Below are 1,153,433 nucleotides of genomic sequence, written 5' to 3' on the forward strand. Positions count from 1 at the left end.
CACAGACATACACACATGCATGCACACACGCACACATCATACAAGTCTGGGAAATATAACTTAATTTATTTGTCTATTTGGGGATTCACAGGCCACATTCTTATATTAAAGGCTCCTGGACAGGTGCGGTGGCTCACAACTGTAATCTCAGCACTTTGGGAGGCTGAGGCAGGCAGATCACTTAGGTCAGAAGTTTGAGACCAGCCTGGCCAACATGGTGAAACCTCGTCTCTACTAAAAATACAAAAAAAAAAAAAAAAAAAAAAAAGCCAGGCATGGTGGCACACACCTGTAGTCCCAGCTACTTGGGTGGCTGAGGCAGGAGAATCGCTTGAATCTGGGAGATGGAGGTTGAAGTGAGCTGAGATTGTGCCATTGCACTCCACACTCCAGCCTGGATTACAGAGCAACACGCTGTCAAAAAAAAAAAAAAAAAAAAAAAAAAAAAAAAAGGGCTCCTAGAAGTTCTGCATTAAAGAAAAAATGTTTGCTTCAAAATATGTATTTCTTTCAAACATTTTGTTATTGAATACTTTCTCCTAATAAGACCTGTTAATAATTTTTATACAACTTTGGAAACAGTGAGTTTGTTGTTTGTTTATTGGCTTAGCAACATACTCATGGGCCTTTAGCTTTGCTTCCACATATCAGTGTCTATTAAATTAGCATTAATAGTCAACTCTCAATTGATTTATCATATGGAGAAAGTTTACTTTCTTTTTTTTTTGAGATGGAGTTTCACTCTTGTCACACAGGCTGAAGTGCAATGGCGCCGTCTCAGCTCACTGCAACCTCTGCCTCTCAGATTCAAATGATTCTACCACTTCAGCCTCCCAAGTAGCTGGGATTACAGTCATGCACCACCTAAATTTTGTATTTTTAGTAGAGACAGAGTTTCACCATGTTGGCCAGGCTGGTATCGAACTCCTGACCTCAGGTGATCCACCCACCTTGGCCTCCCAAATTGCTGGGATTACAGGTGTGAGCCACTGCGCCCGGCCAGAGAAAGTTTACTTTCTGATGCCTCTTGTTGCTTAGTCATTAGTTGGTTCCAACAGAGCTGTAGGATGTGATCTCAGGATTGCAGTCAGACTCAGGCAAGACAGGCCCTGCTTTGGACTCATACTTTACAGGGCTCTGCCCTGGCCCTTCTTTGGGTACTTCTGCTTTGCCACGGTAAAGCATCTGTGCAGCCAAGTGAATATGTCCACCTGGAACCTAAGCCTTCTTCTTTAAGCTACATTCTGGGCTCCTGGGGCCCAGAACTCTCAATCCAAACAGCCCTACCTTCAGGTCTATCCTATTGTGCCACCAGTTGAGTACCCTAGGACCAAAGGGAGGCCAAAGGATGGCCATTTGCAGGGGTGTGGACACAACCTGGTTCTGCAGGCTGAAGAACCACACACAGGCATGTGAGGCCCTTTGGTGAGATGCAGTGGGGGTGTGGGATCAGGACCTATACTTACCAGGCCACCTTATTCTAGCACGGGACTCCAAGGAATCTAAAAATTCTTAATTTGAATGTAGCCTTTTAGGAAATTATGTAGGTATATTTGTCAGCATATAGCAATAGAACACATTTTATTTAACAATTCATTGGCTTGGTTTGCAATTTTGAAAATATTTGGGGCTGGGTGCAGTGGCTCATGCCTGTAGTCCCAGCTACTGAAGTGGCTGAGGCAGGAGGATCTCTTGAACCCAGGAGGTGGAAGCTGCAGTGTGAGCCATGATGGAGACCCTGCCAGAAAGAAAAAGGGAAGGAAGGGAGGGAGGGAGGGAAAGAAAAGAAAAAGAAGAAATATTTGGTCATATGGTATATAAGCTTCCATTTTACTCTGCAAATATTAGGGGTGAGATTGGTGCTTGGAGGCTACAAGCAAAAGTCACAATCACAACGGCACTGTGAAGTCTTGGGACCTCAAGGAAAAGTGGCTGCAGGGTGCAACTTGAGGGAGAATCCTGGGTGTCAGTCACAACACAGCCTGATGGAGCCCTAAAGCTTGGCATGAAGCATCAGAGTCTTCAGTCTTTGAATAGATCATACACTGAACAATGAGTACTTCAGCAGGGATCTCTGACCACAGTGGACTGAAGACTAGAGACCCTTACCCCAAGTCCTAGGCACTACAGAAGCCTCCAGAATTCTGTGCTCTTGAAGGCCTGCCAAAACATGACTGATTTTGATTTTTTTCTACAATGGCGAGTGAGAAGCTCAGAAATCAGACTGAATTTTATTTAGAAAATTAAAGTAATAGCACATCTGTTAAGCCCAAGTGTAATGGTATGAGAGTCACAGTAGCCAAATTGTAGTAAGTACAGAATAGTACAAAATGAAGCACAGGATGCCTTGGAAGAGTGAAACAGAGGGAACTCTCTTGGTCTGGAAGTTCAGGGAAGGTTCCTAGAAAGGGAGACATTTAGCTAAAAGGTGGAAAATGAGCAGAGTTTTCAGAGACAGTGTTAACAGTAAGAAAAGAAGAAGAGCATAGCAAATAGGAGAGAAGACCATATGGGGAGGTTGGAGGTGGGAGAGAGCAGGATGAATTAGAACTGAATAGAGGCCTGCAGGCTTTGAGAGTTGAAAGCGAGACAGAGAGTGGATGGATGAGACGAATAGGAATGACACAATGATGCTCTATCGCATCACGGTGCTCTATAAACCGCATCATGAACTTCTCCAGGAAAACAACCAGACCATGATTTTTACCTTCAATGAATGAGTTCATGGTTTAGTGGAGACAAAATTCTAATATGAAAATAATTCAAAGAGGTAAGTGCTGCACTAAAGATCTACTCACTGTTATCTAGGAGCATGGAAAAAGGAGCACTTCAATATTGCTGAGTGAATCAGAGAAGGATTTGCAAGAACTTGAGTGCTTGAGTTGAGCCTGGAAGTTGAGTGGGAGTTTTCCAGGACACAAATGGGTGCTGAAGGAAAGAGAAAGGGAAAGGGAAGAGCAACAGCAAAATCTTAGGGGATAGAAAAATGCAGTATGGATGGAGGCTGAGGTGCATGTCTTACTAAAGAGCTTGGATGTTTTCGTCTGGGTGATGGCAAGTCTTTAAAGACTTTATGAGAAAGATCGTTCCTAGAAAAATGCAGAGGATGAGTTTGAGGGATCTGAAACTGGTGCAGGGGGACATGGTAAAAATTGCCATTATATGGGTGAGAGGTGGGGTCCCTGAACGAGAGAACTGGTGCGGGGGTGCCGTTGGGGAGAAGATGGTCTCAAGAGATGTTTCACCAATGGAAGAAACCAACAGGCTTCCCCAGATCTTTGTGCCTCACTCAGCGTGGCTTCCTACAGCCGGTAAGTTATTAATGGGCCAATCTGTAAGAGAGAAATCTGATTATCCCATTCACACTAACCTATCAATGATAACAGCTCAATGTCCTTTCTCAGAGGATGTTGAATTCAAAACAGTATTTCTGGAATGGGCAAAGAGTGTGTTGAATGATGGAATTTCAGATGCTTTGGTGCTTGAAAGGGAGGTAATTACTGGATGTGGGAAGGGCAGGAAGAAGAGACACTGCTTCCCTTAAATCAGTGCTTCTCGACTAGGGGCAATTTAGTGCCCCAGTGGACATGTGGCAGTCTGGAGGCACTTCAGGCTGCCATAAACTTGGAATGGATGTTCTAGACGTCATTGTCCTTGCAATGCATGGGACAGCTTCCTCACAGCAAAGAATTATCAAGCCCAATATGGCAGTAGTACTGAGGTTGAGAAACCCTGCCCTAAAGTATACTTTGAGTGGCGCTACATGAAGACTTGCCCTATATCTGAGTAATGTAATTATTAGGTTAAACAATCATAACTTGTGGGACAAAACCAGAAAGTAACTTCTGATAAGAACAGATACTACACTTGATCTTAGCCAAAAGGCGGACAAGTGATCAGAAAGTAGCTTCTAATCTGGTCTTCAGCTGTTCCTTTAAAATGATTCTGTGGGGTTTGTTCTTGACCTGTTATTGGCTGAAAACTTGGACAGGCCTCATGAATTTTCTGGTCACTACTACACAATGAAAAAAAAGCCCTACATTCACTTGAAACCACAGAGTACATTCTCAGTTCAGTAATTACATGTCTAGTCTCTTATAATAATAATAAACTTGATTTAAAGCGGAGCCTTTCCCTTCCCCTGGCATGGGGAAGGCTGCACTGGAGGAAGCGGCAGTGGCAGGCCTTTTCTCCCTTTCTGTGCCCAATGCTCCGACTCCTCCCCAGCTTGCCAAGCCTCTGGGGTTGGAGAATGGGGCAGGAGTGGGGGAAAGGGCACCAGGAAAGTTCTTCATAGACTGATAGTGTAGTGAGTTGGTACGGAACTCTGTGCCTGGCAGGTATTTAAAGCTGATTCCATCCTCTTGGATTTTTGGGGGGAACTTTATTACCTAGAGTTCCCTTTTGTGAATGATACACTCTCTCCTAGCTTGGGGCTTCTTGAAAAAAACCATCTGTGGTAAAGAACCAACGGATTTTATTTTTGTTTTGTTTTAATTTCTATTCTGCCATGGATTGATACTTTTGAAAACACACAGTAAAAATGAATTACTGCGAAGATAAAATGAAAAAAAGTAGCACAAAATAGAAGCCTACATTTTAAATCATCACATTGAATAGACATAAAATTACTGTCAAGCTGCTATAAAATTTTCTAAAAGCTTATTTTCGAGGGCGTGCACAGTGGCTCATGCCTGTAATTCCAGCACTTTAGGAGGCCGAGGCGGACAGATCACTTGAGCTCAGAAATTTGAGACCAGCCTGGTCAACATAGCAAAACGCCTGTCTTTACTAAAAATACAAAAATTAGCCAGGTGTGGTAGCCTGTGACTGTGGTCCTAGCTACTCAGGAGGCTGAGGCAGGAGGATCACTTGATTCCCGGAGGTGGAGGCTGCAGTGGGCTAAGATCACACCACTGTACTCCAGCCTGGACGACAGAGTGAGACCCTGTCTCAACCATGACAACAAAGCAAAGCTTACTTCCAATTTCTGTACTATTCCCACCATAGAGCAGTAACAGTCGGTGGACCAGCCCTGAGCCTCACGCCCCACATGAAGAGCACTGATCTGACTCATTGCTCCTTCCCTTGTTTCCTAATGCCTGGGAGATGGTGATATTTGGCTTCTCTCCTCTGAAGCTTGTCTGCTCTCACAGTGACTGAATCTCTCTCTCTCTCTCTCTCTCTCTCTCATTGTCCACTTCTGGTCCATGGAAAACAGTGAGGCATCTTCTGCCCTGATGTGACCTTGGAGCACAGGTTGCCCAATGAGACTTCCTCCCATGGCTCACTGACCAGGTGCTAGCCAGTGGGTGCTCCTCAGGAGTGGTTGGATAGAACAATCGTTCCCTGCAAAGATGTCCATGTCTAGTCCCCAGAACCAATGAACACATGTTGCTTTACATCACAAAAAAGACACTGTGATAGGGACATGATTAAGGGTCTTAAAACAGGGAGATGATCTCAGATTATCCAGGTGGTCCCAAATGTAATTATAAAGGTTCCTCTAAGTAAAAGGCCAGGAGAAATCAGAAAAGAAGATGTGGACAACAGAAGCTGAGGCTGGAAGGAGACACCAAGGAATGCCAGCGGCCTCAGAAGCTGGGCAAGGGAAGGGAGGTGATTCTCCTCTAGAGCTCCCAGAAGGAACACAGCCCTGCTGACGCTGTGATCTTATCTACGGATGAACGGAGACTTTTGACCTCCGGAACTGTTTGTTTTGAGACAGAGTCTTGCTCTATCACCCAGGCTGGAGTGCAGTGGCGCGATCTTGGCTCACTGCAACCTCTGCCTCCCAGGTTCAAGCAAGTTTCCTGCCTCAGCCTCCCGAGTAGCTGGGATTATAGGCGTGCGCCACCACACCTGGCTAATTTTTGTATTTTTAGTAGAGACAGAGTTTCATCATGTTGGCCAGGCTGGTGTTAAACTCCTGACCTCAGGTGATCCGCCTGCCTCAGCCTCCCAAAGTGCTTTGACCTCCAGAACTTGAAGGTGACAAAAATGTGACTCCAGCCTGGGAACAGAGCAAGACACGGTCTCAAAAAAATATAGACAATAAACCCACTAAAATTGTGGCAATTTGTTGTAGCAGTAGTGGGAAACTAATCCAAGCAGGACTAAGACCAAAGTTCACTATAGCCTCAAACTTGAAGGAACGCATAATAACTAATCTCAGTGGTCCTTTAAAGTCCCTCTACTTTGACTTGTTGTAAGTCAGATTTCAGTTTCATTTTTAAACTGCATGGTGCTTGGAACCTTGGCATAACTCTCTCTTAAGCAGCTTCATAGCTCTTTGTGGAAAAAGAAATAAAGCCTCAAACTTAACTGCCAGTCCTTAATGAGCAGTTTACCAATGTTGAACTGAATGAAAAAGCTTCCCAAAATTACAAGCCTCACATCTGCAGTTTTACTTCTATGTCTTTTTTTTTTTTTTACTGATACAGAATATCTGTGCATATTTTGGGGATACATGTGATACTTGCATACATGCATAAAAGTGATGATCAAATCAGGGAAACTGGAATATTGATCACCTCAAGCATTTATCTTTTCTTTTTTGGGGAGCATTTTAATTCTTCTCTTCTAGCTAGTTTGAACTATACAATATGTTATTATTAACTATGGTCACCCTACTGTATTATCAAATACTAGATGTTACTCCTTCTATCTAATTGTATTTTTGTACCTGTTAACCAACCTCACTTTATTCCCCCACCCCCTATTCCTTCCCTAGCCTCTGGTAACCACCAGTCAACTCTCTCTCTCCATGAGATCTACTTTTTTAGCTCCCATTTATGAGTGAGAACATGAATATTTGTCTTTCTGTCCCTGGATTATTGCACTTAATATAATGACCTCCAGCTCCATCTATATTGCTGTAAATGACAGGATTTCATTCTTTTTATGGCCAAATAATATTCCATTGTGTGTATATAGCACATTTTCTTTATCCATTCATCTGTTGTTGGACACTTAGGTTGATTCTATATCTTGGCTATTGCGAATAGTGCTGTGATACACATGAGAGTGCAGATATCTCTTCAATATTTTGACTTCCTTTCTTTTGGAGATATACTCAGCAGTGAGATTGCTGGATGATGTGGTGGTTCTATTTTTAGTCTTTTGAGAAACTTCCGTACTCTTTTCTATAGTTGCTGTACTAATTTACGTTCACACCAACAGTGTGTGAGCCTTCCTCTTTCTCTGCATCTTCACAAGCATCTGTTATTTTTTGTCTTTTTGATAAGCCATTTTAACTTGAGTGAGATGATATTTCATTGTGGTTTTAATTTGTATTTCTCTGGTGATTAGTGGTGTTGAGCACTTTTTCATATATCTGTTGGCTATTTGTATATCTTCTTTTGAGAAATGGTTATTCAGACCTTTTGCACATTTAAATTAAATTAAATTAAATTAATTAGTTAATTTTTTTGGAGACAGAGGGTCTTGTTCTGTCACCAGGCTGTAGTGCAGTGGCATGATCTTGGCTCACTGCAACCCCCACCTCCCTAGTTCAAGGAGTATCTGGGATTACAGGCATGCACCACCACGCCTGGCTACTTTTTAAATATTTTTAGTAGAGATGGGGTTTTGCCATGTTGGCCAGGCTGGTCTGGAACTTCTGCCTTTTGCCCATTTTTAAATCAGATTATTTGTTTTTTAGTGTGTTGTTATTGTTCCTTATATATTCTGGCTATTAGTCTCTTGTCTGATGAAATATTTTCTCTCATTCTGTAGGTCGTGTCTTCATTTTGTTGATTATTTCCTCTGCTGTGTAGAAGTTTCTTAGATTGATACAATCTCATTTGTCTATTTTAGCTTTTGTTGCCTATGCCTTTAAGATCTTATCCAAAAAGTCTTTGCTCTGATCAGTTTCCTGAAACATTTCCCTTATATTACTTTCCAATAGTTTCTTAGTTTCATATTTTAGATTTAAGTCTTTAATCCATTTTTATTTTTATTTTTTTGTACAGTGAGAGATAAGGGTCTAGATTCATTCTTCTGCATATGGTTATTATGTTTTCCCAGCACCATTTATTAAAGAGACTGTCCTTTCTTCAGCATGTGTTCTTGGCACTTTTGTGGAAAATGAGTTGGCTGTTAATGTGTGGATTTATTTTTGGGTTGTCTATTCTGTTCCACTGGTCTATGTGTCTGTTTTTATGCCAGTATCATGCTTTTCTGTTTACTATGGCTTTGTAGTATATTTTGAAGTCAGGTAGTGTGATACCTTCAGCTTTATTCTTGTTGCTCAGGACTGCTTTGGCTATTCAGGGTCTTTTGTGGTTTCAAATGAATTTTAGGACTGTTTTTCTCTATTTCTGTAAAGAATGTCATTGGTATTGCATTGAATCTGCAGATCACTTTGGGTAGTATGGATATTTTAACAATGTTAATTCTTCTAATCCAGGAGCATGGATATTCTATGTCATTCTTTAACATCATTGTTTCTAAGTAAAAGGGATATGCAGTTAGTAATCCCACTTCTTTGATGGTTTTAATTATTTTCTCTGACACTTTTAAAATCCAAATATTGTAAAGTGCCTTGTAGAAATTAGATTTCATGCAAATAATGTCATTTATCTGTCTGTAGGTTTTTGTTAGCAGAAATCTGAAAATGATATATGCAAACCCAAGGTTTTTAGGATAAAGCAACACTCAAAGGAAAATACAGTTTGCTATTGTTTTACTCAACTGACTCTCACAACTCCATAATATAGGATGCTTTATCATTGTGCATAATACATCAAATACAATGGCCTAATGCTAATCTCCTGAAAGCACTTCAGCTATTATAATGGAGATTCCACTTCGTTAAAGTCAGTAAAAGTTCTGTATTTAATAAGGGTAGGCTGAGGTTCAGACAGAAAGAACAGTGAGGGCAAGACTTAAAGTTCACAGCTCTCAGAAATGTTCCTATTCATACTTCATAATGTAGCTATTTGCTGACTAGTTAAAATGTAAAATAGCATATTAAATTCAATAGAATGTCAGAAGTTATTTCTCTGGATTAATTGCCCAGGAAATATCTCCACATAATAGAATGATCATCCTCCTCCATATAACCATTTCTAGTAGTTGCCCACATCAGCACCATATCATATACAGAAAATCAAAGGAACCAAATGAGGAACTAGAGATATGTTACTTGAGAAAATCCATTTTGAAAGGACTGATTTTCTGGCTGAAGCAAATGCTTTATGATAATCACATTTAAAAAATATGTTACGCTTCATTTTTTCGTTTAGACCTCTGCATTCTCATGTAAGTTGAAAAAGATGACAAAGGAACTAAAAAGAGGAGAAATGATTTGCTTTTGAGCTGTCATCGTTCTGGAGTCCCCATCCAAAGAACTCAGTTCATTTTGATTGAATGAGTTAATGGAAATGAATACAGAGAACTGAAGTACAAATTGAAAAAGAGTGTGACTTAATAGGATAAGCAGGGCATTGGGACATGGATCTGATAGCTAATCGTTTTTGGTCACAGACACTATTCTATCTTTTGATGCTGACTTCTAGGTTTTGAATAAAGTGGAATCCATGGAACTCTTTTAACTCAGTGCTCCTGGAAAACATAAGTGAATAAAACTGAAATGCTCTTAAAACATAATAAGGCATAGAAAGTTCAACTATTTTATGTGTATGGTTAAAGCCTGAAAGAAGGCTTTAGCCTTCACAACTGGGAAAAGTAAAAGGAAACCTTGAATCTACTAGTTAAGGTACTGTTTATACTTTGTTTTCAACACTAATCTTTTTTAAAAAAACTTTTAAGTTCAAGAGTACATGTGCAGGTTTGTTACATAGGTAAACTTGTGTCCTGGGAGTTTATTGTACAGCTTATTTCATCACCCAGGTACTAAGCTTAGTACCCATTAGTTATTTTTCCTCATCCTCTCCTTCTTCCCACCTTCCACCCTCTGATAGGCTCCACTGTGTGTTGTTCCCTTCTATGTGTCTATGTGTTCTCATCATTTAGCTCCCACTTATAAGTGGGAATATGCAGTATTTGGTTTTCTGTTTCTCAGTTAGTTTGCTAAAAATAATGGCCTCAATTTCTATCCATGCCCTTGCAAAGGACATGATCTTGTTCTTTATTAAGGCTGCATGGTATTCCATTGTGTATATATACCACATTTTCTTTATCCAGTCCATTATTGATGGGCATTTATATTGATTCCATGTCTTTGCTGTTGTGAATAGTGCTGCAATGAACATACACATGCATGTGTCTTTATAATAGAACAATTTATATTCCTTTGGTTATATACCCAGTAATTGGATTGCTGGGTCGAATGGTATTTCTGTCTTTAGGTCCTTGAGGAATCGCCACACTGTCTTCCACAATGATTGAACTAATATACACTCCTACCAACAATATGTAATGTTCCTTTTTCTCCTCAACCTTGCCAAAATCTGTTATTTTTTGAATTTTTGATAATAGTCATTCTGACTGGTGTGAGATGGTATCTCATTGTGGTCTTGATTTGCATTTCTCTAATGATCAGTGATTTCAACAGTAATTTTTTTACTTGTTTTAGGTAAGGCTTTTTCCCCCTTAATTGCTTGGAAACTTGAAATAATTTATTTTGTATTTAAATGTCTACTTATAGATTTGAGTTTCACACTTTTGTATTGTGGAAATGCAAGTCATCAGTACTTTTCTAGGCTGCCCCTGGAAACCACATTTTACGTAGTCCTTTAAGTTAAAAAAAGTCCTCTTTCTTGTTAGAAGAATAAGCATAACCCTAATTATGGCCCACTGTTATTTCTAGCAATGCACATTGGTATTCATCTTTAAGCTCCACCTATATTAAATGTATTCTCATTTTAGTTGTGTAACAGAAAGAGAAAATGTTAAAGATAATTTTCACTTATGTGTAAAAATGATTCCTGAAATGACAGCTGAATCCTTTCAGAGTACTCAGAGGAGATAAGCCCTGGTATGAATACTTCTGAAATCAGGGCTATGCCTTACCATAGTTTTTCATTTTTAGATGGGTTGTTTTTTATTTTTACATTTAAGATTCCTGACATTGGTGGCAGTGGTGATTCTTTTGTCTCAGTGCTACTTCAAGAGAGAATCCAGTCTCTAACAAGATACTTAAAGCTTAAAAAGAGGTAGACTTGTCCTAAATTCTGTCTTGTCTGGAATAAAGATCAGGTTGTTCAGAAGGTAGCCAGTTCCTCAGAGTTCAGGTAAAGGCCGAAACTGGCCAATATAATCCCAAATCTCCACGAAAATTTTTTTGTAAACTCACTGATTGAGAAAAAAGTCTTCAGAAATGATACATTATGGTTCAGCATTGAAAAGTTATTATGTACAAGGAAAGGCACAGAAACAGAGCAATAGGACATACATTTGATACTGGTGAATCAGATATTCATTGTTGGAACAACAACCTCAATTCTGTACTTTATTTCAAAACCAAGTGCTTTAAGGTACTAAGAAAGGAAGTCTCTACAAGCAAAGGAATGTGTGGTACTTTCCATTCCTGAGATACAGGTAAAAGCGCAGCCTGTTTCAGCTCAACTAAAACCTCTGAAAGCAGAAGAACTTGCCACATCTCTCAGAATAGGTAATAGAACTTTTTAAAGCAAAAAGAGAAGCAGGTGGGATCAATCCATGCCTGGTGTAACTCTATCGTTAAGGCATCAAACATGAATTTATTGCAGACTTTCTGCTTACCTTTGACTAGACACTCCTTAGCATCAAGCGACATGTGATTTCATTGAGGAAGAAAATTAAACTATGAGTTTAGTCAAAGTGGCAGTGCTTGTAAAACCTAGGTGTTTTACAATCTAAGTGGCACCTTAGAGTCCATGGCTTGTTCTGGAATCCTATGTCTAGCACAGCACCATCATCCTGGGGGAGCTCAGTTAGAGGGTATTGACTGGCTGGCAGAATGAATGGCACAGTGCACCCTGGAACTGGGTGCTTTTTACATGGACACTCAGGAAGTTTGCAAAGAACACCTAGGTTTTATTAGCATTGCCACTTTGACTAAACTCATAGTTTTAATTTTTTTTCCCTCAACTCAGGTGGGTTATCTCTGGCTGTATGGATTCCTATTATGCTTGGAGTGTGCTCCCATTATTCCACATACTAACCAAAGAAGACATGTGTGTCACATTGGAAGATACTTTAGTTATGTAGAAGAAAGGAGAGGCAGTAGCTCTACATGTGAATTCTTCTCTGTCTTAGCACCAGCTTTAGAATGGGGTGTAGTAGACAGACTAAGACCACGGACTTTGGAGGAGTCAGGTAGGGACAGGTGGTACCACTGACTTGACAAGTGGCTTTCATGAAGTTGTTATCTAAGTCTCAGTAGCTTCCTCTGTGAAAGGATAATAATAAAGTAGCTCCCACATAATGGGGGTGTGTGCTTAGCACGGTATCTGGCACATAAGTGTCCAATGAATGTTGTAATGATTGTTAAAATAAATACAGAAGGAATCAGTTTTCCTTCTCTAAATTATGGGAGACAAAAATAGATGAAAAGTCACATGAATGAATTTTAGCCACTAGACTGGCTAAAATTATAAAAAACTGGCAACACCAAATGTTGGCGAGCATATGGAGCAACTAGACTCTCCTATATTCATTGTTGCTGGGAGTGAAAAGTGGCACAATTACTTTGGAAAAATTTCTGGAAGGTTCTTGTGAAATTAAATATGTGTCTTTCTGATGACTCAGAAATTGTGGCCAGGCTCACACCTGTAATCCCAGCACTTTGGGAGGTCAGGAGTTCAAGACCAGCCTGGCCAACATGGCAAAACCCCGTCTCTACTAAAAATACAAAAATTAGCCACGCATGGTGGTACATGCCTGTAGTCCCAGCTATTTGGGAGGCTGAGGCAGGAGAATTGCTTGAATCCTGGAGGCAGAGGTTGTAGTGAGCCGAGATCGTGCCACTGTACTCCAGCCTGGGCAACAGAGCGAGACTCTGTCAAAAAAAAAAAAAAAAAAAAAAAAAAAGAAAAAAGAAAAAAAATTGTGTCACTAAGTATTTATCTAAGGGAAATAAATGCATATGCCCCCTCAAAGACTTGTACAAGTATATTCATATCAGCTTTATTTCTAATAGCTGGCTGGATACTGGCAACATCTGAGGTGTTCTTCAAGAGGAGAATAGACCAACTGTGGTGTATCCATACAATGGAATACCACCCAGCAATAAAAAGAATGGACCTCTGGCACCCCCAAAAACATGGATCAATCTCAAAACACCATGCTGAGTAAAGGAAGCTTTACACAAGAAGTATATAATGTGTGATTTTATTTCAATAGTTTTAGAATGGGCAAAATTGATCTATGGTAAAAAAAAAAAATGAAAGCAGTGGTTATATCTGGTGTGGGAGATAGGGATTGACTGGAGAGGGACCTGAGGGAACTTTCTAGAATTATTATAATGTTCTAAACTTTGATAGAAGCTTGGATTAGATAGGTGAGTGCATTTGTCAAAACATAATGAATGACTTAAAATGTGTGCATTTCACTGTATGTAAAATTAATCTCAAAGAGAGGAAAGAGTTATAGACAAATATTGAACTCTAGCTGGTGATATGCATGCTGATGTGTTCAGGAGTTACAGGTACTAATGTCTGCAACCTACTTTGTGATGCATCAGAAATAAGATGAATGGAAGGATGACTAGATGGATGGTAAATATGTTATAAAGAAATTATAGTAAAGTGTAAGGTGCAAATGTAGTAAAATGTAAAAGATCAAAAAAGATCACTAGAGGGATAGATAGATGGATAAATATATTATAAAGCAAATGTAGTAAAATATTAACTGTCAGATTTAGGTGGGAGAATTCAGGGTGCATAGTACAATTCTTCCTATTTTCCTGTATATTTCAAAACTTCTATAGTAAAAAGATGGGGAAATATGGCATATTTGCACTTGTCTAGTGGTGTATTCCTCTTCCTAAAGTTGAGAGGTCAGGTCATGCAACTCCCAGTTAGGCCTGCTCCTCCTCAGTTTTCCTTCTTCCGACACAGTTCTATTCTATTCCCATTTCTTTGTTTTTGGGGTTTGATTTCTAGTTCTTCCTACACATTAGGCAGAACTTGAATGTTCTGTCTTGGCCTCTCTGCTTCTCAGCTGTTATTGATGACAGTTTCTTAGGCCACTCAAATTCCTGTCCTCACCTAATCTCACCTGTGTTTCCTGAAGTCTTCTGAATTCTTCCAGGGATTCGCTGCCTGGGATGGTTCTGCCTCCACAACCCATAGACACCACCTAAGATGGCACATGGAGGGAAGAACGAGGTACTCACCTGGTGGCTTGGTCTATCCAATGCCACTTCTTCATGGATGTATATGTATATGCTTGATAGTGCTGGGTGCTTTTTTTTTTTTTTTTAAACTCTAGGAATTGGAATATTTATCCCACAAGAGATAAGGGCTGTTATATTAACCTTCTATAGTGTCAAGGACAACTGACTCAGAAGCCAGGAGACCTGTTTTTCTTGCCCTGCTCTTCCACTAACTCTAGTCACACAACCCTGGATGAATCATTTGCACTCTAGGCCTTACCCCCTAAATCTGGCAAATGAGAGATTGGAGTAGAGACTGTGTACTGTTTTAGTCTTAAAAATCTGAAGCCAGGTGTTTAGATCAGTTCTGGGTTCAAATCTTGCTTTATTGCTTTTTAATTATTGGTCTCAGCAAAGTTATTCATATTTTTTGAAAACCTAGTTTTTATCTGCAAAATGGGAATAATACTAACAATGTAGTATTTGTGTCTTAGGGTTTTCTTATGGATTATAAGAAACAAAGCATGTAAAAACCTCAGCACAGGCTCTGGCACACAGTGAGTATGCTCCCAATGGTAGCTGCTACCAGTGTTACTAGTATTGCTGCTTCTGCTTCTGCTACGGCTACTCCTACCATGAGAATAAACTGGAAAGGCTATTGTGAATATATTTAGCTGTAGAAGTCCTCCAAGGGCTTCATGTTTCCTTCTCTCTCTTGGAGAGACCTTTATTGTTATTCTTTTTCCATTTAAATAAAGTGAACTTAAGTATTTTCTCTCTGATTTAGAATTGCTTAGATGTATTTTCAGTAACTTTAGAGAGTGTGCTTTTTAAAAAACCATATTGATTTTTCAGGAAGGATTTCATGTTAAAAATAAGGATCCATTTTAATTCCACATTCTTTTCATGATCTTTCATCTTTGAAAGGCAACAATCTTCATATTCTTTGTTCTGCAAATCATAAGGACTAAACTGAAAAATCAATTCTTCCTAAGAAAGGAGAAAAGAACTGTTATTAAGAAGTAAAGAATAGTCTGAGGATGGTGTGAGCAGAAGATCAATGGAACCATCGGAGATGTCGTTAGTTCCTTACTAGAAACTAAACCATCACCTCGGGCTGTTGATGATGAACGTCTAATCCCACTGGAATCAATCCGTGGACATACAGGCAAATACCCATCAGCTTCAGCTCTCAGGATCTCTGCCTTTTTCTTTTCACTCTTAAAAATAAAAACAAAAACAAAAGTCACAACAACTCAGAACATTAATTCCGTTAGATAAATGCAATAATTAAAAAATAATTTTAGCATAAGACACAGGATGCTTTTAGCGATTTAATATCCTCTACTAATTTGAAGCATTTAATTAGAACTTGTAGAAGCCAGAGAGTACAACTTTTAACCCCAAAGTTGAGTTATATTTATAACATAAACAATAACACAGTATTTCAGAATGCTAGGAATCTAGAATCATGATTACACACAAGACAGGAGTATTTGATCAGAAGTCCTGTATGTATATATGTGTATATATATACATATACACATATATACATATATATATAAGTAACCTTTGTCTTGAAGCATCTTGCCATCCCTTTGAGGGTCTTGTGGGAAACATGGCGCAGAGGACATAACCTGCAAATGTACACTTGTTAGCACTGTGGCTCCAAATCCTAATGTAAAACCTTAGAGTGGAGAATTCCTTTGCTGCTACAAGAAGCATCTGTGAAGTGTGTACTAAGGCAGGCAGAAAGACCGCTCTTTCTTTTAAGCTCATTTTAAAATCTCAGGTCTCACCACTAATGGCAAGGAAAGGCCAGTTTAAAGCAAGCCAACTCCTGGGCCCCTACCTAGGTCTTCTCAGGCTGGCACAGAAGTTCCTTGGCTGAGAGAGAGTTTGCATTTCAACTTGGGAGATACCCAGACCCTGAGGCTCCCTGGACACAGGAGATCCAGTTGGGTAGAAAGAAAGCATGGGGAGGAGGAGGAGGTGAAGATGGCACCCAAGAACCTAGCAGCTGCATCCAGGCTGCCAAATCCTTAGTTCCATGCTCCAGTGGATAGGGAATGGTTGCAGCATCTTTTCTGAGGAGACTGAACAAGTGTAAGTTATATTCCTCAGCTGCTCCATCTGTACAATGAGAATAATAATGGTAATTGTCGCATAGAGTTGCAAGAATTACATGAGCTAATTTATATAGTTATTTCTATCTCCTGACATAATTATATCTTCAATAAATGTTAGCAATTATTATTATGCACAATTTCACATAGCATGATTCAGTGCTAGATTATATGAAACAATAAAGGTGATATGAAAGGTGCTGAATTGTGTCAAAGCCACTGCTTAGGTAGAATAAGGAGTTAAAGTCATTTTCAGAAAGAATCTAAATTTTGAAGTTGTTAAAATTAAATATAGTTGTTGATATTAAATGTTGCCTGTGAAAGAAAACATTTCATCTTTTATTCCTTAAGTTAAACAGTACACACTATAAACTCCATACTTTATCCAAATCACCATCACCGTTGGAAAAGTACATTCAGTGGAGAAGTTCATCCTAGCACCATTAAGATTTCCAGGGTTTTGAGCTCCAGAATGTTGTGATAAAGATGCCCTCCCATGCATGCCTGACTCTTCCTCACTGCCACATTGGGCATGTGGCTGGGAAAAGATTCGCTCTTGTCCACTTTAGATCAGGAATGTAACGTGATTACTAATCCCTTTTATTCCAATTTCCTAAAGAACCATGCTATTTCCAGAAATTTTTACCACCAGTTACTCTATGAGAATGAACAGGATAAAATAAATGGGAGAAGCCCACAGTTAAAATGCAAATGTCTGAAGTTTTACAAAGTTAAATGTTCCTCTTGGGGCTAACTATGAAATTCGAATTCCGAGCCTGCAGCAGCAGGAGAGGTGAAACGTGAAGAGAAGGAGACACCTGATAAATACAGAATGAGTGTTTTGTTTGTGGCAGGCATGATGTTCACATAGTCACAAAATTCAAGTGGTCAACACAAAATAATTGTCTTTAAAACAAAGTAATTAGAAAAAATATATATTCTTGCCAATTCAAAGTAGTGCAATCACTGTCAAACAGGGTCCTCCTTCCTCCTCTCCTTGCCTGCTCCCTGGCTGTGATCTAAGTCCATGGGAGGTCTTACCCATCACCCGTAGGGACTTAGATCACCGCCAGGGAGCTGGGGAGGAGAAGAGGAAGGAGAACTCTGTTTGACAATGATGGGGTCTTACCCATCACCCCTAGGGACTTAGATCACAGCCACGGAGCAGGGGAGGAGAAGAGGAAGGAGGACTCTGTTTGACAGTGATGGGGTCTTACCCATCAGTCCCAAGGACTTAGATCTCTTAGGTCTGTGCCTAAGAGAACAGATACCACAGGCGAGCAAGACAGCCCAGATTCTCTCCCCAGACACCAGGGCTGTCTTGCTTCCCTGTGGCATCTGTTCTCTTAGGCACAGACCACACATGGCAAGTTTTCCTCAGAAGCTCAGAATTTTCCTCTCCAGATTTGGTCCTAACCATAGCTCTGGTTGGCACTTGCCATTCTGACGGTCAGCAACATCCTCCCAGGCCCTACTGGTCCATCTGCAGCCTCAGCTATCAGTCTGCTCACATGGAACCAGTCACTCCTTAGTAGCTTTGCTGGCTTTCGATCACTGGCTGCCTTCAATGCCTCTCTGGATTTCTTTGAGGCCTCAAGAATTGAGGTGGGAGAGGGATGTTCATCTCTGACCTAGTTCTGCTTACAGGGCCAGCTGCCAGGGTCCATGCTACTGCAGCTGCATGCTGGTGGGGAGTGCACGGAGGCTGCCTCCTTCCTGAGATCTCTGACGGCAAGCAGGGCACAGTTCCCGTCTGGTCTCAAACCCCCAGTCTACCAAAAATTTTCAACTCCTTCCCCTCTACAGTGGAGAGGGAGCAGGCAAAGAACAGTGTGTGCCCCTAAGGCCTTCATGAAATTATTACGCACCGCAGGACAGCTGCACACCTGAGGGAGCCCTACTCACATCATAGACACCATTGATTTGTACATTTATTCTGATGATTTTCTGGAAAATAGAAGTTACATATCTTGAGGAAGGAGTGCCTTTTTTTTCCCCCCTAAGTCACACAAAGATATCACATAGACAAATGGTAGCCCAGGTGTCCTGGCCAGTATGGAAACCCTTCTCCTCCTCTCCAGGCTCCTCTCCCCAGCCCAGAATCTGCTCTTCATGTGTTGGAAACTTGTCACTTACATCAACACACACCATTTCCCACTCTCTAGATTGTTGTTGAAATGCTGTGCTTGTAGTTCTCTTGGCCTAGTTCTTGGTATTCAAGCAAAGATCTGGAAATCCACCCCATCTGACCACTGCCCCTAAGTATTTCCTTTTACAAATACCTGGCTCTTAAAATGAAAAGTCAGAGCTATCAAGACTCTAATTGGGAACTCAAAGCTGGGAATTTGACTCCATTCATGCTGGGCATGACGTTTCAGCACAGACAAAAGAGATCTTGGTGATGAAAAGATGAGGAACCACCTCATCTTGGCTGATGAGCTCTTGGCTCAGGGGAGATAGATAAAGAAACCAGCATGATTCTCCACACTTGTTGGACGAGCAGAGCAGGGAGAGAGGCACTGAGAGAATCTCCATCTAGGGATAAAGGTAAAGTGCCATTGGCTGGTGGGATGGCAGGAGGGGCGTCCGTTGTGTTAAGTCTCACAAATGTGTTCAGAGTGGACAGATTTGGATCAAGAGTGAAGAACTACCACAATGGTCCTGTCTCAGCTGAAGTTCTGTATAAGCCTATCAAGCCTTGGGACGTGACCATTGGCTTCTGGGAAGCAGCCCTGTAGGAGAAACATGCCGTAGGATGCAGGCTTTTTCTGGGCACAGGTATGAGCTGTGTGAGATTCATGGAGGAACAGCCATTAACAGAGACAGACGGGGCTTGTTACAGCTTCTGAGGCTCACTAAGGGACGCATTAAAAGTGCAAACAGGATAGGGCAGGCAGCAGGCTACTTGCAACCTTTGATCTCCTTCTTACCTATTAGAAACCACATTGCCAGATGCTTCTTTTTCAAACGGGGCGGGGAGGGATGCAATATAATCACCTTTCTACAAAACCTCTGCGAAAGCACCCGAGCTCAGCACTGCTCAGTTTGCAGCCTGGGTTTGTGAAAAGCACAGCCCTGCTCTCTTCATATTTGTTTTTTCTGCTTTGTTCATCACCTCCTACCTTACCACCAACTCACACAGCTAAGCTCCCTCCCCTGGCCATGTCAGCTCCACACCAGCCTGGGAGGAAAGTGAAGTTTCGGAGTTTCATTATTACCTATAAGTCAGAGAACTACAAAAGCCCTGCTGTGCTGCTACTAAGGTTTGCTGTATGTACATAACAGTTTCTTAAGAGGATAAAAATTTAAAAACAAGAAAGGAACAGTAGAAAGGCTATACAATTTTAACTATTCTTTCTACAATTTTGATTTCTCTTAATCTGTGGAAACACAGCACTAATCATATGACTTTAAAGATATGTTTTTTAAAAGAGTAGCTAGGAGGTCGACATTAACCTTCTCTTCTACTTAAAAAAAAAAGGAATAAGAAATGTAAAATGAATCCTTGCAAGTCCAACTTCCACATATTGCTAAAATCTGAGTTGATGTCAATGGAGTCCTTTATGTGAGAGTGAGAGATGCCGTCATTTGGGCTTTATTTTTATTCTGGTGATGTGGCTACTTGCATGGGGGAGAGAGAAGAGAACTGTCATGTGTGCCTAATATGAGTTGAGCTCTGTGCTAGGTGCTCAGTATTTGTCATCTCATTTATTACCCCCAATAGTTTTGTAGAATATGTGTCTGTATCCCCATTTTATAGGTGAGCAGAAGGAGACTCTGAGAAACTATGTAATTGGATTAAGTGAACATAGCTGGTAAGTAGGATCTGAATCAGGACCTTCTAATCTAGGATCTTCTGACTCCAAAGTCCATGATATTTTTATTACATCTATGACCTTGGATGGTCCAAATGGTCTTATCTTGTACTAGATTCCAGTGCATAGAAATATTTTACCATTTCTGCAGAAAAAACTAGTTTCCCCAGTTCTACTTGGTTCACAAAATTCATGCTAGCCCCATTCTATTAAATGCCATTGCCTATCCATCCTCTTAGACCTTCTGACCAACTCCTAATTTTTTAAATGCTAATCTAAGCTTCTGTTTATGGCAAATACAAGTGTTCCCATCAAACAGATTTATGTAATTATCTATAAACATCACCCGAAGAAAGCTATTCACACTTCTTTTTAGGTTTGTTTTTTTCATTGGGTCACTGATGTTTCGATATTAATGGCTAGATTTACTTCAGTAATACTCGTTACACAGTAGAGACACATTTAATTTCTTTAGTCCAACATTTATAATGCTTCCCCCACTACTCACTTCCGAATCTTGTCAATTTTTTTCATGAAGAATGGTCAGCTTTGAATCATTACATCATAAAGGGCACCCACAGTTATATTGCTCAAGGGACAAATGCTGCCCAGGTAAATAAACCATGATATCTTGTATCTTAACATGAGTAACGCTGCTTGTAAATGACAGTACCTCCAGAGATCTTTGTTAAAGTGAATGGTAAACTGTCAGCAATTTTGATGCATGATCTGTACATTTCAAGTTAGTTTATTCATTCATTCTTTTATTCATTCATTTGATTTCAAAAGACAATTGTGGTCTGGAATTTTGGGCAGAACTATAGGAGAAACTTCAGTTAAACAAGCAGGCAAAATATCGGGACTTTTCTAATGAAGTGCATTGACTGTGAAATGGCTGCTTCATTGGGTGGAAAGACAATGCTGCCACTAAGCACTCCCTCTGCATGATTTTTTTTTTTTTTTTTTTTTTTTGAGATGGAGTCTTGCTCTGTCGCCCAGGTTGGAGTGCAGTGGCACAATCTCAGCTCACCGCAACCTCCTCCTCCCAGGTTCAAGCGATTCTTCTGCCTCAACCTCCCAAGTAGCTGGGACAACAGGCACGTGCCACCACGCCCAGCTAATTTGTTTTTTTTTTTTTTTTTTTTTTTTTTAGTAGAGGTGGGGTTTCACCATGTTAGCCACGATGGTCTCCATCTCCTGACCTCGTGATCCTCCCACCTCAGCCTGCCAAAGTGCTGGGATTACAGGCACCCGATCTGCATGATCTTGAAGTGAATGCTTTGGACCAAACTTGAAAAACTCTGTTTTAAGCATTTAGTCTCCAAAGCTGGAGAAGTCCAGAGGCTGGTTTCCCGAGGTCTAGATCCTGCTTCTTCTACTTTCTGTATGACTTTGAGCAAGTTATACAACCAGTCTGTGCTTCAGTTTCCCAAATAAAAAGGAGTTAATCTAATTCATGGAGTGAGAATTAAACGTGTTAATCCATTTAAAGCACTTAAAAGAATGCTTGGCACACAGTTGATGCTCGATAAAAGTTAATTATTGTTAAGAACTGAAAGCAGAATTCATTGAGAATTCTTCAAAACTTCTTTGGACTTCTACTCTGGGACTTATCGGCCTAGAATGAACCCGGGATCAGGCCACATAATGAGGTTCATACCTATTCACAGCTGTGACTCTACTACCATTTGAGTGCTTCTAAAGTTTTGTTTTTCTTTAGTTCAAGTCCATCAGGGAGAGAAGTAAAAAGCGGTGAGGTTACCCTGTGGTGAAATGCTCTTCACTGAGCTGACAGAGACATTTCCCAAATGCATTATTTGGGCAAAGTGAAACATTAAACGAATACGTACAGAACAAGGTACTGCAAAGAGAATCTTGAAACAGAGTGTCAGTTTAACATAATCTGAAGAAGCACATTTTGTCTCTTCACTTTTCAGAGTCTTCTTGTGTTTGTTTTATAAGTCTGGGCATTTCATAGTCCTCATTGGAGAAACGGGGAAAAGTATGTCTACTACATATTCCCAGAAGCAGAAGTCTCCTAGAAACTATCTTTAACACAGAAAAGTATTATATTTAATGCACTGAATGACTACCATATGCTAGGGAGTGAAAAGTACTGTTTTCTGATAAGAAGGCCAATAATCACACAGCTTTTCACAGAGCAGTAAAATATCCATAACAAGGCACTTCATTAAAAAAATGCTAAATACTTACATGGTATGATGGTTAATACTATCAACTTGATTGGATTGAAGGATGCAAAGTATTGATCTTGGGGGTGTCTGTGAGGGTGTTGCCAAAAGAGATTAACGTTTGAGTCGGTGGGCTGGGAAAGGCAGACTCACCCTTCATCTGGGTGGGCACCATCTAGTCAGCTGCCAGCATGCCCAGAATATAAAGCAGGCAGAAAAATATGGAAAGACTAGACTGGCTTAGTCTCCCAACCTACATTTTTTCCCCCATGCTGGGTGCTTCCTGCCCTCAAGCATCAGACTCCAAGTTCTTCAGCTTTGGGACTCGGACTGGTGTCCTTGCTCCTCAGCTTGCAGACAGCCTATTGAGGGACCTTGTGATCGTGTGAGTTAATACCACTTAATAAACTCCCCTTTATATATATATATATATATTTATTTATTTATATATATTTATATATATATCCTATTAGTTCTGTTTCTCTGGATACACATGATCTCTTGCTTTATTTAAGTAATTGACATATAGCTATAGTCCATCTTGAAAACACTGTTGGCATCTACTTTTAACATTATTATTTGTCTTTTTTTCTTGTAACAGGAGGAAAGAGCTTCTGCTGTTCGGTTTCCATAAATGTGAAGCCCTAGAGTAGGGTAAAGTCCCCACTTTGTCTGCATCCTCCCCATTCATACTCCATACTCTGACTCTGTCAGAGAGTACCCTACTCCTACTCTATTAAAGCTCCATCACATGGGGGGTTGCCTCTTTAGCTTCCCCCGTAAGAGGAAATGAAAGCTTAAAAAGAATCCATTATTCTTGGTTTTCCTGTCCATCTACATGGCCCTAGAATTATGGAATCAATAGGTCCTGAATTTGCAATGTTCTGGAAAGAAACTTCTCCTTCTGTCCTCCTACTATTCTCTATCTCCTAAAAAAAAAGGTTAGGGGGTATGGTTGAATTTTTCTAAAAGTCTCTCAGAATACAGGATAGAGTTGAGAGCTGGTAAGGAAACTTATTATTTTTTCTAATGTGCTTTTCAAAATTGTGATAAAATATGGAAAACAAAACAAAACATAATATGTATCATCTTAACCATTGGTAAGTATGCAATTCAATGACATGAAATACATTCACAGTGTAGTCATCACCACTTTCCATGCTTGAAACTATCATCATTCTCAAAGAAAATTCAATATCCATTAAACAATAACTCCCCTTTCTCCTCTTCCTCCTCCAGCCTCTGGCAACCACCATTCTACTTTCTGTCTCTGAATTTGCCTATTCTAGGGGCTTCATATAAGTGGAACCACACAATATTTGCTCTTCTGTGTCTGACTCATTTCACAATCTGTAATGTGTTCAAGGTCCATCTTTGTTGTAGCATGTGTCATAATTTTATTTCTTTTTATGTCTGAATAATATAACATCATGTGTATGGACACATTTTGTTTTTCTATGTATCTGTTGATGGACACTTGTGTTGTTTCCACATTTTAGCTCTTGTGAATCATGCTGCTATGAACATTGTGTGCAACTATTTCCTTGAGACTCTGCTTTCAGTTCTTTTGTATATACACCCTGAAGTGGAATTGCTGAATCATATGGCAATTCTGTATTTAACCTTTTGAGAAACTGCCATACTGTTTTCCACAACACTGCCCTATTTTATAGTCTTACCAGCCATGCATAAGCATGAACATTCCAATTTCTATACAATATTGTCAACACTTGTTATTTTCTTTTTATTATTGTTGTAGCCATCCTAGTAGGTATAAGGTGATATCTCATTATTATTTCTGAGTTTTTAATTTATTTTAAAATTTTATTTTAGGTTCAGGGGTACATAGGCAAGTTTGTTATATAGAAAACTCGTGGCACAGGGGTTTGTTGTGCAGATTATTTCATCACCCAAGTACTGATCCTAGTACTTATTAGTTATTTTTTCTGATCCTCTCCCTCCTCCCACTCTCAATCCTCAAGTAGGCCCCAGTAACTGTTGTTCCTCTCCTAGTATCCATGTGTTCTCATTGTTTAGCTCCCACTTATAAGTGAGAACTTGAGATATTTGGTTTTCTGTTCCTGTGTTAGTTTGCTAAGGATGATGGCCTGCAGCTCCATTCATGTCCCTGCAAAGGATATGATCTTGTTCTTTTTCATGGCTGCATAGTATTCCATGGTGTATATATGCCACATTTTCTTTATGCTGCCTACCATTGATGGGCGTTTAGGTTGATTTCATATCTTTGCTATTGTGAATAGCGCTGCAATGAACATATGTGTGCATGTATCTTTGTGGTAGAATGATTTATATTCCTTTGGGTATATATCCAATAATGAGATTGCTGGGTTGAATGGTAGTTCTGTTTAACTCTTTGAGGAATCGCCAGACTGCTTTCCACAATGAGTGGACTAATTTACACTCCCATCAACAATGTATAAGCATTCCCTTTTCTCCACAACCTCACCAGCATCTATCTTTTGACTTTTTAATAATAGCTATTCTGACTGGTATAAGATGGTATCTCATTGTGGTTTTGATTTACATTTCTCTAGTGATCAGTATTGTGAGCTTTTATTCATATGCTTTTTGGCCACATGTATGTCTTCTTTAGAAAATTATCTGTTCGTGTACTTTGCCCACTTTTTAATTTTTTTTTCTTTGTAAATTTAAGTTCCTTATAGACTCTGGATATTAGACCTTTGTCAGATGCATAGTTTGCAAATATTTTCTCCCATTCTGTAGGCTGTCTGTTTACTCTGATAGTTTCCTTTGCTGTGCAGAAACTCTTTAGTTTAATTAGATCTCATTTGTCAATTTTTGCTTTTGCTGCAATTGCTTTTAGTGTCTTTGACAAAAAATCTTTGCCATTTCCTATGTCCAGAATGGTATTACCTAGGTTATCTTCCAGGGTTTTTATAGTTTTGGGTTTTACATGTAAATCTTTAATGCATCTTGAGTTGATTTTTGTATGTGGTATAAGGAAGGGGTCCAGTTTCAATCTACTGCATAAGGCTAGCCAGTTATCCCAGTACCATTTATTGACTAAGGATTCCCTTCCTCATTGCTTGTTTTCGTCAGTTTTGTTGACCGTCAACTGATCATAGGTGTGTGACCTTATTTCTGGGCTCTGTATTCTTCTGTTCCATTGGTGTATGTATCTGTTTTTGTAGCAGTACCATGCTTTTTTGGTTACTGTAGCCCTATAGTATAATCTGAAGTTTGGTAGTGTGATGTCTCCAGCTTTGTTCTTTTTGCTTAAAATTGCCTTGGCTCTTCAAGGTCTTTTTTTTTTTTTTTGGTTCTATATGAATTTTAAAATAGTTTTTTTTTTTTCTAGCTCTGTGAAGAATGTCATTGGTAGTTTGATAGAAACTGTAAATTGCTTTGAGCAGTATGGCCATTTTAATAATATTGATTCTTCCTCTCCATGAGCATGAAATGTTTTTCTATTTGTTTGTATCATCTTTGATTTCTTTGAGTAGTGTTTTGTAATTCTCATTGCAGAGATCTTTCTGCTCCCTGGTCGGTTGTCTTTCTAGGCATTTTATTCTTTTTTGTGGTACTTATGAATGGGTCCAAATTCCTGATTTGGCTCTTGGCTTGGCTGTTTTTGGTGGGTGGAGAGGTCTGTAGAGGTCTATCAGATCCACTTGGTTCACTGAGTTCAGGTCCTGGATATCTTCATTAATTTTCTGCCTCAATGATCTAATATGTCAGTGGAGTGTTAAAGTCTCCCATTATTATTGTGTGGGAGAGTATGTCTTTTTGTAGGTCTCCAAGTACTTGCTTTAGGAATCTGGGTGCTCTTGTGTTGGGTGTGTATATATTTAGGATAGTTAGGTCTTCTTTTGGAATTGAAACCTTTACCATTATGTAATGAATGCCCTCCTTTGTCTTTTTTTAATTTTTGTCAGTTGTACCATTCAGGACATAGGCATGGGCAAAGACTTCATGTCTAAAACACCAAAAGCAACGGCAGCAAAAGCCAAAATTGACAAATGGGATCTCATTAAACTAAAGAGCTTCTGCACAGCAAAAGAAACTACCATCAGAGTGAACAGGCAACCTACAGAATGGGAGAAAATTTTTGCAATCTACTCATCTGACAAAGGGCTAATATCCAGAACCTACAAAGAACTCAAACAAATTTACAAGAAAAAAACAAACAACCCCATCAAAAAGTGGGCAAAGGATATGAACAGACATTTCTCAAAAGAAGACATTCATACAGCCAACAGACACATGAAAAAATGCTCATCATCACTGGCCATCAGAGAAATGCAAATCAAAACCACAATGAGATACCATCTCACACCAGTTAGAATGGCGATCATTAAAAAGTCAGGAAACAACAGGTGCTGGAGAGGATGTGGAGAAATAGGAACACTTTTGCACTGTTGGTGGGATTGTAAACTAGTTCAACCATTATGGAAAAAAGTATGGCGATTCCTCAAGGATCTAGAACTAGATGTACCATATGACCCAGCCATCCCATTACTGGGTATATACCCAAAGGATTATAAATTATGCTGCTATAAAGACACATGCACTCGTATGTTTATTGCAGCACTATTCACAATAGCAAAGACTTGGAATCAACCCAAATATCCATCACTGACAGATTGGATTAAGAAAATGTGGCACATATACACCATGGAATACTATGCAGCCATCAAAAAGGATGAGTTTGTGTCCTTTGTAGGGACATGGATGCAGCTGGAAACCATCATTCTTAGCAATCTATCACAAGAACAGAAAACCAAACACCGCATGTTCTCACTCATAGGTGGGAACTGAACAATGAGATCACTTGGACTCAGGAAGGGAAACATCACACACAGGGGCCTGTCATGGGGAGGGGGGAGGGGGGAGGAATTGCATTTGGAGTTATACCCGATGTAAATGACAAGTTGATGGGTGCAGCACACCAACAAGGCACAAGTATACACATGTAACAAACCTGCACGTTATGCACATGTACCCTACAACTTAAAGTATAATAATAATAAATAAATTAAAAAAAAAAAGAAAAAAAAAAAAAAAAAGAAAGTCTGTTTTGTCTGAAATTAGGATTGTAACCCTTTCTTTATTCTGATTTCCATTTGCTTGGTAGATTTTCTTCCATCCCTTCATTTTGAACATACGGATGTCACTGCCTGTGAGATGGGTCTTTTGAAAAGTATACCATTGGGTCTTGCTTTTTCATCCAGCTTGCCACTCTGTGCCTTTTAAATGGGGCGTTAGCATGGTTTGGCTGTGTCCCCATCCAAATCTCATCTTGAATTGTAGTTCCTATAATCCCCACATGTCATGGGAGGGACCAGGTGGAGATAATTGAATCTTGGGGGTGGTGTCCTCCATTCTATTCTTGTGATTCTTCCCCCTTCACTAGACACTCATTCTCTCTCCTGCCACCCCGTTAAGAGGTGCCTTCCACTATGATTGTAAGTTTCCTGAGGCCTCCCCAGCCATGCGGGACTGTGAGTAAATTAAACCTCTTTCCTTTATAAATTACTCAGTCTTGGGTTTGTCTTTATTAGCAGCATTAGAATGAACTAATACAGGCATATAGCCTGTTTACATTCAAAGTTAGTATTAATATGTGTGGAGTTGATCCTGTCATTGGGTTGTTAGCTGGTTGTTATAACAATTTGTTTATGTGGTTGCTTTATAGTGTCCTGGTCTGTGTACTTAAGTGTGGTTTTGTATTGGCTGGTAATGGTCTTTCCTTTCCATATTTAGTGCTCCTTTCAAGATTTCTTGCAAGGTGACTCTAGTGGTAACGAACTCCCTCAGCCTTTGTTTGTTTACTTATTTCTCCTTCATAAATGAAGCTTAGTTTGCCTGAATATGAAATTCTTGGTTGAAGATTTTTTTCATTAAGAATGTTAAATATATGCTCCCAATCTTTTCTGGGTTGTAGGGATGGTTTCACTGAGAGGCCCACTATTAGCTCGATGGGGTTCTGTTTGTAGGTGACATGCCCTTTCTCTCTAGCTACCTTGAACATTCTTTCTTTTATTTCAACCTTGGAAAATCTGATGATCATATATCTTGTAGGTGGTTTTATTGTGTACAGTCTTGCAGGGGTTCTCTGCATCTCCTGAATTTGACTCCTGGCCTCTCTAGTGAGGTTGGGAACATTTTAATGGACAATATCCTAAAATATGTTTTCTAAGTTGTTTGCTTTATCCATGTCCCTTTTAGGAATGCCAGTGATTAATAGATTTGGCCTTTTTACATAATCCTATATTTCTTTGAGGTTTTGTTTGTTCCTTTTCATTTGTTTTCCCTTTATTTTTATCTGACTGTCTTATTTCAGAAAGCCAGTCTTCAAGTTCTTAGATTCTTTCTTCAGCTTGGTCTATTCTGCTGTTAATACTTGTGATTGCATTGTGAAATTCTTGTAGTGTGTTTTTCAGCTTTGTCAGATCAGTTAGGCTCTTTTTCATACTATTTTGTCTCTCAACTCTTGTACTGTTTTATTTTGATTCTTAGTTTCCTTGGATTGGGTTTTACTTTTCTCCTGAACCTTGAGGATTTTCATTCCTATCCTTATTCTCAATTCTATTTCTGTCATTTCAGCCAACTGAAAGCCAGCTGGTTAAGAACCCTTGTTGGAGCGCTAGAGCAGTCATTTGCAGGACGTAAGCCATTCTGGATAGTTGAGTTGCTGGAGTTCTTGCATTGGTTCCTTCTAATCTCTGTATGTGGATGTTCCTTTAACTGCAGTGTAGATTGAGTATAGTCAGTAGACTTCTTTTCTGGATGTTTTCACTGGCCTGAGGCTTTGTGCATGTCTTTATTTGTAGCTGACTTCTTATTTTCCCAGGGGGTATGTTAGCAAGATATTTTTGGTGTTGAAGCTTTGGGCTGTGATCCAGTAGGTGCTGCTTAAATGTAGTAGTCAGTTGGTAGGCTCTTGCTCATTGTGTTGCTCCCCTATATTTCCTCACAGTTGCAGTTGTGCTCCGTTTCAATTCTCTGGAAGTGTGGGCTCTTCTCCCACTTGAGTGCTGGCTGTAGATTGCAGCTTGGCACTCCCAGGCTGCCCACCACAGCTCTGGGGTGATCTTGAGGTTTAAGTTTTCTCCCCACCTTGGAGGTAAGAGAGGAAAGGACCTTTGCAGTGCTTGTGGCTGAGGGTCTTTTACTTGTCTCTTAAGGCTTCACCCCAGAAGATGCAGGTCAGCAATTGCTTAGTACAGTCATCCCAGGATGGGTGTCTGTGCTGTGGGCCCAAGCTGGGGGTTCCTTGCCTGGTGATGAACAAGGAGGGTGGATGGGATTCACAGGAGATGGACTAGGGATCTCCTTTCCTTGGGCTGACTGCTGCTTGTCTTTATTGTCTATTTCTTGGGCTTTGCTTCTTTTCGGATGTGGCTCTCCTTATATCCTTATATATTTCAGTGGAATCTGAAACGTATATATCCTGTTGACATTTCAGGTTAATTTTTTGGAGCACTGATACTGTGCTGGGCTCTGTGTGGAAAGATAAGTGAATCTGTTAAAATACTTTTGCTGAGCACCTGTGATATACCAGGTCCTGTCTTAGGTGTGGGAATCCAGGGGTGAACATAACAGACAGTTCCTTCTCCAAAGAGGCTTAAATTATAATGGGAGAAGGTAAACAATGAACATGTAAATGAGATAACCTCAGTTATTGTACAGTCTGTGGAAGATAAAACTAGATAGTGTGGTAGAGGGTTGGTGGGGTTGGAGTTGGAGAGGCTTCAGCTAGCATGCTGGGGCATGAAATTTGAATGATGACGGGGCTGCAGACTCATGAAGATGTATAAGAGAAGTATTCCAAGCAGAAAAACTGCAGGGGGGAACGTGATTTGCATGATCAAGGAACAACAAAAGGGGTGGCTGGTCAGGGTGCAATGAACAAGGCAGAGAGTAGTAGGATAAATATGTAAAGGTGATACATCATATAGAACCTGTGTGAAACGCTAAAGAATTTGTTTTGTTTAAGTGTGAGGAAAAACACACGTTGGAAATATCATTTACTTTGGCTGCTGCACGAGAGAAAGACTTCAGGAGTCAAAAGCCAAAAGGGAGATTATGGGGATGCATCAGATGAGAGACAATGGCAGCAAATGAACTCAGGCGTAACAATTAAGAAGCTGAGAAGTAGTCAGATAGGAAAATATTTGAATGGAGGAATTGACAGGAATTATTTATGGATTAGATATAGAGTTTAAGGGGAAGAAAGGATGAAACTTAGGTTTCCTCTCTCAAAGAACTAAGGGAGAGGTGATGTGGTTTACTAATATGAGGAAAGATTTGTTGGAGAACTTTTGGTTTAGGTGAGGAAAAGGTAAAATCAATAGTTCTGGCCATGTTAAATTTAAGATTTCTATTAGACATCTACGTGAAACTGGTGAGCAAGAAAATTTTGCTAAACCAGATAGATAGTCCAACTTGGAGAGAGAAATTTGGAAATCATCATCATATTGGGGGTGCTGAAATCATAGAGTGGGTGAAATCATTTAGGAGGAGAGTGCTTAGGGAAGATAATAAAATAGGTCTGTGGAAAAAATTCTGAGTCACTTCATCATTTCATAGTTTTAAGAAAAGGATAAGCCAGCAAGGGAGACTGAGAAAAGCAACCACTGAGGTAGGAAGAAAACCAGGTGAGTGTGGGTCACAGAAGTCTAGAAAAGCAAGATTTTCTAGCATCATGGAGTGATCACTATGTCCAATAATCCCACTGTTTAGATGTCAGTCATTTATGGCCTTGATGAAAATCATTTCAGTGGTTCAGTGAGGACAAAGCTGTATGAAAGTGGGTTGAGTAGAGAACAAGAGGCAGAAATGAAAAACAAAACAAAACAAAACAAAAAACAACAAAACAATGAGTGAAGAACTTGCTCCTGAAGTTTTGCTATGAAGAGGAACCAAGAATCAAGGTGGTAATTGTGGAAATAGTTTTTTTTTAAGATGATTTTTTAAAAAAGCCATTACAGTTTTAAGTCATTTTAAGTTTTGTTTTCCAGTAGTTTTTTAAAAAGTCATACTTATATGGCACTAGAAATCACCCAGGAGAGGGAGAGAGAGAGAAAAAAAAAAAAAAAAAAAAAAAAAAAAGAAGACTATGCTGAAGAGAAAGAGAAAAATCTAGAGGGATATTCTGGGGAAGTGCTAAGGAATGAATCCAGGCTATTTTTTCTGCATGTTGGGATTATCTGGCAGAGTTGATGACCCATCTGAGATTTGTGGTCATTTTGGGTATTTTAGAAGTCCAATAACATCCTTCCTTCTCTCCCAAAATTATAGCCAATTGAGAAAAATGCAGATTTATTTTCCTCTGCTATCCTTCTAATCCTTTCAGGAAGATTAAGAAAAATTTTTATTTGTTCAATGTATTTTACAAGTTTCCATCTTTCCTATTGGTGGTCCAGTTCTTTCTGGGTCTTTTTTCCTTTTTCTTTCCATATTCTGTGTGCCAGAGATTCTTAAAAATATGCTCCTTTGTATTTTGCCCTTTAGATTGTCCAATAGTGAGTTCTGAGTTTGTCCAAATTATCTGCTGCTAAAACAAATATTGTCTACCACATTCCTGCATTGGATTATTCCTCTAGGAGCAATACTCCCACCATATCATTATCTGGCTTTTATATTTTTGTCTTTCCTAGCTTCACTTTAGTCTATCTCACCTTTGTTGGTACTTTCCTCAGAGTCATAACTTTATAAATTTTTCAAGCATACGTTTTTAGGGCACTGACTACAAAAAAAAATTTTTTTGCCTGGAAATGCACCTAATAATTCTTCAAGATTTTATCTAATCTTCCAGATTATTCCTTTTAAATTTTGTTTAAATATATGCAAGCATTTCTTTGAGAGCTTCTTAGTCCATTTTATGCTGCTATAACAGAATACCACAGACTAGGTAATTTATAATGAACAGAAATTTATTTGGCTCATGATTCTGGAGGCTGAGAGGTCCAATAGCATGGCACTGGCATCTGGTGAGGGCCTTAGTACCGTATCATCCTATGTAGAAGGTGGAAGGGCAAGAGAGGGGGAGAGTGAGAGAGCATGATGGGACTGAACACGCTTTTATAACCAACATACTTTCAGGATAACTATCCCACTCCTCTGATAATGACTTTAATTCACTAATGAAGGCAGAGCCCTCGTGACCTAATCACCTTTTATTAGGTCCCACCTCCCAACACTGTTGCATTGGAGACTAACTTCCCAACACATAAACTTTGGGGAACTTGTTCAAACCATAGCAGAAATTTTACATTAAAATGAACAAAAACATTCTGTGGTCTAATCTCATACAAAGTTATTATATTTAAAAAAAGAAATAGAATAATGTTATCACATAAAAGAAAATTTATCTCAGAAAGACATGCTCATTAATGGATTAAAACGCTAAACTACCATTTCAAAACAAGCTAAAAGACATTTTTAAATGATACAAGATAGAATCGGAAAGACTCAAGCTGACAGATAATTGAATAAAAATATTATAAATTAAAACAGTGATTGTACGAAGAAAAACATCACTAGAAGCATCATAATATGAATAAACATGAAAAATAATGCCAAAAGAGAAAGTGTAAAAGTTTAAACATTTATAAAAATTCATAAAAAAAGATTTAAGAGAAAAATGACAAATAGTGAAGATGAGTCAAGAAGATCCAACATATGGATAATAGAAGTTTTTGAAGAAAAAATTCCAAAGTAGCAAACAGAATAAATACTAGAAATTATTCTTTAAGGAAACGTTCCTAAAACAATTAAAATGGCAAACTGAAAGAACACACTTAAAATTTGTATGCAGAAAGATCAACACCAAGACACATGCTCCTGGAATTTAAACGAAAGGAAGAATCCTTTATGCATGCAAACAAAACCTATCCAATCAACCAACAAAGTCCAAACATATGAACTACAAGAGAAAGAATATTAAACTTTTAACAGCAGAACTTTATGACAGAAGAAAATTGAGCAGTGTATTTAAGCTACTCAAAGAAAGAAAAAGTGGACAAGGAATTTTGTATCCAGAAAAACTGACTTTCAAGTATAAAAGGCTTAGACAAACACAGCAGTATAAAAAAACACAGGAAATATTGAGTATTTCCTACGGAATCTGGTAGACAGCAAGCTTCAGCCAAACAACACGATTAGGGAAACACTGATATAAATACAAGTGGTAATGATAATTGGTCCTGTTGTTATTCAGAGGACTGTTGTGTTTGTAATATGGACTAAAGTAAATGAGTAGTCATAGGTTATATTAATACTTTTATTTCATGTGTCTGTCCTTGAGAACTAGGAGTCTCAATATGGAAGAAAGAATTTTTAGATGTAACATAGGAGAGGTTAAGTAAAAACCCATAATATTACTTTTGAATTGTGCTTCTTAACATTTCTGTGCCAGGGGTATGATCTTGAAATACCTTTTCCCACTAAAAGACACCAGGAATGATTGAGGAAATAACTGATTCCAGGTCTGGGACAGGAAATGAGTAAGATGAGCCTAGAATATCTTGTTATAACAGTTAGTAAGATGGCTGTCAAACTGGAAGAGGTTCCCATTGGCTAGAGATGGGACAATCTAGCTTTATTAAGGACAGAAAGCTCAATGGATTGAAGCCCATAAAATATGTTTAAATGAATGAGTTCATAATGATATATAATTATTGACAATATTCAGAAGATGACAGGAAATTAATTCATTATCTTGGAACCACCCACCCCATTTTTTAAAAGGAAAGAATAAGCATTTACTATATGAACAATACAAGTGGGTACACTGGGTAACTAAATAGTAGATAAAATAAAACATCTACTTATAAAAAATATTCCAGCTAATAAATAAAGACAAAATGTAGAAATAGAATTTTACTACTCCCAATGAATTCATGGATCTGAATGATGTGCATTAATGGCTGCTGACATCACATGAGAGACACAATAATTGCCTCCAGACTTACCAAAGGGATTTAACCTGAGTCTAATCAAGAGTCTGTTCCCAGCTGCTAATTTGCAGGAAGCACAAAGGACAGAATAATATACTGAACCATGAGTCTGCACCATGAATCTGCAACCAGTGATATCCAGAGTGTGGGAAACCAAGTCAAATGATATATGACATCAAATAGATACAATGTAAGAAAAAGAAAAAGATGGAAGGGAAAATCTGTAGATTAAAAGAGACTTAAAATAGCTAATAAAATATTCAAAATGGGCAAGACTAAACTATTGAGTCCAAAGATACATGCATGCATGGACAATAAAACAAACGAAATAAAAGGCAGCAATTATTATAATATGGAGGTTACCTCTGGAGGGAGGGAGGAAGCTGTGATTGGGATTAGGATATGTGAAGGCTTCTGGAATGGTTGGCAAAGGGCAATTTCTTTTAAAAAATATTTTACTTTTAATTCTTGTGGGTACATAGTAGGTGTATACATTTGTGGAGTACTTGAGATATTTTGATACAGGTATGCAATGTGTAATAATCACATCATGGAAAACGAGGTATCCATTCCTTCTACTATTTATCCTTTGTGTTACAAACCATCCAGTTATACCCTTTTTATTATTTTTAAATGTACACTTTAATTATTATTGACTATAATCCCTCTGTTGTGCTATCAAATACTGGGTCTCTTTCATTCTATGTTTTTTGTTACTCATTAGCCATTCCCACATTTCTACCCCACTCCACTACTACCCTCCTCAGCCTCTGGTAACCATCCTTCTACTCTCTATCTCCATGAGTTCAATTGTTTTGATTTTTAGATCCCACAAATAAGTGAGAACATGCAATGTTTGTCTTTCTGGGGTGGCTTATTTTGGTTACCTTAATGGCCTCCAGCTCCATCCATGTTGTTGCAGATGACAAGATCTCATTTTTTCTTATGGCTGAATGGTACTCCATTGTGTATATGTACCACATTTTCTTTATCCATTCATCTGTTGATGGACACTTAGGTTGCATCCAAATCTTGGCTATTGTGAACAGTGCTGCAACAAACATGGGGGTGCAGATATCCCTTCAATATACTGATTTCCTTTCTTTTGATTATATACCCAGCTATGGGATTGCTGGATCACGTGGTAGCTCTATTTTTAGTTTTTTGAGGAACAAAAAGCCAAAAAAACCCTGTTTTCCAGAGTGGTTATGCTAATTTACATTCCCACCAACAGTGTACGAGGCTTCCCTTTCTCTACATCTTCTCTAGCATTTTTATTGTCTATCTTTTGGATAAAAGCCATTTTAACTGGAGTGAGATGATATGTAGTTTTGATTTGCATTTCTCTGATGGTCAATAATGTTGAGCACCTTTCATATGCCTGTTTGCCATTTGTATGTCTTCTTTTGAGGAATATGTATTTAAATCTTTTGTGTATTTTTAAATTGGATTATTAGACTTTTTTCCCTGCAGAGTTGTTTGAGCTCCTTATATATTCTTGTTATTAATCCCTTGTAAGATGGGTAGTTTGCAAATATTTTCTCCCATTCTGTGGGTTGTCTCTTTACTTTGTTGATTGTTTTCTTTGCTGTGTAGGAGACTTTTAACTTGATGTGATCCCATTTGTCCATTTTTGCTTTAGTTGTCTGTGCTTGTGGGATATTACTCAAGAAATCTTTGCGCATTCCAATGTCCTTGAGAGTTTATCCAATGTTTTATTGTAGTAATTTCATAGGTTGAGGCCTTAGATGTAAGTCTTTAATCCCTTTTGTTTGATTTTTGTATATGGTGAGAGATAGGAGTCTACTTTCATTCTTCTGAATATGGATATCCAGTTTCCCCAGCACCATTTATTGAAGAGATTGTCTTTTCCCCCAGTGTACGTTCTTGGCTCCTTTGTTAAAAATGAGTTCACCATAGATATGTGCATTTGCTTCTGGGTTATCTATTCTATTCCATTGGTCTATGTGTCTGTTTTTATGCCAGCACCATGCTTTGTATATCTCTGTAGTATAATTTGAATCCAATAGTGTAATTCCTCTAGTTTTGTTTTGTTTTGTTTTGTTTGTTTGTTTGTTTCACTCAGGATGGCTTTGGCTATTCTGGGTCTTTTTGGTTCTGTGTAAATTTTACATTTTTTTTCTATTTCTATGAAGAATGTCATTGGCATTTTAATAGGGATTTTATTGAATCTGTAGATTGCTTTGGGCAATAAGGACATTTTAACAATATTTATTCTTCCAACCTATGAACATGGAATAACTTTCTTTTTTTGGTGTCCTCTTCAATTTCTTTCATCAGTATTTTATAGTTTTCATTATAGAGATCTTTCACACCTTTGTGTAATGCCTAGGTATTGCATTTTTATTTGTGGCTATTGTTTTTGATTTCTTTTTCATGTTGTTCACTGTTGGCATATAGAAATGCAAATGATTTTTGTATGTTGATTTTGTATCCTGCACCTTTACTGATTTTATTGATCAGTGCTAACCATTTTTTTTTGTTGAGTCTTTAGGTTTTTTCAAATATAAGATCGTATCATCTGCAAACAAGGATAATTTGACTTCTTCCTTTCCAGTTTGGATGCCTGCTATGTCTTTCTCTTGTCTTATTGCTCTAGCTAGGACTTCCAGTACTATGTTGAATAACAGTGGTTACAGTGGGTATCCTTGTTGTGTTCCAGATCTTAGAGGAAAGGCTTTCAGTTTTTCCCCATTCAGTATGATACTAGCTGTGGGTCTGTCATACATGGCTTTTATTATGTTGAGATATGTTCCTTCTATACAGTTTTATTTTTTTGGCAGTTTTTTTTTCTTTAAATCTTAAAGGGATGTTGGATTTTATCAAATGCCTTTTCAGCATCAATTGAAATGATTATGAAGTTGTCATTCTTCATTCTCTTGGTATAATGTACCCTATTGATTGGTTTGTATATGTTGAACCATTATTGCATTCCTGGGGAGAAATCCCACTTGGTCGTGATGAAAGCTCTATTTAATGCAATGTTGAATTAAGTTTGCTAGTATTTTGTGGAGGAGTTTTACATCAATATTCATCAGCGATATTGGCCAGTAGTTTTCTTTCTTTGATGTGTCTTTGCCTAGTTTTGGTATAAGGGTAATACTGGCCTCATAGAATGAGTTTGGAAGTATTCCCTCCTCTATTTTTTGAAATAATTTGAGTAGGGTTGATATTAGCTTTTTAAACATTTGGTAGAATTCAGCAGTGAACATTAGGTCCTGGGTTGGGTTGGGTTGGGATGGTTCGGGTTGGTTTGGTTTTTTTTTCTTTTGTTTGTTTGTTTTACCGGGAGACTTTTTATTATGGCTTTGATCTCATTACTTGGTTATTGGTCTGTTCAGGTTTTGGATTTCTTCATAGTTCAATCTTGGTAGGTTGTATGTCTCTATGAATTTATCCGTTTCCTCTTGATTTTCCAATTTATTGGCATATAGTTGCTCATAGTAGCCACTAATAATCCTTTGATTTTCTGTGGTACCAATTGTAATTTCTCCTTTTTATGAATCTCTTTTTAAATATTTGCATCTTCTCTATTTTTTTTTTTTTTTTTTTTTGAGACGGATTTTCACCCTGTCACCCAGGCTGGAGTGCAGGGGCACAATCTCCGCCCACTGCAAGCTCCGCCTCCTGGGTTCACGCCATTCTCCCGCCTCGGCCTCCCGAGTAGCTGGAACTACAGGTGCCCGCCACCACGCCCGGCTAATTTTTTGTATTTTTAGTAGAGATGGGTTTTCACCGTGTTAGCCAGTATGGTCTCGATCTCCTGACCTCGTGATCTGCCCGCCTCAGCCTCCCAAGTGCTGGGATTACAGGCTTGAGCCACCGTGCCCAGCCGAGTCTTCTCTATTTTTCTTAGTATGCCTGAAGGTTTGTAAATTTTTTTTTTCAACTTTTCACTGGTTTCAGTCAATATCTTCTTTTTTTATATATATATTTCATTTTCATGTATTTCTGCTTTGATCTTTATTATTTCTTTTCTTCTATTAACTGTGGGTTTGATTTGCACGTGCTTTTCTAATTCCTTAAAATGCATCATTAAGTAATTTATTTGAAGTTTTACTTCTTTTTGATGTTGGCACTTATAGATGTAAATTTTTCTCTTAATACTGCTTTTGCTGTATCCCATAGGCTTTGGTATTTTGTGTCTTCCTTGTCATTTGTTTCAAGGAAGTTTTAAATTTTCTTCTTAATTTCTTCATCGACCCACTGTTCATTCAGGAGTATATGTTTAATTTCTGCATGTTTGTATAATTTCCAAAATTCTTCTCATGTGGCAAGTTCTTGAGCTGTGTCATGGTTGGTTGTAAGAGTGTTTGCTTTATAATATTCACTAAGCTATGTATTTGTTGTGTGCTATTTTCTGTGTCTGTTTTATTTTATAATATAATGGTAAAGGAAATTCCATGTGGCTATGCTTTCTAGAGTCTAACCCACTCTATCAAACTTCACCAGGAGCCTCTGATGCAGGACAGGCAAGCCCCAAATTTGAGGCTTATCAAGTGAGGTTTCTTGGCTTTGCCCATGAAAGAATGTGAGGGTTAGCCAGTGGTGGTAAACAGCAACTTTTGGTGAAGTGACAGTGTATAGCAGCAGCAGAAGCGCTGCTCCTTGTGGAGCAGAGCTATCTCATAGGCAGTAGATACCCAGGGTAGCAGCTCAGAGGCAGCTCTGCACTCATATTTATACCCCCTTTTAATTATATGCAAATTAAGGAGCATTTTATGCAATTGCTGGGATGAGGGTGGTAACTTCCAGGTTGCTGGGCCCTTACCATGGAAAGGAGCAGTAACTTCTGGGTGTTGCCATGGCAATGGGAAACTGACATGGCACAGTGACAGGTATATCTTATGGGGAGGTGCTTCCACCCTGGGTCCGTTTTAGTTAATCTTCAACTTGGTCCAGTGTCTGAGCCCCACCTCCAGAGTCTAGTCCTGTCTCTTACCTCACCTTAATCTCAAAGTGTTACTTTTTCCTCAAAGGCCATTCTTTATTTGTTTTTCAAGATCTCAGCTCAGGCACAAGCCTAATACATCATGGTTTGCTAGGGGACAAGTCCTAATTTTCCTGGAGTGTTCCCTTTCTTTCTTGAAAGTGTCTCTGTTTGGGCAATGAAGTGTATAGTATAGCCACCCTTCTAATAAATAATGCTATCTCCTGAAACTGGATCCTTTCCTTACTCCTTATACGAAAATTAATTCAAGATGGATTAGAGACTTAAATGTTAGACCTAATACCATAAAAACCCTAGAGGAAAACCTAGGTAGTACCATTCAGGACATAGGCATGGGCAAAGACTTCATGTCTAAAACACCAAAAGCAATGGTAGCAAAAGCCAAAATTGACAAATGGGATCTCATTAAACTAAAGAGCTTCTGCACAGCAAAAGAAACTACCATCAGAGTGAACAGGCAACCTACAGAATGGGAGAAAATTTTTGCAATCTACTCATCTGACAAAGGGCTAATATCCAGAACCTACAAAGAACTCAAACAAATTTACAAGAAAAAAACAAACAACCCCATCAAAAAGTGGGCAAAGGATATGAACAGACATTTCTCAAAAGAAGACATTCATACAGCCAACAGACACATGAAAAAATGCTCATCATCACTGGCCATCAGAGAAATGCAAATCAAAACCACAATGAGATACCATCTCACACCAGTTAGAATGGCGATCATTAAAAAGTCAGGAAACAACAGGTGCTGGAGAGGATGTGGAGAAATAGGAACACTTTTGCACTGTTGGTGGGACTGTAAACTAGTTCAACCATTATGGAAAACAGTATGGCGATTCCTCAAGGATCTAGAACTAGATGTACCATATGACCCAGCCATCCCATTACTGGGTATATACCCAAATTATAAATCATGCTGATTTATAAATCATGCTGCTATAAAGACACATGCACATGTATGTTTATTGCGGCACTATTCACAATAGCAAAGACTTGGAATCAACTCAAATGTCCATCAGTGACAGACTGGATTAAGAAAATGTGGCACATATACACCATGGAATACTATGCAGCCATAAAAAAGGATGAGTTTGTGTCCTTTGTGGGGACATGGATGCAGCTGGAAACCATCATTCTTAGCAAACTATCACAAGAACAGAAAACCAAACACCGCATGATCTCACTCATAGGTAGGAACTGAACAATGAGATCACTTGGACTCGGGAAGGGGAACATCACACACTGGGGCCTATCATGGGGAGGGGGGAGGGGGGAGGGATTACATTGGGAGTTATACCTGATGTAAATGACGAGTTGATGGGTGCTGACGAGTTGATGGGTGCAGCACAGCAACATGGCACAAGTATACATATGTAACAAACCTGCACGTTATGCACATGTACCCTAGAACTTAAAGTACAATAATAATAATAAAAAAAATGCTATCTCCTTTCTGTCCAGATTCAGACTTACTGAGATATAGCCCAGAAACCCAACTGATAGAAAGCAAAATTTCAGCTTCATAACTGATACAGCTGGTGGAGAATGAAGCTGTAGGTCTTGTTAACATCTTACCCCCAAATTAGGCAGATGTACCACCTAGACACAAGCAGCACTGAACAGCATACCACCACTGCCCTCCACCCAGTCTGCAGTGGGGCCACCTCATAGAACAGCAGAGGAATGAGTAAGGGAGGGTAGGGGGCAAGAAAGGCCAATACTGTTACTCTGCAGTGCTTCCCCTGCATGGAAACGTGAATCTGTGGAGAAGAGGTTTCCTCTGCAACTGTCACACATTTAAAATGAGGGCAGTTATGTGTATGGTTTTTCTACAGCTCTGTTCCATGGGTCACTTGGGTGCATTGAGCAAGTGCACAGGTTGGTTTAACTTGGACTGGGATTTTGTTAGGTGACTGCTAAGGTCTAATATCAACCAACCATAACCTATAAATTTATTTGTCTCAAACCAATCAACCCTATAAAATATAAACCAAGGCGGGGAGGGGGGAGGAATTCAAACATTGGCCTTTTTTCAAAGTGATAGTGATATTGTGGTTATGTTAAAAAGAGATACTATCTTTAGAGATGTATAAGGAAACAGTTACGAATGAAATGGTAGCATGTCTGGGATTGTCTTTGAAATAATCTAGTGGGTGGCCACATGGTGGCTCACGTCTATAATATCAGCACTTTGTGAGGCTGAGGTGGGGGAATCACTTGAACCCAGGAGTTCGAAACCAGCCTCGGCAACATAGTGAGACCCCCATCTCTACAAAAACAAAAATCTAGTGGGAATGGGACTAGGTAAAACAAGATGGTCTACCTGTTAATAATTGTTGACACACCTTTTATATTTTTAAAAGCAGTCATCCATATTGTCACATTGCTGAAGCACAATAAGGATGGTGAAGGCTAAGAAATACCCTTGGACTGAGTTGCTAGGAAGTCACTAGTGACCCTTAAGAGAGAAGTTTTGTAGATTTTTGAAGAGTCAAGAGAATGGAAGTGTAACCTGTATTTCAAGTCTTGAAGGAGCGAGAAATTAGGAAGTCAAAGAGCAAAGGACATAGAACTGCTGACAATAGAAAAAAATAATGTGCACTGTCTTTCTTCTTTATTTCACAAATGTACACAAAACAAATTTAGAATTCTTTTTAATGGTAGGATCAAATTATACATTATTACAGAGGGAAATACACAATTAGTAAAATGAAGAAATATTTAAATACTAAAAGTACTTCGGAGTTTACTAGGGTTTGAACAATCATTGTTCATTTCTTTAACTTTTCACTTAAAAATAGTTTCACACTTACGAAAAAGTTGTAAAAACAGTACAAAGGATATCTGCAAGCCCTTTGCCCAGATTCCCAAAAGCTTATACCTTACCCAAGGATAGTAAAATTATCAGAATCAAGAAATTAGCATTGATACAGTACTATTAATTAGTGCATATCAAACTTCAGCAAACATTCCATGAATTTCCTTTCTGGTACAAGACCTAACCCAGGATTCCATGATGGATTTAGGTATCATGTATCCTTGGGTCTTTTAATCTGTGCTAGTTCCTTGGTCTTTTTTGTTTATGTGTCTTCCATCAACTTTGACACTTTTTGAAGAGTATTGACTGACCAGTTATTTTGAAGAATGTCACTCAGTTTCAATTTTTCTGATGTTTCTTCATGATTCAAATTAGGTTATGCACCCTTTGGCAAGGAGACCATAAAATTGATATTCAATGCATTACATTGAGAAGCACATGATATCAACTTATTCCATTACTGCCCATAACTTTTAATCACTTAAGAGGATTCTACCATGCTTTTCCAACAGTTATTCTTTTTCCATGGTGATTAATATGCATCTTATGGAAAGATACTTTGTGACTCAGTAAACTATTCTGTATCTCATCAAACTTTCACTCAGAAATTTAAGAATTTATCAATTATTCTTGTCTGAAGAAAAATGATTACTGTGATGTTTGCCAAATTGATTTTCCATTTTCATCATTCCTTTGTCTAACATCTATAAGTTGGAAGCCTACTGTGAGAAGATTTTACTTGTTTATTTATACCATTGTGGGCCCTTGGTTTCTTATTTTAGTTTATGGGTCGTAATCCATTACTATAATTTTTTCTTGTTGTTACTTAAATTTTCTCAAATCTGACCATTGAGAACCCCTCTAAGTTGATTGCTGTGTCCTTTTGACATATTTTAAGTTGTTCCCACTGGAAATAAAGACACGCTAAAAATATTGGCTTAGATGCTGAGAAGATAAAATCCAGAGACTTCTGGAGGCTCATCCCTTCCGCTTTTTCACCAGCTTGGAAAGAAGCTGATTCTTCAGAAGAATAGGCTATCCAGAGGCTGACCTCAGGACAGTTCCCCTTTCTAAGAAGGCCATCTCCTTTCCATGAAGTTCCCACTGTTTTACAGGTGTCTAGAGCTTTCCTGGCCCCTTTCTGTGCTTTGTTAACTACGTAAAGTGGCACAGGCGTGGGGTCCTTCCTCCAGTGTGCTTTCCATGGTATGCCTGGGTATCCACGACTCAAGATTGCCTCACTGCAGGATAGCAAGAGGATGGAGCTCATAACCTCTGATGCTTCTTTGACTGCTTTTTCCTAAAAATCTTATTTTATATTTATATCGTGTGGTGTCCATGTCCTGTTTTCACAACAGATCACAGAACGCAACCCTATCATTTAGATTGTACTCATGTAATAATTTTAAAGAATATTATAATTTTCCCCATGATGAAATTAATTATTGTGAGTACCACATAGACTAATACATACACTCACTCTATGTAAGTTTTTACAAAATTATATGTGTCATTTTATACTGATTTACAGTATTTCTATGTTTTAATGGTGTAAAAATGAACTACTACTTAAACACGATGTTATGAATGATTAGAAAATGGATGAAAGTGACGGTAAGTTAACAATTATTCTAAGTATAATGTACAATGAAAAATTAACAAGTCCAAATTAAGTTTTTAGGGTATTTTACATTAGACTACAGTTATGCATTGCTTAATGACAGAGATATCCTCTTCTGAGAAATGCATCATTAGAAGATTTTGTCATAGTGCAAACATCATAGCGTGTACTTACACAAACCTAGGTGGTACAGCCTGCTACACACACAGGCTGCATAGCTTATTGTTCCTAGGCTACAAACCTGTACAGCATATTAGTGTATCGAATACTGTAGGACACTGGAACACAGTGTAAGTATTTATGTCTTCATCCATATCTAAACATAGAAAAGATACAGTAAAAATACAATATAAAAGATAAAGAAATGGTACACCTGCCTCAGGCACTTGCCATGAAAAGAACTTGCGGAACTCGAAGTTACTCTGGGTGTCAGTGAGTGAGTGGTGAGTGAATGTGGAGGCCTAGGACATTGCTGTCTACTACTGTGGACTTTATAAACACTGTATGCTTAGGCTACACTAAATTTATAAAAATTATTTTTCTTTCTTCAATAACAAGTTAACCTTAACTTATTGTAATGTGTTTTACTTCATACATTTAAAATTTTTTCTAACTTTGACTTTTGCAGTAACACTTAGGTTAGAACACAAACATATTGTATAGCTGTACAGAAATATTATCTTTCTTTATAGCCTTCTTCTATAAACTGTTTTCTATTTTTGAAAATTTTAGGGGTCCAGTGTGACAGTTTGCATTGTAATCCCAGTACTTTGGGAGACCAGTGTGGGAGGATTGCTTGAGCCCAGAAGTTTGAGGCTGCAGTGAGAGCTATGCTTGTACCATTGCACTCCAACTTGGACAAAAACATACTGTAGCCTAGGCCTACACAGGATCGGGATCATCAGTATGACTGTCTTCCACCTCCACACCTTGCCCCACTAGAAGATCTTCAGGGGCAATAGTACACATGGAGCTACCATCTCCTATAATAGCAATGCCTTCTTCTGGAACACACCTGAAGGATCTGCCTGAGGCTGTTTTGCAGTCAACTTTTTAAAAAACAAGTAGACATAGTACACTCTAAAATGATGATAAAAAGTGTTGTCTAATAAATACATAACCCAGTAGCATAGTCATTTATTATCATTATTAAGTGTTATATACTATACACAATTGCATGTGCTATGCTGTCATAGACTGGCAGTGTGGCCCATTGCTGACTGAGACATCATCATGTGGTGCACGACTGTAAGTTCAGGTATGGGCTATAAAGAAGCAAATATCAGTACAAATTTACACATTTTTATGACAAAATATTTGTTCAGTTTAATTGCTTTTAATTTTTTAAGAATTGAGAATGATCATATTTTCTGAGGTCTTCCTTTAATTTTTTGAGTGACTTCTAGACCCTAATGGATATGTTGTGTTACTGCAGGGGTATTCTGTGAGGGTGGAGCTTGAGACTCTTGGCGTTTAAAAGGGGGCAGGGATTTAAGGTGAAAGGAGGCAAAGAGATATGCTAAAAGGGAAAGAGGAAAAAAGGAAAGACAATTCAAGGAGGAAATTTTAACATCTATTCAGAGTCAAAATCATATTTGGCTCTGATTTGGCAGCTGAAAATAGAGAATCTCAATTTTTGATTAAATTATGTAGTATATGCAGTAGGATGGGCTGGTGGGGTGAAGAGTTGATGCTCTGAAATGAGACCAACCTGAGTTTAGTTCCAGTGCCACCACTTATGAGCTGTGTGACATTAGACAAGTTCCTGAACATTCCTGAGGCTTGTGTAAAATGACAATGTTTGTTGTAAAAAACTTAGCACAGTGAGTAGACCATAATAAACCCTCTGTTAAGTGTGAGCTATCACCATTGTCTGAGATCAAACAATGGGGCCGTCATTTAATTATACACTTAATATCAGTCTGAGACTATTAGGATGAAAGTGATGCCAATGAAAATGATCAATAATTTTGCGGTTTTACAGAAACATGGAACAGGCTCCATTTATGTACATAAATGAATCTGAGACATTAAAAACTCCCTGCCTAGGGCATTCTCAAGGATCCTGCCTCTCATATATCATAATTAAATCCATTGTAACCACTGAGCTGAAGCTGTGGACTCATTAGTTCCTGAAAGTTGACATTTAAAAACTGTGGATGGAGCTAATCTGAGGGTGGAAGAACACTGTATGGAGGTAGTACATGACTATTGAGAAAAAGGTGTTACCTTTTCTCACACAAAGTTTGACCACTTGAAGTTCAAATGAATGTGGGTTGATTGAAAATGCCTGGTGGTGTCATTTAGCTGTTTCTTAAAAAGGGGTTTGAAGACTTTAAGCTGTAACATTTGAGCCTGTGGAGCTAAACAGATGCTTTCAGGGACTTGGTGTGAGTAATGTTCTCCTATTATAGCCTGGGTCATAATTCATCAAATATTGCTGTAGTAGCCTGGAAGAGGCAATGTATCTCTTGAGTGTGCACAGGGGATGTATTCTAATGCTGGAAGATCTGGTTCAGTAACCAAAAACATATTTAGAGCTAAAAATGAAAATTCCAATGGGAAATCCCATGATTTAAATAAACGTTTGGGCTGGGCGCAGCGGCCCATGCCTGTAATCTTAGGCTTAGGGAGGCTGAGGTGAGAGAATTGCTTGAGGCCAGGAGTTCAAGATATGCCTGGGCAGCACAGAAAGACCCTATATCTACAAAAATAAAGAAATTATCTGGGCATGTGGTGCCTGCCTGCAGACCCAGCTACTTGGGAGGCTGAGGCGGGAGGATCACTTGAGCCCAGGAGGTCGAGGCTCCAGTGAGCTATGATTGCACAACTGCGTTCCAGCCTGGGTGACAAAGCAAGACCCTGTCTCTAAAATAAATACACAAACAAATAAATTTCTAGAGGATCTGCTTCAAGTTAGCTAATCATCAGGTCCCAAGATGTTGATGCCATTTGTGCTCAGAACAGAACAAAGCTCTCGTGGGAACAGAATTATTACTAATTTTAGTTTTTCAGTATAACCATTAGCATCTTTGCTCCAGTCGTAGAGCAGCCGAGTCCTGGTGATATGGGTTGTTTTTGTGCTGTTGGAGATGACAATGTCACACTTGTTTTAGTGTATTTTTCACATTTTTCCATGAGTTGCCTGAAGTCATTCATTTAGTGGGTTATTGCCTTGGATTGTGTTTAACTGCTCTCAAGACTTCTGGAAATATTTGAAGCACAGGACAGGTGTGGCCAGCCTAGCCACCTTCTTATTCTTATCTCCACAAATGATCAGACTAGCAGTTCAATTAAGAGAAAATGCTTCCTAGCAAACTACTAGCCTGTTTGCTGAATGAGGTACTGTGGCATGGAAAATGGGGCCAGCCCTTGCAGTATTTTAGTTTAATTCACCTGCCTAATATGAAATAAAATCTCCACTTGTCATCATTGGAAAGTAGAGAGAAGAGGGCAAAAGCAGAAAGAAGATGTCGAAAACACACCAATAAGCAAGCCATATTCTCTAACTTCTGACCCAAGGACCATCACTTTGCTAACAAGAATTTTCAATGAATTGCACCAATTCTTCCTTCTTATTCTATTTTCTTGTTTTTTTCTTTCAACTTTTATTTTAGGTTCAGTAGGTACGTGTGCAGGTTTTTTACAAGGGTAAATTGCATGTTACTGGAGTTTGGTGTACAAATGATCCCATCACCCAGGTAGGGAGCATAGTACTGAATAGTTTTTCAACCTTTACTCCCTCTCACCCTCTCATCCTCCCCACTCTAGTAGTCTCAGGTTTCCATTGTTCTCATGTTTATGTCCATGTGTACTCAATATTAGCTCCTACTTATGAGTGAGAACACGTGATATTTAATTTTCTGTTCCTGCCTTAGTTTGCTTATGATAATGGCCTCCAGCTTCATCTATGTTATTGCAAAGGACACAATTTCATTCTTTTTTTATGGTTGCATAGTATTCCATAGTGGGTATATACCATATTTTCTTTATTCAGTCCACCATTGATGAGCATCTAGGTTGATTCTATGTCTTTGCTATTGTGAATAGTGCTGTAATGAAAATTTGTGTGTGTGTGTGTGTGTCTTTTTGGTAGAATGATTTATTTTCCTTTGGCTAAGATTGCAGTGTCAAATGCTAGTTCTGTTTTAAGTTCTTTGAGAAATCTCCAAACTGCTTCCCACAGAGGCTGAACTAATTTACATGACAACCAATAGTGTATAAGTGTTCCCTTTTCTCTGCAACCTTACCAGCACATGTTATTTTTAGACTTTTTATTAATAGCCATTCTAACTGGCATAAGATGGTATTTCATTGTGGTTTTGATTTGCATTTTTCTAATGATTACTGATGTTGAGCTTTTTTCCATGTATTTGTTGGCCACATGAATGTCTTCTTTTGAGAGGTGTCTGTTCATGTCCTTTGCCTATTTTTAAATGAGATCATTTGTTTTTTGATCATTGAATTTTTAAGTTCCTTATAGATTTTGGATATTAGACCTTTGTCAGATGCATAGTTTGTGAATATTTTCTCCCATTCTGTATGTTGTCTGTTTACTCTATTGATAATTTCTTTTGCTGTGCAGAAGCTTTTTAATTTAATTAGTTTCTACTTGTCAGTTTTTGGTTTTGTTGAAAATGCTTTTGTGGACTTAGACATAAATTATTTCCCAAGGTCCATGTCTGGAATGGTATTTTCTAGTTTTTCTACTAGAATTTTAATAGTTTTACATTTTACATTTGAGTGTTTAATCCATCTCGAGTTAATTTTTGTATATGGTGAGAGGTAGGGGTCCAGATTCAATCTTCTGCATATGCCTGCCAAGTTATCCCTGAACAATTTGTTGAATAAATAACAGAAGTCAATTTACCATTGCTTTTTATTGTCAATTTTGTTGAAGATCAGGTGGTTATAGGTGTGGCTTTATATCTGGGTTTTCTATCCTGTTCCATTGGTCTATGTGTCTGTCTTTGTACCAGTACCATGCTGTTTTGGTTACTGTAGCCTTGTAGTATAGTTTGAAATCATGTAGTAAGATGCTGCCAGCGTTGTTCTTTTTGCTTATAATTGCTTTGGCTATTTGGACTCTTTTATGGTTCCATATTAATTTTAGAATCGTTTTTTCTAATTCTGTGAAAAATGACGTTGGTAGATAGGAATAACAATGATTTTGTAAGTTACTTTGGGCTTATGGCCATTTTAACAATATCGATTCCTCTAATCCATGAGCATGTAATGTGTTTTCATTTGTTTGCATTATGTCTGATTTATTTCAACAGCATTTTGTAATTCTCATTGTAGAGATCTTTCACCTCTTTGGATAGCTGTATTCCTAAGTTGTATTAAAACATTGTTTTTCTGGTTATTATATATGGGATTATGTTCTAGATTTGGCTCTCAGCTTGAATATTATTGGTGTATAGAAATGTTACTGAGTTTTGTACATTGATTTTGTAACCTGAACCTTTAGTGAAGTCATTTATCAGTTCTAGGAGCCTTTTGGCAGATTTCTTGAGGGTTTTCTAGGTATAGTATTGCATTGTCAGCAAAGAGAGATAATTTGATTTCTTCTTTTCCTATCTGGATGCTTTTTATTTCTTTCTTTTGCCCGATTGCTCTGGCTAGAACTTTCAGTACTATCTTGAATAGGAATAGTGAGAATAGGCATCCTTGTCTTGTTCCAGTTCTTAAGGGGAATACTTCCAGTTTTTGCCCATTCAGTATGATGTTGGCTATGGGTTTGTCATAGATGGCTCTTATTATTTTGAAGTATGTTTCTCTGATGCCTAGTTTGTTGAGGGTTTTTAACATGAAGGGGTGTTGAATTTTATTGAAAGTCTTTTCTGCATTTATTGATATGATCATATGATTTTTGTTTTTAATTCTCTTCAAGTGGTGAATCACACTGATTGATTTGTGTATGTTGATCTAACCTTGCATCCTGGGGATAAAGCGTACTTGATCATGATGAATTAACTTGTTGATATGCTGCTGGATTCAGTTTGCTAGTATTTTGTTGGGCCAGGTTTTAGTATCAGAATGATGCTGGCCTTGTAGAATGAGTTAGGGAGAAGTCCCCCTCTCCCTGATTTCTTGGAATAATTTTAGTAGGATTTGTACTAGCTCTTTGTTGTATGTCTGGTAGAATTCAGCTGTGAATCTGGCCCAGGAATTTTTTAGCTGTTAGGTTTTTTAAATTACTGATTCAATTTTGGAACTTGTTATTGGTCTGTTCAGGGTTTCAGTTTCTTCCTGGTTTATTCTTGGGAGGTTGTGTGTTTCCAGGAATTTGTCCATTTCTTCTAGGTTTTCTAGTTTATGTGCATAGAGGTGTTAGTAATGGTCTCTGAGGACTTTTTGTTTGGTGGGGTCAGTTGTAATGTCATCTTTGTTGTTTCTGATTGTACTTATTTGGATCTTCTCTTGTTCTTTCTTTGTTAACCTAGCTAGTGGTGTATCATTATTATTTATTATTTGAACAAAACAAACTTTTGGTTTCATTGATCTTTTTAATAGATTTTTGAGTCTCAATTTCATTCAATTCTACTCTGATTTTGGTTATTTCTTTTCTTCTGCTAGCTTTGGGGTTAATTTGCTCTTGTTTTTCTGGTTCCTCTAGATATGATGTTAGGTTGTTAATTTGAGATCTAACTACTTGATGTATGCATTTAGTACTATAAACTTTCCTTTTAACACTGTTTTAATGGTTTTCTAAAGACTTTGGTGTATTGTATCATTGTTTTCATTAGTTTCAAAAAGTTTTTTATTTCTGTCTTAATTTTGTTCGTTACCCAAAAGCTATTCAGGATAAAACTGTTTAATTTCTATATAATTGTATTGTTTTGAGAGATCTTGATATTGATTTCTATTTTTTTTCCACTATCATTTAAGAGGGTGGTTAGTATGATTTCAGTTTTTTAACAATTTATTGAGACTTGCTTTACAGCTGAGCATGTGGTTGATCTTGAGTATGTGCCATATGCAGATAAGAAAAATGTAATTCTGCTGTTGTTTGGTGGAGTATTCGGTAGATGTCTATTAAGTCCAATTAGTCAAGTGTTGAGTTTAAGTCCAGAATATCTTTGTTAGTTTTCTGCCTTGATGATGTGCCTAATGCTGTCAGTGGGGCTGTTGAAGCCTGCCACTATTATCATGTGGCTAAGTTTCTTTTTAAGTCTCTAAGAACTTGTCTTATGAATCTGCGTGCTCCAGTGTTGGGTGCATGTATATTTAGGATAGTTGAGTCTTCCTGTAGGACCATTTATCATTATGTAATGCCTTTCTTTGTCCTTTTTGATCATTTTGGTTTAAGGTCTTTTTGATCTGATATAAGAATAGCAATCCCTGCTCTTTTTTTTGTTTTCTATTTGCATGATAGATCTTTCTCCATCCCTTTGCTTTGAGCCTATGGGTGTTATGTGTGAGATGGATCTCTTGAAGACTGCAGACAGTTGGGTCTTTGTTCTTTATCCAACTTGCTACTCTATGTCTTTTTAATGGGGCATTCAGCCTGTTTACATTCAAGGTTAATATTGATAGATGAGGGTTTCATCTTATCATTATGTTGTTGGCTGGTCGTTAGGTAAACTTGATTGTATAGTTGCTTGCTAGTGTCAGTGGGCTATGTAGTTAAGTGTGCTTTTCTTTTTCACTTAAAAGAAAGTTTTTATTAACAAAAGTTTTTCTGAATCTACTTTTCAACTTTAGTATTAAATAGTCCAAAGGTTTCATTTATGAACACTTATTCCAGTTTAGTCCTCTTAAATACATTTGCTTGCTGTGTATTTATGTTTAACAGGTAAAAGCTATCAATTACCAGCTATTTCAAAAAAGGTAGCTAACTACACTGGAAAATGAAAATTTATAGAATTGTATCATTAGATCAGAGTTTAAAAAATCAAAGGATAAGGATTTGTTTAAAAATTTCTTATCTTTAGGGCATTACACCTTTTTCAGAACAGGTGTAATTTGCAGAAATTATACAAGGTAGATTTTCACCAAATATCAATTATTTAGTGATTTTTTTTAGCTGAAATGTTATTTCACTTGTAAAAACTGTCTCTGGCTACAAAAAAGAATCAGAAAACTTATTAAATTTAACCTGCTTTTACTAATGTCTTAAGAATTCTTAAGCTAAACAATTTTTAAGTAGAAAAATGATTGTTTAAAATAGTTTGTTATGCTATTGCTGTGGTTTATGTATATATATTAACTGGTTTCTTTGATAGGAAACATGACTAGAAGTTTATCACACATTAAGCACAGTAAAATAAAGGCAAGAGCTAATCACCTTGTAGCTAAAATACTCTCTAGGCAACAATTGCAAATGTCAAAGCTATTATTTAGTGGTTGATAATTGCCTGCTACAAAATATAAAACTAGGTACATTTACTGAATGGTTTTTCAATTTGAAGTTGCCCTCTGACATCCCAAATAAGGAATCCCCATAAGTAAAAGCTGCAGTACAATTCACTTAGTGGTTAGTTTCAGGCCAAGCTTCCGCCCACCATTATCCTTGTTCTTCCCCACCACCCACAAATCCTGCAGTGGCACTGTATTATTAAAAACATTAAGTACCTGGGGTTTATGCTTCAGAGCAAGACATCATTTGAGTAACTTCAAATGATATACAGCTCCTTCATGTAAAAAAGATGTTTTTTGGTCACAATTACTTCAAAAAGTGATTATATTCAAATAATCTGACATATCATACCTTAGCAATTACAAAACCATGATTTTAACACATGAAAATTTTTAAGTTAGGCAAATGTGAAATGCTAAAAGATGTGAACAGCTGTTCTTCTATTTAAGTTAGAGCACTGCAAAACCCAGGTAATGACTTTATTTTTTTTTTCAGTAAACATAACCAGCCCATGGTACAGCATGCTAAATCACAAAGTACAAATCCAAGGAAGTTAATACCTTTACTAAGATACAAAACTTTGGCAAATCAATAGTGTACTCTGTAATGAAACCATACTTTTGTTGGAGTCTTATTACTTTAGTGATAATTTTCACTCCAAAAATATTTAAGTACCAAATCAAAACACTGGTTTTGAATGGTGGTTTATAGCACGGCAAGTTATTTTACTCAAAATATATTATAAAACTACACAATTTCTCCTTTTAAGTGAGTTCCCTTGTGCAAGCTGTTGAAGTGTACAGCAGCAGGGCAATGGGCATCTATAGGAGGTAGCTCTGCTCTGTTCTGGGGTTGGTACAAAGTCAGGTGGAGTTCCAATACAGGAAAAGCTTGAAAATTCTACCTTAAGGAGATTCAATATCAATACCAATTTCCAAGGAGTTCTTGTTGAATTTTCACAGAAAGACTGGAACCCTCAAAATCAGATAGTAATTTCAAACAACATTAATTTCAGATGATCCCTTTTATTTAGAGGCCCTGAATCCATTTTGATCAAAAATTACATAGACTTACACCAGCTTATCAAAAAAAAAAACTACATAAAATATAGTTGTATTTTTTAAATAACAAATAAATACACAGTCAGCTTGGAGAGACCTGGGCTACCCAATGTTATCTACCAACTGTCATGATCACTTCTCTGCAAATGCTGGTGCTGCCATTGGAGTCCTTATACTTCCTCTTACTGAGGCTGTCAGTTCCTCAATCTCAGCATTTAATTTATATATTGCCCATTCTATTGCTTCTCGACCTTTACTAGCATTTGAGGATATCATACTTGCCATCAGTTCTTCAAAGTAACTGCTGAGGCTAATTCCTTTCATGGTGATTATGGCTTCTTGAGTCAAAATAGTTTTTTCTGGGTCCTGAGGATATAGTTTGTATATAAGTCTCTCGTCTACTGAAACCATATTTGTAAATGAAATATTAGTAGATTCAAGTTCCATTGTTTTCTCTACAGGATCAACTACAGAATGTTCTTGCATGTACGTTTTCATTCTTGTTGCACCAATAAGAGACTTCACAATGGAAGGCAGTCCCCACTCTGTGCTGAGAAGTCTGTGGCTGTGTAACTTTCCAGAGGGATCTATATGTCTGTCCAACACATCAACTCCAACCACAGTTGGTTCATAGGGTTTGGGTATTTCTGCATTGCAGCTGTTGTAACAGTTTCCCACGGGTGGTCAAAGACGTGCTCCAAAGTCCAGATCTTCATGGTGCCGGTGGCCTGAGTGATGTCTGGGTGGTGCCAGGGACAACAGTGCCATATTTAGCACTTCCTTAAGGACCTTATATAAGGCAGGCCTAGTGGTAAAACATTTCCTTATTATTTGCTTGTTTGAAAAGGATTTTATTTCTCCCTTGCTTATGAAGCTTAGTTTGGCTGGATATGAAGTTCTTGGTTGGAAGTTCTTTGCTTTAAGGACACTGAAAATAGGCCCCCAATCTCTTCTAGCTTGTGAGGTTTCTGCTGAGAGGTCCACTGTTAACCTGATGAGGTTTTCTTTTTAAGTGACTGGCCCCTTTTCTCTACCTTTAAGATTTTTTCCTTTCCTATTGGTCTTGGACAATCTGATGACTGTGTCTTGGAAATGGTCATCCTGTATAGTATCTTGCAGGGGTTTTCTGAATTTTTTGAATTTGCATGTCAACCTCTCTAGCATGATTGGGAAAATTTTTGTAAATTATACACTGAAATATGTTTTCCAAGTTGCTAACTTTCTTTTCTTCTCTTTCAGGAATGTCAATGAGTCATAGGTTTGGTCTCGTTACATAATCCCATATTTCTTGGAGGTTTTGTTCATTTTTAAAAATTCTTTTTTCTATATTTTTGTCTGCTTGCATTGATTTGAAGGAGCAATCTTCAAGCTCTGAGATTTTTTTCCTCAGCTTGGACTATTCTGTTATTAATACTTCCATTGTATTCCAAAATTGCTATAGTGAATTCTTGAATTCTAGAAGTTCAGTTTGAATCTTTCTTAAAATGGTTATATTATCTTTCAATTCACGGATCATTTATGTTGAATATGGTTGATTGACTTCAACTATAAGTTGGAGTTATGGATGTTTTCAGATGGACAAGCCTTAGTATAGCCCTCCTGAGCTGTGTCCTCTAGCCCTAGGTGTCTGGGACCATCCCCACGCCTTTGCCCTCTGGTCCCTCTAGGTTGAGCACTGGCTGTATTGAGGTTGGAGGGTTGAGATGCTCCTAGGTCACTGGCGAAAGTGCTCTGTTGGTGGCTGCTGGCTAAAGTGCTGCATCAGGAATTGCCAGCAAAAGCACTCCAGCAAGACAGCTGGGGGACCATTGGTGAAAGTGCTCTAGTAGAGCAGTGGGGGCCACAAGTGAAAGTGCTATGGTGGGGTGGCAGGGGCCACCAGTAATAGCACAATGGTATTGGTGATTAGCAAAGTGCTCTGGCAGAGCAGGGGAGGCTTTACTGTGTGCCTGATTTCATGGAAGTGGCTAGGCAGGGACCCTGGAAGGGACCAGTGGATGGGTGGGTGTGTGTGTAAATCACAGTTACCCTGGTTCCATGGGAAAGACAGCCCTGCTTGCCAGGTCAAGCAGTTAACAAAGGTCAGAGCCACCTAGAGGAGTATGGAGAGCCTTGTGGTATGTCCGTATTCCTTTGCACCTCTTTGTACACCAAATTCCCCAGGTTCCGTGCAGACAGGATCTCTGTCTCTACTGACTCTCCTGGTAGTTTTCCCTGCCAACTTAAATGCTCCTAGGGGCCATGCGATCTCCTGCAGCTAGGATCCCAGCCATCCATGGTAAGAGTTGGCCACTCTGCAGTTCCCTCACTCACCCCTTCCTTGGGAGCTTTCAGGGACAGGAATGAGACCCAGCACTTGGCAACCTTGTGCAGGGTTCCCAGCTTCCTCCCCCTTCAGCCCCAGTATCTGCATCATTGCTCCATCCACTTTCAGTGCATTCTCTCATAAGATCTGTTTGGAATATGCCATGCTACTCTGGCCTCTCTTAGTCGGAGAAGCTCTTCCTGGCTGGATTTAGTCAGCCACCTTGTCCTTCTCCATTTTTATCCCCATAATATCCTATTTTCTATCTCTCTTTCTTCTGAAGTTTTCTGATGACTGTAAAAGGAATAAAAAGAAAAAGATAATTGGATAGAAACTTAATTTTTTCATCCCCTCCAAAAAAGAGAGGGAAATGCTAACTTTGTAACTTACAGTTTTTCCTCCGATCAGGGAGATCAGGGTTATTACCTTAGGGGAGAGACAAGTGAAGAAGACAAATTCTTGACTTTTAATTTCCAATAGTTTAATAGTTTCTTGATGTCTATGGCAGAGTCAGAGACTTAAATTGGATAAGTTCAGGTTTTTGAAAGAGAAGAGGTATTTTGATTTCCCAAAGCTTAAGAGACTGAAGGATTCAGAGCACAATGTTTATACAATAGACATTAGAATGGGAAGACAGTGTGAAGTGACAGCTAATTCTTCCCCTCAACGGGCCTGGAGGTAGATGCTGATATGGATCTGAGGGAAGTGCCCCACCCTCAGCCTCCACCATGGACCAGCAGCAATAATCATATCCAACCCATGTAGTACTTACTATATGCCAACCAGTATTCCAAGTGGACATATTTTAATCCATGCACTCTTCTCAAAAACCTTATAATGTAGATCCCATTTTGTAGATGAGAAAGCTGAGGCACAAAGGAGTCAAGAGACAGGCCCAAAGTCTCATAGCTAGTAAGTGGCAGAGCCAGTGTTTGCACTCAGGAAGTTTGACTCTAGAGTCCTTGTTTAGCAGTGACCAATCCCTGGGTGAGGTTGAGAGAAGGCTCAGATTGACCTGGAGGGTTCCAAGAGCAGGGGAAGAATTGTGCTTGCTTTATGGGTAAGGCCTGCGGGCGCAGCGAACCTCATGGGCACACTGAAGCAGTAGCAGAGCAGAGAGGACAATGAGGCAAATCTAGGTGAGAAGGGCTCTGGCAATTCTGAGCCTCCTGCAGCTTAGAGAAGAGCCCACAAGAATTTTCAATGTCCCTAGTGGGTTGTGGACGTGGCTGAGAGAGGTTGTGACAAGGGTTTCCAGTCAGGAGCAGCATGGAAAAGCCAGAGGACACGGTGGACCCAAGCACATCGGCAGAGGATGCTATGGAGATAGAGACTATTGACCAAAGACCAGCAGGTGAAAGTGCTGTCATCAGATGCCAGTGGAGAAGCTGCCTCACTTCTCAGCACCATGATGCATGCAGTTCCCACAGAACTGCACTGACATCCCAAAACAATGAAAGGGAAAGCATGAAACCCTGAATTTGTCTAATTTTATCCTTGAAGTGACTGAAGAACCACTAATTTGAATTAATTTAAATTGGGGGTGTTTAACTTTCCTGTTACAGAGAAGACTCAGAGCTTGAGATAGAAGTTAAGCTTGATTACAGAAAAAAGTAAAGGTTCTATTTTTGCACTTCTGGTTATTGGCTTGTGAAAACTGTATTCAGTACATAATTCTACTTAAACCATATAAATTCAGCATGAGAAGCCACCATATGAACTTTCTGTTAAGTTTTCAAATATAAAAGTGCTTGGTAGCTGGCCTGAGGAGATGAGATGGACTCTCAATCCTTTGTTTCATGGTTCTGGTGCAGACACAACTCCTTGAAAAACAATTTCCACTCAATTACATTCACGTTGCCTAGGTTGGAAGCAGTAAAGGGAAATGAAGGACATTTCAGTGCCAATGTTACATTGGTTACTGATACCAAATTATCTCTGGATTAGGAACATCATGGTCCATATTGTGGCAGTAAAAGAACTTCATACCCTAGCTATGGATGAGGCTAATGGGTGGGTTTATAGACCTTGTATTCCCCAGAGTGCCTTATAAATCTGTGAGTTTTTCCCAAGTGCTCCATTTTACATTTGGATCCTTGAAAGAGCTGGAAAATCAGATGAATAAACACGCACACATGCTAAGAGCTACCTGGTTAATTATGCATGGCAGGAACTATACTTGTTCTATTTCTTTTTTCTGTTTATTTCATAAAGTTTTAAAAACATTTTTGTCAGAGAAACACTTTCTGATGCAAAAGGGGCTTCTATTTTTTTGAACAGAGGGGGACAAAAATCCCTCAATAAGAATTTATTGGCCTTGAAAATAAGTTTAAACGGCCAAAGTGGGTTTGCAATCGGCTCCTAAACAAAGAACAAGCAGATTCTTATTGTTGCTGCAATCATTTAATATTTTTTGTGAATCATCAGTGCAAAGAGCTCTATTTCAGACTCACCACATAATTATTTCTTAGTTTCGTTGCTAATAGATAAATATGTTTGAAGTCTTTTCCAACAAAATGTTCTTCACTGAATCCAGGCATGGTGGCTCATGCCTGTATTACCAGCACTTTGGGAGGCTGAGGCAGGAGGATCACTTAAGGCCATGAGTTCAAGACCAGCCTGCCCAACATAGAAAGACCTCAATTCTTTAAAAAAATTTAGTTGGACATGGTGGTGCACACCTGTAGTCTCAGCTACTTGGGAGGCTGAAGTGGGAGGACAGCTTGAGCCTGGGAGTTTGAGGTTATAATGAATTATGACTACACCACTGCACTCCAGCCTGGCAACAGAGCAAGACCTTGTCTCAAAGAAAAATGATCTGCATTGAATTTACTTGCACACTTCTTTGCTAAATCAGCCTGCTGGCTGGGAGCCAGGGGAGGCTCTAAGTTGTTCTATGACTCTATGCTCCCATTTCTTCTTTATTGCTAAAACGAAGATAATATCTGTCGCAGACATGTATCATAGAGATGTTAGGGTAATTTTGAGTTATTACCTGAAAAGCACTTTAAGTAGCTTAGGAGAAAAGAATCGTAAAGTATAAACCAGCATTACTTTCACATTGCCAAGGACAGTTCTCACCACATAACAGGTTGCCCCAAGAACATCCACTTAGGGCAGAAAGTAGCGATTCAGAAGTCTCTAAATGCACCTCACATTTTTCAACATCTCCTCATCCCAACACATGGAGCTGCAGGACCCTCAGCCTGTGCAGGCCCTCAGCCTGTGCCACAGTCTCAGCATTTTAGTTCCCTTGTCTATCAACTCTAAAAACGCCATTCACAGGATTGCCTTAGAGAGTAAGTCATCAGAGTAATTAGAAAGTGCTTTACAAATAAAAAGTGCTATATATAATGAAGAATAATACTCAAGCACATGCATTTTGAATACAGAGATATGCGTATTTGTCTGTTCAACTTTTTATTTGCAGGAAATGAGTATGTTGGCTGAACTAAAGCTGTCTACAGCTTTTAAGACGACAGCTGTGAGATACTTAAAAACATATGCTGCTCCACGTTTTGTCTGCTTGACATTGCCAGATTGAAGATTTAAAATGAGTTTCAAAGAATTTCCATCATATTGCATATTTTGAAAGCTTTTTCATAAAGAACACAATTATTAACTGTCTATTATACTAAGCCATATCTCTGATGGGCCTGCTGTGGTAAATCCCACCAAAAGAATGGTATGTCCAGTGGGTGACCAGAGTTTTCTTGGACATATCAGAACTCTTTCAGTCTACAGCAGGGTTGACTGGAGTCCAAGATTGGCAACAGGCCCCCCCAACAGTAGCACAAATCTGAACATTGTTAGTTTGGTTGACCATGGCTTACTTTCAATCCCTTTATGGTTATAAACACAATAACATGTTCTCCATTATGCTTCTTTTGAATTGGGGGCACACATTGTCTGCATTCTGGATAGCTAGTCAATGCTCGAGCATTATGGTTGCCTGGTAAATCCTGAATAGCAGGCCACCGTTGATGAAGAGCAGACACAAATAAGTATTTTGTCTCTTTCACATTTTCCAAATTCCCCTGAAGTAGAGTTCAATGCCATTATGAAGGTATTTTTGTTCTCCAATTCTGAATTAGGAATATGTATGACACATACTCCTTAGAATTCCAAGAGAGTTTTTTTTGGGGGGGGCGGGGGTTATGTGTTACATGGAGGTTCCCTGACAGCAGATTCTGGGAAGCCAAAGGCCTCCTGGAAGATCCAGGCTATTCCTGCAGATTGCCCTTGTTCGAGAACTGCAGCCCTGAGCCTAGCAGGGTGGTTACTGATTGGTCAGTCATGGAAACATCAAACCAGCAGGGAAGGAAATGGTGAGTGAGTAGGTAGAGGAACAGACAACCCAGGGTGCCAAAGCTAACACCAGGGCATGACCATATGTGAAGATGGGGAGAAGACTCTGGAGAGTGGCGCCATGATTAGGGGGAGGTTTGAGTACAGAATAAGGGTGGTCCAATTAAAGAAAAATATATCAAACACTTGAGAAACGAAGCCAGTTGTGGGAGGGGGAGATGGAAAAGGAATAGGAAGTAGTACAAAATTCAAAAGTAGAATAAAAGAGAGACTTTCCTAGGACCAAGTAAAGCAATGTGCCATGAGTTATGGAAGTCAGTTAGCTCAATCCTCTGCTACTGCTGCTCAGCGAAGAAGGAGGACAAAAACAAAAGCTAGATTCCAGCTCCTGCATCCTTCGTCCATGTAGCAAGGAGGTTCCCCTGAACGGGCTTTAACATTTTGCATTCCCCTGATGTGCATGAGGAAGAGGCAAACCCCCTTGGACTGAGTCTTACATGCCAGTTCTAAGATAAGATGGCTGTGAAATAGTGACTGTCTTTTGTTCCATTAAATATTTTAAACTTGCTGGGTGCAGTAACCCCAGCACTTTGGGAGGCTGAGGCGGGAGGACTGCTTGAGGCCAGGAGTTCAAGATCAGCCTGGGCAACATCGAAAGACCTCATCACTACTGAAAATAAAAATAAAAAAGAAATCAGCCAGGCGTGCTGGCACATGCCAGCTACTCGGGAGGCTGAGGCTGGAGGATCACTTGAGCCTGGCAGACTGAGGCTGCAGTAAGCTATGATGGAGCCACTGTACTCCAGCCAGAACCAAATAGACCCAAGTAGGATTGAGACTAAATGACTATTTAGAGTAACTGTTGTATTATTTTTAAGTTTTAGGCAATACCCTTTTTGAAGATGCCTTAGATTTAGGAATAGAAGTGTAAACATTAATTAAAGTAGATAAAACCAGATAGAGCAACTCTGTTAAAAGGATTTCAAATGGCAAATGAAGACCCATTAAATAACACCTTATATTAATATAACTAGTGAGCACAGAAATCATGCTCGTGTTGGAGCAAAAATGTACAATTTTATTCTGCTATTTCATTTGAAGTTCTGAATCCTTTTCCTAATTTTTAGTGTCTCCCAAGATTCTTGGAGGACAATTTTATTCATCCTCTACCTTCTTTTCCTTTGACCTCTTCCTATTATTCTCCCTAGAATGCTTTGGGTCATAGACAGAGGTGAATGGGAGTAGGGGGAATCAGAATAATATAATAACTTTTTTTGGTGTCTAATTTGGCTTTTAAAAGTTCTTTCCATTTCAAACTTTTTTTTTTTTTAAAGAAACAGTGAAATCCAGCTAGGTAGTAAATGGACAATATTATCTTCTCTTATTCATGCGATAGTCTCTTCATTTTTGGGTTTTATTCCATGAAAAGTTGACATTTTAACATAAAGTGATATTTCCTCCCCCTCCCTGCTGTACAACTGGGAAAAGGCACCCTTTTACAAGTAGTGTGATGTGCAAGATTTTGTGAAAGGAGATTGTATCTAATACAGCCACAAATTTTAGGTATGTATCCATGTCTTTCTAAATCTGTGAGCAGCTAAAAGTAGCAACATTTATGTTTGAAAATCATAAGAAATCAAAATGTAAACATAGAAAGAGTGATTCATAACCATTTCAGTCCTGGGAAGATGGAAATAGTTGCTTCAGCTTGAGAAGACCACCAGAGCAACTCGTTAGGTTCAGTGTAAGCCTGTATCAGTGCTGTCTTTCTTCGGACAAAGATTTAAGGCATGATATGTAGCAAGTTCAGGCTACCTGTTACACAGCCCTCTTGGGTGCAAGAGTTGCATAAGATGAGTTAGTTTTTGTGCCTAATTATTACCATCTTTGTCTCACTGACAGGTAGTAAACTTTATCAACTTGTCCCATGTTCGAATTTTTTATAAAGAGTCAAAAACCTAGTTGAACTTTTATATGAGAAGGAGTTCTGTGGAGCCCACAAGTGGTTCTCCATTGGGAGCTGAAGGCTTCCTCCTCCATCTACAGGGGAGCCTTGTGATGTGGGTCAGGACTATCAGACACATGGATGGATTAGTGAAAGGAGTAATGCAGGGAATGTAACCAAGGTGTCCCAGGCCACGTTTGTCATTAGGGAGTAAGCCATGGTAGCATGAGCCCCCACCTGTCTGACTCTGGTGGCCTCTCAGGGTCACTTGCATTATTTCCGGGTGTCGTTTTTCGGGTGCTTTATGCACATCTATGCACCAGGCTGGCAGCAGTGATTAGTGCATCCTCGATTCAGATTCTATTCTAACTCCCATGTGGTAATGTCACTTGGTGATTTCTCATTGCTGCCATGCCCAGCACAAGAATTCCTGCGACAAGTCTGGGCTGATTCCATGTTTCCAATGCTTCCAGAGTTCAGGTGTTCCTGCCTTCTTTAAGGGGCTGGGAGAACGGCCCTGCTGTCCTGCACTTTATTCCCCGAGCCAAGAGGTGGCTCTGCTACTCTGGAGCTACACTAAATCTCTCAAACGCTTCAGTTTCGGAGTGAGAGACAGAGATGGAGTAGTTACCTTTCCCTTTGCCCCTTCCTCTACGTTTGTCTTCTTAATCCTCCTCCCCTTTCATTACACCCACCCTAGTCTCTCCCAGGTAGAAGACTTAATGCTATGCGTATGCCTGTGAGTGTAGAGACACAGGTGCTGGGGTGGGGACACAGCTTAAGAGAAGGGGGAAGGGAGGTTTGGCTGTCTTCAGTATTTGAGGCTCCACTCAGCCAGGTGAAAATATTGTGAAAATTAATTGGCACATAGTTGGATAGCTGAAGAGAATTGCGGGATTCCATCATTCCCCTCTTTCTCTCGCTGCTTCTCTTATTTTGTCCCTAGTGACCTCTGTGCCAAGATGGGCTTGCAAGGTCCCCTTGCATAGGGTTCCTTAAATTTCTGAAGTGGAGGGAAAAGTCTGGCTGGCAGATTGAGTCATCTCCTCATTGAACCTGAGAAAAGAAGGTCTTTATCTCTTCTGCTCAAGCCCAGGCCTTGAGTGAGAGGAAGGTGTCTGAGGCCCTCACACAGTCAAGGGCAGCCCCACAGGCAGCTGCAGGGACTTGGGTTTTTGAGAAAACAGAGTGGACATTTGCCTTGTGGGTCTCAGCAGCACCTTACCCAGAGGCTGGCAGCTGCAAAAGTGCTCGGGGCACCTTGATGAGCACTGGCAGGTATAAATAATATTTCAGAGAGTATGTTGAGACTACTTAAATAAATAAACTTCTCCAGCATCCAAGCAATGCTCATTTATAGAAAGTCAATAGGCTAATTATCCTTAGCTATTTATAGAAACAAGTCTCCCAAGGACAGAGAGTGACTTGACAACATTTTGTTGCATTATTACATTTACTTAATAATAAAGAAAACAAAATTTCTTTTAAAAATACCTTAGAACTTTAATTGCCCTTCCCTCAATAGGAGAAAAACTGAATGGCTGGAATTAACAGCTCTATCTTACTTCTGTAGAAATATATGGTTGGCGAAGCACTTTCCAATACACAACCTTGTTTAATCTTTTCAACTGTACTGTTTGATGATGAGGAACAGGGCCACTAAGGGCTTTGCCCAGGGTCATACGGCCAGCGGGGAGCAGAGCAGGATCATCAGCTTTCAAATCTTATTTCATGGTTCTTTAGTGCGTCTTAAACTTAGAGTGAACTTGAACAAGGTGAATGCAAAGTCCTTAGCACTTCCAAGGCTATTTCAGCCCCTTCAAAAGTCTTTCCCTTTCTTTGGGAAACCCCTCAACTTTCTTTCTTTCTCTCTCTCTCTCTGTCTCTTTCTTTCTCTCTCTATCTCTCTCCCCTTCTCCCTCTCTCTCTCTCTGTTTTTTTTCTGTGAAAATGTTTGAGAGATTTTTATGATTTTCCTTTTGAGCTCTTTGGCTATGAATACTCATTTTATTTAAAGGTTGACTGAGATGTCTTTCTTAGCAAGCACAGTGAATACTCAGGAATCCTTGCAAGTGAGAAAAATCTATTCTACAAGTTGTTTTCAGATGTAATAAAGACTTTACATATATTACATTCAATAATTAATAGAACATATATAATGTTATGTATGGTAGACATTTTATTAAGCATTTGTTTTGATTTTACAGCTTGCTTTTCATATCTTTTTAGGGATTACATCTGTTCACAGGTCTTTAAAAAGTACATTTTCAGTTTTCCCATCTATAAACTGGATATAATAATAGCACCTACTTCATAAGGTTGTTATGAAGATTAAATCCCTTTTAGTTAATAAACCTAAAGCTCTCAGAGTAGCAGCTAGCACATGGTACTCAATAATCATTAGCTATTATTATTCCTGTTAGTCAAAAGAGCTTTTATTATGCACCTCACCACAGAACAAATTTGTAGGAAGCCAGCAATTCAACCATTGAATCCCAGTATAATCCATCTATTTATGCTAAATATCAAAATATTTTTGGAATATAGCTCTTAGGAATGATATGGTTTAAGAGAACAGACTATATGGTGTAATTTTAGTCAACTATAGCAAAGACATTAATGAGAATGTTTTAGTGAGAAGCAAAAATCAGTTTTTTCCGGTAGAGTAGAATACAATAGAGTAGAATAAAAGAGTATAAAGTGATTACCAGTTAGAATGGCAATCATTAAAAAGTCAGGAAACAACAGGTGCTGGAGAGGATGTGGAGAAATAGGAACACTTTTACACTGTTGGTGGGATTGTAAACTAGTTCAACCATTATGGAAAACAGTATGGCGATTCCTCAAGGATCTAGATCTAGAAGTACCATATGACCCAGCCATCCCATTACTGGGTATATACCCAAAGGATTATAAATCATGCTGCTATAAAGACACATGCACACGTATGTTTATTGTGGCACTATTCACAATAGCAAAGACTTGGAATCAACCCAAATGTCCATCAGTGACAGACTGGATTAAGAAAATGTGGCACATATACACCATGGAATACTATGCAGCCATAAAAAGGATGAATTTGTGTCCTTTGTAGGGACATGGATCCAGCTGGAAACCATCATTCTCAGCAAACTATCACAAGAACAGAAAACCAATCACCGCATGTTCTCACTCATAGGTGGGAACTGAACAATGAGATCACTTGGACTCGGGAAGGGGAACATCACACACCAGGGCCTATTATGGGTAGGGCGGAGGGGGAAGGGATGGCACTGGGAGTTATACCTGATGTAAACGATGAGTTGATGGGTGCTGACGAGTTGATGGGTGCAGCACACCAACATGGCACAAGTATACATATGTAACAAACCTGCATGTTGTGCACATGTACCTAGAACTTAAAGTATAATAATAAAAAAAGAAAAGAAAAAAAAAAAGAGTATGAAGTGATTGAAAGCATTGATATCCTGGCCGGGTGCGGTGGCTCACGCCTGTAATCCCAGCACTTTGGGAGGCCCTGGCAGGTGGATCACGAGGTCAGGAGATCCAGACCATCCTGGCTAACACTGTGAAACCCTGTCTTTACTGAAAATACAAAAAAAAAAAAAAAAAAGAAAAAAAAAAAGAAAAGAAAAGAAAAGAAAAAAAACAACCGGGTGTGGTGGCAGGTGCCTGTAGTCCCAGCTACTCGGGAGACTGAGGCAGGAGAATGGTGTGAACCCGGGAGGCGGAGCTTGCAGTGAGCCGAGATCGCGCCACTGCACTCCCAGTCTGGGCGACAGAGCGAGACTCCGTCTCAAAAAAAAAAAAAAAAAAAAGCACTGATGTTCTGTTTCAAATCTTGACTTTGAGTTTACTGTCTGTGTGATCTTGGTAAGTTACCTGAGCTCTCGAGGCATCTGTTTCTTCATCCATAAAATAGAGGTATTAACAGTGTGTACATGAAGGTCAGAGAAGGATAAAATGAGGTGGTGCTTAGTCCAGTGCCTGGCGCTCACAGTGATGGCCAAAAAATGCTGGCTGTTAGAATCATGATTATGAACTTAGGGCCAGAGTCCAAACAGACTGGTTCTTTCTTTAGTCCAAGCAGTCCTATAGTCACTTACCCTCTTTCTATCTCCCACATACCCATGTTTTGAAACGCTTCAGATTTTTTGCCTATATTGGAATAAAAAAAATTTGCATCTTTCCCTTTTTTTTTTTTTTTTTTTTGAGATTTCAGTACCTCACCAGATGTAAACCTCCATTTGGGAATCACTATACATTCTGCATATTTCTTCCAGTCAAGAAAATGTTGTCAAGTATTGATTTGCTTTCTGTAGTTTTTATTATGAAAAACACACACACGTACTTCTATTTTTGTATGTATATATAGTTTCTCTATTTGAAAATGTAATATTGAATAAATTTTTCTAAAAAAACTTCTACAGCTACATTTTCTCATTCTTCTGTTCAATTTGTCTGTCTGAACTATAGCGTATTAGTGGTAGAAGACAAAGTTCCAAGGATGCTATTCAGTTCAGTTGACCATAGGTTGCAGAAGAACCCATTTTTCAAGGAAATATACTGTTGTCTGTGCACACACACACACGCATGCATTTATATTTACATGTATAACTAATATTGTCATGAGTCACTTGTTTGAACTCTTTTATCAAAAGTAATCTGTTTTTCTTTTAAGAGAAATATTGATCATTAATTTCTATTAAGTATTTTTCTTTTTTCCTTGTGTAACAGCTTTTTATTTCAACCCCAGCTTCTTTTATTTAAATGTGAAATTTGTAAGTCAAATATGGCAAATGGTGCACAATGCAAAATTACCTTTAATTCATTACTTTACAGTTTTATTCATTTCCATAATAGGCTTCATAGTGGGAAAGTATTGACTTTTAAGTCAATTAATTTAGAAATGAATCCTATTTCTAAGACACAGCACTGGCCATAACCTATTCTATGGTTCATCACTTTTAGCTATGAGTGAGCCTCAAAGAGATTTTCTAAGAGCTGAAAATTTGAAAATGGGAGTAAAAAGAAGCAAGTAGATATTTGTGTTGGGCATTTGTACATTACCCCTGGGATGTGAGATAAGACAAGTAAAATTAAATGTTCTAGAAAGAAGGAAAGGCAGAAGTCGTGGCTTCATGCAGTTGAGTGGGTAGAAAATAAAGGAATGTTAGCATTAGAGGCCCAGACAGCATAACTAGATATGGATCACATAGGATGTGAAGATTTTTAACCCATGCGTGTAAGTCATTCCAAAAAACTATTAAAGGATAAAAATGCTTAATTTGTTACCAGAATCCCTCTGTGTTTAAAAATCACATTCACACTAATGTTAAATATAAAAATATCACATATCCTATGTTGATAGGATATGTTCCTGAGCCTTCTCCTCATATATCCCATGCCATAGAAAGGTTATCTGCTCATGAAGTTATCTGTAGATTTTACATTTATTTGCTTTATGTAACACATAGTATTCAAAAAATGAGTTTATACATATATTTATATATGTATAAATATACATATATTTTAATATATGTATAAATATACATATATTTTAATATATGTATAAATATACATATATTTTTATATATACATATATACACACACACATTTTATATATATATGTGTGTGTGTGTGTGTGTGTGTATATGTTTTTTTTTTTTTGAAACAGTCTCGCTCTTGTTGCCCAGGCTGGAGTATAGTGGCACGATCTCAGCTCACCACAACTTCCGCCTCCCGGGTTCAAGCGAGTCTCCTGCTTCAGTCTCCCAAGCAGCTGGGATTATAGGCATGCACCACCACACCCGGCTAATTTTTACATTTTTAGTAGAGACGGGGTTTCACCATGTTGGCCAGGCTGGTCTCAAACTCCTGACCTCAAGTGTTCTGCTCACCTTGGCCTCCCAAAGTGCTGGGATTACAGGCGTGAGCCACTGCGCCTGGCCCAAAATAAATTTTTATAAACAAGATGACTTTTAAACATTAGAGGAGCTCTCATTTTATTTTACGTATGTATTTGAAATGGAAACATTTACATATCAGGGATACAGGTGCGTTTTTGTTACATGAATATATTGCGTACAGGTAAAGTCTGGCCTTCTAGTGTACCCCTCATCCAAATAATGAACAGTGTAGTCAATAGGAAAATTTTCAGCCCCCATTGCTCCTATCCTCCCATGTTTCGGAGTCTCCAGTGTCCATTATTTCACCTGTATGTTCATGTGTTATTGTTTAGCTCCCGTTTATAAGAGAGGACATGTGGTGTTTGACTTGAGGCCATTATTCTCAGTGAAATAGCTTTCATTTTAAAGAACTTGAATAATTATCATTTGATTTGATAATTCTCTAAGCTCAATTATATTAGGTGTTCAAAACAGACAAAGTACAAAGCAAAGACAGAAGAGCTCTGGGAAGAAACAGACAACAAAGATTGTTAAAAATAGTTATAAATGGGGAGGGGAGGGCATACTATACATATATATATGTATGGCTGTAGAGGTATGTCTATATACATACACACATAGTGGTTGACAAAAGGAAGATATCTACGAACACACAAAAAATTCACAACATCAGTTGTATCTAGGAGGAGAACAGGATGAATGAGGGACAGGAATATAGATGACTTTTCACTGTACATTATTTTGTACTACTTGAATTTTGAACCACATGTGTATGTTAACTCTTCTATCCTCTCAAAAGAAAGTGACAAAGACTGTCTTTTGACTTTGTAGCTTTTTGGCTAGATACTGTTTGACTTTGTGAAACACAGATCATTCCTTCATATATCTATAAGTATTTATTGTGTGTCTATCATGTGCCAGCTACTGTTCCAGACCCTTGATTGAGCACAGAAGACCTTTCTGAGGAAGTAACATGTGCACTGGACCAGAGTGTTCTGGGCAGAGGGAACAAACGCAGAACCTTCAGAAAGGAGATGGGTGGAAGGACAAGCCATTTTTGAGTGAATGATCACTGTGTGGGCGGGGGGCATGTTTGTGTGTGTGTGTATGGGCCTGTATAGGAAATAAGGCACCACACTCTCTCTTTGGTTCACTTCAGCGTGACCTACAATCCCTGGAGGATGGCAGCATCAGCATTTCACCAGAATGCCAGGGAGCGTGAAGCCCTAAAACCATTTCTGGGTTATATTATTCATACTCTCAAGGCTTGCCGCTCTGTAAACACCAATAATGCTGGGAAGGGGCATATTAGATATTCCCTCACAGAGACAAGCTCAAGATATTCTTCTCCAATAATCAATGAGAACATTCGAAAAAGAAGAGAAGAAATGAGAACGAGAATTTGGCCTCGTGTTCAGAGTCACCTGTGTGAATACTATCTTTGCAAGGAGGAGAGCATGGGCCTCATAGCTTTGAGGATTTAGAGAGATTTAATAAGACCAGGTGGTCTATAGCAAAATAATGCTAGAGGCAGGGGCAGTAATTTACATGTCCCCCACCCCACGAGTTTTTTTCTTCAGGGAAGGTCATAAATATTTTTCCATTTATCGATAGCAACTTACCACGTATCAAGTACTGTTTTAAGTGCTTTCATATATGGATTCATTTTATCCTCTTAACATCCGTGTTGCTATTTCCATTCCACCGATAATGAAATGGAGTTCCAGAGAGGTTAGATAACTTGACCTTATTTACAAAGTTAGTGGGCTCAGGCCTGGGCTTCAAACCTAGGCAGGCTACTTCCGAGGTCCATGCTCTCCTTGACAATATCAGCAAAAGAATACATCTAAACTGCCATATTTTCCATCTCAGAAGATTACCATTCAGTTTGAATATTGATGTAAATGCCCTCACACAAATAATAATTTAACAATACCGAGTGCCAACATTTAGATTATATGACAGTTAGAAGGGAGATAGAGAAGAAAGTTTATTAGCTTGCATGTTCCACCAGAAGATTTGAATTGGCTTAATTCAATTTTCTAGATAAATTTTAAAAAAGGAATTGATATGGGGTAATATTGCACTCCTCTCTTATTAGATAAATATGTTAATAGAGTGTCTTTTGGATATGAAAGTTTAATAGTTAAAGGATCTGTTAAGCTTATCATAGAGGCACCTTGGAACAGCAAACAAAGGGTGGTAAGCTCAAGGTCCCTATTCAATAACCTCACGTTTATCTGTTCCATGGGACAAATTCTACCTTATTGCACCATTACACTTTATTCAGGCAATATTAGCAAGTACAACGACCTGTAAAGAAAAATTAACTTTCAATAAAGATATCAGGAATGAAGTAAAATATGATGTTAATGCCCTTGCTGCTAGAAACCCTAAAATGTACCACAAAGTTCTAGCAGTAAAATTCCTTTGAAATACATGGTGCTTGGTGACAGGGCTTTTGTGGAAAAATACAATGTGAAAGAATACTCTTCTGCCCTTGCTAGCTGTTTCCCAACCAATTGAAGATGATGTGGTTCCTTCTAAATGCCTGCACAAGATCTAACATTGTATCTGTCATCTCTCATTTAACTATGCAGCATGGAGAAAATGCATAATTTACAAAATCTTTCACTCACATGTCAAGTTGCCCGAGCTGTGTGTATCTAGAGCTGAAGTTTCATTTCTTGCAGAGGCATACTGGCCCATGACTACAGGTCTAGAGATTCTGCTTTTTCTCAGACTCTGCTCCACACCCAGAAACACAGGTTTGCACCTAAAATATCAGAGTGGGATGGGACTTGGCATGAGTCCAGTAGGATGGCAGCAGCATTCAGGCATTAGTTTGGGAGTGTGTGAGTGTGTGCCTGCACATACATGTATGCACCAAGCCCCCCATGTATATGTCTGTACACCCTCACCACCACACCCATGCATTCACACATATACACACTTGGACATATTCACAGAAACACACGTGCACACTCCTCTCCAGAGATGTCATAGTTAAAGGTGGTTTTGTGAACATGGAAGAGGCCCTTGGCAAATTTAGTCCTATTAAAGTCCTGTTGTAAAAAGTAATCCCTGTAAACCCGAGCAGAATATTTGAAAAAGGACTAATCTACTAAAAAGTTTTTTGGACTTAAGGTAAGATCCCAGAATGTATAATTGAAGCACATCATCATTAATGATAGGTAGGTAGTCATAATGCTAATGTCACGCCTCTGTTCAAAATCCTGCATTGTGTCCCTAATCCTCCCATTGTTCAAGGGTCAAAACCAAAATTGACCCTTGAACAATGGGAGGATTAGGGGCATGGATGCACCAGGCAGTGAAAAATTCATGTATAACTTTTGACTTCCCCCAAACCTAACTACTAATAGCCTACTGTTGAGTGGAGCTTCACTGACAGCATAAGCAATTAATGCATATTTTGTATGTGACATGTATTATATACTATATTCCTATAATAAAATAAGCTAGATAAAAGAAAATATCATTAAGAAATCCTAAGGAAGAGAAAATGTATTTACTATTCATTAAGTAGAAGTGAATCATCATAAAGACTTTTATCTTTCTTGTCTTCACATTGAGCAGACTGAGGAGGAGGAGGAGGAAGAAGGGGGTTGGTCTTGCTATCTGAGGGATGGCGGAGGTGGAAGTGGAGGAGGTAGAAGGGGGGCAGCAGAGGCAGGCACAGTTGGTATAACTTTAGGAAAATATGTGGTAATTTATCTGACTTTTTTGCTTTTTCATGTCTCTCAAAATGTTTCTATTTAGTACCAATTCTTCCACCATTTGCTTTAGTTTCAGTGCGCATATACAGAAAGCCCATGTCATAAAAGAAGTCAAAAGCAATCTTGGATAGTCTGAGCCCTTCTCCCAGATTGTCTGATGTCAATTTGTTTTCTGGCACTACTTCTTCCACATCTTCTTCCTCACTGTCTAGCACTGGTTCAGAAGCACTCACCTCCATCAAGTCATCTTCTGTTAATTCCTCTGGCATGGTATCTATTAGCGCTTGAATATTTCCAAGATTCATATCTTGAAACTCTTCACTCCCCAACTTTTTTTTTGCCATATCCACAATCTCTTGAATAATTTCCTCGATTGGCTCTTTTGTAAATTCCGGGAAGTCATGAACAACTTCTGGATACAGTATTCTCTAGCAGGAATTTATTGTTTTAGGCTTGATGGCTTGCATGAGCTTTTCTATGAAAACAGTGGCATCTTCAACGGTGTAATCCTTCCAGACTTTCATGATGTTCTCCCTGTCAGGTTCTCTTCCATAGCACTGACAGTCCTTTCCATAGAGTACCATGTGTAATGAGCCTTAAAGGTCATTATGATCCCTTGATTTAGAAGTTGAATTAGAGACATTGTGTTTGGGGACAAGTAGACCACTTTGACGCTTTTGGCATTGACCTCATGGGGTTCTGGGTGGCCAGGGACATTGTCCAATATCAAAAGAAGCTTCAAAGGCACTTCCTTATTAGTAAGGTACTTCCTGATTTCAGGGACAAAGCATTGATGGAATCAATTCAGAAAAAAGTGTTCTCGCTGTCCAGGCTTATTTGTACAGCCAAAAGACTGGCTGTTGGTGCTTATCTCTTTCCTTCAAGGATCAGGGGCTAACCGCTTTATAGATATGGGCAGTCCTGAGCATAAACCCAAATGCATTTGTATAATACAGTAGAATTAGCCTGTCCCTTTCTGCCTTAAATCCTGGTGCTTACATCTCTTCCTTACTAAGAAATGTCTTTTGTGGCATTTCTCCCCACCAGAACATGGCACGTTCATCTGCATGAAAAACCTGTTCAGGCAGATATCCTTTCTCATCATGATTTTCTTAATGATGTCTGTTACCTCTTGGTTGGCAGAAGCTGCTTCTCCTGTTATCTTGACATTTTTAAAGCCAAAAATCTCTTTCTAAAATTATCAAGTCATCTTTTGCTGGCATTAAATTCTCTAGCTTTGGATTCTTCACTTTCCTTTTGCTTTAAGTTTTCACATAATGACTTTGCTTTTTCTTGAATCACATTGGAGTCTATAGGTATACCTTTATTACAGAAATCCTGCACCCACATAAAAGCTGCATTTTCAATGTGAGATAAAAAGGTATTTTGCAAAACGTGCAAAGTTTCCATGCCTGCTTGCATAGCTGCAGCAATGTGTTCACAGATTTTCTTTCTTTTTTCTTTTTTTACAATGGTACTTATGCTGGATCATTTATCTTGCAATGTTGAGCACCTGCAACTGCAGAACTCAGTGTAGGGTGCATATCAAGCAGATGTAATGGCATGGCTTTTCTCTGCTTCTTGGGAGCACTTCCAGCATCACTAGTGGCACTTTGTATGGGCCTCATGATGTTATTCAAGGTTTATGGTATTGCACTAAACACAATAAAAAATATGCAAGAACTGCATGAGATAACTTTTTACTGAGATATGCAATATTCTAGAGAGCTGAACTGCTTACACGGAGATGATTAGTGTCACATTTTAAGCGTAATACTTGAGCTCACCAATAGCAATAGAAGGTGGCTACAAAATTATTACAGTGTATACTACAGTTAATTTCATGCAGTTATGATATAATGCTGCATCTTTATGTTGGTTTACATTGATCTCAACTGTGAATGGTACCACATAGGGTCTTTGTGTTGTGTGCATACATTCAGATAAATTTTAACTTCCTATAATAAGTATGTGTAAATTTTATGATAGTAAATGATAACATAAGCTAGTATCTACATATATTTTACATATTAATGACATACCTAACATTTTGTTAACTTTTTTTTTTGAGAGCATCTCACTCTGTCACCTAAGCTGGAGTGTAGTGGTGTGATCACAGCTCACTGCAGCCTCGACCTCCTGTGCTCAAGTGATCCTCCTGCCTCAGCCTCCCAAGCAGGTGGGACTACAGGGGTGTACCACCACACCTGGCTAATTTTTAATTTTTTTCTAGATACAGGGCCTCACTATATAGTCCAGGCTGATTTTCAATTTTTTGTGCATATTTCTAGGCTGTGTGGTTTGTCTGCAAGTTTTTTCAATTTGTCTCAAATCTCCAAAATTTGTTTCAATGTTTATTGAAAAAATCCCACATATAATTGGACCTGCAGAGTTCAGACAAATTTTGTTCAAGGGTCAGCTCTACTTCCCATTTCCCCCAGTGTAGAAGCCAAAGTCCTCACAGTGCCTTTCAAGGCTTCCTCCTCCCTCCCTCTTTCTTGAGGCCCTCACTTCAGCTGTTCCCTTGCCTGGAATGCTCATCCCCTGGCTCATTCTCTCCCCATTCAAGTTAACTACAATCTCACTGTCTCAAAGAAGCCCACTTCGTTCTGCTTTTCCACCCTGCTATCCTGATCTCATTTACCCGGTTCCCCCTTTTCTTCATTGTATTTAACACTTCTAACCTATGGTATAATTTACTTATTGATTTTATTTATTGTTTACCATTTAGCTCCTCTTTCTAAAATTTTAAGCTCCACGGGGGCAGGATCTTTGTTTTGCTCACTGATGGGTCCTAAGGGACCAGAAAAAAGTCCTAAGTGAACAGTGGCATTCAGTAAGTATTTGCTGAATGCATGATTGAATTAATTGAACAATCACATTACAGTTATTATCTTTAATCCTTTTAACAATCCTAAGCACTATGATTCCCATTTACTAGGTGAGAAAACTGGAGCTCAGCTAGATTATCTTATCCAAAGCAAAAGGTGTTACCAAGAGCGAATGACAGGATTTATACCCAGGTCTGCCTTTCACCAAAGCCAGTGTGCTTTCTTCAGTGCTGGTCTCACATCTTCTCAAGTAGGATTATCATAGATAAAAACAGATTGAGTTATGTTTTGTCATAACATGACAGAGGAGACCCCATACAAACCAAGGGAAGCCTGTGTTTTTTGTGATTCTGGGCTTGACCATGACCCTTCCTGTAGTTTTGAGGTTTTAGGATAGGGGATTGAGGATCAGAGAGAGTGTGCTATGGTCTGAAGGCTTACGTCTTCCCAAAAATTCATTTGTGGAAATTCTAAGATCCAAAGTATTAAAAGGTGGGGTCTTTGGGAGATGATTAGATCATGGGAGTGGAGCCCTAAGGGATGGGATTGGTGTCCTTCCCTTAAAAGAGACCCATGGAGTGTTCACACCTGCACTCCCAGCACTTTGGGAGGCCAAGGTGGGTGGATCACTTGAGGTCAGGAGTTCAAGACCAGCCTAACTGACATGGTGAAACCTCGTCTCTACTAAAAACACAAAAATTAGCCAGGCATGGTGGTGGGTGCCTGTAATCCCAGCTACTCGGGAGGCTGAGGCAGGGGAATTGCTTGAGCCCAGGAGGCAGAAGTTGCAGTGAGCCAAGATTGCACCACTGCACTCCAGCCTGGGCAACAGAGTGAGACTCTACCAAAACAAAACAAAACAAAACAAAACAAAAAAACCAAAAAAGAACTTACAGAATTTGTTCACTCTTCCACCACATGAAGACACAGCTAGAAGGAACCATCTATGAACCAGAAAGCCCTCACTGGATACTGTAATGAATCTTCCAGCACCTTGTTCTTGAACTTCCCAGCCTCCAGAACTGTGAGAAATAAATTTCTATTGTTTAGAAGCCACTTGGTTTAGGATAGTTTGTTATAGGAGCCTGAAGGCACTAAGATGAAGGAGATGATTCCAGAAGGCTGAATTACACGTTCTTAAATTTACACGTAAAACATACTAATCTAAAGAAGAAGGGAGAGAGTAGACATGGGTCCAAAAGGATCTGCAGTAAGCAATATCGCATTCTGTTTGGTTTTGATTTTTAGGTCCCTATTCAGTAAACATCTCTTAAGATAGTGTCTCTCAAATTGAAGTGTGTTAGAAATTTCCTGGGCATGGCCAAGTACAATGACTCACCCCTGTAATCTCAGCACATTGGGAGGCCAAGGCGGGTGGATCATTTGAGGTCAGGAGTTCAAGACCAGCCTAGCCAACATAGTGAAACCCTATCTCTACTAAAAACACAACAATTAGTCGGGCATGGTGGCTCGCACCTGTAGTCCCAGCAACTGGGGATGCTGAGGCAGGAGAATTGCTTGAGCCTGGGAGATGGAGGTTGCAGTGAGCCAAGATTGTGCCACTGCACTCCAGACTGGGCAACAGAGCGAGACTCTGTCACAAAAAAAAAAAAAAAAAAAAGAAAAGAAAAGAAATTTCCTGGGCAGGATATTAAAAATACAGATTCCTAGGCTCCACTCCAGAAGTGCTGGTTTAGTACTCCTGTGAAGCAGAAGTCTGCATTCTCAAGAAGCTCTTCAGCAGTTTCAAACCAGTGGACCAGAGATTACACCAGAAATCTGCCCCCAAGATTCGCAAGTGAAAAAAAAAGTAAATGACTTTAGGGACTTGTCAATTCCTTAAGATGTTCAATATTTCAGTTTTTATCTTTTTCCTCAATAATGGAGGATTGTGTCATATTAAGACATTGAAATTGGCTTAACTGCTCCCTCTAAGGAACCTTTGTCATTTGGCTGGTTAGTGACTGGAACCTACTGACGGGGTGGCCATTGGAATGCACAGTCCCTGCATGCAACATGCTTTATGGAAATATTTGTTGACTTAAAATCCAAGTGCTTTGCAACTTCTCCTGAAGAGCTCAATAAATGGAATACAGCAATTATTCTCATGACTACAGTTAAGTTTAGTTGTTAACATCCTAAGTACTTATGTCCCTAAGCTGTTCTCCCAAGTTCCACAATTTATGAAGTAACTGGAAAAGTGGAAGTATTGAATCAATGCCTTTCATGGTGTAGAAAATTCTTCCTTTTTCTTGACATCTCTTTCTTGTCACCATGTAGTTGGGAGATGTGCCTCCACAAAGACATGATTAAAGGGAAGCCTACACAATGAGTTTGCTAATAGCATTTTCCCTGTTTACAACTAACTTCTGATTAAAGTCCTACACATGTACTCTCATTGGAGGTAAGAGTATAGCTGGCTGCCTCTTTCAAGTAGAAACTTAGTGATTACAGTTTTGGAAAGACATCCATCTCAAGCTGAGAGCCTCATTTTTTTAAAGTCATGAAATTAAATTTGTCACTTCATGAAGTTTAACTTTTCTTAGGGTTAATTAAATCAACACACATTCATAGAATGCTTTCTTAAATAGGAATCCCAGTGTACCCAATTGCAATGGAAGGACCACCTCCCCCAGCTGGTTGGATGAGCAGTCCATTCTTGGATGGTTTGGCAGCTGTTGCTGAGAATGCTGCCTGGGGACCACCAAGTAAAAGTGAGGAAATACGGTGTTGCTAAAATTATATTTAGTTTAGCCTTATATATTGCTGTGTTAGCTTTCTACAGCTTAGGATATTTTTATCTAAATAAGTTCTTGTTAACTATATTTAGGGTCCTCTCTTCTTTCTTCTGAACTGAAGTTACATGGACAGTCAGGAGCTACCCAACATTTTGGTCAACAATGGACGACATAAGTGGTCCCGTAAGACTGTAATGGAGCTGCAAATTTCCTATTGCTTAGGAATGTTCTATACAGTGAAAGGCTTAGTGACACTATGGCTCAGTGACATCTTAATGTCATAGTGCAATGTATTACTCACCTGTTTGTGGTGATGCTGGTGTAAACAAGCCTACTCTGTTGACAGTTATATAAAAGTATGGCACATTCAATTATGTATAGTATATAATATTAATACTCACATTATATTTATTATTATAATAATAATAAATGACTGTGTTACTGGTTTATGTATTTACTATATTTTTAAATGTCATCTTATAAGGTACTCCTTTTGCCCATTTTAAAAAAGTTAACTGTAAAGCAGCTTCAGGCAGGTCTTCAGGGGGGATTCCAGAAGGCATTGTTATCCTAGGAGATGGCAGCATCTCCATGGGTGTTATCGCCCCTGAAGACCTTCCGGTGATATTGATGATGCTGACCCTGTGTAGGCTTAGGCTACTGTCTGTGTTTGTGTCTTAGTTTAAAATAAAAAAAGTTTAAAAAGTAAAAAACAATTAAAAATAGAAAAAAACATATACGATCAAGATTAAAGAAAGAAAATTTTTGTACAGCTATATGATGTGTTTCAAGAAATGTATTATTACAAAAGAGTAAAAAGATTTTTTTTTAAAAATTAAAAAGTTTATAAAATGAAAATGTTATGGTTGGAGAAAGAAAAAATTTAAAATAAAATTAGCGTAGCCTAAGTGTACAGTATTTATAAAGTCTACAGTGGTGTAATGTCCTAGGCCTTCACGTTTACTCGCCACTTACTCACTGATTCACCCAAAGCAACTTTTCTTGTTGCTCCATTCATGGAACCAGCTCTATCCAAGGTAAGTGACCTAGACAGGTCACTAGACAGTTTTTAATTTTTTATACTGTGTTTTTACTGTACCTTTTCTATGTTTAGATAGATAAATACTTAACGTTATGGTACAATTGCCTACAGTATTCAGCACAGTAACATTCTGTACAGGTTTGTAGCTTAGAAACAATAGGCTATACCATATAGTCTAGGTGCACAGTGGACTATACTCTCTAGGTTTGTGTAAGTACACAGTTTGATGTTAACACAACAATGAAATCATCTAATGACACATTTCTCATAATGTATCCCTATCGTTAGGTGGTATGTGACTGTGTTTACTTTGGTAATCCTGTTGCTTTTGACCCCTTTATCAATTGCCCCAAACTTTTATTATAACATTACTTAAACAACATTTAATAATTCATCTTATTGCTACATTTTATCAAGTTACTTTCCGATTCCTAATTTTATCTTCAAACTGTCTAAATTAAATATAGTAATAACGACAACATGTGCTCCATTAGGGACCTCATCTTGAGGATGATTCTGAGGATCAGAGTGACTTATCTAAGGTCATCTAGCCCACGAGTGGTAAAATCTTGACTAAAAATCCCAGTCCTTTGGCCTTCTAGCTATGGACACGACCTCACATTCCTATGGCTAACAGGAGACATGGGAACTGTTCTCAGCTGTAGAACTGACAACTAACTAGCTAACCCGGGAGGACAATCTATTATCCTGGTCTCTTTAACACAGCATTCTAACCAAGAGAACCAGTCTGTGGGGATTATCCCAGATGATCGGCCCCATTCATCATCATTACTAGAGGGATAATGAAGCAATGCTTCCTTTGTATAGATCTCAATCTAATTACTCCAGCTAGGGAAATTTGTCTATGAATTTCCAAAAGTTTTCATTACCTCTATTTTATTGAAATGTTCAAACATTGGTGATAGGGTTTTGAAATTATTTCCTGTTTTAGAAAAGCATTAGCCCCTCTGAAGCCGTATTTTTACTGTAAGTATGAAATTTCACAGTTTAAGCAAAATAGATATCCTTCTCATTGTTACATGGCACATACTCCAAAACTGACTACACAATCAGGTAAAACAATACTCAGCAAATTCGAAAAACTGAAATCATATCAATCACACTCTTGGACCACAGCACAATAAAAACAGAAATCAATACTAAGAAAATCACTCAAAACCATATAATTACATTGAAATTAAACAACCTGCTCCTGAATGACTTTTGGGTAAACAATGATATTAAGGCAGAAATCAGGAAATTATTTGAAGCTAATGAGAACAAAGATACAACATACCAGAATCTTTGGGATATGGCTAAGACAGTATTAAGAAGGAAGTTTATAGCACTAAAAACCCACGTTGAAAAGTTAGAAATATCACAAATTAACAACCTAACACCACAATTAAAAGAACTAGAGAAGCAAGAGCAAAACAATTCCAAAGCTAGCAGAAGACAAGAAATAACCAAAATCAGAGCTGAACTGAAGAAAATTGAGACATGAAAATCCATACAAAAGAACACGAGTCCAGAATTTGGTTCTTTGAAAAAATTAATAAGATAGACCCCTAGCTAGACTGATAAAGAAGAAAGAGAGAAGATCCAAATACACACAGTTGGAAACGATAAAGGGGATATTTCCACTGATACCACAGAAATTGTTTTAAAAAACAAATTGGAGACTACTATAAATACCTCTATGCACAAAAATTATAAAATCTAGAAGAAATGAATGAATTTCTGGACACATACAACCTCCCAAAACTGAACCAGGAAGAAACTGAATCATTGAATAGAGCAATAATGAGTTTCAAAATTGAATTGGTAATAAAAAGCATACAAACCCAAGAAGGAAAAAAAAGCCTAGGACCAGATGGATTCACAGCCAAATTCTACCAGGATATATAAAGAAGAATTGGTACCATTCCTATGGAAATTATTCCAAAAATTTGAGGAGGAGGGACTCCTTCCTAACTAATTCTATGAGGCTGCATCATCCTAATACCAAAACGTGGCAGAGACACAACTGAAAAATAAAATTTCAGGCCAATATCCTTGATGAACATAGATGCAGGAATCCTCAATAAAATACTAGCAAATTGAGTCCAGCAGCACAGAAAAAAGCTAATTCACCATAATCAAGTAGACTTCATTGCTGGGATGCAAGAGTGGTTCAACATAAGCAAATCAATAAATGTAATTCATCACATAAACAGAACTAAAAAAAACCCCACATGATTATTTCAATAGATGCAGAAAAGGCTTTCAATGAAGTTCAACATCACTTCATGTTAAGAAACCCTCAGTAAACTAGATATTGAAGGAATATACCTCAAAATGATAAGAACCATCTATGACAATCCCACAGCCAATATCAGAATCAGTGGATAAAAGCTGGAAGCATTCTCTTTGAAAACCAGCACAAGACAAGGTTGCTGTCTCTCACCTCCTATTCAACATAGCATTAGAAGTTCTGGCCAGAGCAATCAGGCAATGGAAAGAAATAAAAGGCATCCAAATATGAAGAGAGGAAGTCACGCTATCACTGTTTGCAGTTGACATGATTCTATAACTAGAAAACCCCATAGACTTGGCCCAAAATTTCTTCAGTTGATAAACAACTTCAGCAAACTTTTTAGAATATAAAATAAACAATAAAAAATCACTAGGATTCTTATACACCAACAACAAAAGGCTGAGAGTTATATCAGGAATGCACTCCCATTCACAATGACAACAAAAAGAGTAAAATACCTAGGAATACAGCTAACTAGGGAGTAAAAGATCTCTACAGCAGGAATTATAAAACACTCCTCAAAGAAATCAGAGATGACGCAAACAGAAAATCATTCCAACTCGTGGATATAAAGAATCAATATTAAAATGGCCATAGTGCCCCAAACAAGTTACAGGTTCAATGCTATTTCTATCAAACTACCAATGACATTCTTCATAGAAGTAGAAAAAACTATTTTAAATTTCCTATGGAATTGAAAAAAGAGTTTGGATAGCCAAGGCAATCCTAAGCAAAAAGAACAAAGCTGGAGGCACCACATTAGCCAACTTTAAACTATATTAGGGGGTTACCATAACCAAAAAAGTATGGTACTGCCACAAAAACGGAGACATAGACCAATTGGACCTAGTAGAGAGTTCAGAAATAAGGCCACACACCTACAATGATTTGACCTTCAACAAAGCTGACAAAAACAAGCAATAAGGAAAGGGCTCCCTAGTTCCAAGGTAACTGGATAGCCATCTGCAGAAGACTGAAACTGGACTGTTACCTCATACCACATAAAAAAATCTACTCAAGACGGATTAAAGACTTTTAAATGTACAACCAAAATCTGTAAAAACTCTGGAAGATAACCTAAGAAATATCATTCTGGATATAGGACTTGGCCAAGATTTCGGGATGAAGATGCCAAAAGTAACTGCAACAAAAATAAAAATGGACAAATGGGATCTAATTCAACTAAAGAGTTTCTGCCCAGCAAATGAAACTATCAACAGATAGACAACCTACAGAATGGGAGAAAATATTTACAAACTATGCATCTGACCAAGGTCTAGTATCTAAAATCTTTAAGGAACTTAAACAAATTTACAAGCAAACAAATAATCCCTTTAAAAAATGGGCAAAGGACATACACAGACACTTCTCAAAAGAAGACATACATGCATCCAACAAATATGTGAAAAAGTGTTAAACACCACTAATCACTAGAGAAATGCAAATCAAAACCACAATGAAATACCATGTCATACCAGTCAGAATGACTATTATTAAAAGTAAAAAAATAACACATGCTGGTGAGGTTGCAGAGAAAAGAGAATACTTATACATTGCTGGTGGGAGTGTAAATTAGTTCAACCATTGCAGAAAGCAGTGTGGCTATTCCTCAAAGAACTTAAAGTAGAAGCCAGCAATCCCGTTTGACCCAGCAATCCCGTTATTAGGTATATACCTGAAGGAATCTAAATCATTCTGCCATAAAGACACATGCATGTGTATGTTCATTGCAGCACTATTCACAATAGCAAGACATGGAATCTACCTAAATGCCCATTGACAGTAGAATGAACAAAGAAAATGCATCTATATATGTCATGGAATACTTTGTAGCCATAAAAAGAACAAAATCAAATTCTTTGCAGCAAAATGTATAGAATTAGAGGCCATTATCCTAAGCAAACTAACACAGGAACAGAAAACCAAATACCACATGTTCTCACTGATATGTGGGAAGTAAATAGTGAAAACATATGGCTACTAGGAGGGAAACAACAGACACTGGGTCTACTTGAGGGTTAAGAATGGAGGAGGAAGAAGATCAGAAAAAAATACCTGTTTGGTACTACACTTATTACCTGGGTGACGAAATTATCTGTACACCAAATCCCCATGACACACAGTTTACCTATGTAGCAAACACGAATATGCACCCTGTACCTAAAATAAAAGTTAAAAATAAAAGAATAAATAAAAAATTTCAAACTTTAGTTACTTTCAGACAGAAAGAAAATCACTATTCTTTTCATTTGGTGAAACACTGCAATGGCTTTTTATGTCTCTATTTTATCCAAAAGTACATTGAATTTTTCAAAAAGTACATTTTCCCATATTTCCTAGTACAGAAATATGTAATATAGGTACTGAATACATATAGTGAAAAGGATGCACAACTATTTGCTTTGGTCATTAAGATTTTCACAGAGAGAAGCCAAACTGCAAGGGACTAGCCAAATGTCTACATGTGTTTTGGGGTCAGAGAACCAGGTAGAACCACAGTTGAAAGTTCTATTTGCTAAATAACCTAATGTTTCTCTAATGATGTGTTGTGAAGACCCTTGATAAATTTTGTAAAGAGAAAATCATGACTCTCATGCAAATATAGAATGAACAATTGTCAAAGATTTTATTCAACTCACTAATTAATGAGGAAACTTGAAAGACATTTAAAACTGGTTCCAAGAGCATTTTGAGTTGCTAGGAATTTATAGACAATGCTAAAATAAGATAGAGGGATTAGATACAAAAGTGGTTAATATTCAATAGAACCATAAACCATAACTTCTCTGCTTATCCATTCCAGTAAGCAAAAATCTACAGGTTAACCACTGTCTCTGCAGAATTGTAAAATGGCCTGGGCAATAAAATGCCAACCAAGCTCAGCACTTGACTGAAAAGGTTCCCAGTAGTCCCCTTTTGCCTATTTCCAAGTTTCAGATAATTTTCTGACACCTTGGTGTGATAAAGTTTTCTTATCATCATGAATCTCTTACTTCCAGGTCTACTTCTTGCACTGATCCCTTTCTTCATCCTTTTATTACCCTTTTTCTGTCTTTAATATGTATTTTCCCTTCTAGTTGAAACTACACTTAATTTTTGTCTTGGGTGAAAATGAATTGTGGCATTTAATCTGTGACTTCCCTTTTAGTCAACGAGTACTCTCCTCTTTTGTTTCATCCATCCGTCTGTCCTTCCACCATCCATCCATGCATCCATCTTTCCATCCATTCAATTTTCTATCAATTTTTATTCATTTGTTTTCACATTTATTCAGTAAGTATCTACTGAATCCTGACTACAGGTAAAGAATGTGTTAGGTGGTGTGGAGAATAAATCCTTAACACATAATATTCATACCTTCTCTGAATTCAAGTTTGTAAACTAGTTGGTATGACAAACCATCCATGAAAATTATGAATTTTTTTCACCACTACTAAAATAATAAAATTTATCATTGTCACAGTCCAATAGTTTTTTTGAATACCTACCTGGTCAACCAAGATTGGCCCTCTCCAAAGTGAATTATTATCAATAGAGTTATCCCTCCAGAAGCAGAGTTTGATTGGGAAATTTTTAATTTTGCCCACTGAACCATATGCCAATTCGACAAAAATTTAGAGTCTGTTGTGCCCTGGGAACTGGATGGGCACTGGGAATACAACCTCACGGAACTTTGCTAAAAGACAAGATCTTCCCTGGGAGATGTTATCTTTCTACACTGCTGGTAGTAACTTAAATATTAATGTAGGAGTTTTCAAGAGTAGATTTTTGTTTGGGATAGAGACTGTGAAGGCATTTGAAACTCAAGGGGTAAGAAGAGGAACCCTCTTGAATGAAGGAATGAAGAAAAAGGATGATGGAGTTTCAGTCATTTTAGGAATATATGAGAGAGTTGAGAGAGTTGTGAAGTTGTTTAGTTTTGTATTTTGTTTGTTTGTTTTGGACAGAAGAGGATTGGTTGGTTATTTGTTTGTTGGTTGATTGATTGGTTAAGGAGAGACAGAAAAGAATTGAAGGGAGTAAAGGACATCACAGAAATACCATCTGGGCCCTGATTGGGGGAGTGAGAGTAGAGTAGGTGGAAAAAACAAGTTTTAGAAATGCAGAGGGCTTCATCATCTTAGTACGTAAAGGCACTCAACATGCCACCAAGGTTGCACCGTAAGACACTTAGAAGCCATTCTTGAGAAGCCAAGTAGGTAACCCTAGTTGAATTAAAAATCTAGACAATCATACATCTTTGTCTGTCTAATTAATATGTATATGGCTGCTTTCAGCATTTAGTTATTTGGTTTCACACAGTTTAGTGAACTGAACAGTCCTCTTTAATATGCAGAAGAAATCGTCTGCGTATGTTAAGCATTAAGAGTCTCCATGATGTCCCTGTGTTAAAATGTTCATAATTTCACTCCTGGGGGACAGGGCATGAGGGATTGGCAAGAGGAAGACTGAGAACTAAGGTCACATTAGCGGAGGAAGAGGAGTTTTAGCAATCTTTGTCAGTTTGTTGGCATTGCCTAGAATTAATCCTGTTCTCAGGGAAGAGTCAAAATTGTTATAGGATCCATCCCTTTTATTCACATGTCTTGAAAATAAGATTGAAATAAAAGCTGTTGCTAGGATAATGCTGTGCTAAAGTGGAGGTAATGTTTAACATGTGCTTTTGGAAAACGTAAATAAATTGCCATATTTGCTTTCTTTATCTGTCTCCTCCATTTAAATGTACTTGTGGTAAAGACTTTTGGTCAGGTGAGTTAAAAAACTCAGTAAACTTTAGAGCATGGTTTAGTAGAAAACATATTATAGCTTCTATTTAAGGTATATATTACACAGAATAATCTACAAATACAAAGAAATGTGTATTACTGTAAACATATATGTATACACACTTAACTGTAGTTAAAATTTACATTATACATATACATATATATATATATTTATTTTTCTGTATATGCATAAGACTCAACCCATTGCCATAACTCCCAGAAAAGAGTCCAACTACAGTCATGGCTAATGCCAAGTCCAATAACCATGGGCTCTTTTAAGAGTCCTTGTGAGTGCGAAGGATGTGTCCAACATCAAAAAGTCAGTCTTCTATTCCCATCTTTTTCTTTAACTCACTAGGGGACTTTGAGCAAATTGCTTCCTTGCTCTGGGCATCATTGGTTTTCTCATCATGACATGAAGGGTTAGGACAGGATCACTCAACAGTTTTTCTAGCTTGTGGACTCTAGATCTGACCAAAATTTAAGTTCGTTAGAAACAATGCTTCTGTTTTCCGGGTGACTTTCATTCTGTTCCTTCATTCCAAAGCAACCTTCTGGCTTCCCTTCCTGCCTTAGCTGCCCATCCTTTCTTCTTCCCTTTCTGTTTTCTTCTCTTTCATCTTCTTTCAAGCCTAGTTGGAAGTTGTAGTCCTCATTGATAGAGGGAAGATTCAAACTTCCTCCCCTCACATTTTTGAACTCTTATAAAAAATAATCTGAGACATTATGTGGTAATTTTAGCTTCACAAATGTATGTGCTTGAATGCGTTTATCTGACAATTCTTCTGAGAGAACCATGCTGGCAAAATGGTTGGTCTTGTGAGATGGTTAGATGACAGCCTACGACTCTGCTGGTTGTGCACAGTGCAGTCTCTGAAGACACGATAGTATTGCTCATTTGTTTACTTGGGAGTTTACAAAATCTTCACCTGATTTAGACTTGCACACAGTGTATTATCTAAATGTCTTTATGGTAGGACACTGGGTTTGCCTGAAATATTCACCAATGTGAGGGATGGTTTTGGCCATGTCTGGCAGTGGGGAAGAGTGCAGCCCCGCCTTGTGGTGGCTGGAGCACCATCCAGGGACATGCAAGTGTCTCTGGGAGTTTTTCTAGTCAAGGCACTGCTGTGAACAGTCCTTAAGCTGTGACAGTGACAGGATCACATCTCAGAGGGCAGAAGCTCGAGGCCCTCTGCATGCTGCTAAAACAGTATCAGAATTGAGGTGAAAGGTTTAATTTTAGGCTTTTAAGAGCTAGGCCTTTTTTCTCCACAAAGCCTAAGATCAAATTGTTGCTTATCATCTTCATTTTCCTTGCTGGCAATAAAGTTCTTGACCGTCATTCGTCAAAAATGGATGCAGCAACAGATTTGCAATATAGACTATTTAAACCTGTTTAACACTGAAAGCCTCTCTTTTTACTGACTTCCTATTGTAAGAAATCTTCAATCCACAGGTCATCTGCAGAGATTTTAAATTTAGTTCAGATTTGACAGTTTACAATTGGAAACCTTGAACTTTTAGTTTTGAAAATATCTCTTTCATCAAGGAAGGATTTGTTAAAAAGGTGCTCTTTTATCCTAATAGCCAAACACATGACACAGACACTCAATCCAACCATTATAGTTTGAGCAGGGATGTGAAAATTCTTTTTCATCGAGGGTCACAGAAGAGAAAAATCTATTGAGGGTCACTCAAATGAAAAATAACTTAATGGAGTTAGAACATAAGGATTTATAACAAATAACCATCTGTCACGGTTTTAAATTTAGAACAGGGAACAGGAAATTCTATTCTGGAAGTAAAACATATAATAAATATCTTTCTATCCTATAATTAGCTCACTGAAGGAGTGAGGGCTGAAAGATATGGAGAAAGGAAGATGGAATAAAGGAAAATGGAAAGAGAAAGGGTAGAGTTAGGAGATAAGGGGAGAAGAACCTGAAGAAGGAGGTAGAGAGAAGTAAGCAGGCACAGAATACAGAAATGGGGTCTTTCTGTGGGCCAGCCTAAAGACCCCTCCAAATTTTGATCATCCAGTACCATGTCTTTGGGGAAAGATTAGTTTCCAGCTTTCATTCAAGTCTTCATATTTCATAACTCATAATCTGGACCCAAATCTGCCCTCCAGTTGCTGTTCTGGGCACAGTTCCTTTTCCTCCCTTATGGGTCCACTGCCCTGTGATCTCACTGCTCCCCATGCTGTTGGGCAACTTTTCCTGCCTGCAGCCCCTAGCATTCCCACCAGCCTGCACCTGCCTCAGCTCTACCACCACTTCCCCACTCCAAAAACTGCACCCAGAACTTGCTCCCGGCAATCCTCCTGGATTCTGCTTTTCTAGCTCAGAGAAGGGAGCTGGAGATTCCTCCCTCACTTCTAATTTAAGGCAACAAAAACACAGATGGCTAGAGTCTTCTCTGTAGCCTTCATTTTCTCTCCTCTTTCTCCGTTCCTTCCTCCTTCTTTGATTCTCTTGCTTCTTCTCTTTCTTTCTCCTCTCAGCTTGAAATGGGTAGAAAATTAACAAGTGCAATAACTCCTCCAAATTTTTCTCTCTTTCACTCTTCTTCCCTTCAATGAAGTCACAGCTAAGATGAATATGGAAGGAATGTGAAGGAAAGAGGAAGAGGAGAAGAAAGGTAAAAATAAGACTGATGTCAGGTACTGCAGGAGAAATCCTTTAGAGTGTTTTGTGACCATTCAGAAGTAAAAGAATAAAATTAAAGCTGTTAAAAAGCAGTGGGATCCCTGCCCACTGTTACTTCTTCACCTCACACACTTATTTTTCCCTGTTTGAAAAAATGCAATAACGTATTAACTCTCCATTAACTAGAGTGCTTTATAAATGGTATATGCTGTTCCTTGCTCAAGAGATCTAACCGTAGGTGGGCATGTTAAAAGCTTTACAAGTCTCCTTGTAACAGAGCCTTCCAAGTACCAACTGTAGACCCACCTGTGGTAGGCAGGCTTCTAAGGTGGGGCCCAATAAGCCCTGCTTCCTGGCATTCATGTCCTTGTGTAGTGTAATCGCTTCCTTTCCATTGAGTGTGAGCTGGACGTAGACACTTATTTCTAATGAATAGGATATGGGCAAATATGATGGGAATATGGCAAATCTTCAAGATTAGATTATAAAAGGTGGTGACTTTCATCTTGCTGATATTCTTTTGCTCTCTTTCTCACTTGCTCACTCTAATGAAGGTAGTTACCATGTTATGAGCTGCCTTAGAGAGAGGCCCATGTGGCAAGGAACTAGGATGACCTCCAGCCAACAGCCAGCAAAGAACTAAATCTTGTCAACAACCATTGAGTGAGCTTGGAAGCAGATTCCACCCCAGCCCATTGTCAAGACTCATCTTGAAATGACTGAGGCCTCGGGTAACATCCTGATTGCAGCCTTATGAAAAAACCTGAGCTGAAAACCTAGGTAAGCCATGCCTGGATTCCTGACCAATAGAAACTACAAGATCATAAATATGTACAGCATAAAACTGTTAGTTATGGGTGTACTTTGTTATGTAGCAGTAGATAATTAAGATGTTGCCTTTTAGATGAACTATTCCTTTAGCAGAATCCTTTTTGGCATCTTAATACCCTTAGGTGGAATTCGTGATTTGCTTACCATAACTCACATTTTGCATCTAGAAGATATTTTAGTAAGATTTTTTTGAACTACCTGGGAAGGGGAAAACTGTTTCTCATAAGCACTGGAACACACTCATTGTTTCTTCTCTACCAATCCTTCCTAGACCAGCTTGATCCTATCTTCTCAAAACTTTCCCAAACTCATAGAGCACCCTGATCTGGCTTATATAATTTAGCTGTTGGTTGTATATTTTCCTATATTTTCCCTTTGTTATTGTACATCTGTCAGGCTAAATTGGACTGTCTTATAATGTAGTGGCTATGACCTCATTTGGGTCCCTGAGCCAAACGGGCGTTCAAGAGTAAAAGAATCAAATAGCTTGGCTGGACTCATTATTGAGTTCATGCTCATTTATTTCCTTTTGTTTGGCTATTACTACCTGGTCAGATGAAAGGCAGTAGCAAAACAAGCCAAAGAATTCTATCACTAGAAGTCTCATGAAATTATTCCTCATTTCTGACATCAAGATAATCACAAGAAGTTTTTGTTATGAACTTAAACTCATATGAAATGTAATATAGATTGTTTTCTGGACAATATCAGCTAGCAGCTAACGTTTATGTTCTATTTGCCAAACATTGTCCTAATTGTTTTGCTTACTCAGGTTTCTGAGATTCTGATTAAAAATCTAATGAAATATAAAATAATGTAAGGTTTAAATAATTTTTAAACCTAAAGAGATGAAATAAATGTATGAATCAAAGTCACATTAAGGATTAAGTGACATCCAGCAATTTTTACCAAGTGATTTTAAAATGTGATGTATAGTAAGCTTTCTTTAGTGACACCTTTTGGCCTCAAAGGGAGCTACGCTGTGTTTGTGAAGGGTGGTAGTGGTGACGGTGGTGGTGATGGTGACAATGGTAGCGACGATGGTGATTAGGGTGGTAGAAGGAATGGTGGTGATGGTGGTTGTGGTCATGGTTGTGGTGATGATGGTGGTAGTGGTGGTGATGGTGGTGGTGGTGATGGTGGTAGTGATGGTGATGATTGTGGTGAAGGTGGTGGTGGTAGTGGTGGTGGTGATGGTGTTGGTGGTAGTGGTGGTGGTGATGATGGTAGTGATAGTAGTGGTTGTGGTGAAGGTGGTTGTGGTGATGGCGGTGGTAATGGTGGTAGTGGTGGTGATGGTTGTGGTAGTGGTAGTGATGGTAGTAGTGATTGTGGTGGTGATGGTGGCAGTGGTGGTGGTGATGGTGGTCCTGGTGGTGGTTGTGATGGTCATGGTGATGGTGGTGATGGTGGTGGTGGTTTTGGTGATTATAGTAGTTGTGATGGTGATGGTGGTTGTATTAGCCCATTCTCAAGCTGCTGTAAGGACATACCTGAGACTGGGTAATTTATAAAGAGGTTTAATTGACTCATAGTTCCTCAAGGCTGGGGAGGCCTCAGGAAGCTTGCAATCATGGTGGACAGGGAAGCAAACATGTCCTTCACATGGTGGAAGGTAGGAGAAGTGCAGAGTGAAATGGGGGAAAATCCCCTTATAAAACCATCGGATCTCATGAGAACTCACTCACTATCACAAGAACAGCATGGAGGTAACTGTCCCCATGATTCAATTATCTCCCACTGGGTCCCTGCCACAACACGTGGGGATTTTGGGAATTAGAATTCAAGATGAGATTTGGGTGGGAACACAGCCAAACCATATCATTGGTGGTGGCGATGGCAGTAGTTGTGGTGACAGCGGTGGTGGTGGGGTGGTTATTTGACTCTTTCCAGGTTAATCATCAGATAACTCATAATTACCTACTATGTGCCCAGGTACCCAAATGAAGTCACAGCCAGTACACCATAAGACAGCCTAGTTCAGCCTGACAGATGTGCAGCAATATAGAGAAATGTAGGAAAATAAACAACCAACAGCTGAACTGTGTGGGTGTGATTAGGATGCTCTAGAAGTTTGGGAAGGTTTCTAAGGAGAACATAGGACTAAACTGGTCTGAGAAGGATGGGTATGGAAGAAAGTAAGTGTGTTTCAGAGCTTGGGGGAAACATAACTTCCTTTTCTCAGGTAGTTCAAAAGAATCTTTTTTTTTTTTTTTTTTTTTTTTTTTTTTTTTTTTTTTTTTATACTTGAGGGAGGTGATAAGAGATGAAAAGCAGTTCTCTGCCTTGGCCTGAAGATGTCCCTGGTCCCAGTGAATGGCTATTCAGTGAAGAGGCAAACACTACAGTGAGGCAGAGGAGCTGCCTTATCTTAGGCCATGCCAGTTGATAGGGAGGACTAGGCTCAGGAAGGAGACAAATGTGGCCCTGTTCCTCTGAGTCATAAATGTTGCCAAGGAAAGGCACGTGACTATGATCAAAGCTTGACCTCAATTGGTTCTTTGAGAAGCAAGAAATTCTTCCCCCTGTGTTTCCTACGTTAGCAGAGACGGATGTTACCATGTCCACGTTATTAATAAGAATAACAGTAGGTGCTATAACAATTGAATCCCCAAATTTCAATAACTCGACACAGTGAAAGTTTCTCTTTCACCTAAAAATTCAATGTGGATGTTTCTGGTAGGAAGGCAGCATTCCTCAGCTTGGAAATTTGAGGACCCAGCCCTTGCATCTTGAGCTGCTAATCTCTGTCTCCATTGGCAGAAGGAGAAAGAAAGGGTGAGGTGTCTGCTTTTTGACTTCCTTGGCCCAGAAGGGACATGCATCACTTCTGTTCATACTGTAAGTAAGAAGTAGATATTTGACTCCATCTGGATGCAAGGGAGGGAAAGGATATGTAGTTCCCAAGTGTGTGTGGCAGAAGGGACAGCCTCTTTCCGGCAAAAACTCTACACTATTGAAAGGGGAACATGAACCTTGGCTGGACAGGAATCTTTTTGCCACCTACATGTTATAGATCAGGAATTGCAGTATAGAATTGTGAAAGGGTCAAGATAATATGACTTATTAATGTAAAGTTAGGGATGGAACTCAGCCTCTTTCCCCCCCCCAGAAAATACTTGATGGAACCTTCTCAGTGTTAAACTCCATCTAAAGGGAGAGTGGAGTAAAGAGAGAAAAGAGAGCTTCTGTGGCCATGAACAGATATGAGGAGATAGGCAACCCCTCCCTGGGCACCTCATTTCTCAGGTCTGTCTCCTTAGGCATTGCAAGCAAGTATTCATATACTGAAATGTGCTGCCTGCTGGCTGCCTATGAGGGGAATGATTTCCTGAATGTAGTACATTTTAAATTTTAGTGAACGTCATTTCCTGGAATGTTTGCAAAACGTGCAGCTTCCCAGGTCCCCTCCCAGCAAGTCTGATTCAAACAGCTCTGGGTTAGGGCCCAGAAATCTGTGCTTACAATCAGCACCCCAGTGATTTTTGGGGCAGGTAGTCCTTGCAACACACAGAGAGAGGCATAGACTTGATTAGTATTAAGTTTTATGAGGTTTGCCTAAGCAGGTGTTGCAGAGGTTAACTGTGACCTGCCCTTATTGTCTTGCCCTTGACCCCTGATTACTCATCACCTGCCTACTAACTACCAGCCCCTGCATTTTTTTCTAGAGGTCTTTATATGACCTCTGGAGGCTGCTTTGCCATCCATGTGATAAGCTAGAATTGCCAGAGAATAAACATCATCTGGCAGCAGTTCTTAACTAACACCTTATAAGTGTTGGTGTGTAGATACCCCAGCTCCCTCATCCCTCAGTTGTACCCACTCTCTGCTGTGTGTTTTACACTGACTTCCAGAGTTCCCCACTGGGATCAGGTACCAGGTGCCCACAGTGGTACCTAGCTTGACAATGCACCCTTTATTGGCTCACTTCCCCACCTAACTACCGGGATTCCCTTCACCTCTTAAACTACCTGCTCTTGAATCCTTGTTTCAGGTTGTGCTTCTAGGGGAACCTAAATGAAACCAGTAGAGATGTACATATACTGTATGTCAGAAATTCTTAAAGAATCTTTCCCGTGACTCCTGTATGCAGGTATGAGTTGACTGTGGAAGTGCAAAACACCCTCATTCATGACATTGGTGTCATGAACCTCATTGGCTCTATCTGACTGTCAGTCTAACATGTCTGATTGCTTCTAGCAGCCAGTGTCTAATAAACTGAGCAAAACCCACATGGTACACTCACTGCCATGTGCAGATGGTCTAGCAAGAAAAATATTGTCTTCGTTTCCAAAAGAAACAAATCCCATTCCCACTTTCCCCTGTCAGCTTTGCTCCATGTGGGAGCATCATGCTGTCGATATTTCTCTTGGGTGAGTAGCCTGCAAAGGTTCTCAGCCTTAATGATTACCCCAAAGCAGGAATTGTGACATAAATCTCCATGTGTGGAATATATATCACAGCTTGAGTTAAATGGACCCCAAACATATGGCATTGTTTTTTGCATTTTCTAACACATGGGCAGTTTCTCACATTTTAAATCAACTGAAAATGAGAAGATTATAGGCAAATCTTCTTGGAGGATTAACTACTAGGAAATATACTTGGTTTGAATAAACATTTGGGGTGGGATGGAGGATGAGGTCAGACACTTTCCAAAGACAGATTGTATATTGCAGAAGGTGGGAGCCCAAGGGGGAGCAAGGTGGATGACTCTAGAATAACCTGCATGTCCGGATGGCCTGGTCTTCAGATACTCTCCCCTGAGTCAGATTGCAGCAATGAGCAAGCAGTGTCATGGTGTTTGGCCCTGACGAATAGAGGTTGTACAACCGATGACTTTTTCCTGTGAACGTTACTGATAGGGACCAGTCCCTCCTGGAGTCAATCTTTCCTCCTGTGTCCCAATGTTGCTATCGGTCTGGGCGAATTATAACCTGTACATGGGCAAATTATAACCTGTACATAAGCCTATGTCACTTGCTCAAGGGCTACTAGATAAAGCCATTGGAAACACTGAAGAATATATAGAAGGGCTCTATTCCTTATTGACCAGATTCCATGTAGGATTTGAGTGACGGTTCTATTTTGAGTATCAAGAGTTAAAGATGATGCAAAACCAAGCATTGGACTTGCACTTTCCTTAGAAGAGATCAAGTCTAGTTTTCTCGCAGAAGGCTGCACCAAAAAGGGCAGCGATGTGCCTGTAAGACATCAGTTCTCTGCAGGTAATGATCAATAGGGAAAGGAGAAAAGCAGCTCATTAGGCATTTCTTCCCCAATTGGCTCACTCAGCCTCCTTAGGCCTTCAAAGCCACAGCCGGCCTTATTGTCCTTATTTTCAAAATGGGCCCGCTAGAGCACCAGGCTGCTACCCTCTTGGCTCATGCCAGGCAATGACCCTACTGGCCCCGCAGCTGGCCTCTTGCCTACCCTGAAGACAATGTTCGGTCAGCAGCAGCAGATGCCCAACATATTTGAGGGCCTCCTCTGCCTTTCCCCTCCGTCATGTTTCTTTCCCCCTCAAATTTATTAATGCACATGTAATAAAGGGTCTAACACGGACTTATTTATACCTCTACATTATACCTATACTGATAGTGTATGTCATACTTAATACTAACATACAGTATATGTGCATCTCTACTGGCTTCATTTGGGTTTCTCTAGAAGCACAACCTGAAACAAGGATTCAAGAGCAGGTAGTTTAAGAGGTGAAGGGAGTCCTGGTAGTCAGGTGGGGAAGTGAGCCAATAAAGGGTGCATTATCAAGCTAGGTACCACTGTGGGCACCTGGTACCTAATCCCAGTGGGGAACTCTGGAAGTCAGTGTAAAACACACAGCAGTGAGTGGGTCCAACTGAGGGATGAGGGAGCTGGGGTATCTACATACCAACACTTACAAGGTGTTAGTTAAGAACTGCTGCCAGATGATGTTTATTCTCTGGCAATTCTAGCTTATCACATGGATGGCAAAGCAGCCTCCAGAGGTCACGTAAAGACCTCTGGAAAAAAATGCGATAACATTGCTCAGACCGGGATCATGGGTCTGGAATTTGGGGTGGAGTGGGCTTCCTGCTATAGAAATCAGGCCACTGCACTTACTTTACACTTCTGGGGGAGGAGGGATCTCTTCCAGTCCCTAAGAAAAGAAAATCTTTAAAGCTTCTTACACGCAGGCATGAAACCAGGAAGTCCACCCAGTCCCATCTCCGCATAAATTAGGAACTCTTCCCTCTTCCCACCTTCCTTGTCCCGAGTGGCACTGGCCACTGATCACCCTCTTCAGAGCTGCACCAGACATTCACAGGGAATTGAGGTTCCCTATGCAGAAAGGTTTTCAGACAAAGGACCCAACCCATTTTCTGTCTCCAAATCCTCCTCCCTCTCTCTTTTGTGGTTGCTGCTATAAAATAATGATTCAACAATCAAAGCGCCTCTCATGAGGAGATGGGAGAAGGAAGGGAACGAACGGGGAAGAGGTGCCCTGGGCTGAAAACCTGTAGATTTTTTTCTAAGTGACAAAGGGCAAAGGCCCTTTTTTGAAATTAGGAGAGAGACAGCTGTCTCCTCAATGGAAACTTTGCACATTAAAACCAGCCTTGGGAAAAGGCAACCCCACCAAGGAGGAAGTGCTATGGGGTTTTGAAGCCAGACCAGCTGTGATTTCTGGCTCTAATACTTTCCAGCCGTATCTCTAAGCCTCGATTTCTTCTTCCATCTGTAGAGTGGGCTTAATAATTTTGATTATCTCACAGAGTTGATGTGAAAATTAAAATAACTCGAACAGAATAGGCGATATATACAGGAATTAATGCAAGATTCCTGACATGATGCTTAGAAGTTCATGATGCTTAGGAAGATGAAATTCATTATAGAGATGCCGAACGGGGGTCTAGAGCCTGCTTTTTCGGGGTCTCTCCGGTCCTTCTCCATCCTCTTTATCTCCTGAGCTGCCCCCTCTTCCCCCGCGCCCCGCCCTCCCTGGCTCGCCCGGGCCTAGGGCGCCGCCTGCAGTTGCGCGAGGCCGCCTCTAGATGGAACTTTCTCACCAACGCAAGGCCTGGCCGGAGTAGCTACCCCGGCGCTGGGCGGCTAGGGGCTCCTTTCATTCCGGCGGGTTCGGGGTCTGGGGACCTGGGCGGTAACTAGCGGGGAGGAGCGCTGGACTGTGCACGACGAACCCAGCAGGTTTCCACAGGCGGCATGCGAAGGGAATCCCGAGGTTTCCCTGCAGAACCCGAGCACAGCTCTCCCGGAGTTTCCTGCCCCGCGTCTGCGGCTCCTTGAATCATCTCAATAAAATGACCGTCCCGGTAGCCACACACGCCCCGTCCTGCGCAGTGGCCTCAGCGGACCGCGCTGTGTGGTACCGCGAGCCCTGGGGACTCTGTAGCACGCGTTCCCGAGACCCTCGGGGGCGGGGAGTGGGGAGACAATCGTCCGAGTCGCGGGGCCGGACAAATGGCGGAACCGCCGCGCAGCGCCAGGCAAACTTTGCAGGGGAACCGTGCCGCTTGCGGGCTCTACTTTAAGCATCCCCGAAAAGAAAGCATGTGGCGGGACACTTGTCATGTACCATGTGTTATTCTCGGTGACGCTTTCTGGAGCTGTGCTCACGGGGGACCCGGGCTCGCGGGTGCTGCCCGTTGTGCTCCGGCGGGCGTCGCGCCTTGCCGCGCCGGTCCCGGGCTCGCCAGGCAGCCGGAGCCGCTGGGCTCCTCCACAGCCATATTCCTCCTTCTGCCGCTCCCGCTTCTTCCCACCCTCCCACTCTGTCGTTGGGTCCTCCCTTTTTTCTTGGGGGCGGGGAAGGTGGGGTGATTTTTAAAAATCAGAACTATTGACATTTCTAGTCTCCTTGTCGCTTCGGGCTGAAGCGCGGAGGGGCATCCGCGGGCCGAGGGTCCCCCTCCCTGCCCTCGCCAGGGCCGCTGGGTGACACCGAAATCCTGAGGCTCCCGCCCCTCGGGGGTTCCTCCTCCTGCTTCCCGAGGTGACTGGTTGGCGCGAAGCGATTGGCGATCCCGGGCGCGATCCCGGCCGCGGCTCCCCGCGCCGCGCGGGGTGAATGGCCGCGGGCGGAGGATCGGGAGGCGCCGGGCGCAGACCAATCGCGGCCGCCGGTGGGAGTATTTGTTATTCACATGGAAGAGACTTGGCGCCGGCTCGGCCAGCTCAGCCCCCTCAGCCCGGAGATCAGCCACAAGTGCGGCCGCTGTGCTCGCCTCACGCGGCGGCGGCGGCGGCGGCGGCGCTGACATGGAGCTGCAGGCCCCCGGCGGGCTTCCTCACCGCGCCCTCTGCGGGGAGCAGGGTAAGACTCGCCGCCCGGCAGCAGAAAGCTGCTCCGAGCAAAGCAAGTGCGGAACCACGGGACAAAAAGCCCCCGGCCCCCAAACTTCCCCGAAATGCCCTGCTTGTTGGAAAAGGAGAATCCCCCCGTTTTATTCCCCTTTCCGTTTTCTTCCCTAAAACCGTTCAGCGGACAGCCAGGTGCACCATTCCTTCCCAGATCACTCTAGTGATTTGCTTTTCCTGAGCTCAAGTAGATGGCCCTGCACGCCTGTAGTCTGTGAGAGAACTGGCGGGCGGAGGTGACGGGAATGGGGGGAGAGGGAGAGTGGGCACCAGGGGGCGAGGGGCTGGCCGGGCATTGGAGCTTGATTGGGTGTCTGTTGATTTTACGTTGCAAAGAACAAGGCAGCCACCCCTCTTGTCTACCCGTGATTACATTACAGTAAAGAGGTTCAGAAAAGAGGGAGACTTCACCCGGAACTCCCAAGGCTTGGAGGTGTGATCCCCCAAAAGTTTAGTCGGCGAATGGGAGACTGAAGGGTGACGGGAAAGGGGCAGGCGCGCTCGGCGCTCTGACTGGGCGTGCGGTGGCAGGATTTTAAAGCGCTCTGCCTCGGATCGCCTGCCCCGGGTGACCTCCCAGACCTGCCCTGGTGGAATCCGGACTTGCCCCGCCGATATGACGAGGTACCTTCGTTTCGCGAACCTAACGGGAGGGATTTCCGAAGTTAGCGGCTTCCGGGATGAGTCGGGGTAATACCCCCGCACTCTGAGCGTGGGCTGGATGGATGTCTAACCGGGATCTAGGGAGGATGGGGGTCGCGGGGGAAGCCGGGGGCTTCGGGGTCCTCGACACCCGCATCCCCGCACGGCGCACGCTCTGTCTCGAGTTTGCGTTCTCGAGTTAGCACCGCGAGCTTGGGATTTCCGTGCCCCTCTTTTGTGGCTTTCGGGAAACGCCGGAGTTCCGTGTCCTGTTGGGGGTTGGGGGATGGAGAAAAGGTCTCGGGGATCTTGTTTAAAAAGCAAAAGCTAACTCGCCCCGATAGCTCCTCTGCAGCTCCCGCGGCCGGCGCGTCCCCAGTTTCGGGTGGCCCCGTGCGGGGCCTGGGCGCTAGGGCGGCCAGGTGCGGCGGGGGCGCAGGCTGCACTCCCAGCGCGCGGGGGCACCCGGGCGGCGCCGGAATGCCCCGGGGCGCGGGAAAGGCGAGAGTAGCCTGGCGCTCCCCCCATGGCCCTAGTCTCTATCCACCCCAGAGCCCGGCTTCAACAGCCCAAGGAACTAAGAAGAAAAAGGAATGTGCGCGGGGGAACAGGGGATCCGGGCGGGCTGAGTGGCCGCTGTTATGGTAGAGATAGAAACAGAGGTAGAGATGGACAGACAGCTCAGCCACGCCAAGCGCGAAGCCCATCCGCCCAGCCAGAAAGCTCGGAGATCCCTTGAGCTTCGTACAGTTGGTGAAAATGTAACAGAATCACCAAAAAAGAAAAAAAAAAAAATTCTTTCGTTTGACACGCGCTCCCTTGGTGCACATGAAATGCGGAGGGACACGCGAGTCACCCAGTTGCACAAAACGGCACCCCCGCGGTTCCCCGGGGAATTACTTCTCCCGTGGCCCAAATTGCGAAGCCTGGGGTCAGAGGGTCTCTGCGCACCCTGGATAGCAGGGGTGAAAACAGATCCCCTCGCCGGTTACAGAAATCCTTAAGTCCCCTACGCAAGTCCCGCCCCCGGGAAGGAATGCCTAATTTGCCATTTGGGGGATCCTTTCCCACAAACCTGAAGGTGCGGGAGTCTCTGGAACACCCAAGAATACACTAGAGTCCAGGCTACTACCGCGATTGAATACAAATCCTGCCAACTGACAGAACTGGAAAACAGGGTTGGTGGTGGAGATACAAGAAAAATCATGAACGGGAGAAATGCATTCCTATGATAGCTTGTATTTTACTTGAAAGAAAAATAGAGAAAAAGAGCCACCAGCAGGTAGATCGTGGATAAACAGCTTATTGCACTTGCCTGTAATTTCCATTTTCCGTTATGAAATTGTTTGTCAATAATTGCAAATGGCTACAGAAACCACTTTAGTTTACCTTGGTCACTTGCTTGTGAATAATACCGTGAAAGATCTCTGTAGGAGGCACAGTCAGCTGTGTGCAATTCATTCTCTGGTTCTTGAAAAATGTGTGCCTTGATAATTTTGAAAAGAAAAGCTTTCTCCATCAGGGAAAACGAACCAAGATTTTTTAAAATGCAATTTTCCCATTTTAGAGTCAACTACAGGTTGTACCATGTCTAAGATAGAGAATTCTTGCTTCTGAATAAGGGATATGGGGAGAAATAGATGACGGGAGGCTTTGTAGGAGACAATTGACCCGGAATAAAGAAGAAGATACTGAGAACACAGCTCTCTATACTGTTATTTAGGCTCAATTTGTTCTGTTTGGATTGTGCTAGCTAGTTCTGCCCTATTATGCACCCTTCGAAAGTTATGGCTGCTTGAATAATTCTAAAAACATCTACATCCGAAAGGAATAGAGAAAAGGAAGAGCTGAGCTCCAATGAGTGCAGGGGAAAGTTAGAGGTCTGGAGAGATGTGCTCTTTTCAAAGTTGGCTGAGCAGGTTGAAGCTGCTGCGGGGCTTGTTTAATTGTTATTTATGCAGCAAATAACCCGTCTGACATTCACATTGGCAATTGCGTGCCAATCTTTGTGTATGAATGTTCCATTGTCTTCAGGGCACGATGCACAGCACACTACACACATGTTTTTTTCCTTCCGAGTTTCCTTCCTACCACCTTCCTCAGGTAGTTGGAATGCCCATCATAAAGATGACCTTGCTTTAGTTGGGGGGAGTGGAGTTGCTCTGTCACAGTGTCTTAAAAGAAGAGGCTGCTTGAATTTCTCTCTTCCTGGACCCACAGCCAAGCCCTGTCCACATCTGCATGCTTGTCAAGTTGGCTGGCTTGCGGAGGTTCAGGAAACTTGCTGTTTTCTTGATAGACTCTGACTGGGCGTCCCCAGACTCACAAATGTGGTTCATTCAGTAGGGACGGCCACTTCATGTTGTTCGCAGGAGAGGCTATGAGCTGAGAGTTGGCTGGCTTATTGTTTTCATTTCAAGAGAGGGATCTTGTTTTCTTTCTGCTAGGAATTGGAATTTAGATTTGGGCTTTCTCTCTTTCTTCTTTTTTTCTTTGATTTTCATTTCTACCTGGTACTTTGACAAATTGTGACAAACCCACTCACTGGGAGGGACTCTGAGCATAATATTGCCTCATCCCAGGACACCCTTTCTGAGTGGTGGGCATTGCTGTTGGAGTGATTTGAGAGGTACTATTGAGAGGCTCCTGACTCCTAGCTCCCTGCTCTGGCTTGTTGCATTGCCAGCCTTAACCATTATTAATGGTGATATTTCTTTGGTAAAGAAATTATGGCTCTCCTAGGAATCATTTTGAGAATGCAGATGTTCCATTTGAGGATGACAGTAATGCATCTTCAGGCTTTGATACTTGCTAATGAATCCACTCACTCCCTGGGGAGGGCCAAGGTAATGAAAGAACAAAGACACTGACGGACGGAAGAGACCTAGTTCTGGGGAGGGCAGGGCAGGGCAGGGCAGGGCAGGAGGTGAGCAGAAGTGGGAAAATCTAGGAGAGGCCTCAGAGGAGTATAGATTGTTGGACACATGTGTTGCCAATTTCATACTTTTCCAGGCAGGGTTATGCCTAAAGCTAGAAAGCTGCTGGCTATTTATTGGCTGACTCTTCCAGTGGTCATGACCCAGTGGTAGAAGCATTATATTCTGCCTACAACTTAGGAAGGTTTCCGGTTGTCCTGTTTTCACAACAGGAGATTATCTTGTCACCACTTTCTTCAGAATAGCGATTTACATGCTCAGTGACCATGACCTTTAGTTCTCCAGGTCAGACATGGTACTTCCATTGACTTCTTCTTGCATCCTTTCCAGTTTTCCTTCAAGCTCTGTGCTCTCCATATAGGCTTGTCAGGGTTGACTTTTTTGGACCTGTGACCCTTGTTAAGGTCTGACTAGCCCCAAGTATGATGAGAAAGTGGTTTTCTTAGATCTTCTAAGTACAATACACCAATAACATATTTTAGTTCTAGGACGGATTGTTAAACTAACAGTATCCCTGTGCATTCTTATAGTACTTGGCAGTTTATAAAGTACTTCGACACACATTATATTGTTTGATTTCACAAATTGGGAGATGGGGGAGAATCATTCCCCATTTTAGAAACAAAGAAACTGAGATCTGGTTAAGTGACTTGCTCAGTGCTATACAGTAAGTGCTGGGGGAAGTAAGACTAGAATCAGTGTCTCCTAGGGCTCTAGAACATCCCACTCACAGTCCTCATTATCAAATCAGAGTTAGTTTGAGATCCAGCATGGCCTCCTGCCCCCAGGGGGCATGGAGTAAGGGAAGGAACAAAATGGCAGTCCTGCATTTGAATCCTGGCCTGAGACTTTAGACACGGTCATATAATCTTTCTGTTTTCAGGTTCCTTAGATCTTGAATGGCAGCTGTGATACCAACCTCATAGTTGTATTTTAAGAGGGAAATGAAATAATGTGTCTGCAGCTCCAGGCACACTGCAGGCATTCAGTAAGCGTTGATGTCACCCACTTTCTCTCTTCTTATCTGATACATATTATAAAAAGTAGCTTCTCATTACTTTAAATATGGTCTTTTTGTGTAATAGCTGCGTTATTGGAAAAATAAGGGCACAAATTGAATTCTCTTAAATCAGATTGTTTTTTTAAATGCCTGGGATTTAGCTATTTAAAGGAAACCTGTGGTGAATTCTTTTGTAATGCAAATAATTACTTTCTAATTTATCTGTTTAGTAAGTCGAGCTTCTCCTGTATCAGATTTTTTAAAATATGAGGCTGGCTTGTGTAGAAGAGCTTTCACAATCCTCTCACTGATGGAAAAATCACTCAACTTGCAAACAAAATCAGTTATTGTGTTCAGTTGGCAAAGCCTTGCTCTGATGTTTGAGCATAATCTCATATTCCCTTATTATTAAATAATAGAATCTCGGAATAGGAAGCTGGAAGACACCTTAGAGATCATGTGGTCCATCTCACTCATTTCACAGATGAGGAAATGGAAGCACATAGAGGTGAGGGGACATGTCACCTCTGTGTGCTTGGGAGTGTCACCAGCCAGTGACTGTCAGACAAAGATCCGATTCCAGGCCTCTGTTGCCAGGGGAGAGCTCTGTCTGCCCCATCCTCACTCTGCCCCACCAAGAATCCATAGACATGCATACGTATTGCAGCATGGGAGATGATACAGAAATATGATGCATTTTCAAAAACAACCCGAAGAGCTGCAAGTGTGAGCAGTCGTATGAATTGATGAGAATATTCAGCTTAACCTTTTTGTTAAAGAGCTGAATGGAATGCAGCATAGGAATGCTGCTTTGGCCTTTTTATGAGAAAAAAATTACAATTCTTGGATAATGGTATTCCTCAGCGAGGATTTTACCCTATCATATTTTAATTGTACCTGCTAAATGGCCAAGGAAGATGTGATGGCAGACCCAGAGAGGCCTTGCATGCATTGGTGGGTGTGTTCCCATTGACATCATCAACGTGGCCAGGAGACCTCATTTGGAGCAGAAGTGTTTGGACAAACTGCACTGGATCTTCTCAGCCCTTTGAGAGATTCAGAAATCACCTCCCTGGAAATGCCCCTAGATTGTCCCTTCCTAATTAGTACGTTATTGTTCTTCCAGAGCTAAGCGTCAAAGATGTGCACCTTTCTGAAAGATTGCAGTGGAGGGGCAGGGCTGTTCCCTTCTCTCGTGCTGCCACAGCGAGTCCCTGTAGCACTGGGGGCTTTCTCCAATGACAGACCCACCTTTTGGGACAGATGACTTTGGTGGCACTGCCACTCATCAGCTCACCAGCTCAGGGGTTGGGGCCATATTCAATCCCTCTGAACCTTCTTTTCTCATTTATACAAGAGCTAATGCCTGGTGTATGAAAATTTGTGGAGATACTATGTTAGGTACTTGACACTGGTACAGAGAAGGTGTGTAGAAAATAAAGCAGAATTCTGGGCTCTGGCCAGTGAGGAGCTGTCCTTCTGGCCTTTTAGGAAACAGAGCACATTTAGGGGGCCACAGGCTTAGGGTCCAGCCAGGGTGCCGGCTCCCAGGAGCCTTAGGCCAGACTGCCCATGGAGGGCCCAAGGATGTATGATGTGCCCTGTAAGTAAGGATGGGCAGGCAGGGGAATGCACAGGAAGGTCTATGAGGGTTCATAGTTAAGCCTCCCCAAAGGGTTGCACGGCCCCTCCCTGTGGGCCCAGACATAGTGCTGAGAGGATTTGTCCCGCTCTGAGATTGGTTTCGGGAGTCTAGACCTCACGCCTCCTTGAAACAGTCCAGCACAGGCCAGGCTTCTGCCACATATCAGAGGCAGGTCAGTTTGAGAGAGGAGCTGTTTATACTTTAAATCAAACACAAAACATAAAATAGAGGTATTTGGATCTATAGCTCTGAAAGATTATGATTTCTTTAAAACTCATAGACTCAAACTAGGATGAGTTTGGACTGAAGCTCACAAGAATGGTACAAGAGCAAGATAAGTAATTTAAGACTGTACAATGAAACCTAACTGATGTAGTTTCTCGCAAACTTTCAAATACATTTTTCCTTAGGTTTCTTAAAAGGGGAAACTAAACCTTCTGGCAGTGGAGTCTGATTTTTATGACAGTGTATCAGATTTTGAAATAACTGCAAGATTTAAATGTTTTATAAGTAGCTCTGATTTTATTTTTTAAAGTGACAAACGAAATTCATTAAAAGCTCACCAACTGGGCAAATACAGAAAGAGGTGCTCTGCTCTAGTAGAAAATGAATTACAGACTAAGTTAGCAACAATAACTCCTGTTTACTGAGCCAGATACTATGCTTTCCATGTGTGCTGTGTGGCAGATTCTATCGCCCCTTTAAAGACAAGAAAAGCAAGCTTCAGAGAGGTTACATGCAATTAATTCTATGACCCAGAGATGGAAACTCCAGCAAAAATTCAAGTGAGCTGTTCAATAAATGAAACTGAAAGGAAACCAAAACTGAACCTCTCGTTTTCCATTTCAGTGCATTCAACCACTAAACAAAACTGATTCCTGCCTCACTGCTATTCATCCCCCAACCTTTTTTTAAAAATTAAAGCTCCAAACAAAGCTATGAGATACCAAAGAGAGTAAACAATATTGCAACCACCAATAATTTTAAAAGCGACTCAATTTTATTACTTTCTGGACCATACAGCAACTGGAACTAGGTTAATGCCACATGGATAGGTAAGGATGCATTGTGATGAACAGATGGGCTGTTTGTATGTTCGTCTATAATTGAAAGCCATTTATTGTCATAAGTGTTTTAAGTACTTGGGGGATGGCTTGGTGTAAAGAGGAAAGGCGGGCCTTTGGAGAAAATCAAGACCCATCCACTCTCCCTAGACATTTCTTCTTCACCTTATTTATTCATTTAGTCTGTACTCTGTCAGAACAAGGGTCAGCCCAGCCACGTGGAATTGGTCTCAAATTCTCAACTAGTGATCGGAGTTAATGAGGTTTTACTATCATGTGACTGGTTTTCTTTGTGAAACTGTAAAACACAATCTTACTTCTCTTAATGGGTGGCCAGTGTAATTTATGGCCTATCACTTAAATGGTTTCATCCTGAAAGTCAGGTTGACTTTCTGAGTGTTTCCTTTTGTGGAATGCCCGAGGTCAGGCTGTTATTGAATCACAGATTTTCTGAGGGAAAAGCAGCTGCTAGGAGAATCGAGTGTGAGGGACTAACAGTTAAGTGGTGAGAAAAATCAGAAAGGACGAAGTATTTTTGGGGGCAGCACGTAGGAAATCTAAGGCTTAATATGTGCCAGGAGGCAGTGAATACTTGTCTTAGGCTGCACAGAACTCTCTCAGCCGAGTGGGCCATTGGCTGGCTAGGCTACCAGGTGTTTGCTCAGAAATATGGGGCAGTGGGCTGCTATGAGCCCTCTTTTCTAATCTGAAAGTGCAAAAATTGCAGCTTTCTTCGAAGACGTTTGGGCATATGTTCACTTATCCCCCAGGGAAGCACCATCTTTCCTTTCGAGACAAGAAGGATAAGAAGAAAATTTTATGAACTGGAACTTGAACAAGTGAATGGAAAATACAAGCAGATGTTGGTTGGCTAGGGTACAGGAGAACTGTCCAAATTTCAGGTTTCAAACCCATACATAAATAGGTTAGAAATGAGCATTAGATTAACCATCCTGCCAAAGTAAATTGGTGCTGTTTATTCTCTTAATTAGCTGTGCATTACAAATCTCAGATTCCCTGTGTTAAGTCAGTTCTCATTTTCAGTCACATCTCTTCGAAAGTCATTTGAAAAAAATCTTATGGAATTAAGAGTGAAGGCCTTAGGAAAAAACTTTGTAGATTTGCCTATAGACACTTTCATTCCAAGTTATTTCTAGTCTCGATGAAATAACTGTTTTCCCCACCGAGTCAGACAGAATTAAGCAGCTCTTCATTTGATCACCAACTCTGATTTGCTCCTAGTGATTCTGGGATCAAGGCATGTTTCCCTCAGAACTGTTAATATACCCATTGCTCCCACCCCAACAAATTAACTGGAAACCCTGACAATGGTAATAGGAATATCTTCACATGTCACCTTCCCTGCGTGTTTGATTTTCAAGTCTTTGTTTTCTTACCAGAGAAGAATAAGACAATTTATACGAAATAGCTGACTTTCTATGTTAATTTTTTTCACAAGCTACAAAACTTACACATTTTTTAGCTCTTTGGGTGGATTTCTTTCTCTCACTTTTTGTAATTGAATAATCACTTTTTCCTACTGGGTAATTTGAGGCACTAAAAATAAAAGTCATTAACAGATGACTGGCTTGTTGAATATATCACAGAAAATAATATTTTATTATGATTTTATTGACAAAATTAGAATGCTAAATTCAGATAGCTGCAAAAAACCAAACAACAACAACAACAAAAAACAAAAAAACAAAACAGATTTGAAAATAAATGGTGCCATCAGTTGCAGGATTTTTACCGTCGTGGAAATAAGGTTTATTGAAATAAAATGATAAATAAAAATACTTTCCGGCTTGGGAGAATCAATCTAATTCCTGATACTGTTCTGTTTCCCTTGCTCCAAAAGTGTCATCAATCTCCCTATTTAGATGCAGTGCAGCCAGGTGTTCAGAATCACAGGGGGACAAAAAGAATTAGTTTCTTACTGAATAGGGGATTTTTTTTAAGAGGCTGGCATAAACAGGGCTGCAAAATGTGAAACATGTAGACCCACTGAACTGAACCCCCTTTTTTCCCCTCTTCCCAGGAGTAATTCTGCTACAAGGCTGATTTCAAGGACATGAATTGTTGACCTCATCCCAACATCAGAACCTCAGATGTTCTAATTTTTGCACCATTCCAGGCAAGTTGATCTTATAAGGAAATAAAATTGAACCTTAGGGGTCTGATGGAAACTCACTGTGACATTCAAATCAAGAAAACTTGCTGATGCCCACAGAGCCTTTTCCCCATGGGCCCTGATGGTAGCCTCCAGAAGGTGCAGCCTCAGGTGGTCCCCCTTCTTCTGTGGCAAGAATAAACTTTGGGTCTTGGATTGCAATACCACTTGTGGAGAAAATGGTATGCGAGGGAAAGCGATCAGCCTCTTGCCCTTGTTTCTTCCTCTTGACCGCCAAGTTCTACTGGATCCTCACAATGATGCAAAGAACTCACAGCCAAGAGTATGCCCATTCCATACGGGTGGATGGGGACATTATTTTGGGGGGTCTCTTCCCTGTCCACGCAAAGGGAGAGAGAGGAGTGCCTTGTGGGGAGCTGAAGAAGGAAAAGGGGATTCACAGACTGGAGGCCATGCTTTATGCAATTGACCAGATTAACAAGGACCCTGATCTCCTTTCCAACATCACTCTGGGTGTCCGCATCCTCGACACGTGCTCTAGGGACACCTATGCTTTGGAGCAGTCTCTAACGTTCGTGCAGGCATTAATAGAGAAAGATGCTTCGGATGTGAAGTGTGCTAATGGAGATCCACCCATTTTCACCAAGCCCGACAAGATTTCTGGCGTCATAGGTGCTGCAGCAAGCTCCGTGTCCATCATGGTTGCTAACATTTTAAGACTTTTTAAGGTAGGTAAAGGCATTGTCTTTCTGACCATTGTGAAAGGACAATGAAATGCTATGACTCCAACTGCAGGTTTAAGAAGAAATTGAAGATGGTGAAGGTGCTCATAGACCCTTTCCATGTCACCAGGTTCCTCAAATGGGGCATTCTGTATGGGGCATTCTACATGTGTTGGTTTAGTTCCATTATTTACAATTAACTGGATTAATTTTGACTCTGTTTTTTTTTTTTTTTTTTTTTTTTTTCCTGAACAAAGAGAAAGGTGAAAAGTTCTGTGAAATATTGGGTCTTTGTCATCTTGGGATAACCTCCTTATTAGGCTCATTTTAAATCAAAGCATTTTTAAAGAGAATAATGAACTCTTAGCACATTTATCATGGAAAACATTTCTATGGTATTTGAGCTATTTAATTTACTGGGTGAAACTTCTTTAAGGTGGGATGCTCTGTTATGACAAAAGTTTGTTCATGAAGAAACAGTATTTATTACTAATGTGTAGATGGGAGTGACACTCTGGGAGATGAGATGGCCATAAAATTGTCAGGCTTATTATAACTGCAATAGAACAGAACCTTATTAATTCAGACTGCTCTGATACAGACTTGGAATAATTATATATAATTCTTATTGCATTAAAAGTTCAAATTTAGCAGGATAAATTAGACTTTTTGATTTAGGTTTGGTGATCTATTACCCATATGTTGCATTTATATATTGAATAAAATTGGAAATATGGAATAATATATGTAAAAATACTTTGAAAAGTATAAAGTGCCGTAAAAATAAAGTTATTGTTAACTCACCATTTTCATTAACTTTCTCATTTTATTTATTAATAACCAATATGTAGTCTTTTGTAATAGACATAATTGTTTAATTGAAAATACTTTCACTCTGGTTTCTTACTCAGTGGGACATGAATTTTTTAACTTAATCTGAGTTAATGAGCCTTTGTTTTATATTGTGAAAAATGGTTCCTGGCTGGGTGCAGTGGCTCATGCCTGTAATCCCAGCACTTTGGGAGGCCGAGGTGGGCGGATCATGAGGTCAGGAGATTGAGACCATCCTGGCTAACACGTCGAAACCCTGTCTCTACTAAAAAAATACAAAAAATTAGCCTGGCATGGTGGCACATGCCTGTAGTCCCAGCTACTTGGGAGGCTGAGGGAGGAGGATCGCTTGAACCTGGGAGGTAGAGGTTGCAGTGACCTGAGATCGTGCCACTCCACTCCAGCCTGGGTGACAGAGCAAGATGCCGTCTCAAAAAAAAAAAAAAAAATTCCTATGCACATTAGATTTAGAAATATTAAAAGAGTATGGAGAAATTGGGCAGATGACAGGTATTGTGACAAATGTGAGCAAAGTGATGGGAAATGTCACACAAATGATGAAAGGAATTGAATCAAAGGATTTCTGGCTTGGCAGATATCTTGGAGACACATCTAGTCTGGCCCACTCATGGCACTGGAATCCTCTTTGTAACATCCCCTTGAGTGGCTGTGCAGCCTCTGTATGGATTTCCCTAGTTTAGAAGAGAAAATGCTATGAGGCAACTTAATGGCTATTTTCAGATAGATGAAATTTTCTCAAATAAGGAGGATGCTAAGCAGAAGCTCTCTGTGTCTAAGGAGTACTGAAGAGGCGCAAACAGGCTTCAGGGTGTGCTGGAGACATTTGAGCAGGACATTAAGAAGCACCTCTTGACAGTGAGAAGGACACAATTAAGACATATAGCCAGAGTTGCTTTAGTTCTCCATTTCTAGAAACCTTCAAGGGAAACTAGGCAGTTTTTTTTTTTTACCATTTCTCTTAGAGGGACTCCTTGCTTAGAGGCAAGATGTGGAACCAGAATTCTCCAGGTTTCCTCCCACATCTTGGGATCTAGGATTCCTCCCAGCTACCCCAGTTCTGTGCCATGTGGCATTTTCTGCTCTGGGGTGGTGTCCAGCTCAGACATTTCTGTAACTCTTCTCTCTGATTTGAACTCCCTCCTCACCTGCTCCAAGGCATCTCTTTTCTATTTTTAACTTAGTAGCTGTGGTTCAAAAACATCACTTCTAGAGGAGAGGAAAAGGTTCCTAAGAATCTACTCCTTTTGATTTCCCTCCCCTTATAAACCAATTCGGGTTCCTGCCAATACCATTGTAATTCCTGTGAATCCTGGCTGTTTCCTGTAGCCTGGTGCCCAGCCAAAAGTGGGCAAGGATTTGAGGAGTGTGGTGGAGGAGACAAAGTGTTCATATGACGTTTTCCAAGCTTGTTTGCATTTTTTTTTTGACATAGAATCAGCTTATCTGCAAAATGGGAATAATAAGATTGTTAGATTGTTGGGTATATTTAATGAGAAAATGCAGGAAGGCTTCCATCAGGACCTGGTCATGTCCTTTGGTGTTTTGGGCTATTGAAGGAAACTCCAGGCCACTTGAAGGCAAGAGGGGGTTTTGTTTTTATGCAGGGGGTATCTGGCTTCTCTCTTCTCTATTCTTCCCTCACGGACTGGTTAGTTCTCTTAATTTCTTGGGTAATCCTGGAGGGACCCCATCTGACTGGGTGAGAAGGTAACTACTGACCCTCTGGACAGAGTCCAATGCCCCAGGCCATCTCTTGAGACACAGACCAACACATGAAAGGGCAGCTCTTGACGCCCTTAACTGAAGTGCAGGGAGTGGGTCACTTATCACCAGGAGGGGGCGCTGTTATGGTAGACGTCATGACTAACATGATCAGTTCACTGGCCCAGAGTGAGCATTTAACCTACAGAAGCAAATCTAGTTATTAACCAAGTTATTGGACTTGAAAATTGTCTGTAATTCAAAAGTCCATCAGTGAGAGGATGTAGGTGCCTAACCCATCTTACAGGTGATTCTGGAACCATAAGAATGTGAATTAGATAATAGCAACTTATGCTACTTTACTTTGATTTTTTATGTGACTTTCAGCTAGCACTCTATTTGTAATATTAATTATAAAACAATTGGCACAGAAAATTGTCCACTCTATGTATGGATGACTTCTGTTTATATATATATGATAGTACAGACATGAAATATTACAGTAGTTATCAGAGGAATGATTAGCAGTTAATGCACTGGAGATTGGCATATAGCTCCTTTTTGAAAAACAATACTTTTCTTAAATACTAATTTTCCAAAGGCTATGACTTGAGTAAAAATAAGTTTTATGACAGTTTTCTCAAGCTTAGGCCCTTTCAGGGTAGCGAAAGACCCACAGAATCTAAAAATATGCCCATAAATAATCTAAAAATTAATGTATTGCTAGTTATTCCCAGATAATGGAGTTGAAGAAGGTAGAGCGTCTCCAATGAAGACATGCAATGAACTTTGATCATAAGGAATACAAATGGGGTCTTAATTCATGAACTTACTGACTGTCCTGCTCAACAATAAACATAAACTGGGGTTTTAAGAATCTGGTTGTGATGTGTTTAAAAATTTTATGGAAAATATTTGGGCCAAATTTGGAAGTGATCCCTAAATGTCTGTTTTCTTTTTTTGGACAACTTTGGGAAGGCCATATATTTTATTTGCAGCATCTTCCTGTACTAAAATGTGAAGGAGACAATGTCTTCCACGTAGCCCCATTTACCACTTTCTTCAGTCTTGCTCCTCCTGTGTCAACCTTTCCAGTCCTTGTATTCCCAAGTGTTCTCCTAATCCAAACCTGATGCAAGAGATCTATGTGTTGTCAGCTATCTGCATGTTAGTATGTCTATGTTTAAGTCAGAGGAGGATTTTATTTCCTTCAGGATCACTAATTGTGGAATGAAATGGGATTTGTCTTTGTAAAGGAGATGCCGGCATCAGTTGGGGAGGTTCATTTAGCCCCAGCAGAGACTGCACTTAGTGAAGAGCCACCTCCTCTGCTGGAATACAGGTGGCTCTGCTTATCTGATCTAGAGTGAAGTGGTGTCATCCTATCTTTGTTTCTCTTCTTATCCAAGCTTAGAAGCAAATGAACAAAATGAGCCTCTTTAACTTCAGAAGAGGGTTGAATAAGGGCTTGGAGCTGGATACAACCTGGGAACAAGATGCCATGTGGCATAGGTCCGTAGGATACTGAATGCTTTACTAGATTAGTGATATTCAACCCCGAGTGTATGGTGGGGTTCATACTGCTGTTGCCTTACCCACAAGGGGTATGGGCTGCATTGTTAAAACTACCTGGGAGGCTTTTCGAATGGCAGGATCCAGTGAACGATGTATGCCTCCCAAGCCCCTTTCCGGGAACTATTTTTTATTGAGATGAGTGTCCCATTTCCCTCAGGTGTGTTGGGGGTGGAAACAAATTTGAGAGTTACAGAACAAGAATTTAATGATCTGAACTTTTTAGATGCACTACTGTACCCTAACACACACACACACACACACACGTGCACACACACATCGTATATCAGCTAACATGAGGCAGAGCAGACCTAGGTGATTGCTTCACTCATATAGCATGTTAATGGCTTTAGATAACAGAAGTATCAATTAGGATAATGTGACATGTAACTGCAGAATAGCAGACCCAGGACAGCTCCATCCTATACAGAGGTCTAAATGACACCTCAGGGGCTTTTGTATTGTAGATAACCCAATGAAAAGAGGGGCCCAGGTCCCCATAAGAGATTGTATAGTTTGGAAAGAATTTAAAAAGGAGAGGGTCTTTGGAAATGTTTGAGAAGCCCATAAATTTGTGTTTTATAAAGAGCTCAATTTTTTTCCCCTTTCTAGAACATTTCCACTCCTCTCCTTTAAATTAAAGCAAATCAATTCCTCCAAACACTAATCATATGTCTTACTTTGAGCAAAGATTGAATATTCTAAGTTAAAAATAGCACATTGATGCTGGAGGTAACTCACATTAATGTCCACAAAGATACATTGGGTCATAAGAGGACACTGTCAAATATAATTCCTCTCTCTTTTGTTTTTCTAGTTAATTTTACCTGGGTTGTTAATTTTCTACCCTTAAAGGATAGGGGTTAGATAGTCTGCAGTGTATCCTTCCCAAAGAAATCAAATGAGACTTTTAAATAGAAATCCATTTGTGGGTGGGCTAGATAATTTCACCCTATGTGGAAGTGTGCCGGTTATAAATGGCGAAAATTGATCTTCATGTGAAGTCAATGAAATACTGAGAAGCATCTTGTTTCCCTGGCAGTCTTCGCCTACCCTGCTATGTTTATGAAGATATATTTTCTTCCAAGACACTCTACCAATTGTAGCAACCACTTCCATAAAGCCAAGCAGTTTTTGAGTTATTTATTGCATACAGTGGGTTTTATTTGCTTCAAAACTTTGAAAAGGTAAATCTGCCATATCCGGGCTCATCTAGAGATGAACTCATAAATGAGTGCAGTCAGTAAACTCAGTAGGAGGTAAATTTCATGTTCAATCTCATTTGATGGCAAATAGATAATGAATATTGGGAGGTGAACTTCTTCAGTCAACTCTTTGGTACTGTAGCAAGGTTTCATTTAACTTTGAAAAGAGCTCACTCTCCTTAGATGAGAGATGACTGGTAAGTAGCACTTACACTCCCAGCTACAGAGATCTTTCAAAACGGAGACTTGTTAATGTCTTTCCCCTTCTTAAAACTCTTTAATGGCTAGGGTTTTCCCCAGGATGGAGGTCCACCTCCACTTTGGGGATCTTTTTCTCACTTTCCTTGACTAGATTGTCTCTTTGTTACAAGTAACAAAGAAGCAGCCTGTGCTTCCTCTCCTTAGTGTCTCTCTCACTGTGTTGTGATTGCTTACCTACTTGTCTGCATTCCCCCACTAGACTGTAACTACCATGTGGGCAGGGGCCATGTCTATCTAGTTTGTTGCCATATTCCTAGCGCCTAGCATGGGCCTGTCAGAGAAATAATGAATGAATGAATACATCGAATCTCTCTACTCTCTCCCTCATCCCAATCTCCATGTTAGAAATATGTGTTGAATAGATGGGAAAGAAGTATAATTTTGTTTATTTTTCTTGTATATTCCTTTAGAAAAGAAGGAGGGTGATATGTTTAGGCTTTGTGTCCCCACCCAAATCTCATTTTGAAATGTAATCCATATAATCCCCACATGTCAAAGGAGAGACCAGGTGGAGGTAATTGAATCATGGGGGTGGTTTTCTCCATGCTGTTCTCGTGATAGTGAGTGAGTTCTCATGAGATCTGATGGTTTTATAAGGGGCTCTTCCCACTTGGCACTTCTCCTTCCTGCCACCTTGTGGAGAAGGTGTCTTGCTTCTCCTTTGCCTTCTGCCATAATTATGAGTTTCCTGAGGCCTCCTCAGCCATGCTGAACTGTAAGTCAATTAAACCTCTTTCCTTTATCAATTACCCAGTATCTGGCAGTTCTTTATAGCAGTGTGAAAGCAGACGAATATAGAGGGAGAAGCGGAGAAAGAACGAAACATGATTATATTTTGAGAGTTCCTATTTTCATGTGCTTTCTCTTTTTCCTACAAATTTCTATTTAAATGTATTTTTAACATTAAGAAATTGCATTGTATATTTCAAAATTGTTAAAAGAGTAGATCTTAAATGTTTTCACCATACACCAAAAAAGTGTGAGGGGATGGATTTGTTAATTAGCCAATTTAATCACTCCATATTGTAAACATAAACCATCATATTGTGCCCCATAAATACATATAAATTGTCAATCAAAAATAAAATAAGTAAAATACATGAACACATTCTCATTTTAAAGGTTTAAGCAATAAATAGTATAAAAGGAAAGTCCACTTCCAAATGCATAAATCCGTTAATAACACAGGCACACGTGATTTTGTTAATAGATATGTGACTTATGACTTTCTTTTTCACTTAATATATTTGGGAAAAATTTCCATGTTGGTTAATATAGATGTACTGCAGTAATTCTCAACCCCAGCTGCATGTTAGCATTGCCAGCATAGCTTTTAAAAATTTTGGATGCCCAAACCCTAGCCAGGACCAGTTAAATTGGTTGGGGTAGAGCTCTGCATTGGTATGTTTTAAAAGATCACCAGGTGATTCTGATGTTTGGTCAAGAATGAGAACTGCAAGACTTTATTTTTTTAATAGTTGCTTGGTTTTTAATCATATGGATGGACCATACTTTATTTTATAAATCTCTGGTAAACAAGTTACTTCCCTTTGCTCTCCAAATTTGTTATTTGAAAAACAGTTGAAACAATGCTAGAGCCTCATCCAAATACTATTAGCTCTAGAATGAATTTTGGTGGTATAGGGGCCTTTCTTGGACCAACAAAGGGGCCAGATGAGTGAACTGCCAAAAGCATCTTGCTGTAAGACAGGGTCACAGGACACAGACATTCCAAGCCATGTCTCTTCGAAACATGTAGTAACTTAGAATCAGTATCGTGGTCATGTGCTCAGACAGTTCAGGGAGCACCATGACTCTTGGGCGGAGCACTTTTTAAACTTGGTGAATTTAAATTAAATTTCTTTTCTTTCCCCTAGCCTCAAATGGCCTGAAATCCTGCAGTGAATGCCAAATACATCTTAAGAGCGTACTTAGTGATAAATGCCTATGTTTGGGGTGTTTTAAGTAATGAGGTTGTTTGAAAAGTAGTGAGAAGTCTTTCCATAAGAACGTTTGTGACTGGATGTTATATATTTTGGTTTACAAAATTGTCTGAAAACCTTTCTAGAATAAGTCAGGGTCTATGTAAATAAATCTGCATAAGGAAAGTACTGTGCTCTTTCTACCCATTCACCCTAGAGACCACAGGTTTTTTATATTTTATAGACTTCACTTCATAGTGGTTTTAGGTTCACAGCACAATTGAAGATTGCAGTGGTTTTAACACAGGTGTCTTCTTGGGCTCTTCTGATAGCTTTTTGCAACCAAAGGTAATGTCTTCCTAGGAAGACTTAAAATCTGAAGTCTGTCCTGTGCCCAGTCCAGTGGTTATCACACTGTAGCATGCGAGAAATCACCCAGAATCCTTGTTGAAACACGCATTCCTGAGCCCACCTGCAGGGTTTCTGATTCAGTGGGTCCGGGGAGGCCCAGGGTGGGGGCTGAGAATTGCCATTGCTAATGGTTCCCAGGTGATGCTGATGCTGCTCTTTTGCACATCACACTTTGAGAAGCACTGCTCCATACAAATTGCTTGCTGGCTGACTTAGCAAGTCAAAGTGTGCAAAACAAAAGTGAGATTTAACAATGTTCTGTCTGACAGCAGCTTTCGACACACACCTGGTTGGATTTCTGTTCCTATTGGTCATAATCACAGCAGGTGTTGTGTGGATTTATCTTTAATTGTGTGCGTGTTTGGAAGTTGTGTTCCTTATTAAGTAATGCATAGCTCATGAATAATGATCAGTGCAATGGTCACTTAAACACTATTTCTTAACGTAGGGTCAGGCAGATTACCATTCTACGCATTTTTACTACTTGAGAGCAGACTGATTTAAGAAACTTAGATTGTAAGATACACATTAATTGGGAATTGAGAACAGTAAAAGATGAAGGAGGCTATGATATGTCCCAGCTACCAGCAATTTGTCTTCAGAAACCGTGACAGCTACCTCCTGATTTCCATTATGCAATGCGATTGCAAATAACATTCCACAGCAGTCTTAATCAATAGAGGGTCACAAGAGGCCCTTGTTTCCTTAAAGTGGGAAAAGGGCTTATTTACCCATTTAATTGATATAACACACTTTCTGGCAAAAGACAGAGTCATCTCTTTTAGCTGTAATTGGGGACTTTTTCTATCCCCAAACACTGTCCTCACAACCTGCATCTATACGTCTAATCTTTATGTATCTTGAACACATAAGGAACACCACGCTGGCAAGATGTAGGGGTCTAGGCATAGCATTGTGCACAGCCACTTTTATCTGTTTCTAGAATGAGGCCAGTCTCTGCTGTATTACTTCATTAGGCTCAGCAAGCTAATAAACATGTGTTCTCAATGTTGGCCGTTAGTCTCCCTCTAAGACTCTTCAAGGCTCCCTCTGGGATTAGGGAGGCTGGTTTCCTTGGTGTATAATACAGTCCCAGTTTCAGCGACATCATGGATCTGTCTCTGTATCCCCTGCAGTGCCACTGAGCTCCCTTGGGACATGTGGATGGTGACTTATTCTTGCTCTAGCGTCTTACTCTTGCTTCCTCTCACATGGATTGAGAGTGACCTCTAGCTTCGACTAGTGCTTGTACTATTTCTTTATATGGTGGCAATTCTATTTATTAGTTTTCAGAGTGATTTATCATCTCACCTCAGAGTGTTTGAACTTATATTACTTCTAGAACAAATACCATGCCATACTCATGTAAATTTCTTAGATATTTGTGACTTATAGATATTATGTTTGTTATCAGGAGATGTCTGTTCAAATTATAGATTATTTTAATGTATTTAGTGGTGCTGATGCTCTTGAGTAAAATAGATTAATATGAATTATATGAAATAGGTTGGGCTCTGTAGTCAGACTGCCCAAGTTCAAATTTGGACATAATGCTTGTTAACTGTGTTACCTTAAGCAAGATAGTTAATCTCTCCAAATCTTAAACTTTCTTATCTGTTAAAAAAACAGCAACCCAGGCTGGGAACGATGGCTCACACCTGTAATCCCAGCACTTTGGGAGGCCGAGACGGATGGATCACCAGGTCAGGAGTTCAAGACAAGCCTGACAAACATGGTGAAACCCCATCTCTAATGAAAATACAAAAATTAGCCAGGCGTGGTGGCATGGGCTTGTAATCCCAGCTACTCAGGAGGCTGAGGCAGGAGAATCACTTGAACCTGGGAGACAGGGGTTGCAGTGAGCTGAGATCGCCCCTCTGCACTCCAGCCTGGGTGACAGAGCGAGATTGTCTCAAAAACAAAACAAACAAAAAACCCCAGTTAATAATAGTACCTTTTTCATAAGGTTTTTAATGAAGACAAGTAAGATACATTTCAGAGTCCTAAGCAAAATCCCTGGTCCATAGGAGGCACCACGATGTTTGTTATGATGATGATAATGAGGAGGAAGATATTTATGTCTGCTATTAAGAGGATATTCATTTTGAGTGGTACCTCTCCTACAGTTTCTCAGCCATTTATACTGACTTGCTCTATTTTGTGAACAAAGGCAGATTAGCATTAAAGGTGTAATTGGTCAAGAAACAGAACTGATGGGCCAGGTATGGTTGCACACACTTGTAATCTCAGCACTGTGGGTGGCTGAGGTGGATGGATTACTTGAGCCTAGGAGTTCAAGACCAACTTGGGCATCTGAGACCAGCCTGAGCAACAGGACAAGATCCTGTATCTATAAAAAATACAAAAATTAGCTGGGTGTGGTGGAATTCCCTTGTAGTTCCAGCTACTCTGGAGGCTGAGGTGGGAGAATTACTTGGGCCTGGGTGGTTGAGGCTACAGTGAGCCACGATGATACCACTGCACTCCAGCCTGGGAAACAGAGTGAGACCCTGTCTGACTCACTCACACACACACACACACACACACACACGAAGAAAGAAACAGAACTGGGGCAGGTCTGGATTGGCTCTGGCATAGGGCAAGGCTGTCTAGTTTTCTTGAAGGCTGAACTTGTGACTGGGACTTCATCAGCTTATGTTCCAGCCAGGTGAGCTAAGAAGGTGGTGTACTGCTATCCTTCCAAATCCATGTGTTGGATGGTAAGAGTCCGTTTTATTAAAAAAGTAGAGAACCCAGAGAAACATTGGTTTTCTATTTTTTTAAGTAAAGTTGCACTACATTTTTATGTTTCAGCGCCCAAAGAAAAATACCCTTAGGATTCAATTGTTAAAAAAACAAACAAAAAACCAAAAAAAACAAAAAGGAAGAAAAAGAAAAAATCACCAATTCTGACTCACGTAGGCTACGAGTTTGATGATGGAGTTGTGGTTGAGCATGAGCAGCTGAATGACCCCAGGCATGGGTGGCAGCCCTCAATGCTGTCCTTTGGGTTGGAATTCCCTTTCTTTTCCATGTGTGATAAGGACAGAAACACAGGCCTGCTTCGGACGAAGAATGTTAACTTTTGTTGAGGGAAGATTTTTTTTTCTGCCAGAGATGGCTGACATGACACTAATTCCTATCATCTCTGATACAAATGTCAGAAATGAAAGCCCTAAAGGCTTCAGAAGTACTTGTTCTAGAAGTCACATTCATTTTAGGACAATCAGAAAAACAGTGGAACTAAATGTATTGTATTCTGATTCACACTGTGACCTATCTTGTGCCACCTGTTTAAAATGTGACCAATTCAGTCAAACATATCAATTATGCCTTAGTAAATTCTCATTTTAATCAAATATGAATGTAAAAGGACTTCACAGGGAAAGAAATCAATGCAGAGTTAATGTGGTCAAGTCCTATCCTAGCATTGTGAGACGGTGCTGAACAATGCCTGGTACAGCTTCTAAACCCAGTAAGTGCTAAATATTTTTTTTTTCCCCCATCAAGAGAAGTAGAATAGTGTAAGAGACGCTAGCATTTAACCCACGTGTTCTCCTTCTGTAACTTAGTAATACAGGTAAGCAGGTAATATTCAATCAACCCACCAACAGGTCTATGCAGCATCCCACAGGTATGTGCAGCGTGTTTGACATTGTAGTGGATAATATGAAAGAAAAGAAGACCCTAAGCCATCAATGTTGCTTATACTCTAGTTGAGGGGAAATGACCAAAATCCTGTAAAATAACCACGAGCAATCTAAGACTGTGTCAAAAGGGCTACAGTGTGGTCCTGGGGTTTAAAGGAGAGGCTGACTTCATCCAAGGAAGCTGCAGTTAGCAGCCAAGGTGTCTTAATCAACTCTGTTATAGGCTGTTGCTACAGAATATCTTAGACTGGGTGGCTTAAACAATAGCCTTGTTTCCCCCCTCACATTTCTGGAAGCTGGAATTGAGATCAGGGTACCGGCTTGGTGGGTTCTTGGTGAAGTCCCTCTCCCTGGTTTACAGATGCTGTCTCCTTGTTGCATCCTCACATGGTGCTGAGAGAGACAAGAGAAGCTCTCTCCTGTCTATTCTTACAAGGGCACTTACAAGGGCTCCACGCTTATGAGTTAATTACCTCTTAAAGATGTCATCTTTAAATACCATCACATTAGGGGTTAAGATTTCATCATGAATTCTGGTGGGGGATATACATTCATTCCATAGCACAAGGCTTCATGCAGTAATGTGGGGTTGGGCTGGGCTTAGAGGAATGGGTAGGAGTATGCAAACTGAGGCCGGGAGAGGAGGAAGAGTCTTCCAAGACTGGGAATCCTGTGAACCTTTTACCTGATGCCAGCTCATGTTCAGCTATGTGGGGCTGGAAGTACGTGGAAACCTCTTCCCCTCTCACAGTCTCTCTGCTATGACAAAACTTCAAATGATTATTTTAGGAGTCTCTAGGAGGTTTAAAAATGAGGAAGGTTGGAGTGCTGTGTTCCCAACTTCCATTGGAGACAAAACTGGGGGTCCCAAACTAGTGAACACAGAACACCCAGAGGGCACAATGCTGTACCCTCTTAATCAGCATTGTAGAACAGCTAAACAGGTAATTGCTGTTGAATTTAAGGAAAGTGTTATTAAACCTAGGAGAATCCCTCCCCTGACCCTTTCCCCATCCTTTGCACTCTGGGAATCCATGTAACTTAAGATAAAACATTTTGCTTTATTTTTCATTTGCCACATGAGTATCTTGACTCTTTACACTGTTATTCAATGTAGAGTCACAATCAATTGCTGAGAGAGAAATTAAATGCATTGCCAATGAATTGATTTTATTTGCTTCATTCTAGTAAGAAAAGCCACCATTCTTGAGGGGCTGATGGTTCTTTTCCGTTTTCCTAACCACAGGGAGTAATCATACCTACACTGTCTCTGTTTCAAAAGGTGGTCATAGATCTCAGCAAGGTAAAAATTGGAGATTTGACAATATTCTAACTGTAAAGAGTTTTGATGATTTGGAAATAGGTTTTGTATTGAAAATGGCATAAATGATTATTTTTCTTCTTTATGCTGCCGCACTTTAACTTGTAATTTCTACCCTGGTAACCCCACCTATTTAAATGAGAGCTCAATATGAGATCTTTTGTTGTCTTTGAAACCACTGGTATAAAATTTTAAATTCTTGGATATTTTTCCTCTGCCTGAGAAAGGAAGATACAGGAAATTTCATTTTTTAGTGTGAATAGCTTTATTTCATTTATATTCATGTAGCTCAAGCATCTAGTGAGTTTTGCTGGTATATAAATTAATATTTACAGGTAAAACCTTGCTGAAAATAAAATAGATTAAGTGGAGAATATTTTTCCCACAGCTTTTGTCTCTAACAAAAATGAAAAAACCCAGCACCACTCCTTTACTGAATGCCCCATCTGTTGGCTCCTTGCTGCTCTGAGCCAACATCCTCTTGGGATTGTTTGGGGCCAAGGGTCTGCATGTGAAGCAGGGTAGGTTTAGCACATGCTGGGAGAATAGGGATTTTGATTAAGACTTATATTTACCCTTAACTATTTCTCTGAATTATAGAGAACTAAAATAAAAAAATGTATTTTTGGATTGAAGTTACAGGAAAATTTCAGCCTCTACTGATCAGTGTTATGCATAGTATGTGATAATTTTTTTCAGATATTAAATCACTGATTGATGAATAAATATTTAACACCTTATTTTTAAAAGATGTTATGATGTTTAATAGCATTAATAATTCATTGCAGTTAAGTGGTACAAGTTTAGATTTTGATGTAAAATATCTGCATAAGAATTCCCCCAAAGAATCTATGCCCATCTAGAAAATGGTTTTATGAAAGAAAAGTAGACAGTTTTGCATTGTACTTTGTCTTAAACAACTTAGAATGAAGTTCAGTAGCAGAGTTCCATGGTTTTCAAAGAAAATGAATAATACCCTATGAGTCATGGATATTTGGACATTTTAAAGATGTTTTAGGAAGCTTGGCACAAAATAGTTTTTTTTTTTAAGTGATTATTTTTCCTCATTCTCCAAATGCTTGGAATTATGAAACCTTAGAATTGGAAGAGATTTTTGAGGTTTTCTGTTATGCCTTTCATCCAAACCAAAATCTATTCAAGTAAGACCCTTGATAGGTAGTGGTGATTCAATGCTGTCTTTGTTCTTCGATTTGATTTAAACATCTCTCTGCTCAATTCTCCTGTCTTGTGCATGTCTTTTTCATGAGACAGTCCTTCAGGTGTTTGAAGACCCTGTTCTTCCTGAGCCTTCAGTTCTCCAGGCTAAACATCACCTGCTCCCTATAACAGAAACAGTGCAAGAGGTAATGTTTATTGACAGCTTCCCAAATGCCAGGCACTATGCTAAACACGTAACATGCCTGATCTTATTGGATCCTTACCACAATTCTGTCAGATAGGTATGGTTTTCAGATGAGGAACTGAGGCTTATCTGAGGTTACCTGGAAAGTAAGTGGCCATGTGATATTCAAACCTGTGTGTCTGATGGACTCAAAAGTCCATGCTTTCAACCATTGCTTTTTACTGCCTTTTAGATGGTATGTTTTCAAATTATTTCTGTATGGTTTCCTTTCTCTAAACACAGTCCTGCTGTTAGTTTAACCCCATTCTCAGTTAAAATAATTTTTCCTTGCCATTCTAAAAGACTGCCTTTGAGCAGGAAAATTAAGCCTTTTAATGCAGAGGACTTCAGCTCTGTAAGCCTCATATTCTCAGTATATCGCTGGCTGGAATGGCAGATGGGCTGGCCAGCACATCCATGGTGGGCAGTGGCCTCAGTGCAAGGATGGAGTCTGACTGCCCATGACCCCATGTATCTTCCCTGCTGCCGGAATGATCACATGGCTTCCAGAAACATTGTGTTCCTTTAGCAGCATTGATGGAGCTTCCTATTGTTCCAGATGTTTTCTGAGGAGGATACTGGATAAGAGTTTGTATTATTACAGATGGTCAGAGCAGTTTATGTATCAGGAAGTTTTCCATGGAAGAAAGAATATATTCAAAATTCTATTTTGAAGCTGATGGCAGGATGTGGTGAAATTATTTGGATGTTAGGAAAACACTGTAAATGCCAAAATAAATACTTGTGGTTTGTACTTACTCCTTTCCCAAACTAAAATAGGACCTGTGACAGCATTTCCTGAACACATGGGATCAAACTCTAGATCAAATGATGAGTTGATAAAATGAACATATTCGTATTAAGTTTCTTTCATTTACTTCTCATTTCCATGTCTAGAATCTAGAGTCTAGAATGGTTGGATGGATGTATTAGGACCAGAGTGTGTATGATAATATTAATGTCAGAAAAACAAACTACTCATTTTCACCTCTGTGGGGAGAGACTGGAATTCAAACCATGTCTCCTGTACCTTGGCAGAGTAAGAGTGTTGGGTTCTTTCAGCCACTTTTTGGGGGGTAGACTTGGTCAGCAGCCCGACCCTGTCCCTGTCCCAGCCTCAGAGCCTCCCAGTGAGCTTTCTCTCATCACTACACAGCCCGCCTCCTTCCTCTGTTAACCTGAGCTTTCTCTCATCACTACACAGCCCGCCTCCTTCCTCTGTTAACCTGCCTTGAGATTCCTTTCCAAGGCTCCTGTAGCCTAAAGTATAATGTATTTGACTCTACCTTTACTTTGAAAACACTCTTGATGTTTTGTAGAGTTCTTCCAGGTTTTCCTATTAGATAAAAACAGCTTTTTATACCTTTTGTTTCCATGGTAATGAATTCCAGGACTGCTTTAGAAAACCACTAGCTTTGTGTACCAGTGGAAAGTTGCAGCATTATATACTAACACAATAAACATCAGCCCACCTGTAAGAGGCGTGCAAGCCGGTAGAAACACTGTAGCACCACGGTCATGAAATGATGTGAGCATACTATCTTTTACTGCAATAAGCAGGATTTGGAACATGAGCCCTGCATTGCAGACAAATGGCTTGGGAGCTGTAGCATGAATTCTAGTGTTCACTAATCAGCTCAAGGCAGAAAGAGCCAATTAACTTGAGGCATTAATTTTCAAATTTAACATTATATTGAAACCGTGGAACCCCATTTCCAAATTTTTTGCAATCTTCCTGAGTTTTTACAAGTGCCAGTTCTGCTCTTAGGAAGTCCTCGGCGGGAGGAGAGTCTTCCTTGGGCAATTTACTTTCTGGTATAAGGAAGATTGTTTCCAAAAATTCTGGGAAATCTTCATGGTATTGTCTGCAAATATACCTCTTAAGAATCTCAGGTACAGATCAGAACTCAACAGAAAAATCTATTAGAGTTGGCTCAAGACAGGGCAAACATAAAAAGTAGATATCCTGGGAAAAAATAGAACTGTTTTTATAAAAGGCTATAGGTTTCTGAATATGTGGAAGAAGGAATAATTGGAATTTGTTTTTTGTCAACCCTGACTCTGCCCTCTACAGCCTTCTCTTTGTTATATCGTGAGTTGGGGGAGTGAGAAGCAAGGGAAAAGGCAGAAAGAACATGAGAGGTTGGACAGAAAGATTGGAGGTACATGCCAAGTTGATTGTGCTAATTTGAAAAGAGACAATGAATCAAAGCTCCTTTTTCCCTATTGTAGATTTTAATATTTAAAGTTACCAGTGCCATTACTGATTATATTAAGATGCTTTTATGTTGATCTGATTAAAATTACATGTGAAATAATGAATGACATGTAATGTACAAATACCCTTACATTTGGAATAATGAATGACATGTACAAATACCTTCCCAGATATATATATATATATATATTTAAAGTATAAACATTATAAGCAACTGTAATGGAAAGTTTTTAGAAACATTCTTCTAGGAGATACAAAGTTAAGGGGTCAGAAACACAGAACAGCACGCGGTTTACTACAAGACTGTGGGGCTACCTTCTTGCCTGGAAAGATTCAGGACTCCTATCCCTAATAAAATTAAAGGGAGGTTCAGCTACTCTGGAACTTAGTGTCTGTTTATCTTAGTATTTCTAAGTCAGAAAATGCCTATTTTAAAATAGGTCTTTTTGTCTTTTTATCCTTTTACTCTATAGATAGAGTTTCCCAAGGCCGACTGATTTGTACCCAGCTCATTTAAGTGTTTGGGGCACTGCTCCAAATTGTTGCGTTTCTTTCTTCTGCCTGCCCTAGCTGCATCAGATCATTCTCAAAGCCACCTTAGTTCCTTTTTTTTTTTTTTTTTTTCCCAGCCGATAGGTTGCACACAAAGCATAGCTTTTGGCTTTTTGTAAACAGAATGCAAATGTACCGTTCTCCCCCAGGAGGGAACCTCCGCCATGCTGAAGGTGAGGTGAGACCCTGCGCCTTGATAAGGAGCCCCTTTGGGTGTGCTGGCAGGTCAGCCTGAGGGTTTTGAGAAGAGCCTTCCATGAGTACCAGGGCACACATTCACCAATGCAAGACAAAGCTCTGTGGAAAAGACTGGTGGGTTCATCCCTGTCCCACCCGAGATGTACCCCCAGAACAGCAGAAATGACTGTGCTCCCCGCCTTGTGAAAAGGGTCTAGTTTTAAAGTGACCCTGGCAGAAGAGGGGCAGATGCCTTCATTCCTCCTCTTCAATTTCTCCTTGGACCTTTTCCTGCTGTTCCGTGGGTTCTTTGAACATTTTATAGAATCCAGTTTTGATTTATCTATATTGCTTTAGAGTATATCTTTTGACATAGCTTTTTAAACATGTAGACATACATGATTTATCGTTGCCTACTATTATTGTCATTTTATTAGATCCAGTGAAGTATAGAAACCTAGACACGGGCCAGGCACAGGGGCTCACACCTGTAATCCCAGCATTTCAGGAGACCAAGGTGGGCAGATTGCTTGAGTTCAGGAGTTCAGACCAGCCTAGGCAACATGGCAAGACCTTGTTTCTACAAAAGAAAAAAATTACCTCCCTTTACCCTTACAATTATATGATTGTCTTGAATATTTCTTTTGCATACCTTGAGAACCACATTAGGTAGTGTTATGATTTTATCATCAACTGAATCTAGAAAACTCAAGAGGAGAAGCAAACTCGATTGTATTTATCTATATTTTTGCCATGTTTTTTACTTCCTTCCTAATGTTCCAAGACATTTCTTCTTTTATCTTTTCCTTTTTGTTTAGAGAACTTCCTTTAGTCATTATTTTAGGGCAGGTCTGCTAGTGACAAATCCTCTTCATTTTACTTCATCTGAGATTGTCATCCCTGAAGAATATTTTCTCTGGATATAGAATTTTGGATTGATAGTTCCTTTGTTTCAGCACTTAAAAAATGTTGCACTGCTTCCTACTGACCTCCTTGGTTTCTTCTGCAAAATCCTCTTTCATTCAAATTGTTCTTCCCCTATGGCTTCATGCATCATTTCTCTATGGCTACTCTCAAGACTCTTTCCTTTGTCTTTTTATGTGACTGTGATGCATCTTGGTGTGGATTTCTTTGGGTTTATCCTGTTTGGTGCTCAGATTCTTGATTCTGTCTTCTGCCAACTTTGGAAAGTTTTTAGCCATTATTTCTCAAATACTTTTCTAGCCCCACCCTCTTTTTCCTCTCCTTCTGGGAGTCGGATGACCTACCTTTAACATCTTTTTGTAGTTCAACAGCTCTCCGAGGCTTAGTTCATTTTTTTCTCCAGTCTAATTTATTTTGATTGTTTATGGGTAACTGTTTTATCTATAAGTTCACAGATTTTTTTGGCCTCTGTTCTCTTTATTCTGCTGTTGAACCCATCCATTGAGTTTTTTTTTTTGGTTGTTTGTTTTTTGTTTTTTGATTTTTTTACATTTCATCTATAATATATTTTAGTTACAGAGTTTCTACTTGGTTCTTCTATCTTCTGTTTCTTTGCTGATACTTCTCATTACTTTGCTAGTTCTTTTTAGTTTTTTGTTTCAAGAACATTTGCAGTTGCTCTTTGAAACCAATATCCATCTGGCTGCCAGGAGGAGGGGTCCTGTTACTGTTCTCCATGTGACCTCCACTCCCACCGTCGAAATGGCTTCATTACTGCTGAGTGGTGGCAGGTAAGACCTGATTCTCTACCAGCCTCTTCTGATACCTTTGCTAGCCAAGTTGCCACCCAACAGAGATGAAAGTCCAGCCTCCACACTCAGCCTCTCAGAAACTATCCTGGTGGGGGTGTTGGGGCTCCTCACTACTGTCTAGGTTCCCCACTAGGTCTTTGCTTGTGTGGGTGGGTCCACAGGTTTTGTGTGTGTGTGTGTCTGTGTGTGTGTGTGTGTGTGTGTGGTGTGTTTGGAGTAGAGTGGTTATTATCTAAAAGTTTCCATTTTTTTCTTCAATCTAAAAGGAGCTAGGCTGCCCCTTTCCTGGTTCTTTGGACAAAGAGAGGAGATTTTTTTGCTTATTTTTTTTTGCTCTGTGTGTATTGGTGTTTCCAGATTGCTGGTTTTTCAAGTATAGATGAGGAAATACATGAGGGAAAAACAAATTCAGGAACTTGTTGTCTTGTCATTCCCTGGGTCCTGAGGTCCTTAACCCGCTTGGCAGCTCCCCACCTTTCAATGTCTTCTTACTCTTGTTTTAGATCTAATGCTCAGTTTTTAGCTAGACCTATGGGAGAAACAGGGAAGAGAACGTTCACTCTGCCTTCCTGTCAAAGCCCCTCTTGATCCTTACGTTTGTCTATACCAGATGCTGTTCTTCTTGTTCCACTCTCAAGGTCAGAGAACAGGGTGTGCTTTTGAGAACATCTGGTAATTCTTGTACGAAGCTTAACTTGGAACAGGAACTGTTGCAGGGTAGAACCAGTCTCAAGCACTGGAGAACAGGTGGAATAGGCAGTGAAGTAGCCTAGTCACTTGCTTTGTGGGTAGACCGACCTGGGTTCAAATCCTGCTTCTACCATGTATTTGTTACTTAACCTTGATCAAGTTATTTAATTTCTCTGACCAATATTGTCCCCACCTGTTGTGAGGATTAGAAGAGACATATTTCTGGTGCCTGGAATGTATCAGGCACTATGCAAAATAGCCATTATTGTTACAAAGCAGGTTATAAGTTCTCCAGATATTTTGTCCACAATCTGATCTCTGCTGTGAAAGAAACCAGTGCAAACTCATTTTCTAGGATGCTGTTTTATGTAAACAAGTCATAGTTAAATAATTCCTCCAGAGTGACAAGCCTTTTTATCCCAAATTTTGTATCCAGATAAGAATATCAGTTAGAACAAGTAGCAAGAACAATGATTCATCTGAGAAAGTAGGGTAGAGTATTTTCAAAAGCAATGGGTGGCTTGTTGGTGATGTGTGTTTTGAGACAGGGTCTTACCCTGTCACCCAGGCTGGAGCACAGTAACGTGATCTCAGCTCACTGCAGTCTCCGCCTCCTGGGTCCAAGGGATTCTCATGGCTTAGCCTCCTGAATAATTGGGACCATAGGTATGTGCCACCATGCCCAGCTACTTTTTGTATATTTTTTGCAAAGGTGGGATTTTGCCATGTTGGCCAGGCTGGTCTCAAACTCCTGGCCTCAAGTGATCCACCTGCCTTGGCCTCCCAAAGTGTTGGGATTACAGGCATGAGCCACTGCATGTTGGTGATGTTAATGCTGTAATGAAAACCCTCATTCTCTGTTTAAAATATTTCACCATGTAAGAAGAAAATTAAGGGACAGTGGGGGGCATTTCTCTGCTTCCTAGGGAGCACCGAAGACTACATATTTTAGGGAATGCTGCCGATAATGATTCACTGATTTCAGAGTTTCTTTCAGCTCCTAACTACAAGTCAGGTGAGAGTAGAGAGGGCAGGAGGGAGGGACTTGGTGCTTCTCCCAGGAGGAAGAGTGGACTTCTAGGCTGGAAGGGACAAGGGGGGTATTCCTGACCGAGGGACTGGATTGAATGTTGATGGGCTGTGGATAAAGATCGTCATGCAGGCCATTTGAGCACTGTGGGGCCTGGACCAGTATACTTGCTTGGAATGCTCATAGAAAACCTCAATGTCAGGTTACATTCCCTAGAAGCAGAGCTGAACATAGGAGAATCTTAGCAAAATGAGTTATTAACAAACATTCTGAGGAGAAAGGATGCACTTTCAGGTGAGGTCCATCCTGAGCCTGATCCTGTGGATGCTCTGAAGCATCAATCACAGCAGGATGTGTTCTGCCTTGAGGCAAGAAAGTAGGAATTTTGTATCCTTGCATCAACCAGTCTTGAGCTACAGACAACCTGGTCCTAAGTGATAATTCCCAGGCACACTTGGGCAAGGTGGCTCTATCACCCAAGAGTGGTTCTCTGGAGAAGGTTAGAGGTCTGAGGTTAGCGGTAGCACTGGTGACTGGTGGAAAAGGAATCCTGGGCAGGGCTCAACGGGGTCTACAGCCCCAGGCTTCATCAGTGGTACCATGTGAAAACCACTGGCCTGGGTAACAGGAGGGTTGGCTTGTACTCCTTAATTTTCTTTATGACCTTGAGCAAGTCATTCAGCCTTTCTGCCTTACATGTAAATGACAGGATTGGCATAGGTAGACTTTTAAGGCCTGTTTGACTCAGGTGAGTTTATTGAGAACACTTGGTTTCGTAAGACCAGGGCTTCTTGGCCTATGGTTGGACCATAGAAACCTTCAAGAAGAGCAAAGGAGGGAAGTATGAAGTTACTGCCGCATGGCCAGTGGCCCAGGCAGGTGCCTTTGGGGACCTGGAAGTGAAGAGGCTTCCTTACCTTGGGGGCTAGGGACCAGAATTATACCTTCATGGGCAAATGGTGGAAGGGCTGCGTGGCTTGGTGACCAAGGGAACAGTAAGGAAGACCACATGAAGGACTGAACCTAGAAAGTAGATTCTGGGAAGAGCCAAGCTTGCCTAAGTGGTTACAATGTGATTTACTCTGATGAGAAGTTTGGCTAAATTTGTTCAGCGGCTGGGCACAGTGGTTGACAACTGTAATCTCAGCTATTTGGGAGGCCAAGGTACGGGTAGTACTTGAGCCCAGGAGTTTGAGACCAGCCTGGGCAACATATTGAGACATTGTTTCTACATTTTTTTTTTTTTTTAAAGTTAACTAGGCGTGGTGGCATGCACTTATAGTCCCAGCTACTTGGGAGACTGAGATGGGAGGATCATTTGGGCCTGGGAGGTAGAGGCTATAGTGAACCATGATTGCACCACTGCACTCCAGCTTGGGCAACAGAGTGAGAAAAATAAATAAATAAGTAAATAAATAAATAAAACATTAAAAGAATGTGTTCAGTGTCTGAACTTCAGCTTTTTGTATTCTGTCAACATTTTTTCTTGATTTTCATCCCATCCTTCATTAGACGGAAGGCTTATTAAAGATCCTTTTTTTTTGTAATTTGTTAATGTTATTAGTAATATTTTAAGATAATTCCTTGACTTGATAGTTCTTTTACTATTAATGCAGCTTTTGCCTTGGTCAGTGGAGGAGGCATATGTTTTTGTGTTTTCATATATGTCCATGTGCAGGAACTGGACAGCTCTAGGGACTAGTGTGAGAAGGTAAAGTTGGGAAGACCTTGGCAATGTCAGTCCTGGAGCTCTCCGAAGATAGTGGAGCTCCTCCCTCTACTGCAGACAGTTTCCTTCTCTAGGATAGGGTTTCTGATGAGAATATTTCATTGTTCTCTAACACAAGTGGTCAATGTTTTGCTCAGTTTCTCTTGCTGAAATAGTGGTATTGATTCAGTACATTGGGGCAGAGGGAAGGTTCCACTTTGGTGCAGCAAAAGGAAAGTCTTACCAAGGAGTGAGGTGTTTGTTTGCTGGGTCCTGCCAAGTTCAGGTGTTGCTGAGTGGGCGGAGGAGTCTGTTTGCTCCCAGGTCAGCAGATCCATGGTGGTCTGCTCGGGCTTGTGCCCCTCAGATGCCTTGTCTCCCCAGGGTGGAGCTTTTGGGATGGGTATAGTGGTTCATGGCTGCATCGCTGAATTTGCATAAGGCTAGTGTGGCAATGGACTCTCAAAATATCTGTGGTCATAAATAGGGACTTACTTAAAATTTTAGGCCTAGGCAGGAACATCACTTGAGGCCAGGAGTTTGCGAGCAGTCTGGGCAAACTGTGAGACCCCCACCTCTACAAAAAAATAATAAAAAATTAGCTGGGTTTGGTGGTGCATTCCTGTAGTTCAGTTGATCAGGAGGCTGAGGTGGGAGGACCACTGGAACAGGATTTCAAGGCTACAGTGAGCTAGGATCATGCCACTATACTCCAGCCTAGGTGACAGAGCGAGACCCTGTCTCAAAAATAAAAGGATAAAATATGCATGATTCTAAAACTAGTTTTATTTATAATAAAAAATTAATAATTTTAAGTACCTCAGAAGATTTAGTAAAAATAGGACTTATGGAATAATTTCTGTCATGAAAGATAAAAGTTCTTTACTGTATTTTGGTCTTGAGGTAACTATTTCTGTATTTCAGTCTTGAGGTAACAGCTGACATTCTCAGGATGTGGCTTCCTTCCTTGGCTGAGATGTCACCTGGACAGATACAGATATCACCATTTGCTACTAATGATGATTGATGTTAGTAAAAAAAAGTTCTTCTTTGTCAAGAGGGCACTTGGAAAGCAGACCATAAAGAGCAGTTCTCACCATCAGAAAGCATTTGTTATCACTCATGCTTTGATGTGGCAAACACATTGCAGTTCTTGGCATAATGAGAGGCAGGTTTCAGGAGTTACTGCTGCAACCAACTCTTACCTGCCAAACTATAAAGACAAACTATTTTGAGGATTAAAGGATGGGATCCCTCTGTGCTTTGTGGAAGCAGAGCTGAAAGGTTCATAATGACAGACAGAACCATTAGGAGGCATGAAAGAAAAAGAAGCAGCAAGGCTGAAACTGTTCTGTGCTAGAAAGGAGTTGATGCCCTTTGAACATTGAAGTTCAAATAATGTGCCATACTTTATCTCCAAAGACAACACTACTGACCCACTGTCAGTAGACCATGGGCTGTGGGTTGCTTTCCAGCAGAGAGGATGGATTTTCTTCAGTTCCGTCTGCTCATGCTTGGCAGAGATTTCCTTTGGGACCACTACCAGGCCCCAGCTGGCCCAAGCCTGGAGAAAGGGAGGCTGGATCATCATGGCTGATGCTCACTATGCACCAGTTTCCCTTCTCAGCATTTTACTGGAGTCACCTCAGTTGTCCTTCACAACCAAGCACCCTATGAAATAGCAATGCTTATTATCCTCACCTTACATTGAGGAAACTGAGGCTGAAGGAGGCAAAATAACTTGCCCAAGGCCACACAGCTAGTAAATGGTACAGCTGGGTTTTGAACTCATCAAGTCCGACGCTAGAGCTGAATGAAGCTCTTAAGCATTGTACCCTGCTGTGGTGTAGTTAGCCGTTGGCTACATGGATGCTGGAGTCCAAAGAACATGGACTCAAATCCTGATTCCTCAGCTGGTTACTATGTGAACCTGGGCAAGTAATTCAACACCGTTGGGGCAAGAAAGGGAGTCAGAAGCCTGGGACAAATCACCACACATAAGAAGCACTCAATGCATGCTGGCCACTGTTAGTGTTTTGGTTATTGTTTTGTTTTTATCCTGGAACAGAGTGAAGCTAAGAGGTAGTGATTCTCTCCTTGAGGGTGAATAAGAAGGAATTAACTGGGCATTACCAATGTTGACAATGTAGATTTCTGGGCCCCATTCATGAGAGATGTTAATTCAGTGGCTTTGGGGGGTTGGATGATAAGTGGTTGGACCCAGTCACCTGCATTCTAAAGAAGGGCTTTCGGTGATATGGAGCGGTGGACTTCAGACTGGCCAGAGGTGGCATGTGCAAGGCTTTGGACTTTACCAAAATTCAGAGCTTAATTTTACAGTTGATTTGTTTAGCTATAACTGAGTGACAGAGTGGAACACAGATATTCTGTAGACTATCTCTTAATCATTAAAAAACAAAAACCACAAAAGAAATCACTAAAAGGAATCAATACGTTTTACAGTTCCAGTACTGGTCAATTCAGAATGTGTGCTGCAGCAAACACAGGAGTATCTAACAGACCTGCAGAGGCAGAAGGGATTTGAGAGACCCATGAGCCACGTCCTGGTTTTACAGCTGCTGAAGGTGGGGGTCCCCGGCGGTAGAACGACTCTTAGAAAGCATATGATTAGTTGATGGGAAAGTCTGAAACAGGACTTTGATATTTGGCCACCTGGCCATCTCGACAAGGGACCAAAACTGGAACCCTTTGGGAAGTTCTGTATTCCCTGAATTCGGGGTGACAGCATGAAATAAGGAGGACTCTCACACCTGCTTGTTGCTGCGTGTGCTTTTTCTGTCTGGATGCTTTTCTGCACCATGCTTGCCAGTAACTTCCAGCTGTTCTTTAGGGTCTTTGATAAGTTGCCATTTCAGGGACAGTTTCCCTGCCTGTGTCCTACACTTGCTCCCAACAGAGTTCATTATGCCCCCTTTGGTCACTCCTGAACCTAATGGCATTTTTTGCACTTAGTTGACATTTTTTGCTACTGTCACCTTTCCTCTGATGCACTTAGGTGGTACAAGTAGAGCCACTCTCCTATTTTGCATGCTTGCAGACATCATTGACCATTTATCCATTTATTTATATTCATCCATATGTATACCACAGAGCACCCACTACATATACCAGGTACATTTAGAGAATATAGAGAAAAGTAAAGAATAAATGAGAAAATATACAAAAACTTGATAATTCAAGATACTGATATGGACGATGAAGAAAATTTAAAAAGGGTGTGATGTGACAGATAAATGATATGGTGGGAGAGATCCTTTTTACGGGGTCTCTAGGGAAGCACCCTCTCAAAATGTGTCTCATTTAAGCTGAGACTCAGATGATGAGATGTGGGACCCATGTAAAGAACTAAGAATATTCTAGGTGGGAGGAGGAATATGTGCAAAAGAGTTCAAGTGAGATTGAACTAGGTACCTTTGAAGAGCAGAAGGAAGCTAGTATGGTTAGAATGGAGTGAACAAGAGGAAGACTAGGAGATGGGCAGGGCCACATCTAGGAGGATTACAACCTAGGAGTAATGGGAAGCTGTTAGAGGTGCTTCAACAGGGAAATGGCATAGTGTGGTTTGTATTTTAACAGATCACTCACTTTTAATTACTGAGTCTAGACTTGTCCTCAGACTGTTTTTTTTTTGTTTTTTTTGTTTTTTTTTGAGACAGAGTCTTGCTCTGTCGCCCAGGCTGGACTGCAAGGGTGCGATCTTGGTTCACTGCAACCTCTGCCTCCTGGTTCAGGAAATTCTCCTGCCTCAGCCTCCTGAGTAGCTGGGATTACAGGTGCATGCCACCATGCCCAGCTAATTTTTTGTAGTTTTTGTAGAGATGGGGTTTCACCGTGCTGGCCGGAATCGTCTCAATCTCCTGACCTCGTGATTCACCCCCCTCGGCCTCCCAAAGTGCTGAGATTACAGGCGTGAGCCACCATGCCCAGCCTCAGATTCTTAATACAATGCTCCAGGCAATCTCTACTTATTGATCAATTTGCACTTAAGGCAAGAAAATTTTTAGGCATCCTAGCTAAACTCTTTGAGGGCCAAGTTCATGTTTTAATCACTTTTGTTTGCCTAGCACTTTGTACCTTGCAAAGAGCAGATCCTTGGTGAATATTTATTGTATGAATGAATGGTTTCTGCATTATTTGATCTTTTGGCATAAAAAAGTGGCAAGGCTCTCTCTGCTGGGTGACTTTTTAGCAAGTCCACTGAATGGTAGGTTGTAGCATATTGTGAAAATTGATTGGTTGACACCTCACCTCACCTCTGCTCACATTAAACATTTGTTTTAGTTCTAGAAAATTCAGTTGTAATTAAGCTGGAAGGTAACAGAGTAGGACCTCTCCAAAGCCCCTGAAATGACTGCCTCACTACCTTTTAAGCATCAGGTAGAGAAGGCCTGTTGAACTTTTGCTTCTAGTGTTATGAAGAATGGATATTTGGAGAAACTCGCCCAATTACACACACTGAGAAATGCTGAATGTAATATTAAAAAACCTTTTAAATATGTAGCTAAGCTCATAAAAATTGAATGTAAATCTCTACAGAGGCAAAAATGGAGAGAGAGCTGACACCAGGGTGGTGACTGAGGATCTAAGATATGGGCTGCCTTGGGGGTGTGTGCAGACAACAAACTGAAAGCTTTGGTTTTAATTGCCATACAACAGGGATGAATAGGGGTGCACTGTGGAATGGAAGGTGAGGACTTGGGCACTACAAGGTCAATGGAACTGATTAACTAATTCCTGCAAAAGCCAGGAATCTTGAAGATCTACACCCTCAGTGAAAAGATGGACTAGAGAAATCCATTTGGCAAAGAAAAATTGCTATGAGAAATTGTTCTGGCCTTGGCTGGGGATGGGGAAATGTCTCTCCTGAGAATTCTGAACTCATGAAGGTTTAGGACTTAAACTCACATTATCCACATATGCTGTCCAGGAAAACTGAAGCAAAAGAATTGTTAAGATAATTCCAGTTTGAGAGAGACTCAGGATTCCAGCACAATCGGAAGAGAATCCACTTTGTAGGAATGTTCCCACAGCTGGGGCTACTTAGAATTCTCACAGATTAAAATCAACCACATATGACTTCACAATGAAAAGTTTCCAGTTACACAGAGTAAACAAGCCATCAGTGGAAACAACAAACAGTAGAATTAGACTTCCCAAGAACTTGAATTTAAGAATTATCAGTCAGAATATAAATGAAATGTCCTTAAAATGTTTCTAGAAATAAAAGATGGATTTGAAAACATGAGCAAAAAGATATTAAAAATGACTAGGCAGAATTTGAAAAGGAAACAAAATGAAATTTTGGAAATAAAATTATGTTCAAAACTGACAACTCAAAAAGGAAAAAAAAAAAAAGGTTTTAACATTTGATGTGGTTTGGCTCTGTGTCCCTGCCCAAATCTCATCTCCAATTGTAATCCCCCACCTCTCAGGGGAGGGACCTGGTAGGAGGTGATTGGATCATGGGGGCAGATTTTCCCCATGCTGTTCTTGTGATAGTGAGATCTCACAAGATCTGATGTTTAAAAGTGCGGCACTTCCCCCATCACTCTCCTTCTCCTGCTGCCATGTAAGACGTGCCTTGCTTCTCTTTCGTCTTCTGCCATGATTGTAAGTTTCCTCAGGCTTCCCCAGCCACTTGGAACTGTGAGTCTATTAAACCTCTTTTCTCTATAAATTACCCTCCCTCAGGTAGTTCTTTATAGCAGTGTGAAAACAGACTAATACAACATCCAGATATATTTTTCTGAAAACCACTGATAAGAGTTTGAGTTTATTATACTGTTAAATTACATGCACAGTTTAAAAATCATAAGGATATACCATGATAACTTTCCATAAATTAATGTACTGTGTAACCAGCATTCAGATCAAGGAATAGAACATTACCAGTATCTCATAAACCCCCTTTCCATTCCCTTCATGTAATCTTTTACTCCAAGGTCAACCAGTATTACTCCAAGGTCAACCAGTATTACTCCAAGGTCAACCAGTATCCAAAATAGGGGTGTGACTATTATACAAGTATCCTGAATTCTAATACCATTTTAATTTTGCCTGTTAAAAACAAAAACATTTTATTCATGGATTTATATACTATATAATCTTTTGTATATGACCTTTGTCTCTCAACATATGAAAAAGGATAAATGAACATCATATTTTTCCATATAGTTATACTTTTCTTATTTAATTTAGTATTCTATTGTGTGAATATGCCACAATTTATTCCCTTCTACAGCTGTTGGGCATTTGGGTAATTTTCAGTTTTGGGCTATCGTTTATTCCTGTTGGGTTTATTCCTAGGAGTAGAATTGCTGGTGACAGAGTATGCATGTATTCAGCATTAGTAGAAGTTACCTAATGGTTTCCAATATTTTTCTAAACCAGATGAAATCTTGTGTGGAAGTTCAATAAACAAAACCATATTCAAGACATCAAAACAAAGTAAACATAAAACCTAATGGAGTGGATGGATGGATTAACAATAGATTAGACCTAGTGAAGAAAGAATCAGTGATTTGGAAGATAAATATGAGATATTACCCAGAATGCAGCACAGAAAAAACAAAAGGATGGGAAAGGAGATTAAGAGATAAAGGATAAAATTAGAAGACCCAATTTTTGTGTAATTGAAGAAAGCTCAGTAGAATGGAGTCAGGGAAAGAGAACCTAAAATTAGCCAACTCAGTATTATCCAATAATGTGAGCTACACACATAATTTAAAATTTTCCAGTGTATAATATGTTTTTATTTAACTTGATATATGCAAAGTATTTCAGCAGTTTGATATAAAATTACTGAGGTATTTACATTTGTCATACTAAGTCTTCAAAATCTAGTAGGTAATTTTGTACTTAGACAGCACATCTCAGTAGTTTAGGCTAGCCACATGTCAAGTGCTCGGTAGCCACGTATGGCTAGTGGCTACCATAATAGTGCACATCTAAGGTGCACATCTAGGGTGTATAAGGGAAGGTAAATTGAGGGAAGGTCCAGGTATTTGGAGAAGAGGGCTGTGTCATGAGGGTAGGAGGAATGTGGATAAGTGTATCACCATAGAGACAGCACTGGGCTTTGAGTTTACATACATTCGTATCCCTCAGTACGATTATTATACCCTTCAACATCCAGTGGGTTGCAGAATTGCAGCTGTTGAGTAGCTCAGAACAATAGCAAACAATAGCTTCATACAAGAAGAGAAATCTATCTGTTGAATTTACAGAGGAGATTCAGGACCTCGGAATTTAATTGTCCTCATGCAAATTTGACCAGAAGCCTAAAGTGAGCATGTGTGACATTTACATCAAAGATCACTGTATGTATTAATAGAAGCAGGCTGGTTGGGAGTGGTTTTCATTTCTTTGGCTATAATGATATGAAAACTTGACAATGAATACAAGTAGATTGTTACTTTGGTTTTTATGTCTCAGTTAAAAAATAACACTGTATCCTAGTGTGCTCATATAGCACAAAAGCTATATTATCAGGCTGTAGATCAAATACCATAGAAACTTGACCCAAATGACCTCAGACTTCCTGGGAAATTCTATGTTTGGGTTAGATACGTGACTGTAGTCAGTTGATTCATTTTTTTTTGACAGCTCAAAAACAGCGAAGCAGGGCACTTGGAATCTGTCTAACCTCAGCTGTTTGAAAAATAGTAATAGAATTGAAAATATATTTCTGTCCTTAAAAACACCTCTAAAGCGCTGTATTTGTTTGTGTAATGATAACACTTTTTATGCTGGCTCTGCCGGTCCAAAAATAGGGGTGTGACTATTATGTAAGGGCGAGCATTATGTAAGGTTGTGACCTTTATAATGAAACAATTCTTATTCCCATACTCTAAGTATGAAACTGACTCAGCCAAATAAATGCTGCCATTATTTTTGATTGTGGAGTAATAGTGAAATTATTAGTTTAATCCAATTATCCTCAATACTGAAATATAGCGTTGTATTAGTCTGTTCCCATTGCTATAACAAAATACCTTAGACCAAGTAATTTGTAAATGATAGAAAATTATTTCTCACCGTTTTTGAGATTGGTAAGTCCAGGATCAAGGTGCCAACAGACTTGGTGTCTGGTAAATACTTGCCCTCTGCTCCACAGATGGTGCCTGGTTGCTGCGTCTTCACAGGGTGGAAGGAGCCGAAGTGGGCTAAACTTGTTCCCTCAACCCATTTAAAAGGGCAATAATCCCAGCCATGAAGGTGGGGCCTCCCAGAGTCCTCACCTCTTAATAACATCACCTGGGGGTTAAGTTCTGTGATGGTTAATGCTGAGTGTCAACTTGATTGAAGGATGCAAAGTACTGTTCCTGGGTGTGTCTTTGAGGGTGTTGCCAAAGGAGATTAACATTTGAGTCAGTGGACTGGGAGAGGCAGACCCACCCTCCATCTGGGTGGGCATAATCTAATCAGCTGCTATCACAGCTAGAATAAAGCAGGCAGAAGAATGTGGAATGACTAGACTGGCTGAGTGTTCCCGCCTTCATCTTTCTCCCATGCTGGATGCTTCCTGCCCTCGAACATCGGACTCCAACTTCTTCAGCTTTTGGACTCACACTAGTGGTTTGCCAGGGGCTCTCAGGCTTTCGACCACATGAAGGCTGCACTGTCAGCTTCCCTACTTTTGAGGTTTTGGGACTCAGACTCGCTTCCTTGCTCCTCAGCTTGCAAATGGCTTGTTGTGGGACCTCACCTTGTAGTTGAGTGAGTCAATACTCCTTGATAAACTTCCCTTCATATATACATCTATCCTATTAGCCCTGTCCCTCCAGAGAACCCTAATACAAGTTCCAATATATGCATTCTGGAGGGACATGAAGATTCAGGCCATGACAAGTGTTCTAGAAGGTTCTACCATACTAACTCCAAGATGTTATTTGTATCGGCTTTCAGAAGTTTACAAAACAGTCTCAGTCTAATATACCTATATGGTATTAATTGATCATCAAATTATTAAATTTTCACAAATATGTGAAAGTCTGTCGGTCAGATGTTGAATCTTTTATTTGGGCTCATTTTCTATGAAACCAAAGGGACAGTGCCAGTGTTTCCCTGGTGTCTTGGGGCTGAGCACTGGTGGTGTTGAAGACCATCCAGTGGAAAGAGTAGTAGGCTAGAAGCTGGAGGGGCTGGTTGTGTGACTAGGGAAAGTCACTGGTTACTTTCTGTTAGGGTGCTTTTTCCATAGAAAAAAATTACCGTATATGCTAAGATTGGAAGACATCTTAGAGATTATTTATTCCCATCTCACACCTAAATTATTAGAACTCTTTAAAGCATCTGCAACAAATAATGATCCAGTTTTGGCTTGAATGGGCCACAGGCTACTCCCTTACAACACCACTGCTCCATTGTTTGGTGTTTCACAGGCGTGGAACATTCTTCTTTGCACTGAGCCAAAACCTTTTTAGCCAATGCCCAGCTCATAAGGGGCTTGGGAAGTAAAACATTATTAAATGTGAATTTAAAAAAAAAAGTATGCAAATCTATATCACTGTTTACTGGTGTGGTGTGGACCTAATGAATGGATCTGGTCTGAATAGTAATGCCTAAATTCTTTCTTTCAGCAACTTCCTAAACGGAAAAAACCAACATCTTTGTGATGTGGCCTCATAATCCAGGCATTGAGCTACTGTGGGTTTGTCTTGGTAGGAGAGAAAAGAATTCTGCCTCTCTAGGTTAACTAGGAATGCCCACATTTTTTAAAGCTGGTTTTCAGGCTTATCTTTAGAGTTTAACATTCCAACTCTTAACAGGGTTAGGAATTCTCCCACTTCTACTTAACAGCTTGCTCCCCAGGACATGAGAACCTCCTAGATTTCTCTCATATGGGGTAGTAGGTGAATTATATGTTGTGGGGATGCTGCTGGTCCAAGAGCTCTCATTGAGCCATGGGGTCAGGGATTGGTGGGGCGGGGCTAGTCCCTGATTTGTTGCTTGTTTTTATAGGATATTCATTCATTCTTAATTCACTCACTAGTATTTGCTGAGAATTCCTGGTTAGTGTTTAGCACTTTGTCTCAGGAAGCCCTAAATATCCTCTTCAACATGACATGTTATCACCAGAGGAACTTCAGTGAAGATGGAACTATACCAGGCTAGCTGGGGAGGCCCAGAGGACTGGACCTGGATCTCTGGGATTTCCCCTTGGGTGCATTACAATCCCCAAAGGACCCTGCCCCTTTTCCCCGCCAGCCTTAGTCCCTACATTTGAGGAGGATGCTGGGATCCCCCTGGTTCACTCCACTCCTGCTACCCTGGAAACTCTGATTCTAGCTTTGAAGGTGTGGAATTTAGACTGGAGCAGTGAGGAGAGTGGTAAGTCATGGAGCTGGAGACCAGGCGAGGGCTGCTGGATTCTCAGGGTTTCTGGAATGAATGTCCTTCTGTCACTTTCTTGTTCCTCTTTCACTGAGCAGTCAACCTCTGAGATCTTGGCTGGGTTTCATACTGGACAGTGTATTCTTGACTTTACAAAAGGTGGTGGGGTGTTAACGAGCTTCCTTTCTGATTTAGCACTTGAGTAATTTCTTTTCAGCCACTGCTATGTATCCCTGCTCCTTATCCAGTACGGTTTCCAGGTGGATTTACTTCCTAGCAATCTCAGAGTGCAAACGAAAGGTGTAGTGTCTTGTTCTAGGTGCTAAATCTTGTTGAGGTAGAGAGAAGGGAGAAACCTGAACTATATTTAAACGAATACAGTAAGTCCCTCGGCTCATGATTGGCTGGCCCTCAGTTCTTGTAGCCGTGCAGCAGCACCAAGCAGAACGTCATTTTAGGTATTTATATCCCCGATGTTGAAACAAACACACACTATTAGACATTCCAGAGTAAAGCTCCTGTGGGAAATGGAATTGGGAACTATGTTTCCCCAAGGAAAACTAGACATTCAAGGCAAAAGCTCAACAGGAAAAGAAAGAAATTTGGGCTGCTTATAAACTGGAAAACTCAATGCTGCTCTGTAATGATATGACTGAAAACAAGTGACTGCTATGATTACAGGCAGTGTGAGGTGGAGGAGAGACTGGTAATGCTAGATCACATCAAGTGTACTGAATCAAGTGGTTAGAGGCCTGGAGAAGGCGGCAGATCTGTGAGATCTGAGATGAACGAGCAAGGTGATCATTGTAAATGCTTTCTAAGGACATGTATGGTCTGCCTCCCAAGAGGATCCTGACTTCCTTGAGGGAAGAGGACGGCAGAGACTGGCTCTAGAGTCCCAGGGTTTGGCACAAACTTTGGTTTCAAACTCATTAGCCAAGTTACTCAACATGTTGCTATGTCAGTTTCATCATGGAAAAAAATCACAAAATCTATAAATCTATGAAGGAAACTTTATTTCTTATAAAGGGTTATAGCCTGCAGGCTGGCCGTTTTGCAGGCTGGGAAGTGCAGCCTCTGGCAGAGGCTAATAACAGACACTTTGAGGGAGGAGGGGGTAGAACAGGAATTTGTGCCGAGGTTGGCCAAGTATACATATTCAACAGGTTACAGGAGGAGCTTTGAATATTCATGAAGTGGGAGAGGTACATGTGTGATAAGCAAACACAAATATTACCTGCATCCCATATTCACTTTTGGGTAGAGACTTAACATTTAAGTGTCGTACAATTTGGCCTTATATATCAAAAGGTAAGGCAGAGGACACGAAGGCCCTCAAGTTTACAGCCTCTGTAAACCAGCCAGAATCAGTCCATGGTCCATGGTCTCTTATTAGGAGAAAGTTACTGAACCACAGCTGTCTCTTTTCCAATCAAAGCTGTGGGTATGGCTTGTGGAATGGGCTGGGGGTCAGCATCTGGTGGTGAAAGTGCTACGGTTGTTTCAATAGTGCTTATCTTGAGGCCAGTGCTGGTTTAACTGCTAGAGAAAAAAATCTTGTGGCAGTTGGAACATAATTTATTCTTTAAGTGTAGAGGGTACATGACTTAACCCTTGGCTGGCATGGCCTTAGGTAATCTTTATAATTTGGTATCTTATTGCCACAGAGTCCATTTTGTTAGTCTTAGGATCTCTATGTTAACATTAATGCTGGTCAGTTGTTGTGTCTAAACCACAAAAAGGAGGGGATGTAATGAGACGTATCTGGCTTCCTATCACACCATGGACAGGAACTCAGTTTCTAAGATTTCCCTGGGGTCCCCTTAACCAAGAGGGGGTTTGTTCAGCCAGTTGGGGGCTTAGAATTTTAGTTTTAGTTATCATCTGTGGAATAGTCATTGTAATAACACCTTCCTAGCAGGATTGTGTTGGGGATTGTCAATGGCAGTTGATGTGCTTAGCATGATGGCTGGTATTCCTTAGGTGTTCAGTATCGTTATTATCTATATTTCTCTAGTTCGCGTTGGTACTTAGCTCATTGCCAACATTCAGTAAGTGTTGAATAAGTAAATGAGCATTTATGATTAGTGTTTCGATAAAAATTTCATCTTCACTTCCCTCCCTTGCTGGTTAATATTATTTGATGTATTACTGAGATATATAGAAAACTTGGGAATAAGGGTCCTGAAAATAAGAGTTCTGATGGTTTAAATGTATAGATATTAAATACAAATATTTTCTCTTAACATAATCAGCAATTTAATAAAAATAAAAAAATTCCTCTCCATTTGCTTCATCATTTAGCAAATATAAATTAGTGTGCAGTTAACCATATTTCTCCCCAGGTCTGCTGTTCCTCCTGTGTTTAAAAAAAAGTGGCTGTATCCTCTTAAATATCTAAGCCAGAAATCTGGGGAATCATTGCTGGCTCTTATTTTTCCTTCATTCCTCACACGCATTCATGTTTGTGGTCATACAAGCCATATCCAATTTCACCTTCTGATTAGCCTCTGAACCTGCCTTGTGTGTCTATCTCTGCTATTACTGTCTTAGACCAGCTACTGTCAACTCTTGCCTGCATTAATGACATAGTGCTCTGGCTGATAATTAAGGAAAAGTTTTCTAGGAATGTCCAAGGCAACCAGTGGTTGAATTTCCTGCTGGCAATCTCTTTAGTGTTTTTGCACAGAGGATTTATGAAGGATTTAAGCAGCTTGGATTACTGTGGGTCTGCAGAACACTGGAGGTGCTTGCTTCCTCCCTGGGTGAATTACATATGAGAAGATTGCTGTGGAAGCCTATTGGACATGCATTTGACATGCACGTGCCTGGGAGTTTTCTGAAATTTTCTGTTATGGAGGCATATTAATTCTGAGGAAATAAAACTTCTCATGAGTACAGGAGATGTAGCTGTGGAAAAGTCCAACATAGAAAGATGAGAAAACCATTTTCATATATATCAGAAAAATGTTACTTATTTTATCAAAGTTTATTTAGCAAAGCCCACAAATATCTTGAGGCTAACCTACTCAGGGCAGTTGATAGCCAGGGAATGTCATACAGGAGTATGGAATCAATCCATCAGAATTCAGAGGCTAAACGTTTCCATATTGATTAGGAAAACCCAGATTAAATGGATTAATATACTCAGATCGGCTGTTCTGAGACAGGTCTTCACCGCATTTGGGCAAGCTTATTGATAGGCTTACCAGAATGGTTAGGGAATCCAGCCTGGCAAGGAATCACAAAGCACATTGCTGGACTAGTGTGGCTGCACCTCACCTACAAGAGTTGATCATCCTTTCTGTACGTAGAGGCTGAGGAAGAGCCTGGGATGGACTGCATTTGGGTGGAGAAATACATTCGTCAGGAAATAAAACTGAATAGTTCAAAGACTGGTTCCGGTGCCAGTGTCCTTGATGCTGGTAGCTCAGTTCTCCCATCTATACCTGGCAGGGCTTCCTAGCGGAGTGGAAGGTGGATTGTGGCTCTTTGAGCATCAGGTTAGTCATCCCTATGGGGATGTAGTTGCAAGAGATAATGGTCATATACATTTCTGCTTCTGGTGAAAAAAGAGGAACCTATCCTGTGGATAGCTGCTTGGAAGGAGATGAGGGAAAGAGATGAGAATACAAGGGAATACGTGGAGCCTGGGTGGAGAGAGAGGTGAAGGTCAGAAGGGAAAAAGTCGTGTTTGTGAAAGACAATGTGAAAGTTTGGACACAAACAGAACCACAGGGCCCAGATAACCAATTGTAATATTAGCAAGTGGGGGAGCTTCCAGCTTTCTCTCTCTCCTCTGCCATAGACCCCAGGTGTGGTTTCACACCCTGGACCCTCCTGGTGGCCTCCGCAGAGCGGTAGAGAGTGGCAAACAGTGGTGGAGATGCTGACTCTGATGTCAGTGACCTGGTGGTAGCCCTGTAGATGTGGCAGTGTGCCAGGTCTCTACCTGCCCCACAAGGAGACAACTAGCAAGAAGGCCAAAGTGGAGGAAGATGAGTGGTTGGTTTTGTGGACATGACATAGGATGTCTGATAGTACCCTCAAATTGGTTGGGGAAGGCTTTGAAGAAAGCCCGAGTCCTGGTAATTCAGGCATTAATGGAAATGTGACTACATTTGTTTTCATGGGTTGGTGACTCCTCCCATCTCACTGCCTTGAATGAAAGTTCTATGAGGCCAGAGGTTGTTTTGTTCACTGTTACATTCTTGGCACTTAGTCAGGACTCCATTCATGTAGATTGAATGAATGACTCCATTACCGTTACGAGAAAAATGGCACTTAATCGGGACTGCATTCATATAGATTGAATGAATGACTCCATTACTGTTACTAGAAAAAAATAACATACAGGGCCAGCTGTCTCAGTGGCGTGTCTGTTCTCACTGAAAAAGAAACCAAGGCAAAAGCACCCGGTAAAATAGAATGGCAGGATTTTCTTGTCTCATACAGTCAGGATCAGCACAATTTTGTTTTTCAGCAAACCAACAAATGAAAAAGGCGAAAGCTATTAAAACGAGTGGGTACTGCCTGTGTGACAGCTGTCAGCGTCATCCTCTAGCTCCTGTAACTGGTTCTTGAGGCCCCCACGGCGAAGGGGAATGGAAATGAAGCCATTTGTACCTAAGCTACGTTTGGTGAAGAGTAACAACTTATTGATTCAGGCTGTCCAGGAAGGCCATGTTTCTTCTCCATGCCTTTTCATTTCTCGTCTGGGTTGCATTGAAAACACAAATTGTACTCAAATGTATTAATAGCTTTCTAATGTGAGCTCTCAGTCACAAAGAAATGAAAAGAATTCTTTGAAGCACTAAAAAAGGCCAGGGTTTCGAGCTGGTTTATTTTACCTGATATGTTATAAAAAGAAAAAAAAGAGCAACCCGACAGTAATGTCAAATCGGAGATGCCTCAGTATGGTTTTCTCAATAGAACTGAATAATATATTAGTGAGTGCTTCTAACTAGCAAATGGGATCAGGACCATTGTGGAAATAAAGACAGAAAAGTGCCTTAACAGCTTTAAAATTCACAGATGGCAAATCAAGTAAAAGATCTGTTTATCAACCTCTGAATACTCTGTAAAATGCACATTGGAGGGCTAGGAAGTTTCTAATGGCAACTGCTGTGCTTTGGGAAACCTCGGTGGAACCCTTGGCTCTCTGACATTTAGCTGCTGCAGAATGGGGAAGCTGCTTTCCTGACCACATTGCCTTGGTACAGTAAAGTTGTGAAGCTGTTGTGCTTTGCTGGGAGTATCCGAAGGCAAAAGTTAGAGAGTTAGATATGTATAATAATGCACTGGAGATTGTTAAGCTGTGTGCTGTGTTTCATAAAGTCTTGCACAAACAGCTTGATAAAGAACATTACAGAATATTAAAAGCTGCTTTCTACTGTTTGGGCTCTTTGTGTCTACAGTTCAGTGAATGTTGTGTACATTAACTGCATGGCTTGAATCCTGCTATTTTTATGCCATGAAAATGTAAATTAATTAATGAACTCCACAGTCAATTAGATTCTGTAATACATTTTGACTACAACTCTTACATTTAGCATATTTCATAAACATCTCAATTTGACCTGTCTTTATTTGCATTACATACGTTTATATAACTTTATGAAAATAACATTTAAGAAGTTCTACAATGCAGACATTTCTTTTCTAGTTATGGGGCTTTTCTTTTTCTTATTCTGCCTCTCCCACTCCCTTCTTCTTCCTTCGGTAAACCAATTCATGCAAAGTTCAACCTTTCGAAACTCCCTGCTACTCCCCTACTCCTCCCCCTTTTTGAGATTTTGACAATTGGTTCTTATTTCTTCAATTTTATTTTATTTTTATTTTGAGACAGAGTCTTGCTCTGTCACCCAGGCTAGAGTGCAGTGGCACGATCTTGGATCGCTGCAACCTCTATCTCTTGGGTTCAAGGGATTCTCCTGGCTTAGCCTCCCAAGTAGCTGGGTTTACAGGCTTGTACCACCACCCCTGGCTAATTTTTGTATTTTTAGTAGAAACAGCGTATCACCATGTTGGCCAGGTGAGTCTCAAACTCCTCACCTCAGGTTATCCACCCACCTCAGCCTCCCAAGTTGCTGGGATTACAGGCGTGAGCCACTACACCTGGTCTCAACTTTTAGATTCAGGGTGTATATGTGCAAGTTTGTTACAAGAGTATATTGTGTGATGCTGAAGTTTTGGGTGTGATTGAATCTGTTATCCAGGTAGTGAGCATAGCACCCAATAGGTACTTTTTCAGCCTTATTCCCTCACCCCTTATAGCCCTCAGTGTCTGTTTTCATTTTTACATACATGTGTACCCCATGAAAACCCCAAATTTAATCACCTGGCTTCTTAATGATTTGCTAGCTAATATAAAAATGTAAACATATACTTGATAATATTTACCTATCCATAAATTAAATCATAGTTTCATTTATAATGTGATCTCTGTTAGATATCCAGTATTAATATGGATTCAACCATGTTCTCCTGAAACATAATTCATGGTGAAAACCTGATATGTAGCATATGGCCTTAAAGACAAGACTTAGGTCTGTCTTCCAATTGAATGTGAGGAAATTGTCTACACAGCATAGGCCCCAACACTGGCTTTATCAAGCTAAGAAGACAAATGTATTTGGAAGATGAGGATTCTTGATCCTACTACCTCTGTGAATCACCCTTAGGTCAGAGGGACTTCAAAAGATGTGAATGACTAGTTTTTTAGAGGGTTAGGATGAAACAGGCATATTTGAAGAGGTCCACAATCTTATATAAATGAATAAATGGATATTTTCCTTGTGTGGTGGCAGGCTTTGGAGTTATGTGAACTTGAGTCCAAATTCTGGCTTACCCATCTAGTAGGTTTTGAATGACATTAAGTTTAATGTCATCTTAGTCTCAGAGTCTTTACCAGTAAAATGAGGATCAGTAAAAAGTACCATGTAGGATTATTGTAAGGACTAGTAATATGTACAGTAAGTGCTTAGCTGCCTGACACACAGTAGGTATTCAATAGATGGTAGCTATTAGCAATATTTATTTGTAAATATGTAGAATGCATTAAGAATCTGGAAAGAGTCTGGGTGAGGTGGCTCATGTCTGTAATACCAGCACTTTGGGAGGCTGAGGCAGGCAGATCACTTGAGTCCAGGAGTTCGAGACCACCCTGGCTAATATGGTGAAACCCCGTTTCTACTAAAAATATAGAAATTAGCCATGTGTGGTGGCACACAGGGGTAATCCCAGCTACTTGGGAGGTCAAGGCATGATAATTGCTTGAACCTGGGAGGCAGAGGTCATAGTGAGCAGAGATGGCATCACTACACTGCAGCCTGGGTGACAGAGTAAGACTCTGTCAAAAAAAAAATTCTGAAAAGAAAGTTCTGTTATCGTGGTATATTTATAATATAAGGTGGAACTGATGGTGTTAGGTATAATCACATACACAAGTGTATACATGCACATTCTACATCCAAGTTTGTTTCTGGGGAAGATTCAAGAAGGAATCTTTCAGCAGTGAATTTTGGCTTCTCTGAAGATACAACTCTTTAAAGGCAACATCAGAATAGTTCATTTTCTCCAATAGTTCATACGTAGGTAGAGTATGCTTAACAAGTATATTCTCCTTGCTGATTTGAAACATTAAAGTGTATTCAAGGCCACATTTGGAACAATGGTTTTTCTCACTTATTCTTTAAGGTTATGATAACTTCTTTTCCTTCTTTCTCATGATTTGGGGCATCCACAGAGTGGTGGAGTCATTTTTTGACTTTACTCTGTTGGTACTCACAGAGAAGAATGAATGAAAGTCCCAGAGGGTGACTCTATTTGAGGTTATTCCAAAAGTGGGTAAATTTTTGACAATTCTTACCACCACAATTCTTCCTCTATTTTCAAAGTTAGGAAAATTTTGCATTTTATTGCAACATGAAGAATAACTACAAAAAGCATAGTCCCCTATATGTGTCATGTTAAGTGGCCTAGATCTCTCTGGTTGATCCTTTAATGAGGTCACTGAGTGTGTCATGACTTTCAACCACCAAACATATTTTAGCAAATTCTAACCCTGAATAAAGTTAAAGACCTGTTAGGAAGAAGGCTTAATTGAGAAGGAAGAATGGAAACACGATGGACTTAGAACACAGGTGCATTTGAGCAGCGGCCCCAGATCTGTCACTTACTAGCTGTGTGTGACCTTGGGTAAGTTATTTAGTGCTATTTTATGCTATACTGTACTTCAGAATTGGAATACTACTACTTACAGTAACCTTGGAGTTTTTTATATAGATCAAATAAGACAACTCATGAAGCACTAGTAACAGTATCTAGCACAGAGTAGTTATTTGATAAAAGGTAAGCTTCCTTCCCTTCTCCCTCATGTTATCTATAAAAAGAGACCAGTCACCCTGCCTACTTGTGTGAGAATGAGTGTTTGTATTTGTGAGTATTGTGCTTGTGAGTATCAAATGAAGCAATATGAAAACACTTTGTAAAAAGCACAATATCAACATAAGCAAGGAAAATGACAGATTTTATGATTTTGGATATAATAAAGCTGTGCATCTGTTGAGAAGTTGGTGAAGATTTTAAATTAATTTGACTCCCTTAGAAATTCCTTGGTAACAGAAAGGTGAGTAGTTTTGCACTCCATATGTACAGGATTAAATAGTGTTCCCCAAAATGTATGTCCACGTAGAGTCTGAGAATGTGACTTTATTTTGAAATAGGGTCTTTACATATTCAATTAGATAAGTTAAGGTGAGATCATACCACATTAAGATGGGCCATAATCCAATGACTTGTGTCCTTATAAGAAGAGAAAACACACAGGGGCGAAAGCCATGTGAAGATGGAGGCAGAGATTGGAGTGATACATCCAGGAGGCAAGGATTGCCAGTGACCACCAGACACTGGAAGAGGCAAGGAAGGGCCCTCTCCAGAGCCTGCAGAGAGCATGGGCCTGCTGACGCCTTGCTTGCAGACTTCCAGCCTCCAGGACTGTGAGAGAACAAATTGCTGTTGCTTTAGGCCACACAAGGTCCTTCATTATGGCAGCCGAAGGAAACAAATACACACCATACTTCCCCTGTTTTTATTGGTTAGAAGTTTGTATAATGTAATGTGATGTAAAGATGTTGCTTTAACTTAGACAAAAAGTGTATGAGGTCTTATAACTTTACTGAAATCCTGCCACAAGTAGAAATTAATTCCCACATTATCTACATGTAAGAGTTCCCAAAATACTGGTTTTTCTTTGTTCTTTAAAAAAGATCTAAAGAAGCTGGGATGAACTCAGAGTTAGGGGAAAGCTTTAAGAGTCCAATTAGTCAGCCCCATCCCTTTGCTATACAGGTGAACTTACATAGACCAGAAAAGTTGTGTGTGGGGATGAGCCTGAGGAAACTTGGTAGATTTTTATGACGACATTCTCCTTTTTAAAATTAAAATCATGTTGGGTGTCTTGATTATTGCCACATAACTGTTCTGAAAGTTTTGTTTTACCTCCCAATTTTGGGTTAGTTCATACCAAAGCTTTGTTTCTCTTTAAGAAAAAATATATATGATAAATACTTCTACAAGCAACTTAAAGCACTGCTGGTTATTTGACATACATCCACAAAAAAGCAAAGCTGAAGAGTATTCTAAAAATCAATAGTATAATGAACTGAATAGTATTTTATCTGAAGCCTTTTATGTTTTTCCCTTTAGAGCATCCTTCTGCTTAAAATGGGCATTGCCGTCATCATGTTCCTCTAGCTAACTGAGGTCCTGTATGGTTTTTGGACTGGGGGAAAATGGGATAATGGTTTGTGCTTTTCTAAAAGGAGGCACAATTTGCATCATTTTAAATAACAGTCAGTGTGGTTTCAGACAAGGCTGCCGAAAGGTGAAATGAAAAGAAATCCTGTCCTCATGTGCCCCTGTTCTCTCATGATATAGCACAAACTATGCAGGGAACTGGGGTGGTTGTAATCCTGAAGGGGCAGTCAGCATCCAAGCCAGTGGAACCTGACTTTTATCACGTGCCATCTCTGCAAAGATTTGAAAAGGCCCTTGCTGCTTTTGTCACACAGATGGGTACATCTGTAAAAGAAGGGACTAACTAGTCACAGTGGCTGAAAGGTACTTTGTCTTTTATTTGCAAACTTGCAATAGGACCAACTCTTCGTCTGTGATATATGTTCCTATTATTTGAAAGCAAATTTAATTTCTACTTAATAAGCATTCAATTGGTTGTGTATTAGCAATCATCTTTAAACAGAGTTGACAATCCATTCTCAGAAAGGTGCAGTAGCCCATGCCTGTGATCTCTGCACTTTGGGAGGCTGAGGCAGGAGAATCACTTGAGGTCAGCCTGGGGACAACATAGTGAGACTCCTCTCTCTTAAAAAAAAAAAAAAACCGGATGCAGTGTCTCACGCCTGTAGTCCCAGCACTTTGGGAGGCTGAGGCGGATGGATCACCTGAGGTCAGGAGTTCGAGACCAGCCTGACCTACATGGAGAAACCCCATCTCTACTAAAAATACAAAATTAGCTGGGCATGGTGGAGCATGCCTGTAATCCCAGCTACTCAGGAAGGCTGAGGCAGGAGAATTGCTGAATTGCTTGAACTTGGGGGAGGTGGCGGAGGTTGCCGTGAGCCGAGATTGCACCATTGCACTCCAGCCCGGGCAACAAGGGCAAAACTCCATTTCAAAAAAAAAAAAAAAAAAGAAAAACTAGCTAGGCATGGTGGTGCTTGCCTGTAGTCTCAGCTACTTAGGAAGCTGCGGCAGGAGGGTCACTGAGCCCTGGAATTTGAGGTTACAGTGAGACAGTGAGCTATGATCCTACCACGGCACTCCAGACTTCCGCCTGGGTGACAGAGCAAAACCCTGTCTCTCATTAAAAATAATAATAATAATAATCCTTTCTAAGAAAAAGAGCACTGGACAATACAAGCCAGAGGTCATATTCTGACTTGGCTAATGGACAAACAAAACAAAAAAACCCCACCACAAAACACTTCTCAATGAAAGAAACAATAACAATAGTAGCTAGCATTTATTGAGGGCTTACTACGTATAGGGTGCTTTGTAAGAATTAGCTCATTTGGCCTTCCCAGCAGCTGTGTAAGGAGATGCATCACAATTGCTGTCATTTTCATTTCATACGAAACTGTCGCTCAGGTGAGTTCAGTAACTTGCCTAAGGCCACAGAGCGGATTTGGGATTAAATTCAGTACGCACCTGTGCTCGTGGTGACATAAAGACTTTTGTCTAGTTTGTGTGCATCATATTGTGATTTGTGCCTAGTATTCAATAGCACAGTAAGGAAATTACAGTTTACAATAATTTATTGTAATTTAAAAATAGCTAAAAGAGAAAATTTGTAATGTTCCCAACACAGATAAATGAGGTGATGGATATCCCAGTTACCATGATTTGATCATTATATATTGTATACATGTATCAAAATATTACATGTATTCCCTAGATTTGTACAATTATATCAAAAATACAAGAGTATGAATATTGGTTAAACAAATGAACTATTTGATAATCAAGAATAGAAGAAACTTCATTAGGCCTAGATAAACCAAAAAGGTCTTTTTTTTTTCCCCCACGTCTAGAAAGCAAAAGACATATAGTATGAACATGATTTGGGGTTTGCATTTCAAATGCGTTTTGCTAAAAAAAAGTGACACTGGGTCTACATGAATTATCAGCCAGAGGAGGTAAGTTTATAGAGTATAAGTGTTTCCTTTAGTCACTTTCTGTGCCCCACATCATTTAGTAGTAGATGCCTCTGAGATAAGAACAATGAAGAATAATGTTCTCCCTTCTAACTTACACCTAATCTATACTTGGTTCTCCCTCAGTGTTTGATATTTTGTTCTCACAAATAAACGGGCAATATCAAAGAAATCCCTGGTTTGTTTACCTTTTTATTGTTCACTCCCTTCTCTGAGGGATGTTTTCCCTTTGCTGTTTTACCCTTTTTTTCTGACAGACATGTTTCCTTTCATTGAAAGAGATGAAAGAAACTAGGAATGTTTAGTCACAACAGAACAAAAAAAAAATACACATACAAGTCAATGAATTTTGAGTTGTGAAGCACATTAGGAAAAAGTATTGTTTCTTTGGTCACAACCCTCTCCCTCTTGCTAGGATGTGCATAGAGATAGCTAATTAGCAACTCCTCTGAGATGAAAAGCTTCAAGTATAAACTGAAATGTTGGGCCCTTCCAACTTCTTTGACAATTGTCTATCTGTAGGTTGTCGAGATTTTGTGAAGTATCTTCTTAAAAAGCAATTAACACACATAAAATTAAATAATTTTTACATGTGAGCTTTTAAAAAGTGGATTAGAAGCCCTTTTGGAAATGAGTTAGAAATCTTGAGAATTTGAAACAAAACCAACTATCCAAAAAACCATCCTCAAATCCATATGCTTAAATGTGCTACTGTGGTGCAAATAATATAGAAACAACCTAGACCAATATTAGTGAATTCATAATTACAATAAAATAATTATATAGCTAATAGTTATAGCGTATGTACCATGTATCAAGAACTCTTCGAGATAGCCTCCCTGTAGTCCCAGCTGCATGAGAGGCTGAGGTAGGATGATTGCTTGAGCCCAGAAGTTTGAGACCAACTGGTCTGAGACCAGCCTGGGCAACATAGCGAGACCCAGTCTCAAAAAAAACCACCTCTTATCACTTTAAATGTATTAGCTCATTTAGTCTTCACCAAAACCATATGCTAGCACTCTTATTATCATCTCTGTGTTACAAAATGAGGAAACTGAAGCACAGAGAAGTTAAGTGACTTGTTCAAGATCAAACACCTACAAAGTGAGAGCGTCCAGATTTAAACTCAAGCAGCCTTGTTCAAGGCTCTGCTTTATTGCCTTCAAATTATGAATAAGTTAACAGGTTATTTGGCAAGAGTAGACTTAATTATTAAGGAAGTGTAACAATGTGGAAGCATGTGCAGAATAATGTTATCTAAAGGATACTTGGTTGGTATGGGCGTGTTTTTTTTTTTTTTTTTTTTTTTTTGAGATAGAGTCTTGCTCTGTTGCCCAGGCTGGAGTGCAGTGGTTCAATCTTGGCTCAGTGCAACCTCTGCCTCCCGGGTTCATGTGATTCTCCCACCTTAGCCTCCAAGTAGCTGGGACTGCAGGCATGCGCCGCCACACCCAGCTAATTTTTATATTTTGAGAAGAGATGAAGTTTCACTGTGTTGGCCAGGCTGGTCTCGAACTCCTGACCTCAAGTAATCTGCCCTGCCTCAGTCTCCCCAAGTACTGGGATTATAGGCATGAGCCACTGTGCCCAGCTGGGCATGTGTTCTTATTATATAATGACTATGTAGATAGAGATCAAAAACTATTATGTAATAATGGTAGATATGAGGGTGTAGGAATCCCCCCAAACTTGAATGTCACATTATCTCTTCATAAATAAATTAATGAAAGCACATTAAATTAAAGTACTCATTATCTATGTTTTTATTTTGCTGTTAATACCTGTATCCTTCCCTAATCAAGAGCTTATAATGTAGAGAGAGACTTAAACTTTTTGTTTGTTTTCCATCCATTCATTTATTTATTTGACATTTATTAAATGTTGGTAGTTTACACCAGGCTGTATTTGGGTCCCGGGGAAGACAAAGATGTGTAAGGAAAAACAAATACCTACTTTCAAAGATAAAAACCAGGCATTTTGCGGGAGAGGGGTGGATAGGCAAGTATACAAGTAGCCTCAAAACAATGGCATGAATGCTATGAAGAGAGACGCTCAGAGTTTGGTAGGAGCAGAGGGAAGAGCACCTCACTTTTCTGGATAGACTCATAAAGGAGGCCCAGAGGAGTCACCTGAGTTAAGTCTGGAAGGAAGAGTAGGAAGTGTTCCTGGGAAGATGGTGGGGAAGGCCCTTCTAAGTTGACAGGAGAGGGAGGTGAAAGTACATAGGTCCGGAGGGGATAGAACTGGCCACATTGAGGACTTTAAGTAATTCAACAAGTCTGAAATGTATGATTAGGGTTGCTGAATCTAAAAGGCCTGACTTGACAGGGTAGAATTCTATAAAGTGTGTGGCTTAACTAGTTTTGTTCATTATGAGCTCTAATAATTATTAGCTAATTTTAAACTTAATGATTAGTTAAGGTTTTCCCCCATCCAGGTAGTCATTGATAACAATATCTAGACTCTGGAATTTTTGAAGATGACAAAATTATTTGTTTTGAATGACTGATCCCATGTTCCATAAAGAAAACTATATATAAAACGGTATAAGCATGTGTCGGTATGTTTTTCTCTCTATATCTAAATTAAAATAGTAGTAGAAGATAAACTAATTTAAAGAATAGATAGTATATTTAACATTTTTAGAAATTTATTTTTAATGGACAGAATTTGTACATATGTATCGGGTACAATGAGTGGAGTGAAGGTTGAAGCACCCATGGTGGGAAGGATGGCAAAGAGAAATGGGCAAGGACCAAGCTGCTGTGGGAGTGATCTACAATAAAATCACTATTTGATCCCTATAAATAGCCCGACAAAACTAGAGAAGTCAACGTGAAACTTTATTTTGACATTTTAATATTCTACTTGATATTTCACCTGGAATCTGGGGTGGGGGAAGGAGGATTTAGACACCTGTTTCTAAATCACTATGTGACCTGGAAGTCCCTGAAAAACGTGACTTGACTGGTATTTATTAATCCTTTTGATATAAAGTCTCTTAAAATGATTTTTCTATGTAAGTGTGACTAAGTAATTTATGCTGATTTCCCTGATGTCTTGCCAAAATCGGTCTCATTACTTGGTATTCACATTTTCCATGTCCCATACGATCAGTCCATCAGGAAAGCTAGTTAAATGAGAGTTCAGATGACTTCTTACGGATTAAACATTAAGGGTTTTGTTGGAATGGGGCCATTTTCCAAGTATTATTTATTTTCTTAATTTTAAAAAGTATTTGGTGCTTGAAGAGATATGCCCCAGGATCCACAAGGTACCTTATCCTTTCATTTTTATGCAGAAGGGGCAAATTAATCTTTAGGGTTATTAAAAGTTGAATGGGGGCTTTCTTCAAAATATTCTATTTTATAAGCCTTGGAAGTACAATGGATATTTAGAAGGTAACCTAATCTGACACTCTGATAATAACAATACTCATAATGATAATAGCTAACGTTTACTCTCACCTGTGTATTAGCTTATTTAATTTACACTGCAGTCCTGCAAACATTGTTCTTATTTTACAGATAAAGAAACTAAAGAGAGATTGATGAAGTTATCCAGGGTCATACAGCAAGTCAGTGTCAGAGATGTTTAACCTTGGTTTGTTGGACTCCAACTCTAAAGCCGACATTTTTCTATCATCCTCTACTGTTTTGTTATATGCTTGAGGATGCTGAGGCAGAGAAAAGCTAGTTATTGAAAACATAGGACTAGTTTTGAAAGAGTAGGGGGAAGCTACATCTTTGGACTCACTAATTGGAGGAGCTCAGAGCCTGTGGGTCAGCTGGTGGTAAATCAGGGTCTTGCTTCTCTCTGGATACCCTCTATCACCAGTATGGGTGGTTCATCTTTAAGATAGGGCCTCATGTGTCTTGCTCATGCTTCAAGTATAATTCATGTAATGACAGTGATTGAATGCTAGTGCTCTTGGAATCTTATGTTGTATTTTTGTGTTTGTTTTTGTTTTCTCATGCTCGGATCAATGATGAAAATGTTTCCTGAAAATAGATACTGCAGAAAGAGCTCTTTGGATGGGCTGGAATCTAACTTTTAGAGATGCCAAAGCTTATGAAAGCAGGTTCCTAAACTATGAGAGTATTTTTTTTTCCCATATTTTTCTGCTACTTGCAAGACTCTATAACATTTGAGAAGGTGATTATTAGGATCTGTTCCATAGCCACCGTTCTTGACCCAAAGTATTACCAGTTGCTCAGGAGAAGCTACTACCTCACTCTTTAAGCCTCGTGAAGACTCAAAGCCTCTTGAAATGCCATGAGAGTCTTGCTGCAAATTAGAGTTGATATGAGAATTAACCCACCTCACAATCACTTTGAAGTTTTGTCCTGTGGAGTTGACCTACCTGCTCAGGGATTCACTCTAATAAAGAAAAATAGGTTTTGACCTAATTGGGTCATCCAGCAAATAAATGATATGAAAATTTCAAGCTTCACCACAGCCTGAAACATATGCCTGGGTCAATGGTATAAACTCTGTCTTCCATTGGCCAGCACTTTGATTGGACTTTGATGGGGGTATGCCTTTTACATTCTCATTTATGTTTGAAGGTTGAATGTATGAAGATATTGTATTATCTTGGTGAGAAGAAAAATACTAAAAATACCAACCTGTACTAAAGGCATAAAAACAAATTTGTGTTATGTGTTTACTTTGAGTAAGGCTCAATGTTAGCCACTTAGGAGCATAATTGGACATTCTAATATGGTTTTATCCTTAGAAAATGTGTAATCTATTAGGGAAACAGTGAATACTTATGTAAGTCGTGTGGTAGCTATATGAACAGTAGAGAAAATAAAAGCTATTGTTTCTCTGTGGAGATCACACTGACTTTGGATTTGGAATACTCTGAGAAAGTGGGAAATTGGACCTTAAAAGATGAGTAAAATATAGGCGTGGAGAGGCTTGAAGGTGGGAAACATGAGGTGCCCTTAGGGGAAGGGGATAAATAGGTCTGGCCAGAGCAGGGTCAGAGTATGCATACAGAAAGTGGGAGTGGGTGAAAGCAGAGGTGTGTTCTGGCTGTGCTCCAGTTTGATACCTCTTCTCCAACAAGGCTCTGGGCAGCTTCAAGCATGATTAGACATTTTGTTTTAATAATGTGAAGAATGCGAGGATGGCAGCCCAGTCCTTGTACTTGTGCAGAACATGACCTTCATGTTCAGTGGTACCAGGGGTTCCTTTGCTGTGTGCAACATAAAGTGCTCCCTGACTTGGAGTCATATATTTTTTACATGTCTCAGACTTCTTTCTTTTGTAAGCCCTGATGGGCTCCCTGAGACTCGTGATAAAGCACAAACCTATCGGGTGAAAGAAGATATGTCATAAATTAACACACAGGAGCTCAGAGAGCTTTCTTTGGAACAGTCTAGAATCAGACCACAAATTGCAGTATCTCCCAGAAACAGACATTAGAGTTCAGCTCACTAGAGAAGTCACTTCCTCCACTCACACCCCTGCCTGAGGAATTTTAAACAACGACAAGCTGCAAATGGACTAAAATGTAAATGAAGCTTTAGTATCTGTAACAAACTTTGGTTAGCTATTCAAAATAGTGATGCATAATTTGGTAACATAAAACATATGTTCTTCTTTTATGCATTTGCTCCATTTACTTCCTCCAAGTTTTTATTTGAAAAAGTATTTCACATATATTCTGTGCCCCAGGTAGAATTCCTTAATCAGAATATTGTGCAGATCTCTTCATGTTGAGTTTACTTATGAGGTGGCAATACATTAATGGGAGTAGCAGTTGTTAAACACCATTTTACAAAAAAAGGGGAGAAACGTGTTTCATTAGTTTGCTACCACAAATTGAAACATACATGCAAAACCATGAGTTTTAATAAATGTGACATAAATTAACAGAGCATGGAAGATAGAATGGAAAATCGTGTCCCTAAATCAATTTAATGCAGTAGCAGCCCCAAATAAACAACAGATTGGGCCTCTTCAGCAAAACACCCTAGAAAAACGAAGCTTGTCAGAAATTCTTCACAGTATATTCTTCATCATATTGCGGCAGAGATTATCTGACAGAATTGAGCAAAAAGTCAGTTATGAGAAATTTGTCCTCTTGGTAGCTAATGTTGAAAATATTATTTATATTAACAGGCAAAATAGGCTGGTGGTACACAAGCAATTATCTAAATTTTATGGATGTGGTTCTGCCCATAAATCTATGTAATAATGGCATATCTCTTATGAGACTACATTACCTTTCAGGTTACCATAATTGCATTGAATGAAGAGAATGTCCACTTGAAGATTAAGGCATTAGAGTGATAGTCACTAGTAGATAGACAGGTAAAAAGGTCCTGGTCTTCAGCAACAAAAGAAACTTTCCAATTAGCTATAAATGAATATAATTTGAACACTGACCCCTTTTATATTCATTATATTCTCTGAAACTATTTCATTGCTAGAAGGTTAAGGGATGTGAAATTAAAACACTCTCCTTTTTTATATGATAAAAACAATGTAGGTAGTTAAACTGTCAAATGCACTGAACCCAGAAATAGAGATTCTGATTTTTGTAGAGATGAAATGTAATTTCATTTCAACATTCTTTCAGTGTGACGCTTCTTCTGATACCGCAGAGTTATTTAGTCTTGGCCTTGATGTAAAGAAGTTGGTATTTCTAAAATATAAACTTACATAATTGATTCAGATGAGGAATACAAATCTAGGAATCAGAATGTCATACTTTTCATTTTGTCAAACCTGTTAAATGAGTATTAAATTTAAAATACTGAATAATTTTTTAATCTGTTCATAATCCTTGTTATATCAGATAGGATATTTCAATTATCCTCTCTAAAAATTGGAAAAAAGGAACGTTGTCATAGATTTATATAAACATTCAAAGCTTTTATAGCTCATAAAAATGTTTTACCAGACCACTTGTCTAAAGAATACCCATAGAAGAAAGAAATCAATTCATTCACAGCATGATTTTTTTTTTTACCTCAAGCTAATAGTTAACTAATTATAATGACAATAAGACTGAGTTCAAACAATAATGTCTGAGCTAGATATTTATTAGAAAAAAATAAGCACTGTCTTAGTTTGGTTACTTCAGTATATATAAATATGCGTGGGTTCCATCTTTGCAATTCATAATACTGTGCTTTTTATTTTTATGTAAATATACTTGGGGTAGACTGCATCACTGGCCTTAATTCTCCATCTCTCCCTGTACCACTTCCTTTGCCATTTAACTTTTCCACTGAGGGCAGGACTTTTTTTTTTTTTTTTTTTTTTTAGACAGAGTCTCTCTCTGTCGCCCAGGCTGGAGTGCAATGGCACGATCCTGGCTCACTGCAACCTCCACCTCCTGGGTTCAAGCAATTCTCCTGCCTCAGCCTCCTGAGTAGCTGGGACTACAGGTGTGTGCTACCACACCTGGCTAATTTTTGTATTTTTAGTAGAGATGGGGTGCCATCTCTACTTGGTCAGGCTGGTCTCGAACTCCAAGGGCAGGACATATTAACAATTCTGTCCCTGGGCTCCGCTGTGTGGCTTGCTTTGGCTACTAGAATCAGGTAGAGATGAGGGCATACCAGCTCCGAGCTTAGACCTCAAGAGCCATTGTGTATTTCTAGTGGCAAGCTTCTCTTCCATTGCCATGACAATATATCTGCATAGCCTGCTGGAAGATGAGAGACATGTGGAATAGGGCAGAGGAATCCCAGTTGCCCCAGCCAAGGCCAGCTGATACCAGCTACCTGCTGGCTGACTGCAGACGTGAACAAGTCTGGCCAAGATTAGCAGAGTCATCTAGCCAGCCGTCAGCTGACCCAGGCATAAACAATACATGCTTATTGCTGAATGCTACTGAGGTTTTTGTGGCTCTTTGTTATGCAGTACTATTATGGAAGTAGATATCTGATACATTACTTTTGCGGCTCTACCATCAGAGGTCAAAATGTTGACTTGTATTTTTCCAGCAGTGGGGATGAGTTGCTGTAAGCTGGTTGCTTTCTTTCAAAAGGTTCTCCTAATAGTATAAATTTGAGGGGGCTGATTGGCTCCAGGGGGTCACAGAATAGTTTTAACACTGGAAGGCCCGATAGTTCATGAACCGGACAGAGATGCAGGCTTTGACCTTGACTTCTTTTCACCCGCAGTTATCAATTTTACCTCCTTTCCTTTGTTTCTATTTTTTTTTCTTTTTTAAAATTGTTCAGCAAATATTAACTAAACATTTAATGCCTCCTATGTCAGACAGTCCTTGGACCACATGGACTAGACTGAGGGAGGATTTGCAAAATGTACTTAATTTGAACTAATTAAGAAACAATTTAGGTAAAATATCAATTTGGGGTTATTTGTTGAATATTTAGACATACAGTTCTTCTATCAGGAGAAAGAAAAAGAAACTGGACCTGCTGTTCAGGGCAATGAAACAGAATTCTGCAGATCCTCTATCAAACTGAATATAATGATGCCCATCCCCCTCTGACCAGTCCTAAATAAAGCCACTTCTCTGCACTGGAGATGACTCATTGCATTCACAATAAGGCACTTGAGAATTACTGTTTACAGAAGGCATCACCAGCAGCAGGGTTTAAGAATACCCCACAATGAAAACACAAATACATTTGTAATGATGAGTGATGGAAAAATAGCTCAAACCTGCTTAGGTCTGCAGGTCTTCCTAGCATAATGTGTATACTTGTGTTAGGTGGTAGGGAGGAAATGCCACACTGGAAAGAGAACACTGAGGGTAGATGTTTGACTACAATCCAGATTTCTATAAAAGATACTTCTGAAGCTTCTAACTTTTATGGCAGTTTTGGATTTACGATACAATAGAAGAAGCTAGGCGATGGAAACCATGAGAAAATAAAAGTTCTTTCACTGCTTTGGAGGCTCAGTGTTTATAAGATCATTTAGTACAAGATAAAAGTCACAGGGATAGGAGTGTGGAGAACTGATTGGAGGAGAATTGTTGTCAACTCAGCCCTGGTGGATTGATGGGGGAGGCTCTGCCAGGTCAAGGTGAGTGAATGTCATCAAACTTGTCTGGAGGGTTTGGATTTGACTCCCTGGATAAAGTGAACTACTTGATTTATTAACAAGCTTTGCTTGCTATTTGATAAGCACTGTGCCAGGCTTGGCTGGAGGTGCTCTTGATAGATGGGTTGGGGAGATTAAGCATGGCATAAGAACAAGTTAAAAAAGTTATGTCAAATGTAGTATATGTACAAAGTAACAATCTTATGTACAAAATAATAAAGCACAGATGGCAGTCTATTCATTGAAGATGGCTTTTTTCAAGGTGAGTGTTGGTCTTTTGCACAATGCTTGAGATGGAAGTGACTTGGCTGAGACTATGTGATGAGTGTTCCAGATGGGGCATGGCATCGGCATGGGGTAGGGGTGGAAAGCTTCTTGGAGCTCAAGTAGTCCTTCATCCTAGAAACTGCAGCAAAGCTAAGATCTTCCTGTTCAGTATTTTATTAATGTCTTTAAGAACTTTTCACTGTAATTATTTGAGGCACAGTCATTTAGAACCAATGACACTGGGCTCAGTCACTTACTAGTTATGTGGCTTGGGCCACGTATTGACCTCTGTGTTTCAGTTTTCTCATCTATAAAGTGGAGTTATCAATAATGCTTCTGTCATAAGGTTATTGTGAGGATACAATGAGCCCTCCTGAAATACCCCATGTAGAAGTGCTCAGAAATGATAACTGCTATTGCATGTGAAAGGTAGGAATTTTTTTTAAATTTCTAGAACCTAGCACTGTATTCTTCCACTGTAGGCACTCAGTAAATTTTGTTAGTTGAATGTGTGAAGAGTGGCTGACACCAAGGGGCCAACCACAAAAAAGATTGTTACATGAGATCAAATGAGTTCAGTGGAGGGATAATGAGATCAGAGATAAAAGAGACCTTTGATTTTTTTCAGCCCCATTCTAGTATCATTTTTACAGATGAGAAAACAGGTCTGAGTACATTCAGTCATTTGAACGTGGTGAACAGGATGATGATATAAAGATATTGTATTGGAGAAAAATTATTCTTGGGTGGAAAGATGAAAGGAGTCAAGGAAGTGAGAACAGGAACCATGGGCTCCAAGGTCTATAATGGTAGACCTGACATAGCAGCAGAGGCTGTGATGGAGGGACATGCCCAAAAATCACGCAAAGAGCCAGGAGTTAGTGATTGAGAGGAGAGCAGAGAACACCAAATACATATATGTGACAAAGGAGTTAGTGCCAGTTATGTCCTATTAGCTGGTAGCTTTGGAGGTTATCTGGGTGAACTTCTGTTTGCTATTTGTATGAAAAACCCTGAATTTAATGTTCTGACTTCAGGGATTGGAGACTCACTTAAACTATGCAGACAGACATGCAGTTCTTATTTCAATTTAGATGTTAAAAAACCACTCCTGCTTGCTTTGACATGAGAATTCTTTAAAAAAGTAAATCCTCTCTCAAGATAGTTTGGTTTTGGCACTGGAACAAAAGAAATATACATATAACATCTCAAGGTATGTAGTGTTGGGGTTATCATAACCTAGATGTTTAGATATTAAACGATGTTCTTTTAAACAGCTTGTACTTGTCTTTGTCAGGGACTACCACTTGGAAGAAGGCAGTTCTGAGCTCATTAATAAACACTGTGTTCTTATTGTGTATTCTCAACTAGAGTAGGAGATCTACAGATGTGTATCTTGCTCTCACTGTCTGACTGAGGAGATGGATCCATTGAAGGTAAGAGGGGCCTCACTGAATTGTGCATTTCTTGCTCTCTCTTGGTTGTGCACAACTGTGGAAGCCAACTACAGGTGACTGAGTTCATATAACTCCAACTGCCAGAACTTTAGGGATTCCTTTATTTCTCAGATCCCTCACCTCATGAAACACTTCCCAAAAGGAGTCCCCTTGTCTAAGGTCTTTCAGGCCCACCACAATCCCACAATAATGATGTGCTATGTGTAAAGGGCAAGGAGAACAAAGAAGGCCTAACTAACTTCTGGGGTTCAGAGTAGGCTCCACAGAGCAGGTGCATCCTATTTACACTACTTTTCCCATAAGTAAGAGCTCTTGCATTACAACTGAAAAGCCCTTATCAGGAAATTAATACATTTTATATTCTCTTTGTGTGTACATGTTTTATGCTTTTTTCAGTAAGAATTTAGGCAGGTAACAGATGAAGAGAAATAAACTAAGGAACGGTTTCAAAGATGTGGACAAGGTCAAGAAAAGCTAATGACGGGTGGTGCAAGAGTTGAAGGCAGCTGGGGAGAGACTATCTACTAGGAACTTGGGGAAGGAACCGAGCCATCATCCACCACAGCACAGAAGGGAGGGAGTTTAGAAGATAAATACTCTTGCTTCACTTTCCTCCTGCCTTCTGCTTTCCTGCCACTTGGCCTTCCTGGGATGCCAGAGTGAAGGGATCTCTTAAGGTAGACCGTAAAGGCCAGACTGCTGGGGCAGATTGGACACAAGGTAGAAGGTGTTATCTAAAGAGGCAATGGAGAATATCTAGCACAATACCTGCTACAAGTCTTGGTTTGAATATTCATATGTATCCATGTCTAATCAAAATATAAGGTCATTTTCCCCTCACCACACTAAGATATCAATAGTTAAATATATTTGATTTACAACTGATCTAACTGGTTTTTCTTTCCTAGGTATCTGCCCTAGTTATCTCTTTAGCCATGGTTTATACAATGTCTGTGTCTCTGTTCTTCACATCACCTCCTTCATCTGTCTGTCCTAAAGCTCTTTTTGTTTTATACTGTTATTGCATATTTATCATGATTCTGTATTCTCCATAGTACAAATATATACATAAAGAATTTTGTTTAGCTCTTTCCCCTGTTAAGGCTCAAATCAGTGCATAGTATTAAGTCACAAAATACCCTAGTGAAATAGATAGTAATGCATACTTAAAGAGGATGAGAGACAGGCATTTATTCATATGATTAAGTGGGTAAAATTTTTTGTGTCCAAGTGAAAGATTACTCACACCAAATTGTATTAGATTATTGCTGGGATCACCTGTTTCTTTGATACTACATTGACAGGGATCCTGGATCTCTTCCTTCTTAATCTCCCAAATGCAACAAATTCTCTTAAACAATATTGACACCCGAGCTGATGAACTTGGCTGAGCCCAGTGCTTGGGCGGTCATTTGGGTAAGGAATGAACTTTTTCGTAAAATCCAACTTACCAGTTTTTTCTTTCATAGATTATACTTTGGTGTTGTATCTAAAAATTTGTTGTCAAACTCAAGGTCACCTAAATTTTCTCCTACGTTTTCTTCTAGAAATTTTATAATTTTGCTTTTTATATTTTAGTTTATGGTCTGTTTTGAGTTAATTTTTGTTAAAGGTATAAGGTCTATGTCTAAGTTATTTTTCTTATTTTTGCATATAAACATCCAAATATTCCCATGGCATTTGTTGAAAAGACTGTCTTTCTCCATTGAATTGCCATTGCTTCTATGTCAAAGAGCAGTTGATTATATTTGTTTGGGTCTATTTCTGAGCTCAGTATTCTGTTCCATTTATCTAGTAATATATGTCTATTCTTTTGCTAATACCACATTGCCTTGATTACTGTGCCTTTATAGTAAGTTTTGAAATTGCCTATTATGTGTCCTCCAAGCTTACTTTATAGTATTCTGTTGATTATTCTAGCTTTAAAGCTTAAATGGATAAACTTTAGAATCAGGTAATTTATAAAATAGTGTGCTGGGACTTAGGTTTGGATTGCTTTGAATTTATAGGCCAAGTTGGGAAGAACTGACATCTTAACAATATTGAGTCTCCCTATCCTTGAACATGGAATATCACTTCATTTATTTAGATTTTGTTTTATTTCTTTATCAGTTTTATAGTTTTCCTCTTATAGATCTTATACATTATTTTCTGAGATTTTATACCTGAGTATTTCATTTTTGGGGTGCCATTGCAAATGTATTTTTTCTCATTTCAAATACAAATTGGTCATTTTTGGTATATAGAAAAGCAATTGACTTTGGTATATTAACCTTTTATTCTTCTGTAGTGACCTTGCTATACTCACCAGGAACTTTTTCCCCTATCCTTTGGGATTTTGCAGAGAGAATTGTGAATAAATACAATTTTGTCCTTCCCAATCTGTATACTTTTTATTTCCTTTTCTTGTCTTATTTATTTAATTAGGACTTCCAGTATGATGTTAACTAGGAATGTTGAGAGGGGACGTCTTTGCCTTGTTCATGATCTTAGAGTTACTGGTTTCTCACTATCGAGTCAGGAGGTGTATTGTAGCTGTTCTTTATCAAGTTGAAGAACTTTCCTTGCATTCCTAGTTTGCTGATAATTTTTACTATATACAGATATTGGATTTTGTCAACTGCCTTTTCTGTACCAAGTAATGTAATATTGCTTTTTTTCTTTCTTAACCTGTTGATGTGGTGAATTATATTAATTGGTTTTTAAATATTAAAACAGTCTTGACTAGCTAGAATAAATCTCACTTGGTCATGATGTATAATTATTTTTATATATTGTTGTATTTGATTTGCTAATATGTTGAGGATTTTTACATTTATGTTCATGACAGAGATTGATCTATAGTTTTCCTTTCTTGTAATATTCTTACTGCTTCTGGTGTTAGGGTAATGCTGGGCTCATAGAATTAGTTAGGAATTGTTTCTATTTTCTGTAAGAGAGAGTGGAAATTGTATCATTTTTTCCTTAAATTTTTGGTAGAATTCACCAGTGAAACCATTTGAGCCTGGTGCTTTTGTTCTGGTGGTTGTTAATTATTGATTCATTGGTAGATACGGTCCTTTTCAGAGTATCTGCTTTTCCTTTTGTGACTTTTGGTAGTTCTGTCTTTGGAGAATTGGTTCATTTTGTCTAATTTGTGGGCAGAGAGTTGTTTGTACTATTTCTTTATTATCCTTTTAATGTCCGTGTGATCAGTAGCGATGACCTCACTTTCATTTCTGATATTAGTAATTTGTGTCTTCTATTTTTCTTGGTTAGCCTAACTAGCAGTTTATAAATTTTATTGAGCTTTTCAAAGAGCTGCTTTTGATTTCATTGATTTTTCTCTATTGTTTGCTGTTTAAAACTTTATTGATTTATGTTCTGATTTTTATTATGTTTCTTTTCTTTACTACAGGCTTCCAAATTGTTCTTTTTCTCTAGTTTTTTATGGTGAAAGCTTAGACTATTGATTTTATGGCTTTCTGCTTTTCTAACATATGCATTTAATGCCATCATTTTCCTTTAGATCTACTTTACTGAATACCACAAATTTTGATGCTATATTTTCATTTTTGTTCAGAATATTTTCAATTTCTCTTGAGACTTCTACTTTGAGCCATGTGTCATTTAGAAGTGTTGTTCTTTAATCTTCATTTTTTTTCTATTTTCCAGTTGTCTTTCTGATTTTGATCTATAGTTTACTTCTGCTGTGATCTGAAAACATACTTAGTATGATTTCTATTCTTTTAAATTTGTTAATGTGTTTTTTTGATCCATAATATGTTCTGTCTTGGTTAGCATTCCATGTGAGGTTTAGAAGATGTGCATACATGTTAAGGATTATTATTATTATTATTTGAGACAGAGTCTCGCTGTGTTGCCCAGGCTGGAGTGCAGTGGCACGATCTCTGCTCACTGCAAGCTCCGCCTCCTGGGTTCACGCCATTCTCCTGCCTCAGCCTCCTGAGCAGCTGGGACTACAGGCACCTGCCACTGCGCCTGGCTAATTTTTTGTGTTTTTAGTAGATATGGGGTTTCACAGTGGTCTGGATCTCCTGACCTTGTGATCCGCCCGCCTCGGCCTCCCAAAGTGCTGGGATTACAGGCGTGAGCCACCGCGCCCGGCCTTTGTGGATATTAGGTCTTTGTGGATACTTGTCTACCTTATGTAATGCCTTTATTTATTTTTCCTGAAGTTCAATTTGTCTAAAATTAATATAGCTATTCCAGCTTCCTTTTGGTCAGCATTAGAATGGCATGTGCTCTATCTCTATCCGTTTACTTTTAACATATTTGAACTTTTATTTATTTTTATTTTTCCATAAGTTATAGGAGTACAGGTGGTATTTGGTTACATGAGTAAGTTCTTAAGTGGTGATTTGTGAGATTTTGGTGCATCCATCATCTGAGCAGTATACACTGCACCATATTTGTAGACTTTTATCCCTAGTCCCCCTCCCACTCTTCCCCCCAAGTCCCCAAAGTCCACTGTGTCATTGTTATGCCTTTGTGTCCTCATAGCTTAGCTCCCACGTGTTGGTGAGAACATACGATGTTTGGTTTTCCATTCCTGAGTTACCTCATTTAGAATAATAGTCTCCAGTCTCATCCAAGTTACTGCAAGTGCTGTTATTTATCCCTTTTTATGGCTGCATAGTATTCCGTCATCTATCTATCTATCTATCTATCTATCTATCTATCTATCTATCTACACACACACCACACTTTCTTTATCTACTCGTTGATTTATGGGTATTTGGGTTGGTTCCACAATTTTGCTATTGTGGGTTGTGCCACTGTAAACATGCGTGTGCAAGTATCTTTTTCCAATAATTATTTCCTTTCCTCTGGCTAGATACCCAGTAGTGGGATTGCTGGGTCAAATGGTAGTTCTACTTTAAATTCTTTAAGGAATCTCCACACTGTTTTCCATGGTGGCTATACTAGTTTACATTTCCACCAGCAGTGTAGAAGTGTTCCCTGTTCACTGCATCCATGCCAACATCTACTGGTTTTGAGTTTTTGATTATGGCCATTCTTGCAGAAGTAAGATGATATCACATTGTGGTTTTGGTTTGCGTTTTCCTGATCATTAGTGATGTTGAGCATTTTTAAATGTGTTTGTTGGCCATTGGTATATCTTCTCTTGAGAATTGTCTATTTATGTCCTTAGCCCACTTTTTGATGGGATTGTTTTTTTCTTACTGATTTGTTTGAGTTAGTTGTAGACTTTGGATATTAGTCCTTTGTCAGATGTATAGATTGTGAAGATTTTCTCCCCCTCTGTGGGTTGTCTGTTTACTCTGCTGACAGTTCCTTTTGCCATGCAAAAGCTCTTTACTTTAATTAGGTCCTAGCTATTTATCTTTGTTTTTTATTACATTTGCTTTTGGGTTCTTGGTCATGAAATCCTTGCCTAAGCCAATGTCTAGAAGGGTTTTTCCAATGTTATAATCTAGAATTTTTATAGTTTCAGGTTTTAGGTTTAAGTCCTTAATCCATCTTGAGTTGATTTTTGTATAAGGTGAGAGATGAGGATCCAGTTTCATTCTCCTCCATGTGGCTAGCCAATTATCCAGCATCATTTGTTGAAAAGCGTGTCCTTTCCCACTTGATGTTTTTGTTTGCTTTGTTGAAGATTAGTTGGCTATAAGTATTTGGGTTTCTTTCTGGGTTCTCTATCCTGTTTCACTGGTCTATGTGCCTATTTTTATACCAGTACGATGCTGTTTGGGTGACTATGGCCTTATAGTATAGTTTGAAATTAGGTAGTGTGATGCCTCCAGATTTGCTCTTTTTGCTTAGTCTTGCTTTGGCTATGTGGGCTCTTTTTGGTTCCATATGAATTTTAGAATTGTTTTTCTAATTCTGTGAAGAATGATGGTGGTATTTTGATGGAGATTATGTTGAATGTGTAGCTGGCTTTTGGCAGTATGGTCATTTTCACAATATTGATTCTATCCATCCCATGAGCATGGGATGTGTTTCCATTTGTTTGTGTCATCTATGATTTCTTTCAACAGTGTTTTGTAGTTTTCCTTGTAGAGAGGTCTTTTGATTCCTTGGTTAGGTATATTCCTAAGTATTTTCTTTTTTTGCAGCTATTGTAAAAGGGGTTGAGTTATTTATTTGATAATCTGCTTGGTTGCTGTCGGTGTATAGAAGAGCTACTGATTTTTGTACATTAATCTTGTATGTGGAAACTTTGCTGAATTCTTTGATCAGTTCTAGGAGATTTCTGGAGGAGTTCTTAGGGTTTTCAAGGTAAACGATATCATCAGCAAACAGTGACAGTTTGACTTTCTCTTTACTGATTTGGATGCCATTTATTTATTTTTGTCTGATTGCTCTGACTAGGACTTCCAGTACTATGTTGAGGAGTGGTGGTGAGAGTGGGCATCCTTGTGTTGTTCCAGTTCTTAGAGCGAATGCTTTCAACTTTTCCCCATTCAGTATCATGTTGGCTGTGGGTCTGTCATAGATGGCTTTTATTACATTAAGGTATGTCCCTTGTATGCTGATTTTGCTGAGAGTTTTAATCATAAAGCAATGCTGGATTTTGTCGAATGCTTTTTCTGCATCTATTGAGATGAATGTGTGATTTTTGTTTTTAATTCTGTTTATGTGGTGTATTTATTGACTTGCATATGTTAAACCATCCCTGCATGCCTGGTATGAAACCCACTTGATCATGGTGGGTTATCTTTTTGGTATGTTGTTGGATTCGGTTAGCTAGTATTCTGTTAAGGATTTTAGCATCAATATTCTTCAAAGATATCCGTCTGTAGTTTTCTTTTTTGGTTATGTGCTTTTCTGATTTTGGCATTAGGATGATGCTGGCTTCATAAGATGAATTAAGGAGGAGTTCTTCTTTCTCTATCTTGTGTAATTGTGTCAAAAGGATTGGTAACAATTCTTTTTTGGATGCCTGGTAGAATTCTGCTGTGAATCCGTCTGGTCCTGGACTTTTTTTGTTGGTAATTTTTAAATTACCATTTCAATATCACTGCTTGTTATTGGTCTGTTCAGGGTATCTTATTCTTACTGATTTAAGCTAGAAGGGTTGTATCTTTACAATAATTTGTCCATCTCTTCTAGGTTTTCTAGCTATGTGTGTAAATGTGTCATAGTAGCCTTGAATGATCTTTTGTATTTCAGTGGTGTCAGTTGTAATATCTCCTGTTTTGTTTCTTAGTGAGGTTATTTGGATTTTCTCTCTTCTTTTCTTGGTTGATTTTGCTAATGGTCTATCAATTTTATTTATCTTTTTAAAGAACTAGCTTTTTGTTTCATTTATCATTTTTTTTTGTTTGTTTCAATTTCATGTAGTTCTGCTCTGATCTTTCGTGGAAACTTCCTTTCTTCTGCTGGGTTTGAGTTTGGTTTGTTCTTGTTTCTCTAGCTCCTTGAGGTGTGACCTTAGAATGTCAGTTTGTGCTCTTTCAATCTGTTTGATATAGGTGCTTAGCATTATGAACTTTCCTCTTAGCACCGCCTTTGCTTTATCCCAGAGGTTTTGATAGGTTGTGTCATTATTGTCATGCAGTTTGAAGAATTTTTAAATTTCCATCTTGATTTTGTTTTTGACCCAGTGCTCATTCAGGAACAGGTTATTTAATTTCCATGTATTTGCATGGCTCTGAAGGTTGCTTTTGGAGTTGATTTCCAGTTTTATTCTACTGTGTTCTGAGAGAGTGCTTGATATAATTTCAACTTTCTTAAATTTGTTGAGGCTCATTTTATGGCCTGTCATATGGTCTATCTTGGAGAAAGTTCCATGCGCTATTGAATAGAATATGTATTTTGCAGTTGTTGGATGAAATGTTCTGTATATATCTGTTAGGTCTATTTGTTCCAAGGTATAGTTTAAATCCATTGTTTCTTTGTTGACTTTCTGTGTTGATGACCTGTAGTGCTGTCAGTGGAGTATTGAAGTCTCCACTATTATTGTGTTGCTATCTCATGTCTTAGGTCTATTAGTAATTGTTTTATAAATTTGGGAGCTCCAGTGTCAGGTGCATATGTATTTAGGATTGTGATATTTTCTGTTGGACAAGGCCTTTTACCATTATATAATATCCCTCTTTGTCTCTTCTAGCTGCTGTTGCTGTAAAGTTTGTTTTCTCTGATATAAGAATAGCTACCCTGCTCACTTTTGGTGTCCATTTGCATGAAATGCCTTTTTCTACCCCTATAAGTTTATGTGCGTCTGTATGTGGTAGGTGAGTCTCCTGAAGGCAGTAGATGGTTGGTGAGTTCTTATCCATTCTGTGGTTCTGTATCTTTTAAGTGGAACATTTAGGCCATTTACATTCAATGTAGTATTGAGGTGTGAGGTACCCTTACATTCATCTTGCTCTTTATTGCCTGTATACTTTGATTTTTTTGCTTTTTGTTTTGCTTTTTAACATGTATTTTTGTTTTATAGGTCCTATGTGATTTATGCTTTAAAGAGTTTCTGTTTTGATAGGTTTCCAGGATTTATTTCAAGATTGAGAGTTCCTTTTAGCAGTTCTTGTAGTGATGGCTTGGTAATGGCGAATTCTCTCAGCATTTGTGTGTCTGAAAACAACAGTATCTTTCCTTCATATATGATGCTTAGTTTTGCTGGATACAAAATTCTTGGCTGATAACTGTTTTGTTTGAGGAGGCTGAATCCCTTCTAGCTTGTAGGGTTTCTCCAGAGAAATCTGCTGTTAATCTGATAGGTTTTTCTTTACAGGTTATCTGGTGCTTCTGTCTCACAGCTCTTAAGTTTCTTTTCTTCCTCTTAACTTTGGATAACCTGATGACAATGTGCCTAGGCAAAGATCTTTTTGTGATGAATTTTCCAGGTGTTCTTTGTGCTTCTTGTATTTGGATGTCTAGGTCTCTAGCAAGGCCAAGGAAATTTTCCTCGATTATTCCCCCAAATATGTTTTCCAAGCTTTTAGAATTCTATTCTTCCTCAGGGCCACCAACTATTCTTAAGTTTGGTTGTTTAACATAATCCCAGACTTCTTGGAGGCGTTATTCATATTTTCCTACTCTTTTTCTTTGTCTTTGTTGGATTGCGTTAATTTGAAGACCTTGTCTTGAAGCTCTGAATTTCTTTCTTCTACTTGCTCAATTATATTGCTGAGACTTTCTGGAGCATTTCACATTTCTGAAAGTGTGTCTAAAGTTTCCTGAATTTCTGATTGCTTTTTCTTTAAGCTATCTACTTCCTTGAATAATTTTCCCTTCACTTCTTGTGTCATTTTTTGGATTTCTGGGCATTGGGTTTCGCCTTTCTCTGGTCCCTCCCTGATTAGTTTAATAACTAACATCCTGAGTTCTTTTTCAGGTAAATCAGGGATTTATTCTTGGTTTGGATCCATTGCTGGTGAACTAGTGTGATTTTTTGTGGGTGCTGAAGAGCCTTGTTTTGTCGTATTACCAGGGTTGGTTTTCTGGTTCCTTCTCATTTGGGTGGCCTCTGTCAGAGGGAAGATCTAGGGCTGGAGGCTGTTATTCAGATTCTTTTGTCCCACAGGTGTTCCCTTGATGTAGTACCCTCCCCCTTTTCCTATGGTTGTGGCTTCCTGACAGCTGAACTGCAGTGATTGCTGTCTCTCTTCTGGGTTTAGATACCCAGTGAGACTCCCCGGCTCTGGACTGGTACTGGAGGTTGTCTGCACAGAGCCCTGTGATGCGAACTATCTATGAGTCTCTCAGTCGTGGATACCAGTGCTTGTTCCAGTGGAGGTGGCAGGGGTGTTCAATGGATTCTGAGGGTTCTTAGCTTTGGTGGTTTAATGCTCTGTTTTTGTGCTGATTGGCCTCTTGCCAAGAGGTGGCACTTTCCAGAAAGCATCAGCTGTAGTAGTATGGAGAGGGGCTGTCAGTGGGCAGCGCCCTAGAACTCCCAAGATTATATGCCGTTTGTCTTCTGCTTCCAGGGTGGATAGGGAAGGACCATCAAGTGCAGGCAGGGCTAGGCATGTCTTGAGCTCAGACTCACCTTGGGCAGGTCTCGCTGCAGCTAATGTGGAGGATGGGGATGAGATTTCCAGGTCACTGGAGTTGTGTACCTAGGAGGATTATGGCCGCCTCTCCTGAGTCATGCAGGTTGTCAGGGAAGTGGGGGAAAGCCAGCAGTCACAGACCTCACCCAGCTCCCACGTAAAATGAAGATCTCACTCCCACCATGCCCCCACCCCCAATAGACCCAAGTCTGTTTCCTGGTGGAGGGTGTGATAGGCTTGAAAACTTGCCCTGGGCTACCCACCTCCCAGTTGTGAAAGAAAAGGGCTTGGTTCTTCTCCTGCCTGTGGAGTCTGCACACCAGATTTGCGCCCTCCCCTAAGTTCTGGGCAGGAGGCTTCTCACCCTTCAGATTGTTACAAAGTTCAGCTAGAGATTTTCTTCCTCCTGTGGAGTTTTACCCCCTGCTCCTCTGGTCACTCTCCCAGTGGATCCCTGTGGTGCCAGGCAGGAATGGGCTGCTAGGGGACAAAGCAAGCTCTCAGGGCCTTTCTGCTGCTTCCTCTCCCCTGTATTTCACTTGGCTCTCTAAACTGACACAGCTCCAGGTAAAGTTAGAAACTTCTCCCACAACAGAACTTCAGCTTCTCCAGTGAGGGTCTGGACTGGTACTGGGGGTTGTCTGCATAGAGCCCTGTGAGAGGAGAGTCTCCTTTTCCTACTTCTGCAGTTAGGGCACTCACAGTATTTGGGGTGTCTCCCAGGTCCTGCAGGAGCAGTCCACTTCCTTCAGAGGGTCTGTGGGTCCTCTTGGGATTGCTGGTTTGTTCTTGCAGTCATTCTGGATCTAAAATTCACAGTGTGAGCTTCTGTATGCTGCTCTCTCTGGAGCTGTAATCTAGTCCTGCCTCCCATCTGCCATGATCCCACTTGAGTTTTTAATATTTAGTTTCTTCTAGGCAACATATATTTGGGCCTTGTTTTTTCAATCTACTCTGACAACCTTTTTGTTTACCTTGTGTATTTAAACAATTAAGATTTAAAGTGATTATTGGTATAGTTGTATAAATATCTACCATGTTCATATCTGTTTTATAATTGCACTTGTTTCTTTTTCTTCCAGTATTTTCCTGCCTTCTCTGTTTTTAATTGAGCACTTTATGTGATTTTATTTTATCTCCTTTCCTAGCAATTACATTTCTTAAAATTTTTTTTAATAGTGGTCTGAAGTTTGCAATATAAATTTTTAACTTATCTATATCCAGCTTCTAATAACACTCTACCATTGCATCTTTATATACTTTCTGCGGTACATGTGCAGAATGTGCAGGTTTGTTACATAGGAATACATGTGCCATGGTGGTTTGCTGCACCCGTCAACCCATCATCTGCATTAGGTATTTCTCCTAATGCTATCCCTACCCTAGTCCCCCCATCCCCCAACAGGCCCTGGTGTGTGATGTTCCCCTGCCTGTGTCCATGTGTTCTCATGGTTCAACTCCCACTTATGAGTGAGAACATACAGTGTTTGGTTTTCTGTTTGCTGAGTTGGTTTAGTTTGCTGAGAATGATGGTTTCCAGCTCCATCCATGTCCTGCAAAGGACATTTAACTCATACTTTTTATGGCTCTGTAGTATTCTATGGTGTATATGTGTCACATTTTCTGTATCCAGTCTATCATTGATGGGCATTTGGGTTGGTTCCAAGTCTTTGCTATTGTGAACAGTGCTGCAATAAACATATGTGTGCATGTACATGTGTCTTTATAGTAAAATGATTAATAATCCTTTGGGTATGTACCCAGTAATGGGATTGCTGGGTCAAATGGTATTTCTACTTCTAGATCCTTAAGGAATCACCACACTGACTTCCACAATATTGAACTAATTTACACTCCCACCAACAGCGTAAAAGCATTTGTATTTCTCCACATCCTCTCCAGCATCTGTTGTTTCCTGACTTTTTAGTGATCACTATTCTAACTGGCGTGAGATGGCATCTCATTGTGGTTTTGATTTGCATTTCTGTAATGACCAGTGATGATGAGCTTTTTAAAATATGTTTGTTGGCTGCATAAATGTCTTCTTTTGAGAAGTGTCTGTTCATATCTTTTGCCCACTTTTTGATGGGGTTGTTTTTTTCCTGTAAATTTGTTTAACTTCTTTGTAGATTCTGGATATTAGCTCTTTGTCAGATGGATAGATTGCAAAAATTTTCTGCCATTCTGTAGGTTGCCTGTTCACTCTGCTGTGAAGAAGCTCTTTAGTTTAATTAGATCCCATTTGTCTATTTTGGCTTTTGTTGCCATTGCTTTTGGTGTTTTAGTAATGAAGGCTTTGCCCATGCCTGTGGCCTGAATGGTATTGCCTAGGTTTTCTTCTAGGGTTTTCATGGGTTTAGGTCTTTCATTAAGTTTAGCTTTTGATTTATAGTGAGAGGCTTCCTTTCACTTGAACACTTAGAAGCCATTGTATGGTTACTAATTGGCCTAATTTTAATCTTGTGTCTGAGGGAATAGGAAGGTCTGAGAAGGAGGAGGGAGATGGAGGAATGGCTGATCAGTGGAGCAGTGATGACACACATACAAAACTTATTGATTAAATTTGCCATTTTATATGGGCACAGTTCGTGGTACACCAAAACAATTACAATAATTACATCAAAGCTTACTGTTCACAGATCACCATAAAGGATATAATAATAATGAAAAAGTTTGAAGCGTTGCAAGGATGACCAAAATGTGACACAGAGACACAAGTGAGTACATGCTGCTGGAAAAATGACAGCAATAGACTTGTTTGATGAAAGGTTGCCACAAACCTTAAATTTGTGAAAAATGGAATATCTGTAAAGTGCAATAAAACGTATGCCTGTATAAAAGGATGAGTCGTAAAAATGCTAATTTAAAGTTTGCATATATATTATTAAAACCCAACAGTAACCACAGCAATTGTTAGAACTTATAGAACAAAGTTTTGGTGGGGAAGGAGCAGTATTTTATCACTTAACATTAGTTACAATTGTTGGCATATACATGATAAGAAGCAGACTGGTTTTTGGTCGGTTTCATTATTAAAGCATTATTACTTGTATAAAGTGTGTGTTATATTTGTAAATTCTCTACAGACAGGGTGCCTCCTTTTTGCCTACAGATTGCCCCCACTGTCTACCTTCAGCCACACTGGAAAACCATACTCTAAATCTTCTATGCCCAGACTTTAAAAGGATGTTTTAGAGTTAGTGATTTCCTACTGTTAGTGAAGAAACTTTCAATTTAATTCAACTCATGCTTGCAGATCATAATTCTTAATCCAAACACAAAAGGAGCAAAAAAAGAATCCTTTGATCAGGGTAAAGTATTGTCTGGAAGATTAAAATAAGTTTACACCAGAGGGCACTTGAAGGTGAACCAATACTAGTTTAAACAGGTTATTTAAGAACAAATATTCAGATCCTTTAAAAAAATTTAAACTAGAACAATCCAGGATATTTTCATAAGGGGTCTCCATAAGGATGTGAGAGTGCAAAAAGCTAGCATTTTCGGGTATCTTTTCTTCTCTGTAATATTTTAACTTGTGAGATAAGGTTGAGTTTTTGTTATAAGAAAGCAACATTGTCTCTTATATTTGTTCTAATATTTAAAACACTCATCGTTGCACATACTAGAGAGCTTTGTGTTCAGTCCCATCGCCACCTTTCCTGGCTCCTGGAATGTTTTGTGCATGGGCCAATCTTTGGCTGATGACTCCATCCCAGCACTCATGTGGACCCTGCAACAAGATGAAAACCTGGCAGATTTTGTGTGGCCCTCATTTATCACAACTTCAGAAAGCAGGTTTATTAATCTGAGTTGCTGGGTTCCTGGCTGGCAAAGAAAGGCTCTAAGTGAATTCCTTAATCTTAAGAATTTAATTTATGAGCCTTTTATGTTTTCTAATCTTGAGTGATTTTAGGCCTTGTGCATAAAGAAGAAGGAGAAAAATCACCAGAGAAAAAAAGCAGGAGGTAAAGAGGAATGTTAAGCCCAGATATTTGTTTATATTTATTGCTTCACAGGGGGAAAAGTCCAGGATCTCAGGATTAAAATATCCTGTATTATTTTATATAGCTAGAGCTGAATGTGTGTTTTAAAATCATTCCATTAACCCACTTACAAAGGACTCATTGGTGATGATTTTCATTAGTAGAAATTTTTTCCTTTGGGATAAACCATCATATTTATCTTCCTGATTCTCCCGATACTTTCTAATGTAAATCCTTATTTTATTATCAGGTTTTGAAATTGTCAGAAACTGATGTCAGAGCTCTTGGATCATGTTGCTTCTACTCTCTCATGCCCAGATTTCTCTGATTACCCCACTCCTACCAGTGTAGCCTCTCCTTTCCCTTCACTCCAAAAACACACCTCCCTGAAGTTAGCAGCTTCTTTTGGGATCTCCTTTCACTTTGGCTATATATGGCAGCAAAGAGAATAAAGAAGAGGGAGTAAAGAAGTGGAATAATTCAGTGACAGTGACTCTGATATAAAAGGAAAACAGCTGAACAGTGGCATGAAACCAGTTTAAAAGTATAAGGCAGGCTGTGGGCAATCTCTTAGGAAACAAAGGTGAAGAAAGTAAAAGGCCACGTTTGTGAAATGGCAGCAAGAGAAGACTCTGTCAATAGTGTGAAGAAGTCGCGATGACAAAGCACTGTGTTTGAAAAATTAGGTCAGTATTAGAAAGACAACACGAGGAAGATAACATTTAAAATGAAAGGAAAATGCAGGTTTGGAATGCATGCTGAAGATTTATGATGTGAACTTATCCACTGATGAGTCTGCCAACCCAGGTTGGGATGCTGGATTATCACAACTACTGAGTTGGAAAATATATCATTCCCAAATATTTGAAAGCTTTTGATATATATTTAAGAGGGGTTTTTTTTAGACAGTAAAATGAGTTTAAAAACTAATTTCAATATGTGCTTTATCATCAAAATGTCACCTTTTTAGAGAGGGCATCCCAGTCCACTTTACCAAAAATCATATTTTCCATCATTTTTACTGTTTTAGTTTCACCATAGCATTTAGCACTAGTTGAAACCTGAAAATATATATATATATATATATATATATATATATATATATATATATATCTGTTTACATGTTTATTATCTGCCTCTCCTGCTAGAAAGGAAGCTCCATGAGGGCAGGGGCTTTATGTTTTTCACTGTTACAGCCTCAGGACTTAGAAAAAATCAGATATATAATGGAATATTTGCTGAATAAATGGTAATAATAGTACCTAACATTGATTGAATGCCTAGTATAGCCAATCTCAAACTCATTCAATACTGATATAAATCCTAATAAATAAGTACTGTTATTAATCCCATTTTGCAGATGATAAAACTGAGGTCTGAGAGGTTAAGTAACTTGCCCAAGGTCACCTAGGGATTAGTGGAGCTGAGATAGTAATTTCTAAGAAGAGTTCCTTTTGGGTCAATATGGTTAAGACAGACTTTAAAGGAGAGGTGAAACAAGCTGAGTTTTGAGGTGAGTGTTTTGAAGTGGAGAGAGGACCAGGTACTCTATAATAGTGTGAGGACAAGCTGCTTACGATGGCTGTGAAAGAGGTTTTTATAAAGATTCCCAACAAGGTGTGCTGAGAGATAAGATTGGAACTCTCCAAAGTCTGTGTGTGTGAAGGCCAGTCCAAACTGAGTGAATACATTGTTCAATTTTCAAAAGAATTTAAGAAGTAGTTTACAACACAGATCTTTTCTTAGTCAGATTGAATTGTTCTCCTAATTACAGCGAATTATTGAGATTTTACTGTCTAGTCACAGTTCAGAAAGGACCACAAACATGTAATTTGTAGCCTTTACTTTTAGGGCTAGCTCCAGGCAAAATTATAAAGTAGGCCATGGTAATTGTATTAGTCATTCTTGCACTGCTATAAAGAAATACCTGACTCTGGGTAATTTATAAAGAAAAGAGGTTTAATTGGCTCATGGTTCTGCAGGCTGTACAAGAAGCATGATGTTGGCATCTGCTCAGCTTCTAGGGAGGCTTCAGGAAACTTACAATCATGGTGGAAGGCAAAGGGGGAGCAGGCACATCACATGGCCAGAGCAGGAGCAAGAGAATGAGGGGGGAGTTACTACATCCTTTTAAATGATCAGATCTCAAAAGAACTCACTCATTATCCTGAGGACAGTGTCCAGGGGATGGTGCTAAACCATTCATGAGAAATTCATCCCCAGATCTAATCACCTCCTGCCAGGCCTCACTTCCAACATTGGGGATTACAATTCAACATGAGATTTGGGCAGGGACAATTATCCAAACTATATCATTCATCTTGCTGATATTCTCTGCTCATTCCTCCTCTGCTCCTGTGTCAGTCCAGGTCCCTATGGGAAAGAGCATCTCCCAAAGGGGTGCTTAAACATTTTTTTTATCATTAAAAAATTTCTTTATGATGGAAAATTTTAAACATGTGCAAAAGTAGAGAGAAAATTATAAAGACCCTGAACCCTTTTACTTTGACAATTACCAAATCGTGATCTCTTAGCTTTGACAATTATCAAATCATGACCAAACATGCTTCATTTAAATGTCACTTTGTCCCTAAATATTTCAGGATGTATCTCTAAAAGGTAAAGCCCACTTGGAAAAATAATCACAGTATCATTGTTACACATGGAGAAATAATGATTCGGAAGAAAGTGGTTATGGAAGGGTTTATTAAAGGAATTCAACATAGTATGGTGAAGCACCCATGCCCTAGTTACAGGGGGAACCCCCTACGACCTAGGATTGAAGAAGCTGCTGAAACCCATGGAGGTTGTATTTGTAGGAGAGTTCTGTCAGGCAGGAGCTGTGGCCTTCAGCAGAGAAACAGTCACTGCCAACCCAGCAGGGAAAGAGGGTGTTATACATAACTCAACTTGATTCTGCTCCTACCCTCTCATCCCTGGCAAGTCCTTTGCATTGATTAAACTCAACAAGAAGCCAGAGAGAAGGGCAGGCTGTTATGGTTCCTGCCTGATAACCTTCCTGAGGTCTCACCAGAAACAGATGCCAGGGTTATGCTCCCTGTACAGCCTGCAGAACTGAGAGCCAGTTAAACCTCTTTTCTTTATAAATTACCCAGTCTCAGATATCTCTTTATAGCAATACAAGAACAGCCTACTACAACCCCTATCCCTTTGTTACATACTTTCTTCTGAAGATGTCTTTTCAGGCTTGCATTTCCCACATTGTACCCAGACCCCGGATCTATTTCTTTGGGCCCCACTCATCATCCACATAATTAAATACAATAATCTACTCTGCAAACAGTGATAAGGAGTAGAGTTAGATATCTTGGTAAAGAAAGCCCCTTCCCTTCCAAAGGCATTCCTATTTTCAGCCAACCTTGATGGTACAAAACAAGAGCTATATTTTAATATGCTAACCTTAGACATTGATAAATCATGGCATAGGGAAGCTACTCTGACTGCCTTTCAAACTTGTTTTGCTTTGCTGTGTTCCAATTAGGTTTACAATAATAGATGAGAAAAAGTAGTTCTGGTTCATTTAAGACAAGCTTCCAGTAAAAGGCAGTTTGGAGTTTGCTGTTGGAAGCCAGCAGGGGTTATGAAATCCAGAGCCTAGTTAAATAAGTCCTTTTACTATTAACTCTGTACTCAGACAGTAGGGAGAAACCAGAATGGTTAGTCTAGCAAAAAGAGAGAAGGGGAGATCCTTATAGTTAATACTTGGTTACCCAGGCAACCATTCCCTGACTGCCAGAAAGCCATTCTGAAGTCTTGATTAGATGGAAGAAAAAGGCCTGGGATCTTCCTTTCTGCTGCTTTCTCTTCTGGCCTGGGAACAGAGGAACCGAGAAATAGGAATAAGTGGGAAAAAGCCCTGAACGGAGGTATTGGTGAGAGAGAGGTGGTGGCTGAGGGAGGAAGGCTGTCCTTTCGCTGGTGCCTTCTTGTTGGAGCTGAGGAGGAGGCTGCCCCAAAGGCTTGGAACCTCTTAGTCTTTCCAAACCACAGAACCCACCTGTAGCTCCTGTTCTTTGTGGACTGGCAGGCCCCAGGGCTACAGAATATCTTAGTTCTGGGAAAAAACCAGAGACCTGGAAGCACAGAATTTTCAGAACATAAGAGGATCTTACAAATGCTATACAGTTCAATATTCTATAACTAGAAGAGTTAAAGGACCCATCAAGGATCACACATCTTGACACGTGTGTGAGCAATGAATAATATTGCATTGTATTTAACATCCCTGTGATCAGAATGTGTCTTGCAGTTGATGTGATAAGGAAGTACTGAGTTATAATTTACTTGATAATTTTTTTCTCTCATAGTGGCAGATAAATTAAGGGTACATTGTATAATCAGTGATCCTTAAATCCACTGAAATAGGGTAAACAGTGACAGAATAGTGCGTCTTTCTGCTGATGCACCCTTTAAATCTTGCTTGTCATGAAAGTTGTCTTTATTCATGTCTTACAGAAATTAGTTATTTAATTTAAATTAATAGTTTTTTTTGGTAGAAAAAGTGCATTCTAGTAAAGAATGGTGTATTTTCTTTCAGATATCATCTGTTCATGTTTGGAGTAAGTCTGTTTTGCTTCAGCAGCTCTACTGTACACATGCATGTGCACACATAAACATATGCATGGACACACATGCACTAAAGTAATGCAATTCTCACGTCAGCCGCCTGCAATTGCTTCCCTAGCTAGAGCTGACTGAGACTGAGTGTCAGGGTTTGGTGGTGACTGGATGATGGGAGAATCAATTTGCAGGAGTATAGGCTGGAAATGGGAGGGAAAATCTAGTACTGGAAGAAAGATTCCATCTCTCCAGCTGTTCCAGTAGAGCCTGGACCTCCCTGTCTCAGATCAGCTTCCTCCTTTGTGCTTCTCGTTTTTTCTAAATCTTGATGTTTCCCTCCTCTTTTCCTTCTTTGCTCTTCTCCTCTGAAAGATCAAAGGGCCACACAGGTGGGATTTATCTGATGAAGACAGGAACATTATGTGGTGTTTTGTTTTCCTACCCGAGGTTCATGGTTCTTAAAAATTTGTATGGTCGCATTTCTTCTTTCAATTAAAATTCTTCTTGATGTATGTAAAAATTTTAAGTGTATGATAAAGAATATTTAAGCAACTCAGAACAGTACACAGCAGAAAGTAAAAAGAATGACCTTTAATCCCATCATCTGAAATAACCATCGTCCTTGACTGTCTCCCTCTAATCTGAGAACTGCTTGTTTCTACTAAGAAAAGACAACTCAGGCTCTGCTTTTTGTTGTTTGATCCACTTTTCCATTTCCTGGGAATAGGCTGGGAGCCAGAGAGCTCAGTTGAGGTGGTTGCAGGAGTTAATCTGGATTCTCACCTCTGAGAGAGGTAATGCTAAATGTTCTCTCAGCGGGGGAGGGAGGGTGACCTCTATCCCAGGAGGCATCCCCACGTGCTTCTGATCCTCCCTCAATTCATCCTGTAGCCTAGAGGCTTCTCTTTTACCAGAAAACTGCTTTTTTCTGCTTTTTTCTCCCTAGCATCCTCCCCCACAGCTCCCCAGAAAAGGGAAAAAAGGCCCAGCCTACTAAGTTCGCCTCTTTCCAGATCCATTATTGATGTGAGGGTACAGGATTTTGCAGTTCTGCTTGTGTAACTTGTGAGGTTGTGAGGGATGTGTGTGTGTGTGTGTGTGTGGTGTGTGTGTGTGTGTGATGGAACCTCCTTACACTCTTACACAGGCCACCCTGCTTTGCTCTGGAATCTTCTCTTTTTTTCCTCACCCATTATTTTCTGAGGTAATGGCCTTGGCTTATGGCTTTGTCTTTGCTATTTGTTGGTGAGTTTTTGTTTTAATTTTTATTTGCCAGTTTTTGTTTGTTTTATTAAATTTGGATAGAGGGACATGACATGAGTGAGTTTTTTCTATCCTGCAACCCTGCAAGTCCCATTGGCAGGTTTCCACTCCCAGTTAACGCGAATTTGGTAAGCTCACTAATCAAATACCCTCTTTTTTTGCAAGGAGGGGTTATAAGGACCTGAGAGTGTATATTGGTGGCTAGGGTTTTATCTAAGTAGGTATATATATGCTACCTCTCCTTTTATATGGAATTAGTGTTTTCTTGAAAGAGATGTATGTTAATAGTCTTTAAAATACCATTTTCCAGTTTTTTCATGCTTAGGTAATGCTTTTATAAAACCTCTCTATTAAACGTGTTCTTTTACATTCCATTAGAGTAGTTATTCTTCAGTTTTGCTTTCTACTGTAGAAGTAAAGTCAATTTTCAGAATCGCCTTTTATTTGTGAAAATAAAGTAGGATGCTTCAGTTTTGTGAGCATGTTTTATTGCAATTTATGTCAGTTTTTCAGGGAGGAATTCAACATTTGGATTATTTTGTTTAAATTTTAGAATGCTGTAATTTAATAAAAACCAAGTCTTTGTCTTTGGTTTATTTGCCATTTAAATAACTGTAACTCTTATGAGAAACAGTGTAAAGCTCAGTGGCGCTGTACACATGTACAGCTAGGGAAGAAAAGCCTGTGGCAAAATGACTGTAAATCTGATTTACTAAATGAGGATTATCTTAAGGAGACACACACAATTTAAAAATTACAATTTTTTTTAAAGTTCAATTTTCAGTCCTGTCATTTTTTTTTCTCCCAGAAATTTAAATGGCTTTCTATTGCCATGTATTCATTCTGGCATGTTTGACAACTGTGTTGAAATCATGCTGCAAGCTTTTGTAGAGCTGTTTCAGCAGTGCCATACTTTTAAAGTTAGTAGTTGCCTTGTCCAAAGCTTTGCCAGTGTTTCTTTTCTCCTGACGTTCTATGTAACAATTAATTAGGTCATCTTTAAAAATAGATGCTGGTGGCTAAACTCAACATACGCTCAGTGTTTTCTTTCTATTAATTTTCTGGGCTCACAAGTACTTTACCTTGCATCTTATTATCAAACAGTGACTAAAATGCTTAATTTAGATGAGTAATTTTAGACAAGAAGACCTGTATGTAGATCAGATCTGTTATTATTAGTTCACACACAACAAAAGTGATGTGAAGAATACCCGGGAGAGCTGAAAGCAAAGCCTTCGTTTTCCTTTTCTGTGGCCTGGTCCACTGAGCAGCTGTAAGCTTTTGCACACAGCCTGCTCTTACCAAACCTGAATGCTAGGAGGAATGCATCAGCATAATTTCCATACAGGCTTTCTCCTGGGGAGCGTGCTTCATGGCATGCTGGGGGACCAAGAGGACTTGCTTGGAGAGTTTTGTATGCTGTCACTCCAACTTAAGTTAGGGCCCTCTTAGAGGTGGTGAGGCAGATAGAGACAGAATGAAAACAACTAGTTGCTTATTGCTGCCACCCACAGCTAGGGGGCAGTAAAAAGACCAGGAGAGCATATTCAGCTTTTTTTTTTTTTTTTTGGTATAGATAGATGGTGTGATGATCTTGAATGTTTGTGTCCCCCCATGAATTCACATGTTAGAACCTAATACCCGATGTAATAGTATTAAGAGGTGGAGTCTTTGGGACATGATTAAGTCATGAGGGCTCCACTATCATGAATAAGATTAGTGCCCTTATAAAAGAGGCTCCCTTGCCCCTTTTCCACCATGTGGTGACACTTTAGCAAGGTGCCATCTTTGAAGCACAATCAAGCCCTCACCAGACACTGAATGTACTGGTGCCTTGATCTTGGACATCCCTGCCTTTGAAACTGTGAGAAATAAGTTTCTGTTGTTTATAAATTACCCAGACTAAGGTATTTTTATTATGGTGGCAGTAATGATCGAAGACAAATGGGATGTCATGTCTTCACCCAAATGTCTGGACAACCATTGGATTCCTGAGATTTTTCTGGCTCCACTGACAAGTGAGTGGACGGTGAGGATGTCCTTTGTCTGAACGGGAAAAGGCAATTTGTGGCTGGTCTTTCAGAGTAGGACAGTTCTGAGAGCTATTCCATGTCCTCTCTAGGCTGACAGGCTTTTATCCCTGACCTGGCCTCAATGGTGTACTCTTTTGAGATGGGGTAAGGACATCTCTGAAAACAGCAATTTTAGGGCTATTAGAGCTGACAAAGTCTGGGTTTACTTGTATAAAATCTTTAGTTGCTATCTTGTAATTTTTTTCTATTTATTCTCTTAAATGCCAATAATGTCTGACTTTCAGCCTCCACCCATCTTTGATGGGGTTGTTTGTTTTAATCAGATCTCAGGTACTGAGAGTTAAGTTAATCATTATCCTTAGTTTAGAGCACATTGCCATCATTGATTGGTGCAAAGCCACCTTCTTGTCTTATTTTCTTTCCCTTTCATCTTCCCTGATCACTGCTCCAATTCCCTTCTCTCTCTTAGCATTCACTCTGGTGTCTTCGATGGATTGTTTTATATGTGTGTGTATTCTTGTTAAGTCTGTGGGTATTGTTTTGCATGTGAATGTGTTTTTAATTTTTATCAGTGGTATTGTACTATAAATCTTGCTTTGTTTTCTGCTTTTATCCATGTAGCTATGTTTATCATTAATGCTTGGTTAGGCTGCAGTCACAACCAGCTTAAATTTCTGTGTCAGCAACAATGTATGCTTTTTTCATCCATGATAAAATGGGTTGGCTGTGGCTCTTCAAAATTACAGTATTAGACCATCCACTAAGTCTTGTCATGTTCTCATTAATAAAGGAGAACACCTATTACTATATCATAAATTTGGTTTTAAAAAAATTTTGGTAACTATTTTTCAACATAAATGGTTTTATTTATAATCTTATATATTTTGTGTTATGCATTGAATAACAATTTTTAAAATTTTTTCATTTTAGAATGAGTCCATAGAATTCACCAGTTGCCAGAATGATTCATGGCACCAAAACAAGTTAAGAACCTTCAGTATAGACTGTTAGTCCTTGATTATTTTCGATACATTTGGACTCTTTTTTCCCTCACTTCTCTCCTGTCCTCTTTCGTCCTCTTCTCTCCTCTTTTCCCCTCCCCATCCTCTTTCCTTTCTTTTTCTTTCTCCTCTTTCCTTATGTTTTCTCATTTCCTTGTTCTTTCCCCTCCTTCCCTCCCTCTCTCCCTTCCTCTCTTCCTTCTTTTCCTTGTTAGACCTTTAATCTATAGTTTTTCACCTTTCTTTAATTCATGGAAATTTTCAGGAGTTATTTCCTCAACTACTTTCTTCTATTATCCTCTCCTCTAAGACTCTTGTTAAAAAGATGTGGACACTTGTATACTCCATGGATCTTAACTATTACACTTTATATCTTTTTTCTTTCTCAATGCCTTATGAGATAATTTCTGCATCTGCTCTCAGTCATTCTTTAGTTGTATCCATCCTGCTATTTATTCCATCTAGGAAGTTGTTTCAACTTTATATTCTTCATATCTTGTATTTCTTTTCAGATTTTTATAACTTCTTGTTCCAGCTTCATGTTATCAATAATCTCTCTTCCCTCTTTGATGACATTTATTTTGCTTATTTTAACTTCTTAATTTCTCATTTTCATTAGTTCTGATTTATTGGGTGTAAGTTGTTGCGTGTATTGCCGCTCATCATGACTGCTGCCTTGAACCCTATACCACTTTGTCTGCTTCAGGTATCAGTCATGTAGAGGAATAGCCAAAGCCAGACCCTAGTCTTTGTCATTCCTGGTGAGTTTAAAAAAAGGAGGGTGATGGAGTGCCCCAGGACACAGAGTTCATATCACCAAGGCCTGTACTTGAGGTTAGCATTTGCTGCCTCTTTATAAGAAACTCTGCTCTTGCATAAAATTGTCTATGCCTCTGCTCTGAGCCTGCTCTCTTTTTACACCTTAGTTTGCTACTTGGTTGTCAAGTCCTAAGTTTTGGGCTGTGGAGAGGGACAGTGAGGTGGAGGAACCATATAGAGGTAGGCTAATCTTCTCCCAACACAGCCCAGATTCCAGCTATGCCCCAAATATACCCCATAACTGCTACAAAGGTGGGCTGGTGCTGCTATTCTTCCACCCCAGTGGTAAGAGCGCAAGTGAAGTTGTACAGAGCAAAGAGAACACAACTCATATGAATAGCCCCCGCCTACCCACTCACATACTGCCCTTCTTTCCTCCACACTGGCTGCCATTTTTCTTCCACACTTGCTTATGACCAATCTCTTTCTCCTCAGTTTCTTCATAGTCTTTATCTTAGGTTTCCAGATTTATACCCTTCTCTTTTATTAGTAACCACTGCTAGAATTAGCCACGTCTTACAACAATGGGCTCTGGGGGTTATTAAACATTGAGAGTTATCAAGAGGGCCTCAATTCCAGGTTTTCTACCACTCTCTCTCTTGTGCTGAGCCACAAGGTTAGCCTTCTATTGTTTCCCACGTTAAGATGTTCCTTGATTTTCTTCCATGAGCATAGATCCCTATAGACATTAAATCAAAATCAGCATAAGGAGGACAGGACTGATTTCATTATCTTTCTCTACTTCTTAAATAATGCTGACACGTGCTTCCAGCCTGTTTGTGTGCTTATTTTTATAAACATTATGTTTATTGAGTGGAATTTTAAGGTCTTCACATGGAAAAACTTGTGAATAAAACTTTTGTGAACTGAACTTGCCATTTGGTTCCAGATAAGTTCTTTCTGGGCTTTTCTTTTTGTTTCCTGCATGGTTCAATATGGTTCCAATTACCACATATCCACTTCAGTCCACTTGGTAACTCAGCCTTCCCCTTCTCAAGGCTTGATGGTTTAGAAAGACATTCAGCATGTTTAGAAAGACATTCAGATGGGTGGAGTATGCAATATACCCCTTTGACCTCCCTCATGTATTTGTTCAATGAAGTAAATATTTTGGAAGATATTTTATTTTAAAAGATCGATGACAGTTACATTGGATGAATCAAATAACTGCATTCTATTTCAAGAAAATAAATTTCTCCAAACAACAGAGCTATGACTGTAGAGAGTATAAAAGCACCAGAAATGCTGGGCTGAGTTACATCAGACCAACTGGATGTATCTTGCTCAGTGCTCCAGCTATGGTGGCAAAGATACAGGTGGTACTTTGTGAGTAAGTGTGGGGCGGGCATGCCCTGCTGACAAAGTAAATAGCTCTAATTTCCACCCAGTGACATGCTGGAACCATCATCCTAGATTATAGCTAAGTCCTCCTTGGAACGTACTTATACTTTCAAGTCTGTACCACTTCTTAGAATAAAACGTTTCATGTTTGCCACCTGCTGTATAAAGTGGCACTCCCTTTTATTTATTCTACAGCCACCTTCTTCAGGCTTTCAGGGTTGCCTTTAATTATAATATTCGTGAATTTGGAGAACGAACAGTGTTATTTCCATAACCCCTGTGTCTTTTGTTATATTTTATACATCTTTAAATCAGTATGAACCTTCTTGTGTATAAGACAGTTTGAGTTCAAAAACTGATAGAATAAAGAAATCAGTGTTCATTTAAATTATTTCTACTTTTTAGAAATTTTATTCGGACTCCAGTAGTGCATACATCGTATGTGTTCCTGAAATTAGTTAAAAAAAAAAAAGTATAGTCTATGGGTTGGAAAAAGGAAATAATCAAAATGAATTGATATCTAAGAAATGTCGTTTGTCTGCAAGGTAGATGAACAGTAAAACTCAATTCAACAGACATGCATTGAGAATCTACGATGTTCCAGTTGCTTTTCAAGTTGTGGGGAACAAAGGTTAAATGTGGTTTCTTCCATGCCTAAAGCTATGTTCAGGGACACAGTAGGGGTGGGTTCCTTTACTCTGTGAAAGGGGCAGGACAGGCTTTGTAGAAGAAGAGACATCTGAGAAGGAGGAGTGGGAATTTATAATGGATGGAGTTGGGGAGAGAAAGGACTCCAGTGAGACAGAACATCCCTTACAAAGCTTGGGACTTACAACATCACTTGGTGTTTTAAGCCAGGAAGTACTTTGGAGTAGCTGCCCCATAAGGTGCAGGGATGGAAGTAGCAGGAAGCAGCTGGAGGGAACTGCAGGTGGGGAACAGGGACTGGATCCTGAGCAAGAGAGCTAGGCATGATTATTTTTCTGCCTGAGTTCCAAGGAAAAGTGCCTTTTGCAAAGTTGGAAGGCTGGAGTATCAGAATGACAGGTTTCCTTTAAAGCTTTTCCCCAAACTCGAGGCTGACAAGCACAGTTTTCTTACAGAGGCAGTGATATATAGTGCTACACTGATGCTTTTGATCCTGTTTCTAGAACCCTGCTACTCTCAAGGTGGTTTTCAGCAGGGGCGACTTGACAGCCATCTCATACTCACCACCCCTGCTCCTCACGTCCCCTCACTTGTACCTCTCCTCAACTGGCTTCCCATGTGCCAGTGACCTACCTTGAATGCAAAATCGAGGCCTCTGGTTTTTCTTTTTTTTTTTTTTTTTCTTTTCTTTTTTTTTTTTTGAGACACAGTCTCGCTCTGTCACCCAGGCTGGAGTGCTGTGGCCGGATCTCAGCTCACTGCAAGCTCCGCCTCCCGGGTTCCCGCCATTCTCCTGCCTCAGCCTCCCGAGTAGCCGGGACTGCAGGCGCCCGCCACCTCGCCCGGCTAGTTTTTTTTTTTTGTATTTTTTAGTAGAGACGGGGTTTCACCGTGTTAGCCAGGATGGTCTCGATCTCCTGACCTCGTGATCCGCCCGTCTCTGCCTCCCAAAGTGCTGGGATTACAGGCTTGAGCCACCGCGCCCGGCCTGGTTTTTCTTTATGGATATGCTGGCCTTCACTATCAAATCAATTGTGTTTTGCAAACCTAAAAAAAGGCCAGTATTTATTTACCGCTTACTGTTTATGTTCAGACAATTCAGATATTTGCCATTTCTAATTGAGTCAAGTATGAGCATCTACCTTGTGCCAGGAGCTGTGCTAGGTGCTGGTGACACAAAATGAATTAAAACATTCAGTAGGCCGGGCGCGGTGGCTCAAGCCTGTAATCCCAGCACTTTGGGAGGCCGAGATGGGTGGATCACGAGGTCAGGAGATCGAGACCATCCTGGCTAACATGGTGAAACCCCGTCTCTACTAAGAAATACAAAAAACTAGCCGGGCGAGGTGGCGGGCGCCTGTAGTCCCAGCTACTCGGGAGGCTGAGGCCGGAGAATGGCGTGAACCCGGGAGGTGGAGCTTGCAGTGAGCTGAGATCCGGCCACTGCACTCCAGCCTGGGCTACAGAGCAAGACTCCGTCTCAAAAAAAAAAAAAAAAAAAATTCAGTAAAGGATAAATTGACAGATGGATTGAGAGATTTGATGCTTCTCATAGTTCATAGTCACCAACTTCAAATTGCCTAACTATCCTCTATTTCCCAGTGAACTTGCTCTACCATATCCCATAGTGACTCTTTCAAATCACCACTCTCCCTACCTCCCCTTTCTCAAAAAATGACTTTCTACTACTTCTCAGAGGAAGTGGAAGATATCTGACCCATACCATTACAACCAGACCTTTCAGCCTACAGCCTAATTCATCATGTGTCCCTCCTATCAAGGTTTCAGCTGTGGTCTGGATTTGATCTTCTTCCACATTCTCATACTCCTTGCGCTATCAAATTTTTAAAAATTTTTTTCCCCTTCACTACATTTGTGACTGCCAGGAACACTAGGATTGGACTTGCCCTAGCTTGGTATAGCACTTGGATTAGCTGTAACTTCTTGCCTGCAGAAGTGCTTCTGATGGCCGTGAAATATGCCTTTCCCATGGACTATAAATAAAATGATCTTTACACTTCATTAATGAATCCTTCCTCTCAATGTCCCAAGCAGTCCAAATGCTAAAGATACAGTATTTCACAGCAGGTTGTGTGATCATTTGTGTAATATATCCTTTAAGTAATTGGGTTATGATCTTGTGATTAATGTACCCTGATACTCACATTGAGAAAATGGGAAGGGTGTTAAATACCTTAAGAAAATAAAGAGCTGTAAGAATTTTGTGATTCATGCAAATAAGATTGACGAATTTGTTATTCTACAAATGGAATGCCTGTGATATTGACTGACAAGTAGTTCCAAACTATTAAGAACATAAGTAGTATATAACAGTTGAACTGTAGTCCTATTAAACATGTCTGGAAATTATTTTTATTCATGGTTTTACTTTTTGGTAAATTCTTTTGGTATTTTGTTTTCTCCAAGTGTCATCAGATGCATCTCCAATTTAAAGAAATAATCTCTGTATCATAATACCTACACTCTTTTATAAAGAGAGCTCAAAACAAATTGGCAAAGGAAAAGTCACCTAAGGACACTAGGCTGACCTTCCCCTGGGATCAATTATTGATTACGGTGGAGTTTGAATGTGGAGATAAACTGAAATGAAATAAGCTAGTCTGCTAATCCTCATGGAATTTGCAATCCAGGTTGCGTGTCTTTCAAAGCAGAATGAAGTTGTTAATCAGGTTAGTGACATATTTCCTTTGTCAAAGGTACTCTCAATCAAGCTTATATTTGGATTTTAGGGAAAACCATATCTAGTGTTTCTTTCTAACTTTGCTACCTTCACCTTCTCTGCCCTGTCTTGCCACTTTTGCCTGTTACCACCACCACCATCATTCTGTTTGTCAGTTTGGATTTCTGTATTGTGCCAAGTGCTTTTACCTGCATTGCTGTATACCCTTAGACCAGCTCCTGCAAGGTGGTGATTGCAATGAGGAAAATGAGCTTCAAAGAGGTTAATGAACTTGTTCAACTTTACTCACTAAGTGATAAAACTCACGTGGGAACTGGGACTGACTGACTTAAAACATCTGCTCTGGCCCCTTTCCACTCTGTCTCGCTGTCTCCCCTGTTCCTATAGTTTCTATACTCTTTGTTCACTTTTCCCTAAGGTGACAGGAAGTGAAGGAGAGATAGCAGTTTCCCTATTTCAAGACTAAAAATAAACATGAAAATTCAACAATTGGCAAGTGAGAAATCATAAGTAACTTTAAAGGGGACTAGGAACACCTAATATTAACTTTTTAAAAAAATCTACAGAATTAAAGGCTTTGGAATGCAAGAGAGAAACCTACAGAACCTCAGAATATAGAATATAATCTACATTCAGTAGTTCCAAGAGAAGAGAAGTATAGCATCTAGCTTTCTAACAAGCTCTCAAGGCACATCATATCTCTTCTCTGGATTTGTATTCTGTAAAGTACATGAATGCAGCTTTTTTTCCCTAGGCCTTGTATCATACTGAAGAGAATTTCCTCTGAGATTCTCTGTAAATACACAGGTTCAGCTTTTGATACATCTCTGTGTATTTCTTAAAATCCCAGCAGAAAGCTATAAACTCAGGGGCTCAAGAACTCCGTGAGGACGACGATGATGATGAAAGGCAGAAGTTGCAGTGTGACTGAATAGCATCCCGATCGCCTCCTATGTGAACTGTTGAAAATGTTGTTGATGATCCCCTGGGTTTGATGTGGCTTTTCACAACCATCCATAATTGGGTTTTGGGGTGTTTTTTCTTTTATGACACAAACAGATCTTTGGAAGAAATAAGAGATCCTTGGATAAGAAATAGTAGAAATCTGAGGAAGATCCATGGAAGAGATAAGTTGCTTTTTGCCAATGGGAGATTTGCTGGAGGTGATCACTCTGTATGGTCAAGAACCACAAGAACCTTAGGTGGTTGAGTTTATTGAAGTGTGTGATATGATTTTCTCTGTGGAGGTCAAGACTGGAGAAGGATCTGGAATAGCATAACCTGTGAGGACTAAAAACATACCCTCTAGGCCAGGCAGAGAGACTTTCAGAGTATAGAGTCTCCAATACTGGCCTAAGGAGGCCTGACTTCCCACAGAGTCCTTGTATACCAAGGAGCCAGGTAGCCACACACTTAGCGATGCCAGTATATGTTGTTCCCCAAGGAAGGAAAAGTGCTTCATTTCTGCTAAAACCCGATGTGTATAGCTAAAACCTGTTGTTCTGCTAAAACCCGATGTGTATAGCTAAAACCTGTTGTTCTGCTAAAACCCGATGTGTATAGCTAAAACCTGTTGTTCTGCTAAAACCCGATGTGTATAGCTAAAACCTGATGTTCTGCTAAAAGCCGACGTATATAGCTAAAACCTGATGTTCTGCTAAAAGCCGATGTATATAGCTAAAACCTGATGTTCTGCTAAAACCTGATAGGTACAAACTGCAAAAAACAAAAAAACAACTACCTTCTTAAGACAGCATTTCATAGACTCGCCATGATGGCAATCTTGTTTTTGAGGCAGGGCTTACCTACTTCAGATATAGCTATGTGCTATGTGCTAACATCTGGAAGGTTTCTTTAATTCTGGGCTTTGTGAAGCCAGCGAAAGGGTCAGCTGAGAATGGTGGGCCCACACTGTGTAACAAGACCCATACAGATTCTACTCTCCTTGACCAGAAGGAGGCAGTAGAGCATAGAGGTTAAGGACAGGCCCCTGGAGTGTGGGATTCATTTTGAATCCCATGCCATCACTTTAAGTGGTGTGTTTGGGATGTGACTTTTACAGTCTTTCTGTTTTTTTTTTTTTTTCAGTTGTCCCATCTGTAAAATGGGAATAATAATACTTATGGTCTATTATAGTCGTTGTCGATGAGGTAGGTAGAGTGCTTCGTGTAGCACTGGGCACCACCAACGAGTGCAAAAGAGAGCCAGCGGGGCTCTGATTTACATGAGATCTCTAGACTTCTTCATTCTACGTATCTGCTATTTTGTGTCCTCTGACATACATTTCTTCATCCCCCTACGCTGACCCCGTAACCACTGTTTTGTTCTCTATCTCTGATTTTTTTAGATTCCACGTGTAAGTGAGGTCATGAGATTTTTTTTTTTCCCTCCTGTGTCTACCTTATGTCACTTAGTCCTCTAGTCTCATCCATGTTGTGGCAAGTAGAATCTTGTTCTTTTTAAGGCTCAACAGTATTCCATTGTATATTTGTACCATGGTTTCTTAAGCCATTTGTCCATCAGCTGACACTTAGATTGTTTCCTTGTCTTGGCTATTGGGAATAATGCTGCAATAAACATGGGAGTGCAGATGTCTTTACAAAGTGGTGATTTTATTTCCTTTGGGCATATGCTTAGAAGAGGGATCGTTAAGTCATATAGTAGCTCTATTTTTAGTTTCTTTAGAAACCTCAATATTCTTTTCCGTAATGGCTATACCAGTCTGCATTCCCATCAATAGTGTATGAGTTCTCTTTTTCCACACCTTTGCCAACATTGGTTGTCTTCTGACTTTTTGATAATAACCATTCTAATGAGCGTGAAGTGGTATATCATGGTGGTTTTGATTTTCATTTCTCTGATGACTAATGGTATTAAGTACCTTTTCATCTACCTATTGGCCATTTTTATGTCTTCTTTGGAGAATGTCTATTCAGGTCTTTTTAAAATTGAGTTATTTGTTTTCTACTATTAATATATGAATTCTTTATACATGTTAGATACTAACTCCTTATCAGATATATAGTTTGCAAATATTTTTTCCCAATCTATAGGCTGTCATTTCATTTTGTTGATTGTTTTCTTTGCTATGCAGAAGCTTTTTAGTTCAATGTAGTCTCATTGATTTATTTTTGTTTTTGTGGCCTGAACTTTTCATGTGATATCCAAAAAGTCATCAAGGCCAATGTCCAGGAGCCGTTCCTCTTTCTCTTCTAGAAGTTTTATAGTTTCTGGTCTTATCTTTAGGCCTTTTATTTATTTTGAGTTGATTTTTGTGTGTGGTATAAGATAAAGGTCTAATTTCATTCTTTTACATGTGGAAATCCAGTTTTCCCTGCACCATTTATTGAAGACTCACCTTTCTCCATTGTTTTCCCTTGGTGCCCTTGACAAAAATTACTATGCTGTGTTTGCATTGTCATTTGTCCTAAGTTATTTTTAAATTTTCCTTTTGCTTTCTTCTTTGACCAGTTGGTTGTTTAGGAGCATGTTGTTTAATTTCCACATATTTGTAAATTTTCCAAGATTCTTCCTGTTACTGATTTCTAGGTTCATACCATTGTGGCCTGAAACAATATGAGTGAGTATTCTTAAATTTGTTAAGATTGTTTTGTGACCTAACATATGGTTTATCCTGGAGAATGTTCCATGTGTGTTGGAGAAAAATGTGGATGTATTATGCTGCTGTTGGATAGAAATTTCTGTCTATGTCTCCTAGGCCCATTTGGTCAAAAGTGCTATTCAAGTCCAGTATTTCCTTATTAATTTTTTGCTTGGTTGATCTATCTGTTGTTGAAAGCGGGGTGTTGAAGTCCCCTACTATCATTGTATTGCTATCTGTTTCCCCAGGTCCATTATTTGCTTTATGTATTTAGGTGCTCTGGTGTGGGGTGCATATATATTTACAATAGCCATGTCCTCTTGATGAATTGATCCCTTAAACTTATTTAGTGGAAAAGTTGCTTTCTAATTGGTGGATTGGATTGAGTAGAAGTAGAGATACCTGAACTGACTCTGTTGCACCCATTTAAGAGAGATTCTTTGTAGAATATTTCATGCCTAGTATGGGAAAGGTCAAGGCTTCTCAAACTTTATTGTGCCTACAAATCACTGGGGGCATCTTGTTAAAATACAGAATCTGATTCAGTGGGTCTAGGGTGGGGCCTGAGATTGTATCTTCAACAAGTTTCCAGATGATGCTGGTTCATGGGCAAAGGGGTGGGCCACATTAATGTGTTGAAGAGTTGAGTTCCAAGATGGGCAACAGTAGATACAATATCTCTTCAAACAACAAAGCTTACTGTGTTCTTCTATACTAATTTTTATTTAACTCCTTTTAAAGCTACATTTGAGGCACCAATAATTTTACAAAGCTCTAATATTCTTTCTCTGGGTAAACAACAGAAAAATATATGATAAAGTCTTGACATATAAGTGTAAAATGATTCAGGCATTATAGATAAAAGGAGAAAACAGCAAAATTGGGTTGCATTAGTTAATTCTGAAGAGCTTCTAAAAGGAGGTGTTTTGAACCCAGCTTGAAAGATATGGCAAAAGTGGATTAGAGGATATTAGAAATATACTATGTTAGTATACTCATAAAGGGCAGAAGGTGGAATTAATCTTTAGGGACAGTTGAAGCAAGGTAAGTGGGGGGATAGGAGGGAACTTGTCCAAAGCAGAGACCAAGAGAAAACTGCAGCTTAGTAGTAGTTAGCAGAGAAGTAGCCAGCCAAGCTTGCATAGAGCATTACAAAAGGGTTTAACAATATGTATTAAGAAACAAGGTCCTTTAAGGTAAACTTGAGCTTCCCATTCTCTATCAGTGGGGCCTGTTAGAAAACTCTCATTCACAGCTGTAGGAAGGTAGCATTTTTACTTTCTGTACTTTGGCTGGAACATGTTTACTTTCAGCTTTGCTTGGTTTGGTGGTGGGATTCAGACTTCTTGGAAAACATTGATTAGCTCTCTGAGGCTTTCTGTGACTGCCCAACTTTCATTCATTGGACCATTCATTTGTAAATTCAATATTGTTGAATTGAATGCCTCTATGTCTACTGAACCTCATGCTAAAGGTACGATAATTGCATATCTGCAGTTAAATAGCAACAGCAATAATAGCACACACAAAAATACCATCTAACTCAGGGAGAGATGCTTTCCTAATGCCTACCAAAGAGCTTCCTACACTGCGAATAGACAATGGTTTTAGGTGATTAGTTTCTGTTCCCCTTTTATTTCCTTGAGCAAACTCCTTTTTAAGTTGGAGACCCTTTCTTTGAATTGAAGAGCTGGCAGAGGCCATCTTTTAGGTCATGGAAGATCCTCTCAAGAGGTATGAGACTGTAGAGGTGAGGTGGTGTACAGAGTTACTGTAAGATGAATGACTGCCAAGTTTTAACGAGATTTTTGAGTAAGTGGAGGTGAACAGAGGGATGTTTGTGAAGGGGAGAGGATTAGTAGCCTTAGCTGTGTCCTACTAGAACTGATACTTATCTTTGGTGAAATATCTGGATAACTGAACTAAAATATTCAATTTTGATCTTGCAGGTTAAAACAGGAATTTCAAGAAGACTATATGTCCTGGTTCTCATATTCTTCAGAACTGTCAGTTGGGAAAAAACACTTACATGTGCAAAAGTTGGAATTTGTTGTCCCTGGGTTTCCCTTGTTTCCCTGTTCCTCTGTCTCCTGGAGCTGTGAGACCCCCGCACTGTTTTTTTCTAAGGCTCACTTTTGCTGTGGAGAGCAGTTATGAGTCTCTTCAAGCCATAGCTCTGGGAACCACAGTTTTCAGGAATTGCCATGCAAGGGACCATGGAATGCTACAAGCATCTCCTACACTCTCTTCAGCAACAGAACGCCCTCCACCCCTAATGTGGGTTGTATTTCCTTAGGGTCTGCATGCCTTTTCTGAATCATTCTGAAGGGGAAAATATAACAGGTTGGCTACTCAATGAGACCTATCTATTACAGTTAAAAAGCAATTAAAGCAGAGTAGATTAAATCAATAACTTTTTGAACTTCAAATCTGACTTACAAAATACAGAGTATTTGTCTCCTGGACATACTGTGTCAATATTGGCTGCAGCTCATCTTAGTACCCTCTCAGGGCCCCAGAGAGGCCCAGAGCATCCTCCACCACCAGATTGCTCCCATTTTGCCATAGCCCACTTTGCACCAGAGACCAAAAAAAAAAAAATGTTTCTCAAAGTGAAGTTATCTTACAGATACTGCTTTTGTAAAAGTAGGGTTGCCAGATAAAGTGACGCCAATTAAACTTGAATTTCAGATAAACAATGAATAATCTTTTATTGTAAGTATGTTGCATGCAATATAGAAAACAAAAATACAAACTTATTTATGTTTTTGTTCTGTTTGTTTTGCTGAATCCAGTAATCCTCAGAGCAGGGTTTGTTCTATTTTCTTGATAATTCACTGACTAAATATCCTAGGCATCATTTTCAATACTGTTATGCCACTCTGCTTCAAAGTGTTGAATGGCCCATATTTATTTTCAAAAATAAAGTGAATTATATCTGATTTTGCCTTGAGAAATTAATAATGCTGTTTGACACAATTAGCTACCCCTAGTGTATTACAAAATCAGAGATAGGTATTACAGATGTTCAGTAATATGAAAACTTGATATTATGGAATTGGGTTGCTAAGCTTGACAAAATTGTTAATTTGGATTTAACAGCCAAGCATGAATCTTTAATTGTAGAAGGACTTTAAATACTTTAGTATACTGTGCTTTTTCACAAGACATATATAAGTGCCTTGAAACACTTAATTATTATGCAATTATGCTATCACTTGCATCCTATATAAAGAGAATATGGTTCATAACACTGAGAAACTTGAAAAACTTATTTGTGAATATGACATTATGACTGTGTAAGTGCATAAAAGGGAAATGTTTCTGATCATGATTAGTTTGGGGTTACCATGTTTGCAAGGAGGGATATTTAACTAGAATCAGATTTAACAATTTTCATCAGGCTATTTACAGTTGAGAAAATTAATTAAAATGTCATCTGTTTAATTACCATTTGTTATCCTTAATTAAAATGTTAATTGAGTACATTTGTGTGTGCAACATACTTAATATGTTGACTTTTTGACAAAAGCCATGACAATGTTTTCTACCTTTTACATTCAAATGTTTAATTGTCAACTTCATGTAAAGATGCATATATTAAAGAAACATAAGAGCATAGTTTGAAAGATCATTTTTTTCTGCTAGAACTGTAGATAACAGATCTATAAGAAATTAGCACTTTAATCAGCAGAAAGGAAATCTACCAGAAGTGTGCATTTTAGTCTTGTATTTGCATATGAAAAAGAGGGACAGAAATTAATCAGCTGTAAAATGTCCATCCAGAATGACATTTCTAAGTAAAGACATTGATTATGGGGAGATGCACTTTAAACATGTTCTTGCCTCACTGACAGTGAGAATAGACTAAATGATAATGAAAACCTTTATATTCTTTTATATTGATGTATACTTGACCTTTTCATTTGAGCAACGTTTGAAATAGTGGTTTAAAACAACATATAGAACTATGCTGAAAAATTGGTTTGGATTTTCTTTTAACAATGGTCATGATTTTTCTTTTCACGCAAACCTGTGGTACTGACCTCTTTTTAGTAAATAAACGTATCCTGATTGTGTTTTGAAAAGCAAAGATATCTCATAGATCAGCATAAAAGCAAAATGGTTTCTTTTCAAATAATTTTTGAAGGGTAGTGCTTTCCCAAAACAGCACTGGTTAGCAATAGCATCCGCTGTGCCCTACCAGCCATGCAAGTCATTGGGGATTGAAAAGACACATGGTGGAATAGACATAGCTCTTTGCTCCTACTGAGCTTCGAGTTTAAAGAACTTACTCTTTTCTTTTTCTTCTTGATAAGCCTTATGACTTTAATGTCTAGTGGAATGAGATGAGCCAGTGCTGCTTAAGAAGTAATAATGAGAATAACAAATATGTAGTTTTATTTAGTGCCTACACTGTTCCAAGTGCATGTCTTTTAATCCTCAAAACAATCCTGTATGTGCTATCATTATTCCCATTTTGCAGATGAGGACATGAGGCACAGCCTTCTCAAGGCCACACAGCAAATAAGCAGTGAGGCTGGGAGTTGTACTTGGAACAAGCATGTACTTGGAACAGTGTGGGCACTAAATAAAAGTACGTATTTGTTACTCTCATTATTACTTCTTAAGCAGCACTGACTCATCTCATTCCACTAGACATTAAAGTCATAAAGCTTATCAAGAAGAAAAAGAAAAGAGTAAGTTCTTTAAACTTGAAGCTCAGTAGGGGCAAGTGTGGATATTCCTACTACAGTAGGAAATATACATTACTAGGAAATATCCACCAAGAGCTCGTTCGTTTTGCTGTTTTCCTTCCCTTCCAACAGACTTACCTATTAGAACTGTAGGAAAAAGGCAAAATTAAAGGGGAAGATGCAAAACAGAGCAAAGAGGGCTTGGCTTCAGGAAGCCATGCTTAACCTTAAAGGCCAGCCTGAAAGGGGAGAAGGGGAATGACTTGGACTGTCCCTTTCACTTCACCCCTCTAGGGTTTTCCACTGTGGAAGGATGATTATTGGTTGATTCTCTCCTCAGAGTGGTGGAAAGATGTATGGGCATCTCCTTACTCTCTCTTTTTTTTTGAGACGGAGTCTCGCTATGTCTCCCAGGCTGGAGTGCAGTGGCGCGATCTCGGCTCACTGCAAGCTCCGCCTCCCAAGTTCACGCCATTCTCCTGCCTCAGCCTCCTGAATAGCTGGGACTATAGGCGCCCGCCACCGCACCCGGCTAATTTTTTGTGTTTTTGGTAAAGACGGGGTTTCACCGTGGTCTCGATCTCCTGACCTTGTGATCCGCCCTCCTCGGCCTCCCAAAGTGCTGGGATTACAGGCGTGAGCCACCACGCCCGGCCTCCTTACTCTCAACAGTGGCTTTCAAACGGTTTTTTTTTTTTTTTTTAAATCATGACTACACTAATAAATATATTTTACTTTGCTGTCTATTCTACTAAACATAAGTGCAGGAATTTTTATCTGTTGTCACTAATGTATTCAAGTGTCTAGAGAAGTACTTGGCACATGGTAAATGCTCAATAAATAGTTGTTGAATCAATCTATCTGTCCATCCATCCATCCATCCATCCATCCATCCATCCATCTATCCATGCATCTGTCAAGTCTATCAATCATCTGTCATATATCTATACATTTATCTGGAAAAATATTTCATCAAACATTCTTATACTTACTATTTGTTTACAGTGCATTCTCAAATACTCATAAGAAGAAAAAAATAATTTGAGTACATTTATTGATTGAGAGAACCTTAATAGGTAATTCTTTGCAATACTCAGGGTTATGATCTGCAATTTGAAAAGTACTACTTATCATTGGGAGCAGTTGGCTTTGTGTGTAAATTGGCTTGTGTCATTGGGACTTCTCTTTCTTGCTGTCACAGTGCCTCATTTAGCTTGTGTATTTCCCCAGTCCATGTGCTAGCTTGTGCACTCACATTACCCTAACAAGCTGCATGCCAGTAAAAAAAGTCAGCTAGTATAAGCTGGATATGGTGGCTTATGCTTGTAATCCCAGGACTTTTGGAGGCTGAGGTGAGAGGATCATTTGAAGCCAGGAGTTTGAGACCAGACTGGATGACAAAGTGAGACCCCGTCTCTACAAAATTAAAAAAAAAAAATTACCTGCGCATGGTGGTACATACCTGTAACTTGGGAGGCTGAAGCAGGAGGATTGCTTGAGCCCAGGATGTCCAGGCTGTAGTGAGGTATGATCACACCACTGTACTCAAGGCTGAGTGATAGACCAAGGCCTGGTCTCTTAAAAAACAAACAAACAAAACCAGACAAGTCAACTAATATTAGGAGTTCTTGGCCAGCTTCTGGGAAGTTCTGAAAGCATTTGCTGCACTCCAGTGGGTCCTATTTTTGTGAAGCCCCAGGCTAATGATTAATTGTTGGATAGTGCCATAGTCTAGTCTTGGTCTGTGCCTGAGCTGGTTTGGATGTAGCTCTCCATAAAGGCAGAGGATTGCAAATAGTAACCTGTTTTAAAGTTCTCTCCACAATGAGCATACTTTTCCTCCATACAGATCCTGAAATAAAATTATTAATGGATTTTAACACTTTTAAAGTCTTTTCCTTTTTTTTTATTTTTGAGGTATCTGTACTTAAATTTTATGCTCACTGTAGCTATGAAGAAGGAAGAAGATGAGGTAGAGAAATTGATGGAATTAAGTGTTTTGATAGGTGTGAGAACTGTGAAAGTCTTTCATTTCCTGAGAAAATATGTGAGAGTAAAAAGGATAGTGTATTCAAATGTTACGTTCATTGTGAAGTAGGACTGGGGATACTGTTTCTATTCGTTTTCTAATCTTCACCAATTTTTTGGATTATCTGACTAGAAAAAGCAATATTCTGGCTTAAGTCTTGAGTAAAATTAGGGTAAACTATCTAGAAGAATTAATTGAATATGAATTCTAGCATCTACTCAGGTCTGAGTGCCATAGCTTCGCCAGGGTATCTAGAATGTCATGAGCCAAGATCTGGACCTGGAAACCCCTCAGTTGTGTGGGTGGGATGGGCACTGGGGAGGGCGTAGGTTTACAGAAAGAGATTGGCAGGCTAAGGATGAGAGCCGCAGGGTTGATGAGAAGGCAGCTGGTTGTGGCCTAATATAGCCATTGGCACCATATAGGTGCAGCAAGGTCTAATGAGTAAGGGTTGACAGATTGTGGAAGCTCAGTGATGGTCACATCCAAAGCAGGTAATATTTGGAATTCCAAGGAGCAGACAAAATAACATTGAATTAACATTGCTATCAGCATGCGGACAGTCCCAAATTCTGAGTTGGGAGTGGTAAGAATAATTCAGGGTCCTAATCCTAGAGGATCATACATCATGAGACCAATGATGAAAGTGTAGACAAAAAAAAAAAAAAAAACAAAAACACAACTTACATTATCAACATGGAGTGATAAATGGAGACTTTGTCTCCAGCTCAAGGCACATGCCTGGCTTTCAAAAGTGAGTCACAAGGATGGGTTTAATGACAAACAACAGGAGTAACTTGACACTGACTACCAGAACATGAGGATCATGTTCCTCTTTGCCAAATCAAGATCAGTCCTTGAGAGACAAAATTGGAGGTGACCCTAAAGCTGGGTGGTGTTCAAGGGCTCCAGGTGTTCAGAAAAGGAAATGGAGAGATGGAAATCAGTCAGGGCCCTGGCAGTGGGCCCCTCATACTCCACCCAAGGGCATTTTAAGTGCAGGTAACAGCACCAGAATAAGAAAGGCAGAGCACTTGAAGTTAACACAGAATAAGTCAGAATCACTGAGGCTCATAGTAACCTGGGGTGTGAAATATCTTTTAAATAGTTACATTGTAGTGTAGAAATATTATATTTGCCTTTCAAGACCATTGATAGGGGACAATTGAGAAAATAGAACAGTGTTTCTCAACTGGGAGAGATTTGCTGTTCAGGGCATTTGGCAATGTTTGGAGATATTTTCTGGGTTGTCACAACTGTGGGGTTGGGGACAAGGTTTGCTACTGTCTAATGAATAGAGGCCAGGGATGCCACTAAACCTCTTACAATGCACAGGATGGCCCTTCACATCAAAGAACTAACCAGTCTAAGATGTCAATAGTGCTGAGATTGAGAAAAGCTGAAATAGAGTAAGATTACTGCTGCATAGTCTTGATTGAATATTGAATTTATATGAGCAATGCAATATATTTCTGGGTGCACATAAATTGGTTTTGACTTTGTCGTTGGCAAAACATGACTCGACTAGAGAGTAAATAGCCTAGGCATATGTTGCCCTGGAGATGCAGAGCAACCCAGTCAGCAAGCAGAGTGGAGTTGCCCTGGAAAACATTGATCTATGGGCTGTGAGGGAACCTGTGCTTCTAGCATGAGTGGCACATTGTCTCCAGTTGTGACCTGGCTTCCATGGGATTCTGTGTAAGGTTTATTATATTTACTAGGGATCACTTGGCCTTTCTAGCTACTCTGACTTTTTCACTCTATATAACTTCGGATAGAAAGAGCTTAAAGTTAAGGACTCGTGTATTTCTTTTTTTTTCCATGAATTTCTGCGTACTGCCTGGTCTTGGTCTACTCTGACACAGGCTTTCCATGAGCTACAGAGATCTAGTGCAGACAAAAGAAAGCAATCGTAATGATGTCCTTGCAGCGGAAGGTGCTGATGAGAGGTTGATGATTATCTTGAGGAGGTTTGATGACTAAAAAAGCTGTTTCCAAAGTTTCCAAAGCTGAAACTTAAAGTCTTTGCTCTGGGGTAAGTGAATATTGCTTGAAGAATATATGCCAGGATTATTTTTCAAACAATAGGTCTACTTACTTGATTACCAGGCAGTTTGCTCACTGATCTTTTCTTTCTGAGATTTTTTGCTTTCATGGCTCCATTTTTCAAGATGGTACCACACTAACGTGATTACTGTGAGTTACTGTGACTGTCATAGTTTGCCTCAAGGTTAGATGTACTCAGGTTACATTTTGTTATCTCTTTTCTGTGGTAGGAAGAACTTGAGGCCCTCAATAGGTGTGTGAGGTGTTCCAGATACTGTCAAACTTCATGTACAAATGCAGTGTCCTGGTTCATGGGAGAAGTTTCTGGATAACTTACAATCATGAAACTGTGAGAACACATTGTTCTTTCCACTGTCCACCCTATCTAAGCTGATGGGCTGCAAGTCAGCATGACAAAGTGGTTAGAATTTGTGGCCTCAGAGGTCAGACTTAAGTTGGAGTTCTACCTCTGCCAGTTTTTATTACAGAAGACCTTGATGTGTTGCATATATGTGTCTGCTTACATTTCCTTATCTGTGAAATGAGGAATATTGTTGTGAGGATTAAGTAATATATATGGCTCATTTGACAGAGTGCCAGTGTTAGGACAGAATAAATGTTTTCATTATTATCACTGCTGTTGTTAATTGCATTGGACTCTGTTTTCTTTGTTCTGATTTTCTTTTTGTTTAAGATAGAGAGGGTGAGCTGAAAGTTGGGTTTCAGGTAGGTTGCAATTTTGGGCACTCTTCAGTGCTTTTCCTCACTAAAGAGAGTTGTTTTGTCTCTTTCCTTTGGGTTTTTCCTTTTTCCAAGGTTGCCGCAATATGTGTGTATGTGTGTGTTACAAATACAATTTTTAAAATTTCTAATGACGCAGGTCAAATTTCAAGAGACAAACGCTTTATTAACCCAAATACTACTTATAATGAAATGGAAATGCTGTGATCCCATTAAACTCCAAGTCATTCATATCCTGACCCTGGGATCAGTCAGATGACAGGAACCTCAGCTTGTTTGTGCAAATGAGAAGCCATGAAGAAAATCTGCCTGCCTGGGCTGCATATTCTCCAAGTGAAGGGCTAGAGTGGTATTTCTTGTATGAGGATCATTTGGAGTGCTTGTGAAAATACAGGTTTCTGGACTCTGTGTGGGGAATGGAAAGGTTCTGCAGATTGCTAACTGATTTGATTAAGAGATGATGTGTGTAGGGAATATTCAAGCCTCTGGGTATACAGGCCCAATTATATAAAATTAATAAAAAAATAATATTTCAAAAGAAGAATGCAATGGGTGGGGAGGAGGATTCGATCATATGATTTTCTTGTTTGGAAGAGGTAGATTGAAGACAGGGCTTTGCAGCTGTGCCCTGAACCTTTGAGGACTGTGGAACCTCTCTGGTGCTATGTGTTTTCAACATTCTTTGTGAAGCGAGAATTGGAGGTGCTGCTTGTATACTTTTGATTGGGATTGGAGAACCAGTTTAGAGGAGAGAGAGAGAGAGAGCAAGAAAGTAAATATCTGATTTGTGGCAAACAGGCTGCTGTAATCTTGGCAAGTTGTTAAAAAATTAGGATCTCATTTTTAAAAGGAATGAGCTCAAGCAATTAGTATAAACTCTAAATTGAAACTTTGCTATGGGTTTAGAGTCAGGTAAAAAAAAATTAATTTCTTTTTTACAAAGGACTGTAAATGAAGATTGCCTTTAGGCAAAACTCAGTTATTTAACTTTTTACACAGAAATTTTATTGCATTTTGAATCAAAAAAGAAATTCACCTGGTATTCAAGATTCATAGTTCTGTTTTTATTTTTTTTTATAGCAAAGAAAATTAAATTTTGGAAAGGGACCCAGACAAACTCAAAGATGGTAAAACAATGGAAGAATTTTAAATTTTAACTTTAAGTAGAAAAACAGCATCTCATTGTCACAGCTAAGTAACCTACCTAAGTTTTAAAAAGGAGAAAATTTAATAGGTTAAGAATGAACATTCTTCATTTTATGTTTGATTTACTTGATAAAATCTATTCACATATAGGAAGAGCCAACTGCTATTACCAAATATAAGTAGCAGCTTATTAGTTTCTATTATACGCTATGTGTTGTGTTAGATCTTGGGATTACAGAGTTGGATATGACATAGTTCCTGTCTGTAATGGCCCATAATGTAGTGAGGTGGTGAGAACACGAGCAGATAGTGCCTATGCAACTTAGAGGTATCCACATTACTAGGCATTTATAGCTCCAGTTTGCAAAGTGCCTACTCTGTGGCATTGTGCTAATGACCTGACTATATGGAATGTGTGTGTGTGTGTGTGTGTGTTTATGCATGTGTATGTGTGTAAACTCCAACTCCTAGAACAGTCCTGCTTTTATCTTCATTTTACAGATGAGATAATCAAGGCTTACATAGATTAAGTCATCCAAGATCACATAGCTAGTTTTTAACGGAATTCAGACTTGAACTTGAAGGTCTGAATGACCTTAAAACCTATGCTCTTTGCAGGATAGTGTGACTTTTACCGTTTAATCTAATTCTTGCATACATTCTATCAAGCTAATGTGCAATTATTCATTTTTTTCAGAAATATATGTAAATATCCTTAGATTGAAAATCTTTTAGAAATTGCCTATATCTGATAGGGAATTTTCTCCGAAGTGGAATATTTAAAAAGAGAGCTTGAGCTCTTAGCAATCTCGAGCCCTTCTGCTTGGTATACATTCCTCTCGGAAAAAGAAGTGTAAGTGTCCAAAACATCCTCAGATGCTGACACATCCTCCTTGTTAAGTGAACAATAAATTGACTCTTTGTAGAGATGTCTATTGCCTGTGTACATCCATGTTTATAGAAATAGTGAGTTGAGTTTCAAAGTACAGCACAGATGCTGACACGTTTTTCCAGTCTTGGGTAAGTTTGTAGCTGAGTTTCGGTACTAGGATTTGAAAGATCTGAATCAAAAAATATATCCCTTCAGTGGAAAGAGAGAAGTCTCTGATCTGTCACAACCTACTAAATTTATGTTTTAAATATCTTCACATTTTATGTTATAAAAGTTCTGCTGGTTTGTGCTTTATAACACACAGTTGAACGGTACCATTATGGATGCTAGCTTCCTTCTAGGAGGTAGAATGAATACAACATAATCCATTCTGCCATAACATGAGCTATTAGAAGTGATGCTTCTGGCTATTAGGGATAAATCGTATCTGTGGAATGAGTTAAGAGTTAGACTATTTGTAGTGTATTGGATTTGCCTGTTTCATAACTGCATTCATTAAATTCAAATTTGATGAGAGCTATTCATATTAAATTTGATAACCCCAATTCTAGCAAGTTACACATATTATAAAGTTCCTTTGAAAATTCTATGACATTCATGTTATTTTTGTCCTTTAATAACTAAGCCATTTTAAAATTAGGTGCCCATATGTAGCCATGTGTTACTGAAAATACTTCATAATTTATGACTTGCATTCAATTAGTTCAGAATTCATTGCTCTTGTCTGATTTTATCTTAACGCTTTGGTATTGAAGAATCTAAGATTACTGAATAATATTAGTCTTTCAATTGAATTTGATGAACTTTTTTGGTACTCCTACAATATCCAGAGCATTGTGCAAGATGTAGTTGGTTTGAAGAGGAAAAATAATTCTCAGTTTTTAGAAATTACTGTCTAATGCAATAATAACAGGTAAGATCTATTTGCCAGAAATCAACCTCCTTGGAGTAAGCCAAATGGAGAAAATGACCTATCTTATATTTAAATTTTTATTAAGAATAAGAATAACAATTGTAGATGAATGTAAATATAATCTCTCTGCCCAATTGCATGTAACAGTTTCATGCCTGGTTTATGAAAAAATTTACTCATTAATTCTTAATCTGTCAACTCTGACTTTCTAACTAACCTCTTCTCACCTATGCCCATCCTGAACTACAGAACAATGTTAAATCTGGAGGGAAGGTGGGGAAAGATCAGTTGGAATTAGTAAAATGTCTTTATTATAAAATTTTAAATTTTAGTTCTATTATTTTCAAATATCTATAATAGCTCAAGAAGTACTAAAAATTTGGAACATTTTTAGATTTCTGTACACCTGCTTTAGTGAACAGTGAAAAAAGAGATTTATAAGTAGTTTTATACAATGCTCAGATTTATTTATATGGAAATGGGCATTCTTAGATTTCACAAAATAGTTTCTTTTGAATGGGTTAAATATTTTTTTTCCTGAAAATGTTTTCATCCTAGGATTTACTGAGTAAACTTCCTTTTTGAATGGATGTTAAAAACATAAACCCTGACTCAACCCAAAACTTCTCTAATTCGAAATTAGTAAAGTCTAAATCATTGATCTAAGAAAAATGACAGGTAGTCATGTTTTTATGATTAGAATTATTTAACACATCATTTTTAGTAATGATGTGTTAAACATAAAAATCTTTTTGCCTATATTTTCATCGTGTTAAATTTCTGTTATTCATATGTTTAATACATTTATTAAAATTGTTTATGAAGTTCGCAGAAGTGTTAGCTGTTTTAAACGTCTTTGTGAAAGTTGCAGACTTATATTCAGAGCTCAGGGGGAAGCTAGATGAAATTTTGATAGACTTTTCACTTAGCTAAAATTTTTTTTATGTCCAGAAGATGTATGTCTTGCCTACATTTTATGTTAAGACCTTAATTTTGTTTGTATATAAGGACATGCCTATCAGTTAACAGACGAGGAAATATATGGGCACTGCTCTGCTATTTATAATGTTTTAAAATATTATGGTAGCAAGATGAACAATGTTGCATTTTAATTTTAATTTTTTTCTCTTTAAAATTTGTTTTGCCTTTCCTACAATTCAAATTCTATTAATATTTTGGCCACCCACTATTGATATCAAAATGTTTTAGTTCATGCTTGAAATAATCCCATTTGGTTCTCACACTTTCTTCACTGAATCATTACAGATTTTAAGATAAATCAGGCCCATTGGAATTTATGTAACGGTGATTTAACAAGTTGAGGTGATATTTCATGGAAGTGAGATCTGTAACAAGATGTGACTGTGTTTAAATTGATCTTTGAAGTGTTGAACAACTTTATTGCAGCATAGTAGATATTTTCTCAACTTTTCTTTAGTAATTTTTGCCATTTTTTTCTCAATGAAGGAAACTTTCTGAGCACAAATGTACTTAGCAACAAGTTGTTGATTTGCCTGGAAGTTAAATCTTAATAGAGTGCCTGATAAAGTAGATGATAATAACATGAAATTGTAATGATAGCAGCTAATGCCTAGTCAGTACTTTTATGTACTAGGCTCTGTATTAAATGCTTTACATGTATTATTTAGTCTCATAGTTAGGCCTACTTTTTGGAAGAGGAAGCTAAGGGATAAACCTATGAGGATGAATAGAAATAATATCCAACTCACAGAGATAAATAAGGTGGAAGTAGTGTATACACCCAGAATTTGCCTGGATGACAAAGTTCATGTGCTTAATGAGTGCATCTGTCTCAATAAAGATACCTTTCTTGGCAGCCCGCCTCCTTTAGTCAGCTAGAACTTTTAGGAAGATAATACTTTTTGACTACTTTGTTATTCAGTAGCATACACATTACAGAGACTTAAGGAAAAAAAAAAAAAAACCAAGAAGGGTGAAAAAATGCCAGTTTACCTTGTTATTTGTATTTATTAATTTTTTGTTTGTTTTTTTAGAGACAGGGTTTTGTTGTTGTTGTTGTTGTTTGTTTTCTTTTTTTTTTGAGACAGACTGTCACTTTGTTGCCCATGCTGGAGTGCAATGGTGTGACCTCGGCTCACTGCAATGTCCACCTCCCGGGTTCAAGCGATTCTCCTGCCTTAGCCTCCTAAGTAGCTGGGGTTACAGGCACATGTGCCACCATGCCTGGCTAATTTTTGTATTTGTAGTAGAGATGGGGTTTCACCATGTTGGTCAGACTGGTCTCAAACTCCTGACCTCGTGATCCACCCACCTCGGCCTCCCAAAGTGCTGGGATTACAGGCATGAGCCACTGTACCAGGCCCGAGACAGGGTCTTCTTATGCTGCCCAGGCTGGCCTGCAGTGCCTGTGAACAGGCACAATTATAGTTTGCACTACTGGCTTTGAACTTTTGGGTACAAGCAATCCTCCTGCTTCTTGAGTAGCTGGGACTATTGGCATGTGCCACTGTGCCCAGCTTGTTATTTGCTTTTTAAAATGTTGGTAGAGATTTATGGGACTAATTCAATTTTTGAAACATCCCAGCTATTACTCTACCAAGGGCCTTACTTGGGGAATGTGGGTCTGGGGACTGATCATGCTATATGCCCTGCTTTTGCCAGTGAACATCTAGGACTTCTCTTGTCCATTTATCCACTCCAGCCACAGAAGCATGTCCTAGAGTGCCCAGACCCTTTCATTTTTTGGCATAATCACATCAGCTCTTCCCATGCTTGGAAACCTCTTTCTCAGGTATTTGCAAGGCCAGAAGGCCAGGCTCCCTCCTGTCCTTCAAATCTCAGCTTAAATGCCATGTTCTCAGAAAGTTCCTATCTGACCCTCCAAATAAAGTGAGATTCCTCCTCACTTTCATCTCTCCCACACACTCTTTATTTCCAATGTACTGCTTTCATTAGCTTCTGTCAATTTATTGTCTGTATCACCTACTAGATCCTAAGCTTCTTGAACCATGTCTGTCTTATCATGTCTCTAGCACTGAACAGAATGGCATGTGATAGATACTCAGTAAATATTTGAGAAATGAATGAATAAAAGACTGGATGACTCAGAGAGCTTGGAAAAGGAGAAGAAATAATTAAAAGGAACACAATGCAGTAAAAGTAACTTTCTCGTTATAGCTTAAGCAAAGGAATTGGGATGAGTAGCTGTTATGCCCAGACCCTCTATTCCCCAAAGAAGACCACCAGAGTCCAGAGTCAAAGCCAAGCGTCAAGGATCTTTATGACAAGTTCGAACTTGGTCCCTCCATTACACAGCATACAAGAGGGCCCCGAACAATGCGAGTGTTTGCTTTTTATAGCCCGAAAGTTACAGGGGAACAAAGGAATTCTTTTGGTTCCCGCGCTTTCAGTAAAACTTTGAACGGCTGCCTCCTTATCGGAGACTTTTCCAGGTGGTGTTTGTACTGGGCTCAGGAAGTTTGAGAGACATATGGCGATATGTGGTGGGATGGGAGGATGGGATGTGTTTGTACTGGGCTCAGGAAGTTTGAGAGATATATGGCGATATGTGGTGGGATGGGAGGATGGGATGTGTTTGTATTGGGCTTGTTTGTTTTGAGCCCGGGGCTGAGGAATGTGCCCGGCTCCTCTCATAGCAGGAAGCGAGAGAGGAAAGCATTTTCTGTTAGTATGTGAATCTCAGATTTGCCTGACCGCTTTGAAAGTGAACAAGGGTGTCCCAACTTCATTTTCTGAGAAACAGCTGTGTCCCTGGTCACTTTTTTTTTTCTAACAAAGCAAGACCCTGATTCCAAATCCAGGCCTCAGATTTGCTGTATCCCAGAGAAGGCTGACTGTGGCTTGCATTGATAATGAAGACTGGTCTGTGGTGCATAATGGATTCTAGTTTGTCCCTATTTTTTTTTTTTTCCTTAAGACTGCCAAATTCAAAATAAATGACATGTTTTAAATGACTACTCTTTATTTTGAAAAATGTTATCATTAGAGTTAAAAATTAAGTTTATGCTGTTCAGATTACTCTTTTGCATTCAAGAGTTCAGAGCTGCATAGGTTTAGTGAGGAAAACATAATTAAGCATAAATAACAGATTCCAGGAAACAAAGGATAAAACGAGGGAATGTTAAATTGTAAGAGTAACATAGCAAGAAATAAGAGACATGCAGCAAGTCTGCCACCACAAAATTATAGTAGATGGGTTCAGTGAATTCTGTCTTTAAAGTCTGGTAGAAAAAAACACAGAAATGAGAATTATGGAAAATTGACTGCCTAAAAATATGAAAGTCATATTATTTTAATAAAATAAGAAAATTAGGAACTTGGAACTGTGAGATACACTAAACCAGTGTCCCCACAGGCAGAGAAGAATTGAGACAGTGATGTAAGGAAGCCCTCATTATCTGACAGTCCCTGACCCTGGAATATGGTACTTGCATGTGATTCTACTTAGAATAGGAATAAACTTTTCCAGATAAATAGTTTAAAAAATTGATTGAGGCCTTATATTAAAAATCAAAACAAAATTATGAAACCACTTTCCTCTGAAAACTTTATGTTGTCTGTCCCTTGGTCTAATCATCCCAAAGGTCATATGTCCATGACTTTGCACATGATTCTGGCAAGTTTTTAATACTGCTTCCAATGACTTTCTATAACCCTGGATCTTTTATAAGATTTCCAATTTCATTTTGCGGTTATTTTGCATTTTACTTTTGGCTATTGTAAGCAATCAACAAGAAGTTGATTAAAAAATTTGAACTGGAACAAAAGTGAAGGTTGGGAGGGAGCCTGTTTCAAAGGTCAATGGCTTAGTGAATATTTTCAGTTATGACAACTTGCGTCTCCATGCAACTCCTGCACTAAGGGTTCTTGGCAAACACATGCTCAGACAATTAAGAGCTCTTGTAATTCTGCTCTCAAACAAAAACCTCTTTGTATTAGTCTGTTATCACTGCTACAACGTTATTACCTGAGACTGGGTAATCTATAAAGACAGGAGGTTTAATTGACTCACAGTTCTGCATGGCTGGAAAGACCTCAGGAAACTTAGTCATGGCAGAAGGTGAAGGGAAAGCAAGGCATGTCTTACATGGCAGCAGGAGAAAGCCATCAGATCTCATGAGAACTCCCCCACTATCGTAAAAACGGCATGTGGGAAACTGCCATGATCCCATCACCTTCCACTAGGTCCCTCCCTCACTCTTGGGGATTACAATGCCAGATGAAATTTGGGTGGGCACACAGAGCTAAACCATATAATTCCACCCCGGCTCCTCCCAAATTTCATGCCTTTTTTCACATTTCAAAACCAATAATGCCAGAAATTTCTTCTGCCAGATACACTAAATCATCTTTCTCAAGTTCAAAGTTTCACATATCTGTAGGGCAGGGGAATACTGCCAGTTTCTTTTCAAAAGCATAACATGAGTGACCTGTACTCCAGTTCTCAATAAGTTCCTTATTTCCATCTGAGACCACCTCAGCCTGGACTTCATTGTCCATATCACCATCAGCATTTTGGTCAAAACCATTGAACAAGTCTATAGGAAGTTCTAAACATTTTTCTGTCTCCTGAGCCCTCCAAACTGTTCCAACCTCTGCCTGTTACCCAGATCCAAAGTCACTTCCACATTTTCAGATGATCTTTATAGCAGTGCCCTGCTCCTTGTACCAATTATCTGCATTAGTCTGTTCTCATGATGCTATAAAGATACTACCTGAGACTGGGTAATTTATAAGAAAAAGGTTTAATTGACTCATGGTTCCACATGGCTAGGGAGACCACAGGAAACTTACAATCATGATGCTTCTATGATTGGGAGGGGAAGGAAGGTATGTCATACATGGCAGCAGGAGACAGAGGAGGGGAAACGGTCACTTTTAAACCATTAGATCTCATGAGAACTGTCTATCATGAGAACAGCATGTGAGAAACTGCCCCCATGATTCAATCATCTCCCACCAGGTCTCTCCCTGACACATGGGGATTACAATCCCAGATGAGATTTGGGTGGCGACGTAGAGACAAACCATATCATTCCTCCTGACCTGCCACAAATTCTATTACTGAGAAATGACTCAGAGATTGAATAGCTTCAAAATTATCTTGATTGGCTGCAACAGTGGTCCAAATTCAGAAAATTATGATTTGACCCATGTATTAGTTTTCTAGGAGAAACTGGAAAGAGTAAAGACTCTCTACCATGTCTTTGACTTAAGGGAAAATAACTACATTCATGATTGGGCTGCCAAGGGCAGTCTTTTGGATTGATTTTTCTCATTGGTTTAGCTTTCCATGGTCTGGGAATTAAATCCCCTACTGTGTGCAATTTACACTTATTGAGAAGGGTAGTATCATGGCAAGCTGTTCTGTGGCATGTCTAGATGAGGATGAAAAATGAAATTTTTAGCACTTTTGCACAAGTGTTTGGGAATTTGACTTTTGGCTATTTTGAATATTTAACTTACCTAAGTACATGTATATTTTCAGTATATAATAAAGTGATGATTAAAATTATACAAACAAACAAGAAATTTGGTTTTATGCCCAACAGTTTAGTTTCTCAAAGATATTGAGCACTTTGCCTTGATGTGGGGAAAGCAGTTCAAAGGAAATAAATATCTTTTCATAAAGTAAGGCTATTAGCTAATAGCTTCAGCAAGGAATGGTAAATAAAAGTGTTCAGTCTTATTTATACCTTAACTGAAAGGCTAATAATTTTTTGGTTTATACCTTTGATTTTATAGATTTATTAAAAATGTCAGGATATGAAAATGTTGACTTTAGTTGGGTTTCTGCTATGAAATTCATGATGCATGAAATTTTGACATACTTATAGACATTCCTACACATCATTTATTCGTAGGAAGAAATAATTCCAATTTATCATGTTGGATATGGTGAATAAGGAGTCATTCTGAAGTCATATGATTAATATTGATAATGCAGTTGCCATAGGACCTTAATTCATGTGGTTTTATTTTTTGTCCTGTCAGTTTTCTTCCTTGTTATAATCAAATATTAGCTATTGTTCAGTCCTTTGCTGGGCCTTCTGCTGCAGCAGCTGCCATCCAAAAACTGACTGGAGAAGAACAAATTCAGAAGGTAGTTATAAAGGAAGCAGTGCATATGACAGGGAACATTTTTTTCCTGCTTTTTCCTAGGGAAACTATATAGTATCATAGAAAGAATGTGGTCTTTGGAATCTGACAGATTCTGGCATACACCTTACCTCTTATTCATTAGCTGTATGTAAGCAAAGGACACTAACTTTGAAGTCTCAGTTTTCTTACCTATAAAGTATAGATAATGATATCTGCTTTATAAGATAGTTGCAAAAGTTATAGTATACATAAAAGGGCTTGGAAAGTTTACAGTAATTAGTATTACGATAACTACTACTAATACTTTGCCACTTTGAAAGGAGCCTTCAGATAAATGCAGATCACTTTGGTAAGAGTGAGTGGTAAACCTGGTACTTGGTGGGCAGGTTTCCTAGTGGCTAACTGCCAGGCTGTATGGAAACAGTGGTATAAATGAAACAACTCAGCTTGATGGTCTTGGCATGAGACTTAACCTTCCAGTAGCTCCACTGACATCAGAGTAGTATGATCCTCAAAACTAGATGATTATCAGGATACTTGGAGAAAGTGCCTGGTGTCATCCTCAAACTGGATTAGAATCTCCATATGAGGTTAATAAATCTGATTTTTAAAAAGCCACCTGGGTAATTCTGATACTCAGCTTTGGAAACCACTTCTTAAGATTCAGACCCAGATTTTTCAAACCAACTTTGAGCATCATTGGGTGAGTAGCTTCACATTATTTTTAAGACCCTTTATCTTTTATATTTTTTGATAACTATTACTGTTTTCCACTGTGAACAAAATTAATATAATTCCTTAATATCATCTAAAACCCAGTCTGTATTCACTTTGTATAAATTACCTCAAAAATGTCTTTTTATAGTTGGTTTGTCTGAATCATTATTTAAAAAAAGTCCACACATCACATTTGGCTGATACATTCCTTAAGTCTTTCTTCTTTTTTTTATATCATTGATTTGTTGGAAACACTGTGTCATTTACACTGTAGAATGTTCCAAATTTTGGATTTGACTGTCTTCTCATGGTGTCATTTAACTTGTAGCTCCATCCTTGTATTTTATATAAATTTACATAATTTGACATTGAGGCTTGATTAGATTCAGGTTCAATTTATTTTGGGATTATAATATTTTTAATGTGTTCCAGTTCATTGCAGTAGTTATTTTTTAATGCATATTGTCCCATTTTAGGTCAGTGGGAACTCCTTCATATTGACTGTGGTGTTTTTGACACAACATGGTATCCTTGATAATGTCCTTGCTCTCTGGCACAATAAGCTGTCCCAGGTTCATTTTGCTATGTATCTAGAGGGCTGATTATTAAAAGTACTTTGCTTCATTTCAGTAGGGGAATGGTATTTAGAGACCACAATCTGAGTGCCAGGAGAGCTCCTGGCTACTGCATTGTCCTTGCATTTAGCTTTTTCAGAAGATAGAGCTGGGAAATGCACACTTGAAAATAAAATAAATCATGAGTTTAGACTGACATTTACAACTCAAATTTAAGATTACAGAATTTTTACTGAATTTGCTTGATTTTATACTAGTATCTCTTTAGTCTTATGCTGAAAATGTGAAATCTTTCATCCTAACCTGTACAGTTGTGCTGGCCCTCAGTCTATTTGCTCTTATATCCACTCTTTACCCTGTAATGTAGCGGGGATGACCCCTGAAGTTTTCATTTCTCTGGTTCCCCTGTCAGCTGGCTTATAACTGGTCTTTGTCCTAGTAGGAGATTAGCAGATGGGAAGGAGAGATATTTCAAATTATTTCTTCCCTTCCATCTCTGCCTATGAATCATCTCAGGCAGCAGCTGTGTCTCCCCTGAAGTCTCAGCTCCCACTGTAATGGCTTGTGATGCTTTCAACTTTCATCGGGTGACCCTGGCCCCCCTGGCTCTAGTTGTACTACCTTCTCTCTTTCTCTCTGGTATAGGCATGGTAGTAGCTTCCTTTTGGTACTAATGTCTAGGTTTCCTCACTGTCCTTTGATTTTTAGTTCTTTTGCCACGCATGTAACTAATTCTTTACATTATGAGTCTTTCTGTTTTATTATCTTCCAGTGGTTTCTATTACTTGATTAGACTGATGCAGTAGTATTGCTTAGTCATTTCACATTTTATTTTACCAACAGAATGTTGTGAATCTTTAACTGTTTAGAACTTGTAAACTGAATCCTGACAGTCATTATTATCATGTCATTTATCAATCATCAGTCATCACACTGTGATACCATTTCATACATTTATGCTTTTCCTTTTTTAATTTCAGCTGTTAGATTTTGTCTAGTTGTGCTTCCCCTCTGGCTTCTGAATTTGCCATTCCAACTATCACCCCACTTGAGGCCATTATGACAGCCTCCTTAAATATTGTAATAACTTCACAACTCTTTCTCCACCTCTAGTCCCTCTACTCTACAGTCTATTTTAATATTTGCTGTCAGATTTATTTTTATAAAGTACAGATCCGATAATGTTGCACCATTAGTAAGCGAGAAAACCTGTGGCTCTCCACCACCTACCAAATTCAGCACAAAATTTGTTCTGGCCTTCAACATTCTCCATGAAATATCCCCAAACCTACCTCTATGTTGTGACTCTCTTCATACATACTTCAGCCTATTTATTGACATGCAAAATCCTTGGAAGTCAGGAAGACATCTCTGACTTTGCCATGGAGGATGTGTTGTTTGAAATGTCTTGTGGAGAGACCCAGTCAAATGAGGCTTAAATATAGTAAGCAAATTTGTTTGTCACCATCAGAGAAATGATTCCCTGTGCATTTATTAGAATTATTTTGATTACTCCAAACTCCTGAAAAGGCATATTAAATATTTGATTTTTTACACGTTTATTATCAGTTTTCAGGGTAATAAATTGGTGCCCAGGCAAATTCCAGTGGTGATCAGTGTGTTTTTAGTATTATTATGAATTTGCGAATCTTTGTATATTTTATACATTTGTATTCATTTAAGTTATTCTAGGTGCATGTTGTCCTATCCTAGGTAATGAGTCTGTCTCTTTCAGATTTTAAAACAGAGATTACAGTGAATAAGTCCTTAAAGATAAAATGACATTCATATTTTATAGGCTTGTTTATTCAAGGCTGAGTCCTGGGTCTCTCTGGACTCATTTTAGAAGCAAAATGTTAGTGATTAAAGAAGCTACTTACTCTCAGAGAAGGTCTTTGTTGACTATTTTATTGTCTCTGTGGGCTCACTAGGTTCTTTGTCATAGGCTATATTCATTCATTCATTCATGTTTGTTGGACCTTTTAATGCTAGTTACTCGAAATACGGTAGTAAATAAGATGGATAGGGCCACTGTCTTGCAAAGTTTAAATCCAACAGGAGCTATAGACATTAAACAATAAGTTACAATCCCAATGAAAGCAGATACTGTGAAGGAGAGATTCGGAGTACTATGAAAGCCTGTGTCACAAGGCTTTGACTTGCTGTGGGAGTGGAGCAGGGAAGGCTTTCCTGGGGAAGTGATGTTTAAGAAGAAATCGGAAGGATTAGCAAGAGTTTGGGTGGTGATATATGAGCAGGGAAGATGGCAATTGAGAAGGTCTTAAAGAGAGAAGAAACACAGTCTCTTCAAGGACTGAAAAGCCACTGTGCTGAAGTGTAGAGACCTAGAGGATAACTGAAAGAGATTGGAGAGGCATGCAGAGGCCGGGCCACATGAGGCTTTCTTTGATCATGGTATGGATTGCACAGTTTTTAGAGGGTTGTCGTAATGAGATCTGCACTTGGCCAAGGGTGGGAAATAGATGAGAAGGACACGAGAGTGCCTGCTGAGATGTCACAAGAGATGTGAGTAAGAGCTAATGGGGCACAGGCCTAAAGGTGCCAGTGGAGATAAGATAAGTCAAGATGCTGAGATGTTTTGAAAGTAAACAGAATACAGTGATTGCATGAACATGAGTATTGAGGGATATGGAAGTAGGAAAACATGATACCAAGATTTCAGATAACTTAAGGAGGACTTGGTTTTGAAGGGCATGTGCTGGGGTGGAAGGAGAGACCAGGCGTTAATTATTTTAAAAAATCTTTAGTAAAGAATAACTTACATATAATAATATGCACCTATTGTAAATGAATATTTGATGAGTTTTGACAAATATATAAACCTGTAAATCACAGTCACAATCAAGATACAGCATTTTTCCATTACCTAAAATGTTTCCTTGTGCCGTTTACAGTCCCCTCACCCTGCTCTGGCCCTAGGAAATCACTGATCTGTTTTCTCACTATAGGTTAAATTTGCCTTTTCTGGAATTTCAATAAATAGAATCACGCTGTATGTAATCTTTTGGGATTGGCTTTTATTGCTCAGTATAAAAGTTTTGAGATTCATTCATATTACTGTGTTCATCAGTAGTTTATTTTTATTGCCAAGTTGTATTTTATTCTATTGCTACATCCACAGTTTGTTTATTCCATCACCTATTGATGGATATTTAGGTTGTTTTCAATTTTGGTCTACTATGAATAAAATTGCAGTGAACATTTGAGTACAAGTCTTTGTATGAACATATGTTTTTGTATGTCTTGGGTAAGTATACCTAGTAGTAGAATTGCTGGATTATGTGGTAGATGCATATATTTACATTTTATAAGTATACATACATAGGTACATATGTGAGTGTGTGTATACCCCCCACACACATAAGGGATATATATATCTGCCAAATTATTTCAAAAGTGGTTGTAGCAATTTGCCTTCTCAACAGCAACGTAGGAGAGTTTAAATTGCTTCACATCATTGTCCACACTTGGTATTGTCAGTTTCTACCTTTAGGAATTCTAGTAACTATGTAGTTATATCTCATTAATTTTAATTTTAATTTCTCAAAAGATTAATGTGATTTAGCATCTTTTTATTCATCCATTTGTATATCTTCTCTTCTGAATTTCTGTTCAAGTTTTTTACCCATTTTAAAATTTGGACTGTTTGTATTGTTATGAGTTGTCAGAGATCTTTAAAAATTCTAGGTAAAAGTCTTCAATCAGATATATCTCCCAAATATTTTCTCCTCAATCTGTGACTTGACTTATATTTTATTAATAATGATATGTGAAGAGGTTTCTTATTTTGGTGAATTCCAATTTGTTAATTTACTTTATGAACTGTGCCTTTTGTGTCTTAACATCTTTGTTTACCTCAATTTTGTGAAATATTTCACTTAAGTTTTTCTAATAGTTTTATTAGTATTATTTAAATACATTTAAGGAGTACAGCGCAATTTTGTTACATGGACATATTGTATAGTGGTGAAGTCTTGGTTTTTAGTGTATTCATCACCTGAATAATGTTCATTGTACCCATTAAGTAATTTTTCATCACCCATCCCCTGTTTCTCTCCCCAACCCTTCTAAGTGTACTAGACCTACCGTTCTATACTCTGTGTGTACACATTATTTAACTAATAAGTGGGAGCATAGCATATTTGACTTTCTGTTTCTGAGTAATTTCATTTAAGACAATGGCCTCCAGCTCCATTCATGTTGCTGCAAAAGACATGCTTCATTATTTTTACAGTTGAATGGTATTCTGTTGTCCATATATACCCCATTTCCTTTATCCAGTCATCCATTGATGGACACTTAGGTTGATTCCATATCTTTAGTAAAGATTGTGTGAGTAGTGCTGTGATGAACATATGAGTACAGGTATCTTTTTGATATAGTTATTTCTTTTCCTTTGGGTAGATACCCAGTAGTGGGATTGTTGGATCAAATGATAGTTTTAGTGCTTTGAGAAATCTCTTTACTGTTTTCCATAAAGATTGTAAAAATTTACATTTCTACCAACAGTGTATAAGCATCCCCTTTTCTCTGCATCCTCACCAACATCTGTTTTTTTTTCTTTTTTTTTTTTTTTTTTTTTTTTTTTTACTTTTTAATAGTAGTGGTTCTGACTAGTGTAAGATGATATCTCATTGTGGTTTTAATGTGCATTTCTCTGATGATTAGTGATGTAAAGTATTTTTTCAAATGTCTGTTGGCCATTTGTATATCTTCTTTTGAAAACCATCTTTTGCTCACTTTTTAATAGAGTTATTTGTGTATTTTTTTTAGTTGTTTGAGTTCTGTATACATTCTGGATATTGGTCCCTTGATGGATGTATAGTTTTCCAATATTTTCTCTAATTATGCAGGTTATGTATTCACTCTGTTATTTCTTTTGCTGTGTTAAGGTTTTTTAGTTTAATTAAGTACTAATTTATCTAGTTTTGTTTTGGTTTCTTGTGCTGTTGAGGTCTTAGTCGTGAATTCATTGTCCAGAACAGTTTTGTCCTGAAGAGTTTTCCCTAGGTTTTCTTCTAGGATTTTTGTATCCTTGCATGTATTGCTGCATAGTTTTAGTATTTATGTTTGGGTCAGTTGTCCACTTTGACTAATTTTTATGCATGGTGTGAGAATTAAGTATCTTTTTTCTTCATACAGATATTCAGTTCTAGCACTGAATATTTATTGAGAAGTTATCCTTTCCCCTTTGAATTTTCTTGGCACCTTTATAGAAATTCAACCTACCATTTCTAAACTCTTCACTTTATTCCATTAATCTCTATGTCTAGCTGTATACCAATCCTTTGCTTTGTTGATTACTGTAGTTTTATAGTTTGTTTATGAAATATTTAATGAGTTCTTCAGATTTGTTCTTATTCTTCAAAATTATTGTAGATATTGTAAATTCTTTGCATTTCCATACAAATTTTAGAATCAGCTTGCTAATTTTCAGTGAAATGGACAGTCTTGCGTTTTGCAGACTCTTAGGGGAAAAGCATTGAGCCTTTCACCACGAGGTATGATTTTAGATATATTTTTTTCAATAGATATCCATTATCATGTTGAGGATATTTCTGTATAGTCTTAATAATCTGAGACTTTACTTGTTTATTTATTTTGTGAGTGGATTTGAAATTTTTTTCAAATGCTTTTTCTACATCAGTTAAAATGATTATATGGTTTTGTATTTATTCTGTTAATATGGTGAATTTATTGCGTTCCTTGTTTATTATTTTTTATATACTCCTAAGGTTGATTTCCTAATATTTTGTTAAAGGGTAGGAGTTACATCTGGTTCCAGTTATTTCATTTTGGCCAGAAGCACAAGTCTGTTCAATCAGTTTTGATCATGTTGAATTTAAGGTAAATTTAAAATTTCTAAGTGGAGGTTCATTATCCAATTGGTAGTAGGTTTGCATTTTAGAGAAGTCTGAGTTGATTTCTTCAGAGATAAATTTAGGCATTGTAGTTATACTGATAGTGATCAAAGTCATAAACTTGTTGGACGTTGTCATCTTGTGAGAATGAAAGGGTGCAAAAAAATTGGGGCTCAGGTCAGGCCTCAGGGAGCCTCACTTTTAAATTGTAAGCAAATAAAGATGAACTAGAGGAGATGACAAAGAAGGAATATCTCGATGGGTAGGAGAAAACCAAGAGAGCGTGTTGTAGAAGCCAAGGAAAATAGTGTCAAGATTTTAATGCTGCTGATTCAAGTGACATGAGGACAGAAAATTGACCGTGGGATTTTGTGACATGAAAAGTTTTATGATCTTGCTGAGAGCAGTTTGAATACAGCCCTGGGACAGAAGCCAGTCTCAATGCTGAAACTGAGTGGGAGGTAAGACAACGGAGAGGGTATTTAGTTGAATTTTTAAAGTTTGGTTGTAAAAGGTAGACAAATATTAGCATGACAGCTGGAATTGGATGAGGATTTGAGTAATGGTTTCTTTTATTTTCTTTTTAAAAAATGTTTTCTTTTTAAAGTGGAGAGGCTTGAGTATATACAAATGCCAGTAGGAAGGACCCAGTTGAAAGTATGAGGTTAATGACTTGAAAGAGAGAGGCAATAATCTATAGGGTCAAGCTCAAAAAGGCTGCTGCATGTGCAATTCAGAGCAGAGTTGAGGCTTCACCTTAGATAGCAAAGGTGACGTTTCTTCTTGTAACAGAAAGAAGGAAGGAAGGAAGGCAGGAAGGAAGGGAGGCAGGAAGGAAGGGAGGGAGAGAGGGAGGGAGAGACAAAGGAACAAAGGGTGCCCAGGAAGCCAGGTTTGTCATTCGATGGTGGGAAATTAAGAGCTATCTTTAACTGATGGCTTCTATTTCTTATGGGGAAGAAAAAGACATTTTACAAAATGAAAAATATTTGACCCATATTGAAACAGATCTGAGGAATTTTTGAAGAAAATTTGGTAATGTTTTATTAGAAACCATGAGCAGAATAATAAAGTTGTCTTAGTTCATTTTGTGTTGCTATAAAGGAATACCTGAGGCTAAGAGTAATTTATGAAGAAAAAAGGTTTATTTGGCTCACAGTTCTGATGGCTGGAAAGTTTAAGATTGGGCATCTGCATCTGATGAGGGCCTGAGGCTGCCTCCACTCATGGCTGAAGGCAGAAAGGGAGCTGGAGTGTGCAGAGGTCACACACAGAGAGGAAATGTGAGACAGAGGGAAGGTTCCAGGCTCTTTTAAACAACTAGCTATTGAGGGAACTAACAGAGTGAGAACTCACTCCCCCAACCTTGGAAGGGCATTAATGTATTCAGGAAGGATTCCTCCCAGGACCCAAACACCTCCCATTATGCCCCACCTGCAACATTGGGGATGAAATTTCAACGTGAGGTTTGCAGGGGACAAACATTCAAACCATAGCAGTTGTATAGGCACAGACATGTTTGATTGCAACATCTGGCTGATTACTGGTTTTGAAGGGACTCAGTAACCCTGGTGACTATTATATGGATGAAATGAGACACCCTAAACCAAGGCTATGCCAGTCCAGAATGATGACTTACAGATGATTAATTCAATGGTAACCACTTAGCAGGGATGGAAGGCTGGAGGGAAAACAGTGACTTCTTTGCTTATTCTATCTCCTGCTACAGGGGATTAAAAGTCTTTCTTTTTCTCTTTCCCATCTTTTTCTCCTGTTCCTGAAGTTCAACGTTGACTCAAGCCACACTGCCTTCTCCACTCATCCTCTTACCCTTAGTCCCTAGTCTTACTTCTCTAATGCTGGTTTCTCAACCAGTATATTTAATCTACCCCCGCCCCCCCCCCCACTCTTCTCAGTCCCTCTACTGAAAAGTCTTTTTGTGATGTGTTGAATTTTTTTTAATCTCAGTATTTCTATTTTCTCTTCAGGTGTTTTTCCTCCTGCATTTTTTGAGCTATCTTGAATTCCACTTGTTGTCCTCCTATTTATTTATTTACAAAAGAAAAAGTCTACGTTTGCAGTATTCTCAATCCTAATTTAAGTTAGATTATTTTCTTAAATGCCATCTTAAACTACTTTAAATCTTCTCAATATTTTTCTTAGAATTAAAAATAATTGAAGGGCATCCAAAAAGCAATGTGTGTGTCTCATCAAATTTGAGGTTGAAATGGTATTTTTTTAAAAGACAGAAGTGCCTAAAAGGTTTTGTGGTTTTTTTTTTTTTTTTTTTTTTTTTTTTTAAATAGAAAGTCTAATGATATTTACATACAGTCTCTGGCAAAGTATTATGGAGACATTTACATATTTAGATTATTTAGAAAATTAGAGAGAATTGGAAAGACAATAAATGTCTTCATATATTTAAGTTATGGTCTATGCAAAAGGATTCAGCTACTCATAAAAAAAGAAAAGTATATTTTCATTTAAGCACCGAAAATGTGGGAAGCTTTTGAGAAGCAGTTTTACTAGGTAGACTGTAGATATTAAAAGTCAGGAATCCTGAGTTGTTATACTGTCACTAGTAGGCAGTTAATCAACAATGTCCATGTGTTACCTGCTATGTACAAAGTGCTTTCCTAGGATCTGCTGAAGAATAGCGGTGTATCCCAGCACCTCAGCTCATAAGCCTATTCTCTAAAGTAGGTGTAAGAAATGAATTTGCTCTTCAAAACTGAAGTGAAAGGAACTTTTTTCTTTGATATCAAATAACTCTGACATTGAGCCACATTCACTAGGGTGTCAAAAATTCAGTCATATTCATAGTTTGGAGACCTAGCCTTCAGTTTCCAAGGCCACTAATATGGTTTGGCTCTGTGTCCCCACCCAAATCCCATGTGGAACTGTAGTCCCCATGTGTTGAAGGTGGGACCTGGTAGGAGGTGAGTGGATCATGGGGGTGGTTTCTAATGGTTTAGGACCATCCCCCTAGTGCTGTCTCCTGATAGAATTCTCACAAGATGTGGTTGTTTAAAAGTGTGTGGCATTTCCTCCTTTGCATGCACTCTCTCTCCCTCACCCCTGCTGTGCTTGCTTCCCCTTTGTCTTCTGCTATGATTGTAAGTTTCCTGAGGCCTCCCAGCCATCCTTCCTGTATAGCCCACAGAACTGTGAATCAGTTAAACCAATTTTTCATAAATTACCCAGTCTTAGGTAGTTCTTTAGAGCAGTGTGAGAGTGGACTAATATGGCTACAGAAGAGTTAACCACAGAGATGCTCACTGTAGCCCCTGTGGGCCATCAAAAGGAGAGGGATTCCATTCCTTCTATGGCAAGCATGGGAAATGAGCTTCTTTGAGGGTTCCTGGGTTCTCAGGCACTACCAGGAAAGAAACTGAAGATCTCCCTCATTCCCAAGTCTCTGTGAAGTACTATTCTCTCCCTCCATTTCCATTTGCAATTCCTCCTCCTCAAACCTTGGGAGATGCCCCTCCTCTAGTAATTAAGCTCTATAACCTCTATAGGCCAAGTCTCCTGAAAATGAGCTAATTCTCCAAGACATGCAGGCTTGATTGCTCATGTGGAGGGCACAAAGGAAAAGAAATCTTTTCATCAGTCTCCTAAAGCAGTAACAATCAGACAGAAATGAGTATCTTACTAAATTATCCTGCTGCAAACGAATGCTATGGAAAATGTATTGATGACAAGGTACATTACATCTTTTATTTGGCATTTCATCATGCAAGCTTTGTGAAATTTTTATTTTTCAAAAACTCATCTGTTATTTTCAAATAAGTAAGAAATATATTTTAAAAGCTTTTACTGACTCAACACTTGATATGATATATTCACTGGTCTATAGATTATCATGACACTAAAAATAAACTCCATGCTAACATTTGATGCAAGAACTGAAACATAATACTCTTAAAAATAGAAATTTGGATGCAGAATATTTTTGAAAAGAAATTTCTAATGTTCAGGAGATGTTCACCCTAGGATAAGTGAACATAATGTTCAAGGCATCAACTTCTTCATAAAGTGAATTAGAGGGAGCTTTTATATCTCCTCATGATGACAACATCCAGAGCTACCAAAATAATCTGCAATGAATATGTTTAAATCCCTTTGAGCATGATATGGAAAAATTTCAAAAGGAAACACAGGACTCTTGAGTACACATTCAATGTTTTATACTATATAGCAGAGCTTTTCCAATTTTATTGTGAACACAAATCCCCTGGAGATCTTGCTAAAATTCAAAGTCTCATTCAGTAGGACTGGGGTGGGGCCTGAGATTCTACATTTCTAAGAAGCTCCCAGGTGATGCTGATGCTGTAGATTTGCCGTCAGCACTGAGTAGCCAGATTGTAGAGAAAACTTAGTGCCACAGTTACTGTAGTCAATACTGTTGAATTTATCTTTTACAATGTGAACGTATCTTTTATACCAAAACATATGAGCATATGTTTTCCTCTAGAGGAAATTTGGACCTTAAATTTAATTTTTAGAGAGTCTTCATTTCTGGTGGCCAACTGGCCACTGAGAGGTATAAAAAAGAGAGGGCTAACGAAGGCAGACCAAACACATACATAGATGACAGCTGCATAACTGGAAACTTCATAGTTGGAAAGTATGTGGCACTCACATAATTCTGGAACCCAGCCAATTGGCCAGCTATGACTTGAGGACCCCTGGTGTACCAGATGATCTTCAGTTTATGCTGGGATTGGTGTATGTGACAAGTTTTGGGCAAGTTGTTTTGAGATACCTGTTGAACACTTAAGAGAGAGGTCCAATAAGCAACACATGGTTCTGGAACTCACTGAAGAGATTTAGACTGCATGTATAGGTTTGGAGTGGGTATGAAGTGAAAACAAAAGAGAGTCTAGGCCATATCCTAAATGATACTAACTCATAAAGGATGAAACAGCAGAAGAATAGCCAACAAAGGAGATAGAGATTTAAGAGGAAAATTGGAGAATGAGTGCTCATTTAGGCCAAGTAAGAGAGTGTTGGCATATAGCAAGTGCTAAACAAATTCTTGTTGAAATGAAAAATAAGAACAAGCAAACAGAAAGCAGACTGAACTGGGCTCATGAACACCTTTCACCAAGAATACTGAATTGTTAGCTTTTCCTAAGCTATCTATAGCCTTTCATAGGTTTGTTTCTATCAGGTGCTGTCCCCTCTGCCTGGAACACCTTTCAGTCATCTTCCCTCCCATACCCTCACCTCCCCTCCTCTTCCATTCACTCCTCTTCCCTCCCCTTCCCTTCCCTTTTTTGTTGAGACAGGGTCTCGCTCTGTCACCCAGGCTGGAGTGCAGTGCCACAATCTTGGCTCACTGCAAACTCTGCCTCCTGGGTTCAAATGATTCTCATACCTCAGCCTCTTAAGTAGCTAGGACTACAGGCACATGCCACCATGCCTGGCTAATTTTTGTATTTTTAGTAGAGCTGGGGTTTCACCATGTTGGCCAGGTTGGTCTTGAACTCCTGACCTCAAGTGATGCACCCACCTCAGCCTCCCAAAGTGCTGGGATTACAGGTGTGAGTCACTACACCTGGCCCCATTTCTTGGTTCTTGCCTCTGCTCCCCATCGCCTGTTGTGTTTAGATGTGCTCTCTTTGGAACTTGGGAACTTGGCTAGTCCTTTTTGCACTTACCTTCCCCTGTTGACCTACGTGATTGCATCCAACCTGCCCCAAACTTGTCTCAGACCATTTTTTTGGTACCCAACTGGGCCAGGAGGCCCCCCTCCCCAGAAGGAACTCTAGCAATTGGGGTTGATGAAAACCAAAGGAGGCAGATAATATTTAGCTGATCATAGATGCTAGTATCTCCTATTCACTGTGATACCATATATGGTGATGGCTGCTGATGTCCAAGCTCCAGCCAAGCCATGACTTATGACTCCAAAGGAGTTGCAGATGTGAACAGAAGTGGAAACAGGGAGGAAGCTGAACACCTGTGGGTAAAAAAAGCTACTGAAGAATTAATATCAGATTTAAAAATGGACCCAAAGTAGTGGAGGGCAGAGGTGTTTAAGAAATGAATCCGGGGTCGGACTACCTGGATTTGAATCTTACTCTGTCATTTACAAATTACTTGGTCTTGGGCAAGTTACTTCTCCAGATTATGATTTAGTCATTCATGAAATGAAGCTAGAGCACTAAGCACAGTTCTTGGCCAATATAACATGTTAAATAAATGTTGGCAAAATGAACATGTACATATGTGTATGCACACACACACGCACACATTAGGTGTGCAGATGGACTATGACACATAAAGAGGCTTATAGGGAACAGTAAGCTAGGCTTCTCAAAAATGTTGATAGAATGAAAGGGCTAATCAATTTGTTTAGGGGAAACTTAATGTATTGCCCTTTGGATACTGAGATGATGCCTTCTCAGAGGAACATATCCTTCCATTCTGTAGTATGTAGTGGAATAAAGGACTCTGAGTTGTTCACATCTTTTAATCAACTTTTCCTGTTACCAATGATGGCCATTTATGAAATCAGCTATTTGGTCTTTGGAAATGGAGTGGGTTTTCCCACTGTGTAAATGGAGCTCGAATGAAAACCTTTAACCTCATATGGACCTTCTTCAAACCTACTAAGTTTACTAACTTGGGTAACAGAAAATAAATGAGAATTACCAGTGCTATTAGGTGTTCAGAATCAGTAACTGAATGCTAGTTGGGAGATAATGACTTGAAGACCAAGATTTTGTGAATGTGGATAATCACTAAAAATCCATGAAATTGCCAGCCAGGAAACTTACTTGCACAAACTAATGTTCTTATCAATGTTCTTCTTTATTTGCAAGAGTCAAATCATGTATTATTGGGTGGCAGAATGCCAGTCTAAATTGAATATTTGCCAGCTTAAAGTTTATGACTTCAATTTGTTAGTTATAATTACTGACTTTTTATTTTATAATGTTCTAGTGCTGACATGCTTGGGGGGAAAATTGAACCCCAGCAGTGATTGCACAGTAAGGAAATCATCAGAAGAGGAAAATTAAATGCTAGGTGATAGTTTGAAGTCAGCAGTGATGGGAATGAGTGGATGGGAGAGTTATATTTTTAAGTAACTTAGGAAATGATGCTAAGAAAGTACCATGGCATCATTTTGGTTTTTCTATTATAACAAAATGTAATTTATTATTTTTTGGTACTCATGTAAGAAAATCACTTTATAGAAAACCTTCACTGTCCTAAGCAGCTCATTTCAAAACTTCCCCTACTTTTTGTTTTAAAGAATATTCAGTGATTTCACCTTGAAATTCCAAACTGCTTGAAACCTTTACCAAAAAGATATCAAAGAAACTTGCAGAAATAGTGAAATAGAATAGAATGAAATCAGGGAATGCAATTCTCCGTGTCTCCCTGGGATGCTGCCTCACTGAGCAGAGTTTCCAGAGGTGGACAGATCCATGTATTTCTCTTTCCTCCTATTGAGAGGTGCAGAAAATGTATGTTACCTTGTAAAGAAACAAAGCAAAGCCAAGCCAAGCTATCTTTTAGGATTAGTTCTAACCTGCTTCTCATATAGCTTGAAGTCCTATCCCAAAACCTTCACTTCCTGAGTACAAAGAATAGAGTTTCCTCCAACTTTTCAATCACTTATTTTTTACTTTCCTAAGGAAGGAAGTAAATATTAGAGCTTATAAGTAATATAAGTATACGTTTATTTTTTTTCTGGGCTCTTAAAGTTGCTTCTTAATGTCTTCTGTTTTCATTCATCTGTTTACCTTTCATCTATCCATTCATTTATTTATTCATGCCTTACTCTTACAAGCCTCAGGACTCAGAGATCTGTGAGAATGTAATGCAAGTCCCTGCTGATAAATTATGTAGCATTTTCTTGATAGTCCTGGCATAAGAACCCCAGTTATGCATATAGTATTTGAAAACATTATTTGTAATAAGTATGGGAGATGGTGGTCTATGGTTTAATATTTTTCAGCCTGTGGCAAGTTTCCTAAAATTAAGTACCTGTCAGTAGACTGCCTGTCCTCTTCATTTCTGCAAATTGGGTGGTGTACACATCTGAAGGAGATCTCAAGTGAGAGGCAATCTGTGGCTGGTGTCCAGCGTTCATTCCTTTTTCTTCTTCATTTTTCAATGTGTCAACTTAATGTCACTTCATCAGGGAAGCTTGCCCTGTCCTTTGCTGACCAGGTGAGTGGCCCTGTAACTCTTAGTGGCAGGTACATAGCTTTCACAACAACCATTACAATTGGGGCTAAATGTTTATTTGGTTGATTATTTATTGAATGCTTGCTTTTTCCATTTGACCATATGCTCCATTTATAGTCCTGTCTCCAGGGCCTGTCACCGTGTCTGGCACATAGTGGGAGCTAATTTGTTGAATGAATTAATAAAAAAGTAACTATTAAAAAACATTTAATTTAACTATTAGGATAAGTGTATGTATTGGTTTAGCCTTTTACATTTCTGTGTAATTTTGCATATATACTGATTATTATTTTTTAGAATCACAGAGTACTGAAATATATGGAAATTTAAATAAAACTGTTCAATTTTTTAAAAAGGCAAAATTGAAGATAAGGAGATGCTATAAACCAGAGAAACTATAAAATTAGTTGTAATATTAAAGTCCTCTTTTTAATTTTTTAAGTGACAGTGTCTTTCTCTGTCAGCCAGGCTGGAGTACGGTGGTGCAATTATAACTCATTGTCACCTTGAATTCTTGGGCTCAAGTGAACTTGCAGCCTCGGCCTGCCAAGTAGCTGGGGCTACAAGTGCACCACCATGCCTGGATAATTTTTTAATGTTTTCTAGAGATGGAGGTCTCACTATGTTGCCCAGGATGGTCTCAAACTCCTGGCCTCAGGGATCCCACAGCCTCAGCCTCCCAAAAGGCTGGGATTACAGATGAAAGTCACTGGACCCAAACTAAAGTCCCTTTCTTTGAAAGTGAAGGTTTGAAATCCAACTTGCGAGTAAAACTTTTAGGGTAGTTAGGCTTAGAAATCCCCACACTACTAGTAACTTGATGGATTAGAACAAAAATCCTTTCCCTAAGGAGCTGTTGTGGATTTCTCATTGTAAAATGTAATTAGCAGATGTAAAAAAAGTTTATTAATCTTATAGGGTATAATTATGGTTGCTTATATGTGAATTATTTCATATTCATGGATTGCTTCTCTTTCATTTTAAATAAACAGGTTAGGAAGTCCAAATGCTATTACCAATTTGATTAAAATCATTACATTTCATTCTAAAACATGGTATTAGTTATTTTATTTTCCATAAGAAATCCAAACTTCATTGGCCTAATTTTAGGATTGGGATTTTCAATGCCAAATCAGAATGTCTTAGTGTAGATTTTCTGTCAAAAATATTTGAAAGCATCAAATTATGAAAAAGTAATATAACGTAGAAAACTGAAAATCTGCACAGCTATCCATAAATTTAGTTCATGTGTCCAGTGAGCAATGATTAATGGTGCCTGGGCTAGATAGCTTCTGCTTGGCCTGCCACAACCACTTTCTCTCTTTCGCTGTCTCTTAGCTGCCCTGGAAGATTTCTTTGTGCAGGCAAAGTCAAGTTCTCTTGCTTTCTGGCTTCCAATAGGTTTGGTCAGAGAGAGACTCAGCGAGTGTGTATGAGGGAAAGGTCAGAATGTAATTTCCTTTTGAGGTTGCCAGGGGCTGGCCGTGTCCTTTTAGAGAGGTTACTGCTCCCCTCAAGGTGGCTTCCATTCATGACTCTGTAATTGCTCTCTTTCTTAGAGCTCATGGGTAACAACCGCCATCCTCAACCTCTGACTCCTTCTGGGTTGTGGCTTTCCACTGCCTTCCCTATATGCTGCTCCTGCCTTGAAAATAGTCCCTTTATTTAGTCTCCTTTAGTCATTTGTTTTCTTTGCCTCTATGACTCATACAATACCCTTGAAAAGGCAGTGAGAAAATGTACCCTTTTACAATTCAATGGTCTATTCAAATGAATTATCTGAAATCAACATATGACTTTATAAGTATAATATTTATTTATACTTTCAGGCAGATATAGATACAAAACATACTCTTTATGTTTCGAAGAAAGTGTGTCTCTCATGATTTGCTGCTAAAATTTTAGGTTCACCATTAGTAACAAACCATCTTTGAATTATTCATCTGGCAGTGAGAATGGATTGATCTTGTCTCTCTTCTCTCTGGTTGACTTTGTTGGTGTGCTCTGGATTTGTGAAGAGGAAGGTTCTGGTGAGGGGTGTGGTATTTATCCTGGCCCATAATGGAATTCAACTCATGACCTTAAACCTATTGTGTTACACTCAGCCGTGTTAACTAACCACAAGCCCCTTTGGTGCAGGCATGTGTGTAAAGCTTTGCTTGGTCTTAGTGAGCTCACATTGGGGAGACAGATAAAAATATGGTGCAATATAGTGTACTCCTGGCTCTCTCTGACCCCACGATTTCCCATTTCAATAGACTTCCTCTCCTTTGCTTTTGCTAAGCTCCATTGTGCATCAAAAGCCAAAGGCTCACATCCTCCTCTGAATCAACTATAGGAACTCAACTGAGAAAAAAAGGGCAGAGACTGAATTTCCTATTTGACACCAACTTTACAAACAGGAATCTTATTAACTGTCCACTATGTGGACAGAATTATTCTGAGCCAGTCCTGATTTGGGGAAGGAATACTACTACTTCATGTTTTTGGATGCAAACTTGGGGCAATCATCCATGTCCTTTTTTGTTTCACTCTCTGGCTTTGCATTTCCTTTCTTCTTTTCCCTCTCCTTAGCCTGTTTTCATGAAGGTGGGAGGAGCGTGAAAGCTCAGGGCAATGTTGGGAGAGTTGGGCCAGTGCTGGACATTGACTTCTACCCCTAACTCCTCATTTATATCTAATTTCTGATTATATACTGATGTTTTGCCACAAGCAACTAGTAGTTTTAATACTAAAGAGCAGTCAAGTATAAAAAGACAAAGTTAATGGCTATAATAATTATGCTTTTTCTGACCTGGGTTTTGCAGCAAAAACAAATCTACCCTGAGGCCAGGTGGCAGGAAGCTATCATCCTGATGGCCACTGTTGCTAACCACCATCACTGGAAAAGTGCTCAGGCAAGCACTACCCCCTAAGGGAAGAATGCAGCTTCAAGCTGATCTTTCACTGGAAAAAACCAATGATGTTATTGAGTAGCACAAATAACCCACCCCGCAAACCTTCTCCACCAATTAAGTTCCACGATCAATGGACAAGGTTGTTTGCAGAGAACAAAAACCTTTTCTTGGCAGGGGGGAAAAAAACAGAAAAAAAAAAACAACAAAAAAAACCCTTTTTGGTGGTGAAAACGTATGTGATTCAGGTCTTAAATTGTCTTCTGTTTGCAAACCTGTACTCAGATGTGTGCAAGTTTCTTGCAGAAAGATTGAAATTTCCTAGAATCGGGAGGGGCTTCCTCTAAGCTGTTCTTTAGGTGGCTTTTTGCTAGCCTTGTCAGGGATGTCTTGGCTTCCTTGGGATCTTTAGCAAACTAGTAACTGTGGTGAACAGATGCAAAACTTATGGCATTCTGAATAGACAAGGGAAGTTTCAAGCTTATTGCAATATTTTGATGTGCAAGCAGTGGGAAACCTTAAGGCAGCTGAAGTTGTAACTTCCTTGGGCCACAAAAAGAGTATTTCTGGTATCTAAAAGTCTCTGAGCCCCTTGGAGCCTCAGAAATCCTTTATTTCATCAGTCAGTCATGTACAGTAAGGCTCAGTGAAGGCAACGTGGAGAGACACAGTTGGTTTGGGGGAGATGTAAGCACTTTTTTCCCTGTCTAGAATATCCGTCTTACAGATAAAGATAAGCAAGAAGGGGTAAATGATTAAATAATCTATGATGTTGGCCTTTGATTAGAAATGTAATTTTTGTTCTTCTTTAATGACACACTGAAGTCCATGGACTGTCAATGTGTTTGCCAAGATAGTTATGAAGTTTTCATGGCCATTTTTTTTGGCATTTTGAAAAGCAAAATGGCAGTTGTACACTTCCCTGTGAGGAGACTGCACAGACTACAACTGAAGCGGCACTTCGGTGATTTGAACTGGAATTCTATCACTTCAGCTTGGAAAAAAAAAAAATGTACCTTGTGCTGATCAGAAGTTTTGCAGCTTAACAGATCTTTGATTTAAAAAGAATATGGGAAATGGGTGGTCTTTTAACTTAAATAGTTTTATAGTAAAATCTTTCAGAGTTAGGATACATGGAAGAAAATAATAAAAGGAGTTCTTGATTAATGGATGGATGGGTTCATTTTGCTTTCAATGAATATTTATTGAACACCTACTGTCTCCTAGGAGCTCATCTTACATCTGTAAACAATGCAGAAAATAACCCTGTGGAGTCTACATGTTAGTAGGGGAAACAGAATACACACATTAATGCAGGTTGTGAAAGAGGAAGGAAATAAGTAGTGTGATGAGATCATAATGGAAGGTAAAGAGACAACGCTACATGAGGTGGTCAGGGAAGGTCTGTTGAGCTGAGGCTGAAAGATGAGAAAGGCCAGGAAGGACTTGCTTGGGAAAATGTATGTGGTGATATGTATGAGTGCTGGAGGTGAAACAAAAAGGAAGCCAGTGTGGTTGGATCAGGTGAGTGAGAGGGATAGGTGGTCAGTTGCTAGTTCAAAGGATCCTGTGACAAGAGGTTTGGGCTGTATTCTAAGGGCAATGGGGAAATGATTGAAGGACCCTAAGCAAGATTTTTCTAAGATCTTTTTTTTTTTTTTTTTTTTTTTTGAGATGGAGTTTCGCTCTTGTTGCCCAGGCTGGATTGCAATGGTGTGATTTCGGCTCACTGCAACCTCTGCCTCCTGGGTTCAAGAGATTCTCCTGTCTCAGCCTCCTGAGTAGCTGGGATTACAGGCACCCACCACTACGCCTGGCTAATTTTTGGTATTTTTAGTAGAGACGGGGTTTCACCATGTCGACCAGGCTGGTCTTGAACTCCTGACCTCAGGTGATCTGCCCACCTCAGCCTCCCAAAGTGCTGGGATTACAGGCATGAGCCACTGCACCCAGCTTCTAAGATCTATTTTTGTAAAATATCAGTTTTCTTGCTGGTGTAGCGTAGATTTGAGACGGGCATGAATGGAAGCAGGAAGAAGAATCAAGTGGCTTTAGGAATCCAGATATCACAGTGGCTTGGACTAGGGTGTGACTTTTTCCTCCACCTTTGCTAGGTCATAGCCCAAGATAACTAATGGAGCTTCATGCATTATGTCCAAAGTCTTGCCAGCAAGAAAGAGGGAGGAGCATGAAAAAGGCATGTCTTTTCCCTTTAAGGATCCTTTTCAGAAGCTTCACTTACCATTGCAAGGAAGGCTAGGAAATGTAGTCATGTTCTGGGTGGCTAGGTAAAAATTGGAGGTTTCATCTAGAAGGACAACAGACATTAGAAGACAATAATCTCTGCTAATTTCTATTAATAATATATGTAAATAAATTTCTTTTGAAATGTAATTTTAATCTCCTTGAGCTCTAAGTCAAATTTTTGGAATTTCTTAGAGTTTGCAAGTCCAATATTCACAGAATAGCTAGTTAAATGAAGATCAAGTAATTAGCTTTATTAACAGCTGGGCAAGACCAAATAACTCCCCAGGCACATGACTCTCTGTTAAGAGCTGCACTGGAGATAATTCAGCTTGAACCTGTGCCTCCTACTCTTGCACCGTATCTCAACCTTGGGACCCACTTCTGCCTGCACAGAAGACTTAAAGTTCACTTGCAATGAGTAGCATGGACTTCAAGTATTTCTCAAATGTCTGGTTGCCAGTGGAATACGGAGAGAAGAGGGTGGGCTTCCTTTCCAAGAATTGAGGCCCTGCATGGTCTCTTGACATTATAGAGAAAAGAAGCCTGAGATGTACGTGGACAGGTCAGAGAATAAAAGGAAAGCCTGCTGTCCCCTTTTGCCCAATAAACATAGAATTCTGGCTTCAGTTTCTTTCCCCCCCGTGTTGGGGAAAGTCAGTAAAGGAATGGAGAGTGAGAGACGAAATATTTGTTCTAGAGCTCCCAAAGAGGGTGGGGTTGGGGGGGTAGGAATCTCCTCTTCTGTGGGCTGAAGTGAGAATGTAGTGAGAGAAGAAAAAGGGTTTTTCCTAACCAAAATAATTATTAGAAAAGTGGAACCTAAAACATTTTTTTTTTAAAAAAAGAGGATGATGAGTGTCCTGAGTTGTATAATTAATTGACTCAAATATGCTTTATTTGAGTAATAGAAATATGGCCTTATTTAAGCACATATGATATTTTTATGAAGCCTCAGCACAAAGAAAATAAGCAATGAAGAAAAGCAAAATGACAGATGTTTTCAAATATGCAATAGGATGCTTTAGGGAAATGAAGGAGAATGCCACCTAAGGACAGTGGTAGAGAAGGCTGGAAGGGCAGGTGACTGGAGAAGGGCTAAGAGGTTAGGGTAGGGCTGAGGTTTGGGAGCCACAGCAGTGTTGTCTTCTACAGAGACTTGTCATAGGGGAGTGTTCCTCAGGCTTCTGGCACACCCAGAGGTAATGGAAGAGCAGTTCACAAAAAGACTATTTTAAGTGTGGGCACAGTTAGAAAAAACAAGGGATGATGAAGTGCTCAGGAGCCAACAACAGTGGGGAGACCCTACAGGAGCAATGGTACAAAGTAGTCACTGGAATCTGGCAAAAGCTTTAGCTGTCGGTGAGGGGTTAGGTGGAGAATCACTGAGTCAGTGGAAGAAGAAGCTGGGGGATAAATACTCTAACTTCTTTCTGTCTCCCCTCACCCTCCCAAGTTCTGCTGGTGCCTCCAGGACAAACTCAACTAGACGCCAGAGGTAAGGAATCCCAGTCAGTATGGTCATAGAGAGCAGCCTCCTAGGGTCTTTGGTGGGATAGCGAAGGATCAGGAAGGTCAAATGGAGAATAGCCTGCACAATATTTTGGTGGAATGCAAGGGAGGAAGTGTTGGGGAAGAAGCTGTATTAAATTTCCTGCAGCAGTTTAATAAATTAATTGCCCTCAAACATTCATTGAGCAATTGCTCTGCCTGGTGTTGGGGATACCAAATAAACAGAGACCCTGTTTGGTCTTGAGAGGATCATAAGCCAGCAGAGTCGTGATTCTAATGTTAGATGGTGGAGACTTTGGAAGACAGGAATAGCAAAAGACAGCTCTGCCTGATGGAGTCAGTGAAACTGTCCCCAGAAGGAGATGACTTTTGAGCTGGATATTGAGTTTGTATAGAGGATCATTAGGTAGAGGAGAGTATTAAATCTCCCTGGTATGGAGAAGGGTGCAGATGCTGTGAGAATATGGGGAGAAGGTACAGGTCAGGGGAGGAAGATGAGACAGAATCTGATGATCTTTGCAAACTAGACCGAAGAGTTTGGATTTTATCCTTTACATTGGCAATGGGAGTTAACAGAGGCTTATAAAAGACATTGCTTTTTTTAAAGGATGGGGGAACTGATAATGGGTGCTTTTCCTAGCAACTTCTTTTCTTGGTATGCTTTCCTTCTTTTTCCTCTCATTTTTTTCCTTCACTTCTCTTCACCATTCACCATATTTTTTTCCATTGTTGTGTTTCTGGTAGATGAAACCTCCAAGGTTAAGGGGGTAGTTACAGTGGATTTGATGTAGGGAAAAGAAAAGGAAACATTCCAGGTCTTTAAAAAATTTCTACTTCAGTTGCCAGTAGGGGTTTAATTTGTGGATGGTAGAAATACTGAGGATGCTGGCACAGAAATTAAAATGCTTAATAAACCAATGCTTAGTGGTCTACCACAACAAAATAAAAATGAGATGTGACACATGAAAACTTGAAAACTTGTCTTGAAATACTATTCATATACCCTGATGTGTATTATTGTAGACTGAAAAAATAAAAATACAAGCATATACTCTCACATTACTTTCCCACACATTGATCTGCAAACAGAAAACTCTTCAAGACTTTGGGGAGAAAGTCCATTACTGAATCTAACAACCATCTTCTATCTGCGCTTTTATTTTATATACCCTTTACACCTGTTTAATTAATCCTAAACATGAGGCTGACTGCTAATTAAACAGCCTGGAAGTGACTGACTGAAGGTAGTAATTTGAGATAATTAGTTTTGGTTTCAAACACTCAATTTTCACACTTTCTGCTCATTTTTAGAAAGGGTGGCTCATTATTATAGGCAGGGTGGGAGTTGTGTAAGTAATTTTACTGCTGGACTCTTAGTAGCTGAGGAAGTGGGAGTATCGGTATCCAAATAGGACAAAGAAATGGTATAGTGCTATAGAATTTGTTATAGAATGCTCCCCTATTCCCTTCCCCCCACACAACCCATACTTGCACATACCCAGAATTTATTCTAAAGTGAAAGTCAGATGGCTAACTTACTTTCATTAGAATATAGGAATGCACATGCTTTTGATATTTGGGAAATTTTTACCTAGTAAGACTTAGATCTCACTAAGTTATCTACGGTTTCCTTCCCAGATCCTCTGAAAACAAACAAGAAAAGGTGAAAAAGGGCAAGATTTGGTGTGTGGTTTGAGATTTGGAGGGGTGTCATTGAGAGTAGTTATGTACTATGGAGGCACAAAATCTAACCAGGAGAGGCTGGGTGCGGTGGCTCATGCCTGTAATCCCAGCACTTTGGGAGGCCGAGGCGGGTGGATCACGAGATCGGAGATCGAGACCATCCTGGCTAACATAGTGAAACTCCGTTTCTACTAAAAATACAAAAAATTAGCTGGGTGTGGTGGCGGGCGCCTGCAGTCCCAGCTACTTGGAAGGCTGAGGCAGGAGAATGGCGTGAACCTGGGAGGCAGAGCTTGTGGTGAGCCGAGATTGCGCCACTGCACTCCAGTCTGGGTGACAGAGCGAGGCTCCTTCTCAAAAAAAAAAAAAAAAAAAAAAAAAATCTCTAACCAGGGGAAAAATTTGTCAAGATCAGGCCAGTGTATCTGGCAGAGAAGGCAAAGGGCAGGATGAGATGGGTCAGATGTTTTTCACGGTCCCACAGTGTTAACAAGTAAGTTAACACGGTCCCCACTAGGAGAACAGAACCAGAAAGAATTTGGGGTTAAATGGGCCACGCTATTCTGGGTACTCACTGTTACGGCTAATGTAGGTGGATCCAAGTTACACGGAAGCCGAATGAATATTCAGCACCCTGGACAGCTCCAAGCACATTGCTCTGCTGCTGCTGCTCCCGGGGTGACTTTTATATTTTAGGGACTTCACTGTCATTTCACTGGCCACCAGTATGGAATAGGACTCTCTAGACTTAGGAAGGTTATTTAGATGTTGAGAGCTTTACAAATATATCAAAGGTGGAGTTGAAACGTCTATATAGATTGGGAATCATTTGTCTAGACTGTGGTGGGGACTATTGGATCCCAGAGTGTGCAGCCCTGTGGGGAAAGATGGAACTGCAACCTCTGACATCCTCTGAGCACTGATGTTAGCTGCAGCAAGTGATGTAGCACACTGTTAATTTTTTTATGTACAAGTCAAACCTGCATCTTCAACCAAGCTACCTGAATTAGGGCGTCTTGGAGTCATTTTGACCTCTGAACTTTCACTCATACCACGGCATGGCAGCAGAGGGGTTACTAGACACAACCACATAGCCCACTCTCCTACATTATTGAGAAATGACATAAGATTCCTCGTTTTGAAAAATTTCTGGCAATTCACCCCATTAAAAGAAAATTAGTCTCTTCTTCTAAAGAATGTATGGTCTGGATTCCCTTTTCTGTGATGTTTTGGATGGGGTTAGAAAGATTTTTCTATAAGAGGATATGTGGTTGCTGGCAATTCTCAAATCTTTTTGTGGCACTCTGATTATATCAATAAACAGTCAATAGACTTGTAAAACTATATATTTAAAATAATTTACTAAAAATGTAGTCTTAAGACTGCAATGGCATCAAGAGTAAAAAAATCTCATATTAAATTCCCTGTTAGTTATTGTATAGCATTCATGTCCTATAAAACCAAAGCCAGTTTCAGAGGTGACCTTTTCTGATGCATATACCTTCGTTTTTCTCTTGTTTCTGCACCAGAGCTTATCATGTACAGACTAAAAAAGCAACATCAACAAAAAGCACAAATGTTTTGCTTTGGCTCCAGAAACAATGGAAACTAAAGCAAACTGAAATTCTTTCTCACTGTTTAGAAATATTGTGCATTGAGAGAAAGTAAGCCTATAGATCATTCAAAAATACTTTCTAATTAAATTGGTAGTCATAAAACTGTATTTTGGCTTCAGGCTGATACGTCTAGGTTTCTGGTATAGCCTTGGCTGTTTAGCTCGTATGACAATCCATCATTCTTCAAGATTCTTCTTGGGTTGAAATGACCCATCATTTGTTTTGCAGATACCTCAAATCAGCTATGCATCCACAGCCCCAGAGCTAAGTGATAACACCAGGTATGACTTTTTCTCTCGAGTGGTCCCGCCTGACTCCTACCAAGCCCAAGCCATGGTGGACATCGTGACAGCACTGGGATGGAATTACGTGTCGACACTGGCTTCTGAGGGGAACTATGGTGAGAGCGGTGTGGAGGCCTTCACTCAGATCTCAAGGGAGATTGGTAAGCATATATTTATCAGATGATTGTATTTGGAGGTGACAGGTTGCTGATGCTTGAGCATCTCCAAGTGCTCTCTTATCTGTAGGGAATAATTAGAACTCCTACAAATGCATGAACTAGGCTGTCCACTCTAGAGGGAAGCTGGGTTTATTATAAATGATTTTGTTGTTCATAGGCCTATCAAGGTGACATTTTGGTGCTAATTTAGGAAGTAGGGCTCCTGACTCAAGTGAACATTTTTTAAAGTTGTCTGTTTTGACAAGGGAGTTTGCTGGCACATTAGAGGCACTGTAAATTTGAATAAATGACATAGTATTTGATTGTTCTAGATGGAAGTTTACATTAGCAAGTCATTAAATTAAAAAAAAAAGTCAGTGGAATTTAACATCCAACACTAGAGGGATTAAGTCTAGTAATCATCTTAAAACAATGCTGAAGTAGCCCCCAAGGCTATACTTAAGCAATATTCTTATTGTCATGTTTGACTTTTTGCATTTTTATTCTTAACGAAAACTCTGAAGCTTAGGGTGTGGTGAAGGGCAAGATGTAAAAACTTGTTTACAACAAGGTACTGCTGACCTCCATCCTGGGCTTTTTTTCAAGGTGCTTATTCAAGTGTCTAGGCATTTCACCATCTTGCATATGTACCAATGAGGTTATAAATCCATTCTACTACTTTAAAAACAGAGCAAAACAGAGGAACAACTTAGAGCACAGATCTTAACTGCTGATTTGTCAACAACGTATCTTTGTGAATGAAATATGTTATTGTTACTTAAGTACTATTATTCTTATTAAGAATGAATGAATTTTTCTATAAGTAATAATATTTTGTGGAAAGATTAAAGTGTCCATTGATTGTTTTTCAGTAATTTTGAGCCTGTAGAAAGACATTATGTTGATAAATTTATTGTTTTTCTTAGAGGCCTCGACTCAGAAAAAGATCATGGGAGTGATTTGGGCTTAACCATAATTACCAAGGACAAAAAGTCTGATGTTATTGAAATAGGATTTTCACTTGAGAGACTTGCAGATGACTGCAAGCTTTTCTGTACATAGTAGGGCATAGAAAATTATAATACACAATATTTAGTATCTTTAACATTTGTTCTACATTTGTGCTATTGCAGAAAATGTATAAAAGGCCTGGTCTTGTTGGACAGATTGGGCTAATTGATTTAATTGGACAACTGTTCACACCTGCTGTAAGTGTGCATGATGCCATAATCTTTGCTCTCTGGGAATTTATATCATTATTGCTATAAAACGGATTCAAAACATTCAATTGATCTTTAAATTATGACTAATTATATTACCTTCTTGGATAAAAATCTAAAGTTCATCTTTAGAGGAAATGCCCACTCAAATGAAAACAATAGCTTCTGGAAATAGCATTAATGTATTATTTAAGCAACTGATGTCAGTTCTTACCAGAGTGATAATTCAACAAGAGAAGGAAACTAATAAAGTATGTATTGAAATAAGTTTTCTGCAGTGATCCTGGACATTCTGCAACTTGAGGACACATTTTGTGTGCATGAGATAGATTACTATAAAAAATTCAAAACAGGACATAATCTTCCAATTGTTGCAGAATCTGACAAAATGCATTGTTCTAAAAGTTAAGTGAAACCACAGTTTTATTCTTTTGACTAAAATAAGAAATACTTAGCTTTTATTTTTTAGGGAGCATTGCTATGCTTTGGTAATACTGTCACATAAAAGGATTTAGATGGTGCCATTCATTATTCCTGTTTCTATCATAGTCATTAGCATGGGAGAAAATAATTTTGGTGCCTTGTATATGCTCTTGATTAGAGCAACACATTCCTTCTGTGTTGATCTTTTCAGTATTCTGTGACTTGATTGGTTGTCCATTCTATTTCAGTTCTTACTTATCTGGGGAATGGAGGAGGGATGGATTGTCAATTAATATGCAGAATACTGAAAAGGCCAAATTAGTACCACACTGGAGTATGCCATGGAATATATTAAATATCAAAATCATCCCTCATTTTAATGACAAAGATTTTTATCTAGAACAAAAATAGCTGAAAATTAAACCTTTTATATGACAATGATATTAATGGGAATGGCAAATGGTAGCAACTTAACCCATTCTGAAATTATCTGATGTCTCTAATGAAAATTCATTAGTTCTAAAACATTTGCAGCTCTTACTACAACACTGATGACATCTGTCACCATGTTAGTAGTGTGTTTTTTAAAAAAAACCTCAGTAGCTTGACTGAAGGAGATGTATATATTAATTTAGTTTGGAGTGTCTGCCCATTAATAAAATTGTATATTTCCCCAACTCATAATGTTCTCTGTCCTTTGTTCTGAATTTCTCTTTAGCAACATTGATTACTAAGAAATTTCAGTGTAAATTTAGGCTTCCTCTGTCTTACCTCTCATTAACTCAAGCAGATCATAATGGAGTGATGGTGAAATGAAAATTGGTTTAGTGATAAATTGCTTCTAGAATGGTTTTCATTTTAACAAAATCAGACTTGGGGAAATCTCCTTTGTTAATCTGGGAGAATGAAGTTTATGAGTGTATGGTGGTCATGATCAGACCTCAGTGATGGCTCTTCCCTAGTTGAGATCTTTCTGAAGGGGAGAGGGCCAGGAGACGCTTGATAAAGACAAATAGCCCCTTGATATCCCAGCTGTTGTAGTGTCATCCCAAGGCATCTCTTGACTATAGGATTATTGCTGGAGAAGGAAAAAAACATATTTGGTATCAGCAAATAGCACAGTTTTACTGACTGGAGCATAGTTTGTATAGTGAAGTATGGGAGACAAAATTGGAAGGCTTGACATAGACACATGATTATTTCAAATCATAGGTTGTTTATTTTATCCTTAGTTTTCTAGACAATGGAGGTGTGCTAGGCCATTCTGCATTGCTATAAAGAAATCCCTGAAAGTGAGTAATTTATGAGAAAAGAGGTTTAATTGGCTCATGGTTCTGTGGGCTGTACAGAAAGCATAGTGGCATCCACTTCTGGGGAGGCTTCAGGAGGCTTACAATCATGGCAGAAGGTGAAGCAGGAGCAAAGGAAGGAGGTGCAGCACACTTTTAAATGACCAAATTTTGTGAGAACTCACTATCTTGAAGACAGCACCAGGTGACGAGAGATCCTCCCCATGACCCAAACACCTTCCACCAGGCCCTGCCTCCATCACTGGGGATTACATTTCGACGTGAGATTTGGGTGGGGATAAATATCCAAACTATATCATTCCACCTTGGTTCCTCTCAAATCTCATGTCCTTTTCACATTGCAAAATACAATTATGCCTTCCCAATAGTCCCCACAAATGTCAACTCATTGTAGCATTAACTCAAAAGTCCAGGCTGGGTGTGATGGCTCATGCCTGTAATCCCAGCACTTTGGGAGGCTGAGGTGGAGTTTGGGACCAGCCTGGCCAACATGGTGAAACCCAGTCTCTACTAAAAATTAGCCAGGCATGGAGGCATGTACCTGCTGTCCCAGCTACTTGGGAGGTTGAGGCAGGAGAATTGCTTGAACCTGGGAGGTGGAGGTTGCAGTGAGCTGACATTACACCAATGCACTTCAACCTGGGTTACAGACCAAGACTCCATCTCAAAAAAAAAAAAAAGATATCCGAGTTCAAAGTCTCATCTGAGACAAAGCAAGTCCTTTCCACCTATGAGCCTGTAAAATAAAAAACAAGTTATTTACTCCTAAGATACAATGTGAGTAGAGGCATTGGATAAACATTCCTATTCCAAAAGGAAGAAATTGCCAAAACAAAGGGGCTGCAGGCTCCATGCAAGTTCAAAACTTCAAAACACAGCAGGGAAGTTATTACATCTTAAAGCTCCAAAATGGTTTCCTTTGACTCCATGTCCCACATCCAGGGCACACTGTTGTGAGGGGTGGGCTCCCAAGGCCTTAGGCAGCTCCACCCCTGTGGCTTTTCAAGGTTCAGCCCTTGTGTCTTCTCTCATAAGGTGTTGAGTACCTGCAGCTATTCCAGGCACCAGGTGCAAACTGCTGGTGGATCTACTATTCTGGAGTCTGGAGGATGGCCTCTTTCTAACAGCTCCATTTGGCAGTGCCCCATTGGGGACTCTGTGTGGGGGCTCCAACTCCACATTTCCCCTTGGCAATGCCCTTGTAGAGGTTTTCTGTGAGGGCTCTGCCCCATCAGCAGGCTTCTGCCTGGGTGCCTAGGCTTTTCCATACATCCTCTGAAATGTAGGCAAAGGGTGCCAAGCCTCATCACTCTTGCACTCTGTGCACTTGCAAGCTTAATGCCACATGGAGGCTGCCAAGGTTTATAGTGGCTCATACTCTCCAGAGCACTGGCATGAGCAATATCTGAGGCCCTTTGAGCCAAGGCTAGAGCTGGAGTGGCTGGGATGTGGGTAACAGTGTCCTGAGGCTGCACAGGGCAATGGGGCCCTGGACCTGGCCCATGAAAGGACTCTTCCCTCCTATGCCTCTAGGCTGTGATAGGAGGGACTGCTATGAAGGTCTCTGAAATGCCATGGAGGCCTTTCCCCCATTGTCTTAGATATTAGGACTTGGCTCCTTTTAGTTATGCAAATATCTCTAGCAAGTGGTTGCTCCACAGCCTGCTTGAATTCCTCTCTTGAAAAAGCTTTTTCTTTCTCTGCCCCATGGCTATGGTATAAATTTTCCAAACTTTTATACCCTGCTTCCCTTTTAAATATAAGTTGCAGCTTTAAGTCATTCCTTTGCTCCCACATCTGAATGTAGGTTATTAAAAGCAGCCAGGCCACATTTTGAATGATTTGCTGCATAGAAATTTCTTCTGCTGTATACCCTAGGTCATTATTTTCAAGTTCAAACTTCCACAGAGCCCTAAGGCATGAAGAGAATGCAGCCAAGCTGTTTGCTAAGGCATAACACAGATAACCTTTGCTCCAGAGTACAGTAAGTCCCGCATTTCCATCTGAGACCTCAGCAGCCAGGATTTCACTGTCCATATCACTATTACCATTTTGGTGAAAACCATTTAACTGGTCTCTAACAAGGTACAAACTTTCCCTCATCTTCCTATCTTCTCCTGAGCCCTCCAAACTCTTCCAACCTCTGCCTGTTACCCAGTTTCAAAGTCACTTCCACATTTTCAGGTATCTTTATAGCAATGCCCCACCCCTCAGCACCAATCTTCTGTATTAGGCTGTTCTTGCATTTCTCTAAAGAAACACCCAAGACTGGGTAATTTATGACAAAAGGGGTTTAATTGGCTCATGGTTCTGCAGGCTGTACAGGAAGCTTAGTAGCATCTGCTCCTGGGGAGGCCTTTTGAGATTTACAGTCATCATAGAAGGTAAAGCAGGAGCAAGCACACCACATAATGGAAGCAAGAGCAAGAGACAGTTGGGAATGGGGGAGATGCAACACACATTTCAGCCACCAGATCTTGTGGGAACTCACCATCCTGAAGATAGCACCAAGCCATGAGGGCTCTGCCCCCATGTCCCAGCACCTCCCACCAGGCCCCACCTTCAGCATTGGGGATTACAGTTGCACATGAGCTTTGGGCAGGGACAAATATTCAAATTATATTAGGAGAAAACTGCTGAGGAGAGGGGGATCTATCAGAATGTATATTTAAGGTTGTACTATGAGAAGTAAAAGACAAGGAGACCAGTTCAGGGGCCATTCCAATAAAAATCTTGGCCGGATATAGGGCAGTGATAATAGAAATGGAAGAGGAGACAGACTTGGGGGTCATTTGTGAGGTGAAGTCTAGGGAATTTAGTAACTGATTGGACACAGAGCTTGAAGGTATGAAAGAAGTTAAAGTTGAACTTGAAATTGTATACCTGGGCAACTAGGAAAAGGCAGGTACCATAAACAGAAAAGAGATAGTAAAATGAACACAGTAAACTTTAGGTAATAGCACATAGCTTTGTGGAGAAGAATAGCAAGGAACATTGATCTAGAGCCAAGCAGGAACTGAGATATAGATCAAAGTTCATTCTCATAAAATTGAGGATGGAAAGGTGGTTGCTAAGGTGAGAAGTAAAGGGGAATGAGGATGGACTCATGGGGAGAAGTTTTCATATAAAGGTGTATGATATGGTTTGGCTGTGTCCCCACCCAAATCTCACCTTGAATTATAATAATCCCCATGTGTCAAGGGTGGGGCAAGGTGGAGATCATTGAATCATGGGGGTAGTTTCCCCCATACTGTTCTCATGGTAATGAATGAGTCTCATGAGATCTGATGGTTTAATAAATGAGAGTTCCCCTGCACAAGCATTCTTGCCTGCCACCATGTAAGACGTGACTTTGTCCCTCATTTGCCTTCCACTATGATTGTGAGGCCACCCCCAGCCATGTGGAACTGTGAGTCAGTTAAACCTCTTTCCTTTATAAATTACTCAGTCTTGGGTATGTCTTTATTAGCATTGTGAGAACAGACTTATACAGTGTGGGAATAATGGCCTAGACATTGCAATGGGGAGGTAACAGTATGATGGAGTGTTCTCTTTTCATGGGTTTATGGTCATGGGAGGGCTCTCAGTGTCCTTTAAAGAAGACTTCAATTATTGGAGATGATAAAAGGAGCTCCTCAGAAAAAAAATTTAACAATGTTGAGCAGTGCTTCATAAGAAAACATGAACGTTTGCCAGAATGCATAGCTGAACATGCACAGTAGGGTTGGGGTTAGGGCTAGGGTTCCTACATGAAGTGAGGTCCTTGAAAGGAGGTATTTTATAGTAAAGTATAGTAAACTAGGTGGCTTAAAATAATAGAAATTTATCATCTCACAGTTCTGGACACTAGAAATAAAAAATTAAGGTATCAGCAGGGCCATGCTGCTTCTGAAACTTGTAGGAGAGAATCCCCCCTTGCCTGTGTTAGCTTCTGGTGTTTGCTGACAATCCATGGTATTCCTTGGCTTGTAGATACATCACTACAGTCTCTGCCTCTACCATCACATGACTATCTTCTTCCATCTCGTGTTTGTCTCTGTGTCTTCTCTTCTTATAACAATGCAGACGTATTGGAATAAAGGCCCACCCTACTCCAGTATGACCTCATCTTAACTAACTATATTTGCAATGACCCTCTTTCCAAATAAGGTCACATTCTGAGGTACTGGGGTTAGGATTTCAATGTATTTTTCTTGGGAGATAATTCATTTTTTAACAGAGGGTGAAGGAGGGTATACTCAGAAAGTTAGCTTCCAGTGATAGGGATGGGCCAGGAGGACAACATGTTGGTAATAAGGATGAGAGGGGCTTAAGCAGACAGAATTTAGTTAATGGAGAAGCCTGTAATATAGCGGTTTCACAAGTTCCTTTTGGAATGTTATGGAATTCTACTCTCTCAATACTGACTCTTGGGTAAATGAGGTAACCTAATGGATAATTCAGGGTTCCAGACTGGGGTAAGTGATGGGATCCCAGTGTCTGTCTGGCTTTCCTAGTTGAGAGCTTCCCAATAGGATAACAATAGACACTGCCAACACAGGTGTGTACCTGCTGTTCACCTGCCCTGCTTTGTGTAATTCCAAGAAACTTCTCTTTGATGACACCTGGAAAATTACATAAATCCAGAGAAGTTTTTTCTGGCCTAATTTATTTTTATTTCCCTCTTTAGTCTTTTGGTTTGAGGGAAGAGAATAGCTTAGTTGCTGCTGGTTAAGACCTACATGTTACACAACCCTTAGCTGTTAGGTCCACAGTCATCTATTTCTGTCTTGTTTAAATTCCTTGATATAATGTTTCATTGATATTATAATAAAGGAGTTGATAATATTCATTCATGCTTTTCCATCATAAGCTCTGGGCCTGGTGGCTCATAACTCAATAAATGACTTCCTTTAGTCTTTTGACAGGTTCCTTCTCTTCTTTGTCTTACATTATTATATTATTTTTAAAAGAAGACAGGATAATAAATGTTAATGCTACTGCTATCATTATAAGGGGCAAGGAAGCTAAAGTTTTATCTCTGAAGATAAAAGGAATATGTGAAAACATATCTTTTCACTGTAGATTTGCACAGTATGGTGGCACAGCTTCTTTAATCAGTCATCATGCTTATGAATGGCTTATTGAAGATGACAGGTCTTCAAGTCGTCATTGCATACATTACAGGGGGCAGAATAGACCTGATTCTGTCAAATATTCTACTATATGTGTCTTTCTCCCCTAAATTTGCAAATGCTGGAAGCTTCTGACTATTGTTTGACATGTTCAGAATATTAACGTCTTAGAGTTGGAAGAGACCAGAGAGTTGTTGGGACGGAAGATTCTGTTTGAAATGTTAATGTAATGAACCAATTTAATTAGTTCATTTTTTGTGTATATAAAATGACAGTTGCCAAAAAGTTTGATGGAGTTTTTTTTGTTTTTTTTTTTTTTGGTGAGGGTCAAGCAATAAAATAAGGAAAATTTCATCCCTAGTGTACAATCGAAACGTGTTCACTGATCATATTTTTAACGTATCTTCATACAGTTTTAAAAGAAAGTATTTTCCCCTCTTGGATTATAAACAAGAAACAAGTTTCTGTTAACTGAAATGGATTCACTTTAAGATTAAAACAAAGTATTTTCAATGACAGAAAGAAAAGAATACATAAAGAGCAGTGTTTCCCCTCAGATGTTCATTGCTTTGGAAAAATGACTTCCAGCAGGCAAAAATCAATTTGACAAAAGTATTAATGTTGTAAAATACTATGAATGAAAGGAAACAATTTAATTCAATTGAAAATTTTACTTTATATTCGTACAGCTGAGTTCCATTGATAACACCACATTTTGAGTTACAAATCACATTTAATTAATATTAACACCAGGTAATTGGCAAGAATAACTTCAAAGGAGGGCTGAGAAAATTGCAAATTGGAACTGCAGGTGCAGTGATACTGTAGAAGCTTTATAGGGATCCAAAGGACATGCATATGATTTTAACAATTATTGCAGAACCTGATCAAATAGAGTGTCATTTCAAAGCTGTTCTTCACCCCAGCCATTCCTAATATTTAGGGCCTAGTAACTGCCAAGTAGCAACAGCTGCTGTTAATATGAAACAGCAAACAGCATTCAAATAAGTGCTTTAAAACCTATGATTCTTATGCTGTAGTTAAGTTGTTAGTAAACAATGGCAGTTTGATGCAGTAGAACCAACCTTGCAGTCAGAAGCACTTCTTTAAATCCCTATTTTTCAATTATGAGATTTTGTTAACAAGCTTCTCTGAGGATTTCCTTGTCTGTAAAATGGAGGCCCTTTCTGCTCAGTAATAATCCAATGATAGAATTCTTGTGAATGTTCTTTATGAACTCGAAAGTGCTACTTAATATCAGGTATTACTAGTGAAAGGAATGGGGATAATACAGATTTTCCCCTCAAAGCCATAACAAAGCTGTATATTATCCTAAAGATGGTAGGTATGTTGCCTGGCGTGTAGGATATTTGAAATAGCAGAGTGTTTTTGCTTGATCTTAGCTATATGTGGCTAAGATTCTACATGAAAGACCAGAGAGGAGGATTTCAAGTGACTCCTGACCATCTCCTCTCTCTTTTCTCTCTTCCAGTTCTCAATGCCATCCACCCACTCCTGGGCTAAGTATTCTACCATCCTATTCTTGTCATCCTTGGTTATTGAATATTATTTACCATGTCGCCTAACAGTTGTTTCTGCTTAAATGTGACCATTCAGTTGCCACTTTAAAAGGGTTGAGATTTGAGGACAAGTTTGGGGTATTTTGCCTCATCCTTAGCAATGTGCTTCCAGAGTCCCTGTGCGTAACTCTGTGGTACCACTTGCCACTCTGATTGCAGTGCCGATTTCTCTGTTAATCTCTTCTATCAGGACATGTTTTATCTTAGTGGAAAGATCCCCATTACCCAGTACAGTACCTGGCATGTAACAGGTGCTTCATGAATTTCTGTTGAATGACCATTGTCACCAGATTCATGGTTGTGTTAGTAATGTGAGTCTGCGGGTAAGGTTTGCTCAGCCTCTGGGAAACAAAGGGCAGGGCTACTTCCAAACATGCTTTATAACCTTCAGGGGTTACTGTAATGTTAAGTCACGTTTTTATTGCTGGCAAATACCAAGCCGATAATCTGTAGGTTCATCCCAACTCTAATCTCTTAGGCAGCACTGGGGAGTGGTTAAGAACTTCTCACTGGCTGGGTTTATGTTCTAGATTTGTCATATTGTAGCAAAGGGATCTGGGTAACTTACTTAATCATGTTGTACCCCAATTTATTCATGTGTAGAATGGGGATAACAATTGTACAAGAATTGAGTGAGATACGGAACAATGTGTGGCTCATGGCTAGTGTTCAATAATGGTCAATTTGTTTTTTTTTTTTTTTTGAGACCCAGTCTCACTCTGTCACTCAGGCTGAAGTGCAGTGGCATGATCTCGGCTCACTGCACCCTCTGCCTTCTGGGTTCAAGTGATTCTCCTGCCTCAGTCTCCCAAGTAGCTGGGATTACAGGTGCATGCCCCCACGTCTGACTGGTTTTTATATTTTTAGGAGAGATAGGGTTTCACCATGTTGGCCAGGCTGGTCTTGAACTCCTGACCTCAAGTGATTCATCTGCCTTGGCCTCCCAAAGTTCTGGCATTACAGGCACGAACCACCACGCCCAGCCTCAATTTGTATCTTGTAAGGAGCCCATCTACACCAGCAGGTAGCCTATGAGTGTTCTTACTGCTCTGAATATATGTCCAATTTGCTCAATGAGCAAAAGGCAGCAGAGAGGCTAAGTGCTCAATTAAATGCAGCCCATTCTTGCCATTCCTGAAACTTGCTCCGTACCTTAGCAGTGATAAATCTTATTGTTTCTTCACATGACTAATGTACTACCTAGCATAGTGCTGGCCATAGTTAAATACATGAATTCATGAAATACCAGTCAGAAATGGCTCACCAAATCTGCTTGCTTCTTTTTTATTTTGAATCTTCTTAAGAATGAATCAATTCAGTGAGCATTTATAGTGTAAGCTTTGAGGATACAGAAACAAATCATGGTCTTTGCTTTCCAGCAGGTCACTATGTTTCAGAGGAGGTGGAGATGAAAACAATTACAAATTCATGTGATCTTTGCCTTAATGGAGGCATCATTTAGAGGCATTGCCTCCAAAACACTGCCTGAGAGAGAGCATCCTGCAGTTCATATAATGAAAAGACCTGGCATGAGACAGTGGAACAGGACAGCTTATGGACCCCAAGCTTGAAGGAAGTACACAATGGCATATGAGTTAAATTAATTCTGACAACTTGAGTAGAAACACAGTTTCCTAAGAAAAAGAGTGCAAAAAGTTGAATGTAGAATATTATGCCAACTTTGTAATGTAATAAATATATGAGAAATGTTTAACATGTGTAAAATATCTAGTGTTTGTAGATCATCTGTTGGTATGTAGTAATCATCAGATCATCTGTTGGTATGTAGTAATCATCTGTTGGTGATTACTCTCATGTATCCTCTTACGTGCAATCAGTGTGTGGCTTTACCTGACAGTGTTAGTCCCTGTTTTCCATGATCACCCCTACCCAGCATCACCCATGCCCTTGCAGCGATTTCAGTTTTGTTCAGTTCCTGAGTCTTAGCAGGGCCAACAGCTTCTGCCCAACATCAACCCACAAGTTGCCAGGGTTTGGAATGGTTTTGTCATGAGGGACCCTGTATTTGACTGTCCTGGAGTGAACCCTGAGCCCCTCTCTGTCACTGCAAACTCACAGTGATGTCCCACCAGACATTTGACTTACACTTCAGATCCTTGGAGTTGGACATGTCCCCAAAATCTGGCCTGCTGGTTTTGGACCATGACACACTACCTATTCCTTGTCAACTTTACCTGACTGGGTTGAAGTGTCTCCTCCTCTGCCTTTATTCTCTCACAGCTGGTAAGGTCTGACTATGCATGAAGTCATCGAGCAGAATCCTGGCTATCGTATGGGGCCCTGACCCCCTCTAGCTTGTTGTCTTTATATTTATCATGTTCTTTTAGTGTCATACAAATGAATAAATGTGAATTCCCAAGTGTAAGAGAATTTAGCCTCAAGTGATAGATTGAACCTCTTTCCCAGAGATTCCTGTGCAAATGCTTCAAAAGGGCCAGGAGCTTCACATGAACTGTGTGGTCCCTGTTTTCGGTTGTTTTCCTGCTACCTTACTCCCATTGCCAACTGTATTAGTTTGCTAGGGCTGCTGTAACGAAGTCCCATAAACTGGGTGGCTTGAGCAACAGAAATTTGGCCTCCACAGTTTGGGGGCCAGAAACTTGAGATCAAGGTGTCAGCAGACTTGGATCTTCCTGAGGCTGTGAGAAGGAATCTCTTCCAGCCTCTGTCCTTGCTTCTTATGGTTTGCTGGTGATATTTGGCATTCCTTGGCAAGTAGAAGCATCACTTCAATCTCTGCTTTCCTCTTTACATGGCATCTCCCCAATCATGGCTGCCAGATTGAGCCTGATTAATGAAGTTCTCTCTGACCTAAGCACATATTTGTTCTGGTTCTTTGGGTGAATTTTGGCCCTGGGATTACCCATTTTCTTCTGAGGGATTAGCTTCTGTGATCAGAGCCTTGCCAGCTGGTCTCTGCATGCCTCGCAAGTCATGACAAGAAGTGTGCTTCTCTCCCATGCTTAGCCCCAAAGAAATCACATTCTTTTATTTTCCTTTCCAAAGTCATTTCCTTGTTAAAGCCATTGTGTTTGGAAACTCCAGCACTAGATGAGAGCTTTAAGATGCAATCTGTACTTACTGTGTTGATAGAACGTAATATAAAAACACCCTTCTTCAGAAATGAAGCGACATCAGAATCTATTTATGTCATTTTTTATAGGCCCTAAAAGAGTTGGCCTGGGAATTAGGAGTGTGTTTTCTCAGTTTACTTCATCATGTATCAACTAAGCAACAAATATAGTTTCCTTGAAAATAAATGGCTTCATAATATAATAAAATCAGAAGGCTATCAGATGAATAGTTGATTGAAATAGGTGCCAATTATTTCAGAGGTTACGTCCGTTGATAGAACTTGGCTGCAGTCTCTGTCCTCTAGGATCTGCATGTTTGACAGACTGGGCTGCTTTGCTTTTTTCACTCTTACCTGACCAAAGCCATTTCATGATTCATTGGGGGTCCCACAAGAGGAAGGCAGAGGAATGGAAATAAAGTGAAACTCAAGTCAGCACATTTTGTTTCTTGTTAACAGCTCTGGGAAGAGGTTTGGTTGGGAAAGGAATTTCAAGTAATGATTTAAACATATCTTCTGGCAGTTGTAGCAGTGAGGAAAAAAAATAATGCCTCTTGTACCAGCTCAGATACACATCCAAGGCATTGGTACTTATGGTCATACGACTCTAGAGTTACATTTGCATCGTGAATCATGGCTGACATGTGCATAATGGTCTATTAAGGGAAATAGGGATGTTCAGAGTGCATTGCTAGCCTTGTGTGTTTCATATTGTGGAGGGCAACTACTGTTTTCCCCTTTAAAATGTTGCTTGATGTTAGTGTCAGAGGAAACCCTGTGATAGATGGAATTATTCACTTGAGCTGATATGACATTTTATTTAACAAATATTTGAGCCCCTACTGTGTGTTGGGGCCTTGTTATAGGTGGTAGGGATATGATGCTGAGTGAATCAGACCTGCTTCCAGTCCTCATGCAGTTTCCAGCCAAGCTTACTCTCTTTGCATTTTTCATGTCCTTGTAGTCTCAGATCTCTCTAGGCTACAGGAATTTTGCCTAAGCCTACAGAGTGAGATGCCATGAACAGAGAGTCCATGAAAAGGTGGAGATGGCCTACATCTATATGAATAACTACTTGACCCCTTGGGTGTTCTGGAGATGCTGGAGTTCACTTGAGGTGTCCATGGCATGCTGGGGGTAAGGGTCACACATTTGAATGAGAAAGAACATGTGTGCATGTGTTTTTGTGGGCACACACAGAGGACTAGACCTGGACCGAGGAAGGAGCTAGGCCAGCTTGCCAGGTGCAGTGTTTGGGAGCATTGCCAGATGCCGGTGGCATGAAGAATTTCATTCAGGCTCACAGAGCACAGATCAGAGATGGTGGTCTTGGTGAGGACCTAAACATACTGCCACATGGCAAAAGAGTCACACATACCACGCTGCAACCTGGAATCCCTGCATGTCCTCCATGTTAGTTTGGTTAACATTTTCTTTTCCTTCTTTTCTTTTTTTCTGAGACAGAATCTCACTCTGTCACCCAGGCTGTAGTGCAGCGGCACAACCTTGGCTCACTGAAACATCCGTTTCCTAGATTCAAGCGATTCTCGCACCTCAGCCTCCCAAGTAACTGAGATTACAGTCTTGCACCACCACGTCCAGCTATCTTTTTGTATTATTATTATTATTTTAGTAGAGACAAGATTTCACCATGTTACCCAGGCTTATCTAAACTCCTAGCCTCAAGGGATCCACCCGCCTTGGCCTCCTAAAGTGCTAGGATCATAGGCGTGGGCCACTGTGTCCAGCTAACGTTTTATTTTCCTTCTGTTCTCAGTTTATTTCCAGGAAGCCTTCTCTAATCTTCATCTCCTCCTCTTCCCACCTAAGTTAGATTTCTCTTCTATGTATTCTGTCAATGAAAACAAATCCAGACTTAGATAAGAAGGGATTTTATTCAGAAGACAGACCATTGCCACAGAGAGAATGCTCCGACCTCAGAAATTGACAAGTGTCACAAAATCAAAAAGAAAGAGGCTTCTCTTATATAGGGTAGGGAGAGATAAGCAGAAGCTTGATTAAAATTATAAAAGGGGAGCAAGCAATGGAAGGATGATCAGTGGGCTGGTGGGGGGATGATCAGTGGGGCATGGGGGGATGACCAGTGGGATGGCGGCTGACTGGTGGGATGGTGGTGGTGGTGGGGGGTGATCAGTGGGATGGGGGGATGACCAGTGGGAGGGGGGGATGGTCAGTGGGATGGGAAATGATCAGTGGGATGAGGGGATGACCAGTGGGAGGGGGGATGACCAGTGGGGCAGGGGGGGATGATCAGTGGGATGTTGTGTTGGGGGGTGATCAGTGGGATGGGGGAATGATCAGTGGGATGGTGGAGGGGGGGTCATCAGTGGGACGGGGGAATGATCAGTGAGACAGGATGATGACCAGTGGGATGAGGGGGGTGATCGATGGGATGAGGAATGATCAGTGGGATGGTGGGGGGGTCATCAGTGGAATGATGGAATGACCAGTAGGACAGGGGGTGACCAGTGGGATGTGGGGGGGGGTGGGATGATCAGTCAGTCAGTGAGATGGCGGTTGGGGGGTGACCAGTGGGACGAGGGGATGACCAGTGGGATGGGGGGGTGACCAGTGGGACGGTGACATGACCAGTGGTACGGGTACATGACCAGTGGGACAGGGGATGATCAGTAGGATGGTGTGTGGGGGGGTGATCAGTGGGATGGGGGGATGAACAGTGGGGTCTGACAGGAATTGTCCTGCTGTGGCCAGCTGATTCTCAGTGCAAGCTAAAAAGGGGGCCACGTTCCAGTGTTTAGTACTTGCTCAGGCTTGTGGCCAAGTAGAATTCAGGGACCTGTAGGAAGGAGAGAATCCTGACTAAAGTTCTGTCAAGGCAAAGTAAGAGGGTAAGAGGTGAACCACTGTGAACACCTGGTCAGTTTCTGAGGTCCCATGCAGACATCTTACCACTTTTTAAATTACTCCCTTCTCTTTCTTCAGAGGTGGAGAGCATACCACAGTCCTCTTTCATTAGCACTGTAGCTGTACCGTCTAGAAGATAATCTGAGAGTGCTTGAATGAATGAATAAATGGACATGGCAGGTGAGTGCATGCTGGAGACAGGACATCAGGAAGTAGGTAGCTTGGAGAAAGTCAGATACTGTGGCTAACAGTTCACATAAAAAGTGTTCTGTAGCAGAGGATAGGACCCTGCTCTAGGGTCAGGGCTCAGCATCTCATCCTGTTTAGCAGCAGTTGAGAGATATGGGATCTGGGTTCTGGGGCATGCCTGTGCCTGCAACAGGAGGGCACATGGGAATGAAAGAGAGCCAGGAAACAGAATTAGGGCCAGGTTTCAGTTGTGAAACAGAAGCAGTAGCTTAAGTTGATGATAGGAGGATTGACACCTACGTTGCTAAACTTGAGTCTGAAAACCAGAACCAGATATTAAATCTACCATTCTTAGGTTAAGAACCAGAGATCTGCTAGTCAGACAAATAGAATGGATTCAAAATCAGAAGTAGATAAATCGGATGAATATATTATTCCTCTTTCAATTGGTTTGGAATGTTCCAGGTATGTAACATGAGATGTGAATCATGACTGCAAGATGTCCTAAGGTCTAAAGCTTCTGCTATTGAGTCATGACTCCAGGCCCTGATGAACTTGCTTATTCACCATTCATTCAACATATAATTGGTACCCAAATGAAGTTCCAAGAACTTGTTAGGTGCTGGGAATTTACAGATCTGGTAAAAGCCTTTGAAGGGATTTGGTTTGGAGAGTGGTATGGTATGGTCTAGTTGAGGCTTTAGGAAGATCATGTGCAGAAACTGGATTGCAGGATCAAGATAGAAGCAGAAGATTTGTTAGAAATTTATTGCATGTCTCCAGGCAAGAGCTGGGATTGTCTTGGACTGGAGTGGGAATGAGGGCAGGAAGCAAGCTGGTATTGGCACAAGTGGTCACAAGGTCCCAGGCATGAAGGACGGAAATGACTTGATGCTGTGGGGATCTATGCCATTGAAACAAAACTAATTTAAGACATCTTGGCCAACCACAGTATGTGTCCTGGAGCCCTTAGATTGGGAGGGGCATGTGCAGAATGACTATGTGGCTCCCCAGAAAGAATCCCACAGAGAATGATGCAGAGATGGGACATCAGATGAATTATTTCCTGGCAAAATTCCACTCCAGCTGATACTTATGTGAAAAACAGCTGAAAAGAAAAGTGTCCTCCCCTCCCGCCACCCCGCCCCCACGCCCCCACCAGGTTGTTGTTAAGTTTTTCTTTGACCAAATTCATTTAGAGATTTTATTGCTATTTTTTCCTGCGCACTAGGGGGAACTGAAATTTGGAGTGTTCTTAATAGTTCTAAGTGTTTTCCCCTTAACTCATGTTTCTTGTTGCCTTTTTAACTGTCTTGTGTTTTTATTAATTTATTTTAAGGCTTGTTAATCATCATGTAGTTTTCTGAAAATTTTTGTTCTTTCATCCTACAGCAGTGATTCTGGAAACACTTTGGCGTCCACACAGTCAAGGGTCGTAGGAGTGAGTGATTTGAGATTTTAGTTTCTAAAAATTAAGTTGAGTTCATCTTTCATTTAAAGAATGGAAACTATTATTTGACCAAACTCCTTTTGATTTATAAATTCTAACACAGACCATATTCTGTTCCATGTGGATTATTTGCTTACTAAAGCCTTAATAAAGCTTCAGTGAAGGATGGAGGCTCTCTTGGGTCTTCTTCTTTCTCTGTCCTATTGTCTTCAAATTCAGGATTCTCCTCAGATAATTCACTGAAAGGAGAGGGAACTAATATTTATTAGAACCTACTTGACATGTACCATCTAGTTGAGTTTTTACTATGCTATGATGGTGATATTATCCTTGTTTTATAGATGGGAAAACCAAGGCTCAAAAAAGCATGGAACAGCCCAAGATAACCTAGTCAGTAAGTAGTAGCATGGGCTAAAAACCCAGGGCTTTCTGACTCCAGAGCACATGTCCTTTTTACTACCTCTTGTTATTTCTCTTCTGAGGTTTCAGATTTTGGCTTCTACAATTGTATTTCTCATCCTTGCTTTGTCAATCTGCAGGGAGGACACAGAAACAGTGCTTCTCAAGCATTCTAATTTTGTGCTTTTTCTTCTTCTTCCCCTCACCCACTGTGCTCTTGGGCTGCACCTTATGACCTGAGCGTTTTCTAATGTGCCTGGGTTGACCCTCTTCCATCTGCTGGACATGCTGGATCTGCCTGGAGTAATTTTCATTTAAGACCCAGTATCAATGATACTTCCTTAGTGAAGCCTTCCTGGATTCCCTTAAGTAGTGTTAGATGAGCTCTATTCTGTGATCGCAACATTGTGTGTGTACCTTTAGTAAAGAAAACATTTATTTCACTGTCTCAGACAGGACTCAAATGTATGTAAGCCTATGAGGGAATTTAGAACAGGGAATTCCAGAAACTTAAAACAGTATAGGAGTAAATCGAACTTCTAAGGCAGGGTTAGCTTTACATTTTAAAATGAAGTCTACAGGAATGTATCTTGCTCCAGCTCTGGGCTCTGCTTTCTGGTGTGCTGGCTGTATGCTTGGGTTTTGCCCACATGGTGGGAAGATGGCCACCAGCAGCTGTAGGCTTGCATACTGCCAGCTTAGTAACTGTATTCATTTCCCAGAGCTGCCTTAACAAATCACCACACACTGGGTGGCTCAAAACAACAGAAATTTATTCCCCCACAATTGTGGAGCCAGAAGTCTGAAATCAAGGTGTTGGCAGGGCTGGCTCCTTACAGAGGCTCTGAGGGAGGATCTGCTCCATGCCTCTCTCCTCGCTTTTGGTGGCTGCCAACAATTCTTGGCATTCCTGGCTTGTAGCTGCATAACTCCAGTCTCTGGCTCCATTGTCACATCACCTTTCTCTCTGTGTATTTGTAGTTTCTCCTTTTCTGTCTCTTATAAGGATACTTGTCATTGGAGTTGGGGCTTACTGTATTCTAGGATGATCTTATCTCAAATTCCCTACTACAAATATGTTTGCAAACACTTTGTTCCAGAAAAGATCACATTCTGAGGCTCCAGGTGGACCTATCTTCTGGGGTGATATAATTCAACCCAATACAGCACCTTTAGTGGAAAGGATGTGCTTCACTTCCATTTGTGCTAGCAGAAGTCCAAGGCTTGGCCCCCACTGTACAAGAAGTGACATTTCATCACTCAAGCAATCACTGTGGCCTGGGGAAGGTGCTATTCACTTTGGCCATGCATGGGACATATGCCCATTCCTGGAGCTGGGGAGAGAAAACTGAGGTGAGCTCCACTTGAAATGTATGGTCAAAGCCACAGAGAGGGGTCGTTTCTTAAAGCTAAAGTGCGATGCTCTCCTAGAACAAGAAGAAGAGCTGCCTGGCAGGTGAACCACACAGATGTCCATTGCACATGCTGTATGGTGTCAGTCCATTGACATCTCTGCGTTCCACATCGACTGTAACTTTCTCGGGGGAATTAGCAACCTGGTCTTATTCATCAGTGCCTGGGGCATGAAAGATCTTTATCAACATATGTTTAATTCAGTTACAGTAGCCAAAATTCCCCTGAAAAATAGAATCTAAATGTAACCATGCATCATAATATTTGTCAAAAATAGTTTTGGCCTTCATCTAAATGACAACAAAGCAGTTTCAAGGACGAGAAAAAGCTTCTGTTGGAGCATTCTCCCCAGCTTTGAAAAGACTCTCCATTTTGTGCTGTCTTCACCAGCCCTAGTGTGTTGGCAACCAAAGGAATTAACCCAGGGCCTTCATGGTTATTGAGAGGATCCAAAGAGAGGAAAACAGGACCTGCATGGTTATTGAGAGGAACCACGTCTACCTACACAGTAGTTATCTGTGGCAGAATACAGACTTTACTCACTACCATCACCACCACCAGTTGAGTCCAGTCAGTGAAAATAGCACATATCACATGCCAGCCAAAGAGCTCCCTTAATAGGGCTTCCCAGCAATGGGTCAGTTCTGACCACTAGCTAATTGGATGGAAATCAGAGGAACCCTGGTAAAAAGGAGAGAAATAGACATTTTGTTTTACTGTCATAAACATGGCTGAGTCCTCTATTTTCAAAGAAAATATTTTATTTCTTTTTATGGTTTCTAAATTCCTTTTCATTTCTTCATTAAAAAATGGAATTCCCTGTGTGATAGTCAGGAAGCATGGTAGCCCCCCTTATGTATTCTGTGAATTTGAAGCAGGCAAGGCAGTCTGGGGGAGCCCTATTATTGAGCACTGACTTTTAAAATGTCAGTGTAACTGGCATATGTCACAGGTGAGACTGCATAGTACCACTTCTTTATTTTAAAATTTAAAATTTTCAGATTCTTCTTTTTATTTTATTTATTTCATTTTATTATGGTAAAAAGTCTTAAACATAAGCTCTATTCTCAACAAATTTTTAAGAACATGCTGCATTAGTGTTTACTGTGGGTGCAGTGTTGTACAGTAGATATCTAGAGCTTATTCATCTTGCTTGACTGAAACTTTTTGCCCATTGATTAAATAACTCCCCATTTTTCTCTTTCCATAGTTCCTGGCAACCACCATTCCACATTTTGATTCTATTGACTATTTCTGATACCTCATTTAAATGGAGTCATGCAGTATTTGTCTTTCTGTAACGGGCTGATTTCACTTAGTGTAATGTCCTCAAGGTTCGACTTTTGTTTTCAGAAACTTCTTCATTTTGCCTCTTCCTACTGATTTTATACCTGTGAAGGTCTGGGATTCTCCCACCCCCATCTGGAAGATATCTGTGGTCTCATACTCTTAGTTCTCTAGTCACTTCTAAATATATGAAAAGTCTCATTTCAGTTATTAAAATGTCCAGTTCTGTGTAATAAGACTGAAATTCAGCCAAACTGAAAGTTCTTCCCCTCCCATAGCTTGGGGTTGCTCTAGGCTGGAGCCCTGCAGTGGAGAAGGGCCCAGGGCTGAGGCTGGCTTCTTCTCTGCTGCCCCTTTCTCTCTTTTTCTCCTGCCCCAGCTGCAGGTCCTGTGTTAATGTCCTGTCACAGTTAAGGAAGCACCTAGCAGCAAAGGCATTCCTGGTGTCAGGTGTCATAGTACCTGTCCTTAACTGGAAGTGCTCTCCTTTCCACCCCTATTTATTTTTTCCTTGGAGAAACTTTAGTTTTCTCCCCAACTTTTGGCATCAAGCCCTCCCTGTGGGCCAACATATGCTTCAGGTCTTGATCTCAGCAGCATGAACTTATGAGTTCAGCTTTTCTCTCCCTTGCTGGTAAACAACAAGCTGGAGGTAGGACTTGATTAATGAAGGTGTAACAAGAGCAGAACTCTGGTTTCTTTTATTTATGCTAAAACAGGAGATGTCCCTTGGTCACATTCCATAAGATGCACTGCACCCTGGCTATGGGCATGGCGCTGTGATAGGCACTGGAGAGGACACAACAGTTGCCCTTCAAAGTTTAGAGCCAAGACGAGAAAATAATTGCTAGGTATACAGACATAAGCTATACAGGTGCAGAGGATCAGGTGACTGGTTACAACCAGGGACATTATGGGATGGCTTTATGGAGGGGAAGCTTGAGCGAGGTACTGAAGGAAGGGGAGGTGCATGTAGACAGAGACCAGGGAAAGAGAGAAAGGCATTTAAGACAATGTGTGCTTTATTGAGTTAAAGACTTTCATTGATGACTGCTCAAGATTGCTTCAGAATTTGGATACATAGCTTTCTCAATTATTTAAAAAAATACTGGGCCAGGTGTGGTGGCTCACGCCTGTAATCTCAGCACTTTTGGAGGCCGAGGCAGGCGGATCACGAGGTCAGGAGATCTAGACCATCCTGGCTAATATGGTGAAACCCGGCCTCTACTAAAAATACAAAAAAATTAGATGGATGTGGTGGTGTGTGACTGTGGTCCCAGCTACTTGGGATGCTGAGGCAGGAGAATCGCTCGAACCCAGAAGGTGGAGGTTGCAGTGAGCCGAGATCGTGCCACTACAGTCCAGCCTGGGTAACAGAGCGAGACTCCGTCTCGAAAAACAAAACAAACAAATGAAACAAACAAAAAACTTTGCTTCCTCTGGCATGAATGCCTTTGTTTTCTCCTCCCTTCGATTTTATGATCCAGAGGGCCCACTCTGTTGACAATATGTATGTTTCCAATATTCTTGGTATGCATTGTTTTATCCCACCATATTTTTTTCCTGTTCATGGTGATAGAGAATGGTCACTCTATTCTCACCCTGAAACATTAAGTAGTCTGAATGCCATTGTCATTAGAACTGTGGTCTTTTCTAAAATCAAGCAATGTGAAAAGGATTCCCTATTTAATAAGTGCTGGGAAAACTGGCTAACCATATGTAGAAAGCTGAAACTGGATTCCTTCCTTACACTCTATACAAAAATTAACTCAAGATAGATTAAAGACTTAAATGTAAGACCTAACACCATAAAAACCCTAGAAGAAAACTTAGGCAATACCATTCAGGACATAGGCATGCACAAAGACTTCATGACTAAAACACCAAAAGCAATGGCAACAAAAGCCAAAATAGACAAATGGGATCTAATTAAACTAAAGTGCTGCTGCACGGCAAAATAAACTATCATCAGAATGAACAGCCAATCCACAGAATGGGAGAAAATTTTTGCAATCTACCCATCTGACAAAGGGCTAATATCGAGAATCTACAAAGAACTTAAACAAGTTTGCAAGAAAAAAAAAAAAAACCATCAAAAAGTGGGTAAAGGATATGAGCTGACACTTCTCAAAAGAACACATTTGTGCAGCCAACAGACACATGAAAAAATGCTCATCATCACTGGTCATCAGAGAAATGCAAATCAAAACCACAATGAGATACCATCTCACACCAGTTAGAATGGCGATTATTAAAAAGTCAGGAAACAACAAATGCTGGAGAGGATGTGGAGAAATAGGAATGCCTTTACACTGTTGGTGGGAGTGTAAATTAGTTCAACCATTGTGGAAGACAGTGTGGGGATTCTTCAAAGATCTAGAACTAGAAATACCATTTGACCTAGCAATTCCATTACTGGGTATACACCCAAAGGATTATAAATCATGCTACTACAAAGACACACGCACACGTATGTTTATTGTGGCACCGTTCACAACAGCAAAGACTTGGAACCAACCCAAATATCCATCAATGGCAGACTGGATTAAGAAAATGTGGCAGGTGTACACCATGGAATACTATGCAGGCATAAAAAAGGATGAGTTCATGTCCTTTGCAGGGATGTGGATAAAGTTGGAAACCATCACTCTAAGCAAACTATCACAAGGACAGAAAACCAAACACTGTATATTCTCACTCATAGGTGGGAGTTGAACAGTGAGAACACTTGGACACAGGGCGGGGAACATCACACACCAGGGTCTGTCAGTAGGTGGGGGGTTGGGGGAGTGATCACATTAGGAGAAATACCTAATGTAAATGAGTGCAGCAAACCAACAGGGCACATGTATACCTATGTAACAAACCTGCATGTTGTGCACATGTACCCTAGAACTTAAAGTATTAAAAATCAAAAACAATAACAACAAAAACTGTGGTCTTTCCTTCCACCAGCCCTCAGTAGCAGTGACTCCTGCACTAACACCACCAGTATGAGTGGGTAAGTTAGTGATGGGACAGAAACACTTCTCAAGATCTTCAGGCTTGGCCAAGGTGAGTGAGACTTAGAATCACTGTCTCCCTCAGTGATGATCTGCTCTTCCTTTCTGTAGATGTGACATAATTGTGCCATGGCTTAATTTTATTGACTTATAGAATCTAAGGCTTATTACAACCTCATGTCCCTCATGTTATCGATGGTCTTGTGTCCACAGAGAACTGTAGCATTAATCTCCTCTATAATGAAGGTGCTCTGTGGTTTTATGTGTTATTTATCATAACAAACATGGTTTATAGTGTATTAATATCCTAAGGGATGTTATGTCTACTATGTCTACTCCCACATTTCAGGTACTCAAATGCATAGCTGTTGGAGATAGCAAAAGGACTATATTTTTACTTATTTTTTAAAAATATTCCAATTCCTGTTTTGTGTTTTAAAATTCTAGTATTTGCAAATACCTTGAAGGAACAGCCCAGCCTCGCTCTATTTTTAATATTCTACCAATCCTTTCTCCCTTGGCCACCAACTCTCTTTAGAGGTTGAGAAACATCTTTTTAACTCCTAAAATATCAAAAATATCTTATTAAAACCCTTCCCAAGGAAAAGTAGACCTACTTGCTATTTTTAGGCATCTTCAATGATTTTTAAGCCCCGTATTACATTATGAGATACTAAGTACTTTTTTTTTTCTTTCCCTCACTAAAGGAGCAGAGAAACCACAAATGTATTCTCTAGAAGTTTGTATCTCTGCTAAGGTCTCCAATACATGTATAAAGTACTTGTTCTCATATTTCCAGGTACTATGTGGTCAGGTGTTCAGGTTTCCCATATGAATAGAACATAGCACTGTCTCCCAGGGATTTATAGTCTAGAGGAGGTGTTACTTACAGTGGTTGGTAAATTCTGTATTGAAGCTCTGGGGGGACAAGGATGAAGGTACTTAATTTTGCCCAGAGATATCAGGAAATACTTTCAGATAATAGTGGTGTTTGAGCCGATTTTGGGGGAAAAAGGGAGCAGCATTCTTTTGAGAAAGAGGTGGGTAGCATTTGCAAAAGTTTAGAACCAAGGAAGGGTTATGGCAATTTCAAGGAAGCAGACTTTGTTGTTGTTGTTGTTAGGTAGGATGCAAGGAATATGGGGGCTTAGGAAAGGGATGATGGGGGGACCTTTTTTTTTTTTTTTAAATCAAACTGAGGAGATAGGGCCATTGAAGAATTATATAGAGGGCAGCAGCATGACCAGATTTGTGTTTGAGGGAGTTCCTTCTGATGGTAGGCTGAAAGATGGATGGAGAGATTCAGTCCATCTGTAGGCAGCAGGTTGAGTTAGTAGAGTGTTGCAATAGTCCAAGCAATGAATAACAAGGTCCTAAATAAAGCTGTGGTTGCAAGGATGGAGGTGAGGTGACTAGTAGGAGGACCTTAGGAAGTTGAATCAAACAATTGCAAGCAATGGGGTGTACAGAGTGAGGGAGAGGGAAGAGACAGGGATGGTGCTCAAACTTTTGGCTTTGGCACTTAGGTAAATAATTATATTGTCAACTGAAGTGAGGAAAACAAAAAGAAATGCTTTTTGTTAATATTTGAAGAAATATTATTGAGTACTTTGTTAAGTGCACAAGTGTGATGGTTAATTTTATGTGTCAACTTAGCTAGGCCAAGTTGCACAAGATATGTGGACAAATATTATTTTGGATGTTTCTGTGGTTTTCATCCCATCAGCTGAAGGACTGAACAGAACAGCAGTTTGACCTTCCCCGAGCAAGAGGGAATTCCTCTTAGTTGTGTTTCTGTGGAGAACCCTGGCTAAAGCAACAGGTTTTGAGGCCATGCTGCCTGGGTTCCCATCCTACTCTGGCACTTGCCTGGTGACATCACTGTGTGACAATGTTAGACAAATGATTTCTCCAAGCCCCACCTGTCACATCTGTTAACAAGGTTAACAATGTTCTTGATCTCCTATGGTTTTTGTAATGATTAAAAGAGAAAACCCATGTAAAGTTTTAAGCTTAGGATCCAGCATGCAATAAGCTTTTAAGAAATGTTTGCCATTATTATTATAATCGAGGAAACATTTACACAGTAGTGTTAATGACTAATAACAGCTAAGATTGTTACTTTCCCGGGAGAGATTTATGTCATAACAGGGATCAGAGTTTTCCATTAGAAGAATTAGCCTCTTAACTTAGTGCTTTGCACATTGAACTAATAGGTAAATATTCATTAACTGGTCGAATTTTTTCCTGGTATCATTGAATGGGACTGAGAACTAAAGCAGGTTAAGACAGGAGAAACTGAGGCCCAGAGACATGAATAACTTAATAAAGATCAGAGAGCACGTTGCAAGGAAAGACTAGCACCAGGGACTCAGGTTTCCTTGCTCCTGGTCTATTGGAGCAAGGAAGTCCGCTCCTGAATCCATACAACGTAACCAATCTGTCACACCAGCCCTGGCAGAGTGGACTACATTTTATATCCTCTTTGGCAAAATCCCTAAAGAGCTTATTCCTGAACAGACCAAAATATATAAAGGCATTGTATTTTTTAATTAAATAAAAATGTTTTCAGGATTATCAGCCCATATGAATATGGAATGAAAGAAGGCAAAGAGCAGTATAGTTTGTTCTCTTTGTTTTCTGGTGAGCATCTGCAGGACCAGTGTAGGCTCAGTGTGTACCCACAGACTCTGTTCACTCTCCCCTGAATCCCCTGCCACTAGATTTCCTCTCTACTCACTCTGGTGAAATTACTATTACTTTCTTAGAGGTTCTCTCTCAGAGGCCAAGTCCAAGGCCTTTTCCTGGCCCCCTTCCTTCTTGACCCCTTTGCATCCTCCAGCAATGTTGATACCTTCAGAAATTATCTCCTTTATCAGCACTCAGAATTCCTTCTTCCATGCTTCCCTCTCTGCCCCTTTACCTCCTCCCACTCCTGATGACAAACATTTCTAAAGGAACTGTTCTTGGCAATCTCGCCCAAGCTTTCAGTTTCAATTGTCATATGTATGCTGATGACTCCCCAAATGATATCTTCAGTTCAGATGTCTCATCTGTGCTCCAGACTTACGCTCTCTCATTCATATTCATCTGCTCTCCCTTTTTCCCTCTACCTCCTCCCTCCCCTTCTGGCCCAGTCACAGTCCTAGGTGTGGGGGTTTACCCATGAAGGCCACAATTTCTACCTTCGGGGTCCAGGTTAGTGGGAGAGAGACATGCATTGACTCACCCAATTACAGCACTTCTGACAATTTGAAAAATACAGGGCAAAGATGCACCTAAGGTTCTGTGGGAACACAGGTAAAGTAAGGTTACTAATGTTTCACTCTCTCTGGGTAGGGGTGATGCCAGGTGTGGCTCCATGAAGTTAATATCTGCATTATATTGTGAAGAATGAGAAGGTGTTGGGTAAAAGGGCTCTAGGGACCATCCTGCTCTATTGCACAGGGATGGAGAAAGCAAGCATGTGTTTGCAATGGCAAGCTGTTCAGTGTGACGGGGCACAGGATACATGGAGTTCAGGGTGGAGGCAGGTGGGGGAAATGGAGTATGAGAGAACAGGCTGTTCTGGGCAAAGGCTAGCCCAGAAAGGACCTTTCGTGCTATTCTAGGGATTAACTGTCTGCTAAACATCTCTAATTAGAATCTCATTCCTATATTCTCTGACACTGAAATCTTCTCCCTTAAATATCTCTGTTGACCATATTAAATTTAAGCTAACAAGGGGATACTGAGTGATGAATGTTTTGTTTACAGAATGCATTTATTTTTGGTAAAGGGAAGAAAGGTTGCTTTTGATGGCAAGCAGGAAAGACCCATCCAAAAACTAGCTTAAATAATGAGTGCATTTTTCTTCCTATATAGCAAGAAATCTGGAAGAGTGTTAGCTAGTTACGTCCCTCTGCAAACGAAGGCAGCAAGGATCCAGCTCCTTCCCACTGTTCTCTGCTTCTACCCTTAGCATGTGGCTTTTCTTATCAGTCAGCCCTCATTGTCTCCTGATAGCAGGTCCAGGGATCACAAGTAAATGGTGACATCTATGGAAATACAAACGGAAGTTTGTCTTAAAATACTGAATCTGTCCATTTTTTTTTTAAAGAGTCAAAAAGCCTCCAGAAACTTCCAGGAGACCCTTCCTTATATCTCCTTGGCCAGACTTCAGTCGCATGCCTACTTTGAAATTAGTACTTGGGAAAGAAATGAGATTACAATGACTGAGTCAAACTATACATTCTCAGTGGTGGCAGAATTGCCACTGTGATGACCAAAATTGGTTCTTGGGGACAGGGGATATACTAGTTTCCTGTGCTGCCATTACAGATGACCACAAATCTAGTGGCTTTAAACAAGATAGATTTATTATCTTTCATTTCTGGATGTTAGAAGCCCAGTAATTAAGGGCTGTAATTAAGGTGTGTTAATTATTCAGCATAGCTGTGCTCCTTTCTTAATCTATTTCCCTGTGTTTTCCAGCTTCTAGAAGCTGCCAGCATTCCTTGGCTATGGTCCCCTTCTATCTTCAAAGCCAACAATGATCGAGTCTTTTTTATGATGACATTTCTCATTTATGACTCCTCTGCCTCCCCCTTCCCCATTTAAGGACCCTTGTGGTTACAATGGGCCCACCAGAATCATCTGGGATCATCTTCTTGTCTCAAATTCAGCTGGATAGCTACCTTAATTCCATTTGCAACCTTAATTTTCCTTTGCAGTGTAACCTACCATATTCACAAGTTCCAGAAGTTAGAATGTGGATGTCTTTGTAGGAATGTTTTTCTACGTACCACAGGGACAAAAATAATCTTAGATATTACAATGGTTTATGTTCCTCCAAAGGACATTGTATCTGTGGAATTAAACTTTTACAGGATGGGGAAGGAGGTTTGAGAATACTTAAGGAAAAAAAGTATCTACAAAGTCTCCATTGGGGGCCTTTTTGTTTGATAAACACTGGGCATAACTAACTAAACTGAGATTCACCAGTTGGGCTCTGGCAGGGCCAATGTACCCCGAGACATATGGCCACTGCCAACCAGTAGTCCATGAGGAAGGAAAATGGAGAAACAGCTACTGGGTCTACAATAGGTAGGATTTGCTCTAGGGGAGTTGTTTGAAGCTGAGGCAGGGTAGAGAAAGGGTAATTGGCTGGCATGAACTTTGTCAAGGAAGATGTCCTGCAAAATCCAGATGATTTCTGTAGCTGTTAGCTCTTCCTCACTACTGTTTTCTATTTGTTTTAATTTTATCTTTAAATAAAGGAAATGATGAAATATCTATCCTTAGAAGGCATCAAAGTTTGATTGTCATTAACTTTAAAAAATACATGGCTGGGCATGGTGGCCCACACCTGTAATCCCTTCACTTTGGGAGGCCGAGGTGGGTGAATCATCTGGGGTCAGGAGTTGGAGACCATCCTGGCCAACATGGTGAAACCTTATCTCTATTGAAAATACAAAATTAGCCAGGCATGGTGGTGGGTACCTGTAATCCTATCTACTCAGGAGGCTGAGGCAGGAGAATAACTTGAACCTGGGAGGCAGAGGTTGCAGTGAGCTGAGATCACACCACTGCACTTCAGTCTGGGAGACAGAGCAAGACTCTGTCTCAGGAAAAAAGAAAAAAGGAAAAAACCCATAAAAAAAGCCCACATGTGTATATAAATAAATGACATTGCCTAATACTTCAGTTATGCTTATATATCATGGTTGGATGGCTTGATGTAACAATATCTGGAAGATGAGATCAAAATAATTGATTAGATGATTGTTAAATTGTTAAATTGAAATTTCCTATTTCTTTCATACATCCTTTTCCTTATAGATGAATGTCAATTTTTCTTTCTCACCAACCAATTGTTTATCCAGAAGTTACTATTTGAAATTCCATTACTTAATGAAGTGCTTACAAAGCTTTGGAAAATTACTGCTAATTCTAAAATAATTATACCACGTATCCTTAGTCAAGAAAAATGGGCATTTATGTGTGCTTTGGCAATATTTAGATAGGCTGTTACATCTCTTCCTTTAAAATAGCCCTGATTGCAATGCAAATTGAAAGCTGTGATGCCATCACTGAAAACTGGGATGGGACCATCTTGTCAGGTTGATATCCTCTGTTGACAATGGTTGTTTCTGAGAGCCATGTTGAGTCATCCTTGGATCTTCACATTAAGTGTGGTCTTTTCAACCAAGGCTGTACCGTGCATCATCATATAGTCATCCCCATGACATTTGTACCTTCTCTAACAAGAGTTATTATTACCCTCAGCTACCAAGATAATCTCCACTCCTCTGCCAGGCTTGATACTAAGATTGGAGGAGCTGCTCTGTGAAGATCCAGTTTCATTCTACAAGCATTATTAAATACCAGTTCTATGCCAGGAACTGTGCTAGAGGAGCTAAAAGGGAATGATATATGCTGCTAAGCGGCTATAGTCTAACAAAGTGGATGGATGGTAGGACGGTGGTATGTAAAAAGTGTCATGAAAGCACAGATGGAGGAGTGGAAAGAGGGACCAGGAAAGGCTGCCAGGGGAGGTGACATTTCATCTGGATCTTGTTAGTGCAACCGAAGTAAGAAAATGCTATTTTAAACTATTGCCACGTTCTAAGGAGGGTAGAAAGAATCTGGATATGCCTAGGACTGTAGTTGGTATTTGAATAGACATGGCTATAGCAAAGTCACTATAGATCAGGGTTTCCCAACCTACAGCCTTTTCAACCCCGTGACATTTGAGGCCAGATAATTTGCTGTTGTAGAAGCTGTCCTGTGCATTGTAGGATGTTTACCAGCATCCCTGGCCTCTACTTACTACATGCCAATTTCCAGCACCTCCTCACTGAAACAACCAAAAATGTCTTGAGATATTGTTAAATGTTCCCCAGTGAACAAAATCCCCTCCAGTTGAGAGTCACTACTTCTAAGTAGTAGAAGAATAAGAATATAGAATCTCAAGTGATATTGAAAGGAGGAGAAAGAGGGAGCATGAGAATGAGAAAGAAGAATAAAAGTAAGTTAAGAAGATGGTAAAACTTGCGTTGCCAAAGGGGTTGTTACCTTGCAGAGAGCATAATTAAAAAATGAGCATGTCTACTGGGGCCAGTTGGGTTTGTTTTAATGCAAACTGCCTCTATATCTCATACTCTCATATTCACAGTGGCCCTGTGTGGGTGGTTTTTGTTTTGTTTTGGGTAGGAGTCTTTGTAAGGGGTTTGATTTTCACATATGATATAGGACAGAGAATGTCATCTTCACCCCAGTAGCTAGGCTATAAGTAGAACTTGTGTTAGTAAAGGAGCTAGAAGCACAAGGCTGGAACCAGGTCTGGAAATCACAGCAATTTGGGGGAAGTCCATGAATGCACATGAAGAACAAATGAAGGTTTAGGCTAATACAGTTTAAATGTCAAGGAGGGAAGAGATTCTGGTTGAGATCTGGGTTATGTGGGAAAGAACATTCCAGTTAGAGGAACATTACTTATGAAAAGTCCTGACATTTGCTTGGCTGAATACCAGAGAGAGGGCTAGAGTGAATACCTGGGCTCTCTGAAGACCTCTTGAGGCTCTTATTCCAGCACAGTTGCCCTGCTCAGCACAGATACAGACACATACTCACACAGAGACACATCTGCACACACACTCCATTGAAGACCTGGACTTAGGAAACTAATATGGAAATAGTATGGGACACAGAGTAGTGAAGGCCATAAAGGGAGCACAGCACATACATATGGGGTGCAGGTAGTGGTCGAAAGATTGGACTGGCTCACCCTCCAGCTATTTGCGTGACCCTGGAAGTCATTCCATCTCTCTGGACTTCAGTTTCTTCCTCAATTAATGGTTTTGATTGGCCTAAATTGTCCACTGTTTAACCACAGACAGCTCTAAAATACAGTGAATCTCTGAGAACGATAAGGCATAACTGATGTGACTTCTATTCTCCACTTGGGCAGGCCTTACTTAGAAGGGCATTTGTTTAAAGAGCTTGAGCCAGACCAGCTCAATGGATGCCAAAGTCAGGTTTGGAATGGACACGATGACCAAGCGCAGAGGAAATGACCCTGTTACAACTTGGGACTCTAGTCAGCCACCAGATCCCTGGAGGGTCCCTACCAGTTCTTGCTCTTCAGGGACCCCTTAAAGGGCATTAAGATCTAGGTGTTGTCATTGGAGTAAACTTAAGGAGTAAAAGAGAAGAATGGAGGAAACTTAAGGAATAAAAGAGAAGAATGGAAACCACTTCCACGTCAGGCACTAATCCTCCTGAGCAGCTTCCTGCCTCATCCCAGGCTTGGGGACTCTCTCTGTTCTTTCTGCTTTCCTGGGCTTAAAGCCTCATTCCTTTTAGTAACTATTCATTGCTGATAATGATGAATGAAAACTAGCCTTCTCCCCCAGATACTCTGAGTGTTTTCTGTGCTCTTGAGATGGATCTGAACATGGAACAGAAATAGAGGGCTTCCATTTAATGCATATTACAGCATTAAAAGTCTATTTGCCTCTTTTTTTTCCTTTGTCCTCAGGTTATCCATCCCTGTTTGGGATTCAGGGCTGCCTTCATGAATTTTTTGCTATACTATGTCAAGTTGTTTACCAATTTCTGCTCCTAATGCAGCTGTCAGATGCTCAAACTGTCTATTAGTCGAAGTGGCTCTCTACTGACCACCTTTCTCAAGATTCTGCTTCTTATATACAATGTTTTTGACAAGACTAAGCATATCAAACCATCTTTTAACAATTGTAAAGCCTAATATTGGCCAGCATACAATTCAATTCATTAAACATTGTAGCACTGTCTCTGTGTCAGGCCTTCCGCTGTGTGCTCTTGGGTGGTATGAAGGTGAATAAGGTAGGGAGTCATTCCCCTAACTAATGCTACCATTGTCAGTGAAACTGGTGGGAGCTTGGGAGGCAGGTATCGGTGAGCAGGCTGTTTTGCCTTCTTTCTTTCAGGATCCCAGTGAACATTAGCCCAACCAGGTGGTCAGTGCTGGCCATTCACATGCCTTCCTCTCCTTCCCCCATTAATGGGGAGAATCCCCTTGGCAAGTGGCTCAAAAACAGGTCTGGACTATGGTCATAAATTAGACTCAACAGCTTCTTGGCAGGCTTCATAGGCCACTACTACTCCCTCCACAGTATCCCACTGAAAACCAAAGAAGGTAGATTTATCTCATGGATAATAAGACAAGTGTCCTTATTTATTCCTGATTTCTCTGTTGTCAGATGTACCTCCCCCCACCTCCTGCCCCACGTATACTTTGCCCTGACTAAAAGTTTAAAATTCCAACTAAAACCAATTTATGAATGCATTTATCAAGTAAATATTTTACTATATTTCTATCTAGTTTTTGTAATCACTTCCATTTTACTAAACTATGAATGCAGCCAAATTTTCTGTAGTGGTCCACTAGCTAAGTAATTGTGGGAAATATATAATTATAAAGGACTTAAAGTAATGCTACATTTTGTGGAAAACACTATTTGTTACCTGTGATTAGCTAGGTAACCTATAGATTGAGCTCAAAGCCTCGCCTGGTGAACCTATAAGATCCTGGTTGCCACCATCCCATCTCCCACCTTTACCCCTGAGGTCTTTACGAGGAACTTGACTATGGACAGCATTTTTTAACACAGAAATCTCCGGGAAAATAAAATAAGCCTTTATACAAAATGAGCAGGACTCCTACATAAAATGTGGCTGTCTATAGGAAGGAAACATACCTATAACTCTGAGTGAAATTAATTTCAAGAATACACAAAGGATGAGGCCAGTCTTCTGTTGGAATACTCTGCTTGGGAGACTGCTTGTAAATGAGACACTGATGAACACCTGAGGAGTATCTTAATATCCAAAGTTTTCAATCAAGAGATCAGGGTGAGCCCTAGACAGGGTTTGACTGTATCAGTGAATCCAACTGTGGCAGGGTAAAGGCACTAACTTATCCAAGAGGAGAAGGTGCCAGCAAGAGATATTGTCAGTCTAGCATTTAAAAGGGGGAGTGGTGAGCATGTAGAAGGCAGTTGATCAATATCCAGCACTGTTAGGAGAGAGGGCCGGGAGACTGGATGAAATATTTTGGTCTTACGGGCAAGGCAACTTGTATAATGGGGAAGGATGCTTTGTGTTATCTTGAGAGGCATGTCTGAAAATCATCTTCTCATTTCAAATGATAGTGTGGGTTATTGTGAGCCAGTTCCAAGGTGTCTAGCAAAATTGAGTTGCTGAATGCACAAAGCTGAGAGTCATCACCTAGAACAGGGCAAGTGGGGACATCTCAGAAGTTCTGTCCCCAGAGAAGAAGCAGCACCCTGCCTCATTCTCTTCCAGTACACACATTGTGACCCTCTGCTGTCCTTGTCCTTTGCCTGTATTGCACAATTTCATGCTCAGATGTGATGTGTGAAAGAAAATTGGAAATGTGAAACATTGAGTATGTGGAATTAAATTTTCATGAATGGCAAAAAGGCTGAGTTTTACGTTGAAGTCCCCAGTAGCCACCCCTACCCCAATAATGTTGCCCATATTCTAGATTATAATAAACAGAATACTATTTTATTGCTACCTTCTATTATTTAAAAGTTTAATATTGTTTGGAATATCAGATTAATTCAGGATACTATTGTATTGCCATCTGGGCTTATCAGTAGCAACTACTTCCATTTCCAAGTCTTATTAAACAAAACACATTACAGCAATTTGTATGTGAAACATTCCAGCATTACTAAAACTTCCATAATGCTGAAAACACAAGTTAGATGAAAGCATACTCCTTTGGTTACCTAAGGTTTGATTAATGTTTCAATCTTGTCTGTAGAAGGATTTTCAAGGACAAAAACTCCTTACAAAAACTTCAAACTATTTAAGAGCTAATGACTCATATTCAACAGGACTTTCTGTCTAGTTGGAGGAGCAAAGTCTTATTATATACATAAAAATGTCTGAAGAAAGCTGGTTGCAATCTAGAGGATCCTCTGGGGCTGGGTCTCTCCTCGTGCCCTCCATCTGGTGGCTTGCTCCCACCTCATGATTCGTGAGAACCCGAGTGGCTCATAAAGCTTGAACTCCAAATGACTCATGCTGTTTCTGTTAATTTGATGGGTCAGTTTTAGTTTCACAGACTTTGGGAAAACCAAGCCAATCAGCCTGTGGAATCAGACAAAATAATAATCATTCCCCTGACTAATAAAGGTCCCTATACCATTGGGGAGTAATAAAGGAGTCTTGTGGGTGATGCAGAGAACAGAGCCTATACTTTCATTTTCCTGAAAGAGTAAGTGGAAGCTTCTCAGCTAATAATCCCTGAGCCCCTCTAAAAGTATCTGTCTTCTCAAAGCCTGCACCCATTATAAGCATCCTGAAGGATCATCTTCAGGGTTTCACTGATGGGGCACAGACCATCTGTCTCTGTACTTACTCATCTGCCCACTTTGCAGTCATGGACCATTACTCTGCTCTGATGTTCATGGGTTCAGAGTGACCCGGAGGCACTGGCTTTCCACCCTCCATGCCTTTTGTGTGGCTGATCCTTCCTGGCATTTAAGCAACTTTCTAGGTCCCTCCAGTACTTAGAAGTCTGATCCCTCGCAAAGGTCTGCTCAGTGGGCTGGAATGTGGTGTTTGTTCCTGCCTTCTGGGCAGAGGAAGGCGTTCTTCCTACAGCTGTGGCAGTGATGACTGACTCTCCTTCTCATTTCCCCTTCACTTCTTTCCCCTCCTCTGAGAGTTGTTTCTGTAGAATACTACTCTTTGAAGAAAAAGGGGAAAAGAAAAAGGAAGAGAGGATGGCCTTTTTTGAAGAAAGAAAAAAAAAGGAAGGTGGGCTAGCTTTGCCTCCCCTGGTCCCTTGTCAAAACAAAAAATGTGAACTAGAACAGTGTCTGACCTTATCTTGCCCATCTTCAAGAACTCCCTAAAAATAATGTTTAAGATGTATCATGTGGGTTGGAAAAACACCTACAGCTTTCTCTCCCCAAATTGTATTTTTTACTTGCTTATGAACATCCTTTGTGTTTCTCTGTTTTTAGGTAGCACTGTATTTTCAGTCATTCACTCATTCCATCTTACTGAATTAATATTTTTAAGTGCCCCTGATTTGTGTGTTGTTGAGCCAGATGCTGCAAAAATAAAAGTATTATGTGAGGGTTCAGCATTTAGTGCTGGCAGGATGGGCAAGAAACACACATACAATTCTTATGAAACAGTGGAAGAAAGCATATAACCAGTTTGAGAACAAATGATGCAGATACAAATGCTAAAAAGTTTCAGAGAAGATCAATATAATCTGAAGTGGTTGGGGAAAAAAAATCCACAAACATGGTGAGACTTTGGAGAGCCTCAAAGGCCAGGCTAAAGATCATACTTTATTCTACAGATAATGGGAAACTTTTAGGAAGTATGTTAGCAGTCTCAGAGATCCTATTGGAAGAGGGGAGCACATAACTCTTTGTGGGTATGAAAGAACTGGCTCAGTAAAATGTGAATGAAGAGTTTGTGCAGACAGGGAGAGCTTCTGACACCCTGAAATGCAAGTATGAGGAAAACAAAGGAAGGGAGAATGTTTGCTGAGCTGAGACTACAGGGTAGTTGTGAGAAGTGCAGATTGTACAGGGTGATGTTTGGATGAACCAGGTATTGAGCAGGTGTGCACAGGCAAGGAGGCATGATATATTACACAGAATGGTGGAAGCTAGTTGTCTCTGCCTGAAAACAGCTTAAACCTCACCATGTCTCAGTGGGAAGAAGAGCAGCACTGAAGACAGCTTAAGTAAGAACTGAGCAATGAAAGGGAATGGAGAGAAATTGGAGTTCAGGGGGTAATTTCAGTGGTATTAGTGGCATTCCACATAGCAAAGCTGGGCACGTGGGAGTAGAGAGGGAAAATACTGAAAGCAAAGATGCATATTTCTATTTTTACCATACTGAATTTCAGCTGGGGGTCTGATATTCAGTTTGAAAATCTTGAACGGAGAAGAGGCTTTATTTCTGGCAAAAAACCCCCCAAAATATAGAAAAGATCAACCATGAACCTCAACTATGTCACCGTATTTTTAATCTATTAATTTGGTTTGCATTCAGAGACTACATTATCTTTTGAGTTGCAATGTTTCCTATTATCTCTGAACTGACCTCTACAAATAACAAGAGAAATAGGGGAAACGTCCAAGTTGTCAGGAAGGGTTATTTCCACCTAGCTTTTGATCCAGTCCAGCTAACTAATGAATTCCCCGTCAGGGGCTAATAAAGGAGGCTTGTTGTGAGTAATGCAGAGAACGTAGCTCTAAATGGTCTTAAATTAATGTCTGTTCACCTTCATGCTTGACTTTGAGTCTAATGACATCCACACACAAAGAAGGCAGGGTGAGGTGGTCTTAAATCATTATCTGAAAACCAAGTCTGAAGAAAAAGGTCCAGTTTTAAGCTCATTAAGGGATCCTGCTGAATACTCTAGGATATCAAATTAACCATTTGAAAAAACCTTTTAAAGTTGAGTTGAAAAACTAGGACATTTTTTCAAATCTTTTGAGATTCCGTTTTTGAAGTGAATAAAACTCAGAGCTTTTTAGTTTTTTTTTTTTTTTTTTTTTTTCCCCCAGCCATGATGAAGAGAACATTAAAGGACATTTGCTTAAACTACTTATGTCAAGTCTAAGAAGTTACTTTGGAGAAATAACTTCTTTGGCAGTGATGTTATTTTCTGTGAAATAGTAAGGATTATCTGGAGCCTGGGACTCAGAAAATGCAGTTTGCAGACCCTGATATTTGGACTAGCTAGACAATTTGGAAGGTAAAACCCAGGTACCTATTGTGGTCCATTATTTAATGCCGTTAGAAACTGAAGATGAAATGAACTGTTTCAGAATTTTTCTTGGAAGAATTATAATATTTCCAAAAAGAAAAATTACCTTTCTTCTCTTACCCAGTTTAATGACTAGAGAGTATGGGCTTTGAATTCAGAAAGGGACAGGTTCCAGTCTTACCTTTGTTGTCACCAGTTCTAGAACCCTGGGTTATTTTCCAAGTTTCACCATCTTTAACATGGGAATAATCATAGTCCCTTCAGGACAGAATTATTATGAGAGTTAAACCAATTTATTTATACATATGATGTGCTTGCAAGAATATACATGGTGATAGCTCTTAATTTTCACTAGTAATAAAAGTCAAAATTGAGGAAAATAATCCCTGTGCTAGCTCATTGTTTTCAACAAGCTTCTGAGAGTCATCCTGGTTTATAGTGACTTGAGGGGTCTTTGCTGGGACAAGGTTTAGGAAGTATTATTGGCTGTATTGACGTCTATGCATTATTTCAAAAATAACTCACAGTTTCTGTCATTTTTATTGTTCAAAGATGGTGGTGAACTTTATGTCATCTTCCATTTGATGCTTGTGTTTGTGATATAAGTAAAAATCAACTTCAGAGGTTTTAAAGTGTAGTATTCACTCTTCCAATTATAAATCATGATTTTACTTAGAAAACAACCAAACACAGTGAGGGGCTCAGAATGAGGCTTGTGTATAATGATCCTTATGTAGAAACAAGCATACTTGTTGACAGATACACACACAAGTGAGTGGATGAATTGGCTGTCCAAGTGCATTTTAGAACATTTCAAGTACAAATATCAGGTTTTCTCTATCAGATATCCACTTATTTTAGTGAATGATATTTTTAAAAGACAGAACTTGAAAGCTAAGGTAAATTTAAAAGAAAATGAACTAAATATATCCATCATACTGTTACTGAGATTGGCAATAAATAGTGATGATGAATAATTTTTCAAATTTGATAGGGACCTATTTGTTTTCACATAAGATATTGAAGGGAAAAAGGAAGGAAAAGAATTAACATTTGTCGAACACTTACTAATGTTGGGCATGCTGTTCTACATTTGCTATTTTATGACTTCTCACAAAATCCCTGCCAGTTGTGGGTTATAGTACCCGTTTATCAAATGAGGAAAGTTTGTCTCAGAGAGGTTACAAAACTAGGATCATACACTTAACCAGTGGAATAAACAAATGCCCTTAATCATGACACTATATTGCTGCTTCATTTTTAAAGGAATATTTATCTCCTTTAGTAAAATAAATCAGTGTATAGAATATCACTAACTTTTAGTTCTGAGAGAGGAGCCTTCTGGTGGGAAGAGGTGAATGTCAACAGTTCTCTACTTTCCTCTTGGGGTTCTCTCATCTGTTTTGTCCTAAGTGTACAGTCCTCACCCTGACAGCAAGTCATATTCATGAATCCCTGTCTTTACAAAAGAATTTCCTACCCAGAAAGGGGTTATTTCTTTTAAAAAAAAAATAAAATATTTGTTATTGGCCAGGCACAGTGGGGCTCATGCCTGTAACCCCAGCACTTTGGGAGGCCAAGGCAGGTGGATCACTTGAGGCCAGGAGTCAGAGACTAGCCTGGCCAACATGACAAAACTTCATCTCTACTAAAAATACAAAAAATTAGCTGGACATGGTGGTGCACTCCTGTAATCCCAGCTACTCGGGTAGCTGAGGCACGAGAATTGCTTGAACCCATGGGGTGGAGGTTGTAGTGAGCTGAGAGCATGCCACGGCACTCCTGCCTGGGCAGCAGAGTGAGACTCTGTCTCTAAATAATAAATTAAAAAAAATAAAATATTGGTTATAATGGAGACAACAATGTGTACTGACTGCCTTTGGAAAGAGTGGAGAGAAACTTTGTCTTCCAATGAAAATGGTTCAGTATAACAGAAACCCCAACCTGAGTACCATATATTATGTTTATAATAACATTAAAGACTTTTCATTCATAAAAGCAGGGAAGCCCTATAATTCTGGTGTGATCCTCCTCTCTTTATGTCAGTGTTTTAGTGGGAGCTTTTCTCTGTCCACATACGCTCAAGTATAAAGTGATGCGTCCTGGCATAAATGAAAGCAAGAGATCAGCTGACTGGATTCAGCTAACAGGAGAGCACAAAGAGAAGACAGGCCAGGAAGATAAGGTCTTCTTATCCTCTCAGTAAATATGGGTATTTTATTCCCATATTCCTTCTCATTGTGTGGTGTAACCATCTGTACTCCAAGATTCAGCCTGTCTCCTGCTCTGGGTCCAATCTTGTCTTCAGTAGGGAGTTGGTAAAAACCTTTTTTTTTTTTTTTTTTGAGACGGAGTCTCGCTCTATCGCCCAGGCTGTAGTGCAGTGGCGGGATCTCAGCTCACTGCAAGCTCCGCCTCCCGGGTTTACGCTGCCTCAGCCTCCGGAGTAGCTGGGACTACAGGGGTCCGCCTAATTTTTTGTATTTTTTTTAGTAGAGACGGGGTTTCACCGCATTAGCCAGGACGGTCTCCATCTCCTGACCTTGTGATCCGCCCGTCTCGGCCTCCCAAAGTGCTGGGATTACAGGCTTGAGCCACCGCGCCCGGCCTAAAAAGCTTTAATTGAATACTCCTGTTGCCCTTGCATCAAGGTCTTGAGTCCAGTTCTGACCTTGTGTTCTGGCTCCAGCAAGGCAGCTTTTCTCCTGTTTCTAGGAGGAAATCCTTCTCCATGTGTGCGCCAGTTGTAGTTGAAGGTTTTCCCTCAACCTGACCCTACAGTGACTAACCTGGTTTGTCTAGGACTGTCTTGGGTTTAGCACCAAAAGTCTCATGTCTCAGGATATGTTGCTGTCCCATGCATCCACAGATGGTCAGTTACACTGCAAGCCCCCATTCTGATAATGTGCCTGGAATCCCCTTAGCACTAGGTATGACATTCTTATTGTCTCTTGCTACGTTTGAAACCTTTGAATAAATTGCCAGAATACTCTCTGGCTGTTGATGAGGGAGTTAATAAATTGAATTTGGAATGCTGGCTACAAGTTCCCCTAAATAATGTGATTTTGACAATCAAACCACCCACATCTTTTGAGCACAAATTCTAAATGATTACAATTTTGATTCATAAAAGAGTTTCATTAATACTAGATATTTCAGGAAATTATCCTTGACTAATACAAGGGATGGAAGGAATGGGGGAAAACTCAAAGCTCACCATATCATGGTAAATTGTTTATTTAGTGGGAAAGGATCTGCTCTGTTGTGTGCTTTCACTGGTCTAACGGGATTTGGCACAGTTACCTAAATAGGTGCAATTATAAACCATATCTCCCTTTGCTGTTTTCCCTGAATCACCAGCCACCTTTCCCAGAACTTTGTTAAATTCAAGTTTTACATGCATGATCCTTGGAGTCCTGTTATTTGTAAGTAAAAAATTTAAATAATAATAATAAGACGAATATGAAGATTATTGTAACAATGATTTATCTAACAAGTAAAGGTGGGACCTGACATACTATTCTAAATTGGATTGAGTTTACTTTTGCTATAAAAGAAATGTCAGTTTTATCTAATGACACTTTTAATTGCTTGCATTGAATGCAGGATAATACCCTTTAAAACAAAGGGGAGACATTTAAGCATAATGAGGAACTCTCAAGAGCAGATTACAGAAATAAAGCTTTGCTTTTATCCATCATCTCAGAGAGAGAAATAGACAAACCCAGTAAAGACTGTTTCAGATAGTTTCTGAAATCAAGCTAAATATTGAATGGGCAAAACAAACTTTCACAAAATTAGCTTACAGCAAGGCAAGTCTCCTTTAAGAATTTTAAATAAAGAGTAATTCTTGATTGGGTAGAATTCTGTGTGCTGTTTACATGAACTGTCACATGGCAGGAATCATTTAAAAAAAGAATACGGCAACTGTTACTACCAGATGTGTGGCTTCCTTTGCTACAGGATGATGGGTATATGTTGTAGAAATGCTCATGTGTGATTTGGTTCCTGAGAAACAAGCATTTTTTTTTTTTTTGCTCTAGAAATGGTAGTTTATGATGCTTCCCTCGAAGGGTCTCATGTGAGAACTCTTGGCCACCAGAGGGAGGTGGTCAACAAAGATGAAGGGCAACAGGGCCCTCACACGGGTAGGCTGTTGGTGCTGTGTGGAATGGACAGAGCCTACTTTAGAAAGCCTGTTGGTATTTGGGCCTTTATCACATCGGAGTGCATACTGGTACAAGACACAGCACAGACTGTTGGGGGAGAATCTCAGCTCTGCCACTTAATAGCTAGGCAGTTTTAGGCAAACCACTTGGCCTCTCTGAGCCCTGTTGTTCTCACTTATAAAATAATACCTCATTACGTTGAGTGAAATAAGCCAAGAACAAAACGTTAAACGCCACATGTTCTCACTCATGTGTGGAAGCTAAATAGTTAATCTCATTGAAGAAAAAAGTAGAGCAGAGGCTAGCAAAGGCTGAGAAGGGTAGGAGGAAAGGAGACATAGGGAGAGATTTGTTAAAGCTTACAAAATTACAGCTAGCTAGGAGAAAAAGTTCGTGTTCTCTAGCACTGTAGAATGACTACTCTTAGTAATATACAGTTTCAAATAGAAGCAGGATATTGAATGTTTCCAATACAAAGAAATGATAAATATTCGAGTTGATAGATATGCTAATTACCCAGATCTCATCACTATACATTCTATGTATCACAACATCACTATATAACTCATAAATATGTACAATTATGTGTCAATTAAAACATTTAAAAAACAGAATAAAAAAGAATACCTTTCTCACAGGTTTGATTTGAGCATCAGATGAGATAAGTTTGAGAAAGTACCTTGTAAATTCTTAAATGCTACACAAAGGTTAACTGTTTTCCCATAATGTGGTTTATAATTGCATGCATTTAGGTATTCCATGAGTCACAATGTTACCTTCAAAACCCAAGGCCTGATATCAGTTATTCTGTGACACAGATATTAGTCCTCTCCCCAGGTATAAGCATTATAAAAGGTTAGCACTATATTAAGTAATAGATCTATTGCTCTACTAAATTATTCATGATTATGTGTTCAGTGAGTGATCGGTTTGATTGAAATAATCATCAGGTGTTCTCAGGGCTCTGGAGAAGAAGCTGATAAATGACAAAAGTTTTCTTCAATGTGATGACTTTGCTACCATTAAACCTTAAGAAAAACCAATTAATTGAATCACTGTGGGAAAAAAAGTCATCAAATTCCAGTCTGGAGTGTTAAAAGAATCTGTTTTTTGAAGTAATTATTCTTTTTAATAAATCAAAGCTTTTCGGCAAAAGTTTCAGAATCGTGAATGATTTAATGATTTTCTGAAGATCAGTTTTTGAGTAAGAAAGAGAAAAATTCATTTCTTTTTTAGAGGGAAAGACATGTTAATTTTTTTAAATGAAAGAATGAATAGGTTTGGTTCATTTTGACCAGGAATTTTAGTAGTTGTTGAAAAGGTTTGTGCTGGGAAATGGGTGCTTCTGCCATCTCTGTCCCAGACTTCTCTAGTGGGCTCTGCAACTGTAGTGGTCACAAAAGAATGAGAATTCCACTTGAGCAGTCTGTTGTGATCTTGACTTGCTCACAACTAAATTAAACCACTTTCCACCTCCACCACCACAGCCCCCTGACATCCTCATTTTTGTCAGTAGCCCAACATTCTTATCTTTCATCCTCAAATTATTCAGAGTTGTGCTTGTCTTTTTTTGCTTTCTAGCATTTCTTTTTTAAAAACATTTAATTTATTTTAGGTTTGGGAGTACATGTGAATGTTTGTTACACAGGTAAACATGTGTCATGGGGGTTCATTGTACATACAATTTCATCACCCAGGTATTAAGCCCAGTACCCAGTAGTTATATTTTCTGCACCTGTCCCTCCTCCCACTCTTCCACCTTATGTGGACTCTAGTGTCTGTTGTTCCCTTCTTTGTGTTCATAAATTCTTATCATTTAGCTTCCATTTATAAGGGAAAAGATGTGGTATTTGGTTTTTCATTCTTCCATCAGTTTGCCTAAGGATAATGGCCTCCAGCCATTCCATGTTCCTGCAAAAAACATGATCTAGTTCTTTTTTATGGCTGTGTAGCATTCCATGGTGTATATGTACTACATTTCCTTTATTCAATCTGTCATTGATGGGCATTTAGATTGATTCCATGCCTTTGCTATTGTGAATAGTTCTGCAATGAGCATTTATTATATACAAGTCTTTATAGTAGAATGATTTATATTCCTCTGGGTATTGCTGGGATAGAATGGTAGCTCTACTTTTAGCTCTGAGGGGTAAAAGTAATGGGATTGCTGGTTAGAATGGTAGCACTACTTTTAGCTCTGAGGAATTGCCGTACTGCTTTCCACAATGGTTGAACTAATTTGCACTCCCACCAACAGTGTATAAGTGTTCCCTTTCCTCTGCAACCTTGCCAGCCTCTTATTTTTTGACTTTTTAGTAATAGCCATTCTGACTGGTATGAGATGGTGTCTCACTGTGGTTTTGATTAGTAATTCTCTAATGATCAGGGATACTGAGCTTTTTTTTTTCATATCCTTGTTGGCCACATTTATGTCTTCTTTTGAGAATGGTCTGTTCATGTCATTTGCCCACTTTTCAATGGGGTTGTTCTTCCTCTTATAAATCTGTTTAAGTTCCTTATAGATGTGGGATATTGTCAGATACTAACCTTGAATAGCTAAATACCCCACTTAAAAGGCACAGAGTGGCAAGCTGGATAAAAAGCAAGATCCAGTTGTATACTGTCTTCAAGAAACCCATCTCATGTGTAATGACACTCATAGGCTCAAAATAAAGAGATGGAGGAAAATCTACCAAGCAAATAGAAAACAGAAAGAAAGCAGGGGTTGTAATCTGAATTTCAAACAAAACAGATTTCAAACCAACAAAGATTAAAAAAGGCAAAGAAGTACCTTTACAAAATGGTAAAGGGTTCAATTCAACAAAAAGACCTAACCCAAATATATATGCACTCAACACAGGAGCACCCAGATTCATGAAGCAAGTTTTTAGAGACCCACAGAGACATAGACTTCTGTGCAATAATAGTGGAAGACTTCAACATTTTACTGACAGTATTAGAGAGATCACAAAGGCAGAAAATTAATAAAGATATTCAGGACCTAAACTCAACATTGGACCAAATGTATATGATAGACCTTCACAGAACTTTCCAACTAAAACAGTAGAATATACATTCTTTTCATTGCCAAATGGCACATACTCTAAAATCAACCACATAATTGGACATAAAACAATCCTCAACAATGTAAAAGAACTGAAATCATACCAAACTCTCTCAGACCACAGCACAATAAAAATAGAAAGTCAAGCCTTTGAAAATCACTCAAAGCCATCCAATTAAATGGAATTAAGCAACACGCTCCTGAATGACTTTTGGGTAAATAATGAAATTAAGGCAGAAATCAGGAAGTGCTTTGAAAATAATGAGAACAAACATAAAACATACTGGAATCTCTGGGGCACAGCTAAGGTAGTTTTAAGAGGGAAATTCATAGCATTAAATGCCCACGTCAAAAAGATCTCAAATTAAAAACTTAATTTCACAACTGTAAGAATTAGAGAAAGAATAAATCAACCCCAAAGCTAGCAGAAGATGAGAAATAACAAAAATCAGAACTGAACTGAAGAAAATCGAGACATGAGAAACCATGAGTTTATTTATTTTTTCTTTTTGTTTGTTTTCGAGACAGAGTCTCACTCTGTCACCCAGGTTGGAGTGCAGTGGTGCAATCTCTGCTCTCTGCAATCTCCGCCTCCCTGGTTGAAGTGATCCTATTGCCTCAGCCTCCCATGTACCTGGAATTACAGGTGCCTGCCACCACAAGTGGCTAATTTTTGTATTTTTAGTAGAGACAGTGTTTCACCATGTTGGCTGGGCTGCTCTCAAACTCCTTAAGTGATTTACCCACCTTGGCCTCCCTAAGTGCTGGGATTACAGGCATGAGCCACAGCACCTAGCCTGGCCTAGGAGTTGTTTTTTTGTTGTTGTTGTTTGTTTGTTTTTGATGGAGTCTTGCTCTGTTGTCCAGGCTGGAGTGCAGTGGCACGATCTCAGCTCACTGCAAGCTCCGCCTCCTGGGTTCACACCATTCTTCTGCCTCAGCCTCCCCAGTAGCTGGGACTACAGGTGCCAGCCACCATGCCTGGCTAATTTTTTGTATTTTTTGTATTTTTTTTTTTTTTGTAGAGATGGGTTTTCACTGTGTTACCCAGGATGGTCTTGATCTCCCGACCTTGTGATCCGTCTGCCTCAGTCTCCCAAAGTGCTGGGATTATAGGCATGAGCCGCTGCACCCAGCAAGAGTTGGTTTTGTGAAAAATAAAATAAAATAGGCCACTAGCTAGAGTAATAAAGAAAAAAAAGAAAGAAGATCCAAATAAGCACAATTGGAAATGATGAAGGGAATATTACTACTCACCCCCACAGATATAAAAACAACCATCAGAAACTACTATGAACACCTCTACACACACAAACTACAAAACCTAGAAGAGACGGATAAATTTCTGGACACATACACCATTCCAAGACTGATCTAGGAAGAAAATGATTCCCTGAACAGACCAATAACCAGCTCCAAAATTGAATCAGTAATAAATAGGCTACCAACCAAAAAAAGCCCAGGACCTGATGGATTCACTGCCAAATTCTACCAGATACATAAAGAAAGGTACCACCCATTCCTACAGTATTTCTTATATACAGTGTGTTCACAAGTCCTGACATTTATTTTGCTGAAAATATCTCTGGTTGGACTCTCCCACCCCCATGTCCCCTGAGACCAGCTGAACCCCAGCTTTCATGCTTGCAGTGTCATGATGGCTGTGACTCCTGGAATTCCTCCAATTCCTCCTGAATCTTTCTACAGTACTGCTTTTATTACACCCATTCCTTCTTCTATAAATGGCAGTGACTCCCTATCGCATGCTGTGTCAAGCCAGCTCCTTTCTTGGTGTATCCTTTTTAGTCATGTATGTTTCCCCAGATTTCCTGGGATCCTCCTGCGCACCTGGCTTCACCAGCTTGGCTATCTACCTTTTCCCCACATCATCTCTTTGCCTAAATTCTCTGGGATTAACCTTTCTTCTTCTTTTCTTTCTTTCTCTCTCTCGCTCTTTATTTATTTATTTATTTTTTTGACAGAGTCTCACTCTGTTGCCCAGCCTGGAGTGCAGTGGTGTGATATCGGCTCACTGCAACCTCTGCCTCCTGGGTTCAAGCGATTTTCCAGCTTCAGCCTCCTGAGTAGCTGGGATTACAGGCACATGCCACCACGTCTGGCAGCCTTTCATCTGTAGGGAATTTTGGATGGTCCAGCATCAAGGAGGTCAAGAAGCTGCTTTGAAAATTGAGATTCACCAACTTCAATTTAGGATTCTTTAGTTAATCAGTCTGGGGCTCTCCTATAGTGTGAAAAATCAAGAGCATCCAGTATGGAAGTACAGTAGACTATTTCCATTCTGGTGGGAAAAGTATCCTCCCCAACTTTAGCATCTGCTGGCCTGAATCGAGCAGTGACCAGGTAGACACTGAGATGACAGAAATAAAGTCCTGTCATCAGTAACAATAGCAGAGAGATGTCAGTCAACATCCCAGATGGTAGAGGAAGATCTGAAAACACAGTAGAACTTGAGCTTCTGCAAGCATCAGCAGGGGGAGGAAGGATGTGGGGGAAAGAAAGATAGACGTGGAGATGAGTATTCTGCTGCAGGAGCCCCAAAGCCAGAAATTATTGATTAAATTGATAGCTTGATCTGTGCCCATACACCTACTAACCATGGGAAAATAAGTTGTGTTAATTTTAAAATAATAATGCCCAGTTCATAGAGACACTTGAAAATGTTAATGTATTTTTTTGGTTAAAAATGGTGAGCTATCAGATTAATTCAAACAGCTGAATTTTGTAGTTTATATTAGTTAATAATTGTGTTCCTCTTCAAGATCATTAAAAAAGTGACTGAACTAAATGAGATAACATATGTAAATCACCTAGCACAATTTCTAGTAGCTAGCATAGTCCTTAATAAGCGGGAATACTTTTGCCCCTTCCTTTCTCTGATTTAATTCAATGATTTAAAGAAAATTATTCATGTTTGTAAATAAAATTTAATGTTTCTCTGTGACTATTTTGCTTCAGTTCATGTGAATCTTAAGAGTCCTAAATAAGTAGAAGAAATGATATGGGGACAGAAAGAATAAGTACAGTTGTTTGTTACACCTGTCTCAGGTATACAAGGTAGGTGTGCAACATGGAGGCAGGCAAGTTTCATATGAACATGTTCAGTCCCACTTTCAGGGCCACCCTATCACTATATAACTGGACATATTTGCACAAATGAGTCCCTGTTTGAAAAAGCCACTATGTGGAACCCTGAACTTGCCAAGTAGGCACATTATGGGTGATTATTCTACTACAAAAGATTCTTTGCTCTGAAAGACACAAAATGAGTTGAATTTTTTTTTTTTTTTTTGGCTACATGCATCTGTTGCTTAAACTAAATTCTGTCTAGATGAAAAGTACATTAATATACAGCTGAATAAATCTGCAAAAACTAGGAATTTCTGATGTTGCTATTCTTGTTTATCTTCTGGATTTGGAATTAAAAAAAGACATACCATACTTACAATTCTTAAAGAAACAAATCTTAAGAAGTTCACTAACTCCATATTCTACTGTTATATCATTGGGTTCCCTTTTCTAGCAGGTATTTTGCCTAAATTTTCTGTATTCCATTTACTAAATATATCACTTATTCAAGCAAATTTCATATTATATCTTGTTTCTTACTATCCTATTCATGATACAGTTTTGTATAAACTATCAGTGAAAAAGAATTGTTATTTGAAAACTTTTCCTCTCTCTAACCAAATTATTACATATTGCATGTCTTTTGGAGTGTAGGTACTAGTACTCTTGTTTGTATCATTTTATAAAATAGATACATTAATGTATATATATGTATATATATTGTATGAGTATTTATTTGGCCATGCATTAAAGATTCAAAGCCATACATTAAAGATTTTATCAAGTTTAAATAGTTGCTCTCATAACTTCCAAAAGGATATGTGTTTGTCTAGCTTAACAGTGACATTTTAGAAACTTGTTTGAAAACTTGCCTCTCAATATCATGTAGTTCTCAGAAAGATGAAGTCTTTTGGGACTGAAATTCCCTCGAATTTTTATTCTTTTGTCATGTCTAGTTTTTAAACATCTCTTGAGGATTATGGTAGCTGTAGAAAATGTCCACCACTGACTTTCATGTGGGGCTTAATGTCAGAATATATAACCACTTATCATTGGCTAGGCTGAGGTGTTTCTTCAGTGCTTATTTTAAAAGGTGAATCATCAGCAGGGATATTCCTAATCCATCTTTATGTACACACCAGAAGAGAAGTTGCCAAGGTTTCTATGGCTTGTCAGATGCTTTCAAGAAAGTACAAGTGGCTTTGATTTTCAGGTTTTATTTGGTTACAAAGAGAGAAGGAACATATTTGGTCTCATGGATGGAATAATGCTCCTACAAGATAACTCCGCTGCATTGATGTAGCGTAGTCATGAGTTATCTAGAGACTGTTTGTAATTATGATGAAGGATTATGGTAATGTAAGTGTGAGTCAGTACCTCTTAAAAATCATTTATATGGGCCGGGTGTGGTGGCAACCACCTGTCATCCCAGCACTTTGGGAGGCCAAGGCGGGCCCATCACAAGGTCAGGAGTTTGAGACCAGCCTGACCAACATGGTGAAATCCAGTCTCTACTAAAAATACAAAAATTAGCCTGGCGTGGTGGCATGCACCTGTAATCCCAGCTACTCAGGAGGCTGAGGCAGGAGAATCGCTTGAACCCAGGAGGCGGAGGTTGCAGTGAGCTGAGATTGCGCCACTGCACTGCAGCCTGGGTAACAGAGCAAGACTCCATCTCAAAAAAAAAAAAAAAAAAAAAAAAAAATCATTTATGTGAACCAATCATTTTGAGAAAACATCTACAAAATGATGGAGTTACTCTAATACTTGGGGGTCTCCCACATGTCCAACTTGTCCAATTCTTGCATTTGAATCTGGAATTTTTTTCTCCTCTGCCTATTCATTTTTCAAGATACAAAAATATGTTCTCGCCCCTATAGGATCTTCTTGGCAACCCTAGATTATCCTTTCCTTTTCTGAGTCCTCAGAACACTCTGTCATATCATTAGAGCCCATAGCAGATTGTCTTGAAATCTGTTGCTCACCTGTCTCCCTTATTGCTCTGTGAGGACCTCAAGGTGACACTGTTTCTTCTGTTTCATCTGAGCCCTTGTACCTAGAACAGTGTCTGGCACACAGCAAATGAACTAATGAAAGAGGTCACACACTGACAGTCTGCACAAACCTCCCATTATGTTTAATGAACTGGTAACTACATATTTTTGGAAGAGTTCATAAGTTAATTCAGACAATATTCAGATAAATGTCTCATCCAAATGCCCAGGTTTATCATGGTTGCTAACACGGAGACTCTGCTTGTCACCAAGCCTGTGATGGCAAAAGGCCCTCTCTCACAGCTTTCAACGCCTCCTCCAGCCTTATATAAATGTCTCTAGTCAAAAATTATTGACTGGATCTGCCTCCTATTCTCCATTACTTGCTATTCAGAATGTTATAGAAGAGGTATGTTGTGGTGAAGGAAAACAATTTAAGGAAGGTGGACATTGAGGGCAGGAAATTAGAAACAAAATAACTGAGTTTTTTTTTTTTTTTCCACCAGCCTAAATATGATCCTATTTTAGGGCCTGAGAAAAAAAGGAGGAACTAACATTTATAAATGTTTATCTTTAAAATGGGATTCAAGTGTAACTAGTTATGGGACAAAGTGAGTAACAAGCCATGAAATCTATCCCCATGAAAACTATCTCCTCCAACTCTAACCTGTAACTTTCAAATTCTCCTCCTAATTTGAGATCTAGGAAGTTTTAATAGACCAGGAACTGATTTGTCCAGTTGCTGTTCTCTCCTACCGACCAGGAGTGCGTTGACAAGAACAAAGAGAAACTTTAAAGCTCTCTTGCCCTTCCTGGGGCCAGGCTGTGGGGAGTGCTGATGAATTTAATTTGATGATATTATGCCATGACATTGTGTCAATATGCGATGATGTGTTGTGATGGCACAGCGTCATCACGTGGTGACGCAACATCATGACGTAAGACGTCACAACGCCAGTTAAAGACGTGATTCCAGGAGTGTTTTTAAACTGAGCAACAGATCTACAATTATTTAACTAAAAGCTTGAGATTTTAGGCAGCTGAACTATAAATTACAGGTTAGAAAATGTTTCTTTGCATGAATTATGGTTCATTTTAAATTTGTATATGGCTCCTTCTAGAAATTGTAACCTCTGTTCTTGCAAGGTAGCTTTAGAAATCAAAATATAATTTCATTTAATAGACTGTTTCTATCACAAGTTTTCCCTATATTAGGTTTTTTTGGGGGGATATGAGCTGGTGCTAAATTTAAGCATACTTTCACAATGAGATTTAGAAAATATAATCTTTTAATTTGCGTATTTGTTAAAAATTAGTACCTCATAGAGCTACAGGTAAAATGATTTATAATTGAAATTACATTGTAACTAATATCTTTTATAATAATAATCTTGCACTGAGGTTTTAATAATAGTGATGTGTTAAAAAGGAGAAATGATTTGAAAATACATTTTACTTTGTGTGTGAAATCTTGGGGAAACCTTTATATATTTTGTGCCTCAGTTCTACCATCTTTAAAATGATGAGGATGCTTTTATTTTTCTTGTTTTTATAGGGATATTATATGGACAAACTGTGATGTATGTAAATGTTCTTTGTGTTCTTTGGAACAAATGTTGTTATATAAATCTAGGGTACTATTAAATACCTTCTTCAGAGCTACATAGTCTCTACTCATGAACTTGAAATCCAGTAGGGAAACATTTGTTCAGTTAGAACCAAGATGGGTTTTATGTTCGATTCTTCATCTTAACTTTTCCCTCTGATTGCTTCATTTCTAGATTTACATGTTTAGAAATGAGTTATGCTGAAGTATAGAAGACAGTGGCATAAAAATATTTTTGATATTTAAAGTTTTGGTAATTCTTTCTGTTCTGTAAACATGGATATAAAGGTGTATGTTTTTCACTGGTGAAAAGAACTTTACAATCCACATTAGGGTGAACATAGTTTGAGCAAAAGTTCAAATTTTTTTTTCACTCATACGTAACTTTGTCAGTTCACAATCCAGAGAAAACTGGAAAAGCCTGAAGTGTCACAAAGCTTCTTTACATTTAATTTTCCGTGGTGAAGTGAGGAGATTGCTTTGTTGTTTTAAAATTCACTTCTGCTTTATCACTCCTTCTGCAACTCCAGTAAAAATGTACCAAAATTTCATGTCTCCTGAAAGTGATACATGACTTCTGGATGGAATTTGAAATGGTGGCTGATTACTTTTGAATACTTAAGCTCCACCAGTTGACAGCTCACATCTGCAGAAAAACAATTAGCAAATTTGTGAATTATCATTGGTTTACACATTAAACAAGCAAAGTAATTCTTTATAATGTTAACCAACAGGCTGTGTCTTGATTACAAGATATTGTTGTTCATTAATAAATTGAGCTATTTTTAGATTTTGCCGGTGTATATACATTTTAGTTGCTTGCCTTTCATATCTCAGTCACCATTATATGCCAGTCTCCGGGACCACCTGCATCATCTGTGGGGGGCCCAGTGTTCAAAAATTATTGACACTTTTAAGATATTGACAGTAGATCATTAGCTAAGTGCACATCCCTTCTAAGTACAGGCCCTGAGCAGCTGCTCAGTTTGTACACCCGTGCAGACCTGCCAGGCATGTCATGCATTTGGCAGCTTTGGATTTAATGTGCTTCTATAGTTTATGGCCTGTTTGTGTGATCTCCTGCTCCTTTAAGGTGAGTTTTGGACTACTTACTTACTTTTATCTCTTTCTACATGATAGTTTACTTATAATGCTTATTTTTATCTCTTTCTAGATAATAATTACTTTTTGTTGGCTGGGAATGATCTATGGCCATTTCTTGCTTATCTGTACTCAAGAATAATGTAGAGCAACATATCATCAAAAATTTCCTGAAATAACGTGAATTAATGAAACCTGATTTAAACTTGGGGAATGCCTAGTTCAAATGAAAGCTGAATTAAACAAAATTTTAATAACTTTATTATTTTCAAGTTTGTACAGTGTTCAGTAAGGACTGCGAGCAAGGACATATAACTGTTCAGTCCTACCTGAGCTGAGTTAAAGAATGGATCATTAAGAAATTGGGAAGATTTATTTGTACAGAAATTGTAAGCTACTTATTTTTAATGGTGTTTTTTTTGACTTTGGTTGTAAGGTCAATCTTCCTCCCAGAATCTTGTTTACACTAACAATTTACTTCGCAAACATTTTTCCCCCCTTAGAGATAGCAAACCTTGATCCTATTTTCTTCTGAATTATTGCACATTTCAAATGGTAGAATCTGAGCTAATGAGGCTTTGGTGTTTTTTCCACCTTGATAAGAAGCATATGTGTGTTGTGTGAGTGTGTGTGTGTGTATACGTATTTGGGGATGGGTAGCAGATTGTACTTCACACCGTATCTTGCTGAGACCGTTAGTAATGTGAATAGGTCTTTTGCAATCACCTTTCTTTTAAGCAATTTGTAGATTATGGATTTATTTTCTTTCAGGTTTGCAAGAGACCTCAAAATTCATTCAGACAAAGCCCCCACTAGTGACTTAATTCCCTATACAATATTCTACTAATTGGTTGTTCAGCCTTTGTCCCTCTACCCAACATGGGAGAACTCATATTCTGATAACTTCATACCATATATTTCTTTATCGTGCCAAGTCACAGTCTCCTATATTTGAGCCTGTTAATTCTCATTTGACCTCTTTGGATCCTTCAGAGGAAGACTATTTTCATTCCATAGACTACCTAAAAAATATTTAAAGATAGATGCCATGTCCTTCCTTAGTTTTCTTTTCTGTAGACGAAAGACATCATTTTTAAAAATGTTCTCTTATCTGTCATGGGGAAGTTTCTTCTGGTATAAGAAATTGAATATCCAGTTTATCTATTTCTTTAAGGTTCAACACCAAAATCCATCTGCAGCCTGGAATGAAGTTATCATTGGCAAGGAGAGCAGGCCTATAACCTCACATCTCTGAGAAACTTTTATTTCTATTATTACAGAAATTTCTTGTTTCTATTATTGTACCTAAAGGTGGTATAGCTTATGGGCAGTCATGCCACATTGTTGGTTCATATTGAATTTATTGCCAACCAAAGTTTCTATATTTCTGTCTAGGTAGCTGCCAACTATTATTTTTTTGTTTTAGCATTCTGCACTTGAGAATGATGATTTTTGATCTTATTATTATCTCTGTTAAATTTTGATTTGTTCAACTTGACCCGTATCTATACACTATCATTATCTATTTTGGTTTATACGACCTATTTATTATCCCACTCAATGTTTTGTCTTAACATTTTTAGGACCTTGTTGTCTATCTAAGCCATTGATAATATTTGGGAACAGAAAGAGGTCCAGAACAGAATCCTGTGGCTCAATTCTTTTTCTAGGTTGAGGTGCTTATCTTATTCACTAGCCTTTTGGGTACAAATGTTCAACTAGTTACTCGTTGCCCTAACATCCACTCTACATTTTTCCATCTTTTCTGTTTGGGCATGTTGTTTTCTGTTTTCTGTCAGATGTTTTGCTGTAATGCAATGCGTATTATTGACTGCATTTCATAACCAAACAGACTAATAACCCCCTCAAAGAAAGTTATGAGGTTAATGTACATAATATGATATATTAAGCAGTTTAGTGGAGATAAAATAGGTACCACAAATAATTTCCAAAGTCAGTCATTCACAGGTAGTAAAGTCAACTGTATTTATCTAAATAAGAATAAGGTCTGGATGGATCCCACTAAGTAATTCTCATTTTAGGCCCTCATTATTTTAGTTCTGAGTTAGTTTTTTAATCAGCAGCAAGGCATATCATAACAGTGAACAATAGAAAATTTCAGCAGAGTACTAAGGAAGAAATATAAAGCTGTAGTCAATGTCGAATGCCAGTTAGAAGTAATTAGATATACAAGGGTGAAACTCTTAATAAAGCTAATTTACAAAGCATATGTCTATCTTTTGGGTATTAATATTATCACTGAGATGGGCCAAGTCAGTCTTAGAATCCTGACTCGTATTTAGTAGTACTGTAAACCTATACCAGTTAAGAAGTATCTACTTCTCAGAGTTACTGTAAGGATTAAAAGAGAAATTGTCATTTAATGTCCCTAGCATAGTGTATCAAGTAGTATGAACTTAAAATTAATCCTGTTAATTCAGTAAGCATTAACTGTATGCTGTTATGTATCAGATATTGGGAATGTTTTGTATAATAACCAAGATGCAATGTATACTTTTCCTTTTTTTTTTTTTTTTTTGAGACAGAGTCTCGCTGTCACTCAGGTTAGAGTGCAATGGCGTGGTATCGGCTCATTGCAACCTCTGCCTCCCAGGCTCAAGTGATTCTCCCGCCTTAGCCTCCTGAGTAGCTGGGACTACAGGCTCCCACCACCACGCCTGGCTAATTTTTGTATTTTTGGTGGAGACGGGGTTTTTCCATGTTGGTCAGGCTGGTCTTGAACTCCTGACCTTGTGATCCGCCCGCCATGGTCTCCCAATGTGCTGGGATTACAAGCGTGAACCACCGCATCCAGCTCCTTCTGTTAAATGAAATACACATGCATGCATATAATCAATAGAAGTAAGTCTAAACACACACATATACACACTGCATTGAATCTAGCGTGGACCTCATTAATGAGTTTATCATTTCTCAACCAAAAGAGTTCAAAACTTAGACAGACTGGCCGCAATGCCAGATCAGTGGATTTATTAGGTCATTCCACAGAACCAAGGGATTTCAAAGATGGGGAGACCTTATAAATAACAAAGTCCATTTTGTCTATATCATAGATTAGGAAACTGAAGCCAAGAGATGTTGAATGATTTCCTAAAACCACTTAGTGCATTTTAGAGCTAAAACCATACATTAAATGTGTTTCCTACCATATCACACTCACCAAGTGCCTAAAAAGGAGCATGGAACCCTCAAGCTTGTGATATTGGTGTCACAAATCACAAGGTAGAAAATGGCATTTTAACTTTGCCTGCTGATTTGAGTGTGCAAATTAGTAAAACTTAAGATAACACGTATTGATGGTGAGTATATTTTTTGTACATTGGAAATATTTTATAGTAAATAATAAATTAGTCAAAATCAGTCACCCTTTTTAGGCATAGTTCATCAATATTACGATGTTAATGTTGTTGAAATGACTGAGCACATTCAAATACAGAATCTACAAAGTAACCTATTTGGAAAGGGAATTGCCTATGTAAGGCATAACTTGAGGGAAGATCAAAGGAATCAGTTCCTAAAAATGAGAGGCAAAGTTTTCCTTCACTGAAAAAGTCAGCTAGTTAGTTGTACTGAATCATATCTAATGTTAGGGTGAGAGATAAGGAGATAGAGGTGATGCCTAAAGAGTAGGAATAAAGTAGTGAACATTGCTGTAATGTTGATTTGGAATTCTCTTCCACTTAGTGAAATTCATTGCTAAGGGAAAAGATTCTCCTTCAAGGAAAGGTTGCTTGCAAATTCAAGATCATTTTCTAAATCCCACACTGCTTGTCTATGTGCCAAACTTTCCTAGTTTTATTTTTATTCTTTTTGCCTTAAAAGATACCTCCGAATTCAGGTTCTACAATTCCTGCTTTGTGATGTGTTATTAGTCCCCAGCCCATTTGCTGGGGCCATTGTAAACAAGGGGCTATTAGAGTGGACAGCTGGACAGGGAACAACTACTGATAAGGTTGTTGCCCGTGCATAGAGGGGATAAAGAGAAGGGGCTGAAGTTATATCTATTTGAGCACCAAAATATATTGAAGACGGTGCAAGAGGCAGAGAACTTCAGAGGTCACTGAACTCAGCCCCTTCTATTTTGCAAATGGGAAATGAAGGCCTAGAGAGAGAAAGTAATCTGCCCAACACCAAAGAGCTAATACAAAATTGGGCTTACAACTCGGGTAAATTGATAGCAGATTCCAACTGATTTTTTTTTTCTTATCAAAAATTTTCATGAAACATTTTAACTATACAGAAAAATGCATAAAGTAATATAAGAAACTCATGTGTACCTACTCCCTTTCTCCCCAGGTCACATCTTAACCAATTGCTATATTTTCTTTAGATATTTTAAGAAATAAAATGGGTGTGAAGCCCCATGAATACACATCCCTGATTCCCCTTCTTCACCTTTCCTAAGGCATGTGGGCATGCCACAAACAATATTCAGTATTGTTCAGCATGTTATAAATACTATGTAAATATTAGCAAAATGTATGCGTTGTTTTACAACCTGCCTTTTTTTTTTTTTTTTTCTCAATGTTATGTTTTTGAGATTTCTCTGTGTTGATACATGGAACTCCAGTTTATTCATTTTAACGGTGAGTAGTATTTCTATGCACAAATATATCACAATTTGTTAATTTGTATTTGGATAATTTTTCGGTGTTGGAAATGGTGTCATAGTGAACAAAAAGAATGTATATATAGTTCTTTTTGCACTGGTGTGAGTTTCTTCAGATCTGAGTTTTTCTGCTGGTGGATCATGAAAAGGTTACAGTGAGCTGCTCAGGCCAACACAAACAGGGCCTGGGGCAAGCCTCTGGCAGCCTTATCCACTTAACATGTGGTATTGTGCAAATGCCATCATTTTCTCTTTTTTTAAAACTTTTATTTCAGGTTCGGGGTACATGTGCAGGTTTTTTGCCACAAAGGGAAAAGGTTGTGAAACACCGTGCTGAAGAAGTGGTTCTCAATCTTAACATGTATCAGAATCAACTGGAGGGCTTATTAAAAAGACTGTTGAGTTTCACTCCCTGAATTTCTGATTCTGTACACCCAGAGTGGGGCCCAAGTGTTTGCATTTTAACAAATCCCAAGTGGGGACCACCTTTGAGAGCCACTAAGGCATCTATCTAGGAGTTGACTTGTGGGTTCCAACTGATTATTCAAATACATTTTCATTATTGCAAATATTGTATTATAATTAGTATATCATGTAATAAATCAAGAATGTCATTTAAAAATAGAAGTGATAGGATTCAATAATCTACTAGCTTGGAATTTGCAAGCTTTTGTATGAGAGAAAGATGGAGAGCATTTAATTATGTTCAGAAACAACTTCCCTATAATTGTAAATTCTGTGTTCCTTTTTGAGTGTGCAAACCGGGACAAGGACTTTAAAAAGATAATTATATGAGAAAAGCAGTCCTTCATTCTTTCCCCTCTTATCTTTATGGTGTAATCAATAGGTCTACCACCATTCACCAGGGAAGAAGAAGTAAAAAGGGAAATGTTACAATTAGAACGTCGTCGGCTCTCAGCAAAAGTTGCAGAGTTATCAGAATGTGTCTTTGATGCACACCTCTTTTGGGTCAGTGTGTGTCTATTGAAGTTCACTCTCACTGCCGTCCCTCCCATTGCATGCTTCGGCTTCTCTGGACACCTGTGCCTTCAGAACTTTCCTTCCCCTTTCGTCTCCCCTTCTCAAAGGGCATCTGTTTCTCTCTCCTTGAAAATATGATACTCCATTTATACCTTCAGTAAAAAGAGACCAATGAAATAAAATCTTTTGCAACCAACAATTCAGGTTGGTAGGGAGAATTGGTGCTGAAATGGACCTTCACTCCTACCTCCACCTCTAAAACACACTTGAAATGGATTCGGACCTGGTGTGAAGTAGCACCTCCTCCACGGTTCCAGTCTTGTGAATTGTCTTGGTATCCTCCCTGTCAGAAAATGAGGGCTCCTTATCAGCTCCTGCTGTTCACACATCCCCCATGCACAGTCAGTCCCTGTTGACTTGAATCTATTCACCTTCATCCACCCTGTCTCTGCCTCTGTTCAGATCACTGCACTTCTCATCTGGGTGATTGCAATGGCCTTCTAAATGTGCTCCATTCTTGTTCCCTTCCAGTCCATTCTTCACATAGTGGCCAGACTGACCTTTAAAAAATAAGAGCTAACTATGTCATTCCACTGCTAAAAATCCTCCCTAAGTGGCTTCTCATTGCCCTCAAAGTTAAATCCACATCTTTCAGCCCGACCTGACCTGGCCCTTGCCTGTCTCCAGCATCACTTTACATGGCACCCACCTTGTGCTGCTTTCCACCACGCACACCAGACTCCCCTACTTCTTTTTTCCTAAGGTATTGGATTCTCCTCTGTATCAAGCACAAGCCCTTGTCTTTACTTGACAAATTCTTTCCTCCCTCACTGGTTTGCTCTTCTCCTTGCTAACCTATACCCGTCCTTCAAGTGGAGCTTAAGCATCACTTCCATGGGGCTGTCTTCCGGGACCATTGTACCTCTACCATGCTGGCCTGGCTTTGCTCCCATGTTAAGAACAGCTCTACATCTCCCCTCCTTCTCATGGCTCTCCTAATACTTCTAAGTATTTATTATTTGGTTTCCCTACTGGGCTATGAGCTTAATGAGGATGGGAATCCTTGCCCATTTATTCTTAGCACTGAATCCCCAAGACCTAAGATTGTGCCTAGGGGCCACCTGATAATTGCAATAAATATCTGTGGCTGGTTGATATAAATTATTGACTGCATTTTCACATATAGATTGCACACACATATGTATGCGTTTGAATTTGTCAACATCATTTACTTGTAAACCCGTGTCAGTGTGCATGGTTTATAAACTCAACACGAATAAACTGGAGATCAAATTTGTATGACCTACTTTTACGTTGTTTAACATAGAGCCACCCAGTTTGTCACTGAAGAATATACAGAAATATTTCATTAGCAAATCCTTCTATATATATTATTCTTGCCAGTAATGTTGCTACTCTCTCTGTGTGTGTATGTGTATGTTTGATAGAGAGAGAGACAGAGAGAGAAAGAGAGAGATGGTTTTTCTAGACCTACTAAAATTATTACATTTACAGTGTGCAAGATGAGATTTGAACTTGGAATCTGTCTATTGGTCAGCAGGCTTGAAAAAGAAGATTCAACACTCAAGTCATGAAGTGTCTTTTAAAGAATATAATTTGTGACTCTGTGGGAGAATAAGAATATAATGGTGAGCCTCTAGTTTCTAGGGCTAGAGTAAATAAATTCCTAAGTCTATAGGTTTATTTGAAGCAAATCTAATACGTGAAAACTTAGGGGCTTTTTTTCCATGAGCGATTCAAGAACAAAATCCAGGAGTCTGGATCTATAGCGTCCAACTAATTTTTATTTTAAAAGTATGATTTATCTAAAAATTCATAAAATATAAAATATACATGATAAGTCTAAAATCATGAAACTCTTAAAATAATTCTAATATCATACATTAAATAGTTTATTTATGAAGCATTTTCACAAGGTGAAATCCAAACTGGTCTAACTTCAGATACCAACCTTTGACCTTGGATGGACTCTAGGTTTAAAACCAGCTCTGCTTTGTATTAGTTGTGTGGCTTGGCAAGTTATTTAAACTTTCCTCATCTTAGTTTCCACATCTGGAAGAAGGGCATAGTATGTATCTTATCCAACTGCTGAGAGCTTAAATGACATGAATTCTCCCTCAATACTGCCATGGCCTGTTGAATGGCTTTGCAGCTTCTGTAAACTGTCCTCACCACAATAGCCAAAGTAAGCCTTTAAAAATCTGCCAGATCACCTTATTCCTCTGTTTAAAATCTTTCAGTGACTTCTCATTTTTGTCAGAGTAAAGCCCACCAGGGCCTTTGCAATGTGGTCTCTATAACCTCTCTGATCTCACATCCTATTCTCTCTGCTTCATCTGTCTCAGCTACACCAATCTCCCTGCCATTGCCTGGGCACACCAGGAATGCTCCTGCCATGAGCTCGGGGGTTCATGCTTTCACCTCTTTGAAATCTTTGTTTAGATGGCACCGTTGCAAAGAGGCCTGCTGAATATCCTTTACAAAATTGTAATTCCTTCCCCTCCCCCTCCCGCTTACCATTCTCTCTGTGTTCCTTTTTTTGTCACTTACTATTCGCTCTATTTTTATTGTTCATTTCCCTCAATTAGAATGTAAGCTTCCCAAGGGCAGGAATCATTGTTTGTTCACTGTTATATTTCAGACCCCTAGAACGGTGCCTTGCAAATAGCATTCAATAGATGTTTGTTGAGCAAATGAATTTTAAAAAAAGTAACTTAGTAAAACACCTAGCTATATATTGGCTATCACTAGATATTGAAAAAATGTTGGATAGTTTTATTGTTTATTTAATCAGAGGAAGGTATTTTGCATTGCTTTTTTATTTTTTGTGACAGGGTCTCACTTTGTCACCCAGGCTATGTGTAGTGGTGTGATCACTGCTCACTATAGCCTTAACCTCAACCTCTGGGGCTCACATGATTCTCCTACCTCAGCTGCTCCAGTAGCTGGAACTATGGGTATGAATCACCATGCCTGGCTAAGTGGTTCTGTGTTTTGTAGAGATGAGATTTCACTACGTTGTTCAGGCTGGTCTCAGACTGCTGGGCTCAATCTGATACTCCTTGGGAGTATAAATTCATTTGCAACTTTTTAAAAATAAAAACATCTGAAGCAAATATGACAGAATGTCATTTTAAAATTTTGGGTGGTAGGTATGTAGGTGTTGCTATATTTTCCTTTGTATTGTTTTGTGTACTAAAGAAAAAGATTGAAGAAAAGAATACACTTAAAGCACTTAGCATGTTGTTGCCTGACCCACTGGAAGTGGTCAGTATGTGTTAGCAGTTGCTGCTATAATTGCTATTATGTCTCTATTTAATTACCTCCCTGTAAAATCGTATCGCCCTCAGCCTGCCTGACACCATCCCTGGCTGGACATTCCCTCTAAATTAGCTCTGCTGTCCTGCTTGACATGGAGGGATTTGAAGTTTCAAGCCAAACTTTCGTACTTAAATTCCTTGGTGATTGTTTGCTTTTTTCTTTAGCTAAACTGTAGTTCAAAAGAGTACCTACTGAGAAACATTGTGTGCACAATTTAGGTAAATTGCTAGTAAAAGATTTATTTTAATTACTTTCAATATCTAAATTGTGCCAGAACTTTTAAATAGACTCAATTTCACGTCCCCTGTGGAAAAGTAGATGCATCTTTCTAATCTTGGTTACTCTAGGGCAAGATGTATTAGCCACCCAGATTGATCTTCCTTCTCTGTAGGCAGGTGGAGTAGGGAGAGTGGGCTGTCCACCTGATGGTGGGGAACAGGAAATCTCCAGCCCTTGAGCTTGGTTCTGCTTCGGAGAGAGGGTGAGTGTGTGTGTGTGTGTGTGCTCATGATTTCTGAAGAGAGTTAATTATTCTGGAAACAGTAACTTCCTCTCAGATGCCCTCCTGGGCAGCTGCTGTTGGCAGTATCTGGTGAGCTCTGAGCTTCCAATCCACAGATGCCCCCGCTTCATCGGAGAGCCAGCTCAGTGCTGCTGACGGGGCCCCTTCCTCTGCTTACTTCTCCCTTCTGAGCAAGGGATTAGGCAAGACTTGAGAAAATTAGGTCCTAAGAAGAGGTTTTAAAAATATGGAACTTGTGTGAAAAGGGTAAAACAAATCAAGTCTGTCTTTGGTATTCTCCAGCTCCCCCTTTAGGACTCCTGTCCCCCTAATCTCTAGAAACCTCTTGGCCACTGTTCTTCCAGAAGTCCATTCCCTTACCATGCCCCTGGCTACCCAAGCATCTCCTGCAGGTGACTCCAGAGCCAACTATCTGCAAAGGGTTTTATCTTTAAAATTCTTTTTCCGTTTCTTGTTAAAACCTTATCACCCATTGCACCTCCCCACTTCATCTTAATCAAAACCATGACCCCTTGGCCCTTGCCATTTCTTTGCTCTTCTGTCTAGATATATAACCCATTTCCTTTCTCTCTGGTGCTCTACTTGGCCCAGTTCAAATGCCAACCTGTTGCAATCCTGTTACTTACCCTGCAGACAGGTATTTTTCCCTGTCTCTGCTCTGCAGGCCCTTTGAACTGTTAAAGTATTCCCTGGCAGACAGAAAATGGAAACTTTGAGGCTAACTGAGGCTCTCAAAGTTAAAACAGAACCAGGTGGTCCTAGCTGGGGGAAGGAACGGTAATTGTGTTCTCAGAAAGATGAGTATCACAGGACTGCTCTTTCTACAATCAAGCTAAACCAGTTCCTGTTGTTAGTGCCAGGATGAACGGTGGCCCAATCCCCCTTCCTCTCACCAGAAAGAAACATCTGCCAAGACTCCTGGTTTTGGGTTTGGAAACCAAACAGAACTCAGTCATAGCTCAACCAGTCAGAGCTCCCTTGACTCGACTGGATGAAACAGGCCTCAGCTGTATTGATCAATCAAAACTCAGCTGCACCAGCCAACCAGATCTAAGCTAGTTTCTATCATTCATTTGCATAAACCAACCTGACTGGAAACCTGGGTAGGAGGTTTTGCTGTGAAACACAACACTCTCTTTGTTCTCCAGAACATAACTTCATTTTACACAGTGGGCTGTATCTCTCTGATTTCCAAGCTGTTCACTGGAATAAAGTCCCTTTCCTCCATATTCCTCTAGAGAACTTTTGTTCATAGAACATAATCTCTGTCAGCATATCTCATACATTGTATTATAATTTCCTGTTGGTACATTTATCTTCCTCTTAAATGGTAGAGAATACATTTTGTTAATTTGTGTTTCCCCAAATAGCATAGCGTCTGATCATCGGCACTAAGTGAATGAATGAATTAATGAGTGAATGGAAACTTCCATTTTATCAGTACAAGGAAGACACTGATAAATTTTGAGTTGAGGTGATGATGATTTGTGGGAGCCCATATGTCATATATTTCAACCTTTCTCTGCCTAAACGTTACCCTGCACCGGCATTGTACAGGAAGTAAAACGAAGCACCTCAGCCTCCTCTCTTCTACAGATGCAACCCTGCCCTGAAACCTGCTGATCCCAGCCCACTGTCTACGCCCCATTTTGTTCCCCTGCTTTTGGGACTGGTCCTTGATTCAGAGAACTTAAGAAGAGCCTCATTGCAACTTTATGCTCTGGGTAATTTACCCCCTCCTTGCCTGACCACAGACATGTTAATTACTATCATTTAAAGGAACTACTTTCATTTATTGTTAATCACTATAAAACTCAAATTCAATGTGTTTGCCATTATTTATTTCTCATACATGAATTGAATACCTGCTATCAACCACTATGCTGCATATTGGAGATGCAAGGATTGGACTTACCTGTCAGATTAGTTGTATCTTTTTGCTTTAAACTGGGACATTTTTCTATTCATGTACTGTTTGTTTTTCCCATTTTCTTCCTCATGTAGCATGTTAGACAGCTCGTAGCTTTAAGAAAGAGACATTTTAATTCCCCATCCAAAGGAAAGAAGGTAGGCTTGAAAGGTGAGAAGCAGAATGAGTTTGTGTGGTAACTTGGGACCAAGCTCCCAACACCACTTTTGATCTTCCCATTCTGGGGTTAGAAAACTGGGCCTTGCTTTGGACAATCCTCAGTGGGTTCATCACTGTCTTTATTTACATTATAAATTTGGGTAGCCAGTCTCTCTCTCTTTTTTTTTTTTTCCCACAAGGAATACAGAAGTAACTTGCAGGACAGTTATCTTCTATGTAGCTATAATTCTTCAGTCAGTAGGATTTGGCTACACTAGTTTTACTCTTATAGAGCATGAAATAATTGTGCTTGAGAGAAAATGAGACAATTCTGTAGTTTCACGTTGGTAAGTGAATAGGAAACATAGTCAGTGGAAATTTGGATGGGCATTTGTGGCATCTGAGTGTAAATTCCTTGCTGGGCACTGTCCAGAGTGATGGAGGTCTTCCAGTGCGGTGACCATGAGAATGTGTCTCTCAGATTTCAGAATGTAATAAACGGACAAACCAAACAGCTCTGCTCTGAAATCCATCACCAATGCTGCCCATGAACTCTTCTTGGCAGGTGACTCAGCATGGCAGGGAGACTAAAGCAGCCCATTCGTGGAGATACAGGACTCCTCTATAGTCTTGCAAAATTTGCCTTAGACCTAGACGAGAGTATCCCTCCTCCCCCACCCATCTCCCCTCCTTCCCTCCTTCCCTCTCCCCCTTCCTCCCCTTTCTCCCCTTCTTCCAGTTCTTCCCTCCCTCCCCAACCTCCCTTCCTCCCTTCCCTCTTTTCCCTCCCTTCCCTCCCTTCCCTCCTTTCCCTCCTTTCCCTGCATTTCCCAGCCTCCACTGACTTTCTCCTCATTTCTTCCCACAGGAGTTTCCCCAAATAAATTAGTCTGCTAGGACTACCACAACAAATACCACAGACTCAGTGGCTTAAGGAACTGAAATTTGTTTGCCCAAAACTCTGGATATTAAAAGCCTGAGATCAAGGTGTTGGCTGGGTTGCTTTTTTCTGAGGCCTCCCTCTTTGGCTTTTAGATAGCTCTTTTCTTCCCGTGTCTTTAGTTAGTCTTCTGTCTGTGTCTGTGTCCTAATTTCCTGTTCTTATAAGAGCACCAGTCCTATTGGACTGGGCCCATCATAATGACTGCATTTTAACTTAGAGGTCCTTTAACCTTTCTAAAGACCTTGTCACTAAATGCAGCCACATTCTGAGCTACTGGAGGTTGGGACTTCAACATACAAATGTTTAGTGCATCCCATAACACCTACTAAACTTCTTTCATGTTTAATCCTGTATTAACCTTTACTTTTTAGAGGAAGTGGGCCAATACACCCAGCCTCCCTTATGGGTCCCTCTGATTTCAGATTGCAGTGCTTTGAGTTTGCTAAGCCTCAGACACAACTGTGGGGTGAGGGCTCTCTTTGATCTCCTATCTGTTTTGAAGGATTCCCAAAGTCTTTAGCTTTAACTTTGTCTTTCATACATTTCACTTTATATGCTATAATAAGTTTTGCTATGGTTACCATGATTAAATGAATTTACTATCCACTGTCATTATTTCTAGTTGTTAGTTGGTCAAATATAGCCATTGTTTTATTAGGTTCACACCAAGAAGATAAAGAAATATTTACCACTCCATTTTAGCAGATTATAATATAAAGTTTTGTGTGTCATCCACTGGTGGCAATTTTCTTTTTCCATTTTTACAATGGATTATGTTTATTATTTAAGTTTTATAGGTAGCTTTCTGGCTTCTGAATTTATTTGCTCTTTCTTTTAACTGACAGTCAAGATAAGAATACATATTCTTGTAGGTAAATAAATTTAAAAAATAGTCTTTTTAAGTTCTTTATATGAGTTCACTCAAAGCTTATGATAATGTAATGAGCACATTAATATGACATAAAGAGTTCTTTAAGATCTTAAAATATCTTCTGTGTCAGAGAAAACAATTTTTCTGCCTGGACTGGAATGTCCTTTCACCAAATTTATATCCTATATTTTCTTTAAGGCTAAGTTCAAAGCTCACTTTCTTCACGTTGGTTTCTTACTTTGGTCCATCCTCTCCTCTCGTATTTTTCTATAAATCATGTGTACCATAACTTTCTTACGTAATGTCTTATATTTTTCTTCGGTGGCTTCAGGTGTGTGTACAAACTCTGGTCCCCAGAGCTAGACTATCAATTTCCAGGCATATCTTGGTATGTTATTTAGATGCTAAGGGAAAAAATAAAAGGAGTATAAGATATGGTTCCTGTCAATGGCTCCTTTAATGTTGGAAATTGTAAGCAGCAAATTTTGAGGCTCAACTGACAGAAAACAACATTCAGCATGCAAATCAAGTGCAATTTATAATAAAAATTAGTGATAGATATGTATACTGCCATACGAATTATTTTGCATCTGGTAATAGTCAAAAGTGGTACATGTATTTCATATGTAACTGTAATTGGCATTTCTTTTACATCGTCAAACCATGTTTTCAGTTTTTCTTCATTAATTCTGAGGTATATATTAAAAGCATCCGAGTTGGCAGTTTTTTCCTGATGCTATATATAGTGTAACTAAACACACACACACACACACACACACGGATACGCATGCACGCACATGCACATGTCTGGAATTCAGCATCTGACTAGCTATGACTCCTTGTGATCCTGTGTTCTGCAGGGCTGAGATATCTCCGCTATGGTTTGTGGTTCTGCAGGCTCCTCTTTTCCCCTCTTTGTCCTCTAATTTAAAAGGTCCTCATAGCCCCCACTCCTTGCTCCTTCTATCCTCCTTTGAAATTGCGAGACAGCAAAACTTTGGGGTTTGCAGCCTGGGCTGATGGATGCAGCAGGATGGTAATACTTTGAGAGAAAGGAAGCAGATGAGTGTCCAGAATGCCAGGTAAGTTGTGGCATAAAGTGGGGGCAAGAACAGAGCAAGAGGGACCAGCATGTCACAGTCTTTGGTCAGACAGGAAAGAAGTGAGGTTGGGGGAGGGAGAGGCTCAGACAGGTGAGAGACCTGGGCTCTACCTTGGTGACAGTAGCTTGGAAATTTCCTCCAAGTCTACTGGGCTTGGAGCAAGTCCTGGGAGGCAAATTGAGGATTCCAGAAGCCTTGTGTATTCACCCAAGCAAGGGTTTGTTCTCTGGAATTCATGGACATGGCTTCAGCCTCAGAGATATATGAGTTCCTGGAAGATTTTGGATAGGATTGTATATTTTTTTTTCCTAGTGAGAAGATCTATACCCTTAGCAAAGGGATCTATGATTCAAACATTGGTTAAAAAGCATTTCACCATCATGTAAAATAATTTTCTTAAATCAGTTTTTTGAGCTGATTATGTGGGAGGAAGTGTGGGGCTGAGCAAAGGCACTGAGAGAAGCTGAGTGGTAAGCAGTATTCTGTCTCTCTGGCTCTTATCCTTCTGTTTGTCTATTTTAAATTAAAAGTGAGGAAAATTAAAAGGAAAGGTAAATGTGAGTCATTAAAGAGAATCAGGAGCAAGATTAAGATGACTATAAAACCTGTTTATTTGCTTAGGGTAGGTCATAAATTTGGCTCTAACCAAAAAGAGAAACCTGGTTAATTTCTCTTGCCATAGGATCCAGAAGAAAAGACAGAACAATTGCTTTGGGAAAAGTCTGTCCTTAGTACCAAAACCAGACAGCGCTCTCTCCCCAGAATCATAATGAAGGGCACTCTGTGCAGTGTAACAAGCAGTGTCCTTACAATCTCCTAGCCCCGGACCCATGGTCAAACCCCACAGACTTGGCTCTGTGATTGACCAAACCAAATGGCAACTTTCAAAGTAGCAACTCAATACAAGCAATCCTATTAGGGCCAATACTATGGAGATCCAAGGGTGGGGATCTGCTGCTCTTCCTTGCAGAATGGGTGTTAGAGTTTTGAGTATTTGGGCAATATATATGTGCTCCAGGCAGGCTATCAAATACAAAGGATTCCTTCCACCTAGTTGAGGATACAGATTGGGTAGCCATGAGTTTGCATTAAAATAGGTAGGAATTGAACAATGAGAACACTTCCACACAGGAAGGGGAACATCACACACCGGGGCTTCTTGTGGGGTGGGGGGAGGGGAGAGGGATAGCATTAGGAGATATACCTAATGTAAATGACAAGTTAATGGGTGTGGCACACCAACATGGCACATGTATACATATGTAAAAAACCTGCACGTTGTGCACATGTACCCTAGAACTTAAAGTATGATAATAAAAAAAATTGTGGATTCTGTGTTAATACTCATGTGCCTTAACAATAATGCTGGAGAAAGGGGAGATATCCTTGCAGGAAAACTGAAGAGTTTTTGTTAGGATATGTGCCTGGACAGAAAGATACCCCACTTCCATTAAGAAGGATACAAGGCAGATTTACTAGTTGTATCATAAGCAGATTCCTTAACTCCTCTATACCTCAGTTTTTTTTTTTAATATGGTAGGTATAAGAATTAGAAATGCACTTATATCAATTGAGTGAAATAAAGTGTAGAACACTGGACAACTGATAGTTATGACTTGTTAATCAATTATTCACAAGAAAGCCAACTGGAATTAGCTTAACAAATACACTTGTCCAAATCACAAAGGGCTTCATAATCTTTGATGTGAGTGACATGCAATAATACTGATAAATGTAGAGCAAACCAGTAGTTTGTAATTAAAAGCCCGAATATTGGGGGCAAGTAACAGCGGAAGTCAGAAGAGAGAAATACTTGTCATATTGTCAGGGAACGCTTGGTGGAAGGTGTGACATGTGGAATTAGAAGAGGGAGAGGCTCAAGAGGAGAACAGAGTAAAAAAAGCCGTCTGAGAGGGAAGCAGTATCGGGATGGGAGCCTGGGTGGCTCCTCTATGGGAAGAATTAACTAATGTTTTTAATAGGTCCGTCTAGGCATGATGAAATCTTTGGGGATTAAGAAACATCACAGATTCCCATGATGTCAAAAGACAGCTTGTAAATTACCACACCATTGACTGATTTCTCACACTATGTAGACTCCGATGCTTATCAATGTGCTGAAGGTGGAAGATGGAGAGGAAGCTGCCCCTGCCTTTTAAGGAGCTCAGTGTTTAGTTAGAGATAAAAGCTGAGAAACAAGTAATAACCCTGGGGAGAGTGGAATTGGGAAGGGAGTACTGTAGCTGGGTGCTCCAAGTGGCCAAAGTGGATGTGGGAGAGCAGTCAGTTGAAGTCCAGCCAAGTGTCCAACCAATCAAACAACCCAGTCAATCACTTGGTTAATTTATGCACACTACACAGACCTGAGTAAATGTTTCAGGAAATTGACTGGCTGTTTGAGTGAATCAACCTAATCAAGTGTTTGCTGGCACTGTATAGACCCAGCCTTAACAATGCAAATATCACTGTAATCTCTTGCCTTTGAAATGATTCTGTGGTGTTTTCCAGGGGATCTGGGCTAGTGATCTTGTCACATTTTAACATTCTGCCCCATAGTGGGAAAAGAAGTGTTTTTTATGGAGTATCATTTATTGTCTAAAATACAGCTCTGCAAATATTTTCAAATATTTCCAACATTGGCATTATTTCAGTGATACAAAGATGTATTTGAATCTCTTTTTAAAGGCTAAAGTTCTTTTTCTGGCCATTTACTGGCAACCAATCTAAACTGAGCTGCTTTCGTTTATGACCATGCTCACTTTCCTAGTTTTTAAAAATATTTGCTTTTAAAGCTTTACAGATATTTTTTTTTCATGCCCACCCCAACCAATCACTTTTGAAATGGCTTGAGTGAAAGTTCAGAGTTTTATGAGCTTTCCTACAGTAGTGCTATTTTTGGGAAGGAAAGAATGATATTTAGTTCTTTTCTTTCCCAAAAAACCAATTTTGTCTCCATGATCTACTCTACAGCAATGTTCAGAGTTATTTGAGGGATAAAGTGAGTACAGTTTTGCTTTTATCCCCTGGAGCTTGTACTGGTGAAAACACTGAATTTGTGCAAGGTCAGGGATGTACCTCTGTGACATAGATTGTATAACCAATGTTGTAATCTGACTCTGCAGCCTCTTAGTCTTAACTTTAGTCAACAACAAGCACAAAGATAAACTTTGCCATTTAAGTGTGGGTATGAAGAGGGAAAAGGGAAGGAACAGGGAGAATAAGGTTAGTATAGCAGAGCAGAGCAACTGTGGTTTTTTGTACAGTAGATTAGCTACTTTACCTCTTAAGCTTATTTTGGGCCAGTGTACCTGTAGTACAGATAATGAGGTCTGTAATATGGGCTTTTATCCTACTGTCTATAGTCATTTGATCTGTTCAAGGGTCATAAACTCAAATGCCTATAGTGGTTGGTCCAAGCTACATAAACATATCATAACAGGCCAGCTGTGACACAATAGGGAATAGTATTGCCAATGGCAAACTGGAGACTGTCCATGAATTTGTGTAAGACAATTAAGGCTTTTCTGCACACTGAATTTGGCCACTTAGCATGGTTGGTTTGCAACTCCTAAATTTAAAGTACATAAGAAGAAAATATATTTATACGGAACTGATAGAGATGTGCCAATTAATTATGCAGTGGTATCACTGTGTAGTTTGTCTTGTGTGTCCTTCTCCAATTTGATAAACAGGATAAAGAAACAGTGGATGGGGACATTCCATCTTGGGGGAGATTCAGAATTTTCATTCCTTCAGAAAATTATTCCATTAGAGCATGACAATGAATCTTCCTAGCTTTAACTCTTGTGGTATGTCTTCTGAACAGCATAATTTGTGATGCACAGTTACTGCTTATGGGGAAATAATTGAATAGATTAATAGCGATGTGTTTACACATGAGATTTTTGCTTTCATTATTAATGGAGTCTATTCTTTTTAATGTATGTGTCCAGAATTTATATGAGGGTGATTATTTTCTATACCTCTTAAAACATAGGAGTTGTGATTTAATACTTAGGAAAATCCCTTCTATCTAAAGGTTTGTGGGAGAAGTGTGTATAGTGTTTTGCATAATCAATAGAAAGCCATGATGAGGTACATGAGATTTGGAGACAGAACCCAGCTTCCCAGGTTTGAATTCTGGTTCTAACATACATGATTTCTATAACTTTGAGCAAACTACTTAACCTTATAAATCTTCAGTTTTCTCATCTGTAAAATAAAGTTTTTGTAAGGCTTAAATGAAGTGGTACAGGTAAAATGAACTGATCAATTCATGGTGCATAGGTGCTCAATAAACGTTTAGATATTTCTACTACTTACAATTATAATTAATATTACTACTAGAGATATAGGTGTTCAAATCTGACGTAGGGGCCATGGAGATTATTTAGAGTAAGTCTGAAGAATAATGTAAGGCTTGTAATATACAATGTTAGGAAAAACTTAAAAAAAATTAAAAGTTGAAGATTTTTAGGCTGGAGAAATGAAGCCAAAGAAAGAGAATATTGCTATTCAATCTGATTAAAGCATATGTTACTTAGGTCTATAGACCAAAAAATTAGAAGTTAACATAGAGGAAGATTTTTATAATTTTTAAGTGGAGAAAACATTGTAAATAAAGTTAAAAAAATAAAGCAACAGACCAGGAGACAAAAATCACATCTGAAAAAATTCTTGTCACTATGCTCAAGAAAATATTATTAAAACAAGAACCATGTTTGAAAAAGAAAAAAAAAAAAAAGGAAAGCAACGAAAGGCCTCAGGGTAGTTTCTGGAGAGCCACTGATTAAGTATCTATAGAATGGCCTTTGGGAGAAGTTTTAGATAGAAGCTTTTCTCTCTAGATTGTAAGGCAAAAGATGCTTTTCAAGTCAGCATTTAGTAGAAATAACAACAAAAAGCAAAAATAAAATTTAAAAATAGAAAACTTTTATCCTTCTTATCTTATAGAAAAAAACCACAAGCTCTTAGTCATCCCCTCTTGTACCCAAATCTGGAGGAGATCTATACTGGGGAGAGCTGGAGTTCTGCAAAGGGAATGGATGATTTGAGGGCTAAGTGGTCTTTTATATTTTCTTAAATTTCCTATGTTCATGCATAGTTAAAGGTTTGGGCTATTTATCTCTGGTGGGAATTAAGATTGCTATTGATTTTTTAAGTACCCCAAATTGAGGCAGTAAATGAACCTTTACAAAGTACAGGGCTTCAATTTTCTGTAAGGAGCAGAGCATTGCTAGAAAGATGGTTGGAACAGTCTTCTTTGGTGGTAGACTACACAATTTGTGTGTCCCAGGAGTACGGCCTGACGGGGGTGGGGAGGGATGGGCAAAAAGAGCTCACTCCTCTGAAATGCTGCTAGAGGCCAGTCACTCCACCAGTGAAAGTAAGTTGAATGTGACAGTGTCGTGGAACAGGAGTCCTGAGGGAAATAGTGATGCACAATTACAGGAAATGCTAAAGTAGAAAGTGTGAGAGCGATTGGAGCATGTCTGTGAGGATTAAGTTCCTAGGATAAGCACAGTGGTGTCATCGGGGCTCACAAAGAGAACAAACTGTAGCTCTGAAAAGTGCTGAACCATGAAATATATTTTAAATCTACATTTGGAATAAGAGGAATCACAAAAGAATAGGTTCACTGCTTGGACATGATGGTGTAATAGGATAGATATGGAGAAAAGAAAGACCAATTCACATCTTCATTTACTTCTATATTTTGCTTTCTAGAAGAGCTAATAATCTTCAGATTGGGACAGGGGAAGACAAGAAATATGAATATGAACAACGAATTAATTCCTAAGATAGATGAGGAGAAAATAGAAGGTCTAGGCACTGTCACTGCCCCAGGCACAGATGTAGAACTTCTTAGGTATTAAAGGAATGTGAAGATTTGCCCCTGGAAATGGTGGAGTTCTACAGGAACTTAAGGAGCTTAAGAAGAATCTGAAGATGGAGAGATATTGAGATTTTCAACAATGGTACAAAGATTTTTGGAAGTTCAGAACAACAGTATTGATGTTAGGATACTTTGTAGTGCTTTAGCAGTTAACTGAATGATTTTTTTATGAAATAAGTGAGCTATATGCATATATTACACTAACATAAACATACCTTTGAGAATAAGGTGATCTTATTAATTTGTTGATGTACTGTGTTTTTATTTCAACAGAATATTTCTTAAAAGCTTTAGGGTTTATAACAAACAGAGAGATACAATAAGAATGTGAACTTCATGAGGGCACCATTAGATGGATTTAGGTGGATTTGCAGTGGGAGGAGCAGCCATGCTCAAAAAGGGCCAATCCAGGTGGAGGTCTCTGGAACATTTCAGGGCTCTTCATTGGCTCCATTCTCTTCAGGTCATTGAAAATAAATAGTTTTTAAAAAGTAGTGTAAGTGGAGATATAGAAAAATATGTCAAATTTGCAGATAATGACAAATTAAATATTTCAATATGACATTAACATTTAAAGCCTCTAGATACTGAAACAAGAGGGGAAAAAACAAAAGGAATAAATGTAGTGGAGCTAAGTATAAGATTCAGCATTTATATTTCAAGAAGTGACTTGAACCAATACAGGATGTGGAGGTCTGATCTGACAGTAGTCTACATAAAGAAAACCTGGGGTTTGTGTTGACCACACAGTTGTCTTGATGTGAACTAACTGTGTGGTTCCTCTGCTGAAGAAATTAATCCTATATAATGCAAGTGTAACCTGCATTAACAGAAGAGGATTGTCCATCTCTTAGGAAGTTATAGTCCACTGCTCTTCACTGGTAGACCACATCTTAAAAGTAATATTAATGCTTCAGAGAGGGTCAGCCAAGACAGTCAGTGGGTCTGGAAACCATGTAACATTAGAAGTCTGGGGAAGAAGAAGAGTCAGGGGCATCCTTTCTATCCAAGAATATTTAAAAGGGATGTCATGCAGGAAAAAAGTAGTTTTCCTATTGTGAAGTTGGCAGATATAGGATAAATAGATGCACATTTTAACTAAATAGACACAAGATTCTTTTTATTTTGAACTACTAGTGCTATTCAGCGTGTTATGGGTTTCATTAGGATGTAGTTAATTCCCTGGTTTAGAAATGTTCCAAATAGAATTCATTTAACCGATCCTTAATGAGTACCTATTATGTGTCAGACACTGTTCTAGGTGCTGAGGGTAGACCGAGATGGTGAAGATTAAGAAAAGAATGAGTTGACATAAACGGAGAGTAAACTGATACATATCAATGGCATTTCCCCCATTAGTCCTAGAACTGGGACTTTGGCGCAAAGCTGAGGACCAGAAAATTAAGTGCCCCTTTTTCTAAGTCGAAGGTGCTACTGGCCCCTGGAATAGGGGCCCCTGGAATACTCTCGAAGTACTTATTGAGAGGCACTGGGTAAGAACCAACCTTACCACTAAACCCACCTGCACCAGTCAGTATAAGAAGACTGGGAGGAGTGAACCTTCTGGGGAGTGCTTTTTCAGAGCTGAGCTATCCTCTTTTCTCCCATGAGGGAGAAGACCTCAGGTGTTAGAGCAGCTCCACTTGCAGGCATCTGGGGAGTGGCCAAGGTGCAGGAGCTGTACCAAGGTGTAGGAGCAGGAGTTTGAAGTGCTCAACTTGAGGAAAGGCAGAAGTATCATGGCCACCCCCCTGGAAGGGTAGCAGAGAGGGTGCTGCCTTCAGAAAACCCCACTCCTCACCTGGGCAGATTTCCTAGTCAAGACTATACTGACTCAGCATAAAACCTTGAACACTTTTTATTGCCAGGCACATAAAAAGAATCTCTTGAGTGTTGATAATGGGGGAGGCTGTGTGTATGTTGTATGGTGAGGTTGGGGGGCAGAGGGCATATAAGAACTCTATACTTTTTTCTCAATTGTGCTGTAAAACAAAAACTCTAAAAAAAAAAGTCTATTAAAAATGGAACTTTATCTAACAAGGAGGCTCCCTATCTCTCAGACTGGCAAACTGGATAAAGAGTCAAGACCTATTGGTGTGCTGTATTCAGGAGACCCATCTCAAATGAAAAGACAAACATAGGCCCAAAATAAAGGGATGGAGGAAGATCTACCAAGCAAATGGAAAGCAAAACAAAAACAAAACAAAAAAAACAACAAAACAACAACAACAACAAAAAACCAGGAGTTGCAATCCTGGTCTCTGATAAAACAGACTTTAAACCAACACAGATCAAAAGAGGCAAAGAAGGGCATTACATAATGGTAAAGTGATCCATTCAACATTCAACAAGAAGAGCTAACTATCCTAAATATATATGCACCCAATACAGGAGTACCCAGATTCATAAAGCAAGTCCTTAGAGACCAACAAAGAGACTTAGACTTCCACACTATAATAATGGGAAACTTTAACACTCCACTGTCAATATTAGACAGATCAATGAGACAGAAAATCAACAAGGATATCCAGGACTTGAACTCAGCTTCTTAACCAAGCATACCTAATAGACATCTACAGACCTCTCCACCTCAAATCAACAGAATATACATTCTCAGCACCACATCGCACTTATTCTAAAATTGGCCACATAATTGGAAGTAAAGCTCCTCAGTAAATGCAAAAGAAGAGAAATCACAACAAACTGTCTCTCAGACCACAGTGCAATCAAATTAGAACTCAGGATTAAGAAACTCACTGAAAACCACACAGATACATGGAAACTGGACACCTGCTCCAGAATGACTACTGGGTAAATCATGAAATGAAGGCAGAAATAAAGATGTTCTTTGAAACTAATGAGAACAAAGATACAACGTACCCGAATCTCTAGGACATATTTAAAGCAGTGTGTAGAGGGAAATTTATAGCACTAAATGCCCACAAGAGAAAGCAGGAAAGATCTAAAATTGACACTCTAACATCACAGTTAAAAGAACTAGAGAAGCAAGAGCAAACAAATTCAAAAGCTAGCAGAAGACAAGAAATAACTAAGATCAGAGCAGAACTGAAGGAGATAGAGACACAAGAAAACGCTTCAAAAAAATCAATGAATCCAGGAGCTGGTTTTTTGAAAAGATCACAAAATGGATAGACCGCTAGCAAGACTAATAAAGAAGAAGACAGAGAAGAATCAAGTAGGTGCAATAAAAAATGATAAAGGGGATATCACCACTGATCCCACAGAAATACAAACTACCATCAGAGAATACTATAAACACCTCTATCCAAATAAACTAGAAAATCTAGAAGAAATGGATAAATTCCTGGACACATACACCCTCCCAAGACTAAACCAGGAAGAAGTTGGGTCTCTGAATAGACCAATAACAAGTTCTGAAATTGAGGCAATAATTAATAGCCTACCAACCGAAAAAAAGTCCAGGACCAGACAGATTCACAGCTGAATTCTACCAGAGGTACAAAGAGGAGCTGGTACCACTCCTTCTGAAACTATTCCAATCAATAGAAAAAGAGGGAATCCTCCCTAACTCATTTTATGAGGTCAGCATCATCCTGATACCAAAACCTGGCAGAGACACAACAAAAAAAGAGAATTTTAGGCTGATATCCCTGATGAACATCGATGCGAAAATCCTTAATAAAATACTGGCATTCACAAATCAATAAATATAGTCTATCACATAAACATAACCAATGACAAAAACCACATGATTATCTCAATAGATGCAGAAAAGGCCTTCGACAAAATTATACAGCGTTTTATGCTAAAAACTCTCAATAAACTAGCTATTGAGGTAACATATCTCAAAATAATAAGAGCTATTTATGACAAACCCACAGCCAATATTGTAGTGAATGGGCAAAAACTGGAAGTATTCCCTTTGAAAACTGGCACAAGACAAGGATGATCTCTCTTACCACTCCTATTCAGCATAGTGTTGGAAGTTTCTGGCCAGAGCAATCAGGCAAGAGAAAGAAATAAAGGGTATTCAATTAGGGAAAGAGGAAGTTAAATTGTCTCTGTAGATTGATTTGTGAATGTTGAACCAGCCTTGCATCCCAGGGATGAAGCCAACTTGATCATGGTGGATAAGCTTTTTGATGTGCTGCTGGATTCAGTTTGCCAGTATTTTATTAAGGATTTTTGCATCGATGTTCATTGGGGATATTGGCCTAAAATTCTCTTTTTTTGTTGTGTCTCTATTTGTATATTTAGAAAACCCCATCATCTCAGCCCAAAATATCTTTAAGCTGATACACAACTTCAGCAAAATCTCAGGATACAAAATCAATGTGCAAAAATCACAAGCATTCCTATACACCAATAACAGACGGCCAAATCATGAGTGAACTCCCATTCACAATTGCTTCAAAGAGAATAAAATACCTAGGAATCCAGCTTACAAGGAATGTGAAGGGTCTCTTCAACGAGAATTACCACTGCTCAATGAAATAAGAGAGGACACAAACAAATGCAGGAACATTCCATGCTCATAGATAGGAAGAATCAATATTGTGAAAATGACCATACTGCCCAAGGTAATTTATAGATTCAATGATATACCCATCAAGCTACCACTGACTTTCTTCAGAGAATTGTAAAAAACTACTTTAAATTTCACATGGAACCAAAAAAGAACCTGCATTGCCAAGACAATCCTAAGCAAAAAGAACAAAGCTGGAGGCATCGTGCTACCTGACTTCAAACTGTACTACAAGGCTACAGTAACCAAAACAGCATGGTACTGGTATCAAAACAGATATATAGACCAATGGAACAGAACAGAGGCCTCAGAAATAACACCACACATCTACAACCATCTGATCTGTGACAAACCTGACAAAAACAAGCAATGGGGAAAGGATTCCCTATTTAATAAATGGTGCTGGGAAAACTAGCTAGCCATATGTAGAAAGCTGAAACTGGATTCCTTCCTTACACCTTATACAAAAATTAACTCAAGATGGATTAAAGTCTTAAATGTAAGACCTAAAAACCATAAAAACCCCATAAGAAAACCTAGACAATACCATTCAGGACATAGGCATGGGCAAAGACTTCTCAAACACCAAAAGCAATGGCAACAAAAGCCAAAATTGACAAATGGTATCTAATTAAACTAAAGAGCTTCTGCACAGCAAAAGAAACTATCATCAGAGTGAACAGGCAACCTACAGAATGGGAGAAAATTTTTTCAATACACCCATCTGACAAAGGGCTAATATCCAGAATCTACAAAGAACTTAAACAAATTTACAAGAAAAACAAAACCCATCAAAAATTGGGCAAAGGATATGAACAGACATTTCTCAAAAGAAGACATTTATGCAGTCAACAGACATATAAAAAAAATGCTCATCATCACTGGTCATCAGAGAAAGGCAAATCAAAACCACAATGAGATACCATATCACACCAGTTAGAATGGCAATCATTAAAAAGTCAGGAAACAACAGGTGCTGGAGAGGATGTGGAGAAATAGGAATGCTTTTACACTGTTGGTGGGAGTATAAATTAGTTCAACCATTGTGGAAGAGAGTGTGGCAATTCCTTATGGATCTAGAACTAGAAATACCATTTGACCCAGCAATCCCATTATTGGGTATATACCCAAAGGATTATAAATCATTCTAGTATAAAGACACATGCACATGTATGGTTATTGTGGCACTATTCACAATAGCAAAGACTTGGGACCAACCCAAATGCCCATCAATGATAGACTGGAAAAAGAAAATGTGGCACATATATACCACGGAATACTATGCAGCCATATAAAAGGATGAGTTCATGTCCTTTGCAGGGACGTGGATGGAGCTGGAAACCATGATTCTCAGCAAAATATCACAAGCACAGAAAACCAAACACCACATTTTCTCACTCATAAGTGGGAGTTGAACAATGAGAACACAAGGACACAGGGAGGAGAACATCAGGGAGGAGAACATCACACACCTGGGCCTGTCTGGGGGTAGGGGGTTGGGGGAGGGATAACGTTAGGAGAAATATCTAATATAAATGAGTTGATGGGTGCAGCAAACCAACATGGCACATGTATACCTATGTAACAAACCTGCACGTTGTGCACATGTACCCTAGAACTTAAAGTGTGTACATATAAAAAAAAATCACCTAGAAATGATATGATTCTAATTGTTAAAGTAGCTCTAGCTGCTTCTACTGAGAGCAAGCCTAGCTCCTCTATTTTTCAGAATTGCAAAGATTTAACTAATAGAGACAATAGAGCTTGCTTTTGACCAGCTCCCCTGTGGACTGTCTCTGGACAGGATATTGACTACCAGTGAGTTATATACAACTTGAAAAAAATGTAAATATTGAATATACAGGAAACTCCAAGAAATGTTTGTTCCTGCACCTAGCACAGCACCTGGCACACACGAAGCATCTAGGACGTGTTTGTTCATATGAATACATGAACAAATGGCCTGTTGGACTAAAAGAGAGGCAGCTCCCAATCTCTAAACTAGCACAGAGTGGAGCTAAAACACTGCACTTTGGCAAGGAGGAGGATGGGGGACAATATTGTTGTTTCATAACAGTCAAGCAAAATAGAAAATAGAGTCTCCTCCTTCATGCAGCTTTTCTCCTGGGTATGGTGGCTGGTAATGATGGTCCCCAAGGGTCTAGTGTCTGAGGAAAGAAGAGTAAGAAGTTTTAAGGAGATAATGAAGTGTGTAAAAGGAGAGATTTCACTCCACTCTCTGTCGAAAGACCCTGTAGTCTAACTTGTTCTGGGAACAGAAAGAGCCTAGATTTGAATCAATTTTGAGATGGATATTTTAAAATGAATAGGGCCAAGTCTTAAATGTCAAAGTGGGACTGCTCTTAGGCTCAAGTGGCTGAAAAGCTGTAGAATTTGGCCAAGTTTCTACAAAGGAGCTGATTCCTCTCAAGAAGGGGGAGTTGACATGGCACTATTAGGGGAGTGGCTTTATGTTTATGTCTTCGCAAGTGGAGATTTTTCTATAAAATTATTACATAAAACAACAAAAGCATAGGAGGAAGTGAAGGAAATGAAATAGAATTGGTGAGATGGTATGAAGGGGAGGGCAGTGGAGTGGGAGCGATGAGGCTTTTCTAGGTAGGGTGTGGTGGGATTGCCCCGAGGAGGTGGCCTTGGAGCTGATGTCTGCTTGGAAAGAAGGACCCAGCCATGTGAAAACATGAGTGAGCTCTGCAGGCAAAGGCAACAGCAGGTACTAAAACCAGGAACATGAAGTCCAGTGTGACTCGAAGGAGGGAAGACCTGGTATGTGTTGAGGTCAGGGATCAGTTTCTGGGAGGCTTAGTGGGCTACAGGAAAGTTTGGATTTGATTTTATTCTCAGTGTGAAGTCTCTGGAGGGTTTCAGTCAGAAAAGGGATGTCGTTTCTTATGTAGGCTTTTGAGTGATGCGTGAAGAATGGAGAGGACAGGAGACCCAGTTCCACTGTAACTAGCTCTATTTTCTGACTATCATATTAACATCTCAATTGTTGTTGTCATCATTAATGATGAATACAGAATAGCCCCAGAAAACAGTGGAAACTCCTGATGGTGAATGCTGGACAAGTCTCTTTCTGTCTCCCTTAGCTTCATAGCAATTGTGAAAAATTGCTATTAAAATATTAACAGCTGTCAGGTCCTTAGTGCTCAGTAAGTGCCGTGCCCTGGGCCAGGCATATTAATTAGTCTTACCTTATTTAATCCTAATAAGACTATGCAAGAGCAATGCTGTAGAAGAGGTGGCAGCTGTGAATAGCCAAATACAAGACTTGACAAGCTATCAATTTCGTCAGGCAAATTATTAGCAGTGCAGTGATTTAAAACCAATTCCATATTTGACTAAATTCCATCTTTTAAAAAAAGCAACTTTATTACTTTATTTACAGGCCTAGCCTTGGAGAAAATACTTTAATATCAAAAGGAACATGTGAAATAGTCCTCCCTACATGCAGAGATATTTTGAAGTTACAGGCAGTGTCAGGAATACATTTTGTAAAAATTACTGATCATTTTCTAAAATACCCTTCAGATGGTATGGCTTTTAATATTTAGAAATTTTATGTTACATAGAAAAACTACATTGGAACCCACTATTTATGGAGGGCCTCACTTTAATGAGCAAACAAGATTCCATGGAGCTGTGCAAACACTGAATGAAGGATGAGCATGGATTTGAAATTGGAAATTTTTGTCAGCCAAGGAGATTTTTTAGGGGTTTGTCTCCATGAATTCAGTTTTACAGTTTTTACTTGATGAAATGATCAAAGCCTTTTGGTTCTAAGCTAACATCCCTTTGAAATGTAAAATTAATAGTTTAAAACTTAAAGGAGAAATAATCTTAGTTTTAGGTTTTAGAATATGACTAGCTGTTGTGACTATTTGGAGACAAATTTTCTCCTTTAATACCACTGTCCAGGTTTGAAAATTAACCTCTTTTATGTACACTTGGAAAGTATTTTCAGTGTTTGTCCCTTTTGGATACTGTGTGGTTCTATGAATAACATGAGGGTTGTTGGCACTAATTGATAACAAAGACTTAAAAACAGGTTCTGCCATGATAATAAAGTATAAATAATGGATGAATAAATAACATTTTATAATTGCTTAAATTTTATTCTGAGAGTGGGTGGCATTAATTGATAACAAAGCCTTAAAAATAGGTTTTGCCATAATAATAAACTATAAATAATGGATGAATAAATGACGTTTTATAATTGTTTAAATTTTGTTCTAAATAAAGAAAAAACACCTGTGATAAAAGCAGAGAAAACCTGTTATGAGGAAAACAGTTTGGAAAAACCAAAGTACTACTGAAAACATAAAAGTATCGTTTCAGGGTATTAGAGAGATAAAACACCCTGTAAGTGGAAGTGTGCAGTTACTTCACACCCATGCTAGACCACACAAGACTAAGGGGGTCACAGCTGGGTTTCTAGAAAGTCACCTACTCCAAATTATTATGTTGCTACCGTCAATTGAGCATTTTGCTAGGCATTTAGAAACATGTTCTCATAATACAGATCTTACTCATTTTATAGATGCAGAAGCTGAAGCTTAGAGAAATTAAGTGGGAGAATTGGGTTTTGAACTGAAGTCACTATGCTACACTGCCTTTTAGTTATTGTAAAAAGCTGTAACATTGAGGTGATTGGTGAAACAAAATGTACAGAAAAGTATAATACTCTTGCAGTACAATTAATGAGATTTTTTTTGATTAGTAAAAAGTATTCTCTTTCTGTCTCTGATGTCTTTCTTTCCTGATTCACATGCTTCTTCCTACAAGTCATGATCTTGGAAACTGTGGACCCAACCTATTCTTATTCACCTTTTGGCCTGAAACGAAATCCCTTATTCTCCCTTTGTTCCCCAGCCCATTCCTCCCCCTACCCGCATGCCTCTCCATCTCTCTTTCCTTGCCAGGGTTGGATACATGAGTGGTCTGTGGTGCTTTGGGTAGGGTAAAGAATTATTATAGTCATTAAATTTAAAAAATAATATTTTTTATTATAAGTTGACATTTGCAATTGAAACTGATTTATATATTTAATTGCATCTCCATTTTTAAATGAATTAAGTTTTGGACAAATCCTTCAAACATCTAGAAGATCCTTATAGACCACATTGGAACTATACTTGAAGAACCACTGCTTCCAAGATTACTTACAGTTCAGACAATTACCACACAGTGACCTGTGTTGCCGTAATAAAATTTGTATTGGAAAAAACCATTATCAGTTCAAAGGAAGAAACTAAGTGATGTTATTCTAATAACATCCAAAGGCAGTTTTAACTGTGGCTTACTAGCCTGTTTGGGCTGTGAGCTGGCTAGTTCCTAGCCAGAAAAGTTAGAACTGGTAAGAGCAGTTTTAATATTGTTGTCAATTATTAATCACCTACAACATAGGACTTAGGTTTGGATGACATTTTGTTTCATCAGCATTCAACTCAATTATAAAACTGAAATGTAAGGACACAAATTGTTTAAAAAAAATCCTTTAAAATCAGAGACCTAAAAATTGCTCATATCTTTTCATTGTATTTTGTAGTATCCTTTCTAATCTGAATCTAATCTTGTATTTACTACCTTAAAAATGGTTGGATTCAGTGTAACAAACTTAAAAACTATTATTAGTTGTATGGCTAAGTTAATCTTTTTTTCTAAAAATGTTTTTATGTCAATAGTGAGGTCCCTGTTTTAAAAGACCACGGCAAGTAGATTTTTTAGTGACATCACAGATGTATATTGTATTTTTCTGAATAAAGTCTACTAGGGATATTTAACTTAGGTGTAATTTAACAGAGTTAGAAGATCTACCAGTTTGAGTCATTGATTGATTGAACTGTCCAAACAACTGGATTGACTCACCTTTTTATACCACCTACAGCGACATAGCCGTAATGCTTACATTGAAGAGTAATATATAGTTAACTTGCTGGAAGTTAGTATCATCACTTAGTAGCCACTTTTATTGTTAGAAAAATTACCAAGGAGCGAAAACAACAGTTTAGACTTGGGCTTGTTATATTTCTGAGAAGTTGGTTTCTTTAAAAACATTTTCCCTCTGTAGTACCTTTCTGGCTTCAGTTCCTTAAAGGAAGCAGCTGGGGAGGTGTAGGATAGTAGTGAGGGCAGGATTTCAGCGGAAAACATTCCTGGCCAAATTCCTCTACAGTGTGGAAGCCAAGACTTCAGAGTCTTTCTGTTTCTTTTGGTCTCTGTCTCTCTTCCTCTCTCTTCTTTAAATAATAATTGCTGTATTTGCAATACTTGTGAATGTAAGTGAGTGTAAGTGGCTTTCTCCTGTAGCAGCCTTTTGAAAAATGTGAAGACGTTATTCCTCGTAAGCATTTAAAACTAAAGCTGAAAGAATAGAAAGTGTTGGCAATTGTACATCACACAATCGCTTATCTCCTCTTCAATAATGTAGTGTTCAGCACAGTATCCATTCCCTTAGCGAAGGGAAGCTCTGTGGAACTGCCCTTTCTCCCACTTAAAAAGAGCTTTAGTTTCCTTCCTCTATCTACTCTGAATAGTAATTGGACATTGACATTCTTGTTTCCTGATTTATGATGATGATTAGGGCAACAGAAGAATAATACAAATTTGGCCACTGTCACATAAAATAAAATGAAACATAGTCTGAATAATTACAAGGCTAGATGATGATGGTTCTTCCACCCACCTTCTTAGGAGGGAACCAGTGAGGCAACACATTTGTATTAAATGAATGGGCATTTTTTAGCTTGGTCAAGATGATGATACCATTCACACCTAGTTCCTGCATGAAAATATGAATTCTAATTATCCCTAAATGTGGCTACTGTTTTATCACTAGAGTTATAAACATTTTGTTCTTACTGTCCCTTGCTTGCCAGACTGCCCTAAAAGAAGTGAAATAGTCAGAAAGATAACTCATCAGGGAGGTGATGCTTTGTAAGGGGCTTCCGGCTGCTCTCCTAGGGGAGATGTTTGTTTTCTTTATTTCTGTGCTGGTTCAAGGTGTGAGAGAGAGACAGCTGTGAATGTGAGGGGTCACAGGAAGATGAGAGCAGGGTGAATTCATCAGGGAGCATTACCCCATGTACAACCTCTCTCTGCTCAGGACTGTACCCAGGCATATGACCCACACTGTGTTTTTAGGAAAAGAAGAGTGACTGCTGAAAGTTCTTTTCTAGTATAGCTTCGTGATTACATAATACTAACTTATTAGCCTTTTGAAAATGGAAAAAATCCTTAAAATATTCTTTTTATGGTCTGCATGCTATTCTGATAATGGGCACAATTGCCACATTTGGGCTTCTGTGTGTTTATAATCTTTGCCTCAGAATTTAAGTAGAAACCCTCTTTTCATGTTACACTTAATTAGGTTGGGATCCGTTCTGTAGGAATGAATTTTACTAGCTTTTACTTCTGTTTCTTTTAATGAAAATTCCTTAAATGCAGTTCAGTGTAGAGAAAGGGCAAAAGAGAAAGGAGATAATGTTTGCAGAGAGCTTGCAGTGGTGTAGATAGGCCTTTGTGCTCATTGTGTTTGTTTATAAAGGATCTCATTTAATATCACAAAATATAGGTATTCAGGAAACCAAAGCTCAGACAGACTGGGTGACTTGCTTTGGGTAACATAATTAGCATTCAATAGAGATAAGATTCAAATCCTAAGGATTTTGGCTTCAAAGCTATATCAGATTAGACACACCTTACAGTGAAATTTGTGTGGCAATGGACAATGTTATAGAGTGTGTCCGTGTAATGATTCTTGGTGTTTATAATACTTGTTCAAGCTGGCCAGAGCTGATTTTTACATATCCTGTAAAATGACAGTGTCATGACAAATCAGTGTGTATAATTAGGAAAAGGAAAATGTTAGAAATCTATTTATGCTTTAATAATTAAAAAGGCACTGGTCTCCTGCCAAATTGACATACATTTTGGAATCAGACTGTAAGATAATTGTTTCATGTTGCTTATGATAAATAATGCCATTTAAATGTCTAACCATTTGCTGTAGCACCTGGCTGAGCTCTCAGAACAACACTCCCATTACTTCCTCAGATGGTCTTGAGTCATATATGACAATGGAGAAAGTTTGTTTTGAAGGAGAATGTTATGATGTGACAACCGTGTCTTTAAATATACCAGTTTTAAGCTTCTAAAAGATAACGTTTACAATTCCAAAGCATTATCCTAAATAAGGTAACACATTCATTGTGTAGTTTGATTATCCCATGTGTTTGTATAGTAACTGTGTCTATATTGTAAAAAGGGACTTGAAATGGTTTCTATTTTTTGTTTCTGTATATGTCATCCCTACTTTGATCACTTCCTTAACAATAATAACTCCTCCTCCCACCCGTGTCAACTAGGGATTGTATTTGATTTCAAGTAAAAGAAACTGGTCTACATTGGCTTAACCATATAGGAGTCTGCTTTTCTCACATAACAAAGTGTATAGCTAGACAGTCTGGAACTGATGCAGTGGCTCCAGGATGCCCTCAAAGCTCTAGTGTCATCTGCTTTTCCCTTGTGTCTTCCTTAGTATGCGGCTTTCATTCTTATGGTTGCCTCATGTTACAAGATGACTGATCCACTTCCAACCTGTTGTTCAAGGTAAGAAAAAGAAAATCAGGTGTCAAGCAGGAAGGGGCTGTGTTACCACTGGGAAGGCAAAACTTTCTGGTAATCGTTAGCAGCCTCCTGCATATGTCTTATTGGTCCGAATTGTCATAGTCACCCCTAGCTACAAGGCAGGCTGGCAAAATTAGTAATTTATGTAGGCGCATAGCTACCCAAAAACAATGTGGGGTTCTGTTAGTAGGTAGAACTGGTGAATGTGTATTGGGTAACAAGTTAGCAGTGTCCACCCTCACCCAAACCCCATCCCTGAACTGACTGCTTACACTTGGCTTTGGGACTAGGATGGAAAATGCAGGAGGAAATGAAAAAAAAAAAAAAAAAAAGAGCCCGCTTTAAGATTTTCAGGGGGCTCTTTATTGCTTTCCATTGTGTGTTTTCCTCTTGTCTTTCTTGGTGTTTGCTGTCTCTGCTCCCTCTGACTTTGGCGATCACTTTTCCTTATTATTATTATTTTTTATTACTCACTTGCCGGGTATGTCATTTTCTTAGTGTAACCTTCTCTAACATTCCAGGCAAAGTTAGGCAGCTGCCTTTTATATATGCCCAGCACCTGGACCTTGTTTTTGTGTTTGATTTTTTCTTTTTTGCATATTTATTACAAGTGTACTTATTGGTGTGTGTGTGTGTGCGCGCGCGTGTGTGTGTGTGCGCGCGCGTGTGTGTATTTGTCCAGTGCTTTGCTCTGTTCTTCACTAGGCTATAAATTCCTTGAGGCCAGAGGCCATATTTACTTTGTGTCTGTATATTCCTCCTCTCCCCAGTGTCTAACGTGGTGCCTAGGATAAAGTGGATTCTCAATAAATATTTGAATAAATTAATAATGAATATATTTTGTTGGCTTTTCTTTCTTGTTTTTTCTTTTTTTAAAAAAATGCATTTCTTTTCATCCTCTTACTCTGTTCTCACTTTAAGCATAATTTAAGTATTTTCATTAATATTAATCCATTCATTTACATTTCTTTTTCTCTGTCCCTGCTTTTCTCTCTCTGGATTAATCTTCCCCTCTCTCAGATGAGTATTATCTTTACATTTCCATCCCAGTTTTCCTACTCAGGTTTCAGTTATCACACATCTGACTGCCTACTGCTCTTTAACTGGAATGCCTCTCCATCACCCCACACTCAACAAGTTCCAAATGACATGCATCAGCTTCCCATCTCAATTTTCTAGCCTCTGAGAAAGATGACACCTTCTTCTTTGAAAATGATGACACCTTCTTCTAGCTACTTAAGCTTGAGAACTTGCTGTCATTTGTGACATCATTTATTGATATCACTAAGGGCTATTTCTGCAGCCAATAGCTAGAGCTATTTGCAAATAGCTCTAGCTATTTTGCATTCTTATTGCCATAACCTAGGAGTACAACGTGTAGGGTTGTAGGTGCTGGTACATGTAGGATGGCAAGATCAAGGGTGACAGGAGTCAGCTGACCAATGTTCCCCATCAAGCACTGGACACAGGCTTTGACAATTCACCACCCCAGTACACTCATTTACATACCGTGTTTTGGTGCTCATGACTCATGGAATAATCAATTTAGATAATTTTGGATTACTTTATAGTAAAATTTAAGAGGACTTAGCTACTTAAAATAGGTAGTGAATTTTATGATGGTAGATATGGACAACTTTTGCAGTATTGATGAAAAGATCAGAAAACAGTATTAAAATCTACAGATTATAGTTGCAGTAATAAAGGGTTTGTAAAGACAGATTACATGTTCCCACTCAATCAATCTTATGCAGAAATTAGTGGAATTTTTTTGAAATTAATAGGTATGAAATTTAGGAAAGTTAGCACAATTGCTTCATAGATGATCTCATTAATCAAGATGTGCACTTTTCTTTTATAGAAAATAGTGAATTATCTGAATATATTGAATGAATAAATGAATAAGGCAGTGTCTCTATGATACTAAGATGATTGTTTGAAAAGTGAAAAATTTTAATAAACTTTCAGTATTTATAGTCAGAACTACCAGTTGTAAAAAAACTATGAGCAAAGCCACATTTAATATGAATCTTCTGAAAGCATCTTGTGAATGTATAACTTTTGCATGCCTTTAGATTCGTGACTTATGTAGTATTTCAGAAATTGAAAGAACATATCATACATTACCCTAGTTATTTATTATAAAGAATGCAGGTTTCTTTAGGAAGTTTTTTCTGTTTGGATTGAGAAAGAGCAATAGTTTATGATACAGTTCATTTTTTAGTTTGGTGCATTTGTCAAATTGAAATTTATCTCTGTCACCATGTTCTGTGGGAGAGGTTTTTTGGATAGATACATATTTAGATATATAGGGCACAGAGGCAGTAACATGATTACATTGTTCTTAATTTCCCCGATTTTATATCATTTTTCTTGCTTTGTCATTCAGGCATTAATTTGATTATGGGGATTACACACAGGGAAAATTGTTGTTTTTGGAATGCATAAAGACTTTGTTTCCTCTTAAGTTTACTGCACCTAGTTCTGGTCCTTTTAGTGTATCTAGGATTGGAATGTAGGAATTAGGGCCATGCTTAGATTTCTGCTACAGTCTAACTCCCGTGGGAGGAATAGTGCCTCAAAAAGGAGGTCAGAGACCACGATTCTATTCTCCTTTATTGGTGGATGTATTTCATTTATTATTTTTAGAGATGCTTCTCCTCTGGACATTTTCATGTGTTTTCCAATAGGATAGAATAAATGTTATTTGGGTTTTCATCTATCATAATAGAAAGCTACTGTCATGAAGATAAACTTGAGGTTTGAGAACTAGGGCAGTGTTAAGTCAAATATGCAAGCTTGTTTGTATGGCAAAAACAGTGAATAAAAGATATTTAAGGAATTTAAAAAAATATGCCCAATCTTTTTCTTTGGACCTCATTTTCTCAAATGTCTTAAAGCAAGAGGTTATAATTTAATGTCAGTTCAACTAAAATCATTCAAATTGATTGTCACTATTCAGCAATAAATTAAGTTTTTCCTCTTTCAGCTGGTTGGGCTTATTTCTTTTTCATACATCAACCTTCTGTGTGTTGATATGTCACTCTAATGAAATAGGAAAATCAGTTCTATCAAAAACATACAGTAACAACCAGTCCTGGAGCTAGTAAAGCTCAGGTATTCTGTATATAAGGAACGTTCTCTTAATCATTTTATGGAGATGGAAAATCCAAGGGTAAGCAGCCAGATTAATGTTTTAGATGTAATAGGGTAGTGGTCAGAATTGCAAACAGTGAAAGTACAAATCATGCCTGTTGTTGAATGGCCTGTACCTTATGGTTTAAGGTCAACAGTTGAATACAGAAAATGGCTTTAAAACTACAGTGGCCATTTGTAGGTTAACAGCCTAGTATCCATCCCCTTACCTTTTTCTCTTCCCACTTGAACCTCTATTTTCCCAAACAGACATTCCAGCTCCATCCTGTCGGCATATCAGAAATCTCTGGACACAGTGATTTGGCCTATGTAATGTAATAAGAGGACACATATATTGGAAGACTAGAATGACTCTTCCTCTTTCTTCTTTGGTTCGTGTTCTCTCTCTCTCTCTCCTTCTCCCTCTCCCTCCCTCCCTCCTTCCCTCTTTCTCCTTCTCTCCTTTGCTCTTCTTTCTCCCCTCCCATGTTGGATGTACATGAAGGATGAAGCAGTTCTTGCTACTGGTCAACTGACTTTCCTTCACAGGAAGGCCACACTTAAGTTGAAGTTGACACTCTAAGTGGCAGAAAGAAAGCATCCTAGCCAATTTAGAACCATTCCATTTAAAGACATGTGGCAAAACTAATTTAATTGCCTATAATTTATTTACCATTTAAGAATTTTAAGCCAAATTTTGAATATTATACTCTTAAAATCAATACTAATAATATCTATCAGCTATAGAGTTCTTACTATGTGCTAGGCATTGTCCTAGGTAATTTATATTTATGTTTGTTTAATGTGTACAACCGTATTATGAGTTAAATATTACCATCTCCATTTACAGATGAGGAAACTGAGGCACTGAGAATTTAAGTTACACAAGGCACACAGCTAGCAAGTGGCAGAGTCTGAATTCGGTCCCAAAGGCCATGCTGCTAACCTACTAAGCCCTAATGAGACACTGAATTTGTGGAAGGCTATTCTGAAGATCATTTAGGTCTTCATCCTGAATATCCTAAAAGCAGTCCCTTGAAGACACTTTCACAGATGGAGCTTTTGAGTCCTAGATAAGTTAAGGTCTTGGTCATGGTTATATAATAAATGGGATGAAAAAGGCAGCCGTGGTGTACTGGAAAATAATTTGGATCGGTGAACACAATTTACTCCACTTCTTTGAGGTCAGCAGCCCCTGTTTGCTTCTCTGTCTTCTCAGTATCCCCAGGCATTCTGCCTTTCCATCTTTGACCTTGTCATTATCAATTACCATGTTCTGGGAATCCAGATGGTGCCTTGTCTGATTAGCCTCACTGCACACCAAGAGGAATGATCCTTTACATTTCTGCTGTGGCCCATAACTCACCAAGAGTCTTCTCATCTACAATCTCATTTGGGCCTTTCAGCCACCTTATGAGATGGGCTGATGCACTTTGTCTTAGGTGCTTATCTGTCATTTTGCTTTATGTTAATTTGCATTTGTAAGTGTCTTACCTTATAAGGAAGTGATTCTTCTGTCTTGCATGTTGCTGAACTTGCAGCTGGACTATAAGCTCCATGAAGAGAGGATTTGATTATAGGTTTTATGCTTGACATTCCTTCAATAGAGTTCCCTCTTAGTTCACAGGATTCTCTCAAAAACAAAAACAGCCCCCGAAAAAGAACTCATTAAATTAATACCTGGCTTTCCAGAGTCAATAGGTAAATGTTCAGGAATATTGTCAGCAGGTTATTAATCTGTTAGCAGTTTGACATCTATGGTAAGGTTACTTATACTACAAAACTTGGGAAAGGCTACGCATCAGGGTAACTCTTCATCCCTGCCCACTGCCCCCATCCCCACCAGAGAGCCAGTTAGCCAGGACACTCCTGTTTATAGCATTTCCATAGCAAATGCGGTCCACAGGCACCTGCCTTTCTTTTTCCTTTGTGGATCAGCTAGTGGCCATGGGTCAAGTGTTTACATAGGGGAGAAGGTGGAGGTGAGGTCACTCTGTTGGTCTCCATGCCTCTGCTGTCATGAATCTCTGAGCAAAGGATGACAGTTTATGTTCACTGTAGAAAACCAAACTACAGAAAACAGCACAGAGAAAACTGGATTGGGAAGCCCAGAATGGGCATCACTTGAAATTGGCTGCCTCTCTGCTCCAGCCTGTGAGTCCTTCCACCCATCCTTGATTGAACTAGTTAACTGATCAAGGGATATCAGGGTAACTTTGGGTATCAGGTAAAAGCATTCCTGATTAAAAGTGGTTTCAACCACAAGGATCGTTATCATTTACTTAACAGCAAGTCTAGAAATAAAAGGTCCAGAGTTGGTTCACTGTCTTAGCAATGGCCTCGATGGCCCCAAGCTGTTTCTCATCCCCTCTCTGCCACCCTCCATATGTGAATAGTGTTTCCACTTCTGGCTGTAAGAAGGCTGCAGTGGGACTAAGCAATAAGATGCTAACACACCTTCTAAACCCTTGAGAATATTTTGGATTTGTGATAGAAACAACGGAAATTTTCTCTTTTTTCTTTTTCCTGAAGCAATGATATTATTTTCTCCTTAAATAAGGTGTAAAAGGAATAAAAGGGAAGTGACAAATCTTACAGAATATTTAAAATAGCTTCATGGTAAAATAATTTTGAAGTATTTATTTCCAATTAGCAGGAAACTCCAGTGATTCTGTATGATGAGCCATTAAAGAAGCCAGCAACCCAAGACCATCATAGAAGCTGTGATGTGAACTGAAGGAAAAACATTGCAAGAAAAATAAGCAAACAGTTTCATTATGGCATCCAAGGCAGTAAAAATGCTATTTAAGTAGAGTAGAAGGCCCAAATGCCTGCAATTATGGAGTATTTAAATTTTTTTCACATTGCAAAAAAATTACAATATTTATACTTTTATGGGAAGGAAAATTAGATAAAGCTGTCACATGAGACAAGATACTGAAATCCTAGGAATTAGTGAGCACCCCTGTTCTGAGAGACTTGCTCTTCTTTGTTTCTTATTGCTAGCACAGTGTTGGGCACACGGGGTATACAGAATGAGAAGAAAAGACAGTAAAGGATGTATATAGTAGAACTATGGTAGCGAGTAGAAATCGGTCTTGCCAGAAGGAAACCTAGGCCTGGGTTATTGGAACACAGATGGATTGGCTTCAGGTGGATTTGAGAGGAGTTTCAGGTGTTTGGATCTTTTTTTTTTTCATTTTCTGCAGAGGAAACAGAATTAGCCCAGAATCCAGGTGAGTTGACAGTTAAGCGCAGAGCGCCTCACAGCTAGGATCGCTACACTCACATTTCCTTAGAGCCAGTTTTCTGGTTCAGTCTCTTTGACACCAAGTGTTATTTTTCCTTCAATACTGTTGGTGACAATTAAGTTATGAAATGATTAAGGTCGATTCACAGGTGGCTGATATTAGTATTTGCCAGCTCAAGTAACTCTTCTATAAGCTTTTTGGTATGGAAGGTACAAAGTTAATCCAAATGAGAGGTTGGATTAGTGGGCCGCTGTAGCATTCATGCCCGTTGCATCATCCACTTAAAATGCAGAAGGAAGGCATTCTAGGCTGAGAAGGTAAGAAAGTACTATCTCACAAAGTTTGGGGTATGAAGGAAGTCTTGTAATCTTTCTGTAAGATTTTGATTTTTAAAAATAGTGATATGTGAGTACATATGGTATAAAGCTTTTGTTGGAAATCTGTCTTCAGTAAATCAGAAATGAAAATTTGCTTTAAGTGTTGAACATCACAATCTATTTTCATACTTTAAAAAACTACAACTATTCCTTAGAACACAATAGGTTTTGTCTTTTTCTGTAGAAGTCTTCATTAGGCTTCAGGCACAGAGTAAAGAGGAAGAAGAGAAGGCTATATAAGCAAGTAGTTTAATAAACATTATATATCATGATCACAACTCCACATCCTAAGTGAGATGTATAAATTTAGTAAAAATTGGAAGCACTATATTTGTGAAGGATAACAGCTTAGAACAATTTTAATTTATGTAGTTAAACCTCAAGTTATGCTTTGCATGTGGATTCTCATATTAAATGCATATGTTCAAGTTAGCACAGTGACTTTATTTTACTGAATGTTGACTCCTTTTTCTGGGGCAGCATCTCCCTTTTCACAAAGAATATGTGAAAGGCCAAGGCTGTCCAATTTCATAAGTATTGCTATGAGTTTTAAGGTTGTGCTATTTTGTATTCCATGAACTTGTTATTGAGTTTCATAGAATCTGATGGTCAAAAGAAGTGTCTCCTAAATATTACCACAGACTGAGTAATACATGGATTTTTAAAAAAGAGATAATTTGTGAGAAAATGATATAGTACAGTAAATAAAACTCAAGGACAGTAATACGTAATAATAAACCAGATGGTAATCTTTTTGCGCTCAGCACCCCTATTTCATAATTACTTTCCTACTCCTTCTCTTCATCCTTGTGCTTCTCTTTCTCTTCCTTTCATTAAATCCTCTACAACAAGTGGCTTTGAATATCATATCTACTCAAAAAACAGCTTTTGAATTAATGAGTGGATACCTAAATGTTTTTATTCCTCCTCAAATCTGGCTTACTATGTTGGGTATACTGAGTGACTGATAAGCATTTGTTCAATGAAGTTTCTGAATTGCAGAATTTTTTCACTAAAGAGCTGAATTTTACAGTTTTTGAGTTTATATTGTACTGAGTGAGAAACTATCACAATGTTGTTGGATAAAGATTATAATGGTCCCACTTTAATAAATACATCATTTACATGATATTATGCAAATACTGGGAAAAGGATTGAAATTAATTTGTTCAAATAGATGGTTTTCTCTTTACAGTTTTGTATATAATTTTTTTTTGTTTTGGTTTTATATATAGTTACTTCCTGACATCCAGCCATTTTTACCACTTTCATGATTTTTTGACATACTTGCTTACCACCTGTACAGTTATTTCCCAATATTCTCTTTAAATTGATTCACTTTGCAATCTAAATTCATTTAAGAGAAAACTTATATGAGTACCATGAACAGAAAACCAGTATTCTCTGTTGCAAACAGAAGGCAACTATAAAAATAAATATATTGTGATAAAAATGACATTATTAAATTTTGGCCAGTTCTGTTGCCTTGAGGGAGATTGAGCCTGAGATAAATTTTCTTAAAGAGAGTTTGGCAAATATTAGAGAAGTATTAATATAAAAGACATATAGGCCAGGTGTGGTGACTCATGCCTGTAATCCCACCACTTTGGGAGGCTGAGGCACTCAGATCATTTCAGGTCAGGAGTTCGAGACCAGCCTGCCCAACATGGTGAAACCCTGTCACTACTAAAAATACAAAAATTAGTTGGGTGTGGTGGTGCATGCCTGTAGTCCCAGCTACTTGGGAGGCTGAGGCAGGGGGATCCCTTGAACCCAGGAGGCAGAGGTTGCAGTGAGCCAAGATCATACCACTGTACTCCACCCTGGGTGGCAGAGTGAGACTCCATGGCAAAAAGAAAAAAAAAAAAAGACATATAGACACTAAACTAAGCCTTATTTCTGACCATGCTATAAAGGTTGAAAAGAATTTAAAGGAGAATGACTTCTTTCTGTACTGGATCAAATACAAACTTCAACAAATAAAAAAAAAAATCTAGATTTTTCACAATTCCAAATCAGTAGGGCTGTAATTTGTGACATTTTAGCACTCTGTAATTTTTGTGATAAAGTAAACATTTTCTGTTCATTTTTACTTTTCTTGAAAACATACTCAAAATTAAGAACATAGGTTAGAGTGAAGCTTCCATTTTCCGGCGGTGCATTTATTTCCTGCTCAGTGGGTTACACGATGTTTAGGTTTTCTATGAGGTACCACTTACTGAGTCAGGTTTATACTTTTTGTATCATTAATGCTTCATAAAGAATGTCATTCTAAGCAGTGCCCACATAGTTACAATACACATGTGAGTAAAGTGTTTCATTAACACTTTAGCGTCTTATAGAACAAACTCAGGAGAGCATAGGTATAAATGATCAAAATTCTAAATTAATATAAACATAGCTAATGAGTTTTTCTGCCATTTTAAAAATACTTTAGCTATTGCTTTGGACTGGTTCTCCCAACGTTGATGAAGATCATTCTAGGTCATAGTTGAAACACAATCTGTTTGACTCTTAGCTGAAAGAATTGATTTCTTAACAAGTAAAGTAATAGTTAATTTAGTCAAGCCCCCAGTGGTGTCACATTGATACAAGTCAAACTGATTTTGTGCAGAGATGGAAAAAAAAAAACAAAACTGGATCATTGGTTTCCCTTGTCACTTGAGGAAAAGTTATGTGACTCAACACAGCCTGGCAAACTAAAAGAAGAAAGAATGCAAATGAAGGGTATGATTTAGAAATGTTAGATAAGATGGTGGCATGTGTTATGTAATGCTTCTTAATGATAATTTTATAAATGATTTATTATGCTGATTCAGGTAAAAATATATTTGAAAGCAGAAAAGTCAAAGCAGTTGACATCTTCGATGAGCAACAGGTATTTATTTTTTACTTTCACTATATAGAGAGCAGCCTTCAAATATATGAAATATACTGTCATGACCAATGATTGATGCTTTATAATCCTGGTAACAGAGGCTGCTTTTAAAATGGCTATGGAATTTTTGAATATTGTTTTTGTACTACTAATTGACTTAAAAATAACAGATTTAAATTAAATCAAGCAGAAATGCCATTACAAGACAAAAACAAGGCTTAGGTAAATGTTTTACTTTTAATAGTTTGTCTGAACAAACACTTAGAGATTAAATTTCAACATAAAAACATAAATAGTTAGAAATAATTTAGAGAACAGTACATACTTTTCACAAATGCATTGCAAACAATTTAGTACGCGGTCCTGAGGCATGAGGGAGAATTTTAATAGTGTGTATTTATAAGCATGAATTTACTTTAAAATATAGATGGTTGAAGTTTGGCCTGTTTTCTTCTTCTTTCATATTCTTATATCCAAATGTTTCTCAGATTTTCTAAAAGGAAGCTCATTATTTGAATCTGTCAGATGCTAAGTGGTGCAACATGAGGGTTATGGTTAAAATTCTACCTATCATGTTAATGTTGAAAAGATTGTGTTCAACCCTGGCTGGATATTTGGGTCTACATGAGAAATTCTAGAAAGAACCCTTTACTCTTTCTATCATATAATCAAATACATCTTTAAAGCCTCTGCCAGAAAGATAAAAATGAAGACAACTGGTAGAGACTGTACCTCTTAGTCTGACTTTCCTCTGCTTGCCTGTCTTTCTTTGTTTCATTGTTTTTACACTTTCATATCAAAGCCAAAGAAACAATTAATCCTGACAAGTAGTGTGGGTGATTTTCAGGATCTGGGTGCCTTTGATAATTTTAAGAGGATTTTGTAAAGTGACTTTTTTAGGTATAAATACAGCGTTTTATGGCAATATAGAAGCTTGGCAATGCGATGAACATTGTTAAATCTGCAATAGCTGCTGGAAGTTAGGAGCTTTAACAGGAGTTCTGTTACAATGACTTCTAGAATGGGGCATCTTTGACTTCTGAGTCCTATAATTCTGTTGGAGTTCTTAAGCAACAGCTATGTGTATTGGTTTAAGTTAAGGAGATACTTCATAACATATTTTAAGATAGAGTTTCACTTGGCATCTTTATAAAAGCCAGATGTAAAAGCTTTCCCTAACTATGATTATATGAAAAATATCTTGGCCTTGAACTTCTAAATAATGCAAAAAAAGTTATTCTCTTTTATTAAGATGTTAATCCTTACCACATTACCCTATGATGGTCTGAAACAATCCACTAACGATAAAACATTGCTAGAAGTCAAAAGTTAATAGTAGAAATTAATGAAAGAAGTTATTAATATAAAGTAAAGCAGAGTGATGGGAAGAATCAGGGATTTTTCCCTAAGGGGTAACATGTTTTCTTATGGAAGAATTAAAATTTTTAAAGAAGTATAGCATAAAACAGACCAGAAACCCTTATATTTTTACCCCCCATATTAAGATGAAATCTCTCCTACAGTCATGAGTGATAAATGTGTTCTCTAGTTTTAAATAAGTGAGGGGTAATTCAACAAAAATGGCAACTGATTAACATAAGTGAAAACAAGTACTATATCCACCATGCCAACCAGCAACTTGTATTAATTTTATATATAAATAGTTCTGAGATTATCTGGGAAAAATGGTGGCCCTGAGTGAGAGGGATAAAGAGTTTGCAGCTCTTTGCCTTTGCTAGAGTGAGGAATTGGAATTGTTTCTCTCCAACACAGAATCTTAGGGAAAGATGGGTTCCACCTTCCACCAAGGATCCCAGTGTCTGCTCGACTTCAGTTGACAGACTGAGGCTGGCTACGTAAAATGAAGGAATATTACTAAGAAAGAAGGAAAGGATTGACATTGGTGAGACATCTTCCACACTGAGTTGATTCCAGAGCTCCATAGGAGGCAAAGAGGAAAGGTTATTATATTAGTGAGGGCTCTTCAGGAAAACAGATCAAATAAGGGATGCATATGTGTCATATAATACAATGGAACTTGAGATTATCTGGTGAGAACTAAGTAAAAAGAAGAGAAGATGCTCAAGGACTGAACTCTGGAGAATACTAAGAGGAGGATCCAGCCATGGAAACTGAGGGGAAAAAAAACTGTCAGAGAATGAAGAGGAAAACCAGTAAAGCACTCTTCACTGGAAGTCAAGCAAAGCTAGTGTTTGACAACAATGCTATTCTCCATTAAGTTAATACTCTGGAGAGACTGAATAATTGAGACACAAATATGGCAAGATAGAGGTTGTTAATGACCTTGATTTGAACAGTTCCATGGGAGTAGTGGAGACAGACATCTGATTGGAGTAGATTAAAGAAAAAGCAGGTGGAGTAGATACTCTTCGCCAAAGACGAAGCAGAGAAATGGACGGAAGCTGAAGGGGCAAATAGAATTAAGGAAGTTTGTTTTGTTTGTTTGCTTTTCAAGGTAAACATGCAAATGGAAATGATCCAATTGAGAGAGGAAAACTGAAGAGGAGGCAGCAAAGAAGGGGAAAATTCCAGTTGCAAAGTTCTTAAATGTTGGTGCTGGAATTCAGCACACTGTGAAGAGTTGGTTTAGATGGACCAAAGAGATTTCATCCCTCATATTAGGAGGAAAAATAAAGTGAATGGGTCAGTTACGAGTAAGTTAGAAGATTTGGTGATGGGAAATCAGGAGATTTTCTTCTGATTGCTTTTAGTTTTTCAATTAAACAGAAGTTAAGGTCATCATCTGAGAGTGAAGGACAGTGGAAGGAGGCAGTATTGAGGGAGGGTTTGAGGCCAGAGGAAAATACGTAAAAGAAATTTTTGAGAGAGTGGGAAAATGCATTTATTATGGAAACATAGAAAGATGCTGGGTGGTTGGGAGGTCTTTCTAAGATTTGTGGTCATAAATTTAAGAAAATAAAGGCATTTCTTAAAATTCTTTCTTAAAAGTTTACATAAAATCAGTTAATTCGAATGAATGTTTTTCTTTGACTACTTCCAGCTGCTGAGGTGCAGGTAGGGAGCAGATAGAAAGTTGGGTTTTAACAGAGTTTGAGTTTGCTAGGTGAACACAGGAGAAAAAGAGGATAAGGAATATTGGAGTTACTAAAGCTAGTGCATGGAGTAGTGGTGGAGAGGTATACAGTGAACTAGTTGCTAAACCTTAAATCAAATGCAAGGGAGTGACTGAGAGAATAGTAGATAACTGAAAAAGACTTATTACAAATAAAATCATGCTTGGCAGAGTCACTCAGATCTACAACTTTGTGGAGAACATGTCTGGTTGAAATAGTTCACAGCCTGGCTTTAGGGGGATTGCAACAACATATCATAACCATCAATTAGCTTAGCATTTTATTTTTCATTTTTCAGTACTTCCACCCTAAAAAGACACATATTTGTCTGGAACAAAGCAAAAGCCCTCTGTGTCTTTAGGGAATTGACATTCTACCAGAGACTTGGTAGAAAAGATACAAGATGTAGAAAAATGATTCACAATTTATTTTTTTGTTTGTTTAAGTGGAAACAACAGGCACATCAAGTTGTTTCTCAGCTCTTGTGGAGCAGAATGTAAATATTTATGGAATATAAACTCCTTTTAATCAGTAGCACAGTTGGGCCTCTACAAATATGGAGTTCTTTTTCAGATACTTCAATTAGAGACAAATACCAGTCAGAAAAAAAAAAGTCCCTGGCAGTAAAATTGTAATATATTAGGCACAAGTAGAAATTCCCAAGACTTCACATATATAATCTGTGATCAGCACAAAATGATGGTTTTTTCCTCTTTATCTTCTTCTTTCTCTTCCTTTTCTTTCTCTTTTGTAATGATTAGGTAACTAGGAAAGTGATAAAATAGTCTCTTCGCAAATCAGTAATAGTTTTCCTTCTTTTCTTCTTCATCCCTTTCTTTCCTTCTTGATTTTTTAAATATTAATGACTGTATTGCTTTTGTAAAAGTAACATGTATTCATTATAAATATACAAGCAATAGAGGAAAGTCCAAAGAAACATGTAATAACTCAAATTTCACCTATTAGACATAATCATTATAATTTTGAAGGCTATGATTCTGGAAATGTCTCTGTGTTAAAGGATAGATAGCAAGAACTGATAGCCAAGTTATTTTTCTTCATCATTAAACTTGGGGAAAAACAATGTCACTAAAGCACTTTCTTACAGATGATCATTTATAAATTTTTCCAGGAATTTCACATGTCCTTTCAATATACAGGTTTATTTTTTACCTTAATATCAGTGAGGCTTTGTCGCATCGTGTCTTTTAATACATTTTCTGTCACATTTATTGTGTTACCTATCTTTTCTATTTTCTCTATATATTACTTTAAAATAATTGTTTTAGTTTCTGTGTCTTTTATCTGCATTACTGTGATTTTCTCAAATGTTTCCTCTGGTGAGTAATTCAGTTTTCAACCTTGTCTATTCATTTCTTTGATCTTACTATTTTATTAATGATATTCTTTTGCCACTCACTTTGTTTTATTACCTCTGCAATCTTTCTGATTCATTTTGTTGTTTCATCACCTGGTTCTAGAGCTATAGTAATTGAATTCATATCCATACAACTCATTTTATTAAAATAAAGTATTCATGGTGAATTTTCATAAAAATATTTTTAAAAGCCAAGAGCCACTATTTAAATAAGTGCTCTTATCTGATCATAATTGCAACTATTGATTGGATTCGCCTAGTTTGAGTACTTTTTATTAATAATGTATGTGTTTATAAAGGCCTTAAAAAGATTTACTGAGAATGAAGGGTTCTACTCAGCAAAATGAACTGGTAAAATTGAACTAAACAATTAATTAATGTATACATATACATACATATATATACTTATATACTTATAGGTATACTTATATACTTATATATATATATACTTACATACAGAAAAATTCATAAACAGATTGTATACAGTTATACCTACATGTTGTTTTGGAGTTAATTGTCAAGGTGTTGGTAAAACCCTTAACCACAAGATTCTGAGACAGTATCTCTAGCTGGTTGTAGTCGGCTTATCTCTCTGTTATGGTCTTGGTTCCCATTTATTTACTAATCTTCTGTATCCCATGCTGACCCATGTTGGCTCAAGTTGGATTGGTCATTTTCAAACCTAAAAGCAGATATAATTGTAGAAATCAATCAGTCTGTCTACCATTGTTCAAGTTTAGACTTTGACATATTACCTCTTCATTAACTCAATTTCTGTAGTTTAGTATCTGTTCTATTTGACACTACACAGCTACACATAATACGGAGTGCTCCAGAGAGTTGCAGTATTCTTCTAGTGCACAAATTGCAAAAATTTATTGGCACAAAATGTCCTCCCTTTCTTCTTCTGGTGTGGAAGAGGTTTTATAGACTTTCTTCATGTGGGTGAGAAAGGACTAATTCTCCATCTGGATGCCACCTGTAAAAGTTCACACTTTTTCTCAGAATAAATTTAATCTATAGCAGCAAACTATTTCATGTTCTTTTAAGCAGTCCTTGTCACCATTCTCTAGGAGCTAAGTGTGGAGATTCTTTACGGGTTGTTTTCCTAAGATGTTGCTGTTTATAGAATCAATGCCGCTTGTATTTCAAATTCATTTGACAGAAGTAAAGGTCAACTATCAGTTGTAAAATGTTCCATGCAGAAATAATCATGCTATATCTTCATGAGGGACAACCTGTAGAAAGTGCATTATGATACATTTGATTTTGATTATGTTTTTGGTTATTATCTTGCCTGTCAGTCAACTCACTCCCACTTAACTGGAGGACTAAAAAGTTAAGTGTCGCTGGTAGAGCAAAGGAACAGTGAACCCATTAGTGCAGTGTTTCTCAAATTGTTTGAAGGCTGTCTGTGCTAGGATCACCAGAGAGAGGTTAAAATGCAGATCTTAGACCCCCATTCCCCAGACCTCTGGGGATTTGACTTAAGAACATGCAGTGTTTGAGAACCATAGTATTAGGATTAATGTTAGTAGTAGTAATAGTAGTAGTAGTATTAGAAGTTTCCTGTAAGATCACCAGAGACAATGAACTTTATTAAACAACATAGAAAAACTGCACAATAAATTTATATCTGTGCAAAGAAGAATATATACACCATCACTTGGTTATGCTTTCAGTGTTTTAAAATCATTCCTGGCTGAAACCTAGGGTTTCTGAACAAATTCTTAAGGGACTACCTTGGAGGTGGAGGAGTGAGTACTAGTGGACTGTCCTGGTCAAGGAGGCAATGGCAGTAACAAAAATGCACAAAATCTTATTATCACTCCCAGATAAAGTGGTTTACTAATGAATATACTTCTTGAGAGCTAGCCATGACAGAGGTTTCCTCAATTCTGTCTCAAATACCCACTGCCAAGAGCAATTGTCATCTTTTAGGAGGAAGATGCCACATAGTGTTCTCCCACCTCTCAAACTGTTTAATCTGGGATATGTACATTGTAGCAGAAAAGACTGTGTATACTTCCCAGCTGGGTATGAGGAACAGATTTTTTTCTGGTACTGGCAGTTACCTGGTATTCTGCTTATCCTTAAACTTAATTTATACCCACATTCCAGCTTACTTGTGGCTAAGCTTAGCCATATTGCATTGATGATGCATTCTGTCACAGCCTCAGCAAATATATAATATAGAGTCGGTAATGGGTATAGATCCTTATTTCTATTCTTAAAATCTTCTTTACTGAGGCACGATTTACATTTAACAACATGCATCCATTCTAAGTATAGTTTGATGAGTTTTAACAAATGTATACACTTATGTAACCACCACCACCGTAAAGATATAGACCCTTTTTATTATCCAAAAATGTTCCTTCTGCCACTTTGTAGTCACACCTCTCTCCTACCAGCCACAACCCCAGGCAAACAATGATGTGTGCTCTGTCATTACAGATTAGTTTTGCTTATTTTACAGTTTCATATAAATGCAGTGATACAGTGTGCCTATTTTCTTTTGCTCAGAAAAAATGTTTTTGAAATTCATTCATGTAATTGCATGTAATGATAATAACAATACTCTATTCTCTTATCATTGCCTAGTAGTATTCCATTGAATGGATGTATCTCAATTGGGCTATCCATTGACATATTGGTGGATAGTTGGGTTATTTTCCAGTTTTACAGCTACTGTGAATAAATCTGATGTGGTTATTGTTGCAGGGTAGGCATATGATTATTACTCTTGGAATTGTTGGGTCATATGGCAGACATATGTTTAACATTGTAAGAATCTGCTAAACAGATTTACAAAGTAGTGGCAATATTTTACTTTGCAACTAGCATTGTATGAGAATTCCACTCATTCTAGCCTTTTATTTTTAGCCATTCTAATGACTTTGTAATGGTAGCTAAATGTGGTTTAAATTTGCATTTTTTGATGTATTTAGTGGCCATTGTATTTTTGGGAAGTGTCTCTTCAAATCTCTTGACAGTTTTTTAAATGAGTTTTTGTCTTCTTGTTGCTAAGATTCAGGTTATTAAGTTATGGACACCTGTATGTCTACACACACACACATATAATTATAGTCTATATTTTTATATTAATGAATTGATATAATTGATCACTTTTGGGTTTTTTTTTGGCAAAGTTTTCTCCTTTTAGGAGATTTTTTTACATTTAGGTCTGTAATTGATAAGTTAATTTTGTATATGATCTGAGGAAAGGTCAGAGTTCATGTATTCATGTGCATATTCTCGATGTTCCATACAATTTGTTGAAAACATTTTTCTTCCTATTAAATTATCTTGGCACTTTGTCAGAAACTAATTGATCATATATGTGTCTATTTCTGCCATTCTGTCATCTATTGATCTATATATCTACCGTTACACCAATACTATGCTGTCTTGATTATTGTAGCGTTTCAATGAGTCTTAAGATCAGATAATGGGAAATCAGCCAACTTAATTCTTTTCAAAATGATTTTGGCTACTGTGGATCCTTTACATTTTAATATGTATTTCACAATCAATTTGTAGATTTCATTTAAAAAAGCCTCCTAGGATTTTGTTTTGTAAATAAGGGTGTTTTATTATAGTAAAAAATATATAATATAAAATTTGCCATTTTAACCATTTTTCAGTATTCAATTCAATGGCATTAATTACATTTGCATTGTCATGTCACCAATATTTCCAGAATTTTCCATCACCCCATATAGAAACTCTGTATAATATTAAGCAATAACTCCTCATTCTCTCCAGCCCCTGGTAATCTATAATCTACTTTATTTCTGTGAATGAGCCTATTCTAGGGAAATTTTCCAATTCTAGGTATTCATGCACGATATAAGTGGAATCATGCAATATTTTCTTTTTGCATCTGGCTTATGTCACTGAGTGTAATAGTTTTTAAAATGTTTTTTATTTTTAATTTTTGTGGGTACATAGTGTATATATTTATGGGGCGCATGAAATCCTTTGATAGCAGCATGCAATATATAATAATCACATCATGGTAAATGGGGATATCCATCCCTTAAGATTTATCCTTTGTGTTAGAAACAATCCAATTATATTCTTTTAGTTATTTAAAAATGTACAATTAAGTTATTGACTATCATCGCCCTTTTATGCTATCAAATACTAGGTCTTATTCATTGTTTCTAATTATTTTTTTCACCCATTAACAATTCCCACTCCCTGCCCCACCACATGCCTACTACTGTTCCCAGTTTCTGGTAACCATCCTTCTGCTATCTCCATGAGTTCAACTGCTTTAATTTTTAGTTCCTACAAATAAGTGAGAACATTCAAAGTTTATATTTCTGTGCCAGGCTTATTTCACTTAACATAATGACCTCCAGTCTCATCCATGTTGCTGCAAATGACAGGATCTTATTCTTTCTTATGGCTTCAGTACTCCATTGTGTATATGTACATTTTCTTTATCCATTCATCTGTCGATGGACACTTAGATTATTTCCAGATATTGGCTACTGTGAACAGTGCTACAAAAAACATGGGAGTGAAGCTATCCCTTTGATATACTGATTTCTTTTCTTTTGGGTATATACCCAGGGGTGGGATTTCTTGATCGTATAGTAGCTCTATTTTTAGTTTTTGGGGAACTTCCACACTGTTCTCCATAGTGCTTATACTAATTCAGATTCTCACCAACAGTGTACCAGGGCTACATTTTCTCGACATTCTCTCCAGCATTTGTCACTGCTTGTCTTTTGGATATAAGCCATTTTAACTGGGGTGAGATGATATATCATTGCAATTTTGATTTACATTTGTCAGATGATCAGTGACATTGAACACCTTCTCATATGCCTGTCTGCTATTTGTCTTCTTTTGAGAAATGTCTGTTCAGATATTTTGCCCATTTCAAAATCAGATTACTATAGTTTTTCCTATAGAGTTTTTATAGCTACTGCTATATTTTGGTTATTAGTTTCTCATCAGATGGGTAGTTTACAAATATTTTCTCCTATTCTGTGGGTTGTTTTTTCACTTTGTCGATTGTTTCCTTTACTATGCAGAAGCTTTTAAACTGATGTGATCTCATTTGCCCGTTTTTGCTTTGGTTGCCCGTGCTTGTGTAGTATTATTCAAAAAATCTTTGCCTAGTCCAATGTCCTGAATATTTTCCCCAATGTTTTATTGTAGTAATTTCATGGTTTGAGTTCTTAGATTTAAGTTTTTAATCCATTTTGATTTGATTTTTGCATATGGCAAGAGATAGGGATCTAGCTTCATTCTTATGCATATGGATGTCGTTTTCCTAGCATCATTTATTGAAGAGATGATTTTTCTCCAATGTATGTTCTTGGCAGCTTTGTTGAAAATGAGAATTTGTTTCTGGCTTATCTATTCTGTTCCATTGGTCTAGGTATCTGTTTTTATGCCAGTACCCTGCTGTTTTGTTTGTTATTGCCCTGTAGTATAATTGAAAGTCAGGTAATGTGGTTTCTCCAGTTTGTTTTTTTTTTGCTCAGGGCATCTTTGGCTAGTTGGGGTCTTTTGTAGTTCTATATAAATTGTAGGATTACTTTTTCTATTTCTGTAAATAATGTCATTGGTATTTTGACAAGGATTACATTGAATCTGTAGATTGCTTTGGGTAATATGGACATTTTAACAATATTGATTCCTTCAATCCTTTAACATGGAATGTCTTTTTTTTTTTTTTTTTGTATCTTCAATGTCTTTCATTAGTGTTTTATAATTTTCATTGTAGAGTTTTTTTCACTTCTTTCATTAAGTTAATTCCTTTGTATTTCATTTTATTTGTAATTATATTAAATGGAATAACTTTTGATTTCTTTTTCAGATTGTTTCGTGTTGGCATACACAAATGCTACTAACTTTTTATATTGATTTTTTTATGCTGTATCTTTACTGAATTTGTTTATCAGTTCTAACAGTTTTATGGTGGAGTGTTTAGGCTTTACCAAATATAATATAATATCATCTGCAAATAAGGATAATTTGATTTTTTCCTTTCCAATTTGGATGCCATGTATTTCTTTCTCTTGTCTGTTTGCTCTAGCTAGGACTTCAGCACTACGTTGAATACCAGTGGTGACATTGGGGTTCTTTGTTGTGTTCTAGAGCTTAGAGGAAAGGCTTTCAGTTTTTCCCCATTCTGTATAACACTTAACTGTGGGTCTGTTATATATGGATTTTATTCTGTTGATTTATGTTCTTTCTGTATACAGTTCTTGAGGGTTTTTATCATAAGAAAACGTTAAATTTTATCAAAAGGGTTTTCAGTGTCAATTGACATTATCATATAGTTTTTATCCTTCATTCTGTTGATATAATATATCACATTGATTGATTGGCATATGTTGAAACTGGGATAAACCCCACTTGGTCATGATGAATGATCTTTTTAATGCATTGTTGAATTCAGCTTGCCAGTATTTTGTGAGGATTTTTGTGTCAATATTCATCAGGGATATTGGTCTATAGTTTTCTTTTCTGATGTGTCTTTGTCTGGTTTTGGTATCAGGATAATACTGGCTTTATAGAATGAATTTGGAAGTATTTATTACTCCATTTTTGTAATAGTTTGAGTAAGATTGGTACTAGTTCTTTACATGTCTGGTGGAATACAGCACTGAAATCATTGGTTCCCAGGCTTTTCTTTACTGGCAGGCTTTTTATTACAGCTTCGATCTTGTTACTTTGTTATTGATCTGTTCCATTTTTGGGTTTCTTCATGGTTCAATCTGGGTAGGTTGTGTCTAGGAATTTATCCATTTCCTCCACATGTTCCAATTTATTAGCATATAGTCACTCATAGTAGTCACTAATGATCTTCTAAATTTCTGTTGTATCAGTTGTAATGTCTCCTTTTCTCTCTCTGATTTGATTCATTTGGATTGCCTCTTTTTTTTTTTTCTTAGTCTGGCTAAAGGTTTGCCAATTTTGCTTCTCTTAAGAAAATCAAACTTTTGGTTTTATTTATGTTTTATGTTGTTTTCTTCATATCAATTTCATTTATTTCTGCTTTGGTGTTTATTTTTTTTCTTCTAATAATTTTGGGTTTGGTTTGCTTTAGTTTTTCTAATTTTTAAAGATGAATCATTAGGCTGTTTATTTTAAGTTTTTCTTTTTTCGATATAGGCACTTAAAACTATATATTTTCCTCTTAGTACTACTGTTGCTATATCTTGTGAGTTGTGGTATGTTGTGTTTCTATTATCATTTATTTCAAGAAATTTTTCAGTTTTCCTTCTTTATTGACCCACTGGTCATTCTGGAATATATGATTCAGTTTTCATGTGTTTTTTTTTAGTGTACAAAATTCCTCTTGTTGCTGAGGGTAGTTTAATTTCATGTGGTCAGAGAAGATGTTTTATATTATTTCAATTTCAATTGTTTTTGAATGTTTTAAGACTTATTTTTTAGCCTGACATATGGTCTTTCTGTGAAAATGATGCTGAGTTGAGTTGAAGAATTTGTATTCTGTAGCTATTGGATGAAACATTCTGTAAATATCTATTAGATGCATTTGTTCTATAGTCCAGATTAAGTCTGATGTTTCTTTGTTGATTTTCTGCCTGGAAAATCTGTCCAATGTTGAAAGTAGGGTGTTGAAATCTCCAGCTACTATTGTACTGAGGTCTGTCTCTCTCCTTAGCTCTAATAATATTTACTTTATATATCTGGGTGTTCAAGTGTTGGGTACATATCTATTTATAATTGTTATATCCTCTTGCTGAATTGACCCATTTGCCATTATATAATACTGTAATTTAATGTCTCTTCTTAGAGTTTTTGTCTTTAAATTTATTTTGTGTGATACAAGTATAGCTACTCCTATTCTTTTTTGGTTTGCATTGACATGAAATATCTTATTCCATTTCTTTATTTTTAGTCTATGTGTATCTTTGTATTGAAGAAACAGATCATTGGGTCTTTTTTTTTTTTTTCAAATTCATTCAGCCATTCTATGTTTTTGATTACAGAGTTTAGTTCATTTACATTTTATGTTATTATTGACAAGTAAGGACTTACTCCTGCCATTTTATTATTTGTTTTCTGATTGTTGTGTGGTCTTCTTTTTCCTCTTTATCTCCTTTCTGTCTTCCTTGTCAAAGTGATTTTCTCTAGTGTTATTATTTAATTTCTTGCTTTTTACTTTTTGTGCATTTTTTTAATCTGAGGTTACTATGAGGCTTGCAAATACTGTCTTGTAACCCATTATATAAAACTAATGACAACTTAATTCTGATTGCATAAACAAACGTGCAAAAAGAAACATCTAATAAAAATTCTGCACTTTAACTTTGTGATATGGTTTGTCTGTGTCCCCACTCAAATCTCATTTTGAATTGTAATTCCCACAATTCCTATGCGTCATTGGAGGAACTTGGTGGGAAATAATTGAATCATGGGGGTAAGTCTTTCCTGTGCTGTTCTTGTATAGTGAATAGGTCTCATGATATCTGATGGTTTTAAAAGTGGGAGTTTCCCTGCACAAGCTCTCTTCTCTTGTCTGCTGTCATGTGAGACTTGCCTTTCACCTTCCGCCATATTTGTGAGGCCTCCCCAGCCATGTGGAACTGTAAGTCCATTAGACCTCTTTCTTTTGTAAATTGCCCAGCCTCAGGTATGTCTTTATCAGCAGCGTGAAAATGGACTAATACACTTTGACCCTCTGCCTTTTAACTTTCTGTTGTTTTTCTTTGTCTTGTTGTACTGTCTGTGTCTTGAAAAGTTGTAGTTATTTTTGATTGATTCATCATTTAGTCTTTTGACTTAAGATAAACGTAGTTTACACACCACGATTACAGTGTTGTAGTATTCTGTGTTTTTCTGTCTGCTTTCTACTATCTGATTTCTTATTGCTTATTGTCCTTCTCTTTCAGATTGAAGAACTCCCATTAGCCTTTCTTTTAGCACAGGTCTGGTACTGATGAAATCCTTCAGCTTTTGTTTGTCTAGGAAAGTCTTTATTTCTCCTTCATGCTTGAAGGATATTTTCACAGAATATACTATTCTAGGGTAAAACGTTTTTATACTTTTGTACTTTAAGTATGTCATGCCACTCTCTTCTGGACAGTAAAGTTTCTACTGAAAAGTCTGCTTACAGATGTATTAAAGTTCTATTGTGTGTTATTATTTTTTTCTCTTGCTGCTTTTAAGATTCTTTATCTTTGAATTTGATTATTAAGTGCCTTTAGGTAGTCTCCTTTGGGTAAAATCTGCTTGGTGTTCTATAACCTTCTTGTACTTGAATATTTATATATTTCTCTAAGTTTGGAAGTTCTTTGATATAATCCCATTGAATAAACTTGCTACCCTCATCTCTTTCTCTACTTCCTCTTAAAGGCCAAGAACTCTTAGATTTGCCCTTTTGAAGCTATTGTCTAGATTCTGTAGGCTTACTTTATTATTTTTTATTCTTTTTTATTTTGTCTCCTCTGACAGTATATTATCAAGTAACCTGTCTTCAAGCTCATTAATTCTTTATTCTTGTTGATCAGTTGTGTTATTAGGAGACTCTAATGCATTCTTCAATACATCCGTTGCATTTTCAACTCTAGAATTTCTGCTTGATTATTTTTAATTATTTCAATTTCTTTGTTACATTTATCTGATAGAATTCTGAATTCTTCTTTGTGTTTTCTTGAATATCTTTGAGTTTCCTCAAAAGAGCTATTTTGAATTCTCTGCCTGAAAAGCCACATATCTCTGTTTCTCCAGGATTGGTCCCTGGTCCCTTATTTAGTTTGCATGGTGAGGTCATGTTTTCCTAGATGGTCTTGATGCTTCTGGATGTTTGTCTGTATATGGGCATTAAAAAGTTAGGTGTTTATTGTAGTCTTCTCAGTCTGAGCTTGTCTGTGCTCTATGCTCATTCTTCTTGGGAAGTCTTTCTAGATGTTCAAAAGAGACTTGGGTTCCAAGCCCAGTAATACAGATTCATAGAGATACCACCTAAGTGGTCTTAGATAAGGTCTGAAAGAATTCCCTGGATTACAAGAAGAAATTCTCGTTATCTTCTCCTACTTTCTTCTAAACAAATGAAGTCTTTCTTTCTGTGCTGAACCATCTGGAGCTGGGGATGGCATGATGCAAGCACCCCTGTGGCCACCACCACTGGGACTATCCCAGGTCAGACCTGAAGCCAGCACAGTACTGAGTCTCACACAAGATCCTCTATATTTGCTACCTGACTACCACCGATGTTCTCTCAAGGTTCTAGGGATCTGCAGTCAGTAGGTGGGGAAGCCAGCCAGGTTTTATCATTTCCTTCAGGGCAGTAAGTTTCCCTAGAACCCAGGCAGGTCTAGAGATGCTATCTGGGAGCCACGGATTAGAATTAAAAAAATTTAGAAATCTACTTGCTGTTCTGTTGCATGGTGGCTAAGCTGGTACTCAGACCACAAGACAAAGCTCTTTCCATTCTTCTTTCCCCTTTCCACTGGCAGAGGAGCCTTTCCCTGTTTCCACCACCACCACCAGCCCACAGGGAGTTTTTCCAGGCCACCGCTAAGGTTCACTTAAGGCCCAGGGGCTCTTCAGTTAGCTTGTGGTGAATGCTACCAGGGCTGGGGCTCACTCTTCAGGGAAGTGGGCTCCCCTTTGGTCTAGGGCAAGTCTATAAGTGCCATCCAAGAGCCTATTCCTGGATTCAGGGATCCCCAAGAGCCCACTTCGTGCTCTGCTCTACTGGGGCTGAGCTGGTACCTGAAGCCAGCATGTTTCAGAGTAAGGCCCATGGTATACCACCTCGGTATTGCTGTTGGTGATTCAGGGTTTGGGGGCTCTTTAGTCAGAAGGTGATGAATTCTGCCAGTACTGGTTCATTCCCTTCAAGGAAGAAGTTTCCCTTCTGGCCAAGAGTGTGCCTAGAAATGTCATCTGGGAGGTAGGGCCTAGGATGCAGGCCTCACTACTCTGCCCACTGACCTACCCTGTGTTGGTTTAGCTGGCATCCAAGGTGCAAGACAAAGTCTTCTTTGCTCTTCTGTCACCTCTCCTCAAGTAGAAGGAAGGAGTCCATTTATTGCTGCAAGCTTTGCTGCCTGCAGTTGTGGGAGGAGTTGCACAAGCACTCCCCTAGCTGGCCCATCTGGTGTCTTACTAGGTCATGTGCCACCCCAATCCACTGGCTCTAAGTCCAGCAGAGCATCAGGACTTCCCTAAGAATTGCAGTCCTTGTGTCCTAGACTGCCTTTCAAGTTCACCTAGGATCCCAGAGCAGTTTAGCCTGCAGTAGCAAGGCTTGCAGAGAAACTCAGGTTCAGACCATTGAGAAGGGAACTTCTTCTCTGGTTAGGTCTGGTCCAAGTGCTCCCTTCATGTGTGGGCAGTGGCTGAGTTCATCATGCTTTTGCTTTCCACTGTGACAGGGCAGCACTCAGTTCAATGAAAAGTTCCCCAGTCACTGTGCTCTCCCTCCCTTGAGTGTACAGATTCTCTTTCTATGCCGTCTAACCATTTCTGGGGAATGTGAGAGGGGTGCCCTCAGTGATTTAAGCCTATCTTTCCTACCCATTCAGTTCCTCTTTCAGCAATGTAAAGTTAAAACCAGGTACTGTGATTGCTTACCTGGTTTTTGTTTTTTATGAAGGTGCTTTCATTGTGTGCAGTCAGTTGTTAAAATTTGGTGTTCCTTTTAGGTGAGACAATTTGTGGAGACTTCTACTTGGTCATCTTGCTCCACCCTCAGCATAATGTTTTCAAGATTAATCTATGTTGTAGCATATGTCAGAACTCCATTCCTTTTCATGGCTGAGTAATATTCTATTGTACGTATATACCACATTTTGTTTATCCATTCATCTGTTGATTGACTCTTGGGTTGTTTTTAACTTTTGGCTATTGTGAATTACCCAGCAATGATAGAAATATCTGTATGAGTCCCTGTTTTATATTATATTGTGTATATGCCTACAAGTAGAATTCCTGGGTCATATAGGCCTGGTGGGATTTTATTCCTGATTATACTGAGTTTATAGAAAAATTTGGAGTGAATTCGTATCTTAAATTTTAACCTCAAGTCTTCTGATCCATTAGCACTGTATATCTCTGTCTTAGTCAGTTTGGGATGCCATAACAAAATATCATAGACTGGGTAGCTCAAATAATAGAAATTTATTTTCTCATAGTTATGGATGTTGGGAAGTCCAAGATAAAGGTGCTGGGAAGGTAAGTTTTGTTTTGAAGTCCCTTCTCTTGGGTTGCAGGTGGCCACCATCTCACTGTGTGTTCACATGACCTCTTCTTTGTGTACACACACACATGAAGAGAGAGAGATGGCATGCTTTCTGGTGTTTCTTTTTATCAGGACACTAATTAAATTATGAGGACCCATCCTCATGGCCTCATGTAAACCCAATTACCTATCAAAGTACCCATTGATAATACTGTCACATTGAGTGTTAGGGCTTCAACATATAAACTAAAGTAGAGAAGGGGACAAAATTCATTCCATAGAAATGTCCTTATTTAATTTTTCTTGGTAATAATTTGTGATTTTTTAATGAGTTGCCTGTGCGCACATGTTGTTAGATTTAATCCTTAGTTTTACATGATTTTTGATGCTATTGTGAATATATTTTGTTTTATTTCCAATTGCCTATGAATATATACAAATACAAATGATTGTTGTCTATTGATCTTGTATCCTGCGATCTTGCTCAATTAACTTATTAGATTTAGTGACTTTCTTTTTGTAGATTTTTAAGATTTTCTACATGCACAATACACTCTTTCTGAATAAAGACAGTTTTATTTCTTCCTTTCCTGTCTGGCTTCCTCGTACATCATTTTTTCTTTTTGCTTTATTGAACTGGGACTTGCAGTATAATGTTCAGTAATAGCAATGAGAGTAGACATTCTAGCCTCATCCCCAACCTTATCAGGAGAGTGTAAGAGCTTAGGACATTGTATTTGCATTTTTATATGTGCAACTAAGCAAGGCATTGTGATCAGTTTATTGGCTACAGTTTTTTTTCCTTACTCAGATTCTGTAATCACTGGTTATGGTAGTTTTAGGCACTTTAACTCTGTTTCAATTAGAGAAGTTCTTATTTATCTATAATTTTATACATTCAGCTGCTGTATATTTTTTTTCAGATTCCATAGCTTAAAATCATTTTAAAATTACTGGTATAATGTCATGCTATTGACTTTTATTAAAGTTCAAAGCAGCCACTGAACCTCACTGATGAAAACACTGTGTATTATGGAACTTAATTTTTCTTGGGGAAGGGCCATGAGACATATTCCTACTGAAATTTAGTACAAAGGCCACACTCAGTATCAGCATATAAAAATATAGATCATACATCTTCCTTCTAAAATAATGAGATTTTTAAAATCAAGTGTCTCAGTTCTTGCTTTAGTAGAAGCTCACAGTTAAATGTTTTGCATAATTGTGGCCATGATGATTTTTGTATTTGCCTCCTTTTTTTCCCAGTATTTGCATATGTTTTGATTTATTTTAACAATCTTAATCTATTTATGTCTTTTATTGTAAGTCAACTCAAATCCTTTTTTAAAAAGTTTAGATTAAAAATTATAATCTCTTTGAATTAATAAAAAAGCTATTTCATAAAAGGTCCTACCTTTTAAATAATTAATTGGTATAAATACCTACTTTTAAGAGGCTTAATGGAAAGCTATAAATGGAAAGTCTCTAGGCTTGGGAACACAGTCTTTTACTGGCCTTGTAAGATAAGCTGCTAAAGAGAAACAATTGGAGTGATGATCTTGTTGAAGTGAAGCTAAAATGCTTCTGACTAAAACAAAGCAAAACAACAAACAGAGATCTGCTGTTTCCTTCAATGATTAAAGAGAAATGATTGAATGTCCTGAAAATAACCTAATAAGTGGAACAGTAAAGAGTCACATGTCTCAGGTTTCTGGGTGGTATGGCAACAAGAAGTTGTGAGGTTACTGCCAATCATTTCAGTCTATCTTGTGCTGGAGGAAATGGCTTATTTTGTATCACAATAATTAGAATAATATAAAAAATTTATATAAACTACATAGCAATTACTAGTTGATATTTGTGCTACCTAATTTAATCACACAAATTTTACACTTACATTACACATCTTAATGCTTATTGTAAATTGTCTTCAGTTAAACTATATATAATGATGATTTTAAAAATAAAGAATTGACTTCTATAACACCCTAAATGTGTAATTTTTATGTGTAATTATTTGGAGAAAAAAGAAGCAACATGTATTTTTAAAACATTCATATTTGTATTTAGTATTAAAGTGTGCCTTTAATGTTTGAGAGAAATACTTTGTGCCAAATTCAATGCCAAGTACTTTAAATGCATTATTTTACATTTTTCACAACAATGCTATTGTAGCAATTTCACTTATGCCCATTTACAGATGAGAAATGGAGGCTTGGAAAAGTTTATTAACTTGCCCAAGGTCACACAGTAAAAGGCAGAACCAGGATTTAAACCATGGCTATCTTAAGGTAGCATCTCCATTGGAAAACATTTGTCTGTAAGTAACAGTAACTTCAACAATCTTTTATTCCCACATCAAGCTATCTGAAAATAGGGGATTGTTTGCATAGGTTTAGTTGCTTAATAGTCCTATTTAATCCCCTGTCCCACCATTCCCATTGAGTTTGCTTTTCATTTTTATGCATTTTGTTTCATGGTTGCAAAATACATAATGCAAGCCTGGGTATTATATGTTCAGGATACGATGAAGGGAGAAGTAGCAATGCCAGCCATATTTCTCCTTTTTTTTTCATCAAGAAAGCAAAATCTTTTCAAGAAACCCTCTGGTGGGTTTATATCTCATCAGCCAGAACTGTGTCCGGAGCAATGCTTGGCTGCAAAAGAAGCAGGAAAAATCAGCATTTAGTGTACCTAGCCACGGAAGAAGGTGGCTGGGGGCTGGGAATGACTCTGGTTGGCCAAACAACAGTGTCTGAGGCAATGGATATTACATAATGCTGATTCTGTTAGGTTAGTGCTAGTGGAATATATGTGTGAATTTTAAAGGCAGTGACTGAAATGGAGACAGTAAAGGAGAATATTTTGCTTCTCTTTAACGTTTTAATCCAATTTTCCACCAGAGGATTTTGGGATGCTTTTCTCTGCCTTCCTATCCCCCAATTTTTTTTTTTTTTTTTTTTTTTTTTTTTTTTTTTAAAGTCAGGGTCTCGCTCTGTCACCACCCAGGCTGGAGTGCAGTGGCTGGATCTCAGCTCACTGCAACCTCTACCTCCTGGGCTCAGGTGATTTTCCCACCTCAGCCTCCTGAGTAGCTGGGACCACAGGCACGCACCACCATGCCTGGCTATTAATTTTTAATTTTTTTTCTGTATATTTTGTAAAGATGGGGTTTTGCCATGTTGCCCAGGCTGTTCTCAAACATCTGGGTTCAAGCAATCTGCCTGCCTTGGCCTCCCAAAGTGCTGGGATCATAGGCATGAGCCACTGTGCCCAGCCCCAATACCCCATTTTTGCAGTACTATATTATCTTTCCTGAACGTGCCCTTGAAGTGGATACAGTAGTGCGTGTCAGGGTGAGAGGACGGCAAGAAAGAGGAACAAGAACCTGACCCCTGCTCTAGCTTAGGATTTATGGAAGACAAGCAAACATGTAGTTGAAAGGGTACAGGACACTGTGATTAGAGGTGCAGATTTCAGCTTATTAACAAAGTTATAAAAACGACATAACCTTGAATAATCAGGCATTGTTAATAGAATTTAAGCTGGTAAACTTTGAAGCAGTGTTATAATTTATTATCTTGTTAACCTTTAACTTAATAATCAGAGTAATTTAAAAGATAAGAACAAAGTTTAAAGAAACAGATTCAGTGATAAAAGATTAAGATAATTTAGGAAATTTAACTGCAAATAATAGCTGCTGGTAAAGTTATAACTTGTGTTGGTTAATTAATGTAATTAGGTTTGATTTATTGTACCCTAAGAGCCTCTATGAGATCTCTGTACTTAGGAAGGTTAATATTTATAAGGATAATGACCAAATGACCATCTTCATGTCTGGTCCCTCTGGAAATGTTTACAGATGGGATATAGTTTTACATGTTTGAGAGAAGTTTAGTGAGGTCATTCTTTCATTCAAGCAATCATATGTTAATGCATAGTCTGTGCCAGGAAATACATTTAGCCCCAGTACTATAGAAGTCATGGTTCTTATTCTTGGGAACTTGTGATCTAGGAGGGAGTTTGTCTTCCAGTGCCCATTTGACTCTCTCACTTTATGGACCTACTGGTCCTACCTAAGTGCCAAAGCCAACTTGACTATTTGAGTGAATTGACTGGTCAAATTGGACAGAAATGCAAAATGAACAGTTATAAGAATACTCAGGTTGTATGTATATAGTTTGTGTGTTGCTGTCATCCAAAATAAAATGTAGAATTACTTATGTCAACTAAAATTCTGCTCTTCCTTACTGTACATGCAAAGAACTTATTGCATAATGCTGTTGAATTTGACAAAAATCTGGGAATTACTAACTCAAAAAATATGGCTTTGCTGGCAGAAAAATGATTTGTACAAGAACACCCAATAGAGTACTTAGCACATAATAGGCACATAATTAACAATTTGACAAGTGAATGCTGCTGAATGAAAGCAAATGAATCACCATGTCTCTGTAGATTATTTTCCAAGAGTTAGTAGGACTTTTATAACTAAATTCTTCCACTTATGAAAATAGGAGACATTTTAGAAAAGTAGTTCGTGTTGGTTACTAACTCAAGTTAGGTTTAAATTATTGTGCCTTAAGAACTTCTGTAGCAATTTTGCTGGAAATATATAAAGTGGTGCATGAAAGTTTTCTCATGGTATATCTAAATCCTCTGTTTAACTGACAAGTTCTTTTGATATCCTTTGCACAAAATGACGCATGTCATTTCTGATGAAGAGCAATGTGCTAGCTGGCAATTGTTTGCTTTCTGTAGGGTTTTGATGGAAGTGTTTCGTGATAGTAGCTTGGTATATATTCCTGACTTTTAGTTTGAAAAGCTCAGTGCATCTGTGTTGCCATTTTTTTTAAATGAAGAGCTTTAGTGTCTTTACTTTTGAAACACCCAGATTTTAAATCTCTGTACCAAGATGGGGAGGACCATTCATTAACATATTTTTCTGCATTGTCATTTTCTTTAAATCACAAGATTATTTCCACACACATGCTAATTTTAAAATTGGAATGAGTACTTACTCCCATAGGTAAAGGGAAGAAATCTATTTATTTTAGGTGTTGTAATTTGATAGGAAGTTAGTTTAACTCTCTGGCTGTTGAGTAATTTTTAATCATGCTTTGTCTGCTCAGGTCCACGTGTTGGAGATAAAACTGTGAACAAGATGGCCAGGTGTGGTGGCTCACGCCTGTAATCCCAGCACTTTGGGAGGCCGATTCGGGTGGATCACCAGGTCAGGAGACCAAGACCATCCTGGCTAACATAGTGAAACCCCATCTCTACTAAGAAAAAAATACAAAAAAGTAGCCGGGCGTGGTGGCGGGCGCCTGTAGTCCCAGCTACTCCAGAGGCTGAGGCGGGAGAATGGCGTGAACCCGGGAGGCGGAGCTTGCAGTGAGCCGAGATTGCACCACTGCACTCCAGCCTGGGTGACAGAGCAAGACTCCGTCTCAAAACAAACAAACAAACAAACAAAACAACTGTGAACAAGATACGCTTCTTGCCCTTAAAGAACGTAACACTTAATATGCAAATATTGTGGTAGGTGTTGCTATAGAAGAAAACATAGAGTTTGGTGGATGCAGAGCAGGAGGGTACATGAGCTAGTGGGATGAGAGTCAAGGAGACGTTGGGTGTTTACATGGGAGCAGCCACATAGTGAAATCACTCTCAGATCTCTACCAGCACGTCTTCTTAGGTGTTTGAGACCTGAAATCACTTTCAGATCTCAAAAAGAAAAGTTTTTTACACGACTAAAAGCTATAACATCTTTATATTAAATTAGATTCCAAATATGGAAATGATTTAGGATATTGAGAGGTAGCCTAATGGGTGCTTAAAAGCTCAGACTTTGGAGCCAGACTCATAGGTTCAAATTCTGACTTTCCATTTATTGATTCTAGGGACTTAGGCAAGATACTTCTTTTACGCTGCAGTTTTCCCATTTGAAAAATAGGGATGATATTACCTAACTCATAAGGTTGTTATGAGGATTAAATGAATTAATATTTATAAAGAAGCTTGAGACATTGCCTGATGTAGCAAGTGCTACATCAGTGTTTGTTAAATAAATATTGTCCTACAAATATAGAAGCACTAAACACAATTAAACATTTGCCTGTTGTCTTTGATATGACTTATGTCTTCTGTACTTTTCTAAGTCATTGGAGGTAATTCTAGTGGCCTGAAGCTCATGTTAAATGGTGTTGGGAAATGGGTTAAACATTGATTCCCTATGATCTAGTCTCCTCTAGTGAGAGGAAATTATTTCTGTATATTAATGTATAAGGATATTTTCTATACATTTATGTATATTAATAACTTTGAACATTTTTCAAGAGGTCTGAGTAACAAATATAAAAGTGGACAGTGGCTGGGCGCAGTGGCTCATGCCTGTAATCCCAGCGCTTTGGGAGGCTGAGGAGGGTGGATCTCGAGGTCAGGAGATCGAGACCATCCTGGCTAACATAGTGAAACCCGACTCTACTAAAAATACTAAAAAGATTAGCTGGACATGGTGGCGGGTGCCTGTAGCCCCAGCTACTCAGGAAGCTGAGGCAGGAGAATGGTGTGAACCCGGGAGGTGGAGCTTGCAGTGAGCCAAGATCGTGCCACTGCACCCCAGCCTGAGCGACTGAGCAAGACTCCGTCTCAAAAAAAAAGAAAAAAAAAAAGTGCATAGCTTCTCAGACACCACTACATTTATGATAACAGAAACAGAGATTATTACGAAGAAAAGAATAGTAAAAATAATTTGGGCTTTAGTAACTTTAAGCATCAGTTAACTTCTTTAACTACAAGAATTAATTCAGCCGTAATAAAATATGACGTAAGGATAAAAAGAATTTTCTTTCTCTCGATTACTAAAGCAGGTTATGATAATAATAAAAGTGACTTGGGATTACAGGTTGTGTGTGGTGACTCAAGCCTGTAATCTCAGCACTTTGGGAGGCAGAGGCAGAGGATCATTTGAGCTTAGAAGTGTGAGACCAGGGTTGAAAGACCCTGTCTCTACAAAAAATGTTTTAACAAACTTAGTCAGGGGTGGTGGCACATGCTTTTAGTCCCAGCTACTCAGGAAGCTGAGGTGGGAGGATTGCTTGAGCCCAGGAGGTGGAGGCTGCAGAGACTGATGAGTGTACCCCTGGATTCCAGCTGGGACAATAGAACAAGACCCTGTCTTAAAAAAAAAATGACTTGAATTTTTGTACATTTAACCCTCATGAAAAAGGAATTATATATTTTTGAAAAGGCGATTAGAACATTTTAACAATCTTTTAGTAGTTCTGCTTCAGTTACTGCTATGATTTAAATGTCCCCTCCAAAATTTATGTTGAAACTTAATCCCCAGTATGGCAGTATTGAGAGGTGGGGTCTTTAAGAGGTGATTGGATAATGAGGAACCTGCCTTTATGAACTGATTAATGTATTCATGGCTTAATAGATAAATGAGTTATCATCAGAAGTGACTGGTGGTTTTATCAGAAGAGGAAGAGAGACCTGAGTGAGCATGCTCAGCTTCCTCCCCATGTGATGCCCTGCCCTGCACTGCCTTGGGACCCCACAGAGAGTCCCGGCCAGCAAGACGACTCTTACCAGATGTGGTCCCTTGACTTTAGAGACTTCTCAGCCTCCATAACTGTAAGAAATAAATTATTTTCCATATAAATTAACCAGTTTCAGGTATTCTGTTATAAGCAACGGAAAGTGGACTCAGATAGTTACTAATAAACTCAAATTATAATTTTGCTTCTCAGATCTTTAAAATACATAAGAGAAAAGCATTTAGTTTGAGATCATAATAAATTAATGAGTTTTCTTTTTATTTTTTATCATTCTGTCCAGTAGTGAGGTTCTTAATGATAACCAGATTTTTTAGTTTGAGGCTGAGCTGATTTTAGTTTGTGGATGTCAATCCAAAAGTTGCCAACAGAAAGTCATTCTGTGACTAATTCAAGCTGTTGAGCATGGGGCCCTATCACCTGTGGAAAAAAGACATAATGTGGGCTTCATGCACGTGATAAGAAAACAGGAAATATTAATATATGTAAAGTTGGCCAAAATATGCTAAAATAGTTCGCTTATGCTTTTTAAAACTCTCATTTGTGTCAATAAGCTCAGTAAATGATCTCTGAAAACTTTTCTTCTACTCTGTGTGTGTGTGTGTGTTGTGTGTGTGTGTGGTGGAAGAATTTATTGGAAACTGTGGGAGCATAATTATCAGGAAACTTTTAATTACATAAAATGAGGCATATGCAGGTATATATCACATGAAGCAAAAGGTGCATCAGTCTGAAAAATCTAAAATCATTTCAGAACCAAATAGGTCATAATTCTTACTCCTAAGTAAAATAGTATTTTAATAACAAAAGTGTTCAGTTTTAGGGTTATCTTTTCAAGGCAATAACTTCATGAAAAAGAAACTTGATTCCATAGATAATAGGGAGTCATAATGGATTACTGAGTAGGATAATTACAAAATCTATATTAGGCAGGGTTCTCTAGAGTGACAGAACTAATAGGATATATTTATATCTATCTATCTATCTATCTATCTATCTATCTATCTATCTATCTATCTAAAGGGGAGTTTATTAAGTAGTGTTAACTCACATGATCACAAGGGCTCACAACAGGCTGCCTGCAAGCTGAGGATCAAGGAAGCCAGTCTGAGTCCCAAAGCTGAAGAATTTGGAGTACAATGTTCAAGGGCAGGAAGCATCTAGCACTGGAGAAAGATGAAGGCTGGGAGGCTAGGCCAGTCTAGCCTTTTGGCGTTTTTTCTGCCCACTTTATATTCTGGCCATGCTGGCAGCTGATTAGGTGGCGTCCCCCTGTTTAAGGGTGGGTCTGCCTTTCCCAGCCCACTGACTCAAATGTTAATCTCCTTTGGCAACACCCTCACAGACATATCCAGGATCAATACTTTGTATCCTTCAATTCAATCAAGTGACAGTCAGTATTAACCATCACAAGTCCACCTTGTCAACTTGAACCTCTACACATCTCCTGAGATTATACATAATCTTCAAATAAAGACAATAATAAGGTCATAATTACACCTAACATAATACAACTATCTTTTATACAACTGGAAACGCACCAATCCCCAACCCAAATGCTGTTCCATGGAGTTAACAATACTTGAATACTGATATGGATATGAAGTCAATAAATCTTATGTCACATGATAAAGGAAAAAGGAAATAAAATGAAGATATTTTCTATATACGTGCACAAACATGTTTTTTAACAAAAGGAGGCAGAAATACTTATGACAATTACAGTCCTTGTTTCTGCAACTGATCACGTGGTCATAGCTGGTATTGATGACTACCTTCTTCTCCCCCTTTGCCTTTAGCAAGCACCTCAGCAGGCTGTGGTTTTTTCCTGGTGGAGTGACCCAAACCTTTATTCCTGAAGGGTCGGGGCCATTTGTAGTCCTGCCTGGATTAGACTACTATAGTTTCTCCTTAACCTTAATCAGAGGGCATGGTAATACTAAGGGATGCCCTAATGGATCTCCTGTATTCCATGCATACTCTTCTTTACCTCTGTTGTGGAGTAGTAGACTGATTTCATCTTGATAGTCTGGGTCAGTCACCCCAGCCAACATTGTAACTCCCTTCTTAGCATGTTGACTTAAAGGTAGGAGGACCCCCCCAAGTTTCCAGGTGGCAAAAATTTTGCTAGTGGGTCACTAGGGGTGATAATAAGAGGTGCCACTTCCACTTCCACCCCTGATTCCTGGATCCTGCATATCCTGGCTATGGGGGAAACAATACCATATATTGGATGCTGGTTCAGAGTATACATGGCCTTCTGGAGAACTTTGCCCCAGCCCTGCAAAGTATTGTCACCTAGTTGGCATTTTAATTCTGACTTCTAAAGGCAATTCTACCATTCTTTCAATCCAGCTGCTTCAGGATGGCCTTTTGATGGCACCACTTACCATCACCCCTAGTGACCCACTAGCAAAATTTTGCTTCCTGTTCCCACAATATTATGTTCTGCTGGCCTAGAGGTCTTAGTTCCAGAGGGAGGAACACCAGGAGACACACCAACCGTTCCTTTAAAATGGAAGTTATGATTACCACCTGGACAACAGAGGTAAGGAAGAGTATGCATGGAATATCGGGGCTCCATTAGGATGTCTCTTAGTATTACCATGCCCTCTGATTAAGGTAAATGGAAAACTACAACAGCCCAATCCAGGCAGGACTACAGATGGCTCAGACCCTTCAGGAATGGATTGGGTCACTCCACCAGGAGAAAAACCATGACCTGCTGAGGTGCTTGCCGAAGGCAAAGGGCATACAGAATGGGTAGGAGAAGAAGGTAGTCATCAATACCAGCTACGACTACGTGACCAGTTGCAGAAATGAAGACTGTAATTGTCATGAGTATTTCTTCCTTCTTTTATTAAAAACATGTTTGTGCATATATACACTTGTACTAAGAAAATATCTTCATTTTATTTCCTTTTTCCTTTATCATGTGACATAAGAGTCATTGACTTTATATCCATATCAGTATTTAAGTATTGTTAACTCTACGGAACAGCATTTGGGTTGGGGATTGGTATATTTCCAGTTGTGTGAAGGATAGTTGTATTATGTTAGGTGTAATTATGACCTTATTATTGTCTTTATTTGAAGATTATGTATGATCTCAGGAGATATGTATAGGTTCAAGTTGTCAAAGGGTGGACTTGTGATGGTTAATACTGAGTGTCAACTTGATTGGATTGAAGGACTCAGAGTATTGATCCTGGATATGTCTGTGAGGGTGTTGCCAAAGGAGATTAACGTTGGAATCAGTGGGCTGGAAAAGGCAGACCCACCTGTAATCTGGATAGGCACAACCTAATCAGCTGCCAGCATGGCCAGAATATAAAGTGGGCAGAAAAACATGAAAAGGTTATACTGGCTTAGCCTCCCAGCCTACATCTTTCTCCCTTACTGGGTGCTTCCTGCCCTTGAACATTGGACTCCAAATTCTTCAGCTTTGGGACTCGGATTGGCTTCCTTGATTCTCAGTTTGCAGACAGCCTATTGTGGGACCTTGTGATCATGTGAGTTAATACCACTTAATAAACTCCCTAGATAGAGAAATAGATAGATATAGATATATTTATCCTATTAGTTTTGTCACTCTAGAGAACCCCGACTAATAAGATGCAATATTTATTTGTCTTCCTTCTGTCAAACCTTGAGTCAACCACTTTTCTCAGATTGCCTGAGAAGGTATAGGGAAAAGAACATACAAGATCGATGAGACATGTAGGAAAGAACTATGAGTGGTGGAGACAGCTTCTTTACATGGTGAAGAGGATGAGAAAAGCCACCCTTAGGCAAAAGAACTCCATGGCCTCTAAGAGGGTGCTATGGTTTAAATATTTTTTCCTTCCAAAGTTGAAACTTAATGCCCAGTGTGTCAGTATTGAGAAGTAGGGACTTTAGGAGGTGATTGGTTCATGAGGGATCTGTCCATATGAATACATTAGTCTATCCATGGATTAATGAGTTAATGGATTAACTGGTGGCATTATAAGAAGAGGAAGAGTGACTTGAGCTAGCACTGTAGGATGCTCAACTTCCTCACTATGTGATACCTTATACTACCTTAGGACTGTAGAGAGTGTCCACCAGCAAAAAGGCTCTCACCAGATATGGTCTCTTAACTTTGGACTTCAAGGTCTCCATAACTGTAAGAAATAAATTATTTTAAAAAACCCTTTTTCAGATGTTTTAAGCAGCAAAAAACTGACTTATATATGGAGTGCAAAGCCCCAGAATGGCATAGGAGAAGACTTGTTGCTTCAGACAGGGTTCTTGGCACAATCAATGGTGAGGCTCCTAAACACAGCTGCAATTTTAGCCCCAGAGCCAGCTGTCATGACTTTGGAAGTCCTAGCCCCAGTGAACTTGGCTGCTGTGCCAATGTCCCTTGAAGTGCTGCTGGTTTGGAAGCAATGACCAGGGTTAAGTGAGGTCAAGGGATGTGGGGCTGCCAAACTGCTGAAGCTCTCATCTGTTAGCGTCTCTGTTTATTTGAGAACCACTGCAGAGTGGTGGGATTAGCACCTGACAGGTGCTCTCAAACAGAGAAAGGTGGGAACACACTTGGCACAGATGTACATTTTCGGGGGTGAAAGATTGTGGCAAGGGAGCTTCTCTAGTGCAGAGAAGATTGAGAGAGGCAGTGACTGGCTCTTTTAAAAGTAGTTTTTAAAGTAGTTGAGATTTAGTGTGCATGACCAATTGTAAGGAAACAAAATTGAGACAATAAATCTTTTTGGGAAGTTGTTTTAGAGATTCATGTATGAGAAATGACAGCTTAGTTAGTATGACCCACTGGGAATGAAAGAAAGGTAATAGTTCAAGAGAAATTCTGAAAATCGAATGCCAAGGTTAAAGAGCTGAGGAGGTGGGGTCTTCTAAGGGTGAATGCTTAGTAGTTTGTTGTACTATTTGAAAATATAAATAGTTAAGAGTCACATTTAAACTGATGATTGAAAAGTTAAAGTCTGGAGAAACTTTCAAGACAGAATCAAGGACAGAGGCAAGAATTAAGCTTTGAGAAAGTTCTGAAGAAACAAAGGTTGAAGAAACTCTAAATTAAGGTAAATATTAAAACCATTAGTGACTACCATCTGAAGAAAATCAAGAGAAAACAGGCCAACTGCTGTGGGGATGGATCCACTTGAAGGAAACCAAAATATCTTGTTACCATGAAGCTAAAAAAGATATAAACTAATACTGAAATTCATAACTGAAAGAATCATTTCCATTAGGTGTTGACTTGTTTATTGTTAGTTTCTTCCCACCAGAATGTAAGCTCCATGAGAGTAGGTGCTGTGTCTGTTTTACTCATGGTTATATGTTCAGTAGCTAGACAAGGGATTGATAAATATTTGTTGGATGAATAAATGAATAAACCATTGCATACTCTGACCTCAAGTGGGAGATAAAGTCTGCCCAAGTCCAAGAACAATGTTTGCCCAAATTGAGAGCAAAATGGAATCCTAGGGCACACTGTCCAGTAGTGCATGATGAAATGTTCTGTATACTAGCCACATGTGGCTATGGAGCAGTTGAAATGTGGCTTGTACAACTGAGGAACTAATTGCCACGTGCAGCTTGTGGCTACTGTATTGGGCAATGCAGATGTGTAGAATTACTTTACCAGTTAGGAAACCGGCCTCTTCTGGGCAGATGTAACCTGTGCCAGGGCAGTGGCTTTGCCAGGGGCCAGAAGCAGTGTGGGACTTGGGAAGGAAATAAAAGATTTACTGCTGGGGCTGGTTTTATTAATCCTTAGCCCAAGGGACAGGAGCTGTCTGCCAAGCTTATGTGAGATCCAGGTTACTTCACCAGGGAAAGAGACCAGAGAGGTATTTGGGTCCAAAGCCGTAGTTAGCAGTAAAAATGAGTTTACTCTGAAGGTCTTTGTGAAAATACCTGTTAGAGAACTAGAGGCTTTCATAGATGACTAGAAAAACTTCAAGATTTAGGGATTCTGGTCACCTTTCTTTGTACCACATGAATGATAATTGCATTCGATCATTAAAAGATGGACTAGGCTCATATAAATGTTTAACAAACATTCAGACACCCAGGAATTCACGGTTGAGGAAAGCAAGTATAACAGATACTTAAAAATACTTCTATGTATTTAGATGTGTATTGAATTAGATGAACATTTATATTTATCATGTATATCTAATTTTTATTAGATTTTGAAATGTTCTATTGTGGTTTTTGTTTTAGCAGATTTACCTGGTTAGTATAGCTTGCTTAGGCAAGTATTAGAATTATTCTGATTTCCTTGAGCTCTCTGCAGCTTGGCCGGGAGAGGAGGAGGGAATTGTTCAGGAGTGTGCTAAATTGGCCTTGTATTTAGAATTCACCCAGTGATAATACATATCAATATCATGTATTGAGCTGCATGTAGGAGCAGATGTTTGGCATGTTTCAGGCTACTTCTGGGAATAGTCTGTATTGAAGAAAGGAAAGTATGCTTCAGATCTTTACACATAATTTATGCAAGTGAATAAGGATTTCTTACAAAGGAAGAATGCCGGACAGACTATTATATTAGCAAGATAAAGCGTGCTGTGTGCAAATTCCCAAAGTCGGCCAGTATAGCAGAAGACAAAGAAATATTAATACATTTCTGTTTTATAGGAGATTAGTTCTCTAACGAGCAAACAAGCAAGAAAATAGGGGAGTCTCTTAGGGTTTCCTGAAGATTGGTTCACTTCCCTTAGGCTAACCATTTGTTTTCATTGTCTTTATGAGCGAAAAAGTCTTTTGTAAGGATTTAATTTGCACCACAGGAAAATGTTTACATATTGGAATCTTGAGTTTTGGAGGGACTTTCACAGATCATCTGATCCTGCCACCTATCTAATGCTTGACTTGGTTTTACAAAAATCTTTCCAAGGATCATCCAATCAGGGTGTCAGCATCTTTAGGAGAGAGAGTGAGTGGTCAGTAGCTCCCAAGCTGAGCCATTCTGTCCTTAGAGGACTTTGACACCAAGGTAGCCTTAGAAAGTCTAATTCCTCTGTCCTCCTTGTAACTGCTGGGGTCAACCACAACATCTCCAATTCTTTTTCCCATTGAAGTTATTAGGATATTTGAGCATGCTGATCAGATCTCCAGGGTAAATATGCTCAAGTGCTTTGAGAAATTCTTGGATATTATTGATTTGATTGTTTGTACATCTCAGGTCACTCTTGAATGTGCTCAGTTTCTCCGTGGTTGTACTGCAGTACTTCCTGGGTTGTCTGGGCTATGTAGAGATAAGTAGGGCTTTTGCTCCCTTTTATACAGATTCTCTCCTCCTTTTCCTCTCTTTCCTCTCCTCTCCTGTCTTTTCCTCCCCTCCAGTCCCGTAGTCTTTTTCTTACTCCTTCCCTCCTCTCCCCTCCTATAATATATTACATTTATTCATTCACTCAACAAATATTCCATTTACTGTTGATTCACATTAACCTTTCTGTAGACTAAAATTTCTAAGCCTCAGTTGCATGTATTGCTACTATGCCACATCTTCTCCATTCTATACAAAACAATTGTCCTTTTGGACTTAATCACATCATTTTAAATTTACTTCTATTTCTTTTCAATTTATTTCTATTATTACTTTTCATTTGTGGATAATTCATTTCTATAAGTACTTTAAAACTTATTTTTATTAATTTCAGACATAGTCCTTGTCTCCAACCTGTCAGCTTCCAACCCCATTCAGTCATCCAGATGGCCACTCTCCCTTCTACAAATTTTATGATGTCCACTCTATTTTCTTCCAGGACATTGAGTAACATGGTGAAACAAGTGGAACTGAGAAAAAAATTCTATGATCCTGACATTTAGAACTAGGTTGATGTTCATCCACTAGTTAGCACCATCTGGATATAGCTGTTGAAACTGTTACTGGTCTGCCTCACTGGGCACTCAGCTTCTGTAATCCATTTTATTCACAAGGCTAAGTTAAAAGACCTTCTTCTGTTCTCTTTGGAGGTGATGTGTGCTAAGTTATCTTCAATTTCTATAATCTTAGGAATTGTATCAAAGAAGGAAAGGGTGTTTAATGTTCTTATTTCCTTCTGCAGATGTTGTATTGTCCTCTCTTTAGCATATTTCTTAGACAAGCAGTACCCTTTGATTCTCTAACAGACATGTAGGACTGAGAGGAGGATACTGGAAACAAATTGAATATTCAGGTAATTACTATAAATTGTGATGCATTTTATGGTAGCACAAAACATAATAAGTTGCTTTGCGGTATCAAATGAAATCCATTATTTTCTAATGAGCAGAGAACTTGAAATAATTGATGTTTTTGTTAAAACAAATCAGAACCTCTGAACGATGGCTAATTCTTATTTCTTAAGGTTTTTCTTGTATTTTCAAGGAACTGAAAATATTTAAAATTTTTAGCCACATCAGTGTCATGAAAATTTAGGAGATTTATATACATTTTGGTCAAAATAGAAAAGGCACACAAAGAATCCCCCAGTAAAGATAAAACCCTTGCAGCAAGGTGTATGCTAATGAGTCAGTTGGATACAACAGTGACGGACAGAATTGAAAAATTTCAAATCAGTCTTTATCTTCTTATGTGGAAAATAGGCGTTGCATTCATTATGCAACTAAATCAAGGTAAAATCTGTAATAAATAAACAAATAAATAAAACTCCAAACCTCTGTCATCTCTATAGTAAAACAGGAACTAGCTTCCTGTAAAGACATGTCTGCTTCCTTCTCATTCAAGTCAACAGATATTCTCTATGACCAGTGTGACTGTTTCTAAGTTGTCATTATTCAGGTGACTGAGTTTTATATTAAATTTTAGTCCACATGTGCAGTCATTTAAATTATGTAGACATTTTAATAAAATCAATGTTATCCTTTTGGAAACATAAGACCATTTTTTATTAAATTTCATGATACTTTGTATTTTCATGGGTTTTTTTTTGTTGTTGTTCTTGTTGTTTAAGACAGTTTTACTCTGTTGCCCAGGCTGGAGTGCAGTGGTGCCATCTCAGCTCACTGCAACCTCCGCCTGCTGGGTTCAAGCGATTCTCCTGCCTCAGCCTCCCATGTAGCTGGGACTACAGGCGCCCGCCACCACGCTCAGCTAAGTTTTTGCATTTTTAGTGGAGATGGGGTTTCACCATATTAGCCAGGATGGTCTTAATCTCCTGACCTTGTGATCCGCCCCCCTCGGCCTCCCAAAGTGCTGGGATTATAGGCATGAGCCACCGCTCCCGGCCAATACTTTGTGTTTTCCATTCTCCAATTAGAATCATAAAAATTTAAGAACATCATAGTTTTAAAAATAGTATTATGATAAAACTTTAATTTCTGATTTTAGAAAGGAATTCAATATGGACCAGGACCAGAAGAGGTTTCTAAGGTATGAAAATATGTTTTTAGAAGTATAGATTTCATTGATAGTGTGGGTGTATGTTTCCAGTACAGTGAGAAAATGAGGAAGTCATCCATATCCATGTGTTTTACAACTTCATTGTCACTACAATTTGTCACTATTTGGACCTTGAAGAAATGTCCTTGGCAGTCCCTGATTTAAACATTTCATGTTTGTTTGTCCATCTGAGTTGAGCCCTGGTTAGAAAATTAATAATAATTAAATGAATATTAACATAAGTAATAATAAAGGGGGGACTGGGTGGTCATGAGGTAGGCAGGAGTTAAAATGAAATTTTCTTAGTTGAAAGTTTGTAAAAACAGCTATGTATTATTTCAACATTTCATTAGAGATTTACATTGTTAGAATTTTTAGAAGCTGAAATAAGTATTCTTTTATTTTCTGGTTATAATTAACTCATGTGTATGGAGACTACCAGAGATAATTACTGAAGTTATTAGAAATTCTGAGCTCCCAAATAAAACTGTCATAAGATCTTGTCCTGTTCTGTGATGGCTTACAGAATTAATACATTTCCTATGGGCAGGAGTGTTAGCATAAAGTTGAGAGTAGGCCCATGCCTTCTCCACCTTCATCCAAGATTCCCAGAGTGAAGACAAATGGCAGTGGCCATAAACTTGATAGGACAATCAGATTATACAAAATCTACTTTGTTTTGAAATAAATTACAAACTGCAATTTAAAACTCAAGATGGGGCCGGGCGCGGTGGCTCAAGCCTGTAATCCCAGCACTTTGGGAGGCCGAGACGGGCGGATCACGAGGTCAGGAGATCGAGACCATCCTGGCTAACACGGTGAAACCCCGTCTCTACTAAAAAAATACAAAAAACTAGCCGGGCGAGGTGGCGGGCGCCTGTAGTCCCAGCTACTCGGGAGGCTGAGGCAGGAGAATGGTCTAAACCCGGGAGGCGGAGCTTGCAGTGAGCTGAGATCCAGCCACTGCACCCCAGCCTGGGCGACAGAGCAAGACTCTGTCTCAAAAAAAAAAAAAAAAAAAACTCAAGATGGAAAATAAAAGCCTTCTAGGGCCAAGTCCTGGTAACATATGCGACCTTCATCATCTTCCCTTCTCCCTGAAATGTAAATCATCTTTTGTCTCCCTAAATAATCCTCAAATCTCAAGATTGGAATTCATGTTTACAAAGAAAAACCTCTCTTGGTCTAACACCTTGACACTTTCCTGCTAACTGTGCTGTACTCTCCTTTGATCTGACTGACTGATATGTTCTGGTCATGAACGTGACCAGTTCATGTGGGTAACTGCTACTCAGTGGGAGGAGTCTTCTTCTAAGTTTAGAGGGTGAGTGCTCTTACACCAAGAGGAAATATTTTTTGTTTCGTAAACAGTCTATGGAATTAGATGGTTGATTATGATATTGGGTTATATTCTTGTTCTAAGAATGGGGATTCCAACCTTTGAGCTCTCTCAGCTTTGAGGCATCTGAACTTTGAGTCCCACTTGCAGCTGTCACATGGACTGTTAGTGTTGTGTTTGGTTTTTTTTTTTTTTTTTTTTTTTTTTGAGACAGAGTCTCACTCTATCGCCCAGGCTGGAGTGCAGTGGCGTGATCTCGGCTCACTGCAAGCTCTGCCTGCCGGGTTCACGCCATTCTCCTGCCTCAGCCTCCTGAGCAGCTGGGACTACAGTGCCCACCACCACCCTGGCTAATTTTTTTTTTTTTTTTTGGTGTTTTTAGTAGAGATGGGGTTTCACCGTGTTAGCCAGGATCGTCTTGATCTCCTGACCTTGTGATCCACCTGTCTTGGCCTCCCAAAGTGGTGGGATTAATTACAGGCATGAGCCACCACGGCCAGCCTAGTGGTTTTTAATCAGAATTGCACATCACAATAACCTGGGAAGCAAGCCCAAACATACATGTCCAGCTACCTTATTTCATCAGTTCCAGTATGCACTTTTTTCCCCATATTTTCTCATTTCTGAAATCTGGATGTGCTTTACATTAGTTTAATCAAATGTTTTTAAGATAAATTTTGTTGTGCATATGTGAGGCTTACAACATGATGTTTTGGGATACATGTAGACAGTAAGGTATTTACTATAGTGAAGCAAACTAACATATCTATCATCTCATGGAGTTACTTTTGTGGTGACAAAAGCAGGCAACTAAATCTACTTATTTAATGCCAATGCCCAATACAATATAATTTTATTAACTACAGGTTGTGTATCTTTTATCCAAAATACTTGGGGTCAGAAGTGTTTCAGATGTGGGCCTTTTTCTGGATTTTGGAATATTTACACACACATAATGAGATATCTGGGGGATGGGATCCGAGCCTAAACACAAAATTTATGTTTTATTACACCATATACATATAGCCTAAAAGTAATTTTATTCAATATCTTAAATAATTTTGTTCATGAAACAAAGGTTGTATATGTTGAATGATCAGAAGGCAATGTTGCCACTATCTCAGGTACCCGTGTAGCATCATGTCTGTGTTCAGAAAGTTAAAGATTTTGGAGCATTTTAGATTTTAAATCTTTGGATTAGGGATACTCAACCTACATATTCCTCGTGTTGTTCATTATATTTCTGGACCTGTGCATCCTAAGTAACTGCTACTCTGTATCCTTTTATTCTCTATCTCTGTATAGTTGACATTTTTATTTAGACTCCACATATAAGAGAGGTTATGCAATATTTTTCTATGTCTCATTTATTTCACTTAGAATAATCATGGTTTAATTTTTGCCTTATCTTTCTTCGTGATACATAAAATAATGGTGCATCTTATGATCAGTGGCATCTTAGAATCAATGAAATATTGATTGCATCAACATCTGTGAGGGGGACGGTGTCTCACTGTGTGAATTTTACAAAAGCTCTACAGTTGAGTCGGATGCACACCATTGATTATAAATACGTTGACCTAGATCTTGGCATATTTTTCAAATTAACCACAATAATAAACTTATCACTGACATTCATTGGTTTCTCTCTTGCCAGGACCTCGGCTAAGCACTTTCCATACTTTTATCTTATTTAATTATCCCAATGAGCTTATTGGATAGGTGTTATTATCCCTACTATATAGATTAAGATACAGGCTTAGAGAGGTGAAGTAACCTGTCCAAAGACATGTACATGTTAGTAGAAGAGCAAGTACATGAGCCCAGGTGAGTTTCACTCCAAAGCTCTAACCACTATGTTATATTGCAAAGCAATGGTTTGTAAAGTGTGGTCTACAGACCAGCAGCATCAGCATCCCCTGGGGGTGTGTTAGAAATGCAAATTTTGGAGCCCCACCGCAGATCTAAGGTATGAGAAACTCTGAGAGTGGGGCCCAGTAATGTGTTTTAACAAGCTTTCCCAGGTGATTCTGGTGCATCCTAAACTATTAGAACTATTAGGACCACTGTTGTATAGCATACAATGCTCCTGCAATAGGAATAGAAGACATAGCTAATAAAGATAGGACCTAATAAAGTTTATTGGATAACTGTCTGGCTTATATTGTAATCTTAAGATAATGCCATATTTGCAAGGTTGACTAAGCTTTTAGTTGCTTAATAACAAATAAAATTGCATTTGCTCAAATGTGCTTTAATTATAGTTCCCAGTAGGCAGAACTATGGTAACAAAATATACTAGGCTCTAATGTTTTTTGCATAATGAGCATAGTCAAAGCATTTAGCACGAATGGATTACCATTCCCCATACTAGATGGGAAATCTTTAGAAGGACCACATGCTTTTCTTTCGTTTGACATCCTCTTGTCCTCAATCTTAGTCTAATCCTATTATTTCCTTTCTTTTAAAGTACAAAATACGGCATCTTTGTTCCTAAGAGGAAAGGACGAACTGACAAGATCCTTCCTTGTATTATCCTGGTTTGATAGATTGGTTAAATCTAGCATTTGTAATGCAGATATAAATAAACAGTTTCTGAACAAAAGCTGATTAAAGAATTTAGTTGAAAAATAAAGAACCTGCTTGCTTAGTTAAAAAAAAAAACAAACAGGTGATTGACATTAAGGAATTAAGCATCCCCAAAGGGTAACTAAATTTGATTCCAAGAAGAGAAAAGGCAGTGTAAAAAATCATACACCAAAGTGACAGTGTAGAGATGCCTGGTGAATATGATTGTGTCTACTCAACACCAGTACAACTATTTGAAAAGCACAACTTTCAAATAGTAATTTTTTTGCTCTGCATGATGCAAAATAAGCAATTTGGTTTTTCTTTTTTCACCAAATTGACTGGTTCTTGAATGTGTTATTTGACCCACAGTACCGTATTATCCACAGCATTTCCCAGATGACTGAACTAAGTAGATGTCTTATTGTTGTTTTTTCCTAATAGACATGTATGGGGATGAAGATAGTGATAATTGGAAAAGGGGAAAGCATAGCATTTGGAACTTGGAAGTGGAAGTTTTAGAAGCATGAGCAGTACTCAGCCTAGAGACCTGTTTTTCGGCTGCGGTTACCTGCAGACCCTGTCTCTACCTCCACGGAATTGTGCATACTTATTAATGCAGATTGGTGTCTTATAAACAGGGCAGAGGGGTTGAGGGCCTTGTTGCAGATCTTGAAATGCTTTCTTTGTAATACCTGTTTCTGATGTGTGGCTTGAATTTCAAAATGTTGCCTGATTTATACCCCAAAGCTATTTCCTCCTGGGTCTTTCTGCCTTGAATAAATCTTTGGACTTTTGCCCTATACACCTGGATCTTATTGCTGCCTGTGCTCCTGTTGCTATTTGGTCTCTATACTGGGAGTCCAAACCACCTGTCCAAACCTCAAAACCTGCCGACAGCCTCCATTTTAACTAATCTATTGTAAATGGGTAGTAGCTCTCCTCATGGACTCATAGCCCTCCTAGAAGATTCAGCTAAGATCATTGATGAAGGTGGCTACCATTGTAGTGTATAGTTAAGTGCATTCATAAGACTGGCTTTTAATTGAAGCCCCTATCAACAATTCAGTGATTGTGAAATCTGGAGTAACTTTCTGGGCTTCAGTTTCCTTATCTACTTTATGTTCAGTGAGATGTATATGAATATATTTGAATGAGTGAAATGCTGATGAACATAAAATAGGATATGTTTAAGGCAGATAGCAAAGCCTAATGCAAGGATAGAGTTTAACGTGTTTTTACAATTGTTATTATTATTTCCCTCCTATTCTTTGGTTATTTGTTTTTAACATTGTTACCACCCAGTCCCTGTACATATAAACTGGTCATGATCTCTAAAAATTGTATGTTTATGATGTACAACATGATGTTTATATGTACAGGCATACCTCGCTTTATTGTACTTTACAAATACCGTTTCAGTTTTTCACAAATTGAAAGCTTGTGGCAATCCTGCACTGAGCAAGTCTGTTGGTGACATTTTTCCAACAGCGTGTGTTCACTTAGTGTTTATGTGTCACATTTTGGTGATTTTCCTGATATTTCAAATTATTTTTACTATTGTTATATCTGTTATGGTGATCTTTCATGTTACTATTGTGATTGTTTAGATAGCAAACTTAATTGAACAATATTACATGTTTTCTTACTACTACACTGACCAGGCATTCCTTTATCTCTGTCCCTCTTTTTGGACCTCCCTATGCCCTGAGACACAACAATATTGGAATTAGGTCAATTAATAACCCTACAATGGTCCCTATGTTATCAAGTAGAAGGAAGATTCATGCCTCTGTCTTTCAATTAAAAGCTAGAAATGATGAAGCTTAGTGAGGAAAGCAAGTCGAAAGCCGAGACAGACTGAAAGCTAAGCCTCTTACGCCAAACAGTTAGCCAAATTGTGAATGCAACTGGAAAGTTATTGAAGGAAATTGAAAATGCTACTCCAGTGAACACATGAATGATAAGAAAGCAAAACAGTCTTACTGCTGATACAAAGTTTTTGTGGTTTGGATAGAAGATCAAACCTGCCACAACATTCCCATAAGCCAAAACCTAATCCAGAGCAAGGCCCTGACTCTCCTCAATTCTATAAAGGCTGAGAGAGGCGAAGATGCTACAGAAAAACAATCTGAGGTTTTGGGAAAGAAGCTGTTTCCATAACAGAAGTGCTGGGTAAAGCAGAAGGTGCTAATGTGGAAGCTGAAGCAACTTACCTAGGAGATTTAGTGAAGAGTGTTGATGAAGGTGGCTACATTAAAGAAGAGATTTTCAGTGTAGCAAAGCGGCCTTCTATTGGAAGAAGATGTTGTCTAGGACTTTGATACATAGGGAGGAGAAGTCAATGCCTGGCTTCATGGGACAGGCTGACTGTCTTGTTAGGTGCTAATGCAGCTGATGACTTCAAGTGGAAACCAATGCTCATTTACCATCTTGAAAACCCTAGGACCCTTAAGAAGTATGTTAAATCTCCTCTGTTTATGCCCTATAATTAGAACAACAAAGCTTGGATTACAGTACATGTCTTTATAGCATGGTTTAATGAATATTTTATGTTCACTCTTGAGACCTACTGCTGAGAAAAAAAAAAAGATTCCTTTCAAAATAGTACTGCTCACTGACAACGCACCTAGTCTTCCAAGGGCTCAGATGGACATACACAAGGAAATTAATGTTTTTATGCCAACTAACACAACATCCATTCTGCAACCCATGGATCAAGGAGTAACTTAACCTCTCGAGTCTCATTATTTAGTAAATACATTTTTTTTTTTTTTTAAGGATATAGCTTTCCTAGATAGTGATACCTGTATGTATCTGGGCAAAGTAAATGAAGATTCCTGGAAAAAATTCATCATTCTAAATGCCAGTAAGAACATTTGTGATTCATGAGAGGAGGTAAAAATAGCAACATTAACAGGAAGTTTGGAAGAAGTTGATGCCAACCCTTAGGGATGCTTTGAGGGGTTTAAGACTGTAGTAGAGGAAGTAACTACAGATGTGGTGGAAATAAGAAGAGAACTAGAATTAGAAATGGAATTTGATGATGTGACTGAATTGCTTCAATCTCCTCATAAATCATGAAAGAAAGAAGGGTCATTTCATATGGATGAGCAAAGAAAATAATTTCTTGAGGTGGAATCTCCTCCTGGTGAAGATGCTGTGAACATTGTTGAAATAACAAAGGATTTAGAATATTACATAAATTTAGTTGATAAAGCAGTGGCAGGGTCTGAAAGGAGTGATTCCAATTTTGAAAGAACTTTTACTGTGGGTAAAATGCTATAACAGCATCGCATGCTACCAAGAAATCTCTTGTGAAAGGAAGAGTCAATCAATGAAGTAAGCTTTATTGTTGTTTTATTTTACAAAATTGCCACAACCACTCCATTTATCAGCAACTACCACCCTGATCAGTCAGCAGCCGTCAACATCGGGGCAAGACCCTCCGGCAGCAAAAATATTATGAGTTGCTGAAGGTTCAGATGATCATTTGCATTTTTAGCAATAAAACATTTTAAAATTAATGTATGTACTTTTTTTTGATACAGTGCTGTTGTATACTCAGTGCTGTTGCACACTCAGTGGACTACAATATAGCCTAAACATGACTTTTATATGCACTAGGAAATAAAAAAGGTCATATGACTCACTATATTGCAATATTCACTTAATTGCAGTGGTCTGGAATAGAACCTGTGACATCTCTGAGCTATGCCTCTATACATTGTGGGGTGACTAAATCAAGCTACTTAGCATACGCATTCCCTTATACACTTAACAGTTTCCCTGTTGGCTAGTCTTGGCTACTTCCATCCCACAACCATCCATATCCTGCCATTTATAAGACTGATGCAAATTAGTATGAATCAAATAATTTCTTTAGAGAGTTTATTATTATCTGGTAAAGCTTGTCAGCATTGAGCCTTTGAATCAAATGGTTTCCTTAATCTTATGCAATAAGAAAAAACTTTATAGGAGTGTTTCCCCTAAAATTTTATGATGATTTTTATGGAAGAAACTGTATCAAAATACAAATGTTTAATTCCAGGGTCCTGACTTCCTAAATTGAGTAAATAGCCGAACTTAGAAAATACTAAAGCTTAACCATTTAATGCTTAGGATTGCTTCCTTGTTAATTAAAGCAACTTTATAAATATAATCATTGGTTTGGCTTCAAAGCTTGACTGTTACTTGGCCTTACAGCAGCAGTCAACTAATCTAAGCAATTTACCATTCTTGTAACAAGGATGCAGAGGAAGAGGTAAAAGTAGTCAAGTGGGGTTTGGAAATCATTGCAGTTAAGCCTTGATGGAGTCAGATGATTAGACAATGACTGGCATAGAAATATTTTATTGACCATGATTTAATAGCTTCACAATTTTCTTTTCATCTTAAGAGCATTTACATACTTCTGAGTTGTTTAATAGATAAATCTTAGACAATGGCATTATAACATGATGGTGATACAATGATAAACTCATATATTACATCTAATGGATATCAAAGTGAAAGTTTCTCCAAGACCAACAGATAAGACATTTTCATAAGCTGAAGTCATAAAATGCATTTACACCTACATATGTATCTTGTACATTTATAGGTGCACATTTAACTCTGCATGAATATTTATGTAGTCACACATATGAATTGGGATTTATTATTAGTGCTCAACATGGAATTGTAAAGTCATGGAGGCTTAAGGCAGTTTCCTTAAAACCTACTTTTGCTTCATTATGACTTATTAGTTTAAACTTAACCAGTTGTATATTAATAGTACTGTTCTCTTTGAAGAGCGGACTATTCTTTTCAAAGCTTATTAGGGCTGTATATGAATTTTGGACCTATTTAAGATTTGATGAATTGGATTAAAGAAATAACATATGAAACCTTGTAAGTTTCTAATCATGAAGGCTGCTTTCTGTTTTATGTGATTGAACATTTTAAAGTGTTTTTGAAGAAACATTTGCATTTGGGGGCAAATAGAAGAGATGATTTCCTAATGAAAGTCAAAAATGAAGAAGCAAGGTCCATGTAATGCATCTGAGAGAGCTGTACTTTTTTTTTCTCAAGGGATGTAGATTTAAGAGGTTTTCACATAATCCAAGCTTGTGAGGCATTTATTCTAGCACATATTACTGTTATCCATTGAACTTTACAGAAATGAAGTGTGGGTTATTTTCCTTTTGAAAAATGTGTGTTAATATGTAGCTTTGATGATGTGAGTCATAGGAGAAAGTCTTAATAATTCAGTGGTATCTCTAAATTGACATGAACAAAGTAAAAAGTAGAAGAATTTCATCTTCCTTTGATGCTAAATGGATTTGGAATTTAAGTCAAGTTTATAAGTTTATTCAAATCTTTCCTGGTCAAACCATGTATTTGATCAAATCCAATAATCTTGATATATAATATATAAAGGGAGAAAGGTATACACACACACACACACACACACACACACACACACACAGAGTAAACGAGGCAGTGCCAACAACTACCAGAAACCCATCTGTCTGTCACCCATGATCCCAATACAGGTTATGTTATGGTCTAGGCATTCTATCTCTCAGAATGAATAAATCTAACAATAGATGCAGAGCGAGGGAGCCTCATGGAACAGGACTCCATGTTATAAATCCTTATCTTTTTCTGTCCTGGGGAGATCAGAGGAGGTAGGGTTGGGCCTAAAGGGAACATTAAAATATTATATTACAAAGCTAGCAGCCCCAGTTTGTGAACAATGGGTGCTTCACCTTCCCTCTCTACCGCTGTTCCTGCCCCCTGACTCTGGTCCATCAGACCAGACCAGAATCACAATCCTAATCTATCACTATCCTTTCCAAATACAATTGTGTTTTGCATTGACTTATTTTTTTCCGAAGATCTAGGAGTGAATTGGGTAGGAAATTATTTCTGTTGGCCCAATTGCTTTGTTTCATTGAGAAGATAAGTTTAGTAAATAAAAAGTTTTCTGGCTGGGTCATGCTGACCAGTGTAACAGTATCTTTAACTATTTTGCTATTAGAATAAAACATGTCTACTCCCTAAGTATAGAAATCATTATATATATATCACTATATATATATTTTTTCATTATATATCACTATATACATACATGTAACTATATAACTATATGTATATTTCTCTCTTTCTCTCTTTCATGGGAAGGTCATCGTAATATTATTCTGTATGAAAATTTCCAGCATGCAAGCTGATGCCTACTATTGTATTCCTTTTCTTTTAAGGTGAAATAATTGCAAACAACTTTAGGAAATCTCTGGCCAAGCGCAGTGGCTCATGACTATAATCCCAGCACTTTGGGAGGCCAAGGCAGGCGGATCACTTGAACTCATGAGCTCTAGACCAGCCTGGACAACATAGCGAGGTCCCATCTCTACTAAAAATACAAAAATTAGCTGGGTGTGGTGGTACATGCCTGTAGTCCCAGCTACTTGTGGGGTTGAGGTGGGAGGATGGCTTAAACCCAGGAGGCAGAAGTTGCAGTGAACCAAGATCATGCCACTGCACTCCAGCCTGGGAGATAGAGCCAGACTTTGCCTCAAAACAAAAAACAAAACAAAACAAAACAAAACAAAAGAACAACAACAAAAGAAATCTCTGTACCTCCTCCTATATCCATAAATCCTTTCTTATATTCTTATGGATATATATTTTGGCTCTACTTTGATTTTAGAGAGTGCTATTTCCTCTGTTTTTATGTAAATTGAATGATATTTTTTGAATACTTTCTATGGTCACACATTGTGCTAGGGACTAGAGACGGGAAGATGAAAAGACATGGACTTACCTTCAGGTAGCTCACAGTCTGGCAAGAAAAAAAAAACCACTCAATTTTCTGCTTATTTATTTATATGCATAAGTGTAATGAGAAACTAATTACACTTATGTGTAATTACTAATGTCCACAGTGTACCCAGTGACTCAGAGTGTGGGGTCAGTGGGGATGCCAGTTGTCAGGGAAGGCTTCATGGAGAAGGAGTATACTGAACTTTACTGAATTTTTTTGAGAAAATAAGGGAATAAGGATACATTAGAGAAAAAACCCTTATGGTGGAGAGGGTGTGGGAACTCCAGTCAATAATAGTTTCATAATTATTACATATTAAAGTGATATTTCAGGTATCTTGGGCCAAATAAAATAACTTTATTAAAATTTTAAATAATAATGAAAACTTTTAACCTTTTTTAAAAAAATTTTTAAATGTGGCTACTAGGAAATATAAAGTTACATACATGACTTGTATCAGATTGCTATTGAGGAACACTAATCTAGATATATTTTTAATGGAGGGGACAGTGTTTAACAAAATAAATACTTAACAAATACTTTCTGACAAATTAATTGATAGTGTCTATGTTTCGTATAATATTTGGTACAAATGTTTCCTCTTTCTTTTTTTAAAATTTAAGGTCTGGGTTCACGTGCAGAATGTGCAGGTTTGTAACATAGGTATACTCGTGTCATGATGGTTTGCTGCACCCATCAACCTGTCATCTAAATTAGGTATTTTTCCTCATGCTATCCCTCCTCTGGCACCCCCACCCCCTGACAGGCTCTGGTGTGTGATGTTCTCCTCCCTGTATCCATGTGTTCTCATTGTTCTACTTCCACTTACGAGTGAGAACTTGTGGTGTTTGGTTTTCTGTTCTTGTGTTAGTTTGCTGAGAATGATGGTTTCCAGCTTTATCCATGTCCCTGCAAAAGACATGGACTCATCCTTTTTTATGGCTGCATAGTATTCCATGGTGTATATGTACCACATTTTCTTAATCCAGTCTGTCATTGATGGGCATTTGGGTTGGTTCCAAGTCTTTGCTATTGGGAATAGTGCTGCAGTAAACACATGTGTGCATGTGTCTTTATAGTAGAATCATTTATAATTGTTTGGGTGTATACCCAGTAATGGGATTGCTGGGTCAAATGATATTTCTGGTTCTAGATCCTCGAGGAATCGCCACACTGTCTTCCACAATGGTTGAATTTACACTCCCACCAACAGTGTAAAAGCATTCCTATTTCTCCACATCCTTTCCAGCATCCATTGTTTCCTGACTTTTTAATGATCGCCATTCTAACTGGCATGAAATGGTATCTCATTGTGGTTTTGATTTACATTTCTCTAATGACCAGTGATAATGAGCTTTTTTTCGTATGTTTGTTGCCTGCATAAATGTCGTCTTTTGAGAATTGTCTGTTCAAATCCTTTGCCCACTTTTTGATGGGGTTGTTTGTTTTTTGTTCCTGTAAATTTGTTAAGTTCTTTGTAGATTCTGGATATTAGCCCTTTGTCAGATGGATAGATTGCAATAATTTTCTCCCATTCTGTAGGTTGCCTGTTCACTTTGGTGATAGTTTCTTTTGCTGTGCAAAAGCTCCTTAGTTTAATTAGATCTCATTTGCATTTGTCAATTTTGACTTTCATTGCCACTGTTTTTGGTATTTTAGTCATGAAGTCTTTGCCCATGCCTATGTCCTGAATGGTATTGCCTAGGTTTTCTTCTAGGGTTTTTATGGTTTTAGGTCTTACATTTAAGTCTTTAATCCATCTTGAGTTAATTTTTGCACAAGGTGTAAGGAAGGAATCCAGTTTCAGTTTTCTGCATACAGCTATCCGGTTTTCCCTACACCATTTATTAAATAGGGAATCCTTTCACTATTGCTTGTTTTTGTCAGGTTTGTCAAAGATCTGATGGTCGTATATATGTGGTGTTATTTCTGAGGCCTCTGTTCCATTGGTCTATATATCTGTTTTAGTACTAGTACCATGTTGTTTTGGTTCCTGTATCCTTGTAGTATAGTTTGAAGTCAGGTAGTGTGATGCCTCCAGCTTTGTTCTTTTTGCTTTGGATTGTCTTGGCTATGCAGGCTCTTTTTTGGTTCCATATGAAATTAGCAGTAGTTTTTTCCAATTCTGTGAAGAAAGTCAATGATAGCTTAATGGGGATAGCATTGAATCTATAAAGTACTTTGGGCAGTATGCCCAATTCCATGATACTGATTCTTCCTGTCCATGAGCATGGATTGTCTTTTCATTTGTGTCCTCTTTTATTTCCTTGAGCATTGGTTTTTAGTTCTTGAAGAGGTTCTTCACATCCCTTGTAAGTTGTATTCCTATTTTATTCTCTTTGTAGCAATTGTGAGTGGGAGTTCCCTCATGATTTGGCTCTCTGTTATTGGTGTATAGGAATGCTTGTGATTTTTGCACAATGATTTTGTATCCTGAGACTGCTGAAGTTGCTTATCAACTTTAGGAGATTTTGGGCTGAGACGAAGGAGTTTTCTAAATATACAATCATGTCATCTCTTTCTAGTTATGTATATTTAAAATAATTCAGATTCAATTGATAGTTATTGATTGCATGTATTGGGGAAATTACTGTGCTAAGAAGAGAAATAATGTTCATGTGGGAAACAGAAATTGGTGATTGTATGGTATCAGATATGCAAAAATGAAATAGAAAAAGCGATTGGAAATGAATAGTCACTTGAAACTGGCCAAAATAAAGAGAAATTGATAATATAGAGGGCCTTATTTTTGTCATTACGTGAAGGGGTGGTCTGCCCCTCCACACCTGTGGGCGTTTCTCGTTAGGTGGAACAAGAGACTTGAGAAAAGAAGTGAGACACAGAGGCAAAGTACAGAGAAAGAAAAAGTGGGCCCAGGGAACCCAGAGGACCCGAACCAGTACCGGTCTCTGAGTTCCCTCAGCATTTATTGATTATTATCTTTACCATCTTAGAAAAGGGAAGTGGCAGGATAATAGGATCATAGTAGGGAGAAGGTCAGCAGTAAGACATATGAATAAAGATCTCTGTGACATGAATAAGTTTAAGGAAAAGTACCGTGCCTTGATATGCATATGCAAACATCTCCATAAACCTTTTTAGTGCATAAAGAGCAGCATTGCCGCTGGCATGTCTCACCTTCAGCCCTAAGGCGGTTTTCTCCCATCTCAGTAAATAGGACATACAATCGGGCTTTGCACGGAGAGATTCCATTGCCCAGCAAAGGGCAGGAGACAGATGCCTTTCTCTATCTCAACTGCCAAGAGCCCTTCTTTCCTCTTATATTAATCCTCCTCAGTCACAGACCCTTCATGGGTGTCAGGCTGGAGGACGATCAGGTCTTTCCCTTCCCACGAGGTCACATTTCAGACTATCACATGGGGAGAAACCTTGGACAATACCTAGCTTCCCTAGGCAGAGGTCCCTAAGACCTTCCGCAGTGTCTGTGTCCCTGGGTACTCGAGATTAAGAGAATGGTGATGACTTTTCAGGAGCAAACTGCCTTCAGGCACTTGTTTAACAAAGCACGCCCTGCACAGCCCCAAATCCATTAAACCTTGAGTCACCACAGCATATGTCTCTTGCAAGGACAGGGTTGGGGGTAGGGTCACAGATTAACAGCATCTCAAATACAGAATAAAATGGAGTCTTTTATGTCTACTTCTTTCTATATAGACACAGTAACAGTCTGATCTCTCTTTTCCCCACAATTATGGTCTCACGATAAGGCAAGTACAAATATTTTTTTCTAAACTAGAGTCTATCTTGTCTTGAAAAACAAACAAAACTCAGTGAGTTATTTGGTTTGCATGCAGAAGAGATGAATAAATTCATTGATTTAAGCATAGGTAATGTATATGTATATTTACAAAGGTTGGACAGAGACATATAGGAAGAGAAGTTAGGGTCAAAGATCTCTAAGTTGTCATTAGTGGAGAGGTGACTACAGAATTGAAGACTTCAGAGAACATAACCATCTTGAGTACTAAGCACAAGACTTAGTTTTTGAGGGTAAGTTCATGAGAACAATGTGACCTATAGGGCGAACCACTGGCCAGAGCAAATATGTGGGTTGTGGTAGTAAAACATTTACTGCGGGCTTAGCTGATCCTGTTATCACGGTGGGCAACATTTGCTCTAGCTGTAGGTATTCAACAAAAACAATATTAAGTGTTTTGAGCAAGCTCTTATTGAAGAGGATTGGTTAAAATTGGAAATTGCTAACTGAGCTATTAAGAGGCACAGTATCCTTAAATCAATTAAGGTGCATTATATTCTACTCCATTGCCAGTATTCATTTAAACATAAACTTCTCTATGTTCTACTCACAGTAATACAAATCAAATGTTTAGGCTACTTTAACTAATTTTACAGTGTTTTTTGTTGAAATAAAGTGAAATAATTTTCTGATAAGCTTGAAGGGAAACACATTTGTATTCAACAAATTTCTGGTGCTATAATCTTATTTTTGCTTCGCTTTTCACATCTTGACCATATGCAGCAGCATGGGGGCATTGTAAAAAGCTGGGTTTTGGTATTCGGACAGACATGGTCTGATAGTGTCTCTACTACTGATTGTTTGACTCTGGCCAAGTCACTTAATCTATGCAAGCCTCAATTTGCTTGGCCCTACTACCTACCCTTGCAGGGCTGTTAGGGGAGAAAATATAAATGTATTGCTTAGCACATAATTGTTGTTTTATTATTATTACAACATTGAAATGCATTCTGAGCAGGACAGTTAGTTATATATAATAAAAAATATAATTAAAATGAACATTGTATATATGAACAGTATTATTCTTCTGGTCCCAGGGTTTGGAAGGAGGAGAGAAAGAGTATAGGGAAGAAGGTTAGGAGAGGGGAGAAGGGAGCCCATGGCAACAGCAAAGAAAGCTGCTTCATTTCTAGTCGGAGCCATTGGATCAAGTCTCCTCTATGTTGAATACAGAGAAATACTTAGAACCAGGATAGATGAGAGAGGAGGAATAGCAGTACTGGGTGATTCTCCTCTGACTGGAGAACAGGCTTCAGCTATGCCTGACTAGCAGATGTCCAAGCAAAAAGGGCGTGAAGAAATAAGCACTTCTCTCTCTCCTCCCACGAGGCTTGTGATGGGGACAAGTGCTTTCCTTCAGACTCCTGGCCTCTACTCATATGCTGCCGGAGAGATAGTATGAAAACCGAACATGTACAAAGCATCCATTCTTGGGATCTGCTGTGTCTGAGAGCACCTGCTCTGTGGTGAGGCAGGAGTAGAGCCAGCAGCAGGCTGCTTAAGCAGAGTGTGGCACATAGTAGGATCCCATAGTGTTGACAGGACTAGAATGAATGCACACGTCCCACAGTTTACAGACCCCATGAGTATCTGCAGCATAAACAATTGAAGCTTTGTTCTAGACAAATGAGACTCTTGCTATATTCACTTACACATGGTGATGGTATAAGAGAAAAAAGAGAATGGAAATCAATGGTAAATTAAGCAAAGGGTATTAACTTCCAAAAGACAAGCCCTTTAAATGCCTCTCAAAATTCTGCATTTGCTTGTTTTACAAAACACTTTGATCAATGAAATGCAGTAGGTGAGGAGTTTCACACTTAGCAATTCTTTCTCCAAAGCCTATTTAGGATGAACCAGAAAATCTTCCACTTTTTTTCCTAAGTTTAACCTTTTTACATAGAGAAAGGATTTCTGTTATCTTCATTTAAAGTAAGACTTAGATAACTAAGATCAATTGAATTTTGAGAGCTATACACTTTGTCCTTTAGCTATGATAATATGGTCAGAATTGTCTTTATGAAAATAAGGAAAGAATTGTTTGATGTATGAACATTTTCAAGAGCAGAACTGACTCCAATTCTGGGCATCACATTTGTTTATATGTCAGTCATCCATAATGATGGAGAGGTGCCTCCTGGAGGTGGGAATGTTCTTTGCTGAATTTTAAGTATTGCTAAACCATTTAGCAAGGGGATTTGAGATCCCACTCAATTCATATAGAAAGTGGGAATAACAAGAAAAGAACAAAATTAAATGGCACTGCTTTCAAAACAGGAATAGCCTGGATTTTTAAAAGTTACCTGCTTGAAAATGACATAGTCCAATACCATTTGCATATTTGAATTCAGTTCCTTTTTTTACATGTATCTGGGGAAATAGCATCCAAAAATAGTTTTTCTGGGTCTAGAACAAAGCCAAATCTAGGTATTAGTCTAAGGCTCCAAAATTATTTTCTTATGTCTGCCCAAAATAAAGATGATTGCTTCTCCTTCTCCCCTGATAGGATCTCCTTTGAACATATAGACTTTATACAATAAGTTTTCTTCAATTCTAAACCAACATTCTAAGAATAGTATAGTCTTCAGGCCATAATGTTAGTTTATTTTTGTTTGTTCATTCTTGTTGAAACAAAACACTGTCTACTTTTTGATAATGAAAACGATTTTTCTGTTTTCTGCATGTTTTCAAAACCCGAGTCATCTGATTTTTAGGGGGGGTAATTTTTCCCCTGGATCTTTGAAGAACTTGGATAAAACAGTATTGCATTAGTAAGTTAGTCTTCATTTGTAAAGACTTCTGCTAATTGTGACTTTACCTGAGTCTGTTTTGATGACAAAGGTGATACATGTTTACAGGAGATTTCTTTTTTTTCCCTCATCACTAGTTGCCAGAATCTTGTCAGAGTAGAAAAAATTGAAAGGTTGATTGGTGTCCTTTTCTTTTTCATTGATTTACCTGGGTTTCTGGCTGGCTGATGAATGTGTAGCATCCGGTGCTATGGATTATGTGTGTGTGAAGAAAAAATAAAGAGCTCAATAACAAATAATAAATTCTACCCTTTTTTAATGCTTACAGTTTGATAGGCATTGTAATAACTACTTCATACACATTATCTCTTTTAATCTTTGCAACAACTGGCTCTTACAGATGAGGAAGCTGAGTTTAGAGAGGATAATTAATTTATTCAGTGCCATGCAGCTAACAAGTGATGAAGCTGATTTTGCCTTAGGTTTATCTGACTTCAGAACCTAGGCCAGATGGCTTCTGATCAAATTATGACTTAGGATCAAATTAAATTCAAGATACCTGAGCCTACTGCTTTACTAGGAATCATGGAGGATGCAAAGACCACAAGGAATTTAAAGTCCTTTAAAGGAAAACATAAATGTGTGCAAATAATTAAGTAATAATTGGTAAGCAAATTTTTACAGGTGAGCTTTAGATTTTTTCCCTTGAAAGTAGGCCTTTTTGCTTGAAATCTCTGCACCTTTCAACCCCAGAAAGTGTACATTTTCCTTACAAAAGCTGAGTCCCATTTCCGTTGTTCGAGCTGACTACGATGAATATATAAATTTCCATGACTTTCTTCTAATCCCTGTACAATGTTATTATCTCTCAAACAAGAAATCAAAAATAGTCTTTAAATCATCTCCTTTATTCCTCAAGTTCACTGTTGCTAAATTTTGCTTCTAAACACTTCCTCTGTCCCTCTCTTCTAGTTCTCTAATGTGGCTTTAGCTCGGAGACTTTCCATGTCTGGTGTGGTCAATTGTAGTTTTCTTTCTGTAGTACTGTAGTATTGGGCACTACTGTCTGTAGACTGTCCTTATTGCCTCTTATTATTGTGGTGGTTTTCTTTCAATTATAGGTCCTACCAAGTCAGTCCTTAAAATTTTTGTGGATTCACAAGACCCTGTGAATTAGAGGTAATAGCCTTCACTCTCTGCTTCAAAGTCTTTTTCCCAGGGTTAATCTTATAAAGCTCATTGGCCTCATCTCCTTTTATCTTCCAGATTTCTCCTTCCTTCTACCCAGGTTAAATTTTTTTAATGTTTCTGAAGCTTATTAGGGAGTCAACAAAATGAAATTTGGTTTAAATATATCCTCTGTGATGGTTAGTCCCTCACAGTTTTGATAACATTGGGCAGCTTTACTGAAGGTACTTATATATGAAATAAACTGGGTAGAGTGTTGATTATTTGGTATATCTGCGCATGAGGTTGAGAGCAGGGAAGAAGTAGAGAAAACCCTTAATATAATAATAGATCTGGATCTTTTCCATATAGATTATTCTTTAAGGGAATGTCACAGGATCCTGGGGGTGTCACTTTGCCAGCCGGAAGCCTTAGTGGTGGGTGGCGCCTTCTGCCCGAGTATTGCTCGCACCCACAGGGCCTGTTACGCCCACTTGTCCTGACAAGCTGAGCTCGGCCAACTTTACCAGTCCGGATCCCACACCTGCTAAAGGCGGGCCAGGCGAGGAGTGGCAGGGGGTGTGTGAACAAGCGAACGTTGGGTCCAGCCACTGCACACAGACAGTCGCGCTGGCTGCTGCAGTGGGTCAGGCAGCTCCAGGCGCCAGCTCTGTGCAAGGCTGCGGCTGGACCAGACATACTGCAAGCGGCTTCTTCTGTGGGCACTGGTATTTGGGCAAGTGGAACGTGGTGTAACATGAAAGCTTGGAGACGCTAGGAACTGCAGAGCCCTGAGCCAGGAACTGCAGAGTCCCTGGCTCAGGTAGCCCCTAGGTCTGGGCCTCTTGAAGGGCTGCAGCTCTTCTCACCTTCTCATTGCCTGCAACATGGTGAGTGTGGGGCGTTTTTCAGCCCTGTTTGTGGTACAGCTCTTTCAGTCCCACATCCAGGAAGAATGAGGTATGTAGACTACTGGAGGATGAGCAAGACAGAGAGGAGCTTCATTGAGCAACAAAATAGCTCTCAGAAGGGTAGCTCCTTTCTGCAAGCAGGTCATCCCAACAAGTTGAGGAGACCCCTGAGACCTGAGACACCAAATAGGTGGCTCCTTCCTGCAGTTGGTAATCCCAATTTCTGTCTGAGACTGGCTGAGTCCAGGAGTTTTTATGAGCTCAGAAAGGAGGAAGTGTGTGCTGATTGGTCCATCAGTGGCCATGGGTGGGCCCGGAAAAAGCACGTAAGTTCTCACTTCAGGTTGCAGACTCCACCCAGAATGAGCAGCCCTGCTCCCGGGCTTCAGAACATTCCTGGCTTGTAAGTGGGCGAGGACCCACCCCTTTCTGCTCTCAGCCTGACTGCTTCCTGCCTCTGTTCATGGTGCCCAGGCTATTCATGCCGAGGGGTGCCTGCAGGCCCACACTGAGCCACCCTCATCTCCCAGCCTCCCTTCTATGCTTGTTGGTGCCCAAAGTCCAGAGGGGGCTGAGGCAGCAGGGGCCTGGCATGTCAGTGCTGCTTTGAGTGCGCACATACCCAGCTGAATTGCGACAGTGCCTGGGCTCAGCTGCAACTTTACTCTGCACTGGAATGGGCACCAGGAGCAGAGAGAGGCCAGGGATCAGGAGTAGGCACTTCTGAGCCTGCGGGGGCAGTGGGGGATTCCCACGCCCCTGAGAGAGCAGGGATGCACAGTCTGGAGCTGCAGCTGGGTGACTGCAGCTGCGCCCAGAAGCGTGGCACTCCAACTCGGTAGGGGGTGGGGCTCCCACCTATTCCTGCGGAGCCTTCCCCACTGCAGCTGGTGTCCCTGCCACAGCTGCTCCAGACAGGTTTCTGCTGCCATCTGGAAGAGACCTCATGGTTATCTAATTGTTGGGGGGAAACGGAGGAGACTTTTATATTACAGGTTTTTGACTTTTTTTTTTTCCAGTTACCATGCTTTAGTGCTTATTAATTTTTTTTCAACTCTCTGATTGAGATCTTCCTTACCTTCCAGGCACAAGCTCCCTCTACCTCAATGTAGTAGATATATTGCAGCATCTATGGCTGCACCAATGTAGTAGTCTAACTTTGTTAGGCTCCGGAATCAGCTGTGGAACTTTAAAAAAGTGTTCACACCATGGTCCTGTCCCTGGGCTTCTGATTTGTTATCCAGAGTTGAAAAACCTTCATGTACTCATTATAAAGTCTTTCATTGCATAGATTATTTTTCTTTTTCTAGGTCTGTCTTTATAACTCATTCATGGTAATAGTGGGCTCTGTATTGAGTGAAATACTCCATTATCAGAGAGAAGAAAAGATAAATTTTATAAGTTGAAAGAATAAAGTTTGCTCCTCATGTGTTCTATGGTGAATTCTGACAAGATTCATGTCTTCTCATCACAAGCTATTGATCTCTTCCTATTATGTGCTTATTGTTTTTCCCTGTTCACATTCCTGTCAGGTTAATAACGAAAGTATTAGAAAGTAATAAAGAAATCAACTTGTGGCCTCTTCAGTTCTCTCTTCATTTTAAAAGGGAATGTTGAAAAAGAGCAAATTGAGACTTAGAATTTATTGAACACCTACTAACTTTCAGACACTATTTTTATGCACAATGCTGTGTGTAATCAAAACCGGTGAAATAGGCTTGGTTATTTGCTTTTTTCCAATGAAACTGAGGCTCAGAGAAATAAAATAATGGTAAGTTATGTAGTGGATCCTTCTAATTCCACCATACATGATCTTTTTTTCTCATCATTGCCTCTTCAGACACCTTCAAACATTAAAGGTGGTCATATATGCTTGTTTCTTCTCCTTTTTCTTAAAATTGATAATATCCAAATTTTAGAGTGATAAACGTAGATTAAAATATTTTACATATACATTTTTGTTCCCAAGGCTTTAAAGTGCTGTTTATATTTTAGGTAGTTGATAATATACCAAAATTGGTCCCTCTCTGTTGGACACGTCAAATTGACGCTCTCTGTTGGACACGTCACATATATATGTGCAAAGGGTGCCGTTTAATATATTCGGTCTTGAACTTGACTATCCAAGTTCCTTTTTTAAAAAAAAAAGTTTAAAATGGGAATATAATCTCTAGAAAAGAAGTCCTATAATCACTAAGACAATCCCCCATAGCAAACATCAGTGTGTACTCATTAAGTTGACAAAGTTGTCAGGCTGCTCTCTTATTAAGGAAATAAAAAAAAAAAACTCCTATTGAGATCCACATATTCTTTAAACGCTATACAATTAAGCAGCACTGTAATGCAGAAAAAAAAATTATTAAAATGTTAGAATCTGGAGTTTATCTGATTGAGTAGGGGAAAAGACCCATTGGGATTTGTTAACAGGAAGATAGAGTTGAATTGACAGGAATAATTAATCTCTTGAGGTCAGATAAAGAAAAGGAGCCCATTTGAGTCTATGGAACACCCTCAAATACCTATAAGTACTAGTTATAAAGAAAATAAATCATTTATGTTGACCCTTGCTCCTGGGAAAGAGAGAATAGTTTTTGGAAATTGCTGGCATAACTGGTGACTTGGAGTCCCTTTTATCTATTTATTTAACTTCCTAGTCAGCAGAAAGAATGAGTTGATAGTGATTCAAACAATTTTTTTTGAGAACTTTTCTGCAGTTCTAGTTTTTGCATCCAGCCAAGAGGAAAATGTTATTTTACAGCCTTTGTGTTGGTGTTGATGGGTTCTTAGCTGACTTCTTGAGGAAAAGAAGGTGGGAGAGGTAGATAGGACACTTCTAAGAGAAGGGCTTAAACACTGGCCGTTATCCAGGCATGGGTAATCTTGCCTCCAGACAGAAATATTTTACTAGAGGTCACTGTCATTCCTTCTTTAAAAAAGGCTAGTAGTAAGTGTGTTCTTAATTTACATATACACCTTTTCCTCATTTTTGTTCGGGCTTATCTTAGTTGTTTCACTCATTCTTTTGCCTTTTATTCTGAGTTGAAATGAAAAATGTGTAAAACACGCAAGAAAATTCTGTAAGCTCTTCTCATTCGGAAGCCTGACAGTAATTATTATTTGGGGATTACAGGAAAATCTTACAGTGTAATTTAGAGATTCTCAATTTATTCACAGACTCTTCTTCTTTCTCTACCTTGCTTAGCAAAGATACTGTCTTTCTGATAAAATTTAATCTTTCTTTATTAACCTGTTTCCTCTTTCAACAAATATTTTTAATGCAAACAGTAATACTAAAGTAATTACAATAAAAGCAAACATGTATTGAATACATAGTATATTCCAGGTACTGTATAGATTATTTGATTTACTCTTCACAACTACTCTATGAGAAAGTTATTGTTATTATTATCTCAGTTGACAGATGAGGAAATGTACAGTAAGGACATTAAATTGCTTCAGTAGCACAGTTAGAAAGTAATGAATCTATATAAAAGTCCAGGTCTGGAAATTAAATTGTAGCATTACTTATCTGTTTCTCAGAAGGGGGAAGGGAACTACCAATTAAAATACAGGTTAAAGTTGAATTTCAGATAAACAACAAATAATTTGTAGTATAAGTATGTCCCAAATATTGCCTGGAACATGGACATCCTATATTGCTATTTGCTAGATTTAGCAACCCTAGGAACACATTGGATTATTTGCAGAGTCAGTTTTGAGCCAGTTCTTTCGAGGGCATGTAGCCCTACTGTCTTAGGATCCAGCTGAGGAAAGGCTTAGGGGGCTTCAGATTTTCACGTCCCCATGACTGGAATTAAGGGAGATTTATGACCTTGCCATGCTGCCTTTTTAATTCCTCAGCAGTTTTTCAGTTTGCCTTTGGTGTTCCTAAGGGTGTGTGTGTCTCCTACCTGTTTTCTGAATTGTTATCTGGAAAGTACATCTTAGGAAACAGTTTACCAATAACAACATGAAGAAAAGGTAGAGGCAGGGAAGAAGCAAGCCACAAGGAAAAGTTCCTGGCTGCTCTGTGTGCTAGCAGTGTGCAACATTCTTTCCATATGGCATCTAATCTGGTAGAAACAAGAGGCATGAGTATATAATAGTGTATATTAAAAGTCTTCTAGTCCTAGTCAGGGTTCTTTTAGACCTTGGCCAGGGAGTTCAATTTGAATGACTACTGATGTTATCAGTAAATGAATAAGTAGAAATGCATATTATAAAGTAGTCATCCATTTAGCAGATAGTAAATTAAAATGTTGTATAATCCACTGGAGTTCAATATTGGGTCATTTTCTTCAAAGGAGAGAGAGGTATTAATTAGTTTGTTGCTTGGAGGCTTCATTGTATATGCTCTATTCCCTTTGCTATTGTAACAAACAGTTCCTGGGCACTCTGGGGCCCTGACTGATTAACTTGCATAGCTTCTTCTTGATAGCTCTCCTTCTGACAGACACAGTTAAATAGGAGAGAATGAGGTGGAGGAGTAGAAAAAGCAAAAGAAAAAAAAAAAAAAACATGGCTCTTTTCATGATGAGTGAAAGCAAATAAATGCAACACATCAACAAACAAAAGTGAAATACACTGTCCAAGTTGTCCGTCTTAGCGATAGAGTTCCTTTAAGCCAAAAATCAAATGTCGTGGCGGTGTTTCACTGTTGGAGTTGCAAAAAACTGAGAAATGACAAAAGCTTTTTAAGGCTATGATCTTTGCAAGAGGGAAAGATGTCTTTCTGTCAAAGGCATCTTTGAAAACTTTCTGAAAAGTTAAGATTTCTGAAAAATTAAGATTGCTTATAGCTGAGGAATAAAACCTCAGTGTATTGAATTCAAGGGACAGAATTTATAGATTCTTAAGTTATGATAAGTATCAAAAAGTGGAAACTTAACTAAATGTGGTTTCCCTGGTATGATTTTCACATCAGTGGTTTTTTCTCCCCCCAACCCGGTCTTTCTCTTCAAAGGAGATTTACTTTTCCAAAAACATTTTTAATTCTGTTGAAGTAAAGGCAGTACCTTTTCTTTTAACTTTAAATTTCAAACTACTTTTAAAGAAAAGTTGCAAAAATGGAACAGAGAATTTTTACATATCCCTGCCCTACGTAGCCTCCCTCAATATTAAAATCTTACTTAGCCGGAGTGCAATTATCAGAATCAAGAAATTAACATTGATATAATACCAATAATTAAACAAAAATCTTATACCTATTCTACCCATTTTTTCATCAGTGTTTCGTTGTTATTATTTTCCAGGATTCTGTTCAGGATCCCATGTTGCATTTTGTTATTTCTCCTTAGTCTCCTGAAATCTGTAACAGTTTCTCATCTTTCCTTAACTTTTAAGATCTTGATATTTTTGAAGAGTACAGAATACTTATTTTGCCAAATGTCCCTCAGTTTGGGCTTGTCTTGTGTTTTCTCATGTTTGGTTTGAGGTTATGTGTTTTTGGCAAGAATTCCACAGAAATGATGTGGTCTTCTCAGTGCATCATGTCATGGAATTTGTGATGCCAATATGTTTTATTAGTGGTGGTGTTGACCATGACCACTTGGGTAAGGTGGTTTCTGCTGGGTTCTCCACTTTACAGTTACTATCTTTTCTCTTATTGTTAAGAAAGATCTTGGCGGACATGCTTTAAGACTGTGCAAATCTTGTTTCTCTTTAGACTGTGAACCAATGATTTCAGCATACATCCGTGGATCTTGGTTCTAGTTACAATTGTTATTATGGTGTTTGCTTACTGGTGATTTTCCACTTCCCTCTTTCTTTCAACAGTTTTTAATTGGAATTCTACAACCAAGGAAGAGCTGTCTTTCCTATTTAGATAATAGATTATTTATATCCATGAGTATGAACTTACAGATATTTACTTGGTTTTATGGGTTGTATTCTAACATTATCATTATTTAACTTGTTCAATTTGTTCCAGCTTTGGCTGTTAGGAGCTTCTTTTCATTCAGTATTTGTGCTCTCTTGATAAGCCCTTATTTAGTTTTTTGAACACTTTCTTACTTTTTTGCTTCACGCTATATTCTAAGCTTATTTTTTCCTCCTGTTCTAGTTCTGAAATCAATCACTTGTCCAAGTTTCTTCTTTTTCTTTAATCAGAGAATGGTGTTTAGAAACTGAGATCTTCATGCTAGATGTGCTTATTACTACTGGGATGTCATTGCTCTAAGCCCTCTCAGCAGGCAGAGCCAGGAAATATATGCATGTAAATAACTTGCACATATACACACCTCTGTATTTCTATATCTGTCTGTCTATATAGATATTTAAAGCCATTTGTACCATACAATTTATACTAAATACTGTAAAGTCAGGGTTCACTTTTAGCTTTTTCCTGTCTTTATTTGTAATTTATTTCTCAAATAGTGAGAAATCTGCTTATTTTCCATGATATGTTTACTTCTTTGTTTGATTCTAGTGAACACACAGTTTCAGAATTGCTATCCCATGCCCCTGTGAGGAACATATTTACTGACTAAATTATAGCATTTATGCATTTATATTTGTCTTTAGCATCATGGTATCCAGTCAAGATCCTATTTTCTGTAATTATTTAGGTTAGTGTTACTATTCCCCATCCTTTCAGTGTAGTTGTGCAACTCACTTGTAATAGGCTTATTTGTTAATTTTATATTGCATTTTGGATCCTCATCATGGTTAGTTTTAGTTGTTGATTGCTTAGGGGCATGTGAAAAATATGAATCATAACTGTGGTTCTAAGAGCCAGAGCTTTACAAAATGATACACCCTGGGCAGTATCTGTCACTCCATCCTGTCTTGATACACATAACCATTTCCCTCTTCTTTCCAGCTCTTTGACACCTGCCCTCTATAGATAGACAGTTTCCTTAATTTCTGGTGAGTTCCTTCCACGTTTTCTTTGTACAAATGGGCAGTTACACATGTGTTTTCTTATAATCACTTTTCTTATACAAAGAGTAACATAATATAGATACTCTTTTGCACTTAGCTTTTTTGCCTTAACAGTACATCCTGGAATTTAGCCTGTATCAATTCAAGGAGATCTTCATTAATCTTTTATACAGCATTATTGTACTTCATTTTGTAGATGTATGACAATATCTTCTTTATGTAACACTTTCCCTTGCAGAAAGGTGTGCCAGTTAACAGACTAAGGAAGTTTAATATTCTTATAAAAGAAGCAAGAATAAGACAGTTAAAAAAAAATGTTTGGACAAAGCTGCTACATGTAGCTGCTGCATTTAGGATCAATCCAGGTAGAATAAAATAGAAGTTAATCAGGTGGTCTGGACCACCAAGTTTTTGACTTTTACAACTTATTAGTACTGTGAATTTGGGTAAGTTATTTAACATCCTTATGCCTCAGTTTCTCTAATTTATATAATAGGAATGATAAGAATACCTATCTCATAGGGTTACAGATAAGCCATGGGAAATGCTTAGCATTGGGTATGGAACATGGAAGCTAAAGCTGGCTATAATCATTATTGTGTTGCTGATTGCTCTTAAATGTACTAATTTTTACTCTAAGCTGAAGTTTTTGGTGGTTTGGTTTATATATACAATTGAAAATACTTGGTATTAATAAATAACTGTCTTTATATCAAAGCAATACTGAAAGAGAGAGAGAGAGGGAGAGAGAGAGAGAGAGAGAGAGAGAGAGAGAAATAGATAAAAATAAACGAAAATTATCCCAAATTTTACTAACCAGAGAAAGTTGCTGTTAATATATTAGCATCAATTCTTCCAGATAATTTTCTGTACTTATTTACAAAGTATGTATCTTTTGACAACAGATGTGTAATTTAAACATAATGTTATATTCCACATACCTGAATAATTCATCTCAATTTTTATCGTGAATATTTTTTCTGCAGTATTCTTCTTCTTACCAGAAAGCTCTATCAGATCATTTGGTTATTTCAACCTAAGGTCTGATTAATCAAGTGTGAAGCTAAATTGAATAAGCAGACAGGCAAACTAAGCAGAAATCTCAGTAAATTCTAATGTTTGAATCACCTGGGTCCTCAACCAGCTATCTATTTTGTAAATGCAGTGTTTTCCAAGTACTTACCTAGAAAAGATAGAGTTAAAGTCAAGGAATTTATGCTGAAGAGCCTTTGCTTTTCAGGCTTTGTTTGTGATGTTCATTTTAGTGGTACTGCAAAGTGAGGGAATTAACCTCAACTTCAAACCCACGTCTTTGATCTAAAATACTCGACAGAAGCCTACAGGCTTCCTCTAAGGCTGCAATTTTAAAGGAGGCATTTTCATCATGACTATGGTTTTTAGAAATTGTAAGTTTCACAGTTTTGAAGAAGAATTAGTCAGGGAAATTCTCCCAAAGCTCTCCTCTGCTCCTTTCCTCCTCCCCACCCTTCCTTATTCCTCTGGTTCCATTATGCAAGAAGTATTGCTGGTCTCTTAATATTGCCAACATTTTGGATGGTGCTGAGACATATGAAAATTTCCAGTGATGTAAAAGATCTAGATTTATTCTCATTTTTAAACCCATGTGGGCAAGAAATGAGGGGATGAAACTTCAGCAAAGTTTCTATCTACAGGGACATTCTTAACTCCAATTCTTAACTCACAAAACCGTGGAGATATTCGAGGATAGAGATAGGCATACTGCTTTTGCCATATGAAAAATAAACCTGTAATACATATTTTGATTCTGGTACTCATTGCACCTTTTAAAAGAGGGTCTTCTTAGAGGTAGAAGGAAGAAAATCACTTTAAAATTTTTTTATTAGCTACTCCAAGGATAGATCTGATATTTTGTTTATCTTAATCTAAATATGCTTCATAAGAATCTAAGAAATGCTGCTGTGGGTCAGGGAAGAGGCCTTTAAATGTAATGTTTTGTCTTCGAGGTCTCTGGAGGGGAAAGAATGGAGTGTGATATTGAGGAGGGTTCTTTTAGGACCATGTCTCAGGTTCCAAGCTTCTCTAGAAATAGACAAGGTGCTTGACCGCATGATGCTAAATATTAATAATTATAGTTAGGAATTACTGAGTATTTGCCATGTTCCAGAAGTGCACAAATGAAACAGAATTAATTGCATAGTTTCTTTGAATAAATCCAGGATACAAGGTAGATGTTAGTCTCAGAGCATCCCATAAATTCCTGTCAAATCATGTGTGACAAGATTCAATAGTGTTTCTCTTATTTTTCACTTCCACTGGGCTGTGAGCTCCATGAGGCAACCGGTTTGTCTTGGTACTGTGGATCCCTAGTGCCTAGTATAGTGTCTGTAAGTGTTCAATAAATCTTACATGAGTGGATTAGCGGATGCATCTAGAATCACAAAACTTAAAAGTAGAACTTATCCTCCTTGCTAGGATGCTGTCTGACATTTGGCGAATCCCAGGACCTTTCAGGATCTTAGCTTCCTCATCCTCGAGATGAAGATCTTGACCATTTCCTCTAATGGTTCATCCTTAGAGCACCATTAGCCAGTTTAACTATAAGGTATTAAGGAGTCTCTGATGGCAACTACTTTTCAGCTTTCTTTTTGCTAAAATCTTGATTTTAGTCCAAGTTTTTGAAGTGAGTGATTTGGACCGAGAGAAAGGACACTGAAATCTATGGAGACCAAAATGGAATGAAAAGGTTGTTTTTATAATAGGAAGGCCTCAGGGCTTGTTTCACTGTCACAGGCTCTTGGAATGTTCATATTGGGAGGAACCTAAGAAATGAGTCCAATAGCCTCTTTATTTCATATATACATATGTATGTGTGTGTGTGTATATAAATATGTGTGTGTGCATATATATATAAATTAAGATAAACAAGTTATACTTAAAATATAAATTAAGTTACTTGCTCAAAATCCCAGCACTGGTCTGAAGCAGAGTGCAGCCTCTGGAGTCTCCAGTTTGTACGCTTCTGCTGCACCAAGCATTTGATCTCTACAACTAAATCAATATGTTGAATAATATTGTCTGGTAATATGTACAAGGGGCAAAGTATTAATGTTATTCTTCAAGCTTCTGTTTCATAGTCGGCTCAGTATGGAGAAGACTTAATGACGTATTAAACACCTTTGATATCTCTTTATGTTCATATTGGCTTGGACTTTCCTGCCAAATGCAGCACAAATTAATGAACAATTTGTTGTTTGTTGTCTTTTTTCCTACATCAATTTGAATAGCATCACAAAGGGTAAATGAAGAGTAAATGAAGCCTCATAAAGGGTACTTGACATGACACATCATGCTAGAAGATATGCTAAAATAACCCACTTAAGCTTCAGTTAGTGGGGCTCAAGCTTCATGAAAGACAAAGTACACATCTTCCAGATAAGAAACTGGACAGTGCGTGGGCAATATAGAGCAAGTTCTGGTGTCAAGCTCTAATGATGACATTAATCATAAAGGCTTGGAATTGTTATATATTGTGTCTAGGTATGAATCAGCAGGTCACCTTTTCTCGAATGGATGGACCTGTTCTCCATTCTTAAAAATTTTACATCTGAGGAATGTTTGTATCAATTAACTATTGAGGCATAACAAAACCATCCCAAAACTTAATGGCTTAACATAATAAGCATTTACTATTGCTCATGAGTTTATAGGTCTGCTGGATATTTCTCTGGTCTCAGCTTGGGTCTGTAGTCACTGTGGGTCAGGTATGCAGATCTGTTGATCATGACTTGGCACTCTTGTATCCACAGGTTGATACAGAATAGCTTTGGCTAGGATAACTAGCCTCTCCTCAACATGGTTTATCACTATCCAGTCGGCAAGTCCTGGTCTTTCTTTCCTTTCTTTTGACTTTTTCTTTCCTTTTTCCCCTCCCTTCCCCTCCCCTCCCATCCCCTCCCCTCCCGTCCCCTCCCCTCCCATCCCCTCCCCTCCCCTTCCCTCCCCTCCCCTCCCCTCCCCTCCCTTTCTGAGTTTTCCTTTGTCACCTGGGCTGGAGTACAGTGGCACACAGCTCAGGCTCATCGGAGCCTCAATCTATTAGGCCCAAGCGATCCTCTGATCTCAGTCTCCCAAGTAGCTCCGACCACAGGTGGCACCACACTGGGCTACATTTGTAATATTTTGTAGAGATGGGGGTCTCACTATGCTGCTCAGGCTGGTCTCGAACTCGTGACCTCAAGTGATCCTCCTGCCTTGGCCTCCCAATGTGCTGGGATTATAGGCATAAGCCACTGTGCCTAGCCAATCCAGGCTTTCTCTAAGAGTGTTTAAGTCTAACTGCAAGAGGGAGATCAAGGAGAACCATGACAGTCTCTTGAGACCTAACCTTGTAGTTGGCACATCGTCATTTCATTTGCATTCTATAGGCCAAACCAACTCACAGGGTCAGCCAGAATCAGAAGGAAGAAGGCAAAGTTACAGGGCAAAGAGTGTGGATGTAGGAAGGACATTAATTGAGGCTTCATTGCAATCACTGAACACGTGCATATGTGTTCATAAATATGTGGAAAACACAGAATTAGGCAGAGTAAAGGGAAAATTTCCTCTTTGGTCTTCTACTGTTCTACTTTTTTCCCTAAGTTACACTATTAACAATTCTGTGTATTCTTCCAGGACTTTACATGTGTGTTTCTACATAGGGATGGGGAGATATAACTTCCCTTGACAAAATGTATAGCTCTGGGTAGACTTTATAATATATTTTATTTAAATGTTAATTATAGGTTGTATATCCCTTATCCGAAATGCCTGAGACCAGAAGTGTTTTGGATTTCAATTTCTTTCACATGTTGGAATATTTGCATATACATAATGACATATCTTGGGGATGGGACACAAGTATAAACATGAAATTCATTTGTTTCATGTTTACCTTATATGTATAGACTGAAGGCAGTTTTATACAATATGTTTTAACAATTGTGGGCATGAAACAAAGTTTTGACTGTGTTCTGATTGCAACCTGTCACAGTGGAATTTTCTACTTGTGGGTGGAATTTTCTACTTGTGGCACCATGATGGCAATCAAAAAGTTTTGCATTTTGAAGAATTTTGGATTTCAAACTTTCAGATAAGCGATGCTCAACCTGTATAAAATAATGCAGAAAACACAAATAAAAACTTCTATATCCATCACTCTGATTAAGTAATAGAAACATTTGTAACATAGAGATTTTCCTTTTATAAAGAAATAAAATGCTATACATTGGAATATACCACCATGTATTTGTTAATTGCTTATTTATTGATATTTAGATTTTGTATTTTTTGCCATTGTGAATATTTCTGCAGAGAGCATTCTTGCATGGCTCCCTGTGTACATATGTTAGGGTTTCCCTAGAGTAAACATCAACACATGTAATTTATGGATCTAGGGCCTCTGTAACTTCACCTTTACTAGATATTTTCATTCTTTCCCCCAAAAGGTTGGTACCAACTTCCGCACCCACCAGCAGGATATAAAAGTTTCCCCATATCTTAACTCGCAATTGGTATTAATACTTCTCAACCTGATGGGTGTGAAATGACATCACATTATTAGTCATTTTACATTTCTATGATTATTTTTGAAGTTAAGCATCTTTTAATATACTTACTAGATTTTGGAATCATTTTGGTAGTGAAGTATTTATATATGTCCTTTGTTCATTTTTATATGGGCTTGTTTGGCTTTCTTTTCCTGACTTTTGTAAGTCCTTTATATATTTTGGAGACTAATTATCTGTGTCTTACGCTTATCCTCTTTCAGTCTGTGATTTGTCTTTTTGCTTAGTTTATGTTATCTTTTGGGTATTGAGGTCATAATAGAAACTTCGGTAATTTGTTTTTCTATTTTCTGGAACAGTTGAAATTTAAGATGGATTCTGGCAAATCTCACTTCTAAATCTCTTTTTGACTACTGTTTAACATCTTTAATAATTTATATATTTACAGTAGAAACTAAGCTTTGCTTCAGCCCCCTGGGCTGCGTTGGGGGTTTTCCAATCCTCTCCTCAAAGCCTGTGCAGCCCTCATGGACCAAGTATCTAGTTTAAGTTCTCTCTTGCGCCACGGTCCAAGGCCAGGACTCCAGGCCCAGCCTCGAAGGCCTGTATTCTTGAAAAATACATCTTTAGGATGTCACATGCAACCCATCGACCTCATATTCCTGACTTTCACTTCTGTATTTATTCATGGCTTCTGAGAACCTCCTATCTTTCTCTTAATTTCAGATTGTATTATAAGATTTATTTTGGATATGTTTGATCCTGTTTTCCAGTGTTGATAGTCAGAGGAATGCCCATGTCAGCTTAGTCTCTCAGGTTGCCAGGAGCTCTCTGGAGAGGCTTAACATCTGATTCTGATGGGTACTATTAGTGTCTCTTGGCTACAGTACTGATCTAAGGACCTCAGCTTTATTTGCTTGTTAAAAGATTTAGCACAAGAAGGAGGTCAGCAGATCTACCTGGAAAGACAGAAAATATTAATACACATTTTCATCTCAGGCATTTTATATTTAAACTTTCATCAAGCATGTGGGTGAAACGAGTCCTTTGGAAAGAAAGAAAAATATTAAGGCTATGCCTTCCTTAGACAAGTGAAAAGCTCTTTTAGCAAATATTTGACAAATGTCTAAATCAATCCATATATGAATGTAAATTTGTCTGTTTACTCTCGATTGAGCTCAAGGCTGACTCACACCCATTTGCAGCACTTGTTCTGTGAACATGAAGGACTCTATAGTCCTAATTTCAGCTGCCTCACCACCTTGCACGTACACGGCGTCAATGAGAGAGAGGGAAGAAATGGATAAGGTTTCACCTTGAATCACCCCAACAGCTATTCCTTCCTGTTAAAGACAAATGGAGTCTGGGCCAATGATTTCATGGATTTGATATGGAGAAGATGTCCCACAAGGTCCCAAGCATATACCAAGTTTTGTATAAAATGATCTATAAGTTTTGTGCCAGCCTTTGATCTTACCCTTTAGACAGATCTGAGATTGGAGGACCTTGGCTTTCTAGCCTCCTATTGGTACCTACCACACCTGTCTCTTTAGCATCCTCTGCAGCCAGCTACTTTGATCTGCCCATGCCCACAAGACCAGGGCTCTGCCATGTGTCCCACAGTCCCTGACTGCTTGCTCTAGGTAGTGGAGACAGAGAAACAAGGGACTCAGAAGCCCAGGGCACTGGTTGGGACTGAATTCTGGCATATTTTGAGTGATTGTGACTGGTCTGATCTCTGGATTCCTGAAAACTTGGTGACTCTGACCATTTAGTAATTTGTCAGTTTCTTCAGATGTTTCTGAACCTCCAGTTTCATGAGGTCCAGGATTCCCATACACAAGCCAATCTGATAAAATCTAGAATCTCGCTTTTCGAAGTGAGAGCTAAAGGCCCGGCAGCTTTGGCATCACTTGGGAGCTTATTATTGAGGTACCACCTGAGACATATGGAACAGAATTTGTATTAATAATAAGATCCCCAAGTGATTCATATGTGCTGCTCTACTTGACTGAATTTCAACTCAGTATTGGGTATCAGTATCAGGATCCTTTTGTCAAAACATGCAGCCCTCACAATAATGGACACATCCCCCTTTACCTGCCCAATGAGAGTACTCTCCTGTTTAATGACCAGTTCTCATGAGTCTGTGCTACTGATGGAAGTATGGTTGTCACTTGGGTGTGTTAGCAAAGGAAACAAAGGTTGGAAACAGTGCGTCTCATCTTCACTCTGCCTGCTTCTGACCTGGACCACACCCTGATTCTTCTGGACTGAGCAATATTTGATTATACTTCTCCAATCCTGGTTGCTCTGGGGACTTGGACTAGGACATTCACATACTCCTCATGCTCTGCAACTCCCTGCTGCATGCCGGGTGAGCAGTAGCACAGACCAAGGTATTTGGCTTATTGTCATGGAACAGAGCGAACGTCCACATCTACCCATGTCAGGTCTAGGACCTTGGCCTTGTTAACACTGACCTCTAAACTGAGCTTGTTATTGTGACGTTCCTTGTCAGGTAATGAGTGCTTAAGCACCCACTGCTTCCAATTATAATGAATTATTGACAATATGGGCTCAGCCCTCAAGCAACTTTCACAGTCTGAAGTGGGGAAATGATATAAAGAAGAGAGGACAAAAGCCATGCAGAATGGAAAAAAATAATAGCATGTAGGCCTGCCAGGTGGTTATCTTGGACTACATGGTGAGTATTTCATTATCAGGCAGTTGTGACACTTAAAAAATAGACACGTTCTCAGTATAGTAACGACGGCCTTCCATACTATCGCTTGATTATTGGGAGTGTAGATGCTTGGAAATTTGCTGGCTCATGTAATCAAAACATCCAGAAGGTAGTTTTCCTGCCTGATTCTTTTTGAAAGTCTGGAGAAGTCACCTCACCAAATTTACTACCCAGAAAACAATTCATGAGGTTAACAGGCTTTACTAATTCTCTCAAATTTTTACTCCAACTCAAGTGAGGAAAATATTGCAGAAAGATATGCCGAAGTGCATTTTAACTATAAACCGATTTTTGTTGTTTAAAGAAAGAGAAAGGTTTTGGTTATCCTATATGTTTGGAATAAAATATTTATGGCCCACCTGAGGTAAGAGTGGAGGGACTTGCCAGCAGATTTTTTTAAAAGAAATGTTTCTAGGTAGATGTGATTTTTGTTTATAATATTGATTATTTGTAAATCTGTCAGACTTTTGGGTTTATAGATTCTGCAACAATGGTTGCATTTGAGTATTATCTTGTTTGCTATTTTTCTGGAAGTAAAAATTAACATTTAAGAAAAATGACACGAATTTGTCCTGCTAATGAAACACTTTTTTTTTTTTTTTTTTTTTTTTGAGACAGAGTCTTGCTCTGTCACCCAAGCTGGAGTGCAGTGGCGCGATCTCGGCTCACTCAAGCTCCGCCTCCCGGGTTCACTCCATTCTCCTGCCTCAGCCTCCCAAGTAGCTGGGACTACAGGTTCCCTGCCACCATGCCTGGCTAATTTTTTGTATTTTTTTTAGTAGAGACGGGGTTTCACCGTGTTAGCCAATATGGTCTCGATCTCCTGACCTCGTGATCCGCCCGCCTTGGCCTCCCAAAGTGCTGGGATTACAGGTGTGAGCCACTACACCTGGCCTGAAACACTTTCAAATAAATATATTTTATTTATAGGAAGGGATTTAATTTTCTTGCTTTGATTATGGCAAGATTTCATTTCAGGAAGCACAGAATTAGAACTGTTTCTGCTCAGATTGAAGAAGTCCACTGGATAGATGTCCTTTGACCCAGTATTTCCTAAGCACATGGTCCAAACAGTGCAGGGCACTGGGAAGTCCCCATGTCTAATGACAAATGCTCATGACTAATGAGTCAGTGTGGGCATATTGGTAGAATTTCAACATTGATCACAATCCTATATAAAAACCCGCTGCGGAGATGATTAACTAAAATGTATAAAACTCTGTCCCTCATTATCAGCGCCTTTATATCAAGGTAGATGCAAACAGATAGCTAGAAAGTGGCCAACTAAGCAAACAATGCTCCACAGAGTCCCTTTTTCAGCAATGTCATCTGCATTGCTTACACAGTGGGCACTGGCTCCGGGCTGGGCTCTTAGCCGGGACAATCAGCCAAAGACCAAACAATCCAGCTGGACAAATCCAAAAGCATCCTCCAAGGAAGAGAAGGAACAACAAAAACAACAAATTGACCCAAAATGACAGTCATAGAAGACAGCCAAAACTTTGCAAGGGATATTATAGCATAACCAGGAGTTCTGGGATAAGTCTGTGCCTATGTGAGGTTACCAGTAGAACACTTCAATTGGGAGCTCATCTTTAATTTTGTTTTGAGTGATAGCAGATCAAGGGCCCTTGTCTACATGGTGACAACAAAGTTGATGGATTCTGATCTTAGCTCTGACACCGCTGAGCAGTGTGACTTGGGCCTACACACTCCTCTGGGGCCTCAGTGAAGAGGGTAGTAATATTAACCATTCCAGTGAGTGCCCACCATATGCAGCCAAGATGGTCTCAGGGACCATGGCTTTAGGGAATGGAAGCAGATGAACTGTGAAGTCACTCAGCAAGAAGCTCCATGGCTGAGAAAAATCAGCTTAGAAAATTGGGTCAGACCTGGGTGGTGACTATATCAGAAACCTGCAAGAGGAAACACTGTAAATGCATTAGCCAGGGCAAAATTGATCATTTAAAAATAAAGATAAAACAATGGATTAAATAAGCCATGCTAAATAGCTTATGCCCTGATAGAAATGGGATAAATAATTGGAATTGCAGGTGAGGGTTAGGGGGAAGGTTCTATTTTAATCCAGAAAAGAAAAGACTCATTTTCCCTTCGGTGTCAAGCATGTGCTTTTGTTTCAGATTCGTCTTCATGTTACAGGTGAAAGATAAAGGCTCCTGGTCCACCCTGGATGTTGGGTAAAATGATTCCACTAATTGTCCCAATCAGCTCCCTGAAGGTTAAGATGGCATTTTCTTTGCAGACACACTTTTAGTTTGTAAAATCATTAAGTTTTGGAGGATACTGGATGACACACATTGCTGCAATTATCCCTTAGCCTGGAGTGGTCAACTTAGTTGAACAGAATGTGACACTAATAAGAAACAATGTTATGGATAAAATCTCATGCAAGCTATTTGACTTCACAGAGTGGAGAAAGTCCATGTTTCATGAATACATCCCATCTCTGGACAACAGGCTTGCAAAAATAATGTTTTGGTATCGATCGAGATGGGAAGTGAGTGAATATGTGTGGTCAGTATGGGCCATCAGTATGAGGAGACAGATAGCACAAAGCAGTTACCCTACAACCAGTGGGTCTCAAATACATGCAGGTACACTTTTCTTATGATAGGGTATTTTACTATTTTATGTAGCCATAACTATAGCAGTAATAAAGTTTCCACATCCATTATCTGAATGCTTACTCGTTCTAGGCATAGTAGTAACCAGGTGCTTGAATTTTCTCATTTAATACCCATAGCGATCCATGAGGGAGATATTGTTTCTCCATGTTATAGATGAGGAAACCTAGTCTCAAAGATGTGTGGAGACTTGTCCAATATCAGTCAATTAGGGAGTGATAATTCAAAGATTTGGTGTTCTTATTTAGGTGGACTCAGCTAAATAAGGATGACATGGGAATTGGCTTCTCAAACCTAGAAGTATATTTTTATTTTATCACGTTGATTGTGCTTTTCATGCTAAGATATCAACACACGTAGTAAATGAATGAATGCCCTGACTGAATTGGTGTCTTTCCTTAAAACCTAAGGCACTGGGCATTTTGTGGCTTGCCAACCTGAGAAAGAGGTCAGTCTTATAGAACACCGATGGTTAAGATGCCTGTCTTCTGATTGATAGAGATATTTTTACAATCAGGTGGCAATGATTTTAGACAAAATTAATTGAAATCATACTATGAACTGGGCATTGCCCCAAGTGCTTTGTACATTATCTCATTTGATCCATAGGAAACTAAAGTACAGACAGCTGAGGCTTAGAGAGTCTAGGTAAGTAGCTGAAGGTCAGGTCGCCCATAATTGGGAGAATTAGGATGTATAAACGATCCATCTATTTTCAGGATCAGAGCACTTAACTGCCTCTATACTATGTGATTTTATTTTCTGATATTTGTTACTAAATATCTGTACATGTAACCATTTAGCAGTTTAGATAGCTTTCCTTTATGGGATTCCTTCTTGAGTTGATCAAGTGATATTTTATTATTAGCTTTAAATTATTGAAAAAGAAGAAAATTGCCTTAATTTTACAATTTTTTTAAGGTAAAGCTTTTTCAAATTGAATATGGTTTTACTTATTCAAATGAGTTTTCTTAGCTGTGCTTTAGTGAGGGATGCTGGATTTTAATGCACTTACTACTTTATCTTATAACCACCTCTTTCTAAAGTGACAGTTTCTAGGTCCTCACCTTTAGCTCATGCATATGTATACACAATATATAGACTTTGTACTCAAACCACTTTGCTTTCCAATTTTTCTCCTATATTAATTAGGGTACAGGTTTGGCAGCTGTAAAAATTAGATGTCAAAATGTAATACTTCAAACAACATAGACTTTGTTTAGGAAGGCATTTCAGGGAGAGTAGGCAGCTTGGCTCCATGAAGTCACCCAGACACTCAGGTTCTTTCTGTGTTATTGCTCTGCACCCCTAGGCAACTGTCCCCATCCAGGTGCTCAGTGGTGGCACCCTCCTTCACATCTGCATTCTGGCCCATGGGAAGGGGGAAGGGACAGAGAAAGTTAAGGACAAAAAATTTCCTTTATAAACATGTATGCCATTGGCTAAAATTCATATTTTATTGGCCAAAATCTAGTTATATGGCCATGTCTAGTTAGCTGCAAGAGGGGGTTGTGAAATGTAGACTCTGGCTGAGCCACCTTTCCGGTAGTTCCTTACCTAAAAGGACAAGAGAAGAATGGACATGGGAAATAAGGAACAGTCTCTGTTCACAGCTTGTCCCTCTAGCATCCAAGTATCCCTTCCTACCCTTCATCCCACACAGAGGACAGGCCCCCTTCTTCCCAAAGAGGCAAACCAAAGTCCATTTATTTACTGCACCAGCTGAGAGTCCAGGCCTCTGGGATACGTCCAGGCCTCACTATCAGGGTAGATGTGCCTCCAGTGACCCTGGCACTAAAGGATGAGTTACCTGCTATGAAATCCCTGTTTGGAAAGGGAAAATAGGAAGCAAACAGCAGAATCTAGTCAGTAGGAGTTAGCACTTTGTTGTTGCCACATTTCTCTGGGCAAGAACTGCTTGGCAGTCTTCATTAGGTCATCTTGGCTACTCTAGACTCACTCTCTGGGTAAAACTCCCTGTCCATTGTCCTGGATGGCCTCTGTCTTTTGTGGCCACATCTGTGGTGGGTGTTGGAGAATATGCCCTCAGTGGTAGCTTCCCCCCCTTGTACAGCTTGCTTTCTACTGGTGCAGGTTTGGGAACCTGAGATTTGGTTTAGTGATTAAACAGTCATAACTCTGTCAGCCAGGTTTTTGTTTTCTTTGGCAATGTAATACCTGCAAAAATTCCAGTCTGTCTGCTTCCAGTTCCACATTGAAGTAGCCTTTGGCTATAGTTTTTAGCTACCTTTTGATTTATTGGCTTTGTAGCTTATTTATTGGCTTGGTAGCCCACTCCTAACTCCCTCAGTTTAAGAGCTTCTTCCTTGAGGTCATCTGAAGCAATAGACTCGAATGGGAAATCCAGGCCTGCCCCACCTGAATGTCTGCAGCTGAACTGGCTCCCATTGTGTGGCCTGGGAGAATATAGGAGGTTCTTGAAGGCTGCTCTGAGCAACAGTATTACCTTCTGCCTGGGAAACAGAAAAAGTTGGCTTTTCTAGCAGGAGTCTTCACTTCCCAGCCGTCAATATCTGTATCTCTGTCCTTACAGCATGTGACCTGGTCTCAGATATTCTTGGTTTTGTTATGGCAATATCTGCCTCTAGGTAGCAACTCTATGTTAGAATACATGCTAAACTGCTGTAACAAAGAGGTTTGTGAAAGTAGCTTAAACAAGCTAGAAATTTATTTCTTTTTTACCCAGTGGTCTCAATCAAGGCAGGTAGGCAACCCAGGATGGGTCGGTACTTCCGCTCTGCAACATTGACTAGAGAAAGCCCCGATTCCTTCTGTTTGTTACTCTGCTGAGTCCCCTGGGTTTGCTCTCAGCTGCAGCACTGAAACTGGCTCCCATAATCCTGCTCACATTCCAGTCTGCAGGAAGGGGCAAGTGGGAGAGAAAGTGGAGGGTGAACATTGTCCTTAGGAAACATGAGCTGAAAGGTATGCACATCCTTCCTGGTTATACATTATTGGCCAAAGCTTAGTCCTTTAACCACTCTGAGGTGCAAAGGAGGCTGGTGGAAGTAGGGAGATTTAGTCTCTAGTGGGATCGCCATTTGCCTAAATTAAATTCAGGGAAATCTATAACCAAAAGGAAGAGTGAAGAGTGGATAGTGGGGGGAGTCAGATAGTCTCTAACAAATCCTGCTGACGGATTATAAAATGAGGTTAAAACATGACTGGAGTCGTGGCAGGCCCTTAAATATTTCTCTTTCCTAAGGAGCCTATCCATCATGAAAAGTGATAGGAAAGAAAAATCTCCTCTTGGTCCTGTTACTCAGCTCTCTCCCTGTGTTCTTACAAATACAATGTGAATTGAGTTTTAAGAAAAAAAATCACAGGACAAGTGGTCAAATGTTTTAAGTTCAAATATCCATCATTTTCTGAGTTCCTTTCAGCCAACCACATTATAATTTCATCATGAAAATTCTGTGTCTGGAAAGGTACTTATAACTAGTTCCAAACAGCATGATTTAGATGGTTTTTTATCTTTTCTTAATACTGCTATCACTGCCAGCCCAGGTAGAGTGATTCAGACTTGGTAGTGGTAATGTGTGCCTGAGAGCAAGCACACTTATGCTGGTGAATGAAGAAGTAAAAATGATGAGCTGAGCGGCCAGCTTACCCTGTCTGAATCTCTGCTGCCCCTGAAAACACTGAACCTGTAGACGAAACTGCTTTCTGAGTTTATACTGAGGAACAAGGTTTATTTAGGTTAGAGGAGGAGGAAAACACAGAGGAGACATCAAGCCTGGGAAAGTGAGTAGGGTTGGAAAATGTGGTTTGAAAGGTATACATATGTATTGTTTTCTGATGTGCTAAGTTCATCTGGACATCTATAAGCAATTTCCTTGCTATCTCAGTTGAACTGTTATCGTCTCTAACACACAATGGTCAAAATTCACTTCTGAACCTTGCGAGTGTGCACACCTGTGCCTTTGCATCCCTCACCATTCGGTGAGTTGACAAGTAACTGCACTTCTGATGCTCTGGCCTTTGCCTCATTCTGACCTTGAAATTGTTGTGCTCCTCCCCCATGTCCACATAGCATCTCCTCAACTCTGATAACATACTTTTCTAGTGTTTTGTGAGCTTTAGTTGCTGCCATCCTGCGTGGGTGTTGAAGGTTGCCGGTTCTAGTAAGTTTGCGTTTCGCAGTCTCTACCACGGTATCTCTGCCACCTTTGCTGTTAGTAGTTCTGAGGTAAGGAGTTCTGGGTCTCAGCCACAACAGTGAACTGTGTCTTTGTGTCCTTCACTTCCTTTCCCTCTTGTTTTTGCGTCTTTGCCATTGACGTTTCCCTCTTCAACCCAAAGCCCTAGGTAGCCTAAAGTGATCTACACAAGCATGATGCCTCTCTGTAGTTTCATGCTTTGTTTTTAAAAATGCATGGAAATCTTGCATTCTACAGCACAATTTATTCATTTGTTAAATAAATGAAAGATCTACATCACTACCAGTTAAAACGTTTATCTCCGTATGCTTCCATTACTTAAGAAAAACATGATTTGCAGGAAAATAAGCTATGTTTATCCTGTGGCTTTGCACAATCTTTTGACACATGGCTCCAAACCTCCAAGGAGTCAAAGTATTCCTCTTTGAGAACCATATACTATCTTAGTCAAAGAAATTAAGCTCTAACTGTGAGATATATGCTAAGGAATATTGTTTTCTCTCAGAAAGCTAGAAATCATATCACAAAAAAGACTACCTCCTTTAGATCCAGTCCTACCAATGAACCATTTTGGTTTCTGCCCATGTCTTGTTTGACCCATGTAAGTGTTTACTGTTTCTCTTTTGACCCTAACCAAAGGCACAAAGTATCTGAGATTTCTGTCTCTGACCCTTAAATGTAACTTCATACTATTTAGTGTTTTTTGACTTCGATATCGCCAGTCATTTGAAGATATCTTTTATTCATTTGCCTTTCAATTTTTTTGTATTGCTATTTCTCTCGCTTAGATATTACCAGTATGTTCACTTTTAACTCTGTGGTTTAACGTCCATGTACACCATTATTAAAATCAATTTTAAAAAGTCATAAGCATGCTGTGGAGACCCATCACTGAACATTTTTATGAATGATTTAGAGTGGGGCTAAATAATTACATTTTGTGGCTGAAAGACTCTCAGTTGATAAGTTAGGGGAATAAACCATTTCTTTGCCTTCTCAAATATATGCTAGAACTACATATTTTTATATCCATTTTATAATGTAGAAGCATCTTGATAGCACAGTTGAGAACTCTGGGGGATTTTGCCTCCATCCACATTTCTCTAAATTTGACTCCTTAAGTATTTGGGCAAGTATTTTGTTAAGTTTAAGTATCAACGTCATGAAGAGTTGTATGCGTCATACAAAAGGAATAATGTCTTACCCTTAGCAACTGGGGAATAAGGGGACACAGTAAATATGTATCAACAGATATATCAAGGGCTTAATGGGTAGCAAGAATGAAGTGATTAAGTATTCATGCCCTCCACATGTATTCACCAAGCTCTGCTGCTTCCCAAACACTGTGCTAGCCCCAGAGAGGTGATAGAGAATGAAACAGATATGATTCCTGCTCTCATAGGTCCATGGATGTTACCCTATATTTATTGAGCACATATCACATGACAGACATTTTTCTGCATCCTTTACATGTACTGGTTGTTAATCTTTACAATAACATTATGAGGTATGAAATACATTTATTTACAACTAGGAATTGTTGGAACCAAGATTTGAACCCTAACATTTCTCCCCACAGCACAGAGCCCTTGACTTCCCCACTGTCCTCTTACATAATCAGCTGGTATGTCCAGCGTTATCAACCTGTAAGCTGTGATTAGTGCTAAGAATACCAGGTGCTGTGAGAATTTAATTGGGATTGGTAAACTTGGGTTCAGAGAAGGCCACATAGAGAATAGTTAAAAGTAGCCAGTGAAGTGTGAACGGAACAGAGACTGGACCAAGTCACCGAGCTTGGTGTGTTCAGTTTTTACCTGACTAGAGGAAATTTCCAGATAACATTCATCCAGTCCTTAATCTATGTTCTTAACTCTTTCCAGGATGTACTATTCGCCTGCATTGCTCTTCGCACCTGACTGTACAACCTAAAGGAGCCCTCCCCTTGCTTTTCTGTAGCTTTGAATCCAGTCCCTTTAAAAATATTTTCTGGAGAAGAGGAAGATAAATGTGTTTCTGGCAATTGCATTCTGCTGGAGGCTAAGCCACATTGCAGCTGTGTTTGTGAGGCTGAAGGCGTCATTCTTGTAACTGTGAGGGGATGGGTCTTTCGAGGAGTGAGCACACATAATTCCTTAGAGAAAGAATTTTGGGTTTTCACTATCAGAGTCATCCTCATTCTGGTTTTAGCCTCTCCTGGATAGGAATAGGTTTCAGCCACTAGAACTCTGACAGCTCAGTTAACTTATTACTTCTTGATATTATATAACTCCACAACCTGAGATCTTCTGTACTTCATTTTATAGCCAATGTGGTCTTAATCGGACATTTGAGGGAATCCATCTGTCTCTATTTTTCTTGCCTCCACAATCTGAATCGCACAAATTCATTTCTGACTGTTCTTTTGAATTTTTCTTCTTTATGTGACCTGATAATATTCACTCCTGCCTGGTTGTAAGGGACTGTTATTCTTTTTTCACATATCCTAATTTATAAGACCTGTACCTCTCCAAGAAAGTGGAGAGAAGAAAGTGCTTAAGTCATTTCATTAAACTTAATTTGTAGTCTCCAGGCTTATTTGTATATTATTTACCTGCTATCCTTTGAATGCAATAATATGCCTTAATATGTATGTCTGTTTATTTTCTCTAGCAAGATAGTGTACTATTTAAGGGTGAGCACTATGCTTTTATAAAATAATTGTTTACAGAATCCTGTATGTTGATCAACCATGGATACACAAGAACGTGTCTTAAATAACTAACACTGTGGTAATTCTTTATTCAGTTGTCTGTTATTATTTTTTGTAATGCCAACCTTGAATTTAGTTTGTCAGCTAAAAATACATCCTTTATTTTATATTAACTAAGGATAAACAAGTTAATCATTGATTGACCTTTTCTAGCTTTCTTACTTTTGGCATTGAAGAGTATTAGCCTTTACATACTTTGGTTTCCACCGCCCTTTAAATAAATGTCCAAATGCTGCAATTAACTTAATAGATTCTTAAGAAAGACTCACAGCAAAGGAAAACTAAACAAAGTAGTCAACCTACCAACCAACATAAAACATATTCTATTCTTGAGGAGAATAGAAAAAATCATTTATGGCCATCTTTTAGAGATGCTAGTGAGACTCCTGCATTGGTAAGGTTGACGCAACATTACCCGTAAGTTTCTTTCTAAGATGCTATTTTAAAATTTCCAGGAGAAATTAAATGAGAAGATTAAAAGGAATGTTAGTTAGCAAAGTAAGTAGAAAAATGAGGGCTTTGGAATTTGTTGTGAGGAGGGCAATAGTTATTTTGAGTTAGATGCTAAGTGCTGTGTGATGCTCTCAAAGCATAAATTATTAAGTATTTGTAATTTATTGTACACATCAGAAAATATATTGCAATGTGAGCTGATGTCACTAAATAGCACTGGCTGAGGCATTTGTCTAGAATGTTGCGTGAGATTGAGGAAGCAGTGGACTCATCAGTAACTCAGATTGTTGCAGGAGACTGTTTTTTTTTTTTTTTCCTATGAGGTTTTTGTTTTTTACAACTTCAAACTAGAAAGTGAAGAATTATAAAGACATATTTACATTGTTCAGTTGTCTTGGTGAGACTTCTGCCCTCTGAAATTATTGAGATAATACCAGTATTTTCCAAAACATGAAGGACAGAATTTGACATCTATTTGAAGCAATGTTTTATAAATTCTCGATTACTATTTTTGGCTTTTGACTTTTTAGTTATCTATGAATGACATGAAATGCTATTAATCTATTGTTTGTTAACCTAGTTACAAGCTACATGTCCTATTATGCTCAGTGCAATTTTATAAAGAATAATTTATACTAAGCATGCAAAAGCATGCCTTGGGTAAGGATTAATCCATAAGCCCCTAGAGATTACTATTTTTCACAGAATCTTTGCAACCTGAGTGTTTTCATGTACTGATTCAGAGCACATCATTGAATTTGTGTTTGGAAGAGAATAAAATATACTCTTCTATTTTCTTTCTTAGCAATTATAGGAGCTCTTGTCGTATGCTGTGGCTCGTTAGCTCTGGCACACCTTGAAAATCTTTATTTCCCATTACTCCTGATAATTATTTTAAAAATCATCCTCTATTTTAACTAATGCCTTTTTTTCCCTTGGATATTCTAAATTTTACTTCCATTCCAAGGCATTCAGTATCAGCTCTGCTTACAGACAAATTGTTTCATTGCCCTTGAGAGCATTTTCTGGAAACTTCAAAAGTATCCCTTCATCCGTACCAAGCAGTGAGCCTACTGGAGAGAGGTGGAAGGAGAGGTGAGGCGGGTATATGAGTGCCAGATGGATGGGGACAGAGGAGACTTGGAAAAGCAGAGGAAGAGAGAGTTCAGGAACAGGCCAAGGTATAATAAAGAGCAAGGATTATGAATACAAAATACACCTCAGTTGCAAGGTGAAAAGTAGGGGTCTCCAAGAATTCTGACTCTGAATGTCACTCATAATATTTGGCTCACATGAAACATTTAATAATTGATAGGAATTATCAGGCTCATAATCTTAACTATATTTTGTAACCCATTAGAAGTTAGAAGGAAAAGTGGCCATGAAAACTAAATAGGATAACAGTTAGGCTGATAGGATGATGGAATTGGATTATCAGAGGAAATGAAACCTTGGTTGAAGACCCATTATTATCATTTGTTTAATATTGTGCTTTCTCTTGTCTAGAACCTTGTCTGAGACCTCATCTGACATTCCTGAGGCAAAAACATATCACAGTCAGAAGGAGGACTGGGCAAGACCAGAGCACTGTGTCCTCCCAAAAGAGGTTTTCTCATGCATTTATAGGACTACCTTTCCCTTAGTTAATTTCTAACCCATAGTGAGCAATATATTTTGTATGCCAGCCACTGTTCTCGCTGTTCTGCACGTGCTAGCTCATATAGCTCATATCAACTCTCTGAGGTCGGTACTACTACTATTGCCATTAAAATAAGGAGAAAACAGGCACAGAGAAGTTAAGTAGCTTCAGTAAGATCACACAGCCAGGAAATAGGAACTGGGTTTTGAGCACAGGCAGTCTGGCTCTAGAGTCTTCATTCTTAATGACTGCTGTCTCCTTCCTATCTAATATAGCTCAGTAAGGGCTTTGGTCCATGAGAATCACATTCTAATTGGTGAAGACACGGGGCTATGATTCCTTTCTTATGGCCTCTGTTGATGGAGACTCCACATTCATCTTATCTTCTATATTCTTACTAATTCAATGAAATACATGAAAGTACAGTATAAATTGCAAAAACCAATATAAATATTATTTAATTATCTCCCAAACAGGGGAATTTGTCCCTTAGGTCTTCCTTAAATGTAAGTTTCTTTATATTTTAAATCTTGTGTGAGTACAGAATTCTGCCCTACCAAAAAGGGTAGACACTAACAACATGTGGCTGTTTACATTTAAATTAAAGACTGGACACGGTGGCTCATGCCTGTAATTCCAGCACTTTGGGAGGCTGAGGGGGGTGGATCACCTGAGGTCAGGAGTTCGAGACCAGCCTGGCCAATATGGCGAAACCCCGTCTCTACTGATAATATAAAATTATCCGGGCATGGTGGCATGTGCCTGCAGTCCCAGCTATATGGGAGGCTGAGGCAGGAGAATTGCTTGAACCTGGGAGGCAGAGCTTGCAGTGGGCCGAGGTCACGCCACTGCACTCCAGCCTGAGTGACAGAGCGAGACTCCGTCTCAAAAATAAATAAAATAAAATAAAAAATAAAAAAATTAAATTTAGAATTCAGTTTCTTAGTCACGCTAGCCACATTTCATATGCACAATTGTCCTATGTCGCTAGTGACTGCTGTCTTCAATAGCACAGCTATAGAATGTGCTTGTCACAGTAGTAAGTTCCACTGGCCGGCACTAGACAGATTACAAAAGGCAGTATTTCCTTTGAAATGAGGCAACATAATAATTAAATCACATTGGCATTGGGCTATCTTATTTTTAAGCTTTTTTATGCTTATGGAATTAATATGATATAATGTATCTTCCCCTTGGTCTTCTTGCTTACTTATTAATTCCTTTAAGCAAATTTCTTTGTTCTTGTTCCTTTTGTTTTCCTCCATTTTTCTACTTCAACTCCTTCTTCTATACTGAGTGTGTGTGAAAGCAGCTGCCAGAGCCCATTAAATGCATCAACACCTTTGCCTGTGGGCAGTCTGCTTTCAGCCTTGCTTCCTCAGACAACCTTTTCTGACCTGCAAGAGGATTCTCTCATACAGCCAGATTGGACCTGAGGTTCTGTATCACCCTTAAATATGTATTTTTTTTTCCTTAAAAGTGTTTACACTTTCTTTTAAAAATATTTTTGTAATTCCTCCTATTAAGGGTAGACCTCATATTTAATGTACATGTCAAAGATATTATCCATATTATATTTAGTAAGTCACACAAGATGAACAATTTTATGTATCTTTTAGGCCAGCAAATGCTTTAACAGTGTCTTGCACTTTTTTTTTTTTTTTTTTTTTTTTTTGAGGCAGGGTCTAACTGTGTTGTCCATGCTGGAGTACACTGGCATAATCTTGGCTCACTGCAATCTCCGCCTCCTGGGCTCAAGTGATCCTCCCACTTCAGCCCCCCAAGTATCTGGTACTACAGGTGCAAGCCACCATACCCGGCTAATTTTTGTGTTTTTTGTAGAGATGGGGTTTCCTCATGTTGCCCAGGCTGGTCTCGAACCCCTGAGCTAAAGCCTTCCACTCGCCTTGGCCTCCCAAAGTGCTAGGATTACAGGTGTGAGCTACCATGCCTGGCCACCTTGCACATTATTATTATTTTATACTTTAAGTTTGGATACATGTGCAGAATGTGCAGCTTTGTTACATAGGTATACACGTGCCATGGTGGTTTGCTGCACCCATCAAGTCATCATACATTAGGTATTTCTCCTAATGCTATCCCTCCCCTAGTCCCCCACCCCCTGACAGGCCCTGGTGTGTGATGTTCCCCTCCCTGTGTCCATGTGTTCTCATTGTTCAACTCCCACTTATGAGTGAGAACATGCAGTGTTTGCTTTTCTGTCCTTGTGTTAGTTTGCTGAGAATGATGGTTTCCAGCATCATCCATGTCCCTGCAAAGGACATGAACTCATCATTTTTTATGGCTGCATAGTATTCCCTGGTGTATATATGCCACATTTTCTTAATACAGTCTATCATTGATGGGCATTTTGGTTGGTTCCAAGTCTTTGCTATTGTGAACAGTGCCACAATAAACATACATGTGCATGTGTCTTTATGGTAAAATGATTTATAATCCTTTGGGAATATACCCAGTAATGGGATTGCTGGGTCAAATGCCATTTCTAGATATAGATCCTTGAGGAATCACCACACTGTCTTCCATAATGGTTGAACTAATTTACACTCCCACAAACAGTGTAAAAGCATTCCTATTTCTCCACATCCTTTTCAGCATCTGTTGTTTCCTGACTTTTTAATGATCACCATTCTAACTGGCGTGAGATGGTACCTCATTGTGGTTTTGATTTGCATTTCTCTAATGACCAGTGATGATGAGCTTTTTTTCATATGCTTGTTGGCTACATAAATGTCTTCTTTTGAGAAGTGTCTGTTCATATCCTTCTCCCACTTTTTGATGGGGTTTTTTTCTTGTAAATTTGTTTAACAGACGATTTGCCCAGTCACAGGTAGCAGAAATTTAAAAGATGCCCTCTGATTGTTAAAGTCATAATAAACAGGGCTGGGCATGGTGGCTCACACCTATAATCCCACCACTTTGGGAGCCTGACTAGGGAGGATTACTTGAAGCCAGGAGTTCAAAACCAGCCTGGTCAATATAGTGAGACCTTGCCTCTAAGAAAAAACAAACAAACAAACAAACGACAAAAACATACTGCCGAGTGTGATGGCATATGGCTGTAGTCCTAGCTACTTGGGAAGCTGATGTGGTAAGATCAGTTAAGCCCAAGAGTTTGAGGTTACAGTGAGCTATGAAAGCACCACTGCATTCCAGCCTGGGTGACAGCCTTGCTTCTAAAAATTTTTGTTTTTAAATATAATAAAAATAAAAAATGGGATGGACTGTTTGATAAGATACTACCACTGGAAGACATTGAATAGAAACTGGAGCATTCATTTATTTACTTGTTAATCCAACAAACATGTATTTACCACTACTAAGGGCTCACACTGTATAGGACACTGAAGATACAGAGTTAAAAGCACGTTTCTCACCTTAAAGAACCAATAGGCTGGTTGGAAAAATGTGGAACTAGATAAACACAGTGCAATGGAATAAATGCTCCAATTAGAGATTTATAATCTGTTTGAATGAGCTTATGAATGTCCAACCAATGCTGGGAAGACAAGAAGTTGGGAAGGTCTCCTGGAGGAGTGGACCCTTGAAATGTATCTTGCAGGACATGTCCAGATGAAGGTTTGTAAGGCCATGAAATTAGTTGGTAGCAGATGGTTGTGGAGTTACTGATGTAAGACTGAAGTCTGAGCTAAATTATGAAGAGCCTTGTGTGCTATGCCATGAAGTTCAGATTTTGTCCTGGAAGAAAATAACATGCTATTGGAGTATTTAAACAGAGAAGTAGCGTTCACCATCAGATTGGAATTTTAGACCACATGCAGTATGCCAGCTATTGAACTGGAGGCAGAAATACCAGCAAAGAGGTTATTATAGTAACCCAGGTGAGAGGTAAGGAGGGCTTGAACTAAGGCCATGGTGGTGACGAGAAAGAAATGATGGCTGGAGTAGATTTGAGAGGGATTTGGGGTTTGAAACAGTAGGACTTAGTGACTCATTGAGTGAGGGAAATTAAGCACAGTGAGGGGTGTAAGATAATTATCAGGTCTCCATCAAAGATATTGCTGTAAAAATTTCTCCATGGGTGAAAGACTAGGTTAAATAATATCTATAGTCTTTTACAGGTCTATAAGCTATAATTTAAAATTTTATTAACTTTCAGAACTCCTGACAGCTTACACTAATAATCATAAAATGTAATAAAGCTAACATTTAAACATATAGTATGATGGGATATCATTTTCCATATATTATATTAGGAGAACATTAACCATACAGTATTCAATATTGGCAAGGGTGCTGTATAATCATATATTTCTAATAAAAGTATAAATTGGTATAAATATTTTGGAAAACAATTTGGTACTATGTACCAAAAGCTATAAATACATTCAACCTGCTGTGAATTTATATCAAGGATATAGAAAACAGAATATAAGAAGAAAGCTATATCAGGGAAGTATGTGTTGCAATGATATTTAGACCTGTGAAATATTGGTCATGACCTAAATGTCCAAGAAGAAGGAGAAGAGTAAGTAAAATTGGTTACATCAATTCTGTGGGATATTAGGTAGCTAAGAAAATGATGACTATCAGGACTATACAAGGAATGACTGTGTGCCAAGACTTAAACCACATCTTAGGTTAAAAATCGAATGTTCTTTCTGTTGCTTCTCTTGTGATAGCTTGATAATGCTCAATGGGAAACGAAACACAAAAAGTACATGCATATTCATAATTTATGGATTTGTATGGATAAAGACTGAAACAAATAATAATTTTTAATGCTGGGATGATAGGAATATGGACAATATTTTTTCTTAGAAATTTTTCTTTATGTCTTTGTGCTATGACTCCACAATGGTATTTTAACAATTAAAAAAGCAAAAAATACCAAATCAGTTTTATTTTGGTTTCAGAATTGTATTGTTTAGATCTTCAGCTTTCCCACAGATTGCTTATTATTATCCTTCCCAATTTAGAAGAGTTAGATATTTAATAATAGAACACATGTGCAGCAATTCTAGTACAGCATTTTGCTTTCTAAAAATTCATTCAGCACAAATTTCACAGAAGCCCACCTACACTTTTTTGAGCTATTTAATTTTTCACAGTTTTATGCCCATGTTGTGCTATGGCACCCATGCAAAAATAACTTAAGTGTTAACCATTCTGCAGAAAAATAGAAGAAATCTTTGTGATAGCTCTGAAAATGATGAATCAAGTGCTATTTTGGGGAGTTTTCCATGCTTAATAATAATAAATTGAAAACAAGAAGAAAAAATTCCTGTTTTGAGATCTTGCTCTCTTCTGTCACATTCTACCTGAAGTTATTAACCACCATCTCCCTTCCCTTCATTTCTATATCTTTTCTTCCTCTCTCTCTCTCTGTGTCTCTTCTTTGCCTGTTTTTCTCCTGGTTTCACATAAATTGTGGTCTTGCATGCTGAGTTTCCAGGACATTCACTGGGGACTTGTTTTCCTGGAGTATTGTGAAGCAGCATTTATTTGCCTATGGATTTGGTTCTTATAAGGGTCAGTGACCTCTTTCTCCTTCATTTTCCTCATTCAACTTCTTATATATATTGTAAGCTTGGAGAGGCTCCCAAGTTCATTAATTTCTTTCGCATGATGCTGTGTACAATTAGAGCCAGATAAGAGCCGGATTCTTATTGACATAATCAGCTTCTAAGATTAGTACTTTTTTCTATAAAGAGAGAGAGAGTCAGAAGGAAGGGAGAAAGGAAGGAAGGAAAGAAGGAAGAAAGGATAAAGGAAGGAAAGAAAGGAGGAAGGAAAGAAAGAAAAGCAAAAAGGCAGGCAGTATCACCCACATGAGGACTGTGGATATGAGTTGGTGGAGGGTGAGGAAAACCTGTTACTAGAAGACAATGTGCCAACCTGATATCACATGAGTTACTATATCTGGGACATCCATGAGATCCTGAGGGATTGTGCAGTCTAATCCCCGTTGTGGAATGGCATAATGCAGGAAAATAACATTTTTTTGAGTTACATGATTGTTCCCAAGTTTATGCCCAAGTGATGTTTGAAATCCACAAGATTTAAAATGAATAGTTATTATTTGGTATTAAAATGAAGGAATGCCTTATGAATCCAATACCTTTTATTTCTTTCATCACTTGGATCCCAAATTCTCTGTCAGTTGGGATCCAGTCCCCTTGCCTGGCATGGGCCTCAGCGTGAGACCTTTCTCCCTATTGCGGATGTTTGATTCTCCTTTCTCTTGTGTAAGTGATGAGGAGCAAGGAGTCTCTTCAATCAACAAGGAGTCTAGACGTAGGTGGCTCATTTGCCATTGGAAAAGAAACCATTCCAGATCCTCTCTGGAGAACTGTGAGGTAATTAATTCCAGAGCCTCATACCATATATTAAAAAAATACATGTAGATGTATTTGAATCACAGATTAATGGAATCTGTGATTTATTTCTCAAATAGAATTCATCTAGTTTCAATCTGAATGGGTTAGCTCAGACTTTGCCAAGAAGCTTTCTCAAAACTCTTCTCTTTCTAAAAGCACTCATGCCCGAGTTTCAAGCTCTGTCTGGAGGGGTTGGAAGACAGCCACTGATAGATTTCACACTCCACTCTATTTTCTTATGAAACACTACTGAACACCTACCAAAGTTATAAATTCACATACCTCATAGCTAGGACACTAAACTCTGCCAAGGCACCTGACTGCAAATACCTACCTCTGGGTTCTCATGTGCTTCCCTGTTCTCTGAAGCTGTTTTGCCCACTGAACTTCATTTTCTCGTGGCCCTTGAAGTGCTTAAAAAAGATTACTTGGGTAATAATTATGTCTTTATGTGAGAGGACTCTTATTTTCTTTATGATAGCAACAAACATAATATTATATTGCAAACAACATCCAGAAAAAGTGTCAGTAGTGGTTTTGATTAAATGATAGGTCTTATTTGTTATTAAAACCAATTACTGATATGTCTGAAAAGAACCTTTGACATTTGGATATCAGACCAATTAGGGACAGTTTAGTAGTTTAGTGTTGACTTACATGAAAAGCAGATGCTTTAAACCCAGGCAACACGGATTTTCATGTGGTTCTTATTTTAGTCAATGCATGTTATTTTCCGGATTTTGTTCCTAAAAATATTAAACAAGCACCTGTTATGCCACCAGAACAAACAAACAAATAAACAATCAATGTAAGATAATACAGGCACAGGCATAAAGGTGCAGAAACGTTTTAAAGAGAAACCTGGTTACAGAAGATGCTTCCCTAACATATAGGACTAAAAGTTTCTTGCTGTCTTTAAACTCTTTTTCCTCTGTATTAGTTTATTCTTGTACTGGTATAAAGAAATACCTAAGAGTGGGTAATTTATAAAGACAAGAGGTTTAATTGACTCGTGATTCTGCAGGCTGAATAGGAAGCATAGTGGCATCTGCTTCTGGGGAGGCCTTGGAGCTTTTACTCATGGTGGAAGGCAAATTGGGAACAGGTGTCTTACGTGGCAGGAGCAGGACCAAGAGAGGGAGGGGGAGGTGCTACACACTTTTAAACAACTAGATCTTGTGAGAGCTCACTTACTGTACAGTAGCAAGAGTGAATGGTGCTAAACCATTCATGAGAACTCTGCCCCCATGATCCAATCACCTCCCACCAGGCCCCACCTCCAGCATTGGGGATTATATTTCAATATGAGATTTGGGTGACGACACATCCAAATCATATCATCCCCACTCCCACTTAATGCCCTTAAGAATCAGGGCCCCAAACGTGTATTTTACCCAAGTGATGTTGTATACAGTGCTACTGGACTTAACAGAAACCCGCTGCCCTCCCCCTACTTTTGAATCTTTATCCCCAAGAACAATTGTTTCCAACCCCTTTAGCTGTTTTTTTGGTTATTTGTCTCCACTTTTCACATAACATTTGTATGTTGCTATTTCTTGATTTTTTTTTAACTTTCATTTTGATTGTCTGTCTACTACAGAAGATGATGACTTAACTCCCCACAATATACACACTGCACATGGATATGTGTATGAACACACATACACTTCCTTTCCTCCAATCTTTCCAGTAGGATTGTGTCATAATTCTGACTTAATTAGTATTCAGTGCTTGTATTATCATGATTCTGCACTTGAAGTTACAGTTAGTCTAGATAGTGTACTAAAATACCATTTCTATTCTTAAACATTTTGTTTTTCCTGAAATTAATCATTTCTTGCTTTGTCATATGCTTAGATTTCTATATAACTTATCAGTTCATCCTCAAACTTTGACAGAACTGTACATATGCTTTCAGTATATCCAAACACCTCAAACAGCTCATCCATTCAGTTTCTTTTCTTCTTGGAGATTCTTCTGGAGACTTCCATTTCCCTCCTCTAATCTGGATGGGATGATCTTTGGACCTTTGATGGCTGTTAACTCTGCTTCTCTTCATCATCACTTTGAGAAATCCCCTTTCTTTCTCCTGTGCCGAATTCCTTGATACTTGGATTCCGGGTCTTGTTCGTTCTTGTTTCCTTCCTTGGTTGGAAAGCTTCCTTCCATCCCTGGGGAGCTTCCTAAAAAAGGTGTGCATGAAGGTAAATGATTTTTTGAGCTTTCTTCATATTTGAAATAGACTTTATTCTACCCACACACTTGATATATAGTTTGGCTTGCTTTCTTTTCATTTCAAATAAAACTCATTTTTTTCTTATCATTTTGAAGGTGTTGCCCCATTTTCTTCTGACTTCACATTATTGCTGTGAAAATCCTGAAACCATTGTGAGCCTTAATCCTTTGCTGTAATCTTTTACTCATGAGTGTTTTAAAATTTTGTGTTAATGTTCCTTCATACAGGGTTTTGTTCCCTCCCCTTCCTTCCCTTTTCATTTTGCTGGCATTTTGTAAGTATTTTCAATCCAAAAATTCTTGTCCTTCAGTTCTCAGAAATATTCTTAAATTTTTCTTTGGTAATGGCCTCTCTTTATTTTCTCTTTTGGGGATTTCAAAATTGGAAAGTTAAGCCTCTTGAATGAATTCTCTAATTTTATGATCATTTTCATTTGTTTTACTTTCTGAAATATTTTCTCAACTTGCTCTTATACCTAATCTGTTGAGATATTTCTATCTATCTTTTCCTTTTTCATTTTTAGGAGCTCTTTCTTGCCCTCTGAATGTTTCTACTTTTAGCCTCCTATTCTTGTTGCATGGACACACTTCTTTTCTCTGAGGATATTAATATTCTTGAAGTTATCTATATATGTCTTATTTCTATGTCCTTTGAGTGTATCTCTTCTGTTTGTTTTGGTTTCTGACTTTCACAGTAGAGGCTCCTCTCAAATGTCTGCTGTGAAATTAAGAGTGAGGTGCTGACATGGCGTTTGTGAGCCCTGGAAGCGAGGACAAAGTCATTGGCCAGTGGGCTTTACTTTAGCTTGAGCAGGTAGAACTGGTCATTTAGCTGGGAGACATCCATAGATGAGTATCAGTATGTCATCACCCTTGGGCCAGATTCTCCAGAGAAGACTCTTCCACTTTTCTGTATGGGGTTTAGTGGGGGCAGGGGTTGGTGGGTGGAGGTAAGTTAGGCTACTGCAGTCTGGATGCTAAACAGGGAGAGGGGACAAGGGACTATCTATTCAGTGTGCAGACTTTTGTTCTATAGAAACTCACTATGTCTTTAACTGTGTTTGATGTCCCTGAGTTCATCCTCTACAGAAAATGACTCTCCGATCTTCTGTGCAGAGGGACTAGAGTTGAGGGAAGGGACTTGAGAGATTTTCAACCAAATCCATTTTCAACCCCACCTTCTGGAGTCTCTGGTACCTCCACTCCAGGGCCTTCATCATGTTAAGTGGAACACCAGCTTTGTTTCTGTTGGCCTCTGCCCCAGTCCCACTCCTTGTGGGCTCTCATTGAGCTTTTTCTATTCTGGTAAGTCAATTGCAACTTGGTAATCATCTGCTTTTCAGCTTTCAAAACATTGATGACATTTCTCTCCTCTTTTCCCCACTTTTTTTATACTAGACAATTTAGTTGGGTATTTGGAGGAATTAGAGTGTCTTAGCTCAGGTTGCTAAATCAAAATACCATAAACTGAGTGGCTTAAACAAGAGACATTTATTCATCACAATTCTGGAGGCTGCGAAGTCTGAGATTAGGATGTTAGCCTGGTTGGGTTCTTGGTGAAGGCTGTCTTCCTAACTTGCAGGCGGTGGCCTTCTCACTGTGTTCTCACATGGTGAATGGAGACAGAGAGAGAGAGCGAGACGGAGAGAGAGAGAGAGATCGATCAGCCTGATCTTTCCTCTTCTATTAAGGACACTAATCCCATGTGGGAATCTTACTCTCATGACTTCATCTAAACCTCATTATCTCCTATCACATCAGAGGGGTAGGGCTTCAACATGTCAATTTTATGGGTATACAGACATTCAGTTCATAACATGGAGGTAAATGAATGTGTTCTATTTTCCGTGCTCAACAAGAGGCCAGGCCATGCAACAGTCTTTTTTTTTTTTTTTCTTTTCTTTTTTGCTGCTGCTATTAGTGAGTCTCAGGGTAACAGGACAGAAGTACTTGAAAGGGTGCTGTATCAGGTGACTCATCTCCATTTTTAGGTTTTTAAAATGGGAAAGACAGAGTAAGAGAAGGAAAAGGAAGGGAGAGAAAGGGAAAGTTGAGCAGGATCAATAAATAGGAGCGAGAAGTGGATGAGGAGAGGAAAAACGAGGCTATTATTGAATAGTAAAATGGAAGCCATTGTTGTCTTCATCTTCAGTCTATCCCCCACACTCCTTCCATTTTTTTTTTTGAACTGACAAGAGAACTATAGTGCTCCAATGAACTGGTCATCAATCCCCTAGCACCTGACCAAGGCTCCAATACTCTTACAAAAAATATAAGTTTGTAAGATCCCCAGTCATGCTTTGACTTGTGAAGTCAGGATTTATAATTTTGAATTGGAAAAGTTTTCTGATGTACCCTGTAGTTCATCTCCTGTAGGCTTTTCAAAAAGCAATTTATTGTATTTTACATGATGTTCTATTCCCATATTAGAACTTACATAATTCACAGTACTCATGGGAGGCAGCTATGTGGTATATTCATAGAAACACAAAATGTTGAAATCCAAAGGCATCTTGAGATCATCCTGTCAAGCACCCTTCTTTTTACAAATGAAGGAACTGATAGCCTCAAAGTTATACATCTTGCCCAGGGTCATGCAGAGGGAACATGGGTATGCTCCACTGCAGGGATGAGAAGAGGATAGCATACCATAAGTGAACTCGAATGAGTGCTTCTGTTACTCTGTTTATATTCCAGGATTTTTTTTTTTTTAACAAGCTAAGCTTCTTTTCATTTGTAGATATTTACATGTTATATATGGTCAAGCTATAATGCATTTGCAAGGAGAATGAGTTTTATCTGGAAGTCACTGCATGAATGGAAATTGTAGAAATTATATCACAGAAATTTATGAAGTAACAAATTGTTATCCTTTTGTCATTTGCAGTTCTGATCGGTTTTCATTTTCGCTCTTGGATGATGTTGGGATTGTTGAAAGCTTAATGTTCTTTTCTAAGAACCCCCTTAGATAAACAATACCATTTAATGCAGAATGTTATAAAACACCTGCTCTATTTCCTATAACACTGAGAATGTAGATGTTTTTGGTTTCAGTAAAAGATTGTTTGAAAGTGCATCTTTAAATTATGCAATATTGACCTGGCTTGCACATTTTCAGAATTTCCAATAATAGGAATAAATTTTTAAAAACCTATTCTCACAAGTTCTTATGTGTTTTAACATTAAAATAAAGCCTTGTAGATAGCTGTTTGATTAGTTGTGATTACATTTTACTGAGTCCAGCTGAAATCCTTCATTCTTAGGATTGATGTGTTCTTGTTTCCTCTTCCAGTGGTCATTTTAACGGTTAACTTATTTTTTTTTTCTGTATTCCTTCTACAGTAACATGAGTTGTCTGCTTCTTATTGTGGAAAAGTGAGATTAAATCTTTTTGTACAGAAAACAGAGTGTTTATTACATCATATTTAATGATAACACTGTCAAAGGAAATATGCATCTCTGTGGACTGGTAGTATCCATTAGAAATAGATTTTGCTGCTTTTTGGCTGGCTGAATCAAGCATAATCTCACTTCTGAAATGCTTTCTGACTTGTTGATTCTGATGCGTATCAGTGTATCATACAACTATTCTTTTGCTTTTCTGACTGCGTAATTCCAAGGTCGCTGGCAAGAGCCAGTGAATCTTACTTACAGTTGCCAAGTTCCATTTTCTTGGTCTTTTGTCTCTAGGCTGCCCTATATTATAGCATTTCTCACATCAAATTGTAATATCTGTTTACATATTGTGTTGTTTACTGTTATCTCCTGAAGATGAGGGACTGTGTTTTCTTATTCATTCATAGAACTCCAGATTCTAACAGAGAGCTCAGCATGTAGCAAGAGCTCAGCTAATGCTCCATGAGGAATGACAGGCAGACCCGGGTTTATGGAGAAAATAGCTTGCAATAGGCTCTTTTGAGAGGATGTCAGTCAATGAAATTTCTGTCTACCTTGAACCAGACCAAAAAACATTTATCTAAACTATGCAGCCTTGATGATGTAAAACTTTGAAATACACATTTTGAATATACCACCTTACCTGTTGATATTGTATTTAATTATGTACATTGAGGCGACCTAATGACCAAGGAGACAATTATTGAGAGATAACAGCAAAGTGCAGTAATTATTCTCTATTAGGATTAGGTTCACAAGGTTTGCATTTGACTCCTCAATAGCCGTGTGATCTTGGGGACAGTTTTTTCCATGTAAAAAGAAATTTAAAATGTTTACGCTACTAACCTGATAGCATTAGGATATTATGAGGCTGAAATTAGATATTAAAACATTAGTGAAATAGTGTTTTTCTGTTCAAATATATTATTATTTTCTATTTGTTCTAAAAGTAGATCTTTCATTAAGGAAAAGGTAATAGAATTGTGTGTGTGTGTGTGTGTGTGTGTGTGTGTGTGTGTGTGTGTGGTTGGAGGAGGTTCTTGCCTCTCAAGCTACTAATTGTCTTCTATTTTGAATAAAATCTAGTCCAAAATGTATTTTGACAAGAGTTCTTCAAAGAATTATGCTGGGCATGGTGGCTCCTACCTGTAATCCCAGCACTTTGTGAGGCAGAGGCAGTAGTATTGCTTGAGGCCAGGAGTTTGAGACCAGCTGGCCAACATAGCAAGACCCCTATATCCACAAAAAACAAAAACATTAGCCGGGCATGGTGGCACGCACCTGTAGTCCTAGCTACCTGGAAGGCCAGGGTAGGATTGTCCCTGGAGCCCAAGAAAATGTTAGATGGCTTGCTATCTAAAACATCTATTCACGATCCTTTCTTTTTAGTAGTATCCAAAAAGTTAAAAACATAACTGCATTTTTAACCTTTTTATGTACTAAGCACATGGATCAAATCCTCCTGTAGGGAACGATCTTGCATTACCTAGGGAAACACTACATGTTACTTGCATTTCCTTGAAAGACTGAGTTTTTAAATGCTTTGGGTGCTGATGTTTGTTCTCTGAAGTTCATTTCATAGTTTGGTTACTGCCATACATTGGTCATTGTACAACCCTTGCTCAGAAGGGTTATTTGGCTAAAATAATAATGACCTTTCTACTATCAGTTTCTTCTTTCTTAAATTGAGAATCTCAGTCCTTGTATCTGTTGAAAATACTGTTTTGAGCAAAGACCCCTCACTGTTTGAAAGCTAATACATAGCAAAACACAGGTAATGCTGATAAGTAGAATCAGATATTACTTGGTGCTGAGTAGAACAGTGCACATGGATTACAAGCTCTAATAGCTGCTGTTGATGTACTGTTGAGAATGTCCTATCTGCAGAAGGTATTTGGAAATACCTTTATGACTTAGAAATGACTTTATGATATGTACACATATAACACAGATACCAAGATACTTTGCCTTTTTCTGAATGATGGTGGTTTTAAAACATGGATATGCTTATCTATTTATTAGATAATTTCACTATATCAGGAAACAGTGGCTTCTCATTTATTCATGTATTTGTCACACATCCAGTGAGTGTTCACAGATATCAGGCTTCACTAGACTTAGAGATACACTGGGGTGTTTAATTGGTACAATTCTGTAATGAAATTATTAATTCTGTAATGGGCTTAATTCAAAGTCTAATGGTGTTTTTTTTTTTTTTTTTTTTTAAAGTCCAGAACAGGTAAGAAATTTAAACAGTTCTCACTTTGATTTCAATATTGTCTTTGTCAAAATGGTTTTTCCAGGCAATGGGCTGGAAAATATGTCCGAGAGTCTGTTCATAGTGGTCATTTGAGCATTTAGAGGGAGTTAGTTTTCTCTTCTGAAATTTTCCTGTCATATTTTTCGCTCCAGAATCTGGGAACCTAATTTGAAATGGCAAAAACAAATAAACAGACAGAACAAAATAAAGATCACAAATCACTCGCCAAAAATAATCCAAAAAAATACAAATGCACATAACACATTAATGAAATTCATTTAAACCTAGTCAAGTGCTCCTTCTCCAATTGTTCCTCACCTCGCAATTGCTTTTTTGACCCTACAGAGAATTCCTTTTCTGCCCAGTTCCATAGATACCTCTGGACTGGGTGTTCTCTCTCAGCTCTCCTCTGTCTACTCTTGTTCTCTTTCATTCTCCTCTGACACCATTTCTCTTCTCCCCTTTCCCCTTCCTGGTTCTCTTCTTTTAAATTTCTTTCTTTGTTTCTCTGAATCTTTCCAAGTTCCTATACCCATGTCTCCTTAGACATTTCTAATTCAAAGGAAGAGGTAAGAAGAGGCAACATATCAGACATTCCTTTCTATTGTGGTGAGTGTAAGTTTTTCTTCTAACTATGCAGCTTTCTGCAGCTGACTCTATATCCCCCTTGAGGAATCTCTAGTATGAGATGTGATTCTGTGTATACTTGGGGAACAAAATTTGAGGTTTCTAGAAATAATGCAGGTGAATATCACTTGAGAAAGACAGTCACTGTTTCTGTGTGGGGGCTGTTGATTTTGATTTTAAACAATTTACAACTAACAGGTGTTTTCTGAGGAAAACATAATGTGTTGAGTGTCTATTGAGTCTCTTCACAAAGCCCATTTGGGTGGCATCCTCTCAATCCTCAGATGAGGGACAGAGGTACAAAGAAGCCACCTCACTTACCCAGTCTCACATAGCTAAGAAGAGAAGGGTCAGGATTTGGACCTAGGAAGTTTGACCCCAGAGATGAGACTCCTCTGTTCCTCTGAGCAGACCTCCAGATCTGTGGTGAGTTGTGTCTGAGTGAGAACCCAGCGTGAACCTTCCTAGACCCAATCCACCTCCAGATCACAGCATCTCTCTCAGAGTACATCTGCAGACAGCAGGAAAGGGGCTCTCTGTGCCAAGGTCCTTTCTTTACTTTTTAATTATGATTTTGTTTTTTTAAAAAGTATCTATTTTTATTGTAGATTTGGGGGGTACATGTGCAGGTTTGTTACAAGAGTATATTGTGTGATGCTGAGGATTGGGTTTCTGTTGATCCTATCACCCAGATGATGAACACAGTACCCAATAGGAAGTTTTCAGCCCTTGCCCCACTCCGTCCATCCTTTTGGAGTTCCCAGTGTCTATTGTTCCCATCTTTATATCTGTGTGTACCAAGATTTAGCTCACACTTACAAGTAAGAACATGAAGTATTTTGTTTTCTGTTTTTGCATTAATTTGCTTAGGATTATGGCCTCTAGCTGCATCCATGTTGCTGCAAAGGACAAGATTCCATTCTTTTTTATGGCTGGATAGCATTACACAGTGTATATCTACCACATTTTCTTTATCCGGTCCACTGCTGATGGGCACCTAGGTTGATTCCACATCTCTGCTACTGTAATAGTGCTATGAGGAATATACAGGTGCATGTGTCTTTTTTGGAGAACAATTTCTTTTCCTTTGGGTAGATACCAAGTCATGGGGTTGCTGGGTTGAATGGTAGTTCTGTTGTTGGTTCTTTGAGAAATCTTCATACTGCTTTCCACAGTGGCTGAACTAATTTACATTCCCACCAACAGTGTGTAAGTGCTCCTTTTTCTCTGTAGCCCCATCAATATGTTATTTTTTGACTTTTAATAATAGTCATTCTGACTGGTGTAGATGATGTCTCATTGTGGTTTTGACTTGCATTTCTCTGTGACCAGTGATGTTGAGCACTTTTCTTCATGTGTTTGTTAGCCACCTGTATGTCTTCTTTTGCGAAGTGTCTGCTTCTGTTGCAGTCCCATTGCATAGTGAATTGTCTTTATTTCCCCATGCATGGTAGTGCATGCCTCTTCTGTATCATTCCTTCATTGCATTGCTTTTCAGAGTCCCTTTAAGATTCCACATGGCATTTGATAGAGGAACAAGTATAAAATGTTTGAAAGTGTGAAAGAGAAAATGAACATAAATATAAGTGCAGTTTTGCTCTTTTAATCCATGTTGTTAGAGATAACACTTTTTCTTTACAGTGATGTGCGAGATAAATCTTCTCTTTTGCAAAGTACACTTTAAGCTGATAAACTTACAGTTTCATGTTGTGCATTTTCCTGCTAAGTCCCAGTTTTGCACCACATGAGGAGGTGAAAATATTGTTACAGGAGGCGTGATTGCACTTATTTAAACCATAGAACAAATTTTACTCAACTACCACTAAAGGACCAATTCCTTTAGGTCAAATTGTTAGTTTACTTATGTCTTCGGAAAGATGGAAATATAAATGATGCTAAGGATATTTAGGGTAGAGAGCTTATATGTTTCTGTTGCCTTAAAAAAAAACACCTGGTTATTTTGTTTTGCTCATTGCTGTTATCTGAAGGCATGTTCATAACAAATAAATAATGGTGGATGGGCTGTATCACATTTTTATTAGATCAAAAAATGTTTAATTCTAGGCAAAATTCTTATGGGCAAACTGTAAGTCTAATCATTTTTAACCAATATTCTAGTCATTCTCTTTAACAATTGATAAAATGGTAATTTTGTTGGCTTATTTGTACTCCAAAACCAAAGTCTGCCATGTGGCTCTAAAAAATTTTATAACCAGAGACTTGAGTTGACTTATATAGAATTTAATTTGATAGAAATTGTGAACCAACTTGAGATACTGATAATACTGTACTCATGTTGTTTTTTTAAAAAGCACACTTAGTATTCTATACACAGCTTTGTAGGTAATTTCATCCCAATAAGTTAATCCTCAATTTCCATCACAGTTGGAACTTGGTGCCGTGATATTGTTTCTTGTTTTATTTTTCTCCTGCTCTATTATTAATAGAGATTTTTGTCTTATAAATGAGCAACAACTAAAAACATAGTTCTTTATCCTTTTAGATTGTTTTAACAAAACTTCTTTATTGAAATACCAGAAAGGTCCTATTTCTCCTATTTGTGCTGGCTATAATTCTAGTTTTCTACCGTTTGTATAGATTGCCTTTCTTTGTGCAACAAGACGTCTCTGAAGGAGTGTTAACATTAAACAATAACATTCTATTAATTACTTGCCTTATAAGGCAAACAATAGTATACTATTGTTTCAGAAAAATGGTATCTTCATTTTTGTATACATTTCAATGATACATTATTAACACTAATGTACATATGGTGAATTGACCTTCAGGATCCCATCAGTGCAGGACCTGTTATTTCTTTCTGGGAGTGCTATAGACAGGCAGCCTTCAGCTCTGAGTGAGGGACTGCCCTGGCTAGAGGCCTTGCCCAAGGTCACCTTCCCCTCTTCCAGAGTGGCCCAGATCTGATGACTCATTGTATTGGTCAGGGTTCTCCAGAGAAACAGAACCAAAAAGATTTGTTGTCAGATACTGGCTCACACAATTATGCAGCCTGAAAAGTTTCACAATCTGCTGTCTGCAAATTGGAGACCCAAGAAAGCCAGTGGTGTAGTTTGAATGCGGGAGAGCCAGAGGCACTGAGGGCAGGAGAAGATCAATGTCCCACCTCAAGCAGTCAGGCTGAGTTCATTCAACCTTGGTCTACATTTTTGTTCCATTTAGGCCCTCAATGATCCCAGCCTGCATTGGAGAAGGTAATCTGCTTTATTCAGTCCACTAATTCAAGTGCTAATCTTTTCTCTTTTTTTTTTTTTGCTTGTTTGTTTTTGAGATGGAGTCTCGCTCAGTTGCCCAGGCTGGAGTGCAGGGGTGTGATCTCAGCTCACTACAAGCTCCGCCTCCCAGGTTCGTCATTCTCCTGCCTCAGTCTCCTGATTAGCTGGGACTACAGGCACCCGCCACCACTCCTGGCTAATTTTTTTTTTTTTTGTATTTTTAGTAGAGACAGGGTTTTACCGTGTTAGCCAGGATGGTCTCGACCTCCTGACCTCGTGATCCACCCGCCTCGGCCTCCCAAAGTGCTGGGATTACAGGCATGAGCCGCCACTCCAGCCAATTTTTTCTGAAAGCAACTTCACAGACATACCTAGAAATAATGTTTAACCAGCTATGTGGGCAGCCTGTGGCCCAGTCAAACTGATGCATAAAATGAATGATCACACTGATTGATGTGGAGGTATAATGGCTTGGCCTTTGTGGCCTGTTTTAAAGCAACTCTGAAGGCCATTCTAGCCTCAGAGCTTGTGGTGTCAGCAGCCTGTCACTGGGCCATAGCCAGCCGGATTTCTCTGCCTGGATTTCTCTGCTTCCCCGGAGCCCTCCATCAGGTAGATGCCAAGAGCAAATTTTGTGCATTTCAAACTCCTTCTGAGGTCTACTTCTAGGAGAGTCCAACAGTATTATCTCAACACATTAGATTCCAACCTCTTAAAAAGGTAGCACAAATGTTTGAATGAAACAGAACATGTGCTTGTTTCCATAACAGCTTTTGCTTAACCCAATTGGCACCATTAATATTTTAATAGTTTTAACCATTTTATTAAAGAGTAAAATTCTAATTTCAACTCAGGTATTCAAGCCAAATCTTTACTACTTATGGAATCCATTTGAAACGAGAATTAATTCTTGGAGGTAGGAACTGGGGGATGGGCGAAGAATATAAATAACTTTTTCCATTCTCTCACCTTAAAATTGCCCCGATCACATTGTAATCAACAATGAAATCAACAGTGAAACCTAGTCATTTCATCTATTGGCACAGGCAAGTGAGCAAGGATCACTTTTCAGAATTTAGGATATTTGATAATACTACACATAAAATGGTGAAGGGTTCAAAAATATGATCTGTTAAAAAACCCGTGTTTTAGGGCTGAATATCAAGTCTCTCTCACTGTTGGTGATGATTCTTGTCTGGTTATGATTATTACTATTATTAACACTGATAATAATGTGCCACATTGGCATAGGAATTTACCCTTTATAAATGAATTCTCACAGTATGCCTGAGAGATGAGATGAGGAAACTGAGAAATGAGAGACTTTTCAAGATTACATGGGGCCACCCTCAGGTCTTCTGACAAATCTATTTTCTTTCTCATTCCACCATCTCTCTGCACTAGCAAATCAATACATACAAGCCTTTTATCTCTCATATCTGAGACACCTGACCACTCACCCACAAGTCTCAGCCTTCTACAGAGGTAAAAATTCTGAAATGGCATTGTTTACAAATTTGCCCTTGTATCAATATGAGGAAATTCTAATGCCGCTCTACAGATGAATACACTAAGGCCTAGGTAGTATCTAATTCATGGCACCCTAATAGAAACTATTTTGGGAGGCAGATCCCATTTCAGTGACAACTTCCTCTGAATAGTCATGGCCCATATGTATATATTTTTTTACTTCTTTTAATGACATCTACTTTTAAACATATATTTACATATAGCTATTTGTTCCCCTACTTGATGCAGAAGTCTTTGAAAGCAGGACTGTCTCATTTCTATTTCTCTATCCTAGAAATAACTACCACAAGTCTTGCATTTATTCATTCAACAAATATTTGTTGAAGTCTATATACCAAACACAGTGATACGTGTTGGGGTATACTGATAAATTTGAAAGACGAGGTTCAATACTCGTAGATTTCTAATTGAAGAAGAAAAGGAAAAAGAAGTAACAAAAAAAAAAGTAAAAGTAAAATTATTATGATTGCTGCAGTACAAAAGAAGTGAGAGACAAGAACCTCAGAAAAGTCTTCCTGAGAACATGCATCAACAGAAACAGCTGGGAAGTTTGGAGGTAGACTGGCTATATGCTGGAGAGCTTTAAGTCACTTCTATAATCTGCATGAATTCCAAGTATCTTAATTAAGCTCTTATTACTCCACAGAAGGACTGTATTTATGTAGCTGTCAATTAGATTTACAAGGGACAACTGGCAGGGTTTTAAAAAACAAGTCTTTAAATTTGTTTTATCTTATGCATCAATCATTTGCAGTCACTAAACCATTAAGCCACAGGTATAGTCAATTGTGGATGGGCAAGATGATGGAAGAAATCTAGATGTAGAGGCAGACAAATCTGGTTTTGAACCTGGATTTCAGTATCTTGCAAGCTGTTGGTACCCCTGTTTCTCATTTTCCTTATCAGAAAGATGGTCATGATACAAACCTTCAAGTTCTGCCATTAGGAATAGAGATGGTGTCATTGAGTGAATGAGACTGGAAAGGAGTGATCATGTGTATTGTAAAGTATACATGAAGTGTTAAATTCAATAAATGATCTTTAAATTATTGTTAAGTAACCAGAAGGAAAAAAACACATAGGCTTCAAGGAAACTAGCCAGGAAATTTTAGAAAACAGCCAATTATAAATTCCTTAATATAACATTTTCCCTGTAAGTACTAAGCTTTAAAAATTACAGAACAGGAACACCCCTGCAGAATAGGAAAGTTAATGTCCCTTGAATTGTACACAATTAGTAATCTTTCAGAGTGAGACATGGAAGAGTAGATGTGGTGGATCAATTATTTGATGAAGGGCAACTTCTCTTCCACCCACCCACCCCAGGAATTTAAATCAAGACAGTCTCTTTAAAAAGTCAAGCAATGGATGTGGAGTGTTGTATGGAAAATGTATCTTTGATGAGGTCTGAATCTTTGAATTTCATTGGATTTTTAAAACCAAATTCTAAAGTAGGTAATGACCCCTTCCTCTTATGAAGTCATAGGACTATTTTAGGGGATGACCTATTTGTCATTTATGACTGAACTGTGGTATATCTTATGCTGTTATCTGTGTTACCTAATTTACATCCTTGTCTGATGTTTCTTATGTGTACGTATTGTCATTCAATTATATCATAACTGCTGAGGACTGGCAGTCTTTGTCTGTAACTCCTGAAACATAGTAGACCATGAGTGCTTACGAACAGATTAGCTGTCTGACTTTTTGACTGATATGAAGAAAGAAAGTGTGAATGGGTATCAGGGTTCAGGAAATAATCCCAGTCTTCTAACTATAATCATTTGATAAATAATCAATCTACACTTTAATAAAATATCTACAGGCACCAAACAGCACAATGCCATGTGGAACAGGTTCTCTACAAGCATTTGTTCAGCTTAAATAGATTAATACTCCAGTGCCTCTTTCCAGGAAAATACAAACTGACCAGGTTGAAAGATAGGAGGTGTGGTATGGGAATAGTAAAAAGTGAAATGGATTTAAGCTATGTTAAAATTCAACTCAGCGAACTCAGCTCTTTACAAACAAAAGTGTTTAATAGGTCCATCGTGAATAAATAAATCAATGAATTCAGACTAAACTATGTTTGGATTGCTTGTTTGCTTCTTCTGAAACAGTAATAATAAAAATTTTCAGAACTTAATTTTTTATGGCTACAGAGTCAGTAACAGTCTCAGAATGATACTCAGCATATAACATGCCTTTAATGGGATGCTTAAGTAATCATGGCAACTTAATTAAAAGGGCAGTCATCTTTTGAAACAGATATTGTTCCCTGGAGAGTGTTACTTCGTGTTACATTTGTGCAGTTACCTAATGTTTCCACTCACAGAGGTTTGTTTGTTTGCATTTTAAAGAACTTATACATAGTCTTCAACTTACCTCTAGACTTCATTCCAAAAGTTTTCTCAAAATATGTAATCACTCCTTTCCTCCTTCTCCAAACCTGGTGATTTTTTTCAGAGTTCTATAATTCACCTTTTCTATTGCTGATTTAAATATTCTCTCTCAGTGACCTCTTTGCCCCACAACACTTCAGTTACCTAACCTATCAGCCCCTGACAAAAGTATTACATTTCTCTTCTCTCTCTTTAGCTCCAGATTCACTTTTTCAGTTTGACATTCCATGCATACTTTGAAGACAACCTGCCTCCAATCAAAATCATTACTTTCTCCTCCTTATCCTCCTGGATTTCCCGCTTGTTTAATGATACCGTCACATAACTGGTCACAAAGACCAAATCCTTGGAGTCATACTTTGTGGTTTCCCATTGCTTCGCTGCTTACATCAGATCAGTAAAAAGCTCCATTGACTTGAACTCAGAGATTCTGCCTTAGCTCCAGCTGCTCCTCCCCAGCACCAGTAGCACTGGCTCAGTCATCATTTCCCACTCCTTATTCCAATACCTCCTGGCTGGGTTCATTGCCTCCTGTTCATCCCACTTCAGGCTGCACTCTGTATCAGCGATCCTCATCTGTTTTTCTTCCATGGAGTGCAATGCTCATACCTGAGACATATTCTTATGGGCCACTCAAAGATCAAAGAAATAGAAACACTTAGTGAGAAAGTTAAGCATTTAATTATTCCTAGTCTTCCACAGGCCCTTGCAATCTGACCCTTATCTCCATCTCATTTTTGTTGCCCACCCCTCTCGCCCTCATTCATTGACTCCATTGGCCCTTTCCTGCCCTTTCCCATGCTCTTATCCTTTTGATCTCGACTATATTACACCACTTTAGGGTGGCTTTCCCTGAGCAGTCCTCAATCTAAATTAAATTCGTTTGCTCTTCCCCACAGGGCTCATTATAATTTATAATTATGTATTATTTCTTCTTCTGCTTCTGCTTCCTCCTTCTTCTCCTCCTCCTCCTTCTCCTTCCTCCTCTTTCTTCTTCCTCTTTCTCCTCCTCCTCCTTTTTTTCTTCCTCTTCCTCCTCCATCTCTTCCTCCTCCTTCCACTTGCTCCTCCTCCTTCCATTTCCTCCTCCTCCACTCCCTCCTCCTCCTCTTTCTCCTCCTCCTCCTCTTTCTCCTCCTCCTCCTTCCTCTTCCTCTTTCTCCTCCTCCTCCTGCTCCTCTTCTTTTTCCTCTCCCTTCTTTTTCTCTTCTTCTTCTTTCTTTTTATTTTGCATTAAGCCTGATTTACCCATAATATTTCTGAATTCTGTGAACTTAGAGAATTTCTTTTATTCACCATTGTGTCCACAGCACCCACACAGTATCTGGCAGATACTGGGCACTCAAGAAATATTTACTGAAGGAATGAATCAATTATCACAACTAGTAGTGGTGTATCAGTAGACTAGCTAACTGCAGGCAGTGACACAGCCCAATCTGTGTATTATGGACAATTCCCACCCCTGGAATATGTATTGTAAGGTTACTAAGAGTCCTGCTATTGCAGGCATAATTTTGAATGTTCTCTAACTTATAAGAAAAATAGTTTTATGTGCTAGCACTAGTTAGTCATACATCTGCTGTATGTATTAGGTTTGATCACAGCGCCCTGGAAATCTATCATTTGGCTACCAGACTTTTCTTCTTTGAAAGTCTACCTAAAGCATAAAGCTCAGCACGTACTTCTCCTGCTGATGAACCTAATGGGTTCCCCTTGTTTTCAGAATAAAGTCCAAGTTATTTGATGTCTTAGTCTCTTTGGGCTGCCATAATAAATTATTATAGGAGACTGGTGCGGTTTTGGTGGCATGTGCCTGTAATCCTAGTTACTCCGGAGGATGAGGTGGGCAAATCACTGGAGCCTAGGGCTTTGAGGCTACAGTGAGCTATGATCTGGTCACTGCACTCCAGCCTGGGTGACAGAGTGACACCCCCATATCTAAAAAAATAAAAATAAAAATTATCATATACTGGATGACTTAATCAATAGTAATTTATTTTTATAGTTCTGGAGGCTGAAGGTCTGAGATCAAGGTGCCAGCATGATCAAGAGCTGATGAGGGCCCTCTTCCTGGTTCAGTGTCTTTTTGCTGTGTCCTCACATGGCAGATGGTGCAAGAAATATCTCTGGAGTCTTTCTTATAAGGACACTAATCTCATTCATAAGGACTCTACTTTCATGATCTAGTCACCTCCCAACAGTCCCATCTCCTAATACTTTCACACTGGGGATTAAGTTTTAACATATTAACATTCAGACTACAGAATTTGGCACGTCTAACAAAGCCATTCTCAAGCTGGACCTGGTCATTGTTTCCAACTTCAGACCCAGCCAGTCTCTACTATAGGCCATGATTGTGCTAGGTTTTTACATACTTTGGCCTCCACCAGACATGTTCCACTTTGTCCCCACATGGATGTATATTTTCTCTTTAAAATTCAGCTCTCTCAAGCACTTTAGTTACTCCTTCTTCTGTGTTCTGATTATATTGAATATCCTATGAATTATATACTTTATTATCTATTCCATGGTAACTTATTCAAATGCCTATTTCCCAGACTAGATGGTAACTCCTGGATTAGACTGTGCATTTCCAATGTTGAGCCCAGTGCATAGAGTATAATGGCATCCAATAACAGTTGGATGACTGAGTGCATTGTCAATTGTTTGGAAGTAAAAATGCCTTTGCCTACTGAAGCAATGCTATAAATGGTGATTTAATTCTTAGCTGACTTAAAAAAATACTGTTTATACCATAATACAATTGAAACCTATTGCTAATATTGCTTTCTCATCTAGTTTCAGAATGTTCTCTCTCTGTTTCACTGCAGTTGGGGGAACCTCTTTCTTCTCCTCCTACCCCAGCCCAGAGGCAGAGATCTTTTCTATACTTTTCTCTTTTGTCCCTCATTGCCTAAGAAAGAGAGGCCAAAATAAGGGTTCTTTCTTTTTATTTACAGTGAAAATGAGATGGTATTTCTGCCATTTTCATAGTGGAGATGTATGTCAATCAAGAGTTGGCATCTTTGGGGTTTGCCTGTGTCTTATATAGTCTTGAAGAACACTTGTCTCATAAGACATTGTTACGCTGATGCGTGAAGATCTTGCTGCAGTTCTATTAGCTATACAATGAAATTAACTTTAAGAGAAGTCTACTAGTAAATAAAAGTAGCAAAAGGACCTTGCTACTTAATAAGGGTCTCAACTATAAGACATACTCATACTTTTATTAATTCCGTCACTTGTCCTTTGGCTTATGTTGCATAAATCAAAACAGCCCTTCCTCTTTCCACTTTTTGACTCTCATCACACGTCTTATACATCTTGGTTTTCTTAGATATATCCACAAAAATAATGTTTAAATTTTGGGAAAGAAACCCATGTCTGATTAATAATTATTGTCATTTATTTGGTGAATATATTATAATGCAAACAAACACAATTGCTCTTAATAGGTGAGAGTGACACATATTTTGAGAAATAATATTCATACAGAATTATGTGCTTTTATAAAGCAGCTAATTGAGTTTGCTAATTAAATAAATGCTCTTCCTGAATCACCCCCTCCCCCCGCCTTTTTTTTTTTTTTTTTAAATAGGTGGTGTTTGCATTGCTCAGTCACAGAAAATCCCACGTGAACCAAGACCTGGAGAATTTGAAAAAATTATCAAACGCCTGCTAGAAACACCTAATGCTCGAGCAGTGATTATGTTTGCCAATGAGGATGACATCAGGTGCTGATTACTTTTCTTCTGTATGTAGGGTCAGATCTGTGTCCCATATCCTCTTTCTAACATATTTCATGTTCAACATAAAAGCTTGTAATTCCCTTCCAATAACAGACTGCCTTCTGCTGCCTCGTAGTTTGTAAATCTGAAATACCTACAGAGTAAAACTTGGGGACTGAATGAGATAAGACAAACAAGGGTGATAGACAGAATGATGTGAATGAGGTTAAGGATAAGGCTAATTAACATGTGTTGGAGTTAGTCTCTGCTATATTGCCTTTAGGAGATGATAAGATGTGGGCAGTTAGAATGATCATGTTAATTGTTAAACAGTGACCTACTGAGTATATACAACTTCCCAAAGCTGTTCTTGTAATATTCATAATTGTGGTATTTTTAATACATGTGGTATGCATTATTTATTTTTATTCCTATAGGAGGATATTGGAAGCAGCAAAAAAACTAAACCAAAGTGGGCATTTTCTCTGGATTGGCTCAGATAGTTGGGGATCCAAAATAGCACCTGTCTATCAGCAAGAGGAGATTGCAGAAGGGGCTGTGACAATTTTGCCCAAACGAACATCAATTGATGGTAAGAATGTACCATAAAGAATTTGTTTCATTGCAGTTGGATCTAAACTCAAAGGCAAAATTGGAGTATCATAATATGAGGAAATGCACTTATTACTGATGACTTGATATAAATTTTAGCTTCGGTGGCAGAATTGTCAAGACCAGTATTTAAACCAGCATGCACATGCATATATATATACACACACACACATATGTATTATATATATACACACACATATTTATTATACTTGTATAGTGTGTGTATGTATTTAGGAAAGAGTCCCCATTAGATTTTTTTTTTAAGAAAAAGGCCATAGTCATTTACTTCCATTATGTTAGTAATTGCACTTTGAGTTTGAGTTTGCTTATTTCCATGGGCATTTATGGTAGTCATAGCATTGTTGGAGGGAAGATGCTTGATTTATAGAAAATGAATATATGATGCTGGGCCTATCCTATGGGTAAATAAATGCAACAGGAAAGACTTGGAGCATCCTGAGAGGCAGTCTATCTTCTAAACATATTTTCCAATCAGTTTGACAGTAACTGAAATTCTCACTTTTAACATTATCCTTTGGAGTAAGACATTATTTCCAGGGGGTCTCCCTTCAATAAGTGGTTACCTGAGCAAACTGACACTTGAGTTCTCTTACCCAGGACTCCATAAGGTGACATTAACATGATTGCTTTATTGAATTAGCTGAAAACAGAACATATAGGAGAGAGAAACTTTGAAGTATGTGGAAACACAGGAAAGTCTGGAACATTGATCCCTGCTAGGAAAGAGGAAAGAATGAGGGAAGTTTAAGTTGGGTTCTGAGTATTCAGGATTCAGCATGAAGTCACTGGTTCCTGCCTCTGGGAGAAGTAGAGTAGGGGAGAGTATAAGAAGGACACTGATACCAGGCTTTCCTGTTGTACCTATTCATAGATCCAGGTGCTTGAGTAGTGGTGATGGTGTGGGGGGATTGTCCATTAACCCTCCTTGGCTTTTGCCATAAGAGAAGCCTTGTTTATGGGCTACTGGCTTTCTCTCATTTGTTATATGTGTGTGTGTGTGTGTGTGTGTGTGTGTGTGTGTGTGTCTTTTCATGCAGTGATCACAATATAATGTCCATTCGAAAGTTCTGACAATATTTAATTTTGAAAGAATATTAAAATCTTACCTTTCTCCTTTGAAATAGGATTTGATCGATACTTTAGAAGCCGAACTCTTGCCAACAATCGAAGAAATGTGTGGTTTGCAGAATTTTGGGAGGAGAATTTTGGCTGCAAGTTAGGATCACATGGGAAAAGGAACAGTCATATAAAGAAATGCACAGGTAACCACTCAAATGTTTTCTGTGGTGCATTTGTTTCAGCATTACCTGATAAATGATGTTTATGGATAACAATGAGTGTATTTTCTATTTTTTTGTGTGTCTTCTTGTTATAGTGTCTCAGCAGGGCTGAGCATACACTGATCATTCAACAAACTTAAATTTATTGGTTCTTTCAATCGATCAGCAAGATTTTATTGAACATATACCATGCATATAGTACTGGGGTATCTGGAAAACATTTATTGTCTACTTTGGAAAATGTACTTTATTAGGTTTGCTGGAATATAGACAAATAAACAAGACATGGTATTGCTCTCCAAGAGTTCAAAATGTAATATGCATCATAATAAGTTGCTATAAGACAGTATTTTTCAACTATTTTAATCCCTGTCCCCTATAATACTATTATTTTCTTAAATCCTGCATAGTAGCTATCCCGAAACATGCATGATTTTTTGATGCCTTACTTTCCATAGCTTGTGCTTAAAAATAATAATGATATTGAATAAGCATTTTTGAACATATGATTAAAACTATATTTTCAGATGATTGTGCACATAAGAAAAACTGCATTTTTTTTTTTTTTTTGAGACGGAGTTTTGCTCTTTCGCCCAGGCTGGAGTGGAGTGCAGTGGCACAGTCTTGGCTCACTGCAACCTTCGCCTTCTGGTTTCAAGCGATTCTCCTGCCTCAGCCTCCTGACTAGCTGGGACTACAGGCGCGTGCCACTATGCTCGGCTAATTTTTGTATTTTTAGTAGAGATGGGGTTTCACCATATTGGCCAGGCTGGTCTCAAACTCCTGACCTTGTGATCCGCCCACCTCGGCCTCCCAAAGTGCTGGGATTACAGGCATGAGCCACTGTGCCTGGCCCAAAACCACATAATTTTAAAAGTTACCTAGAACTGAGTAGTAAATTTAGCAAGGTTACAGCTATGAGGTCAATATAAACATTCATTTTTAATACATATATTAGAAACTAGCACATAGAAAATGAAATTTAAAGAATATTTCTTATAGCAGAATCAAAAGCATGCAACATGCAAGCTCAGGAGTTTGAGACCAGCCTAGGCAACATGGTGAAAACCCGTCTCTACTAAAAATACAAAAAATTAGCCTGGCGTGGTGGCAGGCACCTGTAGTCCCAGCTGCTTGGGAGGCTGAGGCAGGAGAATTGCTTGAACCCGGGAGGTGGAGGTTGCAGTGAGCCGAGATCGCGCCACTGCACTCCAGCCTGGGCGACAAAGTGAGACTGGGTCACGAAGGGCCAATTTTAACATAAGGGCCAATTTTAACAAAAATGCACAAATCCTTTACACTGAAAACTACACAACTTGAATGTGTGTTTCAGAAATGATTCATTCCTTCTTGTACCCCGCCACCCCCAGACTTTGATATGTCCTCCTTTCCCTCCTCTTCACTTTCTTTGGAAATAGCTGTTCAAATAAAAGATGTAATGTGCTAAAAGCTAGCACAGACATATAAACAGAGACAGAATAAGGAGGTGGAAATGGGTGCCACGCCGTGGAGGAATCTGATTTCAGGCTTCCGTGTGCCAGGCACTTTTCCAGGAGCTGGGTTGAGTGAAGAAAAGCAATATTTATGCGCATGGGGCTTACATTTGAGTGTGCGGAGACAGACACTCCATAATAAACATAAATGAACAGATGTGTTCAGATGCTGAGATGTGCTTAGAAGAAATACAACAGATTAACTGTGAAAGACTCACCTGGGTATTAGGAGGAGGAAGGTAATTAGATTGTGTGGTCCGAGTATGCTTTGCCAGAGGAGGTGACATTTGAGATAAGACCTGAATGACAAGAAGTGGTCAGCTGTGTAAAGATATGACAGGAGTGCATGACAAGCTCTAGCGCCGGAGTAAGGCTCTTTTGTTCAAAGTACAGGAAAAAAAAAAAAAATAGTTCAGGGAGGTTGGAGCCAGAGTGAATATTGTGAGAGGAAGCGTGATGACAGCCGAGGCTATGGTGATAGTCTGCAGCCAGGTCATGCACGGCCTTGAAGTTCTTTCTAGAAGTTCCAGAGTTAAGGAATTTGGGCTTTATTCTACCAGTAGGACACAATGTCTTGAGGCTCTTCATCTAGAGAATTGCTCAGACACTTGGTTCAAGAAGATTTGCCTGGCAGAAGTGTCAGGAGGATTGGGGTTCAGGGGAGAAAATGGGGGCAGGTCAGTGAGGTCTCATCCAGTATGCTGGGGACAGGCAGTCATGGTCTAAGAAGAGCTAACTAGGGGCCGGGCACGGTGGTGCACGCCTGTAATCCCAGCACTTTGGGAGGCCGAGGTGGGCGGATTGCCTGAGCTCAGGAGTTTGAGACCAGCCTAGGCAACATGGTGAAAACCCGTCTCTACTAAAAATACAAAAAATTAGCCCGGCGTGGTGGCGGGCACCTGTAGTCCCAGCTGCTTGGGAGGCTGAGGCAGGAGAATTGCTTGAACCCGGGAGGTGGAGGTTGCAGTGAGCCGAGATCGCGCCACTGCACTCCAGCCTGGGCGACAAAGTGAGACTGGGTCACGAAAAAAAAAAAAAAAAAAAAAAAAGAGCTAGGTAGGGATGTAACACAGAGGACAGACGCTCTGGTAGGTAGCGTTATATTTATAGTACACGCTGAGTGGTTGATGCTGGGGGCGAAGATCGTTAAGTCATGGAGGATGCTGATGTTAAACCTCTATCAGGGAGTTCTAGGAAACTGGTGATGTGATTAGTTAACAGAGGAAAAATAAAGTAAATAGAATGGTTAGGTGTTTGGGAATAAACTTGAATTTTGTTCTGAGATAGCCCCATGGAACTGGCCAGCAGGTGGCAGCATAAGGTCTGGGACCCCACAGAGAGTTCACTAAAATTTGAGATTAGGGAATCTTGGAGATTTCGAAGTTAAAGACAAAAGCAGAGATGCAATTCCCTTGGGAGACTGAGGAAAGATGAGGAGTGATGACTGAGAATTCAAGGGCAGGAACCAGGAAAGAACACAGAGAATGCTGGGCTTGGGGAAAGGAGATGATCCAGGAGTCAAGGTTGTCCCAGTCTCCAGGAGAAAGACGGTGCATGAGGATTCAGTGCTGCAGGGATCTGTGGCTGAGAGAGAAGGGTGTGCCTGGGTAACCAAATTGGAGGGGTTGAGAGAGAACAGAATAGAAGTGGAGGAAGGGATGCTGTTTCAAGAAGTTTTGAGGGAAAGAAAGTAGATATGGTGGGAGAGCTTGAGAATTGAGATTTCTTCAGGATAGGGCACATTTAAGCATGTTTTCAAAAAAAGAAAAGAGAAGGGATAACTAGTGAAAGAGATTAAATGCAGAGTAGGATCTTGATGGAAACTTTAAGGACAGGCATTAAAGACCAGTGTTACCTTTAAATCATGTGATTTGGTTGAGGGAAAAAAAGGTACACACAAACATATATGTAATCAGAGAGGAGAGTTCTATGATTAAATGCTAAATTTGGATATACATAATTAGGGAAGTTCAGAAGATGTGTGTAAGTTAACATTGTAACATCCAAAGCTCTGTGGAGGAGATGAGTGTTTGATAACAAGAAGGATTTGGGAAAGACATCCAAGATGAGAGGAAAGGGGGAGTGAACAGGACAAAGGCATAGAGTAGGGCATGACGTGGAGGTACGTGAACAGCAGTAAAAAGGTGCAGCTTCTTGGAGAGGATGATACATGTCAAGGGATAATGGAAAAGACAGAGTTTATAGAAGGGTTTGGAAGGAGAATTTAGACACTTACATGCTTTCCACTGAGATATATTTTACACTATGCTTGACTTTGAGTTCTGAATGTTATTGTTTGATTCTCTATAAATTCATTTCCTGTTATTTAGACTGTATTAGTGAAAATACCCCAGTTAATGAAATGGATGAACTCATACACACACACACACACACACACACACACACACACACACACACACAGAGTTAACCAGTCACATAACTTTTCAATAGGCTGTTTTCAGAACAACTAGTTTCTCTGAACTCATATTTTCTTTCTTTTTTTTTTTAAACTTGTAAGTGGGAGTTGAACAATGAGAACATATGAACACAGGGAGGGGAACATCACACACTGGGGCCTGTCAGGTTTGGGGCAAGGGGAGGGAGAGAATTAGGCCAAATACCTAATGCATTGGGGGCTTAAAACCTGGATGACAGGTTGATAGGTGCAGCAAACCACCATGACACATGTATACCTATGTAACAAACCTGCATGTTCTGCACGAGTATCCCAGAGCTTAAAGTACAATGAAAAATTTTTTTTTCTAAGTTCAGTCAAGGTATGTAGCTGTTCCTCTAGCATCTGTAGATGGTATATGACTAGACTTTTATTTCAGGCACAAATACTGAACTGGTTTGTGGTCGAATCCAGATTCTGTGGCATGTCTGCCTCCAATTCCTTTGATTTATTTGGGTGTTGCTAAAATTATAACAATTTGTCCAATTAGAACTATTTCTAGTGCAATGAAAATGGTGTTTACTCCAAGTGCTAGGGCAAATGTACCCCTAGGGAACTGGGTCAATAAACAGATTTTCATGCAAATTCCATTGTGGGTGATACCAAAATAACTTGTCTCTGGGTAGAAAACAAATAACACTAATTTAATTTTTTTAAAAAGCAACATATGACAATTTTCAGATGATGAGAGAAGGTATTTGTCCCCCAAATTGCCATTATGCCCAGTTTTCATCTCTGTTTTAGGGGAGCGGGGAAGATGATCTGGCATGTTAGTGATCAAATGGACTTGAAAAATTTACAGGATGTTCATGAGTAGAGGTGTCCAGCGTTTGCAAAGTGTTTTAAAATGTGGCCTTAAAAAGTTTACATTTTAACTACCTGCAATGAGTCAAAAAGTTAAGGCACTCTCTGAAAGTGAGATATCCATGAGCCCCTTTTTGTGCATTCAGAACATCATTGGTAGGTTATATGTGTTGAGTAAAATTTTACATTAGGTGACGGTAATCTGCGAATGTAATTATTTGCTTCCACTGGGGGCAATATTGGCAATGTATTTACATGGATGAGAGAGTGCTTCCCAGCAGGGACGGGCTTCTGTCTTACCAGTTTTCCAGAGACAGAACATCTTCAAGCAGTGAGGAGCATTTCTTCCTGAAATTTACTCAGTAGAAACAGTTTTCTGAGATAATTTTCCCCTCTAGAATCTCAGGAAAGCTTTCAAAAAGATGTGATATTACTGCTAACTTTTGATTTGCTGGCCAAATTCCAAGTGAGGTAATTCCTACCATCCACTTAGCTATTTATGTAGTTATTATTGCTTCTGAGAGCTGCTGAGTTCTGAAAGCTACTACTACTTAATCCTACTTAAAATTCCCTTTGTCTTTCTCGAGAAGAAAAAAGGACTCTTTTATACTTGTTATCAGTGGTGATGGGTGTTATTTTATAGACTTTTATCTGACCTCTCCCTCTCTCTCTTCCTCCCTCATTGTACTCTCAGGCTTAATGTCTTTCCACTCTCCAAAACCCAGACACCCACAGACTCTCTTGAGAATTGCGTCTTCATCCTCTCCCTGTCTTTACACATTTTTCACACACTTATTCCCCACTCAGGGCTCTGCCACAATTCCTCTCCCTTCATCACCTCATTTTTTCTCATTCTTATCTTTTCTCTGATCAGTCCCTTACTTGACCTTGTTTTGTCCAGCAATATTCTCATTGGCAGTAGGGAGTCTTTCTTCAGAGGTTTTGCTTTACTTTTTAGATGACTGTCGTTCTGATTTCTTGTATTATACAGTGAGGACTCGATAGTGAATATTGCAGATACGTGAGTATGTGGGTTAAGCTGCTAAACAATAGCCAGCTCCCTCTGGACTCAGGCCGGGTCTTTTCCTTCCTTTCTCCATCAAGAATTGTAAATAGCTGTGCCCTTATCAAAACAACATCCCTTGACTGACCCAGTAAGTACTTAAAACTTTCCTTTGTTTCATTCATCCATCCATTCATTCATTATTCATTTAGTTGTTTATACATTTCGAAGCCCACCATGTGCCAGGCACTGTGCTTCAGATAGAGAGACAAACGACAGACCTCCCTTGCTCTCAAGGAGCTCCTAAAGACATATATGCTGTCTTGTGGAATTTGAGGTGTTTTCTTTGTTAGGTTTTAATTCTCAGCCAGGAGGCTGGGGCACTGCTGCTTAGCCTGCATACAACTGACATTCAGATACTAAATAGTGGTGAGCATATGCTATGCAAAATGGCCTATTGATTCTTATTTATGATGATGGAAATAGCGGTAATGGAAAAAGGAATGCACAAATATGTTTCTTCCCATAAACAAGCAATCCTGTCAGTGAACCAAATAACAGGCTCAATAATTAGCTCCCTGAAAGACCTGTCAGTTTATTTTCTGGTGCTAGATTAACTAGGTAACTTTTCAGGTATAACTACCTCTCAGCAGTCCTCTGTTTGTTTTGCGAAGTCATGAAAGGTATAAGCTCTCCTGTATTCACTCAGGACTCATAGAGACCATATGAAGGAAGTAGGTAGTCATCAAGGGGGATGAATTTATATAATTTGATTTGGTGATTCAGAGTGAAAGATAACCCAGGTAGGTTCCCCTGAATTAAAATGTGTTCTTCCACCCCCTTTTTCCCCTTGCCTAGAGTAAAACTCTGTCGGGGAGAATGCATTTACATTAGCACGAGGAGGTGGCCATCCATATGCTCTTGTTCTTCGCAAGTAAAATAGCAGAAATCCAAGGATGACTTATTTTTGCTGTTTCTGATATTTCATGTTGAATTTCAATAGATCCATCTGAGATGACAAAACAGGCATTGATTTCAGACATACTAGATTTCAGAATTTAGAGCTGGGATGTAAAATAAGAATCAATCTCTTGTTTTCTAGTGAAGAAACTAGAACCCAGAGAAGTAAAGTGAATTATTGACAAATCACAGTGTTAATCTTAGAGCTGCAGCCAGGATCCTGGTTTCTTTTATTTGGATTTGTCCTTGACATTTATATCCTCCATTTATTATTTACTTATATTAGACACTTTACCACATAGTTGAAAAATATCTTTCTGTTTTTGCTCTTTATGATACTTTATGTATGATGCAATACATTTTGGAATTTTAATCACCAACTATAAAGTGAAGCAAAAATAACATATTGGTTATTACCTAATCCTTTATAAAGTAGTAAATTTTTAAATATTCTTCACATTGATTTTCAATGATATATGTAGTCTTTTTAGTGGGTCTTGAACAGCATAAACCTTTACATCCAGTTCCCTGGCCCCTTGCCTTGTATTAGAGTAGACCTATGACTACATTAAGCAAAAAGCAAAATAGGAGAAACTATCAACTAGAAGTTTCTATACCTGTAAGTCCAATGACATTGAATTATAGCAGTTCACGTTGCTAAATTACAGTTAGTTTACTCATTTGTTCATTCTCTTAAAGAAAAAATACACATCGATTTTAAACTATTTTAAAGCAATATGGGAAGTGCTATGTCTAACAACATTTCTAGAACATTAGTGTGCACACAAATCACTTGAGCACCTTGTTAACATGCAGATTTTGATTTTGTAGCTCTGGAGGTAGACATTCTGCATTTCTGACCAGTTCCCAGGTGACATGGATCCTGGTGAGCTCTAGGGTATACTTTGAGTAATAGAGAATATTAGAGTTAATTTATAATGATAACCATAGCACCTGAAGCTAAATTAGCAAAATAAACATTCATCTGTGCTAAAGGTTACTGATAAACTCAAGGTGTCTTACAGAAGGTAGTCTAAATAAGACTTGACCTATACATTGTCAATACAAAAAACATGCAATCAGTAGCCTGCTTTATATACTTACTCTACTGATGTATTCAAATCAGTAAAGTATAATGACGGAGTAATATGTATATGTGTGTGTGCGCGTGTTTTTCTCATTAGTAAATTTGAAAGTGGGACGCTTAATTACTAAATTACTAAATTTAAAGAAATGTACACAGATGCACCTGTATCTTCAAAATCTGCAAAGCAGATTGTAAAGTTTGCTATGCCAGAAACAAAAAATATTCTGAAAACTTAAAACACTGTACTGTCAATCATAAATATACATAGAGTGGAGGAGTTGAAGAGGTCCTTAGAGATTATTTAGCTCAGTTTCCTCACTTTGCAGAAAGGGAAATTGAGGCTCATCTGGTTAAGTTAGTTGTCTAAAGCCCTGTAGCTACCTAACGATGATAGGACTGCAGTCTGATTTGATACTTGCTTCTTTCCTTCATCCTTTCCTGCTCTGACGACCTTTCCCAAAGTGGGGCTGAGGTGCACTGACCCATTCTACTATTTTTCCTGGTATGTGGGCCCGTATGTTTTTTTGATGGCCATCTAAGCTTATGTATTCCCTCTTTGTGAAGCGCCTGACTTCTAGGGGGTCAGATTGATGCATTTGGTCTGAGAAACTAACATTTTTAGAAGTGAAGCAATTCTAGTTAAAATTTCAAGAGTACATAAATGCTCACATTTTTTCAGACAATAATTTAAAACAGAAAAATGCTCATCCTACAGAGAGAAAAAAATGAATTCAGGAGTCTAGGAAATCCTTTCTGCAAAACCCACAACAGAAGCTGGCATTAGCTTGATCGATTGAAAGATGAACGTATCTGAATAAACACAATCTCTGGAATATTACACTGAAGAACGCAGAAATGGAAAAGAGAATATAGGCAAACAGGTGACAGTTCAGCATTTTTGATCGCCAATTATTTGAAAAACTATGGTAAGGCTTGGGCCGGAGAGGATGATAAAGTTTAGAAAAATACAGAAATATTAGGAGAAATTGTCTTCCTTTAAATGGTTATTACACTTCAGTTGAAGGAACCAATTCGTTAAAACCAAACAAAATTTAAAAAAGGAACAATGTATAGATGATTCAATATTAGGAAAACTTGATTTTTCCTCTTTTCCCAAAATGATACAAAGCAGATAAATACAGGAGACTATTTATATTTCAGAAATAATATTTATTCTCTGTTTTATCTTGGGATTCCTCTTAACTCAGGGGATTTGAGAGAGTCTCATAGATACGATTTGTTGAAATACGAGAGAATTACCACAAACTCTTAAGAACATAGCTAAACAAAAGAACTAACTAGTTGAACAAAGGATCAGATACAGCAGGGCAAAGGAGACATAAAGTGTGATTAGAGCTTACTAAGGCTAATTGAGAAAACCTACTGAAGAGTCTTGATTTTTTTTGATTACTTATGACATTTGTTAAACTCTATATTGTGCTAAACATCTGCCCTCAAGGAGCTTATATTTAGTGGGGAAGATAATAATCAGACAATAGTTTGTAAGTTGCTAGTAAGCAGGGTCTGTATCTTCAGGACTTAGCATATGCTTAGCATTATATGTCTGTTAAGTTAATTAATTGGTCTATATCGTATGGCCAAATAGTCCTCCTGTTATTTATTAAAGCGATGTAGATACGATGCATGGTGCCTAGCTTGCATGCATTTGATAAATATTTTAATTGTTGGGATAATATTTTTTAATAAAAGAAAAAGCTCAGCATAGTTATACAAGGGCTTTTATTGTAATTTAAGAAGAAAAAGAACTATTCTGATAGTTTGTCTTTAAATTCCTGACTGCGATGCTAATTTAGATGGGAATATGATTCCAGAAACACATATAGGCCTGTGTCCTATAAAATCAGTCAAATTTTAATTGGAATATGTGTTTACCTGAATAATTGGAGTATTTGGTTACCTGAATATTTAATTGGAATATTTGGTTACCTCATTATAAATGCCATGGCTCCGTAGTGTTTTGTTTTTCTAAAAAAAAATTACATTTTTACTATTTGAGGGGAAAGTACTTTATTTCCGTACTACCTCTAATGAGGTAACAGAATAATGAAAAGAAAACTTGGAGTACATAATGGAAAATGTCATTTAAAAAGGTTTCATTTATACAATTTTAAAAATGTAGAAAGTTATACGAATGTTAAAACTGTATTTATTTATATAATTCAAGCATTTTCTAAAAAATTATTAGTTTATTGGGGTTTTTTACCCTGCAAGAACATGAGCAAGTGATTTTGTTTCATTCACAGCTGCATCTCGGTGCCTCGGGTGGCATCTGACACAAATAGACTTCCTTAAAATATTTGTGGAATAAATGAAAGAATTAAATTCGGCTTATTTTCTGCTCTTTGTCAAGCACTATCTATTAGATGTCAAGGACATGTTGGTGAGCAAAACGAAAATGGTTCTTGTCCTCATGGGGCTTACAGTCTAATTGGGAAGGTGAATAATTTAGCCCAGTTCCTGCAATGCAATGTGTTCTGTTAAGTGAATAGCCTGCATATAGCAGGGAGAACTGATGTAGCCTAAGGGAGAAGATTGATGTCATTGAAGTTGAGACTAAAATATGAGCAGAATTAAAATAAAATAAAAACAGGTGATCAGTAGTATTATTATTTTAACCACGGGGAGGCACAAAGATCAGGGGGCAAGAGAAGGGATGGCAGTTGTAGAGACTAGGAGAGGAGGATAGTAAGAGAGTAAGGATAGAAACCCAGGCAAGGGACAGATCATATAAGACTTTATATGCCTCAAGTGGCAGTTGAAAAATGTTTTGAAAGTCAACGAATGGGCACCAGAAGGTTTTGAGCAGAATAATAGAATCACCATCTGAGAAAGATTATTCTGGCTGTAATATGGATAATGTATTGGTGAGGCATAACACTGGAGGAAGGGAGACCCATGAGATATTACAGTAATTCTCCAGAAATGATAGTGGCCTAGCCTATGATGGTTGCACTGTACTAGGAATGGATAGAAGTAGATGGATATATTAATAAAAAGACATTTTAGGGATATATGTAGGGCTTGGCAATTAATTGGATTTTAAAAGAGAGAACAAATCATGGTTGATGCCTTGATTCTTGGAATGGGAAATTTGGTCATTGATTGAAAGAGCATTCCTGATATAATGAATGATTGGGGAAGGGAGGAAGGAGGATGATGAATTTTGTGGGATACACTGAGTTTAAGGAGCCTATGAAATATATAGCTGCAGATGTCTGGGAAGGGGTTAGTTGGTTATGTGAGTCTGAAGCTAAGAATACAAGGTCTTGCTGAGACAGAATTGGGGGCTCACTAGTATGTTAATGGGACTTGGCAAGACAGACCCAGAAGGTATGTGGAGTGGAAACTGCAGAGGGCCTGAGATAGAGCCTTGAGGACTCAGAAATGTGTTGAAGGAGAGGACCCTGGTGTTCCAGTTTCTCTAGAAATTGTTTCCCTGTCCATAAGTGGAGCACCTCTGGCCATATCTCTCTTCTACAACCCTGATCCTCTCGCCGGGGTCTCTTCAGCCACAACTGATTGATTTAACACTGAGCTCTTCACCAAAGCTAAATTAACAGAGTCCTTCCAGGTAATGTCTAAAATGGGAATGAAAGGAGGAGGATCATTCTCTCTCAGGGGGTGGGTGGCAGTAGTTTGAGGCTGTGAGATATGAGGCTGGAAAGTTTCCACCACAAGGGGGAAGGTGACCTGGAGGAATAATATTGACTTGTGCAACAGAATAAAGGTGACAGATGGAAATAATTCTGATGGTGATGAGGACCTTAACCAGGTTCTTCTTGTAGGTATGTGAGATAGTTCAAGGTTCTCCTAATTATGCTTTCCCATTTTTAGCTAGCAACCTACAGTCCAGACTAATACATTATAACAACACTTGCCACATAGAGTGGTTGGGATGTTAAAGGAAATAATATGCATAAAGATTATTGCCTGCTACGTAGGGAATATAATAGATACTGTTGCTTACTGATTTAACAACTTCCTTTTCTTTGAAGCCAGCACTATCTAATAGAACTTTCTGAGGTGAAGAAGATTTTTCCATATCTGCATTGTTCAATAGAGTAGCCATTAGTGACATGTGGCCATTGGTCACTTGATGGAATACGGCTAGTGCAAACTGAAATCAAATTTCAAATTGTATTTAACTTTAATTACTTTGCATTTAAATGTAAATGCAACCTTAATTTCTTTACCTTTAAATGTGGCTAATGACTATCATATTGGACAGCAGAAGTCTAGGGTGATAGACCTATAGAACAACAATTTTTAAAGCTATTTTGGATTGGATTGTCTATCATTTTCAACTGCAAGCATCCTAACTAATACAATGTATTATAAATAAATGGAAATTATTTATTTAACATGGCATGAACATCCCTCATTTTAAGATGATATTAAACAATTAAATTTTTGTTTTTATATAAAAATTCTGAATTAAGTCAAGAGGTGAATATTTGCAATACACACAAATTATTTATATTAAACTAATATATCACAGATTTCCTAAATACTGACTTCCCAGTCAGTGAATATAAAATGTGCTTTCATTTATTAAAATTAAAATGATATACAGCTTTTCAACAATATGTCATTCAGATATATTTCTACGTAAGTTGCAGAATTATAAAACACACATATTAGAGAGTGTCCCTAACTTTATCAAAATAATTCTCCTTTGGGTTCCTTTTACAACATGCCCTCTAGTCTACCAAAATATTATTTTACAGATGGTGGGGTTGTGCTACTTGCCACCTAGATAGACAGTAATAGAGCTAAGCATTTTTCTTTGCAGTAAGTGAAAATCTGTTCAAAGTGCTGGCAGGTTTATCAACTGGACCATAAGACCCAAGAGGAACTAAATGTTTCTGTTATGCTTTCTGTGTCTAATAATTCCCAGCCTTGTTAGTAGACACTCAAACACTGCTCCCTAGCTGTGGAATCTTGGGTAGGTAACTTAATCTCTGAGAAATATTGATAAATGCTAATTTTCCATGTTTTTAGATTTTGGTGGTGAGAGTGGTGGTTGCTACCTTTATGCCTGTCTTTCACAAAGGTCACTCAAATTGCTCTGGTTTCTTTTTTTGTTACCAACATGCTCTATAGCTAAACTATTGAGCTTAAATGTCAAACTTGCATTATGTTTAGAAATGGGTACTTATCGGTTTATGCACGTTTCCCTTACACCCCAACGGTGGGCTGACGTAGGATGTGGTAGAGGAATTAGTATTCTGACAAGTAGGTGATGTCATTCTACCCATGTATCACTTTCCATTAAATCTCTGACCCATATATAACCTTTAGCTGCAGATTTGTTTGCTTACATCACTGTAATCAAATGGTTAGAATTATAGATTTTCATTTGGGAAAATGATTATTATTTTTCATTAAGGACATTATTGCTGGTTTGAATTATCCTTTTGTTTGTGGTTCAGGAACAACAAAGCTTTCCCTAGCGCTTCTGTGGGAGGTGGAAAGATGCTGTATACCTGCCTCCTACCCAGATCTCTTTCAGAAAGAAAATAGGCAGTGCTACTTAAGCTGTTGGATGGGAGCAATATTCAGTTCTTTGCCAAGAGAGATCCTAGACTCCAGATATGCCAATTCAGCAAACCACAGGGAGATTACCTAAAACTGAAAAAGGGCTCAGGAATCCATCAGAATATGAGATAATTTAAAGAAAATTTAAATCCTGCTGGCCAACAGAGAACCAGAGAACATTAGAGAAGGAAGGAAACTTAGAGGTCATCGTGTCCAATATTTTACCGAGCGTCACCTCTCAGGCTGATGTAAAAGGAGGACAGGGAGTTCATAGAAACATTTTGGTTTTTCTGATTCAGTAGTACTCTTAAAGGCCTTTATTGGTGGTGCAAAATGAGGCTTTCTCATTGACTCTAAATAGGCTTATTAGCAGCATGCAGAGGGATTTCCACTGTGATCTTTTCTTTGTCCCTAGTCAGAGTGAAGGCATAGGTCTGAAGCAGGCTGATAGCTTTGGAAGTGAAAAGTACCGGCAGACTGAGGGCACAGAACGGGCTGGCTGCCAGTGTTGGGATCAGCACCCTGAGGAGTGTCATTTGTCAGAGTCACTTTTATGAAACAGAAGCCCTCTTTTGTGTATTTGTACCTGTGAAAGGGAGCAGCAGTGTAGCTGATCCAAAGTAGCAGAAAAACCACATAATTCATATTGACTTAGGATGCTCACCTACCCCCTCTTTTGCAGGAGTGTTAGTTGACATGTCAATACATGGCCAGCTTCCTTGGATTCTGGCATGATGCTTTCCATAGGGATTTCATTAATTGGTGCGAAAGTTTCAGTAAAGTCCAGGGAACTGTTAGCTTTTTGTTCTCTGCCTAATGACAGAAAATGTCCCTGTTACTGATTTCTTTGTGGGACAAGTCTACATCATTCCTAAGACTGACACAAAGCCCCGCTTGCACGTGTGGGATGAACGGCATGACTCACAGGTTCCCCTGGAGGACTGCAGGTTTGATTAAATGTTTAAATGACCTTTAGGACAGATGATTATGAGGATGGGCAAACAATTTGTTCTTTCAATTCTTAATAACTTCAGTGTGTATTTGAGGGGGAGGTAGATGTAGACAGAGTTGAGAAGAGTGTGAACAAGAGACTTGGGTAATCACTGGAGATGAGGGTGATGATGATGGTAATTGGATATAAATAAGCAGAGAGTAAGATTTGTCAAAAAGGGGCAAACTCATCGCCATTATCACCATCTCCCTCCTTTCACTTCAAACACAGACACTCACAGCATGTTCTGTTTCTGGTAACTTCCTAATCACACAGGAGCTCCAAGATTTCTCAAAGACCACAACCCTATGGACAAAAATCTTTTTTCCTTGACTGCCCTCTGGACAGCTCAGTAGTATCTCTAACATGGCAAATATAAAGAGAGTAGATTCACTACAAGGACACCTCCAGAAAAATACTGCCTGCATTTGTAAACCATACACAGTATTATTCTTCAATTTGTCTTTATGGAAGCTATCAGTTAGCTACAGGTTTCCCTTCCTATGTCTGATGTACCTATCTCTAGTTGATTCTTTCTCTCTAACTCTAGTTCTTGAAACACTCTCTGCTGGTTTGATTTTCAGGTACATTCATTCTCTTTTCAGATTCCAGAATGAAAACTTCCTTTTTGAGACACCCAGATAGACTACCTCTTCCTTAGTCCACCTGGCCCTTATCCATGTCCCTTGAATGAGTTCTCTTTGTCTGGACACATTTCCGAAGTAATGCTTCTCTGCACTTCCAAATTGCAGCCCTTCCTTCTTTCAGCCTTTTGCTGTGTTCTCTTCCATTATTTCATCGCCGCTCAGAATAAGCACTAGATAGACATCTAAGGTTCAACTTTACATTTTTATATATTTTATTAGATCAAAAACTGGTCACATATAAACTATAGTACTTGGGAATTGAGGGTATTACTTTCTTGAGTATTACTCAAGAAAGCATTACTTTCTTGAGAAGATATTACTCAAAATATATATACATTTTGAATAATGAAATGTTGACAGTATAAGATGAATTAGCAATGATATTTTTCAGAAAACACGTATGCAGTAACTTCATTTATATGACTATGTTGTTAATCTGTAGGCATTAATGGATTTATGTAGCCTGTTCAGAAATTAATGAAGCCTGTTTATTCTATGGATTTTCTTATCAGCTCCTTCCCTCTTCTTTTGTCTTCTTGGCATCACTGTTGACATCGCTGATGGGAATCCCACTGCTGCAGCCATGCAAGTGTTTTTGGTGTTTATTATTCACTTAGGCACCTTTGTGCACTGGATCTCTGATCAAATTATTTTGAAATTTTAATATGAAATACATAAGAGAAAAAATTGAAAATGTGTAGAAGCAGGCAAGCTTTCCTTTGTAAAAAAAAAAAGTGTAATTAAATAGAGTAAGAGGTGTGAAATATGTCAGGAATTTTGCTAACATAAAATTTCATCATTTGTCTAGTTGTGTAGTTAATGGATTCATCTTAAGTATACAGCAATTCCTGGAAATAATGTGGGGAAGCTTAGATTTACTTTTGAGTGCATATTAGTATGTAAAATGACCCCTATCTTCAATATCTCTATGTTGTAACACCTGCTTTGTTTTTACAATAGAGGCCCTCGTTTGGAACAAAGCCACTTAAGTTAAGCTGAACATCATTGTACTTGAACAGTTACCTGGGTTATCTGTGGTTATATAAAATGTGATGAAAATTACACCACCATAATCACCCCAGGCTACTTATAAGGCACCTTCACAGAAATGATACTGTGCCAAGTGCCACAAAGAATATCAGAATGCAGCCCCTTCCTAAGGCGCTTATGTTTGCAAGGGGAAAAAAACTGGCCTTTGGATTCGGATAAGAAACTTTATTGTGATTACAAATTGGATTTCCTGTTTTTATTTCAGGAAAGCTATATTTGAAGGTAGAAGATAGCTAGAATTGCCCCAACTCTCACCCCCTGAGGGTTTGAAGCCATTCTTGAATGAGTAAATGTATTCAAAAATTTAAAATTAAATCAGATTTGTTATATGGAATCATTTAAACCTAATTTCTAAATTAAAGGCATTTTAAGTTCACTTTCTGTTCCTTAGGCATCAACATCTCTTGCTACGAAAAACAAGAATAGATTCCAGTGCTGGAGTGAAGAGCCACGACTTTTCTTCCTGCGCTCTGTTTCCCAGGCCTATCAAAGACATTTAAGTACTGAGTTAGTTTTGGCTAGAGAACTCCTCTGACTACTTTAGGGGCACAGATGATAGGGAAGAAAAGGGTAGACTGTGGGCTTAGTACTGGATTGATTTCTGTACCTCTCTTTGATGTTGATAGCTGCTTCCTGTTAGGAACTTCTGGTTGGAAGCATACTTCTTACCTGAAGAAAGTTGTGAGTTTATAGAGTTCTACCTTGGCTTATTTACTAAGGCTCCTAAACCATATAGCACATCACTATGAATATGTTCAGGGTCGGGCAATGGATCCTACCCAGATCCCTGTAAAGCCAGAGTGGTTCTGCAACCATCATTCATGAATAGGACCAAGACTGAGTTGCTCTGGTTGAAGAAGCTGTTGGATGATATGGGGTTTGTGCCACAGTGTGATGAATTCATTTTCCATGATGTGCTGGGCTCACTCTCAGCAAGCCCAGCTGAAAGCTGAGTCTGCTTTGGATGCAGAGGTATGTAGTCAGTGGCTGTGCACAGGATAGGACAGGACTTTGGGATGTACAGAAGGATATACTATTCTTACAAATACTTCCTTCACCTGTTTGCTGATGAGCAAGACTCCAGGAATAGGATACAAGGCCCCTAACTTGTCTTAACTCTGTGATTAGGTCAGATCTCCCTACTGTATGCCCGTAGTGCACCATGCTCATTTTAGCTTTTATTACAGTTACAGTTGTACATTTATTTGTGAGGTTGTTTGATGGATATTTATCTCTTATTAAATCATAAGCTCCATGAAGATAAGGAGCATAGCTTTTTGCTTACCTTTGTGGCCACTGTACCTGCCACATAGAGGGCACTGGATAATCCTTTGTTAAATGAATAACTAAACCTAAAAATCACTTCAAGGTAGGTGATGCAGTCATTAAGTTCACACTACAGTGAAAGACAGTTCTTTCCAATAGGACATTATATGTTTTTCCTACTATCACTTCTATTTGCTAAATTGACTTTGAGGTTGAGAAATTGGGCTATGACTCAGTATGTGCATAAAATCTTCAATAAATACTGTGTTCCTTTTTTTTTAAAGCAAGGATAAGGATGAAAAAAAAAAAGATGAAAGAGTTTATTTAAGCTACGGATATCCAGTTGTTGGTTGAAAAAAATATGTGGCTGTTTGCATTTTGTTTAGCGATGGAACTCCCATATAAACATTTCTATCTTTGACAAAGGTTTATGCAATTGATCTGCCTGCTCATTCCCCCCCCGACTTGATTTCCTTTATTTAATTCACAGGTGAATGACAGTTAGTTCTCGGTTGTAGAAAATGCTCTCATGCCTTCATCTTTTAAGGAAATGTTCCTATAGCTCAGTCACCACTTTGAATATAGTTTTTTGCTTTGTTTTTAACTTATGGCATCAGCAAATGATTTACACCATAGTGTTAAACAGTGCTCATGAGGATGCTGATTTTAGCAGAATCCTGGGGAACTAACAGAAAAAAATCACAGCTAATTTTAGTATTTGTAGGGCCTTATGACAGATATATCTGAATACTATTATTCACCCTTGATAACTTCTTCCTAAATTATCTGTATTGTCTCCTGTCTAATTTTATTTCTTTCATTGAATACACATATTTTATATATTTGATATTTTAGAAAATGTGCTTGAAAAAAATATCTGTCTTCCCATTTCTCCATTGATTACCAATTTATCTAATCTACGTATCTATCATCCATCTCTAAACCTAATTTTTGGATACATATACAACCAATAGATGTGGGACATATCAACAATACAATTGCATGATAGTCTTAGTTAAAAAGCTTAGTCTGTCTCTGTGAATTTGATTCTTCTGCTTTGCATGATTCTGGCGGAGTCCTTTCATCTGGTGCTAGTTTTTGAACACATCTTAGGCTGCTTCCAAACCATCTGAAATGCAGTCTCATGAGAACATAGGTCTACAATCTAAAAAAATATACTTTGATTATTCCTGATACATAAAACAATAGCTATTTTTATAGCATTAGAAGGAATATTAGAGATTATTTATCTTATATCCCATTTTTACAGATTGAAAAGCTGGAATCAATTGGAGTAAGTAACTTACAAAAGGGACAAAGAAAAGAACCAGGATGAGAAATTCCGTATGTCTTCTTATTATGCAATTCAATCCTGTGAATTGTTGATTATTTGCTTTACTACTCTGACTGACTTATGCATGGCGTTTTATTTGTCTTTCTTGCATCAAAATAAAAGAAGGCCTATTTCTTCTTCTTCTACCAGTTGCATAAAGTTAAAATGAGGCTGAACATTATCTTGTAAATTCAGGGTGTTTACCTAGCCCAGGAAAATCAGGCCTAAGCAGATGAAGGAGACTTGGAATGATTTATCTGAACACCTAAATTAGTTACATCATTATTTATCTGCGAAGCTTCTCGAGTTTTGTTGTCATACTCTGGATGGAGGCCAATCAGAAATGACCCTTAAGTTCTGACTGTCTAGCCAGTCTCCCCTTGATCAAGGAGAACATTCGGGCATGAACTGTAGTTTTCATTGTCCTCTGAGCGACTCATATTAGAAATAGCTACCTGAGGCCAGCCTTTAGTTCTATTTTGATCAAACTGTCTTATAGACACAGCCTTTAGTGTTCTCTGTGACCTTTCAAACTGCCCCAGGGTAAAGGCGAATTACAAATACTATTAAGGTTGATGAGTAATAAACTCAGTAATGAGGATACTATTTCACATTCTTAGGGATAGATGCTTTTTCTCTGTGGGATGCCTGAGTAGGAAATTTTGATGGCTCCAAATGTGGCCACAATAAACATCAGGAGGCTCTCCTATTGTAGAGATTTCCCTGAAATTGAACTCTGGAGGATGAAACATTTGGTGTAGATACTTGACCTTCTAAGAATAAAACTTTATGTATATATGTATTTATTTTTCTAATAGCAGCAATTAGTCTAGAATCTAATGCCTTGTCAGTGAACATAACAATTTTTGTAAATGTTGTCCTCTTAGCTTTTAAGTTTTTGTTTTGTTTTGTTTTGTTTTAGTGATGAGTCAAATTATACTCAGATTTTTATAGGTTATCCCTAGTATTCTTGTTATTGAAGATATTCAAATGTTAATATATTGTAATAAGGAGAAACTCAAAAAGAGAGGAATGATCTCTTCCTTACCACCTTAGTGATACATATAAATAGAATATTTGTTCATGTTTTATTTTGCCTTTTATTTTTAAATCAAGGAGATTGAATTAGAGACAGGACAAAATAAGCAAAAACCTGAAGCTATAAATTTCTAGGTCAATCCAAATACATAAAGCATTAAAAAATGTCAGATGTGAAGCTAGATGCAAACTGACAGGGGGGAAAAAAAACCTGTTTGTGTACGTAAAGCCCCAAACCAAAAGCAAAATTAAAATTTGTGCTGACCCTTCTCCCTTGGGGCTGCAGATGTCACTGCTGTCCAGGGCACCGTCTGTTACCGAGTGGAAGGAAGAGGAATGGCATCCAAGTCACTAGTGTAAGATAAAATTGTCTGCCTGCCAGGTCCTGAAGATGTCCTGCCATATTTTTTAAGGCCAGGGGATGTAGGGTAGAGGTGAGCAACAAAGGTGACCATTAACACTCATTGATTCTTGTCTTTTATGACTCATTCTTTTATTATTATATGTTTTGTAAGAGGTTTTATATTTATACATATATAATTTTTATTTAATCAGTAACAGCAGTAGTTACAATTTATTTAGCATTTATTGGACAAGATATTTTATGCATATTTTCTCATTCAATGTCCAGGACTATTATTCAAACTGAGTATTATTCTTATATTAAAGATAAGGAAATAACTTCTAACTAAGCAAAGTTGCTCAAAATGACACATAGAATGAGGTCTGTGGCTGTTCTCTTACTCCAAATGTGGGGTATCTCAGAAATTTCCACCCTCCAGAAGGCTGCAGTGTAGCTCAGACTGTGCAAATTGTTCTTCCATTTGCCATGCACCCATGCACTCAACACTATTCCATGTCTTCCCTGTGCTCTGGGAAGCTGACCCTTGTCACTTTCATGACTGGGACTCTGCTCTCCATGTTTATCTTGAGTCAGGCCTATGGAAGGCTCTCACAGGATATTGGAGGGCAGGAAGAGAAAGACGTCAGGATATTTCTTCTTCACGTCCTACTTCGGCCCTGTGCGCTGGCAGTGACCATGTCCTTTCAGGATATAACTGCCTTCACCCTGCTCTCCTCTGTACCTCTCCTGATGCAGGGCTCCTAAGGAAACACTGTTCCTTTTCCTTGACTATTTATCCTTAGGGATAGTATTATATTCTCACCTTTGGGTGCCCTGCCATCTTGTTTGCTCCTTAAGTCTGTCTACAATTTATGCAAATAACTCCTTTATTAAAATCTCTTCATTTGAACACTCTGGGATGAATTATGTATTTTTTTCTGGGACCTTGACTAACACAGAGGCTGATACTACACCCATATGAAAATATATCAAAGATAATTTGCAAAGCATGTTTGAAAGCTCTACATTAGGATCACTAGCATGCCAAAAGGCACAGATAAGAAAATACAGGGCATAGCAAAATATTGTTTCTTCCTAGTAGAGAACCTGCCTCAGGGAGAGACTAGGCTGGTGAGAAGGGGGAAAGACTTTAAGAGTCTTATAGACCAGGCACTAGAGAATTGTGATAGGTTTTTGAACCTGTGATAAAAGCTGTGTTTGGGGAAGATTTTTCTAGCAACTATTTGTAGAACAGTGGAATTAGGAAAAAAGGGTGACAGTAAAGAGAACAGTTAAAAGGCTTTTAAAATAAGCCAGTGTAAAGTGGTTGGAGGCAGGTTCACAAAGTGGCAACAAGTATGAAAAATAAGGAGTGAAATAGTGAAAGAAACATTATTACTATTGGAATTTGCATTATTGCCCATGTGATGCATTTGCTTTAAATTGGTGTAAGCTCTTCACATGCAGAGGGCCCATATGCCTTGATGTAACATTAGATCAAGTGGCAGAAGCTAAATTTGGAATTAAGGCAATATTTGGTTGTAGAGAACATCATTCTCGTTTCTAGCTCTTGGACTTTATGTGGAAGCACTTTAAGTCCTAAGAGGCTAATTTTAGTTCAATCTATTTAGTTAACAATACTTTAGATCCTTAATTTTTAGTTTCCAGCTGATCAGACTCCTCAGCTTGAAATCCAAGGGCATTATAGACTTCAAGCAAATTGCATGTGCATTAAGACTATTGAACTTGGGACGAGTAATCCTATAAAAGCGAAATCATTGCTGAAGCATTTTCATAATCACGTATTCCTCCTGCATGTTTATTTGAAAATGTTCTCTTTTGGTGTGGAGGCAAATGAGCTGATGTTTATTGAGCTCCATCCACCAATTTATTTATTCATCTAATAAACATTTTAATGAGTGGGTATGAGGCACGTGTATGTTTTACCCAGGAGACTTATTTAACAGTCATTCAACCATTTGGTCATTAATTGTGAAAAGGTCACAGGCTTTGGCATGAGGCAGGCCTGGGTTTGAAAGAGATCTTCGCCACTTCCTGGAAGGGTTGTCTTAAGGCAAATTATTTTTTAGACACCTTTTCAGTTTTTCTGAAGGAAAACGTGTTTGTAAAGACTGCATTGTGACTGAGAAAGGGCACACAAACTAGATGAGTTTAATCCTCCTATCTCTCACCCGTGACGAACCTTATATGTATACACAAATGCACAATGCTCCAAGTTGGATGTGAAACAAATGGAAGTATAATACTCACCCTTAAATATAATTGCAGATAGCCACAAAATACAAAACCATTTAAGGATGTGAGAAAATTAGTATAATAAATAAGAAAATACAGAATAGCTTTTTCTTCTGTTATTTAACTGGTATAAAATTAATTCCTTGACTCTCACATTTTGTCAACAAATATGATAATGTATGTGGTGATGTACTGCTTTGCCTTGAGAAGGAAAAAATAATTATAGCCGTAAAATATTTAAGAAAATTCTGGAAATAAGAGTAATAGAATTAATTTTTTCAAACATTTCCCAAATGTGCTTTAAATGGCTTTCCTGAAGGAGAAAGAGAGAGGGAGAGAAAAAAAGAGAACATTTAGATATAATTACAGATAAGACCTATGCATAATATTAGTGGCCTTAAAAATAATCATGCATATTCATAGCTAAATTGCTAATTAACATTCCCAGAATTTTGTTTAATGTAAGCAAGTTATCCTAATAGGGTTAGGGCAAAAACAATATGATAAAGATTGAAATATGTGGCTATTTAAAAGCACTGAAAACTTGACTAAATTGCTTCTCCCCTTCCATTAGACATAAGCAATTAAGCCTCATCATGTTTTTTATTTTTTTTCTTCCGCCCCCCACCCCCTACCCCTACCCCACCCTGAGACAGAGTCTCACTACTCTGTGGCCCAGGCTGGAGTGCAATGGCCCCATCTTGGCTCACTGCAACCTCCGCCTTCTGAGTTCAAGCAATTCTCCTGCCTCAGCCTCCCGAGTAGCTGAGATTACAGGGGCCCGCCACTGCACCCCACTAATTTTTGTATTTTTAGTAGAGACGGAGTTTCACCATGTTGGCCAGGCTGGTCTCGAACTCCTAACCTCAAGTGATCCGCGCAACTCTGCCTCCCAACATGCTGGGATTACAGGCGTGAGACACCGTGCCTGGCCTCATCAAGTTTTTTAAACAATAAAAAGGGCAAGTTTTAGAAAACAGTATCTTAAGGCTGGGTGCGGTGGCTCATGCCTGTAATCTCAGCATGTTGGGAGGCCAAAATGGGTGGATAACTTGAGGTCAGGAGTTCAAAAACAGCCTCACCAACATGGTGAAACCCTATCCCATCGCTGCTAAAAGTACAAATAAATTAGCCAGGCATGATGGCTGGTGCCCGTAATCCCAGCTATTTGGCGGGGCTGAGACTGGAGAATCGCTTGAACCCGGGAAGCGGAGGTTGCAGTGAGCCAAGATGGCGCCATTGCACTCCAGCCTGTGCGACAGAGTAAGACTCTGTCTCAAAAAATAAAAAAAATAAATAAATAAAAAAAAGGAAGACAATACATTAAGATACAACAACACTTTGAGCCTTTGCTGATTGTTGATGAGTTTCAAACTCACAGAGGGTTTCAAAGAAAGGCTGACAGAGCTTGAAGGCAGAGCACACTTCTGAGCTGAAGTCCTGTCTATCTCTATTACTAAATAGCAATGTGAGCTTCCGGAGGACTCTGAACTCTCTCAGCCTCTGTGAAATGGAGATAACATTTCCTGTGGAGCTGCCTCAGAGATGTTGGGGAAATCATGTGGAAATCAAGTATGGCTGTCAACAAGTTTTATGAATTGTAAATGACCTTAAGTATATAAAGTATTAGTCATCTATTCATTCATTGGTGCCTAGCATTAGGAGGCACATGGTGGGGCCAGGGGTCCGGGGGTCATTAATATGGTGAATGAGATCTGGAGAAGCAGTGTGTTCCCTGGGTAAGGGCATGGGCTTTGGAGTTATTTGTAGTTAGACACACCTAGAGTAAGTCAGGGCTCACCACTCTGTGACCTCCTGTCCTGAGACCTTAATTTGTCCAATTGTTTCATCATTGTAAATCCCAGTTTCTTTAACGTGGATATGAAAAAACATAATATATTTCACAGGGGAGTTATGAGGATGTGAGAACTATGATCAAGCACTTAACTTCACATGTTCAAAGTGCTCAATGACAGTTGGCAACTATCAATCAACTCTTCAAACATTGTATCTCTAATCAAGGAAAGCAGGCATTTGCACCAATAATAACAGAACAAAACAACCAAAACAACATGGGGAACAGTAGCATTATAAACAACTTTGAGAGTTCATGGGTAGGCTGCCATACTTTCAGCTAGAGTGATAAGTAAAGATTTTGGAGATGTAAATATTCAGAATAAATCTTAAAGAAAGAGTTATATCTCAATAGGAGGAGATATGGTTGGTGGACAGCATTTCAGGTAGACAGAGAATAGAATGAGCTTAAGTGCAGAGATGGGAAATTTGAGTAATCCTGTTGTCTAGACTAGCACTGTCCAGTAGAACTTTTTCCGTGAAGGCAGTGTTGTATGAACATTCTGTCCAATATGGTAGCCACTAGCCGCATGTGGCTATTGAACATTTGACTGTGGATAGTGTGACTGAGGAATTGAATTTTTCATTTTATTTAATTTTAATTAGTATACATTTTAAAACCACATCTGACAAGTGCTGGCTCAAACCATAGGATACATGGAGAAGAGTTCAGTGTGATAAGATCCAAACAGCTTGGCAAATTTTGAAGAACGTAACTGCTAGGCCAACAAGTTTAGATTCCAAAATAGAACAAACGTATTTAGAAGCAGACAAAACAAAAGAACACGTTTATGAAGGAGACCAAGTAGTTGCAGAGAGAGAGAAATAGGAAAGCCAGGAATCCAACAAGGAATGGGCATTGAAGAAAGGTTTGCCTTGTATTCTTAGTTAGAAGCCAACGGGTATGGGAAAGAAATTTGTTAGATTTGGTAATTCAGAGCTTCTTCGTGACTTTCAGAAAAAGTTTCCCCTGAGTGGTAGAGGTGAAAAGAATATTGCAGGAAATTAGGAGTTAGGTATGCTGAGTGGAGGCAACATGGAACACAGCCTTTTTTTTTTTTTTTTTTTTTTGGAAAAAGTTTATATTCCTAGAGTTATAGGATAAAGTGTTACACACTAAGTCTCAGCAAGTACTGTATATTAGCCAAGTAAGTGGAGTTCTTGCAGGCAAACTAGGTAGTTTCAATGCCAGGTGTGAAATTATAGTGGTTTAGATAAAAGTTTGAAGCAATTCTACCAATAAGTACTCTGAGTCATGACATTTTTAGGCCACGTTGAAAATACTAGCTGAAAGAATGCAAACAATGTTGAAATCATAACTAAGCCCCTTGCTGAGTTTATATTCTGAGCTAAGGATAGATTACCCTCATGCCCTTATTATGATGAAAAACTGTTTTGTTTTTCTTGCACAGCACAGTTAGGTATCAGATGAAGGGGGAGGAGTATCCTCATGGATACCTCAAAGACAAGTAACCCATGGACAGAGGACAGAGAAATTTCATGCAAAGACAGATTTTCCTATCCCTCATGATTAAATTATCTCAGTTTCCTCATTATGAAAATCATTTGGGATACTTGATAAATGTACAAAATCTTCTGCCTCCATTCATACTGGTCAATATGAATCTTAGCTTGGGGATCTGAATTTTTAATTAGCACCTGAGTGATTCTTAATATCAGACAATTTTAGGAAATACTGATTTATTTGTTTATTCATATTTTCAACAAACACCAATGGAGCGTTTTCCATATTGTAGACATTCAGATACTAGGACACAAAGATAATTAAGACATGGTTTCTAGCCTCAAGAAATTGTTCTGGGAGAGGAGGCAGTAAATGCCGTGTAAGAAATGGCTTGGTAGCTGTTGCAAAAGGAGCACAGAGAAGGGCAGCTCAGCATTGAGGAGATCATGGGAAGCTGTGCTTGGGGAAGGTAAAGTTTGAGTAGGATGTTCAAGGATAAGCCAACCAGATGATAAAGGGAGTGAGAGAGAAAAGCACTCTTCAGGATAAACATCACATTAAAGGCAAGAAGAGATTGTGTTGGGTCTATGAATACTACTGAATTCAACACAGCTGGAAAACAGGTTTGCCATGAGATAATGGCCTGTATGGCAACAGACAAAGGCATTTTTGTACCGGAGCACAAAATAAGTGCCTAGTTATTTTCAAGGTAATGTGAAATCATTAAAGGGTAATCTAGGGTTGGTGAGATTGGACATAGGGAGACCCATTAAAACTTCATACATTAATTCAGGTGAGAGGTGATGGTGTCTGAGCTGAGACAGTAACCCCAGAGGTAGAATGGAAAGAACATTTTTTGATAAATAGTTGGTGATTTATTATGCGTGACAGAATCAGACAATAGTTCTTTCGATCCTTTTATTAAGATTGTCTCAATGAAATGAACTGAATTGCTAATAATTGATTTTGTAGATGGCTCACATATGGTTCACATGATACATTTAGCCATGATGGGGAACATGTAATTGTTTGCTATTCATACCTATGGTGACTTCCTAAATTGGATTGCTGTTGGACAAGATATTCAGTATTTATCCCATTGATTTAAGGAGACACCAATGCAGAGGATGTTCTAAGAGGTTTTCGCAGTCGCTTCTCTGGGTATCCCAAACTCTTTGATATTATATAGGTGAGGAAGTATGTATTGCTTACTACCTATTTAAGTTCTTCCTAGTATTCTGGCCCTTTAACAATTTATTCTGTTTTTTCCCCCTCTTTGTTTATTTACAGTCGTAATACTTTTAAAAGACATTTTATATCTCTTCCTTGAGACTTATTCCAAATTCAAATTAATATATAGAATATGTATATTTACAAAATATGTTTACTAAATGAATTATTTTTGAATTATTTTTATTTTTGAATTATTTGTGAGACTTTCTAAAATAGTTTAAAGTGTCTTGAGTTTTCATGAAACTCAGTTTGAAAGGTGCTGATTTATAGTGACAATATTTGTGACCATGCAGGAAAAGAGGCGCTGGACATTTTAATAAGCAGTTTAATAGAATTTAACTATATGACATCCAATTACTGACAGAATACAAAGTATCGTAAAGTAACTTGGCCACCTTATGATTAGTAGACATATTTTATAAGTTGGAACACCTTAAGGATTCATAGCATTTGTGTAAAATGTATGGTCATTAACACATCTTAATATATTGATTCTATTGTGGAAGGTCTTGTGACATGGAGTGTTAAACAATTAAAATGGTCAAATGTACTTCCATGTTTATGCAATTTGCATTCATAGGAGGAAAATGGGTAATGCAGAAGGAACATTGGCCTAGAGAAGCTTATTGAAGCAAGGGAATTTGGAGTGAGACAGACACGGTTTGGGATTCTGACTCTTCTAGCCTTGTGAACCTGAATGAATGGGTTCACCTCCCATAGCTTCCCTTTCCTCAATTGTGATACGGGAATAAAAATGCTTACTTACAGAGTGGTGTTGAGGATTAAATGAGATAATGAAAGTAAAATGTCAGTATGGCATCTGAGTCATGGTATGCCCAGTGGAAAAATAACAGCAATCATTATTATTATTTTAAAAAATCAGAATTCAAGATTCTAGTTGCATTTCAGTTACAAATTCATGATGATCTTGAACAAGTCATAGTTTCTCTCAGGATCTGAGTCTCTTCGTTTGTAAAATGAAGCTAGTAGACTGGATGAATTCCATATTTGATGACTGAGGTTAGGATTCAGTGACTTATGAGTCACATCTGAATTTGTGTCAGAAAATTTATTATTTGAAAAGTTTTATTTTACCCCAGTCATGCACCTCCTTTATAATCATTGAGAATACCTTTAATCCAAAACGATTTAGAGGCTACAATAATGTTGATTCTGAAAGCATGATGGATATCCAGGTGAAGAATTCCATCAGGCAGTTAGAGAAGAAACTCAAGAAAGAGGGCAGAACTAAAAAACATGGGAATTTGACAACACAAATGATATTTAAAGAATGAAAGTGACTAACACTTCCTCAGAAACAAAAATGTATACAGGCAAATTTTACATTTATATATATTTTTCCTAATATTCATAGCAGGGGTAACTCATTAAGAATAACACTACTTATTAATTCCAAAATGTTTATAAAATATTGACTTGGAATATAAAATTTAATAAACAACTTGAATATCCACATAATTCTGTCATGATAATTAGCAGATTTTTGACACATTCCGGATAGGTGAGGACAATTACTTTCTGAGATCATGGATGCATTTTCTATGTGTCTCAGCCCAATAGGTTGCCATATTGAGAGCCTGAACGTAGAATATGGCTCAAGACAAAGAAAACTCTAGAAAAGATAAAGCCAGGAACTTAGAGATTCATATTTTTGGCTTATTCACCCTCAGTCACGTCCAGTTGGTTTGAACTAATGATACTTTTCTGCTTATCCGCCTCTACATGTGCTCATTCTCGAGAGATTATGTGGGATAGGGATTGGGCATTTGATTTTGGAACTAGGTTTCCTGGGTTCAGGTAACTTTAGGGAAGTTATTTTACTCTGAATGGTAGGTTCCTCAGGCAGGAATTAGTATTAGTACCTACTATCTAAGGGTTGGTGAGAGTTAAATTACATAATATAGATATGGAACACTTAGACCAAAATCTGATACACAGTTTGTAAGCATCAACCATTTTTTCCCTCAGTTATTAAAATAAGTTTTGCTTCTCTCAAGCCTAAATTTTAAAAAGTTCTTTAGTTTTAAGGGAAACTAATATGCTCAGTGGATTTGCTCATGTTCGGAATATCAAAAAATTGCAATGAATATGGTTGTTTTTGAATTGACCTGTCAATTTCATCAGCAAGCCAAATTGAATGTACTGTGCAGACACAATTTAAGTTGAAAAGTGCTCCCCAGTGAAAGTTATCAAAGGTGAAGCAATAGTAACACATTCCAGAAGAGGAAAAATGCATCTGTAAAACTGTGTGTGTGTGTATGTGTGTGCGGGTGTGTGTTTTAAACTGTAGTAGGGTGTATGAACATCTAGCGTAATACTGGGAATTTGCTAAGTTATTTTTATTAATGTAAAATAAATTTTACTTATAAGTTGAATGCTTTGTAATTGTGTTTATAGAAAAAAAGATATTTCACAAAAGTTATCTTCTTTTTCTTACTCTTAAAACTATGACATATGCCTGATGGATATAGATTTTCATTTTAAAAATTAAAGAGCGGCTCAAATGAGTTTAGTTATTTTCTTCGATGATGAAATGCTCCCCGGAGGTGGACCAAGAGGAGTAATAAATCTTTGATGCACCTGTGTAATATATGCAGTACACTGCTGAGAGTATCTGGTTTTGAGGTTTCAGTGGCAGAACACCAACTGCAGGGAATCTGGACATTCTAGTATAGTTCTGACCTTAAATGGAAAGAATAATGCACAGTTTCAAAAATGTTAACATGGTCTCAAGGTGAGTGTTATTTTCCATACTTTAAAAACACTGTACCAAACAGCTTAAAGTGCTAGTGTCCCTTTAATTTTAAAAGAGAGGCTTCATTTATTTAGATGACTGCGTTTTGGGTACCCTAAGCAACACCTTAGCAGCTGAAATAATTAATACTCCTAATATTCATTTTGGTGCTGGGAAATGGCCTCTGGGTAAGACAAAGAGGTCTGGACTGATGACACAATGGAATGTGAATGGCTTTTTCCCTATGGTTCTAAGCATGTGTCCTCCAGCTTCCTAAACTTTCTAAGCACTTCAGAATGAAGAGGAAAACGGGGAAAGGTTAGGAAGGCAGAAAATAAGAGATAGGGCAGAACAGCCCTTTGAAGAGTTTGCTCATCCTCAAAAGTAAAGACATAGAGTTGAAGTTCTCCCAAGAATAGCAGAGTCCCTTCCCTTCCTTCCATCCTATGCACACGCAAAGATCAAGAGCAGAAGTAGCTTTCATGCCAAGATACAAGCCAAACACCTAGGTCACTTATAGACATACACAAGTTTACTCTGTGAGGGTCCTTGGGTGTGGGCTAGCAATATCTGCACATTCTTCATGCAAATGATGAAATATAAAGGACGTTTTGAACCCATAAACATAACACATCTTATGAACCATATGTATTGAAAGTATTTTAGTTTATCATGATCAACCACAAAGTTGTCTCTTTTATTTAACACTTTCCTTTTAATTTGACACTTCTAGTATTTACTGTGTGTACAAGTACAAGCATCTATAATGCTTAGAGATGGATTTAATTTCATGTCCTCAAGTTGTTTTCAGAAGACAGTCTTTACTACATAATGCAAAATGTACAAAATAGTTTACAAACTCTACTTTTGTCATATATTGGCAGGCTCTTTAACAACTAGAAAGACAAGATGTTGTAAAATTGACTCATTTGTTCATTATACATACCACATAGAGAACAAAGTAAAATGCACAGAACATTTAGGATAAGACAGCCCATCTTGGCTTACTGTAAAATGGCTGGTATGGAGCCCTTTCCTCTTCTTTCTTCTGCCTTGTTTCCTGAACCAGTGCACACATACAATGTATACTGCTCAAAAAGGTGATTTGGTTATTTCATTTCCAAAAGACAAATGTCATATGAATTTTATCAAGGATATTTATAAAATATGCTCTTTTATTATCACTACCTTAAACATGTATAAGGCATTCCAGAACATCCATAGAGACTCAATATTTCAAAAAAGTAATTAACATTGTTAACTAGTTGTACACTTATTAGGAATAAAATGCATATACAGAACAATGAGTATAATAAGAAAATATCTTCAAAATGTGACCAGTTTGGCATAGGATTATAGAGAACGATGCAATTCATTTTTGTGGACTTCTGCTCCATCTCCTCTAAAACCCCCTGAGTGAACAAGGACTTATATGGCTCTTGGTGTCACTTCTACAGGTGGTCTCACAATTCCATATCCAAAAGTCGAAAGTCATTTTCAGAAGACATTTCTTTCCTATGATTTCTTCTTTCTTCCTCTTTTTAAATAAGACATTTACAAGATATGGGATTTTCTAGCATACCTTCGAACTTCTTTACAAGGCCAAGACATAGCAAAATAAGTTTTCCTCTCAAAAAATGGGGGGAAACTTGAATGTGGCTCTTTCATATTCTACAGGCATACTTTGATTTATTGTACTTTGCAGTTTATGCATTTTTACAAATTGAGGAGCTGTGGCAACCCTACATCAAGGAAATCTATCAGTGTCAATTTTCCAATGGCATGTGCTCACTCAGTGTTTTGATTTCACATTTTGTTAATTCTCACAATACTTCAAACTTCTTTATTGTAATATCTGGTACAGTGATCTGTTTACAGGAGTCTTTGATGTTACTGTTGTAATTGTTTGGGGGCACTATGAACCCTATCTCTGGTTGAGAAATTTTGTGTGTGTTCTGACTGCTTCAGCAACCTACTGTTCCCCCATTGCTTTCCCTTTTTTCAGGCTTTCATAGTCCCTGAGCCACAATAATATTGTAATTTGGTCAATTAATAACCCTACAATGACCTCTGAATGTTCAAGTGAAAGGAAGAGTCATGTATCTCTCACTTTAAATCAAAAACTAGAAAACCTGATACACAGTTTATAAGTATCAACCATTTTTTCCCTCAGTTATTAAAATAAGTTTTGCTTCTCTCAAGCCTAAATTTTAAAAAGTTCTTTAGTTTTAAGGGAAACTAATATGCTCAGTGGATTTGCTCATGTTCGGAATATAAAAAAATTGCAATGAATATGGTTGTTTTCCTCACCTCAGTGAGGAAGGTACATGGAAATCTGATGTAGGCTGAAAGGTAGGCCTTTTGTGCCAAACAGAGAGCCAAGCCATAGATGCAAAGGGAAAATTATTGAAAATTAAAAGTGCTACTCAAAGGAACAGGCAAATGATAAGCAAGTGAACCATGCTTACCTGCTGATATGGAGAAAGTCTGAGTGGTCTGGATAGAAGATCAAACAAGCCACAACGTTCCCTTAAGGCAAAGCCTAATCAAGAGTAAGACCCTAATTCTCTCCAGATTCTTGAGGGCTGATAGAGGTGAGGAAGCTGCTGAAGACAGTAACTAGTAGAAGTTACTTCATGAAGTTTAAGTAAAGAAGTCATCTACATAATAGAAAGCACAAGGTGAAGCAGTAAGTGCTGATGTACAGACTGCAGCAAGTTATCCAGAAGATCTAGCCAGGAGCATTGATCAAGGTGGATACACTAAAGATTAGATTTTCAATGTAGAAGAAGATGCCATCTAGGACTTTTTTTTTTTTTTTTTTTAATCTATGAGAAAAAGTCAATACCTGGCTTCAGAGCTTCAAAGGACAAGTTGACCTCCTTGTTAGGGGTTAATGCAGCTGGTGACTTTAAGTGAAAGCTATGCTCATTGACCATTCTGAAAATCATAGGGCCCTTAAGAATTATGCTAAATCTCCTCTGCCTGTGCTCTATAAATGGAATAACAAAGCCTGGATGACAGCACATCTGCTTACAGCAATGTTTACTGCATACTTTAAGCCCACTATTGAAACCTACTGCCCAGAAAAAAAGGTTTCTTTCAAAGTTTGACTGCTCTTTGACAATGTACCTGGTCCCTCAAGAGCTCTGATGGAAGTGTACGAAGTGATTAATGCTGTTTTCGTATCTGCTAACACAGCATCCATTCCGCAACCCATGAATCAAGGAGTGATTTTGACTTTCAAACCTGGTTGTTACAAAAGTATATTTCATAAAGCTATAGCTCCCATACATAGTGACTTCTCTGATGGATCTGGGAAAAGTACATTGAAAACATTCTAGAAAAAATTCGTAATTCTAGATGCCATTAAAAACAATCATGATTCATGGAAATAAGTCAATATATCATGGGAGGAGGGCAAAATAGTCTTAGAAGAAATTGATATCATCTCTTATAAATGTCTTTGAGGGATTCAAGATTTCAGGGGAAGAAGTAACTGCAGATGTGGTAGAACTAGCAAGAGAACTAGAATTAGGAGTAGAGTCTGAAGATGTGACTGGATTGCTGCAATATCATTTTCAAGCTTGAAGAGATGAGGAGTTGCTTCTTATGGATGAGCAAAGAAAGTGGTTTCTTGACATGGAATCTATTTCTCATGAAGATGCTGTGAACATTGTTGATGTCAACAAAGATATAATTTCATATAAACTCAGTTGATAAAGCAGTGCCAAGATTTGAGAGGATTGAACTCCAATTTTGAAAAGTTTTTCTGTAGGTAAAATGCTATCAAACAGCATCACATACTACAGAGAAATCTTCTGTGAAAGGAAGAGTCAATCAATGCAGCAAACTTCATTGTTGTCTTATTTTAATACATTGCCACAGCCACCCCAGCCTTCAGCAACCACCACCCAGATGATTCAGCTTCCATCAGCATGGAGGCAGGAACTTCCCCAGCAGAAAGGTAACTTGCTGAAGCTCATGCTGAAAGCATTTTTAGCAAGAAAGTATTTTTAAATTCAGGTATGTACATTGTTTTTCTGATATAATGCTATCACACACTAATATAGTACAGTGTAAACATAACTGATATGCACACTGGGAAACCAAAAATTTCATGTGTCTCACTTTATTGTGGTAGTCTAGAACAAAACGTGCAATATCTCTGAGGTATTTGTATATAACCTGGTCTTCTATTAATGGCTACTTACTTTTCCCAAAGGATGGCAGACACATCCTGTTGGCCAAATGTGGCAGCACATTGTTCTACCGTTTCTCTCTTCTGACATCAAGGTCTGGTGCTGATTACTCTAACCAACTTTTCTAGCCTCAGCTCATTTTCCAAGCCCCTTAAGGGACAGTATGGAGTGGCATCTTGTTCACTAGGGACACAGTGATCACCTCAGATCTGGGATCTGCACAGCTCTTTAGCCTGCGGCTGAATAGCTTGAGCTCGAGTCCACACTGGCCCACTCTTTCAACTCCTGATGCCCCTCTTGGGTTGGGGTTGCTGTGTTCCTCCCAGCCTTCCATGCCCTTCACACAGTGGTGGTGTTTACTCTGGGCATGGTGGGGGCTCAGCTGTGACCTGCAGAGCTGGGGCCCAGTGGGTCTGTCTTGGAGAGCTCACAGGCAGGATAGGGATTGCCGCCATCAGGGCCTAAGCCTGGCCCTGTGCCTGACAGTACTCAGCTCACCCACCAGCCTGAGAGCTAGGGGCCCAGAGGGTGCCGGCCGAGCTATATGTCTTACCATGCTCTCTGCTAGAATTCACACCTTTATTTTCATACTTAATTTTTCCTCTGATTAACATTTTATGATGGAAAGTATCCTTAGGTCCTGATCATATATTTTTTTCTGCTGTAAGCTGTTACTAATATTGAGGTACTTTATAAATACTTTTAGATTCATTATTGTTTTATTGCTTTGCTTGAATCCCACTTAAGACCTTGCCCCTGGTTCAAACACTGCGCACTTTTTAAAACAGGTAGATGATGACATCTTTTCCTGGGTTTCTTGTCTTCTCTCCTCCTTTTACCTCAGTTTCCACCTCTATCCTTTCATTTCTATTCTTCTCTGGCTTTCCTCTGCTTTTTTCACTCCTCTCATTTCTCTGTTGGCATTATTGTTATTCTTTGTTCCAACTGACCCTTTTGATAGGATTGTTTTCTCTCTTCCTCCTTTTATGTCTCATTTTTTGATATTGCAATATAGAAAGAAATGCAGACAAGAATTACTGGGATTTTTTATAAAGCACCCCTGCTTTTTATTCTTTGCTGGTGATTCATTACTTGAAAATATTGACATCAATTTCCAGAAATTTATAAAAGTCTGCAGTCAATACAACAAATTTCAAATAAACCTACAGTAGTTTGGGTAAGAAAGTACCCAATTTACTACTTTTTTTCTTTTCTTGTAAATCACAACAGCGAATGTTTGAAACAAGGCTGCATCAGGGCACTGTAAGAAATCAGCCTATGTAAATGAGTTTATTTCCTCAGAGCCCTTCATACTAGTGACTCAGGTTAGTGAGAACTCGCTGAACTGTTTAGTTCTTAGTGGGAGAGCACTACCTCCTTATATCAAAATTGCCACAATAATGCCTCCTTTTAGTTCTGTTAACCACAGGAAAATACACCTGGGAATATGTAAGAGACCAATGACTTTGAACTAAGATTTTATAATTCCATGCTTTTTAAAGAGATCAAAGTATCAGGAAGGCTGATGTCTCATATCCTCTAATATTGCTGTGATAGCAATTATGCATAGTATGCCCCAAATCATGTAATTTTCTTGTCAAATATTTAATTTAGAGAAGACTGTTATAGGTGGTAAACACTTTAAAAATTACCACTGTGCTCAAACCATATAAAAATTGAGTCAAGGCCGGGCACGGTAGCTCACGCCTGTAATCCCAGCACTTTGGGAGGCCGAGGCAGGTGGATCATGAGGTCAGACCAGCCTGACCAACATGGTGAAACCCCGTCTCTACTCAAAATACAAAAATTAACCAGGCATGGTGGCATGCGCCTGTAATCCCAGCTACTCAGGAGGCTAAAGCAGGAAAATTGCTTCAATTGGGTTGCAGTGAGGCCGAGATTGCACCACAGCACTCCAGCCTGGGCGACAGAGCAAGTCTGTCTCAAAAAAAAAAAAAAAAAAAAAAAAAAGAGTCAAAATATCTTAAAGACTTACATGTAAGATCTGGAGCCATAAAGCTCTTACCAAAAAAAGTATAAATTTTTGTGATGTTGGATTAGGCAATGGTTTCTTAGACACGCCACCAAAAAGCATCAGAAATAAAAGGAAAAAATAGATAAATGGGACATTGAAATAAAAAACTTTCATGTTTCAAAGGAAGCCACCAAGAATGTGAAAGAACGACTCACAGAATAGGAGAAGATATTTGCAAATCACATATCTGATAAGACATCTGTAGCTAAAATATAAAGAACTATTACAACTCAATAAAAGACAACCCAATTAAAAATGGATAAAGGATTTGAACAGACATTTCTCCAAAGAAAAGTATAGAAATGGCCAATGAGAACCTGAAAAGATGCTCGACACCATTAGTCACCAGGGAGCTGAAAATCAAAACCATAATTAGATACCACTTCACACCCACCAGGATGGCTGTTATAAAAAAGATAGATAACGAGTTTTGGCAATGATGTGGAAAATTGGAAATGTCCTACATTGCTGGCAGGAATGGAAGATGGTATAGCCACTTTGAAAAACAGTCTGGCAGTTTCTCAAACAGTTAAGTAAAGTTACCATATATTCCACCAGTTCTACTCTTAGCTATGCACCTAAGAGAAATGAAACCACACATACACACAAAAACTTGTATATGAATATTCATGACAGCATCATTTATATTAGCCAAAAAGTGGAAACAAGTCAAATATCCATCAACTGATGAACAGGTAAATAAAATGTGGCATACCCATACAATGGAATATTATTTGGCAATAAAAATAAAAAAGTACTCATAGATGTTACACCATTGATAACCCTTGAAAGCATGATGCTAAGTGAAAGCAAACAGTCGCAAAGGACCACCTATTATGAGTCCATTTATATGGAATATCCAGAATGGGTGCATCCATAAAGAGAAAAAGTAAATTAGTGATCGCCTGGGGTTGGGTGGTGAAGGAAGGGGAATGGGATAATTGAAGAGTGGTGTGTAGGGAATAGGGCTTCTTTTTAGAGTAATAAAAATGTTCTAAAATTGGTTATGTTGATAGATGAGCTGTGCTATGTACATATTAAAAGCCATTGAATTGTTCATTTTAAATGGGTGAATTGTGTGACATGTGAAGTATATCTCGATAAAACTGTTACCAAAATAAAACAAAAGTTCTTTCTTGATTAGAGGGATAAAACCTAAGGAAGATCTTCAGAAATACCAAAAGTGATATGAAGAAATGAGGTGACATCAAAGGTTCTTTGTTCCATGCCAAAATTATATAAACACTGGAAAAAGCATAATTTTAAAAATTCCTATACCAAGAAAGGCTGAAACTAAGAGAAATCACCAAGTTTTATAAAGAAGAAACTCAGTGAAGAGAGCTCAGGAAGTATCAAAACTTGACATGAGAAATCAATACTGGATGCTGAAGCCTGGTTTGGAATTGGAGCCAAGCTCCCTGAACAAATCTCAGAGCTGGGAGTCTGCTTGGCTCACAAACAAAGTACTAAAAACTTCCCACAGCCTTGGGAAGCTGAAAGAAAACTGGTTATTTGTCCAGGACCGTGGGTTGGCAAGACCGCACCTGGGCCCTGTACCAGAGTAGGCTCTGAATTTACACTATGCTCATAGTAGTGTGCTGGAATCCCAAGCAGAGAAAATAATGCCAAAATTGGCCTATAACCTCTAACGTATATGGGATCCCAGCAGAAGGAACCACTGATTGTACTATAGAAATGGTTTCTTGTAGGAATGGTTTCATGCAAAACAACTGCCAAAACAAAAACACAACAGCTCATAGTAAAAAAATTGCAATATCAGAAAATGAATCAGCCTGAAGTAGAATCAGCAAATAATCAAGTCTAGAAATATAGAATAATCTGAGACATTAAAAACTAAACTTGATATCTTAAAAGGTTTAGACTTAAAGCTCTATAGGCATATAGATATATAGGTATGTATACATAGGTATATATGTATGTAAGTATCGACTTAAAGGTTCATAGGCAGTTATGAAGAACTAAAATGAAATTTCTAGAAATAAAATTATGAATAGATTGGATAAACAATGGACCAGACAGCTAATTAAATAATTAGTGAGTTTGAAGTTAATTATAAAGAAATCACTCATGATGGAATACATAGACATAGAAATATGGAAACAGAGAAGTCAAGGATAGAATGAAAAAAAATCTAAAGCAGAAATTCCAGAATAAGAGTATGGAAAGAATGAAGGAGAGGCAATAGCCAAGTAGGTAACTGTGTATAGTAGAGAAGTGAATCCCCAGACTGAAGGAACAACTAGGCCCACTTAGAAACATCATAGTGAAACTGTGAAATGGATAGGAATGAAATGGATAGGAATGTAATGGAAAGGAAATCTTTAAAGATACTGATATCCTGGACATAGTGGCTCATACCTGTAATCCCAACACTTTGGGAGGCTGAGGCAGGAGGATTGCTTGAGGCCAGGTATTCAAGAACAGCCTGGAAAACATAATAAGTCTTTGTCTCTACAAAAAAAAAAAAAAAAAAAAAAAAAACCACACATGGCAAGATAAAGTAACTTAACCAAGTATATATTTGTATATGTTTATATAATAATTGAAAAATGATATACCAGGTAAATTAGAACAAAAAGAAAAAATGGTGGTATAGTAAATTAATAGATAAAATAGAATTTATAGTTAACCATTGGTAAAGATAAAGAGAAATATTAATAAAGATATTCATCAAAATATGCATTATGAACCAAAATGAATTTACAAAGCCAAACATTAACAAAATAAGATGAAATGAAATCATCCAAATAGGAGATGTTAACACATTACCTCAGAAGTTAGTAAATTAATCAGATGAAAATATTTAGAAAAAATATAGAAGACTTTAGTAACTCACTGAAGCTGATATGACAGATGCATATATGACTGCACGCTCTGCAAGGCACATATCTATTTTCTCAAGCACACTAAATTCAGAGGCAGGTTTTTTTGTGGTGGTTAGAAGAGCAGACTATGGGGTTTGACTAAGTTTATCTTAGCACTGCCGCTTACCAGCTGCATTACTCGGTTAAGATACCTTATCTTGCTATGGCTCAGATGCCTCACTCGTAAATTACTGATCACCATAGTACCTTGCGCGTTTGTGAGCTTTAACAAGTTAAAACATATTAACTGTTTAGAATAGTGCCTAACACATGGTAAATACTTGAAAAATGTGAGTTGATATTATTACTCTAGATGACTGCAAAAGAGGAAGCACAAAATTCCGTGAAATAAATTTAATAAAATGTGGCACCAACTATAAAAAATAGCCCCAACTTCCCCATATAGCTGGAAATTGAAAAATAGACTTCTGAATAATTAATGAGTTAATGAAGAAAGTTAAATAGCTATCACACAATATTTGTAACTAAATCAGTGAACAAAGTATATATATAAACTTGTGGCATACAGTGATCAATTAAATTGAAGTTTCCAAAAATGAATGTACATATCAGAGAATAAGTCATTTCGAACTAAATGAAAGAAGGTTCAACCCAAGCAGTTAGAGGAGGAAATAGCAGAGAACCTCTGATGAAAGTGGGAAGGGGAACAGCATACAAGAAGAAGCATAAAGTAATAAAATAGCAAACAGAAAGAATGGAGAAATTACTAACAAAATACAATGGATGGATTTTTGAAAAGGATGTTAAAATAGACATGCCCATGACAAAATCGATCAATTTAAAAAGCACACATTAACACATACAGGCAATATGAGAAATAAAAAAGGATATAATTTCAGATCTATTGAAGATTTTTAAATTCCGAGAGAAGAATTTGAACGTGTTATGCTAAATAACCTGCAATCTTAGACTAACTGAACAATTTTCTAAACATAAATTTTCAATATCAACTTGGGAAGAGAACATCTAAGTATACTAATATTATAATTTAAAGCATTAAATGAATAGTAAAAATGCTGCTTTCTTCCCCAAGGATGCATGCTGTCAGTTAATATTTATTGTAGTTAGGTCCTAGCCTATGGAATAAAGTAAGAAAAGTATGTAGAGAATGGAAAATAAATAACAAAATGTTTGGTTGCATAAGTATGTACATAGAAAATCTAAGAGCACTTACTGACAGATTTCAGATGTAATAATTTTGTTGTATGTAAGAATCATTTAAGAATATTTTATAATCCAGAAACAAATAAAAATATTACATTTAAAAAATCAAAGTAGCAATAATAGCCATAAAATGCCTATAAGGTAGCTAATTATTATTTTTGTACCTTTATTACAAAACAGAATAGAGATCTCAGAAACTGACCGTATAAACCATCAAATTAATAGGATGGCATTAAAAATTAGTGAGGAGAGGATAGATTATTGATGACATTGAAGTAGTAACACAAATACAAAGATAAATCGGGTTTGTAGCTGACAACTAAGCTAAAATGTAGACAAATTTAAACACATAGATATTGAAGCAAAAAAAGCTTAAATTTTGTAGAAAATATAGTGGAATCTATACATATATATTCTGCCTTGGAATAGCAAGTGATTTCTTTAAAAGCATACTAAAAAATATAAATAAACAAAAGGGAGAAGACAGATCAATTTACACCACAACTACTTAAAAGCTATAGTATATCAAAAGGAAAAGCTAAAAGGCCAGTTACAGATCAAAAAATGATAATTGTGTTATATATACTTGAGTCTTTTTATATAACTAAACAAAAAAAGACTAGGTTCCAGGCCTGTAACTCTAACAAATTACGAAGAAATGAAAACCAATTTATTGAGTAGAATAAAAACCCAAGAATGGGAACAAGAAGTTTATAAAAAGGCATAAGAAAATGGCCAATAAATGAGAAAACACTCAACCTCACTGGTAATCAAGATCATACAAGTTTTTTTAAAAATCAAGGATATATAATTTTATGTCTCATCAGGTAAGGAAAAAAAATTGAAAATATCTGCAGGACCAAATATGGGAGGAGTTATAGGGAATTGGAAATTATCAAATACTAGTGGTGGGAGAATAAATTGGTAAAACTACTTTAGAGGGCAATTTAACAATATCAAGTAATGTTGAAAATTTGCATTCTATACTAGTAATAGTAGGGAAATTCTCATGTATATGCCATGGATGTTAATAGCTGCATTGATTTTAATAGTGAAAAATTGGAAACCATGTAGATTACCATTTATACATGACATATAAGAGTTACAATAAATGAACTATATCTTCGTGTACCAACATTGGCCAAATATTGAGAACATAATGGTGATAGAAACAAAAAAAATCATGGTATAATATACTCTTTATGAATAGATACATATAAGGGAAAATAAAAATATGGATGGGGAAGGATTCACAGCAACTTCAGTATTATAATAATGTCTGGGTAGGAAAATTAATGTTTGGTGCTATGTGATCTAACAGCAGGAGAATAGCTGGCTGGTATGGAATGGGAAAGGCATGTCTGAGCATGGCTGCAGGCCACAGAGGAAAATTCACCCATGAAAGATTTAGAGTGATTGCGGGAGTCACAAACCATAGAACAATTTTAATATGTTCACCATATCAAATGGAGTCTTCATTATTTATAAGTCTCCTCAGTTATATACTAATATTCACAGGTCAAGAGAGTGATTTTATTTCCAGAAAAACAACAGAACACGAATATATAAAAAGTATATTTAAAAAAGCAAACAGACACGAATATATAAAAAATATGCAGTGTTTTTCCAATATTCCCAATTTAAAATCCATGTTTTGGCCAGTAAATGTGTTATGTAGAGTGTAGTAGAATATTTGAACTCAATTATGCTTGCAGCTTCCATAAATAAATCTGCCTCTGTTTAAAAGAATTGGAGTTAATATCTACAAACTGTGTAAAATATTAGCACATTTTAATGAGATTTTGTTTATGCTTTTGTAAAACTATTTGTTCTGTAACATTTTAATTAGTAATTGTTTCTTTATAATGAATAATATGCTTTAATTTCACAAATATATCTATATTGAAAATATCTTAGCAGAGGCAATCATCTTCTAAATAATTTTTAGCAAACTACATTTCTTAAGAAGGTATGGATTCTTATTCATATAAATAATCATATTTTGCAGACTCACCACCAATAGTCTATTAATACCTTCTATAGCAGACTTTTCCTTAAGGATATTAGATTAAGGAATAGCAAGGAAGTCGATGTGGCTTGGATAAAAGTAGCAAAGGGAAGAGTAACAGAAGATGAAGTCAGAGAATTAAGGAGGGGGTGTCCAGATCATTAAAGGAAAGAATGAATCAGCCACTTTTAAAATATGAATATGTGGTATAAGATTGGGAAAATGAGTTTATAATCTGGATAGGAATCTAGGCTCCATCATAAACTTCTTATTTGGAAGTTATTTGTCCTTTTTTTCCCTCAGTTTTTCAGTCTGCAAAAATGGGACTCACAGTCTTACTGGACTGTTTTGATAGTTAAATATGATAACGTAATTCTGTAATAAAGGAATATGAGAATTAAATTTGAGAAATAATTCTTCAGAATTTATATTGCAGAGTGCCAGATACATATTCGTGTCTAACACATATTAGTATTCCTTCCTTTCAGTCTTCCCAATTAACATATTCTGTTCAAACCATGAGGGCAGTGGAGAAGTTCAAATTGCTTTAGGAAGAGCTATAAACAAAATCAATGACCCAGAATTTACCATGAAAGAAAGTGGAATCTTGTTCACGTAGTAAAATAGAAGGATGATTTGTTTAGGATCTTCAGGATGCATAATGGATAGGCTTCTGGAGGCCCATGCACCACTCAAATTGTATGTAATTATCTTTATGTATATGCATTTCATTTAGATTTCTGTCTAAACTTGCATCAGACTCTCAAAGTACCCATCTCCTCTGAAATATTAACATGCACTGGCTCTTAAACGTGAATGGTACATCCTTTATAAAACAGAATGTTACTGAGGATCATCTAGGCTACTTTTCACACTTGGATAAGTGCATTTGCTTCACTTTCAAAATGTGAATTGCACATACACAAAAAAATTCTTCTTCCTTTCTCCTTCCCTCTCCATTAAATTGCAAATAGCTTGGGGAAAGTGCAACAGATCTGATCTCGGTCCATCATACCTCAAGATGAGTTAATTCCCTGGGAATCTGAGGTGGGGTGATAAAGGACTTCTGACATAGAGTTAGCTTCACTTTGTCAAATTTAGTAGAGGCAAGCCAAGCTTTTATCTATTCACATTTAATGCATTGAAAAACCTACTGTGTACTACAAGCTATGCCAGGTACTGGAGCTGCCATGGTGAACCAGAGGGGGAGGTAAGCAAACAAACCAGTGAGGAGATTTTAAATTACAGGGGCAGGGGACTGGGGTTGGGGACAGGGGTGTGGGGGTGTGTAGGGAGAGGTGTGTGTTCCCTGATGGAAACCACCCCTGCTGTCTTTCGGGAGGCTGTTTATAATGCAGTGGTCTGGGAAGGCCTCTCTTGAAGGGTGTGTGTGTGGGGTGTGGGGTGTAGGGTGGGGGGACACATTAGACTGGGACTGCCAAAAAAAGAACAAGGAAAACCAATCCAAGGCAGAGACCTCAGGTAAGTGGGAAAAGGTAAGGCCTGTTCAAGGAACAGAAAGGAGTGTCAAAAGACAAAATTACAACAAATTTAAAGACCTCAGTTGGCTCTATTTGCAAATCTAGAATCCATAAAATATAAGTGTTCCAATGAGTTGATCAGAGGGGGTTAGTTTTAACAGAAAGGACTGGAAAAAAGCAGAAAAAAGGAACATGAAGTAGAGGGTCATTTAAGCATTACTTTTCTTGTAGGGCGGGAGTAGGGAGACAGAACAGTGGAAACATAACTTAGAGCAGAGGAAACTTCATTATCGTACCAATGGAATATTGAAACTGGCCTGTTTGGGAAATTGGTTGTTTAGTGACAGAACTTTGGTGTGAGTTTTTATCTTTAGTCAGCCTTGTTAGAGCCGAGTGCAGGAGCTTAGTTCATAACAATGGCCTTCTATAATTTTTATTTAACAGAAGCCAGTGTGGCTTGAGCATCCTGTGTGAGGGAGACAGTAAGCAGTAAGGTTGGAGGGGCAGGCAGGAGTCCGATCATACCAATGCTTATAGGCCAAGGTTGGGAATTTGGGTTTTTCTGTAAGAGAAATAGGAGTAAACTTAAAAATTCTGAGTAGAGGGAGAGACCTGATTTAAGTATTTAAACTATGACTCCAGTGATCCTTGGAAAGGGACTGTAGGGGTCAATGTAGATATAGGGAGTCCCCCCAGATCCAAACCACCAAGATATCTTGCAAATTCTATCACTTCCAAATGTATATCTCAGATCTAGCCTCTTTGGCAGTGTAGGGTTGAGGGATGGGGTTAATTACCAAGTTCTTGTCTTGAATAACGGGAAGAATGGGGTTATTATTTTCTTTGATGAGAAAGACTAGGAAGTTTCATATTTTAGTGTGTGGTGAGTGGAAAATTGTGTCTTCTCCTCCCTCCCTCCCTCCCTCCCTCTTTTCCTGTCTTCCTTCCTTCCTTCCTTTTTTCCTTACTTCCCCTTCTTTTGACAGGTTCTCACTTTTTGCCTAGGCTGGAGATGTAGTGGCAGGATCAAAGCTCACTGTAACCTTGAACTTCTGGGCTCAAGAGATCCTCCCACCTCAGTCTCCTAAGTGGCTGGGACTACAGGCATCTTCCACCACAGATGTTCTCTATTTTCAATATGTCAAGTTTTAGGTACCTAGTAAACATCCAGTAATAGAATATAGGAGTCTGAAGTACAGAGGAACTGTGCAGCCTTGAGATGAAGATTGAGAATCAACAGTATACAAAGGCTATTTTGACTGCAGGATGAATAAGACAGAGAAGTAAAGAAGACCTGGACAGGCAGTCCGTCTCACCTGACACATGTTGCTCCAAGAGAAAGCATAGAAATGATTTTGCAGGTGCAGGTGGGAGTTGAGTCAAGCCTAAGAGGATTTCTTTTCTTTTTTTATTGAGATGAACTTTTTTAGAGCACATTTGCTTATGAATGGAAGTGATCCAGTTTTAGGGAGTAAATGATGATGCCAAGAGAAGATGGCTCACTGCAATTGTGAGCTTTAAGGGCTGAGACATGTCTTCTACACATAGGTCAGATATTCAACTTCCTTTCTTTATCTGGGTAACTCAGTGGAAAATGGTTGCTTATAAATGCAGCTGCCACCCCTGCCTGCAGAATCACAGGCAATAACACCATTTGGTTAAGAGGTTTTATAAAGCTTAGACAGACTCCTCTAGGCATTAATAAAAGCAAAGACACCCTCCTGTGTAGTTGTGGTTGTACACAGAATTTTCACTATTATTTGAATTTCTCCCTTGTCCCTTCTAGAATAAACGTAGTTTCTCTAGTGAGTAATTAGGTCAATTTTTAAGATCCTTTGAGTAAAGATCTTCCTACTCAAGGAAAAGAAAGTTTATTTTGCTTTTGCCACAGAGTAAATGTACCATGCAATTACAAAGAACTTCTTCTTTATCAATAAGACATTTGCATCGAGAATCTAGTCTTAGACAACTTTCTCAAAGGACTGGAAGAAAGGTACACTAATTCCCCAAATGCCACAAAACAAGAGGTAATTGTCCCAGCCAAGAAGTCTGCCACCTACAGGACAGAAGGAAAGAATGCACGAATCTTAGAGTGGATAGTATGTCACTTTGATGGGTATTCCCCATAACAAGAATTAAACAGCAATGTGTAACTTACTAACTTTTCCCTGACCTAAGGGCTTCAACATTTTATCATTGTTTGGTTTAGGTGATGACTTGGCATAGTTGTATATTTGCTTTCATTTCCAATTCCTTGCATCAAGAAGTATACCACAAGTGAATCAGCTAAAATATTTCCTGCTTTATCTACATCATGGGACTAGATATTATGAATTTATTCAGTGGTCTGATTGACCTCTAAACTTAGTTATATAAAGGAAGATATCACCATGTAACAGAACCCATCCCCAAGGCTACTCCAGACAAAATTAGGAGAATAACAAATAAATGCAAATGAAAGTCATGTAAAAATAGTACTGTTTCCCCTATAAATTCTAATCACTCAAACTGTGTGTCCATTTTTCAACTGCATCTACTCAGATCCTTCAGAACAGATTGTTGAAAAAATAAATGTGGTGATGTTATTTTTGTTATTTGATTTTTTAATTTACAAGCATTCCCTGCAGATATCACAGTGACAGCAAATTTATAGAGTGCTAATAAAAAGGATGCACTGGATGGAAATATTTTAAGATATGATATTTCTTCAAGTAATTACTCAAACCAGTAAGGTCTGTAGTTGTAACATTTTGCATATAAGCCTGTTCTTTTATTAATTATTTAAATTCAGGAATAAAATAAAGATGTAATTTACTTTTGGAAAAAAATGTAGATTTTTGGCAATATGTGAGAACAAGTACAAAAAGCTGATGAAAGTTCATGCCTCTTAATCATTGAGGCCATTTTTCTCCTTTAAAGAAAGACTCTCCATTCTCAGAATCCAGCATCTGGCACAGAGCTTCACAAGGCAAATGGCATCAGGAAGCCAGGAGTGTTTTCCTGGCAGCTTGGTTGGGTCGCCTTCTCCTGGACACCTGCTGTGTTGCAGGCATTTTATCACCTCTTTAATTGCTGGTGGTTCACTTCATGATCAGTGTTAAGTATTTTCTCCATGGGAAGGAAGTGTGGGATATAAAAAATCATAAGAGGGCTGGGTGTGGTGGCTCACACCTGTAATTCCAGCACTGTGGGAGACCAAGGCAGGTAGATTGCTTCAGGTCAGGAGTTCGAGACCAGCCTTGCCAACATGGTGAAACCCCATCTCTACTAAAAATACAAAAATTAGCCAGGCATGGTGGTACATGCCTGTAATCCCAGCCTCTGAGGGGGCTGAGACAAGCTAATCCCTTGAACCTGAGAGGCAGAGGTTGCAGTGAGCCAAGATCGTGCCATTGCACTCCATCCTGGGGGACAGAGCGAGAGTGTCTCAAATAAATAAATAAATAAATAAATAAATAAGATAAATCATAAGGGCTGCCCTTTACAAATTCTGGTTCTGCGACTTCCTTTGGGGAAGGAAGTCAAGTTTCTTAGCTGTTCTGAGACTTAGTTTTATCATCTGTAGAATGAGATTAACAGTATTTATCTTCAGGGTTGCTGACAGAATTTAAAATAAAATATGCAAGTTAGCTAGCACAATGTAGATGATCCAAAAGTGGTAGCCACTCAACTCTTCACAAACGGTAGTTCATGGACCATGTAAGTCAAGAATTAAGGTACAACTATTATGAGTAAGAAAAAAAAAAAGAAACACTCTCCACTTTCTTATGAAAGGATTCATATTTCTTGAGGTTATAGTCTACATCAGTAATTAAAATATATAGAAAATATTCTTATTGTAATAAAAGCCATCTATGACAAACCCACAACCAACATTATACTGAACAGGGGAAAATTGAAAACATTCCCCCTGAGAATTGGAACAAGACAAGGATGCCCACTTTCACCACTTCTATTCAACATAGTACTGGAAGTGCTAGTCAGAGCAATCAGACAAGAGAAAGAAATAAAGGGCATCCAAATCAGTAAAGAGAAAGTCAGAACTGTTGCTGTTCACTGATGATATACCTAGAAAACATTTTTTGATATGCACTATGCATAATGCAAAAATAGGTAAGTTATTATCATTACCCATAAGGAATATTCACTTACAAATTAATTGTAATGCAAGGTAGGTAATGGTTTAAGAGAATTCCAACTAGCTACAGAAGCACAGTGAAGACAGAAATTACTTTTGGTTTAACAACTAAGGAAGACAAAATAAGACATAACAGCTAAGAATGAAGTAAGCTTAGCATTTACATAAATGTAGATGTGTGGAAGAGCGCTCCTGAGAAATTAAAGATTCTCAAAGCATGATCCCAGTACCAGCTGCTGCTGCATCACCTGGGAATTTGTGAGAAATGTAAGATTTTGCGTTCCACCCAGACCTAGTGAGTCAGAAATTCTGTGGATTCTTCCAATGACGTGTGTTTTAACAAGCCTTCCAGGTGATTCTGATGCATATTAAAATTATATCCACTCGATTAAACCATCCAAGTGAAACCAAGAGCTGGGAAAGATAAAGCCATTTCAGGGGATGGAAGATAGTTCAATTTTTCTGGACTTTATGGTGTAAGAGAGGCAGTGGCAAAAGAAAAAGCTAGGTTGATGTAATCTAAATGAAGGGTTTCCCTGTTACGTTTTATCTAGTTTAACTTTATTCCATTGGTGGAGGGGAACCATGGAAAAGGCTGTTGAGGGAACAGGGACAAAGGCACTGTGAGCGCTTTTAAAACTTGGGAACAACTAATTTTCTGCCCACTAAAAGCTCACTGAACCAGAAGGAATTACAGTAGACACATTAAATGGTTTGCCCAGTTGCCTTTCTGAGAAGCATCCACACTCCACCCCAGTTCTGTCACCCTGATGTTCACGTACCAATCTTTACAGCTGTGAGCCTCCTTCCAGCTATGTTTGCCCAGTTGACCACAACTCCACTGATGGGCAAACATGGGTACCTGACTCAGCCAGAGCCAGTAAGGATCCATTCCTTTTTAGTGCATAGTGAAAAGGAGATTTTATAACTGGGAGAAAGCAAAGGAGAGAGGGGAAAGAGGAAAAGCAAATAACGGAGAAGTTGGAGAGCAAGTGAAGAAAGGAGTGGGAGAGAACAGGAGCACAGCTGCAGGCATATGGCCCCTGGGTCCTGCCCATTCCTGAGATCCAAACACCATTCATAGGTGCCTTAGGTTCCAGGTACTGCCACTGCATCCTTACAGTAAAGTCCCTTTTTTGCTTAAGGTACTTGCTGCTCATCAAGGTGCCATGATATCAAATTTAAGTCTATATGTATATGTAATCTTGTGTCAGAGATTACTTACGTAGAATGGGTCATGCATAAAAGGACTTGGTTAACTTGTATGTTTTCCTGGGTCCAGAAGGAGTCCTAACTGCTTCATAGGTCAAGTCAGAAACCAGGCCTCCTGTCTCTAGAAGGTAGCCTTTGCAAGACTCGTCCATCAGAGGCTCACCTATTCTATGACCTGGAGCCTCTTAAAGTAAGTGCAAAATTTAACACAGCGAAGTAAAGAGAACAAAGGCTTAAAAAAAAAAAAAAAAAAACAAAACCTTGCGACCTCCATCATCAATTATTACATGTTACAGATCAAACAAAACACCAGTAACTGATGTTGCAGAGAAAAGCAGATGCCAAATTCAGCATGCACTGTCTCCAGTGACCTGATTCTTTCATCCTCTAAGGCCAGTCAAGTAACATTGTTGTTAACATAAAACGTCTGAAAGAAACGGAGGAGGCAAGTAGTACTGATATCACTCCATCTGATGCATCCTTCTTCGAAAACCCCGGACTTGTGGTCTATATGTATGAAACATTCCGTCCATCACAAAATTGTTTTCTCTGAACTTTGAAAATAATGTGGATGTTAGCAAAGTTACTGTTTACTTCTAAACTGCTTGGAGTAACACTAGGTCATTTGAACAAAACGAAATTAAAAATGTTAGTCTATCATGATCAAGGACAACCCAAAACTTTAAAATACTAAAAAAGGTGAAATTTTATTCATTTTTTTATAAATACATATATATAAGTATACAAATATATGAAAATAAATATACAGAAATAAATATATGTAAAAGTATATAACATACACATATCTTGATCAAAGATTAATTACACAGGCTGGATTATGTGAGGAATAAGTCACACATCACTAGATTTTGCAAATACAACACTTGAAAATTCTCTTAAAGAAAGTACTCTCAATACATTTTAAGATTTCTAAGAAGGTTTATTAAATGTTCCAATTTGGCAAAAAACAATTTCTAATCTTTCTAGTTCAGTTCTATAAACCTATTTACTGTCAGCTTTTTATTTTCATTTATTCCTTTTTTTAGAACTGGGATAATTTAGGATAAAAGAGAAGGGTAATGATTACTGAATACCATCCTGCTGTTGACAACCTGTGGCCCTTCCAGCTACTAACTGAGGAAATGCTACTGTCTTAGATTTTTTATTTATTTGTTTCTAATGATACATTCCACCAACTCCCTTGCTAAGCTTTTGTCTAATGATATCTGAGAAAGGAAAAAAAAAAAAACAAACATGTCAGGCACTGCTTTCTAGCTCAAGCACAATGTTATGGGTCATGCTGGGCCTGGCTGCCTAGGATCTGGGATACACAGAAACAGGCACACAGAATGGCTGGAGCACGGCACTCTCCAGGCAGGGAGGATACAGTGCCAATGGCTTAAGCATATGTAAGAGGTAGACATCTCCATCCACGAAGGAGGTCGAAACCAGAAACAGCATCACACCTATGCATATTTAATACCAACTCCTCCAGTGAGTGGAGATGTGGGCCAGACTGCTCTGCCAGGCAGCCATTCTCCTTGGTCTCCTCGGTTGGTTTCAGTATCTGCTGTCTCTGGCATGGCAATACAGCACTCATGCAACAAATACTTACTGAGGACTCTCTATACAGCTGTAAAAAAACCCAAAAATCCAGTCCCTATGGAGGTTAGGAGAGAAAAAATTAACTAAAATGGTAAATGTATAGTATATTAGCTAGAGAGTAATAAAATAAGTGCTAAGGGGAAAAATAAAGCAGGGAAATGTGAAGGGGAAATGTCAGGTGTGGGAGGTTACCATTTTAGACAGAAAGGCTGGGGAGGAACACCCTGAGATGACATTGGAGTAAAACCCTGGGGGAAGGGAGAAAGGAATACATGGAGATAGCTGGGGAATGAGTTTTCTGGGCAGAGAAGACCATTGCAAAGGCCCTGAACAGTCATCTGGGCAGCGAAGACCATTGCAAACAGGTGATTTTCTCTGTGTTCAAAGGACAACAACGAGGCCGGTATAGTTGAACCAGAGTGGATTTGGGTGGGGGTACCAGGAGATGAGGTCAGATAGAAGATCCAGACCAAGCACATCATAGAGAGGCTCTTGGCTCTCTTACTTTGAGATGGGAACTTATGCGAGGGTTTTCCACAGATGGGTGGCATGATCTGACTTATTTTCTAACGGGATCATTCTGGCTGCTGAGTTGAGAATCGACTTAAGTGGAGAAAGGGTAGAATCAGAGTGGGGGCAGTTAGGAGTTATTCCAGTAGTCCAGGAGGGGCATGATGGTGATTTGGAACAGAGGGATAGCCTTGGAGAGGTGATAAGTTCTCAAATTCTGGGTACATTTCATAAGTGTAGCCATCAGGATTTGCCAAATATCAGATGTATGATAGAAAGATAAAGTATGTACGAGTCAAGAAAGGTTTGCGGTCTGAATAACTGGAAAGGATGGAGTTGTCTAAACAAAGATGGGGAAATCTACCCCAATAAGCAGATTGGGAGGGGACCATCAGGATACTAGATTCAGATGTGTTCAGTATGAAAAGCCTTGTAGGTGAAGACTTTTTGGTTGTCATGGCAATTCATGGCTATAAGAACTAGGGATATACATTATAGTATATTCAGCATATTGATGGAATTTAAAGTCATGGGATTAAATGAGATTAGACAAAAGCAACCACTGACATTCAGGAACCTGTCTTGCACTATCACCTAAGCCCTGGTGTTCCCCTGTTGCCCATAGACAATTGCATTGAACACCGACATTGTGCAAGGCCCCTCTGACCACAATGGATCAAGAAAAAATAGACACAGACAAAACATGAACATTTTTAAAAGAAGATCAACTATCTTCCTATTTCAATTATTGACTATTGCTTCCTTGCTAGTTACAGTTGTAACTTTGCTCTAGTCTTCCTTTCTCTGTAGATAAGATTTATTGAGATAATCATGGAAGTTTCTGACAGCACTCAATCCACAGTGAAACTTCACTTCCTTGGACTCTCTCCAAAATCACCCAACCAAATCCCAAACCTTGTAATAATCATTTCTAGCCTCATCTTACTAAAACTGTCATGGTTTGCTATGTATGAGTATGTGTTCTCCCTGTTGTAGTGAGTAATAAACCCAGCTTTCTCGACTACAGGTGTGTTTGGATGAAAGGGATTGACTTAGAAAATACATAAACAATATAAGAGCTCTAAGGACTGAGCCCTGAAGCACTCCAACACATAAAGGACAGGGAGATGGAAAGGGGCCAATCAAGGATACTGAAAAGAACAGCCAGGGGCATAGAAGGTAAACCAGGAATGTATGCTGTTCTGGAAGCCAAGTGGAGATGAAAATGACCAACTGCATCAATTGCTTTAGAGCAGTCAAGTAAGACAAGGACTGAGAGGCGATTTGGCAACTTATTAATGACCTTGACAAGGACAGCTGGATGGTGGAAATTATGATTGATGTAGATTCAGGAGAGAATAAGGAAGAGAAACTGGAGGCAGTGTGCATAGACAACTCTTTCAAAATCTCTTGATGCAAAGGAAAGAAGAGAAAAAACAACTGGAGGGTGAAGTGGGATCAAAAGAGGGCTGCATTAAGATGGGAGAAGTAGCACTTTTCTATACTGATTGGACAAACAATCCAGTAGAGAGAGGACATTATGGTGCAGGAGAAAAAGTACTGTTGGAGCCATGTTCTTTTCTGAATGGAGCTGGGACCTATTGTATAAGTGGAAGGGTTGGCTAAGCAGCAGCATGGTAAAGGGAGAAGAGATGGGTATGAAGGTATGCAGACCAGATGAGGTGGGTGGGAGCAAAGCTTAGGGAAGAGGTTCCTTCCCTTGTAATTGCTTCTGGTTCTCAGAGAATGGGGATGCAAGATCATCAGCTGACAGTGAGGACAGGAGAGGAAATACTTGAGGTTCAAGGTTTGAGGAGACAGAAGGAAATAGTTGTTTAGGAGAATGAAAGTAGATGGGGGTTTAGGGAAATAAAGAATGATAGCTGAGCAGCATGAAGAACTCTCTTAAGCAAACATTAATTCATTTTCCATGTACTTATTCTTTCATTAAATATTTACATAAACTTAACATATAGTAGGAAATGTAGGAGATGAAGCTATGAACTCCTCTGCTTATTACCTTCTCTCCTCTCTGATTGTGAGAATTCCTAAGGTTATCTTCTCAGTTCCTCTTTTTTCCCTTTTAAAATTCCCTCATTTGAGACATCCTTCAATCCCATGCTTTCAGGTATAGCGTAGAGCTAGCGTAAAGCATTCCCAAATATATGCTTTCTCATCAAAACTATAGGCCAACTGTCCAGTAAAATTATAATTGGATAAGTATTTATCATTTTAAATTTTCTTTTCTTTCTGTTTTTTTCTTTAGAGACAGGGTGATATGGTTTGGCTGTGTCCCCACCCAAATCTCATCTTGAATTCCCATGTGTTGTGGGAAGGACCTGATGGGAGGTAACTGAATCATAGGGGCAGGTCATTCCTATGCTGATTCTCATAGTAGTGAAGAAGTCTCATAAGATCTTATGGTTTTATAAGGGGGAGTTTCCCTGCACAAGTTCTCTGTGCCTGCTTCCATCCATGTAAGATGTGACTTGCTCCTCCTTGCCTTCCACCATGATTGTGAGGCTTTCCCCAGCCATATGGAACTGTAAGTCCATTAAACCTCTTTCTTTTGTAAATTGCCCATTCTTGGGTATATCTTTATCAGCAGTGTGAAAACAGACTAATACACAGAGTTTTGTTCTCTTGCCCAGGCTGGAATACAGTGGTGCAATCTTGATTCATGGCAGCCTCGACCTCTTGGGCTCAAGTGATCCTGCTAACTCAGCTTCCCATGTAGCTGGGACTACAGGCATGCACCACCACGCCCAGATAATTTTGTATTTTTTTTGTAGAGATTGAGTTTCGCTATGTTGCCCAGCCTGGTCTTGAATTTCTGGCCGCAAGTGATCTTCCACCTTGGCCTCCCAAAGTACTAGGATTAAGTGTTCAAAATTCAGTGTGTACTTTTTCTTAGAGCACCTCTCAATTCAAACCAGCCACATTTCAATAAGACGATAGCCGTATGTGGTCTTAATAACAGTACAGCTCAAGACTCACATTTTCCAATGACTACTGGGCACTTCTGCCTCAATATCCCTGAAAATGTTCTAAGCCAAATTAATGCTATCTGCTCAAATCTGTTCCTCTTTCTGTCTTTTATTAAATTTCTATTTTATTTTCTCCTCTCTCTCATTTTCCATTGAGAAAAGAGTCAGAACAAGTGCTCTGGAAGTCTCCTTTCTGTTCCTATCTTCACGCTAGTTCTCACCATGATAATTTCTACCTTGACAATTGCAATAACCTCCTAACTGGTCTCTCCATTTGTAATCTCCTCTCCATTTTATGCTTTGCTTCAGGAGAAATCCCTCTTGATGTCAGGTTTCATGATGTCACTTTAAGTCTTGCTGGAAGGGCATTGGTGCAGATTGTAGTTTCCAAAGTGGATCCACCAATATATCTATTCCATATTTTCTCTTCATACAATTGTACAGTTGATACTTGTCTATGTGGAGAAGAAGTCCATATTCTCTCCCCTTGAATCTGGGAAGGCTTTTGATCAAAACAGATGCAATGTTGCATAACTTCTGAGTTAGGTCATAAAAAGCTTTCACGTGATTCTCTCTCTTGGGCTCATGTCTTGGGATCCCTGAGCCAAAATGTAAAAAGCTCAGCACTTCTGAAGCTACCATGTAGGAGAAACCATGTGGAGAGGCCACGTGGAGACAGAGATGTCTAGGGATCCCCAACTCCAATACTATTTGTTTGGTACTTCAGAGGACACCAGCCCCTATACCTCAAGGGGCATCAGTGGATGCTGAGTGGAACAGGGATGAACTATCTACTCTACATCCTACCCAGATTGTAGGGTCATATGCAAAATAAATTTTGCCGTTGCCCCTTAAGTTTGGGGCATTTTGTTACACAGCATTAGATATCTAGAACACTTGTCACTTCTCACTTTTTTTCTTTGTATATCATCCACCTGCCTAATCCTAGGAGGTTCATTATGTACTTAAGGTGATAAGAATAAGACTTTGGCACACACATACAAAAACTGGAAAAAGCTAGTGTTGTTCTGTAAGGACAAATTGATTAGCAGTTGCCTTTCACCTCATTCTAGTCTCTTACTTGTGTTGCATAGAAAATGAGGCTTTGGATATGTTAGACAAAGTAAGGATAGCTTCTGTGAATGTCAACTGAACTGTGAAAGATACTATCAATTTTATATTATTTACTTTAATAAACCACACATCCAAAGTAAACTCATTTTAAAAAATAAAGAATGCTGCAAATTAATTGTGTAGAGATAATTTTAAGAATAGGCATAAGTCATGCCTTTCTTATGATTATATTTAATACATGGAGAATATGGCTTCTTGCATTTTATACTGTGGTGCAATAGGAAAAATACCAGGGTAGGAATTGTGTTTTTGTGTGTGTTCTGGCCCTGGCCCACACTGGGTAACGTGAGAGAGTGAACTCAATAATCGATAAAACTCTCCCTCTCTTTTAGAACTAAACTGTTGTAGTCTTTTTGTTTCCACTCTCTTTTATTTTAACCTTCTTTCTTTTTTCTCTCTTCCCTCTTCTTCTTCTTCTTTCTTTCTTTTTTTTTTTTTTTTTTTTTTTTTTTTTTTTTTTTTTTGCTTTATAACATATTTGTGGACTTTTATATTTTTTTGTTAATAAATAGTTGGGAAGTCAAATGTCATGGTATTAATGTCCATAAGGCTGAATCTCTTATTCAATTTTTTTAATATCAGCTATGTACAAATGGGACATATTATTCAACTCCAGGGTTACAAACACCTGTGCTTACCAGAAAACTCATTACAGAAAATGTTGTTCTTTTCTTAGAATAACATAGCCCTTTGGGCTATATCTTTCAGTAACCAAAGTTTCCCTCCTATAATGTTGCTTAGACAACTTTCTAAAGATAAAATACCATTACCCTTAAGTTCACACTGTGTGATTATTTTGTGGAGGAAATGATTTTGTCATCCCAAGTAGGAATTTGCAGTGGATGAGAGGGGATCATCTTCTCCTACATTTGGTTTTATGGATAAATGCTTTTGCATCTTATGTAGTTATATTTTTTGAGTGAAAGAGTTTGATTTTTAGTTTGAGTTTTAACTGTAGATTTCCAAAGTTTCCTTGACAAATTCTTAAGTCTAGAATGTCATATTCTACTTCTCCTGAATTTGCTGCATTTCCTGGCTCCACAGTTAGTATCTATATGACTCGTGCAACTGAACTGATCTTACCGAGCCTTAAATATGTGTCCAATACTCAGGATTTTTGTGAAAGATATATTTCATACTATTATATATATTTTATATTGCTGGAAATTTAGTAGTAATTATTATTTCCATTTTTTTATGTGAGTAATAGAATCTTCGATGATAATCTACCCTCCCAACGTCCATCTAGCCCCACTCCCCTGCACAATTTTTTCCTGTCTCCATCTCTACATTACTCTGAGGTACTCACCCTGACCCTCTCTCTCACACATGCCTTCCCTGACATGATACCTGGACTTCAAATCCTAGGACGGGAACTCAGCCTTACAAAAAGATATTAGTTCCTTGTTTTAATGGAATTTCCTTCTCTCCATGATCCTATGTGAATAATATAATTTTTGTATTGTATTTATTTTTGAATATATAAGTTCCCAACAAAGATACAAATATTTATACATTCACAAGAAATGATTCTTTAAATATATGCTTTTTTGACTTGACTTTGCCTGGCTATTGCTATGAGATCGTACAAATGTGTTTTGATATTTTTCTTTAAGCTTTATTTGTTTTCTCATCAGGCTATGGTATGTAAAGGAAGTTTAGTAATGAATGATTCATTTCTGTGCAGATTGTGAGATGGAAAAATGCTGATAAGTATACTTTATTTTTACTCCTTTGGGATAAGAAAAAGGATAAGACTAAGTTGGCCTGGGTCAAGCTAAGGCATCTAGCATTGAAAGGGAAGATGGTAGAGCTGCTCACAGAAGCAAATATAACCACCTCAGCTTTGTCCAACACCCTCTCTTAAACTGCTGAATATCCTTGTCTGGAAAGGATTTCTTGAACTATTTTTCTCTATGAGCACAAATATGTCACTAGTAATAAAGTTGCAGGAATAAAATAGTCATAGTCACCAGATGTAAGGCAGACTTTAAAGTTTAATGAAGTGATCTGATTACATTAAAGTCAATTCTCAGTTAATGAAAGACTGAATATTCATCTAACCAACCTCCATGCCTCTGTTGCTGAGTGGCCCATCACTAATTCTTGCCAATGGTCCAGAGGGCAAAAGGGGCAAGGTAAGGTAGAGATGGTGTGGGCTTGGAGTCAGGGCAATTAGGGTGCAAACCCTGGATCCCACTTACTAGTTGTGATAGGCAAGTGCTAAGGACTAAATTCCACCCCCTCTCACAAATAAGTTCGTATGTTGGATCCCTAACCTCCAATGTGACTATTTTGAGATAGGGCTTTTAGGAGCTTATTATGGTTAAATGACAATATAAGAGTGAAGTGCTAATCCAATGATATTGGTGGCTTTATAAGAAGAAGAGAAAGAGGCCGGGCGCGGTGGCTCAAGCCTGTAATCCCAGCACTTTGGGAGGCCGAGACGGTTGGATCACGAGGTCAGGAGATCGAGACCATCCTGGCTAACACGGTGAAACCCCGTCTCTACTAAAAAATAGAAAAAACTAGCCGGGCATGGTGGCAGGCGCCTGTAGTCCCAGCTACACGGGAGGCTGAGGCAAGAGAATGGCATGAACCCGGGAGGCCGAGCTTGCAGTGAGCTGAGATCCGGCCACTGCACTCCAGCCCGGGCGACAGAGACTCCGTCTCAAAAAAAAAAAAAAATAAATAAATAAATAAATAAAAAAAGAAGAAGAAAAAGAGAGATCATTCTCTCTATCTCTCCATGCATGCACAGAGGAAATGCCATGTGAGCATACAGCAAGAAGGCAGTCATTTGCAAACCAGAAAGAGAGCTCTCCCCAGAACCTGACCATGCTGGCATCCTGATGTTAGACTTCCAGCCTCCAAACTGTTAGAGAATACACTGCTGTTCTTAAGCCACTCAATCTATAGTATTTTATTATGGCAGCCTGAGTAAACAAAGACAGCAAGTGACTTAACCCTTTGCCTCTGTTACAATAGAAATAATAATACCTACCTCACAAGATCATTGTGAGGACTAAAAGAGATCATGTACATAAGGAGTTGGACATTTAAAGAAAATAAGAAAAGTTTCAGCAAAAATATTGTCCATATTTATGTATGATTGCAAAACAAGTTTGATTACATACCCCTTGCCCCATGGCTCAGACACTTTCAGAATGCTTGTTAAAAATACAGATTCTTGGACCCACATTAGACCTGAAGAATTAGAATCTCTGTGAAAGGGCTAAATAATTTGGATTTAACAAATTCCAGATGATCTTTTGTACACTAGAATTTAGGGGCACTGCCCCAAAGGAATACTACATTAATCAGTGTCTCAAAATGTTGTTCTATAAATGCTTAATGCCAGGAATTCAGATTAAAGCAATTTATGTCAGTAGATTCCAATTGACAAGGAGAAGATTAACAGAAGTTCTTATCTGAAAGCTACTATCTGAGTCTGCTTGGCTATTGTTAATCAGCGCAAGACTTCTTTAGATGTACTATAAAGGACAGTGGGTGAGTGCTGGTTGTAAAATTAATTAAGATAATGTAATAAGATCCCTGTGCAATTTTATAAATTGCCACCCTATTTAAATATCACTTTCTGATCAATAATATATGAGAACACAGTGTGTTCGGGAAAAAAAAAAGAACTGAAAAAAGTTACTGCTCATAATTCTTTATCTGTGCTGTCTTGAATAAAAAAGTAGCAGGTGAAGTTGTCTTTCTGTAGGCACACGTAACAGCTGAGCAGAAGGAAAACAGCAGCGCTGTTCCTCCCCGGCTCACAGAAATATTGACTCCTTTTTTAGTGATACTAAGTCTCATCTAAATGATTAAATCTTTAAAAAGAATGCCAAATACCCAGCAAATGGTAATTACAATGCCTAATCCACCTCCTCACTTCTTCGTGCAAGACAATATTTACTCTGGGTTATGTGTTTGCCAGAACAATCACAGCCCAGCTTCAGCTGGTGGGTGTTCAGCTGTATCTTTGCCATGCATTTTTGCAGGATGCTGTGAAGACCCAACTGAAACTAAGAAGCTTCGTCAATGGTTAAAAATGTCTCACTAGAAATGTATTTGCATTTCACTTGGATCTCAATTTGATTTCTTTTTTTATTCCAAATAATTTTAGCTCTCTTCTCTCTTCCTTCCTTTGCTATGTGCCTAATCTCACAAGCCATATGTGATAATGAGTTGTTTTTTTTTTCTATTTTATAGTCCCCTTTAGTTTATATAATGGATTTAGTCCTTATGAGCTTCTACCATGGACTAGGCACACTGCTAGTTACTGAAGTCCAGATCTGCCAAAACTGACATAAAACAAAACAGGAGGCTGAAAATCCCAACACTTCATGGAGCACATTTGTCATGACCCTCACAGGATTATGTCAATCATTATGTGTTATGGATAGTTACCTTCTTTCAGGAAAGTTATCTTCTTTAATAATACATTTGTAAGTCTCATGATCATTGTTTATCATGTTTGAACAATTGTTTACAAATTAAATGCTTTAATTTTTTTTCCTTCCAATTCTCCTCAAACATTTTTAACAATTGTATTAGTTCCCTATTGCTGCTGTAACAAATTACCACAAATTTAGTGTCTTAAAAGAACACAGGTGTATTGTCTTACAGTTCTGGAGGTTAGATGTTTGAAATAAGTCTCTCTGGACGAAAATCAAGGTGTCAGCAGGACTGCATTCTTTTCTGAAGGTTCTAGGGAGAATCTGTTTTCTTGCACTTTTCAGCTTCTAGAAATTCAGCATTCTAGAAGTTCTCTAGAATGCAAGAATCTGTTTTCTTGCATTCATTGGCTTATGGCCACCTTCTATCTTCAAAGCCAGTGATGACCAATGGGGTCTTTCTGATTATGCCTTCTCTCTGGTCTGGCTCTTCTGCCTCCCTCTTCCTCATTAAAGGAGCTTTGTGATCATATTGAGTCTTCTAAGATAATCCAGGATAATCTTCTTATTTTAAATCCAGCTGATCAGCCATCTTAATTCCATCCCCAACCTTTATTCTCCTGTGCAACATAATACATTCACACGTTCAATGGGGAAAGAGATGAACATCTTTGGTGGCAGGCATTAGTCTGCCTATCACAAATATGTAGTGATTCTTTCCTGTTTCAGAAGTTAAACGGTATTTAGTAAGTCTTTTTCTTCTTACTGTGTAGTTTTGGGTGGAGTTCCTCTTCTCTTCAGCAGTTTGTGACTTAGAAATCACTTACTTTCAGGATCAGCTAAACAAACTGTAAAAGACTCATCTGCTTTGCAGTATCCTGTAGCCTCTTAAAACATCCATTTCTGGTATCCTTCTGCTCAAGGCCATTCCGTTGTTCTCCTGGATCTACAGCTGGTTGTGCCTTTGTATTTTTCCCTTGCTATTTGAACTTTGTTCTCTTTAGTGAGTATTCTCTTCTCTATTCCATTGTATTATAGGCAGATAAACCTATTTAAAATTTTTCTTCAAATTATTGTGTTTTTTCTTTGGCAGAAACGTTAAATGGTTTAACAGTTTATTGATCATATCTAACTTTTTCTGCCAATGTAGGTTTGTCAGCTTCTGTTTTATTCCACACTATCATATTTATTCCTCCCAACAACATTTGTTTGAAAATAAAGGCCAGGGCTGGTCATGGTGGCTCACACCTGTAATCCTAGCACTTTAGGAGGCCAAGACGGGGGGATCATGAGGTCAGGAGATCGAGACCATCCTGGCTAACGTGATGAAACCCCGTCTCTACTAAAAATGCAAAAATAAATAAATAAATAAATAAATAAATAAGCCAGGCGTGGTGGCAGGTGCCTATAGTCCTAGCTACTCAGGAGGCTGAGGCAGGAGAATGGGATGAATCCGGGAGGTGGAGCTTTCAGTGAGCCGAGATTGTGCCACTGCACTCCAGTCTGGACGACAGAGCGAGAGTCCATCTCAAAAAATAATAATAAATAAATAAATAAATAAATAAATAAAAGCCAGACTTCATTCAGATTTCTTTGATTTTTACCTAATGCATGTTCATTTTCTGTCCTGGGATCTATGTTACATTTAGTCAGTAAATGCAATGGCAATGACATTCTGGGACTTGTGATGCTAAGTCAGAAGAAGACTTATACCTTCTATCCAAGACTCTTATCAAAAGATACCCCACTCTCTAAGACCACCATATCAGAGGGGCCAACATAGATGCTATGGTCAATTGTCCAGCCGAGCCCATTCTTCTAGACATTACCGCCAAGACTGTAGAAATATAAGTAAAGCTGACTTGAGCTCTCTGGAGCAGCCCAACCACCAGCTGAGTACCATCAAGTGACTTCTGTCAACGCCATATGGCACAGATAATTTCTCAGGCAGGCCCTTCCTGAATTCTTGAGTCACACATTTATAACAGATGATAAGATGGTTGTCGTTATTATAAGCGACAAAATTTGGGGGTAGTTTGTTATATAGCAAGAGAAGACAAGCATTACTGAATGGCTTTCTGGTCCTGATAGTGAATCTTGCAGGAGAAGTTAAGGCTCATTTTATGTCGATTTTAAAGCTGGCATAATGCCAATGCATGCATTATTCCAGTACATTAAATAAAGGACTTCACTTTTAGGCTCTGCTAGAGCCTTTAATCTTTATATACATATCTATTTGCACAAAAATGAAATATATCCTGTTTGTTACATTTTCAGATCTTCCTCTGATAGGGGTGAGAGTAATCTAACAAACATTGATTATAAAAACAAGCTCTAACCTCTTTTGTGACATAAAATTGGTATATACTTTCTACCATTAAAATGAAAGTTGGATAGGAAATTATCTTTCTTTCAAAAGTAAGTATTCCCTTTTATTTATATTAGAAATTTATACAAAGTTCATTTTATTTTCTTGGTGTAAATATATTCATTAGCAAGTCATGCTATGGTGTGGAATTTGGGAAAATTTTCACAATAAAAAACACATAGTCAACAATTCATTTTAAAATAAAAAGCCCAAAGACATAAGTATTGATAAAACATGAGTGTCTGCATATCTTCATAAGCCACATAGTTATGATAACACAATATAATGAACAAGAAAAAACTGTGCTTGAAAGTAGCAATAAATTCTTTTCCAATAAAAGATGAAAATACTGTATCATCAAAGTGTTAAAAAATTTTAGAGCAGATACTATGAAAGTCAGTTATGAAATACTGTATTACAAAAGGAAGGAAAAATAGTAGTATCCAGTTAGTTTTTAAATAAAAAGGCAATAGAGCTAAACCTAATTAATTATGATAACTTGATTCATGAATGACCTGCAGTTTACCTTTCTATTATGGGAACAAAAATATTTGCTTGGAAATTTGGATAATTTAAGACTTCAGAGAAATGTTTAACCAATTTAGGTTAAGGGAAACTTTTCAAGATCAGATGCAATTTGCATGGAAATAACATATTTTAATTACTTATCCAGCTTGAATACCATCAAAACTGATCCCAGATGGATACCTGATGGATTAATATAGTTTGATTTATTATGTATGTTGGTGAAAAAACAACTAAAATTGCATTAAAAAATTCATCTATACAGATGTTTTCATTGATCAGACTTAGTGAAGCAGTTAGTATCTCTAAAAAGCTCCATATTGGGCTGATTGATGTAAGAACTTGAAGAATAAGTATGTACATTCAGCAAAGGGATGTCTGGATATAGAGTGGTTGGTTCATGAGAAAGTGATCTTGTGAATAATTCAATTAAGCACTCTTGCGCTCCCCAGTAAGATTGTCTGATGTCAAGCACCACTTCAGGTGAGCCGAGAGTTTTGAGAACAGAGTCAAAACTCTGTTCAGTTTGGCTAAGAACTCCCTTAACCAAACTGAAGTGGACAAACTGAAATGGACAAAGTGTGATTTTAGCCCAATTTCTTTTCCCAGTGGTTCTCTTCTACTCCCCCACCAGGTATCTCCTTCCTCTATTATTCCCAGGTCATCGTTTTCTCCTCTCAAGTTTGTAATTCTCAGTATCAGATTTTGTCAGCTGATGAAAAAGTTGGTCCTAAATGTGAATGTATTCAATGTTTTACATTCTTTAGATGTCTTGCAGCATCAGGCAGAACTGACTATTTTAATATCTGGATCTTTGAGCTATAGACCCCCGAGTTTGAATCTGAGTGATTCCATTTACCTAAAGCAGTGCTTCTCAATATTCATGTGCATATAAATCACTTGGATATCTTATTAAAATCCAGATCCTAATTCATTACATCAGGGACTTGAGCCTGAAATTCTGCATTTCAGACAAGCTCTCAGGTGATGTTGTAGCTGCTACTCCATGGACCATGTTTTGCTTAGCAGAAGTCTAGAACATCTTACCTGCCTCTGTTTTCTATCAACTGAATATAATAATGCCCCTACTTCCTACAGTTGATGCAGGTGTTCCATGTGTGTCTTATGTAAAGCATCTGGTATAGTTCCTAGCCAAGAATCATGCAACGTATGGTGGTAGTGGTGGTAGTAGTAAGTAGTGTGGAAGTAATAAGAGTTTTAATAATATATTGGGAAATTTCAGGCTGAAGGCCTTGCAAGTAATTTTTAAGTATAGGAACTTACTCAGATACCAAATGCTGTTCTTCAGAAGCAGCCATTCAGTTACCTGCACCTAGGGCTTTCCCTGATGGGCAAAGCACACACCTGAATAGTTCCTTAGTTGTCCTCCAGCAATTTAAGACTACAGAGGCTTCTGAGAGTCCATGGTGATCTTTTAGGTTTTGTGATCTAGTCGCTTATAGGACATGAGCCATGAGTTAGCATTTTCTTTCACAGCCTGACATAGATGTTTTAAATGGCAAATTCAGGAGGGAACAATATAAGAGTCTTTGTTGCAATTTTTTTGTTAGTAACTACAGATCTGGAAGAATCTTCACTGAGTGTTTCAGAAAGCAGAGAATTCAAAGGCAACATTACAGTGCTTCTCAGCATTAATAAAATAGTATGTGGAATATAGAAGTAAAGCATGATTTTCATCTCACCTTTATCTCTAGGGGTCTTCAAGAACTTGAAGTAAAACAACTTCTCCTTGATAAAGAATAGTAGCTGGGGAAGGTTATAAATCACTTCTTTAATGTCTTTGGTTGCTTACATTACTCTTTAATTCCAGGAAACTCTGCATGTAAGTGCAAAAAACCCGGAGTTTCAGTACCTCATTGCTGAACAAGCACAGCAGAGAAACAAAAGAAGGAAGGTGATATTACCAATACTTGGCTATGTCACTGGAGTCTTACTGCCCATGTTTTATTGGCTGATGTTTCAGGAAAACACTTTTTTTCCTTGGGTCTTTTTTTCTCCCCCCAAGATACTATTTCTAAAAGGTCAGTTATTTGTCATATAACTATTACTGCATATTAAAATGCACAATGCATCAAATTAGAATAAGCTAAAAATACTCTAGCAGTTCATGCAGTACATATTTTAATGATATTATTTTTAAGATTAATGTGTTTAAGGGCACAAGTAGTATTTACAATGGAGTATCTATCAAGATTTTCAGACTTGAGGCAATGGTTATCTTTCATAATCCATTTGAAATAGCCTTCACGGTCTCTTTAACTTTAAGAGGATATGTTTTCCTTCTCAGATTTTTTAAGGGAAGCACTACACGTCTTTGATTTTCTGCAGTACTGCTTGAAAGATGAAGATGTCAAGATGGATGACAGCTAATGAACTGAATGCTCAATAGTTCATCACCTTGGTTTTTCCTGAAACCATTTCTTGTCCTTGCCTGGTAAATTGAAATCACTTGACTTTGTTGCAATACCTGACAGGAGTCAAATCCCTAAAATATCCAGGCAGAAGTAAATTCTTTTAGCATCGCAAATCTTCTGCTGTCTGGGCCTGTTAGGCCAGTGGGTTAAGGTAAAAAAAGATGAGACCACAGTCATGTTCATCTGGCACTTGTTGGCTCCTTTCACCTAGAGAAAAAGTACTCTAGACATAGATCCTCTCACCTTGTCATTGGAAGAGGGAATGAAGTGAGAATTGTGCATATCAACATGAATGAATTTCCACTCTTGGAAAAATAACCCAGACAGTAAGTCCACTCATGATTGGCCATTTGTATCATCTTGACTTTTAAAGTATATTTACAGTTTTCATGTTTATTCATACAGTTGTCAAGCTATATTTGCATATAAAGTAGCATGTACCCTACATCTTTTCTAAATTGCTAAAATAGTCCACATAAATAGAACAACTAAATAATACCAATTGATTTCTTTTTATGTGACACGGTAGCATAAACTGTATTAAAGGAAATAGTCTTAACAAAGATTTTGATATACCTGATATGGCATCAACTTCAGCTGTAAATTATAAGTAATCATTATTCATTGCCTATAATATTCCTTAAACACCAAGCTTTATTAGTACTAAATGTGAGGCCTTTCTGGATATGCCTATGCCGACTAAATGAAGACTATAATGATCAATTTAAAAGTTCTTTGGTTCATAATCTTGATGTAAGAAAGAAAATAATGTCTTAAATCTGAGTGGTGCTTTCCAATTTGCAAAAGTAAATATATTTCTATTATGTTAAAATATATAAAATTATTAGATTAATGCCCATATTTGTAGATAAGGAAATAAAGCTCAGAGAAATCGGATGACTTGCCTAAGATAATATAATTGTCAGAACTGGAATTTCATTAATTTAATATTATTTGTTTAGTTTTTACTACATGCTAGTTACCATGTATAAGACTTCAGAAATCTTATGTTCTAATGAGGGAAAGAGAAATTAGATGAATAATTACACAAACATATAATCATCTATGTTGGCAAATGTTTCAAAGGAAGAATAGAGCATGCTCTGAAAGAAAATAGAGCACCTGATTAAGAATGTGGGGCAGGCAACAACTGAATTTAAGGAGTGACATGCAGTCTGAGACCTGAAAGATGAGCAGGAGACAGCAGGTGAGTACGAGGCAGGAGAGGAGCCAGAGAGTGCTAGATAAGTAGGATGAAGCTTGCTGAACTGGAGAGATTGAAGGGAAGCCAGTGTGATTGAGGAGAAGAGAATAGGTGATGAGACTGAAAAGAGAGGCAGGGGGCAGCTCAGCAGAATATTGTGGGCTATGTTATGGAATTTGAATTTCATGTAAGTGACACAGAAGGTAGGAGAATGGCGTGATCCACCTTGAACCAGGTATTCGGCTGCAAGTTTAGTGGCTATCACATACATCATCATTCTTCTGGTGGTGCTCCCATGAAGTTTTTGTTTTCTTGTCTTTATTTATTAATTGAATGTTTAAATACACCATTTTCTTATATACAGTGAGTACATGAGTGTTTGCTCTGTTGGCTGCCATACTGGTGAGTCTTGCAATTTTTTTTTTTTTAACCTTTAAGAGGACTTAATTTTGGCCAGGGAATTAATATAAAGTTCTAGAAAACAGTATTTCATTCTCTGTGAGCTTCAGTAATGTGGAATTCATCGTATACTTTGAGATAATTTTTTCTTATGTTAAACAAGTGGTTGCATGATGCTTTTGATCAAAATGGAATGAACTGACCAAAGAAGGAATTTTTTAAAAATATAGGATGATGCCCTTGACTGATTGTGAGCTTTTTCTCTTACTTCCATTCTCATTCATCAGCCCTAGCAGCCTATATCTAGATGTTGTTCGAACAAGTATTCTGCCCTTGAAGATGGCCTGACCCTTTTAGAGTTTGCGTGTGTATTTTAAAGGAGAGAAATGTACTCACTTTGAAGTTGTTTGCTTCAAAACAACCTACACTTCTGTCCTTTGAATTAATTTTCTAAAGTTTTTGAGAGATAGGACATGGATGGGATTATCCACATAATTTTTGTTTTCCTGAGGGAATCAATTTGTGTGCCTGGGCATTCTGAGGCTAGTACTTACAAATCACCTGAAAACAAAATCCATAGTAAACCTTAACTTTGAAAAACCTTATGGCTTTAAAGAAACTAAATTGATTTTAAAGACATAAAGATTCAATTTAATTTCAACACTAGTTAATCATTTATCACTACAAACTTTTTTTATGCTTATCAAACTGCTCTACAGTGTGCCAGTGATGACCATTTCCTAGGCACTTGGAACTTGGCTGACAGATTTTTATTATATTTCCTGAGTCCCACCTTTACTGAGGCACATTTCACCAGAAACATTGACACAGGCAATTTCAGTTGGTATCAAGAAGGTCCTTATCTTTAAAGAAGAGTGTTTTGTAGGAATGTGTTATTTTCTACTTGCTTATTCTTTTACTAAAACATAGCTTGTATAAATCCAGTATAGAAGTAGCTTAATAATAAACAGTGCTATGAAGACATTCATTTTTATTTCACTTGAAACATCAGTGGTTTCATGTATTTGTATTTAAAGGACAATTTGAACTTTTGTAGGGAAATATGCTACATGGTAAAGGTAATTTTAATTCTCAGCATTATAATTCTGTTTCATTTTTCTTTCCTTTTTTTTTTTTTTTTTTTTTTTTTTTTTTTTTTTTTTTTTTGAGATAGGGTTTTGCTCTGTCGCCCAGACTAGAGTGCAGTGGTGCAATCATGGCTCAATGAAGCTTCAACCTCCTGGGCTCAAACAATCCTCCCACTTCAGCCTCCCAAGTAGCTGGGACTGCAGGCACACACCACCACACCTGGCTAATTTTTTAGTTATTTTGTAGAGACAGGATCTCACACTCCTAAGCTGAAGCAATCCTCTCAGCTTGGCATCCCAACGTGCTGGGATTACAGTGTGATCCCCAACCCAGCCCATAATTTTGTTTCTTTTGGTGCTTCCCTTTTAAGCTTATAAACAATAATCATTTTAAAAATTATCATTATATGTGTGTTGCAAAATACTTCGAAGCTGTTGAAGTTTGTGATTTCAGTATTTTAAAAAGTAAGTCCCAGAAGTTAAATCTATTAAAGCCTTGTCCATTCAGGGTTTTTAATCTGACTATGCTGCATTATCTTTAGGGCAACTGAAAAATCAGTCCTCCTTATGACTTTTTTCTGAATGTTATTATTGTTTTGTTAGTTGGAACCATTTACAACCATACATTTTCCTTCATGTTTATCACAGAAGACAAAATGAACTGATAAATTGAAAAATATTACATGGACTTCAATATAATCCTCATAGAGTTGTTATTGTTATTATTACTATTATTATTGTTTATTTCAAGAGACTTTTCTTTGTTATCATATTGTAGGGGAGATGCCCTCTTTCTCAGCGTGAGCTCCTAATGGCCAGAGGGACTCCACTGGGATATGCACAATTAAATTCCCATATATTGTTCCCCTTAAAATCTATCTTAAAATCTCATTTTTAGATTGGATATGAGGATTCTAGCCAAGTGTCTTCTTTTTGTGTTCTCCTTATCAAAGATAGTTTTCCAAAGGCCATGGCAATGGGGGAGAGGATGGGAATCGGACAGTGAGTACATCTATATTACCTAACACCATTTGGTTGACATTTATGTGGGAGCACCTCTGTTGGTACCTCCTGGTTCTGGCTTTTACCTTCCATAGGACAGTCTGAATATACCTCTCTTAGTCATTGAGGCACAGCACAGGCACTTGCAAGCAATCCCTTCTGCTTGAAGCTAAGCCAGGACAGAATTTCTCACAATGTGGCCAGTGGGCCTTTACATCAGAATTTCCTGGACTGCTTTTGAAAGTGTTTTCTGTCCACCTCCCAGATGGAATGAATCAGAATCACAAATGTTGAAGGATTTGTAATCTGCATTTTTCCTAAATCTCCCCAAGTGGTTCTTAGGCACCCTAAAGCTTGATGAACATTGCTATGTACTGAATGTTTATGTCCTCCCTGATCCCAAATTTATATGTTGAAGCCATAATCCTCAATGTGATAGGATTAGGAGAGAGGGTCTTTGGGAGGTTTAGGTTTAGCTGAAGTCGTGAAGGTGGAGCTCCGTGATGGGATTAGTGCGCTTATAAGATGAGAAAGAAACACACGAGCTTCCTCTGTCTCTCATGTGATAAAGCAAGAAGGCAGCCATCTGCGAGCTAGAAAGAGCAGGTCAGGTTAGAACCTGACTATACTGGCACCCTGATCTTGGACTTTCCAAACTCCAGAACTGTAAGAAATATATGTCTGTTATTTAAACCATCTGATCTATGACATTTTGTTACAGCAGACTGAACAAACTAAGATAACTATTATCCTAGGCAAAACTACCTGTATTTGGACATAGCTGGAGTTAACTTTATTCTTGAGGGTGGAAATAAAGACCTGGGGTGCAAAGAATGATTACTCAGATTATAAGTTCTTACAAATAGTTGTCTAAATTTTTCTACTGCTGTGACTGTTGCCTTTTATCAGGTATCTTTGTACCACCTCTTCCTTACCCTTTGAGTATCTCTTTCCACCAGCTGCATTTGGTCCAGAAAAGTTTTCAAAGCACCCTCAGGTGTTGGATTTAAACTTGTAAGTGTCCTCATTCCTAATTTGCCCTTGGCCAGCCAAGAGACTGATTGTGCAAGACTCCTCATGTTTCTGCAGAGTTAACTAAATTTGCTTTACCATTAAATTTGAGAATACCATGTGACCTCCCAGTACACATTAAAATTGACAACATCCCCTTAGTCTTCAACATAAAATCATGTCATTATTTTTGAGATTCTGCAAAATTCATGAACTGTCATTGAATTTTCTGAAATTAAAACAGCATGTTAACAAATGGCAGTAAATGTGATTTACGCTGTAATACAGCTATTCAACATATGCTGTAGCTTTTAATTCTTGGTTATTACTATTAGCCAGGGAATAACTGCAAAATGCTTTAGAAAAACAAACTAATAGAAAATGTTTTATATACAATAAAAGTACCAAAAGTGCAGGTTTCTACATTTTGTTGAGAAGGGTAGTCACATGGTTTAGCAAATTGAAAGCCTGCGGCTACTCTCTCATCCCTTTTTGTAACAGTAGTTTTATGTTGAATATCTTCTTAGTACTATGACTATGTTTGATGACATAATGTGTAAGTCTAGGTTAAACAATTTTTTAAAAGTACCAAACTAATTACAGTATAGAAAAAAGTTGCTATTTTAACTCAACTTTATAGTGTTTTATTATGTATATTGGGGTGTTTTTTTGGCTTTATCTGAAGAGAGAGTGAGTTTAGATACAGAATATATACATAAGTTTAAGTATTGCTTAAACGAATTCAAAGAAAAGGCATTTACAATGAGTTGCTAAGACGAGTAAGACAATGTTTGAATGTACATTCCTAGCCTTATAAAATTGATATCATAAAACAATCATTGCTTCCAGTGTGTACTGTTGTCATTCTAGATCACAGATCTGAGTAGATAAGGGATCGAGTCCACTATGGTACTTTTTTCTTTCTTTTTCTTTTCTTTTTTCTTTTTTTGGAAGATGGCATTGTGTTGCATACTAACTCTTGGACAATGATCTACATTCTAATCATGATTCTGCTCCCAAGCTTGAGGCTCGTGGAGCTTTTGGCACATAGTAGGTACACAGAAAATGCTTGAAGATGCATTTTTGCACTTATATAAGTCTGCACTTATTTATTGATATGGCTGTCACACTTGAAAATGAAAATAGAGGATATATTCTACCAAACTTTCAGAGATGTAAACTCTTAAAATGAAACAGAAAACAAGTTTAACAGTTTGAATGTGTAACATTCAAGAAATTAATTTACTTATAGACATGTTTTTTGCCTGTAAGAGTTTCACGGTTTCCTTTTTTTAAGCAACGTTTAGGTTTTTCATATTATAAGTTGTCAATTAAAGTTACAACTTTTTTTCTTGATATGCTTATCTTATTTTACCCAGTCCTTTAACAGTATTAAGAACCATCCCCAAAGCATAACCTTTTGCAATATTCTGAGGCTATTCATGGTGGAAACTCTGGACTTGAATGGAGAAATCTTGGTAATCTGCCACTTATTAGCTTTTGACCCTGGACAAGTCATTTAATGTCTCTACACCTTAGATTTCCTCATTGTTAGTTAGGTATAACAATAGTAATAAGGAAAATAACACTCATTGAATTTTTATGCATTTTAAAGAAGTACATGTTTGGGGCCAGGTGCAGTGGCTCACGCCTGTAATCCCAGCACTTTGGGAGGCCAAGGCAGGCAGATCACGTCAGGAGATTGAGACCATCCTGGCTAACGCAGTGAAACCCTGTCTCTACTAAAAATACAAAAAATTAGCCAGGCGTGGTGGCCCGCGTCTGTAGTCCCAGCTACTCAGGAGGCTGGGGCAGGAGAATTGTTTGAACCCAGGAGGCGGAGGTTGCAGTGAGCTGAGATCACGCCACTGCACTCCAGCCTGGGTGACAGAGTGAGACTGTGTCTCAAAAAAAATTAAAAAAAAAAAGTACATGTTTGGATACTCACTTTGTAAACGCAGATGCAGCGACAGACACCAAAGATTATCTCAAGTAGCCTTCCCAAATTTTCTGTTTTCAAACTACTTTCCTGAGGAAGAGAGGCTCTTTGAGAGAGTTTTGGAATATGGAGGTTTTCATGACTGATGGTCATTCGGCCTCCTTGCTGCCTTCTTCAATTTTATCGCATACCAGTTAGGGAGGAAAGAGCCAATATAATGCGACTGCTAACAGTTCAGGAAGGCCAAAAGATTCCCAAAAATTTGTTAGTCACTAACCAAGAAAGTGAAGAAAAATCTTATATTCTTATTTTTGCTTAAAAAGTACTTCCATTGGTATCTCAAGCTGTATTTCCTGAAGAATCATATGCTTTTAGGATGGGTGCTATTAGTGGTTGTGACTGGGACCTGACAAATAGAAGGAGAAAATGACCCACACCTTGGAGCCTGCCAGGGGCTTAGCCACAGTTGGTGGGATACGTAAGTATGCCAACACTATGAGCACGATTCTGTAGATGGCATATCCTCTTCTCCACTCACGAGGCTGTCTTCCCCCAGTCAACAGGAATGGGCAGTGGGGAGAAACCTGCCATTATTAGACAGTAATGACTTCCTGGGAAGTGGATCAACAAACTTTTAAAGCACAGTACATTTTATTTATTGGTTTCTTATTTGCCATTGATTTTGGCTCTTTTTTTCTCATGTGCACTTCGAAACATACATAAAAATATATACTTTTTTTGTGACACAGTGCTAAGGTAGTAATTGAAACAAATTTGGCAACACCCCGTTGCTATAAATTCACTCAGACTGTCTGCCACTGGAGAATATGAAATGACTAATTGAGGTATAAACAATGTGTATCTCAACCTAAGAAATAATAACAATAACAGTGGTGACCATATTTTAATATGAATAACAGTTTCTTCAGTTTTATGTAAAAATGAATAAAATAATTTTTAGATATCCTGTATTTATTGATTGGTAACATGCAATCTAAACAAAAATGTTATTTTTATGCAAATACAGATTTAAGAGAGATTTCCTTCCCTCTCCCCCAACCTCTGTTCTGACATGCATACACACACACAGACAAACACACACACACACACACTATAATTATCTTATATATAGAAATCCTGGAAATCCACTAGCCATCAAATTTGCAGATAGGAGAGAAGGCAAATTTAGGACCTAGAATGTGGTTGCTTGTTCAACTCTTGTGTACATTGAGTTAAGGTTTAAGCTGCTATACCAGAGAATCCAAAATATAATTAGTTTCTTTTTAAGCAAATCGAGTGTAATGAAGTGTAGGTTGCAAGTGTAACTTATATTCATCTTACATTGGCAAGAACATGGCTGCACCTTGCTGGGAAATGCAGTCCCTCTACCTCTAAACTATCTTTCTACCTCTAAACTATTCAAATGAGACTACTGAGCCCTTGAAATATGGCTGCTGTGGATTAAGATATGTTCTGAGTGTAACATATACATTGATTGCAGAGTGACTTAGAATGAAAAAAAGAATGCATGATATTTTTAACATTGATAACATTTTAATATTGATAGCATTTTTAAATGATAATATTTTGGATGTATTGGCTAAACCAGATATGTAACTGAAGTTAATTTCACCTCTTTTTACTTCATGTGGCAATCATAAATTTTAAAATCACATATGTGGCCCCTATTATATTTCTCTTAGACAGTGTCACATCTAGCTAATTGCCAGGGACCTAGATTAAACTGCAATACTATGGATAAAGAGAAGAATGGATTGAAGGGACAGCTAATACTCTCCCTCACTTCTGTATTTCTAGTAGTGTTTGCTCAGTGTATCTTGATTTAACAGCTAGTTGGATTACTGCATTTGGATCCCAAATTATGTCAGACTGGAGTGAGGACCAAATTAAACAGAGTGACGTAGCGTGTCCTAAATTTTACCCATACAATTACAGGATTGGGAAAACAGATACGGCTATATATTTATTTTAAAAATAGAAGCTTTTCTTTTGTGGTCAGCTTATGTGTCAGTTATATGATGTGACTACCACAAAATCTAATTGCAGGCTTTGACTGCATTAATAAAATCTTATTTCAAAGACCAAATGACATTCTTTACCTACTGCCTACTTTGTTATGTTTATATGTATAGTAGCTTAGTAGGTCTGGTGGCATAAAATCATATTTCAGAAGGCTCAACTTTAGGATCATGGTAGAGTTGATTGGGGGATCTATCCCATTTGTAATTCCTGTAGGATATTCCTTAGAGATGTCTGGAATACAGCTGTGTATATGGGATGAAGACTGGAGAGAGAAATGTGTTGAAGACATTGATGTGGGAATTGTCTGCATCTGGATAGCAAGTAAAACCAGATATGAAGATACATTAATCTAGGAAGAGTGTATAGTCAGAGATAAGCACTCTCAACATTTGGAGGTAGTTTATCATAAAAGAAGACAGGAAAGGGGACTGAGGAAAGCACTAAGAGACAGGAGCCTATAGTTCCAGATACTTTGAGACTGAGGCAGGAGGATCACTTGAGCTGCAGGAGTCTGAGGCTATAGTGTGCTATGATCATGCCTGTGAATAGCCACTGCAGTCTAGCCTGGGCAACATAGTGAGATCCCATCTCTAAAGAAAGTGAGAAAGCGAAGGAGGGAAAGAGAGAGAGAGAAGGAAGAAAGGAAGGAAATAAGGAAGGAAGGAAGGAAAGAAGGAAGGAAGGAAAGAAGGAGACAGAGAGATAGAGAAAAAGAAAGAAAAATAAGAGAGGAAGGAAGGAAAGGAAGGAAGGAAGGGCCTGAGTGCAGGCAAGCACTCAGAAAATAAAAAGTCAGTGGTAAATCATGCAAATGTGTTTTGGCAGCTCAATGCGTGTGTAAAGAAGATAGTCCTCAGCAGTGTCAAAGCTACCATGTGGTCTAGGAGTAAAGGGTTGAGAAGTTTCTTTTAAACAAACTTTAAATAACAAGAGAGTTCTTGTTGTCCTCAACCAGAGCAGTTTCAATGGACTGATGGAGACTGAAGCCAGTGAACAGTAGATTGAGAAGCAAAAGGAAAAGAAATGGAGTCAGTGAGAGGATATAATTCTTACAAAACACTTTCCTCTGACATACTGTATCATGATCTCTTGACATGATGCCTTGAGAAGGACACAGTATCAGCTCTGTGGCATTTTTGCTAAAAAATGTAAGAAGGTTTCAAAATTTAATAATGAATAAATATCAGGCAAACCCCCAATGAAGAGCAATCTACCAAATAACTGATTAGTTCTTTTTAAAGGTGTTGAGATCACGACTGGGAAAGACAAAGGAATTGCTATAGATTATAGCAGACTAAGGAGAAATCACAGTTGCAATGTGGGATTCTGGACTGGATCCTGGAACAGAAAATTACATTATGAAAAAACTGGTCAGATCCGGAAAACGACTGCAGTTTAATAGTGTTGCACTGATGACAATTTCCTAGTTTTGATAACCGTACCATGGTTATGCAATGTATTAACTTTAGGGGAAGTAGGATAAGGGGAATATGGGAACTCTTTGTAGTACCTGGAAACTTTTCTTTAAATCTAAAATTAGCTAATAAAAAGAATTGCTCTGAAGGGAAGGAGAGGGATGGGGAATGGCTGGAAATAATGTGAAGTTGAGGAGAGCTCAGAATTATCAATAGTAGTGAAAATGATTGCTGATATTTTCCAAGAGGTTATCATATGCCAGGGACCATGCTAAGTGCTTTGTGGACACCTTTTCATTCCCTGTTCATAACTATACCATGGATGGAATGTTGTTGTTATTCCACTTGTGTAGATAGGGAAAGGGAAACATGAAGGGGTCCAAACATGATCACACAGCCGTAAGTGGTAGAGCTCGGATTTTGAGGCCGATTTCCTAAGGCACTGCAGTAAGTGTCTTTTCAAAACAGGAGAGAATTAGGTGTGTTTAAATGCTTGAAGGATGGGCGCATTAGATGAAGAGAAATAGAAAATACAAGGAAAAGAGGAGAGAGGAAAACAAGGGTGAAATCCAGCAAATGACGAAATAAATATTGGCATCGCATGTGTGGTAATAGTTGAGGAAGTTTAAGGGATCAGTAGAAAGGTAATAACTGTGTGTCGTTTGTACTGGTTGGAGATTGATAAAGTTGTTCTTGAATTTTTTTTTTTTTCTTTTTTTAAGGCAGAGTCTACTCCATTGTCCAGGCTGAAGTGCAGTGGCACAATCCCAGCTCACTGCAACCTCTGCCTCCCAGGTTCAAGCAGTTCTTGTGCCTCAGCCTCCTGAGGTAGTTGGGACTACAGGTGTGTGCCACCATGTCCGGCTAATTTTTGTAGTTTTTGTAGAGACAGGCTTTCGCCATTTTTCCCAGGCTGGCCTCAAACTCCTGGCCTCAAGCGATCTGCCCATCTTGGCCTCTCAAAGTGCTGTGATTATAGGCATGAGCCACCCTAGGATGGTCTTTAACTTCTTTGTGAAGCAGTAGTGAGGCCTTCAGCTCATAGGAGGAAGATGGCAGGGTTGGAAATTTGAGAGAGCAGAAAGGGTTTAAGCAGCCACTGTGGAGAAACAGAGAGAGAGAAAGAGCTGGTAAAGAACATGTATAGGATGGCCAGGCTGCGCTGAGGATGAGGTGGCAAGACCTCATGCGGAAGATGGGAGCAAAAAATTCTGTCTGAATAGAACCATCCGTGGTTTCACTGTCTCATATGGCTTTCTGTTGTGTGATCTCTAGTCCATGACATGGACTGTTGAATTTATCCAAGGTTTGGTTTTTGTCAGGTGGGTGCCAGAAAAATAATTGATTAAGGAAGAGAAAGATGTTGTTAAGAAAATGTAGAATGGATAGACTCAAATCTAACCAATGGAAATGAGGTGAAGCTAGGGTGGTGCTGAAGAAGAGAGAGCAGTCAATATATTGTTTCAATTTGGATTTCTTTGATTAATAGTGAGTGGTGAATGCTTTTCACATATTTATTAGCCATCTATATTTTTCATTTCATTTCATTTGTAACTATTTTTCCAAAAGTTAATTTTTTGAGGAATTTGTAAGAACAGTTTATGTTTTAAGGCTATAATGTATTTATTCAATTGGTGTTTTTCAAATATTTTATTTTCATTTTGGTGGTTTGCATTTTTACTTCCTTTCTAGAAGATTTTATTTAAACCGATAGACCCACACTGTTCAAAAAATAGCCATTAACAAGTGTCTATGAAATTTAAATGTAATTTTAATTGTGTTTAAATGAAATAAAATTCCTAAAATGAAATAAAATTAAAAATTTAATTAGGAAGTCTTACTAGCTAAATTTTAAGCACCCAGTAATTATGTGTGGGTAGAAGCTATTGTATTAGACAGTGTACCTATAACATTTTTCCATCATTGCTGAAGGTTATATGCTATAACTCTATGATATAATTTTTTTTAATTGGAAAAGCCGACTTTTTTTATTGATGGTTGCCTTTGGATTCATGCTTAGAAAGGTCTTTTCCATTCCCCAACATGATATAAATGTGACTTTTTATTTCCTACTAGTATTTCTATAGTTTTTTTAAAAAAATCAATTTACATTGTTAATATTTCTAGAATGTATTTTGTTGTATTGAATGAGCAAAGGTCTGAGTCATATTTGAAAAAGTTTTAACATAAATCCCAATAAAATTAAATGAAGTCAAAATGGCATCTTTAACATTTAATGAATACTTAAATATTCATAGTTTATTTATTGAATATCATATTACATTGATTTGTCTGTTAGAATTAGTTTCACTTTGATGAATATTTGCCAAAGAGATTAATATGATGAAGACTAAGACACGATTACTTCCCCCATGAAATTCATAGTTTAGCAGGGAGGCAATAGACACAACAAATATTTATAATGCTATGTGAGTGTATTTGTAGGAATGTGAAAATGAGTCCAATGTGGTTTCAAAGGTTGTTAAAGCGGCTCTATGTCTGGGAAGTTGTGAGATTAGGGTTAATGAGGAGTACGTGTGTGCACGTGTGTGTGTGTGTGTGTGTGTCTGTCTGTCTGAATAGAAGGAAGGGAGTGAGAAGGGGGAGAGTGAGGGGAAAATAATATGATAAACTACGGTGAAACTAAATTGTGAAATATTTTGTATGTTACTCTCTGACTTGTTAGCCATCCAAAGATTTGTTCTCTGGGAAGACAGATCTCCTGTTCAGTTAAGGATCAATTGCTGGCTGGGTAGACACAGAAACAGGGAGATCCCTCAGATGGCTACCCTAATTGCAGTTCAAGTGAGAGCTGCAGGGGGCCTGCACTGGGGTATTAGCAGTGGGATGGATTAGAGAGACCCACAGAAGGTGGAAGTGACAGGGGTTGGTAATAACTGGATTTGGAAAGAATCTCTAATTGATTGATATTCCAAGGTGTACCTGTAGACTGAAGAATGCCTCTGGTTCTGCCAAGGATGAATCAGTTTGCTGACATGGGACAGCTGAGTATTAGGCAATGAGCCATTCACCTTAGTGCTATCATTTCCTTGTCAAAGTTTTAATAATTAGATGTGATTTCCTTATGTTTGAACATAGCTGGAATTTAGCATGGAAGAGAATTTTAATGCTAGATAAAAATTACTTAGCTTGGTTCATTACAGTGCCAAAATTAATTCTGATAAGAGTGACGTGGTTACAACTTTTAAAATTTTAAATATATGACTCAGAGCATTTTCCCTTTTACAGAACTTATCTGAGGCAGGCCAAATAAACCAGGAAGAATAAAATTATTATAGTTGAAAGATTTGACATTTGATTTTTTTATTGCATTTAGGGTCGAAAACTTAATTTAATGACAGTAAGCAAGAAGAGGTTATCCTTGTCTCCTGCAATTATATCTTCTGGTTTTCCTTCCTGGAAAATATTTAACAGAACAGTTGATTTTATTCACTTAAAGAAGGTAATCAAACCCTTAGCCAAATACCGTAGAAAATTAAATTTAGATTTAACGGGTTTTAGGACATGCTTTTACTAATGATCTCAAGTTATGTTTCCTAAGATTTATGGAATGAAAATATCTCGTCTAGAAGCCAATTTTATTGTTTGACCAGTACAAATGAGACATTTCTGTTAATATTACATTTGACTAATATATGTTCTATTAAGATGTTAAAAAGTCACAATTTTCTTAGAAGATTCCTCTTCCTTTACCATCTTCCTTTTTATCCAGTTGGAAACAAATCTTTTAATAATTTTTTGTTTAATTTCACTGTTCTTGCTGTTCACCAAAAAGAGCCAAAGAAGTTTAAGACTTATGTGTAATAATTCACTAGTTGAATGTCCTTTGATTCTAAGTGTTGTTTTTTTAATTCCATAAGGTTTGCAAAAATTTTTGTTTGCTGTGGTATTTATTATAGTTTGGGAAAATGAAGTGTGTCCAGAGGAAATTTTTAAAAAAAGAAAATCTAATGGTATAACTATATAGAATGAATGTATGATATTTTCTTTTTATCCTTTTAAAAGGACACTTTACTTACCTCAGTAAAATTAATTCTTTTTCATTGAGGTGAGTTATTGACTCATAAAAACAGCAATGCTCAAACAACCTCCTCTTCAACCACTCCCCTCAAATGTCTGCTTCTGAAAATCAATTGCTCAAAACTGATGATAGCAAAAGTGGTCAGGATATGTTTAGAGGATGATAAATGATAGGGAAGGACTTTTTGTAAATATGCAACCTACAGGATACTTTCTAAATTTACTGGTAACTGTACATCGATAATCCTCAGTAAATAAACTGAACCTTACAAATGAATCAGACAAGTAAAAACTTGTCACCCCTCAAGTAAATTATTTCTAAGGGAACTGGTAAATATTTTGAAAATATTTAAATGGATATTTATGACATTGATTAAACGAAGCCCCATGCATATTCTCCATAGTATCATTTTATTGTAATTCCCTTTACTGTTCTAGAAGAAGCTAAATAGTAAATATTACACAGCCTACTCTAGGTTGTTTAGATATTAAAATAGCAAGAAATTATAAGGAATATTCACCAAAGGTAGTGAAGATAGGTATTAATGGAGACAAAATTTAGTTGTATTCCAAATTCTCCCCCTTGTCAAAAATACAGAAGTAATACAGTTAGTAACCACACATTTTTACGAACACCATTTTAAAGAAAAATAGAAATGAAAAAAAGGAGCCATGAATGTGTGGAAACAATTGAAGTGTATATAAATCAATGTTGAACTTTTCACCATATTAGATTCATAGTATGAGAAATTGGTATTGGATATTAAGGATTTTTAAAGGAGTATAATAATATTGTGGTTATATTTTATAATGGAGTCTTTATTTCTTAAAGACATATAACAAAATATTACAAATGAAATAATGATGTTTGGGATTTTCTTCAAATAAAATATAATGGAAGAGTGAATAGAAGGACTGTGGATAAAAAAGATTGCCCATGAGTTGATAACTCATGAAACTGGGTGATGAATACATTGAGATTTGTTATACTATTTGTGTACTCCTGTATATGCTTGAAATTATAAACCTACACACACACGCACACACACACATATGCACAAACACACACGAAATCATACACTATCTCACATTAGGTAGCAAAGAGCAAGACACAGTTACCATCCCATCTGAAGAACGTAGCTTCTACCAGAAACCATCATCATCATCATCATCATCATCATCATCATCATCATCATCACATTTAATCGTTACACCAAATCCATTTAGGGGATCACATTACTCTTATTTTTCAGAAGAGGAAACTAAGACTTAGAGATATTAACTATATTTTCCAAGGTTAGATAGCTACTGAATATCAGAACTTGTGATTTTAAGGCCTATTTACTTTCCTACATTATCGGTACACTTGCTAGAGTTTAGCATTCTGGGTTGCCTGTGGACATTGTACAAGGATGTGTGAAAATAAACTAAAACCACCTAAATGAGAACACATTATTTATTCAGAGCTTGTTATAGTTCTGGATACCATCACTTGCACTTTTCAGGGATTCAGAGATAGGCAGGAGAGTGGTAAAACTTTATATTGAATAAAAAGCAAAGATACTATAAATGCTCTGATAGGACATTCTTGGCATGGGAGAGCTGGAGGTAAGCTACCTGGAAGTGGGACATCTTATGTGTTTGGTTTGGGACGCATATTTGGGTTTTTTCTTTTCTCCCTGAGTTGGGAATAGGGACAAAATGTAGGGAAGCTGGTTGAAGCTTGTAGACTGTGGTTTGGTTTCCCAGGCTCATTGCTGTGGAGATTGTGCATCAGAGTGCTATTGTCATATATTGTGACACTATATATATATATGTGTGTGTGTGTGTGTGTGTGTAAGTGTAATGTCTGGCCGTTGTCTATTTGTATGTTTAGTCTCAGTCTCACCTTTGCATCATTCTCATGGAAGGCTTGAGACCATGATCATTTACGGATTGTTCAGTTGTACATATAGTCATCATTTTCCAAGATCTTGACCTTTTTGTTGTGGTATCATCATGGCTATCATCTGATAAGAGAGTGGCTGCACAGAAGTATCTAAGACTCTAGATAGAATGCAACAGATCAGCATCATGAGCACTATGACAAAAAGAAGAATAGTTTATAATCCTTATAAGATGTTTTGGATCCAAGAACCCAAATTGCCCAACTCAGGCTGTGAGAAAAATTTCTACAGGGCATGAGGATCACCTTAGAGATTTAGGTAGCTTTTTCATAAGGAAGCATATAGCCTGTTCTGCCATGCCTATTTTATTAATCCATGTGTAGCAAGAAGTATTAGCATTGGCACAGATTCCACCATGGCTAGCCAACAAGAAATCTAGAGCAATGAGATTATGCATTACTACTGCCGATGAATTAAGACTGATGTGTATTACATCTAGGGCAGAGTTGATACTGTTAATAACTTTGGTTAGAGTTAATGTTAAATTTCTTAGTCTTTTCTATGTATATGATTTCTGGTGTTGGGAACACGGTTCTGATTATTCATATAAACAATGAGTCAGTAATTCTCCCTGATAGAATGCTTCAAAGGTGGCCTCATTTTGGAACTTGTATCTGAGTCAGAATTTCCAGCCTTGATGATTTATAGAATCAGGGTCTCTGTGTACTGAAAAGACTTGAGGTGTTAGCCTGAGGCAAATGAGACCAGGAATTTTCATCACGACCTGGACAGCCATGGACAAAAAAGAATTATTCATGACATGAGGTTGGAATCAAGGCCCCACATTGGCTGAGTTACATATTTTAATCTCTATTACTCTCTTTCTGGCATCAAGTAATTGGCCCATTGTCCAGTGAAGATTATGGAATTCAAATTTAGAATTATGTAGAGTCTGATAGGCAGTAAGGATTGGTTCTTTTTCTGATATAGGCAGTAAGAATTGGTTCTTTTTCTGATATAGAGAGACAACAGAAAAGTCATAGGTTGATTTGTTTAAAATCATTTGTCCATGTAGGTACAAGTGGACATGTTACTGATTATAATTTGCTGGGGTATCATTTATTGAGACTAGGATTGCTCAGAGGTTTTTTTTTTTTTTTTTTTTTTTATCAGGGGTTCCGGTTATGGTTGACCTATACAGCAGTCTGTAATATTGAGGGCAGTGGTTAGTTTTTAGAAAAAATATAAGAATGGCATTAGAATTAGTATGTTCTGACTTAATTATAATAGACATAAAAAAGAGAGAAAGAACCATTATTAGTGGATGACAATCAGGGCTCTATAGAAAATGAGAAGAGTGGTAACAGGTAAGAAGATTATAAAACAAACAAGTATGCAAAAAGCAAACTATCAGAGGTTTTAGATTTGATTTATTGGGTGCAAGCTGTCTACTGTTTGAGATCATCTTTTTCTGGAGGTTTTGGATCAGCCATCTGCTTTGAAGACCAACTATTTCTATAATATCTCTAAGAATTCTGTTTAAGTTTTCCTGTTGCAGTAGTCTTTCAGTTGTATGGAATATTGAATTGCTTTTTAGTTGTTAAACATGAACCCAAGGATTGATCCTCTAATGATGTATTTGTTGTTAAAAGTATCTGATAAGGTCCCTTACAGGGGAGAATCAAGAACAGTTTTTTCTAATGTCTGTTCCAATAATCAGGATCTCCTGTTGAATATCATAAAGAGGTTGTGTAGGAAAGGGTTGTAAACAAGTTAAGAAGTCAATCTTAACTTATTGGTGATAAGACTGAGTATACTACATGAGTCTCTTGTGATATTTTGTCATATTTTTGTGTAGCAGGGTAGTCTGATACTATAAGTGGTATCCATAAATGAATGGGCCTTCCAGTTACCAGTTTATAGGTAGATAACCAATAATTCTCTGAGCAGGTGGACCATATGGCCATAAGTGCTGGTGGAAATAATTTTGGCCTCCCAAAGGAGGCTCACATTCTTCAGAAAGTTTGCTAATTTTAATGATGCTATTGGTTCTTGCAACTTTTCTAGAAGATTGTGGGTAATAAGAGCCATGTTGTTTTTGAGTAAGGGACAATGCATTACAGATTTCTTTTACAATGGCTCCCATAAAACATGAGCCTTGGTTACTTGTTATAAAAGTTGGTATGCCCCAAATTAGAAATGCATTATCAAGGAGCTTTGTACTGATTGTGAAGACTGCAGCTTTTCAGCAAGGAAATATTTCAACCAATCCTGAAGATAGACATACAAGTTTCATGGGGAATGGAAATTGTACAAAACCTATCTGAAGGTGTTAAGGGTTCTTGAGGTTTCACATCCACTTTTATAGTTTCTCCAAGATTCTGTTGGGTTGACAGGTGATACATGATCTGAAAGTAGCCTCATCGGTCCATAAATCTTCCCACCAATGTTGATTTAAGATAGTAACCAATTTGTCTATACCATAATGAGTAGTTTTACAGAGAAATTTTGTTCATCTCCATTGGAAGTTATTCATATCTCCAGTGTCCTCATTTGGGGTTTCCAGAGATGATCTGTGTGAAATGTACAACCAGAGTTTTTCCATTCTTCTTTTTTAGGACTTTTTAGGAACTTAACATTGATATTTCATAATGGTCTTTTTGAATATTTCAAGGGATTTATTCTTTGAGGATTTAATTAGGCTCATAACCTTGGTGAAGCCTGCTTATTGGCAGAATGATCTGCTATAGCATTTTCCCCAAATTTTCATACTATCAGTTTTTGCATGGGCTTCAACCTTTGTAATAGCCACCTCTGTAGGAAGCATCTAAAAGTTTCTTTTTTAAAACTTTTATTTTAAGTTCAGGAGTACATGCGTAGGTTTATTGTGTAGGTAAACCTGGGTCATGGGGTTTGTTGTGCGGATTATTTCATCACCCAGGTATTGAGCTTAGTTCCCTTTAGTTATTTTTATAGATCCTCTCACTCCTCCCACCCTCCGCCCCCTGGTAGGCATAAAGACACATGGAGGTAATGTTCATTGCAGCACTGTTCACAATAGCAAAGCCATGAAATCAACCTAAATGCCCATTGGTGGTAGACTGGATAAAAGTTTCTTGTCTATTTTTGATGGAAGTTCCAGCAGAGATGAGAAACCTCTTTGGTTGCAAAGCATTGCAAAGTCATGTACTACTGCAAAAGCATACCTGCTCTATGTATGCATGTTTACTTTCTATGCTTTTGCTAGATGGTAAGCTCTAGTAAGCATAATATGTCCTGCCACCTGAACTGATGGTACCTCAGTTGGAGGAGTATAGAGTGTCCTCCCTCAGTATCTAAAGGGGATTAGTTTCAGGACTCCTCCTACAGGTACCAAAATTCAAATACACTCAAGTTTCCTATATAAAATGTTGTAATATTTGCATATAATCTATACACATCTTCCTGTATGCAGTCATGGGCCACATAACAATGTTTTGGACAATGACAAACCTCATTTGCGGCAGTGATACCCTAAGATTATAATACCATACTTTTACTGTACCTCTCCTATGTACTTACCATGGTGTTACAATTACCTACACTATTCAGTATAGTAACATGTTGTATATCTTTACAGCCTAAGAGCTCTAGGGTATACCATATAGCGTAGGTGTGTAGTAGCCTATACCACCTAGGTTAGTGTAAGTACACTCTGTAATGTTCACACAATGATAAAAATTGTCTAATGATGCATTTCTCAGAAAGTATCCCCTCTCATTAATTAATGCATGATTATACTTTAAATCATCTCATGATTGCTTAAAATACCTAATATATGTAAATACTATGCAAATGGTTGTTTACTGTATTTTTTATTTGTATTATTTTTTCTAATTTTTTAAAAAAGCTATTTGTATAAATTTATGGGGTATAAGTGTAATTTTGTTACATGGATAGATTGCATAGTGGTGAACCAGGGTTTTTAGTGTATCCTTCACCAGAATAATGCATATTGTACCTATTACATAATTTTTCATCTTCTGCACCCCTCTCACCCCTCCACCCTCCATAGTCTTCATTGCCTATCACTTCTTCTAAGAACTGGAACAAAACAAATATGCCCACTTTCACCACTCCTATTCAGTATAGTACTGGAAGTCCTAGCCAGAGCAATTAGGCAAGAAGAAAGAAATAAAAGATACCCAAACTAGAAAAAAATGATGTCAAATTATCCCTATTCACTGATGATATAATCTTGTATCTAGAAAACCCTGAAGACTCTAGCAAAAAACTAGATTTGATAAATGAATCCAGTAAAGTTTCAGGGTACAAAATCAACATATAAAAATAAATAAACTTTCTATACACCAATAATCATCTAGCTGATAACCAAATCAAGAAGGTAACTCCATTTATTATAGCCATAGAAAACCCCAAAATACCTAGGAATATATTTAACCAAAGAAGTGAACGATGTCTACAAGGAAAACTACAAAACACTAATGAAATTATAGATGACATTAAAAAATGGAACAACATCCTATTCTCATGATTCAGAAGAATTAATATCATTAAAATGATGATACTGCCCAAAACTATATAAAGATTCAGTTCACTTCCTACCAAAATACCAGTGTCTTTTTTCATGAAATTAGAACAAAAAAAATCCTAAAATCTGTATGAAACCAAAAAAAAAAAAAAAAAAAAAAAAGAAAAAGAAAAAAAAAAAAAAAGAAAGAAAAGAAATCCTGAATACCCAAACAAGCAAAAGGAACAAAGCTGGAGGTATCACATAACCTGAATTCAAATTATACTACAAAGCTATAGTAACCAAAATGGCATGGTACTAGTATAAAAACAGGTATATATATATCAATGAACAGAATAGAGTAGCCAGAAATAAAGCCACATACTTACAGCCAATCAATCTTTGACAAAGTCTACAAGAAGATACATTGGGAGTGGACATGCTTTTCAGTAAATGATGCTGGGAAAATTGGATAGTCATATGCAGAAGAATGAAACTGGGTCCCTGTATCTCACCATATACAAATATCAACTTAAGATGGATTAAAGACTTAAATGTGAGACCTGATAATGTAACAATACTTGAAGAAAACCTAGGGAAAACTCTCCTGAATATTTTCTATCTGTGGTTGGTGGAATTCTTGGTTGAGGAGCCTACAGATGTGGAGGGCCAGGTGTACTCTAAAGTAGAGCTCAAATTAGCAAGGGATAACATATCCTATTTGATAACCTCCAGTTTCTGTTTTGTGGCATCCATCAACAAATAATATTAGGTAAGAATTTCCAATGGGAATCTCTAATAACTTTGAGTGAGGTACATAAAGTTCCTTCACTTAGGTAAGACAATTGTAAAGTTTCCCTTCTTTTTGTAGGAGCAGGAGAGTGGGAGGACTTAGGGTACTGCAGTGGTGAATTTTAGTAATGTGGGAGGGAGAGAGTAACAGAGTCTCATAAGAGGTTAACTAACTGGCTGAAAAGCTTTGTTTGCTCTTAGTCAGTAGTAAAGTCTTTACTGTGTAAGGAACCATGAGGTCAAGTGGGGAGCTAAGAACTAATTCAGCTGAAGCATTGACAATTTTTGCAGCAGTGGCTATTGTCTTGAGACAAGGAGGCTAAGTCTATGCAACCGGGTCATGGGTGCAATTATAGTAAGCAGTGGGTTTCTGATGCTTCTCTTGAAGTTGAGTTTAAACCTCAACCTGTCCAGATCACTCATGCAAAAATAGATAAAAGAGCTTTTTGTAGTTAAGGGTTCTTAGAGAAGGTGAGGCTCTTAAAGAGCCTTCTTTGGATTACAGAACCCCTGTTCATGTTTTTCCTCTCAGAGGAGAGTAACTTTTATTGAAGCCCTAGTCAATTCATAAAGAGATGTTGCAATCCCAGAAAAGTTTGGCACTCATTATCTTGTTATCAATTAAACTTAGAACTTATTTAAGTTGTCATTTATTAGAGGACCAGGACAAGTTGAATTGTCTTTATCATGAGAGTGTATTTTCCCCTTTATATATAGGTCATACCCCAAATAATTGACTCTATTTTGGCATAATTACAATTTATTTTTTGAAATGTTATGTCCTTTTCTGCTAAGACTGAGAGTAAGTGGAATTCCTCTTAAAGGCTCTGTTGTCCTCCGAACAAAGTAAGAGATCATCTACATACTATATCAAAACTGAATCAGAAGGGAAATCTATGTCTTTTAAGTCTTATTTGAGAATCTAGGGAAATAGGAGGGTCTTTAATGAACCCCTAAGGCATGACTGTCTGAGTATATTGTTGCAGTCCCCAGGTGAAGGTATAAAGGCATTGACTTTACTACAGACACTCTGAAAAGGGCAGAGCAGAGATATGTTCCAGTGTAGCAAGTGGCTGGTATTTAGAATTGATGAGAGGATGGTAGTTGGGTTAGGTTCTATGGGGAAATTAAGGATAATAATTTTGTGGATGGCCCTGAGGTCTTGAACAAATCAATATTCTCACTTGTTTTGTTTCTTTACTGGCAGGACGGGAGTGTTACAAAGGCTAGTGTAGAGTATGTGAAGGCCGTTGATATAAGTCTTTTATCTATAGGTTTAAGTCATTCCTTTGCTTTTGGATATTCGGGGAGTTTGGTTAACTGGTGGAATCCGTCTGAAGTTTAATAGATTTCCCTCTAATTATTTTTCCTATAACAGCAGAAATTTTAGCCCATGGAATGTCAGGTAAAATGTTGTGGTAAGCAGAATAGTAGCCCCTCAAAGATATTCACATCCTACTGTCCAGAAACTATGTCATCCTACATGTCAAGGGGGGTTCAGTTTGTAGATGGAATTAAGATTGCTAATTAGTTGACTTTTACATTATCCAGGTGGGCCCAATATAATCGCAGTGGTCCTTATAAGTAGAAGAAGACTGGTGTTAGATTTCAAGATGCCCCACTGCTTCTTTTGAAAGTGGAGGAAAAGGCCATGAGCCATTGAATTTAGGTGGCTTTTAAAAGCTAAAATATGCAAGGCAACAGATTCTCCCTTTGAGACTCTAGGAGTAATGCAACTCTGGTGACCCTTGATTTTAGCCCAGTTAGACCCATTGTGCACTTATGACCTCCAGAACTATAAAATAATAAATGTGTGTTGTTTTAAGCCACTGTGTTTGTGGTAATTTGTTACAGTTTCAATAGGAAACTAATCCATGTATCAAGAGCTTTGTCTGTGGTAGGCATCAAATGTAATGGAGGAGGCAAAGATATACCAGAGCAGACACAATTTGATAATGAATAGAGGAGAACTCTGGAACCTCAAAAAATAGTTCCTCTGGTTTGCATTTCATACTACAGTTTCATTTGCAAAGTAAGTCACTTTCTATTAAAATTTCAGGGATGGTGTCACAGAGAAGGAAGGAATGTTTTTTACTCAAGAACCTAAGGATTACAGTTAAAGATTGAGATATAGGAACAATCTGTGCATTATTTGAAAAACCTACCACCTGTGTTGTATGTTTGCTCTAAGGAAGAGGCTGAACAAAGGTGACAGGGTTTAATGAAGAAAGAGTAGCTCTTGTACCTGCCAGCAGGTTGACCATCTATATTACAGTTCATTCATCTTGAGTGTTTACAGTAAGGTAGGATATTGGGTGCTTTTTCTTTCTTCAGATTACCCTCACAGATCTGAATTGAGAGATTTTTCTTTGACTTTGTGTTTATTTTGCATGATGGGACAATCTTTTTTTTTCCAGTGTCTCTTCTGTTTTTAATACTTGCAAGTATCCTTTTTAGCAGGTGATGGGTCAGAAAGTGAGCTACCTAGCTGTTTGATCTGCAGGTCTCTAAGTTTATCTTGGGTCTTCTTTTGTTTGGGTTCTGAAGCCCTTTAAAAATGTTCTGTATGATACTGTAATTCAGGTACAAGGGGCTACTTCTTATGCTAATTTCTGTTTCTAAATTGAGTTTCCAATTTCCTGTGTAATCCATTGACGAATATCCTATAGTGTTATCTTTTCTCTGTTTGCATGATTGAATTATAGCCCAATCTATTTTTACCGTAGATGTTTGAGGACTAGGATTTTTTTTTTTTTTTTTTTTTTGAGATGGAGTCTCGGTCTGTCGCCCAGGCTGGAGTGCAATGGCCGGATCTTAGCTCACTGCAAGCTCCGCCTCCCGGGTTCATGCCATTCTCCTGCCTCAGCCTCCCGAGTAGCTGGGACTACAGGCGCCCGCCGCCTCGCCCGGCTAGTTTTTTGTATTTTTTAGTAGAGACGGGGTTTCACTGGGTTAGCCAGGATGGTCTCGATCTCCTGACCTCGTGATCTGCCGGTCTCGGCCTCCCAAAGTGCTGGGATTACAGGCTTGAGCCACCGCGCCCGGCCGAGGACTAGGATTTTTATCTACCCTGAGGTTAACTGTGGAAAGAGGGATCATCTAGGTCTCTTTTTTGAATCAGTCCAGTCCGTTTTCGCCATTTAGGATTTAGTGTCTGTGGTTCCAACCAACATAGATTTGAGTTGTCATAGGTCAAGTATCTATGGCTGGTATGCACTCGAAATATTCTAAATTATTCCATGAGTACATGGACTTAGGAAAATCCTTAATTATAGCTTTTAGTTCAGCTCAGATCTAAGACCTAAATTCTAGAATTGCCTACATACTTGGGACCACTTGGGACTAGGAAGGATGGGTCTTTAGAGGCAATTGGGATTTTTAGGGTTTCAGGAGAATCATTTGGAAAAGGTAGGAAGTCCAGACAAGAAGACGTGAAGGGAGGAGATGATGGAAGAGTGGCAAAAAGACAATAATGCAGGAGGAAGAGGGAAAAGGGAAACCTGGATATAAGGAGGCAACTGAAAGACTAGGAAGGGAGGGATTTACTAGGGAAATGCATCTTACTTGATTTTTAAGTTTGTCAAATTGTGGGTTAGACTAGACCAAAGCGTCTTTTAGTGAAGCAAGTTTTAAAATCAGAATTTCATTTGGAGGCCTCTGGACAACAAGAGAAAAACGCTGCTCCTTAGGTCTGCGAAATCTTATTCCTTTTTTTCCTAAGGCACCTCTCAAATGAACGTTTTTTTTTTCAAGTCAAAGTAGCCTTTGAAGTCTCAATTTTTTTTTTTTTTTTTTTTTTTTTTTTTTGTGAACTCGTGCCATTTAGAGAGCTATGCTCAAGAGTAGGACTACAATGACAGTACATAAAGGAAGCAGAAGTTTTTCTTGGAGGAGAAGACCTAGTCTTGACCTCATGAGGCCTGCCAAAAATTAATTAAAAGTAATGCTTGTGTACTTCATGTCTCAGGTCCTCAACAAGTCAGCTGCCTATAAATGCAGACGTGACAATATGTATCCCCTGGTAGGCTGAACAACACGGACAACACTCTCTCTGGATCAAAGCAAAGCTTCAGGACCCAAAAAGCAAAATAGAATAGAAAAAGACCTCATCCAGTTTTATTGGTGACTCACAGCAAAATTCGTACAAATGGAAACTGGTCTGGTGAGAACCGAAAGTCTGTGAGAACAGCTCAAACTATAGGCTTATAGGACTCACGCCTGTGCTCTACCCTGGGATTCTCCTTCTAATGCTAAACACTTTGAGACAGTCCAACGCAGAAGAACAAAAGAAAGCAAAGAGGGTGAATAGGAAAGGCCTGCCAAGGCTGTCAAACAAATGGGAGATAATAACAAAACTTGAGTACCAAACAGAATAAACAGCTGAGGGACTCAGTGAAAAGATAGTTGAGTTCAGATCTCATGCTGACCTTTCCACATCTGCATGGATGCAAGCCACAAGCAGCAAGCCATAAGACGTATCCATGGGTACTACACCTGATTGAAACCTAGGGACAGAAACAATGGGCAGTGCAGACCATATCTCAGTGGAACCTCTAGGAATACTGGGGGAATAACAGAGACTACTCAAATGAGAATAAGTGGAGGTGTTCACCTGGAGCTTGCTACAGCAAGGGAATCAGCCACCATCACTTGCCTGCTTCCAAGACAGGCGGGGGGCTGGGGAAGCTTTGTTCAACAAAGCTTTGTTCATATTAAATAGTTCCAGGTGTACTCTAATTGGACATTATTGGCACGAAGAAGCTGAAGGTAGGCTAACCAGAAGTGGGGCGTCTTATGTGATGGATTTGGGGGATCATTTTTGGCTTTTTCGGATTGGTCCCAAGTTGAAAGCAGAGTGGGGACAAAAAATAGGGAAACTGACGGTCATTGAGTAGGTCAAGTCCTGACCTTTCTGAGCCAATTTCTTTAGGAGTTATGGTTTGGCTTTCTAGGCTTATCATTATAGAGATCATGAAATCAGAGTTCTATTACCATTTATGGGCTGACCATTGGGATTGGTATACTCAGCATCTCAGATGGACGGAAAGTATCAGAATAGGTTCACGGAGAACAGCGAGTGGTAAGAGGACCACGGGCTGGGCAAGAAGTTTCCTTCCGCTGTTGATTTATTTATTTGGAGCGGAGGGTGGAGTTTCTGATAGAATAGCTTCTAGCAGAGCAAGATAGAGTTGGTTAACATTCTGAAAGTCCTACAAATCATTAACAAGCCTCAGCACACGAAGAGTAAATCATAACAGAAGCTAGACTTAGTGAATTCCATCTCATATCCTTTGTTATAAACATACAGAGGCATGTCAGCTACCACTACCAAGTTGTTGTAATCAGTCCTAAAGAAAGGGGCACTATTTCTAGTTCAGGCTGTAATGTTTTCAGCTTGTAGCACATCCTTAATGAGGATAAAATGCAGGTGTCTTTGTTGAATGGATCTTGAAGTGGAATTATAACTAGGTTTCCTTTAAGCTGCAACTGTTAGATAAAGGTAGAAGCAGGGAGAAGGGTGCAGAGAAGAGAGAGGAGGGGAGGGAGCTCTCAAGCGAGGTTTTTTCACACAGAAAGTTCTGAGGTCAATAGGTTAATGGCAAAATGTTTACTTCAACTGGCGGCCTGACCTGGCCAATTATGGCAGGAGAATAAACAAAGGAATGAGACAATGAAGCGGGATAGAGTTGGAGGGGATTTGTAGAAAATAAAATGATTGTGTGCAGTCATTTCAGTATATCTTGGTTATGTTTGGAATATTAGGAAAGATAACAAAAAGAAGTGATCCTGCTAAGTAAGAGATTTCCTTAAAGTAGTAGAGATAGGAGGAAAAAAGCTAAGCTGCCAGACAGCTGCAGGAAAAGCCAAGGGGCTGGTGAATCAGGCCAATAGAATACAACATTGATAAGAGCTGTAATTGCAAAAGTGCAGACTGAGAGGACAGTTAGGAGAGGAGATTGAAATCAGTTTTAGAAGAGAGAGCGCATCCCTTTGATAATTACCCTTCTCCTGCATCTTTTGTGATTAGGGTACAAGCAATGGTAAGTTAACTACTCCATTTTTAAAGTCTGACCGTTAAAACAAAAGAAAAGGTACTCAATCAGTCAGGGACTTGCATTAAGTCATGATAATAGAATTAATGACGATTTACTATGTGCCAGGCTTACTGCCTTAAACTTAGCACTTTAACCACATGATCTCTCATTTAATCCTATGAGGCAGGTGTATCCTTAACACTATGTTATAGATCAAGACAGTTGGGTTTAACGAGAATAAATACTCTGCCCAAGTAAGTGGTGAACAACTTGAATTCATGGCTATTTGATACCAGGGCTGGAGTTCTTGACCATTGTAGTCAGCACCCTTGCTTAGAGATAATTAAGGACTTTGTTTACTTGGTTTGTGGGGTCATAGAACAATGCTTAAATCTCACAATAACTAGAATGTGCAGGATTGGAAGAAAGGCAAAGATCATTTCTGAGGATGTGGAAGAATGTAAACTCTGATTATAGAATTTATGAAAACATTGATAGTAAGACAGCTAACCATGAGACTCAAACTACCTATAATTTTTTTAACTTTGATTTATATTTGCAAAGAGAACCTTGCTTCTCATTACCTTTCTATATAAGTATATGCGTTTATGATTAGAGTTCCCTCCTCTCCACTAAGTGCTGGAGGCTTTGTAAATAGTTTTGTATTTTGAAAGAATTAAACTAGACATCTCAAAGTATCTATGGAGCTACCCGCAGTCTGCGCCCACATGTACCTGTGATGTTACTCAATAAACCAATATTGCCACCTGCTGGTAGCTTCTCTGAACTTCAGACACAAGGTTCCAAAGTCCTTACTAGTAAAGGATGTGTCTTAAAGGGAAATGAAATCATGACACCCAAAACATTTACAATGAAAAGCCAGAATAATTTGAGGCTTCACAGGCACCAAGAGAATCACTAATTTATTCAAAGACGATTTTCATTTACGAATAGATAATTGAGTGTTCGGAAACTGATCTCTTTGACCTGCCTCTGTTCAATCAGCCTCCATCTCACTTTCAAGGTCAGTAAATCCTGCTAAGAACGACCTGTACATTTATGCCTGTTCACCAGGTTTATGGCCCATAGTCTATTAGCTTATTCATATGATGCTGTAATTATGCGAATGAACACCATTTCCTTGAACCAAGTGGCCATTGTCTCCATGATATTCTCAGTGCATTTCGACCTTGGTGCTTCCAAAGGATGAAGATTTTTCTTTCCTAATTTAAAATTTTAATATTGTGCTTTTATTCCAGTTTGTGACATGGCTTCTAGTGATACTGCCATTTATGCTGCGGCTCTTAAGGAAAATAGGCATAGTTAGGATAATGTGTTCTTATGAAGTATTCTGGAAGGCCAAAGAAGAGGCTGGCCAGAAAAATAACACGTGTGGGGTTCACTCAAAAGTTCTTCTTATTCCACTTATCAAAATGCCCTTCAGGCTCAACTATGTTATTTCAAATGACAGGAACTCCTTCTTTTTTTTTTAAGGCTGAATATCATTCCCTTGTGTATATATGCCACGTTTTATTTATCCATTCATCCATTGATTAGGTTGGTAAAATAAGCCAGGCACAGAAAGACAAATACTGAATAATCTCACTTTTATGTGGAATCTTCAAAAGTTGAGCTCATAGAAGCAGAAAGTAGAATAAGTGGTTACCAGAGTCTGGGAGAAGGGAGATTGGGAAGATATTGGCCAAAGGATACAAAGTGAGATATGGACAAGTAAGTTCAAGACATCTATGGTACATCACCCTGACTACAGTTAGAAGCAATATACTGTATACTAGAAAATTGCCAAGAGAGTAGAGTATATTTTAAGTGTTCTAACCACAAAAAAGAGATAAATATGTGAGGTAATGCATGTGTGAAATAGCTTAATTTAGCTATTCCACAATGTATAAAATACCAAAACATCATTTTGTACACCATAAATATATACAATTTTTATTTACTAATTTTAATAAGTGCTTCTAACATAACAAGGGAAACGTAGAGCTATCACTCTTCTTCAGAATATTGCATCAGTAATATAGTGACACATTGCTTATGTTAGCTAAATAAACCATTAGGCAACTCACTTGCTGGAAGTCCAATGTAACCCATGTTGACGTTTAACTGTTTTTATTAATAGTTCCTTGTATAGGTGAGAAAGCATACAAAGCAATAAAATCTGACTCAAAGCGAAAGAGACAAACAACCCACTATGGCCCTCTCTTCTCTCTGTAACTAGTCGCTCTAAAAGGGTGAGCCTTCTCTACTTACCTTCTTACTATGAGAGGGGACCCTTTCTGAATATTTGGTTTGCTGATTCTCTCCCTCTCCCTCCTCCCCTCTGCATTGTAAATATTTACATATTTGTATTTTTAACCAACATGCATTACAATTACTAATACATAAAGAAAAGTATATAATATAGACAAAATATTTAATAAATAACCTATTAGATACCAGCCAGAGAATAATGCTGACTATTTTGGTGCCCTCTGCAAACGTAAGCATAACGTCATTTTCATTTTACCCAAAATAAATTATAAGAAAAATAATATTCATTAAACTGGTTGCTTCTAATATAGCAATATATCATCAACAACCTCGAAGGTAATAATTATAGATCTAGATCATAAATTTTTATGGTCACAAAGCATTCAATTATATACATGTTCATTATTGTTGGTTGCTTTAATAAGCATCAGCTCTACTTCTAATTAAGATATATTTCTACAAGTGGCATTGCTGCATGAAGCATATATACATTTTTAAAGTTTTTTTTAAATGTTGGCAAACGATTATCTAGAGAATGGGAATCAACTTGTACTATCACTAGCAGTATATAGGACATTAGTAGGTGAAAAATAGGTGTTATAGCATGGCTTTGATTTGTATTTGTTTGACACAAGTGAGGTTAACACTTTTCATATGCACATTTGTTGATTGTATTTACTCTTTTTTGAATATCCTATTTATAACCATGGCCATTCAGATTTAAAAAATTTGTTTCAAATATTTCTCATTTTTCTTATTTATTTTAAGCAGCTTTTTCCATATACAATGTTACATGTTTGTTCACCAGATATTACAAATATTTATCCAAGATATTTATTTGCTTTTTAATATTACTAATAATACATAGCTTTAAAAATATTTTACAAGTTTTATATTTTTATTCAGTTAAACATATTAATCATTCCTTTTAAGGTTTCTGACTAATATTATTCCTTAAAAAGTTCTTTCTCAAGGCAGGGAAATACTAGTGCTCTGTTTTCTTTTTTACACTTTATTTTTAAAATTAAAATAATTAATCTAGAATTTATTTTGGTGTACATTTGAGAAAAGGATTGAACACTTTTTCTCCCCAAATTATTGACTGGGATACCACAAAAAGGATCCTAGAGGGCTGGATATTCTTTGAAACTTCATGCCCTCCAAGTGGCAGAGTTGGGATGATGTGAGCTGCAAGTTCAGAGGCTGGTCAAAGAAACAAATTAGCATGTAGCAAGAGAGACCAAACCTCTAACTCACTAATGTTCCACATTTCTTTGTCATTGAATATGTGAAGAATCACTATTACTGAACTAGGGCATGGCTGCATTACAGTTATAAATATTTAAATGGGAAAAATGGGGGGAAAGTCTACTAAAGGCAGCACTTTCATAGCACAGGAGTGAGAAGGAAGCCTGATGGGTGTGCAGATGAACTTCTAAAGGGAACGTAGACTGCATTAGGAAGGACACTTTGATGAATGATAGAGGCTGGTCTCCTTCCTGGGTCTGCACAAAGCAATGCATTAGGGTATGATGAGATTCGTAGAGCTTATGGTTTTTAAGGAACCACAAAGTAACTTGGCAAGGTAGAATATTTTCAGCAGCATTCGTCATTATTAATATCATTGTCATCCTCTAAAAAAAAATTACAACAACTTAAAAGTTCGAGATTGTCTTGGAGAATAACCATGTCATCATACTTGAAAAAAGAGGATGTGTATACTTTCTGATTTTCTAAAGTAAGATGATTATTCCTATTCTAACTGTCTTTTGAAAAGGCATTGGAACTCATCAGCTCCTTTTCCTGGCTTCAGTTTCCTTGGGATGAGAAGGAGGAGATTACTGGATTCTGAAGTTTTGTGCTGATTTGCCTCAAATCCAGGCCTGTCTCATCCAGGTTCTTAAAAGTCTCGATGAGCTAAGTAAACCCAACCTAGAGGGAGCAGGTTGGACAGGTGAGGAGACACAGCAACAGTATTAGTATTAATTGCTGTTATTATAGCAACAACATGAACTACATTTATAGAATGCCTGCTACACTTCAGCCACTATTTCTTGTACTCTATGAGCAGTACTTTGACTACTAATAGCTGAGTGCCCCAGCTGGGGAATCTGCTTCCTACACTCCAGGTATGGAGGAAGAAGGAATGGAGGTACTATCTTTGGAATGAATTTTCTAAGTACAAGGAGGGATTCTTGATACTTAATCTATCCTGTGTTCCTGTGTGCCAAGCTGAGAATCAGAGAGATTGTTTATAATCGATTGTCTGACCTTACTCATAGATATCCTCATATCTACATTATTGTTACTGTATTTTAACTGATTGCTGCTTGTCTCTTACATCCATCCTACCAATCTTCATCAGACCAACATGCTCCTCACTACTGATTGGTATTTGCCATCTTCTTACTTGTCTCATGTGGCATGTTTGTTGAAAATGGAGATTCCTGAGCTTGCCTTTAGTTTTAGTACCAGGTGTTTCCACTAAATGCTGGAGCAGTACTTCTCCAATTATCAGTGTGTTCAAGAATCCTGTGGGGATCTTGTCAAAATGCAGAATCTGATCCAAGAGGTTGGAGTGGGTCCTGAGAGTCTGCATTTCTATCTGTTCCCAGATGATGTTGATGCTGCTGGTCCATAGATTACACTTTGGGCAGCAAGAGATGAGAGTGTCTACACTAGTTACTATGGCATTTTAGTCCTTCTATATCTTTGGCCCATTTTCAACTCCCCAAATGACTTCTCCAAGCTCCTTATATAATGTCTCTGAGGCAGTCAAACCAGGCTCTGGAGTGTTCTCCAATAGTGCTACATAGGCCCTGTCTCAGAACTTTCGCTCCAAGTTGTTATCACTGCTGTTCTTTCTGATCCGCATTCGTCTAACACAGACCCTTCTTGGGAGACTTTCCCAGTCTCATCTGATAGGTAAGGCTTTTTCCAACAGCCCCAGCTGTCTAATGCTTCCTGCTCTCTGACCTCCTGTGCAAATGCCAGTCATCTGTCCTCAGTAATGTGTCAGGAGCAGCAAGTCCCAGAACTTCACTCTTGGACATATGAGAAGTTCAGCTGACTAAAGTGCCTTGTTTAAGAAACTGTTCCATTTTCCCTTTTGATTTTCTACACAGGTCTGCTACTAGGCAGGAGCCAAAGCTGACATGGAGACAGCTCAGCCCTATTTCAAAAGCTGAAACTCTCTTTGCTATCCCTCTGGATGCACAGGATGCTCTCTCTGGCCCATCCCTGTGGTTATTTCAGATATGTGCTAATGATTCAGAATGATCCTGGGTGTGGCTTGAGGACACATTGAAGCACCCCCATCACTACGAGGTGGCCATGGCCATGTGTTCCTCCCCTTCTCCAAATGTAAAGAAAAATATTCGTATTTTTACCTAGTTTTTCTTTGGCTTAGACTTCTAGACTATTTCATCTGGATCTGTAATTTTTCCCCATCAGGACTCTCCTTGATGTCTTTGTTCTATCTTGGTAAAATGCAAATGTTGAAGCCGTTTTTCTTAATCCTGAGTTATACACTTTGAATCTGCTCGTGGGCATTCTCTTTGCCCCTACGAAGGTAATGCATACTACACAATGGAAAAAAAAATGCTCTGAAGTATTAATCCCAACATAATGGAAGACAAGTTGAAGACAGTGGACTTGGCAATGTGTAAATATGGGAAAGAATTTTGAGACTTTCTTTAGTGTAGAATTTAGAGCATTTTGATGTCATTTGGCCCTTCTCTTAGAGGCGTTCTCTTATTGCAGCTTTCCTGGGGATGTAAACTTATCCCCAAATAAGACAATTTCGAATCATTTTTCAAATGCTATCAGTGGTTAGATATACTTCTATGCATTAAATAGGCTTACTCAATATTTGTTGTCTCCTTAATCTTACTTTTACTGGGAACATAAAATGTATCTTTAGGTAGTATTGGGCTCGAGCCTGACAAAAGTTCATGTTACTATGTAAGGGAGAAGAGAGGGAGCAGTCAATTTTGAGTTCCTTTGTTGTTTTACACAATCTTAGTGCTAGGTACAGATTTTAGGATAATATTTCATGTTCTAAGAGTAGTTTTTATCCAATGATTAGACCTTTAAAATTTTCAACACTCTCCCCCTAAAGTTTTAAGGTCAAAAATCATGAATAAAGCCATGCTTGATAGACTAAAAGGTTTTAGCTTCAGAGAATTGTCAGTAGACTTCAAATTGGAGCAGTCTTTCAGTTCTGTTACTTGTGAGTTATTGATAAATTTGCACACTGCTGGCTGCAGTCCTAATGAATATATTCATGGAGCATGGCTTGGTATTTAGAGAAATCCAAAATATGACTTTTTTAAAAAAACAGAGTTGGAAATGTTATTGCTAATTTAATATTTTTAAAAAATAACTTAAGAATATGTGCTATTTTACTTTTAATTCTAGATTAAATGTTAAAAATGTAAATAATAGATGCTAAACCACAAATGATGTTCTTAGGCCATTCAGCTTAAGCCATCTTTACTAATGCTATTCACAACACAGATGAAGTATTTATAAAAATTAAGAGGTTTAGTGTGGTAACTCTTATTAAATTCTAACCTTTATACTGACAGAAAAGCTAGGAGAATTATAAGCCATGAATATCTCAAGAATTAATGAACTGCAAGTCTGATAATAACTCATAGGGTGGGGATAGGAAGCTTTCACATTTAATGACCATTTCTGTAGTCTAGAGTTCAGTCTGCACTTTTATTTTTATTTTCAGTAACTGGATTATAATTGTAAAATGTCCAATTAGATTCTCCCATTCAAAAGGAGAGAACAGCACACTTCTGATCCGGAAATTGAATTTAACTGGGCATCTTGTATATTTATTTATTAAATCTGGCAACCCACATTTAATCATCCTAAAGAGAGATAAGATGATGAGCTCAGGGTAGGACTGAGTTTTATGATGTCTAGAATTGAGACAAGCCCCAGTGGGTCCTCCAAAATTGTTTCTGGGAATAATGATCTTTATTTGGTAATAATGAATATAATATCCATGAGAGGAGGGTATTGTTTTTGGAGGGTACTTTAACTAAAGGATCTTAGCCAGAGGAGTCTATGCCATGCATTCACAGAGGGCTAGTGTTCTCCTAGACCAAAAAGGGAGGAATGGGCACACTGTGAACCTCAAATGAGGTGGCATCTTGTGCTTAGTTTAATTCAAAGGGATTTAGTGTGTAAACACTAAATCACCAGGTTCCTATGAGCCACTCTACTATCATTATTAGTGAGAAATAATTTACCAGGAGCCATGACAAAGGGTCATTAGGACTGCCATGTTAACTCAGTGAAGGTCATTTAAGTCATCCACTGGCCATTTATATTTCCCTCTTTGGTAAACACCACATTTTAAAGAAGTGGATTAATTATCATCAAAATCTAGAGCTGTATGCTAATAGATATCAAGATAATTTTAGAATTCCATTTTTTTTCGGAAGCAAGATGATGGCTAAGTGTTTGATATGATATGATGTGTTGATGTGATACTGGGAATATACCTTTTAAGGAAATTTCAGGAAATCTGATATGTGGACAGAGATAAATTATATAAAGAAGGCTTAAATGGGCATGTACTTTTCTCATATTAATTTGTGTTCTTTCTTCATTTACAAAGGTACGTTACAAAGATATATTCTTGTTAAAATTTATTTAGTAACTCCTGAAATCAGTTATCTGATTAGAATTCAGCTTTGTTTACATTTCCATCTTTAAAATCTTAACTCATATATATTAAGGAAAATTACAAGCTGAAATTCTTTTTGAGAAAATGTTATTTTAAGGGTCATATATTGATGTTTTATTTTATTATAAATGATTTTTATTTATAGACTATGTTGATGTTTTAAATGTGGGGTGACTGTCATGGGGAAACTCTGCCTTTCCAAAAATTTTGGGCTTTTTTTTCCCAGTCTTATTTTATTCTAACTTTACTGGCTGCAGCAACATACATCCAATAACCTTAATCTTCTCCCTTACCATGTAAAACTGTGGATGATTTTGTGCCTGTATTTATCCACATGGATCTCCATTCATTGGACAATTGGCTAATGTCTAAAGGCTCCTAACTTTTTCCCAAGGAAGAAATACTGTTAATTTTCTACTGCCAGGTGAATGCTTCAAGGCAGACTGAATGGCATTGAGAGAGGTGGCTGTTATTCATGACTCCTCTCCTAATGGGAATTCTGGTGATCCAAAAAGAGGCATTTGTGACTGTCGAAGCCAATTTACCAATTATAAATAATTTAGCTGATCATGAACACCAACTTTTTGGAAACCCTCGTTTTATTTAGTATTTTCTAAGTATTTCCTAAAAAGGATATTTTCTTTTAAAAAGATGAGTCTTATGTTGATACTTTTCATTTATTATAAACTTATCTATAAATCAGTCAACACTTGTGAAATTTTGGGGAAAACAAATGAGTATATGAAATAGTGGAGCTGTGATGGGTACTTCACTTTATTTGCTTTTGAGCTAGATTGTTTCAACTCTGCCCCTAATACCTGAGAGTTTCTGTGTAGTCATATCTTTCAATATCTTTAGAGCCTAGGTTTAGTATCAGTTGTTTTCAACCTCAACTGCCCAGTTGACTCAAAAAGGAAAGCTTTTAGAAAATCTTGTGCCTGAGCTTTATAACTGGGGTTGCCAAATGTAATAAATAAGAACATGGGATATTTAGTTAGATTTAAATTTCAGATAAACAACAAATATTTTGTTAGTATAAGCATGTTAAAGAAATACCTTCTGTATTTTATTTGGGCAACACTGTCCATGGCCCATAGATTCTGGCTTAATTGCTCTGGGCTGAGGTCTGTGACCATTGGTGTTTTTATAAATTTTCCAGGTGAGTACAATGTACGGCCGACTTGGGAACCACTAGCTAGCTTGGCATTGTTTCACAAACTGTAGTGTGCACAGGAGTCACCAGAAATATTTGTGAAAATGCAATTTCCATATTCCCCTCCAGTTAATTCACTAAGGTGGAGTTACAGAACGTTAACAAGCGTCCTGGTTAATTCTAGTTACAGGTGTGTGAACCACCACACTTTGACAAACACCATTTTAGGGCATATTAACAAGCACTGCTATTTCTTTTATTTTTAAATTAGTGTTATGGTCTTGTTATTTTTTAAAACTCCGAATAATAAAATACCAGGGTACAGCATAATGCACTGGTTAAGATGAGCACTATTTATTTTTATATATTAGAATAAATGATATTGATTAGGAAGATGTTTTTCAGAAGAAAAATCAATATGAATTGTGTCCTGTTGTTTGCTGTCATTTCTGAGGTAGCAAATAAAATACATTTATCTTCTGAATTGGAAAATGGGTCTGTGATGACAGTATGTTAACTTTAAGGACTCCATTTTTCTGAGGACTCTCATCTTTGGTAACTGGAGAAAATGACCTTTGGAGACACTAACCCTGGGAATTGACACTAACAATTTAGGACTGGCTGTAAGCTCCTGCTGAGCAAAATGGCTATGAGAATGCATTCCGCAAGGTTAACAGGCAGATTTTTTTCAGGATTGTATACCAGGATAAATAATGTGGATAATTAACACTGGTAGTGCTAAGGGCTGGTTTTTTTTTCTTTTACTTTTTATGTGGTTTCAGTAATAAAGAGAGCAAAGACATTCTGTCTGATTTTAGCCTCTTTATTTTTGTGATTTCTGAGTTTCAAATCGATATTTTTCCTAAAGAAAACCCAGGCAAGTAAATATTGTGTGTTATTTTCAAGGGCCATTTAAATTGATGGAAATCTCTACTGCTGTTAATGATCCAGAGTAATTCCTTCTGGGTGTGATTATTTCCTATAATCTATTAAGGCATTATTGATTAACCACAAAGCCCATTTTATATTCGTAGACATTTCCATATGCCATCATTGACCTCACATCCCCTTCCATGGTTCTTTTAGGTAGTGTGGTGTTTGGTGTATTTACTCCTTTTGTTCCAATTTCCTTCAAATATGGAAATAACTTACGACATATTTTCTAAGTTTTTCTGTTTTAGCAAGACTGAACAATTACTATTTGCTTGTTGTTACAAACATTTACTAGCTAGTCAATTGGATCAACCTGTCTAAATTCTTTGTGGCATTGTGACTCTAGGTTAAAAGGCTACTATTACTTTAAGGAGACTTGTGATTGCTTTCAAGTCCTAGTTCTGTGTGTTTTGTTAAAATTTGAGTCTAGTAAGTCCTCGCACAGAAACTAGGAAATCAGGTTTATACAACTCTTTACAGTTTTCACAATGATTTCACATGCATTTTTAAAATTTGGTCCTTTCAAGAGTTGTGTGGGGACTGCAGGGCAGGAGTAATTATGAATCCCGTTTTTCAGATCAGGAGACTCCAGCTTAGAATTGTAAGTGGCTTGTGCTGATAAGTCTGGAAGTGCTGGAATTTTTCCTTAAATGTGGACCTTCTGACTGCAGTGCCCTTTCAACTCTATCCTAACCTTCTCTTATTAGAGCAAACCGAACTAAGCAAAACAATAATAAAGGGCAGTTGGTAGATATTGGTTCACAAGGCAATGATTACTTAATTTTTTAAAGTATTGATCAGAAAGGAGATCGAAAAAGAGGACACTTTACCACAAGTAGAAAAAGGAAGCACATAATCAAGTAAAGATTTGAAAACAAGCTGATAGGAAAACTCATGAAAAATCTTCACATAGCAGCATGATCATATTCAACACACTCTCCCAACTCTTTTCTGTTCCTGGAAGGGAAAAGAAGGTACAGGGGCTTAGCACGAACATAAAAGAGTGTTTTGCAGTTTTAGTTGTATTGCGAGGAAGAATCTGATGTACAATCTTTACAGTAGAGAAGGAGAAAATGAAAGAATGATGAAGGAACATGTATCTTTTGTAGCCGAGAGGCGGTGCAGAAGGAGCCAAAGAAAAAAATGGGATCCTGCTGTGGCCAGTCACCATACTGATGGTTGGCAAGTGTTCCAAACTGTTAGAAAGTGCAGCTACTTCTGTTTCCCATAGTCACAGAAACAGGTTTGACAAAGCGAATACACTATTCATGGCTGGGATGGAAAAAAAAAGCACCCTGTAACCTACATAGAGGCCTTTTTCTCTTTCATTGGAAAAACAATGGCTTTATTTTCTGGAACTATAGATGTGTTGCAGATTGAAACTGCTTGAATTGTAGGGACTGTGGTAGTGAAGTCAGGGGAGACAACCAAGTTCAGATTAATTCATGATTAAAGCTGAGAGTAATTTAGAGTAACAATACCTAATTGCTTACAGTTTAAGCCAGTGGGCCCTCAAACTTTAGGAGAAATCCGAATCACTTTGTTAAAATACAGATTATTGGGCCGTAGCCAAGAGGTTCTACTTAAGCAGGGCTGGGGAGAGACCGGAGAATTTACTTTTCTAATAAGTTTCCTGACAAGGTGATGCTGCTGTTGCTAGTACAGAAACCACATATTGCTAACTTTTGGTTTAAATACTGCTTTGATTACTTTAGGTTTCCAGGAGCAATATATATTGGTTAAAAGAGAACACAAGCATTCACCGTGATGTTCTTTTAAATTTTCACTAAGAATACAAAGAGTGACCAGACATGGAGAGGCCACCCAGGACTGGAGCAAGCTCAGATCCTCCTGCTAACCTCTCCTATCCTTTTTTGCTGAGGGGCATCCTGGGACCATGGGCCTTGCTCTGCAGATACTGGGATAACAGCAGCATTTTGCATGTACCACAAGCATTTAAAATCACCACTCTGAAACCATTTCACTTATAATCTATGACCTTCCGTTGAAAGGATGTTTCCAAATACCAGGCACTCCTGATTTTGGAAGCAAACTCAGCATCAGTAAGCCCATGTTCTCACTGAAGAACGTAGAGTGCTCAGGTGTGTCTGTTCGGTGTATCTGTCTCCGTCTCTCCATCTTTCTGAGAAACATGTTTCACTGCAATTACATGTCCAGTTTCAGTATAAAGATTAATAGCCTGATTAAAATTGATGTTGATCTGTTTTAGGGTTGCATTTTTAAAAAATGGAATTCAGTTCACCAGCCCTATGGTTCTTTTACCCACAAGCTGTGACCAAGAGCTATTTTTTCACCTGATGGCAACAAAATAATGACTAGGAGCAAAATTACTTTGAAAGATCATTTAAGGCCTATGCTTTTGAACACAGTCCTGTTGCGCTTGCACTAGACATTACAAGTCAGTTTCCCCTTCAGACTTCCTAAGCAAGGAGAAGAGAGAATGCCTCCTCCTCGATTCTGTAGTTGAATGTATGCAGAACTCAGAGTGTGAGTCACCACCTCAAGTTGGCAGCCTCCCTGGTTACAGCAGGACTTTACCAAAAAACCCGTCTGGGAAAGCTGCCTCATAGAAGACAATGTAGACAATGCTTTGCATTTAAAATATGAAAATAGTGCAGAAGGTAGAAAGATTATAGTAACTTTAAAAGAAGGTCTGTGTTGTGAAAGCAAGTCACAAAATAAAGGTAGGCAAAGAATGCTAGTAGCAAGAGAACATATTGAATTATCTAAGCATGACATCTCAAATTAAGTCTTTTTAAAAAATGTAGTAATGTGATATTCTTAAGAACTGTGTGCTGTGCCTGAATAGGTCCGTGTCTCTCTCCGTGGTGTAATAACTGCATGTATGAGATGTACAAGTCATTATTGCACATTGTTTGGGTGGGAGTGACAGTCTATTCATAAGCTAGGCACTTTAGGATGTACATTTATTCCAACAGGTGCTTAGACTCCATTTAGAACACTGGCACTGTCATTTATCAAATGGCCCCCTAGTGGCATCAAAGAGTTAATGAGGATCTCAAATTTCCTACCAACTGCCCCACAGGAAAGACATCTGACTCCCATTCTTCAGTCTAGCAGAGCAGTTGGCACCTTCTGACATTCATGCCAAGTCATCCTACCCAGAGCCCCAGATTCTCACTGACCCCGTCACCAGGCATCCCTGTCTTCTTCCACACTTTATGGAGCATCGCTGCTGCCCTTCCTCATTCACCTTCACTTGTTTGGACTCTGGACTGATTTTATCATATGTTCCTGCTATCATAAGCGCAGCCCTGGCTCCAGGGCTGGTCTCTGACTTGGCAAAAACCTCTTCGCCCTCTGACTGCCTTGGCACAACCGTAAGAACACAAAGCGGATTCACCTCTAGGACTTACAGTCATAGTCCTTAATGAAAAAAGTAAACTTTTAAATACAATGCTAATACAATGACTAATGCAATGACATGAATAATTACAAATACAAAACAAAATTCCTGACATTTAATTTAAAATGTTGGTGTGAATGGGTCTATTATCTGTTGCATTTTTATGAAGCTACATGAAAATAAACTTCTTGGGAAGTAGAGTATCTCTATATCAAATGACAGAAAATTTCAATACACACTTATGCTAGTATTATGCATTTTTTAAAAAGTAGAATATCTTTAACAATGTCATTAAGAATGTGTTCTTGGCCAGGTGTGGTGGCTCAAGCCTGTAATTCCAGCACTTTGGAAGGCTGAGGTGGGTGGACTACTTGAGCCCAGAAGTTTGAGACCAGCCTTGGCAACATGGTGAAACCCTGTCTACTAAAAATACAAAAATTAGCCAGGCATTGTGTCACACACCTGTAATCCCAGCTACTCAGGAGGCTGAGGCAGGAGAATCACTTGAACCTGGGAGGCAGAGGTTGCAGTGAAACGAGATTGTACCATTGCACTCCAGCCTGGGTGACAAGAGTGAAACTCCATCTCAAAGACAGGCAGAGAGAGAGAGAGAGAGAGAGAGAGAGAGAGAGAATGAGAGAATGTGTTCTCACATAGAGACCAGTTCTGGAATTAAGCAAATAAAACAGTTGGATTTCATTCTCCAAATACCAGTTGGAAAACAGTTTAAGGATTCAACTCTGAAAAAATTAAGAGAGTCTTTGTCTTTCTCCTTTTCCAGATATATCTATACCTGAGAATATATGACATAACTTATATAGCAAACCTTCTATAGAAAGGGACTTAATAGAAAATGTAAGTGGATGGAGTAGCAAAAAGCAAAGTGCACTTTTTATTTTACTAGAATGAAATAATTTTTAGCAAGTCACCGTATCTGATAATATCCATATATTTTTTGAGAGAGCATTTTTCATATTTCTGCAGTCTTGTTATTTGTCACTGACAAATAAGAAACTACTTTCTCCTGTTGCTGAGTTTTAGATGTTTATATTTTAAACCTGTGTTATTTGTCATGCTCTATGGGGTTTTAACATTAAAAAAAGTAAATTAACTTCTGTGGAACATTAACCTGTACCTGTGGATGCTGGTACCGATGAAGGGAACAACCGCCTAAGAATTGCGGAGTCTCTGTCATCTGTCAAGGTAGCGAAGATAAAAAGCTTGAAGATACCATAAATTTATAACATGGAAGCCGACGAGGAGTTTCTTACTGTTTCTTTATGTGTTGCCTTGTTTGCCGGGCCATAATTATAAACTGATTACAGCTAGAGGAAAAAAAAAATGCCTTTGTTGTTCTTCCCACAGAATAGTAATTACTCTGTATTGTGCTTCATTGTGGTTTTTTTTGGTTAGTCTTTTGAACATTATTAGTGTGTCTTGGATTTCAGGATGGCTTCTGGCAAGCAGGAAATGCAAAATAAGTGTAATGTACATAAGATATTTATAGTGATTTTCTTATTGCTTGTTATGTGTCATATTGTAGACAAATTAAGACTATGCTAAGAAAAACCGTCTTGCTTTCCTGTCTATAGTCATTTGTAATATGTTTGATGTGGTCTTTGCTGTTTGCTCTATTTCTCCTTTCTCTTCCTTGATAATATATAGGTAGCTCAGAAAAAGTCATATCCAAGTTAGAATGCCATATGTTATAAGGTTTCAAATACACTCTGGGCAATATGAAAACTCTGTTTCTCTATGAAAATAGCTGATCTTTCATTAAGGCTGAATTTTCATCAGCTGAAAAGAAAACAGTAGACTTGCTTTTTCTGTCTCTGAGGTTTTTTTTTTTTTTTTTTTTTTTTTTTTTTTTTTTTTTTTTTTTTTTTTTTTTACCAAATCTACATCTAATTGCTTTCTCATAGGCACAGTCTGCAAACTCAACTCCTAGAGTCTAGGTCTAATTAAAGGCTGTCATGGTTTGCTACTAATTGTATGTTTAACTATAAAGTTATGATAGAGTCCATTTGTAGGGGAAACGGAATTCATTCTTCATGTCATTTAACACAATTGCGTTTTATTTTATCATTTCAAAACATGGGGGAAGAATCACATTCTAGGGCATAGGAGATATTTGAGTGACTCCGAAAAAAGAAAATATAAAGAAGATGTAGTATAAGTAGGATGGGAGGTGTTAAAAAGCACATACAATTTTGAGTGAACAAGGCATAAATGTTAAAGATATCTGGAAAGGATTATTTATTTATTTATTTATTTATTTTTGAGATGGAGTCTTGCTCTGTTACCCAGGCTAAAGTGCAGTGGTATACTTTCGGCTCACTGTAACTTTCACTTCCCGGGTTCAAGCAATTCTCCTGTCTCAGCCTCTCGAGTAGCTGAGATTCTGAGATTACAGGCGCCCACCATCATGCCCAGCTAATTTTTGTATTTTTATTAGAGACAGTGTTTTGCTATGTTGGCTAGGCTGGTCTCAAACTCCTGACCTCGGGTAATCCTCCCTCCTTGGCCTCCCAAAGTGCTGGGATTACAAGCGTGACCCATCGCACCAGCCAGAATTTTTTAAATGATAGAAATCTACATTTTTCAGGTACTTATCATTTTTGTTGGATTTGATCAAAGATTCACTGAGGAAAATAAAGGAGATGCATTTTCTAATGTGGTACTTTCAAATAGAAATAATTAGATGGAGATTTTCCCCTTTAGCCATTTGTGATATATTTAATTTTTAGGTGATATGTTTTGTCTAAGAGAATGAAACAGATCACAAATGAAAAGCTTTAGGAATTTCTCTGAATATTAGTGAAATTAAAAATTACATTTCAGTAGAATTTACCCTAATGAATTTGCATATTGAGTCATGATGATCTACAAATATGTAAGATGATATTGAATATTGAGAAATAGAAATAAAAGATGAATATCAGATTATTGAAGTACACAATATCAGCCACAGCAAGTCAAGGCAAGAGAAGGTTATGAAGAAGTAAAAAAAGAACAGAAACATAACAGCAAATAAATAAATAAAATGGGATACTATTTGGGAAAGTGATCAAGGAGAATAGAAAATATTTTGTAAATATAATAGGAAAAGAGGAAGTTTGAGAATGTTTTCTCATAGTTAGGTTGAGAAAGAATTGATTTAATAGTACTTTTCACATGTATTTTATAATAGAAGATTTGTACTTTTGAAGAAAGACTTTTCATTAATAGAGTAATACATGGCAAGTTGTTTTAAGGTTAAATGAGTTTTCATATTTAATTTCCAATGACTAGTATCAAAAGGAAACTAGGCCTTTGCTACTTTGATAACAAAAGTAACACTGTAGGATCTAGTTGGAGTTATTATTGCTCCCTCTCCTCTTTTTGTTGACTCCTGGAAATCTGAGAAGGGGATTTGGGATGGTTGAAATAAATGGCCATCTAAATTTGTTGATTCTTGCCCACATGAAACTTGTTGGTGACATAAATTCCAAAAGTGATAACATGTTGACAAAATGCACTCAGAGTGGTCCTATTGGGCATTATCAGTCATTAATATATCTGTGTGAAGCAGTTTCTTTTCCTGGTATTGGGCACTTGTTGGGCAGAGATGTGGAGAAAGAAGGATGGCTATTTAGATGAGATAATGATCTAGAACTACAAAAGCAAGAGGCACTGGAGACTAATTTAGCCTCCCTCATTACTAGGTTAGATGTGTACAACACATGGGTACAGAAAAGAGCCAGCATTGTGACCCAGAAAAACATTTGCTTAATGAAAACAATGTGATGCTGAAAATAACTCCATGAACTTAACTAAGAGTAAAAAATAGTCACACAGTTCAGAAACCCTTTGTCAGATTAATCAGATCTTCTAAATTAGATTGGCACATCCAGCTGCTGGACAAAAAGTTCATACATGGTAACTATAATAACTTTTGAGAACTTTTGAATTTTTCTTATTAATTTATAATATTAATTATTAGAGTATAAGAGTATAGAGTAGAACAACTAGTTCTTATTAAGGAATATGATGGGTTATAGAATTGTACTAAAAATAAAGGACAAGGGGTTGCCGTGAGGTGGGCTGTAAAGGTAGGACATAAATCTACTTATAACTTTTTGTAACATGGCAGTGGAAATGACCCCTCACTGCAGGAATGACTGACATAGAAGATTGGGATAGAAGACACTCACATTTATTGAGATGTTACCATGCGCACTGGAAATAAAATGATAAATGAAAATAAACATGATCCCTGCCCCTGTGAACCATTAATTAAATTGTCTTAAAGTTAGATAGGAAAGAAAGATGAATTTAGAAACAACAAATAACAGAATGTCTTTAAAGGCTTTCATTTTTTCCTTGTTTATTTTGTAAACAGTAATTGATTCATAAAAAAAAAAGTTCATTAATTTGGTGAGTAGGTGAAACTAGAAAAGAGGTACTCAGGTAAAAAGGTATTTTAAAGTTAAAAATGTAAAAATTTTGAATCTTAAGTGACTTGTGTCCTGTGAAAAGGGGCACAAGAAAACTGTACAAATTGTAGTTTTTATTTGATTGATTCCTTACAACACTTTGAAGTAGGAGGTCATCATTCTCTCTTTCACCACAGATGGAGACAGTGAAAGCGAAAGAGGTTGTTATTTGCCATAGATAACAGAGTTAGTAAGAGGAGGGATTTCTCTTATAAATTTTATGGTTTTCCTAGTGCTCCAGAAAACCTCAAAAGACTGGTAAAGTTAAAAGTCAAAATGTGGTGGAGTGTGTTTACTGTCCCTGGGTTTAGACACAAAGAGATCATAGTTACGTATCATATAAGATTGTGTCCAGCTAAAAGTCACAGAGAGTGGAAATAACATTTGTTTAAATGAGATAAAACCTCATTTTTGTGTCTGGTAAAATCTAGAGGAGGTGGTGCAGGAAGGGTACAGCGGTGTTGATTTTCCCAGGCTGTAGTGACCTAGGCTCCTTCTAGTTTATTACTCCACCATCTCCACAGTGTGGCTCTAATTCCTCCGGGTTCCAGGTGACAGGTAGAGCTCCAGTGATTGCCTCTGCCATTTAGGTGGCAGGATTGAAAACAGGATGAAAAAGGATAAAGAAGTGAAAGACACGTACCCGGGTCTTTTAAGAAAGGTTCCTAAAAATTACCACGCTATCCATTTGCCTACATCCTATTGGCGGCAGCTAAATTTGGTTGCAAAGGAGGCTGGAAAATAAAGTCTTTATTTTGTCCAAGTCGTCTCCCTAAAAATCATGGGTTCTAATACCATGTAAGAAGTGGTGAATTGTTATGAGGTACAACTAATGGTCTCTGCCTAGGTAGCCTTGGTGTGTGATTGGGATAGAAGTCAAATTGCAGCAGTCAAGATGTGCATTGCAATGAGGAAATAGAAGCATAAAGGCTCTTCTGAAGAGCTTGACTCTGAAAGAGAGGATGTTTTACCAGATTACTCCAATACCTGAGGCTGTCTTATTCCTAAAAGCATTGGAAGACTATTGGAAAACTCACATATTAAAAAATGACACCTTAAGCCAAGCACAGTGGTATTCACTTGTAGTCTTAGTTACTTGAGAGGCTGAGGCGAGAGGATTGCTTGAGTCCACGGCTGTGGTGTGCTACAATCATGCCTGTGAGTAGCTACTGCACTCCAGCCTGGAAAAGTCACCTCATACAGAAGCTGAACGCAAGCTTGTGATAAGAAGTCAAAGGCCAAATGGTTACTATGTGCTTGCCGTACTAGTGTTAGTTGAGACTGGTCTTTCCTAGGATCTGGTAACAGGTTTATATCTTCATCTAAATTCATTACACTGTATATGGGCATGTTCTTTATTGCTTAGACCTGAGTTGTAATAAAAAGAGTTTGGTCATTTTGAATAGAGATACACAGTTGGGATTCTTGGCTTTTATTGCTTACTAAATCTACGATAATGGGCAGGTTATTTAACCTGAGCTTCAGTTTTCCTAAAAAACGGTAATAATAATACTTGCCTCATAGAGCGATTACAAGCATTATGTAACAACCTATCCAACTTGTCTAGCATGGTGGTAGGCTCATAATAGATTCCAATAAATGGGTAGGTCTTCCCCTTTCAGCTTCTGTGAAGAAGGCTATTTATGAACCTTTGTACATTTGCACCATTATGTTTAAATGTTCCCCTTATCATACCTGTTTTCTATCCAAGTCCTTGGTGCCAGTAACATAATTTGGGGAGCAAAAATAAATCACTGAGAAAAGCAGATTTGTTAGAAATAAGTTTAAAGTGCATCTCAGGCTATGATTTTCAGATTGGTTCTAAATTTATCAAATTTCTATTTATAATTTTTCTCACAAAATATGTTTTCATATTCAAAGCACGCAATGAAAGTTTAAAGATGAAAATATTTTTAATTCTTTTTTTGCATGTGTATGCATTGAAGTTTAAAGATGAAAATATTTTCAATTTTTTTTTTTGTATTTGTATGCAAGGGTAATAATGAGAGATTTAATAGGTCATGCATTATCTCTCAAGGTGAAACCAGGGTTTGTTCCTTAGTGATTTAGTTCTTACTGGGCCAAAATTCTACTTTAGTTTTGGAATGTTTTCCAGGTCCTGATGCAGCCCACTAAAGCTCACACAAACCATGCACTATAATTTAGCTTATATGTAATGTTGAAGGACATCCCATTTTATATTAGATTTTTTTTAAAAGAAAAGATGTGTTAAATTCACTCCCTTCTTATTGTAAGGTAGGTTTGTTGTCAAAAACCACAGTTTTTGATCTGAGGCTGTAGATGAGGTCTGCCTAATGAATACTGATGTTTTACTGATTGTATAGGAAGTGTTGAAATATAGCCACAGGTTCCTGATTTATGAGGGGTTTGAAATGAGCTGTCATGTGAGCACTTACCTCATCTTGGATCTGCTGTTCCAACATTGTCTAATATAGTTAGTCTCAGATGATCTATTTCCTCAATTATGGAAGTTATCCTGCCAGTCCATTTGAAGAGAAACAAAAAGCAAACACCCCATACCAACTCTACCTTTTATGTATATTTATTTGAACATTTGCAATGTTCAATTTGTTACCATTCGAAATGAGCTTGATTTCTACATGTTTTCTTTATTTTGGAAATATGCTGTTTGTGACCAGTTACATTGATTTTATTATCACTAATAGGCCATGGCCTATATGAAGCTGAGAAAAAAGCAGGTACGACTGGGTGCAGTGGCTCACTAAATATATACCTTCAGAAATAGAAGGCATAGATTTAGTTTGTTTGACACTGTTTTCCTTAATGTACTTTATTGTATCTCATAATAGTTTCCTAGAGTGGCTCTTCATAGAATATTAAAGCAAAAAGATTTATGGAGACCTAATTGGAATTATCTTACTTATACCTCCTTCTTGAGAGAGAAACTCAGGTTAGGTTGGTTTAACAACACTGATATTAATCTAAGATGTATGTGGGTACCAGATTAGCTTGAGCAGGAGCTCAGAGAAGTTAGATCCAGTCCCAGTCTTCCATGGGATTTTAGATCATTGGGGGAGAAAATAATACCTGGAAACAAGCCGTAAATAAAAATGATGACTGAAAGATGAATCCTGCTTATTCATTAAAAACAGTCTGCAGCCTCTGTGTTTACTGATTCCTGGTGAGGACTTGGAGCGAGTGTACAGTTTGCATCCCTGAAGATGTCTGATAGAAGCAGAGGCTGATTGAATTAATTGGAAGGCAGAAAGAGAGGTCATCTTGTCTGGTCCCTGTCCCTATGAAGAATGGCACAGAAACTCTCCCAGACAGATTGCGACCTGCTTTAATCAGCCACTGGCACTATACCTATGCCTGTGCTGTGACCCCTAAAATTGGGAAGAAAAGTGAAAGACCTAGTCAGTCATCCAGAGGATTGACCTCATTGTACAGAGGCAAGAATTGTTTTCATTTCCCATCTGGGTGGTCCAATACTACACACAGACACCCTAAAATTTTTACTTAAAGGATATGCATCATAAACATCAGGCACTTTGGGCCTTTATATACAAATTTAAGTTTCTGTTATAAAATTGTTTGCATTTAGTTTTTTTCACCATTTCAAAACCAAAAGCCATGGTTCTTTGTTGTTGGTTTTCACTGATACAGTTTCCCTTTGGAGTGAGAGAGAACCTGCCTGTTACTCATATTTTCTTGTTATTCATTTATTTTCATATTTCATTATTCTTTCAATATTTTTAATTCCTCATGGGCAAACTCATTCAGTGATTTCCTTAAGTCTTAGTTATCCTCAATAGAACTTAATTACAATGGGAGAGAAAATGCAGCTGAAAAGAGACATGATATAAAACAAGAGTCATGGAATTAAGTGATTAGGGTTCTATTCCTGGCTCTGCCTCTTCACAGGTTATCAGACCTGGAAAAAAATCACTCAGTCCCTCTGTCTCAGTTTCACCATTTGTGAAGTGAGAGAATTGGACTACGTTAATGAGTTTCAATTTTTTTTTAACTTCACTCTGATTTAATAATATATTGTTTATGGCAACACAGTACACAAACCCACCTCTCAACTGAAATAAAGACTCAAGAAACAATACTTCCTGTCACTGTTTGCAATGAACTTGATTTCTACATATTTTCTTTATTTTGGAAATATGCCGTATGTGACCAACTACATTGATTTTATTATCACTAATAGGTCATGGCCTGTGTGAAGCTTAGAAAAAAGCAGATAGGGCTGGATGCAGTGGTTCACACCTGTAATCCCAACACTGAGAGGCCAAGATGGGAAGATCGCTTGAGGCCAGGAGTTCAAGACCAGCCTGGGCAACGTGAGGAGATCCCATCTCTACAAAAAAATTTAAAAATTAGCCTGTTGTGGTGGCTCATGCCCATGGTCCAATCTACTGGGGAGGCTGAAATGGGATGATGTCCTGAGCCCAGGAGGTCAAGGCTACAGTGAGCCTTGATCACACCACTGCACTCCAGTCTGGGTGACAGAGTGAAACCCTGCCTCAAAAAAAAAAAAAAAAAAAAAAGGATGAGATTATTTTAGCATAGGCATTTCTATTTTATTAATTACAAGTTTAAGGTGTCATGACATGTGTTCCTGTGATAATATTATTACTTCATTGTTGAAAAAAATCTTAAAAAGAGTGGAAAGGGGAAATGTTTTACTTTTCTATGTTTAAATTTAAAGCAGGTCATCACAATGACTACTCAGCTTTTCATTTAAAAGGGAATACCTGAGAGAGCACTATGAGTAACTTGCAAGTAGAATGATTGAAGTCAGTTGTTGAATGATGACACATTCTTGAAAACGATTCTGATGCCATCTCTTTCTGTGTTCCTGGGTTGGGATTTATAACCTAGGGAGATTGTAAATAATACAAATAATGATAAGCCAGTGTTGGAACCTTGAACCTGGACATATTGATGCTACAAATAAGGCAGGTTATATTCTCATAGTGGCAAGTGAGTATATAATTTTTAGGAGGTGCAGGCTAGTGGGATTCCCCTGACCTGTCTTAACAGGAACAAACTCACCATGTTGACCATGCATTAGGCAAATGTGCAGTTATCTGATTGGCAGGACATGATATTTCTGGCCTAGACACTGTTGTCCATCTAACTGAGCAGCACTGGCATCTGTCCAGATACTTAAGCCAAGAACCTGGAAGTCACCCTTGGTAACACTCTATGCTGTAGTGCCTATATCCAAATCCTGTTGTTTTTATCCTCTATTTTGTCTCTAGTGCATTCACATTTCTCTGCCTTCATCACCACCTTAGCCCATGACACCGTATGCTCCTTTCTGCACTATAAAATCACCTCCCAATCTGCCTACTCCATTTACTCTTTCCTCTTCCCTATCTGTTCTCTTGACTCAGTGCTCTTTTTGAACTGGAAATCTGGTTATGTTACCTTTTGATGGCTTCCCTCTTCTTTTAGAAAGAAGACAGATAGACTCCAGATCATTTGCATGGTCCCATAATCTGGCCCTGGCCCCATCAGGCCTCACCTGTGCCTCCCTCCTTCTTCCCCTGCTGCAGCCTGACTGGCTGAGCCTCACTCCTTGTACTCTTCTGCTGCCACCATCAGTGGGCTTTTGCCACTGCTGTCATCCTGTGCTCCCCTCTACTTCCCTTGCCCAGCTAATTCACTCCTATTTATCTTTCAGATCATAGTCCTTGTGTCACTCTATGACAGCAAGGAGTAGGTCAGTTTTTGTTTACCACTGTATCCTGCTCACTGCTTAGTATATCACACAAGCTTAGTGAATGATAATAATAAAGATAATAATAATATCATCTTATATAGTGCCTATTCTTTTCAATACTCTTCTGACTGCCTAATATATATACTAACTGATTTAATTATGAGAACAGCCCTATGGGGGAGATATTATTGTTATCCCCATTTTACAGATAAGATAAGATACATAGGAGATTAAAGGGCTTACTCAAAGCCTCATAACTGGTAAATGGTGGTACGGAGATTTGAACCCAGACAGATTGGAAGCAGGGTGACTGGTCTCAATCATGGAACTAAATTACCTTTCTCATGCTTAGTAATTGAATATATGAATATATACTGAGTTTAACTTTCTGTTGTAATTTCTTTCATTTGTATAATTGAAAAAGTATTGTATGTTATAGAAGGTTAAGTATTTTATAGCCTCACATATCAAATAGTGATGTTCATGTATTTACTACATACGGTGCCAGATGCCTTATATTATCTCAGTTAATCCTCACAACAGCCATGCAACATAGGTCATAAATTCTAATTTTATGAGTGAAGAATTCAGAGACGCGGAGGCAGAGCCTAAAATCTTAATCTTGTCTCAAAACCCATGCTATTTTATATTTTTCCTTGTTGTGTAGAAGAGATAGGACTTAATCTGGGATTGCTAGGATGCGTAGAATTTAAATGAGAGAAAAATGCTGAGCATTAAAAATAAATAGAAATTTATAAATTATACCAGTTAATGAAAATAAATCTTATTTTACAAAGCAATAAAACATAAAATATTGAAGAACTTAAAAAGAAATGTGTGAATGACATATCTTTACTAAGGATTCATAAAGAAGATTTGAATAAACAGACTCTGTTATCAAATGGAGGCTTAGCATTGTAGCTATGTTATGTCCTTCATAATAAATTTTAAAAATTTATATGACTAATAAAAGTTCTAACTTTTTGAATTGGTTTAATTAGGTCTAAAGACTATTAGTGAGACTAATCAGAAAATTTTAAAAAGAGTATGATAGAGTACACCATGAACCAATGGTATAACATAAAAACATAATAATCATAAAAATGTAGCATTGGCATATTAAGAGAAAAATGACCTAGAGCTGAAAATCCAGATAGGTGTTCAAGAATATATAAGAATTTGATATGTTAAAAGTAATGTTATATAAATTATTTGGGAAATGAATATACATGTAATAAATAACACTGGGAGAATTGGTTCACAATTTGGAAAATGTAAAGTTAGGATCCTTATCTTAACCCAAATATCACATTGAATATAACAAAAGAATTAATTGCAAAAATATGAATCTATTGAATCATTACAGATTAGACAAGAACCCTAATGAAAGATTAAGGATGAGATTAAAAACCATGCTTTTCTATAATATAGGGGAATTCTCATTATAGTTGAAGTGAATATAGCATATTAAAAAGAGTATATCACTTTAATGTTTAAAAATAAAGAGGCAAAGAGAGAAATGTTGTAAGGCACCACACCAATATACAAATGGTCATTAAAATGGGAGGCTAATAGATTTTTTAAAAAATTTTCTTCTTCCTACACTTTTATTTTCCACATTTCTAATATGAATATGTATTACTTTTGTAATTTAAAAAATAGACTATATTTTTAAAAGGTAAATCCTGAGCCAAGTCATAGGGTCTGAAATGACTGTAACATATTGTGGTGGGGGAGCATTAGATGTCCTATCTGCTGAAGTGGGAATTTTGATGCCCAAATTGGAATTGTATGGGGAGGAGTGTCTTTAATACGCCTTAAAAAGAGAAACATTAACTATGATATATCAAGTTATATACATTATTTTAAATCAAAATTTGTCTCTCATGTGTATGATCTAGTATAATTATGTAGAAAAATGCAAATAACTGAATTTAATCATAGAGGCTTTTCTTTGTTCAGGGACTTACGGATATATCTATGAAATAATTTGCTTTTCTGAAAGCCTTTCTTTTAAATTGGTTGTTTTGCCTGAAGATACACTCTTAATCTTATTTGCCACTTACCTTAGGTTTTTCAGTGTTTTAGAAACCCTGGGGCATTGCATGGAAATTTTTAATACCTGAAGGGGACACCTGGCACCTGCCTGAAGCACTTTCTATTTCCTGCCAGGCACAAAGGAGAGATGTTATTGTAAGCTGATCTAGAGCTCTTCAGTGGTTGATTTACAAGTGTCTCCTCATGTGTCCTCAGGCAGCTAAGAGCCTTCAGTTTTTGCTGCTACATTTAAATTACAGAAGAAGACAGAGAGCAGGTGATTCTCAGCAAAGGACCCTTATCTTCTAATTTTCTCTGCCCTTTGTGAATAAATAAGGTAGTGGCTCAAATTAGTTCATTAGTGCAACACATCTGTTTCTACAGGTCCTTGATGGAGCCAGCTGAAGAATCCACAAAGCAGAATCTTGAGTGTGAAACTCTCTTTTGAGCTTGATGTTATATTTTAAGAAAAATCATATAGAGGCATAGACTCAGACACACTGCCTTCCAAGGCTAAAATACTTTAGTCATTTGTATAAATATAAATATATAAGCTTTATTAGCATTGGCCTTTATCACAAATGTCCAGTCCTTTTGCTTGGGAATTTCAGCCATTTTATGCCAATTTTTTCATAAGTGGATGGCTGAAATTCACAAGAAGTTCTTTTTTGTTTAACAGTTCGGAAAAATGCTTAAAATGTTATAGAAAGTTTTTTTCCTTTTTAAACGTATTTCAATATAAGTATTGACATTTTTGTTAGTATTTGTTAATACATATTGTCAGCATTTCTGTAAAAGTTTATATTTTATAATATTTTTTGACTCCTATTTCACTGTTGTCTTTAAAGATTAACACGAGTGCATGAACACATTACACGTGGAGAACCTGCATTTGCAGTTAATTTAAGAGACAAACTAATCATTGGTCTAGTTGATGTAAGTGAAAGGGGAGTTTGGAGAAGTAGAAGATAAACCTGAACTGGAAGAATCAAAGGAAATTTCACAGAGAAGAAGGAATAGTGGTAGTGGCAGAGGTTTTGAGTCATGTAGACCTGATTTTAAATTAGCATTTACTGCCATGACTTTGCAATCTTGGGTAAATTATTTGACTTTTTGAATCTCAGTTCTTCTATTTGTACAAGAGAAGCAGTAATAATTTAGAGGGATACTATTTGTGAAGTGCCCTTACCATTTTAATTATTTGTATCCTCCCTCTTCCGTTTCACTTCTCTGACCTTATTTTTTGTAATTGATTCCTTAAGGCAGTGTATCAGAAAAAGAAGAGACCTAAAAACGTCTCTTTTTTGAGGAACCAGATTTGGTCAATGGCTCTAAATCTAAGAATAATGAAAATGTGGTGATACAGTGAACCAAAACTCTGAATGCAGGGAAAAATTAATCCAGGTTGACATTTGCTATTTTTGTTAGTGTAGAATTTCCCGGTCTCAGCAGTAGCCCAGTTACAGGATACTTGATACTGTTTAGGAGAATTGGGTTTAGTGTTGTTTGTTCAGTCACACTTACTTGAAGATTACTTAAATCATCTTCAAGTGATCTTAGCGAGTATAAGGAGGAGGCAGTTAGAAATAAGAGAACATGCCTTAGAATCCAGAATTTCAGAGCTGGAGGGGCGCTGACAGAGCATCTTGTTCAGTTCTCTAATTTTTACTGAGAAGTAACCAAAAACCAGAGAGATCATGTTTTGTCCAGGGCCACAAAGTTAATTGGTTGTGGTGTTAGAACTGGAATGCAAGTCTGGCTTCTCAGGCCATTGGTTTTACTGCAACACTGCATAAGGTGCACTATTCCAACATAGCTTCTTCAGTTATGCCAGTGTTGCAAATAAATGATCAACCACGTTATTGTTATGTGATTACTTTAAACATTTGGGCCTTTTATTCTTTTAATAATTAAACATCTATATAAAGTCTATACTATATTAGAGGATATAATTAATAGCACCGAACATTAAAAATCAGTCCTTTTAACTGAGGTCTTGATGCTCTTAGGGAGATATAATTAATCAAACCTTCACCTGATTTTTCAAACTGGTCATGGTCCCAATTTTCTACTACCTAGCATCAGAACCCTGAGTTGTTCTTTGCCTCCTGACTTTTGCTGCCATATTTAATCAGATACTTAGATTCTGTCAATTTGGCATCTAAAACATATTTTCTGTCATTCCTTTGTTTTCATTTCCCTGGGTCATCCTGTTTCCACTTTCTGCATAACCTGCCTCCCAACTCATCTCTACCTTCAACCTATGCTTGCTTCAATTAATTTTACACATTATTCTCAGCAATAATTTTAAATATTGATCTTAGTTCTCCATTTCAAGTGCACAATATTCAGTATTTAAGCCTAGTATTTAAGATGCTGTATGATCTAATCTAGGTTAAGTTTGGGAAGAAAATCATTAAATATTAACTAATTTGAAGTGACATCTCCCCTGAGGCTTGGAAACATCTAGGGAAGGAACGAAGAGAGTAAACAGCTGAATAAAGGCCTGCATTTGGAGATCTTATGTAATACTCAAGGACCTAGGAGTGGAGCAGATGAAGCTGGAGGGATGAGGGACCCCATTACAGAGGTCCCTAAGAGCAGCAATGCCAGCTGAAGGCCCAGGATTAGTGATGTGGTTCAGGAAGGTGTCCAAGGCCAATCGCCTTCTAAGCTGTCCAACTGGGACCTGGATCCAGGTCTACCTGACTGATCCTCTCTCTGCCCTAGCTAGCTGCTTCTATCAGTCATTTCGCCTGTCTGTCTCATCTCAGGGTACATGTTTTCATCTGTCTTCAGTACGGGAGGTGCATACTTTCATGTGTGGATCCTAGTGCTCTGGAGATAGTCCTGTATAATTGAACATGCTTGTATTTCTACCTTATGTTCCCCCTATTGTATCCTGGAACCCAAATCAGTTTAAATTCAGAAAAAAAAAAAAAAAAAAAATCTACTTGTCAGCTTGACAGCAGTTACTCTTTAGTGTGCGATGTGGTTCTTGGCATGGTTTTCATGGATTTAAAAGTCACTGCACTATGCAGTTACAATGTATCTGTGTCACATTGGGAAAAGCACAATGTAAAGTATGACAGTCTTGTTCCTGGTGATCAATAGGCAGAGAAGCTCCTATGAAATTCAGAATGACTTTTAAATCTCGGCCTAGATGCATAAATGTATTTATTCATAGCAGGTTCACAAATTCCCTTCTTTCTCTTTGCTATTCTCTCCGCAGCAACTCCAAGAAACTGACTTAATTATTTAAAATAGTTGCTTCATAATTCAGAAAAATTCAGGGAGAAACTTTAACAAATACTTCTTAATCTACAAATTTAGATTGTTGGATTATTTATACTCCAAGCTGAGATGGTTGTAAGAAAAAGGCAACAAATCAGATGTTTGATTTCTCAGGAATTAAGCAACTGGTATGACTTCCATTTGTTTTTTACTTGGATTGACCAACTGCTTATTGGACTATCATTGCATTGGTGTTAGAAGTTTTATATGCCTAATTTCAGGACAATTAAATTAGCCCTCTGACATTTTAGCTTAGAAAACTGAACTCTATCCTGAGAAATGGGAAATTCTTAGAAAGCAATGCTTTGCAACCACAATGCATCAAAGAGTCTGAAATTTCTCTTAGACTCATCTTAGGAACTTACATTGTAACATATACAATGTTTTGCCAACTTAAGCCAATTTGCCTTTTTTTTTTTACTGAAAAGGAACAAAACCCAAGAATATACACCACAAAGTGTGAAAGACCTTAACTAAAGTACGTGTGCTTATTTCTTAGACTAGTAAAAATTTATTATTTTCTGGGAACCTGAGATCTAATCACAAGATTCAGATTTCATTAATGAAGATGTAAAACAATCTTCCTATAAAATTTAGGAGGCTGAATTCCTGTCTTACCATGCAAACACTTTGCTCTATGCTGTTAATTTTGAGCTATACACTAGAACACATCACAACTCTACAATCGGTGATATTTAAAATGGTTAGCTGACATACAGCCTTTGACAATATTTAGCACTTTATAGCAATACGTTAACACTAACTTTAGAAACTATAGCATAATGAAATTTTACAGCCAATTAGGTTGATGAGTCACTGTCAGCTTCCTAAACTCCCCTTTTAGATGAATGAGAGAATCAAATATAGGAAGTGAGGAGCAAATTCTAGCTGCTGTAAAATCTTAAGTGTCATCATGAGGTTGAAGTGTTAAGGAACAGAAAAATACGTTGTCTAAACAGCCTGAAAAGAAATCAAATGATTCACTTTTAAGTTTAGAAATGGTAATAGTGTTCAGTCTTTCAGTTTGTCACCATATGCTTACATTGATTTATGGGGAGAGTTTTACAGTGTTCATTGATTCACATGTGGTACCAGTTACTAGGCAGACTTCTGAACTCTTACTTTAAAAGAACAAAAATGTACAAAGTTGGAATATATGTAATCAACAGTCAAAATAATTGGAGTTTATAACTAGAAAAAATGATTTGAATCGTGAACATTTAAATATGTTTCTTTAATAAGATTATGTGTATCTGATTATTCATTTAGACCTATTGTATATAAAGTTGAATTTTTAGTTTGATTTTTTGGTAGGGACAGGGTCTCACTATGCTGCCCAGGCTGGTCTTGAACTCCTGACATCAAGCAATCCTCCTACAGCTGTGAGCCACCACACCAGCCTGTTAATTCTTTAAGAAATGCTGAGGAAGAGTACATCTATTAAATTGGAGCATGTCAATTACAATTTATCAGGAAATTCTTGAACACTGAGGAGTATCTCTATGGATTGACAGGGAGGTTGCACTGGCATTAAAATACAATGATAATATATTAAATTGATAATATGTAAAACAAAGTAAAATAATATATTGAGGTTACACTGGCACTAAAATAAAATGATAATATATTAAATCAAGAACATTTTAGGATAGATTAAAACTATGAAACTGTCACACATGTCTAGCTGTTACATGAATTTCATAGGTTTTAAAAAATTTCCAAATTCCTTAATGTTCTTGTGGTCATTGCTTCATTTGAAGCCATTTGGCTTAGGCATTTTCTGCCAGTTCTATGCCCACTCTCCACCCTTCACCCTGCAGTAATGGAAATATGGAAATCCTCCCTTTTCTTTAAAGCCCACAAAATTAAAAAAAATAGATTAAAAGCCAATAATATTTACAGAAGAGGTGTGTGAGGGGTGTGTGTGTGTGTATGTGTGTGTGTATGTATGTCTGCAGCAGAGGGATTTACAAAGCAGCAATACAAACAACCTGGAATGTTAGATTTCCCTCTGCCATTATTGTACCTTGGGTGCAAGCCTTTCTCTGTGTTGCTCCATCCTCCTTTCCCTCCTCTCTGTATCTTTTTCTCCCTACTGCTTTCTATTTTCTGTTTCCACCCTCTCATGAGGAACACATTCAATTCGTTACACTTTCTCATTTACAGATCTTTCGTGTCTTTCTGGCTTCTACCCTTGTCATCAGCTCCAGGCCTCCCTGTGTGTCTAAGGACATGGTGGAAGCTTTGAAATGTATAAATATTGGGAATTGTGTTCTTTGACTCTTCATCTAGTGAGAAAAGGGAAATAATTTGATTAGATTTTCTTTGGGTTGTGCATATCATGAAAGAATTATTATTTTCATACTTCAATACCATAAAACTCTCTAAACAATAGATCTATAGAGGTATTTTTGAAGATTGTTGTATGGAAGAGCAGAAATTTCCTAAAGCTGGCCCACAGACTTAGCTGGTTGCACCAGAATCTCCTGGTGAGTTGTTAACATGACAGATCCTTCATGTCCCAGGTAGGAAGATTCTGACCCAGCAAGTCCGGGGTGGTACTGAGAAATCTGTACTTAAGGAGAGAACCCAGTGTGGAAACAACTGCCCTGAACCCCATTGTCTTCATTTTCTGTTTTCAAGTGCAGTGATGCAAAATAAATGAAACACAGGGATATCCATCCAGACCTAGGGACTGATCCTCAAAGTCGTTATTTAGTCTTCTCTCTGAAATTTCCTCGTCATTTGCCTCTTTTTTCATAAGCAACTATCCTGGTTTTTCCAGGGCTTTTCACATTTTGGTCCTAGGTCCTGAGAACCCCCTCAGTGCTGGACTAACTAGAGTGGCTAGTCACCAGACTAGAATCTATAAGGAAATAACAGCATCTATTTGGTTGCTGTAACCATCTTTCAATATTTATTTATGAATGCTCTACTTCGTGGTTAAAGCCATGGGAGAGAAATTTTAGGCAGAAGTGGAAAGGGTTGTTTTCACAGGAAACTTGATGAGAGATTCTGGGAACAAGCAGTGTTGTCCTAAGACTCAGGAGACAAAAGTATAACCTAGAGATATGGAGAGAACATAGTCCCCATGTCTTGTGGATCTTAGCTTAGATCATGCAGGTAAGGTAGGTTGAAGGAGACAATATACCTTTTGAGAAGTAGTCTTCCCTGTCTCTTTGTGCTCGCAAACTTGCAAGATATCAGTAGGATATTTTAGGGAATCCCCTACAGAGATAGCCTCGTTTTACATATATTGTTTGATATGGCAGCAGCAGACTACGTAGAGATATGGTAGGCCATTGGAAATATGGGACTATACACTTAGACAGCAAGAAAGATTTAGAAAGCTAATTTTCCAAAAAGCTAACTTCCAAAATGAATTAAACTAATTATTAAAAATTGATCTAATGTTCTGGACTCTGTAGCCAACATTTTATATTCCCATTTATATTTCTAGACTGTAGAAATTTTAGTAGTTGACAAAATTGACAATGAGCAGATTCTGAGGTTGGGGATGAAGAAACTCAGCCTTGGAGAATGAAAAGTTGAGACATGAGAAAATCAGAAAACCCATGCCAAACAGGGAGGAGCAGAATTCAGCATCATGACAGACCACAGAGACCAGAATACCAACCAAGACCATCTAAAAGGAACAGTGTCACAAGTAATTAAGGCCAAAGGAAAAACAAAAACAATAATTGGATGAATAAAAATAAACTGACCACTATTTTTGTTTAGGAAAAAAACCACAAGTTTTTCAGAGTGTAAATATCCAAATATAAACCACTTTAATTCAACTCTCTAAATATATAGGTTATATGCATTGGTGTTTAGAAAACAAATACGTGTTGAACATAAGTACAATTTATTCAAGGTTAGTAACATCCATGGAAAGTTTAAAATACTTGCTTTTGTCTAAGTGTTACCAGTTGTGTAAGGGTTGGTGATGGATGTAGAAGTGATAGGAGATCATTTTTTGTTCCCTTAATAAACTCTTGATGTCCCTTTCATAATTTTTTCTTGCATGCCCAGCATTCTTGCCATCTACCAAACTTTTCTGGGGATTGAGAGAATATTGGACTTGCAGTCTGAGACCTACGAATGCGTCCCAAACCTGCCCTATGTACCCCATGTAATTATAACCTCCATGAGTCTCAGTTTCCTCGCTTTCAAAACGATAATGTTGGATCATAGTTGAGCTCTCATTTATATTTCATTTAAAATATATATCTATTCCATATTAAATTATAAACACCAACCTAAAAGTAATCTCCAGTGCCAATTATCAGCCCTAAATATGCCCCAATACAGGTACATTTATTCTGAGTGACATTCATTTTGAGGTGTCTGCATCTTTTTAATAGAAATTCTAAATAGAAAATTGAGTTCAAAGAGAAAACAAATTGAATGATTATTATAAAGATAACTAGGGTCACTTAAGGGAGTATTGTCATATAATAGTTACAAAAAGGCTCGCAAATAGAGCACATTAAAAATTATAACTGATTTGGTGGGTGGTGAAAGACCTTGCTTTGGGCCACTAATTAAATGACACTCCTGGAGCTGAGATAGATGGCAAGAATGACACACTACACATTTTACATAAAAGATCAAGCCACTACCAAAGCGTTATGTAATTACTAGAATGCACAATATAATAGGACTCAATAAGGTGGAAATAACGATAATGAAACTATACATCTTTTATTTACTTTATATCTTTTTGTTGCTAATGAAATAGTTTTACTCTTTCCAAATAAACTCAATATCCAGTTTAAAAACCTGACTCAGTAAGTATAGAATTAATCAGAAGTGAAATCAAATAGTTGTGTCTCATTAAGTGTCCTCAAATGATGGAAATCTTAGCTCTAATGCCGTCTTTTCTTGGAATCTAACGTCAACTGATGGTTTTTACTTTTTTATTTTGCAGGGCTGGAGCGAATTGCTCGGGATTCGTCTTATGAACAGGAAGGAAAGGTCCAGTTTGTAATTGATGCAGTATATTCCATGGCTTACGCCCTGCACAATATGCACAAAGATCTCTGCCCTGGATACATTGGCCTTTGTCCACGAATGAGTACCATTGATGGGAAAGAGCTACTTGGTTATATTCGGGCTGTAAATTTTAATGGTAAGTTACAACGTGTGTGTGTGTCTAAATACTTTAAAAGCAACAGGGTATGTTTTTCCTCCTATATATAGAAGATACCCAGGCAGAGTGGAAAACACAGGATTAGAAGCAGTTCTCTTCTTTGATCATAAGTGTGAGTTTTTCCACCTGCTTTTACATCTCAAATATATTTTTATGCTACCATTAATCTATGCGTGAAGGAAGCAAAAGTTTAAAATAAGCCTCTATCAATCAAAATGTTCTAGTTAAATATCACTATTGAAGAGATCACTTAGAAGGCTTGAAAACCATTGGCACTAGATTATATTTCTTTGAAAGTGTTTTGTTCATGCTGTTATTAGAGAAGAGATTGTAGACATTTTGTTTCGAAATGGATTTTAAGCTTTTGAAACAGTAAGCTGACTTGAAGAAAATGGCTGATTTGGGTTGCTATATATTTATACTCAAAGAGGGTTCAGTTTCTGTGTTTTCCATTTCCTTGTATTTTTCTCAATGACTCAGTCATTTGGAAGCTAAGGGATGCACACAATGTAGACAGGATTTTTATACTGTAAAAGCAGAAATGTTGTTTCTGTGATTGCCACAAGAAACTGACACAGAATATACTGGATTCATAGTATTTGATTGAGAATAGCCCAACTGTCTGTCTGAAGTGATGGAATTATTGAATGCTGCCATTCTTTCATGAGAGTTGCAATGGTTATTGCCCACGACTTTGATCATTATTTTCAAATGAAATGATAGAATGCTCTGAGCTGCCTAATACTTTTGGTTTGGCTTTAATCCATACAATGGACATGCCTTGAGACACACACAGCACTGCACCGTCTATCATAACACACTCCAGTGACCTCAGCTGCCAGCGTTTCTCAGAAAAGCACAAGGTCATCTTCAATTTAGAATTCAAGTGGAAACTTCTTTTTTTCTTTTCTTCTCTTTTTTTTTTTTTTTTTTTTGCATTTTTTGCATTTTTCCTTTAAAGGCAACCTAAGACAGAATTTGGTTTAAATTCAACACACATTGTCTGTGGCAGAATATTTGTGAAGCATTACATAACATTAATCCTTTTGTTGGGAATATGAATACTAACGGGAATTTGAAAATAATTTTTATGCAATTATGAAATTGACCAAAAGAGGAATGTTGCAATACAAGGTTGTTTACGATAACCTGAGGTTGGGGAACTCTTCCTTTATCTACTATTGCTAGTTAAGAGGTGGGAAGAATAACGCAGATAAGTGAAGTTTCCATAGAACTGAAGCTCACCTCCGAAGACAGGGAAGTCTTTTAAAGAAGCACTAAAGAAAGCATTTTAAAGGCATTTGTCTTTCATCTTAACCATAGATCAAAACCTAACCCTTCCTTGATGACTTCAATTATTATAATTATTATACCATCCTGTAATATAATGATCCTATTAAAGACGGTTAAAGAATATCTTAATGTAATGGCTATTAAGAGGATTTGCCTCTAGACTACAATGAATGGTCTTTGAGCTCTGTCCACTTTTTACAGTGGATTTTTTTTCTCATTATCAAAGTGTTTCTGATGCTGTTGCTGTGCTTGTTTTTAGGACAGGTGCCGATGATACATTACTGGGGACAATAGACAAAACGTTCATAGCACTTAGAGTTTCCTGGAGAACTTAGGTATTAATCAAATAAGCAAACAAAAATATAATTATGTAATCTGCAATGAGTGCTGAAAAGGGAGATATTCTGGTTTTAGAGTTTATAATAGTGGACATTTCCCTAATATAGAGATTTAGGAGCAGATGAAATCTGAAGGGAGTAGGTGTCTCAGATAAGGGTAGAGCAATAGGCCAGGCCATGTAGACCATGTGAGGTCTTATAGGCCATTATTAAGGTTTATTCTTCATCTTGAAAGCAACAATAACCTATTGGAGCATAATAGAACTGTGTCTAATACAAGGTTACGTATATCTCAGATGAGGGTTATGGAAAATAAATAAATCTTAGTATATGAACTTAAAAGACAATCTCTTTGAGCTCTTTGGAGATTGATTTTGCTGGGCTTGAGACTTGATTGTGTTCCAGTAGCTGATAATACAGGATAAGAGACCTGAAGATAAGCAAATGATCATAGAATACATAATTCTATTGATTTTCAGTAATTTCCAGGATATTCTTCACATTTTAATTTTATTATTGACTTATCTATTAATGTTCATTCTGTTTATGAGAAAAATGACACACAGAGCTGTTCAAATAGAAGTACACCATCAAAACTACTAAAGGAGGAAGAAACAAATATGGTAAGCAGAATAAAACATGAAATCATTAACTTTGAGCTTCTTAAGCAATCAAAGCATAAAGGGACCGACAATGTGATTTATAATTTTCATTATATGATAGAAGCAAGCCTACCTATTCTTCAAGAGAGAGCAAATTTTCTTGGAAGTTATTTCCAAAAGAAAGGTGTCATATGCTACTTTGACAGCCAAATGAGCAATGTTATTTAACAAAATTTTACAGCAAAAGCAGAAGTCTTCTCTGGCTGTTTTGCATTTGTACCCACAATCAAAGTTAAAAAATGATGTAACTCTCATAACACTGAAAGTATATTTCATTAAGGATGTTTTCAAGGAGGAAGATAATCATCCTTGATTTAGATTTATAACTCTTTTGAGCCCTGATGATATGGGGATGTACCATACTCTGAAGAATAAATGAAGAACATCTCCCTTATATTCTAGTTTTAAGACTCTATCTTCAAAAATATCCTACTCAGAAATCTAACATTTCAATCTGTTAAAAAACAAGAGCTGTTGGCTTGAAGGGATTGGCATAGCTCTGGCCGGTCTACTTCCTTAGTCTTGCTTACTGGTCACGGAAGTACCTTGAAGAGTCCCAGTGGCTCTATGAAGCACACATACAATCTGCAGATTTACATACATATCATTGCTCTTTGCAGGGAATTAATAGCAGGTGGAAGTAGAGTTTTGGAGCTTTTGTTAGCTGTTAGGAGCCTAGAAAACAGCTATGTTATGTTGTTAATTGGAAACCAGATGAGTTGGATATGTTGATGATTCTCACCTGGTGGGACAGCTGTCCCACCTCCCTAACACCAAAAGTGCAAGGAAGACATTGGCCAAAACAAGGTTTGCCCAGGACCAATTTTTAATTTTCTGAAGAACCCAGATGTGCTTGACTAGAACCAGAGCTGCTTATTGTACATAACAAAAAATAGTATATATTAGAAGGTTTTTAGCCTAGCTATTGCCAGTTGTCAAATAATGAGCTTTATAAGACAACTGCCAAGTTTGTACAGTGTGGCCTTCTCGATTGTCTGCCAGGATCAGTGAACTACAAAATGTACACTCAAGGAATTAAAAAAATTGACCCATTTGATGGAATTACTTAGTAATGCCCATTTAAAATTGAATAGTGGCTATCCCAAAGTATAATTTTTGTATAGATAAAATTGTTGTTAAATTAGTTCTTTTTGACATAATTAGATACCAGGATACATTTCTTTGTATGCTCCTTTTTAGTTTGAGATAGTAAAACTATGTTATCGGTGTGGAGGAAGATTCTGCTTCCAGTTTATAGGAGCAGGAGGTGAAGTAGCCAGGCACTGGAAGCTCATCAGATGATTGGTATAAAATTAAAGAGAACTGTTGGTTTGTTAAAATTTAATCTTGCTCACATTGTAACCAGGTGTGTGGTATGCTTACTTAAGCAATGGTTTAAAGATATTTAAAAGATTGTGCTTCTTCCAGTGTATCATCTAATTGACAAAGCAAAGAATATATTCAAATTTAGAGTGATAAACAACTAGTATTTCAGGCCAAAATTATTTCATAAAAAATAACTAAAGCTGGATTCAGTCAAACTGCTGAACTGTAGAGTACTAATTGGCATCAAAGACATAAGCTACAATGGTGGTTTAATTGAATGCAATCACTGAAACTGATTTTTTTAAGTCACTGAGAAAAGGTACCTGAACCATCTTCTGCATCTGTATTTTAAGCACATTCTGAATCACAGTGTATGCAGAATCACTGATGTTTCCCTTGCAGGTTTTCTTAACATCTTCTATCTGCTTGGGAAGCCAGAGGGAAACAGATTTTCTTTTTAGGGTTACTGTTATTGCTGCTATCTGAACAAAAGTTATTTCTATAATTTTTAAACCCTAAGATTTATCCAAAAATAGAGAGAAAAGGAGGTCAGATATTTTAGGAACTTGTCAATTCCTTACTCCAGACTGATCTATAGGCAATACAATATTAATTCTGTACATCTTGTATAGAATCAAAGGTGTTTCTATTACTAAGAGAACCGTATTTATCATAAAGAAAGTGTTGGATAGAATTTCAGAGCTATCTCCCTACTCCCTTGCCCTGCAGTTGAACTCATGTCAGGGCAGGTCAAGCACAGTGGCATGTTAATTGGAATTGTTTGATTGTATATAACCAACCAACTTGAGAAGTCAACTAAAACTTGCTTAATTCAGCTAAAATGAGGAATTTGTGAATGTGCATCAGGAAACCCCATAGCAGAATAGAAACGAGTATAAAGAAAGAACTGGTCCTAAGAAATAAAAACCTATAAGGAAAAAAAAAGTAGCTCTGTCTGTCTGTCTGTCTGCTTTATCTGTTTCTCTTTATATTGGTTTTCTCTTCTAGGTTCACAGGGTAGCAGATGGTCTCCATTTCTAGGGTTTAGCTATTCTTTGTTTAAGACACCTGTCAAAACTAACTTTGTTTTAAAAGTCTCAATTTGAACTTCTTGGAAGCTTTAATCTCATTAGCCAAACTTAGGTTGTATGTCAGATCTATTCCAGATTATCTGTACAGGAGGAAGTAGTACAAACTTGGTTGTCATAGACCACTCCCTATAGATAAAGGAGACATTTAGAAAGTTTCTATAAGTGCCTTATGGCAAAAGCTTAAGCAGGGAGGTGGAAACCTGAGAGAGGGGGTGATGCCTAGGTATCTGAATCTCATTGCTTCTTTAGGTGGATGAGTTTGTGTTAGTCTGAGGGAGACAGGAATCAAGCAGAATCTGTGATAATTGGAGAGAAGAGCCAACTTTGGAATTTTGTAATGCAAACCCTTGTATTGGGGTTGAATTATCTGACACCAAGAGGAAGGAAGCAGCTTCCCTAAACTCAGCAGTGAGTTGTGATCTAAATATTTCAGTGCTCAATATTCCAAGGATAATATGGAAATATTTGTTAGATTGTAAAGATCAGTACAGAGATTGAAGTTATCAGTATCTTCTTTCCTTTAGAAAACTTAATTGATTTCAAAGAGTTAATGCAAAATATCCAAATATACAATTTCGAGAGTCTCTGAACACTATAGTCTGATTCTGAAGGAAATTTATTAGCATAAAATACCTTTAAGCTATCTGAAAGGAATAATTATAGTTTAACATTAGAAAATATACTATAATCATGCTAATAGGTCAAATAAGACAATAATAAACATTTGATAAGATTGTGTAAAGTCATATGATAAAAATATTAGCCTAATTTATGTTGTAAACACAAAACAAACTAGAAATTGACCAAATATTTAACACATAAAGCACATCTTTCTTAGTCTATAACTGATTATATATTTATAGTTATTCTTATCAAAGAGATGGATTAAACCTATTACCACAATTATTAATATTCTATCAATTTTAACCAATGTGGTAAACATGAAACAAAAATGACAAAGATTATTACTAAAAGGGAAAAATCATTTCATGATAATTTTCAAATTATTTGATCTCAAGACAATACTTATATTAGAAAGATAAAATGTAACATTAATATTAGAACATTAAGACTTTTCTACATAGTATTAAGAGGTCATTGATTAATACATGGGAACTGGAACTCTTGTTTTCTTTTGCAAAAATTACTGAACATATGTTGGAATAAATTGAACCTATTTGAAGACAACTTTACATATTTGAAAAAACGGAGAGACATTTCTTGTTTATGGACAGAAGAGCTAAATATAGGAAAAACATTAATTCTTTCTGAATAAATCTGTATTCATTCATGTTATAATTTCAGTAGAAATATCTAGGCAGTATTTTCTGGAATTTTAATAGTATTTTAAATTTTAATTATGAGAGTAAATGAGCAAAAATAACTAGAGTGATTTTAAGGAAAAATATTCCTACCAAACATTTAACATTTAAGAATAATGTTAAACTACAATAATCAATCCAGTATGAATCTAATACCAGAATAGACATGTGATAAACTACCATAATCAATCCAGTATGAAACTAGCACCAAAACAGACACGTGATAAACCAAATAGAAATAGTCAGAAACATATAATGATGATAAATAAGTAAATAAACCTACAATTGTGTGTGTGTATATATAGATATATATGAATTTATCATATGATAATGGTGGTTTTATAACTCAGTGGGAAATAACATTTTATTGATTAAGAGTTTACAGCAGAGTCAACTGAGATGATTTTTCCACATAAGAAAGTATTATCCACTTGAAATTTATTTTAGAATTATGTTAAAAAGAAGCAAAATAATAAAGAAAAGAAAATGTAGGAGAAGGTTTATTTGATTTGAATGGGAAAGTTTAAAATCAGTAAAAGAAATTATTATAAAAAATGCCTTATTTGATTCTTTAGAAGTATAACACTTGGATATTAAAAATTATGAACATAATTTTAAAACAGAACTTATAAGGATTCATTGAGGTTGTTGTGTCAAAACATCAATATCCTAAATATTAAAAGAGCCACATGAATTGATATAAACTATGCAATCTCTAAGAGATCAATTGACAAAACTTGTAAATGTTAATAAATATTTGAAAAAAATGTTAAGTCTCACTTATAATCAAAGAAAGGCCAATTCATCAATGAGAGACTATTTTCCCCTTATCAAATTTATGAATACTTAAACATTTATAGTTACTAAAATGTATTATATCAATTAGCATCATTTTTTTGGAGATCATTTGCTTGGTATGTATCAAATTCTTATTTTCTTATTTCTAGAAATGTATTCTAAGAAAATTATTAACAATAATTATATTTACAGTAATTCATTCATTTTGTTTTTAACTAAAACCTACCAACAATATATTGTATAGTATAAAATCACTCTAGTTATTTTGCTCATTTACTCTTATAATCAAAATAAAAATAATTATATTTACAGTAATTCATTCACTTTGTTTTTAACTAAAACCTACCAACAATATATTGTACAGTATAAAATCACTTTAGTTATTTTTGTTCATTTACTCTCATAATTAAAATTTAAAATACTATTAAAATTCCAGAAAGTACTGCTTAGTTATTTCTACTAGAATTATAATATGCCTGAATACAGATTTATTCAGAAAGAATTAACGATTTTCCTATACTTAGCTCTTCTGTCCATAAGTAAGAAATGTCTCTCCATTTTTTCAAATATGTTATATGTCTCTCAGTAAAGCTGGCATAACACTATATAATGGTGTAGACTGTGTATTTGAGATCCGAGGTTTTTTCCCCTAGTTTTGCCACTTGTTTGTATTGTGAGCCCACCCAAGCCTCTCAACTTTGTCTTTTAAATGGAAAGATTATACTAAAATGATCTAATATTTGAGGTCTCTTCCAAGTCTGAATTCTTTACGTATTCTTTTAAAGCCAAAGGTGTTCTTTACAAGAAAAAAAAAATAGATGCCTATATCAGTGTTCTTATTGTCTTTCTTTAGTTGTTTATATTCATGTTTATCTTTCATAAATCATTTATTTATTTTACATATATTTTATTGATTCTCTTATAAGGTACCTCATTTTTACAAGAGTGCCGTGTCTTTTAAAATCGAGAATGCACAGTTTAATACGATGTGGTCCTGTGAGTTGCCAAATTTCATAGCTTAACAGTGGAGGTACAGAAACCTGTTACTAACAATAATTCAATTTGATAAGTGATATGATAGAGACATGAGCATTTACAAACACAACATAAGGTTGAGATTGAGAAACTACATAAGGGAAGCTTAAAGATTACAACACAGAGAGCAAGTGACATGTAATTTAAGTTACAAATAGAAAGTGACATTTCTTCTGGTGGACAAGATGTGGAAACAGTATTCATGACGGAGAAGGTAGTTTAATAATAGCTTGAAGACAGGGAAGGGCATTCACATTCTAAGAAAGTTGAGCATCCACTATGGAAGAATGTAACACAGTGGTTGTGGGAGCAGTCAGGTGATGAGGCTGAAGATGAGCTTGGGCTTGGTAAGAAACCTCTGCCAAGTTTCGCTTTGGATTTGACACAGCAGGGAAAATGAGTGGGGCTTTTTGAGCAGGACAGTGAAATGCTAGGGTAAGTGTTTTAAAAAAATAACTATGGCAGCGATTTGAAAACTGAAGCAAGTGAGATTAAAGGCAGGGATGGTGTGTTTAAGAGATAGTTCCAGTAGTCACAGTGAGAAAATAGTATCTAAAATAGGAAAGTAAAGGTACGTGTGAAATGGAAAGAAGTCAAAGATAGAGGAAGGAAATACAGAATTATTTGAATGATGACTCTGTTCTAGGTACTGTGCTTTGACTAGAAATCAAAGAAATATCTTAACTCCCCCAACAATCTCTCTTTATAACCGTTTGTGACAAACTTACTACTGGAGATAATTCAGTATTTTAGTATATATATTATTGATGTAATCAACTTGACACTTTCTGTTTCATCACATTTTAAAATTTTTTTATTTATTTATTTTTTAAGAGACGGAGTCTCACTCTGTCACCCAGGCTGGAGTGCAGTGGAGAGATCTCAGCTCACTGCAAACTCCGCCTCCTGGGGTTCAAGCAATTCGCCTGCCTCAGCCTCCTGAGTGGCTGGGACTACAGGCGCGCACCGCCAAGCCAGCTAATTTCTTTTGTATTTTAGTAGAGACAGGGTTTCACCATGTTGCCCAGGCTGGTCTCAAACTCCTGAGCTCAGGCAATCCGCCCACCTTGGCCTACCAAAGTGCTAGGATTGCAGGCATGAATCACCGAGCCCGGCCTCATCTAAGTAGAGAATGAGACAGAAATTCATTATATGGAAAAACTGACATAAAACGTCATCTCTTGAAGTTATGGTGCGTAATTTCCTTATGATTAAATTTACTTGTTTATTAAACGAAACAAAGTCAAATATGACTGATTATCTGTTGATCTAAAAATAATATCCTTTTTGATAATTGTCTCATTAGAAATACAATTGAAGAAATTAATAATTTGGAAATATATAATTCTTGAAGTCTCTGCTTATCACTATATAATCAATATTGCTGTATATCCATTCACTTTTCAAAAATTTATAAATATTTTTAGGAATAAATAGGTTGATTCACAATTAAGTAAATTTTTTTTTTTTTCTGATTAAGGAAACATCAAGGTAGCTGTAAATTATTAATCTTACCCATTAAGTCACCATAAAATTTAGCAGTGTAATTCTACTTGCCTCTGTTTTCTAAATGAATGAGGTGTTAAACTGTGAGGTTTTCAAAGTCTGATTTATTTTGTAGTCTTGAAGGACAAGGTTTATTAATCTCTTATTTCTCCCTTAAAATATAAGGACTTACATGTGGGCCAAGACTGAGCCAGCATTGAAGAAAAGCTTGAAGCAAATCAGCTAGAGCTTTACTCTAGCTCTTCCTAAAGTCCTACTCAACTTCATCCACTGTGTTGGGCTTCTTTTACTCATTCTTTATTTTTGTAATTCCTGGTCGTCTTCATCACATTTGAAAAAAAGCAGGATGAATGATAACTCCTGGAGAGAGGTGGGGTACCATGGGCTCAATAATTGAGGGCTGACCCTGGGTCTAAACTGGGATGCAGTAGTGAGCCTTGAATGAAGAATGAGGAAACAGATGTAGGAACAGAGAGGATTTGAGGTGGTGGGGAAAGTTTCTGAAGGAGTTTATATCTAATAGTTTGTGTTTTTTCTAGCGATCAGAAACACAAACTTTATACTCCATTTGAATTTAGCTTTACAACATTCAACACCTTGTAATAGTGGCCAAGCAACAAAACCTCTATAAATTTTTGTTTCCTCATTTATAAAAAAAAAAGTTATAAGAATATATATACTATTTTGGTTTCCTATGAAGTTTAAATGTAAGGTGATGATACATAGATAATACTTAAAAAGATATAAACTGTACAATATATGGAGAATATTTTATCAATGGAGATTTAACAGACTGCTTGGGTGACCTTATAAAAATGATGATATGAGTGGGTTGGGACTGAGGACTTGAGAATCTTTAGAAAGATGTAGACTTAGAAAGTACTACATGTAAGGATCAGTTTGGGAGGTGAAAACAAGGCAGGAGTTGGAAAGGATGCTTCCGCCACAGCACCAACCAACAGGGTATTTTCAGCGGTGCCAGGTCCTTGGATATAGGAACAGAAATGTGAATGTTTTTATGATATTCTTAGACTGAATAGGAAAGTACTTGACTGCTGAGATGGGCATCTAATGAATCTAGAATGGACCAGGTGGGGTTCATTCTCTCATTACTTCTTCTTGTTTCTTCAAAATTATATATTACTTTTTTTTATTGATGGATTGTATTTAATGGAATTGCACCCATGTTATTAGTGGCATTTTGCTTCAGAAAGAATCTACCCAAAAATTATAATGGAGACTTGGTTATTTTTCTCTTCAAAGTTGTTAACTTTTATAATTACATTAAGGTTTCAACACAAAATTAGTTTGAAAATGAGGGATAGGGGCTGGGCGCCGTGGTTACACCTGTAATCAGAACTTTGGGAAGCCAAGGTGGGTGGATCACTTGAAGTCAGGAGTTTGAGACCAGCCTGGCCAATATGGTGAAACCCCATCTCTACTAACAATACAAAAATTAGACAGGTGTGGTGATGTGCACCTGTAATCCCAGTTGCTAGGGAGGCTGAGGCGGGAGAATTGCTTGAACCTGGGAGGTGGAGGTTGCAGTCAGCCAGGATCCCGCCACTGCACTTCAGCCTGGGTGACAGAGGGAGACTGTCTCAAAAAGAAAAAAAAAAAAAAAAAAGAAAGAAAAATGAGGGACATTAATGGAAAAATTCCTTTAAATTCTTGTGCCTAATTACTATGCTTTTGGGATTTTGGTTTTCCCAGTCTTTTGGATGTTTTTAAAAATGATTATAAAATAACTTTCGACTCATATAAACACCTTGTCTGTAGCTAAGCTAAGTGAACAATTACTCAATTTTAATTAAAAAAATCTGTATGTATTTATGGTTTTTATGTGCATATGTCACATTCATTTAACATTTATTAAATGTCTATTATGTGCCTAAACTGTGCCATTTGTATTTTTTCTCCGTTCCATCTCTCATTTCTTTTCTTTACTTCATCTTCCTTTATATCCTAAAATTCTTTTTCTCTCCTCTTGTCCTCTTTGTTCCCAATATTTCTCTGTTTGCCCTTGTGATCATTCAGTAACCAAGAGAGAGTGGCAAGTGACTAGGATCGTGAACTTTTGAGAGACAGACATGAGCTCATATCCTAGCTCTTCCACTAATGTTGTAAGATCTTGGATAAGTTATTTATATTTTATAAGCCTTTATGACCTCATGTTTGGATGGAAAAAATAATAATACCCACCTCATAGCATTATTGTGAGCATTTAATGAGATAATTCATGCTTAAGAGCTTAACATGATGCCTGGCACAGTGTAAATAGGCAATAAATTGTAACTACTATTTTTTTTCTGCTCCTGACAATAAACCGTTAGTATATATTTACTGAATTTCAAACATACACACATAAAAACTCCCCAAATACATGCCCATCCACACAAATTCCTTTACACACCTTAGATTTCAAAGCATCTGATAAATCTCCTGTAATCAGTAATATTGTGCTATCTGAATTTAATTTCTTATTTCTTGAGGTGTTATTCACCTATTCTCAAAGGGGTTAGGCTTTTTAGTTTGCCCTTTCTTTTTTCTCTTGCAGTCACCTCCTGAACCCTTGATTTCTTATTAGAACCTTAGGGTAAGATATGGGAATAAAAGGACCTAAAACCTATGTGAATATATCTGGCCTCAAGTAAAAGGACAGGATAGATAAGAAGGTGGAGGCTGTTGGTTGAAAAGGTCTTCAGGGAATGTCTACTAGAATACAATACACCTCCTAGGTTAAGAGTCTCTTCAGAAACTTAGTCGTTGCCTGTGAAAGAGACCCTCTTTCCTTTGCAGAGTTAAACTGTTGCCCTTTGGTCACACCCAACTCAACCAGAGAAAAGTCCTTGTGGTACTGCCCAGCTGACTCAGTTGTCCATGCTCACAGAACAGAGATAAGTGGATTCTGCGTGACAGAATTAGTTAAAAGTTATATGCCCTATTTATTGAAAAAAAGTAATTCATATAGAAATGAAAATACACATTTTGGCAAGTACAACGTATACTTAATCCTGCTTAAGAAAGCTCTAATTTTCCCCAGATCTTGCTGGGCTTTTTGTTGTTGTTGTTGTTAACTTTAGACAAAGTATAAAATACATACAGAAGAGTACAATAAATCTATAGCTCAGTGAATTTTCATAAACTGAAAGCACCCCACCAGGATCCAGAACACCAAACCGAACCCCAAATCCTCAGCTGGCACCTCAAAACCCTCCTGGGTTCTCTACTCCTCATTACATCCTCACCAGGAAGTCGCTCTCCTAACTTTTGACAGCACAAACTAGGGGTTCCTGCTTTTAACTTTATATAAATAATATTGTACAATCTGTACTTTTAAACGTCTGGCTTCATTTCACAGCAATTTTTAATAAAGATAAAATGTATTTCTACCATTATCTGTCTCTGTGAATGGTAGATTCAATTATTTAAATTTACTTTGTTAGATATTCAATATTTAATTTTTAAAGCCAAAGAAATTATTTTATGAAATAACATTTAATATCTATTAATGAGGTTTAAATTTATAAAGGTTTACATTTTAGTACAATACCCATAATTTCTTTGAAACTGGTAAAGAAAATATTACCTTCATGAACCTTCTCGTCTTGGTTTTGTTATTGTCATTCTTTTAAATAATAAACTTCATTTTTGTAGAGCAGTTCTAATTTCATAGCAGAATTGAGTGGAATGTATAGGAGTATCCATAGTTCTACATTGAGGTTCATTCTCAGACCTAAAGTCCTCTATCCTCCACCTATCTATACTTCCTTCCCACCTCATCTGTGGCAACCACTGATCTTTTAACTATCTCCACAGTTTTGCCTTTTCCAGAATGTCTTATAGTTGGAATTATACAGTACGTAGCTTTTTCAGATTCACCTCTTTCAGTTATTGATATACGTTTGGGCTTCCTCCATGTCTTTTTATGGCCTGGTAGTTCATTTCATCTTACTATTATTGAGTTTTAAGGGCTCTTTGTATATTTTGATATATATGCCCTTTATCATTTTGTCTTTTGCAAATATTTTCTCCCAGTCTGTGGCTTGTCTTCTCCTTCTCTTGAATGTATCTTTTCCAGGGCAGCAGTTTTTCATTTTAATGAAGCCCAGCTTATCAATTCTTTCTCTTATAAATTGTGCCTTTGGTACTGTAGCTAAGAAGCATCCCCATACCCAGTGTTATTTAGACTTTCTCATATGTTATTATCTTCTAATAGTGTTTATAGTTTTCCCTTTTACATTTAGGTCTATATGATTCATTTTGAGTTTGTTTGTGTAAAGAGAATAAGCTCTGTGCCTAGATTTGTTTATGTTTTTTTGCATGGAGTTGTCAAGTTGTTCCAGCACTATTTGTTGAACCCATCCCTTTCTTTTAGTTAGAGATTTGAAGATGAAACTTTTGCCCATATGCAATTGTTCAAATGTCAATAAAAGTGAAGTAAAGTGTTCTTTGTAGCCAGAATTGTGTGTGTATGTATCATTGTTGTTGTTATTTTTGTGATTGTTGGGACTGAAGGAACATAAATATTGTCTAAACAATGATGAAATAAATAAAAACTAATAAGATTGAATTGAAAAACTACCCAGGGAAAATATTACTGCACAGGATTTATTGGCTGACTGTTGAGCACCTGATTAAGCCATATGGATATTAAATGTAATTCCTGAAATATTTCATCTTCCAGGAAACAGCATTCTTACAGCTGTTTCAGTTTCAATTGACAGCATCAGAAAATAATCTAATCCCATCAGTCTCTGTCCTAGGCACTGAAGAGAAGAAAATTATACTCTCCCAGCTAATTCTCTAGGGTATTTCCAAAGTACTAAAACCATCAGTGTAAGGTTAACAACTTTTTCTTTCTCTTAGCATGTAATTGTTTCATTTTACCGGGGAGGAAAACACATTTGCTTTTCTTCACTTAGTTGCTAATGACAGCATGTCAGAGTTGTCACAAATTCTAGAGTGAATAAATTCTAGAGTGCTAAAGAGACATTTGAGAAAACTGCAGTGTTCTTGATTGTACATTGCTCCTTTTTCTAAAAATAAGTGCTTTCTGATTTTTCTATCCTCATATTTATTCTGAAATGACATCAGCCATCTGCAAAAAAGCTTTTGACTGACATATCAGACATTTTTTCCAGGTAGCATTTAAATAAGAATTACTTGGGTATATCTCTCTGATCCTACTAGATAAACTTCAGTCAAAACCATAAAGAGAATTGACACTTCCTATACGCAGAAACTATCTTGGGGTGAGGGAGAGGAAAGGCATTTTCACTGTTAAAGATTGCAATTAACTCATAGATTCAAATGAGAAAGTTTTTCATCTTCAACACGGTCTATGTGCATAGGCACAATCTATCAGATATTGTTAAAAAATGGGATCTTTATTGCAATGTTTGCATAATACTTTCTTTTTATACCTTTACAGGTTATGTGCTTCATCAGTTTTGCACTATATGAAGCTTTCAAATGGGCTGCAGTAACAAGTTTTAAATGATACTACCTTGCACGTGATATGCTAATATGTGAATAAATAAACACCATTTCATGTTGGATCTTTTTTTTCTTTTTAGCATTATTGAAACCATCTTTTGGCTTTTGAGCATGATGGCAATGTGCTTTACTGGTACTGAAGCAGAAAATAACCAGTCCATAAATTTTCTAGCAGCCTCCAGACACAAAATGTTTATGGAAATAAAATAGTGTATTTTGCAAACTCCGGAATGGTTTCAGCTGAATAGCTTTAAGTCCTACCACAGGTCTAACTAGAAAGTGAATTTATAATAACCAGAGCTTTTAAGTTTACAATGGAGTGTGTGCACATGAACACATAGCTACCTCTCTTTATATAGAAATAGAGGAAATAAATAAAAAGTATAAAATGATATATGTAAAGAAAGGATATGTTTTCTCGCCAATGTCAAGATAAATTTTTCTAACTTCATAGAGATATTGAGTAAAAGTAGTTTTTCAATTGCTTCATATCTTTGAACAGTGACTGGAATAAACCAAATGACATTTGAGCTTGTATTAGCTTTCAGCTGGCATTTACAGAAAATGTTTCCAGAACCAGTTCACTACCTACATTGTTATTATTGTTTTTAATCTTAAGAATTGAACAAGAATCAAACATGCTCAGAGGACTGTGGACAACATCTACCTTCTTTACTACATTTTAAGAGCATCATAATTTAGGCGTGATACTGTTGCAGATTAATGTAATGAGCTATTTTAAAACTTTAGCAATTTGTCACAGGTTTTTAAATACAGCATTCTGAATTGCCCATGGGAAAGGTGTTTAATTGACATATGCAAGTTTCGGTGATTCTATTTGATAATACAAGGGACTATGCTCACAGATTCAATCTAACATAAAAAATTAACCCTGTGCATTTCAAGCGTTCCTTGAAACAATAATACCTGATTAGCCTATCCATTTCTAATATTTGGTTTGAATTAGGAAAAAAAATGTTCAATGCCATATCATTATCCAGCGATAGTTCTCTAAGATTTTAAATATTCCTCTTTGTAGACAAGGGAATATGAGTACTTAATCACTGTGATTGAAAAGTCTTTGCATAGTTCCCTGGCAAAGGCAGTGATATCACAAATACATAAAGATTGATGCATTCCAGTGTGGATTCAGATCACTTAAAATGTAGATTTGGAGGGGTAGAATAAAATAAACCATATGGCATTTAGAAAAATAATAAATTGCTTTAAACTGCCTGCCTATTGTGTATTGTTTTTCCTATCCCATGTTTGAATTATAAACATTCTTTTAGTATTTGAGGTAGAAAATAATCTCATCATTTGGGATTTATATTCAAATGAATGTATGTATATATATAAAGATGATAAGCTCCTAATAAGTACCCCAGGTTTTCTTATTTCAATACTCAGTGGAAAATTTCTTTGATGATAAATTTAAAATTTATCTATATTAAACCATTTTACCTGTTAATCATCTTGAATTTTTCCAAATTACAACAAAAATTTCAGACATCTTAATGCTTTTAATTTTAATATGTGTGTATGTGTGTGTATATATATATTTGTGTGTACATATATGTGTGTATATATGTGTGTATACATGTATGTGTGTGTGTGTGTGTGTGTATATATATATATATGCTGGTGTGTGTGTGTATATATTCTGTCATTAGCCCTAACTGTCCTGTGTAGTAGAGCAACTAGGTGAGTGTTATGCCATTTGACAACATATATATATATAAAAGTTAAATATAGACTAAGTAATTCTTCAAGGCCTGAAATCCTGGCTCTACCACTTAACTAGGTAGGTGAACTAGATATATGCTTCACTAAATTTAAGACTCACAGATATTCAAGGAATTGAGACTAGATCCAGAATTTTCACTATGTTCAATGCTCCAAGTATCAAAGGAGCTCAAAGAGGACATTGCTCTGAAGATAGCCAATTAAAATTGCTAAATCTGCATTCATTCCTCAAGCTAATCATTCGACAGATTATTAATCTGTGCTTACTATATACTAGGCATTGTTAGGAGCTGAATAAGCAAAACAGAATCCCTGTCCTCAGGAGGATGCAGTTTAGTAACACATGTAGTTAACAAGCAACTACAAAATGTGAAGTATTTCCATGCAGAAACAGGATATTGTCAGAGGAGGGGAGTGGGACTAATTAGATAGGGAAGTCAAGGAAAGATATTTGAACTGAGTCCTTATTTGTGAGACGGATAAGAGCCTAGGAAAAGCTGGTACAAAAGCCTTAAGACAAAAAAGAGATTTGTGTAACCACCATAGTAAATTATCTTCTGTCATGGGAATCAGAGCCCTTTGTGCTAAAAAGTATGTTATTTCCTGAAGTTCTCACAGTATGATTTGCTCTTTAGAGTTAAGGTGACACATCATCTAGTAAACACTTTGTAGAAACCCGTGGAAATCCTTATAGCTATTTTCACAGTGTTTAGGGTTCAGGCATGTCTTCTACATGAGTCTGTAGTACACCCTACTGTAGTTAGGAAGTACTGATTTTTAAAGTGTTTCCTTGAAGTTCACATTGTGAACATGACACTACTGAACACTGAAAATATTTTGTCTTGCAAATACCTCCTAGATTTTAATTGTAGCTTCTGGGAAGTATAGCATACCAAACTACATCAGATAACAACTAGTCAAATGTTAATTAATTTTCACAGTCATTTTTTTTTTTTAGAGACTTGGTCTTGCTTTATTGTCCAGACTGGAGTGCAGTGGCTTTTCACAGGCATACTGTAGTGCATTACTGCCTTGAACTCAAGACTTCATGTGATTCTCCTGCCTCAGGCTTCTGAGTAACTGGGAATACAGGCATGTGCCACTGTGACCGCCAATATAGCCATTTTAATGACTGCTGTAAGCTTCTGTGGAAAGTAAATTCTCTCTATTTGATCTCATCATTGAATTCCTCCCGCTCCTGGCAGGGAGGAAGAGGTTGAATTGAATGGGTCAGATTTGAGGTTTAACTCTTTGCTGCTGGGTGGAGTAAAAGTGAGTGAGTGAGGCTCTTGTTGGAGGATTCCCTAAAGGACCAGTGATAATGAGGTGGTGAGATGCTCTCTATGCAGTTCAGGCCTCCTAGCTTTGCCTCTGAGGATGTGCTTTCTCACATACAGTGGCTGACCAAAGATCACTCTCCTGGCCTGAGTAGGCCTGGGGCAGGTTGGTCTAATTCAACTCAAAATTAGGCCCTGCTAGTATAACTGACTCACTTTCCTAACTAAAATAGGGGCAAGGAGCCCTCCTTATTGTCTGTTCTAGCTTGTGAATTTTCACTATGGAGTTTCAGGCCAAAGTCATAGCTACTAACAAAGTACAATGGTGCCTTTCTTTACTTCTTTTGTGTGTATGTTTCCTTGGAGACCTTGGAGGAGAGTGGGACTAATTAGATAGGGAAGTCAAGGAAAGTATCACCAAGATAGAGATATTTGAACTGAGTCCTTCTCTTTGTGAGAAGGATAAGAGCCTAGGAAAAGCTGGTACAAAAGCCTGGAGGAGGATTGGCTAAGCCAAGGAGGGACTTGGGTATTCCTAGTTTTTCTGTCTAAATAATGGAAGTCCTCTAAAGAGCCCCAGATTAACTTTAGGACAAGGTAAATTTAACTACATGTGCATGCATACATGCACAAGGCAAACACACACATGCAACAGAAAAGGTAGTAATAGGTATAAGAAATATCCTTCTAAGAAATAATGTTTAATTTGTCCTCTCCATTGTAATACAGAGCAAAAACTTAATGATACAATTTTTTTTAAAGCCATACAAAAAGAGATGCAGTAAATAACTCTTCTGTTGACTACTGATGTTGAGTATAATTCCTAGATTTAAAATTTCATTTTGTGGCCTTATTTAGTCACGTTGGTTTTCTTCCTTTCTTTCTTTCTGGAATTTCCAATGGAAAATGTGAGACTGATACAAGTACTAACATTTACTGAGTCCTTATGTTGTGTCAGGTGGATTTCTAGGCATTATTTCTATATTATTTAATCCTCAAAATAATACAATAAAGTAGGGATAATTTTTATCCTTATTTCTGCAGATGAGGAAACTGAAGCACACATCTAGTACCCATACAAGTTAAGTGGGAGCCAGGATTTGTGACTTTGAAGAATTACTTCACCCTTAGTTGTAGTCCTAATTACAGGGTAATTAAGGTATACCACCTTTAATGATAACTGCTTTTGTAGAAGCAGGGGAAAACTTATTAGTGAAAAAAAATGTGTCTAAAAGAGAAAGCAAAGAACCTTTATAATTTAGACAGAACACTGGGACTAATAGAGTCAGATTAGCTCTCTGTAAGTATGAGATTATGTGAAGCAAAGTGAAAACAGGAACTGAGGAGCAAAAGTCAAAAAAAGTTGTTTCAAAGAGTTGGAAGACAGTGGCTAAAACAAATATGAAATCAAGGTAAATCCTCTGGAAGTTCATTAAAGTCATATTTGAGGCTTGGATATTAACATTCTTGATTTTATTGAGGCTGAGGGGTGGACATTAAGGTTCTTTCCAGCCCAATATTTTTTTCTTCATTGGCTTAATTGAGGTAAAATATAGACATGGTAAAACCCATCAATTTCAAGTATACAATTTGAGTTTTTTTTTTTTTTTTTTAACAACTATATGCAGTGGTGTAACTGTTACTGGGGGGGTCCTTGCTCCCAGAGCTCCCAAGATGGTGGCGGGCCACTTCCAAGATGGTGGCAAACCTTGTTTTCTCTGACCTGAGGTTCTTGGCCTCACGGATTCCAAGGAATGGAATCTTGGTCCATGCAGTGAGTGTTATAGCTCTATATCAGAAGCTGTGGGTCACGGAAGAGAACCGATCGGGAATGACAATGGGTGCCTCACTGGATCAGGAGCACAGCAGACACCCTGCTGGATCTGGAGGGATGGAGGGATGGAAGTCAGTGGTGAGTCTGCAACAGCAGCAAACAGCAGTGGTGGACAGCAAGTGAAAGCTCAGCTGGAGAGGTAACAAACATGGACCAGAAGAGTGCAGTTGCAAGATTTAATAGGGTGAAATAGAGTGAAAACAGAACTCCCATACTAAGGGAGGGAACCCAAAGGGGGTTGCTGTTGCTGGCTCGAATGCCTGCGTTTACTTCCGTATCCTTGTCCCTCCCACTGTGCTCTCAGGCAGTAGATGATTGGCTATTTCTTTACCTCCTGTTTTTGCCTATTTAGCATTTTAGTGTGCTCTCCTTAGTATCTGACTGGTCGGGTGTGAGCTAAGTTTCAAACCCGGTGATTAAAGGTGGAAGCGGTCACCTTCCCAGCTAGGCTTAGGGATTCTTAGCTAGGAAATCCAGCTAGTCCTTAGCTAGGAAATCCAGCTAGTCCTGTCTCTCATAACCACCACTGCAATCATGATTTAGAACATTTTTATCACCCCAAGTATTCTCTCCTGTCTCTTTGCAGTGTCATGTCCTGAATCCCATTTCTTAGAAATCACTGGTTTGCTTTCTATCAGTAGATATTTTTTAATTTAAAAAAGATAATATGAATGGAGATATACATTTTGCAGATTTTGTATGTTCTTTCTTCCACTTAGAACAAAATTTTTAAAATTTACCTGTGTTATGTCTGTCAGTAGTTCATTCATTGCCCACCTCCCTTTTTGCATGAGTATATCACAATTTGTGTATACATTCATTAGTTGATGGACATTTGGATTGTTTCCAGTTTTCCCCATGAAAAATAAAGCTTTTATGAAAGTTCAAGTACAGCTCTTCGTGAGGATATATGCTTTTGTTTCTCTTGGCTAAATACTTGGGAATAGAAGTTCAAGATTCTATGATAAGAATATGTTTAACTGTACAGGAGACTGACAAACTGTTTTCTAAAGTGATCATACCATTTTGCATCACTAAGAGCAATATATGACAGTTTCAGTTGCTGTACTCCTCTCCAACACTTGATATTGTCATATTTTCAGTCATTTTAATTTTAACCATTCTCACGAGTGTGTAGTCATTACTCACTGATCACTAGTTATCTTGTATATCTTTCTATAAGCTTATTAGCTATTTCTATATCTTCTCTGATCAAGTCTCTTCAAATCTTTTGTCTATTTTTAAAAACTGAATTATTTACAGCTTACCATTGAACTGTAAGAAATCTTCATTCATTCTGAAAATTACTCCTTTATTAATTACACATATGATTATATATATTTGTATTATATGAAAATATGTAATATTTGTTCATATATTTAGCAAATATTTTTCTTTTCACTTTCATAATAGTATCTTTTGAGAAACATTTTCAATTCTGATGAAGGCTAATTTGGCAACTTTTTAAAATGAATCTTACTTGTTTTTCATAGCTAAGAAATTTGTACCTAACTCAAGATTATGGTATTTTTTTTCATTGTTTCTTCTCGAAGTTTAAGTCTGTGATCCTTAGAAAGGTGATTTTATTTTATTATTTTTATTTTTTTGAGATGGAGTCTCACTCTGTCACCTAGACTGGAGTGCTGTGGCATGATCTTGGCTCACTGCAACCTCTCCCTCCAGGTTCAAGCTATTCTCCAGCCTCAGCCTCTGGAGTAGCTGGGATTACAGGCACGCACCAGCATGTCAGGCTGATTTTTAAAAAATTTTTGGTTAGAGACGAGGTTTCACCATGTTGGCCAGGCTGGCCTCGAACTCCTGACCTCAAGTGATCTACCTGTCTCAGCCTCCCAAAGTACTGGGATTACAGGTGTGAGGTACTGTGGTACCTACCTGGTGAAAGGTAATTTTAAAATACGATATGAGGTAAAGCTTGAGGTTTATCTTAAAAATACTGATATTAATTGTTCTACTACCAGTATTTGAAAAGTCTATTTTTGGATTTGCTATCTTGTTCTAAAGGTCTATATGTGTATGCGTATTCTAATACCCCACTGTCTTGATTATTATAGTTTTATATTAGGAATTGAAATCAAATAGTGTAAATTCTTTGTTTTTCTTTTTTAAAAATTGGTGTGCTATTCTATGCCTTTTGCATCTATGTATCAATGTTATAATCCATTTGTCAATTTTTACAAAAAAAAAAAAAAAAAAAACACCTGCTCTGATTTTAATTGGTATTGCAATGAATCTATAGATCAGTTTGGAGAGAATTGACATCTTAAGGTCCAGTCTTCCACATCTATGAAAATTATTTTTCCACTATTTAGATGTTTTAAAATTTATCTCCACAATGTTTTAAATTTTCACCATGTAGGTATTCCATATATTTTGTTAAATTTATCTTTATTTCATATTTTTGATGGTCTTGTGAGTGCAATTATTTAAAAAATAACCAATTCTAGTTTGGTAATGGAAAAACTTATTTTTGTATGTTCACTATGTGTCCAGCAATCTGTATTAACTCATATTTTTTCAGCTGATTTTTGGTAGACTCCTTAGGCCTTTCAACTTAATCATATTATTTACAAATGAAGATAGTTTTATTACTTCCTTTCCAATATGCATGATGTTTAATTCTTCTTCCTACTTTATGCTGCTGGTTAGGTCTTCCAGTACAATGTTGAATTGTACTGGAAAATGATAAACTAAGACATCCTTGTCTTTTTTCCCATCATAGACAGAAATAATTACATTTTTTACCATTAAGTATGATGTACTAATATAGGTAAATCTAGAAAACATGAGTGATATAAGCTAGTTGTAGAATAGTGTGATATGACACAATAAAATAATATAAAATATATGAACATTAATACATACTATATGTTTTTGTAGGTAGAAACATATATGCAATGTGAATAAAAATATACATAGGAATAATAAATACTGAGGTAGTGTTTATCTCTGGAAAGCAAGGAGGAGATGGAGAAGAATGAATTGAAGGAAAATTTATAATTCTTCAGTTGTATTTGTATGGTTTTATTACTCAAAGCAAAACTGAAAGAAAAAGTATCCGTAGTATTAATGAAAGTGGAGAAAATAGGAACCGTATTATTAGCATCCTGAGAAATGTAAGCATAAAGAAACTGCAGTGAATATTGTATATATTTTTGTTAGTTAGTAATGAGAATAAGGTTGGTTAATATGTTAGCATAAGAATATGAATAGTATTAAAACCAAATAGAATAATTTAGATTTGATAGTATAGGCAAAAGGGAGTCATTGTAGTTTCTTGATGTGTTACTATGTTTATATTCTAGTAAGTCACCATCAAATGGATTATTTCGTCTTGATTATAAAATCTTTGTCCAAACCGGGGAATTTGATCTTCTTAGAGGGACTAACCAAACAGGTAACATAAATGTATAAAACTGGCATTCTATTTAGAAATTTAAATTTTAAAAGTTTGAATTTCACTTTTTGTTACTAATTATAAAAATTTTTAACTTTTAGGGTACTGTTATGATGGTGGCCTCAATAAAGCAATAATAATATCTGAATCAGAAAATTTAATTTCTATATATTAGATAACCATGGATGAATTTCCTTGTTATTCATAAATTTATAGTCTTCCACTATTAAAGATTTATAATCTTAGGGAACATACAATGACTCATGTAGTTTATGAATATAATTTCAGTAATATGAGTACTGTGGCATAACATAGAAATATTTCCATTGGTATGACCATACATTGAAGGTTTATTTGTATAATTTTTGCCTAATTCACAGGAAATGTGATATTTAAATACATATTAATCTTCTAAATTTTTATTTTGATATTTTCCCTGGTGAGTTTAAAAATGAATGTACTTCATTTGTCTTAAATCATCACATTAAAACTCTAGTTGTAATATTTTATAAGGGCCTTTGTGACTTTAATAAGCAGTATTCTCTTAGCTTTCTTTAGGGCAAATAAATATATCCAAATCAAAAAGAACTTTCAGAAGATATAAATTTGTTGTATCTCTATTATATATATAAATTTATTGTATATCTGAGTTGCTTATGAATTATAGAGATGCTATAAATGGAATACAGATACACATAATTCTAAATAGCTTTTTATTGTGAGGGTGATATTTTAATATTTGGAGGGAGAGAAACACAGGATAAGAGGAGTAATCTTGTGAAAATCCAGTGTACAAGAAGAAATTCAATAAGCATGACTTATGGAGAATATGTTTACAAGCAGAGGTTGTACTATGGAATAAAATAAATAAAAATGAAGCTTCACGGCTATGATTTATCATCACACAAAAAAAGACAAACTATTCATATTTTATGCCTAATGTTAATAGTAGAGGGAGAAAACCCAAAAGCAAAGTACAAGGTAATACATTTTCATTAATTGAGCAGGTGTAATTGAATAATTTCAGTTTTGGACCTATGAGGGCTCTCTGTGGAATATTAAAGTGAAGATATTTAGGAGGAGTTGGACATATTCACACAGACGCAGACATACACACACACATCACACACACACACGGAGAAGAGAAACAGGTATAATATATGACTATGTCTTAATGAATAACAATGGAAATTGTAAGTACCCTGACGACAGGAGCCGTGTCCTGGTTTCTTCCACTATATCTGGCATATAGCAAAGACTGAAAAATGTTGAATAAATGACATGAAGATCATTGAATGTATACAGATAAGAATCAAACTCAACAGAATGAAAAATAGCATTGCCAGAGAAATGATCTTTTTTTCTATTAAATTGTAGAGAATCCTAACATGTATATTCTAAATCAGCAGTTCTCAAACATTTTCATCCTAGCAAACCTTTATACTTAAAAATTATTAAGGATTCCAAGAAGTTCTTATGTGCATTGTCATTATTTATATTAGACATTAAAAGTGAGAAACATTAAAAATGTGTTTAATTCATTTTAAAATAATAAGTTACATTCTAAAAACAACAATAATACATCAATTACATGTTAACAATAAATCATTACATGTTAATAAATAAATTACACACTTTAATGAAAATAGCCATTGCAAAGAATAAAAAATTGTGAGAAGAGTGATATTGCTTGACAATTTTACAAATCCCTTTAATGTCTGGATTACTAGAAGACAGCTTGCATTCTTATATCTTCTACTGAATTCAATCTGTTGCCATGTTAAGTTCTGGGTGAGGAATATAAAGAAATCTGGTCTGACACATATCTAGTTGTAAAATAAGAGTATTTTCATACCATTTTCAGATAATCTTTGGTACTACACCAAAATCTGACAAATACTGTTTGATAAAGATTAATTTCAGTTTTCTGACACTGCTCAATAAATTTAAAGTTCATTGGTCTATGTTGTGCTTTAAATAGATATTTTAATCATAGAAGCTTTGAAATGTTTACAAAATATTTGTTCACTGAGTTATATATCTCTTTTAAATGTTGGAACATTTTATTGTATAATAACAAAACATTATGCTAGTTGATATCACCACCAATGTAATCAGAAAAGTCTGATCAGAAAACCTGGACTTGATTTGAGGAGTATGCAAGTTTTCCAAAATATTAACTTTTATGTAAAGGCCCAAATTTTATCATTGGCAAAAAAATTCTGTCAGTTTTTCTTGAGCTAACAGTTTGACTTTATTCATTTTTAAGAAAAATCTTTGAAACACCCAAGTCTTAATAACCACGGTTTATATGTCAGTAGTTTTTTCAAGAAAAAACATGCCATTAAAAAGATGGCTAATTCAGATCACAACTCAATCATACAAGTGCTCCCCCGACCCCTGCTGAGTCAACCATCATGCTTTGGTCTGGAACAGAAGTGCTGTAGTTTTATATTTCACTGTATGGTATACTAAGTTTTTTTACTCACACATCAGGGTTTTAATCAATAAATTTTACTTCATCATTTTGGCCATTCTTAAGTGAAACTAGCAATTGTTTTTTCCATTGCAAGTGTTGAGCAGTGAGGAATATAATGACTACTAGTATAGTTCGGCACCACTGTCTGCTCCATTGTAAAATATCAGTGATTTTACCATTGTTGCTTTTTCTTTTCCTTATTTTTTTTTTTTACCATAAGTGCAAATGTCAACATGATGGAAGAAGCAAATACAATTTTAGTATTGCTATGAAAATGTTTTTCACCTGGCAGATAACTGGTCTTGGGGCCCCCCAGGGATCTGTGGACTGCATTGAGAGCCAGTATTCTAAATAATTTCTCTCCATAAGTACTATTGTATGAAGTAAGAAGAAACAGACTATTATAAAAACATGTAGGCAAGGTATACTGTTAAGAGAAGCAACTCAAATATTACTTTGAAAAATTTAATACTTCCACTTGGTGTAATTTTTTACAAGTAATACTAATTTTTTAAAAGTTAACACCAAAATAGAGAAAATGTTATGTTTAGCTATGGCTATGTTTCTGTTCCATTTTTACTCCAGATGCATATTCTTTTTATTCATATTTTATTGCTATAGGATTGTGATTGAAATCTAATTTAGTATAGTTTAAGAAACTTGTCTAAAGGGTCAGCATAGGGTATGCTTGAAAAGTTAATCATTTTAATAGTGCATCCACTGAAAATCAATCTGTGTTCCTGAGACATTACCTTATACATGTCTTCAAATATTTAAAAATGAATGGTGGGGATTTCATTGGATCTGCATTATAGCACATTAAACTACACTACCTTTACATGGGAACATGACTTTTTAAACTGCCAATCAGTTGCATCCTTTTACTGAAATCGTACTACATATGTCCTAGGCTCCGTTATGCACTAGTCTACTTTTCAGATATGAAAGGCTTTATGCTTTATTTTTGAAAGCGTACTTTCATTTAGTATATACCATACAATGAGTTAAAGGCATTAGGGGAGGTACCAAGTGGTTGAGGTGAGTTTGGACTCCATTCCTTGTAGTCTCCAGTGCATAAATATGATTTCAACAAATTTGTGTTTAGTACCTACTATATGACAGACAGCGGGTCAGCCTCTGTTTTGGGGGGTGGGGTGGGAATGAAGAGATGTAAGATAGACTGCCTTCCCCCAGAAAGCTTGAAATCTAAAGGAAAGCCAGTCTTGCAAATAGGCAACTATTAAAATATATCAGAATTAACTAGTGACTAGAATTAGTAATTAGTAACTAGAATTAGGTATACACACATGATGGTTTTATGGGAGTCTAGTGGAAGGAATGATGTGTTCTGACTGAGAAACTTAGAGAAAGAGGAAGGAGTATTTTGTCAGGTCTTATGGGAGTAAGTGAGATTTTGCTGCCTGGGGACTTTGTGGGTTATATTCCAGGCAGAAGGCAGGTTAAGAGTCTGGGCACTGAGGGTAAAATATTTGGCATGGTTGATTAATGGTGAGTTGGTCACAATGCACAGTAGGAGAGGTGGCTGTGAGAAGGGGTAAGTGTGGTGGGGTGGGGGCTGTGAGGTTAATCCTTCAAATGCTTACCCAGATGTTTTTTTAAAGTCCAAAATTAAAGGAAATAGGATACTGTTATAGGACTGTTTTGCAGTCCTAAAACGTGCCTTCAAGCTGCCTTTTCCCTTGCCTTTTCAGTCTCTGGTGGTGTATAGCTTTTTGAGCATAGCTAGTATGGCTTTCTACCTATATAAAGTTAAAAAATGTGAGAATAAGGTTTAAACATTGGCCCAATTTTGTTATAAAATTTTAAGTTAATTACTGTAGCAATCATAATAGTAATACAGCTGGCCCTGGAACAACACAGATTTGAACTGTATGGGTCCACTTACAAATGGATTTTTTTTGTTTATTTTGCCTAAATGCAGATGGAAAATACAGGGTTTGCAGGTATGGAACGTGCCTGTGCTGAAGGCCAGCTTTTCCTGTGGGCGGCTTTGCAGGGCCAAGTGTGGAAGTTTAATATCTCGGATTTTGGTGTGGTGGGGGTGGGTGTCCTGGAACCAATTCCAAGCTTATACAGAGGGATGACTGTAATGGATATGTTGTCTCATTTAATCCTCTTCCTCATCACTCTCTGAAGGTGGCACTCTTGGGATCCCCATTTTACAGATAAGAACGTAGTCTTATCTGTAAAAGCAGGTGACAGCATTGGGATTTGCATCCACTCTTAAACATCATGCTGTACTGCTTCCCACAGTCTTGTGAAAGTGCCTCCTATTATTTCCATTTTACAAAGAAGGAAACGAAGGCTTAGGGAGATTAAAAATAATTTCCCCTTATTATTATACTGTCATAAATAATAAAGCTAGGATTTTAGCCTCTATTCGTGGTGCTCCTCAAAATTTTTGTTCTTGTCATGGCATCATGCTGTCAGCTCATGTTAGACCAGTCTTCCTGAGGACATTTCAGTTCTCCTACATTCAGGACCAGAGTTGCAAGGGAAAATCCTGGCCTGTTCCCAGAGTAAGCAGAGAGGACAGCAATTGATGCTTACAAAATTCTCTACCCTTGCAGACTTATCATGTGCGTCTCTGAATTAAGAAAAGCTATTGTGTGACAGTCCTCCCAATGGAAAACCAAATGCTTGCAGAATGAGATGATTCCTTTCCTCTGTTTGAAAACAGAGTTTTATTTTTGGTGATGGTAGTTTTCTGCAGGTAAGTGAGGTTAGTGATTTCTGTGGATTGGAAACAGCCTCATTAGAATCAACTCAGGAACACTGAACACATGCAGATTTATGGAATTCCAATTCAGTGTATTCCGAGTACTGCCAGTAATCTATTTTCTAAAAGCTTTTTGGTGGAGTCAGACCAGAAGAGTGTCATGTTGAAAGCCTACTCTCTGTAGCCACATCTCACTGGTTTTATTCACAGCCATATAAGCAAGTATTAGTTTTTTACTTATAATCGTTTTCTATAGAGAGGATAGTTAATTGCCCATATTGATTTTATTTATCACTAATTCTTAAGTTCCCCCACTTTCCACTTCCCATTTTCATAGTAATATCCATTTTAGATAGGAAGATGTATTTTGGGTTATTCTGTTATTAACATCTTATGTGGTTTACAGCAGAAAGATGTTTGAGTTTCTCTCTTGGGAAATGTCTATCCTTCAGTATTCTCTTGAAATTCTACATTACCACTTATTATGGTGGGTTGACAAACATACCTGAATAACGTGAAACTTTAAGAGAAGAATCTGCTGCCAAAACCACCTGTGGAAAGAGGAATATTTCAGCATGCTTTCATGGCCTTTCAAATCAAGAATTGCTGAGTTCATGTCAGAAATGATAGAGTTTTCTTTCCAAAGCCGTGAAACTGAGGTCAACAGTATAAATGATTTGTTCAAGGTCAGGGAAGGAGTGCTTACTTGAGTCTCCATCTGTGACTTGGGACCACCTTTTATGTCAGTTATCAGCACGGATTTCCCTGTTTAGCAGAAAAAGCTCAGTGTAAGAAAGATTTTATTTGAATTATGCATAAAGTACCATTTTAGTCAAGACTTTAAAAAATGCCACTGATCCTTTTCATACCCGTCCTGAAAAGGTTCTTATTTTCTGTCTTTGGACTGTTTGTACAAACTAATTCAATTTGGCTTGATATAAGTTGTATCCTAGTGAATAAAAAATTGCCCCATGTTAATCATCAGAGGTGATATTAGCTTGTGGCATATTGTTCAATGGAGTACCTACTGTGATTGATATCAACTTGAGTCTTCAGAAGCATTTTTATTGTTCAAGAGCTAGGTAAGCAGTATGTTAATTGTGTGACTGGTTGCTTTTATCATTCTCAACATTGCCTGGCATTGATTTATGTGAAAAATGTATTGTTTGGAAAGGTCCTTGCGATCTCTCAGGACAATACTATATCAATTATATAGACCATTATAGTTATTGATACAGTCAAGTGTCACTGAACATTGGGGGCATGTTCTGAGAAATGTGTTCTTAGGTGATTTTGTCACTGTGCAAACATTATAGAAGTATTTACACAAACCTAGCCAGTATAGCCTGCTACACAGCTAGGCTACATGGTATATATTGCTCCTAGCTTGTAAACCTGTATAGCATGTTACTGTACTGAACACTGTAGGCAATTTTATCACAATGGTATTTGTGTATCCAAGCCTATCTAAACATAGAAAATTACAGTAAAAATTCAGTATTACTATCTAACGTATATGTAGTCTGTCATTGATGGAAATGTGTGTGGTGCATGACTGTAATTTATAGCTGATGTTACATTAGAGTTATAAACAATCATTAGTAATAACTGAAAATAATTATACAAAGGGGTCATGGGAGGATCACCACCAATCTCCAAAAGGAATAATGAGAGAAGATTGCATTAGGACAATTGAGAACAATGATTTAAATTTCCTGGAAATAATTGATCTAAAACACTGCTATTAAATATTAGGTAACTAAACATAACACCATAGTCTTATCAGAGATGTAAGATGCTAAGAAGTGAATATTACATATTTATTTACACTCTACTAATATAAACTATGTTTTGTGTGTGGGGGGTGTGTGTGTGCAAACACAATTTTGAGTAACTTTGGATGGAATCTCAAGGTGATTCACTCTCATTCCTAGTTATTGCTCCTGTTCTTGCTGCTACTTTATTAGAACTTTTGTCATCAGATTAGAATGGGAAAAGAGAATCTATCTTTTCTTCCATTAGAATTGATTTAAAAAGACCTTATTTCGGCTTGAAAAGGATGTTGCCAAAATATGCCTTGTGAAAGAATTAGATAATAATAATTAGTCCTTTAAATGTAGTGGTTGATATGAGGATGTCTGCATCATTCTTTCTCTTCTTTAACAAACTATTTGGAAAACTGCCCTATACTACAGCCACACTGCCCATTTCCCTCTTCAGCCTTCTGGGATCTGGTTCCTTCTCCTTTTCTTCCTCCCAGTACCACCGTTTCCTTCAGATCTGATTTGCAGGCTGCTAAAGGCTCTGAACATTTGTGTTACTCATCCTACTTTATCTCGTTGAAGCATCTGAGACACTTTACCTTCTTGGAGTTTTTCATCAACATCTGGGATCGCTCCCTCTTCTCCTTCCTTCCTCCCCTGCTCTTCTTCCCCTTCTCCTTTTTTTCCTTCTTTTCCTTCTCCTCATCCAGCAATTAAATATTTATAGTCTATCTACCACTTATGCTCTCCTCAACATAGAGTTTCCCAGGGCTCTATGCTGGTTCCTCTGTTCTTTCTGCATCCCCCAACCACCCACCTCACCCCTCCACTTGTAATCTTGACCACTCCTATGGCTTCAGCCTTCTCTTCTATATGGATGATTCTCATATATCTGGAAAGATTCAGATATCTTTATAGTGAAATATCTGGAAAGATCTACACCTTTCAGTTCTCCAACTGTATCCTTCACTAATCCACTTGGATGTTGAACTCATCAAGTTCAAAATTAGGTGGATCAATTCTCACTTCACACCTGTTTCTCCTCATGAGTTTCTCATCTTAGTGAGTTAAACAGCATCCAACCTGGTCCTCCAAGTCAGCAAACTAGAACCAGTTTAAACTACTAAACTTGTTTTCAGTATTTCACCAATAATGAAATATATTGCAAACCTGTTCTTCCCGACTAGATTGCTGCTGTCTTAATTATTTCAATAACATTTAATTCCCTTCTCTCTAGTGGGCTACGTGCAGCAGCCAGAGGGCTTGTTTTCAAAACACTTCTATCATCATACTTTCCTCTTGCTAAAGGTCATGAAATGGCTCCCTGCAGCTTTCAGCATCCCGCTTCAACTCCTTGGCTTGGCACATCATTCCTGTCCTGGAAAGGTTCTTATTTTCTGTCTTTGTACTGTATGTATCCTTTTCTCTGGCTATGCTGGACTCATGATTCTGGAAATGGGTCATGATCACCTTTGTGATAGCATATATGTTGTTCCTTTTCCTAGATAATTCTCTCTTCTGTCTATGACATGTCACTTTTTACTCTTTATCTTTCAAAACTCGGGTCAAAAGTCACCTCTAGAAAGGCTTCTCTGGCTTGAGATCACCCTCATTAGTGTTAGTCTGATTTCCATGCTCCACCTACATGCTCCTTTATCAGTAGGTAGCACTTACCATACTGTAATTGAATTGCAAATTTATTTGTCTGCCTCAACCGTAGACTACAGCTTTTCAAGGGTAGGAGTCATGACTTACTTGACCTTACATTCTCAGGACTTAGTTTAGTGCATAGCTAAGAGGTGTTCAATAGATGTTTGCTGAATGAATGAAAAACTTAATGGGCATTTGAAATGGCTTTTTGTAAGTCTGGACTTTGCCTAGGAAGGGAATGGAAAAATTACATACTAGTGAATTTTCAGTCTAGTATTAAATTTAATACCATGAGAGAGGTTGTAACCACCCAGCAGGTTCACCTTGCCGGCTGCCTAGACAGAGCCAATTTATCAAGACGGGGGAATTACGATAGAGAAAGTGTAATTAAAGAGTAAATTCATGAAGAGCTGGCTGTGCGGGAGACTGGAGTTTTATTACCACCCAAATCAGTCTTTCTGAGCATTCGGGGATCAGAGTTTTTAAGGATAATTTGGTGGGTGGGGGTTCCAGTAAATTGGAAGTGCTGATTGGTCAAGTCAGAGATGAAATCATAGGGAGTTGAAGCTGTCTTCTTGCACTGAGTCAATTCCTTGGTGGAGACCACAAGATCAGATGAACCAGCTTATCCCTCTTGGTTGGTGCCAGCTGATCCATGAAGTACAGGGTCTGGAAAATGTCTGCAGCACTGGTCTTAGGCTTTGCAATAGTGATGTTACCCTCAGGAGCAATCTGGGGAGGGTAAGAATCTTGTAGTTTCCAGCTGCATGATTCCTAAACCATAATTTCTATCTTGTGGCTAATTTGTTAGTCCCACAAAGGCAGTCTAGTCCCCAGGCAGGAAGGAGGTTTGTTTTGGGAAAGGGCTATTGTCATCTTTGATTTAAACTATAAACAAATTTCCTCCCGAAGGAACAGGACCACTTGAAGGTTAGAAGCAAGATGGAGTTGGTTAGGTCAGATCTCTTTCACTGTCTCAGTTATAATTTTGCAATAGTGGTTTTAAGGTTATTATTTGGGGGAGAATGAGAAAGACTATATTTTATTGAAATGGTACCAAGTTGAGAGATGATTTTGAATCTCTAGAAACTCAACAGTATTACTGTGATGCCAACAACATTGACTTAAATATTTTCCAATAAGATGAATCTTTGGATATTTACAAACATAAGCATATTTGGTTTCATATGAAACAGCTATTTACAGTAGTACTGACTGTACTTTTCCATTTCTATTAAGATATCTTGGCATCATGTAGCCTCAGAGGAAATACAGTAGCAAAGGTTAGAAATATTTAAAGCACTTTTTTCCCTAAATGTAAGGAGAGGGACACAAAAACATCCAGTTTGCAGTTATAAACTCATAACATTGACACACATAATTAATGAATAACCTTGTCCAAATTACAGGATGGGCTGAGTATATCAAGCATGACAAATGGAAATGCTTTTGCTTGGTTCAGCAGATTGTGTTTATAAACTCTAGAGCACTTTTGATCCCTCTTTCGGGGGTTATGTTTGCACATGGCTTAAGAAATTAAAAATAAACCAGAATTTAAATAGGTACGTAGTTGTAAAGGTGTTGCACATTTCCAATTAGTGAGAAGAGACCATACGTGCATATGTGTTAAGTTAGGTTAAGTTTCTGATTTAGCATGGCACATTTTGTCAGAGGATTTCCTGGCCTCTGGTTCTGTAATAGATCACAGATTGCTGTTGGTGTTGCCCATACTAACTAGAATGGTGGTTGATGTAGGAAAATGCCCCATTTGTGCTGAGCCATGAGTCTTTTGTACCCAGAGCTTACATCAGACTTCTGGAAGAATTTGACATTAACAGTCTGTGCACTTCTATTTAAGGTATTGTATAAAAATATTGGGCTCTTCTGGTTCTTGAAGTTAGCTTTAGCAAGGATTCATTCTCATCCAGGGAAAGAAAGCTGGGCAGTGCCCAGGTGTCCCTGCTTCCGCTTCCAGCTTTTTACTGTTCAGAGAACCCATTCCCTGCAGGTGCTCAAATGGGACTCACATTGTCTCCATCTGTCTCTTTTATTCTGTGTCTCTCTTTGTTCTTGTGATTAAAGCTTTTGAATTGTGGGTGTCGTCTAAAAAAGAGTCTGTGTGTTTTCTTGATTTTAGTCTACTGTGAGGACATGGTCTTTACAATAGTAAATAGCTTTTCATTCTGAAAAAATAAATTATCTTAATGTCGATAACAACATGGTGTCCTTTGTATATGAAGAAGATGGTAATAATTTACTTGTTCAATTATTTTCGTGGAAACATTCTTAGGCATATAATCCCTGCCTTTAAGATTCTTGATAGATATTCTCGAATTGCTGTTCATAGTGACATACATAATAGTAACAGATCAATTTACCTATCTTCCCACACAGTCACCAAAACTGGGTATTATTATTTTTCATCTTTATCTACATCAGTGGTGAACTTCATTTTATTATTATTTAAATTTGCACAGCATTTATTCCTGATGAGATTTAGAGTTTTTGTATACTAATTAACCATTGTATTTATTCTTTTGCAAATTATCTGTTCATTACATTGCCTGTTTTTCTTTTGGAATATTCCTCTGTTTCCTTTTGATTGTCAGAATCTCTTTGAGACTACATACATTAATCTGTTGTCTGACATATATTTTACAATTGTATTTCTGTAATTCATCTATTTATGTTTGGTGTTACTTGCCCTACAGCGATTTAAACCAATTGTGAGGGCCCATCCATCAAGATTCTCCTCTGCACTTTCTGTCATGTTATGCCTAGAAATGTGTAACAGTCCTATGGAAGATCTCCTGTGAAAGGCCTGGATTGGCCAAAAATATTAACTTTCAAAAAGGTTTCTCTTCTTTTGTACTACCAACTCTCTACTAAATAAGTATAATATAAATAAGCAAACCCTCCCTTGATTACTGACTACCAAATGTCTCTCTTTCTTGGTGCTAAAGACCTTTCTCTTTTCTCACCACTACTTCCAGAGTACAGATGTCAATAAAATATTTTGTTTTACTCTTACCTGATAAGTTCATGTTCACTACTATGTCTTGTTCACAAGTCAATCTCTGAACTGGGAAATTAGTTTTAAACTAAAATAGCTATAGTATGCTTTCAGGACTTTTAAAAATATGTATTTTCTTGTAGCTTTTTAATGATGTCATTTTAATAATAAAACATTGAATTCATCTTCATTTTATATTGTAAGATATGAAAAAGACATCTAAGTTTTTGCATTTTTAATAGTCATCATCCGAAGTTATTTCTCAAAGAACTCATCAAAATTTTTTAGTGATGTGAAAGGCCGCTTTAGTATATTATTAAAATGTAATAATATAAAATATTAATATATTATACTATATTATATTTTCTAGATCAGCTTATGAATTTTCTATTTTATTAGTCTGGCTATCTTTTTTGTGCTAGTATATCACTATTTAAAATATTGCCATGATATATGTTAATATCTAGTAGGGCAAGCCACTGCCATAGAATGAGTTTCAACATTTTATTGACTTTATTTTTGAACGTATAAATACATGTTATAAAATTTATCCCTTGAATATTTTTTAGGAATAGGATAAACTTACAGATCAACTTTGAGAAAATACTATATATGTACAGGGGAGCAATGTGTACATTTTTTATTCAACTCATATTATTTCTCAGTAGTATATTATAATTTTTAATGTAGTTCTGGGAAATTCCCACTAAGTTTATAGAGATTTGATATTTGCTGATGTTATTAATGTGTTATGATTACTAATTTAATTTTTCTCATTATTTCAGGTAATTGTAGGTATATTAAGAAGTTATTGACACACTTAAAATAATAATTTTTAAGTAGCACTTTTATTTACTAACTGCTTCCAGTGGAATTTCAGACTATCAGTTTTTTATATTCTTATTTCTTTTACTTGTCTAATTGCATTGGTGAGCACATCTGAAATGACATGGAATACTGAGTGTGATGCTGGGCATTCTTGTTTTGACCCTAATCCTCTAATATTGCAATTTTTAAATAATGCTTGCTGATCTCTGATAGTTACTGTTGACCATGCTAAAAATGATTTCTAATTTAAAGTTTTACTAAAAATAGATACACTATAAATTTTGTCAAATGCCTTGTCACCTATCAACATGATATATTTTTGATCTTTATTAATGCATTTATTACTTTTTTCCAAATGTCTAACTATAGTGTTTTTTGTGGAATAAATACTTCTTTGATACAGTATATTGTTTTTTAATATAATGTTAGATTTAATTTTAATATTTAGTATTTTATTAAGAAATTTTTCCATTAGTATTTATAAATGCGACTTAGTTACAGGGCTTTTTTTTCCCTCTTTTTGTCTGAGCAAGTCACTTATTTTTTTTTAATTAGGAAGAAAGAGACACTGTTCATTTCCAAACATATAGCCTGACATAATACATTATTATATTATCAATTTAATGTATATTATATAAAATAAACAAATACTTTCACAAAGTAAAAGCAAGAAAAATTTGTGCTTTGCTAATCTTTCTTTTATTGCAACTTCCATTAGGACAAACCAATTAATGTTAAAATATCCTTTAATAGTTTTAACATTTTTTTCACTGTATCAGGAAGGATATTACTAGTTATAGGTGAGTTAGCGAAGAAGGAAAAAAAGCAATCACTAACACAATCGATATCAGGGATGCCCAGTGATTTCGCTTCCCTGGGCCACATTGGAAGAAGAATTGTCATGGGCTACACATAAAACACACTAACACTAATGATAGCTGATGAGCTTAAAAAAAAACCCTGCAAACTATTTTCCTAATGTTTTAAGAAAGTTTACAGATTTGTGTTGGGCTGCATTCCAAGCTGTCCTGGGACACATGCATGTAGCCCACAGGCCATGGTTGGGCAACCGTGATCTAAATATAACGGATTTAGCTTGAATATGCCTTTAAACAGGATTTTTGTATTCCTAAACTATTCTTAAGAAAATTAAGATTTTCAATCGCTTGAAATTTTGGTACAGAGGACAGTGATTCAATGGAAAGTATTCTACACTTGAAAAAATTTAACAATGTTAAATGAAGGTATTTTCCATATGTGGGTCCCACTTTCTTCATTTCGCGATATGCTTTAACATAGTTGATCAGACCTTCACCTAAGCAGAAACTACTAACGTGAATGGACTGCACAAATAAGGATGGGTAAATTTTTTTGATCTGTTTTATAATGCTCTCTGTATGCCATATTCACATTTTTAATGAAACAGGAAAAATATGTTTCCTTCTTTCATATGCTAAGTGATTATAGCTAGAGAGGTTGACCTCACTAATATGTCTTCCTCTAATTTAGGGTATGAATAGATTCTACTAATAACTCTAAAGGTAAAATTTACACAAGATGCAAAATTCAAAAGAATAAAAAGAATGTGTTAATTGGGGACTTTGGATTTTTCTTAAATGACTTCGAGATATTTGCTGTTGCTCCGAATGGATATAGAAGACTTAATTACATAATTTCTTAATGGGCCTTTTAACTTTTATAACAGATGTTCTTTCACAACTGGTCTTTCATCATCATTAATAATCTGCCTACAGTTTTTCAGTTGTATAGTATAAATTAGTTTATTGAAATTATATTAAACATTTCATAGGGTGAAAAAATATATGATGATAATATTTGTTCTGGCTGCAAACTAAATTTAATGACTGCATACAAGAAATAACTATTGGCATATTTAATTAATTAGAGTTTTGGCGATACTTGCATGCTGAGGGATTGTCAATATGGTAGCTTCCTAGACATTTTATACCCCGTGGAAATTCTGCCAATATCAAATGATATTATACCCTCAAAATAGGAAATATATATTATCTGTTAGAAGTCTTTACAGTATTGCTCTAAAAACATCTCATTTAAAAGGGGGAAAATACTCTGTTCTTAATAATACAAATAATATACTTAATTGATTACTTAGATTTATTTTCCATTTATGGATATTTATTAGACATCATCAAAAATAAGAAAATAATAAAATGATATATTCTCATTGTCTCTGGAAAAATATTTATGATTACAAATTATATGAATACATATATGTATTGATAATACCATGATCATTGTAATAATTGTGCATGTACTGTAGACATATTCTAATCTAAATATTGACTTATTTCTGGTGGCATTTTGGAATATGGGAATATAAATTGTAGAAGTCAGTAGGAGATTTGGGATGCCTAGAAAGAGTTCATTTTGGCAATAAAATGTCACAGAATGCACAAGATGGTAAATTTCTGGTAGGTACTTTGTTTCTCTTTTCTTTACAACCATTGGGAATATTCAGCCAATATTACTTCAATTTCTCCTTCTAGAAAATTTAGCAATTAAAGATAAATGAAATATAGGAAAGGGAATAGGTGGAAATAGAAATCAGGAAACGCAAAAGGTGATTCCTCAAATTTCTGGCATGATTCAAGTTCCAGGGCAAATATTTAATTCAAAGTTGGGTCTAGAGGTGAGTCAGTTACACAGGAAGTGCTCAGGATATTGAATGGTTCTCTGACGTCCTCCTGAGAGTGGCCAGGGTAGCACAGCGAATAAAATGGCTTCTCTATGAGATCTCTTTCTAATTAATCAATATTACAGCTTTACCACTGGGACACCAAGAGAAGACAAATGATGAAAAAATTCTTTTATACACATTTCTTTCCAATTGACAAATTTGGCTTAAAATGAAAAATTCATCTGAAGTCTTCATTCTTTGAGGTCTCTTTAAGCATATAATTGTATTCCAAATTAATTCTTAAAACATGTATAATTTGTTACAACTTTTAACAAGGTTTGTTAATAAAATGCTGTAATGTTTACCAAACAATTATATTCGAGAAAAGAGATGTTGTACATACTTATTAAAAAGTGAATTTGATAACTAAATTAAGTAAACGGCAACTATTATCCCTAAATGTAGATAGTAAATAAGTAACATTATTCCTTCTATGCTCTGTATCTAAACTACCTGTTTCCCTAATTTTTAATTTAATTAATGCCTCAACATTATCTTACTTTTGATACATCAAAGTAGTTACTTTCTCCATATTGAGCCTCATATTTAAGGAGTTACCAACTATTGCTGTTTTGTTTATTGCACTATATCTTTCCTGTTCCCTTCTCTCTTTTCAAATGTTTGTGACAGCCTTCTATCCTGCCTCATTCTTCCACAGATACAGGTTGATGCCCCTTAGCTACTTCATTTTTCATGGTCCAAGTTCTCAACAGTTCCACATTGTTTACAAAATAAAATATTTCTTAATTTCCTGGTCTGATATACAGGTACCCCCACAGTCTACCCCAAATTCATTTTTACAAACTTACATCCTGATATCCTACAGTGATTTCTGTATTTCCAGTCCAGTTGGTGTATTTACTGTGGCAAAAATTGACCTTAAACATCTCTAATCTTCGATCTTTGCTCAGACATTTTCCAACTTCAAAAGTGCTCTTATTTTATTTTTGTCTCCATACAAATATACATCATTTCTTTCAAATCTTTGCTCAAGCTTCGTAGCCTTCATTACGATCCCAAATTATTTCAACTTCTAAATCAGTGCATTGCTAGTACTATTTCTTTGACACATTTATGGTTTATATGTGGACCTGTTGCTAATCTTTTCAACTAGTTCCATGAGCCTTATATCATAGTCTGATCTGAATAGAAGACACTCAAACATTACTCTTACCTTACTTCTTTATTCCTAGGTTGTTGCTTTTGATTCCACTCTTATTTGATCTATTTGTTTTTTTTTTCCAATTGAACTTTCTCAGTAAAAGATTGTCTTCTTAAACTCTTGCGTATCTGATACTATATTTCTGTTTTCTTAGCTTGGAGCACAGACTTTTGCTCCAGAACTCTTTAGATTTTTTACATTGTCATCCAGCAGTTAATGTAGTAGAGATATCTTAGAACAATCTGATGTCCATTCCTCTTTAGTTAAGGTCTTTAGTTTTGCCTCAATGCTTGAGAGACATTTACTTAATCTTATAAATCCAAAAATAATTTTGAGTTGTTAAGGCTTCAGTGGAATTTCAGAGCTTGAGCTCCTCTCTCTGAGATCTTAGATGAGGAAAAAAAAAATCACAGGAGATACAAGGTAATCACATACAAAAGTCACTTCATTTAGGGCTAGTCAGTTACCCAGTATCTGCCAAATGTGGAACTTCTAAACTGGAAAACACAATTGATGTTTTGGAACTTCGTGAAGTTACCTGCTTGCTACTTCCCCAGTGCTGGACTGGTAAAAGAGTGAAGAACTAAGGGAGGGAAAGGAGAAGAAATCTATTACATGGCATATAGGATATGGGCAACTGGGTTTTAGTTAGGTTGCAGACTTCTGGAATCCAAGTGGTCTTAATTTTTCCACCCAAGGGGTGAGGAAGCTGGGATAGTTATCTTCCCCCTCACCACAGTGTGAAGGCCATTCCCTGGAGTTTTGACTCCTTGGCTCTTCTGGCCTGCTTAGCACATAGGTTGAACATGCTCCTGGGGCCAGATGACATTTTCTGGCTACAGATGGCAGGTACTAGCAGTGTGAAGCCATCACAGCACTCTGGAATGGTGAGTGAGGAGAGGGTGGGGCAGCAATCATGTCGGCTACAATTGGTGCCACGTGAGAAAATGAAGCAAAGGGAGGGTGAGTAGCTAGCTGAATTTAATACAGGCAGTAGGGGACAGAATCAGGTCTCTAATCACTATGATGGCTTGCCATTGCGCTCAAGGGCTGTGAAGCCTTTATGGCAGGATGAGGAGAAAAAGAGTAAAGGAAGCTGCTACTTAAGTAGCGTGGTCAGAGAAAAAGCCTTTCTGAAGAGGTCCTGCGTGAACAGAAACCTGAAGGAAATGAAGGGGTGAGGCTAGGGATTATCTCAGGAAAGAACTTTCCAGCTAGAAGAGTGTCTGACGTGTTTAAGGTACAGCAGGGAGACCAGGGTGGGCAGAACAGGATGAGCCCAGGGAATAAGGACAGCAGCTGGGGCTACCTCACATAGGGCCCAGAAGCCAGCGGGGAGCCTCATCATGGATGGTGTCCCTCCTTGTCACCTGTTGAGCCGATCAGTTTTCTGAGTTGTTCATCTAGCTCCTGTATTGAAGTGTTTTCAAAGGTCTTCTCTTCCTATGACTTTTCAGAATCAAGTTATCCTTGTATTCGAGTGTTTTTCAAAGTTACTGTATGTTTTATTCTCTTGTTTGTGCGTTTGTACGGACAGCTCACCTCTCCAGAGCCAGTGTGGGCATGCTGCTTTTCTTAGATTCTTTCTCTACTCCTTTGTTTGGTCTTCCACAGATTGAGAAGACGACTGGAGCACAAAGCTCCAAGCCCAGTTCCTAGTATCTAGGAGGTTTTCCTTTTCTGCATCATTACTGCTCTGCAATGGGATCTTTTCTTCTACTCCCACTGTGAACCAGCCAGCTGGGGTCCATATTTCTTCAGGAAGCAAGGGAAATTAGTGGTTCTGCACAGACAGCGTTCCAAGCAGCGCTGTCGGCAAGGGCACAGACAGGAGGAGCTTTGTGTGGCACAGCACTGTGAGAATGGCCTTAGTTCATGTATTTCTCCCTTCCTTGATTTGCTACCCATGTGCTGCAGTCCCCTACTGGATCTGTGAAGAGAGCACTAATGGCAGTGGGGAGGGCGCGGGGCGGATAGTGGCAGAGATAGATTACTCATGCTGCCTTTGAAAGCAGCGGCTGTGGAGTAGACAAGTTCTCAACAATTTTCTTCCTGGCATTTCTTAAAATGAGGTTCACATGCATGACTCACTTCCCTTTGGGTCTATAGCGCTTAGTAGCTCCGCCCCTTTCTTTCTGAATGTCAATCATATCAGAATGTAAGCACCAATAATGTAGTGGTCTTATATGTAATTATGCTCAAGTGTACATACAATAATACCAGTGAAAAACTATTTGCTACACATATCCCAGCTGGCTGTAATGCCCAGCTACTCAGTTTTCAGGTTGTTAAAATTCTAGTACGTCTTAAAGGTTGTGGGAGATAGATAGTGGGTTTGGAAAGGCAAACAGCAGGGGAGCATCTATAGTTTGTTCTTTTTTTGCGGGGTGTGTGTATGTGTGTGTGTGTGTGTGTGTGTGTGTGTGTGTGTGTGTGATTTCAGATAAGCAGGTGTTTTCTTTTCTGGGCAATCCACCAGGTATGCTTTAAAATCTGCTTTTAAGCCATTTTAAAATTATTTCCAGATCCTGGAATTAGGCTTACTGTAAGTACCTGCTTTAAATGAGGTATTTCTTTTTATGTTTTCCTTAGTGTTTATAGTTATTTTAGGGGGAAGTTAGAAAAGTTTGTATCTGAGACATCTACCTATATGGAAACTGATCCCATTGAGTTGTTAAGATCGTCATTGTACCAATTCATTCAGCATAGATTTTTTATTAAATTGCCATGTAGTCATATACTGTATTTAAAAATCTTACATTATTCTGAGGCAATTAAACTTGGAATCCAATATTTTTTGTAAATATATACAGATTTCATATATTAATATATGAATGTCAATGATTAGCATTCATTTAAAAAGTATGTTCTTAATGCACTAATTGCACTCATACCCAACCCACAGAATTATATAGACTATTCTAAATGCAGTCTTGTTGAACCTATATATTGATATATATTAATATTATTACATAAATGTTCTGTATATGTATCATTTAAATACTTAAATATTTGGTTTAAATATATTTAGATAATAGAATTATTTTATTTTTATGATTAAATACATGTAAGTATATATTTATAGAATTTATGAAAAAGTTATGCAGTAATTGGTACATAGCTAATCAAGAACTATGATATACTTTGGGTGAATTTTATTTTATTAAAGAGGAAAATGATATATCGAGAATATGTAAATTTATATTAAGTGCTTAACAATATTTTTATGAATAATAATGCATTACTCATGAAAACCAGAAATGGGTTATTTTCTTGGAGCAAATCTTGGGTGGCCTATCTTGGTTTTGTCAGAATTTTCTTTAGATTGGAAGGTTTGCTGGGCTTACAGTTTCAGATTTTTAAAAAACTTATTTCATCTTTGTATAGCTCTGCAGTAAGATATGCCAATTTTTATAAAAATCAGAAGATTTTTCTGGGAGATAGGGGCAGATACTTCCCAATTCCTCTTTTCTTTTCCAAATTATAATGGACTCAGTCTCGTTAGTAGGAAAGGGTTGTCAATTTCTGGAGGATTTTTGGAAAGATAATGGCAATAGGACCAGGGCCCAAGCCCTGTTCTGGGCCAGGATGGGGAGTAAGTGACAGAAATTGTTGACCACTTGGAGGATTGGGACCACATTGCTTGGGAGAAGCTGTATATCCCAAAGCAGTGGCCAAAGCAGGGACCCACTCATCAATCAGCACAGTCACAGAGATGGGACATCCCTTTGGAGCCTGGATCCACACGCATGTGAAGGGTTTGGGTTAGTGTGTCCAAAACTATTGACTCCAAGTCTCCTGGTCCATCTAGCAGGCAAGCCACTGAAGTTGGGGCTTGCCTGCTTTCCAAGAATCATAGAACAAGGGGTCTGTAACTGCCACAAAAACAGGTATTTCCCTATCCTCTACTTTTTTTTTTTTTAACCTGATCCATGAATGATGATGATGATGATGATAATAGTGGCTGGCATAGAGTTTACTATGCATCAGACACTCTTAAAAGAACTTAACATGTATTAATTGTATTACTTCTCAAAAAATGCTATAAGAAAATATTATTACTTCCATTTAACATTTTCTTCAAAATGAGACACAGAGAGATACTGATATAGCTTGGATATTTGTCCCCACCCAAATCTCATGTTGAAATGCAAAGTCTAGTGTTAGAGATGGGGCCTGGTGGATGGTGTTTTCATCATGGGGGCAGATCCTTCATGAATGGCTTAGGCCATCCCCTTGATAACACATGAGCTCTCACTCTTGAGTTCACAGGATATCTGGTTCTGTAAAAGTGTGTGGCACCTCCAACCCGACCCCCTTTACTCCTACTCTGGCCATATGACATGCCTGTTCCCGCTTTGCCTTCTGCCATAATTGTAAGCTTCCTGAGGTCTCTCTAGAAGCTGAGCAGTTGCTGACGCCATGCTTCTTATACAGCCTGCATAACTGTGAGCCCATTCAACCCCTTTTCTTTATAAATTACCCAATCCCAGATATTTATTTACAGCAGTGCAAGAACAGCCATTATAACACAGGTACATTTAAATGTCCAACCTGATAATTGGTTAAGTCTGCCTCATAAGCTTATATTCTTAGCTTCTAGGTCATTCATTGTTTCCATTGGAAGCCAGTAGACATTCTGTTTCAGTCAGGGCTTTAGAGTAGGAGTGGATCAGATTGGATTAATCTGTATTCCCTCCACTTTTAGCCTTTTTATTAGTCAACATAGGAATTGTGGATTTTCGGCCTAGGCAATGTAAGTCTTGGAAAGCAAGATAGGGCCTCCTGCTGCTATTTGTGAGATAGTGAGCATCACAATCTGGGGCCTGACAAGGGCATGTTCTTTGCCCAGTTGTAAAGAAAGATGCCCTGGGTTGAAATAAACATGTGCCACATGTATTTATGTACGTGATTATTGACAATCTAAGTTAAAAGTGACACGGAGAGCAGATCACTTTCTTTCATTACCAAGTATAATAAAACTACCCTTAGAGAGGCCATTTTTGTCTGGAAATACAAATCAAAAAGTTGGCCACAATCTACCTGCCTGTTGATAATGTGTAGACTGTGCACTTTGATGCTTTCAGAAACACCTTTAGTCATCTTGAGTAAACATCTGTTCTTGTCATCTCCTTTGCAATTCATTTTCACAGCATGCACCTCATCTGAGAGAACCCACAGACTGTAAAGCCTGACACAAGGTACTATTTGTTTCCAGCTATATATAAGAATGTGCATCCATTCAAGTAACTTTGGATGTCTTGTTTATTTCATTTTCTTCTCTTCCCCAAGTCAATGATTTCTCACTTCTTTTTAAAGTGCTGCTTAAAATAAGTTTTGAAGATAACAGGAGATGTACTAAAGCTGTCAAAACCCTCAAATCTTTTTTTTTTTTTTTGCAAATAGTTTATTATACATATGTACATGTTTTCAGCTGTCCCTTTTCAGGCACATATTTTAAAATGTGCTTTACATAAAAGTGTCTTTAAGTTATACACTTTCCACAACCATAAAGAAGATAAGTAGATCACTATGAAGCATTCTTGAGATACCCACACATATTTGTCAGGTTAACCAGTTGTAATAAACAATGCCAGACTCTCAGTGGATTGACGTGAAAAAGGCTGATTGCTTTAAAAATGTCACAGTCCAGTGCAGGTGAATGAGGCTGAGAGGGACTGTTGCTCCAGGCAGTCATTCAGGGAACTAAATTTCCTTTCACGCAGTGACTTGGCCATCCTCTAGAGCCTCAACTTTTCCTGCTGGATATTTGCATCGCACTAGTCAATTGAGGGAAGATAATAAGCATGGAGACTCAGCAGGAAGCCTAAGCCTTTCAGAGCCAGATTTGGAATTGTCATGCAACACTTCTTGCATTTTATTGACAGAACTCAGACCTGCGCTTAACTGCAGGGGATGCTGGGAAATACAGCTGCCTGCTCAGGAGGAAAAGAGGTACAGTTTGGTGAACTATTAGCTAGTCTTACATATCTCATTAAGGAGAACTCATAGTAGTAGCTGAGTTGGCTTCCTTCCTCTAAGCCTTGAGAGGAGGACTCAAGTGAATGACGATATCTCCAAGCAGAGAAAACATAAAAATATATTCACTTAATCACCTCACACAGACACCTGTTTAAAAATGTATGCCCTCTGTGTAAATGTTGTTATGTTTTTAATGGAAACTAACAAATGTAAACTCCTGGAGGCCAGGAGTGCATCTTATGCATAGGTGCTGCCTTTACTAAAATTAACAATTTCTGATTTATTTCCTTCTTGTTATTTCTGATCACTTGTGTTTTTCACCCTGACCTGAAATTCTTCAACATTCTTACTTTTCACCTACTGCCCAGAGTGGCCGAACTCAAGTAGATGTTAGGAGAAATAGAGTTTGCTTAGATGATTTACACAAAGATGTAGCTAATTGCAAAATTCTCTTGGGGTTCTCAAAGTTCTCTATAGACCATTGTTTTCAGTATAACTACCACACCTATGAGTCCAAAGCTTCCCAAAGTATTGCTGTTAACAAGAACACTGATTCCCTTGATATCTTTGGCAGTGGTTGTCCTCTTGCTTAAAGTGAAACTTTTTTTTGTTTGTTTGCCTCTGAGCATTAATAACTACAAATTCTTGAGCCATTGTTCTCATTCTGTCATGTTCTGAATTCTAGTTTCCATGGGGGTCTTTAATTCTTAGCTTATTCATTCTTTATTCCAGATCAGTTTGCGGGCCGTCTATTTCCTCCACCCGGACCTGTTCTGTTGGCCCCAGGTCTACATCTGTAGTAACTTTTCAGATGAAACCAATAGCTAACAGCAAAAGGGAATTCTTAATTGACATAATTTCTAAATATAGGTGAAATAAAGAAAGGTAGGAGGTCTCATGAAGGAGGCATAATTGTGAAGAAGATATTTCTCATACCCCTTCACATGATGTTTTTGAATGCCACCAGCAATTAGATCTGCTTTCATCTAGATGAAGGGGCAGAGAAAGGGGCGTTATTACAGCCCTTCAATTTCTACCTCTTCCTGAGGAAATAAGGTGATCTGTTCCTTCAATAAAGGGAAAAGCACCCTCCAAAGAAAACCTGCAAGATGCACAGCCTTGGCTGATTTGATTTATAAATATATATATATTTTTCACAAGCTCTCGGGATTAGGCATGATTCTGCCTATCACAAGCACTGTGCCAAATATCGGGTGATAGCCCCTGTCCTTAAAGATTCTAAAGTTCATTCAAGAGAACAAGTTATAATGTGACAATGCTGTTATAGAAATGATCCACAATTATTATTGTGATACATAAGAAGACTGCTCGAAACAGACAGAAGATGAGAAAGGAGAACATGTTATTATGGATGCATTCTTGATTGTGCTTGGTTGCTTTAGTGAGAAAAGTGTAGCATTAGCTGCTGAAAATATAAGCAGTAGCAAAGAGTTGGAAAATTATCTTCAAGGCTATAGGAAACAAGAAAGACTTTTTAGGCTACACAGTGACATAAAGAGTTTGTTTTCTAGAAAGATCATCTTCATAGTCCCATGAAGGACGATTGGAGAGAGATGATCCAGAGGTACAAAGATCTAAAACCCTATGACATTCATCTAATGGATGATGATGAGAGCTGTGGTAGTAGATGTAGAACCTGAGGCTGATTCAAAGAGTATGTAGGAGATAGATTCTGTGGCACTTGGTAATACTTGGCTAGATGAAAAGGAAAACAAAATAGAATCTAGGATGACTCACTTTCCTTTAGGTGATGGAAGTGTTGCTAATTAAAAGAAATATAAGAGGAAGGGCACTCTGCAGAGAGAAAATGCATTTAGTTTTAAATATTTTGGGTTAAGTTCCCCATGCAGTGTTCTGGAGAGGTCCAGTTGGAAATAAGATGAAAAATTTTTATGATGTTCAGGAGGAAAGTTAAAGAAATAGAGTTTCCATGCAGGTTTGATGGACAGTATCTTCTAATTATTCATGATACCCAGTCATAGTCATAATTTTATTAGATACATGCATATAAATTAGTCACCTCCTGATATCCCTCTCTTTAAGTGTTCATTGGTACAACTTTGCCTTTCAAATCCTGGGATTAGGAGGTCTTGTCCTAGCCTAATCTTCAAAAAAGCAAACAACAAAAAAATCAGAACAGCAAGAAGGTCTACAAAATGAGGTGGGGACTAGGCCTATTAAAAGAAAGAGGCACCATCAGGAGTGTTGTTCCTTGCAGAATTGGAGAATGGGGTAGAGAGAGTTAGAGGAAGTTTTTGACAGTACAGTTTAATACAGGTAGAAGGCAGTCATGTTCACAGACAGAGCTTGACTTTCAATAAATGTTTGTTAAATGAAAGTGAATCAACAATCAGGGGAGCTCAGGAGAGGTCAAGTCTGAGTAGAGGGAGGTAAAGAAAGAATGAGAGGAAGAAAATATTAGGTAAATTGAATGTTCTGTGAAAATAAATTGATCATTTTGATTTTTTGATGAACCTGGGAAAGTATCTTTGAAGTAGATTTCAAAGAAATTTCAGAATAAGTGTTCTGGGCAATGGCAACAACACCAAGAAAGGGTTTAATCTTCTGAAAGGTCATGGAAGCATGCATTTCTTTAGATGCATGCATTATTGTAGTACAATTGGTTAAAGAAATGTTTCATTTCTTTATAACCTCATTATGTTCATTCTTTAAAAAGCTCAAAGGAGAAAGCAGTGCTTTAGTGATGGCTGCACTTTAGTATTATAAGACAAAGTACAGGGTTTGGGTCTGAATTGAAAGGATCTTTGATTGTGTAGATTCAGGATTAGACCCAAAATTGTGTGCCTTTGAGTTTGATCACCATTCAAGCCAAGCCCTGAGGCTTTTGACATTGTGAAGAAATAGTGACAGATCTGGCCGGGCGCGGTGGCTCAAGCCTGTAATCCCAGCACTTTGGGAGGCCGAGACGGGTGGATCACGAGGTCAGGAGATCGAGACCATCCTGGCTAACACAGTGAAACCCCGTCTCTACTAAAAAATACAAAAAAACTAGCCGGGCGAGGTGGCGGGCGCCTGTAGTCCCAGCTACTCGGGAGGCTGAGGCAGGAGAATGGCCTGAACCCGGGAGGCGGAGCTTGCAGTGAGCTGAGATCTGGCCACTGCACTCCAGCAAGGGGGACAGAGTGAGACTCCGTCTCAAAAAAAAAAAAAAAAAAAAAAAAAAAAAAAAAAAAAAAAAAAAAAAATAGTGACAGATCAAAGGATAAAAAGAAACATCACTGCAGATAAAATTCAGTTCACACATTTTAAAGACAGGTATATCCTATATACCATTGGGGTGCAGGGTCAAGCTGTTAGTGCTGATGAGATGTCAGCTCAAGAAAGCAGAAAACATTTTATGTTGTGATGACAGTAGAATGACCAACACACTGATCTTTAATCTCTGTGTTTGCTAGAGGGAAAAAGTGAAGGAAGGCAGCAAAATAAACACTCACAAAGCAGTTTCCTCAAAAGCCATCTGAAAGCTCTGAGCCTCCCCATACTCGTCTTAGAGATGCCAATGAAAATTCTACCTCTGTCTAGTGAAAGTTTATTTTTTTTTCTCATTTTTCTGTTTTGTAAAAATAAGGCAAAAATTACAAAGAAATACCTTTGGTCGAGGAAGTATTAATATATAAAATTCAGTTGTGTATAAGAGGTCCACGTGTATTTTTGCCTATTTACAAACACTAAAAGTTTTATATTTTATTAGTATATTATTAGAATTATGAATCTTGGACTTGTAAAGACAGTGTGAATTGGGTCTTAGAAATCATTTAGTTATCCTTTCTATGTCATCCTTTTCAAATGAATATACTGCAACATTTTTGGTTAAAAGTTAAATTTTGCTTTCATTGTATTCACATGTAAAACCCTTGTCAGAAAGGTATTCTGTCAGAAGAATGATGACTGCTCTAATAACCACCCATTCATTTAAGAGGCAACTTGTGGTCGGGTGCAGTGGCTAACACCTGTAATCCCAGCTGAGGCGGGAGGATTGCTTGAGCCTGGCACTAGGAGAACAGCCTGGGCCACATAGACCCTGTCCCTACAAAAAAAATTTTAAAAATTATCCTGGTTTGGTGGCACATGCCTGTAGTCCCAGCTACTCAGGAGGCTGGAGAAGGAGGATTAGAGGATTACTTGAGCCCAGGAAATTGAGGCTGCAATGATCATGCCACTCTATTCGAGTCTGGGTGACAGAGAGAGATCCCGTCTCAAAAAAAAAAAAAAAAAAAGTGAAAATAACATGAGTTAAATATATATAATCAAGGAAAAAGAGGAAGAGAGAGACAAGAAGGTAAGAAGCAGAAGAAGAGGAGGGGGTGAGAAGTAAGAAAGGGTGTATTATGATATATTGATATAACAGTTACTCTTACTAGAGACATTATATTTAGAGACACTGACAAAATTTATCACTGTTGCTTTAAAAAATATAACATTGGAATTAGAAGAAGTAAGGGAAAAGAAAAAATATAGAACTTGCTATAGAAATCAGTAAATACCTTTTATTTATTTCTTTTTTTTTTCTTCAAGACTAAAAATTGTCTTGTAACCTACCAGCTGATGCTTTAAAGAAAAAAAAAAAAAAAACTCCACCCACTCTTCAAGTCTCTGTCTATTTGTAATTTCCCAGCTCCCTGGAGGCCTGGTGAATTGTGTGGCATTTTTGCAGAGAAAGATGGCCCTGCTAAAAACTAGTGGATCACAGCCTGGGCAAACTTCAGCTATCACAGGGCTGTCCAATAATACACCTCTATAAGGTGTCGTGGTGGTTCCGAGGCCCTTCATTGTTATTTTTCACACATGTTGACTCTCACAGACTTACAACAGCATATGTTCATGGGAATGGGCTGACACCTTGACAAAATCATATACAACTTACTTTATGATTCATTTTAGTCCAATACCCAAAACACACCTACCCAGTTACTGGAATATGATTACAGCAGAATTCCTATAGGTTTAAAAACATACTGATGAATACTTTGTTGAGTAAACATTCTATTTTGACCACTAATGTAGTTAAAAAGTGAAATATATGTTTATGTTAATAACAACTACATTCAAAATATTTTATATCACTCAATAAGTTAAAACGAATAACGCATACTGTGATAACTTATTGATTGTGTGCCAAAAATTTTGCAAAATACTTTTATCCCATCAATATTATCTCATTTATTAATTTATATTTTATGGTAACCTTGCAAAGTGTATATTACTATAATACACACTTAGAAAAAAAGATCTGTAGTTCACAGAGGTTTAATAATTTTTCTAAACCCTCCCACCTTTTCAGTAGCTAATCTAAGAATTGCGCTCACATATATTTGACTCCAAAACCCAGGTAATTCCATTGTCTCACAATATACAGTATGGATTATACAGTAAATTATTTCCAAAGTATATAAAAGTAACTATATGAAAGATGATGGTACAGAGCCTAACAGTTTTCCTTAAAGAAGTACATAGTAAGGTTATTTAGTTGGAAAGTATGGCAGATTATGAAAATGATTTGGGGCTACCTTCATGAGAGATGTATTCGGGTATCTCTAAAGAGTTCATGATCATGGTGAGAGCCCAAGTGAAAGTGGCTGACACAGACATGTAATAGTGCAGTAACTGGAACTTCATGGCACTCAGGCAGTTCTGGACAGGGAAGAGATAGAAAGCATGAACAATGGAGGTGATCCCTGCAGCGAATAATTCTAGAGGGCTGGAGATGCAAGTCAAATGGAAAGTCTGAAGTTCACACGTGGTTACATCTACCTTTGACTCTCAGTTAGCTGTGCCACCCCTGCAAAGTAGCTAGTGGAGACATCATCCTGAAAAGTCCTGGCCTCCACCTCACAGCAGCAAAACAACTCACAAGCACAGGGAGACAAAAGTTCATCACTACAAATCGTTGCAACTGACTCACCCAGGATGTGAAATTTCAGAATCAAAACTCAAAAAAAATGTATGAATCAACTATACCCCCATCCTAGAACTTGAGCCTAAAATAGTCGGGTATAAACATTCTTGGTCACCAAAGTATGCATTTTTTTTAACCTCCTAATATGGAACAAACTTAGCCTTCCCTCTGAAAAACTGAGGAAAAAACACTGAAATTATTATTATTATTATTATTATTATTTGAGATGGAGTCTCGCTCTGTTGCCCAGGCTGAAGTGCAGTGGCATGATCTTGGCTCACTGCAAGCTCCACCTCCTGGGTTCACGCCATTCTCCTGCCTCAGCCTCCTTAGCAGCTGGGACTGCAGGCGCCCGCCACCACGCCCGGATAATTTTTTGTATGTTTTTTAGTAGAAACAGGGTTTCACCGTGTTAGCCAGGGTGGTCTTGATCTCCTGACCTCGTGATCCGCCCGCCTCGGCCTCCCAAAGTGCTGGGATTACAGGCGTGAGCCACCGTGCCTGGCCAACACTAAAGTTATTAAAGCTATGACCATTCAAACTAAGGAACCCATCTAACTATGTACTTATGAAAGAGTTCTAGAAATAAGCAAAGAGTTTAGATGATATTAAATTTATGTTCTTAGCATAGTTTCTAGGTAAATGATTTTTTATCCATAAAATTATTCAGATATTAACCAAAATAATTGGTAATTTAAGCCCTGTTATAATTTTGAGTAAATAAATTATTGCTTCCTAAATTTTCATGTTTTTACAAGTATGTAAATTGGTAATATGTAATATAAAGGGAATGTATTTTAAAGTGTTAGATTCCACAATTATTTGAAATAGAAATGTAGGCTACACTACAGTCTACTTATTTGAAATACTGTGTAGAGAAAGCATGGTAATTGGCCTGTATTACTTTTCCTAGTTGTCTCTTTTGGGGGAAGCTTTGTCCATAGTTGTATGTCCCAAACATGTTTGATCTGCCCTCCTGGTGTGAAGGAGGGTAAAGAATGGCTGTGTCTGGTGAGCCCTCCTACTCCCAGCACTCATATCCCTGGATGGCTCACATGCATGTTTCATGAAATCTCCACAACTCCTATTTCACCCTCCACCCCACAAGCCTGGACTTCCCTGTCAGTCACACCAATGCTTTCCATCCCCACCCCTCTAGAATTATTTGCCTCAGGGATCAGTTCCATTGTCCATACTTTCTTTCTCTTCCCTATCCAGAGTTACCTGAGGGCCATAGAGTTCAGTGACTATACCATTATACATTTGTGCCAGCCACTTTCACTCAGGCTCTCACCACAATTATGACCCTTTAATAGATGCCCAAATCTCAGAAAGATGGTCCCAAGTCATTTTCATAATCTGCTGCATCTCTCAGGCAAATGATCTTACTCCCTATTTCTTCAGGGAATAGTTTTAGGCTCTTGACCATCATCTTTCATGTAGTTCCTTTTCTCCACCTCAAAAGATTTTAAGGAACTCTTATCTTTTTTCTGCTCCTCTTGACGTGTTTATTGTCTCTCCCTATTGGTGGAAGAAGAGCATGCTGGCCTCTTAGAGAATAACCCCTCCACTCATGTTCATGATTCTTCCTTTTCTCCCTCATGCGTTCCTCTCAATCACTCCCATTTCTTCAGTTTCTCTCTCCTCACCGATAATTTATCTTCTACCTACAAACATTGTAAAAAATCATACATGAGAGTAGAGAGATCCTTAGAAACATCCTCAGGGAGAATGAAAATTCTTGGCTCTTGAAGTTTCTGGGCACAGGCAAAGATAGAATACGCAACAGAATAGAAGTTTTGGACAAAAGAGAGCATATATCAGGATGGTGGAGGTGAAAACCAACATTTCATAGGGGAATTTAGGAAAGGAATCCTGAATGATGCATCATGAAGTCATACATTCTAGCAGCACCCACCTTCAGCACCGGCACCCAAGGAGAATGACACAGGCAGATGCCACAGGGGAGCAAAGGGTGTTATAGAGAAACAGTAACTATTACAAGCCTAACTGGTCCCTTTCGGAATTTCAGTAAGTTATTTTTTCTCTAGAGAAATAATGTAGCTGTCAAATATACTTCTCTGGCTAACTGCTTCATAACTCCAGATAGTTACAGAAATTGTTGCTGCCAACATGAGTCTTAAATTAGGCCAATTAGACTGCAATTCAGGAGTCTAAGACCCTGAGTATATGTAAGGAAAAAAAAAGAAAACTGTTTTGAAAAAGAAGCCAGGCAAGCATTTTTGAGAGAGTAAAAGAAGTGTTTATTCAATGTTTATTCAATTTTCATGCCTAAATTTAAATGCTTCTTAATTCAATTAAATTGTGTCAAATTGAGTATTATTAAGCACTTACTATATGTCTGTCTCTTCTAGAGGATGCAAATGTATTTATGGCTAGGTGATATAAAAATCTGCATTAGGTGAAAGGACTTAGGCATGTGAAAAAAATTAGAGAACAGAGTTTGATTATAAGCAACTGGGAAAATATATGCTCAGTTAATAATCTATAAGAGTGGGCAGAAAAAATAAAATCAGTTTTGGTTAGAATTATCCGTGAAGGAAATGGGAAAGAAAGGCCATTGGCAGTGATAGAAAGGGTATTTGAAAAGAGAGGAGTAAGGTTACCTCAGCCTACAAAAGCAAAATTTTAGCTATAGAAACATGGCCTAGTTATATTTGAATATTATCATTGGGGAGATAGAGATGGATGCAAACAAATACAGTAGACCCTTAAACAACATGGATTTGAACTGCATGGGTCCATTTATCCACAATTTTTTTTTCAACAAATGTATTGGGAGTTTTTTTGGATATTTGTGACAATTTGAGATAACTCACAGATAAATGGTGTAGCTTGGAAGTAGCAAAAGATTAAAAAGGTAGGTATGCTGTAAATGCAAAAAATGTAGATTCTAGCCTATTTTATTATTTACTACCATAAAATATACACAAATCTATTATAAAGTTAAAGTTTATGAAAACTTACACACTTTCAGACCATACATGGCACCATTTGCAGTTAAGAGAAATGTAAACAAACTTAAGGGTGAAGTATTAAATCATAACTGCACGAAATGAACAGTAATACATATGTACTACTGTAATAATTTTGTAACCACCTGCTGCTGCCATTGTGGTGAGCTCAAGTGTTGTGAGTATCTGCTTAAAATGCCTTGTGATGCTAATCATCTCCACACGAGCAATTTCATCTCTCCAGTAAATTGTGTCTAGCAATAAAAAGTGATGTGTCAACGTTCTTGCATTTTTCATTGCGTTTAGTGCAGTACCGTAAACCTGGAAAGCACCATGGGACCCATGCACAGTGCCAGTTGTAATGCTTGAAGGGCTCCCAAGAAACAGAGAAAAGTCATGACATTACGGGAAAAAGTTGGCTTGCTTGATATGTACCATAGATTGAGATCTGCAGCCGTGGTTGGCTACCATTTCAGACAGAAGATTCATCTTGACAGCAGATGACAGAAACTTATGATATCGATAAATATCATACAGTTCTATAAATGCATTTTCTCTTCCTTATGATTTTCTTAATACCATTTTTTTCTCTAGCTTACTTTATTGTAAGAATAAACTGTGTTTTTATATATATACACACACACATATATGTCATACAAAATATGTGTTAATTGACTGTATATGTTACCAGTAAGGCTTCCGGTCAACAGCAGGCTGTGAATAGTTAACGTTTTGGGGAGCCAAAAGTTATATGCAGATTTCTGCATTGTTCAAGTGTCAACTGTATATATGAAAAAGGGGATGATATTTTCTGTGAAGCCACTGCCAATGTTGCATTTCATTTGGGCTCCCATACACTTCTAGGAAACCTTTCTTTGGTAAATTTTACAGTAGAATCTCATCGTTAAAAGCACAGGATTTGAAGCCAGACTGTCTGGTTCAAAGTCTGGTTACACCACTTAGTGAATGACATTAAGCAAATTATTCAGCTTTTCTGTAACTTAGGTTTTTTTCATGTGTAAAATGGAGATAATAAGAGAACTTACTTGATAGGACTATTGTGAAAATTAAATGACTTAAATGTGTAAAATGCCAAACCCATTGTCTGGCACAAGTAACCACTTTGTAGGTAGATGCTATTATTATTATTATTATTATTATTATTATTATTATTATTATTTGAGATGGAGTCTTACTCTGTCACCCAGACTGGAGTAGAGTGGCACGATCTAGGCTCACCACAACCTCTGCCTCCTAGCTTCAAGCAATCTCCCTGCCTCAGCCTCCTAAGTAGCTGGGGACTACAGGCATGCGTCACCACACCCAGCTAATTTTTGTATTTTTTTTTAGTAAAGATGAGGTTTCACAATGTTGGCCAGGCTGTACTTGGACTCCTTACCTCAAGTGATCCTCCTGCCTCGACCTCCCAAAGTGCTGGGATTACAGGTGTGAGCCACTGTGTTTGGCCAATACTATCATTATTGAATTACCTTCTGCTTGTTTCTGAGCTTCATGTCAGGGGCTGTGCATTTATTTCTTTAATTTAAAAATGTTTAATTAACAAAGATTGAATATATTCAAGGTGTACAATGTGTACAATGTGATGATTAGATATACATCTACAGTGTGTAGTGGTTACCACAATTAAACTAACACATCCATCCCCACCCATGCTGTACCCTAGATCATCAAATGTATTCATTATAACTGAAAGTGTATATGCTTTGACTAACACCTAGTCATTTTCCCCACCCAGTAGCCTTTGAAAAATGCCACGCTATTATCTGCTTCTATGAGCTCAGCATTTTTAGGTCTCACATACCGGCATACCTGTTTTTTTTTTTTTTTTTTTTTTTTTTTTTTTTTTTTTTTTACTTTAAGTTCTGGGATACATGTGCAGAATGTACATGTTTGTTACATAAGTATACACATGCCATGGTGGTTTGCTGCACCCATCAACCCATCAGCTAGGTTTTAAACCCCACATGCATTAGGTATTTGTCCTAATGTTGTCCCTCCCCTTGTTCCCTATCTGCCAACAGGCCCGGTGTGTGATGTTCCCCTCCCCGTGTCCATGTGTTCTCATTGTACAACTCCCACCTATGAGTGAGAACATGTGGTGTTTGGTTTTCTGTTCCTGTGTTAGTTTGCTGAGAATGATGGTTCCCAGCTTCATCCATGTCCCTGCAAAGGATATGAACTCATTCTTTTTTATGATTGCATAGTATTCCATGGTGTATATGTGCCACATTTTCTTTATCCAGTCTATCATTGATGGGCATTTGGGTTGGTTCCAAGTCTTTGCTATTGTGAATAGTGCTGTAATAAACATGCATGTGCATGTGTCTTTATAGTAGAATGACTTATAATCCTTTGGGTATATACTCAGTAGTGGGATTACTGGGTCAAATGGTATTTGTGGTTCTAGATCCTTGAGGAACCACCATACTGCCTTCCACAATGGTTGAACTAATTTACACTCCCACCAAAACAGTGGAAAAGCGTTCCTATTTTTCCATATCCTCACCAGTATCTGTTGTTTCCTGACTTTTTAATGATCACTATTCTAACTGGCATGAGATGGTATCTTGTTGTGGTTTTGATTTTCATTTCTCTATCGATCAGTGATGATGAGCTTTTTTTCATGTTTGTTGGCCGCATAAATGTCTTCTTTTGAGAAGTATCTATTCATATCCTTTGCCCACTTTTTGATGGTTTTCTTTTCTTGTAAATTTGTTTAAATTCCTTGTAGATTCTGTATATCAGCCCTTTGTCAGATGGATAGATTGCAAAAATTTTCTGCCATTCTGTAGGTTGCCTGTTTGCTCTGATGATAGTTTCCTTTGCTGAGCAGAAGCTCTTTAGTTTAATTAGATCACATTTGTCAGTTTTGGCTTTTGTTGCCATTACTTTTGGTGTACCATGTTTTATTGTGCCTCACAGCTACTGTGTTTCTTACAAATTGCAGGTTTGTGAGAACTCTGTGTCAAACAAGTCAGTGGGTGCTATTTTTCCAACATCATGTGCTTACTTTGTTTCTCTGTTTCACATTTTGGTAATTCTCACAATATTTCAAAAGTTTTTATTATTACATCTCTTATGGTGACCTGTGATCAGTGATCTTTGACATTATTATTATAATTGTTTTGGAGCATCATAAACCTGATCTATATAAGATGGGAAACTTAATACATGTTGTGTGTGTTCTGACTTCTCCACCAACCTGCTGTTCTCCCATCTCTCTTCCTCTCTTTGGGCCTCCCTATTCCATAAGCCATCACAATATTGAAATAAGGCTAATTAATAACCCTACAATGACCTCTAAGTGTTCAATTGAAAAGAAGAATCACTTTAAGTCAAAAGCTTAGTAAGGAAGCCATGTTGAAAGCTGAGACAGGGCAAAAGCTCAGCCTCTTGTGCCACCTAGCCAACTTGTGAAAGCAAAGGAAAAGTTCTTAAAGGAAATTAAAAGTGCTACTCCAGTGAACACACAAATCATGAGAAAGTGAAACAGTCTTATTGCTTATAAAGTTTTGATTTGTCCATATAGAAGATCAAACCAGTCACAACATTCCTTTACAACAAAGCCTAATCCAGAGCCAAGCCCTACTCTCTTCCATTCTATGAAGGCTGATAGTGGAGAGGAAGCTGCAGAGGTTAGTTCATGAGTTTAAGAAAAAAGGCCATCTCCATAACATAAAAGTGGAAGGTGAGCAGCAAATGCTGATATAGATGCTTCAGCAAGTTATCCCAAAGATCTAAGATCATTGATGAAGGTGGCCATGCTAAATAACAGATTTTCAATGTAGGTTATTCAGCCTTCTATTGGAAGAGGATATCTCTAGAAATTCATAGCCAGAAAGAAGTCAATGTCTGGCTTCAAAGCTTCAAAAGACAGTCTTACTCTCTTATTGGGGGCTAATGCAGCTGGTGACTTTAAATTGAAGCCGATGCTCATCGACTATTCTGAAAAGCCTAGCGCTCTTAAGAATTATGCTAAATCTAGTCTGTCAGTACAAACAATGCCTGGTTGATACCATATTTGTTTATAGCATGGTTTACTGACTATTTTCAGCGCAGTGTTGAGACCTACTGCTCAGAAAAGAAGATTGTTTTCAAAACATTAACGGTCATTGAAAAGATAGCTGGTCACACAGAAGATCTGATGAAGATATATAAGGAGTTTAATGTTGTTTTCATGCCTGCTAACATAACATCCGTTCTTCAGCCCATGGATCAAGCAGTATTTTGACTTTCAAGTCTTACTATTTAAGAAATATATTTTATTTTATTTTACTTTATGATTTTGAGACAGAGTCTCACTGTGATATCCAGGCTGGAGTGCAGTGGCATAACCTGGGCTCACCAAAACCTCTGCCTCCTGGGTTCAAGCGATTCTCATGCCTCAGCCTCCTGAGTAGCTGGGATAACAGGTATGCACCATGATGCCCAGGTAATTTTTTTCTATTTTTAGTAGAGAGACAGTTTCACTGTGTTGGCCAGGCCTGTCTCGAACTTCTGGCCTCAAGTGATCCACCTGCCTCCGTCTCCCAAAGTGCTGGGATTAGAGGTGTGAGCCATGCACCCAGCCAAGAAATGCATTTTAGAAGGCTATAGCTGCCATAGATTGTAATTCTTCTTATGGATCCAGGTAAAGGAAATTGAAAACTTTCTGAAAAAAATTCACCCTTCTAGATGCCATTAAGAACATTCACAATTAATAGAAGGAGGCCAAAATATAAACATGAACAGCAGAAATTGATTCTAACCCTCATGGATGAATTTAAAGGGTTTGAGACTTCAGCGGAGAAAGTAACTGTAAATGTGGTAAAAATAGCAAGAGATCTAGAATTAGAAAGTAGAGCCTGAGAATGTGACTGAATTGCTGTAATTCATAATCAAATTTTAATGGAAGAAGAGTACCTTCTTATGGATGATCAAAGAAAGTGGTTTCTTGAGATAGAATCTTCTCTTGCTGGAGGTGCTGTGAACATTATTGAAATGACCACAAAGGATCTAGAATATTATATAAACTTAGTTGATAAGGCAGCAGCAGGGCTTGAAAGGAATGACTCCAATTTTGAAAGAAGTTCTACTCTGGGCAAAATGCTATTAAACAGTATAACATGCTCCAGAGAAATCTTTCATAAAAGGATATGTCAATCAATGTGGTACTTTATTGTTGTCTTGTTTATGAAATTGCCACAGTAATTCCAACCTTCAGCATCTGCCACTCTGATCAGTCAGCAGCCATCAACACTGAGGCAAGACCCTCCACCAGTCAAAAGATTATGACTTACTGAAGGCTCAGATGATAATTAGCATTTTAAGCAATAAAATATTTTAAAAATAAATTATGTACTTTCTTAGACATAATGCTGCTGTACACTTAGTAGACTGTAACAGAGTATAAAACTGACTTTTATGTGGGAAACCAGAATATTTGTGTGACTCACTGTATTGTGATATTCAGTGTATTGTGGTGATTTGGAACTGGACCTGCAATGTTTACAAGGTATGCCTGTATAAGTGAGAACATAATGGTAATTTGTCTTTCTGTGCCTGACTTATTTTACATAGCATAATGTCCTCTGAGTTCATCCACGTTATTGCAAATGACGTTTCCTTTTTTAATGTTTGAATAATATTCCATTGTATATATGTACCTCAATTTCTTTATTCATTCTTCTGTCCATGGACACTTAGGTTGTTTCCATAGCTTCCCTATTGTGAATAATGCTACAATAGAAAAGGAGGAATAGATATCTCTCCAAAACATCGATTTTATTTTTTACATATATACCCAAAGTGGGATTGCTGGTTCATATGGTAGCTCTGTTTTTAATGTTTTAAAGGAAACTCTGTACTGTTTTCTGTAATAGCTGTTCCAGTACATTCCCACCAACCGTGTACAAGGGTTCATTTTCTCCACACCCTTTCCAACACTTATCTCTTCTATTATTTCTCCTCCTCCTCTTCTTCTTCTTCCTCTTCCTCTTCTTCCTCCTCTTCCTCCTCCTCCTCCTCTTCTTTTTCTTCCTCCTCCTCCTCCTCCTCCTCCTCCTCCTCTTCTTCTTCTTCTTCTTCTTCTTCTTCTTCTTCTTCTTCTTCTTCTTCTTCTTCTTCTTCTTCTCCTCCTCCTCCTCCTCCTCCTCCTCCTCTTCTTCTTCTTCCTCTTCCTCTTCTTCCTCCTCTTCCTCCTCCTCCTCCTCTTCCTTTTTCCTTCTTCTTCTTTCTTCTCTCCCTCCTCCTCCTCCTCTTCTTTTTCTTCCTCCTCCTCCTCCTCCTCCTCCTCCTCCTCCTCTTCTTCTTCTTCTTCTTCTTCTTCTTCTTCTTCTTCTCTCCTCCTCCTCCTCCTCCTCCTCCTCCTCCTCCTCCTCCTCCTCCTCCTCCTCTTCTTCTTCTTCTTCTTCTTCTTCTTCTTCTTCTTCTTCTTCTTCTTCTTCTTCTTCTTCTTCTCCTCCTCCTCCTCCTCCTCCTCCTCCTCCTCCTTCTCCTCTTCTTCTTTTTTTTAAAACAGAGATGAGGTCTTGCTATATTACCTAGGCTGGTCTCAAACTCCCAGGCTGACACAGTTCTGCCACTTTAGCCTTCTGCATAGCTGGGATTACAGGCATGAGCTACTGCACCCAGCTTCTTGTCTTTTTCATAGCAGCTATCTTAATAGGTGTGAGGTGATATATCATTGCAGTTTTAATTTGCATTTCTCTAATGATTAGTAATGTTGAGCATCTTTTCATGCGCCTGTTAGACATTTGTCTATTTTCTTTGGAAATATGTCTATTCAGATCCTTTCCTTGTTTTTTCAAAACTTTTTGACAAAAATTATATATATTTATTTTGTATAACATATTGTTTGTAATATACATGCATCATAGAATAGTTAAATTGAGCTAATTAACATATGCATTAGTTCACATATTTTGCAGTGAGAACACAAATTCTACTTTTTATAGAGTTTTCAAGGGTATAATACATTGTGTTAACAATATCACCATGTTTTACAATAAACATTGTAAAATTTTTTCTTGCTATCTGAAATTTTGAATCCCTTCACCAACATCTCCCCAACTGCTCCCCACATCCTTCATTTCCCAACTATTCCAGCCCAGGTAACCACCATTGTACTCTCTACCTCCATGAGTTCAACTCTTGTAGATTCCACATACGACTGAGTTTATGAGGTATTTTTTTTTGTGCCTGCCTGCCTTCACTTAATGTCCTCCATGTTCGTCCATGTTATTGCAAATGACAGAATTTCCTTATATTTTAAGTCTGAACAGTATTCTACTGTATATACTATTCAGCCTCCACATAGATATATGGAGCTCTCTCTATATGATATATATATCTATATATAGATATATATGATCTCTATATGATATATATCTATATATGATATATAGGTATTATATATATGTAATCTATATATATCACATTTTCTTAATCCATTTATCCATTGACAGACACTTAGGCTGATCCCATATTTTGGCTATTGTGAATAATGCTGCAATGAACATGACAGTGCAGGCATCTGTTTAACGTACTGATTTCATTCCTTTGGAAATACACCTAGTAGTGATTTGTTGGATCACATGGTAGTTCTATTTTTAATTTTTTGAGAAACCTCCCTGCTGTTTTCTGTAATGGTTATGCTAATTTACATTCCCACCAACTATGTACAAAAGTTTCCTTTTTCCACGTTTCTGACAGCATTTATCTTTCATTTTTTTTTATAATAGCTGTTCTAAAAGGTGTGTAGTGATACCTCATTCTGATTTCAATTTGTGTTTCTCTGAGGATTAATGATGTTGAACGTTTTTTTCATATACCTATTGAACATCTGTATATCTTCTTTTGGAAATGCCTAGTCAGGTCTTTTGTCCTTTTTTTTTTTTTTTTTTTTGAGACGGAGTCTCGCTCTGTCACCCAGGCTGGGGTGCAGTGGCCGGATCTCGGCTCACTGCAAGCTCCGCCTCCCGGGTTCACGCCATTCTCCTGCCTCAGCCTCCCGAGTAGCTGGGACTACAGGCGCCCGCCGCCTCGCCCGGCTAGTTTTTTTGTATTTTTTAGTAGAGACGGGGTTTCACCGTGTTAGCCAGGATGGTCTCGATCTCCTGACCTTGTGATCCGCCCGTCTCGGCCTCCCAAAGTGCTGGGATTACAGGCGTGAGCCACCGCGCCCGGCGCTTTTGTCCATTTTTTAAATTGGATTCTTTATTTTCTTACTATTTAGTTGTATGAATTTCTCATATAATTTGAATATTAGCCCCTTATCAAATATATGGTTTGCAAATACTTTCTCTCATTACGTGTTGCCTTTTCTTTTTTCTGACTCTTTCCTTTGCTATGCAGAAGCTTTTTAGTTTGATGTAGTCCCACTTGGTATTGTTTGCTTTTATTGCCTGTGCTTTTGGTGTTCTAGCCAAAAAACTATTGTCAAGACCAGTGTCAACGAGATTTTCTCCATGTTTTTTTCCTAGACTTTTAATGGTTTCAAGTCTTGCATTTAGATCTTTAATCCATTTTGAGTTGATTTTTGTGTATGGTGTAAGATAAAGGGCAAATGTCATTCTTTCTCATGCAGATGCTCAGTTTTTCAAACATAATTTATAAAAGAGACTTTCTTTCCTTATTGTTGAATATCAGTTGACCATATATGCATGGGTTTATTTCTAGATTCTGTATTTAGTTCCATCAGGGTGCTATGCCTTTAATGTGTTGCAACTCTAGAGTCTATCATAGACCTAGAGTATAGGAGAAGTAAACAAATCTTTGATGAAGAAAAGAAAGTCTATTTAAATGAAGCATTGTTTAATGCTATACACCCCTTCCCCACATACATACCTTATGGCAAGATACAATTTGCTTAATGAACACCCTCATGCCATTATAGTAGTTATCTTGTTTCCAGCTGGCTTACAACTTGGACCCCTCTCTGAAATTCTGAAAGTCGGTGTAGAAACTTTAGCCATATTAAAACAACAACAACAACAAGAAAAAAAAAAACACACACACAAAACATCTACACAATAGCTATAACCTTTCTGTAGAGCTGAAAGTTAATCTACCTTTGCTTCTCTGGTGAGCCATGGTAGGTTCCTGAGCAGGGGAGCATTGTAATAATAACAGTGGTTTAGTATTTCTTTTTTCATTAGACATTAAAAAAAAAAAAAGAGAGATAGGATTTTGCCATTTGCCCAGTCTAGTCTCGAACTCCTGGACTCAAGCAATCTGCCCACCTTTCCATCTCAAATTGCTAGGATTACAGGCATGAGCTGCCATGCCCAGCCAGGAATATTTATGTGGGACATATCTAAAAAGTAGATTGTCTTGAAGAGAGAGCAGCTATAAGGTGGTCAGGTAGGCATGAGGTAAAAAGGACTAGGACCCCAGTGAGCATTTTGTCTACCTTTGCAGTAGACATGGCAGATACCAGAAGTATATTAAGAATATTGAATAATGGAGACCATTGGAAATAACATGTGAAGAATACGCATAATGCTTTTTAAAACCAAACTTACAGTATCTTATATTATCTGTGGCTGTAACTACTCATGTTCACTTTTTCCTTTAGCGTGAAGTATTAGTAAAGGCAAAACATTCTGCATTCCGACAGTTGACCTACTGTAGTGATCATTTTATGTGCTAACGTGACCAGACCACAAGGTGCCCAGGTTAAACATCATTCTCAGCATTTCTATGAGGGTGTTTTAGGATGAGATTTACCTTTAAATTGGTAGACTGAGTAAGGTAGATTGCTCTTCCTAATGTTATGGGCCTCATTCATGTGGTTGACAGCCTGAATAGGACAAAATGGCTGACCATCTCCAAGGAAAGCTTTCTCCCAACCTTACTGACTTCAAACTGGGACATTAGCTTTTCTCTGCCTTATGATTTGAACTGAAAAATCAGCTCTTCCTGGAACTCAGACTTACTGACCTTTGAACAGGAACTAGACCATTAGCACTCCTGAGTCTCTAGCTGACCAACTCACCTTGTAGACCTTGGGATTTGTCAGTCACTATAATAATGTGAGCCATTCCTTATATCAAAATAAATTTATTATAAGGAATTGGCTTATTGGTTCTGTTTCTCTGGAGACCCCTGATTAAAACACCTATACTATAGATTTTTAAAATCTACTAGGCAATTTCTCTCAGGTTCACATGGATATTGAAACAAAGAGAAAAATTCAGATGTTACTTGCAAGCATAGTCCTCCTATTAAATAAATTTTCCATGACATTAAAATTAATATTAGCCATGGCGATTATGTGTTCTTTCCTCTCTTAAAGTAATGGTACTTTTATCTAAAATTCATTTCATAGTGATATATTCAATGATTACTTGAGTCTTCTTTACTTACATTAATTAGGCTTTAACAAACCAGACAGCCCATAAAATAATAAATAGCTTGAAATTAACATAGTGAAAATTCATTTAAAAATCTCTTGGTTTCTTAATTTACTGCTGCTCCTGAATAAATATGCTCAGATATTTTTATTTTCCTTTAGTGTGAATCATTTCAACTTAAAGATTAGATGTTTAAATATTTGGAGACTCTCCAATGTTTTCCAACAGTGAACAATTTTAAAAGTTTCACATCTCTTAATGACTATGAGTTCAAATAACACATTCATGATAATCTGTTAGTTTAATATACATACATGTTAACATATATATATTGAACTAACATTTTAACTAATTACATATTAGTTTCTCATAATATATATATAATATATATATATATTTGTTTAGACCTGTGCACAAATATATGTATGTACACACACACACACATACACAGATAGGCTTGTCCACACATAGATCTGTGTATATTCTGTCTGTAATGATTTCAGGTAAACAAATATATTTAAGTGGAGATAAAATGTATGTTTAGTGACTTACATAGCTACTCTTCAATGTATGGCCATCATAAAATCAACCTCAGCCACAGTGGTATTGGTGATTATGATAATAAAACTTACATATGTAATGGGCTTAGCAAGTTTGTGCAGCAAGGAGATTGGCATGGTGGCCCATGGTATCCTGCAATACTAGGATTGTATTTGTAAGAATAGCAAGTCAACTGTCCAGATGGTAATTACAGCAAAGTAAGAGCAGACTTCAACACTTAGTCTCAGGGCAACTGATCAGGGTTGCAAGAATATAGGAAACATATAATAAGAGGGTTGTAAATGTCCTGACAGCTTGACTTAGTCATTTTCTGGTAGTATAGGTAGACAGAAGAAGTTCAGTTCTTCCCGGGCCTGAGGAAGTGTTCGTGAATTTGCAGATAAGGACAGGGTCTGTGGTCATATGGTTAATAGAGTGAACTGCTGATAGCCTTTGGTAAAAGCTAACGTAAGAAAGAGGTGCTTTGGTGGCCAGGTGTGGTGGCTCAAGCCTATAATCTCAACACACTGGGGGGTCAAGGCCAGAGGATTGCTTGAGCCCAGCAGTTTGAGACCAGACTGGGCAACATAGCAAGATTGTCTCAACAAAAAAAATTTAAAAAAATAGCCGGGTAAGGCAGAGCACACTTGTAGTCCTAGATACTTGAAAGGTTGAGACAGGAGGGTCACTCAGGCCAGAAGTTTGAGGAGCTGTGATCATACCACTGCACTTCAGCCTGAGTGACAAAAACGAGACCTTGTATAAGAAACGAAAAACGTGGTTGGAGGTACTGTGCTCTGAGGTTTTGTTTCTGACTCATGTGTTAAAATGTCTTGACCTGGGACCTGGTTTAGATGAGGATTTCCATGGAAAACTGACTATTCCTTTGTAGATTCTTATTTATGAAACTCTCCTTGGCAGTCTTTTGTCTGGTTTGCATCTCAACTTTGACTTGTGCAACCCCATACCCAAAAATGAAAACAAGCTCTTGATGCTTCAAACATGTGTTTATTCTATCCTATGTATCTCTGTTTTAGTGAATTACAGCACATCTACCTTCTGATCTGTCTGAAAGCCAAGGATTTAATTCCTCCTTTTCCTCATTCCTGCTAGTACTACTGACATAGTCCTATACTAATCTTCTTGCTTTAATTCCTTTTCTGCAAGGCATCTAGTCTAATATTCTTAAAACTAGATTATGCCTGATTGAAACTCCTCGATGAATTCCCAATATACTAGGAAAAAAATCGAACTTGTCTCTTACTGACATTGCCCTGATCAGACTCCCACAGTGTCTCATTTTCCTCATTCCCACCTCTTCATTCCTCCAGCGACAATAACTTTCTTCTTGTGGCTTGAACATGCCAAGTCTTTTCCCAGCCTCGACCCTGTATGCTTGCTATTTTCTCGGTCTGGAATTCTCTTCCCCTTGTTTGCCACATGACTCCTTTTCATTCTTCAGGTCTTTGTCACTCGGCATTCTGTGACAGATAACAGAAACCACTCCACTTTAATCAGAAGGGCACTTAACATGATAAGTCAGTGCTTACCATTTTTTAGAAGGTCTTTGGAATAGCTCCTGATGTAGAGCTATTCCAGACTCCAAGAACACCATCGCAGAACTGGCCCTCTGCATCTGCCTCATTGGGAAGCTGGGGAGTTAGGAGGCTCCCGTCCCAACTGCTGGCTTCAGGGTTGTACTACTGTAACCATGAGCAGGGGATCAGGGAGTGGGGTCAGAACTATTACCTTCAGCAACAGATCTTATGTGCTGTCTGACAATAAGGAGGCTGGACTTCTGTGCCAGTGAAGTAGACACCTTTTCTGCCACTGCGTCGTCCTTCTACAGCTTAGTTCTGAATCAGTGCTGCTCATGAGTATATCTGGTTGTCTGTGTCTAAATCCAGATCCCTAGCTGCGGAGGAGGATATGAAACATAGCTTTCAGCTTTCCAGTTTCTGGAGCACAAGAAGGTATGCAAAATGAGGTTGAAACAGATGATGGTCTGCTAGAAGGCCTCCCCTCATTCCACCTGTCCATCCCATGAAATCCTATTATATCATCCTCTTGATTCCCATAAGAGCAGTTGTTATAATCTCTATCCTTTTTAATTTGTTTTTCATTTGTATACTGTCTGAGTCTTCCACTGCTGGACTGTAAGCTCCACAAGGCAGGGGGCTTTCCTAACTTATGCAGGACTTGGCATGTGCAAATGCTAGCACAAATGTGTTGCTGAATTGAGTTGAATAAATGAATAAATAGAGCCTACTTATTATTTCTATATTCACTAAAGGACACTCATTGGTCTCTGACAAGATTTCCTTTTACTTGGGGTGACCCTATAACTTGTAGCTCAAATAGGGACACTTTGGAGAGAGAAATGGGTAGCATGATTAATAATTGTACTAAGACAGAAGGCATGAAATGGGACTGTCTAAAGCAAACCGGGCATACAGTCATCAACTTATTACAATCTCTATTCTCTGACAGACTCATCTTCTTAGGTTGCCTCAGAGGGATCCAGATGTCTCTACCCTGGACAACTCTTTTTACTCCTTCATGTTTTCAGTCGTTGCGTAAGAATTTTAGTTACATGGGCTGTGACAACAGTTTCATACTTCTTGTGGGATTTCTAAAACTAAAAAAAGTTCCCACAATATTTTACTATCTAGGCTATTTGAACTTGATTCTAGATCTTGTAACAATAAAAATCAAAAGCAGGGTTCTAGTGTATGGTTTTCCAATGTCATTTTAAGTAGGTTACTCAGCAATCACTGGGAGAGTTTACTAGAAACAGATTTTTAAAAACATCTCTGTTGGAGCTACTGATTTCTTTAGGGGAGCTCAAGAATCCATTCCTTATAAAACTACCAGTGAGTATGGTGCATGGTTAGAGTTAAGAACCATGAGATAAGCAGCGTCTGAGGCCCCTCCTATATTTGGTACAAGGATTAATAAGTACCTTTAACATATATAATCATTGGCATTAACTATGATAAAAGCTATAAATGATTCAGCAGTGGGAATTGACAGGCTACTGTGCTCTGGTGTGCAGGATGTCTATGTGATGTGATGCATGTGTTTGCAATACAAGGCAGCCCACCCCCAACCTTCCGGGCCTGCAGCTGAGATCAACTGTGACTAACCTGATTCCAAAACTAGCTGACTCATTTCATTGCTTCCTGTTTCTCTTATTATACTTTGAAATGTTTTCAGTGAAGAGACTAGCACTCTGCCCAGTGTACTGTAAGTGCCTGGTAATTATTGGTTATATATATATACATTTATTAAAAGAAGGAAGGAAGAAAAGAAGGAGTGGAAGAGAAGGCGAGAGGGAGGAAAGGAAGGAGGGATCAAGTAATGAGGCAATATGGTAAATATAGTAGAGAAACAAATTTACTGTTCTTTATCAGGATGCAATTTTAGGAATTTAGGATTTAGGAACATAAACACAAAATATATTGGGAACAAGACAAAATTGTGTCCTCTGTTGTTTCAGATGACTTGTTAAAAACGGAAGTTTTATTGCACTGGTTTTTACACATCTGAGTGCTAAGGTAACTGCTTGTTTGACTGAATGTAACTTAAAAATATATGCAATTGACATTGTTTATTTTTGTAAATGATGTAACAGGTTGATGTGAGAATGGGCTTGCTCAGGGTGAACTAATTTGGGACTGGAGTTTGAGAGGGCCTTTTATCACCCTCATCAAATTGTGTAATTTATTTTTTTCAAAATATTAAACTTTAAAATATAGATTATAACATTTATTTTAGGGTTGTGAGAATATGAGAATCAAGGGATCTAATGAATGAGAATCATTGTTTTGAGAATCAATGAGCTAAGGAATGAGAAAGTTCTAGGAAATACTTTAAAATGAGATATTTTAAAGTGAGGTATAAGAAAGATTACTTGCCCTTTTCACTGAAACAGATTTTCTCAAAAATCATGAATAACTAGAATATGGAGGCATGCTGTATTCAAATCTGTTGCAGTCTTCAGCCTTATTTTCATTATATTGAGTTCTTGATTTCTTGATATATTTTAGGTCCAACATGGTTTCTTTCAGATACCAGGATCTGAAAAAGCTTTTTAATGAAATAGATTTTTAATATTCATTCATTGTCTAGATATTGTGAAATTGCTGTTGTTCTATACCAATCTTAGACGTAATACAACCTGCAGTTACTGATGTGAAATTGAATGGAGCAACTTCATTCTGTAAAGTTGAATCAGTGATTAAAATAACCCTATGAACCATCTGAACAGTGTGGGTGTGCGTTGGTTCTGGTTTTCTTCTATCTAATTGTAGTCCCAATATCAGTTAACATCTTCCATCTCTCTGTGCAGTTATGCTTACTCACTCTGAAAAGATGTTATAGTGACTGGAAAAAAATCAATTTATCCATCAATAGACCTATATCTCATATCTCCTAAAAATGCACTTTCCATCATTCTCTTTTGAGCCAATATTTATTATTGTCCCCAAAAATGTGCATTGCAACTGGAGAGATGCAGCCAGCTTAGGCAAGCATACCTGTAGTGGGCTTAGGGCATTTCTGGGGCACTCTGTCTCTTTATCTGGAGCCTGGAAATGATTGTTTGACACACACCAAAGGGAGAACTTCATCAGACACTGAAAGTGGTACCTTGGAGTCTGCAAAAATAATTCCCATTGCTCCAGGGTTGGAGAAAAGTAAAGATGCAGAAACATAAAAGTCAAAATCAAAATGTAATAGAAAAATGAAAGAGGAAATAGAAGAGGAAGAAGGTGATAAAAATAAATGTATGAACTGCCTTTTTATTTAGCAGTCTTATCAAAATCACAGGGGATTTTTTTGTCTGTCAGAGTCTCAAATCCTTAGGCATCTCATGAAATATCATGAATTTTCAATGTGCTTTAAATTTTACATTTTTGAAAGCAAGGGAATTTTCTTACATACCGCATCAGTCCAGCAGATACAAAGTAGCACAACAGAACTCTTATAAGCTTATTTTTATCGAATTCACTTCTTATAAAAGCAGTACAGTTACAATTGAGGGAAATAATGGAAAATGGCTTTGCTGTGAATTTTGATGACTTTGTTGAATCTTTAAATCTAACCTCATTCCGTCTATCATTAGTCTTTTCCTTTCATGCCCTTTGATGGCAATCGTGTTTTACAGATGAGCCCATTAATTCACTGGGAGGTTAAGTGATTAGCTCTGCCTGGCAGTCAGGTGCAGGGTTAAGATTAGACAAAAGTCCCTCAGGGTCCAGTGATTGCTAAACTTTGAGGACAGTGACCCTCCTTATTATAAAACCAGACATTCAGAAATTATCTAACAGCTTCTTTTATCATATTCCAAAGAAAGTTTATTTACCTTTACAGAGAAAGAGCCTACAATGGTTCTAAAAACCAGGTTGCTAGAAAGACACTTTCTCCTCAGAAGCTAATATAATTTAGAGAGAATTTCTTGAGATAAATATAAATGTATTTCAATTTATGCAATGCCTACATAATTAACAAATAAGTAAGTATTTGTTTGGCTTGTTAATTTTCCAGGCACCCCAACAAGCTCTATTGGGGTTACGAAGGTATGCAATTCATAGAAACAGCCCACATTGAGTCATTCATTGTTTCGTTGTTTCATTCATTCATTATGACAGTCAATTCATTTATGACAGTTGTTAAATTAATGAAAAAGTAACTTCATTAGGAAATGTTTCACGGTCTAGATTGTATCATATGGATAAAATATTAACAGACACAGAAGTGTGAGTCCTTCCAGGTATAGGAAATAACAAGACAATCTCCCTCCTAAACAAATCTCTGTGGTAGAAAGACATAGTAACATTTATTGAGTAGCATATGCACTGATATGCCTAGAGCATTTTGTAATATGAGTACATGTGGAAAGTAATTTTAATGTAAGTTAAATATTTATAAAATACATATTTAAAAGATAAGCATCATTTTTCTTCAATTTTGTGATTCATCTAGTTTTCTGTAAATGGTAGAAAATAGAACAATTCTATTATATTCCAATCCTTCCTCCACAACCCTCTCAATAAAATTATAACAAAGAGCAAGCCACTACATAATTCCCCTTCCACTTACTATAGAAGAAAATCAACCTTAAGATTAATTGTGAGGGTTTCAGTAGAGTATTGCCTAATTAAAGATGACCAGAGAAGCGGCAGCCTCAGAAACTCCTTTAATTTGACAGCCTCAGTACTTAGCATGTTTAAGAGTAGTTCTCAGGGGTAGTTCCACAATCTATTCCATTTGTATAAACCTTCAGAACTTCACTCAGACAATAGGAGTGTGCAAAGGAATAACTTGCTTCCATGAACAATAAACATTTACTGCATTTGCTTGCATTGTTTCTCAGCTTTTTAGTAAATATTTTATTTCTGAAATGAAAGAACTGTTTTATGGAAAAATTCCTTCAAGACGCAGATTTCCGTGAAGTTGAGGTTCCAGCCATTGCAGTCTTGAGTATAATTTCCACCTGAAGGTTGGGAAAGAGCATTTTTGAAGAGATGTGAGCAACACTTAAGCACCCCTTCTATATTTTCAGCAAATAGTGTTTTTAAGGCTTCTTTGTTCTTCCCTTGTTAAGTCTTCAGATTAGTAACTGCTGATTAATGCCCCAAAGATAAGGGATTACAGGAAGATGAGTATTGCATACTAATTTCCCTAAATTTGGGGATGGGGAGAAATACAGAAAGATGTGAGTAAATGCTATAAACATTTCAAAAGAAAAAAAAATGACTCACAATGGGGAGATATGTTAATGTGTTGTTCAGGCAATAAAAGTGCTTTACTTTCCTTCTTTTATAGTGTATATTTAAGGCATACAACATGATACTTTGATGCATTTATATTACATATATATTTAGTGAAATATACTAAGGTCAAGCACATTAACATATCCATCATGTCACATAATTACCTTTTTAACTTTTCTATTTTTTGGTGGTAACAGCATCTAAAATCTGCTGTCTTAGCCAATTTCTAGTATATAATACAAAATTATTAACTGTAGTCCTCGTGCTGTACATTAGCTCTTGAGACTTATTTATTTCAGTTGTTTATATAACTGCAACTTGGTACCCCTTGACATGCATTTCTCCATTCCACACCCCCTCCTTGTCCCTGATAACCACTGTTGTACTATCTTTTTCTATGGGTTTGACTTTTTTTTAAAAAAATTCCACACATAAGTGAAAACATACAGTATTTGTCTTTCTGTGCCTGGCTTATTTCACTTAGCATAATGTCCTCCAGTTTTGTCCATTTTGTCACAAATTGCAGGCTTTTTTTTTTTTTAAGACTGAACAATATTCTACTGTGTATATGTTATGCATTTTCTTTATCCATTTATCCCTTGAGGGACACCTAGGTTGCTTTCATATCTTGGCTATTGTGGATAGTGCTGCAACGAGCATCGGCGTGTGGATATTTCTACAAGGTGCTGATTTCACTTCCTCTTGGGTATATAACCAGAAGAGGGATTGCTGGGTCATACGGTTTCGCTTCCTCGGTGGGAAGCCCCCCATAGTTTTGAAGGCCTGTATTCAGTAAACTGTCTACAACAATCCCATCTGAGCCTCCTTTTCTTCAGCCTCTGTCTCCCTCTGATTTGGCATTTTTCTTCTCTGTCTGCTTCCTTCCCACATCTCTTATCCATTGCCAGTTCCGTTTAGCCTCAGCAAATAAATATGTTCAAGTTTCTTTTCATAAAAGAAAATAAAAATAAATAAATAAAAATATAACCTTTAAACCTTCTACCTCTCTCTCAGTCATAGCTCCCTTAAAGAGAGGAGGCTTCCATGTGTTAACACTGCATCATTATCCTCAGCAAACTAACACAGGAACAGAAAATCAAAGACCGCATGTTCTCACTTGCAAGTGGGAACGATGAGAACAGATGGATACAGGGAGGGGAACAACACACAATGGGGCCTGTCAGGAGTGGGGGGTGGGGGAAGAGAGAGCATCAATATCAATAGTTAATACATGAGGGGCTTAATACCTAGGCGATGGGTTGATAGGTGCAGCAAACCACCATGGCACACATTTACCTGTGTAACAAACCTGCACGTCCTACTTATGTATCCCAGACTTAAAATAAAACACATTTTTTAAAAGAGTTTTTGTTTCTTAAATTTTGTATCCAATTGAGTGCATCACTCACTTCATCCTACTCCTGGCCCTCTGTATCCACTTGTGAATTTCATAGGTAACTCAAGCTATTTGTCTTCTACCTTCAATCAAGTCTTCTTTCACACTGTTACTCCCTGTTTCTGTGAATGTCATCACATTTTACCTGGCTGTAAAAGCCAGAAAGCTGGCTTGCCTTCACCCTTTTCTTTATCCCTGTCTCGCCAACCTTATAATCAATGATCATATATTGCCTCTTATGGCTCTTTAATATCTTTCTTCAGAAACACTGTCTCTACTTAAGACCCTCCTCATTTCTTTCCTGAATTGCCAAGAATTGTCCTGTAACTATTCTTTTGTGCTAATGTGTCCCCCCATCCTTCTCTGTTATTTACATAATTGTGGCCAGAGAAGTTTTTCTAAAATGCAAATCTGATCATACATCCTTGACTACTTAAAGTCTTTCAATACCTTCTTATGGGCTTCACATAAAATCCAAAATCCTTAGCAAGCCGTATAAAAACCTTAATCATCTGGACCTACTAAGTCCTTCATTTTTATCTCTTGTCACTGACCAATTAAGACCTTTGCTGAAATTACCTTCCTTTGCAGGAAGGTAAATAGGTTATTTCTCACAGCATTGGACCTTCTAATATGCTATTTCTTCTGCCTGAAATTCTCTTCCTTTAAAACTCAATTCATAGGGCACATTATCCAGGAATTCTTCTTGATGTTTACAGTTTCAGCTAGGCATTCATTCCATCTACTTCCTGTCATTTGGTACTTCCATTTCATAGCTGATATTGTTTCCTGGTTAGCCTGGTCTCAATGCTATGAGTTATTTGGGAACAGGGACCATATCTTTTAATCCTGTGTCTCTAGTACATTATATAGTTCTTGGAAGGAAGTAGGTATTTCCAAATGACAGAAGATATCAGTACAGAATATTATTCTTTTCTCATTTTCATAATAATAATGGAATTCCCTTTAAAAATGTTTTAATATATTCCTAATTTAGTATTTTGATGGATCAAGATTTGGCTATCTGCCTAGAAATAGTTTTTCTTGAATATAGTCATCTCAGTCACTCCCCTCACTATCCCTCCTCTGTTGGAAAAGCCACCCCATCCATGCAATCCTAGTACAAACTGAGATGCTTAAAAATCACAATATTTTATTCAGAGGATATCTATGAAGCAAGATTGGGGATACAGGGAAGGAGTAGTTTAACAACTGACAGGACCACACACATTCTGTTTCTCCATTCTTAAGCTCAAAAACCCAGATACATGTTAGAATCAAGGCACAAGACAATTGTTGTTGGCCACATTAAATGCCTCTGACTGGCCGTGGAGCTGGACAAGAATTGCATGGACATCTAGCCCAGACAAGGAGCCTCAAGAGACAAATATATCTAACTGACCTAGACTAATATAATTTAATAGCAAATGCATGAAAGCATCATTAAATATAACTAGTTTTGCCCAAATAGAACCCAGAGGAGAAATGTAGATCTAAAATAAGACTTAGTATATTTCAACACTCAAGAGCTTTCTTGATCACGTTAAGGCATGCTAACAATTTTCCATACATATGACAGTTATGAGGCAATTAATGAAATACTTTGCAAATCAATTGCAAAAAAGAGAAGAAAAAAATTGAGTAAGTAACAGCTGAAGTAAAAAATGAAACTGCTATAAATATAGATAATAGCTTCCATTAAAAGTGTCTTCCAACATTGGAAAGTTTAATCACAGTTACACTCAAATCATTGGTTACACTCTATTTCACAGCTATCCAGCTTGGAGAAATCTATGCACTATTAAACATGATAGGTTCAGTGTTTTTTATAATATCTGGTCAGCAGTGCAAAATTTTGTTAGCTAATTTCATTAACAAGTCTCAGTTTCATTTAATTCTAACAATAATAATTAAAAAGGAAGTACTATTTTTTAGATGGTGCATGTCTAATCTGTAGAGGGGGAGGAATTTTTCTAAACATAGAGGAATTGAGACAAAATCACATAGGGAAACATAAATAGACCTAAATATTTACATTTAGTTAATAAATATAACTATATATAGTTGGTTTTCTTATAAATAAATAAGAAAAACATAGTTGAGAGAAATATTTGCTTCAAATGTAAGAGTAACATTTAATATATTGACTATTTACAATGGTCATACAAATTTCTAATGACCTATCTTAAAAAATCTTAAAAATAGCAATTTACAAAGGGCATACTCCAACAATTTATGAGAGAAACTACATTTGACTGACTGATACATTTATGAAAATGATTAAGACTTAGATGTAATAAATGAAACATAACTTGAGACCTATTTTTCATCTTTTGAAATAGAAAATACTTTCAGAAGAAATATTTTGGATTGATAAGAAGGCACAGAGATCACACTACTATTTTATATGCCTGGCAAAAGATTAAACAAACTATAAAATAAAGAAAACTGTCTAGAAAATAATTTGGCAAAATATTTTCTTCTTGCTCTTTGGTTCAGAAACACTACTTCCAAGAATTTTACCCTAAGAAGTAATGTAAAATTTTTAGAAAAAGTATTTGTGCCTAGTTTAAAAGCTTTTTATGTTAGAAAACAAAGGATATATAAATGTCAATAGAATGGAATATAATACAGGCATTAATGTTGATGCTTATAATAATTTAACAAAATGAGACCATGCTTATAAACATAAAATGCAAAGCACCTACATGGTGTGATGTATTGTAGTTATACACACCAAAACACTGAAAGAAGAATGCTAATTCATTACAATGATTATCTGTGGTTGCCAATCTTATTGTTAATTATTATTGTTTTCTCGTATTCTTAAAATGTACTTTTGATTTTTCATATGGAGCATTTATTATTTTCATAATCAGAAAAAAGGCATTTCTAATAAAAGAAATTTGGTTGGAAATGAATCACAAAGGAATAATAATGTTACTATAACACTGCCTATTATCCTCTAACCTCAAGTAAATTAGTAGATTCTTTGTATCCATGTTGACAATTTGGTTTCCAGTCTTGCCATTTGTTATTTCAGTGAATGACTGCTGTGGTCTTTAGAGGAGGTGACATATCCAATTAATCTTAGTGAAGTTTCAGGCGATTAGCATGTTATTCACTCTTCCAGCCAACTTTTTCCTATTGAGGGTTTGGAGAGTTAGGTGGGGAGAAGGTAACCCCATTCTTATTGTTAAAATAATTTAATAAGGATAGTTAAATAAACAAAGCATTAGGCTGTGAAGAGAAATTGCCCATAAAGTATAACCTACTAATTTTCTGATCCTCTTTCTGTTTTACAGGATTGATATTTGGAAGGCGATTATTTTATACTTTCAGGATTTGACCTTTGATAGGAATCAACTCCCTAAAGAACAGTTTGGTTAAACTAAACCTTAACTGAAATCAAAGTTAGTAAGGAACTCGTCCTCGACAGGGAAGAGAAAAAATTGCAGGGTTTTATTTTTTTTTCCAATCAGAACAGAGTATAACTACATTCTACAGTTAAGAGAAGCAATATTAGATATAGCCTTTGGGATTCTGATATATTCTTAGTTTACTGCTTAGTGCCGTAGTATTTTTCCATTATGTGCTGCTGCGGGAATTCAATCTTCCCAGGATGGCATATTGAACACACCCTCCATGTGGATGGTAATGCCTTGTCGTGAAGATAGTCCCCTCCATTCTCAACATTTTTAACACACATCACCTAATGTTGACATCAAGGACATGGAGAGGGCCTTAGTCATCACTGTCCTTGGTGGGGGATACTTAGAGGCCTTTGTGACTCAACCTCAGGCATTTCCTCATGGTTCTTTGTCACTCTCATTCTATAGCAAGTCAGCATATCTGCTATTGTTCCAGAGTTTGACCCAATTATAGTAGAACTTCAAAGACTGTGGTGTCAAAATTAAAGTTCTGGTACTCAAGACTGTGTTTATAACTTTAGTGACACACATAGAACTAACTGTTGGATGGAGAAAATTCATTAGCCCACTCACTTTTGTGTCAAGGTCTTTATTATAGGAAAAGCTTGATTCCCATTGTGAATAGGCAACATTGTCTTTTCTATTCCTGGCTTTCCCCTCCGGTTCTCTTTCTTTTCAGCCTGTTTCCCTCTCCTTCGGAATTCCAAAGCTCTGATCTTCCCTCCATCCTACCCTAAACTTGCCATTGAGAAAGAACTCCATACAGTCTTCTGTCATTCTTGGTGTCATTTGCATTTAAAAGGGCCTGAAGATCTAGGTGGTCTACCAGGATTAAATTCTGACTGAGTAGAATTCCTTGAGTTAGCAGATCCGTCACGTGTATTTTAGGGGCTGGTGTCTCTTCTACCCAGCCATCTGTGTTTGTAATTAAAGGCAGTGCTGAAGTTGATCTGCTCCACTCTGCCCTCCTGCTTGCATGCTTACTTTCGTCCTTGTGGGGCCCCAGTCTTATGACTTCAGGTGGGCCCAAACAGACTCTCACTCCTCCAATATTGTCTTAACTCATCACTAAAGTGTTGGTTCTTCTGGCCAGCTCTAATGATAACAGCAACGGCCTGTCTGGAGAGGTCGTTGCCATGACACTGGCTGCAGTGCGGGAGGTGTGGCCAGGGCTGCGCCCTCTCAGGAACAGATGGAAGCCCTGGCCCCTTCCAAGTTGGAGGGGCAGGAACCTCACTCCCCCAGGCACCACTGCAGCGACCTAGCTGTGGCTGCGGACTGAGGCATCTCTGCAGTCTTGGGGGCCTGGGAAGCCCCTTTGCCCCTGCAGACTCAGAAGTGCCTGCTTCCTTTGCCTGGCCTCTCCGCGCTCCCGGTGCCTGCTCTGATTTCAGAGCAAAGTTAACGCGGAGCCCAGGCGCTGTCACAACATGGTCAGGTGCATGCACACTTAGGGCAACACCGACACAGCAGCCCCTTGCTGCCTCAGCCCCCTCTGGACTTTGGGCACTGACGAGCATGAGAGGGAAGCCAAGAGGGGGCTAAGGGTCGCTCAGTGTTGGCTTGCAGGCAGCCCTCGGCATGAATACCCTGGACGCCGTGGACACTGTAAACAGCAGGTTAATGGCAACAGGAGGCAGACAGGCTACTGGGTGGAAAGCGGCAAGTCCCTGGTGAAACCCCACCTTCAGGCCAGTTCTGCAGATAGGAGTGAGAACTTGCCCTGCTTTTTCCAGGCCCACCCATGACTGCCCATGGACCAGTCAGCATTGACTACCTTCCCTCTGAAGCCCATAGAAACCCTGGATTCAAGCCAGACTCAGGCAAATGATGGGCTGACCATCATTTGGCCAGAGAAGAGCTACCCATTATGGGTCTCCTCTTTGCTGAGAGCTGAGCAGATAATGGGATGCCCTGCCTGTGGAGAAAAGCTACCACTGCAGGTCTCCTCTGAGTTGTTCAGTAAAGCACCTCTTTGCCTTGCTCACCCTCCACTTGTCTGCGTACCTCATTCTTCCTGGGTGTGTGACAAGAACTTGGGGCCCACCAAATGGTGGGGCTGAAAGAGCTGTAACACACACACGGCCGAAACACACCCCTTGCTCACCGTGTTGTGGTCTACTAGAAGCAGAGAAGAGCTGCAGCCCTTTGGGTAGCCCAGACCAAGGAACTCCCTGAGCCAAGGCCGAGACATGCTCTTGGGACTCTGCAGTTCCTGTTGTCTTCAGCTTCCGGGCACCACTTCGTTCCCCAGTGCCAGCCGTAGAAGCTGCCTGTGGTATGCCTGGTTCAGCTACAGCCTTGCAGGGAGCTGGCACCCATGCAGGTGCATGGAGCTGCCCACCCCACCACAGCCAGCGTGCCTGGCTGTGCACAGTTGCTGGATCCCACGCTTGCTTGCTCACATACCCCTCGCCTCTGCGCCTGGCTTGCCCTTGGCATGCGTGGGATCCAGGCCAGTGGTGCGAGCTGAGCGCAGCCTGCCAGGTCGAGTGGGCATAATGAACCCAGCGGGCCCGAGCAAAACTCAGGCAAAGGCGCCATCAGCCACAGAGGTTTCCAGCCAGAAAAGCAACACGCCGAGGATCCTGTGACACTAGTAGCAGTAGGAATAAAATCAGAAGCAATTCCCAGCTCCAACACAAGAAGTTTATCCCTAGAAACCTTAGTTTGCTTTGACTACTTTATTTACACACAGTTTATCTTTTATATCTTCCTCTGGCCAAAACTTCCTCATAATCTGCTCTGTAGAAAATCTCCCACTTTATATCTTAAACACAGGGAAACAGACCCTCCCTGCCAGCATGTATTTATTCAATCCAACTACTGTAATAGAAACATATAGCCTCTCCGAGTCCAGTAGCATAAGAACAATTTTACCCATGATCACGCAGAAGCTTCTGCTTATATATTTGTTATATGCATAAACTGTGTATGTATATACAAACATAATTAAAATAGCTATTGAGTCATTATTGCAAGTGAAAATGCAATCTACAATTGTTGATGAGATAAACTGACAGAGTGGATCTACTTCTGCCCAGTCCCTCTCGTTCTGCAAATCTCTTTTGGAAAATCCTTTCCAGCCACCCCTTAGATCCCAACCTTCTTACCCTTGACACACATACGCTCTACTGGCGGTCTTCAGTTATCTAGTGAATGATTTGTTTGAGGTCAGCACCATGACATTATCATTCAGTTGAGAAATTGAGGCTACTCAGCTTTCATTATTTTAGCCATAACTGCATTTTCTTCTATTAGCCATGTAAAATAGACCCAGTGCTAAACATTTTATACATATTATCTTGCTCAGCCTTCACAATAACTTATTATCGTTGGCATAATTCCTCTTTTACAGATGAGGATACCAGGCTAAGAATGGCTGTTGCCTGTCCCAGGTTGCCATTGTGCAGCAGGGCTCAAGATGATTTTCACAGAATCATTTGGTTAAGGAACAGGCTTTACTGGGGGAAATTTATAGGCTGGAGTCAGCAAGAGAGGCACACATCCCTGGAGCCTCTTGGCCTCCCACAGAGAGGTAAGCCAGGACCAGTCCCTTGCTGGATACATAGTGGGTTTATATTACATTAAAGCAACTGTGATTGGTCTCTGTTCTTACAGAGTAAGGAGAAGAGACTCTGCAGGCAGGCTATTTGTATAACAGGTATAATTGTCAGCTGTTTTCCAGAGTTTTCTGAGGAAGCCAGCTGCTCAAAACCTGGGAACCTTGGAACCAGGGGAAAGATGCAATTGCTCCTTTGGGGGTGAATAAAGCACTGTAACACCATCAAAAAACGTATGAGCATTTTTTGTAGGGGAAAACTGAGAGTTCTCATTGTGAGTTATTTTATTGTCCAGGGGACTGAGAGAAAACATTCCCAGCCACTTTTTGAAAAGTCTGCATTACATGCCATAGATACTGTGTGTGTGTGTGTGTGTGTGTGTGTGTGTGTGTGTGTGTGCGCGCGCGCGCGCGCGCGCGCACGTATCAGAGAAAAAAAGAAAGAGAGAAAATAGAGAAAGGAGGGAAGAATTTAAACCAAGATCTCCATGACTTCAAAGCTGGTATGTTACCTATTTCCTATAATACTTGCCAAACTTCTGGTATTTTTTGCCTTCTATCTGAAACTTCTAAAGTCACTCTCATTGCCGTCTAGCTCAGCTCTACTCCACCCCAAGACAACTATACTTCTGTTCACTCCTTTTATAAACCACTGGGAATATTTATTCTGAGTGAAGCTACGTCTCTAAATCCTGGAGACCTCTTTTACCTTTCCTTAATTATACTTAGGGCTCTATTCATCACTTACCTCCCTTGAAAAATTTCTGTAGTCAAGAGTATTGCTGTCTCACTCAGCTGCATAAATAGAGCTGCAGAGGACTCAGAGTGCTTTTTTGCATAGAGATTCTTGGTCCTTTAATTTCCTGAAAAATATGAATGCATGTTTCCAATATTTACTTTACCCCTCTATGACATTTTTTGAATTCTCATCCCTCTTGCATTTAATTAACAACTCCTTCTCTATGTTTCATAATACCCTGAACATATATATATGAGAGAACTTGGCACAAAGGTTTTATTCACATGTATCTTCTCCTATTGGATATGAGAATTTTAAGGGCATTCAGAGAGTGAAAAACAAAGGCACAGAATGTGACAGGATATTTGCAATACGCATAATGATTGAAATGCTTGTATATAGTCTAGAATGGGTACTTTTTCAAAAAGCCTACAAAATCAGTGAGTATAAAAAATACAACCCAATAGAAAAAATGAGCATGTGATATGAACATGGACTTACTTCACCAATACAAAGAAGAAAAGTTAAAATGGTCCTAATAATCTAGGAAATGCAAGTTAGGTCCATGAATATGGAAATGCAAATCTAGGCCCATTAATAATCTAGGAAATGCAAGTTAAAGATAAGATAGCAATATCTGTCTATAAGAATGACTAAATTTAAGGGAAACAGAATATCAGGTCTTGGCAAGAGTCTGAAGCTGTAGGATTCTTGCACACTGTTGTGAGGCAAGTAGGGTCCTAAAGCACTCTGTAAAACAGATAGGCAGTATCTACTATGTTTGAAGACAGGCATACCAGATGATCTACCAGTTCCATTCTTGGTTATACTTAATGGAAATACACATCCATTTGCAACAAGGCATAAATAAAAGCATGTTTCCAGCAGTAATGTGCATAATAGCTAAAGCTAGAAATAACCCATATATTCATTAATAGTAGAATAGATACATAAGTTATAGTGTGTCCATGGAATGGAAGACTATTCAGCAATGAAAATAAGTGAATTACAGACAACCATAACAATGGAGATACTTTCCACAAGCAAACTCAAAAGTAGCCTAGCAGATAAAATTCAAGTGGAGAATTTTATGTAAAGTTAGAAAAATAACAGGCAAAAGCTAAACTAAAAGGTTTAGGAATACACTGTTAGGTGAAAATGATTTAAACAAATCAGGACAAAGTTTATCTTAAAAGTCAGAGTGGCTATCAAGAAGAGAGATTTGTGGTTAGGAGCTGGTACAGCAGGGCATGTGAGGGCATGTGTGGTGGAGAGTGACCCCTGAACATGCCAGCCGTTTTCTGTCTCCTGACCTGTGTGGTGGGCACACGGGTGCTTGTTTTGTAATAACTCACTGAGACATGTGGTTTGGTTTTATTCCATTTTCTCTGTATGTATTGTATTTTATATTTTTAAAACATTATAGAAAGATAAAAAGTGGTAGACGCAAGCTACTGGAATTGTAGGGTGATAGGCACCCTGAGAGGGACAAGACAGGTCAATAATTCCTGGGCTGGTTTTTCACATATCATTGGGTAGAAGGAAATGGTAATGTTGCAGGATCTGCGGGGTGTCACTTTTCTGGCTGGAAACCTCTGTGGCTGGTGGCACCCTTGCCTGAATTTTCACTGGGCCTGCTGGGCTCATTCTGCCCACTTGATCTGGCAGGGGGCACTTGGCTCACACTACTGGCCTGGATCCTATGCCTCCAAGGGAGACTGTGAGTCAGGCATGGAGTGGTGAGGGAAGTGTGAGCAAGTGTGGGGTCTGGCCACTGTGCGCAGCCAGACACACTGGCTGCTGCTGCGGGGTAGGCAGTTCCAGGTACCAGTATGGGTCCTGGCTCTCTGTGAGGCTACAGCTGGACCAGGAGGACTGCGAACAGCTTCCCCAGCTGGCACCAGGGAATGCAGTGGCTCCTGGAAGCTTGGAGATGCCAGGAACTTCAGGGCCCCAAAGAAGGAGTCACTGCCCTGGCTCAGGGAGCTCCCAGAGCTGGGCTCCCTGAAGGGCCACGGCTCTTCTCTCCTTCTCTTCACCCACAACATGGCAAGCAAGGGGCATGTTTCAGCCCTGTTTGTATTACAGCTCTTTTAGCCTTGCCATTCAGCAGGTACCAAGGTCTTATCCTGAGTCCAGGAAGAATGAGATATGCAGACAAGTGGAGGGTGACCAGGACAAAGAGGAGCTGTATTGAGCAATAGAACAGCTTAGAAGAGACTCTCAGTGGGCAGCTCCTCTCTGTAGCCAGGGTGTCCCAGTGAGTGTTCATCTCTCAGCAGAGAGGATAGCCCCACTCTGCATTTGGTCATCCCATTGTCTCCTCAACTTTCAGCAGAGACGAGACCCTGGGGTAGGCAGCTCCTCTCTGCAGCTTGTCATCTGGTCATCTCCCCATCATCTCTCTGTCCTCTGCTTGAGTCTGGATGAGTCTGGGGGTTTTTATGGGCCTCAGAGGGGAGGAAGTGCATGCTGATTGGTCCATGGGTGCCCATGCAGGCCCAGGGAAAAGCATCACAAGTTCACCCTCTGGTATGTGGGAATGGCTCTGAGCCCCCAGGGTTCACTGAGGAGCCTTCTGCCCCCTTCTGCCCAGGAGCCTGTCTGCCTCCTATCACCATTCATGGCACCCAGGCTGTTGATGCCAAAGGGTGCCTGCAGGCCAGTGCCTGGCTGTCCTCAGCACCCCTTGTGCCCCCCTCCTATGCTTGTCCCCACCCAAATTTTAGAGGGAAGCAAGGCAGCAGGGGGTGGGTGTGTCTCTGCTGCCCTGAGCATGTGCTCCTGGCCAGACTGCAACAGTGCCCAGGCTTGGCCCCAACATTACTCCAAGATCAGAGCATACACTGACAGTGGGGAGAAGCCAGGCAGTGGAAGCAGGCACCTCCGAGCCTGCAGGGTTCAGAGGGGCCTTCCTGGGCCCCCAGGAACAGAGATGCGTGGGTCCAGAGTTGGGGCAGAGCAGCTGCAGCTGCACCCGGGGAGCTCCCACCTGGCTAACTCAGAAGGGGCGGGTCTCCCGCTTGTCCAGGGCTCTTGCAGGCTACCTGGAGCATGGTTCCAGCCCAGGCCCAGCTCTGCCTCAGGTCCCCTCTCTGCTCATCCCTCTGGGCCCAACCACACTGCTCCCCAACCTGCAGGCAACTTGGCCCGGCCCCATCATGGTGGCCCCCAGGGTGGTGGGCTCCATGGGGGCTCCCAGGGGAAGGCTCTGGGGGCTGTCCGCCTCTTCCCCATGACCTCCCCATAGCAGTGGCTGTAAAGAGTGGCAAGTGGGGCCAGGGCCTGAAGTGGGTACTGCCCGACTGCGTGAAGGTGGGGGCAGTGCAGTCAGCTGCCTTGGGGACACGGCACGGTGTCCCATGGCCACTACTGCTGCCCTGCAGCCTCTCCTGCTACCACCACCTGTGCCTCCTTGCTGCAGCAGGTGTAATGGCAGCAGCCACTCTGCATGGCCCACCGCTGCCATCAGTAACACATTAGGCCAGATGCTAGTGCATTGCTTGCCTCTGAGATCACAGTGTGGAAGATAATGAAGGATGACATGAAAGTCCAGATTTTCAGACTTCAACAACTTATGACTAACAAAATAATACAAACAAAATACACAGATCACAAGATGTGTGGGCTCCTAATTCCTAAACTAGTAGAGAATCTAGGTTTTACCCATGCTTTCCTTACCCAGATAATCCCTAGAATCTGCAGTTTTGGTCGCATTTAATCCTGAGCCTGTCTGTCTTGCTACGCATCTATTACCCTGTGCTGGAGAGATGCAACTCCATTATACTCCTTCAAGTCAGACTTTTCTGAAGGTGGTTAGGCCATTTACTAGCTCCGATGGAGCCCTGGTGCCATTGAAGTCTTACAGGTCTATAGATATGGCAGGTAATCAAGGCCCCTTCTCTTGCTGACCTGGTGCTTTGCTTGAGGACACCTCTGTCCCAAGTGCAGAGCTCTGCCACTCACCCTAAAAGTTTGTCCATCAAAGTGTGAAGGAGGATATTCTCTTCCACAGAGTCCTGTTAGAAAGACACAAGTTACAGCAAGAATCACTGGGAGCCGAGTGTGATAATACACAAAGTGGGCCACTTTCCTGAAGCTGAGTCCTTGGACCCAAGAGGATTCTAGCATCAGCCACAGTCTGCTGTGACTACAGTAGCCTTCCTCTTCAACAGACAGATGCTAGCTTCAGAGTATCAGCTTACACCACCCACTCCATATACAGTGATTGTGCCCTAAGTATGTTTGTTTTTTTCTTTCTTACCATTCTTCCCTCCATTTATTGCCCTATCTTCCATCCTCTCTACTTCTTTCCCTCCTGCTCACCTTCCCTTCATCCACAAATATTTACATGCTAGATACTGTGCTAGGCAATGTAGAATACAGTGGTGAAAAAATCCAACATGATACCTCTTTCATGAAGGTTACAATTGCCTGCCTTTCTGGCCTTATTTGGGGTTATCTAAAAACCTCAGAAATGTTTTAATACTATCTCACACAAAAGGGTGTGCAGTCCAAATTCATTTTCTCCCAGGAGCCTTTTAATCTACTATTAACTCATCACTCATGGATGAAAAGAGCTGTGGGAAGGAAGACTCACACATCAGCCAAAGACTGTAAGTCTTTCCAACAAAAGCAATCAATTTCCAGGCTCCTGTCTGGACAAAATATCTTGTTTATGTAACATATATGTAACATATTTAAACACCTGACTGAGTATTAAGAAAAGAGCATTGAATTTTATTTAATTAATACAATATATACTTGATCTTCAGTAAGGTTTACGTGTGAACAGTTAAGTGGAGACATGGAGGGAGGGGAGAAAGAAACACCTAGGAGAAAAAGAAGGGAAAATTAAGGAAAAAGAGAAAGGCTCACTAGGTCTGAAATACTTTTACACTTTATGTTGCGAGTTGGAGAATGTGATTACCTTATCTCTGCCCTGTGAAAGGCCAATTAATTGTTTAACAAGAGTTTCAGCTCTTTCGCTTCTCTCAGCTTGAAATATCAGAGGCTTCCTTGGGAATGAGCTAGTCATAGCACCAAACAGAGAAGAAAATGAGCTGAGGCAACAGCACAGACCAGGTTAATGTAAGGCTGGTTAGATTTAAACTAAGGCCTTGCCTGGGTACTTTTTAATCCCACAATAACTCAATTGTGTTAGGGTGGGGAGTAGGAAACAATTGTGGGTTCAGCAAATGTAGAGAACAAGTTTCTTACTTGGGCAGGTTTCCCTGCCTTTCCTTCACCATTTTTCTGACTGCCGTGGTATGCGTCTTCAGTATATTCCTACCACACGGTGACACACTTTTTTTGTTTTGTTTTTTTGAGACGGAGTCTTGCTCTGTCGCCCAAGCTGGAGTGCAGTGGCACGATCTAGGCTCACTGAATTCAACCTCCGCCTCCTGGGTTCAAGCGATTCTCCTGCCTCAGCCTCCAGAGCATCTGGGACTACAGGGGCGTGCCACCATGCCCAGCTAATTTTTGTATTTTTAGTAAAGACAGGGTTTCACCATGTTGGCCAGGCTGGTCTCAAACTCCTCACCTCGTGATCCGCCCGCCTCAACCTCCCAAAGTGTTGGGATTACAGGTGTGAGCCACTGCGCCCAGCCCACACACTTTTTCTGTAAAGAGTCATATAATAAATATGTTAAGCTTTGCGGGCTAGATTATTTCAGTTGCAACTACTAAACTTTTCTGTTGTAGCCTCAAAACAGCCATAGACAATAGGTAAACAAATGAGTGAGGCTGTGTCGCCAGAAAACTGTCTTTGCTAAAACATTGGCAGGCAAAAACAGGGCTGACCATTCTTTGCTGACCTCTGTCTTAGTGAATAAGAGTGTAAACTTTACATAGGAAACGATTGAGTTCCAATTAAAACTATCATCTATAAGATTTGTAACCTTTGCCAAGGAACTTAACCTCTCTAAGCAACTGTTTTCTCGTCTCCAAATTGGGGATAATAAAGCCTCCCTTGTGATATCAGAAGAAATAAATCAGATCGTTCATGAAAATTTCCCAAGACAGTGCCTGAGATGTATTATGTCTTCAATAGAGGACAGCTATCATTATTAGTCTCTCGCTCTCCATTCATGCATTCAGTCATTCAGACATTTAGAGAGCGCCTATTGTGTGTCAGATATTTAGTACAGTAGGAATACAATAATACATAATGTCTATCCCTGATCTAAAGGGACTAAATAGTATAGGAGGGAAAATAAACATGTGTATAAGCATTTATATGGTAAGGAATCGGGGCTAAGAAAGGTACTGTAATTTGGAAATGCTTTGGGAACTACTAAGGGTATATACATTTATCTAGTTTAGTTTTGAAGCTTCCTGGCTTTGAATGAGACTTTTTATATTTAGAGCAGTTGCTAATTTATTTCTATATATTGGGTTGGGGTAGCTCATCAAATTCAAGTAAAACACACTCATAAAGGAGGAGGAATTATCCATGATAATTAACCATAAATAATCAATACAGTAAATAAGTCAAGAAGGAAACAGCCTCCAAAGTTTGAAGAATAGATTTTCTTTTTCTGGAAAACTTGCCTGGATAATCATTGTCAATTAAAAGTATGTGTTTAGAGAAGGTGAGATCATTGAAGCTATTGTGTTCTTGAATTTATCAACTGAAAAGGATCCTTCTTCTGTCTGCCTCTTAAAGCATGTATCTAGCAATTGAAAGTAAATACACCTCAGTGTGATGCCTGGAAGTCTGTGTACTTGGGAATGAGACAAAGTCCCTGCTCTGTCACTGGTGATTGATTCAGTCTGAAGGAAAACCCTTAAATCTCCAAATCATTGAGTTTCAGCCTAGCTTTTCTTTTCTCTCATGAGGAATACCTCAGGGGATAATAATGCATGGATAGTACTTTCTGTCTGGTTTGCAATCTTATGGTAAAATGTCATTGCCAGGAGGTGGCCAGTAGCTTTGGAGTCATGAGGAGAGTATCTTAGGTAGATTTATCTCTCTTGCACACCAACAACAGTGGCAGCTCTCAGGAGATTGTGGAGAGTGGGGGATGGACTACTCTTGGAAGGAAGTCAGAGCTGGTGAAGAAATGCTGCTGCCACAGAGCAGAAGAGAACAACTTTTGCTAAACAATGAGATACCTATTGAGGAATCCTAAAATAATAGGGGGGAGTTCTAGTGGGCTAGCTATTCTGCAGCAGTATATGGGGGCAAGAATGAGAATGCAGAAAGGGCAAGAATGAGTGTGCAGAAAATGGGGTCTAATAAATATAGGAATTAAGGAGTCAGAGACCTGGCTGCCTGACCACTTCTTTTCTCTACCTGCTGACTGTTCTTTCAAATATTTCTAAAGTACTTATAAATATGTTCCTGAATCATTTCTCATTAAACTCTAAAAATACAGGTTTTTTGTTTTCCTTGTTTAAAGCAATCACGCAATGGAAAGGGGAAAGGTGGTAGTGATACACAGGTGAATACACACGTGCGTGTGTGAACAGAAACTAACAAGGGAAAGTTGATCACATAAAGAGTCACCAAACACACACTTCAGGGGCTTCTGAAAAGCACTGAGGGCTTTGCTTTATTAGCACGAGTGGTATCTGGATACCAATAAAAGTTGGAGAAAACAAATATTTCTGGGAAAACTGCACAAAATTAGTTCTTCTTACATTCTCCTAAGCAAGGCATGCTACTAACAATGTTAGTCAGCAGTGCACCAGGGAAAATGGACAATGATAAAATGGGTATATTAGTGACAAATAGGTTACTTACAGGAGTTATTAATCTAAAACTCTCCTTTCTTACTTGGCATTATTAAATGGATTGTCTTGTATGCCACTGAGAGGCAAGACCTAACAATAAGAAATAAATAATTGGAAAAATTCACACATTTGATGTAGAAATATGCTGCATTTCTTCCATTGTAATATATATTGCAAAACAAACTTTACATAATAATAATTTATTTGCTGCATAAAGGGCATTAAAGATATGTAACTAAAAAGCAAGTCCCAATTATTTGGAAACTTGAACATGTGCTAATAATGGCTTCTTGATCAAAGAAATGTGGGTTATATATTTCAACACTCTTATTGAAGGTTGAGCAGGCTGGTCAGGCAGGACTAGAGGTGAGCTTATAGTCCCACCTCTTCTTGACAGTCTTCTGTCAATGAGATCGACAGTTTTCTATTCACAATCTCATAGTTTGTGCACCATAAATAACTATCAGTTGGGAGCTTGCTGTAGCAGAGATATGCCACTCATGCTGTAAGGACTTTGACTTCAGTTCCAGTTGTGCATCTCACTCATTGTGCAATCTGGGGTGAGCCTCCCATTTATTAAGTTCCATCTTCATAATTTTTGTTTTTGTTTTTGAGATGGAACCTTGCTCTGTTTCCCAGGCTGGAGCGCACTGGAGCAACTGCAGCTCACTGCAACCTCCACCTCCTGGGTTCAAGCGATTTTCCTGCCTCAGCCTCCTGGGTAGCCAGAATTACAGGTGCCTGTCACCTGGTCCGGCTCATTTTTCTATTTTTTAGTAGAGATGGGGTTTTGCCATGTTGGCCAGGCTGGTCTTGAACTCCTGACCTCAAGTGATCTGCCCATCTCAGCCTTGCACAGTGCTGGGATTACAAGCGTGAGCCACCGCACTTGGCCTATTAAGTTCCATCTTTAATGAGACCCTCTGAGAAAAATAGCCCTTGCATCTGCAGATTGGGTTTCATCACCCTATTTTATGTTCTTTCAGCCTCTTGTACTTCTCATGTATGGTGATTATTACAATTATGATTTAATTATTTGCTATTTACAGCTGAGTAATATGGGTCCTAATCAACACTATATGTCCAGCTTCTACCTTACTATCTGGCATATCGTTGATGCTCCATTTATATTTGTTGAGTAAATAAAGTTGTTTCACTCTCTAGGCATTAGTGTTTCCATCAGTTAGATAAGAACATTATACTGAAAGATCTCTATAGAGTTCTTCCTGCTCTTAAATTCCTTATTAATTTTCTTTTAATGTATCTTCATTTAAAATCTTATATCAGAGGAAATTCTAGCTTTTAATTATGAATTGTTTGTCCATGCAGCCAAAAATAGTTGTAGGTAAAATATCCATGTGGGAAAGATTTCCTGCAGTATGTATATTTAATGCAATAATTTTAGACATTTAAGAATGAACTGCAATAATTTAAAAATGGGCTGGCAGAGCATTCTCCACTGGACCACAAGCTTCTTGAAGGGAGCTACTATGCTTATTCATCTGTTAAACTCTAGTTCTAGCATAGACCCTGGAAGATGGTCCACAGTCTTTACTGAATTAATAAGGGAAGTTAAGTGAAAAAAATCGTGGCAAAATAGAAACAAGCAATGCAATGGAAAGCTTTGTTGGCAGAAGCCTGAGGGGCTTGAAGGAAAAATGGAATTAGATAAAGGTACTCAAGTGGGATGTTTTACTTTCTTATTAATGATTTACAAGGGTTTTAGACAAAGACATTTCTGAACTTAAAAACAATTTCCGAATTACTAGTTACAATAATATTTTTATCATTTAAATTTAAAACAATAGAGAGGACCTAGTGCTTAATTGGAGGCTCCCACTCCTCACTGTTAGTCAATTTTGGAAAATTCCAGCTCTTCCTGAAATTAAGATACTATATGCAACTGTCACCGCAACCTGGATATCTGTCAAACACACTCAAGATGCATAAGGTCCTCCAGGCAGCTGAGTACCACTTAATGGAAAACTGTTTACAAAATAATTTTTTTTTTTTTGACGAAGTACTTCTGAGAAGTGCTCTTAGTTTATCAGAAAGAGGAGAGCTGCTGTTTTAAAAGTGCTTTAAGAAGCTTGGATAAAGATATTTCTCTTAAAAAAATTCTGCTTCATTGTCATTTTTCCTCCCTTTGCCCAAAGAATGTTTCAGAATCAACACATTTCTCCTTCCAACTTCACACAAATATAACACTCAGTGGCTTTTTTATGGATGAAAGACTTGAGTTACTCAGCAGTTACAACATGACCAAAGACACTTCAGAATCAGATTACTCCATGGTATTCTTTGATTACTTTCTTTGAATCAAGAACACTAGTCTATATCTACTTACCAACTATGAAACATAAAGCAGGTATGTCCTAAATATAAAACAAACTATAAAGAGTGGAAGTGTCTTTTTTTAGATCTGTGTAAATCCTAACCTTCACAAGTACTTTACAAAGAAAAATGATCGAATTCCAGTGCTAAATATAAAATCTTATTTTTTGAGTTTTAAAAACTTCTATTGTGAAATTTAGCACACACACAGAAAATTGAACAAAATATAGATTTAAAGCTTAACTGATTCTCACTAAGGGAACACCATCATAATTACCATCAGGTTAATAAGTAGAATGTTCCCAGCGCCTGGGATGCCTCTTCCATGCCCCTTGTTATCAATCAGGATTCCATCAGAGGAAACAGTGAGAGCTGCTATAGGAGATGGGATTTGTTCCAGGGATTTGACCTTACACAACTGTGGGAGCTTGACGAACAGTTAGTTTGTTTTGATTTTTTATTTCAATACCTTTAGGAATACAAATGATTTTTGGTTTTATGGATGAACTGTATAGTGGTGAAGTTGGCTTCTAGGATACCTGTCATCCAAATAGTGTATGTTGTACCTAATAGGTAGTGTTTTATCCCTCATTCTTCTCCTCAAAACTCCTTCTGAGCCTCCAATGTCTATTATACCATTCTGTATGCCTTTGTGCACCCATCACTTAGTTCCTACTTATAAATAAGAACATGTGGTATTTGGCTTTCTGTTTGTGAGTTACTTCACTTAGAATAATGGCCTAGAGTTCCGTCCAAGTTGCTGCAGAAGACATTATTTCATTTTTTTTTTTTATGGCTGAGTAGTATTCCATGGTATATATATATGACATTTTCTTTATACACTCATTGGTTGATGGGCTGTTAGGCTGAGTACGTATCTTTGTAATTGTGAATTGTACTGTGATAACCGTATGCGTGCATGTATCTTTTTGGTATGGCTTCTTTTCCTTTGGGTAGATGCCCCTAGTAGTGGGATTGCTAGATTGAATGGAAGATCTACTTTTAGTTCTTTGAGAAATTTCCATGCTATTTTCTATAGAGGCCGTACTAGTTTATATTCCAGTCTCCGGTGTGTAAGTGTTCCCTTTCACTACATCTGTGCCAACATCTATTGTTTTTTTGATTTTTTTAGTAACGGTCATTCTCAGAGCTTGCAGTTAGCCGACATTGAGCCACTGCACTCCAGCCTGGGCGACAGAGCGAGATTCCGTCTCTAAATAAATAAATAAATAAAGGCCATTCTGACTGAAGTAGGTGGTATCTCATTGTGGTTTTAATTTGCATTTCCCTGATGATTAGTGATGTTGAGGATTTCTTCATATGTTTGGTTGTCATTTGCATATCTTCTTTTGAGAAATGTCTCTTCATGTCCCCCTTTTTAATGGTATCATTTTTTTCTTGCTGATTTGATTTTCTTATAGATTCCGGATATTAGACCTTTGGTCATTGTATAGTTTGCAAATATTTTCTCACATTTTATGGGTTGTATATTTACTCTGTTGATTATTTTGCTATGCAGAAGCTGTTTAATTAGGCCTCATTTATTTCTTTTTATTGCATTCACTTTGGGGGTCTTAGTCACAAATTCTTCTTTGCTCAGAAGAGATTTTCTTAGGTTTTCTTCTAGAGGCTTTTTGGTTTCAGGTGTTAGATTTAAGTATTTAATCAATCTTACATTAATTTTTATATGTGGTGAGAGATAGAGATCCGGTTTCAATCTTTTATGTGTGGCTTTCCAATTTACCCAGCACCATTTATTGAATAGAGTATCCCTTCCCTAGTGTATGTTTTTGTCTGCTTTGTAGAAGATCAGTTGGTTGTAAGTATTTGGCTTTATTTCTGAGTTCTCTATTCTATTCCATTGGTCTGTGTGTTTACTTTTATACCAGTACCATGCTCTCTTGGTTCCTATAGCCTTGTAGTATAATTTGAAGTCAGGTAATGTGATTCTTCTGGTTTTGTTCTTTTTGCTTGGTATTTCTTTGGCTATTCAGGCTCTTTTTTGGTTCCATATGAATTTTAGGATTTTTTTTTTAGTTCTGGGAAAAATTATGTTGGTATTTTGATAAGAATTGCATTGAATCTGCAGACTGCTTTGGGCAGGATGGCCATCTTCATAATATTAATTCTTCTAGTTCATAAGCATGGGATGTTTTTCCATGTGTTTGTGTCATCTATGATTTATGTCAGCAGCATATGATAGTCTCCTTGTAGAGATCTTTCACCCCTTGGTTAATTATATTCCTAGGTTCATTTGTTGTTTGTAGCTATAGTAAATGGGATTGGGTTCTTGATTTATTTTTGGTTTGGTTGTTATCAGTGTATAGCAGTGCTACTGATTTGTGCACATTGGTTTTATAACCTGAGACTTTAGTGAATTTATCAAATCTGGGAGTCTTTTGGAAGAGTCTTTATGGTCTTCTAGGTATAAAATTATACCATCAGCAAACAGAAATAGTTTGAGTTCCTCTTTTCCTATTTGGATGACCTTTCGTTCTTTCTTTTGCCTGACTGCTCTGGCTAGGACTTCCCGCACTCTGTTGAATAGAAGTGGTGAAAGTGGGCATCCTGATCTTGTTCCAGTTCTTAGGGGTGATGCTTTCAACTTCTTCCCATTCACTATTATGCTGGCTATGGGTTTGTCATAGATGACTTTTATTACTTTGAACTATGTTACTTCTATTTCTGGTTTGTTGAAGATTTTTACCAAAAAGGGATGCTGGATTTTAGAAAATATTTTTCTGCATCTATTGAGATGATCATATGGTTTTTGTTAGTAATTCTGTGTATGCAGTGAATCACATTTACTGACTTGTGTTTGTTGAACCATCCCTGCATTCTTAGGATGAAACCCACTTGATCATGGTGAATTATTTTTATGATGTGCTGTTGGATATAACTTGCTAGTATTTTGTTGAGAATGTTTGCATCTATGTTCATGAGGGATATTGATCTATAGTTTTCTCTTTTGTTGTTATCTCCTTTCCTGGCTTAGGTGTCAGGGTGATACGAGCTTTGTAATGAGATAGGGAGGATTCCCTCCTTCTCAGTCTTTTGAAATAGTTTCAGTAGGATTGGTACCAATTCTTTTTGAATATATGGTAGAAGTTGGTTGTGAATCCATCTGGTCGTGGTTTTTGTTTAGTAGGGAGTTTTTTTTTTTAAAGTTATTACTGGTTCAATCTCACTGGGTATTTTGGTCTGGTCAGGATTTCTATATCTTCCTGTAAAATCTAAATGTTGTTAATGTTTGGTTTGCATCAATGTTGTTGCTTCAAACCAAAGATAACTACTAGTATCTCGACCTAGGTACTTTGCAAAGGCCCTACCTCCTAATAGCATTACATTTAGGGTTAGAATTTCAACATATGAGTTTTGGGTGGACACGAACATTCGGTTCATAAAAGATTATTTGAGACACAAAGTGACTTGCCTGGAAGTTCCTTTCTTCTCCTCACCCTAGGCCTTGAAGAATGAAGGGATCAATATTTGGCCCATATCCATTCCTACATTTATGGCATGTTTATGTACTTTAGCTCTCTAATGAGAAATGTGACCATAATTCTGATTCTTTTTTTCCCCTATTATTTTTCCTTATCTAGGTTTTGTGCTTAGTATGTACAGATCTGATGGTGATTGCCAGCTAACGTTGATCTATGTAATTTGGCTAAATGGCCAGTAGCCTGCCTTGTTGCCGTGGTTGCTTACTCAGATTTTTCTTTTTTTTCTGGGGGCTACATGGTCTTCTTGGGCAGGCCAATAGTAATTTTTTTCATTTATTATACTTATTTCATTAAATTATAGTTATTTTTTATTTTTATATTGTGAGTTCTTGAATGCCAGAACCTACGTCTAATTATTTCTCCAGTATATTTCTTATAGTATAATAGTTATCTTAGAAACCTGAGTTTGACCCATTCAGTGGTCTTATTAACGTGGTAACTAATGTGAAACCAGCACTATTAAGATGCTTTGAGTATAGATACAAACAGTGAGTGTTTCTGTAGATTCAATTTTGAGGTTGTGAGTACCAACTGAAGGGAAGACAATGTACCCTCTTATTTAGGGGAGAAAGAATCTCAGATAGTTCACAGGAAATGTTTTCACCTTCATTTAAGGATTATGACTCGGGGAAAACACACTGCCTTTTGTATTCCTCAGTTGTTACGACACAGACAGCTATAAATCTACTTAGTTGCTATCTGGGGATTATTAAATCTCTAGTAAGCAGTACAGTAGAGCTAGAGTATGGATTTTATGGAATCAGTGGTGTGAGTAGGGAAAGAAAATAAATGGGAAAAGGCCAGCAGGTTGAGAGATGGAATAAGAATCGGAAGAGATTGAATTGTAATGTTTGAGTTAGGTAGAAATGATATTCAACTAGAGTGCAGTTTATATTGTACTGAATCAGTTAATAGAATTGAGGAAAAGGTCTATATTGATATATTTAAGTTCTCAAGTCAGCGTGCAGTATCAGTGAAGAAGGCTAATAGAATGCCAACTAAGATTAGGGAAAATATTAATAATATGTAATATTTCTCCAGACTGTCTCATAAAACCAAAGACTCTGAGTTGGAAAGTATCTTAGAGGACATATAGTCTACCTCTCCCACTATCTCCTTACCTTTTATATTAATATACGCTAATAAATGTTAGAATTTGGAGCAGCACATTAGGAGGGATTAAAACACTCAAAATAACAACTCAAAAGGTATCATTTATTAAAACTCAGCATCTACCATGATGAATTTGACAAGCATGACCTTGCTTTCTAAAAGCAAAAAGCATAGCAAGCTAAGCAGCTCACTCGGCCCCACACATCTCTCTATAAAGACAGTGGGAGGATGGTAGACCATGTAGCCCCCACAAAAAACACATGGATGGGAATCCATGTGTTTTTGGCTTGTTGATCCTGTCTTTGCATGTTTCCCCTTTCTCCAGTAAAGTCTATTTCTAGTGAGGCAACGTAGAATTTGTCTAAAACCATCGTGCATGACATGGCCACCTTAAGTGGATCCACCTTGCAGGACACCTGTGTACTTATGCTATAAATCCATTATCTCCCACTTGAGAGCATTTCCCTACACTGCCTAAGTAGCATTGCAGGACTTTCCCTTAGTTCAACTAAAGACATGGTCCTTGTCTGTCCCACAGCTGTGAAAACGTAGGCTCGCAGATGGTCTGAACAGTGAATAAGCAGGGGTTTTGTTGGGGGAAAAGGAAGAAAAGGGAGAAACAGGGACTCTCACAGGGCCAGAGTCCCTGCTAGAGCGCTTCCTGCCAGGTTTGAATCCCAGGTTCCACATAGGAAGAGCAGGAGCGCAGTTCATCCCTGCTGCAAAGGGTGCCAACTTCCGTGGCTCCACCCCAGCAGGCAGGCCGCTTGGAGTTTCTCCAGGCACCCCCTCCCACCTGGCTGTCTCATACCCCTCTTCTAGAGAAATACATCTAACTGCCATTAGATTAAGGATAGGGACAAATAACTATCTTAACTGCTTCCTCCTGAGAAGGGGGCACTGTTTTGGGGAAACAGCAGGTGGAGCACCCTCAGAGGCCTATCTAAGGGTTCCTAGCAGAAAGGGCCATGTGAGAGACTCCGGTTACAGGAGTGTTTGGAGTTTAATGCTTGAAAGTAAGAACAGACAAACCACGTTATTAGAAAACATGTATCAAAATGAAACAAGGGGAGAGGTAAGGATAGCTAAAAAATCCCAAGGCCTTTTACCAGTTTGCACAGGGAGAGGGAAGCCAAAAGCCCTACTGGCAAATAAACTTTACCCTTTTGCCAGCATGTTGGACTTCTGGGTTCCTTTCCCCTGAGCTCCATCCTAAGCCAAAGAGTTTAAGGTTTGGGAAATTAACTTTTCCCAGTTTGAAGGATTCATTTGAGGGAAGTATCTCATAGTGCAGAGACACGATTACCTATTTGTGAAGAGAGACCAGAGGAAGAGAAAAGAAGAGAAGGTGCCTTTTAAAGGATTCCCAGAGGGTTAGAATGCCTTCTAAAGGGGTATAGAGTGAATACAAATGGCTACCCATCTAGACAAAGGGGAGCAGGCATCCCTGGTTCCTTTCTCTTCCCAGCAGATACCCACAGTGTGTGAGGAAGACAGGGAAGAGCATCCTCTTTTCCTTTTCTGTTCTTGCATCCCCAGGGTCCAACGACCTCAGCAGATGCCACCATGGGTGTCAAAGCGACTTGCACCTATGAAGCAGGGAGGACCTAGAGAACAGGAATTATCCACTCTCACCTGTGCCACTATCCCCACTACTATCAGTAGCCTTGGAGTTCCCAAGACCTCATTTATGCCATGGATATTAACATGGCCTTTATTCATGGAAGTTTGGGGTTGGTTTAATCGGTAGAAATCAGCCATGCTCACATGTGCTATGCCTTTTAACTTCTGTTATTGTCTGCTTCTGGATCCTTCAGATCCAGTTTTCCTTCCTAGGGTTTTTATCTGAAGCTTGGAATTGAGTTTCAGACAAAAATGTGTCTCAGTGGGGGTTGCATGGACTCCTTATCATAAGCCAAATGCTAAGGTCAAACTGGAGCTGAGTCCTCCTCCAAGAAGAGAGAGAAATGGATGTCTTGTGACACACCCAGATAACTGGTAGCCATAGTTATGCTTGCTGGGATTTGGGTGGATGGCGCTTGGCTTTGGTTAGCTACCTTGGTCTTCCTTTTCCAAAAAGGAAACCTCTGGGTTATGGGCATCCTATTTATTCCTGCCACCTGGCAGGATTTGTAGGATAACTGTTCAGAACTAGACTATTGATCCAGATTTCTACATTACCCATCCCTCTTGTTCTTTCTGAGCTGCAGCTGGGGATCGGTGGTTGGTTCACAGGAACAATCAGGGTTGATCTAAAATGTAGGTGAAAACTTGAAAATGACTAGTGAGTTTAGAATTTAATGACAAGTATATGATAAGTTTTGAAACATGATTTCTCTCTCGCCAAGTCCTCATTTTTGTTAAAAAAAATATGACTGAATGATTTATAAAATTGACTTTAGTCTTATGCTTGGCCTGGTTATTTGCATAAAGAGCAGCAAGAATAACTATTTCTACATAGGCCTTTTGAATTGGCTTTGATGGAACTCTGTTTCCCAAGGAATCTTAGACAAGATCTTTTAAAGCTAAGCCCAGTCATGGGTTTGTATTGTCAAATACCTGTGAGTTGGGTGATTTTCTCCTCTTAAGGCCCCAAGATAAACTTGGAGCTCCTGGACTTGTTGGAAAGTGACATTCTTTACTGACCACAGGTCAAGAACCCTGTACAGGGACTACATGGACAAGGGTATGAAACCAGTTTCCCACTGGGTTTTTATTGGCTCTGCAAGTCAAGATTGACTCCTTAAAGGGAAGCATACCCTTCCAGTCAAAACCCTGGTAAAATAACAACTTTCTGTAATTGTGGCCTGTTGCAAAAGAAAAATGGATTCTTATTGTACTGATGCAAACAACTATATTGCCATAAGAATACTCACAGATAGTTTCCAAATTCTAGAGGAACCAGGCAGAGAGAAAAAAAACATGCTACAAATTTTGATCACAGGAGTGTATACTTTACTTAATTATTACAGGCTGTAAATAGTTCAAACTAAATTTCCTTGACTAAAAAATCAAAAGCAAGGATAAGCAACATTCCAAGCAAAAGTCAAAAGGATTTGCTTTAGCTTCCTGAGTTCAGTCCATTTACTTAACTCTTATTTTGCTTGACATTCATGAACATGTCGGCTCTTTATGAGTAGTGTACTTTTTCCTTTATTCCAATGTTACAGTCTCTAAAGTTATCAGAAACCTGTATTTGAAAGTAGCTGTTAAAGTTGTGTAGCTTATTATAAACCATCTTTTGAAAGGATTAAAACAAGACAACAATTATCTGTGAATAACAAAATGTCGAAGGTAGTTACAGTTAGAAACACAATTGACAAAGAAGTTTTGTTATCTCTGTGTTTTGCAATAACTTAACATAACCATCATTATGATTTATGGCATATACTTAGACCTCAGAATTTTAGAAATCCCATACAACTTTGGAACATATGTTAGTGTTATCCACCAAGATATAACCTAAGGAAGATTGAGCATCATTTTGGCAATCTCATGTACCTAAACATGTAGAATAATCCTTCTTACCTCTCTTTTCTGGACACTTCAGGGGCCCTCTGAAGTATTCAAAAAACCAGTTGCCAGGGAAGACAATTTTGAAACTGAAGTTTGATTTTGGTAAAGCTGTTAAATGTGTTTAAAGCACTTAATATTATGAAATAGAATTCCAGATTGCCATAAATTATTTATTTTGCCAAAATGATGACTCGGAAATTTTAAAGAAGCAAAAACCTTTTATAACCCTTTTGAATTTTGTTAAGGAGCAGATTAGCATTTTAAGAACACCTTGTTGTTCTTATATTTTAATGCTCAATTTACAGAAAAACTATATAATACCCTTTTTGAATTTAGTCAATATGTTCACCCAGGGAACCTCTTGTGCAAGGTTAATTTCCCCAGTTCTTCTACCACTTGTTTGAACCTTCAGCTTTCTCTTATCTAATTTAAAACAATCCTTCAACCCTAGGCAAAACATTTGTATTTCCATGCCTTCTTATAACATTTTTCAAAGAAAAACCACATTTTACTGTTCTTACACCCCTTGCATGTAAATCTATTTTGAGTAGTCTCAATTACATGTTATAATGGTAACCCCTAGCAATTGTTATCTTTAAGGTGAGACTTGGTAAGTTGCTTTGTTGTGTGCTAAGTGCAGCCAAGGTATGACTCCAGCATAATTAGGGGCGTGGTTAGTTCCATAGTCCCCAGGCCTTACCAGTTGTGAAGCCAACAAGTCAAATGGCTCACGAAACCCAAAAAGCAGTTTGTAACCTCAAAACACTTAAAAACCTTGCATCTGACCTGCATTTTACTAATGGTACTTAGGGGTGTTTTTGTTTCTTAAAGATTAAAGTCGCATGAACTGAAAGGTACCATAGATTTTATCTTCCCTTTAAAAACATCAGATCCAAGCAATTGTCTTTCTTTTAGCCAAATTAATCAGAGCTTTTCTTTTTCCTTGACATTTTCTTTTTCTTTTTTTTTTTTTTTTAAACTTTTCATTTTACTTTAAGTTCCAGGATACATGTGCAGAATGTGCAGGTTTATTACATAGATATACATGTACCATTGTGGTTTGCTGCACCTATTAACTCCTTATCTAGGTCTTAAGCCCTTCATTCATTAGGTGTTTGTCCTAATGCTCTCCTTCCTCTTGCCCCCGACTCCGCAACAGGCCCGGGTATGTGATGTTCCCCTCCCTGTGTCCATGTGTTCTCATTCAACATCCACTTATGAGTGAGAACATGCAGTGTTTGGTTTTCTGTTCCTGTGTTAGTTTGCTGAGAATGATGGCTTCCAACTTCATCCATGTCTCTGCAAAGGACATGATCTCATTCTTTTTTATGGCTGCATAGTATTCCATGGTGTATATGTATCAAATTTTCTTTGTCTTTATTGCAGCAGTATTTACAATAGCAAAGTCTTGGAACCAACCTAAATGCCCATCAATAATAATTAGAGCTCTTTTGACAGACATTACACACAATACACAGACAGGCAGAAGGAAACCCAGTCTCTGGGTAAAGCCTGGCCTAGTAAAACATCTAAGAAAAAAACTTTCAAAGTTAACTGCTAACAGAATGGAGAAGGGGAAAGAAAAAAAGAACAGTTTAAAAATGCCTGGGGAAGAACCTCTTATTCTTAGGTAAGTGGTCCCTCCACCAAGAGAAAAGCTTAATTACCGTCTGATGGAGCTGAACCCCTTGACCAGGGAGGTGGAAGGCTTCGGCAGCATGCCTGGGCTGCGAAGCACCCAGTGGCTGTGCAGGACCCTTGGGTCATGCGTCCCAATACCAGCAGGGATGGGGGTGGTGGTGGGGAGCTGCTGCTCACAGGTGGGTCTCGAAAAAGGAAGGAAAAGGCATGAAAAGGCCTGGGAGCCACAGGGGGATGGGGGCATCGTTCGCCACCCTCAGAAGTCTGGGGATGTAAAGGCTTAGAAGCAACAGTAAGTTTGAGTTCTCATTTCACTCACTGCTTCTTGAGCCCCCACGTTGCAGGCCAAAAATATTCCAGGACTTTTCCTTAGTTCAGCTACCAATGGGGTCCTGGTCCGTCCTACTGCCATGAAAATTTAGGCTCACAAACGGTTTGAATGGTGAGTAAAGCGGGGTTTTATTGGGTGAAAAGGAAGAAAGGGTGTTAACAGGGACTCTCACAAGGCCAGAGTCCCTGCCAGATCACTTCCCACTGCGTTGCTGGACTCCCAGTTTCCACCCAGGAAGAGGAGGAGCCTGGCTTCTCACAGCTGCAAAGGGCTGGAACTTTTGTGACTCCACCCCAGTGGACAGGCTGCTTGGAGTTTCTCCAGGGACCCCTTCCACTTGGTTGTCTCAGTAGGTTGGCGGTGTATTCAGTCCACATAGCGTGTGGTTTTTGCTTCCAACAACAGGTAAAGAGCAAAGCAAAAGTATGGCAGTCTACTCTTGCTGCTGCCCATGGCCACATGTTGCTCTTGCAGCCTGTCCTTTGCCATGGTAAGGCCACTGCTGGTCTGGATGCAATGATGACACCACTGTGGATATTTAGTTCACACAAACATGCTCAGCTGCTGTGCCACAAAGTCTCCCCACAGTGTCTTTCATCCAGAGCAGTTCTTACTGTTAGTCAGAAGCTGTGCCCAACAGCTTTGCCCTTAAATACCTGTCCTGGGCCTTGCTTACCAGCCTAGACCATTCCTTTTCCTTTTCATTAAGGTGAAGTTGTGCTTCCCTTCCACCTTCTCTTCAGCTTGGAATCCTGGAGGACCATTGTCAGGTTCTCATTCTCTTCTCCTTCTGAAGCTTCAACTTTGCATTATAGTGGCTTTAGGAAGTTGTAGTTTGATCAATTACAAAATTATTTTCTGTTTTCCCTGAATAATTGGCACATTTTCCTTCTAACATTACAAAGACTACTCAAGCACAAATGATCTACTTCAAGGTATATTTCTGGAAGCTTCAAAATATTTTAAGAACATTCTACAGTGACACCCCAATTAAGCTTTATGTTTGTAGGCTTCCTGCTACTTCCACGTACAGTCTTTCAACTTGAAGACAACCATGAACTATCATATTAATATATAAATAGCATCTTAGTGTGTGGCTTTGGGCAAATCTTTGTGCTTCAGTTTACTTTATTGTAGGGTGAGGGTAGTAATAATGGTATATACCTCTCTGGTTATTGCAAAAATTGAATGAATTAATATATGCTAAGTTCCTAGTACAGTGTCTGACATATAATAAGTGCTATTTTTGTGTTACCTGTTATTATTATCATTATTGTTGTTATTATTATTACCATTAGGTCAAAATCCTTTACTCCAAACCTTGAGACCAGCTATATTTTGAAATTCCTATTATTGGGTTTTTGTTAAAGGCAATACAGAGATACACTGATGATATTATATAATATCCCCAGTGAAGCATAAGGCAGAATCCCATAATCAAGTACATTAATATTTATGCAAATATGTACAACAAATTGTATGTACAACAAGTTGAAATAGATAAAGAACATGGATACCTTCTCTATTTCAGGTCAGGATATGGCAAAAATTAAACATATTTTTGGTTTTCAAACATTTTGGATTTTAAAACTGCAGATAAGGGATTGCAAATCTGTGTTGTTACTATTGTTGTTGTTCTTATTTTTTTTAATCACTGTTAGAATTTACTCTCCTATTATATTTTTGTATGGTTCTCAGTTTACCACTGTCTTTCTGAAGCTGAAGTTCCCAGAGTGGAACATGTTCTTTTGGATGTGACATGCTGGACTCAGTAGGATTGATACATCAGCCTCTTAATGTTGATATTAATGCTTTTGTGACCAGTTCACCAACTATGATTTTTTAGTCAGCAAAAACGTTCTTTCTTTCATCTCATGTTTTCTCTTATTATTTTTGTGCAACTGGTCTTTAGAAAATAAGTTTCTCCCTGTGAAACTGTTTTTCCCCATGAAATTTAATTTTTCAGGCTTGGCACATTTTCCTAGTCTGATGAGATAATTTTGGATCCTGACTCTGTCATCCCAATATCTGCTATTCCCATGCATCAGATGTAACTTTGATCAGCATGTCTTAATCCAATTTGGTGATAAAAATATTGAAAAGGACAGTGCCAAGGGCAGAGTTGACATTGCTCATTAGTAAACATTAGTCAACACTATTTGGAATAGCCATTCAACTCATTAAAATACATCAAACTGTATGACGATTCATATTTCCATCCTTGCCTCTAACTATCAAAAAGATCTTTGTCTGAAGTCTTATTAAAATCCACATTTGATCTATCTACAGAAATCCCATGACATGTACTGCAGTAGCCCTAATGAAGGAGGAAATAAGGAGCCTGTCACCTAATTTAGTCTTTATAAACCCGTGTTTCCTCTTCCTGTTTGCTTTCCCTCTTTCAAAGTCATCACAAAAATCTGTTTGATAATCTGTTCCTTAGATTATCAAAAACATTATTGAAAATAAAACATGCAGTACTCTTAGCATGTTGACATACGTTAAAGATGACTACATAATTTTCATTCAAGTAAAAATGGTTTTATTTTATATAATTTAATCTTATATTTTATATAATTTCAACTTTTATTTTTGATTCAGGGAGTACAAGTGCGTGTTTAGGTATATTGCATGATGCTAAGGTTTTGTGGTGTAAATGATCCTATCACTTAGTTAGTGAGTATGGTACCTAATAGATAGATTTTTGCTTCTTCCCCTCTCCTTCTTTCCCTCTTCTAGTAGTCCCCAGTGCCTCTTGTTCTCATCTTAATGTCCATGTGTACCCAATGCTTAGCTCTCACTTATGAGTGAGAACATGCAGTATGTGGTTTTCTGCTCCTGTATTAATTTTCTTAGGATAATGGCCTCTAGCTGCATCCATGGTTCTGCAAAGGACATGATTTCATTCTCTTTTATGGCTGCATAGTATTCTATGATGAATACATATTAGGTTTTCTTTACCCAATCCATTGTTGATAGGCACCCAGGTTGATTCCATGTCTTTGCTATTGCAAATAGTGTTGCAATGCACATACAAGTGCACGTGTCTTTTTGGTAGAATGATTTATATTCCTTTGGTATCTGCCCAGTAATGGGATTTCTGGGTTGAATGGTAGCTATGTTGTAACTTATTTGAGAAATCTCCAGACTGCTTTCCACAGTGACTGAACTAATTTACATTCCCACCAACAGTGTATTTTCTCCACAGCCTTACCAACATCTGCTATTTTTTGTTTAACTTTTAAATAATAGCCATTCTGACTGGTGTGAGATGGTATCTCATGTGGTTTTGATTTGCATTTGTCTGATGATTAATGATGTTGAGCATTTTTTCCATGTTTTTTGACTACTTGTATGTTTTCTTTTAAGAAGTGTCTATTTATATCTTTTGCCCACTTTTTAATGGAGTTATTGGTTTTTACAATTGTCTGGCTGAATTGTTTAAGTTCCTTATAGATTCTGGATATTAGAGCTTTGTTGGATGCAGAGTTTGCAAACATTTTCTCCCATTCTGTAGTTTGCAGTTTCATAGTTTCTTTTGCTGTGCAGAGGTTTTTAGTTGAATTAGGTCCTACTTGTTGATTTTTATTTTTATTGGATTGCTTTTGAGGACTGATTTATATTTTTTCCCAAGGCCAATGACCAGAATTGTATTACCTAAGTTTTCTTCTAGGATTCTTATAGTTTGAGGTCTTACATTTAACTTTTTAATCTATCTTCAATTATTTTTTGTATATAGTGAAAGGTAGGGGTCCAGTTTCATTCTTCCGCAGATGGCTAGCCAGTTGTCCCAGGACCATGTATGGAACAGGGAGCCTTTTTTCCATTGCTTATTTTTGTCAACTTTGTTGGAGATCAGATGACTTTATTTCTGGGTTTCCTATTCTGTTACATTAGTGTATGTGTCTGTTTTTATACCAGTACCATGCTGTTTTTGTTTCTTTAGCCTTAAAGTATAGTTTGAAGTTGGATATTGTGACGCCCCTGGCTTTCTTCTTTTTGCTTAGTATTGCTTTGACTATTTTGGCTCTTTTTTGGTTCCATATGAATTTTAGAATGGTTTTTTCGAATTCTATGAAAAATAACATTGGTAATTTGATAGGAATAGCATTGAATCTGCAGATTTCTTTGGGCAGTATGACCATTGTAACAATATTGATTCTTCTAATCCATGAACACGAAATGTTTTTTGTTTCGTTTGTGTCATCTCTGATTTCTTTCACCAGTGTCTTATAGTCCCTTTAGAGATCTTTCACCTCCTACGTTAAATACATTCCTAGATATGTGTGTGTGTGTGTGTGTGGCTGTTGTAAATGGGATCATGTTCTTGATTTGGCTGTCAGCTTGAGCATTATTGGTGTATAGAAATGGTAATGATTTCTCTACTTTGATTTTGTATCTGGACACTTTACTAAAGTCATTTATCAGAATAGGAGCCTTTTGGTGGAGTCTGTGAGAGTTTTCTAGGTATAGAATAATATTTTCAGTGAAGAGAGATGATTTGATGATGTATTTTCCTATTTGGATGGCTTTGATTTCTTTTTCTTGCCTGGTTGCTCTGACTAGGACTTCCAGTACTATGTTGAATAGGAGTGGTGAGAGTTGGCATCCTTGTCTTGTTCCTGTTCTAAGTGGGGATGCATCCAGCTTTTGCCTGTTCAGTATGATGTTGGCTGTGAGTTTGTCATAGATAGCTCTTATTATTTTTAGATATGTTCTTTTGGTGCCTAGTTTATTGAAAGTTTTTGTCATGAAGGGTTGTTAGATTTTATCAAAAGCTTTCTCTGCATCTATTTAAATGATCACATGTGGTTTAAAAAGATTCTGTTTCTGTGGTGAATTGCATTTATTAATTTGCATATGTTGAACCAGCCTTGCATCCTGGAAATGAAGCCTACTTAATCATGGTGAATTAACTTTTTGATGTGCTGCTGGATTCAATTTTCTAGCATTTTGTTGAGGGTTTTTGAATCTGTGTTCATCAGGGATATTGGCCTGTAGTTTTCTTTTTTCTTTGTGTCTTTGCCAGCTTTTGGTATCCGGGTTATGCTAGCTTCATAAAATGAGTTAGAGAGGAGTCCCTCCTCCTCCATTTTTTGGAATAGCATCAGTAGGATTGGTACCAGTTCTTCTTTGTCTATCTGGTGGAATTTGGCCGTGAATCCATCTGCCGTGGGGCTTTTGTTTGTTGGTATTACTGATTCAACTTTGGAACTTGATAGTAGTCTGCTTAGTGCTTAAAAATTTTAAAAGGGAAAGGAGGTCTATTAATAGCTATGCCAGAAAGGCAGGCATAAGCTAGGAATATCTCAGACAAATGAGGACATGTGGTCGCCCATAAGTGAACATGGCTGAGAGTCTCTAATTCCTTCAGAGTGAGAAAATGCCTTTTACAATATCCCTGTCTGTCCAGCTTCGTGCCTGGCTTCATGCCAGTATTGACACCAGCAATCTTTAATTGACAGTTGTCTTCTATTACAGAAAAGAATGAGAAGTAGAGCAGCACCCCATCCATCAACACTAAACATTTCGTAATCCATTTCCTCTGTGATGAACAGAAGCTCCTTGGCTTTACGACTCTTGTTGTACTGGATGGTGCGTTAAAAAGAAAGAAAAATAGAATATTTTTCTTGCTGTCTGTATATTTTCAAGCCTTAGCTTATTATGTTTTTGAGCTTTCCTGACTCTACAGTTTAGGAACGTTCTCCTCTGTACTATTTGTCCTTCTATGATTTGCACAAATCCTCATGAAATTTGAGGTCATCAGAGATTCCTGTTGATCTCTTTTGATATGCCTTCCTGCCCTCTCCTTTTTTGTTTTCTGAATTATTTGTGGAAGAAAAATTGAAATTTCTTTCTGAATAGTCTAATAAACCTCTTGAGCCTTCTTCCATTTCAGAGTTTCAGCCATGGTTTCATGTTCCCCTTTATTGGGACTTTTTTTGAAGGCTGCCTTCCTGGCTTCTATTCATCTGATTAAAGTTAATGTTCCTTTCACTAGCTCTCATGAGGCTTAGGATGTCATAGACACTTTTCCTATGGTTTCTTTCATTTTCACACTCCCAATCTACTTGGTGACCAGAATTAATTTGAAAAATCGCAGTTTTTCTCATTGCTTATTCTATTATCTTCAGCGTAATTTATACATTTCTGTTAAGAGATTCCTTTGCAGTTTTATTTTTCTTTAAGCCTCCCAATCCCTGGAGAAAATAAAAAACAAAACAAAACAAACTTGAAGAACCTGTTACAAAATGTAAATTTAGAGCAATTTGGAAAATCTTAACGTATTTATTGTAAAATTAAAACTGAGCAAAGTAGGAATATAATCATGGTATTTTAACAGTTAATAACAATGCCTTTTTAGTCATGTATCAAATCATATGCTTTGCACACAGAGTTATAGAATCATTAAATATGAGACAAGACAGAAATCAGGCCACTGTGAAGACATGGGAACTTTCTCATTAAAATGGCATATTGATTTGAAACAAGTTGTTAAGGAGCTTTTTTTTTCTTCCGTTTCCATGAGTGGATTTTAAATCTGCTCTCTTGGGAGGAAGAGTATGGCAGTCACACTTCTGTTGCTTGTATATTTCCAATTCCTCTTCTTCCTACTCAAAGGAGGCATGACTGACCCCCTGAGTGAGGCAGATAAAGGTGCCCCACAGCCCATTTGCGACAGACCAGAGACACTGCAAGAAAGAACTGGCACTTGGGCTTCCATTCTCAGGCTCTTCAGGTGTTTGTTTTCTTGCTCCTTGTGATCACCAATGAAGCAGCCAGCATGAAGCTGGCTGACCCCCATCCTGTAATGAGTGGAGTCCTGAGGGTCCCAGGGCTGGGTTTAGAAAGTGATTTAGAAGGTACAATGTATTCTCCATTTGGCCTTTGAATGTTTTACAAGGGTACACTTAAAAATCTGATTTTTTTTAAACGTATGTTTTATATTAGAAGACATAAAAATTCAAATCCAATAAAGATACCATTTACAAGAAAATAAAGAGTTTTCTTTTTAAGTTTTAATTTGTGTAGGTATATGGTAGGTATAAATACTTATGGGGTACATGAGATGTTTTGATACAGGCATGCAGTGCATAATAATCACATCATGGGAAATGATGTCTCCATCCCTTCCAGTGTTTATGTTTACCCTTTGTGTTACAAACTATTCGATTACACTCTTTTAGTAAAATGTAAATTCAGTCATTATTGACGATAGTCACCCTGTTGTGCTATCAGATACTATGTCTTATTCATTCTTTCTAACTATTTTTTTAACCCATTAACCATCCCCTCTGCACGCCATCTCTCTTACTACCCTTCCCAGTCTCTGGTAACCTTCTATTCTCTATCTCTACGAGTTCAGTTGAAAAACCTGATTTGTTTTGACAGTTGATGCTGGCCCTTGTACATTTATACTCTACTGCACAGAAACTAAGAAGTGATTAGGGGTGAAATATAATTTGGGCAGAAAAGTTCACCTTGGACTTTCCCAAAAAATATTTAGAGGGAGTGCTCTTTAGAAGAATGACAGTTTCATATTCTTTTGTTAATTCCCTCTCGGAACTTTAACCAGAAGTTTTGGCAGCCTGATTAGTCAGGGGTATTTTCTGAGAAAAGAATAATTAAGGAGGGATAATTGCACTAAAAGTAATTAAAGCATTTTTCAGCCATACTGATTTAATATTGTAGCAGACTTATATTACTGGCCAGGCAAATCAGTGGACTTCAACAAAAAGTGTAGAAATGTATCCAAACACCTGTAATCATTTAGTATATAATAGAAGTAGCATTCAAAATTAGTGGGACACAATATGTTTTATTCAAAATATAGTGTTGGCACAGATTTGGAGAAAATTAAATTTAGATTTATTTTTATCATAGTCTCTAAAATAATGTTCATAGGTATTAGGGAGTTAAATAATCCCTAGGGTTTATTGAGTATTTATTATGTGCCAGATATTATGCCATGCACTTTATATAGATTATCCAATTTATTACTTTTAACTGCTCTGTGAAGCAAATACTAATACTACTTACCAGTTTTATGATGAAGAAATTAAGGCACAGATCAGATTAACCACAGAGCAGTGGAGGCAGAATAAATCATAAGATTAAGGTCAGTGTTAGGAATGGCTTCCAGTCCTCACGCTTTTAACCAATACTCCTTAAAAGAACTAAATGAAACTACTGCTGAATATGTATATGTAGTTGCAGCACAGAGATCTTTCAAAACTTGTCAGCAAAAACAAAAACCATGAAGGAAAAAATTTAGCTACATAAAAACTAAAGGCCTCCCCTCTTGAAGAAAATACCATAAATGAAATAAGATGAATCAATGATATTTTAAATGTGTATGACAGAGGATGGATTAATATATTTAATATAAAGTACCCCTTTAAAAAACTTAATATTCTAGGAAAAAAATGGACAGTAACACGAAACCAATATATAAAAGAAGTGTAAATGGCCCTAAACATGAAAAATGAGTAATCTTACTAGCACACAAATAAATGCAAACAAAATCAAGTCCTGCTCATTGGTTCCAATCACTAGTTCTGTTCTTTGTAAATCATTTTACTTTCTCCCTCAAGTATAAGGCCGGGCCATTTTCTTTCTCTTCTCTTTGGTCTCTGGAGAAGCATGACTTTATTCTTTTTGGAATAGTAGAAATGCAAAGACCTAAGTTTCTAACTTCAAAGAATCGAGGAAAAGCAGCAGAATTTAATGCAGTCTTCAAAATAATGTCTTAAGAATAAAATGAATTGGCAAAGCAAACAAGTAAACAAGTATTGCCAAGTAAAAAGAAAGGAAAAGGGTCTCACTTTTATTTATAAGTAAGGCACAGATGTGCATATGGATAAATACTAGTATGTAATGCACCAAATTGTTAACAGTAGTCATTTCTAAGTGGAAGGCTTATGGTTGAATATTTCTCTCTCTTTTTAAAAAATCTTTCCCTCTATTTTCCAAATATTCTAAATGGATGTCTCATATTTGTATTTAGGAAAGAAAATATGTATATATAGTGAAGTAAACACTCAAATCTAAAGCCAGTCCAGAGCATCATTTCCCTTTTCTTGTTATTTTTAGATTACAAAGCTCAATCACATATACATTTTTATTTAAGAGAAACGCTACCACACGTATGTTCCCCCTGACACTTGTAGCAGCTTGATTTTCTATTTCACAGTTTTGAAGATGATAGGAGATCAGTCAGGGTGGTGGGAAAAATTATACAGAGACACAAACCTTCTTGGAAGGCCGGGAGGTTCTACAAAAGCTTCAGGAAAGAATTTGACTGAAGGCAGCTGAACTCTCAGAGTAGATAACAAGGAAGTGTAAGGGAATTGATATAGGTAAGTTAGTTTACTTAGGCTTTGGAACCTTGGTTGCGGGGGTGCACAACCATATTAATTACCCACAAGTGTGTTGACTTAAGGCCTTTGTCTTTATTGCTGTACTGAATAAATGCCCGCAGCTGCCGCTTGTGGAGACTGTGACTCTTTATGGCATCCTCCTTGATGTCTGTGAGTGGCCTGGTCCCCCAGCCACGTGGCCTGGTGAAAAACCTGTGTCTGTGTAAGTGTTTTCATCCGTCGTTTGGCCAGGGTCTGCTGGTCTGGTCGGGCAGGAGATGAAGATGATTTTTTTTTTCCAATCTATTATTGGGATTTCTAGTCTTCCTTATTTACATAAAGTGTATTCCTCCATTCCAGTTCCTTCGAGCACATCATCCCTGGTTCCCTGGTGTAAAGAATAGAAGTATTTTGCTCCGGTTGATCTAGAATGTGGTCTTCTTATAAACTGTTAATAGATAAACCCAATGCTGCAGGATTCATCTTGGACCAGGTTGCAGTATTGAGTGAACTGTGGACCTAGATAACAGGTGATACCCGTGCCTCACATTTATCATCCCCAAACTTCTTGGATTGGATGGTCTCTTAGGCTCCTTCCAAGACTGCCAGTTTTAGATCCTGTTCTCTGCTCATCCAGTCCTGCTCATTGGTTCTAATCACTAGTTCTGTTCTTTGTAAATCATTTTACTTTCTCCTTCAAGTATAAGGCCAGGCCATTTTCTTTCTCTTCTCTTTGGTCTCTGGAGAAGCATGACTTTATTCTTTTTGGAATTTGAGTTCACCAACATTTAGCTTCTGTTCAGAACTGCCTTCCATGACTCTGGGAGCCATAACTCAGCCCGTGGCTCCTGGACTGTTGTTGGAAGTGTGTGGCCTCAGCATATATTATGCCATCAACTCACTCAGCTGAATCTCACCTCTTCTTTCTGCCTACTTCTCTTTATTTATTTTCCTATTTCTCCTTTTGAACTCATATGCCTTTTAAAAGCTCTAGTTGCATTAAATTCTTTCCCAGTGGCTCAGGCCATTCCAGGCAACACATCATCAGCTGCAGGCTGTTGTTTCTTCTTAAAAATTAATATAACCTTTCGCATCTCTTTACTTAATTTTAGTTTCTCGTTTCCTGCTTTAGAGAAGACAAATCTATAATGAGGATTAGGGAGGAGTTTCCCTATGCGTACACAGGCCACAGGCCTTCTTTCCTACAAGCTTTAAATCACTCTGCAGAGGCTCCTTCTCTGGATTTTCCCCACTCACTCCACCCCCACCACAATGGCTTACTAATTAAACGACTGAATTCAAAGGTTCAAGTGCATTCCCAGCATACACACTATGTCATTAGGTTTATGCACACAAAGTAGTTTTACTGAATTTATACTTTTGACCTGTTTAGGCAAACACTTTCTTCCTAAAGCCTGCAGACTCCGGAGTTCAGAAGTTCTGAAATTCACAGATGCTGAGAGTGATAGAAGCTTGGAACTATTATACATGCCCTCTGATTTCAAAGTTCGTGTTCATAAAACATTGATTGCCCTAATAATTCATAAATGTTAGAAATTCATATTTGGTTTACTAATGCAGTGTAGTTGTTCTCTTGTTTGTAAATTGGAATTGTACGTGACGTTTTTTTTGGGGGGGAGGTGGTGGTTTTTACTGCTAAGAAAATATGTCAGTGTCCACTGCTCTGTTAGGTTGGTACAAGAGTATTTGTGGGTTTCACCACAATTAAAAACCACAATTCCTTTTGCACCAATGTAATATTTAATGTCAGGCAAGCAACTTAAAGCTCACTTTTTCTTTCTAAAAGGTTATTTCTGTGGGTAGGCACAACCTGACTTGATCTCTGTGATTCCATATTAATTTCCGTATGCCTTATTTTCTTCACCTAAAAAAAATGAAGACAATACCTCATGGATTTCTCTTGAAGAATAAATAATAGAAATCATTTTAGCACTCAGTAAATATAAATTGCCGTACGAACATTACTAAATCACAGCCACTGTGCTGTCTACATAAGCACTTTTCTTTTGGGTTCCTTGCTAATGCATTAATCTGTTGCCAGAGGTAAGACGCTGCAACTGACCTCAGAAGTGGATGAATTGATTTCCCTGAATACACATAGCCTTCAAAGGCGATGCTTACTGATGAGAGGCAGAACATTATTATTATTATTATTGACAAACACAGCTACTCTGTGAACACAAGCATCTCCAACATGCAGAAATAACCCCTCTCTGTCCCAGCTGTTAACTCTGATCTCCTTTTAGTGGCTGCGATTCTGTTTGATAGGTTTTTAAAATTTTATTTTATTTTGTTTTGTTTTATTTATTTATTTATGAGACAGAGTCTCACTTTGTCATCCAGGCTAGAGTGCAGTGGCACAATCTCCGCTCACTGTAACCTCCACCTCCCAGGTTCAAGTGATTCTCCTGCCTCAGCCTCCTGAGCAGCTGGGATTACAGGCACGTGCCACCAAACCTGGCTAATTTTTGTATTTTTAGTAGAAACCATGTTGGTCAGGCTGGTCTCGATCTCCTGACCTTATGATCCACCCTCCTTGGCCTCCCAAAGTGCTGGGTTTACAGGAGTGAACCACTGTGCCCAACCAGTTTGGTAGGTCTTACTTCCAAAATAGCATGAGGAGAAGTGGCAACTGTTAGATCTCTCACCAATTCAAATGCCCATAAGATGCCTCAGGCAGTCAAGGCTGGCTTTTGCCTAAGCCCCTCTTTCACATTCCTCACTGTTTTGACTACCAGAAGAAAAGGGTGTGGGGCACAGTCAGCAAGTTACTCTAGTTATCTTACCCCAATCTCCAAATCCCCAGAAGTCTAACATTTAATGGCCCTTGGAATGATTTTATTGTTGCTATTTCTAGTCTATAGTTTGTAACCCCACTCCTCCCCTCCCCCACAAACGGAAAGCCAATACTAAAAGTTCAGTGGGCAGTTCCCTGAATTTGATGATTGGTAGGCAATTTAAGATAAATTTTACTATTTATGTTACATTACCAGCCATGAAGAAAGGGTTGAGTACAATATCTATTTCTCTCAATATGAGAAAGTGCAGAGATTAGCCCATTTTCTGTGTGTTTCTATAAAGATAGTTACCCTGGAATGTGATTTTAATGCTATATTTTCCCTTGTGTCATGCTTTGGAAATGTTTCTACCTTGGGAATCAGTTAAATCACCTGTGGATGTTTTAAATAATCCTTGTGATTAAGCAAGTAAAATATCTTCTTTAGATTTGGACCAGCTATTTGGTTTCCGTCATCATTTTGGACATTATTTGGTAAGTTAAAACAGTAATACTCATTCAGATGCCTAATACGTTTGTAATGAGATATCCAAGAAAATGTCATCTCATGTGTTTATTTCTAGATAGTATCCATCAGAGATATGCATGGTTTAAGATGAATAACCAGTAGTTGGGACCAAGAAGGATGATGTATTAGTCCGTTTTAACACTGCTATAATGATACTGAAATAGAGAGACACACAGTGAAAGACAGAGACAGAGAGAGAAAGAGAGAGGCCATAAGACAGAGAGAGAAAGAGAGAGGCCATAATCCAATCACCTCCCACCAGATCTCTCCCTCAACACATGGAGATGATAATTCGAGATGAGATTTAGGTGGGGATACAGAGTCAAATCATATCAGATGAAACGTTTTAAATTTTCCATTATATTTGAAAAGATTATGGGATGCAATTGGGATCTCATAGGATAAGTGGATAGAGAAGATTGTGGTACAGAACTTAACCAGATGGTCTGATAGGGTGAGTTCTGAATATTACATTGAAAACATGAGTGAATGATAGACTGGCAAAGGAATATGAAGAGCTAAGGATATTTTTATTGTCTTTATGACAATATAAAAGTTATGAAAAGCACATTTACGCAGAATCAATCACATTTTCTTTCTGAAAAATAAAACCTATGTTGCACCCTCCATTTTATGTATGTTATTTTTTCACTTTTCTGGCCAAATTTTCTCAGTTCTGTTTCTTTGGGTCACGTCTTGCATTTGCCAGAGACATTTCCTCCAATCAATGATTATTTGCATTTGTTCCCTGTGGCTCTTCCTGAATTTTTTCAATGGCGTAGTAATTTTTTCTTGAACATTTCCTACTGCTTTAATTTTCACTCCTGTTTTAAATTCTTCATTAACTTTAATTAAGCTTTCCCAAGGCTTAAATACCTATAAAACTTTTTAAAACTTAATCATTTGATTTGCCTGCTCAGCTTCCCTAGTCTTACCTGGTTTTAAGACTGTTACACCTAAAATTGTGCCTGGGAGATGGTGTGATCACAGAAGGGAAAAGAAATGATGACATTGTTATTGAAAGTTTAATGATGAGTTTCACTGGAAAAATCTCCAACTTCCGTGTTCTTTGTGTTTCATGCTGATAAGCCGCTAATAATTGTAAATGCCTTCATTTTAGATTTAATTTATTAAAAACACTTACAGTTTTCAAGTCCACATAAATACTGGGTACAATTCATTCGGTCTAGAAGAAAATGAGCCTTACATTGTCCTTTGCAGATTTTGTTGCTTACCTCAGCAAGGCTCTTTGATTTTAATTGTGTAGACCATACACCTGCCATAATTTTTCTGAGTAAGAATTTGGAACTAGAGGTTGACCTTAAGGATAAAGTATCTCATTTTTCTTCAATGTGAAGATAAAGAAATTAAAGCCCAGAGAGGTTAAGTTTGCAGAGCAGGATACTAGCAGAGCCAGAGCAGAACCCAGGGATTTGAATGCTCTGAGGTCTGTTCACACAACAGTCACTAGGGACTGTCAGTATAACCATAAGCTGGAAAGACCGTCAGTTGGTCTGAAAAATCACACTTGTCACCTCACCTAATTCAGGTCCAGATGTAGAAGAATAATAAGAATGTGGCTGAATCTGCTTAGGGGTCTAGTTATTTCTATAAATGGGTATATAGAGAGTTCACTTTAATTCAAATGGATGCCATTTCCTCTTGACTCTATGGAAAGCTGTAACTCTCTTATGATCCCACTATATGGACTCTCGGACTATGCCTTTGTGACCTTCAAATCCAGCAGTTGTTTATAGTTTGTGTTATAAGATCTCCTGCCAGTTATCAAAGGTATCTTTTCTATTATTTGAGATAGCCTTGTGTTCAATTGTTTCCTCTTCTTCCCCACAATGCATATTACCAGGATAGGCTCTGTTACTACTTCTGAGGATGAAAAACAGAAATATAGTTTGCTCTTTGATTAGAAAGGAAACAACACTATTGAACTGAAGTGCATTAAAACAAATACCCAGAGTATTCATGGGTATTCTTGTTCTAGATTAATTGCCCTGGACTATTATTTTTATTTGAGCTTTATGATTTTTGAAGTTTCCATATGTAACATAATCTCTTTTTTATTGTAAGCCATAGAAGCAGCTGAAAACTGAACCAGTTGGATAAAATAAGTATATTTTCTGTAAAGGTTTATGTACTTTCAGAAACTAATTCTTGTCTATATAATCAATATAATTTTCTTCTTATTTCTGTTGTAGTTACCTTATTTAATATAATTTGAGACAAAATTCAGTTATTTTAATGCAAAAAGGTAAGAGTTTTATCTTCTTATTAATGAGGCCACTTATTTGGCCATTTCTGTGAAATAAATGGATTGAATGAATCCCCCTAATTGAATTGCCTGTTTTAGTATGGATCACCCTCTCTTTACCTCCTTTTTTTTTTTTTCCTTTTGAGGCAGGATCTCACTCCGTCCCAGTTTATTTTGGAGTTTCCAAAATCATGAGTTGGTTCAAATAATTGTAAACAAACAAAAGTAGATATGATTACATTTTAATTAATCAGAACTCAAGCAATTAGAATCCTTTATTTAATCCAAAATTATTTAACTTGATTTGCAGTGGCAATCATAGTTCACTGCAGCCTCGAACTCCTGGGCTCAAGTAATCCTCCACCTCAGACTCCTCAGTAGTTGGGACTACAGGTATGTACCAACACAACTTGCTGTTTAAAAAATGTTTTTGTAGAGATGTATTCTCACTATCTTGCCTGGCTGGTTTTGGCCATTTTTGAACTCTTTTGATTCTCACACATTTTATAGAGTTTTGCCTAAAGTACACAGCTCTTTATTCCTTATGGGGATCTTAAAATATGGAGATCCCTATTTTATTGGGATGAGGTCAGTGTTCCTGTGACTAATCACTAACTGAGTTACATATGTCACTGAGGAAAACTGTTCATCTAAGCTACAGAGATTCCTGACATTGGGAAGGAGACACATAGAATTAGCCTTAAGCCTGTTAGAATAAAGAGTGTAAGCCTTCTGTATTAGTCATAGTTCTTTAGAGTGATATAATTAATAGGATACATATACATATATAAAGGGGAGTTTATTAAGGAATTAACACACAATCAAAGGTCCCACAATAGGCGGTCTGCAAGCTGAGAAGCAAGGAAACCAGTCTGAGCCCCAAAGCTGAAGAACTTGGAGTCTGATGTTTGAGGGCAGGAAGCATCCAGCATGGGAGAAAGATGTAGGATTGGAGGCTAAGCCAGTCTAGTATTTTCACATTTTTCTGCCTGCTTTATATTCTGGCCATGCTGGCAGCTGATTAGATGGTGCCCATCAGATGATTTCTTTGTTACCCACTTTGTCACCCAGATGAAGGGAAGGTCTGCTTTTCCCAGCCCACTGACTCAAATGTTAGTGTCCTTTGGCAACACCCTCAGAGACATACCCAGTATCAATACCTTGCATCCTTCAATCCAATTAATTTTTCACTCAGTATTAACCATTGTAAGTCTACCCTTGTCAACTTGAACCCATACACGTCTGAGATCACACATTATCTTCAAATAAAGACAATAATAAGTCATAATTACACCTAACATAATGCAGCTATCTTTCATACAACCAGAAATGCACCAATCCCCAACCCAAATGCTATTACATAAAGCTAACAATACTTAAATGCTATTATGAAGTCAATAAATCTGATGTCACATGATAAAAGGAAATAAAATGAAAATATTTTCTTAGTTCAAGTATATAAGTGCACAAACATGTTTTTAACAAAAGAAGGAGGAAATACCCATGACAATTACAATCGTCGTTTCTGCAGCTAGTCACGTGGTCATAGCTGGTATTGATGACTACCTTCTTCTACTACCCATTCTGTATGCCCTTTGCCTTCAGCAAGCACCTCAGCAGGTCATGGTTTTTTCCTGGTGCAGTGACCCAGACCTTCATTCCTGAGGGGTCTGGGCCATTTGTAGTCCTGCCTGGATCGGGCTGTTGTAGTTTCCCATTTACCTGAATCACAGGGCATGATAATACTGAGAGACACCCTAATTGATCTGTATTCCGTGCATACTCTTCCTTACCTCCGTTGTGGAGTAGTAGACTGATTTCATCTTGATAGTCTGGGTCAATCGCCCCAGTGAAAACTGTTAACTCCCTTCTTAGTCTGTTGACTTAAAGGTAGGAGGAGCCCAAAGTGTCCAGGTGGCAATCTTAACATCCAGTTTAATGGAATTATTGTTGTGTCTCCTGGTGGCAGCATTCCTCCCTCTGGAACTAAGACTTCTAGGTGAGCAGAACATAACGTCACAGTAACAGGAAGCAAAACTTTTGCTAGTGGATCACTAAGGGTGATGGTGAGTGGTGCCACTTCCACTTCTACCCCTTGATTCCTGGACCCATGAATCCTGGCTATGGGAGAAACAGTGCCATATATAGGACGCTGATTCAGAGCATACATAGCCTTCTAGAGGACTTTGCCCCAGCCCTGCAAAGTATTATCACCTAGTTGGCATTTTAATTGTGACTTCAAAAAGCCAGTCTGCCATTCTGTCAATCCTGCTGCTTCAGAATGATGGGGAACATGCTAAGACCAGTGAATTCCATGAGCATGAGCCCACTGCTGCACTTCTTTAGCCTTATAGTGAGTGCCTTGGTCAGAGGCAATGCAGTGTGGGATACCATGACAGTGGATAAGGCATTCTGTGAGTCCGTGGATGGTAGTCTTGGCAGAAGCATTGTGTGCAGGACAGGCAAACTCATATCTGGAGTATGTGTCTGTTCTAGTGAGGACAAACCTTTGCCCTTTCTGTGATGGAAGAGGACCAATATAATCAACCTGCCACCAGGTAGATGGCTGATCACCTCAAGGAATGGTGTCATATTGAGGGCTCAGCATTGGTCTTTGCTTCTGGCAAATTGGGCACTCAGGAGTCGCCACAGCTAGGTCAGCCCTGGTGAGTGGAAGTCCATGTTGCTGAGCCCATGTGTAACCTCCATCCCTGCCACAATGGTCACTTTGTTCATGGGTCCATTGGGTGATTACAGAGGTGCTGGGGAAAGAGCCTGAGTGTTGTCCACAGAACGGGTCATCCTCTCCACTTGATTATTAAAATCCTCCTCTGGTGAAGTCACCCATTGATGAGCACTCACATGGGATACAAATATCTTCATAGTTTTTGACCACTCAGAGAGGTCTGTTCACACACCTCTTCCCCAAATTTCTTTGTTGCCAATTTTCCAATCATACTTCTTCCAAGTCCCTGACCATCCAGCCAAACCATTGGCTACAGCCCATGAATCAGTACATAATCACACATCTGGCTATTTCTCCTTCCATGGAAAGTGCACATCCAGATGCAGCTTGAAGTTTTGCCCACTGGGAAGATTTCCCTTCACTGCTGTCCTTCAGGGATATCCTAGAAAGGGGCTGTAATGCTACAGCTATCCACCTTTGGGTGGTGCCTGCACATTGTGCAGAACTATCTGTGAATCGGGCCCTAGTCTTCTCTTCCTCTGTCAACTGATTATAGGGAACTCCCCATGAGGCCACTGGTGCAGGCTGGGGGAGAGAAGGCAGGGTGGCAGAACTGGAGACCTTGGACATTTGAGTCACTTCCTCATGTAACTTCAGGACCTGCTGAAGCTGGATCACATATATACCACTTCCATTTGATGATGGAATGCTGTGGCACATGACCCACTTGGTGACTAGATGGGTCAGAAAGCACCCAGTTCACGATAGGCAGTTCAAGTCACATGGTGACTTGATGACCCATAATCAAATGTTCAGTTTCCACCAAAGCCCAGTAACAGGCCAAGAGTTGTCTCTCAAAAGGTGAGTAATTATCTGCAGAAGATGGCAGAGCCTTGCTCCAAAATCCTAGAGGCCTCTGCTGTGATTCACCTGTGGGGGTCTGCCAAAGGCTCCAAACAGCATCCCCATCTGCCACTGACACCTCAAGCACCATTGGATCTGCTGGGTCATATGACCCAAGTGGCAGGGCAGCTTGCACAGCAGCCTGGACCTGTTGCAGAGCCTTCTCCTTTTCCGCACCCTACTCAAAACTGGCAGCCTTTCGGGTCACTCGATAAATGGGCCAAAGTAACACACCCAACTGAGGAATGTATTGCCTCCAAATCCAAGTAGACCCACTAGGCATTGTGCCTCTTTCTTGGTTGTAGGAGGGGCCAAATGCAGCAACTTATTCTTTACCTTAGAAGGAATATCTCTACTGACTCCACTCCAGGTACCAAAATCTGTATTAGTCAAGCTTCTCAGACGGAGAGAACTAATAGGATAGAATATAAAGGACAGTTTATTAAGGAGTGTTAACTCACATGAGCACAATGTCCCTCAACAGGCTGTCTAGAAACTGAGAAGCAAAGAAGCTAGTCCAAGTCCCAAAGCTGAAGAACTTGGAGTCTGATATTCAAGGGCAGGAAGCATGCAGTACAGGAGAAAGATGTAGGCTGGGAGGCTAAGTCAGTCTAGTCTTTCCACATTTTTCTGTCTGCTTTATATTCTGGCTGTGCTGGCAGCTGATTAGATGGTGGGTACCCATATTAAGGGTGGGTCTGCCTTTCCCAGCCCACTGGCTCAATGTTAATCTCCTTTGTCAATACCCTCACAGACACACACAGGGTCAACCTTGACACAAGGTCATACCTTGCATCCTTCAATCCAACCAAGTTGACGCGCAGTATTAACTATCATACCCTCTAAAGTGGATCTCCCTCCTTTGTCTCTGTTATCACATCTATAATAGATAATTCACATTTGGGATCCACATTTTTTAGACATAGATTAAGGTAGTATGATTTACTTGACTAAGAAATGCACCAAGCTAATATAGCTTTTAAAAAGTGAATCTATCTATGATCATGAGACTGTCTTCCCACAGCCATTTCTTAAATGAATGGCGAATGAAGTCTCCAAATTATATCATCCCTATAGGGATGCCACAGAAGTAAAGATAACTACTTCAATAAATATGGTGGGGATATGGTGTTTCCCTATATTCTTCATCTAAGAATTATATTGCTCTAATAAGTAGGTCTTAATATGAGTGTCATTGTTCAGCATTTGTTAATTTAAAGGTATCATTTAAATCATAGTAAATTTTTCTGTTTGAGTTTATGTGTATGTTTGAGATAATGGAGTTTTTAAATACCCAACTTGTTGGTATCTACCAGAAAATGTCATGACTGATCCAGAAGCATAAATGCATCCAGTCATCTGAGAAATTAGCCAGATTTGGCTTCTGGTTTTGGATCTTAGCTAATGAATCTGTCCTGTTAGACAGTTATATTATTCTTACCCTTCTCTTTAGAGCCATGACAGACACCACACAAAGGAAACACTACAGACCACAGAGGAATCATGGATATTGTGATTGACAATGATTAATTCGAACATTGGACAGATATTTTTGAACAGCAACTCTGTGTACCTGGCACTACATTAGGCATAAAATATTAGAGATAGATAAAATAGACCAATTGTGATTTTTTTAATGAAAATCGGAAGATTTTTATTAAAAAGACAGTTTTAATGAAAATCAGATAGGGAGGATAGATAATAAACAATCACATTAAAAATCAGTGATTTCTGGGAACTGTGATATGTATATAGGGGATGGCTTGAGAGTGTAATAAGGACTCTTTGCTGACACTGACAGGATAAAAAAGGTCTCTCTGAAGTTTGGAATGAGGTCACATTAGGTGGGCAGCACCTTCCTGGCAGAGTAAACAGGTTGTGCAAAGGTCCCAAAACAGAAAAGCCTATCTGTTTTAAGGAGGTGAAATGAGGTAAGATCCTGGAGAATTAAATGTGGGGTGGTGCGTACGATGCAGCTAAGGAGCTAGCCAGAATCTAAATTGTTCATTGTTTTGGAAGTGATAGTAAGGACTTTGGATTTCTTCCAATGTACAATGGCACACCATTGAAGAATTTTGATTAAGGTAATTACATGATTTTGTTTCTAGAAATTTACTTTGCTATGAAGAAAATGCATTAGAAGAGAACAACATGGGAAAAGGATGAGACATTTTACAAGCAGATGTTTTAGTGCATTTGTGAGATAATGGTGATTCAACTTAGGGTGGTAACAAATGCAGATAGAAATGAATGGACAAATTTGAAGTGTATTTTGAGGCAAAACCGACCACTTGGAAAATGTTTAAAGAGAGAGTTTTCAATGATGGCTCCAGATTCTTCATGTAAGCACCTCTGGATGGTGTTGCCATATGCTAAGACGCAAGTGGTTTGGAATGGAGGAGAGGGAGCTCAATAGTTCATTTCTGCATGTGTTTAATTTGACATGACTATGAAATATCTGAGTTGGACGGTCAGGGGCATAGCTGAATATATGAATCTGAAACTTGAAGAAGGGAATAAGTTGAGTTAGATATTTGACTAGAATTTTTCATTGCAGGTAATAAAAGCCAAATGTGGCAAATTCAACCCATAAGATATATATCTATAAGTGTATATATATTTATAGGTATATATCTATCTATATTTATATCTATCTATCTATCTATCTATCTATCTATCTATCTATCTATCTATCTATCTATTTAGAGAGCAAGACCCCCCCTAAAATCCTCACAATAAATGTGCTTACACATTTATTGATTTAGGGGGGTCTTGCTGTGTTGTGTAGGCTGGCCTTAAGCTACTGGGTTCAAGCAATCTTCCCACCTCAGCCTCCTGAGTAGCTGGGACTACAAGCATGCACCACTGTGCTTGGTTCCTAAAAGAAAAAGAGATTTATTAAAAGATATTGTGAAGTTTGCAGACTTTCCATGATGACCCACTGGGAACAAAGCCCTAGAATCACCACCCAAAAATCATCTGAGAAAAACAACATTGCTGCCACCCCTGGGCAAAATCATGATGGCTTGTAGTAAATATAGCACCAGCCCTGGCCATTATATGCAGGAAATGGGACAACCATCTCTCTTCCTCTGGCAAGAGTTGTTTAATGAAATGCAACATGAGAGAACAATTACAGAAGAATGACACCGATAGTATTACCAGCTACAAAAACACAACTATAGAATGTTTACTATGTGCCAAGTACAAGATTAAGCACTTTACATGGATTATATCATTTAATCACTACAAAAAACCAATGGAGGAAAATAATTGCTATCCTCATTTTATAGATGAGGAAGTTTAAAAGTTTATAGATGAATCTAGTATGTGGTGGGCCTTTGATTCAGACTTACTGAAGCCTGCAGAACTCCTCTTAAGCATGTGGGTGGTATTACACAGCTGAGCGGTTATGGCCAGGAAGAATTGATAAGTGTCTCCTGGTTTGGCAACATGGACACAATTTGTAGCCTTTGAAATGGAAGCTTCAATGTTGATAGAGGGAGGAAATTAAAGAGGAATGAAGAGTGAAGGAAGAGGGGTTAATGAGTGGAGATAGCCTTTTAGGTAACTTTTTTGAGACCTTTAGCTGAAAAGAAAAGTAGAAAGATCCAGTGGAAGCTGAAGAAGGATCAGGGTATCAAAGGAACTTCCTTCCTCCCCTCCCTCCCCTCTTCCCTTCCCTTCCCTTCCCTTCCCTTCCCTTCCCTTCCCTTCCCTTCCCTCCTTCCCTCTTTCCCTCCTTCCCTCCTTTTCTCTTCCCTTTCTTCTTCTCTCTCTTCCACTCTGAAGACACTTCTTCCTTTAATCCTAAAGTAAAGCAATGTGCATTTGAAAGCAGATAGGTTAAGTCTTGGCAGGGAAGAAGAGGTTAAGAAAGCAGTAAGACATAATAACCTGTGAATAGAGGTCCCTGGGCATGTGAAGGGATGATGGCCAGAGTGCAGTGGGATTGACCCTTAATGTAACATTTTATCTCTACTTCAGCTGTAGAGACAGAGAGGGAGGGGGTGAGTAAAAGACCTTGAAAATTCAGTTTTGGAATAAAAGTAGGGGCTATGGTGTATAACTTCTATTTTCCCTGGTAAGATATAGGGTAAGATCATCAGCTGAGGCAACAGGAAAATGGAAACTGAGATTTAGTAGGAGATAGAAGAGGGGCAATATGTGTTGAGCCCAGTGAGAGAGAGCCAGATGGCTAAGAAATCTAGTGAGATTTCCAGGCAGTGAAGTCTTGAATATTAATGATCATGAAGTTGAAGTACTACTTAGTACTAATCAGACAAGCCATTTCTCTTTCCCTCACCAGAAAAACATTTTAAAGTTGTAATGTGGTCACTCAATGAGTTCTTCCTGTTCACTACATAGACAAAATTAATCAATTGATATGGTGCTGTTGCAGTATAGAGTTTAATTGACATGAGTTCAGTCCACGTGGGAGAACTGGAGCTATCACTCAAATCAATCTCCCTAACAGCTTGGAGGCTAGGGTTTTTATGGACAGTTTGGTGGGCAAGGGGTTAGGGAATTGATGCTGTTGATTGGTTGGGAATAAAATCATAGGGGTGTGGAAGACGCTCCGGGTGTGCTGAGTCTTCCTCTGGGTGGGGCCACGGGACCAATTGAGTCATGAGTCACCAGTTTTAGTGGGATTCATCTGAAAAAGTACTCAAAAACCAATCTTAGGTTCTACAGTAATGATGTTATCTATAGGAGCAATTGGAGAAGTCAAAGATCTTGTGACCTCTGGCCACAAGACCCCTGAGCAGTAAGAGATTAGAGAAACTATACCTACATCTCAGCAGAGTTCAGGTTCTGCCCATCATCCTATTCTTGTGGCCTTTTATTAGTCTAACAAAGGTGGTTTTTGGTCTCTGAGCAAGGAAGGTGTTATTTTTAAGGGGAGACTAATGTCATCCTAGCTTTCAAGTTAAACTATAAACTAAATTCCTTCAAAGTTAGCTTGGCCTATGCCCAGGAATGACCAAGGACAGCTCAGAGGTCAGAAGTAAGGTGGCATCAACCCTGTCAGACTTCTCTTGCTATCATAATTTTGCAAAGGCAGCTTCAACAACACTGGGGAGAATGGAGAATGGACCGTAGACCGAACAGAACTCAGAACAGGGAGACATTAGTATCCTCACAGAGAATAATATTCTTCCTTTTGGGAAAATGATTATCTATTATGACTTTTTCTGAGTGTGGTTCCCTGGACCCTGGTCATGGCTGTCACTGCAGACAACATCCAGTTATTTGTCTTGATAACCAACTATTAAACTAAAATAATTCACTGTGTTGCCAGTTGTTCTTTCCCCACTGTGGGAGTTAGAAAGCATGTTGAAATTGGTTATATCATATAATACTTGCACTGTATATACAGTCTTCCCGAATAGGGAAGATTTAGGCAATAGTCTGGGAAGTGAAGTGTGAGCTAAGCTATACACAGAAAACTAGCCAATGTTTTCATGAGATTTTGATTGAATAGACTAATTTTCAATCGGAGGAAAACCATCCTCTTTTGCAGCATCACTTCTGTCCTTGGGGATGTATCATTTCTGTCCATGGAAAACACTGCCATATGGTCGTAGCATCAGACATATTTAATCCTTGAAAATTAGATCTTAAAGCAGAAAAGCCAAGGGGTGATGTGAGTTCTCACACTTTGTCTACATTCCTTTCAAAAACTCAACCAAATTATAATGAAAGAGGGAATATTTATGAGTAAAGTATGAGGCTGCTGTTGACATGAGGCATTTATGATTCAAACTTTACATTTGCATTTGAAAATACAATATATTTTAATATTAAACTTCATTCCACAAATACAGTTTGGACTGATTCATTCACAGCACTGAAGGACAAATTCTGGAATTGCAACATTGTTCCAAGATGCCACCTAATGTAAGACTCACCATTGACTTGAGAAGCATATTTCTGCAAAAGATGAAACGCTATATTAAATGTACGTGATTTCCTTTTAACTAAACCCACTTTTTCATATATTTATTCAAATGATTTCATTTCACTAGACTCTTCTGTATCATGGTCAAAAAAGTTGAGTCTAAGCCTTCATCATATACATTCTATGCATTATGCATGACCTTTGGTGACCCTGTGTTGAGCGACTTTCCAAAACCTGTGCTTCTGATTTTGACCTCTTCACTTGCCTTAGCTTTGACAGAATAATGTTGAAGCATAGGGAAGAATACCAGGTTTTGTTGGCATTTCCTATTTTGTTGAATTTCCAGTTTTAAATTTTCCATAAAAGAAGTAGATACTCCTGGATATTAAACAGTTTTTCTTGAACATCAGCTGGAAGCTTTTGAAAGTAATTGAGTTTTAGTCTGTAATTAAACACAGTGGATCTCTGGAACTTCTCATAGTTTTTGAAATCTTATGATATTCCAAGATATTTGACAAATTCTATTGCTTTTAATTATCCTTTTGCATGTGTATTAGGTGATTTTTAAATTTAATAACTGTACATATACATGGATATATACACACATATAAATATACACAAGATTTTAATTATATGTGTATACTTTCTTAAAAATTGGAAACCACTTGATGTTGAACTTATAACATAATACACATTTTTTTTTTTTACCTACAGTGATTCATTGCTTCAAACTCTATATCTATATATATCGTCTATCTATCTATACATATATATATACACACACGCATATTTAAGACAAGTTCTCACTCTGTCACCCAGGCTGTGGTGCAGTGGCACAATCTCAGCTCACAGAAACTTCTGCCCCACCGGTTCAAGCGATCTTCCTACCTCAGCCTCTCAAGTAGCTGGGACCACAGGCAGGCACCACCATGCCCGGCTATTTTTTTGTATTTTTAGTAGAGACGGATCTTGCCATGTTGCCCAGGCTGGTCTCAAACTTCTATGATCAAACAATCTGCCCTCCTCACCCTCCCAACTTGCCGGGATTATAGGCTTGAGCCACTGCGCCTGGCCAGCTTCTAACAATGCGAATAATAATGATAGTTAACATTTATTGAGCACTTCCTATGTGCCAAACACAATTCTTGGCACTCATTAATATTTACTCATGTAATCCTTACACTTACCCTATTGTCACCCCCATTTTACAGATAAGCTACAGGAGAGAAAGTAACTTCCCCAGAGTCACATGGCTCTTGAGTGGTAGAACTAGATCAAAAGTTTTGATTCCAGCAAGTGTGTTTTTGATCACTAGCAACACCGCCTCTTAAAGAAAATGTGCTTTCTTCAAGTTTATCTCTGTCACATTTGGTATAACAATCCTTTGCTTGAATGTTGTATTACAGCATCATCTTTTTTTTTTTTTTTTTTTTTTGAGACAGAGTCTCACTCTGTCGCCCAGGTTAGAGTGCAGTGGTGTGATCCCGTCTCACTGCAAGCTCCACCTCCCGGGTTCACGCCATTCTCCTGCCTCAGCCTCCCGAGTAGCTGGGACCACAGGCGCCCGCCACCATGCCCAGCTAATTTTTTTGTATTTTTAGTAGAGACGGGGTTTCCCCGTGTTAGCCAGGATGGTCTCGATCTCCTGACCTCGCGATCCGCCCGCCTCAGCCTCCCAAAGTGCTGGGATCACAGGCAGGAGCCACTGCGCCTGGCCTACAGCATCATCTTTTTTGATGACATTTTAAATCACAATTAGAAATAAAAATGTAAAGTCCAATCACATGTGGTGCTTCCAGTGAAAGTGACGCAGGGATGAGCATTAGATACCTTCAGCACAAAGCCGAGTTGTGCAACGTGCTCCTCACAACCATTGTAAAATAGATACTCATTAAGAAATTTTTTTTTTTTTTTTGTATTTTCGGTAGAGACGGGGTTTCACTGTGTTAGCCGGGATGGTCTCGATCTCCTGTGTAGGAAATGTGTTCTTTAGACTAATGAGATACAGTAACAATAATAAACAGCTACTATTTATTCAGTGCTTCCTATGTGGCTGACCCTTTATGACAGAGGATGCTAGTGCCTACCTAATATCTACTCACTTTGTATGACTGAATGCAATCTAGTTTACTTTGGGAGAGCAATGTGCCCACCCAAGTTCTAGTTAGAGGAGCCCCCATAACAGTCTTGCCAATGAGGTGTAACCAGAAGACAGGAGGTTAAAGCGTGGAGAAGATTTCTTTTTTCAGATAAAAAAAGAACAATTTTGCCACAAGAGACATGTGCTTTGGATCCTCATACCTTTGTGCCTCAGCTGATGTTGTCTGCTCTGCCATTTTACCTTTCCAGATCCCACCCACCCTCCAGTCTCTGCTGCAAGATCTCATGTAGTGGTGTAGAAAGAGGCCTGTGGATTAGTGGCCATGGGTAATTTTTTTTACTAAATTAATGAGTCTTTCTAAGCTTCATTTTTCTCATCATAAAATGGTAAAACACCCTACTTGTCAGGGATGTAAGGATTAAATGGAATAATCTAAGAAGGCTTCTTCATATGGTAGCCGGAACAAAACAGTGAATGGTTTCTCAAAGAAGCTTTCTCATGTGCTCAGCAGAAATGATCTTGCTATTTCTCCCCCAAGGGCCACTCTATACCATGCTTACTCCAAGTCACGTGCTATTTTTTTTTCTTTATTTTGATTAATAGTATTTGTGTCTTTCTTACCAAATAAACGAAAGCTTCTTGAAGCCACTAACCCTAGCTCATAGTTTCTTTTTATTGCACTAAAAATATATGTTATTCTAGAGCTTAAGCCAGCTTAAATTTATCTCACAGATTTGCAGACTTTTTCTTTGTTTTGGGTTCAGAACAGTAGATGGTCAGTTTAAAAGGTTTTATTGAATAGTCACAGATCGTTACACTAGGGACAAAGAGCAAGTAAATAGATATAGACTAGAGAACCTCTTAAAAAGTAAAGTATTCCCATTGCTAAGAGAACACTTGAAGAATATGATTCAAAATGAAATATAAGCTGATGTTAACTATGCAGGCTTTTGTCAGTGTCCAGCGTAGTAGTGTATAAAGCAGGTGATATGACATTTTATGGTGCATTGATACCAATTTTCTTTAAAAAGTGATAGCAATAGTAGAATATGTTGATTCACACTAGATAATTAAACACCCTCTTGGTTAGAGGTAATTCGCTTTTTAATGACTTATTACCGAGCAGTATGTTCTTTCAGTTATTTTGGGTTTCATATGGCAAGAAGGGTAGCAAAATATAATTCAGATGGGACCGCTCTTCTCATGAGCTTTCCCACCTGTATACACCTGAAATAAAGAGTGTGAATTCAGGAGAGGGGGAGAGAGGAGAAAGGAAGAAGGAAGAGTGGGTAGGAGGTATGGTCCAGAACAGCTACTGTAGTTTCAGAAAATGACAGGGATGGCCCCGTCTCTACTAAAAAATACAAAAATCTAGCCGGGCGAGGTGGCGGGCGCCTGTAGTCCCAGCTACTCGGGAGGCTGAGGCAGGAGAATGGCGTGAACCCGGGAGGCGGAGCTTGCAGTGAGCTGAGATCCGGCCACTGCACTCCAGCCTGGGCCACAGAGCGAGACTCCGCCTCAAAAAAAAAAAAAAAAAAAAGAAAATGACAGGGATGGAAGGAGGGGAGTAGACATATGTTGTCAAGAAATCCAATCAGACAGCTTTCCTCCTGCTTTCCTCTAGGCTCAAAAACTGCAGAAAATATATGCGCACCCACCCTAATATATATTCTTCTTTGTCCATACTGACAAAGAGAGATTGGTAATATAAATGCATACTTTTATATATAAATCAATATGCATCGGTATTAAAGTAGTTGATTTCCTCTCAACCATCAATCTAGCTCATTGATATAATTCTACAAAATATACTAGCTTTGTTTTCTCTCAGTTTGAAATAATATTTTATCCTTAGTTATTCTAGTTTATTCTCATAAAACACTCCACCTCCGTCTCTCCCACACACGGCATATGGTATCCAATGACAATCATAAACATCTTGACCTCTCCTCCTTAACGTCTCATAAACTAGAACTCCAGCCATTAATTGCACTAAAGGCTGTCATAGGCTCTGATTAATTATATTGCTATGTTATAAAATTATTAAAACATTCTCTTTTTTCTTTATGTGTAAAATGTACCCTTTTGATGAGTTAGGCTCTAAGTGAGACTATTGGAAAGATTTCGTATCTCACATTCCTTCAACTACACTATTGTGGTCTGCGTGTTTTAGTTATGTGTTAATAGTTTTCTGACATTGGAAATCACAGACCCATTTGAACCGCATGGAGTGCTTTTATTTCAAAGGAATTCAGCCTTAAATACAGATGGGCTTGTCTGCATGGTCCAGATGACATTTTTATAACCTGTAATGTTCTTCAGCAAGATGTGGTTAATGATTCTTCACATCATCCAACTAGAGAGTGCTTAGTTGTCGGTCTCATTCACACCACAGCTTCTGAGTCTGCTGAACGCAAAGTTATTACTGCCAGAATTGGCTAATGAAAATCTAGGTATTGCTACATGATTCATTTAATCGTGATCAGTATTAATCCCAATATTGTCCCCTATTTTAACCTTTGTCATGCTACTGTAGTGTAATTTCACTTTTTGCTTTTTGAAACAATACCCTTCCTAGACTTGCAGGGAAGAAATGTCCTAACGTTGCCTCGTCTTGCTTGGCTGTGACTCCAGAATGAGCTAGTCCTACTGGAGACTGGCTGCCAGCAGTGTTGTGACCCCTACTAATGTAATGACACTGAAAATTAAGAAAACTATCATGAAAGGTACAAAGAAGCCGAGAAATAAGCCTATGGAATTGTCTTCATGTCCCTTCTATTTGCCTCTTTGCACTCTCAAATTACTTCCCTTTGGGCCTTTGGATCCCACACTGCTGGAAATAAATTTAATAAACGGTTGTTAAGCATCTGCTTTGGGTAAGGCATTATGCCATGGGATGGGACGATACAGCCTTACCTTTTACAGTTTATGATCTCATATGTACTATGTGGTCTGTAGATGCACTTCCCTGCTAAATAAAATAGATGCCCTAAAGAGAGATGCAAGCAAAGTGTTACAGTTACTTCCGAATGGCAGGAAAAGAGCATGCCAAGGAGGTGGCATCTGGACAAGCACTTGAAAGAAGATTCAGAGTTTCATAGCAGAAGAAAAGACAGATATGCATTTTAAGTTGTTTGAAGTGCTTGAGCGAGAGTGGATGTCCCTGGGAAGCCAGCATGTATCTCGAGTGGACCATGTGACTAGAGTAGATTGTGTGGTGAGATTCAGTGGCACGTGAGGTGGAAAATGCCGTGAGGCCAAAGTAGAGTACACAAGTGGCAGTGGGGATGCCCAGAAGGCCAGTGAAACATGACTGACCTATATTGTATTGATAGCCAGGAAGCCTCAGAGGTTTTTTTTAGTAATATGATTCAACTAATGCCTCAGAGCCATCACTCTGGTTAATGGGGAACCACAGAGACCACAGAAAGCTTGTGTTAGGTAAGTTTACAAGGCCCACAGTCAAAGGAAAGATACATGGGACAACTTACAGAAATTACTTGGTGAAGAACCTGGTATAGTATATTCAGGGAAAGAATGAGTGGCTCCAGGGTGTCTAGACGGGGATGTTTCTGACTTGTTCTGTAGTGCCCCAGCACCTATAAATACACCTAAGAAGCAAGATAGAGTAAGTTACGGAACAGGCAAATGTTATCTTAGGCACATCCTAGTGATTTATGCTTGACAATTGCTTTTTACCCTGCTGGCCCTCTCTCTGGTGCTCCATTCCATTCTCTAGTGACTTCTGGCTGACCTACAATACATGTCCACCCAGCACCCCCTTCCAATACTCTAGGCTGCCTTTCTAAATAAACCTACTTGTCTATATGCCCCACCCCATCAGAATCCTGCACTGAGTTAATTAACAGATAAAGTTGTCTGTGCTAATATATGAACAAATTAGTGGGTTAACTTCCCAGATCATTCTTTTGCATTTTATATATAATCTTCTGTTAATCCAAATAGTTATACTAATAGTAGGAATTTATCTGCCTTGTGTCAGAGCAGTAGGAAGATATCTGGAGGCTTCTGTATAATACAAGATGCTTCCTTCTTTTTGTGGGATAGAGCTGGTTCTTTCTAGAAACACAATGAGGGAAAGGAAAAGTGTTATTAAAATTAATCAGTGGTACTTAGGCAACCCAGTTTACAAAACTAAACAAAAAATATATTTTAGCACCTGATAAAAGTTTATTTTAAAAATATAAATGTATCTTATTTTAAAAAATGATATCACACCCATGTTACAGAAAAGTGTGGTATGGTATATTATTTTTATTTTTTTTTCAAAATATACTTTCATCATGAAAAAGTGTCGGTTTAAACAAACTTCAGGAGATAGGAGGAATGGGAGATTAATATTATCACTACTAACAATGGCCTATTTTTTGTGAAGATTTTTCATTTCTTTCACAGGTGATCTCATATGTATTTGTATCATCTACCTTCGGGGAATAATTGTTCATGTTGGGCACTTCTAAAATACAGAAATCATGATCCCTTCTGCTGAAATGCAGCTACCTTAGGGGCAGATGGTCATGATCACTCGAAAGGCCACAGACTGCTGTAAACAGATTAAGCATAGAAGAGACACAGATTATGAGAAACTTCAAGGGACTTCGAGGTAGCGAGAACATAATTACTCAAATTAAATTTGGCCCACACAACAGGCTAATACTTCTTTTCTAGCCACATGTTTCAGGAAGACATTAATGTTCTACACTGTAATATTTTGTGCAAGGAGAAATAAGTATTTTTCAACAGAGCAACAATGTCTAAGCCATTTTTGTATTTGCTTTTGGGTTGTTATTTGGAGATGTCCAGAACCATTACTTGTTTATTTATTCATTTAACTTCTTTATTTTCTAATTACAGTAAAATATACATAACAAATATACCATTTTAATTATTTTTGAGCTTGGTGATGTTAAGTGCATTCACATTGTTGAACAACCATCACCACTACTCATCTCCAGAACAAGAGTCCGTATTTTTATTCCATTGTCATTTTTGTTTATATGATTCTGTATACTTAAAGAAATACGGTTTTCTTCTATTTTCTTTTTTTGCCTACCGTATCCTTCCCTTGCACCCAAATTTTATGACTATTTCAAAAATAGATTTTCAATTCAAAGTGTGTTTTTTTTTCTCAAGAAGATAAACCATACTCTCCAGCAACTGGGAACTAACATCCCAATGTGAAAAACACAGGAAATGGGAAATGTTCGGCCTCTCCAGGACTGTGTTGCTACTGCTGTAAATATGAGTTCATTATAATTATGGAAAATCCCAGCCGACAGTATCTGAGTTGACATTCTCATGCTTCAGGGTAACTCCACAGAGGCTACTTTAAGAGGACCAATATTCTCTCTCATTTGAGAGGTAGAAGCATGCATGACTTCTATAATTTTAATTCTTCCAAGTGGTTTTAAAATTCACTTATTAAGCCAATACATACCCATCTTTATATTTTCTGTGTTGTACATACATATGCAGTGATAGAGAAAGCTGCATGCCCCACCTACCTGAGCATGGACTAGGTCAGTGAGTAAACTAACATGTTACTCTGGGAAATAATTTTGGAGGGGAGATCTAGTGTGTAGAGAAGATGGAACACAATGTAATCAGTCTTTCTATTCATTCCATAAACCACATTAAATATCACCAGTAAACTTTTTGGTGTCATGACTCCTTCGAGCTTTAAATTAATTATTCTCTCCAGGATAATGCATTTTCACATGCATGCTAGCATTTTTAATTGGATATTGGACCTCAGGTAATAGTTTTCTTTTGTTGATATACAAACAGTGAACTTGATAGTGGGCCAATAAAGTGTTATTTTTTTCCTCCTCTCCAATGAGATAATTTGATCATTTGTTTTTATAAGGTAACATTGCAAATTATCCTTAAATGTGGCATAGCTATTTTAATAACATCATTGCTATTGAGATGATGAAGAACTTTAGAAATTCATGCAACGAAAGTTAAATAAAATGAAAAATGAACCTAAATAAATATAGATAAGTTATGTATTATTGAAAGATAAAATGTCACAAGGCATCCAGTTTACTAAAGGCACTTTCAATTATTGCACTTTTGTTATTTTTTTTTTTTTAATTCCCATTTTGTGTTTGAATTTAGTTAGGGTATAAGAACAAATTAACTAATGAGATAACTTACAGACTTAGATGAATTTCTACGAGCTTTCAGTTGACAGAAAAAAAAACTAGAAGTGTGGTCTCTGATTTTGTTTTTCCTTCAGATAAAAGGGGCTTGCAGAATCTTCTTTTGTATCGTTGATCCTCTGTATCCATGGATTCTTCATCTGTAGATTCAAAAAACCATGGATGGAAAATAGTTTTTAAAAATCGCATTTGTATTGAACATGTACAGACATTTTTATTGTCATTATTCCCTATACAATACAGTGTAACAGCTATTTATATAATATTTACCTTGTATTAGGTAAAGGTAATTTAGAGTTAATTTAAAGTATACAGGAGGATGTACATAGGTTATATGCTGTTTTATATCAGGAACTTGAGTGTCCTTGGATTTTGGTATCCATGGGAGGTCCAGGAACCAAGCCTCTCTGGACCCCAAGGAAAAACTTTACATATTATACACACTATTCTCCTATGCTGTTCTTATAATTTAAAAATATGAAATATATATTTTATATAAGTTTCTGAGAGATTTTTAGTCATAAAGCTAAATGCTTCTATAAACTTCAGAAAGCCCAATTCCAAAAGGCATTTAAATCAGAATGCATAAAGCATTTAGCAATTTCAAAGGAAGAAAAATATAGCTTCATAAAAATTCCAAAGAATATTTTTATTTTCAGACATTTTGGAATGTGTAAAACATTCCCTTATGAATTGAAAAAAATACATATATGTGGAATGCCAGCTCCATTTACCTGTAATATTAACTTTCTAGTAGAAGAATGTTTATGGTTCCAGTAGTAAATTTATGATGTGTAAATGCTTGTGTGTATTTAGGAAATCTAATATTGTTTCAATAAAGTGGTAAATTTATTATCTCATCATAAACTCATGGTTGAGCTGCATCACATTATAGTCCTTTAACAAGCGTGTCTGTGATCTGAGTGGCAGCCAGCACAAAGCAAGGGATCAGGTTTCCTCTCCCAAGTAAGATAAAGAACAGGTATAACACCTGTGTTATGCATTTGGATAGGCAGGCAATTTTGCCTACCCATGCTAATTCCAGTAATGTACCAGAGTTATTAGGGAGAGGTAGTTCAAAAATATGAGACTCATAACAGAAATTAAAAAAAAAAAAAAACTCCTCAGAGTATGTGGTGTAAAAATTATATTTCTGAAAGAATACATTTTGTGATGTACCCAAATTTTAATTTTATTCTCAGGAACAAATAACTGCATTAAAACTCTATAAACTTAGACTTTAACAGAAGGCAGCAATACTCAAAGTATGAGTTTAATGTTCTTAATTAATATATATTTTTAAAGTTAGTTGGATTCAGTTGATCAATTTTTCAATTAGCCAAGTATAGAGGGAAATGCAGAAAGTTGATATTAGTCACCAATATGACTATAAATAGCTATAAGGCATTAACTCTTTTCAAATGGGAATTCATGTTGACAAAAATGAAATGTCAACTTGTTTATTTTTTATATACTCTTGATCAAATCAATGGGCAAGGAAAGATAAAATTAGCTTTTTGAATTAATTAGTTGTTGGCTGAACAAAATTTTTGACTTATTCTACTTTCATAGACGTGGCACTGAGGGAGGGAGACTGTAGCAATTATTGACAACATAGCACTTTTGAAAATGTTTTATTGTTTAATTCTCTAGCCCAGTCTATGATGTGGGTGACATTCACCCCCATAAGAGGAGGGAACATGCACAGGGATGGTGTCTCAGGATCTCACAGTGATGGCAGGTTTGAGTCTAAAGCCTCTGTTCTTTCTACCGCTAGACCCCTCTCTTTGGATGGTTGTTTAGTCATGACCCTCATGGAGATTATTTAACATTTTATTGTTTAAAATAGACATTAACATCACTGCTTTGGAGATGAAATCACTAAAATCTTAGCTATTGTCTTAAGTAAAGACTAGACTTTTATTTCCGTGTACTTATAATGTCTGCAAATAAGGACTCAATAAATATTTGATAATATTAGTAATGATTTCAGTTGAGGTGATGAAAATGTACAGTCCCCCTGAAAGGTAGGGGGAAGAAGGAAGGCAGGAAGGCCAGCGGGAGAAGGCCAGCAGGGGTGTGTTTCTAGGAATGTTAGAGGACTGGGCTATGTTAGAAAGCGCTCTGGTACCCCAATTTTGAGTTTGCAGCCAGTAGCAAATATGAGCAAACCCCAGAGACTATAGGGATTTAAGATAACATTGAGGTTGAATAGACTCGAGCTGAGTTTTGCAATGCAAAGGAAACAAGGAAAATGAGAAACCAAGTTTCCCTTGCCTGTGGGGTCAGGAAACCCATTCAGTTGATGAATGAGAAGCGGAAATATGGCAAAGCCCAGAGACATTCGCAAGGTGGGGTCAGATCTTCCCCATGACTTATTTTATGTGGCACTGCAGGACTTCAACATGGGAATGCTAGGGCCACTTAACAAGACAACTGATGATGGCCTGGGGTAGAACTGACTTTTTATTTTTGCCGATACATCTAAAAGCCACTTTAAAACACTTCTAACCAATCTTAATTCCTTCATTTTTAAAATTCAGTGTGTTTCCATATAAAAGAACTTTAAAACGGCAATAGGATATTTCCTCTAATGATCATGAATAATAACCTCCTTCTCCTTTTAAATGAAGCCGAGAAATTTATTCCTAATTTAAACTAAATTCTATGTAGCCTTCTTCTGTAAACTATAACTAATATACTAATAAAATCTATAAAATTACACTGAAAGCATAGCTGTTTTAAGATAAAATAGGCATTCTTTCATATACTTGTGATATACTAAAAATATGAGAGTGCTCTCTTTTAATTAGCATTAAAACTATACTGAATTAATTATAAAATAGAGACTTAAATTCTTGATTAATATGAACACTCTATGTACCAAATAGTTATTAAGTGGAAGAGGTTATTTTAGCATGCAAAAGCTGTATTTTTGGATATGGATTTAATTCCTTGTGCTTTTCAAAAAGACAGATATGTTTTTAATTTTTTAAAGGTCTTCAGTATTTAAGATTAAATGATATGAGAATATCAGTGTCATGAAAACTGTTTCAATCATTTGTTTTAGTACAACAATTGTTTTCATTTTAATCAAAAAGATTTTGTTCTCCAAGTGCTCCAAGTGGCTTATATCTATATACACAGACCAAGGGTGAATAATATCAAGATCTTCAGGAGCATTGATGCTAGTGCCCATCAATTGTTGAACACACACATTTCCTTTTTTTTTTTTTTTTTTTTTTTCCTGGTACTAACATCTTTCAGACAAAACTACATGAATATTATTGGGGATCTTCTCAGTTCAAGTCTGGCCAACTTGAACTGGACTCATTGGTGAACTGTAATTTGTTTGTTTGTTTGTTTTTTACAGAACCAGAGTAATGGAACTAGACTCTTCCACGTTTCTTCTCAACTTTATGTGGGAAGACACTGTGGTTAGCAGATTCTGAGAGCTACTTCTATCTGCTAAAATTTGCATATATTAGCCATTGATACGATGTGTATTTTTTACCAAAATATACCTTTTCTTATTCTTTCAGGTCTTCCATCTTTTCAATATTTAAATAAAAGATTTTTAATGTCTTTTTAACAAAAATAAAATTATTATTACAGGAAATAAAATAAGAGAAAAGTTTAGTTCAGTTTACATTTTACTAACAAAAATAATTTAATTTTGGTGCTTAACTTTAAAAAATATGTATCTATATCATACTCTCCCTCCTCCTATCCTCTACCATCTGACAGGCCCCAGTGTGTGTTGTTCCCCCATGTCTCCATAGGTTCCCATCATTCAGCTTCTACCTATAAGTAAGAACATGAAGTATTTGATATTCTGTGCCTGCATTAGTTTGTTGAGGATAATGGCTTCCAGTTCCATCCATATTCCTGCAAAGGACATTATCTTGTTCCTTTTTATGGCTACGTAGTATTCCATGGTGTATATGTACCACATTTTCTTTATCCAGCCTATTAGTGATGGGTATTTAGGTTGATTCCATGACTTTGTTATTGTGAATTGTGTTGCAATGAACATATGTACGTATGTATCTTTATAATAGAATGATTTATATTCCTTTGGGTATATACTGATTAATGGGATTGCTGGGTCAAATGGTATTTCTGGTTTTAAACCTTTGAGGAATCACCAAACTGTCTTCCACAGTGGGTGAATTAATTTACATTCCAACAGTGTACAAGTGTTCCTATTCCTCCACAACCTCACAAGCATCTGTTATTTCTTGACTTTTTAATGATCACCATTCTGACTGGCATGAGATGGTATCTCCTTGTGGTTTTGATTTGCATTTCTCTAATGATCAGTGATGTTGAGCTTTCTTTCATATGTGTGTTGGCTGCACACATGTCTTTTTTCGAGAAGAGTCTGTTTGTATTCTTTGCCCATTTTGTAATGGGCTTATTTGTTTCTTCTTATAAATTTGCTTAAGTTTCTTGTAGATTCTGGCCATCAGACCTTTGTCAGATGGATAGATTGCAAACATTTTCTCCCATTCTGTGGGTTGTCTGCTTGCTCTGATGATAGTTTTGTTTGCTGTGCAGAAGCTTTTTAGTATAATGAGATCCCATTTGTCAATTTTTCCTTTTAATGCAATTGTTTTTGGTGATTTCATCATAAAATCTTTGCCCATGCCTATGTCCTGAATGGTATTGCCTAGATTTTCTTCTAGGGTTTTATAGTTTTGGGTTTTACATAGAAGTCTTTAGTCCATCTTGAGTTAATTTTTGTATAAGGTGTAAAAAGGGGATCCAGTTTCAATTTTTTGCATATGGCTAGCCAGTTCTCCCAGCACCATTTATTAAATCAGGAGTCCTTCTGCCATTGCTTGTTTTTGTCAGGTTTGTCAAAGATCAGGTGGTTGTAAATGTGAGGTTTTATTTCTGAGTCTCTATTCTGTTATATTGGTCTATGTACCTATTTTTTGTACCAGTGCCATGCTGTTTTGGCTACTGTAGCCTTGTAGTATAGTTTGAAGTCAGGTAGCATGATGCCTCTAGCTTTGTTCCTTTTTCTTATGATTGTCTTTGCTATGTGAGCTCTTTTTTGTTTTTAATATCAATTTTAAAATAGTTTTTTTTTTTCTAATTCCGTGAAGAGTATCATTGATAGTTTAATGGGAATAGCATTGAATCTATAAATTGCTTTGGGCAGTATGGCCATTTTTATGATACTGTTTCTTCCTATCCATGAGCATGAAATGAGTTTCCATTTGTTTGTGTCATCTCTGATTTCTTTGGGCAGTGGTTTGTAGTTCTCCTTGAAGAGGTCCTTCACTTCCCTAGTTAGCTATATTCCTAGGTATTTTATTATTTTTATGGCAGTTGTGAGAGGGAGTTCATTCATGATTTGGCTCTTGGCTTGCTTGTTGGTGTATAGAAATGCTAGTGATTTTTGCACATCCATTTTGTATCCTGAGACTTTGCAGAAGTGGTTTATCAACATAAGAATCTTTTAGAGATTATGGGGTTTTCTGTACTAGATATAGGATCATGTCATCTGCAAACAAAGATAATTTGACTTCATCTCTTCCTATTTGAATACCCTCTGTTTTTTTTTCTTTTGCCTGATTGCCCTGGCCAGAACTTCTAATACTGTGTGGAGTAGGAATGGTAAGAGAGGGCATCCTTGTCTTGTGCCAGTATTCAAGGGTAATGCTTTCAGCTTTTGCCTATTCAATATGATATTGACTGTGTGAGTTTGTAGTCTATAGGTCTTATTTTTTTGAGTTATGTTCCTTCAATACCTAGTTTATTGAGAGTTTTTAACATGAAGTATGTTGAATTTTATCGAATGCCTTTTCTGCATCCATTGAGATAATCATATGATTTTTGTCTTTAGTTCTGTGTACATGATGAATCACGTTTGTTGACTTGTATATGTTGAACCAAATTTGCATCTTGGGGATGAAGTATACTTGATCATCCTGGATAAGCTTTTTGGTGTGCTGCTGGATTTGGTTTGCTAGTATTTTGTTGAGTGTTTTTCCATTGATGTTCATCAAGGATATTGGCCTGAAGTTTTTTTTTTTTTGCTGTTGTATCTCTGCTAGGTTTTGGTATTAGGAAGATGCTGACCTCATTTAATGACTTAGTGAGGAGTCCTTCCTTTTCAATTTTTTGGAATAGTGTCAGAAGGAGTGGTACCAGCTCTTCTTTGTACCTCTGGTAGAATTCAGTTGCTAATCTGTATGGTCCTGGACTTTTTGTGGTTGGTAGGCTATTTATTACTCCCTCAATTTCAGACTTGTTATTGGTCTATTCAGGGATTCAATTTCTTCCTGGTCAATAAAACTTTTAATTCTCTAAATTTTCCTCTGATGACAGCTTTGGTCACATTCTTTAGGTGTTTTAATATATTGTTATCTCTGAAATAGTACTCTATGATTTTAATGTTATTTTTTTCTTTGACTAGTTAAATAAAATAAATGCTTAGTTTCTTGTTCTAAATCTTTGGAGGCTATTGTTTTTTCCCTACTTGGTGTTGTTTTAACTTTTTAATCTTTTAAGACTTTTGTTAAGAATTTTGTGTTTTATCACAATGGTCAGAGAATATGAACTAAGATTTCAAAATCATGATTGTCAGCATTTCATTTTGGCAGAAAATAATCATTTTTGTAAATGTTTTAGATCCATTTGAAAAGAAAATATATTAATTAATAATTATTGTTTTCATCAGTTTGATAGGCAAGCTTCTGAAAGGATTATGCTAAAGTCAGACCATGCTTTGTTTTTTAATTGATGGCAATTTAAAAATATATTTCACTATGTCTTTATTCTCCACATTGTTATGCATGCAGTGTAGAATAGAAACACCTCAAATCGCCATAGTAACATAGACAATTCACATTTATCACAGTGGCCTAATATTCATTGGCAGTTCATGTAATTACAGAAAATCAGGTCCATTATAAATAAATTATCTGCTATCTTTTTAAGTTAAATCCATAAATTATTGTCAGAGATGAGTAGATCTCTCCTAGTTTGATATTGTTTTCATTTCTTTAGACACTTTGGCATCTGTTCCTGTAAAGTCCTGTGTAGTTGATTGGCTCACTGTAATTCTGCAAATATTAAGAAAATATTAATTGTAAAATACATGAAAAGACTGTACCTTATTCAAACAATAAATTATTAGTAAGGCATGCATAACCCAAGATAAAAGAACAATTTAAAACTTAGCAAGAAGTGAAATAATGAGTCAACTGGGAAAAGGTGATTTTCAGCCTGATTTTACTCTTTAAAAAGTGTACAAAGTGAAAAAAAAAAAAAGAAATTAAGCTTTTTGGCTTAAAAATGTAATGTGATTCTAATTCCACACAGTTACAGTTTATAAACTGGAAATAATAGACAGAAGGTTGACTAATATACAATCTAAAATGTGCAGAAAATCTGCTTTAGAGAATTGGGTAAAGGCAATTCTGTATGTGACCTAGTTTGCCTGGGTTCATTGACCTCCAGGGAGGATTCATATTCCCCATGGGCACAATAGCAAGGCTAAGTAGCATTCAGTTAATTCACAGAGTTACACAAAAGTTAAAGAATTGTTGTTTAGTATACCCTTTCTCTTCCATAGTTTTAATGTGGATTTTCCCCATTTTAAAACTATTCCCACCACATCCCGTCCTGAATGCGCCTGTCTTTGATTCCTGGTACAATGCAGTCATTAATCGCACCTACGTTCAATATTCTAGTTCCACGCAAACCTTAAGCAGGGTGTTATTTAATTCATGCTTGTAGGACATACCAATAATCACCTCGGCAACAAACTCCCACCACACCACAAACCACAGCAATATCTCATCAAACCCCCCCACCCCCATCTCCAATCTTCACCCAAAACCCACTCTTGCCAACCCCCAAAAACAAAAGTCTTAATATATCCGATCGGAGCCTATATTTTCATCTTTTAGGTGTGCCCAACTCCAACTGCCATTCCCTCAACTAATAAATATTTACTTTGCTAAACACTCTTAACACTAATCCTCAACAAACTCCCACCACACCACAAACCACAGCAATATCTCATCAAACCCCCCCCACCCCCATCTCCAATCTTCACCCAAAACCCACTCTTGCCAAACCCCAAAAACAAAAGTCTTAATATATCCGATCGGAGCCTATATTTTCATCTTTTAGGTGTGCACAACTCCAACTGCCATTCCCTCAACTAATAAATATTTACTTCGCTAAACACTCTTAACACTAATCCTCAACAAACTCCCACCACACAACCCAAAAGAAATTACCTCACAATTGTGCTAACCCTCCGTTTATGTAGCTTAAACCCACCCAAAGCAAGACACTGAAAATGCCTAGATGGATTTGCACACCCCATAAACAAATAGGCTTGGTCCTGGCCTTTCTATTGGCTTTTAGCAAGATTACACATGCAAGCATCCCCGCTCCAGTGAAGACGCCCTACAAACCACTATGACCAAGAGGAGCAAGCATCAAGCACGCACATGCAGCTCAAAACGCTTTGCCTAGCCACACCCCCACGGGAGACAGCAGTGATAAATATTTAGCAATGAACGAAAGTTTAACTAAGCCATGCTATATTTAGGGTTGGTCAATCTCATGCCAGCCACCGCGGTCACACGATTGACCCTAGCTAATAGAGATCGGCGTAGAGGGTGTTTAAGATCTGACACAATAAAGCTAAACTCCATCTAAACTGTAAAACCCTAGCTGATGTAAAATAAACTACGAAAGTGGCTTTAAAGCTTCTGAACACACAATAGCCAGGACCCAAACTGGGATTAGACACCCCACTATGCTTGGCCCTAAACCTCAGTAGTTAAACAACAAAACTACTCGCCAGAATACTACGAGCAACGGCTTAAAACTCAAAGGACTTGACGGTGCTTTACATCCCCCTAGAGGAGCCTGTTCCATAATCGATAAACCCCGATCCACCCCACCCTCTCTTGCTCAGCCTATATACCGCCATCTTCAGCAAACCCTGATAAAGGTTACAAAGTGAGCGCAAACGCCTCCCCGCAAAAACGTTAGGTCAAGGTGTAGCCCATGAGACGGTAAAAAATGGGCTACATTTTCTGTATCAGAAAACCCCACGAAAACTCTCATGAAATTTGAGAGTCCAAGGAGGATTTAGCAGTAAATTAAGAATAGAGTGCTTAATTGAACGAGGCCATAAAGCGCGCACACACCGCCCGTCACTCCCCTCAAATATATTTAAGGAACATCTTAACTAAACACCCCAATATCTATATAGAGGGGATAAGTCGTAACATGGTAAGTGTACTGGAAGGTGCACTTGGATAAATCAAGGTATAGCTTAATATAAAGCACCTGGCTTACACCCAGAAAATCTCAATACCACTTGATTACCTTGAGCCAACACTAGCCCCAAGCATAATCAACACTAATAACAAACCAACACACACACTAAACCATTTACCTATACAAAGTATAGGCGATAGAAATTTTAATCTGGCGCTATAGATATAGTACCGCAAGGGAAAGATAGAAAACCACCCAAGCACAAAACAGCAAGGACTAGCCCCTGTACCTTTCGCATAATGAATTAGCTAGAAACAATTTTACGAAGAGAACTATAAGCCAAATTCCCCGAAACCAGACGAGCTACCCAAAAACAGCTAAAAGAGCGCACCCATCTATGTGGCAAAATAGTGGGAAGATTTTTAGGTAGAGGTGACAAGCCTACCGAGCCTGGTGATAGCTGGTTATCCAAGACAGAATCTTAGTTCAACCTTAAGCTTACCTACAGAACTTCCTAATCCCCCTGTAAGCTTAATTGCTAGTCTAAAGAGGGACAGCTCTTTAGACACTAGGAAAAAACCTTACGGAGAGAGTAAAACCCCTCAACTGCCATAGTTGGCTTAAAAGCAGCCATCAATTAAGAAAGCGTTCAAGCTCAACATTAACGATCTCAAAAATACCAAACACATAACTGAACTCCTCACATCACATTGGATTAATCTATCACCATATAGAAGCAATAATGCTAGTATAAGTAACATGAATACTTTCTCCACTGCATAAGCCTAAATCGGACCGAAAGCCTCACCGATACTTAACAGCCAGGCACAGCAAACACAAACAAGCCCATGCTACCTTCACTGTTAACCCAACACTGGCATGCCTCAAGGAAAGGTTAAAAAAAGTAAAAGGAACTCGGCAAACTCAAACCCCGCCTGTTTACCAAAAACATCACCTCTAGCATTACTAGTATTAGAGGCACTGCCTGCCCGGTGACACACGTTTAACGGCCGCGGTACCCTGACCGTGCAAAGGTAGCATAATCACTTGTTCTTTAAATAGGGACTCGCATGAAAGGCACCACGAGGGTTTAACTGTCTCTTACTTTCAACCAGTGAAATTGACCTGCCCGTGAAGAGGCGGGCATAAAATAATAAGACGAGAAGACCCTATGGAGCTTTAATTCATTAATGCAATCAAAAACCTCACAAACCCACGGACCTCTAAACTACTACACCTGCATTAAAAATTTTGGTTGGGGCGACCTCGGAGCATAATAAAACCTCCGAACAATACATGCCAAGACCACACAAGTCAAAGCGAACTAACCCATAATTGATCCAATAATTTGATCAACGGAACAAGTTACCCTAGGGATAACAGCGCAATTCTATTCTAGAGTCCATATCGACAATAGAGCTTACGACCTCGATGTTGGATCAGGACATCCTAATGGTGCAGCAGCTATCAAGGGTTCGTTTGTTCAACGATTAAAGTCCTACGTGATCTGAGTTCAGACCGGAGCAATCCAGGTCGGTTTCTATCTATTGTATATTTCTCCCTGTACGAAAGGACAAGAGAAATAAGGCCCACTTCACTAAAGCGCCTTCATTACATAAATGACCTAATCTCAATTTAACAAAATACCACATATTCTACCCGAAAACAGGGTTTGTTAAGATGGCAGAGCCCGGTAATTGCATAAAACTTAAAACTTTACAACCAGAGGTTCAACCCCTCTTCTTAACATCATGACCACTGTAAACCTCCTACTTCTAATTATACCCACACTAGCCGCCATAGCATTCCTCACACTCGTTGAACGAAAATTACTAGGCTACATACAACTACGAAAAGGACCCAATGTTGTAGGTCCATATGGACTACTACAGCCCTTCGCTGATGCAGTAAAACTTTTCACTAAAGAACCCCTAAAACCCTCAACATCTACCACCACCCTCTATATTATCGCACCCGCTTTGGCCTTCTTCATTACCCTTCTCCTATGAACCCCCCTCCCCATACCCAACGCTCTAATCAACTTCAACCTAGGACTCCTATTCACCCTAGCCATACTTAGCCTAATCGTCCACTCCATCCTATGATCAGGATGAGCATCAAACTCAAGCTACGCCCTAATCGGAGCCCTACGAGCTGTCGCCCAAACAATTTCATACGAAGTCACCCTCACTATTATCCTACTATCAGTCCTACTAACAAGCGGCTCATTTAACCTTAACACACTCATTACAACGCAAGAGCACCTATGACTTCTCCTACCATCATGACCCCTAGCCATAATATGATTCACCTCTACACTAGCAGAAACAAACCGAACCCCCTTTGACCTCATAGAAGGCGAATCAGAATTAGTATCAGGCTTTAATATCGAATACGCTGCAGGCCCATTCGCCTTGTTCTTCATAGCCGAATACACAAACATCATCATAATAAACGCCCTAACAGCCACAATCTTTCTAGGCACATTCTACCCCACCCACTCTCCAGAACTATTCACAACATGTTTTACCATTAAAACACTACTCCTGACTTCCCTATTCCTATGAATCCGAGCAACACACCCCCGATTCCGTTACGACCAACTTATACACCTACTATGAAAAAATTTCCTCCCACTCACACTAGCACTACTCATATGATCCACCTCAACACCCATCGCAATCTCCAGCATTCCCCCTCAAACCTAGAAATATGTCTGACAAAAGAGTTACTTTGATAGAGTAAATAATAGAGGCCTCAACCCTCTTATTTCTAGGACTGCAGGCATCGAACCTACTCCTGAGAATCCAAACTTCTCCGTGCTACCCTATACACCCTATCCTAAAGTAAGGTCAGCTAATCAAGCTATCGGGCCCATACCCCGAAAATGTTGGTCATATCCTTCCCATACTAATTAACCCACTAGCCCAACTCATCATCTACACCACAATAATTACAGGCACACTTATCACAACACTGAGCTCACACTGATTTCTCGCCTGAACAGGCCTAGAAATAAACATACTAGCCTTCATTCCAATTCTAATAAAAAAAACAAACCTCCGCTCTACAGAAGCTGCTATCAAATATTTCCTAACACAAACCACCGCATCCATAATCCTCATAATAGCAATCATCTCCAACAACCTACTATCAGGATGTTGAACAACAACAAGCCACATCAACCAAACCCCATCCCTAATAATAACAACCGCTCTTGCCATAAAACTGGGAATAGCCCCATTCCACTTCTGAGTCCCAGAAGTCACTCAGGGGACATCCTTAACTTCCGGCCTGCTCCTTCTTACATGACAAAAACTAGCCCCTATCTCAATCATATACCAAATCCATCCATCAATCAACACCCACATCCTCCTAATCCTCTCTACCCTATCCATTACAGTAGGTAGCTGAGGGGGTCTAAACCAAACACAATTACGCAAAATCCTAGGATACTCTTCAATCACTCACATAGGCTGAATAATAATAACACTAGTGTACAACCCAACTACTACAATTCTTTATTTAACCACATACATCATCCTAACAACCACCATATTCCTAACCCTTAACCTAAACACAAGCACCACAACCCTTATACTATCCCGCACCTGAAACAAATTAACCTACCTAGCACCACTAACAGCACTCATCCTCATATCCCTGGGAGGCTTACCCCCTCTAACCGGCTTCCTACCCAAATGAATTATTATTCAAGAACTCACAATAAACAACAACTTCCTCATCCCTTCTATCATAACTATCATAACCCTACTTAACCTATACTTCTACATACGCCTAATCTATACCACCTCCCTAACACTACTCCCCACATCCAATAACACAAAAATAACATGACGACTCGAGAATACAAAACCCACACCCCTTATCCCCTCACTCACTATCATCTCTACCCTTTTACTACCAATCTCCCCCCTAATCTTAACCACCCACTAGAAATTTAGGTTAAACAAGACCAAGAGCCTTCAAAGCCCTTAGTAAGTAAAAACACTTAATTTCTGAAACACATAAGGACTGCAAACACCTACTCTGCATCAATTGAACGCAAATCAACCACTTTAATTAAGCTAAGCCCTCACTAGATCAGTGGGATTCAAACCCACAAAAACTTAGTTAACAGCTAAACACCCCAATCGACTGGCTTTGATCCACTTCTCCCGCCGCAGGAAAAAAAGGCGGGAGAAGCCCCGGCAGAAACTCTAAACTACTCCTTTGAATTTGCAATTCAACATGAAAATCACCTCGGGGCTGGTAAAAGGAGGACTAGACCTCCATCTTTAGGTTTACAGCCTAATACTTACTCAGCCATTTTACCACCTATGCTCATCAACCGTTGGGAAACGACCAATCTACAACGTTATTGTAACGGCCCACGCATTCATTATAATTTTCTTTACAGTCATACCTATTATGATTGGGGGCTTCGGGAATTGATTAGTGCCCTTGATAATCGGCGCACCCGACATGGCATTTCCCCGCCTAAATAACATAAGCTTCTGACTCCTCCCTCCTTCTTTCCTGCTACTAATGGCATCAGCCATAGTAGAAGCTGGCGCTGGAACAGGTTGAACAGTATACCCTCCCTTAGCAGGAAACTTCTCCCACCCAGGAGCTTCCGTAGACCTAATCATCTTCTCCCTCCACCTGGCAGGTATTTCCTCTATCCTAGGAGCCATCAACTTTATTACCACTATCGTCAACATAAAACCCCCCGCAATATCCCTATACCAAACCCCTTTATTTGTCTGATCAATCTTAATCACAGCAGTCCTTTTACTCCTCTCCCTACCAGTCTTAGCCGCTGGCATTACCATACTGCTAACAGATCGCAACCTCAATACTACCTTTTTTGACCCCGTTGGAGGAGGAGACCCTATCCTATATCAACACCTATTCTGATTCTTTGGCTACCCCGAAGTCTACATCCTCATTCTTCCTGGTTTTGGAGTAGTCTCTCACATTGTAGCCTATTACTCTGGAAAAAAAGAACCATTTGGGTACATGGGTATAGTTTGAGCCATAATATCAATCGGATTTTTAGGCTTCATTGTATGGGCCCACCACATGTTTACAGTTGGCATAGATGTGGACACACGAGCCTACTTCACCTCCGCCACTATAATCATTGCGATCCCAACTGGTGTTAAAGTTTTTAGCTGACTTGCTACGCTCCATGGAGGCAACATTAAATGATCCCCAGCAATACTTTGAGCCCTGGGCTTTATCTTCCTATTTACTGTAGGGGGCTTAACCGGCATTATCTTAGCAAACTCATCCCTAGATATCGTACTACACGACACATACTACGTTGTCGCCCACTTCCATTATGTTTTATCAATAGGGGCCGTATTTGCCATTATAGGGGGCCTTGTACACTGATTTCCTCTATTCTCAGGCTACACACTAAACCAAACTTGTGCCAAAGCTCACTTTATCGTTATATTCGTGGGCGTAAATTTAACCTTCTTTCCACAACACTTCCTTGGCCTATCCGGAATACCCCGACGCTACTCTGATTACCCCGATGCCTACACTACATGAAACATCCTATCATCTATGGGCTCCTTTATCTCACTAGTAGCGGTAATCTTAATAATTTACATGATCTGAGAAGCCTTTGCTTCAAAACGTAAAGTACTACTAATCGAACAATCCCTCACTAGTCTAGAATGACTAAATGGCTGCCCCCCACCCTACCACACATTCGAAGAACCAACCTATATCAAACTAAACGAAAAAGGAGAGAGTCGAACCCCCTAAAACTGGTTTCAAGCCAGTCTTATAGCCCCTATAACTTTTTCAACAAGATATTAGAAAAACCATTTCATAGTTTTGTCAAAGCTAAATCATAGGCCAAACCCTATATATCTTACATGGCCCACCCGGTTCAACTAAACCTGCAAGACGCCACATCCCCTATTATAGAAGAACTAATCACCTTTCATGACCATGCTTTTATAGCTATACTATTAATCAGCTCCCTAGTGCTATATGCCTTACTCTCAACACTCACAACAAAATTAACCAATACTAACATCACAGACGCCCAAGAAATAGAAACCATCTGAACTATCTTACCAGCAATTATCTTAATCTTAATAGCCCTCCCATCTTTACGCATTCTATACCTAACAGATGAGATCAACGACCCATCCTTCACCATCAAATCAATCGGACACCAATGGTACTGAACCTATGAATACACGGACTATGGAGGCCTAATTTTTAACTCCTACATATTACCCCCACTATTCCTGAATCCAGGAGATCTCCGACTTCTAGAAGTTGACAATCGAGTAGTCCTCCCAATTGAAGCCCCTGTACGTATAATAATTACATCTCAAGACGTCTTACATTCATGAACTATTCCCACACTAGGCCCGTCTAGGGAATATTTGATTTATTATTTCTACCTTTCATTTCCCTCCTTCACTCTTTCATTATCCCTTCTTCTCTTTTTTCCTCCACCTCCCTCTTCTGCTTTTTTCCCCTCTATGTATTGGCTGTTTGGCTTAGGACACATAGTTATCACTGATCCACGCAAAGTGACTTTCATTTATTTATTTAGTTAGTTATTTAAAAATGTAATATGTACCTATGAAAACACTCTTATGTCTCCAAAAGCTAGTATTTTGATAAAAAGCTGTATTTAAGCATGTATTTAAATCATCAACCCATTCTTATTCCTCCTGAATAACCAACAGCACTCCTTTGCCTTTTAAAATACATTTGTCTTGCATCATATATTCTCAAAATGAATAAAAAATTTTTAAATAATTGTTGCACCTTTATAAAATGTATTTTGTATACTTACTTGTTTCATTTAGTATATTGCTGAGATTTATCTTTATTTGTGGCCATCTCTGTAGTTCATCCATTTTGACTGCAGCATAATATTCCATTGTGTGAATTTACTATACCATGATTGATTTGTTCACTATCCTGTGGGCATTTAGGGCAATTCCAGTTGAGTTATACAAAACTTTCAAGAAAGATATTATTACAAGTTTACTCAAACATTTGCAGGCAATAGGAAAAGTGGGACTAGGCCAGGCACGGTGGCTCACAACTGTAATCTTAGCACTTTGGGAGGCCGAGGTGGGCAGATCACGAGGTCAGGAGATCGAGACCATCCTGGCTAACACGGTGAAATCCCATCTCTACTAAAAATACAAAAATAAGCCAAGCATGGTGGCACGTGCCTGTAATCCCAGCTACTCAGGAGGCTGAGGCAGGAGAATCACATGAACCCGGGAGGTGGAGGTTGAGTGAGCTGAGATCACGCCACTGCTCTCCAGCCTGGGTGACAGAGCAAGACTCTGTCTTGAAAAAAGAAAAAAAAAAAAGAAAAAGAAAAAGAGGGACTATTTTCCCATTTATTCTTTGAGGTCAGTATAACCTGATACCCAAACAAGAAGAACATTGTAAGAACAAAAATTACAGATCCTTCTCACTCATAAGTATAATGTAAACATTCTAAAGAAGATATTAGCAGATCAAATCCAATAGTGAATAAAAATACAAATTATTGAAATCTAGTTGTGTTCACTCCATGTTTCCATAATGTAACATTTGGAAATATAGAAATATAATTCATTATGGTAACAGATTAAAGGAAAAAAGATTGCTAACATTTAAAATGTATTCATGATAAAAACATTAGTTCATTTAGAATATGAGGACTTTCTTTTTTTTTTTTTTTTTTTGAGACGGAGTCTTGCTCTGTCGCCCAGGCTGGAGTTCAGTGGCCGGATCTCAGCTCACTGTAAGCTCCACCTCCCAGGTTCACGCCATTCTCCTGCCTCAGCCTCCCGAGTAGCTGGGACTACAGGCGCCCGCCACCTCGCCCGGCTAGTTTTTTGTATTTTTTAGTAGAGACGGAGTTTCACCGTGTTAGCCAGGATGGTCTGGATCTCCTGACCTCGTGATCCGCCCGTCTCGGCCTCCCAAAGTGCTGGGATTACAGGCTTGAGCCACCGCGCCCGGCCGTGAGGGACTTTCTTAAACTGATGAGAAGGGCACTTGAAAGGCTTAAATAAATATGATAATAACTGGGGAATATGGGAAGCATTCTTTTAAAGTTAGAAAAAATGTAAGAGTGTTCACTATTGCCACTTCATATTAACATTGTAGTGAAGGTCCTAGATAGTACAATAAGAAAAGAAGAAAAAAATATTTAGGCTACAAGAATTGTTAAGGGAGAAATAAAAATGTAAGTGCTTGCAGATAAGTTGATGTTTTCCCTAGAAATTAAAAGATCTAGAGATCAATTTTGAGGTATAATAAGAGAATTTGCAGTGGTTTCTCAAACATGAAACTATTGACATTTGGGATAATTTGTTGCTGTAGGGCACTGTCCTGTGCATTGTGGGATGTTTAGTAGCATATTTGGCCTCTTCCACTAGTTGCCAATAGCATCACCTTCCCAGTTGTGATTATCAAAAATATCTCCAGACATTGTGCCAAATATCCTCTGAGGGACAAAATCACCTCTAGTTAAGAGCCACTGAGCTCGTTATAAGACTGATACAGAAAAAAGTTAGCTGCATTCTGTATAGTAGCAGCAAAGTAATATATAATGTAGTTTAAGAAACAACAATAATATCAGATAATATTATCTAGGAATAAATATACAAAAACGGTTGGGTGCTATGGAAAGAAAATTATAAAACCATTTTAAGACTTATAAAAGAAGGTCTAAATAATGGAAGCAAGCAATACACATGGATAGGAAGATAATATAAAGATATTAAATCTTTCCCAATTGATTTACAGATTTTATAAATTCTTCAATGATAATCCATATGGTGCTGTTCATGGAAATTATTAAGACAGTTCTACATTTTAAAAATATTTTAATAGAGACAGGGTCTCGCTTTGTTGCCCGGGCTGGTTTCAAATTCCTGGGGTCAAGCGATCCTCCTGCCTTAGCCTCCCAAAATGCTGGGATTACAGGCGTGAGCCACCATGCCAGCCAGATTGTTCTACATTTTGTATGGAAAAGTGTAAAGCAAAGAAAAGGTAGAACACTTCTAAGCAAGAAAAATGGGGAATTTGTCATACTGCTTTGTCTTATTATAAAACTTTAGTAATTTATATTGACCATTGGTATTGGGTCAAGGATGGACAAATGGGTGAATGCAATAGGATAGGCCAGAACAAGATCCACTTACAGATCTTAGATATAAAACAGAAGCATTGCTCCAGCCAGTAGGAAAGAGGGGATTATTCAACAAAAAGAACTGAAAAAATGGCTATCCATATTAGAAAAATAGTGAAATTGTATTTCTACTTCATATCCCATACCTACTATGGTAGGGATGTCAACTACAGGTATATTAAATGAAAATGTCAACAGCAAAATTTAAAACCTTTTAGTAAAACATGTAAACTAATAACTTTTAGACTTTGGAGTACAAAAAGAGACTCTTATACAAGCCATGAGAGCATTCACTGATAAATGATAAAGACTGATAAATGTGACTCTTGTAAATCCAGATGGAAAGAGAATCTTTCTTTTTCCACCAACACAGTGGACTAGTTGATGAAAGACCTTTTCCTAGTACAGCAAATTTGAAAAGTTTGGACTGTATGTACACACACATACACACTTCTGTCATATTTGTAATCATCACTATCAGATATACAATAATTAATAAAGCACGGTCATTTTTATAATGGAAGTCATATATACATTTTTATATGTAAAATATTTAATGTCCCCCAGAAGAAATAATAAAGGGCTTCAAGTACATAAGATCAAGAGAGGATTTCTGTTACAGAATGAAAATATATTAGATTCAGGGTATTGTAACATATTTTGGTTTGCTCTCAGATTCATCTTAAGATATATCACCTAATCTTACCTAATTGTTATATATTCTTTTTTATTTCTTTCCTTTAGCCAAACATTTGATATTTTAATAGTGTCTTTGGTTACTTTTCTTACAAGAGATTTTATTTAAACCTCCCAATTCATCTGCTTCCCTGAGGTGTATATCATGGAATAATGGATCTTTTCCTAGTTTAAAAGTTTAATAAGCTTATTTGAGTACTATAAATGCAATTATAGGTTCTATTTCTATTTCTCAAATCGTGCTATTCATTAATGACAATGACACTTTGCAATCTTAAAGCACCTTTAATCCAAGGATCATAAAGACATTTCCACAGGAGAAATTACTATTGTTAGCTCAGTTTTTTGATAGATCAAGAAGAAGAGTTGGTTCAGAGAATTAGAAATACCATTCAACTACATTTCTTGTCCTGTCTTTTTTTTTCTTTTTCTTTTTTTTTTTTAACCATTTTCAACCTAAAATTGGGCACACATTTTTAATACCTCTATATTTGTTTTTTATGGAAACCAACTGTGTATTTTAGCCAAGGTAAATAAACATGGATACTTATTCAGTGCAATTCTGAAGAATGATTATACTTTCTCAAGTCCATGTTATATTATATATATCCGCATTGAAGTAATGAGTATTAACTCTTAAGGAGAATCTGAAACAAGTTGTTAATCCGTGCCAGTGTCTGATACTCACTCTACACTATTCTTGAAGCTTTATAATGTGATGTGAAGTGAAACATTTATTTCCAGATTGAATATGATTTCAATTATTCATTTCATAACTATTCATTGAGAACTCACTAGTTACTTGAATGTTATGGGTGTCTGCTGGAAGAAATAGACTGATAACCTGTAATGACTTAAACAGAATAGAATTTTGTTTTATACTCACACAATTATGCTAAAGGGATGGTAGATTAACAAGTTAGTAGCATGGATCTTCATGCACTCACACTGGAATCCAGCCTAATGTAAGTTCTGTCATTTTTAACATGTAGATGCTCAAAGTGTCCAGCATGACATTTTCATTCTAGCCAACCAAGAAGAGAAAAGACCATAGAAGACCACTTACGGGGTTTTAATGCACTTCTAAGTAGTGCATTATCATGTGTGCTCACATTTGATTGTCTGGAACTAATAATTTGGCCATGCCTAAGTGCAAGGAAGACTGGAAAGGGGTAGCCTAGCTATGTGCCCAGGAAAAAGATAATATGTATTTGGATGCTCATCCAATAGTCTGAACTATATATATGGTGGAGAATGTGATAGAAATATTTTCGACAATCACAAGCATATCATCCAATGATTTACATCGATCAGTTAAAGAAACCATACATTTGTAGATATTTAAAAGTACTATGAAGGCAATAATGTGTGTAATAGTGAATGACAGCGATAGGAATCAGGCTAAGTTAGATATGGTGATCTGGCAAGCCTCTCTTGATATTTGGGGTGGGATATGAGTGATGAAAGAAGCAGTCAGAAGACCAAGTTGGGAAGAACACTGGAAAGAGAAAACAGAAAACAGAAAATCCCTGAGAGAACAACCTTCATGTGCTTGCAAACAGAAAGAAGACCAGGTTGAAGGAGTATAGAAAATGAGTAAGATCAGATAAATAAGAGACTTAAAGGCCATGACAAGCCTTTGTGTTTTATTCTAAGTGAAATGGGAAGCCATTGAAGGATATCAAGAAGAGTGATAGTATTTGATTTGTGTTTCACTGTCATTCTGACTGCAGGGTAGAGAGTGGATTGTTGTTCAGTGTGGATGCAGGATACCTGCTAAGAGTTCAGGGAGACGTTATAGTAGCAAAGACAAGGTTAATGGAAGAGGGGGTAAAAAGAATGGGCAAATTCTAGAAATGTTCTGAAGATAGAACCTGTCCATGCATTAGATGTAAACTTTTCTGAGCAACGGGTGGGGACAGGTTCTCTCTCTGTCACCCAGGCTGGAGTGCAGTGGTGCTATCACAGCTCACTGCAGCCTCCACTTCCCAAGCTCAAGCCATTCTCCCGACTCAGCCTCTTAAGTAGCTGGGATTACATGTCAGTCTTTGGTTGGTCCACATACATTTAGGAAAGAAATGAGTGAAGGGGGCTCAGTCCAGTTGAAGAGGAGGCCAGATGAGAAAGGCTCAGCAATGGGCCTTCATTCCCAGTGAACGGAGTGTTGGAGCGAGGGAGCAGTGGCTGCTCAAATGATCTGCCTTTTAGAACTGTATTGTTTTAATATAGTCAGCACTAACCATGTGGGTGTTGAGCACTTGAAACAGGGCTAATCTGAATTGTGATAAGCTGTAGTATAAAGTATATGTAAGATTTTGAAGACTTAGGAAAAAAGTGTATAAAGTACCTCAATATTTTTATATTGATTATATTTTGACATATTTTTCATATGTTAGTTTACATAAAGTATATTAAAATTAGCATCACCATTAAAAATTAAGGCTTTTTAAGAAAATAATTTACATTTACAGAAAAACTGAACATAGAGTACAATTTCTATATTACACCCCTCCACACACACAGTTTCCCCAACTGTCAAGATCTTGTATGAATGTGGTACATGTATGAAAACTAATAGATCAACATGATACATCATTATTAACTGAAGTCCTTAGTTTACATTAAGATTTAGTCCTGTGTGTTGCTGTAGATGTGGGTATTAAAGTAGGTTTTGAATTGATTGAATGGATGGACAGTAATCAGCTGCTTACTAAGCGGGGACGACTGTCTGAAGAACATGTTTGTAATATGTAAGAATCAAGCATTGTATCTGAGATAATTATCAAACAATAATATGGAGATACAGATAATTGGAAAAGTCTGCATTCAGGGCTAGACATATAAATTTGAGACTCATCAGTGGAGGAATGAGGTTAAATTTCAACTTAAAATGTGTCAAAGAGTAAAAGAGGAATAAGAAAGTGGAGAGAATGAACACAATTTTACCATGAAGGAGAGTGAAAAATGAGGCAGTAGCTGAATGAGTCTGTGGGGATAGAGTCATGGGTTTTGGTTGCTTTCTTCTTAAGATGAGAGCTATTAGAACTGATTTGTAAATTGATGGGGATGCTTCTGCCAAAAGTCTAAATTTGTGGATGTAAAAGAAAGAAAAGAAAACTGTGAACAGAAAGTGCATGGAAGGTGAGAGTGATGGGACCCCAGCACCAGGGGGGGACGTGCCTTTGATTGGACCTGGGACATGTGTTGCATCAGGAGGGATGGGAGAATATGTGTGTGGATGCAGGTAGGCAGTAGAGTTTGTGGTGGAATGATGAGGACGTTTTTGTATTGCTGTCTTTTGTCAGTGGGAATGTATGAAGCAAGCCAAAGTGATGGGGAAAGGAAGGTGTTGGATACGTGATGGGTGAGAATAAGTCATGAAACAGTCAAATATTACCTAGAAGGGAGGGAGAACTGGACCAAATGGGAAAGTGTGATAGGATTGCAGAGCAATGCTGATTGTCTATGTGAAATCTGAGGGTATGAATTTAAAGTAACACCAGACAGCAGGGACAAGGTAAAGCAAGTGAGGCACCTAGCATGCAAAATTCAGGGAGACAGACTCCCTCTTGGAGTCATGCCCTGGGTATCTCATTTACCTCAGCCTAGTCCTGGTTTTGTCAGACAATAAAATTTTATCATTTTGTCAAACAATGTTCAACTGCTTGGATGCAGGCAAAGAAGATGTACAATTGAATTTAATCATTATTGTGATTTTGATAGAGCGATTCACTGGACAGAGAGAAGCACAAGAGAATAGAGGGTATTCCCTAGGAAGATCATAGAACATGTCTAGGAATAGGAGAGAAGAGTCACTATCATGGGAGCGAAGCACAGTGACAAAACGGGGTGATTAATGAATTGGTAAGTGGAGGAAATCATAGAATTGTTGCAGTGAGGTTGGAAGGTGGTGTCCAAAGAGGAAAATTGTGGAGATGATATAGTTACTAGACAAGTTCCAGAGAGTGACTATGACAGTATGTGTCAAGAGGCATGAATGAATTTTTAAAAAAAAACTGGTAAGTGGGGCCAGCTTGATGTCTCATGCCTGTAATCCCAGCACTTTGGGAGGCCGAGGTGGGTGGATCACCTGAGGTCAGGAGTTCAAGACCAGCCTGGCCGACATGGTGAAACCCTGTCTCTACTAAAACTACAAAAATTGGCCAGGCCTGGTGGCACATGCCTGTAATCCCAGCTACTCAGGAAGCCGAGACAGGAGAATCGCTTGAACCCGGGAGGCAGAGGTTGCAGTGAGCCGAGATGGAGCCACTGTACTCCAGCCTGGAGGACAGAGACAAGACTTCATCTCAAAACAAACAAACAAACACACAAAAAAGGTAATTGGAAATAAGTAAGTCTAACTATGCAGCCATGTTGTTGAGTGATGAGTAAATGATCCTACCACCAAAAAGACAACAGAAACATTGTTGGAAAACAATACAGTAAGTCACATGCTAAAGGCTTCGGAGAATTGGAGTGAGTAATTGATACATATAAGGGTGAGTAATTGATACATATAAGAGTAATCTAATTCCTAAATAATAAAGCTATAATATGATTTTAATTCAAATATGTGAACCCATTTAAGTGTAATAAATACTTAGTAAAGTAAATTGGATAAGGAAAGAGCGTGAATAATTGAGACACTGTTGAAAATTGCTACTTCCTATGGCATTTTGGTCAGTGACAAATCTCACATATTTATTCTTCATTTAAGGGTGCTAAAAATTACTAAATTAACTGATTTCATTTCTAGCTTTCTTATTTTTTTCCTGCTTTTCCAATAGTTTAGGCAGTGATGAGCAGGATAATAAAGTTTTGGTAGCAGGAGGGGAGCAGAAAAATAATAAACTTGACAATAAAAGAGCTGAGAGGATTGCACTTATAAAGAGATTTATAATTTTTGCACATAAAGGTGAATGCAGGCCAGGCGTGGTGGCTCACACCTGTAATCCCAGCACTTTGGGAGGCCGAGGTGGGCAGATCACGAGGTCAGGAGATTGAGACCAGCCTTGCTAACATGGTGAAACCCCGTCTCTACTAAAAATACAAGAAATTAGCCAGGCGTGGTGGCGGGCACCTGTAGTCCCAGCTGCTCAGGAGGCTGAGGCAGGAGAATGGCATGAACCCGGGAGGTGGAGGTTGCAGTGAGCCGAGATCGTGCCACTGCACTCCAGCCTGGGCAACAGAGTGAGACTCCGTCTCAAAAAAAAAAAAAAGCGGTAAATGCATTATTTTTACATTGTGTTTTGCATGGTGTAAACAAGAAAATGTATACCAAAGGGGCATAAATGCAGCCAAAAGAATGGAAGATGATGAGTGTTTGCGTTCATTGCACATCTATTGTATACTAGTCATATACACTGTCATCTCGTGCAATGCTTGTAACAGTTTAGGAAGGTTGGGGTTATTATGCCTGCTTGGCAGATGAGAAAACAGGCTTTTAAGGAGATTAACTTACTCAGATCACACAGGTAATTGGTAGAGTCAGAAAGCAGACTCTAGTCCCTGTATCCCAAGCCCATATTCTTCCCCTGCACAATATTCAAAAGAGCCAACATTTTCAAAAAAAAAGTCTTTGTTGAATGTATTATTTTCCCTCCAAAACCATGTTGGAGTGTTTGAGATGCCTATGAATAAAAATATTTTTTGACACATTTCTTACTGAACAGAAAATATTCAAGGAGATGTATGAGCTCTAAGGGTAGCACCTGATGAGTAGACATTACCTCACAATTCCATGTTGCTTGTTTCCATTTCCTCACTAGCAAATGTGGATGGAAAAGTTTGTTTGAAGACAGCATCTCGCTCTGTCACTTGGAGTTGGAGAGCAGTGGCGCAATTCTAGTTCACTGTAACCTCAAGCTCCTGGTCTCGAGCGATCTTTCCACCCCAGCCTCCTGAGTAATAAGGAGTACAGGCACATGCCACCATGCCTGGCTTATTTCTCTTTTGGTACAGATGGGGGGTCTCACTGTGTCGCCCAGGCTGGTCTTCAGCTCCTGGCCTGAAGAGATCCTCCTACCTCAGCCTCCCAAAGTGCTGGGATTACAAGTATGAGCCACTGCACCCAGCCTGAAAACTATTTTAAAAAATTAATCCACTTTTGGCTGGGCACGTTTATTCATGCCTGTAATCCCAGCATTTTGGAAGGCCAAGGTGGGAGGATTGTTTGACCCCAGGAGTTCGAGACCATCCTGGGCAGCATGGAAAAACCCTGTGTCTACCAAAAATTACAAAAATTAGCTGGGCACGATGGCACACACTTGTGGTCCCAGCTACTCAGGAGGCCGAGGTTGGGGAATCCCTTGATCCTAGGAGGTAGATGTTACAGTGAGCCAAGATGACACCACTGCGCTCCAGCCTGAGTGACAGAGGGAGACCCTGTCCTCTACCCTCCTCAAAAACAAAATTAATACACTTCAAAATTTATGAAATACCTAAAGTGTAGGATGGAGAGAAACAAAACAGGAAAATGTGAGTGTAATTTTTCATGTAAAATATGTGTGAATATTGCTTAATCAAATATATTGAAATTTTATTTCTTACCTGTGTTGTGTTGTTATTAAACCTTAATAAATTGATGACTATATTAACAAACATCTGTCATTTGAAATTTTTTTGTGGACAAAAAAATATTTGGCACTTAATTCTGTTTCTCAGAGTGGCCAGTTTCAGTACAAACAATGGTATTTTTAAAAGATGGCAAACTTGTAGGAATTATTAAACAGCTAACGAGTTAGTTCCTTATGGCTACTCAACGATGCTCTTTCTACATCGACCAGAGTTCCATGGCAGTCATTTGAAATGAGTCAATATGTAATGGAATCAATTCTTCCTGAAAGAGGGTTGAAGTAATTCAACTGCAAGCCTAGTTTGAGACTAGAAATTGCTTTAGGAAAACAAGGTGCAAAGGTGATCAGTAATAATAACCACTTCAGCTACCGGTAATTAACACAGAGCCCATTCAAAGATATGTCAAAGTTTCCCTGTGGTTTCCCTAATGTCACATTAATAGCAAGGTGAGAGGATTTATTTGTTCTCTCCATTTGTGAATACAAAAGATGGGAGGAAATATATATGAAGTTCATAAGGTCACGAAGAGGGAAGCATGGATTTGCTTGGAATCTTTAGTGGATGCCTCTTTCATGCTTTCCTATAATCTATTGATTACTCGCGTGGGACTGAGCACTGTCTTTGCTGCAGTGCTTACAATGATAATAGATACTTTTGCCTTTCCTAAGAAGACCATAGCTTTGTGAGGATTGCAGAGGGTCCACCCAATGTTGAACACATTGGGCTCTAAAAAAGTATCTGTGGAATAAATGTTTGGTCAGGTACAGGATGGATAGTAAAAGTCTGTGGAGTGTTGTGAGGGCTTTGGTATTGCATGTTAGGACATAAAGAGGTGGTTGGGCACCTTCCCCAGGGTTGGAGTAAGATGAAGCTTCTATAAGTGCATGGACCTTGAACCATATCTTGAAGGAATTATATAGAGAGGGGTAAGGAGGAAAGAGAATGAGAAATTAGAGAAAATAGCATGAGCAAAGACAGAACGGTGAGATAGAGCATGATGAATTTAGGGACCTGCATTTTAGGTATAAGTGGCATTGTGTTGAAAGAGAACAGAGATTAATGAGAGTGACATCATGAAAACTTACGTGCTCACTGAGTTTATATGTTCTCATATAGACAGTGGCTCTCAAACAACATTTCCATAAAACAACAGAAGAAATTATAGTTAATACATAATATGATGTACTAAATGTTTTATATATGTTGATTCATTTAATCCTTATATATCCCTCTGAGGTGGGAGTTGCTGTTAGCCCGCTGTATAACTGAGAAATGTGAGATATAGGGAAATTAAGAAATGCACTCAAGATACTACGTCAATAAGTGACATAGTGGCGTTTGAACCCAATGATCTGTCTCCAGAACCCACACTCATAACTACTTTAGAATATTGCACCTTAATACACTGTCAGATGTAGTATAACTTATCTTAATAATGATATTCAAAGTATCTAAGTTACAAATTATTGTATTTTGTGACAATGTAGCTCTCCAATGAGCTCTCTTGAGAGGCTTTCTTGACTTGGATATAGAAACAGCTAGCACATTAGGAATTATGTATAACTCAGGGTATATTCATGGTAAAGTGTTATACAAGTGACATTATTTCATCTTAGGTACTGTGTAAAAAAGATTGGGAACTGCTGTTGTGGAATATAAGGAGTCCCTCAGTCAAGGAGGTGACAACTTGGGATATTTTAAGTAGAGAGAATTAAGTATCCCTTTATTGAGGAGAGAATATGCAATTCAAATATTTCATAGTGACATATAGATGTCAGGAATTGATCGTGTTAATGTGAAATTCTTAACATATGTGTTTTTCTTGTCAGAAATATCTTCCTCATTTGAATTTCAATAATCTTTTGTCTAGCCATCACTTAGAGAACTTCCAACATCCTTTCTATTACTATGTGTTGGTGTGTACTGAAAATAAATGTGGAGTGAATAATTTAATTATCCACATACACTGTTATAAGCACTTGACAAGTGTTGATTATTTAATTCTCACAACAACTCTTTGAGAAAAGTATCATTATTACTCCCATTTTACAGATGAAGGAACTGAGGATTTAAGAGGTTAACCTGCTCGTGGTCACTAGGAGCTGAGAAAGGCTTTGGTCAGGTTTGGCAAATAGGTTCCACCAGAATATATAACAAGTAGCTAAGATAGCACAGCCTGATTGGAGAGCTCTTATTTTATTCCCTGAGTAATGTACATCTGTTGATTTATATATAAAGTCATTTCCCATGTGAATTAATAATAGTAATAATAATTTACATGTATACAGCTCTTTTAGGACCTCAAAATTTATCCATATTTATTGTTAAGTCCCTGTGGTAAGTGAAGGAAAAGGGACGTACACAAGTTGTGGAAATCAATGGGGAATGGAGTGAGCCTGGACATGGAACTTCCAGTTCTGTGAGCAGTGGTCTTTCTCCCATGCGGTGCCATCTCTTGCAGCCTCAGCAGTTCCTGATGATACCAGATATCTGTAGTCTCATCAGAGAACTCACATCACGATTTTTTAGGAAGAATCAAGAAAACAGAATATTAGACATCTGTCCATTAAATACTGGAAAAGTATTCACATTGTTGCTATGTGACTCTGATTAAATTTATTTACAGCTTATTGTCTTTTTTTGATAAAGTCATCAATTTGTTTGATAAGTTAAATATTTTGGAATTTTGTGATGGCTGGTAATTAGGTAAACAACTCTACAGATAGAATAAGAAACTCATTATAAGATGGAAATATGTACAGTTGACATATATAACTATTAGTAATGTATACTTTTGGAGAATATAGTATGAGACAGAGATAACAAGAAGGGGAAACTCTGTAGCACGTTATAGAAATTAAATCCAATATCCTGTGAGAAGAGAGTCAGAGAAGAGGCCTGCAGAGAGAAGACAGACACCAAGAAAAGGGATTGGTGTTATGTGAATTTTTCAAGATAGGAAAGAATAAAAAAAAAATGTACAGAAGCCTAAAAGCTGTTAGAGAAAAGGCAATTCTATATGGATAGTGAAGCTAGATGGAACAAGAACACATTGGGGTGGTGATCCATTTCTACTCTTCCCCTGTAATTACATAAAAGTTAGTAAGAGGGAAAGTAAAAGTGAGCAGAAACGATTAAGAGAAAAGATGAAAACCTCCGAAAGGAATGGAGTTTAGAAAAGACTACAGTTCTTGCATCCTGCTGCTCTGCCACTCTTAGACCTGTCACTGTGAAGGGGGAGAACATTTATGATCTGAGCAGAGTTGAGACTTCCCATAGATCACTGCCTCACCCATTGAGAGGTTCCCAACAGTAGACCCCATTGATATACTCTGGGGCAGAAGTAGCAGAGGCACAGGAACTGAAAAGGCAACTGCTTTAGAGAGTTTAGAAAAAGCAAAACTCAGGATTCTGGCCAGAACATTCTCCTGCTATAATTTGAATTGCTGTTAGTAGTTCGAATTGTACAATAGCTGTCATGCTTCAAAACATTTACATTTTTCTCTATTAACTATCATACTATGTAGCCAGTATTGAATATTCAGCCTATCAACTTTTATTTATTTAGCTGTTATGTGCATTGCTTAACTTGGATACTCATCATTTACTTTCTAATGTGTACAATAAAGCACATCTTACTCATGTATGTATGTCTAGGCTTCTTTTCATGTAAAAGATATTATGCTATCAAGAATGACCTTGTATGGATTGCAATCTTTGTATCACTTACTGCACACAATATATTTTTATCTACCATTCCTTCTAAAAGAAAAATAAGCCCAGTGGGCTATCTTACTAAAGCTTTATTAACATTGTTTTCTAAATCTTTATAGGCAGTGCTGGCACTCCTGTCACTTTTAATGAAAACGGAGATGCTCCTGGACGTTATGATATCTTCCAGTATCAAATAACCAACAAAAGCACAGAGTACAAAGTCATCGGCCACTGGACCAATCAGCTTCATCTAAAAGCAAGTATCATTATAAACATCTATTAATGTGTATAGCTCTCCAGGAGGGATGCTTTATTTTTAAGTATATAACTTTTGTCAGAATAGATTTTCCCCATAAATAAACTTTTAGAAAAGGTATGACTTGATTCTGTCTTCAATTTTGAAATGTTATGGACATTCTTGAGCCTCTTTAGAGAAATCTTCTGATATCTGTAAGAATTTAATGAATGATCTGATTTTTTTTTCTGTAATTGACTATACACTTAGAGAAATTTTGCCTTTTTATGAAAGAAATGTGTTGTAATCTTTGTACAATTTTTGTATGTGTGTTGGGGGTGGGGTGGAATTGACTGAATATGTCCTCGTTTATAAATTTGGGCTTAAAAAAAGGGCACATCACCTTTGCCACATCACAAGGTGAGACCTTCTGGCTATATCAGGTTGATGGAAGTGAATCATACTATGCGTTTATATTGCCTCTTTCAGTTGCAACACCAGGGAAGGTTGATGTATCCAAGGGTGATGTTCAGATTATTTAACAGCCTTTAGAGCTACCTGCTGTTTTTGTCTACCTCAGGCACTCTTCAGGTCAAGGTCCGTTAATTCTCAGTTTCCACAAATGGCCATGTGAGGGTGACTTGAAGAGCCCAGCTGGAAGCAGGTTCCCAAGACCTGGGTTTGGTGCCCAAAATCACCTGGGCATTTGCCTGCAAGGTGCCACACCATCACCCAGGGTTCTGTTTCTTTCGACTGGAATCTGATGGGGACCCAGTGGGGTTAGCACGTGGGGATGGCTGTATGGAGGAGGAACTTCATCAGGTGTCCAAGACTGGTGGGCACTCCCTCAGAGGAGCTCTCTTAGGGCAGAGGTCTTTGGGGGATTTGGGGAGAGCTACTAGGTGCCATCACTCTTCAATCCTAAGGGGCTCTGGAACAGGAAACCAATTCTGAACTTGATGGATAAGGGAGGCCCAGGAAATCAGTGCACAGGGCTGTGGATGCTGGGGTGGGGAGTCCAGGGAGGGTAGCATCTACTTACTGTAAAGAATTATTTCACATTTCAACAGCCCTTTGCCACATATTAGTGCACACTGGCGTTTTTAGGTATAGAGAAGGATGGAGCACGTTCTGTAGTCTCAGCCGAGGTTTGGAGTTCATTCATCCAGCATCTCTTCCACAGAAATGTAGGACTATTCACAGAAATTTGGTGGCCAAGAAATAACTACAAGAACAGTAGGCGGTAGAATGTTTTTAAAATGCTTCAAATAAACTAGGAAAATATTCTTCTTCTGTTCTATTTTTTTTGTGTAATTCACTCTTTCCTCTAACAAAAGCATCTCCTCTTCTTGATTCTCAGAGCTACCATAATACTGTGAGAGTGTACACATGCTTTCTCATGTTTGAACCTAATCAGAAGACATCAATTTGATATTTTTAATCAATTTTTTTGTATTTCCAAATATGTCCCCCGAAGTGATATGTCTATGCAGCACCAGTCACCCAAGTTCTCAGAAAAGTAGACGATGAGAAATTACAGAACCAGAGAGATTATGATTTATTTTTCTTCCTGATAATTATTACAGCTATGCATTTAATAATGCACAGACAGCTTATGTTTCTAACTATTGTAGTGATACATAAGGCCACATATCAATACTTTACTACTTGTAGGTGCTTCATGAAATCTTATCCATTGTTCTGCAATCCAAATTGACATTTACTGAAACATAACTTTGATAATGCCACAGGTTATTGATAATCAATAGCTTTTTGACAAAAGCCCTTTTGAAAGAGGACCTATGGGAAATGAAATAAGACAGAAATGATTTGACAAGGTCTAAGATAGGAAAGCTACTTTTGTCTGACTTTTATTAATGTCAAACTGCCTATCATTAATATATTCTGATGATTGGGATTTACACAGCAAAATCAAATGTTTCAGAAATATATGCACTAACATACAATACCATTACATGACATAATTTTACACACAAGTACACATATATACCTGTCTCACCATATACACATAATGTAGTTATAAAACTTCCTATTGAATCTCAAGCTGCTCTTTTATGTACATTTAACAGTGCATGAAAGTTTTATGTTTATGACTGTGTTATTGTTCATAAAATGTATCAAAACAATTTGTGAGAATTATTTCTCATGCATGATTATGATCATTTGTAACTAGATAGCATTGCTGGTTTCACTGAAATGGAAAACGCAGCTCTTAGAAGAAAAAAATAATAAATTGGACTGTGGGGAGAGGTTATAAATTAAGAAGTAAATTCTGAGGATTATCAGGACAAATCAAATGACTTTTATCCTTAGGAGTTGCGTTAGTCACCTGCTTGAAGGTGGAGTATTAGAGTGCTTGGCAAGCTACTGACTTGTTAATGTTCTGCTTAGATCTGTGGCAAAGTACTAAAAAATTATTTGCCTCAGTTTTATCATGTCTAAAATGAAAACAGTAGCACCCACGTTATATGGTTGTAATGAGCATTAAATGAAGTAATACAATAAATAACTTTGCCCCGTGTTTGGCACATCAGAGGTCTGTAAATGTTGCTTATGATTAGTCCAATACCTCAATATTCCACATGGTCAGTGAGAGACATGATAGATAATGAGTGTACTGGGTAAAGTGAAGGTCCCATTAGAAGAGGAACTTGAGTTTGTGTGAGAAAGTTCAGAGACAATCTTTGCATTCAAAATGCTGACTGTTTGTCCCCACAGCCAGTCCTTTCTGCCTGTCTTTGACATTGGCCTTAATACTTGGCAAATCTCTCTGCATTCAAAAAGTAAACTTTATATAAGATGAATTTATTTTCCTGCGGTACCATGTGGGTAGGTATCATCCCCTAGGCAGTTATATTTTGAATGGATTTGGTAAATTCAATCTGTGCTCATACTCTGTTAACAGGTGTTGAGACTAGAGTGAATAGGTGAACCCTGCTCTCGGGGCACTCACGGATTAGAAGGAGAGACAAACAGTCGGACCAACCATTCTAGCGCAATGAAGCAGGTGCACTGATGAAGGTATATATACTGGTTTGCAATGGCAGCCTAGAGAGAGGTTCCTAATCTGGCCCAGCCTCTGGTGGGAATTGTCACTGTGGCCAAAGGAGGATACTGACAGGAGGATTTACTCTTCTCCATATACTCTATCTCTTCTTGTTCTATTAAACCAGATTTATGATAGCTTTCACATTCTCAATGGTAAGCATTTATCAGTCAGTTATTGGATTGAACTCTGCTTGTTTTCAAAGAGCCAGTTTTTCTGGCTGAGTTCAACCATAGTATACATTTGTAGAAAGAGGGTATATGGTTAGGCATATTTGAATGCAATAAATTTGCCTTGAATATCTCTTAGTGGATTGAATGAATTTTTGAAATAAGTAGATTATTCTTTTTCTTTTTCCTAGAAAATATGTTAGGTATTTCATTTCCTCCAAAGCATTGTCTTTATTGTTCCAAACATTACTGTTTCTTTTTTCTTTTTATGAAACTGACATATGTTCTTAATTTAGCAATACAATCAGCATAATTTGTTTAAGTTTTCTACTCAGTAATCTTGGCCCACACATGAGGGGTGTATTGTCTACCTGAGAGTGAATTAGAAAGAACGAGTCTCTCTATTTTGTTAGGCAGAAACTCTCAAGAGGCAGGTGGTCCTTATTAGTGATTACAAAACATACTGTAACCTAGAGGTTCAGAGTAAACAGAAGAGCCTGAATTGTGAAAAGAACAGCCATATGCTGCTCTGTGTCCACAGGGAGAACGTGTCTTGGGGCTACCGTATGGGCCAAAAATAACTCAGGGCATTTTTTTTTAATGCTTTTTCCAGCCAGAACCACTTTTTCTTGATTACTGTAGGAATGAAACATATGTTTTTATTGGTTTCAACATATTATTCTTTTTATAATCAAGGAAATAAGTTGAAGGTAAATGATAAAAACAAAGAATAGTGACTTTACAAGGTGTCCCAATCACAATGATTAGTGGCAGAGTGTAATTTGGAAAGGTGATTTGAAGGAGAACCTGATTTAATAATTTTTAACCTGATTTAATTTTCAGTGGATGACTCCATAGAAGAAAAACTTCGAATAGGGTACTGAGCTTTGAACCTCAGTTTTCTCATCTAAATCGGGTAATAGATACTGTTATGAATAGTAAACACATATGGTGGTCAAGAACAAGATCTCAAAGTCCAAAAGAAGATATTTGAATTCTGACCTTTCATTCATGAGCTGTGTAGCCTTGGGCATGTGACTTAGACTCAGGTTCTTTATCTACCTACTTGATAGAGTTCTTGAGATCATCAAGGAAATTGTATGTACAAAAGTCCTAGAACGTTGACTGGCACATATTAAGTATTGAATGAATATGATAATAATAAATTTTGTTTTGTTTTGCTAGAAAACCAGCCTACCAAAGAGGACCTTTACTGGGTATTTCAGTATGAAATCAAACTGAAGCTGTATTTGCAGTCTTCTTTCTGTCTTTATTCTGATGTTCTGAATAGGGAGTAGCTGCAACGAGAGGTATATGCACCATGATAACTTGGCTGTTTACACAATAAGTCCAAAGTATTTGTTTTGGTATTTTAAAAAGTAGGCTCTATGATTCAAATGCTTTGGAAAAAACTAAAACTTGAGCAAACTTTCTGATGGAATTTTGCTCCACAAAATTAGTCTTTACCACATACCTATAGTATAGTATTTATTTTAATTGAATGTATGTATTTTCTTATAGATGATCAGTTAAATATATATATGCTATATGTATGTATACTGGAGCTTCCTTGGCTTGCTTGGAATAAAAAAAGGGAGAATTCCTGAGTCTCCCCATTTGTCTCAGGGATTTTTTTTTTTTATTCTTGATAAACATCAACTGTTTTTGTTATATGAATATCATTAATTTCATTAACTTCATAGAGGAACAGCTTTTATATAATGAAAAATATTAAAATGGTTTTGAAGTAACAATGCACTGAATAGAGTTGAAACAGTGTTTGAGAGACGACTTGACCTTTGTTTGCTTTGTTAGGAAACATGCATTTTCTCTTTGCCTCTGTTTCCCTGTTTGCAAAGTTGCTTACATGTGAAAATGTTCTTTCCTATGATTGTCAGTGCACACACATATATACATACACACACACAAACACATACATATATATATAATATATAATATAAAAAAATATATAAATATATATATATTTGTTCACCCTATGAAATAAGTATTATATGAAGCACTCCTTTTCCTACATAGCATAAATGTGAGTCAATTTCCTGGGCCCTTTCTCTGTATTCTGTTAGAACTTTAAATGCCACTCTAGTTCTTAACTTTGTACTCGATTATGAAAATACTTTGTTCTGTTTCCTTTCCTTGCAACAAGATGATTTTTAAAGCTGTATATTTGTTTATTAGATGCTAATTTATTCTTTTCAAAAAGTCATTTTGAGGTCATTACTTATATCTCTGTTTATGAGATAACAAGATATAAGGTAATAATATGATTTGGTAAAGTCATATTATTCACAGATTGAGCAAATGTTAAGGTGATTAAATTTGAACTACATTCTTGCCAAGCCCAGAGTAAGTACTCAGTGTGTATTTAATATGTCATGAATAATATACTGATCTTTTCTACATATTGACTGAACATAGATGGATGATCCAAGATTATCTATTAGGAAGTGCACTCATGCACAGATTATTTATTCAGTGATTGTTCCCTGCCAGGCAGGATGAATATCATGGCAGGGCATCAGTATAAAATATACAGTCATCCCTATGTAGATATGGGGAATTGGTTTCAGGACCACCACATACACCAAAATCTATGCATGACCATTTCCCCCAGTCAGCCTTGCAGAAACCATGCATATGAAAAATCAGGCCTTCTTATATGCAGGTTTCACATCTGCCAATACTATATTTTCTGTCTGTGTTCGATTGAAAAAAACCAATGTAGAGGTCATACACTCCAAACCCACGTTGTCCAAGGGTCAACTATATTTCCAGATATCAACAGATTTCTAATCCATTAAGGGCAACCATATACTCATAACTACAATAAATGTATAATTATACAGGTACAGATTAAATAATAAGCTATTTGAATTCATTGGTTTGAATGTGAATTCAAGGAATCAATGATCATCTTAAACTAGGGACTTTGGATAGTTTCTTGACGTAGATGAAATTCTTTTAATGGTCAGAAATATTTGGAAGAACATATAGGCCATTAAAAAAGCATCCATTCATCCATCCATGATTCATCCATTCATGTATTCATTTTGTAAAACAGAGCCTCCAGTTTGCCAGTGCTGCAGTGCATGCTGGGATGGTTTAGAAGTGTCTCAGATTCAGTTCATTGTGTCATCCATGAAGTAACAGGACTATGCAGGTTCAACATCCAAGGATATGTCTCTTTCATGAGCCCATACTAATACATCCAGCTGTGTTCCTTTATTCTTTTTCAACTTTAAACACAAATTCATAATTAGCAAAGTATTATCAGCATTCACAAAGAAACATATTCTCTCTTGGTCTAGAGGCTGGGGAACTAGAGAACTGTACTGTTGTATCTGGTTTAAAACATTTCAGTACAAATGAGTCAAGAAGACCCCAGTAGTTAGATGGCCTGACAGGTGCAGCCTGACCCTTCCCTTCCATTCTCAGAGAAGCAAGATAATTGGAGGCAAGGAAACTGTTCTACTTGGCTTTATGTCTTTAATGATTAGTATAATATGGGACTTACTAAATGTTCCCACATGAATAAATTAATAAACCAAAAATGTAAAGCACTGTTATCTTTCCAAGGCCAAAAAGGTGAGCTGACTCTATGATACTGAGATAATGTATAACCAAGGAGCACACTTTAGTAAGGGTAGAGCTAGAAGTCATTGTCAAGGTAATCAAGGACAAACTCCAGAATGGGTAATCATGTTAAAAGATCCTTGCAATCAGACCAGATAGAATCTAAGGGAAAGTCCAAAGTTACAAACAGGAGCAAGAGGAGTGCATGTAAGTGACCCAGATAAAATTCTAAGGGGCACATTGTTACTATTACCAATGGCTTTGGCTTTTATTCTTGCCCATGCCATTCGCAGACCTTCAAATCCTGCAGATGGCCTTAGAGTTACTGAGTGACTTCTGATAACTGTCTTTGAGGAGCATTTGCCATTGAATGGGCAGATCTATTCTGCTTACACAAGGACTTCATAATGCAAGTTGTTAAGTACAATAATACAGATGAGGACTGTTGTCTAGGTTTTCATAGAGAGCTAGATAAAGGCTCAGTTTCTTTACGGGACTGAGTATGATTCTGAGCTCCCAGAACAGAGGACAATCTGATCAGAGAACATTGTGGGGAATGAAGAGAGATAGCTTGAACTTAAATTCTATAAGACCTCATATACCATGAGAACATTTTAAGATATTTTTGAGCTACAGGGAGTTTTTCAATAGAGAGATGCTCACATTTAAGCTTCAGGAGAATGTCTTTGGCAGCAAAGTGCAGATTGGCTGGAGAAGAGGTAGTTCCATGAGCTAAGTCAAAGACGTAATTAAGAGTTTTTTTTTTCTATTTTACTTAATTTTTGGATAGATTTTCCCTCGCCTATTTATCTACTTTGCTCCAGCCTTAATTCATAAAATATTTTGAAAGGCCTTACTAAGATGTATTTATCACAGTAGGACAAATAAATAAGTGAGGACATTAGGAACAAGGGATAAAAAGAGTTCGTGAATTTTAGTTCATACTCAACTTACATTTTCCCAATAACAACAACAAATAGATTCATCTAGGCTATTCAGTAGAGTAGGTGAAATAATCTTGCCACTATTCTAAGAATATACAAAACTATGCCGTACCAAATCTGATTTAATCTGATTAGGACTTGAGAAGCTGAATTCAGTGATCCAGATCCAGTTGGAGGCAGGTTTCTAGGGTGATCTACTGATATTCAGGGTGTCTAGTTGTTTTTCAGGGAGAAATGGGCATTGAAACCCTGTCATTATAAAAAAAAAAAAAAACCCAGGAAAAATCCACAAGAGTTTAATTAGTTATTTAAATAATAACTGAAAATAGCAGAAATGGAGAAGAAACAACAAAAAAGGTAGACTTCACATATGACTGAGAACATGTGATATTTGCTAATAGAATGGTGGTTAGCAAAGGCAGGGAAGAGTAGGGGAGGGGAATTAAGAAGGGTGGGTGGGAGTATAAAAAATATAGTCAGATAGAAGGATGGAGTTCTAGTGCTCAATAGCACAATAGGATGATGATAGTTAACAGTACTTTATTGTATATTTCAAAATAGCTGGAAGAGAAGATTCAGAATGTTCCCAACATAAAGAAATGATAAATATTTGAAGGAGATCCTAAATCCCCTGATTTTATCATTACATATTGATGCATGTATCAAAACGTCATATGTACCCAACAGATATGTACAACTATTATGTATCCATAATAATTAAAAATTTCAAAGATAGCAGTTTAATTAGAAAAGGAAAATCAAAGAAAGTGATGCTGCTTAAAGACATAACATAAAATAAGAAATGTGTTTTTATACCAGCACCAAAGATGGATAAAAGAAGCTGGTGACTCTAGACTTTTATGGGGATAATAAAGTAATAAAAATGAAAATAAATGGTATTTTAATCCTTATTTTAACCTTGGGAGGAGTAAAATAAGTACAATTTTAACATAACAAGTAGAATAAGTAAGGTTAAAATAAGGTTATAAACATAAAATGAAGCTCTGGAATAGAGGAATAACTGGTAAAAAGTCATTTTATTATGGTAGTTTTACATGTGAATCCTGTATCCCAGAGTACTTGTAAAAGCTCAGTGGGTTTCATCAGTGTTATGTGAAATCTAAAGTGTACAAGAGCATTACAACTAAGAATTGAAAGGTATTATATATGAATTAAAATATGTAGCCTCCGATTGTAGATAGGTCAGTGATTTATTAGAGCAAGACAAAAGAATAATTGATGTTTATTGACTGAATCAAAAATTTCTCATGACATCTTTCCTGAAAGCTTCCAATAATTAATTGCAGGAGGAGAGCCAAAAGCTGGGATCCTCCTAAACTCCCCATACTATGTTAATAGGGTTATGGATGCCATATTTTCAACTGAAGTTACAGAAATATGCAACTGTGTATAATCTCCGGGGTTTGAGATGTAAAACAATGTTTTCTCTTTAGATTATTTCTTTTTAGTTGTATATTTAAATGATGAAATACACAACAAGGACATAGAAATGTACTAAATTTTGCTAGTATTTGATTGTTTTCACTTGTCATAAAATCATTTTTATTGACATTATTGTGAGATAATTGCAGATATATTTGCAGGTGTAGGAAATAATTGAGATTCCATGTCCCTTTTACATAGGTTTTTCCAGTGATAACATTTGCAAAATTATTGTACAGTATCACAACTAGGATATTGACATTCATATAATCTACCAATCTTATTCAGATCTCCCTAGTTTTACTTATATTCCTCTGTGTGTGTGAGTGCATGTGCTTATAGCTCTCTGCTATTTTGTTAACCATTTTTGTCTGTGTATGTGCTACCGCAGTAAACATACAGAACATTTCAGTTACCACAAGGATCCCTTATGTTGTCTTGTCATATCCATATTGTTTTCTCTCCCATATGCCTCTCTCCCCAATGCCTGAAAACCACTAATACGTTCTCTATTTACATAATTTTATCATTTCTAGAGTGTTATACAACCCCATCCATACGTGGGCAAAGGACATGAAAAGGCATTTTTCAAAAGAAGGCATACATGTAGCCAACAAGTATATGAAAAAAACGCTCAACTTTGCCAATCATTAGAGAAATGCAAATCAAAACCACAATCAGATGCCATCTCACACCAGTCAGAATGGCTATTATTAAAAAATCAAAAAATGACAGATGCTGAGGAGGTTATGGAGGAAAGGGGAATGTTTATACACTGCTGGTGGGAATGTAAATTAGTTCAGCCATTGTGGAAATCAGTTTGGAGATTTCTCAAAGAACTTAAAACAGGATTAACATTCACCCCAGCAATCCCATTACTGGGGTATACACTCAAAGGAATATAAATAGTTTTGTTTTTTGGGTTTTTTTTTTTTTTTTTTTTTTTTTTTTTGAGACAGAGTCTCACTGTTACCCAGTCTGGAGAGCAGTGGCACTATCTCAGCTCACTGCAACCTCTGCCTCCTGGGTTCAAGTGATTCTTGTGACTCAGGACTGTGCCACCACACCCAGCTAATTTTTGTATTTTTAGTAAAGACATGGTTTCACCATATTGTCCAGGCTGGTCTCAAACTCGTGAGCTGAAGTGATCTGGCTGCTTCGGCTGCCCAAATGTTGGGAATACAGGCATGAGCCACTGCGGCCAGCTGAACTATAAATCATTCTATCATAAAGACAAATGGACGTGCATGTTAATTGCGGCACTGTTCACAATAGGAAAGACACGGAATCATCCTAAATGCCCATCAACACTAGACTGAATAAAGAAAATGTAGTACGTATACATCATGGAATACTACATGACTACATAAAAGGAGATCATGTCCTTTGCAGAAACATGGGTACCCCATTAAGTAGTATGCTTATTACCTTGGTGTCAAAATAATATGTACACCAAACCTCTGTACATACCCCTTACCTATATAACAAACCTGGGCCAGGTGCAGTGGCTCACACCTATAATCCTAGCACTTTGGGAGGCCCAGGCAGGCTGATTGCTTGAGTCCAGGAGTTTGAGACCAGCCTGGGCAACATGACAAAATCCCATCTCTACAATAAATAAATAAATAAATAATAAAATACCAAAATTAGCTGGAGTGGTGGTGTGTGCCTGTAGTCCCAGCTACTGGGGAAGGGGAGGTTGCTGTGAGCCGCGATCATGTCACTGCACTCCAACCTGAGCAACAGAGCGAGACCCTTTCTCAAAAACAAAAAAGAACAAAACCAAAAGAACAAAAATCCACAAACCAAACTTCACGTGTACCCCTGAACCCAAAATAAAAGTAAAAATAAATATAAAATTTTCATCAAAGCTGTGTAAACAGATCACACAGTACGTAAATCTTTGAAGTTAGTTTTTTTTACTGAGCATATTTTTAAAAAATTTCATCCAAGTTGCTGCATTGCTTTTTATTGTTGAGTAGTACTCCAATGATGAATGTACCAAGGTTTGTTTAACCACCCACACTTTAAAGGACACCTGTAAAATAGTTATGGAGAAACCTGCCGTGAGCATTTATTGAATTGTATTTAGAGAACAGCATGGTAGAGTGATGTCTTGTCTCAGAACTGAACTAAGTCATTTCTTAATGGACAGATAAAATTTACATATTTACTATGTACAGCATGATGTTTTGAAGCATATATACCTTTTGGAATGCTTAAATCTAGCTAACATATGCATTACTTCACGTAGTCATGATTTTTGTGATAAGAACACTTTATATCCACTCCTTTAGCATTTTTCATGACTACAATATATTATTATCTATAGTCACCTGCTATACAATAGATCTCTTGAACATATTCCTCCTATCTAACTGAAATTTTGTATCCTATGCCCAATATTTCACAAATTCTGCCATCCTCCAACCACCCAAGCCCTTGTTAACCATCATTCTACTCTCTGCGTCTTTGTGGATTCCATGTATGAGTGAGATAGTATGGTATTTATCTTTCTGTACCTGGCTTATTTTACTCAACATAATGTCCTCTAGCTTCATCCAAGTTTTCACAGATGACAATATTTCATTCTTTTTATGGAGAAACAGTATTCCATTATGTATATACACCACATTTTCCTTATCCATTCATCCACTGATGGACACTTAGGTTGATTCTACATCTTGGCTATCATGAATAATGCTACAATGAACACGATTGTGCAGATATATCTTCAACATACTGATTTCATTTCCCCTGGATGTATACAGAGTAGGAGATGGCCAGATCATATGATAGTTCTATTTTTAATTTTTTGAGGAATCTTCATATTATTTTCCATAATGGCTGCACTAATTTACATTCCCACCAACAGCTTGCAAAATTCCATTTTCCCCATATCCTCACTAATACTTGTTACCTTTTTGATAATAGGTATTCTATCATGTGTGAAGTGATACCTCATTATGATTTTAATTTGCATTTTCCTAATGATTAGTGATATTGGGCATTTTTTCATATACCTATTAGCTATTTGTATGTCTTCTTTTGAAAAGCGTCTATTTAGGTCCTTTGCCCGATGTTTACCAGGTTGTTTGTTTGTTTGTTTGCTAATGAGCTGTTTGAGTATCATATATTTTGGATACAACCTTTTGCCAGATGTATAATTTACAAATATTTTCTCCCATTCTGTAGGGTGTCTCTTCACTCTTGTTGATTGTTTCCTTTACTGTGCAGAAGCTTTTTAGTTTTGTATAATCCTGTCATTTATTTTTGCTTTTGTTGTCTGTGCTTTTGGGGTCACATCCAAAAAGTCATTCCTTAGACCTATGTCATGGAGATTTTCTCCTATTTTTTTAAGAGCAGTTTCATAGTTTTGGGTCTTACATTTAAGTACTTAATCCATTTTAAGTTAATTTTTATATGATATGAGAAAATTACCTAAATTTATTCTTCTGCACATAGATATCCAGTTTTCCCAACACTAGTTATTGAAAATACTATAATTTCTCCATTGTGTGTTCTTGGTACCTTTGTTGAATCAGTTTGCTGTGAAAGTATGGATTTATTTCAGTGTTCTCTATTCTGTTCCATTGGTACATTTGTTTTCATGCCAGTTCTATGCTGTTATAGTAACTATAGCTTTGTTGTATATTTTAAAGTTAGGTAACATGGTGCAGCTTTGTTCTTTTCACTCCAGATTGTGTTGGCTAGTCAAAGTCTGTTGTAGTTTCATACAAATTTTAAAATTGCTTTTTCTAGTTCTGTGAAAAATGTCACTTGCATTTTGATAGGGATTGCATTGAATCTGTAGATTGCTTGGTATAGTATGGACCTTTTAACAATATCAACTTTTTCAATCTGTGAACACAGGATATCTTTTCATTTATTTCTATCCTCTCAATTTTTTTCATCAGTATTTCATAATTTTCAATGTATAGATCTTCTAGCTCCTTGGTTCAATTTATTCACAAATGTTTCATTTTTTGTGGTTAGGTAAAGGGGATCACTTTCTTGACTTTTTTCAGATTGTTTGCTGATTTTTGTATGTTGATTTTGTGTAATGTAACATTACTGAATTTGGATATTAGTTCTAATAGTTTTTTAGAGTTTGTTATACATAACAGCATGTCATCTACAAACAAGGACAATTTATCTTCTTCTTTTCTAATTTGGATTCATTGTCTTTCTTTCTCTTGCCTAATTGCTTTGACTATGACCTCCAGTATATACTGAATAGAAGTGACAAGAGTGGCCACTCTTGTCTTATTCTAGATTTTAGAGAAAAAACTTCCAACTTTTCCCCCAGTGAGTATGATGTTAGCTATGGGTTTGTCATATGTGGCCTTTATTATGTTGATGTACATGCTTTTTAAACCTAGTTTGTTGAGAGTTTTTATCATGAATATATGTTGAATGTTGTCAAATATTTTTAAATCTGCATCTATTGAAATGATCATATGTTTTTTGTTCTCCCTTCAGTTAATGTGATGTATCACATTTATTATTTTACATATGTTGAATCATCCTTGTATCCCTAAGATGAATCCCACTTGATCATGGTGAATGATCTTTTTCAATGCCTTTGAATTCTGTTTGCCAATATTTTGTTGAAGATGTTTTACATCAGTGTTCATCAGGGATATTGGCTTGAGGTTTGTTTTTTTTTTTTTTTTTTTTTTTTTTGTAGTGTTATCTGGCTTTGGTATCAGGGTGATGCTGATCTTGTAAAATGAGTTTGAAAGTATTCCCTCTTCAATTTTTTAAGAGTTTTAAATAGTTAGTATGAGTCATTCTTTAAGTTTTTGATAGAATTCAGCAATGAAGTCATCAGGTTCTGGGCTTTTTTCTTGATGGGAGACTTTTTATTATTGATTCAATCTCCTTACTCATTATTGGTCTGTTTATGTGTTTATTCATTATTGGTCTGCTAAGATTTTCTATTTCTTAATAGTTTAGTCTTGGTAAGTTGTATACATCAAGGCATTTATCCATTTTTTTTCTGGGTTTTTCTATTTGTTTGCAGGTAATTGTTCATTGTAGCCTCACAATCTTTTGTGTTTCTGATGTATCAGGTGTAATATTTCCTTTTTCATTTATGATTTTATTTATTTGTGTCTCTTTAAGTTTTGTTGAATTTGTTAATCTTTTCCAGAAACCAAATCTTAGTTTTGTTGATCTTTTCTATTGAATTTCTAATATCTATTTTATTCATTTATGTATGATCTTTTTCTTTCCTTCCTTCTACTTTGAGCTTAGTTTGTTCTTGTTTTTCTAGTTCCTTAAGGTACAATGTTAGGTTGTTTACTTGAGACTGTTCTTTTTTGATGCAGGCATTTCTTGCTATGAACTTTCCTCTTGGAACTGTTTCTGTTGTATCCCACAGGTTTGGGTATGTTGTATGTTCATTTTTGTTTGTCTTAAGAAAGTTTTAAATTTATCTTTGAATGTTCTGTAAATATCTGTTAAGTCCATTTGTTCTAGGGTATAGTTTAAATCCATTGTTTCTTTGTTGACTTTCTGTCTTGATGACCTGTCTAATGCTGTCAGTGGAGTATTGAAGTCCCGCACTATTAATGTGTTGCTGTCCATCTCATTTCTTAGGACTACTAGTAATCATTTTATAAATTTGGAAGCTCCAGTGTTAGGTGCATATATATTTAGGATTGTGATACTCTTGTGTTGAACAAGGCCTCTTATCATTGTATAATGCCCCTCTTTGTCTTTTTAAACTGCTGTTGCTTTAAAGTTTGTTTTGTCTGATATAAGAATAACTATCCTGCTCTCTTTTGATTTCCATTTACATGGAATGTCTTTTTTCACCCCTTTTTCTTAAGCTTATGTGAGTTCGTATGTATTAGGTGAGTCTCTTGAAGGCAGCAGATACTTAGTTGGTGAATTATTATCCATTCTGCCATTCTGTATCTTTTAAGTGGAGCATTTAAGCCGTTTACATTCAATGTTGGTATTGAGATGTGAGGTACTCTTCATTGTGCTATTTGTTGCCTAAATACCATTTTTAAAAAATTTATGGTGGTGTTGTTTTATAGGTCCTGTGATATTTATGCTTTAAGGAGGTTCTGTTTTGATGACGTTCAAGGATTTGTTTCAAGATTTAGAGCTCCTTTTAGTAGTTCTTACAGTGCCGGCTTGGTAGTAGTATATTCTCTCAGCATTTGTTTGTCTGAAAAATATCATAACTTTCCTTTATTTATTAAGCTTAGTTTCACTGGACACAAAAGAGTATTGGCTAATAATTGTTTTGTTTAGGAGGCTGAAGATAGGGCCCCAATCTCTTCTTGTGTGGAGGGTTTCTGCTGAGAAATCTGCTGTTAATCTGATAGATTTTCCTTTACAGGTTACCTGGGGCTTTTGCCTCACAGCTTTTAAGATTCTTTCCTTCATCTTAACTGTAGACAACCTGATGACAATGTGCATAGGCGATAATCTTTTTGTGATGAATTTCCCAGGTGTTCTTTGAGCTTCTTGTATTTGAATGTCTAGATCTCTAGCAAGACGGGGAAGTTTTCCTCAATTATTCCCCCATATATGTTTTCCAAACTTTTAAATTTCCTCTTCAGGAATACCAGTTATTCTTAGGTTTGGTCATTTAACATAATCCCAAATTCTTGGAGACTTTGTTCATTTTTTTAAATTCTTTTTTTCTTTGTCTTTGTTGTACTGGATTATTTCAAAAACCTTGTCTCTGAGCTCTAAAGTTCTTTCTTCTGCTTGTTCAATTCTATTGCTGAGACTTTCAGTGCATTTTGCATTTCTATAAGTTGTGATTTTTTTATTTATGCTATCAATCTCACTGAAGATTTTTCCCTTATATCTACATCATTTTTTTTTAAATTTCATGAAATTGGACTTCACCTTTCTCTGCTGCCTCCTTAATTAGCTTAATAATTGGCCTTCTGAATTCTTTTCCTGGCATGTGAAGACTTTCTTCATGGTTTGGATCCACTACTGGCGAGCTAGTGTGATATTTTGAGGGTGCTAAAAAACCTTGTTTTGTCATTACCAGAAGTGATTTTCTTGTTCCTTTTCATTTGTGTAGGCTATGTCAGAGGGAAGATGTGGGGCTCAAGGGCTGCTGTTCAGATTGTTTTGTCCCATGGGGTGCTCCCTTGATGTAGTACTCTTTCCTTTTTCCTAGGCATGTGGCTTCCTGAGAGCCAAACTATATTGATTATTATTTCTCTTCTGGATTTAGTCACCCAGCGTGGCTACCTGGTTCTGGGCTGCTACTAGGGGGTGTCTGCACACAGTTCTGCCTCTTAGCCATGGATAGAAGCACCTGCTCCAGTGGAGGTGGCAGGGGAGTGAAATGTATTCTGTGAGGATCCGTAGTTGTATTATTGTTGTTTATTGCACCAGTTTTGTGCTGATTGGCCTCCTGCCAGAAGGTGGCATTTTTAAGAGAGCATGAGCTGTGGTAGTATAGGGAAGATCAGGCAGCGGCTGGAGCCCTAGAACTCCCAAGAGAATCTGAGCCTTGTCTTCAGCTACCAGAGTGGGTAGAGAAATACCATCAAGTTGGGGCAGGGTAGACATGTCTGAGCTGATTCTTCTTGGGCAGGGCTTGCTGCAGCTGCTGTGGGGGATGGGATTGTGGTTCCCAGGTCAATGGAGTTATGTTACCAGGAGGATTATGGCTGCCTCTGCTATGTCACGTAGGTTGCCAGGGAAGTGGGGGACAGCTGACAGTTACAGGCCTCACCCAGTTCCCGTGCAACCCAAAAGGCCAGTCTCACTCCCACTGTGCCTCCCCACAACAGCACCAAGTTTGTTTTCAGGCAGTGGGCAAGCAGGGCTAAGAACTTGCCCCAGGCTACCAGCCTCCCAGCTGAGAAAGCAAGCAGGATTTCAGGTTTCACACCTCCTGGCCTGCCTGTGTCTGCACTCTGGATTCACTCCCTCCCCCAAGTTCTGTCCAAGAAACTTTGCACGTTTGTTTGGAATTGTTACAAAGTTCAGCTTGAGGTTTCTTTTTTATCTGTGGTCTTTTCCCAGTTCCACTGGCAACCCTCGCCAAGGATCCCTGTGAGACAAAGTCAGAAATGGCTTCCTTGGGGACCGAGAGAGCCCACGGGGCTCTTCCCGCGCTTCCTCTACTCCTGTATTTCACTCGGCTCTTTAAATTATCTCAGTTCTAGGTAGGGTCAAATCCTTCTCCCATAACATGGACCTTCGAGTTCCCCAGTGAGGGCGTGTGTTCAGGGATGGACAATCGCCCTTTCCCACTTTCAAACTTTGGACAATCATAGTGTTTGGGCTGTCTCCTGGGTCCTGCAGGAGCAATCTGCTTCCTTCAAAGGGTCTGTGGATTCTCTTGGATTTCCTGGTATGTTCCTGCAGTAGTTCTTTCAGCAAAAGCTCACGATGTTCTCCACATGCTGCTCTGCCTGTCTGAGTGGGAGCTGCAATTTAGTCCTGCCTCCCATCTGCCATTTTCCCCCATAAATCCTATGTATCACATTTTCTTTTTTTTTTTTTTTTTTTTTTTTTTTTTTGAGACGGAGTCTCACTCTGTCACCCAGCCTGGAGTGCAGTGGTGCGATCTCGGCTCACTGCAAGCTCTGCCTCCCAGGTTTACGCCATTCTCCTGCCTCAGCCTCCCGAGTAGCTGGTACTACAGGCACCAGCCACCTCGCCTGGCTAGTTTTTTTGTATTTTTTAGTAGAGACGGGGTTTCACCGTGTTAGCCAGGATGATTTCGATCTCCTGACCTCGTGATCTGCCCGTCTCGGCCTCCCAAAGTGCTGGGATTACAGGCTTGAGCCACCGCGCCCGGCCTGTATCACATTTTCTTGATCCAGTTCACCACTGATGGGCATCTAGGTTGATGTCATGCTTTGCTTTAGTGAATAGCTCTGTGATAAGCATATGAGTGCATGTGTCTTTTTGGTAGAATGATTTATTTTCCTTTGGGCATATATCCAGTAATGAGATTGCTGGGTTGAATGGTAGTTCAACTCTTAGTTCTTTGAGGATTCTGCAAACTGCTTTTCACAGTGGTTGAAATAATTTACATCGTCACCAACAGGTAATCATCAGAGAAATGCAAATCAAAATACTTTTCCATCTTTCTATCAATATTACACTGTCTGTGGCACTAGAACCAAACTCTTTTACTGAGTATCCAAGAATTCATTAAAATTTCCCCTGCTCTTTCTGTTCTAATACTCTTCTAGACTTGCCTGTAACTAGTTTTTATTTGACTGCTTTTCTAGCTGTCAGAGCCATGGGTACATATGTTTTTTTACATTCAGGTCATTTCATTAGATTCAAAAATCAGATATGAGTTCTAGATGAAGCCATTACGTGATCCTTGAAAGTACTGACCTAACATCTTTGAGATTTTTCTGGAGGGAATCAGAGGAGACTGAAGTTGTCATATGCTATATAAATCCTCTACTAAGAACATAGTTTAAACTTAGTGTCTGTGCTTTCAATTTTTTAAACTTAGGCAACTAATTATCCTGTTTCTAATGTTAGTTTATTGAAGAATTGGCTGATTTTTTTTTTTTTTTTTTTTTTTTTTTTTTTTTTTTTTTTTTTTTTTTGAACAGAGGCTTGCTGTGTCACCCAGACTGACTGGAGTGCAGTGGCACAATCTCGGCTCACTACAAGCTCCATCTCCCGGGTTCATGCCATTCTCCTGCCTCAGCCTCCCAAGTAGCTGGGACTACAGATGCCTGCCACCACGCCCGGCTAATTGTTTGTATTTTTAGTAGAGACGGGTTTTCACCATATTAGCCAGGATGGTCTCAATCTCCTGACCTTGTGATCCGCCCACCTCAGCCTCCCAAAGTGCTGGGATTACAGGTGTGAGCCACTGTGTCGGGCCAAGAACTGGCTGATTTTTATAAAGAGTATCCATAAAATGTGTAACGGGTGGATTTTATGTTGTTTAAGGCACAAATGAACTTAATGGACAGACCTTATGAAGACTGTGATGATAAGAAAAGCATAATTGGAAATTAGGAGATGTGTTTTTAACTCTCACTAATCCTCAGATGGGTTTATGCTTTATTGCTTAATATGTAGTGCCTCAATTTCCATATTCATAGAATTAGGAATTTACTAGAGTTATTCACCAAAATTTCTTCCTGATATATTCTCTAATTATATATTTCAGATATTGAAAATTAGGTTAGAGTGTATTTTTCTGCTTATCTATTTATTTATTTTTATAGTTAAAAGCTACTCTAATAAGTTTATGGTCTCAATCATTTGTATAAACAGAAGTGAAGCTATACTCACAGTGTTAAAGAATTCAGAGATCTTCCTTATATGATTAATAACACATTTCATTTTCAATTGGGTTATTTATTTTAAAGAAGAATGAATGCTTATAGCTTATGAAAACTAAAACTAACATGAGAGAGTACAGTAACCACTTATTTTGCTTACCATTGTTTTAATAAACATATAAAAATTATTTAAAATGATTAGTTTTTTTTTTTTTTTTTGCTCTCACAGCAGCATGTTTTAAAAGATGATTTTAAAAATAGGGCTCTGCTACAGGGAAGCTAAATTTATTCCATTAGGTAGACTAAATTAAAACAGGGCTAAGCGGAAAAGACTAATGTGATTTGGGAAATGCTAATTGTTTGAAAAGCACTTTTTGATGAAGATGAAAGAAGAGTTAAGTTCTATGTTTGCAAAGTTAGAAGTTTTTATGGTCTATAGAAGAGCAGACCACAAATGAGCTGTAAATGTAAGCTACTCTTATTTTGCTTCTCATGAAAAGAAAATTAAATGATTTCGGAATTTCTGCTGTGCCATCTAAAATCTGGTTACATTCAGCTTGTAACATTGAGACAGTTGGTCAACAACCATTTATAGGCATACCTCAGAGATATTACAGGTTAGTGTCAGACTAACCTGCACATTAAGGTGAGTCACAAAATTTTTTCGGTTTCCCAGTGCACATAAAAGTTATCTCGGCCAGGCGCGGTTGTTCATGCCTATAATCCCAGCACTTTGGGAGGTCGAGGTGGGTGGATTACTTGAGGTCAGTAGTTCAAGACTAGCATGGCCAACATGGTGAAACCCTGTCTCCACTAAAAATACCAAAATTAGTTGGGTGTGGTGGCATGTGCCCGTAATTCCAGCTACTTGGGAGGCTGAGGCAGGAGAATGGCTTGAACCCAGGAAGTGGAGGTTGCGATGAGCCCACATTGTACCACTGTACTCCAGCCTGGGTGATGGTGTGAGACTCTGTCTCAAAAAATAAAAATAAAGTTATCTTTACAGTATACTCTAGTCTATTAAGTGTACAATGGCAATCTATCTAAAAAAATACATATCTTAATTTTGAAATAATAATTGTTAAAAGTGCTCATGATCTGAATCTTCACTGAGTCATAATCTTTCTGTTGGTAGAGGGTCTTTCCTCTGTGTTGATGGCTGCTAATAATTAGGGTGGCAGTTGCTGAAGGTTGGGGAGGCTGTGGCAATTTTAAAAAATAAGGCAACATTGAGTTTGCCATGTAAATTGACTCTTTCACGAAAGATTTATCTGCAGCATATGATACTGTTTGGTAACATTTTACCTACTGTAGAACTTAGTTTGAAACTGGAATGAATCTCAAACCATATTGCTGCTTTATCAACTAAGTTTATGTAATATTCTAAATCCTTTGTTGTCGTTTCAACAATGTTCACCAAATCCTCAGCAGGAGTAGATTCTGTCTCAAGAAACCACTTTCTTTGCTCGTTCATAGGAAGCCGTTACTCATCTGTTCAAGTTTTATCATGAGATGGTAGCAATTCAGTCACATCTTCAGGTTCCAATTCTAATCTAGTTCTCTTGGTATTTCTATCACATCTACAGTTACTCCCTCCACTGAAGACTTGAACACCTTAAAGTCATCCATGGGAGTTGGAATCAACTTCTTCCAAACTGTTGCTAATATTTATATTTTGACCTCTTTGCGTGAATCTTGAATGTTCTCAATGGCATCTAGAATGGTGAAGCATTTCCAGGAAGTTTTCAATGTACTTTCTCCAGATCTATGAGAGGAATCATTATGGTAGCTACAGCATTAAGAAATGTGTTACTTTTCTTTTCTTTCTAATTTTTTTATTATTATTATTTGTGTGTGTGTGTGTGTGTGTGTGTGTGTGTGTGTGTGACAGAGTTTCACTCCTGTCACCCAGGCTGGGAGTGCAATGGTACAGTCTCGACTTACTGCAACCTCCTTTCCCAGGTTCAAGCAATTCTCCTGCCTCAGCCTTCCAAGTAGCTGGGACTACAGGTGTGCATGACCACACTTGGCTAATTTTTGTATTTTTAGTAGAGATGGGGTTTTGCCACGTTGGCCAGGCTGGTCTCAACCTTCTGACCTCAGGTCATCCACACGCCTTAGCCTCCCAAAGTGCTGGGACTACAGGCATGAGCCACCACGCCTGGCAAGAAGTGTATTTCTTAAGTAATAAGACTTGAAATTCAAAATTACTCCTTGATATTTGGCCTACAGTTTGGATGTTGTATATTCAGGCATGAAAACAACATTGATCTCCTTGTATATCTCCACTAGAGCTTTGGGGTGACTAAGTACCGTGTCAAAGACCAGTAATATTTTAAAGGGAATCTCTTTGTATGAGAAGTGCATCCCAATGGTAGGTTTAATATATTCAGTAAACCAACATTATGTTGTAAACGAACATAAAGGAAACTATAAAGTCTGGGTAACAGCCTGGGTAACAGGCTTTGTACTTCCATTTATAGAACACTGGCAGACTAGATTTAGCATAATTCTTAAGGGCCCTAGGTTTTTCAGAATGTTCAATGAACACTGTATTCAGTTTAAAGTCACCTGCTTCATTAGGCCCTAATAAGAGAATCAGACTCTCCTTTGAAACTTTGAAGCCAGGCATTGACTTCTCTCTAGCAATGGAAGTCTTAGATGGCCCCTTCTTCCAAAAGAAGGCTGTTTCTTCTCCATTTAAAATCTATTGATTATTGTAGCCACCTTCATTCATTATCTTATCTAGATTGCCTGGATAACTTGCTTTAGCTCCCATATCAGGACTTGCTACATCACCCTGCACTTTTATGTTATAGAGGTTGCTTTGTTCCTTAAATCTCGTGAACAAACCTCTGCTATCTTCAAGCTTTTCTTATGCAACTTCCTCACCTCTGCCAACTTTCATAGACTTAAAAGAGTTAGGACCTTGCTTTGGATTAGGCTTTCGTTTAAGGGAATGTTGTGGATGGTTTGATCTTCTACTCAGACCACTAAAACTTTCTCCATATCAGCAGTAAGGCTGTTTTACTTTCTTATTATTGATGTGTTCCCTGGAGTAGAACTTTTTATTTTCTTCAATAACTTTTCCTTTGCATTTACAACTTGGTTAACTATTTGGTGGAAGAGGCCTAATTTTTCATCCGTCTCAGCTTTTGATATACCTTCCTCACTGAACATTATCATTTCTAGCTTCTGATTTAAAGTTAGATATGTAACTATGTCTTTCACTTGAAAAATTAGAGGCCATTGTAGTGTTGGTAGTTGGCCTAATTTCAATGTTATTGTTTCTTAGGGAATATCAAAGCCCAAAGAGAGGTATAGAGATGGTGGAACAGGAGGTTCATTGAGCAGTCAGAACACACAACATTTATCAGTTATCTGTGTTGACTTATATAGGTGTAGTTCTGTTGCACTCCAAAACAATTACAATAGTAACACCACAGATCATGGACCACAGATCACCAAAACAGATATAATAATAATGAAAAAGCTTGAAATATTATAAGAATTACCAAAATGTGACACAGAGATATGAAGTGGGTACATGCTGTTTGAAAAATGGTGCTGAGAGACTTGCTTGGCCTTCAACTTGTAAAAATCATGCTATCAGTGAAGTAAGATAAACAAAATCACAGTAAAGTGAGGTGTACCTGTATTGCCCTTTTATTTATATACAGTAAACAGTTTTATGTTTGAAGGTAGATGTATTAGACCTCAGGTATAGTGATCACGTCTCAGTTCTGTCTTCATCACAGGCATGAGCTGATTCATTTCCTGAGACTCCTGAGAGTTCTTCTCACTCTTTATCAGGTCTTCACAAATTTGTATGTTAAACTTTCCTCCTGAGATGAAGTTTTGCATCTGCTACCAGCTGGATAAGCAATTACTGGGCATTCCATGAAAAATAGAACTTTTTCATATCCTTTAAGAGATTGTTAAGAAGTAATTGGCCTTGGAAAGTTAATACCATTCTGCTACCCTTTTGGGCATATCTTCCCACAGGGCAGAATTTTATTCATTTTCTGAGAATTTGTGATGACTCTGAGCATTAGGAGATGGTCTCTTTCACAATTTTTTTTTTAATTTTTTATTTTTTTCTAAAACTTGAAAACCTAAGGCTGAAATAACTTTCAAGATGATAGCTGTGGTTCTTGTCCAGGTCAGCATTTTCCCAAAGCCTTCTCAGAACACTGGTTCTGCAGACTTTTAAATAGCTACTATATATGCATAAAAAGGCTTCCTGGTCAAATAAATTCAGGGAATGTTAGGATAATTGTTTTCATTTTTTTCCTTTTTTTTTTTTTAAGACCTCTTGGAGACTTTAATATGCTAATATACTTCATGACTGATGGAGAAATAGGTATTAGGTATACTTTTTAATACATTGTTTTAACTACGAATTTCTTTTTATTTGAAGAATATTTATGGAACGAATATTCCTTAAACCTACTTTGAGAATTGTTGGCTTCCGTTGAATTTTCCATCTAAGTTGAATTACATATTTATTAACTCATTTGATCTTTACTATAATTCTGTGAATTAGGTACTCTTAGAATGACCATTTTATAGAAGAGGAAGCTACGATTAACAATAAGTTGCTTATTTAAGTTCATTCAGTTAGTGGAGACATAGCTGAAATTCAGAAGCATATATATCTAATTCTAATGTGCATGTTTTCAGGAATACTGATAAATGGAAATCAGGCAGAAATTGATGACTGATTGGATATGGGAGACCAGGAGAAGGTAGAGCTCATGATGAATCTTAAGTAGATGAGAATGTAGAAGAAAGAGATTTTGCGAAAAAGGAGAAAGCCTGAAGAAGAAGATCACATTTAAGCTAGATGGATCTAGACTGTTCTGGACAAGGGACATGAAGATAGGGAATACCAGGGGTAGAGAATGGATTGCACCAAGGCAAAAAGAGGGAGTCTTGGAATTTTCATGAAAAACAGAGGGACTAAGAAGAGAAATCAAAGAAGTCCTATTTAAAAAGAAAATTTTGGAGTTTGGATTTCAACTTGGAACATGGATTTTATCCTATAACTATTATCAGTCACTACTCTAAGGAAATAATCTGATGCCAGCTGGACATTAGGAAGATTAACTGTATCAATGTCTATAAAAAGATGGCCCTCAGAGAAAATTGTCATTTAACAGTGCTCCTTGACCATTCAAATTATTAGTGAATAGGCATGTATTTGATTTATAACTTACTGAAAAAAAATTAAAAATAATAATTTGTTCTAACCACAACTTTTTTTTCCATATGGGATAAGCAAGTTTTCTTTTTATCAAATATCCTGGTTTATTTTGTAGTATTTCCTTTATATTTATCTCATCTCATTTTAAGGAATTTAGGGACCTTTTAAGGGAGATATGTCATTTCAAAATTTACTTAGTAACCTTTTCTATAACATTGATTAACAGAATACTAAATAGATATCTTATTTAAGTTAATAAGTTTTTAATAATTCCTTAAATGCCACAATTTTGCATAAGTGAATGAGTTAGTGGATAAATTCAGAAGGCACTGGGGCCAAGCTTTAGTTCAGTTGACGAATTATGGATACTCCTGGTGCAATCTAGAAGAAAGGCAAGTAAAAATGTCTTTTCCTAGAATACCAACTACTTTTTCCCTTCTCATAAAAACTTTATAAAACTAGTTGGCCAATGATGACATGTTCTACCTGCATCAGAGCAAAGCCTAGTTGGCAGGTCTGTTGCCTGCCATGGACTTATTAGGATGTCACTATTCCAGTGTTGAGGCTGACTCTAGTCAGCATGTTACTGCACTGAAATCTTTCCTCATATGTGAATTGAAAGTTCCTATTATACAGAGATTCTTAGTTTATAGAACATTTTTAAAGATCGAAAGAATTTTTTATGTGAAAATACTTTGACAGCTTCAAAATGCCGTAGAATTGTTGGTTATTATTTATGGGGGCCGTAGTCATTTTGTATAAAGAATACCAGTTACAAAAAGTCACGTGAGAGAAACAAAAAACAAAATTCAACTTTGTCCTTTTTTCCTGTTACAGAATTTTAGACGTGTTTTGAAGTATAAATTTAGTCCTAATTGGATTTGCATACATTTAAACAGAACCAAACTTCTAATATTTTATTTTCTCTAACTTTTGTGTCTTTCTTTCTCTTTTAGTTTGTATTTTTAGTGGGAAGAGTAGAATCCCTTACCTCTATTTAGAAAAATACCATTTCATACCTACTGTACGTAAGGTAATGCCTATGAAAAAGTCTGGTACTATTACTGGCACACAGAGTACAGTCTTAGTACATGTGGGTTAAATCTGAAAAATTTCCTTGTAGGGTTATGACAATAAGGTTGTCACCCTCCCTTCAAATGGATAAGGCCAGGATGGGAAGAGAAAAATAGATCTTTTTTAAGTTATCTTTTTTTTCCTCTTTAAGTTTAATAATTGTCTGATAGCTAATATCTAATGTAAAATACTACTAAAATTAGAGAACTGAATTAAAGACCAAATTAAAAATGGTGATTTTTATGAACGTGCCTTTATACAGCCTTCAAGTAGACTTTAGTGTGTATCTTTAAAGCACATAAAAGATAGCCACTTTTTATAACTGGAGCCCCTCATCCTTCTGGAGTACCCCTCTGCAGCATGACAGCCATCTGCTGCTGCTCCCTAGTGGCTGCCCCCAAACTGCCCAGACTCTCTAAATGTTGAGTGGAAGAAGAGAAAGGAACAGCTGTTCTGGAGCTTTGTGGCTACCTCTGCCTTCCTCACCACCTGGCAAATGCACAGCTCAGCTCATGAAGCCAGCAGACACACTAAGTCAAGCTGTATTCCTCCCCACACCACTTGCTCATTCCTCACATAAACTACTAATCTCCTTTCTGCCATCTTTTATCCTTCTCTTTTCTGTTATTTCCATTCGATCTTTAGGATGCTAAGCGGAAATGGGATAGGGAGACTGAACAGCTGTACCCAGAGAGGCCAAATTGTATCCTGTTTTCCATCTTACTATTTTTATTACTTTAACCAAAAATTCTTTAAAAAACCTATATGTCAGAAATATATGTAAATACATCATTTCATAGAGTTTCCAATCAACCCATTATGATGGGTATTGCTTTTTATATGTAACAGGAAAATATGGATATAAGACTATTAAGAGTTTTACATTTTAGTCTTCTCCTTAAAAAGAAACATCTTTGCTGCCCATAATCAGACTGGTGAATGAGAGAGACAATCAGGAATCGTTGAAATCAGTTTGATTGATTTACACTGAAAACATAAGAGAAGGAAATGAATAGATGTAGGAGATGAAAAGGAGGGAATAGAGAAAGGAGCATGGGTTGGGTTTGGTGGGGGATTTTGAGAGTTATGAAAGAAGAAAGAGAGTCTTTGGGGCAGCTGCAAAATGAGGAAGACACATATTAAAAGAGGCGGGGAGAGAGAGTGAAAAAAATGAATGCTTGAGATTGAGAGCCCTTCCATGGAGAAAGCATGCTCAAGAGGGTACAAAAAGGCTTTTAAGAAATTGTACTGGGTTACAGAGAGATTTATATTTTGGCATTGCTGAGAAATTTCAATGAATATTTAAGTTGCTTTCAAATTAGTTTTTGATGTTTAGACATTATGCTATAGTTCCATGAGGCAGCTGAGTTTTCTGCGGTTATGGTAGCGGAATGTAAAATGTCACATCTACTTTTTTTTTTTTTTTGGAGTAAATCATCACCTAGGACATAGAGTACAGTAGAACTTCATAGCGTTTTACACTTTGGAAATTTCACAGAAATTTAGCTTTGGTTGTCCTTGGAATATTATGCTAAAGTCAGAGGGAAATTTTGTTACTACTCTGAGATTAAGAGTAGTGCTTTGGGGTGATAATCTGTTTGGTATTGGATTACTAAATGGATTACTTTTTAAAGTTAGTGTTAAATGATTACACTAAATCAAGACTTCCTAAGAAGTTCCTTTAGGTAACTGAAGATTAGAAATTAGCTTTTCAACTTTATCTTCCAAGATGTCAACTATGTTAAGAAACGAGAGACCATTCAGGATGGAGGAAGGAGATGCGGCACCCCTGCCTAGATTGGGTGATAACTTCAATCTCTGCTCTCCTGGCTGAGGTTTTATCCTATGGTTAGACTTAGAAACCACCAGTACTACTAGGAATTTAAGGAATTGATGGCCAAGGTTGGAAAAATAGGACTCTGAGTTATGGATAAAGTTTCCCACTGAAACAGGACAGCTATGAAAAGCTTTGGAGGCCATTGGGTTGGTAGTTAAATGAATGATTGCAGAGTTTGGCCTTAGAATGTTTTCCTGGAGTCAAAAGATTGCACAACCTGTGCTTTTGAAGAAAACAAGAAGACTACCTCACTGACCTAGAAACGATACAACAGAGTCAATGGGGGCTGTAAGTGTAAGTCTGGTTTATAATTAGACTTTGATAGTGAAGAGAGGAATATCCACCTTTGCAGTCAGCCTGGAGCTCGTTGACATTTTGAGGAATAAAACTCAGGAGCTTAGGACCCTCATTGAGCTCAGGATCCTCGTTGACATTTTGAGGAATAGAAAATGAAAATATCAAAAAGGTGGGAAGAGAGAAAAAGAGATGAGAGTCAGTCAGTCTGGGCTGATAGAGGACTTCTGTAGAGGTTTAAAAGAAGAAAGAGATTTGAGGATAGTTCCAAGTATTAGAGAGATTACAAGTTGGGGGCCGGGTGTGGTGGTTTATGCCTCTAATCCCAGCACTTTGGGAGGTCGAGGTGGGTGAATCGCTTCACCTCAGGAGTTTGAGATCAGACGGAGCAACATGATGAAACCCTGTCTCTACAAAAAATACAAAAATTAGCTGGGCATGGTGGCTTGTGCATGTAGTTCCAGTTACTTGGGGGACCAAGGTGGGAGGATCGCTTGAGGCCAGGAGGTGGAGGGTACAGTGAGTGGAGATCACATTGCTGCACTCCAACCTGGGTGACAGAGTGAGACCCTGTCTCAGAAAATAAAACAAAACAAAAAAACTAAAACAAAACAATATAAAAAGTTGGGGAAAATGACTTTTTGTTTTCTCTGTGCTATGAATTGAGTCTTCTTTTGCCATTTGGGAGTAACATCAAGAAATATTTTAATCACTTTTCAAAATGTTGGTGAGAATTTTTTTTTTAATTTTACATGTGCTGGGCCCAGTCTTCATGGTGCATTGACTTTGCAAATGTTAAATGTATTTACATATGAGGAAACCAAAGCTCAGAGACTCAAAAGGGCTTACTCATGACTCTCCAACTATAGCACTTGACCAATACTCAAGCTGTTTGCATTACACAGTGGTTGCCTCCATCAGCCTCCATCATGTTTCTTGTTAGTAACCATTCTGGGAGAAGAGTGGATGAGAGCTAATAACTGGATGATACGAAAAATACCTTTGGGTTCAAGACCAAAAATTCCACTTGGAAATTAAGTTCACAAAATGAGAAAGACGCAAATATAAGAAAGGAAAGCAAAACTCATTATACTGCCTTAGGAAATACGATTTTTAAAAAGGGGTCGGCACCTCACAAATGCAAGAGTATCACAGGCTTACCACTTAAAAAAATAGTGTGTATGTAAACAAGGATAATGTTTCGAGTTCCACATTGACATCTGATTATTCAATTATGTTGGTTTGGTTAAATTTTTTCTTACCTTAAGTTCGAAGATACAACTCATGGGTTAAGTAGCGAATTTTATTTCATTCCCCAGAGCAGCAGTCCCCAACCTTTTTGGCCCAGGAATTGGTTTCATGGAAGACAGGTTTTCCATGGACTGGGAGTGAGGGAGGATGGTTTCGGGATGATTTAAGTGCATTACATTTATTGTGTGCTTTATTTCTATTATTATTATTATACATTGTAATATATAATGAAATAATTACACAACTCACCATAATGTAGAATCAGTGGGAGCCCTGAGCTTATTTTCATGCAACTACAGGGTTTCATCTGGGGGTGATGGGAGACAGTGACATATCATCAGGCATTCGATTCTCATAATGAGTATGCATCCTAGATCCCTCCCATGCTCAGTTCACAATAGGGCTCACACTCCTGTGAAAATCTAATGCCTCTGCTGATCTGTCAGGAGGCAGAACTCCAGCAGTAATGTTTGCACTGCTCACTTCCTGCTATGCAGCCTAGTTCCTAACAGGCCACATACCAGTACCAGTCTATGGCCTGGGGGTTGGGGACCCCTGCCCTAGAGGATCTGTTGTCTACCCTTGTGGTTGCTCAAAATTAACTGAGGGAAAAGGAATCACCAGAGAATTCAAGCCAGTTCTGAGACAGAGCTTGGAATTCAATAGGGCTGACAGAAAACTGTGAGTCATGTTATACTATCCTTGCCTAATAGAGTCAGTATTCATCAGGGAACCTCTTCACAGGAAGTGCCGAGTCCACACCTTAACAGCCAGGTCGATCAATGGTATCAGACAATAGATGTAGTCTCGGGGCCAGTCTGCAAAACAGTCTAAAAAAAATTAAAAGGAGCCTGTTCCTAAAAAAATAGTACACTGTACTCTGTGAGTATCTAATTAAAAATAATTAAAAAAAAGAAAATGAAAAAGACGTGGAATGTTAGTTGCCTTGAGGGATTTCAGATCACAAAGCACTCAGAGACTTAACTTTGTAGAAAAAAAGCAAAGTGAAGAGAGAGTTGGAAAACACATCTAAAGATTCAGGTAGTAAGATTTCAAACGTCAGTCCTGAAGATGTAGCTTCATCACTGACCATATAATAGGTGGAAAAATCCCTAACTCCTTAGAGATGACACTTTTACATCCAGCATTGGAATGTGTTATGATGAATACATGGTTTTCCAAATTCGTCACATTCTTTTTTAATATCCCTTTAGTCTCTGTTTACAGACTCACTGGACTGCTTGCCAAGCCTGCACTCAGTCATGCTGGAACTCTCTAAAGTTGCCGAAGAGCTGTATTCCATTTCAGCCAAAATCAGTGGAGTTGCTTATGTCCCACATTGATGAGAAGTTTAATGTTCTACCAGTAACTGTAGTAATGGTTTTGAAGTAATGGTTTATTTATTAAACCAATAGCTATGGTTCAGTGTTGGAACACTGAACAAACCTCATTGGCTGAAACCAGAAATGTGCATTTCTTCTCCAGGGTAGGTGGGGATGGTAACAGTGTCATTTAAAAGGGTGTTTTAAGTTTTACTTCTTTATTTCTTTTGAAGTTTTTATTTTAGAAGATTGCTTTAAGTCAAAAGCAAGAATATCTGATTTCACTTCTTCAGACCTTTGGACCTCCTTGGAGAGGCAACCTTTTTGAATTGTTTGTAATATTTTTGTTAATAACTACAAATATTATACCTGAAATTCTTCATCTACTTGGTTATTTACTGAGAATGTGATAAGAAAGGTTGGAATTTGAGGATGGGCATGGTGGCTCACGCCTGTAATCCCCGCACTTTGGGAAACCAAGGTGCATGGATCACCTGACTCTCAGGAGTTTGAGAGACCAGCCTGAGCAACATGGTGAAACCCTGTCTCTACTAAAAATTCAAAAATCAGCCAGGTGTGGTGGCACGCTCGCTGAAGTCCCAGCTACTTGAGAGGCTGAGGAAGGAGAATCACTTGAACCCAGGAGGCAGACGTTGCAATGAGCCGAGATAATGCCACTGAATTCTAGCCTGGGTGATAGCATGAGACTCTATCTCAAAAAAATTAATAATAATCAATCAATCAATCAATAAAATGAAATAAAAATAAAGGTAAAATTTTGTTTGCTTTTGCTGTCTTTCATACCCTCTTCCCTCCCCAAAGCTTGCTTTGTACATTTTTGAGATTCTGATTTTTCTTCTAGTAAATTTTGTGGCCCCAGAAAAGTATACTTAATCTTTTATTTTTGGTTACAGCTTTTTGACATATATCTTGACTCCCTGTTTCATTAAAAAATATTAAAATATATATACTTTGCTCTGCTGTTTCTTCTCACATATACAACCTATTTTGTTTGTTTGTTTGTTTTGAGCCACACTTCTACATCATCCCATTGTCAATACTGGCATTCTATCCTGTAAGAATAATAAAATTTTCTTTTTCTTTGTTCCTGGGTTGACTCTAATAGGAGAAAAAAACATTTACATTATTAAGACTATGTAAACATTATTTAAGTTCTGGGCTAAGACTCCATTTCCCACTTCAAAATATCTGACACCATAAACCTGCGGCCATTTAAAAGAGGATGCTGCTGGCATCAAGGTCACCTGTATTCTCTTCTCTTATATTCAGTCTGTTGCTTAACGTTCTAATGCGTTTTTACTTGCTTTATATTTAGATTAAAAAAATTTTAATGTTGTTTCCAATCATCATTCTTTTAGTTTTTCTTGCACCGTTTGTGGTCATGCATTCTCTCTGTCTTTATCTTTCTCTGTCTTTATTATCTTTATGGGTCTTCTTTCAACCCCCTTAGGGATGTCGCTTCTGTACTTCTGTGTCTCCTTGTTTCCAGCTTTGCTGGTTGCTTTTTAGTTTGCCATGCAATTGCCCTCTTGTGAATTTCTTTCTCTACCATTCTGGGATGGAATATCGTTTCACGGATTCCAAGTTTTCCTCCTTTTTAGTTTACTTCTGCATGCTTGGAGTGCAGCCTAAAAGAAATTCCCAGGATAAGTGCAAGGGAAGTAAACTATCTCAGAAAATGTCTTACAGATAGCTTTATTCTGGCTTACATTTCAATTGATAGTTTTGTTGGATTCAGAAACAATAATAGAAAATTTCCCATCAGAACTTTAAAGGTATTACTTTGTTATTTCTAGTACACAGTATTGTCAATAATAAATCAAATACCTTTGTAAGAAACTAGGGGTGACCTGGCATCCTCCAGCATTGCCCGTGCAGAGCAGCTAGTGGGTGCTGTCGTGTGAACATTCATGTCTCTCTATCAGGAACATTTCTTTGTATTATTTTATAGATATTATATCATACAAATCTCTGGTATTTATTTTTTGGAATTCTATTAACCAAATACACTCTGTGAGATGATCCTTGATCTTGCTAACACTGTCTCTCATATTTATCTTTTTGCTTTATCCAAAAATGTTCTCAATTTTATCCTTTATGTTTGTATGTATGGCTGTATTTTCCTATTGAATCTCTAAATTACTTATACTTTTTAAAAGTTCCTTTTCCTTCTTTGGAATACTTCAGTTTCTTCCAAGAACAGAGTTTCGTTTTATCTTCTGGCCTCTCCTGCTGTGTGGTGCTACATGGTTTAAGACATTCCTGGGACCGAGCATGGTGGCTCACACCTGTAATCCCAGCACTTTGGGAGGTTGAGGCGGGCAGATCACGAGGTCAGGAGTTCGAGACCAGCCTGGCCAACATGATGAAACCCCATCTCTACTAAAGATAGAAAAAATTAACTGGGTGTGGTGGCATGCATCTGTAATCCCTGCTACTCGGGAGGCTGATGCAGGAGAATCACTTGAACCGAGGAGGTGGAGGTTGCAGTGAGCCGAGATTGTGCCATTGCATTCCAGCCTGGGAGACAGGGTGAGACTCCATCTCAAAATAAATAAATAAATAAATAAATAAATAAATAAATAAATAAAATAAATTAAAATTCCTGGATAGTTGGAATTGGTTTCCTCTGCTGCTATGAACAATGATTGACTTGTTTTTGCCCTGGATTTCTGATCTTAAGGGGAAGTCAAGACAGGGACTCAGACTCTATGCAGATCAAAGGAGAGTGGGAAATAACCTGTTGGCAGGCAAAGAGGATATTTGTTCTTATGGGAAGGGCCAGCATGCACACTAGAAATCTTACTATTCCCAGAATTTTTTTCATTTTCTTAAAGAAGAGCCCTCTGGTTTCTTGCCCAGGGATAAATGCCAACTGAGTGGGATGGGTCTCCCATCCTTGTCCTGTATGTAGATCATCAATGGCTCTGTAGTTAGACTCTTTAATTTCAGTACAGTATTTAATCTCATTTAAATCTCATAAAATCTAAATTACTTCCTATCTCTGTGTGCTGTGTCTTCATGGGATTCCCTTTGGGAAAATAGATTGTAATTGAAGCTGTTTTGCAGTATATTTCAGTTTGTGAATTTTCAACTCATTTTTATCTATCAACCTATGGGGCTTCTACTTTATATTTCTGACATTTATTAAAAATTTCTTGTATTAGTAGTGATTTCCTTTACATTTTGTATAATTACATGGTCTCTAATGACTTCATTCTCTCTTGCATACTTAGACTGCAGAAGAGCTCTGGAGTGATGAATGGTAAGTCATGAGCCAGGTCCTAGGCCAGCTGGGTCAGTGTGGTTTGAAAGTAACCTCATGCAATGTTGCCTCATTTGTGAAGGGTGTAGTTGCCTGTTGGTTATGCAGATAATTAGATTTAGAAAAAAAAAGTGACAAACATCACAGAAATGGTATTTGAATATAATCACAACTCATTCTGCTGACATTCTGAATATATGTTCTGAAAAGCCAAGGTTTGGTGATCTCAACTTTTTGGGGTATTTATGAGTGAATATGTGAATCAACTAGACACCTATTTTCAGAAAGAGTCTTAGATTGTGTTGTTGCTCTTCCCCATGTCTGGTTTTCCTAAGCTGGAGTAGCCAGGGGAAGTGTCATGATAATTCTTATGGATAGGGGTAGTGGGGGGAATGTCAGAGAACGCTCCTGAAATTTTTAATAGTTTTATAGTTTAGTGTCAGTGGCATACAGGTAAGGGAAGATGTTTTTCAAGAGATCTTCAACCTTCCAACAAACGGGTAATAGGACTAGTGCTAAATTATTCATTGTTAGCATTTATAAAAACTTCTTTAGAGACTTCTAGTCCTTGTCAGTGGGTAGATTGCTGTCTAGGAGTACAGGAATATTTTGAATTTCTAATTTCTGGTTTATTTTATATTCATACAATGAAGTAGGCTATTGCAGCTGGAGTGGCTTAATGCTTTGAGCCCTAAAGTTATAATTTAAGAAGTGTCCTACCTGACAGATGTCTAGGACCCATATCCCACTTCATGCTCACTCAGGCAAGGATTTTTCATCCAACACTATTCTACACTGTCTCCCAGTGGGGAAGTACAGGTGAACTGAAATTACAAATGAAATTACTGAAGGCCAAAAAATATGAATATGTAATATAGAGAGTGGGCATAGGGCAAAGTATTGATTGAAAATAAACAAGATGAGAAGCAAGTAGCTAGGGAAAAGAAAAAGGCAATAGACAACAAAAGAAAATATCAAGTTAGTTTAGGAGTCAAGGAAATTAGAAAACTTGATGTAATCTGGAGCCAGGGAAGGGTTACAGTGAAAATCAGAATATTCTGGTCATGAAATCCACGTGGATAAACAATAGACTCACAATTCAGGTGACGATGGAGAAAGAAAATTATATCTTATGGGGATAAGTTGTTCTTCAAGCCCTCATTGATAACCCCAAGCATTTTTAAGGACTGGAATTTAAAAAGGATGATGTCTAAGAATGATATTGTTTAGATCTGAAAAACTGGCAGACCTAGGATTGACTTGGGTGCCTGTAATTTGCCTTTCTGTATTCAGCTTAGAGTTCTAACACCTTGCGGCAGATAATAGAGTAGATTTTCTTTCTAAATGGATGAGACTGCATTTTTGGATAATTTATATTGTTGGCAGGATGTGGGAGAAGACACGCTTTACCACACATTACTGAGAGAAACCACTTGGCCCTTTCTATTGTCTCAGCACAACTGATACTCCGTTCCTGCAGAAAGCTTCCTCCCTGAGTTCTCTACGTGGTTTCATTCCAATTTTAGTGACTGTGGGCTAACACTGCCTGAGAAATACTGGCGTGTCAGTATTTGACTGGCAGCACTGATGTGGACACGAAGTGTCCTTTTCTTCCTGTAGTAGAATACGATTAAAAATAAAATTCACTTTCAGCATTTTTGTTTCTTTTTGAAGAAGTTCAGTATATCTTGGGGGAACAAAAATGTGGGTACGTGGAGCCTGTCATGGTCATTAAATACCCAGGTTGGAAAGTACCTCTGTGCAAACAATAGTTATGTGGCACTTTTGCCAGCTTCATTTTAAGGAACAAATTAGAGAAACATTGGCTTGTGACTACATTATGTAAAGTACAAAACAAAACTAGAGTAAGAAATTACCCAGTCTTTAGATGGCCCACTGATTTGAGAGAAGAAACAAAATTTTTCTTGTTAGATAGTTGTGGATATTTTGTGTGTTCATTGGAGCAGCTAAACTTTGGGGCATAAATGGAAAGAAAACAATTTGGAGAAGTATAATAGAGTGGAATTTTGAAAAGTCTTCAGAGTATGAGGCTGAATCATTGCTGTTTAGCAGGCAATTGGCAAAAAGCATTGTTCTTCTCTGTTTTATTTATTCAGGATTACATATCCTGATTGTTTTTTCTTCTTGATTTTCCTTGCAATAGTATCAACCTTGATAGTGATTTTACAATTGCTCAGTACGTTTCATCTTGGCTAGATCCCAAATCCCTTTGAAATGATTTCCAACTTATTAAAGAGCTACAAACAATTGTCACAATGCTGAAGCCACCAAATAGCCTCTAGCAGCATCCTTTGTTTTGATTTAATTTTAAGATTATAAAAATACTATGGAAGAATCATTCCATTTATTTTGTAACTTGATCAATATTTTAAAATTTTAGTGTGGTCATTTATAATGAAAATGAAGGAAAATATTATAAGTTTTTGTAATACTTTTCATCAGTTTAATGATCTGCATATAAATTTAGGAATAATCATTTACTTCTAAGTCAGTCATTTAAAAAATCTTCTCAACTCCCAGTTATATGAAATTTAAACAATAGTCTGCAGAGATGAGAGACAGAGAGAGAGAGAGGGAGAAGCTCTGCAGTTTTCTTGGAGAAATGTAAACCAGAAACCCAGATGTTTTGTATGCTAATCAGGTAACCCTAAGTAGCTTAGTTTTAAAGACTTACAGCAGTTCTGAATTATCTGTGTTAATAGAGTTTTAAAACAAAAAAGTATTGGCTTATGTGAAAATATTTTAGTTTTTCACTTTATTTTTCTTTCTGTAAGCATAACCATGGATATGTTTGTTATTTTGAATGTTCACTTTAAACAGAGTAATGAATTCATGTTGGAAAGTTCTAAGTCAAGAGGAGGCACGTACACTCTTGAAGCTTCCTTCCTTCTTTGCCTCAATATCTCTGTTCTGTTCTTCATTCCAACTTTGAGACCCTCACTAAAACAAATATAAAACAGTAGCCAAATGTCTTTTCTTTTTATAGTTTTAGCTAGTTTACCAAATAATTTTAATTTGTTGACGATATAAACAAGACATTATTTCTTCTTTTTTGGTCCTGTAGAAGAGTTGAGTACAGATTCCATAGCTTTTTGATAATTTTTGGCTACGAAAATTAATTCACCATCATTTAGGACAGCGATCCTCATATCCTATCTGAAGCTTGCCCCTTACATCCTCCAGTGTAAACTAGGGCTGTTATTTTGTCCAATCAAAGTATGAGTGAAGGCTCATGGGCAAGGATAATGGTGGGTCCAGGGTTGGTATTCTCTTTCTGGATATAACATCTTGTTTTTGTCTCTTTATAGCTGGTTGGGAGAAAGGAGGATTTATATACGAGACCAAGCTCTTCTTACCTAACTGGAGGCTTATCAGTAATGGGGAAATATCTTTTTATTTTATTTTATTTTTTACACCAGAGAGCTAATTTATTTACCACTGAAAGTCTACACAATTAAAAAAAATGTTGTATTACGATTAAAAACACTTAACATGAAATCTACCCCCTTAACAAATTTTTAAGTGCACAATACGATATTGTTGACTATAGCTACGACGTTGTCCAGTAGGTCTCTAGAGCTTATTCATGTTGCTCAACTGAAACTTTAAAATGTTGATGAATAATTTCTCCTTTACTCCTGCCTCCAGTCCCTGGCAACATCCATCCAACTCTCATTCTATGAATTTGATTATTATGTGATTCCACTCATAGAAGTGGTAACCACCATTCTAAACTCTACTTCTATGAGACCAATTTCTTTAGATTCCACATAAGAGTGAGATCATGCAGTATTTGTCTTTCTGTGACTGGCTTATTTCCTTTAGCTAATATCCTTAAGGTTTGTTTATATTGTCACATATTGCAGAATTTCCTTCTTTAAAAAAGATAATATTTCATGATATTCATGCATCTCATTTTCTTTTCCATTCATCTGCCAATAAACATTTGGGTTGTTTCCACATCTTGGCTCTTGTGAATAGTACTGTGGTGAAGATAGGGATACTAATATCTCTTTGAGATACTGATTTTAATTCTTTTGGATAAATACTCAGAAGGGAGACCGCTGGGTCATGTGGTAGTTCTATTTTCACTTTTTGAGGAACCTCCATGCTGTATTCCATAGCGACTACACCATCCCTCATTTCCACCAACAGTGTGAAAGGGTTCCAGTTTCTCCACATTCTTGCCAACACTGGTTGTTTTTTTGATAATAGTCATTCTGACAGGTGTGAGGTGATACCTCGTTGTGATTTTGATTTGCATTTTCCTGATGATGCAAATCTCAGGAAATTATGTTGAACGTTGGTTCTTACAGCTATTGGCCATTTGTAGGTCTTCTTTTGATAAATGTCTATTCAACCATTCTGCCTATATTTTTAGTTGGGTTAGTTTTTCTGCTATTGAGTTGTATAAGTTTCTTACCAATTTTGAAAACTAACCCATTCTCAGATATATCGCTTGCAAGTATGTTTTCTGATTTCATAGATGGTCATTTTACTGCTTTCTTTGCTCTGCAGAAGCTTTTTAGTTGATTTAGTGCTACTTGTTTATTTTTGTTTTATTTGCCAGTGCTTTGGATGTCAAATTCATCAAATCATTGCCTAGATGAATGTCATGAAGATTTTCTCCTATTTTTTTCTAGCAATATTATAATTCCAGGTCTTACATTTAGTTCTTTAATCCATTTTGCCTTGATTTTTGCATATGGCAATAATAAAAGTGCCAGTTTTATTCTTAAGAGCATGTGGATATCTAGTTTTCCCAACACTATTTGCTGAAAAGACTGTCCTTTCCCCATTGTATATTCTTGGAATCCTCACTGAAGATCAGTTGACCAAACCATTCACAGATTTATTTCTGGGGTCTCCATTCTGTTCTATTGGCTTATATGTCTGTATTTATACCAGTACTTGATCATTTGGATTTTTGTAGCTTTGTAATATATTTTGAAATCAGGAAGGGAGATGCCTTCAGCTATGTTCTTCTTGCTCAAAATTGCTTTGCTATTTGGGTTCTTTTATAGTTTAATATAAATTTTAGGATTTTTTTCTACCTCTATAAAATTTATTTGGGATTTTGATAGGGATTGCATAGAATCTGTTGATCACTTTGAGTAGTCTGGCATTTTCACAATATTAAGCCTTCTAATCCATAAATAAAGGATGTCTTTCCATTTGTTTGTGCCTTGTTTAATTTCTTTCATCAATATTCTTTAATTTTCAGTATATAAGTCTTTCATCTCCTTAGGCTTATTTCTACGTATTTTTATTATTCGTGATGCTATTGTAAATGAGATTGTTTTTGCAATTTTTTCAGATAGTTTGTCATTAATATATAGCAATACAATTGATTTTTATGTTGATTTTGTATCATTTAACTCTATTGAATTTGTTTGTTCTAACAGTTTTTTATTTTTTTTATAATTGAGTCTTTAGAGTTTTCTATACATAAGATGATGTCATCTGCAAACAGGGACAATTTTGCTTCTTTCCAATTTGGATACGTTTTACTTTCTTTTCTTGTCTAATTGCTCTGGCTAGGACTTCCATTACTGTGTTGAATAGAAGTGCTAAGAGTAGGCATCCTTGCCTTTGTCCTGATCTCTCAAATTTTCACCACTGAGTATGTTACCTGTAGGCTTTTCATATGTGGTCTTTATTATGTTGAAGTATTTTCCTTTTAGTCCTAATTTGTTGTCAGTTTTTATATGGAAGTGTGGTTGAATTCTGTCAAATGCCTTTTCTGCTTCTATTTGGATGATTATGGAATTTTTATCCTTTATTAATGATTAATTGATTTTCATATGTTGTCATCCTTGCAACCCAGGGATAAATCCCACTTGGCCATGGTGTATGATCCTTTTAATGTGCTATTGGATTTGATTTGCTAGTATTTTGTTAAGAATTTTGCTTCTATATTCATCAGGAATATTGGCTTGTAGCTTTCTTTTCCTTTGTTGTATTTGGCTTTGGTATGAGGGTAATGCTGGCCTCAAAAAAATTAGTTTGGAAGTGTTCTTTCCTCTTCAGTTTTTTTGGAATAGTTTGAGAAGGGTTGGCATTAAGTCTTTAAATGTTTGGTGTAATTCAGCAGTTAAGCCATCTGGTCCTGCACTTTTCTTTGTAGGGACATTTTTTATTACTAGTTCAATCTCCACACTAATTATAGGTATGTTTGGACTTCATATTTCTTAATGATTCAGTCTTGGTAAGTTTTTTTCTAGTGATTTTTTAATTTCTTTTAGATTATCCGGTTTATCTGAGTAGAATTACTTTTAGCAATCTCTTATACTTTATTTTATTTCATTGGCATCAGTTGCAATGGGGAAATATCTTTGACTTTGCTCTGGTTCAGTCTGGTTCCATATACTGGTGACCATGGCTGACAGGTGGTTTCCAAATCAGTAGTGTGCTTTGCTTCCTTGAGTTGAGTTCAGCTTCAACCAGCATCTTCTTTGATGAAGAGCCCTTCAGAAAACAGCAAGCCTATCATCCCTTGGTCCTTGCTATCGATCAAAATCCCTAATTAAAACACTTTCACTAGGAAAGATGTCTCATTGCCCGGTGGCTGCTAGAAAAGACTAGGGCACCTGCCCATCATCTGACTTTCATTTCTTTTTCACATGGAGGTGGGACTACCCAGACTGTTAAATTCTCTTCCTCATCTCCAAAGGGTTCTGGTAGCCATCTACTAGACCTAAATATAACCATAACCATCACCCTAACTTTTTGCCTTGGACCAGATGAAACTCTATTATAATTTTTACGTCAATGGTTCAGACTTCTCCAGAAATTCTCCAGCCTTGAGAAATTTCTAGCAATAAGCACTTTCTCCAATAATGTACACTTTCACACATGTGAGAAATCAATACATTTCATGCATCAAGAAGTTCTAAAAAAACTGTCTTACCATCCTTCTCTGTAGTGGTAGCCCCAAGTATACCTGTAGGTTTTGTTGCTCAGCAAATATCCACCTAGAATATCTTTTTATGCATCTACCAGCAGTCTTCACAAGTGGTTCAGTTGGAGAACTGTCCTTCTGAGGGAAGGAGCCAAAGCCACTCCTCTAAACATGGCTCTTTCCCAGAGGCTGACAAGCCACAGCTTGATGCCCTTGAGCCCTTCCCTCTCAGTTTTCTCCCTATATAGATGAGATTTAAGAGGAAGGGTGAATGGGAGCTTGCTCAAGTAGGGCTGCCTCTGGAATGTCTTGGTTGGCCTTCAGGATGGCTCTCTGACTCCTTCTAGAAGGTAAAGTAAAGGTAGTTTTTGGGAAGCTCTTCTCAGACCTTTCAGCTTTAGGATTTACCTGGATTTCCAGGTAAAGGAAAAATCCTACTCAAAATTCTGTTACACTACAATTTCTTAGTATTTGCACTTTTGGCATGAGAAATAATGAATATTTTTGGTTAAATATGTTATTAAAAAAAACTTAACAGGGCAAGTAGAAGTTTTGACATTATAACAGAGGACTTAAGAAGAATGGTTCAAAATATCAAGAATTTAAAATTACTATTGATGCCATAAATCACTAAGGGGTAGAATGTTATACCTGTGTATTGTACAAGGCCAGATGCCTTACTAAGTGCAATGTAACAAGAGGAAGCACACGTAAGTGCTAAGGGGCATGAGATTACTACATTCATTATAATGGGCTTCTAAGCTTTCAAACATATCCACATATTATACAATGGGCAGTACTGAAACAGCTTAGATACATTTGTTATAATAATTAGTTAACCATATATTTCTTTAGTAAATGTTTGTTTGGGTCATCTTTTTGACATTTAGAGCTTGTTTATTTAAAATCTTTGCTTATTTATTTATTTATTTGAGATGGAGTTTTGCTCTTGTTGCCCAGGCTGGAGTGCAGTGGCGCAATCTTGGCTCGCCACAACATCTGCCTCCTGGGTTCAAGCGATTCTCCTGCCTCAGTCTCCTGAGTAGCTGGGATTACAGGCATATGCCACCACACCCGGCTAATGTTTTTTGTATTTTTTAGTAGCCACAGGGTTTCTCCATGTCGGTCAGGCTGGTCTCGAACTCCCGACCTCAGGTGATCTGCCTGCCTTGGCCTCCCAAAGTGCTGAGATTAAAGGCATGAGCCACCATGCCTGACAACCTTCGCTTATTTTTAAGATAAATTATACCTGAATTTCATGTTTAAATTTAGATTCTTAAATTATATTCCACATTGAATCTTCTTATTTAGTTTACATTAATTGAGAATTTCTTCAACAATAAACAGTGTTGCATTTCTCTGAACCTGCACATAATAGATACCGGGACTCCCTTGTTAATTAAGACTTGAAAACTAACTGGGAAGCCAACCAGCCATTCTGTTACCCATACTAAACAGTTTGGAATAAACTGGGAGTGTGCACATTCCTTTTATCACAGAAAATTACAAGGTTTTGGTGATGCCTTTGATGGAAGTAAATCTTTTGTGATTTATCTTTGTCTAGTGTTTTCCCTAAATACTCCTACATAAAGCTTTGGACAGCAAGACACTTTATCCCTCTCAACTTTAGTTCGCTCTTTTTAATGACCCATCCAGCATGGCAGTTTATGGTGTTATCATGTCTAATTTTTTATATTTACCCTCTGAATTATATTTTCAGCTATCAGGGTATTGGGAAATACCATTTTCTAAGACTGAGTCAATTAGATATTATTTATTAATCTTAAAAGAAAATGCCCTATATTCACATACCCATCTTAAAATGAAAGAAATGAATAAATAAAAATTTTAAATAAATAAAATGAAAGATAATTCAAGTTTAAATGAGGGAGAATCTATAGCTGTTGCTGTTGATCAGACCATTGTGTTATCATTTTGGTAATAATATGGTATAGCATCCTGGATTGGTTTTTATTTTACTACTTTTTTTTTTTTTTTTTGGAAACAGGGTCTTACTCTGTTGCCCAGGCTGGGTGTAGTGGCATGATCTTGACTCACTGCAACCTCTGCCCTGGGCTCAATCAATTCTTCTGCCTCAGCCTCCTAAGTAGCTGGGACCACAGGCGCAAGCCACCATGCCCAGCTAATTTTTATATTTTTAGTAGAAATGAGGTTTCACCATATTGGCCAGGCTGTTCTCGAACTCCTGACCTCATGATTTGCCCACCTTGGCCTCCCAAAGTGCTGAGACTACAGGCATGAGCCACTGTGCCAGGCATATTTTACTACTTTTGTAGCTGTTTTTCTAAGGAAGTACAAGACAAAAGGTGCCAATAATGGCAATTATGGTTAACCTGGGTGAAATAAATATTTGAGCAGGAATATATATTTCAATGTGCAGACAGCTGGTAGGATTAGTACATCATGTAGTGTGTCTGTCACAAGGAAGTAAAGTTGACTAATCAAGTCTTATATAAAAGATCTGATTTCTAGTATTGAACTTCAAAGGTTTACATTAAGTTCAAATTAAAGAGAGGATTGAAAAAGCTCACGTGATTTCATGGGCTGCTATAATAATGAAATTACTTATAGGATTATCATTTATGTGTATATTTTATTAGCATTCCTATTTAGCCAACTCAATAAATATGCATTTGATTCATTTCTATTGAATACTGTCCTTATCCCATTCCTAAATGTCATCAACTTCGAATTGTTTAATTCTTTCTTGAAATTGGAATGCTAGTACTTCAAAATGGTATATATAGAATTATAGCAGTGCTGCTTTATAGCATTTTGGGTCTTCCTGGAGAAACCTGTTATAGAAAATAATGTATTTATTATATAAAGCCTATTTACCATGCTGTGTTCCTATACAAAAACAGTGAATTTTGACCAGTAAATCTTATCTGTGGTGTTAGTTTGCTTTGGTATTTTGCTGGTTCATTTCATCCCTATGCAGAGATTTTTATTTATTCACTCATTTATAGATAACAGTAGAAGGCTGACTAAAAGCATTCCCCCCCTTGCTGCTTGAAATCTCAAAATATACACAAACATCTGTCTAGGATTTCTGAACCAAGAATACAGTAATTTGTATATAATTTTCTCTATTCTTTTCTGAGTTTCCATTAAATAGATCAATGTTATTCATAGGTTTTATAAACCATATGAAATATTAGCATTGAGTTATAATTAGAAATCTTGCTGTTAACCTGACTTCCAGTTAAGAAATCAGTGACTTATATTATCACTGATATAGACTAAAAATTACATGTATTTGAAAAGATCACTGCCCAACATTTTAATGTTCTGTCATCTGAAATAGAAAATCAGTCATGCCTTTAAAAAATAAAGCAAAGCCTGTGCAGGTTGTAAGTGTTGCTGCTGATCTGTAAGTACAGCTTAGCCTTCTGCTCGGCAATGCAGCTTTCTATCTTTAGGTTAGATTTCAAGTGGCAATGCATTTGTCACGCCAGCTTTCTCAGATCATAAAATGATCATGTCTGTTAACACAATTACTGATGCTGCTATTCAAGACTGGAGGGTGATTGAAGAGAATTTCAAAGAGAAAATATAATATATCAGTTGCAAATGGAGACATGGGTGACTTTCAAAGGCAGTAAACTCACTATTCTTACATGGAGACTACGAGAGAGAAAAAAATAAGATTGAAATTTTCAGTTCCAATTTAAAGTAATAGTTTACATTCATACCAGGTGGATTCCTGGTATGGAATATAAAAGTTCCAGTTTATACTCAGATTTACAGGTGGAAGGGCGTACAGAATCAATTGAGCATTTTTTAGTCCTGATTCTAAACACACTGTCCACCACTTTGTTCCAGTATAAGTTGTTAAGCCACCTCAGAGGTGTTTTAGAAGGAACTGTGGCACAAGACAATGTGATCTATTCAAGAATTATCCAGCACAACAGTAACTGAGATGAAGTTTGAATCTCTTTGTTAAAGTTGAAGAGCACTAACAGCTTACCAACTGGTGTCAAAATTACCAGCAACTGGCTCAGTGTCATGGCTCAAGCCTGTAATCCCAGGACTTTGAGAGGCCGAGGCGGGTGGATCACTTGAGGTCAGGAGTTTGAGACCAGTCGGGGCAACAGGATGAAACCCTGTCTCTACTAAAAATGAAAAAAATTGGCCTGGTGTGGTGGTACATGCCTGTAATTCCAGCTACTAGATTACAGGCTGGGATGAGAATGAGGCTGAGGCATGAGAATCACTTGAACCCGGGAGGCGGAGGTTGCAGTGAGCCAAGATCGCACCACTGCACTCCAGCCTGGGCGGTAGAGCAAGAGTCTCCCTCAAAAAAATAAAAAAAATAAAACAACAACAACAACAGCAACAACAAAAAACACTTTACCAGTAGCTGACATGTCCTTCAAGATCAATATCAAACTTGCTCTGACTTTCCAGCTATCTGGAGCCCATTTCCTTGTGCACATTACTCACGCCACTTACAAGCCATGATTTGCTCTGGAAAAATGCATGTGAGGGTGCCTTGCATCAGTACCTGTCTCTCTCTTCACTCATTGTAGATAGTATTGCTCCACCTGACTTGATTCTTGAATTTCTGATTCCTAAACTATTCCTGGTCTTTGGTTAGATTCACTACTTTGGTCTTTGCAATGTATCTTTGTTTTCCTGATTGCTTACCACTTTTGATATTGAATGATGACTTATTGCTCTTTGTACAGGCCATTTAGGTACAGTCAGCCCTTGGTATCTGTGGGTTCCACATCTGCGGATTCAATCAACCACAGGTTGAAAATATTCAGAAAAAAAAAAAAAGGAATGGTGGTGTCTGTGCTAACCATGTAAAGACATTTTTCCTCATCATTATTCCCTAAAAAATGCAGTATAAAAACAGTTTTCACAGAAAACTGTTTTTACATTGTATGAGGCATTGTAATTAACCTAGAAATGATTTCAAGTATACAGTAGGATGTGTGTAGGTTATAAGCAAATATTACACCATCTTATATAAAAGATTTCAGAATCCATGGATTTTGGAATCTGGAAGGTCCTGGAAACAGCATACAGAGGCCTATAGAGGTTGAGAGGGTGGCTTTGTGGTTAAGCTACCTTGGCTGAGCACAGCTTTGCCACTTACTCTATGTGTATATATACACGTATATTATACACATGGTCCTTGGCAAATTAGATTTTCTCACTTTGTGTAATTTTCTTCAATTGTACACTTATGATATCAATAGGGATGTTTTAAGATTAATAAGGAAATACATAAAAAGAACTCTGAACTATACTTGCTACACAGTTGTAAGCTATTAGCCATTTTTGCTCTTGACTGTGGTACTTACATGTACTTAACTCTCTGTTAACCTAACACAAATCATAAATGCTACCTAGAATTTTGATCCTATCCTTCCACCCTTTTAACCCTGAGCTTACTCAAGTTGCATTACGACAGTTAATTATAAATTTGTTGAAATGTACCTTATAAATGTGATCTGTGAAAATTCTTCAAATCCAATAACAGATGCCATATGTTAATATGAATTTATGTTTGATTTTAATTCAAATTATTCTCTTCTGATTTTTTTGTGAAACCAGAATTCCTTTATAATTTTCAGTTCAAAGCAAACTTAAAGTACATCTTTATATTACTTATTGGTATTCAACATGTGCTTAGCAAGCACATATATATAGTATATATAATATACATACATATGCATATAGTCAATATACACATACATATATACATACCTTGTCGTATACATACATGTTGCCATATTTCTACATTTACACTTTGCCCAAATTCTGAGCATGCAAAGATGAGTAAGATATGGCAATGAATGAATAAAAAGATCTTGCTAAGAAAACATTAAAACTTTTTTGGAGCTACTCATTACATTGGTATTAGCTAGAATTTCATATTTTGATTCTTTACTCACAGTGAATTCTGTAATAGGAAAGGTTGTACAGCAACAATGGGGAATTTCCAGAAATTTCTTATGATTGCCACTTGTGGTTGTTTTACTAAAACTGAAAGGAAGATTGTCACAAGAGTGAAGATGGATTCTGGCAAGACGGAAACAGAAGCAGCAACGAAGTGCCCTGTGCTGGTGTGAGAGAAAAATGTACAGAGACAGTAAGGATGGACCAAGAGTGCTTCCAAGCACCTGAGCCCATCTCTGTCGGATACATGTTACTTTTCTTTGTTATTTGCTATCCTTGTGGTAATGGATCCAGAGCATTATCCAGTCTTACCCTAATACAGCTGCCTTTGCTCTCTTTTAAGATTTCAAAGTTTTCTTCTTAAATATACTCTAATGAGGAGAAAATCGCCAGCAAGGCACTGTGAGGTCTTCTGTACTTGCCAGTGTCTATTGGGAGACAGTATTCCAGTGAATATCACAGGAAGATCTCCCTGATCCCTTCTTTAGGGGAGCAGCTTCCCCACAGGCAGCTCATTTTTCAGAGCAAGAACGAGGCTCTATCTTATCTTTTTCTTTGTGTTTCTTCTTTGTGCTGTTCCTTGGCCTTTTACTTGAAAACAGTACTTAATAGTATTTCCTTATTTCTTTCAAGTAGTCTTATGAGTTACAAATAAAACTAAAGACACCAAAAGATACCAATGAAGAAGTCTTTCATTTATATCTGATTAGGGAAAGAAACTAAAGACAATGGAATGGAACTGACATTCTCTTTAGAGACAAAATGCATTTTTGGAACAAAAATACATACATTTGGAGTCTTTTGTTTATATCTTTTTAAAATAAATAGTCTGAACCATGACTGACATTTACAAGACTGGAATTTCTCCCGTGAAAAAGAGGAAAGTTTTCTAATGAAAATTATGGACACTTTTTTTTTTTTTTCTCCCCCCGAGACGGAGCCTTGCTCTGTCACCCAGGCTGAAGTGCAGTGGTGTGATCTCGGCTCACTGCAACCTCTGCCTCCTGCGATCAAGCAAATCTCCTGCCTCAGTCTCCCGAGTAGCTGTGATTACAGGCACCTGCCACCACACCCGGCTAATTTTTGTATCTTTAGTAGAGATTGGTTTTCACCATGTTGACCAGGCTGGTCTTGAACTCCTGACCTCAGGTGATCCAGCCACCTCTGCCTCCCAAAGTGCTGGGATGGCACGCATGAGTCACTGTGCCTGGCCCACTTTTTTTTTTTTTTTAAAGAGGAGGACTGCTTCTCCATTGTCACTCTAGTTGTAGTGTCATCCCTGAGCCTTGGTTTGAGGCTTTACAATATTAGGTGCTAATCTGAAAAACACAAAACAATAACTGGTTTTAAAGGCTTCAGTAACTTTGAGAACTGAAATTATTCAAACATGCAGCTGCTCTCATGAGTTACTTCATTTCACGGATACAAAGTATTTTGTCTCTCATTCAAGTAACTTTAAACGAGGGGATAATTCTTCAACTATATGTATCCAACCCCAAGACAATTTATTATTTGGGGAAGTAAGGGTAAGAAAGTGCTCAAGCTGTTTTCGGTTTTTCAGAGATGGGAATATGTTCGCGTTTCAACTGGATATTTTTGGTGCTTTGTAGACATAGTCATTGTACTTCATTTTAGTATTCTGAGATATGAGTTTTCCTTGATATGTCCTTTCACAGTCAATCAAATTGCTTTTCATGGGCATTAGCAAATATTAAGCAGAGAGTATTCAAATGTATGGTTCAAAGAGGAATTCAATCTGAGAGCATTTGTATTCCACACTTATTTTAGGAAGAATAAAGTGAGCATTTGCATCTGTATAAGTAAACAAACACTGAATAGAAAACTGAGCTAAACAGAGCTATAAAGATTGAACAACAGTAACAAACTGCTAGTAGGTGCTTCATGTAGTGATCTAAAGTGTCAAATAGCAGAAATCCTCATAATAAATTATTTTACTGTAAAATTAATTTGATATAGGAACAATTATAATTGTAATATTTACAAAAACAATTATAAATATAAACAATAGCTGGACAAATTAATAAGAATATGAAATATAGCAAGTATAGTAAATGCAGGTATTTGTGGTAATTGTTCATTTTATAATAATGGATAATTAATGGATTGGATTTATGTTTAGATCATATTTATGTGTGACAAGACAGGGATTCTAGTTTATAGCTGTTTTTAGCATTGTCTGGTAGTGATGCAAGATAAATTTAACCATACACTGTTGAATATTCTGCCTACCTCTTAGCCCAGGCCGTGAAGACAGTCTCTTGGCCTGAGCAATTAATCTGAAGCTCCTTTCATCATGTGCCTACTTTTCTTCTTCACGTCCAGCTATGGGCACTCGGTTTGCAACCTAACTTGACACCGTGTAATGGGATCGACTATAAATTGTACCTTACTCTCCCCTGTTCACACGGACCAGATTAAGCTTTCTATGAATCTATCAAAAAGATAAATTGCATCTGTTTTGTTCTATTTGTGTTTCTGTTCTAAATAATTTTATCTATGTTCTTTGTTTTGTTTTTAAGTGTTTCTTTGAGTTTTAACATCATAATTTATTCTTACTGCTCTCACATTTTCATTTTGAGTTACAGACAACACATCCATCATTTCCATTCTAAAAATAAGAGGAATCTCTGTGCCACAAATTGGAATCTCAAATTCCAACTTACTCTTTTCTTCTTGCATTTATTTGCCAAACAAAACAGAAAGTTCTTTAAGAATGATAAATATTAACCTTGTGAAGTTCGTAATATATTAGAAAGAAAGTTATATAATTTAATACCCTAAAAATTAGCCTATATAACAATAAAAAGGAAGACTGGAAACAAAAACAGAAAATGGAAGAAAAACTATTTCTGAAAACTTTTATAAAAATAATTTTGGTTAACTATACTTTCTATCTCATTTCTTCCTCTAAGCAGGAGACTATTTCTAGGTTTTGTTATATACCATGTGCTTTGCCTTTTGTTCTTTTCTTCCTTGTGACTCTTTTCAATTTTTGTTTATTTGAAATAGGATTTCATTCTGTCACCCAGGCTGGAGTGCAGTGGCATGATCATAACTCACTGCAACCTCGACCTCCTGGGCTCAAGCAGTCCTTCCACCTCAGTTTCCTGAGTAGCTGGAACTACAGGCATGTGCCACCACATCAGGCTAATTATTATTATGATTTTTTTTTTTTTTTGTAGAAATTGGGTCTTGCTATGTTACCTAGGCTGGTCTCAAACTTCTTAGCTCAAGCTGTCTGCCCATCTCAGCCTACCAAAGTGCTGGGATTATGCTGGTATTACAGGCAAGAGCCACCACACCTGGCCTCCCTTGTTACTCTTTTGCTTGATTTATTATTGAGCTGTTTTCTCTAAAACTTATCTTTATGTTTTGATTTTTATCTGCAATTTTTAAACAATCTTATGTCTATATTTACATGTTTAGTAATTAAAGATGTGCTATTTTCTGTTCCTTTACACTGAAACTAATAGCTTAAACAATTTTAGGAAGCACTTAATTCATTTTAAATTTCATTTATTCGAGGAAAGATTGGAATATATTTTTCCAAATATGAAACAATGATACATTACTATATATGTACTTGCAGAAGGTAGGCATTGACAATGAAAAATAAAGTACATAAGAGTACCATGAACATTGGGAGTAAATCCCATTTTGTATCTTTTGCAAGTTGGTGAGTAAGGAAACTAACTGCCCTGCCACTGGCAATCCAAAATGCATTCAGCTTTCCTCTTGTGTTTATGTGTACTCTTAATATTTTGATTGCTAAGCTATCATTGATTTGCTTTCCAGCTATATCCATAGTAATGTGTACAATTTTTACAAACATCATCACCTAGCAAATCTCTTGAGATGAGTGCAATGAAACCATATTTTGTATTGTAATCAATACAATTGGGTATTAGGTTAGCCTCTAAGAGTTCAATATCTGAGTCTGAGTTTAGATTACTCCCATGTGATGTTCTTAATATATTCAAAACTAGATGTATTAGATGTGTTAGAGGGTTCATGTTATGCATTGGGGGATGGAGACAGGTTATAATCCATGCCAAGCAGAGTATTACATTGAGTTTTATTCATTTATGGGAAGAATTCACCTTTCAGAACTACTTTTGGTCAAACAAAATATTGTTTTGGAGAAGTCAAGGTCACAAAGCTGGCATTTTAATATTTCATTCCATTTTAAAAATGAAAAAAAAATAGAGCTGCAACATTGTGCTTATTTAATTAAAATAACCCAGCAGAATATGTCACATACAATGTATCAGTTACATAGTAATGAAATGATAGCAATGGTACACCAGAGCTGTACATTGTCTGGAATAAATTTTATACAAAGAAGAGAACATTTGGGATTTTTAAAAAATGATTTATCTGTTGTTTATTATAGTGTTGTTAAAATGGGAAATGGAAAATAGAATCTCTATCCAATTTAAGCAGGAAGTAGGGGATACATCACATTTATTTTAGGAAGAAGAATAGCAGCAGTTACGGTGTTGGGCGGAATAAGTAGGTGAGTGAACAGGAGGAGGGATTGGTGGTGGTTGTTGATGATGATATTAGCTATTGCTAACTATGACTATTACGCCTCCCTGTTCTAGGTTATTTATATGGATTCATCCATTCAATACTAAAAAATCATTTGAAGTAAGGTTTTACTGATTTATTTTCTCAGATGGGGAAATTGAGGCTTGGGGAAATATGTTTAGCAAGTTATAAATAAGAGACTTAAATCTTGATCTTATTCCAAAGCCTAATGTTTATTTAAAGATGAAAATTTTCAAAATGAATCGTCAATATGGCTTTCAAGTTATGAAGAATGATTTTATTATTGGAAACTGGAAACTTATAATGACAAAAGATAGATGTTCCTATTTAAAGATAAACCAGGCCAATAACATGTATAACCATTTTAAATAAATGTAATTAGCTAAAATGCTTTGGCCAACAAATAACACATAGTAAGTGCTTAGGAATTTTGCCATTATACATTCTGTTTTATATTTCAGAGTGAGGTTAACTGGATATTCAATCCTGGAAAGTTTATATAATGAAGAGAAAGTATATAGAAATGGATTTTGGAGTATTAGCTTGTATTGTATAATTTTCAAAAGTGCCCAAAGAATGATAGCACATACTTGCTTTATTACATTTATGCTATTTCCTAATACTTACAAAAATTGAAAGTTGGATTGTATTATCTCAAGATTGTACATTAAAATATTATTAGCACCTTTTTTATGCAATGCTAACTTAAGTAAAATAATATGGAGCCAAAGTATAAGACATATTTAAGGGACATATTAGGCACTCTCTGTGACTTAAAGGAGGTTTAAAACTAATAGAAGAGTTCATTATAATATAGGAGCATAATGAAATTATCATACAAGTGATATCAACAAAATTGCATGATGTGAGAGGAGGGATGGGCCACTTATGATTCGAGTGATCAGGTACAAATTAATGGAAGAGGCATTTGAATAATTATTGAAGGAATAGTAGTGTTTTGACAGCTAGGAATGGAAGAATGGTCTTCAAAGCAGGGGCAAAACAAGAGTCAATAGAGACATACATAAGAGAAGATGAATACAAAAATTGAGTGAAGCATATAATTTTCGTATGAGCATTTTGTGTGATGCTCAAAAGGTAGATTGGGAAAGAGTGAGGGCATAAAGTCAGACTACTAATGTTTATTTTGCTTTGTAAACTGTGAGAAGTTGTAAATTTTCATTAGAGAAGTAAACAAGCAAACAAAGAGAATATTAAGAGTATTTTATCTGGCCCTGATTTCTATGTGCAAGATGGATTAGAAGAGAAAGAAAGCCTAGTTAAGTTTCCTTTGTGGTAGTCAAGGAATGGCATTATGATGAATGGTTCCAGCAGGGCCAGAAAAAAACATGGATGGATTTAAAAAAATTACATATGGTTGCAAATATAGGGCATAAAACTGAGTTGAAAAAAATTAGAGAAATCAAGAAGAAAATGTTTCGGCCAAATGGTGAATCCGTTTGTAGACATGATGAGCTTTATGTCTCATCCTTTAGTTCTATCTCACAGAGCTTGGTCTGCAGGCCATTGGAAATGTTCTAGTTCATTAAGGCCAGGGAATAGTTGGGACCTCTGACAAAGACAAGTCAAAAAATATTAAGGATAAAACCATGGGCAGTCATAGGGGAACTATCAACAAGAAGAGTGAACCAGCATTCATGACAAGGAGAAATAATAGTGATAGTGTTCAGATCTCAAGTATGGAGGGCTTCAAAAAAGAGGTAGATAGAAAAGAGGCCATTAGATTTGAATGCAGATACCTTTCTCATGAGCATTTAAAATGAATAGATGGTAAAAGCTATTTTGCATGGGGAAGATGGTACAGGAGACATAAAACATTGCTTCTAAAGGTATGGTCAAGAAAGAATAAGAACGCAGGAGTTAAAGAATACAACTATGTCACAGATGGTACTTTCAAGACGTGGGAGACCAGGGATGTTTAAAAAGCAATACAGCAATATTATATTATGTTATATTATTATTTAATTTCATAGATATGGTATTTTCTTATTATTTTCCTTTTTTGTGTTCATCGTTACATCTGTGTCTCAGAGTCAAGGCTGCGTATTTAAGTTTTTTCCTCTCTTTTTTTTCTCCCTCAATTAGACTTGCCAGCTATCTGTAATTTTAACTGGCTATTCCATAGAAACTGTTCTTAGATTTTGTTTTTAATTAATTCACCATTATTCTGTTTCTAAGTCTTTTTTTAAATTAATTCTTCCCTCTACTTCTTATAGTTTTATGTATTATCTGTGCCTTTCCTCTATAATTAATACTAAGTTCGTTTATTTTTATTATTTCCTGTTTTAAAATAAAACATTGAATGATACAAATTTTTGTTATAAGTACAGATTTGTGTGTAAACTTAAGTTTTGATGCAGCTTTCTCATTATCTTTTTTTCTAAATGGTCCTAATTGCACTTTTCACCTGACTTATTGGGAAGAATTATTGTTTAATTTCGAAGTGGTTGCATTTTATGCTTATAATCTCATTTATTTCTAGTTTTACTACAAAGTTATCAGAAAATGTGGCCTAAACAAAGTTTTTTGTTTAGAAAAGTTTAATCTATTAAGAATTTCTTTATGATTCATTTTAAAAAATACATTTTTGGCCAGGTGCAGTGGCTCATGCCTGTAATCCCAGCACTTTGGGAGGTCAAGGCGGGCGGATCATGAGGGCAAGAGATGGAGACCATCTTTGCCAACATGGTGAAACCTCATCTCTATTAAAAATGCAAAAATTAGCCGGGGGTGGTGGCTGGCGCCTGTAGTCCCAGCTGCTTGGGGGGCTGAGGCAGGAGAATTGCTTGAACCCGGGAGGCAGAGGTTGCAGTGAACCGAGATCACTCCACTGCATTCTAGCCTGGGGACAGAGGGAGACTGTGTCTTTGAAACAAAACAAAACAAAGCAAAAAAAAAAAAAAAAAAAAAAAACCAAAAGAACGAAAACAAAAACATTATCACTGAACTCTGAAACTTGTCAATTTGTCATTTTTCTAACAGTTTTTTTTTCTTGCTGTTTGCTTTGTTGCCCATAAAACAACATGCAAGTTATATTTTCACCGAGACCTGGGCGTTAGGATCTAGATTACTGTTATTATATTCTTACATGTATATTGTATATTCTTCATAACTATTTTTGATAATAGAATCCTGTTTTATAACTAACTTTACTCATATTTTTGTAGGTTTCTCACATGTTTCAGCAATCACAGTCATTTATGACAGTGATTATGGCTCCTTTATTGGACTTCTCAAGTTTGCTTGAATTTTTAGTAGATTGAATTTTTAGTAGATTGCATTACATATTCAGGTAATTTTTCCCAATAAAGTGTCCTTAAATGTTATATTTTCTGAATGATTGTATATCTGACAATTTCCTTCTAGTCCTCAAACATAAAATAAACCTTGTCAGATTATTAATTATGTGATCATAAGAGTTTCTCCTAAAAAGTATTATGCTTCTTTTTATTCTGCATTTGTATTGTGGCAGAATAACTATAAATAAATAGAAGTATAAATGTAAAATACAACCACTTAGAAATTAAATAATAACTTTTCAGCAAGTCAGGTCAAAAGTGCAATCAGGATCATTCAGAAATAAAAGATAATGAGAAGGCTGCATCAAAACTTGAGACTATCTTTTTAAAAGATTTTTACTAGATGATTTTATTAGGGGCGGGGGATCCTTGCTTGAATTTTATTGGGCTTTTCTTTAACTTGTAATTCCCCGCCAAAATAATCTTATATTTTGTCAGTTCCTTCCATTGATTTTGAATTTCAATCTATTTGCATAGATGTTTCTTCAGAAAAAAAAAAATCTTTCCATATAACTTTGATTTTATTTTTCTATAACAGCTGTTTGGATCTATAATTCTCTGAATAGCCTCTGTCTTCTCTTTTCTTCCATATTTTCTATTATATGTTCCATGTTTGTATTTTTTTCTTCAGTGGTTTGTAGAAGAAGCTTTATGTGGTTTCTACATTAATAATTTGACTTTATGCAAACTCTACCTCTACTCTGCACTTCAATGTTTTCTATGTGGATTTAAATTTGCAATTTCATTTTTAGCTCTCTGTACTTTGTCTCTTATCTGTCTTCCTTTTCAATTAGGTTTCTTAACTTTTCATTTCAACTTGCTCTTCTTTAAAATGCTTATTAAATTTATTTATACTTATGATTTTAAATGGTCATTGGTCCCACCAAGCTCATTTGGAAGATGGCAGCCTCCAGTACTTCTGCCCTTAGTTTCAGATGCCCAAAGTCAACTACAGTCAACGTTTTAAATTAATGGGTCCTTGATGTGTTTTACTCTTCTCTCCTGAATAACTTGCTCACACTTACTTCTTACTTCTTACTTTTCTGCTATGTTTATTTATATTGATTTCTCACCATGGGAAATGAGGAATTATCTCCTTTATACCTGTTTTACCCCTGTTATTTATACTTCCTGTCCTACCATCTTCCCATTGTAGCTACACCATACCTTACATTATCATGGTCATATAGATGCTGCTCATAACTGTGTCACCTGTTATGCTTTGATTACTTTTATTTTCTTGGAAATATTTTTGTTGTCCTTATAGCTAGTAACCATAATTTTTAAAGTTATCTGTTTAAATACGTAGTGTTTCTGTTTCGGTTTTTATGTAATTAAGATTCGTTTTTTACATACTTAAGGACGATTTATTCCCAAACTTTCTACCAGAGGACGTTTGGATAGTTAACAAGTTTATGTTCTTTTCTTTTCCTTTTTTTTTTTTTAAAAAAAATTATACTTTAAGTTCTAGGGTACGTGTGCACAACGTGCAGATTTGTTACATATGTATACATGTGCCATGTTGGTTTGCTGCACCCATCAACTCGCCATCTACATTAGGCATTTCTCCTAAGGTTATCCCTCCCCCACCCCCCCACCCACGACAGGTCTCGGTGTGTGATGTTAAAGTTTATGTTCTTAGAGAGTCTCTCCAGTTTCTCCAATTTAGACTGGTACCTGTCTAGGTGAACAGCACAACTTGCATCCTAGGGTCTCCCTTGACTGTCATTCTGAGGACGTTCTTCGCATCCTTTTTATGGTGGATTCACATCTTTTTTGTGGTGTGTCTCCTATTTCCTGTAGATAACTCGCCCTCTTCCTTCACTTATTTTCTTATTTAGGTTCAGCACATCAACTAGTGGTTTTTTAAATTTTGTTTTTTTGCTCTCCAGAATCTTTTATGATCTATTTGTTCTCGGGTTTCTGATATCTCTGCAAGATATAAACTAATTTTATAAGATATAAACATATGTTTGTATGTTGCAGTAGAATCTCAGTAGAACCTTTTAATCTAGAATTTCATATACTTTCATTCTGGAAAAATTTTGATATTTTTATTTAATAATTCCAACTCCCTATTTGCTTTTCCACGAATTCTTCTTATAAATATTGAGCATGCTGAAATTATCTTTAATTAACTTTTTTTGCGTAATTTTTTTCTCTATGTCTTTTTGCTTAAATTTCTGGGAGATTATCTCAACTTTACCTTCAAATTATTCTACTGAGTCTTCGTTTCTGAGATTTCAATCAGAATTATAGTTATTATCCAGAATTATAATTTATTATGAATAATAATGAATGGTAATGTATCATAGATATATTATTAAACATAATAATTATAGTTAATTTATTCTCTCATGCTTTCTGAATTTTTTTATAGAAACTTCCTATTTTAATGCATCTATTTTTTAACAATCTCTGAAGTTATAGATAACTTTAGATACCTCCCTCTCCATGCATTGGGGAAAAAGACTCGATTTTCCCCAAATTACTTTTCTCTCTATTTGTTTAATGTTGATTTTGCATGGCAGAATATTTCTTCAAATGCCCAATGATCTTTGGACTTCCATTTATATGTAAGGTGCACTAAAACGCTGATTTAAAACTCTTTGCACTTGGATGTTGACAGCGAGCTTCATTGAAAAATCACCTAATATTACAACATTTTGATCTTTTATGTTGCTAAATCTAAAATTTCCCAAAGGCGAACCTTCAAATCCCTTGTTAATTGTATAAGACTGGTTAATAGTATTCTGTGACCCAGGTAGGAAAACAGAACTGGAAGACTCAAAACTCAGGATTCAGATTTTTACTTGGTACAACTAATTTCACGATGGTATCCCAATACTAACTGTACCAGGTGTCTTGCATCCAAGAGACCCCTTGATTTACTTTGTAGGAAGAGTTTCATTTAGGGTTGCTTTGAATAAAATATGCTAAATTTATATAAAAATGATTATGATGTCTCACATAGAATGAAATGACTAGAATAATCCTAGCTGGAGTGTGTATCTTACTGTAATGATTATGAGGGAAAAGGAATCACTAAGATGTAGCATTCTCACACCATGAAACAAACATTTACCTTATTCTAAGTTGTCCTGTGAGAATAAATCCTTTAAACAAATTACTACCAAATTATTTTGCTCCTTCTTTCTAAATCCATTTTGAACTCTTTCTTTTCTATTCTTAGTGAACTGATCGCCTGGCCTGACTCATTCATTCCCTGCTCCTGTCTAAGGCCTCTCCTGTGTAGGGCCATATTCCCTTCACTTGGACTATTATTTTAAATGCCTTATGTTGACTTCGCTGTCTCCTATCTCCTCTGCTCCCTTTTCTGCCTGGGATGTTCCTGATAGAGTTGGTTTTCAAAACATCTTGGCTATCTATTATGGCTCATGCACTGCCCCGGGAGCATTGAGGAGAGGCAGTAAAATGTGATTCAGTCACCCTGGACTCGAATCTATTAGACATCATTTACTAGCTGTGTGATGTGATGCATATCAGCCACTGTTCTATATTTCTTTAAACAAAATAGGAGGAAAATACTTAACTCATGGGGTTGCTATAAGCATTAAATGTTAAGTGATTAGAACAATCTGACACATAGTATGTCCTCAGTAAATATTATTATTACTATTATTATCATCTTTATGTTTTGTTTGTTTACTAATATAATATAACTTGCCACTGAAAATATTCATTCCAAAACTCTTCGTCTATCTTTAACATTCTGAAGACACGTGTTCCTGTAACCTTCTATAGATTGCATTAAATACACGTTGAGTCATATGGGCTAACACTGAAATGGAAAAGTGTTTTGCACTGAACAGAACATCTCCTATATTGTTCAAAATATCACAGAATAATTTACAATGAATTATCTTAGTTTCTGCATGCACGAATCAAATGAGTACATGGAAAAAAGAAATTTACATAATTAAATGAAATATTCTCAAAATTCGCAGTATAGACATTAGAGAGTACTAGTTCTGAGCTGATTTTAGTATTATTAACTTCTACTTATTAGCAATGAAGGATCAATTTAATTAGATTTAGTTATCATGAAGTACTGACCATATAGATTCAATGTAATTATTTATGTATAACGTTTAAGTCATATTTTAAAATTTAGCTGACTTTTAAGTTCAAAAACATGAATACTATAATACTTTTAAATACTAGTCACAAAAATATAACATTAAAATAGTTAAAATAGTAGTTTTTATGGTAAATATTCAGATGAAGTAATCCTACGTGAAAATATTTTATTGAAGGAAATTATTTGAAACTCTAAATTTGGCCATCTATAATCTTATCATGAACATAGTAACAAAAATATAACTCAGTGGCTTCTAATTAAAAATGGTCACTCTGTGATATCCAAATTATAATTATGAGTTAAGATTTAAGGGAAAAGATTATTCTACTTCAATACTCTTGCAAAAATACCATATGTGCCCTGCATATTTGCATATGCACTGTGTTGAGGTGAAGCCTTATAATAAAGTTACTACATCCCATTTACCCAAAATATTACAAGTCTGACTTCCTGCACCCTTCCCTCAAACCACCTCATCCACAATACATATGCCAACATGCACACTCAAGGTGCCACCATCTGTGGACTTGGACTTAAGGGGAGAAGGCACTCTTTTACATGGCTTTTTCTGCATAGAACTGGAGTGAAAGATGGGGCACTTCATGTAACAATTACCAGAAACTACCATTAAGAGCTGAGATTGTTGGAAGATAAAAGCAAGGAATAGCAAGTCTGGATGAAATCCAGAGAGGGTGACTTTTGACTTTTTGCTCATGATATAATTTTTGGACAGACCAACTATATTTAATGATGGGTAGAGAGTGGATATCTTTTCTCCAGTGCTCCTCTCAGTCCTAATAAAGGAACCTGCAGTTTCTATCTTTTACATCATCTGTTCATAAAATACTTTGAAGGCCAGGCACGTTGGCTCACGCTTGTAATCCCAGCACTTTGGGAGGCCAAGGCAGGTGGATCACAAGGTCAGGAGTTCAAGACCAGCCTGACCAATATAGTGAAACCCCGTCTCTACTAAAAATACAAAAATTAGCTGGGCATGGTGTCATGCACCTGTAGTCCCAGCTACTCGGGAGGCTGAGGCAGAAGAATCATTTGAACCCAGGAGGCGGAGGTTGCAGTGAGCTGAGATCATGCCACCCAGCCTGGGCGACAGAGTGAGACTCCGTCTCAAAAACAAAACAAAACAAAAAACAATACTTTCAAAATATTAATTTGTTAGGTCTTCCAAACATCCTTGTGAGGTATGCATCAGGGTACTTAGTCTCCTCAAAATTAGCTTCTCTGAAGTTATGGATGACATAATCTAGAGACCATACAGATTTAGGAAATGATAAGTTTAGTACTCCCATCTGCCTACTGCCTAAAGCCAGGCCTACTCAAACACTAAATAGAGAGAAGTTATAAATTTCTAGTCATAGATAAGTTTATCACATGTTCTGTTTATTAATCAAGTTATATATTTATCAAACATGGAACTCCTAGTAAGTCCTAGGTCTTAATATAGGGGTTGGGTATAAAAATATTTGGTCCTTGAGATTAATGTGCTGTCATTCTGGTGGGGAAATAAACACATCAACAGATAATCACCATATAATGCCAAAATGTTGCAATGAAAGTATGTCTTGGAGGAGGTTGAAACACAGAGAAGGAACATATCCACCTGTCTGGGGCAAAGTCGATAACAGAAGACTTCACAGAAGTTATCTCATGAAGGTAAACAGGGCCCCTAAATTTTCAAATCCTATGGTTATGAAATTTGACTGTCTTCATACATTACTAAGTACTTCGTCATTCCTGAAATTAACTATTTGTTTGACCTCTTGGACTGTGGACTAGACTCTTCCCTAGTTACCATTTGATCATGTTTTTACATCATTTTCCGCTGGTCTTCCTGAGTGTGCTTCTTAAATTGACTGTTTCTAGTGCTCCATTTGTGCCATCTTCTCTTTGTACTTCATGTCTGTGGGAGAGAGCTCTCTTATAAATATTCATGACCTCAATTGCCTTGCATATAACTGTGCCTTTGAAATCTTTACCTCTAGGCAAACTTGACTCAGAAGCCCATGAACTAAGTCATGATCAGCCTTTCAAAACCAATCATTCCCTTGTACGCCCCTTTTCAGTGAAGGGTACCATACCTATTCACATTAGTCTTTCTTCATTCATTCAGAAATATTTATTGATGCCTATTAGGTCTAGTCATGATGTTAGGATCTGGAACACAGTGGAGGAAAATCAGACCTGATGTCTACTTTCCTGAGGAAAATAAACTTTTAATTAGTGGCTTAGCAAAGCACAGTTCATTACTTGCATGTGTCAGAATCACTAGAGGAAGGAGGGATTCTTTGAAACATGCCAACATAGGGTTCTCTCTCAGACCTATTGAGTTGTAATCTCTAAGAATGAGAAATATGCATTTTAAGTAAACCCTTAAGTGATTCTTAGGAATATAACCTAAAATTTAAAACCCACTTTTTATTTTATATATATATTTTTAATTAAAAAGTAAACTTTAATGTCGAAAATGCAAACTTGGGGAAGACAGAAAAGATCACACGCAAGGCTGTCACTTCACACTTGGAAGGTGGCACAGCAGCCGGGCAGAGGCGCTCCTCACTTCCCAGATTGGGTGGCCGGTAAGAGGAAAACCCACTGTTGAAAATAAAAATAAAATCAAACAAATACATAATCATGTACTGTAAAAGTCCATGGAAGAACACTAAAAGAACTAAGGAGGATTGCTAAATGATGGTTGCGCACTGCCTGGGAGTTAGACAGGGACAAGATCATGCATGGATGTCCATGTAGGCTGCTTTATTGGATTTATGCATGCAGTAAAAGGAAGTGAAACGCTAAAGATGAATGTCAAATCGGAAAACTAGATCCCATCTTTTCATGCATCTTTTGCCCTTACTCTACCATGATCTCTGTTGTCTTTACTGTATCTCAAATCTATCCTATCTTCTTCATCACCACCGCTTAGACACAGTCTGCAAGGTCTTGTTTTGCCTGACATTATGGCAGTATTTCTCTAATCCGTATTCTTGCTTCTCTGCCATCCTCCCTCTGATCTGTCACCACAGTGAACTCTCAAAAATTAAAAAAATAATACTATCATGTCATATATTTGCCCAAAAGTCCTTTAATCACTCACCACAGCTTTAAAGAATAAAGTCTGCAAACTTGGTGCTCCTTACAAAGCCTCATTATATGGCCACTGGCTGTCTCGTAGTCATACACACCGTGTTCTAATCATGCTGTATTGCTTACAGTGATTACAATGTGTGTTTGCTTATAGGATTCATCCAACTGAAATGCCTTTCTTTGTCTTCTCCAGTTCCATTTTATCTTTCAAGGCAGTCTTACCTTCCCTGAGAAACTTTTTACCCGGTGCTGATGCTGAAGTGCCCCAGCTCTATGTTCTCCTGGTATCCTTTGCATGACTTTTTAACATCACTTGTAATTTTTTTGATCATTACTGATCAATTGACTTTCTGTCCCATGGACTGTGACTCTATGAAAGAAGAAACTATTCCTTTCTGTATGTACAGCCCCTAGTACAAACCCACGTTTATTAGCTGTCAAATGAGGCATTTTTGGACTATACTTTATTAATACGAATGCTGACCCTTTAGAGCCTATATTAGTTTTCTAGGGTTGCCACAACAAAGTACCACAGACTGGGTGGCTTAAATAACAGAAATTTATTTTCTCATAGTTCTGGAGGCCAGAAGTCCAAGATGTTGGCATAGTTGTTTTTCTCTGAGGCCTCACTCCTTGACTTATAGATGGTTTTCTCCTTGTGCCATTACGTGGCCTTCTCTCTATTCATGCCTGTGTCCTAGTTCTGTCTTCTTGTAAAAACATCAGTTATATTGGATAATGACCTACCCTAGTAATCTTATTTTACTTTAATTACCTCTTTAAAGATTCTGTCTCCAAATACAGTCACATTCTGAGATATTGAGGGCTAAGATTTCAACATATGAATTTTGGGAGGTACACAATTCAGCCCATGACAGAATTCCTTAGCACTAGCAAAGTATTTAGTGATTAGAATGCTATGACCTCAAGTAGCTCTTAGCTCCAGGAATCTTTCTTGTATGTACCCTTGTACCTGATAATCTGTATCTAACAAATTTAGATGGTCCTTGAAGAAGCAGCTGACAGAATCCTTACATTTTTCCATGGCCACTGCCATTCCTCAGATTCCTGTCGTCATCTTTCGTCTGGAATTCTGCAACAGCCTCAGCGTGACTGACTTCTCTCTAGTCTTGGACTCCTCCAGTCTTCTTTCTAACCTATAGTCCAGAGATTCTAAAACATGTCTCATCATCTTTGTCCTGGCTATATCCCTATGGAAGATCCCCACTACCTTCAGGATGGCATCCAAACTCCTCTCAATGGCTCACAAGGCCCTTCATGATCTCACACGTACCCTCTTTCCTGGCCTGTTTCTTGCTTCTCCATCCATTGCTTTTATCTACCTTCCTGCTATTATTAATACTTTTAGTTCCTCCAGTTTGTCAAGGCTTCTTGAGACTGTATGTTAGTAATTTTGTTTTTTGCCTGATGTGCTGTTGAGCTCCTCTTCTGTGCCTTGTCTCCTGCACAACCTCCAGACTGCTGTCTGCACTTCCATGAACCTCGTCATCGTGGTTCTGTTGTGTGCTCTTCTAGCAGTTCCATTTCTTCATCCTTCTCTAAGGGAGCCTCGATTGGTCTTTGTTTTTCTCTCTCCTCATCTACATTGTGTCTGGAGGGCAAGAACCATGTCTTGGTCTTGTTAAATTCTCACATTGAACTTTGTGCCTTGAACAAAATGGGCATGCAGTATGTTTTTGTACAGTAATAGAGGACTGAGTCTTAAAACCAGTTGAAAATATCAACTTAAATAGTCTCCACATTTTTAAAATAACAGCTTTATAGAGATAACTTACATGCCAAAAATGATCTCTTTCAAAGTATGCAATTCAGTGGTTCTTTGTATATTCACAGTGTTGTACATCCATCACCAATATCTAATTTTATATCATTTTCATCATCATCCAAGAAATCCCATACCCTTTAGTGGACATTCTCTATTTCCTTCCTCCCTAGTTCCTGGAATTCAATGGATTTGCCTATTCTGGATATTATATATAAAATAAAAACATGCAATATGTAGTATTTTGTGATTAGCTTCAATCATTTCTTAGTGTAATGTTTTCAAGGTCCATCAATTTTGTAGTAGGTGTCAATACACTATTACTTTTTATTGCTAAGTAATATAGATATACCACATTTGTTTATCCTTTCATCAGTTAATGGACATTTGTGTTGTTTCTGGTTTTCAGGGGTATTATTAATAATGCTGCTACGAACATTTATACACAAATTTTTTTGGGAACATATGTGTTTAACGATCTTTGATATATACCTAGAAGTGGAATTGCTAGCTCATATCGAAACCCTGTGTTTAGCTTTCTAAGGAATTGTCAAATTTTCCAAAGCTACGGTACCATTTTACATTGCCACATCAATGCAAATAATTCCTTCATCAATACTTGCTATTGTCTTTATTTTTTATTATAATAGTCCTGGTTGGTGCTCTGGTTTTGATTTAGATTTCCCCGATAGCTAATAATGTTAGGTATATTTTCATGCACTATTGACCATTTGTATATTTTCTTTGGGAAATGTGTATTCAATTTATTAGCTCATTTGTAATGGAATTATTTGTAATTGAATTATTGGTCTTTTAACTGCTGAATTTTAACAGTTTTTGAAAAATATATTCTGGATACAAGTTCCTTAATAGAGATAATAATGACTTAAAAATATTTTTGCCTGTCCTGTGGGTTGTTTTTTAACAGTCTTGGTGGTGTGTCTTGAACCACAAAATTATTTCATATTGATGAAGTGCAATTTATTTTTTTGTTGTTGTTGCTTCTGCTTCTGGTGTCATATCTAAAAAACACTGCCTGACACAAGGTCATAAACATTTACTCCTGTTTTCTTCTAAGAGTTTTTAAGTTTTAGTTGTTGCATTGTGTCTTGGATACTTTTTGAGTTAAGTTTTGTATACAGTATGAGGTAGGTGTCTAACTTCATTATTTTGCATATGGGTAGGTGTTTATTTCTGGACTCTCTAGTCTACGCCACTAATTTGTTTATTATTATGCCTGTACTATGTTGTCTTGATTATTACATCCTTTGTAGTAAGTTTTAAAATCAGGAAATGTGAATACTCCGTCTTTGTTCTTTGCTTTCAAAATGTTGGCTATTCTGGGGTCCTTATATTTCCATATAAATTTTAGGATCAGATTATGAATTTCAGTGAAGGAGCCAGCTGAGATTTTGACTGGGATTGTGTTGAATATGTATGCAGATCAATGTGGGAAGTATCGCTATCTTAGCAGTAGTAAATCATCTGATTCATAAACATAGGATTTTTTTTCACCTATTTATACTTTTTTTTTTTTCACTTTTTTCAATGATGTTTTGTAGTTTTTCCTGGGTAAGTCTTGTGCTTCTTTTACTAAGTTTATCCCTAGGTATTTTATTTTCAATGTTAATGTAAATGACTTTTTTTTCTTAATTTTATTTTAAATTGTCTTTAAAATAGGAGAAGTCTTTGCACTTTTAAAGGTTATGTAGATCTGGAACATCACAGAAAAACAGAATTTCAGCCTGGGGATCATCTCAAGCATATTAAATTTTTGAAAGGACATGGGCCACTTTGAAGAAGAGAAAAATATTGTTTTCTTTGTGGTCACTTAAAGCTGTACATGACTCTAAGGAAATGCAGAATATTAAGGAATATATATATACACACACACACAAACACATATATATATAATACATATAATTATATAATTTTATATTCTGTTATCAAATTAACTGTGCCACATGTACTCATTCATGTGTGAATCATGTGATATGCAAAATACAATATTAAATTTTGAAATTTTAAGTACACATGCAGATTGTATGCATTGATAAAGCCTATTGATTACAAGAAATTTAATGAGTAATGGTTTAAAGATAATCATTAGTGTCTCTGGAAGTATTTGCACATGCAGTCTTCCATTACATAAGTCAGATATGTTGAGTTTCGAATATCAGGGTGTCAAACTAGTCAACAAAATAATTATTAACACTATGCTTACATATATAGAGCAAGAGGAAACGTGTTAAGAATGGTATGACTAAGTATCAGTTATCTGTAAACATTGTATTTAAAATTTTCCCACATCCTGCATATGGTAAGCACATTAACAAAGATACCACTTGATATTTCAGAAAAACATTGTATTAGAGATATTAGATTCAGAGTTCTGTAATGAATACTGAAAATTATTAATTGTAATGGAGCTTTTAATTGTTCAACATTCTTGTAATCCTTTCTTCAGGAGTCATTAAAACTATACAGAAGAAAATTATTCCATAAAAATTATATTCTTTTTAAAGAGTTTATAAAACAGTACTCTTAACTGACTTTTCTGAAAAGATGGAAAATTTAAAAATGCAAGCACACTTACCTCGAAACTTTGGTTTCATGATTGTTTGTGTACTTGTCTGCAGTAATAACAGGATTTGACAGCAGAAACCAGCTGATGACTTACATTTTCTGAAATGCACTGGATTGAAACCTATTGAATGAATCACTATTGGTAAACATTGTCAAGATAAGAATAGGCCATTGTTTTGTCCCTGGAAGATCTATCTATATAACTATCCCCCATTTGTTATACCATGTATTTTAGACTGAAAACATCTTAATAACAGAGTAATACCAAAGGTGAAGAAGGTAAATTTTAAAAATCTATAGTTAAGGCATCTCTTTATACTTATAATGAAAGATGGTATAATTTGTTAATATAGAAATAAACAAAGGTTGAATAATCTTTGTTTATGCTTTGTAACAGTTGTGGAAATTAGGCAGTTTTCATTTACTTTCAAATAGTGTTGGCTTTAATTATTATTTAGCAACTATGTAAAATAAGTTGTTAGTGTCAAATATTACTGTATTTATAAGATCCTTGTTCAAGCATTTGTTATTTGTCCTTTCTTGAAGTGGATACTAGTTGGTTTGTAGACGTTAGCTATGAAATCAATTTACAGTATAGTTTAGCATAAATAGATTCCTTGATGAAAATGAAGTCATGTATATTTAGCATGTATATTTAACATATTTATTAAAACATAAACTGTAAACTATAACATTGTAATCTCCTTTATAATAAAAATATCACACATATTGCTTAATTTTTTTTTACTTAAAATTCATAGCTGTTAAAAATTTTGGTATTTTTCATAGTCTTATAACTTTATTTTTCATTTATGAAAAACATTTTTTCATTGGTACGAAACATTAAAAATTTATCAAGGAAAATTTCACATTTAGCTTATAATGATAAATACTTATCCTATGTAATGAGACTTATCTGATATAGGTATATTTCTTTTTTAACACGTCTTATGTTCTTCTGAGAAATAATACATATTGAGAATTAAAGCTTCCGACACGTGATTAGAGACACTGACCTTTAGGGTTTCTTGAAGTTTAATGTTTCCAATATATTTTTCTGTTTTGTTGTTGTTGTTGTTGTTGTTTTGTTTGTTTTTTTTTTTGAGCAGGAACATTGTAAATCTATGGAGGTTCCCAACAAAATGCAATTTTGTTTCTACAGTAATTAGCTTTTACATATAACCTTAAAAAACATATTTTCTTATCTTGTAAGAGTCCATTAGGGTATAAAGTTAATTACTGAAGCACCCAGTGGAGCATTTCATTTTTTTCTCAGTGTTTTTTGAAAGAAATCACTGTGTGCTTCCATTTACCTTTCTTTCTTCCTGCAATCTTATAAGTAAATAAAATATAATATTTTTAAGTCATTAAAACTGAATAAGAAACTAGAGGGTTATAGTAGATTACATTTCTTTTGTGGTAAGCTGACAGGATAGATCTAATAGTCTCAAATGCCCTCATGAAGAAGCATCTACTTTCTCAAGGGCGGATGTCTGAAATTAAAGACACAAAGTCTCTACTCTACCTTGAAGAGATTCGACAGCCCTTTAAAAGTATTGAGCTTGAAGACTACAGTTCTCTGGCCTCAACGATTCACCCCAGATTCAAGAAAGGAAAACATTCTTAAGTAATCATTCATGAGAACAATTTCAGTCACCTGATTGTCAAAGAGTAAGCCACCATAAGAATGAGGAAGGAATATTGCTAAAGCTACATACTTCGGGCTGTTTTGGAAGTATACAGTAGCTGTCCCTGGGTGTGCCTGCTGGACGGATAACTACACTGATATTAAAATGAAAGTGGCCACCAAGTAGCTGAGTTTAATTTGAGCTGCATTCATTTTCTATTGTTGCAGAACAAGTAACTCCAAAATGTAGCAGTTTAAAACAATAAACCTCATCTCACAATATTCTGTAGATCAGAAATTCAGGAACAGCTTAGCTGGGTTTTCCTGGCTCAGGGTCTCTCATGAGGTTGTATTCAAGGTATCATTCATTCAGATGTCACCTGAAGGCTTGACTGGAGCCAGACGATGACTTTCTGGGCATCTCCTTCACACGCATGGGAAGTTGGTGCTTGCTGTGGGCAGGAGGCCTCCATTCTTTCCACAGGGCTGCTAAGAGTATTGATGATGAGTATTGGAGGGAGTTGGCTCTGGAGGTGGAACTTGGACACCAGACCAATCTGAGGGCTGGTTAAAACAGGGACAGGACAGAAGCAGCTTCCCATAAGACATGTCCACCATTGCCATGGCAGTTACAGCCTCTTTCTATGGCAATGACCTGCAACCCAGTAGTTATTACCCTTTTCCTAGAACTTTCTGCATAATCCCCAGAACTGCATAATCTGCAGAACTGCCCTGAGCTGTTGCTCTCTGCCTGTAGGGTAACTCTGCAGGAACAGTCATGGAGCTCTAACACTGTCTAGAACTGGAACACTGCTGCTTCAGTAAAGCTGTTTTCTTCTAACCGCCAGCAGCTTGCCCTTGAATTCTTTCCTGGGTGAAGCCAAGAATTCTGGCAGGCTTGGTCCCACTTTGGGGCTCGTCTGTCCTGCATCAGTGACACTGGAGTGCTTCCGCTCAAGTGAATTATCCAGCAGAGGCAAGGCTAAAACCAAAATGCCTTTTATGACCTGGCCTCAGAAGAGACATACCATCATTTCTGGAATATACTATTGTTTACACAGACTAGCCCTATTCAAAGTGGGACGGGGCCACAGGAGCACATGAATTTTCAGAGGTGAGCTTAGTGGGGGCCATGGTGGAGTAGACTGCCACAGAGTATAGTAATTATTTTGGATTATCAGTAAAGGTGAACTTATGAAAATAAGTTATCCTTTTTTTCTGAAACATTCCTTCATCTCCCTTTTCTGTGCCTCTTCAGCACCCTCTATTTCCAAATCCCAGTACTTCTAAGCCGTATCCTTATTCCTCAGGGCTCTGCTGTGGTGCCTTTCCTATCCTTTCTCCCTCACGAATTCAACAAATACGTATTGAGGGCGAATTGTATGCCAGTCACTGTTTGTTCACACCAGTGAAAAAATTACTCATTTCATAGAGCTTACCTTTTATAGTAGCTGCTTTTCATAGTAAGTGGTCTCCTGTCATCCATAATTTTCAGTTTTGTCCTATTAGCATTCTGCTAAAATTACTGTATGTCTAATAAGAAAACCAAATTCAAGGTAAGAGATCAATGATTGGCACTATCTCTTTCATGAACTGCTTGTATTTCAATAGAGTTATTCTATGATTTAACCTGAAAGCATAAGGTTGGATTTTAAGGCCCTGAGGCAGATACTGAGCAAAGTAAGGAAAATCTCATTTGTACTAATTTCCCTGCTTTAAATCACCATAGGGCCACTTTCGTTCAGTAAAAAAACATTGCCATCAACTTATCTCATTCAGCATGGTGTTTTGCACAACATGGAAATGGAAGACTAAGAAAAAAAGGATATTTCAAGCCTAAACAGGGGCACAACACATTAATATAGTTATCTGCATGAACACATGAGGAAAGTCAGAGATTAAAGTAACTCATTTTGCCATTTCCTTTCAAAATTGATGCAGTGCGATTTGAATTTCTCTAAGTATGGTAGAAAGACATGGATCATCTTTTATATATGTTTATATCCTAACCCAGTGTTTCAGAGATTCTGCCATTTATATTTGTGATTAACTCTAAAGCATCTTTCTACGGGGCTTATTTATTTTTGTATTTTATTTTTTTAGTGTTAAAACTGTTTCGACCAATACATCTTTCTCCAGATGTCACATTGGTCAGCATTGAGGAGGTAAATGGAAACTAATGACGCTCATCAAGTTGATGAGGTGAATGATATGTTGGATCCAGTCACTTAACACTTTCATAAAGTCAATATCAGGGGTAAAACCTAGGCTCTTATTATGGTAAACTGTATTTGTACTGTCAGCATTCTGTGATTTATTACAAACCCGTGGCTAGGATTAGGATATTATAAATGGGGGAAAAATGGAAGGCTCATTAATTTTTTATACCCACAGGTGGAACACATGCAGTGGGCTCATAGAGAACATACTCACCCGGCGTCGGTCTGCAGCCTGCCGTGTAAGCCAGGGGAGAGGAAGAAAACGGTGAAAGGGGTCCCTTGCTGCTGGCACTGTGAACGCTGTGAAGGTTACAACTACCAGGTGGATGAGCTGTCCTGTGAACTTTGCCCTCTGGATCAGAGACCCAACATCAACCGCACAGGCTGCCAGCTTATCCCCATCATCAAATTGGAGTGGCATTCTCCCTGGGCTGTGGTGCCTGTGTTTGTTGCAATATTGGGAATCATCGCCACCACCTTTGTGATCGTGACCTTTGTCCGCTATAATGACACACCTATCGTGAGGGCTTCAGGACGCGAACTTAGTTACGTGCTCCTAACAGGGATTTTTCTCTGTTATTCAATCACCTTTTTAATGATTGCAGCACCAGATACAATCATATGCTCCTTCCGACGAATCTTCCTAGGACTTGGCATGTGTTTCAGCTATGCAGCCCTTCTGACCAAAACAAACCGTATTCATCGAATATTTGAGCAGGGGAAGAAATCTGTCACAGCGCCCAAGTTTATTAGTCCAGCATCTCAGCTGGTGATCACCTTCAGCCTCATCTCTGTCCAGCTCCTTGGAGTGTTTGTCTGGTTTGTTGTGGATCCCCCCCACATCATCATTGACTATGGAGAGCAGCGGACACTAGATCCAGAGAAGGCCAGGGGAGTGCTCAAGTGTGACATTTCTGATCTCTCACTCATTTGTTCACTTGGATACAGTATCCTCTTGATGGTCACTTGTACTGTTTATGCCATTAAAACGAGAGGTGTCCCAGAGACTTTCAACGAAGCCAAACCTATTGGATTTACCATGTATACCACCTGTATCATTTGGTTAGCTTTCATCCCCATCTTTTTTGGTACAGCCCAGTCAGCAGAAAAGGTAAGTGGCAGAAAATGCACTTGACAACTTTTTCCTGGATTGAACATCTTCTTTTAGGATGCTTTTCCTCCTTTTATTTGGTTCACTTATATTCTCTCAAGATGCTTCAGTCTGTGCTATTCTTAGTGTGTGTGTGTGTGTATATATATCCATCCATCAAGGTCACATTGCTTTGAATTTGTGTTGACAAAGCCTGATTTTCCATGAAAAACACTTTAATGTGTCCTCCTTGGCAAGGTTGAAGATTGACAGGGCTCACATCACTTTCTGAGTCTCCCTTCCCAGCTCTGCTATCTGCTAACATCACTGTTCTTTTCCAAATGTTAATTAAAAGAGGGAGGAAGAAAGGGCAGACATGGTTCACAGGGGTGAGCTGTCCCTGAGATATGCCACTGCATGACAAATGCCTTCTTTTCTGTTCTAATGTAACTCTGGGATAAAGCCATTGCTTGGTAATTATGATGATTTTAGCCATGGAAGCAGAGTTTATAGTGAAATAATCACACACACATGCAAAGACTGAATGGCTTTGTTCAGTCTGAACCATCTTACTATTTCTCCTCAGTCCCCATTCTTGTTGCTTTTTCATATGTGGAAGTTGATGATGAGGGTAAAAAAAGCAACCATGGACAATTATATAAAGCAGCTTATACATTTTAGAAGGCGAAGATCAATGGACTCCCCCAATGTAATTTCTTTTGTCACTAATCTCTTGTTAATGCTTTCCACATAAAATACTGCTGGTAAAGAATATCTGTATAGGAAGGGAGTGTTTGCTGAGTTGGATGTTGTAGTTCTATATACAGAAAAGCAGAGAACTCAGGTGAACTCTGAATTCCATGGTTTCGGTAGTGGGATGGAGGTAAACCAGCTTGAAACACAGGAGAATGCTGTCTTTCTGTAATGACAGCCCTTCTGCCCTGACGGGCATGTGAGAGAGTTCTTTCAGAGTGAGGACTTGATTGTTCCATCCTGTGCCACCAGAGATTGTGAGAAAAATGAAACATCCTGGGGTAATTACATTCCCCAGGCTATAGCATTCCAAGGAGTTTCTGCATGACCCAGCAGAAAATCTCAGCAAATTCACAGAAAATTTCCACAACAAGGGGACAGAAAGCTCATTAGTATGAGTATTCATCCCTTCCTCAATCAATGTGGCCTTCAACTATTTTTGGACAAATAATGTACTTCAGCAAACTTGCTGCTGAAGAGAATAAACTTCTGATTCTATTAAGTATGTTTTTTGAAGGAAAAATATAAAAAATAACCATTTTCTCTCAGAACAGTAACACTGCAGAGTTGTAGATGCCCCCTGAGGAACAGTGATGAAGATGATAAGAAATTCACAGTGAAATGAACACATGAATATGCCAGAGGGTGGAGGTTGCTCTGTGTTGCTGAGACTGTGGGAGTTGTTCATTCACTTGAAAACCTGGGGGTTATGTGTAATTTTATGGCTATCTATATAGCTATGCCTATGCCAACATGATTGAGTGTGGCTAGCAAAATTCCTTTTTCTTTCTTAGCTTTCTTAAATCAAACTAAATCTAAGAAGCACTCGGAAAGACACATTATAAAATATGTTAATGGATTCATTTTGTATGTATAATATAGTTGAATGTAAAAAAGACTAAAGAAATCAATTAAGAAATGCTAACTCTAGGAATTTTGAGAATATTTTAGAGTCCACAAATTATTTAGTCATGGAAATGTCGAATTCAGATTAGCTCTACATCAACGGCTATCACGTTATAAATAACTAAGATTTTGGTACTGAAGTACTTCATAAAATTATGTGTTACCCTAAATCTACATCTGAAAATTTGCTACCTGCTACTCTCTGTCCAAGTTTCTTTTATTATTCAAGACAATACATAAAATTATTGACAAGTCTAGACAACATAGCAAGATCCTATCTCTACAATAATAAAAATAAAAAATTAGCCAGGTATGGTGTCGTGCACCTGCAGTCCTAGCTATTCAGGAGGCTGAGGCAGCAGGGATGACTTGAGCCCAGGAGTTCAAGGCTATAGTGAGCTAGGATCATGCCACTGCACTACAGGCTGGGCAGCAGAGTGAGACCTGGTCTCTACCAAAAAACAAAAAAATGCTCGAGAATGTTTACGTTTTCACATTGAGTAAATTATTGACATGAATATTAAAAATGAACAAAACTTGTATGTCTCTACAAGAAGGCTTTAAATATGTTGTATTGACCTTGGAGGGCCAAAGAGCTGGTCAGTCCTCCATTTTCATTTGTACAGACAGTCAGCCCCATGTTGTCAGCTTGAAGTGTTTACTACAGCTAGCCAGCGCACACATCCATTAACCCAGCAGCTCCTTATTGAGCATTGTGTCCGTCATTGAGCTAATTATTGAGCCCATGTCAGTCGGCTTCTCTGAGCCTCCTTTGCAAGGCTCAGTCTGGCTCCTAGCTCCTGATGCCTGCCAGCACCAGCAAGGTGCCAGGCTCAAAGTCAGAAAAGGATCAGGCTCAAGGGCAGGAGAAGATGGTGAGGGGTCAGATCTGTGATGAGAAAGCAAACAATAGAACTGTGCATTCTGTGACTGTGCATTGGTGACACCGAATTTACAACTTACGGAAGAGCAAAATGTCTTCCAGTATGCATTTAATTGTTTCTTCTCAGAATAACGTCAGAGAATGCATCGAACCATACTGGTCTCTCTGAAATTACAAGAAGCAGGAATAACAACTTAGTTGAAAAGTTTAGACAGATGTTTTGGGAAACGTTTGGGTAAAATCAAGTTATAAAGGGACACTTGTAGCAATTATGAAAACAGACAGCTTTCTGAAGTATCTTTATTCAATGATATATCATTTAACTTCCCCACATTCCTTTGTCCTCTGTTTTTGAAATCAAGATGAATCATTTTTCCCAATAGATTTTAATAACATCATTTGTAAGTACTGCTGAATTCAACTAAATTATGGTATAAAGGCACCTTTTGTTTCCCTATAGAAAAGTGGTGTGAAGGAAGGGTAGACCACTGAGGCATAGCCATACAGTAACACAAACTCATATAATTGTACTGAAAAGAGAAAAAAATTAAAATGTAATTGACTTAACAGTCAGGAGAAGTATCCTTAGGGATGGTAAGGGGCTGTAAGGATGGCAGAAATCTCTAAAACACATATTTTATCATCCTTAATTGGGCTCATAAAATCGAGATAATCAGACAAGGGTTACGACACTGTCAACCTCCAGTGAGCACTGTGCGTCATCTAGGGCATTCGATGGAAACAAAACAAAACACCCTCAAAGTGGAACAGAAAATAAAACTGAAAAAGGCAAGAAAAGAAAAGAAAAGAAAAGAAAAAACCTCCAATAATCTCAAACCAGCTTTGCTTGCAGTGACCTCAGGATGCATAGCAGCTTAAGTCAGAAACCTGGGTGTCACCTTAGACTCCACCCTCTACTCACTCCTGCGCCTTTATTTCCTCTTCTCACTTTTAAAAGTCATCGTTCTCAATCTGTGGCCAATAAGCAATGTCTGAATGAGTATGTCTCTTAACATACAGCTCTTCTTATAGTCCATTCTCAATAAATGCCTATTCAATGAGTTAATATTAATGATATAATAATATAAAGGCATATTTGTGATTTAAGTTAGACTACAGCACAATGGGAATCTTCTGTATGCATCTTATTGTAATCTCCATTATAACAATTTTTTTTTCTGAAAAAAATGATTTCCCATTTAATGATGGGTCATGTATATTTTTTCCTAAAAATTTGTCATTGTCACTTATTCTCACATAGGGCTACTACATGTTTAAAGAGAAGAACAAGAAAGAATTATTGTAGTTGTCCTTTGTTTCATCCATAATTCACAAAGCAAAGGAGAACTGATGCAACTATTGAGATACTTTTGCCATATCACCCCTCTTGTTCTTTTTCTGTATTTATCTACTTTAGGGGCAGAAGAGTGTAGGGCTACACAGGTGGGCCAGTGGAGTAGGAAAGAGCATAAGCTCCTGAACATGAAATCTTGGGTTCAAATCCTGTGTCTGCTAAATCGCTGAGAACACATGGGCAAGTGCCTATGTATCTATAGGTGGTAATGAGTTCCCCCCGGACAATACAAATTCCAATACAAAGCAATGTAAAGCAACCCCCTGCCATCGCACCCAGCCCTGTTCTCGAGCTAGAGAAAACTTGAGTTCATATATTCTGGGGAAAAGCAGGAAGAGGGTCGATTATTTAAAAGAAACACACATACACACACACACAACTTCTTTTGTCTCTGTACGGTGTGTTTTTTGTACTAATAGATACCTCATATTTGTTTTGCTGAAAGTTACATGACAGGAGTCATGAAACGTGTTTCATGCACATAATAGGCAGTGAATAAATGTTGGCTATCATTATCATTTGGCTGTTACCCATGCACTCAGCATAATACTGAGTCTGTAATAGGGACTTTAAAAACTATTTGTTTAATAACTGAATATATTCAAATGAATAGAGTAGGAGGATGTGATTTGATTTATCCAAGTAATTGTCCCAATTTCTTCTGCCAGGTAGATCATAGCTGAGCAGACTCCCAGCTGAACTGAAAGTGTTTCCTTACTTCTTTTTTTTTTTTTTTTTTTTTTGAGATGGAGTCTTGCTCTGTCGCCAGGCTGGAGTATAGTGGCGCTATCTTGGCTCACTGCAACCTCTGCCTCCCAGGTTCAAGTGATTCTCCTGCCTCAGCCTCCCAAGTAACTGGGACTATAGGCACACACCGCTACTCCCAGCTAATGTTTGTATTTTTAGTAGAGATGGAGTTTCACCATGTTGGCCAGGATGATCTCGATCTCTTGACCTCATGATCCACCCATCTCAGCCTCCCAAAATGCTAGGATTACACGCATGAGCCAGTGCACCCAGCCTGAAAGTGTTTTCTTAAACATAGAGCCTTGCCCGAAGAGTAGATCTTACAGATTACAGCAGTTAAAGAGGGCTGTGAGGGAGAGAAGAATCTGGAGCATTTGGAGACAGGACAGAGTTGTTCCTGAGGCATTGTGTACCTGCCTTCAAATATTTAGCAGACGATACTGGAAGAAAAAATAAATATCATCAGAAAGCAGTTGCTGAAATCTTTGTATTATAATTTGAAATGTGAATAACTCTAATAAAAGTTTTGAGAGGTAGTTTGGAGATCAGTAATAAAATTCCTGCTCTAAGGAATAGTCCAGATGAGAAAAGAACAGCCTGAAAATCCTGCGGAAAGAGTGTCAATAACCTGGACAACGAGGGAAGAGATTTGTAGAATAGATCAAACCAGAGGAAAATTTTCAGCCGTACCTTGTCTCCTGACATTTCTCCATTTCCTTAAAGGAGGGCAGTAGAAATGATTATCAGTATCCACATTGCATGTTTGTAATAATTAAATATTGCATATAACTATCTAGGCTACCTGTTGGTAAACTATATACCATTTTCTTTCCCCCCCGCCTTTTTTTTTGAGATGAAGTCTCGCTCTGTTGCCCAGGCTGGAGTACAGTGGCGCCATCTTGGCTCACTGCAAACTCTGCCTCCTAGGTTCAAGCGATTCTCTTGCCTCAGCCTCTCAAGTAGCTAGGATTACAAGTATGCACCACCACACCCAGCTACTTTTGTATTTTTAGTAGAGATGGGGTTTCACCATGTTGGCCAGGCTGGTCTCGAACTCCTGACCTTAAGTGATCCACCCGCCTCGGCCTCCCAAAGTGCTGGGATTACAAGCATGAGCCACTGCACCCAGCCAACTATATACCATTTTATTTCCTTGTCAGTTCATAGTCATTTGAAGCAGATCCTTTTGAGCTGTGCCACATTACGGAACTATTTAATGTATTGTGGTCAATTTTTTTGATTATATGAGACTATATGAGATTATATGAGATTATATGAGATCTATTATATGAGACTGTTGCAGTCTGCTCTGGAAGGGGGAAGTAAATTTTCAAAAAATTGGAAAAGAAAGCGTGTATGTGGCCTCATTTATGCTCTTAGTTTAAATGATATGCTTGTGAAGATTCAGAGGAAACATGGAATTCTCATGTAGAGCACATGCAGGCAGGACTGCCGAGTAGCTCTCCTAGGGAATGCTGCCTTATATAAGTTTTTGTTTTCATTTTTTTTTTCTGATTGTGTTACATATTATTCCTGCAGAAAATTACCAACTTTAACATTTAGAGGAATTCTTTTGAGGGAAGCCATCTTACTTCATAGCACAAAGAAATATTTGCTCAATGAATCTTTTTAGATTACACCTCCTACTTTTGGGGGTTCTGAGGAAGCTGTGGGGCCGAAGATTACTTAATTTAAGTGCTTATTATTAGTGGCATTGTGGTATTTTTACACTCAGTTTTCAATTGAAATTGAGTTCACAAAGAGTTTGAATTCTCCGCCCAGTTACAACAATTTATGCAACTAGACCATTAGATACACAGCCTGGGAACTTACAGCTAGAGCTAACACATCGAAATGGTTCAACTTTCTGAATATGATGGAAAAATCCTGAGGTACTAGATTTGATTAAGACTGAAATGTAAATATTTTCAGAGTCATAGTGACCATGACTTTATGTTAAAATGCTTTAGGAGAATATCATATACACCTAATCTTTTAATACATAAACCTAATCTTTTCTATACAGACAGAATCTTAATGACACCCAGGACTGTTGATAATGCAGAATGTAGTGACTGATTTACTTATTATGATTTTGTAGGACATTTTTTATGCTTCAGTAGATGCTTGTATCTCATGGAACATACAGGGTGCCAGGAAGAACAGATTGCAAGCAAACAGTTCCTTTTGGCTGTAACCATATATATATATATATATATATATATATATATATATATATGTATGTATGTATGTATTTTTATGTTGGGAAATGTAAAAGAAAAATCTAAATGTGGTATCATATGGGTTAGTACCACCTACCTTAAAGTGTAGAAAAAATATTTAACCAAATATTAATATATATTCCGGGCTATCTAAAATAAATTTGAAACAGATTTATTTGAATAATTAAAAGAATATATAAAAAGAAATTTAATCTGGTTTCTGGTTCAAGATAATGGCTGGCACAAAGATACTTGTATGTCCTCCATCTAAGGTAACAAATGACAAAAATAATGAGATTTAAAAAAAGAAAGAAGACTAAGAGGAAGGGAGAAAGAGAAGGAGAGAGAATGAGAGGAAGCCATTATATTGTTAGAACCAACATTTGGTAAAACTGAGAAAGTCTTGAAAAATAAAAGCCAGTTGGGTCTGATTTATGGAGAAATTCAAAGAAGGGAAGCACAACCCAAGATGCATAAGTGGTTTTTACTATAAAAGTCCCAAATAATTTCCAAACCTAAAGTCAACATAAAGGCCTGCACCAGACATCAGAGTGACCATCAGGGAAATATTTAAAGAACTGCATTTCAGGAGATCTGGACCAGTTGGGCTCCTCCTTACTTCCCCTTTCTGTTCCAACCTTAATGTAGAAAGAGTGCAAGTTAAAGAACTCTAAAGAATGGGAATTATCAGATGAGTAGATTGCAAAAATCTTTTCCCATTCTGTAGGTTGCCTGTTCACTCTGATGGTAGTTTCTTTTGCTGTGCAGAAGCTCTTTAGTTTAATTAGATCCCATTTGTCAATTTTGGCTTTTGCTGCTGTTGCTTTTGGTGTTTTAGACATGAAGTCTTTGCCCATGCCTATGTCCTGAATGGTACTACCTAGGTTTTCCTCTAGGATTTTTATGGTATTAGGTCTAACATTTAAGTCTCTAATCCATCTTGAATTAATTTTCGTATAAGGAGTAAGGAAAGGATCCAGTTTCAGCTTTCTACTTACGGCTAGCCAATTTTCCCAGCACCATTTATTAAATAGGGAATCCTTTCCCCATTTCTTGTTTCTCTCAGGTTTGTCAAAGATCAGATGGCTGTAGATGTGTGGTATTATTTCTGAGGACTCTGTTCTGTTCCATTGGTCTATATCTCTGTTTTGGTACCAGTACCATGCTGTTTTGGTTACTGTAGCCTTGTAGTATAGTTTGAAGTCAGGTAGCGTGATGCCTCCAGCTTTGTTCTTTTGACTTAGGATTGTCTTGGAGATGCGGGCTCTTTTTTGGTTCCATATGAACTTTAAAGCAGTTTTTTCCAATTCTGTGAAGAAACTCGTTGGTAGCTTGATGGGGATGGCATTGAATCTATAAATTAGCTTGGGCAGTATGGCCATTTTCACGATATTGATTCTTCCTATCCATGAGCATGGTATGTTCTTCCATTTGTTTGTGTCCTCTTTTATTTCACTGAGCAGTGGTTTGTAGTTCTCCTTGAAGAGGTCCTTTACATCCCTTGTAAGTTGGATTCCTAGATATTTTATTCTCTTTGAAGCAATTGTGAATGGAAGTTCATTCCTGATTTGGCTCTCTGTTTGTCTGTTACTGGTGTATAAGAATGCTTGTGATTTTTGCACATTAATTTTGTATCCTGAGACTTTGCTGAAGTTGCTTATCAGCTTAAGGAGATTTTGGGCTGAGACAATGGGGTTTTCTAAATATACAATCATATCATCTGCAAACAGGGACAGTTTGACTTCTTCTTTTCCTAACTGAATACCCTTGATTTCTTTCTCTTGCCTAATTGCCCTAGCCAGAACTTCCAACACTATGTTGAATAGGAGTGGTGAGAGAGGGCATCCCTGTCTTGTGCCAGTTTTCAAAGGGAATTTTTCCAGTTTTTGCCCATTCAGTATGATATTGGCTGTGGGTTTGTCATGGATAGGGCTAATATCCAGAACCTACAAAGAACTCAAACAAATTTACAAGAAAAAAACAAACAACCCCATCACAAAGTGGGCAAAGGATATGAACAGACATTTCTCAAAAGAAGACATTCATACAGCCAACAGACACATGAAAAAATGCTCATCATCACTGCATCAGAGAAATGCAAATCAAAACCACAATGAGATACCATCTCACACCAGTTAGAATGGCGATCATTAAAAAGTCAGGAAACAACAGGTGCTGGAGAGGATGTGGAGAAATAGGAACACTTTTACACTGTTGGTGGGATTGTAAACTAGTTCAACCATTACGGAAAACAGTATGGCGATTCCTCAAGGATCTAGAACTAGATGTACCATATGACCCAGCCATCCCATTACTGGGTATATACCCAAAGGGTTATAAATTATGCTGCTATAAAGACACATGCACACGTATGTTTATTGCGGCACTATTCACAATAGCAAAGACTTGGAATCAACCCAAATGTCCATCAGTGACAGATTGGATTAAGAAAATGTGGCACATATACACCATGGAATACTATGCAGCCATCAAAAAGGATGAGTTTGTGTCCTTTGTAGGAACATGGATGCAGCTGGAAACCATCATTCTTAGCAAACTATCACAAGAACAGAAAACCAAACACCGCATGTTCTCACTCATAGGTGGGAACTGAACAATGAGATCACTTGGACTCAGGAAGGGGAACATCACACATCGGGGCCTATCATTGGGAGGGAGGAGGGGGAGGGGGGAGAGGGGAGGGATTTCATTGGGAGTTATACCTGATGTAAATGACGAGTTGATGGGTACAGCACACCAACCAGGCACAAGTATACATATGTAACAAACCTGCACGTTATGCACATGTACCCTACAACTTAAAGTATAATAATACTAAATAAATTAAAAAAAAAAAAAAGAATGGGAATTATGTGAGGACAGAGGACTTCTGTATATATAAGGCGCTGAAAGAGAAAGGGCAGAATTGGAAGTGATTTTGTTTCAGATATGACCAGGGGGAACAGGAAATACAGTCCTACCTAGGATAAGAATATAAGTTTCTCAATTCTTAGAACAGGTTTCTCCTGCAGTAAGTTCCAGGCTGCTCGCTTGCCAATATCCATGCATCTTTAAGAGGAGTGAGCCAGGTAAAACAATCACTAAACTCACAAGTTGATAGTCAGCCCTCTCAAACAAAGAAAACAGGCCCCACCAGTAATCTTTGTCATGCAGCCTGGTCCTCCTATTATAATTCTACATCAACAGCTAAGGATGGCAGGATAACTGCAGAAAACCCAGAGCAGAATTTTAAAAGACTAAAAAAGAAACAAATAAAACAACATTAACTGACTGAAAAAAAAAATCCCACAGGTAATTCAGGAAATATAAGAAAATGTTTTTTAAAAAACACAGTTTTAACTAGCATTTTAAGAGTGAATCAAGAAAATATGGAACACATACCCATACACACACATGCAAGTGGCTATGGAAAGTATCAGTCAGGGAATAAGAATATTATCCTGGAAATTAAAATTATGAACGTGAAAATAAAGAGCTGAACAGATGTGCTGAAACATAGAACCAGAGCAGAGATCTAGAGGGCAAAACAAAAGTCAGAACCAGAAAGAAAAGTGAAAAAAAAGGAAAATATGAGGAAAAGTGAAGACATGTTGAGCATAAATGCAAGATCCCAATATATATCTAATAGAAGTCCTAGAAGAGGAAGCAGAGACAAAGAATGGACGTAATCTAAATACAAAAACAAGACAGAAGGAAGGTTTCACAACCGAAGAAAGAAAATTCTTAAAATTGAAAAAATGGAAAGGGTCAAGCATCATAGTAAATTTTCACTAATTGACAGAAAATTCCAGGAACTTTTAGAAGGGAAGAAAAGAGACCTACAAAGAATGAACATCATATCTCATGTGCCTCCTTGAAGTCTAGACAGAATTGAGCAAAGTCTTTCTTGAGGGAACAGTGTTTTAAGCTTAAAATTGTATAGCCAACCAAACTGTCAATCAGTGTTAGGCTAAAAATGTAAATGGCCCAGAAAATCTGGTGCCTACATATCTACCTATGAATTATCCTAGGTTTAACACAACAAAACAAAAAAGGGCATGTCAGATATGAGACGGTAAGGCAGTGGCAATCACATATGATTTAGAAGGATTTTTTTTTGAACTTGAGAAAGGATAAGACCCTGGTGGTGAATATATCCTCTATATATTCATATATATCCATAATCCTTTAAAAGCCAGGATTTTAATAATTATGCTTACTCCTTTTCTGAAAGTCCAGTTATGCTACTTAAATGAATCTGAACGGAATAATATTTAGTATCCATAATATAGTAATTGCTTTTTGAATTGGTATTGTATTGTTAGAAGGAATCTAGAAACAAAATAAAGAAGTATTAATTTATCTACTAATGTGAGTAATGTAAATATTATACAAATATTATACAAAGTAATGTAAATATACAAACAAATATACAAACAAATATTATCTAATGTGAGTATTGTAAATATTATACAAACTCTGTAAATTAAAAATGGTAATATAACTTTAAAAAATTGAGGGGTCTGACCAGGCATGGTGGCTCATGCCTGTAATCCCAGCACTTTGGGAGGCTGAGGCAGGCAGATCGCTGAGGCCAGGAGTTCTAGACCAGCCTGGCCAACCTGGCCATACCCTATCTCTACTAAAAATACAAAAATTAGCCAGGCATGGTGGCAGGTGCCTGTAATCGCACCTACTCTAAAGCCTGAGGCAGGAGAATCACTTGAACCCGGGAGACGGAGGCTGCAGTGAACTGAGATTGTGCCCACTGCACTCCAGCCTGGGTGATAGAGTGAGACTCTGTTTAAAAAAAAAAAAAATTGAGAGGTCTGTGAAACGCGACAATAGAGAGGGGACTTGTGCAAACACTAAATCACTTGTCTTTTTCTGTGAGTAGCCAATAGATACAATCTAAAATTGGTAACTCAAGAGATATGAGTGCATTCTTTACACAACAGGAAAAACAAAACAAAACAAAAAAATTCAAACTCATTAATTCTATAGAATGGGATCAGGAGATGGAAGATTATTCAAGTATAAATCATTGCATACAGAATAATTTAAGTGAAAGTCTGAAGAAAAACTTTTCCAAGGCAACATAAAGGTATGTTTTCATATTAGGGGCTTTTGATATATAATAAATTTTTAAAGAAAAATCTTTTAGATGCAGAAATGGATGAATGATTTTGAATTTGCAAAATGACTCAAAATCTTTGGTTGACACAAATCATTTTTGAATGTCCTCTTCTTTAGGTTTAATATAATTGCTAAATAAATACTTTTCAATGGCCAAAATTTAAGTGTTAGCTTACAGCTGGTGATAACATTTCATCAAAAATATTTATTAAATGTTTGCTTTATGCAAAAACCTTTGTGTGGTATTCAGAAAAATGCAAAAATGAGTAAGAAGTCATCAGATTTTTAAGGGTCAAGTCAGGGGGATAATACTAAGCGCAGAGGTGACTGGTCAAGGCAGAGTAAGATAATGGAGGTGAAGTTCACAGTATGAGGTCTTGGGACCAGGGATGGTAAACGGACGAAGAAAGTCTCCATGAAGGAAGTCGGAATTTAAAAAGGCCTGAAAGAGGGAAAGAAACAGATGCAAACAGCCTTCTAAACAATAGGAACAGTGGGTTTACACTTTCAGAAAAGGGAAAGTCGGGTATTGTTTGTAAAACCTGTGACCAAAAACTTGTTTTAAATTTAGGATAGCCACAAGGAGAACTGGGAGGCCGCGTATTCATTTTTTCCTTGTTAATAGCACACCTTTTCCACCGAAAAAGTATTTTCCAGTGTGGGTGAAAAATTATGTGATTACTATAAAATAAGGATAGTCAGATAATTGGGAGTCATTTTATGAAGGGATTTAAGCCAAGTTGATACTTCATTTGCTAGGGATTTGAGTATATTTAATCTTTTTGAGCATGAATATGTTCTCGGTACCATTATATTTTGTGAAATTTCTCTGCCAGTGGAAAGTCTGAAGAATTGCAGGGGATATGGATAAGAAAAAATAAAACAACAAGTCTGTTGAGGAAATCCAGGCAAGAAATATTGGTGGCTTGACATGTGGCGGTGGAAGTGGAAAGAAGAGGACTCATTACAAGTTGAATTAGGAACAGAAGACAATGGAAAATGAGATGTTTGCAGTTTATGGCATGTAATTGTGCTTGTAATGTGCAACCTCCTTTGGGACTGCTACAAAGGTTCTACCCAATTGGACTTGAAGGAAGAGCCATAGCTTTCCCTCTAGTCTGGACTAAAAGAGCAAACCATTTTTTAAGTGGCTAATGACTGCATCTAGACAAGTATGGAGAAGAATATTTGGGCTCAAAATAGTGAAAATTGGATAAAAATCAATTTGTGTGTATAAAAGCAAAAGTAAAGATACACAGCATGAGTATCTGGTAGATTATGATTTTGAGTAAACAAATCTGCTAAATAATGTGGAAACAAATTTTGATAGTTGAAATAAAAGGCACACTCTTTAGAAATAAAAGCCAATTTACTTTTAAATTGATGTATCAAATTTCAATATATAATCACCAGTTTATTATATAAATTTGAAAGTTAAGTGGATTTTATATTCCAATGTGCTTGGGCAAATTTTAGAGTAATCTTTATTTTTGCTACTTGTCATGGTCATGACCAAATTCACTAAATATTTTTTTCTTTACCACAACTCAGTTTTGTGTAATTTTGAGTGCCTTGCATATAAAATCAGAATTAGTATTTTCAATTATTCTGTTGTTTTTCTTTAAAATCATTTTTAAAAGTAATATATTGAGTCCATAAGGTAATCCGCAGGGTTCTGTATTTTGGCAGTGTTTTGAATCCTGTTAACAGGGACTAGTTTTAAACCAATCAAATAGCATCCACACTAATTGTAGGTTTTTGTGGAATTTTAAAAAAGGAATTAAGGTTACCATTTTGAAAATAAAATTAGTTCAAAAATTACAATCAGTTGAATGTTTTCACCTTGGAATTTTAGACTCTCTCTGTTATTTGTTAAGTCAAGTGTATCTTGGGAAAAATACCAAGAAATATATTTTCCTTTGTCTGTTGGCTTAAATCCTATAGAATACAGCTTCTTCTATAACCATTTTGAATATATACTAAGACTCAAATTGCACACGCATATGTACTTATAGCTTCTGTAGAAGATTTCATGTTCTCAGATAAGATTAAATGTCATATGTTTCTCCTGGCAACTGTTTTCTCCAAAATCCTCATCTACTCAAATTGAATTGAATTGAAAATAGTATTGGTAGATTGTGAGCCTGTCATAAACCCTTAAAGTGTTTACATCAGCAGGCAGCTTATCACTGCAGTGCTGTCCTTTCTTCAACAAAACATTTTCCCCATGCTAAAATGTCCAATCAAATAGCAATTTATCAAACACTTGGTTACACTGCCTATTTATTAAAAACCAACAATAACAAGCACAAAATAATTACATTCGAAATGCAAAAGAAGAATATGTGTAGAAGATGGCAAGAAGACTGACAATGAGTAGAGGCAGTCCCTACCATAGGATTATAATGTACATGTCTCCAAAGAAGGCCCTCAAATTACTTATTTCCACCGCTCTTATTATTTTATATAGTTTGTATGTATAGCGCAGGCATAGATTGGTGATTGCTAATGATATCTCCTCATTTTGTATCTTCCCCTCCCCTGCACTCTGGGAAACCACATTGCTTTGAATCTTTTTGTTTCTTTGTCTTCTTTATCTCATCTTCCTTCTGTTCAAGTTGCCCCTGATTTTGGCCTTTCTCCCAGACACTTTTCCCTTGATGTTCTCATCATTCACATATCTCCTGCTAGAAAAGCTGCATTCATGCTTTCCTCACTGCTTTCTTAATCTCTGCCCTTTTACATGTTCAAAAATGTGAACTAAAACAATCCAAAACTGGGATCGGAAAGCAATCCAAAACCCAAGTTGTGAAATTAAACTATGTAAAACCCCAAATGTGTCATATTTAAAATGGTCACTATTCATTGAATATCTCCCATCATGCCAAAAACCAGGTAATATTATTTATATTTAAACCATTTTCTTTTCTCTAAACTTCTTTTTAGGATAATAAAAACTTCTTTTTAGAAGTTTAGAGAAAAGAAGTTAAACTTCTTTTTAGACTTCTCTTCTTTTTTCCCCTGTTTAGACTCTGTCAACAAATTACAGTGTTTGTTTGAAATTTCTCCTAGACCTATGTTTTTCTTTCTCATTTCCAAGGTCAAATCTCCCTTTGTCCATAGGCCTCAGGCTTAAAACCTACTGTATGTTTTTCTGTTATGCTCAGTGTCTATTTTATTTCCTCCTTTCCATATCAACATTATCTCTGTCTTTCAGAGATCCAGACTTGGAAGTTGACACCGACTTCTCTTCTTTTTACCCTGTTTAGACTCTGTCAACAAATTATAGTGTTTGTTTGAAATTTCTCCTAGATCTATTTTTTTCCTTCTCACTTCCAAGGTCAAATCTCTAGTTCACAGGGTGAACTCTGTTGAATTGTAAGATGATCTTATTTCAGAAAAAAAATTGCCAGCTGCATAAACACTGATCACTGTACTCGAAAGTGACTTCCAGATTTTTGCCATAAAGTTACCGCACAATACTTCTTGTTTGCCACTTCTTTTAGATGAGATCAGGCACGTTCAGGGTGATATGGCCATATACTGCCACTTCTTTTTTGTAGTTACTCAATCAGTCCATTATTGTTTTAACACCATCACTCTGCTGAATACTAACAGCACTGTTTGAGGCAGAAGTGGCCTGCCATCATGGAGCTTGAATTCTGTAGAAAAGACTTTTTTAAAGGGATAATTATAAAATTAGTTACTCAGTAAAAATTGCTATGTGTGCTCTCAATGGTGCTATTAATGGTTCTTAAAGTAAAATTAATTCCTATTGATCATTAGCTCAAATATAAACTTTCCAAACTTTGTCTTTGTGAATACCCCTTTCATTTTGTTATACCACTCTTCATTTCAGTGAAACCAATTTTCTTATGAAATCAACTAATCCATGAAATCTTCCCTAACTATTAATACAAGTTCTGACCACATATGTGCTCTATCTGGATGTCTATTGTTTTACATTTCCAGATTTGTGTTCTGTGTTGTTCTTCAGTTATTTATGCAACTATGGTTGTATTTCCATTCAGTGATTCCTCAGGAACAGATCATTATAATTCTTGTGCATTCTTCCCAACTCTCACTTCTTGCCAGCCCTGCAATCAAAGTGCCTTGCAACTAGTTTTCAAGTACAAGGTTTTTGTTGAAATTGATAAAAAGCAAAGAAAAAAGGACAAACATTTTAAGCCAATTCTGAGTTAATGTGTTCCAAAAAGTGAGTTAAAGTTAAAAGTAAAGGAAATGATTGGCCTGACAGACAAGAAATTGAGATTCTTGTCTCATTAACATCTCTGTGGCCCTGATTAAGGAAGTTATCTTCTCTGAATCTTTGTCCTCTTACCTCAAGTAAGATGAGAGCTTGACTAGGTAGTCTCTAAGGGTCTGTTTAATTCTAAGATGCTCTTATTTTAGAAAAAAAATACCAGCTCCATAAGAAATGGTCAACTACTCAGAGGCATGACCTAATTTTTAAGCAAATGCACATGAAGATTATTATGCATATTCAGTGAGGGATGCAAATGAATGCAGGAAGCATTTTAGAAGATAAATGTACTCAAGGTGGATTATTGGTCTCATAAACCTTAATCAAGTGCATTCACATCAACATCGCATGATTCAAATGTGTGATCCAGAATCTGAATTACTTTTCCAAAGAGCCCTATGGGATATCTATTGATACCATATGTTTAAGTTTTATGAGCTATCTTAGGCAGAAAGGGAAAAAAGACACTCAGTACTTAGTACTTTACATTAATTTATAAATTTCTTGCTCTCTGTTTGCAAAAATAAAAGTATAGCTCACAGTACACACCTCTCAGTATATCAGATTTTGCTAGTTGAACATTACCTAACTTTTCTGTAGCACATTCTACTCATCATTACTTCTTGTTTGTCATTCAAAATGTTTTCCCTCTTATGGAAATACATAAGCCACAAGCTGGAAGACTGGTGTGACCCCAGAAAAGTTAGTGTGTAAAGTCATCTCTTATTAGAAACTGATTTTTTATTTCATTTCACATTAGTGAGTTCCTTATCCTCTTCTACCACATTTTCCTTATACTGCCAGTTAATGTAGTATCATAAATTGCTCTGCCTCAATGGCTAAAAAAGAGGGAAGGACATTGTGTCTACTAAGCAGTGCTGTCATGACAAGTTGTAAAGTGATGGTGACAAGAGCCAGTTAAGTTCCCTTGTATGTCTTTTTCTCTTGACTCTTCCTATGGAACCTAAGAAAAAGCCAATGCTTTAAAGTACTTTTGTAATTGGCGGGGGGGAAAAAAAACCCTGTAATTTTCTTAAAAGTAAATTCATGATAGTTTAAGACTTAATTCAAATATGGAAACCATATAGGTGACGAGTTCTCTTCCTTTCGTTTAAAATCCTATAGGGCAAGCTATCTAAAATAATTATTTGCCTTAAACTTGAAACCTTCAAAATCAGTTGCTTTTCTCCAGAATCTTAACTCCCCAAAAACTTAGGGCATTATCCAGGGGCTCTCTGAAGATATTAGTGCAAGTTGAAATAAGTTTTCATTGTTTTGAAAAATAAAGGCCATATTCACAACACACATAATATTTTATATGATCAGTTCTAACTGATCACAATGTGTGATAGTTATAAACTTTACACTATTTAACATAACAACTTGAGCAATTAAATCACATTCAGTTTAATTGCATGGAGGCAGCATGGTATAGTATTTACAGGCATGCATATAGAGACTGGATGCTTAACACAAATTGTGGTTTGGGCATGTATTAAGTGATGTGCCATATATTCCCACTCTAAGCCTCAGCTTGTATCTGTGAAATGGGGATAAAAATAATGTTTAACACACAGAATTGGTTTGAGTGTTGAATAAGACTCCTGCTTCTTTTTATTCGTCTGTTGGGAATGGTGATGAACGTGAGATGGCCGTTCTTCATTTGCCAAGCTGACCAACCTAAATCCCTTTGGCATTCTCTAAACTCTGCTTTTGCCACTTTTGTGCTGATGCATTTGGTCACTTGGGAAATGTTGAGTTTATATTCTTGTTGTGTAAACCTGCACTAACTACAGTACCTATAGCACTGTATTCTTTTGGTGTAAAACTGGCTCTAAACAGACACAAAATGGTTCATATTTTTATGCGATTTAATAGAATTGAGCCCAATTATTTAATATCAATTACCAAATTGTTTTGTATTTAAAGTAAAATTATTTTTATGACGGTAATATGACTTTAAGTAGAAAGAGACATGTTATAGCATGATTTGTTTATAAGACGTTTTTTTCTATTCTCCACACTCAAATAACATAGTCTGTCAAGAAATCTTTAAATGTGTGTGTTTTTTAAAAGAATTCATATATTTGCAATATTTGATTAAAAAGCATAGACAATTTATTTTCTGGAGGAAAATAACCGTAGTTGTTTGATGTCAGTCAATCAAAAATATGTTTTTGCATTGTGAAATTCACTTTGAGATCATTTTGGAACATACCTTAGATAAAGTAAGATATATACAAGTCACAGTATTTTTCAATTTGATCCACTCATACTATGAATTCCTAAATCATGGCTTATTTCTCAAATTGCCTACCATGCTCTCTTTCTTAGAATATTACACTAATTTAAACCTGTGCCATGTAATCAGGTATTATACCAAAGGGGTTTCTTTCTTGCTGCTATTCTACCGGAAGCATCCTTTCTGTCAGGAAAACATAGATGCTCGCTTGGCTTAATTTCCTGCAATAGCAGCATGCTTCTTTCTGATTTCTGTTAGCCAAATATTTATTTTGAATCATTTAAAATTCTGAAAGAAAACCCTTCTGCTTCTATTTGAAACCCTTCCAACCAAATCAACCACATTTGTATTTGGGTCTCAGTTCTCCATAAGAGGTCTTACCAGATGATCCCACAAATTCTTTTTCAGTTCTCCAGAAGAACAATGTTCAGAGTTTCCTAGGTTAGGGTTGCTAGACTTATTAAATAGAAATGCAGATGTTACGTTAAATTTTAATTTCAGATAAACAATGGATCATTATTTTGTGTAAATATGTCCTACAAAATATTTGTGACATCCTAAAATATAATTATCTGAAATTAAAATGTAATTGGATGTCCTGTATTTTATCCAGCAACTCTATTCTAGGTTGATGAGAGTAGATTGATAAGATGAATCAAAAACAACAAACAAAAAGTGGGAATACTGAAATCCTTGCTATAAGAATTTAACAAAATTCTACAAATATATTTAAGGCACAAAAACATTAATTAATTATGCAAATATTGTTTAAATTACAAGAAAAATATATAAAGTAGACTAGTTTTCCTTGAATAGATGGCATAAAATTCAACAGTTAGTAGTTGTGGTAAGCAGAATAAGGGCTTCCCAAAGATGTGAACGTTCTAATCACAGAGCCTGTGAATATAATATATTAAATGTCAAAAAGGAATTAAAATAATAGATGGAATCAAGGCTGCTAATCAACTGACCTTAAAGTAAGGAGGCTATCCTAGATTATCTGGTTGTGTCTCAAATATGGAAGAGGGAGGCAGAAGAGTCAGTAGTGCGACCTGAGAAAGACTCAACTTGCTATTGCTGGCTTTGAAGATGGAAGGGGCCATGAGCCAAGGAATGTAGAAAGCAGCCTCTGAAAGTTGAAAAAGGTAAGAACACAGATTTCCCCCTAAGGCCTCCAAAAGCAATGCAATCTTGCTGCTAATTTGATTTTAGCCAAGTGAGAGCCATTTCCAGCTTTTGACTCCAAAACTGCAGGGCAATAACTTTGTGTTGTTTTAGGCTGCTGAGTCTCTGGTAATTTTGTTACAATAGCAATAGGAAACTTATACAGTAAGTAAGTACTGCATACATTATTGATGTAGATGACTTTATGTGTACATTATTGATGTAGATGACTTTCTGTATAATTTTCTACTGTTTTTAGACATGACATATAATTCCTTAAGATTATCTTATAGTAATAATGATGATGATTTTAAAAATGTGTTCAATCTTAAACATTTTTCAAAGGATATGAATGTACAATTTGAAACATGGTATATGAAACTGATATACTATACATTAAGCATCCTAATTCACATTTGATCACATGCAAAGTAAACGAAGATATATAACTTTGAAGAAAATTTTCAAGCCAATTTCAATTATGATATATAGTGAGATTAAGATAGTCATTGCAAAAACAAAAGAACAAAATCCAAAATATAAGTCAAATAAAAGTTGTATATTTTACATACCCCCCAACACACACATTTATATCAGACACTCATATGATACATATGGGAGACTTTCGTATCATAATTTTAAAGAAACAAATAGATTATAAGGATTGCAATATGTAATTATAATAATTTAATAAGTGTACTATTGCTAGTACAATACAAATTGAGTTTGCTAGCTCATTTTTAAACTCTAGAAGGAAATTCATATCAAACATTCAACGTAATACTGAAAGTATTTAGAATCTGGTTGATACAGAAATATTAACCCTTCCAGATAATATTTAGAATTTTAATTAATACAATGAGAATGGCAATGAACAATGCCTAGAGATATACATTTTTCTCTAAAATGTATTATCTAAATATATATTCTTATTCATCTCTATATACGCTTTTTATTTAATTTTATAAGAATTGATCTTTTCTTGGGTATAAAATATTTTAAAGTGATATTCAAAGTTCCTCTTGCCATGTGTTACCTTCCTGTATTCCTGGTCTTAGATAATTTTGCATTCTCTGTCCTCAAGGTGTTGATTAAAAGCTCAGAGAAGGAGAAGAATACACATACTAATACATACTTTGACCACAGTTATACAAAAATCATTTCATAAATATTAACCCATTTTTCTGATAGGAAAACTTAGTTTCATGGAATTTGTGAGTTGTAAAACTGGGATTAAAACTCAAGTTTGGTTTTGAAGCCTAATGTCTCCAAAGTCCAAATTGTTTAAGCCATACACACTGCTTCATTTTAAGCATTCACTACAGCTTTATTGAACTAGGCTCCTATAAAACCATACAGAAATTGGATGCATCCTCCTTCATATGGAGTAATATCAGATTTCTTGTTGGTATCCCAATTGCGAGTCAATGGGAGAAACAAAAACAGATGGACCACAACTCCAGCATCTGCTGACTTGCTGGGGCTATTTAAGTCACTACATGCTCATCTCCATAGGCAGTGGGGTACTTATTTTCCTCATCTCTGTGTTTCCTGTACCCAGCACTGTGCTTGACAATATAATAGGTAAGCAGGACATTTTATTGGAAGAAATGAACAAATGCATGATTGCACAAATGAGACTGACTGTTCTTTCTACTTTGTTTCTTTTTAGAATCTGATGATTAAAATTTTGTTCTTGAAACACCTAAAAAGAACTCTGATAAAAAGCTACATGTAGGCAGTTTTCACTGATGAAGAGAGAGTAATTCAGTATTTGGTAGTACACACCTCTGATTATAATCAATTTGGAACAGTATTTAATCTACTTAGACTGATGGAGAATTAATATAGACAAACAGGTCTCTAAGTCCTCCTTCTCTCACTACCCATGTTCTCAGTATTTCTACTCTTTCTTTATTTCATAACCTAAAAAACAGGTTTCACCTGAGTTCAGTCCTACTTACCTAAGGATAAAAGTAAGGAGAAAGGAGAGAGGTGATAATGAAGGGAAATATACACTGTGTCAACATGATGATAACAGACAGTAGAGTAACCGGAAGTAGAGAATAAGCTGACATTGTGCTGATAGTGTTAGCAAAGACTGGAAAGTGGCTATGTGGACAAGTTTCTTCCAGCTGCATGGTGCAGATTTGCTAGTGCTCCACTGAACTTCCTAAGAAGTGCTGGTTTAAGAAATACTAACATTAAGTAGAGCCAGTGATGGAAATGAAAGCTATCCAGTGATGGAAATGAAAGTTTAACTATCCTGAGTTTCACCAACCTTTGGTGAAATATCCATGTAGTGTTTGCTGTTTTTATCACTACGCATGCTTGTCCTGGGATTCTTAAAATTAAAAAAAAAATACCCAAAGGGTCAGGTAAGAGGACCACACACATTCATTCTAAACAATATGATCTTATGGCAGGTTTTAAAGCATATGGATTCTAGAAATTGTTTCCATGACTCTTTTTTGTTTTTAAAACAAGAGGTTATTTCTTAATTGACAGACTTTGGTACAACATATTAGACCAATTTTTAAATATTTATTTTTAAAAGCCTACAAAGAAAATAATTCCATTGTGTGAAACATACAAGAATCCAGAAAATTGGTAATGATAGGAAAACTCTAGGCTTTTTATAATTGACATTTTGAAACAAAAGGATATACTGGCTCTGCCATTTGTAGCTTTTGGTGTTATGGTCTATGAAAATAATGGTCTGTCTTCAATCTATCAAGTCACAGAAAATGAGCTATAATCTGGCTTTTGTTGGTGTCTGATTGTTTTCCTGCCTAAGAGATGGCCCCAGCAATAGCACCTATTTCCAGGGCAGTTCCCTTCCTGATGGAATAAAGACATTTTGGAGTGGAATAAATTCCAGCAGGTGTGGCAATTCCAAGTCATTCATCTCAGTGCTATTCCCAAATCTTTCCAGTCAACCTCATATGCATGGTTTGGATGGTCAGGATAAACATTTTCTTATTTGATTTTGCTTTTGAAGGAGTGCTGAGGCAGTCTGGAAATGTCGAAAGCCTCTTATACCTGTGTTTTAGCTGTAGATTATGATGTCTGTGGAGTTTGTGTCATAAGCCGTGGGTATCAGGCAGAGCCACAGCCTAGGAGCTGGAGCAGATACTGGATGGTTCAGTTTTATGCCACAGAAGGATTGATGGTATGAGCAATAACGAGGAGGCCACAAGAGGCTGCAGCACCATTTGTTGAGAGGCCAGGTGTTGAGAGTGTGACTCAGATTGGCATCCGGCACCTTGTTAACCACGTTTTCCTACCAGGAAATACGGATCTCATTTGAATCAACCTGTCAGGGAATAATATGGAGGTCTGTACTGAGCCTGTAGGGTATCTGCACAAAGTAGCCACCAGCACAGTTAATAATGGGATTGCCTGGGAACTATCTCTTTCCAGCTATAGCTGAATAGACCAGTTGATCAGGTCAATCTTATTCTCTAACTTCCTCTGGGGAGGTATACAGTGAGTTGAAGACAAAAATGGCCCATTTTCATCCTCTCTGCTGGAGGAGAAGGGAAACAGATCTGAATCGTTATATTTCTCATCCTCCAATACTGGTTATTAATCTATATGCAGAAAATGCCTTTCTTAACTTTTCATTTCTGTAGTTATCAAGATCCTTAATTTTGAGACTCAGCTTCTTTTTTTTTTTTTGAGACGGAGTCTCGCTCTGTCGCCCAGGCTGGGGTGCAGTGGCCGGATCTCAGCTCACTGCAAGCTCCACCTCCCGGGTTTACGCCATTCTCCTGCCTCAGCCTCCTGAGTAGCTGGGACTACAGGCGCCCGCCACCTCGCCCGGCTAGTTTTTTGTATTTTTTAGTAGAGATAGGGTTTCACCGTGTTAGCCAGGATGGTCTCGATCTCCTGACCTCGTGATCCACCCGTCTCGGCCTCCCAAAGTGCTGGGATTACAGGCTTGAGCCACCGCGCCCGGCCGAGACTCAGCTTCTTATACCAGCTAATTCTCTGCCTTTTCAGGACTTAAAAGTTTGTTTTAACTCAGTCTTCTATGTGTTCAACTTTCCTTTAGATCCAACCCCACATATGATTTTGCCACTTATTTATTTTACTTTTATTTTTTCTTTGGCCTTTTTGGCACTCTTACGGACTTTATAACTCACAACCAAACCCTAGAGATTTCCTATTGGATCTCTCATCACTTTAACACTTAGAGTTTTACCAAGTTGGCTGAAGAATTATTTCCAGAAGTAATCATACATATTTTCCCAACAGTTTTCTAAATTCACATTGGTGCATTCCTTGGCCTTTGTGCCACATTTAAATTCCCACTTTTCCTAGAACTTGATCTGACTAACACACTGTTAACACAGTCATTCATTGAAGCACATGCTCTTCATCTTCTTGATGGTAACTTTCCTATGGTAACTAGCCTTATGATAACTTGTCTCCAGTGAGATAAAATACATAAACCATAGAGTCACCTTAATCACAATTAACCTCGGAGGGAAGAATGATTTGAAAACCACAAGAGGTATATAAAATTGCCATGTTGTCTATAGATTTGTTGAGGATGTTTTTACTCTAAAATTCTCAAGGAGATGTATTGCTGAGATGATATAATTCAAATTAACTTTCCCTCAGTCAAGTCGAAGTTCATTATATGGATCACTCACTCAGCCTCAGCAACTGTTGGAATTTGACATAGGTATAAACCAGAAGTGGTGGGTGATCATACCATAGCTGACCATAATAGACAGCACAGCCCTGAAATTTTCACTGAGCTTCCTCTTAGTGAGTCTCTCAATTACGTGAAGACCGTGGGATAGCTGCTACTGGCAGTACTGATCTCCCTACAACCCACTACCTGCTTATAGATATCTCCATAGAGAAAATAAAAAGGCAGACTTCTCAATATATAGATGAGTATGAATTGTAAGAATATCTTCAGATGGTTTCTTACCTGTCTGCTTTACCAACACACTTTGACTGTGGCTATGTAAGAGCCAGGTTTGGAGGATATGGTGCTAATGAGTCCACGGCCACTGGTTAAATCTCCATGTAGCTCTATTGCAAGCCCTCAAGCTAGTTATCTCTAAAGATTGACTTCTAATTTTGGTCAAAATATTTCACAAATGTGTGCCGATGTCACATGGAGGGCAGTGAAGCAATATGTGCAGAGTACAGTGTCAGCACTGAGAGAGCTCTTAAAAGACACTGCATCCAGTTACTCAGTAAGAAATGATGCTAACCAATGCATCAGTTCAGATGATGCCTGAACACCCCTGGTAACTAGAAGCTCTTTATATTCCAAGCTAATGTATAACATAGTTGGCAGCAATGACTCTAAGTTGCTCCTTAAGTTAAAATATATCTCTTTTTAAATATACCAAATGGAGCCATAAAAACAATCTAACCCTCTTCCACATGGCAATCAATCAATTCTTTACATATTTGAGGGTAGCAACCATGGTTGTTTGAAATTTATTTTCACTTTAGACATGCTTATTTTCTTCAAAACTCCTTCAAATATTCTGTTTTTTTTCCATTTTAAATGTTCAATAAATCCCTCTTGAAATATTTGACAAGAGTGAAGCAGAGTGTGCCAAGAGATATGGGAATAGCACAGGTCAGTTCTCTCAGGGAACTAGATTAGGTAGATCTTTTAATGAATACTACGATCACATCATCTTTTATTTGGAAGCCATATCAACTCTTAAATCGTATTAGCTCGTTTTTTTTTTGTTTGTTTGTTTTTTGTTTTTTGCTAAAACCTATGTGTCTTTAAAGTGTACTTCTGCTGAGCCATGGATAGTGTCCAATGTCATTTGTATGCTTTTTTAAAGCTTATAAAATATTGCTGTATGTTTTAGGGAAGAACTTAGAAAAGTCTGCTTTCTGCCAAAAGAAATGTGCAGCTATACATAAAAAGCATGCTGCAACTTTGTGATCGTGTTAGGAATACCTCATTCATATCCTTCTTCCCAGAGGGGACTCAGTATTGCTACAGGTGCATGTCATCTGGACTTGCAGACAATTTTACCTTTCTTTCTAACAGACATCATGTGTGCATGTGTGTGTATGTGCTTAAAGCTTCCTCTCCTGGTATTGCCAGAGTGACAACCATGGGAATAATTGCCCTATTTTTTCAAAGTCTTATTGGCATCTATGAAGTTCCACTTCTCACCTGTTATCACAATTTTATTTTATTTTTTACCTATGTCCTATGTGTAGAGGTGTCTGAGGTGATTTAGGACTTTTCCTGCCCTTTTCTCCGATGTTTTCTCCTAAATGTCTAGGTACCATGATGAACTGTGCAATTAGATGGTCCTGATTTCAAATTTTATCTCTACCATTTGCTAGCTCTGAGAATTTTAGCAAGATTTAAATCAATTAAGCCTCATTTAAAAAAATCTGTGTATTGGGGGCAATAATTACCTACCTCAAAGGGATACTGGGGCATTGAATCAGATATCCTTCAAGTGCCTGGGATATAGTAAGCATTCACTGATTCGTAATAATACTTTTATTATTAGTTTGTTATAATATGCTTTCTACACTATATTTGTCTTCATAATGTGCTCAATTTGTAATTTATTTCACAACTTACTGTGGGCTTTTGTTCTCCATGTTCAATTTAAGTTATTTATGTGCATATCAGCCATTACCTGGACAAATATATACTTTCTGAATCTCAAAAATAATGACCTTTATGGCCTCAAGTGTCTTTCTGGTATCCTAAGCCACATCCCAGAAATCAAAATTTCACTGTTTGACATTAGCTATGCAGCCAACCATTCTCCTGCAATAATAACCTATCTATTTCAATATTTTAACCATATTGAAAATTTAACACTTTAGAAGAAACAGTTGTTAAAAATGTTTATCCTAAAATATTCACTTCTCTGCCCTTGTCTTCAGAGTTCCAATATGCTTTTCAAATTTATTCTGGGCATCATTTGTCCCTCTTGCTCCCAAGAATAATTAGGAAACAGTAGCAATTAGCAAATTTAAGTTACTGCATCCAAGTATATGTTATGGAGAGACAACCTTTATGTAAATCACCTGGGTCAGATCTATGCAGAACCACTCCTAGTGATGCCTTCCATTATAATTACGTTGGTACTTGCAAACAAAGTTGCCGTCTGATGTGGATCTACTAACAGTACCATTCTAGGATTTAAAAGTTCCTTTAAACTTTTCTTTATATATGTCATTCATTCTTCAAAACACCTGCTAGATTATTTATTTGAGAGGCAATCCAGTTTTCCTTATTTACTTTTCAGTTCTTACTTGATGGCTGTACTTTACAATTATAAGGATAAATGTTTGGAAGGATCATTTATAACACACTTATTGCTTCTGCTGAAATAAGCTTTCCCCTAAATGTTACTGAAAAATAAAACAAATTAATTTAATTGTGATAAAACAAATCTCATTCATTTATCGTTGTCATGGTTGGAATGTTTGTCACCTCCAAAACTCATGTTGAGATTTAATCGCCAATGTAACAGTTTTGGGATGTGGGGCCCCATGGGAGGTGTTTAGGTCATGATGCTCCATCCTCATGAAAGGAGGACTACAATTTTTAAACGGGCTTTTAGGAAAGGGATCTCTCTTTAGTCAGTCTACCTTCTACCATGTGATGACACAGCAAGAGGGCCTTTACTAGATAACAGCACCTTGATCTTGGATTTTTCAGCCCCCAGAACTGTGATAAATAAATGTGTGTGTACATGGGTGTATGTGTCAGTGTGTGTGTGTTTTGATACATTACCCAGTCTCTGGTATTCTATTATACCAACACAAAACAAACTGAGATAATAATATACAAAGGTATGAAAATGTAATTGAGGCCAGAAGCTGAAGTTGGAGGTGTAGATTACGTCTTCAATCATAATTAATGAATACTCTATGATGAGGGTTTACTGAACATGTTCACTGGTTGACATCGTATACTTGTCCTGCCAGTACATGTGCTTATTCATTACTATGAATAAAACAGTGGAAACATAGAGGGTTTTGAAATGAACAGAGGGGATGGGAAGAGAGAGAACCCAGACCCCAGAGATGATTGGACTGATAGAAATGGAGTCATTGTTGAACAGACTGAAGTCATGGAAAACTTGGGGGAGGGTCATACAGGGAATTAGAGCTGAAGATGAGCAGGGTTAGGGGGAATTTAGGGCCAAGTTGCTTGAAAGGAATAGACAAGCTCAAAAAAGAAGGAATTGTTAATAAGAGGAGATGTTCCATTCAAGTTGCGGACCTTCATCAAAGGGAAGTTGATACTTTAATGTTACCGATAGTGAAGGGCAAATACAAATTAGATTAGAGAAAGAGAAGACTTCAGGAGTTTAGACAGAAAAAAGTACCAGTAAAGAATCAATTATTAAAGCGCTACTATTTGCAATTTGGCAATATGGGTAAATTTACCCAAAGAAATTATGATTTATTATAGGTCATAGTTATACTAATAACAAACTCTAATTTATTTTAGAAGGGAAAAACGATATATTTGTAGCCAATATTTGTTGAGTAACTACTAAGTGCCAGACACTGCTGTAACAGTGTTTTAAATGTATTGAACAAGTTCATCCTCACACTGACACCATAGATGTGCTCTTTTTATTCAATTTTATAAATGAGATAGATGAAGAAATTGACATCTGCAGAAACAAGGTGATTTGCCTGAGGTCACAAAGATAGGTGAGTGACAGAGCTGGGATTTGAAGACATGCTGTCTGACTTCTGAAATCATTTCTTAATCAGAAAGCATTGCCACATTCTTGTGGCAATTTACTTGGGGAAAGTAAAAGTAGGAGGACCACTTATTTGACTGTAGGTGATTTGGAAGGCTTCATTGAGAGCCTCTTTAGATTGAATTAGCTCCCTCTCCTTGCATGTCTGTGATATATTTTGTATACTGTGCCTATGTAATTTACTGCACTTTGTTTTGCATCTGTGTCTTCACCCCTAGGTTATTTCCTTGAAGGGAAGAGTTGCCTTTCAGTTCTGTACATATCCTGTTGCCTAGCAGAGGCAGCACGGAGAGATGTTGAAGAAATGTTTCTTTTCTTTTCTTTTCTTTTTTTTTTTTTTTTGAGACAGAGTCTCACTCTGTTGTCCAGGCTGAAGTACACTGGCATGATCTCTGCTCATGGCAACCTTTGTTTCCTGGGTTCAAGTGATTCTCATGCTTCAGTCTCCCAAGTAGCTGGGGTTACAGGTGTGCACCACCATGCCTGGCTAATTATTGTATTTTTAGTAGAGAAGGGGTTTCACCATGTTGGCCAGGCTGGTCACGAACTCCTGACCTCAAGTGATCTGCCCACCTGGGCCTCCCAAAGTGCTGGGAAGGAAATGTTTATTAAATAAATTATTGAGGCTTAAATGATGAGTATAATTGTCAGAGGTGGGAAGGGGTTTTCTGGGAAAGAACAGTCCCTTCTGGAAGTCTGCAGTCAGAATAGGCCGTAGAGGGAGTACATTTGAAAGAAGCATCATAAAGTCATGTAGGGAAAACTTAAATGCTCACTGATGGATGAGTGGATAAACAAAATGTGATTGTGTGTGTGTGCATATATATATATACACACACACATATATAAATATATATGAACATATATATATATGCACACACATACACACAACCATACCTGTGTGTATACACATATACACAGTGGAATATTATCCAGCCATAGAAAAGAAGAAAAGCCTGCCATTTGCAACAACATGGATGAACCTAGAGGATACTATGCTAAGTGAAATAAGTCAGACACAGAAAGACAAATACTGTATGATCTCATTTATATGTAGAATAGATAATAGTCAAATTCAAAGAAGCAGAGAGTAGAATGGTGGTTGACAGGAGTTAGGGGGAGGAGAGGAATGGGGAGTCAGGGCAAAATGTGCAAAGTTTCAGCTATGCAAGATAAGTTCCGGAGGCCTAATACACAGCATGGTGACTATAGTTAGCAATATCTATTATATACTTGAAAGTTTCCAAGAGCATAGATCTTAAGGGTTCTCACCACAGAAATAAAAAGAGAAAATATTAAATATGGTAGGTAATAGCTATGTTAATTAGCTAAATTGTGGTGATAATTTCATAACTTATATGTATGTCAAGATGTAAAGTTTTACGCCTTAAGTATTTACAGTTTTTATTTGACAATTATGCTTCGATAAGCTGTTTTGAAAAAGCAGATTAAAACTTTTAAAATTTATATAAAGTGGCGCAGGGGACATTGAGAAAGGGCAGACTGGACCTAAGTTCGTTTACCTAAATTTGCCTTGTTAGAACTTTATTTATCTTCAACTGTGTGCAGATAAAAGTAGTTTGCAGAGCAGTTACTCCTCTCTTGCTCCATTTAGTTTGGGGAACACCGGTTCTTGTCCTAGATTCTGAGGAGTTCTCTGGCCACCACTGGTCTAAATTGGCCTTCATTAAATAAGGACCATTTTTTAGATTGGGGGTGTGTAACTGGGGGCAGGGGGAAATACCTATCAATCTATGCATTCTGTAAGAAATCCATGGAAAGAGCTGAAGTCTGTCAATTCAAGAAGATACTTAAGGTACTTGGAGCCACTGTAGTTAGTGTTCATGTTAATTAGTGATTAAATGTATTATAAGCCTGCACAATTAAGACTCTAAAGTAAATTTGGGTGTTGCAAGAAGGAACATAGAACTGTTGTGGTTTTTATATGTCTATAAATCTGCTTATACAACAAATCCATTTTAGTCCTAGTAAAGGTTTGCTTGCATCTATCAATCTGTAGCCTAATCCGTGACAAGAATTGCTTCTTCTGTTCACTATTCCACTTTGAGCATTTGAAACTGAAGAATGACTCCAACTGCACAATTGAAGCCCTCCATTTTTCCTTCTTGGAATGAAAAACCTCTGTAACCTGGCTCTGCTACCAGTTAGCCACACTTGTTAACTTGTGATTTTGATATTTTGTATTATAGTTAGTAATAAAAATTTAGTTATTTGGAAATTAGTGGGCAAGAAGCTCTGTTCCAGAGCACTGTTGTAAAATTTTGGGCACTCAATCATTTCTCTTGTGTAAACCCTGGTAAATATGTTACTGGAAAAAATAAAATCAGGGACAATCAATTAATGTCATACGTTAGTTTATTTTTATCACCAACATATGTGATTTTAGCAGAAAAATTTTAAAATAACTAGTGAATTGATTGATTAAAGATGTAATTTTTAAAAATGTTTATTTTGAGTTCAGGGCATATGTGCGGGTTTGTTACATAGGTAAATTGCATGTCATGGGGGTTTGGTAGACAGATTATGTCACCACCCAGGTAATAGGCGTAGTACCCAGTAGATAGGTTTTCAACTCTCATTTTTTATGTCTATTGATAGATAAAAAATTAAAAGTCATCAGCAAAGTCATCAGTATACTGACACCATACATGCAAATTATCACCGTAAATGTAGAAAATAGGAAATAAATAAATCAGTAGAAAAAGTCCGTGTTTCCAAGGAGGGACATTTTGACGTATAATAACAAATGAAACACTGAATTAATATGAGAATAGGAAACTAATAGTGAATTTTAAAATGTTTTCTTTTACATTTAATAAGGGCTGTATCTTGTTAAAATGTAATATGCACATCTTGACTAGTCACTTATTATAAAACATTTGATAATTATAAAGATATATGATTCTGTGAAGATAGAGTGTCTGTAAATCACGTGTACATTTCCAAAATGGCTTTTGAAAGTGTCTCACCCAGATATTATCAAACTAAACTCCATGAGAAAAATGAGATGGGCAATAAAAAGGAAAATATTAGTGAAGATAGACTGTTATGCGGTGGTGACAGAACAACCCCTAATTCTCAGTGGCTCGTAAGAACAGAAGTTATTTTTGTTTTGTTTTAATTCATGCGAAGCTTGCAGTGAATTAGGAGACCTTCCGGAGCCACATCCTTCATGTGATCATTGGGCAATGAGAAATGCTTCCATTTGGAAGATGAAAGCAGAGAGCTAGAGAATCAAACAGTGGCTCTTGAATGCCTCAGCCCAGAAGTGATAGATGCCACTTTTGCCCAGATGTCACTGATGTGACCTAGCTACACAACTCCCCTGTCTACATGAGACTTGGGGAAGGAGGCCCTAACACACACTGCTATTTGGTGAGTGGCAACTATCTCTGTCATGGATATTAACTTTACAAGAATTTCTTAATGTACAGACTATTTTAAATTTTTACTATATAATGCATATTTCTGAAGTACATATTAAGCTAAAAGATTTTAAACCCTTTTTTGTAAATATGCCAGATTTATTAATAAAGTACCACAATATCTGCTAACAACAGATTTGCTAACAACAAATTGCTAACAACAATGAAACAATTGCTAACAGCAATGAAGAAAAGTCTTGCCAGATTTTCCTAGCTTTCTAGTCCTGTGCTCATGTCAACATTTGATAATCCCAAACTAATCCTCATAAAATATAAGTAATTTGGATCTTCTGCTTTCAAAACTTTGGTTTATGAAAGAAATACTAGTCTAATTAGTTACAGAAACAGTCTCATGTCTGATCAGGCTCTTCCAGAGATACAACTCATATTCATCTTATATTTGTGTACTCTAGCATGACCTCCTTCTCCATCTTGTTCCTCTTTTTGCTGTATTTTTGTTTTTTATTTTATTTATTTATTTTTATCACGTGAGCCTCATCCCCCCAGATCCAGATATGCTGCTGCTTGATGACAGGAGAAGATGAAGGCTAACAATCCCAGATCATTTCCTCCTGTTTCAGTGACTCCAGTAGGAAGATAAATACTGTCTCCATTCCTGGAAATCACTTTGATTGATCTTGTTTCAGTCTCATTCCCTAACAGTGAACCAATCCCACTTGCCATAGGAATGAGGTCCTGATGAAAGGCTTGAGACTCACAATCATTCCTGTGCTGACATCCAGGAAAAGTCTTTGCTTAACAGCACCACTGGAACCAGCAGGAATATGGAGCAAAGGACTGTTCCCATAGAAACAGAAAGGTCACTTCAATCTATGTCTGTGGATCATGTTTAATAATTATGTCTACTCTTTTAACTCTGAGTCCGTATTGGATACCCCAAATTATATATTATAAAGTATACATCCAGTCAGCAGCATTTTTATGCCTCTAGTTTTTAAAATGCTTTAAATAACCATTAAGCTGGAATGAAAAGCATTCTCAAGTCATTTACCAAGAATAAATCATAAGGTATAAGAACCGGAAGCTCTAGTTTGGACTACATAATCATTTTAAAACACCAGGTATCTGCAGAGTTTTACTGAAACAGTCTCAGTACGTAAACCAATGTTTTCGTGTTCTGCAAATATTCTAGCAAACTTTTTTTTCAAGTCAAACACAAATATTCGTATTTTTCTCTAAAATTGGTATATTTTTGTATATAGCAGACACTTTTGTGTATTGGAAGGAGAACTAAGCAATCGGATCTATCTGTAACAGTTTAGGCAGATAGATTTCGAAACTTCTTTCTCCCCCCTCCTATAAACAGATCTTAGAGGGAGGCTCCAGAACTACATTTGTTTTAATTGTGCTGCACTTGCATACCTCTCAAACATGCCACCATATATGTGGGTACTTAGCTTGTCACTGTGGAGATGCTATAGCATTAAAGGACAGGTGACTGTTGCCATTCTCTTCCATTCTCAAGTGATCACTAAATTATAAATCTTTTTTATGTTTTGTTCTTAGAATGAACATTTCTGGCCTTTGTATCCCAAACATAGAAAGACAACCTCACTTAGTCTTATAACAACAAGTTCTTCTCCATTAAGACCAAGAGTTTATATCTAATCCCAACAGGTCGTATGGTAACTGTAATCAATCCAACCTTGCTGCTGCTTTTTGCTCTTAAAAAGTAAATCATACCAAGTTATCAAGCCCTGCAAACATTCTACGAGCACCTGTATCTACCAGGCATTGATCATTTCTGTAATAGGCACCCTGCCACTACACCCAGGTCCTTCTGGCTGATTAAAATCTATACTGCTGACAGTTGGCCTGCCCAGACCTGCCCCGACTCTTCCTGGACCCCACTGACGCTCATTCTCCCTTCTTGTAGCAGCCTTCATTGATAGTTATACTGTCAGACACCAACTGCCAGCCTGCCTGAACCTGCTCTCTGACTTGAGATTTGGATCTCTTGAAGAGTTAGCTAAGTCTCTAGAACTTGTCCAACCTGATTCAAAGTTATCCCAAATCCCCGATGACAAGTATTTGCTCTTATTTAATGTTGTTTACTCACCGTTGTTTCTAAGAAATATTATCTCTGCCACTGCTGCTGACCTGTCAGCCTTCTCCCTTTTCTTCTGTTTTCTTTTCCTCTTTCTTCTTCACTGACTGTCACTTTGCTAGTGCTTCTTAGGCTTCACATGGTTAACCAGTCTCAGTGCAGGTATCTTTTGGAGTCTTAGTTCTTCTCAGCTGGGATCATATGAGTAGTCTGATATGTGATGAACACATTTGTTTCCCCTTCCAACTATTTTTTGTTTGAAAATTCAGAAAATTTTGATCAGACTTTTCCAGAGATACAACTAGAAAAGCCTGATCAACTGGTGGTTCTGGTGGTGGTTCCGAAAAGTTGATTTCTGCATAACCAATGTTTCAATGTGTCTCCTTAATGAAGCCCTGCTCCTTCGACTATTCTTGCCTTTTAAAAAATAATTTTCCACTTCTGTACTCAATTTTAAAAAATCTGTAGAATGGAAGTATTAGCATTTACTTTTGTAACTAGTTCTGCTGTAAAAGGTAAGAATTCACGTGGAACTTTCGGAAATACACTCATAAAATACATGATATGAGTACAAAGTCTTACCATCATTCAAATAAGTACATTATTATTGGATGTAAGCAGCATAGAAAGCATCCAAAAAAATTGTAAGAATAAAGGACTGTCCTAAAATAGTTAATTTTTAAAGGGTCAGAAAAAGTAAACATGTTATTTGATAAACAAAGACTAAGGGAGAGCATAACAAACAGCAAATAGCTTAATGGTCTACAAAATATGCAAATATTCATACTATGTTAATTTGACATTTTGCAATTAAAACTAAGTCAAATCCCCTTTTGGTTGATACATTACCTCCTAATTTATATAATAATGCATTAAAAGCGATGTAAGGAAAACCTCCATAGATGACTAACAGAAGCTGAGCCTCTGCTGTATAATAATTAGTCACACTTATTCACATTTATTACTACATGCCAAACATTCTGCTGAGTGTTTTTTATGCATTAAACTTACTGAATATTTTAACTGAATATTTTTCATGCATTATGTTTCTTCCTACTGTTCTATTCCAAACATATTGTTCTGATCTCTGATCTTCCCTGTAAGTACCAGATGAAGAGCTTAGTTCTCTGAGGAAGAACACTGCCAACTGTGCCAGTTCTTATGGGGAGGTACATGAGACCCTTTAGAAGGATGATAGGAATTGAAGACCAGAACCAAAAGTTGCTGTTGGGTTAAGGGTCATTGCTGGGAGAGTCTGGAAGGGAAAAATCCCTTCTCTCCTCCTGTCTTCCATCTACGTCTAGCACCTTCTATTCAAAGAACAAAGCAGAAATCCAACTAACAAGAAGAAACCTGCAGATGGAACCTACAAAAGTGGAATTTATATAGAGAGTAGAATGGTGGTTACCAGAGGTTGAGGGGACAGGGAAGAGAAGACCAGAAAAGGGGAAATGTTGATGAAAGGGCACAAATTTCAGTAAGACAGGAGAACTAGGTTCTGGTGTTCTGTTGTACAGCAAGGTGACTATAGTTAATAAGAATGGATTGTACATTTCAAAATGGCTGAAAGAGTGGACTTTAAATGCCCTCATCACAAAGAAATCATAAGTACTTGAAGTGACAGATATGTTAATTAGCCTGATTTGATCATTCTAGATACATACATATATATATATACACACACACACACATCAAAACATCACACCCCATAAATATATACAATTGTTATTTTTAGTTTTATTTTTAATTGACACATAGTAATTGTATACAGATAATACAGTGTTATTAAATATAATCACCTTGCTGTGCAATAGATCACTAGAACTTATGTCTCCAATCTGATTGACCAACATTTCCTTTTTTCCCATCCACCTACCTCCCCCTAGGCTCTGGTAACCACCATTCTACTCTCTACTTCTATGAGTTCTTTAGATTGTCTTCTATGATGTTTTTAAATTCCATGCATAAGTGAGATCAGATGGCATTTTTCTCTCCGTGTTTGGCTTATTTCACTTAACATATCTCACAGGCTCATTCATGTTGTCACAAATAACAGAAATTCCTTTTTTTTAAAGGCTGAATGGTATTTCATTGTATAGAGATACTCAAATGGAAACAACACTTAGGTTGACTATTGTGAGTAATGCTTTAATGAACATGGGAGTGCAGACATCCCTTCATCATACTGATTTCATTTCCTTTGGGTCTATCTATACCAAGTAGTAAGATTGTTGGATCATATGATAATTCTACTTTTTTTTTTTTTTTTGAGGAATCTCTACACTATTTTCCAAAATGGTTTTACTAATTTACAATATCACCAACAGTGAGTGTAGAAGGGTTTCCTTTTCTATACGTCGTTGCCAAATTTTAAGCTCTTTCATCTTTTGATAATAGCTCATCTAACAGGTATAAGGTGACATCTCATTGTGGGTTGTTAATTAAAAATACAATAGAACCTTAAGAAAAGAAAAAAAAATGTAGTTTGCAGACACTCTTCCCCCAGCATCACAAACAGAGTATATAGAAGAGTGAATTTGGAGAGATTCAAATTTGGAGAGGTTTGTTGAGAAACAACAACTTCATAAATGGAGAATATAATAAATATGAATTCTGAGTAAATCTCTCACAGATTCTCCCAAATTTCACATCTGTTCTCCCAGGAATTTTAAAAAATGTTACATATCTAGTAACAAAATAAATATGCATTTGTATTCTTCTCATGATATTTTATGTTATGCCAACAGTAAATGTAGAAGAGATTCACTATAGGTCAATAACTTTGATTTCATCTAATTAACAAGTTACTTTCATCAGTTAATGCAAGATAAATACATAATTTATGACCCATAATCAAATTTCACATAATGAAAGTCCTAATTTGACACATTAGCTACATTATGTCCATTAGAGCTTGTCTTTTACAGGTACTGCCAGTGAAGCTGGTATATATTGGTATAGCACAGGGCAGAAGTAAGGTGGAAAAAGTGAAGAATAAATTATGCTATAAAATATTTACCATCAATTGCCAGCTCATTAATCAGACAAAAACAATAGAGACAGCCAACCATGCATTTCCCCCCACTTTTCTGGAGATTTACCGCCTCCTGTGTGAGTGAGTATTTTCTGCAGAGCCGTTTTCAATTGTCTATGATGGTATGCCAGCAAGGGGCTTCCCATGCCATGGTCTGTTAAAATGCTACCCTGGAAACCAGGTACTCTTGCAGGAAACAGAATCCCCTGAGGCCCTCACTAATGGTCAGGGGTCAAAAGGCTAATACCCTTGCTTTTATGGTCCTGACAAAGAGATTATGCCTCTCTTTGGCCCTTAATACCATCTTCCTTTACTTGATCCCACACATGATGTTTATCATGCATGAGCAGTCAAGATGTTTCTTTTTTCCTTTCTTTATAAGAAACAATTTTCTAGGTACAAATATATGTCAGAACCATTGAGTTTCTTTTTTTTTTTTTAATTTATTTATTATTATTATACTTTAAGTTGTAGGGTACATGTGCATAACGTGCAGGTTTGTTACATATGTATACTTGTGCCATGTTGGTGTGCTGCACCCATCAACTCATCATTTACATCAGGTATAACTCCCAATGCAATCCCTCCCCCCTCCCCTTCCCCATGATAGGCCCCTGTGTGTGATGTTCCCCTTCCGGAGTCCAAGTGATCTTATTGTTCAGTTCCCACCTATGAGTGAGAACATGCGGTGTTTGGTTTTCTGTTCTTGTGATAGTTTGCTAAGAATGATGGTTTCCAGCTGCATCCATGTCCCTACAAAGGATGCAAACTCATCCTTTTTGATGGCTGCATAGTATTCCATGGTGTATATGTGCCACATTTTCTTAATCCAATCTGTCACTGATGGACATTTGGGTTGATTCCAAGTCTTTGCTATTGTGAATAGTGCTGCAATAAACATACGTGTGCATGTGTCTTTATAGCAGCATAATTTATAATCCTTTGGGTATATACCCAGTAATGGGATGGCTGGGTCATATGGTACATCTAGTTCCTTAAAGTACCTGCAGCTTCAATATGCAAAGCTGTCCCTCTGTATACACAGCTCTCCCATGTCCTTTGGTAAATTCCAAGGACTTTTATGGCCTCAGAGCCCCCCTCTCATCATGAAATTCTCTAACCCTTGGAGACTTGTGTCTGACTTCCTGAAGTTTCCAGAATCCATCTCTTGTCTTCTCTAGGGGATATTTCAGGGTCAAGGGATTTATTTGTCTTAGGCTTGATTTTCTAGCCCTCATCTAAAAATGTATTTCTGTTGCACTCCAATTATTCCCTTGAACTTTGTGTTCCATTCAGGAAGCAAGAGGTCCCCACCTACACTGTACTGACAAATGCCCTTTAATGCTTGTCTTTCATGGCTGATGTACTGATGCCCATTTCTCCCTCCCTTTTATAATAGGGCACTGTCAGCATCATAGGTTACTACTGCCTGTCATTTAAGACTCACATTTATACATCAGTTCATACAGGTTTCACCTAACATTGCAATGTAGCCCTTAAGTTTTACATTTACCATTTACAGAAAGATTGTAATCTATTCACAGGGGATAAAAATCATTCCATATAGGATAATTTTAAGAGGTTAAACCAATTATTGGGTTGTTACAATGACAGAAATGGGGCAAGGACATCAACAGGCCAAGGATAATGTCCAGGAAGGGCAGTTTCAACTGGGACTGTCTAATATTATTTCTAATATATCTACATATACAGCCAGTCATTTGACAAGAATAGCCAGTGAATCCGTCTTTAGAAATTAGTAACTCCAGGCAGATGCAGCTTAAAATGCCAAGTTAGATGTCAGAGTGCTAATGAAAAGAGCCTGAATTTTGGAGGCAGACATACCCAGGTTTGAGGGATGGCCCTCCATCAGTTTTCACTGCCAAGCTTCCTCATATTTAAATAGTTTTTTAGGACTTTTAAGAAAATGAATGAATTGGCAAATATAAAGTTGAAAGCATAGTATAGTACACATTACTGTAATAATTAGTAGTATTTCTCATGTGTGCCCCTATCATCTTTCTATAATTTGCTACATCTTTTATTTTGGAGGGGATATTGCTCTATGCTACTCTGCATTCTATCCATATGCTGAAATTGGCTCATAATCACTATGCCCAACCCTTGCTATTTGTGTATGGTATTAAATAATAGCCTATTTCACACCTTCTCAGTGAAAACATTATTGCCCCCAAAGGGATTAAAATTGGTTATTTGCACAGCAGCAGCAGCAAAAAAAAAAAAAAAAAATCCAAAACTCATTCTCTTTTCATGAATAAAGCACAGATACGTATTTAGTACATAAAGAGGTATACAGTGCATGTATGCTGTTTAAATTTCACCTGTGGAAGGGGAGATTAGGAAATAATGTCTAAAAAGGCTTTTTTTGTGTGTGTGTGAGGAACAATATGAGAAATCAATTGAGAAACACTCAATTGATTTAACTACATTACCCCAATTTCTCCTACAGCCATCCTACCAGTTCTGCAACTGATTAGACAGGGAAGAACTTGTCCAAAGCCACCTAGTTATTGAGTGATAATCATATAGTTTAAGTGCAACTGAGCTCTGGATGATTTTACCTTCAGAGGGAGAGGCTGACAAATTAGATATTACTGTAAAAAACATGGTTCCAGTGAACATTTCCTCATTCAGAAAAGTCTGTTAGCATCTAAGTGGAAGTGACAGATGTGTCTTGGTTTCACAGCAGTGGAACTATTGAAACCTTTGGCTTAAAAAATCTGAGAACTTCTCTTCTAAAAGCACAAATGAGCCATCAATACTTCTTGTCATAGAAGAATCGGGAAGACTGAGTTTTAGTTCTACCTGTGTCAGGAATGTGTGAAATGTCACTTAATGTTTGTAGACCTCATTTCTCTAATCTATAAAATCTAGAGATTCTCTTTCATTTCTTCCTTTCCTTCTTTCCTTCCCTCTTACCTTCCTTCCATATGTCCATCCTTCCTTCCACCCTCTCTCCCTTTCTTCCTTCCTTCTTCCCTCTCTGTCTCTCCTTTCTTTTCTGCATTCCTTTTGTTTTTAGTAGCAAAATTTATTTCCAAAATGAAATATCTCTGAGACTCTAAGTGTAAAATAGAAGAAACAGAGCTCAGAAGGTCAGAGTCCTATTTACTACCCCCACCCTGACATTCCTCAAGTAGCTCAGGACTCTGGAGCCCTGTGGAATACAGTCAGAAGACCACTGAAGTCAGTCTCTTCATAAAGTCTTTGGCTTTGAGCTTCTACTCTGAAGTAGTTGTTTGTATCTGCCAACAGTTATTGTGCAAACAATTTTATCAGCATGCACCTATGCCTAGTGAGATTCAATATTTTCATTAGCCACCTTGCCAATGAGTTTTTATCGTTACCCGAACACACAGATATTTATGCATATTTAAATATGTGCTTAAGAAGTAGGAAGATATGAGTTAATGGATTCATTAACAACAATTGCCACATGAGTAGGCTGAGCTGATCTTTACACTCTAGTTCTCAGTATAAGAATTTAACCAGATCGTTGCTGTCTTTACAAACAAAACTTTTGATATTTTAAGAACCCTAATGATGAAGACTGGATGAAAAAACAATAATTTAAAACTTGTTACTCAGCAGGCACAGTGTATTAAAATACTCCCTTACTCAAACTGGAAATCCCAATTAGAATTCTACATTTAAGTTCCGGGGTAGTTGGTTTCTACTCCAAGTTCAGTGCAATATCAAACTTAGAATAAAAATGATCAAGGCCTTGAGATCCTTATGGATGTGTCACGTCTTTTCTGATTGCTGTACTGTCATCATGGCAGCCTTCTCAGTAGCCTCCCCCAATTAATGGATTTTAGTGTACTTACCTCATTTAGTTCTAAAATATTTGTGTCTTTCTCATTCTTGCTTGTATTTGTGGTCTCTGACTTTGCCAGTTAGGTAAGAGCAGATTTCAACTTGCTGTGCTGGCTCTAACCCAACTTTCTCTTCTAAAATTTTCCATTAACTGACCGCTGTTTTGGAGCACACATGTTTTCAGATGCCTAACTTAATGCCATGGGACTGTCATATTCTTACTTTTTTCCTGACCTCTTAGCCTTGGACCCATCTCTACCAGCAGAGGAGGGAGGCCTGCATACTGTTGCACAGTTTGCAAATGCTTATATTCTTAATAGGTCATTTCTACTTGAAAGATTAAACAGTTATTTAATATGTAAGGGTTGTGTTTTCTTTGTTTAATTGATTTTTAATTTAATGTGTTTGGTATTATAAAGTCAATAAGTGATCATAGGAAATTATTTTGCTGTGAGCTTAATTGAACATATTCATGAGCAGTCATCTATTTTAACCAAGTATATAGTATTTTCCAGTGTTCAGTTTTCTTCAAAGGGAATGTGTTTTGTACACTCTTAAACGTTGTATTTTGTGATTTAGTAAACTAAGCCAGCAGAGTATCAATGTATTTTCATGAAAAGTGTGATATGAAATTCTGCATTTTTCATCAGTGGCAGTGGCTGTGGCATTTAAATGTACAATTCTATTTTTGAGGACTTGAAGTATTTTGTTGCTTTCTGTATTTGTGTGTGTGTGTGTGTGTGTGTGTGTGTGTGTGATGTATGCAGAAATGCACTAGAGCTCTTTGAAATAAAGAGAAAATAAGTAGAGTATCAAAGATTTACCTGTCTTCCTCAAGCATTTTCTAAGTGCTTGCAATCAATTACTATGCTTCTTCCCTGGGCTTATATTTTACCGTTTTTGTTTATTTAGAGATATAAAAATGTAAATTATTAACACCAAAACGTGAATTTTTGGATGTCTTTGTCATGTGATGGATGACAGGGCTACTAAAGCTACCTGAAAATCGTTAGAATTAAGTGTATGACTGACAATTTGTGTGTGGTTTGCAGACATCCTCTAAGTTTGTTTGAAATGATGTTTAGTTTACATAATAGTAAGTAGTGTGTCCATCTATTTGAGCTAATGGCGATACTGCAACTTTAAAAAATGGAGACGACTTATACTACTTCCATCAGAAGGCTTGTTAGTGTGTGAGAATTACAATCATGCTGCTGTCTCCCTACAGACTCTAAACCAATTACACCATTAATATGGAGGTATAAATGAATGAGAAAATGGTCATCTTCATTACTGGTAAATATGTAATGGAAAGTAGAGCTTGGATTAGAGAGCTGAACTCTGGCTTCCTAATACCCCATGCTTCCCCAGTGGCCATGAGTGTGATTCTTGAGACTCATTATCAGAGAGAGGAAGCAGCTCCGCAGAGCTGTGGCTTCCCCTGCCAGTCATGCTAGGGAAGCTGCTGCTTGTGACAGCAGTAGCAGAAGGCAGAATGTGCCTTCTACAGCCAGCTGATCCCCAAAACAGAAGCTTGGAAGGGCTGAGTTATGCATTCCTAGTGCCTTTGCCTAATCTTACTGATCAGTTAAATGACTTCCCCTTCCAGAGGGAACCATATAGATGTCTGGGTAAAAGACAGATTAGGGAGGCCTGCATATAGAGTTGGTAGTTGAAAACTCTAGGGTAGCCATTATTATTCGAACTTAGAAAATGAGAAAGCACCCTGATAGAGGTCAGGGACTCCATCAAGGTCACAGAGCTAGTCACTGATGGAGCGAAGCTTCAGATATTCTACTCGGAGAGGCTGCCTCAGTCAAAGGTAGCATGGCTGTAGACCTGTGCTATTGCATACAGCTACTCATTTTCTTCTCACATAGTAGTTGCCATAGAATAGTCAGTCCTATCTTGTGCTAAAATCTGTTCTTCAGGGAAAGATGATTATTGCTCCATTAGCACATCCCTATTAATCTTTTGGTACATGCTACTCTCTTCTCTGTCTGAGAGAAACTTCACTCAATTTCTGTGAGCCAGAATCTCCTAATCATGGTCACTGTCCTCTGCTCTGCTTCCTTCCTCTAACTCTGCCCTCTCTCACCACATGTGAGATACTCTGTGCTCTGTATCTGGACAGTGACCCCAGTCTCTCCTGCTGTTAGTCCTGCTGTTGCATTTTGTAACATAGCCCTGCTTTCTTAAAGCTGGATGCTTTCTACTCTCTATTTTCCACCTTGAATAGGTTAAGATCAATTAAGATGATTAACCAAAAAATGAGAAAGGATATTTATAGTGGAGCAATTTTACTAGATGAAAATGTTTTATACACTCTGCTCTCTAATCAAAAGAAGCAAACAAAGCTCAGCAAACAACCAAAAATTTCAACAACTTTATCCAACAAAATCGATGCACAAACCAAACTTTCCAATGCTTTCTCCCCTCCCCACATGTGCTGGTGCCCATACTGATATGTTTTACATTCACCCTAGGAAAAATAATTTAATGGGCTTGGAGAGGCTTTCCAGGCAATATTCAAATGAGTGTTTCATGTGTCCACTTGTGATTTCTGCTTATGTTACCATTTTGATTGTATATCAGCTCTGCCAAGGAAAAGAGGCCCACCTGACAGAATTACTTAATTTTGAAATCTATGTATAAGGAACACCTATCTATAAAGCTATTTACATCTTTATTAACTCAGTGATTCCAATATAATAAAAAATTCAAAATATGGGTTGAATCTTAATTTCAAATGTAAGTTCAAAATATGGGTGGAATCTTAATTTTTATGAAAACAATTCTATTTAGTTAAATGTTACCAGATAGTTACTGTGACCCAACTATATTAATAAAGAACTGGCTTGAGGTGAATTAGTGGGAACAAAGCTTCGGGGACAGAAAACCTGGGATGGAGGCCAGCTTTAACAATCACCCTGTGACCACGCCCTTGTGCAAGTCAGTAATTTCCTTTCTATCTTAAAGTTCTTCATGTATACAGTGTGAATAATAACACTGTACTCATTGATTGTGTTGGGATTAAATTAAGAGAATGTAAAGTTCTTAGTACAATTCCTAGCACATAAAAAGTTCCTTATGGGCCAGGTGCAGTGGCTCACACCTGTAATCCCAGAAATTTGCGAGGCCAAGGCAGGTGAATCACTTAAGTCCAGGAGTTTGAGACCAGCCTGGGCAACGTGGTGAAACCCTGTCTTTTAAAAAGATACAAAAATTAGCCAGGTGTGATGGTGCATGCCTGTAGTCCCAGCAGTCCCAGCTACTTGGGAGGCTAAGGCAGGAGGATCATTTGGGCACAGGATGCAGAGATTGCATTGAGCTGAGATCGCACCACTGTACTCCAGCCTAAGTAACAGACTGAGACCCTGTCTCAAAGAAGAGTTATTCAGAAATGTTAATTATGTGATTATTGAATTTTTAAGGCTTGTGGAAATTGAGCATAATTGACACTATGCAGTGAAAGAAGGGATGGCTTTTTTGTTATTCTCTGAAGTCAACTTCCCTATTTAGATACTGATTCAAACAAATAAATGAGGAAACAGGTCTTGTGGAAATATATACAATCTGTATGAATAATTAAAATATTCTGAAATGTATTGAAGGCTAGACAGGAAACAGTGAGATCCTTTCCACACCCACAGATACACTATTTTCTTATATTGCTAAAGTTATTTCCAACTATTATCTCATTTGTTCTTTCAACAGCCCTTCCTATTGTTAACGTGATTTTACAAATATGACACCTGTGGCTAAGAAAGATAAAATAAATTAGCTAAAGGTTCACAGAAGCTGTAAGAAAAGACTCAGGAGAATTCACATGGTCTTGTTTCCTGTTCATTGTTGTTTATATGAGTCCCCATTACTTCTAACGGTATGAAAATGTGTAAAAGTTGTTAAGTTGTGTACATTTTCATTTGCATACTTATAAAATGCAAGCACTGTAAATTTGTGAATAATCTTTTTCTTAAACTGAAGTTCTCTGGAAAAAGCACATAAAGTTTTTATGAAAATGTAAATGACAAAAACAATATCCATTTCATTGTAGTTCCCTGTAAAATGAAGATAATAGGCACACTATTTTAAAACGTTTTTGTTTTTGAACATTTGTAATAGTCCTGGATTAAGTTTCATTAAAATAAAAGAATATGGGCTACATTGAGAAAATTGTCTAGGGCCTATGGAGAGGAAAATCATGTTTCTGTGAAATAGTATATAACTTCATGAAACCAATAAGATGCTAGTAATGCTTGTAGAACAGTGCTTATTTTTGAAATTTCAAAATAAGCCAGCTTGGTTGGAAACTTTCAACCTCAGACATCATGGTGGATAGGGTAATTATAGATTCAACAAACTTCACTAATCACTTGAACCTTTTTTTCCAATGGTACAGCATATAGAAGGTTTTCAATTCATGTTGGCAATTATTGACAAAATTACCGTAGAAGAAGAAAGAGTATAACTTTGGAGTTGAATGGTTTGAAAATATACTCACATTCAGGATTCTGTAATGAATTTACTATGCCTTGGACATATTACTTAACCTCTTTAAATTACCTTTTCTAATTTTTAAAATGGGAGGCTACTGGGATTATTCCAGAATTAGAGATCACCTATATGAAAAATCTACAGTGTAGTGTAAGCTACATAAAAGACGGTGATTGTCTGAGTTCTCCTGAAAGCAGAAATCTGAGACACAGACATGCATGCCGCAGTTTATTTGGGTGGAAGACTCTGTGAGGAAACATTGTGACTGAAACAGGGGAGGCAGCAGAGGTGTGTAAGGGTGCGTCTAGAGTCCATGGGGCCTCCACTCTCCTAAGACCTTGAAACGTGGAGACCACCTCCTCTGTGTATCCATCAGAATAATAGGCTAGAGCGTTTGTCCATTGTCATAGTTCTTGTTCTCTAAGGATCTATTTCTTCTAACCTCATTTTAAAATAAATGGCACAGGCTTATGAATACCCTTTTTTGGTCAAAATGCTGTGATTATTGATTGCCAAAGCTAAGGCTAGTCTTTCCACTGTTAAGGCTTCACGATTTTCTAAACAAGATGGAAGACTTTATTCAACAGAATATGCTACCATTTTTAAGAGAACAGCAGTTGTCAGCATGCAGGGAAAGTGCTCTTACCAAGGGCTTGGCTGAAATGAAGAGGTGGTCATATTAGGGAACTTGGATCAGAGGAGAAAGATGAAATAAACAGGACACAATGTGTTGGTAAGGGTAATGTATTAGCCAGAATTCTCCACAGGAACAGAACCAGTAGGCCACAGATATAGATATGTAAGAGGAGATTTAGTGTGGGAATTGACTCATGAAGTTATGGAATCTGAGAAGTCCCACCATCTGCTCTCTGCAAGCTTGAGAACCAGGAAAGCCAGTGGGCAATGGTGTCACTCCCAGTTTGAGGCTGAAGGCCTGAAAACTACAGGGGGTTTGGGAGTAACTGGTCTCAAAGTTCAAAGGCCCAAGAACCAGGAATTCTGATGTGCAAGGGCAGAAGAAAATAGATGTCCTGGCTCTGGCTGAAGGAAGGAGGGAGGAGGGAGGGAGGGAGGCGGGGAGAGAGAGAGAAAGAAAGAAGAAGAAGAAAAAAGAAGAAGAAGAAGAAGGAGGAGGAGGAGGAGAAGAAAAAGAAGAAGAGAAAGAAGGAGAAATAAGAGAGAGAAAGAAAGAAAGGTAAAGAAAGAGAGGGAGGGAGGGAGGGGAAAGGAAAGGAAAGGAAGGAAGGAAAAGAAAAAGAAGGAAAGAGAAGAAAAAAAAAGGAAGGAAGTTAAAAAAGGAAAAACAAAGAAAAAAGAAAGAAAAGAATTTGTTCTTCCTTTGCCACTTGGTTCTATCTGGGCCGTCACTGGATTGGATGCTGCCCACCCATGTTGGTGAAGACAGATCTTTATTCTGTCTACTGCTTTGCATACTAATGTCTTCAGGAAACACATTCACTCGCACACCAAGAAATAATGTTTTACCAGCTATCCGGGCATCCCTTAAGTCCATTTAAATTGACACATAAAAGTAATTATGACACATAACTTTCAGAGAAATGAAGGTTGCTGTGGATGAGGGTAAAACCTTAAAGGGAAAAAGGAAATTCTAAAGATTTTTTACAAGATCTTTCTTTGTGGTATCCTGCATAAATCTATAATCCATCTTCAAAGTCTTGTTTTTCTTTACAGATTTCAGAGTTAGACTACTGATACCGGGTAATAAGGCCTCTTTACTTTATGGGGATTATATATGAAATGTGTGCACACATAGTACTTTGCCAGTATTCAAATCATCCTCTATGACAAGTGCTGCATACCTCAAGTTATTTGGATTTAATTCTCAAAGATGTCTCCATTGTGTGTCTTTAGTTCTTCTAATTGTCATGCTGTGCATCTACTTATGTTATAGCTGATATTGATTTGCAATTAATGAGTAGGACTTAGGGTAATAGCTATGCCAAAAGATTGCATTTGATTACTACATTGGTTTTTTTTTTTTTTTAAAAAACTTTCTCATAAAATGCTTCATTTAAATATCAGAAGGGGGGTAAGCATTTCACTGTTATAGACACTGGGACTCAATTATGTTTTGTGGCTTTTCTAAATCCATATGGTTCTTTAAGTCCATACTGTGTGGACAGTTAAATTTAGATCTTCTATCTCCTAGCCTAGTTTTTTTTCCCACTGTATATGGCTGCATTGTCATAATATTTGTATGCTTGAAATTGTACACTGCTTTATAAATTGATATTCTATAATATGTTAAGCATATATCTGATATATATTAATTACCCAAAGTAGAAGACATTATAAAATAATTTATAATATTAAATGTTTTCCCTACAAATACAATAGGGACACGTATGTATTTGTGACCTACATTAAATTATTAAGATTTATAAAATTCAAGATATTATCATTATCATATGCATAACTCTGTGCAGAATACTATAGAAAAGTCAGAAGAACTAAAAATCTTCACCTTTGGAAGTATGACAATCTAGTTTGGAAGATAATTCTAATTCCCAAAGAAAAATCATAAATAGCACATAAGTGAGCACATACTCAATAATATAGGAAATAGTTCAGAGATCTGGAATGGAGATGAATTGGACTGGCTCCAACTGGAGTGAATGATATATATATTGCAAATATTGGGAAGAATATGAAATTAGAAGATGAGGGGGGAAAAAGGTGTGTTTTACAAAAGTGAGAAAATCTGTTTTATTCAAGGTTATCAATAGAGTGGAACGAGATTATGGATGGATGTTAGGCATAAGAATTTAGACTTGAGGCTTTTAGCATAACATTTTCCTGAGTGTTGCCTGAAAGCATCCAGGATACCCAAAGACATTTTAAGGGACTGTGAAGTATACAGTGAGCCCTATTTTCATAATACTACTAAAGCATCATTTGTCTTTTTCACTGAGTTGACATCTACACTGCTGGTACGAAAGTACTGGTGGGCAAAATTGCTAGTGTGTTAACATGAATCTTGGCACAGCCACCAAAATAGTTATTAGTCATTCTGTTCTTCACTACCATGAACTTACTATTTTTTTTTCTGTCCAGTTACAGTTGAATGCTATTGCTAAAGCAAGGAAAATTAAGTTTATTAAATCTCAGTTTACCAGGTTCCTACATGATGAGAAAGAAGAACTTCTAATCCTTAAAGTATGATGGTTGCTTCAAGGAAAAGCTCTTATGAAGTTGGGTTGCAAGCTGATCTAGTTGCTTTTTTCATGGAATGCCATTTTTAGTTGAAGGAATGACTGACAGATAATTATGTTTATTCAAACTTGGATATATGGTAGATATTTCCTTGAAAATGAATGGAGTAAGCTTGTCACTTCAAAGAAACAAACTGACAGTATTTGTTGCCAATGATAAAATCTGAGCTTTCAGGCAAAAAGTAGAACTTTGGAAAATGTATTCCATCACCATGAGTTTGATAGCATTTCCATTCTTAAATACTTTTTTGATGAGATTGGTGATGATATTAACAAGTGTATTTTTTATAATCTATAGTAAAATCTGTCAGCTCAGTGCACCAATGTTTACCAGATGAGACATGTATGATATTAGGAAATCATCATGAAAAAAGTAGATGCATAAATGAAAGATCCATTTAAAGTGCAAAATTGACCAATGGATTTTAATGTAATAGTATATGGAAAGTTTGTTGATATTGTTTTGGCTCCTACACTGCCATTAACCTTCAAGAAACTACCCCAGTCAAGTAATAGAGTAGTATCAAAATAAATGAATCTATATTATCAGAAAAAGTTATTAAAATACTACTTCTATCTCTTATGGCAGCACATGCCTGTAGTCCCTGCTACTTGGGAGGTTGAGAAGGGGGACCAGTAGTTTGAATCTATCCTAGGCAACATTGCAGACCCCATCTCTTAGAAAAATTAAAATACGTCTCAATTTTTCAACCATATTGCCTGTCTGCAGTGGGGTTTTCATTATATACCTTTACCAAAACAAGTTATAGATTGAATCTAGAAGAAAATATAAGAATCTAATTGTCTTCCATTAAGCCAGTAATTACAGATATCTGCAAAAATCTAAAAAAAAGAAGCCACTCCTCAATAACACTTTGCTTTGAAAAGAGCACTAAGTATGCACTAAGTAACTTAAATGCTTTATAATTTGAGGTTGATCAATTGATATGGTAATTACTATTGAAACAGAGCACTACTCTATAGTACCTGTGATAAAAATTGTGGTGGCTGATGCTCAAGTCTGGTTATAAGTGTTTTGGAAGTATGAACATTTGATTAACAGCTAACACATTGTAGTTATCTGTACTCTGGACTAGTCATATTTTGTTTTTCAAATTTTGCATATGGACACATTAGTAATTTTTGTAAGCCCTTCAGTAAATCATAAGATCTCTTTATTAGGTCATGACCAGCATTGCGTTTTAATTTTCATAAAATGTATTCCTTGTTAAACATATAATAGGCTTACCTTTATTATTATAAATAAATACATAAATTTTTAAATATTTGTCAGTTTTAATTCCAAATATGGCAAATATCAACAGACATAATCTACAAAAACAAAGGACTGAGATATCCTCAATATTTTATAAGATTTTAAAGGGGTCATGAACCCTACCAAGATTTTTAAAAATCATGAGATCTATATATTTAGCTTACAAATGGTTACAGCCTTCATGATGGCGATTCTGACAGGCTGGGAAGTGTAACCTTCAGGCGAAACCAGCAGGCACTTTGAGGGATGGGAGAGTGGAACAGGGATATATGCTGACAAGGTTGGCCAAGTAAACATATTCAACAGGTTGAGGGAGGTCTTATGGATATTCACAAAGGGGGTCCTGACACATGCATACTGAACAAACATGTATGTTACATGTGTCCCATGTTCATTTTAGAGTGGAGATAACATTTAAATGCATTACAGTTAGGTCCTATATGTCAAAAGGTGAGGCAGGAACATGAAGGTATTCAAATGTGAAGCCTCTGTGAACAGGCCAGACTGAGCCCAATGGTCGGTGGTCTCTTACCAGGAGAAAGTTACTGAAATTAGTCTCTTAGTCAATCAGAGCTATGTAGTTATGGTTTGTTGGACAGGGAGTTCAATTGGTCAGTGTCTGATGGATGAGCTGCAATTATATTGCTTATCTACAGGCCAGGGCTTATTTACCTACTAGAAAAAGAAAAACCTTATAACAGAGTTTATTCTTCAAGTGTAGAGGTACGTGACTTAATGCATGCCTGGCATGGCCTTAGGTCATGTTTATAATTTGGTATCTTATTGCCATGAAAAGTTTTGCTCTGTTGGTTATCATCTCTAGTTATCATTAATGCTGGTCAATTGTGTTAAATCTGCAAAAAGGAGGGAGTATAATGAGGCATGTCCTCATTCTGTCTTGGCCAGATACTCAGATTTTTAAGGTCTCTCTGGGGTCCCTTTGGCCAAGAGAGGGTTCATTCAATCATGTGAGGAGCGCAGGATTGTAGTTTTAGTTCTCGGGCCAAAAAGATTAACAACTGCTAATTTGGCAGAAGGGCAACCACTGAAGATTTTTGAGTCTTCAATTTTGTATCCCTTCTACCCAGTGTCTATACTATAATAAAGAGGTCTGGTTTTAATCCCTCTTTAAATCCCTTCAAAGGCCAAGGTCTTTAGCATTCCTTAACACTTCAATAAAGGCCCCTATGAAGATCTTCTAGCTTTCATCCCCAGACACCACTCATCATTTCACATACTGCAATTACTTACGGGGATCGAGGACACATCCCACTGTGCTATGCGGTGCCCTCATGCCTTAGCTGGTGCTATTTCCCTCTCCTGGAAAGCCTTTCATGCCTTTTTTTTTTCTTTTTCCTTTTTTTTTTTTTTTTTTTTTTTCTGCCTATGTGTTACCGTCTATTAAGACCTTGATTGTGTTCATTTTCCTTGGGAAACTGTAGCTGAACTCCGAATCTGGGTAATGTGTTACCCCATATTATTGTGACATTTCTTGATTCTGTGTCCATTTTCTCTAGTGGTTAGTAAGCTTCTTCAGGACAGAGACCTTGTGCCTAACCCATAGTTAATGCTTAAAAATGCTTATTGCATTTGCATTTGCTTGCTCAATAATGCTTGCATAATCAATGATAATACATGCTTGCTTAAAAATAATTAATACAAATACTAGTTAGGAGAGTTAGTCTGATAATTACCTCGAAAATGATTTCAAGTCAGAAAGGTCTGTAGTATGACTTAAGCAAAATTGTGGTAAACAAACAAAACAAGTATGTAAGTCAGACTCACTTTTTCCTCCTTGTTTGCATGCAGATCGAGTGACAATAACAAGTTCTGAAAAAAAACATTTAAGAGTAGATCCATGCTAGCATACCCTTACCCAGCTTTCCAAAAATGGGGTCAGTTATTTAATATTTTAAATAGCACATTTGTTTTATGAAGGCCAGCTCTCACATTTTAAGGTCACTGTTACAAATTTGATTTCCGTGCAAGAGGTTTTAAACAAAAACTACATTGTTTCAGAATAAAGATTTAGCATAACATAAAAAAAAATCACTGTACTAATGTTGAAATATGAATAAATTGAATTTAATTTCTTGCTTGGAGTAATTAAACCAGTAATAAGTAAAAGTAGCGGTAAGTAAAGTAATTTAAGTAGTAGTTACATTTAAAAATGAGGGTATTTTCTTACAAATATGCTCATTGCCCCGCAATGACTCACTTTAAATTCGTCTAGATGTGAGAAACACGTTTGACTACAGAAATGATAGATGAGCACTTCTTATTAATATTTCTACATCTTAATGCTATTCAAATGCATGCTAAGGGATCCTAGTCTTATTTGTTTTTTTGCTTTTCTAGATGTCATTCCATTTCAGCTATTTCCTTAGTCATAATGTAAGTCTATTAGCATACCACGTGGGCTGAGCTTGCACAGCTGTCCTTGCCAACGGCTGCCCTGCAGTTGCTCCATCATTGGGGTAACCAGCTGTTACTTATTTAAAGCCTCCGTCATTTTGTATGACAGAGTAACTTAATTATTCCCTGCTTTGGAGATGTTAAATGAAATTATCTTCAAAACAAGTGCACTTCATTTAATATTTTTCTCCATCAAGTACTTGAACTGTGACATTTACGTCATAAGCACTAAGTAACTAAATGCTTTATAAATTGAGGCCTTTTGATAGGGTAATTATTATTGAAGCAAAACACTTTTCCAAAAGTACCTGTGATAAACATTGTAGTGACTGATGCTCAAGTCTGGTTATAAGGGTTTTGGAAATACAAAAATTTGATTAACAGATAACATGTTTATTTACACTCTAGACCAGATAAATTTTGTTTTTCAAATTTTTGATAGGGATACATTAGTGGATTTTTACAGCCCTTCAGTAGATCATAAAATCTCTTTAAAGTGTCATGACCAGTGAAGGAAGGAAGGAAGGAAGGGAGAGAGGGAGGGAGGGAGGGAGGGAGGCAGGGAATAGTAAGGGTAAGTTTTATGAAATTTTATTTTAGTTATATATAAAGTACCTGTGATAAACATTGTAGTGACTGATGCTCAAGCCTAGTTATAAGTGTTTTGGAAATATGAAAATTTGATTAGCAGATAACATATTTATATATACTCTAGACCAGATAAATGTTGTTTTTCAAATTTTGGTTAGGGACACATTAGTGGTTTTTGTTAGCCCTTCAATAGATCATAAAATCTCTTTAATGAATCATGACAAAAGAAGGAAGGAAGGAAGGAAGGAAGAGGGTGAGGGAGGGAGGGAGGGAGGAAGGAGTAGTGACTACTAAGGGTACGTTTTATGAAATTTTATTTTAGTTATATATAAAGTACCTGTGATAAACATTGTAGTGACTGATGCTCAAGTCCAGTTATAAGTGTTTAGGAAATGTGAAAATTTTATTAACAGGTAACGTGTTTATATATACTCTAGACGAGATAAATGTTGTTTTTCAAATTTTGGTTAGGGACACATAAGTGGTTTTTGTCAGCCCTTCAATAGATCATAAAATCTCTTTAATGCATCATGATGAAGGAAGGAGGGAAGGAAGGGGAAGGAACGGAAGGCAGGATTTTATTTTATAATTAGTTATATATATTATATATATATTTAGTTACATAATAATTATGTAACTAAAATAGTTATACATAACTAAAATAAATTATACATATACATATATATATAACTAAAATAAGTATACACATAAACATCTTGGATAAGATACAAATGTTTTTCTAAGTGTGGTTACCCTGTCAAAAAAGTTTAAAAACCAAAATCATGAGAGTGTCACATAAACCTTTATGGCATTTACCTGATTAAACTCCTGAACACACTTGTAATCTCACAAATATTTTGCCCATCGTCATGTTTTTCCCCTTTAACTTTTTTTTTCTATTTTTTAAACTGTAGTAGAAGTACACAGAAGGTAAAATTTACTCTCAACCATTTTTAAGTATACAGTGCAATGATGCTAAGTATATTCATATTGTTGTGCAATCAGCACCACCATTTGTCTCTATAACTCTTTGCATCTTACAAAACTGAAATTCTTTACCCATTAAACAATATCTTCTCAATTCCTCTTCCCCCAGACCCTGGATCTGCTTTGTCTCTGTGATTTTGAGTACTCTAGGTACATGATTGTCTGTTTTGTGACTTGCTTGTTTCACTTAGCATAATGTCTTCCAGATTCATTCACGTTGAAGCATATGTCAGAATTTCCTTTCTTTTGAGGCTGAACAATATTCTGTAGTATGTTTAAACCACATTTTGTTTTTCCATTCATCTGTCAATGGATACTTAAGTTGTTCCAGGTTTTAGCTCTTATGAATAATGCTACTGTGAACATGGGCATACAAATATCTCCTCAAGACCCTGCTTTCAATACTTTGTGTCATATATCTAGAAATGAAATTGCTGGGTTATATAGTAATTATATTTTTAATTTTATGATAAACTGCCATATTGTTTTCCAAAGCAACGTTACCATTTTACATTACTGCGAACAGGGCACAGGGATTCCAGTATCTCCATATTCTCGCCAACATGTGTTTTCCGTTGTTATAGTAGTAGCTATCCTAATGGGTATCAGGTGGTGTCTCATGATTTGCATTTTCCTATTTATCAGTAATGCTGTGCATTATTTTATGTGCTTATTAGCCATTCATAATCTTCTTTGAAGAATTGTATATTCAAGTCCTTCACCCATTTCTTAATGTAGTTGTTTATTTGTTTTTCCCCTAGTTTTTAAATTTGAGATAATTTTAGACTTACAAAAGCATCATAAAAATGTCACAGAAAACTCCCCCTTGCCTTTTTCCAGCTTTCCCTAATATGAACATTGCATATAACCATTGTAAGTGAAATGATAAAAACTAATAAACTAACATATTAAGAAAACTACCAGCTTTATTCGGATTTCAACAATTTTTCCATTAATATCCTCTTTGAGTCGTGGTATCTAACCCTGGATCCCACGTCATCTTAAGTTGTCATGCTTACTTAGTTTTTTTCAGTCTGTGCCAGTTCCTTAGGCTTTCTTCAAATTTAATGAGCTTGAGAATTTGAATAGTACTGGTCAGTTAACTTTGTAAAGTACCCCTCAATTTTCTCTTGATTAGATTGAATGTATATATTGTTGGGAAGATTGTCACACAAACAATACACTCTTATCATTGTGTCATATCAAGGATATGATGACTTATATGTACTAATATGCAGTAATATGTTTTATTACTTGTGAATGAACCTTGCTTATTTGCTTAAGGTAGCTTTTTCCAGATTTCTCCGTTATGAAGTTATGATTTTTTCATTGGTAATTGATAAATATTTATTTGGAGGAGATATTTTGTAATGGTATAAATAAGTGTTTCTTCTTAAAACATATCCACTAAATCTGTCATCCGTAACTGGATCTTGTCTATAGCAATTATTACTGTGATGTTCTAGTGATGATTTTCTACTTCCCTTATTCCTTTTTTGTTCACTAATTGGAATTATCCTTTAAGGAAAAGCTTTTCTTTCTCTTCAATTTATTTATTCAGATATTTATATCAGTTTGGACACATAAATATTTATTTTATTTATTGGTTTGTAATCCAATCTAATCATATATTTTGCCACTCAAATTTTTTTAGCTTTGACCTTTGAGAGCTCTTTGAGATGGCTCATGCTTACTTTTGGTATGCCCCATCATTTTTGTAAAAATCACTTCCTTAAATTTCGTACATCAAGATGTTCCAGGTTCATCTTAAATTTTCCCTGCTACAACCCTGGGATCAATGTCTTCTACAAGGATGCTGGAGAATGGTATGTAGAAATCAAGATCTGGATGCAAGGTGTGCCCATTACTACTGGGATGTCACTGTCTCTAGGCTCTCTCAAAGCTCAAAAACATGTATATGCACTAAACCATGGGCACTGGCACATATTTATTTATTTTTGCATCTGTTTATGTATATATACATGTACACATAAATATATATCGAAAGCCCTTGCATTTTACTTGATACCTTTGACTTTGAACCAACATTACAAGGGTCATTCTAAATTTTCCTGTTTTCTGGATTGTATCTTCTTTCTCAGATAGTGAGAAATTTGGCTCCCTTTATATACAATATGTATCTTTATTTGTTAAGCCCTGGTACACGTGTTACAGTAGCTTATAAATCTAACCCATAGCTCTGTGAGAAAAAAATTACCAATTATAGTTTTTGCGTGCAACTGATTTTCTTTAACCTTACAGTAACTAGTCAAAATGCCATTTTTAAAATTTATTTATTTATTTATTTATTTATTTATTTATTTATTGAGACAGAGTCTCGCTCTGTCAACCAGACTGGAGTGTAGTGGCACAATCTCAGCTAACCTCGACTTCTGCCTCTCAGGTTAGCACAGTTCTTGTGCTTCACCTCCCAAGTAGCTGGGACTATAGGCATGCACCACCACACCCAGCTAATTTTTGTATTTTTAGCAGAGATAGAGTTTCACCGTGTTGACCAGGTGGGTCTCAAACTCATGGCCTCATGTGATCTGTCTGCCTCTGCTTCCCAAAGTGCTGCGATTACAGGCGTGTACCACTGAGCCTGGCTCAAAACACCATTTTTCAGTTACTCAGGTCATTTCCTTTCTTCTTCACCCACTTCAGTCTCATTATATAATTTATTTGTAATATGGTTAGACTGATTTGTCACAGTCTGCATTCCACCTTGGGTTGCCATCACATTCTGGTTGATTTTTTTCCCTCTTGGTCATGTCATAAATAAAAATAGATAGACAACAAGTGTTTAAAAGTGTGGAGAAATTGGAATCTTGTATATTGCTGAGGAAATTATAATATGATAGAGCTACTTTGGAAGACAATTTGGCAGTTCCTTAAAATGTTAAATATAGTTTCTATATAACCCAGTGGTTCTATCTATCTATCTATCTATCTATCTATCTATCTATCTATCTATCATCTCCATGATAAAGTTTTACAGTTCACATAAAAATCTGTACATAAATGTTCATAGTACCATTATTTAAAATAGTCAAAAACTGGAAACAACCCAAATAAACATCAGCTGATTAATGGATAAACACAAGGTGGTTTACCTATATGATGAAATATTATTTGGGAACCAAAATAAATTAAGTACTGATACATGCTATGAAATGGATAAACCTTGAAAACATTATGCTACATGAAAGAAGGAAATCACAAAAGATTGCATATGGTATGAGTCTGTTTTTATAAAATGTCCAGATTTAGGCAGATACACAGAGACATATAGTAGGTTAGTGATTACCTAGAGCTAGGGGAAGGGGTAATGGAGAGTATTGCTAATGGGTACAGGGAGAATAAAATATTCTAAAATTAGATTGCATTTATGGTTGCAAAACTCTGAATATACTAAAAACTTCTGAATTGTGTACTTTAAGTGGATATATGAATTCTGTATCAATAACTTTATTTTAAAAAGTCTTAATGCACAACTCTCTTCCATTACATTAAAAGTAATTCAGTTTACCAACACAAGATTAGGATCATTTCATTTTCTTGTGAAGAACAGAATATTATCATATATTTACTAGTGTAGATTTTTAGCATAAAAGGCTAAGGTAGTTGAGGTTTGTCAAAATTTCAAGCAAAAGAAAATTAATATCATGATTGATGTAGAGACTAAAGATCATCTTCTGAGAAATAAGTGAAAATATCTAGCCCATTACCAGCTACCCCTCTTTTGAAAACAGATGTACTCATATTTAATTATAAAAATCACTATTATGTTATACATTTCTGCTTTGATCTAGGACAGTATCGATTCTTCATATTCTTGTTTTTTTCTTGTTTTTTTTTTTTTTTTTTTTTTTTTTTTTTGAGACGGAGTCTCGCTCTGTCGCCTAGGCTGGAGTGCAGTGGCGCCATCTCCACTCACTGCAAACTCCGCCCTTCCAGGTTCACACCTTTCTCCTGCCTTAGCCTCCCAATTCTTCATATTCTTTATCATAAATATATTGTGGTGTTAGTTCATGAGGTAAAAACTAGGAGCCCCAATAGTAGAGAGGGCAAGAAGCTTACTAAAAATTAGCACAGCCATTTAGTGTTCGACCTAGTTTTCAAATCTAGGTCTAACTCATCCCAAAGCCCTAATACTTTCTAGTGATTACCAGCATGAATTTTGAGAGTAATTAGATTTCTCAGTTATCATGCTTATATCATTTGGCTACTTTGAAGACAATTTTATAGCTTCTAAGAGAAACAATTTTTTAATGTAATAAACAGTGTGCAAAAATATTGCTTTTATTCTGAATTTTGTCTAAATAATATACAAAAACATGAAAATTAAATAAATTATTTACTCAGATATTAATTATTCTAACTATGAGAAAAATAATCATAGGTAAACAGGAAAAATTTGAAACTGACCAGAGACGTGATCCTTGATTTCCTTATCTCATGCCAGTAATGTCTCTGATCCAGCTTATTATATTTAAAGAATAATCTCATATTTATGTTTTACCTTGCTCAAGATGGATTTAAGACAATATACATAAATCCTTAAAATCAGAATATTAAAGTATAAAGTAAACGTGGCATTCAGAAGAAAGAAAAGAAAATTAATTTAGGCAAGAAAGGATAAAGCAAGGGACAAGATTAATAATTGTTGTTTGTTAAATAGTGTCTCCCAGAAAGAAAGGCCTACTTCCTAACCTCTGGAACCTGTAAATGTGATCTTATATGGCAAAGGGGCCTTAGCAGATCTAAAGTTTATGATTTTTCTCTGTAATCATCCTGAGTTAACCAAATGGGACCTGAATCCAATGAAAGTGTCCTTAGAGTAGAGGAGAAGGCCATGTGGACATGGAAGCAGAGATTGAAGTTACGCAGCCACCAACCAAGGAATGCTTGGAGCCATCAGAAGCTAGAAGAGGGAACGACAGAACAGCATGGCCAGCACCTTGATTTTGAAGTTTTGGTCTCCAGACTTGAAAACAAACAAAAGAAACTTCTGTTGTTTCTTCTATCCACCCAGTTTGTGTGAATTTGTTAGAACAGCCACAGGAAAGTAACATAATACTCTAAATAAATTGTCTTGGTAGAAAAGTTTTTAAAATTTCTTTCCTATTTTCCCTCCCTCCCTTCTTTCCTTCCTTTCTCCCTCCCTTCGTCACTCCTTCCCTTCCTCCCTTCCTCCCTTCTTTCCTTCCTCTTTTCTTTCTTTCCTTTCTTTCTTTCTCTCTTTCTTTCTCTCTCTCTTTTTCTCTTTCCTCGTTTTCTCGCTCTCTTTATTAAAACATAATTGGCAAATAAAAAGTATATATATTTAAGATATCTGACATGATTTCATACATGTATACATTGTGGAAATAATTACCAAAATAAAGTTAATTAACATATTACTCACCTCACATAATTATCTTTGTGTCTATGTGTCAGGTGAGAACACTTAAGATCTACTCTCTTAACAAATTTTTAGTATACAATACAGTCACCATGCTGCCACATTAAATCTCCAGAACTTATTTGTTGTGTAACTGAAACTTTGTACTATTTGACCAACATTACCCCGTTTTCCCCACCCGCCAACTCCTGGCAAGCAAGATTCCAGTCTCTGCTTCTTTAAGTTCAATTTTTTTAGGTTCCACATATAAGTGGGATACGCAGTATTTGATTTTCTATGTCTGCCTTACTTAGCATAATGTTCTCCAAGTTCATCCATGTTGTACCATATGTTATAATTTCTTTTCTTTTTAAGGCTGAATAATATTCTATTAAAGAATTGAATATATCCCACTTTTAAAATTCATTTCCTGCTGACAGATACTTAGGTTATTTCCATATCTCTGCTATTGTGAATAATGCTGCAATGAATATGGAAGTGCAGATATCTCCTTGAGATACTGATTTCATTCATTTTAGATAGATACCCAAAGTGCTAGATTGTATGGCAGGACTTTTTTTTTATTTTTTGAGGAATCTTCATATTGTTTTTCATAATGGCTATGACAATTTACATCCCTATAAACAGTGTGCAATGTTTTCCTTTTCTCCACTTCCTTGTTAACATTTGTTAATTTTTTCTTTTGGGTAATAGCCAATCTAACAAGTGTGAGGTAATGTGTCATTGTTGTTTTGATTTGCATTTCCTTGATGATTATTATTGTTGAGTGTCTTTTCATATACCTGTTGGCCGTTTGTATATCCTCTTTGAAAAAATGTCTATTCAGGTCGTTTGCCCATTTTAAAATCAAGGGTTTCTTTTGCTATTGAGTTGTATGACTTTATTATATATTTTGGACATAACCCATTGTTAGGTGTATGGTTTGCAAATACTTTCTCTATTTCACAACTTGTATTTTTATTTGCTGTTTCCTTTCCTGAACAGAAGCTTTTTTTTTTTTTTTTTTTTTTTTTTTTTTAGAAATGGCTCTGTCTGTTACCCAGGCTGGAGTGCAGTGGCACAGTCATAGCTCACTGCAGCCTGGAACTCCTAGGCTCAAGTAACCCGCCTACCTCAGCCTCCTAGTTGGAACTACAGGCATATGCCACTATGCCTAGCTAATCGTTTTGTTTTCATATTTTTGGAGATGAGTATTGCTATGTTGCCCAGTCTCTAAACAACATAACTTGGTTTGTCTCAAACTCCTGGCCTTAAGCTGTCCTCCAACTTCAGCCTCATGAGTTGCTGGAATTACAGGCTGCAGAAGCTTTTTAATTTGATGTAATCCCACTTGTTTATTTTTACTTTTGTTGCCGGTGTTTTTGGTGTTGTATTAAAAAACCTTGCCAAGACCAACATAAAGGAGCTTTTCCCTGTGTTTTATCCAAAGAGTTTTAGGGTTTCAGGTCATACATGTTCAAAATGCAATCATTTTGAGTTATTTTTTATGTATGATATAAGATAAAACTTCAATTTCATTATTTTTCATGTGAATATCCAGTTTTACCACCACCATTTGTTGGATGATGCTTTCCCCATTGCATATTTTTAGAACCCCTGTCAAAAATTAGGTGACTGCATATGTGTAGCTTTATTTCTGAGCTGTTTATTGTGTTCCATTGGTCTATAAGTCTGTTTTTATGCCAGTACCATGCTGTTTTGATTACTATAGCTTTGTAATATAGTTTCTAATCAGGCAGTCTGATATCTTCAACTTTATTGTTCTTTCTCAAGATTACTTTGGCTATTTGGGGTTATCTGTGGTTCTATACAATTTTAGGATTATTTTTCCTATTTCTGTTTTTAAAAAGTCATTTTAATTTTGATAGGCATTACCTTGAATTTGTAGATCATGTTGGGTAGTATGAGAATTTTAACAATATTAATTATTCCAATTCATGAACATGGAATATCTTTCCACTTATTTGTGTCTTTCTTTAATTTTTTTTCGTCAATGTCTTATGGTTGTCAGTACAAAGATCTTCCATATTGCGGGATCTGGCCAGCAGCCCACAATGCAACGGGGCTCTCTCTTTGTTCCCAGGTGGATCAGCAGGTCGACAAATAATAGACACACACAAGATAGTGAAAGTTGGGTCCAGGGGGGTCACTGCCTTCTAGTCTCGTGGTGCCAACAATACACTGGATATGCCATCATTTATTATTAAGTTTAGTGAGGGCGTGGGTAGGTTATTGAGGGATTTAGGGTCATTTGATTATGAGGTGAGATGGTCACATGGGGATGAAGTAATTCCTTAACATAACATCTGTATACCCAAGTACAGTATACAGAGATAAGAATTTACAATATAGTGTGTACATCAGTAATTTCTAACAGAGCCTTAAAACAGGAACACAGTCTTTCCATAACCTATGATTAGCAAGATACTAGTCAGCAGTAACAGTTGCAGCAAAAGCTGGTTACAAACAATTCATAGAAACAGGATGGGAAGTTAGACAACCGGTTAGACTAGAATTTCTCAGAAGGGAGTATACCTTAACCCTAAAGAGGCCTAGAAGAGCCGCAGCAAGATGAGGGCGTTTATAGCCCTATCTTATCCATATGGACAGGCGCCCCACATGCATCCATTTATAGGCTTTCCATGAGGGTCACATTCCATTCCCAGAGCTTTGAATATCTGCTTTTCCAGGATAGGAATCTTGGTGATGTGAAACCTCCCTGACTGCATGTCCATTCATAGGCTCTCTGCAGGGGGAAGCACATCACGCGCTGTTGGCTCATTCTGGCAGTCCAACCTGGCATTGTCTTTACACAATCCTGCATGCAATTTTGTATTTACAATAATCAGGAGCATTTCATCTTTTATTCCATAGCAATAGTTTCAGGGGGTCTCCCTACACTTCCACCTCCTTAAACTTTTGTCTATGTATTTTATTCTTTTTGATGTGATGGCACATAGAATTTTTTTCTTAATTGGATAGTTTGTTATTTAGTGTATAGAAATTCAACTGATTTTTATATATTGATTTTGTATCCTGCAACTATACTGAATTTGTTTATGCTAACAGTTTGTTTTCATTTTTAGGTTTTCCTGTATGTAAAATCATGTCATTTGTAAACATTAATCATTTCACTTCTTTCATTCTGATTAGGATGACGTTTATCTTTTTATTTTTGCATAATTGCTTTGGCTACAACTCCCAGTACTGTGTTGAATAGAAATGGCAAAAGTAGGCACCCTTGTCTTGTTCCTCATCTTAGAGGAAAATCTATCAGCTTTTCACCACTGAGTATGATGTTAACTGTGATTTTGTTATATATGGCATTTGTTTTGTTAAGGATCTTTCCGCCTAATTTATTGAGAATTATTTTTATCGTGAAAGGATGTTGAATTTTGTCAAATGTCTTTTCTGCATCTATTGAGATGATCATATAATTTTTATCCTTTGTTCTATAAGTGTGGTGTATCACATCAATTGATATGTGTACATGAAACCATCTTTACATCCCAGGGATAAAACCCACTTGATTTTGCTAAATGAATAATGCTTTCCATGTGCTGTTTTTTCTTACATACCAGTCTTATGTGAGGCAGGGAAACCCTCCTCTGCAAGCTTAGGAAGAAAAAAGCTATAAGCAGTCCAGTAGCTTCCTTCAAGAAAATTTGCTATTCAACTCATGGCCTATCTCTAGGACTCTTTAAGTCTTTTGTGGATTAACATAGGTGTTAAGGATTAAAAATACATATAGGTTGGGCATGGTTGCTCATGCCCGTAATCCCAGCTCTTTGAGATCCCAGGCAGATTACTTGAGCCCAGGATTTCAAGACCAGCCTGGGCAATGTGGTGAAACCTCATCTCTACAAAAAGTTAAAAAATTAGGCAAGCATGGTGGCCTATGCTTGTAGTCCCAGCTATTCAGTAGACTGAGGTGGGAGGATCGCTTAAGCCTGGGAGGTAGGCATTGCAGTGAGCCAAGATCTTGCTACTGCACTCTAACCTGGGTGACATAGTGAGACCCTGTCTCCAGAATATATATATATGTGTGTGTGTGTGTGTGCATGTGTGTGTATTTTGAACACCTCCTTTGCAAATACTCTTTAGCTGGAAGTCTAGCACTTCATTTTGGAATATAGAAAATAAAATATTCCAAATTGTTTTAGGCCATCAACTGAAACTAATTGAGATAATTAAATGTGTGAGATATTGCTGAAAGATCAATGAATATAAAAATGATACATTAGTCCATTTTCATACTGCTATGAAGAAATACCTGAGACTGGGTAATTTATAAAGAAAAAAGGTTTAATTGATTCATAGTTCCACATGGCTCAGGAGGCATCACAATCATGATGGAAGGTGAAGGAGGAGCAAAGGCACATCTTACATTTTGACAGGCAAGAGATCGTGTGCAGGGTAACTGCCCTTTATAAAACCATCAGATCTCATGAGACATATTCACTACCATGAGAACAGATGGGAAAAACCTGACCCCATGATTAAATTACCTCCAAACGGGTCCCTCCCAAGAGACATGGGGATTATGGGAGCTATAATTCAAGATAAGATTTGGGTGGGGACACAAAGCCTAAGCATATTATTCCAAGCTGGCCCCTCACAAATCTCATATCCTCACGTTTCAAAACTAACTATGCCTTCCCAGCAGTCCCCTAAAGTCTTAACTAATTTCAGCATTAACTCAAAAGTCCACAGTCCAAAATTTCATGTGAGACAAGGCAAATCCCTTCCGCCTATGAGCTTACAAAATCAAAAACAAGTTAGTTACTTCCTAGATACATTGGGGGTACAGACATTGGGTAAATACACCTGTTCTCAATGGGAGAAATTCACCAAAATGAAGGGGCTAGAGACCCCATGCAAGTTTGAAATCTAGCAGGACCATCAAATCTTAAAGCTCCAAAATGATTTCCTTTGACTACATGTTTCACATCCAGGTCATGCCAGTGCAAGAGGTGGGTTCCCATGGTCTTGTGTAGCTCTGTCCCTGTGGCTTTGCAGAATACCACCCCAGTTCCAGCTGCTTTCATGGGCTGGCATTGAATGTCTGCAGCTTTTCCAAATGCAAGGTGCAAGCTCTAGGTGGATCTACCATTCTGGGGTCTGGAGGGCAGTGATACTCTTCTCACAACTCCACTAGGCAGTGCCCAAGTGGGGACTCTGTGTGGAGGCTCTCATCCCACATTTTCCTTCTATACTGCCCTACCACACGTTCTCCAGGTTGCCTCTGCAGCACACCTCTGCCTGGACATCCAGACATTTCCATACATCCTCTGAATTCTAGGCAGAGGTTACCAAATCTCAATTCTTGACTTTTGTGCACCCACAGGCTGAACACCATGTATAAACTGCCAAAACTTGTGGCTTGTACCCTCTGAAGCAATAGCCTGAGCTGTACATTGGCCCTTTTAGTCATGGCTGGGACTCAGGGCACCAAGCCCTGAGACTGTATGCAGTAGGGCCCTGGACTCTGCCCAGGAAACCATTTTTCCCCCCAGGCCTCCAGGCCTGTGATAGAAGGAGCTGCCGTGAAGACCTATGACATACTCTGGAGACATTTTCCCCATTGTCTTGACAATGAACATTTGGCTGCTCATTACTTGTGCAAATTTCTGCAGCTGGCTTGAATTTCGCCTCAGAAAATGGGTTTTTGTTTTTTGTTGCATTGTCAGCTGCAGATGTTTCAAACTTTTATGTTCTGCTTCCATTTAAACATAAGTTTCAATTCCAACCCATATCTTTGTGAATGAATAAAACTGAATGTTTTTTAGGGCACCCAAGTCATGTCTTGAATGCTTTGCTGCTTAGAAATTTCTTCTGCCAGATACCCTAAATCATCTCTCTCAAGGTCAAATTTCCACAGATCTCCAAGGCAGGGGCAAAATGCCACCAGTCTATTTGCTAAAGCATGACAAGAATTACCTTTCCTCCAGTTCCCAATATGTTTCTTATTTCCATCTGAGACCACCTCAGCCTGGATTCATTGTTGATATTACTATCAGCATTTGGGTCAAAACCATTCAAAAAGTCTCTAGGAAGCTCCAAAGTTTCCCATATCATCCTATCTTCTTCTGAGACTTCCAAACTCTTCCAACCTCTGCCTGTTACTTACCCAGTTCCAAAATTGTTTCCACATTTTCATATATCTTACTAGCAGTACCCCACTCTACCAGTACCAATTTAATGTATTAGTCCTTTCTCACACTGCTAATAAAGACATACTCAAGACTGGGTAATTTATAAAGGAAAGAAGTTTAATTGACACAGTTCAGAATGGCTGGGAGGGCCTCAGGCAACTTAGAATCATGGCAGAAGGAGAAATAAACACATCCTTCTTCACATGGCAGCAGGAAGGAGAAGGGCAGAGCAAAGGAGTGAGGGGAAGCCCCTTACTAAACCATCAGATCTCATGAGAACTCACTCACTATCACACAAATAGCATGGAGGTAACCACCCTCATGATTCAGTTCCCTCCCACTGAGTCCCTCTCATGACATGTGGGGATTGTGGGGGCTACAGTTCAAAATGATATTTGGGTGGGGACATAGCCAAACCATATCAGATGGAGAAATGATTTGACAACATGGAGGTTAACTTGACAAAAGCAGTTTTCATAAAGGAGTGAAGGGAAAGCCTAATTGGAGTAGTTTCAGAAAAGAATAAAAGGAAGGTGAGTGGAATCAGCAAATATAGATTACAGTTTCACTGAATTTTACTGTAGAATGGTGAAAATTGGTTTTTAAAAATATTTGTGAGTTAGAGAATCTCAGAAGACTTTTTGTAAGATAGAATGTGATAGCCTCTTTCTAGTATGACAATAATAATTCAGTAGATAGATTATTCTCTGGTAAAATTGAAAATGTAGGTATGTGAGGAAAACAAGTTCCAAGTGTGTCCTTTGTTAAGTGAAGGAGATGGGATCTTATGCACAAGTGGGTGTTGGTCTTATATACTAACAACAAGAAATGCTGAAACAAAGATTAAAGGAGCCAGTAGATTGTTGAAAGTTGTATAGAAGTTTGTGGAAGTTCTCCAGTTGTCTTTTCTATTTTCTTTGTGAGATAAGAACTATTTTATCAAATAAAGGTTAAGAGAAGAAGAGGGTATTGCAGTTTTTAGGAAAGATACATGAATTGGTCATGTTCTTAAAGGGTAAGATTGAAGAGGACTATCTAATAGTATAGTGTACTGCCTGAGATTCACTTGAGGCTTATCCTTAACCGTTTAAAATGAGTCTAATCTACAACAAACTAACTTTCAGTGTTCTGGTAGCTTTTAGCACTTTTGCAATAGAAGCAACAGAGAGTTAGATTTTAGCGGGTTGGAACTTTCTTTTCTGGACACAGGCAATGGCAGGAGAAAGGAACAAAGAAGTGAAGGATTTTGCAAAGCAATGTTTTAATATCAGTGAAATCCAAGACAGATCATGAAGGAATGGATGAAGATGAGAGGGTGTACATCCTAGAGTATTGCAGGAAATTGTAGGATTGAAGAATTGTTGATGTTGGTAAGAGAAGAAATAGGCTTGAAAAAGTAGAGTAGTGGTCAGAGCTCAGGATGCTTGAAGTTAAGACATTGGCAAGTGTGCAATTATTATTAAGACAAATGAGAGAAAATGATTATTGCAAGTGAGAAATGAAAAGGATTGAAAGGCCAAGGAATTGGGTGGACCATCAATGTATATGTTAATATCAAAAAGAACAGTAGAGGAGAGAGAGATTTAGCTGGATACAAAAACTTGCAATATAATATCAATGGTACACTATCTTTTTTCTTGTTATTCAGCATTTCAATTATTTTTGCACCAGTTGTCTCTCTGGGATTGTAGGCAAGTGACAAGGACAGACATTGAAATTTTATGGTCAACACCAGATATTCAAAATGTCCTACACTGCTTTATGGTCTTCATGGTTTATGAGGCAATTTCATATGCATTATCTTATTTATTTTTATAGTTATCTAGTGAGACAATTAGAGATGATATTGTTATAAAAGCTTTATAGATGAGGAAATTGAAGTTTGATTATATTAAATCATTTGCTACTATATCTATGGCTGGAAAATGATTAAAAAAAAGTTTCTATGAGACCAAATTCCACATGGATATGTTCTGAGGATGGTAGATAGAAGTTTATTAAGTATCACACCAAATACATTGACCTCATTCTTTGATATGTTTATGAAGCCCCAGCATTTACATGAACATTTATATGCAATGGAATTGAAAAAAAAATTCTTAAACATATTTGATTTTGTTTTCAAAATATAGTTTAATTTTTTCTGCCCTTCCCTGAGATAAACAATAAGTATTTTGTGTTAAGCACACATAGTAATTCATAACGTGTTAGTTATTGTAAGGTAATACATTATTAAGTGCATACACTTTTTTTTAAAAGGAACTAGATTAACTATACTTATAAATATAGATGTAAAAGAGTAAATAAAATAGTGGAAGCAAAAATTCAATAGAATTAAAATACTGTCACAATGAGAATATATTAAATATACGAGGAAATCTAATTATTTTGTCTATTCATAAAAGCCTTAAGATACTATAAATGGAAAATGAAAAAAGCTTGAAGTCGTCTATATCTGCTCTTTTTTAAAAGAAAAGAAATCAGTGTGAAAACTAGTAATAGAAAAATGCTCTCATTTGCTAATGAAGAAAATGTATCTTAAACAAAGAATTAAAGCTATTCATAATGATAAGATAATAGACGCATTCTTGAAAACTCACCAACAAAATAAACTAACACAAGAACAGAAAACCAAACACTGCATGTTCTCACTCATAAGTGGGAGTTGAACAATGAGAACACATCGGCACAGGGAGGCAAATATCACACACTGAAGCATGTTGGGGGCTGGGGGGCAAGGGGAGGGATAGCATTAGGAGAAATACGTAATGTAGATGATGGGTTGATGGGTGCAGCAAACCACCATGGCATGTGTATACCTATGTAACAAACCTGCATATTCTGCACATGTATCCCCAAACTTAAAGTATAATAATAATAATAAAAGAAAGTTTATTCCTTAATTTTATTTAGAATTTACCCACAAATTCAAGGCCAATGCAGTATGTCCTAAGGATTAATTTTTTGTGTCAACTTGACTGGGCAAAGGGATGCCATATAGCCAATAAAGCATTCTTTCTGGGTATCTTTATGAGTTTGTTTCCAGAAGAGATTAGCATTTGAACAGGTAGACTGAGTAAAGAAGACCACCCCTCCACCAGTGTGGGTGGGCATCTTCCAATCCATTGATGGCCTGAATAGAACAAAAAGATATAGGAAGGGAAAATTCAGTCTCTCTTCTTGAGCTGGGGTGTCTGCTTTTTTCTGCTCTGAGGTATCAGGCCTTTGGAATCGGACCAGAACTTCCATCATTGGTTCCCCTGGTTCTCAGGTCTTTGGACTTTGAATTATGCCACTAGCTTTTCTGATTCCCCAGCCTGCAGATGGCAGATCATGGACATGCTCAGCCTCTATCATTGTGTGAGCCAATTTCCATAATATATACATATATCAATAGGAAATTAGTAATTGGAGAACTCTGACTAATAAGGACATTATACAGAATCAAGAATTCTACTTCTTCAAAAGAAAGGGGAAAAATAATCTTTATTTTTTCAACTATCATATTCCTAGAATATCAACAGACATCAAGTAAATGCTTCTTACATTAATAAGGGATACAATGACCAGATCCATTTTAAATTGAAAAAAATCAACATCTCTCTTACAGCCTATCAATAACCTGTTAGAAAATGTGATGGATTAAAAAATACCCTCTTTATAATGGAACCATTACATTCTTCAGAACAATTCTACCTAAAAGAATAGTACCTGTTTTAAGAAAATTACAGGATTCCCCTGAAAGACTGAAAACAAGATTTGAATGAAAGATACACCGTTGTTGACAGGCAGACTGAAAAAGTATAAAAAGGCAAATTTTTAAAAATTAACTAAACTTCATTTAAATGAATATCTATTTATAACTTAAAATGCATTATTAGCAAACTAAGCATATAAGAGAATTTACCTAATCTGATAATAAGTACCTTATAAAATGCAGCAGATATCATACTTAACAGTGAATTGCTAAAAGCTTTCTTCCTGGATTTGGGAAAAAAGCAAGGATGCCTACTTGTTTTTAATACTGAAAATAATCTCTGTTATGCAATATTGTACTGGTGTTCCTATCTACTGCAAGACAACAAAAAGAAGACATAAAGTTTAGAAAGAAAAGGTAAGATTCAATATTTGCAGATGACATAAATTCTGTGTAAAGATATTCCAGAAGAAATTACAGATAAACTGTTAGAATCAATAAGTAAGTTTAACAAGTTTACTGAATATAAGATAAATATACAAAATTACATTTCTATATAGAAGCAATGAATACATAAAAATAAAATATAAAATTTACAACAGCATAAATATCAAATAACTAAAAATATATCTAACAAAATAAATGACCTCTACATCAAAAACTGCAAAACAGTAGAGAAACAAATTAAAGAGGACTTGAGTAAATGGAAGTATATAAAAATTCATGGACCAGAAGATTCAATTTTATAAAGATATCAAATACCAGATTGAACTATATATTAATGCAATCCTAATCAAAATCCCAGTAGGGGCATGTGTGTGTGTGTGTGTGTGTGTGTATCGAAAATTGGCAAGCTGACTCTAAAATTTTTATGGAATTATACAAGACCAAGAAGAGCCAAGACAGTTTGGAGAAAAAAAAAATAAGTTGGAAGACATATACTACCAAGTATTGAAGTTTGCTATCAAATCATGCAGTAACAAAGCAGCAGGTATTGATACAAGGATGGAAAAATAGCCCAATGGAATGAAATAGAGTTGAGATACAGACCCAGTCATATATGTTCACCTGATTCATGATAATGGTCACAATAGAGGGTTGTGGAAATTCTTTTTCAACATATGTAGCTGAGAGAATTTGATATCAAAAAAATATGCTAGGGAAGCAAGGAAGAAATAATATGAAAGTACAAAACTTACCAGTAATATTAAGGACACAGAAAAACACAGACTATTATAATACTGTAATTGTCGTGTGTAAACTACCCATCTTGAGTAAAAAGACTAAGAAAGGAACCGATCAAAAATAATAACTACAACAACTTTTCAAGACATAGACAATACACTAAGATATACATGGAAACAACAAAAAGCTCAAAAGTGGGGGGATGAAGTTAAAACTTTAGAGTTTTTAATAGTTTTATCTTTGCTTATGTCTTTGTTTATATAATAAGTGTTACATTGTCATGAGTTTAAAATAATAGTTGTCATCAGTCTAAAAAAATAAGATGATATTTGCAAGCCTCATGGCAACCTCAAATCAAAAAGCATACAACAGATACATAACGAAAAATTAGCAAAAAGTTAAAACATACCAACAGAGAAAGATCACCTCCACTGAAAGGAATTCAGGAAGGAAGAGGAGGCCACAAAACAATCAGGGAACAAATTAAAAAATGGCAAGAGTAAGTCCTTACTTATCAATAATACCATTGAATGTAAATGGGCTAAACTCTTCAATCAAAAGACAGAATGACAGAATGGATTAAAAAAATCATAATATAGATTGATGGTTTCCAGCTGCATCCATGTCCCTACAAAGACATGAACTCATCCTTTTTTATGGCTGCATAGTATTCTATGGTGTATATGTGCCACATTTTCTTAATCCAGTCTGTCATAGATGGACATTTGGTTTGGTTCCAAGTCTTTGCTGTTGTGAATAATGCCGCAGTAAACATATGTGTGCATGTGACTTTATAGCAGCACGATTTATAATCCTTTGGGTATATACCCAGTAATGGGATGGCTGGATCAAATGGTATTTCTAGTTCTAGATCCTTGAGGAACTGCCACACTGTCTTCCACAATGGTTGAACTAGTTTATGGTCCCACCAACAGTGTAAAAGTGTTCCTATTTCTCCACATCCTCTCCAGCACCTGTTGTTTCCTGACTTTTTAATGATCGCCTTTCTAACTGGTGTGAGATGGTTTCTCATTGTGGTTTTGATTTGCATTTCTCTGATGGTGAGTGATGATGAGCATTTTTTCATGTGTCTGTTGGCTGCATAAATGTCTTCTTTTGAGAAGTGTCTGTTCATATCCTTCATCCACTTTTTGATGGGGCTGTTTGTTTTTTTCCTGTAAATTTGTTTGAGTTTTTTATAGGTTCTGGATATTAGCCTTTTGTCAGATGAGTAGCTTGCAAAAATTTTCTCCCATTCTGTAGGTTGGCTGTTCACTCTGAAGATAGTGTCTTTTGCTGTGCAGATGCTCTTTAGTTTAATTAGATCCCATTTGTCAATTTTGGCTTTTGTTGCCATTGCTTTTGGTGTTTTAGACATGAAGCCCTTGCATATGCCTATGTCCTGAATGGTATTGCCTAGGTTTTCTTCTAGGGTTTTTATGGTTTTAGGTCTAACATTTAAGTCTCGAATCCATCTTGAATTAATTTTTGTATAGGTGTAAGGAAGGGATCCAGTTTCAGCTTTCTACATATGGCTAGCCAGTTTTCCCAGCACCATTTATTAAATAGAGAATCCTTTTCCCATTTCTTGGTTTTGTCAAGTTTGTCAAAGATCAGATGGTTGTAGATGTGTGGTATTATTTCTGAGGGCTCTGTTCTGTTCCATTGGTCTATATCTCTGTTTTGGTACCAGTACCATGCTGTTTTGGTTACTGTAGCCTTGTAATATAGTGTTCTCACTCCTAGGTGGGAATTGAACAATGAGAACACTTGGACACAGGAAGAGGAACATCACACACAGGGGCCTGTCATGGGGTGGAGGAGGGGGGAGGGATAGTATTAGGAGATATACCTAATGTAAATGACGAGTTAATGGGTACAGCACACCAACATGGCAAATGTATACATATGTAACAAACCTGCACGTTGTGCACATGTACTGTAGAACTTAAAGTATAATAAAAAATAAATTAATTAAAAAAAGAAAATATTCAAGAGGGACATAACTCAGTAAAAATGTATTTCCTGTCTTAAAAATAAATAAAATAAAAATCATAGTATAAAAAAGAACGAAACTGCAAGACCCAATGATCTGTTGCCTACAAGAAACACACTTCACCATAAAGATGTATAGACTGAAAAATAAGGGAATGGAAAAACATATTCCATGCAAATTGGAACCAAAAAGGAACAGGAGTAGCTATACATTTATCAGACAAAATAGATGTCAAGACAAAAACTATAAAAAGGTGGCAAGCCACCCAGTAAAAGAAGTAGAAGATATTTGCATTATACATACAAGAAACTGTATCCAGAATATGTAACGGAGGAGTTAAAGTTGATAAGAAAAAAGATAAATGACTCAATAGAAAATGGGCAAAAAATTTGGTCGCTTTCAGAAGGAGATACTCAAATACTCAATAATTATAGGAAAAGCAATTCAACTTCTTTAATCATAGAAAACTGCAAATCAAAACTATAACTACATTTTACATAGTATAAACACATCATAATGGCAAAAATAAAAAAGGCAATCTGAAATGCTGGTAAGGATGTAGAGTATTCAAAATTATCTTCATCTACTACAGTGTTAGTAAGTTCAACTACTTTGGAAAACTCTTTGGCAATACCTACCTAATAACCAAAAAGAATTATTGAATATATTGTTATAGGCACTGGACATACAGCAATGAGAAAAGCAGAAAATACAATACTTGGCTTTATAGGTTTCACAATAAACAAATAAGCACATATAATTTTAAAAATATGATGGTTATAAATGATAGGGAGAAAAATAAATCAAAAAAGGAGGATAAGGAGTAATGAAGGGTGTAATTTTAGACAATATGTTCCCAAACTAGAAACAAAATCTAAATATATAATATCACTATAATATTTTTATTTATACATAATAATTATACATATTTTGGGGTATATGTGGTATTATGACATATGCATACAAGTGTAAGGATCAAATCAGGGTATTTAGGATATCCATAGTATAAAACATTGTTTCTTTGTGTTGGGATCATTTCAAATCTTTTCTTCTAGCTGTTTTGAAATATATAACAAATTCTCGTTAACTATAGTCACTCTACTGTATTATTGAACACTAGAACTTATCCCTTTCATGTAACTCTATGTTTGTACCCACTATTTTAATATATGTTATTAACAGTATAAAAATTATGCAGCTATTAAAAGTAGATTAATAAACTTGAAAAAATCTAAGAAGTACTTTTAAATGTCTATGGCCAAAGTATTAATATTCACACTATTCTAACTATGCAAGATTTGTCTTCATTTAAATATAGTGTAAAATATGTATATATAAAATATACTATGTAAAAAGTAACAACTGGAACTTTTTGCAAAAAAAAAATTAGTCAGTGTTACAAAATGGAAATTTACATCATGAAAAGATCATAATTTGTTAAAATTAAAGTAAAATATTTGGCAATAAATTGTATATATTTTGACACACTGCAATTCATCAAAGAGTAAGCATTGTAGAACTCTGAGTTCATGTTGTCTAATCTTGCAATAAATATAAATAAACATATAAATAGATCACATACATATTAATGGAATGAATCATATAATGTGTATTTCTTTTGAAGTAAAATACATTTACAAAGAATTTTTATTGACTTTTGGATACAATATATTAATAAATGTGAACTGGCATTCAAAATGATTGCAAAATTAACAGTAAATAAATATTTGTCTATAAATATATACTTGCAAAAAGTTATTCAATTATTACATCCCTAAATAAAACTCTATGGGTTTTAAAAATTTGTTTTGTAAGTTAATAAGATCATTCCTATATCAACGACAGAAGTAATTTTCTACAAATGCAATTGGCTTTAGGCTTTGCCATATTCAAAGAGTCATTCTAACCTTCATACAATCATATTTTTGTAAGTTTGTCTGGTTGATAAGAGATATTGTAAATATGATTTGCGTAGTTTATTTCATTGGTGTGAGAGGGAGCTATTCAAATGTAATTTCACTTCTATTCTTTTATTAGTTGTTTCAATAACACACACACACACATGCACTTGTAAAACAATGATTATATCTTTTTGTTTAGGTTCTACTATTTTTTATTTTATAAAAATAATTTATATTCATTGTTGAAAATTTGAAAAATTTGAACCAAAATACCAGAAGGAAGTAAACATCATTCATGGTTCTAATGTATATAAACAGCCAGAGTTAATGTTTTGGTTTGTTTCCTTCTAACTGGTCTTAGAGAGAAATGTTTGTCTTGAGATCACAGTATAGAAATGGTTCTGGCCTCAATATGTATTATTCTTAAAATTATATTGTTTCCCATGTTATTAATATTACTTCATAATGCCAATAATGGCTGTGCCATTATTTATATACTCAATTGTATTTTTGTTTATTGGGTTGCGCCAACTTTTTACTTTTCATAAATAATTCCTAATGAACATTTTTTCAAATAATTTTTTCATATATGTGATTTTTATATATTTTAAAAAGGACAGAATCCAAGTGGGAAATTACTGGCTTAAATAGCACTAATCAAATATTGTCCACCACCCTTCATATTTCAAGCATTGTTGCAACACTTTTTTACATCAAAGCATAGATAGGTTTACCTTAGTTTATCATCAATTGTCTTTTATATTCTTATCTCATTGAGTCACATGTTTTCTCAAAATCTGTGGAACTCAGCTGTCTTTCCTTTGTAGAGCCGTGGAATCATGGATTCAGAAAAAGGGAAGTACTGAGTACACAGACTTTAGAGCCAGACAACCTGGCTCTGCACTTACTAGCACTATGACCTTAGGCAAGTGGCCTTACATTGCTGTGCCTCAGTTTCTTCATCTGCAATGTGGGAATAAACACAGCACCTCCCTCAAAGAGTTGTGTGAATTCATATAAAGTAAGAATGCATGTAAAGTGCTTACAAAGAGCTCAGTACATAATCAACTATTACAAATGCAGTTTATTATTATCTTAAGTTTCTAGGAGCTCTCCTCCTGATATTTTGTCTCTTTGGTTTTACTCCGGTCTGTAAGGCAGAAAAGTCTCATTTTTCCCACGCTGACTTGGGTTTTCTAAGTTTCTTACTGTACTATAGTCTTGGCCAGATGATTTGATCTTTATATCTAGTTCTGTCTTTGGCTTGGATCTGTTGTTTCAGCCTTCTTGCCCCCTGATCAACATTTAGTGAAAGCAAGAAGTTCCTAAATTTCTTATTTGAAAGAAAAATGGAGGTAGAAATACTTGAGGTAAAATATCAATACTGAAAAATATTAACATCCAACAGTTGTGTTATTTCAGTACTTTCCAAGCACTTTTTTTTATACATTATTCACAACCAACCCTCTGAGTTTACCAGGTCAGGAAACTTTTTTCTGTTTTACACATGAAAAACAAGACTCATAAAAGTTAATTATTGGCCTGGAGTTACCATATGCAAGGGTGTCAAAGTTAAGCATTTAATTTTGTGGCTTTCTGACTCTCTCAGTAGAATGCCCTTCCAACTACACTAAAGAGCTTCCAGAATATATTAGTCAAACTTAACTTGTGTGTGCTGCTATAATAAGCAACCCAAAAATCAGTGGCTTGCAAAAACAACAATGCTTTATTTCTGACCTGCATTTCATACTAAGGAGTTTAGTTCCATTGCTGAAGGACAGCCCTCATCTGGAATGTACCTTCCCTTGACAGATGTAAGCAACAAGGATCAACCAATCAGTGATGCTTAAAGCTTCTGTTCATGCATGGTCTGTACTGTATCTGCTCATGACTCATTGTCTAAAACATATCACATAATGAACCCAGACATGGATGGGATGGAGAAGAATGCTCTTCCCCAAGACATGGTTCTGAAAACCATATGACAATGGACAAAGATGTCCAATCATAAGGAAGCGGGGATTAAGTAATTGAGGACAATAATATGATATACAATAGAAATTCATGACATATAAAGACATGGATGAAGAAGTCTTTACAGTATAAATAGGAAGTATCAACATTCAAAGAAAAGAAATAAGAACCTATAGAACTTGGCAAAAGTTTACTGTGTCAGAAGAGTTATCAAGGATAATTTTGTAGCTTTATTTTTTTTCTTGGATATTCAGAGATTGGCAATAGTTGTTTCCAGAGACAAAGAAGTTGGTTAGAGGCAGTGGCAGATTGAACTAGCTGAGGGAAAGAGATCAAAAGAGAAAGCTGTACATGAGGCACAAGTGCAAAGCTGCTGACATAGGAATTTTAGGCTATTAACTTGACAGCCCAGCTTCCTTTTGGAAATGCTGTTATATAGACTTCCTTTCCTATAAACTCCCTCAGGTACTGAAGGCTATATAAAATGCCTGAAATGATTCTTCCTTGAAAATTTAATAAAAAGCCTAGCTTGGTACTTTCTTTCCCTAACCAAAGACCAAGGTCACTGAACCTAGGAATAAATTTAATGGCTTGGGATTATATTTGATAGACTAGACACTTTGTTAGAACATCGTATTAATGTGCACAAGGTCAATCACTACAATCCATCTGAGGATACTGTAACTTCATTTTTCTGCCATAGCCATGGAAATTATCTGTCATCCTGCTCAGTTTTCACTTATTACTTAGTCAGGGGGGCCGACTAACCAGTTATACGATACGTATCCACCACTTGCAGGAAAATAATTGAAAGTATTTGCACTGAGTATACAATTTTATTTCCCACTCACATAATAGTCTGAGGCAGTTCCTGGTTGAATGGCAATTCTCTTCCATGGAGTGATTCAGGAACCCCTACTTCTTCCATCCTATAGCTTTGCGTCCCCTGATGTCTCCTCATCATAAATAATAGAATCAGCAACCAGAGGTAAGAGTTTCTAGGGAAAAGTGCACACACATTAATTCTGTAAAACACTTTTATGACATTTATCATCTTGTTCTCATTATATAGGTTGAAAACTAGTCAAATAACCACACTACATGTAGTCAAAACAGTCGATGACTGGTCAGGCACTCCCCAGAAACAATCCAATACAATGGAAGGAGGAGCACACATTTTGGTGTAGTGTTAGCTACCTATGCCACAGTCCTTTTCCCTATTACAAATATCTGTCTTTTTCTCCTGAGTGTCCTCTTGGTAAAATGCTACGTTTATAAAGTTGCTTGGTAAAAATAATAAAAGGAAAAAAAGTATAGGACCATTTTTTCTATCACATCAAAAGAAAGAATACTCAATATTTCCTCCATGACAATCAAAGTTTTCACTTGAGTGCAATTATTCTGAAAACTGAAGCATCAGTAGTTTGGACATATTTGGAACTCAGCCTATCAGATTTACCAATGGAATAATTTATCCACATAATTCTTTACTCCTACTCTTAGGAACATGGTTTTAATAATAGCATCCAGATGGCTTTCCAACTTAAAAATGGTTTATGTTCCAAAATTATGCTGGTAAATTGATTTGTGGCATTTGAGATATAATTTTATACATATAATATTACATGTGATAATTGTCTTTATGCCATCCATAAAAGTCTATCTAACTAATTGTCTAACTGAAATACAGGACCTTTGCAATGAAAACTGTAGTAAATATTGTTATTGTGATGTGGGTAATTACCATAAAAATCCTAGAAATAAAGATTCATTTTGAATATAAAATATTTAATTAAAATTTTGACACCATAATATACAAAACAGCTAATATAACTGCACATCCTTTATCTGATAATAGCTAGATATACTTTTTTATTACTGAGGAAAATACAAGTTACCCTATTTAATACTTATATTTTCACACTTGGAAAAGTTCACATTCTATCACGGTGAAGTGTGGTAAAACTTAACAGCCTCAATTTTAAAATATACTTGGAGCAATTCATAACTAGTTTTATTGCAAAAGATTCCTGTACACATTTATATTAATTTTGGTACCTTGAAAGGCTGCCTGGCAAGCTACTTCCATAAGGAAACATGCATTATGAGAAGTGAGAAATATCCATCCCTTCTACATATTTTTAGCTACCTGTCACTCCTTGACAACAATGCTCACATCACTGAAGCATGTGACATAACTCTTTTTTCTAAGTGAAAAATGAAATAACATAAAGGAAAATGACATAATGTAAACAATCTCTTACTAAAAACAATACATTAAGCCAAAAGTATTTTACAGAATTTATTACAAGAACCTAAACACAGTCTTGAAGATTCTAGCTGTGATCATGAGAATGAGATGTAGAAGTCATCCGAAATAACTGCGTCATTTGGGATTGAGAGCAAGCCTAGGTACCAGAGCCAGAACCTCCAATGAACGAAGGCAACTGATGGCAGATACGGGAACAAGGATGAAAGAGGATGAAGAGTTGAATGTTAAGACAGTTTCAAAGGCAGGATATGGGATATGGGGGAAAAAGACAAGTCGGTAATGACCTGGAAGCAGCAAAGGGGAATAAAGGATGGTCCAACCTTATCGTCTTACCTGAGGAATATGAATTGAAGAAATAAAGACAACCATGACTTGAAAGTCTGGGGTGGAAATAACTCTCTTGGAAAGAGCAATTTCAGTTAAGACCACAAGGGCAGAGGCAGGGAGGAGAGGCTGGGGATGTAGAGGAGCTGTGGTTGTGGGTTAGGAGTTACAAAGCACACTAAAGTAGATTTACAGGTGAGAGATGTGTGAAGAATTGAGTGATTTTCAGTAAAGTTCAGAGTATTCTAGTTGGTTCAGTGGAATATTGTGTCTGAACTGCATCACTTTGGGAGCTGACTGGTGATTAGAGGAGTAATCTGCTATCCTGATTCTTAACAGAACACAGGGCTTCACTAAGAGAAGACTCAGTCAGACTGCTAATGACCTAAGGACTATTCAGGACCTAGGAAGGTTGTCCAGTTGATCTGGGTGGGAGTAAAATAGATCATCTGAACCCAGGACATCAATAAAATTAATGAAACTAGTAGCATAAGGCACTATGCTCATTGAAAAGAGGGATATTTGAGATGATGTCTGAGTTCACTTTCCTATGAGATTTAGATGCCCAGGGCTTCTGATTGACTAATGGTTCTAAAATATACTTACAAGTTTCTTGGTTCCAGCTCACACTTCACAACTCTCTTGTTCTGAGAACTCATGTCAGTTGTGGGGCTACTAGCAAGGTAATGACTGTCATGAAATGGTCCTAGAAGCTGTCTCAAACTGTTGTGGGAGGTACTTTGGGCTAGTTTCTCACTGAAAATTGTACATAAGGCTTTTCTCCTTCCCTCTCTTGTATTTAGCTCTTTCAGGTACCTGGTAACGGTAATAACCTTAAAGCCCTGTAGGTGCTTTGTTCAGAGTAATGCCTCTGCTAAAGCTGGTGAGGATTTTCAGCCATAGATAAGATTGTGCAACAACCAAGCTCTCTTTTACATCACAGAGCTTATGGAATCATGTGCAAGAAGAGGACTTTTTGTCTGTGATCTGGAGTTATGAGTACTGGTCAAAGCATTCTCCGCCTTTCACTGGTTGTTATTTGAGACCTACAGTTTCTTAGGTTGTGATTACTGGTTGTTTCAAGGTTTTGGCCTATTTGAAACGATTTTGTCTTTTCCTGAAAGCTGTCTTTACCACAAACAATTGAATCTTCAACATGGGGTTCTTAGTGCCAATTTGTGCGATCAGTACACACTGTAGCAGACCACTGGTCTCATATTAGCAGCATACTTCATCTTGGCTAGGTATAGTGACTTGGAGAGGTCACCATATGTGTGGATAAAGTTTTAATTTTCTGGAGTGCTTCAGCCATACCTAGTATCCAAGCAGACCTATATGTCTATATCAGACATAATAGTGACCAGTTATACAAAATTCTAAATGTCAGGTCTGATAATTTTCCTCTCTTGAAACCTGGTTGCTTTGACCTTCATGAGAATCTTATGGAGGCATCAGTCCTAGCAGTAAGATTTTCTTATACCCAGGAACATCCCCCTATAGATTGTCTCAGAGATGTAGTAAGTCTAGGGCTGTCAGGATCTAGGCAGACATGACAAGAGCAGGTAAAAAAATATTGCTGAATCATGGTGGGTCATTATCCTTGAGTTGTGAAAGATACCGTTTATCAAGGTCTGGAACACAGAAAGGGTTCTGAGTCTTTGAGGCTGAGTTGCAAGTGGTTAGTTGTCTTATGCTTGCCACGCTATCACATAGAGTTCCCTTTAAATCTTCCTCAACTCACCTTATCATAAGGCTGTCCTTAGTAAAGGGGCTAATCTTAGTAAACATCCAGGCTCCCCAGAGATAGCCCATGGATAAGGGGTGAGTGGAGCCTCTGCATTGCCACCGTAATTAGTTTTTTCAGCACTTTGGGAGAAGATACTCACCATTATTTTCTTCCTTTCAAACAACAGCAAGACACTATAAAATATTAGAAGAGGAGATTGAACATCAGAAAAAATTGTTTCTGCCAGTATATTTGCTATGCACTTGCATCTCTAATTCTGAAAAGGACTGTACCCTACCTAATACACGATGAAAAGCCAAATAAAAATGCTGATGTAAATGTCAGAGGATGAGAGGTAGGAGAACAGCACAGGAGCTGGGGGTAAATACATTTCTTGTTTTCCTTGTTCTCACTCCAAGGTTTAGTAAAAAGAACCCTGGCTCTCTCTTGGACAGGGTCATCATCATTCTGTCAGTCATGTACCACCTTTCTGATTTACCCACCATAGTTTTAGTTCTACATAGTTTTGTTTTGTTTTCTCACTTCTAGTATCTATTTCCTGGGCAATATTGCATTTTTTCTAGATACATATATTTCGTGGTATAAAGTTACGCAAAATTTGCTTTTATAATTTTAAAAATCTAATTTGTACCTGTACTTGTATCTTATTTTTCATTTCTATGTGGGCTTATCATATTACCAAATATGATATAGTTTATGACTATCACAGTTTTCTGTCTTATCGCTTTCTTCTTTTATATCAAATACTTTCTTCTTTCTTTATTGAGTTTACTTTTTGTTCTGTTAAACTTTACGTAGTTTCATGATTAATTTTTGAGATTTCCTGCACCCTAAGATTGCCATTTTAGACTTGAAATTTTCCTTCAAGCACCACTTAGGTTGTATCCACAAATTTTCATACATACTGTTTCCATGATTATTCAATTTCTAAATAGTTTATACTTTCCTTTTTATATGAGTGACTTACAGGGAAGATATTTAGTTTCCAAATAAATACTCATATTTATTTATAAATTATAATTTTAATTTGATTGCCTTTTTAGGTGAAAGGATATAGTCTCATGTTTCCTGTTATGAAAATTTGATTTTTGTTGCTGGATAACCTAATTCATAATTGATCTCTGTGAAGCTCATTTATATTTTAAAATAATGCAATGAAAATGATAATTTTATTACTGAGTCATTCAAACTATTCTTAATTATATGTTGTATAATCAAATTTATATCTTTGAAAAGATGAATTAAAATCTCTCATGATATTTATGGATTTGTCTATCCTTGCATTTCTATGATGTGTTGCTTACATACATCGTGATAATGCGTTGTTAAGTGTGTGTATATATATTCTTTGCATAATTTAATGATTCTATCTTGCATTCTATTTTGTCCTATATTAATATTACTTTCCAGATTTCATTGTCTACATTTTTCTGGCATAGAAAATGTATTTTTCACTTGGCTTATTATAATCTTTACATATACTTTTCTTTTTGAGAATACAACTTAAAATCAAAGCTGATAATATCTATTTTTAAATGGGGAATTTAGTCTTTATTATGAAAATCACCGATTTATGTTTGCTAATGTTTTCTGTTTTCTTTTTACTATGTTCTCATGTTTCTTTTTTTGTCTTCTCTGAAATTATTTTAACTGATCAAGTTTTCTCTTTTTTTTTTCATTTGATAGTTCAGGAGTTTTAGATCCTATTTTCATTTTTTTCTAAGTTGCCTTTAAACCTTAAATATACACTTTAACTATTTTTTTCTTTTTGGCTAACATTTAGAACTAATTTGCTGGCATATTTTTAAAATCTTATATCACATCTTCTTCCCTTTTTAGGAATAATTACCAAATTATTGGCAATTTATGTCTTGTTTCTTGTTTTGTTGGTCAACCTTGTGAGTTGTTTAATTTTATAGTCTTTCCAAAGATTTTTTTTTAGCTTTGCTGATTTTCTTTATGTTACATTTGTATTCTGTTTTACTGATTTTTATCTTTATTATTTCCTTCCTTCTATATTGATTGGATTTAATTTTCTCTCCCTTTAGTTTTTTAAGATGAATAATCATATCAAGATTTCTTCTGTCGTGTCTGCTTTAGCTATATCCCATGACTTTTGATATGTTGTATCTTGATTATTATTCAGTTCAAAATATTTGCTAATTTCCATTGTTTTTCTTTTGACTTATGAGTGATTTAGAAATGTATTGTTTAATTTTCAAACAGCTGACAATTTTCTTATCTTTTGTTATTTATTTCCAACCTAGTTCTATTTTCTAATCTGATTTCACATTAGTCAAATAGCATACCCTGTATTTAAATTCTTGAAAATTTATAGGATTTCCCAGAATGTGGCCATCTGATAATATTTTTTCTGTACAATTTAATAGATTATTTTTCATAAGTTTTGAAAAATTATTGTCCAGTGTCTCTTTTAAGTGTTCCTTTTTACCTGTTATATCTCTCCTTTCTAGGACTTCAGATTCATATTTATTCAAATTTGTATCATGTTTTATATATCTCCAATAATTTCTTTCTGGATTTTAAAAATATTTATAGTCTCCATCCTTCACTGTGGATATTTTTTTTTACTGATTTTTTATTGATTTTCTTTCAGGTCATCGGTCATTTCCTTCCCTGTAGCTAATTTGTTATTAAACTCATCTATTCAATTCAATTATTATATTTTTCACTCCTATAATTTTTGACTTGAGTACACACACACACACACACACACACACACACAAATACACACACACACTCCAGTCCTCTGGCGAAAATATCTTATTATGTATTTTCTTCAATACATTAATGTTAAAGTTTTGTCTGAGAAGCCTGGTGTCTGATCATCTGTGGCACCATTTCTATCACCTGTTTAATTTTTGTTGTTGTTTGCCGTTGGTTTTTGGTCATTTGTTTTTGTGTCCTAGCATGCCTGGCTGGTAATCTTTTATTGAATATCTGACATTGTATGTTTTTTAAAAATGTAGATGTTATGTATATTGTTATTTCCCTCTAGAGAGCCTTCAATTTTCTACTAGTCAGCAATTGAAATATATATACCAAGGCATTTCACCTTGATATAATCTGGGATTGGGATAATTTGAGGATAAGTTTCAGGTTTTTATGGATTTATCTATTTCTGATTTACCTTTACTCCTCGGCAATATCCCTTTAGATATATTAGCTAAATGTCTGATATGTTTATGAGTAATTGTTCTCCTCCGTGGACCTGAATTCTAACTGAATTCTCTCTGAATCTAAATTATGTTTGATTTTTTTTTTTCTTTTTAGCTTGCTGCTTTCTTACACTTAGGATTCAGCAAAGTCTCAAGGAAAAAAAATGGTGTAAAATACCAGGTTTACTTCTCTGTAGTACCCTAGAATTGTGGGTCCTTAAGTCTTGACTGCAATGATAACCCCAAATTCCAGATTTTATCTCTCTTGTCCATGAGGCTGCTGACATGTCTATCTAAAGATTTCTGTCTTTCCTATGTAGAATCAGTATGTTACCTGGGAATAAGAAGCAGTGGAGAGTGCTGTACATATGTCAATGTGCTTTCTTTTTCCTTCCTAAGATCTTGGCCCCCTGAGTCCTGGCTACCTTGGTTCTCCTCTGATGCTTCCAAATAGTCTTATTTTTTCTTAACTTTATGATTGTTTTATAGTTATTATCAGAAGTTGGTTTGGTTTGATTATAGCTACTCCTCCATAGCCAGAATCAGAAGTCCTTCATCTATTGAGATTTTATTTTATTTTATTTTTTGATTATACTTTAAGTTCTAGGGTACACGAGCACAACATGCAGGTTTGTTACATATGTATACATGTGCCATGTTGGTGTGCTGCACCCATTAATTCGTCATTTACATTAGGTATATCTCCCAATGCTATTTTAATGATTAATATGCTAGCTTCTATGAATTTATTTGACATTTTTAAGGATTTGTTATTTTTTCAAAACTTCTCTAAGATAGCAATAGTGTTATTTCAACTGTCTTCCTTCTTTAGCTCTATCGGATCTATTTTTGTATGTTTATACTATTCTCTTTGTAAGGTGTCTTGGTTCTCCTCAGGTATTTGCTAATTCTTGGTTGTCAGTTCATCTATATTTGAATCCAACTTGGCCTGCCTGCTGTATTATCAATAGCCTGTCTCTGGTGCTATAGAGGTGGAATGGTGCCTATGCAGCAACGCTGTGCTGGCAATTTGTCTTCTGAATATAGAGAATCCCTGTTCCTTCTGGTGGTCAGTGGTTCATCAGACACTTTTCTGCTCCAGCCCAGTGCAAACTCAATGCTAAACATCATTGAAAAGAGTAACTTATCCAGCTCTTCGGGCCCATATTCTCAGATAGATTATTTTGTTAAGCTTAACAAGATACAGTTCTAAGAAAGCCAGAGCTGCTCTAGGATCCACATGAAGTTTTTATTTATGAAGAAAGTAGCTGATTAATAACAGCAGAAACCCTCTAAATGCACAACTAAATATTAATTGAAGTGCTTTAACTGTGCCTCTATCATTTAGAAGAAATTTGGCCCAAATCTATTAGCAAAAGGATGCTTTTCTGATTTGGAGAGGACTCAAGTCATATTAATCCTGCTCTTTCACTTCTCGATGTATTTATGGGGGCCAGATGGTGTGTGGTAAGGATATGGGCTTTCAAATTAGAGAAACCTCAGTTTGAAGCTACACTTTATTTTCATGTATTGTATGACTTTTCAAAAATGACTGTGTCTCAAAAATGACTTCTTCGTGACTGTGTAATTCTCAAAAATAGACTTATTCATTCCTACCTTACAGGATTAGTGTGAGGGGTTAAATAAGTGCATAAAAGTTTTGGCATAATGCTGTACCTGATCCTCAATAATTGATAGATGTTGTGGTTGTAGTTCTTGTACAGTATCTAAACTCATAGTTTTATTCAATACCAGACATCTTTGAGATTCTATTGGTGTATTTAACCACAACCAACTACTATCACAGAACTTTCAGAACTTTTTCAGTGATATTAACTCCCCATTCCTATTAGTTTTCCCGGACTGGCATAACTAAGTATCATACACAGCATGGCTTAAACAACAGAAATTAATTTTCTCATAGTGCTGGATACTAGAAGTCTGAGATCCAAGTGTCAACAAGCTTGGTTTCTTCCGAGGCCTCTCTCCATGGCTTGTAGATGGCTATCTTTTGCCCTGTATTATCATGTGATCTTCCTTCTGTGTGGCTTATGTCCCAGTTTCTTCTTCTTATAAGCACATCAGTCATATGGTATTAGGGACCACCAAAATGACCTGACTGTAGCTTAATTACCTCTTTAAAGACCCCATCTTCAAATGCAGTCACATTCTGAGGTACTGGGGGTTAGGCCTTCAAGATACAAATTTTGGAGGAGACACGATTCAGCCCATAACACCATTCTTCTCGATTCCTCCTATATTAAGGGATATCACCAGAAAAAAAAAAAATAGCACTTTTAAAACATCATGTTCATCCACAAAAGCACCTGCACTGAGTTACTGAATCAATTATTTTGTCTTTAAAAAGGGTTACAGAGAAAATATCTACTTGATCAAGATTTAGTGCCTTTCGCAAAACTACAGTTGAAACCATTTTCATAATTTTACCAGCTTTCCTTAGATAATACAACCTGAATTTATTATTGAGCCTAAAATTTAAATTCTAGCAAAGCTTTCATCTCTAGGCAGTGATAAATATAGGATTCAACATATTTTCTTTTTTTCCTGGCTTCTAGAACTATAGACAGATAGATAGAGATAGACATACTTTAAAATATAGTTCAGAGATAAGTTTTGTTCCTGAAACAATTGTTTCCTCTTCTTTGCTTCTTTCTAAACTAATTTATACTTTTATTTATTTGTTCTGCACCTGAAAATATTGTTTGTTATATTTTGATATCCGTTCAAATGATAATAATTAAAGACATCCCCATTACTCTTATTCCCAATTCTGACCATGCTGCTGCGGTGATACAGGGCCAAAAGGTACCATGAAAGCAGAAATGCACGAAGGAAACATGAGCAAAAATACCTGTAAAGGAGGAATTAATAAGCACTGAGAGAGTAGACACCTTGTATTAATTTTCATATACATATCCCAGTAGAAAATGCAACATCACTGATTATTTACTATATTTCTGTAAATAATTCTCATATATAATAATTGAAAATCAAAGACCACATTTTATTTAATAATGCCATACTTTTAAAAATTTACTCTGTTTTCACATTTTCCATCAGGCTTTAATAAAAACAAATTATTTACTAATCCAAATATTAAAGATCACTTATGTTTAATTATAGTCATTATAAATCAGATAGATGTTTTTCCTTCTTTAACAGATCTTGAGCTTACTTACATGGTTCTTTCCTATCATTAGTGAAGCTGATATTCTGCTTGTTGGTTGATACTGCATCATTCTCTTCAGCTGGTTTCCACCTCTCCCAATCGTTCCAAGGTGAAGGGTTCAGAAAGACCTCACAGGAGGGAGAAGAAGCCCTGCTCTGCATCTGTAGTCTTCCTTCACAGTTCTTCATTCAGAGCTTTTGATTTGACTCTTCATGTTGCAAGTATGTGTCCTGAGCCAAAAGGGGATGTGATAAGTGACTGCAAATGGATTACAGACAACTGGTCTCCACCTCTACTAATGAAAACACAGTGCAGTGTATCTGACCTGCTGCTGGGTCCGCAGCACTGTGATTTCTACCTGACAGGAGAAACACAACGCTCAGGACGGTGATTTTTCCCAGAGTTAAATTGGACTATAATTCTTTGCTATGGTGACTCTAAAGTTTCCCACAACCATATATTTCCTTATGAATAAACCTTTTTGCTTGTGTGTGTGTGTGTGTGTGTGTGTGTGTTTCTGTTATAAAGGCTAAAAGTCTTGAAGCTGATTTTGAGAGAGAAGTAGCGTTAAGTGTTTCTGGTGTGGAGAATAAAGGAAGATGAATAGAGAACAGGTTGTCAAGGTTAAATAATGACAGTAAGAGCTATCTGTTATTAATTAATATATCCCAGGCTCTGTGCTAGTGTTTGTATACGTTGTCTCATTAAATCCTTTGATTTAAGTCTTTGAAAGCTTAGAAGTAATGTGAATGCCTGACCCTCAGTTATACAGTTAACTTGGGAAGGTATTGAGGGCAGAGTTCAGAGCTCTCCTATTCCCAAAGTGAAAACCACTGACTTTGAATTATGCTGTTCATTGCTCATCAAGAGCAAAATGGCCCATTATTACCAAGTTGACTGTTTAAAAGGGCATTATGTTTATCTGCCCAAGATTACATTTCTCTCCCAGCCTAGAGGTCGCTATGAAAATGAATGGAGTCTTCCAGTCCTCCAGTTTTCTGATGTTTTCTAGTTTTAGTATCTGTTGTTTTTTTCCTTCTTGGAAATACATGAGTTATGTTCCTTAGAACCCAAATTTGGGAGTATGAACCCACACCAACTCAAAAGATTATAGAGAATGTCTGTTATCCAGACAGTTTTCTAAGTGCTGAGTTTACAGCCATGAACAACACAAGTAAAATTCCCAATATTCATGGAATCTTTATTCTAGCTAGAGGAAACAGATACCACATATGTTAAAGTAAAGTATATAGACTTTTAGGATATAATGTGTTAGATACTAAGGAGTGTGATAAAGCTAGGAATACTGGTAGAAGGTTGGGGGTTACAATTTTCAGAGGTGTGTTCAGGAAATGTCTCACTGAGCTGGAGCATTTCAGTAAAGACCTGAAGGCAGTGAAGAGGCAAGCCACCAGATATAAAAGTCTGAAAGTAGAAGCATGCCTGGTATGTTCCAAGATCAGCCAGGGAGCCAGTATGGGTGGAAGAGAATGAGTTTTAAAAAAAGAGTAAACCAGAGGAGTTCTCAGAGGATCTTGTGGAGCATTGTAAAGATATCATCAATGGGATGTCATTGGAGAGTAGGCTTTGGAGAGTAGGAGTGACCTAATTTGGTTTATGGATAATGGGATTATTCTAGCTTCTGTGTTAGGATCAATCAAATGCTCACACAGAAGAGAGCAAGGGCAGCAGGAAAGAGAACACTAGGACAGTTGTGGTACTGATCCAAATGAGAGATGATGATAGTTCTGAGCAATGTAACACCAGTGGAGACATGCTGAACGTTCTGAGCAAATTTTGAAGGTAGAATCAATAGGATTTGGCCATAGATCGGGTGGAAGTATAAAAAAGAAGTAAAAGACAATTTCAAGTTCCCTGTCCACCCCCTCCCCAAGAACTAGAAGCATGGAATTAATGAGGTAAGGTAGACCACTGGGAGATCAAGTTTAGGGATGAAGATTGGGAATCAGAGGCTTGTTACGTTGCAGATGCTGTCAGACACCGAAGAGAGTGACCCAAAAGGCAAATGCCCTTCCTAAGAAAAGCCTGGAATTTGTCAGTGTATAAGTGATTTTTAAAAGAGGACTAGCTATATAATTTGTGGAGTCCAGTAAGAAATGAAAATGCAGGAGTCTAACAATTATTACAGACTTCAAAACATTCACAGCAGAGCATTAAACCAAGCATGGGGTCCTCCTAGTACAGGGTCTAGTGTACAAGTGCACACCCATGAAGCCTGTCTTGGTTTAAGTGTATAATTCTAAATATGATCAGCAAGTGAGCAAGAGATATAGAGAAAAGGACTAAGTAGTAAAACTAGGAAGATATTTAATGTAAACAAGACAGGAACAAAATAAAAACGTTTGATATGAGCTTGGTCATGGTTCCAGGCTCATCCAGCAAAGCTGAATGGTTGCTTCTGGTTTTTGCAATTTTCGATTGCTAGGGGAATTTTATGAGTTTGGACTTTTGCATGACAGATTGATTTGGGGTGTTACCACCCACAGGGCAACTCCAGTTTCTCTATAAACTTCTTCATCTTAAAAAAAAAAATCACTTCTAGTAGTAAATGGTATTTTGAAGTCCATTGTCTGCTAAAAAGCAAAAGAAAACCCATTTTTTGATGCAAGTTTCACTTTGGCAGACATACAGATGAGGAAGTAGAAACAGAAGCAGAGAAATACAGGCTGTCAGTGTGAATGTAGCTTTCTAACTGGTCAAGTGATATGCAAAGCAGCCAAACAGAACCTGGTGACTAAAACAAAGTGGGAAGATTAAACCATCGCAGAAATATTCAGGAATAAATACTGAATCTGTTTCTTATCATGTGACATAAGGTTGCTTTGAGTGTTAGATTTCATAATAGTTTACCTTAGTTGCTAAGGGGTTGCAAACATACCGGGTTGGATGTCAGAGTCTGTGGCGGTCTGTGCACTGGTAGCTGGTTGAAAGCAAAAGACTGACCTTTATCCTGGAAAAATATGCTCTTCTCCCTCCTCACTCTTCCCGGAGTCTAAATGATTCCACGTCATGACCTACATTGAGTAGACCTTGATATGTACAAATGGCCTATTCAGAGTTTGAAGAGGTAACTGTAATAGGTCCCAGAAAAAATTTCGTATTAGTATGCTCCATTGCCACAGCTAACCCCTGGCTTTTCTAGAGATTGCTTAAATCTGCTTCAGTGCATCTGACTGCTTCAGGTTCAAAATGTCCATGGGGCGTGGAGGCAGAGTAACAAGCCATCAGTGCGTGTGATAAAAAAGATAGTCACCATCCTCTGCGTGTTAGTATTTTGGAGTGACAGGGCCAGGAGGGAGCACATAAGAGCAGGCTGGGAAAGAGAAGATTATTATTAACATATCCAGTATCATTGCTAGCATCTCTTGAATTTTTGTGGGCTAGTGGGAGTTAATACAGTCCCCTTCTGCATTCTGATGAGCTGTAACTTTGAGATAAAGAGCTGTTATATTATTCTAAGGATGTGGCCCAGGCAATAAATATGGTCTTGAGTTCACATTTGGACAAAATTTTATTCTGTCTACATTGAAGTGAGATTACAAAGGCCTTTTCCTCGACATCATGTAGTCAGAGCCTGGCTATCAGCTCTTCTCTAAACAAAACTGTCTGGTTTGAATAAGTGTCTAATTGGTCCCTCCTTTGCCCTATACACCTGGAAGGATACTTTGTTAGTGTCTATTTAGATGCAAAGTTGTAGGGTAAAGAATGTTTCTTGAGCTATCTTGTATCTATAAGAGATTTTATATCATTCTCTTGTAACCCTGTAACTCCTCTATGAGAAAAGTATTACTGCCAAACCCACCCCGTGACATAGATAAGAACTTACTGTTCAGAGAAGAAAATAAGATAACGTATTTGTCCAATAACCAGGGAAGATTCATTAGTTTGGATTGTAGTCTGGTGGGTTGGTTTGGGGCTTTTATCACCCAGAAAGTAACTCTAGAGTTTAGCTGTAAACTGTATCTTTTAAAAAAATGTATATAAGTAGTGGTTCTAGAGTTCATACCCAGTCTACTGGAACATATTCCTTCCACGGCCCTCTAAGAAATGCTAGGCCACTGTGAGGTTGCGGACTTTAGGGTATGATTTGTGTGTATGTGTTTTAACTTTTATTTTAAGTTCAGGGATACAAGTACAGGTTTGTTATACAGGTAAACTTGTGTCATGGGGGTTTGTTGTACAGATTATTTTATCACACAATATGATTTTGTGGATTTTTTTTTTAACTTTTATGTTCCTGTATGGCTCAAGCAATTAGAATTTTCTATAGGTATACAAAAATCCATGCATTTTAAAAAATCAAGAGCTCATTTTCCAATGTTAAACGTAGTCTCTTAACTTCTTATTAAATATGGGAGATATTCAGAATTCTATAATCCATGCTATTAAGGATTGAGTTTCCCTAGAATGACAGTAGGTGGCATTTATATTTCTTTGCTTGTTTTGCTGTTACTGCTTTCATTGAGGTTATGACATGTATGACTTTTTCAAAGATGAATTTCAAAAACTCAGTGTAATCATACATAGTCCATGGTCCTGTAACAAATGCTAGACCACTGTAAGGTTGTGGACTTTAGGGTATGATTTTGTGGATTTTTTAACTTGTATTTTAAGTTCAGGGATACAAGTGCAGGTTTGTTATATAGGTAAACTTGTGTCATAGGGGTTTGTCGTACAGATTACTTTTATCACCCATGTATTAAGCCTAGTACCCGTTATGATTTTTCCTGATCCTCTCCCTCCTCACACCCTCCACCCTCCACCCTCCAAAAGGCCCCAGTGTGTGTTGTTCCCCTCAATGTCTCCATGTGTTTTCATCATTTAGCTCCCACTTATAAGTGAGAACGAGCGGTATTTGGTTTTCTATTCTTGTGTTAGCTTGCTAAGGATTTTGTTAGATGCCTTTCCTGTGTTAAACTCACATTAAAAATTTTCAGAAGCTGTTTTAAGAAAGTACATAATCAAGATCAGCATTTTGGTATAATTTGAAAGTATAGCATCTAATGAAGAGCTTGCTACACTAACCATGGTACTATTTGATTCTAATGTCTGTGTTTATTACATCTTTCATTGAGTTGGCTTGCCAAAAGGATAGATTGCGGTAATTTATTTAACGAGGAAGCTAGCATTCCAGAGTCCTCTTCATGTCTAATATCTAGCAGGATTAAATTTACTATATATCGCAGAAGTTATTCCAAATAAGAGAAGACTATTATCATTTATATTTTTGGTAGCAGAGAAAACTTACAGGATGTTTATTACAAAAATATTTTTATACTATTTGGACTAGTACTATACATGTTAGCAAGACTAACAGATTAAGGCACATTAAAAAAATCCAACTAGTCAGTATAGGTGTTCCCATCATTTTATGGCTGTTTCAACGCTGGATTTGTTTGTCTATTTTTAGGCTAAATTGATGTGAAAGAGTCTGACTGGAACAAAACTGATGGTTTTCTTTGAATGGCGTTGGAACATGTATGGGTGTGGTTTGTACTTTGCCACATTCTTTTCTTACCTTCATGTCCTCTCTCTGCAGTGCATTTTCTATGTAGATTGTTGCAGCAATACTAGCTTGAAAATAAGCAGGAATTCAAAAAAGATTAACCAACACTAGAGAAGCTTAGGAATGTTTACAATAACAGGTTGCTTAAAAGTAGATGGCAAAGCTTAGGGAGATTTATGAGCTGTAAAGATACATATTCCTGTTTCATTGGGATGATCTTAATTGTAGTAAATCATGTAAACTTTGTAGTAAATCTTGTTAAAGGGTTTTCCAGGCTTACAATGGTCTCTTATGCAAGGACAGCCTTAGTGGTAGATGAATTGGACAGTAAATTCAGCAATGTGCATGATATGATTTTATATCCAAAGACAGTCTCTTAACTTGTGCCTCACATCCTGCTCATGGTTTGGACAGTTCTTTACCTCAAGGTTTTGCCATCTGTTAAGGGAAACCTTCTGCTCTAGGAAAAGGCAACACTAATGCTGATTCAGTTATTTACCCTTGAGGGTGAATTTTTTTTTTTTTTTCGCTGTTGTTCCTTCATTAAAAAGGACACAATTAGTTTGATCTTGAGGACTGCCAGATGAAATCTAACTAGTATGATACATTTTAGCAAGAATAACAGATTAAAACATATTTTAAAAATCCAACTAATCAGGATTAGAATATTCAGCGATGTAAATAGAGTGAACAGATCCATTAATGAGGGTTATAGATATGACAAAGGGAGAATCTGTTTACAGTCTTAAGATGTGGTTTCTCCGTGGCCTCAGTATCCCAAGTTATTTGGGGAAAATTCTATTTTGAGCTCAGGACATGAAAAACGGAACCAGATCAAAGGTTTTTGTTTCTGTTTGTAAAGAAGGAAATACTGCTGTTTCTGCTTCCATACCATAATCAAAAAGAAAAAGCCAAAGCAGTGATGGTTAGCTTTGGTTTTTTTCAGAATCTTAACCTCTAGGTTGTAGAAAGCAAAGCCTTCCAGAAAGATCCCTCTGTCCGTAAGTATCAGAGCAGTCAATTTCAGTGGGATAAGGGCAAGCAATGAGCACCAGGGGAGAATTTCAGAATGCAGTGTCCAGGACCATATCCCCAGTGCATATATCTTGGAGTGAGGAGATCTTACATATTTCTTAAAAGCAATTGACTTATTTTGATATGATGCTATCATTGAGAACCTTCTGGAAGTGTTCTTTCGAGGGATTGTTAAAAAAAAATCCAGCCCTTATGACATGCTTGTGATTTATTATATTTGGTAGTTGGAATTATGTAATGATGTGAAGATGCAACCACTAGCATTATTCAAGCACTGGTGTGTAGTAGTGATGTTCTGGAATGTTGCACTCCCACTCTATTTCACTATACATACTTACCTTCTGGGTTAAACTTATTGCTAAAATAACACTTGGCCCACTAGTACCTTCTAAAGAAGGTCTGCGTGGCATTAAGTGTTAGTGTTTTGCCAGACTGGTTTGGTCGCCTTCCTTACGTATATTTATTTATAATCTAAAAAGGAAAATAAGCTCCACCAGCTTGGTTGTTTGTATTTTTATTTTAAGAAATTGGGTTCGGTTTAAAAAATAACCTTACTCATTTACATTTGCAGGTTAGGATAACAGGAATCGTTGACTGTAATTAAGGACAATTTCAATAAGTGCCTTTTAATGTGCCTTTAGCAGAGAAGCTGAAACAATTTTAGAAAATGGTATGTTATTTGCTTTATCTCCTACTGTTAGGCTTACCAATAGTTATTCTTTTTTTTTTCTCCCCTCAGATGTACATCCAGACAACAACACTTACTGTCTCCATGAGTTTAAGTGCTTCAGTGTCTCTGGGCATGCTCTATATGCCCAAGGTTTATATTATAATTTTTCATCCAGAACAGAATGTTCAAAAACGCAAAAGGAGCTTCAAGGCTGTGGTGACAGCTGCCACCATGCAAAGCAAACTGATCCAAAAAGGAAATGACAGACCAAATGGCGAGGTGAAAAGTGAACTCTGTGAGAGTCTTGAAACCAACAGTAAGTCATCTGTAGACTTTCCGATGGTCAAGAGCGGGAGCACTTCCTAATAGATGTACGTTGAACATTCTTCTCCTAGTCTTGGGGATTGTGCTACATGTTTCCAGGGGCATGGTGGTACCCACATACCGTTACACCATCACATTTAGAACCATTTGGTGAAAAGCAAATGGTCTCAAGATGAGAGGCTGTTCTACAGAGTACAAACTTGCTCACAAAATCTCTTTTACAAAGCATGACATTTCATATCTTTCTTTTGAAGCATTATGAAACTTGATATTTGAAAGCATCATCTTTTTATAAAAGTTGTATTTTAGTACTTAGAAACAATTCCACAATTTTTCTTGTTCAATATTGGGTGCTTTTTATAGTATCAATAGTTTACTGATATTTATGGAATATGCTACTACAGATCTTACACAAATAAATGATGTTATTTGTGCCTTTAGGGAAATGAGAACTCTAGTTAGCCAATACATTTAGTTAAGTCACAGTCAATACTTGTTTGTCCCACGTGGTCCCCTTTCCTTGGGCTTCCTGAGGGCTTCCCTTGACTTCACTTCTTGGATTTATTAAGATAATTAAAGTTCTTCTTAAAAGGCTCATGATCCTGGAAATAGAATATTTTCTACAGCCACCTTTCCATTTTTTTATTTTCTTTACCTATTTTCTTCTCTACAGTCCACCCAGGAAGGAGCACATGATAACAATACACAGAAATCTGTGCTCAACCAGTAGAATTTAACTGATCTATTGAAGCCCATTTTGGTATCTATGAAAGAGTGGCAAATATAGATTGAAGATTTGTATGGTAAAATACCAGAAAGCTGAATATGGTAAACATTACAACTTTACCTTACTAGGTTCTACAGATGAATCAAAAAAGAAAGAAAAGCAAAGGTACTTGTGTTAGAGTGGCTTCCAGTCTTTTGGAATATAGCATAGGTATTCAATATTTGTTTTTTCTGTTTGAAACAGGAGCTTGCTCTGTTGCCCAGGCTGGAGTGCAGTGGTATGATCTAGGCTAACTGCAGCCTCTACCTCCTGGGCTCAAGTGATCCTCCCACCTCAGCCTTCCAAATAGCTAGGACTGCAGTCATGTGCCGCCATGCCCAGCTAATTTTGTTTGTTTGTTTGTTTGTTTGTTTGTTTTGTAGAGGCAGGGTCTCACTATGTTGCCTAGGCTGGTCTCTAACTCCTAGGCTCAAGTGATCCTCCCACCTAAGTCTCCAAAAGTGCTAGGATTACAGGTGTGAGTTACCACACCTGCCCAGGCATTCAGTAATTAAGGACAAAATCCTATGCAAAAATATTCTCTTCCTCTCATATTCATCCAGCAGTCTGTATCCCCTATTCTCTATACTTTTGACACTAAATACAAGAAAAAACTAAAAAATAATTTTATTTGGTTTAATTATTGTAGCAACTTACGGTCTACATTCCATCTACAAACCTTCTTTTCCATCAAGATTTCTGGATGAACATTGTCTACTCTAATTTACCATACACAGAACTATCCCGTGATAGTTAATTAGCATTGCTTAATTAGACATATTGGTTTCAGTTACTGTCAGCTTACCTGGAATCATTAGCCAGATTGGTTCTAAAAAGATTACCTTCAGGTCACCAATACCAAATTTAGTCACATGTAGAGAAATGAACTTTACAAGAATTTCACAAACGCCCCCCACATATTCACCTTTCTGCAAACATGAAACCTTGTGAAGTAAGAAATATGAGAAGCAAGGTAAGGATGGGCTTTAGTAACAAATCATTACAATCATCTCTGAGTATAGGTAAGCAGTTTACTAATGATAAACCTATTTCATAATTGCCATTAAAGGCATCAAAGTACAATGCTTGCGATTTGAGGACAGAATTTTATCTTTATTCCTACCTTGAGAACATCAGTGTAGGAAGTTGAAACCTATTATAGGATGCCAATAAACTGCTGTTGGCCAGTGATATAATTTGAACACTGGCATGTCTCAGTATGACTCACCAGAGTCTATTGTTATACCTGTTTTTCTCGATCTCTGTTTTTTTTTTTTTTTTTTTTTTTTTTTTTTTTTTTTTTTTTTAGCAACAATCCAGAAAACTTTATAAAATATGGTTGCCAAATAAAAGAACCAAACTTAGAGTAATATAAATACCAGTCATCCAGACTCACCTTTGGAAAGTGGTGGAGAAAAAATTTAATAAACTTTTTCAACACTTTAAAGAATAAATAGATGCCCTGAAAAACAAAATTCTCAGTATTGATAGGAACTAATCTCATATTGTTGAAGTAAATCTCATACATACACTGTTTTCCTTTGGTTATTTCCTGTTAATGTTGAGTTGAAATGGAAATTATATAGCATGCATGTATTTCTCTATTTTCTCTAAAATAAGAATGAAAGACTGCAAAAACAAGGCCTATTTGGTGGGTAAGCCTATAATATTCTGGAGGAGTCAGATGCTCACTTTTAGAAGGTCAGGTAAAGTCAAAAAGTGAATCAAGATAATATCAATTACTGCCTAAAAAAAAAGATTTAATTGTACTTTGGAGATTTTAGTGCATTGATCTTTTACAGGAGTATAATTTGGTTTGAATAAGTTGGGCCCAAGTAAAGTGATTATGGTGTACTCATTCAGGAGAGAAAGATGTATGACATCTTTACACATCCTTCCACAATCCTACTCCAGGTCACCATTTTTAACCTTTGTTCACTTACATGGCCATTCTACAATGAAAGGGTAAATTTGTGTCCAAGATTTTAAAGTTCCTAAAGTTACACAGAATAAATGTAAGTAATATGAAGCTGGATGGGAAACCAATGAATGCCGTGTTAGTTGCTGAATTTGCAGACTATAGTTTACATTTTTTAAAAAGGTCAAGTGTTATTTCACAACAGAGTGTGATGGGAGTTAGAAACAAAGTTGATATATATGAATTTTGCCAACTGTACCCAATTAACAAATGCTGTACATAGTATTCTTTAAGCTATGTTCATGAATAATTCATGAAAACAGCTGCTGCTGGAGGTAGATTTGTTTTCTCTAGCTTATGAACACAGTGTGGTGCACACAAGGAAATTAATTTACTGTTGCTGTGCTCAAAAACTGATTTTCATATGAGCATATTCATCACCACTGTGAAAAAAATCTCCCTATGAACTCATATGTGCATCTCTGATTCATTTTGCTCTATAGTACTTCTGGGATAAAGATTCTTGCGAGATATCTGCCACCCACAAAGTTTGTCCCTTATCATTGCTTTCATGTTGACTAAATCATCTGTTTCCAGAGCCTTACACTTCCTTTTCTAACCAGTAGAAAAATTAGCATTACTCTCCTTTTGTGAATTCTATTCTCAATTCTCAATAGAATCCTACCACTTTCTTTCTAGAAACAATGTTTAAGAGTTCAAAAAATAATATATAAATTTTTAATTAGCTACAGATCCCCAAAGTTGGAAAGATCCTTAAAACTGGTCTGATCCAAACTGCCATCTGTCGAATGGACATCTTCTGAAAACTATATTGTTCAATATCTATCAGCTCTTGTTACTCTATTTCAGCCATAATTCTTTTTCTAGCTATATACAAATTTTATAACCATTTCCTACATTTTAGTTATTGTTGAAAATATTGAACAGTGCAGGAAGTTGGATGACCCTTTTAACAGTCATTTTTATCACTCTTATGACAATTTTTCTCCACCTTGTCTGTGAAGACTAAAGTCCTTCAAAAACAGAACCAAAGAACAAATTTTATTTTCTTAGAGGAAATTTAGAGGCATATGAGAGCATTATATAAATTAAAAATGAAAAGTAAAAGTGAGTGATCATAGAAAATCATTGTGTTTCACTTCACACCAAACCAAATGTAACAAATGTTTTACCTTTGGAAAGGTTAAGTAGAAAGTACAACTCCATTAGGTCTCATGTATGGTTCATGGAAAGAAAAGGAAGGAAGGAAGAGAAGGAAGGAAGGAAGGAAGGAAGGAAGGAAGGAAGGAAGGAAGGAAGGAAGGAAGGAAGGAAGGAAGGAAGGAAGGAAGGAAAGAAAGGAGGGAGGGAGGGAGGGAGGGAGGGCGGGCGGGAGGCTGGCTCTGTATTGATTCTTCCAGATTACAGCTGTTCCATCCCAGTCTATTCTGCTTTCATCCTTACAGGAACTCAGTATTGTAGGTTTTGAACCAGTGATAAAACTGAGGCCCGGTAACCTGGCCCAATGACTTTTTTTCCACTCATTTTGCAGGGACTAGAATGTAGTTCAAAACCAGGTCTAAAGTCTACTTCCTTTGCACTGTGCCACAGTAATAACTTAGAAGGGTAAGCAATGTGGATAAGATAAGCAAATATGTCAACTATTTTTAGCCTGAAGCTCATAATATTCAATGAAATAAAAAATAACAGAACACATCTGTAGTAGCACTTCTTAGGGCTATCTGAGTTAATTTTAGTGGTTGTGAATTTTGTATGAACTTGGTCTCTGGTAAGAACTTGTCTAGTCCATCAATAGTGTCACTACAATGGAATGAGTCTGATTGTCAGTTATTTCAGAGGAGGAACTTTACAATTTCTAGTCTTATTCGATGTTCAATAAATACATTATTTTCTAAAAATCTGTTTCATCCTGAATTGGATTCATGTATTGAAACACATACATTCTTTGCTTTTTAAAATATCTTTTATCTTACCGTTATTCATTCCAGAATTACACAAAAAAATAGGACATCACATTTGAATTTTAGGACAGAGATTCATTGCATCACATCTTTCAAAAATACAAAGGAATTATTTGAATTTAGATTTATATTCTCCAGAATCTTAGGCATGAGTATATTTTGGCATAATATCTCTGTAATGGTCTTACAATAATGAGTTTTACTTTATAGTATGTTGGTAACAGAACGATTAAACATTTCTTTTCAGAGTCTTTATTTTCTTAAATATCTTCATTTGTCTCCATTTGATGAAACCAAAAGAAACCATAAATATGCAATGGCAATTCACATATTTACCATTCTATATATTTGATATTTTAGCATGTTTACCTCTAGAGTCTAAGATTATTGTGTATTTTTAAGTGGAAGATGTATTCATTCTCATAGGACAGCTAATTATAATTACTTAACTTTTTTGGTCATTACATCAGCCTCTAAGAATTGAGGTCTTTGACATAGGTAGTAAAAAATATTTTTTGTATTTTGTAGGACAGATAATTGGTCTGTTCTTTCATTTTACATATACGCAAATGCAAAATTTTACCAAAACATTAAAGATTAGCACTTTTATATTTTTAGTTTTCTAGTAAATATCTATATACTATAAATGAGGCTACTGACTTTGACATATTAAAATTGCTGCAGCATTTTTATTTCTGCTGTTATTTAGTTTTTACTACAGTCACGCATTGCTTAATGACATGTTCTAGGAAATGTGTTGTTACGCAGTTTTGTCTTTGTGCAAACATCATTCAGTGTACTTACACAAACCAAATGGTATAGCCTACGACATACCCAGGCGATATGGTATAGCCTAGTCTACCTAGGCTACAAACCTGTACAGCATGTTACTGTCCTGAATTGTGTACACAATTGTAATGCAATGGATATTTGTATATCTAAACGTATCTAAACATAGTAAAGACACAGTAAAAATAGAGTATACAAGATAAAAATGGTATACGTGTAAATAGGGCACTCACTATGAATGGAACTTGTAGGACTGGAAGTTGCCCTGGGTCATTAAGTGAATGAGGGGTGATTGAATGTGAAGGCCTAGGACATGGCAGTACTGTAAATTGCAACCTTTGCCTCTCGGTTCAAGCAATTCTCCTGCCTCAGCCCCCTGAGTAGCTGGGATTCAGGCATGTGCCACCACACCCGGCTAATTTTTGTATTTTTAGTAGAGACGGGATTTCACCATGCTGGTCAAGCTTGTCTCGAACTCCTGACCTCATGATCCACCCGCCTAGGCCTCCCAAAGTGCTGGGATTACAGGCGTGAGCCTCCGCACCCGGCCACTGTAGGTATTATAAAAACTCTATACTTAGACTACACTAAATTTATTTTAAACATTTCCTTTTTCAATAATATACTATTTTAGCCTTCTATAACTTTTTAGTTTATAAACTTTTTATTCTTTTTACATTTTGACTTGTTTGTTATAAAAACTTAAAACACAAACACATTGTCCAGCTATAAAAAATATTTTCTTTATACCCTTACTCAAGGATAAAATTTTTTCTATTTTTATGTATTCATTTTACTTTTTAAACGTTTTGTGTTAAAAATTAAGACACACACACACACACACACACACACACGCTAGCCTAGGCCTCCACAGTGTCAGGATTATCGATATCACTTCCACCTCCACATCTGATTCCACTGGAAGGTCTTCAGGGGCAATAACAAGCATTGAGCTGTCATCTCTTGGAATAGCAATGCCTTATTCGAGAATACCCCTGAAGGACCTGCCTAAGGCTGTTTTACAGTTATCTTTTTAATGTATAAGTAGAAGAAGTGCACTTTAAAATAATGATAAAAAGTATAGTGTAGTAAATACTTCAACCAGTAACATAGTCTTTCGTTATCATTATCAAGTATTATGTACTGTATATAATTGTATGTGCCATGCTTTTTCATGACTGGCAGGATAGGAAATTTGTTTACACAACAAACCACAAACATGTGAATTATGCGTTGTGTTAAGTGTTGTGTTATGTGTTCACTGGGTGATAGGAATTTTTCAGCTCCATTATAATCTTATGGGACCACCTTTATATAATGTGGTCTGCTGTCGAGCTGAAACGTCGCCATGCTGTGCATGACTGAGAATGGTTTAAAAATAATGAATAACATGCTATAAAAGCTGGGTATTGTAAAAAAGTCATTACAGGACTTGAATTTTAAAATCATATTAACAAAATGATGTATTATTATATACTATTTTAAGTTGTCCTCATTTATCTTAACAGCTTCCTCTACCAAGACAACATATATCAGCTACAGCAATCATTCAATCTGAAACAGGGAAATGACACAATCTGAAGAGATGTGGTATATGATCTTAAACAATGAACATGAGACTGCAAAAATTCACTCCTGGAGATCTCCATAGACTACAATCAATCAAATCAATAGTCTTGTAAGGAACAAAAATTAGCCATGAGCCAAAAGTATCAATAAACGGGGAGTGAAGAAACCCGTTTAATACAATAAAACCAATGAGTGTCAAGCTAAAGTATTGCTTACTCATGAGCAGTTAAAAAACAAAATCACAAAAGGAAAACTAATGTTAGCTTGTGAAAAAAAAAATGCTGTTGAAATAAATCATGTCTGATGTTATTCTTGTAAGTATTTTTCTGTGATTGTGAGAACTCCCGTTCCTGTCCCACATTGTTCAACTTGTATAAGACAATGAGTCTCTTTCTTGTAATGGCTGACCGGATTGAAGCCCTGGGTTGTGCTAAAAATAAATGCAATGATTGATGCATGCAATTTTTTATACAAATAATTTATTTCTAATAATAAAGGAATGTTTTGCAAATGTTGAGAGTTGTTTCGTTCCAGTTTTAAAGCTAGGGAAAACTCTTCTTTCTAGTTGGCACTTCCGCTGTTTTTTAGCTCCTTCTATGAAAGCGCTGATGTTCTGAGGAAATATTTCTTTGAGGAATGTGTATTTGTACATTTGTGTGCATATGAGGAAGATTGTCTTTTATTCCTATATTAAAAGCATTATTTGTGTAAGACTTTGTGAATATTTCAAGATTTCTGTGGTAGCTTTTCATAGTAACTGCTTCTTTTATGAAGAATCAAGCAATAGTTTGAGGTAAATTGCTTTGAGTTAATTAACAAATGATGAATTAAACTTTGGAGAATGGAATATGAAAATTACCTTTTGAAAGTACATCAAAACATGTCACTGAAATTCCCTATTACATTCCTAAATCAAAACTTTTGCATAATGAAATATCCTGTGGTATGTAGTATTAACCTTTTCTCACCTGGGTATAGAAATCACTGAAATCAGTGAAGTAATGGGCCTTACCTAGTACATTCTTCAAAGCAGAGAATTAGCATATTTATTCCCTTGGCACCACTAAAGAAGCCACAGTTCAGATAACATGTCAATGCTTTCTTATTTTCCAAATGAAAACATTCATTGGTTCATAGAACAGTATCATTAAAGAGAGAGGAAATAGGGAGCCTGTCTCATGCTAATAAACCATGCCAGAGTGGATAAAGGGAGGCTGATAATGGCTTTCGAATCTGTTACCATTTTTGTCATGGGCTCCTCTATGCCATACAGTCCCAGACATCCATCAAGTCAATGGGTCTCCACAATCATTTTGTTAGTGAATGTTCTCTCTGCTGAGTTAGCTTGGATGGCTCATTGCACTCCTTATAGATATAAAGAGCTGTCTGTGCTCCGTAGCTTCAACCCAGTTACTGACAGTTACTTTATTTAATAGAGAAGTTTGAAGTAGTATAGTGCAGGTTCCTTCAACATGCAGTGACATTTCCTAGATAGCTACAAAGATATATTGCTGCATATAGAAGCAAATGTGTATCTTTTCGCTTTTTGTTGAGTTTCTCCTAATAATAATGGTTGTTGTAGATAATATTTAAATCAAGGAGTAAGGGCATTATTTTCAAGTTTTCAGATCATCTGAATTACTGATAATGCAATCCTGTAATCAGGATCCTAAACCCACCTCTAGGTGTGCCTTTCTAGATAAGACTTAGACTAAGCAAATAAACCCATTACTGCATATTAAGTATGTTGTGTCATGTCGCTCAGTACCAATAGCCATACAAGAAGTAATTATAATTGTATTTTAATTTTTAAGTTGATAGGTTTTTTTTTTTTTCATTTTGGAGATGGTTTGTAGTTTATAAGATGTTTTTTACTTCATTTTAACTAAGTGTCTATATTTTTGGTTGAGAAAATTGCTTGAATTATATAAGCCTTGCATTTCGTTCAGAGAGCAAAACTCAAGTATATTTTTATTTACTAATTTCATTTACTAATTGACTCTAATCAGGTTCGGTGGATGTGACAGGGTGATTATGAGAGCTAAGCTGGCTCTCAGACCAAATGTGGGTTTTCACTATTATTGTTACTTAAAAAAATGTTAAAGTTCTAGGAAGAAAAATAAAATACCAAGCATAATTCATGACATTTCAAAATTCTTCTTGCTACTACCAACCTACCAACAGGTTGTTTTCCCTAAGTACTTTAACAAATAATTGACACTTGTTTGGGGTTATACAAAATCTTATTTAATTCACAATAAAGTTGAATAATAGCTCTTGTGGATTTACATATACCAGTCATCGCTTGTAACATTATCTCAGTGAGAAACATTCTGCTGATGAAACTACCACATTTTACAAACCTGCACGTTAAGTATAATAATAATAAATAAATTTAGAAAAAAAAAAGAAAAAAAAGAAACTACCACATTTTTCACGCAGTGGAAGGATAAACTCCCTCAGCCTCTTACAGTAGGAGCTGGGGAATTCTTCCTTCCACTGTGTTTATTTTCTCAGGGATTTTGCTGAGGGCTTGAGAGGTAGTCATGTAGGTGTAGGACAATGGCGGCGAGGTATCCTGCAGGAGGGATTTAGTATGTGCCAGTAGTGGATCATAAGTCCCATGCTTTAAAATGAACTGTCTGTGTACTATAGATAAGCAAATGCAAAGTTGCATGGAAAAAATGCACTATTATATTCTTTAGAATTGACCTTGTGTTTTATTCTGGCCAAGAAATGTCACATCTAATCTCAACATGCCAGAGGGAATGCTAAAAATGTAGCCTGAGGTAATATTCAGCAAATGTCACTAGTAGACAATGAGAGATATATTAGTGTGACCTTGGACCAAATCTGACCTCAGTTTTTAAAATATTTCTAGCTTATAATAGTTAATATTTAAAAATGTCTAAATCAATGATAGTTGATATGCCACAAACTAATCTTATTTTTAAACAAAACTACTCATAAATTTAAACATGAAGGATGACTCTTTGAACATGAACAGGAACCTAGTAACTCGATTTTTAGTGTTTATCATAAATTTTTACAGAAAATGTGGCATGTCAGATGAACAAGATTTTACTTTCTTAGAAAATTAAATACCATATTACATGAAATCTCACTAGGAACAGGAGTTTTTGTCATTTATGTTTTCTTCCTCTTTTAACACAATATATTATTTAACAATATTTCTTGACAGTGTAGAAAGAATATTAACAATTTTCTAAACTATATTAGTCAATACTGATGTTTTATTCATCAGCAATTGGAAGAAATCACATTCTTAAATCCTATTATACAACCTTACCAGTTTTTCTCATTTCATTTTTGAGTTTCTGCTAATAAATTCCTTAAAAAATTGGTTGTCTTATTTTCATCCACTTTATAGAATGAAATGGCCAGAAGTAACAATGAGACTGCATGCAAGAATGAGTGAGAATACCGAATTATAGAATACTCTTATTGTATACGATGATCTTTAGAAATGTTTCTTTTTGATTTTTTTATTATTCTCCTTTAATGAAGATGAAAACAGTGTAGAAAAATTTGACCACAGCTAGAAAAATAAAACATTTCCTTAAGAAGAAATTATTGTCTATGAATACTCAGAAAGTTGCAAACTGCCACTTGACAAGTGTCATATTACAGGGATAGTGGGAGAAAATAGCACATAATTTTATTTTTTTAAAAATCAATTTTCTATGACTATTCTATTACAGTTTTCTCTTTCAAAATTTTTTTGCATTATAATCTTTAGTGGTGGTGTTACTTTTGGGCATTTTTTTAAATTTAACCCTCCATAGGACATTCAGAATATTTTTGTTTGTTGAACTCAGTCTCTCATCACTGTGAAGTCTAATATTTTATTTTGATTTATCTATCTGTTTTAAGAGTGAAAAGGATGGACATAAACAAATTTGACCTATGAAGTGTTTTTTCTAGTTGCCTACTGCTTAGGTGGTTATGGTAAATTAATTTTTACAAATAACTTGCTACAAAGTCATAAGGTAACAAGCATGGATCAAGGCCTATGAAAATCCAAGAATTAACCATATAATAACTTGGATGGGAAGAAAGGATGATGCGTTTATAGAAAACAGGAAAGACAAATGATAAATGTAATGTTTCAGGTTGTAAAGTAAGCATTATCAGGTTACTTGGCAATCAACTATGTCCCATTAGGTAAAATCAATAGAACATAGGTTAATTTTGAGATCTAATAAAAATATTAGTGTTAAAGCATAATTTTGTAGAAGTTAAAAGCAACTCTTATAACAAAAGTGAAATGAACAAGTCAAGGATTTTATTCAACTCATTACCTAATAAGGGAACAAATAAGATCTTGAAACTAGTCCAAAGAGTATTTGAGAAGCTAGTTTACACACACACACACACACACACACACACACAGAGAGAGAGATATATATGTATATATAAAATAAATCAGAGGATTAGATACAAAACTGGTTTAGTATCCTACAGTATAATAATAAACCATAACATTTCAGGTTGTATGTTCCATTGGACAGACATTATTTGCATTTCTACTAGAAAAAAAACCATACTTATTAACCCCTATGCCTAAAGCAGTAAAGTAACTTTGTTGATAGACTCAAATGAAGCCCTCTACGGAAAGAACAACCATTCATATCTTTTGCCTATTGCTAAATTTTGGATAATTTCTGTGATGAGTGATAATTTATTGCTCTACTTTCCCTAACTGTAAACATTACATTGGCAACAAATGAATAATAAAGATCACAAACACACCAAAAATTACATGAAGGTAAAGCAGTAATGGAGAAGCTCTGGTATGGGGCTGTTGGAATTATTCTTTCCTATCTCAAATCTTAAGTGTATCTCCAATTCAGAAATGAATTGTATAAAATGATAAGGTGAATAACTGTGAATAAAAATGTACTTGCCTTCAGGTAACATCACTAACAATTCTACAAGTAATTTGTGAAAGTATGACTTATTCCTTTTGTCCCCATCTGCCATCTTTAGTGAATACTTTCTCTCCTCTTTTGTAGTATATTACCCTAAAATGGGAAATCAGCTTTTCAAGAGTGTCCCTGAAGATGACAAACTATGGATAGTTTACTTATTTCCATGAGTGCCTTCTGCTTGTCATTGGCTAACAACCCTGGCCCTTCCTAACAAAGCCTTCTTCAAATCCTGACCCCTGACAACTTCTAGGAAGGTGAAGCAAGAATGAAAGAAGCCATCTTAATCAAAGATGGGGAGAGGAAACAGGTATGATTAGTAGGGCTCTGCTTTTCTATAAACATCCTAGAATTTAATAACCTCTGTCTATCCCTTACTTCTGTCTGGCATCCTGAGCTCTGCAGAGCAGGGTAATGGTGAGTTTGGGACCATGGGACTCTCTATCCGTAGGGAGCCCATTTTCTGAGTAGAGTCTTAGCAGCGCTTGAGCTCAATGTTCCCTTTGAAGATCTTTACTAAACTCCTGGAAGAAGAAATGAGGCAGCACAAGGCAAAATTATAAAGTAGATGAAATGTGGCTTATTGACTTTTCTGTTTTTTGGATTTTTTTCCCTCATGATGTTCTCCAATTTCTTTTTACCTCTTTCCAATCTCACCCAGGTGACCAATATCCTCAGTGTACATTCTAGGTACTCAGTGATCCCTTTCCCACTTTCCGTCTTCTGACTCACTATTACTTTCCTCTGTTCCAATAATTCAACCTCAATTACCTTTCTATGTCAAACTTCCCTACATTCCCAACACACACAGATATCATAAAGGCATATCAAAGGCCCCAGGGGAAGCTATCACAGCTGGCTTTTAAGTAATAAACAATATAATTAAAATGGTTTAATCATTTATTTTGTTCAGAAAGTACCAGGTACCTTCTATGTAGCAGACATCGTGTAGGTGCTGAGAACATAACAGTAGAAAAAAATATTGGCGGCCATCATGGCATTTATATTTCTGTAGAAGAGATGAATAGTAAACAAGATAAATACACAAATGTAGGGTATGTTAGCAAGTGATAAATGCTGAGAAGAAAAATAAATCAGGGAAAATGATGGATAGGAAAATAGTTTAAGAAGTAAAACTGTGAAGTGGAGGGCAGGGTTGGAATGTTAGGTAGGATGGCTAAGAAAGATGACATTTGAGTACAGGTCTAAAAAGATGAGAAATTAATCTAGGCAGTGTCTTGGGAAAGAGAATTTCAAGCTAAGAGCATCAAGGAGACAGGACCTGAAGCAGCAGCTTGTCTAGACAAAGCAAAGGTGAAGGAAGTTAGGGGTGGAGTATAAGATCTTGTAGAGGCCTGGTAAGCCATTGAAAGACCTTCACATTTCACCCTTAGTGATAGGAAATCATTACAGGATTTTGAGCAGAGAAGTAACATGATAAGTATTAATTTTAATTGAGTCTTATCTGAGGTGAGATTAGCCTTAAAGAAGCCAATATCAGGAACACAGTCTTCCATTAGAATATTTTTGGATAATCTAGGTTAGAAATGATCATGACTAGGACTGAGCAAAGCAGTGGAGGTGATGAGAAGTGGTCAGACTGGAAATTTTGAACAAAGTTCTGCCATCAGGATCTGCTTTAGTTATTATGTTGTCTTCTGGTATATAAGCTCCCTGTCTTTCAAGTGCTTGCCTTTTTTTTTTTTCCATTCATTATTTCATCCATTCAATCATTCACTTTTTCATTCTTACAATAAAAGCAATGTGAAAAATCATATATTGATCATTATGTGGGGGTACAAGGAGCTCACTAACTGGGAGTGATGATAATATCTAATAATAACAATTATAATAAGGAGAATAATAATTATAATAGTTAAGATAATCATATACTTATATATCAGACACCTTGCTAAGCGCTATGGAGTAGGTCTGGCATTCACCTTATGGGCTAGGTGCTATTATTACTCCTATTTATAGGTGATGAACTGGAAGCAAAAATTGATTAGCTAACTTGCTGTAGGTCATAGCATACATAGGTGCACAGCTGGGACTGAGCTGCAGTTTCAGACAAAATGTGCCAAATGAGAGTCAGAACAAAATGCTATGGGAGCCAGAATAGAGATACTCCCATTCAACTGGGAAAATTAGGTACAACCCTGTGAAAGAAGTTCCTGGAATTCTTTGATATGGTTGTTGATATCAGGTTTCATGAATTACAACCTGTTTCTAGGACAGTTATCAAATCTTCTTGGCTTTGGGAAATAGATTTAGGTTGGGGAATATTGTTTGGGTAAATCCAAGTTAGTGTCAACTTTTTATTTGACAGTTTTCATTTTTATTGATTTGTCCATAATGTGAAGTTTTTAGTTACCCGTGCACATCGCAAGACCAGATATAGAATGTAGGCCTTTTTCTTTTCATAGCTCATGATTTGTTATATTATATTGAAAATTTTTCAAGTAATATGAAAAAAATGAGAAAAAATGATAATACTACTTGAGGGACTTATTTACAACTTAGGTTCACAAAAGTTAACCTAGTTATATAACTTGCCTTATTTAACTTTATTCAGAAATGTATCCAAATTGTAAGTGTGCTCTTGTTATACCCCTAGGATGGCAAGCTGTGATTGTTTTTTTCATGCACAAGTAGTTTCTTGGGTAACTAGTGCATCAACTACTTCATAATACATAACACATTATTATTATAATGTCTTCCAAACAGAAATATCAGGGCCAAATATTATTAAAGCTCAATGTCAAATCCTTTCCCAGTAATTGAGCCAAGAATAGGACCTAACAATCCACAATACTGGGCTAACACCTCCTCTCCTGGACAACATGACCCCACCATCACCACTGCGTCTTGAACACTGTTATTACCTAATATTTACTAGACCCACAACCTTTGTATTGGTGTTAACAGAAACCATCTACATTACCAAAGTCTTTTGCAATGGAAACTCTTGGCAGAGCAAAAAAGGCAGACTTGGCAGTAATCTTGCTAAATTTTTCTGGCAAGTCTAAACCTTCTAGGTCACAGGGGAGAGGTAAAGTGTTTGGATACTTAGCTGACACTCACCTTTACTGGATACATCAACCAACTTAGCCAAAGAGGTTTCCTAGATGTTTTAAAGTTTTAACAATCTAGGTCCTATCCAGTTATCTTCACTCCCCAGCACGTATGCATGTGCACACACACACACATACACGCACATACTAACATGGGTAATGATTTTTAAGAAGCAAAAGCTAGGCCCCGTTAGAGTCACATGAAAGAAAAATTTCAAATGTGAACATTGTTAGACTCATCTTATTTTATAGCCAAGATTTCAGATCATGCATCTCTTATCAGGAAGGATCTGAGATGTGAAATAGATGTTTAATGGAGCTCTGAGGATGTTGGACAAGGACAACAGTCCACAGTGACTTTATGGAGTGGGTCACTGAAACAGAACACAGAAGGGTTTCAGTGTTAGGCCTTAACTATTATGAAGAAGTTGTAATAGCCTATTGTAGCAGAAACCTCTTATCAGCAAGTACCTAAATGCCAATTTACACAGTAGGGATTTTTAATTAACAGTGACAACTGTCTCTCATTGATGAGATTATTTTTTACTAGTGACGAATAAGAGAAGAATTCAGCTGATTCAACAGACTTAATTTTGAAATATATTGACTATATAATATTCAAATACAACTGCCATATCTGTGGGTCTCATTCTGCCTATAGAATAAAAAAGTGATATATTTCATCTGAAAAATAAAAGGATAATGTCTTCTTAATACATTCCTTATTGCTGTCAGCTTTAGAAATTCACAAGTGTGTTAAAATACATTTTAACTTAATTTTCACCATTAATACATAATAATTATTCCTTCTTTCAATCAGTATATGTTCTGAGGTCAGTATTAAAATCCAGGATGAAATGGCTTATGCTGAATTAAGCTAAATAAATATTTACAATTGCTTTAAACATGTGGTAATGACAAAGTTCAACTATACTATGGAATTGAAATCTTTAATGGACATATTTTGTTTAAAGGTTGTGTACAGGTCATTTGCATACCCACATGCTAAAATTTTTCTTTTTAACTTTTCATAGCTGGATAAAATCAATTTATGATTGCATAGAGCACAGATACTTCTTTTCAATGGAAAATTTAGCAGCAAATATTTAAGGTATGTTCTAAAATTGTATAATTTTAAAGGCTTACTATAATATAAATGCTGTAAGTATGATATGGCTGGTCCACCTACTAAGTTGACTGGCATTATATTTTGAAGCATAAAATACAAAAAGAAGCGTGTATATCATATATCAATAGATGGGGCTAATTAAACTAAAATATTAGAGGCCTATATAAATATATTTGGGCAAGTCATTTTACAAGCTAGGTAATGAGCAAACATGGAGCCCAATTCTCATGTTTCTGCTACACACATATATTATCATTTCATCATTCTCGATATCATAGAACGACCTAAAGCTAGTCCTTTTAAGATAGTGCATCAATCTATAAGCCTAAAATTAGTTCAAAATAACAAGTTTTAAAAGACAATCCATAAATATGCCTTTCTTCTCTTTTCTGATTAGTAACCACTGGCCCCAGCAGTTCACTTTGAGGGTACATAGGACACAAATGTTTCAAAAAACGTATAAAATGAAAATTCTTTAAATACTCTTTTAATCCAGTACTTCTCCAAGAGTTGTATGAAAACCACTTGCATCAGGATTAAGAGGAGTGTGGTTTGTAAGGTAGATTCTGAAGACCTGCTGAATTCTACTGAATTAGAATTTCAGAGTATAGGACTCTAGATTTTAAATTCGTACCTGTGAGAGTCCAGTACTCAATATATTTGAGAACCATTCGATTGGAGGAATAAGTTGAAAGAACTCTGTTATATACACAGTTCAGCCTAAGTATAGTTTTTTTCTGTTAAACTTTATTATTTTTAGCCTAAATTTGATCAGTTCTTTGTACTGAATTTTGATTATGTATAAGTATATGAATATTTTAACAGAATATGAAATTACAGTAGTGTGTAAATGACCAAGACCATTTGTAGCTCCTATATGGTATGAAGACTTTATCTCAGCATTCTTCTTAATCTCAATGAAAAATCTTTTCCATACAATAGTGATTTATCATTCTCTATTTAATAAAGCCTAGAGCCAATACATTTACTGTTCAGTCTGGTAAACTTGAAAAGACTTTCCTATGATCTCACTGTCCCTATTCCAGCACCACACCCTAATGGGTAGAATTGCATTTAAACATGCATATGAATAATAGGGATCATCTTCCCACCAATATTTTGCTCTTATATCTCAAACAAAGACATAGTTTGTCATGTCGTCGGTCACTAGGGAGTAAATATGGCATGCAGAATCGATGAGATTCTAACTATTAGCAATATAGTAATATATAATGAGTCTTCTTTATGGATATTACAAATTATTCTTTAAGAATCCTTAAAATGTTGACCTGCGTGCATATCTAAGTTTAATGTCATCTATCTTCTTGGTCCATATTCCTCCTCATGTTACCAAACTTTTTTTTCTCTCTCTCTCTTTTTAAAAAATGATGGAATGCATTTTTGCATAAATAAAAAATACTTAAGTACTCATGATGTGTTTTTCTCAGCACTTTGCATCTCTGTGACATGGAGTAAAGCCTATTAAGACAACAGAAGCTCTCTCTATTGAAAAGTCAGAACCTAATAAACCCTCTCTGAGAAGGACCTCTTCCCTAATTGAATAGTTGGATAATGGTGTGTGGTTTGTCATACCACTGTCTTTGTTTTCTATAAATGCTAACAATTGTCTTTGCATTTAGGTCAGTATGATGTAATACTCTTTAAAGGCAATGGAACTCATTCAGTGTTAAAATAAGGATAGTGATCAGACATAGAAATAGTTTGTCACATCCTCTTTTTAAGTTAGATTATGAAAACCTGATGAGTTAGACCTACTGAATTAGAACTTCAGGGTATAGGGCTCTAGATTTTAAACTAGTACCCGTGAGAGTCCAGTACTCAATAAAATTTGAGAACTATTAGGTTAGATGGATGAATTGAAGGAACTCTCTTAAATTACTGGAGTGTTACTGCAATAATTCGATCAAATCTGAGGGCAGTCATAGTTGAACAGAGATAGTAACAAACAAGAATAATCAGATGAACATGAACTGAAATCATTATACTATAGTAAGTTTTGAAGGAAAAATAGAAAGAACTAAGCATGTTAAGTTAGAAGACAAGACTTAAGTCAAGAGCACTAATACCAGTTACTTGGGCTTGCTTAGAAGTGGGATGGAAATTTGGTTAAGTTATAAGGTATATTTAAACAATGTTACAAAGTTTCAGACAGAAGCTATGTGACTGTCTCTTAGAAATGTGCAGAAATTTCTTGTTTTAAGCCATCAGGTGTGACTAGATGACCCCTCAGTTTATTCCAGCATTCATGGGCTGCTTACTTACAATGCGCCAATCACCCTGCTAGGGGCTGCAAGGAACACAAAGGAGAAAAGACACCATCTGTTTTCTCAGCTGTGATAGATGTTAGAAGAAAAGCAAAAAATCCTATGGGGTTTCACCATAGGGATATGTTTAATTGTTAAGATTCTCGGATTTGTGAGTCCCTTTTGAGATTCATCATGCAGTTATTAGAGTGATATTGAATAGTATTCAAAATCTATCAAGTATAATTAACCTGGAAAAGAAAAATTATCTTTGATAGTAGAGGACTTAAGTCAAATCCTCTAACAAGTATACCATGAGCAGAGACTGCCATGAGTAAATGTGAGAGATTGTAGGATGTTACTAGAAAACGATTTTTTAAGCATCTGCTCAGGATGACTAATATGCCAGCGTGATGCAGGTCTTTCAGGTACACATATATAAAATCTATATTCACTGACAAAAGCAAACATCAAAATGCAAATACGAGGACATTAAAATTTATTTTAAAATTCAATCTCATTGATCTGTACTTTAACAGCAAACCACATAGATCACATTAAATAGTTTTCTGACTTTCAGCCTAATATAAATTTCAGGTTTCTGGAAATGACATGATCTATTTTTGTTTCTTTTTGTACAGTTTTCTTTTCTTTTAGTTTTTTAAGCTCATGACTGTCATTTCTGAACAAAGCTTCATGAAATGTTTTTGAACATTGTTGTGGCTTTTACTAAATGGATAGTGCTAACCCATAGTAACCTGACAAGGAGAAAGTTAGAGGAACCTACCTCAACCTCACTCTTCTTCTGACCTCAAATCTCCTATGGACGCCTTCTATTGGTGGAACTCAAGAGAGCTTTTCAGTGGCTTCTATGTGTGTCAGTCTACAAGGCACACAATAGAGTGTATGAAGCTAAAGGCAGCTCTAGAGAGTTCAATAAAGTAGATCATTGATTATTGTTTGCAAGCCTCCTTTCTATGTTTTTTGGGGATACAATGATACAGTGAATAGTTTCTGCCCTTCAGGAACTCAGATGAGTAAATAGGGAAATCCCTAGTGGTTTTGTGAGCATTTTGCTAGAAATAGGCATGGGAGACTCAGAACAAATAGAAAAGACTTAACCTATAGTAGCTTCCTTCTCCTATGCACCATCAGTATTTGCATAAAACCACAATTGCCACAAAAATAAAACAGAATAAAGATGAAATTAATGGAGTAGTGTGGTTTCCAAGTTCCATTTTGCCATCACAAAGCTCCAAATCCAGAGATATTTTTCTGAATCCAGCTGATTATTTATTTATGCAGCCTGCATACCTCATTCTATTGCACTTCAAGATATTTTGCTTTATACAAACTGAAGGCTTGTGGCAACCCTGCCTCAAGCAAGTCTAGCAGCATGATTTTTCCAACAGCATGTGCTCACTTCATGTCTCTGTGTCACATTTTCGTAATTTTCAAAACACTTTAAGCTTTAATATTATTACTGTAATTACATCTGTTATGGTGATCTGTGATCAATGATCTTTGATGTTACTGTTGTAATTGTTCTGGGGAGCCACGAAACCATCCCCATAGGATGACAGACTTAACTGATAAATGTGTGTTCCAACTGCTCCATCAACCTCCGGTTCCCCCATTTCTCTCCCTTTCCTCAGGCCTCCCTATTCCCTGAGGCACAACAATAGTGAAATTAGGCCAATTAATAACCCTACAATTACCTCTCTGTTCAAGTGAAAGGAAGAGTTGCATGCCTCACACTTTAAATCAAAAACTAAAAATAATTAAACTTAGTGAGGAAGGCATGTTCAAAGCTGAGACAGGCTGAAAACTAGACCTCTTACACCCAACAACTAGCCAAGTTGTGAATGCAAAGGGTAAGTTCTTGAAGGAAATTAAAAGTGCTACTTCAGTGAACTCATTAATGGTAAGAAAACACAGCGTTATTGCTAATATGGGCAAAGTTTTAGTGGTCCAGATAGAAGATCAAACCAGCCACAACATTTCCTTAAGCTGAAACCTGATCCAGAACAAGGCTGTGACCCTTTTCAATTCTAGGAAGGCTAAGAGAGCCGAGGAAACTGCAAAAGCAAAGTGTGAGGCTAACAGAGGTTGGTTCGTGAGATTTAAGGAAAAAACAACCTGTGTAACATAAAAATGTAAGGTGATGCAGTAACTACTGATGTGGAAGTTGCAGCAAGCTATCCAGGCAACCTGACTAAGGCAATGAATGGAGGTGGCTGTACTAAACAAAAGATTTTCAGTGTAGATGAAACAGCACTCTATTAGAAGAGGATGCCATCTAGAACTTTCATAGCCAGAAAAAAACCAACGTCTGGCTTCAAAATTTCAAAGGACAGCCTGGCTCTCTTATTTGGAGCTAATGAAGCTGGTGACTTGAAATTGAAGCCAATTTAAAGCCACTGGCCATTCTGAAAATCCTAGGGCCATTAAGAAGTATGCTAAATCTTCTCAGCCTGTGCTCTATACGTGGAACAACAAAGCCTGAATGACAGCACATCTGTTTACAACATGGTTTACTGAATATTTTAAGCCCACTGTTGAGATGTGCTTCTTAGGGAAAAACATCCCTTTCCAAATGTGGCTGCTCATTGACAATGCACCTGGTCACCCAGCAGCTCTGACGGAGATATACCAGAAGACTTGTTTTCATGCCTGCTAACACAACATCCTTTCTGTACTCCATGGATCAAGGAGTAATTTTGATTTTCAAGTCTTATTATTTAAGAAACACATTTTTGTAAGGCTATAGCTGCTATAGATAGTGATTATTCTCAAGGATCTAGGCAAAGTAAATTGAAAACCCTCTGGAAAGTATTCATCATTTTAGATGGCACTAAGAACATTCATGATTCATGGGAGGAGCTCAAAATATCGACATTAACAGGTGTTTGGAAGAAGTTTATTTCAACTGTCATGAAAGACTTTGAAGATTCAACACTTCAATGGAGAAAGTAACTGCAGATGTGGCAGAAATAGCAAGAGAACTGGAATTGGAATCAAAGCCTGAAGATGTGAGTGAATTGCTGCAATGTCATTTTAAACTTTAATGAAAAAGGAGTTGTTTCCTGGGATGAGCAAAAAAAAAAAAAAAAACAAAAAAAAAAAACAAAAAAACAAGATTTCTTGAAATGGGATCTACTCCTTGTGAAGATGTTGTGAACGCTGCTGAAATGATAACAAAGAATTTAGAATATTGAATGAACTTAATTGATAAAGCGGCAGGGGGGTTTGAGAGTATTGACTCTAATTTTGAAATAAGTTCTGCTGTGGGTCAAATGCTATTAAACAGCATCACATTTTACAGAGACATCTTTGACGAAAGGAAGAGTCAATCAATGCAGCAAACTTCATTGCTGTCTTATTTTTAGAAATTGCCACAGTCACCCCAACCTTCAGCAACCACTACCCTGACTAGTCAGCAGTCATCAACATTAAAGGAAAAACCTTCACCAGCAAAAAGGTGACTTGCTGAGAGCTCAGATGATTGTTATTATTATTAAATAATAAAGACTTTTTAAAATTAAGTGACGTATGTTGTTTTTAGACATAATACTATTGCACACAATATACTACAAAATAGTATAAACATAACTTTTATATGTACTGGGAAACCAAAAAACCTGTGTGAATTGATTTATTGTGATATTTGCTTTATTGTAATGGTCTGGAACAACCTGGAATATCTCCAAACTATACCTGTAGAAAAGAAAAATATTGGTTAAACTTCTTAAAATTTAATATTTAACATTCTCATGAGTAAACCCACTTAAAACAACCCCAATAACAAAAAATGAGAGGAGAAAGAAATATGTTTTGTTGCTCCATGAATCAAGTATAAGTTATGATTTATTTGCCAGAAAGAAAAGTCCACTCCCTTTTAGGTTAGGAGATGACAAGATAGATAATTTATATGGCAGGGTTTTGTTCTTGTTTTTATTTCTAGATCTCAGACCCCTGACCCCAGAAACACAAGGGCTTTGATTTTGTGAGGATACAAAACAATCATTTAGCCTTTGGGCCTTGACTATTTTATCTGTAAAATGGAAGTAATAGAGTTTCTATTTCCTTCAGAAGACCTCAATTTTGATAAGTAATATGAACCTCATAAAAAGTGTTTTGAGCTCCCTGGAGGTCAGCTACTAGCTGGGATAAAGTGGATTATTATAACAGTCCTTCTTGAGCTCTTGGTACTTACAGCAAACAAAAACAAAATATATCATATCCTGTTGAAACTGCCCTTGGATAGAAAGAGTGCAATTACCCAAGGTTGAAATTGATTGCAGAGTGTCTGTGAACATCTGGACTTTTATAAAGTGTGTCTTTGGAGCCCTAAGATCTGTGGGCTATTTGCAGAAGTGGACTGCTCTTATAGAAGAGGTGAGAATAATACACTCTTCCTGTTTTTGAACATTTAATATCTTGATAGGGTCAGAAAAACGATAAAATTCCTTTTCCCCTGCAGTCTCAGCCATAGCAATGCTACCATTTTTAAGGGAGGGGATGAAGGTAGATTTTTCTCTCTTTTGGAAGAATCATTAGTCTAACCTTTAAAGAGAGGCAGCAGATGTGGAAACAGCACAGGTTGTTTCAGGCAACTGAATTTCAAATCTGACTTTGACAGTATGAGTGGTATTAAATCAATCTTCTCAGGTCGTTCGTTTATGAAACCAGACCCATTGCACCAGACCCTCTAGAGATGACTTTCAGGCTCATGCCTTTGGAGAAAGTTTCACAGGGGACTCTGATGAGCAGCCCATTCACTGGAGTAGGTGAAGTTCCTACCATAAATTTCTGTTTAAGAAATGGTATTGGGCCGGGCGCGGTGGCTCAAGCCTGTAATCCCAGCACTTTGGGAGGCCGAGACGGGCGGATCACGAGGTCAGGAGATCGTGACCATCCTGGCTAACACAGTGAAACCCCGTCTCTACTAAAAAATACAAAAAAACTAGCCGGGCGAGGTGGCGGGCGCCTGTAGTCCCAGCTACTCAGGAGGCTGAGGCAGGAGAATGGCGTAAATCCGGGAGGCGGAGCTTGCAGTGAGCCGAGATCCGGCCACTGCACTCCAGCCTGGGCGACAGAGCGAGACTCCGCCTCAAAAAAAAAAAAAAAAGAAATGGTATTTTGCAGCCTCATACCCTTCCTCCACAACTCTTCAGATCTCCAGTTCAACCCTTACTTTTCCATGCCAAAAAAAAAAAAAAAAAAAAAAAAAAAACGGAGACATTTGACTGTATAGACCTATCATGGGCATAACAACCACAGTCTCAGTCAGGCTCTGCCTCTCCCATGGGCACGGAGAAAATGGTGATGGCATGAGAGATAGTTCAGTTTTCTTATCCTGTATAGGTAAGATAAAAAGGAAACCATTAGTTAGCTAGCTTCTATTTCAGCCAATATTCCTAACCTTGAAATATAACTCAAAAAATGAAAAGTCATTCGATCACCAAGATAGAGTAGGGTTAATACAAAATAGCAACTTAAAAATAGGGAGAAGAGAAAGTAGAAGTCATGTTTGGGACTTGTTTTGGGATACCTTGAAAAGATTATTTTAAAGGTGGCATTTGTTCAAGGGATGCAAAGATGCAGAATCTTGCCCTCAGGCACAACTGCTCCTCTAAGAGTCCCCTGGGAATACACACATGTGTGCGCACACACATACACGCACTCAGACACAACTGAGGCAAGGAAACTAAATAACTAACCATTACCCTTACTGGCTGGAGTTGAAACCTAAATTCCAAAGCAAGACCTAAAGTATTTGTTCTCAAAGTGTGGTTCCCAGATCAGCATCTAAGTATTACCTGAAAACTTATTAGAAGTGCAAATTCTCAGGCCGTATCTCAGAACTACTCAGTCGACTACCATTCTGAAATGGGGCTTAGCACTCTATATTTTTTAAGGAGCTCTGCTGGTGATTTGGATGCATTACTCTTATTCAAGAACCAATGACTTAAAAGAACAACATAAACTATGGTCACGAGGTCTTCCCACTTTCTCCGAAGTCTATCCCAGGTCTTTGGTTTTAAATTTAAAACTGTGCACCGGGCGCGGTGGCTCATGCCTGTAATCCCAGCACTTTGGGAAGCCGAGGCGGGTGGATCACGAGGTCAGGAGATCGAGACCATCCTGGCCAACATGGTGAAACCCCGTCTCTATTTAAAATACAAAAATTAACTGGGTGTGGTGGCAGGCGCCTGTAGTTCCAGCTACTCAGGAGGCTGAGACAGGAAAATCACTTGCGCCCAGGAGGCAGAGCTTGCAGTGAGTGGAGATCACGCCACTGCACTCCAACCTGGGGTGACAGAGCGAGACTCCATCTCAAAAAAAAAAAAAAAAAAAAAAAAGGAAAGAAAGAAAAAATTTCAGAACTGAGGAAGGCAGATGTAAAGTTAGAGGAAAAGGAGTGAGAGGTAGAATAAAAGAAACCATTTAGTTCAATGCTCCGAGGGAGTTGCTGGTTTGGGATGCCTGCTCTTGATCTCTTTAAACCAGGGTAATAGCTGTTGGACTGACCAAAAAAAAAAAAAAAAAAAAAAAAAGCACTGGGAATGGAGGAGGGAAAGTCACTGACTACCCACAACACAGACTCACCATTCTGCTTAAGGCAATAGTATTTTTGGACAAACTTTGCTGAACATCTTTACATTTATTTTACTCTCTAATGATGTTTTCATTAAGAATAACATGTGAATGAAGCACCATAGTCCTTGAGTGTGTAGGGCTTCTAAATATCTGAATCTTGTCCTAGAATGGAGGTGAGAGGAAATAAAAGAGAGTATGCACGGAAGAGTGTTAGAGAGCTAGCTCGCAAGCCTTCTTATTTGCAGTTATCAGGCATTGATCGACTGTCCCCTTACCATTCAGGTTCTGCAGACATTAATGAAGATATTAACTGCAACCATTATCTTTTTGCTCCACATTTCCTGGTTGCTGCTTTGAGTCAGTATTCTCAACCTGATGTAACAACTGATCTCATCGGGTAGAGAGGGGCTTACCCTTGGGGAGTAGTGAGGGCTACGAAGTAAGTTCACAGTCTTCCCCTAGATGTTGACAGCTCTTATGTACTCAGGATGTCAATTTTCACAGTTCACACCTCTTATTGTCACTCTTGCACAAGAGAGAAAGAAAATAAGGTCAACCTTAACTCTACTAAACTGTTTGAAGTCGCATAGCCTGTGACACTGGCCAAACCAATGCTACTTCTAAGGCAAAGCCATAGGGGACTACTCAATTTTAAGATATTAAAATTAAATAAGATTTAAAATTCAGTTCCTCAGTTGTACTAGCCACATTTAAAGTGCTCAGTAGCCACATGTGGCTGGTGACTGCCATACTGGACAATGCAGACACAACATTACACAGCTGGAGGTGTGAGAGGGAGTTAAAGGTGAGGGTGTGGTGATCATTTAATATTAGAAGTCACATATCACAGAAGTGACAATGTGATGTCTAGATTCCACTTAGCATCTCTGAACACAGGACACATACTTGTGTGTTGAAGGCCAATCAGAAGGAGACTATCCTGCACCCTAGGCCATTAGGAGTTTCAGGAACACAGGTTTATAATCAGAGAATATCTCTGTGAACAGAGTTCTGTCCTATCATCACCAAAGAGAGCCACTGACTCTGTTTCCCCACCAACCTTACTCCCTATGCCACTCTCTGCATCCTTCCTTTATTTTACAGTCCAGACCCTTATCATAGGCAAAGTCAAGTAAGCAAGCATAACTGCCTGAAATTCCTATTTACCGTAGTTTTATTGTACTTACAGTACTTTTTGTTTTCTCAGTGATTGCACCAGGAGCCATTCACCTGATAGGCATGGAAGGTCAGCATGTCTTTCAAGTTTTTCTAAACCCTCTTCTCAGATTTCCTTTGGGTCAGAGTAATTAGAACATAGTGAACAATGAAGACTGAGGTGCTAGCAGTCCCTTTCCTCTGTACCCTATGTTTACATGATAAATATGTATCATGTAAAACAATTGCATTTTTCAGTAACCTTCTTTTTGCCTCATATTGCAAGATAATTGTGAAAAGAGGGTGAATAAAAAGAGGGAAACTTCTAGATTCCCATTAGCCGTTCAATGGTTGTTTTCTCCAGCTGACTGATGAGCATGGGAAAAGGAGAGTTAACTGAGTAATGGAGCTAATTGCATATGTAGAATAATAGAGCTGAGCTCTACCAGTCCGGTCCAATTTATGTGATTGTCACCTGGAATAGAATGATTGTAAAGCATTATGCAGCACCATATTTCTGCATTTACTTATCAGCAACTCTGTTTCAGAAAAGATTGAAAGGAAGTTTTCCCTGTAAAGATTAACACTTTTGAGAAAAATGAAATCTATAATCATATAAAGGGTGGCTATAAAATTATAAAACTGAATTCTCAAGTCACACACCCAGTCATTCTCATTAACTTATATCTTGTAAATAGATAAGTGTTTTCCACATCAGATTTATGTTACTTGTCATTTATATAGAATACAATATAATTTAACAGCATGCTTCAGGAATATATGGGATAAAAAGTAAAATGCCTTGATCATTTATAAAACAAAAATTGACTACAGTTTATAAATGTAATGGACATAATACAGCAATGACACAAGTTAGAGTCAAATTCTGTACATAAAAATTGACTACAAGCAGGCACATGCATAGTAAGACTCCTCCAAATTATACTAATTGGGAGACAGGATCATCAAATCTGGGAGAAAATCCAAAATTACAGAATATGTTCGATTAAGAATATAGTCTTGCTATAGTCAGAGAAATGACGACAACAACAAAAGCAATTGCTGACAAGATATTTCCAGGTACGGCCTGACTTCTTTTAATCAGCATATTTTACTGCAAAATGAGTAGAAGAATGTTTCATTGGTTAGGAGGCAGATGGCGAAACCAGATGAACTTTCAGGATCTTTCCAGACCATGACCCATGATTCCATGATCTTTAAGTAACAACACCTAGTTACGTAAAATGAATTAATGTGATAAAGCAGTTAAACACACTTCTTTCAAATAGAATAAACATATTTTCTATAATAGTCTTTATGCTTTGCTTTTCAAGAGATAGCATAAAGCCAAACTACATAGAAGGCAGGTCAAATTATATTTCAGATTAATGGACATTGAATAAAATTGTTATCTGATAAACATCTTCAGTATGCATACTTGAGAGCAATAATGTGGGTGAGTCCCAGTTCTGTCTCAAGTGATTGTTTTACAATCTCTTTAACTTCTAGCAGGGAGTTTCAAACCCGTCATCTCTGAGGGTTCCTTGTCGTCTAATTCGGCTGTTGTATATACAGTTTTAATTCCCTTGCAATCTACACACAACACATGACATGAATCCAAAGGAATTTAGGGGTTACAGTTCATTTCTTTTTAAATTGACTTGTTATTTCTTTAAACCCAAAAGGGAGCAAATTCATCTGAAAAATGATTGTGTTTTGCTTTCTATTATTGGTGAAAATTTTTCTGATAATAATTACTTTTATATCTAATCTGAAAAGTGCTTTCATAATGGTCTTTTAATTTTATACCTTAAGAAAATAGCACGCAAAGAGATTCTATGATACTCTCAATTCCAATTGTCCCGCCGATGGCCTAGAAATACTCTGTGGCAAGAACAAGACAAGAAGCCAACGACTTTTTAGCAGGCTTGTTGGTGAGGTGGAATGCCCATAAACATGAATACCCTGGGAAAACCTTAGTGACAGGTGATACGGCGGAACTTCTCCTACCTGTCCTAATGTTGTGTTTCTTCAACATTAGTGGTAGGTTGTCTTCGTCTGCTCTGGCTGCTATAACAACAACAGAAAAATCTCATGACGTGGGGGCTAAAACAACAGACATTTATTTCTCACAGATCTTGAGGCCACAAAGTCTATTTAAATGCTGTCTGATTTGGTTTCTAGTGAGAGCTTTCTACCTGGCTTGCAATTGGCTGTCTTCTCCTCGTGTCCTCACAGAGTTAGGGGACAGAGGAAAAGCTCTCTGGTTTCTTTTTATAAGGGAACTAATCCCAACATGAGGTCCCAGCTCTCATGACCACATGAAAACCTAATTACCTCCCACAGGTCACATCTTCAATAACATCACATAGGATATTGAAAGTATAATGAAGATATAGTATAAAAGTGTAATAATGATTATACTTTCAATATCTTATATGATGGTATTGAAGATGAAACCTTTGGGAGGTATAGGGGTTTAAGGCTTCAACATATAAGTTTTTGGGGGAGCACAACTTACTTCAAAGCAGAGTAGAATTCCTGGGGAGCCCAATAGCATGGAGTATTCACAAACAGAGGCAAGAGAGCAGGAAAGCGGCATCTTGGTTAATTACTCGATTCAGCTGACTTCTCCAGAGCTTATACACCTTAAGATTGTTTTAAATTTTACTCCATGTTATAAAGCCAGCAAGAATTAGAAAGAAATCCTGAGAATGATACTCTACCAATAATAAATGAATTAAGATTGGAAAAGTTATATATTCAATGTATTTCCTGAAAGTTGTGTAAGTGTTTTCATTTTGAGGAAAATGAAACACTAAGTAGAGAAAATATTTTTATTTTAGGTACAAAATGAAAATATAACCTCACATTGAAGAAAGGCCTTATTAAAAACAAGAAAAAAAAAAACAGGATAGCCTCTGCCTATAAGTATTCTGCATTCATGTGTCACCCAAATGCCCGATTTGCGAGAAGACTGGGTTCAGTTCATAAAGGCTGACTTCCCCATTTTTGATTGTTGATCTAACTACCAACTGGTCAGTCTAGTAACATCAGTCAAAAGATCCATTAAATTTATATATTTACATCCAGAGTACAATCCTCAAAATGCAAAACAGTATTTTCAGTGATTTAATGATCTTTTATCTGACATTCATCATTCCAAAACACTTCAGCGCATCTTGTTACCATGATTGCAAAAACACGGGGGATCTTGGTTTGATAACAGTATCAACTGACCAATAGTACAACTTGTTTTATTTGGAAGTTTGAAAATGGTTTGACCACAATATGAGTGATTCTCCCCATGATAGATAGTTTGTTTCACTAATATCTCTCTTCTTCAATATGCTTGTCAATTTTATAGTAACTGTGACCTGCGACCTTGCCAAGGTTTATGTTTACTGGATCAGTAAAAGAAGTATGCCATACTGAAACACAGAGAAGAAAAAAATAACAACAATATGACTTTGGAGATGAAAAAATACTATATTGATATTCAGCTACAGCTTCTAAAAATGCTCACAGGATGTTTGGGAATTGCATTTCTAGATGTTATGGGCTTTGGGTCTTTCAACCATGTAATGAATATATTTTTTTCCTCCATTTATTTATTATTGGTAGAAATTGAGTGATGGACTTTTCCACGGATGCCCCTGTCCATGTTTATTTTCTCATTACTCCAGTCAGCATTGTTATCTGACAACACAAAACAAGTTACTTTTGGGTTGATATACAGAAGCAATCCTTCTTTCAAAGAATTTTCATCTGTCACCATCATCTCTACTAAGATGCAGAACAGGGAATGACAGAATGATTGGTTTTATCTATATTTTTGGTTTATTTTTCTTTGAATGGCAGTCCCAGAGAGCACAATTTTCAAGTTAAAATAATAAAACTATGATTATTTCAAATGGCAGGGTCTGATGGAGGATTATAAATTCTTGGCTAAAAGTGCCAAATACTTTAGACCAGTAGCTGGAAATTGTATTCTGGAGATTGCTTTGAATCGGAATCTCTGCATCTCAGAATCTCTTCATTTAAGAAAATGAACTGTTTCTTAAAAATGTCAGAAGGCCAAAAAAAAAAAAAAAAAAAAAAAGGAAAAAAGAAAAAAGAAAAAAACATAGCACCAAATAACAAGGTAAAAGCAAATTCAAGTAAAATTGACTGTATATTTTTCTTCACATTGGTTGCACTTGCCAATAGTACTTTTCAAAGGTATTCTTTGTTGTTTTCTAAAAGGAAAAAGGTTTTTTAAAGCCCATTTTAACTTCAGTTTTTCAAATGATACAAATTCAAACACAATTACATAAATCTAATAAGCTTAAAATAGATTTATTTTCAACCCCTACCTGCAGGCTCATTGCAAATTAAATACTTGATATTTACAAAGAAGAGCTATATGGTAGATGCAAACAAAGTTGAGGTTCACCTGCTTAAATATGATAAACTCACCAATCAAAATACTAGTTTCTCAGGCTTGGGGGTTGAACTGAGCAGTGGCAATAGGGGAATATTTAGGAAAAGATGGAAACGATGTCTCAAATACTTTGATCACCATTCTTCTTTGGCTGTCATTTATAGCAGAATAGTAAACAGTATTTTCTTGTCTTTTTTTTTGTTTATTGAGATGGAGTCTCTCTCTGTCACCCAGGCTGGAGTGCAGTGGTGCGGTCTCGGATCACTGCAGGCTCCGCCTCCCGGGTTCACGCCATTCTCCCTCTTCAGCCTCCCGAGTAACTGGGACTACAGGTGCCCGCCACCATGCCTGGCTAATTTTTTGTATTTTCAGTAGAGATGGGGTTTCACCGTGTTAACCACGATGGTCTCGATCTCCTGACCTCGTGATCTGCCCACCTCGGCCTCCCAAAGTGCTGGGATTACAGGCGTGAGCCACCGCGCCCAGTCATAAACAATGTTTTCAAACCTAAATGAGAATATTGCTGTGCTGAACCATTTCATGTTAAAATGTAACAGTGGGTTATCTGACCATTTGCCTTCTAAATGGGTTTTTAGACTAAGAAAAGCCTAGAATGCTGAGGGCATTTAGTTAAAAATAACAATTCTTAATTACGAATTGCTTAGTTTCCATAACCCACAAAATCTGTTTCCATAACCCCAAAATCTGACTTAAGGAAGTCAACCACATGTGTCACCTCATTCCTTGTCGGTCTATTATAGCAGAAAATACCCAGGGAGATTGGTGTGGCTGAGTTAATACTAAATTATCTGATTTCAGTGAAATTATTCTGGCAATCTTAATGAGCATCAAATTGGAGACTCTACTGATCCCCCATCCTTTATGCTTAATGCCAAAACGAAACATCTTAGAAATACAAGCAATGTTAATACTTACCAATATTTACTCTTAAAATGAAGGGCTTCCCAGTTTCCTAATCACCTCTGAGCTGTGGATACAGCCAATCCAGGTTAAAACAAGTCTTGGATCAAGAATATCTGAATTAATGAATTGGATTATTGTGATTTCAATAGATTCCGCTTTGCTTTGCTAGTAAAAGACAAAACCTTATATTTCTTTTGGGAACAGTAGTATGATTCATCAAGCCATCAGTGGAGAGATGGATGTTCAAATTAATTATGAATGAATGATGTTTAGTAGGTGGTCTTTAACATATCACTAAGATAGAAAAAAATTAAACAGATGAGCATTTTACAAAGCAATTCTAAATTTGATTAGCGTCATAAATATGTCTCCTTTTTGGGGTCTGAGATAAGAGGACCAAGAAACTTTTCCCATGAATTGCTATTTTTAACTAAGCATGCTTGATTGCTTATTTCATATTATATTTGGAGGGTAAGCAATAGAGAGGCAAGGAAAGAATAAAATCCGTGAGTAAAATAGATATAGCAAGAGAATAAACCAAAGCGAGGAGCATCTTTGAGTGATTTTATTCTACCTGAAGAAATTGAAACATTATGGAAAGATCTTCTCTATATTTTTTATCCTATCTCAAAATATGTGTGCAGCTCAAAAACAATGATAGAAGGGTCTCCTGGCAATCGTTTTGATCACTTCAATGGGTCACTGAAACTTTTCAGAAAAAGTAACAATTTTTAAAGTTGTTCTGAATGTTATATTAACATATTAAAGCTATAGTAATTTAAATTAAATAATTAAAAACTTGATATTTCTATTATTTATATATGTTAAAAGAAAACCAAGATGACAGAAATCAAAATCACATAGCTGCCAAATTTTGCCAGTACAATTAAGCAGCTCTAGAAACAACTCGCTTCTATCAACAATAAAACAATAGGTAGTTTTCTCTAAAAATAGGCCACCTGAACAGTTATATGTAGCTAACATTGCACATTGAGGGCTTTTAAAGTTAATTTCATTTTTTTTAGTTTTTAATTTTTGTGGGTACATAGTAGGTGTATATATTTATAGGGTACAGGAGACACTTTGATACAGGCATGCAATGTATAATAATCACATCATGGTAAATGGGCTAAAGCATTTATCCTCTGTCTTAAAAACAATCCGGTCAAACTCTTTTAGTTATTTTAAAATGTATCAAAATAATTCTTCTGTAAATGACATTTATCCTTAAATTCTTTAAGAAAAGATGTAAGTTTATCTATCATCCAGCATAAGATAAATGACAGCATGGAATGTGGCTTGTGACATATTGTCCTAATGTCCTTAAAAACATGTTAAAAGAAGAAACAAGTTACTGAAGAGCCAAGGGCTAAGGAATAAAATTTGGTGTTACTATCTGTATCTGTTAAAATCTGCAGAGACAACCACCCTTCTAAAGGCCTTCTTTCTAAAAACAATATATTATTTCAGTTATTTGTTTATTTTTCATTGACAAAAATTGCACATATTTATGGTGTAAAACGTGCTGTTTTGATATATGTAAACATTGTGGAACGGTTAAATCAAGCTATTCAAAATATGCATTACCTCATGTACTTTTTTGTGGTTAGAGCATTTAAAACTTGTTCTTTTCGCAATTTTCAAGTATACAATATATAAAAGCTTTCTTTTGTTAAGAGGTGTGTTTTCCTACTAAATCAAGTCAGTAATGGAATTGAGACTAACTTCTCTGAGCCATCTCTGAAAAGACAAAATTGTGATTATAATTAATTATAGTATGTGAGTTGACGTTTAAATGTTTCAGCTGCAATAAAACATGAGTTATTTTAACATAAATCAGTCAAGCAAAAATTTTGGATATAAAGCTTACCTCCAAACGTTAGAAAAAAAGCTTCCCAACGGCAAAGATTTTCTTCTGTTTTATTTACTAATGAATTCTAAGCTACTAGAACCATAAGTATATGGTAGGCGCTTTAGCACTTAAATATTTGTTGAATGAGGAAATGAATGAATAAGTAACAAGCAATATTTGAGCACGTGATATGAATAAAATATTCAACAATTCTTCAAACAATTTATATGAATTATCTTCTTTGCTGTACTACTGTATATGGGATTTATAATATTATCCTCATTTACATGTGAGTAAACTGAGGCACAGAACGATTAAGTAATTCACCTGAGGTCATTATCTTTTAAATAGTGTTGCCAAGTACTCAGTTGCCCGACTTCAAAATCCACTCTCTTAACCACTTCCCATTCCACCAATGCAGGGCTTATGCTGTTTCCCTGTACCTAACACTTAGCTTTTTAGTATAGCGAAATGTAAGTCAAAGTTAACCGTTAAACACACTCTCTAGATATATGTCAAAGTTCAATGATAAATGTGTTTAAATGCATCTGCCATTAATGATATGTTTTTTTTTTGCATACATCTGTAGCAATCAGAATTGATAAGATCTAATATTCAATGCTGGCAGGCATGTGAATTTTTTGACATATTTTTACAAACCAGCATTGAAGCTTATATAATTATTATTGGTTGATCTAGTTTTCCAGTTTTCTATAATGTAAAAAGAATTTGGGACCTAAAACATTCATATTTGCAGTACTATAAAAAGAGCTACAATCATCATTCCGGAAAACCCTTGAAAATTCTAAGTGTCAATTTAGCTTTTTATTTGTCACTTCTGTAAAAGTCTAGGTTACATTACAAAATTTAAGTTTTAGAAGGAGAAAACATAATAAAGTAACAGGAATGCCAGTATTTCACAGTGGGTCTCAGGAAACCTGATTCATGTTTTGACGACATTCATTCCCTGTTCTAGCCAAGCTCCCATTCCAGCTGCACCTTGATGCCGAGTCAACTGGATGCCGACCAGCCTAATCCTCCTCTTGAACTAGAAAGGGTTGAGCATATGATTAAACAGGGCAAATTTTCTAATAATGTTTAGCTGTTTCTCATCTGAGTTAAAAATGTCAAAGATGCCTTGGGCACCATTTAAACATTAAGCCATACACAGCCACTACCAATACAGATGAGACAGGGTGAGTTTCTATTCTCTCAACTGCCCTAATAGCTTTGGTTTGCAGTGTCGTGGTGTGAATGTGTACTTGGTTGAGATTCACTCCAGCCTTACTTTTCATTTCCATCACTCGCTTCTCCCTCATAACTTTCAATGTGCAGGGAAAGGGATTGTGCTCTTCCATTTCAGTAGTTTTATTATGTTTTACTTAAATCAAGATAATTTTCAAGTTCCAAAAAAATTCAGATTAGGGTAGAGTTGTTAGTTTAAAAGAAATCACCTGAAATTAACCAGAGTTATCAATTTCGAGAAATAAGTCGTGAACCATGAATGAAGCGGAAGGACCCGAAAGAAATCAAGGGTGGTTTACCAGTCCAAGTTTAGAATACTACGGTCACCGTTTAAGAAGGAAGGAAGAGAAAGGTTTGGAATTACATATTAAAGTTTGCATAATGAGGCAGGCAGAAAGGACTTGGGGACCTTGAGCACCCAGAGAAGTTGACCATTTCACTTCTCTGCCAGAACTTGATGAGAAGGACAATCTGCCACACTGCTGAATCATGCTTTCATTTTCATTTTTTGCTTTTGTGTTTTTGTTGTTTTTTGAAATGATAGCTGCTCTGGTAAAGGCTTCTAATTGTTGCTGAATATTCATTATCCTCCCCTTATATAGTAACAGACACTTCATTTTTTAGCTGGATATGTTCCTACGTGTAATAAAGACCCTATTTCATTTTTCCCATGCAAATGGCTTGACCATGAACATTCTCTTCTCTCTTTTACCTTCCTGCTGTTTAGAACACAGATGTGCACAAACACCCAGCTGATTGCTGGTAAATAAGCAAAACCAGTTCAATGGAAGAAAGAGATCATTTTTAACAAATTGTGCTGAAACAATTATCATCGACTTTCAAAAAAAGTGAACCTTGACCTAAAGCCCATGCTTTACACAAAAATTAACTCAAAATAGATATAAAAGGTAAAACTATAAAGCTTTTTGAACAACATAGAGGAGTAAATCTTCATGACCTAGGGTTAGCAAAAAATTCTTAGACATCACATCAAGTCATGACCCACAAGAGAAAAAAAATATTAAACTTCATCAAAATTAAATACTTTTGCTCTGGGAAAGACTATGCTAAAAAATGTAAAGACAAGCCACTGATTTAGAGAGAACATTCGCAAATCACATATCAGGCATAACACTCATATCCAGAATATTTAAAGAACTCTCTACACCCAACAGCAAGAAAACAAGTAATACAATTAAAAAATGAGCAAAGTGTTTCACAGATGTATTATCAAAGACAGTATTCCAGGGACAAGTAAACATAGTAAAAGATGTTCAATGACATTAGCCCTTAAGAAATGCAAATTAAAGCCACTTTAAGACACCATACATATCTATTAATATGGTTAAAATATTTTAAATATATGTCAAATGCTGATGAGGTTGTGAAGAAACTGGATCTCTCTTACAGAAAATAATGTATAAACCTTAATTTGGGAGTCTGATATTGTTTGGCTGTGTCCCCACCCAAATCTCATATTGAAGCTCCCATAATTCCCACATGATGTGGGAGGGACCTGGTGGGAGGTGACTGAATCATGGGGGCAGGTCTTTCCCATGCTGTTCTCATGATAGTGGCTAGGTCTCACGAGATCTGATACAGCCAATCAATAAATTAGTCATTGTGAAATTAAACATATACTTATGATATGACCCAGCACTTGTTCTTTTGGTTATCCTAGAGAAATGAAACGTGTGTGTGTGTGTGTGTGTGTGTGTGTATGTACATGAATATTCATATAAGTTTAATTTACAATAGCCAATAACCGGAAATTATCCAAATACCTTGTAAGATGGTTAAACAAACTGTAGTACATCTAGACAATGGAATACGATTCAGCAATAGAAAGGAATGAACTATTGATACATGCAGTGATTTCATTCAATCTTAAGGACATTATGCTTAGGGGAAAAAAAAACCCAGTCTCAAAAGATTACATACCATATGGTTTCATTAATAGAACATTCTTGAAATAGCAAAATTATAGAGATGGTGAACATCTTAGTGGTTGCCAGGGGTTAGAAAAGAGAACGTAGGGTGACTATACAGGGTTAGCCTGAGGTAAGCATTTTGTAGTAATGGAACAATTCTGTATTTTCATTATAATGATAGTTATGCATACAAATCTATTTACATAATAATTATTATATAATTATTTACAAAACCATACAAAAGTAAATGCATGCAAAAAATAAATAAACCAGAATACTGTTTGTAGTCTGCATAATTGTACTGTTCTAATTAATTTCCTGGATTTCATAGTGCTTTTTATTTCAATAAGATGTCACTGTTGAGTGGAGTTGGATGATAGGTATATAAGACCTGTCTATACTATTTTTGCAACTTTTTGTGAGTCTGAGTCTACAATTATTTCAAAATAAAAAAGTTTAAATGAAACGTTGTTGGTTATGAAGTTATGAAAAGGAGCTAGAAAGAGTTAAATGAACAATTAAATACATTTCATGAGTAAACAAATATTTAGAATATTATGTATTCAATTGTATGCAGGAAATATTGTCAACAAAATAAGAAATTTATTTCAAAGGCAATACAAAAACAAAGATAAAAATAAACAAAAAAGCAAAATCCAGATATCATGGTTAGAGCTGCTTGCCTGAACTAGAAGGTGAAAGCTGTCTTTAAATAATAGCAGATTGACAAGAGAGAAATCATTGTGCGGCTACCCTACGAGCTCTGGAGGGCTTATGTTTACAAATGGTTTTATTTATAGACATCTTATTTATGCCATTTTATTTTATATTTTTATATCTCACAAACAAACCTAATATATTTACTCATATTATAACAAGTATATAACTATATTTGTTGATATAAAAGAACAAAATAAATATAATTGTATTTGATATAATAGTATATATATATGTATATATAATATAATATTAACACATAATCAAATATAATTAGCATTTATTGTCCAGGCTACATTGACTCAAATAACCAAAAGTAGAATCCAAATTTACCGCTTTGCTTATTTGTTTACTGGGATTCCACCTGATGTGCTTTGTATCTACTCATGATATCAGCAGCCTTTATCTCATCTGAACATGTGAAAATAACACTGTTGAAACTTTTATGGCATTGAAAACCATACTGAATGTAATCACTATGTTTTCTTCCCACTTTCTTTAACATGAGAGTGCAATATGAGATGACACTATCTAATTTCAAGAGCTCATGAATTCTAACCCATACTATGAAAACCCAATTCCTCTTGAGGCTGAGTAACTATCTGGCTCTAGACTAAGACAATGTTTTTGATAGCTAAGTGACTTATATTTGATATTGTACCCAGATCCCAGGGCATCATCTTTCATATATTTAAGGTTACATATTTAATATTTTATAACTTGACAATTGGCATCCTACTTTTATTTTATTGGAGTATAATTTAGACAACTGATGTCATTCAAAAGAATATAATAACAATAGGATGTGATATCGGATGAATTTCTTGGTGCCCACTTTTTGGTACAAACTGTCTGACCTCACTGGGTTCTGCTGGTCCCTGGAAAGCTGCCCAGTAGCAGCCTCCCTCTTTGGTATTCTCAGGATTGTCTTCATTCATGGTCAATGTCCCTGTTCTTCTGTTCTGATCATTTTACACTGAGTATCCTTCAAATTAGAATTAGATATGACCCTGTATTAGTCCATTTTCATGCTGCCAATAAAGACATACCTGAGACTGAGCAATTTACAAAAGAAAGAGGTTTACTTGGACTTACAGTTCCATGTTGCTGGAGAGGCCTCACAATAATGATGGAAGGCAAAGAGGAGCAAGTCACATCTTACATGGATGACGGCAGGCAAAAAGAGAGAGCTTGTGCAGAGAAACTCCTGTTTTTAATACCCTGAGCTCTCATGAGACCTAGCCACTATCAGGAGAATAGCATGGGAAAGACCTGCCCCCATGATTCAGTCATCTCCCACCGGGTCCCTCCCACAACATGTGGGAATTATGGGAGCTTCAAGATGAGATTTGGGTGGGGACACAGAGCCAAACAATATCAGACTCCCAAATTAAGGTTTATACATTATTTTCCTAAATAACTTTTAAGTGTATGTCACATAGTTCAGAGTACAGGACATTATACTTCACTCCTATTTTTAGTTTAATTCTCAATGTATTTTTTGACCTAATAGAGAATTTTCACTGGAAAGCCTAAAAATCACAGAAGATGTAAGCCATTCCAATTCATGGATTAAGTTGATATCTTCACAGATATCAGTGATAATCTGACAGGACAGTTTGATCATCTCAATTAAATATTGGTTTCTTTATCTGCCATAACAGAATATAGCTTCCTTTCAGTCATCTTTCTCTATTTTGATCTATTTTATTTATGACCAAATAGCAGATCATAGAAATTTCTAGAAAGATCAAAGAGAAATAATTTAATTTGTTCCATTTACTAGTTAGCACCTTTAATGATACCGTGTCAGTATTCTTTAATTAATGCATAAAAATTTTAATACTTAGGCCAGTAAGTATTAAGTACTACAACTAACCAGTAAGAATTACTTGGGAAATTATGACCCCCATCCAGCAGATATGTTCTTGTTCTTTTCATGTTTATTTTCTGAGTACAGAAAATAAGTCCAACAGTGCCATCACTCACACTCATTGAACTTTTTCTGAGTGAATAAATAAATGTGTGCATGAAGAAAACGAATGGTGGAGGCTGACGGTTGCTCTCTGTCACCAAACTAGCTATAATCCCAGCATGTATTGTTCAAAATAGTAAACTATTATTGTGGCACTGGGTTTGGCCAGGATTGGATAAATATTTGCAAGAGAAAATTGGGTTTCAGGAGATGAAAAGACTAGCCATAGAGAGAAAAAATATAAATCTACAGATTGCTAGAAGAGAAAAGCTTGAGTTGGGCTGTGTTTAAACATAAAGGAGAGAATCAAAACAAATATATGGATATTTGGAAAGTATATATTTGTATTGAGTAAATAATTAAACATAGAAAACTCTTCAGTGTGAAAATAAATTGTTTTTTGTACCACTTTCTTGTTGTTGCTAATATCTTTGTCTCTCCATTTTCCCAGTCTGATTCGTATGAAATTTCTAATCATCATGATACGGAAAGCAAGTGCTCTATACATACTGTCCCGTGATCTTTGCCCCTGACCTGTTCAGGGCTCTCACAATTCATGAATGTTTTATTCAGGAGCATTGAGAGCTTGGCCATCATACTCTCTGCTAATTGTAAAAAGAACTTCCAACCAAACATTATTTTCAAATTTAAGATTAGGACCCAATTAAATCCTGCCTTTTGCCACTGAATAATCCATACTTCATATTCATGTAGATGGCAAACTTTAATGCTGTGTGATATGATGCTACTTCTAGCAATAAAACAACATATTTGGCTCTTTTCCAAAAGTATCTAAGGTTTTACAAGAATTGCATTTGCCTGTCTTATATAAAAAGTTGTGGATGATTTTTCTTTTTGAGGGGAAAGAAGATTAAATACATAATTCAATGTCTTGTGTATATAGAGCTTTTTTTGATTCTTTCTTAAAAATAATTAAAGTGTTTAGCACAATTCCTATATGGTGCTTTAAAGGTGAGAGTCAGTTAGATAGTCGATGATCTGACTAATCCCTCCATATATTCCAGCAATATTCAACTAAAGCCAATTTATCCTGTGTTTTCCAAGTTTCAGACACATAAGTCTAAGAAAGAACACTATCAAAACACCCATAAACTCAGACATAGTAATAAACTTCATGTGCCAATTGGTTTAGAAATTCTCTGCTGATTTTATTCACACAACTATTAATTTTAGGAATAACTCAATGGTAACCAGCTAGTAAATCATACCAACGTGTTAAGAGTACTTTAGCTGGGAGAGGATTCAAGTAGTTTTTTTGCTGTAGAGGAAAAATAGCAGCTTTAGAGTTGCCAATTGTTGTTTCATATTCTCCAGAATACAACATTTTTAGCTGAATTTTGAGAGGAAGTTGCACCTTATCTTTGAGGAAGAGGGGAATGGCATTCATAGATTTTTAAAAATTTTTCTAATGCAAAGGCCAATATCCCCAGTCTGAAAGGGAATAATTAGAGGCAGTGAGAAGAAAAATATTGGTGAATAATAATGAAAAGTTTATCTTCTTTCAGATGAATTTGAATTTTGAGATGGTTTACTTTTAGAGAAATAAAGACAACAAAGTTGCATAAAGCAACAGAAGAAAGCTTTTGTTTCTTGCCCAGGAACCTCATAAAGGGGAGGGTCTCAACTTCTGTCAGGCGAGTCTGAGGCGGTCGGTCACCCCTATGTGGTGGGTGAACTGGCCTCTTGAAATGACAGTAGCCTGGGGGTTGGGAGCACCTCCATTCAGCAGAAGAATCTGGAGGTATGACTGGGAGTACACACTTTTTTTCTCAGTTTAATTAACTTCGTTTTTAACCTTTCTATTGTCCCCAAGATTTTGATGAGTTTTTGTTAAAATTGATAGCCAGGTCTGAGAATTTCTTTGGTCTACTGAGAGAAAAGTTTATGTTCTCCTTTAGGATGAAATAGTGTAGGAGACCGGGAGTATTTAAACTAACTTGACAGTAGAATAGAGGACAATCAGAGAAGAAGGAAGAAGGGACTAAGTGACCATTAGGCTGCATAAAACACAAATGCATTTGCTGGAGTTTTTCTAAAATCGGAATTGGCAAAGACTTGGCTTCCTCTGACCAAACATGCTAGGCAATTTAGGGATTATAAGAATAATCCTTTAAGCCTGGAGAAGTTGCAGATGAGTTCTAGAGAAATATCTGGTTAAACAGACAAATAAAAAATTGAGCTGAACAGTTTCTGGTAAAGGCCATTAAATAAGGAAAGAGTGAGCGTATAGTTAGTTGGAGCTTAAAAAAATCACTATTTATTCAGCTACATTTTTTGAAAAATAATCATGTTGAGTTTTGGTATACTGATTTATGTAAAAAATACATTTAATCGCAAATGTTATTATTTTTGAGACACAGGTACATGGAGCACAATCAGTATGCATTCTAAGATTAATTGATTCAAAGATTCAGTTTGAAGATGATGAGACTAAAGAATACCCCACAGGGCTTAAGGTTTTAAGACACTAAGCCTGTGCTGATAAAAACAAAGCTAAGTGATTAATCAATCTAATAAATTGGATTAATGCAGCCAGTCAACCTGGATAACATGAGGGAAATATTCTTGTTTTCTTCAACAGCAAGTATTTTTGCCTGTAATTGTTCTTAATCATTCGAACAATTGAATTAGCTTTTTTACTCTGCTTGCATGAGTGACTTTTCTTGACTTATTTAGTTTGCTTTCTGTGAGTTAAGTATTTCATTTCTGAAGGTTTTCTATCGTATGCCCTGCCTTTGATGGTGATCATCCAAAAGTTGTCCTTGTGATGTGATTTTTCCCCATAAAATATGTATCATTTCACTTATCTGATATTTCCCTTTCTTCATTTTATTAGTATAAGTTCAGTGATAGCCACCCATATTGTGACCTTGATTTCCCTGTTTAAATCTTACTTTATCTCCTCCATAAAATTTTCATTTACTTTGTCTGTACATTTATCTTAATTAGCCTTTAGTTCTTTCAATTAAGTATATTTCTATCAATGTTTGCTATGACCAGGACAAGTGGTGGATAACAGTGCTATTTTAAGTAAGTATGAGTCAGATAACAGCAGCCCCAGGGAAGCTATGTCTTTTTCTCCTCCTTGAAAGCCCAAGGACCAAGAGAAGGACAAGTGAGGTTATTAGAATGACAATTATACCTTTGTATTAGAGACAGAGTTTACAATTGTCCTGTGAGTTCACTTGAGTAGCCCTCAAGGAAGTCATTTCTTGCTGTGATGATGATGTCAAGCACTTATAGATCATTAAATGCAAATCAGATATTTACAGAAAAAATCTCTTTGAATTTTGGTGAAATATATCATTTATTTTGAGGAGATTAGAAGGTAGACATGACAATTCAGTCATGTGGGAATTTAAGAAACAAAAAAACTGCTGCTCTATTTGAGACAATGTATTAGACTGGGGAAAAATAACCCAACGTCTAGGAGTATTTGATTTTCTTATTTCTCTTCTTTTCCATGGGAATGGAAAGTAATATTAAGAAAATGTAGAAATCCAATATGCATTTTTTGTTTTTGTATTTTTTAATATGGTCAAAAAGCTCATGTGAGATATTTCCCCCAAAATGGAAAGAGTATGTAATTTATAGAGGAAAAACCATTTCTGATGGTAAGGCATAAATATGTTCAGACATCAACATTTGTAACATTTCTCTTAATCTATATAATTTTTCTGAGATCCTATTTTATTTTTCTCTGCAACCTATATGATTTGTTGACCCATCACTACTTTATAAGATCCTTGAAGAAACATTGTTTACTTTATTACTATAAATCATGATTCTATTACTTTATAAATCTTTTCTTTCGGACAAAATGAAACTATAGTTCAATATATCCAGCTAACTCCTATTGTTTGTTAACAGGTAAGTACAAATAATAGAAGAAAACAAAAGAAAATTAATATATAGGTTTAGCAGAAACAATTTGTTTTGAATGACAAACTAAGGCTACAGAATTTTTTTAAGTAAACTCATCATCAGAGTTTAAAGTTGCAGGACATATTAAAAAGGATATTGCCCAATCTCTTTATTTTGCCAGTCTAGAAATTGATGCTCAGAGATCTTAAAAATACTTGCCTTAAGCTGTGAGATAAGAGTATTATCAGCTGCAGGGTTTTTCCCTGACCTGAGGCTAAGCTGGAGAAGGATGAAGAAGACGGAGATAGAATTTATTGTATCTTAAACCTACACCTAAACCTCCGGTGCTAGGTTGAGGGAGATGGCATCATCTCCAGGTTCTACATGGAGAGTAGAATCAAGGGTCTTCCTTTTCCCTCAGTTACTTAATTGTTACATCTCTGTGTCTAAGCCAAAGCCAAGTGTGTGTGATAAGTAAACCTAAACTCTCATATCTGACTTTTAATCACTGTGTACTCTGCTTGAGGGCTAGGAAAATGGTAGGCTGTTTTATCATTTTTCCCCTGCCTTTCACATACACCTTAGCTTCCTCTTCTCTTTGATCAACAGGCCTTGTGACTTTTGGTCCCAGCCAACAATTTCATTACTGGAAAACTGTGTGTTAATACAATAAAAGGGATAGGAAGAAAACAAGGCCATTGAGAAAAAGAGGGCCATTGTCTCACACTGCAAAATCCTATTTTGAATGCCCACAGCAAAATACTACTTTACTTCTAACCCTAAATATTCTTGGGGAAACCTAATGAAGCCCCAGAAAGATGGATGCCTTAGGTGAAGGTCAAAGGAAAATGTGGTAAAGAAGCCTATTAATAATTTTCAAAATAGAATTATGATCACATTTATTTTCTACAAAAACAAATAACCCAGAAAGAAATCACTAGGGAGATGTCTAGATCGAATGCAAAATGTCCTGTAGTTCCTAAATTGCGACGATAATCCTGTAGAATCTCTAAATACCATCTATCAGAAGTTACAATATCCCCACTGAGGATACATTTGAACACAAATTATATTGCAAGTGGAACTATGCCTATCAGACATCAGAAAAAAAAGATATTCAAATAGAATTGAAACAGAGGTTAGGTATCTGGGGAGTTTGAGGGGCGACTTTCTACCTGGTAAGTTGCATACCCTTGTGCAGACGGCTGAAACTTACTAAATGAATCAGTCACCCAGCGGGGACTTGAATGATTGTTCCCAGTTCTGTCATTCCGTGATCCTAGCCTTTTTTAGGACACTTATGGTGGAGATCAATTGCAAGGGAAAGTTCACTTAAAAAAAAAAAATTCAAAGGCTAGCAACAACTCAAACAGGTCAAAGTCTTATATTTAGCCCTTCTTTGCCTTTTAGTACCTGTAAATCATTAAAGCCATTTTAAGGCTTTTTAGGTATCCTTTAATTATTTTCTTATGCTGTGTACTTTTCACTGTAGAGAGCAAAATTTATTTACCTGATCTGTGGACTGACACAATCCAAATGAACTTTTTGAAGAATAAGGAAAAGCTTGATACGTGAGGATGGCTCAACCTGTAGGGGTTTATCCTCTGTTAGTGTTTAGATCTCCTTATCCCCTCAGGATGCCATCTCCTATAATTGTTTTTCGAATAGCTCTAGTGATTTTAACAACCTGGCCTGTTAGTTTTGTTTTCCTTGTTATTTTTAAATACTTCTAATCTTTCATGAAGAGATGCTTTCTGACATTTGCTTTGATTTTTTTTTTCATTTAATTTTCATTTATGCCCTTGTTCCATTATTTCTAGGAGGTGGGAAATGGAAACTTTGGATATAATCAAGGCTATGAAAGAGTGTATGCACTTCAGTTGAAACCTCTTACCATTTTTTCCTGTGTCTAGTTTTTAGTGTGAGAATATAAAGGAAAGTTAATGTTTAATCAGGGTTTTAATTTTTGCTGCTTTAAAATTAACTTTTAATAGCCTAGAAATAGTGGCTATAATTCTAATGCCACCTGGGTAAGAAAACTCATATCCATGTATAAGTTTTCAATATGAAGTGATATTGGAAACTCATAACAAAAATATTGCTTTGACTCTGAATCTTCCCATGATAAAAATTAAAATAAATTAGACATTTTCACTTTTTAAAATTAGGTAATTATATAACATTGATCATTGGTTTAATGATGTTTAGTGACCTCATGATGTGTCTATTCACCAGGATTTCAGCTGTAATTTAGTTAGCTTTGAATCAGGAACATTTTGTGCTATAATTCCTTTTATGTACCTAAATTTAACAACGGCAATGATTTAGTCATTTTAACCTATATAAATAAAAGATAATATAACACAGATGATCTGGAAACCTCAGAGAAATAGAACTACACATTCATGAAAGCATCTTAATGTGTATTTTTTGAAGACTTAAAAGTATAAGACCAGCTCTTCTTAAATCTTGCTAATAAGTTTTTCCTCAACTGGTATTAAAAGAGCATGCCTTTATAGATTTAAAAATCTAAGAGGTATAAAAACTTTGAACCAGGATTTTTAAAATTAATTCAACAAATATTTATTGAGTACCTACTATAGGCTAGTTTCTGCTTTGGTCATTAGAGATATAGCAAGAAAACAAAAGCAGGAATCCATCTGGAAATGAGAGCTCAGTTCTAGATTCCCACATGAAGACCATGCCATGTCCCCAGGACAGAAAGGTCAAGGAAACAAAAGAGGAAGTTCCCTTTATTTCTAGATCTGTTCATAGAGTAACTTTTTCTAATCTACTGGGTTTCTTTTTTAAGATTTTTTAAAAATGTAAATGAATAGAGATACAGAAAAATATACAAAACAAACATGCAACTTAATGAATTCTCATTATACCATTTGTGTAAAGAAATAGATTTATGCCCAGAACCCTCAAAGGCTCTCTATGTGCTTCACACCATCAGAGTAACATTGCTCACCACAAAAGTAACCACTTTCTTTCCTTGTATAGTAGTCACTTTTTTTTGCATTTCCTTAGAGTTTTATTATCTAACTGTTCTAGTCACTAGAACAGAGCCCTGCAAATAACACACATTTACTATGTTTGTTAACAAATTAAGTCATTGATGTTGCATTCTCAAGTGTGCATTGTTAGACACTATGTTTAGTCTTGCTCCTGTCTCGTTTTATAATTGTTTTATGTTTTGATGAATTTGGGGTGTGTCTCTTAAGTCACTATTACTCTGTAGTTTCTTCCTCCATCCTTTACTTTTCATTGCAATTTATTCATTGAAAAACTATGTCCATTTAGCCTGTATTTTAATATTCTTCTATCCTCTGTATTTCCCACAATTTGGCAGCTGGAGCAGAGGTTTGATTAGACTCAGGCTTCATCCCCCTGGCAACAGTACAAGTTGTGTCGTGTTCTTTTATTAGAAGGTACATGCTGTTTGGTTGTCTTTTGTGTGATATAAGCAGCTGTGGATGCTTTGACCGAATCCATTAATTTGATAGGAGTTGTAAAATGGTGATATTCTGTTGTCACTTATTTTTCATTTACTTGCCGAAATAAATCTATAAATAGAGGCCCTTCCCCAACTATTATTTGGTACTCAATAATATTGGTAAGGGAGGATAAATGTTTTATGATTTCCTTATATTTCCTGCTTCTTACAATAGTAAATTTGTCACCCATCACCTTCTGAAAGTAGCTAATAGGTTCTTTTTTCTTTCTTGTAACATTATGAACTCATAGATTTAAACATGTTTGATGAGTTCCAATCCATTGTTATTAGTATCCTTATTGGAATTAAAACTGTCCCATATTTGGCCAGTGGAAGACTCACTCCTGTGTCTAGATGTTGGTGCTAGCTGGCAGCTGGGGTGATAAGAGTGACTGAGTCATGTGTCTTTCATCATCCATTGTGTTAATCCAGACTTCATCACAGTGGTTGCAGGGTTCCAAAAAGCAGTAAGCGATGGCAAACCTCATTGTGCAGGTATTTATTAAGTTTCTGCCTGAATCACATTTGCTTATATCAATGTTAGCCAAAGCAAGTTGCATAGCGAAGCACATGCTCAGTGTGGGAGAAAAATACTTCACAGTAGGATATGGAGACATGACTTATTGGGCCAGTTTTGCAATCTACCATATGATCTAATTTTCTATCACTAATATCTTACTCTTTTTGCCTAGACTCCTAAAGCATTTTTTAAAAATTTCAGCTTTTATTTTAGATACAGGGGGTACATATGTAGGATTGTTTCAGAAGTATATTGAACCCGGGTAGTAAGCATAGTACCCAACAGATAGTTTTTCAACTCACAACCTCCTTCTTTACTCCCCAGTCTAATAGTCCACAGTATCTATTATTCCCATGTCTAAAGCATTTTTTGTCTTTTCTGTAAAATCTAGTCATTTTACTAGATTATGTGTCTGGGCCAATATTTCTGGTATGTACAGAATATGTATTTTGAAATCTTCCTTTAATCTTTTTTTAAATTTCTTGAGAGTTTTCTTGAATTATAATTTTTAGTATTTTCTTCTCTTGTTTTGATATTTCTTCTGGTACTCGTATTATCCATAGGTTAAATCTTTTTTTAAGTCTACCTTCAGTACATGTTGCTTTTCCTTGAATCATTTTAATCATTTTATTTCATTATAATGTTTAAGATTTTGTTGCTTTTCAGTTTTCTCTGGAGTGATCTGTTGAGTTCATTTGCTCTTACATTCTTTGTAATTTCTTCTTAATTTCTGTATTTTTTCTTTATTTGTAATTCTTTGAATTTCTGTTACTTTACTTTGGAGTTTTCTAATTTTGATTTATATTGCTTTTATATTTGTATCTTTTTAATGTCTTTTAGCTCATTTTCGAAATTAGATTATTTTTCACATTTGTATTGCATGTTCCTTATTTTCTTTGTTCTTATAACATTGCATAAATTTGACTTTAAATTGCTCATTTTTGTTGCTCATTTGTTTTGTGAAAAAGTAGTTTTCCTGAGCTTTTACAGAAAGATGTCATTCAGAATAACATTCTAAGATTTCCTGCCTCTCAGATTTTTCTCTTCTCTATTTTTATCTGAACCTTCTCTTCCTTCATCTCTATTATCCCTACTTTGCTTCATTTTAACAGTATTTTCAGAGGCCTACTCCAGTGTGCAGACCTGAGTAGAAAGGGAGCCCAGGCTGGTCAGTTTTGAGAATTCACAGGATCTGGATTGTTTCAGGTTTCATCTTCTATAGGGAGCCCTTTGCATATCAGCTATTAGGCTTGTCTAAACCCCTCCTAGTTCAATCTGCTGTTCTTTTCAGACTGGTGTGCTTTCCAATGCAGGTTGTTGGCTGTTAGAAGATAACTCAGTTCTTAGATACTTCACACACTTTTGCTTTCTTCTGCTCTGTCCCACACAGGTGCTAACACAATGCACATGTGGTTGTTGGTGCTTTTTTTTTCCCTTTCCCACTTGTACTTTGGAGTTCATGGAGTATATCTTGTCATTTAGTTAATTGTAAATTTTGTACATTGGTTTTTGGGTTTTGCTATGTGATTACTTGACTGTTTTACAAAGGGTTTTGGGGAGATTCATAAACTATGCAGCACGACTGCCGTGCTCTCCAGATACCCTTACATCCCTAATCTTTTGATTTTCCCAACTTCTTCATTCCGTCCCCTATCCTAAGCTCAAAGTAATCTACAGCTGATATTTTCCTTCTCGAAGTTAATTCTTCAGCCCAGCATCACCATCTGTCCTTTTGAGGTCACATTCTACTGTCTAAGATACTTTTTAAAATAACGATGAGTATATTGCTTATGGGTGAATTAATTACAGATTATTTCCTCCCACTAGCCGAAAACATTAAATACTAAATGTCCAATAAGAGTTACTTTTGATGATTATTGTGGCTGTGCATGTCCTTCTGGCAACCTTGCATGTGTGTTACAAAAGGAGATAAAACTTGGTCTGGATAGAAGCATCTCAGGAAATTGTTGACACTATATTTACCAGATGGAGAAAATAGAAAGTAAGGCGTTGACTTCTCTAACATAATTCTAAAGTATGCATTATGATTAAAGAACATATAAGGAAGAAAAAAAAATCCTCTCCCAGTGAAACATTTCACAATGTTGTCTTAAAGTCTCATTCTAATAAAACAGGAAAACCAATGTGTAAAACATGATAAGGAAATAGAATAACTTTATCAGGTTTAGGGACACAGATTGGTTTTTTGTAGTGAACTTTGCTCTTTTTCCCTTTCATAGTGGTGAGTTTGCAACTTTACAAAAGGGATGTAAAGTTTTTGTCTTATCCTTCTTGGGATCAGTGGTAATTATGTATAATAAGAAGCCAGGATTAGGCACATTGTCTGTAACAATAAAGGAAAGAGAAGTGAATTCATACTAGGTGCCTGACTCTCATGATTGCCATGAACTTACCAACTGAACTTACTGAAATATAAGCAATTTCTGAGAGAATAATCAGCATGTTTTCTTTAATGCAAGAACTAAATTACCAAAGTCATGTTTATTCATTTACAAGTAAGTGACACATTTCTATACTCACCAGGAGAAAGTGGTCCATGCTGAATTCAAATTAAGAATTGCACACCTCATGTTTATAGATATTTTCTAATTACAAAAATTGCTGGGAACCAGTCTTTGATCTAAAACCTGTCAGGCTGCATTGAATTGCAATATTATTGGCCTCCCTTATTCCAAAATGACAAGTTTTTATACTCTTTATAATGTCATCTGAAGTACCTGATCAAACAAAATATTACTTGACCAGCAGATACAAAAATAGTGCAGCAATACTCTAGTCTTGTACTGAAAATAATCTTAAAATGTCTTTCATCTGACCAAGTTGCTTTAGATATACCTCCATTTCGAATGATTGTTCTTGCTAACATTAGTTTTGTGTGTGTGTGTGTAATAATATATTAGTGAGATAGACGAGAAGTCACAGTGTTGTAACAAATAACTATCCCTTTTCCTCATACTCTTTCCCTCATACTGTTGGTTTTGCCAGATACATGCATACACACACACACACACACACACACACACACACACATATATACACATATATATATATATATATATATATATTTTTTTTTTTTTTTTGAGACAGTCTCACTCTGTTACCCAGGCTGGATTTCAGTGGCATGATCTCAGTTCACTGCAACCTCCACTTCCCAGGTTCAAGTGATTCTCCTGCCTCAGCCTCCCAGATAGCTGGGATTACAGGTGTGTGCCACCATGCCCTACTCATTTTTATATTTTTAGTAGAGATGGGGTTTCAACATGTTGGCCTGGCTGGTCTTGAAATCCTGACCTCAAGTGATCCGCCCACCTTAGCCTCCCAAAATGCTGGGAATACAGATGTGAGCCACCACATCCCAGATAGGTATTTATGAACACAATTACCACTCCCTGTAGTGGCAACAAGGGCCTGGGATTTATTCACAGTGGACAGAACTGCAGATTATAGAAAAACTTCATTTTGCATGATAGAAAGAAAGGTTCATGACTCATTGTAATCTCAAAATGCACTGGCCAGAAAACAATGCAAAAAGCCTTCAGTGTAAGTCAGAATACACTTATTTATCCACATGAGTACAGTTTATGTGTTCCTACTAATTTGTAGCCTTCTTATGTATACTTAACTTCCTGTGCAACTAATTTACTAATTTCTACTGTTGGCTCTGCTCTTCTGAGGTGGTAGATATTTTCATAGAGCCACTCAATTCTCACTGGTGACTACTCTCTAACTTTCATTAAAGAAAAATAGTAGGTTAAATATCTGTATAGTATCTAAGGACAAGGATGCCTATGTAAGATGTTGCTAAGGACTTAACATTTTTAGCTTTGTATCTTGGATTAGTGTCCAAAGTTACACTGAGGAGAGGCCTGTAGTGATTTGAAAAATGGATTTCCTAGCATGTGAAATCCTCAAGATAAAGTTTATCTCGAGTTTTGATGTGTTGTTGTTACCGATGTAATATTCTATCATGACAATAAACATACTAATCATAAATGTAAATAAACTAATCACTGAATTCATTTTTCTCAAATTATATTTTATCTTACCTAAAATTGCCTAGTTAGCATGTTCAAAATTATAAACTCCTCTTCCAAGTACTCTGGGAACATGTTCACAAGAATACCTTCAAACTTTCTTAATTTCTTCCTCTATTTCACCACTGCCCTCTCTGAAGTCATCCAAGGCCTCTTGTCAATCAAATGGAGTGCCCTCATTTCATCTTTTCAAAAATTAGTTCACACTATTGATAATTCCCCTCTTTTCATGCTTTTTTTTTTTTTTTTTTTTTTCCAAAAAGTACTTGAGTGTCCTTTCTGTGGTAGACATGATTTTGGGTATTAGTGATATAGTGTTAGCCAAAACAAAGAATTCTCTGCCCTCATGATGCTAAAAGTTTTAAAGACAAAAAAAAGAATTTTTAATAAAATGTCAGGTATTGATAAATATTCTGGAGAAAAATAAAACTGAGCAAGGCGAGAGGATAAAGACTGTATTCTTGTAGAGCTTTTTTCTGGTACCATGTTTTGATTTGGGACCTGAATTAAGTGAGAGAGTGACTAGCATAAATATCTGGGGGAAGATATTTTTAGGCAATAGGACAAACAAAGACTTAAAATATGAATGTATATCACATTTTTGGGAAGCTAGTTAGATAGTGGTTGAAAATTAGACTTGGATTATACATGGCCTGAGGCCATAGTAAGATTTTTTTTTTCTTTTATGCTAAATTCCATGGGAGGATGTTTTGCAGGGAGCGGTATGGTCATCAGGAGGAAAATTCTAGAAGGGCCTTTTCGCACATTGTGTATAGAGTCAACTCTTGAGAGAGAAGATGGGAGAGAAGGAGAGATAGACACACACACAGAGAGAAGTATAGTGAATGTGGCAAGAATACAAGCTGGGAGACAAGGTGGAATATGATACCCAAGTTATCCAAGTTTGTTATAATGATTACCTAGGTTAGGATAGAAGCAACAAATTGGTAGGAAGATCAAATCAGGGAATATAATTTTGAGTATACAGCTAAAAACCTTTAATGAGGCAGATGGTGAATGTAATAAAAGAGGCAAGAGTGATGATTCCAAAGTTTTTGGCCTGAGAAAATGGGTAAATGTTGATTATATCTGTTCACATAGAGATGGTGAGTCAAAAACAGTATAACATATATTTGTATAGTAAGGAAGAACAAGCAGTTTGGTTTCAAATATATTTGAGTTTATTATACAGACAAGTGAAAATATTAAATAGGATATTAGATAAAAGTCTTGGCCAGGCATGGTGGCTCATGCCTGTAATTCCAGCACTTTGGGAGTCCAAGGTGGGTGGATCACCTGAGGTCAGGAGTTCAAGACCAACCTAGCCAACATGGTGAAACCCTATCTCTACTAAAAATATTTTAAAAAGGTAGCTGGGCATGGTGTCAGGCACCTATAATCCCAGCTATCTGGAAGGCTGAGACAGGAGAATTGCTTGAACCCAGGAGGCAGAGGTTGCAGTGAGCCAAAATTGCACCATTGCACTCCAGCCTGGGTGACAAGAGCAAAACTCCTTATCAAAATAAATAACTAAATAAATAATAAAAGTTTTGAGCTATGGAGGAATTTAGGTTTGTAATTATAAAAATGGCAGTTATCAGTTTACAAATAGTATTTAAAGTTATAGGTCTGAAGGGAATAAGCAGAGATTGAATGTAGATAAAGAAGTGAAGAGGTGACAAGAGGTCTCAAATCTGAATATTGGTTGGAAAGAGATGGAAAATCCAGTGAAGGCTACAGAAAAAGGGAGGTCAGTGGGTTAGAAAGAAAACATCAAACTGTTCCTCCTAGAGACCAAGCAAAGAAAGTTTGCAAGAGGGAATCATGTCCAGTGCTTCAAGAAGGTCAAGAAACACGAACATTTAGAATTTACCTTTGGATTTGGCAATGTGCTGTTCATGACATTGACAACAATAGTTTTGGTTAGTTGTTAGAAACAGAAGCCTGCTTGGTGTGGGTTAAGAGAGAATGATCAGCAATATAAAATGAATGACATTTTAAATGATTTTTTTTCAAAGAGCGAGGGAGAGAGAAAGAGAGATGTGGTAGTAAATATTACATTGAAGAAGGAACAGTAAAATTTTTGAAGAAAATCAGAGAGGCATTCTATGTCATATCTTTCATCTGGCAAATGTAGAAAAGCAAGCGTGCACTACAACTTTGCAAATGACATGTGGATCTACTAGCTTGGATCCATGAGAAAACAGAATGGGAATGAAAGTAAGAAGGATCAGTTAGAATAGTGTTCAGGATTTTTGCTTGGAATAATTTCAGCAGTTCTAGGACTCGATATTATTGTTTAAGAAGTTTATGATACATACATATATAAAGGTGGTTTAAAATAATCAGTAAGGACATTGTTTTTACTGAATTCTTTCCCTAAAATTCCTACAATTCCACTATCATAGACTGAAATGTTGCTGTGTGCTAATGTGTCTCAAATTTAAAACAATACTTCAAATTCATTTCCTGAACAACAGACCTCAGTTAATAACTGCTTGCTGCATATCCATAAATGGGTTTTCCATTGATACTTCAAATTGAGCATGTTTAGAATCAAAATTGTCTTCCTGAAATCTGCTTTGCTCCTGTAATCTTCTTTCATATAACAGTTTTACCATTTTCCCAGCACACTGGTTTGTAAACTTGACTGCATTGTCTTTGCTGTTCCCACATCCATCATTTACTAAATTACCTGTGTGGCATCTCCTACTTTCACTTTCTCATTTCCATGTATACTGCCAGTGCCTTAACTCATCGCCTCCATTTATTGTCAGTGCTCAAACTGACCATGCCATGGATTTCTGTGTCCTGTATTGTCTTATAATTTAGCATTTCACATTGTTAAGTTATTCTTATCATCTACATGTAGCATCATCTCATTTTTAACTTTCTTCAGTCTTCTCGAATATCATTATGTAAGGAAACTAACTCCTTAGGGTAACTTTCAAGGTGTTTAAGCATTTGGTTTCCTTCTGATTTTGAAGGTAAGTTATTTTCTGAAAGGTTGGACAGCTGGGGAGTGGAGAAAGGAAACAAATGATACTAGGCACGGAATTTGTTTTTTTCCCTAGATTATAATATGGTCTTGTCAATATTGAGTTGAGTATGAGGTAAGAAAGCCCAGCTGCTTGTAATTTTTTCTATTGAAAGTATAATTGAATGCATTTCTCCTGAAAACTGATGAGAATCCTAATTATCAAAGTACTTGAATACAGCATAAAAGTAAGCTTCTTTCATCTAAAAAAGAAATCCTAGTTTTCTTCAACAGTCCCTAGAAGCTGAATGTCATTCCCCACCAGGCCCCAGAGATAAGACTGATGTTATAAAAGAGAAATAGAACTATTGTTAAGGTGTTCTGTATTCTTTAACTAAGGTGATGAGAGTTATAATAATAATAAACTTAATCTAAATTAATTGTTTGGCTCATTCTTGTCCCATTAATCCATAGTCCATTCTGAGAGGTTGCACCTGTGCTGCATCATCTCAGTATCTATTCTCTGTACGCTACCCATCAGTCTGTGTCATTTGCCCATGTTTGTTTATGTTGTTGCCTCCACATTCAATGTCCTTCTCTCCTTATTTCACTCAAATCTCAAGGTCCTTTAAAATCCTTCTATTATAGAGGCTGCTTTCTGCAGCACTTTGATTTTGTCTTAATTCCTGCACTTATTTTAGGTTTTCCTTGTGTAGAAGTTAACTGATTATGTGTCTGGGGCTAACCACATCTTCATTTCTCTATCCTCACAGCAGCTGTCATAGGGTTGTCTTACTCCAGGCAGTTGATTATGTTTGCAATAATGGGACTTAATGGACCAGCATACACAGGAGCATCTTTCATTGTAACAGTGTACTTCTAGAGAGGTATATCTTCCAAAGAGACTGTGAATATTTCATTTCAGGGGATTTGTGATTTTAATAGGGGAAACAGGACTTTTTAAACACAATTTGAAAGTGCAAAAGTCTGTGGATTTTAGTATATTTACAATTTTGTTCAACCATCACCACTAATTCCAGAACCTTTTCAACATTTGCTCAAAGAAAATCCTAAATCTCCCAATCAATCCCTCACCCTATTTCTTGGTAATGATTAATTTACTTTCTGTGTCCATGGATATGTCTATTCTGGATATTTTACACAAATGGAATCATATAATTTGTGGTCTTTTGTGTCTGGTTTGTTTATTCACATAATCTTTTCAAAGTTTATCCATATAATAGCACATATCAGTACTTCCTTTATTTCTTTTTATTGATGAAAAATATCCAGCTGTACATATTGCCCAATAGTGTTAATCCATTTAACAACATTCTGGTGCCATATTTTAAAAAATGATTGCCTAATCTAAATTCATGAAGATCTACATTATGCTTATTTCTAAGTGTTTTATAGATTTAATGCTTATGTTTCAGTCTTTAATTCACTGTGAATTGTTTTTTATGTATGGTGTGAGATAGGGATCCATATTCATTATTCTACATGTGGATATCCAGTTTTCTCAGTACTACTTGTTGTAGAAATTATTCTTTCCCCATTGAATAGGTATGTTCCTTTGTCTAAATCAACTGAACATAGATATATGGGTTTATTTTTGATATCTCAATTTAATTACATTGATCTATACATGTGTGCTTATGTCAGTATTTCAATTTATGACTCCTGTGGCCTTATATTAATTTTGAAATCATGAAATGTGAGTCCCTCAATTTTGCTCTAGTATTTCAAGATCATTTAACTAATTTGGATCCTTTGTATTTCTGTATGAATTTTAGAGGTTTGTCCTTTTTCCCTTTCTTCCAAAAAAAAAATGATATTTTGATAGGAATTGTATTAAATCTGTAGATCAATCTGTCACCTTACTAATATTAAGCTTTCTAATCCATGAACATGGAATATCTTTCCATTTATTTAGGTTTCTCGCTACTTTCCAAAAATGTTATATAGTTTTCAGTCTATAAGTCTTGCACTTCTTTGACTAAATTACTCCTAAATATTTTATTATTTGTTATTTTATTATGAAAATAACTTTCTTAATTTTGCTTTTGGGTTGTTCATTCCTTGTATATGAAAATACAACTGATTTTGTATATTGATCTTGTATTCTGCATTTTGATAATTTGTTCATTTACTATAAATTTATTTTTGTGAATTTTTAGGATTTTTTTTTCCTGTAAGGTTATGTAATCTATCAATTTTCAGTCTGGATACCTTTATTTATTTTTTATCTAATTATCCTGGCTAGAATTCCAGTACAATGTTGAATAGAAGTGTTGATCCTGGACATCATCGCTTTCTCATCTCAGGGGAAACACATAGTGTTTCACCATTAAGTTTGATGTTAGCTGTGGAATTTTCACATATGCCCCCATCACTTTGAGAGAGTTCCTTTGTATTCCCAGCTTGTTTAGTATTTTTATCATTTTGTTAATTTTTTTTTCTGAGTCCATTGAGATGATTGTGTCTGTTTTTTTCCTTTAAATCATTAATAAAGTTTATTATATCGGTTGATTTTTGTATGTTGAGCCAGTGTCGCATTCCTGGGATAAATCCTGATTGATCAGTGTGCATAAGGCTTTTAATATTCTGCTGAATTCAGTTTGTCGGCATTTTCTTAGAAGTGTTGCTCACCCTTCTATTTTTGGAAGAGTTTGAGAAAAATGGGTGTTAATTCATCTTTAAATGTTTGATAAACTATTCAACAAAGCCATCCAGACCTATATGGTTCTTTCTGGAAAGCTTTTTGATCACAAAATCTATGACTATTTGTTATAGGTCTTTTCAGGTTTTCTACTTCCGTTTGAGTCAATGTCAGTAGTCTGTGTGTTTCAGATATTCATCTATTTTATCTAAGTTATCAAATTTGTCAGCATTTAATTTTTATAGTATTCTTTAACTATCCTTTAATTTCATTATAGTTGATGGTGATGTCTCCACTTTCATTCCCGACTAGTAATTTTAGTCATTTCTTTCCTCTTGAGAGGTTTAGCTAAAGGATTGCCTTTAAAAAATCTTTTCAAAGATCAACTTTTGGTACTGTTTATTTTCTCTGTTATTTTTCTATTCTTCATCCTATTTGTCTCTACTGTAGTCTTTATTATTTTCATCTTTCTCTTGCTATACCTGCCCTTCTTTGCTTTGTTTCTAAAGGTGGAAAGGTAAGTATTAATTTGAGATACCATTTTTAATACAGTTGATTATTCAGAATTTCTTTCTGGGAACTGCTTTTGCTGCACCTCTTAAGTTTTGTTATGTTCTATCTTTGTTTTTATTCATCTCAAAGTATGTTTTAATTTCTGTTGTGATGTTTTCTTTAACTCATTGGTTTAGGAGTGTGTTGTTAATTAGCACATAGTTGTAAATTTTCCTAATGTCCTTTGGATTGTGTATTGGCATCTAATTTTATTTCATAGCTGTCAGACAAATAAATAATAAATAAAATAAAATATATAAGAAATAAATAAAGAATCTTTTCTACTTTATCGAAATATGTGGCCTAATATATGAACTGTTTTGGGCAAGATTTTGTGTACACTTGAGAAGATTGTGGATTCTGCTGCTATCATGGAAACTGTTTTATAAATGTTTGTTAGGTTTAGTTCCTTTATAGTGTTGTTTGAATCATCTATTTCTTTTCTGATATTCTGTCTAGTTGTTCTATCTATTATTGAAAGTTGAGTATTGAAGTCCCCAAGTATTTTTGTTGACTACATATTTCTCCCTTCAACTCTGTCTTTTGTCTTTGTGTGCTTCATATATTTTGAGACTGTGCTTTCTGGCAAATGTATATTTATACTTGTATATTCTTGATAAATTGACCCTTTTTTCATTATATAATGTCCTTTGTTTCTAGTAACATTTTATGTTCTATTAATAAAGTCTATATTGTCTCATATCAGTATAAAAACTCTATCCCTATTTTAGTTACTGTTTACACAAAATATATTTTTCTATCCTTTGATTTTTTAAATTAAATTTTAAATTACATCTTTCTGGAAAAGTCTTGGAACATTACTTTGAATTAGGCCACATTTGTTTTTGACACATTCTTAACTTTTATTTGGGATATGATATTGAAATATTTCTTTTATCCCTTCAAATTTGTCCACTGTTCTGGTCCAATTTTTCCCATTTTAAATTGTGCAAAGTTTGTCCTTCTGAAAATGGTGTTGGGTTTCAAACTATGCTGGAAATAGAGGTATGAAAGTCTAGAATGAATTGCTCATATATGTGATAGGGACTTTTATGTCTTTTATGTCCACAGTCAAAGAGACAAGGCTGAGACATATTTTTTCTTTGCTAGAGTAATTGAGTTCGAATAATAATTTCAGTTCAAAATGTAATTTTATTTGAATTTTAAAAATTAATGGCAAATTAATGCATAAATACAAATTGGTGTCAGAGTGAAGATGTCAGTAAGCATATGCATCAACTTCAACAAAGACTGCTGTGAACATTTCCCAATTCTATGTTAAGATAATGATCATGGTGGTAGTAGTAACAGTAGTTGCAGTAGTAATAGAAGTAACATTAGCAGGAGCGGTAGTGTCAGTGATGATGGTTATAATAAATAATAATAGTAGCTATTTAGCACAGTTCTAAACACCTCATATATAATCACTCATTTAATCCTCACAACAGCCCTGTGAAGTTGGTACTATACTTACTCTCATTATATTGATGAGAAAACCAAAGCTCAGAAATTTAAACAATTAGCCACTATACTCACATCTAATAAGTGGAATAGTATAGATTTAAAACAAGAAATTCAGTAGTTCAGGAGGGAAAGAGCATGTATGACTCAGGATCGGATAAATATGAAGACTCATGAGATTCTATAGGGCGACTACACGCAAGACTTTAGTAAAACTGAAGGATAGGAAAGCAAAGTATTTTCAACAAAAAGTGATGTAACAACTGGTTGATCACATGGGAAAAAATATAACTGGTTACCATTTCCTACCACCCAATAAAGCACAACAGGGGAAAGCACAGACAAGCATAGACCTGAAAATTTACAGCTGTAGTCCCCCAGGTTCTTTTCTTCTTTGGATTTTGAACTACCAAGATATGCATGAGATAGCTCAGCTTCACGAGAGGCAAAACATAATTGCTGCAGAGTCTTTTATACTCCACTTGCCAAGTAGCTAAAGCCAGGTGATGTAACTAATAAAACCAAGACAACACCCGCAGTGTATACATTTATAAAGTACACAGACAAGCTAGTAGTAGTTGTCTCCAGATCTGCTTCAAACTTGGAATAACATATCATAATTCATTTGCTAGTATATCTCATCCTTATAGTGACCAAAAGTCAGTACCAGACTTTTAGGCAACCGATATGTAAGCGTAGAGCTGCCCAGTTCAGCAATAAAACAATACCATCCTTACAAAGGCAGGATAACCAGTTTGCCTTTTGATGATCAAGTATTTTAAATTTTAAAAGTTAAATGTTTTAATTTTTTCTTTTTATTGTTAGAGCTTTTTTTACTTTCTAAGAAAACTAGTGCTACTCCAATGTTGTGAAAACATTCTCTGATATTTTCTTTAAATTATTCTAGAGACTTATATCATTCATGATTAAATCTATCTATATAGAATTTAAATTTGGGGACAGTATGAAATAGAGGCCAATGGCCACTTTTTTAATATGGTTAATCTGTTATGGCACCATTTACTTTTCCATATAATTAACTGTGCTTCTTTGATGAAAATCAGTTGATAGTGGAAGTGTGGGTCTGTTTCTGAACTTTCTAACTCATTTTTTATTTTTATTGACACCAGTACCACACTATCTTGGCCCAATAGAGTAGGTTCTGAAATGGGCTGGTACAAGTTCTTAAACTTCAATTTTTTTTTTTTTTCTATTCTAGGCCCTTTGAATTTCCATAAAACTTTTAGAGTCAAGTTTTCAATTGTACCCTGCCAAAAATGGGCTGTTGTGATTGCAACAAAAAATCATTTTAGAAGAATGAACATCTTAACACTATCGAGTCTACACATTTATGAACCAGTTGGTTTTACCATTTATGTAGATTTTTGCTTTTGTTTTTAGCATTTCTTTCACCAATATTTTGTGATTTTCAGGGTAGATATTTTGTATATGTGTCTTTAAGTTTCTTCATAGGGTAGAGACTTTCCATATCTGTCATTAGGTTTCTTCATAATAGTTTTGTTTTTTGATGGTATTACAAATGGCATATATATATACTTTCATTCTCCAATTATTTATAGCTAGTTTATAAAGAAACAATTGCTCATAAAAGCAGAGAATAGAATGGTTGGGTGGTTACCAAAGGCTGGAGGAAGAGGGACGTGGGAATATTGTGCAATTAGTATAAAGTTTCACTTATACAAGATGAACTAGTCTGAGATATAATATACAGCACAGTGCTTATTGTGCACTTAAAATTTTTTAAGGGAGTAGATCTTATGTTAAGTATTCTTACCACAAAATAAAACACAACAAAACCTAATGGATACAAGAAAACTTCTGGATGTAATTGTTATGTCTTCCACCTTGATTGTGGTGATGGTTTCATGGGTATATCATAGGTCAAAACTCATCCAATTGTATGCATTAAATATGTGGAGGACATTTACCCCAATAAAGTTGTTTAGAAATACACAATTGACATTTGCATATTGGTTTTATGTTCTGAAAACTTGGTAAATCACTTACAATTTATAGTAGTTTATTAGTAGAATCATTAGGATTTTTTATCATGTTATATTATTATTGCCTGTGAACAAAGACATTTTATTTCTTTCATTTCCATCTGTATGAGATGGAAAAGTTTGGTTAAATAAAGATATATATGTATATCTCATACAGATGGAAAAATATATAAAGTGTATATAAAATGGGTATTGATTTGACATTTTCTTCTCTTTTGAAATGCAAATATTGTGGCGGGAATAAGATCCTAAAAAGTTGAAAGGCATTTGCTTTTCCTAAACATTATGGGTGTATAGAATGTTCATTGCACAAGGGTCCTGGAAGAGGGCTCGGTGGAGCTGAAATGTGGCACATGGTTACTGGGTTATGCATGCCAGAAGGTGTTTAGAGTGGGCCTGGATTACCCTGGTTAAAATGGGAATGTTTTGCATTCATTGGATTTATTTTATAAGCAGTTACCTTCTACCGGAAGAAAGAGTTAATGGGAAAAGGGAACCTGTGAAGAAAGCGCTAGACAAGAGAATGGGGAAAAGGTGCATTCAGATACAGAGAAAAGTATTATGGAAAATAAAATTTTGGTTTTGTTTATAATCTCAGTGTTATGAATTTTATCCATTTTTCTTTATTTGCAAAACGTCAACCTATTAGTACAGTATAAAAGGTAATTTTTTACTGTACTCTTAGTACAGTACTATTACTGTACTATTAGTACAGTATAAAAGTTCTTTCACCCTTCAAATCTTTGTTGAACATCTATATATACTAAATAATGAGGCAGAAAATGATAAAACGCAGTTTCTGTAATTTTATCACTTTGGGTGAAACTCCCGTCCTCATGATCAGCCATGACATTAGGGTGGGGACCGGACTTTGACTACAGTCATTTTCTGTTCCTGACAGTGAATTTACTTGAATAGACTCAAAATCCACATCCAACACAGCAAATGGTTCAGATATAAGCACGTGGTTCAGTTTGGGTAAATAAACTTAAGATATTTCCCAGATATTGGTTTACATAAACTTTATTGTTTTGTAGATGCTATTGGAGATATTATTCTTGTGGATCGTAGGTTACAGTGGTAATAAGAGTAGCTATAGCTTGATTTGAATACCCTAGAGGAAGGTAAAAAAAAGATAAAGAAACAGAACTGAAGCCCTAAGAATATTCTGAAAGTATTTATTTACATTTAGTATAGTTAAAATTAAGAGGTGTTGTATGTGGATATGTGTCTGTATATGTGGTGGTATGGTAGAAAATAGGGCTGGGGGCTAGGAAGTAATATTTGAGCTAAAAAATGAAATAGTTTTGAATTTACTCAAAGTTTCCATCTTTATTCTTTAAGCATGTGGAGCCATCTATGATTTTTATAGGAGGAACAAATATTTTTTATGACAAATGTCAAATTATACACCTCTGCAGTTGGAGATAAAGGAGACCTAAATTTTGAATTGCTAACGTCCTGAAAATTTTAATATGCAATATCGTCTCTGCATAATCACAACGAAAGGTGTAATTAATTGAACATTGTCAAAGTTAATTGCAATCTGAATGGTGCAGGATGCCATACTTCCTGTCAAACTTAATTTAAATCTTTTTAAAAGGTAAGTCACTTTTTAATTGGTTTGAAGTCTTCCCCAAAGCATGCCTTTCCATCTGAAATCATTTTATTGGGAACTGAAATAAAGTGATGTGCTTGACACAGCTAAATGAAGCACATCACCATTGTGCCTGACAGTTAGGAAGTTTAAACTGACAAGAGCATTGGGAAAGAATCATTGAAAAAGTGGACTTTGAAGTAAGGGTATAACCAACAGACACCGGTTTGGCCTTGGCAAAATAGGGGGAGTTTTCCTTTTCTATACATCTTTTTTCTCATGTGTCTACTTAAGGAACTAGAGTTTTCTCTGTTATTTGTAGTTCATACGAGAGCTTTGGGTATCTAAACTACTAAAAGCAGATGCAGTGAACTGAAAACATATATAGAACTATATAAGCCATTATTTCAGCTTTACTTTCTGTAATTTTGATGAATCTGATTCCCTCTTTGCCTCAATGCAAATAAAGAATTAAAAAATAGACATAAGGTTATATACTACATTAACTCTCTTTTCTGTATTTACATATTCTTCCCACCTCGATAAAAATAAAACCTGTTTTTTCCCACTCATCCACATAACTGTAATTGACTGTATCACCTACCGGTCATGTTGGAAGAGTCACATAATTCATTCTCTAATCACTTGGCAGATTGTTGCTTGTATTTGCAAATAAAATTCATTATATCCATCACTTCCACATTGTCAGTCCATATAATCACCATTTCTTAATAAATACTTGAATCGGTATTTTTGTTCACTGAATATTTTGACCTAGCTGCTTCCTGGGTCATGGCGAAATTGTATTTTCTTACCCTATCTGAAGTTAGACATGGTTCTGTGTGACTTCCTTTGGTCAATAAAATGTGAGTGGATATGATGTATGTTATTTTCAGGTGAACGCTTTATTTTAGGAAGAAAAAAAAATTCCTTAATGTGTTAAATTATTTACTAATATTCCCCAGCAAAAAAACTGTTCATTATTGAAATCTTTCTCATTCAGTCAGGGACAATCAAAGATACCCACCGTCACCACATCTACTTCATATTTTACTGGAGGTGTCAAGCAAACAATAGTAACATAAGTTAAACAAAGAAAAAAGATGTTATGATTAGTCAAGGAAATCACAAGGCTGTCAAAACTGTTATCACATGTGATTAAATTATTTTTATAGAAGACAAAATATCAGATATAGAACATTATTATAATGAACATGCTTGACAAGGTGGTTGGATATAAGATCAACATACAAAATAAATTATATTTATACCTATTAGTAACAGTGACCATCCTTGCACTCTCAAACGAATCTTGGACTGGCTACCCATTATCTGTTGACAAAAACTGACCTATCTTGCTATTCTATGCTAGGCTAGCCATTGTTTTGTGACTTGCACATCATGACATATATAGAAAAACAATTATATTTGTTTAGCAACCAAAAGGCTGCTTTTGGCCAGAGGGAAGCACCCCAGAATCATTTGTGGCATATGCTCTTTCATATTGATAAACCACCTTGAAACTTACAAAGTGCTTTCATAGACAGTTTGTAGATGTTTATCCTAGCAAATAGAAATGTGCAATCATCCACAAAGAATCTATTTTTAAATAGACCTGATTCAAATAGTGATTCTGCATATGTATAACCATCATTTGATATACTCTCCTGGCAACATAACCTACTTAGAACTGATGTAAAATCTTATAGTTTATTCCTATTGTAATACTGGTGAAAAAGCTTATAGCTTGTTCCTATTGTAATACTGACTTGGCTCATAAAACCATTCATACTCATGCCCAACTGCCCCAAATATCTTTCTTTTTGCCATATATATGAGAAACAATGTTGAGACCAGGTGGTTCAATATGAATCAGACTTGAAATAGTCTTTTAATGTTAAGACCTATAAGATGAACTATCTACAGTTTTTGGTCAACAATAAGCATTTTCAGGGAAGAGTGAGAAACAACATCAACAATTGCTGATTATTTCAAAAGCTTTGTTATAGTACTTGTTTTTAAAAATGTGGCTGAATAATTTCTCTTTCAGACTTGTTTTTTTCCTACAAGTTTATAAATCCAAACATCTTCATCTAAAAATGTATATGATTTGTATTTTAATTTCATTTTAGCCACAATTTTGGGCAGAAATAGGGAGATAGAATATTAATGTGAAAACAATATTTACATTCAGGATTCAAACTCACAAGATTTGTAAATTCACTTCCTGCATTTCCCTCTTCCCCGCCCCATTTCTTACCAGTCAAAGGATTTTAACCCATGTCAGAGCTTTTTGTCATCTATTAGGAACTCAGTGACTCTGGTTTGCTTGCTTCATTTACCTGCTTATTTTGGTCTCCATTTATCATTATTTTTAACAGTTGTCAGCATTAAATGTAATTTGCTACATCAGCCAACTCACACGGCAAATGCAAATCCTTTTGAATTTCATTTGCAATTTCTGGACTTCCCCAGTCCTTTCAGTTTTGCTTTTTCAGCACTACTTGATTTTTTTGCCATTAGGGACAGCGATTTTTATTGTTTTAAAGGCAACAGAGACTAAAACAGGCATGTTCAATTAGACATTGTTCTTCAGAGATAAACTAGAGCACTTATAGTTCAACAACTACAGTCTAGATAACTAATAGGACTTTTCCGTCCTGTGACAGATAATATACAACAATTGAAACTTTTGATCCTATTTGGGGAGGATAACAGCAGAAGACAGTTAAGTTTGCATACCCTTTACGTTTCTTCAATGCTGCTCCATTATAGCATTTAATTTTGATTTAAGCTTTTAGTTTACTATTGTTTGCTTTTATTTCTGAAAATGACAATTAAGACCACATTTCTTTGAATATTCAAGCATATTAATTAGAAACTCAGCTTTCTGTTTGCACAGTATTCAACTTTAGCACCATTTTTCAGATTTTTCATGAGATTTACAAGAGCTAACATTTAAAAAACCCTTTGGGCACAAAATGCAAATTGTTTTATCTTTTTTATCATAGATCATAAGTATATGTGTTCATATAGGCATATTTCCAAAGCTTGGTGAGATACAAAGCCACACAGATACATATGTTTTTGCTTGTTTGTTTTGTTTTGTTTTTTGCCCTCAGTATAAAGAATAGCAGACACATTTATTTAAAGTCAAAGCAGGATATCATGGCTAAATGCAGACGTGTTAAGCTAAGATTATAGTCTCTTAATTGAAACACCTAATAAAACTAATACCAATTAGAAAAAGGAAGCAAAATAAATTCATTGCTAGTAACATGATCATATGCCCTTAAGCCATAAACTCCAAAAGTGTTAATCAGTGAAAAGCAGCAAATCGAGTGAAAATGATTCAACGTCAGGCCCTTTCTTCTTTGCCTACCTCTTTTGTCCCCTTCCTGCACATGCACATTCAGAGCCTGACGTTGTCACTAGGAAAGCACAATCCTTTTCCAGAGGTACCATCACAGGCTTGCTCATGTCGCCGGTCAAATGTGGCTGCATGAAATCTGGGAAAGGGGGAAAAGAGCAGCACTGTGGTTGACTCACACCAATCATGGTTCAATGTCTGGGCCCAGGTGCATGAGCTCCAGAACCAAACTGGGATTCTTTCAGCAAAGAATGGGGGCAGCTGTATAACAGGGATGTGACTCTATGTCTACCACATGTATTTTCTCCCAATGAGAAAGAAAAGACTGAGATAGGACCTTTTTCTCTTCCCTCTTCCTACTAGGGGAAATGGGAATGGCTTCTGAGGAGAGATGGGTAAAATGGGAGAAATCAACAACTAAGATTCTATTACAGAAACCTAGGATTTATGGTTCCTTGTGGAATTGGAATAATCTGAATATGTATCTCTGTGGTGAGCTGAAAAATGTACCCTCTACCCCGAAAAAGACAAAAAAATTCACATCGTAGTCCCTGAAACTTTATCTGTCAAAAAAGAATCTTCACACACATGATGAAGAATTTTGAGATGGGGACATTATTCTGTTTTATGCAGATCAGGCCCAAATACAACCATCTGTAACCTTGTAAAAGGCAGAGGAAGATTACACACACACACACACACACACACACACACACACACACGAGACAGATCGAGAGAGAGAGAAACAGTGTATCTGGGCAGAATGTGAATACTCAGACCACAAGCCAATGAATACCTGAAGCCACTGGAAGTTAGAAGTGGTAAGAAATGAAATCTCCCGTAGGACCTCCAAAAGAAATTCAGGCCTGTTGATACCTGGATATCAGCGCAGTAATACTCATTTCAGACTTCTGCCCTTCAGAACTATGTGAGTGTAAATTTCTGTTGTGTTATGCCACTAGGTTTGTGATAATTTGTTATAGCAGTCACAGGAAGCCAATGCAATCCCTTCTGGGAATACGGCATAATCCTCATTTCACAACTCCTCCCTGCCTTTGGCTAGGATAGAAAAGTTTCTTCTTCAACTGAAAAATCCTCTTTCCATCTTATTTCATTTTAAAAGTAGGAAAAAGTAGATAGTTTGTGAAGTCATTTCCTCAAAGCCCAATCATTCTGCAACCATGTTTTCCATCTGTCCATTGAAATTATCTTTAACAAACAAGCTAGAGATTACCTAATAATAAATCTTAAAGAGTATTTGATTTTTAAGTGTTTACCTTGACTTTGCTGAATTTGACAAGATTTATCCTTTCTTCCATCTTAAAACTCTGTCCTCACACAGACAACGCTTTCAAATTTTTCTGTCTCTAGCAAATTTATATTTCAGGAATGTTTCTTCCAACACTAATCTTTAATGTTATTTATTCTAAATTTTCATACTTGGTCCTCTTCAGTTACTCTAGAGTTCATCTGGACTTTTTCCTCCACACTCTCATGAACGCAATGTGAAATGAGTTAGCACAAACACATGTAAAACAAATGATGTATTGTATCATTAAAGAATTATAAAGTAATTATCTTTTATTCCATTATTTCCCATTTTTCATTATAAGAATTTTGGTTTCATGTTACTGAGAACAGGCTGCTAGTTTATGAGATCATGTTTATAGTAAGAAAAAGGAAGAAAACTTCTAAAAACACAAATACTTTCTTAATTAAGCAAATGCACACTAGGTTAATAAGATGCTCAATTCATGTGAATAAAGCTTTGTTAACATTTACGTAACATGGCACTTTAGAGTCATTAATGAAATGTTCATAATACCAGAATGTATACTCTATGCCTGTATATTTACCCTCATTTCACAAAAGAAAACATTGATATTAGGTGAAATTGAGAAGTTTAAAATTCATGACATGGTTTAGTGATCTGTATCTTTCCATGACATATGAAAGATGTACTTAGAGTGAAATAGTTTTGTATTTGTCCATTCTCAAGCTGCTATGAAGAAATTCCTGAGACTGGGTAATTTATAAAGGAAAGAGGTTTAATTGACTCACAGTTCTGCATGACTGGGAAACTTACAATCATAGTGGAAAGAGAAGCCAACATGTCCTTCTTCACATGCAGGCAGCCAGGAGAAGTGCTGAGCAAAGTGGGAAAAGTCCCCTATAAAACCATCAGATCTCGTGAGAACTCACTATCATGACAACAGCATGAGAGTAACCTCCCCCATGATTCAATTATCTCTCACCGGGTCCCACCCACAACACATGGGGATTACAGGAACTACAACTGAAGATGAGATTTTGGTGGGAACACAGCCAAATCATATCAACTGTGCCTCAGGTATTATTATAAAGAAGTCTTTATGTTCAAGGTTATTCTATTGAGATTGGCTTTAGGCACAAATGTAGTGGAGTTTCTTATCCAAGTGGAGTTTCAAGAATGTATGGAAATGCCTTTATTTCCTACCCTAGCCCCAGATCCCTTTACTAAACCTAAGACTTCTCTTGTAGAGCTTCCTTGTTCTACCTAAAGTCTTTAGTCATTTGCTAAATTCCATAACTATTTTATAAAGTAATATGTTGGCTGTTATCAGTATATTGAAGAGCATTTAAACTTTCCAAAATATTGTTTCTGAATGTAAAAATGTATAAATTCATAGGTTTTAAATGCATTGAAACTATTTGTGGAAGGACAGAGTAAGGGAGGAAATGTGCAGATAATGGTTGGTTGGAATCTTCAACTCTTCTAAAATTTTATCTAGGGGATGAATTATAACTATGGACAATCCTGTCTTGAGCCAATAAACATCTTTAAGTAGCATATCGGCTATAACTTAATTTCATTCAGTAGACAAACTACGTAACACGAATCTTGAACTATGTACCAAACAAAACAAAAAGTTAGCTTTATATTGTGAAAGTTATCAGCATCGAGATGGAGTTACTTGTGTTACAAACCCTGACAGAGCTAGGGAAGGCCATGAAGAGAGGGTTCTCATGCACAAATGCCTGAAAACCAAAATGTCACAGAACACTCTGCAAAAATCATAATCTTGTATGAAGGTCGTCACAAACTTACATAAAAAGTACTCGTGTGTAAGCACATCTGCCCAGAACTCCCTGCCCAGCCTCAAACTGGCACCACCCTTGTTATTGATCCTTGTAGCCAACGATAATTATCTCAAAACAATTATGTAATCCTAATTCTTCCTTTAAATCTTTGTCTTCCTTTACTTCCCTGAATAGACACATAATTTATTATGGCACATGTATTCCCATTGCAATGCCTATTCTTGAATAAGTATTTTCTCTTAGAGAGTCTGCTCCCTGTTATTTAAGTGGACAATAGTTTCTATTCTTTTTTTTTTTTTCTCAGTTGCCTTCAGCTCAAACTATTCTTTTTTGTAAGAAAGAAATAGGTATTTTGGAGACCTACCCTGTTTCTTTAACACATATTCTTGCAGCATTCATATCTGTAGGAAGTTTAGGGTTTTAATAAATTCTGTTTACTTAGAAATTATGAAATGGGTGAGATTTCTAGAGAAATGCTTGAGAAAGTGGTTTTAATATATAGTTAGATATTCAAAAAGATGTCTGAATAACCAATCGTATTTATTCAAGTATATGTAGGTACTGTATGTAATTTTTGCGGGGGAGGGGTGCGGGAGGGGAGTACAGAGTTTCACTCTTATTGCCCAGACTGGAGTGCAAGGGCATGATCTCAGCTCACCGCAACCTCCTCCTCCCAGGTTCAAGTGATTCTCCTCCCTCAGCCTCCCAAGTAGCCAGGAATACAGGTATATGCCACCCTGCCCGGCTGATTTTGTATTTTTAGTAAAGATGGGGTTTCTCCACATTGGTCAGGCTGGTCTCAAGCTCCCGACCGCAGGTGATCCACCCGCCTGGACCTCCCAAAGTGCTGGGATTACAGGCATGAACCACCGCGCCCTACCCCGTATGTAGTTCTTAATAAAACAAACATACTGTCTGCCTTAAAAGAAATGTTGTTGGTTTAGTGGACTACTTGCTTTTAAATATATTTGATGTTTTTAGTCGTACTCCCAGGATATGTCAAATAATACATAGATATGAAAGGAATTTTATACTTATGTATAAATTTATAGAATAATATTTAGACATAAAGATAGAAGAAAGTATTTGGAAGTTGATATTTCAAAATTAGCATGGAGTTTCCCTTAAATTTGGAGGATAGATTAAGCTGTCAATTACCTGTAGATTAGTGAAACAGTTTGGATCGTTTATATTACTATTCCTTGAAAATAAGTTCCTAAAACTCTGTTCAGAAAAACTATTACCTGACTGAAAGTCAGAAGACATCAAACATCAAACTGCTAAAAAGACTAGGAAAATATTAGAAATTTAAATGGGTTTATTTGCTGGTCCAATGCCACAATCGAACTGCAGAGGACACAAATCAGCTTTCAAGGAGGGTGTAAGCAGATGTTGAGTAATTGAACAATACAATCATTAGTGGCTACTAAATATAGGGAAAAAATTATGCTCAGAATTAAAACTTTTGTGCAGTAAATGGGGAAACATTACTAAATCTAGTGAAAGGGGAATCTACTGTGGGAGTGTTAGACATTAAAAATTAGTTTAAGGGGATTTGAGGACTGCGGTCATCTTAAAGCAATTGACTTGGAAGAATAAACACAGAAGAGACAGAAGAGTGAGTCTTATTTAAGAGGCACAGTCCTGGTAGGATAATTTATTTTCTTCTGGGTATATAGCCGGTAGTGATATTGCTGGGTCTAATGGTAGCTCTGTTTTAAACTATTTGAGAAATCTTCAGACTGCTTTCCACAGTGGCTGTGCTAATTTACATTTCCGCCAATAGTGTATAAGGGTTCTCCTTTCTCTGTAGTCTCACCAGCATCTGTTGTTTTTTGACTTTTTAATAATAGCTATCCTGACTTGGTGTGAGGAGGGTATCATCTTATTGTGGTTTTGATTTTATGTTTCTCTAATGATCAGTGATGGTCAGCGTTTTTCATGTGTTTGTTGGCTACTCGCATGTATTCTTTCGAGAAGTGTCTGTTAATGTCCTTCACCCATTTTCAATGGGACTTTTGGAGTTGTTTTGCTTGTGATTTGCTTGTTGAGTCCTTTATTGATTCTGGACATTAGACCTTTGTCAGATGTATAGTTTGTTAATATTTTCTCCCGTACTGTAGCTTATCTGCTCTACTGATTTTTTTTTTTTTGTTCTGCAGAAGCTCTTCAGTCTCATTAGGTTCCACTTGTCAATCTTTGTTTTTATTGCAATTACTTTTGAGACTTAGCCAAAAATTATTTTCCAAGGCCAAGATTGAGAAGATATCGGCCTTGAGGGTTTTTGCATCTGTGTTCATCACAGATATTAGTCTGAAGTTTTCTTTTTTTATTGTGTCTCTGCCAGATTTTGGTATCAGGTTGATGCCAGCTTCATAGAATGAATTAGGAAGAAGCTTCTCCTCCTCGATTTTGTAGAATAGTTTCAGTGGGATTAGTATCATTTCTTCTTTGTACATCTGGTAGAATTCAGCTGTGAATCCATCTGGTCTAGGACATTTTTGGTTGGTAGGTTCTTTGTTACTGATTAAATTTCAAAAGCTGATACTGGTCTATTCAGGGTTTCAATCTCTTCTTGATTAAATCTTCAGAGATTGTGTGCTTCCAGGAACTTATTCAGTTCCTCTAGGCTGTCTTCCAGGATTTAATAGTTTGAAGTCTTGCATTTAAATCTATTTTAGTTAATTTTTGTATATGATGAAAGGTAGCAATCCACCTTCAACCTTCTTCATTATCCCAGCATTATTTATTGAATAGGTACGCATTTCCCCATTGCTTGTTTTTGTTGACCTTTTTGAGTATCAGATGGTTGTAGGTGTGCAGTTTTAATTATGAGCCCTTCCTTCTCTTCTCTTTTCTTTTCCTTCCTTCCTTCCTTCCTTCCTTCCTTCCTTCCTTCCTTCCTTCCTTCCTTCCTTCCTCTCTCTCCCTTCCTTCCTCTCTCTCCCTTCCTTTCTCTTCTCTTTCTTTCTTTCTTTCTTTCTTTCTTTCTTTCTTTCTTTCTTTCTTTCTTTCTTTCTTTCTTTCTCTCTTTCTTTCTCTCTTTCTTTCTCTCTTTCTTTCTCTTCTTTCCTCTTTCTCTTTTCTTTTCTTTTCTTTTCTTTTCTTTTCTTTTCTTTTCTTTTCTTTTCTTTTCTTTCTTCTTTCTTTTCTTCTAACTCTGTTGCCCAGGTTGGAGTCCAGTGCCTCGGCTTACTGCAACCTCCACCTCCTTGGTTCAAGCGATTCTCTTGTTCCTCAGGCTCCCAACTAACTGGGACTACAGGCAGTGCCTGGCTAATTTTGTGTTTTTCGTAGAGATGTGGTTTCACCATGTTGACCAGGCTGATCTCGAACTCCTGGCCTTAAGTGATCTACCCGCCTTGGCCTCCCAAAGTGGTGAGATTATAGGCGTGAGCCACTGCACCTGGCCTATTTATGAGTTTTCTCTTCTATTCCATTGGCTTGTGTGTCTGTGTTTCAATATCAAGCTGTTTTGGTTACTGTGGCTTCATAGGATAGTTTGAAGTCAAGTACCGTGATGCCTCTGGCTTTGTTCTTTTTACTTAGGATTGCTATGACTATTTTGCTCTTTTTTGGTTCTATATGAATTTTCTGATAGTTCTTCAAATTCTGTGAAAAGTGACATTGGTAGTTTGGTAAAAATAGCATTGAATCTGTACATTGCTTTGGGCAGTATGGCCGTTTTTATGTTATTGATTCTTCTAATCCATGAGCATGAAATGTTTTTCTATTTATTTGTGTGACCTCTGATTTCTTTCAGCAGTGTTTTGTAGTTCTTCTTGTAAAGATCTTTCACTTTGGTTAGCTGTATTCCTAGGTATTTCATTTTCTTTGTGGCTATTTTTTTTTTTTTTTTTTTTTTTTTTTTTTTTTTTTTTTGAGACGGAGTCTCGCTGTGTCTCCCAGGCTGGAGCGCAGTGGCCTGATCTCGGCTCACTGCAAGCTCCGCCTCCTGGGTTCACGCCATTCTCCCGCCTCAGCCTCCCAAGTAGCTGAGACTACAGGCGCCCGCCACCACGCCCGGCTAGTTTTTTTTTTTTTTTTGTATTTTTAGTAGAGATGGGGTTTCACCATGTTAGCCAGGATAGTCTCGATCTCCTGACCTCGTGATCCACCCGCCTCGGCCTCCCAAAGTGCTGGGATTACAGGCTTGAGCCACCGCGCCCGGCTCTTTGTGGCTATTTTAAGTAAGTTTGTATTTTTGGTCTCACTTTCAGCCTGGACTCTGGTGGTGTATAGACATGCTACTGATTTTTGTACATTGATTTTGTATCCTGAAACTTTACTAAAGTTGTTTAACAATTCTAGGAGCCTTTGGCAGAGTCTTTGGGATTTTCTAGATATAGAATCATATTGTTAGCAGAGATAGTTTGACTTTTCTTTTCCTATTTAAATACCTTTTATTTATTCTGATTACCCTGACTAGGACTTCCAGTACTATGCCAAACAGGCATGGTATCAGTGGGCAAGTTGTCTTGTTCCGTTTTTTAAGGGGAATCGTTTGAGCTCATTCAGTAAAGTGTTGGCTGTGGGTTTATCATATGGCTTTTATTATTTTTGGTTATGATCTTGTGATGCCTACTCTGTTGAGGGTTTTTTTTTAATCATGAAGGGATGTTAAATTTTATTGAATGTTTTCCTAAATCTATTGAGATGATCGAATGGTTTTTGTTTCTAATTCTGTTTATGTGGTGAATCACATTTATTGATTTGTGTATGTTGAACCAGCATTGCATTCTAGAAATAAAGCTACTTAATTGTGATGCATTAAGTTTTGATGTACTGTTATATTCGATTTGCTGGTATTTTGTTGAGGGTCTTGCATCTATATTCATTAGAGATATCAATCTGAAGTTTTCTTTTTTTGTTGTGTCTCTGTCAGATTTTGGTATGGGGCTGATACTGGCTTCATAGAATGAGTTAAGAAGGAGCCTCTCCTCGATTTTTTGGAGTAGTTTCAGCAGGACTGGTACCACTTCTTCTTTGTACATCTGGAGAATTCAACTGTGAATCCATCTGGTCCAGGACTTTTTTTGGTTGGTAGGTTACTCATTACTGATTCAATTTCAGAAGCGAATATTGGTCTTTTCAGGGTTTTAATCTCTTCTTGATTCAATCCAGGGGTATTGTGTCCTTTCAGGAATTTATTCAGTTCCTCTAGATTTTCTCATTTGTGTGCATAGAGTTGTTCATAGTAGTCTCTGAGGATCTTTTACATTTTTGTGGCATCAGTTGTAATATTACCTTTGTCATTTCTGAGTGTGCTTATTTTAATCTTCTCTTTTTCTTTGTTGAGACATATGCACTCATATATTTATCACTGTACTATTCACAAAAGCAAAGACATGGAATAAATCCAAGTGCCCATCAATAGTAGATTGGGTTTAAAAATGTGATACCTGTACCATCATGAAATACTACACAGCCATAACAAAGAATGAAGTCATGTCCTTTGCAGCAACATGGATGGAGCTAGAGGCCTTCATCCTAAGAAAATTAACATAAGAACAGAAAACCAAATACCACATGTCCTCACTTGTAAGTGGGAGCTAAACAGTGAGCACACATGGACATAAATGTGGGAACAATAGACACTTGGACTGCTGGGGGAGGAGGTGGTAAAAAACTACCTATTTTGTACTGTGCTTACTAACTGGATGATGGGATCTGTACTCTAAAACTCAGCATCATGCAATTTTCCCATATAACAAATCTGCACGTGTACTCCCTGTATCTAAAATAAAAGTTGAAATTAAAAAAGAGGCAGTCAGGTGCAGAGGCTCACGCCTGTAATTCCAGCACTTTGGAAGGCTGAGGAAAGTGGATCACTTGAGGTCAGGAGTTCGAGACCAGCCTGGGCAACATGGTGAAACCCCATCTCCACTAAAAATACAAAAATTACCTGGGCATGGTGGTGCATGCCTGTAATCCCAGCTACTTGGGAGACTGAGGCAGAAGAATTGCTTCAGCCCAAGAGGCAGTGGCTGCAGTGAGCCAGACTGCATCATTGCATTCCAGGCTGGGCAACAGTATGAGACTCAGTCTCAAAAAAAAAAAAAAGGAAACAGCTCTCTAATAGACTATTTCAGAAATTCTTGGAAGGGGAGGTTGAAAAATAAAATAATCTACATGAATTAATAATATTTAATAAAATGTAATGTGAGGAAAAGTTGAGCAAATTTGAGACTGAGAATATATTTACCAAGCTTGAAATTAAGGCACTAAATGAGATGGGTAAGATAGAGAGGGTGTATATATAAAATAAATACATTGAGCAATGCAATGTTGATGATATGGCTTTTTGGCTACCTCTGAACAAATCTTTTGCTGATATGTTTTTCACCAAAAGTGAAATGCTTCGCCACTAAAAGAATCTATATCAAGTTGCTGATATTGCAGTAGATTTATTGTTATTAATGATCTGAACAGGAATAGAGTTCATTTGAACTCCCATTTGCTCCTGAGACAGACAATCTATTTAAAACAATATTATGATTGAGTGGACATAGTTGAGAGGACTGATGAGGAACTACTTCAACCTGGAGAATTCATTAGCCTAATTTTCTGGTAACAGGTCTTTTGAGCCCTTGTAACCAGCACTAAGTTGTCATGGTGAGGGTGAAAGTTAATAGTGGAATGGGTGAGGATTCTGACCTGACACTCTCAAGCAGTTAACAAGGTTATTCTGCAGTAGAATTGAATTCACAGCTTTTTAGAGCTTGCAAGGACAGGGATAATTTTTAATATCAGAAACTTAAAACGGAAGCATCTCTTTAGGCTTTCCGAAAATTCTGACTTGTCTTGCAGTGGTCTTTGTTTTTTTTCTGTTTTCTTTTTTCGTGTGTGTGTGTGTGTGTGTGTGTGTGAAGATTGTCCCGTGGCTCATTCAGTATCATATCATAACAAAAACAGTAGCAAGTATTTCCTTTACATTTAAACCCCAAGTTTATTTTGCAGATTACATACTAATGATACACATATTCAAGATTGAGGGGTTTTTTTTTCTTTCTTTCTTCTGTCTCCCTTCTCTTCTTCCTATAAAAATATAAAAGGCCAGGTGCAGTGGCTCACACCTGTAATCCCAGCACTTTGGGAGCCGAGGCAGGCAGATCACGAGGTCAGGAGTTCGAGACCAGCCTGGCCAACATGTTGAAACCCCGTCTCTACTAAAAATACAGAAATTAGCTGGGCATGGTGGCGGGTGCCTGTAATCCCAGCTACTCGGGAGGCTGAGGCAGGAGAATTGCTCAAACCCAGGAGATGGAGGTTGTAGTGAGCCAAGATCACACCACTGCATTCTAGCCTGGGTGACAGATCAAGGCTCCATCTCAAAAATAAATAAATAAATAAATAAATAAATAAATAAATAAATAATATATATAATGAGACAAGACCAGCAGTTGAACTATGTGCTCTTTTAGATTAAATTTTCTTGCTTGTTTGATTGAAACCTATGCTATCACATTTATTTATCTTAAAAAATAATTTAATAATGTGATAGGTTAAGATGTGTTTTTAGTATGATTGGCATATTCTGTATATGGTCCTACACTGTAAATGTGGTTTGTATAACTCACTGGAAATGTTTCAAAGGGAGTGATTTTTCTTACAAGATCTCTAAAGTAAAGGAGATCAAAGGATTTTCCCTAGAAGATGCACATTAGAGTTTACCTAAGGAAAATAAAAAGATATGTTCCAATATAAACATTCTCACTGTCCCATTATTTGGGTTAAGCTGTAGGTCACTGCATAAGCTTTGTGTATATAAAACATGTATTTCTTTTTCTTTCTTTTTTTTTTTTTTTGAAGAGAACTTATTTTATTCAAGCACTGAGAATCTTCACCCTGAGAGAAACCTCTTTCTGTGAAAATAAATAAATTAATATATGCCTGCATGAGAAAGAGATTTCTCTGGCAGTTTTTAAATCTGAGAATCTTGCAGCTAAGAAGTCCAACTGCTTCATTTTTAAAGTACATAAAACATGTATTTCTTTTGTGGGTAGCCTATCATTGCATTTATGATCCTTGACCTATATCACCGCACAATAGAAGAGCTTCATTGCAAATAAAAAATAGCATTTTGTATTGTAAAATCGTTGAGATTTTTAAGTTGGATAGAGGATGAGCATGTGCACATGAGTTGATACATAAAGAAGTGTAGACTCCTAGGTCTAAAAGAGATCTTTAGACTTTATTAATTTCAATGACTTTAGTAGTGGTCACTTCAAGCTCCAAAAAACTATCAACGATACTCTCAATACCCTTCCCTGACCTGGTGCCTTTGCAGGTTTTTATAACGGTTTTAACAACTTTATCACATTCAAATTCCTTCGTGAATCTCCATCAGCTGTTTCTATTTTACCTGCACACACTTTGCCTCTCAATCTAAATTGTTGGGCAGGGCTCATTAATGTCTTTTTCCAGCTCTCTCTCCGCTCATTTCTGCCACTTATCTTCAATAAAACCCTCCAGATCTTGAATGACTTTTTCCCTTTTATTTTTCACTAAGCAAGTCATAATGATATTTTACTCATCTTAAAATTTGAGACAGCAGGACCAGCAATAGCTAACAAAATGGGCTATAAATAAAATGGAATCTATTCAAGCCTAGGAGACCTTTCACTCACTTAAAGTTGAACTCACAACACCATGGAATTCTCCTGAACCAAAACCCGTGAGTTTTTTCTGTAATATGTTGATTTTTAAAATATAACTCGTATTACATTATTACATAATTGCTTGTGTATTATTATTTTAGAAGTGTTTCCTTGGTACTTCATTGACATAGATCCAAAAGTTATTTAATAAAATGTGTTTTAAAACTGATTCGACTATAAAAAATTAGATCATTACCAGTGACGGAAATTATTAACATTTAATCTCCAAGACTAAAAGGAGGCCATTAAACTTCACTTATGATCTGTGATGTCGAAACATCTATATATATTTTTCAAATTCTACTCAAATTCACTCTGCAAGAACAATAATAAAATAATAAAACAGTTTTTTGCATTACTGATTGTTATTGTGGTCCTAAAATTCTTATATTGCAAAAATTTACATAACTTTAGAGTATAAGGAAATGTAGAAAATAAAAATTACCTGTTTGATTACAATCCAAAAGGAAATATTGTTAAAATTTTAGTCTATGCCTCGCTTCAGAAAGATAAATTATCCCAGGAAACTGTTTCTATGAAATTATTTAAGCATACACTACTTATATTTTATAAAATTTTTAATAATATGATGGTACAGGTATATACCATCTGATTATCAACTTCTCTAACTTAAAATTCATGACTAACCTCACATATTAACACACATACATTTGTAATTTTAATGACTTCCTACCATTTCATTGTATGATTATACTATGATTAATTTAATATCTCTTCTATTTGGAGATATTTAGTTTGATGCTATTTTTAATAAATGATAATAAACATATTCTTTTTGTGATATGTATATCTCTATAATATAAAGCTACATGCAAAATTGCTTGATAAATAAGTAAACTCATGTTTTAGATTTTTGCTATGCATTCCCAAAAATACCTTCCAGAAAATCTTCTAATGTACATTCTCAATAGATAAGTATCAGTATTCATTTCTCACACATTTAATAGTACTTCTTTCCCTATTAGGATGGCTTAACACCAAAATACATATATTGTCATTTTAACAAGTAATCAATATAAAAATTGATATATGTAACTCTCTTTTATACTAAGTCTTTGATATGTTTGTATTTTATATTTCCCCATCTCCATTTAGACACTGAATTTTAATTGAAAACCCTTAGTTCATGTTCAGATTTTATTAAATTTACAACAGAAAAATGTATCATATACCTAAGTTGTTTAAAACATACCTAAGAGTTTGCCAATAACTGAATCAAGTGTCAATTTTTAAATTAAAATTGAGATTATTTCAAATACAATTAACGTTTCAATCACACTAGCCATATTTGAAGCTCTATCTGGCCAAGGGCCACAGTAGTGTACAGCAGAGATCTGAAGTCCTTAGTAGAATGATCAACAAGAACCTGTATCATCTGGCCTCCCATAAACTGTGACCTCATTTTTTTCCATTCTCCTGATCATTTGCTGAACTCCAGAACTCTAGATTTCCTACCGTTTCCTGCACGTTATGCACATGTACCCTAGAACTTAAAGTATAATAATAACAATAAATTGTAAAAAAAAAAGAAAAGAAAGGATGTTTGTATTAGCTATTTTGTATGTTTCTATTAGCTATTTTTTTTGCCTACTATGCCCTTTCCTCAAATATCCTCATGGGTTGCTATTACAACTTCCTGTCTTTGCTTATATGCCCCTTTATCAGAGACAGCTTCCACCTCTATGACCCTTAGCCAACTTTATTTTTCTCATAATACTAATTTCCTCTTTGTATTAGTCAGGGTTCTCTTAGAGGGACAGAACTAATAGGATATACATGTATATATATCCTATTAACTTACATGATCACAAGGTCCCACAATAGGCTATCTGCAAGCTGAGGAGCCAGGAGTGCCAGTTCGAGTTCCAAACCTGATGAACTTGAAGTCCGATGTTTGAGGGCAGGAAGCATCCAGCACGGGAGAAAGATGTTGCCTAGGAGGCTAGGCCTCTCTCCTTTTCATGTTTTTCTGCCTGCTTTATGTTCGCTGGAAGCTGATTAGATTGTGCCCACCAGATTGAGGGTGGATCTGCCTTCCCCAGCCCACAGACTCAAATGTTAATTTCTTTTGGCAACACCCACACAGACACACCCAGAATTAATACTTTGTAACCCTCAGTCCAATCAAGTTGACACTCCGTATTAACCATCACTCTCCTTTTATCATCTGTCTCCCTTCTCTAGAATATAAGCACTATGAAGACAGGGACATATGCTTACTGTAGTATATTTAGTGCCTGGCAAAGAGCAGATGCTCTAGTATTTACTTAATAAGAAATGCCATTTGTAGCTTCTAATTATTAGTGGGTTCCATATGTGTGTGATGTGTGTGTATGTGTGTGTGTGTGTGCACATTACTGCTCCCCCTTCTCCTCTTTCTTCTTCATCTTTACTTTTCAGTATGATCGTGCATCTTAAGGACCACTTCCCCTTATCCTAATTCTTATCATGTATTCTTTTTTTTTTTTTTTTTTTGAGACGGAGTCTTGCTCTGCCGCCCAGGCTGGAGTGCGGTGGCCGGATCTCAGCTCACTGCAAGCTCCGCCTCCCGGGTTTACGCCATTCTCCTGCCTCAGCCTCCCGAGTAGCTGGGACTACAGGCGCCTGCCACCTCGCCCGGCTAAGTTTTTGTATTTTTAGTAGAGACAGGGTTTCACTGTGTTAGCCAGGATGGTCTCGATCTCCTGACCTCGTGATCCGCCCGTCTCAGCCTCCCAAAGTGCTGGGATTACAGGCTTGAGCCACCGCGCCCGGCCGTTCTTATCATGTATTCTATTGCTTTCCTTCCAAATTCAAACTTTTACTGATAGATCAGTGGGTAAGAAACACTTTCACTTCAAACATGGGCTATGTCAATCCTAGGCATTCACATAAATATACTTAGGAATTAAAAACTCTTGACAAGAAGTACTTAGGACTAGGATTGAACAACAGTATAGCCCACACATAAGTTTCACCATATATATAAAATGATAAGTGATGTAGACAATGAATTATCTCCCACTTCCTCTGTTAGCCAAAAATCAGTTACTCCCAAAATAAACTTTATCTATGATTCTGTAATAGATAGTTATTACAACCTCTTGCATATATGTATCTTAGAATTGTTGACATAATGAATATTTGGCTCAGAAGACATCATATAATCTTAGAAAATTATATCAACAGTATTAAAATAGGAATTAAATCATCAATAGCTATATCAGTCATTTATCAATCACATTTATAAATATTCAATCACATTTAGAAATATTTACCATAAACACTGGTGATTTATATAATGCAAATTTTTAATTATAACAAAGTACCCATAATTATGGAAAAAGTAATCATTTTCAGAGAGCTCTCTTCTGTTTTTACTATATCTTCTGCAATCTTCTTTCTGATGCATTTCCATTGATAGTATAAAAACTAATAAAAACTGTTTTAATAAAACTAATCATAAAAATATTTATCATCCTAAGGTAAGTTTACATATACCGATACCTCTTGTCATATTGCAAGATTATTGCCCTTGGAGATAAATTTCTCATTTGTCCATTTATTTAATAGTACCTGCAGTTCATCTTCCAAGTTCTCAACAGGATAATGCCTTCCTATGGCTAACATTGCCTTTGTTATTTCAGGATGGGTTTCTCTAATGCTTTCTAATTAAATCTCTATTTGAAGACTCTCAAGGGAGTCAGGTCATAAAGCTGCTCATTTGTAGTGAAATTGAACATATGGAATGTGTAATGTTGGTCTCATGGTTCCTGGAATAGCTCACTATTTGCTTCGGGTTTGAATTCAGGATCCAGCTAAACCCCATTTTAACACAGCTCACACACAGCCAGATTAAATGGAAAATTAGAATTATACAGGGAATTGAAACTTTGGGTTATATTTCTTATCACTACCCATGTGGTTTCTAATGTACCTTCCCCCACATCTTTGTCTGGTAAACTTCTAATGACCCTACAAGACCAAGAGATATTTCTATTTTTCCTTTAAAAACTTTTGCAAGTTTCACAGGCAGTTAGTGGTGTCTTACTCTGACATACCACAGGCTTTCCTTCATGGCTTTATGTGTAGCAACCTAGACACTTGTAATAGCCCTCTTAACTATTTCTACCAGCTACAAGTCTGGGATTCATTCTTGAGTCCTTGTTCTCCCATCCTTCTCCCCTAATCAGTCACCAACTACTTTGCATTTTATCTTCAGTAAATGTGGTAGAGAGAATAATGGCTATCTACAGATACCCACATTCTAATCTTTACTATTTAATCTTGGACAAACTCTATAACCCTTGTGCTTTAAGTTTGTCAGGTGTAAACTGAAGATTATGAAAGTACACTACTACCTGCTGAAAAGGGTTGTGGGGATTCAATGAATATATACACTTAGAAGAGTGCCTGGCAGGAACTAAGCACTCAACAATATAATTACTCTAAGTTATAGTTTACCTACATTTTCTCATTTGAGCCTTACAAAACACTTATAAAATGAGTATTAACAGTATTTCCAATTACACGTGAGGAAATTGAGGTTTAGAGAAGATGAATAACTGTGGGGGTCAGTTGGAGGAGGGTCAGAAGTTGGGAACCCAGCAACTGGGTTCTAAGACATATTGATTTACAATATTTATTTGGATGATAAGATATTTATTTGGATGATAAGATAACTTTTATTTAATCAATTTAGAAAAGATTTTTGTTAAAAGATTTTTGTTAAAATTTGAGATAAATTTGTTAAAATTTGAGATAAATTTTTCATACCAAACTGCTAAACCCTTATATATATAACAAACCAATATCTCTTAAAGAACTGGAGATTTGGAGACAGGGCAAATCTCCAGTTCTTTTATTATGTAAATTTACAATTGTAAATTCTCTACCATAATAATGACACTAAGCTATTTACATTTAAGGAGAATTGGACTCAGATAAAAAACATACTCTATGGGCTCAAAGTGAAATGTGTAAGTCTGGTATTCAAATTCAATCCTTTATTAGATCTATAGCATAACAGAATTATACACATTAAGAAATTAGTAGCCTAGATATGTTACATAAATTTTGCAAGAACCAGTGAAACATGTTTCTTTTAAGTAAAAAGTAGCCAAGTACTTTTAGGTAAGAAACTGATATAGAAGTAAAATTATTCCAAGAAAAAAAAAGTTGGCCTAAGTACTGTAAATCAAAAATAAAATTCTAAGCCCCCCAACCAACTGAATAGATCCCCTGTTGGCCAAGCAGATCCCCTCAAAACCTGAAAAACTAGTTCAGGCATGGTGGGAAGGGAAGGACTTGGACATATCTAATTACACCCTCCTCCCTTTGGAGTTTAGACACAACTGGTCAGCATTAACATTAAAACAGATCTGAAGACTGAGAAACGGACTCTTTGTAGCAATAAGATGATAAATTTCAATCTCTCTCTGGTATAACATCACATGACAGATAACAGACCCTGAAGGAAGTCAATGTATTTTACCCCAAATTATATGTCTTTGACATATTTTGAAACAGCCCCTGCAAAGCTGTCTTTTGTGATGGAAATTTACATTCTGTAGAGAATCTTCTTACCTTATGAGGTCTTTTGGGGAGAGTTTGACACCTTTTAAGGTCCAATAAGAGACATTCATATCTATTCTCTCTGAAGCCTGCTACCTGGTGACTTCATCTATATGACAAGATCTTTGGTTTCCACAATCCCCTCCACCTTATCTTAACTCAAGCTGGCTTCAGCTCTTCAGGAAGAGCATAACTCTTTCAACCAGTTGCCAGTCAGGAAATCTTTGAATCAACCTATCACCTGGAAGCCCTGTGCATGCCCCACCCACTTCCAGATGTCCTGCCTTTCCAGGTTGAACCAATGTATACCTTACATGTATTGATTTATGTCTTTGTCTGTAACTTATGTGTCCCTAACATGTATAAAATCAAGCTGAAACCCAATCGACTTGGGCACATATTCTCAGTACCTCCTGAGGCTGCATCCCAGGCCATGGTCCTTAAACTTGACAAAATGAATCTCTAAATTAATTAAGATCTCTCTCAGATACTTTTTGGTTTACAGTACCTTGGACCTATTATTTCTCAAAATTTGAGTTCATTCTTAACTAGCATATTTTACTCTATCTTTATGAACTTTCACTTGAACACATGCACACAAAGTGTTCTAAACTTCAAATTAATGAGTTAAGGCTAATGTGAAACCCAGCAGGTCAAGGACTATAAACTATGTTTATATTTCCAGCAACCTGCTGGCTTATTTATTTATTCATTCAACAAATACTCAGCTCATTATGGGCTGAGAACTGTCCTTAGGTCTTGGGACATGAAAAAGACCAAGACAGTGAAAGAGTTTAGGTTCCAGTCAGGAAAGATAAGCATTAAACAAACAAGAAATTGATACATAATATCACTGAAAAAAATCTCAAATAAATGATTGTTAGGTCAATACTTCAAGTTTACAGTTGTTAATCTCTTTTTTATTTCTCTATATTTTATGTGATTAAGAGTTTGGAAAATAATTTTGAAAGTATTTTTATTTTTCAGATAGGGAACTGAGAAATCTACGGATTAAACTATCCAGTTTACTCTTCTAGTTACTAAGATAAAAAAGAAAATGTGTCTTTAGATTATTCAATATAAATCTCATGCAATTTTTATAATAATTGTTAAAATTATCTTTACATATAAGACATGTATATATACACATTCAGACATATACATTATAGATATAAGACATACACATAGCAATAATTTTAGTGGGCTATATCTATACCTACACTGTGGCACTTTAAAAAACAATACATGATACCATGCCCTAGGCTATATTCAAAGTCTATTCTTCTAGAATTACAATTTTAGAAGCAAAATATAACTTAAATAAAAGTGGTTGGTAGCGAGGAGAAATAATTATAGATTATGTTTGTTTTTTCCTTGCTTGTCCAACACTGTTTTTAATTTAAGATTTTTAGTTCAATTCCTGTTCAAATGGTATGTAATTAACAGATCTCGATCTTTGTTTGAAAACCCTCAATTTTTTGTTTGAAATTCGAAGATGAAGAAAACAAAAATCAAATATTAACTAACTCTGGAAACCAACCAAATGCCTACAGTTTCAGAGGAATGTACTAACTACAGGTGATAAAAAGTCTTTGAAGAAAAAACAATTTGTGGACTGCCTATTCTCCATCCATCAACAAGTAATATAGAAAAAACAATTTCGTCTGCTCGTACTTTCTGCCCAGTAATTCTGAGAAACATATTAATACCAATGAGAAAGCTGAGTAGTCATCCTTCTGTCCTGGAGGGAATTGTTCCATGTCACCCTTCTTTCCCCTCCCTCACAACACTCTGACGCCCAAGATTGCCAAACTGGTTTCTCCAGTTGCTGCCTCATTGTGGAAATTGAAACTCCCAAAAAGTCTCCATTAAGGTCCAGTAGATCTGTGGAAGATGAAGCTGGCTAATACTAGAACTTGCCAAGCCAGTGAGAATAATACTTCTGCTCTAGCTGTAAATCTAAGAACATGATTTTATCAGGTTCCAAGTGGACAAGGAGTGGGGGCCACATGCAAACCTTATTTCCTCTCAGCTGGCAAATTCTGAGGTTAGATCACTTATCTTTGAAGAAAAGTAAACAAGAAACAACAACAAAAAGTGTGAAATTTTGGAATTACACAGTAAACGGGAACAATAATTCTAAAAGTTATTAGGAAATAATTAGAATAAACTTCAAAAGCTGGACCTGTAAGTTAATGAAGATGAGGCACCCATGAAACTGGAGCAGAAAGTCATAGAAGAAGAATTACTGAGATAAAATACAAGGGGAGGATCTTTTAAAAAATCAACTAAATGATATCTCATTGTAGTTTTGATTTACATTTCTCTGTTGATTAATGGTATAAAAAAGTAGAAAGAATGAATAAGACCAAGTATTTGATAGCATAACAGAGTGACTATTGTCAATAATAACTTAATTGTACATTTAAAAATAACTTCAAGAGTGTAATTGGGAGGCTGAGGCAGGAGAATTGCTTGAACCTGGGAGGCAGAGGTTGCAGTGAGCCGAGATTGCACCATTGCACTCCAGCCTGGGCAACAGGGCGAGACTCTGTCTCAAAAAAAAAGGAATTGAATTCAAAAAATAAATGCTTGAGGGGATGGATACCCCATTCTCCATGATATGCTTATTACACATTGCATGCTATATCAAAATACTTCATGCACTCCATAAATATATATACCTATACACCTACTGTGTATATATTTACCATATATTGTATTTTGTGCACCCACAAAAATCCAAACTAAAAAAAAAAATTAAAAATCAACAAAATAAGATGCAAAGGTGACATAAATGAGATAAAAAAGGTAATGATGAGAAAAAAGTGAAAAAGATCTAAAAAAACATGATGAAAAAATTGAAATCCTCATTGGCATGTATAAGCAACAGAGTTGATGTTATACAGAAATCAAAAATAGAACAAAGAAAATAATGAGGACAAGTTTTGTTTTGGAGGAAGGAGAATAGGAACCCAACTAAAAACAATACATTTTCTTGAGGAAGAGAACCAAAGGTTCGGAATGAAAACAATGAAGTTATAATTAGAAAAAGCCTCATGTAAATCACAAAAAGAAAAATGGAGGCAGAAAGCCTGGGAAATAAACTGTAGTCATTTTTCTTCTGCTCTCCTGTCTCCTACTGGTGCCCCCCTTAGGTCGAATCCAGCTTGAAACCAGAGGACAAGAAAGCCATTTATGGTTCATATAAGCCGGGTCAGTTTACCAGGACCCAGGGCACTAGGAAAACAAAAACAAAAACAAAAACAAAAAAATCAAAAGGTAATTTCAGAAGCAAGGAAAAAAAATCTGAATTATTGTGATGAAGAGAAAATCTTGCAAATAACATATTTAGGTAAATAAAATATTTAACCATAAGGATTGGAATATTGGTTTCATATGTACCTTAGAACTATCTTTTTAAGAAGTTCTTTACTTGAAGATTAATGCGTGAGCTTCAGGCAATTCTTGAATTATAAAGGCCCATGTAAAATATTGTTACTATTTTGAATAGAATACTTGTTTTCTATGTTAAGGCCCTTTTACTGAATTCTTAAAGATGTTTAAAACCAAAAAAGTTCAGAAAGAGAGATCAGTCTAAATTTGTGATGAAAAGATTATGAGCAAAGAATTATATATTCTTTTCAGTTGCTTTTATGTAAGATAGAAATAGAGGACAATCCTGGCCATAAAGTATTTTAGAAATATATGGCTTCAGTGACCTTGGAAAAACTCACTTCAGCCAACAAAACAAAACCAAGATTAAAAGCACAAGCATAAGAATACCGTGAGATAGAAAGCAGGTAGAGAATATTGAAACTGATTAAACGTAAGGTTAAAATAATTGGTCTAATTATGGTTATAAAAATGGGACCATTAAAAATAAGTGTAAAATATGATGTAATTTAATAGCAATTATTTGTGTGCAAGTGACCAGTCTACTGTAAGAACACTACATTTGTGTTGGCAGAGGGAGAAAAATGGGGTGGTAGAAAGTAGGGGATAAAAATAAAGGGTTCTAATTTTATAGTCTTATGTAGAGAATAAGCAAAAGATGACTTATTATTGATTAACTTGAGAAGTATATAACGAATCATATTTTTGAGAAACTTAAAGGAAATCATTTGAATATTTCAGGTGCATGAATTACAAATCACTGTAGAATCGAAACATAGTTCATATAGTGAAAGAGAAAAAAATAGGTGAGAGAAATATAACCAACCACATAAGTTATGGAAACATCTGCATTAAAGTAACATGTCCCAAATTTTAAAAAATTCAACTATAGGCTGCTCTTAAGAAACACAATCTAGGAAAATTAGAGGTTGGAAATTAAAGAATACACAAAAATTAATTAGGAACCTACAAATCAAATGCATAGGCAATGACCATAATTTATGAAAAAATAGAATTCAAGGGAAAATGCATTTAAAAAAAAAACAAAGAGTTTTATTTTACATTGAAAAGAGAAATAATTCATTTAATGAATTTTTGTGTGCTAAAAATCAAATTGTATAGCTCAAATATGAATACAGAAAATTTACAAAACAGAATTGTGGAAGAGAATAATTACTATGTTCTTAGCCTTTGAGAGATGTTAAATAAAAAAGGGATATAGAAATTGTAATGCTTTCCTAAAGTTGAAAAAGAGATATCAAGCATTTTCATAAAAATATAAAATTTTGCTGAATTATATTTATAGTAATAGGGACAGAGCTATATCATCTAAAACATAAGATGGAAAAACTGAATTTAAAGATATCATATGTGAATTTTCAAATCATATAGGGATCGGTGGACGGGAGGTGTAGGGAGGAAGGACTTGTAATTTGATTGTAAATTTTATCTGGAAGAATAATAAATATTGGATGTAAAAATAGAAATGTGTTATATATTATGTATTTCAAGTGTATTAACATTGGCATCATATTGAAGTGTTATAATCTTAAAAATTATATGGTTCTGGTGTTATAATCAGTAAAGAGATCAGCACTAACCCCGATATTTTTTTTTGTAATAATAATTATTTTATATATTTTTATTTTTGCAATAATAACTTTTTAAAATTATAAAATTAATGTCAACAACAGCAGTCAAATATCTGAAAAAATATGCATGTCGCTACCTTGAATAGAAATTTGCCTCATTTTCTATTCAATAATTTGTCATTTTTCTTAATGACTAAACGATTTCCCAATCTCCCTTGCAATTCGGCATCACAACGTGACGGTTGTGGCCAGTGGCATACAAGCTGAAATAATATGCTCAAATTTATTTTGAGTGTATATAAAGGGAACCGGCATGCCGTTCTCCTATTTTCCTTTTAATAACTGGCTGAAAAATAGATGTAATGACTGGAGCTGAATCTGCCAACTCTGGTCAAGAAGTGAAAGGGGATGGCAGAGAAAAAAAAAAGAAACAAACGGAAGAAACTTGGCATTGTAATGATTATGAACTCACCATCTTTCCTGTGTTTATCTCTCTGGTAACACATAAGAGACATAAACTGCTATCTTGGTCTTTGTTAAGTCACCATTTGTAGATTTTCTCTCACTGAAAGATACAGATACAGATACAGCTGTATTTGTTTACATAGATTTTTACTGTAATCAGAATGTGAGCCGAAGTTTTACACAATAATAGAAGGCATTGAAGTTTTAATACATTTTAAAATATTTTAGATATTTTTAATAATATAACAAATACTCAAGACCACCAGACTTTGAGAATAAAATATTTTAAATATTTTTGAATTTCTCGATACACTCCTTGCTGATGATCTCCTTTTCCTCTTCCATCTGATATAACCACAGTCTCCAAGGGAAATAACTATTCTACATTTGGTGTTCACCATTCCCGTGTTCATCTTTCACTGCAAAGGTTGACATATGTTATTTTACATTTTTAAAATGTCATATATAAGGTATCATGTTATAGGTATTTTTCTGCAGGTTGCTTTCTCTCTAATTACCATTATTTGTGAGATTAATTCATGATGATACATTTTCACTGTGATACCGTACTCTATTAGAGACAGTATTGTAATTCATGTATCTATTTTCTCTTTGATGGTCATTTGAGTTTTTCCTCTTATTTTCCTATTAAAAATCAATGCTGCTAGAGCAATCTTATATGTCTTTTTGTGGACAGGTGACAGTTTCATTAGTATATATCTGGTGGTAGAATTTCCGTGTCATGGTGTATGTTCACATTTGCTAGTTTTTGCCAAATTGCATTGCAAAGTTAAAGATTCTACAAATGTGTATCAATACTGTGCATTGTTAAATTTTAAAACATGCTGATCTATTAAGTATAAAATGATATTTCTTTTTGCTTTGATTTGTGTTTAATTTTTAGTACAAGTATGGCTACGTGGTTTATGTGTTTTTAAGCTATTTAGGTGTTCACATCTGTGAGTTTCCTGTTGGCAACTTTGCTCAATTGTCTATTCAATTATTTGTCATTTTCTTAATGAATTTTTGGATAGGAACGCAGTCTTTAAAAATATCATTAGTTAATTTTAACTAACTGAATCTCCATAAGAAAAACTTTTACTTCTATATCAGTTATATATATATATATATATATATATATATATATATATATATATATCTGTGTCCCCAAGTCGTAGTTTCAAGTATAAAACCTTGAGAAAGCGATGGACTTTTCTTATTTTGCCTCCGTATTCTGTCTTTCATAATTGGAACATCCACCAGCTGACAATCTGAAGGGGATAGTATTAATACAACAAGCAGAACTTTTTGCACTCCTTTTTATTTTTCTCTTGTGGCTGGTTGTAATGCAAGATTCACTACAGGCTCTTGTGGGATTGCTAACATAAAAATACAGGGAGACCTTAGCAGCAAGAACAGATCAATGAGGCATCCGCTGCTATTCCTGCCCTGTATTGGTGACCACATTCTAGCACTCTGCCTTAGCTCACTCACCACTGGGTGCTCCTCTACAGGCCCCTGGGGTGTTCCTAGGCCACATGTATTATTCAGCAAATATTAGGGTTCACAGTCTCTGACTGTAAAAAAAAAAAAAAAAAAATCAATCTACACCGATCTTCATTTTATATTCTGTAAAGAGACTTGGTTGTATCCTTTAAACATGTAGGTTTTGTATGATAATATTTAAATGATTCAAAATTCAAAAGGTACACAAAATGAAAAGAAAAAAAAGCAAGAAAAAGTCTCTCTCTCACTTCTAGGTCATCCCTCTTTCACTCAGACAGCCAACATTAACAATACCACATGTAAGTATATCTTTGATAGATGTATATGTATATAATATCATTTTAAAAGCATCATTACCATTCTATTCACATAGTTCTGTATCGTGGTAGACAGAATAATGGCCCCTGAAAACATCCATGCCCTGATGTCTAAAACCTGTGAATATGTCAATCTACATGGAAAGAGGGACTTCACAGATGTGAATAAAGTTCTTTAAATACTTAAAGGCAGAGAACACAGTGGTGATTAGAGAAAGGAGTGACTGAAGAAGGATAAGAGACTGGTGTGATGTCACTGGCTTTGAAGATGAAGAAAATGAGCCATGAGCCGAAGAATGCGGGTGTCCTCTAGAAGCTGGAAAAGGCAAGGAAGCAGATTCTCTCCTAGGTCTCCAGAAATAAATGCAACCCTGAAAACACTTGGAGTTACCCCGATGAGACATGTCTCAAACATCTGACTTACAGAACTGTAAGATAATCAATTTGTGTTATTTTTAAGCCTGTAAGTTTGTGTTCATTTGTTAGAGCAGGAACACTAGAAAACTGACTAATACATGCACTTTGCTGTCTTTAATTTTTTAAAAATAAAGTCATTCCATATCAGTATATAAGGGGCTTATTCAGGCTTTTAATTTTTTTTAATTTTTGCATCTGTATAGTAATTAATTATATCTGTAGTAAATATACACATACACCTGTGTAGTAAAATTGATACACATCTGTACAGTAAAATTTCATTTTATTATTAAACCATGGTCACATTTGCTATGGTCTGAATGTCTGCTGCCCCGGCCCACCCCTGGCAAATTACTGTGATGAAACTTAATCCCCAATGTGATGGTAATTTGGAGGCAGGGCCTTTGGGAAGTGATTTATGAATGGGATTAGTGTCCTACCAAAGATTCTGGAGAGATCCTTGTGTTTTTGTTTTTGTTTTCTTGGAGGAAAAAGAGTGTATTTTCTTGCCACATCTAGAACAGCTCAATACTCTTCTAATTCATCTCCTTCCATTTATTTGTCTTTTCAAATCTTCTGGACTAATATTTAAATCAAAGGAGAATCCTTGATTCTGGAGAGATCTTTTGTTGCAACCTCTTCCATTGGGTGAGGTTGCAGCAAAAAGACAACCGTCTATGAACCAGGAAGCAGGACCTCACCAGGTATTGAATCTTCCAGGGTTTTAATTCTGGACTTCCTAGCCTCCAGAATAGTACAAATATAAATGCCTGTTGTTGATAAGTTTATGGTATTCTCTTATAGAAGCCTGAATGGACGAAGGCACCACTTATCGAAGACTAGTGAAGTCTTTTCTCCTGCTATTTTAAATAGGAGTACAATGAATAGCCTTGCACAAGTAACAGTTTTAAAGCATATAATATTAAACATAGGTGAAATCTCAGAAATGGAACTAAGCATTCAATGGGAATGTGCACTTTGCATTTAAATTGATATTTTGAATAAAATGATAATTTTCAAATTAGACTTCATAGAGGTTGTTTCAATTTATATTCTGTGTCTGAAAGTGCTGTTTCTTCATGCCTTGGATTATGAAGTATTATATTGCATATTATCTTTGTGTACTTGATGGCAAATGAAAGGAATTCTACTTTGAATATATCTCTATTTACATGTTTTAAAAATTATTTGTGGCCAGGCGCGGTGGTTCACACCTGTAAACCCAGCACTTTGGGAGGCTGAGGATGGCAGATCATGAAGTCAGGAGATGGAGACCATCCTGGCTAACATGGTGAAATCCCGCCTCTACTAAAAATACAAAAATAAGCTGGGCGTGGTAGTCCCAGCTGCTCGGGAGGCTGAAGCAGGAAAATCACATGAACCAGGGAGATGGAGGTGGCAGTGAGCAGAGATCCTGCCACTGCATTCCAGCCTGGTGACAGAACAACTCTCCGTCAAAAACAAAAAAAAAGTTATTTGTATTTCTTATTCTATGAATTTTCCTCCTTTTTTCTTCCTTTCTTTCTTCCAATGAGTTGTCCAAGTTTGTTTCTACTGGGTTGACAGACATTTCTCTTATTGATATATCAATGCTTTGTATCTCCTGGAGAAATAAAGTCCTTTCCTTTGGCTTTGCTTTTTGGAATCTGTGTGTGTGTGTGTGTATGTATGTATATATGTATATGTGTATATATATATCTGCAGCAAATATATATATTCAAATATTTTTTCTCGACTTGAAATTTTATTTCATTTTTAAAAAATCTTTCCCAATATAATGTTTTATACCACTATAGGTTATTTAGTATTTTTATGGTTTCAACATTTACATCTTTATCCCATTTTCTTCTGCTAAAGTGATGAAAAACTTTACCTTTACTTTTTCCCAGAAGCCCACCTAGTTGTTCTAACATCATTTATTGACTCTCCATCTACTTAATAAGTTCATTTAAAATAATTTCCTTTAAAACCAAAGTTTTCTAATTGTTTAACAATGAACATATTGCATCTATCTAAACTATTTTAGCTTCAGTTTACATTAATTATATTAATATTTATTAAGCTCTTATAAAAGATAAAATATTTTCTGTATTTTATGAAATGATTGATAATCTAGTTTAATATAATTCAGTGGAAGATTCAGCAGACCCCAGCTGGACTGACTGTCCAGTATGCTGCCTTTTTGCCAGTGCCCACACCTGTCCTAACAAGCTTTTCTTTTGGGAAATCATTTGTCTTCCCCCAGTTCTAGTCATGGTCTGATTGTACTGATAATCATGGTATCTTCTCACCCCAGACACTGAGCTTAAAATATGATTTACCTAGGTCTTGTCTTGGAGAATAATTCATCCTCCTGGCAAGCCATATGTAAGTTTGTTACTGTTTGTGTGTGTGTTTATTTATTTAAGCTTTGCTAGAGAAAAAGAACTTTTTCCCACACTGGTCAAGATACAGAGAAAATGTGATAGTGGAAGCTGCCAGAGAGCCTTGTTTTTAGTTGGCTGAAAAATGTAGTCTGAGGGAAGAAAGTTGACTGATAGACAAAAAATGAGGCAAGTAAATGTCCTGGATAATTTTGAATCTGTAGTTTAAATAACTATGGTCCAGATTCTTGTTCTACCCAAACATTTTTTGTGTGTGTGTGATCGACATTAGTATCTTTCCAGATCTGAGTACACAGCTACCTTTTTATTGACTTAATTTTAATTAACTTGAATGATTAACATGTATAATTATGACTAAAGCAAGAACACTGTTTTGAATAGCACATTTTCTCCTAGAAATTGTATTTAAATATTAATAGTTTTATTATTAATAATAATGTACCTAGTCCATGTTCAGTGCTTTAATTTTAATATATCATGCATAATAACTATGTATATTTTGCTAGATCCCTAGTGTGAGGGATCTGGTTCCATTTTGAAGGTATATATTCTTTAGACTTTAGATTAGATAGAAATCTGGGAAAATCATGATCTAGTAAATGAAACAGTAAACTGACACCAAGTTACTTTCTAAATCCCAATATTTAACATTCAACTGCCAGGTGATTATGAGTATTTTATAAATTAAATAGAATAACACGTGAAGCACACAGTGCTTTTCTTGGTATGTGACAGGACATCAAAATTAATAATTATTTTACATCTTAAATGATAACAGTAGGCTTATTATCTTGATCTCAAAAAGTCCCAGTCATAGCCTACCATCTTTCAATGTCTCATCAAGTCTAAGTATTGTTTGCTTGGAATGGAACTGGGCAATAATGGGGAAATAAAACATTTTGTTGGATTTTTAATCAGTATTTCCCAGATATTCAACTAGGATACTACCGCCTGATACTACTAACACATGATACATCCCTGATATTACTGCCCTGGCTCAAGCTCTTGCCACATCTAGAACAGTACAGCTCAATACTCCTCTAATTCATCTCCTTGCATATATTTGTCTTTTCAAATCTTCTAGGTTAATATTTAAAACAAAACTATAAACAATTTACTACCTTTTGATGATTTCGAAATTCTAATAGTAAAAAGTACAATCTATTTAGTATAGTGTCAATGAAATGAAAAATCTCAAAATATTTTCTGTTACATTATATGCCTTACTTTGCCTATTACTTGTATCTTCAACTGGTGCCTGCTATAAATTGTATAGTGTTGTCAGGCATTAAGAACCTTTTAATGAATTATTAGGTCTTGGAATGTTCTCTATTAAATTTTTTTAAAGTTACTATAATAAACAGACATGATGAGAATTAAGAGTTCCTATTTCAGGTAAATTGAATACAATGGGAGTTGTCAGAAAAACATGAAGAATAATTGAGTTATTATAAAACCAAAGAGTTAGAAGATTTATAAATTAAACTCTCTGAAGCAGCTCTCCGACTGAACAGCTGATTTTTCTAAACTGTGAACTCCAAGGGTTAAACATTATGAGCATAAAGTAATCACAAGAATGTCTCACAAACAGGCTTAAGGCTAACAGCATCTTTAGTAAATATGCTGTTTTCAACTTCAGTAGCAAGTTGATACTCAAGTTGATACCCGATTCTTGCAATAGAAAACAGAAAACATTACCATGAACTCATAAAACACGTGAACTACTAGCATGAGTCTTATATTTAGGAATCACTTATTTATGAAATTAAACATTTCTATCCTTGGCCATGTATTTAATTGTAAATTATAACTCTGAAGCAGTTTTGTCTCTATAAATTGTATTTGTTTTAGCTAACCAAAGAATTAAAATCAGAAAAACCCCCAAACAGTTGTAAACCTAGATCCCAGAAATTTGAGGCTCTATTAATACCTTAAATTAAATGTCCATAGACTCACTGTTATGGACTGAAATGTGGTCCATAACAAACTCATATGTTAAAGCCCTAACCTCTAATGTGACTCTATTTGGAGACAGGGCCTGTGAGGAGCTGATAAAAGTTAAATGAAGTCATAAGAATGGGGCCCTGATTTGATAGTAGCAGTTCCCTTCTAAGAAAATATACCAAAACACTTGTTCTCCCTATCATGTGAGGACACAGTGAGAAGGTGATGTTTACAAGCCAAGAAAATCCTTGCCAGAAACCAAATTGGCTAGCACCTTGATTTAGCCTCTAGAACTGTGAGAAAATAAATTTCCATTGTTTAAATCACCTATTCTTGAACTCTGTAGTAGAGGGAAGCGATCTTAAAGAAAATGCTGATATTGGAGTTATATATATAATAATATATCCCAGAGGTGTCCACTCCTTTATGTCCCTTCATTGGTTCTTTTACTACCTAATTTAGCCCTATTAAAGTATAGGTTCAAAAACTCCAAGCTGTTCTCTAGGTCTTATGAGTCTCCTTGCCCAGAACTGCTTTGACTAGGTGTTCAGAGACTGAGCTGTGGTCAGGAAATATGTTGGCTCTTGTGATTGAATGACCTGGGAGTGAGGCTGATGTTACTCAGTGACCCATCCCCAGTCCATCTTCTAGCTCCTGGGCATTCACTCACATAGGACCCTAATAGTGCCCCCCATCCCACTCCACTGAATTCAGTTCTTCCTGGGGCTCCTGCCAGACTCTGAGCTTTCACAGGTACTGAACTCAAACATGAAACTCTGGGACCTAGTATCTTTCTTCTACATTTTGATTTTTTTCCCTCACTTAATTGGGGTTGATCATTCATCCACAAAACCTTGATCAATTATCATAAAGAGGCCTTAGCTCTTAGAACACAAACACAGAATCGTCCAGTTTTGAGGAGAAAGATTTGCCTTCCATCCTGGATGGCAGTGAGCACTATTTTGTTACTTCCTAATACATTTCTCACTTCCAGAAATGGACGGAAAAGTTTCTCTCTAAGTCACAAAAAAACAAAATGCAAGATGAATCATCAGCAATGCAAAAGATGGCTACACTTACTTGTTTGAAGGCCTTTTTCACTCACTAGAGTACCCCTCCCTAAAAACGAGGCTGATTAGTTAACTTTGCATTATAGGACCTAGTAGAAGTACAGAGAAAAGACTCTGTAAATGTTTGTTTAATGAATGAATAAATACATAAACAGCCCCTGGCTGGAATTGTTTTCTCCAGGAGAAACTACTAGAGACTACCCAGTCCCTTTTGCTTATCCTATTTTTTAAATACAATTTCTTCATTATCAGCAGTCCAGTCCAAGAGATTTCCATTCCATGGATTTCCCTGTGAAGATTCAAGACCTTCTTCTGGCTAGTCCCCTCTCCATGGCGCAGGCATTGGCAGCTATCCAGGACCACGTTATTCAAGCCATCCAGGGCCACTTTAATTAACAGCCATGGTTTCAGGAAGGAAGTAGCAGACCAGTCAAGGTTAGCAGAATATGCCACCCCCAAATATGTCACTTTCCATACAGATTATTTTGAGCTAAAAGCACTAGAAAAACAGCAGATGTAAGGAAAACATTCTGACCTTTTTTTTTTTTTTTCTTAAAAGCAGGAAATGAAATTCTCGTGTGAAAGATGTCCTTTCTATACCAAAGGAAAGTAACATTTTTATAGTCAAGGACAAGAAGTTGAGACTGAGGGAATTCTTTACAAACAGACCCTGTTAAAAGAATTCTCATCTTTCTTTATCCTTTTCACATAGCCTACTTTCCCACAATTGCCTCTACCTTCTATGTAAACATTTAGGTTTTGCCACATCTTTGGGTCTTCATTTTCTTTCAAGGGCTCCCACGTCACATAAAAGTTGTATAAATTTGTATGGTGTTTTCCCGTTAATCTATGTTATATAAATTTAATTCTCAGGCCCAGAAAACTACCGGAAGGTAACGGACATACAGTTTTGCCTGCCCCATACTAACATTTCCTGATCTCCCAGGACTTTATCCAAGAAAAAAACCTAATATCTTTTTTTTTTTTTTGAAGAAAACATGACTTTTCTAAATTATTTGTGTGTTTTCTTTTGCTCTGCTCTGTTTATTCCCTTCCTGGATAGAGTAAATAAAACTTTGCCCCAACCCTTTGGTCCTGCCCACTCCTCAGTGGGAAGGGAAATGCGTTTCTTAATTAACACTCATTAGGCACTGAATAATGATAATACAAGTAGAACCCTAACCAAAGGTCCCACATGTATCCTATGTAAATATGCATGGCCTGGAGTGCTGCCTTCATCATCATTTGTGAATGGCAGCATTGGAGAGATGAAACTTGGATCCCTCCCTTAGACCTGAGGATTGTAGCCGCACAGGCAGCTCTATAAAGTGCAACTGTTCTGGTCCTAAATATATCTGTGGTGTTGCCTGGGCTGTGTGTTTTGGAAAAATTCTCATGTGATTCTGATGTACATGCCTGGTTGTCTTACTCCTAAGTACTAATCATTCCCAATCAAACAGTCCTGACTTCAAGCAATAGCTTTGTCACCTCCAAGTTTTCTATCCACAAGAAAGTCCTATAACCTTTATGACCTCATTAATAAAGTATAGAAAACATTGCCTCTTTCTCAAAATGTTTGTGAATATCAAATGATATAATGTATCTACAGTGCACAGCACATGAGCATGCAATAAATGAAATTATTATTATAAAACTGAGCAGTGTGATCCTGTTCCCACTAAGTAGATGAAAATGTATCTATTCATTATGGTAGTAAACAGCAATAGATATCTTTTAGAGAAAGGTAGAGCTGATGTTACTTTGAAATATTTTATTCTGGAAAAGCTCATTTGGTCAAAAGACAGTCTTAGAACAAAATACAATAAAATATAGGCTAAGTCCATGGAAAGAGCTATCACAGGACCCAATGAAATTCAATTTAATTCCTTACCTAAGTTTATAAATAAGTGCTGTAGTTGCTTTTCTCCATTTAAAGTGCTTTCAGCCAAGACAAACAACTCAAATCCTTTTATTTTCCCTTAGTCACCCTTAAATGAACACCTTAGTTATTTCTGACATCTCTAATCCAACCTGGAGTCTTCCATACTTTCTATAGCTGCTATTTATTTTCTCCAGAGTCTAATAGTTCCTGTTCTTCTAAAAGATAAATTCAGAAGCCTCTTGCAGATTTCACGCTTGTGGTAGCTTCAGGTCAGGGAATTTACCTCAAAACCCATCATACACATTACCAAGCAGTAGACTTGAGTTCCTCCATTCATGAAAAGGATATGAAGCTGGAAAGAAAACTTGCCTCACTCTTTTCCAACTAAGGGATGAAGCAACAATTGTGGAATCCATACCTGGTGATTAATTGCAAATTTTTGAACTACAACAACAGAGGGCTACATTTCACAGTATGACATAGGAAACTAACTATAGAGGCAATAACTTTAGAGGATTTCAGACTAACAAATCACTTAATGTCACAAGCCAGGAAAGCCTATATTCCCATCCCTTTGTTGCAGCTCACGGTAGAAGCAAGTTGTCCAAAGACGGCATTCACTGATGAGAACTGTAGCCTACAAAGAGATTCTTCTCCTAACAGGTGGCTGTACTAAATATTCTCTTTCTTTTTGAAGAGTCATGATTGTTTTTTAGTATAATATATCATCAGTTAATTGGTAATATGTTTAAAACAGAGATAGAGTGACAAATCTACAACTGATAAAGTTTATAATTTAGATATGCTTTTCACACAATGGTAGGTAGAAATTGATACTTGTGTGAATTTTGGAAAGTTTTGGAAAGATACTTGTGTGAATTTTGGAAAGATAACTTATCGGAGCTATCTTACTGTAGATTAAATATTATATGAACACTATGGAGCATGCCTCAATGAGAAGAAAATGAAAACATAGTCCTTTAGTCATTTTGGTTTCAGATTTTAATAATTCTCAATGAATGAGAAATTCAACAGATGCACTATAACAAGATGTGCTAGTTTCTAGAAATGAGCTGCATTAGTTTTATTATGTGCACGTGTGTAGGTGGCACATATACAGTCATGCATAATTCTTTATCACATTTCATAGTGTGAGTTCAGATATTCCCAATTAAATGTTGCTACTTTAAAATGTCCCCCTGTTCCACCAATAATTTCCTGAAGTATTGGTTGTATTCTAAAAATGGAAAGAATTTATATTTCAATTTTTAAATAACTCAAGTGCCTACCTTGAACACCCAAATTATATGTTGTCTATGGCAACATCGTTTTTAACCATTTAATATTTCTGCTTTTTAAAAAATTATTATTAAAATCAAAGTAATGCATCTCATGAACACTAATTAAAGTTTTAAATTTATTTAATTTTTAAAATAATGCTTGAGTTCCTACTATAAGTCAGACATTTTTCCAGATACTGGGAAATTAAATGATAAACAAAACAAAAACATGAAATATCATATTCTGATTGAGCTTATATTGTAGTTGGGGCTCAGATGCTCAGGTTATCAGATCTTAAAAGAAAAGCAAAATGAAGAAAGAAGGACTTTAGGGGATGGGAACAGGGGATGATAGTTGCAATTTTAAATAGTATGGTCAAGGAAGACTGAGAAATGTGACATTTCAACAAATATATGAAGGAAGTAAGAGATGAGCTAGGAGAGTATCTAGAGTGAGCATTCTTGGAGGTGCTGAGAAAATGTAATAAAAGGGCGCTCAGGAAGGAGTGCTTCTGGCATGTTTTAAAAATGGGAAGTAGGGCAGTAGGTTGGAGTTAAGGGGAAATAGGAGAGTTGGGGAGAATGTAGGACACAAGCCCAGAAGAGGGAGTGCTGTGGGAGGGAGGAGGGGCAATCCTGCATAGCCTCCTCAGGACTTGTCAGGACATCAGCTGTTACTGTGAGTGAGCTGGGGAATCAATGGAGGAACTGAGGGCTACAACTTATGTTTTAAATGGGCTCTGGTTTCTTCAGTTCACTTCTTCACAGGGTGAGCAGTGAAGAGGAGAGGCTAGTTAGGAAGCTATTGTAATAATTTGGATGACAGTGTCCTCCCATGACATGACCCATAGTACTAAAAAACCCAAATATTTCCTTTCTCATTCCCTAATTCTTCTTCCCTGAAAGGACTTACCTCTACACTTCTGGTGCCTTCTTCTAGAGAGTCTCAATGATACTTCATTTCTTAATTTATAACGGTTAGACATTATCCAGTCACTTCCTGTCTTGGGAGAGGAAGATTCAGATCTCTCACACCACAACTTTTTATGCAGGGATTCTCAAATATTCATGATCAGAGACTTTTTCTCTGAAATAATTTTTTATTTTCCTCAGTAAAGATTTCTTCAATATTCTACATGCAGAGCTTGTTTCTGGCTTTCAATGTTGTGGGAGCAGGTGTGATAAAGGAGGAAAAGCTCCCACAATTCAGCATGCAATCCCAAATTTGAACATCCCTATTTTATCCCTGAGCTGTACCCTGTGAGCCTGACATCCCTGACTATGGAGTGCTCCCGTTTAATTACTCTAGAAAATAAACCATACACCTGTGATCATGTTGTTTGTCTGGAGAGCGAATGCAGGGAGTCAGCTCCCTCATGTATAGCATTAGTGTGGGTCAATTTTCTTGGGGCTCTGAAGGGCAAACTGGCTCACTTCTTGTCAATATCACTGCAGGGATTTTTAAATGCTAACTTTCTTCACTTTGTTGAGTCCATCAGTACCCTTATAACCATTTATGTCTTCCTAATTTCATATCCTTCCCTTCTCATTCTCCTTTTACATGTAAACATTGCTGCCATTTAAATGGAGTTCTGAAAAAAAAGGAGATAAAGTGGTATAGAAAATTGTGATGCTGAAGTTTAGTATCAATTTGGTTGGGCTGTGATGCTGAGGGATTCGTTCACACATTATTCTGGATGTTTCTGTGAAGGTGTTTGTTGGATGAGATTAACATTTACATCAGTGGACTTGAGTAAAGCAGATCACTCTATAATGTGATGGGTCTTATCCAATCAGTTAAAATCCTTAACAGAACACAGACCACCTCCCATGAGCAAGATGGAATTCTGCCAGCACATTGCCTTCAAAGTCACTCTCAACTTTTCCCTGGGACTCCAGCCTGCTGGCCTACCCTGCAAATGTTGGATTTACCAAGCCCCCACAGTGATGTCAGCCAATTGCTTAAACTCTCCCTCTGTGTTTCTCCCTCTCTGTACTACCTTGCCCCCCACACATACACATATACAAACTTCCTGATGGTCTGATTTCTCTGTAAAACTCTGACTAATACATCAATCCACCATTTAAAAATATATGTCAGGGAGTATCTTTTTTCCCCACTCATTCACTTCCTTTACAGATGTTTCTGTACTTCTTTCTTATAAAGACCAGCTTCAGCTACTTTTAATGATATATATCTGAACAAAGGTAAACCCTAAATGATCATTTAAGTAGATGTTTTAATACTTGGAATTGGGCAGTTAGAGAAGCAATTTCTCATCCTAATGTGTCCTGAATAAGGCTTATTTCTGCTTATTTTACCATACATGACAACTACATTTCACATTCCAGGCTAATGGGCACTTGAAAGCCAATGCTTTATAATTCTCTTCCTATTGGAAATGTAGAAACAGTAATAGGCAGTAATTGAATTAATTATATTTTTATTTAAAAGACCAAACCCACAAGTACATTTGGTCTGGAACTTAATTTGCTTGCAGATTTTTCTCTCAAAAAACCAATTCTCTCTCTATTTCTATAATTTGATTTCTTTCAAAAATGGCCATAATATATGATGATGAATTAGTAAATGACTTCTAACAAAATTAACTTTTGCTTGCTTGTGGATCAGACCTGCTTTTTCATCTTCTCATTAAGATACTTAAACAGGTGGAGAAAAGTTACACTTCTTAAGGTTAAAGGATGTATTTATTTCACAATATAACTGTTCAGTATTTAGGCTAAGCTACAATGAGTAAGGCCATGAAAAACCTACTGGCATAACTGGGAAGACACACTTGGTTACAATACAGTATGATATGAAATATAAGAGGGATAAGCATAACAGTCTATGAAAGTAAAAAGATGAGAGCAACTTATTAACAGAGAACCTGGGAAACAGATAATGTTTTAGAGAAGAGGGAAAATCTAAACTCCTCTGAATGATGAATGGCTTCCTAGGCTGAGAACCAGAGGAGGACATTCTGGTGCATGCCATGTATAAAGGTATGGAGCAATTCATTTCATGGAGGGATCAAGAAAATGCTAAGAATCATTTTGGAATTTAAAACAGAGTTAATGAAAGTCAAGATTTTGTTGGGAGGGAAGCTGACAAAGAATATCTTGAAAACTTCAACATTCCCATGTTTGACCCTAGTAGTGGATGCTGTTGTTGCCCTGCCCATATAGCCTGCGCTATTCACTGAAAAGTGGCCAGTTACCAGCACCTGCATTCTTTGTTGGAGAGCCTTCTTTGAATTCTGAAGTCCATTTTGCTATGAATACATCAATCTAAAAAGGGGAATTATTGCTCCCTGTGAGCATCCCTTAACCATTGCTCTCAGGAGCTGGTATTTACATACTACAGCTTCCTTGCTTATTTAGTGGGACAACAGTGAATATATTCTAAACTTGTTCCTATACCCGTGTAGCTAGTTTAAGCTCCAATTTCCCTTAGTCAGATCATCAAGATGAGATGCCAGCACTGTTGATGGCAAGTAGGTATGCTGTAGTATCACAATTATTAAGAGGTTCACTCATGCCTCTTTTATATATATTTGCATTGAGATAGATATAGAAGATAAAGGTAGAAGGAAATACATTGCTTATATAATACCTCTAGTATTTGAGACATCAATGATAATGGTAAGGTTTGTGTAGGCAGTTGGTTGTTGTTAAGTGTCATTGAAACATGGAAAGAAAAATAAGTGAGAGACTCAGGTCAGTCAACTACTAATTCAAGGAACAGTACAAACACCAGAAGTTCCTTGGGTAGCATTTACCATGATCTTTATCTTTTTAATCGTAGGACAGAATGCATTGAAATCTAGGTTTCAGGTAGCATTTTGAAATTAGTGGATTTGCAAAGTCCTTGTTAGTCTTCTGTGCTAAATTCAGGGCCTTAAGACCTGGGATGGGGACCTTAGATAGATGTGATTCAGAACAGGCTGTAGTCTTCAGTTTAGTTGAGAAGATCCTTTACTATGTTCCCTGGTAGAAGCATATCCGTCTCTGAATCTCTAAGCTGGTAAAAACAAAAGTTGTGAGAAAGGAAATCACAAATGTCCTAAGAGAATCACAAGGAATAATAACGAGAAGATTTCCTCTTACTTCCACGCATTGGTTCCAGACCTATGTCTTCTACTTATCAGGGACACAACACCTCATAATCACCATAGTTCTTGACTGATTGCATGCAATCCCCAAGCTAGTACCTCAACAGTGCCTTTAAGGAGACATTCCAATGTTCTACTAGGCTGGAAGCTTCTGGAAGTTGGGAAATATGGTCGAACCAGTGGATTATCTGATCATGTGATCATTGTTACATCTAACTTCCCAGCAATAAAGTAGGTACCTTGGTCCAAGGGAACAATTATGTAAGGTCAGATATAATTGAGATAGTCATGAATCAGACAGTCTGTGAGTCATTCGATAGTAATGATGACTGAGGCCCTAAATGTAGAGGAGGTAAATGCCTTGCATCACTCAGATCCACTTTTGATCCATGTTACATTTAATCTAGCCTGTCAGTGGTTCTTTAAGTTGGTAGTCACTCAAGGAAAAGAAAGAGAAAGAAAAAGAGAAAGAAAGAAACAAAGAAACAAAGAAACTAACTTACAAAAAGAACTTTAGTAGGGTAAGATATTATACCTTCAGCTTATATGATTATTTGATTATACCAAAAACAGTTCCTCAGGAAAAATATGTTTATCATCTTCCTTCTCTATCAATCATTGTTAAGGTTCACTAGTTCTCCACTACTCCTCAGGTCTCTATTCTTGAGAAATCAGAGCTCTTGGTGAGCTGTTGCTACAATTGGCCAGTTATGTTTACCACTAGATATGATGGCACCAAGGGGCTCCACAGTGGATCAATCCCTGACTTCTCTAATCCATATGACCTTTTTTATGTAGCAGCAAGTCTATTACCTGATGAGAATCAGTCAGTTACCACTGCCAATAATTATTTGCTTCTTCTGCTGGTCTGTAAGCATGGTGGGCCCACATGTTAGGAATGATTGCTGTCTCTTTAAGATGAATTGGCATATTACTGCACTTTTCCATTGTGGTATAATTTTATAGTTTAAGAGATTTTATTTATTTTCAACTATTTAATAAGTGCCCCGCTGTCACCTGTATGTGCAAACTACAATTCAGTGTCACTGAAGATTAAGATACACCAGAAAAAAGCTGGCAGGAGATAATTCTGGCAATATAATTAGAGACCAATTTGTGAAGAAGTTTAAAGTTCATACAGTAGACAATGGGATGCTATTAAAGGATGTTTAAGCAACAAAGAGTTAGTCCAGGTGTATGATTTTGAAAACTAATTAAAATGGCTTGGAGGGTTGAGGTTGAAGGAAGACAAAATGGTCAGTAGGATCTCAGTGATCCAGCTGAAGACCTGAAGAAAGGCAATATCAACTAGAGAGTGTGTTGAAACAGATTGGAGGAATATGTTCCAGAAACAGATGTTCAACTTTGCTAACTAATCAGGTGTGGGGGCTGAGAAAGGAGGGAGTCTCCTAATTGAGTTGAGTTTGCTCTGATCTCTCAGCTTTTTCTCATTTCTTAGTTTCTGTTGCCTGTCACTAAAGACTCAGAGGAGGCCCAGGACTCCAAAGGAATGGGGGAAAAAAAAAAGAAAGCCAAAATGCCAAAACCCATCACCTCAAACTGGATACATTTAGCACTTTGATTGTAGGGATTATGCCACAAGTGTGTGTGTATCTATCTATCTATCTATCTATCTATCTATCTATCTATCTATCTATCTATCTATCCAAACTCATCATATATATACATGTGTTCAAAGTGTATGCATATGTTCAAACTCATCAAGCTTGCACATACATTAAAAATGTGCAAGGTTTTGTTTGTCAATTATACCTCAATAAAGTTTGTTTTTAAGTGCCAAACTCACACATTTTCTAAGGCTTTAGCTAAAAATGGTATCTTGGCTTTTCAGCACCTTCCCCACATCTCAGGTACTCGGGTATACAAACTTCAGAGATTGTTGGGAGGGAGGATTTTTGAGGATAACTTGTGAAATGTTTTATAAATCTCTTCTCATATGACTACAAAGAAGAAAGATGTGTTGTGGATGGAGGAAACTAGCTCCTCACTTTATGTCTGCTGAGGGATGCTTCATAGGGACCACTCGTGCAGCTTAATAGGTATCTCTTGAAGATGGTTGACTCGATGAACTTTAAGTCTTAGTCCTATTTTATATATATTAATCCTATATATAAACATGTACATACAAACATATATATGTATGTGTTTATGTTTTATATATAATAGCTTATATATCATATAGCTTATATATTCATATTTACATTTAGTTTATAAATTTTGTTTATATTATAAAATATTATAAAATATGTATAACATTTATATACAGGCAACTTTCATATATATGTATATATATGCCAAGATATATTTCTATATATGAAAGCGGAGAGATAAACTACGACCAACATGATAAAGGAAAACTTGTTGAATTGGGAAGGAGTCCTCTCATTCCACCCCCTGAATTTGTCAGCACAAAGGATTTGAGTGTTTTCTGTGGGCCAGAGAAGGACCACACAAAAGAGAGAGCCAGTGTGAGCCTGGCTTGAGACAGTTGTTATATGTGAGGGGCTTATAAGACTTTTATGCTCAGAAGAAAGGAGGCAGCTGGAGTTAAGTATATGAATTAAGTGTGTGAATTCATCAAAGGAATCAAAATGATTGAAATCAGTCATGAAGAGTCTGCACATAAAATACTTGAGAGCACCAACAATGAAGTGATAATAGAAGAAGGCTTAGGTAGCATTAGAACAACAAAGATCTAACTCTAAGAGTATGTTAACAATGACTCAGCTCCCTCTGGTTTCTGCTCTGTCTTATTTTCTCTTTTAAGGAAGCACAGTTTGAAAGAGTTGCCTGTAGTTGCCACCCTTACTTACTCAACTATTAATCTTTCTCCACCCACTCGGATCAGACTTTCTTTGCACCACTCCACTGAGAGTGCACTAATGAAGACCACTAATGTATGTACTAAAGAAAGCTACCAATAACCTGGGTGGTGCCAAATACAATAGTTACTTTTCTGTTCTCTCTTATTTGAATTTTCATTGGCCTTTGGCACAGGTGTCTACTTCTTTCTTCTCGACTTCAGTGATCCTACAGTGTTATTTCTCCTACCTCACTGGTTGCCCTTCCTCAGACTTCTTTATGGGATCTACTTCCTCAACTGGAAGCATAAATAAGAATTTACCCAGAATCCGCTCTTGTCTCCTTTTCTCCTATCTACTCTTTAACCCTAGGTAATATAGTCTAGTTCCTTGGGTTTAAGTGTCTGTAACATGCTGTAACGCAAATTGCTTCTCTGTTCTCCCCCCCACCACCCATTCCTTCTTTCATTTCTTTATTCCTTTCATTCTTTTTTCTGCAATTACTGTTTTAGTGCTTATATAGCATCAGGTGCTGAGACATAGACACAAGAGATTTAATTTGAAAAAAAAAGAGAGATTTGTCAAGAGACAAGAGGAAAGAGAAATTGCCTTTGTGCTAAGTAAATCAGCAGCTGCATCCCTAATGGGTTTCTATAGCTACTCTGTTAGTCAAAAATAACAACAACAACAAAAAAGACCCTGATTGACTTAAACAGAAAAAAAGTTGGTTGGAAGTGTGGAGGATACCTTACAGAACCTACAGGGAGGCCACAGGCTATGATGAGAGCCAAGCGAGGCAGAGCTGTGATTACCCAGACATCAATGATGGCTGGCCGTCACTTCTACAACTGGCATCGTCCCTAGGTAACATCTTATTGCTGAGCTCCGGCCTCTACCACCACAAGCTGGACTATCCACACCACTGCAGGGATCATAACAAAATTCTTTACTAACCCTTTCCTTTGCCTCACTCTCTCAAGAATCAGACAGGGCTATCCTAGTGGCCATGCTCAGATCACACTGCAGGTAGGGAAAGATATTTCTAACATCTTTTCAGGTTCTGTCTAGGGCAGTCAGGTTGCCTCTTGTCTTGTCTTCCCACAGACATGAGTATGAATGTTCATCATCTTAAACATCAAATAATGAATAGACACAGTTCCAGAGAAGGCAGGCTGTATGGAAAAGGTGGAAGTGACTCTGACTCCTTGGGCTTTCATTCATACCTCTGCCTTCAATCAGCATGTGAGTTATATAAATCATTCATCCTCCCCAGGCCATTCATTGTTGACTTCACTACAAAATGAAGCTGTTGCCTCCACATATTTTCTAGCCCTTTCCAGTGCTAAGATTCTCTAGGCAGCATCATATAGCCAAGAAATTATATCAGTAAACCAAATCATGCCAAAGTTTGCAACATTTTATCACTTATGACTCTTCTTGGAAAGCTCTTAGAGCATAACGTAGATCAGAATATCTTCACTAGGTGTTATAAAGGTAGAAGAATACAAATGAGAAGTAGTAAAGGTGAGACATATATACACTGGCCAGATGAACTGAAGTGAGACTCAGAGACAATATGCCAACACTGTGGTTATGTTTATGCTCCTGAAAAAAAAGGAAAAAAGAATGCCAGGGGAGCCAAGTTTCCCTTTTAAACAGTTCAACAGAAATACAAAAAATATCACAGTAAAAAAGCGGGTTATGTCAACACATACATCAGCTAGAGGTAACAGGCTAAATACAACTAGGTTTCTGTTCCACAGAGATGTCTCCAGAGCTAGAAAGTTCTGTAAAGATGAGCAGAAACTGTAACTGATGCCAGACCTATCTTCTGTGACATTATCTTAGAAGGCCATAGAGCAAAGCATCAGTAACTCTGAAAGTTGAAATACTCTGTAGGTTTTTTGAATAAGAAGTGTTAGGAAACTAGAAGAAGACAGCAAAATAGGATTATTCTTAGGTTTTTTATGGTCTAATAAATACACTAGAGAGGAAAATTAAGTTAAACCTGAAAAGTAGAAGAAGATAATTTAAATTTGTATTTGTTCTTGGTACCTGAAAATGTAATCAATCATTTTGGCCAATAGACAAGTAAATTCAAATTGCAAACTTGGATTTATTTGAGATCTTACTGATATTTTCCAAGGTAACAAATACTGCTATCCAGGGGAGCATCTTTTTCTCATGACACCAATTATTTAGGGTAGAGTACTCAGTTTAGGAATCGATAAATAGTAGGAGAGAAAACTGGTTAATGATGTACCAGGAGATAATCTTTTAGAGAAGCACCTACAACCTCAGTTTTCTTACAAATATTTATTTGCATTATAAATTGACAAGACTGTTTTATTTTTATATATAAAAAGTAAAACGTAAAGTTTTCTTCAATTCATAGAGACAGTTATTTCAGGCAGTACATACTTGTGTGGCTTATATTTATCTTTACTCTTTATTTTTTCATGGCTGGGAAATAGCTAATGCATTCCATGCTTTTACTCATTAATAATATTCCATTCCAGTATCAAGAAAGAAAGATACTTTTTGATAAAACAATGTTTGATGATTGGACCAAGGCAATTGAGACCTGGGGAAATACCCTGTTATTCAAGAGGCTTGGGAGGGTAAAAATGAAGAACTCCGTGCTTGCATGGCACTTTGGCCTTTCTGCTGGTGAACCAAAGACAAACACGACCATATGTGTCCTTCAATCATGAAAGTCCATAGAAAAGAGCAATGTGTGTCCCCAAACCATGAGAAGTACTATGAAGGGGATTTCCCAAAGGGAAGATGCCTTGAGACTGACACGGGTGAGGGACCTATCACAGAGGAAATAGTCAACATGGTTTTTCTAGAGGGGTTACTCCTCTAGGATAATTGGAATTTAATATAGCAATGCCAAGAGAGGGCAATGCTTACCATTTCATAGTTTGCATTGAATGGCTAGTTTCAGGAATCAGCAACTCTTACTATCATATATCTTTCCCACTTCTCTCATACTCTAAGCTCCAATTATGTACAACCACTGACATATCTCCTAACACACCATACACTCTCCCAGCTCTCTATGTGTGCATAGGCCAGTGTTTTACTCTTGAATACCTTCAACTAGTATGTGTTGACCCCTATTGACCTTATGCGATGAGTTTCTCCAGGACCAGGATTAGATATATCAATAAGACACACTATAGTATCATATGCACTGTAAGTTTTTGGTATTTGTGAAATGAATAAGAAGACAAAAAAGGAAGTGTGGAGCAGGGAGTAAAATCAGGTGCTCTGGAGGCATGCTGCAGAATTTGTATTCCGCTACCTTCCATTCATCGTCTGAACAATACTGAGCAAGTTGTATAACCTTCCAGTGATTCTACTTCCAAATGTATGATAGGACTTTGGTGAGGATTAAATGTGATAATGCATGAAAGTCTCCTAGAATGGTATCTGACACATACTAACCATAACTATTAGGTGTGCATCACTTAAAAAACTGTTAGATAGATGTTTGTAGCAGAGGCAATAATTATTCTCAAATATTACATTTGCTTACCTGAATTGCCTAGTACAGTTAGGCAGGGGTATATGATACATTCTAACCATCAGGCTATAAGTAATGAGCCACGAGCTGAAGTTTGAGTCTCTATTCTTTATGTTGCCCTGCCACAGAAATGGTACAGGAATATATCGAGATGGAAAAGCCATGAAACTCAGGCAGTCTGGATAAACTTAGTTTTTTCTAACAATTGAGATTTGGGAATTTATTGTTACATCAGCATTACATTATCCTGTTACATTTTCCTGACCAATTCAGAATTACGCTAGAGTTTTAACTGTCCACTTTATATATTTATCTTACCTTTGATGAAAATAAGCAAGTAGTGGAGACAGCAAGAGTGGCATTGCTTGCAATGCCTTGAGGAGTAAAATGGGTGTAAAGACAGACTGTGGTGGGAATAGAAGAGGGGAGGTAAGAGAAGGAACAACGTGGTCATGCCATCTTGAGTCAGGTATTGTTGTAATCAGTAAAACATTGTCTAAGCTTTTAAAAAGCCTTATATAATGATCAAAGTGATGATGTCATGCTCTCTTATCTTCGTTGTGCTTTATTTTCCCCTATGAGTAAAATTAAAAACTCAAGAATTTAGAAAAAATAAGAATTATTTACTGTTTTTATAAGGTTATATTAGTAAACATAAACAAATAATTACATTTTATAACTTTCTCTAGAAATAGAGCATTGTGGTCGTAGGTAGGTGTGGATCAATGGTTTCTTTGAAAATCTGATAAAAAATACGAACTTTTTCCTTAGGGAAAAGTGAAGATGCCCACATAAATACAGTTTCAAAGCATCCTGGACCCAGAATTACAAATCTTGGGTTGTTAGTTTCTATATCAAATCCTGATTTGAAACTCAGAAATCCCTTGAAAGAAATTCCCTAATAATCTTCATTTATCAGTTTGGCAACAGTTAGTAACAGTATAAGCACTGTGGGAATATAGGTATGCCATGAACACTTAAGTTAGTGTAAACTGCTTTGGAGTGCAAGTAGTCAATATTCATCAAACTGAAAAATGGCCACACTCTCTGAGCTATCAATTCTATGAATAAGAACTATCCCTATAGATCCACTTGCAAATTTATGTCTCATATATATATTTAAGGATCTTTATTGTAGCCTTGTTGGCAATAGCAAAAATACATGAAAATAATGACCACTGACAAGGCACTGGTAAAAAATTATTTTAGTACATGTACATACAATATTATACTCTTTGACTAGTAAAAAGAATGAAGTTGATGCATATGTACTAACCTGGGAATATAACCTGTTTCTTTAAATCAAGAAACAACTTTGCATATCAAATGGTTAGATAATATTTACTAAGTGGTGTATGTGTCTATACTGTACAGAAAAGAAAACGTGAGCATTATACAATTCATATAGGAAAGCCTTAAGAAAGCAAAACTTTAATTTCAAAAACTTAGGTATCTTTAAAATGTTATATATATAATTTCATATATGTATATATGATTTCATATACATATATACACACACATAGATACACACACATTCCTTACAGAGATATCACAAACTTCTTTCTCACAATTTTGGTTCATTGAGGGTAGGACAAGCTCTGAAAATACAACTTATTTATCAAGACCCAGATGATAAAACATCAAATTTAATTAACGTACCATGTGGTATTCCACTAATTGTTTCTACTTGTGTAACATAAATACTTACACGACTTTAACCTTTCAAACACCAACAGACTATATTTGGCAATGTTGGCAGCTTTATTAAGAGAGCTGTTAGTGATGCTAAGAAAGTATGCTCACTTTCAGCTGAGCCTGACAACATTTGATACATAGGCCATGTTGACAGTTGTACCAGCTGGATCATTTTTGGATCCTTACAGTAGACAAATCCATCAAAAAAGTGAACTAGTCAGTGTGTGTATCTACATAGTCACAAGCGTGACTGACATTTTTTCAGTGATGCTAGGATCATGTCTCTCTGGGGGAAAATACTGATATTTATAGCAGACTTATAAAGAATTGCTGGTCAAAATATCCTAAAACCCATACATATAATTATAGGAAAATCTACAGGAATTTTCTATTTTTACTAAGATAAATTTTTCTCAAAATGCACTTTATTTTATATGTTGATTTCCAATCGTGATTGTGGTGGTACTGATCATTGTATTTTGTTCTGAAATAATTCTAAATTTTTTTAGTGCATAAAATGTTTAGTGCATAAAAAGTGGCATGAGGTTAGTTGGACGGATTTGAGGCACACAGAATTGAACCTCTCAGCATTAACCTCCAGTCTTCCCAGAAGCGCAGTCATTGACACAAGATGGGATGCTGGACTCCTAGTGAGATCCACACACAAGGTTCATATTTACATATTAAGAGTAGGCAAGGCCTCCTCTCTTGGCTCTCACACCACAGTCCCACTTCTGTAAAATTTCTCTACATGGGTTTATTTGCTGGACTGACCTGAGTATAAATCTGACTGGGAAGGGAGGGAAAAACAAACAAAAACAAAACAAAACAAAACTCACTTTATCGTACGTGTGAGTGATTTGTTGGACTGCTTACCCGCAATTGAGTTGACAGTTTTCTGTATTTTATCAGTGGCCCAAAAACTCTGAGAGAGAACTTGTCATGGTTAAGTCATTTGTTCTAGGGTTGCCTTAATTAATTCATGAATTAAGCCAATCTTTTCTCTCTCAGTCTATGTTCTAAAGTCTCTTATTTAATAGTATTCATTTCTACCATTTGTTTTAGAAAGTAAGGAATTGTGATATAGGTTATTAATTTAGATGAGCAATATCTCAGAGTTTCTGATAATGTAATGCTTATTTAGAAAAATGTTGTGCATCTCTGTGCTATTTCTCTCCTAGGATAAAGTGGAGCTTCTCAAGAAGTACACAGATAAACAAACCTGTGAACTTCAGACTACCTGTGGTGAGAGCAAAATATGCATTGTGGCTAAATGAAAAGATATCTCTTTGTTTCTGCACCTGGAGGTGTCTATTAATAGGAGTCACCTAGTTGTTGCTAGTACATAATTTTAAAATAGGAATACAAATTACTGGGTTAAGTAGGCCTCCTGCAGAAATCAGCGAGTGATAACAAGAGAAAAGACTTTTATTAAACAGAAATTTTTAATGCCTATCTAGTGGAGGATAAAATTGACATGACTCAATAATTAAGCCATTTCTGAAGTTCTCTTTCAGTTTCTAAATACAGGGAAAAAAGTCAACTTAATCACAGGCAAATACTCTAAGAAACAGAATTATCTCATGCGAATTCACCTCTCTCACTTAACCTCCAGCTACCACCCAGCAGCTGTCAAACATGTAGTTTGAATGATGGGATCTGCTCTAAGCAAAGAATTTGATTATTCCTAAGTCACTCAAAATATATTCATTATACCTGGAAAAAATATGGAATTTTTCAAATTTAAGCTGTATGGATACTCTAAGCTTTTGAATTGGACAAGAAAGTCTACTATGATGATTTTGGAGCTGAAGTATTTTTGAGGTCTGAGTTCAGATATCACTAAGAGGTAATGACAGATATTATAGTATAAGCCTTTTGCTTAGCCTCTGTATTAGTCCGTTTTCACACTGCTATAAAGATACTACCTGAGACTGGGTAATTTATGAACAAAAGAGGTTTAATTAACTCACAGTTCTGCATGGGTGAGGAGGCCTCAGGAAATTTGCAGTCACGGCAGAAGGGAAACGGGAAGCAAGGCACATATTAACATGGCAACAGGAGAGAAAGAGAGAGTGCAGGAGAAACTGCCATTTTTAAATCATCAGCTCTCAGGAGAACTCCTTCACTATCAACAAAACAGCATGGGGGAAACAATCCCTTGATCCAATCACATCCCACAGGATCCCTCCCTAAATATGTGGAGATTACAACTTGAGATGAGATTTGAGTAGGAACGCAGAGTAAAACTATATCATTCTGCGTTTGGTCCCTCCCAAATCTCATGTCCTTTTCACATTTCAAAACCAATAATGCATATCCAACAGTCCTCCAAAATCTTTTTTTTTTTTTTTTTTTTCCTGAGACAAGGTCTCCTTCTGTCACCCTGGCTGGAATGCAGTGGAATAATCTCAGCTCACTGCACCTTCTGTGTATTAGTTCATTTTCACCTTGCTTATAAAGACATACCCGAGACTGGGTAATTTACACAGAAAAAGGGTTTAATGGACTTACAGTTCCCACACAATCATGGGGAAAGCCAAGGAGGAGCAAGTCACGTCTTAAAAGGATGGCAGCAGGCAAAAAGAGAGAACTTGTGCAGGAAAACTCCATCAGCTCTTGTGAGAACCATCAGCTCTTGTGAGACTTATTCACTATCATGAGAACAGCATGGGAAAGACCTGTCCCCATGATTCAATTCCCTCCCACTGGGTCCCTCCCACAACAAGTGTAAATTCAAGATGAGACTTGGGTGGGACAGAATCAAATCATATTCCACCCTCCCCAGCCCCAAATCGCATGTCCTCACATTTCAAAACCAATCATGCCTTCCCATCAGTCCCCCAAAGTACTAACTCATTTCAGCATGAACTCAAAAGTCCATAGTCCAGAGCGTCATCCAAGACAAGGCAAGTACCTTCTGCCTATGAGCCTGTAAAATCAAAAGCAAGTTAGTTACTCCCTAGATACAATGGAAGTATAGGCATTGGGTAAATGCAGGCATTCCAAATGGGAGAAATTGACCAAAACAAAAGGGCTACAGGTCCCATGCAAGTCCAATATCCAGAGGGGCAATCAAATCTTAAACGTCCAAAATGATCTCTTTTGACTGCCTGTCTTACATTAAGGTCATGCTGATGCAAGAGGTGGGCTCCCACAGCCTGGGCAGCTCCACCTCTGTGGCTTTGCAGGATATAGCTCCTCTGTTCACTGCTTCCACAGGCTAACGAGTGTCTGTGGCTTTTTCAAGCACACGGTGTAAGCTATCAGTGGATCTACCATTTTGGGGTCTGGAAGACGGAGGCCCTCTTCTCAGAGCTCTACTAGGCAGTGACCCAGTATGGACACCGTGTGGGGGCTCTGACCCCACATTTCTCTTCCGCATTGTCCTAGCAGAATTTCTCCATGAGAGCTTCACCCCTGCAGCAAACTCCTGCCTAGGCATCCAGGCATTTCCATACATCCTCTGAAATCCAGACGGAGGTTCCCAAATCCCTATTCTTGACTTCTTGCACTGGCAGGCTCAAAACCATGTAGAAGCTGCCAAGGCTTGAGGCTTGCACCCTCTGAAGGCACAGCTCTATGTTGGCCCCTTTCAGCCATGGCTGGAGCATCTGGGATGCAAGGCACCAAGTCCTCATCTCATGTGTGTCTGTGTTAAGAGAGTCCAACAAACAGGCTTTGTGTGAGAAACGAGGCTATTTCACCTGGGTGCAGGTGGGCGGAGTCCGAAAAGGGAGTCAGCAAAGAGTGATGGATTATCATTAGTTCTTATAGGTTTTGGGATAGGCGGTGGAGTTAGGAGTAATGTTTTGTGGGCAGGAGGTGGATCTCACAAAGTACATTCTCAAGGGTGGGGAGAATTACAAAGAACCTTCTTAAGGGTGGGGGAGATTACAAAGTACATTGATCAGTTAGGGTGGGGCGGAAACAAATTACAAGGGTGGAATGTCATCAGTTAAGGCTATTTTCACTTCTTTTGTGGATCTTCAGTTGCTTTAGGTGATCTGGATGTATACATGCAGGTCACAGGGGATATGATGGCTTAGCTTGGGCTCAGAGGCCTGACATTCCTGTCTTCTTATATTAATAAGAAAAGCAAAACAAAATAGTGAAGAGTTGGAGCGGCGATACATTTTGGGGGTGGTATGGAGAGATAATGGGCAATGTTGCTCAGGGCTTCTTCGAGCAGGATTAGGGGCGGTGTGGGAACCTACAGTGGGAGGGATTCAACTGAAGAAAGATTTTGTGGTAAGGGGTAATATTGTGGGGTTGTTAGAAGAAACATTGGTCATATAGAATGATTGCTGATGACCTGGATATGACTTTGTATGAATTGAGAAACTAAATGGAAGACACAGGTCTGAGTAAGAGAAGGAGGAAAACACGTATTAAAGGATTAAGAATTGGGAGGACCCAGGACATCCAATTAGAGAGTGCCCAAGGGGGTTCAGCATAATTACTTGCTTGGTTGGTGAGTTTTTGGGCTCTATCCTTGACAGAGTCCTCCTTTTAAGTTGGAGGCTGAGCTTGGTGAGGTGTGTTTTTAAAAGACCATTAATCCGTTCTACCTTTCCTGAAGATTGAGGATGGTAAGGGGTATGAAGGTTTCACTGAATACCAAGAGCCTGAGAAACTGCTTGGGTGATTTGACTAGTAAAGCTCGATCTGTTGTTGGACTGTATAGAGGTAGGAAGGCCAAACCCAGGAATTATGTCTGAGAGAAGGGAAGAAATGATGGTGGTGGTTTTTTCAGACCCTGTGGGAAAGGCCTCTACCTATCCAGTGAAAGTATCTACCCAGACCAAGAGGTATTTTAGTTTCCTGACTTGAGGCATGTGAATAAAGTCAATTCACCCGTCCTGGGTGGGGGCAAATCCCCGAGCTTGATGTGTAGGGAAGGGAGGGGGCCTGAATAATCCCTGAGGAGTAGTTGAATAGCAGATGGAACACTGAGAAGTGATTTCCTTAAGGATAGATTTCCATGATGGAAAGGAAATGAGAGGTTCTAAGAGGCAGGCTGGTGACTTGTAACCTACATGGAAGAGGTTATGAAAAGACGATAGAATAGAATGGGCCCGTGAGGCTGGATGGAGATATTTGCCTTGGTCCAAGAACCGTTTGCCTTGTGTGGGAAGAGATTGATAGGTGGAAGTTTCAGTGGGGGAGTAGGTGGGAGTGACCAGATGAGAAGGAGAAAAACTGCTGTAAGGGATAGAAGTTGGAACCCTAGCTCCTTTCTTAGCTACCTTATCAGCATAAGCATTACCTTGAGCCATGGGATCTAATGCTTTTTGATGGCCCTCGCAGTGAATGACTCCAGCTTCCTTTGAAAGTAAAGTGGCCTTGGGGAGAGTTTTTATTAAAGAGGTATTAATGATGGAGGACCCTTGCGTAGTGAGGAAACCTCTTTCAGCCCATATAACAGCATGGTGGTGAAGGATTTGGAAGGCATATTTAGAGTCAGTATAAATATTGATGCGATCTTCCTTTGCAAGAGTGAGGGCTTGAGGAAAGGCAATGAGTTCATCTGGCTGAGAGGGAGTGGAGGGGGGCAGAGTGGTAGCCTCAATGATAGATGTGGAAGATACATAGCCTGCCTTTTTTGGTGAGTGGCAATTAGCCTTGGTGGAACTTCCATCGATAAACCAAGTGTGATCAGGGTGAGGAACAGGAAAGAAGGATATATGGAGAAATGGTGTGAATGTCAGGTGAATCCAAGAGATATATTCATGGGAGACTCAACAAAGAGTGAGTATAGCTGAAGGAGCCAGAGGGCAGAAAACATATGTATTAGGTGTGAGGAAGAAAATAGATTTTGAAACTTAAGGGAAATGTAGAGGGTGAGTTGAGCATAGTTTGTGATTTTGAGGGCCTCTAAAAGTATTAGGGTGGTGGTGGCCATCTCACGGAGACATGATGGCAGCCTAAAACAGTAAGGTCAAGTTGTTTGGACAAAAAAGCTACAGGGCACAGTCTGGGTCCTTGTGTAAGAATTCTGACCACACAGCCCTGCACTTTGGCTGTGTGTAATGAAAAAGGGTTGGGATGAGTGAGGGAAAGCTAGTGTGGGGGCAGCTTCTAGGGCTGTTTTTAAGGAATGTAAAGGAGTGGCAAAAGGATTTAGTATCTATGGGGTCAACTAGGTTTGCTTTTGTGAGTTTATATAATGGTCTAGTCAGTATAGTAAAACTAGGTGTCCAAAGGCAGAAGTACCTAACCATGCCTAGGAAGGAAAGGAGTTGTTTTGTAGAGGGGTTTGGGGTTTGGGAGATTAGCCAGACACAATCAGCAGGGAGAGCACGTGTGTTTTCATGAAGAATTATGCCAAGATAGGTAACAGATGAGGAAGAAATTTGTGCTTGACTGAAGTAATGGGGGTTGTCTGTGAAGCCTTGCAGCAGTACGGCCCAGGTAATTTGCTGAACCTGATGGGTGTCAGGGTCAGTCCAAGTGAAAGTGAAGAGACGCTGGGATGAAGGGTGCAAAGGAATAGTAAAGAAAGCATGTTTGAAATCCAGAACAGAATAATGGGTTATGGAGGGGCAGTGGAGGGAGGTATTGAGGTTAGGAGAGTATATGGGTTTGGCACCATGGGATGGATAGGCAAGACAATTTGGTTGATAAGGTGCAGATTCTGAACTAACCTGTAAGGCTTGTCCAGTTTTTGGACAGGTAAAATGGGGGAATTGTAAGGAGAGTTTATAGGCTTTAAAAGGCCATGCTGTAATAGGTGAGTGATAACAGGCTTTAATCCTTTTAAAGTGTGCTGTGGGATGGGATATTGGTGTTGACTGGGGTAAGGGTGATTAGGTTTTAATGGGATGGTAAGGGGTGCATGATCAGTCACCAAGGAGGGAGTAGAGGTTTCATATACTTGTGGTTTAAGGTGGGGAGATACAAGGAGAGGATGTGAAGGAAGCTTTGAACTGGGACAAAAGTTGCAATGCGGTGCGGCTGTAGCCCAGGAATAGTCAGGGAAGCAGATAATTTAGTTAAAATGTCTCAACCTAATAAGGGAGCTGGGCAGGTGGGGATAACTAAAAAGGAGTTCATTAAAGAGTGTTGGCTAAGTTGGCACCAGAGTTGGGGAGTTTTAAAAAGTTTTGAAGCTTGGCCGTCAATACCCACAGCAGTTATGGGGCAAGGGAAACAGGCCCTTGAAAAGAAGATAATGTAGAGTTGGTAGCCTCCATATTGATTAAGAAGGAGATGGACTTACCCTCCACTGTAAGAGTTACCCAAAGCATCTGTGATGGTTCTGATGGCTTCCAAGGCAATTGGGCAGTGCCAGTTTTCAGCTACTAAGCTGAGAAGATCTGGGAAGGAGTCAGTCAGAGAGCCTTGGGCCAGAGTTCCAGGGACTCTGGGAGTGGCTGCCAGGTGAGTTGAACAGTCCGATTTTCAGTGGGGTGCTGCACAGATGGGACATGGCTTAGGAGAAATCCTGGGCTGTGGGCATTCCTTGGCCCAGTGGCCAGATTTCTGGCACTTGTAACAAGCTCCTGAAGGAGGAGGTTCTGGAGGAAACTCTGGCAGATGCGGTTTAGAGTTCTTGTGTGCTGGAGATGTGGCTGGGGTTTCTCTCAGAGTGGAGGCAAGGAATTGCAACTCAGAAATACATTGCTACTTGGCTGCCTCTACTCTATTATTGTTCACCTTGAAGGTGAGGTTAATTAAGTCCTGTTGTGGGGTTTGAGGGCCAGAGTTTAATTTTTGGAGTTTTATTTAATGTTGGGAGCAGATGGGGTAATAAAAATCATATTAAGAATAAGGCGGCCTACTGGCCCCTCTGGGTCTAGGGCGCTAAAGCATCTAAGGTTGCTGCTAAGCTGGCCATGAACTGGGCTGGGTTTTTGTCTTTACCTTGGGTAGTTTCTTTAAGTTTGTCATAATTAACAGCTTTGTAAGCTGCTTTTTTAGGCCCTTCAACTAGGCAGGAAACCATGTAATCTCACCTAGCTATACCTGGGGAATCTGCCTGATAGTTCCACTGGGGATCTTCTTGGGGAACTGCTCTAATGCCTTCCTGGAGGTCTGGCTCATGAAGCCAGTGGTTACCAGCATGAGACTGGGCTAGAGAAAAAACTCTTTCCCATTCATCTGGGAAGAGGGAAGAAGTTAGGATGGCATCTAAGTCACTCCAGGTTAAATTGTAGGACAGAGTTAGATTTTGGAATTGTTGTGTATATTTAGTGGGATCTGATGAGAAAGAGCCTAAATACTGGCCGATTTGGGAAAGGTCTGATAGAGAAAAAGGCACATGTACCCTGACTATGCCTTCAGCTCCAGCCACGTCTCTAAGAGGAAATTATTGAGCAGTGGGGGAGAGCTAGTTGCTGAACAAAACTGTAAACCAGACTGAGTAGGGGGAGGGGAGGTAATAGAAGGGTTATAGGGTGGGGGAGCAGAGGCTGAAGAGAGTTGGAGCCTGATTCAGCATGGTGGGGAGCGACCTGAGGGGGAGCAGTCTGGGGAGGAGGTGAGAGATCAGATGAGTCTGTAGAAAAGAAGGATTCAAAGGACTCAGAACTTGGGGTGGAGACTGAAAGAACAAACAGGAGAGTAAGAAGAAAGATTTGGGATGAGTCTCATTGGGAGCAGAGACTAGGGAGGGACCAATGTGTAAAAGAATGCCTGAACGTCAGGCACCTCAGACCATTTGCCCATTTTTTTGACAAAAATTATCTATATCTTGTAGGATAGACAAATTAAAAGTGCCATTCTCTGGCCAATTGGAATTACTGTTGAGTTTGTACTGGGGCCAAGAGGTATTGCAGAAGAAAATAAGATGCTTAGATTTTAGGTCAGGTGAGAGTTGAGGAGGTTTTAAGTTCTTGAGAACACAGGCTAAGGGAGAAGAAGGAGGAGTGGAGGGTGGAAGGTTGCCCTTAGTGAAGGAGGCAAGTTTAAAGAGAAGGGTAGAGACACACGGAGAGGAGTGGGTAGAGACACGGAAAGAAGGGGTGGGGGTTGCTTGCCCCCTGGGAAAGTGAAGAAGGGGTGGGTAGAGACATGGCGAGAAGGGGTGGGGGGTGCTTGTCCCCCTGGAAAGTGGAAAAGGGATACAGACATGGAGAGAAGGGGTGGGGTGAGCAGCCAAAGCAGGCATCCCCACAATTGACTTACCACCAAGGGAATGTAGGTGAATGACCAAGGCAGGCATCCCCACAGAGATCAGACAACAGTGGAATGTGGGTGAATAATCAGGCAGGTGTCCCCGCAATGATTAAACACCAAGGGAAGGCTGCCTTCCTGACTCCGTGACTGGCGCTGGAGGTTTGGGTCCACAGATAAAATGTGTCTCTTTGTCTCTACCAGAAAATGAAAGGAATTGAAATTAAGAGAAGGGAGAGACTGAAGGGTGGTGCCAAGATTGAAAGGAGAAAGAGGTTGAGGGATAGTGAGAGAGGTTGGAGAAGAGAGCAAAAAGAGGCTGCTTGCCCAATTTAAAATAGGTGAGATGTTCCTTGGGCTGGTTGATCTGAGGACCCAAGGTAGTAGGTGGATCTCTTCACGGAGTGAGGGTGAGGACAGAGGACTAGTCTCCCAAAGAGAGATGGACCTGGGTCTTCAGCACCAAATGTCTCACGTGTGTCCATGTGAAGACAGTCCACCAAACAGGCTTTGTGTGAGCAACAAGGCTGTTTATTTCACCTGGGTGCAGGTGGGTTGAGTCCAAAAGCAGAGTCAGCAAAGTGTGGTGGATTATCATTAGTTCTTATAGGTTTTGGGATAGGTGGTGGAGTTAGGAGCAATATTTGCGGGCAGGGGGTGGATCTCAAAGTACATTCTCAAGGGTAGGGAGAATTACAAAGAACCTTCTTAAGGGTGGGGGAGATTACAAAGTACATTGATCAGTTAGGGTGGGGCAGAAACAAATCACAAGGGTGGCATATCATTAGTTAAGGCTATTTTCACTTCTTTTGCAGATCTTCGGTTGCTTCAGGTAATCTGGATGTATACATGCAGGTCACAGGGGATATGATGGCTTAGCTTGGACTCAGAGGCCTGACAGTCCTTAGGCTGTGCATTGCACAGGGACCTTGGGCCCAGCCCATGAAACCACTTTTTCCTTCTAGGCCTCCAGGCCTTTGATCCAAGGGGTTGCCATGAAGACCTCTGACTTGCCCTGGGAGACATTTTCCCTGTTGTGTTGGGGATTAACATTCAGCTACTCATTACTTATGCAAATTTCTGTATAAGTGATTTGAATTTCTCCTCAGAAATTGAAATTTTGTTTTCTATCACATTGTCAGGCTGCAAATTTTCCAAACGTTTATGCCATGTTTCCTTTTTAAAACTGAATGCCTTTAACAGCACCCAAGTCACCTCTTAAATGTTTGGCTGCTTAGAAATTCCTTCTGCCAGATATCCTAAATAATCTCTCTCATGATCAAAGCTCCACAAATCTCTAGGGCAGGCACAAAATGCTGCCAGTATCTTTGCTACAATATAACAAGAGTCACCTTTTCTCCAGGTCCCAACAAGATCCTTATCTCCATCTCAGACCACCTACCCTGGATTTTATTGACCATATTATTATCAACATTTTGGTCAAAGCCATTCAACAAGTCTCTAGGGAGTTCCAAACCTCCCACATTTTTCTTTCTTTGACAAATCCCTACAAACTGTTCCAACCTCTGCCTGTTATCCAGTTCCAAAGTTACTTCCATATATTCAGGTTTTTTTTTTTTTTTTTTTCAGCAGCACCCCACTCTAGTGGTACCAACTTACTGCATTAGTCTGTTTTCATGCTGCTGATAAGGACATACTCAAGACTGGGTAATTTATGCAGCAAAAAGGTTTTAATGGACTTGCAGTTCCATGTGGCTAGGAAGCCTCCCAATCATGGCAGAAGGCAAGGAGGAGTTAGTAACATCTTACACGGATGGCAGCAGGCAAAAAGAGAGAGCTTGTACAGGGAAACTCTCCCTTATAGAACCATTAGCTCTTGTGAGATTTATTCACAATCATGACAACAGCACAGGAAAGACCTGCCCCCATGATTCAATTACCTCCCACCAGGTGTCTCTCACATCATGTGAGAATTCAAGATGAGATGTGGGTGGAGACATAGCCAAATCATATCACTTCACCTCCTAGGTTAAAGTGATTCTCATGCCTCAGCCAACTGAATAGCTGGGACTATAGGCGTGTGCTGCCATGCTTAGCTAATTTTTGTAATTTTAGTAGAGATGGGGTTTTGCCATATTGGCCAGTGTGGTCTCAAACTCCTGGCCTCATGTGATCAGCAGCCCTCAGCTTCCCTATGTGCTGGATTTACAGGCATGAGTCACCACACCCAGTCTCCCAAAGTCTTTACTCATTCTAGAATTAACCCAAAAGCCCAAGCCCAAAGTCTCATCTGAGACAAGGCAAGTCCCTTTCACCTACGAGCCTGTAAAATAAAAAACAAGTTAGTTATTTCCAAGATATAATGGGGGTACAGGCATTGGGTTAATGTTTCTATTCTGAATGGGAGAATTTGGCCAAAATAAATTGGCCACAGGCCCCATGCAAGTCTGAAACCTAGTTGGGCAGTCGTTTAATCTTAAAACTCCAAAATCTTCTTTGACTCCATGTCTCACTGCTACTGCAAGGGATGGGCTCCCATGACCTTCGGCAGCTTTGTCCATGTGGCTCTGCAAGGTACAGCCCTTGTGGCTGTTTTCTTGGGCTAGTATTGAATGCCTGCAACATTTCCAAGCACATGATGCAAGCTGGCAGTGGATCTACCATTCTGGGGTCTGTAGGAAGGTGGCCCTATTCTCACAGTTTCACTAGGCAGTGTCCCAGTGGGAACTCTGTGTGGGGGCTCCAACCCTACACTTCCCCTCTGAATTGCCCTAATAGAGGTTCTTCATGAGGGTTCTGCCCCTGCAGCAGACTTCTGTCGGGATATCCAGGCATTTCCATACATCCTCTGAAATTTAGGCAGAGGTTCCCAAACCATAACTCTTTTCTTCTGCACACTGAAGGCCTGACATCATGTAGAAACTGCCAAGGCTTGGGGCTTACACCATCTGAAGTAACAGCCTGAGCTGTACCTTGGCCCCTTTTAGCCACAGCTATAGCTGGAGCTGGTGGGACACAGGGCACCAAGTCCTGAGGCTGCACAGAGCAGAAGGCCCTGGGCCCAGCACATAAAACAATTTTCCGTCCTAGATCTCTGGGGTTGTGATGGGAGGGCTGCTGCAAAGATCTCTGACGTGCCCTGGAGACATTTTCCCCATTGTCTTAGCTATTAACATTTGAGTCCTCTTGCAAATATCTGAAACCAGCTTGAATTCCAATTATTTCCCACAAAATGGGTTTTTCTTTTTTATGAAATGTTCAGGCTGCAGATTTTCCAAATTTTTATGCTCTTCTTCCCTTTTAAACTTAAGTTCCCATTTCAAACAATCTTTTTATGAACACATGTGAATGAATGCTTTCAGAATCAGCCAAGTCACCTCTTGAATGCTTTGCTCTTTAGGATTTTTTTCTGCTAGGTATCATAAGTCATCTCTCTCAAGTTCAGAGTTCCACAGATCTTTAGGCCAGGGGCAAAATACTGCCACTATGTTTGCTAAATCTTAGCATGAGTGACATTTACTCCATTTCCCAAGAAGTATCTCATCTCCATCTGAGACCACTTCAGCCTGGACTTCATTGTCCATATCAGTATCAGTATTTTGGTCAAAACAATTCAAAAAGTCTCTAAGAAGTTCCAGACTTTCCCACATGTTCCTTTCTTCTTCTGAACTCTCCAAACTGTTACAGCGTCTGCCCCTTACCCAGTTCCAAAGTCGCTTCCAATTTTCAGGTTATGTTTATGGGAGTATCTCACTTTGCCAGTACCAATTTTCTGTATTAGTCCATGCTCACACTGCTATAAGGATACTACATGAGATTAGGTAATTTATAAAGAAAAGAAGTTTAATTGACTTGCAGTAATTGACTCACAGGTCTGCATGTCTAGGGAGTCCTCAGGAAACTTACAATCATGACTGAGGTGAAGGGGGAATCAAGGCACCTCTTATACTGCAGCATGGTAGAGATTTAGAGAGAGAGAGAGAGAGAAAGAGAGAGGGAGGGAGAGAGAGGTAGGGAGAGAATGCAGGGAAAACTGCCACTTTTAAACCATCAGCTCTCATGGGAACTCCCTCATTATCATGAGAACAACATGGGGGAAAACCATCCCCATGATCCAATCACCTCCTGCCAGGCCCCTCCCTTGATATGTAGGGATTAAAATTCAAGATGAGATTCGGGTGAGGACACAAAGCCAAACCATAAGAGCCTCATTAGGGAAGGAAACCTGACCATAAGCTAAGTTTGGTGAGATGTCCCAGAATTCAGAAAAGCAGCAAGGAGTTGATATGATATTGATTCCATGATGTAATACAAAGTGAAAGAAGAATAATACCAATAATAATATCAACAAGGATATAATTTTATTCATAAGTGCTACATATTTGGAATTCATTTGTATCATCACATTAATTATGATAACACTCCTAGGAGTCGGATGATATTATTCTTTGTACTATTATTATTTCATCTACTTTATAATTGAGGAAACTGAGGTTTTACACACATTAAGAGAATGGCCTAATATCACTTTGCATTTAAATGGCAGTGACCAGCTTCTTAACCCTGACTACATTTCCCCAAGCTGTCCACCTGCAGAAAGAAATTTTTCAGAGGCAAGAAATTTGATGAACCTGACTGAAAAAATGTGTAATGGGATTGACTACAGAGAGACTAAGCTGTTGAGAACTGTCAGTACTAGAAGTTCTCACTAGAGTGACAAGTTCTCTCTAGTACTAGAGGTTCTCTAATGAGAGCCATCGTTAATAGAAAACCTTCGAAAAGCCTTACTAGAAGATGATGTTAGTTACGAATCTCCTAAACACTTGCAACTCAAAATATGGTTTCCAGACTAGTTAATCATGTTTGTTAAAAATTCAGAATCTCACAGCCCACCCTAGTCCCACTGAAACTGTATTATACCAGATTTTATTAAGTTGCATAAAATAACTAGATGATCCACATAGAAAATAAAGTTTGAGAAGCCTGCCAAACATATCACCCATTGAATGTCATCTGAGATGGAAAATTACAGCTTTGTTTTCAATTTAACAAGACGATGTGGGGTGGGAATTGTTTAGATGAAAGTTTAACCTTTATAGAAATGTAATTACATTGGTATTAAGAAAGGACACTTGAATTTGGCACAAGAAAGTCAGTGCCACTGTCTTTGACAAAAATTTCTAATACTGAACATATACTACATGTGTGGAGTTAGTTAACAATTCATGAGGTTCTATCCTGTCTATGAAGAAGCTTCTCAAAGGCACATGATACCACCGTGCCTTTTTAAGACAACTCAGATTCATCTTTAAGCAGTCAACCTAAAGTGTAATCAATGAAAAATGTTGTCATGAAGCAGCCAACCTAAAATGTAATCGATGAAATATAATCTGTTCACTTGGGAATTGCAGGTTGAAATGTGGAAAGGATGATGCCATAATAACAAATGTAAACTGAAAGTTGATGGTCTCAATAGAGTCTTGAAAAATGAAAGTTAGAAAGTAAGAATTTGTCATTGTCTTTTTAGCACCATTCAGAGGAGAACGTGTCTTCACCAGTCACCAAAAATATTCCTCCACTGGACAGCTACATCTATTTACAAGAGACAGTGTCTCACCAACGCTCCACTGCTTGATGAATGACTGCTTAAGGCCATTCAACTATTTCTGTTCTAATCCCAAATTCATCAAGCAAACTTTTCTGCTTTTAATTCCCCTCCTTGGGTCAGTTTCCCAACTGGTAAGAAGATGCATTTACCAGATGGTGTATAAATCCAATCCTGGTTATAAATTATTTAAATGGCTTTCTTTTACAAATCTCTTTGGGCAAATTTGGGTGGTGTTAACCCTATCAAGCTGATCTAAAGATTCAAAAATTGCTAAAATGAGACATTAGACCTTAGATGAAGAGTAGCTGTGATTGTGTTCAAAATTCTAAAAGAGTTGGTCTAAAATAATTGATCAACATTAATCATTTAATCTATTCAACTATTTTTTAGTCAGTAATAGTATAGAACTTTGTACTGCTAACAACCATACTAGATCTGTGCAGTCTAAAATAGAGAAAATGTGGTATGAATACTCCAGATAAAACTGTGCCTCCACAACTTTCACCCTGTTCTTAGTAACACTGAGGCAGGAGCTGAGTGCTCTGGGTGTTGTGGAGAAAGCCATTACTCTATTTTTTCTATGCCACAGTAAATAAATTATTTTGCTCTGGGATTAAACAGGGAGTTAAAGAGTTCCTGATTCTCCAAATGGGACAGCCTCAACACTGACCTTTATAACATAATTAGAAGATTGAAAGGGGTGTGGCTGTGCATTTTCTCTCATCACTAGTATTTCTGGGCCTGAAGTGGGATGTTGATATCTTCTTTGCTGTCATCCTGGCTTGTCTGGGACCTAAGGATTTCCTGGGACCTGGGATTTTCCATGCTAAAATCGAGAAAGTCTGAGGCAAACTAGAATGAGTTGATTATCCTACTTCACTGCCACTTTTGAATCATTCTCTTTTCTTTCTTCATATAATCCCCTAGCTTTCTCATCTCATCTTAGACTGCCCATAACTCCTTCTTACTGCAGTCAACTGCAGCAGTGCTTTTCAAACTATCTGTGAAGGACCAATCTCCAGCCTCTAATTTGCTTTGAATAAATATACACAAGTAAACATAGATTACAATGAATAGAATGGGTATAAAATGTAAGTAGAATTTTCTATTATTGCATTACATTGACATAAAAATGGTAAAATTGCTATAAAGTGTGTAAATGGCTACTCTCAATTTCTATACTTATCTTACTATGGGTGAGTAAACACTGAGGATCACGTTTTGAGGAACACTTTTTTACATAACCTTGGATTGTTCTCCCTCATCTTTTAAAGATTTTACTTCCTGATTCTCATTATTTTCTCCAAAATTGCCCTTGTTATGATTCTTTGTGATTTCAGTATGTGTGTAAGTGATTCTCTCAACAACCTAGCCTCTCAGGTATCTTACCTATAATAATCTTGTTCTTCACTCTTCCTGAGACTCCCAAGTCTGTGGACAGATTCTAAAACTTGTCATTACCGATATCAATAATTACTTTCTTCTCTGATTACCATATCCTTCTTTTTCAGGTTACTCTCTTTACTACCTTAGTTGAAACACACACACACACACACCATATAAATGACCAGGTCAAATTGGACATTAAAAAAACAATAGCTTTTCTATGCAGTAAAGATGCCTTTTAAAACAATAACAGGCCGGGCGCGGTGGCTCAAGCCTGTAATCCCAGCACTTTGGGAGGCCGAGACGGGCGGATCACGAGGTCAGGAGATCGAGACCATCCTGGCTAACACAGTGAAACCCCGTCTCTACTAAAAATACAAGAAAATTAGCCGGGCGAGGTAGCGGGCGCCTGTAGTCCCAGCTACTCGGGAGGCTGAGGCAGGAGAATGGCGTGAACCCGGGAGGCGGAGCTTGCAGTGAGCCGAGATCGTGCCACTGCACTCCAGCCTGGGGCACAGAGCAAGACTCCGTCTCAAAAAAAAAAAGAAAAAAACAAAAAACAAAAAAACAATAACAAAACACAAAACACCTAGAAATAAACCTAACAAGACATTTTCAGGATATGTGTAAACATAATCTAGGATTGTATTGAGACGTAAAAGAAAACTTAAACTAGAATGATATCTTGTTCTTATGTAGAAAAAGCCATATCATTTCATTGAAAATTCAAATGGAAATCACATGTTTAAATCAAAATACCACAGTTTTCCATCCTCCTACCTCTCCTCCTCCATCTTCTACTTCTTTATTTAGATCTTAATAAAGATTTATGTGTATAAATAATGCATAAAAATAAATGAAAAAATAAATAAGATTTTTTTAGTGGTAGAGAATTACTCCCAAGTAATACTCAGCTGTACTAATGAAAATCATGTGATAATGTATAGAGATTGACAAATCAGTGGAAGAGAAAAGAATACAAAAATAGAGTCATTTATATGAGTTATGTAGTACATGATAAGTATAGGTTTTCAAAAATCCATGATGGGAAAATAGATTACTCAATAAATTGGATTTAGATAACCAGCCATGTTTTGAGGGAAAGAAACAGTGGACTCATGTTTATTAACAAAATAAATGCTAAATAGTACAACTATTCTAAATAATTCACTGTCACCAAAAATTTTTAAAACATTAGACTTCAAATTATGTTTGTAATACATATGGCAAATATATAATTTTCTTATGTTTGAATAGATATTAATAATTTATTAACAAAACAATAATTGTATTAAATGGGCAAATAATCTAGAAAGCCAGTTTGCTCTCTGTTACGCACATAAAACATATAAATGACTAACATGTATAAAGGCTTAACTCACTAATTAAAATATGCCAATTAAAACAAAATTTAGTTGCTTTTTTTTAACCCACTACACTTGTAAATATTGAAAAGATTTATAACGTCCTGTATTATTTAAAATTTGGGAAAAATCTGTACTGTCATCTCCCTTTGCTGGAAGCATACACGTGTTTCATGTCAATGTTTGTAGAGAAAGTTTGTAAAATTTCAAAAAAAAATATTCATTTGAATTTAGTGTACAATATGATTTACCCAACATGTACTCATTAAATGTACAAGGAATTTTATTGTAATACAAAGGATATTGCACCAGATGCATAAATTAAAGTAATATATTAAAATTAATATAATTAATTAAATTAAACTAATTTATGCATATGGTGCAATATCATGGAGCTATTAATAAAGAGAAAGTTATAACTGCAAGGTTTGTCATAAGTATATATGCATAATTATATTTTTAAGCAAAAGCAGCAAGTTGGAGATTATTATATATAGTTTGATTACATTAAAAATAGCATATGCACATGTTTTTATATTTGCATATGCATGCAAAGGAGGGCTGGAAAAATACATCACAGACTGCAAACAATAACCTCAGCTGAGATGAGGAATTAAAACCGTAGTGGGTAGAGAAAGGAGATTTTCATTACTTTATTTTGAACACTTAAATATTTTCCTGAAATTTTTATTATGGCCATATATTACTTTTTAATAAAAGCTACTTAAAATATAGCAGTGAATTAAATGCTGTAATGACCTTTAGTCCTAATTGGATTCCTTAGCAATATAAAATTTGGAATAAATTAGATACATTTTCTCTCCAATAAAGTATGGATTTCAGTAGTCAGTTTAGCAAACTTGTTGTGGAGGCATAAACAGTACGAGTAAGACAAATGTTAATATAACACATCTCTATCACTGCACAAGGAGCCCCTCCATATTACTGGCCTACAAATTCAATGACTCAGTTAACTTTGTCAGGAATTTATTTATTCTAGAGATAGTGGTAAGTGATTAACATAAATCTATATCAAATATTTAACAAAATAGGTTAAACAAAATCCTCTGATATTCTGGCTCTGGTTTCCTGCTGCTCACCAAGCAAACTTCTTAAGTTGGCTTGTCAAGAACTTCTACTTGTGTTATAGATTAATAAATTGATATTCTCATTTATACTTCAGGTTTTGCAAACTTGATTAATGTGAGTCTCATCTTCAGCAATTGACTCACTCTGGGAATGTTGACAAAATCAAATTTCTGAGCATATGAAACTAACGCTATACCTTCGACTCAGGTGTCATCTCTAAGGTTCATGTTACTTTTAGAAGAAGCCATTCATTCAAATTAAACAGACTTTTGCTGAACACAAAATCTCTAACTGAAATGCCTCATTTCTATTAAATTACAAGCATTATTCAAAGCTTGATCCAAACCTTACCTCTTACATTAAAACTTCCATCATCATAACTGACCTGCCTCTTTTTAATATTTGTGAAATGATTTTCCTTATACTCTTTGGGCATTTATTTCACATTGATTGTATTTTTTCCATTACATGGTTTATATCTGGTACAAAATTAAGCTTGCTAATATCTTTTTCTACAACCGATGTTACCGTCATCATTCTCATCATTCTTTATACTCACTGTGGTTAGAATTTAGTGTATTTTTGTTGATTTAAACCTTCTTGGTTTCCCTCTCCTGCTGTAATCACTCCACTGAACTTATTTTATATAACATATTCCTTATTTAAACATATTCTTTATTTAATGTCTAATTTTTATTTTATATAGTTAACTTTCTTTTTTGCTTTTCCTTTTTTTTTTTTTTTTTTTTTTTTTTTTGTAAGACGAAGTCTCGCTCTGTCGCCCAGGCTGGAGTGCAATGGCGCGATTTCCGCTCACTGCAAGCTCCACCGCCTCCCGGGTTCACGCCATTCTCCTGCCTCAGCCTCCCGAGAAGCTGGGACTACAGGTGCCCGCCACCACGCCTGGCTAATTTTTTTGTATTTTTGGTAGAGACTAGGTTTCACCATGTTTGCCAGGATGGTCTCTATCTCCCGACCTCGTGATCCGCCGGCCTCAGCCTCCCAAAGTGTTGGGATTACAGGCGCAAGCCACCATGTCTGGCCTATAGTTAACTTTCATAAGTTTTTATTTTTCTTTTTGTTTATATACTCTTTGATTCTGGAAACATTTAATAGTCCATGTAAAATAAATGCTTACTGAGTAATTCAAATGAATCATATACCTTTACATAACTATAAGGATTAGTACCATGCTTTTAATAAAGGAGACCCCCTCTATGAGTGTTAAATGAACAGATGTCCATATTAACTTATAGGAGTTCCTCATATAAATTATTTGAATTAAAGTGATCCAGGAATCTTTTAAGATAAGAATTACTATATTTGCTTTAAAGAGAAACAAACAAACAAAAAATCCAAGCCTGATTTGGAGATCAGGTTCACACTAAAGAGTGGTACTAAGCAGATGATAATCAAGGAGGCATTTACCTATCAGCAGTGCAATAATTGTTTTATTTATCTGCTGCCTATCTACTTCCGGGGTTAGGGAAACTGTTTTGTGAATTGATGTATTCTTTTTACGTATTTGAAAAGCTACACTAACTTTTGTTAATTATCTTCCTTACTGTGACTCAGAAAAAAACAATCTTACCTGAAATGATGGTCAGGACTGGAATAGAGTAAGGAATACCCTATAGAAATAGTACTTCCTATAGACTCTGTCTAGTGTTCTGACTTTATTGGTATTTGGGTCACCTTGCTTTATGGAATTTGATTATCTATGGCCACATATTAATCAGGTTATAAAAGTATAAATGTGATACACTGAACCTGCATAAAGAAAAAAGTCAAAAACAATAGATGCTGGTGAGGCTGCCAAGAAACAGGAATGCTTATACAATGTTGGTGGGAATGTAAATTAGTCCAGTCATTGCGGAAAGCAACCTGGCAATTTCTCAAAGAACAGAAAATAGAGCTACCATTTGACACTGCAATCAAAATACCTAGAACATACCCTCCCAAAAAGGAATCATTCTACCAAAAAGACACATACACTCATATGTTAATCTCTATGCTATTTATAGTAGCAAAGACATGGAATCAACCCAGGTGCCTGTCAATGGTAGATTGGATAAATAAAATGGGGTACATATACATACATATACACAATGGAATACCATGCAGCCATAAAAAAGAATGAAATCTGATGCAACATCAGTGGAACCGGTGGTCACAATCCTAAGCAAATTAATGGAGGAACAGAAAACAAAATATCACATGTTATTACTTATAAGTGGGAGTTAAACATAGTGGACCTGGATATAAATACAGGAAAAATAGATACTGTGGACTACTAGAAAGTAGAGGTGGTAGCTGCATTTAAAAATTACCTATCAGGTACTGTGCTTACTAACTAGGTGGTGGTATCTGTACGCCAAACCTCAGCATCATGCAATATTCCCATGTAACAAATCTGCACATGTACTTTCTGTATCTAAAATCAAAGTTGAAATTTTTTAAAAAAGAGAACATTTCTGTAGAAAGCATAAATTAATTACTTCTAAAATTCTATTTAGGCAATTAGTTCTCAAATTCATTTACCAGTTACCTTTAGGGTATTAATTGTCAGAGAGGATTAATTCATGCATTTATAAAGTTTACATTTTCTATTTATATTTGTCTCTATAATCATTGTTCATTTCTACCCCTCACTTAGGCTAAAAAATCAACTAGTTTCTCAACAAGCTTTCCTCTATTTTGCAAGTTGAAAAACTGGGTACCATCTTATCTTTTTCTTGGACACTTCTGTCATAATCTTTTTCTCAGAAATGATAGCTGAACTCTGAAGTGCTTTCCTGCTGCTGCTGTAACAACTTGTCTTTTTGAATGTCAACATGCTAAGAAATTGAGAGACAGCTGGCTGTTTGCTCTTCATTGAGAGGAGCGTTGGGTTAACAAATCCTCCAGTATATGAGGTACCAATGCATGTGAGTTATAGTGGTCTCACTTGGCTTCCTGATGACAGTCCCCTATTTAGGACTTTGTAGAAGACAAGGAGTGATAGAAAAAAGGAGGTACAGGGGAAGCAAGAAGATTTTAATAAATAGGCAGTAGGTTTCAGATCAGCATATGCCTTTTGATATGGTTTGGCTCTGTGTCCCTACCCAAATCTCATGTCAAATTATAATCCCCAAGTGTTGAGAGAGGGACCTGGTGGGAGAGGTGATTGGATCATAGGGTTGATTTTCCCCAGGTTTTTCTCTCAATAGTGAGTTCTCATGAGATCTGATGGTTTAAAAGTGTGTGGCAGTTCCTCTTCCTCCTATCACCATGTAAGATGTGCCTTGCTTCCCCTTTGCCTTCTGCGTGATTGTAAGTTTCCTGAGGCCTCCCCAGCCATGCAGAACTGAGTCAAATAAGTCTCTTTTCTTTATAAATTGCCCAGTCTCAAGGCATTCTTTACAGCAGTGTGAGAACAGACTAATACGAAAATTGGTAACAGGGAAATGGGGTACTGCTATAAAGATACCTGAAAATGTGGAAGTGACTTTGGAACTGGCTATTGGGCAGAGGTTAGAACAGTTTGGAGGGCTCAGAAGACAAGAAGACATAGGAAAGTTTGGAACCTACCAGAGACTTGCTGAATGGTTTTGACTAAAGTGCTGATAGTGATATGGACAATGAAATCCAGGATGAGGTATTCTCAGATGGAGATGAGAAACTTATTGGAAACTGGAGTAAAGATCACCCTTGCTATGCTTTAGCAAAGAGACTGGCAAAATTTTGCCTCTGCCCTAGAGATCTGTGGAATTTTGAACTTGAGAGAGATGATTTACAGTATCTGGCAGAAGAAATTCCTAAGCAATAAGTGTTCAAGAAGTTACTTGGCTGTTCCTAACAGTGTACAGTCATATGGATTCACAAATAGATAGTCTGGAGTTGAAACTTCAATTTAAAAGGGAAGCAGGGCATAAATGTTTGGAAAATTTGCAGCCTGACCATGTCATAGAAAAAAAAAAAAAACTCATTTTCTGGGGAGAAATTCAAGCTGCTGGCTGCAGAAATTTGCATAAATAAAGAGAAGCTGAATGTTGATAACCAGACAATGGAGAACATGCCTCAGGAGCATCTCAGGGATCTTTATAGCAGTCCCTCCCATCAGAGACAGGGAGGCCTAGGAGGAAAAAAATGATTTTTTGGCATAGGCCCAGGACCCTGATGCTCTGTGCAGCCTTGGGAACTGGTGCCTTGTGTCCCAGCTGCTCCAGCTCCAGGCATGGCTAAAAGTGGCCAGGGTACAGCTTGACCAATGGCTTCAGATGGTGCAAACCCAAAGCCTTGGTGGCTTCCACGTGGTGTTGGGCCTGTGGTTTCACAGAAGGCAAGAGTATGGGAGCCTGCACCTAGATTTCAGAGGATGTATAGCAATGCCTGAATGTCCAGGTAGAAGTTTGCTGCAGGGGTGGAGCCCTCACAAAGAACTTTGACTAGTGCTGTGCTGAAGGAAATGTGGGGTTGGAGCCCCTACACAGAATCCCACATGGGCAGTGCCTATTGGAGCTGTGAGGAGAGGGCCTCCATCCTCCAGACCCCAGAAAGGTAGATCCACCAAAAACTTGTACCATGTGCCTGGAAAATTTGCAGGCACTCAATATCAGCCTATGAAAGCAGCTGTCAGGGCAGTACCCAGCAGAGCCACAAGGATGGAGCTTCCTAAGGGTGTGGGAGCCCACCCCTTGCATCAGTATTTCCTGGATGTGAGACATGGAGTCAAAGGAGATTTTGGAGCTTTATGACTTAATGACTGCCCTGCAGGGTTTTGGACTTGAATGGGACCTGCATGCAGCCTCTTTGTTTTGTCCAATTTCTTCCATTCAGAATGGGGACATTTACCCAATGCCTGTACCCCCATTGTATCTTGGAAGTAACTAACTTGTTTTTTATTTTACAGGTTCATAAGCAGAAGAAACTTGCCTTGTCTCGGATGAGATTTTGGACTTGGACTTTTGGGTTAAAGTTGAAATGAGTTGAGACCTTGGGTGACTGTTGGGAAAGCATGATTGGTATTGAAATGTGAAAAGGGCATGAGATTTTGCAGAGGCCAGGGGAAGTATGATATGGCTTGGCTCTGTGTCCCCACCCATATCTCATATCAAATTGTAATCTCCTCATGTCTGGGAAGGACCTGCTGAGAGGTGATTGGATCATAGTGGTCATTTCTCCCATGCTATTCTCATGATAGTGAGTGAGTTCTCATGAGATCTGATGGTTAAAAAGCATGTGGCAGGTTCCCTCTTCCTCCTGCCACCACGTAAGATGTGTCTTGCTTCCCCTTTGCCTTTCACCATGATTGTAAGCTTCCTGAGGCCTCCTCACCCATGCAGAACTGTGAGTCAATTAAACTTCTTTTCTTTTTAAATTATCCAGTCTCAGGATATTCTTTATAGCAGTGTGAGAATAAACTAATACACACCACTCAAAGTGGAATCAATGCCCTGTAACAGGATCCTAAACACCTTTTCACTCCCCTCTCTCTCCTGCCTCAGCACAGATATCAACGTGGTGAACTATATGCACTTTATTCAATGTAGTGTGGAGGAGAGGGGAAAAGTGAATATAAATGGAAAGGAAGGCCCCAAAATGGCACATCTATGATCTTTGGCTTTGATTTAAGTGGTTAGTATGAAAGCCACAGTTATTTAAAAAAAAAAGAAAAAGAAAAGAAAAAGAATTTTGTCCAAATTTGGAGTTGTTAAAGGCTTTTTCAGGCTGAGTTAAAAAGGCTTTTGTGAAGAAAAAAAAAATTACAGTGTAAATTTTGAGAAGGGAAATTGGGAAGTGGACAGTTGTATCTGGTTCTGGGGCTACCTCCTAAGAGTGCTGGATATGTACTCTGCAGAAGGGCATCGCATTTAGGAATGTGCCATTTGTATCTTAAATACTTATTAACACATATGAGCATGTAGGTTTCCAGGCTATGTCCACGTAAGAAGAAATGCCTTCCACATAAGCCTGCACTTGCATAGATGACTGTGTACACAAACCATGTTCTGGGCCTCTACTGAAGTTACTTCCTTCACCGCTGATGCTCTCAAATACTCACATTCTCCACCCTTCTCACCACGAATATAATTGACCCTTACATAATTGTCTGGTTTTGTCACCTTGGGCCAGGGCTAGCAGTAATCTCAGACTTGCATGCTGTGTGCTGCATCTATTGTACCAAAGAGGAGTGTGAGCCAGTGAGAGTTACTACAAAGACCTCAAATGCCTCCATTTACTCTCCAAATATATCTGTGTAAGCTTTGGTAACAGTATGAGTTAATGATTCCAACCCTGTCAAATGTGTGGAAGACTAACTATAAATAAATAACTCAGAATGGTTTCCTTCCATTGTCCCAAATAATTTGATATAATCTATTCAGTAAAGGAATAAAACAGGCGAATAACTTGGCTTCATCAAAATGTCAGAGTTGAAACCCTGGAATTATTTTAAAGTTTTATCTCCTCGGGAGATGGAGCTTGCCTTGAGCGGAGATTGTGCTACTGCACTCCAGCCTGGGCAACAGAGCAAGACTCTGTCTCAAAAAAAAAAAAAAGGTTTTTTTTCCTCCACCCCTTATTTTCAATCATTTCCATGTCCTGCAAATTCTACCTCCTAACTACTTCTCCAATCTATTCATGCTTCTCCAATCATTTATTTATTAAATCATTTATTTGAGATTTATTTTAAATTCTCAGAATTGTGTACATTATTTCCTATATTTTTATACCAGGTTGTTTTATTCTCTGTTTTTGTTTACCACCAGTCTGTGATATTTTTCAATAAACCCCGTGAAAGGGAGGGAAGTGTGGAGAGAAAGAAGAGGAAGAGGAGGAGAGAAAATGAATGCTTATTTTGTTCACTGTACTTCCATAATGTGTCACATTGCCTTACATGTAGTGGGTGAACAAAGCATGTTTTGAATACACATATGTGTGGAAGAATAAAAGGCTGCATGCATAATTGGAAAGAGGTATTCAGGTTCACTATCCTGCAGGCTGTTGCCATAGAGACTTTACACATGTAAATCTAAGCATGTTACTTTCAATCTTAAACTTGTTTACTCCGTGGCCTTAAATATGAGGCCTACCTGATGTGGGATCTATGAACGTATTTTAACTTAGCTTTCACCATCATTCCACACACCTAGTATCCAGCTCACTCTCAACCATTTGTTTTTGCCCTCCTCTGAAAACATCACTTGATTTCTCATCTCATGAGTTTATATGTAATATTATTTTTGTCCAAAGACACCTATACCAATTAGTTAAACATTCTCCTCATAAAGGAATTTGAACACATTGTTTACCTCTATCATAGGGCTACTGAGTCTATTTTGATTTCTGGTTCAGCATCAACCCCTAATTCAGAAGATGAGTACTTCCAAGGTAAGAACAGAGTTGCTGTATGCTTAGGGGTTTGTAGACTTCCCTTCACTTAGTATATTGTTATATTGCTATTGAATTTAAAAAATAAATGGACCAACACATATAGCACAAAAGGTGCATTGGTGCATTCATGTTCTTGAATGAGGTTTAATTTATGGTAGATATCTATCATTACATTGAAGGTCTTCTCTTTTTCTTTTTCCTGGTATCCGGTTAATTAAATTATAGTTTTCATGTAAGGAAACTGATAGTTGAGACTTGAGAAAATTGAGAATTAATAATTACATCTTGACTTGTTTATACAAATAAAAATTAAATGTATTTCCAACCAACGTTTGGGATAATATGGCCACAGATGTTTCTCAGAAAATAGTACTTACTGCACTCACTTGCATATATTTTAGCTTGCATTTTTTCCTCAAAAAGTACTACCAATAATTACAGATGCATATTCAAACTACAAACCAATAATCTGACTCTACAAGGATATAAACCATTTTGGCAAATCTGGTATTTTATCTGTACAAAATTGGACCAGTTTATTCACTTCTCAGAGTCTCAATTTCCTTGATCGTAAACTAGTGATAGTAACATCTAAGTTACAAGGTCAGTTATGAGGATGATGATGAATTTGATGTCATTTGTTAAACACTTGTTATGTGCCAGTTTCTATGATAAACAATTAGTATGACCTATTTAGTCACTATCATACCTCAATGAATTATTGTCTTCTCTATGTGTGTATAAAAAGATAGTTGCCTAAGATTTTATAGCAAGTAAGTGATAGTGTTAAAGCACAGACTAATCAGTAGTAGTACTTAATTGTACTACATTATGGTAAAACTTCCATGGCAAATACTTTCATGAAAAATACACCTACTTTCTACACGATTATGTCTACTGGGAAGAAAGTATTGATTTTTAAATAAAATTCCCTCCTGAGAAACTAATAAATATGATTTATTAATGGATTATATAACTGCTTTCACTTCTTTCTCCTTGAAGAGGGTTATTATGTGGATTTCTTTCTTATTTTACCATAGGGAGTTAACATTCTATTACTTATTTAGTTCAGGTACCACAAAATGTAATATTGTAAAAGTGCATTGAAATATCATAGGTAGAAAGCACGTAATTAATGTTGTTTCAGCTGTGTTCTACTGAGTGAAAGAATGTGTTTCGTAACTAAAAACAGTTTTGACTTTTAAAATCTATCCATCTTCTTATATATAGTTATGTTATTCACGAACTTTCCCTGCTTTTGTTATTTCTTAACAAAATTTAAACTGGTCATATTTCCACCCACCACAAAGAAAATGGTTAGATAACATTATGCTGGAATAGGACTAATACCTCCTGAGGGTCTCTTTGAGGTACACAAAATTTATCATTTGCAATTTCTTTTAGTTATGTACGGTTTATGAATCATCATCATCATCATCATTTACTTTGGAAGCATTTTTATTGCTATTTTTTAAATTGTGTGGGCTCCAATTTTGTCATCTACCTACATGTATTCCTGGACAAAAAGCTGTAGAACAATGTGCTGTCTCACGGTGTGCAACAAAGCTTACTCTGAATTCTCTTGTGTCCAGGAGGTGGTGTGGTGATGGAGGCAAGGCATTGAATGAGAGAGAAAACAGGAAACAGGAAAAAGTAAAATAAAGTTCTAAAGTATGTCAGAAATGTTAATTCCAAAACCATATACATTATTTCATTACCAAAACACAACACAACCCATCTCTTATTAACTTTTTTAAAAGGTAGAACTATTGAATATTTCATTTTGCTACTTTACTATAAATATATATATATATATATATATATATATATATATATATATATATATAATTTTTTTTTTTTTTTTGAGACGGAGTCTTGCTCTGTGCCCCAGGCTGGAGTGCAGTGGCGCGATCTCGGCTCACTGCAAGCTCCGCCTCCCGGATTCACGCCATTCTCCTGCCTCAGCCTCCCGAGTAGCTGGGACTACAGGCGCCCGCCACCTCGCCCGGCTAGTTTTTTGGATTTTTTTAGTAGAGACGGGGTTTCACCGTGTTAGCCAGGATGGTCTCGATCTCCCGACCTCGTGATCTGCCCGTCTCGGCCTCCCAAAGTGCTGGGATTACAGGCTTGAGCCACCGCGCCCGGCTACTATAAATATTTTAATCAAGCCAAATATACTTGGGAAAAATAAGGGAAACTTAACCATAATTCACTGAAGTAATAAAACGTTGAAATTGTAGTTGAATTCCACTGTCTAATTATCTATAGTCACTTCAGAGTTAACCATACCTGTGTATCAGTCAGAATAGGCTAGATAGTAAACTATTCTTCATACCACACTCATGTAAAACAACAGCAGTTTTGTTTCACTTGTGTAAAGGGCCATGCCTACCGAGGCATTTAGAGACCCAGAACAACAAGGCAACCACCATTTACACTTCAACAGTCTCCATGAAAGATTGTTACATACAGTTATATACAAAATAAATGATGTTATTTTCAGTAATATCCTAATGTTCCCGTTTACCCAAAAAGCATGAGCTAGCACAGACCTACATGTTCTTAGATGGTGTAAATACCAGAAATGTTGGCGAACAGCAATAATGACTGTTTTATTCCAATGTTGCTGTTTACATTTCTAATGCATACATTCATGTATATTAACTCCTTCTCCAAATATACTGCATGTGTCATCTCTTTTGAAATTTTACATAAAGTGCATTTTACTCTATTATTTTTCTTTCCCCAATTTGTTTTACTTTTTTATTATTTCTACATTTATGACATTATGTTACATGTAGCTCAGTTTTTTTTTTCATTGAAGAAGATCACATTTTTATTTGTCCAGTTTTCTGTTCATGGATATTTGAGATATTTTTTCTTCTTTTGATTATTAAAATATCTAAATATTTTTGTACATGAAGCTATATAAAATTATGTAAAATGTTCTATAGAATATAAAATGTATAATAGTGTTTTGGGGTGCTAACAAACACATTATTCATATTTACTAAATAAGACCAAATTATGCTTTAATCTACCTGGAATTAATTTTTGCATATTTTAGGAAATAATGATTCAATTTTAAAAGTTTAGACATTAAAATCCATCTAGTAGTTTCTTCTTTCCCCATTAATGCAATGTCACTCCTATCATATATCGTTTACTTATTAATATTATTCTTTTCTTAAGGTTTCTATTTTGTCTAATGTACAGCATATCTTTGTTTTTATCAAATCTACACTATATTCACAAGTATATGTACGTTTTGATATCTGGTTGTACAGTATTAATATTTTGTTTCATTTATTCAAAATTGCTTTGGTGATTGTTGGTCCTATGATACCCTTGGTATCACCTGGATGAGATCTATCATAACAATAGATAATTTGATTCAAAGATTGATAAGGGAGATATAGAAAGAAAAGGGGGAAAGGAAAGATAGGAGTCAGTTCCTCAGCTTTCTCTTTCTGGGCATTTATTTATATATTTATTGAGAAAAAATTAATTGAGACTTGGCTGTCAAGTAACAGTTTCTAATAAGGATTCCCAGTTGGAGTTAAATTTGAACCAATATGTGATAAGGAAGCGGGAGTTAATTAGAAAACTAAATGAAGGAGAAATGAGGCATGAGAAAATAGTTCAGGCAAAGAGATTGAAAGAATTTTAGAATTCTGGAGATTTCAAGCTTAACATCTTTGTAATTACTTTTTTTGCCTTACGAAGCACATGTCTACTATTTCTTTTAAAGTTTATTGTTTTATTTTATTTTAAGAAATTCAGTAATCACCAATTTTGCTAACCTTGTAATACCAGGAATTTTATAATATATTGAAATTTGTGGCCCACTCATTTGGGATTTACTGACTTGGAGATTCAGTAGCCCTGATTTTTGTTAAGTATCCTTCTACCTTTACTCCTGATTACAAATAACAATTTTTGTCAGTTTACTTCAAAAAGTATTAAAGTTTCAAATATAGTTCATGTAAGCACCTGCCTTTGAATTCTCTGACTAGATTTAAATTTTGGTTGTATTTATTTGTATATTTTCTAATACATTTATATGTATATGTTTTCTCCAATCTAAATCTATATTTAGCTATCTTTACATTAGTTGTCCAGATGCATGCTGGCTTCTATTATGCTAATTTTAACAGGAACTATCTGCTCTTCATTTGACAACAATATATATACCCAAACCAGGGATTTGTGGCAACCCCTAATCCAATGGAAACTAATTGTGTCAGTGGAGCCTGTAAGATCTGGTGAGTTTATGTCCCATGAGTTGTACTCATGCAGATTTTGGGCTCAGCTTTATATAGTAAGTAAGGCCTTATAATAATTATTCTCAGAATGTCCCAAGTTTGGATTAATAATTATATTGACAGTGCACAGGAGTTTGGAAAGCAATTTAAAGGTGACAATAATATATTTCCATACTAAAATATTAAGGCCTAAATATTTGTATAAAGCAAACCACAGGAAGGCTTTAACAGTGCCTGAGGAAATCTTTAAACTATAATAAAGGACATAGAAGATGGTCTGAATAAATGGAGAGGCATGCAATGATCTTGGATGGTCCAATTAATTTTATAATGATGTCAATGTTTACAAAATTTGTTTTTAGATATTTTGGTAATTTTTTATGAAATTTGATAACCATACTAAAACGTATATAGAAAATGTAAGGCGCCTGCATAGCTCACTAAAAATTAAGGCAGAAGACTTCACTAGATGTTGATGGGGAGATGGTTCACTAAACAGCACTAGTTTTCTACCTAACACTGTAACAGAAGTGGACTTCATATTAAATAGACTTTAGGTTAAACTATGGGTAAGCTTAAATCAACATTGAAATTAATAGAAGAAAAGGTAAACAAATGTATTTGTGACCCATCTCTTTCCCCCTTTGCACTCCTTTTTCTCATTTTGATTCTCTTCTGCTTTCTCTTCTTCCTTCTTAAGCCACTGATTTAGGTCATTTAAAAGGAGAACTAAAACACTTGCTCAATTCAGTTGCAATGTCAATCAATCTTGATTGCATTGTTGATGAGTTGAGTAAGTGTTTTATGGTGACCCTAGAGTAAGAAGAAATATAATATTATTAAATACCAACATATTTGTTTAGTCCTATTACAGTTTTAAAAACTATGATTTCATTTGTTTCTTTTAATTATTGCACATAATTTACATTATACAATAGGTTAAGTGTCTAAATTTAAGTGAAATTAAATCGTCCTATACATATGTGTTTGATTATAAATTAAATAATTTATTCAGGAAAAAAATTGCATCTCATGTCAACATGTAGATTATCTTGTTTATTCCAACAGGGAGCACAGTCTCAAGTTGTTTTTCCAGTAGTAGAAAGATATTTTAGCTCCATAAGAGCCACAAACAGAATGACACGAAACTTGTCCACAAAAGAATATACTTGTGACTATGATCTTATTATTAATTGTGTGGCATGCTCTAAGTTAACAAGGCATAGCCTAAATAATTCAGAATTGATTCACATATTAGAAATACTCTATTTTTTGCACATCAGGAAAAATAAATAGTCCTGAGCTCTGTTTAGTCACTTTTATGAGGTTTTCACTGCCATTCTTTGTGTCAAGGGAATTCATAGGCTCTTGGCACCAGTTCCGACCTAATCTTCAATGTCCTCTTCACTCTCTAGGAACTTAACTTTGGTTTCTCATTTCCTGTATTTCTTGGTGGCTGAGAGAGCTCAGGACGTTGACTCTGTTTAAAATTCAAATATTTATTGAAATATTTTCTTCATCATATAGCCTAAAACAATGCTTAATGATGGCATGTCTCCATGCGCGTGACAATCCAGCCCAGGCCAGTGCTGAAGCTGTAACCCATAGATAACTCGTTAGTCAGCAACCAATTTTTCAGAGATAAAAGCATTTGCAACTCCATTAGCAACTAAGATGGTATTGCTTAAACTCTGTATTTAAACTACATGTTTTATATTCTTTATATATATAGGAAACATGGAAGAGAGACTAGGAGTTTAAGAAGCATCCTATTAAGAAATTTTGGCCAGGCGCTGTGGCTCACGCCTGTAATCCCAGCACTTTGGGAGGCCGAGGCAGGCAGATCATTGAGGTCAGGAGTTCGAGACCAACCTGGCCAACATGGTGAAACCCCATCTCTACTAAAAATACAAAAGTTAACCAGGCATGATGGTGGGTACCTGTTATCTCAGCGACTCTGGAGGCTGAGACAGGAGAATCGCTTGAACCCGGGAAGGGGAAGTTGGAGTGAGCCGAGACTGCGTCACTGCACTCCAGTCTGGGTGAGACGGCTAGACTCCATTGTAGAAGAATAAATAAATAAATAAATAAATAAATAAATATCTAGGCTATGTGTAAGTCATTTAAAGTATCTGGGTCTCAAGTTCCACAGCTATGAATTTAAAGGGCTGGAGTAGGTGACTTTGAAGTTGCCTTCGAGCTCTTAGATTTATGATCTCAAAACCAGGTTTGGGGGGAATCCCTCCAATATCCTTTAAAGACAATTTTTTTCAAGATTTCTATCAAAGTTTAGATTGAGTTAAAAGAATACAACTTCAAGGAAGGACCTACTGCAATAGTTGCTAAGACGATCAGCTGCATGGCTCCTCAGATAATTAGTCAGTAATATCTTTCCAAGAAGTCAGCCACGATGGCAGAAATACCACCATTAGAGTCACATGTCTTTCAACTGAACTGTATATGCAGAGGTTTTTTTTTTTTATTTAAATTCAAATGTCTATAGAGGTATTACTCTACTGTTAGCTATTAGCAGTTTATTACATCAATTTCAAGTGTTGGGACAACCTAGGCATTTTGAAAAAAGAAAAATAATAAAACAAATATCTAGAATATGGTAGGGCTCCTGGAGGAGATTAGGTATAGCTTCAAAGGAAGGAATCTTAGTTTAAAGGGAAGCTTCTAAAGATCTTAGGGAATCCAGGGGAAAGAGGCACCATGATAAGGGCAGAGATGTGCTAAAACTGGAGGTAGGGGGATACTGAGCATAACTTGCTTTGCAATGGTACCCAGAGTCAACATGCTCCAAAAGTAGGGTTTATAGGTAGAAAGAATAACAAAGTTCATTGTCTAAAAACTTAGGATTTTTTTTTCTAATTCAAGGTTTTACAGAAGGTGTTCTAAATATGCTCTAATCTTCCCTATTATTAAAATGCAGGAAATTTATAAGTGTAAGAATAAGGTTACATTTCTGTTTATTTCATAAAGAAACTATCAAAACTTAATACAATGCCTAAAGAAGCTTCATTTTTTTTAAAAAAAAATATTATTTTTATTTTTGATTGATGAAGCATGACTGTGTACATTTATGGAGGACAATGTGATATTTTGGCATGTGTTTACAATATGGCATGATTAAGGCAAGCCAATTAACATATGAATCACCTTTCTTACCTATCATTTTTATAGCGAGACATTTGAAATTAGCCTTAGGAAAGAAGACACGTGGCAACGTGAATGAACCTTGAGACTATTGTGCTAAGTGAAATACACCTGACACAGAAAGGCAAATACTTTGTAATTTTGATGCAGGTGAACCCCAAAATTGGGGCTCAGCTTGGGTGGATGCTTGGCTTTGCTCAGGAAAGAATTCAAGAGTGTTTGTGTCAGGAGTTGATTTCTTCTGGTGGGTTCTTGGTCTTGCTGACTTTGCAAGGCTGGTTCAACATTCGCAAATCAATAAACATAATCCAGCATATAAACAGAATCAAAGACAAGAACCACATGATTATCTCAATAGATGCAGAAAAGGCTTTTGACAAAATTCAACAGCCCTTCATGCTAAAAACGCTCAATAAATTCGGTATTGATGGAACGTACCTCAAAATAATAAGAGCTATTTATGACAAACCCACAGCCAATATCATACTGAATGGGCAAAAACTGGAAAAATTCCCTTTGAAAACTGGCACAAGACAGGGATGCCCTCTCTCACCACTCCTATTCAACATAGTGTTGGAAGTTCTGGCTAGGGCAATTAGGCAAGAGAAAGAAAATCAAGGGTATTCAGTTAGGAAAAGAAGAAGTCAAACTGTCCCTGTTTGCAGATGACATGATTGTATATTTAGAAAACCCCATTGTCTCAGCCCAAAATCTCCTTAAGCTGATAAGCAACTTCAGCAAAGTCTCAGGATACAAAATTTATGTGCAAAAATCACAAGCATTCTTATACACCAGTAACAGACAAACAGAGAGCCAAATCAGGAATGAACTTCCATTCATAATTGCTTCAAAGAGATTAAAATACCTAGGAATCCAACTTACAAGGGATGTAAAGGACCTCTTCAAGGAGAACTACAAACCACTGCTCAGTGAAATAAAAGAGGACACAAACAAATGGAAGAACATACCATGCTCATGGATAGGAAGAATCAATATCGTGAAAATGGCCATACTGCCCAAGCTAATTTATAGATTCAATGCCATCCCCATCAAGCTACCAACGAGTTTCTTCACAGAATTGGAAAAAACTGCTTTAAAGTTCATATGGAACCAAAAAAGAGCCCGCATCTCCAAGACAATCCTAAGTCAAAAGAACAAAGCTGGAGGCATCATGCTACCTGACTTCAAACTATACTACAAGGCTACAGTAACCAAAACAGCATGGTACTGGTACCAAAACAGAGATATAGACCAATGGAACAGAACAGAGTCCTCAGAAATAATACCACACATCTACAGCCATCTGATCTTTGACAAACCTGAGAGAAACAAGAAATGGGGAAAGTTTTCTCTATTTAATAAATGGTGCTGGGAAAATTGGCTAGCCATAAGTAGAAAGCTGAAACTGGATCCTTTCCTTACTCCTTATACGAAAATTAATTCAAGATGGATTAGAGACTTAAATGTTAGACCTAATACCATAAAAATCCTAGAGGAAAACCTAGGTAGTACCATTCAGGACATAGGCATGGGCAAAGACTTCATGTCTAAAACACCAAAAGCAACGGCAGCAAAAGCCAAAATAGACAAATGGGATCTCATTAAATTAAAGAGCTTCTGCACAGCAAAAGAAACTACCATCAGAGTGAACAGGCAACCTACAGAATGGGAGAAAATTTTTGCAATCTACTCATCTGACAAAGGGCTAATATCCAGAACCTACAAAGAACTCAAACAAATTTACAAGAAAAAAACAAACAACCCCATCAAAAAGTGGGCAAAGGATATGAACAGACATTTCTCAAAAGAAGACATTCATACAGCCAACAGACACATGAAAAAATGCTCATCATCACTGGCCATCAGAGAAATGCAAATCAAAACCACAATGAGATACCATCTCACACCAGTTAGAATGGCGATCATTAAAAAGTCAGGAAACAACAGGTGCTGGAGAGGATGTGGAGAAATAGGAACGCTTTTACACTGTTGGTGGGATTGTAAACTAGTTCAACCATTATGGAAAACAGTATGGCGATTCCTCAAGGATCTAGAACTAGATGTACCATATGACCCAGCCATCCCATTACTGGGTATATACCCAAAGGATTATAAATTATGCTGCTATAAAGACACATGCACACGTATGTTTATTGCAGCACTATTCACAATAGCAAAGACTTGGAATCAACCCAAATGTCCATCAGTGACAGATTGGATTAAGAAAATGTGGCACATATACACCATGGAATACTATGCAGCCATCAAAAAGGATGAGTTTGCATCCTTTGTAGGGACATGGATGCAGCTGGAAACCATCATTCTTAGCAAACTATCACAAGAACAGAAAACCAAACACCGCATGTTCTCACTCATAGGTGGGAACTGAACAATAAGATCACTTGGACTCAGGAAGGGGAACATCACAGGGGCCTATCATGGGGAAGGGGAGGGGGGAGGGATTGCATTGGGAGTTATACCTGATGTAAATGATGAGTTGATGGGTGCAGCACACCAACATGGCACAAGTATACATATGTAACAAACCTGCACGTTATGCACATGTACCCTACAACTTAAAGTATAATAATAATAAATAAATTAAAAAAAAAAAGAATTTCCTACAGAAACAATGATATCTATGAATAATGAAAAAAAAAAGATCTTTAAAGAAAAAAAAAAAAAAAGAATGACCTAGAAATCTAGCTAGCTTCATCTCTCAAGTTGACAGTGAGAAAGCAAGTTTATTACAGCAACAGTGTGCAGCAAAATGGTTGACCCATAGACATACCAGGACTATCTCAGAGGCAGAGTGGTCCAGAGTAGCACTGTGAATCGATTGCTAGCTACCTATATTTATATCCACTCTTAGTTATAAGCCAATTGAAGGGTAGGTTATTCAAAAACTTTCTGGAAAAGGAGCAGAGAGTTCTAGGAACCATATAGGGTAATTTCCATGTTGTTGCCCTGGCATTTTAAAACTGTCATCGTGCTGGTGAGAGTGTCTTAAGCAAATGCATTATAATTCCTGGTCCTAGTTGGTTTTGGCGGGTTTCTTTGTTACATCTTGTTTACGTCAGCAGGGTCTCAAAAACAAGTCATGCTGATCTCCTACCTCATTCTCTCTTCAGAGATTATATACTCATCCTTAATCATAAGGGGTTGTAAAAGGGTGGAGGTCTATATTCTGTAGCTGCGTCCTGCTGGTTTTATGGGTATAGACCCTGCTTAGCATTGGAGGAGGAAAAAAATCTTTGGATTCCTGATCTAAGGAGCTCAAAGGCATGATGTCTTCATTTTCCAGGTCAGAGGATGAGATAGGTTGAAGCCTTGTGCCAGCATTGTTTTCACATGAGATTCTTGCAATCTAGAAGACACAAACTTTACAAGGAGGTTAAACAAACAAGGGCCAAAGATTAGTAGTAACAAGATAACTAATAAAGGTCATAGGAAGGGTAAAAACCATGAGAGGCTTGGGAGGGCATTTTTATAGTTGACCAGATATAATTGGGGTCAGTTCCCTGGTTATAGCTATGAAACCAGTAGCTTGTTTATATATTATTCATGCATTGGTAGTAAGTTGCTTATCTGTCTGTTTGCCAAACAACAGTTTTAAGTTTTCTAAGGGTTAACTGTCCTCAGATCCTAAACAAATCTATATTTCTCGTTTGGTTTCTGTACACGCAGAATGGGAGTGTTACATGGGGGCTGACAGAATTGTAACAGTCTGTACTTCAGAAACTTCACTCCCAGGGCCTGTATGCCCCATTGTCTTCGGGTCTCAAAGGATATTGTTTTTTCCATGGGTAACTAACGTTGGGTTTCAAAGTAACCTGAACTGCAGGTATATTAACAGCTGTACCAGGAACTTCTATATCCCAAACATAGGCGTCTCCTTGAGAAGTACTATGTGGTGGGAAGGAAGTCTTTTCTTTATCTTTATTAAGGCAAGCACTTCGAGCTAGAAGTAGCGTCCCTTCCTGTCTTATTACCTTTTCATTAGGCTCTCCAAATTTAACTTTGGTCTGTAATTGAGAAAGTAAGTCTCTTCCCAGTAAGGAGTAGGGCATTCAGGCATAAGAAATAACTTGTGAAGAAATGTATGGTTTCCCATGGTACAACCAAGAGGGTGGGTGAATCACCTAAGTTTTGGCTAGTCATCAATTTTCCTTAATGCTACAACAGTGGGAAGATAGTGGCCCTGAGAAATTAGTCAGAACTGAGAAGGCTGCTTCCATATCTAGTAATGACTCACTATTCTGATCTGCCACATCAACGGTTACCTGAGGTTATGCTATGGAGATGGTAAGGTGTCTAGTGGGAGCCAAGGTGAAATGTGGGCCCTGTCAGTCTTCTGTTCTCTCAGCAATTAAGGGTTTGAATGTGAAAATTCCCTTTGGAATCTGGGGCAGTCCCTTTTCCAATGGACCTCTTGCTTAAAGAAGGCACAGTGATTATGACCCAGGGGCTGATAAGTCGTGGGCTATTGTCTGGACATCCCAGACACCACTCTCAGGACACTTCCTCAGGCTGGGTAACCTTGAGGTGGCAGGGGCTTAAGGATAACAATTGTTATCCCTAACAATTGTTCTTTTTGGCTATTTCTTTTGGTTTTTCTCCACCCCCTCCATCTTGTTCCTTTTGTTGTAAACACCTACGGCCATGTTTAAGAATCAGCTCATGGGAGTTTGAAGTCCATTCTGCCTTTTGTAACTTCCTCTTAATGTCAGTGGCTGATTGAGTGATCAAATGTATATCCAGGAGAGCTCGTCCTTCCAAGGAGTCTGGGTTTGCATTAGTATGTTGATTTTGGTTCCCAAGCATTAACCAAATGTCCTGAAACAGAGCAGAATTTTCATTCTTCCTCTGAGTTGCTTCTCTAAGCTTGTCATAATTAACTGGCTAAACCACACAGCTTTCCATCATCCCAGTAAACAAATTACAGGTGATTTCTGTATTCAAAATCTTGGGTACCTCTCCAATAATCCTGCTCAAGGTTTAGATCTGGAACTGGATTTCCCCCCACACAATAAGTGGCATGGCCTTGGTTATAAATAAAGAGCCACTTCATCTGAATATCCATGAGTAGTACCCAGAATCCTTTGTTTTTCCTATACAGTACAGCAGGTGGACAATAACACTTGCAAGTCATGCAAGGTAAGTCAATGGACATGGTAAACATCTCGCAGTTGTCCCTTAAGTCAGGATCCTAGTAAAAGACCATAAAAACCTATATATGAGGGACTTGACTCCATTTCCCTTCCTTTTTACAGAATAAATACATTTGCAAAATAGTATTATAATGTAAGAAAACATGTTTAGGCAAAATTTCTTCATTTCCCAATTTGTATTGCATCTGAACAGTGTTGCAATAGAAATTGAGTTTCTTTCTCTGTAAGTCGTCTAATTTGAATTTGTTCCGATTGCCCAAAAGGCACCCTAGTGGTGAGTCTTTTGAATTGTTCACCATTGTCACCATGTCTATGTTAGACACAGGATCTATACTAGACACTACTAGACACAGAAATGTTTCTAAGTCTAGTAAGAGCTCAGTTATTTTTCCTTTTAGATTCCCACCTCCCTTTTCCTCAAGAAAAGTCAGGAGGGCAATCATTACTAATTTCTGAAAAGAGGGTGTAAGTACATTTAGCAAGGTATGACAAAAGTGAATTATGAGATATGAGTAGGCAGTGGAGTGATGATTGCATCCATTAGCAAATGTAATATGACAAAATAGGTGTTTGAATCAGCAAAGTATAGAAGGAGAGGTGACAATAGGATGACAGTTTTCCCATATTGTGAATTCCACAAATAGCCAAGAAAGAGGTTGCCGAAAATGGGCAGTGTAACAAAGACAAACAATGCAAACAGGGCACCAAATGCTGAAAAACAAGGAGCATCTGGGCATTGGCCAATGAGGGTCCCCTCTCCAAGTGCTGAAAACCTGGCAGCATCTGCAAGGTGGCCAACAGTGAGCCCTAAAGGCATAAAATCTAACACAGTTATGGTCACAGAACAAAGCAACTCTGGGATCCCGAAGTTAGGACAACGTGGGACCTCTCAAAATAAACAATTGCCCAAATAGTCTAAGCGAAGACCACAAATATGACAACAAAAAAGTGTCAAGAGAGTAAAACAGCCAGTTGTTAGAGACTAAAAATAAAAAAGGTCCAAGAGAAAGGACAACAAGGACGAGTCAGGTATGCTCCTGTCAGGGGCACCCAAACAACAGGGAAAAATGAACTCCCAAGCCAGAGGCTCCATTCTGATTTTCTGGTTCATGCCAAAAAGTCAATATCGAGAGGCAACGAAGGGAACACTCACCCATCCAAGGAAGTGATATGCTGCTGATTGGTCTGAATTTGGGGCCTGGGTGAAGTTTTCCCTCAGGCTTCCTTGGCTTTTTAGTCATCAAGAATAATGATGACTCTGAAAAGAGCCTTTGGCTCATGTACGTTTTACAGCATTAGGAGCCCTATAGAGTTACAGCTTTATAGTGTTACAGCTCCATAGTGTTACAGCTCCACAGCTTCAATGTATCCCGAGCTCTTTATCTCATTTGTCTTGTTCATGTTGTTCATCATTTTGCCCCTTCATAATTGCTAGGAAAATGCAGGCAAACCCCAAAATTGAGACTCAGCTAGGGAGAGGTCTTGGCTTTGCTCAAGAAAGAATTCAAGAGTGAGCTGACAGTGAAAGAAGACAAGTTTATTAGAGCAACAATGTACACCAAAATGGCTGTGCCATAGAAGAGCAGGGCCATCCTACAGGCAGAGTGGTCCAGAGTAGCCCTCATGAATTGCAGCTAGCTATACTTCTTAGACCCATTCTTAATTATATGCTGATTGAAGGTCAGGTTATTCACAAACTTTGTAGGGGGAGGGCAGTGGAGAGTTCCAGGAACTACAAAAGATAACTTCTGGGGTTTTGCCACGGCATTTTTAACATGTCATGGTGCTGGTGGGAGGGTCTTATGCAAATGCATTATAATTCCTAATCCTAGCTGGTTTTGGCTGGTTTCTTTGCTATATCCTGTTTAGATCAGCAGGGTTATGAAAACATGTCCTGCTGTTCTCTTACCTCAATTTCACTAATATGAAGTGTCTAAAATAGTCAGATTCATAGAACAGACAACAGAATGGTGGTTTCCAGGGACTGGGAGAAGGGAAAAGGGGAATTTCTAATCAACAGGGTGGAATGGGGTGTCTAAACTTTTACTTAGGCAAGATGAGTAAGCCCTAGACATTTACTGTGCCCACAGCTAACAATAGTGCATTGTACTTGATATGGTTTGGCTATGTCCCCATCCAAATCTCATCTCAAATTGTAATCCAAATTGTAATCCCCACATGTCAGGGGAGGGACCTGGTAGGAGGTGATTGCATCATAAGGACAATTTCCCCCATGCTGCTCTTGTAAGAGTGAGTGAGTTCTCATGAGATCTGATACTTTTATAAGTGGCGGTTTCCCCTTTCTCTCTCCTGCTGCCTTGTGAAGACGGTGCCTGCTTTGCCTTCTTCCATGATTGTAAGTTTCCTGAGGCTTCCCCAGCCATGCAGAACTGTGAGCCAATTAAATATTTTTCCTTCATAAATTACTCAGTTTCAGGGAGTTCTTTATAGCATTGTGGACTAATACAAATACACTTAAAAATTTCTTAAGAAGATAGAGTTCATGTTAGATTTTCTTAACATAATAAAAATTTGAAAAATTGGAAGTAAAAAGAAATGCTGTGTACAACAAGAGTATTTTCTTCATAACCCAGCTCAAGAGTCATCAAAGAAAATGTTACTTTGGGCTGTGAAAAGAAGTAGGCTCTAAGGTAGGTGGTGGTGGGGTTGGGGGACAAGTGGTCTGCCATCAGGAGACAGATTATCCTGAGATAAACAGTCCAAGCAGAAGAAGTGCTCTTCTCAAGGAGCTGAATGTAAGACCTGTGTGCTCACCAGGTATAGACAAGGAGGGAGAGCACTGTACAACATTGTGTTTTTGAAATAGCAGTGCTGAAAGAAGAAAGACATTACAAGAAATTTTAAGCAGCTACAACTGGTGGGCAACTTTTTGGAGAGGAAGACGTATTTAAAGAGGAATTTTCAGAAGTTTGCTTGTCACGTACATGCTGCCACTTTGAGAAAATCTACCTCGAAAATTTACATTACTCTTCACAAATCGTTTAGGATTCTGGGGGAGTCAATAAACTCTTGATTCTTCTTTGCAAAAATATAACTTTCTAGGCCAAGAAGGAGTTGGATAGTGCCTTTATTTTGTTCCAAATCATAGAATCACAAACTATATCTTTATCCAGGGCTTCCTTCTTTCCTTGTTTTGATCAGTATTTCCCTAGTAGTATCTAGTCTCTCTGAGATGGGCAAAACAGACATTAACTTTGGGGGAAGTGAGAAGGACTGTTATTCAGTGACTTAAGAAAAGGATCTGACAAAAGCGACATTTTTCTGGGCATAGTGACTCATGCCTATAATCCCAGCACTTTGGGAGGCCAAGGCAGGTAGATCGCTTGAGTCCAGGAGTTCAAGATGAGCCTGGGCTACATGGCAATACTCTGTCTCTACAAAAAATCTAAAAATTAGCCTGGTGTGGTGGCACATGCCTATAGTCCCAACTACTCAGGAGGCTGAGGTGGTAGGGTCACTTGAAACTGAGAAGCAGAAAGTGCAGTGAGCCAAGATGGCTCCACTGTACTCCAACCTGGGTGACAGAGTGAGAGGCCATCTCAAAGTAAAAAATAATGACGTGTTACAGCATAGTGGAAGATATAAAATCTTGTATATAAAAAAAACATGGTCTACTTAATTTGAAATTTTAATTTTTTATTCACTTACCTGTAATCACTGGTTTGGCTTGAGAATATACCAGTTACCATCATTAAATAAGTACATTTGTGTTGTCACAAACTTTGGACCACAATGTGTAGAGTTGTCCACGTGAAGAGCAGCTCAACTACAAATTGGCTGCAGAGTTTGGAGGATCAGCTATTGAGACTTTCATTTCACAGCTTACAGTTGGAATCACTGTTAGTTTGCCTTTTTTGTGATGCCATGATTTATGTGGATTTCACTGCAGGTTAGGAGGCACACCTCAGTAGCACATTTTCTGTCTTCTGAAAAATGACTGCTTATTCCTCTGAGGTGCCTGTGAGGATAACCTGTAACAGAATTATGAGCTTTTTATATGCCCTCTTCTAGAAACTTACCATGGATTTGATAATTATCCATCCAGATGTTTCAAGTTAATTCAGCAACTGAAACAGACAGAAACTTAATTTTGTGTTTACATATGGCATATATTTCATTATACTTGAAACAAAAACAAATGTAACGAATTTTTCAGAACGCCCTTCCAGTTTACATTGTTCTGAGAGAAACAGTCCAGAGTGATATACTGGTATGATCTTTACAAACACACATATAAACATACCTTATTTTATACTTTTATAGTATATGCATGTATGTATGTGTTGTGTGCATGTATACATTCACAAAATCAACCATTTCACTCATTGATTTTTTTTATTCTACTAGTCTACATAAAGTATTCACATCTGATAGATGGATGAGAGGACAGCAAGAACCATCTGACCGTGTTGAAGATATAAATTACTGAGAAGATGATTTTTATATTGCCAAGAACATGGAGGAACAGATAAGCCTGTGGTTTTCACTAAGTAGAATATGGCTTAACTCTAATGCTTTACCAAGGCTCCAGAGAATGGAGCAGCTTCATTTTTATAATGAAATTCCTTGAGGACAGTCCTAGCATCCAATCCCCTCTATAGCAGCTCAGAATTGTCTGGTGTTCAGCTAACCCTGGTGAAGTCTCTCTTTCTCCAGTATAGCAAAACGTGAGTATCAGAATTTTTATCCTTCCTTGTTCTTCCTACCCCTTCCAAATTTCCATTTTCCTTTTTAAAAAATTTCTTCTTTAAAACAAAACAAAAAATATGGGATACATGTGCAGAACATACAGGTTTTTACATAGGTATATGTATGCCACAGTGGTTTGCTGCACCTTTTGTCCCATCCTCTAATTTCCCTCTCCTCACTCCCCACCCCATAACAGGCCCTGGTGTGTATTGTTCCCCTCTCTGTGTCCATGTGTTCTCATTGTTCAACTCCCACTTATGAGTGAGAACATGTGGTATTTGATTTTTTGTTCCTGTGTGAGTTTGTTGAGGATGATGGCTTCCAGCTTCATCCATGTCCCTGCAAAGAACATGATCTCATTCGTTTTTATAGCTGCATAGTATTCCATGATGTATATGTACCACATTTTCTTTATCCAATCTATCATTGATGGGCATTGGGGTTGGTTCCATGTCTTTGCTATTGTAAATAGTGTTGCAATAAACATAAGTGTGCATGTGTCTTTATAGTAGAATGATTTATATTCCTTTGGGTATATGCCGAGTAATGGGATTGCTGGGACAAATGGTATTTCCAGTTCTAGATCCCTGAGGAATCACGACACTGTTTCCTACAGTAGTTGAACTAATTTACATTCCCACCAACAGTATGAAAGCATTCCTATTTCTCCACAGCTCACCAGTATCTATTGTTTCCTGACTTTTTAATAATCACCATTCTGACTGGCATGAGATGGTATCTCATTATGGTTTTGATTTGCGTTTCTCTGATGATCAGTGATGTTGAGCATTTATTCACATGTTCATTGGCCGCATAAATGTCTTATTTTGAGAAGTGTCCATTCATATCCTTTATACAATTTTGATGGGGCTGTTTTATTTTTTTTTTTTCTTGTAAATTTGTTTAAGTTCCTTGTAAATTCTGGATATTAGCCCTTTGTCAGACGGGTAGATTGCAAAAATTTTCTCCCATTCTGTAGGTTGCCTGTTCACTCTGATGAGTTTCTTTTGCTGTGCAGAAGTTCTTTAGTTTAATTAGACCCCATTTGTCAAATTTGGCTTTCGTTGCAATTGCTTTTGACATTTTTGTCATGAAGTCTTTGCCCATGTTTGTTACCTGAATGGTATTGCCTAGGTTTTCTTCTAGGGTTTTTATGGTTTGGGGTTTTACATTTAAGTGTTTAATCCATCTTGAGTTAATTTTTGTATAACATGTAAGGAAGGGGTCCAGTTTCAGTTTTCTGCATATGGCTGGCCAGTTTTCCCAGCACCATTTACTGAATAGGAGATCCTTTCCCCCCTGCTTGTTTTTGCCAGGTTTTTCAAAGATCACACGGTAGTAGATGTGTGGTGTTATTTCTGAGGTCTCTGTTCTGCTCCATTGGTCTATATGTCTGTTTCAGTTACTGTAGCCTTGTGGTATAGTTTGAAGTAGGTAGTGTGATACCTCCAGCTTTGTTTTTTGCTTAGGATTGTCTTGGCTATATGGGGTCTTCTTTGATTCCATATGAAATTTTAAATATTTCTTTCTAATTCTGTGAAGAATGTCAATAGTAGTTTGATGGGAATAGCATTGGATCTATAAATTACTTTGGACAGTATGGCCATTTTCATGATATTGATTCTCTCTATCCATGAGGATGGATAATGGAATGTTTTTCCATTTATTTGGATCCTCTCTTATTTCCTTGAGAAGTGGTTTATAGTCCTCTTTGAAGAGGTCCTTCACATACCTTGTTAGCTGTATTCCTAGATATTTTATTCTCTTTGTAGTGATTGTACATGGGCGTTCACTCATTATTTGGCTCTCTGTTTGTCTATTGTTGTGTAAAGAAATGCTTTTGATTTTTGCACATTGATTTTGTATCCTGAGACTTTGCTGAAGTTGCTTATCAGTTTAAGGAGTTTGGGGACTGTGATGATGGAGTTTTCTAAATATAGAATCATGTCATCCACAAGTGGAAACAATTTGACTTTCTTTCTATTTGAGTACTCTTTATTTCTTTCTCTTGCCTGACTGCTCTCACCAAAACTTCCAATACTATGTTGAATAGGAGTGGTGAGAGAGGACATCCTTGTCTTATACTGCTTTTCAAAAGGAATGCTTCCAGCTTTTGCCCATTCAATATGATGTGGGTTTGTCATAAATAGCTCTTATTATTTTGAGATATGTTCCATCCATACCTAGTTTATTGAGAGTTTTTAACCTGAAGGGATGTTGAATTTTATTAATGACCTTTTCTCCATCTATTGAGATAATCATGTAGTTTTTGTCTTTAGTTCTGTTTATGTGATGGATTAAGTTTGTTGATTTGCATATGTTGAACCAGGCTTACATGCCAGGGATGAAATTGACTTGATTGTGGTGGATAAGTTTTTTGATGTGCTGCTGGATTTGGATTGACAGTATTTTGTTGAGGATTTTCGCATCAATGTTCATCAGGGATATAGCCCTGAAGTTTTCTTTTTTGTGTGTGTCTCTTCCTTGTTTTGGTATCAGGATGATGCTGGCCTTGTAAAGTGAGTTAGAGACGAGTCCCTCCTTTTAAATTGTTCGGAACAGTTTCAGAAGGAATGGTACCTGCTCCTCTTTGTATTTCTAGTAGAATTCAACTGTGAATCCATCTTGCCCTGGGCTTTTTTTGATTGGTAGGCTGTTTATTACTGCCTCAATTTTGGAACTTGTTATTGGTCTATTCAGGGATTTGACTACTTCCCGGTTTAATCTTGGGAGGGTGTATGTGTCCTGGAGTTTATCCATTTCTTCTAGATTTTCTAGTTCATTTGCGTAGAGGTGTTTATAGTATTCTCTGATGGTAGTTTGCATTTCTTTGGGATCAGTGATGATATCCCCTTTACTATTTTTTATTGTGTCTATTTGATTCTTCTCTCTTTTCTTCTATATGACTCTAGCTAGTGGTCTATTTTTTAATTAAAAAAAACTAGTTCCTGGATTCACTGATTTTTTGAAAGGTTTTCAGTGTCTCTATCTTCTTCAATTATTCTCTGATCTTAGTTGTTTCTTGTCTTCTGCTGGCTTTTGGGTTAGTTTCTTCTTGCCTCTCTAGCTCTTTCAATTCTGATGTTAGGGTGTCAATTTGAGATCTTTCAAGCTTTCTGATGTCAATATTTAGTGCTATAAATTTCCCTCTTAACACTTCTTTAGCTGTGTCCCAAGGATACATTGACTGTTTGTTCTTGTTGGTTTCAAAGAACTTCTTGATTTCTGCCTTGATTTCATTATTTACCCAGGAGTCATTCAAGAGCAGGTTGTTCAATTTCCATGTAATTGTGTGGTTTTGAGTGAGTTTCTTAATCGTGAGTTCTCATTTGATTGCACTGTGGTCTGAGAGACTGTTATGATTTCAGTTCTTTTGCATTTGCTGAGGAGTATTTTACTTCTAACTATGTGGTTGACTTTAGAATAAGTGCCATGTGGCCCTGAGAACAATGTATATTCTGTTGATTTGGTGTCGAGAGTTCTGTAGATATCTACTAGCTCCACTTGATCCAGAGCTGAGTTCAAGTCCTGAATATCCTTGCTAATTTTCTATCTCATTGTCTGTCTAATACTGAGAGTGGTATGTTAAAGTCTCCCACTAGTATTATGTGGGAGTCAAAGTCTCTTTGTAGATCTCTAATAACTTGTTTTTATGAATCTGGGTGCTCCTGTATTGGATGCATATATATTTAGGATAGTTAGCTCTTCTTACTGAATTGTTCCTTTTACCATTACATAATGCCCTTTTTTGTCTTTTTGGATCTATGTTGGTTTAAAGTCTGTTTTCTCAGAGACTAGGATTGCAACCCCTGCTTTTTTTGCTTTCCATTTGCTTTGTAAATTTTCCTCCACCCTTTTATTTTTAGCCTATGTGTGTCTTTGCATGTGAGATGGATCCCTGAATACAGCGCTCCAATGGGTTTTGACTCTTTATCCAATTTGCCAGTCTGTGTCTTTTAATTGGGGTATTTAACCCATTTACATTTAAGGTTAGTATTGTTATGTGTGAATTTGATTCTGTCATCATGCAGCTATTTCGTTATTTTGCACACTAGTCTATAGAGTTTCTTCATAGTGTCATTGGTCCTTATATTTTGGTGAGTTTTTGCAGTGGCTGGTACTGGCTTTTCCTTTCCATATTTAATGCTTCTTTCAGGAGCCCTTGCAGGCCAGGCCTGCAGGTAACGAAATCCCTAAGCATGTGCTTGTCTGGAACGGATTTTATTTCTCTTTCACTTATGAAGTTTAGTTTCACTGGATATGAAATTCTGGGTTGAAAATTGTTTTCTTTAACAATGTTGAATATTGTCCCCCAATCTCTTCTGGATCGTAGAGTTTCTGCTGAGAGGTCCACTGTTAGTCTCATGTTCTTCCCTTTGTAGGGGACCTGACCTTTCTCTCTGGTTACCCTTAAAAGTTTTTCCTTCATTTAGACCTTAGATAATCTAATGATTATGTGTCTTGGGGTTTACCTTCTTATGGAGTATCTTAATGGTGTTCTCTGTATTTCCTGAATTTGCATATTGACCTGTCTTGCTAGGTTGGGGAAGTTCTCTTGGATAATATCCTGAAGTGTGTTTTCCAGCTTGTATTTCCACTCCCCCTGTCTCCTTTTGGTACTCCAATCGTAGGTTTGGTCTTTTGGTTTTTGGTACTCAATCGTAGGTTTGGTCTTTTTATGAAGTGTCATATTTCTTGGAGCCTTTATTCGTTCGTTTTCATTGTTTATTCTCTATTTTTGTCTGCATGCCTTATTAAGGCAAGGTGCTCTTCAAACTTTGATATCCTTTCTTCTGCTTGGTTGATTCAGCTATAGATACTTGTGTATGCTTTATGAAGTTCTCATGCTGTGTTTTTCAGCTCCACCAGGTCATTTATCTTCCTCTCTAAGTTGTTTATTCTAGTTAGCAATTCCTCTAACCTTTTATCAAGGTTCTTAGCTTCTTTGCATTGGGTTAGAACCTTCTCCTTTAGCTCAGTGTAGTTTTTCATTACCCATCTTCTGAAGTCTACTCCTGTCAATTTGTCTATCTGATCCTCCATCTAATTCTGTACCCTTCATGGAGAGACACTGCAATCATTTGGAGGAGAAGAGGCACTCTGGCTTTTTGGGTTTCAGCAATTTTTCATTGATTCTTTCTCATCTTCATAGGTTTGTCTAATTTTGGTCTTTGAGGCTGCTGACCCTTGGATGGGATTTTTGTGGTGGGTTTTTTGTTGTTGTTGTTGATGCTGTTGTTGTTGCTTTCTGCTTGTTTGTTTCTCTTTCAATGGTCAGGTCCCTCTTCTGTGGGCTGCTGCAGTTTTCTGGGGATTCAGTTCAGGCCCTATTCATCTGATTTGCTTCTGTGCCTGGAGATGTCACTCAAGGAGGCTAGAAAGCAGCAAAGATGGGTGCCTGCTCCTTCTTCTGGGACCTCTGACCTCAAGGGGCACCAACCTGATGCCAGTAGGGTCACTTCTATATAAGGTGTCTGACAATCCCTGTTGGAGTGTCTCATCCAGTTGGGTGGCACGGGGAGCAGGGCCCATTTAACAAAGCACTTTGTCCCTTGGTGGAGGGGGTGTGCTTCACTGGGAGGAAACCTACTTGTCTGCGCTGCCTGGATTCCTCAGAGCTACCAGGAGGAAAGGCTAAGTCTGCTGATCTGCAGAGACTGCAGCCAACTCTCCCCCGAGGGAGTCAGACCCAGGGGGATCTGGGTTCTGTCTCTGAGTCTCTGAGTGGAGTTGTTGGAGTTCCTGCAGGGAAGCCCCACTTAGTGAGGAGGGATGGATCAGGGTCAGGCCTAAAGAGGCACTCTGGCTGCAGACTGCCACTGCTGGTGTGTTGGGCTGTGGGTGACAAGTTTTGGGTCCAAGCTGTCCAGCTTCCCTGGCTCCAGCAGGAGAAAAGCACAGCATGGAGCTTTAGAGATGGGTGCTGCCCTTCCCCCACCCAGGGAGCTTAGTGTGTTAGGCAGTTATGAGCACCAGTGCTGACTGCTGCCCCTCCCGCAAGAAGTTCAAATGGCTTAGACAGCAGGCAGCGGCAGCCATGGTGCTGGTTTCCCCTTCTCCCAGGAGTTCAGTAGGCTTAAGCAGATTCCAGCTGAGAGGCTGTTAAGAATCAGCACCCTCTGGGGTTGGGACGTTAGACCTCAGTGGCATGAGTTTGAGAGTGGGATCTTCCAATCTGTGGGCTGCACCCCACAGATTGGAAAAAACAGGGTTCTCTGGAAAAAGCATGGTTTCCCCGGCTAGGTAGCACACTCACTCACAGCCTCTCTTGGCTGGGGGAAGGGGGATCCCTCGCCCGCCTGTGTGGCTCTCAGGTGGCCTGCCACATCCCACTGTTCTTCCTTATCTCCGTGGGTCATGCCAACCTCCTAGTCTGTTCTGATGAGACAACTTTTATACCTTGGTTGCCTTGGTTGCCGGTGAAGGATTCAAATGCTTATTGCAGTTGTTTGATGGGAGCCTCCGAATGCCACTGATTCTAGTCGGCCATCTTGGCCCCACCTCCCCATTTGTCTTATTTTATTTTATTTTTTTCTGAAGTAAAATGGTGAAAAGAGAAACAAATAATAATGGCACATTACAGAATCCACAACACGTCTGCTTGCATTTTTGTTTGATCTTAGTTGACCCTCGAGGTAAAACTGTCTGTCATGGGGGAGACATTGAAAAAATATTTATGACTTTGAAATTTATATCCAAGAAAATATAGCACTTAAAGATTCTCAATCCATGGTAGTTTCCATGCCCACCTCAAACATAATTTGAAAGATAGTGTGAAATGGTAAAATAGTCAGGGTTTTTCTGTATGAAAGACCTGAGGCTGAATCTTCATTGGTTTACCTACTCTCTGTGATACTTTGACAGATTCTCGAAGTATTGCATCTGTTTTAAGGAACTAATAAATTCTGAATACAGAAAAGAGAGGGATAGAATTTAAATATACAGTGTCTTCTCAACAATTGTTTGTTATCTCCCATTAAACACATAGGAGCATGAACTCTAATCTTCATGTTCTTCAAATTAAGGAATGAATTATAATATTTATTGAACATTCCCTAAGTTCCAGGCACTAGACTAAGTGCTTTCACACTTTAATTCATTTAATTCTTATAACAACTTTATTAATTAGGAACTATTATGGTCTTATTTTATGGTCAAGTAAAATGAGGCATGTAGAATTGCAATAATTTGTCTGAGTTTTCACAATCAGCAGTCTCGTTTTCCCATCTTATCTGTGCTGTTATCCACTAAACTACAAACTTATTCACTAAACCATCCAATCCAAACATTTATTTCAAATCAATATATAAAACTTAAGTAAATATTTGCCTCCCAAATAATAAGGCAGTTCATTAAAATATTTTAATCCTCTTCGTCATTTGAATGTGTTAAAAGATAAAGTTTAATTCAAGAGACAGATGAAAAATCACAAATTCCAGTGCCAACACTGAAACTGGGTTGATCTTCAGATTACCAAACGTTATCTATTCTATCCAGTTCCCTGCAAAACAGACACTAACATGGGCATCTCTGAATGGGACATGCTTGATTATTGAAGTTAATATCAGTACTCCCAAATTATCTTGATATAAATAAGTGAGACATTTTATTTAGAATGATGCTAAACACATACATATCTCATTAAGACTTAAAGATACTTAAGAATGGCTGAAAAGAAGGTATAAATATCTTGTTCTTTCTAATAAGACATTTAAGTATATTGAAAAATCATCTAAAGGTAGATGACAATTCAAATATATCAATTCTCTTGCAGTGGAGGGCAGATAATTAATTACTCTAAATGGTTTAGCTTTCACTTTCCTATAGTTGGAGGTGTGTATGTCTCTCTCTCTCTCTTCTCTTTCTTTCTCTCTCTCTGTGTGAGTGTGTGTGTGTGTGTGTGTGTGTGTGTGTGTGTGTATGATTGTTGGAGGTAAGATGGGTGGTTAAAACTCTATAGGCCCACCCAGGTCTGCTAATTCTCTCAAGCTTCTTCAGCCATTGGTTTGAAGGAATTTCTCTGTGACCTAAGGCTGATGAATCCGATGACTGATTATACTTCTGCCTAGTAAGTGACCAGAGGTGAGAGATTTGAGTTCCCCTAAACCCTTATCATCTTACACTCTATAGCTTTCCTGTATTTTTGGCACCAGTATTGTACTTTGGCTCTTCAATCATTGCCTTCACCTCCACATTCAAAACTCTAACTGGAGGGCTTCAAAATGTCACAAAGATAAGAAACATGAATGCATGGAGGAAATAGAGAATCCTCAGTTCTATTTGTATTCACACTAATCCTTCCAATAAGAAGACGTTGACATATATTACTTTCTGGCTGGATAACTACAGCAAAGGGGGAGTTTGGCAAAGAAACAGTTTTTTGTTTTTGTTTTTTTTTTTCTTTCACCAGAAGAATAATGAATTTAAGCTTTTGAGAAATACACTCCTTTTGTGTGTGTAATAAATCCCAATAAATCCCAATTTTAACAGAATATTGGTTTGTTGGTTGATTATCTAATTTACCAAAAAATTCTTAATATACTCTACTTAAAAAGAAATACTATTTTTAAGACAGGGGCTGATCTTATTTCACTATAGCACATGTATTTCAGTATAGGTAACACTTTCTAGTTTTATTGTCAAGTGGATGCTAAGTAACACTTTCTGTGATGTATATAAAATAGTTTAGACCAGATTATCTCTAAATTGTCTTTGTAGGATTCATGTATCTTTGTGGAACTGGGAAACCAAAAGAAGGAAATTCCGAGGCTGGTCTGATTTTCCCATTGTCTGTCATGGTAGTTGTGGCATTTTTTCTTCATTTGATGTGGACATTGATTTTTTCAAGCTTCCAGGAGCCATCCTCAAAACATGTTTTTAATATCTTCGAGGATCTTTGTCAGGATGTAAAATTCTCCACCCTGCAAGAGTATTTACAATTTGATAAACTCTTTCTTGTCCAACTTCCTGTTCTTCTGTCTTTTCTGAATCCAGCACCTTCAGCATTCTGTCCCGTTTATACTCTCATGATCCCCGCCCTTATAAGTTGGTTAGGCCCTGAAACTTCTTCAGTATCTAGTCCCATTCCTCCCTTAGCCGAATCTTCTTATCTCTGGACACTCTATATTGTTTCTCAACCACCTGACACATGTTACCCATCAGTGCATTATATTTCATTAGTATTCCTTCTTAGCGTAACATTAGTAAAAAATGTTAAGTTAGATCACTACCTGGTTCCAAGTTGTGTCTGTTCTTTATCTATCACCACTGATGAGGTCTTCATTGCTAGGCAGGCTACAGGTGATCCAAGTTCAAAATTCTTTCTTAGAATCTCCCTTCTTCAACCACATTCTTTATTACCAACCAATGTAGCTTGGGGTTTTAGGAAAACAGACTCCAAGACATACATTAGCATGCAGGAGATTTATTGACGAGGGTTCTTGGAATCAATACCTACGAGAAATGGAATAGAGCAAGAATAGACAGATTAGAAACTGGGTGGAAGTGCAGTAAAAACAAAGCCTTAGCTAACCCATAGAAACCTTGAAACTGAATTAGCCCTTTAGAATTGACCTGATAGGGCAAGAAGAAGGCTGAGTCAACCAGTCTTCTTGCATGAATGCAGCCTGCCTCTAGGAAGAGCATGTTTCTTTTTAGAAGGTGACTGTTTTCAGCAGCAGGAAATTAGCAGAGAGGACTGATTTCTATGATCTATTTGCCAGCAGCTAGAGGGATATGTCCTTTAGTTTTAAAGAGGAATCTGGGTAACACAGTCAGCATTCACTGATCCATACCCTTTGAGTAGGAAATCTACAATTAACCTCTCTAATTTTGATTGTTATGTCTGTAAAGACTTTCCCTCTTTTTATTTCCATATTGCACACTCAATATCATTTTCACAAACTGCCAGGTTTTCTTTTCATTGAATATCACATTTTCCCCACGTTAGTCATACTATGACTTCAGGGACACTTCATAACTTCAAGGACACTTCATGTCTGTATGAGCACGCATATTGAGAACTGATAGCATTGAGCAGTGTGCCAGTTTTATAGTGTTCTCTATAGAAATTACAAGTATAGACACATTTTGGCTACTTGAGAGTTAGAATTGAGGAAGTCCTTTTGCAGTCCCCAATTAAGATATAGAAATCTAGAGTCAAATCTTCTTTTGTGGTCATTTCTTCTATGTTGTTCTCCTGAATTAAGTTACACTATTTAGCAAATAGTGTGCTGATTAAATTTTGTAATCTCTTTTTCTTACACAATTTTGGCTTCTCCTTTTTCCTATTTTGATTCTAGTTTGTGTAATTTTAGTAGTCATCTGTTTTGTGGATGCCGGCATGGTTAAGTATTCTAGTTATATCTACATGGTGCCAAAAGATATTACTAAAAGCATATAGTACAAAAGCTCACAAAGAGAAGATAAAAGATAAACGCTATTGTTTAATCACAGTCTCTCTATTACACTCAATACATGGACACACACACACAAAATTGCTCACATCTAGTATATGCTTATTGATTAAAGATTATCCTAGTAGTTGGGATCTTGGCTTATTTGAACATAGTAACCAATAGTAGATTTTTACTTTTAGATTTATTGATTTATTTTATATTTAAATTTTTAATAATTATGAGTTTATATTAAAACAATTATAATTATTTAATTGTAGTTTTTATTTATTAAATCATTGATCAAAGCCTAGATTACAACAGTAACAATGTTATAATGTTTATTTTGGCAAAAGTAATGAAGGAAGGTCATCTGTCCCCTGATATTAAGAAAATATGTTTCTGACTACCACTTGGGGCTCATCTTTAGAAAACTTTTTTTTTGAGATGGAGTTTCACTCTTTTTGCCCAGCCTGGAGTGCAATGGCGTGATCTTGGCTCACCGCAACCTCCACCTCCTGGGTTCAAGAGATTCTCCTGCCTCAGCCTCCCGAGTAGCTGGGATTACAGGCATGTGCCACCATGCCTGGCTAATTTTGTATTTTTAGTAGAGATGGGGTTTTTCCGTGTTGGTCAGGCTGGTCTTGAACTCCCGACCTCAGGTGATCCACCTGCCTCGGCCTCCCAAAGTGTTGGGATTACAGGCGTGAGCCACTGCACCCGGCCACAAAACTTTTTATTTTGATATATCACATTTATTAAAAGTTATAATATTACTAAGATTTCCCATGGATCGTTTAAGTGAATTTCCCAAATGTTAATATTTTATAATATTTGTGGTATCTTTTCTTTCCCCTACTTTCTCTTTGTTAGGTATAATTATTTTTTTCTGAACTATTTGAGAATAACTTGCAGACATGCTTCCTCTTTACTTCTAAATACTTCAGTGTATCTTCCTATAAACATTCTTTCATATAACCTCGGTGTAATTGTCAAAGGTAGGAAATTAATATTGATACGCCCATAGCAGATGTGCATGTTACATTTTCCTGACTGTCACATAGGTGAGTTCATCTCTGTCTGTCTGAGGTACCTAGAGCATGCTAGTAGTTGAGTGAAGAGGGTACAGTCAGTCAAATAAGGGGTCAGAGCTCTCACTCGGGAGACTTCACAAACCACAGGTGCTCAATACATTTTAGTTAAACCAATGATACTTGTATTGTCACTGATGTTCCACATGGGTTTGTATATGGTATAGAAAATACATAAATATCAATATGAACACTCCTATTTATGTTAAACATTGAGGTGACATGTATTTGCAATTACATGGATAGAAATAGAAAATGTCAAAAAGACTTTACAGAGATTACCTCAATAGCTTTATTTATAAGAAATAAAATAAAATTCTTTGAAATAATTTTTTTTCTGTTTATTTTGTTAGTTTCCTTGTATCAACAGAAATGTCATTTTTGGCCCAACTTACAATGAAGTGAAAATACACATTTTGAGTCTGTGATCTGCATGCAGATGCAAACTTCTCTCAGGTTTTGTGAATATTTTCCAGCTGCTTTGTGATAGGAAGCCAATTATGTACAACATATCATAAAGAGGAAGCAATTACATTCATTTTCTTGGGCACTGAGAAATTTGATAAGGTTGACACTTGGCACATTGAGCTGTGATAACAGTTAATTTTTTTAAAGCATAAAATATAGGCCAGTTGAATTGAATTCAGTTGTTTTTAAATTGTTGGAAATTCCATTACCTTAGATGCTTTTAGATGACAAAAGGGAGTGAAAAAATTAATTTAGAAAACCATTCTACATGAGAAATGTGTACTAGGCTCACCCAATTAAAACAAAATATTTCATTCCAAGAATAAAACAATTCCTAGAATCTTACAATAACTTCCGATGGGGCTAGACCTTTGAAAAACTGTGAAGTCTTCTCTTTGGGCCTAATGTTTTTCTGAACTCTTTTTTAAAAATTAATATTTTGTGTATAACTGACACATAATAATGATATGTATTTCTACAGCGTGATGTTCCATTGCATGTATACACTGTATAATGATCAAATTAGGACAATTACTATATCCATCACTTTCAACATTTATCATTTCTTTGTAATGATAACATTCAAAATCTTCTCTTCTTACTATCTTGAGATATACACTATATTGTTATTTGCTGTAGTCACCCTACTTTACAATAGAACACCAGAATTTATTCTTCCTGTCTAACTGCAACTTTGTACTCATTGATAAACTTCTCTTATTTCCCCTTTACCTCTCCCCTCCCTAGCCTTTGGTAATCACCATTCTACTCTATATTTTGGTGAAATTAACTTTCTTAGATTCTGAATATGAGTGAAATCATGTGATGTTTGCCTTTCTATACCTGGTTTATTTCATTAACATAAGGTGCTCCAGATTCATTCACGTTGCCACAAGTGACAGGACTTCATCTTATGGCTGAATAGTATTCCATTGTATTTATGTGTGTGTGTATAGATATTTCACATTTTCTTTATTCATCTGCAGATGGGCATTTAAGTTGATTCCATATCTTGGCTATTGCAAATACTGCTACAATAAACATGGGGGTGCAGATATCTCTTTAATATACTGATTTCATTTCCTTTGGATATATACCCAGTAATGGAATTGCTGGATCACATGGTAGTTCTATTTTTAATTTTTTGAAGAACTTCCATATTGTTTTCCATAGTGGAAGTACTAATTTCCACCAACAGTGCATGGGAGTTCCTACTTTAACATAATAACTCCTTTTCCTTTTTCTGCAAGGCAGACAATACCAACATTTCTTCCCTTCATTAAAATATTTTCCCAGTGAGACCAGAAACATTTATTAATACTTTGAGATTAATGACTCACACTTCTAAGTGCATGAGGTATGTTTCGATCCATTTATTTATTGGGCATCTTTAAGGGACAAATGATATACTTTACAATATATTCACCACACCATGTGTATGTTGAGAGGTCATGCGTTAGGCACAGAAGTGGCACAGAAAGGGCTTGAAAATTTGTCACACGTGTGTTAAAATCAGGGGTGCGGTTCAGCCTAAGGGAATAGCAGGATCAATGACATAGAGATGGGAACAGTGTGATGCATTCAGGGAATCGTAAGTGATTCATGTTGGCTGGAAAAAGGCACAACATGTCCTGATCTTTCTGGGATCATCATTGTTTATACTTGTTGACTGTCCTCAGGAACATAGGTAATAACAGTAGTCACTTTTTCTCCCAATATTTAGGTTTGGACACTATAGTATATGATGACTCTGAGCACAGAAAAAAATGTGAGCAAGATGGATGATGAGGTTAAAGAGCCAGGCAAGGACTGTATTGTGGGTACATAATATGTCAAAGTAAAGTATTTGGACTTATTTGAAGACAGCAGATAGTTTCTCTTTCATTTAAACTGAAACAAAACCAACTAAAAAAAGAAAACCACACATCTCATAGTGAGGTGGTAGGCATTTTATTGTAAGATCATCTCCTAACAATATCAATGCATGCCACATAAATAACCTCTCATTTCAAATGCTGGTTTTCCTATGGTCATTTCTATCTTCACATACAAACAGTAAATAAAACCTTGCAACTTGATTATTGGCTTTCTTATTTTAAATGCTAAAGTGCTTACAATTTTCTTTGAATATCTGTTAAATAAGGAACAATTTCTTGTGTGTTGTTTTCTGGCATATTACATGTGGGAAATACAATGTGTCAGTGGATTGTGAAAGAGCATTAACATTGATTTAAACAGCCATGGAGTATGTATACAATTCATCTTCATAAATATTTAAAATAAAGAGAAAAATTATAACCCAAACATGAAATTCACAAGTCCACTGTAATCAGGTCTTCTTGGTTGCCTCGGATGAGACTCATCTTGTCTTGGATTTCATGAAGGTTTTGCTGTGAAAAATATCTCCTTTCCAGTGAATACAGAGAGTTCAGTAGATGCTGTACAAAATGAACAGGACAGCGACTGAGTAGCACTGACCATTTTATAATAACAATTCCAGTGATGTCTTACTGACTTGACACTGGCATTTATTAAATACAGTCTGCTGACCCACGACAAGAATTTTGCTGCAACAACAGCAAATTACACCTATGTGTACAGAAAACCAAACACAGTGGGCATATTATAAAACTATAGACATATTTACATGTGATAAAACTTAGAGATCATAATTAGATGAACGGTAGGAGTGATCTGTGTCTTATTTATTTGAGTCTTATACTACTTCGTTTGTTCTCTCAGGCACACAAGTTTTTAGATTCTTCCATAAAATACATGTTATAATTTTGTTTTTTTCACATAAGTTATTTTTAATGAGATAAAGGAGAATGCTATTTTGAGATTATTTCTGTCTATTCCTTCAATAGAAGAAAGGATATGGGTGGGGGGTGGCAGGATAATGGTGGTCCGTAGTGTAATTTGGAGATCTGAGTTTATCCACTGAACGTTTCTTAGAGGTAGGTTAAACTGTACCTTCAAATTTGTTTGTCTGTTATCAAGCTTTATTAGCCTACATTCACCCATGAGCATTCTTTTTTTTTTTGTAGACATTTTATTTGCCATTATTTACTTAGGTCTGCAGTAAAAGTAGCTTGTGTGGCATGAATTTGACAGAATACAAATGGGGTTAAAAATATAAAGACATGAATTTCAATATGTAGGGACAATGTCAACAAGTGCCACAAAATACCACTGCAACTAACACAGATCCGCACTTTATGGTTAGAATTTACTATCCTCACAAATGAACAGACATTACTCCTTCTACAATGTTCAGATGCGACGATGATTACTTTGTTTCTCCGGGGCAGCCATATTTGAAACCTAATCAATTGCAATTACATATTAAATTATTACAAATGTTAAATACACTAAAGGTAATATTTGAACTATTTGATATTAACTATTTGATGTTAATATTTGAAGTAAATATCAAATATTTACTTTTAGATAGGATCGGGTGTTTACAGAGTGATATGGCTGTAGATCACATTTACTTTTAGATAGTGTATGTTCCTTTTAGATAGTGAAAAACTAATAAAAAACTTAGCAAAGCGATAACACCTCAAAAGCAAAAAAAGTCTAGGCTGAAATAAGAAAAAAAAAAAGCAAATTACTAACAAATATCCAAAACATGGTAAATAATGAAAGAAAGTCAATTGAAAACAATAAAATAATAGTTTTCATTCATGAAGTAAGAAAAACCCAGAAAAATAAAAACAATGATCCTCAATTCCGGTAAAGGTGTAGTGAATTAGGCACTTTTATACATTGCAACAGGCAGTATGAAATAGTACAACTTTCATATAATAATTTAAAAATTTTAAAAATTGGCATATCCTTAATAACTGTAATTATATATCTAATAATCAGTGATCTGAGATGTGTACAAATATAAATATAAAAAGACCACTGTATTATGTAGATATGAAATTTCTTCTCAACAAAAATAAACAATTTAAAAAATCCTCAAAGAATGGTCTTTTCATTTAATAAGAAGCTTATGCTGACATTAAACATGCTGTTCATAAAAAATTTTCAGTATGAGAAATACTCAGAAAATATACTTAAAATGAAATATAGCAAAGTATAATATAACATATAAAGTACAAACAAAGTACTAACAAATATAAAAGAGGAAATATGTCAAAATTTTGAAATTGTTTATGTTGGTTAAAGAAACAAATTGTTTAAATATTCTACTTCAAATTTGTATTTTTTTTTAGTTTTTGACAATGGGTGTGCATATTTTTTTCATAACACAAAAAATTGATTAAAATATAAAGTATGATCTTGAAATTGAAATAAAATATGTTGAAATTAATGACTAGAGGAAATAGTTGAGAGGACTGTTGTAGGGAATGGCTGGAATTATTAATAGATGTTCCTGGAAGCCCATAGACTTCTAAAAAGTATATCTAAATTTAGAAAGAAGAAAAATTAATGGTAATTTTATCAGTGCTACTTAACTTTACCCTCTTTGTTTGTTTCTTCTATTTTTCTTTCTTGCAAGATCACATGCTTTCTATGTCATAGGTAATTCAGAATTTGGCATGAGATTTTGAGCTGTAATAAGTGCTTTACATTTTTTGACTTATTGTACTAAACAAAATTGTCTATATTTCTGATTCTCCTTGTAGTTTTGAATTCCTTTAATTTCTGACACCTTCTCAGATATGTTTCAAGACTCTAAGTCATTACTAGATGCTTAGTTTGGTATTTCAGGATAATTTTCATTTTACTCTTTAGAGTCAATATTTTCTGAATTTCATTCAGAACCCATAGGGTGGAATCAACTAAGTTATGGAAGAACATAACTTGAGTTTTTGAACTATACATGGTAGAGTCAAAGATAATGATAAAGACTATTGTTAATAAAAATAAATGTGTAGATTTTGTTGCCAAAAGTGAAAGTCTTAAACAAATAAACGAAAAGCAGGGGTTGCAATCCTAGTCTCTGATAAAACAGACTTTAAACCAACCAAGATCAAAAGAGACAAAGAAGGCCATTACCTAATGATAAAGGGATTAATTCAACAAGAAGAGCTAACTATACTAAAAATATATGCACCCAATAGTGGAGTACCCAGATTCATAAAACAAGTCCTTAGAGACCTACAAAGAGACTTAGACTCCCACGCAATAATAATGGGAGATTTTAACATCCCACTGTCAATAATAGACAGATCAATGAGACAGAAGGTTAACAAGGACTTTCAGGGCTTGAACTGAGCTCTGCACCAAGGGGACCTAATAGATATCTAAAGAACGCTCCACCCCAAATCAATAGAATATACATTCTTCTCAGCACTACATCACAATTATTCTAAAATTGGCCACATAATTGGAAGTAAAGCACTCCTCAGCAAAGGCAAAAGAACAGAAATCATAATAAACTGTCTCTCAGACCACAGTGCAATTGAATTAGAAGTCAGGATTAAGAAACTCATTCAAAACCTCACAACTACATGGAAACTGAACAACCTGCTTCTTAATGACTACTGAGGAATTAATGAAATGAAGGTAGAAATAAAGATGTTCTTTGTAAACAATGAGAACAGAGACACAACATATCAGAATTTCTGGGACACGTTTGAAGCAGTGTGTAGAAGGAAATTCATAGCACTAAATGCCCACAAGAGAAATCAGGAATGATCTAAAGTCAACACCCTAACTTCACAATTAAAAGAACTAGAGAAGCAAGAGCCAACAAATTCAAAAGCTAGCAGAAGACAAGGAATAACTAAGATCAAAGCAGAACTGAAGGAGATAGAGATGCAAAAAAAAACCTTCAAAAAAATCAGTGAATCCAGGAGCTGGTTTTTTGAAAAGATCAACAAAATTGATAGACTGCCAGCAAGACTAATAAAGAAGAAAAGAGAGGAGAATCAAATAGATGCAATAAAAAATGATAAAGAGGATATCACCACTGATCCCACAGACATACAAACTAACATCAGAGAATACTATAAACATCTCTATGCAAATAAACTAGAAAATCTAGAAGAAATGGATAAATTCCTGGACACACACACTCCCCCAAGGCTAAACCAGGAAGAAGTTGAATCTCTGAATAGACAAATAACAGACTCTGAAATTGAGGCAATAATTAAAAGCCTACCAACCAAAAAAAGTCCAGAAGCAGACAGATTTACAGCCGAATTCTACCACAGGTAAAAAGATGAGCTGATACCATTCCTTTTGAAACTATTCCAATCAATAGAAAAAGAGGGAATCCTCCCTAACTCATTTTATGAGGCCAGCATCATCCTGATACCAAAGCCTGGCAGAGACACAACAAAAAAAGAGAGTTTTAGACCAATATCCCTGATGAACATTGATGCAGAAATCCTCAATAAAATACTGGCAAATCAAATCCAGCAGCACCTCGCAAAGCTTATCCACCATGATCAAGTCAGCTTCATCCCAGGGATGCAAGGTTGGTACAACATACACAAATCAATAAACATAATCCATCACATAAACAGAACCAATGACAAAAACCACATGATTATCTCAATAGATGCAGAAAAGGTCCTTGACAAAATTCAGCAACTCTTCATGCTAAAAACTCTCTATAAACTAGGTATTCATGGAACATATCTCAAAATAATAAGAGCTATTTATGACAAACCCACAGCCAATATCATACTGAATGGGCAAAAACTGGAAACATTCCCTTTGAAAACTGGCACAAGACAAAGATGCCCTCTCTCACCACTCCTTTTCAACATAGTGTTGGAAGTTCTGGCCAGAGTAATCAGTCAAGAGAAAGAAATAAATGACATTCAATTAGGAAAAGAGGAAGTCAAATTGTCCCTGTTTGCAGATGACATGATTGTATATTTAGAAAACCCCATTGTCTCAGCCCAAAATCTCCTTAAGCTGATAAGCAACTTCAGCAAAGTCTCAGGATGCAAAATCAATGTGCAAAAATCACAAGCATTCCTCTACACCAATAACAGACAAACAGAGAGCCAAATAAGCCCTGAAAAGAGCAGTGGTTCCCCCAGTATGGTGATTGAACTCTGAAAGTGGATAGACTGCTTCCTTAAGTGGGTCCCTGACCCCTATATAGCCTAACTGGGAGACACCTTCCAGTAGGGTCCAAGAGACACCTCATACAGGTGGGTGTCCCTCTGGGATACAGCTTCCAGAGGAAGGATCAGGCAGCAATATTTTCTGTTCTGCAATATTAGCTATTCTGCAGCCTCCACTGATGATACCCAAGCAAACAGGGTCTGGAGTGGACCTCCAGCAAACTCCAACAGACCTGTAGCTGAGGGTCCTGACTGTCAGAAGGAAAACTGACAAAGAGAAAGGAATGGCATCAACATCAAAAAAAAAAAGGACATCCACATAAAAATCCCATCTGTAGGTCACCAATATCAAAGACCAACAGTAGATAAAACCACAAAGATGGGGAGAAACCAGAGCAGAAAAGCTGAAAATTCTAACAACCAGAGCACCTCTTCTCATCCAAAGGATTGCAGCTCCTCACCAGCAATGGAACAAAGCTGGATGGAGAATGACTTTGATGAGGAGACAGAAGTAGGCTTCAGAGGGTCAGTAATAACAAACTCCAAGCTAAAGCAGCATGTTCTAATCCATCACAAGGAAGCTAAAAACCTTCAAAAAAGGGTAGATGAATGGTTAACTAGAATATACAGTGTAGATAAGATCTTAAATGACCTGATGGAACTGAAAATCATGGCACTAGAACTTCGTGAGACATGCACAAGCTTCAATAGCTGATTCAATCAATCGGAAAAAAGGATATCAGTGACTGAAGATCAAATTAGTGAAATAAAACGAGAAGATGAGTTTAGAGAAAACAAAGTGAAAATAAATGAATAAATAAGTGAACAAAGCCTCCAAGAAATATGGGACTATGTGAAAGACCAAAACTACATTTGATTGGTGTCCCTGAAGTGATGGGGAGAATGGTACCAAGTTGGAAACACTCTTCAGGATATTATCCAGGATAACTTCCCCAACCTAGCAAGGAAGACCAACATTCAAATTCAGGAAATACAGAGAACACCAAAAAGATACTCCATGAGAAGAGCAACCCCAAGACACATAATTGTCAGATTCACCAAGTTTAAATGAAGGAAAAAATGTTAATTTCATATCCAGCCAAACTAAGCTTCAGAAGTGAAGGAGAAATAAAATCCTTTACAGACAAGAAAATGCTGAGAGATTTTGTCACCACCAGGCCTGCCTTACAGAGCTCCTGAAGGAAGCACTAGACATGGAAAGGAACAACCAGTACCAGCCACTGCAAAAACATGCCAAATTGTAAAGACCACCAATACTATGAAGAAAATGCATCAATTAACAGGCAAAATAACCAGCTAATATCATAATGAAAGGATCAAATTCACAGAAAACAATATTAACCTTAAATGTAAATGGGTTAAATGCCCCAATTAAAAGACACAGACTGGCAAATTGGATAGAGTCAAGACCCATCAGTGTGCTGTATTCAGGAGACCCATCTCACGTGCAGAGACACACATAGGCTCAACATAAAGGGATGGAGGAAAATCTACCAAGCAAATAAAAAATATTATTAATTATTTAAAGAAGATAAGGAGTCACAAATATATTAATACGGGGGGAATATTATGCTGTCTTCTATTAATAGAAAAAGAATATCATGGAAAAATAACTATAAATGACTATACAATTTTTTAGAAAAACACTCTAAGTGTATATAACCTATTCACCATCCTACTGAAACTTGAAAGAGAATCTTTAGTAATACTAGATTTCTCTTGTTCTGATTTCACGTTCATAACAGAATTATGATTCAACCTATTTTGGGGTTTTGTTCAAACTATCATCAGAAAGAGCCATGTGCAGGTGGTAATATCTAAGTTTGCCGGCAAGTTTAATATGCCTTGTTATCAGCTGGATCACAAATCAGTTTTTTGTGAGCCTTATAATCAGCCTCTTGTGACCTCTTCAAGTATGTATATCCTGATACAATCAAGTACAATGTTGTGGTTAAGAGCACAGGCCCTTGAGTCTGATTTTCTGTGTTAATAGTCTATTCACTAGCTAAGTGAGCTTAGGCAAAGTAAGGAACTATTTCTTTATCTGAAAGAGAGAGATAACAATATAATAATATATATTTCAAGAGATCATTGTGAGAATAACATAACGGAAGAAATAAATTAGTACACATAGAATTTGTAGAAAGGTATCTGGCACATTGTAAGTGCTCAGTAAATATGAAACTGCTGCTATTTTATAAATGCTATGTTATCATCTAAATCTGCTTCTGTGTTTACTATAACCAGAAATAAAATAAATAGCTTTGATGGTTCTCTGCTTAAATAGCCTGCTAGTTTTATCAACACATTAATAAATGAAATTTAGGGTGGAATAAGATCTATACTTTAGTAAAACCATTCTATGTGAGGTCTTGCTCTTCAGACAGTTATTAAAGTAGCTGTCTGGAATTAGGTTTAAAAATCATATATATTGGCATATTCATATTTTATTTTAGCTTTTAATCATTTAGTGATAAGCTTTGTGTTCTATAACCTATGATTTGTTCTTTGGCATTCATATGGTTTGACTGTGTCCCCACCCAAAATCTCATCTTGAATTGTAATATTTATAATTCCCATAACGCCCATGTATCAAGGGAGGGACCAAGGGTGGAAGTGATTGGATCATTGAGGTGGTTTCCCCCAGGCTGTTTTCATGATACTGAATGGGTCTCATGAGATCTGATGGTTCAATAAGCATTCAGCATTTCTGCTGCTTGCACTCACTCTGTACTGCCACCCTGTGAAGAAGTTACCTGTTTCTTTTCCACTTTCTGCCATAATTATAAGTTTACTGAGGCTTCTCCAGCCATACCGAACTGTGAGTGAATTAAATCTCTTTCCTTTATAAATTACCCAGTCTCTGGTATTTCTTCATAGCAGTGTGAGAACAGACTAATAACGTGAAATGTTACCAGGAGTGGGGTGCTGCTATAAAGATATCCAAAAAGGTGGAAGCAACTTTGGAACTGGGAAACAGGCAGAGGTTAGAACAGTTTGGAGGGCTCAGAAAAAGAGAGGCAAAGTTTGGGACTTCCTAGAGACTTGTTGAATGGCTTTAACCAAAATGCTCTTAGTGATATGGACAATGAATCCAAGCTCAGGTGCTGTCAGATGGAGATGAGGACCTTGTTGGTAACTAGGGTAAAGGTGACTCTTGCTATGCTTTAACAAAGAGACTGGTGGTATTATGCCATTGCCCTAGAGATCTGTGGAACTTTGAACTTGAGAGAATGATTTAGGGTATCTGGTGGAAGAAATTTCTAAGCCAGAAAATGTTCAAGAGAGGAAGCAGAGCATAAAAGTTTGAAAAATTTGCAGACTGATGATGTGACAGAAAAAAAAAAAATTCTAATGAGAAATTCAAGCAGTCTGCAGAACTTTGAATAAGTAACTAGGATCCAAATGTTAATTGACAAAGACAATGGGGAAAAATGTCTCCAGGGCATATCAGAGGTTTTCATCACAGCCCCTCCCATCACAGGCCCAGAGACCTAGGAGCAGAAAATGGTTTCATGGGCTAGGCCCAGGGCTTTTCTGCTTTGTGCAGTCTTGGGACTTGGTGCCCTACATGCCAGCCACAGCTGAAAGGAGAAAACATACCTCCCAGGCCATTGTTTCAGAGGTGCAGGCCCCACGCCTTGGTAGCTTACACATGGTGTTGGACCTGCCAGTGCACAGAAGTCATGAACTGAGATTTGGGAACCTCTGCCTAGACTTCAGAGGAGGAATGGAAAGGCCTAGATGTTCAGGGAGAAGTTTGCTGCAGGGGTGGAGCCCTCATGGAGAAACTCTGCTAGAGCAGTGCAAAGGGGACATGTGGGGCCAGAGCTCCCACATGGAGTCCCCTTTGGACCTCTGGGGCACTGCCTAGTGGAGCTGTGAGAAGAGGACAACTGTCCTTCAGACCCCAGAATTGTAGTTCCACCAACAGCATATACTGTGCACCTGGAAAAGCTGCAGACACTCAACACCAGCACATTAAAGCAGCAGGAGGGGGGCTGTATCCTGCGAAGTCAAGGCTGTGGGAGCCCACCTATTGGATCAGTGTGACTTGTATGTGAGAGATGAAGTCAAACGAGATTATTTTGGAGGTTTAAGATTTGACTGCCCCACTGGATTTTGGACTTGCATGGAGCCTATAGCTCCTACACTTTGGCCAATTTCTCCCATTTGAAATGGGTATATTTACTAAATGTCTGTACTCCCATTGTATGTAGGAAGTTACTAGCTTGCTTTTGAATTTGCAGGCTTGTAGGTGGAAGGGACTTGCCTTATCTCAGGTAAGACTTTGGACTTGGACATTTGGGTTAATGCTGGAATAATTTAAGACTTTAGGGGACTGTTAGAAAGGATTGATTGTCATGAATGAACTCCTATTCACAATTGCTTCAAAGAGAATAAAATACCTAGGAATCTAACTTACAAGGGATGTGAAGGACCTCTTCAAGGAGAACTACAAACCACTGCTTAATGAAATAAAAGAGGACACAAACAAATGGAAGAACATTCCATGTTCATGGATAGGAAGAATCAATATCTTGAAAATGGCCATACTGCCCAAGTTAATTTATAGATTCAATGCCATCCCCATTAAGCTACCAATGACTTTCTTCACAGAATTGGAAAAAACTACTTTAAAGTTCATATAGAACCAAAAAAGAGCCCACATTGCCAAGACAATCCTAAGTCAAATGAACAAAGCTGGAGGCATCACACTACCTGACGTCAAATTATACTACAAGGCTACAGTAACCAAAACAGATGGTGCTGGTAGCAAAACAGAGATATAGATCAATGGAACAGAACAGAGCCCTCAGAAATAACACCACACATCTACAACCATCCGATCTTTGACAAACCTGACAAAAACAAGAAATGGGGAAAGGATTCCCTATTTAATAAATGGTGCTGGGAAAACTGGCTAGCCATATGTAGAAAGCTGAAACTGGATCCCTTCCTTACTCCTCATACAAAAATTGATTCAAGATGGATTAGAGACTTAAATGTTAGACCTAAAACCATAAAAACCCTAGAAGAAACCCTAGGCAATACCATTCAGGACATAGGCAAGGGCAAGGACTTCATCTCTAAAACACCAAAAGCAATGGCAACAAAAGCTGAAATTGACAAATGGGATCTAATTAAACTAAAGAGCTTCTGCACAGCAAAAGAAACCACCCTCAGAGTGAACAGGCAACCTACAGAATGGGAGAAAATTTTTGCAAGCTACTCATCTGACAAAGGGCTAATATCCAGAACCTACAAAGAACTCAAACAAATTTACAAGAAAAAAACAAACAACCCCATCAAAAAGTGGGCAAAGGATAGGAACAGGCACTTCTCAAAAGAAGACATTCATACAGCCAACAGACACATGAAAAAATGCTCATCATCACCTGCCGTCGGAGAAATGAAAATCAGAACCACAATGAGATACCGTATCACACCAGTTAGAATGGCAATCATTAAAAAGTCAGGAAACAACAGGTGCTGGAGAGGATGTGGAGAAATAAGAACACTTTACACTGTTGGTGGGACAGTAAACTAATTCAACCATTGTGGAAAACAGTGTGGTGATTCCTCAAGGATCTAGAACTAGAAATACCATTTGACCTAGTCATCCCATCACTGGGTATACATCCAAAGGATTATAAATCATGCTGCTCTAAAGTCACATGCACACGTATGTTTACTGCAGTACTATTCACAATAGCAAAGACTTGGAATCAACCCAAATGTCCATCAATGAAGACTGGATTAAGAAAATATGGCACATATGCACTGTGGAATACTATGCAGCCATAAAAAAGGATGACTTCGTGTCCTTTGTAGGGACGTGGATGCAGCTGGAAACCGTCATTCTCAGCAAACTGTTGCAAGAACAGAAAACCAAACACCACATGTTCTCACTCATAGGTGGGAATTGAACAATGAGAACACTTGGACACAGGAAGGGAAACATCACACACTGGGGCCTATTGTGCGGTAGGGGGAGTGGGTGGAGGAATAGCATTAGGCGATATACCTAATGCAAATGATGCATTAATGGGTGTAGCACACCAATATGGCACATGTATATATATGTAACAAACCTGCACTTTGTGCACATGTACCCTAGAACATAAAGTATAATTTAAAAAAAGAAAGAAAGAAAGGCTTGATTGTGTTTTGAAATATGAGGACATGAGATTTGGGAGGGGCCAGGAGTTGAATGATATGGTTTGGCTGTGTCCCCACCCAGAATCTCATCTGGAATTGTAATCTCCATAATTCCCATAATCTCCATATGTCAAGGTTGGGACCAAGGGTGGAAGTGGTTGAATCATGGGGGTAGTTTCCCCATGCTGTTCTTGTGATAGTGAATGAGTCTCATGAGATCTGATCATTTAATGAGAATCTGGCATTTCCCCTGCTTTCACTCACCATCCTGCCACCCTGTGGAGAACGTGCCTGTTTCTCCTTTGCCTCCTGCATTGATTGTAAGTTTCCTGAGGTCTCCCCACCAATGCCGAACTGTGAGTCAATTAAACCACTTTCCTTTATAAATTACCCAGTCTCTGGTATTTCTTCATAGCAGTGTGTGAACAGACTAATACAGGTATCCTTTCTCTATGTTATACACACACACACACACACACACACACACACACACACACACACACACATATATATATATATTTGTGTGTGTGTGTATATATATATGTATTTCTTACAATTTGAATAATAATAAAGTAGAATCAGCATAAATATGTTCACTGTATCACAATCTCAGGCTGCTTTCATAAGACTGGCACTTGCTGAATATTTGATCATAATAAAACTCTGAAAATTTGCTTTGATTTATGTCATTTAAGAGAGATTTTATATTTATTTCAAGCTTTAAATAACAGTATTTATCTCAACAAATGCCCCCAAATTACATTTCAGTGCTTTACAAATTAAATCATTTGTACCAATAAGTGGAAATTTAAGTCAAAATTGTTTCTCTTTCAGTATTTTGGTGTCCTAATTATTCATATACTTGTGCTCTAAAAACGCTGAAGAAAGTTGTAGGGTTAAGCCCTTTGCAGTGTGAGCAACGCAGCATCTCAGAGAAGGTTTGTCACAGTCACAATCCCAAGATACCCCTTCCATTCCACACTGCTGCATAAATAGACAGTTATCTCTTTTCCTCATATTTCCTGATAATTGCATTGAAATATCACTCACTTATAGTGTAAGGTTGTGAAGAAAAAAGATGATTTCATGGTGAGGTAATGGACTAGAATTGGGGTTTCCAATATTAACCTTAGAAGAAAATTAGTTCTATATTGCTTCATATGCAATGAAATAGTTAATAAGCAAAACCTGTGATCGACATTTCAAAAACTTAAAGATTTATCAATTTTGTCTCTTAAACAGAGAATTGGACTCTTAAAGTATCAATTTTTTAATTCATTTATTCAACATGTATTTGTTTTAATTCTAGGCAGAGAGTGCAGCAGTTGCAAGGATTAATTATAAACTTGTGAAACTGATACAGTTTGGCTCTGTGTCCCCACCCAAATCTTATCTGAAATTGTAGTCCCCATAATCCCCACTTATTGAGGGCAGGACATGATGGGAAGTGATTTGATCATGGGGGTAGTTTCTCCCATGCTATTCTCATGATAGGGAATGAATTCTTATGAGATCTGATGATTTTATAAGGAGCTGTTCCCCTTTCACTTGTTCACTCTCACTCTCTAGGCTGCCTCCATGTAAGACGTGCCTTTGCTTCTCTCTCCCCTTCCACCATAATTGTAAGTTTTCTGAGACTTCCCTAACCATGCAGAACTGTGAGTCATTTAAATATCTTTGTTTTATAAATTGCCCAGTCTGGGTATGTCTTTATAGCAGTGTGAGAACAGGCTAAGACAGAAACCAAAGATATGAACAGAGGCCCCATCATCAAGGGGCATTTGGGGGCAGGTTAAGAGGCAAAACATGGAGAAGCTACTAACCATAAAGGAGAAGAGCAATTTAACCAGACAAGAAGGAATGAAAACAAAATTTAATTATGGTTTTAATGCAAATTTTCACTGTTAGTTACATGGCTATTAGTTGGGTGTTTAACTATTAGTTAGATGTTTTCAAACTAGGGTTAATTATAAAGTTTGTATCTTATGTAAAAGGTTAAATGACACATCACCCTATTTGAAACCTGAGAACTGGAATGCATGCATCAATGTCAACATTTATTTCTTTTTTCATTTGCTCTTATTAATAAATAAGAACAAGCTCTTGTTAGATGCCTTACACTGTACTAGGTGGTGTGAATAGATCAGGGAAAGTAAACACAAAGGTGACTGCCCCTCTAAATCTTCCTGGCTCACTATCTTCACTGTGGTGAAAGCAAGAGCTGGGAAGCTGGAGATCCATGTCTTTTTGCATTATACTCTGGTGATTACTCTCCCACTTTTACCTACATATCATTTTCTTGCAGAAATCCTATGTGGGTAAAACCAATAGTAAAAATAAAAGTGAATCTAATTTTTAGGGACAGCAAACAACTCCATAGAATTATTTTTTGTTACTACAATTTGTTACTCAATATTATTTATACATTTAACATTTCTTTCCTACCAATTGGTTGCTAGGTTAATGGTTAGATATAAAAATATTAAATATAGCACACTTTTGTAGTCCAAGCTACTCAGGAGGCTGAGACAGGAGAATCATTTGAGTCCAGGAGTTCAGAGCTGTAGTGTGCAATGATCATGCCTGTGAATAGCCAGTACACTCTAGCCTGGGCAACATTGTGAGATCCTTTCTCTAGAAAAACAAATAAAAAAAAATGAACTTGATTTGCTCTCATGGAGTTCACTTAATACATTGATTCATGTATGAAATGATATGTATGTATAATTGAAAAATATTTTGATTAGGTAGTTACAACACTAAGAAGGAGGAAATTCTAATTTACCCTGATACTTTGTTTGTCTCGCACATGTTATTATTCAACAACTGGCCACTCAGTGTGCTGGACTCTCAGTTCCTGAGCACATTCTAGATTCTGAAAAAAAATTATCGAATACTTTTGATGCCTAAAAGTGATAAAAATTGTCCAAAGAGCTACCAATGCAAAATTTATAAAGCATTGTCAACTCTTTCATAATAATACTAATCAATATCATCATCAGTTTGTGATAAAAACCAGCACTTATAGATCCATTTCTAAAGACCAGGCATTTATTTTTATTGTTTTACTTACATTTCCTTGTATAAATTCACAAACCCAACTGAGACGAAGAAAGTCTCTAAATATGTTTTGACTTTATTTTAATTGTCTCCAACCTAAGATTTTAAGATAGTTTATTATTAATATTATTGCTGTTGCTATCATTATTTCCAGATGGTGCATTTTCACATGTTTATTAATTTCCTTTGCTCTATAATAAAACTATTAATTTCTGGTTTCCTTATGTAATGATCACATAATGTCATTTATACTATTTCTACTTTGGTAAATTAATTGATGATGTACTTATACTTTAATACAAGGTTGATTTTTGTGAATGTTTTAGAACAGCTGAACATAAAGGTTAGAAATTTTTGTCGGTTATACCTTTACTAGGGAACCAAGAAATGTAGCAGGACGAGCAGCAGACGAAACTCCTCAGACACTGAGTTACAGAAGGAAGGGGTTTATTCGACCGGGAGCTCGGCTCTTGAGACAGAAGTCTTGCCGATGCCCCCAGCCGAATAAACCCCTTCCTTCTGTAACTCGGTGTCTGAAGAGTTTTGTCTGCTGCTGGTCCTGCTACATTTCTTAAATTTTATAAGCCATTTCCTAATGTGATTTGTTCTGAGTTTAAACCGTGGTATTGTACCAAGAAGTGATATTTGAATATTTGTTCTTGTCCCCTGTATATGTTCATTAGACATATCCTTTGAATTTTAACCTTTTGATTAATTTAGATTCAGATTTTTTTTTTTTTTTTTTTTTTTTTTAATTTTGAGACAGAGTCCTTCTCTGTCACCCAGGATGGACTGCAGTGGTGCGATCTCGGCTCACTGCAACCTCCATTTCCTGGGTTCAAGCGATTCTCCTGCCTCAGACTCCCCAGTAGCTGGGATTAAAGACGTGTGCCACCACACTCAGCTAATTTGGATTTGGATATTTTTTGGGAGATAAACTATAATGCCCTGAAGGCTCATCTCTGGTCACCTTTAGTTAGCTGAGCAAGAAGCTGGATCAGTAAATTTAAATTTAATCTGAGATAGAGTCGTACACACACACACACACACACACACACACACACACACACGTTGTGTTTAAGAAACAAAATACATTTTTCCTTTTCTTTCCTGCACTTTTGGTGTCATATCCAAAAATCTCTGTCAACACCTATGTCAAAGACATTATTTATTATGTTTCCTTTTAGGAGTTCTATGGCTTCAGATTTTTACATTTATGTCTTTAACCCATTACAAGCTCAGTTTTTGTGTATGGTACACAATAAAAATCCAATTTCACTCTTTTATATCTGAACCTCAAGTTTTCTCAACACAATTTATTGAAGAGACTGTCTTTTTAAATTGTCTGTTATTGGTGCCTTTCTCAAAAATCACTTGACTGTATGTATATGTGTGGGTATAATTCTGGCATCTCTGTTTTGCTCCATTGATCTATGTGACTTTGTGACAGGATTATACTGTTTTAAATTACTGTTGCTTTGCAATATACTTTGGAATCAGAAAGTGTGTGGCTTCCAGTTTTTTCTTCTTTCTCTAGACCACCTTGCCTGTCCTGGGTCTTCTGTGGTTCCACATAAATTTTAGCATTTTTTTTTTTGTATTTCTGTACAAAATATGATTGGATTTTTTATGGGGTAACATTGAATCTGTAGATTGTTTTTGATGGTATGAACATTTTGTCTTCCGATCCATGAACACAGGATGCCTTTTCATTTTATTTGTGTCTCATTTAATTTCTTTCATCAGTGTTTTATAGTTTTCAGTGTACAGGTCTTTCACCTTCTTGGTTAAGTTTATTCCTACATATTTGATTTTTTGGGATGCTATTGAAATTTCGTTTTTGGATAGTTCATAACAGAAACACAGCTGATTTTTATTTGTTAATTTTGTACCCTGTAATTCATTTATTAGTTCTAATTGTTTTGGGTGGCATTTCAGGAAATTTTATAGCTAAAGTTATATCATCAGTACACAGAAGATTTAGCTTCTTTCTTTCAAATTGGGATGCCTTTCCTTTCTTTTTCTTGCTAACTACTCTGGCCAGGGACTTTACTACTATGTTGTATAAAATAAATAGTAGTGAAGACCCTTGTATTATTCCAGATCTTAGGAGAAATATTTTTCACCATTGAGTATAGTATTAGCTATGGGCTTATTTTATTCATTGTTTATTACATTAGGATACATTCTTTCTATTCCTAACTTGTTGAGAATTTTTCTCATAAAAGGATGTTGAATTTTGTTAAATGTTTTTTTCTGCATCTGTTGAGATGCTCATGTGATTTGTATCTTGCATTCTCGTAAGGTGGTGTATCATTTTTATTGATTTGTATATGTTGAAACATCCTTGCATCCCAGGAATAAAACCCAATTGATCATGGTGTATCATCCTCTTATCATGCTGTTGAACTTGATTTGCTAGTATTTTGTTGAAGATTTTTGCATCTATGTTAATTAGGAATATTGGCCTGCAATTTTCTTTTATTGTACTGTCCTTATCTGGCTTTGGTATGAGGGTAATGCTGGCTTCATAAAATTAGTTTGGAAGTGTTCCCCCTCTTTAGATTTTGAAAAACTGAGAAGGATTGGCATTAATTCTTCTTTAAATATTTGGTAAAATTCATCTGTGAGGCCATCTGGTCTTGGACTTTTCTTTGTTGGGAGGTTTTTTGATTACTGCTTTGATCTCTTTAGTTATTATTGTTCTGGTTCAGATTTTCTATTTTTTTTTCATAATTTAGTCTTGGTTAGTTGTATTTAAAACATTCATTATTGGGGAAGTTATTGATGTTTTCCTGGATTATCCAATTTGTTGGAATATAATTTTCATAGTAGTCTCTTTTTCTTGTATTTCTATTGAAAAAATTATAGCATCTCCTCTTACAATGTAAGTTTATTCTTTTTTATTAGTAAAGCTAAAGACTTGTCAGTTGTGTGTTTCTTTTTTAAAAACGGTTTTTTAAAAAATCTTTTCAATTGTGCTTCTAGTCTCTATTTCTGCTTTAATCTTTATTACTTTCTCTTTCTGTTAACTGCAGGCTTAGTTTGTTCTTTTTCTAGTTTCTTGAGATATAAAGATAGACTGTTTTTTTGAGATTTTCCTTTTTAATGTAGGCATTTATCATTACGTATTTCTCTTTTATGCTACTTTCGCTGCTTCCCATTAGTTTTGGTATGTTATGTTTTCACTTTTATTTGTCTCAAAATACATTTTTACTTCCCACTTGAGTTCTTGAACCTATTGGTTGTTCAGGAGGGTGTTGTTTAATTTCCACTTATTTGTGAATTTTCCAAGAATCCTCCTGTTATTGATTTCCAGTATTATACCATTGTGGTAAAAAAAGATACTCCATATGATTTCTATCTTCTTAAATTTCTTAGGAGTTGCTTTGTGGCCTAACACATGATCTATCCTGGAAAGTGTTCCGGATGTGCTTCAGGAAAATGTGTATTCTGCTGCCGTTTGATGTAAGGCTCTGTAATGTCTGTTAGGTGCTTTTGGTCTATAGTACTTAAATTCTCTGTTTTTTTAATTGATTTTCGTTATGAATGATTTATCTACTGGTGAAAGTAGAATATTATAGGTCCCTACTACTATTGTATTGCTGCCTATCTCTCACTTCAGTTTCATTACTATTTTTGTATGTACTCAGATGTTCCAGTATTGTAAGCATATATATTTGCAATTAATATATCCTCTTGCAACAATTACCACTTTATCATTATAAAGAGATATTCTTTGTCTCTTGTTACAGTTTTTGATTTCAAGTTTATTTTGTCTGAGATAAGTATTCCCACCATTGCTCTGTTTTGGTTACTGTTTGAATAAAACATCGCTTTCCATGCCTTCCCTTTCAGTCTATGTGTATACTTTAAGCTAAGGTGAATGTCTTATAGGCAACATATTGTTGAATCTTGTTTATTATTTCATTCATCCATTCTGTGTTTTTTAATAAAAATTTAATGCACTTACATTTAATTATTCATATGTAAGGATGTACAATTTCCACTTTGTTTTCTGACTACTTTGTAGCTATCCCTCTCCCCTCAACGCTTTTTTTTTCTGGCTGTCTTCTTTTGAGATTATTGATATTTTGTAGTAATACACTTTAATTCTTTTTTTTCTTTATCTTTTCTGTATCTGCTTGAAGTTTTCTTTGTAATTACCATGAGGCTTACGTAGAGCATTTTATAGTTAACAACAGTTTATTTTAAGCTGATAACTGTTAAACTTCAATCACATACAAAAGTTTGACAATTTTACTCCTCCCCATATTTTACACTGTTGCTCTCACACCATATATCTATCATATTGTGTATCCATCAACAAATTATTGCAGCCACAGTTATTATTAATACTCTTGTCTTTTAATTTTTATGCTAGAGTTAAAATTGATTTATGCAACACTGTTACACTATTATTCTAAATTTGAGTATATGCTTAAGTTTAACAATGATTTTTATAATTTCATGTGTTTTCATGTTGTTACTTAGCATCTTTTGTTTTAAGGCAGGTCTAGTGGAAATGAATTCCCTTAGCTTTTGTTTACAGGGATTTTTTTTTTTTTTGAGACAGGGTCTTGCTGTGTTGCCCAGGCTAGACTGCAGTGGTGCAATTTTGGGTCACTGCAATCTTCACCTCCTGGGTTCAAGCAATTCTCCTGCCTCAGCCTCCCAAGTAGCTGGGATTACAGGCCTTTGCTACCATGCCTAGCTAATTTTTGTATTTTTAGTAGAGCTGGGGTTTCGCCATGTTGGCCAGTCTGATCTCCAACTCATGGCCTCAAGTGATCCACCTACCTCGGCCTCCCAAAGTGCTTGAATTACAGGTGTGAACCAACATGCCTGGCCAGGAACATTTTTATCTCTGTTCATTTCTGAAGAACAGGTTTGCCAATTATATGGTTCTTGGTTGGCAGGTTTATTTTTCCCACACTTTGATTATATCATCCCACACCATCCTGGACTGTGGAGTTTCTACTGAGAAAGCCATTGATAGCCTTGAGTGGGTGGGTGGTTTCCTTTGTATATGACAAATCAATTTTTTTTTACTGCTTTAAAAATTTTCTCTTTGTCTTTGACTTTTAATATATTGTGTCTCAGGGTAATCTTTGGTTTATCTTACTTGAGACTCTTGGAACATCATAATTCTGGGCGTCTATATTCATCCCAAGATTTAGGAAATATCGAGTTATTATTTCTTTACATAAACTGCCTGTTCCTTTCTCTCTCTCTCTCTCTCTCTCTCTCTCCTCTCATCTTATCTCTCTCTCTCTTATTCTCGGGCTTTCATAATATGCATATTCATTCATTTGATTATGTTCCATTGGTCTCATCTACACCCTTCACTCTTTTTTATCTTTTGATTGTTACTCTTTCTCTAACTGGTGAATTTAAGCGAATTTCAGAGACCTATCTTTGAGTTTGGTAATTGTTTTTCTAAATCATCCAGTCTGTTGTTGAAACCCTTAATTAAATTTTTCAGTTCTGCCATATTCTTAAGCTCTAGGATTTCTGTTTTATTCTTAAAAAATAGTTTATATTTCTTTATTAAATTTTCATTTTGTCTAATCACATTTTTGCCCATTTTTAACTGGGTTGTTTTATTGCCATTGAGTTCATTGTATATTTTGAATATTAGCCCCTTAACAGATGTATAAGTATACAAATATTTTTTCCCATTCTGTGGGCTTTGTCTTCACTCTGCTGTTTCCTTTGTTGTGTAGAAGTATTTTAGTTTGATGTAATCCTATTTGTCTATTTTTACTTTTGTTTCTTGTGCTTTTGAGGTCATATTCAAAAAATCGTTGCCTAGATCAATGTCATGGAGATCTCTCCTAATTTTTTTTCTAGTTGTTTCATAATTTGGGGTCATGAATTTACATCTTTAATCCACTTTGAGTTTATTTTTGTATATGGTGAGGGATAGAAGCCTGGTTTTATTCTTCTGCATGTGGCTATCCAGGTTTGCAATACTATTTACTAAGACAGTCTTCTTTCTTACAAGGGATAAGCTTAAAGGACAGAAGACTATTTAAGGGTTTTTTTGGGTAATTTAGAATAGAAAATGTTAGTATAGACTAAAACAATTAGAAGAAAATTTAAAAATATGTATGAGATCTTATTATGATAGTTTATTGATTACTTAAACATGGGGAAGAAATGAGTAGAAAAGAGGATGCTGAGATAATTCCTAGGTTTTCATTTTGAACATTTGAGTTAAGTAGTATCTGGTAGAGCTAGTTTGAATAGAGATGATTAATGTCGTTTAAGTGAGAAAGTGTCTGAGGTACCTAGGAACCAATTATAGATATTTAGGAAATAATTACAAGTACAGGTCTGGAGAGATAACTGGTAGGTGTGAGAGTGATATTATAAGTACAGATGTCACTTTGAAGATGTTCGACTGCTATTGTGAAGAATAATAAAGCATTAATATACCTGGAGGGGAACAAAAGTTGAAATAATGTCTTCATTCTTAGCTATAAAATATGGGGGGGGATAATTTAATATGTATAAATGATAAGAGATCCCCAACTCCACTACTGAGTATATATCCAAAGGAAATGAAATCAGTATTTCAAAGAAGTATCTGCAGTTCCATATTTATTGCAGCACTATTCACAATAGCCCAGATATGAAATCAACTTAAATATACATCAATGAATGAATGATAAAGAAAATGTGGTATAAATATACAATGGGATATTATTTAATAATAAAAAAGGAAAGAAAAAATCCTGTCATTTGTGACAATGTGGATGAATCTGGAGAACATTATATTAAGTATAATAAAACAAGCCAGGCATAGAGAGACAAATACCACATTATCTCATTCACATGTGGAATCAAAAAAAGTTGATCTCAGAAAAGTAGAGAGTACACAGGACAGCCTCTAGGATCTTGGTCAATAGAGCTGGCACTAGACAATGGTTTGCTTTGGAGTCTGAAGTTGTGTCAACAGATGGTGGGCCTGGTAGCAGGTGAGTGGGTTTGTACAGCTCCCACTAGGTCCTTGGGAAAGCTCCTTCTAGGTTAGTGGACAGGGTCCTGAGGGAATAGGACCATGGCTGAGAGGGATTGGAACTGAGTCATTGGGCTGCTTCATCATCCAGCCAGGATCAAAATCTGCAGGCCTCCCTCTGGGAGAAGAGACAGGCAGGCCTTCTGGCAGGTTCACAGGTAGGGGAGACAGGACTTCCCCCAGACAATGGCTGAATAGGGCTGGTGGTGGGTCAGAGGGCTGCTTCTGTGCGCAGAGGTCTGTGGGCCTATGTGTGGAGTTATGAATGAGTGCATCTCCGTTAAGGTCTCTGGATGAGCAGGGCTGCGTCCAGGCTGCAGCTGAGAAGGACTGAACCAGAGTCACATGCTGCTTCATGATCTATGGCCAGAACAGAGTTTGGTGGACCTGTTACCCAAGACATGGGCAGGTGTAGCTTCTCCAAGGTCTCTGGAGGTTGCTGGTGGCAGAGCATGGAAAATGAGGGCTATATTTGATTTCACATAGGGACAGAACTGTTTTTGTGTCTGCAGCCAAGGCCATTATCAGCAAGTCTGCCATTGGACACAGGCCCACCTTCTCAAATTGACCTTCCTCATTCTTGGACTCAGCTAGGTTTTGCACCCTCCTACCCAGATCCCACAGCTCCCACAAGGCACTTTGATTTGGTGGCTGACTGCCAAATTATTATTGTGAGAGTATACAAGCGGAGGACCTCTTATTATACCATCTTGCTGACATCACTTCGATACTGTTTCTTGCTTTTGATTCTCCCCACCTTTCTTCTTACCTTTCTTCTTCATCTTTCTTTCACTATAAGATGATTCTTATTTTGCATTGTTTTGTGCCATGTGCTCTTTCAGAAAATTTCTTTTTTTGTGTGTGAACTTTATAGAGTAACATGATAGTGTATATTTTTTTAAGAGTATGTATTAATTCTCCACTCCAGGTAATGACATAAGTATACTTCTATTGCCTTCTACCTTGTTTTCTCCCTTTCCTGAGGCTAATTTATTATATTCTTAGGTTGTTATACTTTTAGTTCACTAGTGGCTTCCTTTAGAGATAAAATATATGTCCATATTTCTAATGCTCAATTTGCTAATTTTAAATATATTTGCCTCTCCCTTCCTATACCTCATACTTCTCACCTTTTCTATATTTTCAAAATATAAATTATAAAACATTATAAATTTATAATTTATAAAATTGTATTTTGTTATATAAGAAAAATTTTCATTGATATTTAAACTTAACCCTATATTTAAATATATTCAATGTTTACTGCCAGTTCTCTGTCACTGATTTCTTTATTCATGTCACAAATCTCTATTTCTTTGTCACAGATTTGTTTATTCATGTCTTCCATGGATGATTTGTCCCCTTGGTCTTTTCAAGGAGGACTTATGATCACTATATTTTATAGCCGTTTTATAAAATTATTTAAAATTACATAGTAATTTTACATATATATGGGGGTCCAGTGAGATTTGTATACCTGTATACAATGTGTAATGATCACATTGGGGTAATTAGAATATCCATAATCTCAAATAGTTAGTTCTTTATAAGAAACATTCAAAATCTTCTCTTTTAGTTATTAAAAATACAGAATAAATAATTGTTAACTACAGTCACCCAACAGTGCTATAGAATATCAACATTTATTCCTTTTATCTAGTTGTAATTCTATATCCATTAACCTAATTCTTATCCCCTCCTCCCTGCTAGCCTTATCAGCCTCCAGTTACCACTATTCTACTCTTCACTTCTATGAGATTACTTATTTAGCTTCCACATATAATTAAAAACAAAAAATGCAAAAATCGTCAACAAAATACTAGCAAACCGAATCCATCCGTACATCAAGAAAATAATACACTCACACTATGTGCGATTTGTCTCAAGGGGCAAGGAGGATTCATTGATAAATATGCTACATCATCACATCTACAGAATAAATAAAAAAATATGATCATCTCAAAGATGCAGAAAAAGCATTTGATAAAATTAAACTTTCCTTTCTGTAAAAACTTTAAACAAATTAGGTATAGAAATATGTACCTCAACATAATAAAGGCCATATGTTACAAACTTGCAGGTAGTGTCGTACTGAACAAGAAATAACTTGAAAAGACAAGGATGCTCAATTTTACTACTCTTATTCAAGATAGTACTGGAAGTTCTTGCCAGAGCAATTAGGCAGAAGAAAGACAAAGAATGCATCCAACTTGGGAAGAAGGAAGTCATATTGCCCCTCTGCAGACATCATCTTTTTAGCTATTGAAAATCCTAGATCCCACAAAATACTCTTAGAACTGATGAATACATTCAGTAAAATCATAGGGTACAAAATCAACACATAAAAATCAGCATTTCTTTTGACTAATAACAGGAACTACCTGAAAAAGATATCAATAAAGCAATCCCATTTACAGCAGTCACACAAAATAATTGCTAGGAATACTTTTAATTAAAGAGGTGAAATATCTCTACAATGAAAATTATAAAGCTCTAATTTAAAAAACGAAAAGAACACGAAACATTGAAATATATTCCCGGTTCATAGATTGGAAGAATTAACATTATAAAATGACTATACTACCAAAAGCAATCTGCAGATTCAATGTAATCCCTGTCAAAACACCAGTGACGTTCTTCACAAAAATAAAAATGTCTGAAATTTGTACATAACTATGAAAGACCTCAAATAGACACAATTCTGAGCAAAAAGAACAAAGCTAGAGGCATCACACTACTTGATCTCAAAATGTACTCTAGCACAAAAAGCACGAAGCTATAGTAAGCAAAGAGCATGGTATTGGTATAAAAACAAATACACAGACCACTGGAAAAAAATAAAGAACCCAGAAATAAGTCCATATATTTATAGCAAACTGATTTTCAATTAAGGTGCCCAACATACACTGGGGAAAGGATACTTTTTTCAATAAGTAGTGTTGGGGAAACTAGTCTCATGCCGAAGAGCAAAACTAGACCCTTATCTCTCACCGTATACAAAAATCATTGTATCTTGAATGAATAAATGTATTGTCTATTGCCTTTTCTCTTATTCTGGATAAGAAATTCTGAGGGACTCATACTTTCTTTCCATGAGGATTTTGTAATAATTACCCTAATATTTTCTATATAAACAAAAGTCTGATTATTTTATTTAAGTACTTTGTCTAAATGTTCAAATATTTTTAAAAAATCTTTAAAACCCTATATGTTTATTAATTTATACCTCAGTTTGATTTCTCTCTGTCACTTTTTCTTTGGACATATTGCATTCTTTTAATCTCCTAGCTCTAAGCTCAAGAAACTTTCATCTAATTGAATCTTTAAATATTTTCTTTCACTTTTTTAGTTTTCTTTTGTGGAGACACCTTTTATATGTGAGTTAGCTGTCACCTGTTGGCTCTAGTTATTGCTATTAATCTATTCTTTTTAGTTTTTGTATTATTTTTCATTTCATTTTCTCTGAGGCTTGTTCTCTGTGGCCTTATTGTATAGTTTAAAAGTGCTTGTTTTCCAATGCATTGCTTCTTTTTTTTTTTTTTTTTTTTTTTTTTTTTTGAGGCAGAGTCTCGCTCTGTCACCCAGGCTGGAGTGCAGTGGCCAGATCTCGGCTCACTGCAAGCTCCGCCTCTCAAGTTTACGCCATTCTCCTGCCTCAGCCTCTCAAGTAGCTGGGACTACAGCTCGAATAGTTATATAGTATTAATTACTGTGATGATTTTTTCTTCTTTCTCTGTTTCTTGAACTCCACCAGTGTATGTTTTCACATTCTGTTTTCTTCTTACTTTTTTCTTGAGCTTTGTAGCTTCGTGTTGTAATCTTATTTTATAGTCACCCTTCCTCCTTTAAGGAGATATATTTTTTAAAAATTAGCGATTTTATTGGGAATAAATTAACATATGTTCAAAATACTATGTTAAGTTTTAAATATTTCAAGTTTAATAATTTCTAAAATATTGAATATATTTATGTATGTATATTTAGAATAAGTTTCTCTTATATTTAAGAAACAAGGATGATGTCTTATTATTTTCTTAAAAAAGCTTTCATAAGAGATTGTTTTTCCATAATATAGAAAATTCTCAGAATATTTAACTCATTGAAGGTGTCTGATTTCTATCTCTGCTTTGCTAGTGACTTTCTATGGAAAGTCCATTGCTTCAACTACATTGTCAAGGACATAATTATTAATTTCTATCAAACAATATCAGTTTTAATATTTGCATAAATTAAATAGTTGTATAAATTGAAATCATTTTTTGAGTGGCTAGAGCCTGGCATCTTTACCCCGAAAACTTAACATATGTAACTTTAAGGATTTGGAATATAGATATTTTCAAATTTAAAATGGTGTTGGGAGCAGACAAGTTTATGGCATTGCCTTTATAGCTGTATTATTCTGGTCCAGTTAACTTGAATTGCAAGCCCAAAGAATAGTTTCTTCTTTCTCACTCATGTGGAGCTACTTTGGGCGTTATAATCTTGTCTAACAAACGATTCACTATCCCTCAAACTGCTAATGTGGTAAAGCAAACATAGCTAATTTGTTACCTGTTAGCTGGTCTGAATAAATTTCAAGGTAGATTTGAAACCTAGAACTGGCTACAGAGATCTTTAGGGACTGTTAAAAATTAGTGAAAATATCAGAATAGAGAAAAAAGCAAGAAAACTACTAGAAAAAACAAAACAACAACAACAAAAAACTCTTGTATGACCAAAGGTGTCACCTCCTGCAAAGGGGATTCTGGGATTGAGAAGAGGCTTAGAGGCAAAATGTACAAACATCTAATGGATCACAAAAACGTTTCTGTACTGATATTGTAATAGTCAGCCCATTTAAAAATTTACATTGTTTTATACAAAGATAATCAGTGAAAGTTGAAAGATCTTTTTATGATTCTTGTTAAGTCTTCCTATGGATTTTTTAGTTTTAGGGATTTTTTTTTATTTTTAGAGTCAATCCATTTACTTTATTACTGTCTTTGAATGAAAAGTCCAGATGAATATAACAGACCATTCTCAGCAGAAAAGAAGAGTGGGAGGGGTTATGACAGGTAGAACCAGTCTTAAGAAAAATTCCTTGTTTTGCCCATTAGAATCAAGTCAAATCCCCATAAAAGGTGCAAGGATTGATAAAGATAGAAAGAACAGGATATGCTAATGGATCTCCTTCCCTATGGAAAAGAAACACCTGAAATGAGAAATATTTGTTTTGCTGTCAATATATAGCACATGCAGAAAATTTAGAAAAATTTTGGAATTCAGGGCTAAGAATTGAGTATCTGGGGACATTCTCACTTATGGATGTGAGAAGGAAAGCAAGCCTGCAGAAGATATACAGAATATCGTTTATGGTCTCAGAAAAATAACCAAGATTATTTAAGTACCAGTGAAAGAACATATAAATCGAGGGATAATATTTCAAGACTGCGAGTTGCTAAATACAGAACAGTGTCACTCATTTGAAGTCATCTAGCTTATTATAATTATTTGTTTGGCTTAAGCTAGTGAAAGACCAAAATATCACCCTACCCCTACCAATTCTCTACCAGTCATATAAATTAGAGAATATAGAATCTGCAGTAAGACTTCAAAATTGACAAATATGTTAGCTTTTCTTTGGAGTGGTAATGTTATGTGCAACTTATCATATAATTAGTTTCTACGTTGAAAAAATTTACTATTTGAGTTTATTTGGTTGGTGCATATTCTAAGAGATCAAATAATGTAAAATTGACCTGTAATATGTTTCTTATCATATGGATTTCAAGATGTGCTTTTTTTTTTTTTTTTCTGTGACGGAGTCTTTCTCTGTCACCCGGGTTGGAGTGCAGTGGTGCCATCTGGGCTCACTGCAAACTCCGCCTCCCGGGTTCACGCCATTCTCCTGCCTCAGTCTCCCGAGTAGCTGGGACTACAGGTGCCCGCCACCACGCCCGGCTAATTTGTGTGTGTGTGTGTTTAGTGGAGACGGGGTTTCACCATGTTAACCAGGATGGTCTCGATCTCCTGACCTCGTGATCTACGCACCTTGGCCTCCCAAAGTGCTAGGATTACAGGCGTGAGCCACTGCGCCTGGCCGTTAAGATGTGCTTCTTAATTGAGTAATGGCATAATTCCCTTTTGACCACAGTTATTTGCCTGGGCAGTAGACAGTGTAGTGGCAGACAGAATTTTGGAAAAGACACAACCAGGTGACCACAGTGGAGATGCAACTTAACATAGTCAGCCCAAGTGGGTTTTTAGAAATGAGACCAATAATTGGGTAAGTGCAGAACGTTCACTTCATGCTAAGTGTGTGTTCACTTACACTGTTCCTCAGACTGAGTGTTCCTACTCCTAAAAAAGGCATAGCTTTATGGATTTCACATGATGCTCAAAGGAGACAAACTAGTTCTCACTCACTTCAGTAGATCACATACTTTGAATGTGGCATAGTGACTTTAACTTACTTGATTTTACCCTGAAGAAAGAAGGACATGTTAAGAAATGATTATTGAGCAGTCAGTTTGTGCGTTAATGCTGTTAATATCATGATTTTGCTTGCAGCAATCCTGGCAACAGTTGATATGGTTTGAGTCTCAGTTACACCTGAGAAAAGAGATGAGACAGATATGACAGCATCTGCTTGTCTCTCTTTTGCCACAAAGGCCACATTTCAACTCTCTTTCTCTCTCTCTCTTTTTTTTTTTTTTTTTTTTTTTTTTTGTTTGAGACGGAGTCTTGCTCTGTCACCTAGGCTGGAGTGCAGTGGCGCAATCTCGGCTCACTAGCAAGCTCCACCTCCCAAGTTCACGCCATTCTCCTGCCTCGGCCTCCCCAGCAGCTGAGACTACAGGTGCTGGCCGCCACGCCGGCTAATTTTTTTTTTTTGTATTTTCAGGAGAGACAGGGTTTCACCGTGTTAGCCAGGATGGTCTCCTCGATCTTCTGAACTCGTGATCCGCCCTCCTCGGCCTCCCAAAGTGCTGGGATTACAGGCGTGAGCCACTGTACCTGGCTCTTCATGCTCCGAAACGTTCTGCAGAACATGAAGCAAAAAAATTATTTGGTTGGAAAAAATAAATGATACTAAAAACTAACTCTGGACTCATCTGTCTCATTTTTCTTCACGCAGATACTAATATCTGTAAGACATGGATAAAGAAAAAATTTCATACATACTTCGATCGTATTAGTTGGTACCAAGCACAGTCTGAACATAAAAATACCTGTGTTATATAGAAGAAGCTCCCTTGTGTAAGCAGCCAGCATGCTGAGTGAAATAGCACACTGGTATCTCTCTGTGATCTGGCAATGTTATAGATTCAAGTGTTGCCCTAAAGACATGTAAGCAGGAATAAATGCTGCATCAAATATGATGCAAACATGTAAATGCTGCATTAAATTGTTCAGCTATTATTGACTTGCATACTTATAAACTGAAGAGATGAATCCAAAAACATCTCTAAAATAATTCTGTAACATCTGCAAAACTGTAAAATATGCCCCAGCTTTGAGGCATGCAAAATTTATTTTAAGTTTTTATTTTCATCCTTCTGTATGCTCTTTTTCTGCTCCCTACTCTTTCTGCCTGATGGGTCTTCTGAAGTTGGCCATAAATGCTCAGCCTTCAGGGATAATCCCCAAAGAATGCTACTCTACTATACTCTTGTCTTGCCTTCTCTTCTACCAAAATCAATAAGCAAGTCTCTAAGATCCTGCCAAATATTTAGTAGATGGCTGAAATAAGCAGATGGCTGAAAAATGACTTAAAACTTACCTTTTCAGATAACATGTATATGTCATACAAAGGGCTCCCATTTTTTAAATGGGAGTTGTATATGTGAGTAGTATCTGGATTGCAATTTGGCTGGTAGAATCAGTTGGGGAGGGGTTTGTATGTGCCACTTTCTCCAAGCACTTCAAATCAACACAAGATTGGAAGCTATTGATTTTGCTTTCATGCACTGAGGGCCTTGTTCCTTGGTGACCATTTAGATTTGAGTAAGCCCATCCAAAAAGCATTTCTGTTATCAAATCTTAATCTTGCCAAAGAAAGGTATGCAAATGGAAACCAAGGTTGCTTCTTTAAAAGAAATCTTAACGTATTCTTATTGAAGTTGAAGTTCTGTTTTCTCTCCGAGATTTACTGGTGATATCAAATAGTTCTCAAGAAGTACAAGAACTGAGTGGACTAGTTGATCACCTATTATGGGTTCATTAACTGAAAACAGATTTTTTAGGAGGTCATATTAACACGTAAATGGTTTGGGAATCTCATTCTATCCTAGAATGGAATGATAGGAATCTACCAGCAGACATCAAAAGAATGAACTCTAAAGTTGGGTCCAGAAATAGGCACGTTACCAAAGCACAAGTTGTAAACATTGGAGTCGGGGAAGTTGGTTTCAACAAGAAGTGAAACTGAGGCTAGTCTTATTCCAGGTAAATTGAGGTCATATCAGTCTGGGAAAATCATGATCAGACCCTGGGAAAATTTCGTACAATGCAGGATCTGGAAAGTACACCAGAGCCAGGATGATGGACTTAATATGAGTGTTTGATTTAGTAGTTAGACATTTTTCCCCTCAGGTACAAAGATCCAGTCTTTATCACCACTGGTATCTTCACTATTTATTTATTTATTAATAATTTATTTATTTATTTATTTAGAGATGGACTCTTGCTTTGCCACCCATATTGGAGAGCAATGGTGCAGTCTCTACCCTCTGCAACCTCTGCCTCCCGGGTTCAAGAGATTCTCCTAACTCAGCCTCCCAAGTAGTTGAGATTACAGGTGCCTACTACCACACCCGGCTAATTTTTGTATTTTTAGTAGAGACAGCGTTTCACAATGTTGGTCAGCTGGTCTCGAGCTCCTGATCTCTGGTGATCTACCTGCCTCCAGCTCCCTTCACTATGTAAAGAATCATTGTCTTCCACGTAGGCAGTGGCCACAATAAACCTGAGATGGTTTAAGGCAAAATCCTTGAAAAAAACTGAAGCTAGGAAAGACCCTTTTTATGATGAAAACTTGATGTCATTGTTGAATGCACGTGCTTTCCAAAATCTAGAAAAGGGTTATTCCTGGTACCTGAGGTTAATTACCCTGGGTACAGCCAGGTGTTATGATTCTCTAAGCAAAAGTTAAATTACCTAAAGGAAAGAAAATTATGCATAATAGAGAGAAGATTTAAATTCAAGTTTTGTTACATAACTATCTGCATTAAATAAACTCAACATGATCACTGCAGGACTGTTTTCTTACTTTATTTTCTCATTTTCAAATTTTATTTTATTATTTCATTTCATTTATTATCTGATTAAAAATAGTACATAGTTATAGCATAAATGTGACATTTTAAGGCCGGGCGCGGTGGCTCAAGCCTGTAATCCCAGCACTTTGGGTGGCCGAGGCGGGCGGATCACAAGGTCAGGAGATCGAGACCACAGTGAAACCCCGTCTCTACTAAAAATACAAAAAATTAGCCGGGCGCGGTGGCGGGCGCCTGTAGTCCTAGCTACTCAGGAGGCTGAGGCAGGAGAATGGCGTGAACCCAGGAGGCGGAGCTTGCAGTGATCCGAGATCGCGCCACTGCACTCCAGCCTGGGCAACAGCGTGAGACTCCGTCTCAAAAAAAAAAAAAAAAAAAAAAAAAAAAAAAATGTGACATTTTGATTCAATCATACAATGTGTAATGATCAAATCAGGGTAACTGGGATCCACCACCTCAGACATTTATCATTTCTTTGTGTTGAGCACACTTCAAATCTTCTCTTTTAGCTATTTTGAAATATGCAATAAATTATTAAAAACTATAGTCACCCTACTCTGCTGTCAAACACTAGAACTTATACTATCTATCTAACTGTATTTTTGTTCCCATTAACCTATGTCTCTTCATTCCCCCCACTTCTTTTATCCTTTCTAGCCTCTGTTAACCACCATAACATCCTCTGCGTTCAAAAGATTAGCTATTTAGCTCCCTATTATGAGTGAACATACACAATATTTATCTTTCTGAGCTTGGATTATTTCGTTAACATACTGACCTCCACTTCAATCCATATTGCTGCAAATGACATGATTTTATTCTTTTTATGGCTGAATAATATGTGTACATACCACATTTTCTTTATCCATTCACCTACTGATGGACCCTTAGATTGCATCCATATATTTGCTATTGTGAATAGTGCTGTGATAAACAAGGGAGTGCAGATGTCTCTTTAATGTATCAGTTTCCTTTCTTTTGGATATATACCCAATATTGGGATTGCTATCTGGTTTTAGGCCAGTTAGTTGTGATGTTGTTTTGTTCCTGTTGATTTGTACTGTATTTTGAATTCCGGTAGCATGATACCTCCGGTTTTGTTCGTTTTGCTCAGAATTGCTTTGGCTATTTTTGGTCTTTTATGATTCCTTAACCATTTTAGGATTGTTTTTTCTGCTTCTGTGAAGAATGCTAGTATTTTGAGAGAGATTGTGTTGAATATATAGATTTCTTTGGGTAGTATGGACATTTTAACAATATTAATTCTTCCGATACATAAACATGGGACATTTTTCCATTTCTTGTATACCTTCTTCAATTTCTTTCATTGTTTCATAGCTTTTCTTACAGAATTTTTTCTTTAATTCCTTGGATTAGATTTATTTCTAGGTATTTTTATAATTGTAAATGGGATTGATTTCTTGATTTCCTTTCTAATTGTTCATTGTTGGATATGACACTGATTTTTGAATGTTGATTTACATCCTGCAACTTATCTGAATTTTTAATCAGTTCTAACAGTTTTTCAATATAGTTTTTAGGTTTTTCTGAATATAATATCATATTGTCTGCTAATAGGGACAACTTGAATTTTTCATTTCCCACTTGGAAGGCCTTTATTTCTTTCTCTTCCCTAACTGCTTTTGCTAGGACTTCCAGTAGTATGTTTTTAGAATTCTCTTTTTGTCTGTGAGTTTTGACAGCTTCACTGTAATGTGCTTTAGAGAGGATTTTTTGGACGTGGATCTGTTTGGAGATCGTTTCATTTTCTGTATTTGGATGTTTATATTTTCCTAAGACTTGTGAAGTTTTTAGCTATTACTTTATTAAATAGGTTTTCTATGACTTATAAGAAAATCTCTTCTTCTGGAAATCCCAAAATTCAATATCTATTCACTTAATTGTGTCTCATATGTCACACAGATTTTCTTCATTCTTTTTTTAAATCTGTCTTTCTTTTTTATTTGAATAGGTTATTTCAAATGACGTGTATTGAAATTCAGAAATCTTTTCTTCTTCTTGGTCCTGTTTATTGTTTATGATCTTGATGATGTTCTTCTGTTTCATTCATTAACTCCTTCAATTCTGGGGTTTCTATTTGGTTCTTTTTTACAGTATCTGTCTCTATTAAATTTCTCTTTGATTATAAATAGTTTTTATGATTTCTTTGTATTGTTTATTTGTGTGCTTTTGCACCTCACTGATTTTCTTTAATGTCTTCATTTTGAATTATTTTTCAGGCATTTCATAGATTTTTTCTTCTTTGGAGTCTGTTACTGAAGAATTATTTTATTCCTTTGGAAGTGTCATGTTTCTTTGTTTCTCATATTTCTTATGTGTTTTCATTTACATCCATACATTTTTTGTAACAGTCATTTCTTTGAATTTTATCGAGTAGCTTCCATAAAGAAACAGATTTTTACTGTAGATTTTTTTTTCATAATGCCACTTGGATAAGGTACTTTGGCTTTGGTACTTTGACTAGTGGGCACTGTAGTGCAGTTTCTGTATGATTTATTTGGCTATAATCAATGTCAGTGGTGTCTGCATGCCTGCATGCTCCTAACGGCTTAGGCTGTGGTTGTTTGTAGAGGCTGTAGTAAGGCTTTGCTCGGGACATGGGTGCCAGGGAGCATGTTTGTCAAGACCCATATATTGTGTATCCAGGCACTGGTGTTAGTAGTATGTCCTGGGCAGGCCAGTCTTTGGGAGCTGGACTTGGTGTGCATACACTGTGGTAGCAGTGGCAGACTCGACAAGCTAGTGCTCAGGTCCCTGGGTGATGAATGTGGATCATGGAAGACCAGTTTTCAGGCCCCTGACATGGCACATGGGTGCCAGTGGTGTCAGTGGTAGGTTGAGCAGGCCAGTCCTAAGGCCCATCTTAGGTACATGGACGCTGGTAGTGTTTGTTGTGGGGTAGGTATTTTTTTTGTTTTATTTTATGCATAATTATATCTGTGCCATCAACCAGAGTTGTCTAAAAAAGAGGTTAAAGAAAAAAAAAGACAAGGAATTCATTAAATTAAATAAGTTAACATAGAATTTTAAATAAAAAATGCCTATTCATATCAAGCATTAAATATAACTTAGTGAAATTGATTGGTTGTAACAAAAAGGGGCCAAAAGGAGGAAAATAGATGGGTATTTGATAAATTTGGAGGTGCATGACCCTCTAAGAAGGGTGACTACCACTCAAGTATAGCCTATTGTTGCCAAGTGGGCATATATTTAGAAAATACTTTTGATTTTTCAAATCAGACTAGAAATCACAATTTTATGTGAAATTATTTATTTTCTATTTTTATTTTATTTTATTTATTTATTTATTGATACAAAGCCTCCCTCTGTCATCAAGGCTGGAGTGCAGTGGCACCATCTCAGCTCACTGCAACCTCCACTTACCTGGTTCAAGTGATTCTCGCACCTCAGCCTCCTGAGTAGCTGGAATTACAGGTGTGCATCATCACACCCTCAGCTAATTTTTGTATTTTTAGTAGAGATGGGGTTTGCCATCTTGGCCAGGCTGGTCCCAAATTCCTGGCTTCAAGTGATCCGCCTCCCTCGGCCTCTCAAAGTGCTGGGATTACAGGCGTGAGCCACTGGGCCTGGCCAGAAATTATTCCATTTTTAAACGTGATAATTAGATAAACTAAAAAATACACACATGTAGATATAGTGACTACACCCTCAAAACATACATACACACATACGTATACATATACACACAAACAAACAGGCACACACATACATCTTCACATACACACACATACCATCTGGGAAAATAGGGCCCAATTTCTCCTAGTTTGTGGCACCCTGTGTTGAAAGTTCCCATACTTCCCTTGTAAAAATGTTGGTTGAAATTAAGGCTGTGGTTGTTTGTAACACCACAGGTATCTCAGGTGTAAAATGATTGCAGTAGAGCTTCTTGAATCTCGTGTTCTCTATTCTCCTTATTATGTTCCCAATGGCTTATTATTCTTTGTGATGGTGCTTGTTTTTTCAACATTTTCTCAGCATGGTCATACTACAAAGTTACAAGATACAACTTTTGGCACTATCTTTCCCTGTTACTTTATGTTTCCTGGTTTGCTTATTTTTTCATATTTATGAAAAAGTCATATTTTCTTTTGATTTTTAAAATTTGTAGTTTTATGATTTGTTTAGAAAACAGTTGGATCTTGATGTTTTACAATTTTTACATTCTTATACATAGATATTGTTCAGTGCAGTTTTTATACGCACATGCAGCTACTAAAAGAGGAGTCAATAAAATAGGATTTCTCTGGTCACCTCATAGTGGGCAAAGTTTCTCTATCATGCATGCTAATCATTCCACTAGAATGAGGAAGGCTGTGTGAGTCTTGGAGTCATGATGGCTAATCAAGAGAACCCAATGGGAACTGGGTTTTTAAAAGAGGTAGGATAGGAAATATAGGCCTAAGATTCTCAAGTATGGACTCCAAGCTCATAATTTCAATTCAGAGCGGAAAAAGTTACACATTTTTTCACATCACATCTCCACCTAAGGATATCAATTGTTCAAGTCAACAAATATTTACTTAGTTTCTACACTGGGTCAGTGCTGTAGGTACTGGAGGCAAAGCAAGAAGAAAACGTATAAACTCTCTCCCTTAAGAGAACTTTAATTTTAATCAAAAAGGACTGACAATAAATTCATAAACAAAATTAGATGTGATATGTTAGGTGTTGATAAGTGCTATGAAGAAAGTTAAAATAGTCTCAAGGTGATAAAGGAGAACTGGAGAGGAGTGGAATTGCAGTTTTATAGGGTCATTAAGAAAAGCACTTCTGCTAGGGTGATATTTAAGTGGAAACCTGTGGGAAGTAAGGGAGTGAGTCAGGCAGATATATAGAAGGATGCAGCAGGTAGAGGTCAGCTAGTGTAAATGGCCTGAAGCATTAAATGTTGCAAGGACGACTATGTAGCTGGGGCCTGAATGAAAGAATTGGAAGGAAATTAGCTTAGGGAGGTAGCAAAGCATATTTAAACTTGTATAGCCTTGGGAGCACTGATTTTATTTCTCTTGGTGAAATAGAAAGCCATTGAAGAACTTTGAGTAGAGGAGTTTTCAAAGAATAAATCTGACTGCTCTGTGAGGACTAAATGGAAGAGGAACCAAGATAGTGACTGTCATATTGGTATGGGTGGGATAAGAAGTGGTGCTATAGAAACATTAAGTCAATGGATAATGACAACTTGAATCAGAGTAGTAACAGTGTAGATGTTATCAGAGTAATAATAGTGTAGATGTTGGGAAGTGATCAAATTCATACATAACAACTCACCAATAAAATGTATTAAAGTATAACATACAGGAACACACACAAATCAAAGTGAACACACCCATGTAACCAGCAACCGTATAAAGAAATAATATACTGCTAGCACTGCAGAATTCCTCTTACACGCTCTTGCAGTCACAATCTCCCCAGCACAGCATAAACCACCATTCTGAATTCTAACATCATAGATCAGTTTACAAAAAAAATTTTGTATGAATGGAAACTACATTATATATTATTTTGTGAAGTTTATTTTGCTTACCATAGTTGTCTTGTTTCCAATTTAAGGCTGTTGAAGTAGTGCTTATATGAACTTCTAAATGTGTTTGTGTATGTGTATGTGTGTACATGTTTTGACAAATGTACATATTTTGGGAAATATATACCATAGGGTGGAATCACTGCATCGTAGGCTGTGTCTGTGTTCATGGATAACAATGAGCACTTTTTCAAATGATGTTGCAAACTCTCCTCAGAAGTGTATGAGAGTTCCAATTGCTAAACATCCTTGCCAGTACTTTGATATTTTATTTTATTTTATTTTTTGTCATTTTAGCCTTTCTGGTGGGTGTTTTATGGTATTTCATTGTGGATTTGGAGCACCTTTTCATTTGTTATATTTCAATATTATATTCGTTAAATGTTCATATATTTTGTACACTTTTGGGTGGCAGTTGTCTGTCTTTTTAATTGGTTTGTGCTATTCTGGATACAATTATTTTGCAATACATATGTATATCAAACAAATTTTCCATCCAGTAGCCTCATGATTTGTTCTCTCAATGGAGGGAAGTTCTTAATATTAATGTATCTCAATTATTAGGGATTTTATGTTTAACATATTAAATATTTACCTATAGCAAAGTCATAAAGATTTTCATTTTTTTCTTTTAAAAGTAAATATGTATGATTTTTAAATTTTTTATGCTTAAATTTAAAATATATAAGGTAAATAATAAATTAACTTTTTTCATATAGACAAACAATTTCTCAAGTACTATTTATTAAAAGGAGCATCCTTTACTTATTGTGTTATATGTTAACTTTGTCAGAAATGTATGCAGATCTGTTCTGGGCTCTGTATTTCTTCTGGCATATATGTCTATCCTTGGAAACAAATCCACAAAATTAAAGTCGGTTTTAAGAAAAGATAAACAATGATAAACTACTACTTAGACTATCCAAGAAAAAAAGAGGAAAAAATCCCAGATGAATAAAATCAGAAATGAAAAAGTAGACATACCAGAGAAACAAAAAAGATCATGATAACCTATTTTAAAAAACTGTATGCTAACAAATTGGAAAACCTAGAGGAAACAAATAAACTCCTAAACACACACAACCTCCCAAGAATAAACCAGGAAGAAATAGAAATCCTGAGTACTCCAACACAAAGTAATATGATAGAAGCAGTAATAAGATGTCTCCCAGCAAAAGAAAGCCCAGGATCAAACGGTTTTACTACTAAATTCTACCAAACTTATAAAGAAATACTAACTTTATTTTTTCTCAAACTATTCTAAAAAATTGAAGAGACTGTAACCCTTCCTAACTCATTCTATGAGGCCATTGTTACTCTGATACTAAAACTAGACATGGACACAACAAAAAAGAAAGCTACAGGCTGAAATTCCGGAAAAAACAAGTTGAAAACACCCTCAACAAAATACCAGAAAACTTAATTCAAGAACACATCAAGGCCTGGTGCAGTGGCTCATGCCTATAATCCCAGCACTTTGGGAGGCTGAGATGGGTAGATCATGAGGTCTGGAGTTTGAGACCATCCTGTCCGACAGGGTGAAACCCTGTCTCTACTAAAAATATAAAAATGAACCGGGTGTGGTGGCATGTGCCTGTAGTCCCAGCTACTCAGGAGGCTGAGACAGGAGAATCACTTGAACCCAGGAGGTGGAGGTTGCAGTGAGCCCAGATCATGCCCCTGCACTCCAGTCTAGTGACAGAGTGAGACTCCATCTCAAAAAACAAAACAAAACAAAAAAAAAACTGCATCAAAAGATAACACACCATGATCAAGTGGGACTTATTCTTGGGATGCAAGGATGGCTCAACATACACAAATCAATAATAATGATACATTGCATCACCAGGATGCAGGACAAAAAAACATATGATCATCTCAATAGATGCAGAAAACCAATTGGATACAATTCAACCTCCCTTCCTGATAAAAACACTCAACAAGTTAGCCATAGGAAAAAAAACAAAAAACAAAAAACATACCTCAACATCATAAAAGATATATATTACAAACTAACAGCTGATGTACTGAGTGAGGTCTGAATGCCTTTTCTGTAAGAACTGCAACAAGACAAGAATGCCGACTTTCATTGCTGTTAGTCAACATAGTACTGGAAGTCCTACCCAGAGTAACTGGGTAAGCAAAATAAATAAAAACGGAAGTCAAATTGTCCCTTTTTGTTGGTGACACGATCTCATATACAGAAAAATCTAAAGACTTCACCAAAAATCTCAGAACTATGTATAAATGTTAGTAAAGTTTCAAGATTCAAAATCAGTATACAAAAACTAATAGTATTCCTATACACCAATTTTAAAAACTAGCTGAAAAAGACATCAAAAAAGGAATCCCATTTACAGTCAGTATAAGAAAATAAAACATGGGAATAAGTTAAGCAATAAAGTGACTGTCCTCTATAATGAAAGCTACAAAATACTGATTAAAGAATTTTAAGAGGATACAAAAAATGGAAAGACATACCATGCATGTGGATTGGAACAACTAATAATATTAAAATATCCATACTACCTTAAGTTATTTACATATTTAATGTAATCCCTATGAAAATACCAATGGCATTCTTCATTTTCTTAGGAGAAAACACCTTAAAATTCATGTGGAAGTACAAAGGCCCAAGTCACCAAGGAATCTGAGGGAAAAGAACAAAGCTGGAGGTGTCACACCATCTGACTTGAAAATATACTATAAAGCTATAGTAACCAAAACAGTATGGTATTGCTATGAAAATAGACACATAGACCAATGAAACAGAATAGAGAGCCAAGAAAGAAATCCATGTATTTATAGCCAGCTGATATTGTCAAAAATACTAAGAACATACCATACAGGAAGGACACCCTCTTTAACAGATGGTTCTGGGAAAAGTGATTAACTGTATGCTGAAGAATGATGCTGAACCCCTATCTCATACCATATACAAATATCAACTTAAAGTTGACTAAAGACTAACACGTAAGACTCAAAACTATAAAACTACTAAGTAATAATATGGAAAATGCGTCAGCACATTAGTGTAGGAAAAGATATTATGGCTATGGATTTAAAAGCACAAACAACAAAAACAAAAATAGACAAGGCTTAAACTAAAAGATTCTGCACAGCAAAGAAAACAATCTAGATAGTAAAGAGACAACCTTTGAAATGAGAGAAAATATTTGCAAACTATTTATCCAACAAGGGACCAATATCCGGAATAAACAAAGCACTCACACGACTCAACAGCAACAAAACAAATACTCACAAAACAAACGCTCCCACTAAAAAGTGGTCAAAGCATCTGAACAGGTATTTCTCAAAAGAAAACAAATGGCCAGACGGTGTAAAAAAAAGGCCCCACCTTACTAATACCCAAGAATATGCAAACTAAAACCACAACAAGATCACATCCTCTCATCCCAATTAGAATGCCTATTATCAAAAAGACTAAAATAACAAATACTTACAAGTCTGCAGAGAAAAGGGAACTCTCATACACTATTGGTGGTAATGTAAATTAGTCCAGCCACTATGGAAAACAAATAGAGGTTTGCTAAAAAAATTGAAAGTAGAACTATCATGCAATCCAGCAACAACACTACTAGGTATTTATCCAAAGAAAAGGAAATTAGCATATCATTGGGAACCCTGCACCCCCATGTTTATTGCAGCACTATCCACAATAGCAAGAGATATGAAATCAACCTAAATGTTCGTCAATGGATGAATGGGTAAAGAAAATGTGGTGTATAAATACACAATGAAATCCTATTCAAAAATTTGTAAAAAAAAATGAACTTCTGTAATTGAAGGCAACAAGGATGGAATTGGAGGTCTTTATGTTAAGTGAAATAAACCAAGCATAAAAAGATAAATATTACATGTTCTTAGGCATATGTGGAAGCCACAGAAGTTGATCTCGTTGAGGTAGAGAGTAGAATGACTACCAGAAGCTGGAAAGGGCTGGTGAGGGAGAAGGGATCATTAATAGAGATTGGTCAATGGGTGCAAATACAGTTAGATAGAAGGAATATGTTTTAGTGTTTGATAGCACAGTAGAGTGACTATAGTTGCAAATCATTTATTTTGTATTTCCAAATAGCTAGAGGAGAAGATTGAAAATGTTCCCAACACAATCAAAAGACTAAAGATTTATGTGATAGATATCCTAAGTACCCCAATTTGATCATTACACACTGTATGAATGTTTCAAAATATCATATATACTCTAAAAATATATATTATTATTATATATCTATAAAAAATAAGGGAGAGCAATATAATCTTTACATTCCTGATATTAGCAATATTGTTTTCTGTGCTTTTATTGATTTATTTCACTTATTTATTTTACCTATGGAGTAAATTGTTAACCTTTAAAATTTACTAAATTTTGTATTAATTTCTCTACTATGTATTTATCACTATTTTATTTCTACTGTAAAAGTATTTTATTTATTAATTTTTTAGTCTCTTAAAATCAGAACAACTAATTAATATTCAGTCTTACTTTCCTGATGGTGTATGCTTAAGACCATACATTTTCCTCTGTAACGTGTTAGCTGTTTTGATATGCATGTCTTCATTGTCATTCATTTCATAATGTCTTCTACTTTCAGTGTTTGTTTTTGGCCCTTGCACAATAGAGTTTATTGCTTCATTTTCAGGTAGTTATGGATTTTTTAAAATGTACTTTTGTTAGGTATGTCTACCTTAATTCATTTGTTAATGGTCAGATAATATAATCTTAATGATTCAGTCCAGTGAATATTATTGAAGCTTACTTTCTAAACTACAATATGAGCAATATTGGTAAATGTCCCATTTGCACTTGAAAACTATATGTAGTCTTTAATTTATGAGTGCAATGCTTTATGTGTGTCAACTGTGTCACGTGTATTAGTTAAGTTATTTATACCTACTTGATTAGCAGTATTGATATTTTGTATAATTTTTGTCAGCTATTCATAATAGTCTGTAGAAGTTTCCCACTATAATTATGTGTTTATTTATTATTGTATTTCTTAAGAGTATGAAATTGAGTATATGCAGATTTAAAATTGTTATAGCTTCCACAAGGACACATAGAGGGGATCAGCCTATTGAAGGATGGAGGGTAGGATGAGGGAGAGGATCAGGAAAAATAACTAATGGGTACTAGCCTTAATACTTGGAAGAGATGAAATAACATGTACAACAAACCCCCATGACACAAGTTTACCTATATAACAAAACTGCACATGTACCCCTGAACTTAAAATAAAAGTTAAAAAAGATAAAATTGTTATAGCTTCCTAGAGAACTGTCATTTCATGTCTATAGTAATTTGTTGACCAAATCAATTTTTAAAATATTACAGGGCCGGATGTGGTGGCTCATGTCTGTAATCCCAGTGCTTTGGGATGCTGAGGGGGAAGGATCACTTAAGGACAGAAGTCTGAGACCAGCCTGGCCAATATGGCAAGAACCAGCCTCTACCAAAAAAACAAATATATATATGCATAGCCAAGTAGTGGCAAGTGGCACATGCCTTTCATCTTAGCTACTTGGGAGACTTAGGCAGGAGTATCACTTGAGCCTAAGAGTTTGAGGCAGCAGTGAGCTATGATCATGCCACTGCACTCCACTCTGGGCAGCAGTGTGAGATCCTGTCTCTTAGAAATAAAACTAAATAGTTGTATCTGTCTTCTTTTGGTTACATTTTGCATAACCTTTTCCCCTTCAAAATTTTTCATTCTTTTACTTTCAACATATCTGGTTCCATGTATTTCAGTTGTTTTCCTTATAAGCAGTATAAGATTGAAACTTTCTGTACATTTTTTTTTCTGTCAGCTATTGAGATAGTTGACATTTTTTCTATCAGCTATTGAGCACTATTTTAGTGCTTCTCTTCAATCTTGTGTTGGCAGTTCTATTAGTGTGATAGGCAAGAAAATAAAACAAGGTACATAACCTTTGGAAACAGGTACCATTTGGGAAGAAGTACCATTTGCATAGATTGTCTTTACTGGCATAAAACATTATTATGAACATAGAAAACTAAAATATACATACAAAGATAGTATAAAACAAATAAGTGAATTTAACATGATCACAAGATACAAGGCGAACAAAAACAATTAATTGTTTTTCTAAATGTGGAAAAATAAAACTGGGAATTGAAGGTTAAACAGTATCAACAAGCATAAACTAGTTAACACAAATTTAACTATACCCATGAAAATCTGTTCATTCAAAACTACTTATTCTAGCTGGGAAAAAATTTTAAAAATTATAAAAGTATATCAGATTCATGAGTAGGAAGATTGATATCTTTCAGATGGATAATATTTCTAAATTGATTCATGGATTCCATAAAATGCCAGCCAAAATCGCAGCAAATTTTTTTTGGAGAGTTGACAAACCAATTCTAAATTTATATGGAAACCTTAAAAGCTTAGAAAACTAAAACAATTTTGAGGAAAAAAGAAAAAGTTAGAAAACTTACATTATTTTTTCCAGACTAATTATGATGTTACAGCAATCAAGACAGCATAGTATTGGCTAAGGAAATACATGTAGATGAACAAAAAATAATAGAGAGTGCACTAATATAACCACACATATATGGTCATTGATTTTCAAAAGGTGCTAAAGCAATTCATTGGAGAAAGGATCATCTTCAAAACAGGGTTCTAGAACAACTATATATTCATATTTTTTAAAATTCCTTTACTTACTTGACATCATATGTAAAAATTAACACAAAACTGATCGTTGGCCTAAACCTAAAGATAGAAACTGTAACACTTTTGGAAGGAAAGACGGAAGAAAATCTCCCTAACCTTGGATAGATTAAGATTTCTTAAATAAACACAAAAAATCATAAAAGAAACTATACATTAAAAGTTGTAAAAATTTTATTTGGTAAATATGGAAATCTGTTATTTGAAAGTCACGTTTAATTAAACGAAAAGAAAACCAGACCATAGGCTGGAAGAAAATACTTGTGCAATACATATACTTTATTTATATGCCGTAGATGTAAAGAATAAGTAAAGAACATTTATAACTGTATAATAAACCAAGATATTCAATAAAATTTTTCAACATATATTTCATAGAGGGTATAGAAACAGCCAATAAAGCCCTAGAAAGGATGCTTCTTTTTTCATCAGGGAAACACAAAATAAAACCAGAAGAAATACCACTACACAGGAGTCTCAAATAGTACCATCAAGTTTTAAAATAGTTTGGAAAATCCATTAAAGTTAAACTTATCACATAATCTTGAAATTCCATTAAATTATTTACCAAAGATTTATGAAAACATATGTTAATTTAAAAACTTATGTGCAAATATTTACAGTAGTTTTATTCATAAAAGCCCCACACTGAGAACTATCCAACTGTCAATCATCAAGTCAATGATTAACACATTGTGGTATGTCAATACATGATAATACTATTAAGTTTAAAGCATTTCTCAAAATATCCAGAATGAAGGAAGCCAGACATGATGCAATACAGTGTATGATTCCATTTATATAAAATTTTAGAAAAACTTAATTTAATCTATAGTGATGTAAAATAGATTAGTGTTCTCAGGGACTGATGTTGGGGTGAAGAATATTGCCATGTTTTTTCATTTTCACACTGCTATAAAGATACTACCTGGGACTGGGTAATTTACAAGGAAAAGAGGTTTAATTGACTCACAGTTCTACATGGCTGGGGAGGCCTCAGAAAACTTAAAATCATGATGGAAGATGAAGGGGAAGTGAAATACATCTTACATGGTGGCAGGTGAGAGAGAGTGAAGGGAGAAGTACCACATTCTTAAACCATTAGATCTTGTGAGAACTCACTCACTGTCATGAGAATAGCATGAGGGAAACTGCTCCCATGATTCAATCACCTCCCACCACGTCCCTCCCTTGACATGTGTGGATTACAATTGGAGATGATATTTGGGTGGGGACACAGAGTCAAACCATATCACCTGCTAAGTTTTGGGTTTTGGGTTGACGTAAATGCTTTATAACCTAATTGTGGTACAATTACAAAGGTGTGTACATTTGTTAAAATTCATCAAACTATGCACTTAAAATGCATAGTTATAATGTGCATTTATGGTTATAATACAAGGCAAAAAGTTTGATTTAAAAAACAATGAACACACACACACACACTTACATCTATATCACATTATAATAATCACAATGTATAAACAGAAGTAAACACAAAAACCATATGATCATTTCAGTAGATGCAGAACAAAAATTCAATAAAATTCTACATCCCCTTATAATGAAAACCCTCAATAAACTAGGCACTGAAGGAACATACCTAAAAATAATGAAAGTCATATATTACAATCTCACAGTCAAAATCATACTGAATGGGGAAAAGTTTAAAGCATTTCTCCTAAGAACTGAAACAAGACAAGGATGTCTACTCTGATCACTCCTATTCAGCATAACACTGCAAGTCCTAGCCAGAGCAATCAGGCAAGAGAAAGAAATAAAAGGCATACAAAATGTGAAAGAGTAAGTCAAATTATCTCAGTTCACTGATAACATGACTATATACCTAGAAAGCACTAAGCACTTCTCCCAAAGACTCCTAGACTTGATATACATGTTCGGTAAAGTTTCAAGATACAAAAGCAATGTACAAAAATCAGCAGCGTTTCTACACATCCATAACATTCAAACTGCAAACCAAATCAAGAACTCAATCCCATTTACAATAGCCACACAGTATTAGTCCATTCTCATGCTGTTAATAAAGACACACCCATGATGGGGTAATTTATAAAGGAAAGAGGTTTAATTGACTCACAGTTCAGCTGGCTGGGGAGACCTTAGGAAAGTTATAATAATGGCAGAAGCGGAAGCAAGCATGTCTTTTTCACATGATGGCAGCAAAGAGAAGTGCAGAGCAAAGTGGAGGAAAGGCCCCTTATAAAGCCATCAGATCTCCTGAGAACTCAATCACTATCACAAGAACAGCAGGAGAAAATCACCCCTATGATCCAATTACCTCTTGCTGAGTCCCTCCCATGACACATAGGGATTATGGGAACTACAATTCAAGATGAGATTTGGGTGGGGACACAGCCAAACCATGTCACACAGACATAGAAAATCTGGAGTACATTTAATCAAGGAGGTGAAAGATCTCTACAAGGAGACCTACAGAACAATGATGAAAGAAATTGTAAATAACACAAACAAAACATTCTATGCTCATGGATTGGAAGAATCAATATTGTTAAAATGACTGTATTGCTCAAAGCAATCTACAGATTCATCACAATTCCTGTCAAATTATCAATTTCACTTTTCACAGAATTAGAAAAAAAAATCCTAATGTTCATATATAAATAAACAAAAAGTGCAAACAGCCAAAGCAATCCTAAGCAAGAAGAACACATTTGAAAGAATCACATTGCTTAACTTCAGGTTGTACTTCAAGGCTATAATGTTTTGGAGCCTTAAAATCAAGAAAAAAATCATTGTTTATGCAATGATCTAATTATATTGTTTATTTCTTATTTCCAATTAGATGAATGCCTTAGTACAAATTATTTTTACATAATGCAATTGGTTTAAACATTTGAGAATTTTTCTTATATTATTTGGAAAGGCATACATTGCTCAATTTTGGAAGTTTCTTAATGCACAGGCCACTAGGATAGTGTTTTAAAAATTACATTTTTACATATATCAAATGATATCTATGTGATTTTTAAGATGCTAATATTCATTAAAATAATTTATTCATTTCTTGTTATGACTGAATCATACGAGTCTTATATTACAAAGAATCCATGTGTCTGTTCCATAAAAATTTGAAAGTGACTACCTGCCTATTTGTTAATCACCTAATATAACATTTTGGTCATTGGACATGTTTTGTTTTCTATATGTCCAGTGTGATACCTACCAATTACATGTGGCTATTAAGCATTGAAATGGGGCTGAAGAACTGAATATTTCATTGTGTTTACTTTTGAGTAATTGAAATTTAAATAGCTACATGTGGCTGTTAGTTATCACAATGGACAAATAGATCTAATGCCTGGTATGGAGGTGATTGGACACTTTGCATATATACAACTCTATTATCTAACATTATGGGGGCCATTCTATCTATGTCTTCTTATATCCATATCTAGGAGGAAATACCTGATTTAGTCACATTCTGAGCACTTACTAGACCAACTTTACAGTGGTAGAGTTATTATTTATTAAATGATACTGTATTTGAGTATGGTCACCTCAGAGTCTTTCTGCACACTGATATGGCTTATTGAGAAAGCTGAGCCTAAATCTGTCTCACTGGGCAGAGTATGAATGAACATATTTCCTAACAACTTTTCTCACACAAGTTGTTAGGTGATTGGGAGTTTTTGGTATCTGGTTAGTATTAAGATATAAATTTGAGAAATGTTAGAAGCCCATTGGCTACTATAGCTCAGCCATTTGTTCCACTTCATATCTTCAGAGTTCACTATTGGGAATAATGAGCATTGACTATTAATGAACAGTTCATTGTTTCCTATTTTATATTGCCTTAATGCATACAGAAGATTTTCTACTTAGTAGTAGTTTTGATTGTGAAACTTTTTTTTTTGAGTTTTACATCACTAAAGAAGAGTTTACATATCTTGTTCCTGAATATTTGAAAATGAGGCAGTCACGCTCTTTTAGTATTTGTACCTTGCCTTTCAGAATGGTTCCTCCTATGGAATGTTTCATCATGTATGATGTAACATTCATCATGTTCTCAAAACACTTTCATTTTTTCTGTTCTCTCTTCTTCATTTTTTGTTGTGGGAAGTCAGGAGGGACCGGCTGGAGCCACGGCAGAGGAACATAAATTGTGAAGATTTCATTTCAATATGGACATTTATCAGTTCCCAAATAATACTTTTGTAATTTCTTATGCCTGTCTTTAACCTCTTAATCCTGTTATCTTCATAAGCTGAGGATGTACGTCACCTCAGGACCACTGTGATAATTGTGTTAGCTGTACACATTGATTGTAAAACATATGTGTTTGAACAATATGAAATCAGTGCACCTTGAAAAAGAACAGAATAACAGTGATTTTTAGGGAACAAGGGAAGACAACCATAAGGTCTGACTGCCTGTGGAGTTGGGCAAAAAGAGCCATATTTTTCTTCTTGCAGAGAGCCTATAAATGGACATGCAAGTAGCAGAGATAACACTAAATTCTTTTCCTAGTGAGGAATATTAATATTAACACCCTGGGAAAGGAATGCGTTCCTGGGGGCAGGTCTATAAATGGCCACTCTGGGAGTATCTGTCTTGTGTAGTTGAGATAAGGACTGAGATACGCCCTGGTCTCTTGCAGAACCCTCAGGCTTACTAGGGTGGGGGAAACTCTGCCCTGGTAAATTTGTGGTCAGACCGGTTCTCTGCTCTTGAACCCTGTTTTCTCTTGTTTAAGATGTTTATCAAGACAATACATGCACCGCTGAACATAGACCCTTATCAGTGGTTCTGCTTTTTCCCTTTATCCTGTTCCCTCAGAAGTATATGATCTTTGTTAGACCCTTATTAGTAGTTCTGCTTTTTGCCCTTTGAAGCATGTGATCTTCATACCTACTCTCTGTTCTTACACCCCTTTTGAAACCCTTAATAAAAACTTGCTGGTCTGAGACTCAGGCAGTCATCCTGGTCCTACCGATATGTGATGTCACCCCTGGTGGCCCAGCTGTAAAATTCCTCTCTTTGTACTGTCTCTATTTTGCAGCCAACCGACACTTGTGGAAAATAGAAATAACCTATGTTGACATATTGGGTGTGGGTTCCCCCAATAATTTCTATCATCATTATATCCTCTCTACTTTTGCTGTTATTGGAAAGAGTTAATGGTGCTATGCAGCAATAGAGTCTCAGCACATCCACAGTAAACAGGGAAGAGACCGCTTAGATTGACTAGTCTACTGGTGTTCAAACCAGGGTATCCATCTCATACTGTACAAAAGATAGGGATGTCTCTCCAGGCATTAAAAATAACTGTAGAGGCACTTAAGTAAGTATCGGTTTTGAAAAAGTGAGTAAGTCTAATGTGTACTAATCATTGTTCAAATAAAGGACTTATACTTCATTTATTCACACAAAGTTAAAGCAAACAAGCTGACTACTAACAGATGATAAAAATAAAGTCTGATGAACGAGGTCCTGGTGATATTTGGGATGCAACTCAAAAGTTCAGAGAATTTACTTGCAAAGCTCTTTCCATACTCATCCACTTATTATGCAAACAAGATTTCCCAGATCTCACATCTGAGGGTTAACATTAGGGAGGGATGGTATAGCTGCTGAACAGTTTTCATATTCTAACAATGAATTATATTAATTAATGACACATTGATTGACTATAAAAGAAAGCCCAGTTATCTTAATTTTAAGAAAATTTTAGTTTTTACTTTATAATTATTATAAAATGTAATATAATTGTATTTTTTACTAACAATGTGCTAGTCATTATTGACTCCAATTCCAGATAAATTTTTTAAAACCTCAGGATGTTATGTTCTTGAACATTTTTAAAAATTCAATAGCATGCTTTTTTTATAGCGAATTAAGAAATAATATATATTACAGAAATCTCCCTTGGAGTTAGGTAACATGGGGGCCTGAGAAGTTCATCAATGAAGCTATCCAGAATAAAAATATATTGCATTAACACAATGCATTAGTATTATATCAGTTCTGTGAAGGAAGTGGAATATAAATGAATTAAAGGAGGAAAAAATAATGCAAAATTTATGACCATTAGGAAAAACCTTGGAGAAACACACACACACACACACACACACACACACACACACACACAGAGAGAGAGAGAGAGAGAGAATTCACAGAGGAAAATTATATATATTCAAGGAGTAAAATATAATATTTTGATATACATTGTGAAGTGATTACCACAATTAAGGTAATTAATCTATCTATCACCTCACATAGTTACCTCTGTGTGTGTGTGTGTGTGTGGTGTGTGTGTGTGTGAATATTTAAGATCTGTTCTCTTAAGAAATTTCAAGTATATAGTACATTATTATTAACTACAGTCACCATGATGCACATTAGGTTTCCAGAGTTTATCTTGTGTCTCCAAATTTGTGTTCTTTGACCAACATCTGTCCATTTCCTCTACTCTCCAACCTCTGGTAACCACCTTTCTACTCTGTTTCTATAGGCTCCACATTTTTAGATTCCACATGTAAATGAGATCACATAACGTTTCTCTTTCTGTGTCTAGCTTGTTTCACTTAGCATAACATCCTCCAGATTCATGTATATCGTTAAGCATTTGATGGTGGGTACTAATTCTCTGTGGTAGACAGGGGCCATTGAACACATTTATTTGTTATTCTAAAGAAATTCCATTTTTACAACTACTTAAGCACGTGATAGAAATTTAGGACTCAAAGTTAAAATTCATTTGTGTATGCATGGGTTTAAAAATCACGTTAAAAAGATATATGAACAAAGTTTTTCAAGATCAATGACCTAGAACAAAATGGCGAGCAAAACCTCAAGCTTCATTTATGGGGTTTGCAAGTTGAGTTTATGTGTGGAGATTTGGTAATTCTATTGGCACTTTACCTGGAGGATGACAGACAAAGTGATCTGAGTAACCTGTTCCTAAAACCATTACGATTTTCATGTATGTATGTATGTATGTATATATGTATGTAAGTATGCATGTATGTATTTAGATGTTCTTCCTCTGTCACCCAGGCTGGTGTGCAGTGGTGTGATCATAGCTCACTGTAGCCTGGAACTCCTAGGCTAAAGTGATCCTCCCACCTCAGCCCACCAGTAGTTAGGACTACAGGTTCACACAACCATGTCAGCTAATTTTTAATTTTTTTTGTAGAGATGCAGTCTCTCTACGTTCCTAGGCTGGTCTCAAACTGCCGGCCTCAATTGATACTCCTGCCTTGGCCTCCCAAAGTGCTGGGATTATAGGTGAGCTACCATGCCCAGCCAAACCATTAACATTTTATACTGATTTTAACTATGTAACTGTGGCAATGACTGATCGATGAAAAGGAATATATAGAGACAAAAAGGTTATCAGAATCACACGGCAATTCAGCCCTGAGTCACAACACTGAAACACAAAAGGAAAGCGCTGTTATACAATGGCACTTAGTACAGTGCTTCATGCAATCTGGGCAAGCAACAAATGTTTTTAAAATAATAAGTAATCCTGGACTGCTGATATAAAATTTGACAATTCTTAAGGTACATAAAAAAGAATCCCTTTCTTATATACTATAAGACACAGATACAATAATGTGTATGTCTGTTCACAAATGTAGACGTCTTTGGACACGCTCTTTTCAATTTACAAAGACCCTCCTTGGAATTTTATTTTTTATTTTTGAAAATAATAGCACATAGATGACTCTTCTTTCTCAGTTGTGAAACCCTCTTTCTGTCATTTCCATTCCTACCTTGCTGGAGAAACTTGTTATGAGTAATATTTTGCCTTGAGGTTTTCCTAAAAGTTTAATATTATAATAATAAGGACATTTCATTTCCTTGTATCAAACTATTATTTTAATAATACTTACCTGCCTTGGATAAATTGCCTTTTCAAATTTAGCTTTAGAAAATATTTAAAGACTGATAATTAATTAACTCTATTAATTTGTATACATTTGGAATGAATAATTTTACTAGTTTAATAATTTATTTTGTTGTATTATTCCCTAATTCTTAGTGAATACAATTTTCACTAGATATTGTTTTAAGATACTACAAGAAATAATTGATATCCATTTTACCAGGAATTTGGATGAGAAGGAGCTCTCACTATGTAACAATTTATTTTTCTATATCCTCCAAGAGAATTCCAAGCATTCCCACGTGGTTAACGCCATCTGTTGTAACTACCAAGATGCTATGGGCTGCTTCTCCTTCAGTCTTTATTTACAATCCAAAATGAACATTTGTAATGTGTAAAATTTACAAACAGAAACATGAACTTCCACACAGAATGTGCAGAAATGGAAATTTCTTTTACTTTTCTGCACAGCTGCCTGTTGTGTGGTATTCTGGAGCTTGGGGAATTTGGGGTTTTAGGTCCTTTTGCAAATCAGCTATAAGAGGATAATGAAACTCATCATAATAAACCTGAATTATTAGTATTGTTGATTCAACAAAGACAAATTATGTTTTGTTCGGTATAGGCTTAATGTCAAAGGTATTTACCTGAATTCTAAAGCTTGGAAATTCAATTATCTGCAAAATAGATATAGCTACTATTAATCAGAATGTCTGATTAAGCAGAACTGTGATGAGCCACCCAAAGATCACACCTGATGAAGAGAATTAGGCAAAAATGTGTATAAAAATATTCACAGATGGTTTCTATTTGTGTATCTGTGAGTCTGAAGATCCAGGTCTCACAGTGAAAGCCACATTCTCACATACAAGTTTGCATTTATTACTATATTTATCACTCTATTTACACAACAAATGTATGTTCTAGCTGCAGTCAGTTCCATAGTTCTCAGGCAATTACTGGAATTCATGTTCTGCCTTTGGATATCATGCAATATTCTCTTCATTTTACTTCTGTAGTTTCTTCTGCCTCAAAGTAGAGGAAGTGGGCAGGGGCAGGGAGTCAGGAGTTCATAAACATGCATCTTTGCCACCGCTTTTTCAACAACTAGCTCTATAACTTTAATCAAGTGACTTTACTCAGTCTTATGTCAATTTTCTCATATAACAGTGTGTTGGAGAAGATCACTGTGAGGTTTAACAACAACAACAAAAAAAACAAAGAAGAAGAAGAAATATTTGTATCCTTAAAAACCTTACCAAAAAAAATCCTACACTAGACCCTTGTATGCAAGGCAGATAACAGGAGATTGTTCTGGGTTGAGATCAGAAGACTATAGCCCTGTCCTCTCAGCAGTGCATAGAGTACATCTGAGAAGCCCTAAAAACATACTGTCAAAATATCTGGACTCAATTTTCTCCAAGATTCCTTCCATTCTCCATAAACTGTGATTTAGAATAAAATGCAGATCAGTTATTGAAGACTTGGAAAGAAGAGCAGTTGAAGTTAATAATGAAAATTGCATTTTATATCACCTGTAGATTTCTTTTACTCATATCCTGACATTACCTCTTGGAATGCACAATTAAGAGTTACCTTATTTCTATTACTACTGCTTCTGGAATCACTTGTGTTATGCCAAATTTTCTTTATTTATGAGTGAAAAGAACTTCTATATATCACTGAACAATGCATTCTATTTTCTCATTCATTAAGTGAAGGAACTGGCTTAACTGGTCTCAAGGTTTTTTTCAAAAGACTAATATTCAGTACTTCTCTAAATCTATAATAAAGTTGACCAAATTTAAATATAGATTACTGCACCAAGAAAGTTTCAATGTAAATGAATTTAATTTAATCTATATTTAAATTAGATTTAATTACAATAAATTTTAGAGAAAACTTTGCTATTTCTATAATCAATAATTTACCTATTCTTGTCCATTCTTTCTTCTTTTCCACCTACCTTTTACTCCTATTTTACCACACTAGACTACCAAAAGCTTAGCTATTTCATTAACCTCCACACTCTAGATTAATCTTCCCACTTATACAACCTATCTGCTCAGGCCAGGCAATTCTTCTTAAAGTAGTCCCACTCTGAAATCTCAGAGGCCCTCTTAAATCACCCCTGTGGTTTATTGCAAAAGTGAGCAGAATTCTTTCCCTCTCTCTGTCCATGCTTTTTGTGATGTAACTTTGAAGCAATTCTCATCATGAGACTGGAGTCTATTTTCTGACCCTTTGATTCTGGGCTGAATTTGTGAAATGCATGTTTTTGTTCAACATAGCAGATATAATGATGCAGATCTAAGCCTGTAAGATGGCTTTTTTGTTTGTTTCTGCTCTCTCCTGGTACTTTGCCACCTCCATGTAATCAAACCTGAACTAGACTGGTAAATAATAAGATACACATGGTTCTGTGACCTTCAACTGCCCAGCTGACAGTGGGCCAATATGTGAGAAAGAGGTGATCCTAGACCAGGGAGGCTCCAGTCTACCTACTGGTACATCACAGATGCAAGAGTGACTCAAGGCAAAATCAGCCAATCCTGGTCCAGTTAAACAGAACTGCTTAACTGACCCACAGATAGAAAATAACTGTTTTCCAAGAAATACACGGAATTCTCTAATTTTAAGGGGATTAGTTTCCAGACCCTCCACTTCCATGAGTGACTCTTTCTAGAACTGTCATGCCTAAGGATAAATGATTCTGTGGTCCAAGTTTCCTGCTAGTATTTCTCTCTCACTTCTTCCTCACAAGATCCCACTTCAAAATACTGGTTTTGGGAACCATCCACACTACATTATTGCACCAAATAGTTTTAAGAAGTATGGAAGCAAAAATGTTTGACAACCATCACGTTATTGCCAAGCACATTTTCTAACCTGCAAACTTTGTCACTTTTCTCGCTAGTTTAAAACACTCCAGCAGCTTCTCATTATTCATAGGATAAGAGTCAAAATCTTCGGCTGGGTGTGGTGGCTCATTCTGGTAATCTCAGCACTTTGGGAGGCCTAGGCAGGCATATTGCTTCAGTTCAGGGGTTCGAGACCAGCCTGGATGACATGGTGAAACCCCATCTCTACAAAAAATACAAAATACAAAAATCAGCCGACCATGGTGGTGCGTACCTGTAGTCCCAGCAATTCTGGGAGCTGAGTTGGGAGGTTATCTTAAGCCTAGGGCTGCACTCCAGCAAGACCCTATCTAGGGAAAAAAAAAAAAGTCGTAGTCCTTTACATGGTGCTCAAGACACACCAAAAACTAGACCTAATTTCCCAATTTTATTTCCTTTAACAAAACTGTTTTAGTTTCGTTGTATCACTTTTAAGACTTTGGGGAGTTGGATTGCTCTGTCTCCTGCCTTCGCTTTGAAAGCCTTCTCCTTACACCTTCCTCTCTGTTTTTCCAAAGCCCACTCTTCCTTACCATTGTTGAAAGCCCAGCTTCCTCCTCCATGAATGCCCGTCTGCATCATCCAGCACCTCTCAGGCAGAAATCATCTTCCTTTTTTTTTTTTTTTTTTTTGAGACGGAGTCTCGCTCTGACGCCCAGGCTGGAGTGCAGTGGCCGGATCTCAGCTCACTGCAAGCTCCGCCTTCCGGGTTTAGGCCATTCTCCTGCCTCAGCCTCCCGAGTAGCTGGGACTACAGGAGCCCGCCACCTCGCCCGGCTAGTTTTTTTGTGTATTTTTTGGTAGAGACGGGGTTTCACCGTGTTAGCCAGGATGGTCTGGATCTCCTGACCTCGTGATCCGCCAGTTTCGGCCTCCCAAAGTGCTGGGATTACAGGCTTGAGCCACCGCGCCCGGCCAAATCATCTTACTTTTCTTTTTAAAAATTTTCAGAAGACTTTATTTTAATCTATTTCAAACTCTTTTTGCTCATTTTATTTTTATGCTTATGTTTACATCTCGTAATTGTGATTTTCTAGTAGAGTAAATAGTTTACTCATCTTGTTACCTCCTTAGTGGCTTCTTAAAGGAGACTTAAGTATTTGTTGAATGACAAATCAATGAATAAGTAATAAACATTTTACCTAGTGAGAAGAAGAAACAAGGGTTAGAGATTTTTTAAGAGCTGGGGTGGGAAAGATCTTAGGCCATTTGTGTTTGCTAATTGGGTTTACTCAAAGGAAAAGTAACTATCTAGTATCTTCATGGCAGGGGATGATTTTCCAGCTTGGACTAAAGATATCGTACTGATGTTAGCCTTCTAAAGAGGTTATATTTCTATCTTCCCACCAAGCCTGAGAAATAGGGCCCTATCTTCTTTGTTGATTACATTTCAAAGGATGGCTTCCAGGTTCATGAGAAAGACAGTCTTAGGTTGTAAATCTGGCAGAGGGTTTTAAAAATATTTATATTTCTAAATGGCAAAATTAGAAATAACAAGTTTTCTAAGGTAAATACCTAAGGAAATGGTGTGGTCAAAGACCTAGAGGCAAAAAGAAGCCTTCTTAAAGTTTGGCCAAGCTTAAAAAAAAACCCTAAGGCCATCTTGGTCAGTATGAAAAGATACTTTGAAGTACAATGTCTATTAAAGTATTTAAAAGGGTTTTAAAGGTAATTCTTATATTTAACTATCTTTACAAAAGTCTAAGAATTTTAAATGTCATCTGTTCCAACCTTTATCCCAAGTTAGGAATTCCCTCTTGGTTGACTCTGAGAGGTAATTATTCACAAAATTATTTATCAATTACACTGACAAAGTCATTATCTCACAAAGTAGTTATTCTAATTCTACATAATTCTATGTTTTTAATATAAACCCTCAGTATCACTTTCTAACTGTAATACAAAGGCACCTGACTAGCACCTTTTAGGTTAACTATTCCATACATTATGCAAAAATAATATAGTTAAGTAATCCGTACTTCTGTTTTTAGAATAAAACTGGTATATCACCAGCTACCAGTTCTCTAAATTTGAGAGCATGTGTGTAGAACTTATTTTCATCAGAAAATAGTCTGGTGATGCACGTTTTAAAGGCATGTGAAGCAACTTTCATAAAACTTTGGCCATGCTTAAAAAATATGATTAATTCTTTTTCTTTCTCTAAGTGGTGAATAACATATGAAACTCAGACAATTAACATAGAAGTGTCAAAATAATTGACAGAAATGTTGCTTTATCATAGTTATCAGTACAGAACCCTGCTGGTTTTTGTTACTTTCCAGTGAATTTCCTTCATATAATTTTAGCAGCAAACAAAGGTATCTAGGGAAATGTGTGAGGCTATCAAAATATATTGCTGTTCTAATGTGCCTGAAACCTCTGTTTTAAATGCAGTTAGTTAAATTTGCCTACTTATGAAGCATTTTCTCCTTACCTCTGTTCCTTTGCAAAGACTACAGTAATTGTTATAAATATTAAGGTGCCATCATTTCCCTCTGTATCTATTAGCTGGAATCCATAAGTACAGATAACTGCAAGCTCATGCATACTGGATTTACTTTGACCACACTAGGTAGCACATTGAATTCCAATGACACACACTTTGGTAGAGTTAATAACTAATGCAGGATAGAGTTCTATGTTCAACATGTACAACGAAAATCACAAATAGGAAAGAAAGTGACCTTTGAAAACCCCCTAAATCTTCCAGGATTGAAAGATCCTGCCATTTCTTTATTTGAACACCAGATAAATTTCTTTGTGTTAAGACATCATTTTAAGAAAAAATACTTTAAATATACAAATCATATGCTTAGCATACAGTATTGACATAACTGACAGAATATGAGAATTATGTTTGGCAGTTCATGAGCTCTCAGGAAGAATTATTGGAATAATAGTCCTCATTCATGAAATTAGAATTTTCTCTTAGTCTTTCTTTCAGCCTCTCTCTCTCTCTCTCACACACACACACACACGACACACACACACACACACACACACACACACACACACAGAGCCACTGGAATTCAATTTTTCTAAGCTATGGGAAGTTAACCCAAGATAATTCCCTGTCCTTGTGTTAAACTGTGCTGGAACCAAGGAAAAATAATTTATCTGCTAGCCCCAGGAAATACCTGCTTCTAGAAGATAAGACTATGAACCAACTAAACGGATTACTTATCAAGGCTAACAGCTTCTTGATCAAAACTTGCTTCAAGACCCTTGGCTCTATACACCCACCAATCCAAAGTTATAACATCTGAAATGCTACCAAGTTCTGTTTTATTTCTAGTCTTGCAAGACTCCTAGAAAATCACTTGGTTCAGACCCTAAAACCCACAAGTACCTTTTCTTAATTTTCCACGTTGAGACTACTAAAGTTTGTCAAGTTGTGTTTGCTGCCCCTACTGCAGTAAATCTAATAAACACAACTTTGATCAACAAATTTTTTTGATGTTCTTTTTGGGACTCAACAGTTGAGAGCTAAATGTCTCTATGATGTATTTTTACTATACAAGTCTACTTAAAATTCCAACCTCTCTCATTTCCCAACTATTTATACCCTAAGCGTGTAGAATATCTTCTCCTAAACTCTCAACAATCAGCATTCATACAAATTAGCTTCTGATTTTTTTTTTCAATTAACTCCAATATCGTTTGAAATTTGCCCTGAGCCCTCAAACACTTTGATGAGGCCCAGACTCCCAGCTACCTGTCCTCTGCACTCCTTCACTTCCCCCTAGAGAGTCAAGCCTTGTTCCATGATTTGATGATGGTGCTGATCAGTTATACTTTATCCTACCCCGGGTGGTGGACCTGTAAGTGGCCTGCTAGGAACCAGGCTGCACAGCAGGAGGTGAGTGGTGGGAGAGCCAGATTTACCACCTAAGTTCCACCTCCTGTCAGAGAAGTGGCAGCATAGGATTCTCACAGGAGTGAAACTCTATTGTGAACTGCACATGTGAAGGATCTAGGTTGTGAGCTCATTACGAGAATCAAATGACTGATGATCTGAGATGGAACAGTTTCAAACCCACCAACCACCTTTGGTTCATGGAAAAATTGTCTTCCAGGAAACTGGTCCCTAGTACCAAAAAGGTTGGAGACTGCTGCCTTATAATACACATCACTTAGAAATCCCAGTTCTTGTCTATCTGCTAGACAAGATCTAAAAATTTCAGACCATTTCTCCTGCCTTTCAGGGGCAATTTTATGGCCTGTACTCTTAACCCCTCAACCCATGAATCTCTGATAATTTCTGTTTGCCAATATCTTAACTACAGAATAACTGATTTTGACCATTATTATTACATGATTATTACAAATAGAGTTTATTTATATAAATAAAGTTATTATAAATACAACTTATAAGCATGTGTGAATCAATAACTTGATTCCTACTATATAAAATTTAGAACTACAGAAATTCTCTAAACCTAAATTGTCTCCATTATAACAGAAAAAAATAGTAAAATGGATTAAATGATATCAGTGAATATAATTTACAAGCATAAAGTTTCAGAGATACAGTATTTAGTCAGCAGTCTATCAATTGACTAGCATGCTTTGTTTACCATAAAACACAAAAAAAATATATAACCTTTTAAATTGGATGAAAGAACTACTTTGTTAACTTGAGCTGCATTCTTTATTGAAGACAGAATGTAAGAACATTATACTCACATATACTAAAATGACAATATCATCTTGAGTGTTCTAGAACCAGTTATTCAAATTTTTCTGTCTTTTGGGACCCTCACTTCTCATTCCTGGCTCTTGCTGCTGACCTCCTGGCTGTGGTGTGCTCATTAGCATCAGAGTCTGAGCCTGAACAAAGGATGTGAGCTGAGATAAAACTCTATTCTATATGTGACTTCTTGTTAGCAGCCCTGTAAAGTATTTGTTAGAGGAAAGACTCTACTTTTGCATTTCTTCTCTCCTCATTCAGAGAAGGGCCAAGAAAGGCATAGGCTATAAATCCTTAACTTTATGGTCTGTGAACTCTCTGAACTATGACATCAAATGGCTTCAAAGGGATAGCTGTGCCAAAATGTATTATAACTAACATCATTAAGTTCTTCCACTTGGGGATATAATTTTGACTGTTGATCTTTGCAATTTACATGCACATGATACCATGTTTACATTACATATAAACATAAATATGTATGTGCATATTTTAAAGAGATTGATATTTAAGGTTAATGATACTAATAGTATATGTATATTTTTGTGTAAGCATGTAAAGAGTAGATAGCGATACTTTGAAGTTACTGAGGTTTAAAAAGAAAATGAAACAGAAATATGTGTAGGCTTTCTAGTCTGGACTGACTTGACCCTGACTTTCAAATTTAAATGGACAAAGGATATAAAATGGAAAAATCCCCAGATATGGTAGGTGCCTTCTAAAAAAATTTTAAAATTCTTCATCTTTAAGTGACTAAAACAGGATTTTCAGTAAATAAGTTTTGATTCAGCTATTACTATCAAATGAAGCACCTTGGGAGGTTTAAATAGCTGGAGGCATTATTCAGAGACAGAACTTCTCACTGTTCCCTCAGGGCACACATTGTTAGCAATCAGAAGCAGTTAACAAGCTCTCTGCTGTGTTCTCCCTGGTTGCAGCTCTGGAAACTTATGAGTAGTTCTTCAAGAAACACTTGATTAGAATTCCTCACAGTAGTCCAGCTTAGAGGACACAAAGGGCAAATCCAGCTGTGACCATGGCTGTATATAATAAAAAGTTTGGTGATTAAAAGAAAACCCTCCTATCACTGAAGCTAATCCCACGAAAACACAGTGACTCGTTAATAAACTCTGAAACCTTCCTTTACTTTTTTTTTTTTTTTTTTTGGTAACTTGAAAGAAAAAATAATAATATGCTTACTGAAAAAGAAACCTCTATATTATTTTATTTATTTTTGATAATTCTATAGTGTGTGGTTACAACAATCAACACTAAATATGCAAATTTATGAGCAGTGCTTCAAAACTAGTAAGTTTATTTTAGTAATTCAACAAGGAGAAATATATTCACATTTTTCTGTCAGATTGCTGAGGGTCACTTGGACAGTTCTGTGGGGTCAGAAGTTACCTCAGGGCCATGGCAGCTTGAATGTAAGTGGTTCTACATTTCCGGGATCAATCAGGGGTGAACCCTCGTGCAAGCTTCCCTCACCTGCCCTTCTATTTTCTGAGAAGCTGCCAAAATCATTGCACTATATAATACTCTATGGAAGAAATCCAAATCATGCTTTCAGAGATAAAGAAAGGAATTAAATTAAAAGACAACATTAAGAAAATAAATAGGCAAGCCACACAATGAAATAAGAAAAATTCACATGACATTTACCTGGCAAAGGATTTGTATCTGATCTATATAATGAACTCCTACTGATAACAATAGAAAGGCAAACTGTTCAATAAAAATGGGCATTAAGATTTATACAGACATTTCAAAGAACAGATATGCAAAAACCAGTAGGCACGTTCAAAGTTGTTCATCATTATTAGTTATTAGGGAAGGTAAATTAAAAATACACAAAAATGGCTACAGTTAAAGACTGTCAATAGTAAATATTGACAAAAACACAAAGCAGTTAGAACACTCAAATGCTGCTAGGAGTGAAAATTGGTACACAATTTAAAAAGCTAGCAATTTCTGTAAATGAAACATGCTTTTATAATATAAACACCCTTACATATTCACCTAATTATATTTCTACATAGTTATCCAAAAGAAATAATATATGTCCTCAAAAATCTTGTATAAGAATGCTCACCATAGCTTTATTTATAGTAGCCAGAAATTGGATACAGCACAAAGAATCATCAATTAAAAAATCAATAAATAACTTATGGTATATCCATACAATAAAATAATAGCATTGAAAAGGAATGGGTTCCTGATGCACACAAAAACATGGAGGAATCTCAATAACAGCATGTTGAGTGAAAAAAATGGAATATTAATATACACATTAATATGGTTATATCTAAAAAAACATTATTCCAAGTGAAGTCTGAAAATTGTTGCCTGTGGAAGGGGGTACATTTCCCAGAAAGGGGCATGAGAGAAATCTCTAGAGTAATGGAAGTGTTCTATATTATGTGTTGAAAATTGGTATATAATTTTTAAAAATGTACTAACACTTAAGGTTTGTCTATTTTGCCAAAAAAAAGTTATGAAAAGAAAAAAAGATACAGGAAAGGAAACATAAAATTACAGAAAAATCTAAACAACAGTAAGAAAGAAACATTTTTGACACACCTATTCTATGAATTAAGCATAAAGACGCACTTCCAAACGTGCAAAACACATTCATGTACACAATATTATCCACTGTGGAATTATTTGTAATTCCAGAATATAAAAAACAACCTAAATGCCTAGACATAAAAAAATAGTTGATTGAACTATTTTACTGCAATTCAACGTAGTACCATGGCAGATGTTTTTTGTTTTTTGTTGTTGTTGTTGTTGTTGCCAGAATCCAGAAACAGCAGCTGTTTTAAAAACTGATGAGTGACTTCCAGTGTGTGTGTATATGTGTGTGTGTGCATACATATGCTTATTTTTGAAAAAGAAGACAAGATGATGAATAAACAAAAAATTAACAAAGTTTGTTATCTCTAGAATGGGCCTGAAGAAGAACAGGGGAATGTACACACAATTCACTCTGAGTGTGTGTATATGTATGTATCTGAAGGGTTTTGTCTTCTCAAGCCATGTAAAGGCTTTGCCTAGTTTAAAAATAAATGTAACCAACAGGATGGTAACAACTATAAATTTAAAACTAACAAAAAATTAATGAAACTAACTGTATATCCAAATGATACAACATGTAGAACAAAATAAACGACTCTAAGCAGTTACACAGTATAAGTTCAGTCCAAAGACAGAAAAAAAAAAAAGAAAAATGTGTTGAACATTACTTTGTATATTCTAAAGCTATTGTGTGTGTATATGTGGGTGTGAGTAGTATAGAATCTAGCAAATGAGTAAACATGTTGCTGCTCTTTGGAGTCAGGGTTCATGCTGTCAGAGAAAGTGGGTTACAACAAAAGAAAGAAATGGGGAAAGGAGAGGCAGAGTCTTGTTGTATTAGACTAAAATTTGAGGCATCAGGATGAACTAGTGAACCTGCAAGTGAACTATATATAAATAACCACTTTGTGGTTGCTTTCTCAGTGGAGAGGGGTGTAGTCTAGTGGAAGATCTCAGTCCTGCTCCCCAGATGCCTGGATATAAACTCAGCACTATTGGTTGAGCACAGTGGGAATGAGACTGACCTTGTTGGCTGCATGGGAGCTGCCCGAGGCCTATCACTGCCGACTTTCCTCCACTTCCCTGGTGACCTGTACACCATAGCAGAGGCAGCCATAATCCCCTTGGGAACATAACTGCATTGGCTGGAGAACCACCCTCTAATCCCCCCTTCCCCCCACCCCCCGCCCTGCAGTGGCCACAGCAAGCCGCATTCAAGGAGAAATCTGAGTTCAGACACACCTAACTCTGCCCCAACCTAATCATTTTTCTCTACCCTCCCTGGTAGCCAAAGACAAAAGACACAAAATTTTTGGGAGCTCTATGGCCCCGCCCATTGCCTGAGAAACCTAAGTACTTATCCTGTCCAATGTAGGGCAAGCTTATATCCCTCTTCTACCACGACTGCTGGTGCTGTCTTGAAAGTGGCACCTCCTGACTGGAGGCCAACCATCTCAAGCCATTGCAGCAACTCATAACAGAACAACCCTGCTCCAAAGAAGAAGAAGAAAAAAAAACAACTAATTCCACTGCCTGCATCACCCTGCCTAACCAGAGGTGCTGAGCTTGTCCAGCATTTGAGAAAACCGGAGCACTAAACACAACTACAACCAAGGACTCCTACAGAGTCTGCTTCACTCCCCTGCCACATCCACCAGAGCAGGTGCTGGTATCCATGGCTGGGAGACCTGAAGACAGATCACATCAAAGACTCTTTGCAGACATTCCCCAGCACTAGCCCAGAGCTTAGTAGCTCCGGTGGGTGGCTAGAACCAAAAGCACAGTAATAATCACTGCAGTCTGGCTCTCAGGAAGCCCCATACCTAGGGGAAGGGGGAGAGGACCACATCAAGGGATCACCCCATGTGACAAAATAATCTGAACGGCAGCCCTTGAGTTTCAGATCTTTTCACTGAAACACCCTCCCCAATTGAGAAGGAACCAGAAAAATAATTGTGGTAATAAGACAAAACAAGTTTCTACAAACCTCCAAAAGATCACACTAGCTCTCCACCAACGGATCCAAGCCAAGAAGAAATCTCTGAATTGGCAGACAAAGAATTCATAATGTTGACTATTAAGCTATTTATATAGTTTGACTCTGTGTTCCCCCTCAAATCTTGTCACAAATTGTACTCCCCATGTGTTGAGGGAAGGATCTGGTGGAAGGTGATTGGATCATGGAGGCCATTCCCCCTATGCTGTTCTCACTACAGCGAGTGAGTTCTCATGAGATCAGATAGTTTTCAAGTGTTTGGCAATTCCCTCCTGCCTCCTGCTGCCATGTAAGATGAGCCTTCCTTCCCCATCTTCTTCTGTCATGATTGTAAGTTTCCTGAGGCCTCCCCACACATGTAAATCTGTGGGCCAATTAAACCGCTTTCCTTTAAAAACTACCCAGTCTCAGGTAATGCTTTATAGCAGTGTGAAAACAAACTAATAAAAATACTCCAGGAGGTACCAGAGAAAGGTGAAAATCAGCTTAAAGAAATTTAAAAAGAATACAGGATATGGATGAAAAAATCCCCAGAGAAACAGATGTCATAAAGAAAAGACAATCATGACTTCTGGAAATGAAAGAAAACTTAGAGATATGCATCACACACTGGAAAGATTCAGAAATAGAACTGAACAAGTAGAAGAAGGAACTTCAGAGCTCAAAGTAAAGACTTTTGGATTAATCCAATCCAACAAAGACAAAGAAAAAAGATTTTAAAAAATGAACAAAGCTTTTAAGAAATGTGGCATTATGTTTAACAACCAAACAAGAATAATTGAGTTTCTGAGGAGAAAGATAAATTTGAAGGTTTGGGAAACATATTTGAAGGAATAATTGAGGAAAACTTCACTGGTCTTGCTAAAGATCTAGACATCCAAATACAGGAAGCGCAAAGAACACCCAGGAAATTTATTAAAAAAAAATCATCGACTAGGCACATAGTCATAAGATTATGTAAAGTCAAGACGAAGGAAATAATCTTAAGAACTGGGAGGCAAGAGCATCAGATAACCTATGAAAAAAAACCTATCGAATTAATAGCAGATTTCTCAACAGGAAAGCCTACAATCCAGAAGGGATTTGGTTCCTATTTTTAGCCTCCTAAAGCAAAATGATTATCAGCCAAAAATTTTGTACCCAGTGAAACTGAGCCTCATAAATGGAGGGATAAATAATTTTTCAGAAAAACAAATGCTGGGAGAATTCACCACTACCAAGCCAGCACTACAAGAAATGCTAAAAGGAGTTCCAAAGCTTGAAACAAACCTCAAATGCACCAAAAAATAGAACCTCCTTAAAGCATAAATCTCACAGGGCCTATAAAACAATAACACAATGAAAAAAATCCAAGATATTCGGGCCACAATTAGCATGATGAATAGAAAAGTACTTCACATCTCAATACTAACGATAAATGTAAATGGCTTAAATGCTCCACTTAAAAGATACAAAATGGCATAATGGATAAAAATCCACTAACCAATTATCTGCTGTCTTTAGGAGACTTACCTAACATATAAGGACTCACATAAACTTAACATAAAGTGGTGGGAAAAGATATTCCATGCAAATAGAAACCAAAAGCAAGCAAGAATAGTTATTCTTACATCAGACAAAACAGACTTTAAAGCAACAACAGTTAAAAAAGAGACATTATATAATGATAAAATGACTAGTCCAACAGGAAAATATCATGATTCTAAATATATATTCACCTAACACTGGAGCTCCTAAATTTATAAAACAATTACTAATAGCCCTAAGAAATGAGATAGCAACACAACAATAGTGGGAGACTACAGTGGATAAAATTATAAATTAACTCCAAAAGGAACCCCAAAAACTGTACAAATACATGGAAATTAAATAATCTGCTCCTGAATGATCCTTGAGTCAACACTGAAATCAAGATGAATATTTAAAAATTATTTGAACTAAATGATAATAGTAACACCACCTATCAAAATCTTTTGGATACAGCAAAATCAGTGCTAAGAGGAAAGTTCATATCATTAAGTGCCCACATTAAAAGTCTGAAAGAGCACAAATAGACAATCTAAGGTCACACTTCAAGGAACTACAGAAGCAAGATCAAACTAAACCCAAACCCAGCAAAAGAAAATAAATAACCAAGATCAGAGCTGAACTAAACGAAATTGAAACAACAATAAAAAGCAACACAAAAGAAAAATGAAACAAAGAGATAAATGAAACAAATCAATAGACAATTAGTGAGATTAACCAAGAAGAGAGAAGATCCATATAGGCTCCATTAGAAACAAAATGATAAATATTACAAATTGTTGTGTTTGCCAATGATATGACTGTACACCTAGAAAACCCTAAAGACTCGACCAAAAGGCTCCTAGATCTGATAAATGAATTCAGTTAAGTTTCAGAATACAAAGTTAGTGTACACAAATCAGTAACACTTCTATATGCAATTGCAACCAAGGTAAGAATCAAATCAGAATCAAATCAAAAAGAATGCCCCTTTTACAACAGCTGCAAAATAACTAAAATACTTAGAAATATACCTAACCAAAGAGGTGAAAGATCTGTACAATGAAAACTATGAAACCCTTCTGAAAGAAATTATAGATGACACAAACAAATGGAAACACATTTCATGCTCATGGATAGGTAGAATCAATACTGTGAAAATGACCACACTGCCAAAAGCAGTATTAAAAATTCAATGCAATTCTCATCAAAATATCAGTATCATTCTTCACATAACTAGAAAAAACAATCCTAAAATTCATATGGAACCAAAAAAAGAACTAAAATAGCCAAAGCAAGACTAAGTAAAAAGAACAATTCTGGATGCATCACATTATCCAGCTTCAAACTATACTACAAAACTATAGTTACCAAAACAGCATGGTACTGGTATAAAAACAGGCATGTAGACAAATGGAACAGAATAGAGAACCCAGAAATAAAGCCAAATATTTACAGCCAACTGATATTCAACAAAGCAAATAAAAACATGAAGTGCAAAAAGGACAGCTTATTCAACAAATGGTGCTGCATTAATTGGCAAGCCACATGTAGAAGAAGGAAACTGGATCTTTGTTTCTCATCTTATACAAAAATCAACTTAAGATGGGTCAATAACTTAAATATAAGACCTGAAACCATAAACATTATAGACAATAACATTGGAAAAACCCCTCTGGACATGTTTTAGGCAAAGAGTTTATGACCAGGCACCCAAAAGCAAATGCAACAAAAACAAAGATAAATAGATTGGAATTAATTAAACTAAAAAGCTTTCTGCACAGCAAAATAAATAATCAGCAGAGTAAACAGACAACTCACAGAGTAAGAAAAAATCTTCGCAAACTATACATCTGACAAAGGACTAATATCCAGAATCTACAAGGAACTCAAACAAATCAGCAAACATAAAAGAAATAATCACATCAGTAAGTGGGCCAAGGACAAGAATAAACAGTTCTCTAAAGGACATATACAAATGACCAACAAACACATAAAAAAAATGCTCAACATCACTAACTATCAAGGAAATGCAAATAGAAACCACAATGTCAAACTTACTCCTACAAGAATGGCCATAATTTAAAAATTAAAAAAAAAAAATAGGTGTTTGTGTGGATGAGGTGAAAGGGAAAACTTTTACAGTGTTGGTGGGAATGTAAACTAGTACTACCACTATGGAAAAATGGTATGGAGATTCCTCAAATAACTAAAAGTGGAACTACCATTTCATCCAGCAATCCCACTACTGGGTATCTATCCAGAGAAAAAGAAGTCATTATATGAAAAAGACACTTGTAAATTCATGTTTGTAGAGCACAAATTAAAAATGCAAAAATATGGAGCCAGCGTAAATGCCTATCAACCAAGTGGATAAAAAAATAAGAAAAAAATATATATATCACGTATATATATGATATGTATATCACATATATGTGATATTATGTATCACATGTATGTATGTATCATATATACACACACATATACCTATATCTCATGGAATACCACCCAGCCATAAAAATAAATGAAATAATGGCATTTGCAGCAGCCTGAATAGAGTTGACGACTATTATTATAAGTGAAGCAACTTGGAAAACCAAACAGCATATGTTCTCATTTATAAGTGGGAGCTAAGCTACAAGGACACAAAAGCGTAAGAATGATATAATAAACCGTGGGGACTCTGGGGGACTCTAAGTGGGTGAGGTACAAAAGACTACACATTGGGTACAGTATACACTGCTTGGGTGATGGGTGCACTGATATCTCAGAAATCACCACTAAATAACTTATTTGTGTAACCAAATGCCACCTGTTTTTCATAAACTGTGGAAATAAAGAAATTATAAATTTTTGATTAAAAATCATAGTAAATTCAATGTTTCCTGCCTATTTACCTTATTCATATTTGTATTACCATTTTTGTCATTTAGTTATAATAGTCAATAACTTTACATCATTTTCAGTAGGATAGTTTTATACGATCATGTAGTAACTACCATAATCAAGAGAGAGATCATCCTCCTCACTCTAAAATTTTCTTTCTGTCCTTCTGCAGTTGACCACCTCACTCCATTCCTAGTCTCTGATCATCACTGATTTGTTTTTCTGTCGCTAGTGTTTTGTGTGTTCCAAAATTTTATATGTGTGTGTTATAATAAAATATGTATTCGTTTGTATTTGACTTCTTCAGCTTAGCAATATCACTATCTTAACAATATTGAATTTTTCCACCTATAAACACAATGTATTATTTCATCTTCTAATTGTTCATTGCAGATATCAAAATGTAATTAATTTTGATATTAACCTTATATTCTGTAACATGTTAATTTCACTTATTAGTTTCAGTAGTTATTTTGTAGACTGTTGGATTAACCATTCATAATTCTGTCATCTGTAAATAAGTATCACCTAAATTCTTCCTTTCCAATTGGTTTGCATTTCATTTTCACTTCATTTGTACTTCATTTTTTTTGCTTTATTGTGCTAACAATAAAGTTAAAAAGAAATAGTGAGTATAGATATTCTTTATTTGTTCCTGATTTTAAGTAGAAAGCATTTAGTTTTTCACTGTTGAACATGATGCTAGTTGTAGACTTAGAAAAAAGACAGTAAGAAAATTTCCCAGTATACGTAGCTTGTTTATAGTAAATTGTAGATATTCTGAATTTCATTATTTTTCTTTGAACAGTGTTTCCCTGCTTTTAAAACAATAAATGTAGATGGCTTTAAGCCAATTTAAATAGGAGTTTTCCTTATTTAGAGCTGGAAGATCTTAAGTTATATGATACATTTAATATCAACAAATGGGCATGTATAACATGGATCCCAGTAGACAGGGATCATAATCAATGATTAACATGTGAATCATTAAAGAATGTACAGCCGCATTGTTAATCCCTAGAGAAAACTTACTTTTGGCTTGCACTTACTCTCGTGTGTGTGTGTCTGTGTGCATGCATGTTAAGGAAGTGGGTGTGTGGTAGAAGGGGCAGGACAGGATTATTTTGAGTGTTGTGCAAATTTAACATTGGCAATATATTGTTTTTGTAGAGATGTGATCTCGCTATGTTGGCCAGGGCGGTCTTGCACTCCTAGCCTCAAGCAATTATCCTGCCTCAGCCTCCCAAAGTGCTGGGATTACAGAGGAGAGCCACCACATCTGGCCAAAAATAAAATTTTAAAAAGCATTTTAATGTATGCACATATGTTAATAGATACATATTTACACTGTGTATAATTACCATGTATTTCTAATTTATGTTTATAATGTATATAATTATAGTGTTTATAATGTATATAAGTCAAAGAGTAATATAAAAAAATGTTTGTAGTACGTATGTCCCATTTAGATTAATACAATAAAAACATTTTAAGATGTAGTGGAATACATATTTGATTTTAGCCTTATGTTTTCTATTTAACCACATGTAAATACTAGTGGTATTGGCACAATTGAAGATCCAAAAATGTGCTTATGCTTCAAGGAGTCCCAAAAAAGGTGAGTGACACTTTGGGGAGGACTAGATTAAGTCTACCTCTTTGTATTGCCTGACTCTGGTTGTGGTATATTACCGCTTCCATGCTGTCTCATATGTAAATAACTAGATAAGCTCTTAAAGAGGTTTGAAGTAATTGTCACTCTCTGAATAAATTTAATAGGTGTTGAACAGGATAAAGAAGAGATAAAGTTCCCAGGATTATGAAAAATGGAACAGGTGAGCAGAAAGAGCATGGCCTTTGTAGTCTGACCTGGTGACTTAACTAATTTTATAGCTTCTTCATGTTCTTTATAGCATTTAAAGAACTTATCTTCTAGAGGTATGAAAATTAAATAAGATTATAGTATTATGAAGTTTAATAAATGATAGGTTTTTATGATTCTTATAATAGATAATCTAACATAAGAACATAATGAAATTTATCAAGATAAGAAATTATATTGTTAAAGACAATAGAAAGTAGATAATTTGGAACTGAATAAAATGGGATTTGTATCTGAATTAAACTAGTTCAATTGAGGCCTTGCTTAAAGCACAGACTTACTCTATAAGAAACTTAAATATTTAATTAACAGTAAAATAAAGATAGCCATAATAATTTTACTATTTAGTTGTATTAAGCCATTTCTGTTTTGCTATAAAGAAGTACCTGAGACTGGGTAATTTATAAAGCACAGAGGATTAATTGGCTCACAGTTCTGCAGGCTGTACAAGAAACATGGCTTCTGGTGAGGCTTGGGAAGCTTTTACTCATGGCAGAAGGCAAAGCAGAAGCTTGCACATCACATGGCAAAAGCAGGAGCAAGAGGATGGAGGGGAGATGCCACACACTTTTTTTGTTATTGTTGTTGAGACAGAGTCTCGTTCTGTTGCCCAGGCTGGAGTGCAGTGATACCATCTTGGTTCACTGCAACCTCCACTTCCCAGGTTCAAGTGATCCTCCCAACTCAGCCTCCCAAGTAGCTGGGATTACAAGGGTGTGCCACCATGCCTGACTAATTTTTGTACTTTAAGTAGAGACAGAGTTTCATCATATTGGCCAGGTTGGTCTCAAACTCCTGACCTCAAGTGATCCACCCACCTCAGCCTCTCAAAGTGCTGGGATTTCAGGCATGAGCCACCGTGTCCAGCTGGAGATACCACATACTTTTAAACAACCAGATCTCGTGAGAACTCACTATTATGAAGATAGCACCAAGGCATGAAGGATCATCCCCCATGACCCAAACGCCTCCCACCAGGCTCCACCTCCAGCACTGGGAATTACAATTCAACATAAGATTTGAGTGGGGACAAATATCCAAACCGTAATAGTAGTTATACAAACAAAAACAGTAAGCATACATGTTATCAGTTTGGAATTTAGTGATTAATTGCTTTAGGAACATACCTTTTGCAATAACTTTAAAAGATAATCCAGTATGATATTATATATGTATACACACAGCCATGTAAGATTTATATTTAGCAAAAAATTTATGCTAAAATGACTAATTTGGAGTCAATTCTAAATTTATTCTTCCTATGGCTCATGCCACCAGACAGGCATAATCATGAGGGATGTAAAAAGTTCCTATGAAAGCAACTCTGTCAAAGAGAAGGGATGATCAGAGAACAAGGTAAAACCTGCTCCTCGGGACAGAGATGGGAAATCTGGCCCAAATTTGAAAGCACAGCGAAAGAAAAGCAGACCTAAGAGGTTCAGCACACAGGACCTGTGTTAGGCAAAGAAAATAAGAAATGCTTAGTAGTCAATCTGGCTGACAGTTGAAATCTGGAGAAGTTTATGGGTGGTAATTGTCTATGTGGATTTTTTTTTTTCCACAAGGGTTTCTCTGCTAGTGGGGAATCAGGGGCAGGGAGTGGATAGAAAGAAAATTTAAGGCAGAATACAAATAACAGAGGAGAAAATGGTGGAGCATAATTCTGTATCTAGATTCAAGCAAAACAGGCTACTTTGGATAACAAAAAGGTGTCTTAGGTACTGGAGGAGGGTATCTTAGAGTTTATGGGAGAATCAGGTATCCTGTGAAATGTGGTTAAAGGTAGACATATTAATCTATGTGATTAGGGCCAGAATAAGGTAAGGTGTAGGAGTATGCACAAGTGATTTTCTCTAGGCAGCGATTTGTGTCCTTTTTAAAAAGGTAGAGCTTGTGTTAAGTGAATGAACATTTTTAGAAGAAACTTGTTTTTCTGTAGATGCAGAAGTAACGTCTTCTGTTAAAACTGTCCATTCCAGATCTGTAAAATAGATGTGTGGTAGACACATCATCTTTATTGCTCCATTACATTTTTCAAAATGATAGGATCCCCAACCCAGTAAAAATAATTTGATTCGCTGTGATTTACACAGAGAGAGAAAATCTAGTAGTTCTACAGGAATATTTTAAGAGAAAAAAATCACATTCTCACATGGACTCAAATTCATTAATAACAAAATACTGCCATAATTAATGAGGAGCTTTTAGAATCGCTATTTTTTAAAGCTGCATGATGTTTACATGTTTTGATAGATTGTTATGCTTGAGGGAGAAATGAAATGTGAAGATCACAACTGAATAATTCAGGGCTAGATTTCAAGGGTAGAAATTGTTTTACATTGATGAGGTGTATAGAATTTCTTTAGACTTTATAAAGAGCAGAAGATAAGCTTTCATTCATGTGATGACAAAACAAGTCAAGTAGATATATTTGGGTACTCTAACTTTGCATAAAGTATGTGATCAGCTCCTTTCAGTGGAGTACATCATTTAAAAATGATTACTATCACAGCTGCTACAATGATGAAGGGGGTTCCGTAAGAGTTCTATTTCAGGTATATAGCATGTTATGACATTTTGTAGGATAGGTTTTTGCCTGCTTTTTCACCTGAAAAATTTAGATTACTCATCTATATGCCAATTACACCACTGAAGATGGAGATTTATGTCTCAGAACAATGTATATATTTTATAGCAACAGACTGGAGAGTGACAGCAGGCTAGTACACACTATTATGGAAATGGTAACCTAGGAATAGATTGCAAAGCAGTTCTTAATCGTATGCAAAAGGCACTCTCAGTAAGCTTGCAAACAAGACAAAACTATAAATTATACCATAACATATAAAAATAACAAATCATGATAGAAATCACAGCTGTTTCATGGTTGCAATGAAAAAAAACTTGCTAAACATGAAAAATGACTGAATTTTGATTTTATCCTTTTTTTCCACAAACTGTAAGTGAAGAGACAGAAGGTGGTCAAGAAAAGTATATCCTGAGAGTCAAATCAAAGAAAATATGTCTTGTCTACAAACTTCTATAAATAAAAATTAGAGAATATTTTTAAAGTAGCCCATTAAAGTACTATTCTGAACTGGGTAACTTGAAAAAATCACATAGAAAATATGTATTATGAGCTATGATTTTCTCTAGATGAATTTGCATAGTCTATGCATAATATAAATGAAATAGCTGTACAGCAAAATCTAGGTCTGAAAGAGTCAGAAGTTTCTGATGGTGGGAACCAAGTCATGACTTATGCATACTCTGAGTGTGCTTCCTGGATTGAGTAAACCTAGAATCACTCTTCCATTATAAAAGCATATTATATAAAACACATCCACTGTCTCAGCAGTGTTCAGCAAAACACATCATTAATAAAAAGAAATGCTGGAAGTAACAAAAACCCAGTTGTAATAATGATTATCGACAGTTACTGACCACGTATAATGTTTCAGGAATTTTTCTAAGCATTTTACATATAAAATTTAATATTCACATTAGCCTCATAAGGTGGGGACTATTTTTAAAATGTTAATTTTTGGTGTGGTAAAAGCTGTATAACATAAAATTTACCCCATTAATAATTTCTAAGAGTACAATTCAGTAGTGTTGAGTGTATTCACAATGTTGTGCAACCAATATTCAGAACTTTTATCTGAATTTTTATCTGAAAAAAATGAAACACTACACTGATTAAACAACTCTTTATTTTCACCTCTCTGAAGTTCCTGACAATTACTGTCCTACTTGGTTTCTATGAATTTGACTACTCTAGATACCTCATATAAGTGGAGTCACATAGTCTGTCTTTATGAGTGATTTATTTCACTTAGTATAATGTTCTCATGGTTCATTCATGTTGTTGTGTAAAGTCAATATGTATTTCCTTTTTAAGGCTGAATAATCCATTGCATGTATATATCACATTTTGTTTACCTACTCATCTGTTGATGGACCCTAGAGTTGCTTCTACTTCTTGGTTATTGTGAATAGTGCTGTTATGAGCGTGGGCTTGCAAGTGTCTGAGATTCTGCTTTCAATTCTTTTGTATATATACCAAGAGTAGAGTTGCTAGGTCATGGGGTAGTCATATTTTTACTTTTTCTAAGAAACTACCATGTTGTTTTCCACAGTGGCTGCACTGTTGCATATTCCCACTAACTGCACAGGGTTCCAGTTTCTCAGTATGCTCACCAACGCTTGTTATTTTCTAACATTTGTTTGTTTGATAGTAGCTGTACTTACGGGTGTGAGGTGGTATCTTGTTGTGGTTTTGATTTACATTTCCTGACTACTATTTTTAGCCACATTTTTTCAGTTGGAGAAGCTATGCTACAGAGAAGTTATGTAATATGTGCAAAGGCACCCAGTTCAGGGTGGAGCTTAAAATCCAAACACTCTGCCTTCTATGCTTGAGTTTCTGACTCTTACTTTGCAGTCAGCAATTACAGTCATATTGAAAAAGTGAAGATTTCTGTGTAAGAGCAATTAGAACAGAGTAGCTGGTTGATACATACTGTGTACTGGAAATATGAAAGTAGAGAACAATAGACGGATTGTGAGTTCACCTTAATTGACACCAAAACTGATGAAGAGAAATGGTTGTTTTGTGAGAGATTGCACAAGTCAGTGTGTGAATGAAAAGAGTAATGGGTAATAAAGGAAGACTAGAAGCAAAACACTTTTCTTAGTCACATTTGGGTAGATTTTCTCTAGCTCACAACATGGAAATTGGTAATGTTGTCAATGTGGAAATGCGGCAAATCATACTAGCCTCACACTAGGTGTTATTTGTGACTTACGTGTAAACAACTGCTTGGATGAACGATTTAATTAATGTAATATTTAGGAATTTAGATTTACTCATTCTCTTTTAGTCTCATTTGTTGTCTTTCTTAAGCCGCAGGTTTTAAAGAAAAATCAGGATATTTTGCAGTTGTATTGGACCAGGTGACACTCATTTAAACATTTCTGTCAAGACTCTAAAGTCTTTTTTTGGAAATTCAGTGAGTGGCACATAACTTAAAAATCAGAATGAATACTGAATAATTACCACCTATTATTCCAAGCTTTCTCCTACATCTTTCACATGCAATGATCTCATTTAATCCATACAAAACTACTTAACAAAGGTATTAACAATACAGTTGAGAAGTTCGATGTTATATGCAGTTATTATTTGAAGTCTAAATTCTACTTATGAAAAATACAAAATTCAAATCGGTTCTAATCTGGAGCAAAATCAGTGTTCTAAACAAGTAAGCCAACCCATATTTATTTGTTTATATCATCATTTAGTAATTTATCATACTTTAGTAAATGTCTTTCATTTATCAAACAAAAAACACAAATAAGACACAGGCTCTCATTTTAGTGAGAATGAAGTCAACTTAACATGGTTTGTACAGGAAATCTACAAATAAAAGATCATAACAAACTTCAGTGAATGGATAGGATAAACTAACTTCTCCCAGAACAACGGGAAAAAGTCAAATAAATCACAAAGATTATATTTTTAAAGACTCCAAGGTGTTGTAGAAACAATGACCACAGGATAAGTTGAAATTTCATAGAGGAGGACCGTTTAAGATAAGCTGACTGCCACTAGACTTCTTTATATTTATCCTGAGGTTTGGGTTGCATATGTGGGAGGCTCGATAAAAGATAGCCATTAGGATGATGATGGGGAGGAGGGGAGGAGGAGAATAATGGTGATTAACTGTTGCATAACATATAATATTTTTGTTTCTGGAAAGGTATGTTTCTCTGATTGTTAGCTCACTTGCAAAACCATTTTGACAGATATACTGAGGCCAATGAATAATTACCTCCTTCTATCATACAATGTCATCTCCACCCAGATCTCAGTTTGTTTTTGATACATCTTATGCAAAAGAATGCTCATCCTAGACTTTCTCACTATGGTTTTGGCAACGATGCATATGATAGCTCCAATAACATTACTAGACTATAGTTACCATTAATAAAAAGAGATTGTCCCTTCAAAACATATCCCAATTCTTCATTATACAAACAACATAAACAAGATTTTCCTTTATTCTTAATTCCCTCCTTACTATTATAATTATTTCAAAAGCTGTCATAAATTGTAAGTATACAAAGACAGCTGTTAACAGCATCATCTCTCATCTACAAATTTTCATGTTTAAATTCAATGAAACACAGTACTCTTATGAAAATCCTCAAGGTACAGTATAAAAAGGAAGGTTTTAAATGTGATTTTTTGCTAAAGGCAAATTGCATTGAACCTTATTGGCTTTTTACTACACTAGAGCATTTTCTCTTTGAAATTTGCCAGTAGAAGCCTCACAATATTTTGTCAGGTATACTTTTTGTCTTAAATAAGTGCTGAGTCCTTTCTCCTTAGGGAGGAGTGGCTGGCAACAGAAACAAGATAATTATTCCTCGATAAATTTTTGTTTTCAGGACTTTAAAAAGTTTCTTTTAATTCTCCAAAGGTGTTCTGATGTAGCAGTTTTTATAAGGAAAACGTGTGAGATTTCTTTCATGACAAAAATGAACAGAGAAGAGTAGAGGAAATATTAATGAATCTAATGTCATGGATATGGAAAAATTTTTTGTGCCTCTTCTACCTTCCATTTCAAATATGATACATATAATATGTTGATCACTTATTTGAAACTAAAGACTTTTTCCCTTTGCAAGACATGTTTATATTTCTTTATTTTAAAGCTTCCATTCATTCTACGTCTTTCTCACCACACTTGTAGTCTTTCTGCAAGGAAATGAGTAAGTATGGCATATAATTCACACTTTCTCATATTTTTCACAAGGAATACCTTCTTGGGTACATCTGTAAAGTCAATACCTGTTAACTAACATAACAGAATAGTTCTGTGAATTGTTTTTCTGGCAGCATGTTAGCCCTGGTGGTCCTTAAAGCCCATTGTAAAGAGTTGCTAAAAGGTGCCTTCAGGCTGCAGGTGGTGAAAAGGAAGAGGAGAGTACATTTGGACTAATATTACCTGAGATGCTTTAAGGATTGGATCTCATAGTCACTGACAAAAGAGACGCTCAAATGTCAGGATGCTCAGGGATGTGACCTCGGATTCCTTGCAGATACTTCTGTGTGTATCACTTACTGTGATTAACAAAACTTGCTGATGCCACGTTGTCGATGGCTCTAGTTTTGAGGATGGCAATTGTGTTTTGTATTTGTGCTTCTGAATATCATAATTTGTCTTAATTTCTTCTTCTCTATTTATTAGGTTGATGCAAAAACCATCACAGCTTTTGCCATTACTTTTAAACGGCAAAAACTGCAATCACTTTTGCACCAACCCAATATGTGATCATTTAAATTTCATACAATATTTCAACATTGTGCCTTGTTATTAGTGACAAAAATATCTCTTGAATAAAATAAAAACTTCAGATTGGCTAATTTGTATAATATTCTTTGTGACTGTGAAGTCTGTTTTTAACAACAATCAAGAAAGCTTTACTATGAAAAGACAATACCTATTGCACCTAAAGTCTTAAGACAGCTAAAGGAATATTGTTTCTAAGTTTTTTTTTTATTTTTAATTTTTATGGGTACAGAGTAGGTGTATATATTTATGGAGTACATGAGATGTTTTGATGCAGGCATGCAATGTGAAATGAACACTTCTTTCTGAAGAAAGGGATTTCCATCCCCTCAAGCATTTGTTCATTGAACTGCAAACAATCCAATTACACTCTTTAAGTTATTTAAAAATGTACAGTTATTATTGGCTATAGTCACCCTGTTTTATTATCAAAGAATACTGTTCTTTTAATTGCAAAATTTAGATCTACCAACTGAAAGATTATAGGTGGTTACTTATGATATACCCTACAGCAAACAGGGTACAAATTAATTTTCAGGATACCTTATTAGTTCTGTGGCCAATACCTCCATACATATTTATTTCTGAAAAGCATCCTCTTGGCAGCCCTGAAGTTAGTGAAATGAGACCAGTTGTATTCATTTTGGTTTTCAGATACTATTTTAAGCAACTGTATTTTTTTACTCACGTAATTAAGTCCCTGGATAAATTGATGAAAGAAATAAAGTTTTACCTGAGTCTTTCTAAAGTAACTTGAATTTTCCCAGCTACCACTAGCCTATGGGTATAAACAAATCTACATTTATGCCAATACTATTGTCTTCTTGGTTCATCTTCTCTATCAGTTCAACTCTAGAATATTGGCCACTGTAGAAATCTTTCCATCCCTTCTAACTAATATGAGTATGCTCACACATTCTTTTGAACAAAGTCACTTTTTCTCGAAACTTTTGATGTTCAAGAGACAACTGCTGCCATTCAGTAGCCATTCCTTCTCCCTATTGCTGTGCTTCCCAGGCCTGCATTACATTCATTTTTGTAACCCTGGGAAGTATACAACATGTGACTCAATTGAGTTTTCATTTAAGTAAGACATGATTTAGATGTTAAAAAAATTAAGATGCTTAGGAATGTTAGGTAGGGTATATGAGTGCTACTTTTTTTTTTTTTTTCATTTTTTAGTATTGAGAGTCATTCAGTACTGTCCAAAACTAAAACATGTAGTTAAAAAATAATTATTACTTGTGCTAAAAATGTAGATAGGTAAACACATATTTACTAAGGGCCTCTTCTATACCAGAGTCAGTACTGCATGACTGAGGGGCTTTATAAGTTGGTAATACAAAGGACGCTGTGAACAGGGCAGCTGTGCCCTAAATCTGGAGGTGATTCTTCTCTGTTCTGTTTTAGTCACATATTCCGATCATAAGAGAAAAGTAGAGGAAAAAATTCCCCCTGGAACCTGATTTTAAAAATTCTGTTGAAAATGACCTTGTGAGAACATCATATTATTCATATTGGGAAAAAAGGGCTTCTTTTCTGTTTCAAAGGGGCTTAGAAAAAAAAGGGATTTTGTCTATTCTTCAAAGGTCTACCTTTGTTTGGTTCACACAGAAGCTGCACAGCTGTTTCAACTGAACCTTGATATAGAATTTGCTGGAAAAAAAAATCCATTTGCTAAATCAAAGCAGTGTGATATTATTCCTCTACAATTATATAACAATTAGAGATACAGAGATTTCTGTAAGCATCAGAACTGGCTCTGATGCACTAACAAAACCCATGAGACAGTTCTGTAGGATTTTGGCATGATATTAACCTACAAGGACATTTGTCCTACATCTTGCCTTCCTGCATCCTCCCATTCTGGATCTCATCCCAGCTTCTGGATTTAAGCTACCAAATGTTGATTATCTTAAGGGAGATATAGAAAGTACAATGGATAATCTGTTCTACTGATGTATTAAGCTTGATTTTAATGTGTCTCAAGCCAAAAAAATCTTTCTGTGCCAAAATTTATATACATATAGTTTTCCAGGAAACTTACTGGAGTGTGGTAAATTATTGAAATTATTGAATGAATTTGATTAATTCATGTGCAAAAGACAAACAGATCTAAATTTTGTAAAAATAGTAATTATCATGACTTTTCCAATAAGGATTTTGAAGATATGATTATCTTGTAATTTTACTTGGTGATGTATTTTGCTCTACTATAGTATTTGACTATACTATGTACAATTACGATTCATAATTATACATTTGCTGCAAAATCTGAATGTACCTTATTGTTGGTTTAGAAATGCACTTGACTTTTCCAAGTTTATACTCTAAGTTGCAAAAAGATGCGCAGATGAAACAACATCATACAACACTTCAAATTTAGGAAATTGCTAACAAAACAGGTACTTTGGGATATTATTTGAAATTGTATTTTTTAGTAAAATTTTTGAAGTATACTTACTTTTTAAAGTAGAAAAATCTCAAAATAAAACTGAAATTAGGAACAAGTCGGTTTTTTCTCTCTATGCCAGGCTCTTTCACTTAGGGCCTTTTATGTTGTGCCTCTCAGACAGAATTATCCCTCATAGGTAAAGCCTCCAAAAGTTTATTTCGGATTATGTCTAAAGTACTTTGAAAAGAATTTTCTGTATGCATAGGGGCTGCCTGCCTGATGTTGGGTTTGCTCTGCTAGCCAGTAAGAATTATTTCAATCTGAAGATGATGGTTCCTTCCTCAAACTTATGCTACTTTTATCCCCATCAGATATTCATAGGCAAATCTTGACGATTAAGGTTATTCTGTCACCAGGCAAATGTGAAGGTTTACAGCACAGAGAGGAAGATGGGGAATAAACAAGGTTAGAATTCAGAAACTAAAGATCTGAAAAAAAAAATCTTTCTATTGGCCTTATTCTAAAACATTTTTATTTTCAATTGAGCTTAGATAAAACCTTTGTACTTGGCATTATATGCACTACCCTGTTATTTTTTCAAGTCATAAATACAAATTAGAAAAACACAAAACCCAATTATGCATTTTAAATTGTGTACATATTTGTTAAAAGATGGAACTGTAACTTGGGATAACATTTTTGAGGTATAATTGAGAAAGGTATCAATTGTTTATTTAGACCCAGAATAAAGTAAGTAGAACTGGCATATTCTGGTGATATGCCATTTTCTTCTCTTTCTCCCAATTCGTTACAGTTTATGTAACTTTGGGATATAGCTTCCACAGTCCGATTTCCAAATTTCCATCTATATGACTGATGAACAAAAGTGGTTGAGTTTAATCTCAAATGTCAATAAATTCATAGACTACAAATCATTTTTTAGTAAGAATTGTCGAGACACAATGGAAAAGACTAGAGAATATATTTCAAGTATTCCTAACTTCAAAGTACTAAGTTTATTGATTTTACTAGTAAGAAAAATATCCATTATTCTTTACAGTTTTAGGATTTTTAGCATCTGTGTGGTTGTGCTTTTAATTTTTTCCTGTATGAGGTAACTGCAATGTATGTGGATAAGTTATTTTACAATGACCTTTCTCTATGAACCAGAGTTATACAAATTCTAAATTTTAGAAACCCTCAGATTTCTAGTTTATGTCCTTTTGATGGGATCAAAAGAGGAAACAAATTTAATAATTGTCAAATAATTAGTACTAGAGACATTTTATATATTTATGTAATTTGGAGTATGGATAATGTAATGGTAATTTATTATTTGTTATTACTATATATTTCCATGTGAGATAGAATACATAGACATTTTATAACTAAGCATATTTTTCCTAATATTTTATATATACCATCATCATGCTAATTATAAAAATATAATAAGCAATAAGTAAATTTAACATGGTTAGCAAATATATTTCATTGATGACACAAGAGAAAGTCTTTTAGAATAAAAGATGCAGAATCTGCAATTCTTTTTCATTATTTAGACTCGGTAAATAAAAGTTGTACTATTAATTAAAGAGCACATATTTTCATGTTTTCTTTCTTTTAGATCATTTATAATTATATAAACCCACAGTTTTTTATTGGCTTCCAAACATGTTAACTTGTCAATGATAATTATCCTTAACATAATACAACCTACTTATTACAATCAAAGTTTAGGACTTTTAAAAGCATATAATGAGGATAGAGTGTATTAACTCTGTCTTTTAAGTATGCTAGACATTTAAGTCAATACCGAATACTATTAATAACAATTTTAGAGAATCAGAAAAAAGAACATGACTAGTGTTGACCAAATAGCAACTGTGATCATCCTACTGAGGCTGTATATCAAACAACAGTCTGTTCTTTAAATCACTTGGCACCCAACCCTGACTTTTATTAAATAAATGTTTCTTATAAAATTCTACAGAGAATTGATTTCTGCATAACATCAGCTCTTCTCTTATAGAACTATAAATATGCTGTTTTCATGAACTGTGTATCTGACCTTGAAAATAAGGTCAGGATTCAAAGTTATTGCATTTCAATTTCCTGAAAGAATGCCATGAAAATATATAGCCTCTTGTTACTGCCTGATTGTTACATTTGATAGGGCAGTCATGAAAATAAATGCTGTCTTGCATCATCAGAGTGTAGATGTATCTGCATGGATCTAAAGAGAACCACTTAGAAGCCAAAATGAAAGAAGTGCCATAAGTAGAATCAGAAATTTAATTTAGTTTGTTTCAGATTTTTATTTATTTTCACAAAAAATGGATGTTTGTGGTGCAATTTCCGGACATATTTCATGTAGGGCTCTGCTTGTGTTTTCTTAGAACAGAAGTTAAGTGAATAACAGAAGAAAGATGGTTGATAAAGACAGAACATGGATTCTCTGATTTAGTTTCAACTGTGTTTAGTCATAGGACAATTAATTTTTTTATATGTGTCACCATCTATGTGTATTATGTTGATTTTTGAACAAAAAATTATCCACATGGTTCAAATACGGGTCTTTCTCTGATCAGACTATTAGGAAGCTCTTATCATATATGAGACTGTTTAATGTTACCTCCCAAGTTAAATAAGTGTGACCGTATGTGGTCTCAGCAGACTATAAAGCACATGTAAAGCCCTCTACTCAAAAATCTTTGGAAATATATCATTATAGCAGCAATGTGTTATTTCAGGCCTAGCTCAAGATTAAATTATTCTATTAAATAATATAACATGTACATAGAAAACATGCATAACATGCATAAAAGTTGCATATAACTTATGTATCAAAATCATAGCTAATAATAAAACAAACATTGAGTGTTTACTTCCTCAATTCTATCTTCATGCCTTCCCCTCAGAGGTAAACATGATTTTGAATTGTTTCCTTACCATCTACTGGCTGTAAATATAAGCCATCACATATGCATATGTTCCTAAACAATATTTTATTCATTTTTCCTGTTTTAAATGGCATTACACAATATATTTTCTTAAGCACTTTATTTTTTTCCTCAGCCAACAATACCATCCTAAAATTCATACATATTGTTGAATGTAGCTTTTGTTTAGTCTTTGTCAGTGTTATATAATTATATTCCACTGTTCGACTGAATATGCTATCATTTATTTATACACTATTCTCTGATGGATATATGTGGGGTTTCCAGTTTCTCAGTATTACAAACAATACTGTTATGAATATCTTTATACTTGTCTGCTGGAGCACGGGTGTGGACATTTTCTTAGGTCCCCTATATGTTTGGTTTTTTTTTTTTTTTTTTTTTTGATACAGAGTCTTGCACCATCGCCTGGGATGGAGTACAATGGTGCAATCTCGGTTCACTGCAACCTCCGCCTCCCGGGTTCAAGCGATTCTCCTGCCTCCGCCTCCCTACTAACTGGGATTACAGGTGCCCGCCACGGCTCCCAGTTAATTTTTTGTATTGTTAGTAGAGATGGAGTTTCGCTATGTTGGCCAGGCTGATCTCGAAGTCTTGACCTCATGATCCACCTGCCTTGGCCTCCAAAAGTGCTGGGATTACGGGCATGAGCCACCGCGCCTGGCAGTTTGGTTTTAAAAGATAATGTCAGATCGTTTCTATTGTGTGAGAATCACTTTTTTTTCTGCCACCAGCAATACTTACCAGATCATGTTACTTCTGCTCTTAACCAATATTTAGTATTATATGCATTGATAATAGACCCATTCAACGTCAATGCAATAGTAAAAAGTTGATTTATAGGGTTTCATATTCCACATTGAAAATAACTTTTAAGAACTGCTACTTGAAAAGAGTATGATATATCCCTCCCTATTCAAAATACATGTGCAGGATGTTAGATTTTCCTCATAAACATATCACAATAAATTAAACACAGAAATAAAGGTTGAGAATCCGGTTGTCTCTTATTAAGCCAAACATTAATAGATTTGCAAAAATGTGAAGCAATGCTATTCTCTCACTGAATTAATTTTGTTTTGAAATCTATAGTACTTTTTATAAAATATATTTTTCTTAAAGTATAACACATCTGTTATTTTGTGAAAGACAGTAACGATTTAATCTATTCTCATATCTGTATAATACACATATTTATTTAATAGACTCTTTTAGAGCAATTTTAAATATATGAAAAAGTTAGTTTTTAATGAAATGAAATTTTAAAAGTTATTATTTTAATGTTTATTGTTCAGTGTTTTAATTTTTTACAGTGTTAATTTATAGATAACCAAATATCAATAGATATAACCCATGAAAACTAAAAGATATTTTGGGTCCTCAGTAATTTTTGTTTTTGTTTGTCAGCTTTATTGAGATATAATTTATAAAACTAAAATTTACCAGTTTTAAGCACGTTATTCAATGATTTTGCCACACGCAAACTGCTGTGTAATCATCATTGCAGTCATAACATAAAACATTTTTATTTCCCCAAAAGTTCTTCCTCCTATCCACCCTGGCGAGCACTCATCTGCTTTGTATCAGTATATCTTTGCCTTTTCTTGAATTTTAAGAAATTCAATCATATAGTTTGCAGTGTTTTCATCTGGCTTCTTTCACTTTGAATACTTTCGAAGTTCATTCATGTTGTTGCATCTATTAGTAGTTTGTTCTTTTCACTGATGAGTAGTATTTTATTGTTTACCTATACCACCACTTCTTCACACATGTATCAGTTGGTAGGCATTAGTTTTCTTCAGTTTTGGGGTACTAAACATAATGTTTTTACATGTATCCATGTCACATTTTTGTATAAAAATGCATTTTTTCTTTTGGGTTAAAAACCTAGAAATGGAATTTCTGGGACATATAATAAGTAATTGTTTAACATTATAAGAAACTTACAATGTTTTCCAAAGTAACTACCATTTTGCATCTTAACTAACGATGTATGAGAGTTTCAATTGTACCACATCATTTTCCAAAGTTGGTTTTGTCAATCATTTTAATTTTGGTCATTCTAGTATACATATTATAGCATTTACTATTTCTTAGATTTACATTTCCCTAATGACTAATAATATTACATATCTTTTTATGTGTTTGCCATTTGTATATATTCTCTGGTGAAAAGTCTCTTTAATTCAACATTTTAATTATCGGACTCCGTGCATTTTTATTACTGCATTAGGACTCCTCACTGATGCCAAAATCTGTGGATAATCAAGTACCTTATACAAAATGGCATAATATATACATACAAAATATGTACATCTTTCCACATACTTTAAATCATTTCTATATTACTTATAATATCTACAACAATGCAAATGGTATGTAAATTGTTGTTATACTTTTTTGTTGTATTGCTATTTTAATGTATTTATTTATTTTTAGTATTTTCAAACTGGTTGGTTGACTCCACATATGCAGAACCTATGAATATGGAGGTTTGACTGTGTTTGTGTATTTAGGATATAAGTCCTTTCCTGAATATGTAGTTTTCAAATACTTTCTCCCATTCTCTGACTTGTTCATTTCCTTAACAGTGATTTTTGAAGAATATAAATTTTACATTTTGATAAAGTTTAATTTACTTGTTGTATCTTTCTTAAGAAATTCTTACCCATTCAAAGCCACTTGGGTTTTTCAAGTGTTCTATTTTACACGGTGTAATGTTTTTCCTGCTACTTTTATGTCCTCAATCTATTTGGAGTTAATTTTGGAATATAATCTGTGGAAAAGATCAATTTTTGTATTTTTGCGTATGGATGTCCAATTGTTTCACCACTTCAGTTTGAAAAAATTATTCTTTGACCACTGAGCCACCTTAGCACTTTGTTGAAAACTGGTTGGTCATATATGTGGAGGTTTGTTCATGAATTCCTTCTTCTGTTCTATTGATCTATGTATGCATTTATTACATCAAACTACATTGTCTAGATTATTGTAGCTTTATAGTAAGGTTTAAAATTATATAGTAAAAATCCTCCATCTGTGTTGTTGTTATAATTGTTTGATTTATTTTAGATCCATTGCATGTAAACATAAAATCTTAGTTTGTGAGTTGTACAAAAAAAGAGTGATTTTAACTGGTATTTGTTGAATTTACAATCAATTTTGGGAAGGACTATCATCTAATAATATTGAGTCTTTGATTCATGTTTGGTTATATCTTTCCATTTCTTTGTACCTTTTAAAATTTTTCTTGAAAATATTTTGTGTGTTGTACTATACATGTTTTAATCATATTTTGCCAATTTATCCCTAAGATTTTTCATTTTAATGCGATTTAAATGGTAGTTTTCTTTAAAAATGAATTTCCTATTTTTTTGTTGCTGAAATATAGAAATACCATTGATTTTGTACACTGAATTTGTATCCTGTGGATTGCTAAGTTAATTGTTTAGAACTTGTAACATTTTCTAGGTTACTTCAGATTTTCTATGTAAACTTTCATGTTATCTGTAAATAAAGACAGTTTTACATGGATCTTTCCAATTATCATGTCTTTTATTTCTTTCTCTTGTATTATTTCCCAGAACTATGACCTTCAATGCAATGTTGAAGAGGTTGTGAGTAAACACCCTTGTCTTTTTTCAAATCTTAAGGGAAAGCCTTCCATTCTTCGTAATTCAGTATGATGCTATTGATGGTTTTTGTAGGCTCTAGGAATGAGTCTGCCTCAGTATCTCTCCTATGCTGAATCTATGCCTAGAAAAGTTTCCATACCTAGAAATGTTCTATATCTAGAAAGTATAAAAAGCATTAAAGAGTGATGGATTCCAAGGGTGGCTGCATGGGCATTAGCAGTCAGCTACATTCTCTGCCTTTGGGGATCTGACAGCCACATTCTCATGGCCCCCTGAGATGGACATTTTTTGGAAGATACACAATGTAGCATTCTGTGAAATAATTTATATTTAAAACTTAGGACTCTCCCATGGAGCATAGACTTTAGAAAGGCTACTGAGGGAGTGAAAATGCCATTTGGTTGTTGCAGTATTCAGGTGAAAGATGGTGATGGCTCGGATTTAATGGTAATGGTAGATATTGTGGGATTTAGAATACATTTTGAAGGTAAAGCTGAAGGGATTCACTGATGTATTTAATGTGGGATAGCAGGGGAAGTACAAAGTCAGAGATCTATCTACTTTTAACTTGAGGTGCAGGCTGCTAGAGGACAAGTAGGTTTTGGGGTGGTAAGTCCACAGTTCAGTCTTATATATGTAAAATTTTAAATACTTATTGGAGACCTAAATGGAGATGTTGAAGGAAATTGTCTATATTAGAGAAAGTGCACATTTTTGCCTGGTTAGCCTAACAATGTGGCTAAGAAAATAATAGAGGCTGTAACAGTACAGTATTATGCCCTCCCAAGGCTAGTATATTCACAGAAATGCCACCTCATAAGTGTGGAGTCCACTTTAACTTCTTCTATTTTTATTTAATATTATTTTTATAACATTACTGTCAATAAAAGCTCACTGCAAAAGTAGCATATAAATAATGTGCAAAAATTATAATAATCATGGGAGCAAATTGGCATAAAGTTAAAAAAAGAATTTTTGCTTTCCTTTGATCATACTGTGATTTGGAACAATAGTGAAAAGTCTTACAATTGTAAAAGAATGTCACTGTAGGAATTAAAGTAACTAAAAAATCCAGTAAATATAGATGTTGATATAGCTTAGCTACATTATCTCAGTTGATATTTCAACTGTAAAATGCTTTGCTTACTCAATATTAAATTTGAAAATGCAAGGATCATATGGTCCATTGGAAGACCACGTGGTGTGCTGGGCAATGCATTGTCCTGTTCCAGAATAGTCACAGAAATATTTTGTTGTAGCAAGTTCTTAATAACAAACTCAGTGGCTGCTTTAGGTTCCCCTGATAGGACTGAATCAATTTCCTCACAAACATAGGCACTGATATAAATATGGCCACTATTCCATAAAGTTTAAAATTCAAATTCATGTCATTTTCTTTAATGGCATGTCACTTAACATATTGTGCAAGCTTCCATGTTGCAGGTAAAAATACTGAACACTTATTT

At 37.3% G+C, this 1,153,433-nt stretch overlaps 1 protein-coding gene, 2 long non-coding RNA genes and 2 pseudogenes across 12 annotated transcripts; 1 reads left to right on the plus strand and 4 right to left on the minus strand.

Moving 5' to 3' along the window:
- Positions 1–3,684: 3,684 nt before the first annotated feature.
- Positions 3,685–3,897, minus strand: LOC112425592 (U2 spliceosomal RNA; annotated as a pseudogene).
- Positions 3,898–53,313: 49,416 nt separating this feature from the next.
- On the minus strand, positions 53,314–53,899 carry LOC105474839 (PRELI domain containing protein 3B pseudogene; annotated as a pseudogene).
- A 42,368-nt stretch (positions 53,900–96,267) lies between these two features.
- Positions 96,268–905,237, plus strand: LOC105474850 (glutamate metabotropic receptor 8). 10 transcript variants are annotated; one of them, XM_011729672.2, is made up of 11 exons: positions 96,716–96,857; positions 106,230–107,050; positions 239,373–239,589; positions 440,312–440,447; positions 440,879–441,033; positions 442,199–442,336; positions 568,335–568,535; positions 732,200–732,336; positions 802,402–803,337; positions 897,444–897,745; positions 904,662–905,237. In XM_011729672.2, exons 2-10 carry the CDS (start codon positions 106,541–106,543, stop codon positions 897,738–897,740), a joined length of 2,727 nt encoding a protein of 908 aa, XP_011727974.1. In that variant the 5' UTR covers positions 96,716–96,857; positions 106,230–106,540; the 3' UTR covers positions 897,741–897,745; positions 904,662–905,237. The 10 variants fall into 10 exon arrangements, with proteins under 10 accessions (XP_070950651.1, XP_070950652.1, XP_011727974.1 ...); XM_011729687.2 differs by having other exon boundaries at positions 897,444–897,690; XM_011729679.3 differs by lacking the exon at positions 96,716–96,857 and adding an exon at positions 97,254–97,525.
- On the minus strand, positions 888,381–893,087 carry LOC105474847 (uncharacterized). Its single transcript, XR_982982.3, has 3 exons — positions 893,042–893,087; positions 890,153–890,372; positions 888,381–889,207 (listed from the first exon to the last, which is right to left on the minus strand). It is a non-coding gene; the product is annotated as an uncharacterized lncRNA (long non-coding RNA).
- Positions 905,238–1,045,299: 140,062 nt separating the features above from the next.
- On the minus strand, positions 1,045,300–1,061,802 carry LOC105474865 (uncharacterized). The gene is made up of 4 exons (XR_982986.3): positions 1,061,732–1,061,802; positions 1,051,461–1,051,783; positions 1,047,279–1,047,456; positions 1,045,300–1,046,001 (listed from the first exon to the last, which is right to left on the minus strand). It is a non-coding gene; the product is annotated as an uncharacterized lncRNA (long non-coding RNA).
- Positions 1,061,803–1,153,433: the final 91,631 nt, after the last annotated feature.

Source organism: Macaca nemestrina, chromosome 4 (assembly GCF_043159975.1).
Source record: "Macaca nemestrina isolate mMacNem1 chromosome 4, mMacNem.hap1, whole genome shotgun sequence".
In the NCBI taxonomy this organism is placed as follows: domain Eukaryota; kingdom Metazoa; phylum Chordata; class Mammalia; order Primates; family Cercopithecidae; genus Macaca; species Macaca nemestrina.

What these genes read in the sequence shown, in the direction of transcription:
- LOC105474850 (XM_011729672.2), top strand. Translation starts at nt 106,541, where the DNA reads ATGGTATGCGAGGGAAAGCGATCAGCCTCTTGCCCTTGTTTCTTCCTC. An exon ending in CCAATCAGCTTCATCTAAAA is followed by an intron (nt 732,337 to 802,401) that starts GCAAGTATCATT and finishes TTATACCCACAG; the next exon opens with GTGGAACACATGCAGTGGGC. An exon ending in CAGCCCAGTCAGCAGAAAAG is followed by an intron (nt 803,338 to 897,443) that starts GTAAGTGGCAGA and finishes TTCTCCCCTCAG; the next exon opens with ATGTACATCCAGACAACAAC.